Genomic DNA, 1,153,433 nt, shown 5'->3' with positions numbered 1-1,153,433 from the left:
CCCTACAAGCAACTCCCACTCCACTAATCTTAGCAGTTATAGGGAAGGATGTCAGAGACCTGGCATAAAGGTTTTTGGACTCTAATTTGCCAATTTTCTATTAACGCTCTTAGGTAATTTTATTTTAAAGTTATAATAAAAGTATACTGATGTATGAGCAGTTGAACTGTAAATTACAGTTCCAATTACTTTTTTTTTTTTTTTTTTTTAGAAGAGAGGCTCTTCCTTTAAAGAGGAAGGGAGAAAAAAGAAAAGCAAAAGAAAAAAGCCTAGGGATGTTGTGACCATCTCAGGCAGCAGGCAGCCCCAACACTTCTAGCAATTAGGCTTGTCAAAATCCCCTCTCAGAAACCCCTGCTGCTCTAGCAACAGCAAGTGCCAGCAGGCAGCTGTGTTCCCAGAGACTGCGAACATAAACCCAGGAAAAGACAACTTGGTAGTTCTTTGTGGGAGATGATGGAAGCCAGACAGACGTACTCCCTAATAAACTTCTTCCGTGAACTGAGAGCTGCAGGGAGCTTAAACTTTTATGTTTTTATTTGCATAATGACCATCATAAGTTCTCATTTCACAAAAGGAAATGGGCTTTCCTGCCTGGAGCCACCACAGCCTGCATCCATCACCCCATCACTTAGGCAACCCAGCCTGCTTAAAATCCTCACCCCTTCAGAAAAGAAATGCCTTGTCAGGAGCTCAGGAGAACTTAGCAGTAGAACAGATAGACTTGCTATAGGTTAGATAGACATCTACTGAGGTGTGAATCAAATTGGTGAGGTTCTTTAGAAATTAGATGTTAAAACGTTAAAAGCCCACCTGAGTTCTATTTATCTAGCACTTTATTTAACTGTCTCAAAGCACAACTAGCTTAAGGCAAGCATCTCTAACTAAATTAAGAATATGGCACAGAAATAGACGTAGCCAGCATATTAACCTAGAACATCAGCTATTTCTCAACAATTGCTTGTAAACATAGTCTGACCTCAGTACAAATACAAGATTGCAGATTTTTTTTTAATTTTAATTGCGATTCTCTGTTTACCAAGAAGCAAGAACACACCAATGTAATTCAGCCCTATGTGTACATGCACCAAGACACAGTTGAATTATTCTTCCTTCCCACTCCCAGCCCAAGATTCACTGCTTCATTCAGTGCAGAGGGTGAAGCAAGTTATGTGCGTGGGCCACCGTTGCTGCAAAACCAGTCCTTTTCACTTTTTTATTTATTTATTTTTTAAAAAAATTAAGCCCTGAGGGTCCTGATATGTTTCTTTCTTATTCTGTAGAGAAACTGGAATTTCTTTGCCAATTTTTGCTTTGCAATCAGAAATATATCACGGCAAATTCACTGCTTCAGTACAGTCCTTTCTTTTCAGAGCTGTATAGTCAAGTATGATAGATTATCCAGATTTCCATTTCTCAAGTTAATGCCACTGACATTCATTACTTCAGGGAAATAATTATGTGAAGTACTACATGATTCCAAGAAGCTGATGGACAGCAGGAAGATATTCTAGGAAAATACATGACAATATTTGGACACATGGTGAATAATGCACCCAATGTATTGATAAGGGAAATGATTTTCAAATTTTAATTCACAGACTTAAAAAACCCCACCACTGTGATTCAATTACATTCATGAATTGTTTTAGGTTGCTTCTTAGGGCAGTGTTCATAGATTTGTTCTGTGGAAATAACATGCTTTGGGTAGGTCTGCGAACATTGGGAGTGGTAGTACTGCAAGCATATATTGCAGGAACATGCGGTCAAAATAAGATGTTAAGCTGCTTTCAAGACTTACCCTCTTAACAGCTGGTAAAAGACTTCAAGTATCCAGAAGTCATCATCAGGCAGGAGTAGAGCTGCTTTAATTTGCTGCATCAATGCCTAATATAAGCAATTCAGACCACGGTCTCATTTTCTCTTTCCAAGGCCTCTTACTTCTCCTAAACAGGTGGAAAACACAGATTAGAAGAGAAAAATCTATCCACTAATAAAAACATTACCTCTTCTGAGAAAGTATCACTAGAGCTATGCTCTGGTCAGAGGAGTTTCCCCTTGATATTAGTGGGTGATGAACCTGCCAACCAGACCTCAGGAGATGACACAGAGCCTCCAGGCTCATTCTGAGAGATAAAGAAAAGAGGACAAAGAAAAGACTCAAGCCCCTCTAGATCCAGACTTTCAGAATGAAACAGTCACCAGACTTTTAGAATTTCAGAAAAGATAACAGAATGCCTACATCCTGATCTGAGTCTTAAAGTGAATCACAACTATGATCAAACTTATCTTCATCAACCTCAAAAGGGCTCATTTTACTGTAAATTGTAGAAGACGACTGCCACCAAACTATAGTCACAAATTCTACTGGTTGAGACAACAGTCACAGCACATAAACTTGTCATATTCCAGGTGTCTGCTAGCAGAGAAGGAAAAAAGCCTGAGGTTTTCAAGACTTTTTCTGCCGGACATGTTCTCTATCCTCTGGGTACACTGATACCAAAATGGATTATTCCCCCTCACCCTTCCATTCCTCAGGCTCCTTTAATTCCGCTTTCTGCAATTAGAATTTGAGAGACGGAATTAAAGCAGATGCATTATAGTGGACTCTCAAAACAAGCATCATGGGTGTCTATCTCATAATCATCATCCTTCTTGCATACAGCATTATCCCACATAATATCTGACAAAGGTATCAGTTTAATCTTTTTTCAGTTTAAGCAGTATGATTTTCAACATACTAAGTGTGACTGAAATCACTAGTTTTTTAGGAGGTGTGGAGGACACATTGCTTGCTTTCCTTTTAAATCTACCATCCTGATATGGTTCTCTAGCCTTGGCGAGGGTATTAATTGTTCCCCCTGGCATCGAGATTAACTGTTGCTAAGCTTTCTATACGGCATCAGGAAGTCCTAGAAAATCTCAATTTATTTCTCATGAATCATGTCAGCGAAAGCCAGTGAATGGCTATCTTATATATCCTTGGTGGAGGGGACGAGCAGTCCTCAACAACACAGAGTATATCACAGAATGCATCAGCTCTAAGGTATGGCATAACTACAAGACAGCAATGAAACGCTGCAACCTAAGGTGTCCTTTAGACTGTACGGAGAGTGAAAAGGCTGTGGCGAAACAAAACAACTTACTTTAGCTATAGTGAAGACTAGGTATTCCCTTAAGGATGGGAAAGGAGCTCATGGTCACTTCACGATGGAGGGCTCACAGCCAAGTCTGCTTAATGTTCAATCAGCAAATACAAACCAGAAACTGGAAACTGTCAGAACTGACCAAGTGTGTACAGCGAAGTACTAGCCTTGGCAAAACACCCTGTGATCAAGTTGAAAGAAAATGAATGGGTTTCTTTCTGGAAACTGCAGGTAATTAACCAGAGAGTCATTCCACCTTGCTTGCACTATTCAGGGCACTTACAACAGAAGATCAGCCTACTAAAACTAAATCTCAGCTAAAGTGAATTTAAGCTTCTAAATATCTCCAGATATTCAGGAGTCCTGTGCCTCTCCTTTGATTTCAGAATGTATTTTTTCAGATGGATGCCACAAAATGAAGTCTGGGTGCTCATCTTCCCAGAAGTCAGTGAGAAAGAACATTATGTTCTGCTTATAAGCTGAAAGTAATTTCTCCAGGACGAGGGGGGGAAGTTACTTAAAGGGAGCCTGGCACTGAAATGAAGAGTAAATATATTAGTTCTTAGGAAAGAAATTCACCATCATTGCAATTCATGCTCCACTGCAGTATCTAAACATGACAAAGGATAATAATACAGGACCACGCTGTAGAACCACTATGATCACAGTTTTCAAGTACAACAGATTTGCCCACCGGGAAGCATCCATCAAAGCAGATTTAATGATCTAAAAGTCACTGTAGAGCACAGAAACTGCAGGAATGTTCTTGTATTATGCCTGGAACAGTTGTGTCTATACCTGCAATATTTAGAAAAGAATATGAAGAGAGGGTAGGTTCAGCCAAACAGAAAGCAGCAGTGCTCTATAATGAAAGTGAGTATTATTTGCACAGCAGGTTCCCTCGCTTGTTTCATTTTGGTTTTTAAAAGAAGATATACTTGTTGCTGCCAAACAACAAATTTGCACAGTAAGTTCTGAATGCTAACTGTCTTTCCCTCTTTGCGAGAATCTATAAGCGATGCATGTCACCATGTACTACCAACACTGCATAATTCAAGTAAGGTGATTTTACCTCATTTTAGGCTCTAATATCCATTAATAGGAATGAGAAAATAGAGTGGATTGTTTAATACTAAATTCTTTCTGGAAGTAGTAGAAACATGCACAATATAACAAAGTTGAGTATCAGAAATAATATGTAGAAATTAGTAACAGGGAAGTTCTACGAGTTAAATATAATAATATATAATGTATAATAATATATAATAAATATTTTATTGTACAATATATATAAGATGCAATTACATATAATAATATACAATACCTATAATAATAAACATATTTCTAATATGAACCATTCCTTTTAAATTGTTGAGATCAACCATATCATTGCCTCATTGTCCCTTTACTGACATGTAGATCTTGCCATACATTCCTAAGAAAGTTGTTTTTCCATACAGCCACCCCAGAGCTCTAAAGTGATATCTATTTAGCACTACAAATGAGTCCCCCCCACCTCACTAGCTTAAAAATTCAATTTACTTCATTTACTGTATAGGTAGGCATCAGTATGAACAAAACAGGAAATGCCTCTTCATTTTTTAAAAATACTATAAATTACAGTTATTCAGATACAAGAGATGAATATTTTTTTTTTCCCCCTGTAAATTTGCTCTACAATAGTTTGCTGAAGCTGGAGGAAGCCATCAATAATATTCTAAAGTCAGCCATTAAAAGTACAATAAAGAAATTGAAAACAGTTAAGCAGAAACCATGATGTTCTAAGCCATGAAAGAATTTCCTATTTTTCTTAAATTTAACATGAAATAGAGACCAAATTTGAGTTCCTTAAATTTTCTGTTAAATTTATTCAATTTTCTTTACCAAAATATTCTTAAAATTAATTCAGTAGAAAAATATATACATATAGCATCCAACTATGAACATAGTCATCCTACATTTGAAATACAGGTTTTGAGCATGTATACTGTGTGGGTTTTCAGAACAATCTTGTGACTCTCAAAACTCCAAGATAAAACTGGTGCCACATGGGTTGCTTTAAATCTTGCATTTGTCCTGGTTGAGAATACTTTTCCTAATCAAAACTGCAAAAATAAGAAAAATGTCATGATTTTGAAGGAATTTAAAGGTAATTTGTCTTGTTGATTACAATTCTGCCATCCTGCAAGGCAATTTAAGATCAAGAGCCTAAATTTAGATAGTGTTCTAAGTCCTTAATAGAACTATGGCAAAGGTAGTGAAGAAATTAGGATGATAATTGTTTATATTTTACTCAAAAAAGCTAGATTTATTAAGTTTAAAATTTCATACCCCATCTAAATCCATTTGCCTACTATGAAGCATGGAATACCTTCATATGATTTTATCTCATGCCAAAATATTAGATAATTCCAGTAGTGCATCTACCATCTGTAATCCACATATAAATTTAACAACAGCCAATTAGAAAGAACTATATTAATTTCTAAGATGGACATACATTAAGTTTTCTGATATTGTGCAGGTTGTTGGATTCTTTGGGGAGGGTGAGGAGGCAGCTTGTCTGAGAAATTCTGTGTAAGTCATGATTGACATGGGCTAATACTGGACACCAGTCCTAGGAAAGTGGCTTGAGTTTCACATACTTGAACATGAATATAGTTCATGTTGTCTGTCTGTCTGTCTTTCTAAGGCAACACTCCACTTTAGCTAGTCTTCTTCCAGCGAAAAGTGTGAAAGAAATAATTCTCAGACTGGAATACATTAAGATGACATGAATTTCCCTACATTTCTTCTCAATAGTTAAAAAACCACACATCAGGGAATTGCATCAATTTAACTCTCTCAAATCAGTATAAGTGAATTATATTGATTTATCTTAATTCTCTAACAAGCTAAATTAAGGAACTTTAATTCAGTAGAATCAGAGTTGTACCAATTCAAAGGCGGTTTAGAAGGAGATTTAGTAAAAGTCAATTTGTGTATGCGTGTAGAAAGAGTATATGGGAAAGCGTATGCTGGATAGCATTAGGAAATAGTATCACATATTTCCTTTCCAGCATGGAATGCAGCACCCATTCCAGTACCTCAAAAATTCAAATAGGAGTTTCTACAAAGTAATCATGATGAATTAATCTTTTATCATATTGTTCCAATTCATAAAATGCAAGAGTGCGTGTGAAGGGGAATCATTTGGTGCACTAACAAAAGAAATAAATACTTTTGGCTATGAAATACAGATTGCTAATATCACTAAGATTTGAATACTAAGTATCAAAATATCATGTTTAGCATGAAAAATCTAGAAAAAACTAGATGGCATGTGTATAATGAAGCATCAAAATAAGTAAGATAGCAGCAGCATTAGAAACTACAGAAATCAAGTTTTGGATTTTTTCCCACCTGTTAATCTTATAAGAAACAAGTTTAGTTCTTACTTATTCTAGTAAAAGTAACTGAATGCAGTTCCTGTTAGAGAAATTAACTGCTTCCTAGCATCTAAAATATTGCTTGACATTGCTAAAAGGTTGCTTTACACTTCTTTCCATTGTTTTCCATGGAACACTTACAGGATGAGGTGCCTATCTTTGAAGTAATGGCAGCAGGATCTGTCCTGATTTGGCTAAAGAGGAAATTCAATGTGCATTTCTTTTATTCCAGTTAAGTGATTCAGAAGCACTTCATTTTTTCCAACAATTATGAAAAAAATATTTAAAAATTATGCAACTTGGGTCTGTCCTTCCCCATAAAAATACAAATGCACTCCCTCACAGAGAAAATTAATTCCAATAATTTTGCTATTTCCCAGCTCAGCTAAAAAGAAAACAAATGAAATATGTGCTGATTTCAATGTGATTCTATTTTAAATGCCCCAGATATACTTACTTTCATCTTTTTTTGCTTTGACAACAAAAAGAACTGTCCAGTTTCCATCTATATCATTGGACAAACATGTTTGAGTAAGCTCTTATTAGGCTCCAATTTGTCCATTCTTCAAAATATGCTTTAGAAGTTTGGAGGAAAGACCTGATGGTTTGTATTTTTCCTAATATGTTTTTCCTATGTTTTCCATGAAACGCACTTGCACAATCTTCTCCTTCTCACTGAAGGAGAGAGTAAGAGATTCTATCTTTCTGGAAAAGCTTTCTACAGAATTTAAGTCCAGATCTTCAGTGTTTTAATACAGATCAAATTTATTGGCCTACTACAATGATAAAGAAAATGGAGTTTGAACATAATGAAAAAAATACACAACCTTGCAGAACAACTTGGCTGATACTGTGTTTGAAAAGACCAGGTTGTACATCTACAGACTTTCAGAGTAGTGCCACATTTCAGGTATGTACGCAAACAACTGTGACTTCTGATTCACAAGATATTTCTGCAGTGTCAAATTCTTTCAAAACTTTATTGAAGTGTTTAAGAATAGGCATGCATCTGTACATTTCCAGCATCTTCTAGGAAAGTTCTGATTGTGTGATTTACATCAGAGATATACACATTAAGAGAAGTGAGGACACACTTTTCTAAAGCCCTAAAATGTTATTAGTAATTTTTTTGATGTTTGGCAAGCATTAAAGTTCAATTTGACTGTAAAAATAATTTAAGAAACCTACATACAGAAATGTGCTTATCACAATGCTCACCAACAAGTCATTTAAATTCAATGACGTTGTTTAAAATCTAAAAATTTAAAAGCTCCAAGTCCCCATATCCACATCCATCCCTGTGGTATCCAACTTCCTACCAAGACAAAAGACAACATTTTTCATCATAGAAAACTGACACGGCATGACAGATTATGCGCCACAAATAGTAGTGGGACTTCTTTGAAAGTACTGACTTGCTGAATACTTAGCATATGCTTAAGCATTTTGCTGGCCAGGGATATGCAGACAATTGCATTAACCACATTAAGCTTACATAAAGCCTCTAAAAATATAGGATTTAGCTTGATACTTCTATGATTAACCATCTTAAATAGAAAGAAATAATCACTCAGATGTGCCACGCACATTGCCAAAACATTTCACAGAAGGTATTCCCCAACATAAACAATTTATAAAATGGTCTCTGACTATATCATTGCTTTTGGGTTATGACAGGATTGAATGATTTACCTTGTTGGTTTGCTTGGGGGAGGGATGGGAGGATTTTATCACAAGCACTGCTCTTCTGCCAGGGATATATTTGCTTTCTTTTATTACTGCATACAGAAGAGAAGCCTCCTACAGTCCCACTTATAGTAAGCAGAACATAGATCACTACAAATTCAAAAGGGGTTGCACATGACTGGATGCCCAATCCTCCAAACTCTTGCTTGTAAAGTAAGCCAATAATTTTGAAAATATTATAGGATAAGGCCTACAGTAATGCATTCAGTGAACAACTGTATATCAAGCATTCCCAAAGTTTACGCAGGGGGACGAATCTCTAAAACAGTTCAGAGCATAATTCCCTGAAGTAAGTGTAACTACCACATTTCATGTAATTTTGCTATCTCCATTTTTAAAATGTTTTTAGCTTTAAGTAACTGACAAAACCACTCCAATGCCAGAAGTGATTTGGCTGGGTAACACACCTTCAACACTCATCTTTCCAATCTGAGATTTATCTGATTTATTCAGCATTAAGTAACTGAAACTTTCACAGAAAAAGCTTTTGTTCTGTGACAATACACTGCCATTATGAATTTTCATTACAGCAGTACATACTATATTTACTAGTATCATTACAACATACATTAAAAAGGAAAACCAGCATAGAGTCAGATTTTAAAAGCATTTAAGCACTTAATGATGCAATAGGTTTTTAGTAAGAATTTGAAAAGAGCCTACAAGTTTAACCTACCACTGACTTCAATAAAAGCCACACACTGAGGTAGTTTCACAAAGTTTAAGTATTTAGTTAAATCATCACAGCCTTGAATATCTCTAAAAATCTCACCCTTAATTTTTATTTTCCTTTCCACAAGAAGAGTTAGCATTGTCAGGGATTTTAAGACTTAACCTACCAAGTCATGAAGTTATATAGCAGATAGATATCTACTTCAGATACTTACATTTAACAGCATTCGTATTGACATTTCTCAATACCTGTATCTTTCCTATCCCATATCTTGTGTGGTTACTTTTGTCAGGTAGATCCACGTTTTGGACGGTGAGTTAATTTATTCTTCTATTACATCTCTCTTCCTTCAGTGAACCCCAGAGCTTTAAAGTTCCCTATTCTAGAAAAGGAGGGAGTCTGCATTTTAAAAACAAGAAAAGAAGGTTGAGTGCAATGTGCCCTGTCACATAACGGACTTGCTACGGTCATTTCATTTGTGCCTCACACTGCATTCTGCGATTCTTCTCTAAAGTATTCCTTCTTTTCTCTCTATATTAACTCAACAAATGGGCTTCATTACTGTAGAAGTGTCTCAGCAAGGACAAAGCACACTTTTGGAAAAGAGACATTTGTACAGTGATACTCTTGTGTGCATAGTTTCCTGATCACTGAAAAGCCGCCTAGCCCATCTGCTGTCACAGAACAGTGAGAGGCTGACATCATTCAGTCTGATTTTTCAAACCCTTCCCCTCAAATCCCAAAAATCAACCCCCCCCAACAACACACAAAACACCAAAACGCCATATTGAAACCCAAAAAGCAAACAAACAAAATTTATCAAAACTCAAGGGTATTATCCAATTTATCCACTTTTCAATCTTTGAAATTTATTTTATGTATTGGAAATTAGTGGATGAAAGGACATTAAATAAAGCTCAAATGCTTTTTTTAATGCTTTCTGCTACCTAAGTGATGGTCTGTGTGATTAGTTTAAAAGTCTTTGAAAAGACTGTCCTTTTCTCTGCCTGTTTGTTTGTTGGGTTTTTTTAAAATGTGTGGAGAGCCCTCTAAAAATATATTGACAGCATCTTCCAGGTCACCCTGACTCTTTGAGATAATGTGTAGATCGTGAAATTGTATGCGCTCCCACTGTGGACATCAGAATACAGAAATGTCCACAAAATTTTGACAGCCATTAATGTAAACTGGTAATTACCCATACAATTACCTGTTATGCTTGCACAAACACAGGGCTTTGCATGTGCAAGCATTTTTTCTCCAGCACACTGATTTTATCACTGCCTGAAACAATGTTATTTTCCTTATCGTGTTCTTGCCATTCAGCAAGCAACAGACAGAGGATCCAGCTCAAGGCACAGGTAGGCAATGAAAGAAAATATTTATCATAAAACTAGTAAACACACTTTTCCATTCAGCATTTACTCAATATTTTAGTTTGAAAGAAGACAGCAGTGTAGGAGTTTGTAAAGAGTCTTTATAAAATCATTTGCTCTCCAGCCTACAAAAACTTTGCAGCTGAAGAATATTGTGATGGTAGGAATCAGATCAAATCAAAACAATGTTATGCTGTGTCAATACTTCTTTTGTGACCTTGCTAATGCTTGCTGAATGTAAGCCTGTATTTAAAGATCATTACATCTGCTAACTCCTCTGGCACAACAGTTTGTAACATATTCTGTAGATGACCCTACATTGCCTTGATTTTCTCAGTCTACACATAGGTACTTTAAACCTAGAGAAGATACAGGTTTCCTTTAGCTCAGCAAGTCACCAACTAAGTTGGTATCAACTGTTATCCAGACAGTGACTTTGGAACGCATTTGCTTCCATCTTCTACCCTTTCCTCTTATGCATGAGCCTCCCATACTTCAGAAGCAACCTCATTATTTTCACAGTGGGAGGAAACACATCAACAATATAGACTGAAACCAAAAGTGATAGGACTGAGCAGTCCCATTCTATAAAGTTTTTAGAAGACTGTTCAAGCTTCACTCAGGAGCTGAGAGACTACATGTGGCCAAGGGAGTTCTGCTTGATTTTATAGCAAATGATGCCAGCTTTTTTTTTTTTTTTTTTAAGGTGGCTGTGTGTGTTTTGTTTTATTGGTTTTTTGGTTTGTGGTTGGTTTTGGTTTTTTTTACACCTCCTGAATCGTTTCACAACAGCAGATAAAAAACCCCAAACAAAGAAACTATATGAAAGATGGTTATTTTAGAAGACAACTATGTAACACTGCTAATAAAAAAAATGTTTGTTTTATAAAAGTATCTCAAGTCTGAGTATCTGTCCTTACCTTAAATATTAAGAAGTATCAAACTCAAACAAGAAGTTATTACAAAGGAATCATGAGTATCACAGAGGATGTTTTGCAAGAAGTTTGTTGACAAACTAGAATAAGATCATAATAAAAAGAATAACTGAAGGACTAAAGAACATGCTTTATAGTCTTTCCAGAACTCAATCTATTTAACATGTCAGAAAGATTAAAAAGATAATTTGTTCACAAGTGGGAAACACCTCCAATGGAACAGAAGTTTGACAGCAGCGAGTTGGTACAAAAGAGTTATATTAAGACCCAACAGCTGAAAAGTGAAGCTAGACAAGCACATTTAATTAAAGATGCAAAGCAGATATTTTGATATTGAAGAGGATCAGGGATACTTGAACATCAGCTAATAATTTACTCACATGGGGAATCAGTAGAGCATTTGAAGTAACGATTAGACTTCTGAGGCTTCTCTCTGGTAATCCTCAAATGCAAAAAGAGCAAACCAAGCTAAATGTGCATCTATTTCTGTGATCGATGGTTATACTGCTCTCTAGCTTGATACTTCATAGTAATGACATCTGGAGAACCATCTCACTGCACATTTGGGAATACCATAGCTGTTATGCATCATAACTCATTTGATTAGTAACAGGTTACACAGCACTATATAAGTAACACAACTCAGTCAATTAGAGGATGTCTACTCAGGCCAGATATGTTACTTCCATAGAAAAGTAAAAATAACTGAAATTGTCATACACTAAAACAGTATATTATTTAGTATCATTAAAATAAAAAAAAATAGTTTTCAGGGATTAGAAAAATGAGCCACTCACTAAAACTGAAAAGTTAATGGAATATGCCAATATAAATATGTAGATACACATATATACATATACACATGCACAGTTATGTGTATATAAAATATAAAATTAGTCCCTTTCACACTTGTGCCTGAAACAGCACATGTAATCCCATACTGCACCAACCCAGAAACCAGATTCTCAGAGCTGGATGCTGAGAAAGGGCAGCTTCCAAAAAGTTGAACACTCACCTCCTACTCAAAAGTGTCCTATGATGTTGGGAGAAATACAAATTCCACATACTTAATTACTTTGAGATGCAATATCATTTGCATTACTAATGAATGCCTGGAATTACTAGCTCCACTAATGGAATACCATAATGCAGGCTTAACATCACAAAAGCAATCGATCTGTATGGCTCAAACATTTTACTGCAACAGGTTAAGACATAGCAAAAGACTTGTTAGCAGCCATGGCCATACTTCCACTTAACTCTAAATACTGCCCTCCTCCTCCCCCCAACACGCAGGGTTGCGCCATCTTAGCGCCCTCCCACTGCTGTGGGCTTTCCTTCTGTAGCACGAACGCCAAGGAGCAATGCCCTTACTCCTCTGACAACAGCTTTTAACAGACAGGTGGAAGATGCTGCTATCCTTTTCTCTGTCTCACGGAAGGATAAAACAGGACTCCGATTTCAAGTAAAATTATTCATTTGTCCTGGGTTTACCTGCCCAGGTGCCAGCAGCAGTGGGGCCTGCAGGGGCAGCCCCTGTGTGGGGGAGCGGCCAGGGCTGCCCAGTGCCGGACACAGCCGGTTCCAGCCGGCTCCAAGGGCCCCACCGCAGGGCACAGCTGAGCCCCTCAGCCACGGGCGGGCGCCTCACCCCGAACTAGAACTATGGACAGAAAGAGCTAAAGCAGTATGTGGCAATACATATTAAATTAAGGCTAGGTCCTACTAGTGTGCTATGCAGCGTGAGAAAGTGAGATAACCAAACATCCCTAAATTCAGAGTTGTTCAGCATTCATCGCTGGTTTGCTTTCAGTTAGTGATGCTGATCAACAAAATGGATGTAAGGACACTTATCAACTAAGAGTGTGACTCTGAGCTGCAAAGTCCTGATCCCATTCAGAGCCTTCTACAATGCCCCTGTGGTAGGCTTATGTTCTCAGACTAAAGAAGGGATGATTTTGACATATATCTTAACTTTCGTGTTCCACACAGCTAATAGCTCTTGTTGCACACCAAAGCTAGACAGACACTGGAGATACATAACCGAGCAAAAAACCCATAAAGTTCTTGCAACACCGGGGAGACAGGCATACAGCTGTACTTACAAGGTTTGGCTGACACGGTCTGATAGGAGAGGTGCTTAGATATAATAAAGACAAGTTTGATATTCAGATGGAATTACTGAAAAGGAATTGTAAAAGAGACTCTAGAGAAACAAAGTATTAAAATATGGAACTCAGCATAAACAAATTCTCCAGGTGAACCTGCTTTAGCAGGGGGGTTGGACTAGATGATCTCCAGAGGTCCCTTCCAACCCCTACCGTTCTGTGATTCTGTGAAATACTGTAAACATAAGGCTTAGCCAGTTGCCTTCACAGACTCTTAAGTGAAGAGGGAGATTATGAGCTGCCAGAAGCAGTGCTGCATCTAGAGGTAAGCAGAGCCATTTCTAGTAAAGGCAGGTCCAGCTCTACTCCAGCTGGCCCCACCAAAACATGGCTCTCTGGCTCCAGCACAGACTCCACAGTCCATGGCTAATAAACACATGGCTTTGAATCCCAATCATTCCATGGGCATATTTAAAAGTAGGAGGAGGCAAACTCTGGATAGGATTCCAGAGAAACACAACTGGCTGACCCACACACAAATGCAAATTCATACCTATGTATAAATAGTCTCCCTTTATAATATCTTTCACCATTTCCTAGGCTATTTAAATGAAAGCATTAAACGGACTAAATGAAAACATTCTCTTCCTTGCGCTTCTCAGATAACATCCCATATAATCAGAAGAATAGCTCATGGAAGAACTTATCAGCTACTCCTTGAAATGTCTTTGTTAGGAAAGAGAAATTTAATCCCTTCATAATTAACATTTTATTTGGGTCAATGAATTTAGGCAGTTTTCTTTTCCCTTTCTCCTGTAAATGATGCTATATGCCATGGTGTTTCTTCACAGTAACGCTTTATAGAGAAATAAAGTAATTATATCCACTCACTTTCAGATAATCTAGTTCAAACACAGAATGTCTGTTACTAATTTTGCAATATATTTAATCTCTGCAGTTGATGGAAGTAGTGGGATTAATATTGATTTCAAACTTCTTACACAGCTTGTTTCAGGAAAACATCACAAAAACACGCAAATTAACCATTTCCTTCTAAATTTTCAATTTTTTTTTTTCAGCAAGTTCACTATTCAAGTTCCACTGATATCACTGGGACTTCACTGGGAGAATTAGCCATTGCTGGCATTATCCATTTTCCTGCAATAGCAGCATCAACACTTGTGGAAAAATGTGAGCGACTAAATGAGACATCACTGAAGAAGAGAAAGCTGTGCTGCTGCTGTGCAGTATACAACCCCAAAAAGTTGTTCTAGCAGAATTTGAAGCATTACAGGGCTCAAGGTAGTAGACTTAATTAATCTTTATAAAAACCTAATATTTGTAAAGTATGGAAGAATAACTTATCCCTATGAGAGAGAACAATTTACAAGATTGATAGAATAAAAGTATTTCATTCAAACAGATATATTGAGAGTTACAGGGGATTAAGAGAGTGGGTCTCAGGTCTGCAGAAGGGCAGAAATTGATATGGGGGAATACCAGAGGAAAGGATGAACAGATGAGACCTAAATATTACATAATTATTATTAAAAAAATATAAATCCAGAAAGCCCAATAATAGAATAATCAACAGGGAACAAAGCAATTGTCTGAAGTGAATTATTCTGTCCACAAATCATGACAGCTCCCCTTGAATTAAGTAGATTTACAACACAGAAGTAACAAAAAAAAAAAAAATCTGGAAAGTAAAACAATCACACAAGCACAAAATAAGCCACAGGTTTACTAGAAACACAAAAGACTTCTGACAATCTTTTAAATAGCTCCAAGGAGAGCTTCAGTCTTCTGAAATTGAATTCTTAAGAGTGAAAATGAAAACAATCAACCCTGAAACTTTAGGAAATGGTTTTGAACAAGGCAGTTTCTAGATTTAGTAGAAGTTTTTCCCTGCCTCAGTTTATGACAAGAAGATTACTTTTTAAGTAAAAGATGAATCAACACTTAGATACGCTTTGGAGACCATTTAAGTTAGTAACTGAGATGAAAGTTTCATGTATAGCCATACATTAAAGGACTAAATATGTGAAAAGTAAATTCCACCCTAAATATATTGGCTATATAGAATTCTACTTTTAGTCATTTTGCAAAAGCATCTCATAGTTGCTATGTCATTAAAAACAGGAATAAAATACAAGATCTTAATTTTTAATGGAAAATATTTAAGCATTTGATCAGTTGCTGAGGGAAAAAAACAAACAACAGATAAGTTTGCTGAAAAGATTTTAAGACCTTCCCAATGGGGCATGTGTGTGGAAGAAATTTAGGTTAATGACTTTTCATAAGACTAAAATTTGTGAGTACAACTTCACGATGTGTCCAAAGCGTACTTCTACGGTAATTAATTTTTTCATCTAATAGCGTCTGCCACAGTCCCTGTTTGAATACTTGAGAGGCACAAAATCTTCAGCTATGTGGAGAATAACTACCTCCAGTTCTAGTAATTCTTGGATTTCAAACAACCAACTTCTGTCTTCTTCCCCTTAAAAGAAGGCTGCTTAAAAGAACAGGTAAATACAGAGAACAAATTATTATGCATCTGAAAGGTATATTCTGTTTATATGTACACTATCAAACAGCTTTTTATTTCTGTTCTCTCCCACATCTCAATTCCATTATCAAACATATTGCATGCATGTTAGTTCACTCTTAGCTTCTGTCCAAGAGAACTCACTCTTCCCCCTGCCCCACCCCCAAGACAAAATCTAGGTGAGGTATGGAGCATAGTTTAACTGAGAGACCCAGCCACCACTAAGATTTAGTTCCTACAACATCTACACAGCTATTGTTCCAGCAGGTTTTACACACCCAGACTCTCTGTTTAGGGCATATGTGGAACCTAGAGGAGATTGACACACTGGACTGATAATTATTTATAATTGTTTCCACTCACAAACTCTTTTTGAGAAAGTAAGGTGGAAATTTGATCGGAAAGACTGTTTTGAATTTTTGGCTGTTAGAATTTTAGATGCTATTCTTAATAAGCACGCTAGTACTAACAGTGTGAGATAAAATAATATCCTGATTGCTATTACTTGTTTCACACGTCATTTAATACATATATTCCAAAAAGCCAAATTATATTACATCTGAAACAAAAACAGTTAGTGTAGGAAGAATAAGCCTAATTATTTACCTAGCAGGGAAGTATGAAAACAAGATTTGCAGTATAGAAGTGGAATAAAGGATCAGAAAGGGCTACCTTCCCTCCCACCCCCACCCCTGAAGGGCTACCTTTCCCCCCAACCCCAAACTGACAAACAATAACATTAATTTATGTTCTTTATGACCTCAGAAACGTAATTGTTTCAAGTACAACATTAAGGAGTTAAGCCCATTAGTATAAATATACAGGTGAACCTCAACTGTCTACTATTTCTAAACCAGACAGAAATTCATTAAAAAATGCATTTTCTGGAAGAAGGATTTGGCACAGTATGAACCTATATTTCCCCTGGGTTCCCAACATCAAAAATACAATATTTTTCTGTGTGGTTTCAAGGATGAGCTCTGTTCAGCTTGAGGGTAGCCTCTACTTTACACTGAAGGAGAAAAAGATTTATCCCATTTCTGCTCCATCATGCTCTCCACTAGCAAAACCATAGAGTTGATTATCCCTCAGTATCATTTTCTCCTTTGAAACAGAAAAAGAACACAACAAAAAGGAGATGACTCTGATATATTAATCAAAGGAAGGGGGGAAATTGGTATTTAGGGAGAAGAAAACAACTACAAATACAACCAACAGAGCTATAACGAGCTAGACATTAAAAAAGTAATTGAAAGATCAACAGATAGACATTACCGTAATATAAATATACATTTATATAGTGGACTTTCACACACACACAGAGTCTGACAATTCATCTATACTGATGGCAAGAATATTTTTTTCCCCTCTGCCAGTATAATCCAGATTGGCAGTGTTAAGTAACATCAGCAAATAATAGCTGCATAAAAGTTGGCATCCTTACACTTTGGAATGCAACACGTGTAATCTAGGGAACCATATTTAAAAACATAAAACCAACAGAGGGCAAACCCACCTGGACATCATTTAACATGTTTCTTTGCCTCACTCCCTGCCAAATTAGAATTTTTTTGTTTGAGGAAAGTATCCGTTTATTCATCCTTTATTTGGATTGAATATTTTTTCCCCAAAATATAACTTGTGTAAAAGGTATGAATAAGTCAGTTTCCAAAAATTCAAGATCATGCCGTTTTCCTGTATGAAACCCAAATATTTCTATTTGGAAATGACAGCAAGGTACCCTGTGAAAGTTCCAGTTTGCATGCCTTACATTACATGACCAAATCTATTCAACTACTTTCAGGTCTGCTGATGCATAAAAGGCTGAAGTAGGGCATCGTATTTGTACAGGTACTCTTACAAGAGTGCCCAGACAGACTGATGGACCAGAAAGGTATTTTCTTCCTTTACAGAAGAGTTTTATGCTGGATATAGAATGGTATCAAATAGCTCTTCATGGAAATACTGCTCATAGCTTACCCTTAAAAAAAAAAAAGCAAACTTAATGAGTAGATCAAATTTCCTCTACTGACATTCATGGGCACCATGAACTCCAGCTGGCACAGTACTGGGTTCATTTGTAGGTTGAAACAATTTTCAAAACATGCACTTTTTAACAGACCATTGTATCCAGACTGGTTATTTAGACTTGATTGTCATATCTGAGGTTTCTGAAGAACAACTGTACCAGCAGATGTGTGAAGCGTTCCCAGCCAGTCTCTCTCTCTAGTGATAAAAAAATTAGTTTTTCTGGCATTATATCTGGAGATTATAAGTTTTTCCTGCATGAGAGCATTACAGAAACCTATTTATCTATGCCCCTGTGGGGAAAACCAGCCAGCCACAAATGGTAGTTTAAAGAATTACATAACAGTACTTGCTATAGGCTATTTAATATCTGTAAAACCCACAATGAAGTCTTCTGACTTTCAAACTGCCTTTATTTAAAGACAGAGATTTTTACACCTTTGGAAACTACTGCGTTATTCAGCAATATAAAACACACCACTTCTGCAAGCACTGGGTAGCTTTGTTCTCTTTCTCTAAGACTTTGTGGCTTGCTGAATTAATGAAGAACCACCACCAGAAGCAATTAAAAAAAATCCCAAACCAAACCCCATTTTTTTGCCTTTTCAACATTAAATGAATTACATGTAAACATATACCCAAGATTCATGCAGAGAAATGTCATCAAGAGATTTTTGTATAAATACCAATTAGGGCTCCACTGTGTGGATTTTATAAAAATGAGCCACTGAAAGTATTTGTCTGTTAGGGCCTGGAATGACCATATTAGCATCACTCTAGATTTTCTCCTTAGAAATATTTCTTTTTGACCCTTTCTTTACACAATGTTACCTAGAAGTCAGAAGCAAGTTAGAGAAGTAGAAATGCTGTTTCCTACTTAAGCAAAGATCATCTATATTGATATATGAAACATTCAATTCTTGTTTATGCTGTACCTAACTGCAGAACCATGCATAAAACTTTATTTTAAATACTGAATATAATACAGTCAGGAGTGGTAGAAAATTTCAAATCTGTTTTAGACTTTAATTACATTTCCTTCTAACATCAAGTTGAATCCTAAACTAGCTGGACATTGAGTTGTAATATCATGAGGAACTTTCCCATTTTTAATTCATTTACCAATATGCCAAAGACATAATCTCTACAATTAAGTCTTCTAGCTGAACACTATTTCTATTTAAAGAGAGTCATACCCACATTGAGAGCCTGCCTGCCTAAATGAATGGGGGCTTGGGAATATGAGCCTCCGCCTAGAGCCATTCACGTCCACGTCAGGAGCAGGCTCCTGTTTCAAGCACAGAGGCCTCTCAGCAATCTTGCTGGATCATAAGACATCTGCAGATTTCTGGAAATGTTTAATACTTACATTGTCAACTGCAAAAGTTACCTGCATTACACTAAACAGCACTTTGCAAGGAAGCTATAGGAACGTGGCAGTTTGCTTCTCCTTCAGATTTTTTTTTTTTAAATGGCAAGCAGTTAGAATTAAAAGTTGTTGCCTTCAGCATTAAAAGCACTGTACTGCCAACATTCCCACCATCTCAACAGCATTTAGTCTTTAGTTTTTCTCCTCCGAGAGCCAATATGTGGGGGGCAGACACCTTCCTTCACCTTCCTCTTCTTCTCCAGACTAATTACAATAGCTCTTGAGAACATTGAATATCCTTGGGATGTTCAGACAGAATGTTTCTATTGCTAGGTCGCCTGAATGTGGTTCGGGTCTTGTTTAAGGTTAAACAATTATTTAAGAATACCACCCTGAGATCAACCTCGGCAACATGCACTGCAGCTGAACCAGAGAACCAGCCCATACCGGTATCAGTCACCCGTATACACAAGAAGAAATGGACATGAAAGTCAAGTCGTTTAGTAAAGGATGATGAAACAGGGCCATCACAAGAACAGGCAGAAGAGACAGAAGCAGAGAAACCACCCAGTCCCTATCCCTGAGTGAGCTGTGAGATACGTGAAAAGATTTCAGTCCTTGGTTAGGTGAGCAACTTGTCACTTGGCTGCTCCAATGCTGGGATAACAGGGCCAGTAGCCTGGAATTAGAGGGCAGGGAAGCCAAGCAGCTGAGATCCCTGTCCAGGGAAGGGGTCATTGATAAGATGATTGGAAAAGGGACATAGGCCCTCAGCGTCTGGAGGCAACTCTTGTCAGGCAGAAGGGAAAGGTATCCCTTCAAAGAAGATGTTATAAGTCACCCAGGCAAGTGGACCACCATGGAGAGCGGCATCCAGTACCTGAGGAAATTAGTCATGTGGGAGATGGTTTATTATGACCAGGACTATGTGCAGTTACTCACAGATCCAGGATCCAGATGCAGTAAGTATAGCATATAGTACAGTGCTAGTATAGTATAAGTGCTACTAGAAGTGGAAAACATTGAATTGTATGATTACTGACCTCATTCATCATTATGAGAAGAGAGCCCTTATACCTTATCCTTCTTACCAAGTCATTAGGGATATGCTGGCTAAGACTTACATCATTCTCTTCAATTAGTATGAATCATTTCATTAACTGTGTGTGTGCTGATGACATAAAACTGGGAGGAGTGGCTGATATGCCAGAAGGTCATGCTACCATCTAGAGGGACCTGGACAGGCTAGAGAGATAGGCTGACAGGAACCACATGAATTTCAACAAAGGGAAGTGTGGAGTCCTGCACCTGGGGAAGAACCACCCCATGCACCAGTATATGCTAGGGGCTGCCAGCTGGAAAGCAGCCTGGCAGAGAGAAGGACCTGGGGGTCCAGTTGGACTCCCAAAGTGAATATGGGCCAGTAATATGCCCCTGCAGCAAAGAAGGCTGTTGGTGTCATGGGCTGCATGAATAGGAGTCTTGCCAGCAGGTCAAGGGAGGTGATCCTTCCTCTCTACTCATCACCGGTGAGGCTGCACTTGGAGGGTTGTGTCAAGTTCTGGGCTCCTCAGCACAGGAGGGACATGGACATACTGGAGAGAGTCCAGGAAACAGCCACTAAGATGATGAAGGGACTGGAGCATCTCACCTATGAGGAAAGGCTGAGAGCGATGGGACTCTTTAGCCTGGAGAAGGCTCAGCAGGGATCTTAATGTACGTAAATACCTGAACAGAGGATGCAAAGAGGACTGAGCCAGGCTCCTTTCAGTGGTGCCCAGTGGCTGGACCAGAGGCAATGGGCATAAACTGAAACACAGGAGGTTCCCTCTGAACACCAGGAAACACTTTGTTACTGTGAGGGTGACCGAGCACTGGCACAGGTTGCCCAGACAGGTTGTGAGGTCTTCCTCCTTGGAGTATTGAAAAGCCATCTGGACATGATCCTGGGCAACCAGGTCTAGGTGTCCCTGCTTGAGTAGGAGGGGCTTGGACCTCCGGAGTTCCCTTCCAACCTCAACCACTCTGTGATTCTGCAATTTCATTTGGAGATACAAGATCAATGAATTCTTCTGTCTAGCTTTTGAGGGCAAATATGCTACTCTAAAGGGATTGAGTACTACGGATGCTTATTAATTGCAAATGATTAGAAACTATCAGCTTATTAAAAAGCCTCACCAGTCAATAAATTAGCTTATCAGCATTAACATATTTGTTTCTGCTCCAAATAGCTATCAACTTTCACTAGATAATACCCTGAACTTTCCCCACCATTATAATATAAAAAAATATAATTAGTAATAATATCACTCATTAGGCTCTCCATAACCTTCAGCTGCATATGGCAATAGATTCTTAATTTTATATTTTCTTGAGTTTCTTTAGTGTAAAAGTAGACAGCTAAACTACACGGAGGCATCTTAATTTGGTCATATTTGACTGTTGCATTTGTTCTTTTAATATTTTTTAACAGAATCAAGTTTTAAAGTAGGCAAGCAAGAATATTTATCAACTACAGACTTAGGTTTTAGTCTCACAAGTGTTTTTTCACCCAACCCTTATTTTTACCTATTAACAACTTCACTATATGCTTATCTGACCCCAGGCATGCTGGCTTTCAGCTATATGTATGAGCTCAAGTCTATTTTGTCCTTTAGCTTAGCCCAGAACCTGACTTCAGATACAACAGAGATGTGGTGAATGCCCCAGCACTGTTCTAACAACCCTTTCCAAAGACAAGACATTTTCTCACAGTTGACTCAGCCGCATAGGAACAAATCCCAGAGCAGCGCAGCACAAAGCAGCAGGGCTTTGCTCCCATGGGCGCAGTCATACATTGGTTTGGGAACAGCAACACACAGAAGACCTTGCTGTGGGAATACTTATACTCAGGTTAGGCTAACTGGAACACTCTGATCCCAGTACTAATTAGCTCAGATGAGTCTACAATGGAGATATTCCCTATATAGATGCTCACACCATCAGTGCCTTCCCATGCACTTTTTACAATTCCTCTCTGGGACTAATGGGTATTGAATGGCTGATGGTCACAAAACTAATTCTGATTGCTGAGAATGAAGCATTATGGAATATAAATACATTAGGGAATAGAGTTTGAATGGAAAAAAAAATGACAATAAAAATATTAGCTTTTCACCTCTGGCTACCAAGAAGGACAGAATACATGAGCAAAGGAAGATGAAAATTCACTATAAAGAATGGAGGGGCCAGGAAGTCCTGAAAGGGTCAACATTGGCAGTACATAAAAAATGCTTTTCTGTCCTAAGATATGACGAGAATATTCTAGTGAAGCTGCTACTAGAAAATATGTGTTACCTATGTAGCCTTTTAGGGTTGAAACCCTCTTGCTGTTCTTTGAGCCATATTAGATGATTTAAAGTGCAAAACTAAAGCACTACAGTTACCAATTGAGTCTCGCATCAGTTTGCCTCTTCCCCTTTGAAAGAAAGTGAAACTAGCTTAGTAGTACAATCCATGGGAGACATTATGGACACTGCTATTCCTTGAGAGGCATCCTACTTTGCTCTATAGTTCTGCTCTCCATCCATCACATCAACTGGAGAGATATGGCTCCTGGCATTTGTCTACAGAATATTGTCATACCCATATGGCAGTCAGCTGCAAGCACAATCTCCTTTCATCATCTAATTTCTATGTAAGCCAAAACTGTACAGGCTCTCTGCTCAACAAGAAATGAATTCAGTCACAGGGCTTAGACCCTTCAACCAGAAGTCTCACGTGTGCTGAACAAACGAGGCCTCCACAATCTCACTCTGCAGAAAAGCAGTTGTTGTGGAAAATGAACTTGTTTATGCTGGCCAAGCATATATAGTTTCCATTATATATATATAAAAAAAATCTGGCACTGACACCAGTTATTGTGTTGGTAGGTTGCACTTAGCTTTCCTTTATCTTAGAATTTCTCATTCTGATAAAAACATGCAATTCTCTCCCTTTCATTTCAAACACTAGTATGATGCTGTGTTTTCCATTCACATCTTGCTTGTAGGTCCCTTGTCAATTTTTTTTTTTCAGGCATGTCATTCAGTTTTCAGTGCTGTTTGCTTTCTGCTTGCTTACTCCTCTACTATGTACTGTTCCTGCTGACTTTGTAGCTTTAGAGGTACTATGGCAGTATAATTTGCAATTACAAGATAAGGTTTGTGTCTTTTCTGAGGCCTTGTTTCTATGAACCTCATGTCACCACTCTAGCACTCCTTAGTCTCATGTTTCTGTTTTCCTTAAGACTAGATTTTTTTCTTTACTGTTTCCTTGGATGAGTCTGATTTATTACTGCAATCTAACAGTTCTGTGCCAGCATCTCCCTATTTTTATATTGATCTTTTCAATGAAGTCACATAACGAAGGATTTTATTTTGAAAAGATAGGAATAGAAGACAGTGGTTCAATCTTGTTAAAAAAGATGAAACATTCTGCTTGAAAGTGTTTGCCTTCATTCTTTTTATTTGTTTGTTTGCAATGAATTTGTTCAAATGAATACTGTTTTCTTTTTTACTTTTAATTTTCTTTCTTCCATTTTGGAAGATGGAATTTCATGTAACACAGCTTAAGTCCTAAAATGCACATAAAGTAACACTAATTCTCTTCAGACTGGTATCCTTTGGCAAAACAGACACTAATTTTAGGTGATGGTACTCACATGAACATCTGCTGTTGAACTCTTGATACTATTATTCTCAACACCATATAACATTCCTATGAGAAGCTGAGAAAAGTATAATAAGTATAATTCATTAGTGAAAACTTTGAGATGGCAAGTATAACTAATGTCTCTGTAGTTTTATTCCAGTTAGAGTTGTCTACAGAGTACAAAAAAGACCCATAGGGCTACTGGGACTTTTATCAGATAGAAATACACAATTCCTTTTCATTTGTCTTAAACAGAGACTGCACTAAAGTTTTTAGTTTGAATGCGACAAACTCACAGCAATTGCACAATGTCCTGTCAGTCAATAAAATGTTAGTTTACCCAGTGAAGGTGTTATGAGAAAGAGGACAAAATTACAGATAAGACTCTACGGCAACCTGAAAAGCCTATTTAGACTTCACAAATTAGGACTCAACTACAACAGCACATAAAGGAGATTACTTGGTCAATGCCAGAAAAGTTCTGCAGGATAACTCAGCAGATGGCATTATTCTCACAGAAATTAAATTGAATCGCTATGAAGGTGTCAGGAAACTCAAAATTGTTGGAGGTGTGATCCTTCAGATTATGTAAGCAACCAACAACCTGCTCCAAGATAAACCTTGCTGACTTTTTTAGTCTCACTGATCTAAATAGGACTGTTTGATGCAGTTATTTCAGTGCAGTATCAGGTTGAGTAGAAGACCTACATTTCCAATCACCAGTACAGTTCTACCATTTTATCTAAGAGAAACATGTTAACCATGAAGTGAAAAATGTTTTGAAAAAGAAATACTTACTTTTTGCACACATTTAGGTCCTACATGGTAATGCTCTTATAATTTAAATGTATGCTGTATATATCATATTCACAGTTCCATCCAAACCCAAGAATAATATTACAAGGTAATACCAAAGTAACATAGTCAGATGGATGGATGGATTCTGACCAAAACTGAAGAATCTTTATTCCTCACAGACATATCAACTTCCAAAGGTTACAGTCCGCTAAAATAGTTCATACTTTTTAAAGGACGAGTTGATAACTGACAATATGTTTGATGCAATCTATGTAGACATTTACAGAAATTTTGAAAAATATATGTCTTAACATACTATGGAGTGAGATGCTGCAGTGAGCTAATATATTTCAGTTGAAGTAGTAGAAATTTAAACAAAGCAACCATGAAGATGTTAATACAAAACTCAGATCCAGGCTTAGATTCCTTCTGTGCTAATTTACTACTTCAAACTAATTATTGTATCTTTAAGTATATTCTGTACCTCCTATTATAGCATCAATACTGAAAGAAAAAAAACCAACAAAACAGTTGTTTATTTCAAAGACATGAACACCTGCTTTAAAATTAGTCTCACAAGTCTCACTCATCTAGAATAGCATTGCCTTCAATTAGTGCATATATTCAAGGGTGAGTCATTTTAAGAGTTATTAGAAGCACTTCAGTAGCTAATACAGAAATGAGACTAATTCTCCATTTTGAAGGACAGATTTTACTTCCATAGCACCCAGGTGCAGAAACAGATTGCCGTTTGATGAAGACAGTTAAACTAGTTAGAAATAAGAACACATCCTGAATACAGGAAAAGCACTGCCATGGTTTCACACCACAATACTGAGCCTTTGGAAAGATTATGTGGTCATTCTGAGCCTACTGAAAGACAGGGAGCTGCATGTTGCCACTGAAGAATGGGACCACTGTACCAAACAAACATGTATTATTGTTCTAATTTAATGGAGAAGTGAATTGAATAAAAGCCTCCTTAGCACATTGCACTGTTTTAAAGATTGTTCTAGCTCCTTCTGGTTCCTGAATATTATTAGTTGGTCATATCACAGAACCTGATCTAGATAGACCTTGACCAAATTAATGGAGGCTACTACCACTATTACTAATGGCAACAGAAACTCCTTAGGTAAAGTTCTGCATTAGTGAAGTTAATGGCAGTTTTGTCACTTTATTCAACTGGACCAGGATTTCAGTTAGAATTTAAGCCAAAAGTAAGAGGTCTTACTCCAAGCACAGTGATTACAATGAATATCCCTGGTATGTACTTGATATCAGAGCATCGGTGAAGCCATTCTTCAAATTTCAAATTTTCAATGACTGCTAAAGAATTTTCTCCCAAATATTTTAGGGGTTCAGGGATTTATTTTTTTTTTAATGGGATATGACAATTTCTGATGGAAGAAAAAAAAAAACCACAAAACCACTCATTTTTTTTTGCATCTCTAATTTTTCCCTTCCTTCAACTATCACTACATGCATCCAGCTGGGCATGCCTCGAGCTGGGAAATGTGCTCAGGTAGGTGTGCAAGTGAGGCAGGGAAAACAAGTATGTTGAACATTCTGATTTACTGCAGAACTCTTATATATGTTTTCAGGAAAGAATTGAAAGAATAGAAGAGAGAAAAGGCAGATACAGACTTAACTGCCCTGTTTATCAAAGAGCAAGCACTGCTTAGAGCCTGTACAAATAAATGCAAAAGGAAAATACCACTACCACTAAGGGGACAGTAACTTGTTTTTCACTTGTCTGTAAAGCCGGACTGGGAAGGAACTCCTCAATACAAAAGGGAATTTAGAAATTTCAGACCTGGAATAGGAAATATTGCCTGATACTTCCCAGAGGGCAACACAGTTTCTTCTACCTGACCTCAATTCAGCTGGCTATGAGATTTGCAAGGGGTAAGCATTTCAAATCTGCAAACACATCTCCACATTGTCCTCCTGCTGATTACTTCTCTAAGGGAAAAATGTGACCACTGTTAGGGTAAGCATTAAAGCCAATGTTAATAGTTTAATTTCAGTACTGTTCAGAATCCAGAGGCAGTTACAGATTTGAGTGTTATCACCAACCAAGCAGTTCTATTAACCTTTATACCCAGACTTTTGCATAAAGTAATACTAACACAGCAGAGGGGACAATAAGAGAAGTGAAATCTGTAGAACACTAACACTAAAGGCATATTCAGAAAAAAAAAATCTTATGACTTAACTCAAGTAAATTTCACCAAGAAAAATGCATTTTAGCATCATATCCACTTTGTTTCACTTTCCTGTGTTTGTGGATTATACTTTGATTCTGTTCCTACAACCCCCCAACAGCTATCCTTAAAAAGGAAGGTCTCCACTTAGAGATTTAAAAATACAGAGAAACATAGATGTTTTACTACAGCTTTTTTTTTTTTTCTGCAAAGATTCTTTTAACAACAATTAGTTTCATCAGTAGTGGACAAATCTCACAGCTAAAGCTTTCAAAGCCTTCTGTCTCCCACTCAAGTCTAAAGGAAACTAAATGACAATAACGGAAAAAAATTAATTTGTAAACCTTTACCCAAAAGTAAGCTCCTAATTATTTTGCAGTAAGTAATGAGCAAATTGCAGACTATATTTTCCATGCTTAAAACAAGCAAATAAAAAACCTAAGCGTGCTGTAGAGAGGAGGAGAAAGTTGCAATTCTTTACTAATTACCATGTGGAAAATCTTACTTTACACTCTGCTGTCATGTTAATCCTGATGAGAAAGAAATCAACACTTATAAACATTGCAAAGGGCAACTTCAGTCTAATATGTACTTATATAGAGATTTGTTCTTTATTCCTTTATATGCTGTACCACTGTTGTGGGTTAACCCCAGCAGTCAGCTCAGCCCCACCATGCTGCTCGCTCACTCCCCACCAGTGGCATGGAGGAGAGAATGGGGAGGATAACAGTGAGAAAACTCATGGGTTGAGATAAAGACAGTTTAATGGGTAATGCAAAAGCTGCACACGCAAGCAAAGTAAGACAAGGAATTCCTTCACTATTTCCCACAGGCAGGCAGGTGTTCAGCCATCTCTAGGAAAGCAGGGCTCCATCACGCGTAACGGTGACTTGGGAAGACGAATGCCATCACTCCAAAGGTATCGCCCTCCTTTCCACCAGCTTTTATTACTGCTGAGAATGATGTCATATAGTATGGGATATACCTTTGGTCAGCTGGGGTCAGCTGTCCTGGCTGTGTCTTCCCAACTGCTTGTGCACCCCCACACTACTCACTGGTGGAGCACCAACAGAAAAGTCCTTGATGCTGTGTAAACACTATTCATGGTGTTTATAACCCTGTGTTAACAACACTGGTTTGGTCACCAATCCAAAAACACAGCACTATTGCAGCAGCTATGAAGAAAATTAACTCTATACCAGCCAGTATAACTCTATGCTAAGACCAGCACAAGCAACCTTCCTATTGCAGTGAATTTTAAGGTTTCCACCACAGTAGTTTCAGATTAGTTTAATAAAACTCTCACTATTGACAGAGGAACCATCTGAAAGGTTAAGGGATGGATCTTGGCACTTTAATTGATTAGTAATTCAATTTGCTTTCACTGTAGCCATTAGCCACCAGCATACTTCAGGGCACTGCCAGGCTGTTCCAGTCCTACTGCTGTGGGGCTGCCTTTGGACAGTTCAGGGATGGAGACCAAATGCAGATTAGTGCAGTCCCTCAGCCCAACTCCTTACAATGCTACGCTGCTGTCTCCCTAGCTGCACCCAACTATTTGGCTCTTGTTTCTCTGCTGTCCATAGTAACATGACTAAAAAGAAAAAGGGGGGAACGTTTTGTTAGACTTGTAGGAAGAACAGACACTGTTAAGAGTTCCCTTCTCAGTGGCTACAGGTACAGCATGCAGGTGAGGAAAGAAACATAAAAGGGATTGTTTTCACCTGTTGTCCTGTCTGGCAACTTCTAGCTGCTTCTCTCTTTGTACAATGTTTTTGCACCTCAAAAGTACAAAAATAAGAAAACCCTGGCTACACACTTAAGAGAACAAGAGCACATTAGTAGGATTATTTCATTTAGAGAAGTATAGTCATTATATTTGATGCAATAGAGTTGGTAGGCAGCAATTTGTTTACAAGCTGAAATGCATATAGTGTATGTTGTGATCAACAGTGGTAACAAGTTCTGTGTTGAATGAACTATCTATGACCTGAGAAATAAAAATGCATCATAAAGGATGGGATGACAGCATGGGCTTTGAAAGTATAGGCACAGAGAACCAGGTTTGTAAACAACCCACAGATGACTAATTACCAGTGATTAAAGGAATGCATCCTTGAAAGCTGGAGCTTGTTTGGGGTGTAGAAAGAGAACAGAGTGATAACCAAGGGAGAAAAAAAAGTATTCATTCAGGATGACTTGGAACAAGAGAACTGAATCATCTCAACTGAAAAGGGGGCTCTTGTTACCTGACCTAAAATGGAAAACACTTGAGATTAGTACAATACTTGTGGGCCTCCCCCTTACACCCCCAGGTAGCACAGGCACCCACTGCTGGGGACAGATTGCTGCTCATCCATGCGGAGCTGCTGCGACATACAGCCACGTGACAGTTTGCCCAAAGCAGGGAAGCAATGACAGCCATTAAGAAAAGGCATAGGACTGAGCATTGATATGTATTGTAATTTATGTATATACATATGTATACTTGAACTAGCCACATGGGGGTTAACCAGTAAACCTTAGTTAAAGGAATTGCATGGATTGGGAATTCTCAGTCTGCCACATATACCTTTAGGGTTGACAATCCATTGTAACCTACTCTGAATCTTAGAGGCAGCGAAGGCGGTAACACTTTTCTCTTGTACTTTACAAATACTCACTATCCTAAACCAATGTACTCATTAGCTAGGAATCCCTCCAAACAGGATGGGTGAGAGGGGGCCTGCTCCCCCAAAGTCATTCAACCAAGCATCAGCATCCAGATAAATAGCTTCACACATACTTGTTAAGATTTCCTAATATAACACTATGCAACAAACTGCTATTGGCTTAATTTACTGAAAGGAACAGTCTGGTACTAAACAGATATCACTTTGTCCTGAGAGACTTAGCACCAGGCCATTATTAACTGAAAGGGGAAAAGTGGATTTCTTGAACCCTATATCCTGTGCTAAGGATTACTAGCTAAACAGACAGAAGGCAAAATAGAAACACCACCAGAGAAAACCCATAGGCTTTCACACTGAGGCCTGTAAGTTTATTTAAGATATGATTTTGTACAATGCCTGGCAGCTCCCATCCTACTACATACACGTGGTAAACAATAGCGTAGGGAAGAAAAAAAAAATTATCATCTTGAATTGCTTGACCAAAGCCTTAAGTCTTATGACAGCTGATTTAAATTTTCCACACTCCTTCACAATTATTTTTGCTCCTCCTCTCATGTGTATCAGTATATGTTGACAGTTATGTTCAAACTCCCACTCAACTTTTTCTTCTATATATCTGTAAGAACATGTTTAAAAACTAGTTGATTCTTTTTTATTATTATTTTATTGCACAGTTTTCCATCTAACCTCATTTTTCTCTTTGAATTTGTTTGGTATGAGACAAGGCTTTTAAAAAGGTCTCTTTCGTAAAAAGAACCTGAACTTGGTTTTAGACTTAGTCACCAAACTTTAATAAAACACATAAGATACAATTACAGTTGTTAAATACAAAATATTTAAAATGTCATTTTGTGTGGAAATGTAAAAGACAGTGGAATGAAAAGACTGAACGAACAGAATTGCCCCCACAGCAGAAGATCTGATTCCTGCAGAATTTAATATTTATGAAAGGAGTCTAATACATTAATACAGCAATGTGAGCTATTTCTAGAAACATCGTCAGTGCGTTCTTCAAGTATTGATACAGCACTTTAATAGACAGGCAAAACATACAGAAGCCCTTAAATGTGTTTTTTGCTTGTTTGCACTTATTTCCACCTTTGTGATTATGTTTTCGTAAGACAGCAGTAGCAATTTAAGTTAGAAAAATAAATAGTAAAAAGTATAAAAACCACAGTAAAAACAAAGCTTTTTTGATGGGATTTTCTCCAACTTCTATTTTATACCTTCTTTTTCTTGCTTTAAAATCAGTAGCCTTGGCTTCTACCTCTACTCTAATGCCTCTCCAAGTTCATTATGAAAACTCTAGTCGGATTTCCATCTTTCTTAAAACTACTCATCACAGTATATTAAGGCTTTTTTAAAAATTATTTTTTTATTTTTTTAAACTGAATCTCAGACGCCAAATTCTACATGGCCACATATTCCTGTGACCCTATCGGTCCCCTCTGAAGCAAGACCCCTTATTCTCTTGCCCTCCCTCAGCTTGCTTGGTTTCTCCTGAAAAACAACTTCAGTTACTGACCAGTGGGTCACTTACCTCACTCTGTCTTCTAAAATGTCTCCTAGGCACATGAATGAATTGGTAAGGTCACCAATATTATGGACAAATGTTAGTGTTAGGCATTCCAAAGTAGGGAAAATCTTATGAGGCACGCTTGCTCAAATATGGCCGTAAAGTTCAAAGCATTTGACAAATCCACCGTATGCCTTTTCTGGTCACATTTAGTCATAACTTAAAAGGTTAAGCTAATAAAACAAATTTTAAGAACAGCAAAGTAGTTGAAGAATAATTTCTGAATTTAGCATATCACCAATGGGCATTTTGGCTGTTCTAATATGTGTCATTTGTACTGTTTTATTGTTTAATGCCAAGATGCAACCCTTTACACCACAACAAGTTGTAGCCAAGGTATCCCTCACAAATTATTCCTAGTCTCACCCTATTCCAATCTACACAAAGAAAAATAGAGCTAGAAATTAGGAAAAAGTTTATCCTTTTATTTCTCCAGAACCATACCACTGAAATAAAAGAAGCTTAACACATTCAAATCCAAATGTACTCTGTGATTTGTAGATCTTATTGTAGTTGGTTTTGCTTCAAAATACTTAATTGACCCTGAGGATTTGGAGTTTTGGGGTGTGTGGTTTGAGGTGGGTTTTTTTGCAAGTAAATCACTGTGGCCCTGCCATGCTTTTCAAATCTGTACCACTCTGGCACTGTCTTGAGGTCACACAGCAGTAGCATGAATTGAGTGAATTATACCTCCTGCAAGTGACCATTACAGAAAAGGATTCTTTTCCCCTCTTTGTTTTCTTACTTCAAAGAAGTCACTGTCCATCATTTCCCTCTGCTACAGATAATTCTGAGAATCACACTGGATAGAGTTTTGCCATTTTCCCATTAAAGCACACCAATCTATATTTTGAATTTATTTCTCTACAGGAACACAGTTATTCTTGGGGGCCTTTCAAAACTATCTGGTCAGCTGAGCGAAACTTCAGTTTCATATTTCTGCAGCTGTGATAGCAGGATAAAGAGCTGGCACAAGTGAGGAAACTACCTGCTAAAAGAGAATGCCTTTTTCATTAGTTTCCAGTTTGCTTTATACTCGAGCTTTATGGTTTTTTGGCTGCTGGAGGAACAGAGAGGAAAGATACACAATCCCATTAAAAAAGTCAGACAAAAGCACCTTAGGATGACAAATATACAACACCAATTTTTGGTTTTGATGACTCCTTTAGCCAAATGAAAGTAAACAAACAAACCTACACAGATGGGACTTCAGTTCTTTTTGATAATTTTCTGCTCTCGCTTATCTGAGACACTACTTCCAGAATACAACTGTAAGTGATCAAGTTACCACAGCATAGTTATTTTCTATAAAACCCCATAAAAATCACCAATTCCTCTGTAAATAAGCATTCATTAGCAGAAATTATAGGTATGAACTACAGCCTTGTAGTGGGCAACCTAGAAGCCCTCACATGATTAGTTAGCACAGTTCCATTGACTAGTAAGTTCTGAAGCTATGATGTCTTGCTTGAAACCATTTGACAGACTACCTGATTTGGGGTGCTGTCACATGAATGAACTCCCATTATAACAGATGCAAGTGTATTACACTTTCAAGAGAATGAGATCCCTGGTGACTAGAATTGTGTCATCAATCCTGAGCTTCTGCACTGCAATTAAATCTAAGATTTTTTGCTTTGGCTTTTTGGGTAAACAATCTATGAATAATAATGTGATGTTTTGGAATTTACCTATACAATCCTTATTCAGGAAGGATACAACCCTCATGTTGAAATTGATCACATCAGTGTTTACCAAGCTTTAGGTTAGTGTTTACTCATAATTTCTAATAAGGATACTTTAATCAACACCATTCAATTCAAACTGCAGACAAAAAAAATAAAATCAAATAGAAACAGTAGGGGTATACAGCTCAGTGATCACATAATACGGGTGTCTCACCAGTGACCTGGTGGTTCCAGCTCCACATATTTTAGTAATTTATTCATAATTACCTCATAGGCATTGAAGAATAACTCACACAATATTAGCTTTCAATAGAACATAGAGTTTAAGAACAAAGTGTAACATTTGCACCTATAAATGCAACAAGCGCAAGTAAAAGTTATGTCTGGCATTATCAATCACTACATAATTTCTAGTATCTGTATTTAGAAGATGCTTAAAAAAATGGATTGGTTTCAGAAACAAGCTGCAAGAGTTATCAATGATTTGAAATAGCTAATCTTCGGCAAGACAACAAAAAAAAATCTGTTTACTTTAGTGAAGTCTTCACCCCAGTCCAAATTTATACAAGACAACTTAATAGGGGACCACATAATGTGGCAGAAGAAAATATAATGAGACATAGCAGTAAAAAGCAGATTCAGAGGTGATTCAATTAAAACATTGGTCTTTAAAATGTTTTTAGAAAGTTGAGGGTTTTTTCCCCTGTTTGGAAGAATAAAAAGTTTATTACCATTTATCATAGATATTGCTCACTTCCCCCTCCTAAAATAAAAGGAGTTCAAAGCAACTAAATTCTAGTATTGTCATGTCAAAGTTTTTTGGACCACTCAAAATTGAAACCATTAATAAAATCAAGTATCAAAATCTCTGAAATTAGCTCATTTATTCAAGGACTTGCATACTTTGCTGCTAAACTTTCTAAATTATATTGAAATTGCAGGCCTTAGGGGATTTTGTTTTTACTAAATTCAGGGTTTTACTGAGAAGTTCAACAACTCAATGATATTTTTGAGAAAACCAGAACAAATTTCACAAAACAAATTATTTTTGTCTATGTTTTGGAAGTCATGATCTCTTTAAAAACAATCACCATATACTCTTTTCAATTGCTCAGTCACAGAACAGGAAACACTTTTTTGCATCTACATACACACTCTTTTCAGATTAGAGACATGGGCTTATTTCCATGGAAGACAGAATTCCCAGAGCAAGAGATATTTTCTTGCAAACAAATTTTTCTACTGGTGACGCAAGTTGGTTACAAAAGGCACTTAATGATGTTTGATATTCTCTTTCCATGTCACCCGTATTTCCTAGAGCTGTGTTGTGTAGAACTACAACCCTTAGCAGCACGCTATTTAAAAAAAAAAACAAACCACAAACACAACAAAACCCACAAAAACAGACAAAAACCCCCAAAATCAAACAAACTAAAAACCTCCTCTCAAATAGTCATATGCCCAACTGTAGCTCAAACAAAATATGATTAAATTAGTTCATTGAATCATTTAAATTATGAGCCCATATTATAAAATATTTCTCTAGCATGGGTCCTCAAACCTCTTTGCCCATTCCTACCATACAAAGCAGTATTGCTATGGAAACTGTTCAAATTTCTGGAAGCAGAGAGTACACAGCCTCCCAACATATTGGCCCTTAATTTGGACTTTGTTTGAAGCACTGCCCTGCTCACAGTCCTCCTTGAAGGTCTTCACTAATGAGTGTAAACCACTTATCGCCCAGCCACAGAGCATGAATAAGCAGTGATGAGAAAGCCAATTTTTAATTTAGTCAAACAGCCCACAAGAAACCACAAAGCCCACAAATCAATTCTGTATTGTATTTACAAGCTGGAATGTCAATCAAGCCATCAGCAACATGCAAATTACTACAAAGATTACCCAACTTATCTATCAACCTAGTACCTTTGGCAATGGGCAAACTGGTATTTGAGGAATCATTGCTCTGCACTATTTATAACATGGCATTAGATTTGCAGTACTTTTGGGGTGCTATAGGCCATTGCATCATTCCCTAAAGCAACAGAGGTAGCAGATCTAATTTTCCCTTGACATCAGAAGTAACAGACTTCTCATTAGCGAAGTGTAATAAGTTACTACTTCACCCTAATAGGGGAGAGAGTTTAAAACAATAACAACAAAAGCCAGTTCTCACCACTGAAAAAAATCACATCAAACCAAAATCTTGTGGTGAACTTGCAAAACAGAAGATGACAATGAGTTGTGTACAAAAGAAAAGCATTTGACTGGAAATACAAGCTTAATACATTTTCTCAAGGATTAGTTTAAGACACTGTATTCAAGTACAGCCTAGAAAAATAAATATGTGCAAATGAAATTACAGGTTCCACCAGTACTCAAAGGGTCAGACAATCACAGAAGAGCTGGATAACTTTGAGAACTTGTGTAATACAAATCATAATTAAATATAATGTTCTTGCAGGCTAACTCCAAACACCTCCTCTAACATAACCTTAGAATACACTGGGTACATATAATGTTTTGAGCCGAGATAAGGAAGCACTTGGCCAGGGAACTACTAACAGAAATGCAAAAATTGTAGGTCTTGGAACATGGTGCACAATTCTGGTAAAGCATTACTCAGGAACGATTAACTCAGACTGGAAAACAGTCTGGGAAGAGCTAGTAAGATTGTCAGGGACACAGAAGGGTTTAATCACATGAAAAAGTCTAAAAGACCTCTTGATTAGCTTAGCAAATAGTGGGTGTGCAACAGCTTACATACAGAGAAACATGAAGGAAAGTAAGCTGTACAGATCTATGAAAGAAAAGACATTTGACTGATACTTTTATCAAGGTTTTATCAAGAAAATTCAAGGAAAACTGCTGGTTATTATCAGCCATTAGGGATTCTAAGATATGCTACCAATAGAAGCAAAAGGGAAAAGGAAAAAAATTTAAAGTGCAGCTTGTTATACGTGCTTTCAAATGCTGATCCAGTAACCCGTACCACATAAAATGAAATAACTCCAAAAAAAAGCCTAATAGCCCTAAATTTAAGCTTTTGTCCCAAGCCTTGTTACCATTAGGATGCCTTTTTTGTAAGAGCTGCAAACAAATCCATTTTCTCTACCTTAGAGTGGAGTGCAAAAAGCTAATCCCAATAAGGTAATTCTAATTAGCCCACAGCTTACTTCAGTGTTTCATCTCCCAGAAACATGAGGAGCCGTGAGTGGCATCTGTAACTGTCTAACACCTAATTAAGCAGGCATAAGTCTGTTAGAACCTATGGGAGATGATAATTTATTAGGAAATGAATAGACGCAGCTCCAGAGAGCTGTGGCCAGATATATCACTGGTCTATTAGACTAAATAAAACTGACAATAAGTGCTTCTTTTCACTGGATTTTCACTGGAATTAGACACATGCATTGCAGTTAAAAAAAAAGCATGATGCTAAAGCTGGAAAGTAGCTGTCACCTACTTAAAAAACAACAGTTAAATGTAAAGAGCAAAAAATAATAAGAAACCAAGCAAGACTAATTTATAGATTTTAATCTGTTCTTTGGTTACTTGGTTTTTTGCTATAAGCCAATATGCAGTTTTTGCAAACACCTCGACGTGAAAATGCCCATCAGCAGCAACAGATTTCAATAAGCTAGGGTTCCTCATTGAAATAAAAACCATCTAAACATTTTTTTTCCTAAACACAAAAAAACTTTCTTAAGTAACTAGTTAGTTATCTACACGACTCAGTGTGCAGTATACCCCTTAGATTTTTCTGGATACCTAACAGATTTCTAAGCTAACACACCGAAGGACTGAATTAAATGAAGATAGTTTCAGAAGCAAAGTGGGCGTCTTCTGGAGTCCAGTATGTTCTTGAAAAGGCAGAAAATCTCTCTTTTAGAGGCCATAGTTGACAAATGGCTTTTCCTGTCCATCCCACATTCCTTCTACAAAAGTGAGCTTGAAAAAAAAACCAAACACCACAACAACCCATAAACAAAGCAACAAACATACTTCATTTGTTACTCATAAAGATTACAAAAAGGGCAAGAATGGTCTCACAGTGAAAATCTCCTTCGCAACATTAACTACAGAGGTCTTGGCAGGCCTTCATAAGAACATAGGGCAAAATAATGCATTTCCAAGACAGGAATGCAGCAGTTGTAGGAAAATAAACATTGGAGGTGTGCATTTCCATAATAATTGGATTAATGGATGTTAATAAAAGGAAGCCCACAAGTTGGCTGAACACCTCTTGTAATCAGAAAAATATCACTGTTTAAGAATAAACTTAGATAAATGATAGTAATGACGTGACAAACTTTTAGCTGAGCTTCTGCTCTTATATATACCAAGTCTCCTTCCAGGTTATTTGCATTTAGGGAGTAGTATTTTCAACATACTAAACTGTCACAGTCTCTTCTAGAGGGAATAAAAAAAGAATGGCTTTGGTTGGCATACCAAAACTGTGCAGGGCAAAACTACTAAGGCCTTCAGTCATGTTATAGGAAAAATAGTCTTGTTCACAACAGGTGTAAGTAACTTTCAGAAACCTAGGTTCAGTTTGTATGCACAACTTCAAATTTAAGCACAACTGTAACAGATGTACAATTTCTTGGAAACTTACCGTAGCTGAACTCTGTATGTATCAGCCAGTGTTGTTAAGGAGCTGCAATTCGATTTGCAAGTGTGTTCTAACCTGACAGCATGCTGGTTTAGTGGGTATATTCAACAAATCATTATGATTTGCATCAAATACAACATGAAATATGTCCAGTAAGTATTAAAGAAAATATAAATAAAAATCTAAAAGTTGCTGAACTATTAAAACTGAAAAGCATGTGTCTCCTGCAATAGAACTGCTTAATAAAATATGAAATCCAGCCCCAAACACCTGGCAATAGAACAGTTAAACAATTTGAAACAAGCATGCCAAAGACATAGGGCTGTAGGTCCTGCCAACTCTTGTTAGAGATTAATAAAAAAAAAGAAAGGTGGTCAGAAACAACTTACAAAAATAAATGCTTCCACTGATATGCAGAATATGCTTTGAAGATGTGCACTGACGTTTTGATACAGACACTAAATTCCCATACAATTATTTTAAGTACCCATTTCTCCTTTTCCTGTCCTTATTAGTCTTTCCTGTTCACAACAGGTGAATGTAGCTTCAATTTCTCACCTTAGCTACGCAGCCCATCTTTCTTCTGCCCTGCCTTGCACCCCTTGGATTTCTTTCTGTGGAGTCCACTTGTCCTTTACTTTTAGCACAACAGAGCCTGTTCCTCTCCATGCCAGATCTCAGGGATCCTTCACAGAGTATTTCAGAGCACCACAGGGGAGGACAGGGAAATAGAAAGAACTGAGTCTGATAGAGCTCCCTTTCCAACTTGCTAGATTCATCCCCGTGGCACACAGGACAGAATGATACCATCTCTCATATTACTGTCTGACATTTTATGCTTTCCTTTAGTTCACCCAGAAAGGCAACAAGAGCAAAGAAGTTCTTCCTCTTTATTAATACAGTGTGCCTTACAGAGCAGAACGCTGATACAGTATCACTGCCACAACTCCCCACTGCGACCTCGGACTCTCTTCCCGACAAAAACCTACCACGATTATTAGCTTCACCACTCCTGCCTCTAGCCCTGTCTGTAATACTCAATGTGTTTTCAAAATATAAAAGCAAGCATGGTTCTTATCTAGAAAAAAAAAGATTATCTGAAGTGTTCAATATCCTTTCACTATATTAAGAGATTAGGTGCCTTTGTTTCTCATTTTCATCAGGTGGAAGCCGAGCCTGACCATAATCTTTACTTTGTTACTTAACATACATTCACACAAATTCAGACATGCTTCCAAAAGCCTTGAGGATTTGCCATAACTATGTCTCATTACAATTTACTGTCTTATTACTGAAGAGTTAAAACTAGCCCAGCTGAAACATAAATTTTACAGATTATTGGTAAAATACTGCTTAAAAAAAAAGTATGTTGACAAATAGTAATATGTAAGCATGGAAACAGTGACACCAGTTCTCATCATATGACTAAGTTCACGTAAGAGTTAAACTTCTGAATTTATTCAGCATAAGAATGTACAAACTCCAAACAGCATGGATAAAGTTTACTTGCCAATTGATATCATCTCAAGTTCTGAGAGACGTAAAGTGTTAATGTTAATATTTCTATTCCTTCTTGCATCCTTTGAGTAATTTTAGGAGAAATGTGAGGATTATAATGGTAAAATTTCTATTGATTATTCCTTTTAAGACCATTAAATATTAATATAAGAAACGAGCTTTATGAGGTAACCCAAAATAAGTTCAGGGGAAAATAATCATATGCAACGTAGGCAGTTCTTTGCTCAGTGATAAAAAGACAACATTTTAGGAACTTCCAGTTTCCTTCACTTACTACAATTTTATTTTAAGAAGAAAACCCTTGGTAGCTGCTTTTTTGCAGTTAAAAGGAAAGTTAACCATGCCCATGTGAACGACTGCAGTAGTGAACTCATATACTAAAAAAATGCATTGATTTCCTTGGGTTTAATTCTGGTTTAAGAAAAAGAAAAATCAAGATTAATCATTCTTTGAGGAAAAAAAAAAATGATGTAACTATCATCAGCTGCCATTTAACTCAACTCAATAAATCTTAATATTAAAAGTCAATACTGCTCATTAAAGAGATTCTGCAATTCCAGATGATGATTCCACTCTTCCTGTATTTCTCTCTATGAAATACACATTGCCCTTGACATATAGATTTCTTGTGCCTAACCTACATGCCAATTCAACGTGCTATTAAACACATGTCTAATATTTAAGCATGTGATAAAGCACTTACGTAAAATGCTGTCACTTATACTTGTTTACTGAATCATGGCCCTAGTTTTGGTTTCTGTCTGGAGATAGCGGTACTTTGCAACATCTGATTTATAGCTGCTAGACAGTAAGACCTTATGTACCTAATGCAGTAAGAGTAATGAATGATAAAACTGCTAAAAGTTTCTCAAAGAAACATAGTTGTATGATCTTCAAATTTATTACTGCCTTGGCAATTACTCTCATAAGTATTTACAAGACTTTGTAGCAAAAGTGAATCATCACAAACCCTGCATCAATATTTTGTATTCACTGCAAAAGCCCATAGACTGTGGAGCTGTGAATATCACTGGCAATTTGACTGTGTTTTAACCCTGCTGATTAAAGCAATTAGAACTGAGTGTTGCTGGCTCACTGAGTTTTCCTGTTTGCTGATGCATCCCCTAAGCCCAAAGGGGGCTGGCAGCACTTTGGGCATAACACTTTAACTCTTATTCACACACATGACAAATTACTTGCACTATAGATTATGATCCTTTATATGCAATAAAGACTGAATCTACAACACTTCTCAGGTGTTCCATGCAGAGATAGCAGATCCAGGTTCTTTTCCCGGAGTGGAATTTCTTGGATTCTTTTACATTGCAGTTATGCAGAGAGAATGAAAACTAAACTCTGTAAGGAAGGGAGTGATATCCTGGCTATTGCTTAAGAGTAGGATTATCATTAAAAAAGGATATTGGATTTCCCAGTTTGTTTAAAATAGGCAGTATTTTTAATCACCCAGACAAGGCTATCAATAAGAGGTAATCAATCTATAAGTTACTACTGCCATGCTTGAATTTGTTGTCCTTAAGAAATAACTTAATTAGACAGCAGGAACCAGAAGTTCAATCATTGTCAATTAGTTTATTGGCTAGCAATAAACAGTAATATACATCTCAATCCAGTGTTTCAAATTTGGCATTTTATATAACTCTGTTCCCAGAGCATGTAAGCTTTGCAGATGAATTCTTCCCTTCCATTCCCTATGCTTACATCTACAGAAGCTAAAGAGATGGTAGGCACTTTATGGATTCTATACTGACACACAACTCCTGGCTATATGGGTTAAAGAAAAGGAAGAAAAGAGACAAAGAAGCAGCAGCAATACCTTCCTATTCTTTGGAGAGTAAAAAGAATCTTTAAGCACAACCACGATGAGTACAAACACTATCATCTGGTCTTCCTTGAGTACGTAGCACAGCAGCAGAACCTGCTGGGAGGAAGAGCTATGAATCTCGGAACTACTCTCCTTCCGCAGCACTACAGTTAAAGGGATCCAAAGGAGCAGAGCAGTTGCTCAACTACTCTCCCTTTTTAGGGAAGGGGAGCACTACACCAGCAGAATAACACTTCTTGCCAGGTACCAAAGAGATGGATGTATACAGATGTGTATTTGGATAGATATAAAAAAAGCCTGTTAACTGCCTTGCTGATTTTGGCACACCTCAGGGGCACAGGCAAGATGGCTCATTTTCACCAAGTGGAAAGTCTGCCCTCCCAGCTGCATGTTCCGTCAAGTTCCCATCTCCCTACGTCACCTTCTCTGGTTATTAGAAACCCAGTTTGGAATGCGTCTCCTTTTGGTGAAAGCTTTTCACCTTTGTCTTTGTCCTCACCCTTCTCCTGTGTGCTGAGGCAATGCAAAAGCTCTTCACCATTTGATGGCAACTTGAATGCCAGCTCCTGCTTAACAAAGCTGTTCTGAACAATCATCTGCATGTGGGTGGTGCATTTGTTTTAAAGGAAAGTGTCATGAAAGAGTGAGGTAGACCAGATGATACTTTGACTTTTTGTTTTGTTTTTCTTGCTTTAAACAGCAGTAGAAGTAACAGAATTCTCTAGATACTGCATCAACATAAATGAACAAAATAGTTATGTAAGAAATATTATCCTCTAGGAAGCTTGTATTTTTGCATCTGTGCCATAGAAACAGCTTTCTTTTCTATGGCATGACGTAAGGCCACGAATATGATTAAGGGCTGGGAGCATCTGTCATATAGGGAGAAGCTGAGAGAGCTGGGATTACTTAGCATTGGAAAGAGAAGGTTCAAGGAGAATGTCAATATATTTAAATATTTGAGAGAAGAAAAAGAGACTGACTCTTCTCATTGGTGCTCAGTGAAAGGACAAGAGCTAACAAGCACAAACTGAAGTACCAGAGAACTGCATCTAAACATTTTAAAAAACAAACATGAAACAAAATAAAAACTCCATGCCCTTTGCCATGATAGTGATCAAATACTGGAACAGGTTGCCCAAAGAAGTGGAGTCACCATCCTTAGAGATATCCAAAAGCCAGCTAGAAACAGTTCTGGACTACCAGCTCTAGCTCACCCTGCTTTGGAGCAGGAGCAGAGATTAGATGAGGTGATCTCCAGAGATCCTTGCCAACCTCAGCCATCTTATGACTTTGCAAAAAAAAATATTTTAAGATGCTAACACAGAAGCAACTTACAAATGAAAAGCAAAGTAAAATTTAGTTGCAGAAAGCTGGTATATCATCTTACCTGTCTATATCATTCTGTCAAAAAAATGTTCAGTACAGTCCTAAATATCCTTTATAAATATTTCACAATAGCATATGTTATTACTCTGTTCATTATGACAACACAGTTGGGAGAAAGTGTTGGCTGGTTATTGTCACTTTTTTGTGTGACTTCTTAAATTATACATTCACCAATGTCTGTGTAAGACTACAGAAATACTGTATTGCAACGAAGAAAACATTAAGTTTGCTTTCTTTTGATAATCCAAAAAGGTATTTGAAAAGGTCTAGCCAGTTCAATGGGAATAGTAAGGCACAATGAAATTACATTTCTACTTTTGTTTGTACATGGAAAAAGTAAAAATGTCACTTTGGCTAAGTTAAAAATGAACTCTCATATTGTAAAAATGTTATCAAACCAGAAGAATAAAAAAAAAGGTCAAATTCATGACTGGATGCTTCACTGCATCTGTTTCCACATGGACTTGCCATTTTATTGAAAATATCAAGCACATAGATCAAGGTTTCATAGAAGTGAATTACTAGACCTGATAAGAAAAACCCATCTTAAAAAGTTTGAAGGTTGTCGCAGCACAGGTTAATTGTTTCATTATCCATGAAAAAGGGCAAAAACACCCCAAACATTTTTCCCTCAGAAAGCGTTATTGACAGCAGTGAACAAAAAGGTGACTTGAAAGCGACACATGGATGTGGAGAAATACTCAGAAAAACAATAATAAAATAGAGCAGTGTCAAATACAACAGTTTATAAATATCAACCCTTTGGCTTGGGAAGTTTAATTAGTGTATTCAGATCTCATTAGATTTTGCTTCTTTGGCTATTTTTCCTGGCAGCATGGCCTGAAGTCAGTGCAAATTAAGTACTCTGAGTTCCCCATGAGATTGGGCTCATAATTATTTCTCACCTTGACATTAGCTAGTTTGGCTCAAACCAACCAAAACATGAAAACGAAGAACACGTTTTAAACAGTCTCATTTGAATGCATTAAAAGTTGTTTATGGGCATGCCTAAAGTGTCAGGCATCTGGCTCAGAAGTTATAGATAACATATGCTTGCTATGAGTCTTATCAGAATCACAATTTGAGACATGACAGAAAAATGATAATGCAGTTTGTCTAGGACTTTGGTGTATACTAAGACTATGCAAATATTTAAAAAAAGGAATTTTTTTTTGTAAGAGTTGTGCTTTACTTCTGCATTTTTTATTATTATTATTATAAACTGCAGCAAGTTATCATACAGTTCAAACTAACAACTAAATGCATATGAGCAAAGTTTAAATTATGCATTTCTGCTTCTTAGATCACTAGATCTTATAGGTAGTGCTGTGTATATACCTTAGTTGTTTGGTACATGAATGATGTTACAGTATTTCTAATAGTTTTAGTTGTGTATGTTCTGCTGCAGCCACTATAAATTTAAACACATTTTCCATTATTTTTTCCTCTGAAAAATAGATACCCAATACAAAATGGTTTATATACTACCAAGATGAAACAGGAATAGAAGACATTAACCTTGAGTGTTTCAGGATGGGAGATAATAAACTTTTACTTTGTTTGGTGAAAACCGACAAAAAGCCTCAAAAGACTGTTGCACTCCAAGTTATTCTAAATGGGAGTGGAATGGGGTTCCCTTGGGAACAAAAAGGCTAAAAGAGCAAAGGAATGTCTTATCCCACAAAAGGGCATCTAAAGATTAGCAGCAAGATTATCCCACCCCAACAGTTTGTCCAAGCTGATGAAGGAGAATACCCTGATTTGCTAAATCTTAATTTGATAACTTGATTAAAAATGTGTCAACTATAATTGTTTTACAGGAAGAAGACACTCAGGGTTTGGTTTGGTTTTTTTTCTTGTTGTTGTTATTTTGTTATTGTTGTTTTTTAATACCTGGTAGTCTGTGTTTCTCATAATGGGGACAAAAACATGGAATTAGGACTAAAAGTATATTCTTCTTTTGGAGAAACAACTTAAGTTGCAGAAAACCTGTGAACAGAATTACAGATGCATCTCGTGCTCAGTCACAGAAGCATGTGCCTTGATGACAGAAGCCTGCATTGCTTAATTATTTAAGGTTAGGTAAGAAGGGCCTCATGCTGATAGATCAAGACCCACTAAATTCATCAGGAATCTAAGATGGAACAGCTTAGAGGATCAACTCTTTCTCTTGATGAGTACATCTGAGCAAAAGCCTGTTCAAATCACAATAAAGGAGTCAAAAGAGCAACTATTTAGACAGTAAGGACATTTAATCTGTTTTAACCAAGCAGTTTCGCCACATTTCACATGAATCACAAGTGTTAATGACAATATAATTGGTCATCTTTGCATATTCTCCAGCTGAGAAGGGTCACCACAGGAGAAGGATGCACTGCTACTTGAGGATGGGTGATTACTGGACACCTATTATTTTTGGCCTATAAGGTTTCAGCAGTACATTACAAAGAGTTAAGAAATCACAGTTTTGCTAAAGCTGCTGAGCTAGAAAGCTGCCGATAAACAATTAACAGAGCCTTTATTTAATGAGAGCTACAAAAATGGAAAGAAAAAAAAATACACACACCTTCACAGCACAAGGCTGTAAACAAGCTTAGGCCATGCAATCCAGAAGCTTTTTTGGAGAATTAGCAAAACACAAGGTCAGAGCGCTAACTGGAGTTTCTCTTACACGTGCACATGGGCACATACACATAATTAAGAGAACAATGCTACTTACTGAAAATAAGGCGAGTGCTTCCCTGAGACCCTCTTACACTAGCTTGAGGGAAAAAAGTGGATAAAATGCTGGAACAGTTTTTCAAATAAAAATAATGGGTTTGTCTCCTGCTATATAATTTCTACTATATACATGACTGCAGAAAACCTTAACTCTTTTTCCTTGCAAGAAACATAACCAGGTGAAGGAGGGAAAAGGGAAATCCTTCACCATTATTTCCTTCTTTTCTCAAAGAAACGATGAACAAAATCTCAAAAATCCTGTTAAACATATAAGCCAAAAGGATGCTAACACCTTCTTCCAAGGCAACCCTTCCCCCCTAAACAAAAAAAACCCCAACAAACACGCAGTTTGTCCCAACATTACTAGTTTCTGTCAAAAACTATGATATATTTCTGACACTGCAGAGACTAAGGTATGTACAAAAAATTACTCAGATTTCATTTTACCTCAGTCAACATCAATCTCTCAGGCCTCTGTGTAAATCAATAATGGATTGTTATTAGCATCAAAATTTCTCAGGTTGTTATAATGTAAAGTTTTGGTAGAAATAAAAAGACTTTTCAGATAAAAAAATAAGTTACATGACCACACTACAAAAAAATGAAGTAATATAATCAGTCTTGAAGCCAATGATAAAAATAAATCAGAAGTGTGGACCTTTCCAGGACTTACAACCCAAAATTAATTGAGATTACCAATACTATATACAACAGTCAAGCAAAAAGAAAATTAGGGAATTCTCTTGTTTCACCTATAAAACTCTAAGCTCATCTTTGAAATTCATTTTTTTTTAAGCTGCATACTATGCAGAGTTAATCCTGAATCTTAAGACTGACTACTAAACACATTCTTCCCAATGAAATAATATAAATATAAATTACTTGGCTAAATTCAATCACACTAAAGTAAGAAAAAAAAATCCCAAACCAAAAAATCAGGATAAATTAAGAGAGAGGTTTACTGTATTTCATTTGCACTGCTTTAAAGGAATAGCCTCTGGTCCAGGCTGGAGGCCAAACTGGTCGTCCACTCACATCTGCTCCCTCTGAACGACCTCACACCTGGCCATGAGGAAAGGCAGAGCTGAACTGAATACTGTTATCATGGAGCACAGACATGAGCATATCTATAGACACAAGTGCCTACCTGGTGCTTAGTTACCAGCTGGGGTTAAACCATGATACAGGTACATGACAGACAGAATAGGGCCAGGTCCTCAGCAGAATTAAAAAAAAACAAACCAACAAAAAACCCCAAAACAAACCCACAGCAAAACAAACATTTTATTTAGAAAATATTGATGTATAAGCTACTATTCATTATTTATCTCTGAATTTTAACAAACATGTTTAGTGATAATCACTAGTTTTCTATATTTATAGACAAACAGCACTCCATAAATATTCAATTTTACTATCTAGCATATGTATCCTTAGTTCATATACATGTAAAAAATAGGTAATTATCACTACACTAATTTTGCAATAAAAAATATTCAGAGAAACAGTTATTTACCCATTAAAATGCCAATAACTAAATCCCTGTACCTTTAATGATTTACATCCTTCTAACATCTGAATAAAAGGACAGAAATGATGGATTAATTCCAGTGCTAACTGGAGAGTCATCTGTAATGGCAACAAAAGTATTATTTACATTTCCAGATCACAGTGTTAACAGTAGTAGACTAATACAGTCTCTTACTGTAATAGACTAATCCAGTAAAAGACTACCCATTTCAATATTTCATAATTGAGATAAAGTAGGTATAGATATTTGCTGCATGGTAAACCACACATTACACTTACCACTCAGGTGTCTCCAATACAGCTGGAAAGCTTTGGCTACCCTCCCTTTCTTCCATCAATTCCATACTTTCTTAACTGCCAGCAGCTTTCAGTGGCTTTCCTCAGAACCCTGTGTTTTTTGGTTTTTTGCATAGCCATAACCCAAAGACTGCCACTTACATACACCTGTTGAACCATGCTATTAAATAACCAGTTATTCCCACTATTAAACATCATATCCTGTTTAAAAGGAACACTCTCTATGGATTGTCAGCATTTAAAAATGGCCCAAACATCCCAGTCCTGGTTTACTGTCTTTTACAATAAATATCTGCCCACAAAGACCTCAAAGTCAGTGCACATAAACCTGTTAGACCTAGATCAAGCTCCTCTTGGACAATAACATCCCTATGAACTGTACTGTTCATGTATGGTTTTCGTGCATTGAGTCCACACCAAGAAGGGGTAAATCTGTATGGTTTAACAGCCACACATTTTGGGGGTTTTTATTACTCAAGACAGCAAGGCAAAACCATTCATAGGATGCACACTAACTGCTCCAGGACATCCCAAACATCCAAGCTGGAAAGCTGGAATCCCCTTCCAGCAAAGCAAGATCAGATCCTCTGCAGGGCACTTCAAGACCCTCAAGTCAGAAACCTGCCCCCCTCTCCACTGACAGCATAGGAAGCCTAGCTGCCTCCTTTAGGCACCTACACTCAATAGAGAGTAATAATACTTCTCTTTAGCAGCTAGGAGGTGAAATAGTTCAAGAGTCCCACCGGTACTTAAAGTACACATCTATTCAGCCTGTGGATGTGTGAAAATTGACCTGTATTCATGCTGCTTATATGAAACTAGAAAGGTTATAGATAATAGTTCTTGTAATTCATAAGCTTGCGTATTATCTTGCTACTAATCAAGAAACAAAAGGAAAACCCCCTGTTTTTTCGCCACTAATATTTCAGCACTTATCCTGAAAGCCTGTGCTGGAGTGTGTCTTAGGAAAAGACCTGCAGTGATCATCTAGTTCACCTGCCTTACTACTTCAGGTTTGACCAAAAGTTAAGAATGTTATTAAGGGCATTGTCCAAATGCCTTTCCAACACTGACAGGCTTGGGGCATTGACCACCTCTCTAGGAAGCCTGTTCCAGTGCTTGACCACCCTCTCAGTAAAGAAATGCTACCTAATGTCCAGTCTAAACCTCCCCTGGTGCAGCTTTGAACCATTCTCACATGTCCTGTCACAGGATGCCAGGGAGAAAAGATCAGCAATCATTGATCATGTTCATGCACAAACACTTCTCTGCACCTAAAATAAGGAAGGTCCTAGAGAGACTACCAAAAACCAAACCCATATCTGGTCCTTACCTTAATCTACTACCACGTGGGCTGCATTCCCAAACCTTGGCATGGAATCTGCCAAAGTTCAAAACATCCTTCTAGATAAAGTGAAAGGGATGCCCATTCATAGTCATCATCTAGCTGTCTTCTGAATTTGAATTCAAACTGAAAACTTCTCTTCAAGTGGTTTGAAAAAATTATTTGTTAAGAAATAATATAGACTATTTCACTACAGTTTATAGAAGGTATCACCTAAGCAACAACAAATTAGTTGGATAGGTGCAGAGGGGAATTACAGTTTTCTGATGAAGTAAGGGAATACAACAGCCATGTAAAGACTTCTGTAAGCATTATGCTTCTTTGTCTTAGATAGTTTTTAATTTATTTGCAGATAATGTTATATGATAGTATAACCACTGTGTTCTTGGACAAACATCACATGAGACTACAGTGCAATAGAATTTGGATCTTAAATCATCAATTTCATTTCAGTCTAAATAAAACAATATTTGACTTGAGAGAAAACTCGGGAAGACCTTCTTCTCCCATTATGTTTTTCCCCCCCGTTTTTGAATTTAGTGAATCGTATTCAAGCTTCATTTACAACAGGCAAAGTCTGTAATGATATAGAGATGGAAAGGAGAATAAACTACATTTTAAAATAATAATGTTTCTGTATTTGGTAATAGCATCAAAGAACAACCTATCTCCTCAGGAGCAAGGGATAAAGCACTGATTTGTTCTTTTGAAGACTACAATGTCATGACCTCTGTTACAAGACAGGAAAATCAGTGCAGCATAAAATATCTACTAATTGTTATGTTCCTCTTGTCAGTCTGTTGCCTTAAATGAAATCTCACTCTTCGAAGAAACTACCACTTTACAGTGAATATAAAATACATGCGATAAATGTTCTATCTTATGGCAATGGATTATAGGCTACTGGCTTTTCCTGGTGAGCCAAAAATAATGGTAGGGTTGTTCTATTGCATAAGATGATAATTCAGTTTGAGCAATAATTTATCAAACAGCCAACACCAAGTTTCCAGGGTGAATAGCTTTCACTGACATGAACTACAACCGAGTCACATAACTACTGCCACGATTAAAATTATATTATAAAAATACTGTTCCACTGAGTTTCGTTCTTCCTATATTAATTTAAAATAGACCCCATTCTTTTTTACTACTTCAGCCTACAGCTGAAAGAGGAAAATAGAAGAAATGCTAAAGCTCAAAGTCCTCAAGGAGACAAAGATTTTAAACAAATGTTTTCAGATCCATGTTGTTTGTAGTTTTTATTTTATAGAAATTTACATGTTTAGATAGAATAGATTACATGTTCCCATATCAGTTCATTTTTTCCCCACTTCTAAGGCTTTAGATTCAAGTTTGAGCTATACTTTATACAAATGAACCAAAACATTACACATTTTGGAACTAAACCCAACATTCTCCAGTTGTCATAGAAAGGAAACTTCCCTCCATCATGATATCAAGTATATTTAATCTTTTCAATATATCAGGTTCTTAAAAGGCCAATAGCAGCTCTGTGGAGAAAAAACCCACACCTGTATTTCTGCGTAAGAATAAAATCATCACATATTATATACCACATGCTCCACAGAGTACATGGTGCTGTGGTGGATATGATCACAGAAGAAGCAAAGGTCAAGTGTGGCCTCCCAGTACCCTTAAGTTTTCCATTCTACTCCCAGTACAGACTTGCTTTACAGAATTGACTGTGAGTAGAAAGAAAAGATGAATTGATGAGTTGATTTCAGTCAGTCCCACACTTGAGAAAACTTTCATGGCTATCACTTCTAAATTTAACTCCTTCAATAGATTCTTCTTGTGCAACTTGTCAAGTGCACTGTCATTAGAAAATGATGTATTAGATACTATGGGAAACAGGACTTGGTGCACAGAAAGAAAGTCTCTATGGGACTTTATGGAGCTGAATCTGTCATAAGAGTCCAGTTACTACCAGCAACTTCCAAGCACAATTTCATGACTCTTGCGATACACGGAAGAACTCACGGTAAATGCCGGTCTATCTATTTGCACTTTACTTTTCTGTCAGTTTTTTGGATACTGTTATTTTATTGCTGCTTGCATGTATTTAAACTTGAAAAGTGTCTTGAGTGTTTTAAATGTCTGATTAATGAGAAGAAATGCATATTAATACCTATCAAAATCTCAAAATAAGGAAATAGCTTAAGTTGCCAGTGTACTACTATAGTAAGTGCTCTCACTATGCACTGAATCACTGAAAATTAAACCATTGTAGTGTAGTTTATCAGATGTTCAAATGTAAAGTTGTATTGAAAGAACAAATTTCAAAACATAACACTACACTAAGCCATGTTTCTCTATAGGAACATGTAAGGTGACACTAAACAACATCCAGACACAATGCAACATTTAGAAATTCTATCCTTTCCAAAGGTGACTGGATGTGATAAAACATTGCAATCAATATATCATGTAGACTTCAAAAGATTTAGTTCACATTCAAGAAAAAAAAGCTGCAGAACTCAACAACATTGATCCAATAAGAAAAGGAAAACTAACAGATGGAGATACAAAACACTGTCTGTGAGCAAGGAATGATTTCCTTCACTGTAGAGATCTAGCAAGATCTATTTGTCACATACCTAGATCTAGTGGAAACAGTTTTTAAAACAATCAAAAAAGTCTTAATAGTATTGAAGAGCAGTGCTAGTTGTTTTTCATATAAAAAGCAGCTAGATGCATACCATCCCCCCCTTTTTTATTTTTTTTCCCCAATTCTCCAGTATATAGTCATTTTACAGGAAAGACGTTCACCTTCTTAATTTCTTAGTTCTTATTCAGTCATCGAAATTTCATGTCTGATTTCCTTCCCATGCTGACTCTCCCTATTTATTAAACTTCTTTGCCTTCCCTAATGTGAAGGCTATGGAAAAAAATAGTCTCACACTATTTGCCTCCAAAAGAATTAAGTGCAATTCACAGTATGGACTACATACCAGATGGCATACATGAGTTTCTAGACACACACAATACATGACATTACTAGAGTTTAAAAAAAAATACAAAAAAACCCCAACAAACATACATGAAAATCATATCTTCCTGATGTTATAAAGTTTGTCTGTTTTTATAAAGGAAAATACAAAATCATTCATACCTCAGAACATCATAGTACTACCACAACACATGAAAAAATATTTCAAAAGGGTCATTTCCTTTTTGAAAACTTTAGGTATTGTATTTGATCTTCTAAAAGGAACCTTGGCTTGACATTGTTAATGTCACTAAGATAGCTTGCAAAATTAAGATAAAAATTATAAAGATTCTTTTATATTTAGAAAGTATTAAGATAAAACTCTAATATTAAAGTTATTAGTTCCACAAATGAGCTCTGTAACAAAAAGCCCATCAATAAATTGAGGTAAATTCAAAGCTGGTGGCTTTGCAAATGTTGGAGGAAGTTTGTTTTGCCTTTTCAATTGTTCCAACGCATGGTTCTTTTAGTCCTAGGGACCTGCTCACAATAAGCCTCCATTTCATATTGTGACAATTGCACAAAAGAAGTTAAAAACACTGGTGTCTGCTTATCTCTTATGCAAACACTATGGATGGAGATCCACAAGGCTGGTATGAGAAGCAGCCAGAGGAGGGAGTCTTACAGCAGCAGGATGACTCTGTTTTGGCTATAGAATGTGGAATAAACAGATAAATAGTTTTTACACAGAATCTTGAAGGCCACAGTGCCCAGAGACCTTTTGCTTTATTATCCATGAAATGAATATTAAAGTTGACACCCCTAAGTATGATAATGAGCTAAAAGAAGTACATGCTAAACATGTATGACTATAGTACTCGACTCTCCACCCAAATCATGTTTAATGTCACCCCAGGGAGGGGAACAGCTAAGGTTGGGGTATAAAGGATGTTGAGGAAGTTACCCCCAGTGGGAGAGAGAAGAAATTGAAGACCCCAAAGAGGCAGTTGGTGGGCTGTGCTCCTTCTCCTCCACCCAAGACAGGGACGCCTTCTTGGTAAGCATTGCAACTTCACTATTTTGGTGAAGAATACCTGGGATAGCATTTTGCTGACATTATAATCATATATTAGTGCTACTGCTGCAAGTGCATTTATCAACGGCAATTCTGAACTCTTTATATCTGTCGCTTTAATAAACTTTCTCTTTGTTTCAACTTTGCAAAACTGTCTCAGTGAAAGTCCTTTAGGGGGCTCCGACAGCCAAACATTGACTCTGATATATGGCTGCACATAATCCTTTAGACAAACTGTTGACCAAGTCTGGGACTAAGACTGGACCTAGCTGCACCTAGGCTCCTCTCTGAGGAGTTCAGAAAGCCAGAGGGTCCTTTCTGAACCTCGTGACTCAATGGGAGGGCCTCCCTCAGCCACACATCACACTCACCCTTTACGTGACACATATTCACCATGTCACGTCAAAGGGAAGATCAATAAAACAACTAAACGTATTTTTAGTTCCTCAGCATTTTAAACAACCCTTTCCAATTTTCATAACTTGTTTTATATTCACCATATAGTAAGACAATATTTGTAGTGATAAACTGTCCTGGCATAACTGCTTTTGTGATTATAATAAACTTCAGCATTTTATCACTAAAAGTGATTTATTGCTTCTAGTACTTTGTGGGTGAAGCAATTCATGAAAGAACCCTAATTTCACTTCCCAATGTTTTAATTTAACCAGCTGTAAAATGGAGATACTAAATTATGCTGTCTTGCAGGTTCAAAGATTATGTATGTTCAGTGGTCCACGAAAAATCTAAACAATGTATTTGGTTCTTACTTTTTATTAACTATATACCTCACCTATTTTGCTAAGTATTAATCCAGGAGAACAAGGCTCTGTTTGCTTTACTGTGCAAAAACCTAGTTATAACTGTTTAAAAATTAAACAGCTATAATTAATGCAAATGCAACTTGAATGTTAAACAATTTTCTCTTCCTTATTCTGAAAAGGACCAAGAGATTTGTGGTCCTGAATTTCATCAAGACTGTTACCTTGCTAGGTAGAGACAGAATGCTGCTTTGCTCTGCTTTCATACTATTTTTTCCCAGCATTCCAGGAACAAGTGCCTGACAGAAATATGAGAAATATCAGATGTTTCAATGCTCGCAAACCAATTAACATCTAACATGGCAAACCCATTAATATTAACAGACTTATTGTCTTAGGACTACTTTGCTATCAACCCCATAGTAGTCACTAGTGAGTATTTTAGTAAATCAGCTACCTTGCTAACACTATTGCTTATAGCTACAAGCAATAAGTACAAAGAATCAGAAAACCAGAACATTTTTAATAGAGAAATGAAGACTAGATAAACTTTATCAAGCATTAGTAAAAATATATGCAATTCCATAATACTTTTAAGTGGTAGAAGTTCAGAGATACAACTTATATTCCAACAGCATCATCCACTTCAGACAGATATTTATTTTTTCTCTCTTCTCTCTTTGGGTTAGCATCTATATTCCTATTGCAAATTCAGTTGCAGCACTTTGCTTACCTGGTGCTGGATCTCTCCTATTCATTACATTCTACCCATTTTTTCATCTTGCCAGTTTTCCCCTGTAAGATCTTCCACTGTAGTTTTTCTAACCTACAAATTTAATCTGCTGATTCAAAACCACTTCTCATCCCATACCTAGGGTAGCAGTCTTAATTGTGTTTCCATAACACAGACATTAAAGAATCATTAAAAATAAACAAATAATAATTAAAAAACACCACACACAGAGAGAAAAATCCCTAGAGAGAAACCAAGTTTCTTCCTCTCATATAAAGGAACCAGACTCTATAGCTATGCTCACTCTCCCTTTTCTCGCTCAGTTAATCCTGAATTGGTTTTGCACAGTGGAGTAAATGGACGAGGGACATGTTCCTGGGATGTGAAGACTGGGATTCGAACTACATTATGAAAGAGGTATTTTTCACCCTCTGAATTCTCTCCTATTGAAACTGTATACAGAGGAAGATGGAGAAACACTGTATCTGTAGCACAATATTGTGGGGAAAATGATCACACTTGGAAGTTGTAAAGGAATTCTTCCGTCAACATATATTAAACAATATTCAGAGCATGCCTTTTAGCATAGAAGCAGAAAAAGACACATTTTGGTAATTCCAAGGAGTTTAAGTGCAGGATAATCCCTGGACTACTCAAATCTAGGGGAAAAAATAATTTAAAAAGTGGAAGAGGAAACACTTGGACCAGTCTACCTAACAGCAGCCACTTCAGTTACATTTGAAGTTATGGTCCCAAGTTATTATATGTTTAAGTGCTTTTTTTGACAGTGGAATTACAAAAATGAAACAAACAGAATTAACGCATATTCCATGGTTTTGTAGGCTATAGTGATTCTCCAAAAGCAGCAAAATAACTCCTTACTTCCTGACAACATCTTCAATAAAATAAGGGTAGCTGAACAAATGTTTTATCTTAAAAAAGATTTACTGCATATCTAGATATCAAAAGTCAAAATGTAGAGGAAAACAAAAATCAAAACACAGACACAGCACCACCATTATGAGGAGAGAGCAATACAAACCACTCCAGCCCGTCAAGAGCATGTGCAGGTATGCAGTACGTGCCATCATCTAGGGAACGACCTCCCCGCATACCCTATAAGACTGCTCGGTCAAACAGTGAGGGGGACCTTCACCACCAGAATACACGAACACTACGGACCAACAGGACACTGCTGGATCCATGGTGGTGACTATCTTTTGCAACTCTATCCTGACTGCTTGCTAAATTTCCTCCTATTCTCTCTTTCCCTTTCCTATCGCTACTTTCTTGATAAATACTTTGTTCAACAAAGTCCTCCAGTTAGCAGCATATGACCTCGTTTGTGTCTTAATCTCACTCTGGGTATAACAACGAATCTTCCCGGCCCGGGCCTTCCCGGATTGGAACAGGATCAAGTCCACCTTCAGCAAGCTTGCAGATGACACCAAGCTGAGTGGTGCAGTTGACACACCTGAGGGAAGGGATGCCATCCAGAGGGACCTGGATAAGCTCGAGAAGTGGGCTCATATGAACCTTGTGAGATCCAACAAGGCCAAGTGCAAGATCCTGCATATGGGTTGGGGCAACCCCCAGTATCAACACAGACTGGAGATGAAAGGATTGAAAGCAGCGTTGAGAAAGACTGGGGGCTACTGGAGGACAAGAAGCTTAACATGAGCCAGCAGTGTGCACTTGCAGCCCAAAAAAGCCAGTTGTAACCTGGGCTGCATCAAAAGCAGCATGACCAGCCAAGGAGGGTAATTCTCTCCCTCTACTCCACTCTGGTAAAACCCAACCTGGAGTACTGCTTCCAGATCTGGGGTCCCCAGTACAAGACAGACATGGATCTGTTGGAGCAAGTCCAGAGGAGGGCCACAAAAGTGATCAGGGGGCTGGAGCACCTCTCCTATGAGGACAGGCTGAGAGAGTTGGGATTGTTCAGCCTGGAGAAAAGAAGGCTCCAGGGAAACCTTATTGCAGCCTTCCAGTACCTAAAGGGCACTTATAAGAAAGATGGGGACAGACTTTTTGCAATATGACAGGGAGTAATGGTTTTAAACTAAAAGAGGGCAGATTTAGAGTAGATATCAAGAAGACTTTTTATGAAGGTGGTGAAACACTGGAACAGGTTGCTCAGACAGGTGATAGATGCCCCATCCCTGGAAACATCCAAGGTCAGGTTGGACTGGGCTCTGAGCAACCTGATCTAGTTGAAGATGTCCTTGCTCATTACAGGAGGGTTGGATCAGATGACCTTTAAATGTCCCTTCCAAACCAAACTACTCTGAAATATTTTTTAGAAGGCTAACTTAAAATAATTGGCAGGTATTTCCTTTCCTTTGAAGGAAAAATCCAACATGTACTAAAGTTTTGCTATCAGTCTGAATATATGTCAGATGAAGCTAAAAACGGTAAGTCTTTTTTCAGTGCACCTAAATACAGTAAGCTAGGCTTTTATCTGCAGAAACGACAATGCATATTGAAAATCATCCCTCTTCTGCCAGGCCATTTAAAGAATTCTAATCCAAAGTCTCTTGCATCATGCACTCACTGCATCTGGCACTACTTAAGAGAAGTATTTAATAATAGTGTAGGAAATATTTCTGAATTAAATGGGTTAAGCAGTCTATTCCCATTTTTTAGTTTTAGAAATAGTTTTTCCACACCATACAAGTCAAAAATTACCTCTAATAAATGTATTTTATCAATTTGCATACAGTTCACTATGTTCTTTAAAACTGCTTGATAACCTTGTTCATAATGAACTGTGAAACAGCAACAAAAATATTCCCAACAGAAGATTGCCAGGACATTTCAAGTGTATCACATGAAAAGTCTGCATTTGCTTTCGTGTTCAGGTAACTCAGGTGTGTTTAGATGATTTTGACTTAATTACCTCAGATAAAAATATGGCCTATAAATTATGCATAGGTTCTTGTTCAATAAATTGAAAAGGCTATCCTTTCTCCATGATACCTCATATTTTCCTTATATGGTGAAAATATTTAAAGCTACCAAAAAAACCCCACACCAACAACTGTAGAGTTTTAGGGTTTTTTTTTTTAAGGAATCTTACACTTACTATTTTAAATTGAATAATCATTTGCTCTCAATGGCTACTGAAACCCTGGTTGATTACTGATTACCTGAAAGACCACTATGTAGTTAACACTCTCAGTTCATTATTAAAATTAATGATTGATTAGAATTGTATATCACTCACAATGAAACCACACATATAATTATTTCTTATTCAATGGTCTTATGCAAGTGACCTAAACTAACATTCTTGATTATAAAGTATAGCCTTCAAACACATACCTAAGAAATACGTATGATTTATAGCAACCCCAGAGTTCAATAGAGTTTCCTTAAACAAATACTCCCATCTAATATGGCAAACTAATGCTTTAGCAATAAGAATTATAAAATGACTTATAGGAAGATTTTTCCCTTCATTCTTTGACTGGGAGTAGTATAGCAGGATGCCAAGACTGCTGCAGAGCAAAGTATACTGCATACAATAAGCTAGGTTGCAAAAAATAAGATAAAAATTATAAAGATTCTTTGATATTTAGAAAGTTTTTAAAGAAAACTATAATATTAGATTATTAGCTCCACAAATGAGCTCTGTAAACTTCTTGATGCTCTGTGGTGAACCTACTGGTCTGAGTCAAGGATGAGGAAGGAATAGTAAAGTTTGGTTTGTATCACAGGCAGGAACTCCAAATTATTTCCTTGGATTTACATCAAATGAAGACAGAAAGAACTGACATGTTATCTCCAGAATCCTTTGGCTAATGTCCAAAACCAAAGTGTTCCTTTTTTGTGGTGGTTTTTTTTTTTTAATATCTAGCATCAGATTTATATCCAGGCATGCCTCTCCTGTAATTTTGTGAATGTCACTAAATCTTTTTACATTAAACAAATAGCTGTCACTCGACTGCTCAGTGTATTGGTAGAATCTAAAATCTGCATATATCCTGAATAAATAAATCTAACAAAAAGTTAAAAATCTTTTGCCATTTATTGTAAAGTTATACTTAGTATTATGAAGCTCAGGAGAAAGTGGGCAAAATATAGTATATTCTTGAAAGTGAAATTAATTTTTCAAGTTTACTGAAGAACAGAGGGACTAACATCCCTCATAATACAGGCTAATGTCTCTCATAATATAGTTACCCATGGCTCTTCACTAAAGAAAACACTTTGTTTCACTTAAGTTTGGCTTTTGCAGCCTTTAATGTTGCTCATCATATCTATCAATCTGAAGCAAATTGGTTTTCTGTATGAGTTAATGGCATTATTATAGAATTTAAGATAGAATTGTGCATATCAAGAAAAGGGATAGTTTATATCTCAAACAAAATTTTTGAATATTCTTGAAATGAGAACTGTATTCAATAGGATAATTTGGGTTCTGCAGGTTCTCTCAATTGCACCAATTATCTAAGAAATAACCACTGCTCCTTTAAGATATTAAGGTGTCCAGACTATGTAAAAGTTGCTGAGACACTTCAATTTATCTAGTAAGACATCTGACAAATAAAACAACTGTGTTTGTTATAATTGAGAAGCAAAATTATTTGGGATATACATTTTCAAAGCAATACACTTCCACAAGGAGATACAGAGTAACTACTTAGATTTTCACCTATTGCTGTGTGACTCCATATCCCACCCACCTCCCTTGAGTCTTATAATTTTTTTTTTTTTAAATAAACACTACTATGGGTTATTTGAAAGCAAATTTGTACCATTCAGGTATGCATGCCTTAAAAAATATACTTAGTTTTCTGCGTCATAATGTCTTTTAGTCCCAGGTATCAGTGATATTAATACCCTTCTATAATAAGCCGTCAGGATCCAGTTAACTGTCATCAGGCAGCAGCAGAATGACTTGCTATAAAATAAATCACAAATCAACTGTATCTAGAAATGTTTCAAAAAACTCTCTAAATATCACATAAACTACAATCAACTTGGTCTTTGCATCCCCTGGTCTTCAGGGCCTGGAGTTCCCTGCTGGACCATAGCACAGTCCTGGCTCTGCAGATCCATTGTGGCTGGACAACTCCTGGTTACCACTGCACCTCTAACTGCAGAGCAAGATGCTCACCATGGAAGAGACCTAGCATGCTAGTAATAATTTTACTGCAAAGACAACGGTGTTAAAAATATCTTCTGTACACCCTTGGATTAGCTCATCAGCCCATTGATGCTATATTCCAACATGATTCAAGTCCTTGTCTCAGAAGGAGATAAACAGAAAGTTTGGCTAAAACCCCAAACGTTATACAGTTCTATTTTTAGATACTAGAGTTCCCAGATTTTCCTTTATTACCAGTCTTTCCCCTCTTAGGCTCCAACTCATGGACACCCAAAAACCTTTCTTCGTTTTCAATTTTCACCAAGCAGCTCTTCCTCAAGGCCTCCAAGTGCCATACAAATGCTAGGTTATTTCCTTTACTCCAGAAACTACATCCTCCTTTTTGCAGTCTCCAACATTACTGAGCTCCAGCTGGCATTTACAAGGCACAGACAGGTTTCTGTCCCACGGGCACAACTACGGGAGAGACTCGTTCATAGGCCCTGGCCTCCTGGGACAAATCTCTTAACTCTCTTAAACACTACTGGCTTTCAAGGTATTGAGGATCTTTCAAATTCTTCTATGTCAAGGAAACTGTTACCACATGCCCCTCAAAATGTACAATACTAGCTATTTCTCACCTCTAACAAATATAACTGCAACCAGAGAGACACATGGGTTTGTAACAATTTTTAATGGATAGATGCCGTGGGAAATTCCACATACACAGGCAAATCTATGTATACACTCTCCAGTGGTCCTCCTTGGCTACTGTATGTGAATCCCTTGGGAATATGCTGTGAAATACAGGATGAAACCTACTCATCTAGACTTGCCAGTACTTGGATATGACCTGTCCTGAATAGGCTGCACTCTACCTGGGACACAGTTCCTGTATTTGGAGCTTATATTTTGCAGGTTTTGAGAATATGGAATGAAATGACACACCTTGGATTTTATTAATACAACCGTGTTTGCTAAGTGGCTTAATAAGCATATGCTGAGTATAGTTACATTCCCATCAGGAAATGTAAAACACTATTTAAAACAGTGAAATTACCATAATTGAAAGAACACAGATGCTCTTTAATAATCTAGTAGATTGCACCCTCAATGGAAATGCTCATTAATTCTATTTTAAGATGGTGTGATTCACCTGTATGTCAGATAATTATCATTGGAAGCTAGGTAAGCAGAAAGGTTACATATTCAGGTTTGACAACTCCATCACAAAATATGCAACATTTTCCATTTGGCAGCAATATGCCTATTCACTTCCCCCATATCATGTAATTTATAAGCAGCAAAAAAAAAATTAGCAGGAACATTAAATTCCTCTTCCATAAAAAAGAAAATCACTTTCTGAAGTCAATCTGACTCTGAAAACTTACGTTAATTAATACAATATTATCTGCAATCCAAAGGAGGAGATTATGATCCCCATAAATCTGATTTCCAAAATCCAAAATTGACCTACATCAGTAGCAATAAGTGATGCTAAATTGCTGCAAACTTGAGAAACATAATAGTAGCATGCAGCCAGCAGCATACAAGGATAGAATATGAACCAGGATTGCCATCGAGATCTTCCATGCTATTTTGTACATGTTTACTATGTGGCTTTTCAGTATTCAAGTTCCTTTAACAGATCCTAATGTAACATGGTTCAACGTTAAGAAATTACTAAATTGCTGCTAAAGGCATCATTTGACTTATGTTCTTTTTACCTTATATATGACTTCCACATCGATGCTACAAAAGTGTTCAAGTAACTCCTTAGTTACTGGTTTACAGAAATTTGTGAAAACTCCACAATCAAACTTGTGAAGTCTTCGGGAGGGGTGGCTCAAGCTCATTCATTCATTGCTCATTGAAACAACCAAGCATTTTTCAAATATTAAATATTTTTCCAACTTGCTTTTGCTTTTCTACATTTCCTACTTCCTGAAAGGAATATCTTAAGCCTGCACGCAATATACAGATATATGCAAAACACTTAACAAACGGTAAGTATTCAACACCACATATACACGCTATTTGTTGTAATCTATTAAAGGAAATTAACTGCAAACGCAGAAGATTCAAAATTTTCTTAACTTTGTTTTAACAATAATTTTTTGACTTCTAAAATATATTTAAAAATATATTTTCTGTATATGTAGGTATACAAGAACCTGAACTTTAACATATTCAGAACTTACTTTGTACTTTTAGTTAACATATGCTTTGACAAAATGCCAAAGATAAATGGGATATCTCCACTTACCAGGGAGAGTAAAACTCATTCATCTGCTATTTCAACAATGTAGGTGTATGTAACACTGTACTTACCAAACCCTACCTTAAATACTCCTAGAGAAGCTGCTCAGGCTATGTCAAAATGGTCTCACACATTCCCATATGCAGTTCAACAAAGGTGGGGTTTGAGGAGTTTATACTTTTTTCTCCTAGACCATCGTTTCTTTGGGGTGTCCAAAGGAAAGAGAATGAGAATACCTCTTGAAGGTCAGATGTTCAAACCACTCCCTCAGAACACCTTCCTAGCCTCCTAATGAAGACAAGATAATTTGGAGATTATCTAGGAAATAAAACCTGGTTTCACTGAGCTCTCACTGTTCCTCATGCTCCCTTGCAAATGATACTGGCCCACAGCAACATAAGAAAGGAACCAAGCACACTCAGAATTACAGTTGATTTATGCTTGTAAGCACTGCCTTTAGTTTTATATATAAATGAGTATTTTTGTTCAGATATTCCATTGCAAGGTTAATGCCAGGCTTAAAAGGCATAAGCTATCCAGAATTGATAAATGTGAAAAGATAAAGAAATACAGCAGAGTTCCATCACATTACCTTCTCTTTAAGGTAAAATTAAAAGTAAAATTCAAGATGAAGTTTAACAAAGTCAGAAGTTGTAACCTCATTGATTCTATAAAGAAGTCTCTGAGCAACTCGAGCTAGGACTCTGGAAAGTTGTTGGGAGGGTTTTGGGGTTTTTTTTGTTATTTTATTTTAATCTTTGCAGTAGTGCACTAAAACCAAAAACCAGATAAAAAAATATCTGCTCTTTACGTAGCAAACAAACAAGAAAAGAGAATGCATCTATTTTATGCTTTCATGATCACATTCAAGACATTTATAATGGGTTCAGTCTGACTGAATATATCTGTGGCAATGGTATGTTTCTAAATTCCACACAGATGCAAAGAAAAGAGGGAAAGAGAAAAAAGGAATGTGAAACAGAGTGAGCGCACATGTGGAAATGGTGAAGGTCAAGGACAGACTGTTTTTTTAGTGTCTACTATAGTGTAAGTGACCTAGAAAAGATCAGGCAATTTTAATTAAAAATTTAACACTCTTATGTCTGAAAACAATACTATTGATGACTCTGAAACATTCTATCAAATGCCCCAAAACAAACACATAACTGAAAAATACCTACTGTTCAAAGAGATTATACTTTTCTATCAAAACAAAAGACCAAACACTAACATTTAGTTTCTTCTACAACGAAGATTTGATTCACATCTTGCAGGCTTCTAATTCCTACATGGTCATTAGTTCTAGCAAAATTAACAGAAATAGCAACAATTCTTTTAGCCTCAATCCTGCTCTGGCAAAGCAAATATAAAATTTACCAGCAGATATTAGGAAGAAACTGGAAGAGCTTTTGTTCTGCTTGTTACACATATTCAAGTATACCTGTTTAATTTTAATTTTCCTGCTTTGTTAACAATGTTATAACTTTATTAGTATGGCTAATTCGCAAAGCAACCACAAGTGTGAAGCCACAGCTGGTCTCTCAAAAAAGAAATACATATACAGGAAGTGGATCTTTTAGAAAAAAAAGAAGTTCTTCTTATGAAAAGGAACTTTGCAATAATATTATGGCCCTACAGGCTCGTTTAAAAAAATCTTTTTTTCTTTACAAAAAGTATGAATTTCACAAGAAACAGTAGAAGACTCAGCGGAGACAAAACCACAGGCTTAGTATCTCAGGGAGATATTAAACTGTGACATCACTGAGTTAAGATTCCTTAATAATGTTTGTAAATCAAAATGTAACATGACAACACTAGTTACAGGTTTTTCTTTATAAATGTGTTGCCTCCTCTGCCAGCAGATTTCATCAACACCCAACAGGACTTTACCCCTATAAACGTCTTGACTCGGTCAAGTTTTACTTTGTTGTTATTGTTGGAGTGGTACATCATGCCAAGTTACGCTGCCTGTACTGATCAATACTGATCAATGCTTCAGCATACCAGGTCATGTTTAGACAGGAACACTCCTTTTCCCCATTTAAGCTCAATTTGTGAATTTCATCTATTTTAATATATATCTCAAGATAACTTCATCTGTAGGAGCATAAATAATGCTACCAAGATGGTGATGCTGATATAACTGCAACTTATGGTACAGCTGTGTACCGGGGAAAATGTTTGAAATCAGCCGCTCGGGCTCAGATATTCAAGTAGGAGAAAGTACCTGCAATGCTGTTTGCCAAGACCTTGAAAGGACTGTGAAAGTGTAGAAAAGCACTAGCGAAGGGGGAAGCACACAAAACTGACAGTGTAACACTCCTTTCTACCAGTGCAGCTGAAGAAAAAAGTTAAAAAGGCATAAAAAAACTTGGCAGCTACCTGCAATTTTACCTGACCATCTACCCTCTTGCCTCCAAAGTGTAAGAAGGTAGTTTTCATATAGGGCCATCTTTTCTCATGAAATCCTCTTGATGATTACCTCAACCAACCATGCAACTGAGGTTCACACAAGGGGTTTTGAGACTAAAGGTTCACTAAAACAAACACCAAGGAAATCATTAATTACTTCCATCCGTGTATTTGTTGGTATTACAATTCTGTTAAGACTGTGAAGTACAGCTCAATTTCAGACCTCTATTGTCTATTGTTCTTGAAACTTACAGTTTCAGGCTGTTTATTTCATGAAGAAGGTTAACATCTCTCATCTCCTCAGCTATGGAAAGACTAAATCACAAGGTAGTTGGGCAATCAAGTTCTTCTCAAACAGGAAGCTTACATACTTAAATACCAGCTCAAATTCATGGTGAAACTAAATAAATGGATTGTGCAAAAACTCTATGCCAATGGATTTCTAGCACCCCAGGGTACACACCATAACACGATGTAGTCCTCTCAAATAAATAGTAGCTAATAGAATAAATATGTTTAAAATGAGATTACTTATTTAACAATTTTCTACTATGTGTTCATTTTTCACATAGCAATTATTTGCAACTATAAAAAGAAGAATTACATAAAAGTGGATTTAAATTGCACTGCATGGAATAAAATGCTAATTCATTGCTATAAACAAACCCAAGAACTGTAAATAAACTAGCTTTTTTGGCTCTATGAAGGAAGACTACCACTGCTGTTACTTCTGCTCTCACCCCATGTATAGAAAAGACGACCAAGATGTCATGTGAAAACCCACTCTGTAAAAAGAGTGACCTTTTGAACTTTGGAAAGATCGTCAAGAAAAGATGAACTAAAACGTGGAGTATAACAACATGCTGACAAATTCAAATAGAAATAGCAAGGCATGATGAGTGCTGTGTTGTGTGAGTTAGATGATTTGACCATATTGAGACACAAAATGAGTAAAATCTTGCATAGGCAGCAACATGAAAACCCTTTATTCAGTGCTGCTTCAGACTATCTTCAAATAACTTCAGAATATCAACAACATTTTAGTATTATTAAATAAATTTAGTCATGCTACTATGTGTTCATGAGTCACTATGTTACCTGACTACCAAAAGCAATAGTTCCTTAATACCTTTTAAAATTGACATAGGAGAAGGACATAGAAGGTGTCCTCTTACTGCAATGAGCATTCCAAGTGCCACTCTGTGTCTCTTTCTATGATTTTAAGGGGAATCATGGAAGAGAAATGCAAAGAGAAGGGCTACTGAAAAGGAAAGGAGTATATGACAGAGGCAAGAAAGCCTCCATTGAACAAGGTACTGAAGCTTGCATATAATTTTAGGCAGATGCTTAGAGTAGGTTTTCCAAAGTTTCCCCTAAAACCAAGTTAGGGATAGGCTGTATTGATATCAGATTTTTACTTAGTAAACAGATACAAGCATGCTATTAAATGTTTTAGGGTTAGTAGTAACATGTACTGTAAAGTATTCACAAAATTTACAAACCATTAATGTATGTCATTAGTCTTTACAGATTGACTTTCAAATTATATAAGTGGCAGTTAGTCAATCTACTGATAACAAGTTTTTCAAAGACTCTCCCCACCCTTCCCCATAAGGATCAGGCTCAAAGGAGGATTAGGTCAGGATCAAAGGAGATGCCATTAAGGGTGCTATTGTGGTAGGAGATTGTTACAGACCACTCATTAGGATGAGAAAGTGTAAGAAGTCTTCTTTAAACAACTTAAGGTCTCTAAATCATAGACCCCAAACTCTTAGGAGGGATTTTCATCTTACTGCAACCTACTGGAATGGCAACACAGCTAGAGACAAGCAATTGAGCAGATTTTTGGGAAGGTATCAGGGATAACTCCTTGATAAAAGTAATGCTTGAAGCAGTTGCAGGTGATGCACAGGTGGATCTGTTACCAACAAGGACAAACTTATTGGGGAAGATATAATCCATTGCAGGTTTGGCTGTAGCAACCATGAAATGGAAGAGTTCAAAATCTCCAGGGGAGGAAAGAAGGCTACAGATCCCAGGCTCTAAGGATGAAGAATTTAGCTTATTCAAGAAACTGGTAGGAGTGACCCAATGAGAGGCAGCTCTGGAGGGCCAAGGAGCTTGTAAAAGCTGTCAGGTCTTTAAGAGCAGTATTTTCTTGGCTCAGGAATGGTTCCTCCCAATAATCAGGAAAAACAGATTAGTAGATCATTTCAACAGGGAACTCATGACTGTTTCAATGCAAAAATGCAGTACACAGGAGGGGGAAGCAGGAACAAGCTACAAGGGAGCACTATGGAAATATTGCCTGGACATGCAGGGATGATGTGAGGAAAGCCAATGCTCACCTAGAGATGATACTTGCAAGGGATATCAAGCAGAACAAGAATTTCTAGTGCTATAGTAAAAGCCTGGCAAAGATGGCCATATTGTTTTATGGGGCACTTGGCTGCAGTGGCAGCAGACACAAATGAGGCTGAACTACTTGATGTCTTCCTTGTGTCTTCAAGAAGGTGCCCCAGGACTCTGTGTGTAGTTGAAAAGTGTTCAGGAAGGAGAGGAACTACCAGCAGTGGGTGAGGGCCATGCGTGGGAACTCAACCCACAGAAGTCCTTGTGACCTCAGACTGCATCCAAGGGTGCTGAGAGAGCAGGACAGTTTCATAGAGAGGCCGTTATCTTGGAAAAGTAGTGAAGATCAGGGAAAGCTAGCAGTGACTGAAAAAGGTAAATGCTGAGCATGAGCCAGCAGTGTGCCCTGGGTGGTATTCACAGGGCCGCAGCCAGGATGTCAAAGGGAGAAATTATGGCCCTCTACTCAGCACTCAGGAGAGCACATCTAGCTACTGCTTTCAGTTTTAGACCCTCCAGTACAGGAAGGATGTCAATTAACTGAAATGAGCTCAGCAGAGAACCCCTAGAGTGATCAGGGCTGGAGAATTTGTCCTGTGAAGAGAGACTGAGGGACTGGGACTTGTTCAGCCTGGAGAAGAGATGGCCTCAGTTTCACCTAACAGTAGCCTGTCCATACCCGTGTGCTGGTTACTAAGAAGATGGAGGTGGTCTCTTCACAGTAGTGCCTGGTGGAAGTACAAGAGCCATGGCTGGTAAGGTCTGGACATCAGAGAAAAAAATTTCACCTGAGGAAAGTGGAGTAGGCTGTCCAGAGGGCCTGTGTAGTCACCATCCTTGGAGGTTTTCAAGACTCAACTGGATAAAGCCTTGAGCAATCTGGTCTGACCTTGTAGCTGGCCATTTTGCACAGGAGGTTGGACTAGAGAACTCTTGAGGTCCTTTCCAGTCTAAATTATTCCTGGTTTCCTTGTACAAATTTATATAATTACAGAAGAAATAAGTTTGATGAAGACTTTACAATATAATAGAAAGAACCTTGTGCAAGCAAAACTATTTTCCTTATTTTAAAACAGTTTGTGTGTGCATTGTTGGATTAAAGAGGGTTCTGATCAACTCTGCAGGTGTGCAAGGAAATGAAATCTGAAGATTCAGAGCTCTAAATTTAATAACTTTTAAATTAATTTCCAAAGTGCAATGGCAGAAAACAAGTAATTGCATACAGTATTTAGAGTTGTGGTATACCTTTTTTAAAGTTCAATAAATATAATAAATAGCTTGTGAACACTTTGTACAAGATGAGTCCAGTTGCTATAATAGATGTGTTTCTGTATCAGAGACTTTTGAATCAGACACCTAAGCAGCTACTTTCTCAAACAGATGCAATTTTTTCTAATACCCAAACTAAAAATAAATCAATGACTATAAGACCTGACCTTGATAAATCATTCTTTCCTCCTCCCTGAAGACATTGTACAACACACACACTATAGTGGCAGTTGAGAAATTTAATAGTATGGTAAACACCACTAAGACCATTCTGTGCCTTCAGGGAAAGCTATAAATATCAGTTCAAAAGGCATTGATGGTGAACTATTAGGAACATCTAAATAATTTCTACTCTTAAGACCAATTTGTAAAAAAATAGGCTAGAATGACAGTGATAAAACTCAGTGAAATTGGCCAGAATTCCTTGGACAATATTATTGTTCTATTCCAAGAGAAAAGGAGACTGAAAAATAGGGAAAAAGATGAATAAAATAATGTATCATGAAGGAAATAATTGATCAAATCTTACTAAAGACATTAACGCTATATCTAAACATAAAACCTATAGTAATGTGGAAAAAAATCTATAATTAAAATACAATTAATCAAGTGCAGCAGTGAGCCAACTGTATACTGCTTATCTGGAGCATATATGACGACCAGAGGAGGTAGGAGCTTTATATAGAATCATAGAATGGTTTGGGTTGGAAGGGACCTTAAAGATCATCTAGTTCCAACCCCCCTGCCATGGGCAGGGACACCCTCCCACTAGACCACGTTGCCCAAAGCCTCATCCAACCTGGTGCACGGTACATGATATTGCCCTGTGGATTTGCCAAGGGCAGGAAAGGATTGATGGAAGAAACATTAGGCCACGTGTATGAAGATTGTGTGTTTGGAACTAACAAACCTCAAGTTTCAGCATCAGTTCCTTATACAAATGTGCATACTGGCTTCTTCACAGATAAATCAGCATTTTTGTGTCCTAGGAAAGCTAACTGCCTGACAGGAGGGAAAAAAGTGAGCAAGCTATCCAGGTTCATGATTTCTCTGCTCTATTATATCCATGACAAGTAAACAGGTCTTACTGATCTGGAACAGAGAGAGCAGCAGCAGAAGTGCATATGCACAGGTAAATGTAACGTGAAGCACAAGGGAAATGTGCATATGTAAGTGATATACAAATGAAGTGACAGGCCCTGAGCTGATTAGGTGGGGACTGTGGGATTACGATAGCTCTATAAAACCAGCAGCTCAGTACTCACTAGCAGTCAAAAACCCTAATGAAACATTAGGAATTATTAGGAAAGGCAGAGAGAATGAAACAAGATTATTATTATGCTGCTATTTAAGTATTCCAAAGTAAGATCTAATAAGACAGGAAAAGGTCCAGAGAACATTGGTAAGAACCTTCACTGGCACTGGACTTTTCCCCATATGAAAAACAGCAGACTGGCTTGGCATCTTCAAAACATTCTTTTTTGAAAAGAGAGATAGAGATAACAGAGGACTCGCAAATCAAATTGACACAGGGACAGTAGATATGGAGAAATTGCACACTGCCTCTTCCAATATAAGAACTGGGAGCATAATATGAAAGTAGTACAAGCCAGATTCATACCAAAGGAGGCAGTTGCTCAGACAATGCAAGAGTGCCACAAGATGTTGTGAAAGCTAAAATTTTACAGAGCCTCCAGGTAAACCGTAAAATTACATGGAAGCAAAACACACTGAAACCATATTTGGTTCAAAAAGTCTTGAGAGGGAAACCCAGTTTGAAATTGAGAATAGTTTAAATGAAAACCATTATGTACCCTGTCCTTATTACTGGACATTTGCTCTATAAGCTCTGATGGGCATAGGTTAGTAGGCTAGATGAATCTGTGGTTTGACCCACAACCACCATTTTCTCTTATATTAATGTCAGTTTCTGAACCTTAGCTAATGCATCACCTTTGTGCTCTTAAATTTTAGTTGAAGAAAATCAACATTGACTATTCAAAGTTCACATTACATCTGCCATGTGAAAATTTCCTCTCCGTACCATCGCATTAGTGAAACGTAACAAGAAATCCACATGCACCCACAGCTCGGAAATTACTGTTTTACCAGATACACTTTCTAAGGAGTGTAGGATTGCCTTAGTACTTTTTTAACCTTTAACTTTCTTTTATGCAAAGCTTATTGTACTATATAATATATGCATATATACAATAAAGGATTGTTCCTCACCTAAAAGGGTTTGGCAGCTAAAAAAGGTCATACAGCAGGTGTGGATACATGTATAAAAGAAACGTCTATCTGCATAGAGATAGAAAGCAGATAGATAACACAGGATCTAGTGGATAACAAAGCAGATGACAAAATCAAGCTGAATCTAGTTCTATATGCAGAAAGTACCAGTACTCATAACTACTGTCTGGTGGACAACAGATTTGTGGTTACGGTGAGGACCTGGCTTTGCTTTGGACGCAGGAGAGGAAGTTAGGAGAAACTTAAAGGAGTTTACAACCTCAAAGGAGGTTGTAGCCAGGTGGGTGTTGGTCTCTTCTCCCAAGTAAGTAGCAAAAGGACAAAAGGAAATGGTCTCAAGTTGCATCAAGGGAGGTTTAGATTGGATATTAGGAAAAATTTATTCACCAAAAGAGTGGTCAGGCATTGGAACAGGCTGCCCAGAGAGGTGGTGGAGTCACCATCCCTGGAGGTGTTGAAAAAACGTGTAGATGTGGCAGTTCAGGACATAGTTTAGTAGACATGGTGGTGTTGGGTCGACGGTTGGACTTGATCTTAGCGGTCTTTTCCAACGTTAAAGATTCTATGATAACTGCTACTAAATGGGATCTAATTCAAGCCACTGTACCACGAAAAGTGTCCTTTTTTTCTTCTCCAAGAGGTCTATGAGGTTCATTTATGGGAGATTTTTATAAAAGCATATATTTATAGTCTGTTAGGTTTAGTCCTTCAGGAAGATCACAGCAGGAACTCATTTCAGTGTCTGGCAAATAAATTTCCGTACTGGAACAGTATCTTTCCTGAGCTCATTGGATCCATACTGAAGACAGTCAAAACCTGAACTACCATTTTTTCTTATGTGGGCTACACATACCACAAAGTAACAACTGAATTTTAATGTATTATCAGCAGGTTTCTCACTTTCTGCCCCATCAAGGATGGAGAGAAGAGTTTGATGATGCAGAATCAGGACTTTCCACTGAAATATAATAGGTGATCTGAAAATAACTTAAGAGATCATATGTACATGGTTTGTACAGTTTTGTTTGTAGATGCTTAGTGCAGACAGTGCTCAAACAGGCATTGGGGGCTTGGGACAAACGAGCTATAAGTGAGATACACTACATATAGTGTTTCAGAGATGTCTTTGTGACTTTGGTAAACAAAGATACTCTAGTCCTTGGAAATCAAATTTCAAGGTACATGGTTAATTTGATCTGAGTTATTGATCTGTCAGGTATATGAAATCTCACCTTAAACAAAGTCCATTACCCATACACACAGTGGAAGGGTAAGTTTACTACCAAGAAGATAAACTAAATTGTACTAACCATGGTTGACTGAGTTCAAATTGAAGATCCATTTAGGGATTCAGGTTAAAGGGATATATACTTCTGCATGGGCATGGAAAATCAGGTATCAACAGAAAAAAAGTTGAGTTTTGGAAAATAAGGCATAAATATCTGTGCTGAGACATTTTTAAATAGCTCATCAAAATTTCACCTGCAAACATTTTAGCTTGTTTTCCCATGGAAAATTTGCAATATTTGCCAAAAGCAGAGAGATCTCAAATGCATGAGGTTCCTAGCAGCTGCATGAAAATGGGAAGGCTGGTAAAGAAGAAACTATTTCTGTTTATGATCAGAACCATGTTTAATGCAACATTATGCCTTATCAGATATTAGGAGATCCAATCATGCTTTATTTTTAAAGGATAGTGGGCCTAGCAAGTCTTACCACAAATGACAGTTTCTTACTTATAGATGTTAAGTAATTTTCAGATTTTATAGCAAAAACTTCAAAACAATAAAATCCTGATAACACACAGTTCTGTCACGAAAATCTTAGGGTGTGTGGGTAAATATCTTTAACCTTGAAGAACAAGGACAAACAATAAAATCTTCCCTTCCTGAAGGTGTTTCATCTCCCTCAACACTGAATACAAAAGTAAAAGATCTCAACAGGGACTTTCCAAGAAGAAAATAATCACAGTCCTCTTTTCTGCCACACTGTACGATGTGGTGCCATGAAGAATTACCTGAGAAAAGTTGAAACAAACTTTCTCAGGTATCAAAAGTAATATAGCTATGCTTGCATGGATATCTGTGCAGCATAATTCACCATGTTTCTCAGTGGCATAGATCTATACAGTTGATGGCTGCAGTTGAACATTATGAATGTCTGGAAGGAGTATTTGCTTTAGTAGTTCACTGACCCCACTAACCGCTAGACAGTACTTCCCAAATGTTTGGAAGGAAAGAAGACATCCACTGATGCCCAGTGACTTTGGCAATTACATGAAATGTAGGAATTGCCTCATTTCATTAATGCATTACATTGGCACTACTTTCCAAAGGCATTCAGAGTTCTTGGGAAATGGGTGCACAAAAACCCAGAGATAAGAGTTAACATGTTATAATTCCTTTCGAGCTTCAAATGAAAAAATGTGTTTTCACTTGACAGCATTAGAGTTTACAGCCCTTCCAAAAGTCATTCTAACCATAGCTTCCTGTTCTCTATGTATGTGTACATATACATATCTTACTCAGGCTAAAGTCTTACCCTTCAGTTATCTTTGGCAAGCAGTATCAAATATTAATTACATTCCACGGGAAAGGTTTTTTTCATTTATCAAATTTGAACCAGTCATATTTAAGTTCCATTACCCCTGTCCTGACTAGGTAGTGTAAAAAGAGAGGCTTTGTAAGTTTGTTATTGTAAGCTTTTGGTCTAATGACACAGCATTTACAATATTCTCATCTTGTTATATTCTTTTTGTTTTTCATATCTGAATTCAAAATAGTCTTTACTAAGAGCATCTGCACTGATAAGAAATTCTGGAGACCTATCATATGTTCAGGTTGAGGGAGGTGATTCTCCCCCTCTACTCCGATCTCTCATGACACCCCATCTGAAGTACTGTGTCCAGCTCTGGGGCTCCCAACGTAAGAGGACATGGAGCTGTTGGAGCGAGTCCAGAGGAGGGCCATGAAGATGATCAGAGGGCTGGAGCACCTCTCCTATGAGGACAGGCTGAGAGAGTTGGGGTTGTTCAGCCTGGAGAAGACAAGGCTCTGGGGAGACCTAATTGCAGCTTAACAGTACCTGAAGGGGCCTACAGGAAAGATGGAGAGGGACTGTTTATCAGGGAGTGTAGTGACAGGACAAGGGGAAATGGGTTTAAGCTGAAGTAGGGTCGATTTAGATTAGATACGAGGAAAAAATCTTCACCGTGAAGGTGGTGAGGCACTGGAAAAGGTTGCCCAGAGAAGCTGTGGAGGCCCCATCCCTGGAAGTGTTCAAGGCCAGGTTGGATGGGGCTTTGGGCACCGTGGTCTAGTGGAGGGTGTCCCTGCCCATGGCAGGGGGGTTGGAACTAGATGATCTTTAAGGTCCCTTCCAACCCAAACCGTTCTACGATTCTATGTTAAGTAACCTACCACCTCTTTAAGTCTACCATGTCACCTTTGGTGCAGGTGACCAAAACAGCAAATATTTTTTCTAAGTATAAAAGATTAATAATATGCAGAATTTTACAAAATCTGAGATAGTATACAAATGCAAACTTCTACAGTGAATACTCCATTTAAAACAGAAAGGAAAAACTATAATTTTACCTTTAAAATTACAAGACCAATAGAAAACAAGGCAAATTAACACTGAAAAAGGTTTTTACCCTGCCTACAGACACAGCTGGCAAATATCTAGGGAATTAAATACTACATAAGCAAAACAGCAGAGAAAAAATATGCATGGGTAATCTTAATGAATCACAGAAGAGAGCAATGGACCTTGAGAGGTCATCCATTTCATACACTTCCCCAAGCCACAATCCATTAGAAAGAGAAGAGAAAAATCACTCCAGCATTTCTGAGAACTATTGAGGTGGACTTGCATGAATAAATATGTTTTCTAAAAGTCAAAACTACCAAGGTTAGCTGTGCTGAGAGAACAAACAGGAAAATTGAAGAAGAAAAATGTGCAGAAGATTTTTGTAAATAGTATTTTTCTCCGAGTCTGGAACTAGTATCTTATTTCTGGCAGTGCCTGACTGGATATCAAGTATCACTGAAATAGCATGTCAGAGCACTGATAGGAAAGCTATTTTTTCTTTTCCCTGTGCACTGTGCAGGTAGGAATATTTTATTTCATACATCATTTGCAAATTGCTGTGGGGATTCCAAAAAGCCAATTTGGCTTCACAAAACTGATGAATGAGAAAAAAATACTGCTGGTTTTGTGTCTGTTGTTTTTGAAAGCTGCACACCTGGGACTTTGGCACGCTGGGTGTTGCTAATGATTCATTGTCACAGTGCTGCAGTGAAAATTCTGAAGTTTCTTTTAATCCTCAGGGAACTTGTTCATTGGAATGCGTAAATTATTTGCATTTTAGTGTTCTTTTACTGGTCACCCTTAACAGCAAAAAAAGAAACACTACAAAAATAACGTATTAAATCTAATAAAGCTTCTAAATGAACATGTTCAAGTAGCAAAACCTAAGAAAGGATGAAACCCAAGCTGAACAGCGGAAGCAAACACAACTGCAAGGCGGTGTGATGTGCAACTGCTGCTGCACCAGGCACAGAGAGCCATTTTGCACAGCACTGTACACAGTGCTGATGGGAAAGGAGACAGTGAGACACACACTAGTCCACTTTGGTTTTAATGTTTTTAACAGAGCTACAATAGATCTAAGTTCAGAGGAACTTTACGATGATCTGATCTGTTACATCCACAAGACCTGGAACCTAATCCAGTTACATTTTGTTTGAACTGCAGCAATCATCATTTAGCACATTAAATGAAACAGACCTCCGTAAAATAGTCTGTGAACTACAAAGCAATCATTCACAATTCAAAAGAGCAAAAATGATAGGCATCCTAAACCAAAAAGTGTTACATAAAGGTTTCTATGTGCTAAAAATACTGAGAGAATTTTGCAAACCAGAGACAAACATATAGGACAAGAGGAAATGGCCTCAAGTTGCACCAGGGGAAGGTTTAGATTGGATATTAGGAAAAATTTCTTCATTGAAAGGGCTTTCAAGCACTGGAACAGGCTGCCGAGGGAAGTGGTTGAGTCACCATCCCAGAAGGTGTTTAAAAGAAGCGTAGATGTGGTGCTTAGGGACACGGTTTAGTGGTGGACTTGGCAGTGCTAGGTTAACAGTTTGACTCAATGATCTTAAGGGTCTTTTCCAACCTAAACAGTTCTATGATTCTGTATTATTTTATGTGGAAGGGTGTGTGGTTTTACCACTTCATGGCATAATTACCAATCTATGTTCTACAGACAATAATCTGTAGTAATTAATGAAAATAAATACAAATTACACATCTGATAGATGTCAGTTCCTTCAACCATAAGTTGAAAAAATAAATTTAAAAGTCATAGAGAGCAGTGGTGATCATCACCAGGTCACTATTGCTGCTTCCAGCTCAGGGGCAGCTGGTATGGTCCTGCTTGGCCAAATGAGGCAGCTACAGATGTGATGAGACAGATGCTCCTGAGACTGCTATTTTTTACTCACATCAAGATGAGAAAGGAGCTGCCCTTTTACACGTCCGCTGGGAATTCAGTTGCAGGGACCTGAATGCTGTGATCATGTGAATCACCACTGAATGCTGTGATCATGTGGACTAGCCAGGATCAAGAAAAGATTCCTTTGCATAGGATAGACAGGCTACTCCATAGCCTCCATGGAACAGTCAGATAATCTGAGGGTTAACATCACAAAACCATCACACATCAGATACATCATGTAGCACAGTCCCAGTAGGCAGCATTCAGGACTTACTTCAGTGGTAAAAGAGATGGGGACAAGACAACAGGGAGCGCATTTACGAACAACAACCGGGGCTGAGCCTTCACCAAAGAGCTTGTCAGATTAACCAGTCTCGCTGCCCAGCAGAGAGACAGGACAGATGCTTTCTGCTCACACTGCCTTCCTCATCCCCATAAAATCCACAGTTTGACAGGGGAATTATCTGGGAGTCAAAAAAATCTTCATCACTTACTGGTTAAAATGTATGCCAGGTTTTTCAATACATATATCTGAAATTGAAGTCTTTTGTGCCCTACTAAATTATCTGTGTCCTCTACTTGTACTTCTAAATCAAGTATATCTTAGTCCAGCTTCTAACGAGAGTAAAATGGGAGCACAGCATTGCCTAACTCTGTGCACTGGAATCCAAAAAACCAATCCTGACACAATCAACTGAGTTTGAACACAGCTGTTAGAACCTACCAAAATACCCATGACAAATTTGATAATTATCTAAGAGGTGAAGAAAAACCTTCAAAAATCTAATATGGGAGTTCATGTGACCCTGAGGGTATATCAAATATAATGCCAAAAGAAAACATCACAGTACTCCTCAGAAGTTACGTAATTTTTAGTTTCTATCTGGACACTATCTTGATAAAAATATAGGAAATCCTTACAAGATTACTACACACAAAGGTATCCATCATCAGATATATTTGCATCAGTGGTAACATTTACAACTACTTTTTGTATCCTTCAAATAAGGAAAAAACATAAGAGTGAAAGAATACCACATCAGATCTCACATGTTCTTTATGCACAAACACATAATTAACAAATACATTAAAAAAAGGAAATACACAAACATCCTCTGGGCCTCAGATATCAAAAAAGCCTCTTCATTCAATCTTGATTTATCCAAAACAAACTCGGAGTGCTAGAAAGTGCAACTGGGGAGGAAAATACATGTTCTCATTAAAATATTCTACACACTTTCTGTTAAGTCATATGAAAACAGAAGATGAAGCAGAATGACCCCAAGACACAAAACATATTCCCCTCCCCTCCCCCTCCGCCCCATATATGCTAAACTTCACCATTGCGAGCAAAGTTTATTTTATTCGATTTTCATTAGAGTTTCATCTTACTCAGATTTTTGGCAATTTTGTTGTGTTTGAGAAGGGTTATGAAGACCACCTTAATACACATAAAATAGAAAATGCAGACCTCAGAGCACGCTTATTTTTCCAAGAAAAGCCCAAATTAAAATATATCATCACATTTGTTAGGTAATTGAAATAAGTAATAACTATGGTTTATGTGCTATGTTTAAATTTAGATTACTAGAACTATTAGAAGATGGAAAAATGCAGTCAGAGAATTACACAGACTTTTCTCTGTGTGTTCTGTCAAAGTAAAGCTTGCAGAAAGAAACGTATAAAATTTCTTTTTGTTTGGTTACCTAAGAATGTTCTAATAATTTGCAAAAGTCTATAATAAGTAATTGGCCAAAGCAAACAATTTGCAAAGGTTTGTTCTCAACACCCACTTCAACTCCTTTTTTAGGAAATCAACTATACAATTCAAACCAGAGCTCAGTTCTCAAATCAGTCTGAATAGTCAGTGAGTTACAAATGCTTAGCTTGTTTTAAAATCATTCAATTTAATTCGAATGCCAGAAATAAAAAATAAATATTAAAAAATGTTCTGTAATTGATTTGATCTTGTCTCAAGTCTTTGTATATTTTTAGGAGCCACAATGTCCTGTGGCTACCAGTTCCATTGCTAGACTAACCAATACATGACGAGCTGCTTTCTTTCGTTTACCATGAATGTGACTCCTATTACTGTAAATTGAAAGCCCAGGTTTTTATATCAGAACAGAGAGGGCATAATCATTCCTTTCTGCTCTCCCCATGTAACCCATATGAAACCTCAACAAACCTCTGTCATATCCTTTCTTGAGACATCTCTTTTCAAGACTGAAGAGTCCTAGGTTACTTATTTCTCAGGTGGAAGCTTTTTCCCATATCTTTGATCACCACTACTGTGCCTCTGTAAAGTTTCCAACTTTGTATCATGCTTTTCTCTCTTGCTAAGTGAGAATTGTACAAAGAATACATCCTCTGGAAAATCATGCAATTATATAGTGGCTTAATAATTTTCTCTGCTCTGATCTGTATAGCCTTCCTAATAATCCCTAACAGTTCTTTTGTGACTGCCAGTGATGAGCAAGCTTACTTTTTTCAGGCCCTCTCCTTCCTAACTGAACTCTACCATCTGACTGCAATGACTGGGAATCTATTTTTAAATGGCAAGTTAGATTTGTCCATTCTCTTTGCCATCAGCATCATTTTACATTTACATATAGTGAATTCCATTTTATTATCTGATCACTGAGTCTCATAATATTTTTCTACAATTTATCACAGTTTGTTCTTGTCTCACAGCCAAGGTTTCATTTTAGACAGATTCACAAAAGTCTTCTGCAGCACACCACAAGTTGCAATAACTTTACATAATCTATGGGACACAATACATAACATTCTGTAGCTGCTGATAATAAATTGCACATTAAGTGACTAGTATATAATGAGTCACTGTATTTGTACTTGGGATTCTCATGGTAAACTGTAATAGGTAGTTACTCTCATTGTAGGGATTTTTTTTGCTCATCTTGTTTTCATGCAGTTTCCCTTTTTGAAACTGAGCAGAGATGCAGTGATTTTTGATTGACTCTGCAGAGACATTGAATATAAACTCAACATGCTTATTGTTATAGAGCAGCACTGTAACTGACCTCTTGCATCTTTGCTCAAGGATACAGAATTTCTGTGATTTCATCAACAACAGGTACTCTGAGCTGAATAATACTCTTTCACTGTTGCTGACTTTACCATGCTCTTAAATTTATAGATAAGCTAGTCAGTTTTCAATTCCAAAAGCCCTAGATCTTCATTCAAATTAAGTTCACCTCTTCTGTATAGCCTTTATTACAGAGGCATCCCCAGTCTCTGAAGAATCTGAATTCATGCTTACCACCCCTTCAACAACCAGGCAATAAAAATCTGCCTTTCAGTCAGTTTCCAAAACAACAGACTACTATGAGAATTTAAGAGAATGCTACTACGGGCACTTAACTGCCCTCCTAAAGGCCCATATTATGCGTCTATAATAAAATGAAGAGATAGTAGACAAGGGGAAAGCGGTGGATGCCAACTATCTCGCCTGTAACAAGACTTTCAACACTCTTTCCCACATTAAGGTCTGGATGGTTGAACGGCTAGATGGACAAAAAAAAGGGTGGATGATTGGACTCCAAGGACCATGGTTAGTGAGTTGTACTCTACCTGGAGGCTTGCAACAAGTGAAATACCACAGGGGTCTGTACTGAGACCAAAGTATTTGACCAAAATAAAGCATAATTAATTGTAATTGATTAAGCCTGGGAGACCTGCTCTCCTAATGAATGCCCAAAAGGAGACAAGAGAATGCAAAATTAAGAAACTTACTTTGAAATTTATGTAAGTGTTCCCACACCTGCTTTTCTTACATGTTTTTCTTTCACCCTTTAATTATTTGAATTGCCTGTACTTTTCTATGCTTGTAGATTTCTATCCTGATGCTATCTATTGTTTCCAGTTTCTCAGTCAAGTCCCTCCTCACTCTATTGCTTTCTAAAAAAAAGTATAATTTGAATCCTTTCTTAAAGTTGAGACAAAATTTCAAGAAACTAATTAGAAAAAGAAGCCTCTAGCAAAATGGTCAATATATGAGATTTTATACTAATACCATTCAGCTCTATCACACTGTTTTGTTTATTACTATAATCCATATTTCTCATCTGATTTGATTATGGCAAGACTGTCTTCAGATTTATCGATCATATAATTATATTGTTGCTGATAAATAATTATATTAATAAAACTGTAACTGTAATTGTGTCATTCTTCTACAGAAGGACTTACAATAATCTCAGTAGCACTGGACTAAATGGAAGGAATGGAAGTTCTTCCTGTACAACAATAAAAGTCTAGTTTCATAATTTACTGATTTGAGAATATATGTTCATATTTCCGAACACTGCAGTCTATTCTGATAAGATACCAATTCTTCTAGTCACTTCAGTAAATTTCTACCAGCTACAGTCACATTTAAAAATGTAAATAAAAGTTATGAAAAAGAGTAAATAATTAGATTTTTCAAGGATTTTGCAAGGTGCAACGCAATAGAATGCTTTACTGAAACCTCCTATTTGCTGGGTATTTTTACATAATATATTTTAAAAATCCCTCTTGATTTTTACACTGTTTTAGTGACCAAGCACAAGGCTGTACGTACTTGTCAGTTTGATGTTGTCCATTTTAGTACCTCTCTATTTTAAACACAATTGAATTTGACAGGTTATCTGTCATCTTTTCTGATAAAAATGTTTGCAACAGTGTCTCCAAGGCTTTCACATAAGTCTTTTAGGGAAATGCAGTCTCCAAGACTAGTAAAGCAGACCTTTTGGAATTACTTTACATACTGTAGTCTTTGTTCACTAACACCTCCCCCCCTCCCCACCCCCCACATAGCTGGTAAATACATCTATTTTCCAGTTTGCTATATCAGTAATAAACCATGATCACTTTTAGCTGCTACAAAGTAGGTAGTAATATGTAGCTACTGTACTAGCTCCACATGTAATTTCAAGCTGGGGTAAAGCAAACAATGCAGCAACACTCGCTATTTCACATTAAACCTACGCAGTAAAGCAGAGATTATTTTTCATATCTGGTGTGATATGGGAAAAGAAAAAAATATTCTCAACAGTGTTACAACCAGGAGTTGGTATGTTTCTAATCCTCAGATGAACTGGTTTACATATTTTGAAAAAAATTACAGAGAATGTAAAAGATTAAAAGACAAGATTAAAACAACTTTACTGATGGACTCTAGATCTGGTAGCATTACAGATGATAGTGCAATCAATCACAAAACCACAAACAGAAACTAGTGTTCTCTCAGTGAAATGCAGTGCCATAACACAGAAGAAAAATCAAGCATTTCTCATATTACATGTTCAAATCACATACTCCCCAAAGTGAACGGGTTAGCTATCACTACCAGCTCACTCCATGGGAATGTGCATTTTGAAGCTTCTGGGCTTGCCTCAAAGTATTGATTTGTCAACAGCCGGTTGCAAGCAGTTTTGGTGCTACTGTTTCCAGAAGCACGCTTAGTACAGATAGCCTAAAGACCCATATAACCTCCTACTGTGAATTTTCCCTGAGTTGCAGCACCCTTGGGAGGTCAAGCAACTGGAGCTTGCTTGGATCACAACTGGCAGGGAATTATTCTTCCCTGACCTTTAAGTTTTCAGAGGGCACACCTGGTAACTTACAGCCACTCTAGTTTAGAGCCAGATTTTCATTTGACGTTTCCTGCAAGAAGGAACATGTTTTCTGGAGCCACAGTCCCACCCAACAAGCTGAGTGGGGCCGGAGCTGGGGCCTGTGGTCAGCTGTGGGACAGCCAGGCGAGGCCACGGTGACAAGGCCACAGTGACAAGGCAGGTCCCCGGTGGTCAGGAGGGCAAGGGAAAATCCAGGCGAGCAACGTACCTGCAAGCCTACGGTGTGGCTCAGGCAGAGGCAAGGCGAGGGACCGAGGCTCAGTGCAGCTCCCAGGCCACTGTGGAGGTCCCCGCAAGGCCCCCCCGCCTCTCCCAGATAGCTGTGGGCACGGCTGCCCAAAGCTGCTGGGAGGTGGTGTTGGAGAAGGGGTTGCAGAGCAAAGCCTCCTCATGCGCTCAGGGACTGATGGTTGATTTCCATTTAGATGTTTAACAAATGTGAGCTGTTCTAACTAGCTGATCCCTACCCTCCTCCATGCTCAAGTCTTTTGCAAGGGACAACTCCTTTTGCCCGGGAGCTGCAGTCTGGGCCTGAACAGGGAGGGCTGATCTCATCAGGGGGCTCATGCTTTCTGCTGCCCTCTGCACCGCCTCCAGCTCTACCCATTCCACACCTGGACATTGAAAGTGTCCCTGCCTTGAATGAAATACTCCTGGTAAAGCATTCCACTTAAAAAGCTACGAGAGCTCCTCTTGCAGCTTCTAGCTGAATTTAGGATGGCGCTGTGATGTCCCGCAATAAGAGATTTTTTTTTTTTTTTTACTCTCAGTAAAAGGACACACACTTGCTGAGAGCAATTCCTTTTCCTTGGCAAATGTATTATTGGTTCAACATGTAGTTTCATACCTATATGAAAAGGTAACTGAAACATTTTTGGTGAATTCTATTTAAATGGAAAACTAAAAACATTTCAGTGGTGATATTTTGCAAACATAATTTTTACAAAAGTTTCAAATCAATCCTGGAACTGTTTTAGTTCAACATCACATAAGTTTTTAAGGGTCGCAAATAAAATACAAATTTGAAACAAGTTCAGTGTTTTATTGCAAGTCACATTTAACCCTTTTTCCCCCCCAGGTTTGCTCATGCACCTTTCATTTCTCATCAAGCAAATCCAATACTTGTTTCTCTTCAATTATACCCTAATTCACCCTTTGAATGAAAAGAACCCATTATTGCACATCTTTACCTACATACACAGTGTCACAAGCTAGGGCAGCTCCATATTTCAAGAAACACCGAGTAAGTTAAAATGTTCTTTCATGTCCTCAATACCCACGCTGTTACACAGCCAGCGTTTCACAGCTGAATCAGTTTGTCTCCTTTCTCTACAAGTCCATATGCACATACCAAAGCCAGTAATGCAGAGTCTACTTATAATAAATAACTTTAAAACTAAAGCTTCTGGCTACATTGTTGATAACTAAAACAGTCCAAAAGATATATGCTATTAACATTAGCAAGTGATTATCTACCCCAACAGGGTATAAGGTAGGAAGACAATAAAGTAATCAAACAAATTATATAGGTCCTTACAAAACTTCAGTCTTAAAAGTTACAAATAAAAATAAAATCTGCATAAGTTCTGATGATATTTCTTAATCGCACCCATCTCATGACATTGTGATCAGTCAGACATATTATGATTTAAAGAACAGATTCTATATAAAGCATTTCTGTTGCTGAAGGCAGCACAGGAAATTTTTAAGGCATTGGTGAGTACTGCATTTATTTTTCAAATTGTATTCAGAGTGGGTTTCATAAGAATTATCTGGAACATGCCTACAAAGAGCAATTATAACAAACAGGCTGTTATATCATTAGTCTCTCATGCCAGAGTTGGGGGTTTTTGGTGCATTCCTCTAGATCACCTGAAAATTTTCTCTTTAGCAATGTCCTTATAAAGACAAGATCAGCTAAAAATATTCTAAACCAGATAAATCTCAGAGAAATTATGGTTTACCTGCAGGGCACATTGTAGTCACTTAAAAGGAACCAATAATAGTTAAAGTTTATGAATATATTCATAAATAATTATGATAAATTATGATAAAAGTGGTGATCTTTATGTAAACAAAGGATTATAGAATATGATCCACCATAAGGCATATACCTCTTTTGGAGGCTGAGTAGTTCTTATAAGAAGAGTATGCTAAATGATCTATTTTTTTCTTTACACCTTCCTAGCAGATTAGAAATCCAAATCCAATTCAAACTTCTGCAGGAGGTTTTATGTTCTGCTCAACAATCACCCCTCTCCACATTAAATACCAAAAGTTATCTTTTAAAACCCTGTAGACCTTTACTTACATCAGTGGCAAACTTGCACAAAGTTTTCATGAATAAATGTATTTTAGGGTGGTTTATACTTTCAATGCAACTAGGCTTTGTTGATTAAATAGCACAAAAAATGCAACATACCAGCACAGTATTACACAAGCTCAATTAGTTGCATATAATGTTATTCTCTCTTTTAAGTGTTTGTGGAATAAAGGAGAAATCTAATATATGTCTAGATTAGTGACAAATTTTCTTCTGAAATAACTTTGATAAAAATCTTGCCGTGTTTGTATTTTTCTGCAATGCCTTCTAACTCCCAAAGTAATTTTCTTCAGGAGACATTATGGAACTCTAGATTAATCTTATTGGTTTTAGGCTTCAGTGATTAAAGTAGTACGTCCTGCCCAGTTACTCAACTTCTCAGCTTGTATGAATGTGTTCATATCTCTGCCTCTGAGTAAGGATTTCTAACTTATAATATGTTTTTGTACATCGTTACCAAGTCAGAGACAGATTTAGCTTTATGGAAGAGATTACCACTTTCAAGCTGTTGTATATAAGCTATGGTAATCTTCAAAATAATTCCAGGCCTACCTCCCTATTTTGAAGATAAGTAAGAAACAAGGAATTAGACATTTGCTCAAGATCCCACAAAAAGCTATGTCAGAACACATAACGCATTCAGTCCTCTTGTATCTCCATCTCACATCCCAACCTTACAGCCAGGCTTCCTGTCGCTGCTGCGGATAAAGCTGTAGGGTTTTGCGAGGAAAAAAAGTCTTAAAGGTCTGGAATATAGTCCTGCACAGCTAGCAGTTAGAAACAAGCGCTCATTCAAAAAAATAAGCAAAGCTGATGGGAAAGCAGAGGCAGAAAGAACAAAAGGCAAGCTTAGGAAGCTATTTTAGAAAAGATCATTTTCAGAAACAAAAATCATGCCAAACCAGCTTGAAAAAGCTTAGCTTAATCAAGTGCCTTTCCACAAATGAAGTTCAAAATAGAATGAACTGCTTTGTCCTCAGAATATATGCAAGGCAGATGATCATTAGGCTAGAGTATCTCATGAAATGCACTGAGAAACTCCTGCTAACTCGCAGTTCCTTACATCAACTGATTCTGCCGAGCCTTCCTGTACAGAGGAGATGGAAATCTTTTCCATCCCCATGGTCAAACACAGGAAAAAAGCACCTGGGCGCGCTTAGGAGGTATTCCCTGTCCTCCACTGAATTCAGGCTGGAATCTGCTGAAGAGCACTTTCAGTTTTAAGCACCTTAATTTTCTGTTAAAGTGTAACCTCTGTGCTTTTAATACTTCGCAAAATTTAATTTTCTGAAAGACTAAGAATAATCAGAAGTAGTTTAAAATTCAAAGCAAAATTATGCTTTGAAATAGCAATAAATATGCGCATGTATTAAACACGGAGTACTGCAGCGCTTACTTGCCTGAGACTACGTGTAGATTGCCACACTGCCAGCAGAGACCCGGTGGGAAAGCCTGCAGTGAAAGTTCCCCAAAGCAGGGGAGCTCTGAGGACCCCCTCCCTCGGGCCAGTCGCACCCAGGTAGAGGTGCCCAGGCTGTCAGCCACCCCAGCATGTCAGCATAGGGCAGAGCTGGGAAGGAAATACAGACAAAGCCATACCCACTCAGAGCAGCTGTCAGAACAGGAGTTTGATCGGTTTGCCTTTTTTTTGTTTTTTTGGGGGTTACGATTTTTGGTATAAAGGATAAGATCATATCTACAATTTTCAAACTTCCCCTTCAACAGATACTGTGTTCTGCTATGCTTTTTCTAAGGGCAATGCTGGATACTAAGCTTTCCCCAAGCAAATATCAAGAACTGGATACTTAAAAGCGAGGAAGGAAATAAAAGGATATAGAGCAAGTATGGTGACATACACTCCTCTCTACCAGTAACACATATTAAACCTTACAGACTGGTAACACTGTGGTTTTTATAACACACTATGAAGATTAATGAGATTTACTAACATAAAATATTTGAAGCCAACAAAACAAGATTAAAATCAAGATACATTTCTGAACTGTTTTCCTAGCTGCCTTTCTTTCATCTTATTACTGAAAAACCTATAGGTCCTAGCTGTATTTATATTTTCAAGGTTTAAAAATATTTTTTTAAAATCAAGCTTTCTTTAGCACGCTGCTTTATCCCCAGCACCACCTAACATAAATAAATGAATAAGGATGCACTAGATCACAGTTTGAATATGACTATGCAAAACTGAGATGACAAGTGTCAACTTTTTTCTATTAGATTAAAACGTAAAAGTCTCATAGACTTTTATTCCACTTAAATTGTAGCAAATATACACACAAAGGTGTCAGCAGTGAAGTGCAAGAGGTTCTATGCTTGGCTCTTCCAGGGTACATCACTGGCAATAACAAACACAACTTTGATGACAATTGCATAACTTATCTTAATAAATGCTAATGGCTAACCAACAACTAAATATCTGAAAATACAATATCATTCTATATTAGGTATATAGCATTTAAAAAAAAAATCAAACACAGATGATCAACACAAATTTTGGATTAAGGGGATAAAATCATTCACTGAGAACATTCAAGAGCCTTCACATTCTAACTGAAATTTTGCATTTTTTCTGTTTACTTATTTTCCCTAAAAGGCTCTGAAATAAAACTGAAAAGTCAGAGTTAAATTACAACCTCCATTCTAATAATTACTTTTGAATGTAACAGAGTAATACAGCAAATTGCAAACATCTAATGTGACAGGATAACTGTAAAGATGTAGACTGAGATTTAGAGAGGGGAGAAAAGAATCAAAATCAAATTCCTTATCTGACAGAAGTCAGAAAACAATGTTGATACGTAAAACATTTTGAAGCTAATCACCAGTGAGACTGAATCTTACAAAAGATGTCTTGCAGAAATAATAAATATAGGAAAGCTGCATTCAGAGAAAAGTGTGGCAGCAAAAAAGTGGCCATAAGTGCAAAGACTATGTTAACCAAGGAGGATATCCAAGTGCTGCTAAGGAATAGGGTCCCAAAGTAAAGGGTGAACCCTCGTTAGACTTAAAAAACCCACTTTCAATGAGGAAACAGAATACTCTTCTGTTAACTTGCATTGGAAAAATCAGGGTTGAAATACTGCTTACTGAGCCAATTGGCCAGGTTTCTTCATTATAGAAGGGGGGAAGAGGTTGATTCTGAGGAACTTAAACCATGAGAAAAACCTAGTTACAAATGTCTTCCATTGGCTTTGCTAGATCAACCCGATAAACTCCTTTTGGCTATTAGAAAGGGTTCCTTACTAGGCAGGAAGAGTTCCTGCCTAATCCTAGGACACATCAGTATCCTGGCACTTAGATGATGATCACTGAAATTCAAGTGAAATATTTTGCTGATGTCACACATAAATGTATTTTTAAAAATATTTATCTGTTAGGGAGTTAGAGACTGCCGTGTTGACAGTGTTTAAAGGACTGAACAATCAGGTCACTTTCATACTTCAAAACACTTACTGGATTGACATTCAGTAGCAACACGTGTTGCCAGTGGATAGTTTCTATTCACTATCAATCATTATCAGTACGTATTGAAAGCAACTAGTCATTCCAAATGGATTTTAGAGGCAGAAAACATAACGCTCTTTGATGGACTCTGACATGAAGACTGTGACTCCAGCAGTACCCTAGTCTCAAGCTATCGGTGTCAGGACATTTTTCTGTATATCATTTATTGGAGCCTGCAACAGCTGAGGCTGTCTGCTGGACTGATAAAAGTCCAAGAGGTAGATTTGGATCATGGATGATGTAGCAAACACACCAACTCCAAAGAGTGGCTCTTTGGTTGCAAAATAAGGGGTCACCTCATTTACTGCTGCAGCAGCAGCAAACAGCAATGCTAATTGTCATGAGTACTTGGAATTGCAATGTCTGGAAGAAATGTGGGATATACCTGACTGGCTGAGTTTCTGAACACTACTAATGTATGATTGACAGGTCTTCATAGTACAGACACCCTGGGATATACATTCTTCTGACTGTGCTCCATGCCCAACTATGGATGAATGAAAGATTACCCTGTGGTTGGAAGAGATTCCATGAAAGGATATACTTTCCATACATTGTTTAGGTCGTTTCTTCTAATGCATGGATTTATGCATGAATTCACATGTCTATGGAGCAAATATCTGATGTTTAAACTAGAGCCAATTTGAAGAGTCACCTTCCTGCACCAAGAGGCCATGAAACTACATACTGCCATGTAGACAAGGGACAGGAGAATCTTTTGGCAATGCATGGTGGCTGGTGTATACAGACAAGATGAGACTGATCAAAGTCCTACCTGCTGTAGGTTTCAATAAAGCTCCTAGGAGTTCTGTCTGCTGAGTGTGCTAGATGTGATTTTTGAACATTCATCATGCAGTTCAGAGAACTGAGGATTCACTCATGGAATTCACTGTTTTTCAGTCAGTTATCAGGATAGGGATGTAGCTTCAATATCTTACATTTAGGAATTATAACCTTACCCACTGTGTCACTTTTGTTCAGGCATCTTACCCATCATGCAGCAAAACTCTGTTATCAGGATATAGACAGTGTCAGTTATATACTTGTGGCCAGCCAGTCTCAGGCAGCTAGGGAAAGGTTGGCCTCCACTGCTTCTCAGAATGAGCTGATCCTCATTTTTGCCAAATTGCTGTCTTTGGGCTTGCTTTTTCTTTAGTGCATCATACATTCTCAGTTTTTCTCTTGAATCCTTGAGCTGCCAACTGTCACCATCTCAATACTTTCAGTCCTGTCTGCATTTTTCCTTTTATTTCCATACATGACTTTAGCTCATGTCCCTTCTCATGCCTTAGCAACAGTCTTCATAATAAAATTGAATCAAGACCACGCTGCTGTGCTGCACCAAATGATGTCTGAAATGAGAGGTTGAAGGTTACAGCATGTGATCACTGGAACTAGGAATGTCAGTAAACACATACTCATTAAACACATTCAGTGCATGTGAAGACCAAAGGCCAGAAGCACGAATGGGTAATGATCCTTGCCTATTGTGAATCTAAGGCACTTGCAGTAAAAAGAGCTGATAGAGATGTGGAAATATGCCTCAGATTGAGAAATGGGAAACAGTCTTTTTTCTAGAACAAGGGGATTCTCCCACCAAAACTTACTGTCCTGAAACTGAGTTTTTCAATATGCGTGTTCAGGTTGCTCAAATCTGAAACCGTTCTTTAATAATAGGGAAATAGTTACTCTAAGAGTTATATTCAAAATACTGCTGTGGGCAAAAAAAGAAACCTCTCTCGCATGTAAAGCCAAAATTGAGGTAGTATAACTGAAATCCTAACAGTCTGGTCAATGAATTACTAATAGTCCAGATCTAATTATACAAAAAGAAAATTAAAAGAGAATAAAAGAATACTATTATATGAAAAAAATTCTCAGTAGTAGCAGTAATAATGCACCAAACTGCACACATTTCCAGTAGCTACCCCTTTTTCCAATGTTATAGTCACACTTCTGCTCTCCTGCCAGGCCCTAAGGTTGACGTCTTCAGTCTGAACTAGAGGGAAGGGGTAAAGACAAAACACATATGTCCTTAGTCCTTTGCCGGGAGGTTCATGTTTGTTTATCATGTTGATGGTTTCCTCCTCACTCTAGGGTCTGCTTGGGCTCATTGTTATATGTTTGCTAACAAATTCTACACCATGTTTTCTTTACTTTCTGCAAGTCCGTGCTGTATTGAAATTTACCATTTGTGCAATATTTATATATGTTAAATACTTGGGTTTTATTGTTACCCCTCTAACTGGTTTACTCCTGCTCCCAGATCTGAATTTTTTGACTGATCATTACTGAATACCCTACAGCCCCAGGTTCTCCAATGTAAGCATGGGTCCTTTTCCTTATCGTCCTACATCTGTACACATCTACACTGTCTCCCCAATTTTAAGGCCCCTGCTATCATATCAAGCATGTATGCCTCTACATCACTGTGGTGTAAATAACTGTGGTGTAAATAATTGCTTTTATATAGGTACTAGTAATGAGTAGTTCTGTATAAAACTTGTGGCTACACCATGCAAAGCTATGCAAAAGTAAAACAAGTTAGGCATAACCACCTAGTCATTAGGTAAACTGCTATTACAGCTCAGCAAGCTATTGTTTTAGGCAGACCTCCAGGCAGACCATGATGAGTTCAGATAAAGCAACCCAGGCAAGCCTCAGTCCTGCCCAAGTCTGTACAATGCCTGTGCCCTGTTACTAGCAATGATAATATTTTATTTGTTGGGCTACAAGACACAAAGGGCTTTTTCCAGTCTTTTTGGTTGACTTGTCCATGACCGCTTCAGCAAGAACTGAACTTTAGCCAAAGCCAGGGAAGAGTCCCTGAGTGGGGATAAAGTGGAAAACATAGATATTGTTAACATATATAGATCATATAGTTAAGTGGTATGAGCTATAGTGCCCACTTGGAGATGAGAGTAGAGTTAGAACAAATGACCTCAGAAGTAAGGATGATAGTGACAATGGTGACAGCACAGTGACACTGAGCAACAGTGACATTGGCTGTCTCTCCCCTTCCTCCTGGGGAAGGGAATAAGGAGCAGGAACAGATGCTACTGTTGTGGTAAAGTTAACAATGGTTGGCCACTAGTTGTTTTATTTTGATATGCCAGATAAGGTCTTTGCATTATTATTATTAAATTGGGGAAGGCTATCAGATTAGTTAAGCATGATTTCCTCTTTCTAAATCCATGCTCACTACTCCCAGTCACCTTCTTGCCCATCCTTTTGGGGACTGAGGTGAACCTGACCAGCCTGTAGTTCCCCAGATTCTTGTTCTTGCTCCTCCTGAAGATAACAGTGATGTTTGCTCTCTTCCAGTCCTAGGGACCCTTTCATGATCACCATACCCTTTCAGTTATAATTGAGAGTGGGCTTGCAATCACATCAGTCAGCTCTCTTGGCACCATGGGTGCTTCCTGTCCCATTCCATGACCTTACGCATGTCCAATTTGTTTGAATGTTCCCTAACAGGATCATCTTCCACCAAGGCTGTTTTTCTTGCTCCAGACTGATGCAAAGAAGGTATTGCAAACTTCAGCCTTTTCCATGTCCTTTGACACCCTGGCCCCTGCCCCACACAGCAGCAGACCCATATTTTCCCTAGTTTTCCTTTTGCTGTTGATGTACTTGCAGAAGTCCTCCATGTCCCTCAGCAGATGGAATTCTAGTTGGGATTCGGCTGTCCTAAGATGACAGCATAGTGTTGGTAAGTGACAGTAATCACCTTGGAGAAAAGTTTACAGAAGCAACTCCTTTTCATGTTCTCTACCCTCACAGCAATTGGGATTGGTTGGGCTTGGCCACCGGTAGAGAAAAAATACTGGGGAAATTGATTTTCTGGTCTGACCCAATATGACTTTCATCACATTTTCAGTAAGTTGCAGTGGGTAGTCTGCATATGACCTCCAACAGGCATGGTGCTCCTTTGAGATGAGGTGTTTCTAGAAGCTGTTTGTAAAAGATACAGTTTAGCCCACTGCATACTTTGGATGAACAGACCAATAGGCAGAAAGAAATAATATCTAATGTAGCTCCTCAATTCAGAAATATCTGTTGTGCTAAATGACCAGAAAGGGAGACTCTGCCCAAACTGGGAGGATAGATCAAACTGACAGGAAAAAAAATATTATAGCAATAATTGTTATAAGTCTCCAGGGCTGTATAAGGAAACTGGTCAGAGATTTGGGACTGACTTATGAAGAAAGAAGATAAAACATTTATCATAACAAATTTCATTTAGCTTGACAGTCAGGAACAGATGTGAGATGTGGAACTCTTGAGAGATGGAACATAATTTATTGTCTTCACTATCCAGGAAAGTATGCAAAACAAAAAATTCAGCCTTTCTTGGTTTTAACAACAGGGACATAGAGGGATATTGTATAATTGACCAAAGTTTATGAATCTTTGCATTTTAAGAATGATTGGAGCTTCAGTTGCAGGAAATGCTAGTAAAAGTATATTATGTTCTGGCCTTTCAAAAGGGAAACTGATTTACAGGACCCAATATATTGCCCACATGTAACAAAGCTTCTATTGTAAGGTGGTGCATTACAACAAAAACAGGAAAAAATACATAAACATATGGATACAAATCTATATAATTACAGTAAAGGACTATCGCGGCTCAGCCCCAGCCCCCCCCGAGCCCCAGGCGGCCGCTGGCTCAGCCCTGCCCGGCGGGATGGGGGGCAGAACGGGGAGGCAAAGGCAAAGCCCCGGGGGTTGGGGTAAGGGCAGGTCACTGGGACGGCAAGGCACAGGGAAACAACACCGGCACTGATAACGGAATGGACACAGCAGGTGACAACACAGGGCGACTTACCGACCCGACTGACCCTCAGCCCGTCCCGGAGCCGCGCCGAACCCGCCCCTCCCCGCCTGGCCCCCTTTTATGGGGAGCATGACGTCACGTGGCATGCAATAGCCCCTGGCCAGCTTGGCTCACCTGTCCTGGCTCCTGGTGAAAATTAACTCCATCCTAGCCAGAACCAGGACAAGGACTTACACAGGAATTCTAATCAAATGTGTTTCACTGACAGAAAGGTTTACTTCAATTCATGACATCGTTACTAAAGCAATTATATTAGTGAATGAAATGCCTGTATATACTATACTGACTACCCATTTCTTTCACAAACTTGGTAAAAATTCCATTTGAATAAAAACCCAAACTAAAAGATACAAAAAACCCCAGAAGCAGCCAACTCGGGTAACTCTTCTGAAAACCGGTCAGCCAGCAGAAGTAGTATGATTTCTCCCAGGAATTCCTACAAAAAAACCCCTCAATAAATAATATTTTTAAACAGGATTTTTGAAATCCATAGCTTATGTGGGCAGCCTCCTTTGGGAGCAACACCTATACATATCTGGAAACCTTTTGTCACTCCTACTTACACTAACCAGTAGTGAAGGTACTGAACTGAACTGGAATGCATACAGCACAGGGTCACATATGAAAGAACAGTGAAAGAAAAGAAGAAAGCAGGCAGACATTAGATCTCTTAGGAGAAAAAAAAAAAAGAGAGAGAGAGGATACAGGAAGAAATTATACTGGGGGGATTTGGAGAAAGTGAAACTTACATGACATAATTTAAAAGATAATCTAAAACCAAGGCAAAACACAAACCCAAGAAAATAGTAAAGGAGTACAAAGATGTAACAAATTAAAGAGGACAGGAAAAAAGCAAACACTGGGAAAATTAATAAACAAAAAGATACACTCTCAACTATTTAAGAAGAAAAGATTGCTGGGGAAACAGAAGGAAACACAGGCATAATGGAGACAGTAGTTGTAGGCTTTGGAAGCAGCTTCTTTAGCAGAAAACAAAAATGCCAAGGTGTTACAAAATAGATTCCAATAAATTTCTTTATAAAACTAAAAAAGAATGGATAGTAAGGTGGAAGTGAGGCAAATACTGAAAATCATCTAAGAGACAGCAATGCATAGAGCTGGTTCTGCAATGGAGAGAAAGAAGAATATTAAAGTATGATTTATGTTCAGTGGGAAGATTCTGGGAAAAACACTAGAAAAGCCATAAATAAGCTCTTATGTAGAGAATTGAACTTGCATGCACTAGTATTACTTCCTAGACTTGGGGTGTTTGAGTCTTCCCAGGCACTGAGTTCCACCTTGATTTAGCTGTGTAATTCAGCATCATAAGAAAATAGAAGCAATCAGACCTACTTACTGTGGCTGAATGGTGAAGCCAGACAAGGGAAAATTGAAAATTGGTGAAAAAAACCAACCTTCCAAAATACAAAATAGACACAAACTATTTCTGACATTTGATCAACTCTTTTATTTCCTACCAACATTCAAAGACAAATGAAGCTGTAATTTTTTCCACACTAAGAACTGCTGACTGAAAAGAAAAAGGAATAAATGCATTCTGCTGTGATGGAAATAATGGATAAATGGATTTTGTTAAAAAAAAAAAAAGTATCTCATAATTTTAGTGGCAGTGATTGCAGTTTTGGTTGCACACGGACTTATTCAGGTAATTTGCTTCCAGTTGATACAGAAGATAAAATGTAACACAATGACTGAAATTTTTTAATGTTTTATGTACAATTTACAGTACAGATGTTAACATGGTTACTCAATGAAACATTCCAATCTCTTGCAAAATCTGTTTGCAGAAAACTAATGTCCTACTTAAAAGCTATTTTGTGCAATGTGATTTCTATTAATGCATAATAATTATTTAATAATAATAGTCCTCCTTAGGGAAGAAATATTAATCATACCAAATAGGTGAAATGCAAGAAATTAATTGTACATCTCAGCGATCTTGTAAGTCCTACCGACCTAATACTCTACGGTTATTTGTGATATAGGGAACTGTCACTCAAGATATATGACATCATTACAAAATTGAGATTTTGTGCTTTGAAATGCTCAGTGAAATAGAACAAAACCCTGATTTTTTGAACAGCCCAACAAGATTTGTTGCAGTAGTCGAGGTAGCCTAGCAGTAGTCTACTGACTTCTGTTGTAGAAATAAGCACACCAGCTATGTGTTTACATAGTGCACTGTTTCATAACTCCTCTTTATAAAAAGGTAGTGAGGGATAGAACTGGATTTCTACCCGTAACTGTGCATTTTAACTACCCATATGTTAAAAAAAAGACTGCAGCTATCATGCCTAATTTCATTTCCATTTTTATCAAAAGTTTTCGTTCAGGCTATTTCCCATATCTATGCAATGTGATGTATTGAGAACTTTAAATTTTAATAATACATAAAACAGCCTTCCTCAAGTGAACCCATCTCCAGATGCTTTACATGGCAGCAACATTTTTATGTAGTAGAAACAAATGTCCTCATACACTTGTGTGAAGAGTGTAAATTTTGACAACATACAAGTGATATTGTCAAAACCAGTAGATACTTAGATTGAACTATTATGACCTTAGAACAAGGGTGTATGGTGTGAATAGATTTGTCTGTTATAGTGTTAGTTCAGCTGTCAGGAGTTTTAACAGGACCACTCAAAAGCACAAGCAGAAGATGACACCAGACACTCTAGGAATTTACACACTGAGGTCTTTTCCAACCTTAATGATTCTATGATTACAGGTGGTCAATTACTAACCATTACTAATGATTCCAGGAATATAACTTTGAGAACTGGGTAAAATTGGATTTAGGAATGTCCTGGTTTCAGCAGAGATAGAGTTAATTTTCTTCCTGGCAGCTGGTATAGTGCTGTGTTTTGGATTTAGGATGAGAATAAAGTTGACAACACACTGATGGTTTTAGTTGTTGCCAAGCAGTCAAGGGCTTTTCAGCTTCTCACACTGCCCTATCAACAAGGTGGGGTCGCTCAAGAAGCTGGGAGGGGACACAGGCCAGGTTAAAGGACAACAGGGATAACAAAGAACAACTCTCCAGTGTATCCAGAGATAGTAAATTAGGAAATAACATGGTGTTATGAAGTAATTAGCAAGAATCACACTTCCTAAAGAAGACTTGAAGCTGTTGAACCTTAGAACCATAGGAACAGTGGAGGGGTAAGAATAACACCAGCAAAAGAGGCAGGCACTAAAAAGTCTATGTAATTTGTGATTCAAAACCAGACTACAAACAAAATTCCTAAAACCTTGAGAATTTCCAAAAGGCAAGTGGGGCTATGCTCCACCATTTCTTACTTAAATAACAGAAAATTATATGTTGCATTAGAAGGCAAAAAAATACATATCTTTTCCCTTTAATGCAACCAGTTCTTCTTGCTTAGATCTTTAATGCTGTCTATGACCTTCTTGTTTGTAAGTTTTAATAATAGGTGATCTTTTAGCTTAATAGTCAACATTGTAAATTTCAGTAAAATGCAATTGTTCATGCAGTTCTATTCACACTTAAATAAACAAAAATAAAATCTACTTATATTTCTTGGCAAGTTAATTCATTACACTGGACAATAATGTACACCGGTTAACATTTTAAAATGTCAACCAGATTTGTTTAATTGCACTAGTATCTTTGCAGATAGGAATATACAATTTTGACCTTCTGAATGGTTATATTAACATTTAAAACAAATCTACATATATCGAGCTATGTAGAATATTTGTTGTAAAGTTCAAAATATTTTGAATCAATTCATGTAAGATTAGATAAGAACATGCAAAGGGCAGAAGGAAGATGGAGAACTGCAGATTCAGCTAACTGTTGATTACTAGAAATACAGAGGTTTCAACCTGAATTTGAAATTGTAAAAAAGGCATTTATCTGTTGTGTCAAAAACTTACACGCAAGCTGAAAACCAAAAAAAACCCCAAAACTGCTACAAAGAGCTGTTGCATCACTGTGTGTAATCTATTAAAAATCCAAACACTTCACTATTAAGTAATATTAAAATTGAACTAGTAGGTGGTTTAAGGATTGCCTTTTGCAAAATAGACCATTAAAATCAACACGCATTCTTAATATCTGTAGTTGTGCATGAAAATATCAATATATATACCTTGAAACTGCAATAAAGATTATGGAATTTTCAGTCGTTTTATTCACACCAAATTTCCAAAGCATATTAGCCAAATTGATGAAAAACATCTTCAAAATTTATAGGGATGGAAGAATAGAGGAATTAATTGAATGCTAAAGCACAAATCTAAATTGAAAAGGAGAAGACAATGGGATATAAATATTCTAACTCTAAGATTCACAAAGAAGTCTGCTTGTACCTACCAAAGCATGCATTATGTCAATGGTCCTCTTATTTTCTATAAGCTTCCATTTTTCCTTTTTTTTTTTTCCAAAATAAAATTTTAGGGACATATATTTCTTCTTCAGAATGCAGTATATGTGAATATAATTGGAAAATATATGTGAGTATATGTAGTATATGTGTGTTATATGTGAACATAGAATGTGTTCATCTTGTGAAAACTTCAGCCCACTGTTATTATATATACCATGTCAACCTCATCATTTACTTTTTACTTGTAGAATGGTGGTCCCCAAAAGGCTTTAAGATTTGTACTAGGTATTGTACACATGAAGAGAAAAAGTCCTTACCCTAAAGACATCATTATGTAAAAAAGCAAGAAAAAATAGAGTAGGGAGAATACAGAGATGTAAAATTATTTGTCCACTAACACAGCTGCAAGTTAAAGATGTATTGTGCATCCCACATGCCCATCCATAAATCAGTTCTGGGGATTACCTGTTCTAATACCTATTATCAGGAAAATAAGTTTTCCTTAAAAGCTGCAAAATCATTCATCAGGTTTGTGTTTCCATTTCTAAAGATCGTCTTTCCACCCCAGAACCTTTGTTCTCAATAGCAGAATCAAGGCAATGAAGATAGAATCATAGAATCATAGACTGGTTTGGGTTGGAAGGGACCTTAAAGATCATCTAGTTCCAACCCCCCTGCTGTGGGCAGGGACACCCTCCACTAGACCACGCTGCCCAAAGCCTAATCCAACCTGGTCTTAAACACTTCCAGGGATGGGGCAGCCACAACCTCTCTGGGCAACCTGTTCCAGTGCCTCACCACCCTCACAGTAAAGAATTTCTTTCTAACATCTCATCTAAATCGACCCTCCTTCAGCTTAAACCCATTACCCCTTGTCCTGTCACTACACTCCCTCATAAACAGTCCCTCACCATCTTTCCTGTAGGCCCCTTCAGGTACTGGAAGGCCACAATTAGATCTCCCGGAGCCTTCTTTTCTCCAGGCTGAACAATCCCAACTCTCTCAGCCTGTCCTCACAGGAGAGGTGCTCCAGCCCTCTGATCAGCTTCGTGGCCCTCTTCTGGACTCACTCCAACAGCTCCATGTCTCTGCTGTACTGGGGCCCCCAGAGCTGGACGCGGTACTCCAAGTGGGGTCTCACAAGAATGGAGTAGAGGGGCAGGATCACCTCCCTCGACCTGCTGGTCATGCCCCTTTTGATGCAGCCCAGGACACGGTTGGCCTTCTGGGCTGCAAGCACACACCGCCGGCTCACGTTGAGCTTCTCATCAATCAATACCCCCAAGTCCTTCTCCTCAGGGCTGCTCTCAATCCATTCCTCGCCCAGCCTGTAGTCGCGCTTGGGATTGCGCCGACCCATGTGCAGGACCTTGCCCTTGGCCTTGTTGAACTTCATGTGGTTCTCACGGGCCCACCTCTCCAGCCTGTCAAGGTCCCTCTGGATGGCATCCCTTCCCTCCAGCATGTCGACCACACCACACAGCTTGGTGTCGTCAGCAAACTTGCTGAGAGTGCACTCGATCCCATTGTCCATGTCGCCAACAAAGATGATGAACAGTGCCGGTCCCAGTACTGACCCCTGAAGGACGCCACTCATCACTGTTCTCCACTTGGACATTGAGCCATTGACCACAACTCTTTGAGTGCAGCCATCCAGCCAATTCCTTATCCACCAAGTGGTCCATCCATCGAATCCATGTCTCTCCAATTTAGAGACAAGGATGTTGTGTGGGACAGTGTCAAATGCTTTGCACAAGTCCAGACAGATGATGTCAGTTGCTCTTCCCTTGTGCACCAATGCTGTAACCCCATCACAGAAGGCCACCACATTTGTCAGGCACGATCTGCCCTTATGAAGCCATGTTGGCTGTCACCAATCACCTCCTTATTTTCCATGTGCCTGAGCATAGTCTCCAGGAGGATCTGCTCTGTTATCTTGCTGGGCACAGAGGTGAGACTGTCCAGCCTGTAGTTCATAGTGGCATGAACATCGTAAGATCATCGTGACTATGCCTGTGCCTGTAACTGCCTACACTGCCCATGGAATTTGGTTAAAACCAGAATGATTCTCTACTTCCTGGAACCTCCATTTCACTCCATTCTGTTTAATTTCTTCTAATGCAATGTAATCTTTAAACCTCTGGAAAAGAGTGTAAAATGAGTGTTTCATCCTCGCTTTTTATACAAATTAATGACAATCCCAATCTGGCCAGTCTGAAGAAACCACACATTCCATATTTACAGTAATCCACCTACTTGGATACTTACACTGTATCTGTTGAGTACTGCAAGAAGTAGGGACTCAGTCCCTTTCAGGGCATAATGCAGTGCTGAACAAAGATATCTGAGATAGATTAGGCAGTAAAAACAATGTGGAACTCTGCCTAGACTGATTAGGCCTTTGAAAAACAGAGCATTCCACCAGACTTGAATACTATACTATAAAAGGGATAAACTGCTGCTACCATCAAAGCCCTGAATCTGGCTCTAAGCAAGCTATTTTTGGTACTGCTCTTTATTGTGCAACATAGCCACATCCTGTCTTTTAATTGCTGAATGAAATCTATGGATGTTTAGACCAGGTAAAGTCCTGAACTTTCAGACAGTTACGTTATGACCATAAGAGGAAAACTAAATAGAAATGCAATCGTCTGTAGTAGCACATGATTAGAGCACTCCTTGGTATAATTTTGGCTCCATGCAAACCAGCATTCTCCAAACCAGCTCCTAGGTGCAGTTTAAGAGTGAGACTGCTCCAGGAAAGACTGCCAAGAGACCATTTCTATTCAGCCTCTCTGTTCTGGATGTTAACAGCATAACTCATGCATTTGAGGTATTCCTTCTTGCTTGGCTTGAGGTCCTAGAAACATCTGTGGCATTCCTCAGTAGATGTAATTATATTGCTTCCGTCAGTTTTTGCACTGCTCAGTCACTGAAAGTTAATGGAGGCTTAACCAAGGATTCTAAGGGCAGCACAGTCCGTACTAAGGAAACAGATTTCCAGAGAAAGAGTATTTGGTGAAAATAACCATACAACCTTCATTTCAGATCAGTGTTGGTCTCCAAAATGTGTTTGGTTATACCTGTAAATTCAAATTAATTGAAACTGAGGTTAAAAACACCAACATCCCTTAATTTGACAGTCTCACGACAAGAGAGGGCTGAGACTGGATAGCTGCCTACAACAAGCATTTTTCTTAATCTGATTGCTTTTAAAACTTATCTTTTAATTTATTAAGTTCATATTACTTAGTTTTGGAGTGTACATAACATTAAGGTTGTTTGTTCATTTTTTTGTTTGTTTGTTTGTTTTAAATATTGAATTACCCATATAGACAATTAGCAATAGTATCTTAATTTGATTTTCCAAAAATATCTATTACAATGGAAAACTTCTATGCTCATATTATACTTAAAAGCACCTAGTGAGAAATTCAGATTTAGGAAGTGGCCTATTAGGTAGGCAAGTTACACAGTATTTCAAATAATATTTTCTCATCTCTTGCCTTCTACTTGATTCCATCTAAAGGCTAAAAACTGCTTAAGGAATGAGACAGGTCTTCAATTTTATTTTGTATTTGCACTATTCAATATGTACAACCAGACCTTGCTATTTCCCATACTTATGCAGGACCAAGAATAGAATTAGTAATTTCCTGTTGGGCTTTTCTACAGTACTGCTTATTGTTGTATCTAGAAAATGATTTAAGAAGTTTAATATTCACAACACACTCATTAAGCAAGAAGGGATTATTCTTCCTACTTCAGAGATGGGGTCTTTGTGCACTTGGTTGAAAATATATTATCTGAATGCCATGAGGACTGAATTCCAAATTCAAAAAGTATAGATTTTTTCAGAATTATTGGTCATTCACAGCTCTCATTCTCAGTGGAAGCTATGACTACTCCATACCTATGCTAATTAGATCCAAGTATTTTAAGCCAAGAAAGGTTTTTGTTATATTCTTGCTCAAGTCAGAGAAGAAAACTGCTTGAATGATGCAGGACTGAGTCCAAAACAAGGGAAGCAAATATTATGCCCCTTTATCAAATCTTGTTTTAAGCAATTTCTTTTAACATTCAATGGAATTATAGAATAATTTAAATTGGAAGGGACCACTGGAAGCCACCTAGTTCAATTCCTTGCTTGGATGTCCAAGGCCTTGTTCAGTCAAGTTTTAAACATCTCCATGGACAGACAGTTCTCTGTCTTTCTTAACAACCTGTTCCAGTACATCTGATTACCCCTATTGGAAGAATTCCCTCTATATATCTAGTGGGAATTTCCTTTGCTGCAACTTGTGTTTGTTGACTCTTGTTCTATTACCGTGCACTTCCAAGAAGTGCACTCAGGCACTGAGGTAGGACACTTCTAGAAAAATGATGTGCGATCATTTGGTGAGCAGTGAAGAAGGGGGTGACAGAAGCTCACCTAAGAAGCTCTGAAGCTGAAGAGAACAGCAGGTAACTGCTTTGTACCTGTTGTGTGAATTCAAATGTTGCCTGACTCATAGTAAATTACTGAGAAGATATTTAGATTTTCTGAGATAACAAAGTTCCAATTCAGCTGACTACATATCCAAAGATTACAAAAGACAAATATACAGTAACTGGATTAGACCAAATTTATCCTTCCAAATTGTGAGACCTGATAAATAAGAATACAAGACCAGGACTCAGAACTCCAAAAGTAATGTGTTAACCAGAATAGAGAATAAAAATGTTGTCTCTTAGCAGGAGAGCATACATTAATTGTATATTGATGTCATGAAGGTGAGGGGGCTTTAGTTATTAATTATTTAGATATTAGTTAGGCACAGGTTTGATTTCAAAATAACTATGGTTTAACCGTACTATAGCTATAATGACTAGAGTTACATTAATACAAAATCTAGAAAAATCATAAAACAATATAAATAATAAACCTTTAGGAGCCAATAGACATGAAGTACATAACTATTTTGCAATTTAAAATATTATCAGAAATAACCACTGTGAGTAGCAGCATGAGAACATTGTATTAGGAATGGAAAGTTTCAAATAAAACAATTTGCTCTATAATAGAAGACAATTCAACTGGGAATATGATTTTTAGATAATTCCTAAGCCAAATGATTTAAAATGGAACACTTAAAATTTTATCATTAAAATTCATGAAAAAATATTTGCATAATTACTATTTCCCAAACATGGAAATACCCTTTCATTTAAAAAAAAAAAAGCATTTCCAGTAAGAATGTTTCTGAAAAAATATGTGGAAAATGAATACTGATTTGTAAAGCAAATTATCACATGACACTAATAATACAAGAGGCTAACAACATTTATTTGTATTGAGCTCTGGGAAACAAAACCTCAGAAGATGTAATCTCTGTGAAATTACTTTGGCCTCCAAAGCTTTTAGCTAATTAACATGAACAGATTAATTTTAAATTTAGAAGCATGTACATAGTAATGGAAGACCATAAGAGATTCTAACTTTAGGACTGCAATATTAATCTTGAGTAACCAACTACAGACTGATTTAACTAGTAAAGTGACAAAAAAGACACCCTTGCACCCAAAACCTTCTTGGTGTGCAAACAGAGTAATTCTAAAAATGGGAGACTAGTTCTTTAAATAAAGTTTCTTACAATATGGAAGGTAGGCTATCTGGAAAACCTATAAAGACCTAAGAAGTGATTTTTTTTTTCTTCCTGGATTCCATGCCTTTTCTTAGCTTCAGGATCTCAATGAGAGAGCTAGGAGCTCTTAAATGTTCTGAATCTTACATGGTATAAACAGGTATCCTGGACTGTATGTCCTCATCCGAATTCTTAACACACAAGCACATTTCTGGTCTTGCTTAAATTAGAAGAAAGACTGTGTTCATTTAATTATTACAAACTCTGCATAAAGGAAGTAATTATATTTACCAAGAAGTGGTCCTTCTGCTAGAATAAGTAGCCATCTAATACACAGTAGCAACAGTATGATTTCTACTGGAAGTATGATTGTTGCAAGATAGTATGTCATTTGTCCTTACTCTGTTCTATGACTTCTGTGTTTGGGTATCAGCAGGTAAAATTTAGAATATACCTAGATTATGCATGATATGTTTTATCTGGTCTAAATAGACTGTTAAGCCCTTAGAAATTCATTAAAAGGTAATACTGTTGATAGCAGAAACAGAAACCTTGAAATAAAAAGGAGCAGCAATGTTTCCAGAAAAACATCATTGTTGATGTTTCCGCAGATGAGATGGGAACATTTTATTAAATGACCATGCCACAGCTTATTTTAAGCCTCCCAATTAAAATTCTTCCTCAAATTATTCCCATGTTTAACCACTGGGGTATTATGAACACTACATTTCTTGAGATTTATAATCTAATCTTTCTCATGGGGGTTCTGATTATAATTCAAGCAACTGCAGCACATACAAAATAAGGAAGGACAAGCTTAATTTGCAAGAAATTGGAAGTAGATACTAATTTTGCCTTTTCTAGGTTGTGCATATTAATGTTTCCAACAACTTAGCATAGCAAAGACCTTAGTACAATTATATAATTATACTATAGTATCTAATGGACTACTCAATAAATACTAATATCATACTCAAATTCCTATGCTAGATGAGACCATAAATATCGTTATAGCTGAGAAGTTATCTATTTAGCTGAGAAGTTATCTATTAAAGCCGAGTAAATGATACTGGTCTTATATTGGCCATATTTCATTGCACGCTCATGTTCCATCTATTGTCCACATTACCACAGCTTTTTAAAAACTATGTTTTATGTTAATTTTTTCTACAGAAAATCTTCTTTTAATTTTTAAAAAATATTTACTAGCTTATTTTTCTAATACAGTCCTTTTCTGTCTGTTTTCCTATCATGTCTTTAAAAACAAAAGTAAATTTTTGTTACTACTGCTATTTCAACATCATAAGTTTAGTATCATCTCTGAATTTCATTAACATAATGTTTACTCTTGGTCCTGAATCACCAAAATATTAAATGAAATATTTTGATAACAATATTTTGATAGTCCCCAACTGAACAGATCCCCCAATAATCTATCAAAACCAGTGGTTTTCTGTTCCTAGTATATATAAAGAACATATTGTCATGAAATAAATACTTTTATAATTTAAATCAAATATATTTATCATTCATTTTACAAAGAATGATTGTATAAGCTGAATGATAAATTTATTCTAGTTCAATTATAAGTCTACCTTCACTGTCCTTTTGCACAACTTAGGTTAGTTCAAGAGATGTGACATTAAGAACAGGGAAGTAAGTATTTGTTGTGGTTTAACCCCAGCTGGCAACTAAGCACCACACAGCTGCTCACTCACTCCTCCCTGGTGAGATGAGGGAGAGAATCAGAAGAGTGAAAGTGAGAAAACTTGTGGGTTGAGATAAAGACAGTTTAATAGGTAAAGCAAAAGCCGCGCACACAAGCAAAGCAAGACAAGGAATTCATTCACCACTTCCCATGGGCAGGCAGGTGTTCAGCCATCCCCAGGACAGCAGGGCTCCATCACGCGTAACGGTGACTTGGGAAGACAAACGCCATCACTCCAAATGTCCCCCTCTTCCTTCTTCCCCCAGCTTTGTGTGCTGAGCATGACATCATATGGTGTGGAATACCCCTTTGGTCAGTTGGGGTCAGCTGTCCTGTCTGTGTCCCCTCCCAGCTTTTTGTGCACCCCCAGCCTCCTCGCTGGTGGGGTGGTGTGAGGAGCAGCAAAGGCCTTGGCTCTGTGTAGGCACTACAACTACCTAGCAACAACTAAAAACATCAGTGTGTTATCAACATTATTTTCATACTAAATTCAAAACACAGCAGTATACCAGCTACTAGAAAGAGAATTAACTCTATCTCAGCCAAAACCAGGACAGTATTAAGCAACTGGATTAACTTCCCCAGCTATAATAGTTCTCTGTATGTACCTCTAACCTAAATACTTTGATTCTTTCCTCTTTAACTTATTAGGACTTACACAAAGTTATTTTTTCCATCTTCATAAAAACTTCTGTATTTCTCTAGTTTTGCTAGATTTCTTTTGTTCTTGCAAGGTTCTAAAATGTATTTTCCAATGTTTATCTTATTCAAATCATTCTGTCATTAAAATCAGTGATGTCAACTCTTCACAATTAAAATCTACTTGAGCATTTTTTATTTCCCTTAATGCTCCAAGTTATAAATCGTTGAAACTAAGCTTTTTTACTCTCAACATCTTCCTGTATTCCCTAATCTAACTGCCTATTCATAGCTATTTTAGAAAATTTCATTACTTTCTAATTATCCAGTCATTTTTTCTTATTATTAAAGATAGTTAACTGAACTCAGTCTTTTTTTTTTTTTTTTGAATTATCATTAGTTTAATTCCCTATTTATCAATCAGGCCACTTTATCTTACTATATTTCTCCTGATAAGCTTGTAAAAGACCTTCCCCTTAACTCCCTTAAGCCTTTTAGATGTCACTGTGCTCTTTTGTTTTCCTTCCAACAGCTGTACGTGTCACATTGAAGACTTACACTCATTTGTCTGATCTTTTCCCATATTTCATGTAAAGCTGTAAAGTGCCTGCTTAAGAAGTAAAAACCTCAGGAGTTTTTGCTTGTTTGTTTTGAAGGAACTTAAAGTATCCTACATACCACTTAGAAGTTCTCTCTGTTGATATATCAGAAAGTCAATTCCTGCATAGGGCTGGTTCCGAGATCCCAGCAGAAAGCTGTGTAGGCCTTAGTACTCTCTTGATTTCTAAATCGCATGAATCATTTTATGGTGTTATCTCAACTCTGATAGTATCCCTTTCCCGTAAACTGAATCTCCTTGCACTGCTGTGTTACGTGAGCTCAGAGCTTCTTGCACCTGCTCTATTCAAGTTTTCACCAAATTAGAGTGTTTTGTATTTACCAATAACTTCCTTAGTCCTACGTAAGACTAGCCAGCCATTCATGATGGCTTGTTTCCTTCTCTGGATCATAAAGGAACCGTTCTGAATAAACTCATATTTATTTCTCCTCTGCATAAAGTATCAGAATACTATCAGGCAACAGCAAGGGCAGGGTTCTTCTGTAAGAGCCAGAGAGCCAGGAGCCTAGCATAACAAGGCAGGCATAGGCAGTTGCCTCATTGATAACCTATGATCTTTGAGTTAATAAAAAACTAAGACCTGAAGCAACTACCTCAAATTCTTTGGTCAAAAATTGCGCTTATGTACAATATTGGATTATAGGATATAATCAAGCAAAGAAAGCAGAAGACTTTACACAAAAGGATGCACTGACTTGAAATACAAAGCACAAGATATTTACATAGAAGTGGGTTTAAAACTTTCTTTTAAAAAACCCAACATATTTTTACATTATAGTATAAACCATTCGTGTTCTTTTTAGGAGGAATTTATATAAAATAACTAATTTTCAACTGCTGAAAATTAATATGACAGTGACAATTCCTTGAATCCAGGACTTCAACTTTGTAAGTTCTTATATCGTCTGAAATGTTAATGTCTGTAGACTCTAGAAGTGACATTCAGCTGAATAAAGCCACTGTTTAGCATAAAAAGCACAGTTGATACTATACTGGATGCAATCTATCTTGTTCACATAGAAATGAACAGAACAGCTATTATTTATACAGTCCAATTGCCTTTTCTAGCCCTATCTATATTTGCATGTATCGTCTTTCCTCACCTGCATATCAAGTGTACTCATTGTTTTCAAAACATTCCTATTTGATCTCAGACATTCTGTATCTGAGCAGTTCTTTTTGTTTTTTCTTTTACAGTGTCCTATTTTAATTCGTCCCAACACAGTGAAAAAGAATTTTCAACAGACACACCCTGCTTCTGCATTCTTTCTAGAGAGGGACTAGATGGCCGTGTAAGCTAAACTTTTAAAATCCAAGACTCCATTTAAATTCTGTCTGCTCTTCCCTAGACATATGCATATGTGGTGGGTTGAGCCTGGCTGGAGGCCAGGTGCCCACCAGAGCCGTTCTCTCACTCCCCTCATTCACTAGACAGGGGAGAAAAGGCATAACGAAATGCTTGTAGGTTGAGATAAGGACAGGGAGAGATCACTCATTAATTGCTGTCATGAGCAAAACAGACCAAACTTAGAGAGGGAATTCATCTAATTTATTACTAGGCAAAACAGAGTAGAGCAATGAGAAATAAAATCAACTCTTAAAACACCTCCCCCCACCCCTCCCATCTTCCCGGGCTCAACTTCACTCCCAGCTTCAACCTCCTCCCCCCTCAGCAGCACAGGGGGACGGGGAATGGGGGTTACGGTCAGTTCATCACACGGTGTTTCTGCCGCTTCTTCATCCTCAGGGGGAGGACTCCTCTCATCGTTCCCCTGCTCCAGCATGGAGTCCCTCTCACAGGGTGCAGACCTTCAGGAGCAAACTGCTCCAGCGTGGGTCCCCCACGGGGTCACAAGTCCTGCCAGCAAACCTGCCCTGGCGTGGGCTCCCCTCTTCACGGGTCCACAGGTCCTGCCAGGAGCTTGTTCCAGCACAGGCTTCCCACAGGCCACAGCCTCCTTCAGGTGCCTCCACCTGCTCCGGCGTGGGGTCCTCCACGGGCTGCAGGTGGAATCGCTACACCCCCTCATCCTTCCTCCATGGGCTGCAGGGGGACAGCCTGCTTCACCATGGCCTTCACCACGGGCTGCAGGGGGATCTCTGCTCCGGCGCCTGGAGCACCTCCTGCCCCTCCATCTGCACTGACCTTGGTGTCTGCAGAGTTTCTTACATCTTCTCACTCCTCTCTCTGGCTGCAAAAGCTCTCTCTCTAAGTGTTTTTCTTCTTCTTAAATATGTTATCACAGAGGCGCTGATTGGCTTGGCCTTGGCCAGCGGTGGGCCCGTCTTAGAGCCGGCTGGCATTGGCTCTGTCAGACACAGGGGGAGCTTCTAGCAGCTTCTCGCAGAAGCCACCCCTGTAGCCCTCCCTGCCACCAAAACCCTGCCACGCAAACCCAACACAGCATATATGTATTAACACCACAGCAGAAGAAAACACCCTGAATCAACTCCGTTTACAACTATCAAAGGCATTCATTACATATTTCCTCTTACACATGCACTGTGTTTGTTAGGATACTTCCCTCCAAGTTCCTAGAAGAAAATTCCAACAAAAACATAGTGTACAGTTAAACAAATACCTTCTAGCTTTCTCTAGAATGTTTATGGCTACTCATACCTACCTGCATGACACTCTTTTCCTTTAGTTAAACAGCTTTTCTCTCTGGCATTCCAATCTCATACCCTTTGCCATTGATTTAATGATAGAAATTTCCTTATAGTCTCATACGTTACTAGCATGGTATGTCACTGTCTGATATGTTAACTAAACATGCACTAATCTCATTCTGCTGATAGAAGCCAGAACACAGGGCAACAAGATCACTGGCTTTACCCAGCAGGATTTTTATTCATATATGCATATATATATATATTTATATATACACACTTATGTTCACAGAATCACAGAATCACAGAATGGTAGGGGTTGGAAGGGACCTCTAGAAATCATTTAGTCCAACCCCTCTGCTAAAGCAGGATCACCTAGAGCAGGTTGCACAGGATCACGTCCAGGAAGGTTTTGAGTATCTCCAGAGAAGGAGACTCCACAACCTCTCTGGGCAGCCTGTCCCAGTGCTCAGTCACCCTCAAAGTAAAGAAGTTTTTTTTCTCATATTGAAATGGAACTTTCTGTGTTCCAGTTTTTGCCCATTGCCCCTTGTCCTGTCACTGGGCACCACTGAAAAGAGTCTGGCCCCTACCTCTAGACATTTGCCCTTTAGATATTTAGAAGCATTGATGAGATCCCCTCTCAGTCTTCTCCAGGCTAAACAGACCCAGCTCTCTCAGCCTTTCCTCACAAGAGAGATGCTCCAGTCCCCTCATCATCCTCGTAGCCCTCCGCCGGACTCTCTCCAGTAGTTCCCTGTCTGTCTTGAACTGGGGAGCCCAGAACTGGACACAGAACTCCAGATGTGGCCTCAGCAGGGCAGAGTAGAGGGGGGGAGGATAACCTCCCTCCACCTGCTGGCCACACTCTTCTTCATGCACCCCAGGATACCATTGGCCTTCTTGGCCACAAGGGCACACTGCTGGCTCACGGAGAGCTTGTTGTCCATCGGGACTCCCAGGTCCTTCTCCGCAGAGCTGCTTCCCAGCAGGTCAACCCCTAACCTGTACTGGTGCATGGGATTATTCCTCCCTACGTGCAGGACCCTACACTTACCCTTGCCGAATTTCATTAGGTTCATCTCCACCCAACTCTCGAGCCTGTCCAGGTCTCACTGAATGGCAGCACAGCCTTCCGGTGTATCGACCACTCCTCCCAGTTTAGTATTGTAAGCAAACTTGCTGAGGGTACACTCTTGTCCCTTTGTCCAGGTCATTGATGACTATGTTGAACAGGACCAGACCCAGCACTGACCCCTGGGGCACACCACTAGCTACGGGCCTCCAACTGGACTCTGTGCCACTTATCACAACCCTCTGAGCTCTGCCATTCAGCCAGTTCTCAATCCACCTCACTGACCACTCATCTAACCTACACTTCCTAAACTTACCTATGAGGATGTTATGGGACGCGGTGTCAAAAGCCTTGCTGAAATCAAGGTGGACAACATCTGCTGCTCTCCCTTCATCCACCCAGCCAGTCATGCCATTATAGAGGGCTATCAGATTGGTCAGGCATGATTTCCCCTTGGTGAATCCATGTTAACAACTCCTAATAACCTTCTTTTCCTCCACATGCTTATTGATGAGCCCCAGAATAAGCTGCTCCATCACTTTTCCAGGGATGGAGGTGAGGCTGACTGGCCTGAAGATTTTAAACTGAAAATACATTTTCCAAAGTGTTTTAAAGATATCCCTTATGAACCTTCCCCACTAGTTTCCTTTTAGGTGAGAACAAGGTACAGCATGGCACGTCTCCACATTAGGTCCCCTATCACTTGGAGGAGGAAGTTATCATTGATGCATTCCAGGAACCTCCTGGATTTCTTATGCCCTGCTGTGTTGTCCCTCCAACAGATACTGTGGTGGTTGAAATCCCCTATGAGGACCTGTGCTTGTGAACATGAGGCTGCTCCTATATGTCTGTAGAGGGCCTCATCCGCTCGGTCTTCCTGGTTGGGTGGCCTGTAGCAGACCCCCATGATAGTGTTCCCTGTTCATGCCCTCTCTTTAATCCTGACCCATAAGCTCTCGGTCAACTCCTCATCCATCCCCAGGCAGAGCCCCATGCACTCCAGCTGGTCGTTGACATTTTAGGTGATTCAACCTTTTAAAATAGGCGATTGTATGAGTTTTGTTACCCTTTGCTGCCTTCTCCCTTTTAGAATCTTCTTAATGTTTTGTAATTGACCAAAGGAAGCATCAAAGGAAGTCACTTCACTGACTGACTGAATTTCTGCAGATAATACAGTTCAATTTCTTTTCTCTGCTATCATTACTGTCAGTAGCAATATATGCCAAAAAAACCCCCCATATGATTTATTTTCTTATTTTTACTTCAGTAGGCAGAGAAGACATATAGATTATTCAGAATTTAACTTTTTGTATTATACAATGGAGCTTAGTCCATCAACAAAGAAGATAAAACACATATACATGTACTTAATCATTGTCAGTGGTATTTTTGACAAGTTGTAAACTTATTCACTCTACTTGGTGAAAACACTTGTTGATTCTACAGTTAGAGTTCACTCTTTCCATCAAGAGCAATTGTACAATCACAAACAAATGAAAGAGACATGATGAAGTTCTCAGTGGGTAAGTTTGAGATGTAGGCAAACAGAAAGATCCAAATTGAAAGAATCTTAATTTCAGTAAGCTCTCCATCTTACTTAGTGAGAGGTTATATATACTTAGTATGCTCAAAGTACTTAATCAGTTTTCTCTGGAAAAAATCCACATCACATGCATCACAGAACACGGACAAGACAGTCTACAGTTGCCTTCTGGCCTCAGCCTATTCTCCTTTGCAATCTGATTAGTGTGAAAGCACAGGGTAGGTTTTAGTCTAGTATCCTTGATGCTCAGCACAAACTAAAAAATTTTTAAGGAATCATTTTATAGACCTGACAATGTACAGGCACTGACTGTTACTTACAGAAATTATATCTTCCCCCCCCCCCAATTTAAGTTATTGTAACTCTAGCTTCTATGAATCCACACCTATTTTCACTTCCTCTGCCTCTTATCCCACAGGCCATATACCTAGCTGAGCAACAGAATCTATAAACAACAGTCTTGACGACTGCTGTTGACTAAAATTAAATGCAATTGCTTTAGGTGTACTTTTTGCAGTTGACACAAACTATGTTCTTCATTATGCATGTTATGTACAATATGAATGTAATTTCCCAGAAAGTTTTTTTACTTCCTTTCATTCTACTCTTTTTGTTTGTTCTTGGATGCTGCCAACATGAATGGCTTTATATTTTGAAATTGTTTCATTCTATACTTGAACCTTTACAGAACTTTGATGCTTGTTACTCTGTAGTCTGTTCCATTTTTTAAAATGCTATCTGTAAGTGTGTATGACAGCTTGCACCAGGTTAAAAAATCATTATTTGAACGAAGATGTTCAGTAAAACTACTGCCAGGGCTCAGCTTTGCAGAACCCAGCTTGATATAGCTAATTATGATATTCCAGATTCTTTCTTCTAGCCAGCTTTTGACCAAAGAATCCATCCCAAAATTAATACTCACACTTTTATCTTTTTTATTAGGCTAAACAACACTTTAATAAGTCTTTAATAAAATCTAGACTATATTCTTCTCTCTCCCTGAGATTTATTTTTGAAAACCTTTCAAAAACCCCTATCAAATAGTTTGACAAGACTCGTTCTTTGTAAACCCATGCTGGCAACTGATTATCTCATTCCCAATGCTTTTTCAAACAGCTGGTATTTATATCACTGTGGAGTGTAAGCCTTCTCTGATATTGAAGCTCTCAGCCAATAATTAAAAAGAAAAACCTCTCGCATTTTACCACTTATTTTCCAAAATAGAACTTCCAGTACATTACAGATTTTTTTAAAAAAACAGTATTGATATTTGAGGGAATGTAGAGACAGGACAAGGGGTAATGGGTTCAAGCTGAAGGAGGGTCGATTTAGATGAGATGTTAGAAAGAAATTCTTTCCTGTGAGGGTGGTGAGGCACTGGAACAGGTTGCCCAGAGAGGTTGTGGAGGCCCCATCCCTGGAAGTGTTCAAGGCCAGGTTGGATGAGGCTTTGGGCAACGTGGTCTACTGGAGGGTGTCCCTGCCCGCAGCAGGGGGGTTGGAACTAGATGATCTTTGAAGTCCCTTCCAACCCTAACCATTCTATGATTCTATGATTCTATGATTATAGTAAAACCTTTAGTAACAAAACTATATATATGTATACACACACACTTATTATAACATACTTATTAGAACTTAAATGTCAGGGAAGTGGCACTTCTCCATGTGGGACAATGAGGCGCAAGCCACCGGTGATCCCGACTCAGACGGTGCTCTCACTGGCCAGGACACAACATCTCAATAGCCAAACACTGTGGGCAGAGCAAGGCACGGGCAACAGGCTGCACTGATGGTCCCAGGCAAATCACAGCAATGAACTGGGTCTGGAGCCCATCCAGTGGCTTCAGTCAGGAGATGGGGCCAGAAACAAAACTGGAAACAAGACTACAACATGGATCTGAGGTCCATCCAGGAGCTGGGGCCAGAGACAGAACTTGAGAGAGGCACACCTCCAGCACAGTTCTGGCAAGGAGGAGGGGCCTGGCCTGACCTGAAATGGGGTCCTGGACCCACAGGCAGATGGCAGGAGGTTGGGCCGGTGGGGGGGATACTCAGGACAGTTAAAGTCTCTTGGCACACTCAGGGTCCTGACATTTAACTAAGAAACTTTTTCAAGTTTCTGTATCTTTCTTCATATTGTAGCCTAAATGTTCTACCATTACTAGGTTTAGTAAAGTATCAGATCTGCATTGAGGAAAAGCTTAAAGATAACAAATCTTGGACTTCTGAGCCAAATTTTCAAAATACAATTATAAAAAGAAATAAGAAAATATGTATACAAGTACATGACTTTATCTTGATCTCCTTCACCAATCTTTTCCACGTAGCTAGTTTTTGTATTGCCTTCTAAAACATTCTCTGCTACTGAAGTTCTCAGCCCACAAATAGAACATAATGCCATTAATTTATGCTATTATCCAGTTGAGCATTTGTAATCCCACTTCAATTGTCTCTACACCTTGAACATCTTTTTCTCTGCTAAAAATCTCCTGTTTCATCTTATGATTACAGTTTCTTTTTTAGTTATATTTCTTTAAACTCATTGAAGAATTATGCAACATTTTATTCAAATTATACAACAATCAGTCTGACTGCATTTGTGTGCCCTTAGTTGTTCATTTTTTTAAATGCATTCATTTTACCAATTTTTTTGACTTGCGACTTTGCAGTGTCTACTGCAGTTATGTCAGAAGGATTAGCTCTGAAAAATATTTCTTTCTGTAAAGCTGGTATAAAGGCAAAAGTGGTTTCGTGTTTTGTTTTGTTAGTTTTTTCTCTCAGGAAAAATCACGAGCATCCTTTTGTATAAAAGAAATAATTTGCCAGATTCTCAGAATATAAGTTTTAAAAATTAACACTTTGAAAATATGTACAAGTAGTATTTACTAAACTTATGTAACTGTGGTTTTATTTTTAGGTCTGTTCATCTACATTTTTTCCCCTGATATTTATCTGAATAATAATTTCTGAAAGGAAGCAGTATAGAAATTATTTTGATTACCAACTCTCCAAATTACTCTAGATATCAGTTAGCAAGGTTTAGACCACCAAGTAGCTGTGTATCTTTGTCTCTATACAGCTTCCGAGCCATGCGGTGTCATCGTTTCTAGATATGCGTAGAAGTGGGTGATGCATCTGGACAGCATTTTTTCTAAAGAGATGGTCTAATATTAAATAGACAGTTTTCATCTACCTAGCTGTCTAAACAAAGGCCAAATTTTTCAAGACTATTAGCCAGTTGTCTCCCTCAACTGCACAATCCTACAAAAACACTGGAGAAACTAGGGAGACTTCTACATTCATGTACAGAAAGGTATAATTGCTCTGTACTTTGGAACGGGGGAAATTTTAAGCATAGTACCTGAAGAATGAGGCAGAGACTGGTTTAGAGATAGGAATAAGTGACTTGTTTTACATTCATGTTGCATTACTTGCCAGGTCACCAAATGGACACAGTCTGTCACGCATTCAAGAAAGGGAGAATGAAGCAGCACATCTGACATACTCACACCATCACCAGCTCCTGACTAGTAGTTGTTCTCTTACTATTTAATACCTATTCTCATAGTCATATTGTTCCAAGAATACCTTGACTCATTAATTTAAATGAATAAGCATTTTTTCAGTCAAATGTCACAAAAATGAAGTAATCTTTGATATCAGAGTTCAAGAACTGCTATATGGCATCCTTATCAAAAAGGGATCAGAAAGGAAGAGGGAAGGACAAATACACTAAATTTAAAAATGGTATTATTTAGTCATTAATGATGTATCATTGTATGAGTCAGTTACAGCTCAGCCAGAAACAATTATTTCTAATATTAATGTTCAGTAAAATGGGCACATTTCTACTGCTTTTAATGGAGCTATGTTATGTTCCTTAGGAAACTGACATTTGTTTCATGAAAACAGCCTGTAAAATAATATGCTCCTCCGTGAGTGTTAGTAGCACGAGCTTGATCCAAATTATGAAAAATTTCTTTTTCCTCCACAGCTAATAACATACATTCTCAACTCTCCACCTGCACATTAACTTATCAACATAAATACACAGTTAACAAAAATGAATATTTAAAACTATAAATCAGATCAATGTGACAAGACCCTGTGATTTAAGCAGAGCTGAACCTTAAAATTCTGCTAGGGAAACTGTAGATTCAGGGAAAAACTAAGAAGAAAAATATCACAGAGATTTATGAAAAGGATATAAGAAAATTTGATTTGAAATTCAAAGTGCAAAGCCTCAAAACACAGTTTAGAAATCTTAAGGTTCTCTCAAAGAGGGTATTTATATTTCTCTTTGTAGTCTTTCTCAGGAATGATACATGAGTGACAGAGCATGACCTGGGAGAGATAACAATCATTTGGCAGCAGAATGCCTTCATTAGTCACAAATGTATTCATCATTTAGGACTGCTTGCCACCAAGGTAATCCTCATGAACACATGATAACGTTTTAACTTATTTATCTACCTCTTGGTGACCAAGCATACAGATAGTCTTAGCAGACGGATGCATACAAAGACATGCCAAAAACCCAGTGCTCACATCAAGTTGAAGTATCACAAGTGGAGTCTGTATCCAAGTATGTCAAATGCAGACTTGTGATAAACTACAGCATCGACATATTTAGGATTATTGCAGATTAAATTTCACACTCATACTCTCATACATACCAGCAACCAGGAAAACAGACGAGTCCAAGTAGTCTGGCCAGCAGTTTGGCTGCAAGATGCATGCACCCAAGTGGTCTGGCCAGTACTGAAGCACCAAGACAAATATCCAGTGGTCTAGCCAGGATAAACAATGACACTAGTAACGTGACAAGAGCTATCCAGTCCTGCTAATCTAGGTGCTACTAAAATCCAGTAATTCTTGGAATTTTTGCTGTCTGGTGATCTCACAAGTAGACATTCCCCTTCTTTCTCTATTCATATCAATATAACATTTCTATTACAAACCTCTACATAGAACACTGACACCTGACTCTTTCGAATTATAATATGCCTAACAGGGTCCTAGCTACCATAACATGAAATTCACATTATTCTCACAGTTGCTCAAACTCTTGCTTAAGAACATGGATGATCCCAGAATTTTGTGCTCTGTCCAGTTGATATCCTGACCTGTTATTTCTGTATCACTGGCAATTTTAGATATTATTTTATGATGGCTTTAGAATAGCCATAATTATAAAAAGCTCATCCTTATGATAGGCAGTTCTAAGCATTGTCATTAAAGGATTAAATGTAATTAGACTGTGATGTAGATTCATATTGGGACCATAAAAATACATGATCAAAAAAGGCTAGTAGAGCCAGTCAGATTATATAGACTGACATATAAATTTAATGAGACTCTGCTATCATTCAAGCTAGAAAGAGAATTAGGTCACTAATTATGTTACTATACAGAATTTATGAAAATAAGTGACTGCACTGATGCCAAAACAAACTACACGTTTGTTATGAGACTGGGAGTGTATTAGAAGTTAACCATGGTCTGTATAGTTTCCAAAACCTTCTTGGATGCATCCTGCTACATGTATAATTTGGAAGGTGATAAAAAAAGGAGAGGAAAAATAACCTTCTAACAGAAATAACAACATGAATTTTACTTCCATAGGCTAATAACATTACAGATACAAACACCAACACTGATGTAGTGTATCTTTCAAGGAATTGGTGAAAATATATACACACATTTCCTTTGGGCTTTATGAAGTCAGCAGAGGGATCTGTGCAGCCATAGTGCAGTTATATGACCAAAAAAAAGGAGCCTCACAGTGCTAGTCAGTCAAAATACCAAGCCCTTGAAATCCATCCAGAGCCAATCCATATACTTGGCACAAATATAGTCTTTAATAAGTCTTCCTAGCACTCATGCTCTATGGCATTAGCTCTGTAAAACACAGAACCCACTAGTACAGGGGTGCTGAGGATTTTTGCTTTGAACAATTCTACAGAAGAATAAAAAAAGAAACATTTTGAAGTATTAGACTGTTAGCTTGACTTCTGCATCACCATTTGTTAGTGGCATGAGCACTCAGCTCCAGCAGGCTAAAGGGTTCTGCTGCTTGAATGGCTTCTACTGAAACAGAAAGCTGTAAATCTCTTGCTATAATATGTATTACTGTATACATTTCAAGATCCTTGACTCCTCCCTAAAGATTGCTGGCTGAATGATGAAACACCTACAATTCAGGTAGGCAGTGCATCACAGAAGACATGGAAGCAGAATAATGAAGAGAGCCATTAAACACTGTATTAATGGAATGCCGCTTGGCTAGGATTCATTTTGTATTCTCTATTGAACTACAGAAGTGCAAGTATTACGATACACAAATTGCTCTGAATAACCCTTCTGTGTAAAAGCAATCCATTAACATTGCCTGTAAGAGGGTTTATTATAAGCAATTTCTTTTAAAATACTAATTTCAAAGCATCTATTAGACTCTTGTTAAGCTTTGACTATATTACTGTTGATAACCTTCCCTCATAACTAACTATACGGGTTATTTCCTTTACCATTTTCACTCTTTTGTAATTTCATTCAAAGCATAGTCACAAGGGATACTAGAAATGCAGCATAGCCCAGTTCTTGATCTTTCCTGAGTATTTCCCAGAACTTCAGAGCCAGAAAAAAATCTAAATTCTGCAATGATTTCAACAAAAATTAGAGAAAACATGATTTCTGCCCAGGAGTATAAACAAGCAAAATCTACTTATTCTTATCTTAATTGTTTACACAAGCTTTTTAATCCATTGTTAGCTTCAGGCACTCAGAGGCTGGGAGAATTGTACTTTTCCCTTTTTCACCTCTTTCCTTCTTTGCCAATCCACAATTAAAAATGAAAAGGCTGGTAGCTCATGCCACGAACTCATACTTTCACCTGCTGAATAGTACCACCATAAGTTGAAAGGTTGAACATGCTCTAGGTCACCTGCTTCCTTTTTTTTTTCTTTAACCTATTCATTCTCACTGTTTACATTGATAATTCTTCCTCTAACCCCATCCTCTGTAAATACTAGTTAATTTATTTCCTTATTTCCTCATGGGCTTGTATTCTAGAGATCTGACAAAAATACATTTCTAGTACTTAGTCTTCTCAACATTTCAAATACAACTTTGACGTTGCTCTTCTAACCTGTCTGGTTTTTAGGATGAGTATATTATGGATGAGGAGTCTCACAAAACTGAAATCATCCACCCATAATTTCCCCCCAAATGAGCACATTTGTTATTTTCAAAGCTTTGTTAGGAACATTCTAGTTACTTGCACCTGTTACGAGCAGCTTTTGAGAAAAACTGTAAAATACTCTTTCATCTGTGTTTACTCAGATTTGGTGTGGTGGTATCAACCACTTTGATCAATCACAAGGGAAGGCTAGCACAGAACACACATGGATATTCCTCTTTAAAACTGTCATTTGATTCACCCAGTAACGCTGTGAAAGATAGATTTTTATTTGTGACTGTTAAGTCTTTGATAGCAAAAGGTATGAGTGGAAAAAAAACCCAAAAACAACGCCAAACGAAAACCAGAAAGCTGTGCTCTTTCTTTACTGAACACGAAGGGGGAACCTGCTGTATCAGCAGCAATGGGAGGCAGCGTCATTAAGCACAGGAGGCAGTGTGGGAAAAAAAACATTCTTTTCCTGTTCTTCCTTCTTCCTGTTCTTGTAGAGGCTGTCACTGTCCTTTATACCTTCTTGTTACCTCCCTTTTTGTTTTCACTGTCGTATTTTACATATAGTGGATATAGGTTTTGTTCTCCTTGCTGTGTCTGAAAATAAGTTGTAACCAGTTTTCAAGGCTCTACTCCTTTAGTAAATTGTAATTGTCTATTTTGTGGTGTCATGCTTTTACTCTTGGGGGCCTGTGGCACCATCTTGGGCTGGTACTCAGAAGTCCTTGTTGTGCTCCATGATTATGGTTCAAGAAACAAACTACGTGCATCAATGTTTAGATTAAGACTATAAGATATTCTAAACACAATAGTCATTAGAAATAATCTTTATCAAAGTTTTTAATAAACAATGTGATGTTAAACTCAGAAGGTTTGGAAAGGTTCCCTCCCAGTCTCTCTACACTTGTGTTGTGGTTTAACCCCAGCCAGCAACTAAGCACCACACAGCCTGCGGCTCCTGCCCCAGTGGGATGGGAAGAATTGGGAAAGAGGGAAAAAACCTGAGTAAAACGCATATGTTGAGATAAAGACAGCTTAATAGGACAGAAAAGGAAGAGATCATCATCATCGAATATATGAAATGAGTGATGCGCAATGCAGCTGCTCACCACCTGCCAGCCAATGCCCAGCCTGTCCCCGAGCAGTGTTCGTATCCTGGCCAGCCTACCCCCAGTTTATATACTGAGCATGGAACATCCCTTTGGTCAGTTTGGGTCAGCTGTCCTGGCTGTGCTCCCTCTCAGCTTCTTGTGCACTTCCTCGCTGGCAGAGTGTAGAAAGCTGAAAAGTCCTTAACTTAGTATAAGCACTACTTAACAACAACAACTAAAAAACATCAGTGTGTTATCAACATAATTCTCACACTGAATCCAAAACATAGCAATATACCCATTACTGTGAAGAAAAATAACTCTGTCCCAGCCAGAAACCAGGACATTATCCACCCCTTATTCCATACCACCTATGTCATGCCCAGGTCCTGTACTTCCCAATATGTTCCAATTAATCACCATCACTTTTCCTGTCTTTTGATATGTACACACAGATATCATTCCCTTAGTCTATGGGCCATCCCTCTAAAATATCCGTTGAGTTCATTTAGTCCATGACTTGGGGATCCATCTGTCATAAAAGTCTTTCAGGGCAGGGGATAATGTGTGTGCTGTTGGACTGTTGAACATTGAAGCCAGTTCTAGTTCCATCACTGCCACATTTTCTTCTGTTTCATCAAAGTTCATTTTTCAGTAATCTGCGTGATTCTTACTGTAATACCATTGATATGGCATATAGCATATAGCAGTGATGACATACAATGGCAGGGCTATACAGCAATTAACATACAATTTAATTTATTGGCTATTCTCATCCAAAATCAAATCCCCTTGAGGTACACATTGGACTGCCCCATCCTTCTGTATCACCCACTAAGTACACCCAGGTCCTTGAGCAAAAGCAATCCTGCAGATGGGTTTGCCTTTGCCTGAAGCAGGGATAACCCAGACTGTCTTCCTCAATATATTTTTATGTGCACTACAGGAACATTATCCCCTTCTATAGTACGTGGAAGTTTTGATTGGGCAGGGCCAGCTCATTTGTTAGACCTCCTAGTGTTAACTAACCAGGTGGCTTTTGCTAAATCTGTGTCCCAATGTTTGAAGGTCCCACCACCCATTGCTCTCAGTGTATTTTTGGACCAGGTGTCTATGAGGTTGTTTCGGAAATGAGTTCCATTGTCTGACTCAATTCTTTCTGGGGTGCCATGTTGCTTTTCAAGGCCCAGGATAGTGGTCTGGATGGTGGCATGGGGTACGGGGTATGTTTCCAGCCATTCAGTCGTTGCTTCCACCATTGTAAGCACATGTGACTTCCCTTGGCGGGTTTGTGGGAGTGTGATGTAATCAATCTGCCAGGCCTCCCCATATTTATATTTCAGTCATCATTCTCCATATCAGAAAGGCTTTAACTGCTTGGCTTGCTTGATTGCATGACGTGTTTCATATTCATGGATAACCTGTGAGATAGCATCCATGGTCAAGTGCACCCTTAGATCACATGACCATCTATATGTTGCATCTCTTCCTTGATGGCCTGAGGTGTCATGGGCTCAGCGAGCTTTAAATATTTCGACCTTATGTTGCCAGTCTAGATCTACCTGAGCCACTTCAATCTTAGCAGCCTGATCCACCTGCTGGTTGTTTTGATGTTCCTCAGTGGCCCAACTCTTGGGTACATGGGCATCTATGTGACATACTTTTACAACCAGCTTCTCTAGCCGGGCAGCAGTATCGTGCCACAGTGCAGCAGCCCAGATGGGCTTCCCTCTGCACTTCCAGTTACTCAGAGGGTAACAAACAGACTGTAATTTGGAATATGCATTCTCCAAAAACCCAGAATGCCTAAGAAAGCTAGTGTTTCCTTTTTGTTAATTGGTGGAGACATAGCTGCTATTTTGTTGATCACATCCATTGGGATCTGATGACGTCCATCATGCCATTTTATTCCTAAAAACTGGATCTCCTGTGCAGGTCCCTTGACCTTGTTTCATGGCGAAACCAGCTTTCAGAAGGATTTGGATTCTTTTTAAACTAAAAAGGCCTACATATTACAAACACCAAACTACTTCAAATTTTTCAGAAAAAGTCTTGAGTGAGCTTGGGTTTCCATCACTCATACAGAAAACTGTAACAAAGCCTATATCACATTTATTTACGTTGTGTATCTCCACAGGAGGAATGTTGCCCTCCATTCAATGGATTTGCTGTCTCCCCTACCCCCATCTCCCAATAACTAAGGTAATAGACTGTAATTGGGTGTTAAAAGAGATGAAAATTTTCCCTATAGCTTTGTTTCACTGCACAATTGCAGTAAATGTTCTCTTACTCTAACAGAAAGAGCTGTTTTGTCACAAAACCACTTAAATGACAAAGGGGGAGAAAATGTTTTTTCAGCTTTTTCACATTTCTTATAACACTGAGGAAGTCATTCATCACTGCTGAGATTACTGAATTTAGCTATGTGTCACAACGTATGTGATACTCTATAAATGAAAACAATGCAGAAAGTAAGACCTCTAGATACTCACTTTTTAATACACATTTCAGTCTGTAGATATCCCAAGAGATGAAGAATGCATTGCAATGTCAAGATGCATTCTTCTTCAGAATTCCCAGAGGTCTAAGGAAGAAAGAAATCTGAATGAGGACAGTTTGAGAGAATATATAAGCACAGAAATACAAACTGGAAGAGATTACAAGGAGCTGTTTGCCCCCTTAATACTGTTCATAAACAGAGTGTTTTATTAAGTGAAGTTGACTTCTTCTTGGAAGCTGATGAGAAAATTGCACTCACACTACGAATAGAAATCTTCACCATACTTATCAAAAAAAGGAGTTTCAATCAAAGTTACTTGAACATGCACACAGGAGTATATCTATTTTTCATAGAACTTGATCTTTTTTTTTTCAGTTCCTTGTAATTTTCAATCATGCCAAATGATACCCAAGTCAGTCACCAAGGGGAGCTGCTCCAGAGCTGTCGTGACCTGCAGCAGAGTGGCACACCTTGGTGCACAGGGGGTTCTCCTGAGGCAGGGAAAGGCCAGGGGAGCGGAGAGACCCACCAGGAGCTGGCAGCTCTCGCAGGAGATGCTGGCGCGGCCTGGGCATTGCCAGAGCAATGGCAGCCACCCCACACCCACACCAGGCAGCCCAGGGAGCGCGAGTGACCAGGAGCACTGCGGCCAGAGTGGGCAGACAGGGCATGGCGCAGCAGTTCCCATGGGATGGCTCACACAGATGGCGCCTCTTCGAAGGACAGACGTTCCACTGGATGAGTGGGAGACTTGAAGTACACACAACCCAGCAACCGGGCACCGTTCTGTGACAGGCCAAGGGCACCCATCCTACCCAACCCTCAAAGCAGAATGGTGGGCACTCAGCTGAGAGCAAAGGCTGCGGCTCCAGCTACGGGGTCTGCACCATCTACCCCAGCGCTGGCCGATGCCTCCACCCAGACGGAGCTGCTGGAGGGAGAGGCTGCAGTGCAGAGCTCAGGCTGCGGGGAGTGCCCAGGCCTTTCTCCCAGGGCAGGGACAGACAGCAGACCTGCCTGCACAAGGTGCGCCCAGGTGGAAGGCCTCCTGCAGCAGGTGGCTGAGCTGCAGGTGGTGGTGTGAAGGCTGTGTAACATCAAGGAGGCTGAGGAGGAGTTAGACAGCTGGTTCCAAGCTCAGTCTGCAGTGGACCACAGCCCACGGCCAAACAGCCAAAAACTCCCCCACCAGCACACACAGAAGGGAGAGGGGGCCGACAATGCAGAAGAATGGAAGCTTGTGATGGCAAGGACCAGCAGGAGGAAGAGACTTCCCCCAAAGCCTGAGGTGCCCTTGCAGAACCACTTCACTGCTCTGAAGACCAAAGAGGAAAGACCCACCACATCAGGAGAGACGCTGGAGCTGAGTGAGGCAGCCTGGTGTGCTCACTGCACAACAACCAGCGCAAGTAAGAAAAGGTGATGGGTGATAGTGATAGGTGACTCTCTTCTGAGAGGTACAGAGGCACCCATTTGCTGACCTGACGCACTCTCTAGAGAGGTGTGCTGCTTACCAGGGGCTTGGATCAGTCCACTGTTATCTGCTGTTGTTGCTTCACATAGGCACCAGTGATACAGCCAGGAGCAGTCTGAGGAGCATCAAGAAGGATTACGGAGCCCTGGGAGCAGTGGTAAGGGACTCTGGAGCGCAGCTAGTTTTTTCATCAGTCCTCTCAGTCGAAGGGAAGAGGTTTGAAAGGGCTGGTCGAATCTGGGGAATCAACAAATGGTTACAGGACTGGTGCCACAGCCAGGAGGTTGGCTCCTTAGACCATGGGACTCGCTTTGAGAAACCTGGTCTACTAGAGGCTGATGGGTCCCTCTGTCAGAGAAGGGGAAGACCATCTTTGGCCACAGGCTTGCCAAGCTGTTTAAGAGGGCTTTAAACTAAAGTTGCTAGGAGAGAGGAACCTCAATCCACCCCACTCCTACCAGTTTGATGCCCAGTGCCAGCAATAGATGCCCAGAGCTTGCAGAAGGATCACAGGTCAGCAGGAGAGCACCTGAAGTGCAGCACAAAGGAATTCCAGCCACTCCAGCCAGTCAGTCAGCTTCATCGGGGGACCAACTTAAATGCCCCTATGCAAACACGTACCATGGGGAATAAACAAGAGGAGCTGGAGATGTGCGCACACCTGCAGGGCTATTATCTTATTGGCATCATGGAGATGTGCTGGGATGGCTCTTATGACTGGAGTGTTGGAATGGAAGGATACAGGCTCTTTAGGAAGGACAGGCAGGGCAGGTGAGGAGGGGGTGTTGCCCTCTATGTCAATGACCAGCTGGAGTGCATAGAGCTCCGCCTGGGGATGGATGAGGAGCTGTCCGAGAGCTGATGGGTCAGGATTAAAGAGAGGGCAGGGATAGGGGACACTATCATGGGGGTCTGCTACAGGCCACCCAACCAGGAAGACCGAGCAGATGAGGCCCTCTACAGACATATAGGAGCAGCCTCATGTTCACAAGCACAGGTCCTCATAGGGGATTTCAACCACCACAGTATCTGTTGGAGGGACAACACAGCAAGGAGGGACTGGTGGGGAATGTGAAGCTCAAGGGCACCCTTGGCTGCAGGGACCATGAAATGGTGGAGTTCAAGATCCTCAGGGCAGCGAGGAGGGTGCACAGCAAGCTCACTACCTTGGACTTCAGGAGAGCAGACTTTGGCCTCTTCAAAGACCTACTTGGTAGAGTACCATGGGACAAAGCCCTGGAGGGAAGAGGGGCCCAGGACAGCTGGTTAGTGTTCAAGGATCACCTCCGCCAAGCTCAGGAGCGTTGCATCCCAACAAAGAGGAAGTCAAGCAAAAAAGCCCAGGTACCTGCACAGATGAACAAGGAGCTCCTGGACAAACTCAAACACAAAAAGGAAGCCTACAGAGTGTGGAAGTCAGGATAGAATTAAATCTGACCAGGGACATCAGGGTCAACAAGAAAAGCTTCTATAGGAACATCAGTGAAAAAAGGAAGACTAAAGGAAAATGTGACCCCCCTCCAGAATGAAATGGGAGACCTGGTTACCCAGGATATGGAGAAGGATGAGGTACTCAACAACATTTTTGCCTCAGTCTTTACCAGCAAGTCCTCTAGCCACACCACCGAAGTCGCAGAAGGCAAAAGCAGGGACTGGGAGAATGAAGAACCGCCCACTGTAGGAGAAGATCAGTTTCCAGAGCATCTAAGGAACCTGAAAGTGCACAAGTCCATGGGACCTGATGAGATGCATCTGCAGGTCCTGAGGGAACCAGTGGATAAAGTTGCTTAGCCAATATCCATCATATTTGAGAAGGCATGGCAGTCCAGCGAAGTTCCCGCCAACTGGAAAAGGGGAAATATAACCGCCATTTTTAAAAAGGAAAAAAAAAGAAAGACCTGTGGAACTACAGGCCAGTCAGTCTCACCTCTGTGCCCAGCAAGATCATGGAGCAGATCCTCCTGGAAACTATGCTCAGGCACATGGAAAATAAAGAGGTGATTTGTCACAGCCAACATGGCTTCACTAAGGGCAAATTGTGCCTGACAAATTTGGTGGCCTTCTATGACAGGGTTACAGCATTGGTGCACAAGGGAAGAGCAACTGACATCATCTACCTGGACTTGTGCAAGGCATTTGACACTGTCCCACACAACATCCTTGTCTCTAAATTGGAGAGACATGGATTTGACAGATAGACCACTCGGTCAATAAAGAATTGGCTGAATGGTCGCACTCAAAGAGTTGTGGTCAACAGCTTGATGTCCAAGTGGAGAACAGTGATGAGTGGTGTTCTTCAGGGGTCAGTATTGGGACCAGTGCTGTTTAACATCTTTGTCGGCATCATGGAGAGTGGGATGGAGTGCACCTTCAGCAAGTTTGCCGATGACACCAAGCTGTGTGGTACAGTCAACATGCTGGAGGGAAGGGATGCCATCCAGAGGGACCTTGACAGGCTGGAGAAGTGGGCCCGTGAGAACCACATGAAGTTCAACAAGGCCAATGCAAGGTCCTGCACGTGGGTTAGGGCAATGCCCGGTATCAATACAGGAGGGGGATGAACATATTGAGAGCAGCCCTGAGGAGAAGGACTTGGGGTTGTCAGTGGACAAGAAGCTCAACATGAGCTGGCAATGTGCACTTGCAGCCGAGAAAGTCAACTGTATCCTGGGTTGCATCAAAAGAAGTGTGACTAGCAGGTCGAGGGAGGTGATTCTACCTCTCTACTCCACTCTCATGAGACCCCACCTGAAGTATTGCTTCCAGATCTGGAGTCCCCAGTACAAGAAAGATACGGACCTCTTGGATTGAGTCCAGAGGAGGGCCATGAAGCTGATCAGAGGGCTGGAGCACCTCTCCTATGAGGACAGGCTGAGAGAGTTGGGATTGTTCAGCCTGGAGAAAAGAAGGCTCTGGGGAGATCTAATTGCGGCCTTCCAGTACCTGAAGGAGGCCTACAGGAAAGCTGGAGAGGGACTGTTTATGAGGGAGTGCAGTGACAGGACAAGGGGTAATGGGTTTAAGCTGAAGGAGGGTCAATTTAGATTAGATGTTAGAAAGAAATTCTTTACTGTGAGGGTGGTGAGGCAGTGGAACAGGTTGCCCAGAGAGGCTGTGGATGCCCCATCCCTGGAAGTGTTTAAGACCAGGTTGGATGGGGCTTTGGGCAACGTGGTCTAGTGGAGGGTGTCCCTGCCCGCAGCAGGGGGGTTGGAACTAGATGATCTTTAAGGTCCCTTCCAACCCAAACCATTCTATGATTCCATGAAAACTGGCTTAAGGTATAAACTGGTGTAGGAAGTCACAGTTGCTGCTGGTTTTGTTTTCTACCTAAATCATGTAACTGCCAGTTATAAACTGGGACATTTTCAGTCTATATGCACAGAATATTTTGAGGAAAACCAGCAAGCAATAACTTATGATCAATTAGACATATCCAGACTGTACTAAAGAAACAAAGGCAACTACTTCTAATTCACCCTGTTCATCTCAATCAAAACTTCACGTACTGTAGAATCACAGGATCACAGAATCGTGGAATGGTTTGGGTTAGAAGGGACCTCAAAGATCATCTGGTTCGAACTCCCCTGCCATGGGCAGGGACACCCTCCACTAGACCACGCTGCCCAAAGCCCCATCCAACCTGGCCTTGAACACTTCCAGGGATGGGGCATCCACAGCCTCTCTGGGCAACCTGTTCCACTGCCTCACCACCCTCACAGTGAAGAATTTCTTTCTGACATCTAATCTACATCAACCCTCCTTCAGCTTAAACCCATTACCCCTTGTCCTGTCACTACACTCCCTGATAAACAGTCCCTCTCCAGCTTTCCTGTAGGCCCATTCAGGTACTGGTAAGCCGCAATTAGATCTCCCCGGAGTCTTCTTTTCTCCAGGCTGAACAACCCCAACTCTCTCAGCTGTCCTCATAGGAGAGGTGCTCCAGTCCTCCGATCAGATTCGTGGCCCTCCTCTGGACTCACTCCAACAGCTCCATGTCTCTCCTGTACTGGGGCCCCCAGAGCTGGACGCAGTACTCCAAGTGGGGTCTCACAAGAATGGAGTAGAGGGGCAGGATCACCTCCCTCGACCTGCTGGTCACGCCTCTTTTGATGCAGCCCAGGACATGGTTGGCTTTCTGGGCTGCAAGCGCACACTGCCGGCTCACGTTGAGCTTCTCATCAATCAATACCCCCAAGTCCTTCTCCTCAGGGCTGATTTCAATCCATTCCTTGCCCAGCCTGTAGTCGCGCTTGGGATTGCGCCGACCCATGTGCAGGACCTTATGCTTGGCCTTGTTGAACTTCATGTGGTTCTCATGGGCCCACCTCTCCAGCCTGTCAAGGTCCCTCTGGATGGCATCCCTTCCCTCCAGCGTGTCAACCACATCACACAGCTTGGTGTCATTGGCAAACTTGCTGAGAGTGTACTCAATCCCATTGTCCCTATCATCAACAAAGATGTTGAACAGTGCTGGTCCCAGTACCGACCCCTGAGGAACGCCACTCGTCACTGTTCTCCACTTGGACATTGAGCCATTGACCACAACTCTTTGAGTGCAGCCATCCAGCCAATTCCTTATCCACCGAGTGGTCCATCCATTGAATCCATGGCTCTCCAATTTAGAGACAAGGATGTTGTGTGGGACAGTGTCAAATGCCTTGCACAAGTCCAGGTAGATGATGTCAGTCGCTCTTCCCTTGTGCACCAATGCTGTAACCCTGTCATAGAAGGCCACCAAATTTGTCAGGCACGATTTGCCCTTATGAAGCCATGTTGGCTGTCACCAATCACCTCCTTATTTTCCATGTGCCTGAGCATAGTTCCAGGAGGATCTGCTCCATGATCTTGCTGGGCATGGAGGTGATAAAGAAGGGGATAAAGTCCCCATAGTGCACATGAAGAATATGTTGGGGCAGACAGTCTGGGTTATCTCTGCTTCAGGCAAAGGCAAACCCACCCGTGGGATTGCTTTTGCTAAAGGACCTGGGTGTTCTTAGTAGGTGGCGCTGAAGGATGGGGCAGTCCAATGTGTACCTCAAGGGGATTTGATTTTGGGTGAGAAAAGCCAATAAATTAAACTGTATTGTGTTAATTGCTAAATAACCCTACCATTGTATGTTATCATTGCTACAACTGCTATATGCTCTATCAATGGTTTACAGTGAGAATCACACAGATTAATGAAGGATGAACTTTCATGAAACCAAGCAAAGTGCCACGATGATGGAACAAGAACTGACTTCAGCAACCGGCAGCCAGGAACTTCTTTGAAATCAACATCTTCAATGCACAGACTGCGAGCATGAACCACGCCAGATACAGCAGCCACAACAACTATCAAACCTGTTTGCTTACTTCTGCGTTCTTGGTTTTTCAGCATATGTAACTTTTAGTCTACATAACATTTTTCAGTATAGAATACACTCTCCTGGATACAATGGCAAAATACTTTCCTCATATAATACTCAAATAACCACTGACCAACCATATGACCAGGCTTTGAACTCTGAATTCATTTGCAGCTTCCTGGTTGAGATACATGAGTGGTAGATCATACAAATATACTGAACGGGATAAAATAATCTATTCTTTTACATCACAACTGTCCCTGCCAACAATTCTAGGTAGTGTCAGCACAGTGCAATTTTAATGCTGGAGTGGGACCTTGAGCATTAGAATATTTGTGTTGTGTGGTCATAAACTCTGAACAGACCCAGCTCTCTCAGCATTTCCTCACAGAAGAGATACTCCAGTCCCTTAATCAGCTTAGGGGCCCTTCACTCTCCAACTAGCTCCATGTCTCTTGTACTGGGGACCTCAGAAGCGGACACAGCACTCCACATCTGGCCTCACCAGGGCTGAGTGGAGTTGAAGAATCACCTCCCTTGAGCTAGTGACAACATTCTTCCTAATGCAGTGTCTCTATATTTCTCCTGGATGACCTTATCCTGCTTCCAACTTTTTACAACTGAGTTTTCTCAGGAACCTCTTATTTATCCATGCAAACTTCCTGCTTCCTTTGTTTTAATTCCCGCACAAAGAAATGGAATATTCTTGGACTTAGAGTGGACGAATATTCTCTCCAGGATTGTATTCCATGGTATTCTTCTAAACAAATTCCTGAACAGGTCAAAGTCTGCTCTCCTGAAGTTCAGGGTTGTGATCCTGCTATTTGCCCTGTTTCTTTCTCTCATGATCCTGAGCGCCACCATCTCACGTTCACTGCGGGCAGCCAAGGATGCCTCTGCCCTTCACATCCCTGACCAGGTGTTCCTTATCTGTGCTTATCAGCGCAGAGCATCTTCCCTGTCAGCTCCTCAATCTGTCAGGAAGTTCCTTGTAAGGCCCAAAGCCTCCAAACACAACATTTCTTCTAGTTGTCTGAAGGTCTCATACACTACTTCCTAATCAGATGGTCTTACAACTTTACACATGTTCATCTGCCCTTTAATCCTGACTCACCAGTTCTCTGCTGGCTCATCATCTGTCCCCTGGCAGAGGTCCATGCATTCCACCTGATCTCTCACACAAATAGCAACCAAAGGTATTTCACTTACTGTGAAAAGCAGCACACACATGCATACTTATATATGACACAAATACCTCTGTATTTTTCTGCAAAACCAAATACATTTTAATAAATTCTCTCATTTCAGCTTCAACAGATAAAAAGTTTATAGCATAACCCATTAATCGGTATTTTTCCATTCAACATACTTTCATCATGAATCATTCCTGAAGTGAAATATCAAACAAAAAAATCTTTCACTGAATAAGAATGTTTATAACAAAGAATAAATACAAATCACAAGTCAAAATACCATTATTTTAGCTAACAGTGAATATCATCTTATTTCAAAAATAATTCCAGTGGCTTCAAAACTACTGCACAAATGGCTCTACACTGACAGCCTTTATAATGTCTGTAGCAGGTAGAACAACTTCTCTTTCTGCACCACAGAACACTATTCAAAGCTAGTTTTCCTGCTTTGCTGGTTTTGACAAGCAGACTATGAAACAGATTTGCAAGACAATATAGAAAATCAGGGAACTGCAGAGTTATTTCAGTATCCCTAATTACAATGCAGAGTTGGAAATGCAAGAACTGTAGATGTTTTTCTTCGCAGAGCTCAACTATCTATCAGCTGAAAAAAGCCTTGTTATAGCAAAAGTCAACTGGATAATTACAAGTACCTCCAACATCACTGCATATAAAATATCTCATGTATATTACATATTAAAATCTACTCAATTATACTATTATTCTTAGTAAATCTACATAAGAAGACAAGATTTAAATTTCAAAGTAAAGGATTGATCTAAAACATGAAAATGCATTGGAACTGATTTAATATATGGGAACTTGGTGAGGTCCAATGAGCAGACCATGGACTGAAAGCAGTTATCCATGTATTTCTTAGAAGAAATAGTTAACGGCTATTCCATTGTACTGCCTTAACAGCCAAACATCTTCCTATTGTGCCTGCTTGTAACAGCATTATCATGAACTTTTGTGTTTAGCTATTGCTCCAGGTGGGACTGTGGACATCCCAAGAGATGGTACATTCTTCATGGCTGCTGAGAGTAGATAGCTGCAAACTTCTTTCTATACAGCAATGTCATTGCACAAGTCTGGCTAGCTGTATTGGAGCTACGTCAGAGGAAATATACCGAGCATTTGAAAGCTCCTTTTTTGCTGACTATTCCCTTGCCATGAATTTGGGAAGGCAGTTCGGCAGAGCACAGGAGTGGAAGTTTAAAATCAATGTGGTTGAACAGAAATCAGAAAAATGGCGCAGTAAAGAGAGGCATACAGAGCAACAGTACAGCTATCTCAAAATGAGTGAAGGCCCTCAGCCAGGCTCTGTACTGAATGCACAAATGTATTTCCATATTTGTGAGGGATAATAATAGATCTAGAGGACTTGTGATTATTACATGTTCACTACTGTGCTCAAAGGTTAATATACAATTTAAACATTAACTCCAAGGTCTTAGCACTTTTCAAAAGAGATGCTGCTAAGTAATTATCAATAGAATTGAATATTCTGAAGAATCTTCAGAATTAAATAAATCTCCAAGTCATAACAAAATATGACATACCTCATGCTAAGTCATTTGAAAAAAACCCCAACAAAACAACAAAAAAAGTGCCACCAAAACCAGGCAAATATTCCCCTTCTTCCCCCTTTAGTCCTACCATAAGGCAATAGTTGGATTTTCTTAATTAATATGCTGAATGATCTTGTTACCATTTTCCAACAGAACTCCAAGTAGAGCTTTAAAGTGCTAAGATGCATTGGAAGAAATCTCTATGTGTTGTCATGATGGCAACCATGAGCACCTGAAACACAAATCTTAACTGAAAAGAGGTTTCCTTCAAAGTGCTGCTTTGGATGGGGGCAAGCAAAGAATAAAAGACTGATGTTATAAACCTCCTCTTGTTCAGGAACACAACCATCAAGGTTCCCTTGAAGTTCTTTAGTTTTTACTTTTCTCCATGAGTAATTTCCTCTTCACTTCTCTTCCTTGAAAAGTGAGATGAAGACAACACCTCTTCTACTAGCTTTTCCTTCTAGGACTTTATCTTAGTTTCCATATTAATTGATAGGCAAGAATTTATGAAATCCTACATGAAAAGATATTACATCTATTAAAGAAAAAAAACCACTTTTCTCTTATAAGACCTTATGTCTCTCAACTGATTTTTTTTTCCCCCTAACTTGCTGCTTCTATCCATATTAGAAAAAAGTAAGCCAAGTTATCTGGATACAATCTGACTGACTAACTCTTCAAAAAAACCCCAAAAACCAAACAAACCACCAAACCCCCCCCAAAACCCCAAAACAAACCCAGAACTGTATTTAAAAAAAAAAAAAATCCTTCCATCCTTTCTATTATATATAAATTTAAATTGACAGAAGGCTGCCCTGTCACAAGTTTTCTCTTCTATCCCTCCTTTCCATCCCCTTGATGAAGAATTGCATCAGGGAAAGGGTTTTCAGAATGAACTAAAAGTTGATTGTAAAAACTTGGAAATCTTGAACTGGCAGGATTTGTTATTTAGTGAATAAATGCCACAAACTGGAATATTCCTAAGTTGGATCTGTAAGGATCAAGTGATCTGGAATTGATTTAGCTGAAAAACACAGTTATACACAATAACAACAGTAAATAAAATGCGCTTGTATGTTACAGAGCATCTGAGTATATCTGTATTTCAGGTGGGCAGGAGAGTCTAAAGAAAAACGTGTGAATACAGTATGTTTAGTTTATTGATTTTATAAATCAAATCATGAGTTGTAAGAGTCACGGATGCTTCCCAACAGTCAGTAAAAACATACCAAGAAATGACCTCTAGGAGATGCTTAGCATAGATGACGACTATCAAATGGCTACTACAACAAATGTCTTTTTACAAAGAAAGACATAGAAGAAGCAAAAAAGGTATTCCTTCATGGCTTACAGACATCATTACTTTAATCATGGCTAAGTATTCAATAAGTACAGATTAAACACTTCAGGCACAGGAAGAATAAAAATATCTTCACTCAGAACTAGAACATAAACCCTTTTGGTAAATAACAATGAGGCAACACAAAAGATTTTACCCAGATGTAAAAAAAAAAAATATTCTGTAATAACGTTCTGCTTCTCTTTTGATTTATTTACATCTTGTGATTATTTCCAAAAGGTCACTTGTTCTACCACCATAAAGAGATTCTATTCGTTACTCTATATAGTCATGTCCAATTAGAGGGATGGTATGCTAACACACCCTTTTTTTTTTTTAATTTTTTGACTGCAATCCTATTCTCTTCTTTCCAGCTTTAACAGGGACAGATGACATCATCTTCTCCCCTCCAACTTGGGTTGCAGAGTGGATTGTTTCAAAAAAACCCCAGAATTACGGATTTTGGTGCTCATTTGAAAAGCTGCTTCTATTGCTATTAGTCATTAGATTTTTCCCACTGCATTGCTATCATTGAACAGCAAAGGGGATAGAGACACTGCAAGGGTAAGTGTGGACAGGTGGGCCTAGGTAAAGTCGAGTCTCTCCCAGTAAACTTGCCTTCTATATGAAAGGAAAAACTAGACTTTATATAAATAAAAGATGATCTTTAGCTCCAAACATTGCAACTATTTTCCTTGTACTTATTCCATTTCTTCTTTGGTAGTGCCATGAGTCCTTGGAGAATAAATACGACACTATAAGAAAGCAGAAAAATATTAATCTCATGTGAACACTTACCAGCCTCTTTTTTGAGAGAACTTAAAAACAAATCGTGCTTTTGCTTTCACCAGAGTGGAGAAACCTACACTAAAATATCTTTAAGCAAAAAAGACCAAGGAGTTGCCAAAATTTAGTTTGGGTCCTTCCAAATGCAAGGAGCAAGCAGAGAAGAGCAGAAACAAACAAACAAACAAAAAAGTAAAAGAAAAGGTAGTTACTTCAGTCTTGCAGATATAGCAAAGCCCAAATCACTGGCTACTGTACAGCTTGTTCAGGAGAATTCTCCTGCCACATTTGTCTGTTATGTTCATCTCAGCCATGTATTATCCCAGTTCCCTCTTTTGGCAGTAAGAAAGATGAGTAAGAGAGACCTTACTGCTGTATTTCTCACAGCAGCTTAGAACAATTACCACTCACTTTTAATTTCATTTGAAACACTTGCTACCTTCAGTCTCTATAAGCATAAGCCACAAAAGTTTTCTTTTACTTTATTGGAGAGAGAAAACTGAAGGGGTTCACTCAGAGCTCCTTCTCTATAAAATGCTGAACTGAAGTCTTCTTCAAGTGTGCATTTGGCACAATATTTTTATTGGTTTTTTTTTTAATGAAGAAAATAGCATCAGAATGGGTAACTACTTCTGTAAGAGGAAACAGTCTTTTATTCAAACCTGAAAACTCAGCCTGGCCTTTAGTTTCCCAGTTTTGTTTCCCATGAGAGTGAGACAGGATCTTCCATTGAAGATGCAGGGTAGGTCTGGTGGGTTGACCCAGGTTGGAGGCCAGGTGCCCACCAAAGCTGCTCTGTCACTGCCCTCCTCAGGTGGGCAGGGAAGAGGAAATATAATGAAAGGTTCATGGGTTGAGATAAGGACAGGGAGAGATCACTCACCAATTACCATCATGGGCAAAACAGACTCAGCTTGGGAAAATTAATTTAATTTGTTACCAATCAAATCAGAGTAGGATAATGAGAAACAAAACAGAACCTTAAAAACACCTTCCTCCCAACCCTCCCTTCTTCCTGGGCTCAGCTTCACTCCTGATTTTCATTATCTCCTCCCCCCGAGTGGCACAAGGGGATGGATAATGGGGGTGCAGTCAGTTCATCACAGGTTCCTGCTCCTTCCTCCTCAGGGGGAGGACTCCTCACACTCCTCCCCTGCTCCAGCATGGGGTGCCTCCCATGGGACATAGTCCTCCATGAACTTCTCCAATGTGAGTCCTTCCCACGGGCTACAATTCTTCACCAACTGCTCCCGTGTGGGCTCCTCTCTCCACGGGACCACACGTCCTGCCAGCACAGGCTCTACACAGGGCGACAGTCTCCTTCAGGCACATCCACCTGCTTCAGCATGGGGTCCTCCATGGGCTACAGGTGAATATCTGCTCCACTGTTAACCTCCACAGGCTGCAAAGGGACAGCCTGCCTCACCATGGTATTCTCTGTGGGCTGCAGGGGAATCTCTGCCTCTGTGCCTGGAGCACCTCCCGCCCCTCCTTCTGCACTGACCTGTGTGTCTGCAAAGTTGTTCCTCTCACATATTCTCACTCCTCTTTTCCAGCTGCTGTTGAGCAGCAGTTTTTTACCTTCTTCAATCACAGAGGCGCTACCACTGTCACTGACTGGCTCAGCTTTGGCCAGTGGTGGGTCTGTCTTGGAGCCAGCTGGCATTGGCTCTGTCAGATGTGGGAGAAGCTTCTGGCAGCTTCTCACAGAAGCCACCCCTGCAACTCCCCGCTACCAAAACCTTGGCACACAAGCCCAATATAGTAGAAATCATTATTGTGAAAAATGTTTGATCCCGAATGCCTTATCTTACATCCTTTTTGTTCCTTCAAATCTGGTTTGAAGAACATCTATTCTAGTATCTTGGCTTAAGGGAAAGGTGTACCATGCAATGCAGAGATAACATAGGTTGTCCAATATCCATTGCTGCTAGCTTATGCATACTACAGCATCAATTCTGCTTCATTCTAGTGCAATATTAATGATGAGTGCTACAACTGCAGATATACTGCAGGTTGAATGACCTCTAGCAGGATTAAGATCCTTTACAGAAGTCAAACGAAGACCTATTCCTTGTTTTAGAAAAATGACATGCTACAGAGGCCTGGCTAACATCATCTTTTTATTGATCTACATATTAAAAGTATACTCCTTCTGTGGAACTTTTCCTTCTGTAGAGAAGAAACAAACTTTCTCAAATTTATTAAGGTAACATAATGCCAACATCATGTTGCTATTTCCTATGATGGTCAGTCTTGTCAAGTCTGAAGTCTTTTTTTGCTCACACTGAAAATGTTGTTTAAAATCCATTTAGTTAAATCATCACACAGCACTCTCACAGCACTTTCCTGGAGAAACTGGCTGTTTATGGCTTGGATGGGAATATGCTTTGCTGGGTAAAAAACTGGCTGGGTGGCCAGAGTCGTGGTGAATGGAGTTAAATCCAGTTGGCGTCTGGTCACAAGTGGTGTTCCCCAGGGCTCAGTACTGGGACTGGTTCTCTTTAATATCTTTGTCAATGACCTGGACGAGGGGATCGAGTGCACCCTCAGTAAGTCTGCAGACAACAGCAAGTTGGGCACAAGTGTTGATCTGCTGGAGAGCAGGAAGGCTGTGCAGAGGGATATGGACAGGCTGGATCAATGGGCCAAGGCCAACTGTATGAGGTTCAACAAGACTCAGTGCCGAGTCCTGCACTTGGGTCACAACAACCCCATGCAATGCTACAGGCTTGGGGATGAGTGGCTGGAAAGCTGCCTGGTAGAAAAGGACCTGGGGGTGTTGGTTGACAGCTGGCTGAGTATGAGCCAGCAGTGTGCCCAGGTGGCCACCAAGGCCAACAGCATCCTGGCTTGTATCAGAAATGGTGTGGCCAGCAGGACCAGGGAAGTGATCGTCCCCCTGTACTCAGCACACCTTAAGTGCTGTGTTCAGTTTTGGGCCCCTCACTACAGGAAGGACATTGAGGTGCTGGAGCATGTCCAAAGAAGTGTAACAAAGCTGGTAAAGGGTCTAGAGCACAAGTCTTATGAGGAGCGGCTGAGGGAAGTGGGGTTGTTTAGCCTGGAGAAAAGGAGGCTGAGGGGAGACCTTATCGCTCTCTACAACTACCTGAAAGGAGGTTGTAGTGAGGTAGGTGTTGGTCTCTTCTCCCAAGCAACAAGCAATAGTACAAGAGGAAATGGCCTCAAGTTGCACAAGAGGAGGTTTAGATTGGACATTAGGAAAAATTTCTTCACCTAAAAGGTTACCAACCATTGGCACAGGCTGCCCAGGGAAGTGATTGAGTCACCATCCCTGGAGGTATTTAAAAGGCATGTAGACATGGCACTTAGGGACATGGTTTAGTGGTGGACTTGGCAGTGCTAGGTTTCTGGTTGGACTTGATGATCTTAAAAATTTTTTCCAACCTTAATGATTCTATGATCACAAAGGCTCAACCACGTTATTCCTAATTAAGCCAGGTTTGGTTTGGTTTATCTTAAATCAATTAGGAATCAGTTTCAGCTGAATTGAGAGCCACTCAGTATCTGGACACAGATTTATAATTTTTAAGTTCAATGGATCCAAAAGCAACTAATCAATGTCTAGATATAAAACTATTAGCAAGGCTTTTAAGATAGTAAGCACTAACACAATAGTTTCTTAGGCTGTTCTATGTTAATAGCAATTTTGCATAATGAATTCACAACATTCAAAATCTGAAAGGCAAATATATATCTACTTTATTCTACTGCTAAGAATAGCTAAAAAGATACAACTGCTTATTGCTACCCTCTTTCAGAATTATGATGTTGATATTTGGCTCCTGAAATAGCTGAAAATAACCCCCGGACTTTGGACACAACTGGAAGAGTTAGACTGTTGTTTCTTACATACACATAATTTTCAACATAATTATCTCAAGTTGAATGAAAGTATAATTTAAATGTGTACATAAGGGCACAAAGAAGCAGAATTACAGAACAGAACACACATCAGTTAAGAATGCTATTTGAAATTATTCCTTGAAATTTTTTCCCCAAAAAGAATGTGCACCATGGACTGATAACGCTTGAGACTTTAGATTATTTTGCCTTCTTATTAAAAAATAGGTATATTCGGAAGTCTGGTTAACAGCCTAAGGAAATATTTTTTTTTCTTTTTCTCTGTGCTTCTTGAGACTGTAACAGAAGAGTAAGATATGAAAGAAAAAACTGAAACCTGTATGAAAACAGACTCCATAACATAGCACAGAATAAAATGTGTAATTGCTTAACATGAAGCCTCCCTTCAGACAAGTCATTGAAAAACACCCACCAGAATTTTTGTTAGGCTCAGTAAATGCCATTTATGACTGAAGAACAAGCGTATAGATTAAACCATGTTTTACTGAAACAAGACAATGCCAACTACACAATGTAATCTATTATGCTAGTATTGTCTACTCATCTTCTGAAGTCAACTTCCATACCTTTTGGTACAGGGGTCTATTTTAATATACTTGGATATAGGTAATTCAGAAATAGTGATCAAATCTCTTTGAAATGCACTCTGCCCACTCAAGCCATTGCTTAAGGGACAGATACCATAAAATAAATTTCAAAGCCTAATAAGCTTTATTACATTAAAACATATTAATGGGTATACTTTCAGACAGCGCTGTAGAAATTAAAACACACAGTACTGTTAGAGTATCAAGTTTAAACTTTCAACTAGTGTAAGGATCAGGATCCTTTATCGCAGTAACTATTTGTGCTTTGCAACTGTACATATACCAAAGAGTAAGGAAACACAAGGACTCATTGTTTTTAAACACCAAGAGCTAGGAGCAATCTCTTGAGCTTTCCAATAGACCTAGGCATGCAGATAATTCTCCCAACTTCTTTGTCCTCACATGCCTCTCCTTTTGTCCAGGTATTTATTCATACTGTATGAGTTTTAAGGGCTTTATAAATATGTATCACAGTGAGAGATCAAGAAAGGGAGTCATTGTCTTACTGTAAAGGAATAGTTAAAACTATTAGCATTGTTTTCTTCTGTATTCAGATACTCTGAGAAAAAAAAAAAAAACCCTGCATCTTTCACATGCCTGAAATTCTGTAATTGCATCTCAAAATTTTCAACCACAATTATAAGGACACAGGGTTCGTTTACATTTTCACAATATAGCATCCATTAGTTCATGACTTTGATTCAAATAAAACACATACAATGCAAATGCTGCAGTAAGGAAACTCAACATAGATTGGATAACTTATCTTCCTTCCTGGAAAGTATATGCTTCTTCCTCAATCTGTGACACACTTAAGACAAAATATATTGTTTCTCTGGGGTTTTCTATATAGATTTTAATTATGCAGTGCTCAAATTTTAAATGACAATAGAAAATTGACAGAAGACTTGTGTGTGGCTGCCATTTTTGATCCATCTCTCAGAAGGAGCAAATCCCCATAAGCCTTCTTAAAGAATCATTTTCTGGAGTTGCAAAGAAGTATTTGAACATCAATAATAAAGCCAAGTCTGTCACTCCAGCTGAGAACAAAGCTTTTCAAGCTTCAGAACTGCCACAGGGACACACTTCTTTGAGGAGCAAATCCAAAGTGACACTCAGGATTTTATGGCTCCTAGGGAACAATGGTGACTGCTGTGCCTCCCCCCCCCTCCCCTTTCCTTCCTTCCAGCAGAGATGCTGCACTTAAAAATTTTATATTTTTGTTTATTTCCATGTCTCATTGGAAATAGTGAATCACAAGGGCATTCTTTTCCTCTTCCCTCCCTCTTCCCCCCAAATTCCAGCTAATTCCCATACGCTGTTTTGTGTTTGAAGAGATTTTTATTTTAAGTTAAAAAAGCATAACCGAGCATGGCTGATGCCATTGAGGGGAATGAAAGTTCTTTTGTAAGTTAAGGCAAACAAATTATCTTGTCTATTTCGTGGAACAAGATGGTGTACAGATTAAGAGCCACAAGAGTAAATGTGAAGGCTGCACTTCCACCCAGAAAGAATGCATAAGAATATCCAAACACTGAGAGTAAAATACAAATGTTCTTTAGCTGCATGGCAAACCACAGCATGCAATATATATATAAAAAAAAAAGTAGCAACATTATGAGTTAAATTAATCTCTTACATGACTCTGTTGGCTTCAGTCACATAACAGCAGGATAAATTCTTCTGTCTATTCAGCAATCGCTTATGTCAATTCACCTTGACTTCTCTTCAACATTTACCTTGGAAACAGAGTCAGATCATTTTTGTTGCATATAAGATGTATAATAAATTAATGCTTAACCTGCATGGAAACCATTACTGTAAATCAGATTTTTATAATTTTTTTTGAGGAAAAAAATACAATGCAGTAAAGATACTTCACAGGCTGCTTGCTTCAATGTAACAGAAATCTAATTGCACCTCGCAGGTCTAAGCTCCCAGCGTGGGAACTATTCCACCAAATTCAACAAAACTTTTCTGGTTTACATTAGGCAGAGACCTCATCTCTCTCTTCACTTGTTTCTCCTCTTAGTTTTATGAGGAGACATTTTCCACTACCTTCAACTGAAAGCAAGTGCAAAAGAACTATTTTGCCAGTAATGAATTTTACAGTAAGAAGAAATTTCAGCTGCAATTGATTAACAGAAGGAATGAGTCAGAGTTGATATGTGTTGTGGTTTAATCCCAGACAACAAATAAGCACTATGCAGCCGCTTGCTCGTTTTCCCCCTGTGGGATGGGGGAGAGAATCAGAAGAGTGAAAGTGAGAAAACTCATGGGTTGAGATAAAGACAGTTCAATAGGGAAAGCAAAAGCTGCATGTGGGCAAGCAAAGCAAGGCATTCATTCACCACTTCCCATGGGCAGGCAGGTGTTCAGCCATCCCCAGGAAAGCAGGGCTCCATCACGTGTAATGGTGACTTGGGAAGACAAATGCCATCACTCCAAACATTCCCCCCTCCCCCCCCCTTCTTCCCCCAGCTTTACATGCTGAGCATGACATCATATGGTGTGGAATATCCCTTTGGTCAGTTGGGGTCAGCTGTCCCGGCTGTGTCCCCTCCCATCTTCTTGCGCACCCCCAGCCTACTGGCTGGTGGGGTGGTGTGAGAAGCAGAAAAGGTCTTGGCTCTGTGCAAGCACTGCTCAGCACAAATCCAAGACACAGCCTCCTACTAGCTACTATGAAGAAAATGAAGTCTATCCCAGCCAAAACCAGCACAACATGCAACATTATTAATTATAACAGTAGTTGTGAACATACATAATCAGAACCATAAAACCAGATCCAGTGTCTTCTACCAAGGCTTGAAACTTACTAAAGCGTGTGAAAGAAATACTTTCACCACTTCCTCCCATACACATTCTCCCAATCATGTAACTGGGACACGTCACCTCTCCATTTGTATACAAGCTAAATGCAGCTGCATTCTTCACTGCTCATGCTCCCAACAACAACAACAACGAGACATTCCACAAACCAAAATATACCCCCATCAAAGAAAAAAAGAAAAACAGGGAAAAAAAAAACAAACCACCCACAGACAGTTTCCACGTGTGGTTTGTTTGATTTAAGCCAACCAATATTCTCTCTTGAAACTGAAGCTCAATTATTTTTGAAGCCTCTGCTATCTCAGTCTGTTATTAATCTCATAATTTACTGTGTGTTCTCCAACCCTGGACTGGTTGTCATATGCTTTACTTCTCACTTCTGACACATATGGACAATGCAGAGGAACTCAGTAAATGCAACAGAGGCACCCTAAATGTACACCAAGTGTCACACTTCTCAGCTTTGCTTCTTGTGAGGACTTGGGCCCCGGGCATGGATTGATTACATTTCCTATTCTCAGCACATTACAATTGATTTTCTCTCAACATCTTTCTTTCAAGTACCTTTATCCCTCTCTTGCTACTAACTCTTTGCCTCTGTGCAAGCTTATGTTACCCTGTAGACTTCTACTCAGGCTGTTCAGAGGTTCCAATTTCTTTCCTCCTTTCCTGTTCATAGCTGTAGGTCCAATAAGAGGATAATACTCCACTCTAGACCCTCTTTTTGATGCATTCAAGAGCACACAGCAGTACCCTTTTCCTCCCATAGCTCTATGAGTTGCCACATTCAGAGCTCTTCTACCTTTGGTTCTGGAAGATGGCTGCCTTAACAAGGAGCTTCTCATTGGTAGACTGCTCAGAAGTGAGTGACAAGAAAAGCAAGAAAAAGACAGCTAGGCTTTCCATCTTGAAATAGCATAATTGGAATATCCATGAGGTTGCCATTGTGTAACTGATGAAGACACAGCCCATGCTCTAAAGCATTCAAGTCGTAGTAGACTTAAATGATCTTCTCCGTTGAGTTTATAAGGCAAGGTGCTGGCAGCAGGGGGGGCTGCAGAGGCAGCCTCTCTGATGAGCAGCTGGGGCTGCCCTGTGCCAGACACAGCTGGTTACAGCTGAATGGATGGGCCATATTATTCACATTTTATGTACCTGGAGCCTTAGAGCTGTATAGTCAGTCTAGGGATCTTCTATTTCACAAGAGAGATGGCAACGCTTTCCAGCATTTTATTCTGTAGTATTGCAGACTTTGTGGCTAGAATCAACTCTATAGTTTGACTGCACTTGGCAAGCTGGAATACCACTGCTTTTTGATTAATTTATTCATGGAAGAAATGGTCCCAAAACAATCTGCCCTTACACTGTGCAGTCATTGATCCAACTTGTAATAGAGAGATGTCTCTCTATTCAGCTATTCATACTTTATTCTCTGCAGATTCTGTTGACAGCCACTTTTCCTTGCTGATCAAGTTCATGAACCCTCTTAATCTGCACATATGTTTAATATGAACTTGGAGACTTTTTGTGTCCTTGGGGTTATTCCTTATTGAAACATGGAGTTAATTGAGTGGATCTTCTCCAGCACAGGTGACAGGACTGATTACAATTGCAAAACTGAGTATATGCTTTTTGGTGATACTTCTGTTCTTCACTCTTCTTTCTACAGATACCAAAGAATCTCCTTTATTATGTGTGTTTTCTAACATTGTTGCTACAGTTCAAATAACAGTGTAACTCACTGCACTTCACAGAAATTCTTACCTTCTGCACAATATTTTCATCTTTTACTAATGTACTCAGAAGTACCCTTCTTTAAACCTCCTGTCACATGTAGGGTCCCCTTAGGGATCGATATCAGGCCCAATGCTGTTTAATATCTTCATAAGTGATCTGGAGGATGGGATCAAGTGCATCCTGATGAAGTTTGCAGATGATACCAAACTGAGAAGGGAAGTAGACGCTTCGAAAGGGACAGCCACCTTCCAGGAAGACCTGGATAGACCGGAAGAGTGGGCTAACAAGAGCCTTACAAAGTTCAACAGGGACAAGTGTAAGGTCTTGCACCTGGGAAAACATAATCCAGGAGTGCACCACAGGCTGGGATCTACCCGGCTGGGGACCCGCTCTGTGCAAAGGGACCTACTCTGCAGAAAGGGACCTAGGAGTACTGGTGGACAAAGTCAATATGAGCGAACAGTGTGCTGCAGCAGCAAAGAAAGCCAACAGGGTGCTGGGTTGCATCAATAAAAGCATCACCAGCAGGGATGAAGGCGGCATTATCCCACTCTTACTCAGCACTTTTCAGGCCACACCTGGAATGCTGTGTTCAGTTTTGGTCCCCACTGTGCAGAAAAGATGTGGACAGGCTGGAGAGGGTCCAGAGGAGGGCCACCAGGATGATCAAAGGACTGGGAAGCCTGCCATGTGAGGAAAGGCTGAGAGAATTGGGTTTGTTGAGCCTTGAGAAAAGGCTTCAGGGTGCCCTCATCACTATGTTCCAGTACTTAAAGGGTGGCTACAAAGCAGATGGAGACTCCCATTTTACAAGGAGTCACATGGAAAAGATGAGGGGTAATGGGTGCAAGTTACTCCTGGGGAGATGCTGATTTACACTAGGGGAAACATTTTCCACAATGAGAACAATCAGCCATTGGAATAATCTCCCCAGGGAAGTGGTGGATTCCCCAATATTGGGCACTTCTAAGATTCCACTGGATGGGACACTGGGCCATCTTGTCTAGACAGTGCTTTTGTCTAGACAGAGCTTTTGCCAAGAAAGGTTGGACCAGATGGTCCTTGAGTCCCCTGTAACCTGGTATTCTATAATTTCTATGATTAAACCACTATCATCAGTTTGCAAAAGAATGACATCCTTAAGACAGTATTTCATGATGTTGCAAATGTGGGGATTTTAATAGGCCTCCCTCTGTACTTGGATGAGCAAGCAGCCACGTGGTGCTGAGCTGCCGGCTGAGGCTAAACCATGACACTGTGAAAGAAATTTCCCAGAAGTACATATTTTTTTTAGAATCCATTCTTGAACATACACTTTCTTTGTGCCTTGCACTTACTGCAATGAGTTATTTCTTCCATGATAAAACTTGCAGCTGGAAGCAATTAAACACTATAGAGCTACTTCCTATCAGAAACTGGGGTTTTAAAGGTACCATAAAAATAAGTGCAGTATTAAAAATGCAATGTTACTAAAATACACAGAAACTCTTTTTATATTTGAAATAAAGTTATCCTTCTTTTTAATTAACTGCCTCTCCTGAATCAGGATACAAGCATTAAATGTATTATGCCTTCAACTAAAAGGTATTATAATTAAATTTAGATTGTTAAACCTAAAAATTTTTGTGTATTCTCTGTAAAGTAAGTTCTACTGAACTTCAAAAATTCATTGCTCAAAATAAAGACAAATGCTTGATGAGGCTGTTTAAAATCGAAGCTTGAAGCATAGGAGTCAGAGATGAAAAAGGTCAGCTGCCCTGTCTATTTTTAAGTCTCGAGCAACAAGGATTTTTTATTATTCTTCAGGAGATGAGTCCATTGTCACTCAAACTTTTCCTTATTAACTCTAAGTGTAATCATACTTTATAATCCTTTAATTATAAAACTTAGTCAACAAGGCAATGCCACGCATGTATAACATCCTTCAAAGGAGGACATCGGGGATCAATATTCCTTAATCCACTGCCACCCCAGAGTGATTAATTATAACCATGTCTGTGTTCAGCCAAGAGCTAGTGGTAGGTACACATATTTATCCCATTTATAAACTAAGTAAACTTAACAGACTGATATAGCATGAAAGGCCTTATGCAAGTTTAAGACACATTTCCCATGAGGGATACTATCCCAATAGGAAAGAAGAAAGGCTTTGCAGGACAGAAGCTCCTGTTAGCCAAGTAAATTGAGCAGCTGGCTACTTCTTTAACAGAAGATGCATCTGCATACTTGACAACCAATTTAAGAATAACCAGACTGTCTCTTACAGTAGGACAGAAAAGATTAAGCTTCAGAAGAAAGTGTTCTCTTGAACTTCTGGAAGACTTCACAAGGAGACCGGTAGTATGAGCTAACATATTTCATTAAACAGAAGTAATCTGAGCCAATCCTAGAAATGAGAGAAGTTAACTGAAGGCAAGTTGCAAGAGTTGTTACTAAGGATATCTAGTAGAAACAGTCTTTCGGGCAAAAGCCCTGACGGAGGTTCCCAAGTAGGCTGTCTGCAAGAAATGCAAACTAAGGTTTAAGGTATGCACACAGACTAACTTAGGTTCTTTCAAGGATCTGGTTCAATATAGCAATTACGTATTTCTAATTTTCATAGTATCATAGCCAACATGGGACTGCATTCCCAAATCAAGTTAAAATCAGGGATCTGCTACAGTTAAATGGAGATCCAAAGACTGTGATAATGCAGCTGATCAGAAGAATAAATAAATAAATAGCAGATGTGAAAGTTTGCCAGTAATCCCAGGCAGATATATCAGTTTACATGAGTCATAGTAACAGTGGAATGTGACTACAGGAGACGTTCACATTAAAATTTTGCCATACTCAGGCTTTCCACAAGTCTTACCAGGGCAAGTGGTAGGATGGAGGGGCAGTGAAATAAACTGTTCTGATATATTCAATAGTTTTATGAAACCTTCTAAGAAGTCAGTTCACAATTAATGCTGAAAAAGTGAAAACCTATTGACTTGTTCAATGAAATAGTCATCTGAGTCTTATGTGTAACAGACATCTTCCTTCATATATAAATTAGCCAATCCACTTCACAAAGGCTCTAAGGGTCAACTGAAGGCTGAGATGTTAGCACATATTATGTCATATTATTTCAAGCTTCATAGTACACATACTCTATGTTGTCATTTTAACATTAGTTTATATCACTTTAGTTGGACTAGAAAATATTTGAGGAACAGGATATCTATCTTGATATCATAGAGCAGTACAAACAGATTCTCAGTTGGTTCCTTTAAGCACAAACATAATAGGAGCAATAGCATCAGGTTTTTATACACTATTAGTAGCTATTCACACAATCAATTCCCCACCTAAAAGAAAACCAATAATTTAAACTAAAAAAGGAAAATCATGAAAATAGTAAAACTATATTTGAAAGCTTAAGTTTTTTCAGGGAAATTCAACATTCTTATTTCCCAACTCACAGTTTTGTGAGGACTTTCAAAAATCTCACTTTCATAAGGTAAATGCAAATTTTAAACCATTTTTTTTTTTGGCTTCTTCTCCCTGGATGATAAATCTCAGAATTAATGGCTAACGAAAAATATTACTGTTTTCACAATGGTGAAGGCTACTGTGCTCTTACATTTCCTGATTAAAGAGAGGTTGAGAATAATCGCTATACCATTTTCCTCTTCTCTTGGCAACTGCTCAAGACCACTCTTTTAAAGATACTAGGCTACGTGAGAATGTGGCTTGAGACCACATGCTAATTTGAAGATTCTTGTTAGATCCTTTCTCTAATTGGGAGATTGTGATGAATTATTTAAATTATTAACTAAAATAGTTGATATTTTAAAAATTCATCTTTGACTTGTTAGTGCAATATTACTGAAAGATTGTTTTTTGACTGCCAATATGCATATGCAATTGAGCTGTAGAGAGCTCAATTTCTTCCCTAAGAAATTTAAGTCAAGAAATCTTACTGGTTTCATTTAACTTTATAAGACTCCCCATTTAAATTTCACCTTCATGTGTCTTACATATGTCTAAATGAATACACCAAAGGACAGAATCTCTTTTTATGCATTGCACTGTTGAATTAAAGAAGACATACCATCCTTCATTAGCTGAGGACTTAATGTGACATTTTTAGTGCTATAGTTTACAGGTGCATCACAAAAGTTGTGGTTCATCAGATGGGAGCTTTAGCACTTTAGGGAGCAAGTTTGATGTCTCACTACTAAGGGACATGGTGACAAAGACAGGAAGTATTAGCAAGGAGGTGGACCCAAGTTAAAATCATAAACCAGCTTCCAACCACTTTAGGAGTTGGACACACAAGCCCATGGCTGGGTCCCCCCATCTTTCAGACTCAATCACAGTCATCTGACTGAGGAATATGGTTTCCACACAGGGGCCAGGGTCCTGAAGTTCAGCTGTGGTAAGAACAAGTGTTGCCAGGCCAAACTCCATTTATTGTATATGGCTTAAAATTCTTAAACTATCAACTGAGCACTTGCTGAAGAGATGGACGCATAGAGAGTGGGTAGTGTAACTACATGTTGCAACTAGTACTCTTAACAGTTGTATTATTGAGAAGGAAACAATTATGAGGTGTCATATGAGCAATACATATGTAGAGGACAACTTAGAAAACAAGGTATCTTAGATAACATGTGATTTAGATGGCATAAAACGGCATAAAAATGTTACATGACAGTGATTCACTAAACAAGACCACCGGGACTAGATTCTCTTCTCAGCGCCAACTGCTCATGGATATTCAAGAATATCTAAGGAACCTGAAGGTGCACAAGTCCATGGGACCTGATGAGATGCATCCACGGGTCTTGAGGGAACTAGCGGATGAAGTGGCCAGGCCACTCGCCATCATATTTGAGCAGTCATGGCAGTCTGGTGAAGTTCCTGCCGACTGGAAAAGGGGAAACATAACCCCCATTTTTAAAAAGGGAAAAAAAGAAAGACCTGTGGAACTACAGGCCAGTCAGTCTCACCTCTGTGCCCAGCAAGATCATGGAGCAGATCCTCCTGGAAACTATGCTCAGGCACATGGAAAATAAAGAGGTGATTTGTCACAGCCAACATGGCTTCACTAAGGGCAAATTGTGCCTGACAAATTTGGTGGCCTTCTGTGATGGGGTTACAGCATTGGTGCACAAGGGAAGAGCAACTGACATCATCTGCCTGGACTTGTGCAAGGCATTTGACACTGTCCCACACAACATCCTTGTCTCTAAATTGGAGAGCCATGGATTCGATGGTGGATAAGGAATTGGCTGAATGGTCGCACTCAAAGAGTTGTGGTCAACAGCTCAATGTCCGAGTGGAGAATGGTGATGAGTGGTGTTCCTCAGGGGTTGGTACTGGGACCAGCACTGTTCAACATCTTTGTCGGCAACATGGACAGTGGGATCGAGTGCACCCTCAGCAAGTTTGCCGACGACACCAAGCTGTGTGGTGGGGTCAACACGCTGGAGGGAAGGGATGCCATCCAGAGGGACCTTGACAGGCTGGAGAGGTGGGCCTGTGCGAACCGCATGAAGTTGAACAAGGTCAATGCAAGGTCCTGCACGTGGGTCGGCGCAATCCCAAGCACGACTACAGGATGGGCAAGGAATGGGTTGAAATCAGCCCTGAGGAGAAGGACTTGGGGGTATTGATTGATGAGAAGCTCAACGTGAGCCAGCAGTGTGCGCTTGCAGCCCAGAAAGCCAACCATGTCCTGGGCTGCATCAAAAGAGGTGTGACCAGCAGGTCGAGGGAGGTGATCCTGCCCCTCTACTCCGCTCCTGTGAGACCCCACCTGGAGTACTGCGTCCAGCTCTGGGGGCCCCAGTACAGGAGAGACATGGAGCTGTTGGAGTGAGTCCAGAGGAGGGCCACGAATATGATCGGAGCGCTGGAGCACCTCTCCTATGAGGACAGGCTGAGAGAGTTGGGGTTGTTCAGCCTGGAGAAGAGGAGGCTCCGGGGAGGTCTAATTGCGGCTTACCAGTTTCTGAAGGGGCCTACAGGAAAGATGGTGAGGGACTGTTTATCAGGGAGTGCAGTGACAGGACAAGGGGTAATGGGTTTAAGCTGAAGGAGGGTCGATTTAGATTAGATATTAGAAAGAAATTCTTTACTGTGAGGGTGGTGAGGCACTGGAACAGGTTGCCCAGAGAGGTTGTGGAGGCCCCCTCCCTGGAAGTGTTTAAGACCAGGTTGGATGAGGCTTTGGGCGACATGGTCTTGTGGAGGGTGTCCCTGCCCACAGCAGGGGGGTTGGAACTAGATGGTCTTTAAGGTCCCTTTCAACCCAAACCATTCTGTGATTCTATGATTTCAGCAAGTCACCTAATCTCTTCATGATTCGGGGCATCCTGTGAAATCAGGTCCATTATACTGACTCCTGCATAAAGAACTTTGAAGCAAATCAGATGTAGAAAACCTCCACATTCAATAGCTTTAGATGCTTTTTACTTCCATGATTTTGGTGAGTTTTCCGACTTTACTTTTACTAGACTAGAATATTCTGCAGCAAAGAGCTGCACAGTTTCATTAAGCTTATTGTAAAGAAACTCTTTTTTTTGTTATGTATGTTTCTTCTGATCTCACTCATGTTCCCTAATTCTCATATTCAAAGAGACAATGGGATTGATTTTGTTTTTAACAGGGTATACACATGGAGACACGTTGTCTCCAAATGCGGAGCAGATGTTCAGTGGGAAAATCTACTCTTCCGATTCAGGATGCAAGCAGATTATTTCAGTAAATGTGTGAGAAATTTGCTATCATTGCTATGGGTTTCAGCTGGGCTCTGTTGCACATGAGGGAACAGAAGTCCTACTGTAATAATAATAGAAAATAACATTATTAATAATGTTAGACTTCAGAGTGAGTCCCATATTTTAGTAAGGGTAGGTGTTAGACAGAAGAGGTGTAAATCTCTAAGCAAGCCTACAAATACTAGCCCAGAGATCAGATTTCAGTATGAAAAAACACTGTGCTAATTCTGCCAGACCTCGTAACACACTGACAGAATGGATTTAGACCCCCATGTGCCATGAGGTCTACTCTGACAGTTCATCAGTTGCAAGTTTTCTCTAGATCTTCTCGCTATCTCAGACCCAGAAACAACGATGCAGTCACACCACTGGCAGCAAAGTTACACATGTAACCCCCACAGAAGCTGCTAAATACAAAGGACACAAGCTCCAAAATGATCAAATGAGTACCTGCCCTGCAGTACTGCTCATGCCAGAACCAGCAGGAGGAAGACCCTATTAGGACACAAGGTTTCTTTCAGGAGTGACTGCTTTCAGAACAGCCAGCCTTGAAAGGTTGTATGTGCCAAAGCTCCAAACTTTATACTGAAGTTAAGGGAAGCCTTTAAAAATACAGACACAGATGCACAGGTCACTGCTGCCAGCTGTATTTTGTAGGAGGAAAACCAGCACAATAATACCTGCAACCTCTAAGATGCACAGGCAGATGTAGATTTAGCATCTGGTCTTTCATCTTAGCCAGCATGGTCAGTTCCAGATACTCAAGGTTATACAAGCCTACAAAACCAGACATATCCTACATTAAAAAAAAATCCTTTTAGAAAGAGCCCTAGCAAAAAGATTGCTAGTTCCTCAGAAGCAAAACCAGTCGGTTATAAAGAATGGGAAAAGTAACGTAAAGGAGCTGGAGGTAGGAAAGGGAGGCTCTGCTATTTGAAGCAACCCAAAATACAGTGGAAGTACTCCATATAATGCAGATTAGTAAATGGTAGCTTAGTTAAGACGATGTATGAAAACACGCAACGACCGATTTTGTACTTAATCATGGATTTAAAGCATGTGTACTTTGATATAAAAAGGGTAACAGTTTAACAGGCAAGGGAAATCCACTTGGTGCATGAAAAGCTTGCTAACTGACCCATATACAGTAAGAGTACAGAAACAGCTGAGGAAAACCACCTCCGGCATTCCTCCCGAAGCAGAGCCAAGGTGCTGCACGGATCCCGTTGCGCTCAGTAACCTGACAACATTTGCATCACTTGTGCTGTGTTACTGAGGACTGCACCGGTTGGTTACATCCGCCTACACCTACTGAAACAAATTAAGTACTACACTTGACAGCGTAACACTACTATGTTATTAATTATATCTTCTCAGAGATGTTTTACATTAGCTTACTTTATCTGCAGTAAGCCTGTAAAGAATTACAACCACTGTGCAAAGTCATAGCAAATGGAGAAGTTGAGTTTAACTTCTCAGTTTCTTAAAGCTTGAGATTCTGATTTCAAGTTTAATAAGTCATCATCATTGGTACATGTAACAATGAAATACAATAACATAGTTAGATCCGAGATCTACTGAAACTGTCATAGTAAGAAATAATACTCCTCACAAGCACATTTTTGACATCAAACTATTTACTATGAGTTGGTAATTCATGAGATAAGTTGGGTTCTTAGTAATATTTCACTAGCTTCAGTGAAAGCTAACAGTGCTAAGGACTCATGAGAACCTACTGTAACATTTTCAATAAGCAAAATCCAAACATTACAGCTCAACCCTTAAACCTTGCTACAGAAAAAAATGAAAATTAAATCATTAATAAGAAGTAAAAAGCCGTTACAACTAGCAAATTATTAAAACTAATTGGAATAAGTTCAAAAACACTTAACATTGCACTTAATCTATAAAAGTCATATTTGAAATGTTTTTCATTAGGGTTTCCCACATGTTCAATTGCACACACTTAGAAACTTCTGACTTCTGTGCATGTACAATCTTTACATCTATATTCTGATTTTAGTGCTGAAAATTCCCCTCTTTGAAGCTTAAGTATTAAAATTTCACTTAAAACTTCCACCATCTTGCACATATGTCCATAGAAATTAATATGAAAGATGCTTTTCATTATTAGAAGTTAAAATTGATACCTGGCAATATCAAATTAATCTGGGGTAATAATATTTTTATTTCATTAAGGAATAACTGTATTAGATGCCTGGAATTTCCAACATACATTTAACACTAATATACCAGAACCATGGTGTAAAAACTATCTAATATGCAGCCCTTTTCCCTCCTACCCCACTGCACCCAATACACTTATAATTTGACAGTTTGTACCCTTATCACACAGCTCTCCACCCACCAGCTGCTTCAGTTTTCCCTTTCACACACATTCAATTTCCTATATTCAGTGTCAGGTAAAGCTAAAGAACTTCAAACTGGGCTCCACCAGGAAAATGAGATCTTTCTTTGGCTCAGAGCAAATTTGGACCGAAGCAAATCTAGAAATTCATATGACATTTCACTTACTGTCACTTCAAGAACTTGCACATTACTGAATGAGGTTACAGTTCTAGACTTAGACTGGGGCTTCTGTGCAAGCTGATCTTTATGTTCCTTTCAGGTGTCCAATAAAGCTCAAGAAGCTTGTAAGTTTGAAGACAGATCAGGTATGACTGCAAAATTTTCAACCATACCCTCTTCTAGAAGTGTCCTTCTAAAACAACCATGCTGTTTTCATCCTTTTTTTTAAATGAATGATGAGATGTCAGTAAGAACAGGGATAGGTAACTGATTTAAACTGAGTTGTTGCAATTTACACAAGACATAAGTGAAATACAAAAGAATTTATGACCTAGCAACAGCAGAGAGGGCAGAAAGTCTTGGGTGTTTGCTGCCAGGCTTTTAAAAATCCATGGGGAAAGGCTGTAATGCTCTCCAGCAGAATGCTTCGGGTTTTTTCCCCCCTTGTCCACAGAAAAAAAGATTTTTCTCCAAGTTTTAAGGATATGGAGTTCAAACTTCCAATACTGCAAAAAAAATGCAGTCCAAAATGATCACATAGTCTAAGAGATCATGTCCTTTTTCAACATACTAATAACCCAGATAAAATCCAAAGACAGCAGGAGTGGGGCTGATATCCTGGTGTCAACATCTGCACTGCAAACAGCTGCCCAAACTTCTTCATGGGCAACAGAGAGAAGTCTGTTCAGTGAACAAGTCACATAACTAAGTAAATGCCACTCCGCCCCCTCTATACGCAGATCCTGTAAACAGAGTCCAGACACTCCAGATATGAAAGTCTATGTTACACCTATCTAAAGTTCATGCACCTTACTTGGAAGAGAAACATATCAAGACTAACCCTCTGATAAACTTCACATCCACAAGAAAATTTAAGATTTGAACTAAGGTTGATGGGAAGAACACGATACCAACAGCAGTTTCTCTGTGTTGTTGATAAAGGACTACAACAGACTGAAATTGCCAGTGTATTCAGCACAGGCAATCATAAAGTTATCATTTATTCTTCCTTAATTTCCAAAAGTACTGAGTCCTGGTATAGGCAAAGTGTACCTTACCACTCCTCTGGCACTAAGAACCAACTTCTACTATGACAGATGCATTCACAGCCTAATAGTCCACAGTCTGCAATACAGGAACATATCACTAGTCAATAATTTGTCACATCTCCTGACTTGCAAAGTTAACTCTGTACCACTGCAATCAGCAGTGCTTATGTGTCAAGAGGACTAAGCAATCTTCTGTGTCAAACGCCCCCTCTCCCCTCCCTTGCTGGTACCAAGGTAGCCTTGTTACTGTGCCACACTCCTCTCTCCCTTTTAATATATTTTTTCCCCAGAGGAAGCTCTGGGGAATTAAACTGCAGGACGCCCTGTGCCAGAAGCCCAGCCCCAGGGCTTTGGTTCCCCATGTATAACCCCCTTAGCTCAGCTCAGCCCTGAGAGCTCATCTAGCAGCAGAGCGGGCATCTAGGATGGGGTCAGGAGAGTGGGGGAATTTGCTCTTCTCCTCTTTGTCTCCCCTACACGTGTGCCTCCCCTTCTGCCCTTTCCCTCAGTTCACAGGAAAGTCTGCCAAAGAGACCAAGGATCTGGACTCAATCAGATCACAAAAGAGAACTGGAAACAGAGACCTCTGGTCTCCTCAGACTATAACTAGAGACTGAAACTACACTGCAGCAGCCCTGGGTCTTTTACATGGTTCCCACCTCTTCTCAGACTGCTTCGGGGGCTGTGCCTTTTCTCTCTACCTCAGGTTTTGGAGTAACACTTTCAGCACCTCTGCTGCCTCCTCTCCATACAGAGAGCCCAGTTGGACTTGCAGCCTGACAGCAAGACCAAAGTAAAAGCTGTCTCTTCCCTTTCCTCAGGTTTTCAATAAACTACAAAGACACACACACACACACACACAAAAGCAGATGACAAGATACTGCCAGGACTGTAAAAGCATATAGAGAAGCCTCACTAACCACACAGTCCAATAGAGGAATCAAATCCATCCTATCCCCTCCCACTCGCCCATCTCCGCCTAGTGTCTACCCCTTGACTCTGGATTATGCCCATCCTTCCAGTGATCCTTCATCCAGAGGACCTGCATGTGTGCAGGCATGCAGGTGAGGAGGGTAAGTAGGGGAGTTATGGCAAACTATTGGCATCCTGAGCCCTTCACAAGAAGAGTGTTGCTGCTTCCTCCTCCTCGCTGGGGGAAGCAAGGATGTCAAAGTTTTCTCCCTCCTTTGTCCTGGCTGCTAGCTAGCTTTCTCTCCCCTCGACATTCCTCAATGTGGCTCAGTCTGTCTTTGGACCACCAGCTCAGTGGGAGGCACCTTACGCTGTTACCCTTCTGGCTTGTGCAGATTTATTTTCCCACAGTATGAGGATTTTTTTTCTCCAGTCCATTCTTTTATTCATACCCTATGGCACTACTAAATTTGGTTTAAAGACTTTTGAAATTAATCATTGTCTCCTCAACTTAAAATTCACCATACAATAGGAAGAAATAATTCTGTTAGTATTTTGAGACTGGAGAAGTACTAAAGAACTAAGTACAAAAAAGTTGTTTTCAGAGCAGGAGTACTTGAAGCACATATTTTTATTTCTTTAAATTGTACTTGTGTTCATAACAGTCCTATTTCTATACACAATGATTTTCATGGTGGTGGTGTTGTAGATGTAAGTAATCCTCATAATTCTCAGCTGAGCTGGAACTCAACTAAAGTATGGTAGAATGAAGCAAATAAATCCTAGTAAACTGATATAAATTATTCCTTATAATTTACAATTTGTATGCAGTCAACAGGGAAAATTAATACTTATTTATCAAATTTGATTAGATGCCTCATATCTGTAATTAAAGGTAAGTGTTTTGGATTTTAAATTTGTAATCTTGTTAATTTTAAGAACCATCCATCAAGGAGGATATAGCTTGGCCTGTGAACTTTTTATATTCTCCAGGGTCTCCACAGAGATAGGAAACTTTTGCTTGGGATTGTATATCAGATCACCTCCCCCCTCCACCTGCTTCACAGTGCATGGGTATGCGTGCTTAATTTGGGTGCCAAACGATAATTTTGTGGATTAAGCCCAGCAAGCAGCTCAGCCCCACACAGCCGCTCATTCACTCCCCCCACAGTGGAATGGGAGAGAAGGGAAAGAGTAATAGTGAGAAAACTCGTGGATTGAGATAAAGGCAGTTTAATAGGGAAAGCAAAAGCTGCACACACAAACAAAACAGAACAAGGCACTCATTCACTACTTCAGTGAATGGTGTTCACCCATACCCAGGAAAGCAGGACTCTATCACATGTAACAGTTACGTAGGAAGACAAACACCATCACTCCAAACACCCCCTCCAGTTTTTATTGCTGAGCACATCATATGGTGTGGGATACCCCTTGGTCAGTTGGGGTCAGCTGTCCCAGCTGTGTCCCCTCCCAACTTCTTGTGCACCCCCAGTGTACTCACTGGCAGGGTAGCAAGACAAACAGAACAGCATTGCTCAGCAACGTCTAGATCATCCCTGTGTTATCAACACTATTTTCATCACAAATCCAAAACATAGCACCATATAAGCTGCTATGAGATCTAATTGCAGCTTACCAGTTTCTGAAGGGAGCCTACAGGAAAGATGGTGAGGGACTGTTTATCAGTGAGTGTAGTGACAGGACAAGGGGTAATGGGTTTTAGCTGAAGGAGGGTGGATTTAGATTAGATGTTAGTAAAGAATTTCTTTACTGTGAGGGTGGTGAGGCACTGGAACAGGTTGCCCAGAGAAGCTGTGGAGGCCCCATCCCTGGAAGTGTTTAAGATCAGGTTGGATGGGGCTTTGGGCAACGTGGTCTAGTGGAGGGTGTCCCTGCCCACAGCAGGGGGTTGGAACTAGATGGTCTTTGAGGTCCCTTCCAACCCTAACCATTCTATGAAGAAAATTAACTATCCCAGCCAAAAACCAGTGCAGCACCTAACAAAGTTATATTGCCACAGGCTGCCTGGTATTTTACAGGACCTGCAGTAGACCTAGACTCTTCTTGAACAACCTCCAGAAGCCCGGCTGGATACCTTTGGCATCTTATATGATGTTAGGTATGTATAATCAGGCAACAAATTTGTTGCAGGTCCTTAACCGCTGCAGTTTACAGCACAGCACTCTATCCTGTTCAGGAGTTGATTCTTTAGAACCATAGAAAACATATGTGGGATAAGTACTCAGAAAAACCAAGTTAAGTCCCACCCTACAACTGGGAGAGCCTTTTGCCAGACTGGAAGTGTAGCAGGAACGGTTTATTAGAAATAGTTGCATGTATTTTACTAATTGGTTCAAATAGTGTTAACTTTCAGTTGACATTTTTGCAAGTGGTTTTAGTTATGAGAGCACTTTTGTAAACAGTGACACTAAAAATGTAATGTGAAATTCACTCAGCTTGATGCAAAGCAATTTTAAAATGCCCTCATAATAGCAATCACATCTACATGATGGGAAAGTGATCATGTCAACACAATGGCAATTAAATGACTATACTGACTTTAGAACTGAAAGCAATATAACTACTTCAGAACAGCACTGAAAGTCCAGTCTGAGCAAGAATAGTTAACCATGCCTGCATGTTTGTACTATTCTGGCATTTAATCTAACATCCATGTTGTTGCTCTGCATTACGTGCATGTACCAACACACTGGATGTTAGTTCAGAGAGCTTTACACCATATTCAATTTCTCAGGTAACAAGCTCAAGTTATTCAAACAACATTGACCAACACAACTTGGGTAACTGGAAATACTGACTGATATAATGAACTGACACATAGGAAATAACTCTGCAGACCAGTTTTAGGAATATGGTGTTCCACTATACTTTATTTAAAAAGAAAAGAAGTGAACCACTATGATGAAAAGAACTGAGTTGCTTTGTCAGTTCAAAAAAAACAACCATAGCAGATGTCACTAAATCATTATCATTTATAGCAACATACTATTTTATCTAGGCATGCATACCTGTGTACCTGTAAATATAGCTAAAATACAGATCAAAGCACAAATGTTTCATGAACAACACTTGAAGTCATGATAATAAAGACTTGTGATCAGAAGTTACCTTAAGCTCATTTCAGAATTTCTACAAAATAAAGTTTGTTGAACCAACTGTCATGGAAGTAACAAGTTTCAGACTACAACAAAAGTAACATTGGTTCCAAAGCCAAGTCAATCTGCTTCCACCTTAACTACTAACACCATTCATCCATATAGAGATGTCATTTAGATCCCTGTCTTGGACCACACCAACTGTAAACCAGAGTTCAGCATCCTCCACAAACTTGATAAAGGTGCATTCTCTCACCTTGTCCAGGTTATTGATCAAAACAAGGGACGGGGTAGGCCTCAAGATAAACCCCTGAGGAACTCCACTTGCAGCTGACCTCCAGGTAGAATACAAACTATTAACCTCTTTCCTTTGGGCTCAACCATGCACTCATCACTCTGCCAAGCTATTAGTCCACTCAACTACATTGTAACATCCCACTTTGAATACAACAATACTCTGGTAAACAGGGTCAAAGGCTTTCCTAGTCACGGCAGAAAATAGCCACCACTCTCCCTACATCCATAAATCCAGTGGCAAATGATAGTCATAAAGGACAGTCAGATGAGTCAAGCTTGATTTACCCTTGGTAAATTCATGCTGGCCATTCCCCCATCACCTTCACATGGCCAGTATGTGTTCCATTCACATCATGCTATTACCAGATAAGTGGAGTGTGGTTGACCAGCCTCTAATTGCACTTCCATTGATATTCCCACTTACCCTTTAAGATGAGTGCAACATCTGTCTGCCTGTCTCCAGTCACCAAGGACCTCTCCTGGCCTCTATGACCATCCAAAGATGATAGAGAGCAGCCTCACAACGACATCAGCCAGTTTTCTCAGTACCTTTCACAGCAAGACTTAACAGCCTCAGGCCCTCACAGCAGCCTCTGCAACACCACAAATCCAGGCCTTAAATCCATGGCAAGCAGTAAACAATCACTTCCCTAGTCCTGCTGGCCACACTATTCCTGATACAAGCCAGGATGCTGTTGGCCTTCTTGACCACCCACGCACACTTGCCAGCTCATATTCAGCCAGCTGTGACCAACACCTCCGGGTCCTTTCCTGCTGGGCAGCTTTCCAGCCACTCTTCCTCAAGTCTGTAGCATTGCATGGGGTTGTTGTGACCCAAGTGCAGGACAAACTTCTACCCAGCAACTCAAGGCTTTCACCACCCCCCATTTCCCACAAGTAAGACCACTGCTACCTCCACCAGGCAGTCCCAGATCCAAAGAGCAGCCACCTCCTCCAGAGTTTCATCTGGGTCACAGCCCCTGATGCACCCAGATAACATCCCTAGCCAGGGAACCAGATCCTGTAGGGCACCACCATCTGCACACCCACACAGGCTAGAGCAGCCCTCAGACACTGCTGCCTGCTGACGCCCCAGCCTACCAACAGCCACCTCACCCAACACAAGATACTCACTGACTGCCAGCCCCTTTTACACAGCAACCCACCAATCAGTCAACAGCTAACAAATCAAGGACCCACCAATCAAGAAGGAGCTCATATGGGCAGTGCCCTGCAGAAGCTCCTGGAAAGTACCGGAAGGATCTGAAAGCACCTTTATCAAAAAACAAAAACTGAACCAAATAAATAAATTACCTGACTTACTACCCACCCCAAAAACAAATGCAAGGAGGAGGTGAGGAATAAAAAGCTACTGAAAAATAAAAATAAATTTTGAACAGCCAAACAACAAACCCCCAGAAAGGAACTGCATGGTCAAAGCTCAGCTGTGTGCCAGATCCATAATTTCTGAAATAATCACTAGCACACTCAAGTGTAAGTTATTTCTTCATTTTGATCTCAGTCCCACAGCTATTTGGCACTCATTTAATGATTTTTACTTGCACTGGTTAGAGTAGCCTCATCAGATAATAACAGCACAGATCCAGTGGGTTAAAGTACTTTTAGACATCGTTTAATTTACACTGTGTTTGTCTTTTACTGAACACATAGCCTGGTATCTTTCCTGTAATTTTAATGGTTTCTATGGTGATAAGATGATTTTTGTACAAATTAGTCACATTTTCTGAGACATGGGTTGGTACCTAATACAACATTTTTATTTTTCTCTGTCATTTTCCTAAAGCTGACTTGAAGCAACATTATTTCTAACTCTTTGTGCTGTTTTTGGCTGGGATAGAGTTAATTTTCTTCACAGTAGCTAGTATGGGGCTGTGTTTTGGATTTATGCTGAAAACAGTGTTGATAATATAGAGATGTTTTTGTTATATGGAGATGTTTTCGTTACTGCTGAGCAGTGCTCACACAGAGCCAAGGCCTTTTCTGCTTCTCACACCACCCCACCAGTGGGATGGCTGGGGGTGCACAAGGAGTGGGGAGGGGACACAGACAGGACAGCTGACCCCAGCTGACCAAAGGGATATTCCATACCATATGACATCATGCTCAGCATGTAAAGCTGGGGGAAGAAGAAACAAGGGGGGGATGTTTGGAGTGATGCTGCTTGTCTTCCTAAGTAACTGTTACGTGTGATGGAGCCCTGCTGTCCTGGGGATGGCTGAACACCTGCCTGCCCATGGGAAGTGGTGAATGAATTCCTTGGTTTGGTTTGCCTGCACGTGCAGCTTTTGCTTTACCTATTGAACCGTCTTTATCTCAACCCATGAGTTTTCTCACTTTTAGTCTTCTGATTCTCTCCCTCATCCCACTGGGGAGGAGTGAGTGAGCAGCTGTGTGGTCCTTAGTTGCTGACTGGGGTTAAACCACAACACTCTTCTTCAAACATGTTTTAAATATGAAAGGCAAAAATCCCAATATTTAAAGCCCTGCCATGAACAAGCTGTGAATATGTTCCACATTTTTTCTACAGAGCAGATTAAACAGTAGTCCATTTCTTATATTCACACTTGAACCTGCACTGATTTTAGTGTCATATTTTCAGTTTAACAATACTGATTATTCAAGGTTGAAAATTCTTCCTGCAATTTACCATGAGATTTATCCAGAACAATGTTTGTAGTCTGTGAAGGCATATGTACTCTACCAGTTTCCTCTGGGACAAAAATATTCAAGACAAACTCTTTTTCTCACATTGAAATAATTTGTAATGAAATACTGCTTCCTGTCTAGACAGAATTGCAGAGTAATTGCCAACCACATAGTTTTTGAAAAATTGTACCATTTCATAGTTGTCTATAATATTAAGAAAACTCTGCATAATTGAAAAGCTAATTCTAATGTAATTTGAATCATCCATCTGAGCTACAGCTGGGAAAAAACTTGTTAGTTACAGTGAGCAAAGAATATGATGAATTTTTATCTTCTGTTTTGCTTTCCCCAAGTTGGACTTTCATCTAGAGGCCATAGGAAAAAAAGCTAAAGCAACCCAAACTTTCTGAAGTTATTTTGTCATTTACAGAGACAGTATGTAAAATACAAAAATGTTTCCTTTGATGCAGATATTCCATTTCATTTTAAATAAAATTTCATTTTCCATTTTTCTATTATTGTAATTTGTTTTGTAAGCTTAGGCATTATGATACAAAAATTTTAAATTATGGGGTTTCTGTATATTTTTATATATGAACCTGTGTTGATTTCCTGAGAACTTAAAAACAATTTTTGTTGTAAGCCACGTTTGTATATATACATATAAATGCTCAGAAGTCCCACAATGGCTTTCCTCCTCTTGCTTTTGGAGTAGAACTGGTCACCATGGGTTGGAATGTCACTTATCCAGGTGAATTTTCAGAAACATGACCAGTATAGGTTATAGGGCTAGTATCAAGAAAAATGATAAATTCAGTTTTGAGATTATGATTTCGTCAGATACCAGAAAACACAGAAATACAGAAAGCTGCCATTTGTTGATGCGATATTTTTAGCTTTATTTGCTAATAAGGTCTCATGTAAATTGCTGCTGGTGGTGCAGTCTTACTGCTGCTATTACTGAGTCAGCACTAACTGCAACAGAATCCACTTGGCATCTTGATAGCAGTTTCTTGGTCACCCATGTCAGCAAAGCGTCTAGAGCCACATAGTCCTTCATCGTTACCTTGAGTAGCACAGAAACAAACCTTTTTTTTTTTTCTTTCTTATATTTGCTATCAGGAATCTTGCTGACATTGTCAGCTGCTGAGTGAGTACAACTACCAGCACCCTTTTACGTGTGCAGGATGAGATGATGCACTTACCCATGCTATTGTCTGAAAACAAAAATTCAGCCTTCCAAATGATCTCCTCTCCCTTTCTGAGTTTAACCCTTCAAGTATAGTATGGGAACCGACCTACCCTTTCTAAAACAACTGTCAGCCTTTCTTTCACTCAGTACTTGAAGTGAATTACAATCCAATTGAGTTTTCTGAATTCAAGCATCTTTGAGTAACTGTTTGCTGTTTGACCTACATTCTCCAGAAGAGTTCAGGTGGACATTCTGCATTCACAGGAATGTCTTCTGTCCTCTAGTGTCAAGATATTGAACATTGCCTAAGGTCTTAGTTGAGCTGTGACCTTTATAATTGTTCATCCAAATCTGATAGGCAATAACAAAGGTCTACTAAGGCAGACCCACAGGAAATCCTAATCTATTTTTGTCTGGAAGGACTTTGTGAAAGCTGCTAGAGGGAACTATAGACACCACTGGAATGCATGAAGCTTATGTGCCATTCACAACTGAAATATAAATCCAGTTTACTCAATAACTTTGTATCTGTAATTATCTTGAAACAAACTCCTTTTTACTTCTTGCTTCCTCTGTAGTACAGAAGACTCTCAGTCTCTTTAAAGCTGTAAACTCTCAGGGCAGGGGACTTCTCCAAGTATGATTAGGTAAAATGAAGAGTTTTCATCATTACTTGAGACTTCTAGTTATTGCCTTAAGTAATTATGCATGCATGCCTACAGATACAAAGAATCAGTACTTCATTGGTATGAATGGGATGGCCACAAACTTCAGCCACTTCAGTAGAAAGTGCTACACAACCCTAAAGTTCTAATTCAAAATTTTAATCCAATTTCCATGTTATAATGTAAATGTACTAAAACATTTGGTTTGTTAACATTACACTGTCTTTGAAAGTAGTTCTCACTCAGCTAACACCATCTGTTTATACCCAAATATTTTCCTTCCATTCAGCCAAGTTGAAAGTATCAGTAAAACAGTCTGCATAGGGAAAAGAAACATGCTGGTACACATACATATTAACACAAGAGCCATTTTTAATACTGCTTTACTCCATAGCCAAAAATTGAGCTGTTAATTTTGAAATTCAGCAGAGGGAAAATTGAAAAACTCTTGTGAACATCTGGAACTGGGATCAAAGCCAAAGGCAGAACTTCCATTTACTTCCACATCTAAGCATCAAGACCCTGATTCAATTCATTTTAAAGGGAATGTTTGAGAAAGTAGAGAATAATTACTACATCATACAAATTACATTCATCTCCTCTGTGATAGCAACAGTTATGTTTCAGAGCTCACCTTCCACAAACTGAAAAGAAAGAGTCTTTTGGTTGGGTCCTTTCTTTTCCTATTTGTCCCAATGCAGTTTTTCATCCCCTGCAATCCTACCTTACTGGAAAAATCCACAATCTTAATTATTTGTAGAACTTTGTATTCTTCTCTTCCATTTAAAAAATACTGTTCCAAGTGATCCCCATTCATTGTTCAGCTTCTGCTAGTGACCCCAACTATCTGCTGTTTTGGCTAATCATTATTCTCATAAAGTAATAGACGAATAACAACAACCAGAAGGGTGTCTCCAGGAAAAGACAAACTAAGTATACTTATAATCTTCCATTTTTCTTTAGCAGGGGAAGCATTTGTAAATGCTTCTTTAAAACTATTTACATCAAGAGTCTTAATATATCACTAAGGGAAGGATCAGAAGCTTGCTCTGGAACTATATAGATTCCACTAAAGTCTTTTCACATGGCTTTGTTGTCTGTATTGATTTCTGGTCTCAGTGGCATTCAGCCTAGAAGACAAATAGCCTCAGTAATCAGCAGCTCTTTACATCAGTTGCCCTTTTACAAAGCCTCTTTCCCAGCTGGAACCAGGAAAATTCTTTCACCTGCAGCTCACACAGAGGAACCTATACAGCAGTGGCTAATAGGAACAAACATAAAAATTTATAGCGTGCCTTGTCAAAAAAGTGGGTGTTGGGACTAGGCAATTTTCAGAGAAATGCTTCAGGACTTATAGGGTATTTGACGGAGTGTTCTTCCTAAATATCTTTCTCTTACTCATGTACTGTTGAGTTGGTGACAGAGAAGAGAAGTTGAAGCGAAATAATTTTTCCACTGCTGTAGCACTGATCAATTACATTCCATGAAACCAGAGTTCTTATACTTTTGCTCCCATAAATTGACTTTTCTATCAGTTTTAGGCTCAGTGCTTTCTACTAAGCTCAGTGAGAATATATCCATTCAATTTAATGAGCATTGGATTGTCTTGCTTTTGTATGCACTAAATTTATATTTCAGTGCTGAAAATGTTGACACTAAGAAAAAAATGAACTTTCAGTTAAAAATTAAAACAACATCATTTGAATATACCATCACTACTTAGAAAAGGGATACTTTTGCTCCAGTCTTACACATGGCTTTGTTTTAGCACCTGTGAATTACAAAGGTGTTTTCAGTGATATGGTTTTGTCATAAAGCAATACCTTGTGCGTGAGTCAGATTAACTGATTACTCAGGTTAATATACCCTAATTCAGGTGTGTATTAATATGATACTTGCATATGATAACATTAAAAAAATTATTTGTATCATCAGATAAAAATACCTTGCATTATCTCACTAATGATTTTATGAATAGAAAGAAACAGTAGTTCTGTGTGTCTAAAGATGGCATGAGTCAATGCTGTAAATTTTTGAGGAAAACAAAGCAGAGATACCAAGTGCTTTGGAGAGAAATTCTCTCCTAAGAAAAAAAACCAAAACAAAACACCACAAACACATAAACACACATTTACATATATGTATATCTATACATAGATATACATAAACGCATCATAGCTGAACACTTAGCGGGAACACGAAAACTAATGGTGACTTTTTATACTCTTCCTTTCCTAGTTTTCATATGAATGAATAAACAGATGGAAGTGTTTCTACTGGGAGTTTAATCTGCTGATAGCAAGAGCTATGAAAAAATATACAGCAATTTCCCAGTTTCCAGCTGATAACCAGATGACTCTTTTTTCAGATGCATACAATGAGTGTCAAGAGGCAAAGGTATAAAATAAAAAAACAAGCTGCAAAGTGACAAGACATAGAAAATGTGACTGGTCTCAACAATGCATTGGTATTTATTGACTGACTCACCAAATATGCAGCAACCATTTATCGAATGGTTTGGAGACCAGAATGATTTCTATGCAATGCTTTGGTTTAAAAACCAATTTTCTTCCCAGAAAGGTTATTTTTGAAGTGTCACTCTGAATTCCTGTATCACTGCTTGAAGATATTTTAAAATACATTTCCGTGTTACCAGAAACTAAAGGGGTAATATGGCCAAAAATGGAGCTTGACATCTGCCATTTATAAGCGATTTATAAACAGAGATCTTAAGACAGAGCTCTTTGTCCATACCATGGTGAAAACCCAAAACAAGAAAAGAAACTAACCCAGCTTTGACCTAAGGCATTATTTTAATAACTAGTGCTGCATCATAAATGTGAGATCATATTTTGTGTGAAGCCTGCTATTAAGAAGAATCTATTCATGGTTGCAACTCTCTTCAGTCAGCTTATGTTTATGAATAACTTAAAATACATTAAGAGAAAAACTGTGTAATTAGAATCTGTGGAAATAGCTTTGAAGAGAAAAGCACCTCTACTTTAGATGTTAATAGAAATAAAAGATGTGCGTTTTGTAAAACCTCTGTTCCGAGTCACGTACAGATGACACAGACCTTTCACTGAATAACTTATACATGTCTTCACATTTTGAATGGCTTAGACAATCTAGATTTCAAAGAAAATATAATTGTTTAAAGCAGCCTATAATGAAATACTTCATTGTCACAAGGATTTATTCTTAGTAAAAAAATAAAATTTCTGATAAAGGTTTTCATTTTAGGGTTCAGCACTGGTATTCTAAAGTAAGCTGCTATCAGTTGTACCTGATCAGTAGTGAAGTCAATCTTGCCAGGTGTTACATGAATCTTTGAAACACAGAGACACTGGAGGACTTTCTTCGGGATGACTGGATGTCCTGGTTTTGGCTGAGATAATTTTCTTTCTAGTAGCTGGTATAGTGCTGTTTTTTTGATTTAGGGTGAGAATAATGTTGGTAACACAGAGATGTATGTAGTTGTTGCTGGGTAGTTGCAGTGCCTACACCAAGTCCAGGACTTTTCAGCTTCCCCCGCCCTGCCAGGTGCAGCAGAAGGTGGGAGAGCACAGCCAGGACAGCTGGCCCAGGCTGGCCACAGGGATGGTCCCTGCCAGAGAATGTCATGCGCCGGATGTAACTGGGGAAGCAAGCTGGGAGGCAGATTTGCTGCTCGGAAACAGACTGGGCATTGTTTGGTTTTTTTTCCTTCCACATGTGATAAGCAATTGCATTTGTGCATCAGTTGGCTTATTTATTATTATTATTGTTGTTGTCATTGTTATTATTATTATTATCTTCCTTTGTTATCCTATTAAACCATCTTTATCTCAACCTATGATTTTTTTTCCATTCTCCTCTCCCTGCCCTTGGGGTGGAGAAGGATGAGTGAGTGGCTGTGTGGTGCTTAGTTACTGGCTGGGGCTAAACTGCAACAGTGAATCAAGATTGTTCTTAGAAATAGGGAGGAGGTGTCTCTTTTTTCTTTGCATTTCAAATAAATGCTAATTTGACAGAAATTTTTGCAGATGAATTCTTCATTATTGCATTTTATGGTTGTTATTTTATTTATCAACAAATATTAATGATTTCTAAACAAGCAAAAAAAGTAGCCATCTTGTATATTTACAAAAAGGCATGTTAGTAGAATAACCCTCCCCTCCAAAATGTCAAAACTGAGGAGGTTCAAATAATCTTTCTCTTAAAAAAAAAAAAAAAAAAATTAAGGAACATATTACATTTCCATACTACATCCAGTTGGGAAATGGGAATTTTTGCAAGATGTTAATTTTACTAGACAGAAAAAAAGATACCTTGACTAGTAGAGTTGTATATCCAAGTCAATGCAAATGAGTTATGTTACATTCCTAAGTTAAATTTTCAGCAGTAATTCAGAACATTATTATGCTACAAACTAATTTGTAGCACTTGAATGCAAAACTCATTATTCACTTTTTATATTTTTAGATGAAGGCATAGAATATCTCCTACAGTATGAAATTTTTCAGAATCTTAAGTTACGAAATTTCTAATGAGGTCATAAATAGTGTATTGTCTTTGGTCACTCAGAGAAAGCCACTATTACAAATCAGCTCCTGTACTGGTTAGTACATTTGGCATTGGTCGTTACGATGATGACTCAGAAGTTCACAAACAGCTACTAATATGACATATTAATCTCTCTCTGTCTTGGTAACAAGAAGACTAGAAAAAAAAAATATATAGGAATGCACACAGAGACTCCTGAGTCTCGTAAAGAAGTCATACATTTCAGATTCAGGATCCTTCTGTGGAGAACCAGGCTTGTTGGTGCCGAATACAGAGCCACTGTGTCAGCAGAAAGTAACAGGGTCTGACTTGAGCGAGAGCGCAGTTTGAGCAACGTGCTTGCCTTGCACCAAGCACCGGACCAAGGGCAAGAGTCAAGCAACTTGCTTATCTCAGAGCAAGGGCAAGACTCAAGCAACTCGCTTATCTTGCACAGAACCAGACGGGCATGACAGCTTGCAGTATAACGTTCACTCGAATCAACTGAGTGACGCCTGCGGTGAGATGGAGGCATCACAGTCCAATGTTGCTTCAGCAAAACAAGATAAGACCCCCGCACCTCTGTACAGAACGCTTTTGTTCTCAACGCTACACCCCCCTTGTTAAGAGACAGTCGGCACCCAACACCATAATTGCCCTAGTCCCACCTTGCCAAGAGTATAAATCTGTCATTTAGAATCCTCCATTCTGAGGACGAGAACTCCAACTATCCGCATGGGTCAATGGGCCTGGACCTCTCTCCTCCCAAAACAGGGATGCCTCTTTGGTAAGATTTGCGCCTCCGACTACATTGGATGTTACCCCAGGAAAGTCTCGCTAACAAAAGCGCTGAACTATTAACTCAAGTTCAATTTTTGCAGTAAGTGTATTTAACAGCAATTCCTAACTTGTTATATCTGTCGCCTTAATAAATTACCTATCTTTTTCAACTTTGCGAAACTGTCTCTGTGAAAGTCATAGAAGCATAGAATCATAGAATGGTTTGGGTTGGAAGGGACCTTAAAGACCATCTAGTTCCAACCCCCCTGCTGCGGGCAGGGACACCCTCCACTAGACCAGGTTGCCCAAACCCCATCCAACCTGGTCTTGAACACTTCCAGGGAGGGGGCATACACAGCTTCTCTGGGCTACCTGTTCCAGTGCCTCACCACCCTCACAGTGAAGAATTTCTTTCTAACATCTAATCTAAATCGACCCTCCTTCAGCTTGAACCCATTACCCCTTGTCCTGTCACTACACTCCCTGATAAACAGTCCCTCACCAGCTTTCCTGTAGGCCCCCTTCAGGTACTGGAAAGCCGCAATTAGATCTCCCCAGAACCTCTTCTTCTCCAGGCTGAACAACCCCAACTCTCTCAGCCTGTCCTCATAGGAGAGGTGCTCCAGCCCTCCGATCATATTCATGGCCCTCCTCTGGACTCACTCCAACAGCTCCATGTCTCTCCTGTACTGGGGCCCCCAGAGCTGGACACAGTACTCCGGGTGGGGTCTCACAGGAGCGGAGTAGAGGGGCAGGATCACCTCCCTCGACCTGCTGGTCACACCTCTTTTCATGCAGCCCAGGACTCGGTTGGCTTTCTGGGCTGCAAGCGCACACTGCCGGCTCATGTTGAGCTTCTCATCAATCAATACCTCAAATCCTTCTCCTCAGGGCTGCTCTCAATCCATTCCTCGCCCAGCCTATAGTCGTGCTTGGGATTGCGCCGACCCACGTGCAGGACCTTGTGCTTGGCCTTGATGAACTTCATGTGGTTCTCACGGGCCCACCTCTCCAGCCTGTCAAGGTCCCTCTGGATGGCATCCCTTCCCTCCAGCATGTCGACCCCACCACACAGCTTGGTGTTGTCAGCAAACTTGCTGAGGGTGCACTCGATCCCACTGTCCGTGTTGCCGACAAAGATGTTGAACAGTGCCGGTCCCAATACCGACCCCTGAGGGACGCCACTCGTCACTGTTCTCCACTTGGACATTGAGCCGTTGACCACAACTCTTTGAGTGCAGCCATCCAGCCAATTCCTTATCCACCGAGTGGTCCATCCATCGAATCCATGTCTCTCCAATTTTGACACAAGGATGTCATGTGGGACAGTGTCAAATGCCTTGCACAAGTCCTTGAGAGGGCTGTGACACTGAAGGCAAACATTGACTCTGATAAGAGGCTACACACATAATTCTTTAGACATAAACCTTTGACCAAGTCTGGGACTAAGACTGGACCTAGTCGCACCTAGGCTCCTCTCTGAGAAGAAGTTTAGAAAGCAGGGGGGTCCTTTCTGAACCTCGTGACTCAACGGGAGGGTTTCCCTCAGCCATGTGTCAGACTTGTGCTCTTAACGCAACACCTTCCCATTGTAAAACAAAAAGGACAAACTGAGCTGTCCCATGAGACTCAGAAGGTCTGTTAAGAAAGCCACTTTTAGACTGGAGGTAGAGCTTCAGAGTATATCCCTCACATACATCCTTCTTCTCTTAGACCCAGGAAGATAACACATTGTACATCTCCTTGAGCTGTTAAACAATTCAAGGTATTCAGTCTTTCTGAACAGTATAATGAGGAGAAAATTCATGTTTTTCTACCTGAAAAATAATTGGTGATTAAACTACTCCCAATAATCCAGCTAACCAATGTGTACAAGGCTGCACAAGGGAAAAAAATTTCTTGCCCTAGAAAGTGATAGTCTTGCAATATGAATCACGAACTTTCATTAGCCTTTATTTAATTTACACAACTGTGATGTTAGACATACTTCAAGTCTATCCATCCTACTGGACTCAATGATCTCTTGAAGAATGAATTAGTCATTCACAGGCTGATTTATGTACTACAGGAGGTAAATTTCCTTCTCCTTTCTCCCTGTCCATTTTTTTACACATCCTTTATTCTTTTATGTTACATCAGAATATAAAGGATGTACCAAAACCAGTCACTTTAAACTTAGTAATTCTGCACATCTAAGGCAGCTCTTCCTGATTTTTTATTTTTTATGCTGTTGAGGCACCCTAAATTTTATCTAACTTGAGATAAAAAAATTACTTCCATTTCCATGCTCTGAGCTGTCATGTTTTCAGACTGATCCTTTTTAAAAGTCAGAGATTAATTAGGTACATTACTGAATAACTAAGTGTCTTCTGGAGAAAAATACAAAGTAGTTATAGTTAAGTATATGTTGCTTTCTAAATGTATGCAAGCATCTAAAATTTTGACAACTATTGTACATTGCACATTTTTATTGAATTATTCACAATTACTGTTTTGTCTTTTGGGAGGGTTTGGGGGTTTTTGTTTGTTTGTTTGTGGTTTTTTTCTTCAAAGCTCCCTATGTGTTCAAAACTCAGAATATCTGAAAAGTGTAGAACACTATTGTAAAGGTACACTGGCTTTATACTGACCCAACTGGAGGTTCATCTGCCACTACAGAATATACATTCCTGTCTCTACATTCATCTTAATGCTTTAATAATACCATAAAATTTTAAAAATAGAGATAACATACTTAAAAAAAAAAAGAGATAACATCTCTTCTACTTTTTAATCTCATGATCACTTGAGTAATAACATGATGTTGGTCACAGTTTCTAAAACGACCAAGTAAAGGCACTTCTTACACATCTACTATGGTTGCTTGTACATAATTCTCCACATTCTGCAGCTCTTCATGTCAGTATTAAAACCTACATGTCTTTCATATGATTTGCTTTAAGTATCTAGTCTATTAGGACTTGAGATCTCCTAAACCTACTATGATGAGCGGTGTGCCTCTGAATTATGCTTCCAAGGACATCACTCCTTTATAATCTTCCCTGACTATGCAGATAGCAGAGGTTCCTATGTTAGTTTCCTAAAAAAGACTATGCCAATAAAATCATTAAAATAATTGCCAAAACATTAGAGTGGGAAGCAGGAAATTTTAGAACTCCCAGTCTGCCTTCTGACCCTAGATAATTCTCTTTTCTCTGCAGAAGTACTGGAAATGCAGATATATTCCCAAGCAAAAAGTCTATCAGTTAAAAGTGCTATTAAAAAGTTAAGAAATTTAGAAAAGTTTTGCAATAATAAAAACATAACTAGATACAATATGCAAATTTGCTGAAGCATTTAACACTAACCTAAATCTGTTCCCACTCAGGCCACTGACCATAGGAGTAAGGTTATGCCATAACTGAGTGCTCCTTTAAAAAAAAAAAAAAAAAAAAAGGCTTAAGTGCAAGGAACATTCTTCATCTTTTTGAGGAGCTGGAGACTATTAAAGAGGCATAGATTTTCTGTAAAGAAGTACATTCTACACATTCAGCTCTTAGTGTATTCCATGTATAACCAGATTTCTTTTTCATTCAATCAAGGAAGGTTCATGAGAACAAATTTAGGCAAGGTCGTACCTTATAGTACTGGAAAGAAGAAAAATTTACAGGGCTTGGAGTTTCAACTGAGGTTAAACGCATTCTACAATCTCAAGGTAAAAAGTCTGCATTACTTTTTACATCAACTGGTGTTCTAGAGCCTTATTTTTAATATTTACCCATATTAATAGTATTTCTTCCTTCCTTCTGAATCTTTATAAGAATAAAGTAAAATTTTGAGTCTTACAAGAGCACATCTCCAAAGTCTGAGATGATTTCCAGCAGTTTGTTCAGTTATTCCAAAGCATCCCCCTGAAATATTCTAGTCATCATTCACACACTAGTCAACAAGCATCTTTGTAAGTAGGAACTTGTCCTATATCCTCTACACTTTACCCGTAAATCAAAGGGAAGATGGAAATACGCAGTTATTATGGAAAGTGTGCAAGGATGAAGTAATCTAAGTTAAGATTTACTTTATATCAATCTGATCTTTCTAAATTACTGTAACTGTAGCTGAAAGCACATGACAGCTCAAAAGAGATATAAGTATAAAAGAAACAGGCATCTAGCCCTTTCTTATCTTAGAATAGTGCCAGAAGAGAAAAAAATTACTGCAGCTATCATATTTATTAAGTCATCAGCTTATAGTATCCAAGACAGTATGACACAATTTTCTTTTATATAGAAAGAAAATGACTACAGCATTTACATGGTGCAAATTTTCACAAAAGGATAGTTTTTCCCTTCAAATAGGATAGGCCTTAATGTATGAAATAAAGAGGTGGAAGCTCATCTGCTTTGGCAACGTAAAAGCACATTGTGAGATGCAGACCCTGGGCCTGAATATCTGGCAAAATGAAGTGATAGAAATTTCAAGAGAAGACAACCACTCGGCATCCATTTACATATAAGGATATGCTCTGGAGAGTCACAAGCCAGACTTCTTCACCGCAGGAAAGCATGGCCATCCTCAGCACGTTAGAATGGGCCTGCGCAGACTGGCCAAGGGTGCACCAAACACGCTCCAGATGAAACGAGCATCAGAAGCTCATCCAGGCTTCTCTGCACCATAGATGCTCTGAACCCAAATACAACATGGCTAATTGCCAGCAGGGTGGAAGGAAAAACAAAACTCCCGCTGATCTCAGGGCTTTGTTTCCTATCCCAGTATTCAGTTTCAACACACACAGTTCAAGCAACAGCTTAAAAATAACTGATGAGGCTAAGGCCTGTAATAAAAAGAGCGTAAGATATTCGACTTGTGTCAGTGGAGGTTCAGCACAAAATCACCTGAGGATCTGGACTGAGGTGCTTCCTATCCCAAAATCCTATAAGAAATCTGTAACAGAGCAGGCACTTTAACCTATTTTTGAGTTCATATACTTTTGTTCAACAAGTAAAATTAAGCATCTTTATTTATAAGCCGCAATTCAGCTTTTGTAAGTGAAATAGCAGCAGCAAGAGTAGGGTGGTAGATGAGGGCAATTTTTGACATAAAATTGGTTTAATATCAGCTTTCTTAAGCAACTGGAATTGTGAATGTTCAGCATATAAGCAGTCAGTGTTGCTGTTAATTCTTCAGAGACAGGTCCTTTCCGTAGCAGAGGAACAATGCACCATCTGTGTATAAGCTTGACACTAATTGCTAGTACAACAAACATTAAAGTTGATTATCCAGACTTACAAATTATAATAAAATACAAGTAAAATTGAAGACAGTCTTCTCATCCCCCCCCTCCCCCCCCCCGGCCTAATAAAGCACAAAATATTTAATAGGGAATGAAACGTTCTTTTTTAAACACAATCGGTCACAAGTATCTTAAAGAAATTCAGTGTGTCATTGGTCCATATAATCCCTCCCTGACTGTAGACAATGATCATGACAGGATTTGAAGGGTAATGGATTTTGTTTCAGGCTACGGTAAAGGCAGAATATGATAAATCCTTTTAATAAAAAAAAAAAAAAAACACAACAAACAAACAAAAAACCAAACCACAAACCAATGTTGAAAGTGTGTAAGAAAAAAACCCCAACAACCAACCACCACAAGATTTTTGAATTTTCAAGTCTTACCCTATTATTTTTCTAGGGTGATAGAAAACAATAACAAAATTTTTGTACTCTCAGGCTTTGCTTATTCCAGTAAAGTATACATGGCCAGGTCCTAGCCTTAAGTGTTGGCATATGATCATCCATAGTAACTGTTGGCCTGCTCTTTGGCGTGGGAGCACACCAAATTAGCACCTTCCCAGACAACACCTGTACACAGACTGGGGAACTGCATGGGCCAGGGACTGTTGTCAGCAGTCTGTCAGGAGGAGGTTACCTGTTTTTTAAGGGAAGTGAATTAAACTGTGAGGCCAGCATTATGATTTCTCTGAAAAAGAAGTTGTTTGGCATCAGACTCCTCAAACCCACTGCTACTCAAAGTGGCTCACTGGCATCAAGGTCAGTCTTAGTTAAGACAGGGAAACAGGAACGGAGCTGAATGAGGAGGAGAAAAATCTTTCTTAGTGTAAGTAGATGAAGTACAGTTTCTTCTTTCTTTCCCTACGCCTGTAACAGACATTTGTACCTCGTCTGGTTTTACATGCTGTCAACCAATGTTTGCATTAGGAACATTTTGAGTTAACTTAGTCCAAGTGTGATTTAAGATGCCTGGTTAACACCAATGCACTTCTTCCTCAAAGGCATGCTGAATCTATAAACCGAAAGCCTGGAATGTTCTCGTATTGCAAAGGGCTACAGCTTCGTATTATTCAATGCAACCAAAGGGTAGCAACATTTAAGCTGCATGCGCAGCTGGTGCTACGGGGGGCTAAGGGAGGCAGATGCATCCCCCTGTGGATGCTGTTGACAGGGAAAGGTCTTTGGTATGCAGTAAGATACAAGGGCGCACACAGGAGCCCCAGGGAATGCATTGTGGAAAGGGTGCACACAAAAATAGTAGCATGCCACTTGCAGTCAGGGCCAAAAAGTGAATTCTAGCCAACTTCATTTACTAACAGGATTGTAGCCTCATTAAAATGGAAAACCACTGAAAAAGCTGACTGAAGAACTGGAAGTATTGAATCAAAAAAGGTATGAAGTTGACCTCAAAATTAAAGCCCCTAAATAATATTAAACTATCAGGTATTATGCTAGTCAAATTTTGGATTATATGATTTGGTCATTGTCATTAACATTCAACACATTTCATTTATCATTAGTGATACTCAAATATGGACAGAAATATTTAATACTAATGTCTATGTGACATTGGAAAATAGGGCTGAGAAATACTGAGTAATGCATAGGAAAACATCCCTTCAAAAGTTAATGGACTTTTCCTTTGCTAATGTCTGTAGATTCAAGCAATCTATTGTTAGCTATGTGAGCATCTAGAAAAATGAGACATAGTTTAACATCCTCAAATATTTGAACAGGACGTTGTAGTTGGGTTATAATGTCAAACAGAAAGTTATATGATAAGGGAAAGATTTTCAGAGGCATAATGGGCATTAGATTACTAATTACCCTCTGCATACCTCCAGCACTCACTACTAACTTGTCTTCCCAAGCCTCCCCAGATCAGAGGCCATTTTTGTTATTTGGGGTCTGCAGTTTGTGCCAATGACAGACCACTCAAAAAATGTTTGATAGATCAGTTTAATTCTCTAACACAGCATAAGTACTGGTTTCTCTGAATAACAGTCTCTGTCAGGGACTGAAAATACAGGTGATCCAAAGTCAGCAATCTCACCACACATATAAAAGCCGAGATAGTCAACCAAGCGAAGTCATACAGAAAGGCTGAACCTTTGAACCACCAGCTTCTCAGAAAGAAAATGGCGAATGAGCTTAAAGAGTGAGGGAAAAATCTTTGTGATGTACCCTCATGGTAAGAAAAGTTAGCTTGGCTCTCCATTCACTCTTCCCCTAAGCGGTCTCCCTGCACCTCTCAAGGACAGGAGCGCACACAGCTACGCTGTGGGCACGCTGCCAGGCTGCCACAAAGCCCTGATTCCCCAGCTCCCCGGAGCAAAGAGCCTGTGGGAACGTGCTACGGCTCTCTGCGGCCCTGCACGCAAACTTCCCTTCCTTCAGAAACCACTGCCTGTAACTGGGTCACCGTTGCATTGTCAGTGAGGAATAACATTCAGAAATCCGTTCCCATGGGTATGTTCAGCAAGACCTTTTCTTTGCTCCTAACAATTTCCTGCTTAGTATTTTTTGCATAGTTTCAGTCCACAAATGGAGAGCTGCTCTCACGTTTTACTCATTAATAAGTCATCACGCTCTCAATGTTATGAGCAGTTTATGATGCAGTTTCAGGTATATGTTTCTCCCCTTTCTTATTGCCTCCTCCATTGTAAGGGTGAGGCACCACTGAGACGCTACTGGATTTCAGATCAGTTGTAAGAAAAAGGAGGTTGTGCAGTACCGATTCAGAAAAACATCCCATCACAATATTGTCGGTAATGTCAATACTGTCAGAAAAATAAAAATTTAGAAAATCAGAATACCTACCATGTTCTTCCAGTGTCTTCACATTATCTATTATTAGTCTCCAAGCAGAATCAGTGTTTATTTTAGCCCACTCCTCAGTCTTTTTCTGTTACTATTTCCTGGAATTTTCCAGATAGTAAATTTAAAAATCATCTGTTATTATTACACTTTCTGCCTCAATAATATGACATAACTGCTTTCCCAGAACTCAAAACATGATTTCTGCAGCTAAGAGTAATATAATTTTGTTTCTTTCATATTTGTGGCCATAGGGTTGTTTAACAGGAGTGCACTTGAATTAATAGCCAATTTCATCCATTGTAAAACATTACCAATAAATGGATTGTCTTGTAACAGACATAGCCTGAAGTGTATAAATGAGGTATGAATTCTGTATAGTGCAACTCCGCCATCAGTGTCTATTTTTAAAATCTCTGTATAGCGTGGGTTATTACTGTAATCATTTCTTCTTTAGCTATATTTAGCTAAGAGTTAAAGACAACATGGGTGTCTCATCTCTAGCACATCTACACAACCACCCATTGATTTATGCATTGTGTCTTTAGATTTAGTTCAAAACAAAAGCGTGTTTGAACTAATAATTTATTTCTCCAGATGTTAAAAATCAACAGTAAATCAAAATTCACCAAAACCTCAAATCTCTTTACTGCCTACATTTGGGAGGTGACGCATGATTTCCAAGCTTCTGAAACAATACTTTTATGAGAACAGGACTGGGTTCTGCTGCAGTATGTGAAAAATACTGACTTTGTTTTTAAGTAAGTTCTTGTTCTAATAAAACTAATAGATCAAAGCCAAGTGATTCAGAAACCTGTCGCAGCATAAACTTGTTACAATGCAACATATTCCTGAACTATAGCAAATCTTTCTATTTTAATTGGAACTTGAATCACCTTGACCTTTCCTAGCACAGAGCAGAGTGCCCCTCTGAACCAACAGCAGCATCTGCATCCTCATTCCATTTTAATCAGAGCTCAATTTGGATTTCTATGTCTCGGCAATCAGTACATTGCAGAGCAAGGAAACTGCAGAAATAAATGAGATGTTGCCTTGTTCCAGCTGATTAAAACATGATTCAAGGTGACTTTTAGGTGACACTACAAGTTGTCAGAACAGCAGTGTACTTTACCTTATGAAAGAAAAAAAAATGTGTGAGGGATGTTTATTTCCCCTATCTGAGATAAGTGACAGAATTGAAATGAGAGCACTGGTGTGTCCATGAAAATATATCAGTGTTTAAAGAATCCTATTATTAGACACAGTGGAAACTACATCTTGGATAAGCCTCCCATACTGTGGGTAATTATCACAAGCCAGAATGCTAATTGCTTTTCGATCTGCTCTGTGCCTCCAATGAGTCTTGTTGAGGGCTACTGGGGCTGTACCAGACACTAACAATGAGACAAAGTTTATCGGAGTACAGCATCAGCTATTACTAAGTGAAGAACAGGAAAAACATGCTTTAAAATGAAAAGGGGGGTGGGGTGGGGGAAGAGAGAGAGAGAGGAAATCATGAAAAAAGAAGAAGAATGAAACTAAAAATTGTTTTCATTATACTTTCTTTTCAGGTGCTAGGTAACTATGTCTTCATCACAGTAAAAACGGTAAAAATTTGCATGGTATGGCTTGGTTACCTGAAAAGGTGAGCATTTGTTCTGTGTTTAAAACTGTATGCTTTGCTCTTATATTTACAAGAGAGAAGCCCATCTATCAGTTAAGAATTCATAAAGCATATTTTTTTGAGAGTTCCAGATCTGGTTAAGAACTACTAGGGGTGGGAGTCTACACATTTTTTTTTCACTTTCTTGTGAAAAGTGGGGGGAAAAAAGTTAATCGGAAACTATCTTCTGGATAATCTACCATGTCTTCCATGGTAGATTTTAGTTTACCCCTAAGACTCCAGAAAATATGTGGGATGGGAAATGTACATTTTGCAGAAAGCCTAACCCAGTAAAAATGACTTTTCTGAAGAAAAGTGGGAACATTCCCACATTTCTCCATTTTACAATATTTGCTTTCTTATAATTAGATCTTTTCCATATAAAACCACCAGTCATGAACTTAAAGAACAAGGTAGGCAATTTCCATAGAAAGTATTCCAAGTATCATTAAAACACAGTAAGATATGTTGACTGCTTTAAAGACACAACGATGAAGTCACCCAAGTTTTACTGAGAGTCTGCAGGAGAGGAAGAAAGAATGCAAAGGTCAGTGCCTCCACTCCTGTATTAAATGCAGCAGTGTTCTCCCCTCTAAAGCAAAACTAGTCCCTCTGCAGAAAGGCAACAAAATTGTGGCTGCAGCATAAGTTAATTTATTATTGCACTGATACATACTTTGTTTTGCCTCTTTTTCTAATCTTTGATTTAGACAGGGTAAGAAGAAATAATTTATAGTGACGAAGCAGAGAAAGCAGTCTTTGACTTGTTCTGCAAAAAAAGTCAGTTCTCTGTGCTGACAGTTTCAAGTGTGGAGGTCAAAAGGACAACAACAGAGAATGCAAGTAAGACCAGTATGCTAAGGACCGCAGCAGCAGTAACACTAAATATGAGTCACAAAAGCTGTGAAGATCAAAGCAAACCTGAGTAGATCAAGTGAGCATATTGTATCACAAAATTTGAATGCAGATATCAGTATCTCTGCATGCACGTGTGTGTGTTCACTCACCTTTAAAATAAAATACTTTGCCATTCTTAAGTTACCTTTTAAAACAGTAAGACAGACTACCCCCAAACAATGATTTTAAACCTACTGTTCATAAAGTCTGTAAGTCCTAGTGGTTCGCACAAGCTGATGAAGAAAAGCTAGCCTATCGCCAGTAGGCTGCTTTGAGCCTACAGCTCTCCGGACTTCAGAAGAAAAACTTTTAAGGGTCTGATCCAAGAGAAAAAGAAAAGTAAATCACAAACCATATAGAAAATAAACATTAAGCTCTTCATCTGGTTTGAATTCCATGTTTCTCTTGTAATCATAACTGTAATTGTTCGATATTATAGACCCTAACCTCTGCTTCTCATAGTAGGTACAAGCTTTATTTCTAATAAGTATTTTTAACACCTGAATCATTGTATTAACCTTACATTGCTCCATCTCCAGGGCAATCTCATCCTTCCTCAGAAAAGATGACCTACTTCCGAGACGAGGTCTAACAATTGGGTTGTTCAGTCACAATACTGCTTTTCTTTTCTTTTGCTTTTCCTTAGAATAGTCTATTTGCCTTAAAAATCCCTTGCCCTCATTCTCTAACTCTTTTGATCCAAGTAAACTTTTGACAGCTTGTCTTAATATCAGGTATTATGGCAAATAAGATAAATATGCCTCAGCAGTGACTATAACATTATTCTCTGAATTCTCAGTACAATCAGTCAACAAAAATGTTTCATTTCATACATCATTTACCACTTCTGTAGGAATCGCAGAAGATACTGGGAATGAATTCTAAAGTGAAAATTTCATAGTAGCAGGGGATGCATGATGCATGTATAAGATTACCTTTCACCAGCTCTTTCTACCTCTCATCATTGTGATCCATATAATGCCTCCCTTTAGGGATAAAACTTTAGAATGAAAACTACAAAAATCCCACAGAAAGGAGAAAGAAAACATTCCAAGAGAAAAGATGGCTACATTGTAGATCTTTGTCCACTGCATGGACAAACTCTAACTCATGAGTTCATGACAGGAATTGGGTAAAACGACATTTCAACACTGTTAAAAAAAAAAAAAAATAATAAAAAGGAAGCTTCCTCTATGTGCTACAAACACTGCAATAAGGGTATGACTTCAGCCAACAACATTAGCTACTTGTTCAGTCATTTTCTTTCCCAACTTTATTCTTTTATGAAATAGAATGTAACAGCACTGTGGATGAAAGGCAACCGAGAGACCTTTAAGGACAGGTACCACACTGCAACAAGAATCTGTGAAGTTTAGAAAGTCTCTCACCAAGGAATTAACCTCAATCTGATAGGAGCTGTTTTCACCTGCTTACTCTCTAGTTGTGCTGACCATTGCACCAGGCAGAGAGATGATGAATCTGCTCAAAATGGAAACATCAAGTCAGAAGAAAAGGCAGTTTTCTCCACCTGTCCTGTGTTTTTCCCTTATTTTCTAAGCAAAATATTAACCAGAAGTGATTATTTTTTTTTTTAATATATCAGGAGTGATACTTTTTGGTATCAGGAAAAAATCCAATTCTACTGAATTCTGAAGACATATTTTCTTTTATTGGACCCCTGTACATATTTGTCTTGGAGATACTGAGTCACTCATATTACACCTAAGAATTATAGCAGGTTTGCAGTGGTGAGGGTTTTTTTAATATCTGGATAATGTTGTGGTCATGCTATTCTTTTGGTAGTTATGGTAGCAGCTCTGACTTGTGTTGTGGACTACTGTCCAAATGCTGTTGTTTAACCCCAGCAGGCAGCTCAGCACCAGCCAGACGCTTGCTCATTCCCCCTCAGTGGTATGGGGGAGAGAATGGGAACAGTAAAAGTGAGAAAACTCCTGGGCTGAGATAAAAACAGTTTAATAGGGAAAGCAAAGGCTGTGCATGCAAGGAAAACATATGCACTTCATATTATGTGTGTTTCTTTAGCCTACATAAATAACCAGGGGAGCAGTGCAGCAACAATATGACTCTAGCAGTTGTTCTCCTCCTCCTCATACTCTGTGAAGTAGGGTTTAAAGACTGTGCACCCTTGCTCTGGTGACTTCAGGCAAAGTTTCTATCGCTTAAAGTGCTTACAGTGTGTTACTGTCGCTGTTACTCTGTGTGAAGATTGCAGCATGAGAAAGTGAACAAACTCCAGGAAACACTAGGAGGAATCTTTTAATGCAACAAAACATTATGTTTCTTATTGCCTACTATTTATTAACTACTGGCAGAGTTGATAAATGCCCACAATGTATTTTCCATTATCCAAAATGTGTTTACTTAAGATCAGCTGCTTTATTCAAGGCTTCCGGTACCACATCAGGACAAAGGTCTGTCAAGATGAGAACTGCAGTAGAAATGCATGACATCCTTGTCTCTAAATTGGAGAGACATGGATTTGACGAATGGACCACTTGGTGGATAAGGAATTGGCTGAATGGTTGCGCTCAAAGAGTTGTGGTCAGTGGCTTGACTTCCAAGTGGAGATCAGTGATGAGTGGCGTCCTTCAGGGGTCAGTATTAGGACCAGCACTGTTTAACATCTTTGTCGGCATCCTGGAGAGTGGGATGGAGTGCACCTTCAGCAAGTTTGCTGGCAACACCACACTATGTGGTGCAGTCAACATGCTGGAGGCATGGGATGCCATCCAGAGGGACCTTGACAGGCTACAGAGGTTGGCCCATGTGAACCACATGAAGTTCAACAAGGCCAAGTGCAAGGTCCTACACATGGATCAGGGCAATCCCAAGCACAACTACAGGCTCAACAAAGAATGGCTTGAGAGCATCCCTGAGGAGAAGGACTTGGGGGTGTTGGTGGACAAGAAGCTCAACATGAGCCAGCAATGTGCACTTGCAGCCCAGAAAGCCAACTGTATCCTGGGCTGCATCAAAAGAGGTGTGACCGGCAGGTCGAAAGCAGGTGATTCTGCCCCTCTACTCCACTCTTGTGAGGCATGGCCAGGGGTACTGTGTTAAGCTCTGGTGTCCCTCAACATGAGAATGACATGGAGCTATTGGAGCAAGTCCAGAGGAGGGCCACGAAGCTGATCAGAGGGCTGAAGCACCTCTCCTATGAGGACAGGCTGAGAGAGTTGGGGTTGTTCAGCCTGGAGAAGAGAAGGCTCCGGGGAGATCTAATTGCGGCCTTCCAGTACCTGAAGGGGCCTACAGGAAAGCTGGAGAGGGACTGTTTATCAGGGAGTGTAGTGACAGGACAAGGGGTGATGGGTTTAAGCTGAAGGAGGGTCGATTTAGATTAGATGTTAGAAAGAAATTCTTTACTGTGGCACTGGCACAAGTTGCTCAGAGAAGTTGTGGAGGCCCCATCCCTGGAAGTGTTCAAGTCTGGATGGGGCTTTGGGCAACGTGGTCTAGTGGAGGGTGTCCCTGCCCGTAGCAGGGGGGTTGGAACTAGATGATCTTTAAGGTCCCTTCCAACCCAAACCATTCTCTGATTCTATTCTATGAGTCTGTATTGGTAAGGTTATATGATTTTTCTAGTTATGCTGCTGTTACCTCTCGATATTTTTTTTTTTTTTTGAGTACCACAAAGCCCTAAAATCAGGTAGAAAAACATAATACACAAACTCTGTCAGGGAGAGAGGGAGCACAAGACTGCAATGGCTGAAATTTTGTGATATGTGTTTGAGGCGATTATCCCCCACTATAAGCTATGAAAAAATCAGAGGTTTGGAATGGATTTGAAGATTTTGGCAACTTTAGGGGGAAAATATTAGCAATTAGTTTACATATTTTACTGAAAAAACTCTAAGAATTCACAAACGTTTGCCCAATTTTTTTCTTTTTGGTTATGTGCTAAATATGACACATTATTATGTTTCTTTGCTTAAAGAAGCCGGTGTTTTGAAGAACCACAGAGATCGAGCTCTGTTACTGTGACCAGATCTATCAGATTCAAGTTCCACAAACTCTGTATGTAAAGGCCCGTGCAGCTCACTGAAGTAAGTTAGAGTAATGCAATGTATTTCAACAGAAACACTCTTTTCTGCAGCATCTCATAAGATGATTCAACACCCAGGACTTTATATCCCTAACTAATATTGTGTAATTCTCTGTCCACGAAGGCATAACCTCTCAAGTTGCCATATAAGCATTTATTATACATTTTAAAAAACATTTGAAGTGTGACAAATTAACAGCTAATATGGACAAGCATAAGCTATTATCAAGGTTAAAAGATAAGAAAAGTGAAGGGGAAAATAAGCTAGCACAACTTTGAACTTTATATGTCATGAAATCGTTGCTGCTTTCAGCAATGAAAACATTTTGAAATGGAAGATTGTATCTCTTTTTACACTTTGCTGTTTTAATTCTCTCCAGCGTCCAAGTTTACAAAGGTCAGATGGAAGACCTAAAATAAGACCATTTGTGACTGATTTTGAAAGGTTACTGAGAGAGAAATCTGATGCGTGAGCAGCCTCAGGGAATGCAGCTGACTCCTATTGTTTTCTAATAGATTTGATATCCCAATGAAAGACAAAATTGCTGAATTTTTGCCTGGATTTCCAGACCACATATCAGGATATCTAAGCAGTCAAATTAAGAGCACATTTTGCTGCCTCTCTTTTGTTACAAATTTTTGTCAAAATCTGATGCTTGTCAGGGATGCTATGAACAATACCTGGGTATCATAAACAAATTCAAAGAACATGTGCATTTATTCTCACAGAAAACAATTCAACATTCACAAGCCCTGCTTAAGAAAATAGACAGGATATTGCAGTAGAGAAGCAAGGCCAAAACTGACATTCATCACAGTATTTCTGCAATTTTCTACCCTTCTATCATCAGGCCACATTGATAATCAGGTTAACCTGAGGAAGGAAAATGTTATCCAGGTGTCTAAAATAGCAAGGTCTAGTCCCATAAAGGGCTTTGCATATTAAAGTCAAAATCCTCACTGGGATCCCTGTGGGAAACCAAAGCAGAGTATAAAGAACTTCGACTGACTTGTTAAACAATGGGGCTGCTGTTCTTTGTACCTAGCAGTTTCCCATGGAATGTATGTCATTCAAAAGGTACAAACCAAAGCAATAAACTTAGTACATCTGGACTTCAGGAGTTTAATATTGTGCAATGCTAATAAGGATTTGGAGGAAATTTTCAGATTAATAATTTATTTGCCCAAGGTGAAAGTCATCTGAACTGTTTCTGAATAGATTTACTCACAGAAGAAATACAGATATAAAATATCTGTGAATTTACCCATTTCATTTGGGTCAAATGAGATATTTTGTGTGACTTGCCAAAAAAAAAAACCCAAACCAACCCTCAATTTTTTATTTCAGCCACCAAACCAACCAACCATGCATGCAAGCACAGTCTGGCAATTTGCCATAAGACACACATACTTTGTACCTTTGAGAAGAACAGATACCCAAAAAACACTGTGCAGTCCAGAGTAGCAGCATGTAACTACTGTTTAGAAACAGAAGGGTTTTGAGGTAGGAATCTTGTGTCAAATTGCTTCTTCCTCCCAAATACCATGGTCTCCACCCTCCTCTCCATTCAGTTTCAATGAAGCTACAGATTCTAGTGTGACTTTGAGAAAATTGGGTCAAGATATGCCTATACTTTATCTAAGGGACATACAGGGATGTCATCTGTACAGAAAGCATGAAAACTTACATTCTCTTACCCCATTTCACAATGCATTCCTATAAATCAGGAGATGAATAGAGGAAGAAGACTAATTTCAAGAAGACGACATATTGCCCCAAATGAAGTGTATGGCTGTTCACGCAAACTATTGCAGAGAAATCACATTAAACTTGCAGTTGTTAAAGTTTTAAGAATGTTTTTTCTGCACCATCTTTTCTCCTCCATCATAAGGAAAAACATTTTTAGTAAAACTTTGAAATAGAGAAACCTTTAACTATAATTATCAAAATTGATATACCATAAGAAGTGTTACCTTTAAATTTCAAGTATCAATTTGGGCAGGAAAAAAAGAAGCGATGGTACTTCAAGAATCTAGAGACACATTAATTTCTTGATTTAATTACTATTTCATAAGTTATACAATTTTTCATAATGACTTACATCTACATAAGTATCTATTTTGGCCATCTAGGAGTCTAGACTGGCAAGTGCAAGGTTATGTCAAGCTGTTCTTATCACTGTACCAAAATGTGTCTTGCATTATGCCTGTCAGACAGTCCAGCAGAGAATGAAATCCCCAGGCTTTTCATCCCTAATCTTTAAAAGTAAATTATTTCTGGTAACCATTTAAAATTATTTTAGATAATGCATGATTTTGAAAAAAGTTGAAACTTCTTGTCATTATCCTTTATTATATGAGGAACTTAAAACTACAGAAATAAAGGGCTAGTCTGTTTTCATGCAGTCTCTTTTATCAGCTTAACCATATTTGAGTTTTCACCTTCTGTCTGCCATTTCAGCAACACAAGGGAGTTTGGGACAAGCCATTTCACTTAGGGGTATTTCAGCATTTTATTTAGGCTCAGAGGAAGATAAATTAGTTTGAGAACATCCTGAATATTTTATTTTGAAGACTGGAAAAAATTACTTCATGCCAAGTGTGAAGACGTACTTCCTTCATCCTCCTGAAAGCTGAACTGCTCCCACAGTTCCCAAAACAGAGAGAGAGTAAAAGAGCAGAGAAAAGAATCTTTGTGTTCCCTGATTCCTTCAAATATTTCCTTAGTGACCATGCTGCTTCTGCTGAGAAATGCTTCAAATTTGAGTATGTCACCAGGTTACTTGGTGAAATTAAACAAAACCCACAGTAGGCGAATCCTTTCCCAGTCAGGCTTGAATCAGACTAAGATATATCAGCTAGTAAGGTGTTTTGTTAAACTGACTGATCATACGAACAGGCTGTAGCAAGTAGCAATTTTAACTGTAGCGCCTGAAGAATTATCATAGTTTCCTTTAAACATAAAAGACAAAAAAGAATAATCACTTTGCTTTATATAATAGCATAAAAACAGAGTATCATGGTGTTTTTCAGTAATGCATGTGGTATGAAAGTCATTGACAGGTTTCCAGATGGCACGATGGTTACAGTTTAGCATCTTAGACGGCACATGGAAAGCTTTTTTGGGTGGGGGTTTGGACTCCATCTCTCACTTGGATCTCTGACTGCTGATGCAAAAAGACAGAACAAAAGGAAATAAAGCAGTATGCTTCAACACAGTGTGTCACTATAGGGAATTTACATTTATACTGAGTCATAATTTTTATTTCTGTGCTGTACAGAATTGCAGGATGTACTGACAAAGAAAGTCTAGACCATGGGTACAACCAAGCTGGATGCAAGCCTGAATGCTACAGAAAGTTCCAGTTGGAGAAATAAAGCAAATGCTTTCCATGCAAAAGACCTGTGAGTCTATATTCAAGATTCTAAAGAACTTTAAATAAAGACTGATATAAAACTTCTGTATCTAGGCAAAAATATTTTGCTTGCAGTAATGTGTACTGTGAGATGCAGACCTATTTCTCTATTTGTCTTTTTGCACAACTTCTGAAGTATCTTTTTTGTTCACCCTGTGAAAGTACGCTGATGCTGAAAAACTTGGCAATTAAATTTACCAGATTTTGACATATAATGTCAGAATTTCAGAGGTATGGCTTTTAATATATATTTCAATTTCTGTATTGAATGTGCCAATAAGAAACTGAGTAGAGATTCCCCCCTCCCAATTTGTTTTTTAAAAGAAATAATGATTTTGGAATTTTATTTTCCGTCAATCAGAAATAATTCTTTGGCTATGAATTGCTAACTACAGGTAGGAAATTTTGAGAGTCTAATCAAAACAGGTTTTGGTCCTTGAGGTCCCTTGCCATTTATTCAGATTAAGGGTTTGGTAGGGGACAACATAGGACAAAAAAGTATTCATAAATAGAACATTTACATTAAAAAAATCTAATGAAAAAACAAGATATGCTGCACTTCAGGTGTTTTCTGGAATCACAGGCAGAAGAGAAGCAGTAACAACTAAGGCCATCTAGTTAGAAAGTACTTGAAAGAAAGAGACCAGAAGTATAAGCTCACCAGCTACATCTTCCTGGAGACAGAAAATGTTCCTCCCAACAATGCAATGACTTGACAGGAGCTCATGTCATCACAGCCAAAAGATGCAGTGGTCATGTGTCTACACGAGACAAGCTTACATTATCCCAGAGTTCTCACACAGCTATTATTTCTAGTTAAGTATTACCTGGTATACTTTTCCTCACTAATAATCAGCAGAGGGCAGTGGCAACGCTGATTAGCACACTGAATGGAAGGAGTTTTACCTGATACCATGTATTTGCTTTATGCAGTTGGCAGCACTAAGCTAGATATTATTTGCTAAAAAGCTAGATTTCTTGGTGCTAATTTTCAATTGAATTCATTCCATTGTGGGTTGAATACATGTAGTTAAACAGGAATGAATATAATTGTATCTGTAACTCTTACTTTTCAAGGCACCTGCAAGTGGGTGGGTGGTCATTAGATGTGTTTAATGTGTCTGTTATGGAGACAATAGAAGGACTGAATCTAAGGGAATATCAGTTAAACTTCAGTTTTAGTTAAGCTTACTCTGCTTATTTGGAAAAATGGTTATGCAGAACTTAAACTAAGTGCAGGTCCCTATTTTAATTTTTCAGGTAATTAGAAAGCTACCATGATCTGAGATGAACACTACCTAGTGTTTATCTTCTCACACCTTAAAAGAACAACTTCAAATAATGCAGTTATGCAAAAACCAGGATAAGAATAGAAGTTTCTATTAATATGCAAAGGCATTAATTTTTGGTTTAGCTGTTCTACAGCTACAAAGAACCATTTGCTGATGTGTTATGAATCCGAAGAAAGCTGTACAATTCAGTGACAGCAATTTACTAAATAGTTCTGTGCTGGTTTTGGCTGGGTAGAGTTAATTTTCTTCCTAGTAGCTAGTATGGAGCTATGTTTCAGATCTGTGCTGAAAACAGTGTTGATAACACAGGGATGTTTTTGTTACTGCTGAGCAGTGCTCACACAGAGCCAAGGCCTTTGCTGCTTCTCACACCACCCCACCAGCGAGGAGGCTGGGGGTGCACAAGGAGTTGGGAAGGGACACAGCTTCTGAACTTGTCATAGTTTAACCCCAGCTGGCAGCTAAGCACCACACAGCTGCTCGCTCACTCCTCCCCAGTGGGATGGGGGAGACAATCAGAAGAATAAAAGTGAGAAAACTCATGGGTTGAGATAAAGACAGTTCAATAGGTAAAGCAAAAGCTGCACATGCAGGCAAACCAAACCAAGGAATTCATTCACCACTTCCCATGGGCAGGCAGGTGTTCAGCCATCCCCAGGAAAGCAGGGCTCCACCACGCGTAACGGTGACTTGGGAAGACAAACGCCATCACTCCAAATATCCCCCTCCCTTCCTTCTTCTTCCCCCAGCTTTATACGCTGAGCATGACGTCATATGGTGTGGAATATCCCTTTGGTCAGTTAGGGTCAGCTGTCCCAGCTGTGTCCCTTCCCAACTCCTTGTGCACCCCCAGCCCCCTCACTGGTGGGGTGGTGTGAGGAGCAGCAAAGGCCTTGGCTCTGTGTGAGCACTGCTCAGCAGTAACGAAAACATCCCTGTGTTATCAACACTGTTTTCAGCACAAATCCAAAACACAGCCCCATAGTAGCTACTATGAAGAAAATTAACTCTACCCAGCCAAAACCAGCACAGAACTTCACTACAAATGGAGTTTAATTCACATCCAAAGATCCAAATATAACTAATTTTATAAAAATGTAGTGGCAGATCTGCTATGAGCCATTTTAAAGGTCCTGAGGTGAAAGGTGAGCATAGGAAATTACAAATGGTTTAGCTTATGCATTTTTCTAAAATCAATCCATCAGTACAAAATTTTTAAAAGTTTTTCCCAGCTATGCTGCACTGATAATGAAAAAGCTGACAGGAAATGGTGAACATGAGTACTATAAAGAAAATAAAAAATTGTATTTCAAAATGAAATAAAAATAATGCAGAAAAGAAAGCATGTAAAAATATATGCGATGGCCATCTTCAATCTGAACTGAACATCTAACCACACTGAGAAATTCATGATGTTCCCCAGGTGCTGAATATTTCTCAATAAGGTACATTAAGCTGAAGTACAAAACTAGAGCTAATCAAAAGTATGGTTCATAAGTCCACATTAAGCAGGGGTACGTTGGGTGAAGAGGACACACTGAAATACTTTTAAAAATAGTTTTATGAAGTCAAACTAATTCATGCACACTCTTTTTTATATTATAATAAGGCCATTGTCAAATGTTATATATTTTTTAATCTTCAACAAGGTCAGCAGCCTGCCTTCTACTTATTGTAACTATTCCTTTGTGCTGCATAACAATTTGCATCCAAAGAATTCAGCATCACTGTGGAGCTCTTATTATAGGACTTTTGAATACATTACCCCTCTCTGTTGTAATTAATCTTTTAATTGCCTGATACTACTTTGGCAGAAAGCGGCGGTCTATTAATGCAGATGCACTAGTCTGTGTCTATTGTCTGTGCCTGCCAATAGCTTTCATTTTGAAACTACATTGCATGAAAACAGTTTTAGTGATTCCTTTCAAGGACTTACAGTGCCTCCATTGAAACACTGATATTTTCAGTAGTAAGACTGCTTTATCTTTGTTTTAGTAAAATTTGAGGCTTTGGTTTATTTTGCTACTCTGAAAAAAGTTAGTTTCTCTTTCCATTTACCTTTTGTTTCTTTCCTAGCTCCCCCTACCTAATAAGCATTTAATATGTGCTCTTCAGGCACTTCTGAGTTCCTGAGACATTAAAATCAAGGAGCGCAGTGCTCACTTCTTGTGACCTATGACATGGACAAGTTATTTTCTCAGGAATGCTGTGTATCTTGACCAGCAAAAATTATCTTTACTAAACCCCTAGTGGTTGCATGGGCTCAGTTCCGTTTGGAAGTAACATTTGAACAAAAGTAGCAGCAAAAGAACATATGGCAGAAGGGTGCAGTCTCCACTGAAATGCACAGTTAGCTTTCATGGTAATAAAAAGTATCACTAAAATGGTACCCATCAGATTTGAAATCAGCTTCCAGTTCATAAAAATCTGCTGAAAATGCTTGAAATCAAACAGAAAAAAACCTCTAAGCCCAAGTTCCCAATATTAGGTGCCAAAAAAGAAATATTTAAATTCAAACATGCAGTATTCCTTCAACTTTGTTGTGTCATTTTAATTTACTTATCAATTATGGGATTAAGAAATTAGTTTTCAGTCACCAATTTGAAACATGCTTATAGATTTTATTCAAGGTCAAACTGAAAAAGGAATTCTTGCTAAATGAAATGCTAATAGTGTTTTCAAAAATAGAAGCAACGTAGAAAAAGAGGAGGTAAAACAGCTCATTAAAAGTTTTCCACCATGCTGCTTGAAAACTCTCATAATCATTGAAACTAAGCAGAACAAGGATACTATGTAATCCAAGGTTTCAGTATAAGAGGAATAAGTATATGACTTTGGTAACTAGTTCTTCAATATTTTGAATTCATATTATAAAAGAAATAAAAGGAATTTGTAGTCTAACTTGCAAATAATGGCTGTTAAGAATGCAGCAGGTCTATTTTTATCTAATGGACTGTTAAGCAAAACCACAGAATTTTGAAAACTTGAAAAACTTGCCCATCAATCACATAATTTTGCCAACATTTACAGTGCTTCCTTCTTACTGAAATGCTGTTCATAAGGAAAAAAAAAAAAACAAACCAACCTACAAAAAGAGCTTTTAGATCATCAGAATCAGGCTATCTCAGTCAAAAAACCAAGGAAATCAGGAGTTTGAGTGGCTTGTAGGAAAACACCGTTCTTTTAGTTGAGCTCAGACTAAAGACTCTTTTTTTGCATGCCATTAATGATAATGTGCTATTGAATGTGGGACCTTTTTATTTGTAGCAAGCAACTCAAATATTTTTTAGCTCTAAGGAGTAGAAACAAACCCCATCACCTTCACCTAGACATTGTCAGGGACAGTTTAAATTCATGCTGATATTTGCAGTTAGTTAGGTCGCATTCTTGCCCAGCTGTGTTCTCCAAATATACATGAGCTTCCATGTTACCTGATTTTATACTGAAAACAGACAAAATGAACCATCAGAGGAAGCCATATGAAATGCACAAGAAGCACCTCTATCTTCCCTTTCCATATTTTAGACAGTCTAAATGTACAAATTGCTACAATATTGATGCAGGAAAGACAAAAAAAAAAAAACAAACCTCAGTTGCAGGAACCATAATTTGAGGTATGCTTTGGTAATGCACCTAATTTGATCTATTATAATATTTTAAGATGTAAATAAATATTAAAGACTTAATAAAGTCTTTTTTTTCTTAAATGAAAGTCTTGATTTATTTATTAATATTTATTACTTACCTAAAGACTGTGACATATGGCTGTTGTACTTACATAGTCCCTCGGTTTCTCGCTAAGGCAGACAAATGTCAAGGAATCCTGAGCGTTCCATCTCTCATTTACATTTTATGCTTCAAGAACAAGATGAGGCCCTCTAGACAGCTATCACTGAGTAACACAGTAGATGGGTATGTTACAGATCATGAAGTAGCAGGGTCAAAAAGTAGTTTAACTCGCCTAGATTTTGGAGCAATTGCCTTCACAGATACTTAAATTATTAGGAAATGGCTTATAACAGCTTAGATCAACTTCAGAAATGCCTGGTACTTCAAAAGGCTCTCACATCTTTTCTTCCACAAGATGTGATAATAGTATTAGTAATGCTATTATCAATTCTTTAGGTAGTGTACAACTAATATTTTCTGACACATTCATCATTTGCATATTTGTATTGATATGGCTAAGAGCTGTTTTGGTTTTCTTTATGACATCTCTCTGCCAATGACAAAATTCTGACCTGTGCCAGTTTTCACTCTATCTGTGCTAAAACTGAAATTCTAGACCTGGAAAGGAAAAGCAATGAAAAGAAAATACCTTTGCTAAATATGAACTGAATTGTGAGGTATGTTCTTTGCTGTCTTACAGAATCCCAAACACTAAAATAATGAGATCATCTCTGGCCTCGGGCTTGGATCCTAAAGCTTGTGCACTCACAGGACTTTATGAACAGCTACAGTCTCATCAAAATCAATAAGAGTATTCATGAGATGAAAGTTATTTGCATGCTTAGGTCTTTTCAAAGTCAATGCCTTTATTATTTGGACTCAGGCTCAAAGTTTTCAGTGACCAACCATGTCAGTAGCTCACTCAAAGAGTTACAGAAAATTTATGCCTGTCATGCTGGGTTACAAGACAAAATACTTTCTTCCCCTCACCTTCACTTCCTCTTCTGTGTGCTTTGAATTTCAGCAACCTGATACACCAAATCAGCATGCCAGTAGCTTACGACAATTGTTAAAGTATGCTTAAATCAGCATTCAGCAAGTAGAGATATTTTTATTATTGTGACATTGTTCTATGACTGCTGAAGTGCAAAAACATCACAGATTTTATATGTAAATCATGCAAAACCACAAAACTAATACCAAAAAAAGGAGCTAGTGTGATGAAGACATCTAAGGTTCAGAGTACAGACAGACATCTAGTAACCTCAATTCACTGAGCAAGAGATGGAGGATGTAGAACAGAGAACATACCTGTTAACAGGACCATCAGTGACAATGCAGAAACCATCTGACCCTGATCTTTGCAAAACAGTCAGCAACAGGATGCTGCAACTGGGTAAAGCAAAACCAGAAACATCTCATTGATCCCTTGTTAGAGAGTCAGCACTTGCAGAACTATTACAGAAGCACCAGTGAAATGGCAACATCTATCTTCTAACTTCCTAGAGATCAAAAGAAGGCTGTCCCTCTTACATACTTATCTCTTCTTTAACAAGAACTTGACAGCCTAGTGCTCCTGTCCTCTTCAGCTAGGAGTTCCAGATGAGAGAGAAAGAAGATACAAATGCCAGTCACTCTATTTTTTTGAGAACTTGTTCTAGCTGAGACCTTCCAATGTTTCAGGTCCACCTCTGGACTGAAAGGTGGCTGCTGGCACTGGAAGAACGGGATCTAAAGATTTTCTTATCTACAGGTAATATAATAATCCAATCTTTGCAACATCAAATTAATAAGACCAGGTGTAGGCTATTTAATGAAGTGTAGCAAAAGCCTTGCATGGGTAGTCATTGTGGTGTCTTCATCACAACTAGACTTTTAATCATCTCAGTTCTTGCAACTGTGAAATAACAATCCATGATTTTGTACAACCACACCAGTAGTTTCATATTTCTTTCATTAAAGAGTAGTTTATGATCACCCTTAGAGAGTGTCTGAGTCTGCATACATAAACATACATTTACTATTGTATAGGAAAAGTAGTAAATTCTGATCCAATGTCCATAAAATTAAAATATTTTCTTAACTGAATAAAGGATTTCTTGTATCAGACTCACTGTCAGTAATTTCCCAATCACCTTCCTATCTTTCTGTGCATTATTTTAAAAAGATCATGAATTTCTCAACTAAAAAAAAAAAAAAGATCATGGAAAAGTAGGGTTGTTTTTTTTAAAAAAAATTAGGGATTTTCCATTTTAAGTCATTTTGAAACATTTACCATTTGCCTGTATTCAGCCTATCAGCTACTAGACAAATTCTCTCCAAGTCCCAAAACACAGAAAGTTCCTGTTAAAAAAGTAAATAAATTTACTAATACGTTCTTTGAAGCACAGGAAAATGTTTACATTGCCAACAGTAAGATCCCTACTGCATTTGCTCTGCCAGACCAAGCAAGAGAAACCTACTCTAAATCAAGAATGTTACCTTTAATTCTCAAGATGTAAATTGCAGGTTAATCTATCCCACTAGATTTTAGGGATTGACTCAAAGTCAGACCTTAAGACCTTTAATTTTTTTTTTCTAACTGAAGTGCTGGCTATTGATATTATATTGTTGTCATATAGTCATTTGCTACCATGAATTTCTATTCTTGCCTGTGAAAGAAAGTGTTCCCTTAAAACTCCCTGCATTCATGCCATTTTTTTAAGCTGAAGTATAATACACAAAACTAATCTTTCATTATTTACAGAAATTTTATTTTTGTGTAAAAGAGCAAAAGTTAAATAGAAGATTATTTATATAATGCTATTTACAATTTCTCTATTTGATATAGATCAGCTTAGCACTGGCTATACCTTGCTCACTATTTTATTAAATTACTCATTAAAGTAATTAATCCTTAAAGACCAAAGAGAAATACAGCTATTACAGGATTACTGAATTTTTAAAATTTACTTCTGTCATGGTTTTACCCCAGCCAGCAGCTGAGCACCACACAACCACTCGCTCACTCCCCCTCATTGGGGATGGGGGAGAGAATCGGAAGAGTGAAAGTGAGAAAACTCATGGGTTGAGATAAAGACAGTTCAATAGGGAAAGCAAAAGCCGCGCACACAAGCAAAGCAAGACAAGGAATTCATTCACCACTTCCCACGGGCAGGCAGGTGTTCAGCCATCCCCAGGACAGCAGGGCTCCATCACGCGTAACAGTGACTTGGGAAGACAAACGCCATCACTCCGAATGCCGCCGCGCTCTTCCCCCCCACCCCCCTCCTCTTCCCCCAAGCTCCTTATAAACGGAGCATGACATCATATGGTGTGGAATATCCCTTTGGTCAGTTGGGGTCAGCTGTCCCAGCTGTGTCCCCTCCCAACTCCTTGTGCACCCCCAGCCATCCCGCTGGCAGGGCAGTGCGAGAAGCAGAAAAGGCCTTGGCTCTGTGTGAGCACTGCTCAACAACGACGGGTCCATATAACAAAAACATCCCTGTGTTATCAATGCTGTTTCCAGCACAAATCCAAAACATATCCCCATACTAGCTGCTATGAAGAAAATTAACCCTCTCAGCTGAAACCAGGACAACTTCCCTGACTTGGACGAATTTCTTTTGCAGGCAGAACCCACAGGTATGTGTATTTGTATGCTTAATGAAACCAGGATAAAATTATCCCTAATAAGTTGCATAAGTAGCAAATAAGAAATACCATAAAGTTTGATGAGCTCATCTGCCCCCTCAAAATCAGAGGAATACCCACAAAGATAGTATATGCAATGTACATAGAGTTAGCAAAATTGTTGATTCTGAAGTTCCCAAAGGTGATACATCTAAGAATACTGTTACAGTTATGTTAACCTCAGTACTTTAAGAAAGGTGAATACCAAAATATGTGTTAAAAGAGCATCTGAATGGAGTGAGCCCAAAGCATTTCAGAATATAGAATGAAATTATCGTTTACCTATATAACGATACAGAATAGCTTCAACTCATATTTTTGTTCTTGCTGTATAAATCTATTTTCTCAGCTTTTATCACATCCTGGTTTTCAATTAAAACGTTGTGTATCTTCTTTAACCTGCAAAAGCTTCATTCTGATTAACTGACTCTTCATATAAACACTGTATTTACCTATTTTTCACTGTCTTACATATACTCTAAGCTAACTATTACAACATTTGTGACCACCATTATTACTCTGTATGACAGACTGAGAGAGTTGGGATTGTTCAGCCTGGAGAAGAGGAGGCTCCGGGGAGATCTAATTGTGGCCTTCCAGTACCTGAAGGGGCCTACAGGAAAGCTGGTGAGGGACTGTTTATCAGGGAGTGTAGTGACAGGACAAGGGGTAATGGGTTTAAGCTGAAGGAGGGTCAATTTAGATTAGATATTAGGAAGAAATTCTTCACTGTGAGGGTGGTGAGGCACTGGAACAGGTTGCCCAGAGAAGCTGTGGCTGCCCCCTCCCTGGAAGTGTTCAAGGCCAGGTTGGATGGGGCTTTGGGCAACCTGGTCTAGTGGAGGGTGTCCCTGGCAGCAGCAGGGGGGTTGGAACTAGATGGTCTTTGAGGTCCCTTCCAACCCAAACCATTCTATGATTTTTATGATTCTATGAACTTTTACATGCAACTTCATGCAACACTTACTTCCCCTTTTAAAATCAAAGTTTTTATACAGTAGGAGAAATAATGTATTTAAACCTATTGTTAAACACATATTAATTTGCATTAGATATGTACTAATTTACATGTATGCCAAGACGGAGTTCAGATTGCTCAAATCACCCTTGTATGGTATGTCCTGACAGTTCTACAGACTTAATACTGGCACAGGGTTGTTTTTCATAAAAACTGTTTTTCTTTCCCCTTGGAATTAAATAAGCATTTACTTACTCATGAAACTTCAGTAGTAAATAAGCCATTGACATCCAAAGTAAGAGTTCTTCAAGAACTCAAATTTGAGAAGGAACATGAATAAAATACTGTATTTGGGTTAAACGGTGCCAAAGTCCTGCAGCCTACTATGCATAAGAGAGCGAGGAACAACATAGTTTGCTGCTGGCATTACTTTGCTGTGTTACTTTGTCTTCTTCATTCTACAGACAGGAAAGATATTCTATCTAGTATACTTAGAAGCCCTTCAACGTCCCTCTGCAATGTGACATTTGGAAAAAGAAAGCTTCCATCTTCAAACAAGCATAGATGTAAGTGTGGTGGTGCACTACTTCCTGGAGAGGTACCTTCACCCAGGGCATCTAACTGACAAAAACTGTGGAGTGGAGAAGCTGCACAGCTGCAGAGAGGAGCTAAGTGTGGCCTGAACGAATATCCCCAGCCAGCACCTCACCACCAAGCGGCCATTCACTCACTCCTTCCCCCACCCCCAGTGGGATGGGGAGGAAAATCTGAAGAAAAAGGTAAAACTCGGGTTGGCATAAGGGCAGTTTACTAGGACAGCAAAGGAAGAGAAAAATAACAGCAACAGTACTAATAAAAGACTATACAAAGTGGGTGATACACAATACAATTTGCTCACCACCAGGGACAGATGCTCAGCCAGTCCCCAAGCAGTCATCCCTTGTCCCTGGCTGGTTCTCCCCTTATATCTAGAGCATGACATCAAGGTATTGAATACCTCTTTGGCTAGTTTGGGTCAGCTGTCCTGGCTGTGTCCTCTCACAGCTTCTTGTGAAAATTAACTCTATCCTAGCACAAAAACAGGACGCCTGAGGCAAGCTTAGCATTTTAGTTTCTTATCAGTCACAGAAGTTGTTCTACCATCCATAATACAGAAATGAAATAAATACAACTGTATACATTACTAAGCTACCTGTACTGACAAATACTACAAATTGATAATCAGCGCCATCAAACCACTGTTATTCAAAGTTATTCAATTCCCATTAGTTTCAGGGTTTTAAAGCTTTTAACCAAAGGAGAAGCAGACTCATTGTGACATTTTCCTTGTTTCTCATTATCAGTACTACATCCGTTCTCTCTGCTGTGATGGATTTTGTATCCGCATCTGTCAATTTGAACGTATTCATTATTAAAAGAACACAAGTTTGACAGAGCATTGTTCTGACTCCATATTATATTACAGTATTATAACAGTAGCTGACCCACTGAGAGGAGGCAGTAGCCAGACAGGTACAAAAGATGCATCTTAAGAGGGGATAACAGCTGAAGTAACACCTAAATCTCATTGCATTAGATACGATATGCATACCAAGTAAGGAAGTGGATAAAATTCTGACATCTTCATTTTCAAGGCACTGGTCAGATATCATAGAATCATAGAATATCTTGAGCTGAAAGGGACCCATAATGGCCATCCAGTCTAACTCCCTGCTCCGTTAAGTAGGCAAATTCTTCTTAAGAACAGGGTCTCACATCCTGAGTGTTTTTTAAGTTGATTTTGATCTTTAAACCCTATGTTAGTTGTACAGAAGTTTTGAAGCTACACGTGTTAAAGACTGAGATGCTCAGATGTTGTAGTAACTGGACCGACTGCTATAATATATAGCTATGAGAAGCCAGTAGATTTTTCCTCTTTATTTTCAGATATACAGGTTTGTCATGACACATGGCTCTGTTTCCTGTGACTCTGTCACAATGCAGCCTTTTTGCCACTTCCTCAAATTCCAGTAACTTGCTTGTACTCAAACCAAGTAATTCTCACATCAAACAGATTGAGAAATATTCTTAACATTTACTAAATTTCACTGCAACATGTACATGCACTTCAACAATACAGGCAATAAATTCACTACAAAATTTCGTTTCTTCAAAAATGACTGGGGTTAATTGTAGCTTCTCCTTATTCTGAGAACATTAAAATCTAGCATGACTATGCAAAGGCTGCATCCATTTCCAGTTCTGACAGGGAAGGATTTTGCATGGGTCTCTCAATGGCTGATGAAAACAGCGTCATTTCTGTTCCTACAGAACATGTCCTATTTCCTGTTATTCTCCTGCTTTCTCAAAAGTACTTCCAGCCCTTCACCATGATTTCTAGACACAAAAAGCACATGCAGTATCTGGCTGGTTTCTAAGAGCCAGAGCCATCTGTGTGCTTCCTGCTGAGAAAACGCAGTAAAATGACACATCGAGCCTTAAAAAAATATCAAGCCAGTAGTCTGACTAGATTACCTAGGATTTTTTTATGTGGCTACCTGGTGAGTAGAACATCTCTAAAGCCAGTTCTTCACACGTGTGGGACCCACAACAGTGTGTCCTCTGTCTTCCACTAAAAGCGGTAGCTATAGTCCCATAGCAAAAAGAAATATATAAATTGCTAAGACACAAGTCTGCCTTTGAGAAAGTACTTCATTCTCCCAGATGTTGTCCCAAAACGAGGTTCTTTACCCAGTGTGCAAAGAGCCAATAATACACAGAGACGAGATATTTGTTTATTTCATGTCTGTGCAGAGATGGGTGCTAGGTGGTCACTCCACAAAGCCAGCACACCTTCGTTACCACGCGGTAAGTATTTATACATTTCAAGGAGCACTTTTGCATCTGCTTTTACAATTACACTTGGTTACCCTTGTTTTTATTGGTCTTTGCTATGTCCTGTCTCTGCTTAAAGCTACAGCATCCTATCTTTTTACTGAGCATGGTCTGTGAGGAGTGGGTTTATGTGAGTAGGGGGCTTTTTCTCCTCTAGAGGTGTGGTTTTACTGTGCTAATTAGGATAGTTCATTCACAGTTAAAATAGCTCTTTGACTTTACCAGTAGGAGAATTCCTCTGGTGCTTGTCTTGGTATTTCTTCTGTTTGGCTACTGGTGTCATCTTGTTTCTTCTCTCAGAGCTGCGCCTCATTAACTACTTTAGAGAGGCTAAGTAGCATCCTTTGTTTTATTTCTAGCATAACTCCAGCACAGACATGAAGCATTCATTGAAGACCATGTGAAGGACCAGGGTTTTTTGGAAGGCAACATTTAGTCTGACTGCCTTCTTGAATGTATTACCAAATTACCTTTCCATAAACTATTAAAATCAGAAGTTTGCTCAGTTTAATTGAGGCCTCATGCTCTTGTCTCTCTCCATAAACCAAGCATGAGATAGGATACCAAATGACACAGCAGAGTAACCAAGTTTCTGACATTACTTGCCAAGGTTTTCACAGCAGTCCAGTTAAAAAAAAGCTGTGCATCCCACAGCTTGGGCCAAGACCAAGTGCTCACCTGAAAACCAGGCAGAGTAGCCAAGTATGAAACATGAGAGTAAAATCCATATTCATACTTCTTCACGTACTTTGATCCAGTGCATGCAATTATGCCTCCCTCTCGTGGCTGGATAAAGCAGCTATTGTGACCTACTATTGACTGAAATAAAGGAGATGACCTATAGATAAAGGAGTAGAAAGTTACACTTTTGATTTTGACAGCTTCGTCTTTGAGGTACTCCTTTGTTTTCCTCCAGGAGTGATACATTACATACCACTGTTTGGCTCAGAAAGGAAAAACTTTCAAAGTACATAAAATCTCCAGTTTGGTTCACATTATTGCTTCTTCGGAGGTTCAGAGGCCAAATGCTCTTGGGTCTTTTGAATGCTATGAATGATGAACCTCCAGTAAAAGAATAGAAAAAATACTATGCAACTTTCCTGAAAAATTACAGCTAATCAGACCTGAAATAACCACAGTTCAATATTCTCTGTGAAATACAGTTGGTTAGTTCCGAGATTAAGAATCTTGACAAAATCTTATATGAATAAAGTTAAGCAATAAATAAAGCAATAGGCTCAGCTAAACTGACATTAGTGCTAGATACATAGGTAGATATTAGTTGATATTTTTAGGAAAAAATTAGTTCACTGCAGAAAGAGACAAAACACCAAATTAACAGTTTTGAGACAACTGAGATAACTACAATTGAGGAGAGAATATAGTAGATATAGAGTAGATTTATAGATACACTTGATTTTGCTTGGGTGCTCATATATTTTGAATGTCTCATGTCTTACTGAAATTATTTGGTTTTAAGAATATAATTAAAACCAGTATTATAATTAACAGATGCTTATTAGATTAATCTAAGTTTGTGTGTGTGTAATCTTTCTAAAAGACTGCTTAGAAAGATGAATTAGGTTTGGGAAGGATACTGAATAATATCTAATAATAAAAACAAAACAACTTATTTTAGTAGGTTGTATAACAGGAAACCATTTTAATGAAGTGTCAAAGCCTCTGGCTATCTACAGAAGATACTGCACATAAATTAATTTTAGCCATGAAACAAAAAGCAATACCTTTTATTAAGCATTAACACTGTATAACTGTGGAAGAAATCATGGCACAACAATATAATCAAAAATTTCTCATATAGCAAGGACTTTGTTGGCAAGTGCAATTTAGCAGGTATGTGGCTAGAAAGAATTTTATTCATTTGTGTGGGAACTTTTTACAGCTACTTAGCTGGGAGAAGGAAAAAAGTAACACATTAAACCTTTGGAAACTGGTACTGTGCATGAGCTGAAAGGGTTTTTCTTTATGTCAGCCTAAAAGCCTAGAATGAGAAAACCAACAGAATCTCAGTAAAACTGAGAAGTTGTTTTTACAGAAAAAAGATGAAAAATCAGTTTCATGTAATATTTGTTGTCTCCAATCACAAGCTGAAAGAAAAGCACGTGAGCAGCTCCTTTGAATTGACTGGAATCTTGTCCTGTGATTTTCTTGCATGTAACATGGGCATATATAAAGCATTTAGAATCTCATAGGTTTTGTAGCCATGGCAAAAGGGGATGTAAGGCACCATTACAATATCAGGTGCACATGTTCTTCAGAAATATAAAGCAGATAACCTCATGGAAAACTTATCAAGCTGTGATACCAACAGGCATTGCCAAGAGAACACAACTTGTTACAATGTACTCAGTAGTCCTGAAAATTAAGACATGTCAAACTGGGCATACAGTGCATTGCAAAAAAATCTTGGTCCAGTTCCCTATATATGACCACAAAAGTGAGCCTTTAAGTATTTTTTTCAGATTTCTGAGGGGAAGAAGAAACCTGATAGAATTCATCAACTGCAAAATACTATATTCAAGCAGAGATCATCAGCTGCATAATTATAGGATAAAGAACAATATCTTAGGATGCAGTTGTTCGGGAAAAAGAAGCCATGAATGACAGCAAGACATAAGATCAATTGAAGTCAACATTGCCATAGTTGATGCTAACCAAGACAGATGCTACACTGGGAAAATGAACAGGACTGTATCTCATTAAATCCTCAGGTATAATACTGTGAATAGTTCTGAATGCTAAACTTAGAGTAAGATAAACTTATTTGAAAAGCATCAATACAATCATGTTTCCCAGAACTGCAACTAAAGAAAAGACTGAATGAAGTAGCCTTACTCAGTGAAGATGTTGGTGAATGTGCAACAGACATATGATGATAGTGTTCAAATATGTGAAAGGCTGCTGAAGAGAGGAAAGGAAGAAAACAGATAATGAGTGCACTAGGACAGGTGATACAAATCTGAATGCACTGGTACCCAAGAACTTCTTTTTATCAAATTACTTCTAGCAATTGTCAAGCTATTCTTCAAACTCATTTTCATAGCAGGTGACAACAGAACAATGCTGAATAGTCTTAAATAATGCAAATGGCTAGCTGACTAAATGGCAGAGCCCATCAGAATCATGTATTCATAAATATACTGAGAAAACTATACCTGTAATATCTAGTATCCCCAAATTAATTTAGCTACACAGCTGCTAGGATGTTTTTTCACCTACTTAAAAATTCAGTAGATCAGAGCATCATTTTATCTTCCACAAGATCTTAAAAACACTGGTAAAAAATTATAGAATTAAGATACCAAAGATAAGTACCATTCCTTTTCCATTCTTGTTATTTAGAGAGCCCTCCCAAGGAAAATGATACATAGAAAATCAGAATTAAGAGAACCAGTCCACTGAAGCCAACAGATCTATTCCCCTGGATTTCCGACTTTCAGAACTAATCCTGAAAAAAGGAAAGGATATGGCAGAATATAGTAGAAGCTTTACAGAAATGATCTCTCATCAACAATATTGATATTGTGAAAAAATGATTAAAAAAATTTAATATTAGCTTCAGGGAAAAATATCTGGAGTAGCTCAAAAAATAGGCAAATCTATGAAATATATGGAATGAGTCTTACAGGGTTTGAAAATCAAGAATATAAAGCCAATCCAAATAGAAGTCTGCCTATCACTTAAGGATAGATGTGGCAGTGTAGCTCTTCTCTGCTTTTTCTTCTAATAGTGGAATCACATTTCTAAAGGTCAGAATGTACTCTCACTCTAGTCTTCATTCAGAAAGGAAAGATAACCACTCTCCTCGCAGTCCCAAAACACTTTTTTTTTCCCCAGCAGTTTACTATGTGTTTCATTTGGTTGACAGAAAAGACATAGATTATAGTGAAGACGAATCAATGTGAGAGTGTCGAAGAACGAGAGATGTAGCGTAGCCCTGTAGCCTACACAGGATGGCATTGCCACTGCTAGTAACAGGCCACAGGCCTTGTGTTAGGCTCATGGGCCGCAGGTGGTGTCAGGCCTTGCTTGGGCTCATCTTGGCCTGTCTGAAGCTATGTGTTAGTTTTAAGCATTACTCTTTTTTTTTTTTTTTTTTTTGAACTTACATGGTCTAAATGATTCTTTCTCAAACATGAAAAATGTGCGAGTGGAACACGTCTCTCAGCTGTTACAATAAAGAATAGTTAATCAGAACTTAATATGTTGTCATTAGCAAAGAGATAGAAAAAGAAAGTGTAAATATTTGTTCAGTAAATCACTGCACTTGACATAATGAGACATTCAAAACATTGCAGCAGAAATAATTGTGCAAAAGCTGTTATTTGTTTAATGTATTGTCTAGTCTACACTCCCCCTCCCAAGAAAGTGACTGTTCCTAGTATTGTTACGAGAATGCTGCAAAGTACCTTGAGACAAAATTCTTAAGATCTCTCATTTATGAGTTTGTTCACTGAAATGTAATTTTTCTGCCTTAGTTACTATAGGACTCAAAAATGCTTGCAATGGTAAAACAAAGTATTTCCTGAAAATCGCATTTGAGACAATGCAAATCAGAAATGGAGTACATTATGTGATCAGAAGAATATTTATATCTGTATTAAATTATTTACTTTATATGAGAGAGTGCTAGTGGCTATTTGTCTCTATCTGTGTAACTGTTGTTAACTTGTTTCCTTTCCTCATCATTCTCAGAGTATAAGGCTGTAAAAAAATCTATCAGTTCACACAGTTCTTCCTACACAGCAAGTAAATACTTCTATGCAAAACTGAGGTTTGTATATAGTCAGTAGAGAACTGAAGAATAAATTTAGTTGATGCAAAATTATAAGGAGCTTGAGGAGACTGATAGATATAAAAGCTGTTTCTTGAAGAAAACCATAATATTTTCACCCTATACAGAGATTACAGATTGTGGTTTGCTTTTATTACATGTTACTGTTACTAAAAATTGCAGTAGTTTTTAAATATAACAGATATTTAATGCATTTGCCATTCACAAGCACCCTCCCATAAATTGCATACTTTCTGTCCAAGCAAATTATTGAGACTAAAAAAACTTCACAAACCTCACATTTTTTCAAATAGGGCGGAATCCTTTTCTGATTTCAGCCCTTTGGTGTTCTTCCTTTCAAGAATAATGCTGTTTGTAATTTACTTCCACTGAGAGAGAATCTCTGGCATGTCATATTCTCCAAGAAAGGGAATAGAATCAGAGTCCTGCATGTTGGAAGGGACCTCCAGAAGTCATGTTGTCCAAGCCATTACTAAAAGCAGGTCCAGTTATAGCAGGTGGCTCACGGCCATGTTCAGTTGAGTTCTGAAGATCCCACAATCTCCTGAGGCACGTGTTCCAGTGTTTGAACATCCTTATGGTGAAAAATAGTTTCCTTACATAAAGCAGGCATTTCACAGAATCACAGAATGGTAGGAGTTGGAAGGGACCTCTGGAGATCATTTAGTCCAACCCTCCTGCTAAAGCAGGTTGCACAGGATCACATCCAGGTGGGTTTTGAATATGTCCAGAGAAGGAGATTCCACAAGCTCTTTGGGTAGCCTGTTCCAGGGCTCTGGCACCCTCAAAGTGAAGAAGTTTTTCTTCATGCTGAGATGGAACTTCCTGTGTTCCAGTTTGTGCCCATTGCCCCTTGTCCTGATGCTGAGCACCAATGAAAACCTGGCCCCATCCTCTTGACACCTGCCCTTTAGATATTTATTTCCCACATTGCAACCTGTTTGTGGCCTCTCATCCTTTTACTGTGCATCTCCACAAAAAGTCTAATGCTGTCTTCAATATGTCCTCCCAACAGGTAGTTGTAGTCAGACTTAAAATTTCCTCTCCACCTTCTCTTCCTGAAACTCGACAAGCCCATTTATCTCAGTCTTTACTTTCGTGTCATGTACTCCAGCCCCCTAGCCATCTTGGTGGCCCTCTGAACTCCAGAACTTCACTGTCTTTTCTTGCACTGACGGGACCAAAACCAAACACACCACCCCAGATGTGGTGCCACAGGTGATAGAGTTGCTGAACTCCCTATGGCCATCCTTTGCAGACTGCTCTGAGCAGGGCTCGAGAAAGAGAGGGGGCAGAGCCTGCCTGTGCAGAGGGGTGGTAGAGCTACAGGCAGCAGAATTACTCAGACATCAGCCATTCAGTATGGAGGGCTGCCAAGGATAAGATGCCAAGACATGAGACAATGTTATAGTGGACTCCTAGGAGGAACATCAGGATAAAAGTTATCTATCCTGTGTTTGTTCACTTCACTAAAACTAGACATTGCCTGCCTCCACCTTCTTTCCCTCCTGTGTCACAATCCTCCTTCACCAAACTCCCATTCTATAAATTCTATATTCATTCAAAAAGTAAGTATCACTTAGGTCTAAAATCTAAAAATTCACCTGTGTTTCAGCAGGATTTCTTGACTCAGAATTTTTCCTCAAAATTTTTAAAAAGGTTGAAGGGGGGAGGAAAGATTTACCCAAAGGAAAAACATGTAACAAAGTAGCCTCACTACTTGAACAAACATTGCCCAAGTTCAAATTACTTGATTTGCCGTGACCCCTACAATGGAAGAAGTCTTGGAGGAGATGGGCAAGGGCAATGTGCCTATGAAGGTCAGGGAATAATGCAGGCTGTGACTTACCACAGCTGTTGCAAAGAAGCTGACCATATCTCAACACAAAGGAGACAGGAGATTGGCCTTTGTTTTAGATAAACAACCATCAACAGTTGAATGGATCACCTAGTGGTGTAAATGTTTCTCCCTCAGTTCATTAGAAGAGTGCGAATGACTCCCTGAGTTAGCCAGACCAGTATGGGAGGAGTGAATGTGTGGCCAAGACCACCATGGAGTATAAAAATTAGACAACTAGTAAAAGAATTTTGAAGAGAGCAACAGGCTTGAGCTGGCTTCAACCCACATATTCCTTACTGGTGACTGAAGATGCCCAGCATCATGACAGTGAACATTATAATATAGTAAGACTGGTAATGGGAATCACATTGATATTAGCATTGAACTGTATATTCCAATTGCTCTATTTTTCTAATTATAACTTATATTTGTATTGAGTTTTCATTATATTTTTTTATCACTCTGCTAAATCAGAAATCCTGTGTAACATCAACTATTTAAGTAAGTAAACTGATATTAAACGTGTGTTGGGTTTGCGTGGCAAGGTTTGGGGGGGGGGGGGGCGGCTACAGGCGTGGCTTCTGTGAGAAGCTGCCAGAAGCTTCCCCTGTGTCTGATAGAGCCAATGCCAGCCAGCTCGAAGACAGACCCGCCCCTGGCCAAGGCCAAGCCAATCAGCGCCTCTGTGATAACATATTTAAGAAGAAGAAAAACACTTAGAGAGAGAGAGCTTTTGCAGCCAGAGAGAGGAGTGAGAAGATGTAAGAAACTCTGCAGACACCCAGGTCAGTGCAGATGGAGGGGGAGGAGGAGCTCCAGGCGCCGGAGCAGAGATCCCCCTGCAGCCCGTGGTGAAGGCCATGGTGAAGCAGGCTGTCCCCCTGCAGCCCATGGAGGAAGGATGAGGGGGTGTAGAGATTCCACCTGCAGCCCGTGGAGGACCCCACACCAGAGCAGGTGGAGGCACCTGAAGGAGGCTGTGGCCCGTGGGAAGCCCACGCTGGAACAAGTTCCTGGCAGGACCTGTGGCCCCATGGAGAGGGGAGCCCCTGCCAGGGCAGGTTTGCTGGCAGGGCTTGTGACCCTGTGGGTCCTGAAGGTCTGCACCCCATGGGAGAGACCCACGCTGGAGCAGTTCATGAAGGACTGTAGCCCGTGGGAGACACTCACGTTGGAGAAATTCATGAAGGACTGTCTCCCATGAGAGGGACTCCGTGCTGGAGCAGGGGAATGATGAGAGGAGTCCTCCCCCTGAGGATGAAGAAGCAGCAGAAACACCGTGTGATGAACTGACCGTAACCCCCATTCCCCGTCCCCCTGTGCTGCTGAGGGGGGAGGAGGTTGAAGCCAGGAGTGAAGTTGAGCCCGGGAAGATGGGAGGGGTGGGGGGAGGTGTTTTAAGATTTGATTTTATTTCTCATTCCTCTACTCTGTTTTGCCTAGTAATAAATTAGATGAATTTCCTCTCTCAGTTCAGTCTGTTTTGCTCATGACGACAATTAGTGAGTGATCTCTCCCTGTCCTTATCTCGACCCACAAGCTTTCCATTATACTTTTTTTTCTCCCCTGTTTAGTGAATGAGGGGAGTGAGAGAGTGGCTCTGGTGGGCACCTGGCCCCTAGCCAGGGTCAACCCACCACAACATGACACCCTCCATGCATGGAATATCTAAAAGCACCCTGTCAGAGAGTATTGTACTCTGACACTGCCTTTCACTTGAACCCGTGAGTAACTATCAAGTACATTGCTGTACCACTCTAATGGCAGGGGATTCACAGGAAGAATAGACTGTGTAAATCATGAAGCTCAGCTAGGACACAAACAGACTGGTTGTCCCTGTCTTTTCGTGCTTCAATGACTGATTTCATTGTAGAGGTGGTTATTTAGGGTTTGGTTTTGGAAACTTCTATCAGGGAGCAACAAGAGTGGGGTTGCACTTCAAGGGAGGATGAGGCAGGAACCAGCGGTGACAGCACAGGCAGTGCCTTCACTGCTAGGGTGCCGTCCTGCAGCACCTGAGCAGGAATAAGCATTGCCAGATGGTGGTTCCAGTGACAGTCCTGTGATCTTCAGCCAAAGGCAAGGTTAACAAGTCAGGACTGAGATCAATCCATGAAAGTTCAATGGCAGTTCAGGGACAGCCTGAGACAGGACCAGACCCGAGCACAGCATAACTCAGGCCATATCTGAGCACCCCGGCCTGAAATGAAATGAAGCCTTTTAATGGACTATTTTTTTAGAGACACCAGTAATCCAACCTCTTAAAGATTTGACCTTTATCAAACAGATTACTTTATAGCTTTGCCTTCTGCAGAAATCAAATGGATGGAGGGATAGGTTTTACATGGTATGAATATTCATAAGAACATCTGCATACTACTTTGTGGTAATAAACTGTTCACATATATTATTTTTTTTGTTTTGCTCTTCCTCTTTTAATGGACTTATGGATGTTTATTATCACATTCTGAAGCTTCATACTATAGCATAAGCTAAGTCCACCACAGAAGACAGAGACAAGTATCCTTTCCTCAACATAAAGGCATCCATCTTCTGAACGGGGCATTTCTTGACACAGTCAAGCACATTATTGCTGGCCTTATTATCCTTAGCATTTCTCACAATCTGAGTCCACCAACAGATTAAACTGTAACACAGAGTTTTTAGATATAATTAGTGACAGAATATTGAATTCTTACCTAAGAAGGCAGGAAATCAGCTAATAGCAGCAACAGCATCACTGCAAAGGGTGCTGAATGAACCCTCTGCTTGGATCTTTCAATTAGATTTGCACACAGCTTATGATTTCAGTTCTGTAACAAATTTTTATGAAGATAGATCCTTAATACTGCACAAAGTCCCACCAAAATAGATGAGGCTCAGCCCTGCAATCCATGCAGAGTTCAGGTCTTCTCTTGTTGCCATAGGGAACAAAAGCACAGTCACACAAGGTTGAGAAATTGCACCACTACTGTTAGTAAATATAAAAGGTATCGTCAATCCCTTTTTATTTATAAATGGCAAACCTTTCAAGTTCACAGCTCTTTTTAACCAAACTTTTTTTCTTTTTTTCTTTTTTTTTTTTTTTTTAAGGGAAGCAGGGGAAGAGAGTAATGTTCTCCTGTTAACAGCTCCAAGTGAAACTCAGCTTGAAAAACCGCAAGTGTTGTTTCACTCAAGAGAATAAATTTTCAGTTCACAAGAGAGGAATAACAACAGACGATACAATGTCATATTAGGGATCAAGCAATACAAGACAAGAGATTAAAGAAAAACACAAAGAATCTCCAAAAGGTTAGGTTTAATAATGAACTCCTGTGCCAGAACAAGGAGGTGGAACTTTGTAATTGATCTGCCCGGATCTTCTCCTCAGAGAGAACACAACACAAAATCATGAGAGAGCTCATGGAACTAGGCTCAGCTCTTACAAGAAATTGGAAGAACACTTTTTTTAAAAACATATATCTCCAGTCTTATCAGACAGAAAAAAAAAAAAGGAATTGAAAATCACCCTGCTGTGACCTCATATGTTATGTGCTGTCTTTTACCCCAGAGAACACTGGATTTCCAGAAGATTCTCCTTTCTTTCCATAGCGTGACTATGTCAAGACCCTACTCTTCAGAGCAATCTCCCCCCCTCAATTTGTTACATTGTGGGCTCTGCAGATAGCATATACACAGTTATATATGCTATATATATGTTATATATGTTATATATATGCTCTGCAAATAGCATATACACAGTTAAAGCAGCCTGTCCTCATCAACTCAGCCAACATTAGAGCCTTGCTTGTTGACACCTGCAGGCAAAACTTAAATCCTAGGCCATACGTAGCAGAGTATAGCATTATGGAGAAGGAAAACAGGGAGAAATCTCTTTTTGCTGAGCCACAGACTTTTAGTGGAATAGAATATTGTAAGTTATAAGGCATATTGTTTCTGCTCAGTTCTTTAAGCAACAGATTGAAAGAAACATCTGGGCTGGGTTTTTTTAGCTAAAAATAACTTAATCTGAAGTTACTTATAATATGAAATACAGAGTAAGTCCATAGTTAATAAAATTGTCTCTATAATTTTTCATGCAAATAAGTAACTTTTAATATTAGTTTATATTATTCAGTATTCTATCTAAAGAAATACATGGAGCAATAGTGTCTCTAAGCATTAGGCAGTCCAAGCAGGTGTGTTCTTTCTTTTAAGGTATGTGTTATTGGAATAGAATAGGCTTGGTTTTCAGTTGCAAAAGTGACTGCTAGTCAAGTGAAATCAATGAAATGTCACAACTTACTCTAGTTAAGGGATTCATTTCACGGCTTGCTTATAATAAGGATTTTTTTTTTTTTAAATAGATTTTACAGTTACAAGAATAATGCAGTAACAGAAGCAGTTAATAAATAGGACTGATAGTCAACCATCACTAAACAATGACTGAATTAAACAAAAAGAGGCCAATAAGTAGCTACTCTCTCCTTTGATGTATATAATGTAGCCGTTAAAATTACATGTTCACATCAGAAAATTTTACATATTTTTATATATATATCAGAAATTTTATATATATTGAAAAAGGATATAGATATCCTATTTAAGAATAATTGGTAAATAACATTTTATTTGTACAAATAAGTGATTCTGTAGATTAATGGAACACAGTAGAAAAAACCATGAAAAACTACATAAGAACATGGTCAGTTAGATGTTGGTTAGCAGAATAGCTGCCTTGGACTTCCAGGGGGCACACTTCAACCTGTTTAGGGGCCTGGTTGACAAAGTCCCTTGGGAGGCAGTCCTGAAGGGCAAAGGAGTCCAGAAGGCTTGAACATTCTTCAGGATGGAAATCTTAAAGGTACAAAAGCAGGCTGTCCCCATGTGCTGAAATACAGGTGAGAGGGAAAGAAGACCATCCTGGCTGAACAGAAAGCTTTGGCTGGAAGTTGTGAAAAAAAAGAGTTTATGGCCTTTGGAGGAAGGAGCAGGAAACTCAGGGGGACTGCAAAGATGTTATTAGGCTATGCAGGGAGAAAATGAGAAGAGCCAAAGGCCAGCTAAAACTTAACCTGGCTACTGCAGTTAAAGACAATAAAAAAGTTTCTATAAATACATTAGCAACAAAAGGAGGGCTAAGCAGAATCTCCATCCTTTATTGGATGCGGGGAGAAACATAATGACAAAGGATGAGGAAAAGGCTGAGGTGCTTAATGCCTTCTTTGCCTCAGTCTTTAATAGTAAGAGACCAGTTGTTCTCTGGGTACCCAGTCCCCCTGAGCTGGAAGACAGGGATGGGGAGCAGAATGAAGCCCCCATAATCCAAGGGGAAATGGTTAGCAACCTGCTACACCACTTAGACACACACAAGTCTATGGGGCCAGATGGGATCCACCCAAGGGTACTGAGGGAGCTGGCAGAAGTGCTCACCAAGCCACTTTCCATCATTTATCAGCAGTCCTGGCTAACCAGGGAGGTCCCAGTTGACAGGAGGTTAGCCAATGTGACACTCATCCACAAGAAGGTTCAGAAGGAGGATCTGGGGAACTACAGGCCTGTCATTCTGACCTTGGTGCTGGGGAAGGTTGTGGAGCTGATCATCTTGAGTGACATCACAGAGCACGTACAGGACAACCAGGTAATCAGGTCCGTCAGCATGGGTTTATGAAAGGCAGGTCCTGCTTGACCAACCTGACCTGCTTCTATGACAAGATGACCTGCTTAGTGGATAAGGGAAAGGCTGTGGATGTTGTCTACTTTGATTTTAGTAAAGTCTTTGATGCCATTTCCTACAGCATTCTGTTGGAGAAACTGGCTGCTCATGGCTTGGATGGGCGTATGCTTCACTGGGTAAAAACTGGCTGGATGGCTGGGCCCAAAGAGTTGTGGTGAATGGAGTTCAATCCAGTTGGCAGCTGGTCACAAGTGGTGTTCCCCAGGGCTCAGCATTGGGGCTGATTCTCTTTAATATCTTTATCAATGATCTGGACGAGGGGATTGAATGCACCCTCAGTAAGTTTGCAAATGACACCAAGTTGGGCAGGAGCGTTGATCTGCTGGAAGGTAGGAAGGCTCTACAGAATGATCTGGATCAATGGGCTGAGGCCAACTGTATGAGGTTCAACAAGGCTCAGTGTCAGGTCCTGCACTTGGGCCACAACAACCCCATGCAATGCTACAGGCTTGGGGAAGAGTGGCTGGAAAAGGACCTGGGGGTGCTGGTTGACAGCTGGCTGAATATGAGCCAGCAGTGTGCCCAGGTGGCCACCAAGGCCAACAGCATCCTGGCTTGTATCAGAAATGGTGTGGCCAATAGGACCAGGGAAGTGATCGTCCCCCTGTACTCGGCACTGGTGAGGCTGCACCTCAAGTGCTGTGTTCAGTTTTGGGCCCCTCACTACAGGAAGGACATTGAGGTGCTGGAGCATGTCCAAAGAAGTGTAACAAAGCTGGTGAAGGGTCTAGAGCACAAGTCTTATGAGGAGCGGCTGAGGGAACTGGGGTTGTTTAGCACCTGGAGAAAAGGAGGTCGAGGGGAGATCTGATTGATCTCTACATCTACCTGAAAGGAGGTTGTAGTGAGGTGGATGTTGGTCTCTTGTCTCAAGTAACAAATGATAGGATGAGAGGAAATGACCTCAAGTTGCAGCAGGGGAGATTTAGATTGGGTATTAGGAAAAATTTCTTCACCGAGAGGGTTATCAAGCACTGGAACAGGCTGCTGAGGGAAGTGGTTGAGTCAGCATCCCTGGAGGTATTTAAAAGACATGTAGATATGGTGCTTAGGGACGTGGTTTAGTGGTGGACTTGGCAGTGCTAGGTTAACAGTTGGACTTGATGATCTTAAGGGTCTTTTCCAACCTAAATGATTCATTCTGTGATTCTATGTAGATTGACCAGATCTCTGTTAATTAACAGACTTCTTAAAACCAAGTTGTTTCATGCAAGTTTTATCCTCACTAAAAGTATCAAACAAGATGATTTTTTCTTTCTATGCAACAAATGGAATACAGCACACTTTTAATACCAAGGGCTATATCTACACTGAATCAGCTGATAGATTACTTAAGTGTATCCTGGCTGAGTTGCTATGGGTTACATACCCACACCAACCTCAAACTCATTTTTCATCTATACTAATCACGAAGACTTGGCTGCACCAAGATGTATTTCACACAAAGACTGAAGCAGTTTGGAACTGAGACCTTGTGCCCCTATTCATTCAAGCCTTTGTTGTTTCTCTTCTAAAAAAGAATCATGACTTGTGCACAGCTCTTAATTAGCAGTAACTCATAATTTGGAGGCAATGTCCACTAGATTATTTAGTATTGATTTATATTTGTGATGGGAGCACTAATTGAATTGCAAGAGCTTTATAACCTCTCACCAAAAAAATGTCATTTTTTAAAAATAGCTAGATTTATTGAATACTATTTCAGGAGCTGAACTTATCCTAAGCATTGTACCGAAGACCCATGAGGCAGAGTAGCTATCAAAGTCTTATTTGTAGCTGTGGGAGGATTCCCTCGGTTCAGGCACTGAGGAAAACAGCCACAAGGCAACCCACTAATGAGCATCTGAAAATCTGGCTAGAGGCAGAGCTGGTGAACCACTAACATGACTTGGGGTGAAAAAAGTAGTGCGGGACTCCAGAGCTTTTGCACGGCATATTGGTCCATAGCATTACAGAACAAGTTCCCAGGATTTTCTGCTATGTCACAGGCAGCGAAGGAGCCCTGGATTAGAAAATGTAAAAGGTAACTTAAAGCTGGTTTAACTATTTGCCTTCACCTTCAAGGATGTCTTTCTACATTAGAGCAACAGCAAGTCATTTAACAGTACCACAAAACAATATATGATGAAAAACAACCCTTCCATATTATAGCAAGCCTTCTCATGGCATTAGAATGGTTGAACTGAGCTGACATCCTCAGCAGATGTAAAAATAAAGACTTTTTTTCCATGAAAACCAAGTTCCTCAAAACATTTTGAAATAAAATTAGCCTCGCGGTTTAATCCCAGCTGGTAACTAAGCGCCGCGCAGCCACTTGGCAGCCCGCAAGAGGATGGGGAAGAGAGTGGGGAAAAAACTCGTGGGTTGAGATAAAGACAGTTTAATAGGATAACAAAGGAAGAGAATAATAACAACAACAATAATAACAACAATTACAACAACAATAATAAAGTGATGCACAAATGCAATTGCTCACCACATGCAGAAGGAAAAAAACCCTAAACCCCGATGCCCAGTCTGTTTCCGAGCAGTGATTCAGGAACAACAATTCTGTTTTCTGGCCTCATTTCCCCAGTTACATCCGGAGCACGACATTCTATGGCAGGGACCATCCCTGTGGCCAGCCTGGGCCAGCTGTCCTGGCTGTGCTCTCCCAGCTTCTGCTGCACCTGGCAGGGCGTGAGAGGCTGAAAAGTCCTTGGCATAGTGTAGGCACTACAGCTACCCAGTAACAACCAAAAACATCAGTGTGTTATCAACATTATTCTCATCCTAAATTCAGAACACAGCATTGTATCAGCTACTAGAGAGAAAATTAACTCTATCTAACTCAGCCAAAACCAGGACAATTAGTTAAATTTGTTTGTGACAACTGAAAGAAGCAAAAAAACCCAATTGTAAAATGTTAAGGACATGTATTAAGAAGCAATAGATACTGTTTGTCAACAATTTATCTTGCAAAACTATTTAATTAGAAATTGATACAATAATTGTATTGGTTTTATTTAAAGTGCTGTTCCTGTCCGACTCAGAGATCTTTTTACTATAAAAGATATAAAAACTGTTTCTCATAATGGTGTTCTCCCCCCTCATTTTTTTTTTTTCATTAATGTAGGTTGTGCTCTCAAAACTAATTTAGCAGAAGAGAAAACCTGGAGTAGATATGAAGTCAGATGATCCATGGAAGAGGAAAAACTGCATGTCTTCTCAGACTCTTCTGTATTCCAATGAATTTCAACTCTCTCTCTTATCCAATGGTCAGGGATAATAATGATAGTAATAATCTTCCAAAGCACAACACTATACCGGCTACTAGAAAGAAAAATTAACTCTATCTCAGCTGAAACCAGGACACAGAGTTTTCAGATAAGACATATGGAAGGACATCAGAAGGAAGAGCAAAGTGGAAACGACCTCCTTTTTAAATACTGCTTTAAAAATGACATAATTAGTATTCTAGCCTAAAAGTCCAGTACTTTTAAAATGAAAGCTATATTTATAACCACAAATATAGAATTCACCCTCAGCTGTGTCATGATTTTCTTCTCTGTGAGAGGCATACAGAAAGAAAAGCCATTCACCTTCGCTGTCGGGTCCTTAGACTAAATCATTTAGTCTTCTCCTTTTTACTTCTGTTTCAAGGTATATGGCCTAGCTGTTTCCCGACTGTCTTTCCAATTTACTGTCACAGTTAGTTTGGAGGTAAGTGGCTGGGTTCATCTGTGCTATTTTCCCCTTCCAACAGGTCCTGGTAGCTCTCAATGCTCTCATGAAACTTAATGCTTAGTCAGCTGTTCACTATCTTCAGATGACTCTTCTTTACATTCATTCCCTTCACCCAGCAAGCTGGCAAATATGGCACAAGTGCAGCTGAAGTACAAACTGCTGATAGAGGCAGCTCCCTTCCTGAACGTCCCGTGAACATATGGTTTAACATTGCTTGCTTGCTACCAAAGTGGCTGGAGATAAAAATAATTACAGTTTATTTAGCCTGTATTTAAATTGTTGCAACAGAGAATGAACAGAACCTACGTCTTGATTTCTCTTAGTAACAATAACAGAAGTTCCATCTGCTTATACTTTAACAGCCAAAGAAACTATTATGACAATTTAATAGGATATTCCACATATCAGAGAAAATGTTCAACTAGTAATACTTTTTGTAACTTCTAATTGAGTTAGAATATATTGTTTGCAAGAAAACCAGTGACAGTTTAAAGAATATGTCAACTTATTAATATTCTATCAGGTTTTAATTAGCATCTATGGCTGCATGCTCTGTGTGAACTAGAACTTCGTTATCCATGGCGTGAAAAATAGTCTTCCTAACTGAAAAGCTGAATATGACCATGCAGAGGATATCTGTATTAAAAAGATCTTTACAACTGGAACAGTGGGGATTCCTCCAAAAGAATCATTACTTTTTAACAATATTTAATCTCAGAAATGTATTAGGGGGATAACTGGGTGAAAAATAATGCTTATGATACACTGTGAAAACAGGTTAATGATCTAATGATTTCTCCCAGCTTTAAAATCTATTTCCTCTGACAATAACTCAATGTAGCATAAAGAGCACCCTAGACTGTGCAGTCTGATTTTCACAGTCATCAGTGTACCGTAGATCAAGGCGCTGATTCAGAAAAGATCAAAATAAAATCTCAAACATTCACAAGCACCAGCCTGGAGACAAACATTGGCCCTGAAGGGTAAGGGTGATTTTGCAAGATGCTTTGGAGAGATGATAGCCTACTAGGCATACAGGATGGAGGCAGTGACTTCATACAGACATGGTGTGAGGCAGTCAGAGCAGGCTAATGGCAGTGTATGTTCTCAGTCAGCACCTGCCTGACTAATAAACTTTTTATTTGTCACCAACATTGCTAGTTCCTAGAATAGAGACCAGAAAAGACCTTCCCTAAAATTTATTCATCCCAAGGAATTATCATGTTGGAGAAGGAGTCTTATCCATCTCATTCCTAACGGCCAAGGCTATGCTAGTTAATGACCCTCTTATGTTTGCCAGTCACAGATGTGCAGGCTTATGAGTAGTCAATTACTTGTTTTTAGGAGGATTTTTTCCTTTGTTTTAAAATTAAACCAATATTACTAAAAGGAATATAGTGACTGTATCTGTATTTTATATATATGTATATATGTATACATCATTAGAATTGTTCTAATTCTTCTAGAAATCTCCCCCTTTTGGTATCTGTTCCTTCTACTGTGTTATATCGAATTTGAAGTCTGCAAATTTCTGTATCCTCCTGATATTTCAGCCACCTACCAGTGTATATAATAACTGAACCTCTCTGAGCACATTGGCTCAGGAGATGATCGTTCCCATTTAACAGGAAACGGCTATTGCACACACACAGAGATGAAGCAGAAGAGAACCAGGTCAACCTTGGGAGTACAGCAGGAGTGCTCACTCCACTCCTCAGGATCTTGCTCCTCTCAAGTAGGAAGTTTTGGCCCAGATTCTAGTATGTGGATCCAAGACTCCGCTCTTGGGCTTTCTACAAGACATTGGTAGCAGCTTGGTTCTCATGCTGAAAGCAGCTCCTGCCACCAGATATCTGGGAAACAAACATCAGAGGAAAAAAGGAAAGAAAGGGAAAAAATTGAAATGTGTGTTCAAGCACCTGTCCTAGAAGAACCTGTGGGTCCACCCTAGCTTTTTTCTGTTAAGACATTTATGCTAATCATTCCACTGACTGTGTTTTCCTGATCCAGAATGGTCTATTTCTCAAGTAACCAACCAACAGAATCACCTTAAAGAATATGGAAGAACAGTCAGGTGATATGCTTGAGTATATTCAGCAGCTGTACTTCCAGGATTAGCCTTAATACAAAACCAACAATCTTGATTCAGCCCACACATCTGATTTCAGTGACTCCTGCTGAGATGACTAACTACTGTGCTCCTATATTTTCAATCTAATGGTGATTTAGGCAGAGGATCATTATGTGGATTGGTACAGCTTTGCACAGAGAAGTGAGAAATACAAGACAATCAAGTGATCACCCTTCTCATTTCTGAGAAGATGGAGGAAAATCTCAAAGGTGGTTGCCAACCACACTCAGAAAAAACAATTTAACAGAGAAGATACAAGAAAAAATGAAACAAAATGAATGAATGAAACTAATGAAATAGGAATGAATGAAATGAAAGCCAAGGGGTTCTCAGCTGAAATGTTTAAAAGGTGTCTATTATTGTGGGGAGGAAGAGATATTTGCCTACTAAATATATTCATGGATAACTTAAGGAAAAAGTCATATGCCATTTTCAGGAACTTGTCACTTATGATTCATTCTTCTACTTAAATTATTTTCTCTCAAATTCTGCAGATGTTAATAAGCTCCTAGTTAGTGTATGACTAGCCATGTAAAGGAAATAAAATTCACATGGATAAGAAAGCAGAGTTAAAAGGAGCACTTTTCAGAGCGATTGTTTAATTCAACTGTCAATATTAAAATGTTTAGCACCAGCTAAAAGGTCTCTAACAAATTAAACTGAATGAAGTACTTCAAATTCATCCTATGTTTCCTCTTTCCTTCCACCTTGATCCTCAAAGAATGTTTTAATTCACACACTTCTTCAGATAAAAGAAATACAGAAGCTTTACAAAGCTTTATTGACTCACAAAGACTATGAAAATGAAAGGCACCTCAAAAAGTGACTTTCAGGTTTTGGGGTTTTTTTTGTTTGGTTGTTTGGTTTTTTTGGTTTGTTTTTTTTTTTTTTTACGATTGTGTATACTGGGGGAAAAAAAGTGAGCAATAAAAAAAAAAACCAAAACAACCTCTTCTTATTTCTCATTCTCTATTCCTACAATGTCTGTTAGATTTTCACTTTGAAAATTCCTATACTTTTCCCTCTATTAACATTTGGGTTTTGCTGCTTAGCCTTCCTGTCTTTTACTGTTTTGTTGGCATGTCAAATCTGTGAAATCTCAGTGATTTCAGATTACATAAAAGAAGGTCATCTCTCTCTTATTCTCACACTGAAATTATGTGAAAGTTTCCTAGTTCTATGGAAGAAATGTCTATATATACTAAAGCAGCTGAGAAAATATTCAGTAAAATGTACTTGAAATTTTATTTTAGACAAGCAAATTCTAACTATAAAACTTCTTTCTAACAGAAAAGAAATTAATTTTCCTGACTCCATGACATTTTTGAATTATAAAGGAAAAGAGTCAAGGCTTTTCATTTTAAGTATCCATTTGTTTCATGCTAAGGTATTAAGAATTACTAGTGTCTTACTAATGGAGTTTTTAGCTGCATAAGCATTAGTCACAACTATCTTGAAAGTATTCCTGTTGTGCAAAGTCTAACTTACTATCTCAGAAAAAAAAAAAATCTTAAGGATCTTTAATGGCTGTTACTAAGCTTACTGGGCTGAAAATATCATTAATAGTTTCATTTAAGCTGCTAGCACATCTATCTGTATTTGCACCTCAGAAATGAAGTTCCACTTGCATGACATTTGAATTGCTTTGTCAGTCAGTGGAAAACAAATTCACACTTGCAAAATAAAAAATAAAATAATTTTTAAAAAAGTCAAAGTCAGCTTTTATGTTTCTCCAAAGGGTGATTAGATTTTTAGACTGTTACATTGTATTGATAATCCTCATCCCCTCTTTCATCAAAAGTGTTATAACAACCTCTGATCTCTCAGGAAAATAGTTTGATTCTTGTATTTTCAGACACTAACACATTGTGTCTTAATGGTAAGACAACATAGGCGATTAAACTGTGGAGGACTACAATGTTTAAAGACACCTGACTGCTTTGGGTTTTCTTAAATTCCTTTGCAAGGATGCCAGATTTCTCATGTTTACCTAATTCCATGGAGTTCATTTTAATATTTTATTGAGACTACTGTTTTCAACAATAGTTTTAGAAAGCTATTTTTCTTCACTGTAATGTTAACTTACAATTACTCTTCAGTGCTCAAAAACTATATACTTCTGTAATGAAAATGAGCATTAGGAAGCTTTGTGAAGATATATTATATAGCAAAAAAAAACCCCCACCTTTTTTAGTGTCCAGTTTCTGATGCCTACTACACAACAGTATTAAAGGCATTTTTGTGAAATTATTTATTTAGACAGATAGAAAGGAAATGAGATTCTCATCCAAAAATACTATTATGAAATTAACTAAAAAACCTGCTATATTTCTATGGAGTCTTGGCACACTGAATGCTTAAAAAATTTAGAAGGTTGTCATCACTTTATATTAGTGGAACCTATCAAACAAACACACAGGGAAATAATGAGACATTAAACCATATATGGGAAATCTTAAGTCTTACTATTCAATGGACTGTCTGAACCCATTCAAATGTTATGACAATGAAAATGGATAAGACAATGCCTGGAACAAAGCAGGAACTGAAAATATATGCTCCTATCTTGTTTGAAAAATCAAAGAAGCTCCTGTGGCTCCACAGGAGCTTCCTTGGGACAGAGACAGTTTTATCTACTGTGTAACTTTTTTGGCTCATACCCATGGAAAATGAAGAAGTGGTTTAGCTATAAATGGTTTCAGTGACCAGTGAAATGGGCTCCTGTGCCATTTTACGACTGCTTGAGTCATCAGTTCTTTTCTTTTATGAGGGAAGAAAATTAATATTCTGTCTATTTTCACAGTTGGTATATTGCTTTGCAGAACCATTTTTATTTCAACTGCTGTATCTTTCTTTGAAAGGATTTTATTCTCATAACTGACCATTCTCTGGATGTTTGTTTTTGAAGTCAATCTGTTTGTACTCCTAGCTACACCAGATTTTCCCCTAGATACCATGTAGTACAAGCTCCCTCCAGTTCCACTCCAAGAAAAAATTTAATGTTGCCTCCTAAGGCACTCTTCATGTTCACGCTCTTTTAACAAGTCACATTAATGCAGAAAACTGTAATAAGGTGAAAAGTTAACCTGCATACTTATGGCTAAAGTTCTAATTTTTTTCTGCCATAAACTTTTCAGGAGAGTACATAGAAGACAGCAGCAGAAGCAATACCTTATTTCCAGTCCTGTAGAGTAGAGTAGAGTAGACTAGACTAGACTAGACTAGACTAGAAAGAGACCTACAATGATCATCTAGTCCAACTGCCTGAGCAACTCAGAGCTGACCAAAAATTAAAGCATGTTGCTAAAGACGTTGCCCAAATGCCTCTTAAACACTGACAGACTTGGGGCATCGACCACCTCTCTAGGAAGCCTGTTCCAGTGTTTGACCACCCTCTCAGTAAAGAAATGCTACCTAATGTCCAGTCTAAACCTCCCCTGGTGCAGCTTCGAAGCATTCTCATGTGTTCTATCACTGGATATCAGGAAGAAGAGCTCAGCACCTCCCTCTCCACTTTTCCTCCTCAGGAAGCTGTAGAGAACAATGAAGTTGCCCCTCAGCCTCCTTTTCTCCAAACTAGACAAACCCAAAGTCTTTAGCCACTCCTCATAGGACATTCCTTCCAGCCCTTTCACCAGCTCTGTTGCCCTCCTCTGAACTCATTCAAGGACCTCAAGATCCTTCTTAAATTGTGGAGCCCAGAACTGCACACAGTATTCAAGATGAGGCTGCACCAATACTTCCTATAATCCTTCCAAAACAGTTTTCTACTTCCAGGATTTTTCTTTAACTTCCCCTCTAAGCAGGTGCTCTAAGCATGCTCTTAGAACAGCCCAGGTTGGAAGGGATCTCAGAAGATCATCTGGTCCAACCTTTCATGGAAAGAGAGCCTACATGAGATTATATAGCACACTGTCCAGTCACATCTTGAAAACTTCCAGTGACGGGGACTCTACCATGTTGCTGAGGGGGTTGAGTGAAAGATTATTCTCGCTGTAAAAAAAAAAAATCTTTCTTATGTCAAGATGAAATATCTTCCCTTGCAACTTGTACTCATTGTCCCTTGTATTCTCCATGTGGCTCCATGTGAAGAGAGAGCCTCTGTCCTCTTTATAGTCACCCTTTTTAAGTGCTAGAATACTTGATGATATCCCTTATGAGCCTTCTCTTCTCCAGCAAGAAAAGACCTAACCCTTTCAGTCTTTCCTCATAGGACAGGCTCTCTGGCATTTTTATCATCTTTGTGGCCCCCCTTTGGACCCTCTCCAATCTCTCTGTGTCTTTTTTCATTGTGAGACCATAACTGGACACAGTACTCCATGTATGGCCTGACAAGCATTGAGTAGACTGCTTGCAGAGACATATTCTACCATGTCCTCTAGAGGAAAATGTCTATTATTCCCTGCCAACTTCATGAAATCCGTGTATATTTTGGGTTTGTCTGACTTTTTTTTTTTTTAAGAACAATTTACTGCCTTTCCTTTATTGTTTCATATAAAATATAATAAATGTAAGAAATAAATAAAACAAAACAAAAAAATCATTAAGACAGAAAGCATTTCCTTTTCCCCAGTTTTCACCATGGCACTTAAATGTCTCCCCAACCCACAATTATTTTTTTTCCTTTTGACCCTATCATCTAATAAAGAACAAACAAAAAAATAAAAATAAAAACCTCTCAGAAACCACAAAACCGAGAAACAAAACAACACTAAGGGTAAAAATATTCCACAGAGAAAGGATTCATGTTATACGCACACAGTTCACTCTGATCCATCAGAGCATGTCTTACCTCCCAACACTTGAACCTAATCAAACACTTGACCTAATCAAATGTTTACTTGCCCCCTGAAGTTATAAGATGATAAAATTTCCATACCTGACAAAGACACTATGACAATGGAGAAGGTTAAACAAGAAAACAAGGAAAAACTTCTTTTCCCAATGTCCTACCCATCGGCAAAAGAGAGCTTTGTTTCATTTTGTTTTGTTTTGTTTTATTTTGTTTTTTAAGTGATACATAGTTACTAGACTATGCCATACTGAATGATACCCATATACCAACATATATACATGCAAACACAATCATTTTTCACGAGCACAGACAGACGTCAAATGCAATACCAGCTTCAATAACAGCAACAAGACATTTTGTTACTAAAAATATCTGAGGATGCCTTTTTTTTTTTTTGCTTTAAACAACCATTGCCTCTAAAATATCCTTCAAGTTTCCTCTATTGCACCTACAATTCACTCCAAAATGCCTACAGCCACTGAGAAATATACTGATATCTAAATGTTGCATCACAGTGGAGTTTCCTTCAATTCTGATACTCTCAGGTTTCACACTAGCCAGAAGGTAATTTCAGTGCAAAAGTGCAGATCACAGAATGTGATTCTTCTTCTAGATCTAATATCACCTGGTAATAAAAGCACATACTATATAACTTCTCTCAAAGATTCTTAACTGAAACGTAACAAACCTCCTCATATGGCAAAATGATTCCTGGGACATAGTTTACCATTTTCATATGCCTATGCTTGATCCAACCTCAAGCTAGTAATATTGATAAAGATTTCTGGTATTTCCAAAGACTAGTCTATTTCATGGAAATTATCTAGGTAGCCCTAATGGCAGCTTGTACGTGAATATGAACATTTTTATTACAACCCCTAAATTCTAAAATATGGTTACCAGGAGTATCAGCACTGACAAAAAACGCCTCTCTGTGGCCTTACCAGGCAATTATTAGCATGAGCCTAACTTTAAAGACCTTCTGAGGTTTAGTATTAGCATTAGAAGTTGAGGTATTAACCAAGATACATCCAACTAGATCATGTTGCTAAAATATAAGGTAGCCTGGGAACCAGTAAAATAATTATAGCTTGCTCTATAAGGGAATGTGCCAAGTTTCATGCATCTGTTATTTCTCAAAGTGATGACTTGGAACAGACCTTGTCATATGTGTCTTTCTTCCATGTCTCTCCTTGTTTTACTATCTGCGGACTACCAAATCAGATGATGAATATGAACTTGCTCTGCATACACGCACACACTGATCTCTGATCCGTACCCTTTGCTCCTGCCTGCCCTATGCTTTATTCTTCAGCAATTAAACAGATATTATTCTTCCATGTTTACTATTAACCTCACTTTCTGACACATTAAAAGATACTACTTTTAGTATGGTCACGACAACTACTTTATTAGGAAGTGGTAGTAACCTTCATTACAGTAAAATGACAGTGGTATATTATCCAGGAAAAGGAATGAAGGGAGAGTGTTTGGCCAAATCTAAAGATGCCTGTGTGTCTTACAGCAATTAACAATATGCAGTAAAACGGGGATCACATTAGAACACATGATGTCTTCATGGATTATTGTACGGAAAAAACTTAGGCTGCATGTACAAAAGCATACTAATGCTGGAGGGAAGTCATTAAAGAACTGCTGGCTTTTTTGTCTGATTAGTTCTGAGCTTTGTACTGAGAAGTGGCATGGTTTTCTTAATATACAACATGTTTAAAACACAGCTTTGTAGTTTATTATTTATTCATGCTATAGGATGACCCTTCGGATTTTTCCTAGGATTCACAAAAGGCTGATTGTTAAATGAGAAGCAATAACCTACTGATCTCAAAAGAGGGAGAGGATTCACAGACTGTCAATAAATACATCAAAAGGAAGCTAAATCCACAAGCTAATTAAATAAGTCTTTACAGATGAGCAGAGATGGACTAAAGTGTGTTTCAGAAGACTTTCTCTACATAGCATACTCATTACTTGGATGTATTTGTTACCTGAATAAATATAACATTCTTCAGACTCCACTATTCAGTTCCATTCATTTTCTGTCTCACTAATGAAAGTGCACCCAACAAACCGAGTTAATTACCCTTACTCTATACTAACCCTGTGAGTATCCCCAGGAAAGAATATGAGATTTTCATTCACTGACTAGGTACCACAGAAACAGGGTTGTTAGAATAACTGCTTTCTGATTGCTGTCAGAAATACTTTGACAAATCAAGGCATTAATTCTGCTTATTGCTTTTCACTAAGGCACGACATTTCACCTCTGGATGAAGATTTGATCCATAGTCTTTTAAATACCCATTAATTCAAACTTACTTAACTTACTATCATGAAGATTTTCTGTCTGATCATTTGTTCTTTTAGTAGAAGCTTTCTCTATTAGAGAAATTTTGGAACACAAGGTTGCCTTTGGGTCAAAGGCTTTGGGTCATGTCTCTGTCTGCTAGCAAAAAGATTTTAAAAATTGTCTTTTTCTTCAACAAATGTTAATACCTGCATGTACTTAAAGGAGTCCAAAAGCTAGACCTTCAAAGAAAATATAGAACATCATTGGACTGGTGATAATGTTACAAAAATCTTCAGATTTAATATTACAATACTTCAAGAAGAAAGTGTTACTGTGGCTTTCAGCACAGTTCTTGTATTTTTTCAGAGAAATGAGCACTGCAGAAGAGAAGGCAAAATCCTATACAATGAAAGTGGTTTTTTGTTTTGTTTAGTTTTGTTTTTTCCTCATCACTCTTTGACCATTTCCTTAAGATCACTTATTCCCATTTGTGAAAACTCCCAAACAGCACTTTGGCCATTCAGAGAAAAATTCCAAATTGTCACTTTTCTATTCCGTGGCATAAATTCATAAGCCTGACATTTATTAGGAATACAGCTATTGTTATATTGAATACAGCTTCAATACATGGTATCGAATGTAAACAGAAGACATGCAATGATTACAAATGTTGCATATTTTCAGAGATAAACAGTAGTAATAAAATATTTCTACAGATTCCAAAGCTGCTTTGAATATAGGCATGTCTCCCGTTTATGTAACGATGGAAAAAGGTAAAAGAAGCTAAGGAAAAAAGGTTTAAAATAAGAAGTTTAAAAATATTCAAAAGCTACTATATCTGTATTTGATGCAAACTGATCTTTAAGACTGAGAACAGTAGAATAGAGGAGTAACCCAATAGCAAACAGGGAGTGAAAGCCAAATCAGTGTTGCCAGTTTTTGAAATTACTGCAATGCAATGAGTAACTCAATGGATTTAGGGAAGCATGTACTGGTGAGGAGTACCAACAGAAGAGACAGAAACAGTAGTGACGGTATGCAGCAATTAGATAGCATCCCCATTCCAAAGAAGCTGCCTTAGACGTTATTCTGACTGAAATGTAATTCTTCATCCCATAGATACTGTGGGTTTGATCCAGCTCCTTCTCAAATGAATGGAAAAGAGAAACTTTTTTTTTTTTTTAAATGATGTGTTGTTGGTCCCTTAGTTAATGGGCATTTTGGAAGATTGCTCACTGATTGCTTTGTACATATTACAATAGAAAATGAAGGCTGGGCAACACATATTTTTTATTTCAAACCCCTCCCTGCAGTTCTGTCCCCGGTTCTGCTAATATACTGACATACAGTTTTGTGACTAAGCTTTATCAAGCACCAATACAGCTTTTCTTTGGTCACATATCCTACTGCTCTTCACCTATGTGAATGGTGCTATCCAAATTTACTTCAGCTGTGGTTATGGATGATAGGAAACGCTGTACTGTGTTGCTATGTTTCTCTACTTTATTGTGTTGAAATGTCTCTGTTGTGTTTCCAGGCTCAGAATTGGTCATGCAGTTGTATTCAGAAAACAAGAGAGGGAGCAGATATCCACAGATTTATATCCATGACGTACTGATGGTATGGAAAAGCCATGCCAGGAGACTGATTCAGTTACTTCAGCAAACTATAAGGCTTGAATTAAAAAACATATAGTAACAGATTTTAGTCAAGTAAATTAAGAAAGTATTCATGAAAATACCTGATATTAGAATGAAATTGTGGATGTTTCCTCACTGGAAGAGCATGAAAAGTATCATGATTTGTACAGGAATATTTTTCAGTGCATGTTATGATTACATGACCAAACAACAGAGAAGAAACAAACAAACAAAAAAACCAAACAACAAAACAAACAAACAAAGTTAAAATGTTTAGCATGTAATATCAAAGACTGGCAAAGAGAAATTCTAATGTCCTCCTCCCAAACAGCTAAAATAAAGTGCCTCAAATTAAATTAATTCATATTGTAAAATGATTCTAAAATGGTGTCACAATGTGATATCATAAATTGTATTGACTACACACTTCACCCTTTCAGGTCTTCAAGACAGCTAAAAAATTCTTACTGTCAATATAACTGGGATGAAATCTCTCCTACATACAGTAGCACTGGAAGGACAGAAAAAAAGCCCAAATAGAATTTTGTTGAAATATATGAGAAATCCTTCCGTATTGACTTTGATAAGGCCATGCTTAAGAACAGCATTTTGTCAGACCCAAAGGGGAACAGAATCTGTAATACTGCTCTGATAAAGTGCACTGCCACTGTTTTCCCATTAAATATGATGCAAACATAAGTCTTCCTCTGTGATATGAATTTGAAAATTAACTTTCATGTCAGTGGTACTAAAGCAGTGTAGATTTGTAGCAAGCATAGGATATCCAAAAAACTTAATCACTTCACTCACTATTAATTGAAAAGTATCAAAGGGAATGATTTTCCAGTGACAGAAAGCCATCTTCATCCACTTTGTAGAAAATCTAAGTAATTAAATAAAATTTGCAACATGTCTTGCAATAACATCTGCTGTTCTACTATATTGACAAGTTCTGCAGAGTTCTGCTGCACCTACATTTCAAATAATTTCAAATAGAGAGCCTTCTTCAGGATAAACACTGGCTATGACAAACATCTGCTGTTTAAGCATAGGACCATCACTGAGAACGATCTGTGTACCATTAGAAAAAAGGAATGACCTATCAAGAAAATGAAAAAGATTCAGAGAAAGTTGAAAATATGTTTGATTTTTGTATTTAACAAAGAAAAATTGGGAAATTACTGCACTCATTTACAGTACAACAATTCATTAGGAGAGTGCTTGTTCTTCTGAAGCAACCACCAGTTAGCTGGTAATAATTTCCAAGCGAATAGGATGCAGACTGATAAATCTACATTAGAAGACAGCAGTTAAAAGTGATGCAACGGCACAATGGTTTCGACAAAAGAACAACAATATTAGCATGAGGTAATAAAGCACTGTGTGTGATAAAAAGAGTTGAATGCATTTAAACCTTTTAAACTGTAATTAGCCCATATTAAGATACCTTGTATTATTTCTGAATATCAGTCTTCCTGTACCATAAATCCAAATTGATGGAAGCAATGAAACAAAATTGTTTGAGGTGATAAATATTACCACATAATACACAGTACATTCAGTACTGTTTCAGGAGTATGCTCCCTCCCCACCTCCAGCACTCCTCAGAATGCTGTAAATTGTAAGCTTCTTTTTTAAGTCCTTTAGCTCTTATAAAAAAATCTGGAGAGGCCACTAATAGTTTTCTGTCTTCTTACAGGGTAAATGTGAACTTTTATTACGTATCCTGACCCTAATTCATGATTTCATGCAAGCTCATACTTATTAATCTTCTAGTATCTGTTTAAATCACTCTGAGGTTCAGAGAGATGCAACAAGTGCCTTGAGATAAACAGCCTTAACAACACAAACACAGTGGGGATACCAGTCATCTTCTGAATTAGATTCTGAGTCAAGAAGCAGAGATGTCATGTGTCACTTGAACAATTAAAACAGTTAAAAGGTCAAGTTGCATATATGAGCTTCTGAGTTATTTTTCAATTCTCAGTACTCTATAGGGTGTGTTTGTTTGCATTGCAAAAATTACATAAGCTATGGACCCATATACAAGTATTATAATTCATTCAGAGATAGCTTATTAAAAGGCATTGATGTCAGCATATTTAGTGACTAGTAGTTGAGCACCATTTCCCAGTTTCAAGTGCACTATTAGGTATACGGGACTGTTTTCAGAATATTGTTGCATTTCTTCAAAAGAGAAAATTCTCTTAGAATTCTTACTATGTAACAGCAATGTGTATTTAGTTTATTTTGAAACAGCATGTCCTCTAGAGAATGTGGTTATTCATCCTTGTTATTACAATCTACCATGTTCCATCAGTCCATCATGTGGGTATTTCATTTTAATACCATGAATATGAACCAGGATTCAAATTATTCTGAAATATTCACAATACCATATATTCTATTTTATGAATTTTTGTAGGGATATGCAAAGCCTAATTGAACTATGAACAGGGAGTAATAGTATTTAAAATGAAAGCTTAAAAAAGTAACAATTCCTTAATAAAAATATTAGATTATTACTTACATAATATTTAGGCAAATATACAACTTCACTTCCTGAGCATTTTAATTCAAGTTCGTCAAAAAGTATTTCAAAATTTTCATGTCAGTTTATTTCTCAGGGCTAAACTGTAGCTCTATGGAATGCTTAGCACATAGATGTGATGTCTGAAGGGCAATTTAGGCAACCTTGGATTATATTATGATTCTGAATCTCTTTCTTTGGTTTTTAGTTTCTCCCTTACTGCAAGGCTGGGAAAGGAACATCCTGTCTTTATAAGATCATTAGCTTGGTAGAAATTAGAGAAGTCCTTTTGCAAGTGTATTGGCCAAATAATGCACACGAACAATTCACTTTCAGTGTTTTCAGTGCCTTCATTTACCTGGGGGGGGGGGGGGGCAGGGGGGAATCTGCTCTTACAAATTTAAAATTCATCCAACCATGTTATATATGGTGAAAATAGACTTCTTGCACTAACTGTACACATTAATACAATTTTCAGTAGTATTAATCTACTAGCTTTGTAAGGCTAACTGCTTTGCAGCTCCTCATCTGATTTATATTTCACATGGAAACACACAGGTTTTTAGCTTCTACTTTAGGTATTATGCAACTTGAATACAAAGAGGAAAGGTGGGGTTGGTGCCAGGAAGAACAGCCAAGTAGTTCCAATTCAGGTAAATTGCTCAAGAGGAAACAGCCCTGCAGTGATGTTGCTTTGAATTCTTTATGGGGCTCCCAAAAGTGACAGATGCCTCCAGGACTCCAAATTAGAAAACTCAGATCTGCTCCTAGGAAAAGCACAATCTCTGCTTTTTTGTAGTCTGGTTTCAAGAAAAGATAATGCATATGAACCACAGCTACGCAGGTGGAAAGTTGTAGGCTGTACTTTAAAGCACTAAATCATGGGCTGCAACAACTACCATGTTGTTTAAAGCTTCTTTGCATGATAATTACCCTTCAAGCTTGCTGTTCTCTTCTTGTCATTCTGTCTATTGAATTAAGTGGAACAGGTAACATTCCAAAATCACTTTCATTGAATTTGAACTAAGCTTAAACATAAGTAAAGTGTACACCTGGTGTATGCAAAGTTTGCCTTATAGGAAAGATGCACGGAACGAAATTAAGGTCATTCTACTTCAAAATGTTAAGGACTGTATGAGAATGTGAGACACAGCATCTCATTGCAATTTCTGCAAGGTTGCTTAGACCAACCTGGATGGCTTTCCACCAGAGCATACAAAGAACTCTCACTCCTCTGAACTGTAAGATCAAATAGTCAAATCTGGGTCTATAAAACAACCTGGGTCTGTAAAACAGAAGTAGACGACACTTAGATTTTGTCTGTGAATACTGAGAAAAGTGCCCTCGGCCTTGGCCCTGCCTCAGCCACACCGGCCACACTGTCCCCCCGGCCCGGCTCGAGCCAGCACCAGCCCCATTGCTGCTACCTCACCCGGGCATCCCCGGCCTGCAGGCCCCAGCTCTGCTCACTTCCATGCCTCTGTGCCTTGTGAGAAAGGACCTGCCTGCCACACCTTTCCTAACTTTGTCGGTGGGTGTTTGGATGGGTGAAACTAACAGGCAGTTCAGAAATAATAATAGAATTTCACTACCTCTTGTCACAGTTTAGCAACTTTTAAATAGCAGCATATAAATATAAAAAAAATGATAGAATACCATTGTAATAGAGGTCCTCCAAAGTAAGCCATTTGAAAATCTTCACACATTTAGTGATGTTTTACAAACATTTTACTGTTGCCAGGTAAATCAGAGCAAAGAGAATGTCTACCTTTGCTCAGAAGTCATTGAAACAGCAACATCTTTAGCTGAAATTTTGTCTGAAAAAGATCTGAAAATCTGAGGAAATACACTTTAGCTATCTCATATAAACTAAAACTACTTGCTGTTCAATAAAAATATTCTTTAATGAAAGGGTAAGTCTATTCTTCTAAGCTAAGCATAACAAGTGATTCATTCTGGGCTTAAATGTCTCAAAACTTCTATCTGTACTGAAAGCATTTCCAACTTGCCATTTCAAAGTTTAAACATAAGCATGAAATAAACATTTAAAAGAAGAAAGAAAGGGATTTATGGGGTACACACTCTTTGGAATCAATATAATAATTCTAAAGGAATTGGAATGACTCCTCTCTACTAGAAAGGGAAGTATGATAAGCTACCTTGTCACTCTATTAGTGATGGGCATATAATCAGGTACAATAAAACTGAAAAAAAAATATTGTTAGAGCTTCCAACTATGAGATATGGAAACAGATTATAGTGTCATTTACATGGATATACCCAAAAACCTGCTTATTCCACTACAGAAATTTTCATTCTAATTAAATTTTTATTTTCTGAATTTAAGCATTTCTGAGCTGTTTTTCTAATCTTCCTTCCAACTGGTGGAAAATATCTCAAGTTTTTGTTTTCTGTTAGTGTTTCAAAATACTTTTGTGAGACTTCTCCATTCTGACCATGTCGTATTATTAAGAATTCATTGTAAATGTATTGTCATAAAATATAGAGATCTAGTGTTAAAGGCATATGTATGAACACTTCCAAATTCTTTTTACAACAGAATTTACAAGAAGTTAAGCAGATGGGTACAAGATGAGCCATCACTTTATATTCCAAACAGGGCAATGCTAGACTTTAATTTGTCTCTCATTCTTTTTACATCTGGACTCCAGATTTCTGTTTAGGAAACCAGGCAGCTGTATCACGGAACTCTGCATTTATTGATGCATTATTTTATTTTAACATAGAACAGTAACCAGACACAAAGCTTGGCAGTGGCTTCAAACATAAAGGTTGGACTGTTTCACTTTAGGTAAGGCTTTAATCTTTTATCTGCTACTTGGTTACGTCATGTGCTACTCTCCACTTATCTGGCCATACGAAGGGCTGCCAGACAGATTCTTTAAAACACCAAGAAGCTGAAAGTGTGTCCTTGTATTGGGTTTGCGTGGCAAGATTTTTTTTGGGGGGGAGGGGGGGGCTACAAGGGTGGCTTTTGTGAGAAGCTGCCAGAAGCTTCCCCTGTGTCTGACAGAGCCAATGCCAGCTGGCTCCAAGATGGACCCGCTGCCGGCCAAGGCCAAGCCCATCAGCGACAGTAGTAGCGCCTCTGGTGTAACAGAGTTAAGAAGGGGAGAAAAACTGATGCACTCCAGCAGCCTTAAGAAAGGAGTGACGACATGTAAGAGGAACAGCTCTGCAGACACCAAGGTCAGTGCAGAAGGAGGAGGAGGAGCAGCTCCAGGCACCAGAGCAGAGATCCCCCTACAGCCCCTGGAGAAGACCATGGTGAGGCAGGCTGTCCCCTGCCGCCCCTGGAGGTTGATGGTGGAGCAGATATCCACCTGCAGCCCATGGAGAACCCCACACTGGAGCAGATGGGTGCTACTGAAGGAGGAACCCGTGACCTTGTGCGAAGCCCACGCTGGAGCAGGTTTGCTGGCAGGACTTGTGACTTCATGGGGGACCCAGGCTGGAGCAGTCTGCTCCTGAAGGTCTGCACTCCATGGAAGGGACCATGGAGCAGTTTGTGAAGAACTGCAGCCCATGGGAAGGACTCATGTCGGAGAAGTTTGTGGAGGACTGTCTCCTGTGACAGGGACCCCACACTGGAGCAGGGAAGAGTGTGAGGAGGAAGGAGAGGTGGAGAGAGCACATAATCAACTGAACACAATCCCTGTTCCCCATCACCCTGTGCTGCTCAGGGGGAGGAGAAATCGAGAATGAAGTTGAGCCCAGGAAGAAGGGAGGGGTAGGGGGAAGATGTTTTAAGATCTGGGTTTATTTCTCATTATCCTACTCTGATTATATTGGTAATAAATTAAATTTATTTACCCAAGTCAAGACTGTTTTGCCTGTGATGGTAACTGGTGAGTGATCTCTCCCTGTCCTTATCTCGACCCAGGAGCCTTTTGTTATATTTTCTCTCCCCTGTCCAGCTGAGGAGGGCAGTGACAGAGCGGCTTTGGGGGGCACCTGGCCTCCAGCCTGGGTCAACCCACCAGACTCCTTAGAAGATTTCTGTAGGGTAAAGGTAGGATAGTCAGATCCTATAACACTGTGATATGTGAGAGAATGTAAATTATCACTGTAGGTTGGTGAACAGTTAATCTAGTTTCTCCATCTGAGATGGCTTTTAAAATAAATACAGGAGTGATTTACCTCTAAAGGATAATATGCAATCATTCAAGGTGTTCCTTAAAGAGTGTATGTAAAATACAGTTAAATATTTGTGTAAAAGCCTGTTTCTATCCATCCTACAGTTTACAAATAGAGAATCTGCCAATGTACTGATAAATCACCAGTAAGTGTGTCCTTTGGTTTTTTTTTGGTTGGTGGCTTTTTGTTTGGTGGGGGTTTTTTTGGTTTTGTTTTGTTTTTGTTTTTTTTTTTTCCAGAAAGCAGTGCAAAGAGGTGACATTAATGAGGGAACAAGGACAAATGTGTGTGGAAGCTGAGAACAAACCTTAATTTCTTGTCAGATATATTTATCTTTCCACTGATTATTCTTTTAGAATTTAGAGACAGCTTATTATCTGGCATTATTTGTCACTGTTATTTGGCTGTAAGCTGCAATTTAGCACTGCACCACTACTGCATAGTAGCCCTCCAGCACACATAGCCGTTCCCAGATACCAAGCTCAACAAATCTAGCAGCAACAGAGGACAACAGTAACTTCCAGACCAAAGAGATCCTCATCTCAAAGACTGTGAACAACAAGCTACTCTCAAGAGTCAAAGAAGAGTAACAAGAAGAAAACCTAAGCCAATAAGGGGACCAAAATACTGTATTGCATCCAGTATGACACCTTTTCCGTATGGTTGGCCATGGACTATGGCAGATTAGGAAATCCTGCTTATTCTATAGTGAGAAGTAGGGGACATAAAACCTCTTATGCTCTCCCAGCTACTATGATGGCTCACTGGGATCACAGGAAACCTCCTGACAGTTGCCCTAATTTACATTTAAGGGATCATCTCTACAGATAGTTTATAAAGCTTATTTGTCCACCTTGTCCTTAACACTTATCATATTACCTGCTACTCCTGCACAGCAAAGAAGGACAGCTTTTCTGTTACATCCTTCTTGATGCGGGAACTGAGATATGTGGGTAACAACAGGTCAGTGTACAGTATTTCAGCAGGAACACGCTTTCCTACATTTCATTCAAAATGCACGTTTTCTCCAATAATATTTTACTGTTGAAACAGTTCTTTTGCCACATGCAAAAATATAAGGCAGTCAGCAAAAGTCATGGTACTGCTACATTCAAACACAGAATTTCATCATGTTGAAGGTTTCAATCCATCTGAAGAAGTAGGTATCTGATTTGAATATTCCACACAAAGCAAAAAAATTTTAAAGAAGATGTGAGTCAGTGGTGTGACTAAGAGCGAAACAAAATTGCTTCCCACATCGCTTTCCCTACTACATTATGAATAATTTCCTGCTTTTACTGTGTGATGCATGATCCTGTGCTTGGACTATTGACTACATCTGAGAGACACAGGAAGAAAGAGGAGTATGCAAATAATGGTGAATTTAAGATAATATGAAATTAAGAAAGGGAAAAAATATTCCAAGAGGGAGATGGTTTAGGCTATATCATAGCATCCAAAGAAATGGAAGAAGTTTTTCAATTTCTTAAATTTAAAGCACAAAAATAGAAAGAATAATGAATAATCCTGCAATGACAAGAAAATCAGTGGGTTAATCCAACAGGTCTCTTATTGTTCATTTAAACTTTATGATCTTCCATTCTTGCCCTCCCACATTTCATCTTAGAAAGGACAGAGATTCTGTTCAAGCCTCAGAAACACTGACATGAATCATAATAAACCTTTGTATACTGATCATGTACACCTTTGTATCCCATTTAGGGTAGGCCAGTCTATTACTTTGTCCTGATAATAACATGCAGTTGGCATTTGTCCTCATATACTGAGACCACAAACTCTCTGACAGAAGGAAATATAGGTAGTGGTATTTGGGGGGGGCGGGAACAACCTAAACAAACAAACAAACAAAAAACCTCCTCAGCTGGCCCTCATTAAAGAAAACCTCTTTATGTTGACCCAGCTTTGAATACAAGAGTTGGACTAGATGACCTCTAAAAGTGACTTCCAATCCCTTTCATTCTATGATTATGATTTCACAAGGGGTTTTTTTTTAGAATATTTCAAAAGTCACTCATATTCTTTCAAAGAATGAAGAACAACACTGGAAAAGGAAGAAGAATGAAAACAGTAAAGATAATGTTCAGGTTTGGTTATGGGCAAATTATCTGAACTGGTCACAAGTGCTTATTTTAATCCTTAGTGTCATAATTTATTCCATGCGAGTTCCTCAGATCTCACAATGACTGTACCATAGAAATATCAAACATAAGGAAACAATGCAAAAATATTTCTTTGCTTCTTCTACCTTATCATTGAGTGTGTACTTGATGAAATGGAGAAAGAAAGGCCAAATATGACATCATCTGTGATGATGGAAAAGTTAACAAACCTCCTTATGGACACAATGCCCTGAAATAATGTCCCCATTGATGTTTCCTCCAGCAAGTGATATTCCTTACAGACATATAATGAAAAAAAATATTTCTTCTTTTGTTTGGGATAGAGTTAATTTTCTTCCTAGTAGCTGGTGTAGTGCTGTGTTTTAGATTTAGTATGAAAATAATGTTCATAACACACTGGTGTTCAGTTGTTGTTAAGCAGTGTTTACAATTAAGTCAAGGACTTTTCAGCTTCCCATGCCCTGCCAGGTACACCAGCTGGTGCACAAAAGCTGGGAGGGGGCACAACCAGGACAGCTGACTCAAACTGGCCAAAGGGATATTCCATACCGTATGATGTCATGCTCAGCATATAAGCTGAATGGAGCTGGCTGGGGTGGGCTGCGGCTCAGGAACTAGCTAGGCATCAGTCAATGGGTGGTGAGCAATTGTGCTGTGCATCACTTGTTTTGTATAGTCTATTATTATTATTATTATTATTATTATTATTATTATTATTATTATTATTTTCTTTTACTGTCCTATTAAATGTTTTTGCCTCAACCCATGAGTTTTACTTTTTTTCAATTCTCTCCCCATCCCACTGGGAGGGGGGAGGAGTGAGTGAACAGCTGTGTGGTTGTTTTAGCTGCCTGTCAGGTTGAACCACATCTTTCCATTCTCTTTATCCTTTGGCAGAAAGCTTCTGCTTTTTGTCTGTTTGCCACTGGGTTTTGACAGTGAGTTAATCATCAGCTGTGACACAGACATCTGCAGTCTGTGGTGCAGACTCAGATGGCCTAATTTCCACCTAGGGCTTTTGCCAGTAGTCTTCTACTGGCTTAGTGTTTCCAAAAGTCTGAAGCAAGCCAATAGTAGGGCACTGCAGCTCGGGTGGAATCTAGAACCTCAATGCACTTCTGCTTAGAGATTTGATTGCTGCTTGTTTCAGAGCTGTGTTAACTTTCACATCATTGCACCCACAGTTCCTATTAAGTGATTTCAAGAAACCTGAGCCCACCAGAAAAACAGTTCCTACTCTAAAGCATGTTTCCAGAAGAGGTGTTTTTCCAAGGCTGTACTCCCTCCAATGAGCAGCACAGTCTTCTTTCTACCTCTACTAGAGACAATTAAAATAGACATAAAGAGATTTTTTTTTTTCTTCCTGTTATTCCCCCCTGTTTGTGATAGGATGGAAAGTATATTTAATCTTGTCTGAGAAGAAAGTTTGTCTTTAGATATGTCACAGTTTTCTGCTAGGATAGATTTAATTTTCACAAGAAGCTGGGTGGGGACACAGCCAGGACAGCTGACCCAAAGTGGCCAAAGGGATATTTGACACCATGACATCATGCTCCAGATATAAAGAGGGACCTGGCCGGGGAGGAGGGATCGCTGCTTAGAACGGGCTGGGCATCGGGTTGCTGGCAGTGAGCAAATTGCATGGTGTGTATCACCCACTTTGTATATTCTGTTACAAGTGGTGGTGGTGTTATTTTCCTTTCCCTTTGCTGTCCCAGTAAACTGTCCTTATCCCAACCCACGACTTTTACCTTTTTCTTCCAATTCTCCTCCCCATCCCATCAGGGAGGAAGGAGTGAGCGAGCAGTCATGTGGCACTCAGCTGACAGCTGGGGCTAAACCACGACGAGGTAAAAGTTCAATTATTTTCTATATATTTCAGCATTTGATTTCCACTGGCTGAATTGGAAGCTTCACATTCCTTTCAACTCCGGGGATTATCATTACTAAGTGAAAACTTTCTTGTGTAACATTTGAAAATTTGTAAAAATTTTCACAAAAAAAGAAAAAAAAAAAAACCACCTGCAGAGAATAATTATTTTACTGTGTGTATTGTACTGCTTGTAGAATTCCAGTTAAAACCAGCCTCTGAGTTTCCAGGGTCTAAACATCAGAAAGAGGCATTTTGGTGAGACTGTGACTCAGTTTCTTTCCTTAGCTACCTGAGGATATATTTGCAGAAGTTTTCTGAGCGTCTTGGATTCCAGGTGCTTGGTCATACGGTGTCCTAGCTGTGTATCAGAGCCAGAGCAGAGCATTTTTTCTGCCTCATGCTTGAAAAGGAAACCTGAGTACACAAACCAGATGCAGGCGGTTACACGCGCTAATTTCATTGGGATTCCAATGTTGATTTCCAAGAATTAACTGGAAATATGATTTCCCCAAAACCTTAACTTAATGCCTTGCGTGGTTTCTCGGCTCCCTCTTCATATGAGGAGGAAAATACTGTTTTTCCCCTTGCTCTTTATCTGTCTTGTCTATGTGGACTCTTATCTTGTAAGTGTAAATGTATTTGATTACATTGACACCAAGCGCAAAATCAGATGAACAATGGGGCTACTCAGAAGCTTGAAGTTAATCTCCTACATAAGTGTTTCTCGGATGTAGGTCTTCAACTGTAAACAGTTCAAGGCAGTAATGCTCTCTTGGTAAGGTGCATATTTGCCCAAGACATAGGATTTGATTTAGACTAAGCATTGCTACTACCAGTCACTACTAACAATGAATCTTATATTCATAATTACATGGAACTGAAAACTATGCAACTGTATTTGGACAAATATAATTTATTTGATAATCAGTTCTGTTGGTATTATTAAGTAAGAGTTTTTTGCAAAGGTCAGGCAGGACACAAACTCATTCAAAATGCTTATTTACATTCATTTCTTTTATTTCCCCAAAGGCATGAACAAATTGCTTACAATTTTTAGCTTTTCATTTTGCCTGAATAATATATAGAGGACTCATGACAGCATGTTTTATTACTTCTAGAAGTGATACCAGGATGAATTTAAGAGACTTGATGAAGCAACAGAAGAAAGGAAAGGAAATCCAACCTGTGTATATGTGCGTGTGTATGAATAAGTGACTTTAAAGTGCAGCATCCCATTTCTGTTACCAGAGCATTCTGCTTTTTCCCTGTCCCATCCTACTCAGCATGAGTCTAATGCTCTCTCACTTGCTGTTTTTTTTAAAAAACATATAAAGCCCTATTAATATGAAATACTTGTTTTCATTCTTCAGTGTCTGGAATGCATCAGCTAATTACTCCCTTTTACTTTAAGCAAATTTTTAAGTATGACATAAATTCCATTTCACCCATTTAGACCCTTGAAAGTTGTTTCCTCCTGAAATAGAGAATAGATGAGATCTTTTTTTCCTTCACAGTCATTGTGCTGATGGTTAACTTGTATGCATGTAGGAGACTCATGTTTCTTGTTTCAAGTTTCTCAACTGAACCTGGATATTTCAGATCCTTAGCATGTGTTCTAAGGACTACATTAATCCACATTTTAAGGTCTTTGTTTTTCCTTCTTTTCCATACAGAAGAGATGTATTTCTCTTTTTGTCAAAACACATCCTTATTGGGGAAAAAGTTCAGTTCTGCTGTATTTTATTGCAATTTTTCATTAACTCTTTATTTTTCTCTTTAGCTAAATTTTAATGATGTAATTATTTTTCCTATATATCTCTGTATTATTTTATCTGTTAAAATTAAGTAAAACTTCCTTAAAACTTATGAAAACCAACAGATGTACGGTGAATGTGAAGCAGTCGCATTAATGAATTTGATCAATATTTCAAAGACAGGAATATAATATCTTCTCCCTCAGGGTGCCTTGACTCCATCCCCTTCATACATCATACACTTTTTTTCTACATATTAGTATCAAAACCAAGTAGTGTCACCAGTGGCCAGAGGAATTTCTCCTATTGTTTTCTTAGAATGTTCTGATTGTACATGCTTTAATCATAAATTGGAATATACTTTCTTTTTTAACTTCCATCAGTCTTAGTCAGTGGTTTTTTTTCTATCCTCTGAGTCATTTTAATGCTCCTTTTCCAAGTTTTCTATTCTTTACACCTTTTCTGCCATTACCTTTTGTGTTCGCTTTTGTTCTAGCCCTGAGTTTTAACAGTTTGAGAGACACTGTATCATTTTTACCGTATCTATGATGAATGGAGTCCCTGACATACATATCAATTTATTGATATAGAACAATATAGTCTTTCATTTTAAACCAGTGGTGCATTTTATAGTTGACATGTACTTTCTGTGGAAATGCTACTCCTGCCAGTCGTCTTAAGTTTCCCTTTCTAGTGCACATAAAACTGTTTTCCTTGTAAGGTGCTTTGAAGAGCAGTGGACTGCTGCTTTGACATATGGATGCTCTGCAGTCTCTAGACACTCAAAGACATAAGCACCTACAAAGGGTTTTTTTTCAGTTTATAGTGCTACCAAACAGCATTCGCTTTGATCAGGCTTCAATAATCCATCATCCCTGCCCATTTTTTGTCACTGTATTCAGTTTAGGTCTCCAACTTCATGGACAGAGTTCAAGTTGAAGCCCAAGGTTTAGAAGGTTGTATACTATTTGGAAGCTTTTCCCCTGTGTAGGTTAATGCCTCTTTACCCCCCTCCATGCAGAAGGAGGCATCATTTCTATTTCTGAAGGAAAAGGCAATGCAGAAAAATATAGGTGTAGCTTTTCCTTTGGGTTTCAGCTATGTCCTTTTATTCAATAATCAAAGACTGCAATGTATGGACGCTCACCCAGTTGCATGGGATGGTTCTTACTTTCTCAGGCAACTAGTCTCCTTCATTACATTGGTACCTCTATAATGCCGCCACAGTTCAGCAACTCTTTCCAAGGTGACCTACAGTTTCCTCTGTTTCTTCACTCATTATGTCTATGATGTAGATTTTTACAACACATGTTTATAGCTGTCTCTTTGGTTATGTAAGGGGCAATACTTAGCTATTTCATTGCTATAACTGAAATCGAGTTTGACCTAGTGACTCCTTTTGTTTGAGTAACCCTTATTTTCCTTCTTTGTGTCTACCATACCTGCTTATTTCTGTCTAAAATAGTAAAAAAGGTTCCCAAAATATTGTGAGAAAAAAATTCAGGAGATCATGTCTACATTCCCAGAAATATTCATGTATTTCAGCATCTGTTTTCAAAATTAATCCGTATCAAGACCAAAATATCGTCATTTTTATTCAGAGGGGAAAAGTGGGTTTACACATTTGTAAACAAAAATAATTATATGAAATATGTCAACATCGACTTGAAATTAGGATGTCCATTTTTAATTGACATGTGCCTTTCAAATTATATCTAAATTTGTAAATTTGAATTAAATATCTAGTGATTGGTGACAGCCAACACAGCTTCACTAAGGGCAAATCGCGCCTGACAAATTTGGTGGCCTTCTATGATGGGGTTACAGCCTCGGTGGATAAGGGAGGGCAACTGACGTCATCTACCTGGACTTGTGCAAGGCATTTGACACTGTCCCACATGACATCCATGTCTCTAAATTGGAGAGACATGGATTCGATGGATGGACCACTCGGTGGATAAGGAATTGGCTGGATGGTTGCACTCAAAGAGTTGTGGTCAATGGCTCAATGTCCAAGTGGAGAATGGTGATGAGTGGCGTCCCTCAGGGGTCGGTACTGGGACCGGCACTGTTCAACATCTTTGTCGGCGACATGGACAGTGGGATCGAGTGCACCCTCAGCAAGTTTGCCGATGACACCAAGCTGTGTGATGTGGTTGACACGCTGGAGGGAAGGGATGCCATCCAGAGGGACCTTGACAGGCTGGAGAGGTGGGCCCATGTGAACTGCATGAAATTCAACAAGGCCAAGTGCAAGGTCCTGCACATGGGCCGGCGCAATCCCAAGCACAACTACAGGCTGGGCGAGGAATGGATTGAGAGCAGCCCTGAGGAGAAGGATTTGAGGTATTGATTGATGAGAAGCTCAACATGAGCCAGCAATGTGCGCTTGCAGCCCAGAAAACCAACCGAGTCCTGGGCTGCATCAAAAGAGGTGTGACCAGCAGGTCAAGGGAGGTGATCCTGCCCCTCTGCTCTTGTGAGACCCCACCTGGAGGACTGCGTCCAGCTCTGGGGACCCCAGTACAGGAGAGACATGGAGCTGTTGGAGCGAGTCCAGAGGAGGGCCATGAATATGATCAGAGGGCTGGAGCACCTCTCCTATGAGGACAGGCTGAGAGAGTTGGGGTTGTTCAGCCTGGAAAAGAGAAGGCTCCGGGGAGATCTAATTGCGGCCTTCCAGTACCTGAAGGGGCCTACAGGAAAGCTGGTGAGGGACTGTTTATCAGGGAGTGCAGTGACAGGACAAGGGGTAATGGGTTCAAGCTGAAGGAGGGTCGATTTAGATTAGATGTTAGAAAGAAATTCTTTCCTGTGAGAGTGGTGAGGCACTGGAACAGGTTGCCCAGAGAGGTTGTGGAGGCCCCCTCCCTGGAAGTGTTCAAGGCCAGGTTGGATGAGGCTTTGGGCAGCGTGGTCTAGTGGAGGGTGTCCCTGCCCACAGCAGGGGGGTTGGAACTAGATGATCGTTAAGGTCCCTTCCAACCCAAACCATTCTATGATTCTAAGATTCTATGAAATTGGAACAAAACAGTTGTGGTCAACAAAAGCATAACTTTAGAATATCTCACAAAAAACTGTAGTGTTTTACTACAGTGGAAGAAAGGAACTGGAACATAATTACATAATTTGGGAAGAATGATATTTTGGTACATTTTTCTGATCATCAAGGCATTTCTTCAGCAATGTCATGGCTTCTATATCAACAAAACTGGACTGCACAAATACAGGCTTGGCAGAGAATGGATTGAGAGCAGCCCTGAGGAGAAGGACTTGGGGGTGTTGATTGATGAGAAGTTCAACATGAGCCAGCAATGTGCGCTTGCAGCCCAGAAAGCCGACTGTATCCTGAGCTGCATCGGAAGAAGTGTGACAGGCAGGTCCAAAGCAGGTGATTCTCTTCCTCTGCTCTGGTGAGACCCCACCTGGAGTATTGCGTCCAGCTCTGGGGGCCCCAGTACAGGAGAGACATGGACCTCTTGGATTGAGTCCAGAGGAGGGCCACGAAGCTGATCAGAGGACTGGAGCACCTCTCCTATGAGGACAGGCTGAGAGAGTTGGGGTTGTTCAGCCTGGAGATGAAAAGGCTCCAGGGACACCTTATTGCAGCCTTCCAGTACCCAAAGGGAGCCTACAGGAAAGCTGGAGAGGGACTGGTTACAAGGGCATGTAGTGACAGGACAAGGGGTAATGGCCTTAAGCTGAAGGAGGGTCAATTTAGATTAGATATTAGGAAGAAATTCTTTACTATTGGAGTGGTGAGGCACTGGAACAGGTTGCCCAGAGAGGTTGCAGGTGCCCTCTCCCTGGAAGTGTTCAAGGCCAGGTTGGATGGGGCTTTGGGCAATGTGGTCTAGTGGAGGGTGTCCCTGCCCGCAGCAGGGGGGTTGGAACTAGATGATCTTTGAAGTCCTTTCTAAACCAAACCATTCTATGATTCTATGACTGCATAAAGCACGCTGGGTTTAGTCTTGACTGAATGCTGCTGAGCCCATGTATTAACAGGGAATTCATGGCAATTCAAAGTACCTAACAGAAATAGATCAGGTTTCATGATAACAAATAAGAAGAATTTATTTAACAGCTAAATGGCACAATACAATAAATAAGCAAAGAAAACAAAGAACATTGCACAATTCATAATGACATGGTGATCTCTTGTGCTGCAGTGCTATTTGGGAAACATATGTACATCATGATTATATATAGCTAAAGAATGAAAATTAAAAAAAAATGCTATGGAAAAACTATGGAATAATGATTCTTTCAGAGAAAAAAAAAATAAGGAAGTTATTTATTAAACTAGAAATCTTACCTAATTTAAGCACCTACATTTCAAAAATTGGGGAAGCTGCAGATGAAAATCTTCATTAGCAGAAATTTGAGAGACAAAGTAATGCAATTGGAATGTTATAACATCTTTTGCTATTTTAACAGAAATTATCTTAATCTATGCAGGATAATTGGACATCATGTCTTAATCTAAATAACATTGCTGTTTCTTATGGAAATTCACAGTATGTGCTGTTCTCAGGCCTCCCAAAGAATTAGGACTGAATGATAGATCTATAAAGCTATTAGTTTTGACAATGAGATAAAACCCAACCATTCTAGAAGGAATGCAAAGTGCTAAAAAAGTCTTATTCAGCCCTGAATGTAAACAAACATACAAGCATGAGTTAATAACAGGATTACAGAAGCATGTTTGCCAGCGTGTGAATCTGGTTAACAGCTTGCAGTAGTTGTAGTTCTAATTGACCTTATTCTACAAAAACAAACCCAAAATAACGGAACAGTGCAAAGTGTTGAAAAGCAATTGTATTACTTATATAACTATGTCTTTAGGGAGAAATCAATCTGTATTCTGGTTAGAATGCCTTCCCTATCAAGCCTGCAGCCAAATTCCACCTAAAATATCAATGTTACTAGACACTGTATTTTCAAAAACTACATGACTGCCCAAGCCTGCTCCATTCTGAAAAGCTGCTGGGAATGTCAAAGATCTCTGTGTTTCAAATGTTCCTTAAAATTTGCTAGCAGCTGTATTATCATATGGGATTTGTATCTTTTTCTCTTAGCCCACGATAATGCTAAATTAATTTGCAAGGTTGTGATAAAACAGTTCGGCAAAGTATGGAACCTTTGTTATTATCAGTGCAATTAATATTTACCTTCTCATTGTTACAGAAGCTACAGTGTCATGAATATGGACACAGATGGAGTAGTACTTGTGTATACCAATACATTTATCTAAGCAGCTCAAATACAGGTGAGTGGGACTATTTCTTTGAACACGTAATGTTCCGGATAGACAAAGGCTGCAAAATTGGGAACCTCAAGAGAAGGCTTTCTGAAAGTAAATTTTTTGGACAGTAGAAGGATATCAATTTCTTCCAGCCATGAAGACAGAATTATCTATATGTTAAGGATTACAGGAATGTATGTCCTAAGGTAGATGCCAGGGTTCAAATATGAGTCATTGTGAACTCTTTTTTTTAAGAACTGTCTCACAACAGAGGACACCTAGGTATTCAGAGATATGCCAGGTGAGAGTAGGAAATACAAGATGTACAGCTGAAAGTGAAAATGAAAGAAAAAAACTAAGAATAGAAAAAGATCCACCAAGATATCTGCATGCTAGAACAAACTTCACTGTCAGATTCCCAATGGAAGGGATAAAGGGTAAAAATGAAATACTGCGGAAGACAGGGATAGCAGGGGCTGAGTGCACATAAAGCAGCATAGTTCTCTAAAAATGTACTGCAAAGGTAATGAAGGTGAACAAGTGTGTCATTTCAGTGTCTGTAGTAGAGAGGTAGGTGATATCACTGGTAATAAAATGATCTTTCAAACCAGATGGGAAATAGGATGCAGTGATTAGAAAAAAGTAAATGGAATTTGTAAATGCTAATCCCAGGATCCTGGGTAATAAAACAGATAGAACTACTGCTGGAAGGTATCATCAAGTAATAAATCAAATTAGTCATCAGATCAAATAATAAAATCATAATTGAAACACAATTATGGAATAATATATTCACTTTCAGAAGGAAAAAAACCAAGGATAATGTGTTTGAGATAGAATTGGGCCATGGTTAGTTTAAAAGGCAGCCACAGCAACCCACTGCATGTGTTGACCATCAATAAGACTGATAATTGTGTAATTTTTTAGATCTTTATATTCTCAGGTGAAAATATGAGAACTGCTTTGAATAATAATATGGCCCAATATTAGACATGATTGTCAAGATTTATTTACCAGACAATTAATGACAACCACAATGTTGATGTTATTTTAGTTTCTTTTGATAAACCATGGAAGTTTAAGAAAAAGAAAGTTATAGAAAACAATAGGCTTGAGTGAATGGAGCTGATCTGGAGTAAACTAAAATTACCATTAAGTAAAATTGGCTTATATGTAAGCAGGTTTTATTATTTTTACATTAAATGGAAAACTGTGAAACGAAGGGATGAAACTCAAAGGCTCACCAGCACTAAGAAAAAATATTTCTCAAAAAAAATGAGGTTTTGTAGTGCTAGCAAGGGGAAACAAATTCCAGGGACAAGGCCCAGAACTAACTGTATTCCTCAGAACCTCAAAATCAGATTGCATAAATGTAGTAGGAAAAGATCAGAAACAAAACCTGTATTTAAGGAGTTAATCTAGAATGGTCACACACAGTCTTATCTCATATGAGGTAATGGACACAGACACATGTAACCTTCTCATCTCCTACTTGGCTTGGTATTTCTTGAAAGAACTAATTTAATTTAGCACCCACGTCAGCTGTACTGGTTCTTAAACCTAGATTAGTTTATCCAGAACTAGATTGCATCTCTTACACTGTACTAGCCAGAGATTCTTGAAGTTTCTATCTAGATAGTACCATCCATACATTATTTTTTTCCACAGAAATCCCACAGGAAATAGTTAGAGGTTTGATCTCTGAAAACTGGACTTATCCTAAGATACCCTGCAGAGTCCTTTGGAAATCCATACTGGTCAGATCATTCTGGGGAAGTCCAAGGGCCCATTCGCTGTTTCCTGTTCCACAAGCAGTCTGGTTCTCTCAAGAGCTGTGTTACTACTATAAGATGCCACAGAACACTGGAACATCTTTCTCAGAATCATAGACACAGAAACAATGACAAAAAACCCCACCACCACCAAAAATAGCTTTTCCTAGAGATACTACAAATATCTCTCCCCAAAATGAAAAGGAAATCATCAAGAAGTAGTGCTGTCCATACTAACTCTGTAATGTAGTTAGTTGAAACTTTAAAATAAAACATGGGTTTCCTATCTGGAGGCAAAAGACACACACGTATTGTTGCTTCACAGTCTGCCACCGTCTGTACTAAGCATAAATACTTTATATATCATCTTTTCGAAGATAAACAAACTCAGTTCTTTCAATTCTATATAAGAAATCATTCACTTAATGCATGAAATTGGGTATTTTTCCTCGACTGTGTATGATATAAATGGTCATTCCTTTTAAGGGAGTGCTGGGTCGTGTGGTATCCCTGAAAGGAGAGGAAAATACATCTCTCCATACTGCCAAATCTGTTTAAAGCAGAGAAATTTCTAGGGGTCCCAGGGTCTGGCAGTTTAAGAGAGGGAGCCAGATGTCTGAAGTTCAGAGACACTTGTGCAGATAGCTGGTAAAAGACAAGAGTTGCAGAAGATCTGAGAGTTTCCATTCAAGCACAGACTTCTGCAGGCAGCAGATGGCCAGACTTGGCTGACATTCCTCCGAGGCACCAGAGAGGACTCTACAGGGTGTGCTGCAGTTTGGGAAGCCATTGAGCTGACTGAAGGAAAACCTGGAAGCAAAGAATCATCCTGTAAAGAATTCTACATTAAATCATTGAACTCCACCATAATCCAGCAAGTAAATTACTGGCACCGAGGAGTCATTGTAGGTAAGTACCATACTCAGCAACAGATAACATTTTCCTATAGCGCACAAGGAATCAATTCCAAAGAACTCAGGTGTAAAATATTACATGTAAAATATGCTTCCTAAAATTTTTATGTTTCATGTTCATGAAACTTTTCTGTAAGAGAGCAAGGCTTTCATTTTTATGTGGACACTGTCCAAGGCATCATACATATTTCTAAGATGCAGAAGAAGAAAAGAAAACAGGAATTTCTGCTTGGTTTACACTAAAAGGAATTTGGCTTAGGAACTTACATCTAAAATATACAGTTAAGCAGAAGTTATATCTGAGCTCATTCATTGTTTTGATACTGCGTAAACTTAGACAAATCATTTAAGATATGTCCTCAGCAGTTCCAAGATAGTGAAATACTTCTGACCTGGTACGTTCAACTGAAATTGCTGCCTGCAGAATGCCTCCATACAGGGTTAGAAATGTATACAGACACGCTTTAAGGTATATTTTATCATTGCCCTGTTTTTATGGCTAAACTTTTATCACAAAATATATAAATCATAAACTAGGAAAAACTAACGAAATCTAATTTTTACTTCCCGAGTGACACTTTAATTTATATAGACGCAGAAAGGCAGAATTGAACATTTGTAATTTTCAGTTAAGCTAGTTAAAGTAAATATTCTTTCTGGAAGCAATTTGTTACAAACGTCTTTGAAATACTCAGCATTTCAAAAGCTATTTGATTTCTAGTACAGTTTCTTCCACTGAGGGAAGCTCAGGGTCTTAGTGGTACAGTAAATTATTTGCCAGTTGAGAGGAAGCCAGATGTTCAGAAAGCTTCTTTGCTGTTGAAGCTTTTAAGAGATATTTTAGTTATGTACCAGAATTAGCAATTAGTATTCAGTAAGCCACTCTTCAAACACCAGTGGTATAAACATGTATACTCTAAAAATTATTCATGTAGGAGAGAGAGGTGGAAAAACATCAACTAATCCCTATGTGCTGTGAAAAAGAAACTTAGTTAGTTAGACTTTAATTTGCACTTAGCAGTCATTTAATGAATGTGGCCTCAAAGCCTAATCCATCAAACTATAACTAGCGTTATCACTGGTTTAAAAACTATGTATTAACAAATAGGTTTGGAAAAATGCTACAGAATAGCACCAGGGAACTGCGGCACTGTGAGTTCCAGGTTTTAGAGTCTGGTTACCTTGGGAAATAATCAACTTCTGTGAAAAAACCTGTGGTCTAAACGTGCAAGCAAGCTGGAGGTTGCTCTAATTCTTTGGATTCTGACAAGTGCAAGATGACATCTTGACTTATCACAGATAAATTTATGACACTTCAATTAACTGTCTGTGGAAGTTCATGGAATAATTTTGAAGATTACCTGTTAATTGTTTAAAATATTTCAGTAATTTTTAGTTAGCCCTCAGAGCCTTAGTAAAATTGTAATACTTAAATACTGAGTACTGGAGTAACTGATACTTTTAAAAGTAACTGAAATTACAGCATAAAATCATACAACACAGACAAAAAAGCTGGATTTTGCAGAGGAAAATCATGCTTTTCCAGTCTACTAGAATCACCAGAAAAGTCATTTAGAAGAAGCCTTCCAGAGAAATCTGTACTTAAGAGAATTTTAGGAAAACAGTGTATTGGGAACAGAGGAGATGATAGATAATATGTGTAAATTGTCACCAAAGCATAGATCTGTTGTGCCTATAAAATAGAAACTGACTGAGCATATTGTAAATAATATTAGCTTGCCTTAGATCCAGACATAAACACACTAAAATAGCATAATCACTGACACTGTTGTAACACTGCTAACAGCATAACCAGCAAGAAGCACTTTGTAAACACTGCTAAGTATGAGAATAATAGGCAACCATGATGAAGCAAACTGAGGCTTAAGGCATAGTTGCCCAAACAGGGTACAGGAAAAGACTGCAAACTAAAATATGCAAGATAAGGATGAAGGATGTAAAACAGGCAGGAGTGGTGTGGAGGAACCAGAACAAAACTGCAGAACAAACAAGAAAGATGCCCATCATCATTCACATGCTGGGGTAGTCACGTAAAACCGCGCTCAGGTGGATTCTAAGAACTGAGCAGAACAGTAGTTCAGGGATTCAGGATAGTCTCTTTGGATCCATTTGTGCTATCGCCAAACATGCTGCAAGAATATACTGCAAGAATATGCTGAAAGAGATTGATGTGATGTTTTGTTAAGAAATAGGGCAAATGAAACAGTGGCAAGTTGTGAAAATGAGAAAAAAAAAGTCAAGATTAAGAACAAAATGAAACCTAGAGCAATTTCTGAATACTAGTGATGGATCAATACAGATATCTACTTCTTGGTTTTTTAATATTGAATTGTAAAGTACAGTAGAATAAATAAAGTCAACTACTCATACATCAGAAAGGCTTACACATTTGCCAGTTTCTGTTTTTCCTAACACAATAGGAAAAAAAAAGTCAGTGTGTATAACTCAAAAATATCCATTTAAACATGAACTAGCTCAAAGAAGACATCTGTAACAATAGAAGTTATAAAAATAGTGGGGGAAAAAATAGAATGTTATGCAGGTGTCATCTTATGTCCTGACATGAACATTGGACCTTTAAAGTTTTTAAGAACTAGGGAAGAAAAATAAATAACAAAATAGTCCATTGGAAGTCAGAAGACCATTATCATGATAGGAGCTGGAAAAGTATTAAGATCGTGTGGCTAAATAAATTGTATAAGTAACAAGGAGCGTGACCCTGACAGATAAAATAGTTAGTAGTAGAGCAAATGATGTCTAACACAGCTAACTCAATTAAACCTGACATAAGGAAGTACGTATATTAAATAACAATCAGCACTTTCAGTTACCTCAACCAGAAGTTTTAGGTTACTTACATGTTTAAAATTTCTATATCAAAGGCAATTGCTTGAATAAGCAAATACACAACAAATATATGTAAGAAATGCACATCCTCTTATGAAGTTATTAATCAACTGCTAAAGACATTAAGGAGTAACTGCGGAAATACACATGGAATGGTTGGGCAGAAAACCTGTATTATTGTTCCTGTGGTGGCATACAGGGAAAGGCAGCAGAGAGAAATTAAGAGGCTTTGGGTTGCAAAAAAATCTTTTGTCAGATGGGAAAATTGAATCTCCACTTTCTAAAGCATAGTCTGATGACTGAGTTACAAACCTACAGATCCTTGAAATGGATCACATGAAATCGTGCTTTACTTGTGCACTTGACTTTCCTCATCTCTTCATCATCACTGATTCTAGTTTTTGTTTTGGAAAGTAATTTTAAGCTGAAGCAGAGTTTTTATTTTTTAATCACTATAGTCTCAGGAACACATCAAGATGGAGAAAACAAGAAGAAACAATGTTGGAATTTCATATTTGACAGATTTGACAATTTTGACAATTGATTATGCCATAAGCAACCAGATATTTATCCTGAAGCCTACCTTAGGTACCAGCATAATATATCAGATTATATTTTTTCCTTTAATCTTGATTATTTTTTTTTCTTACCTTAAAGCTTGTTACTAATACAAGATACGAAAAGTCTGCACTGTAACAGAGAAACTGGACTGGCAGAGGCAGGAAGTATTTTACTGTTCTTGGAAGAGACTGGGGCCATTCACAAGGAAGGAAATGTATGTTCTAGCATATTTACTCAGGAGAGGCCTTTTTGAAGACTATTCTGAGGGTAATGCAAGGAAAGCCCTGAATCTCTCTACTGAAGAAAAGGAATGGCTAGCTCTATATTTCTGTAGTATCCTGTTAAGCTACTTCTCCTATCAGTCTTGACACTTCTTTTCCCTATGTTAATGCTCACAGAATAATACTGATATGGTGCTGCTCTACTTATAGCCTGCACAGCACACCCCACACATTTCACCGGAGTACCACTCTTCCACTGAGATTGCATTGATTCAGCAACCCGCGGGCACTTTGCAGTACCAGAGATCATAAAATAAAATATTAAACCACGTTTGCAATATAAATTTGTGGCTACAGGTATGTACTTAGATTGATTTCAAGGGAATTTGTCTGTGTGGAACAAGGTGCCACCTATCTATCTAAAACCCAGAGAAGTAGAAAGAGGTGGCAGCAATGCATATACTAATGTTTTTTGTCAACTGTGCAGACTGAAAATTTTGTAGAAGGTAGAGCTTATTACATAATAGTTTAGTAAATCACTATTATGAGTAAACTACATTATTTCCTGTATTTTTTTTTAAATCAGCAAAAGCAGTACACATTGACAAAACAGTGTTTTTTAATGAGCTTTCATAGGCCTGCTGATAAAATGAGAAGATACATGCCCTTAAACTTTCTTTCTTGTTTTGCTACACTAGAATTGTGGCATCCTCATCAAAATCTGCTAACATTGTCAGTGTTTCAAATATATGGACAGTATTGCATTTTACTTGAACATTTTCATTTCTAAGCTATCTATTACATTACTACTGTATATATTCTTATAGCATAATATCCTTTTAAAGAAAAACAAACAAAACAAATCTGCTCCTAGCAGGAAGGACAGGAAGAAAATACTGGCACCTGGCATGTAGGTTTGTGACAGTGTGAGAACATACATGATACTAATATACTATTTGGAAAGAATGTTTCAGAGGAAAAAAATGTAATTAGATCTCAAGAAATGTTTGTTCTGAATGGTCACTGTTCTCATTTTTTGTTTAATAACAAGAAAAAAAAAATCTAATATAGCCATCTGGCTTTAACCATCCTGAAAAATAGCCCCTTAAAGGGGCTGAAAGAGGTCAATGAAGCTCTGAATAATTCCAGTGACTAGTGGCCCCTGAACTTCTGATTCACTGACTAGGAACCTTGCTCAAATCCTCTTTTCAAGACTGCTTCTCTATCTCTGGATAGGAAATTTATGAAGATCAGAAGACTATCAACAAAACAGAAGAGAGAATATCACTGATCCTGCCTCCCCTTCCACATGCACCCGAATACCCAGTTTGAAGTTTAAGTTTGAAGTACGTACCAATGTAGACATCAGACTAACCTTTAAGGCTGCCTTTAGTCCCACTCCATGCCACACTGAAGATGTACTTACAGTTAGTGCGACAGTTTTGCTACCTGGTTTTGCTACCAGCTTTGCTACTTCACGCTGCTGTATCACGTGGTGCTGTGTCCACACCATTCTCATGAGCTCATCTGTCTGAGAAATACTGTGTAGACTTACTATGTACAGCCCAGAGAGTTTGACCTACATAGCCTCCCTTTCAGAGGCTTCATCTAACTCTTATGATGTCTAAAAAAAGGCTTTTGTACAATATCTGGACAGAATTTCTCCACTTCTACAGTTGATTATTTAGTTCTTTCAGATTCTTTCAGCCCCACAGGTCAATGAAGCTGAGCAGCAGACTGAAGAACTTACCTTGGTGTAATGCCTCTTTGAATATCACTGGCATTTTGGCTCAAGCACTTTAACAGGTGTATGCATGCATTTTAAAGTCATAAAACCTATTATTCTTCTGTCCCTGCTCTCAAATGACTTCAGTGGTGGAACACTGCTCTGAGAACAAAGACTTTCCTGCAACTGCTCAAGAGGTATGTCATGTCCCATTAAACCACAAGAAGGAATTCCACACACTGCAGGCTGGAAATAAAAGCAACAAGCGTTCCTGTTGGTCTGATATTGATGGCAATGAAGGTGGTAAGACAAAGTTGTTTAACTTAAAAAAAAAAATAATCACAAGAGGATGCATGTTCCTTGATGTGTTTGTGCAGAACATCAGAAGCTAAGATGGTACCACAAGTACCATAACATCACTTCAAATACTGCTTTATCAGAGACCAGTGCACAATCAGCAAAGGTCAGATTTTTTTCTGAGATAAAGATGAACAGACAGATTTTCTTGCATACATATGGCCTGGACATAATTTGAAAAGTAAAGTAGGGTATATGGCATTATGAAATAGTTAAATAACACCCTAAATTTTACTTCATCATTTTCAACCTGATTTCATCTTTTATAATTTCTGTTACAGGAGTAATCTTGATAACTTGCTTACTTCAGTGGGATGAGTGGTTTTATGGCTTAAGTAAAATATGGTAGCTTTAGCCACAGGTGAACCCTCACCTTCACACCAAAATTAGGCTATAAATCAGTTGGTTTTCATCTTCCCTTTTCACTAGTTTGTACATGTTGATCATGGAATATGATTTTTGCCTCACAATTGACATATACTCCCAAGGTACATTTCTAAGAACAATTAAAATGCTCCCTAAACCAGACTATTTTAAGTTTATAAAATACCACACTAAAACTGCCTCCCCTAAGATCATGTCTGTAGTAGAACTTGGAAGAGAATATAAAATCCTGACTCTGAATTCAGTAATTTGTTTATTAAACCACCTTTATCCAGGGTATTCAGATAATTTAGCTTCACTGCACAGCAGAACGTTGCGAATTGAGAAGGTTTTGTATGATTCTGTGGGTACAGCTATTGACAAGATGTGGCATGGTATTGTAATAAGATTTGAGACCATGTAAGTTACCATTTCAAGAAAGTGATTCATTGTATAACAAGTTCAAGAAACAAGCCTCCAGCTTAGATCTTATTGATAAATATTGATACAGTGCTTGCCGATAGCTATTTTTTTGCTACTTTCCTCTGCCCATGTGAGTGGTGTGGTTTTTTTCCTATGTGTTTTCTTCTATTTCCTACCCAATTGAAAATAATAAAAAATTCACTAAGATGCACTATACATAGTTGTATAAGCCAGATCTTCACATGGTGGAAATATTATCACTTGAACTATATTTTTTTTTAAAGAAGGAATTGCTTGGAAGTATTCCTAGTTGTCCAGTGAAAAACCACCACTCTGTTAATCATGCACACATAACTCCCATTTTTCTAAACTAGAATTTAAGCATATGACTGAGATTAAGCATCCTTTTTAAATATGGGTATCTTTCTAATTCTGGTTCCCAATGTTCAGTCACAACAGACTGAATTTCAGATATTAAGTAGTCAAAACAAACTGCTCATTAACAAGCTCCTGTCAAATAATTATTCACACAAAACATCTGGAAAGTGTTTTTGAAAAGCAAATTCAAGAAAATAATAATATGTTGGCAGCCATATTCTGAGCAGAGAAAGAGATGACACTCAGTGACTAAACTGTATTCTGAATTACTTGATTAAATCTTTTAGTTATTCTTCATTTATCTGACATACTATGCCAGGTGAGGTATCAGTGCTGCTCATCTTAGAAGCATGAGTTGTTTAAATAACTAGTCAGATATAGAAAATACAGAGGAAAAGGCTTGTTAATATTGGAGAGGCGTGTATATTCTGAATTTCTATGTCCCTTCTCTTTTTACAAATTTAAAAATCTTCTCACTTAGGAGAAGAAATATTTGTGACAATATCATTGAATATACAATACAATAAACAAGGTTGGTTTAAGTAGTCTTTGGAGAGGATTTATTGAACATACTGTAGTTGTATTGTACTTCTCTAACAATGCCACTGCTGCCTCAGTTTCAAGTTGCAACCCCTATACATAATACCGTAATTCGGTTGAAATTCCATTCCATGGAATTAAAGGTGATGAGAAAGAAAAAAAAAACACCAACAAAAACAAATAAAACCACTTCAGATGTCAACTTAGATCGGACTTGGCCATAAGGAAATAACAAATCTGATGTAACATTTGTTGGCAGACTGTTAAGAAAAACATGATGAAGCCAAAGAATTATTCTCTTGGAAACCCTTCTTTAAGTTACAACTGTCTCTGCATTCAGGCACAGATTTCTCTAACACTGAATACAAATAAATGCTGATTGCAACTTTGGTAGAGTTAAAAATGAATCTATTGTACACTGAATGACTGGGATGATGATGACACACTTAGTAGATAGTGGCTTCTCCTTCCGTGCCTGCCATTTACACCAAATTGTTATTAAGCAGATGGAAACTTTATACTTGTGATCTCAGAAAAGTATATCTCAGAGCTTTTGTTCAAAGCTAATTTAAACTGTAATGATTTGTTGCACATGTGCGGCAACTTTCTCCCTTTCTAGCTGCTGACATGCAAGAAGTTCTTTATTTGAAAGAACTCGCTTCTCCATGGGCTACAAAGTAGAAAAGAGATACTATCTAGGGGAGAAAATCTGGTTACAAACCCAGTTAAAATTACTGTACATTAATTTTTTCTCTGTGCGTAGGCCAAATCAAAAGTTGCAGAGAAATAATAAGTGTTGGCCACTTGCTGTGGGAAGTCAATGATTGTGGGCAAATTTCAGAGAGGCCCCATACCAAACTTGACACGCTTGTGCTGTGCGTAGGCTTTACGTTCTAGGAAGCGGTGCTGGTCAGGGGCTGTCTGTAGCTCTCGAACAAATAAAGTGTAGCATACTTGTCCCAGAAACAACACAATATGTAATTGTATACAGTAATACCACTTAACATGTTATGAAATCAAGTCCTAAATCCCAAAGACAGTTGCCTGGTCTTTGCAGGCATGGAATATTTGCAACTGAGTCAGCAAAAATGGCACTGGACTATCAAACGATAGTGATGCTCACAGTCTTTATCAGAGAGGGCAGATCTAGTACACTTAGTTTCTTCTGATCAAAGCATGGGGAAAACACATTTACCTGGTCTTTGCACTGTAAGGAAACATGTTGCACGTGCTTCTGTGCAACTCTGTGGATACTACTATTAGCCGATCATTTTAGAAAGCTAAAGCATGACAAATTCAGTTATGTAATAACTTTAAAAAAGAATCTTCATGAAGTGGCTACATGAAAAATACACAAGTTTGTAACCCTTTTGTCAAGACTAAATTAGCAGCAGCAGTCACCTTAGGTTTTACTGGTCAGTAATAATTACTAGCTGAAAATCTCACCCACAAACCTGGAAAATTTAACAAAACAGCATACTCCTATCTCACATACACCGAATCAAACAATTCAACAGACCAGAACTTTACTGAAGAAAAGAAAAAGATAAGGGATATGAACAGACCAATATATAATCACTCGTTCTCCAATGTACATCAGCAAAATTTATTTAAAGCTCATTAAAAAAAAAAATAAATATTTAAATACTCAGTATTGTCTTTGAGATACCTGCCATGGCAGCTTGCTGCAACCCAACTCCTGTAGTGGTGCCTCAGTCTGTGACCGCCGCTGTGCTCTGTCCTGGATTCTGCCCAGTAGCAGCAGAACCTTGCCGCTCCTGCTCCGACAGATGCTCTGTCTAATCACCACTAACCACTGGCTGCTCATGTGGATGATTTTTGCTTTTTAGCAACAGTAAGCAGCATAGTAAACATAGTTCCCTGCCATGGTTTGGGGGTTTTTTGGTTTTGGTTTGTTCGGGGTTTTTTTCTTCAATAACTCACCTCTTCTTCTCACAGGCTATGGCTCTAGGCTCCTTTTTTATACTGATGCCTCAAATTTGGGTACCTTTCACCTCGGTCGTGCTTAAATATAGTTATTTTCCCAGACTTTTACATATTGTCTCAACTAGGTATTTTCCTGTACTTTATAATGGATCTACTTTTTAAATATAAATTTGTGATACATAAATACAAATGTTCAGTGCAAGTTGAACATGTTTAAGGCCTATTCACTCATCCCTTTTCAATTATTTCTCAGCCAGGTTAGGAAAAAGCACTCCTCTCCTTAGCAGCCATCCCTCTGGACTCTCTGGGAGGGATTACTCTTCATTTTTAAAGACTCCACCACCAGGCTAATGAATATAAAGCAATTACACACTGTGAGCTTGCAGTGAGCATTGAAGTCAGTGGTGTTAGTTGTCTTGTGGTTATGGAAGAGAGTAACATGCTAATCAGATCTGAAGGATATTTGGGTCCGTACCAGCTTAGATGCTGGAGGGGGTGGTGGGGGGAGAAAGAAAAAAAAAATTCAGCTGTTGCTTTAGGCATGAAATACTTTTGGAAGTCTTAATTTGCATCTCAGGTCCTTCTTTGCTACATAGCACTGTAAATATTTCCTGACATTGTGGATATTGTGAGGATTATTTCATGAATACTACAAAAATATTGAAATACAATGAAATGGGAGCAGTATAAATACCTAAAGGGATTAGAGACTTGTACAACCTCATTAATGAATCATGGTCAAGTAACTTCTGTGCTTAAACTGATGATGCCTTGGTTGCTAGCCATTACTGTCACTGCTTTAAGTAAAAAAATAATAGCATATGTCTTAAAAATCAATGCCAGGTTACAAGGAAAAAATAGTAGTGCCTTGAAATACTGCAGTACAATCCTATTATGTACATGATTGGTTTTGACAGTTCTGTGGGTTCAGGAGAAAAGCCTGAAACTGTCTTTCTCTGCTAAATGTCTTTGGCGTTAGGCACTATATGCAGTGAGTGAGCAAAGCTGAATCGTCATGCTATTTTTTTCTCTAAAAAATTCAACCAGAAGAACTGGAACTACATATCTGGTAAATAATTGTCTTTAAAAAATACTTTAAAATTTTCTTTATGAAGCTAGAGAAATTAAAATTAAAAGTAGACCTTAACGAGAAATCTCTGTAGAAGGAGGTACCAACTTTTGTTGTTGCTGTGGTTCAAATAATTTGAATGCTAAAAAGCAAGATAAGGTCTCTAAGTAGAATGCGAGATAAACAGAAGCTTTTGTACTAGTGCAGAGCCAGCCTTCAGCACTGTTCCCTATATCTGCAATGAGCCATATATGTAACCCTGGACTTTGACGAAATTCCAATCTGGAACTACGCAGTGCAGTTCAGGCCTACATCTGACTTCAAATATGAGGAACAATCTTCTGTGTATACCCTTTCTATGAGTTTTGTTGCTGTGTCTATGTTTTTGGTTTCCTTTGAACATGAATAAAACCCCACTACTGATTTTCACCTGCAGCTCTTATTACAACAGTTTCTCAAGAATGCACAATCTTATTCTGATTTAATATCCATGCCGACAAAAAAAAAAAAAACAAAAAAAACCCCCAAAAAACTCCACAACTAAAAAAACCCTTTGTCTGATTGAGTCAAGAAAACCTGTGAAATGTGAAAAAGGAATAATACATATAAGTACTTGAAATTTCTATTTCTTTGTATTAATTTAAAACATGCTAGATCCATCATAAATTAGTCTCTTTAAAAATACTATGAGTGCTTTGCTTCTGTCAAAGCAGACTGAGGAGGAAGACATAAGGACCACAAGAAATCAGGGATATATTGCCTTACTATAGAGGAACAAAGAGAACAATGAATACCTAATTTCTAAAAACATGAACTACATTTTTATAATGAAAAACCCCATAATCTACAAATTCATATGTTTTTCAGCTATGCCAGTAAGCATATATTTGCCTTGTGAAATGTTGCAAGACACTCCAGACAAAAGCCACAATGTGAAAACTACAAAACAAAGACTGTGAGAGTAGTAGTATTGAGCGATTTTGAGAATGGCAGCTCTTTATCCAAATTAGAACACAATATGCAAGTATGCATATATTATTCCTAGAAACTGAAACACCTGGCAAACAAAAATCAACTTGAGGTACACAGAGTTAGTTACAGGCACTGAAATTAGTTCTTAAAGTAACATAATGCAACAAGCATCTTAGAGACTACAAAACTAACAGTATGCCAAAAATTATGAAAGAGTAAATTTGAGGAGCAATAGCTATTGGCAGCTGAAGACAAATACAGACAAGATTTATGTATATGCAAACCTTATTTCGGAACGTCATGTTAGATGTCATTATGTCAAAATTGACAAAGCATAGGCCTGAATTTGCCAAGGGCAGACCTTTTAATTTCAGGGAGTTAGACTATAGGGTATAGTATTCCAACACTGAGGATCTTTAAGGTTTAATTTAAACAAACTTTTTGCACAGTTTTCCTTCAATAAAGCTATTAGCAGAATACTGGAAAAAAACCCTGCAGTTTTTTGGTGGGTTTTTTTGTTTGGTTGGTTTTTGGGTTTTGGTTTTTTTAATAGTAGAACATAAAGCTTTGAGGAACAGACATTTCCTTTTGCAGCTCATCTGTGATGTGCTGGGCATTTTAAATAAGCACCAAAAAGCAAACAGGGAAAACCATCCAGATATGGCTGAAATTAAACCTCAGATGAATACAATTTCAGATGTCATTATTAATGATTGGAAGAAAAAAATCATAATCAAACCTGGAATCTGAACCATTCACTAAATGCAATTTAAGTGTATCACAATCCAGGTTTGCCACAAATAGCATCTTTGCTGACCAATGTCTTTAAGAAAGACATGGTTTTTTACATCAGACTAAGATTATCATTTAGCAATTTAATGAAAAAAAAACTTCTGCTAAATCAATAAAAGATGCATGAAGGCACGTTTCCTCTCTTCATTGCAAAGTCAATTTGACTGATGACTTCTGGTTTAGTAGAATTGAGTGTTACATTAGCAAGCTTCTTACAAAGAAAAGAAATCCAAATTGAAAAAAAAAAAAAATCATACTAGTGTAGATTGTCTTGAGCAACTTTGAAAATCTAAAAGGGAAATATATGTCAGTAGTTACAGATAAAAAATTTCTTTTGTTTGTGGCTGGCAATGACCTTAGCATACTGCTAACTTATTGAAGCAAAAGTCTTAGATGAAAAATGCATTAGAAAATACATAGATAAAGAAATTAACTGTCTTGACATTTTGGGAAAATCAGATTTGATTTCACAGGAAACACATTATTTAAAAGAATTCCATTTGTTTAGACCTGTGCTGACTTCAGCAGAACTTGATTTGAAAGGGAAATTAGCATTCTGAGTACAAAGGAGATAAGCAGGAGGTGGATAAAAATGAAAAAAAAATCCAAATCAGGAAATGAATTAGAAAATGATCCATTAATGACTTCCTATCTAGTAGAAAATCAGTAGTTTTATAGTGTCACCTGCAAGAATAATACATGAGGGGAACTAGACCTAGCAAATATGTCTTCCAGATAGTCCTATTTCAAATTGGGTCTGAGAGACATACTCTCTCTTTGATGCATGTCTGTGTCTCCCCTTAGTTCTAACAGAAAATACACATTCACAGCAAGGGAAGAATGTAAATGTGAGTACAAATATGAAGCTTCTTAAATGTCAAAAGGCACAGAGCAGGAAACTTATGTCAACTGCTCTCGACACCCTTTGTGTCCTTTGCTCTTGACCCCATTGGGAGGGCAAGTGAAAAAAGAATTGAGGACCATCCAACTTGTGCTGTACATACCTGTGAGAAAATTAGTATCACTTGATATTATTTATAATGCATTTCCATTTTCTTTTAAATTTATCTCAGTCTTTCTTTAGTTTTTAAGTTTACAACTTTAATGTTTGATTACTTTTTTCTGTATTTATGATGTTTCAACACACGTAACCACAAAAAGTAGTATTTTAACAAAAAATTGATTAATCTAAGCAGAAAAATGAATTTTTCAGAACACTGATGAAAAGGAATTAAAGGACAGCTGAAAGTAGCCCCACACCTTCACAGCACCAAGGAGGCCTTGCTCTGTCCAGCATGGTAGCAAAAACTCCTTAAAGGAAGGAGAAAAATATGGCAGGGAAACTGGAGCAGATAATTATGTCAGCAGCCACATCACAAAACTGGCCAAGATGGACTACTTGTAGATGGAAAATCTACTATTAGCCTATTCAGATCTTCAAGCTAAAGCTTAAATTGTTCACAGCCCTGAATCACAGTCACTGAGGTCAAATTGAGGACCTCTGGAAGTTGTCTAGTCCAGCTCCCCTGCTCAAAGCAGGGCCAACCACAAAACGTTGCTCAGGGCCTCGTCCATATGATTTTAGAGTATCCCCAAGAACTCCACAACATCTGGGCAACCTATTCTACTGCTGGATTGTCCTTAGAGTAAAAAATTTTTCTCATATTTAAGTGGAATTTCTTGTATTTAAATTTCTGCCAATTGCCTCTTGTCCTATCATGGGCCACCACTGAGAAGATTCTGGATCCCTGACCCTTACGTCCTACCTTCAATTTATACACATTGATATCCCAGCCCTTCCAGAGCCTCCTTTTCTCCAGGCTGAATAGTCCTAGCTCTCTCAGCCTCTCCTAGTTTGACAGATACTCCTGTACTTTAATAATTTTTCTAGATCTTTTCTGGACTTGGTCCAATATGTCCACATCTTTCTTGTGCTGGGGAGATCAGAACTGGACCCAGTACTCCAGGTGTGTCTCACAAGTGCTGAGTAGAGGGGAAGGCCCTTGACCTGCTGGCAACACTCATCTAAATGCAGCCCAGGATGCTGCTGGCTGCCTTTGCCATGAAGACAACAATTCTCGCCTAATCTGCAAAATCAGAGCTTGAGTTTTATCATCGTCATGTTTTCAAGATTTTTCTTCACAAAAATGAATAAAAACAAACAAATTTTAAAAAAGAATATTCTAATTAATCTACAACTAAATAACTCTGAGTATGGACACAAAGCATGGGTACTAGGTGACCAGAATTTTAATCCATTGTTCATGAAATTGATGTCTTCTTAAAAACATTGTCCACAAATGTTAGCCTTCCACATCTCTCTCTGATCTTAAAAAAGTAATTTCATCCTGAAACCACAAGACTTTCTGCCATTGATTTTTAAAAAAAAGAAAATTGATGATAATAATTGTAATTTTCCTAGAAATGTCCATAGATCAAATAGATCAAATATACAATAGATCAAATATACAATTTCAAATATTCTTGAAATCTGAAAGCATATTTTTAACTTCTTTTTAGGGTGTCTTCCTCTGTCTACAAAATTAATATGTAATCTCAGACTGTTACTGGAAAATGGATGATGATTTGTATTTTTTCTCTCAATGGATGAAAAAGTGACTCATTACCAATCCTATGATGCTCGTCTAGTGTGATAAACAGCAAGTAAAAAAAGTATTATATCCTTTAGTATTTTTTTCCAGATAGAACCCTCCATATTTTAGTCATAAAGTTAAAGGTACTCTTAAGCTCAGTGATTTCTTTAAAACCTACTTAATTTTTTTTTTTTATTAATCAGTTTGGCTAATGCATTGATATTCTAATGTTCATTAAAATTCACAAAATGTTTAATCAATTACCAGAAATGGAGATAGAAATTCAGATTAAACTTAGGCTATCATTCAAACAATGCTCAATGTTGAGCAGAAAAAGTTTGTGTTGAGAATGATCTTAAGAGTGGTGAAATATTTTGTTCTAACCTGGAAGTCTAAGAAAGGTAAAAAGCCTGCTTAGATTTGCATCACTACAGAAAACGTAAACCACAGATTTTTCAGGAAAGTCATTTTGATTCAAGTACTGATCCCAAAGATGGATCCTTGATAGGTTTGGCCTACTCCCACATCTAAACAGACTGGGCAGTGTCATGTTTTATTTTTTCCATCATACATTAAAAGAATCATTTGAATTTGACATGATCCTGTTTGGATCTATCTTTTGTAAGAAATCCCTCATCAGTTCCTCACAATGAACATAAATGACTACTTTTTTTCTCCCCTTATTCTTCTCAAAGCCATGTCTTTTGCAGTCGTATCATATTTGACGAGTAGATTATCAGCAATATTTGAGTTCTTTTCCTCAAGAAGATGGAAAGAATATTCAGGATTTCTACCCATACAACTAATGCCTTTGTACTTATTCCTGAAAGACTTTCATGATTAAATGATCTGAAATATTATATGCATGCTATTCAGATGCCAAACACCTGCAACTTTTTCTGATTTAAATGAAGAATTCTGCTTAATTTTAAATAGGTTTCACAGTTAAAAAGAAAAACCTTTAAAACATATTAGATGTGTAAATTAGTCTTTTTAGAATGCATCCTGATGTACAAATTGACTCCTGGCTTGAAGATAGTTCATTTAAAATATATACTGCTGTCTTTCTAATCCTTTCTATATTTAATATATTGGTCTGATTTGCATGGTGTACTAATTTGAAATTCAGACAGCTAGAAAGATAAGTACTGCTCAACTTTATAAATTAGATTGATACAATTTTAGTAAAAAAAAAATAGTGAAATACTACTGATACATACAAATTTTAATTCTCTACTTACATATTCTGGTCTTCTAGAATAAATTGATAAGTAACAAACTAAATTTGCATGAATATCATGGGGTAGCATAAAAAAGGAATTAATAATGATTTGAAAATAAAAACCAAGTGTGACTTTTTAAATGATATCTTCTTGAAAGCATATGTCTTTCCACTGTTCTGTCAGAAATTTGTATCATGCAACAGATCAAGAGGGTACACACAGCCACTCAATGGTTTTGTCAGGACACAATGATTCCACAGCCATTCTTTCATTCCAGTGCTTGGGAGTCCAGACAAAAGCAAATAGGAAAAATACTAAATAACACTAATGTCTTAGTACGCGAATATGAAAATAACAATTGCAACCAAAGTCGGGGTTTTTTTTAGTTTGAGGAAACAGAGTTTTTCACCCTCTGAATGGCTTCTGATCACATTTTGTCTCAATGAGATGTACTAATTATGCATTTTACTGCCATCCATTGGAGTTAGGTGAGAATTTAGCTAAATAGCTGCTTGTACTTCCAACTCCTGCCTTCCAAACAGCTTGCAAAGGCGTGTGATGCTGCTAGACATTCCTCCTTTGAACAGCTCCAAGGCAAAGGTTATATCTGCCACATCAAACTTGCTGTCATCTCTGGAGCACTCAGCAGTTTAGGCTTTTCATGTATTTATTTTTCCAGGCTCTGCTATTGCTGCACTCCATGCCTCCCCGTGTCTGCAGTGCAGCAGCTGTACCCTGGGGTCCAGCCAGCTTTATGCTGCTGAACCTCTGCCTGCCTCCTTTCTGAGGACAAATGTATTATGAATGCTTAAAACTTGTCTTGCCTCCAGTTTCTACTTCATATTCCTTTTCTGCAACACTTGAGCAAAGAATGTGAGAAACTGTTTCAGTATCTGTTTGGGAAAATAGGTTACTGCTTCTCTCTCCAGTTCCACCATTCTCTGAATCAATATCAACATATTTATCAATCAATTCTGGTGCCAGTACTGTCCCACCAAAGAACAGACATACTGTGAGAAGTCTGATCCAAGTTAAGTGAATCAAGAAAAGGATACGCTATATCTAGAAACTACACAATACGTTAAAAAAGCTTTGAAAATCCTTTTATTTTACTGAAAATGGGACATACATATCCATGACTAAAAACATGTTTTCAAAGAACTGCTGATAGTTTGCTTTGGACATTACTTTGCTAAGCTCCTGAACTAAGTAGCAAGTTGTATGGGAGAGTGAAGGATGTTTCCTGTACGCACAGTCAAAAGTAAAAATGTTCAAACTTTACTTCAATTCAGAGAGAGAGGATAATTTTCAATGACACATTAAAACAATTTATTCTGAATAGTTCACACTAGTCTGCATTTAATATTATTCCCAGAACATGTTACACTGTGTTAATCAAATGTGTAAGTCAGATTTTTATTGAATGGGCTTTGCTGCACACTCTGTACTAAACCCATTTCTATAACTGAGGTATTTTTTTTCTTATTGAAAAGTACATGATGAAAGTTAACTATCAATTGAGATGTTCAACATATGGCAAGTCGGCAAACATGATTGTGTGTTACTCTCAAATTCCTGTTTGTTGTTATGGTCTGTTTCCATCTGTATATCTAAGACTGTTTTTTCCTTTATTTTTCATCACATTCCTGAGTTGCAATTACTGACAGTGAAGACAGCAACTCCACCCTTAAATATATCAATCATAAAACATTACGAACACAGATTTTACCTGGTAAGAACAGAGGAATAGGATACGTTTCTCTTCCTAAGATGGGCTTCTCCAATTTCTTTTCTCATGGCTATAGGTTTAAGAACCAGGAGCAAATTAAAAAGTTCAGAAGCTCATACCAGAAAAGTACAAATCCATTCAACAGAATCACAGTGATAATGAAATCTTTACCAGGAGAAAGGGAAAGAAAATGACATTCTGTGGGGTTTTTTGGGTGGGTTTTTTTTTGTTGTTTTGTTTGTTTTGGGTTTTTTTTAATATGGAATTAACAATGAAGGACAAAAAATATGACTGTAGACAGACAAAGTTCAGCAGATTTAACTAAAATGCTTTCAGAATGGAGAAACGTTATACTTTTGGTAAGGAAATGGTGGTTTGGAAAATGAGTGTGTGTGCTTTGTCAAGATCATTGTGTTCTTGTGTACCTTGAAGTAATGACCGATGGAATTGTGGAGTCCATGATTTCCACAGTTCAGTGACCTGAAGGAGGTCCTATGTATCAGAGAGAGAGGATGCCTAGACAGTGGGACATGAAAGTATAACCGTGCTGTTTCAGATGGTTAGTATTTAATCTGGTGGCCAAAAAAAGCTGGACAAGGAAACCTCATTTTAATAACGATATGATAGTCCAGGAAATGAAGGTATACTAGCCCAGAAAATGTTCCAGAGAAGATAAATTAAAAACCCCACTCTATTAGATGACACAGCATTCTGGACATATGTATCTCACACTTTTCAGGCAGATATAAGTATTGATTCTTTATATGTTTCTGAGGGAGAAGTTGAATTTAGTCCAGAATCAGTAGAAGTACAGAATGAGTTTATAACATCAAAATCTTAAACACATTTATACAATCATTCTCATAAACACTAACTTTGTTCTCAGAATCTGTACTTTTCTCTCTCTTTTTTTTTTTTTTTCCTTTCTTGAAAGAGTGAAGGGGAATTTCTTCTTCAGTCTCCTTGATGCAGGAGAATACTCTTTTCAAAAGTCAAGTCCCTCTTCCTTTTCAGGCTGTAGTACCCCAGCATTGCTTTGGTGTTCTTTGCTCTCTCAGAGAAGCCCTTAAGATGCTCAATTTTTTCTTAAACAACAACAGCAACAAACTCCATGTTCTTTTTCTTAAAAAACATATCTAATTCTCAAATTCTGGATCCTAAAGTGACTGTTATCTTTGAGGATATGTACAAGGTCTACAATGCCTGGTCCAAGGAATGCCAGCAGCACTCTGCCTTCTCTGTTAACAGAGAATCCTTTATACACTCAAAGTCTTTTCGTTAAAGACTCTCTGCTATACCCTTTGCCTGTAGTACATAGTGCAAAAATTACCTGACAAAAATATGTGAAGAATGCTCATCCAATGACCCCTTTTTAAAGGAACTTTAAAAAACATAATAATAAGTATTACTGTCTTAACCACACCGTTCAAAGTGTAGAACTGATTGGTTTGCAAAATTATTCTCAGTGTTCAGAGTATCTTCCCCTGCTGTGCTTTTTCACCTTTCCTTCTCTCCTTGTACCACTCACACAGATACATTTTTTCAAGAGTTCTTGTCAATATTGTCAGTGTTACATATATGTCACATTCTTCAGAAAATAAAGATCATTCTTTTCCTCACGGGTCCCTCTCAATACTTTTGGGACACTTGTCACTGAAACACATTAAAATGCATTTGCCTTTTTTCCTATAAGAACAAAATGCTGTAGTGTGAGTTTGTGCATTGTTACTGTCTCACCTCTGCCTTAGTTTTCTTCTCTGAAAAACTAGCATTATGTTATTGCCTTATGCATAAGGCACTGGGCAAACATTTCACAGGGCTCAATTCTAAGGCTGCTATTCTGATCCAATTTTAAGAGGAACTCTATACCGACAGAAATTTTTTCCTGAGAATATAGGAGATATTAAGCAAGTAATTTCTGAGATACACAACCACAGAAATAGTTCCAATATTCTTGCAAGTATGTTATTATTCCTGTGCTTCCCAATCTGAACACGATGTAGTTCTTTCAAATCACGTTTGAAGTAGCGTCTGTCTAACCATAATCAAACGATTGTAAACTGCCATTATAACTGCCATTATTGTAATAGTATACACGATTCTCATCATCTCAATAGCACAAATAAATCTTCACTTTCTTTCTGATTAATTTTTCCCTTCGTTGTATAAATTGCTGGTAAAGAGTTCTTTCATTATTCTGGTATTAACAGATCCCTCTCTCTCTTTCTCACTCAGTCTTTTACCCCAGTAAAGAACTAGTGTCTTCCTAATGTCTGAAGGTTATGTTATGGAAAAACAATATTTTTCTACCCTTTATTTCTAACATGTTTCAATATTTTCAATAACCCTTGAAAGACAGAATTCAAAAGCAAAAGTCTTCTGCTTTTTGTAAGAGATGAAGAAATCATTTTTTTTCTCTTCTCTGCTAATGTGTTTAGACACTTAATACTTTTGTAGCTTCCTTTGATTTCAGAAATAGGATTTTCTTAAACTGTAGACTGGAGAATATGAATCCTTTCATATAAAGACTTTTTCGCAATCTGCTGATCTGAATAAAAGTTTGTGCCTCTAGAAAGTTCTTTTAAGGAGAATTAAAGTTCTTTTAAATTAAGTTCTTTTAAGTTTATCCACTAATAAAATATGCACTTTTACATTCAAAATCTTTTTTTAGAATGTGCTTATTTTGAATAAGTTACTCCCAGAATAAAATGATTGTATAAACATTTCACTTTTTCTACCAGATTATGGCAAGTAAACAAAAATGTAAATTCTTCTCACCAGCATATTATTAGGATGAAGCCAGAAAAAATGTAATCAATAGAGAAGTTGGAACAAGACACTGGGAAGAGGAAGGTCTGGAGACCTCTAAACTACCATATGAAAGGTAGCAAAGCATATGCTATTTAATCTTAAAAAGTAAAGTGACTATTTTGCTGGGGTACACTAGACTATTTTAGTGTTTAAAATGTTTACAAAATTCAAACTGTAATGGCAACACAAGGAGAGAAACTGGAGAAAACCCTCCTTATTTTATACAAGATATTATTCAGTAATTATAACATGAAGGTAAGGTAGGGAACTGTTAAAGGATGTAATCTGAAAAAACCACAAAATTCTGAATGTTGTTGTGTGTTGGCTTTATGTCATTAGCAATATGACATGTGTCTAAAGTAAATGACACAAAGGGGAAAATAATTCTTGCGGTAAAGGACAACAAAGAAGAAAAGTTTTGACTAGACTAAAATGAGCTAAGCAAAAGCTGATCTAATGACACCAGCATAAAAATGATTGTATGAACACTGGAGCATGAAAGCCAGTGCAAGATTTTCAATGTTATGGAGCTGTTATTTTTGTCCAAATCTACAAAGAGAAAATATCATGAATTGTGATTAGTAAAGAAATGTTTCTGCTACCTCTGCACTCGTGGTAAACAACAACAGAGTCCTTTTTCTGCTGAGCTTTCTTTGATAAGTTTAAGTAGTGGAAATACTTTGAGAAATTGCCTTGAAAGATGCAGTTCTCTTTCAAGAGAGATACCCAAGTGAAATCATAGTATATATAATATATTAATAGAAGCATTCAACCCTGGCCTGCACAGGGTCTCAAGGAAATAGATGTTTTCATAAAGAGATCAATAATTGCCCATTTTTTGTAATAATTCTCAAGGTTCTGGAGGGAATTCTGAAAGTTAGAAAGCATGCACATTACATCCAATACTTACACTGTAAAAAGCTGCAGGTAGAATTCCTTTACCTAAAGTATAACCATATAAAAACAGATGCCAAAATTACTTATATATACAAAAAGGTAAAAATTATACATCTTCACTCTGCCCTAAACCCCAAAACAGACCCTTGGTGGAAGAGGATGATGTCAGGGAATTATGAGGAAAACTAGACGTACATAAGTCTATGGGCCCTGATGGGATGCACCCGTGAGTGCTGAGGGAGCTGGCTGATGTTGTTGCAAGACCACTGTCATTCTTCTTTGCCCTATCACGGTGACTGGGAGAAGTACCTGAAGACTGGAGGAAAGCGAATTCCACCCCCATTTTCAAGAAGGGTAAAAAGGATGACCCAGGGAACTACAGGTCACTTAAGCTCACCTTGATCCCTGAGAAGGTGATGGAGCACCAAAATCTGGAAACCATTTCCAGGCACATTAAGGATGACAAAATCATCAGTAGTAGTACGGATGGCTTCACCAAGGGCATCATGCTTGACCAACTTGATAAATTTCTATGATAAAATGACTAGCCTAGTAGATGAGAGGAGAGCAGTGGATATGGTCTATCTGGACTTTGACACTGTCTCCCATAAGATCCTCATAGGCAAGCTGTTGATGTATGGGCTGGATGAGCAGACAACGAGGTGGATTGAAAACTACCTGAACGTCTGGGCCAAGAGGGTGGTGATCAATGGTGCAAAGTCTAGTTTGAGGCCAGTAACTAGTGGTGTACCCCAGGGGTCAGTACTGGGTCCAGCCCAGTTTAACATCTTCAGTAATGATCTGGAGGATGGGGCAGAGTGTACCCTCAGCAAGTTTGCAGATGGCACAAAAGTGGGAGGAGTGGCTGACATGCCAGAGGTTCTCCCGTCATCCAGAGGGACCTGGACAGGCTGGAGAAATGGGCCAACAGAAACCACATGAAGTTCAGCAAAAGGAAGTTCCACAGGTCCTGCAGCAGGGGAGAAGCAACCCCATGCACCAGTGTATGCTGGGGGACACCTAGCTGGAAAGCAGCTTGGCAGAGAGAAGGACCTGCAAGTCCTGGTGGGCACCCAAGTTGAACATGGGCCAGCAATGTGGCCTTACCACAGAGAGGCCTAATGGTATCCTGGGCTGCATTACGCAAAGTATTGCCAGCAGGTCAAGGGAGGAGATTCTTCCCCTCTGCTCAGCACTGGTGAGGCCACACCTGGAGTGCTGTGTCCAGTTCTGGGCTTTTCAGTACAGGAGGGACGTGGACATACTGGAGACACTCCAGCGAAGGGCCACTGAGATGATGAAGGGGTTGGAGCATCTCTCCTATGAGGGACGGCTGAGAGAGCTGGGACTGTTTAGTCTGGAGAAGAGAAGGCTCAGGGGGGTCTTAACAATGCGATACCTGAAGGGAGGTCACAAAGAGGACTGAGCCAGGCTCCTTTCAGCGGTGCCCAGTGGCAGGACCAGAGGCAATGGGCATAAACTGAAACACAGGAGTTTCCCTCTGAACACCAGGAAACACTTTGTTACTGTGAGGGTGACCAAGCACTGGCACAGGTTGCCCAGAGAGGTTGTGGGCTCTCCCTCCTTGGAGTATTCAAAAGCCATCTGGACATGATCCTGGGCAACCAGGTCTAGGTGTCCCTGCTTGAGCAGGAGGGGTTGGACCAGATGACCTTCAGAGGTCCCTTCCAATCTCAACCATTCTGAGATTCTGTGATAAATGTTATTAAAGATAATTGAGTAAAATATCCATTGATCCTCCATGTATGACTCTCTAATCCACTCCATCTTGCTTCCTACCTGCACTCAAACTGACAACTGCTCAATAGAGCCTTATGAATGTCAGAATTTCATTTCGATTTTGCAACATCTTTGTTGTCCAACAGAAAACACAGGTGTTCCACTTTCCAACTTCAAATTTTACAGAAGAAATAATTTGAAAACATGCATGTTAGAAATATGGAAATAATCTTCCATCTGGAATTATTATGTCTGTGGAAAGAGCCTAAAAGATGGACAAACAGAAGTCTTAGAGCCTCCAAAGGGATTCCCTCCTGTGGTAGAGTCTTGAAGCATCAAAGCTAGGATTGTCTATGCAGGCAAAAGGGCAAAAAGATGAAAGAGAAAGATGGGAAATCTGGCACCGGGTTTCTCTAATCAGCTTTTCTGTTGAAAATCTTCTTGTCAAAATCAGTATAATCTCACAAAACATGATTTCAACACAGGGACTGATCTCTGATAGAAATCTGCAGTGACAAATGAATGTTCATTTTCACTGTTCAGTGTTAAGTGTCCACACATACAATGATGATAACACTGCTGCTTGTGCAGCCTATACAAACATAGCACAGATCAGTACTGTAAAAGTCAATATTTATTAATAGTTTCCAAGAAATTAGGATAGATCTATCTTATTTTACAACGTGAAGACCTGTGGCAATGCAGACAAGATTATTTGGTAAATATGAGAAAAGTTTATCACACACAAATGGTTACTATAACCCTGATGAGTAAGGCTCAACCCTTGCCATCATTAGTTGTGCTGCAGTATATGTTAATAGGTTCTACTGTAATAATGTGTTTCATTTATATCCTATTATCATGTGAAATACTTCTTCATTTATATTGCACATAACATCACATAAAAGGGACAAAATTGTTACTCTTACACCAGTAAGTGAATCAGAATCTGACTCAGTTTCGGAAATACTTTTTTTCTGAAAGAAGCACTCTCTCTCACACACACACACACACACACAAAAAAAAAAAAAGAAAAGAGTCTGCAGTTCTGTGCAGCTCTTACACAAATATCACATCATTTCACAGAAGCCAATGTGCAAGTCAATGACAGCTTTAACAAGAAGAGGTGCTGGTGTAAGGATCTGGACAGCCAAATTACTGACCATAGTCTCTGTAAGTCACTCAGCAGGAGCTGTGAAGAAGGCACTTACTCTGGTCTTACTCTAGTGAACCTCTGTTTAGCTCTTAAGACAATATATTGTAACCTAATGCAGGTTGGAAACCTATGACACTTTCTATGGTATAACACATACCATCAACCTGTAGGTACACACTGCTATGTAACTGAACCCTGCGTTTCCAGTAAATACCTGTGTAACTCTGCTAGTCCTACTGTTAATTCTGGACATGCTTTAGAATTAACAGATGTGTAAGTCACTACAGTAAGAAGATATTGAAGACAACAGCCCCTGGACACAGAAGAACAACTATGCCAAGTAGCTTTATTAATTCAAGTTAAAGGCTTAGCTATTCATATGACTTCATTGTATTTCTTCATTCATCCTACATAATTTTCAGCAATGCAATTTTCTGTAAAAACACATTTTGATGCTGCTCTAGATATTTCAGTTCAACAGTCAAAGGCCACACATCTGCAGATGTGTGGATATTAACAGCTTCATGCTGAATAAGATAGGATGTTCTGAATAAAAAAAAAAACGCATTCAGGTATAAATCAAATTATTTTTAATGCCAAATAATAGGTTGACTTAAAGGCACAACACTTTACTGAAGGTTAGTATTTCTATTTTACACAGTGCTTTTTTCACTACATTGGGAATTAATTACAGCAGTTACATGTAGTTTTATATATTCCTGGAAAATATTATTTCAGTTATGTGCATATGAAGGTCATGATTCTGCATGTCTTATACAAACACCTAAATTTATCTGCTATGTGAAAGCATGCTAATTTCATTGAGCTCACCCAAGAGTATATAAGCACATAAAAAGTACATCCTCATGTCATTGTAGAAAAGAATGTAGAGAAGTCTGCTGAAGTATCTCATTTAAGGGAATAGTTCCTCCTAGCCAACTGGTACAGAATGGCTTGTTTCCACATCTTACAGCTAGCTCCTTCTATAGCACACTGGCTGCATGCTCACAATATGACATTGAGATCACTATCTCTAAGATGTCATCATCATCATTCTTTTTTATCCCCCTAGTCCAAACTGCCAGAAGTAAGGGCATCAGGCTAATATTTTTCATGGCAAGATGTTGAGATTCCATATTATATGGCCTGATATAATATAGGGAGATGTTTGAGAGAAATACTCCAAGGAATTCCAGGACAGAGTTGGAGAAGTATATGGTGCATAAGGAGCCAAGCTAGTGTATCCAGAGCAGTGCAAGAGGGAATCCTCCCCAGAACTGCACCCAGACTTCACGTCTGAGGGAACCAGCTTCTGTGGCATGGAGACTGGTAGCACGTGTGCGGTGTAGCAATGAGGTACAGTGTAGCTGAGAATTCTTTCACAATGTAGACGTACCTCCAATCATTGCACTTCACAACAGTATCTGCATTAAAGTTGGACTAGTCACTGTAAATTATCACTCTTTTAACTAAACTCAAACCCAAATTATTTCTGAAGTGTCTTACTTTCTTTTAGCAATGCTTCATATTTTATTGTAAGACTGTTAAGAAAGATGTCCCTTTGGAACAAAAAGATGCTGTCACAAAGGTCACACAGGTGACATTAAACCCTGTTTTTGTGTATCATCTTGAAATTTAAGTAGAGAGCTGGGAGAATGGCAAGAAATTTGTTGTTTGTTTTTTACAGCAAGAAAAGAAAAGAGGAATCATTAAGTAACCATTGGCAATAAAGAAAAGAGACTATCCTGTGAGATTGAGCGTATATCAAGCAAGGACAGGCCCTTTCCCTCCCTAACAGACCAGGATATTAGTCAGAGGCACTTAACAGACCTTTTTTATAGGGTCCTGCAAACTCAGAATTTAGCAGAAGTAGATGCTCTTGCAATAGAATCCCAAGCACTCTTTTTTTTTTCCTGAAGCCTGCTAAGCCCTTTTTAGTGTTAAGACACTAACTGGCTTTTTATCTCCAACCTCCAGGCAAAACAGTAAATTCAGGTTTTTAACTGTATCCTCCTCAATGAATTCAAAAGGGCTATACTGCCTCTTACATGGGGATCAACTGCCTCATCCTAAGATAAACTGCATTTCAGCACTGTGAAACACCCCTTTCTTAGCAGTACCATCTCCATCAGAAGAGACACAGAGAGTAAACACAAGGCATAATTGGCAGGCCAAGATTTTACCGGCGCAACATTTATGTAAAGTATTTTTTAGCCTGGCAATATTTTTATTCTTGTATCTAAAGCTCCTTTACAACAAAACAAAATTAATTTTGACCATCTGTGACTTATACATCGCTAGGTTACAATGCAAGATTTTCCAAATCAGGGAAAGGAGCATCATCGTATTTCTGACTCACAAATAGCATCCAATGACTCTTTTGGGAAGGCTTCTTGTATTGTGACTGAAAGTCACCTAGGAAAAACTGATGTAAGACACGAAAAAAATAAGCAACAGAGTCCCACCAATTTTAGGAATGGCCCATGCTCACAAAAAGTGGCTTTAGCTGGATGACGTGGCTCAGCCCCAGCCGCAGCTGAGCCCCAGGCGGCCTCTCGCTCACCCCTCCCCGGCGGGATGGGGGGCAGAATGGGGAGACAAAGGCAAAGCCCCGGGGGTTGGGGTAAGGGCAGGTCACTGGGATGGCAAGGCACAGGGAAACAACAACGGTACTGATAACAGAATATGCACAACAGGTGATAACATAGCACAATTTACTGACCCGAGGACTGACCAGACACCCAGCCCACGCTCAGCCCGTCACGGAGCTGTGCCGAACCTGCCCCTCCCCGCGTGGCCCCCTTTTATGGGGAGCATGACCTCACGTGGTATGCAATAGCCCCTGGCCAGCTTGGCTCACCTGTCCTGGCTCCTGGTGAAAATTAACTCCATCCTAGCCAGAACCAGGACACTGGAGTTACTAGTTAGCACACCAAAACATCTCACACTACCTTGAAAGACAGGGAAAAATATGGAGTAGGTGGGCTGTACTGCTTCTGCTTTAATGAAAATATACATTGACAAATGCCATTTTCTCTTTACTCTCACACTGGTTGTGTTCACTGCTCCCTCATCTGTTATGTAGTTATTTCTTGAGGTTTGATTTCAGCTAGAACTACCTGTTGAATGGTTTTGCCTCCACAGTTACAGTGCTAGGAAGCAACAGCTCAAGGATGACTAAAGACATATCTTTCAGAGACATGAGGTGAATGAACCTAATTTTTCAAGTAGTTGCTAGGGAAGACTTCCAACAAATTTTGTTGTCTGAATTATTTTAAAGAAAAAAAAAAAAAGCAAACCAAATTTGTCCCAAAGTTCTCTCAGAATAGCCTATAATATTCGGTGTACTGTGACTACTGGGAAACGATGGAGACCCATGGATACGTGAACTTTCTTCCTCTGCTTTAACTACATACTTTGCTCTGCTACAGGAAGATGGTTTTGGTGCATGCACTATCCATGGTACAAACACAATGTTCTCAGGCAATGAGCCAAATCAGAAATGCAATACACATTATATGCCCAATCCTGTTATCTACCCTGGCAAAACTTCCCCACTAGTTTCCTTGGAAGTACTGCTCAGATGGAACTAAAGAATCAGAATCCAAGATTATTTGCGAATGATTTCTCATTAGATATCACAGTTCAAAAATTGCAGCAGACAATTGTCAATTACTCATTTAACATACTACATACCTGAATTCTAAAATACAAAAGCAATGGACAGTGCAGTGATTCTACAAAAGAAGGCAACATTTTTTTTTTTAGATAATCATATTTTTTTTTAAAAAGATATTTCCTAACACTGAATCTTAATTTTACATCATTTACTCCTGTATTGCCATGTGGCACTGGAGGGGACTTGCACGTTTTCTTTCCTCCCTTGAAGTTCTGCTGCTCTCTTCCCCTCCCCTTCATATTGCTAGCTGGAGCTTTGATCCCAGCCCCGCTGGGCAACCCACTGGAGACACTGTGAATGTGGGCTTGACCTTCATCTTGGAGGATATATGCAATAAAGTGTAAATCTCAGATCTCTCTCCTTAAGGGGTGCAGAGTTTCCTCCACAACCTCTGAGATAGCTGCTGTTATGGCTGTGGCAAGGCTCTGGAGAAAATCCAGTTGATGCAGGCATCTATAGTTCTACAGGTAGACAAACAGGGAGCAAGGCAAAAAGCAGAACCACAGCCCTAGACCCCAGAAGAGCAGTCTTGGGCCTGTTTATATCTCTGCTTGATAGAAGAGGGGTCCAGAGGAGTTGGTTGATTTTCAAAGATCTCCTCCAAGCTCAAGAATTGATCCATCCCAATGAGCAGGAAACCAAGCAAAGGCAGTAGTATGCCTACATGTATAAATAAGGGGCTCTTGACAAAAGTCAACCATAAAAATAAAGCATACTAGAGGTGGAAGCAGGGACATATGACTTGGGAGGAATATAAAGACACTGTTGAAGCTTGCAAGGATGAGGTTAGGAAAACCAGTGTACATCAGGGTCTGATACAGGGGACAATACAGTTTAACATCTTCATTCATGACCTGGATGATGATCAAGTTTGCTGATGATACAAAACTGGTTGAAGCTGTTCATACACCAGATAGTTGTGCTAGCATTCAAAAGGACCATTCAGAATAACCCCTGTCACCAGTATATGCTGGGGGGCAATAGTCTGGAAAGCAGCCTTGAAGAAAATGACATTGGGGTCCTGGAAGACAAGAAATTGAACATGATCCAGCAATGTGTCCTAGCAGCAAGAAGGCGAACAGCATCCTGGGCTGCATTAGGAGGAATGTTACTAGCATGTCAAGGGAGGTGACCATTCCTCTCTACTCAGCACTGGTGAGGCCACACCTAGAGTGCTGGACTTCCCAGTATAAAAAAAGACTTGGATGTACTGGAGCGTGTCCAGCAAAGTGCCATAAAAATGATTAAGGGACTGCAGCATCTGTCATATGAGAGGCTGAAAGAGATGAGACTATTCAGCCTGGAGAAAAGGAGCCTTGGGGGAGGAGGAGGGAGAAGGAGGAGGAAATAAGGAGCTGATAAGGCTGTTGCAGTGACTTTCTTCCTTGTTTTTCTTTTTTCCCACTTTGGTTAAAAAAACCAAACAAAGCAAACCAGTACTTTAATACCTTCAAGGCGATCCTAACTGGGAGAACAGAAGTAACCTTTCACTAATCTCTGTGAAGAAAAATAAATAAATAAATAAACCTCCAAATACATGCCTTTTGAAACTGTAAGACAAAAAGGAAGAAAAAAAAAATCAAACTTTAAAAAAATCTTGGCAAACAAATTATTCATTTGCTACTGTCTCCAGAATCTGCTCAGAGGAAATGCTGATGTGACACAGATTGCCAGGGCCAGAACTGCACTTTCCCCTTCCATAAGATTACCTTGCTGTGCTCAAGGTCAGATTGCCAGTAAAAGCTGTTGTGACAGGCCAAGATTGAACCGGTAAGTCAAGCCTACAGGTGAGTACCAGGGAGGTACAAAACCAGGTGCAGATGCAGCGCCAATGCAAGCACAGCGTAGCTTACATAGGGGCTTGCAGGCAGGTCCCAAGCAAAAGCGGTGGAAGGGGGCATCTGCTGAGGCTTCTTCAAGATCTTCACAGCAGCTCTCCCCACTCAGAAAGCTGGCCTTGGAAGCAGCCAGCTAAACTCCTAGAAGGAAGGAAGTGCTCTCCAGGTCCTGACACATAACGTAAGAATTCCCGCTAGGATAAATACTTCTTCACAGAAGGAAAGAACTCTCCTAGAAAACATATTATAACCTGCTGAAGGCAAAGATGCAGCCATCTGGACAGCATTCAGTGGGACAACCTCCAAATCACAAAGCCATCAAATAGAAGTAATTCAGTTAGGTTCTTTGTCTCCAAAGGAGGAAAGAAAAAGGCTTGCATATTAAGCATTACTCTTACTTTTCTGTCTTATCCCTCCTACTCTTTTGGGTTAGTCATTACTCTTTTGCCTTCCACTGCACAAAAAGAAACGTTTCTGTTTCCGATTACATCAAAATTTAAATCCATCATAGGGTTTAGACCCTGGAGAGACTCTAGGCAGCTTAGAAAGTCTACTAAACTTCCATAATTTTTCTTCATGGGCAAGCGGTAATCTTCTGCTACATATTCTTGATTATATAAAAATAGGTATTTCTGACAATAATAATACATGATGATTAATTAAAATTCAAATGTAGTCTATTAGTCTAAGCAAATTCTTAGGAATCTTATTTTCACTACTATTAATTTTACTTCAGGTTCAATGACAGAAGTCACTGGATGTGGTTCAGAACTATTTACAACATTACATTTGTAAGTTTCTCAGTACTAAATACATTTAAAATAAGTAGTTACTACTATATTGAAATATATTATCACCTCATCTATTTGGTAGGTAGACTCTACTCATATGGAAGGTGGTTCTATTTAAAACAAAACTGTTTTGTTAGTCTTTGTTTTTTTAATTAAATTTCAGTGAACTAGCTGAAATCATGAAGATACCAAAGATGAGTCCAAGAAAATAAAAAGTCAGTGAATACCTGTAGTGAAGGACAGCTATCAGTTTCACCTGTGTCATTTGGCTATAGCCTTCTCTGCTACATAGCAGACGTCATTTCCTGCAGTAGGAAATACACTGGACCACTGTGCAAGTTATCCTTCACTTCGCTGTAAAGGTGGCATTCACATCTTAAGTCTTATTTTCAACAGCAGTGTAATTCTGCCATCCATTAGCAATTCAGGGTAATGGTTTCCTGGGCTTGCTCCATGCTAACTAGAGAAATAAATTCAAAATCTATTTTAAAGAATTACATTGGTTTATAGTTTGTATTTACAACTTTGGGTTTTTTCCAGGCATACGCCAGGAAAAACATATATTATATTCAAATTGATGATATAATACAGAGCTCAATTCTGAGTACTAGCTGTGTTCTAACAGCTTCTCTGACTTTTGTGCCTGGAGCATTTGGATATTTTCTATTGACTTCATTGTTCAGTAAAAAAATATTTAGATATTTTAAGTCTAAATACTGGATGACAGAAATCTCAGAGGCTGAAGTTAATTCTCTTTGATAGGTCTGTTTACCAGAATTTCAAATCCCAACAAAAAACTCATAGGAGATCTGTTTTTTAAACACACATAGGCCAAATTCTGCAGGCCTAATTCAATGGCAAATTGCAATAAATATTTCACAGAAGCATAGGGAGAGAGATTACTTGTGCTACAACACTAATTATATTTTGCTCCTCATTGTACCGTAAGCACATTTTCAGTTAAAAAATTATTTATACTGTAAATTCTTGTGTTGTAATTTAGCGTTGTACAGTGCATAGTGTCTAGACTCCTGAATGTTACAGCAGTACCAATAATAATAACAAAAAATAAAGTTAAAGCAATACTTTCCTCCATATACATTTTCTTCTGAAATTTAAGCTTTACACATGTTCCAGAAGAAACAATGACATCAATTTAAAAACCAGTACAAGTTGTAAACTGATAGTCACGTAATCTACAAATACATTGTCATTAAAAATTCGTTATGGAAACGTATGAAAATGGATATAATACACTACTCACAACAAACTCATAGTTCTTACCAAGCACCAAATAATGGGAATTCAATCAAAATACATAAACCTTCTTGGACATCACAACCCCATCATAATAAGGGAGGGTTGAGAGTGTGCAGGCAAACAGCACCAACCTCATGACATGATGTAGGACAGGAAAAATAACTTAGTTCCCTGCAAAATCAGCACTTGTACTATTGGGTTCCTCCTTTCAATGTTGTTACCAGTTCGGAACTTTTAAGCCTTGCAAGACAATGCTACTTAGCATAACCCCACCAACGAAGCCTCCATCTTTTGTTCCTTAATGGAAACAGACTTTTCTCCTCGTTAGAAGTACACAGTTTTCTGAGGCAGCTGCACTATATTTTGTCTTAGAAAAAGATCTTTCACTATGTGTCTTTTGCACTTGGGAGCTGAAATTGAAGACAATGACAGCACAATTAATTTACCTCTATTTTGCAAGAACAATGAAACTATGGAAGGACGGGCTGTGAGAGAAATTCTATAACCTGCAGCCCCGTCATACAGCGTTGTCATTGCTAGTGACAGGCCTCAGACTTTGTATCAGATTTGCCGCTCCTTTGTTGGGCTTGCTCTGTCTGAATCTGAGCGTTGTTTTAGCTTGTTTAATTATAGCAGCATTTTTTTTTTTTTTTAACCGGGTGGCTAAGGTTAATTTCTTTTGCTTATCTTCGTATAGTGGAACATTAGTTTTACAAGCATAGGAGCAACAAATAGCTATTCTGTTTAGAATTAGGTATTTACAACCATACTATGATGATATAAGATAGCCTGGTACGATAGCAGAGCCCTTGAAAAGTGGAGATGTAGCCAGCTGTACAGTACGGGCATGGGATGATAAGAGATGGGGCAAAGACTGGCATGGGGGGAGAGAGTTTCCTTTTTGCCCTTAAGAACGTTCTGAACTTAAACCCAACAATCAAACAAACCAAAACCATCTGGCATACTGGGATCTGCAGTCAGTGGCTGAAGGTCATACTGCTAGAGTAAATGAATCTTAGTGATGTATATATGTTACTGAAGTCACTTTCAGACTTCACTACTGTCAGTGTTTTAGGGAACGGAAACTGCTTGCAATGAGAATTGGGTCTCTGTGCAAATATTTGATCTGTGAAGCTAGAGCCCCTATAGCAACTGTGAATTTTCATGAAGAGTCCATTCTTTTTAAATACAGTCATTACTTTTTCTGTGTTTTACTGAAAAATTCAGATAAGTTCAATTGTATCATACTGGGACTCAGGAAATTTGCATAAATGAATTCAGTAATTGCCTGTATTTTTAAATGTCAGAAAAAAGTTTTGGCCTAGTCTAACTCTTCCAAACAAGGCTTATGCAAAAATCAGAAATTAGCACAAACATTTCCGAGAGGGAGCTTGGATGTGGCCATGGTGTTTTGGGGAAGAAAAATGTTTAGCTGTATGGAGATGAGCTTTTTCATGTCAACTGGCCTTGAGGTTAGTGCAACCCATTTCATTCACTAACATCAGTGTGGCCCTTTGAAGGTTCTGAAATCTGTGAAAAAGACCAATTTTTATTGTGTTAAATACATCATAGACAGATACAAATTTAAAGTAGATCTGGTAAATTCCAAGAAAAACATTTCTAAACTTGGAATGGATGATCCTAATCCTTGCATGGAGAAGCAGAAGATGAATATAGCCCTAGAAATGCCACACGTTAAAATCTGTTTAGTAACCGTGTGTTTCCCCTCACCACTAGAGTATCGCTGCCTTTCTAGAGAATTATTTGTCTGACCTAGAAGCATCATAATACAATAAATATTAACAGTGATGATAATAAATAATTTCAATTATATTAGTTTGCATTTTTATAGTGATGTTCATCCTGAAGCTCACTAAAGCATTCAGATAGAAAATAAGATATATTGTGTTTTATGGACATCTATTCCATTGTATGAAGTTCATATACATTAACTTTCATGGCTAAAGTCAAAGTCTTTAATAAATGGAGATTTACCTTCTCTTATTCTCCAACATGTTTACAGAAACTAAATCAAGCATCTTCAAAACTTAATTACATGTATAAGTTGAAATAAAAAGAAATCTTTCAAGCAAAATTGTAACATATTTACCTACTCTGTGTGAAATAATGAGAAATACTATATAGAACACAAGAAACTATGTATTGTTATCTTATTTATCTCCCATGTCCTGTATCTTGTCTTCTTTCCTAAGCATGCCCTTCAGGGTCTGAAAGGGGATTTTTCTAAGGAAAAATGAAATAAAATTGGCAAAATCTACCTTCAGTATGCTTGTATTTACATTCAAGCATTTAAAACAAAGTTTAAAGACAGCTTTGTACCTCGTTTGTGGAAAAAGACTTTTCCTAAGTATCAGGAAAATTATAAATAATATTTTAGGTTTCTACATTGCATACCTGAGTATGCAGTACTCAATTTTAAGCTTGTGAATAGCCTGAGCATTTTAAGAATGTGTTAAGACTTGGCGGGACTTGAAACCTGAATGATACTTATATCAGTAAAATATCACGCAGCAATTGTATAATTAATAGAACCAGTGTTTAGATTCAATGTAGAAAACCCATTTAATTAATTATTTTCCAGGGAAAGGTATAAAATGTACAACCCTGACTTCTATTTTTATTTTTGTCATGAAGGAATCCATCAAAGGCAATTCTATGAATAGGCAACATCTGCTATTCCATCATTAGATGTTCACAAGATTTAGTCTTACAGAGCTGCATATTCTGGCTTTCCTTTGATTACTCAGTTACAGAAGAACTACCTTGATTATTGTTGGAATCAGAAGGTAGAAAGCACATATATTTCCTCTTTCTTAATAAAATCTGAAATAGTGAAGAACAATTTCTCATAGAGTATTACACTTAATAATATATAAAAACACAGCATTCACAAACAGAAGTGTTCTGTGACATAATTGCACCTTATTTTCCCCCAAATTAAGCAAAATAAAACAAAAAATAGGTGAATGTCCAGGCCTTCTTACTATGCCTTTTACGCTTGTGGTGGGTTGACCCTGGCTGGGGGCCAGGTGCCCACCAGAGCCGCTCTCTCACTCCCCTCCTTCACTAGACAGGGGAGAAAAGGTACAACAAAACGCTTGTGGGTCGAGATAAGGACAGGGAGAGATCACTCACTAATTATCGTCACGAGCAAAACAGACCGAACTTAGAGAGGGAATTCATCTAATTTATTACTAAGCAAAACAGAGTAGAGGAATGAGAAATAAAATCAACTCTTAAAACACCTCACCCCACCCCTCCCATCTTCCCGGGCTCAACTTCACTCCCGGCTTCAACCTCCGCCCCCCTCAGCGGCACAGGGGGACGGGGAGTGAGGGTTACGGTCAGTTCATCACACGTTATTTCTGCCGCTTCTTCATCCTCAGGGGGAGGACTCCTCTCATCGTTCCCCTGCTCCAGCATGGGTCTCTCCCACAGGCTGCAGACCTTCAGGAGCAAACTGCTCCAGTGTAGGTCCCCCACGGGGTCACAAGTCCTGCCAGCAAACCTGCCCTGGTGTGGGCTCCTCTCTCCACGGGTCCACTGGTCCGGCCAGGAACTTGCTCCAGCGTGGGCTTCCCACAGGGCCACAGCCTCCTTCAGGTGCCTCCACCTGCTCCGGTGTGGGGTCCTCCACGGGCTGCAGGTGGAATCTCTACACCCCCTCATCCTTCCTCCATGGGCTGCAGGGGGACAGCCTGCTTCACCATGGTCTTCACCACGGGCTGCAGGGGGATCTCTGCTCCGGCGCCTGGAGCACCTCCTGCCGCTCCTTCTGCACTGACCTTGGTGTCTGCAGAGTTTCTTACATCTTCTCACTCCTCTCTCCGGCTGCAAAAGCTTTTTTCAACTGTTTTGTTTTCCTTCTTAAATATGTTATCACAGAGGCGCTGATTGGCTTGGCCTTGGCCAGCGGCGGGCCCGTCTTAGAGCCGGCTGGCATTGGCTCTATCAGACACAGGGGAAGCTTCTAGCAGCTTCTCACTGAAGCCACCCCTGTAGCCCCCCGGCTACCAAAACCTTGCCACACAAACCCAACACAATGCTAAACTACTTTTACATAATTTTGCTCAATGTTTTAATGTTTCAAGCTTAAACACTGCTCTCGATATTAAACACTGCAGTATTAAACATCTATTTATTTAGTTCATAACCATTTATATTATCCACTAAAGACACATTTGTGCAGTCCTAAATTGTCGTGCTGTGATACATTGTATCTATACATTCTTAAGACAATTTATCATACTCCACTGCAGGCATGAAGGCCAAAGAGACATTGTCACGTATATTCAATATGAACATATTCTAATACACAAAAGTTCCATACAGCATATGTAGCACCTAAAGCTACCCTGCAGACAACTGCGTGTCAACATTTGTATTTGCAAAGTACAATTAAAAATTTTGTAAATATTTTTTCAATCATTAATTCAGTATTTGCATAAAAGGACAGTTACATGTGTTTTGCTGGCTGCAGTTAATGAGATATTCCATATGCAACTGAGGAATCAGAGATTATTAGTTGATACTGTAATATTTCACATTAAGAATGGATGAGCTGAACTTGCTGTGGATAGTGTGACTTCATTGGTTGTTTTGTGGATTTTTTTTTTTTTGTATGTGCATTGAAAGAGATTCAAGTGCATAAACGTATTGTTATTTTCTGTCATTATATGACCTTACACATACTGTTGTGTAAAGACTCATACTAAACAGAAATGTTTTTCTGACAACTCTGCACCTCTGAATAGGCTTAGAGGTATCCCTTGTTGTTTATGAACACCATATATTTTTTTCTTGTGTTGTAAACTCCAGTTTAATAGTGGGTCTTTTTCTTTGTTCTGTCTTTCTCTTTAAGTCTTTGACTAGAATTTTCGAGAGACTAATAACATAAAATTGATGACTTGGTAGCACTAGCCTGTGTTTATCCAAGAAGTCTAGATTGCTGGGTACGTTACATAGACCATAAACCATCTGACAGGGCTCTGTAAACATGTTTAATGGGGGATTTTCTGATAAAGGGACTGGAAAGGAACAACGCTTTTAGGCCACTCCTAAGAGCTTACACAAGAAATGCTGTGAGTCAAATAGAAACCCCTATCAGCCAGGTTATCACAAGAAACTCCAGTTTAATTATCACTACATCTATTTGCTTACGTGCTTATGTCAGATACTGATGTTAAACTACAGCTCTCATTCTTCAGTAAGAGGTTTGACCTATGCTACCTCTAAGAAAGCAGGGGATGCGCAAGAAGTTGGGAGAGGACACAGACAGGACGGCTGACCTAAACTGACCAAAGGGATATTCCACACCATATGATGTCATGCTTAGTTTATAAGGGGGAAGAGGAAGGAGAGGAGGGGTGTTCGGAGTGATGGCATTTGTCTTCCAAGTAACTGTTACACATGATGGAGCCCTGCTTTCCTGGGGATGGCTGAACACCTGCCTGCCCATGGGAAGAGGTGAATGAATTCCTTGGTTTGATTTGTTTGTGTGCATGACTTTTGCTTTATCTATTAAACTGTCTTTATCTCAACCCACAAGTTTTCTCACTTTTACTCTTCTGATTCTCTCCCCCATCCCACTGAGGGGGGAATGAGCAAGCGGCTGCGTGGGGCTCAGTTGCCAGCTGGGGTTAAACCATGATACTTCCCCATGAAAGCTGGTTCATAATCTTGAACTGCAACCAGAATGACCAGGTTGCAAATTACTGTTCTTATGATTTAGTGCTCCTAAATTTAATATCCATCCTGAAATTTTGGGTTTAGCTACTAAAAGACACTCTATTGCTTGCATATGTGGGGAACTCAGGGCAGTACAAGATAGGGTATGCTTTTAAAGTACAACAGCTATTTGTTGCTAACTCCATGTTTCAGTTAGTTTTGATCATTGTTTTAGCAGAAAAAGCTGTCCCATGTGAATAGATATTGTACCTCCAATTCTTCCTGTATCTGAATCTGTGTTGTTTCCATACAGAAAAATTCTTTAAAAAAAATAAAAAATAATCACACAAGCTGAAACATAAACAGTGTAGGAAAGAAGTTAGTTTAAGATGACAGGGGTTAGAAGCGCAGTCTGTGAAGTACAATTCTCCTGCTTCTTGCTTGGTGCTTAATTTCTACAGTTGCCATAAACAGGTCTACGTTACAAAACTTGCTACTGGATTTTTCAGAACTCAAAGCCTGAGGCTTGCCATGCAGGTTTGTTTCTAGATTGGGGGATGGGGGGAGAGTGTGTGTGTATTTTCTTTTCTTTCTTTTTTATTTTGTTGATATGTATTCTAAAATATATAGAATGGGTAAAAATTTAGAAGCGTTCAGAATGTTAGTGCAGTGCAATGTGCATGTTTATATAACTCTCATGAAAAAACACAGAGAAAAAGATAGCTTTGAACCTGGGCTCTCCTAAACAATTTTTCTTTAAGGGAGATAAAATAATGAAAAATACTTGTTTAAACTGCTGGCCAAACTCTTATTGTTTTTACCACTCCTGGCGAAGACCCTGGGGAGCAGCAGCGGAATCTGTGCTATTGATTGGCTGGTTAAATAGAGGCCTATTAGATTCAGACAGGCTAGATTGATTATACAGCAGCAGAAGGAGCTCAGGCTCAGAGCTGAGTGAACGTCAGGGTGAGAGAGAGGGAGAGCAGGCGAGAGAAAGCACGCAATAGAGGGAGACTGAACACACTATAGCATCAGTATGTGACTGCCGGTGCCTGATAACACTGATATCGAGCTCCTTCAGTGGACAACTTGCTGAGCTACCTTTTTTCATTTGCGAGAGGATGCCAGCTCTAAGCCAGTGCAACTGATAACAGACTGGACGTTGGAATAGTTCGTTTGACTTATAATTACATCTCTTATGTTCTGCATCTCTGAAGAAAGGCTCATTACGGAAGACAAAAATTCATCCTGTCCCCTTAGCTTACATAGTACTGATGATATACAGAGTTTGATCTTCCAGGTAAGGAAATTATCCTTTGCTTTTCTGAGCAGCTAAAAAAGGGAATTATTCTTTTTTGTATCTTGCATGTTAAATACAAGCTTTGGCATCTGTTTATGGAATGCATTTATTGCACTTAAATTTCTTTCACTCGCAGATGACATGTATCAAATATTATGTACACCCAAAGACAATTAAGAACAGGTTTGTGCATTGCATTTATCATGCTTAACCCTTCAAGTAAATAGGAATGAAGCAGCCAGAAAAGATGATTTCTAACTACTTGTGTGATGTTTTAATGTAACTTGTCCCACACATGCTAAGCAGTCTGGAGTAATAAGAGCACACAAGCTCTCTCATCCTATTAATTCATTATTGTACATGTTGTGAAGGCAGGTAGGTATTTACCTGGAGGATTTCTCAGTGCTTGTCAGTAGTTTGAAACAGTATCCGTCTTTTGACTGCAAGCTTACCTCTGCTGCGCAAACATGATCTGCCTTAAATAATATGGCATTAGACTGCCATCTTTTTATAGATACAGTAGTTATTGCTAACATTCTGCCTGCAAAGCGAAGATCAAGGCTTATGACCTGAAATACGAAACCTAGGATGTTCTGTTACGCTGTGCTGCATGTCTGAAGCAGCCATCCCATGGACTGAGGGCTTGTTTTGCTGTGACATTGACGCCACTGTCTCCTAACTGCCTAGCTCTGCATAAACTTTCTACATATTTCCTTTGGCTGTGTTGGAAATGGTTTTGCTGTAGCGGTGATAGGTTGCTGTGATTCTGAAGGTGATAGGCTAAAACCGAAATAACCCAGCTTTTGGTTATGTAGCAAGTCAGGAAAGTGAGTGACTTGGGTTTCACAGGCCACGGGAGCGTAACGCTAAGCAGACAGCGCTGTCACTTCATTAGTAACATATTCCTTCCAACTCTGATAATCTGCACCACCTTCCTCATCAGTTTGTGCACTCTGCTTCTTGCTCCAAAATGAAAGGAATTTTTCAAATACCAGCTATTGTGATTACTCGCTCTGAGTGAAGTAGAGGCATCAGTCTAAGCCAAGAGTTTAAGTAGATTTTCACCCAACCAAGTACAACTTTCCAATGCTTTGTCCAGTTAAGAAACTGCCTATAGCAGGCTGCTCGTGCTAGACTATACACCTAATTGTAATCCGTTTTATCCAATGACAAAATCACAAATACAGAAAAGCACATTCCTCTCTTTCTCTACTCAGATATTTGTTATATATTTATATAAAGCACCATACTCAAATACTTAATGATGTCTCAAAATCCCAAATGTGAAGTGAAATTCCCACAGTTACCAAAATGATTATTTATAATTTGTAAAAGACATTATAAATGTTGGGGTCCTTAGGCATATATAGATTTTTTCTAAAACTGACAATAATTTGAAGGGGTGCCTAAGTGACCATGTGAACAAAATATGCAAGGCTTAAGAGACAGATTCATCTTCTATAATGTATTATATGAAGAATCACTGGTAAAACAAGAAGTAAACTGATGAGCCAAACCCAAAAGCTTACTTAAACTGTAGCATCTGTGGTGTTTTATTTCTTTATATTTTCTCTATGAATAATGTCTGTGTTGCTTTTTATATACATAATTGATCCATGTCAGTAATTTCAATGTTTCCTTCCTTCCAGGTAGCAAGAAAATCACTTGGGGGCACATTTTGCCACCTTAGCTTTCATTGAGTGGTATTTTACTCTATGAAATGTTGCTAGAGGTGGGAACTGCATACATTGACTATGGAGTCAGTGTCAGAATCTGACCATAAATAATGGAGAGAAAGCCTTTACATTTTAATTAACTGACTGAAAATTTTAACAGTAAGACAAACACCTGGGTATCAAGAGTTAGATCTACTAAATATAGGCAGAATTTTATAAGGAGCAAAAATAATTGGATGTCTAATTCACTTTGGCTCCTTACAAAACTTAAGGCCTGTCTCAAAATATTTCATGGGCAGTTTGACTTGCAAAAATAATCCTTTACATATGCTCAAAAGCTTCTTACAGATCTTATTAATCTCTCTCTTTTCTTTCTGAAAAGCCTTTTTACTATACCTGTGCTCTTTAAATATACCTTATAATTTTGTGATTGGAAATAAAATCATGCTAATTCTGTGATTTCAAAGACAGTGATATGATTCTTTCCAGATTAGCATTTGTTAGTATTCAGGTTACACTGTAACCATGAAACTCCAAATAATGTTAAAAAGCATTTATTTTTGCAAAGGGAATATTCCATTTGAGCATTATTTTTTTAAAAAAACACATAAAATCAGAAGCCCAAACAATTAGTTAAGTTTATACTCATGAAATATGTTATTCATTTCCACATTAAAGATTTACAGTGTAAAGCATCTTCTTTTATCAAATTCAGGAAAAATAGATGAAAAAACTCAAATCAAAAAGATTTTAAGAGGTTACATATAACAAATGGTGCCTTTTATTTTGCGTCTGTAATACTGTTAATCTGGACCTTTTGTAACACTTTAAATTGATTCAGTTGTATCATCTTTTTCTCAAGCAGACTAATCTGGCCTTTTTGAACCTGATTTTGCATTGCTTTCCAGCTTGAATTCACAGAAAGTCAAATTTATTTTTATTTTCCTAGATAACTTGAAGCCATTAGGGGGCTCTTTCCTCCTATGATATCACACAGCAAGCTGCATTAAACAGATATAGCTGGTTACTAGTCTCGTTACCAAAAAAAAGTCCTGCTTGAAAGAATTTATTCTGGGTTTAGACTATTTTACTAATACGGAGCAACTACAATCTTTTTTTGGTTTGGTTTAGTTTTGGTTTGGTTTGTTTTTCAATGCAAATAATTAAAAGAAGATAGTTCTTCCACTGCCAGTTGGTTATGTTTTGAAGTTATCTTGTGCCTCATAAAGGAGAAGAAACAACATTCAGCAAGATCACAGTACTTTGAAGTAATTTTGGGGGTTACTAAGTCAAGTTAACAGTCTGATCAGACTGAATATGAAGCACCACTAATGTCTAAAAAGGTTAAATTTACTTATTCCAGTAACTGTGACCAACAGTACAGCTAGCATTGAAAAGAAAAAAAAAAGTTATCCTGTTGAGTACTGTTTTATTGTCCTGCTAGGATATAGAACAGACATACTCTTCACTTACACAGCTTTCTTTCAGAGAAAAGGCAGAGTGTGCCACCAGGATTTTTGGATGACTTAATTGCACAAAGTGAGACAGAAAGGTAGTTTCAATTCTGCAAACATCTACTCGTGAGTAGCTGCACTGAAGTTACTGTGGACCAAATTCTAACATCCTTTGTTCTGCCTATTACACCTGTAGTAGTTCCTGTAAATTCATTGCACCACTGCACGTGAAATTAGTTGTGAAGTTTGTACTATTCCTTGTGGAAGTTAGAAATAACTACTGAATAGCCAAATGCAGATTAAGAAAAAAGTAATAGATTTGTTGTAAAGCACAGCAAGGTGTTTGCAAGCACTGCGGCAGCATGCTGAGGTGAGGCCAGGAGAAACACAAGTGCCAAAAGACATGCAAAATAGTTGTCCACCTGTTCTGGTTTTGAAGAATTTTCTTATTCCTTCCAACCTTGAAAGAAAAAAAATTCCACTTTGATACATGACTTTACCCACCTTGAACAACTTGCTACTTTACATTATCTAGCTTGGAGAGATTCCAACACTACCAGCTCCATTCGAGAAAAAAAGAAAATAAAAAAAGAACTGACATCCATTGTGGTGCTCTACATTCATGACATAGGAGAATAATCTGGCCAAGTTGGATTTTTTAATTCTTTTTTTAAAGCTAAAAAATTATGTCCTTTCTTGGTTATACTACAGATCTGAATAGTCTCTCAATTTATGCACGTTTATAGCAACTATCTTATGACATGCAAGTAAGAGCTTTGTTCTGTTAAGCAGCGGTTAGAAATTCTAACCAGCATCTGAAGACATCGTGTTTACTGCTGCATAGACAGGGAAACAGCCTTAGTTTGAGGCTCATGCAATATAATCAAAATTATCATAACCTGAAAAAACTCAAGTATTGTTTCTGAGATACATAACTAACAGTTCAGACTCATGGCAGCACATGATCTTCAGTAACTACTTTATTAGCACATAGGAAATATTGCATCATAGAAATTAGCTTACCATCAGTGGAAGAGGGCTTTTTCTTTGCTAAAAGGTGGCTAAAGTTGTGACTCGCTTGCATTTCAAGTAATTAACTGTGTACATGAACAGTCACCAAAGCTGAGCTGGTATACTTATTAGTTATCCTGACTTTATTTAAGGCCCAAATCCTTGAAATCAATGACATTTCATTAAAAAAAAAAATAAAATAAAATAAATTCATACAAGATTCTTGCCATAAAGTTCCTGCAGAGTTTCACTCCAGAAGTAACTCTAATTTACTGGTTGGTTAATTTATCCCTTATATACACACAGTAAGCAAAGCACTTTGAAATACTTTTGAATGAAAATTGTTGTATAAATGTAAAGTATTATTATGGCAAACAGAAGTCACTCAAACTTCAGCTAATGAAACCTGCAAAAGTCTGGGATGCTCTATTAAGCATGAATAAATCATTTATCTCTGATGAATGTTTAAAGATTGATAAAAAACAATTCTTCAGACATGTACTCAAATAAGAAACACTTAAGATTTTTTTTCCTGTTTCATATTTTTCCATAATATATACAGGGAATCATTCATGTGTCTAGATTTTAGAAGTAGAGAAGTTTATAAAAGCAATTAATGTATGTATTGTCAAGACATTTTAAAGACAAATAGTAACAGCACAAAATAAAATACACCTCATAATGTAATAAAAAGCAAGAGCTCTTGCTCTTAATTGCTTTGCTGCAAAAAAAATTAACATTAACTTAGCAAATGGTGGTATTTCCCAACTCCTGTTTATGTTGGATCTAGCCGTGCAGCTTGCGTTGAAAGAACAGCCTGCAGCTTCCTCATATTTGCATACAATCCTTGCGTTAAACCTAAATATATACATATGCATATATCTCTAATTCTACCTATATTTAGACTTATCCTTTACTGTCCGTATTCCACACAGATGTACACACACCCGTTATAGTGAATTTGCAATTGTTAACAATACAGTCATGTAGAACCCAACCATGTTCTCTGTGTTCCATAGCAGAAAAGGGTTTATCATTTATGATATGAAGTCACTTCAGGATACAAGTCATGAGAAAGGTGCTACCAAAAAATGCAGATCATCAGATGGCAGGATACTAACAACAAAATGTTATTTTCCCTGATATTGAAAGTAGTTGGTTAACATCATCTGGTTCAATATTGTGAGATAGTAGAAAGACTTTGCTGTGCAGCATGCAACAAAATACCATTGAAGCACGCAGTACAGTTGGGAGAAAAGTTCTTAAAATTTTTGGGTTTACTTGAATTTCAAAATATTAAGAACTGAGCCAAAAGTGCTGTTGCTTTGCAAAATACTGACTATTTTAGGCTCTGGAACAAGGCATGGACAAATCTTTCTCTGAACAGCAATTATTAACACTGGTCCGTGGAGTATTAAGTAAGTGAACAAAGTCCTTCAGAGCAGCTGACAGTGAGAAGTATCTTGTCCTTCTCTGGCAGATTTGTAACACTGAGAATTAATGTGCTTACAGCAGTAACAAAGCTATAGCAACATTTTAATTATTTATACATCTTGCTCATTTTTCCCCCCAGAACTCTTTGTAACTGATTTAGGAGATGGGACTCTGAATTTTTTTTCTTCTCTCCAGTTATCAGATATTAAACAGCAAAAAAACCACTCATCCAAAAGCCCCACAAATTCACTTTTGGGCAAGATGTCAAAGGTGAACACAATTAACTGTCAAAAAGTATTGTAATACAATTTTTCCTTGAACATAGTGAAACAACAGGTTTGTTCTTAATACTGTGCATTAATCAGTAATGACAGCTCTTTGTGGATTAGAATATTTAACAATTAGAGTATGAATGTTTTGTACCCTATTGAAATTATGTATGCCAGAAAGCAAAAAAGAAATACATTATCTTACTTTTAATTGTTCTATAAATCTGTTTTTCATAGGAGTACACAGAGTTCACTGAGTTCTAAAAACTCCTGAAAATAGATGGCAGTACTTTGCTCTTCCTTGCTTCCAAAGACTCATCAATAGTTCTAAGTTCTATGCAATGCAGCTGTACTGATATGTGTATAGGGACAGTTCTGAAACCAAAATTGTACCTTTTAACTGGAAATATAAGAACAAACTCATTGGCTTGTACACAAACACAGAAAAACATGTAACTTAAGTGAAAGTGAATGGACATTACTGGTTCATTTGTGGTTTTTTGGGGGGATTTGGTTTGGTTTTTTTTTTTTTTTTACGTCATCTGACAATTCCTGCATCTGGTGCATTTTCTTGAGTTAGATTAAAGAATATAAATGTATCCTTCATATTTTTATCATTTAACTTATAACAGGCTATACCTTCTCAAAATAGTATGGGAAACCAGCATTTGAAATTATCTTCTTAAACGAAATCACAAGTAAATGTTTTACAGGGAAACCTACTTTCAAGATCCCAGCCCTATTTTGAGACACAGAAAATTTGAAGCAGCTTCACGTAATCTTGGATGATGTTCAAGGCACCCAGTCTTGGGTGTTTGCCCATTAACACTATGTACTGTTGTACACCAAGCACTTTCTTGATGATTTTCAAACAACATCTTGTAGTGAAGTATAGAAGTTAATTAGCAAAATTGCAGCAATGTGATCAGTATGTACTCTTTATTACCTTATGCCAATAAAATATGTAGCAGTGGCCAGAATTATAGTTGTTATGAAACTGCTTATCACTAGCAAAGCTGGAGCAAAGCATGAAATCTCTAGTGTCAATTAAAAAAGGAAAATTGTTCCTGGATTGCATGGCCAGAAACCTCTCCAGGTAGATATGTCATGCAGACATTACTTTGAAGGTCAGAGAAAACACTCTGGGGATAGACATGTTCCTTTTGCATTGCATATCCATGTATTGTTTGACATATCTAAGACCTTGGACAACTGCTTACCAGTTATCTGACCTGACTAATTCCAGATACGTGGGACCAGGAAAATTACATCAGTGAAACGGTGCAGGGATACAATTAATAGATCTTGTCACAAGCTATTTTCATACTGTTGAAGAAATTTGTTCAAAGTTGTACCTTATTCTAAGATGGCATGGTAATGTGACTTCACTTTTCTGGGGAGCAACTATTATCCCCTCCAGGGCCCCAACATAAGGGGCAACCTCCTCCCCACTCTAGCTCATCTTTTCAATGACTTGCCCAAGTGCAGCAAATGCAACATGTCTGGGACATATCAAACTTGATAAGTTAAATAATTAGATCAAATGGTACTAGGGAGAGAGAAAATAGAATGTACAAATCCTATCTAACTATATTATATATCAATCTAAAAAAACCCAACAGCCCCCCACCCTCACAGTTATTAAATCCTTAGTCTGATGGTTATATAATTCTCTTAGGCATGTAAATTTCTACCAATTTATTGTGTTCCTAATAATATATATATGCATATATATATATGAATATATGAAACCCATTAACATCTTCACCTGTTTTCACAACTAAGTGTTCCTGTCAAAACTTTGGAGAAGCCCCACTGCAAGAACTGCTGTCAGTTTGTGTGGTTGATACACACCGGTATGTGTGAGAAGCGGATGTCAGGAATTACAGGATGTGAGGATTAACTCACCCACAACAGTTTAAACATGTTCCACTGAGGAGAGATATCTTTCATTACTTCATATAAACCTTGGCATGAGAGTCTGCATATAGACAGTTACCAAGAAATAAATGACATACTGTAATTCTCCATTCTGGTTTACCTTCATGTATTTTCTTTGACTCTGTCATGGTTTAAAATTTTCAAGAGGAATCACTGAATGCTTCAGCATGAACATTTTTCAGACAGTAATTCGAAATCCAATCTTACTGGCTATGCAAATCTGAGCAATACCGCTACAGTGTTTTCTATTTCTCTAAATATTTATCATCTTTACTTTCACAAGATATCTGGAGAATTTTTAGATCTACGCTAAAATCCAGGGAGAAATGCTGTACAATATGTGAAAGGATTACAAGTAACAAATATGTATGCATACGAAAGGAAAATTCAAGAGCAAAAAATCACACTGAAGAAGTAAAAATGAGTTTGTCATCGATTACCTGACTCAGCCCCAGTTATTTCAGCCTGCACGGTATATGGAACTCTTATGGGTCAATGTCCCTTCATTTCTACTGCATGACATGGCTTCACGTACATATTAAGAAACCAGTCATTGATCTTACACAATGTTGCATGACTAGAACTTTTGCTGAAAAGCAACTGGCATTTTCTTGGATGGTATACTGCAAAATCAGCTTGAAGTGTTCTCTGCTGAATATACCTATTTTAAAATAAAAATTTCATTGAAGTCTTCTGTACCCAGAAACAGAAAGCTGCTAATGTCCTGATATAACTTTAGTTGTTTTTTTTTTCTTTTTATTTGGTGTCTCAAAGACTGTATCACATTCCTCAGTTTCTTTTCTCTTTCTCTTTGTAGAAGGATTTCTGTCTCGTGTGTGTGTGTGTGTGTGTGTGTGTGTGTGTGTGGCGGGGGTAAGGGGAGCAGAGTGGGTAGGGCAGGAAACAAATACTATACTTTATTAAGAAAAGAACTTAAAGTCAGCCATTCCAGTCTATAGCAATATGGAATTTCTTATTTTGGGGAATAAGAATTGTTGAAGGCTTTGGAGGATTTGTTTTGGGGGTTTTGTGGGGCTTATTTTTTTGTCTGGGTTGGGTTTGGTCTTTGTTTTGGGGTTTATTTGGGATTTGGTTTTTTTGGAGATAAGTCTCTAGCCACTAAAGTGATAGGTACTCTTTACATCAATTAGATAAATATTTCACGCGGGCAGAAAATGCTGTGATCTCTTTCTCTTCCCAATTCTTCTGCCTTTAGTAAGAGAGTGTCATGGTTTAACCCCAGCTGGTAACTGAGCACCACGCAGCTGCTCACTCACCCCTCCCCACCAAGGGGATGGGGAGGAGAATGGAAAAAAACCTCATGGGTTGAGATAAAGACAGTTTAACAGGATAACTAAGGAAGATAATAATAATAACAATAACAACAATAACAACAATAATACAAGTGATGCACAAATGCAATTGCTCACCACATGCAGAAAGAAAAAAAACCAAAACAAACCAAACCCAAACCTGATGCCCAGTCTGTTTCTGAGCAGCGATCCCACCTCCCGACTAGCTTCCCCAGTTACATCCGGAGCATGATGTTCTATGGCAGGGACTATTCCTGTGGCCAGCCTGGGCCAGCTGTCCTGGCTGTGCTCTCCCAGCTTCTGCTGCACCTGGCAGGGCGGGGGAAGCTGAAAAGTCCTGGACTTAGTGTAGGCACTGCAACTACCCAGCAACAACTAAAACCATCAGCGTGTTATCAATATTACTCTCATCCTAAATCCAAAACACAGCACTATACCAGATACTAGAAAGAAAATTAACTCTATCTCAGCCAAAACCAGGACAGCCAGACACATAGGATTGTTTATCTTCACCAGGACTAAAGAAATATAACACCACCTTTCTATCCATGTTATATTTTCTGACAAATCTCCATGTTATTCTTTTGCACTAATGGACATTTCTGCCCTTTTTCTTCCCTTCTCAGGAAGAGGATAGTCCTATTATGGTAGGTTAAGGTGTTATGCTTTTGTTGAATGACTGTAAACCTGATTCTTGTAGATATAATTCATAAAATTCAGAAAGTCCAGGAACACTGTTGAAAATATTCAACAGCAGCTTAAAACTTTCAAGATTTAAAACAATCTTTAATGTATATATATCATCAGGGATTGCCAGATTTATTTCACACAAGTAAATATGGATTAAATCAATGAAGAAAACACTCAAAATCTAAACTTGATACATTGGAACTGCATAAAGATAAAAACGTTCCTCTTTCACCATGCAGAATTTCCTTCTCAAGTTAGTGACTTAAATTAAAAATTACTGAGAGTAAAACCACAAGACTCCTTTCCTTACTTTTAATTTGTTTTGAATATTGGTGATTTTGCCAATTACAGAATGAATGATGCAAGGATAGTACTAGAGTTACCTAGAAAATATTCCCATTAATGTACTGTGAGAATAAAAAATATTTAACAGAATTCAACTCAGTTTTCCAGGCGCCTTAATTTAAACACTGCACTGAAAGCATTCATATGAGGCAACAAGCAAATCTATTTCTACTCTTCAGATGTTGAAATGATGACACAAAGATATTTAATGTGACTTTTGCCTCTACCGTTGCCTCTACAACACAAAGTGCTCCTGTCCCATAGTTTGTTTCACCAAACTGCGTCTAGACTTAGTGTCTCATAATGAATTATATTGGATGATTTATATTGAGTTATAAGTAGGTGAACAACTTATTTTATTATGTATTATCTAGACTGAGAATTGTATTTGACATGCCAGAATGTAACCTTCATGAGGATTACAGCTACAATTTGTTTATATGTAAACACATACAAACAAGTGCATATAGATACCTAAAGCTATACAACCCATGTCCATATAACCACAATTCAGAAGGTTGTATTTGAAAACTGAAAAGTCCCAATGATCCAGGTTTTTCAAAAATAAAATCTACCCACCAGAGAAACTGAAACGGAAACAAACTGTGCATCGTGATAAAACAGCATGCTTTTTCAGGAGTAATATTTTGCTGTGAATGGCCCCCTTACCTGCATTTAGCATGTGTTGATTGCTCGGTTCACTGAAGCGCAGGATGCTGAGCAGAGCCATGGGTCAATAAAGTAATTTATAATGATTAACCTTCTGGGTAGCCTATGGGATAAACCAGTCTTCTAGCTGAGGAAATCTGTTCTGCTGTTGATAAATAATTGCTAAACAAGCAGAAAATCTACAAACTTCTGTAACTAACTTTTACTCCTTACAGAGAAGTGAGAGGGCATATTCAAAACTGATACATTGCACTTGAATACAGTGTAAAAACAACAAGTTTCTATTTTTAACCTACGTGGCTCTGATAGATATATTCATCAATAAGATGATTGTTTTCACAATAATAGAAGTTGCTGTCAGTATGACTTCAAGTCAGGGAAAACAACTTCCTTTAAATGTGGCAAAAGTGATGTGCAAACTATACAAAGAGTAAAATACCAACATAACATTTCACATGTTTCCACTGAGCATAACTCAACACACCTTGCAGACATGCGAAGGGCCGGGCTCTCCGGGAATACTCCAACAAATCCTCTTCTGACGGGCTGGAAATTAACAGCTCCTTTTCAGACCCCATCAAGGCTTCCTCTGCGGGACAAGTAACACCCTGCTGAGGGCAGGGCGGGGCCGGGCAGGGCAGGGCGGGGCATCTGCGGAACCTTCTGGAGCAGGCGGGGCCGTTGGCGGGGGAAGGCCGTTGGCGGGGGAAGGTGCTCCTTGCGCCACCCACAGAACTGTCTGAGGGCAGGGAGTGTGCCTGAGCAGGGGGCGGGGCGTTGGCAGGTGGTCTCGTGTCAGCAACAAGGCTGTGGCAGCAGTTGCCAGAGTCGGTTGGGGAGAGAACGAAGAGTTGATGAGCTGCACTGCGAGGGGCTGGGATGAGTCCTGTGGGTTGTCTGGTTTTCCTTCTATGCCTTCTTCTCAGGCTGTTTGAATTAGCAGGTGTGCGGAGCCCTTTCTTAGAGGTCTGTGCTGTTGCAGTCTGGCTTTGTGCTTGTGTTATTTGCTCTAGTGCCGGGGGCAGCGAGGGAGCTTAGCTTTCTGTTGCGTATGCTGTAGTAGAGCATTGGCGGTGCTGGCTGAGACTGGTGAGGGGGCCTCCAGGCTTGGAGGGGCCAGGAGCGAGGCCTTTGCACATGTGAGGTGTTAAATCTCAGGGAAACTCACCTGGGACACTGCAGCCAAAACCTGTTTCCCAGAAGGTAGTGATGATGGGTGAGATGCAAGTTGTTAAGATTGAATTTCTGATAGACAAGAAGTGGTGTAGGAGAAAGGAAGGGGGATGGGGAGGATGTAGGGGCCAACCCCATAGGTGGTGGGAGGCAAAGTTGAAGTGAAAAGCTGAAGTGCTGGAGGACCAGACTTTTAATGTAAGAGTTGTAACTGACAGTACTATTTCTAGAATAGGGCAACATTGTTGATCCTTAACGCTAGGGCTGTATTATGTCATGGGCACTCCTGAGTGAAGGTAAGATAAGGAAGTAAAAAGGTATTCAGCTCTAAAGACTAAGATTGTGCAGGACTGTGTTTAGTTTCACTTTCCTCTTTTTACCATAATTTTAAATCTTGTTGAACCACACTGAACTACACTGCTGGTAAACCATTCTAAATGGAGCAAGGGTGAAGGTGTTTCAAACTTTGGGTGCTTTAGCTCTGTTCAGCATGCAAATTCAAATGAAACAACATCAAGAGAGCCTCAAAGAGATGTGCAGCTGATGCATATTTCAAGGATTTATGTGCTGGGAATTAATTCTGCTAGGCTGCTGGCAGATGGAGGGACACTCTGGCCTTTGCCTTGCTTAATCTTGCCATCCCATTGAGAGTGGCCAGAGGAGCCCTTGAACAAGCTGTCATTATTGATTGCCGCCAGACCTGTTGCAGGCGATTCCCATGGCACTCCCTTAGCTATCTGTGACCTCCTTGTTGCAGAAGTCTTTGGTTTTCCAAAATTGTTTCTTTATTCATGCTGTCAGTCTGTTGCAAAAAAGTAGAAAAATGATGGGCAGTTCATGAAATGACAATGACTCCATGTCATAGGTTCCCTTTCAGAGATTAATTTTGCCCCATCTCTCAACCACAATCTGTCATACTGGTCTCAAAATAGATTACACCTAAATTGGAGATAGGTGTTTCCTGCAATTCCCAAGTTGACTGGGAAAGATGGTTCTGAATTAATGGATTCATAACTGATCCCATTTGGACTTCTGTTGTGAAAATAATGTTTGCAAAAACATGGAAGTGAAAAAAACCTTATTTCTGTCCTTCCTCCCTAGGTGTAGTGCCTAAATCTCAAATTTAGTTGATTAATTAACTTTAAGAGTTTATTAAAATATGTTTGCCTAATATTACTGAGTAACATTGGCTTAACTCTAGCACTTTTTCATATGTGATAACTGGAACAAAGAAGCCTACATTGGATCTTAGCTTTCAATCTTCTACCTTCTTTATCAAATGTTAAACTGGGGAGGAGGGGATTAAAAAAAAAAATTGCTAGGGATAGTTCTCAGTGTAATTTAGGATTATGATTATTATTCCAGTGGGAAAATAAAATTTTGTGGTCCTGTCAAAGAGCAGTATCCTTCTACCTGAAGATTTATGGACTATTGAAGAAGCCACTTCAAGTATACCCAAAATGCATTACTGTTCTCCTTGCTCTCTGTCTTGATTGAGTCACCCACAATTGTGTGTAAGACTTAGAAACAGTTAACATCTAAAATTTTTCTTCTGACTCACTGAAGTTCTCTATGAATTTTAGAAAGGCTTTAGAAGGTGATCTTCTGTGAAAAATGAATAAATCTGGGGTTTTTTTTGATAGGACTATAATAGAAGAGGTGAGTGATTTCTGGAGGTCTTTTGGTGTATTTTGAAACTACTTTGGAGATTGGAAGGTGAAAAAGAAACTGTATTTCTTGCAACCTTGGTGACAGTAAAATGCACAATCTCTTCACTCTGCTACTGTTGAGGAGTTTAGTTTGTAGGTTTGTGAGAGATTTTTTTCTTCACATACACATTAAGATGGATAATTTTCTAGGACTGTTCTTTCAGATGGATTCAATTAGTAGAAAGGAGCATGATTTAGATAAAAACAAAGAAGATAAATTCCTTGCTTTGTTCTAAGGACAAAAGAAAAAAAAAAGAAAGACATTTTAGAGCTTTTGTCAACTCTTACCTTGGGTCAAATTAAAAATCTGCTGTCTGAAGACTCTTCTTCAGTTCAATTTCTTGTAGCAAAGAGTCCACAACTTAAAAATAATTTGTCACTGTTAGGTATTTATTTGACAAGTGGGACCAGGAATTTTACCACATTCTGGTGTTCTTTGCAGGTTGCTGAAATAGGCATATGAGTCTGGTATTTTTTCACTAATAGGTGCTACTGTATAAAGCCATTCACTGAATTCAAATTGTGCAGAGTCTAAGAGATTTCTGGGAGACAACTGATAAAGGACCTTATTCTTAAGAGCATTTCCATTTCCTGCTGGATTTTAATACAATAGCCAAGCTCTCAAATTATAATTTCCAAAACTACGCTGTGAATTATTACCAAATACAGATGAAATACCCAGAACTCTGTGCCATGTGTTCTTTCAAAATTACCAGTGGGACATGGTCAGTGTAGGAGCTGTTACTTAACCGTATCACTTCATATTTTATAGATCTGCCTGGTGTTTTAATTTTTTCTGGTCTGAAGTGTTACTCATATTTTTGACTTGTAATACAGTGCTTTCTTTCCTTTCCCAGCTAAGTTGTGGTGTATTTTGCTAACACTGCACCCCAGATGTTATTATCCTGCCAGGGATTCAAGAGGCAGTGAACAAGAGAATATCCTGAATTGCATTCATAGGAAAAGTCCTTGGTGAAGATGAAAAAAGCTTTTCTTTGCAAATCAGTAGGAAAGATGAACAGGCATAAAGAAGAACAATGGTTATTTAGAAAAAAAATCCCTCAACAAATCTGGTTCTCTGGTTTTTATGTGTTCTTAAAAGAAAACTTTGTGGCTATGTTTGTGGAATATTCTGTTCTATTGCAAAACCATTAGACAACAGCTTACAATTTCCTACAGCTAATGGAGTTATTCTGATTTAATATAAGCTCAAAGTTGGTGCAGACCTTGTATTTAAATTGTAATCTAATCCATATTGGAGTATGACATAATCCATGAACTATGCTGTATGAATTAGGGAATCTTGAGCAGCTGCTGATTTTTAATTAAAATTGGTATGGTAAGATTTTAACATTTGCCAGTTTACATTGTGAACTTTCCCATTATCAGAGAGGACTGTAAATTTGAAAAATTAACTTTGATTCTTAGGCAAAATTGCACTGTCATGTTAACAGTACCAGCATTAGTGATGTGTACAACCATGTTACTCATTAGGCACAAATCTTATCCGAGTTGTGTGTAGAATACAAATATCGATACTGAAACTATAACACTAATTACTATTAATTATCATTAGCTACTTCCTAAAGGGGGAGACGGATTATTCATCATGTGACAATTTGTGATGGATTGACCTTGGCTGGATGCCAGGTGCCCACCAAGCCGCTCTATCACTCCCCTCCTCATCTGGACAGGGAGTGGAGAAAAATAAGATGGAAAAAAAAACAACTTGTGGGTCAAGATAAAGGCAGTTTAATAAAGAAAATGCAAAGGCCATGCATGGAAGTAAAGGGGAAAAAAACCCAAACAAAATAGATATTGTTTACTTCCCACCAGCAGGTAATGTCTGGCCACTTCCTGGGAAGCAGGGCTTTAGTATACGTAGCATTTGCTCCAGAAAACAAATGTCATTAATAACAAATGTCCCCTCTTCATCCTCCTTTCTCTTAGCTTTTATTGCTGAGCAGACACCACATGGTATGGAACATCCCTTTGGTCTGTTGGGGTCAGCTGTCCTGGCCGTGTCCCCTCCCAAGCTCTTGCCCACCCCCAGCCTACTGGTGAGGGGGATGTTGGAGAGACAGCCCTGGTGCTGTGCCAGCCCTGCTCAGCAGGAGCCAAAACACCGGTGTGTTACCAACACCTTGCTGGCTGCCCAGACACAGCACAGCGCTGGGGGGGGCTGCAGTGGGGAAAACTAACTCCATCTCAGCCAGGCCCAATACACAATTTTACATAAAGATTTAATAGTTTTCAAGGTTTATAGTACAGTTTAAGTAAATAATGGGGGTTTTTGTTGTTTTGGTTTTTTGGGTTTTGGTTTTTGTTTATTTTTCCCCCATGTAAAATAGGGTGAATTAAGTCCTCTGCTTTTGTTTTGTTTTGTTCTGTTTGTTTGGGGTTTTTTGTTACGCAAGAGGATCAGTCCAGGTAATCATGTTGATCTCTTCTGTTAGCCTCTTAACTTACTAATTTTTCAAAGAAAACACAGTTACTCTCATGTCTTCATAGACAGATCCTTTAATTTTTTTTAATGTTTTTTACATCATAATGGTTTTGTCTCAGCTCTATGTCACTCAGGATTTTTTTTAAAACACCATTGGATCAGATAAAAATTCTCACAGCTATTTTTATAGTGTTCTGCTAATTGTCTCAATGTTTTTCTGCCTGAAGAAAGGAAGAAGAAGATATATTATCAACAAGTGAATTATACCTTCCAAAATCAGGAAGCTTGGGTGGGTTTTCTAGATTGATAAGTAGCTCTGGGTATTTGTCAAATGTTGATGCTTTTTTTAATCATGTCTGTTTTCCTGGGTGAGGAAAATAAACATAAGTATCTACACTGTACATTGAACACTCCAAAATTTTTTGAGGACAAAGAAGTGAGGATCAGTGCTCTAGCTTTTAAGTTTAGTAAAGCCTTAATGTGCGAGCCTTTGCATATCTCTCTAGACATGAAGAGTTACTTCCTCTCATCCTACAGTTACTAAGACAGGGTCATCCTGTCCTGTGGTACCACAAGCCTAGCAGGGTTAATGAATGACCACTGAATACTTCTGAACATTCTTCAGCAAAGTAATAATCAAAGTAAAGATACTGTGAAGGGCAGCTCTAGTAGTTTGTCGCAGAGCTCAAACGTAACATGTCCCTGTCTTCAATAAAATTCTCAGATGATCGCAGGAACAGATGAAAAGTAAACATGTTTGAAACATACTGCCCATCAGATTTGGGGAGAATATTCCTTCCTAATGATGAATCTGGTGACAAGTCTAATCAAAAATATGTATCAACTTATATAAAGTTTATGTCTAAATTTAGGCAACTGTTAAATTTTTCTGTTGCAGCAGTGTGCTCTTACATTGTCCTCATCTGGTCTCTAGCTACTGTGATCTTGAAAGTGTTGAGAAGAGGAGGAGGGGGAGCACTTAGAACTCAAATTATTAATGGATCATATGATGGGAACCCCATGTCTCTGTCCCTCCTTTGCGATTGTCAAGCAGGTTCCATGTTTGTTAGGATGATTTCAAGGAAACAGTGAGCATGTTCCATTTCAAATCCTTTTAGAAAGAGCATGCTGGTTAATCAAGATATTTTGACATTTTTGTTATTTAAGCCTCATCTTGCAAACCTAAACTTTTGTTTTCCAGAATGTCTGTGTTCCGTGAAATGTGCAGTTAGTGGAAAGTAGTTAGAAACCCTTGCAGAATTATTTTTCTTGCAGTCTGTGTGATGTTTTCATAGGATCATAGAATGGTTTGGGTTGGAAAGGACCTCAAAGATCATCTAGTTCCAGCTCCCCTGCCATGGGCAGGGACACCCTCCACTAGACCACGTTGCCCAAAGCCCCATTCAAACTGGCCTTCAACACTTCCAGGGAGGGGGCATCCACAGCTTCTCTGGGCAACCTGTTCCAGTGCCTCACCACCCTCATAGTGAAGAATTTTTTCCTAATATCAAATCTATATCTACCCTCCATCTTAAACCCATTACCCCTCATCCTATCACTCCATGCCCTTGTAAACAGTCCCTCACCAGCTTTCCTGTAGGCCCCCTTTCAGGTACCTGAAGGCTGCCGGAAGGTCTCCCTGGAGCCTTCTCTTCCCCAGGCTAATGATGTCAGAGATGATACCTTTAAGTTTTGTTTTAGGTTTGTTTCTCTTTTTTATTTTATCTTTTTTTAAACTGTGACCAAAATAAAGTGCAAAAGAGTTCTGTTAAGCTCATATTTGCCTGTTCCTCAATGGAACTGTTCACTTGGCATGAACTTAAATGTATATTCTTAAAAGCTATCAAATTTCCTCTTTCTGTGAAACTGCTTTGGAATTGCCGGAAACAGACATAACTGGGATCTCAAACTGCCTTCTTCAAATCTGCCTTTGATTTATTGTTTTGTCTTCTTTCTTTTTCTGTATATGTTTTATATAGTAATTAGTCTAAGGAATTCTGAATATTTTGTTTGGTTTTCTTTCCTTCATTATGAAACTTCCCTTCCTCCACCTGAGACTGAAACAGTAGCAAACTGGAGCACTAACCGTCAGTGATGGGGAAGAGATGCTAATTCTTTTTAAAAGAAAAAAAAAAAGTTGTAAGAACTAAAGGAATAACGAAGGAAGTAGAGGAAAAGGCCACCTGCTTTTATTCTAAGAAGTTAAAAAGAAATTAGCCATGGATGTAATAGGTTTACAAGAGTGTCATCTCTCTTTAGACCTTATGATGTAAACATTGCAAAATGCTAAATATGTTTGAGATGTCATAACTGATGCATGAGTCTTGATAGTGGTGTAAATCTGTGCTGATTTATATGATGGCTTAAATTCCATAGAAACTATAGATCTGTTTTGTCCTTTCAGCATATATACTTTTCATTTAGAAAGGTCTAAAAAAGAGGACTGCAGTCATCTTTGTCTTGCAGGGGTTTCAGCCAATTCATGAACAAAACGTATTTCCTAGGAGAAAAAAGGAAGTGTTGTCCAGAGCTAAAAGGCTACTAAACCACTTTTAAATCAGTAATAGTGATGAGTATCTGCTGCCAGAATTCAGGATATTCCATTTTTCTAAAAGGCAAATACTTTAGGACCTCCTTTGCACATCTAAATATTGGGGTTTTTTTTCTAGCTAAGTGTTAACAGAAACACTGATGCTTAACTTCATCCCTGAAGATTATTTTGAATCCTCCTTCAGCTGTTCTCTTAAGGGCACTGCTTATTAAGAAAACAATAGTCCTATGAAGTTGATCTAATAAAAAAGTATGCTGTAACTTCAGGAACATAAAGGCAGAAGTCACTGTCAAGGCAAAGGAAATTTTGGAGAATGAAATGCTTGTCATCTTCTGAGAGGAGGAAAAGTGGACTAACTGGGATTTCAATAGCAAGTTCTTCACTTAAAAACAATGTTACTGAATCCTAGGCCTGACCTAAAGTCCATTGTTTGTCTGGAAGACAGACACACTGGTGGAGTGAAGACATGCTTCTAGGCAAATGCAGTGTTCAAAAGTATTTTACTATCTTATGAAGTGTGTCTGGCTGGTTGTTTGATTGTTTAGCTCTGTGCATTGGTTGAAAAAAACCAAACAAAATAAAACAAAACAAAAAACACCAAAACCCCACAAAGAACCACAAAACCCAAACAAAACCAAACACACACAATAATACCCCATATCACAGCACATCTGAAGTTTGTGATTGTCCCCATTGGTTCAATGTAATTAATGGTCATCTTAATGCACTTAAAAAAAAATCTTCCTCCCTCCTCTTTTGTGTGTTCCACTGCATACTGCAGAAAATAAAATCTTTAAAGGGTAAAATGAAAATTCCTTTTTAAAATTGTATCAATGTATTAAATTTTCTAATTTTATTTTTTTTATTAATACAAAGACAAGTCTTCTTACTTTTTAGAATGATGCATAATGTTTTTGAAGTAAATTTGTGTTCTTGGCTTTGTTGAAGTTCCACGAATGAAGGTGATTGGCAGGGATGAGAAATCGCAAGTTTTTTTTGTTTTGGGGGGTTTTTGCCATGCAGCTTATTTCTTTTGTCATTCACGAAATGGGATAGCAAGAGTGCTGACAATTTAGTGTCTCTGTACAGATAGTTCATCCCTGTCAAGGAGAATGTGGTGTCTTCCATTCTTATTCTTTCTTGTCCTCTACTGCTTATCATAAGAATACCTAGGAAGTTAAAGTATGTGTTTGTCAACTAGGACATCTTTTTGTTATGACCTGGGTATCCATCACCACTCTTACTTCAGAAGTGCTGAATAATGATAAATTTGGCTGCTAGCTGGTCTAATCTGGCTACAAACCAACAACCTTTACTTGAAGAGTTCTTTTATCTTGTGAAATGTCCAGGTTCATGAGACATTCAGTCCTTAAACAAAGCCAATTACTTAACTTTTTTTTCCAGCTCACCAACAGGGCGTGATGGTGTTTTGAACTTAATTTACACAGTGAACAAAAAATGAAATCTGTTTTTGTCAGCAGTTCCATCTTGGAAAGAACAACAACAACAACAAAAAAAAAAAAAAAAAGAATGTGATGCAGTGATTAACGACTGTGATTAACTCCCTGCAGGTTGTGGCTTCATGCCCCAGTGATTCTTCTGTCACTATTCTGGATAAGATGCTGCATTAAGCATATATGCTTTCATCTATATGGCTTGATAAAAACCTAAAGGTTAACTTTTAGCATTGCATTTTTCACTAACGTACATTTAATGCTGAACGTGTAACTTGTGGTTTATTCTGTTGAATGCTAATGTATAAGAGCTGAATTAGCTTTATTTAAAAATATTAATTCAATATGAAAGGGGGAATAAAGTGATAGTAAAAAAGAAATAACTGTGCAATTAAATGCTTCAGACTACTTTTGGAGGTGCTGCCTTCTCACTTCAAAGTAATTTTAATGTAGCCTTTGTTTAGCATCAGTTGCAGAAAGAAATTCTATAAATGAGTGATAAAATACCAGTTGAATACCATGAGCTGTTATTGCTAAATATTGGTATTTTTTATTAAGTGTGAAGACTTTTCACAGCGGTCCTGAATAAATACTGATGATCATCTTATTTTTGTACCAAAAATATAATGACTTGTAATTCTAGACACTATATAAATTACATATTTACTGTACATTCCATCAGATGCATAGTATGTTCTTGGTACCATATTATTAACTGGATGTTGCTGAGGTGATTTGGACTTACACTGTGAGGAAAAAGCTGATAAAGGCCTCACTGTAAACAAAACAGTTAAGGTGGCCAACTCCATAAAAAGTTTGTTTACATGTTATTGTCAAACACAAGGGATTGCACCACTGTAGAATTCATATTTTGAAAACATATGCAATATGTAAATTTCCATTAATTATATGTTAAATCAGAGGGAGGGGAAAGGGAGGCAAGTGAATTAATCATGTCTCCTAACTAGGGTGACTTAGCTAGCTGGTTAGTCACCTTACAATAGGAGGGGAAAGATGATGTGCTCTCAACTAGGTTCAGGAAACTTGGGTTGTATTTTGGTTGCTTTTCAATATTAGAGGACCTGAGACAGACTATGCAGCTGGAGAAAGATTATAAAATACTCTAGTTTACATTCTTTCATTTCCTCATAAGTTACATACTCTGTCAAATTTGTGACCATTTCCATAAGCGTCTTAACATGTCTGATGTAGGTATAATTCCTGTTACAGAATACCTGAAATTCTGTGACACACATTTTAAAATAAAGGACTTGATGTATGTTTTGGTGAATGGTGGATGAAGAAAAATGTTTAACAGCTATTTACATTTATGTTTATACAAAATGCTATGATTGCAACAAAATATTGAAGAAAAACTTCCATTGGAAAAATGAATACTTATTCAAAAATATAGAGAATATTTGCACAAAAGTAAGTATACGTTCTGTATACTTACTCTTAACCTAAAATTACAACCTGATATACTGTAGTCATGCTCCAGCTCACTGTTGTCAAATAAGTAAATTTCTAAAAATATGTAACGTAAAATGTAGATATCTCATGATATTGTATGGGGTGCACAGATGCTGAGGTTCAGCAGAGTCCCACACCTGAAGAGGAGCAACCCCATGCACCAGTGTATGCTGGGGGACACCTAGCTGGAAAGCAGCTTGGCAGAGAGAAGGACCTGCAAGTCCTGGTGGGCACCCAAGTTGAACATGGGCCAGCAATGTGGCCTTACCACAGAGAGGCCTAATGGTATCCTGGGCTGCATTACGCAAAGTATTGCCAGCAGGTCAAGGGAGGAGATTCTTCCCCTCTACTCAGCACTGGTGAGGCCACACCTGGAGTGCTGTGTCAAGTTCTGGGCTTTTCAGCACAGGAGGGACATGGACATACTGGAGACACTCCAGCAAAAGGCCACTGAGATGATGAAGGGGTTGGAGCATCTCTCCTATGAGGAACGGCTGAGAGAGCTGGGACTGTTTAGTCTGGAGAAGAGAAGGCTCAGGGGGGTCTTAACAACGCATATAAATACCTGAAGGGAGGGTACAAAGAAGGCTGAGCCAGGCTGTCTTTTGAGTGGTGCCCAGTGGCAGGACCAGAGGAGGTTCCCTCTGAACACCAGGAAACACTTTGTTACTGTGAGGGTGACCAAGCACTGGCACAGGTTTCCCCAGAGAGGTTGTGGGCTCTCCCTCCTTGGAGTATTCAAAAGCCATCTGGATGTGATCCTGGGCAACCAGGTCTAGGTGTCCCTGCTTGAGCAGGAAGGGTTGGACCAGATGACCTTCAGAGGTCCCTTCCAATCTCAACTGTTCAGGGATTTTCCCATCCCCTTTTGCTGCTTGGCAGGAAGAAGGTAGAGAAGGTGGGAATGAAGGAATGAAGTTGAGCCTTGGAAAAAAGGGGTGTTGGTGGGCCAAAGATGTTTTAGGTTTTTTTCTTTGTTTCTCACCATCCTGCTCTATTTTTAGTTGGTAATAAATTAAATTGCTTTTCCCCTAGCTGAATTGTTTTGGCCGTGATGGTGATTGGTAATTGTCTTTATTGCGAACCAAGAACTTTTAATGTTTTCTCTCCCTATCCTCTGGAGGTGGGGGAGTGAAAGAGTAGCTGGGTGGGGGTCTGGCTATCTACCAAAGTCGACCCACCACAGACATAAAGAAAAATAAAATATTTTAGCTTGATTGAAGCTTATTACATTTTTAATCAATTCGAGTGTATATTAACAGGAAAATCAGAGAACTGGGGTTCACACACCAATTACCAAAGAACATGTCTAGAGAATGATTATGATTTTTATGTATATTAATCATATTTTAGGACTGAAGAAGATGAATCTTACAAGTTATGAAGTCTTATGTGTAGTGCCATATACATTACAAATGTACTTGGTCCTCCTTTTATAGGGATCTCATAAGTAGATAATTATATTAAAAGTTACTCTCTTTAAGAAAGCTCATTTTTCATATTCTTTTATAGCTGTTATGAAAAATTAAAGTAGTCACATCTTTACTACAAGAAATCATGGAATGGTTTGGGTTGGAAGGGATCTTTGAAGATAATTTAGTCCAAACCCCCTCCCATGAGCAGGAACATCTTTCACTAGATCAAGTTGTTCAAAGCCCCATCCAGCCTGACCTTGAACACTTCCTATGATGAAGCAGCCACAACTTCTCTACGCAACCTTGTCCCGTGTCTTACCATCCTCTAAATTAAATATTTCTCATGTCCAATCTAAACACACACTCTTTCAGTTTAAAACTGTTGCCTTTTGTCTTATCACTACAGGCCTTGATAAAAGGTGTCTCTATATTTCTTACAAGCCTTGCTTATATATTGAAAGGTTGCAGTAAGGTCTCCCCAGAGCCTTCTCTTCTCCAGACTGAACAGTCCCACCTCTCTCAGCCTTTCTTCATAGGAGAAATGTTCTGGCCAGCAACCAAATACCTTGGTTTGTTTGGTATAGAGTTGTTCCGCGCTTCACTCCCCCTTTAATTTTTTGTTGTTTTCCAAAACACAAGTACATTTTATATGCCAGTTTGAGTTATTATCACCATCAAAATGTGAGGAAAAATGTGTTCTTGCCCTTCTTTGCAATGTTATTACAATTATTACATTGTTTTATTTTATCAGTACCTTGTTTTTCCTGTAGCTTTTATTACAAAATGAAGATAATTTTTAACTTTGAAGAAAATAACTATTTAGATCCTTAGGTAAATTTTGGGAAATAAACAAGTTATGGTTCCATAACAAAGAAAGTATCTATTCCAGTTACTGCTCCACAAAATTTTGGGTTTGCAGGGAAGCAGACCCTACAGGAAAAGTAAACGTTCATCTCTGGATGTTCTCTAAATACGCAGCAAAAAGATCATTTCATGTACCGTTAATCAAGTTATCAAACTCTTCTGGGATTCTCCTTATTTCCAACATACTGTAACTGGCATTTTTTGGAAGATAATGGGGTTTGGGTATGGTGGTTTTCTGGTATGGTGGTTTTTTGGTATAGCCATCTCTCTTAAACTGAAGATGACAATGCTTTTGAAATTCTATTGGTCTTCATATAGTATTAAGATTTTTTTTAATATTTGAACAAATGGCACAAATGTATTGTACAACTGTAGAATTATTATGACAATTCCAGCTTTTTTAATACACTCAGAATTTTAAGAGACACTTTATAAAGAATAGTGTAACAGTGAATCTAGTTTTAATCCTCTAGTAGAAATTTATTATCAAAAAATGTCCTGTCCTTAGAGCTTCATAGCTTTCTTTAATCACTATTATTGTATGTAATACACTCTAGAGGAACTTGAATGAATTTTTATAAGAAAGTGAAACCTTTTGTATTGTATTGACTTATGTTATTAATTCCTTTTTTCTCTACAGTATAACAGAAAACCTTTGTTCTGTGTCATTCCCATCCCCCCTGCCCTGCCCCAGCTATCCACTGTTAGTAAATTCTGCCATGTCTTGCTAAGTTTTTGCAAATGCATTTTGAGCATTTTTGGCTCACCTTATTTCTGCTTGGCAGTTAAGAACACCACTCATTCTTTGCAGCATCTTACATGACAGAAAACTATTCAAGCTTTGTTATCCATATCTTATATTTGAACAAAAAGACCTCGTTGCTAATGCTGGTGTTGTCAGAAAAGGATTCAGCAGTAGTGGTAAACTTTTAAATGTGTTGTGCTGGTTTTGGCTGGGATAGAGTTAAATTTCTTCATTGTAGCTAGTACAGGGCTATGCTTTGGATTTGTGATGAAAACAGTGTTGATGATAATATAGAGATGTTTTTGCTCTTGTTGAGCAGTGCTTCCACAGAGCCAAGGCCTTTTCTGCTTCTCACACCACCCCACCAGTGAGTAGGCTGGGGGTGCACAAGAAGTGGGAGGGGACACCTGACCCCAATTGACCAAAGGGATATCCCATACCATATGTATTGGGTTTGCATGGCAAGGTTTTGGTAGTGGGGGTGCTACAGGGGTGGCTTCTATGAGAAGCTGCCAGAAGCTTCCCCTGTGTCTGAAAGAGCCAATGCCAGCCGGCTCCAAGATGGACCCACTGCTGGCCAAGGCCGAGCCCATCAGTGATGGTGGTAGCACTTCTGGGATAAAAAAACCACCAAGAGTAATTGCAGTTGGAGACAGGAGAGAGAATATGTGAGAGGAACAATTCTACAGACAGCAAGGTCACTGAAGAAGGCGGGGGAGGAGGTGCTCCAGGCACCAGAGTGGAGATTCTCCTGCAGCCCCTGGAGAAGACCATGATGAGGCAGGCTGTCCCCTGCAGCCCCTGGAGGTTGATGATGGAGCAGATATCCACCTGCAGCCCGTGGAGGACCCCACACTGGAGCAGATGGATGCTCCCGAGGGAGGAACCCGTGACCTCATGGGAAGCCCACGCTGGAGCAGGCTCCTGGCAGGACCTGTAGCCCTGTGGAGAGAGGAGCCCACGCTGGAGCCGATTTGCTGGCAGGACTTGTGACCCCGTGGGGGACCCACACTGGAGCAGTCTGTTCCTGAAGGACTGCACCCCATGGAAGGGACCCACGCTGGAGCAGTTTGTGAAGAACTGCAGCCCATGGGAAGGACTCACATTGGAGAAGTTTGTGGAGGACTGTCTCCTGTGACAGGGACCCCACACTGGAGCAGAAGAGTGTGAGGAGTCCTCCCCCTGAGGAGGAAGGAACAGCAGACAACGTGAGATGAACTGACCACATCCCCCATTCCCTGTCCCCCTGCGTCACTGAACAGGGAAGAAGTAGAGAAACTCAGGAGTGAAGCTGAGCCCAGGGAGAAAGGAGGGTGCGGGGAAGCTGATTTTTAAGATTTGGAGTTTATTTCTCATTACTTGACTCTGATTTTATTGGTTATAAATTAATTTTCCTGAGTTGAGTCTGTTTCGCCCATGATGGCAATTGGTGAGTGATCTCTCCCTGTCCTTGTCTTGACCCATGAGCCTTTCATTGTATTTCCTCTCCCCTGTCCAGCTGAGGAGGAAAGTGATAGAGCGCCTTTGGTGGGCACCTGGCCTCCAGCCAGGGTCTACCCATATGATGTCATGCTCAGCATATAAAACTGGAGGATGAAGAAGGAAGGGGGAGACGTTCGGAGTGATGGCGTTTGTCTTCCCAAGTCACCGTTACGCGTGATGGAGCCCTGCTGTCCTGGGGATGGCTGAACACCTGCCTGCCCATGGGAAGTGGTGAATGAATTCCTTGTCTTGCTTTGGTTGCATGCACAGCTTTTGCTTTCCCTATTAAACCGTCTTTATCTCAATCCACGAGTTTTCTCACTTTTACCCTTCTGATTCTCTCCCCCATCCCAGTGCGGGGAGTGAGCGAGTGGCTGTGTGGGGCTTAGTTGCTGGCTGGGGTTAAACCGTGGCATGTGTAAAGTCTATTTCTACAGTTCCTTTTCTTCTGGCTACCTAATGAGCTGTTGATTTGAGTAAGCCTAACAAACTGCTGCACATAAACCAGAGTGTTTCAAAGTGACATTCCAAAAGTTAGCATTCAGGCTCAGGTTTAATCGCTTGAAGAAGCAGTCTGATTTCAGAACTCATCATCTTTCAGGGACTCTCAATAAAAATTAGACCACTTAGTTTCCCAATACAGGAGCCTGTAAATATATATCCATCCAAGTGAATTTGGTTAAGTAGTGCCACTTACGGGGAAAATCACCTCCTTTGCTATACAACATTGACCTTTTTAAAAATAATTTGTTAACATAAATTTGACACAGTTTTACAGTGCTAAGTGATTAGACAATCAATACATCTTTCCATGTGCCATAAGTAATGTGTATTTCGTGTTGCTGTGAGGATTAGAATATAGTATGAACTGTGCTGAACTCTCCTTGGTTCTGTTTAATACACTGGTAGGTCATAATATAGTTCAGATGAACTCCAGGGGCACTGCATGCTGAGTTAATGAAGATCAGGACAACTTACAGTAAATACTATGACCCTGGAAATAGAAAGTCATTTAACTTGATTTTACTAAGGGGATACACTAGATAAGTCACAGCTTATAAGCTTTGTCAATAGTTAATTCACAGAAAATTTATTATCTGTAGTAAATACGCAAGTTGTTCAGATAAGAGACACTAGGCTACTGAAATGTTGCCAGGTTCCTTGTGAATGTTACTGATGAAGAAGGATGAATTGTGAGTGAGAATAAATGAAAAGGTTCACATGTACAAACTCTGATATGAAGGTTTACATATGCAACATGCACTTGCAAGTTCAACAATTTTTATCCATAGCACAATAAATGAGTTTTTTGGAATATGGAGATGTCCTTTATAACACACTGTTTACAACTGTGTGTACGTAAATTGGAAATGTTTTTTTCTAGTCACAGATAATTTTAAAAACTTGTATGATTTTTTAGCTTTGTTAAAGAAAGTATGGTAGAATAATTTTTTAAAAATTAATTTTTACATGAGTAAATGTGAAAAACCATTGGAATTGTAGTCTGCTAGTTTCTTAGTTTCTTACATAGAACATACTATTGTAATTTAGATATTCTTCAGCTCAGTAGAAATATGACTTGGAGAAGTTTAGTCTAAATAAGCAGAACATTGAAATTTATAATCCTAGACTTTCTTGCCTCTACAATTGAAGGTAGTTACAGAAAGTAAATATGGAGTCATCATAGGACCTATAGTTTATGTTCTGGAAACCTCCTACATTCATCAAATATGGTAGTCTTCCAATATTTCTAGAAGCTAAAAAATTAATCATCATAATGACTTAATTTGTGAAATCATTCCTTGGATTGTTTGCTGTATTTTATAAGTACATGCAAACAGTCTATAGTCTTTCTATCAGTATAGCAATCCACTCTTTAACTTTTTCTTTAAGTCTCTCATATTTAAATGACCTGAGAATCTAGAAAGTGGATTCTAGACAACATAGTATTCTTGATATCTGCAGGATGTGACTTTAACAAAATAAATTCAATTCTGTTAGTTTATAATCTATTAGTTAATTGACATTTTTGACCTGTAGGTAGAGTGTAATTTGCTCAATGCTTGATTCTTAGTTTATTTTAGCAGTTTCATGTGACTATTGTATTCAACTTAAGTAAAAAAAAAAATCAGTGGAATGCATTCTTTAGAGTTTACCTAGAGATGCCTTATGAAAAGAAACTTTAGTCACAGGAAGGTTTGGAAAACTACTCATTTGGGTTGGGTTTTTTTGTGGCTTGTGGTGGTGTTTTGTTTTGTTTTGTTTTGGTTTGGTTTTGGTTTTGGTTTGGTTTTGTTTTGTTTTGTTTTGTTTTGTTTTGTTTTGTTTTGTTTTGTTTTGTTTTGTTTTTTAAGCCTTGAACCACTAAGCTCGAGGTAGTTCTTTTACTTGGTAGCACTTCTTGTATAATAATAACCTGGAGAAGAGATTAGAATGGACTTGAAAAAGTCAAGGAAATCTGCTTTATTTAAGCCTTACATGCATTAAGATTGTGAGTAAAGAAGGCTCCAAGTGAGAGCTTTAAGATGCTTGCTCCTTATGGACATTTACTCTATGGATGGTCCTTAGTGATCCCGCAAAAGGCATAGTCACAGAAACTCTTACCCTTGAGATAAATATGAGAGATCTCACTAGGAAGCTTGTGTTTGATGCTAAAAATATTGGAAGGAAAGCCTTTTTATCTCTGACTTAATAAGATTTGCATGATGAAGTGGATATATTCCAAATTTTTAACAGTTTTGGGGATTCATTTATTTTTTCCTTGAGAGGTGAGGGATATGCAGCACTTTGCATGACATCCTGAGGTGAGCTCCCGACATTTCCTAATGCTTCTTAAAACAGAAGGCTTCTCTCTTTGAAGGAGCAAATTGTCATCTGAAGTACCTTCATCAGAAAGCTGTGAAGCAGGGGAAGCCACTCATTCTTAGTTCATTTTGATAGGCACTGGACACCAACTGAGCAATGATCTTAGCAGAAATAATGCAAAGTATTGCCAAGCTGATCAAGATAGATGCCATTTGTGGTGGTCATATGATGCAGTTAATAACTCCTGGTGTTTCAGTTTCAATCGATCTTACTTAACCTTTGCAGTCCAGCCTAACATGAATCTTACGAAAGATCATCATCTCTGCAGGGCAAGTCTTCAAAATTAATGTAGAGCATATTTCTGTGTTTTAGTAGTTGTAGGATTTAGGATTTCTTCCTGTGCTGTGCTATTTAAGTAGAATTTTATATCTTTAATTCCATTGAGTATTGTAACTAACATGGGTATATGTTGTTCTTTCATTCTCCTGTCCTCTTGCAAGAGGAAAATTATGTAAACGGTGCAGTTACTAGTTTTGAGGTATTCTTTTAAAACTCAGATTTTTCCAAGTCCAAGATCCTTACTGTTACTTTGATGTTACTTGAAATATTGACTGCAGGAGTCTTATTGACAAATAAGGTAGTACCAGTCAGCACCCAGTAGTAAGCATGTATAAAAATTTGAAATGCTCTGGAGAAAAATTTTTGGGTTTTTTTTTTTTTTTGCTGTGAAGCACATGAATGTCATTATTAAAAAAAAATTTAAAAATACAGTTAGTGTTAAAGTTTTTCTATGGGAGATTTTTGCATAATTCTGGAAGCTCTTTGCACACATAAAATTGTTTGCAGCTAGTTGCTCTCCCATAGTATTTTATAATGTAGCTCTTTGTATGTTAACTGAAATCTTCCAATATTGTCCTCTCACACAGATGTGTATTTGGTGGTTAGGGGAAACAAAATAAAATCCACCTGAATTCTCTCTATTAGCACAGGTGACAAATATGCTTTTGTTCAATAACTGCATGCTGGTCTGCTCTGAAAAGGTCTATAGTTTGGTTTAACTTAGCTTTTACAATTGATGACCCACTATCTTGGGTCATTGATGTTCACACTGGTGGAAGCTGCTATGGTTCTTAGTGCTAGGGCAGGCTTTACTACAAATAATTGGGAAAACAACCCATTCAGATCTGGGGCTAGTTTTAAATTGCAATAGATACAGAATACCTTGGTTGACTTTAAGTTTGAATTTCATCCACAGTTTAGTACTACCAGAACACCTCACAGACCAATAAAATATCTCAAAGTATATGATATTATTGCTATTATAAAGTGCAGAACAGGGCTATCAAAAATCCTGATTCTTTAATTATTTTTTTTTTTTAATGGACTGGCTTGTCTGTGGCAGAAAGGAAGCTGTTGTCATTACGTAAATGTAGAAATTTGTCCTCTGTATGTGATGTCTGCATTTAGAAGAGAAGTTCCAAAGTGACTGGGCACTGATGTGAAGCTTCAAACTATAGGTAAACTTCAGGAACCTTCCTCCTTTAACAGTTCCCAGAGTACACAATTAGATGTGTTTTTTCTGAATTGCTGCAAAAAAAAAAAAAATCTATAAACATGTGTTAGAAACTATGGCCTACTTTGAAACATACTGTCGTAGTTTAGCCCCAGCCAGCAGCTAAGCCCCACGCAGCCACTTGCTCACTCCCCCCACAGTGGGATGGGGGAAAGAATTGGAAGAGTGAAAGTGAGAAGACTCATGGATTGAGATAAAGACAGTTTAATAGCACAAACAAACAAACAAAAAAGGAAGATGATAATAATAATAATAATATATACCAAACAAGTGATGAACAGCACAATTTCTCACCACCTGAAGTCAATGCTGAGCAAGGCCCCCCACTGACACACCTCTCAGCCCACCCTCCAGTTAGAACGTGACGTCATATGGTATGGAATATCTCTTTGGTCAGTTTAGGTCAGCTGCCCTGGCTGTGTCCCCTCCCAGCTTCTTGGGTGCCTCCCACCTTCATGTTGGCAGGGCAATATGAGAAGCTGAAAAGTCCTTGACTGCTTGGCAACAACTAAAAACATCAGTGTGTTATCAACATTATAAATCCAAAACACAGCACTACACCGGCTGCCAGAAAGAAAATTAACTCTATCCCTGCCAAAACCAGGACAAATACTTTCCTTGTGGTAGTTGCTGGATCAAGAAGACAAATTGGAATCTGATATAGCTGATTCCAAAAACTGAATATCAAAACCAAGTGATTTTGTTGCCAAATCATTAAATGACAATTGTAAGCATATGGAGGAAGGATATGAACTGTATACCCAGGTCCTTTGCTGAAATGGTAGGACTATATTTATGTTTAGAATTAACCACAGACTTGAAATTATTCATTGAACAGGAGACTCTTTGCAGCTTTTCACTAATAATTATTTCTAAAAAGCATAGGTACTTCAACTTTCTGAAACACCTGGCAGCTAGATTAATAGCTTCTTGGCAGCAGATTACAACCACCAGTATGTAGTGGCTACCAGATGAGCATTAATTTAGTTTTATATTAAGCATGCAAAGCAAGTAGAGAAAATATAATCATTTATTATTATAATAGTTCTAAGTTATAACCAGCTGCATGATTTATGCTTCAATTAAACTATGCAGCTTGTACAAAGTCTTCTTCCTGTATTAATCATGCAAACTGGCTCATTATTTATAACTAAAAAAAGCAGATGGGCCAGGGTTTCAAGTGATGATTGGGAAGGGTTTCACATTTGCAACACCCCACATATTAAGCATGGCAGGGAAGATGAAGCATTTCATATGAAAGAAAAATTTGATAGTGTAGAATTTTCTAGGTTTGTATTACAATACTCTCAATCAGCTGTTACTCTGTAAAATGAAGTTAAATGCTGCTATCATTTACACCACTCAAAGCCCTTAGACTGCTGAAAGTCAATGGCTATCAGTGAAGGTCGTGTTTGGTTTAAAGTTTTTTCAAATTTGGTTGTGATTGGTAAATCATTCCCTAGGAAAGATGTAGTGAATATCAGTGGACGTGACAGAAAAGAGAATTTGTGATAAATCTATGGCTTTACTTTCTGAGTCCATTGCATCTCTTGGACATATTGATTGAGATGATCTTGATGAATAGGAATGTCTCAAGATGGAAAGCAAAGGCCACCTGGTTAGTCAAGACTACAGGATCTACCAATCAAGCTGGCCCTGCCCAATCATAACTTTTATGTACTGTAGAAGGGGATAAAGTCCCTGTAGTGGACATAAAGAATATGTTAGGGAAGACAGTCTGGGTTACTCCCGCCTTGGGCAAAGGCAAACCCATCCGTGAGATTGCTTTTGCTCAAGGACTTGGGTGCACTTGGTGGATGATGCAGAAGGATGAGAAAGTCCAATGTGTACCTCAAGGACGTTTGCTTTTGGGTGAGAATAGCCCATGATTTAAATTGTATGATGTTAATTGCTACATAATATTGCATGTCATCACTACTATGATTGCTATAGGCCATAGCAATGGTATTACAGAAGGTATCACCCAGACCAGTGAAGAATGAACTTTGATGAAACTGAGCAAGGTGCAGAGGTGATGAAACCAGATCTGACTTCAGCAGCAAGCACCCAGAAACTTCCTCGTGATTGACATTTTCAACCTGCAGACCATGAGCATGGACCATGCCAGATACATCAGCTATGAACTCCAGATGCAGCATGCAAGAGTCCAACAGCACACCCCACCTCCCCTGCCCTGAAAGACTGTTGTGACAGATGGAGCCCAAAAGTCATGGACTAAATTGACTCAATGGACATTTTAGAGGGATGACTAAGGGAATGATATCTGTGTGTACGTATCAAAAGACAGGAAAAGTGATGGTGATTAATTGGAATTTATTGGGAAATATAGGACCTGGACATGACATAAATGGTATGGAATAAGAGGTGGATACTGTCCTGGTTTTGACTGAGATAGAGTTAATTTTCTTTCTAGTAGCTGGTATAGTGCTGTGTTTTGGATGTAGAATGAGAATAATGTTGATAACATGCTGATGTTTTTAGTTGTTGCTAGGTAGTTGCAGTGCCTACACCAAGTCCAGGACTTTTCAGCTTCCCCCGCCCTGCCAGGTGCACAAGAAGCTGGGAGAGCACAGCCAGGACAGCTGGCCCAGGCTGGCCACCAGGGATGGTCCCTGCCAGAGAACGTCATGCGCCGGATGTAACTGGGGAAGTGATCTGGGGGGTGGGATCGCTGCTCAGAAACAGACTGGTCATTGGATTGGGTTTTTTTCCTCCCTTTCACATGTGGTGAGCAATTGTAATTGTGCATTACGTTTATGACTGTAATTATTGTTGTTGTTGTTATTATTATTATCTTCCTTTGTTATCCTATTAAACTGTCTTTACTTCAACCCATGAATTTTTTTTTCCCATTCTCCTCCCCATCCACTTGAGGGGGGAAGGGTGAGCAAAAAGCTTAGTTAGTGATGCTTAGTTACTGGCTGGAGTTAAAACACTACGAGGGAGGAAAGGTGAAGTGTGGATTACTGAGACTTTGTTAGCTTAAAATTGTTCATTGGCACCAGAACCTGCCCTATTCTTATTTTAACTAGAGACATAAATAACAGTTCTGTCAGCTGTGTGAGTATCCTGGGTACCTGGTGAGTGGCTGGTTGCTGAAGTATTTCTCCTGCTTTGTGTCTCTTGGACTTGCATTAGCCATAGTGAAAATTTCACTGAAATCAGCATGTTGTGCCAAAAAACCAAAAAAAAAACCAAATCAACCAACCAACCAAACAAAAAGCTCACAACCAATTGTGTAATATGTAATGAAAGAAACAAATCCATCCAATCTACCTATTTTTTATAAATTGAATAATTAAAACCCTACAAGTTACAGTATAAGAATGATCACAAATAAACATAGCCTTATTTCTCCTTCCTCCTCCTTTTTTTCTTTTCTTTTCTTCACCTTCCTCATCCTTTTTCCCTTTTCTTTTCCCACCTCCCACTTTCATTCAGCAAGCTCTTCTCTCTGTGTCTGGGGTTTCTTAACCCCAGTCCTGTGATCTCTGTGATGGAGAGAATAAGCTATGCAATGACTAAAAAGAATGCATTTTACATGATGTTTTTTGTAATCTGTAATAATATATTATTAAATAAAAGTGACACATACTCAGTTATGGTGACCAAAAATGCCTAATCTACTGGTCCAAGGCTTTGTTACAGTAATGCAGTTCAGTGCAAAAACTCTATAACTTAAAGTTCTGAATCATTTATTGTTATTGGTTAAAATAAGTGATTTTTTTCCCCTATTACAAATCATTGAATAAAAGTAATTAGGGAAGAAAAAAAAAAAGACCTTCAGGAAAAACAGTCATTTTTCCTATGTTTTTCCAATCCCTAAATATCAGTAAGTACTAAATTTGGTGACAAATGCTGTAGGAGCTGATATTAAAACTAAATTGAAGTTTAACTTGATTATAATTGCAAGAGAACTTTCTAGGGGAGTCACAGAAAAGAAACGTGTGGAATACTAGCATACCTCTACAGACTATTATGCGATTTAATGTTCACACTTTAGAATTTCATTGTATTAGTCTGATTTCTGATTTACCCCACACCAAATCTGCTTAATGAAGAAATACCAAAACTCATAAGCCACCCATATCCCTGGCATAAGACAACAGACATTCATGACAGTAAATTTTTCTATTTCTGAGAAGACAAAGACTGAACTCAGGAATGCCAGCTGACACCTTCGTAAGGGTATTTTGAAAGCAAATCAGGAACCGCAGAAAATGGCATTTTGTACTTGAACATGTAGTTTTGGGGTGACACAGTATAGGAAATACAATGCCCTGTACTCAGAAGAAAATTTGACATCAGCTAAGGTTATATGTATGCAATTATTTCAGTGATTTCTCGAACCTGCTGTGAGACACAAGTGGGAAAGGTATATAGTCTAAAGGACTGTATATTACTGTTGGTGAAAATCGGTTGACTTAGTCAATATGAATAGAATGTCGAACTCATACTGAGCTGTGTTTTTAAGATAGTTTCTTAGGTAGATTTCTGATTTAAGAGGCTATTCTTAACTTTAGTAGTTTTCATGTACCATTTAGTATTTTTCATGTACGAGGAAGATGAGACTTATAATTTTTCCCCCACCCTTCAGTCTCAAAAAACCCAAGAAGAAATCCCCTAAAGTGATTATCTTCAGGTGATTTATTTTCAATGTTGCTGCACCAACCATTGGCTATTCAAAGTATTTATTTAAAGGACGACATTTTTTGTCTCTTCTTTGGCCTCATAATTCTAGCAATTCTTGGATGTAAAACTATTGGCAGTGTCTAGAACAAGTAAAAACCATTCTTTAAGGCAAGTGAAAAGGAGAGTGAATTTTAATCTCTCTATTAAAACCTCTAAATAACTTTATTGTATTAAAAATTTCCATTCATCAATTCCTTAATACAGATAAGCATGAAAATCTCTGGCTGATTTAAGATCTGTGATCTGCAAGATATATCATAAATATGAATGTATATGTGTGGGGCTTTCGGATCTGGTTTTAAATTGTTTATTATCATCTATTGATAATTTTGTCAAGCAGTTTTGCTATATCTATCTTATGGAAATTTGTAAATTATATAGAATATATTCATGTTTTTACAGTCCTCTTTTCCACTATGCATACAAATTTGTATGGACTACCATGTTTCCAGGTTACCAGGAAATGAGTGAAAAAGGCCAATGTGTAACCTTGACTGACAGAATGCCTACTGGATATGAAGCACGGGATTCAAGTTCGTTTCTGACTCTTTGGAAGCTAGGTTTTAAACTATTTTTAATTTAACTACTCTAAGCAGGAGATGGTTGGCCTTTCTGGTTCATTTTCATTCAGATGCCCTATAGGCTTGTATTCTTTGGGCTTTGTTTTATCTCAATGTGTTTAATACACTTTTTTTTTTTTTCAGTCCTGAAATTTTTAAGATGACAGATTTTACAACTGTTTCTTCCACAGTTTTAGTTGGATGTGTCTCATCTACGTTACCCATTTGCCTGAGTAGATAATTGTGATTGATGCATAACGGGATCACATGCAGCTTAATTGCAGTAAGTGTTTTGGTGTAGTCAGGAGATAGATGATGGAAAAGAACATTTCTTCCCTGTGAGTAAATTATGATATATTATTTGTCCTTGCCATCCATTACTAGCTTAGACTTCTTCCCATGGAATGTTTTGTGCTCACTCTATTACTTGAGCTCTCTAATGATTTTCCAGCTAATTGGGTTTCTGTTTCTTCCTTTAGTATGCACAGATTGTGCAACTTGTTCTTCTGCTTCATGAAAATGTCTTTTGGGCACACTGAATGATTTCTGTACTGAGTTACCTCATAGAAGTTTTAGTTTAGATTTGCTTGTTTTTTCACAAATATCTCTATCATATTGTACTTCCCCTCAGATTCCCAAATTTAAGAGGGTTTTTTTTTCATATTTTTGATTGCCTTTGTTGTTGTTGTTGTTTTGGAGGGGTTTTGTTTGGTTTTAATATATACAGTACTATCCTGAATTTTAAATTACCATTTTAACTTATTCCTTTTGATACATACCCTTTTGCATTTATATCTTTCATCTGCAGGTGATCTGCCCTTTTGAATTTACTCTTATCAATTTCCCTGAGTCCTTTAACTGCCCAAAATCACAGTGTAACAGCAATACGATTTCACAAGTGAATCAAACAACAGAAATCACGTGCTCTTAGTACGTCCTCTTATTAAGTATATTTGTGCTCCTTTGTCGATGTGAGATTCCCCACGCAGCACAGTCACGTTACTATATTAGCCTGACAGGTAAATGACTATGAATTGAGGACATGTCAATTGTTTAGTGAAACTACTTGAGGGATGACCCCCCTTGCCTTGTTTTCTGTTTAGGTAGCTGTTAAATGCATGTACCCCCATATACCTGTATAAAAAGCAGGTAGATCCAAATGTTTTATACCTGTTGTGTATGTACCAGCATATAAAGCTACATATTTATTTGTTATGTGTATTTTTATATATAGATAATATATTTTACAGTCAGTATACATATAGCAACTGTATGTATGTTGAAGTAAGTCATCAGGTTCTTTTAAGTAAGTTCTTTAAGTGACATCTTCATTAACACCATGAAATTGATCTTTCTGTGGAAAGTTAGCTCGACATTTGTGCATTGTTGAAGACTTTTAAGCCTACGAAATCCCATATTGTATGGGATTTAAGTGATTGGTAAGCTTTGTGCAATCTATACTTTTTTTTAATGCAGGTGGACATTCAGCATCTCAGGATAGTAAAAAGAACAGTAATAAGTGATATATAGACTTTCGATAGTTGGAAAGCCCTAAAAGAAAATAGCTTAAAAACACCAAACATACAAACAAAAGAATCAGGACTTTGAAACTGATTTTTAACTCTTGTTATTTATATCAGATCATAGGATGATCCTGGTTAGAGGGTACCATAGGAGGTCCCTGTTACAGCCTCCTGCTCAAAGCAAGATCAGCTGTGAGATCAGATGAAATTGCCTAGGGTTTTATTCAATTTGGGTCTTGAAGGATGGAGACTGCACAGCCTGTCTGGACAACTTGGTCCACTGCTTGTCTGTCCTCACATTGAAAATGGGGTGGTTTTTTTCCTTCTGTCCAGTGTCTACCTTTTTTATTTCAGCTTACTGCTATTACCCCTTGTCTTTTTGAAGTGTACCACCATGAAGAACCAGATGTCTGAGGTCTTGATGACCTCATGATAGGTAGTGTCAAGCTGCTGCTTGATCCCCCTGAAGCCATCACTTCTCCAGGCTGAAAAAAGCTCCTTTCCCTCAGCCTTTCTTCGCAATTCCAGTGCTCCAGTCACTGACCATATTGGTGGCTGTCTGCTAAACTTATATCTTGTTGATGTATTTCTTCTATTTGGGCACACAAAACTGGAGCTGGTATTCAAGATGTGCACTTGTGAGTAGAGGGGGGTTATACCTTGCCTTCATCTCCTGGCTGTGGCTGCTTATTTGTGGCTGTGCTGCTGCATTGTGGTTAGGGCACACTGCTGGTGGATGTTCAGCTTCTGTTTGCCTCAAGTGCAACATCCTGACTTGGATATAGGAATATTGTGAGTGACAGTAATGAAATCCTTCATAAAACCAAGGTGAATGACATCAACAACCCTCCTCTCATCCACAAATCTAGTCACTTGATCATGGAAAGTAATTGTGATGGTCAGCTATGATTCACCATTGCTAAATCCTTGCTGACTGTTCCCAATCTTGCAAGACATGAGGCAGTTCTCCCAGCACCTTTGGATGCAGCCCATTGGACGCCACAGACTTGTGTGGCACATAATCCCTGACTTGATACTCATCTGTTGCTGGTGGTTCCTCTCCTCCTTGAACCCTTTCACTAAACACAGAGGCTTTGTTAGTGAAGACTGTGGAAAAGATTATATAGGTATGTCAGCCTTATCTGTGTCCACTGTCGGTAAATCATCTCCAACATTCAGCTGCAGGCCCGCATTTTCCTTGTTCAGCCTTTTACTAGTAATATAGCAGTATAAAATTCTTGCTACCCTGTGTGACCCTTGAAATTGTCAACTCCTGTTCAGCTATGGATTTCCTAATACCACCCCTATATAGATAGGCAACATTTCTGAATTCCTCCTTTGTCCCCGCTCCTATCTCCTGTATCCTGCACTGTTTCAATTGGAACTTGTCAGGATTTCCCTGCTTAGCCAAGCCAGTCTCCTCAGGCATCTGCTTGTCTTCCTGATTATCAAGATGGGGACTGTATTTGCACCTGGAGGATGCCTTCCTTAAAGACCTGCCAGTCCCTCAGCTCTTTTGCCCTTTATTGCTGTCTCCCGTAGTATCCCACTTAACAGTTTCCAGAAAAAGCTGAGGACTGCTTTCCTGAACTCTAGGGTCTGTACTCTGTTACTCACCTTCCTTACTCCATTTAGGATCTTGAACCTCAATTCATGGTTACTGCAGCCAAGACTTCTGCTGATTATCACATCCCCAATGAGTTATTAGTAGAGAGCAGTAGATCCAGCTGTACAACACCCCTGGCTGGCTCATCCAATACCTGCATCAAGGAGTCGTTTCTGACACTGCCCAGAAACCTCCTTGACTGCTTGCATCCTGCCACACTGCCCTTCGAGCAGGTGATGTTGGGGAGTTTGAAGTTCCCCGTACAAACCAGGGTCTGTGATCCCCATATTTTCTCAAATTGTTTAAAGAAGGCTCTGTTGACTCTCTCACCCTGATTGGGTGGATGCAGCACATTTCCACCACACTGGATCCTAACCTTCAAGCTCTCAGCCAGTGTCTCCATATGTCATACAGAGGACCCTTGTAAATTTGAGAGAATTTCTGAGAAGGGTAAACTCTCTCTTCCTTTCTCCTTCCTGTCTTTCCTGAAGAGCTTATATCTGTCTATCACAGCACTCCAGTCATGCCAGCCATATCTGTTATTCCAACAATGTTGCATTTCTCTGACCACATGCCAAGCTGTAGCTCCTCCTTGTTTCCCAGGCTGTATGCACTTGTGTATAGGCCCATGAGCTGGGTACTCTCCCACCCTATTTTATTGGTTTAAAAGTGTCTCTAATGCCTATCACCCTGCACCCCTTGCTGTCCAACACAATCCATAATTTTCTAACTTGACTTTGGGTTGTAACTTCACTCCTTTATCACTCCTAGTCTGGAGCTCTCATTCTCCTCACCAGGTCTGTCAGCGTGTTGTCAGAGATGCTCTTGCCCCATTTTATGAGGTGGATCACCTTTCTGCCTAGTAGCCTCAGTCCTGAAGGAGAGTCCATTGGTTCCAAAAGCCAAATCTCTGTTGTCACCACCAGCTGTGTGGATCCACAGGGTCTGTCTGCTCTGTCTCAGGCCTTTTCTCTGCACCGGCAGGACCGAAGACACACCACCTTGCGCACCTGATCCTCATCCGCCGGTGCCATGTAGTCACATGCTTAGTGTCCCCCTACAGTGGTATAATTGATGCCTACATGGATGAATCACAAGGGTTAATAGGCTGAGGACAAGCCTCATCAGTCTCTCTGCGGCATCTTGAATCCAAGGGTCCCCTCTGCAGCAGGTCAGCAGGTCTGCTGTCATCCACAGGAAGGGCATATTGTGCAGAAAGCACCTGCCATTTGTCGGTGTTGATGCATCATTTGGGCTCATCTGGTTTTGATGTTTCACTGGAATTATATTCTACCCAAATTTGCTACCAGGGCATTGAACCTGTTCTGCAGTTGCAGATATCTGGATGGAGAAAGAATATCTTCTTGCCAGAAGTCACAGGCTTCCAGCCTTCCACATTTTGGGAATCTCCATTTGCCATTCCAAAAAGCACAGAATCTTGCTTCTCCTTCCTTCTGTGCGTTTGGTGGTTCAGACTCTTGTGTCTATGAGGTCATGGAGAAGATGCATCTTAATTTTCTCTGTTTGCTTCTTACAAATCCATGACTTGATGACACAGTTCCTCAGCCAGGACACACTGCCTGTAGGAAAAGATGTCACTTTCCTCTGCCTTAGCCTCAGTGAGGGGTCGCAGGCATTCCCTCCTGCCTGACACTGCGTCCTCCTCCTGGATCTCTTGAGTCAAGGCCTCTGATGTGGCAGGGGTAATTACTCCAGTTGATTCTGGAGACCATGCCCAGATCTTTTTTTTATTATTATTTTTATTTTTTTTAATGGAATGGTTTTATTTTGCTTTGAGAAATGGATTCGGTCTAGAAATACACTTGCTGAGGAAAAATAAGATTTCTCTGGGAAATTTTATTTCCTCCAAATTAAGCTTTGTGAGATGCAGAGATGTGTTCAGGGATGGATGGAGTTGTCCAGCTTGCTGCTTCAACCAGTATGCTGTTCCTGGTAGTTTGGCTTGGTTCAGTAGAGCTACTTGCTTAAAAACTGACTCTCATTGAACACTATCTCCTGCTGCTGCTTTCCCTCCATTCTTTCTTCAGTAGGTTACTGCTTTTGCTTCATTGGGTTGGCATCTTGTCTTGGTTACCCTCCTCGAATCTGTTCAAGATAAATTCTACATGATGTCCAAACACTGTGGTGGTCTATGAAATGAAAGGTGCAGTGTTTCAATACGAAGGCTCCAGTGAATCTTGAATAAATGGTATAAATTCTGGAAGTACTAATTTGAATATGGGAAATACCTGCTTCCCTAGCAGCTGAAATATAGCTGCTGTAACTGCTATACATTATCTTCCAGAAACAAATAGTAATCTATTTAGAAAATACAAAAAAATACTCTGGTGAAGAAATTACTACTTTTCACAAGACCGTGCATTTTGTAAACTTTTGAACCACATTTAGACCATGAAGTGCAACCTGTTTCTCTGAGGTCAGCCGTATAAGAGAAGCTGAGAAAGAAAAAGCTCAGAAGTCACTGAGGCCAGTAGAGGCAATAACAAAATAGTTTTTGATAAAATATTTTAGTGAATTGCATGAAGGTGATGACTGTGAGCTTGCCTAGAAATAAGTCATTGTTTTAAAAAATTGCAGCAGTGCATATTTCAGCATTTGAGACTTGCATTTCAAGTGATATTTTGTGTGCGTATATGTCTGAAAAAAACAACTTAGTGTCTCAAAGTATAGATACAAATAGACTAAACAAAAGTTTTGACTAAATTAGTTACAAATTCCTAATATATTGGGACTTAACATCTTTTAGGATATCATATGTACAGAGCAGGATTCTTGCAACATTGGCTTTGAAGAGAAGGTGTATGATCTTGTTTTGTTTGGCTTTTCATTTGAAGAAGATGGAAGAAAACTTGTAAAGAACAACAATGTCTATATGAAAAAAGTCTTAAGAATTACTGTTTTAGTGTAGTGTTAAATCTTGTTCCTTCCTGTGTGACAACATTTTTTATTCATTAAAATGAATAAGAGCAGAAAAAAGTGAAAAAGTGAATTGAAATACTCTTAGAGGATAAAGGTATTAAATCATGGTCTAAATTAAAATAAACAAACAAAAAACCTGATGAAAAAAACCCAACAAACCAACAAAAAGCAAACATGAATTTGCTTTTGTGTCTCCAAGTTTTTATAATTTTGTTTATTAGATTTTTTCTTCTTGTTTGTTGCTGTTAATGTTTCTAATGTATTTCATTAAACAATCATTATTTGACTAATGAAGTTAGTTAAATGTGTTTGGAGTTAGTAATGACTTTTTCCAGGCACTTATTTTCTAATTCTGAATCTATCAAAATGATCAAAGAGCTAGAGGAAATAGCACACTGGTGTTTTTTGATGCATTTTCTTTGCACAGTGTGTAGTTTCTGTTATCCTGTGATCAAAGACTACACAGTGAATGCCATAGTTATTTGGTTGCCCCATGAGGGGAGAAATAAACAAAGAGTGCTTATAAATCCTGATTTTCATGACAGCTTTGGGCTATTGAAATTTGTGGCATGTGGACAGAGTAGAATTACCTAAGTACGTCCTGAATTGTGAAGGAGTCTGTTTGGGAAACGAGACCTGTACAGAAAGATCTTGTGACTTTGTTTAACAAGATAACTGCAGGAACACGATTGTATTTATTAAGAACATGTCAAGTAAATTATGTAAATCATATACTATGTTCAATTGCTTTTCCTGTTTCAAATCTTAAAGAAAAAGGATGAAATGTGAGAACAATAAATTTAGAGGGTGCTTTATGAAACACTAGGATATGCTTTTGCCTGCTGCATGGGTGGAAGCTCTTGGCTTGTCATCGATTACAAAATGACAGCATCTTTTCTCAAAATTAAGGACTATAATCAGAATGTATCCTCAAAATGTATCAACTCAGTCTTGCATGTCCAGATGGAATACCTGACGTATTTTTGAGCAAGTCAAGCTATTTTGAGCAAAATAGCAAGTCACTTGTAGTTAGAAATAAGATCAATAAGAGGACTACCACTGTTTCTTTCCATTTTTAGGCAGCTCATGCTACATTTGAAGATTAGCTGATATTTAATACAATTTTGAGTGCACTATCTAGATGTAAATGTTTGCATTTGCCTGAATATCTGTTAAACATTTGTATGATGTAGTTAATGTTTATTGTACTTCTAAATATTAAAATATTTAGTATTATGATTTTCAGTATTTCTAGGTCTGCAAATTTAGAGTTAAGCTGCTGGCCTGATCACATTGCATTGTTCAAATCCCCTTCTGAATCATTGAAGAGGAGGTATAGGTGTGCATAACTAATGAAGGAGCAACAAGCCAGCTAACATTTCTATTGAGTGAGGAGGCTATCACATAGAAACTGGGTCGAGGGCTGCCTAGTCAGTGAAAGATAGGGTGGTTCAGAAAAATCTCTGGGGGGGTGATTGAACAGTTTTGATGTGCCTGGTGTAGTCTTGCCCCCTCAGGACAGATGTCCTCTGCCTGTTCCATGGCAGTAGTTCTCAATGTTTGAAAGTCCTGTAGAACATCTGGGCTCTTTACTTTCAGTACCAATTAATATATGAAGTTAAGACCTTATGATGTCCATTCAGCTTATCTTTGCTTCTGACAGAATTTTGTGATTTTTTTTATATATATATTTGCTTTGCTTTGCTTTTGTTTTTCCTTTGCAGTGTTAGCAGATGTGCCATGAATTTCTTCTGTGTTGTCCAATTGAATAACCTAGACAAAAAGTTGAGAAATGGAAGAAAATGCCCTTTAAATTTTCTGACTCTCAGGAGAGGTGGTGCACTTAAGATTAAAATTAAAAACTAGTGAAAACATCTCAGTTTGCTGTCTGAGCAACCTTGAAGAAAACAGTAAGTGCAAACTGTAACATTTCAGGGACTGGATTATATTTAGTATTGCTAGTGTTCCCTGTTGGTTTGGGTTATTTGATATTAATTAAAATATTTTCCCATCAATACAGATTGTATTTTATGTACAATTTTTCTTAGACACCTTATTATGAGAGTGAGGTTTTGATTATTAACTATTATGTGATTACATTATTTCTTTTTTTTTCCTGCAATTTTTTTTCTGTTCCACAATGAAAAGATACTCACTAAGACGTTTTACTAATAGATCTGCCAGTGCTTCTGAGACTGCTACTACTGCCTAAGAGAGAGGAGTGGAATAGATTTCTATTTCCAGGTTGCTTGAGTAACCTCTTACCATATCACAGAAGGGATGAGGTTGGAAGGGACTTCTGGAGGTCATCTGGTCCAGCCCCTCTCACTCACAGGGCCACCTAGAGCCAGTTGACCAGGATCCTGTCAAGATGGCTTTTGAATTTGTCCAAGCATGGAAACTCCACAATCTCCCTGAGAGACCTGTGCCAGTGCTCTGTCACCCTCACAGTAACGGTTTCCTGATGTTCAGAGGGAACCTTTTTTTGTTTTAGATTGTGCCCATTGCCTCTGGTCCTGTCACTAGGCACCACTGAAAAGAGCCTGGCTCAATCTTTGTACCCTCCTTTCATGTATTTATATACGTTGATGAGATCCCTCCAGATCCTTCTCTTCTCCAGGCTGACAAGTCCCAGCTCTCTCAGCCCTTCCTCACAGAAGCGGTGATCTAGTCCCTTTGTCATCTTTGTGGCCCTTCACTGGAGTCTCTCCAGTATGAACATGTCTTTGCTGTACTAGGGAGCCCTGAAGTGGACACGGTACTCCAGGTGCAGTATCACCAGTGCTGAGTAGAAGGGAAGGATTACATCCCCCAACCTGTCTGCAGAATTCCTTGCATTGGGTTTGCGCAGCAAGGTTTTGGTAGCAGGGGTGGCTTCTGTGAGAAGCTGCTAGAAGCTTCCCCTGTGTCGACAGAGCTGCAGGCCAAGAGTGAGCCAATCAGTGGTGGTGGTAACACCTCTGTGATAACATATAAGGTCCTCATACTCAATCCCATTAAGAAGACATAACTAGTTTCTTCTTGTTTTTTCTTGTTTTTCTCTTATGAGACTTTTTGCATTCAACTGTGTTTCAGGATGGCATAATTTTACTTCTGTTTAATTCCATTGGGACTTTTTTTTACATGAAATGCAACATCCAGGGGATTCCCTGTCTCAGAATGAACCATCAACTGTTACATTTAACTTTCTGAAGGTTTTAAAACTGCTTAATAATCCTCTAAATCTGTTGGCAGCTTGCCCATCAGAGAAGGAACGTGATAATTTTATCATGTGAGTACCTTAGTTCAGAACAATCTCCTGTCCTCTGTTTTGTTGAAATATTATCTAGTTATGTGCAACACCTGGTGGAATTAATAATGGGTACAGACTTTTTTTCTTCTGTTTATGGGGTAAAAGATATGATCATACCATCTACCAAACTCTTTAGAATATTAATCCACTACATCTCGCTGATGAAAAAGATAAAGAAGGCAGTACAATTTGTAAACAACCTGACTGGAAGAAATTGAGCAAATGTGACTGTAAAAAGTATTTTATTGGAGCCTGCAAAATTATTTTATTAGCAAGGTGAAGGAAGTGGGAAGACACTTAATTACTGAGATTAAATTGTTCATTTAGTCTTCAGTTCTGTTATTAAAATCCACCAAAGCTCCTAGCTAAACTACTGGAAAAGTAAATAAGGCTGAAGTAACTATTATGTCTTGTAGAATATATAAACAGTAACAGGGGATAAAAATGTATGTATTAAGAGATGAATTTTTGAAAATTTTCACTAACTTGAAATACTGTGTTCAAGAATTGAGATGTCTAAGTATTCTTCAGTTTAGATTCCTTTTTTTTTTTTTTTTTAAAAAAAAAAGGCACCCCACATTACAAAGCATTTGGAAACTGGTGTGCCTGTGAGTCTTCATTTGTATGTCAGAAATTATAGCAAGAAAATTATAAGCACTATTGTGTATAGTCTGTATTTAAGGTTGCTTAAAAAAGCCTGTTTGCAGATGAATTGACAGAATAGTTGTAATATATAGCTGTCGGATGCAGGTCTCAAAATTTGTAGTGTTTAGATTCCTAATCTATTTGCTGGTTGGCCAGCGTCAGCAGATTTTGATGTGCTAGTTTTAACAAAGGGTTTTTAAAATAGTGTATAAAATGTCAGAATTATAAACTATGTGTTTTACCAAACAGTTTTCTGTGCAACTTCAGTTTCTGTTTTCTTTCCCAAGAACATCACACTCTAATTCTGCATGTAGATGTTTAGTTGCTAGATTATATACTAAGTAATATTGTTATAGCAAACAATGCCATCAGAGGTATCAGCTGTATCTCTTCCTTTTGTGTGTCAATATTTTCTATCTAAAACCAATGCAAAACTGCAAATGTATTCCATATAGGTTAGTTCCTTTTACTGTTTATCTGGATTGGATTTGAATTTGCGTTATAGCTTTGACAGATGTTGCTCACAACTTATGTTCTCATATGGATTTTTTTTTTAAACTATATAATAGACCAATGCTTTAATATTCACCAGTAGCTTCCAGTATACTCTCCAACTCCAAGGTGAAACCAGCAGGTGAAAAGATGCTGATACCTTTTTTGTTTGAATATTCTTTGAAAGGTAACAACTGATCTAGAAGGGAAGAAAGTGTGTTTGGCCATTCAGAACTACAGGTGATCAGTTGTTCCTCATTAAACTGTGTATTATCACCTTGCTCAGAACCGCTAGGGAAGGCGACTTTTCACAGGGAATGGTGTATTAGGTTTGCCAGTGTAGTGCAACATTTCTGTAAACTACCAAATAATGATTACTAAATGAGGTTTCTTTTTCTTTTGCTTCCAATTATAAATCATTCAGGCAGAGAAAATACTACGCTGATGCTGCTCTTTCATGTATTAATATTATTAGAGGGCATGCTGTTTAATTGTTAGCTTCCTTATGTTTGCATGATATGATGGACTGTTGTGTGGTGGTGCTTCCCTGGGCTTGGTGCACTCAGGGATGCACGCTTCAGAGGAAAATCAGTTGTGAAAGCAAAAGGAAAGCTGTAACTTCACCCTTTATAGAGCTGGCTATATCTAGTTGATTCAGTGAAAAATTCTTTGTGGGAAATATTTGGTCAAAAAAAAAAAACATTTGAAAGGACAGTGTTGGGGAGATCTGTTTTAACATCTATACTTTGGGATGATGTTTATGATGAATATAAAGACTAACTCACTCAGCTATTCTTTCAAGTCTAAACTCTGTTTCGTTCTGACTCCATTCTTCGATCCCAGGTAGGAGCTGGGTAACAGAAAAGTTGAAAGACAGGTCACTCCAAAGGACATCTTCCTGAAAGGTTCTTCTTCCTTTTAGGGCCTACTTGATGCCAGTTTTTAAAGCAGTCTGACTTTTACTGAGCTATACCGTATTTTCTCTGGATGCTCTGAAATAATTTGCTGGGGAGCTGAGCAATAGTTTATGTCCCACTGGCCCAATTGTTAAGGGTATGAGAGAGGAAAAAAAAATAAAAATCAGGAATCATTTGGAGTTAGCATCCTTATCCAGCCATATTAAAGATACAATTAATGCATATTTTTAAAAGCAGCAATGGAGGAGTTATATAAAACATTCCAGTATTACTGTTGTGCTTTGCTATAAATATAACTCTTGGTTACATGAGCATAATTTTTCATCTCCTTTCTTTAGATGGATCATCTTTGCTTAATGAGAAGGGTGAGACAGGGTAAAACTAAACTACTCTGTGCTGTCATAAAATAGAATTTAGCAGTCTGGTTTGCTTTTTATTTCTATGATTGGGCACCATATAATATTGTGTGAGGAGGGGAATAAATTTCCTTTGCTTGTTTCCATGTACCTATTTAATATTATTTAACTAAGTATTTAACTAAATGCCCTAATTAGCACATCCCTGGCTTCAGGCTGCTTTTCTGTAACAACCTTTTGAAGCTGCATTGTTCATAATTCAATGTGTAGTTTTACCTTTGTTATATGCTTTTTTAACCAGATTCTTCCACGCTCATTTCACTTTTCTTTAGGACATAGACGCTTTCAGGCACAATCTCAGAAAAAATTACCAGTCCAGGTTCACCTTAATGTCATTCTGCAAGCATGTTGTGAGCTCAGTCTGTTTGGATCAAGTAAGCTTGCATAGGCAGTAGATGCATCATCATGGATACATCATGTATTTATTCTTTTATGACTTGACAGTGTTGGGAAATCTGTGAACACTGCCTTTAAGTTTCCCTTTCTAAGCTTCCTTTAAAGAAAAAAAAAAAAAAAAAAGCAGAATGGACAGGTTGGATGAAACATACAGAGATCCTATTCTGAAAGAATTTGTTGCTTGCTTGGGTCCTTCCATTCCTCCGATATGGGGAGTGACATCAGCTGATGATTGCATTACAATTTCCTTATCCGTATAAATGCATACATGGTAAGAATTGAGAGAGATTGCTACACCAGTGGGTTACCTTAGGTGCTGTAGGAACTTGTTCTGGTTCCTGATGCCCTTGTTTCGATATCTGATGTCTGGGATAAGAGGAATGTGATCCTCACTCTTGAATATAGTTCCAGTTCTGCATTACATTGTATTAACTGTTACAAAATTGTAATTGTACAAGAATAAACCCCAAAATAGCACAGAAGGTAGTCCATGAATTTAGTGGTTAGTTTTAAAGCTTGACATATACTAAGAGGCCCAAAGTAATATGCAGCAACAGAAAAGGCCTACAGAAGGAATGAAAGAAACAAGTTCATGGGGCAGAGCTGGGAAGGGAATCTTTGAATACTTATTTATCTTGCTACCTTTCCAACCAATTCCTCAACCAACCATTAAATACAAGCAATTTGAGCAGGGAAGGGGGGGGAAGATATCTTTCCCTATGAAAAGGAACTAATTAGAAATTTGCCTATTTGTATATAAATAGGTATTCAAATGACAAACCTTTAGTTAAATTTTATGTTTACATGAATGCGTGAGAATCTGGCCCACAGCATGCACTGCAGATAAAGCTTCACAGTGTGACATGCTCTGTGTGGCTCATGGGGATTAAGTAAGTTAGAGCTTACGAGTGATCTTTGGAGTCTTGTATTTGAATCTAAAATTTAGATTTTGGTTTTACAACAGTGCGTTTGTAATTATCCCAGTGAAGAAATACCTTCAAGCACTTTGTATTTAGTATAATCAAAGCAGTGTGTTATAACTTGTAAGGACCATGAAAAAACTCTTGATCTACTCTGAATTTCTAAAAAATATTTCAGTAAGATTTCATCTCAGGATATTCCTGCTTTTCAGACTCTGATAGTATTACGCTAGGGAAAGCCTGTCTGTGATAGAAAGGGGAGCGTTTGACTTCATCAGTCAGCTATTGCAGCCTGCATCATGGGACTGAGAACCAAGGGACGCTGCTGGCATCCTTGCATCTTCCAGGAGAAAGGAAAGTGGGATGAAAGGAGAGAGAGGGACCGGTTTTATTGCACAGTAGATGACAGTGATTCTTAGGATATTAAAAACCCAATAAACCAAGAAACATCCATCACATCCTTGCATTTTGTTATGTAACTCTATCTCTTTTTCTACATGGCAGGTAGTCTAGAACTAATGGAAAACATAATGCTTACACTTAGAAGGATTGTTAGTAAACAGTTATGTTTATTACTATTAAGGGGAGAATATTCCTGAAACATATTTACAACTGTTAGGAAAGAACATTTTTGACGTGTCTGCTTGTGCTAGTGGCAAATGAGAAATATTTCAGTTTTCAGCTGTTCTAGGTGCAATAGACTTGGTGTGCAGGCTTAAATGAAATGAACACGAGTGTTACAATTCAAAATGCCTTTGGGTTTCTGGCTCTTAGTCTTGCTGACTCTTTAGGTTCTCCAGTCTGGCACTGTGCCCAACTTTTGTGTCCATGGCATGTGACCAGACCCAGTAGAGTCTCATCAACATGCATCATTTCCACCCCATCGACTTATGCCAAGGCTTCCACAAGAATAAAACTGGTCCCTTCCATTCTCAGGGCTGCATCACTCTCTAAACAGGTCCGTGATCTTCTAAATGTAACACTAAGAAAAGAACACCTTAATTCTCCTCAGTAAACAAAAATCCCTTACTGGGATGCTGGCAGAGTGTAGTGAAGACTGTAGAGCATTAAATTCTATTAGCATATCACTGGGTTTTGTCTGTTTTAGCTACTTTCACAATTATTTTTAAGAAAAGTCACTATTACAACACTGATGAATCTTAAAAAGATTTCTCCCTTCTCCCTAAAAATAATGAAAAAGGATCCGTTTGTAACAAAGCTCAAAACTAGTCAACTAGAGATCCTCTTCTTTCTCTTCCAGTAAACTAGACATTGTATTTCAGAAAGAATTAATGGCATTTTCATTCTGTTTGACTAGAATGATCTGGCACATATGTCTCTCTTTTTCTTGTTAATATGTTATCCGTGCTTTGTTGCTGAATCTTTTGCTTACCAAGTTTTTTTCATTAAAAATTACAAAAAATCTAAATAATGAAAATAAAGTATACTTCAATAACTGCATGGGTAAATTAGAATTCTTATGTTCCTCACTTACTTCCTTGAAGTTCTTAATTAGTTAACCTTCAGAACACTGTCGGGTTTTTACGTAAATTATTTTGCCAAGCTTCTTCTACAAGAAGCATTAACTTCTAGTTAAAAATTGGTTTCAGCTCGAGAAGAAAATTATGCTGGGTGGGGCTGTGGTTTGGTTTTTTGGTTGAGTGGTGTTTTGTTTTGGTTTTGGGTTTTTTTTTGTTGGTTTGGGTTTTTTTAATAGGTTGATTCAGTTTTGGCTGACAAAATCTTGTGTCTTGATTAAAATTTCTCCCTTAATGTCTGTTCTTCTTCTTTTTGGAACTGCAGAGCAACAGACTAAACTCTTCAAGACTAGTAAATGTTGATCCCTGCCATTTTTTCTGTAAAAAATGCAACCCAGGATTTACATGGCTTTCTTTGGCATTGTATTGCATTTTATTGGATTTTGCTTTTGAAAATACCATCTGTTTCTTCCAAATAAATCTTGTTTGGAAAAAAAACATAAAATCATGGGAGATAAACTTTTAAGGATAAGTGATAAGGAGAACAAATGTTCTGTACTGTAAAGTGGAGGTATTAAGAAAGCATTGGGTTTGCATTTTTGTCATCTTAACAGTTTCATTTTGGGTGTTGAGCTCATGAATAATTATAGCTGTTAACAAGTGCAGGGATGCTACTTATTGATACTGTCGGATCCTAGCTGTTTTAAAGTTTTTCATTTGCTCAAAGCAAGCTCTTCATAGTGCATCTCCTTCCATCAGTTTGCAAGACAGGCTAGAAAATAAAACAAACCCCTTTTTAATTCATATGCTTGTTTAATTAATTTGCTTGAGTCATGGTAGAGAGCAGATTAAAGGTCGCTAGTAACAGCAGCCACATGGTGAAAGATTACAAATTTTCATAATGCAAGAGTATGTAATAGAACATATTTTGACTTCTAACAGATTTGAAGTTTTAAATAAAAATTTCTAAAGAAGACTAGTGCTCTGTTATTCAAAAGAAAATACTAGAGGGAAGAACTAACAAAAACATAAAATATATTCAGTGTCTTTGGGGTAATTGAACTTGAGTTGAATGGGGGATGCCAAACTCACAAATTTAATTGGCAGAAGGTAGTGCTGCTTCTTGGGTTTCATCATGTCTCTTCTTCCAACACTGTTTGTAAATTTACTGCCACCTCCTCAAGAAGGCAGGTGTATGAGCTGTTCTGCCCCTACACACTTTCTAATAGAGGAAGGTATGTGCTCGTACCATCTCAGTGAATATCACTCCACCCAGGCTTCAAGCATATTAGGGAGCCTCAGGGAAAAAAAATCTATTTACATTTCAGCTCTCTCCAGGGCTTCTTAGAAGCAGGGAAGTTAACCTGCTGTTCCAAACCATGCTGAAGGTGAAACAGTAGTTAGATGGAGGGCAAATGCTAAAACCAAAAATTGTGTATGTTTTTGTGGTATTCAGGTAATCCTCTGTGTTTTGGGACTAGGTCCACTAGACCCATTAAACATGTGCTGGAAGAATGTTCAGTGTGTAAAATGTTAGAATAACTGAGATTTTTGAGGAAAAGATCACTAATAACTGAGAGAACCAGGCACTATTGTTAATTCATCACAGTTTTACAGACTTGATTTCCATGTCCCCTTGGCTGGTTTTCCAGCAGAGGAGTAGTTATTTCAGTGGTACATGTCATTTTAACAATATACATAGGGACTCCAGCAACATATTCCCATTAACACTGTATGATTTTTAGACTAGAGTGTTTGAAGGCCAGAGAATTGAAAGAGAAATAAAGTATTGTGATTTTGGTATGCCTGTATACCTCTAGAAGGAATTAATAGCTGTCTCTCTATGGACCATGTTGCTTAAGATAAACTTAATAATTGAACTAATTAAATCCAGAATTTTCTTTCTTTCTGGGCTACTCTACAATTTGGGAGGGAATGAAAATATTTAGATTAAATAATCCATTGTGATGTAATGAACATTTCAAGTTACTTAATGTGACTATAAAGTATGCGTTATAATTTGAAATTTTTTGTAAGAAAAACCCATTTAAATTACATTTATCTTACTCAAATAATACTGTTGGCTTAGCGTGGAGTATTTCCAATTATGATTGTTTATAAGGAAAAAAAAATAAATCACATTTGTGTTGATAATCTTTTAATTATAATTTAAGCCAAGCTGAATTATTAATAAAACTTTGCAAATAATACATGGTTTTATATTGTTGCAATGGCTTTGGCAATATTTTATTTTTGATACGCAGATTTACCTTCCTTTGAAACATCACTTCAAGCTTATGTAAAAGCAGTTTCTATATGAAATTCATAGGTTTATTTACTTCTAGCTAAGTGATCAAAATTTTACATATTTTTGGTGTAAAGCTCACAGTTGGGATCATATCTTCACATAATAGTGTCAAATATATAGCTCAAAAAACATAGGAAGAAGAATTTTCTAGCTGTAACAAAACCTCAAAACAGCTTTTTAGTCCTTGGAATTTGATGTCATATTTAACAAGGGTACAAGTTGCTGGCACGTATTCAAATTCTTTTATGTTGATCTGTTGGTTCAAAACACAGTGAAAGATTTCTAAATGAGTTAAGTACAGCTAATTTTCTTGCTAAGGCTGCCTCCCATGGATTGTTGATATCCAGACAAAATGACTGTATTAAAGCCCAGGCTGCCCTACAGCGACTGGGCCAGTGCCCTATTGCTCTTAACACTGGTGGGAGAAGGCATCAAGGTGATTTGAGACACCTTACTCTGTGAAGACAGACAGGTTTCTAGTATATTGTCCTTTCCTAGGTGTGCTTAAATGATCACTTCTGTGCTATTTTTACTAGCACCTGTAGTATTTACTCCCTGCAAAGTCTAGCACCTGCGAGTTTACCTTTCTCTTCCCCATATTTCCTGACTCTTTCTGCTTTTGGGCATTCCAGAAAGTTGGAAATACTGGGGAAGGGGGTAACATGGCTACTAAATTAGCAAGAAATATAGAGCCCAGCATGGAGAAGGCAGTGTGCCGAGTAAATAACTCCTTGCAACAGGGAGGTTATTATTCAGATCAGGACTTTGATACTGCTTTGAGGCTGGAGATAGGACAGGTAGCTTCCTCTCTGAATGATGGTCAGTGTAGACTTGCTAGAGTTGCAAGATTCATACAGTGAAGTCTTGGAGTAAGTGAGTGCAAAGTACCTTTATAGGGAGTAGGAACTAGAAAGTGTTTCTTGGGCTTGTTGGCATCTTCTGTGTCAGATTCAGATCCCTGTGAGTCGTGTTCCCCTGCAGTGCTCTGTCTTGCTTTTGATCTGAAGGGTTGCCTGCCCAGTGATGGATCTGCTGTGGAGGGCTTTTCATGACTCGATCAGGGAGTTCAGTTTCCCATCACGACCCTGACATGAACTGTTGAGGACTAGGTAGTGGACTCTGGAAGCCATCCACACGTACGTTCTGCCCGACCCCCTCAAGTACATTTCTGCATTCTGCTGCTTCCAATGCATGTGATCTTGTGGTGAACTGCGTTACCGAACTAATCCATAAGAAAACTTTTTTTCCTAAAACAAGATAAATTGTACTTTCAGCAGGAACTGTCTTAACGCCTGGAGTGAAGTGTAAAGAGCAAATCTGAAAAAGAAACATCAGTGGTAACAATGGAAGGATGCGAACAGTGGGGAGTAGGAGAAATAGTGTTTCATAAACAAAACATGGGTAGCGCTTCATATATTTTCTTGTGTAAGTACACATTATCTTGCAGACAGTAGTGCCTTATTCATTGAGAAGAGCCTTCTCCTGGGGTAATTACTATCCTAAGGAGGAGGCTTGAGTATAATATGAATTCTGTAAATAAGGTGAAACTGCTGCATGCAGTGAATGTTCTCATTTATTATTCCTTTAAAGAATAGCATTCTTTCATCAATAATTCAGTTTTACAAATCATTATTATGCTGTAAATTATTAAGTTGCATAAATTATTCTTTGTATGTAATGTGTAAATTTGAAGGTATAATAGAATTTTACACTTTTCACTAGATGACAGAAGCCATTCTGCTCTTTTTATTCATTCATTTGGAAAGACTGCAGTTCTTAATTTTTTATTTTGTTTTATATAACTGAATCAAGGTTTGACCTAAGAGTTATTTTGCCGTGTGGGACTTACATCAGTGAACAGCAGAACTTCTAGAAGAAACAATTTTCTGTAAATTGGACGGGAAAAAATAGAACAATAAATGTATATATGTCTCTAAATACATTTGTAAAGACTAAAATTGTGTTGTGCTGGTAATGGTGTTTGATCACCAGCACACACCCCTAACATCCCCTTCCCCAAACTCTTTAAAAACTAAACAGAACCCCACAACAAAAAAAATCCAACCCTTGGGCTAAGTTTACTCCCATACAGATAAATCAGAGGTGGTATTGTTAATCCAGTTGGAGGCAGGCAGTATACAAATATAGTTAGCATTTTTAGAAGAACCAAGGAGACTGCATTTTCCTTTTCTGCTGAAACTTGACAGCTAATATCTCAAGGATAATTCGTCAATGTTAGAGTCTTTCCCAGTGTTATCTCCACTCTCATATAAAGCCAGCTAATTTAAGGCTTAGCTGTAAGACTGTTTTTGATTTCTAATGGATCTGTGGGGTGTTTTCTGTGACTTAGCTAGCCAATGCCATCTTGCAGAAAATAATTTTGTATTAATTTAATCCATTTATTTGTTTTGTTATTATATTTTTAAGAGCAGTGTTAATGCATATGCCAAAAGGGAAAAATAATTTAATGCTCAATTGTTCTGTTCACCGATGTTATCTTTGTCTTTACTGTTAGTAGTCATACTGCAGTCTGATGGACCACCTTCTTCTCCCTGTTGAGCAGCAGAAGGTATAACATTTTACATATAGTTAGTTGTCTATTTTCAAAATGATTGTGAAGTATTTCCAAATGATATGAAAGTAATATTGATGGTAACCTAGCATTCTTCTGAAGCAAAGCATGTCTGTCGTCTTTGTGAGTTATGAATAACAAATTTCTTTAATTCATTCATTTTTCATGTTTATTTCACTCTTCTGCATGGTTTTCTTTCATTCCTCTGTACCTCCTTTGCTGCAGTAACGACAATATTAACTTGGACAAAGGAAAGTTGTAAAAAACCCTAGACTTGTAAAAAACTGATTGCAATTGTCCATGCATCATTCGGTTTTCAGGTAGTATTTCATTACAGATTTTTTCATTGTAGCCTGCAGCAAGTATTAAGAGAGGAATATAGTCCATACCGCGCTGGAAGAGTCCACTATTTTTTGTTGTTGTACATAGGAAGAAAAGCAACAAACCATATTTCTCTCTGTCATTTTTGTTCATTTAAAATAACTCTGAGTGATTTCTCCACATTATCTTCCAGGAGTGTGAATTCTCTGAAATTCAAGAACCTGTCTTGAATTGTTACAAACTGAGCAATTAGTTTTCCATACGAGCTGGGGCACAGGCCCAAGATTAAGATGCCATTACCATGGTTTCATTTTGGCTGGCAATGAGACTGCAAACTGGTAGGAATAGTCCAGCACAAAATTGATGTCTTTTTTCCCAAAATTTTAGTTTTTATAAGAAAGAAAAATCTTTAAAGAAATCTTGCTCTAATTAGAGTTAGGCAGCAAACTTGAACATCCTTGGTTTGTAACTTTTCCTCTCTGAGTGATTTGCCTTCTCCCAACCCTTTTTCTCTGTTGGTCACCTTCCTGTTTTTCCATGGGTAGGAAAAAGGAAGAGTTGGCATATTTATTTTTTTTTTGTTCACTAAGGATCAAATACTATTCTTGTATGGAATTGTTATGGAAGCCCTAGCAACCTCCTGCTAGTGAAGAAGAACATTTTTTTTATATGTTGTCTTTAAGCATTCCTCAGTAAATAGTCTGTGTACATCTCATTAACATTTCTTACTAAATTAAATGTTGAGGCTAAGGTACATGTATTTGGTATTCATTGTGGTCTCTAGATAGTGTCATGTTTCCTTTATTTATTCTTGAGATTCTCAGAAGTATTCTGGAAAGATGTTTTCTTATGTGCTTTGACTACACCATATAAAGTCATAGAAACATAATGAAAACAAATTCACATTCACTTCAAGATAATGGTGTTCAGTACTGAGAATACTGGCAGTATAATGCAGCATGCTGGTTTTGAAGCTCATTGGATACCCAGTAAAGATCAGGAGATGGGGGCTTTGTTTGTTTGGGGTTGTTTATGGGTTGTTTTTTCTTTTGACTGATCTGAAAGCTTTTACAAAGTGCCTCAGTTGGAACTATGCCCCATCCCTTTCCCCAGTCAAGGGAGAACTGCTGATTTTTTAGCCGTACCTCAAACCCCATACCATCAGCTATCCATCTGACCCCATAGGTCTGTCAGAATTGGAAAATGAATTTAGATGAGTTTAGATTAAAATATGAGGACCTAAGAGGAAAGCCATTCATTAACCCTGTAGGCATCCAATTAGGCTGATGCTGAGTTACTTACTAAGGATAGTTTTATTTATTTATTCATCAAACAAGGTAACTAGAGAGGGAAGTTTGGATTGCAAAAGGACTGTTCTTGATGTGCATGGGTTAAACTCTGATCCAACATTGCTTAATTTTTGACACTTGGTGTCTTTCAAATATTTTGATGTACTTTGGGTTTCAAGGCATCTCTTCTTGTCTTTATGTACTTAAATAAATAGGTAAATCTTTTGTTGCTAAATCACAGTACATTTAGTTATGAGAACAAGAAATAACAGACAGCAGACTAAAAGAAGTATTTTGATTAAGTTGATCCTGCTCATTACAAAAATTGGTAGCAATGTCTACATCACATATCATCTGTGATTTGATGGAATGGTGAAGTAGGCTAAAGATTATGTCAAAGAATGACACTGTACTTTAAGGTTCATCTGTCTTACATATTTCTAGAATGCATGATCTCATTGCATTTCAGTACTGAATGCGTTGTTTGTAGAGCGCAATATAGGGACCGTCTGTCTAACATCAAATCCAAAATGGCAACTTGACACAAATCCATCTGATCTGCCTGTAGCAGAGGCCTTAGCTCACTGCGTATACCCTTTCTTCCTTGGCAGTAAATGCAGTTCTCTGAACCCAGGTGTTTATTTGGAGAGACAGACAGTCTATCTGACTGTGTAGCCTACGAGCAAAGTGTGAAGGTGTAAACTGGTGTTGTAATTTGAATTTGATAAACTTGATATTGGGAAAGAAAAGAACTCCTATGTGGTTTCAGGGAAAGGGGTATAATCTCTTGGTAAGAAGGTGGAAAATCTGTTAGAGACATTAGTCATCCTGTAGTGTAATGCTTAAAATGATGTTAGTCTTTAGGAGTCTTGGAAGTTGTTCTTTAATTCAAACTGTCTTACAATGAAGAGAACTACTGTTTCAATGCCTTGCCATGTGAGTCAAGGCACAATTATAAATGTAGGGATATATAGGAAGATAAAGGAGTGAAAAACATATATACAGATACATGAAGCAGTAAGTGTGGTGGAAATATGTTTCTTTTAAATATGACTCAAAACCTTTTGTTCTTGTCATACTCAAATGCTCTCTGTATCAGAACTTGAAATAATTTTGGGTTGGGGTTTTTTTTTTTTTGGTTGGTTGGTTGGTTGGTTGGGTTTTTTTGCACAAGCTTTTCAGTTATGTAAGCTGTATAATTGAGTAGTTGGCTTTTTCCTTCTTGAACCCCTCTTTCAGAAGACTTTCACGTTTTCATAGTATAAAATATTACAAAATGTCTTTAGATTTGATTATTTCAAATCATGAAGATATCAGTTACGCAAATGGTAGAAGGTGAAGTTTGTTAGTTGTTTGATATTGGATATATGTATGTATGTTGGCATTATGTGAAGTCCACAGTCGTGGTGGCTTAGTGATGTAGACAAATCACAATAGATATCTCCTGCATATATCCAACTACTACATAATCTGTTGCCAGTTAGTGATATTGTATATGACAGCAACCCATATGTCATGATCTCTCAGAACTGTGAGAGCATTGTGCAAAAACTGTTTCTTGCAGTTTGCATGGAATTCGAACATCTGTTTCTTTCTGGCCTTCCCTGTTTTATGAGTAGATGGAGTACTCCAACACTGACAACTATACACGTTTTTGGAGCTCTTTAAAAATGAAGATTCAATAGTGAAATGCCAAATGAAAAAAATTACCGTATTATACAATTGGATGTGCACTGCAATTTTCCACATAATAAAAAGATTTTCTCCCCTTCTTGGAGGTGTTTCCTAAGGCACTATACTAAAAGGGAGAAGTATGATTCCTTGCATATGTAGATGTGTGCATGAAGAATGTCTATATTTTTAATGAGTATAAAGGATAAAAGCCTAAGTTCACTATAAAAGGATTTTAATAGTATGTAGTTCTAATAGTGCAAACAAGAAAAGGTATTCTCTGTAAAATTTGATAGAATAAAAATAAAAATTTTATATGATAGGACACAAAAGGTCAAGTGCAACATTATAAAGTGAAATAAATTCAGGGAAGGCTTACTTTACCCCCACAACATTAAAATATCATAATGTTCTCTAATGGGTTTGGAAGCTGTTAAGAGCCACTGATTCAGCACAAGGATGAGGGTTGGCTTGCTTTTGTTGAAAGGTTTCACTAATGCTGTCAAGTATGAGTTCTCTGGATAGAGAACAAGGTTTAGATGCATCAAGTAATCATTGTCTGGCTTTTTTTTCCCTGAATATTTTCAAGGGAAAAGTCTGCCTAGCTAGAAACAAATGGATTATATAAATCTATTTTAAAACAGGAAGATGTAGCTGAAAGGCAAAAGGTCTGTAAGGGATTTGCTTTTACTTGTGTGCACTGTAGGCATAACTGAATATTTATGTGTGTAGCTATGTGGGTAACCACTATGATTGTTTTTAAAAGTGAAGTTTTAATGGCAAATAATATAGCCCAGAGTCCAAGGGAAGAATCTTTTCCTCAGTACTGACTATAAAAAGCTGGTAGTATTTTAAACAGAAATGATGATTACTAAAACAGACTTTTATGCAATAATGGCATGCAACTGTGGAATTTGTGCGTTAAAGGGCATTTGTTACCATAATTCTATTACCTCTAAAATACACAATCTTATGTTTTCCAAATACAAATAACAGTCAGAAAGTTGTAACAATAAGATGTTACACCTTTTTAAGATATGTTGCGCCTAGAGGTAACTTCAGTTAAAACTTTATATTTCTAAAAGGCCTGCCTAACAGATTGAAATCCTGAAATGAAGGAGAAATATGAGATATCTTAAAATTCAGTAGATTTCCAGTTGACAAAACCACTTTTTCAGAAGAAAACGAAGTGATTGTATCTGAGTTGCTTAAGAAATACTATAGTGTGGAAATTCTCTGTATTTGGGGATGGTGTGTATCTTGCTTGGCTGTGTCCTACATTAAGCTGAGTGAAAATGTGCTGGACTGTGTCAACCAGTCACCACCAAAGACACACACACATTGTTTTCAGCAGGTTACACATTTTGACATGTTAAGGCTCTTGGTAGTGATTTAAAAATGACTGCAGTGGGGTTTTTTTGTGAATGACAATTCGTAAGACAGTTCTTAAATATGTTATGTTATTTTGTTCTTCAGTTATTCTATTACATTATTGCAGCTATTGTTTAGAAAGAGTGTGTCTCCACCCTTTCTATGAAAATGGGTTTGTGTTGCTTCCCCGCCCCCCCCCCCCCCCCCGAAGAAAAGTGCATTTTGGAACTTCAGAACCCTAAAGTAGAAACTTGTTTTCTAATTAATCATATGTGTTATGCTTGGCAGTCTAAGGGTGGAAGCAGCCTTTTCTCCTTCCTTGCCCCTATATTGTCTCTGAACAGGATTTCACAAATAAGATGAAATATTTCAAGAGAATGATAAGAAATCAGCTTAGCTGTTTCAAATGAGTGACTCTGAAGATGTATTAGACTCCTGGTCTTCTGTCACTGTAGTGTGACATTAAGCCAGTCAGTACATCGTTAAAGCTTTGAGTAATTTAAGCTAACGAGTTTTTGTGTTTTGGTGTTTGTTTGGGGGTTTTTTAATCAACAATAAAATGTATGCTGTTGTGTTAGTGGGTTGGTTTTTTTGTTGTTGTTCTTTTGAATAGCTGATATATAATTAAATAAAAACAACTTTTGGTTTTGTTTAAAAAAAAGTTGGAGAGACATTTGAAAATTGAGTTTATGGATTAAAACACAGAAATAAAAAAGTTATTTTTCACTTGTTTCATTTTTTTTTAATAATTATTCATTTATGAAATGGAAATCTTTCCTTAATTGATATATTAAGAATATGAGAAGCTACCTGAAGTACAACTGTCTTTGAGAGAAGAATGTCTTTTGATTAGCTCCCAGAACTGGTGGTCAGAACTTCTGGGTTCTCTCCCATCTGTCAGCTGCTGTGTGAGCTTAGATTTTGTATATATCAAGTAATGGGGTAGGATTAATAAAATTATCTGCTTCTCATGGACATTAGTAATAAGAGCCTCAGATGGAAGATGCTGTCTGGCTGTCATGTACTAATGTGTTTGATGTATGTCCAGAGATGCTTGGGTTTGAACATGTGAATATTTTTTGTAGCCCGAAACAATTCAGAAGGATTTTTATTAAGATAGATGATGAACTACATTATGATACACTCCACTGTTTTACTGCAATAAGCTTGTCCTTTTTTGCATTTTAGGATTGTGAATGGTTCCCAAAAGGATAAAATACTTTTCCCCATGTTATGTAAAAGGATGATGCAGTTTATCATTATGTTGTTGTCTGTTACGAGGGGCTGATAAATCAAACAAACTAGTATCTTTTGTTCAAAAAAAAAAAAGTTAATTGAAGCTTTGTAGGGCTAGTAAAAAAAGTCAACAAAAGGCCTATTTTTTTTGTATAGGGTTACAAATGTACAAAAAAGATTAGCTACAAAAGTGTTGGGTCATAGTTTATTAGAGTCAATAGATTTACATTTCCTATTCTCAAATTTGTATGTGTTAAATTTTGTATGTGACTTTCAGAGGAAAGCAACCCCGTCAGCAGACGATGCAAAAGCAGCAACATTCTCAGCATGGTGAGCAGGAGACGACTGCTTAAGCCTGCAGAAGTACCTCAAATTAGTCCTAGATGATGCATGGGAATGGTGATGCAGGAGGATCCATCATTCTCATCTCATTCCCTGTCTTTAGTGGGTTAGGTTGTTCTCCTTCCAATTTCATCATTTTATTTGAGAAATACTGGAAGAGGAACAAAAGTGGAACACAGAACAATGGGACAGCAGTCCAGAGGCAAGGATGTAAGTTAAGAAGTGAAAACAGGAAATTAAAATGGAAACTACAAATTGGGTTTTTTATTTCAAAGGGATTCAGTTGTACCAAGCAGAAAATTGTAAAGATTTTTTTTGTTCCTTTCCCTACTACATCATGCAGAACAGAGTAATCCTAGTTCATCATTTTATCCAGGAAGACAAGTTCATGTAACTTTTACTTAATTAGCTTTAGGAGATTCATTTCAAATTGAAGGCTTTATAACAACACACTTTCTGACTCACTGGATTATGCTTGCAATGTCTCGAAAACGTCATGTTTAGGATTCCATTCTAAATAGAAGGATGTCTAGTTTAACAGCACTGGATCAAGTTCAGAGACTGAAGAGTAAACTCAGGCTAAATATTTCACTGAGATCAGCTGGGAGCTTTAACACATAACGAGGCACTTGATCAGGTCAAGACTTTTTCCCAGGCTTGCTCTTTTTTTTTGATTAATTTAAAATTACTTTGTTTCCTTGCTGGTGTAATGAATTTATTTATTTATTTATTTATTTATTTAAAATAGTACATCTAAACGTGCCTAAAATGACAAGTCAGTCTTCAGTGAGACTGATATCTGATGTAGTACTGAAACCCCTTTAGCAGCTGTGTGCACCTTCCAGCATGTTGGTGGCTTTTACTGCTGCCTGAAACAGAGTAGTGACAGTAGCTGGCCCTGGGTAGATGAGAATGGCTTCCCAGTTTTGGGCTTCCACCTGTACAGGATGTGTTTGACAATAGTTCATTCATTGCTGATTTTAGAAGTCATATCTCTAGTGACTTTTAAGTCACTGTAGATAGAAGTAAAAATGGCTGCTTAAGTGCGGTTGTACTTTAAGATAAACTGCAAATAAGAAATGTGGTCTATAGACAGGAAACTTTTTGTATTCCTGAAACATCGTATCTTGTAATATTTTGGTATTTATCACAGCTAAATAATTAAAACAGGGAAATCTAAATTCTTGTTAAACTATGTCAGACAGCTTTTTTATAATGTAATAATTGAAGACTGTACAAGGAGAAGTGTCGGTAGTGATACAAGATAAGTAGGAAACTCTACTAGCTGGAAATAAGCTGGGGGGAAACAAAAAAAAACCAGGAATATTTGGAAAGAAGATGGGAAAGAAATATATAAGAGGAGACAGCAGCAGGAGGAGCAGAGAGTAAACCGTAACAGGAACAGAAGTATGTTCCTCACCACCTTATAAAAAATTAAATACATCAGAATTCTGGAATATTTTTGCAGAACAACTAGATCCTGATGCTAGTCTCTTAGTTATGAAGTGTGTCTAGTGGGGTTTTTTGGGGTGGTTTTTTGGGGGTTTTTTTTGTTTGTTTGTTTTAATATATGTCAGCCATTTTAGTAAACTTTAGTTAAACTACAGTACACTGATAGGGAATTTTACACCACTGTTTTTGTAAACATAGCGGTTTGGAAAAACTGTCTTTAAATCTATAATTAATTCACCCTTCTTGAACTGCTGCTGTTTCACATTCAAGAAAAAACTATCATGTATGCTTTCTTCAGCAGATGTACTTTCATTTTTTCTCTCTTAATATGACTTAAATGTTCAGATAATAAAGAATTTATAGATGTTTACTAGTAGGGAATCGTGATTCATCCAACTCTTGCAGCACTGTCGTAAGTAACATTTAAAAGGAGAAAATGGATTGGTTTTGCCTTCAACGAAGTATGAGTTTCTTGTAAATTGTGCTTCCTAGGGTAGAATCTGCCACTACATAAGTGATGATCCCCTAGAAGTCATGAGTGAGACTCCATGAGAGGTCTGCTCTTGTACGCAGTGAGAGGAACTCAAGGCACAGATCTTTATATTGAGTTGTATTAGCATATGTAAATAACTAGTGTTTCCTATGACTTGCATTCAAACTGTATGAAATTATGTTTCTTATGATTTAATTAAGAAATATTATATTGTTTCATATTTACTTGAAAGCAATTTGGAAAGCCTCAAATATTTATGAACTTTAGGGGTTATTTTTTCCTATGAATAATACAACATTTGTTGTGGTGTCATCCAAATTCACTTACCTAATTATTATGTGGGATTATTCAGTCATTGTATATATGGAATAGAAAAATTTACCAGCTGTTATTTAATAATTATTAAATGGATTTTTTTTTTTAAATTATAGGGATGGATTTTTCATCTAACTTACACTTGAGTGACATACAGATTCACACTAGCCACAATTTGAGAAAAGATTTTTGCATTTATGATGGGAGATGATTTAAGAGGTCACATAGGACAATGAATTAGTAGTAACTCCTTCCATAGGATACACAATAACATTGATTCCATGTGCTAATTTTCACTATAATCTATTTAAATTTCTATCTTGGGCATACGAATGCTTGTTAATGTATGTTACATGCACATCATTGTTGTGGTTTAGCCCCAGCTGGCAGCTGAGCACCACACAGCCACTCACTTGCTCTGCTCTGCTCTGCTCCTCTCCACTCCCCTTCCATTCCCCAGTGGGATCGGGAGGAGAACGGGAAGAAAAAGGCAAAACCCTTTGGGTTGGGATAAGGGCGAGTTACTGGGACAGCAAAGGGAGAAGAAAATCACAACAGTACTGATAACAGAATGTACACAACGGGTGACACGCAATGGAGTTTCTCCCCCAACAACCTTACAGCCCAGACCACATGCTCAGACCCATCCCGAAGCCGGACCATCCCCAAGCCACGTGTCCTGGAGCTGTGCTGCCCTTCCCCGACCAGCCCCCCTTCTATGCTGAGCATGACATCATATGGTATGGAATATCCTTTTGGTCAGTTGGGGTCACCTGTCCTGTGTCCCCTCCCAACTCCTTGTGCCCCCCCAGCCATCCCGCTGGCAGGGCAGCGCAAGAAGCAGAAAAGGCCTTGGCTCTGTGTGAGCACTGCTCAACAGCAACGGGTCCATATAACAAAAACATCCTTGTGTTATCAACACTGCTTCAGCGCAAATCCAAAACACAACCCCATACCAGCTGCTATGAAGAAAATTAACCCTCTCAGCTGAAACCAGGACAATCATCTTTAAGACTCATTTGAAAATTGATTACTTAATTTTGTGCTGCTGGATAAATTAATCTAGTTCTTCAGGTGTGAGGTGACTTTATGGTGTTGAGACCTTATGGTACCATATGACATGTGTTGCCAGCTTTGAGGAGATCTACCCAGCTGAGGGAAGAAATCTTTTGTTTGGGAAACAGAAGATACTAAATGATCACTTCTTTCTTTGTGAGAGGAAAACTTGTGGAAAACTTCTGTACTGCTCCTATGAAGCAGTAGTAGTTGAATAAGAGAGCCTGGTCAGTTCTGTGCAGGATTCTGCATTATGAGAATTAAGTCTGCATTAATTCTTTGCTGTAATTATCATCACAGCTTATATCTCACATCTAGATTTCCATCTCCATCTGTTTCTTCTGGGAGTCAAAGGCCTTCTAGGAGGTGGATTGGAGACTTTTTTTAGATTTCCTCTGTTTTTCTGGACAGTATAGCTAGTGTAGGTGAGGAAGGCAGAAATAGTGTTAGGGAGTCACAGCTAAACAGTTTTACGTGGAGCTGGAGAGTGCGCACAGGTTCCAGAGGCAGAGCGATCTGTGAGCCTGTCCTAGTTCTGGCTAGGATGGAGTTAATTTCACCAGGAGCCAGGACAGGTGAGCCAAGCTGGCCAGGGGCTATTGCATGCCACGTGACGTCATGCTCCCCATAAAAGGGGGCCAGGCGGGGAGGGGCGGGTTCGGCGCGGCTCCGGGACGGGCTGAGGGTCAGTCGGGTCGGTAAGTCGCCCTGTGTTGTCACCCGCTGTGTCCGTTCCGTTATCAGTGCCGGTGTTGTTTCCCTGTGCCTTGCCGTCCCCGTGACCTGCCCTTACCCCAACCCCCGGGGCTTTGCCTTTGCCTCCCCGTTCTGCCCCCCATCCCGCCGGGGAGGGCTGAGCCAGCGGCCGCCTGGGGCTCGGGGGGGCTGGGGCTGAGCCGCGACTTTACGCCCTGGTTTTTGATGGCTCATGCAGGGTTTTACTTAATGGCTAGGTGAGTTTAAATTGAGAAGGTGAGATATGGGTAGGGTCCTAAAGTTTACTTCAGATATTACCTCTCTGCCTGTGCGCGTACCCGTCAAGTTGTGTTGCAGCTCTGAGGCAGCCGGTGTAAGTAAAAGCACTCTTCGGCCCGTTCTGCTTGACATCTTCCACAGTGACCCGTGTTCACAGCAGGGTTGCTGCTGTGCAACGTTTGTGCTGTGTAGCTAGCACTCCTACCGAAACACCCTCGTCCTTTGAGGGGGAAGCTGAGGGTAAACTGAACAGCTACGGCTTTCCTGCTTTCACACTGTCTTACAGAAGAGTGTGTGGAGGAATGGTTTAAGGGTGCACAGGATACTTAATCTCTATTATGTGGTGATGATGGTGCTCTAGAAACCCTACTGTGAGGATGAGGATTCTGGAAAGAAAGGAAAAAAAGCATGCAAATTCTTGACTATACCTGTTGTCTCAGGTAAAAAATAATAGATAAATATATTCTGACATTCCTCAACTTTTGAAATCACTGTGCTGTTTCTCAAGGAGTCTGAAATACATTCAGAATGGTTCTTACTCATATCTTGCTAGCACGCAGCTACTTGCAGGACCTCTGTACGATGTGCTTTACATGTGGAAGTTCTTGAAGGTATGTAAATTTAAGAGGTTGCTAGAGAGCATCTTTAAATTAAGGCACCTTAAAATAAGCTACTGCACTTGTGATTACCTAATTAGATAACTGGTTTCTAACTCTGCATTGGAAAGAGTAGTTCAGTAAGATGTTTTCACTTGCACATAGATGTCTTTTTTTTTTTGTCTTTTGCATTACTATTTGATCATTAAAGGTAAGGGCCAAAATAAGCAGCAATTCAGAAACGTGCTCTGGTTTCAACTTGTTTCTGTTTTCTTCTTGCATATAAAAACATGTAGAAAAAGGCAATCTGCAGTTTGCCTTGAAGTGGATTATTTACACTTGAAATATCACAATAAAAATAATGATCAACTGAGCCATAAATTCAGATGTTAGTTTTGTACCAGTGAATGCTTTACATAACATATCAAAAGAGTATTCAGAAAGTTTTGACTCTTGAAGCTTGAGATAAGCATGGGCAGCTGCTTGGTTTAGTGAACAACCAACACTGAATGCATGTGTATCATAAAAATAAGTTGGCTTCCCCACCCCCCATCATTTAAATCTGTGAACACTACATTCCTGTGCAGTGCTTTTTAAGTAATAAGATTAATTACTGCAATAAATAGAGCATACTCAAACAAATACATTTACAATCACAGAAAAGCATCATCTCTTAGCATTTCTTTTACAGAAATTATCCCAGGAGCAGTGATAATGGAATCACTGTTACTGTTCTTGCTCTAGAACATGACTGGGAAAATACTTTGGTTTTGGTATCAGAACACAACTATTATTGGGATGCAGTTTCAAGTTCTAGTACATTTGTTAATGTGAAGCAGTGATGTAGTAGACTAAGCATATTATAATTTGTCAAAAAAGAGATGCTGAAGAGTGTTAGAAAGGTAATCCCTATTGCATTTTTATTTGAGTTACTTCTTACTATCAATTATCCTTATTTTATGTATATTCAGTTTCGCGGTGATAAGAATAGACTATTTTTCAACACAGTTTTCAGTATTCTACATTGGAGAAACAAATGAGGCTTTTCCTATGCTGGAAACTAGATTTTCTTAACACTTGCCTGCCAAATGGCCACAGTGCTTTGAAGTGGGGGGGTGTATTGGTAAGAGGATAGTGAGGAGGATGGGAGCTGTTAGCCTGGGAGACCCTTCTGTCCCCCGTGCACTGTGTAACAGGAGAACCTTTGTACTTAACCTTCTGCTGACTGTAGGCAGGTTTTCAGAGCCTTGGCATCTGGTGAGCCATTCTCTGATGGGAAAGCAGAGTTTCAATGACGTTTCAAATCGTGTTTGATTGAACTGGAGCAGCCCTTGTAGATTGCAGGGATCAACAGCAAATCCAATATCTGGCCTTGTGAAGGAGCGCTGTGTCATAGTGGCCACCTTCCCAGGAGATGGGAGAATTTTTTTTTACTTGTGCATTTATGCTTTTTTAGACGCTGGATAGGAAAGATCAAACTTTAAGTTGCTTTGAACTACTTGTGGTTTAAAGGTGGTTTCTTTGGATTATGCCATAATTTTCAGCTAATGTTGTGCAAATGAATACTAATGATACTAGGAATTAAAATACCTCTTTAGCGTATTCTGTCTCTCACACAGAGCCATTGACTCAACATTTATGAAGAATGTATTTATGGGGAAACATGGGGATGGATGGGAAACTGTATTGAGATCTGCATGGAGCTTAGCCCATTTCTGCCATCTGTGGAGTTATAGGATGGAAGTAGAAAGTGTAGACAAGGAGCACTCAACAGATTCATTGCTGGTAAGGCTTCCTAGCTGCACAGCAGACCTTGTACTACAATAAGACTTCATTTTAGTCAATTTACTGAAATGATCAGTAAAGCTTTTGGGCAAGAAATATCAATTTCTGATTCAGGTTGCAAAGAAAAACTATGATGCAGTCCTGCTCAGTCAGATGCTGACTACTTCAATGGGCATCTCACTATTTGGTTTCAGTTTTTTCCAAGTAGTGGGAATTTTCTTTCTTTAAGTACTGCCTTGTCTGAACATGTTAGCCCCTAACCCTTCCTATACAGAGAAGAATAAAAAGTTTGCCCTTTGAAATATCCTTAGGAATGTAAGAAAAATACAGACTACTTTTGTTGAGCTGCAAAGATGGGGATGGAGTGGAGGAAGTACTTTTACATCTATGTAATAACCTGTTGGTATTTTTTACTCAATTTAGTTTACTTCTATATATCATTTCCTGTTTCCCAGCTTAATATAATTGCCATCAGGTGGTAGGTTAATCAGGAAGACATAAACCTGTTTTGGTGATGTGCATTCAGGGGAAGAACTAAGGTAGGAAAAAAAATCAACCACAAACAAAAGACACAACAGTGTGACAGTAAAAGTGATGGAAAGGATTCCTGGCCATAAGAAATGTCATGTTCAAGTTAAAGCTCTTCCTTCAGATGTGGGGGAAGAACATGTGCCTGGATATTATTTGTTCAAAGGATGGATTTGAATCCAGAATTTTTACCATCTGAGTAAGTGTATGAGCCTCTGTATAACAGCTTCTGACTAAATTTTAAAACATCTTTTTAGAAAAGCCAAAATTATTCCAAAGGGAGGGTTTAAGACTGTTTGGAGGCAACAATATTCTGAAGATGGTTCTGGTTTAGGACTCGCACCTGTTTGCTTCAGGCTATATTAGAACTCTGAAGGTAGCATCCTCACTTTAATTTTTTTGTTTGTTGGACTGCTGTTCTGAGAAATTTAGCTCTCTTCATGCACCAGGAAAGGAATCAAAATTAGCCAATTTATTTCTTGATTTTTTGTTGTGCTGTATCTTTGGTATAAAAGATCAGACTGTTGGATTTTTCAGTGAGATGGTTTAAGTAGACAGCACTTGGGATTTTGTCCTAAGCTCTGAGGTGGTCATAAAACAATTGTAATATCTAGTGGTTTCTAACATGAGGCATCACAGGAACTCGAGAAAAGAAGCAAATATGTGAGGTATTTTGGAAGCTACAGGGATTGTAAAACATATCAAGTACATAAAAAAATTAGTAATGTTTCAAGTTCTGAGCTCAATTACTTTGTTTTGGGGGATTAAAGTCCCCCTAGGAGTGGAGGGACAGAATGGGTAACAGTAAATAAGCTTTGTATGTATCTAATGGTCGTGTTGAAATCCTAAATCTGTTACAGTGTTGAAAAATGTTGAGGAGGACTTGAATAACAAAAGCACTGCAGCTATTCTAAGCTTGTATTGTTCCACTTGCAGTTTACTCATTCAGGTAATTAAAGCCCTGTTAGAGCTATAGTCACTTCTTCACGCATATGTATATGCTTGTGTGAAAGACCAAGGGAGGTTTTAACCCTTAGTAGTAGAAGTGGTTTTTATAGTTATATAAGAATAGAAATAGCAATGGATTACACGCTAGGAACGCTTCTGGAGAAGGGCATGTTCGTTTAATTCAAAGTCATTACTGCAATTATATGTGACCTGAACTTTCTATAACAAGTCATTTAAATTCTGAGATGGCTGATGAATGAACAGCGAGAAGGGGTACGCTGATCGTAGCCCTTCTGTCTTTTGCAGTGCTATGGTTATATTATGCTTGCTGCTCTTCTCTGCTAGAGCAGTCACAAGCACAGCAGTTCATGATCGTAGAATAGGTGAGAGGCTGATTATAGTATTGATGTCTAGGCTTCATGGGTTCTCATACAGCAAGCATACATTCTTTTTGTGTAATACCCGTTTTAATAACTTACCACAATGTATTCTGTGCATTAGTGTGTTTTTTCCAAGTGTGCAAGAATGACATCATACAGGCAGTCTGTAATGCTGAAGTTTGTAAAGTTTTATGTATTAAACAACTGAGAATAGCTTTTCTTTCCCCACAGAAGAGTAAAGGAGTGGTATGTATTTTTTTTTCACCTAGAGTGTTGGTGGCACTTTTCTATTCGTAGGACTCTGTTTTTAATGTTGATATTTGTACAGCAGACGCTTGAAAATTGCATGGAGGTTTTCTTGTGAATTTCCTTATTTCTGTGACCTTATGATGTGATGATGTAGTAATGGAATTCTTTGGTAACAAATGTGTGCTGTTGTGCAGTGGAAATGATGCTCCAGCACTGCAGCAGAATTTAAAACGGGAGTGTGGTGTGATGGGAGTGATCCTGTGGTTTCCATGGCAACCAGGGAGTGCCGGCCTGTTCGTGTTTTGGCAGGCAGCGGGCACTTCAATACACGACGGTGTTTATTAAGACTGTTAGGACAGCAGTTTCTGTCTACTGCATTGCAATTTCTGTCTAATTTAAAGTTCCAGTCTTTTGCAGTGCCAGCTGCTTTCACCTCCCAGTCTCTCTAGTGGAAATGGAGATAATTGGCAATGGTTAACAATGTGTCCTGACACCAGCAGCTCCGAATGCATCCGTTATTCTGCGAGGATGCATGATGCGTACAGGGAAGGCAAAGAAAATTAGCTGTTCTGCTGAGGCTGCGGTGGCTGTTTTGTTTGTGGCTTGGGTTTTGTTTGTTTGCTTGTTTGGGGTTTCTTCTTGTTGTTTTTTTAGGCTTTTTTTTTTTTGAAAAAATAATAGTGTTTCAAAAGTAATTTTGGACACTTCAGGAAGAACCACAGTTAAAATCTCTGTGGTTAAGCCAACATACCCAGAATCTGTTCTCTGCAGGGGTTTATTTAATGAGCTTCAGAAACAATGTAAGACTTCCTTACATGATCAAACGTTTGGCAGGTTTGTGTTTAGTTATTAGCAGGGCATGGAATTTCCTTTTGTGTAGAGCATTCTTGCCTTCTGTCGTGAGGAATTTTTACTTTGTAATCAACTGAGTTTTCAAAAACCTAGTCCGTCATATACTTAGCAATGTAAAAATCTAAATAAAGATACACTGGCTTAGGAAAGGGATCTGTAATGAGATACTGACCACATCACAATCTCTGTTCATACATACTTGGAATTTGTGCCTATTGGCTTAATGGAAGCAGCTATCATGTTTGCTTTAATTTAACTGATCTGGAAGGCTGCTGTAGCTATGCCACTGTGTTTAAATGACCAGCTGTGTTTCCTGCACCATGATGTTTCAGTAGTTTTGTGTACGTGTGTTTTAGAGGAGGGTTAGCTGGTGTCCTTTCTGCTAGCTTGGCATGTGGGCAGAGCAAAGCAAACATACCTTCCTGAAAGCGTGTGAGGAGACAGCTCTGTAGCACTCCCTGAAGGGTCTGAAAGGGATGCTGGACTCAGGGTTTGGTTTTTTTTTTCTTGGTGGTAGTCTTACTCAGTTGTCACTCAAACTTTCGTTTCCTACAGTGGGACAAGTTTAGAGTCTCTTTTGGTTCTTTGTGCCATTCTTGTGTCTCTAAATTTCCATTCTTCAGCTATTAATGTAAATATTTTATAACTATATACATAAAAAATTATAACAAAGTGATTTTTTGATGTTCTTATCTTCATTACGCTATTTCTTTTTAACTTTGCTAAGTGGATTATAATCAGAAGTATCCAGTCTGATAATATGAAACATCTGTATTTTGAGGTTTGAAGACATAAAATGACTGACATCTGCTTCGGGGTCAGTGGACTTCGAATCTGGCCCCTAGTGTCAGTCATTTTACACTGACTCTAGAATAACTTTACTTTTCATTAAAGACTATATTCTTGAGTTAATAATATCTGTTCATCCTTTTAAATTCCTGTCGTGTAAACAGGAATTACGGAGTGGTGAAGTGCTGAGTAAGACAAGTCAGCAAATGAAGCAAGTGGGTGGCAGTAGGCCAAAGCTGATTTTCAGAAGGTTGATTTATTCAGGAAATGTACTAGAAAAAACATCACACTTAGGCTAGATTTCTTATGGGACTAATAAGAATTCCTATATTAGTAATGTTTCTATTACCATGTGCTTTGAACCAGTCCTCCACTTCCCATAACTGCTCTGTGTATGTATTATGTTTTTCCCCCTCTCTCTTTCATTTTATTTCAATAGCCATGCATATTAACCCATTGGAATTATCTGCTTGGTTATGTGTTTTGGTCATTGTTTTTCTGCTAGAGTAGCCTGTATTTTAGTGATCTTTGAATTTCATGTATTAAATCGAATACATTTGTTTGAATTATTTTAAAGTAGGAAGAAAAACTCCATAGGTTTAAACCAGAGCTCTTTACTCCAAATGTCTTGATTCTGCATGTATACAGTAAAGTGAAAACCTTCTACTTTACCTAGTTTTCCAAATTTCTACAAATTAGATGTGCAGATTTTAAATGTAGGTCAAAATTCTCTGCCAATACATTATGTACATGTCACTATATCCTCCTTCTTAGTGAAGCATTTCACTGTCATTTCTGATGCTGAATTAACAGAGAAAATATTCAAATTTTATAATTCATGATAATAGTACAATATTAAAATATTGTTTTCATCTAATTTCTTTCTCTAGAAAAATTTACTTTCCTATCTAGTTTCAGTATGAATTCATCAAGTAAAAAATAGCCTATATGTTAAGACACCCTCTAGAACAAAGGTGTTTTTATGATAATTCTGTATGGAATTCTAAGTAGCTGGCATCTTAGCAGGCATTTTCAGGCAAGAAAACAAGCATGAAATGAAGATCGGGACTGAACTTTGTTATCCTGGTTTTGCTGCCTCTGATGTTCAACATTAGAGTAGGAGAACTTTGGTTGTATGGAGTTGGTTGCGTCATTTGGTTTTGACTGCCATTCTTGTGTCAGTCTCAGTTACATTTTGAAAATCACTTGTCAGCAAAACTGTTGCAAAGAGGAAGCAGAAATAATGGTATCAGAATGCAAAAGAATATTTTTGGCTTGTTCCTAGAACTGTAATAGTAGTGTAATATGCAGGGACTGTTATCCAGGGGGTTGTGTGTGGTTTGTTTTGGGGGTTTGTGGGTTTTGTTTTGTGTTTTTTTTTTTTTTTCTTAAAGCCCTTGAACCCCATCAGTGGGAAGGGAAGAAAACAAATTGTTGGTTGTGAGGATCCATACCTGCGTACTGTTAGGACTGCACATCCTGCAAAGCTGGTGATGAACTTAAACCTTTTATCTGTCAGAAAGATGCCTACCGCTGCTTCTCCCTTCCTTCTCTATTGAAGGACTTGCTATATTTTGTACTAACTGTCCTCTCAGAAATAGCTGCTGCCTCTGCTTTTAATTTGGCCAACCCAGCAGGCTTTTTCCTGTCTACATTCTTATGCCATACAACTTCATTTGTATGTGCCTAGTGTTTGTATAAAGCACAGTAATCAGCATTGGCAGTTTTTCTTCCCAGTTTTTGAATGACCACTTTAGTGGTTCACATGGCAGTTAGAGGAAAGGACGTGAGAATCAAGGTTTATGGTCTTATTCCAACTTTTGCTGTAAGTAAAACACATAGCCTGTGTTTCTAGTAAGCAATAATCTCAATGGAATAGAATTTGGTTTTGTTAAAGAGGGTTTTAATTAGGATTTTTTTATTTTTCTATTGGAATGTTCAGAGTCCCTGACTGAGTTTTCTACTACAGGGCAAGATAGGTCATGGTGAAGTACACTTAGTTAATGATTCCTCATATCTTCTCTTATCCTATTACTTTTTTGTAGTTGAGCACCTCCATGGTACTTAAGAGGTTGCTGCTTATGCATTCAGAAGAAGCATTAAGAGTAACTGATATTTTTGAAACTGTGTAAAGAGAGAGCTTATCTTTCTGAATTCTATCATCATTTGCATTCAACTTCTACAGCACTGAAAATTCTCACTTTATCTATACATTTATTTGAGATGACCTGTTCATACGGTGAGAATGTGAGACTTGTGTCTTTTTCCTGCTTTATTAGTGTGTGTGGAGTCATTTATATAATAAAAAATTTGGATCTTCCATATGATAATAAATTAGTTCTGTTTACCACATGATCTTTTAGATACCAAGCTGACATTTTATGAATAGGTAAATATTTTGATAAGCAGTAATTTATTATGAATCCTACCAGTGGATGTGGAGAGCTCAGAGACCTATTACCATTTTCCAGAGACAACATTGTGACTAGTAGCATTGGTAGTGATTTAGGAGGATTTTTTTTTCCTTACTAGATTCTTCATTTGGAGATACTTCAGTGCCCCTGCCCTTTTCTAGATAAACTGAAAGGAAGTTCAGAAACTCTGAAACAGGGTGTGCATACATGTGTGTCTATTCTGTCTACATGCTCCTGAGGGAGAGACTACTCACTTGTGGTAATCCATCTAACATAGTATTTATTATGAGGTTTGGCTATAGAGCTTGTGGTTTAACTGAAAATTTAGCAGCTCTGGAAGTTTGGAAGTTATTGCACTATGGCCAAGTATACCTTTTGGTAAAGGTGTATTGGAAAATAAAGAAATGACAGTATATTATGTTTATAGAATGATTGTATGATATGGAATAATGACAGACTTTTGTGTTAAAGCCAACTGAAATTTCCCCAGATTCTGAATTTGGTAAATTTCTTTTGCCAAACTTCTGCTTTTCAACAGAAACACCTTTTCCAAGTATAATCTTTTCATGAGTTTCAGTTCTCTGTCAGCTAATTTTCAGTTTTCTGTGAGATAAATAATACTGACATCTTTAAAATCTAAAAAAAACCCCACCCAAACCAAACAAAACCCGGAAGTGGAATATTCTAGCGAAGCTGCCCTCTTTTTTGGAAAAAGGTAGGCATTAACCCTGCTTGGTCTGTGAGGCGATCCAGGATCCTCTTCCCTTGTGAGGAGCGTGGCTGCAGGATGCTGGGCTGATTGATCCTTCTCCTCTGACGGCCCTGGCAGGAGCCAGGTGAGGGGGCTCTGGCTGCTCTGACTGGGTTACCAGTGTTCCTCAGCCTGCTGCTGTTCCGCTGGGCCCCTTTGTGCTTATGGAGATTAGCCTCTCATCAGGCAACCTAACAAAGCTGCCTGCAGTTAATGCAATATCTGTGTTGAATCTGAAAACAGAAAAGCTTATGAGTTGGATCTGGAGAGGCTGGTATACACCATAATGTATACACCATAATGTATACACCATAATGTATACACCATAATGTATACACCATAATGTATACACCATAATGTATACACCATAATGTATACACCATAATGTATACACCATAATGTATACACCATAATGTATACACCCTTTCTGACACCTAGTCCTTACAGATATAATGCACGTGAGCCTAAACCCATGGGGGTTTTAATGTAGGAAGTGTACACGCGTACTTGAAACAGAATATTTCAGGCTTTTAGGTTGTTGAGGGTTGCTTCGTGAAGCAGTGTCAGGGTGATGGCAAATATAAGCAAAAGCTGAACACAGCTTCATTATTTATTTCTTGCGTGCACCCCCATGGGCATTTATGGTAAGGTGTTTGTTTCAAGTCTGCTGATGTGAAGCTCACTTCAGATGTATTTGCATCATTGTCTGGGTTTGAGACACCTCCTAAAAGTGTTTGAGATTAGGGAGTGGCAAATACTTCAAAAACAACAACAGAAGGTCTTTTAAGATCTAGAAGCATTAACGTTTCATCTTTTCATATAAATTTTAGGAGCAAAGTGCAAAGGCATCCGCTATCAAGACACAGAAATCAAGCACTACAATCCAGTATGTTAACTAACCTGAAGATATTATCCATTTATTAAACAGTGTGTAAAAGTGCTACTTCACTAAAGACAGTATTATATGTAATTGCAAGATTACTAATATGCATTTTATATGATATCAGAGTACCCAAACTTGCCCATCTTGATAGACTGGAAATTCTTATTGATTCCATGATAAAGCAACTACAAGTGCTGAATAACAATAGCAATCATGTACTGAGCAGTTTACTCAGTGTATTATAAGTCATAGACTAATAATCCAGTTTACTTTCCAGTAATTACCTGTGGACTTTTAAATTATTCCCTAGCTTTTGATGTTCATTAGTCACTGGAAATGAAAATGGCAAGGAAACCAATAGTGCATAATTTTCAACATTTTTAATGTTTATGGATTTCTTAGCATGATTAGAAAATATAAGTGGTACTGTGCTTTCAGATCAATATAGGCACATATTAACTACTATAATAATCGCCTTCTCAAGGACAATGATTTAACACTGTTGGAAGTGATGCTGGGACTACTGATTTCTTCATTAGTGAGCAGTGAAAACAGCAAGTTAAAAGTCTTAAGCAGTTTTTAAGCTTCTCTTAGCACAGTTAATTATCAATTTAATAGTTATCTACTGATATTTAATAATGTTGCTTTAAGGTTTCAACTGTCTCTGCATTTCAGTTAGTCATGACACTGGTAGTGAAAAATATCAACTGCAAGAAGTATATAAAATAACTTTGATAGAAATCCTTTCCCTCTTGAACTGAAATTTCATAAATAAATGTTGGTTCACTCTTCCTGAGTAAACTTATTATAATGTCCTTGGCTTGACATATCAATCTGCAGAAATGTATTAAAATGCAAATTCATGTATTTCAGCCCTTGAGCTGTTTCATTCCATCTCTAAAAAAAAGTGGGGAAAAAAAAAATCTTAAAAGTTTGCAAGGTATTAAGACCAATACCCAGTTATCTAAGAATAATCAGACTGAGCTTGTTTTATTTTGAAATTAACAGTGCTTAAAACCTAGTTTATTTCATGCAGAACCTATGTAAAGTTAATGGAAAAAATACAATCTAATTGTGGATTTAAAATTAATTTTTAATAAGACAGTCTTTTCCTTTTTTCATATGTACACTTTTAAAATATATGTCCGTTCTTGTAAATGAACTGACATAAAAAGACAAGTCTGCTAGAGGAGGATATACTGTTAGGATATTTCTGTTGCATTTAGCAAGGAAAGTAAGATAATGTGAGTTTTAGAGCTGTGTCAGAATAAAATGTGATATTTGAGTTCTCACAGGCTTGATAATACATATTCCTTTATGATAGCAAACAAAAAGAGAATATTCTAACAGGGAAGAAATCATAGCTCTCATGATATCATTAATTTGGTTAAGTCCAGAAAAGACTAGGGGGAAGGATGAGCTGGGAAAGAACAGGGTGGTGACTGTCTACAGTGTTGACAAATGGAATGCAGTTTGCTTTGGAACAAATAATTTCATTTAATTGGATATATTTCCAAGTTGTAAGTTAAATTTTAATTGTAATCGTTATGCAAAAGATCTATATGTCAATGTGGACAGTTTAGTGAGGTGGCAGACCAGAAATATTAGGGTGGAGACAGAACGGTTTGGAAAGCAGCTGTGAAAATAAATGTCATACAGCTGATGACAGGACTTCATCCTGAACACCATGTTTATGTCAGAACCCATTTTGAAATATAAAATCAGTGCACCATCTTATAACTTACCAACAGAGTTAAGATATGGAAAAGTTCATCATGTGAAAGAATACAACGTGCCCTTACTCACTTGCTCTGTTTAGCTTGGGAAAGAAAGGAATAGACCAAAGTGCATTTCCAGCTTTGCATATTTCCTCATGGAGTTCTGTGGTATTGACATTATTGAGCCAAAAGTTTAGGAAAGGCATACGTGAAAACATTTAACATTTGCTTGTGTACTATGTGTGTTGGCCACGTTGGTTTGGTTTCAAATGATCTTGAAAATTAAGCTGTTTTGAATCCGTCTAGCAGAGTCCTGGGAGGCCATCTGGAAAACCCAGGAAATTGGAAAGCAAGCCAAGGTATCATACTACAGAAGAGAATACAGAAAGCAAAGGGGATGAAAGGCTCCATCTGGCTCTGTCGTCACTGCTGAGCTGACAAAAAGTAGGAGGAAGTACACTGCTTAGTGTCTAAGATAGAGGGTGTGGATCACAGAAATACCTGGTGAACAGAAACCTGCCATGCTGAACTGGGGAGCCCACAGAGAGTGGGGGTTCCCCAAGTGGTTACTACTGGGTGCAGTGGTGCTTTTATGCCATCCTCCACCTTTACCGTGGGAGGATAAAAATGGGGAAAAAGGCAGGCATGCTGGAATAGTTCTTCTTTGTTGGGATACTCAGTGCATGTATGATTAATCATAAAGTTTACTTGAACTTTAGTTCCTGGAGTTTTAATCTATAAGAAAAGGAATATATTATATATACTCTGGATTACAATCTTGCATCCTGTGTTTTGTACCTTTCAGATATAAATCCCAGTAGAACCCTGTGATTTGTTGTACATTGTGATTAAGTAATATAAAGTTGAATCCAAAATAACATTTGAATCACTGCAATACATCAGAATAAAACTACAGAAAATTTAGATCAACATTCAGATATAAGATTCAGTCAGAGGGAAATTAGCCATCTCTTTTTAACTTGGTCTGTTTTGCCGATGTGATCAATTTATGCATTTCAAACGTAAACCAAGATGAATAAAAGACTTGTAGTACTCCTAAAATAGGAGTTCAGATGTTTGAGCTAGTCTCTCTTGTGCTTTCTCAGGTTATTCCTGATTTTTTTAAGAAACTTTTTTCTCTTAAGATAAAAATGTGGATAAGATTTATGATGCATTACCTCAAACTTTTAATTGGATTCCAAGTTTAATAACTAAGCCTTCAAGTTGTATGAGCATTCATTTATTTTCAGTGACCAACATTTAATGCTTTTGATATTCTTCGTTCAAGGATTTTGTTTCCAGATAAATCAGTATACCTGCTCTGTTTTTAAAACATGCCTGCTTCTACTAGAACAGTTGTCATCTGCATTGTAAAATAAGAGTGTTCTATGGGAAGCTTTTAAGCGAAACCACTGTAATTTAGTTTGCTTAATGTCAGACATGAGTCCGCACTACAACAGAAGTGCTCTAAATGTCAAAACAAATCAATTTTGCAAATGTCAGACCGACATTAATGAAAGCCCAGCTCTTTCACTGAGGATGCTATCCTAATTCATAATAAATACTACAGCATCTTATACCGTGGCCATTTATAACAGAAGAGATACATGCAGGTGCCACCTTTGTTAGGGATTTGATTGCAGAATTCAGGTATATCCTTTAGAAGCTGCTGTATTATAATAACAGAAGTTTCAAATCACAGAATAGTCTAGGTGGGAAGGGACCTCAGAAGGTCAGCTAGTCTACTCACCAGACTGGTGACAGTGGAGACTCCACAGTCTTCCTGGGCAAGCTGTTTCAGTGCCTAGTAAAAAGAAACAAACACCAAGACAAACACCTCCCTCCCCCCCCCCCCCCCCCCCCCCCCCAAATCAAAAAAACACCCTACAAAGAACACCAATGCAAACAACAATACCTCTGAGAAGAGTGTTGTTCAGTCTTGTTTATAGCCCACCTTTAGGTAGCAAAGAGTGCAGTTAGGCCCCTAGATAGCCTTCTTTTCTTGAAACAAAACAGAGCTTCCTCAGCCTCTCCTATTTCATGTGCTCCAGCTCTCTTAGTAGCCCTTCATTTAATTCTCTCCAGTTTTTTGATCTCTGTTACACTGAAGGACTCCAAACTGGACATAACGTACATAACATTCCACATCTACTTTCATGTGTTTCAGGTAGAAGAGAAGAACCACTGTGCTTTTGGTAATGTAGCTTAGCAAGTGGGTGGTCATTGTTGCTCCAAGGTTACACTGGTTACCCATGTTGAATTCACTGTCCACTGGAGCTCCAAAGATTTTTCTACAGGGTTGCTACTTACCTTGTTGCCTATATTGCTGCATATTATTTTGTCTGTTTTCTTGTTTTGGTTTGATTTTGTGCTAGGTGCAGAACTTGCCTTTATTTTTTCTTTTTTTGTTTTATATGGCAAGAGGCTTTTGTCTGTCCCTTCCTCCTGCTTGTTGAGGTCCCTCTGAACTCTAACCTGCAATACGTGAACTGCTTCCCTGCATTTGGTGTCAGTAGCACGCTTGTGAAGAATGCGTTCTGTCCTGTTGTCCAGGTTTTAATAAAGAAGTTATAGAATTTTGGTTTTAGTATTAGCCTCTGAGGAATGCTACTAGTAACTATCTGTCAGTTGAACTTTCAACCACTGATCATTATTCTTTGAGCTCAGCAGTCTAGCTGGTTTTCCACCCAACCTTCCACATGGTCTGTTTCTCCCCAGACTGAATACAAAGGTTCTGTAGGAGATGGTGTCAAAGACCTTCCTAGAATTAAGGTACACAACATCCAGTGCTCTCCCCTTGCCCGCGGTGATGTAAAAGAAACAAAGCAGTCAAGCTAGTCAAGAGTGATTTGCCTTGGTAAAGTCAGGTGGCTGTTCCCAGCCACCTTCTTGTTTAAGTGCCTAGCAATGACTTCCCGTAAATGGCCTTGCTCCATAACTGTCACAGGGACTGAGATGAGTCTGACTAGCCTGTATTTCCCTGGATTCACCTCCTTTTTTTTTTTTTACTTTTTCTGATGGGCGATCCCCCTGATGGTTATGACCTGTTGAAGCTGGTAGAGAGTAACCTCACAATAACTGAGTGGCTTGCTCAGCACCTGTGGATGCATCCCATCTGGTCTCATAGACCTGTATATGCTGGTTCCTAAATTACTCTTCCCATACTACCAAAGTACTTCTCCCCCTGGAGCTCCTGGTGTGGAAACCTGGGGGACCTGAGGAAAACCCCAGCGCTGAAAACTGAGGCAAAAGAAGGCAGTGAGTACCTCAGCCTTTTCCATGTCGCTACTCTCCCTCAGTACTAGGGCTGTATTTTTGGGATCTTCCTTCTATTCATGTTAGAATAATATATATAAAAATTAAGTTAGCTATTACATGGAAAGCTGGATATTTAGGAATTAACTTGACTACTTTGAGCAGGTGAGTCCTGTCACTGAAGTGAAAACTCTAAGTGCCTTGATGAAGTAGGAAAGAGAGCTTATGCTATTTGACTCAGAAAACCAAGTCCAGTTAAATATCACAGCTGTTGTTTTGAATACCTGTGGCTCATCCTTTGAAAAGATTGTATTTGAAGAACTTTGAGATAGGGAAGAAATTTCAGACCACCACCAAAACACAAATTCTGCAAAATGGAAGAAAAAAAAAAAAACCCTATGATTGTTGCTGTTAAATCACTCAGCTGTAATAGAGTGAAGTATACAAAACAAATGCATGTTATATGGTTGGGCAGGGAATAGAAGTGTTACCTATAAATGAAAGATTATTACACTCCTCGCAAGCACAATAGACAGTTGTGCTTTGGCACTGTCTACATGCATTCCCCTTTGGTCCATTGTCTGATGCTACATGGAAGGTAATTACTTAAAGTTGTCTTCTGTGGATACAGATGATATTTATACCATTTGGAGACCTCAGTAAAATTATTAGGAATGTATTTCCTTCACCTAAACACTTACTCAATTTTCATCAAAACAACAAAAAATGTCTTGACAGGTTTAGGTATGCTGTTAGGTGATTACACTTTTCCTATATGCATTGTGAATGGTTCACTTATAGTTACTATATAAAAAATGACACAATTTTCAGAAAAGTTTGTAGAAGGCAGCCATGTGACGGTTTTCCTGAAGTCATGAGTAATTTTAAGTGCTGTATTCCTGGGTTATGCGGCTACATCTAGACTCTGACACTAGGGAGTACTCTCCAGTTGCTGGGTTGGACTTTGCTGGAGCACATGGGGAAAAGAGTTGACAAGCACTCACATCCCATCCCCATTCCTTACCACCTTTCTTTGGAAAAAATCTGAGTGTGAAAACTGGAGATGGATCATGGAAGGCCAGGGTTCATTAGAGTATTCAGAGCATGTGTATTCTCGAGGGCATCTAATTACAAGGTAGCTAGTTTACATGGTGTCATCTGTGCTATATTGTGCTTCATGCAAGTTGGCACTGGTTTTAAAGAAAATGTAATTCAAATGGTCAATGAATAGAAGCAAGCTTTTTTAGGGAATGGCCATGTCTATGTTTTATAGCAATCTGCAAATAAGAGAGGGAGACCACAGGAAGTATGGCTCTTGCAGTTTTGACTAAAACTAGTTTGGCTGAAATTATATTGTGAGCCTTTACATGCTTAGTTGACTGAAATTATGTCCAAGGAATGATGATGCATAAATGTACAGCAAAACTTAACAGGATAACAACAGCTGAGAAGAACATGAATGGGACCTTGTTTGTTCTTTCAAGTTGAAAAAAAACTATAATAGTAGATACATCACATTTTTCTTAGCAGGTCAGTGTATCTTTTATTTCCAGTTCAGCCCAGTGCCAAATATTTGAATATGTACAGGCTTTGGACCTGAAGAAAATAACTAGTCCTAGTTGAAGAATATGTTTCAGTTAAGAGAGAACAACAGAAATGGTACAGCTTTTCAAAACAAAGGTGACTAGGAAAAGAAAACGGCTTTAAGATTGCTTGCGTGAACACTGATTTTCATATATATCAGTACAGAAATGTAACTTTAGTGGGGTCTGATGTCAACTGTCTGGACATTTGAGCTAGAAAAGTCAGTGGGGCTGTAAATTATACATATTTATATTACTAGTGCTGTCTTCTTTTATCAAGGAAAGTTGTGAGTTCTTATCCTTTGAAATTAATGAATTGCGGGGTGAATCAACTGTTGCATCTTTTGAAGCAGTTAAGGTACCTAAGGAAATAAAACTATTGCCTGTGTTTTTAAGATCTATTTTCCTATAAATTATTTTATAATATATATCCTGTAATATTAGTCTATTAAATTATTACTGTATGGATACTACTAGATATATTTTCCAAAATTAAGCAAGAATAAATCTCAAAAGATGTCAATAATCAACAATGCTACAGGCTACACGGTCAAGAATTATCTTTCTTCAAGGATCTTCTTAATTTTCCCAGTCTCTTCCGAGATAAAAATGTCCTGAAGACAGAAGAATCGTACATTTCAGTAGTGAAAGAAAAGTAATCTTAACTTTTATGCTGAGACTGGCTTTGACACTTTGCTTCAGAAAGTGCTCTTTGCCCTTCCTGACACCCTGTTTTATCTAGTAGAATGACTTGGGTTTGGCTAGGATGGAGTTAATTTCACCGGGAGCCAGGACAGGTGAGCCAAGCTGGCCAGGGGCTATTGCATGCCACGTGACGTCATGCTCCCCATAAAAGGGGGCCAGGCGGGGAGGGGCGGGTTCGGCGCGGCTCCGGGACGGGCTGAGGGTCCGTCGGGTCGGTAAGTCGCCCTGTGTTGTCACCCGCTGTGTCCGTTCCGTTACCAGTGCCGGTGTTGTTTCCCTGTGCCTTGCCGTCCCCGTGACCTGCCCTTACCCCAACCCCCGGGGCTTTGCCTTTGCCTCCCCATCCGAGGCCGGGCCCGACCCGAGGCGGACGAGGCGGGGCGTTGCCGGGGTGCTGCGGCTGCCGGCCGAACCCGGGGCACGGGACTGTCTCCGCATGGAGCGATTCCGTACCCCGGGGTTTTGTTAGGCAGACCAGCTCTTGACTTCGTAATGACTACATAGTTTTCTTAACGTTCTTTGCTCTTTGTTTTAAAAGCATGTTGGAAAACTACCCAGTCTTAAAACATGTTCCCATTCTGTCTACTTAATTTTTCTCTGTATTTTTTCATATCTGTAGATTTAGAAAATGCCTTTTTATTGTGCAGCCTGTTGTGCTGTTTACTCAGCTGGTAAGATATGACTTGAGAGGAATTATCCAACATGGAATCAGGACGTGCATGTTTAATCAAAAGAAAAGTCAGAATACAATGTAGTGTGGTTTTTTTTTTCCCATCTGGGAAAAATAATAATAGATCATTTGTATCAAACTAATTGTTTACGTCAGGATTGAAACCCATGGATCAGTACTTCAATTATATTCCAAGTATTTAAATAGTGTACTGCAAAGTCAACAAAGAGCAGAGTTGTGCTTTTAAGATTATTCCTTTTGTTGATTTCAGAATGTGAAAGATTCACCTTTACAAGTCTCATTTCTTTTTTAATTCAGAATACGGTGTGATTTCTTTAAGCCACCTCATTTGATATAGGGCTCAAAGCAGACAGAAAAGATGAACTTCTTTAAAACCTTAAGTTTTGAAAAATATTTGGTTGGCTTATTAACACCTTCTGGGAAAATGATTTAGCCTTTTGTGAACACCTCAGCAATTGCTGGGTGTCTCACAGGAGCGACTGGTGGAAACCTCTAGTCCTGATGGAGCAAAGCGTTCTTCTCTCAGGTGAAGAGTTGTAAAAGGAGTATTTTGGACTAGGTGAGGACTATTCAGTGTGCTTATTTAAAGGCAATGCAAAGTATAAAAAGACTTCATCTCATAATCTGCTTGATTATGTGCCCCTCCACCCCACTTCTGTCTTTTCCCGTTTTTAGTGAACACTTTTTCAAATGTCTGCGAGACAGGAAATAAAGTATTTCACAATATTTTATATTCTAATAAGTAGGTAGGCTTGAGAGTACAAGAACTCTTCTGAAAATGAGTAATCATTTCTGGAGAACTCATCTTTCATAGAATGCTTGTCAGCATGAAATCACAATTCAGTAATAAAAAAGGAAAATCCTGCCTTGCAAAACAGCAGCTTTGTCTACTCAAACATTGTCCAACTGGTAAAGAATTCCAAGCTGTTACATTTTAACCTTATTTGAGCTTGTTGATGTATTTCAAAATTGATACATCTTTAAACTTCAGAGGATGCACACTATCACAGTATTCAGTTGCTGGGGCAACCTCAGCTCACTGCTGGAAGTCTTGAAATCCTTGTTGGGGTTGTCGTTTGAACATCTCTTATGTGTGCCACTGTAATGACTTTAGAGTAATTTTAAATGAAATAGCTTTTCTAACATTTTATTCTGCCACTCACAACCAAAAATCATATTCATAAACACAGACTACTTAATGTTATGCCTTATTCTCCCAAACCAATACATTAATTTCCCAATTTATCATATATGAGGCTTTGGGCAACGTGGTCTAGTGGAGGGTGTCCCTGCCTGCAGCTGGGGGGTTGGAACTAGATGATTTTTAATGTCCCTTCCGGCCCAAACCATTCTGTGATTCTATGATTCTCTTGTATTATTAAATGACAATATAAAATATTCCTCCCTAGTGATAGCGCTTTTGTTCCCACATCTTTAATGAGGGTTGGGGAGCAGTTTAAAAATCTACTAAAGTTATTTATAATGCTTTCACTCAAGAAGGAAGTTCACCCAAAGCAAAGTTTGGCAGTGTAATTTTAAAACCGTGGGACTTAACTCTTGTGACTTACTGTAAAGGACATGTTTCAGTGTACTGAACACAGGACTAGTGTATCACTTGCTTTTAGTGCTCAGACCACTTCTGGAGGGGTGTATGGGCTGTAAGACAAGATAATGCATGTGGTGCTCAGAACTGGTGTTACTTCTAGGAGTGTTTGTAACATGTTTAGCCCCACTGTTTCAGTGGTCCCAGTAGAGGAGTAACTTGGTTAGGAAACCCTAGGAGTTTAAAATGGATATATTACTCTTACCTAATCAGTGGCATATATGGCAGCAATCATGACATTATTAGGTTGACTTCTTTATCTTATTCAGTGACAGAACCATGTGTGGCATCTGATAAGCTTTAGTGGTCCCCAGCAAAATTATTTGCATTGCTTTTTAAAAATAAATTTGGCATCAAACACCAGAAGGTTTTACTTTGTTATTCTAATCCATATCCAGTTCTGTACTGACAGTATCTAGAGCATCAGGCCTCACTCTTGGTATTCAGTCTATGCAGTATGATCTTATACCCTTGCAAAATCACAATACTGAAGTGATTATAACAGAGAAGTCTCTGCTCTCTGACACAATTGTCTCCATGTGGCCGGAAAGGTATCCACGCTTGGGACAGACTTGCTAGCTGAAGTTCACTGGTCTTGAAATAAGTGCTTTCGTATCAAGGAAAACATTACTCTTCCATTTTGATTAAATGATAATCATTGGCATCTACGCTATTTGTTTTTTGGGGGCAGGTTGTGTGTGGTGTTGATTTTGGGTTTGCTCACTTTTTTTTCCCCCAAAAAAACCCTCAAGCTAATTTTACACCCCTAGTGTTACACAAATTATGGAATATCCTTGAACTTTACTGGTAACCACTTAAAAATTGAGTATGACATCAAGGAGGTAGCCTTTTCTGGGTTAAAAAGAAATGTAACCATACAATGACGGCTCTAGGATATGGTAGAGATCATGTGTGCTCCTCACAGAATTTTATTTCTTTTTAGATATCTATGACAGAGTTATTTTGGTTGACTAATTCCTTGTTCATTCAACAGCTGCACAGTGAGGCAAATTTCATGGGTTCTGCCAGCTTTCTGCAGCCTTTTAATATTTTTAGGAGCTACAAAATCTATTTTTTTATTACAATACATATTTAGATGCAGTTTAAATAAGAATCTCTGTGCTTTTAAATACATAATGCATTTCTATTTATTAACAAGTATAAATTTTTAAATGTACCTTTGTATTTTAATTAGTAACTGATAAATAACCTTTAAGCTTTTATTTAATTGCTGGTATAAAGAGGAAATAAAAGCAGAAATTACTGGAATACATCCTACAAATAGTTTATAGGACCAGAAAGGAAGTATGCATGGGTCTCTTCCTTTGATTTCTTTTTAATTTTATTTTGAATGTAGTATATTTATCTGTTTTATAAATACAGAACTACTGGCATGTATATTTAGAAATATTTGCAATACTTTGAAAAACAGAGACTGCAGATGGCTGGATTTGTGAGTTTTAAGCATTTTGGATATGAATTATAGTACATATGCAAAAGAATTTCAAACCCACTACGGTTTGTAGAACATGACATCAGAATGAAATACAATATAGAGAATGTAATTTATTTTCTGTAACACCAGTTAGTGATGGGGGGAGGGCCAGAAATCTCAGAACACTGTACGAACACATCAGCATTGGGAGTATATCAGGATGCTTTAGATATAGTAGCCTCTTAATAGCAATAGAATTTTACTCAGTTTTGTTTGTGAGTATTTAAGGTTTATTCCAAACCAGCTCAGATCTCCAAACACTGTTCTTACTGTTCAAACATTTCTATCTGCACATTTGTTTAATCTCATTAATTTTCAGCAATCAAATATGAAATAAGTAGACAGAAGAAGGTAACTTTCTTAGCTGTGATAGGGGTCTAGAAAGAGAGACAGAATTACAAAAATTTTCTCCCTCCCTTTCCCTCAGACTTATCCTGTGTGGGACATGCCATTTATATGCTTTTCCTGAAAGTACGTGAAACAGCAAGCTGTACTTTGTCTGCAAATTAAGCAAGGTTCCCTTACAAATATGATAGGGACACCAGAACTGAGTCTTTGTTATAGAGAATGGTCTGCTACTTTACTCATTTGTGCGTAACATGCTGCCACTTGACAGGGTGCCCTATTTGTGCTCATCCACGTGCCACGTTTCTTCTCTTTGAGCTCAGTTGTGTGCTACCTCACTGAAACGTCACCTTGACATTTGCCAAAATGCACTGTTTCAGGTCGCTGCACAGCTACTGTCTCTTTCCTCATGTCAAGATATCGCTCCCTTGCTACCCGCGGCACCTATGGCTGCTGTGCCTGAACTGTTAACCTGCTGTTGCTGTGACAGGATCCGCTTTCTGCCGATGTGTCTGCAAAGGTGCTGTGGTTTTAGAGGCAGCCTTCTGTCCCCTCCAGCAGTGCTGTGCCCAGGACGTTGTGTTCAACTTTGCAGTTACTTTACAATTTTAACTTCGGTTAGGGTACTTCTGTCTCTGTCTGTGAACGTATTGCTTGGATTTCTTTGGTATTGCCTCACAATTGTTTTGTTGTCTCTCTGTGCTACAAAATCCATCAGAAAAAATACAGCACAACAGGCAATCCTAAGGCTGCATGCAGGTAACTGGCATGGTCAGTCCAACCTCATTTCATTATATACAATTGCAGACGCTTTCCATTTGTTTATTCTGGGAGAGACCCCTTGGAAACCTGAAGATCAGAACTGAGTTCTTTTACTGCCACATGAATTATTCTTTTGGCAACAGACCCCAATTTTTTGTTGCATGTTATTGAAACAATGTTGGATTACAAAGAGTCTCCAAGAGACTGAGGTCTGTGCCAAAAAGCAATGTGCAAATGAATCATAGATTCATAGAATAAAGGTCCCTTCCAACCCAAATTAAGTCATGTAGTCCACCCCCCCCCCCACCCCCCCCGCAATGTGGGGACATCTTCAACTAGACCAGTTTGCTCAGAGCCCTATCCAACCTGACCTTGAATGTTTCCAGGGATGGGGCATGTACCAGCTCTCTGGGCAACCTGTGCCAGTGTTTCACCACCCTCATTGTAAAAAATTTCTTCCTTACATCTAGTCTGAATCTGCCCTCCTTTAGTTTAAAACCATTACCCCTTGTCCTATCACAACAGACCCTGCTAAAAGATTTGTCCCCATCTTTCTTATAAGTGCCCTTTAAGTATTGAAAGGCCTCAAAAAGGTCTCCCCAGAGCCTTCTCTTCTCCAGGCTGAACAACCCCAATCCTCTCAATTTGTTTTTACAGGAGAGGTGCTCCAGCCTCCCAATCATTTTTGTGGCCCTCCTCTGGACCCACTCCAACAGCTCAATGTCTTTCCTGTGCTGAAGACTGCAGAGCTGGACACAGTACTCCAGGTGGAGTCTCATGATAGCAGAGTAGAGAGGGAGAATCACCTCTCTCAACCTGCTGGCCACACTTCTTTTGATACAGCCCAGGATATGGTTGGCTTTCTGGGTTGTGAGCGCACACTGCCGGCTCATGTCCAGCTTTTCATCCAGTGGTACTCCCAAGTCCTTATATGTAAGGCTGCTCTCAATCCATTCATCCCCCAGCCCGTATTGAAACCAGGAGTTGCCCCAACCCAGGTGCAGGACCTTGCACTTGGCCTTGTTGAACCTTATGAGGTTCATAGGAGCCCACTTCCTGAGCTTGTCCAGGTCCCTCTGGATGGCATCCTGTCCCTCAGGCATGTCAACTGCACCACTCAGCTTGGTGTGTCATCAGCAAACTTGCTGAGGGTGCGCTTACTCTCACTGTTGATGTAATTGATGAAGAGCTTAAACATCACTGGTCCCAATACAGCTCCCTGAGGGACACCACTTGTCACTGATCTCCATCTGGACATTGAGACATTGACCACTACCTTCTGGATGTGGCCCTCCAGCCAATTCCTTACCCACACAATAGTTTGTCCATTAAATCCATATCTGTCCAATTGAGAGAGAAGGATATTGTGGGGGACTGTGTCAAAGGCCTTAGAGAAGTCTAGATAGAATGGAACTCCTATGGAATGGAAGGTAAATAAAGACTTGCAAGACCTGTCGAGAATTCTCCCAACTTATGTGTCAAGTTTAGGACATATTTTACCATTTCTGTTATTTTATTTTATGTAACTGTCTATAAAGAATCAGATTAATATGATTTATAGAAGTAATTTGATCCTTTGAAGTTATCTATTTGCTACTTTTATTAAATAGAGAAAAAATAAACCTACATATATCTGGAAATAATGTGATCCCAGCCTTCTGAACAAGTTCCCACTCTGGAGATAGACAATATGTAAAAAAGAATAATAGGATGTTGGTTTGTGTTATGAAACTGTTAAAAATAGGAAATTGCTTAGGGCGGGGGGTGGGAACCAACAAACCAAAATCCAAAACATTTCAGACTCAATAGTTGTATTAAAAAAATTTTAATTGCCGACTGACTTTGCAAAGAAAGGAGAGAACAATAGTATATGGAAATAGGTCTGTCTTTGGTATCATTTTTGTGAACTATAGTTCTACAAAGGATAACTCACAAAATGCAGCTTCTGCAGTTACATTAGGGAGAAATACAATCATACATTGTAATATCAGTAATTGTTACTAGAAAAGTGGTGCATGATTTAAAATTACTTTTTTTAAATTTATGAAAGTAGAAGCTCATCTGGGGATATAAACCTCACACTTTCCCTTTTCCTTTGTAGTGGAATTTGATGGTTTTCCCAGAAGGAATCTGTAAGTGGAGAGCCAAATGAGGCTGATCAGCAAGGTTTGGGCAGAAATTGAGAGGGGAATACACAGGAATGGCTCCATTTAGCTGGTCAGAAACATGAAGTAGAGGAGCTAGTGCCATGCTAGAGTATGAGAATCAGAATTACGGAGACTGTTTTGCTTGATTTTGTTGCGATATGTCCTGTTGAGAATGCTTATTAAGATGGGCAGGCACTGCTGTTATAAAGGGATTGTCTAGAAAAGACCAATGAGGGAAATCTCAGATGTAGGACTTAGTGTGGATGATGTCTCAGCCCTCTTGAGAGAGGAGTAAGCGTGGTGAGAGAAATGTCACAAGGCTACAAATTGTGTTGTTATGATTGCATGCTATAAATCAGTATAGAGGAAAAGAACTCCTGAGGTGATTTGGAGTTCATTTAGGTCTGTTGGGCTCTGTGCAAGAACGGCTGCAATCACTTAATATCAATCACCTAATAAATGTGTGCTGAAAAACTAACAATATATTTTTATTTCTGTACTGAATTAAATTTTAGTATGTGTATACTTGATACAGCACAACTAAATGTTTCAAAGTCATATTCCTCAGGTGTAGGAGCATTACCAAAGAATTCTCATTAGCTGGAAAAAGATGCATTACCAGGTATCTCAAACTCTTGCAAAACATGATTTTGTTGGCAGGTCCTCAATGCTGCTTAAACCAGCACATTTCAAAACCAGAACTTAGTCTTATAGAATAGAATCATACAATCAAGTGGGTTGAGAACTGGCTGAATGGCAGAGCCCAGAGGGTTGTGATAAGTGGCACAGAGTCTAGCTGGAGGCCCATAGCTAGTGGTGTGCCCCAGGGGTCAGTACTCGGTCCAGTCCTGTTCAACATAGTCATCAATGACCTGGACAAGGGGACAGACTGTACCTTCAGCAAGTTTGATGATATAAAACTGGGAGGAGTGGCCGATACACCAGAAGGCTGTGCTGCCATTCAGTGAGACCTGGACAGGCTGGAGAGTTGGGTGGAGAGGAACCTAATGAAATTCAACAAGGGCAAGTGTAGGGTCCTGCACCTAGGGAGGAATAACCCCAAGCACCAGTACAGGTTAGGGGTTGACCTGCTGGGAAGCAGCTCTGCAGAGAAGGACCTGGGAGTCCCAATGGACAGCAAGCTCTCCATGAGCCAGCAATGTTCCGTCATGGCCAAGAAGGCCAATGGTTTCCTGGGGTGCATTCAGAAGAGGGTGGCCAGCAGGTGGAGGGAGGTTATCCTCCCCCTCTACTCTGCCCTGGTGAGGCCACATCTGGAGTTCTGTGTCCAGTTCTGGGCTCCCCAGTTCAAGACAGACAGGGAGCTACTGGAGAGAGTCCAGCAGAGGGCTACGAGGATGATGAGGGGACAGGAGCACCTCTTGTATGGGGAAAGGCTGAGAGAGCTGGGTCTGTTTAGCCTGGAGAAGACTGAGAGGGGCTCTCATCAATGCTTCTAAATATCTAAAGGGCAAATGTCTAGAGGTAGGGGCTAGACTCTTTTCAGTGGTGCCCAGTGCCAGGACAAGGGGCAATGGGCACAAACTGGAACACAGGGAGTTCCACCTGAACATGAGGAAAAACTTCTTTACTTTGAGGGTGACCAAGCACTAGAACAGGCTGCCCAGAGAGGTTGTGGAGTCTCCTTCTCTGGACATATTCAAAACCCTCCTGGATGTGATCCTGTGCAACCTGCTCTAGGTGATCCTGTTTTAGCAGGGGAGTTGGCCTAGATGATCCCTTACCAATCTGTGAATCATTTAGGCTGGAAAAGAACTTTAAAATCACGTCCAACCATTAACATAACACTGCCAAGTCCACCAATAAACATGTTGCTAGGCGCCACATTTACACATCTTTTAAATACCTCCAGGGATGGTGACTCAACCACTTCCCTCAGCAGCCTGTTCCACTGATTGATAAGCCTTTCAGTGAAGAAAATTTTTCCTAATATCCAATATAAACCTCCCCTGGCACAACCTGAGGCCATTTCTTGTTGTCCTATTGCTTGTTACTTGGGAGAAGATACCAACACCCACCTGGCTACAACCTTGTCTCAGGCAGCTGTAGAGAGCAATAAGGTCTTCCATCAGCCTCATCTTCTCCAGACTAAACAACCCCAGTTCCCTCAGCTGCTTCTCATAAGACTTGTGCTCTAGACACTTCACCAGCTTTGCCCTTCTTTGGACATGCTCCAGCACCTCAATGTCTGTCTAGTAGTGCTGTTGGTCTTCGACACCTGGACGTGCTGTGCAGGTCACCTTGTCATAGAAGCAGGTCAGGTTGGTCAAGCAGGACCTGCCTTTCATAAACCCATGCTGACTGAGCCAGATCACCTGGTTGTCCTGTATGTGCTGTGTGGTGGCACTCAAGGTGATGTGCTCCATAATCTTCCTCAGCACCAAGGTCAGACTGACAGGCCTGCAGTTCCCCAGATCCTTCTTCCAGCCCTTCTTGTGGATGGGCATCACATTGGCTAACCTCCAGCAACCAGGACCTCCCTGGTTAGCCAGGACTGCTGATAAATGATGGAAAGTGGCTTGGTGAGCACTTCCACCAGCTCCCTCAGTACCCTTGGATGGATCCCATCTGAACCCCACAGACTCGTGTATGTCTAAGTGGTGTAGCAGGTCGCTAACCATTTCCCCTTGGATTATGGGGGCTTCATTCTGCTCCCCATCCCTGTCTTCCAGCTCAGGGGGCTGGGTACCCAGAGAACAACTGGTCTCTTACTATTAAAGACTGAGGTAGAGAAGGCATTAAGCACCTCAGCCTTTTCCTCATCCTTTATCACTATGTTTCTCCCTGCATCTAATAAAGGATGTCTCCTACAGCTTCAGTACATGTGACTGCAAAAATATAAAAAATTGTGTTATCTCAAATGTCTTTGTTTCATTGACAACTTCAGTGTGTGGCCAGTGTGTGTAAGTATCTCCTTTGTGTACCCTTACAGAAATTATACTGCTTTGTTTCTTTACAACAAACTTTCCTTATTTTACACTTTATGCTCAAGCCCTCTACGTTTCACTATAGATCAGCAGTTTAAACAGGAAAAGGAAGTTTGCTGAAGAGTTCTGTATCTCATTTCATCATTGTAAGCAGAAGAGACAGGGCATGTACTTAAACAAATATTACATATTCTAATCCTAGTTTTCTTGAATAAATCAAGAGCTGTAGCTGTGAAATGTATTGTTGTGGGTTTTTTTAAACCTAGATGATATCAGACAATGAATTTTATATTTCATGACAGCAGGCTGTTTTTTCTTTTTCCAGGTGATAAAAGGAAAATTAAAGTTTGATTCCTTTAGTGGTTAGAGATTCCAGGCAATGCATTCTTTATTGTGCCAGCTACATAATAAGTGAATTTTTTGTGTCACTTGTTCCATATCTCAGTACAAATACAGGGGAGAAACAACCGTATTTGTAATGGTGAGAAGTCATGGTTATTTCATTATCCTCTACACTTTCTGTAATGGAAGGTAGGCAATGATGCTACAACAGAAAAATGCCTGTGTAAGATGTATGCAGATGGGTTATGTGCATGGTTTTGTGTATCAGAATGCTGGAGGCTGAGTAATAATGAAATGGATGAAATTGAGCTTAAATTGTCTTTTATTAATTAGTGGTTGATATACTTTTCAATAACTTACACTGCAGTGATTTAACCATTTAAAAACCCACTCCTCCCAAACTAAACCAAAGAAACCCTCAACACAAATTTGTAAAGGATAAAAAGTACTTTGTGGGGTTTTTTTTAAGTAATAGCTTTTGGTTTAGCTCAGTGTGACTATTAATTGTGAAGATGAATTCTGTAGTCTGCAAAACTAGTGGAACTTCTCTTTGTACAGATTAGTTCCATTTCACCTCTGTCCTGTGCTTCGGCAACTCCAAATTCACCCATGTGTCTTGTGATGTTCTCCCTGGGGAAAAGACACAACACGGAGACATTTTGGAGCTAAGCATGTACTTCACAACAGGCTGACTGCTAGCTGTAGCTTCACTCCTTAGCCAGATACTGCTAAGAACATAAACCAGTTGTGTTCTTCCTACCTTTCCTCAGTAAGGACACTGATTTCTCTCTTCAGTATGTGGCTAGTAGGCATTTGTGGTATTTAAATTATCTTCCCATCTTTAATGCCGATTGACAATCACCTGGAGGATCAAAAATTGAGTAACTTAACACTGATAACACAATCCTATATATTTCATTTACTTGAGAATCTAGGCTAAGAGCAAAAGAACACTGCCTTCTTACACCGTTGTGCACAAGAATTAACTACCAGATTTATTTTTTCCTATTTCTTTACACCTGTCCTGGCACTGACAATAATTTGTCATGTCAGGAAAGTTTAGTTCAGGAATAGACTGCAACTTTCATTTGCATGCTTGTGTGTGAAATAGTAGTAGTATGTTATACTCCAATAATTGAAATGTAATTGATTCTTACAGATTTGCACTTTACTGATGCTTATATCATGACTTTTTTTTTGGTCAGAGAAACTTGTAATACACCTTTAATCTTACAGTGATATTTATAGTCAGCTTCAAGTCAGACTTGGACTAACTTAGTCTGTTAAAGCTAATACAAAGTATGGGGCTTGTCAGAATACATAGTTGATGGCCATTCAGTGTAAAGGGCAAAGACAAGAGACAGGGTAAATAATAAATTAGATACCCAGATACATAAACCCTAAGGAAGAGGAGATAACAGAGAAAATAACAAAGATCCTTTCTCTCTGGTCATTGACCAATGGGCCACTGAAGGAACCACTTACACCTTTGAAGAGGTTCAACCAGAACTTTGTAATTGAGAAAAAGGGGAAATGTGATTATTATCTGGCCTCATGGGAAAGGGCAAATTTTTATGGTATTTTTGAGGAGAGGTGGTGGTTTGCCAGATTGTGTAAAGCCGCAAGGGATGTTCTGATTGTATGAATGTGTAAAACTTATTATGGGATGTTTAGGAGAACGGCGAAAGGTAGGGACTAAGGAGGATCGGAGATGAGCAAGCATGGGAGAGCAGAGAGGATATGGGATAAAAAAGTGGGGCCCAGCCCCAACCCGTAGTCTGTCCTGCCTTCTTACTAACTCTTTCCTGTTTTCTGTGTGACCTTGTTCTCTGTTGTGTGTCTGGCAAAGATGTGTTTCACTAGCAAACTTCAAGCAAGGCTAGCTGGCGCGTTAGGAGGAGGTGAGGGCAGCGTCTTCAAAGACCCAAGATCTGAGGTGGTGACTGGATAAGGCATGCAGGATCCAGGCTGGGATATCTGATGAACTTAGCTCATGCTAATATTTAGTGGATCCGTGAATATCAGTGTGCTTGTGAGGTGAAAGTGTGTGCCCTGCTAGGTGGGCTTTGGTACAAGTATTTGTATTCATCTTGTTGTTGAATATATTTGGAAGAATTAATTTCTATCCAGATATTTACATTCTTGAATATAAATAATAATGTCTGCTTGAAAATACTAATTTGCAAATGTTTGCTGGGTTTTGTAAAAGAAAAAAGATATTTATTTCGTTGACCAAAACTGATGATAAAATTTTTCAGTTTTACCAAATGCCAGAGAAAAGACATTTGTAATTTATAATGTTTTGTACTTCTAAGTACAAAGCAGGAATACATTTATTACTTTTAGATAAATGTAAATTCTGAATATCAATATGTGATGATTCTTAATGAACCTTTTTAACTTTCATTCTGTTTTACAGACCTAGATTTAACTCTGCTGGTTCTTTGCAAGGAAATTCCTTTAGAAGTTTCCCTGTGGGTATCTGTGGGTTTGCTAGGCACCATAATAGCTAGTAAATCTCTGGGAACACTAATGTTGAAAATACACATTGGAGGCTTTGTTGATGATAACACTTTTAGTAGATGCTAATTTTAGGTTTTGATTTATTTTCTTTTGTATTTTATTCCTAACTTCATATTCAGTATATGAACTGTAATATTTGAGACTTATGAATAACATTTGCACCAGAGGTCATTGATGTTAGTCACAAAAAATCAATTCTGAGCAGCTGCGTCTACATGGTGAAAACCTGGGGGTAATGAGGTCCCCTCTCAGGGACTGACTGCAGCAGCCTGATGTTGCACCACATTGCTGAGAAAGGAGCAGCGATGGTCCTAATCCCCGGGAGAGGCACTTAGATTGAGCTTTCTGCTTGATAAATGGTAATGAGAAGAGTTAGATGAGAGAAAATTGGATATCATGTTCCTAGGGGGGAAAAGGGAGTTTGTGTGATATAAACAGTAATGGGAATTTTGCTGACAAGATCGATCTTTTATTTCAAAGTTGTTTGTTGGTTTTTTTTTTTTCTGTTGGTGTTATTAAAGAGCCTGAAACTGCTATCACATCTGGCTTCATCATCCCATTCTGAGTGATCAATAATTTGATGGTAACACTTGACTTCTTCCTTTTGTTTTTACACCGCGTTATACTGTTGGTATGAGTAGATCTTTCATGGTTCAAACTTGAAAATTACCTAGTTTTTTCATGTGACAGTTTATTGCAGAAGCATCCAAAAAAAGGAAGAACCTGGCCCATATGTGAAACTATTACACTTAGGTGTTTGGGTTTGGTTGGGTTTTTTTGTTTGTTTGGGGTTTTTTTCTCAAAAAAGAGACTGGGAAGGAATGAAAAGGACTATTAGCCTTTCTTGCCCCTCCTTCATACCACCATCTGATACCACTTGCACATGGTCATATGATGCCATAATTAATAGACCTGCTATTTGTGCAAAATCCTCTGTATCTTGCTTGTGCTGCCTACGTGTTATGGATGTAGCAGCCTTTGTGAATAAATGTGGTACCTGGTGGTTTTGCACCGGGAGGGGCTGGTTCATTATCAACTGAGTGAGAAAGGCACTCAGACTCTGTAAAGTATTGCATAAAATGCCATTTATTAGAGATATCAATACTGTCCTCTCTTCATAGTGTTAATCACTTCAGACGGGGGAATCCTGATTTGTGCAGCCTTCAAAGGGCTTCCCATCAAAGTGTAGCATGTCATGTCTGTGGAAGGGTTACCTTATTTTAGTTGTTAAATCTCTTAGAGGATTTTTTTTTAGAAGAAAACAATGTTTTTCATCATTTCTTCTGTCAAATGGAAAAGGATGTTCACACGAGAACTTCTTGCTGCAGTTTTCTGTAAAGGACACGCAAATGGTATAATGACTGGTACCAAGCAGGAGCTGCCTACGGGCTCCTCTGTTACCATCAAAGGCTGAGTTGATCCTGTGGCGAAGGACTACGTGCAACACTGGCCTCGACACCAAGCTGTGCGTGCAGAGCAGCGCAAGCCTGGGCTGACTCGAGTCAAGCGTTAGGGGGATCACTAGCTCTTCAGTGCACTATGGTCTGAGGCCAGGGTCACCATGCTGGTCAGAGACACATGCTCGGGGTGACCGTGGCTTTCCCTCTAACCTAGAAGCAGTTTTCTTGGGAGAGCATGAAGGCACAATTAATGTAATAAATAACAAAATGAGACTTCTTAACCACCACTCAGACTAAAGCAAGATAATTAAAGCAGATTAATTATATTCTTGTGATAACAGCAAGCAACAGTGCTGTCTTGAATGTTATGCCAAACCCTCTATTTTAGCTACTTGTTAAGAATGAGGAGGGGAATCTAAACTAGTAATGAACTACACTTGAGATAGTGGCTGCTGATTTTATATCATGACTTCAAAAGACACTAGTGCTTGTTGATAGGTAAAAGTAGTGCTTCCAGTTCATTGTTGCTATATAGATGGTGCTCCAGCACTAAATCGTAGTTTCTGAAACCACATAATTCTCATTAACGTGAGGTCAGTCTGATAGTCATCTGCTGGGGTTTTTTTTCCCTCATTTCTTCTCTGGAGACTCAGCTGCAGTCTATGCTGTGAGCTGGAGGGTCACAGCTTGTTGATTATTGCAATTAACAGACTTCTGCTGACTCAGTTCAAGAAGCTGAATGTAAACATATGAATTTAGCAGGATTCTTATTGTACTGGCCATATCCAGCTAACTTATAAGCAATACGTAAAGGGGATTCTCAACATTACAAGTTCTTTTGGATGGGAGAGAAAAGTCAACTTGTTGAATATACTTATGCAAAGCTTTAGGGTCATTCAGCACATATGAATGAAAAGAAATGTCCAAGCTGAGATATAACCATCATAAGCAAAATATCAATCATAGAATTAAAAAGTTATTGTTGAAGAGTAGATTTTCTTTTTATTTTTTTACTTGTTGAAAGAGGAGGAAATGAAAATAGATTAGATTTTTTCCCAAAGCAGGTTTTAAAATCAGTGATATCACTGTCTCTGTCAAAGCCTGATTCTTACCATTAAAAAATAAATCTGCAAAAAAGACAGTAATAATGGCGCTTAAATTTCTAGAAGTATTTGGACTTCTCATGTTGATATTTAGAAACAACAGAAAGAATGTTACTACTTTATGTAAAATGTTACAATGTAGTCCATTTTTAACGTGGTTGTTTAAATATCAATGATGCTTACAGTTAGTAAACAATTCTTAATAACGTTTCACTAGTTAAATGGGTGGAAACTTCAAATAGGCAGCACATATCTCCATAGTGAATCCAGTATCATAATACAAAAAAAAAAAAAAAATGTTGCTGGAATTGAATCCAAATGAGATTTTTTTAGCTTGGACATGGTAAGTCTGTAAAAATTTTCATGGTAAGAGAAAAGAAACCCCCCCCTTAGGAAAGAAAGATCCAGTGCTGGTGGATTGTAGTAAATGCAAGTTTGATATCATTACAATGTGGTGGAGGAGAATGCAAGGGCTAGGCATTCAGCCAACCTCCCATCTGACAGCACATTTAAAACCTAGGAACACTTGAGATTTTGAGTAAGAATAAAGATAATTTCCCATTGGCAATTTATGTAAACGTAGGATGCCTCAGGTAATGCCACAGTATCTTTAACTGGGCCTATTTTACGGACAGGAGGGGAAACAAAATTTAAAACCATTGTTATTCAGGTGTCCTTCTGTTCAGGTGTATATCAGGTGTGAATTTAGTACTTGACATAAAATCCAAGCAGGGTCTGAAAAGTGAACTGTATTTCTTCCGTCTCAGTAAAAGACTGGTAAAGGGGTTTACTTTGAAGTGCATGCAGGGAGAATTCTCTTCTCCCCTCTGTTTTTATTTTAGCTGATTTCCTTTTACTATGAAAAAGTTAACATTGCATTTGATGTCGAAGATAAATTGTGGCCATTTTCATCAACTACAAAAGTAAATTTCATAGTGTTTTGCCAGATTTTATACTCCTTTAATACTGAACTGGGCACTCTTGGGGAAGCAAGTATATTCTTGTTCGGGTTGGGGAAGATGTGTGTACAGTAAGCAAAAGGTATAAAGCTGTAGCTTCAAATACATTCTCTGCTCCTCATCTAGGATTTGAAGAGTTGATAAAAAGTGAACAAGTGTTTGGAGACGTATGTCAGACCTATGCTCATGAGAGAGCAGTGTGCGCGGGTAGGGCTATGCAGTCATGGTGTAACTTCCCCACGCTGAGGTTAGAAGGCGTGCTGTCCTGGTTGCTGCTAGTTGTGGGATGATGGACTTCCAAAAAATCTGGAAGCTATAATAATGATTTTTATTTGTCCATTTATTTTGGGAGAAATTGAGCAGATTTGCCTGCTGTGGGCTAATTTAGTTTCGATTTTTGCATTTTACAAATGAAAAATCATAGGATACAGAAAGATCTGGAATGCAAACTATGGCAAAGAAGTACTTAGCCATGTACACGGGAAAACTCACTTCTGGAAGAAATTACTGATGAGATTTATTATGGATGTATAAGATATGGATAGGGCTGTTCCTAGGAATCTCACAGATTTTTTTTTTGTCACCAGGGCAAAATTTGCCTCATAAAACTAAGCAGCAGTAGTAGTGGTTGTTATATGAATCTAGTGTTTCTTCTAATAAAACAGGAGTATGCCTGCTGAGAAATTTCTGTGTAGAATCAGTGCATAGAAACTGTTGAAAGAAGCGATTTGTTCAGAGCTCACTTTTTCAGCTTGTTGACTGGATGACACATGCATGATACTCCAGGTACAACATGGGTAACTCCAGTGCAGATTTGTTCCGTTTTCCCCATTCACTTTCTCTCTTTTCTCCCCCTTTTCCAGTTCCTTTGATTGTATGGGCACTTGCTGTAATAGATGATAGCAAAGTCTACAAAGTAGTTGTCTAAACTCACAGGCACTGCAGGCGTGCATCTCAACAAATGCTTAGTTGCATAGCAGGTGAGTGTAAACAGGATACACAGAAAATGGGCTATAAGAGTGGTATGAACACAGCAATTTGCAGTATAAAATGAAGGCACACTGAAATGCGCTTAACTTCTCCTGTGGTCTTTATTACACCTTTGTTGTGGTTTTACCCCTGCTGGCAGGTGAGCACCACGCAGCTGCTCGGTCACTCCCCCACAGTGGGATGGGGGAGAGAATCAGAGTGAAAGTGAGAAAACTCATGGGTTGATAAAGACAGTTCAATAGGCAAAGCAAAAGCCATGCAGGCAAAGCAAGACAAGGCATTCATTCCCCACTTCCCATGGGCAGGCAGGTGTTCAGCCATCCCCAGGACAGCAGGGCTCAATCACATGTTAACAGTTACTTGGGAAGACAAACGCCATCACTCTGAATGCCATCCCCCCCTGCCCCTCTTCCCCCAAACTCCTTATAAACTGAGCATGACATCATATGGTATGGAATATCCTTTTGGTCAGTTGGGGTCACCTGTCCTGTGTCCCATCCCAACTCCTTGTGCACCCCCAGCCATCCCGCTGGCAGGGCAGTGCGAGAAGCAGAAAAGGCCTTGGCTCTGTGTGAGCACTGCTCAACAACGACGGGTCCATATAACAAAAACATCTCTGTGTTATCAATGCTGTTTCCAGCACAAATCCAAAACACAGCCCTGTGCTAGCTACTATGAAGAAAATTAACCCTCTCAGCTGAAACCAGGACATCCTTAATTGCTTTGCCCTGAAGGACATCACATACTTTAAGGGCAGATAAAATGCAAGGAAAAAGATTATTACAGAGAGGAATAAAGAGAGAAGTTATACTCTTTATGATAAAGAGATAATGGTACTGAAGAAATAATATTGCTAAATAATTCCAAGCTTGATGCTCTGGGATCCATGCTTGCCATGTGGGGTTGCACATGACAACAAGGAAAGGTTACGTTTGTCGAAGTGAGCTCCTAAATGTGTAGACAAGCATCAACTTCTGTCGCCTTTTCCTATTTGCAAGAAAATACTAACAAGCTATTGCCTCTCTTCGCTCTCAAATTACAGGATCATCTGAGATGTAGGCTTGCAAGTGCACCTGACACTGCATCTTTATAAACCTGTAGGCAGGTGATTTTTTTAAAAGTGTGATTGTTGTATTCTTCTAAGAACTGCAAAACTGTAGTTGCGTTGCCACATACTAGGCTCAGCAAACTATTGCAAAAAACCCCTTATCTAATCTGACCAGAGCAAAAACAGTCACGTGTGATAACTGAATAGTTCAGTGTGGGGGATCTGGAGTTAGCTCAAGCATCACCAGCAAACCTCTGTCTAATGCAGACAGTAGTGTGCGCTTAAGGGTTTCAGCAGCTTCCTGCGTTATAGTACTCTCGTGCCCAAAACTGTCTTTATCCTCTTTCCTATTTTTCAGAGGAAACAAAGTTCTCAGTGTGCATTCCTGAAAATGGGATAATCACTATTCTTCTAAACCATATCCTAACTGTTTTTCAGTGAGGAAGTTGAGTCTGTTTCTTACAGTTTAATCTCAACTGGAATCTTTCTATGTTTAAAACTAATCTGTATCTTCTGTTGAATTTTGTAGTGCAAAGCCAAGGAATCAATGGGAATAGAGATCAAGGAATTCTGAAATTCAGGGAACATCCATAAAGTAATTCTAATTTTATGTACCCAGTATCTTCAAAACAGACCACTATCACCTAGGTTTCAGTGAGTTTCAGGATCTTAAGGGATCCCTTCTTTCCTCTTTTTTTGTTAACTGTGGCTGAATCTGGAAATGTTTGTGGGTATCTGATAGAAAAATGGGCTTTGGTAAGTAGTTCTGGTTTAGTTCCCTGAGAACTGGAGAACAAACTGGGGTACTGGAGGGTGGTCAGGTTAATAGGCTGCCTCTCACAATGGTGAAGAAAGGAACATTACTGTTTTGCTAGGTAGTTAATATATGTTGCAGTTCTACAAATTCTGTGAATGATTTTTCCAGCATTCTGGCAGTATAATTCTTTACATAAGCGGGAAGAGTGGAAGGGTTAAGCAGCTGGGAAAAAAAGTCAGGTCACTGTTTCATGGGAATGCAATTTAAAGAACAGCAGTCTTATCTGTTATGTTTAAATCTAGTTAACAAAGATTACAGCAATATTCAATTGTAAGGAGTTGAGCTCAGTTTCATGTATTTCAAGGAACTGTTAATGTTCCTAGTGTTAAAAATCTACATAAGTCAGTAAAAAGAAGCTGGGACACAATTTTATTGGGGAGAGTAGACAGCATAGGGAATGGCTTTTTAAAAATATCTAAAAGATGTTTATCTGGATGTACACCTAGAAACTTCTTTACAATGCTAAGAGAAAAGTAGAAAATTCTGGTTTGAAGTTTACACATAAAAAGTCAGTGTTAGAGTTAAAATAAGTGGAACAGAAGTCTGCTGAGGGAGCAGTTGGGCAAAATAAAACCAGAAGCACGATTGCTTCCACTTTAATGAGGTAGTTGGTCATACACAATGTCAAAGTATCTTGATTTAAAACCTCTGGGGGAGCCTTCAGGTGAACCAGGAGAGCTGTTTTAGAGATATTCAGTGGCTAAGCCTTCATAGTTTAATGGAAAAAAAATATTTCTCAGTATATGTCAGTTTATTTTGCTTCACCATTTCGTTTGCTTTACAGTGCATCTAAGTAAATTAATGGTTAGTCTGCAACCACTCAATTATGTGGTAAGTAGTTGTACTTAGTAGCTTCTTCTAAGCTATCAGTGGGAATATTGATTGCTCTTATGTGTATTGGGCCTTTTATACATAAACAGTAAAACCAAAAGCAAAAAATAAACTTTACATAAAAAGAGGAAAAATATGCCACTTCCCCTAAGATTTTTTTTAACCAAGAAATGGTGTGTGTGTGTGTATATATATACACACGTAGAAAGGAGAAAACTGCTGTGGATCTGAGCCAAAGGCCACTGATATCAGTAAGAGTATTTCTATTGACCTCAGCTGGCTTTCACTGTAACTTAATTGGGCTAATAAATATTTTAAAATTTAGCCTTCTAACAAGAGTAATCTCCACCTAACTATTTATTAAACTTCTAATAAAAGCTGTAATTTAGGACCAGCATTGTCCTGTTTTTAAAGAACAAAGACTGTTAGCCAATTCTGTCCCTCCCAATCCACGTGAAAAAAACCTCCAGAGTGCGAGTTATGAGACTGAGAAGCTGTAGCAAGAAGAAACTGAGCAGGTCTGTGAACGTTATCTCCCCAGCCTTTTTGCTGTTTCCCAGTACCTGAAGAGGGTTTCAGACTAAACATAGCTTCATTGACCTTAGAAACCACAGGATTAATTGGTTAAATATTTTGGCCAGTGTTGAAATTTACTGATACACAATTATGTCATATTATCCACCTTCTCAAAAGTGAAGCAAAGATCAAAGTTTTACTTGTTCCTAAGGAGAAGAATCTTTAAAAAAAAAAAAATAAAATCTGAAATTACAAAAAAGATGTAATAAGGGCTCTTTAGCACATGAAACTTTGGAAGGAGCTTTGATTCAACCTGCTGGGATTCTTGCTATAAAGGTATGGTTTATCTGGGTGTAGAATTAAGCCTATAAAAAAAAAAAGTTAAATCATAAATGTCACTACCTTATAAACCTACAGGGTAGTACACTTCAGGCTGGCTTAACGTGAACATCTGAAAGGCCTCTACCATTATAATGTGCTCTTAAAACACTACACTTAGCAGTCAGTGCAGGAGAGTCTGTTGCAATGGCTCTGGTCTCATAGTGATCACTGATTCTCAGCTCAGGTCATCTCTTGCATCCAGGTGTCCTGCTGGAAGCACCCTCTAGTAGGGTGAGTTTGGGTATCAGAATCCATCGGCTGGTGAGCAGAATGCTCTATCTTCTCTTTCTCAAAAGTGCTTGACACATTGCTTTCTTTTTTGATTCTGTAACAGCCTCTGACTTTGTGGGACTGCCTCGTGCACAATACAAATAAATTACTACTGAAGAGTGCTTGGTTTCATCTGGCTTTTCTTTCATTGAAGTCAATAAGAAATTGTCACTAGCTTTAAACAGAATAAATTTATATCTGCTTTGCATTTAGCTCTCCTGAGCATATGCTTTATAGTTGAAGGCTAGGCTGCTTTGTACTAGGTGTATCTAACTCTGCTGTTCTACCAGTACCTCTGGATTGTTTTAAATTTGGTTTCTCAGAGTGATGTTGAATGGCTGTCAAATCTAATTTGTTAGAGTGAAACCCTAGAGTGGCACAATGGGTAGTTCTAGTCAAAATACTTTTATATTAGCTGAAGACAGAGCAATTACCTGCAAGTCATTTTGCATAAAAGATAAAAGGAAAGTGTCTCTGACATGCTTGATGGAGGTTAGCAACACTTTCAGATATAATCAAATGGTGTGGATATTTTCATTCTTGACACAATTTCCTTAGCTTCTAATCAGAGGGGAAACAGATGTTTAAATGCAGGTAATATGATGAAATTGGCTGCGGGTAAAATAAACATGCCATTGTTCCATGTTTGAAGGCTCTCACTGTGTGTGCTTGGTGAAAGTATATACATGTGTCTAACCTGCGTGCCAGCTGGAATGGAGTGAAGATTTGGGGTTCCTCAGGGGACTGACTGGGTTAAGACCTTTTCAAGTTGGTGAGAAGAGTGAAATCAGGTTAATAGTGGCTACAGTTCACAGATACTTTAGGCTGGTCTCTAAATATTTACCCATTTAGAGATGCATCTATTTAACAATATACAGAGGAAGGATGACCTACTGACTAGCCTGTTATCTGGCCTTTGAAAGTCAGTTCTCTGTTCTGCCTCCATGCAGTCTATAGGAAATTGTATAAACCACATTTTCAAACTGTAAAATATGGTTATTAGTACTGCCACATTTTTAGATTACTTTCGAAGAGATGTATTTGTTACTGTGAGATGCTCAAGTCATGAAGCCGGAGAGGTCATGTAAATGGCTAAAATAGATAAAAGTAGATCATCCTGATTACAGGGCAGAAATAAACTAGACAACAAACAGATTTGATCCCAATCAGTCTCTAGTTTATCCCTTAATATAGGGGAGGAGTATATTCCTTCAGTTTATTTTGTGGAACATACTGCTCCTATGCATTTTGTTTACCCTGTGGCTATAGCTGGAAAATCTAGCAAAGCTATTAATTTTGCCTTCCCCTACTTCCCTTTCTCCCTGTCCCTGACTACTCACTTCTTCCCATCAGTGAGACTGCTGATGTGGTGGGCTGACCCAGGCTGGAGGCCAGGTGCCCCCCAAAGCTGCTCTGTCACTGCCCTCCTCAGCTGGGCAGGGGAGAGGAAATGTAATGAAAGGCTCCTGGGTTGAGATAAGGACAGGGAGAGATCACTCACCAGTCACTGTCACGGGCAAAACAGACTCAACTTGGGAAAATTAATTTAATTTACAACCAATACAATCAGAGTTGTTTTTTCTCCCCTTCTTAACAATTTTACCCCAGAGGTGCTACCACTGTTGCTGATGGGCTTGGCCTTGGCCAGCAGTGGGTCCATCTTGGAGCCGGCTGGCATTGGCTCTATCAGACACAGGGGAAGCTTCTAGTGGCTTCTTGCAGAAGCCACCCCTGTAGCCCCCCTGCTACCAAAACCTGGCCATGCAAACCCAATACAGCTGCCTTCCAATGATTTAAGCTGGTCTGATGGGCATTACTTTTTTTTTTACACATTTGCATGATCAAATGAAGTTTGAAGCGTTCCAGTTGTAGTTTGTATTTGGAACTCAGTGTGTCAGGTTATTATTCGATATAAAGGCAATTCAAATATATTAGAAATGTGAAGAAAAGGATAGCACCTGAAGCCATGAGTGAAAGTAATGAGATTATCAACTTTGTGTTCCAGAGTTTAACCTAGATTGTGTTCCCCAAGCCACAGTCAATGAATAATTCCTGCTCAAATAGGTATGTGGTGTTAATTCTTGTTGCAGATAGTTCAGTCCCTGGGTGGAGTTAAACACATCATCTCCTATTCTGTAAAACTACTTAACTATGCTAACAGCAGCCAGTGAGAGCAACGCTGTTCCAAACCTGAGCATTGATAGCAGGAGTGGTGTGTGCTTTAAACTGTGTGCATGTGGTCAGCGTGGTTGAAATCAGCTGTGAGATGGGACATGCATATACAATTCATTACAGAACTTGTACCAAGGTATATAAATATGTATATATTTAATATATGTTTTTTCCTTGTTTCCAAGTTTTGTTTTCCTTAATAGGGGTATGGAGGTAGGAGTTGGGGGAGTGCAGATTACACCTGGTAATTCTATGAACATCTTTCATTTACAAAGCTGTTATCAGTGGAGTTAATCTGTCATTAATAACAAAGCTAGTTGCACAGCAGTCACTTAAAATGTTTGCTCACACATTAACTCATGAAACAACAGTTGGGAGATGAACCCCAACTGTGTACTCTGAAGCAAAGGCTTGGGCTTGGGTAGGCTAGGTTGTACCTAGAAGTCACCAGTGGCTTCTGGGGTAGGTATTCATAAAGTCCTTAAGTCAGTCCTTTATTTCACCAAATGTATATATAAACCTGTCATCTTTATATGCATATAGAAGCCACAACCCTCTTGAACATGGTCTGAGCTATACAACCTATTGTTGCTACTGGGTGTGCTGTGGTCCTCTAGGGATTCAGCAGATTCTTGGTGTCCTCAGATGACTGGTACATGCAGAATCAAAAGGTCTGCCACCCTGCAAAATTTATCAGTCCTTTGGAAACTTTCACACACTAACTTCTCAGAATGTATTTTTCCTAGGAAGACTTTTCCAACAAAATATATAGGAATCCATTCAAAGAAAATTCACACCAATGATGCCTTTTGGCATCACCACTCTGCCCATCTTTATCAAAGTTAGTTTTATACTATTATCACTTTACATCATCACTAGCACTTCATTAGCTCTATAATCATTACATTTACTTGTAAGCATGAGATTCTTATGCTACACTATGACAGTGATTATCTTGATTAATCAAGTAATACATACAAATGCAACTAAACATAGTGCAAGGTGCAGTAAGAGATGCACAGTTAAATTTCCCTTTAGGTTTCATTCCTTAAAAGTACACCCCTGATGTCTCCCCATGAAATGCTGATAGCGGTAAGATGTTTCCATGTCTTCATATAATTGTACTGTTAGCCAGTATGTTCTCTTTTCTTTATTAATATGTGTAAGGTGATATGTCCAATAGATCTCCGGTTGTTTTATGCAAGTACATCTTACCATGGTGTTAGGTATCATGATATCTTTGTTCTGTAACTTAGCACAGGTAAATTATTAGTCATTACTGGCAAAGGTAATATATGATAATGATTATCAAAGCATTCTCGTGCAGCTTATTGTTTGATACTGATGACTTGATCTGAATGAAAAGTCTCAGCTAAACAAAACTGCTTTCAGAATAAGATCTGCTTTCAATGTTTTAAACAAATATTGTCAGATTATTTTCTTCCAAAATACAGGAATCAACAGCTTTACAAACAAATAATATCACAGCCTTTAATAAAACATCACATTTTCACATAAACAGCATTTTACAAGAATTTTCTTACTAGATTCAACAACTGTAGCTGCTTTGTATGTGACAGAATGACATAGAATGAACATTTTACTTCAGAAGAAACGTACCCGTGCGGTATCAAGAGATAGGCCTATATTCATCTCCTCTATCCAAAGGCAAGCAGTGGCTAATCTCTTTGGTCACTGGTGCCAAAATTACTCAAGGAACACTGTAATTTATTGCTCTTTGTGCCAGTCCAAATCTATGTCACTGCCGAAGCTGATAGTGCTGTGGAGGGATCACCATCACTGCTGTAGTCATTTATGAGGTGTTTAATTCAGAAGCTTAATTAACCTACATTCATTACAGTATTATATCCCTTCCTATATTAATTGCTTTCAGGAGATACCTGTGTCTTACCTTTGACTGTATAAAGATCTTGGTGTATTTATTATGTAAATAAAATTTAAAAAAAATCATATGGAAATGTCTTCCATTTGTTTACACATAGTCTCTTACAAGTTGAGAATTATATTTTTTCCACTGTGAGTGCGTGATCTACTCATTTATTAGTAAAACCATTCTACTGCAGTATGTTGTGCATACAGTATAAACCAATTTCAACTCTGATTGTGAAGAAAAGTTTAGCAGGTATTACCCTAGGCCGATGCTTTTAATTTTTCATGAGCAATGTCCTAAGGTAGAATATCAATTTCATGTTATGTGAATTTGGTCAGTAGTTAATAAAACTGAAAAGTTAATGTGTAGGTAGGACTATTGTACTATCACCTGCTAATTATAACAAAGCAGAGAAAGTTCTGCAGTCCAAGAGCACTCAAAAAGAGTGTGTCTGGTTTCTTAACAAAGGAGAAGGTAGCAATACAAGAGAATCAACAAATCATTGTATGCTAAGTCATTCAGAAAACTTGTTAAGACACAGTAATCATAGAACAGTAGACATAAGTCTTCATTTATACAGTAGCACCTAGAAGAACTCTAATCCATTTGAATGTTTGGTTGGTTTTTTTCTTTGTGTTTTGGACAATGAATCTCTTGGAAAGGGACCAGTTGTGATGATGGTAAATAGCACAGCTGAGCAGAATCAGTATTTCCCTCCATGTATAACTAAGAAATGTGTAAGAAAATCCATGCAATCTAGTAATTCAACTAAGAACTAAGGGAAAAAAATAGTATTCCAAATATAAATTGTCTCTTAAGTATAGCTGATCTGTATATGTGATATGAGAATATTTTTGAACTCATTGGTCTTTGAAAATTAAACTACATTGATTCTTTTCTCTCTCATGGTTCCTGTTCACCAATATTGACATGCTTTTGCCTTGTTAGATTTTCTTTTACCTGTCTGTTAACTGTTTCTTAGCAATGCATGTTTTGTAGTGTCAATTCAGCGATAGTTTTAATGGGGCATATAGATGTGGGTGATCACAAAGTTCAGTGTGAACTTAACTGCATTTTGAGAGCAACGTGCAGTCTAGGAATGAACAGTGTGTCTTAATTATAATCTGTGTGCAGACAGTTGAGCAGAAAAAATATAATTTGTTGAATCAGTTTTTCATTGCAAATTATTCAGTGATGGTCTAATATTTACATTAGCCTTTAAAAAAAAAAAAACAAACACAAGAAATAAAAACCATTGCTTTGGATTTTAAGATTTACAATGTAGTGCTGAGGTAGCTTAATAAATTATTGACTGCATCCAACTGAAATTTGTTCCCGAGGTATTCTGAAGCTGCAGACACCAGGAAAAAGTAAAGAAACAGAATAAGAAACAGTATATATTCCAGGTACATCTTTTAAAAAAGAAAATAACATTTTATTTTAATTTTTGAATTAAATCTTCTGATTCTGGAAAAAATCCATAGAGATATTCAAGGTACAGTATAACAAATAATACCCTACTAAGACACCTGTCACTCCTTTGCTCCAAAATGTTTATATTGAAAAGCCTTTCTTTGACCTGAATTATATGCCACGTACATTAGCCTACTTTGGTTTTTTTTATTTTTGGTGTTGGTTTTTTTTTTTTAAACATAGTCAATACAGAAGAAAATGATTCAGACTTTTCCCACAAATAAATTTCTCATTTTCAGATTGGAGTAGTCACAGCAGGATTGTGCTTCTCAGAGTTACTGTCATTTATTCAGAGAACAGACTTCCCATGTGGACTTCTATCCAGACAAAAAAACCCCCTTGAGTTAGAGTCAGTGTTCAAAAATGTGTTTTAGTAAAGGAATTACTTGCAGAGAGAATACACTAACAAAAACTATGTTTGTAGCCAATTTGCTAACATTTAAAAGGAAAGATTTGTTCCATAATATATAATTAATTTTCAGTCTCCTGTATTAACATGAGCTTAATTATACTTCTTTATTCAGTATGAGTAATAACTAGGTCTATTTTAAGAAGCAAATGAGTTTCAACTCAGTGCAAGCCAGTTACTCTTCTCATTTGTCACGCTCGCTGAACTGAAACTAAAGTAAGCCGAACTAAATTTTTCCATTTCCAATGTAGTAGTTTTATTGAAAGGAAACAGCATGAAGAGTTATGTTTGTACGGTACTTGTGAAACTTGGAAGGTATTTTGTTCCCACTTTTTATTTAATTTTAGGGTTTAGAATCCCAGTAAACTATGGAAAGCTAATTTATTCTTTCTCTCTGATGGACTTTAACACCACCACACACACACACACACACACAATTTAGATGCAGTAACTGGTTGTTCTCTCTGTCTTGGTCCATTAGGACTGAGAGAAGGGATTGGAATCAGATCTACGCCTCACTGCCACCAGTCCATAGTTAACTAACACTCAGCCATCTCTCCCTCTGTGTATGTGGGATCGCACGCAATCCAAGCTACAAAATGGTAGGGTATTTCTTGTAATATACATTTATGGTTTTGTATCTGCACACACACAAAATACATCTATACTCTTTGACTATGGTATGTATTAGATGTAACGCAAAGCAAGAATAGATTCTATATAAAATCTTTCCATCTGATGACCCTAAAATGACTTGTAGTAAACTGGTTAGAGTATGATAGTTTGAGATGTAAATTCAGTTCTCTTCAAGGAGATGAAGTCTATCTGATTTGTTAGAGTAACTTTGTTAGTAGTGAACTACTGTTTGGCAAGTGGAGAGTGATGGTTTCCTTTTTTTTTTCTCCCTCTTCTTTTAAACCTGCTTGCATCACCAAAAAAAAACCAAAAAACAAAAAACAAAAACCAAACAACCAAACCCAAAAAAACCATTAAGGTCTGCTGGAAAAGACCTCGTGGCTAGAAAACTTATTTTTCTCAGTCTTCATCATACCTCTCAGAATGACCTCAAACTGCGTTTAACAAACTCACTAAAATTAGTAATTGAACTTGAAAGCTTCCTATATTAAGAACCAGAATCTTTACAGTTCTGTAAATATTGGAAATACACAATTGCTCTGTGTGGTTAGAAATGAAAATACAGTGCAGTCTTGTAATTTATACTGAGATCAAATTTATTCCAAGTGACTGAAGACTTGAGACACTCTTGATTTTGAACTTGGAAAAGCAGGTGAAGTGTGCTAACCCTTTTCCTGGGATGGCTGTGAGGCTGCTTGACACAACCCCCCTCTTTGGGTGTTGCAATGGTGGTGTCTTCCCAGAGAGGTAGAAAGAGAATGTGTCACAAGTGCGAAAGAACGCGTTTGGGTGGACCACAACACTAATTTTCAAGTGCCTGGATGTTAGCTTCAGACATTGTTTTGGCTTACCATCAACTTTGCTGTCAAAAGAAAGGCAGGAATTGCTGATATGTGATGCAAGGACAGAACTGCTGCTAGGCTGCATTCACACTTGTCTGCTATCATTTGTGATGTAGTGAGACGGTGATTAGTACATTTACAGCAACGCCTACTGCATTTAGTACACCCACGGGCTGGGTCTGTTGCATTCCATATGAGACAGTTGGCTAGATGTTAGAAAGCACGACTGCTAGAAAGGCAGTGAGTGATATTTATGCAAAGGTATTAATAGCTTTTACTGTGCCCTGTTCAAACTGTAATAGGTGAGAAATCATTGTCTTGAAGTTACGTATGTTAAACAATAAGATCTCACACTCTCTTGTAAGAATTACAGGCGCATCTTTCTCTGTCCCTCCTTTTTTAGGAGACACTGTGTATCAGTTTTACATGATTAGAAGGATAAAAGGGAAAACTAGATACCTGTATAGATGGGCAACAAATTTTTTCATATATGCAGTGTTTGTAATTTATTTATTTTCATGGGCATAAGTGACAGGTGTTTTCTGTGCCTTATCAATAAAGGCTTTTATTTTCCTCAGCCTATCATTAATAATGCTTTCTCCTTCTTATCTTCACTTAGTGGAGTGTGTGCATGATATGTACGTTCTTGTAGCTATTTATAAAACCAGACTGATCTTTGTTTCCTGTAGGATCATATGGGGGGACCCCTCCCCTCTATTTTCAGAATATTTAAAGCCACTCTGACTGAAAAAAATATCTATAAATTTCACCGGTTCTGTCTCTAGACAGGAAAAAGATGCATGCATACATTATTCTTCCACTTCATTCCTATCTTTAGCTCTTAAAGTCAGTACGAAAATTGATGTTTTATAATGCACCATATGGGTCGCGTAATGTGGACAGTCTAGAACCCAGAAAGAAAAGGAGTATTTAAATAACTATGTACACGAAGAGTGGCTTTATGCCATGCTATGCAGCTAAAGCTAAAAGAAGTAAACAGGTATAAATTAAGATAGGGAGTTATAATTGTAGTATGTTTGATAGTTCTGGTTTCTAATTTGAAAATAAAAAATAGTCTTGCGTATTTGAAGAATAAGACATTTTAGGAAAAAACCTGATATAGTATCTGTGAAGTCAATAACTACAGTAAATGGATACAAGGATAGGTTTTCAATCACAATAATCTTTATTTTGCATCTTTGGTGCACATCTATGCTAAACTTAATACTTCACTCTATATCCTGGTTAAATCAGTAAAAGCTTGCATTTACTTCAATGGGAGCTGGATCAGGACCACAGTTAATTACTAACAGTACTTGATATACTCCAATTTGACCTTAATTTATTGGTATAGATATGCAGATATGCATATAAAGCTATTAGTGCTAGTTTTAGTTTAAATGTGCTCTGGTACCTCAGGGGCACTGTACAAATTTGCTAAAGAATCAAGAATTCTTTTATTCAGGAGCTAAATCTTGAATTAATGTTTAATGAGAAATTTAACCTTGTTCTTCGATGTTATGGAACAGCTCTTAAGAGAACTTGCAGTACAGCAGGAAACCAGGGAAAATTTTATATTTCTCATTCTTTTGAAGATCTAGAGAATAGCTCAGTACATGGATTACAGCTCTCTGTCTGGTAATTGATATGTGCCCATTAAAAATAAAATATTTTAACATTCTTATTCATGAAGCATGAATGAAAATTCATTTTCCTCTTAAAATGGGAGACATGGGTTTTTTTGATGTACATAAAACACCTCACATCTTGAAACACAAGCTTTGAAATTCACTGCTACTAGTAAATCATACATTTATTATATATCCACACGCTAAAGGAAGACTGGATTTAAATGACTAAATTTAAAAAGTCATTTTGGCACTGACTAGCTTGAAAACCGCATTTTCCCTTGCATGCAAATAGTGTCCTCATAGTTGTGTCACAATGAGTTTTCTTATCTCTGCAGCTATTTGGAGTCCTAAGCATATCTACTCAGTTATGCTGGTAGTATTGGCAATGTTTCCCTTGACTCTGGAAAAGCAAATGGGGCAATGGCATTTTATTCTTATGCTGACAAAAATCAAATTAAGAGTTTGTGCATTAGACAGCAACAAAAAGCGAAGACATTGAGGGGACATCTGCAGTCATTCAGTCTATGGAGTGTGTTTCTGAATTAAAATAATGTTCTAGTTTAATGATCTGTGCGCTGCGTATACCACTTTCCATGTGACACCATGAAAACAGAATAGGAAATGTTAGCCTGGGGCCAAGTTGTTAAATAAGCCTTGAGGTACTTCATATGTACCAAGACCACGGTTGAAGAAGGTATATCTGCGTCTTCTCATTCCTGATGAAGACAACCTGCACACATACTCATGCTGTCTTTGATGCTAAGGGGCTAAAAGTGAAAAAGAAATGCGTCACTGTATGACTTGAGTAGAATTATTTAAATTGAATTCACATTTTTATATGCAACCTTTATTCATTTACATTTAAAGTTTAAAGCCCATACTCGGTTATTCAGCCAGAGATATCTGTGATGCTTCTTTTTGGTCCCCACATACAATCTCAGGAACATTTTTCATAACTTTGATACTGAGTTAAAATTGCCAAAATCAAATAACCTTTGTCATGTCCATACATGACAATATTCTAATTTAACAAAGAATGGGTAAGTTAATCTAGTCCTGATGAAGTTCTCTGTGTGAAATCCTGACTTTACTGAAGAGATGGCATGTCATTGTCTCAGGTTTCATGCTTTGGTTCCTTCTTTTCAGTGTTGCATTCTCAGCATTTCTTTTTATTTCTGGAACCATGAGCTGAAATTCTGTAGATCTGATACATTTCAGATTAGGCTGGAGAAGAGACATGGGGCTCTTGGGTATGTACATTCATTGCAAAAGCAACTTTGGTGATTTTTTTAGCATGAAATATCTGATTTAAATTTATCACTGCCTCAGCTTGATGGCTTTTTTTTCCTGTCCAGTAGAGTCAAGAAGTAGAAGCTATGCTTTTACCCCAGACCCTCACTGCTAATCTGCAGTCTTTATTCACCTGCTACTAGAGATAGATTTAAGTGTGCAACAGCCATGCGACATGCCAATGCCAGCACTGAGTTGGTGAGAAATTTTGAGAGAAGATGTTGCCAGGGATAATAATGTTTTTAATTATTCTGGAAAGATATACCAAAACTTACCTGACTTTGCCCTGAAGTCAACCCACTTAGATTTATGTGACATGCATATATTCTTGTATTTTAGAGAAATATGAGACAATTTTTACTCAAATAGTTAACATGTAAAGACAAGTTTTTCATCCATTGTGGTGTATGATAGGCACGGACTCCGTAGGGTTCAAGTACAGAATCAACTTTATTACAGAATTTTCTGATTATATAGTATTTCTTGTTAAAAGGGGAGGCTCTTTTATTCCCCAATCATCACCCAATTTGTGCTCCCCGCAAGATCTGTTATTCTGTTTTTCTCTTGCACCTGGCAGGCGCCTGGCTGTCCGTTCTCAGCTCCTTATCTCCTGGATTTGTCCAGTCACATGTTATTTACGAGCTACTGAAGAATGCAAGGCCTGTTTCGTGCATATCTTTTCTTTGAACCGCTGTTTTTCGCTGCTTTAGCGCACAGGTCGAAATCGCACATTTCCCACGCCGTCTTTATTTGCTAAAGCATTGTTCTCCACAATCCATTTCAAGGATGCCTATAAGTTCCCCCAACAATATTTGTATCAGTATTTGTATTTTTCTCCTCAGATACTCTGGAATACTAGAACTGGAATGTAGCCTAATTCTGAGTATTTTTAATGAGATTTATAAAATATACTTTTTTCCAATTTCCCTTGTATTTTCAGTCTTATCACCCAAAATTACATTTATTTTTAACTTTTGCATAGGAAAAAAAAAATATTCATTGTTTGCAGTCTTGAGTACTATCTCAAGTGACATTGTCTTACTCTGCAGCATTGGATCCAAATGTTATGCATTTTCTCTGTTACTACGGTAGGTTACTGGTTGGATGTGCACCTTGCCTAGGCACCGTTCCTTTTCTCATGTGTCAGTGCCTCTTCTTATAGGTTTTGCTCTGCTTTTTATCTGCAATTCAAGAATGAATTTCTGTCCAAGTAGCTCTACGTGTATTTAAATGCCTTCATAACTGACACTGCAAAGTGTTCTATTTGCACAAACATGTTCTGTATAATGATAACAATGTGTGAATTTTACTTCAATTATAAGAAACCCTGTAAGTTCTGTTTGCTTTACTGCATATCCATTGGAAGTTTTGGCTTTGAATATGTATCTAAATTTCAACTCAGTAACTTCTTGTTTGTCAAAAGGATCTCTTAAAGGTCTTGAAACTCAGGTTCTGTTGTGTGCTAACATATTCAGAAGGTCCCTGAGTGTGCAGTACTCCTGACATCTCCAAGTCTATCTTGTTTCTAGAAATCAAGTAGAAAAAATGCATTACAGTCTTCCAGTTGCTGTTTAGTAAAAAATGAAATAATTCAAAGAATACAAAGCAATTTTCCATGAAGAATAACATTCTTAAATGAGTGTCATTACTGACTTGTCAGCTTGTTTTGCTGTAGGCATCAGTCTTTAGGTTGGTTCAGAGTGTCCTGGAGAAAGGGAGAACAGAATGCATTCCTTTTATTTTGATTAGTGGGTTATTCTAAATAGAAATGGCAACATTTGCTCAATATGGGTAAAGAGAAGCTACATAGCAGGACTAAGACGACCTGAACTGTAGGGTAGGCACAGTACATAGATGCTGAAATTTTGGGGCTCAGTTTCAACTTAAGAACTCATGAATCAAAGAATGTTTCAGGTTACAGCCCAGCTGAGCAACACAGGAGATCTGGAATGCAACCACACAACTCAAGTGATCAATAACAGCAATTAGCAACAAGTGTTTTATGGCAATTTGAAATGTTGCTTCTCTTCCTGGAAGTGAAATGAAATTGATCTTCTACCTTTTACTTCACCTTGTCTAGCTTTAACTTTCTTGTAAGTGGTTCACAGCAAGGGAGAATTGTTTCTAAGCTAACTTGTCCTCCCAGTAATTTTATCGCCTTATTTATTTTAGTGCTTCAACTGCTTTTATAGACTGTCTCTTCTATTCTCTTTGGTCCTTCTTATTCATCCAGAGATATCCGTGATGCTTCTCTTTGGTCCCCACATACAATCTCATGAACATTTTTCATGTTCACTATGCCTGCAATTAAATGTGCCCTTCTTGAACCTTTTGTTTTGTTTCCAATCTCTGCAAGAATTATCGCATCAGGATTAGCTACATGCTGTAGAATAAAAGATAATAAACAGAAAAGGATAGTGACTTGGGACTAAATCATACCGTTAAGGTCCTTAACTATGCTTCTTTTTACAGTGCAAATGCCCTACAATTTTTCAAACTTGACACTTCAGACTATGAACTATTCAGCTGTTTTCAATGCCAAGAGCAGTTAAGGCAATAGTCTTTCAGACAGGCACACGCCATGCCAGGCAGGTGTCCGCAGCTCAAAGGCAGACCAGGAAAGGATGCTGCAGGTAAAAGAAAGGAGACTGTGTTGTTCACACAGTTAATTCATGCCATAGTTTTTATTGTTTGTTGTGTTGTAAACCCAGGTGTTATTTAGGTTTTTATAGAAGAATCTCGTAGCATGCTTCTGGTAGTACATAGGTATAATGGGGAGGCTGGATGCAGGAGAGCTCCTGGTTTTCAGTGCCGCAGTTAAGAATTATAGCCGACAGAATTGCCTCTTGGATTTGCAAACTCGGTAAATGGAGTCTTGGCTATGTCTCTCAGATATGTTGCATTTGGTGTAGTTATAAGGGAATAGCTGTCCACTGGATACACCTGCAACTTGGTCCAGAAATAGTTTCTTATTATCTTCATTGTGGATTTCATGCCACATCAATTGTAGCTGACAAAGTCACAGATTACCAAGATGAATTGCTGATATCTCATGGACTCAGGTTTTGTTGGTGGCAAATATTTTCAGATTTGAGAGCACCAGGGATCACTGTGAAATGTAGACCTGCCCACCACATCATCTGTGATTGCAGGAGTATTTCCAGCTCTCTCTGCTTCTGCATACTGAAGACATCTCTTCTTGTTGTGTAAGATGATCCAAAATTAGTTGGGTGTGTGTGAAAGAATAGGATATGCTTTGGCTTTCTCTAATGTAACTATATTTTTCTTGGAGCTCTTAAGTAAAAATACACAAGCATGGAGGTAGGAAAGGTGCAGTGTTTAGCAAGACAACATTAATTTTGGCTTACCTCTAATTTGTAAGACTAAAATATTTTTTAAATATATTTTGGCAGGTCATTTAAATTTTAGTCTAGTCTTCTGTACAGAGATCTTAACTGTACACTGAATAACACACAATTGCAGTAATATGGAAAGTTGTGGATATATCCCACCGATAGTTAAACTTTCTGGACTTCATTTCTATGTTTATTGTATTTATTGAAACATGGCTGGTTCTTACATTTTCAGGAAAAAAATAAAATACTTTTTTAAAAAAGAAGAAACTGAAGATGTAAAAATGACCAAAAAACTTCCAACAATTTTACCTTAGTTATGTCAGTTATAAATTCAATATAAAACAGATGAAGAGGAGAATACATGTTTGAAAAGTTAATGTATTGTGCAAGTTTACATCTTTGTTGCTTTTTTTGGCAAAGGCATATTTCTACAAGACCAAGTCTTGTATGAATAGTAGGTTTAATAGGAAAGTAGGTTTATTTGATTTGGCAAATTGTGCTGTGTTCTTTCCTGACATTTTGGGTGGGGTTTTTTGTGGTTCTGGTTTTTTTTTTCCTAACAACTCATCAACAGTGTATGAGGTTAAGAAGATTGAAGAGATTTGTGATGTTGGCAAAAATGGAAAGGTCTCAAGTGAGTCCTTGAAATGCTTTACTTGATGTTGGTTGATGTTCCTCAAAACTCTGTGGGTATTAGTATATTATCAAACTTAAGCGTTATTCAAAAAGCTTGTATAAGAATTAGGACTTCAGTGCTCAAGTTTCAAGTCTGAAAACTTATTAGTGATGATAATTTAATATCAATATAGTCCAGTCTCTGATAGGGTCCTTTTCAAATTATATTGTCAGCATACATCTACAGTTATTTTTTTCTCTAGATTTTTCTTCTTTTGTTTCACTAAATTAACGCATTTTCTTTATTTTTCCTCTACACATGTGTGGTGGGTTGACCCTGGCTGGAGGCCAGGTGCCCACCAGAGCTGCTCTATCACTCCCCTCCTTCACTAGACAGGGGAGGAAAAAAAAGTATAACGGAAAGCTTGTGGGTCGAGATAAGGACAGGGAGAGATCACTCACTAATTGTTGTCACGAGCAAAACAGACTGAACTGAGAGAGGGAATTCATCTGATTTATTACTAAGCAAAACAGAGTAGAGGAATGAGAAATAAAATCAACTCTTAAAACACCTCCCCCCACCCCTCCCATCTTCCCGGGCTCAACTTCACTCCCAGCTTCAACCTCCGCCCCCCTCAGCGGCACAGGGGGATGGGGAATGGGGGTTGTGGTCAGTTCATCTCACGGTGTTTCTGCTGCTTCTTCATCCTCAGGGGGAGGACTCCTCTCATTGTTCCCCTGCTCCAGCATGGAGTCTCTCCGCGGGAGACAGTCCTCCACAAACTGCTCCAGCGTGGGTCTCTTCCATGGGGTGCAGACCTTCAGGAGCAAACAGCTCCAGTGTGGGTCCCCCACGGGGTCACAAGTCCTGCCAGCAAACCTGCCCTGGCATGGGCTCCCCTCTCCACGGGTCCACAGGTCCTGCCAGGAGCTTGCTCCAGCGTGGGCTTCCCACAGGGCCACAGCCTCCTTCAGGTGCCTCCACCTGCTCCGGCGTGGGGTCCTCCACGGGCTGCAGGTGGAATCTCTACACCCCCTCATCCTTCCTCCATGGGCTGCAGGGGGACAGCCTGCTTCACCATGGCCTTCACCACGGGCTGCAGGGGGATCTCTGCTCTGGCGCCTGGAGCACCTCCTGCCCCTCCTTCTGCACTGACCTTGGTGTCTGCAGAGTTTCTTACATCTTCTCACTCCTCTCTCTGGCTGCAAAAGCTCCCTCTAACTGTTTTTTTTCCCCCTTCTTAAATATGTTATCGCAGAGGCGCTGATTGGCTTGGCCTTGGCCAGGGGCGGGTCCATCTTGGAGCCGGCTGGCATTGGCTCTATCAGACACAGGGGAAGCTTCTAGCAGCTTCTCACAGAAGCCACCCCTGTAGCCCCTCCCCCACTACCACAACCTTAGCACGCAAACCCAACGCAACATGTTCAAAATATAACTAAAATTTTAATTACAATTTGTTTTTATGACCACTAATTGTCTCTTTCATCTGTGACCAGGGCTCACTATTCTCTCTTCTGTACTAATTTTTCAGGTAAGCTTTAAAGTTTTAAATATTTTTTTTTAGGTCAAGTCAGGGTTTATAGTATTAAATCAAGAAAGTGACCTGACAATCCAATTCATCATCCTTTCTGTGCTGTTCTAGGAGAAAATTGGGATAATCTTGCTCATTATGAATCTTTGAAATTTTCAATTTTACATTCAAAACTAAACTGTCATTTTGATGCCATTATTTCACTCTCCCTTTAATCCTGTGATTATGCCATGAGACACTCCTATTCTCTAACTTCTCCTGGTGATATATTCCTTTTTTCTTTTTCTCTTGAGACAATCTAAGATTTCATATGGCTGCTCAGTGAACTAAATTGGGATTGACTCATGGGATTTAAGACTAACTTTTTTTTTCTTAGTTGATTGGGGAGATTAGAGAAAAGGTTGCCATATTAACTTTAGACCAAGTTTTGCCTAAAACCTGCCTAGTCTGGTTTATTGTGTTTATTGCACCTACTGACATTAGCTAATGAGGGAGGGCTATAAGGGTAGAAAAGTTTAGTCTAAAGACAGGAGGGGGGAAGGGCAACTGTGTTGATTAAACTAACTGGATGCTTATGATGAAATATATTGCAGTAAATTAATTTCAGGATCATAGAATCATAGAATACCAGGTTGGAAGGGACCTCATGGATCATCTGGTCCAAACTTTCTTGGCAAAAGCTTCATCCAGACAAAAAAGCAGCATCTAGACAAGATGGCCCAGCACCCACCCTGTCCAGCTGAATCTTAAAGGTGTCCATGGATATTATGCATCTTTAAGTAGAAACTTTCATAGCAAAGGATTCCAAAACTGTCATATAAAGGTGTTATTTATATAAAATGCAGTAAAAATAGAAGGAAAAATACCACCATGTAATTTGTTAAACCAATTAGTAATACATAGTAATAGATAATACTTCAGGAGTTGATTTAATTTTTACGTCCAAGTAAAAGTTTAATCTCTTTGTTCTGAAGAGATTTCAATCCAAATGATAACGTTGGCATTCAGTAGCTTACTGTAAGTTGAAATAATGGCTACTTGAAAGAGAAGTGTAGAATGTGCAGTGCCCTCACAGCACAAACATAATAAGAAATTGCTGAGTGTTGACAGACCTTTTAGTATCCAGTTTAGAAACAGGCACATCATCTAAACTTAGACTTTATTTGGTGTCACGTTAGTATGACTGCTGATGCAGTAAATATAAGGGTTCATCTCAGAACAGTTTTATAAAAACTCAGTATGTATTGTCAGCTGAGCTGTCCCAGGCAAGAAGGAATGAGAGGTGGTTTTGAGGAAGGAGAGGAGTCAACAGGGTGCTGGATGTTGGATGAGTTTCACATATTGGAAAGAAATTAGACATTATAAAAATAGGGGCTTTAGCTGTTCCAGTATTTCCTTCATTAAAGAAAGAGAATTGTTTTGTAAATGGCTTTTTTATACTAATTTCTGGAAAAGAAAACTAATAAATGCACTAGAGGTGCCTACATTGTTGGTTTAACTCTGTGAAAGTGCAGTTGTTAACACTGGAAAGCAATGGCTTACCTGTGAATGTCCTCACATTTAGGAAGTTTTCTGATGCGACCAATTCAGTTGGCCTTCTATCTCAGACCTGAACCTCCCAGTAGCAGCATTTTTTGGGAGTGCCACATGTGAAAGATGGTCTCCTCAGGAAAATAAACACTTTATAGGGAATAAACTGAAGGCATGGAGTGTTTCCTGTTGTGATATTATATGTAGGAAATGAAGCCAGCGTGTACATTAATACCAATGCCCTATATGTGTGTAGGTCAATCAATTGCTTTTGCTTTATTTTTCCTTTTTTTTTGTTTTGGAACTAGGGACACATGCTTAATGTGTCACAAACTTGTTACTGAGGCACAGGCACTCAGATACCTCATATTTTAGAGGTCACAGTGACGCAGAGAGAACAGCAGAATTTCCTGAGGACTGCTAGCAGATCACGGGCTTTGTTGACCAGCCACTTAAAGCACCAGCAATCAATAGGTTTCTCTGTAGCTTCCTACTGGAAAGGCCAAATAGGTTGTCCATCCTGAGCGCCATAATGGGAAGCAGAAGCCAAGACAGTCTGAAAGGAACGTAGTGTGGTGACATAGCCTCTGGTGCCAGGCAGCGCTCTCCCTGGGCTTTGAAATAAAACCTGTCACAAAGATTAGACCAGGTGAAGACCTCTGGAGACTTTCCATATGCTGATGAAGCTGCTACCTCAGCAGTTGTGAAGCAGCTGCAGATCTATATAAGGAAAGAGCAGCCAGTAGATGTGCATGCTTACAGTGCGAGTATGATCTTCCAGATGGCTCTCCAGTTGTTAAGGAGGATGTGTTAGCATTTTTCTGTGTGAAGAAGGTGTAACACGTGTTTTCTGAAGCATTGTAGAATAAATTGTGTTAAAATTGATGCCATATTAAAGATTATTTTGCTTAATTTTAAGTGGACCTGAGTGATGCCAGTCCCCAGTGAAGTCAGCTTGAGTTTCTGATATCAGGACAGTATCAGTTCTGTGGGAAAGCCTTCTTGAATCATTTTCTAAAAAATCTGATATCTACCTTTTAGTCTTTCAATTTTTTTGCTTATACTCTCTATGCTGATGGACGTGTCTGCTTGCTACATGAAGGGGCTGTTTTCCAAGTATGTACCAGTGAATTTTTCATTTGCAAAGTAAGATGAAGAATGGCCATTGAAATCTTAGCAATTAAGAGGGAAAGAAATTTAGAAATTGCAAGGGAAGTCTGCATTTTAAAAATAAAATTTAAAAAAAATCCAGTTAGAAATATACTTGTCCTGAAACTCCTGAAAACAATTGTCATAACCAGGATGTCAAGGAATGAGGAAAAGCAAGATCTTGTATTACTTTAGGTGTAGTTTAAATGAAACCTTGTGTTATTAAGCGATCCTTTGATAAAAAAGTTGCTTAGTTGTACATTTGTGATTTTACCTAAAGAGGTTTTTTTGAAATCATACATTGTTTTATCCTATACTTTTTATGAAGATAGCAATGGCTAACAGAGGAGTTGCTTTTGTTTCCTTTTAAACCTGGGTCCTCAAAGGCAGAAAAGGACTCTGGGCATGAGCTTTCCTTTTCCCCTATCCACACCTGTTAACTGCTACCAGGTTGCTTTATTTTGTGGAAAACAAGATAACCAGATCCCTCTCTGGGATGGCAGGGAGGAGATGAGTTGGAAAATAGTAGTGAGGTTTCTTCTCTTTATATCTTACATAACATGACTGATCCTGCACTAAAGTTATTTTCTGTGCTATGAGTTGTTTGTCAATAGTATTTTACATGTCACTTTAGTTTACTGAGTCTTGACATCTAATCAATACTACTTTTGATTTACCTAATCAGGTTCACATATTGTAACTTAAATAATATATGGGTAGGTGTTTAAAGAAGGAACATTTCTCTATTTTCTTCTTAAAGGATTACGTTTGTGTATGTATAGTACAGACAATAGGCTTGTAGTCTTTCAGCTACATTCACTGCCAAAAATAGTCTTGCAAATATTGTTTTGTCTAAAGAGGGCTAGATTACCTAAGATTAAAGGAATTTTTTTGCAATTATTAATATTTTATGGAATCCTAAAAAAAGGTTAATATACTTTCTTATTAAAAGTATTTAATAGTGTAATAGTAAGAGTGTGGAAAAGTACTGGGGTTTTGTTCTTTGTTTTGGGGAGGGGGTTGGTCTAGAAAAATGTATCACGTACCATACAATGTGATCCCTGCAGCTACAGTGTTCTGTTTCAACATGATCATGGTGCTGAAATCGGTGTTAAGAATCTCATTGAACTGAAAGAAAGCTGACCTTGCTGAGGAACTCTGTTTTTAACCCATACTGCCAAAGCAAAGCTTTTTCACTTTATCATCTGGACCATTACAATATATTAGCACTTCTTCATCTGTTTATTTTTCTTTTTCTTATGCCATTCTAATGACTTGCTTTACCTATTTTTTAATGAATTAATGACAATTATGTGTTGTGCTACAAAACTTGTAAGCAACTATAAATTTTAAAGTAAATGGTTGCAGTTAACCTTGTAGGGAATTGAAAATGAAGTCATATTTTTATGACATAGAACAAACTTGACATTTTCTTGAAAACATATTTGTTTTTGTTAACACTGAACACAGGTATATGTTGGTAAATTTATTTAAAATGCCTTTTTTTGAACAGTTGGTAATTGCCCTGTTAGCAAACACTATATGTTAAAACATTATATGTTAAAATGTGGAGGCCAACCAGTTTCTGTTCTTTCAAATCACAGGCACAAAACTATTTTCCTTGCTTGGTAAATCAAAGAAAATATTCTTTTTGCAATAGGAAGAACTCTGTGGGCTTTAGCAATTGAAGTTAGTTTATTTTGTAACCTATATGGGTGAATAACATAAGAAATTTATTCATGAAGGACTCAAGCCAGTTGCTTACTCAGATTAATCACCTAATTTCTTATGGCCTGTTGGCATTAGTATTAATGTGAGCAAGAGGTGTTCAGTCAGACTCTCATTATTGCAGTTTCCTCCTTGCAAAATGAGTGCAGCGTGTTGTTTCTCTGCATCGGTAAGCACTTATAGAAACTTATTGGACTATGACATCTCCAGAAAACGCAATCTTTGAATTCATGAGTAAATACCTTTTGTAGGTGCCTGTGTATTTTGACCACCATGAAGTGATAGCTGCTGTTTCTTTCAGCTCTCCATTTCAGCAATTGTTACCTCTTTGTCTCCAGTGGAGCGAAATGTTGTATTGTTTTTAGTAAATTCCACCCTAACCCTCCTCCAGCCTGAGCTAGTCTATTGTCATGATTATATTCTCGTGGAAGAAAACAGTCTGTGGATGCTATAAGAAAGTACCATGGTCACTGATCTTCACAACTAATAAACAGACTTTTTTCACTCTTCCAGTCATATTGGAAAATAATTTTTAATGAAGGATAAAGATGGCAGGTAGCATAGTCAGAAATTTAATTAAAACACTGCCAGAAAACAGGCAAGTTTACCATCTCAAATATGTCTATAGCACCTACCAAAATAGAGACTGGGCTCAGGCAGTGGAATATGTTTTTCAGTGTTTTAATAATTAGTATATTTCTGCCACAGTTGTGCCAAGAGAGTGCCTGGGAGTGGCCGAGGGATGACAGGGGCCAGAGACCGTTCCCAGCTGCCAGTCTGAACGAGGTCCCCCTAACTTTGTGAAAGAGAGGGGGAGTTCAGCTTTAAGGATATGACCAAGGCTATTTCGTGGGCCTTTGACCATTTTGTGTATTAAGATAAAGCCTCAGTGACTCTCAAATACCATGGCAGTATTTTGCTAAAAACGTGCTGCTATTGTCCTTATTTCAGCTGTGAACGGAAACAGCTCGCAGGTGTATTGGAATAAACTAGGGGAGCTGTTTGTTTATTTTGAATCATACTAGGAAAGAACTGCTTGAACTTGATTTTTGTTGGATGTAAAAGGCTGGTCTGTTTGGATTCTCTGAGCAGCTTCCTTGGCTAAATTCAGCCGTGCGTTCCTGAGCAAGTGGCGCTTCATGAGTCGGCGTGGCAGAGCTTGTGTCTCTGCGAGCGTAGTCGTACCCCTCTGAGGACAGGCTGGTAGTTTATCCACCTGCCTCTTGCAAACACGTACTGCTGAGCGCTCGCGCAAACTGTGCGTAGTCACTGTCGAGGAGGGGTCTACTGGGCATGAATTAAAAATATCCTAGAGAGGGGTGCCAGTCGTCAGCGTGGGACGTCGTGTAGCATTGCCCAGCCCTTCGCACGGGCTCTGTTCAGTTCACTGGTGCGGACATAACCACGTAGTACCCTTTAAACGCGGAATTTCCTGCTAACTCCATCAACTCAATTTCCATTCTTTTTGCATAGAAATATATACAGTGTTCACAACCCCCAAGAAAGAAGGAGAAATAGAGGGACAAAGAGAAAAGCAATCCCCTGGCTCTCTTCTGTAATAAGCTGGTATCACATGTAGGAATCGGTATCAATGCTCTGTCTTTATAAATTAACATGAGGAGCACTTACTCTCCAATACGTTACTATTTAGTCAGTCTATCAAAAATTTAGCTGTGCAATGAAAAATATTCTTGGAGAACAGTGCTCTTGTTTTTGGATAACACCAACCCTCATCATGTTTTCAGCTATTCCTCCCACTCATTTAATCTCATATTCCTGAGATTCCTTTCTTTTGCTATCAAGAACTTTTCATAGGGAAAATTTTCCTAGGTTTTGTATTGAAACGCAAAAGAAATAAAATTACTGGATTGTTCAGAAACTGTGGAATGTGGGGGTTTTTGGGTTTAATCCTGATTTTTTTTTTTTAACAAAGAGGTCATATCTATATTTTTTTAGGATACAGTTCTGCGTAGTAATTTCTAAAAACTGAAAGTTTTGTGTGTACATGGAAATAGGTAGATTCAGGTGATGCAAAATATGTATAAAGAAAATATATTTTGTAACTTAGATCATGGGCATTTGTTGGTTACTGAAAGTCTTGGTATTACAATTTTAGTGACTATGACCAAGAACTGTAAACAAAACAAATGGTGTTAGATTTTTAAGGTGGCACTTCTATACTTGCTCAGGGAATGTCTTTGCTAGTAACACATGCTTATACTGTTTTATGATATAAATTTGAGTCTGAAACATTTGAAAAGAAATGAATCCAATAGGCAAATATTCACCACATTCAACGTTTGCCTCATTTGTCCTTGAGCAAGTGCTGCAGGTGTTTATTGCTGTTCCTTTCTAGTTGAGATGAATATTGATTTTAGATATAAAATTAAGTACAATTTTCTGCAGTATGCAGCTAAATAATCTGGTAATGAAAATTAATCATGAGCTTGCTTTGCTGTTACTCATAACTGGCAGTTTTAGCAGAAACATTTCACTGCCATATTGAAATAAAAGCATCAGAAGTAACCAAATGTTTGGTTGTCCCAAGTAACTTAATACTGCAACAACAAAAAATATGTAATAAAACAGTGATGTTATGCTTGTATAGCATCCCTCTTGAAGTTGTTTTTTGTTTGATTTTTTTCCAAGTTAATTTTGTATTGTAAGGGCATGCTATACGAAGTGAAAAATGCTGTTGACAGATCTCCCCAAGAAAACATACCTGTCGTTACCTGTCTAGGTACCTGTGTAGTCTGTGTAGCACTGGGCATTGAGTGTCACAATTCTGGAGACGTTTCATTGCTGGACAAAGAGCATGGGTTCTGGTATATAGATACCATGAAATGCGAGTAACCTCTTGGGCATGTATGGCAAAAATTGAGATAGGATTTGTAGAGCGATTGTAAGCCAGTTGTTGGGGTTTTTTTTTTGTTCTCATGCAAGAATGTCAAGCTGAAGATAAAACAATGAAAGAAAATACAAAGTCTATAGTAGACAGCAGTCTAATATTTTTCAAGGTTGCATAGTTCTCCAGATAGAATATTCCAGTCCTCTGACAGTAATTCCTAAATATGTCACTTACACTTTTCATTAAAACAGTCCTGCATTTTGAGGCAAGGTTAATGAAAAATACAAATCCCAGTAGAAGTCCTTGAGGTTCTCTGGTATGAATTTTTCTCTAACCTCAATTTTCACCACTAGCCCGTTATTCTCTTTTTACTGGTTCTTACTAGTTTTAAAATTCTTGCACTAACTCACATATTTTCCCTTTTAAGTAACAATTTCAAATGCCATATTATGTCATGTGAATCCCCAAAATATGGATTGGTGAGACCAACTGTATTTTTCTGACTTAAATTGCCTAACCAAAGAAAGCTGTCAGGATAAAACAACACAATCTACTTTTGATATATTAGTATACTATTTATTTCAGAATTCTGGAATGGAAATAGGAGAGCTTTGATAATTTTAGTATTCTTTTCATTTTGAAAATGATAGTTCCTGCTAATTCCTGTTACTCGTGTTTCCCTGTTGTCTGCTTTTCATTAATTGCATTCAAACAGATGAGGTGCAATATAGTTTTGGGAACACATAGATAGCTTTTAATTTCTACTCTGCTGTCATTATTGATGAGCCTCGAGGGTTTTTTTCCAAATATTTGTGGATAAAGAACACTTGTTTTCATTTGAGTTGCAAAATTTATTTCTGTTTTTGATAATGCCTACATTAGACCTGTGGTTTCTGATGCCAGAAATGCCTTTTTTTTTTTTTTTCAGATTTGTTATGCAGCTAAGCTTTAATTCATTTAGTCCCTTTCTCACGAGTACATAGTTGTTACTTGAGATGTAAGAATGTTTGACTTAAAGATTGAATCTATGTCCCTGACAATGTTAGGCCCTTCAAACTCTCAAGACAGTTGTGGATTTTCCCTAATCAGTTCTTCTTTAGTGTTCTCATCAAAACCATTTGTAAAATAATTTCCTATCGATTCAATGACTTCCAGATAAATAAAATCTTAGCTGATCTTTTCAGAGACAAAAGGACTTCATCATAATTGTTACAATTTGGGCAGTGATGTACTTCAGGCAATGACATTTCCTGGGATAGGCTAATATTCACTTACTAGAAACGTTTCAAATACATGTGTTGATTTTTAGTGTAGCCATGAAAGCCTACAGTTGAGTCTAAAGCTATCCTAGTGAACAAATTAGTGCTGGGCCTGGTGCTCAGGCCCTACTTGCTTTGGCAAGATTGCACTGGGCAGCTGTGCCAGCCGCCAGAACAGCTGGCTGCATCTGTGTGGGGCTGTGCTACCTCCCGCACCATGCAGGAGGGTGGCATGGGGAGAGCACTCATTGATCCAGAGCAAAAGTTTGCCAGGCAGCGTTTCAACAATTCAGCTGCCAGTAAAATGTCTTTTTTTTTTTTGTTCCTCCCTCTCTTTTTTTTTTCTTCTGAAGTTATTTTGATTCACTTGGACTCATCTCTCCAAATGACCTGTTCTTATTTTTACAATCTATATATCCATATGATCTGTTCTTTTTTTAATATTCATTATTTGCCTTTGTTCTTCCTTTCCTAAAGGTATTTTTCATTCAGTAAATATGCTGTAGTAATGTTACTATTTCATTATTGGGTTTATTGTTTTTCTTGCTTTGTTATTCTCATCTTTTTTTTGTTGTTCCCCTTGTGTGTGTCCTCTGTCTTTCAGCCCCCTACATTATATGGTCTAAGCTGCCGGTATATACAACCCTTCAGTTATTTCTCTTGACAACATCTTTTTTCTTGGAGAGATTCACTTCAACACTTTCCCTTAGTGTACCAGTGACCTAAATCCTTTCAGTATTAGTACTTTCTTTCTCAGTGCTGGCAATTAATCCAGTTCTAGCTCCGTTACTTTTACCATTAAGCTTGTTAAACTGCCTTTCTTCTTCTAGTGATTAAAACTAGATATTCAGATCATTGGATCTGAAAAAAAGATGGGAAAAAAAATTATCCTTATTTGTTGATTTAATGTTCTTACTACTCATACCTGTCTCAGTCTCCAGTGGAATCTGTGTCTGGAAAAGTCCTCTTTTGGTGATTGCTTTCTATTGGTTGAGGAATTTTAGATATTCTTCCCTAGATGATATTTCTCTTTGTTTATTATATTGTGTGCCTCATCTTTCTAGAAAGTACTAGAATTCCACCGAAGTTCACCCTTTGCTTTTTTTAGCTGCTTCTTTAGGTAAGTATATTGATTTCTGTGATTTCTTAGGAAAAATGAGGGAATTTTCTCTGATCCTTTAAGAATCCATTTTCTTAGAACTGATTGTATCATTTGTCTTAACTGAATATATGTACACATATGTGTACACCCCCCACTACCAAAACCTTGCCACACAAACCCCATACAACCCTCCAAAGGAGATCTCGGTTTCTCCTTGTGCTGCTTATCTTGGTTTTGGTTTTGCCAGTCATTCCTCACAAGTGTTTGGCAGGATGTCTTCCCTATTTGCACTCTTGTGCTTAGCTGCTTCTTAGTTCTTTTATTTTGAAAATTCTGTCGCTTGGCTGGCTCGTGTGCTTGTCTCTGATTTCTCTTTGTTGGTCACATTAGTCAGTTATGCCAAATGCTTGTACATTCTGTGTTTGTGCTGTCAGTGTTACAAAATATTAATATGCCTTTGGTTGTACTATTTTACTGTGCTTGTATTCGACTGTAGGACACTTTTAGTAATTTTTCCCTGTTTAATACACTTATAAATTATAGGAGTTCTAGACCTTTTTTTAATGTTTTAAATTATTTTTTGCACCTTCCTAGTAGAACACATGCCCTTCTGCTGTCTGGATTTACCGTGTAGATTGTCCCATTGCTACTTCTTAACCAGGACTTGCTTTTTTTGGAGCTGCTGTGAATCTGAGGACATCTCCCTTCTGAGTGTGTGTAAATGATCGTATAGGCTGCTATTTACAGTATTCTTTTCCTGAAATGGATTCTTTTTTCCCCACCTTTTTGGGACAATTCTTTCCTCTCTTTTCCTCAATTCTATCTGAAATACTTTTATGATAAGATTGATGTAATCACATCTGGTATGTAGGCTCAATCAGGTTCAATTCCATTCCTAAATTTTCATCAGGTATCCACTGAAGGAGAAACTATGTATTGGAGACAAATGCAGCTTCTGCTCCAACTTTTGCCATTTCCTCCATTTTTAGGGCCACTTTTCTCTCCCTCAGTAATCTTTCTCTGTTCTTATAAGTCTTTTCAAAAATTAAAAACAGAAAAAAATCAATCCAGATATTCCAGCAAGCTTCCTGAGCACTCCTGCTTTGTCCTGTTCTGATTGTTAAGCTGTCTAACACTCTCCACTGCACCATTTCTGCGCTATTTAGGATGTCAAGCAGACAGTATTGCCCACATAAAGAATTATCTTGACGGAGAGTTAAAAGGTAATGAATGTAGAAATCCGTTAAAGAGAGTTTTTGCTTTAGTAAACCTTTGACACTGAAGGCTTGAAAGATGGCAGTAGGTACTTTGTACAAAGTGTTAATGCTGGAAAAGTACTGAGAGTTCCTTCATATGCCCTGCAGATAGAGCAGTTTATATGCTGGCCTATTTAGATCTAAACTGTGAAAGAAAGACCTCTAAATGAGATTTGACTTCTAATGTTGATTTAATAGATGACTCACTTCTGAGATGGTAGAAGCAAAAGCCCTGGTAGAGCATTAGTAGATGTAGCTGTCAATAACTTTTTTTGTCCTTACTGACTTTTTCATAGTTTCACATGTAACATAGAATTGAGACCAGAAGTATTTGAAATATTTTGTGATATTACTTACAATGTGAGGCCTCTGCTTTCTAGTCAAATGTCCTAATAGGAACATTAAACTTCTGAGGCATCTGCTGCCAAAACTAAGTTCACCCCATAACTAATGCTGAGCATGCTAGCAGTCCCTCCTGTGGTAGGCACCCACGTGCTTCAGTGTAGGCATGTGCTTACGTGCTTTGGTGCATATAGAAGCATTTACTCAAAATCACAGCAGCATTCACGTGAATGCATGTGATCAAAACTCAAGTGTCCGGACTTCCACTTGGGCAAAGTCTAGTGGTTACCAAGCACAATATATACAGGATAAAAACTCTCTATGTGGAAGTCACTGAGAGTTTTCCCATCCAGTTTCATGGAATCAAGAATTCAGCCATAATGTTTCATAAAACGAGAAAAAGGAATGTATTTTTTATTATTATTATCCCTAATAAGGAAATAAGGACAAAAAAGAAACAATATGTGGTCTGGTCTATGTGTACATTTTATTTGTATTAATATAAATGGAATTCAGAGGTCATGTAGTTCAACTTGTTTCTCAAAGCACTTGTTTGACATCAGATGTCCGAGGGCTTTGTCTTTCAAGACTTAGGTTTTGAAAACTTTTAGGGATGGAGACTGCATAGCCTGTATGGAGAGGTTATGGGCTGTCAATAGCAATGGCAGCACTGCATTACAGAGCCATATGGTTAGAGGTGAAACTCTGTACAGGTAAAGAAAGTTTCAGGACAGAAATGTGTAATTGGAATTTGCTACCACAAATAGTATCATTTGCTTCTGACCTTGGCTTACTAGCAGTTTTGGAATACATCATGTTGCATTGCTTGATGAGTAAGTTTGCAAGATGATGAGAGTTGTTTTGCTTGTAAGAGGTAAGATTTGAGGTATTTTTTTCTTTGAAAACCCAGTAGGAATTTTGCAGAACAAAAAAAATCTATTGTGTGTCATGTACTATTAATCTCAGTTACTTTGTGAATAATGTTAAACAATGCTGGAATGTGATTTCTCTGTAATTAATCTGTCTTCTCCAGAGTTAGTTACTCCCTTTAAGATTAAGAACTCCAGGAGCAAAAACATATTCAAATACGTATTACTTCAAAGCAAATGAAGAGGGAGTAGTTACAAAGTCTATGATTGTATGCATCCTCTCAGGCCGTCATTTATCTTGTACATGTTATTGAACTCTGATATATCTAAGATAATCTTGTTGTGTGCCATAATCTCTAAAGGGCAAGTGAAGTTGCATACCCTGAAGTTGCATATCTGCAATTTTCACCAGGGTGGGAAGTTGGCCAGACAGAGCGCAGAGCTGGCTGTAGGGCTGAGCATATTATTCAGTTGAGTGATTGAGGGGAGATCAATCTGGGAAAGCAAGCTTGCTGTGATGATATCCCTTGGTTGTTTGTTTGGGGTTTTTTTAGGACATTCTTCTGTTCAAGCATTTCACTGCCACTTCTGAATTCCTTCTAGAAAGTCCGGTGATACTCGACCTTCTAGAGCCATCCCTTGAAGAGGACAGATTCTCTTCTAGTGATTTAATTTCACTATTCTTAGCATACTTGGGACTTATCTTAACTGATGCATGCTAATGAAAGGTTTTCATGTTTTAGCTGTCTGTACACAAATCTAGTTTTAAAACATCACAGCATAGCTGAGTGGGATTTAGCAGCTTTAACGTCATGTTAGATGTCTCGTGATATTTACCCATGGCCAGAAGACTACTTCAGAAGGTCTACTGTAGAATCAAGTTTTATATCTGACTGTCTTGTTTGGATGTCATTAGATACATATTTAGCCAGTCTCGCCAACAACATTTCCTGGCTCTGAATGTCTGTCTAAAGGAAGATGGTGGCTGACCATTAATGTTCGTTTGCCCTTTCAACCAAAACTTTGTATTTCTCATGTATTGACAGCTTTTCTCTATCATGATACCTATCAGAATTTATTATCCATGTCATGCTTATTTTTATGCCATTGAGCTGAACACTTGCAAGCCCAGAAAAATTTGAATTTTAACAGATCACCACCAGTCTAATGTCAGGTAATTAATTATACATTGTAGGGAGAAGAAAAATTGGATCATGGATTTCCAAGATACAGTGTATAGGAGTAAGAAAAACTCCTGGGCAAATTTGGGATCTTTAAAAAAAATACACCAACAGAAATAAATAACAATTAAAAAAGTACAATGGCTTAATGTATTGTTTTGTGTTCCACTGCATGTGAATCCTGTAGTTTAGAGGAAACAAGCTTTGAAACCAGAAGCGGAAAAGGTGACAGAATGAATTAACAATGACAACAGCAGTTGGGGATTAGTATGGCAATAATAATGATGATAATAAAGACTTCTACGTGTCTTGGTGTATAACCAGAACCTTAATACTAAGAAGAAACACATCAAGATCATGCATACAAAGAACAACTCTGCTATCATTCCTACTGGAAGTATAATTCATAAAGTTATCAACGACAGTTTCTCTAAGACTAGCTGGAGCCCAATTATCCCAGTGGGATATTGAAAGCAAATCTATCCTCTTGCTCTGTGACTGCAGGAGAATTAAGGGTGAGATCAGTGGAAGTGTTAGCAAAGGTGAAACCAGGGAATTTAGCAATGAAGAAATTTCTTAAATCTGAAGAAGAGAATGTGAAAACAGAACAGATAGGACCATGAAACTTATAATGTTTTTAAAGGGTGAACTCAACAAAGTTGATTATTTGTGTTGTATGGAAGAGTTACATGCCTATGCGCAAAAAGTTAGGTCACTGATGACACATCCCAGATGCAAACCAAGAATCAGCAGCCTAGTTACGGGGCAGTTGACATTGTATTGGCTTACACTGTGCAACATGGCTAGTGCTGGGTTTCTGTTGGCTTTGGTAAAGTCTAGCTCTTACTGTTTCGTAGTTCCTGTGGGGTGACTAGAGATCTCTGATAGTTTACCAGTTATTTTACAAGGAGGCAAACAGGGAGCAGTAAAACTGATATAATTGTGGAGCCTTTTCAGCAATGCCTGCTAATACCTTGACCCACACACTTGTTCAAGGACTTTGGGGTACATTTGAGGACTTTCCTGTCAAAAACAAAAAGGTTTCTTGACTTGGGAGATGGTATCTTGTTTTTGGGAAAAACAAAACACCTGAGCGTGGACTAGAGATCTAGGCTCACTTATGGTTTTCATGTTTCTTCTGAATGATTCATAAGTATTTTAAAGCAAACAGTGCATTTTAAGAAAGCTAACAAAGCTTCTCTGTAAGTTCAAATACAGCTATATTTTACTGATAGAATTTACAGTACAGTGAGCGATGCTCTCACATGTTGGGGGTTTTTTTAACTCATTAGTCTTCCTTATATGGCATGCTTTTCCAGTGCCATACATCTATAGGCACTAAAGCTGATCAAGTAAAAAAAAAAAAAAAATCAAATAGGTAAGCTTATTTGTAGTTTTTACATGAATACCTAAATCCTGTTTATGGTTTCACATTTATTAAGAATCTACATACTTGTCATTGGATTTTCTGATAGGGTGCTTGCAAGAATAATGCAAAAAATATTTCTTAGTGGTCTTTTATATTATTTAACTTTTTATTGGTTAACTTCTTAACGTTTATTAGGATCATTAACTGTGAGATTAGTTAGGTGAGGATACCTATGAAAAGTCAAACATTTCATGAGATTATATCAATATAGTGCATATTTGCAATATGGCTGGTAAGTAATTTATGTATACAAAATATTCTCTAAAACAGATTTAGTTCTAAATTTATGCAAGATCAAGACTAGATTATTTATATTGTTTGAGTATTTTTGTGTGTTCTAAACAGTTCAGATTCTTGCAGAATCAAAACTTCCTTATTTCTCTATGGCAGTAATTCATCATTGTTCTGAAATCAAAAGGTTTTCGAATTAGCTCATTTTCCTAAATATAGCATGAGATATGAAATCATGAATTACTCCCCTGCTAGTTACACGCCTTGAAAAGACCATTGCTGTACATTTAATTATTTAAATTAGAGTTCCAGTTTTGAACAGCTGCTTAAAAATAAAAATTCATACATTGCTGTAGTGCTGACTTCATAAATTTGCCAGGATAAACATCTTAATGTCTTCATGTCCTGCTGCAAGAGACAGTCCAATGCCTATGCTGTTGTCTGTTTACTTAAGTATCACACAAAGAAAAACATTATTGTCTGATCGTATTCAAAACTTTGTTGTTTTATTTCAGTGAAAGCTGCTGAACTGTCAGGCTTCTGATACCTTCAGTGGAGGCTCGCAATACTGTTTGACAGAAAATATATTTCTAAACTCTTGGTTAGTCATCAGCTAGTAAGTAGCTTCTCATATTTTCATAATTTTTCATTCACCTCCAATGAAGTGTTTGGGTTATCTTAGATAAATTACAATTTTTAAAATTACTTCACTATTATTTTCCCTTTTCTATAAAAATATTTTTCTCTAATGTGTGGTGCTCCTTTAAACACATTTAAAGTCCATGTTTATAAGTGCTCTAGCAAAAAAAGGAGCGTTTTCTTAGTACTGTTCAACATCTGTCAGAGTGCTGTTCAGTGACCTGTATTGCTCGTAGAGTATGAAGCATAAGTAGGAATAAGAATTTGGTGGATCATCTGTAGCAACTATATTGCTCCATTAGCCTGACAGAGGTGGTCAAGAATGATATCTAGAAATTAATTACTAGAGTTGGTAAATCCAGTTAAACAGTACCTGAACAGCTAAGTTCTATTATTATCCACATGATTGATTTTCAGATTGTCATTTTTCTTACTATTTTACATACTTTGTTCTTCACACCAATACCATCTTTAATTTAATTCTTTTAGGAAAATTGGAAGCCACTCATTTAAAGCAGATGCTCTCATGGTCTTGTTATACGCACTGTCTGACATAATTTTTTCATTCTTATTCTCTTGCTTTGTTTCTAAACCTCAAAAAGAAAACTGGGCTGATGGGAAAGCGAGAAGTTTAAGATTTGAAGTAGGGAAATTATAGGAAGGAAAAAAGTAAAACTGCAAAATGAGGGGAAAATAGCTGTAACATTTGAATGGTACTTACAGATTCTGATCAGAAAACAGACTTAACCTTTTAAAAATGGTGCTTGTGGAGATTACAGAATTGGTGCAAGGTCTAGGTCACTTCCCATCAAAACAGTGATTTTGTGTCCGTGTTGTCGTCTCCCCTCCCCCCCCCAATATATAAATGTTATTTTAATTTTCAGTAAAAAATAAAAAAATAACTAGTTATTTGACAGCTACCTCAGTCTGAGTGGCAGTGTTCAAACTGGTCTCAAAAATATGTATTTGGATCTGTTTACAAAATATCCTTCTGTTCTTGAAGCAACCACAGTCCATGAAAACTAGCAATGCTTATTTCTATTTCATGAAATAGGAAATAATCATAGAATGGTTTGGGTTGGAAGGAACCTCAAAGATCATCTAGTTCCAACCCCCCTGCTGCTGCCAGGGACACCCTCCACTAGACCAGGTTGCCCAAAGCCCCATCCAACCTGGCCTTGAACACTTCCAGGGAGGGGGCATCCACAACCTCTCTGGGCAACCTGTTCCAGTGCCTCACCACTCTCACAGTAAAGAATTTCTTTCTAACATCTAATCTAAATTGACCCTCCTTCAGCTTAAAGCCATTACCCCTTGTCCTGTCACTACACTCCCTGATAAACAGCCCCTCACCAGCTTTCCTGTAGGCCCCTTCAGGTACTGGAAGGCCGCAATTAGATCTCCCCGGAGCCTTCTTTTCTCCAGGCTGAGAGAAATAGAAATTACAATTTTAATGGTGGAAATTTTTTCTGAGTCAGTCCAATAATAGAATCTAAATTCACCACATGAAGATGTATTTCTCTGTAGGGAACAAGCGCCAAGATTATTTATTTTAGAATTTGATAGCTCAACTTGATCATGTCATTCATTACTGTTTAATGTATAAAATAACAGTGTGAGAATTATGTTCTCATTTTTAATGTTGTTTTGTTAATTTAAACCTAACAAAAATAGATCTCGATTGAATTGGTGGGAAGGATGGTGAAATACAAATGTTTAATTCAGTGAGCTCTCATAGAAGAAAGCAATATCTAACCTGAAGTTGGAAAGCAAATTTATGCTTAAACTCAGTGAAAAATAAAACAGGAATCAAGTACTAGAAATCAAAGAAAGAAAAATTAAGTTTTTTATCAGATGAGCTATCTAACCCAGGGTTACAGTAGCTGTAGAAATTTGCTAATTTGGGAGGTTGTGGATTTTTTATCCCTCTAAGCCTTTAGATGCAGTCTGAATGTATAGATTTAAGTTAAAACACTTGTCCTAGTTTCATAACAAGTCCATGAGATTTACAAGCGCAGAAACTACTACATGAGGCACACGTGTGTCATTTTAAAGATTAGTGCAAAATGATTACTTGTGCCCCGTCTTCAAACATATACAAGAGGGGAACATGTTCAGTCTCAGGCTCATAGCCTGAGAAAGTTAACGTAAATCATACGAGTGGGTTTTTTGTTGGTACTAGATCTAAGTAACTGCAGTGTGCATTGTGACAGGTAGGCATGATTGAGTTAGAGGAGAAGGATATTTTAAGCATGGGAATGCTACAGGTGGCTTTCGAATGTCGTGAATTTTTTCCAACACTTTTAACTGTTGAATAATTTTGGGTTGCTTCTGTATTTTATCATACTAACATAAAAGAGAAAAAAAACTCTTATACGGAACAAAGCCAGGTTTTTATCTGGTGTCCTAAAAAAGCAAGAGTGATTGATATCAGTTAGCCACAACTAAAGACATTGCTGCTTGAGTGGTGTGACACCGTGCGTGATATCATTGAGTAGGTGAAAGTGTAACACGGAGAGGTGGAATAAAGGCATTCATTTATAAAAGACTCATCAAATGACACACTCACAAATTCATGATCTTTTTGAGGACTATTACAATGATGTACATCTTCAAAGCCTTTGAAGAGCTTTAGCTGTGCATCTCCCTTTTATGTCAGCAGGAGACATGCTTAGCTGTGGTAAGATTTAGCTGACTTTCTTTCACATACTCACTGAGCAAATCAGACCTTGATCGCTTTTATGGCATGCTATGCATCCTGAAAGTATGTTTAAGCAAGTAGTAGATTCCTTAAGTGGTGAAGCAAATAAGTAATCAGTTTAAGTTTTCATGTTGTCTTAGCAGTTTCGTTTTCATTTATAGTTTTATGTCATATCATTCCCTGAACACTCAGCAACAGTTTTTCAGTATCTCACTGATACTATTTTATCCTTGGCTCATATTTCCTTTTGGTTTTGGGACCTTGGATTACTAGTTACGAAGGGAACAAAACTACTTCCATCTGAGTTGATGTTAAAATTTCTATTGATGTTATTAGTTTTAGGGCTGAATTCTGTGGATCTGATGCTGTCCAGTGAAGTGGGAGTGGGTTGTTCATGCTCGGTAAATACCTGTCATATGTGCTTTTAAGAAAGAAAAAAAAAATCCACCTCTCAAATATTTGCTGTTTTAGTAAAAGCACTCTGGCATGTAAGTAAAAGATTGCACTGATGAAAAGTAGTGTGTTGTACTAAAATATGAGGGAGTAAACCATCAGCTGTTCTACAGCAGGACTTCAAGCTCCTGAACTTAAAGGAAAAGTAGCTGTTGGCCAGCATTCAGTCATTTTAGTTTGAAGGCAAACTGAGCCATGGAAGTAGTGAAGACACATTTCTATGGTGCTGGTTTCTAATAAGATCAGAAGAGTTGTTATGGTTGTAAGAAATGTTGTATCAGCTTTGTTTGAAGGACCTCCATGGACCAGGAAGGATGAGTCGGTGCACACACAGCTATCTTGGCTTTATGGCATAGGAAGACTTCCCTGTGGCAGGGAATGATCATCTTCTGATCCAGGGCAGTTTGAGATTCTCTGAGATGTATTAACATGAACTGGGGTGTAGCCCAGCTGCTCTGCTGCATCCTGAAAAAATATAAACAGTCTGAAATGCAAGATGCATTTAAAAAATGCACGGGTGAATTCTGAATAGGTGGAAGCAATTGTAACATGGGTTTTCAATTAAATTTGTCACTGGAGTGTAACAGAGTGCTAGATTAGGAACTGGCACCTTGTAGGTGAAAACAAATGAGGTGCAGAGGCATATGTCTAGAAATGAATATGTATCTTTAAAAATGTAGTAGCTTCACAGAAACATGGTGTGCTAAGACTTAATTGACTGATTTGTGATTAAAGGTTAGGAAAGCACAAGTATACATGTACCAGTGATAGAAGACAATTCCTGCTCAGACTGGAAAACTAGTTAGCTTTAAAGTGATGCAGGCAGAGGAGACTTTGTTTTCTTTTTCTGATGATACACTGCAAAATCCAGGCACGGACTAAACCTGATCAATTGATTTTGCAAAATATATTCAGTAAATGAGCTTATGAAGAAAAGTAGCTAGTAGAAATGTATTTCACCTTTGAAGAAATACACCCAGCTAATCTCTTTTTCAGTCTGTTAAAAAATAAGTAGTCTTAACAGAACATAGTTTCTGATCAGCATTTAGACCCCACGCTCTGCTTTTTGGATATCATCTCTTCCGCAGAAGTGGTAGATAGCATCTCTTATGCTTGGAATCTATTAAGTTTTATGACTTTCCTAAGAATCACACTGAGAAAAAATTAAGTAAAATTTTGGATTTTGCTGCATAACCATTTATAAAAGGACTGAAAAAGAAGCTAATTTCTATCATTTATAATCCTATATGTATATATAAAATTACACAGTGAAATTATCTTTCACTATTTGTAACTAACAAAAAAAGTAAATGCCTTTAAATTTCTCAGTCGTAAGGTGCACTATTCAGGTATTGCAAACTTTAGATTTCACCACTATGGATGAGCAGTTTAGATTAAGGGTTGGCTTTTTTGTTTACTGTTGTCTGCTTTTTTAATTAAGCAGAAAATATAAATGCTTTGTATTTAGGAAGATACATTCATGCTTGTTTAACTTTTCCTGTGGATATCTAATATGAAAGGAGTGGGTTTTTTAATGATAAATTACAATGCTAAATACTTGTCGAGGTTTTAACCCTTGCCATTAACTGAGCACCACGCAGCCACTCAGTCACCCCTCCCCACCAAGGGGGACACAGAGGAGAATGGAAAAAACCTCAAACAAACATGAGGGTTGAGCTAAAGACAGTTTAATAGGATAACAAAGGAAGAAAATAATTGTAGTAGTAATAACAGCAATAGTAACAACAACAATAATAAAAACGGTAATAATAATATTACAAGTGATGCACAAATGCCACTTCTCAGCACATGTAGAAGGGAAAAAAAACCCAACCCAATGTGCAGTCTGTTTCTGAGCAGCGATCCCACCTCCCAGCAGGCTTCCCCAGTTACATCTGGAGCACGATGTTCCATGGCAGGGACCATCCCTGTGGCCAGCCTGGGCCAGCTGTCCTGGCTGTGCTCTCCCAGCTTCTGCTGCACCTGGCAGGGCAGGGGAAGCTGAAAAGTCCTGGACTTGGTGTAGGCACTGCAACTACCCAGCAACAACTACATACATCAGTGTGCTATCAGCATTATTCTCATCCTAAATCCAAACCACAGCATTATATCAGCTACTAGGTAGAAAATTATCTCAGCTGAAACCAGGACAATACTACAGTATACTCTTACTGTTAGCACATAATTCCTTTTCCTTTAGAATGAGGTTTAGACTTAAACATCTTGATGCAACTCTACAATTCTAATTAGATGTAAAAGGAAAGGGATTTGAGGTAGGCATGCGATGAGAACTGGAGAAGATTTTGGCTGCAATATGAAGACAAACTGTGTGGGTGATTAATATTCAGTGAGGCCGATGAAAATTTAATTCAACTAATTTAGGTAACAGAGCATCTCATTTTCTTTTGCACTCCCAGTATAAATGTTATTTTCATCTCTATGGTGGTTCATATCAGCTAATTCCTGCACAACTACAGTTGCTGACAGTGGGAAAAACGTTGTCTTTGCTCTTACAAGTACTTTTTGAAGCCTACAGAGCAACAACAGGCACAGACTGTTAGTAATAATTGAAATTACTTTTCTGAAAGTAACTTATCTCATCCTAACACACCTTATATTTTTGTCTGCTGTAATTTTCTTTCTTGTGGCCCTTTCTGGAAATACAAAGAAAGCCACAGTGAATAAGTATAGAGTGCAGGATTCATTAAAGGCTGTTTGAACGCTGGGCAGAGGACGTGTTGGAAAAACACAGAGAATGAATATTGATTTGTAATGTGTGTTGGAAGTGGGAGAATGATGTATTTCACAAGGAGTTTGCCTTTGATTATTTAAAATATTCCTTCTGGTTTTACTGACAAAAAAAATCTGTCTAGAAATGTGTATCCCTACAGGGCTGTGAAGAATCCTCTGTATTTTTAAACAATTGTTAGAAATGGATTAGGAGGAATCTATGTGCTTATTAAAGGATGATAACTATAGTGTCTTCTCAGTAAGAGCAGCAGGCAGATTTTTGTGGTTGGGGTTTTTTTTCTCTTTTTTTCTGGGATATTTAACATTGAATGCTTCTGTTACAATGCAAGAGATAAGGAATATGAGGGGGTTTTTCTGCACTTTTTGTGGTATGTGGTGTTTTGGGATTTTTGTGTATGTCCGTACAAATCTCAGGTAAGTGTGTCTGAAATCTGGTTAAAATAAGTGTATCCTTTTTGTGTGCCCCAGAAGTCCACACAAGGACTGTGCAAATTTCAACTATCAGGCAAATTAAAGCAGTGAGAAAAACAGAGCAGAAAGAAGGTGAAAAATGTACAAAATCTGTTACTATAGGTTTTTTTAAGTTTCTAAGGAATGTCTGTCCCTTTTGCTACCACTTTCCCCTAATAACTTGGCAAATAAGTATTTTGAAAAATTCACAGAAAGATTAAATTCAGTTTATTACCCCAGAGTATAAGTCAGTATATTTTTCGTTATGTTCTTATTCTTTCATGTTCTCTCTGGCCCTGTGAGTCTTTGTGTTCCAGGCAGAATTTAAAAGAATTTCAGGCAAAGAGGGGCCGTGATTTTCCCTCTCGCACAAGGTGCCACTGCTGATCCAGGTCTGGGTCTCTTGGGACATCAGGAGAAGTCAGCTGAGAAGAATGAACCGAGCCAGGTTGCTCTCATTTTAACTGACTGCTCAAATCATTGACCTACCATTAAATGGGGAATATCCCATTACTATCCTCATATCTTAAAAATATAAGGAGTCGCTTCTACTTTTTCCTGTGCAACTTGGTCTGATGGATATGCTTAGTTAATTGATTAAACTGTACTTTGATCTTATTTTAATTTTTTCCTACTTTTTTTGTCAGAGTCGAGCAGAAGGAGTGATAGAACAAGACTTTTCTGGGTCTTTTTTTTTTTTCTGTTGCAATGTTTATTGCTTCTAAAGGACTATATAGCACGAGGAATCATCGTAAAATTCTGTAACTTTCTAAGGCTTTCCATGCCATTTTTGCATAACCAGATGATAAAAATGAGGTGCACAGTGCAGACTAATGGGAGACAGCTGACTGCACATCTTGTTCATTATTAATTATGTGCAGACTTTGATTAACTTGTTATTTAAAAACAATTAAGTATCCCTTGATGGACTCCTGAATTGTACCTAGTTACGATAATTGCTGAAAACATTTTTGAGAGATTGTTTCAGAATACTGACTGTGATATGTGCTTAACCTTGTCTAAACATCGTGAAAAGAATTAATGTTTAATCATATACATGTTAAAGATGTTATGCTTTCATAAAGTCCATGCTTTTCATGGACAGTAAATACAACGTGTCTAGAGTATTTAGTTTTCTGATTTGGAATACAAAGTGCTCTGGTTCTTGAAAAGCGAGGTTTTAGTTATGGGACAGAGAATGAATGTACAGAAGTACCAGGAATATTTCATTATATTGATATACAGATGTATACTTCATGCAAAATATTTGTAAACAGGATAAGATTTACTAAGAGAGAGACCCAACCCAGGTTGTATGTACAAGACCTTGTGTATGAAGATTTCCTAACCAGAGTACTTCTGGACAAGTCATTGGATATCCGCTTTTCTTCTGAGTCCAGATTCTTTTTCTCTGCAGAGATTACCTTTTGAAGGCAACATACAGCTTTAAGGCTGTGACCTAATTTCAAACATAGTGTATTTTCACTAGCCCTCTATACTTAGTTGCTTTCAAATGCACGCTAGAATTGCTTTTTTCCCCTGTTCTTAGTAACATGCTTTAAGAGATACTCTATGGGGAATATGCTGACCTTGTGCAGTAGGACTTGAGATAGTCACAAATGGGAGTCCTTGGGTCTTTGACATTGTTTATCATGTATTATTTTAAAAAGATTACCATGTAAAGTCAGTGGTCCTTTTAGTTTTCCTGTGTAAGCCGAGAAAGGCAAGCAGCCCGCCCTGCTTGCGTGCCCTTGTACTGTATAAAATGCTTCTACGTGCTTCCATTTTTTGCTACTAGCCAAAATGCAAACATGAATTTTAAAGACTGAGTTCTATACTATCTTACTCTTGTTTGGACATTTAGTCCAAAGCAAACCAAAGTAAAGCTGTACTAATTCAGAATTATAGCCTTTGGTTTTCCGTTTGTATGGAGGTAGTTCACTTCATAAAGTGCCGTGTGGCGTAGAGTCATTTCGTAAATACCGATGTGCTCCAGCACTGATGAGCCCCTGTTTTGACTCCTAGGAGCAGAAAGTGATTTATATAAGCTGTCACAGTATTAACATTAGTAATGCTTTCCTCTTCAGCGCTCTGAGAATTAACTACCTTGGCTTTTGAATATAAAATGTGACTGTATTGAATGGCAGTATGAATTTTTGGATAATGAAAAAACAGTCTGTCGGCAGAAAATGCTTGGAGAGCAGATTCCCCCAAAACCATTTTATTGGGTTTACTAAAATTTTTTTTCCTAGTCAGCATTATGACCTTATAACTTAATTTTCCCTCAGTTATGTACACATTCATTATCAATAGGTAGTTTAACCTATCTTTGTATTCTTTCCAAAAAAAGTAAACTCAGGGGTTTTTTTCCCCCCTCATAAGTTAATCACAGTTACACTAATCCAGTTCATTACCTGTTTTTTGCTTGGAAGATGCTAAGATGGAAACAGTGGAAATAGTTCAGGACTTTTGTCAACATCATACTCTTACAGAAACAAACAATCCACATTGATACAAATAGAAATTTTATATATGAGGAAGGAAGGTATATTGCTCACCCCCCAGACTTTATTTTTTACTGTATACTCACTGAAACTATAACTTCCCTCTATATAACTTCAGTGGTGAATTCAGACTTTTTAGTTTGCAGACATTGTAACCACAAAGTTCACAAGCAGATTCCTACTTATTTTAGTTTCCTCGATTTTAATTGACTCAGTTTATTTTGAGACCCTGCTTTTCAAAAATGCTGGGAATCTGCCTATCTCAGGTTGATTACATAGATATGAAGCAATTCAGAATAGCAAATTCATTTATGGAAACACTGATATTCAGATGATGTCTCTGGAGAACATCCCTCGTCTCTAGAATAAAGTTTATTTTCTAATGCTGTTTTCTGCCATAGGATTTTACTTTCAAAGACTGCCCTATCATATTGATACTTTCTTATTCATATCTCTTCTCACTAAAAGTTGTTACTGTTATGTTCTACAGTGCTTACTACAACAGAACTTACTGGTTGCAGGACTTTTATTTCTCATTACACGTTTTTCTACTTTTCAGATATTGCTTTCTGAAACATGCTTTCCCAGTGTGCTAACTGAAGTATTTGTGTCAGTGGTTTATAAACAGCAAAGGAAAGGGATTCTGGGAGAAGGGGAAAGCCTTGGCTTATTGTTACTGTTGCTTGCCATGAATACTCTCAGGAAAATTTCCAATCGACTCGTGAATGGGAACAGTGCCCACACAGCAGATGGCTATGGGTGTAAGCATAGAGAAGATCATGCCCATGCATTAAATGTGGTTGCTGAGGGCAGACTTCCCAGGCTAAAACTTCACGTATCTGCAACTTTTGTGCCAATGATTGAGAGGATATGCTACTATCAGTCATTTTTTAAAGAAGTCTAACTTTGAGAAATAATAACGTTTTTCTTATCTGCATAAAGAGTCTTCTATGAAGATAAACCAAACTTTTTTTTGTTGCATATGGGATTAAGAATTTTTTTTAATTTCTTTTTAAAGTTCTTACATGGGAGTTTTAAATAAGACCAAAAAGAAGTAAATGTATTAGCATCTAACAGAACATGAATTATTGCATAAAATTAACACAGCTATTTGTGCCCAAATTGTCATAGAATTAATAAAGTGAGCTTCTTTGGTCCCCCATGTATATATATATTTATTTATTTTCTGTTGAAAAACCATTTTGTAATCAGATCCTATAATGTTTATCTGTATCATTAGATTACTGCAGAGGAACATGGATACATTTGCAGAATGTCACCACTGGTTTGCTTCACGAGAGTCTGCTCCTCTGTTGCTTCTTATGGGAGAGACTTTTATCATTCTCATTTATTTCACAATACAGTTGTGCCTGTTGATAAAATCAGTCAAAAATTCCAGCATAATCTGTTCTAGATACTTAATCCTGAATCACATTTTTCTTATCATCTACACCTGAATGTATAATTTGAAATAAATATAGATATTAAATCTATTTAGTAATCCTGGTCAGGCGAAATAATCAATAGATGGTCTTAAAAACCTTAAGTAAAAGAAAAAATGATGGAAACTGACTACGGTGTTTGAATGAGTACAGAATATTTTTTTAAAATATGAGTAGAACTAGTGTCCCTATAGTTTAAACTACATGAAAAGTATAGCTAGGATGATTGACTGAAATTTCTTATTGGATTATTATTGAGGTCAAAGCTATACTATTTGAATAACAGCATTATTGAAAGCATTATTAAAAGATTTTTACCATTAACATCAGCGTAAGAGAAAGAAATACTTTACAACGTGATTTTTGCTATTTAGCTCTTCTGTATTTTAGAACTTGTGATTTTTTTAAATATGTATTTAAATACATTTATTATTGTTATTCAAGAATTAAATATTGAAGGCTGTAAACCTCTGATGGATCGAAGTCTGGAGAGAGAAAAAAAAAACCCCAAACATAATGCTCACTTATTCCTTCAGGGAGAGGAGGCAATGTCAGATATTTTCTTATATATTCAGTATTATCGATCTTCACTCTTCTTTATGCTGGTGTGAATGTCATCTTTTGGGAAAATGGAAATCTCAATGCTTCTTCAGGTCTTCTATTCTTTGCAAAACAGTCAAGTAGCAACACTGAAACTCCAAAAAGGCTTGGTTCCTGCCAGGAGGAGATTACTTTATTGTGTAAATTAAGGTAATATGTGGGGGGCATTTTTTGAAAACCCAGTTCAAACCACTGGCTGATTTTATTTTTGATTATAGAAACATCTGCAAATGTTCCACTGGGCAGAATGTTTGATTAAAACCATAATGTTTTTTTGGTCTGCTACAGAGACTCAGCAGAGATTGGTTGACTTCAGAAGGCAAGTCCCTAGGCACAAGGTACTACCATCTGAGTAAAGATGGTAAAATCTTGTACCCAAATAAGTTAGAGTAACTTAGGGAATACATTATTTGCTTTGACAGGGATTTCCATAACCTTATTTTAACTTCAGTATTGAAAAACATGCTTACCATTTGAATGTTGCAGAATAGCATATGGTATCTTGAGAGGTATGAGGGATGTGGTTTCAGGTACGTAGCAATTCCAGGCAGGATATAGGACCAAGGATTTCCAACTTAATTTTCAAAGTTCTTTCCTTTCTTGTGTTCAGCAAATATACATTGTGAATCGATTTCATCCTTCTCTCCTCTACAGAAAGCACTTATTCTGAAAGGGTCTTGTGAATTATTCTGTGTTCAGTCGCTCCATAGCAAGCGACATGTCCTGTGCTTTTAGATTTTATGGTTTTGAAAAAATATCAGGGCTGCTCTTGTTTTTTTTTTTTTTTAATTTGTTTGGGGTTTTTTTTGCTTATTAGGTTGGGGTTTGGGGTTTTTTGTTTGGGTTTTTGTTCCCTTTACATTAATCATTAACATCAGATTACTTTATACAATGTGTAGTCTGGACTGCAACAGAAATATTTAGATTCAAGTAAAACTTTATCAGTTTAGCAAGGTATGCATATTTTTTGCTTGGTTTTAATAAATAAGATGTATCTGTTTACTTTGTTATACTTAAACACAAATCTTTGTCTAAGCAGTGAATAAAAATCTCAATTTAAGATGTTAACAGCATTCAATGTTATTTTAATAAAACAAACAATCCTTTGTACAACTATTATAGCCTAAAGTAATTTGAATAATTGAATACCACTTTGTCTAGAGAAAACCATTTGTAGCAGCACTTGCTTTTCCAAAGGAAAGCAAAGTGAAAACTCCAAAAATTATATTGATGTTTTGTAAAACCTGCTGATCCCATTGCATATGTGTGGATAAGGCATCTAGATTCTGACCTTCTCTTAACATTATTTATAGCTGCAGCAAAAAGCAAATTATGAGTGCACTCAAGTGCACAGAATGTTTAGTGTTTAAGATGGCAGCTTAGAATGAGATCTACGAACTCAGAGCAGAAATAGCCTTCAGGGCGTTCACAGCAGGAAGAGAACCCCAGAGAGCAGATGAAAGCAGGTGTAGAAATGACAGAGGACATTGAGAGTTTAGTTCAAGGGATTGTAATTTCAATCTAGTCATTTTTCAGTTTCCTTTCTTTGACTTCTGATATGATTAGAAAGGATTATAATAAAATATTTAGTTGAGAGAAGATGCAAATTAGGTCATCTGCCACAGTGACCTTGTAGATTCAAGAGAAAATACTCAGCAAAGGGTGGGGGAAAGCCAATCATAAACTGGGGGGGGGGGGGGGGACGGGACACAGGACTTCAAACCAGACAGATACTTAAAATGTCTGCCAAAATAGCACACTTGAATTCAACCTAGACCGTGGTGTTTTGATGAAAGGTTAGTAAAACCTATACAATATGTGGAAAAGGTATACATTTGTATACCGTATACAATGATAAACAATAGCTATCACATTTCTTTACCTGAAGAATACCAAGCTGAGTGACATGAAGCTGAGTGGTGCGGTTGACATGCCTGAGGGATAGGATGCCATCCAGAGGGACCTGGACAAGCTCAAGAAGTGGGCCTATGTGAACCTCATGAGGTTCAACAAGGCCAAGAGTAAGGTCCTGCACATGGATCAGGGCAAACTCCAGAACCAATAGAGGCTGAGGGGATGAAGGGATTGATAGCAGCCCTTCAGAGAAGGACTTGGGGGTACTGGTGAATGAAAAACTGGAGGTGAGCTGACAATGTGCGCTCACAGGCCGAAAAGCTAACTGTATCCTGGGCCGCATCAAAAAAAGTGTGGATAGCAGGTTGAGGGAGGTGATTCTCCTTGTCTATTCTGCTCCAGTGAGACCTCGCCTGGAGTACTGCGTCCAGATCTGGGGGCCCCAGTACAGGAAAGACATGGACCTGTTGGAGCAAGTCCAGAGGAGGGCCAAGATGATCAGGGGGTTGGAGCACCTCTGCTATGAGGACAGGCTGAGAGAGTTGGGGTTGTTCAGCCTGGAAAAGGGAAGGCTCCAGGGAGACCTTTTTGCAGCCTTTCAATACTCAAAGGGGGCTTATAAGAAAAGCGAGGATAGACTTTTTAGCCCTTGTGCTATCTTAATACACCATGCTAATGGTTTTAAACTAAAAGAGGGTAGATGGAGATAAGGAAGAAAATTTTTATGACGAGGGTGGTGAAACATTGGAACAGGTTGCCTAGAGAGGTGGTTGATGCCCTGTCCCTGGAAACATTCAAGGTCAGGTTGGAGCAACCTGATCTAGTTGAAGATGTCCCTGCCCATTCCAGGGGGGTTGGACTGGATGAGCTTTAAAGGTCCCTTCTAACCCAAACCATTCTATGATTCTATTCTATGATAAAAATAATCTCTCATACTCCATCAGCTTCTTCAACCACTTTAATTGTGATGTGGTTTAGAAGTTCAGCTTTATTTAATCCACCATTTCAGCTGCTGTGTGTCACACTGAGAAATATATCAGCCCATAGTATAATCTAGGTATTGTTTTGACTCATAAGACTTATATCAGGGCTATTTTGGGGGAATAAAGATAAAACCTTCCAGTACAGTTCTCTTCTAAATATTTAAATGTATTTAAAGTAAACTTAACCTCATTTAAGCAAATTGTTCTGTGTGCACATGCAAATTTTAACATAGTAATTGAACTATCAGTATTTACAGTAGCGTGCCAACAGAAATTCTCCAAGACATTCCTTTCAGAGATGCTTTAAAACCATCATTTCCTTTTTCTCACATTGGATTTATTTTCAAAAAAGTGTGTTTAGGTAATATTACGTATGGGGTTTTTTTATTAAGTTCACAATTAGTAGGAAACAACACAAACATAGGAGACCTCTTTTTCATGTTTTGAGAAAGGTCCATATTCCTTGTAATGAAAAGAAATACTTAAGGCTAAAGCTTTCACTTCTCTTCTGCTGACTAATGACAATGTCACGGCAAATAACCTGATCTTGCTGCTGCATTAGCTTTCCAGGGTTGCTTGTGTAAACATGCATGTGATACTGCCTTGTGGCTGTTGTAAAGAAAGAGTGAAGTTATTGGCCAATGAATTAACTGTCCTTCAAATAAGTAGTAATAATTGCATTTTTGAAGTGGCCCAAAATCCCAGCCTATCTTCTCATGTGTGTTTGCTGTAAATTGGAATTTTTGTTACTGTTGGCGTCTCAGATTTCCAACATTAGTCTTTTCAACACTGGCAAAATCCCATTTCTGTCTGTTTTCAGCCGCACTAACAAATGCCATAAACTTTGTTCAAAAAGAAATTGCATTTCCTAAGATTTCTGCCAATGCTTCCCTACGTTACATTACAACAGCAAACAGAATCATCATCCACACTGCAGGGACCAGGCAACTCAGCAGGAAGAGGAGGCTATAATTTACGATAAGGCAAAGAACAAAATTACCTAACAGTTGCCAGGCTTGTATCTTACATGTACAGTAAGAACAGAAGAACATGCTTTGATCATATTTTTGTATAATTTGTGTATAATGCAGCAAAAAGTAAGCTGTAAGAATAGATTAGTAGTGTTAGGTTAATGGTTGGACTCGATTCTAAGGGTGTTTTCCAACCTAAATTATACTATGATTCTAATAGATTGCTACAAATATAAATAAACTTGCACCTGAGCTTAATAAAATCAGTAAAAGTCTGATGTTAAGTTAAGCTTTGGACTTCCCTGCTTACAGAGATGATCAGATCTAAGTTTTCTCGTTAGCATACCCTCAAAGAACAAGGCTGGTCATTTAAAAAAAAAAAAAAAATCCTCATCTAAGCTAATAGAGGAAGAGTTATCTCTTCCTCCCATGTGGCTCTATGTATGCATGTGTGAGAGTTGGCTATGGCTCCAAATCTGCTGGAAATGTTCATTTTTTAAAAAATATATATGGATTTTTATTTTTTATATTGTACACATTTGTTTATTTGCCATGATTGTATTTTGTTCATTTGCTGTGTCCTTACTTTGACGACATTTTTAGAATAATGAGGGAAACAAAACCTATGTAGTTTAAGGAGAGGTTTAATCAGTTTTTTGAACAGACTATGTGGTATAATGCTAAAGCAAATAAAGGCGCAGGCTGGAAGACCAAAGAGCTCTTTCCAATCCTACATGTTTCTTTAATTCCATCGTAGGACTCCACTGGTATCCACAGCCTCCTTTCCAACATTAAACTGGCAGAAATGTAGGCACAACATTTTTACTTTCTTTAAGAACGTAAACCAACCCCCCTCAGAATATACACGTGAAACTTCTGTGACTTCATCGCTCTGAGATTTATAATCTAGGCCTGATAGTGAATCTTTTACAGATAGACAATTACCCAAATGAATAACAAGTCTAATGTCAACAAGTGTGCAATAGCTGTATGCTTGATGGAGTTCTGCTGTGTCACAAGGTACCTCCGTTAATTTCAGTAGAACTTGTATACTTGGTCCATATATTGTAGGTGATGACATTTCTCAATTTGTCAATTTTTAGGTCTTCAACTAGAAAGTTGCACTGAAAGAGTTCTTTTTTCTTTTGCATGCTAAAGAGAATCAGAAAGGGAGTGCAACGATATTCATTGATATTCAATAACCAGTTATATCAGCAAAGATAGATTTTGAGACTAGTGGAATATTTATAATTTCATTCTGCCTCTTGGCCCCCTATAATAAGTTAATATGAAGAAATAATTCAGCCACGCAGATGTGTGTCATAACAAATAACATAATATTGGAGAGTTATATGTGGGTTTTCTGTTGAGTATATAACCTTTTCAGAACTTTGTACTGTCTGCCCTATCTGTGTAAGGTCGTAGTCTGCTTTTACCTTTGCTGTCGTCTTAACTGTGCTGCCAGTGGTATGCCTTGTTCTTGTCTGTCTTTTCCCGATTTGTTTCTGCTTCTGTTGCTGAAGAAGTCGATGAGGACTGACAACCTTTTAATACAGATTTAAAAACAAACTTTACAATTATATTGTTGGAACATAATGCTCTGTGTGTGTGTGTTTTCCCCTGTGGAATGACTTACAAATCCTGCATACAAAATACTACTTTTTCTTGGTGAAAGAATTTATAGGGGAATATATTGTCTACATAAGATGCTGTTAAGTGTTGTCCAAAAAGAAAATGACCTTTGGGTCCTGTATAGCAGTCAGGATGATTTCTGGCAATCTTTTATTTTTCCTTTGGGACTTCTTACCAACTAGATGTAGTCCACTATAAATGCATTCTCATCGGAGTGTGTTTGTGTATAGTGATGTTAGACAAAACCAAGTGCTTATTACTTTGAAGATAGGAGTCAGTAAAACATAAACAGGTACAGATTTATGACTCTGCACTTCAGAGTATCACGGCGCTTGATATACAGTGCAGTCAACTTTATCTGAATGTCACAGAGGATAGTGAATATATCTGTAATAGCAAGGTCATTTATGATGTAATTAATAGGTTGGGATTTCTTTTGTACCACAGTTTCAAATAACTTTAGTTCTCATAATCAGGATTATTAGACATGGAATGGGTGTCCTTGAAATATGTAAATTATCCTGTGAAATACAGGCATACAGATATTAAGCATAGGCTGATGTCACCTTACCAGTGTGAATATTTTTGTGGATAGCATTTCTCTTGGAGACATACTGACTCTTTAGCAAGTAACACAAATTTCAAAGTGTTTATTCATGTCACCAGTGTTAGTGCAGCCTTCTTTGGTGCAGTCAGTGGAAAAACTCTCACTGCTATCAGTGGATTAAATATCTCAGTCTGCAAAACTGCCAGCCATCACTGTTCACAAGGTAACTACATTTTATCTCACTTTTACTACTCTCAGTCTCACAGCTTTGCCAAGAATACTTGAGCTACACTTAATTTTTTTTTTTACAGTGCTTTGTTTTGTGTCAAGGAAATATGCCATGACTGTAACAGAAGCAGACCAATACTTTTTTTTTTCCTTTTTAAATGGGAGTGATAAGCTTAGATAATATTCCAAGAACCTTCATCTACATATCTACATTTTTTAAATGCAAAAGGATGAGAAAGAATGCCTTGTTCTTGTGGCGTGTGTGGAGCTAAGACATTGGAAGAGATACCTTTAATAAGCACGCAGGTTTTTTAGTATTCAATTTAAGCAAACGTGAAACTTATAATAGGAACTGTGGCTATGTAACAAAAGAAAAAGTGAAGGGAAGATCCATCTTGGGACAGTGTGCACTACATTCTGCATGGTTCTATTAATCACAAACCCTGATGTCTGTCAAAACAATCCTCGTGCTTCCGAATTCTGCTTAGTGCTGTTGTTTGTGATGAGACTTCAGCTGCTCACATGCCAGGTGAGCCCTTACAAACTATTCTAGCTATGGACTCTTATAATTTAATGTGTGGATGTGATGGGGTTGTCTGAGCTTGGTTTGGGAGTTTTACCAGAAAGAAATCTTACTGAAGGAAAGATTAGTTCTGTTTCATTTAAATGTTAAGTAAACTTCGGATGGCATATAGTTAATTGGATTTCATGATTGTAGAACACGGACAAGGAAGCTTCTGTGAATACCATAAGCATAGATTATCATCTGCTCTGGCCATCATGCTTGGATCTCCTGGGGAAAATTCCCTAATGCTTAGTAATTTGTAAATTAATTTCACTTCTAGTGTCTGTTTTATTTTTTGGAGCAAATAATTCAAGGCAATCTAAGCAAATATATTACCATATCATTATTTTTCTATTCACTGGAGGTTCTGTCTGAACACAAGGAAAAACTGCCTTACTGTGAGGGTGACCAAGCACCGGGACAGGTTGCCCAGAGATATTCTAGACACTCCACCCTTGGAGATATTCAAAAGCTGACTGGAAATGGTGCTGAGCAACCTTCTCCAGGTGAGCCAGCTTTAGCAGGGAAGTGGACCAGATGACCTCCAGAGACTCCTTCCAACCTCAACCATTCTGTGATACTGGAACTGTATTACAAAAGGGATTTTTTTTTTTTTAAATATTTGGATTATTTTGATTTCTCAGTGGAAATGTTTATGTTGTAATCATCTCTACACAAGAAATTTCCTCGTTCAGCTTTTTCAGTCCCTAGTAGAACTGCCTTTCATTATCAAGATCTTCATATAAACTAAGCTATATTAGCAATAGCTACTTGGCTAGAAAATAGTAGAAGTAACAAAGTATGTATGGTGGCAGAGTTTGAATTGTCTAACAGCAATATCTTTTCTCAGATAATTTTTTACCACATACTGTCTTGTTTTCTGCATTCTAAATAGTAAACAGTCGTCTTAGTGGAGACTGTCCTTTTCCAGCAGCCTGCTTGTTTGCAAACCACACATCTCCAGCAGCTTTGTTTTTAGTAACTCTCCCACTCTTAAGCTGTAATGCTGGCTGGATTTTACTGGGGGATTTGCAGTCAGGCACAGGAAGAGTATCTTGTAGATGTGAATGGGACTGTAATTCCTGGTTATGAGGGTGTGGCAGGATACCAGTAACAACATACCCTGATACACGGCAGGCAGTTTGGGTTACAAGAAACTAAAGAAATTTCCATTTTCATACTTTGACTTACCTCAGTTAATCTATGTATCCTACCAAGGGGTAGGATAATTTGGGCATAGTTTGGCTTCCAGTCAGTCATAACAAAGCAAGAAAGCATAGAAAGAAGCATGTATCTGTGTAAATTGGTTAGCAGTACATGGGTGGTTTCAGCTAGGTGCTGCAGCATCAGAATAAGCCCTCACCTGTGGAGGCGTGAAAGGCACTGCGGAAACATGTATTGCCTTGCCACTTTGCCAGACCGAGAACTGATGCTGTACCTGAAGTAACAAGGTCCAGCAGAAGTACTGTAAGGGCTTAGCTTTGTCATTCTCATTTTGATTGACAAGATTTCTGTAATTTTGGACATAGTACTGTTAAGAGCTGGAAGTCAAATAATACTTGATTAAGCTGAAAGGCTCAACAGTGAATAGTTGTAATGCATACCACAAATCATGATTTTGCAGACAGATTTGTATTTAACTAAACTATAACAAATGAGGCATTTAACCTACATAAGGCTATTGGTTCTGCTGTGGGTGATTACAGCAGTAGCGTCTAGTGCTTCCTGCCTTGTTGGAGTATCACCTGGCCAATCATCTGCAGTAAGAATGAACCACTACAATAAAACTTACTTGGGGGCAGAAGCAATCACGCAGTGACTAAAGCTGAATATTAGGATATGTAGTCATTAATTTGGACCACTTATGATCATGACATTCATTGTTCTTGAGAACAGCTGTGACCATGAAGTTGTTGATTTGACAAAGGTGGAAGATTGAGTCATTGCACAGAACAGATATTAGTATTTTTACGTAGCAACTGAAGACTGCATATCTATGGCACGGATCAGTTTAAGAGGAATTTGGTTTTCTGAAAATTTCGTTTAGAAAAATTGCAGCATCTTACTTGGGTCTCTTTCTACTCTTTCTTCTGCTAGCTCCCATGACTCTTTTACCTCATCTTCCCTATCATGCTATTGCACTTTGTTTCTGTCACTTACCTTTATCTGACTTCATTGTTTACCATTAAGATTCTTCAAAGTTGTTTTCTTAGGTATGATGGTATTATATTGTATATGAATTGTTTCTATGTTTTCATGATTTTGATAGTTTCTTAATTTTATTATGTTTGTAATTCGTAGCTAAAGTTAGTAGCTTTCATAAATGGATGCTGCTATAGGAAAGAGCAAGCAATTTATCCACCTGAAAATTTTCAAGATTGATCTGAATGTTGAAATAAAAATTGGTAAATACCAGTTGTGTAAGCAAATATAACATTAAGACCATATATTACCAAACCTAAAAGAAACAATATAAACCAAATAGGAATTACATAAATAATTAGCAGCATTAAACTGTAATCAAATTCCAGTAGACTAGATAATCAAATTTTAGGGACTTGATTACATATGGAGGTTTTGCTGATTAAATATCTCTGATTAACTCCATGCATAATGCTCTTATTCCAAAATAAAGGTACCTTTTTCTTTTAATCTTAGCTTATTTTGATGGCACTGGACATTCTACCTTTCTGATGTTTGCATATGGAATGACCCAGTCAGAACTGACAAACTATATTTTAAATAGGGAAGAATTTAAAGAGTTAGCTTTCTGTAGTCTTAATTAAGTGGATCGTCCAGCTAAATAAAATCTCTAAGGTGGAATGGATGTTAGATATTAATAGTTTATCTGAGTACTCAGCATCTGAAGTCAGACATAACCTTAAATAGAGTATATTTGGAATTTCAGTGATGTAATAGAAACAGTCAGTTAAATTTTTTTTTATTTATTATAGACTTTACCGAGGCTTTCTGGAAAGTTTCGTTAGTACATGCATGACAATTACAGCACAGAATCTGAACTAAAACCAGTAGTACTGTGTCTATCTTCTTAAGATGTAAAAATGCAGAATACTCTTGTGGATGAACACTTTTGTGTTGTAGTAATTAAGGCAACATAAATATATGCATACATATGCAAAAGTAAAAAAAAAAACCCCAAACTATCCAACAAGTACATTTTTTTATGATTTGGCACCAAATGTCTTTGTTCCCTTGAGTTGGGAGACACTGAAAACAGAACTTTCTTATCTGTCTTCTATATGCTGTTCACTACTCTATCTAACTATTAGTCTTACTTTTATTCATCTCTTTCCAAAGGGGGGAAAAAACAATTTTTTTTCAGTGTCTCTTCAAATAAGCATTTTATTTTTTGGTAAAGGCACATCATTGTTTTTTATTTTAATTTCAATTTTCTATGCATATGGGTTGAAAAATAAGCAAGCCATTAACTGCTCTCAAACTCACCAAAGTCAATATTCTTGGATCATATTTGGAATTTTTTGTTTCATTTATTCCAGTTATGCAAGGTAGTCCTTCACTTCATACTTTTAAAAGCTGCTGATTAAATGCCATTGAGATTTAATGTACATGTGTTGAAAAGGAAGTAAATAAAATTCAGCATCTGTCAGTTAAATCTTGTGTACACAATAAGCAAAACAAAATTATTTAATGATAAGAATGCTAAGTGTGGAATTAAGTTTGCTAAATTTATGTCAGCTAATTCTTCTTAAAAAGTCTGGTAAGTTAAGTTCAGGGAAGGATTGTGTACCTGACATTTGTTTTGTGGGTTTTTCTTTTTTCTCCTTTTTATTGATAGCTGGGCTGTTTCTGTCTGAGAGCAAACAAGTAGTACTTGATTAAGTCAAAGAATGCTAAACAAAGGCTTTGCTTAATTTAAATATTTGAATTTCTAAAATTACTTACTCTGTATTCCTACAAAATAAGACCACATTCACTCAGAAGTTCCTGTTGGAAGAACTGCTTCATTTACAAGCTCCTTGGATCATCTTGAATGTGATGCACATTGAGTTTCAGCTGAGAACAGTGATTTTTCCAGATAAAATGTCCAGAAGCACATTTCAGGATTTGTGACTTTCACATGTTTTGACTAAAAAAACTCTTGACTAATTATGTACTCTGCGATAATCCAAGATTATTTTAACAAATTTGGAAGTGACACGCAGGGAAAAATAAAATTGAATGACACCCCAACAGTAATGAGAAATAAAAGCTTTAATTATTACACCATTTTAACAAACAGTGCGTGCAGTGCTAACTACAGTTTTGAAAGCCTCCTGCTGGTTATTGTCACTGGATGAGGCAGAAGGCAGGATTCTCAGTGGGATGAACCATTAGTTTAAGAAGTGTCAATAACACAGATGAAGATTGCTTGTAAGGTGGTGAATCCAAATCCTTTCCTCCTTGATTTGACATCACCTTGATATTCAGATTCTCCAACATGACACACAGATGATGAATGAACTTAATTTTCTGTGCGTTCATGTTTGATTTATTATAGTTGGACAGTCTACAAAATGTAAAGCTATATAGAGGTGAGCATTATGAATAGCAAACTCTCAAATACACGTTTTGTTCATGTTTATACATGTTTTCCTCAACCATAACCTAAACTATATGTACATGTAGAATTCCCTTTAAGACTTTGAGGTAAGATTGTCTTTCTGTAATTCTGTTTATTTTACTGGTCTATATACTAATTTCAGTCCAATTACTATGCTTGTTTCTTTTGAAATTCATAGAATTTTCATCTGACCTATCCACTGGTTTTGTTTCTTTGGTTTTTCTGGAAAGTAAATTAATTGTCATTTAGTGGGACTCCTAGGTATTTTCTGGATCTGTTCAAAATAAGAAATTAACACTTCATGATTTTTCTTATGTATGATACTTCTAGCTGGTAATTCTGGAATTCGTATGTGATTTGGTTTTTTCCCCCTGAGAGAGATAGAATGAATCATTCTTCTTGGCACTAAAGATCGCTCGTGGACAAAAAGTTCTGCACAATGACACAGAATCAAGCAACTTGCAATCACAGATAAACACGTATCTATTTGTTTATTTCTGCAACACTCTTAAGAACTTTTACATCTATAGCTGTGACTATAATAAATCTGACTTCAAGATTAATCCCATATCTATGAACAAATGAAAAAAGTTGCACTGTGATGGAGTGTTGGCGATTGCCTGGATGGTGTGTGGGGTTTTTCTGTTTGTTTTTAAACCTATGTTTAATAACAGTGGATTTGAGCATCCTGAGAGGTTAGTGATGTCATCTTCACTTTCTTTTCTTCCTGTTGGGAAACGCAGTGATAATGAATGTGGTCAGAGTATAGAGGTGATAAATATGTATTGTGTGAGCATTGGCAACTTCGTAATACTTTTTTTTTTTTTCTTCTGGAAGTGAAGAACAGTGAATAGTTTCCTGTCTTTCCTTTGTAAAACACGTGCATTCTCATTCTTTATTCTTCGTAGAAGAAAAGGTATCTCTTCCTAGGCTCCATTACTTTCAAAAACTTGAAAATAACTTTTACTTGTAACTCCAACAGTACATAAACAGCCAGTGCCTTGGAAATTTGTTGAGTATTTTATTGAGGCTAGCATTGCAACATTACCTCTGCTATCTGATCTCCGCCTGCTGATAACCCAGAGCATTGTGTGCTTCTCCAAGACAACCATCCAGGGAAGGGCTTCACCTGGCGTTCAGGGCTTTCAAGACTTGAATTTTGAGATTGATTGAGAGCCTCTCTGTTCAATGTCTGTACTCTCCATGAAGAGGCTAGGGATCTTTTCATTCTATCTTTTGTAGTCTTTCAAGCCTTTTCTGTTTTTACTATGCCACCATCATTTCTTACCTAGTTCCACTGTTCATTCAGGCAGACAGAGCTGTTTTCTCCACTTGTGTTGCAGAGGATTAATCTTTGCAGCTGCAGTCTCAAACAGGTCTAGTCTCCTCTCAGTAATTTTGGGATCCAATTCAAAACTTTTCTTTTAAAAAAAATTCTGTTGACTTTGTTGTAATTTGTCTTTTTGATTCAAGACAAATTCAGTATTAGCATTAGTAGATATCTTTTTATTGACTTCAGTTTAGTGATAGTACAGGGTACAATAATGTTCTGGATATTTTCATACAAAATATAGTCTTATAGAAATATTACAATTTAAAATGAAACATTAACTCCATTTGTTGTTTATGCTGAAATTGTTCTTTTTTCTTAAACTTTCCTGTTCTTACATTCAGTATGGCAACTTATTTGGCTGAAAGTCTTGTCTAAAAACTCATGGTTACCATTTCTGGATTAGCTATAGACAGAATGATCTTTCTTTATTCTCATTTCATCCGCTTGGAAGCTCATTTCACTCAGGTAAGAGGTGATGTGCTCTTTTGACTACTTTCACAGCAACACAGAATGACTGGGCTTTGAGAGGACCTCAGGAGATTGTCTCAGGCAACCCCGCTGCTCAAACAGGGTCAGTCAGAGTGGGTTGACCAGGACCACTTGGGGTTTGCATATCTCCAAGGATGCAGATTCCACAAACTCTCTAGGCAACCTGTTCTGGTGTTTCACCCCCCTCACAGCAAAAAAGTGTTTTCTTGATGGAATTTGCTGTGTTTCCATTTGTGCCCATTGCATCTTGTCCTGTCACTGGGCACCGCTGAGAAGAGTGTTTCTGTGCATGTGTATAGTGAGATGGTCTTGATGAAAGCACAGAGGTAATTTACTCAAGGAGAAATTTTGAATGCTTCTTTGGGACAAACAGATTTTTTTCTTGATTGAGTCTGCTTGTCTTTCTCCTTAAACCATTCATTCTTTTTTTTTTCCTTCATTTCCCCTGTAATGGACAGATAAATTGGTAAGATTTCTAATTAAATATGAGAGAATTCTAGACACAAATTTATTTTAACTTTCAGTGCAGTAGTAATATTTTATAACTGTTTGAAAATTAAGCAGTAGGGTGATTAAAATGATGTCCCTGCTTCTTCAGCCTCACCATCTACTAGAAAAGCTGTCCTTAAGGAGCAGTCTGCAAGAGTAGCTTGTGTGATTCTTTTTAATATGATATATACTTTCTTTTACCCTTTATTTGACAGTGAAATAATTAACAAGGTTAATGATGTTGACATTTAAAGTATCATAATTGACATCTGATTTAGTGTCCATTATCATGAATAAGTCCTGTTACTCAAAACTATTCACTCACTGTGCAAACCTAGGTACATCACTGTATTATTAAACTAAACACATTCAGGTTTTCAGTGTTTCTTTATAATCCTAATTTATACGGATTTCATGTACATCAGACACTAAAAATTTTATCTACTTCAGATGACTACCCATGTTTCTTCCCAAGAAATTTTTTCCTATATGTGATGATCCATACACTTAACAAAAATTACCGGTACAAAATTTACCATTCTGGTTTCATAGGCATAACTTTGTAATTTTTGTTTTGTTTTTTTTTCTGAAGACTACAGTTGAATCTTATTTTTCCTAAACTTTCTAAAAATACTTGTGTGATTGCAATGATACCGATTTTTAGACTGTTTTCCCCACTCTTGTACCTTCCAGCAAGAACCCGAAAACCCTAATGTGACAGACGAGACCCACAAATAATGTGAAGCCCATTGGCCTATTTAGGTGCATGCAGTCAGGGACTTCTTATGTTAATAAATGTTTTCTGGTAATTCTGTCACGGGACCAGATGAGCGAGGCCGTGCAGCATGAATATAACTGTTATCATTTCTGGTCAGCCTGATGCTGGCTGGGTTCGTCACCTGCGTAATCACCGGGCTGATTAGCCAGCGTAGAGGTGCCGCTTTGCCCCGGCGCAGGCACTGCTTGCCCCCGCAGGGGAGCCACGGTCGGTGGAGAAGAGGGAGCCTGAAGGGAGCCAGGGGACCAGGCGTGGGGGATGCAGGAGGAGATTTGGGGAGGGGACTGTGGAGATGTGGAATATAAATTTGTAGAAAATTAAGCTTTATTAGTTCATAAAATAATCTCTGTTTTCTTCTGAAGTACTTTGTGATATAATATTCAGCGTTAATTAAAAACTTGGGTGTCTGATTTAGCTTGAAACAGTTGTTATAAAGTGTGAGAAATCTTACAAGGAGCAAAGGCTATGTATTGAAGATAGATGAGGTTTGAGTAGATTAAAAAATTACGTAAGTTAGCTTTGTTTGTCCTCTTGCATGAACTGTATCTGCCAAGGATGCACACTTTCCTCTATTTTAAAATAACTAAATTTAATAAATAATTTACATAAAAAGGCCTTGATTTCTATTCAGATTTTCAGACTAAACATATTTATCTAGCAAAAATATATTTGCCTATGAAAACTAACAAAAAGTTTCTCTGTGACAAAGTTTCTGTATGTAAATGGTTGTTGGTTTCAAATTAAAATTTATGCTTATCTCCACAATGCAGACCATGAAAATCAATGTTGTTTTACACAAATATATATACTAATATATCTCTTGTAACTTTCTCTCACTTGTCATTTACTAAAATTTAAAAACTCCGTGTGACCATCCACTGCTACATTTTAGAGTTTCATAGAAAGAAGGATGTAAGAAAAAAGGGAGGAACAGCAATAAAATGCTTTCATCTTATTCAGTGCAATATTACCAAATGAGAAGGAAATATTGTTGCTGTGCATAGAAGACATTATTCTAAATGTTAAGAATGCAAAAATATTTCTAAATTTGAGATTTATTTTATTTCATCAAATTGCTATGTTGCATTCCAGTTTCTCTGTACAAAAGGAACACATGTTTTATGAACTCTTCAACTTTTAAATCTAGGTTATGAAAACAAAGAGTAAGTACTATACTAGTCTTATTTATGAAAAAAAGTTTAGGGAGTATAGTTCAGAAAATGCTTATTTGGAAAAAGATGTAATGAAAAGCTTTTAATGAAAATTTCTTAATGTATCCACTGAGACAGAGGAAGAGCCATACCAATATTGTTTAATCGTCATCTTCTGCTAATGAAAGCCTGAATCGAGAAATTTTGTGCCGATAGCTACCAGAAAATGGCTAATGTTATATAATGCCTTGACACACAGTGAAAAGTAGGGATGGATATAAGGAGTTTTAGAAAGTTGTATCTTAATGTCCCTGAGTTGTATGTTTCCAGCCCCTGATTTCCATTCTCCCAGGGAGAGCTTCCTATATGCTAGCTGACGGGATAAAAGTTGTGAAGAACAGGTAATGTGCTAGCAAGGAACTGGTATTACATACTCCTAGAAACTCTCTTCAGGCTGTGCTGGGGTGGGTGTGGGGATGTATCTGTGTGTGTACATCTATTCCAGAAGAGAGGGGGAAGGGGTCCTGCCAAGTACAACCATCTTGCTCACGGATTCATGCTGTATCCTTTGCCTGCCAGATAGGAGTGGTTGGTGGAGATGCATCAAATGGACCACCTGCATATGTCTTGGTGGGAGTCACAGAATGGGACAGACACCTTTATGCTGAAAATGTGGCTATTCCTGGGCAATAACTTCTGTAAGTCTCTGCAGATGAAAAAAGTGCATATGATTTGCAAGCAAGTATGAAGGAAATAATTTTCTCTGATCACACACAGCGGAATAATATCTCTAAAGGTATCATTGCTTATACCACAGTAACACAGGTATTACTTCTCAAAATTTTGTTTGACAGTCACCCTTAGCAGACTTCTACCCTACAACAGAATTTTAAGTAGAACGTGTAAACAGGAAAAAGTAGGAATCAGTTCTTTCATCGGAACAGCTCTGGTTGGAGCTGCAACGCCATGCAGCCAGGATGCTCTCTTGTGTTGGACTGAGGTCTCGCGCTGTACGAATAGGGCTGGTGTTTTGGTGTCACAGCTACATGTCAGTATTTCAGCACTCACTTCCCCTGTCTCTTTGATCAGTGATAACACACCTATGGTTTTGACTTCTCTTTTTTCCTTTCCTCTGCCATTTAGTTGTTCTTTTACACTGTCCAGATCCTGTAATAACATGTTCATGCAATACTGTTCAGCTCTGTGTGTCATATAGCTTAAGCACCATGGCAACCTGTTTCCATCTGAAATGGGATGGAAACAAACAGGTTGCCAACTGCTAACTGTAGCCTTTCTATAACTTTTTTTCCATATATGATTATGTACTCTACTTCCAGTTTACAATTGACTTTGAAGTTCTCATATTTTAATGAAAAAAACCTCATAATACTACCATAGACATGTTTCATTTTATTAGTCTGGGAAATTACAGTTGTAGCCATATATATGATTTTATCAGATTTATTAAAGTCTGTCATTAATTAAACAGATTCAACAACAGTGAGTATATGTATGCACATAGGCACACTCAACAATAAAGAAATTGCTTTTCTGCTGGAAGGAGAGTGGGGGAAAAATTTACTGACATCCATTTATCTAATACTTACTGGATAAATCCAGTGAAGCACCAGGAGATATGCATTACTCCTTCATTATTTTAAACCTTGGATGAATACTAAAATGTATAGGCCTATTTATTATGCTGCTGTATTTCCCATAGAACGAATTACAGTCATACAAGAAGTTCAGTGAACACTAGATATTTCACATATTCACAATAAATCATAAGTGTACAAAAGTAAGCACTACTGCTTTCTGCATACAGCCATGCATTGGGTTTGTGTGGCAAGGTTTTGGTAGCTGGGGGGGGGGCTACAGGGGTGGCTTCTGTGAGAAGCTGCTAGAAGCTCCCCCTGTGTCTGACAGAGCCAATGCCACCCAGCTCCAAGACGGGCCCACCGCTGGCCAAGGCCAAGCCAATCAGCGCCTCTGTGATAACATATTTAAGAAGGGAAACAAAACAAGTTAGGGGGAGCTTTTGCAGCCGGAGAGAGGAGTGAGAAGATGTAAGAAACTCTGCAGACACCAAGGTCAGTGCAGAAGGAGGGGCAGGAGGTGCTCCAGGCGCTGGAGCAGAGATCCCCCTGCAGCCCGTGGTGAAGACCATGGTGAAGCAGGCTGTCCCCCTGCAGCCCATGGAGGAAGGATGAGGGGGTGTAGAGATTCCACCTGCAGCCCGTGGAGGACCCCACACTGGAGCAGGTGGAGGCACCTGAAGGAGGCTGTGACCCTGTGGGAAGCCCACGCTGGAGCAAGTTCCTGGCAGGACCTGTGGACCCGTGAAGAGGGGAGCCCACGCCAGGGCAGGTTTGCTGGCAGGGCTTGTGACCCCGTGGGGGACCCACGCTGGAGCAGTTTGCTCCTGAAGGTCTGCACCCCATGGAAGGGACCCACGCTGGAGCAGTTCATGAAGGACTGTCTCCCGTGGGAGAGACTCACGTTGGAGAAGTTCGTGAAGGACTGTCTCCTGTGAGAGGGACTCCATGCTGGAGCAGGGGAAGAGTGTGAGGAGTCCTCCCCCTGAGGATGAAGAAGCAGCAGAAACACCGTGTGATGAACTGACCGTAACCCCCATTCCCCGTCCCCCTGTGCCGCTGAGGGGGTGTGGAGGTTGAAGCCGGGAGTGAAGTTGAGCCCGGGAAGATGGGAGGGGTGGGGGGAGGTGTTTTAAGATTTGGTTTTATTTCTCATTCCTCTACTCTGTTTTGCTTAGCAATAAATCAGATGAATTCCCTCTCTCAGTTCAGTCTGTTTTGCTCATGACGATAATTAGTGAGTGATCTCTCCCTGTCCTTATCTCGACCCACAAGCATTTCGTTATGCCTTTTCTCCCCTGTCTAGTGAATGAGGGGAGTGAGAGAGCAGCTCTGGTGGGCACCTGGCCCCCAGCCAGGGTCAACCTGCCATAATGAAGTCAATAGAAAACACAACGAATTTGATAGAGCACGTGTAGTCTTTTCACAATACCTCTGTATTATTGAAATTTTAGTAGCTGCATTGATGCATGTGTGCCAAAATGAATTATTCTTTATGTATATTTCAAATACACAAAATCTTCTATGTAAGAAGCAAAACCAAACTTCACATGCAAGATTCTTAATGTCATTTAACAGCTTTAGAACAAGGAAATGAATACTTTTACCTGTTATATACTTTGTTTTCAGAATATATGAGTACACTTTTGTCATTTAGGGTGCAAGTAACAGAAAACAGAGTAAAATATAGAATAAAACCAGAAAAATAAGTATATAAATACGAGTGAATATTTGTGTCTGTCTTTTATTGTATGCTATGCATAGATCAGAACCTAAATTAGTACTATAACACTTTTTCTATCCATATGGTAAAACTTCTAACCCCCGGCTACAATAACTTTAAAATCTTAAAATTTTAATTCCTTAAAATTAGAGTTGAATTAATTTGCTTCTCTCATGTGTAATATGTATCATATACAAGAGGTCAAGTCAGACACGAGGGAGGTTTAGCTGCGGTATCCTAACCCTGTCTCATCAGCCCGTCCTATGTGACTGTATGAATAGGCTTACTGCTGTTCGCTTTGTTCAAAAGCGGGGTGCATGAGCACCAGTTTCATTTGGGAAAAGTTGTGGCGTTGAGATTGTAGCTGATAGACATAAATGTGATAGAATAGTCTATGGAGTCGTACACCCAAATTTCATTGGGTAGATCCTAATGTATAATTAAAGATATATCAATTAAATTGAAAAAATACTGTGTCAATATAGACATTTAAATTGCCGTGAATCTAAAGGGGGTTTTGTTTGTTTTGTGAGTTTTTAGGAATGAAATAAAACCAAAAAAGCCTCGTTGGTTTCATATCAGACCCAGTGGACTCTTAAACGTTACTTTCTCATTGTCCTTCATAGTGTTTATAATTATTCTAGTAAAGGAGACTGTGTTGTTTCAAGGCCATTATAGTGTGTGTGTAGTCAGTGAAAGTGTTACGATGTTATTTATTTAAAAAGTTAATAAATTGATTATACTATGTGATTTGGTAATAATTTTTCATCAAATTTTCCTCAGATATTCTTTGTTCAATAATTGTTCCTTTCACGTCAAAGGATATATATACTGCGTGGTATGTTTAGTATACAGTGTAGGTATTCTATAGAAAGAACATAGACAAGCACCTTGTATTTAAAATTGTGATTATGAAATATTTGACTTTTGCCCTACCTTTTAATGGTGCCTACGCTTTTACTTTATTGTAATTATCTCCTCCCTGATCTCATATTACGTGTTAGTGGAAAGTCCCAAAGCCAGAACCTTTGATTCACCTTTCACGTTGTTAACAGTTACTACTGCAAGATGAAAACAACTTCCAAATCCAAACAAAATTAAACTATATGACATTGTAAAAGTTAAATCCGATTTACATTTTAAATCATTTTGGTAATGAAAGTATGGCACAACTATGAAAGTGTGAGATTAATTTATAGTCTAGGTGCCGTCCCATAAAAGACATATGATTCCAGTGGAAATCAACTTTCATGAGATCCCCTTTCTTCTAGAGACTATTGAGAAACTATTAATTTTACTGGGCTTTTTTTGGTTACCTTTTATATATTATTATTAATTATTAAGGTATTACTTACAAATATCAAGCCTTATTCTTCCAAACTAAGTAGATTCAGGCATAAATGATGGAGGTCTGTGCTTTGACACAGGAGGCCTGGAATAACTTTCCACAGCGGAGAACCTCAAGAACTCTGATCTTAGCAAAAATTAAGTAACATTAGGTATGTATGTGTGTGCCAGTTTCTAATAGCATAAAGCCTTTCCATAGACTGACCACTGTGACATACAAAAAAGTGAGAAGGAGGTGAGACTGGGCAAATATTTATTTTTAGTATTTACTTGACTTCTAATTGATCATGCTAGTCTGTATTCTCTGTCAGTAATTTAATTATGCACAGCAAAAATATTTATCTAACTATACCAGGTAATAACTTGAGAAAGGCCAGGTAGAAAATTTCTGGCTATATACAATGATGAATAGCTGATTCTACAAAGCTAAAGCGTTCTGTGGAAATATATTGATTCTTTTCTGGCTTGTTTATTAATTTATGGAATTTGGTGATATCATTTATATTTTCAATATCATAGAACGATACATTTAGGAAATGTTTCCTGAAATACCTTTATTAAAGAACAAGTGCTAAGTGCTCTTTTTAAGGTAAAATAAATCCTGAACAGACTTTGCATTCCCAAATTCAGTACTAAAATGATACACAGTTACTGCCAATAACATATGTCAAAACGTGAGTGAAGAAAAGTCCTTCTGCAATGAAAAAAACCTCTTTTTTCATGTTTTTCTTGTCAAATCTATACTAGCAGGGATTTAAACACTATAGTGTCAGATACTTAAAATCTGTTGTTGTGCACACATGAAAAACAGATATAAAAATTACTTTTGTTATCACAAGTGGCTATTCCTTGTTCCAGCCACAGAAGACTGGTTAAACATACTGTATTTTGTGATTCTAGTTCTGTACTATGCAACATGTAATTACTTTTCTATTGTCGACCACTAATTTTATAATATGGGATACCCTTTCTTTGCTACATCATTTGTCTTCAATTGGCATTTTTTCCTTCACATTCCAGTTGTAACAATCGTACTGGAAAAAAAAAATAAAAATCTTGTGCCAGTGTGTCAGTTCTAGGGGAAAATATTTGACATTTTACAAGCATGCAAATATACAGCTTCATGAAATTTCCTTTTCTGCTTTTAAAATTGAATGATATATTAATTAATCATATATTAATATATATGATTTGGAAATACGATTGTCAGCCACGTAGCTCCTGTAGAATTTCTTTGTTGTCTCACAACCATGCAATTAATATGGAATGGTGGATCCATTTTACTGATTCTTGGTTTCCAGAGAAAGGGAAATAATTTTTGGCCTTGTTCTGTGCCGTCTGCAGAGTGTCAGTGAACATGGTAATAATTCCTGTATAGATGCTCACGTTCTTATACAATTAATTTTAGAGCATTTGCTTTGATTCTTCAGAGCTACAAGTAAGTTTGTATTGCTTTTTATCATTCCAAGGTTTACATAAAACTACAAGCCAGTTTTTGCTTGTGAAATCATGTGAGTATTATTTCTGCTGTTCATTGCAACGCATATCTTAGTATTGCAGTTCTGGCATTTCAGGCAACTTTCAAGATGTAAGCATGAGTCACTCCAGATGACATTTTCAAAATTTCAGATCCTAGGCTCATCTCACTTGTATTTAAAATAAAAGCTTTGAGTTTTTAGTTGCCTGAAAGTATGAACTAATACTAGGGTTTGTTTTTTTTTAAAAAAACCAAAACAAAAACACAAACACAATTTAAGAGAAAGAAGGTGCCTTTGTTTAAAATTTCATATTTTAAATTAAAGCTTGTGATTTGTCCTGTAACTTCTGAATTCTTGCAGTTGTCAGTATTAAATGCTGAATTTAATTACGACTGTAATTAAACAATAACAAAAAATAGTAGCAGGTTATTTGCAAGAAATTTTTTTTATATATATAAAATAATGACAGTTTCAACAAATCAAACTGCTGAGGAACTGCAAATGGATAATGTATGTCTTGTAAAGGTAACTTCTAAAATCACTTTGAATCCTTTCTGAAATACATGTTTCTCATTAATCAATCAGGATCAAAGATTATTGGTCTAAAATTTTCTTTAATTCAGTTCCCTGATCTCTCTTTAACAAATTTCTGCACGTGTTTCCCATATTGTTATTTCCCAGACACGTGTAAAAATAATGGCAATGAACAATTGCTAATGACATCCTAGATAAAACAGAATTTTGAATACTTTTTAAGTGCCTACAAATAAATTATCTTCAGTTAGTTTCTAAGTCTAGTTTCACTTTGAGCCAAGATAAATACAGGCTGCTGCCGAAAGGGGATGTTCCTTGCTCGCAATTGTTTTTCTGCCTCCTTCCTGACCAGCACTGCCGCCACTGCACAGCCGAGGGAGGGAACAGTCATCCCTGAATGCTGAGCTTTTTAATTTGGCAGTGGTTGGGGGAGGAGGTGGGGAGGCGAGTAGCTCAACAGCATCCTGCGCTTACCTTAGCTCAGACTAATTGTGCTGTTCCCAGGAGCTGTGGTTTCCTCAAACATCAGCATGTGAATAGCCAGGTGACTGTAAGTGCCCTAATTCTTGTTACAGATGTCCATGGGCTCTACTGTCTGAACCTGCTGTAATTATTTTTCTTCCTGAGACCTCTGAGACAAAATTGTCAAGTGCACAATTAGCTCCTGTATATCTAGCTCCTGTGAAAAGCAATATGTATGGTGGAGAGACTGTGTGCTTAAGACCTTCATCACACTGTGTGTGCTTGTCTTCCCTAGCAGACAGATTCCACCCCCGCCCCCCAGTGCAGTAGCAATTTTTAAGAACCCAAATCCTTTCAAGTCTGTTTTCATTGCCACTGTTTATCCAATTTAAACTTTGATTCGTTTTTGGTGTTCAGAAGGTTTCGTTTGTTTCTGCCGGCACAGTGTCCTCTGCGCTGGGGACACCTGAGAACTAAAAAAGTAGAGATCTCGCTAGCCCAACAGACACAGAGGAGTAGTCAGATTCCCTCTAAGGGTCTCGCACCCAACTGGGGGTTTCTTGATGAAGAGGGCACTTCTGATGAGAGTCGAGAGGCACTGTTCTTTGACATTAGTAGGACAGAGTTAAATTTTCCTGCTACTCCTAATAGGGCAGAACACCCCATTCTTTTGTTTCCCAGAAAAATAAAAGACTGATTGTGAAACTGCATTCATGTCCCTGTGGTATTCATTATACTGGCAGCCAGGAACTACCAGCCTTCAGCAGGCATTCCAGTTTTGTTTTGTGTTCCAGGAAATATAAGCAAATAACATTGCAATAAACCCCAGGTTTTCCTGCTGTCAACTGTCAGTTTAATAACCTTAAATATGAGTCAGAGTCTGAATTTAGAAGCAGTTTCATTAAGACCATTAATAGACTAATATAATCCTATAAACCTATTGGTTCAAGAATTATGTAGTTTAGTAATGGTGGATCTAAAATTGTGCCTTGGTCTTGGGTACTTAAATTCAGCTCCCCTAAACTAATAATTTGTCACACATACAAATTCAGGTATAACCTATATAGATTCATCAAAAGTTGATGGTGTATGCATAAAAAAAATGTTTAGATGTTTTGGGCATTTTATGAAATTGACAATAATAGTGTTTGAAAAATGCATCATTTTTTATTTCCATTGGAAGCAAATGTATTCCTTTTTTCCCTCTGTCCAGGAAGCTTTCCTCTTTTTTTTTTTAATTATTATTTTTATTTAAAGTACCATCATCATAAACCTCTATACTTGATTTCCCTGTTATCATCATTTCCTTCAAGCAACAATTCCACGCTCTTTTCTTCTGTTTTGTTTCTACCCCTCTGTGACCTGTTGTCCTGCTGCTTAGTATTTTTCTTCATATGCTTTTTAATGTATTTGTCTTCAGTGCCTAAGGAATCATCAAACTGCTGCCACTGCTAGTAAACAAATTATAACTTGGTTCAGCTAACTACCCTAAATTGAATAGAATCACAGAATTGTTGAGGTTGGAAAGAACCTCTGGCAATCACTTAGTCCATCTACCTTCCTTAAAGTAGATTCAGCTCCAGCAGGTTGATCAAGACTGTGTCCCATCCGGTTTTGAATCTCTCTTGTGTTTCAATCTGTGCCCGTTGTCTCTTGGCCTGTCAGTGGGCACCACTGAGAAGAGTCTGGTTTTATCTTCTTTACTCCCTCTGCATCAGATATTTATTGCCATTATACACTTTTGCTATCATATACAATATGTGTGTATATATATCTTTTTTTTTTTTTTTTAAGCTGGGATGATTATTAGTTTATTTCAGAATGTTGTCTTCTACTTAATAAAATCTAATGATCAATTCAGCAACCTTACTACTATTTGGACAGAGCATATAGCTGCTGAACGGCCAACTTGAAAGAATGGGTGTAGGCCAGACAAATTAGAAGAATCAAAGTAAATTATTAAGTACACAAAGCAGTAGTTACTTCGAGTTACTGGATAAGCACATTAACTGGAAATAATTTTTCACATTACTTTTCTTCAGAGCTGTTTTGATTCACTTTTTGATAAAGAGTGAAAATCATTGAAGAAATAGGAGATTGCCATTTTCCCCATTTTTAAGAACTATAAAATACTGTGGCCCCACTGGCTAGTGTGGAATTCTGGAAGCAGGAATTCAGTCAGAAGCCTCTCTTGAGAAACACAATAGGAGTTGTAAACAAAAAGATTCTGAAGTTCCAACATTACTGTGTAAAGCATTCAAGTGAAAGGGGCTTTCTGAGGCTGAATTCTGAGCAAGTTCCAGAATGGTGATAACTACACAGATCTGGAAAGGAAAATTAAATTATGGCAGTCAGCATATCTTCAGATGTCAAAAAATGTAAAAAGCAAAATACCTTATCTTCTTCTAAAAGTAAAGAAGATATAAAAGACCATCAGACATTTCATACTTTTCCTCTAAGGACATTTGCCAACGAAGATTATTTATGAACTTCAATAGGGGCTCCTAATAATTTTAAATAACAGGTCACCACATAACTACTTTGATAAATGCTCTATTTGCTTCATAACATGATAGCAAATAGATACATTTTCAATTATTTTCAGTATCTTATCACTTACCTTGAGGCTTCAGTGTAATGGACAAAATAAAACTAATCAAAGTAATTTTTAATCAGTATTTAAGCAGAGTAGCATATGCTGATAAGATATGAATAAAAGGTATGATTTATATCAAGTCAATTATACTGTCTGTAAAATCTTTCTCATACAACTTTTTTTATATACAAAATCTCCACATACTGGAATGATGCACAGTTGTTGGTGTGCGTGAGGAGCATAAATATTGAAGTGAGGAGCATGTGTAATGCTAATTAGAGTGGGATGGTTTGTGGTGTGAGAAAATATATTTTTATAGAAAACTACCATTGAATTATAACTTTGGTCTGGTAATAGGGAATGTAGCTTTTACTGAGGCTGTATTACATTCATCATTTCTTTGCCTACTAACAGAGACAAAATCTAGGTTATCTTGGTTTGGTTTTCACAAAATATAAATTCCATTTTTTTTGTTTTTCAGAGTGTGAATGGAACCAATTACTTTCCCAATGACTATCAAATCAGTTTACAAAGTTCTTGGCTATCATTGCCATAGTATTTTAGCAATGCTTTCATGAGCAACTCAACTGCAGACCAGTCACTAGAGCAATGCAAAGCATTTATCATTTTAATATGCCTGGCGTCAGGCACCTGGATGTAAGAAATTGTTTTGTTTTGAATTAGGAGTCTTTTTGGTTTTGTTATTTATTCTGATATACCTTTGTTAGCTTGACAAGTAACAAGTCTTAATGACAATGGGCAAGCTAAATTTCTTCTTCTAGCAATATTGCTATCCCCTTTGTATCTCATTAACTCCTACAGATGAGTAACTATGTTCTTATTTTACTTTTTTTTTTTTTTGCTAGTTTTCTCCAAGTATCCTAGCTTTACAAAACTAGTTACTGCAGGATTCTGATATGTTTGGTTTTATGGACAATACTAGACTTTGATGCATTCCTTTTAGTCTTTGGAAATGATTAGACTATTTAGTGAGCCTTTTTTTGCTTGTGCCTTTGTGAATACACACGGCACTAAGGGGTCACCTGCAAAAGAAAATCAACGACACTTTTTCTGAGTCATTTATTGTCTTTTATATTGTAAATGCCTTACTTAGCATAGAACCACCACTCCATCGTAATACTATTTTTGGAGTTGCAAATGGTTTGCTAAAGAATAAAAGTTCACTTTATGCTTCTTAATTTATTTTTTTAAGAAACATTTCTTTGACCTTTTTCTTCCAAGTAATGATTCCAGTCAGGTCGTAGATTATCATAACTGCTGTTATGATCCTTGTTATTGTCCACATTATAATAATAAAACTCTTCCTTTGGTCAATCCAATTCCTTGGTTTAAATTAATTTCCAATACATGGACTGTTGGGCTGAAAGAATTACGTCACTTTATGTTGCATGAAGTAAAACAATTAGCTGATTAAGGATCTACACAGTATCTTTTGCCTTGGTTGGGTTTTTTTGGTTTTTTGGGAAGTGAGAGGATTTTGCGTAAAGATTCTAATAGTGTTCTGGGGTCTGCTCTCAAACATTATTCTGAAAATATTAAAGAAAACTCTAAACCAAAATCAATTAAATGAAGATGTGAAAGCAGAGGTGAAGTGTGCAGTCATTCCAGGTATAACTTCCTTGGTCTCCAGGGATTTACGAGTGACTAATTCAGCCCTCTCTTTCTACACTGAAATAATACTGTTTAACCTCGTAAGCTTCTTAATTTATTTGTTGCTTAAAATGCTGGTTTGTTCATACCCTCAATATAATTTAAAAAAGTCATACTATGAGAAAAAGACAAAACGAGTGTTCTCTTTACCTCACATGTAGTAAATAGTTAAAATTTAGGTCCCAAAAAAGCACAAACTGCAAACGGAAACAACTTAGAATTTTGTACAATTAACCCACAGAGAGACACCGATCCATTGTGAAACCAGGTGACAGCAGGCTGTGAAGGGTGTAGCTATGAGCTCATACGTGACGCTAAAGTGTATGTCTTCTCCTAGCTCGTGTCCCTGTCAACCCAGCATGATGACAGGAAGCACACCCTCATTTGAAGTCTTGTGACAGAGACGGGGCAACGATGTAGGATTTTAAGCAAGAGGCAGTCACCCGCCGCCGAGCGCTGCCGCCTCCTCTTTAGTAACCCACATGCCAGGTGCAGTTCCGGCAGAGCGACAAACTGCAGTCAGGGGCCCTAAGTGTGGTCAAGGATCTGGAAGGGTTGTGCAGCAATGTGCTGACTAGTCGTGTGTTCGCTGATGACAATTTATTGGAGGAATCTTTGAATTTGGTGGGTACAGAAAGTCGCATTACTGGCTATGCTATTAACAAATATGGTGTCGTTACTGATTCCCGACCAGTTAATACTGTTCGTAGCATGATACAGAGCTAAATACCTATATATAAAACCTTTCTTCATTTAAGTATCTTTGGAATTTTCTACAGTAATAATGATGCTTTCGAAGATAAAATGGCTGTTATTTCATTGCTGTTTTCAAGCTTCTGCTATAAAAACAACAGGGTGTGAAGAGGGCAGATAAAAATAATGTATTAACTTTCACTTCAAATTTGTTATTTTTTGCACTGGCATAATATTTTATTGCCTCGCTTAGTATAATAATGTACATTGAAGGTGTGATGTTAATGCCAATTTGAATCACCTTTGGAACTAGGTGTAAGTGTGTAAATTGTCTTACAAAAAAAAAAAAGGCAGCAGCTTCTATGACTTATTAAGAATTAGGCTTTACTTATCTGCTAAAAGAAATATTCCAAGAATATTCTACTAAAAACATTTTTGTTTTAATATTTAGTTGGTTTTGAATTGGCTTTTCTTCTCAATTTTTATTTTGAATTTTTCACTGACAATTTGGCTTGTAGGAGCTGCAAAGAAAGGGAAAATTAATGTCTGGTAGATGTAGAGTTTGAGTATCCAGTGAAGTCTGGAAAAAAAATTACTTCTAAAAGAAGTGGTGAACAGGTATGTTTATGCTCAAATCAGCACTAATGAGTATATTCAATAACTGAAATAACTGAATATAAGGCAAATATTAGGATACATGGGACAGACCACTGGCAACATCATTCTACATCATCTGCAGAATGAGACAACTGGTTGTCTGGGGTTTGCTTGCTCTTCCTAAAATGTCTTTTAAAATATGGCTGAATAATAATATTCACACAGTGAAAGCTTTAAATGAAGAACAAATTTCTGGTGATAAGGAGAAGTAGCTTTCTGCACAGCAGAGCTAATGCTCTGATAACTGGAGGAGGAGATTATTTTTTGGGGGGGGTTTGGGGTTTGTTTTTTTGTTGTTGTTGTTTTAAACATGGCTGCAACCTTGTCTATATGAATCAGGAAGGAGACAGAGTTGTTAAGAGCTTGGTGCTGCTGTAAGACATGTGCACGGACGTGCGCATGCACCTCCCTCCCTCAACAGAAAAGGTAGAGGGCACACAGATGGGAAGTTGCTGCTCTTTGACTTTTGTCTGCAAGGCCCCTGGTTGTATTTAAAAAGCGCTGTTGCTATCAGACGCTGTTCTTTTGAACTCAGCTAGAGATGTGCTTCTCTATTTGCATTGTTCTCTTGGGCTTCTAGTCACGTAAGACTGAGGGATTTATCAGATATGAAGCTTTCCAAAACTTTAAAATATAAATACGTATTTGTCCTTTTCATAAATGACTTAAATACTTAATTTAGTAATTAAAATGCTATTAATATAATCTCTGAATAAGTCTAAATCTCCAATTGGAAATAGAATTTTTTTGGAATGTCAACTTGGCACTCATTTTATAAATCTTGTTTGAACTGCAGATAAAATTAATCTAGAAAGTCTGAATATGACCTCTGCTTACGCAGAAGTGACTTTTTCCCACTTTATACTTCCATCAGAAATGGCCACTAAACAGTGCCACAAGGACCCTGATTGAATTTCCTAAGTCTCTGTCTCTTTGAGATATACATTCCAGTCTTTTAATAATTTTGTCTCTGGAGTCCTGATTGATTTATTAGCATTTACATTCACATTTAGCCACTAGACTTTATTATCATAGCTGTTGCAGCGGCACCAATTACAGTAGTAGAACAACCATTCCTACAAAAATTCCCTTCTTCACAGATCCAACCCAATCAAACTGTACCTTCTGGATAACGATGCTTCATACCAGCCTGGAGCTGTTTGCAAAGGCAATCCTTTTCAGAGTTGTGTTTTTCACGATATAAACTTCTCGTGGTTGTGTACTGAGATGTAAACTGTGTGCTTGTATCCTGCAGGCCAGGTAGCTCAGAATATACCGTTACTGTCATCAGTCTCCACTGTTTGCCAATTACAATTGTTTACCAATGTGACGGGTTGACCTTGGCTGGCTGTCAGATGTCCACCCAGCTGCTCTCTGTCCCCTTCTTCAACAGGATGATGTGAGAATAGAAGATGGAAAGTTTTGTGGGTCGAGATAAAAAAAAGGGAGATCACTGACCAATTATCATAATCAGCAAAACGGATTTTATTTGAGGAAAAATAATTTAATTTTTGATGTTGTGGAGTTGACTGTATGGAAAAACAGTTCAGAAAAGACTGAAATTAGTTTCAAAAATGTGTGCTTTTAAAAATAAAACACATTTAAATCTACTGATATCAGAAACATCTACATTACTGCAGCATACTGTGGAGAACAAACATATAAATTCGTGGAGTAATTAAATACGTAATTCCATTTTTTCTCAGGGCAGGAAGGAAACAATCACCGGGCTCTCACCTCCTATGAATGATTAAAATCACCCTTTTTTCTCCATATGGGAAAAAGCAGATGAGTATTTACCTTAACCCTAGTACCTACATGAAAAATTTATTGAAGACCTTTTGTTTAAATTTGTAGCAAATGAAGGAAAGCATATTTTCAGAGTTTTAAATGCTGTAGGCTAACACCACAAAAATAAAATATGTGTAAAGGATAGTATGTAATATGCTTTTTTACTTAAATAATTTATTGGGTCTGTTGTCACGTAGAATATAAGACATATTTGCCAAAACTGCTTCATACTGCATTTTCTGAATAACTTGAAGTACCTAAGAGTGAGAATATATCTAGAAGATTACTCTAACATCGAATAGGCATGAAGGGAAAAAAAATGTTGGACATCATCAAGAAAAAGTATACAGGAGAGGAAGGAGCATGCTTGGGAGCAAGCCAACATCACTTTGCATCTATTTCAGATTTTGGTAGTTTGACATCGTAACTATGGTGTGCAGTTCTGGTCTGCACCTGAAGAATCAAGTGGTGGAGTTAGAGCACCAAAATGTCTGAGCAGAGCCCACGCCGGAGCAGGGGGGAAATGAGAGAGGGAGAGAGCAGCAGAGACATCACTACGTACTGACCACACACCCCCACACGCTCCCCCCTGTGCCACTCACGTGGGGTGGAGGACTTGGGAGTAAAGGAGCAAAGTTGTGTTTGGGAGAGGGCAGAGGAAAGGTGTCATTTTAATGTCTGATTCTTTGTTTCTCACCACCCACGTTTTAATTGATAATAAATTAAATTAATTTTCCCCAAGTCAAGCCTGTTTTGCCCATGATGGTAACTGGCTCTGATCTCTAATGATCAGATCTCTAATGATTCAGACACAAGATAAGATGAAACTCACATCTGTGTATATTTTGGCATACAGAAGATAGATAAATGTGTAAACAAGTCTCTGTGTCTTCATCTCGACACACGAGCTTTCTCATTGTATTTTCTCACCCTGTTCTGCTGAGGACAGGGAGCGTGTGAGTGGCTGGGAGGGAGTTTGGCCCTTACCCAAGGTTAACCCACCACAAATGGAAACAGAGTCCTATGCTAACCCTGAGCTACAGGAGCAGAAGACAATCAAGAAACCTAGAAAATGGCTTTGGGCAATAGGTCGAATTGTTCTTTTTTCCCTTGAGATAGGTTAGTGGGATTTGTCCATCTTCCTACCTGAAAGATGAACGTGTCTTTTACTTTATGGAGATGAGGGAAAACGTAACGAGGACAGGAGGACGGTACAGTCCGTCCTCTCTTTAAACAAAAAAAAAAGAGAGATTAATCTCTTTGCTGGAATTGGAAGTATCTCCCAAGTCTAAAAGAGCAAGTACTTTACTGCTAAAACCTATAATATACTGTGGATACTTCTTCAGCATATTGCAATACTAAAATCATCAAGGTGGGTAGGTTGATACAGCATTTATTTTCATGGTTAATTCTACACCAGTCATAAATATTCATGTTTAAATATCATTCACCATTCATGGTTTAATAACATATATTCATGGTTACACATGAGAACAATTTGTGGATATTTGTAACCTGTCGGCTTCTAGGAGGGAAATTTGGAAATAATGTTTAATTTGCATGAGAAACACAAAAAACATTATGAAAAATTATAGACTGGTAATCCAGAGTCTTATAGTCTTCTTCAAGTCATCTACTCAAAGTAAAACTTATTTGCTACATTTTGCACAGTATTGATTGCTAATGATTTTTCTTAACACTGTGGAGTTTGTGGATCTTTCTATAATAATCAAAAAGTGCAGTTTTGAGCGTAATCTCAGATATAAATAACTAAATGTCCTTCCCTATCCATTTTTCTTCTCCACCTACTCTAATGAATGTAGAATTTCTCCTTTTCATACTTCATCATTAAAATTATTTGAGGGAGGAGACAGATTTGTTCTCATGTCCACTGTGCTAGAGGATGAAGCTAAGGGCTCTTCATTTACTGTGGTGCTTTTTTAATTATCTGGATTAGGCTTGTTGTTGGGAGCTGTCGAAGTAACACAGTCAGAACGCGGGTATGTTTAGCTGAGCGTAACTAAGATAAGGTAATGTTGAGCTCTGTGGTCTATGAGAAGCATAATGCACTCGAGTCTTAATAGTTTCTAGTTCGTAGTTGGCCTTTAAGATTTATTACTACTGTGATGTTTAAGTAGCAAGCACTACTGAACATTCAGAATCAAATAAGAATATTGAAGGGATTCAATAAAGGAAATAATTACCAAAATTAATGAAGTGCTTAGAGTAAAGCATAACTTCATTTGGACATTTAATTCAGATGGAAAAAAGTAAATCTTCTGCTTGTAATGTTTTGCTAAGTAAAGTAATTACACTGTTGTATCATAAATATGCTACATTCATCATTTTGTATTTCCTGCATGTTTTGTCCCTGTTGAAAACAGTAATTATTTTCAGTGAAACAGATGCTGCAATTCAGTTAATTTTCTGAAAAGGTGGTAAACAGGTTAAGTTGTGTACTCAGTACCATTAGACAATTTTAATTAACATGTTTTTTAATTCATTGAAAATTAACAAAATTAATACAGAGGACAATAAGTGCCATTCAGAGGTAGTCAGTTTACATGCAAAATGAGAGTCAAGTATTGTAGTAGAAAAATAATGAAAATAACATAGCTCTAATAAAATAACATATCTTCTATATTGCTGAAAGTGTTTATTGGAAGTCTTACATGCTTTCTTTAAATAAATTATTTTTTATTAATTTACAAGATCACACACACACAACACGCAAGCATATATCATATTACTATTAGTCTATGTGTTTTGCTTATGACTTCCCATTTAGATGATGATTGTGGATTGCTTTAGGACTGCCAAAATTATTGGCAGATAGCAAAAAACTGAGGGGGGCTATAAAGATTACAAGAAAATGCTACTATCTGCCAGAATTTTTTTTTAACAGTTTACTTTTAAACAAAGGATGTATAAATGCTAAGTATTTTTTCTGTTGATTTATGTGCTATCTTCCAACATCTACAGATCATGGGAAAATTTTTGCATACAGTATGATTTCAGTTTCATCAGTTTGAAAAAAGTTCACTGGTATCATGCGATACTCACATGTAGCACCATCCCTTCTGAGCTGTAGTTTTGATCCTGATTTCCAGAAGTACTTCATTCCATCGTTTCTTTACCTGTTTGACTAACAGCACATGCTAAGTCTCAAAGGCATGTATCTCTTGGGACTTGCATCGTACCCTGGACTACGTACAGCTCCACAAAGCCTCCATTGCTCGAGGAAGGATGACTCTTCTTCGTTTTAGTAATTAGTCAGCAGACTGTTTTGTTTTGGTTTTTTTTCCCTGTGGAAATTAGTTTGTGATTATTCCTGAAGTACATTTTTATTCACAGTGTTTGGTTTTGGTTTTATTTGGATAAGAATAGCATTTTACCCATTACAGCTTTCCCTTTCAGTGAATCATTTTCATGTTATCTTCTAAAGCTGCTTTTGAATTCAAACTCTGTTTCTGTAGACAGTAGCCCTGGCTGGATTAATTTCTCCCTTTATATATGAGCCTCTCAAAGAGGAGTACCAAAGCAATATTAGTTTGTTGAATTTAAGCTTATATTTCAGCCTATTATAGTCACATAGTCAGACCTTCTGGGTTACAGTTGTAAAGAATCTAATATTTCCATACAGTCTGTGAAGCAGATTTGACCCATAATGCCTCACTGTTTAAAAAGCAATTACAGATAAAATATATATTTACTTAAGAATAACATAATTAAAATGTACTCAACATAAAAGCAATAAGATAATACGTATATGCAGTTATCTAGAACTCTGTCAAAAATTTCCTGAGTGTGTAGAAAATGCTGCTGTGGAGAGGAGAGAAGTTAGTCTGTGTCTGGGGATGCAGATTATCCACATAATAACTTACTATTCTGTGCTGGTTGATCATAATTTAGCACTATTGGGTAAAACCTATGTTAGCCTGCAAGAAAAGCATGGTAGATCTTCTACTGTTTTTTCCTGTACTTAAAGTTAGCAAACTCTTTTCAGTAATGAAAACGGCGACAGGTTATTTTTATTTATTTGCCACTCTGGCTAAACTTACTCAGTCTTTTGGTAGCTCTTAGTCAGTGGTTTACTTTGGTTTGATTCTGGACTTTGCACAGCATTGAATAGCTTCTCTAAAGCAAGATGAGCTTTAGTGGCATAAACAACCATCAATATTAATAAATTCATAGACAACTTCCCTTTCAGTAGTTCTGAAATAAATTTTATGAATACTTTCAAAGAACTTAAGTCTCACATTTTATTTTCAAAGTGTAGTTGGCTTCTATTTATTTTATGTATGTGTTACCTGTGGAGTGAGATTATTTAGTTATTTAAAGATAGCATTTAAATAAACATAAAAGAATGTTTACATTAAGTCCACTTGTACTAATGTAGTAATGCACGTGGGCTTGAAATAGTGTCTAAGTCACCTTAAGGATGCTGGCCAGTATGATGGAAAAAAAATGACCTGGAATAAATAAAAATCAGTCCCAAAGTATTTGTAAATAATAATGAAAAGTTAATAATAGAATGGACTTCAGGGCAATCGTCAGCAGACATATACTAAAGGTTTAATTTAATGAAGTTGCTAGGTCACTGGCACACCATCAGAGAACATAAAACACACTCCAATGACACTACTATGGAATTTCTTTAACAAACTTAAGACCTGTAGTAAAAGAGCAAAAGTCATGGGTATTATGTGCTTATGAGTTGGCGTACTTTGGAGGAATCATTTAAATCATTACTGGTTAACACTCTTAGAGCTGCTACGAGTACAAACTGATTACTGACCAAGAATGTGTGGCCTTTATTTGTGTTTTATAAGTGGCAAATTCTATTTTTAAACGTTATAAGCAGTGAGTATAAGTAATATGTGATTGTATTCTTGACTGTAATAAGACATCATATACAATATAGCTGAGAGAGGATTATTTCACTCTTCTTATTTCTGGTAATATTATAGTTGGAGTATTATGTAGACAGTAAAGATTACTGTTGCTAGTAGCTTGATGCAGGCTTTTATGTTAAGTCTGCAAGGTCTCCAGACTAGGACTTGAAGGTTTGTTTTGCCTGGACTTGCTTTAAGCTCGCCTGAAGTTTGATTTCACTATGTTACCAATTGTCTAATAATAGGGTAACTTTTACCTAGTCTGTTCACTTTTAGTTTAGCATTATGTGATCATGTGATATAATATCTACTGTTAATAATCTAGTTATATTTCAGTAGTTAATAAACAATCATAACAAGTAGTTATTCCATGCAGAATGTCCTTCCTATGACCCGTGAATAAAAATGCAGGATAAAGGACTACAGGCATAAAATGATAGCACGAGCCCTCCGGTAAAGGCACAGGATGCTATCAGAGTCCTCAAGGCAATGAAGAGCTCACCAGTGGGCCATTACTGGTCGTTTAAGGAATGCAGCCTTGGTAAAACATGCTTTATAGTGTACATTGGGATGTAATACAGAATTGTGGATCAGTGACGAAATCAAGGTGTATAGCATGCTAGAACTCATACAAAAATAATCCCCAGAGAGTCCTAGAGTGAGGAGGAAGCCGCCATTCACCCGTTCCCATAATCCTAAAACAGCCAGGGGAAACCAGCTTAATATCAGAGACTAAGGGATAGAATACAATGAAGTCTCTGTATATTAAGTTTAATTGTGCTATTATTTTGGGAACTTTTTATGTATCAGAAGTATTTTCTTCTTCATAATAATTAAATCTAGGCTAGTAATAGTTAGTTGATCAGACTGTTAAGATTTCAGTTCACCTACTATTAAATTCTTGCCTCGCACAGAGAGAGGATTTCCTTGGCACACGTACACTGCAGAAGCTTGAGTGCAACAAATTGGTGGAGAATGAAGGCAAATTAGGCTATAAAATTTATATGAAACAGAGCATGCTTCAAATGGTTGAAAGCAAATTGGAGAGCATACAGATGAACACAGTGAGAAAGATGTTTACAAACCATCAGCTGCTAAGAAGTTGTTAGAGGAATTACATTTGTTTACTCTGAAGCAAAAGAATCTGAAAGTTGGACATCATAAGGATGTTTTGAAATGTAGGTATGGAATTAGTATTTTCGCTGTTGGCGCGACCAGCTGCCTGCGTGTGTGCTTGTAGTCACAGCATGCTGGTGTATAGCAACCCACTGAGAGCTGCTGATGTATAAGAAATAATGATCAGTTGTTCTCCATGTCTACTGGTAACAGAACAAAAAAATTCAAGGGAAAAAAAATTATTTTGACATTAGGGAAAACTTTCTAAGTGTGATAATAATGAGCATTCATTCACATTATCCAGAAGCTGGCTGGAATCCTCTTTGCTGGAGATCAGTCTACCAAGCAGACTCACTTGTCCTCCCTTGCTTTATCTGGTAAGCACGTTGACTTCTAAAATACGCTTCCAGTCCTATATTTTTTAGATTTAATGAATGCATCTCCTTTGTTTCTGTTTCACTGAATTTTATAATTGATTACAAGTGGTGTTAGAGTTATATCGGCATCTTGGTTTTAAATAGCATTTTAAAGATTAGGGTTTCTTTTTCTCAATATATTACTTTTACAGACACTGTCTTATAGGCAGAGAAATGTAAAACTCTTCAAGTCAGATCTGTGTTTAGGTAACCAATCAATTTTTATTTTTCTTCATATTATTTGACTATAGACTTCTGCCAGTCTCATATGTTGCACCTTGCTTGTCTTTTGCAGATCTGTAAAACTTCAAAACCTCAATTCTATGCTTACTTTATAAACTTGTCTTGCAATAAGGCAACCTGAAACCACAGGTAATAATGCCTTGAGACATACGCTTTTCAAAGCAGTACAGTGTTCAAAGTAGAACTCTACTTACCTGAGAAAAAGGATGGGAAAAGTTACTTCATCTTTTTTCTACTGTCTGCAATGGGATTCTAAGTCACAAATTAAGTCATCCTTGTTTAAATAGTTCATTAATTCAGAGCTTTCAAAATGTCCTGCAGTCTGCTCCTGAAGCTGGCAATCTGTTCAATGATTTTCTGTTGGTGCTTAAGCTTTTCAAAGGGTACAATTGCGATAAATGCTAAGGATCTATTTCTACAAATAGAAGCACCAAGTTTAATTGAAAAGCGATTGCATAGAAAATGAGAAAATTATGTATATGAATATATATATTATATGAAACCATCTTAAATTTGTTACTATTATGCTTCTTCCTGAATAAATTACAATGAGATTGTTTCTTCAGAAATCCAGACACCAGTTAGAAGTAAGGCATTGATTGATCTCTGCCACATATTAGCAATTTATCTGACCCATAAGAAATATATTTTGTTAAAAACAAATCAAACCCCACAAAAACCACCACTATGACTCCACCTCAAAACCCAACCACAACACTATTTTAAAAGTTTCTCTATTTTTAAAAGTAAAGAAAGGATTTAGTCAGAATTCAATTTTTGTTATGTGTTATTAACCAACATTACAAATGTGGTGCAGAGAGAAGGTAGATGAGAAAAATCCCAAATCTACTAAATCTAGGTAAAATATCAATGGGTGCGTATTCCAGAATTACACAGACTGACTGTAATTTTGTTAGGGGGGCTGTTTTGATGGGGTTTTTAATATGTAAAAGTTCTCTCTGTAAAGAATTGTAACGAGAAAAAAGAAGAAAGTAAAAATAAAATATGCTTTCAGTATATCTCTGTTTTCAGGGATTCTTTCCTCCTTTACTTTTTAGTTTTGTATTCTTCTGCGATTTCTGCTTTTAGTCCATTGCTAGATCTGAGTTATGCCCATTATTTATGGCAGATGTTTATCTTTCAATATGATTCTGAAATGTCACACATATTAAAAAGAACGAAACAACTCTAAGCATTCAGTGTGGTCTAAATGTATATACATGCATTCATTAATACTGAATATGTAGAGGGTGCAGGTGTACAACAAAAAAAAATATTACTTAGTCTTTAATACAAAGATTAATGTTAATTCTCTTTCATCAGTAGACACATTCCCATCCATATCAATTGACCTTTTTGTGAGTATTGAGATTGGTATGTAATCATAAGAAAAAAAGGACTGTGAAAATTATGCTGTTCACACAGTGACTAAGAGGCAATACAACTGGAGGCAGTTATCTCCACGCAACATTTCATTTCAATGTGCGATTGCAACATAGAGAGAATAGTTGACTGCAATGGGTCAGTGACTGTATAAAAGTTGTAAAATTATTATAACTGGCCAAGCCCTAAAATCAAATGCAGACCCAACTTCACAAGTTTTTCAAACAGCTTAGAAAAGCTGTGCTTATATAGAAGCAGTAGTAGACTGCACATATAGGACAAAGTGATTGGGACCATTTATTTGTTAAATGTACATCAGGAATTCTAAGGAAGACTTTCATGACCACGTGAAATAAATATTTGAAATAATGAGACCCTTTGCAATCACTGCAGTGTTCATGACTCCAGACATTATTAGATGATAGACATTCAGTTCTCTTTTAAGGGTGAGGCAGATGATGTGCCTGATTTCTGGGAAGTTGCCTGAGATCCAAATATTTTCTTGATATAGCAAGTCCGTGACAGAAAAAATATGTCTTTACAGTCTCTCCTATAGTTAAATCTCTCCATCATGAAGGTGATATTTTGCAGATGCTACAGGCAGTCAGTTAAGACAAATGAACTTTGTTGTATTATTATAGTCTCCATTGCTTCAGCTTATGGAATTTCTGTACACTACAGCTTTTTTTTGTTCACTGTTTCATTTATATGAACAAGCTTGTAATTATCTACCAGAAAGGTAATTTACTATGATAAAGAAATAATTACATACTTTCAAGTTGCATGCACTCAATGGTGGTGAATATCATATTTCATTTTATTCGAGTCAAGTATTTGTCTTCACATTCAAAATTCATGCCTTTTGTGTTATTTTACAATGATTTGTGACTCCAAATAGTAACAACATTTGCACTTGAATTATATACATGGAATTTATTTTGTTCTAGCCTTTACAACATTTTATATTTTGGGCTTTTCACTGGCAGACAGAGGTTAGCTATACTTCTCTATTATTGTTAAAAGTAATTTCAGTTTTTCCAAATCTTCGTTGGTTGGGGTTTGTTTTGGCAGAATTGAAGATATACTAGCTCTTGTTGTTCTTTAAAACATCTCCCAAAAACTCTGAGTGCAGATTCAATGCCTGTTTTTCTGGGTGGTTATTCATTAGGGGGTTTTTGTTTGTTTTAATCCTGAATCCGGTTTTGTATTGAAATATTTATAATGCTGTTCTGGGATCTCCTGTATCAGTCCTGTCAATGCTGCTTTCTCTGAGTGGCAATACTGTATGTCTGCTGGCTCTGATGTTCTCCAATGATTTCTTTACTTCTTGATTTCCAAGTACTTGTGAGACTATGGGATGAAAACAAGCAAAAATGTCTCACTATCTAAACCCATTGTGTTACTTCCAGTATGCATTACAAAAGATAGCAATTATGAAGCTCCAAGTTCTGTTTTGAGTGGTTTACCAGTTGTCTTTTGCTGAGTTGATTATTTTAGTGCTCTCTGCTCTGGACATTTTGCTAGGCCACTTGGCAACTGGGTATAGACATCTTGATTGTTAAGCTGAAATGTTTAAAATAAAAAATAAGTGGGTGAGCGACTCCTCTGCAATAAAGTGAAATTTTGTTTTCCCTTTTTTCCTATTTTAAGGAACTATCATTATTTTGTGGACTTCTCTGGTAATGGTTTGATCAGAGTTAAAAAAATATTATTAACATACCTGTTCCTTGTTAATATCTTTTTTTTTAATAGAGCAATTACTTAATTTTCCTTAACTCAGTATTATGTCAAAGCTTATTCAAGCCTTTGCCCAGAGTTGAGAAAAATCAGCAAAAATCATGCATATTTTAGAAAGTAATTACTCTGAGATGCAGGTTAGTTTATCTTGTTTTGCTTTGTTTGAAAAGATTTATTTAGCTCTAATTCTAGTGGAAGGTATTTTAATGCTCTTTTTTTGCAAGAAAATGAGAATCATTTTTGCTGTTCAGCAAGATCCGTAAAGTACAACAAGGATGAAAAGCAAAGCTGACTGAAGACAACACTTTGCTTTGATCCATCAGCTCATATTTGTTTACTTTCATCTTCCAATTTAAGTGGTCGTGTTTTTGAACTCAGTGGTTTGACTGTCAACTGGGAAACTTCTATGGGAATCCAAATGGATACATATTCCTACAAATTACCTATTATCTCTGCAGAACTCTTACTCTTTCTGTGTCCCTTGTGGCTGCGCCAAGCTTTAATGCAATACCCAATTACTGTCTAATAATCACTATTGGATGGTCCCTAGTCAAGCCCAAATATGCTTTTATGTGACACTTACAAAGTTAACTTACAGACTGAAATAAATATATGATGTTAAGCATTTTACCTATAAGTTGGACTTGAATTTGATCATTTCATTTACATGACAACCACATTCATGAGGAGAAAAGATTTTTAAAGCCTTGTAAGATGCTTGTATCCAACTATGAAAGAACTGAAAGTAACTTTAGCTCTCTTCTAGAAATTTATTACAAATTGCAGATATTCAATATGAAAACATTTTCATTTATATTTAGAAGTGTTTAGTGTCTTTCTGAGACAAAACTTGAAAGACTATGGGAACAAAATATCAGTTACAAACTGTTCAGAAAGACCTGTTTCATATGTTTAAAATTTTAAAATGTTCCTTATGGGCAGCTTGGCATTACTCCTATTTCAGGTTAAATGTAGCGACAAGGATTTACACAAATTTGACTTCTGTTAACTAAAAGGAAATTCTAGATATCCATGTCTCTACTTTAGCAGTGCACTTGATACAATGCACCATAGGAAACAATTAGTGGAAAAAAAGGATAATGGCGTAATGTTATAAAATGGATAGAAGTGGCTAAAGGTGAGGCAATATCTTATGCTTAAAGAAGAAATACTTGTCTGGAGAGAAGTTAATAGTGTTGTTCCTTATTTAGGAGTTCATTAATATTTTATTTAATGACTTTGTCTCCAAAACAAGAAGTGTGAACAAACGCTGACACAAAACTTTGAGACATTTTGGCTATAAAAGTGGCTTGAGATATCATTTGAAAACTTATGACCCTTGAGGCTTGAAACAATTGAAATGTAATGAAATAGGAAAAAAAAAAAGCAAGTCCTGCTTTTTGAAATTAGAAACAATCACATTTTTTAAAAAGGGAGTTTTATCAGCAGATAAAGGTGGAGAAAGACAATGTTTACCTGCCTGTCCAAGTAAGGTGTTACTGGTCCTGTATTCAGGAGAGCTGAAGTTGTAAAGATGATAATCAGATGAATAGAAAGTCTTCCTTTCCAGTTCAGACTTAAATTACTGAACCTAGAAAAATGATGGCAAAGGGGAAAAATGATTGTGCTCCTTTCATATCTCAAGCGTAAGAGTGTACGGGGAAAAAATACAGTAAGCAAAAAGCCTGAATTGGACAGAAACAAACTAACATTTAAAATTAAGACGAAGGTCCTAAAGCAGCTTAAATAGGAGAAATAAAGGAAAGTAGCTCAACTAGTTTGAAAACGTAGGTTTGTAATCAATAGAACAGACCAGGCTTCATGACCAGAGAGTTTCCTTTTCCTGCTGTGCTGCTAAGTAAATCTTGCTCTTCCTGACCTCTGGCTTAATGAATCAGTGTGATTTTGGTTTTATCCTATTTTATTCATACATTCAATGTTTAAGTTTATTAATACATTTCTTCCAATATTTTTAGGAAAATAATCTCTCAGTTAAGTATCACTGTAGTAGAAATGGACATCTGTTATTATAGACTCCAAGAATTTCTGGGCTGTCATTATGGATGCAGAATATCATTATACTCACTGAAATTTACAGACTTTGTCTATTGTAAATCTCTTTAAGAGGCAAGTTATGTGCAATTTGCAGTGGCATAAAACCCCTGTATTGGGTGTACTATGTATAGGGGATTTAACTTCCAAATCTATAGAAACAGTAGGTATGACCCTGTATATAGATTTATGAGTACTAGTGCATGTATAGAAATAATCAAAATCAAAGAACTCCAAAAGCTTAGAAGCTTTTCAGCAGCTCTGTGACCACTTTGTAATCTGAATATTACAGAGGTGGGTAGAGTTTGGTTTTCAGGAGATAGCTCTGAGGACTGCCTTTTTCCAAGGGTATCTAAATATATGGACAGGCAACAGAAATTCTCCAGCCACTTCTGCTAAATTTTGTGTCGTTTGAGTTGGTCACCCAAACTGTTCTTTTGAAAACACATTTCATTCCTATATTCATCTTAAGGTATGTAAACACATTTAAAAATGAGGTCTTGAGGCACAGTAATAAGAATACTATACATATCTAGGAAGGTAAACAAATGTTGAACTTGCTTTCCTTTAGTATTAAAAAATACTTCAAAGCCTTTGGAAGTAAATATTATTGATATAAAGACAAGATGGAAGTCTTGTTGAAAGCAGTAGTTGGAGAAGAACAAGATGCTGTTGGAAGCGGGACTACTGTACTTTAGGTCACTAACCTGAGAGCCTTTGGGATGCTTTATGATTGTAAGTGTCCCGCTGACTTCTGAGGCGTTGTGGCTTTCTCTGAAAACAGGAAGAAACTGTGTCTGATTCAGCATTCAAAATCTATTTTTTTTTTAATGAATCACAGAACTATTTAACTTTGCTTTTCTCTCAAGCAAAATAATTTACATCCTAATGCAATTTCATACATCAGGATATACTTAATGGCAAAAAAACCCTACCATAAAAAGTAATTCATTTGACTTTGAAAGATCTCCCCTTAACAGAATAAACCTGAAACATTTTCATAGATGTCCATACAATTTGGTATCAAGCTTTCTGTGCATGAAGGAAGTCACCATTACAAAGCAGGGGTCATGTCTGTGTAATTCAAGAGTTCTTTGAGTGTTTTGGGGTTTATTTATGTTGAGGGTTTTTTGGTCAACCAAATCAACTGATTAGGTTGCAGCATAAGCAAAGTCTAGTGTTTATTCTTATTACAAGAAGACCTTTAAGCTAAAAAATTGTTCTGTAGTTCTTAGTGTGGTTATTGCCCTCTGATAAATAACCCAGGGACATAGAAAGCTTATGTCCATTTCCTGAAGTTTTCAGCTCACTGGCAATAATTGCTTTGTTCTGTTACTGGACCTTTATTTTTCATCTACAAAATTCAAATGCAAATAATAATAGATTGCTATATAGAGGAAATTATGCTGCCTCATTCTGTTTTTCATTTTCATCATGTATTGGTTTTACACGGTGAGGTGTTAGCGGGAGAAGCAGCGGGGCGGCCCCTGTGGGGGGGGGAGCGGCCGGGGCTGCCCGGTGCCGGACACAGCCGGTTCCAGCCGGCTCCAAGGGCCCCACCGCAGGGCACAGCTGAGCCCCTCAGCCACGGGCGGGCGCCTCGGGGAAAGCCTGGGTAAGAAAGGGCAAAGCGCTGCCCGGCAGCCAGGGCTGAGGGAAACGGGGTGAGAAACAGCCCTGCGAGCCCCGAGGGGAGAGCGGGAGGAGGGCAGGAGGGGCTCCAGGCGCCCCCGCTGAGGTGCCCCTGGGGCCCCGGGAGAGACCCCGGTGGGGCGGGTGTTTCCCTGCAGCCCGTGGGAAGGCCCCAGGCTGGAGCGGGGAGAAGCGTGAGGAGGAAGGAGCAGCAGAGAGGAGCTGTCACGGGCTGACTGCAGCCCCCTCAGTGGAGTCAGGAATGAGGTTGAGCTTGAGAAAAAAAAAGGGGAGAGTTGGAAGCTTTCTGTCTTTTTTTTTCCTCACTATCCAACTCTACTTTAATTGGGAATACATGAAAATTACTTTCCCTCAAGTCTGGTCTGCTTCGCCCATCACAGTGATTGGTCAGTGATTACCCAGTTGTTATCTTGACACACGATCTCTTTTTCATCTTATTTTCTCCCTGTCCTGTTGAGGACCGGGAGTGAGAGCACTGCTGAGTGTGCAACTAGCAGCCAGCCAATACCAACCCATCGCTGGTCATGAAGATAGAAAAATATCTGATGGAATTTTCCAGCTTTGGTAACACTTTAAAATATAATATAACTCAGTAATACATATTGTATAACCTAAGTATTCAGGAGAAACAGAAATTTTAGGCATTGTAACATCTTTTGTGACCATCAAGGTCAAAGTTGGGTTTTCTTTGTTTATTAAATATCTGAAGGAAGCACAATGAATTTCTCTGAAAGCTCAGCCACTTAAAACCTTATCAGTATTAATGACAGAGTAGATTAACTCTTCCAGTCTTTTACAATGCAGGTACTTGGGAGTATCACATTAAGTCAGAAGCTGCTTTTTCTGAAGGAACTACAGTGAATGGCTCATTGAGAGCCACTGGAAGGTCTGCTGAGTGAAGCAGCACTCCTCCAGCAGACAGCTGCCACTTTGTGGCCTATGCTGGCTTTCCTAATTTATCTGAATGAGCTACCCAGCCTTTCGCTTGAGAAAGAAAGTACATGGGAATCTACTGTTAGAAATAGCTTTTATACGTAACAAAGGACCGTTCGCATAAAAAGCAACTAGCCACGAAATACGACCTGAAATATGGCTAAACTAATCCTTCTTGAGTAGAAATGAATTCAGACTAACTTTCATGGAGAACAGAAGCTAGTCCCGGAGGTGACACATGGGAATAGAGATACTATATTCTCTACTTTAAGTAAGCAGAAGTAGTACAGTAATAATAGTGACTTTGTGGTTTTATTGCTATTTGTTGAAAAGACTTTATTCACAGGCTGAAAGACGTTTGTAAACAAGATGTCCACAATGATTGAGATGTATTATAACCTATCATTACATTAAATGCTATTTAATGCATATTTTAACATGCAAATTCCATTTTTAAAAAAAATTTCTATTCCTTTAAATGTTAATGTGTAAAGTATAAGGATATTTACTGTTACCGAGTAATCTGGTCTCATTACCTAATCATCTGTTACAGAACATTAATTTTCTTAATGTGACAAATGTTATACTCTACTGTATTTGAAAAGAGTCACTTTGCTTACAAAGAAAGTCCTGTAACAGACTTGCCTTGTACACACACTGTGTACTAATGTCGTATACAACTGTATCAGTACCAATATAATGCAATAAAGCTATCTTTGAAACATTTTTCACATTACAATGAATGTAAACACTTTAAAAATGGAGCACCTTTTTCATTTGTGTTTCTCCAGATTGTAGCAAGCAGCATAAAATAATCTCTTGTCATAATTTCAGCCCTGCAAGTTACATTTCATTTAGCTGTCAGCTCTTCATGTTGAGGAGCAAGGATATTCTGAAAGAAGCTGCTACAATCCCAGCTCACACAGAGGCATACAAAATCAATAGCAAAAAAATCTGGACATAAATGAGACGCAGCATAGTGAGGTGAGAATATCTGGTCTGTTGGCCTTTGGAAATGAAGAAATCCTTTGTATTTGACAAGGCTGACAGCAGAAAAGGAGTTGTGAGTATCAGATATAGCTGGGAAATGATACAGAACTCTTTAAATACCATCAATAGGATGAGTGAGTTGGGAAGAAGGAAAAGTAGGAACTCATAGAATAGATTTTTCTTTTAATGAGAACATCACTGTAAGACTTTATATATAGAGAAGATGGAAAGATTGAAGTACTGGGCAATTTTTTTGTTTTCTTTTATTAGTGAATTGAGGAATGCATTCTGACATTTTCCTTTCATCTCAGCCCTAAGATCTGCTGAAAAAATACTTTTCCATGTGGTACCTGAGATCGTCATTAAATCCTTCAATTCTATTAGATGTCCTTTATTTTTGAAGACAATCGTTATTTAATTAATCCATTACACAAATAGGGGAAAGCTATATTCATTAATCAAATGTTTGTAGGGCGATAGTGAACGCTGTAGTGGTTGAGACAGGCTTTCTACATATGTCTCAAGTAACTTATTTTTAACAAAACATGCAATTCACAAAGTGCAAAGAAAAAAATGAGAAAGTTTTCATGTAACATTTCTAAAACCAAACAATTTTTACATCTAAAATAAAATTGTGACAGTGGCTTCATGTTTTACTCTGTCCCGTAAAATGTGTTTTTTTCCTGTGAGTGCCTCATTTTGCGCTTTTTACCTCGGAAGGACGTGGCATGCCAGGAAAACAACTTTTGGAAGAGTAAAACAAGTGTAACCAACAAATACTTTCCTACATAAAGACACTAAGCTCGGTGAGTAGTGTGTGCATGAGAGGAATTTTAAATGTGGGTAGCAAGTCAGCTCTTCCTGCCAGCCCCTGGAAGTTTCTAGGTGAAGGTCTTATCGGAGTTCTTTGCAAATTTTCTTTCAGGCTCAGCAGCATATCAATGGAGAAAGATGTGACCCTTTATCACTGTTATGTGATCTGAATGTTTTTGAGGTACTGAGTAGAATGTAGGAGGAGGTGGTTAAAATCATGTACTAGAAATGGGGAAAGAAGTGAGCTTCCTTTGAGCTTAAGACAGGGACTCAGTGAAAGTATCGAAGAATGAGTGAGGTGAAGGACTCTCTCCAAAATTGGTGGAGATTGATGCATACCTTTAACTGGACGCGTTGCTTATAAATTGAAAAAGCTAGCTTGTGATGCAGAGAACTGAGAATAATGGAGGACTTTTGAATAAATGAGTCTGAGCTACTTTGCTGTTTCCTAAGAATCACTTGTTGATGTCTAGATCACCTTGTGTCCTATACCTCAAATAGTGCTTACAAAGTAGCTTTAAAATGGAAGATTCCTTTGTGTTATCAGAAACTTCAAGAAGTGTTTGCAACCCTTAAATGAAATAAAAAATTCATTTGAAGTGTATTTTCCAGTATATTTATTCCATCTAGAAGGAATAGTATTTAGGATTGCTTTTCATGATGAGGTTTTTTATTTTATTTTATATTACATATTTTGCACAGCTGTGCTTGTGTGATGGAATACAAACACACAATTTGCTTTATATTATCCTACCTGTTTTGGGGTTGTGTGGCAAGGTTTTGGTAGTGGGGGGGTACAGGGCTGGCTTCTGAGAGAAGCTGCTAGAAGCTTCCAACATGTCCAATAGAGCCAATGCCAGCCAGCTCCAAGATGGACCTGGTGCTGGCCAAGGACAAGCCAGTCAGCGACAGTGGTAGCGCCTCTGGGATAACATATTTAAGAAGGAAGGAAAAAAAAAAAAAAGGAGCAGTAGCTTTTGCAGCCAGAGAGAGGAGTGAGAAGATGTGAGAAACTGCGGACACAAAGACTAGCGAAGAAGGAGGGGGAGGAGGTGCTCCAGGCGCCTGAGCAGAGATTACCCTGCAGCCTGCAGTGAAGACCATGGTGAGGCAGGCTGTCCCCCTGTAGCTCTTGGAGGACCCAATGCCAGAGCAAGCGGAGGCACCTGAAGGAGGCTGTGATCCTGTGGGAATCCCGCACTGGAGCAAACTCCTGGCAGGATGTCCCGTCCCACTCAGGGGGTGAGGGTGAGATTAACTTTTTAATTCTCTGCATGGTAATCAGAAGTAACGACAATTACTTCAGAGGTTCAAACCAATCATAAATTTACTTAAAACTCAGTGGAACTACAAAAGATAGAGGTTTGGCAGAAGTCATAACAATGCTTAAAATTTAGCAGAACTATGAAAGGTAAGGGTTTAGCAAAACGCGTGACAATATTACCCTAATGTGCTGAAAATTAAGTTAGAGACAGAGTGATAGGAAAAGAAAGAGAGAAAGAAAAGAGAGAGAAGATATCACCACCCTTGGATCCAGCAATGTTCTCTGCTCGTAGTTGTAGTCTTCAGGTGGTGGGCGCGTGCCGAAAACTTATGTTTCCACTTTTTATAACCCGATGTGCCCGCCCCATAGGCGGGGGTCTGTCATCACTGAGCAGGCGCAGTATGTGCTCAGGAATGTTCAGAAATGTTCTAGAAATGAGTCGGTGGGTTGTGGGGGTCCGGGGGACTCACTGCCCCCCTCCCCCCCCTTCAGGGCTGACCAAGTGAGTGGTGATCTGTCACAGGCACATGGTGCACAGGGCACCGATGGTCATTGTTTACGTGTTTCAGGAATAGAGGACTGGTCTCACAAGACATTATCCTGCCACTGCAGGTTCCGTTCTTGTTCAACACTCCCTGGTCATCATCAGCCCATCCCTGTCCATGTCAAGACTGGTGTTTGTGACATTCACTTGTTATCAGAGCCTCACACAGGACCTGTGGCCCCATGGAGAGAGAAGCCCACGCCAGAGCAGGTTTGCTGGCAGGACTTGTGACCCTGTGGGGGACCCACGCTGGAGCAGTTTGCTCCTGAAGGTCTGCACCCCATGGAAGCAACCCATGCTGGAGCAGTTTGTGAAGAACTGCAGCCTGTGGGAAGGACTCACATTGGAGAAGTTTAGGGAGGCCTGTGTCCTGTGGGAGGGACCCCACACTGGAGCAGGGGCAGAGTGTGAGGAGTCCTCCCCCTGAGGAGGAAGGAGCGGCAGAGACTAAGTGAGATGAACTGACCACAGCCCCCATTCCCCGTCCCCTTGTGCTGCTGGTGGGGAGGAGGTAGAGACATCGGGAGTAAAGTTAAGCCCTGGAAGAAGGGAAAGGTGGGGGGAGGTGTTTTAAGGTTTAGTTTTATTTCTCATTGCTCTACTCTGTTTTGCTTGGTAATAAATTAGATAAATCTTTTTCTAAGTTGAATCTGTTTTGCCCATGATGGTAATTGGTGAGAGATCTCTCCTTGTCCTTATCTCGACCCACAGTCCTTTCATTATATTTTCTCTCCCCTGTCCAGCTGAGGAGGGAGTGATGGAGAGGCTTTGGGGGGCACCTGGCCTGCAGCCAGGGTCAACCCACCACACACCACATAAAATATGTTAAACACTGTGATCCTAAACTAAACTTGAGTCCAAAACTTACTCAGTTTTAGTTCGTTAAGTTGCATTTCAAGGTGAACCATTCCTCCTTCGTCTTCCTGTCTGTCTTCCCTCTTTTCCCTCTACTTTTATCCCCTAAAATGTAACAATACGAAACTTTCCTTTCCTTTTTTTTTTTTTCCTAAATTAGTGGGGAAAAAAACCCTTTGTATTGATCAGTTGAGAAAACAGTAGCTTCTGTAAGGCATTTTCTGTGCTTTGTCCAGAAGTCTGCATTGTGGAATCTAAGGTGAATTAGGTAAAAAAATAATTATGGTGTATCTTTTAAGACGCAAAATGGTGAAATCTGTAATTGTTTGTAAGAAATGTGAAAATACAGAAAATAAGGTATGTTCTGCAGACACAATAAAACCATATGATAGTGTGATCCACAGTCACTGAAACAGATTGTTGGATGAAGATGGCAAAACAACTAGTTTTGTTTCCTGACATTCACCTATGAAAAAAATACCTTCTGGTGGTGGTGGATGTGGGAGGAACTGCTTTGTGTATTACCAACAGCTTGTTGGCTCCTCTTGTAGTTGCAAAAATTATGATAGATTTGGCTGAAAAAGAGTGTACTTTTTCTTTCATATCATTGATGCTTCCAACATAAGTATGAAAATATTAGAGACTATTTTATGTTGGAATATAGGTGAAAAATTTCAAGGCACCAGTGAAAGCATGGAGAAAATATGAAAAAGATTTACGATCAAAATATCAAACTGATGTGTTTGACTTTGTGAGAAATTACTCCATATATACATTACTGGAGAATTATAATGAATATTTGCTTACAGTTAATTGCTCAATTTCTCTACTGCACAATACAGTAAAGTACAATAGAGATAACTCATCATCTGATCTTGAAGGTTATGTAACTAATGTTTTCAATCATTTTTCCCCACCTGCCAAAACAGTTTCAGAATTGCAGGAGATATTTCATTTTGTCAGCTTTGAATGCCAGGAAATAATGAGGCATGCCCCCACAAGATGATTATACTTCGCAGTTGAAAAGATCTTAAAATATACTCCACATATTAGAAGTTATATTTCTTCATTAAAAGATACTTGCCCCAGAGACTGTTTTGGCAATGGAGTAATTGTCTTCTCAATTTTTTTTTTTTTTGCCATCTTTTAAAATTAGGAAAATTTTACTGTTATAATAATTACTGAAATGTTAAAAGCTGTTTCAGTAGAGGTTGTAGCTATGTGTCAGAAGTTAATTTATTATCAAAAAACCTACAAAACAACCCTTCTTTTTACACTTATTATTCATTATCAATAGGATACTTTCCAATAAATTTATCGCATTTCAAGTCAATGAAAATATTTATTTATGCAGCATGTAAAATAGTCTGTAGGAGTCACTGTCACCGGTAATAACAATTAGTAAATTTCTAAGTAGATGTGTTATTTATATGAGAACATGTACATGACTTAAAAAAGCTCTTCTGGTCTTTGTGTGGAGAGAGATAAATTCATGCGTCACTGGTATTTTGAAGAGATTTCAGCTGTAGAACTGTGCGTGGCTGTTGGATGCATTATGGGCTCCTCCCAACCATTACCTTCTGAAACCATCCTGTATTATTCATTATCACTGTACTATGTGTATTGATGTTTCCTACATGGCTTGTCTCACGTCCCAGCTTTATGGAAGTTACAGAAATAAGTGTCAGAATTGGTACTGAGTGAACTAGATAGTATCTTGTATTAAATGGGTTGTTGTTCTGTTGGTTTATTAATAGATTGAAGTTCTTACAAAAAGAATAAAAAATGGCCCCTAAAACCGACCATGCACATCTGACGGTAGTTATTGTTTTCTGTAGTCTTACGCAGATGCAAAGGATGTTGATAGTTTTAAGAGAATTAACTGGGTTTTGCTCTGTTACTGACAAGTTGATGGTCACAACAGAAAACCTAGGAATGAGATTTCAATGCAATATGTTTAAAGATGGAAAATCATGGGACAAATATTGGAAGACAGATTTTCCTTTTTAAGAATACCACATCGTATTATCAGTCTTTGTTCTTGTCTTGTAGATTGTCAGATACCTACATTCAAAAAGATCCAGCATTTACATTGTGACATAAGGTTGTAAATTACCAAAATGGATGACCTGGCAAATATTTAATTGAAATTTAGTGAATTTGAGATTTCAACTTGGTTAAAAGTACAAGAGATAAATTTACCAAACATGTCTTTGAAATGGTTTAGTTTTGGAAATATTTGGTCCCTGCTCATCATTAATTTATCTAACTTAAAGATGTAAAGGTCATCTGATGAGTTAGTTTTGTTTAATAGTAGAGGTTGCACAGCAAAGGACATAAATAGTTTAATAGATTTCATTTTACGCTCTTCAACTTCTGAGGCACCCCTCTTCCTTTATAGCTCTGGTGACCAGAATTCAGTTTGAAGTTTAGGTGCTTTCTGCTTTAAAAAAAAAATAACAATAAAACCCAAAGCAAAACACATTCAATAAATGCAGACTGTACATCATCTTCTGCATTAATGGCAGCATGACGGACAAGCACCTGACTCGTGGGGCAGCAAGACCTATGGATTACTGTGCATTCATGTGTTGCATTTGCATGACCTCCCGAGACGTGTAAGAAACCAGAGCGTAAGTGTACAGTTGAGAAATTCTCCCTTTATGGGACTGCTTTCAGTCCAAAACTCCCTTCGTCAACACGCTGCCAGCTGCAGCGCAGCACCGAGGTCACCTGCCTGTGCCTCACCCCGGCACGGTGGGTTCGCAGGCTGCCGTCGGCTCAGCCGGGGCTGGCCACACGCTGGGCTGTGGGACAGGAGGGGGCGGCAGCGCAAGCGTGTGAAGCACAGGGACTGTCTGGTAGAAATGAGTACAAAAGGTTTGATTGCAGTTCTCTCTATAGCAGGAAACAGAATTTTCTTTTGAAGAGGCATAGAATGGAGAGTTTGAGAGATAGTATCAGTGCGTGGATGAAAATTTGGTATGCTTGAATACCTATCAATATTTTGGTGAAGAATCTCATTTTTTTCCAGTTTCACCACTGAGTTTGACATCACGTTGTATATACCTTCATCTTTTTGTCTCTTGTCCTTCTCTTTCATTAAGTAATAGGGTGGTAGACAAATAAGAAATTGCTTTTTAAAAAAAGGAAGAAAGGTAACCTCTGGGTGTTTATCTTTGATGTTCAGCGTGCACCTGGCTGTCTTCCAGTGGAGCAGCTCTATCAACAGCTCAATTTCCACAGCCGTGAGATTTGTCTTCTCCTCCAGAGTGCTAGAGATGTTGGCCTTATAGCGTGTCTTGATGACCATGTCCATTTGCTCTTTCTTTCCTTCACCAGCACTGCCGTGCCCAACTGTCTGCAGTTGGACTTGGTTTTGCTTACTTCCTCTGTTAGCTGCTCTCGCTTTACAAAAGATTACTTTGTCTCTGTGGACCGTGAACTGCTTGCACCAGGCACGGCCTTTGGAACTGTTACCTTTACTATTTTTCATATATCTCAGAGTCTGCTACATTCTGAATTAATTTTCTAAATGTAAGTTGAATAATGCATGTGCGTCACAATATTGCAATGCAATATTATTCCAATATCATCTTTGTATAACTGCATTTTATTAAATTTAACAAAAAATGTAAAATATCTATTAATCTATGGTTTTGTTTAATAAAAGTGACACCGGGAGAGTTTATTTCATTAGACTTCAAAGGATTTTATTCAGAGCCTCAAATAATTATAATTTAAAAGATGGAAGTAAGCTTTTAAAACCATTTCATGATGTTAGTATTTAAATACAATTATGAAAAGATTTTGTTGGCCATTCTTATTGTATAGAAATAGAGCGGTATATTCACAGTGAACATGTCAAACCTGGATAAAGTGAACGCGAAGCTTTCAACAGCAAGAGCAATTTCTTTTTTTTAATTATAGGTTTGGAATTGGTGTCATGATTGTATATTGTTCTGACTGATTATTGACATTTTTATTGCCTCCTGAAAATATAATAATAATAGGTTTAAAAGGAAAACCTCTCAAGTGATTGAGAGGAGGACCAGGGGAATATCACCTACAAATAAGAACTACTGAAACATAAATTCAGTTAATTTCAGCTTCAGCTAAAATCAGGAGCTAACTCTAGGTTTGATATAAATTCCTGTGAAGATTTCATGATCAAACTTAATTCAGGGACAGAATTCTAATTTACTTTATCTGTGTGCAGTTTCCTTGTTCTTTCAGATATATCAATTGAAAGAAAAATGTAATATAGTCATCTTTATCCTGTTGTTCCTAAGCACTTACCACTTTGAGAGAGCTAATGGAAATCATTAGTAAGTGCAGTAAGTGCATCAACAGCTTTTAATGACCAAGAAGTTTTATTTTTTAGTCCATTGTTCATGTCAGGTTTAAGTAAATATGTAATAATATATTCTTAAGGAGAACTGAGTGCTTGGGAGTAGCAAGCAGAGGTGCTCCACAAGGGAGGATGAGCTGGACACCAAGGGTGCCCACAAGCACCGGGAGGGCCATCATGGACAGGGTGGAGTCCTGCAGCACCCAAGGAGGGCTGGAGATGGTGACAGGACTGTCAGCAGTCCCAGGCAGAGGAGGTGAGGTGACGAGCCATGGCCAGGATCTGGTTAGGAACAGCAGGAGGCGAGGCCAGAGGCAGGGCAGGAGACAAAGCTGTCCTCCATGGAGGTCCAGGGTCTTCACAGGAAATTGTCTGTGAGCCAGAACCACAGGAGACAGGACCAAGACCAGGCACTCCTGCAGCATCAGTGGGGCAGGGACTGGCAGCCCCGGGAGCTGAAATGGGGTCCTGGGGCTGTGGGCAGGGTGAGGGGAGGCTTGGGGGAACGGACAGGGACAGCCAGGACTGGCGGTGCCCTTGGGGCCATGGCACTAAGCCTGAATTTCTCTGCCAGCTCCATTATTTCATGTGAGGCTAAGTAGAGTACTTTTATAAAGGTGCATTAAGTACTTTTCTTTCAGGAAAAAATACTAGGAAAAACATAGGTCCACTGAATCATTTATATGACAAACTATTGAAGAAATAGAACAGCTTAATTAAGGTTTCATATTGCATATACTGTTTCGTGTGTTATTTTTGATAAAATATTTCTGTCATCTTTCATAATGGGAAATATGTAGTCTCAAATTCAGTCAGATACTTTCCCATGGTCACTAACATTTAAAAATGGCATTTTATGAGAGTAATAGCTGCAACAGCATTTGTTTCTAGGTTAGTATTTCTGCAATACAGATATTGCTGTTTCAATTTAGTGCAATGTTAAAGTCAACAACTGGAAACTTGGTTGATTGGGGTTTTTTTTGTTTTTTCAGATGGACACTTGAATATATGGAATTAAAAATTGTGTTTAATACAAGAATTCTTGTTTAAATTTTGTCTTTAAAAAACCCCTTTTTTATTTTGTTTTGTTTTAGGGTATGCCTAACTGTTGTTTTCTTTTCTTTATCCTCCTTTCCCCCTGTATTCAATGGGCAAATTGGGATGCAAAAAGCAGATAAAATAAATAGGTTGAAAAAGATACTTAGAAGTATGAAAAAGGAGAGAGGAAAAAATTCAGTTTTGTTGGAAAGATTTTTTTTTTTTTTTGGCTGTAATGGAAAGTCTTCCCCCACTAAAACAGTCAGTGATCAGGGCAGGAATCTGTTCCAGCAAAACTGCTGTTTCTACATTGAAGTTATTTTGTTGTGTAATGGAAATATGTCTAAAATTATAATTTTAATAACTAGGATGCCTTCCTCCTCAATATTTTAACCTTCTCATACTTCTCTTTGAAAGCAGCCCTTCTCTGACTTGGTCACTATACCTGACAAAAGCTACAACATCAAAAACAGTTTAGGAGGTTACCTGTGCTGCTGCTGTTCATTAGATAGTTTCCTATACTTACCATCTACATGTTTGTAACTACTGAATTCTTTTATTTATCCCCAGAGAGCAACAGCTAAAAAGAATATCAAATTAGCTACTTCACTAATCATGACAGCAACTTGTGAACAGGACCACAGTGAATTAAAAGTCATTGATAATAAACAGCTCATCTGGAGTTGTTAAATATTTCCAATTTTTTTTTCATGATGACACATCAATAATGAGGACAGTAAATACTTTCCAATGAAGCTAATCTGTTAAAAACGGGCAATGGGAACTGTTCTTCCTAAACTCTCTAGGAAAATTTATAATCCAAAAGCTTTGTTTTGCAACTTTTCTCTTTGGAAAAATATTGAAGTTCTTTTTGCCTTCATATTTAGTAAGTTACATCATTGTGCCTGTCCTCCAGTGCAGCAAGCAAACATGAGGAGCATGAAACCCAGTTTTCAGCATGGCAGCCAATGAAAAGAAAATGGCTTATGCTGCCAGAGGCAGGGGTTTGGATTGCTTGGTTCTTCATTTTGAGGAGTTTGGGGCTTTTTGCTTGGCTTTTTAAATAAAAGTACTTCCTCTTAAGAATGAACCAATTGAATGAATATAGCACCTGCTGGCAAGTTGACAATGGGTAGGGGCTCTACAGGCAGACCACAGTTAAGCAGATAAACTGAAATGAGGCTTGGTGTTGAGATGTTTTTGTTTGCTTGGAATTCTGTGCATGTCTGGTTTTGTTTCAGTTTCTAGGAGGCTTATTTTATATAACAGAACTTCTGCCTGAGGAATCAAAGATCATAGAGTAATGAAACTTATAGATCATTCGTGATAGGAAGAAAAATCACTGAGTTCAGAGTCTCAAATTGCCTCGTTTTCCAAGCTGTGGCTGGAAAACAATAGGCATTTCTAACCTTTCTTTATCAGCAAAATGAAGAGATGAAAATCAGCTTCTGACAACATTGAGGAAAGCCAATTTAGTATTTTCACTCTCCAGTTCCTGTAGGGTATTTCATCTTGCTTGTACTGCAAAACCCTAGTCTTTCTGGAAAATTAGAAATAGATTGGTTGTGGCTGCTTTTAAGCTGCTTAATTTAAGTTTTATATTTTAATTTTTGCTTTCTGGAATGTAAGATCAGACTGGAGTTACTGAAACTAATTGTCTCCCAGTTAATCATTTTATGCCATCACTGTCTTGCTGTCCTGCCTCACCTGAGCTGTTCCTTGCTTTTTTAATTCATGTAATTCAAAGTAGCTTTAAAATGCTCTTTTCCTACCTGTTCACTCAGACCAGCAATACATTTCATCTCTAAATGAAATTTACCGTCAGAACAGAGACTCAGGAGGGATCCTTGGCCAGTTAAACTCATCGTCGCCAATATGTGGAACTAGACAGAAAGGGTCTCTGCAGCATGAAGTGGTGCAGGTTAGTACCTGGTGGGGCTGTGATAAGGAATGGCTATTGCCAGGGAATTAAGATTGATCTCTAAGTTGCTCCGGTGCAGCCTCCAGCAAAGTGTGGGTTCCTGCTACATGAAACGAGGACAAATTGTGTACGACGATGCTGGGGACTGCTCAGTTTCTGTGAGGGGCGTCAGGGCTGGCTGTGGGCACAACATCACTTAAAAATGTAGAGCTGTAAGAAGGAGGCTGCTGGTATAACTAATTTCAGTTTCCTGTTCATAGTAATAGAATTTGAAGACGATGAGGCTGTCTAGAATGACCATGCAAAGCACTGGTATGCTGCTGCAGTAGTATGCAGGATTATGTCTAGAAGGGGAAGTATTGTTGAATTCCAGGCTTCATGAAATGAATACTCTCCTGTTTTAAAATGTCTGTGTTCTCTTAGGTCAGTGTTGACACAGGTCGGTACCTATTTAGACTCTCAAGTCCACATAGGTACACTTCCAAAGCAACACAAATCCTAAAACACTGAAAAAGCAACACTGGAGACTGTTCTTTCAGGAGAAGAACTTTCCGTTCTGTTTTACAGTTTTCCTTTTTCTGATGAGTGAAATATAAGGAACAGCAGAGGAGTGCTTTTGGTTGGTTGTGTTTTGGTTCCTCCCACCCCAGTCACTTTTTTGAAGTCCTAACCTTGATAGTTATCAAAGGACTCTGAACACAACTTCTGGAATGGGTTACAGGTTAGACATACGTATTGTTAGAGTTGATAGGGACTATACATGTGAATGTGTCAACAGGCTCATGATAAAATGGCACTTTGATGGAAGTGGAATTCCTGACAGACTGCCAACTCCTGTGCATGCCTTTTGCCTAGAAAAAAGCTCTTAGAAATAGTTACATTTCATGATGTTGGCTCCTGGCCCTCTCTGATGATAAAATCCCTGAGTCTCCAGAGAGACTGAGAAGGTGAGGCCCTCTATAGACAGACAGAAGCACCCTCACATTCACAAGCCCCGATCCTCATGGGGAACTTCAGTCATCCCAGTATCTGTTGGAGGGACACACAGCAGGGCCTAAGCAATCCAGGAGGTTCCTGGAATGCATCAATGATAACTGAAGTTCAGCAAGGCCGAGTGCAAGGTCCTGCACATGGGTCAGGGTAACTCCCTGTGTCAATATGGGCTGAGGCATAAAAGGATTGAGAGCAGGCTGCAGAGAAAGGCTTGGGTGTACTGGTGGATGAAAAGCTGGATGTGAGCCAGCAATGTGTGCTCACAGCCCAGAAAGCCAACCATATCCTGGGGCTGCATCAAAAGAAGTGTGACCAGCAGGTTGAGGAAGGTGATTGTCCCCTTCCACTCCTCTCTCCTGAGACTCCACCTGGAGTATTGCCTTCAGCTCTGGGGTCCCCAACATAAGAAGGACATGGAGCTGTTGGGGTGAGTCCAGAGGAGGGCCATGAATATGGTCGGAGCTGGAGCACCTCTCCTGTGAAGACAGGCTGAGAGTTGGGATTGTTCAGCCTGGAGAAGAGAAGGCTCTCGCTTTCAACCTGTTTCTGTAATAAAAAGCTTCAGGGTAGATTTAGATTAGATAGTAGGAAGAAAGTCTTTACTGTGAGAGTGGTGAGGCACTGGAACAGGTTTCCCAGAGAAGGTGTAGATGCCCCTTCCCTGGAAGTGTTCAAGGCTTTGAGCAACCTGGTCTAGTGGAGATTGTCCCTGCCCATGGCAGGAGGGTTGGGACTAGAGGATCTTTAAGGTCCCTTCCAACCCAAACCATTCTGTGATTCTATGATACCTCCCTCAGTTTGAACCATAGAGGTTTAGTGCTTTGTGACAGTGACTGACTTATTTCCTGTCATGATTTGTGGAGTAAATGTTTCTGTGATCACAGGCACACTATTTTGAAAGTGATTTGCTAAAGACCTTTGTGGAGGCGAATCTTAATTGTGTTCTTCATGTTGTTCCTTTTTTGAGGAAACAAAAAGAATGTGTTGTCGTGATAGGGAATTTTTTTTGGTAGATATTCCATTTAATTTTTAAGTTAGCACACTGCTGCTAGGGAATGTGTTGGCAACAACTTTTAGTCTTTCCTTGTAATCAGGCTTAAACAAGTAAATTAGATTTCTGCTTCCATTTTCCTGAGTCCTAAGTGCAGTTGAAATAACTGTTTGCTTAGAAAATGTTCTTTCCCCACAGGCTGGTTAGCCTTGCCAATTCTGCGAGATTTTATTCTCTACAAGTGGCAATATTCTGTATATGTTGCATGTTGTTTGGCAGCAATAATCAAGCTTTGATATTTCCATGTTGAAATAGGAGACTTTTAGATATAGATGCTCAACCTGGTGTATCGGTTTTCACGTTATTTAGCAAGGATTTTTTTTAAATTTTTAATTAAACTTTTGTCCTTTAAAAAAGAAGACTGTAGTTTAGCCAAATTTTCCCTCTATCTACTCTATCAGTAACATGACATGGTAATTGTAGTGTATGTGAAGCAAAAGTCACATCAATTAAATAGCAATGTGAAAATGATTCATCTGAGCAAACAATATGTTCATGGTGCTAGTACATTGTTCTCTTTGTTTCAGACTGCTAATTACATTAATTACTAAAGATCAGTTTGCAGTTGAAATCCTGATTGTCAAATCTAATTTGATTTTAACTGCTGACAGCTCTGACAGTATAGTCTGGCAAATAATATTGGTACTTTCTGTCTATAATGGGACATTTTATCAGCATAATTGAATGTCTGCTGTATATAGATTGAGTATTTCAGTAATAATATTAACTGTTCTGTATTGCTTGCAAAATCTGTGGATTTCTTGTGGAAACTATAGCTACTTTAATAATGAGGACACTTACTGATCCCAGAGCATCTGCGGTTGACAGTTTTTATGGACTAATAATCCTGGTTTTATAGACATGGATTATGACTAACTTTTCAATGTTGCTGCAAAGTATTGAAAAGTGATTTTCAGGAAAAAACAAAAAAATTATCCCTCGACTGAATCGTAGCCTGATTCCTTGTGAAAGTGTCCCTCTGCAAGTGAATGTGTCCCTCTTTGCTACATCTCTGTTATACTAGATGGAGCTGTCTTTCCTCTTTGAGGTAGGATGAGACCTTGGCAGTTTGGAGAAAAATTGATCTCTCCCCCCTGAGGCACCTGTGGTGTGAATAATCTGTACAAAAGTGCGAGTGGCTCCATATGCTACTTGATTTTCTTGGTTAAGCATGGTTAAAGCTTGGTAAATGATAAAGATGTACAGCTTGTAAAGATCTCCAGAAATCATATTGTCTCTCCTTCAGAAGTTAAAAAAGAACAGATATACCTATAGTGTTCTTAAATAGTAATCAAACTGTAAAATACAGGAAAAATCATGACTAAGAAGGAAACTCTCTCATAAGGTAAGTCAGCTTAATGGATGAATTTATTCTCTATTCACTTTCCAGTGTAAAAAATTCCATTCAGGCAATAACTTGGGTTTAACTGCTATAAAACCAAAGCAGTAAAATGGAATATCCTGTGAGATTGAACTTAAATTTTATCTGAATAATCAATTTCTTAGATTATTAAACTTGTTTATTCTGTCACAGAGGATGGTAATACATAATTGCAGTGTCAGTGGTAAGGTCACAGGGCTCTAGGTGCCTGAAGGGAGGCAGCTGTTCTGAAACTAGTTGAAAGTAACTTTTTTTTTTTCTGAAGAAAAAAGGATTTTTTTGAGAAAGTACAGCTTTTCATTTGAAAAAATATGGGATTATTTTTGCCCAACCAAAAATGTATTATTTTTTTCTCCTGTCCTCATTTTTGTCAGTGTATGACTTCTCCCCTTTCTACTCGAGAAAAGGGATTGGGACAGAGAAGGAAGTCCCTGAAAGCAATGTAAAATTGTAAATTGAAAATAAAAGAAGATATTCTTTGCTAATAAATATTAATTTATTCTTAGATAAAACAAATTTATGTAATTGGTTTTAATGTTGCACTGAAAAAAATTATTTAAGCAATCAAAAGCTGTATTGTTTTCGGTTTAAAGCACTTTGATATTTATTTACACGTAGACCTATATAAGAATAATTCCTGTGTGTCTTAAGTTTGTTGAAAGTTAAAATGTAGGTTCAGCATGTTTGTTTTGTGTAATGGGCTTGTCTCAGGTATCTCTGAAGCACTGGAGACACACAATGTGAGGAAGACGTAAACTGGTTTACACACACGTAAACGTCCCTATGCTGGACTCCCATTTGTTGGGTTAAAATGATGCTGGGCTGTCTCTCTTCCTTCAGCATGGAAATGCCCTTTGAAACTCAAATTAAAATGTATTCCTGCAATGGCAGGTTTTATCACTATGGACTAAGTGCATAGAACAAAGATTTTGCTGAATAACATCTCTAAGAAAGCAACATGACATGAACACAGGAGGATTACAACATAAGACCTGCCAGCAACTGTCAAACTAATGCCATGTATAGGCAACTACTGTATCTCTAGCAGTGACAAGTAGCTAATGATTATGGAAGAATATAAGAAAATAACATGGACAAAGGAATCTTCTGTACTCCATACATTGTTGGATTTCTATGAAAAGATCTACTCCCTGACAATGTTGCCTTTGTGAATTAGAACACACTTAGTTACTTTTCGGCTCCAAAACATCTTGTGGCAATGAAACTTGTATTAGCAATCTCAAATTTAATCTGTGTCTGCTGGAGTAACTTCATTGTTTCAGTGATTTTAGTTTTGTGCTGGTTTTGGCTGGGATAGAGTTAAGTTTCTTCACAGTAGCTAGCATGGGGCTGTGTTTTGGATTTGTGCTGAAAACAGTGTTGATAACACAGGGATGTTTTCGTTACTGCTGAGCAGTGCTCACACAGAGCCAAGGCCTTTGCTGCTTCTCACACCACCCCACCAGCGAGGGGGCTGGGGGTGCACAAGGAGTTGGGATGGGACACAGCTGGGACAGCTGACCCCAACTGACCAAAGGGATATTCCACACTATATGATGTCATGCTCAGGATATAAAGCTGTGGGAAGAAGGAAGAGGGGGATGTTTGGAGTGATGGCGTTTGTCTTCCCAAGTCACCGTTACGCGTGATGGAGCCCTGCTTTCCTGGAGATGGCTGAACACCTGCCTGCCCATGGGAAGTGGTGAATGAATTCCTTGGTTTGCTTTGCTTACGTGCGCGGCTTTTGCTTTACTCACTAAATTGTCTTTATCTCAACCCATGGGTTTTCTCACTTTCACCCATCTGATTCTCTCCCCCATCCCAGTGTGGGGGATGTGAGCGAGCAGCTTTGTGGCGCTTAGTTGCCAGCTGGGGTTAAATCACTTCATAAAACTAGGATAAACCCAGAAGGAAAGACCTTCCCTTGGTCAAGAAGGATAAGGTTAGAGAACATCTAGGCAAACTCGACATCAGCAAATCCGTGGGCCCTGATGGGATGCACCCACAAGTGCTGAGAGACCTGGCAGATGTTATTAATATGCCACTCTCCATCATCTTTGAAAGGTCATGGAGAACAGGAGAGGTGCCTGAGGACTGGAGGAAAGCCAATGCCACTCCAGTCTCAAAAAAGGGCAAGAAGGAGGACCCAGGAAACTACGGGCCCATCAGCCTCACCTCCATCCCTGCAAAGGTGATAGAACAGCTCATTCTGGGGATCATCTCTAAGCATGTGGAGGAAAAGAACATTATTGGGTGTGGTCAACATGGATTCACCAAGAGGAAATCATGCTTGATCAACCTGACAGCCTTCTATGATGGCATGACTGGCAGGGTAGATGAGGGGAGAGCAGTGGATTTTTTCCACCTTGACTTCAGCAAGGCTTTTGACGCTGTCTCCTGTAACATTCTCATAGGTAACCTTAGAAAACATGGGTTAGATGAGTGGACAGTGAGGTGGATTGAGAACTGGCTGAATGGCAGAGCCCAGAGGGTTGTGATGAGTGGTGCAGAGTCTAGTTGGAGGCCCGTAGCAAGCAGTGTGCCCCAGGGGTCAGTGCTGGGTCCAGTCTTGTTCAACATAGTCATCAATGACCTGGCCGAGGGGACAGAGTGTACCCTCAGCAAGTTTGCTGCTGATATAAAACTGGGAGGCGTGGCCGATACACCAGAAGGCTGCGCTGCCATTCAGTGAGACTTGGACAGGCTCGAGAGCTGGGTGGAGAGGAACCTAATGAAGTTCAACAAAGGCAAAAAGGTTCAGCACCTAGGGAGGAATAACCCCAAGCACCAGTACAGGTTAGGGGTTGACCTGCTGGGAAGCAGCTCTGTGGAGAAGGACCTGGGAGTCCTGGTGGAGAACAAGCTCTCCGTGAGCCAGCAATGTTCCCTCATGGCCAAGAAGGCCAATGGTATCCTGGGGTGCATGAAGAAGAGGGTGGCCAGCAGGTGGAGGGAGGTTATCCTCCCCCTCTGCTCTGCCCTGGTGAGGCCACATCTGGAGTTCTCTGTCCAGTTCTGGGCTCCCCAGTTCAAGACAGACAGGGAACTACTGGAGAGAGTCCAGCAGAGGGCTACGAGGATGATGAGGGGACAGGAGCACCTCTCATATGGGGAAAGGCTGAGAGAGCTGGGTCTGTTTAGCCTGGAGAAGAGAAGACTGAGATGGGATCTCATCAACGCTTCTAAATATCTAAAGGGCAAAGGTCTAGAGGATAGGGTCAGACTCTTTCCAGTGGTGCTCAGTGACAGGACAAGGGACAGCGGGCACAAACAGGAACACAGGAAGTTCCACCTGAACATGAGGAAAAACTTCTTTACTTTGAGGGTGACAGAGCACTGGAACAGGCTGCCCAGAGAGGTTGTGGAGTCTCCTTCTCTGGAGATGTTCAAAACCCTCCTGGAGGTGATCCTGTGCAACCTGCTCTAGGTGATCCTGCTCTAGCAGGGGGGTTGGACTAGATGGTCTCCAGAGGTCCTTTCCGATCTCTACCATTCTGTGATTCTGTGACTCTGTGATCTGTTCTTGTGAGATTGTCAAATCCATATTATAAATTCCAGGGTTTGATATATATGGTTTAGCATATGTGTGATTTGGGATGATCTAGTACTTAATAAAACAGAAGCATAAATAAATAGTTTTCTGAAGTTGAAAAATCTTTTAGAAAGTAAGGAGATAGCTTTATAGCAAGCGCAGTAGTTAAGACCTTAGATTCTCATAAAATGCAGTTTTTAGTTCTTGTCATAAATATTTGTTGTGTGAGTACCTTACAAAATTTGTATATACTTTCTTTTGCTTTTAGATAAATATTTCTAAGGAATGAACATTGAAAAATATCAAACAAGGGAGGAAGATCTGTAGAGCTTTGCAGAACTCCCACACGTTATACTTGGAATGGTATTACTGAATGAAAATAAATCTGCTGGAAAGCAGGTCTTGCATCTCAAAATGAGCTTTAGCAAAGAGAGAAGCAAGTAACCCAGATGAAAGTAAATCCATCTATATTCTATCATGGAAGGTTTTATATTGAATAGAAAAAGCAAGAGGGTTTTTTGTTATCTCATAACAGAACTTGTACAATTGCATTGCCTCAGCCATGAACAGCTGCGTTTTCCTCTTGTATGCTGTATACTTACTATCACACTGAGTAAATAAACCTAGAATATATGGACATATCCCTAAGGGTCTGACACATGCATTTTAGGTTAAAATCTCTCTGCTGCTGCTGTGGTTGGCCTTATTTCACAGTGAGTTTCACTGGGTAGCAGGGTACCTACCCTAAATCTTAAAATGTCTGCTATCAGTGTTACCACAGAAGTGCAGTTCAGCCTGTCCAATGTGGTGTATGGGCTCTGCACAAAGAACATTTTCATAAAAGATCAATGTATGTCTGTGAAACAATATCCTCCTGCGAATTTCAAGCAAAGCATATAAAATTATGTCAGCTTTAATACCTACCCTTTGTGTTATAATTTCTGGGTTTTCTCCCAAACATGTTTCCTGAATACTAAATCGTAATAGATGAATAAAAAAAAGAGTTGTGAGAGCTTCTTATAAAGTGCCTAAACACACACATAGAAAGCATAAAAATTCATCTAGTCAGTTATGGGAGGAATTTATCAAAAGAATGTTTAGGACCTCTGGCTCATGCCTGAGTTAATCTACTCCGCTCTGAGTGTTTCACGGATCAAGGCTGGGTTTTGTGTTCCTGGAATGTATCTTCATAATGTTTATTCTAGTTAGATTCTGATTCTAGTTAGAGATTGCAACAAAAGCCAAAAGGCATTGGAATAATTTCTAATTTTATTGCTTTGAAGACAGATTAATGCATTTTTAAATGAAAAGCAACTTAGATGAGTAAGTGGTTCAACTAAAGATAAAAGATTAATTTTAAAACAGTGTGTTTTAGAGGTTTCCCAGTCAAGACAAAATATTTTTTAATTAATATTCAACTTCAAATAATTTTTAAAATGTATTGCAAAGTTCCTGTCAAATACAGCAGATAATTGCTGTCACAGAATAATAGTTGAGAAGTAGGAAAATGAAAATACTTTGTCCACCTCTCATCAGGTTCTTTGGCTTCCTGTCAATTTAGGATGAATACCATCTTGGCGCAGGTTCAAAAGAAAGTTTAAGCTCAGTGAAATGTAAGAATGAGTTGAGATTTCATGTAATATGTACTGGCAGTACATATTGGATTAGAATTCTTGTTGAACATGAGTCAGCATGTAGGAAAAAGGATCTTCCAAACACGGCAGCATGACTGAGCTGTCCTTCACCTTCCATTTTACTGAAACTGCTATTGAATGGCTGAAATGCCAGTTCTGCGGATGCTATTTTTCTCAGTTTGATTTTTTTCTCCTTTCTTTTACTTTTTACTTCTGCAGTTATATTTCAGTATGAAAACAGGTTGTTGATTGAACATTCTTCCATAAAAATAATTAATACTAAATTATCCTGAAGTCAAGCCACTAAAGAAAAGAAATTTCATCTGAACTAACTCATATCAGGGAAAGGGCTATTCACTGGAGCAGAGAAAATGTGATTAGCACTATTGTTTCCATTACAGAAAAACTGAAGATGACTATATCAAAGGAACCATAAACGAAGAATATTGGGAATATTGTTAGCCATAAAAATGTCCCATTACTGATGACATTTCAGGCAGGATAGGATATTTTAAAGATGAACTCACAAAACTGCAGGCTTTCCTTTCTATCTCCATTAGCACATTCACATCCACGAAGCTGATCGGAGGGCTGGAGCACCTCTCCTATGAGGACAGGCTGAGAGAGTTGGGGTTGTTCAGCCTGGAGAAGAGGAGGCTCCGGGGAGATCTAATTGCGGCCTTCCAGTACCTGAAGGGGCCTACAGGAAAGCTGGTGAGGGACTGTTTATCAGGGAGTGTAGTGACAGGACAAGGGGTAATGGGTTTAAGCTGAAGGAGGGTCGATTTAGATTAGATATTAGAAAGAAATTCTTTCCTGTGAGGGTGGTGAGGCTCTGGAACAGGTTGCCCAGAGAAGTTGTGGAGGCCCCATCCCTGGAAGTGTTCAAAGCCAGGTTGGATGGGGCTTTGGGCAATGTGGTCTAGTGGAGGGTGTCCCTGCCCGCAGCAGGGGGATTGGAACTCGATGGTCTTTAAGGTCCCTTCCAACCCAAACCACGCTGTGATTCTGTGATTCCTGAGAGTTCTGAACAAGGAACTAAAATTGTTATGGCGTGCTAAAGTTAAAAACTATTGCAAAGCTTTTCATGAATAATACTGAAAATAACATCTCTAAATAAATAAAACTTGCACTTTATTTTCTAAAAGCTAACTTTGCTTTTAGAAGAAACTGTTTTGTACAAAAATTGAAAGCAAACTTACAGGTAGTAAAGTATGTATTTTAAATGTATCTCTGGATAATTTACTGCAAACCTTATAGCATCATATTTTTTATTAATAAGTTTATTGTTTTTTTCTACTAGAAATTGTGAATTTCTGTGCCTGAACCAGATTACCTTTTCTTGTTACAAGAATGACTGAGAATGTCTTCATTTATAATTGTAATAAAAATATTAATACATTAAAAAGGCAAGATAAACTGCCATATGTCTAATCAATAATACAAACTCCCTTTCTATAATATATACTTCAAATGTAGAAAGAAAAGAGAATTTGTCTGGATTTGGGGCATGCTTAATTTAGCTTTGTACATTGCAAACACTAACTAAAAAGGCAGAGGGAAAATCTAAACTTTAGAACCCAACTATTTAAAGCCATGAAAAGAATAGCTCAGGAAGGAAAGACATATCTGCATGAAGGAAAGAAATCGTATGCCATTTAAAAGGAGAAATATATTTCTGTTGGTGGGGGGGTGGGAATCAAAATTGCAACCCGAACAACTTTTAAATCTCCGGCCTACATGTGCATATAATAAAATAAACTGTCCAGTTCAAGAGATGTGGAAGAGTTGCAACTTCTCAGGGGCACTGGTACATTCATTTAGTTGCAAATTTATTGAAGTTTCTAACGAGAGGCCAATCTCAAAGGGAAAAAAAAAATAGTATGCAGATTTTGAGGCACCAATTCTGAAGACGCTTGCGTTTATGGAGTTTAATCCAGTAGACTGACTATACAAGCAGAATGATAGTTGGTTTTAACTTTTTTTTTTTTTAAATCCATCATAAGAAACCAGTAATTTTCATTCTACAAAAAGTCTGATTTTCTGAGTTAAAGGCACCCAAACAAAATTCCTCACCATGTTATGATTTCAAGGGACTGCAGTGTTGGTTTATCACAAAGAACAGGTTGCAGGTACCTCATTATGCCCTTGTTTCTATGGTGTATGACCATTCCAAATTCTATTTGAAGAAGATAATTTGTAATATTGCCTTGCAAACCTAAAGCACAATGTTGGTTTGGCATGATGATTTTCTGTTGCTTAAATATTTTTCCTGTTTAAATACAGTTTTAGAGGAATGTAGATAAACATCTGCTTAACATCAGGACTTCTCTCCACAGAGGTGGGGAGTGAGGCTGGATAACCTGTATCCCCAGTAACGCTTTGCAATAATTGCCGTTAATGAAGGATTAACTAGTGACATGACACATCCTTTGGCTTCAACCACTTTTGTTAGAGATCTCAAAAGGGTACCATCCTGTAATTTGAACAGCCAAGTTCTCACATTAATACTCTTCACTTTGCAGCATTGAATTAATCTCTTGTGTTTTAGTAAAGGGGAACTATTTCTAAAAGTTAATCACGTCTTCAGGCTGTGAAATTTTATGAACTTTTTTCCCCTTGACACTGAAATTCGCCTGGAATATTCATGAGCATTTTCATAATTTCATTTGAGCAGTACGTTTGGTGTTTTTGCTGTTAGACATTACAGAATTGGTTTTGTTGGGTTTTTTTAATTAGAGTGAAGATATAGGAATCTTCCCCAGTGAAAAATGTTGGCATTTACTGAGATAAATTATCTTTTTTATAGTGGTCTGATTGTTTCTGAAAGCAAAAGAGATTTTATACTTATGAGCTAAACTAAGCAACATATACTAGATGCCAGATAAGAAGTTTGACTTCGGTGTACACTGTTACTAGTCTTTTTAATGTATAAGTACAATGGACAAAATGAAATTTGACTGTATATGTAGTGTATATGTGTGCATACTTATACTGTTTGAACTGCGGCCACATCATCCTTTTAATTTTAAACATGACTGAAATTCTATCTGTCTTTTGATTATTTCCCATGAGGAAAATAGCTTACCATAAGGTCTGTTGCAACTCAACAAGAAGTGTTGCTTCCACAAAGTTCCTGCAAATGCTGAAGAGCAGTCTTGTCCAAAGCAAAGTGTGTGAGCTGTAATATTTGGTAATGATCAACAGCAGGGAACTGTAGAACCAAAACCTTTCTGAAGGTTGTCTGACCCTTAGGAATGGCAGCTTCTCCAGCTGACCACAGTTGTCCTCAAGAGTGCCCCAGTCACCTCACTGAGAATTTCTTGTTTCTGTCAAGCAGCGGTTATTTGCTGCATGTGTCCACATGGTTTCTGAACTCAACAGTTTTTGGATGCACCTCCTCGGTTTTCAAGCTTTTGCCATTCGGATTAATAGCAATATCCTTCCCCTGTGTAAGTCAAGAGTTCCTGCCAGTTCTGAAACCAAATCCTGGCTTTCCCCAGTGTAAGCACATATTTTTTCCCTAAGCAGTTGGAGCAGCTTTGGAACAAACATGTAAGAGTGACTGTATGATAAGACAGTTAGTAATGATCAACATTTTAAAAGCAGTTAAATTAATTTGCCTATTTCAAGATATCACAAATCAAATATGTCCTTAGCTTATCAGAAGGAAAGGGTCTTCATTAGAATAGCATTGATTTAGGAAAGTAACGTAAGACAAAAGGAGGAGTTATCAGATATAGATAAAGCATTTCAATATTGTCATGTTATTACTTAGTTTAATTATTTTTTTATCTCTGCAAGAAGACAGTGGAGTGGTAAGTGAAAATGATAAGTGTAAAATTATTACCAATTTGTTGCATCCAAGTTACAGATTAGCTTGCTTGAATTCCCATCAATTTGTGAGCAACAAAATCTTGTTGAGCTATAGTGTAATTTTTAGTCTCATAAGCAACTTTTTATTAATCAGGTTACAACAATGCTAACACTTGTAGTTTATTCAGTTAAAATGAGATAAATATAACATTTCCAAGGATCTAGTCCTTTTTCTCACCCTTCCCCTGCCTTTTGGGCTCCGAAGGCTCAGTGTGGAGGGCTGAAGAAGGGCCGGAGACTGACAGGACTTGCTTTGTGATTTTTCCAAGGGACCAAAGTGAGGCTCATCATCCCGTAGGTTTCACGGACTGTTCTCTTGGCCCTTTTTGAAGATGGTTGTGACGCATGCCTTTCTCTCATCCTTTCTGTGGATCTGCATCCCTAGCTTTTGTAGTCAGCCCCAGGGATGGGTCCCTTGCCCCAAGCGCACTGGGCAGGCTCCGGCTCCCGCAGTTACCCCAGTGCACTTCAGGTCCTGCAGGAGTCGAGAGGTAGAGTCGAGAGGCAGCGTGCACCAAAGCCCACCTACCAAGGCCAGTGGCAAGAGGTGCTGAGGAAAAGAGCGCTTCATTGTTGTACTGGCATGGGCAGGTAGCTAGGCCATGGGTGGGTGACATCTCATTTCTGCAGAATTTCAGATTATGTATCAGAACAAATAACATAATTACTGAATTAATTCTCTGCTGGTATATAATGGTGTGATGGCATCAAAACCAACAGCTTTGCATAAGTGGATCTCAACAGATTGTTTCTAGATCTCAAGAAACAGTTTGTAGTGTATCAAAATAATATATATCAGCTTGAGAGAAGGTTAATAATTCAGCAAAATTTGAATATATTCTTCACTTCCCACAGTCAGAGCACTATGCTACTTTATACACACACTTAAATATTCAGTAGTGTCTGAATAATTACTTCTGAAACTCCTGTTGACTGCATATAGGAGGAAGTGGAAAGCTTTAAGTTCTGTTTTCTTTAGTCTTGCTCTTTTCTCAGAAATTCCCAGACTATTTGAGCTGGCTATGTGGACTGTAAGAGGCTATATTTGGTTAAGGAGAGTCATGCAAAACAATGTTTTCAGGGTTTTTTTTTTACATAACTGAATGATAACTTTATTCAAATTCTTGGTCTTGTTAGGTATCTTTTGTTTCAATTTAGCAGTTTTGGGATTCTTTGAATAAAACATGGACCTTTCCTTCTCTGTCAATAATGACATTTCCTTTGCAAAAAGAAATCAGGAGCTTTTGAAATCAATGTCATTCTGTTCTATGAACACAGTCAAGAATGTTAAAAATTGGCAACTCTTATTTGTTAATACTTGGTTGCTTTTTGTAATTAGGCAGATAAAAACGTCATTGTAGGAACACTAGGTACTCTAGAAGCCTGTGTTGTACAACACTGTTGATTTAAAAGAACTTCAATATCACTGCCTTCAGAAAATGAAGCAGCTGCAATAAGCAAATATCTGTTTGAAGGGAATTTGGGACCAATGAATCAAACAGATTGATTAGGACTAGAACAGATTGCTTAGGACATGTTCAAGAAGCCTACAAGTGGTGAATTTTGAAGTAATGAAGTCTTGAAGTAATATCTAAAGAAATTATTTGGAATTTCTCCTAATCAAGTGATAGCTACTCTAATCCTGTTCTGGTTCACAAGTTACTCACCTTTAACTGAGACTGAAAATTTCTGTCCCTAGACTACTTATAAAAAGAGCTTTAGATGTGAGGCACCTGAAAAGTAGGAGAAAGTAAGTCACACTCATTTTGGCTGTAGAAAGAATATTTATGTCATACTCTTGGTGTCTTCAAATATCTATGAATGTGTAAGATAGATTTTTATTCATGCATTTGTCAGGGAATTTAGGTTCATAAAGTGTTTTGTTGTTGTTATTTTGGTGGGGGTCTTTTGTTTGCTTGGGTTTTTTTGTTGGTGTTTTTGTGTTTTGTTTTGCTTTTTTTTAATTAAGTCCAGGTTGATTTCAAAGATAGTTTAGCAGCCATGTAAATTAACCTGTTAATGAAAACCCATGTGACAGCAACAGCAACTGGTGTAACACCCCTTCCCCATCATCCTACATAGTGGGTATCAAAGAGGGTAGTTTCTTGCTTTGGAGGTGGCTTTAAGCTTCTGGGAGAATTCTGTATTAGCTTTCAGCTTGCTGGATGGTGGTGTGGATGTTTGTTAAAATAGCTGTTGGTATAGACAATGAACAGGTGAAAAATATAATGATCTAGAGTAACCTTTTGCAGGTGTAGATTCCCGATATCTTTGAATATACGTAAAAAAATGTGATATGCAAAAAGATGGTTACATTAATACAGTGTTTCTTAAAAATATCCAATTTTTATTGCTAAAGAAAAATTAATGATACTAAAGATATAAAATTGGGGTGAAGTAACAGTGTCAAGCACATATTATTTCTTACAATTTTGACATTTTGGCTGGAAGGGTAAGCATCTTCTTAGGTAAGTAGAGGACACACTAAAGAAAGCTTCAAATAAAAAATTGCAATAGGTATTAAAAAATGGAACTACTAGTTCCAAAAGTTGGTTTGAGGTTATATTTTAAAAAATAAATCTGTCTTAGGTATTCATAATTTCATTAAGCTACATGTAATGTTTTTTTTAAGAGGATAAATAAATTAGTAAAAGCTTAAAATAGCAATTAATTGTTCAGTAGCCAGTATTTGTCACACAAAGCTGTATGAAGAATTTTTACACATCTGAATCTTGTGTCTAAGGGGCTTTGGAGTAATAATACTCAGCTGTGTGTGGAAACTAATTCTGTTTGCAATTAAGCATCTGAAGAGCTGAGAACTGCCAATGAAACCTGTTAATTGGAAATTAAGAATAGGCATACTTATCAAGACTTGGCTTTACCTTTTTTCCCTTTGTCTCAAAATTGGGAATAAATAGTTAAAATAAGTGTTAATTACTGATTTTCAAGAAATGTTCTTCAGTGATAGGTCACAAAATTTAAGAGTGATCAGAACTGTGCAAAGCAGCAGGAATAAACACAATGGCAATTGTTTTTGTTATTTGAGTAATATTCCAGATTAGCACTGATGGGGAGAAAGGAGGAGATTGCTGTTACCCAGAAAAAGCAATGACAGTGTATTGAAATTTTTTTTTTACAAGTTTGTTGGGTTTTTTTACAGTGGTGGTTTCTAGTGAAGAATATTTCTTTATTAAAAAAAAAAAAAAATTCTTGCCCAGCAGACTACTTTTCTAAGTAATGATCCAGGGAAAGTAATCCATCAGTTCTGCTCTGACTCAGCCTTAAACATAATTAGATGAATCATAGGTATTGCTGAGAATGTCTTGCATATCTTTTTCAAAGACCATGATATTACTTGAGTTTCAGTCCTTCACAAATTGCAGGCATTAATGTTTCCTTCATGAGACTTCAGAATGTAGAATGCAAGCTATTGGGATTAATACTCTAGATTCATTCACTTAGTTAATTATTATTTGTATTTTACACTCATAAATGTCAGCCAAGCATACACGAATACACACTCTTTGCTGAAAACTTTAGAAACTCAGATTTAAGTCATGTATAGTACAAAATAAAGAATCTAACCATTGCAGCTGGTTAGACTGTAAGCATGATTCATCTGGAAGACAAAGTAAAATCATGTTCTATACCAGTTTAGTTGCAGCTCTTGCGATTTTTTTTTAAATTTGTTTTTAATTTTTTTTTTGCCAGCTATGTATCATCTGTAGCATAATTGAGGGTATACATTTTACAGCTTGTATGCTGTTACTTACCTGAGCCACAGATTTGAAGTTCAGACTGCCTTTGAATATGCACAACTGTGTATCACATCTCAGAAATTTGCGTACTTGGGTGGATATTAAGATGGTTTAATTGTATTCATTATCCTTATCATAGCTGGTCTCTCCAGAAAATTTAGAGTAGCTTTTTCCTCATTGTTTTCAAGATACAAGTGCAGGTGGTTTTTTTTGGGGGGGTTGTGTTTGGTGGTTTGTTCTGTTTGTTGGCTTTGGTGGATTTTTTTTTTTTTTTAAGTTTCAGTCATTCTTAATAGTTGTGCCCCTTGTTTTACTTATTTTTCAATTCAACACTAAAATTCACTATTTTTTTTTCCCAACACTACAAAGTTTGCCTCTCCGTGCTTAATGGTAATGCTTAAAAATAAGATTGCTTGCTGGGTACTTCTTGAGTTAAGGCTGCTGCCAAAAATGTCTACCTTCCATCTAACAGATTCTCTCTGTTGTGCATTTATTTCAGCATAAGCTATCTGAAGAATCCAATTTTAGGCTCAAATGCCAATGCATATAACTTTTTTATGAGTTATTTGTTTATTTATTTTAAGCTTGTGAGATAATGGCATAGGAAATATTCCTTGCAACAGGAAAGACAATTATTAGCCTTGACTGACAAAGCAGCAGCTGAAGATAGTTGTAGTGTGAGGGATGCTGTAATATTGACACTAAAAAAGTTGATATTGGTGTGTTTGGAGTCGAAAGAGAAAATTTGCTCAACTTACAAAGTCAATCAAATCAAGATTGTTTGGCAAACTGTAATAATTTATGATGGCATCACAATACTATGTAGGATGGTTTTTTTTGTTTTCAGTGAATTGACTAATCAGTCCAGGGAGGGAAACAGCTTTGAGCATCTTTTGGAAAAGCTGTGAACTGGAAGAAGAAGAAAACAAGCTGGTATTTCACCTTTGATCTAATGAGAAGAAGTTGGAAAGGGTTAGAGACCAAATTTCCTTTTACAAGAAGTGAGCAGGAACAAGAAAATACAGAGCTGCCTTATTTTTCCAGGGTAGGACTGTTGTCATCACATTGAAACGAAATCTAGTACATCTTAGTGTTTTCTGAAACAAGTTATTCAGTTATATGGTTATTCAGTGGTTGTGAAGAGTAATTTTCATTATTTGTTATTAATCAAATAAACTTTTTAAGGAAATAGACCAAATAATTGTGTGCAACTTTTAAAACAATTGACTGGGATGTTCTTTGCATACAGTCTACAAATGAAGTTGATAATTAAGTAGCACTTATTTCACTATTGTAAACTAAAATATTTGTGTTGATCTCAAAAGTAGTAATTTTTATTTATAAAGAGAAGGAAAAGGTGTTGGGTTTTTTTTAATTGTCTAATATGTCTTGAAAATTTATTTTTGCATTTATACCTGTTTCATTCCCACGGGCTTTTCATTAATCAAGGTTTTTCCTGCTAGATTTTTATTTTAATTCAGTCATAGCTTCAGCTCAGTCAACTCTTTAGTTTCACTTTTATTGTTCTGAGTAAGGTTGTGATGATAATGATCTTCTCACAGGTAAATTACCATAGTATTGCATAATATTAACATACTTTTGTTCTTTGATAATTTTCAATTAAAAACTTAACTTTCCAACTCTAGTTTTGTATTTTGTCCATATTTCTCCACACTGCTGGAGAAGAAAATTAATTATAAAGTGATATATTTATTATTGAAGAACACAGATCAGATAAAGCTACGGTCTCTTAAGACTGTGCACTTGATATTGGCTTAAATGAAGACAATCATCTGGAAAATATTCAAGTGAAAGAACCATTCCATCTTTTTGGCTTTTAATGAATATATCTTTCTTACCTAGTACATTGAAGTATAAAATGTGAATGCTGTTCCACAACATTCATCTTCCAATATTTGAAAGAACTCATTTTTCTCAAGAAGGAATAAAATTCTGCTAAAGTTGGTGATGGGGAAAAAATAAATTTTAAATGGGTGACTTAAGAAATTACAGGAATAATCGTGATGAGTTCCAAATTAGAACAGTAGATTTATTTTTTTAAAGCTTTGACATTTGTTACATTTTCTTTGAGAGACACTTAGATTTGTACTTGTTCTTTCAGATTTTGTTCTGCTACTTAGAATATTGTATTGATTTATTGCATTATGCCCGTGCCATTTTATAAAAAGCAATGCTGACTGGTTAAAAATCAAGTGATAGATGATTTAATTTATTTTTCAAACTAATGCTAGAGTTCTGGAAAATTTTTGGACTACCTATTATATTTATTCCTTATACATTCCATGGTCATGACCATGTGGTCATACGGATGCAATCATAGACTTTGAATTTGCATTCTGTTTTCAGGTGTGCTAAAATTGTATTGACACCTCATACAGCTTATTTAAGCAAAAGGCCTACACATATGGCAAGTGTAGTGCGAAGAACAGTTTTGTAGCTAGTTCTCATGCACAATTCTGTACTGAGTCCTGTCAATCAACGCTGTCTTGGCAGAGCGGCAGAACAGAATCTGCATAGCTATTATAGTCCATCAGTGCATATTGTCCTACAATTTAATTTATGATGACTTTTTTACAACTTCTACATAAAATGAGTTCTTCTTCTGTATTTTCATCAAATGCTTAGGTTGTTCTTGGCCTGTTTTCCTTTTTAAACATGGTTTAATGAGGCTTCCTGCTTCTATCTGCCACTCCCTCCTTCCTGACTTCTGAATTGGTTTGCCAGTGTCTATTGAAAGTAAAAGTAAGGAAGAAGTCTCAAAGGTCATTATGTTTGTACCTTATTTGTGTGAAAACTGGCTAACGAGTGGAATGGGAGAGCAGCATTAGTGTTCCCTTGAGGGAGGGACAGACAGGACAGGACTTGAGCATCACACGTGCTGTTTGTAGCAGCCAATCAACTGGGCATCATGTTTGTTCTAACTATCCTTTCAGTGCGCAAATAGCTGTGGGCACAGCATGTGCAATCTTCTGTTTAGCAGAGGTGCGATGGGGATGTTGGGGACCTGATGTCATTGCCATAAAAATAGGAGCAAACACAAATTTGTAGGAAGAATAATTTAGATATTTTTCTCTTTGTGGAAGAACTTGCTCATACAGTGTTTTTAGTGATAACTGGTAATGCACAGGTATCAAAAAGCCTACTGTGCTTTCATTGCCCACACCAAGTAATTTCTGAAGAAAATAGGCCTGTAGAATTGGTTTGCCTTAGCAGATTTGTATGCCCATCTAAAAATAACAGACTGATGAGCTACTTTTTGTTCTGAAATACTAAGTATACATGCAAGATTTTTAGAATGAGATATGTTTTGCATTGTTTTAATTATACTTTGAATATCACAAAAAAGTAGATAACAGAATATAATGCTACAGAGAGACAGATTGGAGGGGCGGGGGGGGCGGGATCAGCACTCATGGAAACCTGTAGGAATTTGTGCTATTTAGGGGCAGGTCAATGTATGTGATATTGGTGGAGTAATTTGTTCATGTGTGGTTTGCCTTCCAAGATTGACTTCAGCTGCAATACAGCACGTGTGAGAGAATATGTCTCGGCTATTCAGTTCTGTAAACTTTTAATCTGTTGTGAGGCAATACAGAGTACCAGAACTGTAGGTGTAACATTGTTCTGAAGTTCCTGGGAGGCAGAGCTAGAACTTAAGCTTCACATGCAAAAAAGGTCTCCAGGGTTTAGCATATTTACCACAATATTTACCTAAAAATAATTTTTACTGATGAGGCTGGTCATAGCTTTATAATTGATGGAAAGAAGTAAGCGACTTGTCTGACCTGTTACAGATGCCTAGATTAGGATGAGTTGCACAGATGTCTGTTTCCCTCTGCTGACCCTAAGGAAAGTCTAGCTTTGTTTTCACTGGCTGATGAAGACGTTTTAAAGGTCCAAATCCTGGCAGATTAATCCACTCACAGTCTGTTAAGATACTTCATGGAGACTGAAAGTGTGTGTGTAAACGGAACCCTTATCAGGTTCTATTTTCAAAACCCTTCGAATGTGCTAATGCTAATAATGTTATGAGTAAATTCAGATACTTAATATCACTATATTAAAAAGTTCCTTCTAAGATAAACACACTACAAAACGTAGGAGCTGAAGTGACAAGGAAAGGATCAATTAGAAGAACCTGATAAATTCACTCTAATTTATTTGCAGTTAAGATTTCTACAGAACTTTTTTGTCGCTTCGGTACCAATAAGAACTTTGAGATAACTCAACTGTCACTGACTGTAACAAGTCTTTATGGTGTTGAGTATGTGAAGGGCAGAGTTAAACCACAAACAGGAGCTACTGAAATGTAGCCTGGGAGATCTACATCCGTAGTAAAATAAGAATTAATCTAGAGTTTCATCTTCTTTAACAAGTACGTAGTATTTTACTGAGATTTCATATACTTTGTTTACATTTTCTACATACTTGCAATTTTACTTTTTGTTCTCTTTCAGGTTCTTGAGGGGAGAGGGGAATTTCTAATATTTTACTGTTTTTCATATGTTGTTTGCTATCTTTTCAGTTCTTAATATGAAAAGCATCCCCTTTCCCCTGCATGTGGAAATTACTCAGTATTGTGGTATTCTTCTCCAATAAGTTCTTACCCCATTATGAAAAATGAAAGAGTAAACCAGTAGCAACCTCTCAGCCCATAATTTCTGTATTCTTCCATAGAAAATGAAGAAATACATCAGCAGGAAAGTCATGCTTAATGCCTAACCTAATTTCTGTTCCTATCAGCTAATGGTATTCCAGGAGCAGAGGAGGAAAAAGACAGGAGCTATCCTAAGCAGCAGTCTCTTATGACAACTCAGACTGCTAATTGAAAAGGAAAACCAAATATGTTATCTTTCTACAGTCATCCTCCCTGTAGAATTGTTTGTAATTATTGTGAGTGGAAGTTATGTGCTCTTATTTCAGAGAAGATAGGGTTAACTTCCAGGATGCACAATGATTTTGTGGGGACTATGCAAAAGTGGAATTTTGGATGTCAGCAATGGCAGATAAATTTGGAACTAGTAAGAGAATGTGTAAGTTACTTAACTAACCTAAATATTAATTTAAATACCCGTTTCAAGCCATTGGTTTTTAAAATGGAGGAGAGAGTCTGTTCAGTGTAGCAGGTGGTGGTGATGATGACTTTTGCCATGCTTTTCCCCAAGTCTTTATACTTTTCATTTTATATAAGATTTTTAGTAAAATTGACTGCTATACCCATGTTAACTGTCTAAATGAATAAATAAGTTTTCTTCTTATGCTAAGAGCACAACAGTTTCATTCAAAATTTTATCAAGATGCTGTCCATGTAAGTGTGGGAGTAGATGGTACAAAATGTGTGTGGATGTGTTTACTCAGGTAACAGTTTGTTTGGCTTACTTATGTTTGTCGTGTGATTTCACACGGGTATCAAGAGAGGAAATCTTAAAATGGAAGAAATGCTGTCTGCTAGAGGACAGTCACTGGCTGTATCCTGTGCCCCTCTTGTACGTGTATTTTGTCCTTCACAAAACAGACGTAGTAGTCTGGCTAAGGTGCTAATTCATTACTTTACTGTGATACTGCGTATCCCTCAGGAGCAGTCACATAATCGGATCACAACAGAACAATCCGGGTAACTGCGATTGTTGCAATTACAGTACTTAATGAGTACTGAAGGCTTGATGTTTTACTTCTTCCTCACATTGTGCAGTTCTTGCACTTTTGCAAAATGCGTGTAAAACATCACAGTAATTGAGAAGTGTCAGTAACTAGCTGGGTACCGAACAAGTTCTTTATGTTTTGAAGTTCCCTGACTGCTGGTGCAGCACTTTGAAAAATTCCTTAACGACTTGAGTAGCAGTTCTCAAACTAGTGATTTGGGAGTCCCCTGCTAGCACACTAATGATCCAGACAGCAGCATTAAATCAGTTGCTTTCGTTTAAGTACTTCTTGAATGTACATAAAGCCTTACTTTATTGGGAATTGAACTAACTACCTGCAGTCTGAAAAGCAATAAGTTGGGCACTTAAGCAAAGGTGAATTACTAATAAAGAGCAAAAGTTTTCTCCTGTATGCGCTCTCCAAAAGCTCTTAGATGTTTGGGTAGAAGGGTGGTACAGCAGTTGTTGAAGCTTAACATGTTGAAGCTTACTGGTCCTCAGAGAGACCTTTTTTAACACTGCTCAGAAATAAGCGACTCACAGAAATACCATAAATAAAGGCTTTTGGAAGATGGAAGAGGCAACACTTCAACATCATTTCACAGATTCATTATCTTCCCCTAATCTGTTTAGCAGCTGCACTGTTTTTTCTCTGACAGTGACTTTAGAATAAAACAAGAACAGTACTATCAGCAGTCTGCCTCCTGCCTATGTTGATTTCCTACAAGTTTTACTTAAATATTATGAAATGCAGTCTTTGTATGCAGAGGTTCATTAATTTGTCTCCCATAAGTTACGCTGCTGAGAAAACCATTTGATAAATACTTTAATGGTTTTATATTTTATTGTTGTTGGTCCATCTCTACAAGCAGAAGGTCAGGCAAAAATACCAGGAGCACTGCATGGATGAACAAGGAGCTCCTGGGCAAACTCAAACACAAAAAGGAAGCCTACAGAAGGTGGAAGCAGGGACAGGTGATCTGGGAGGAATATAGAGGCACTGTTTGAGCCTGCAGAGATGCTGTTAGGAGGGACAACGCCCAAATGGAATTTGTATTCCATGGTCAGGAGTTTCAAAAGACAAAAGGAAGGTCTTCTATATGTACATAGATGAGAAAGGGAAGGCTAGGGAAAACATGGGCCCACTGCTAAATGTGGCAGGGTACCTGGTGACATGGGACATGGAAAAGGCTGAGGTTCTGAATGCCACCTTCTTAGTCTTTACTGGCAAGACCAGCCTTCAGGAATCTCAGGCCCTAAAGACAGGGGACAGACTGGAGCAAGAACAGTGTACCCATGGTAGAAGAGGATCAGATGAGGGAATACTTAACCAAACTGGACATACATAAGTCCATGGGACCTGATGGGAAGTCATGTTTGACCAAACTGATAACCTTCTATGAGGAAATGACCATCCTGGTAGATGAATGTCAGCAAGGCTACCGAGGTTTCAGCAAGGCTTTTGACACTGTCTCCCATAAGATCCTCATAGAGCAGCTGATAAAGTATGGATTGGGTGAGCAGACAGTGAGGTGGATTGGAAACTGGCTGAACAGCTGGGCCCAGAGCATGGTGGTCAGTGGCATGAAGTCTAGTTAGAGGCGAGTAACTAGCAATGTACCCCAGCAGGCAACACTGGGTCCAGCCCAGTTTAACATCTTCATTAATGATCTGGATGATGGGGCAGAGTGTACCCTCAGCAAGTTTGCAGATGACACAAAACTGGGAGGAGTGGCTGACAGACCAGAGGGTTGTGCTGTCATCCAGGGGGATCTGCACAGGCTGGAGAAACAGGCTGACAGGAGCCTGAAGTTCAACAAGGGGAAGTGTAAAGTCCCGCAACTGGGGAGGAACAAACCCAGGCACCAGGGTATGATGGGGGCTGACCAGTTGGAAAGCAGCTTGGCAGAAAAGGAACTGGGGATCCTGGGGGGGACACAGTGAAAGACAAAGGCAGCTGATGATGTCCTGGGCTGTGTTAGGTGTGTTGTTACAGCTGAACTGTGTACCCTGCACAACAGATTTAGACAACCCAAATAAACAGATCAATATAAAGAAGTATGCGTACAGACAGATACAAACCAATATAAAGCCAACAGATTAAAGGATGCAAGGCTAAGAGGTGAAGCTTATCTGGGAGAAAGGAACACACAGAAGATTCCATTGGTCATAGAAGCAGACTGCATTCATCCGGCATGGAATAATGGAGTGTTTCTCCAGGAGTAAAACCAAAACTATCTTAAATTTAAAGATGAATAAGATTTTCTAAAAAAAACAAAACAAAAAAACCCCAACCACCAAAAAAACCCCCTAAATTAGTGGTTTGAGTTTGTTTCTTTGTTTTTATTTATGATGATTTAAATAATTTTAATGTTTTAGGTGTATGGGCACAGTTTTTTTCTTTTGGTATAAAACTCCTAAAATTTAAATAGTGCTTCTCACCTTCCTTAGTCTGTTCTAAAATGTCCATAGTGTTACAGAGAATGCTTCTGTGACAATTACTGTGATTTGCTTGAAAACCAAGTCAGAATAAAGACTGACTTTGTGCTTGCAGACTCTGACATATACTGTCCCAAACTGAAAAGAGAAAAGGTAGACTAGAAGAGTCTCAGTTTCTTTTCTTTTTTCTTGGTCATTGGAGACATAACAGTGTGTACATCTATCCTCTAATATAAGGGGAAAATGGAGACATCTTTCTTCCCAGAAGTCTATTTTCTTTAGTAAGTGCCATAGTCCAGTTTTATTGAAGGATACATTTGTAAAATTCAGAAATCCAAAACGAGGTCTGTTAGATCTTCTGACTAGTGTGCAACTGCTTTGGTACAAAGAAGAGAAAGAAAATTCCAAACAAAACAAGTGAAGCAAGTGAATTTGTGCTTTCTTAGAGGAATTTTGACATTAATTTCTTCCCAATAAGACAAGAGCACTTTGCAATACAGGCAGGATGGCATGCTTACTATACAATACAAAAATCTCGCTCGTTCCGATTCACTTTCTCCTGTTTTAATGCATTATGTGATGTCCCTAATGGAACACTGTACCACTTCAGGCTTGCAGTTTGTTGAACCTGAAGCAGCTGACAGTAGTACTGTGTTGTTTTCTAGTCGCAACTCTTTCTGTGTTTGTGCTCTTACCTAAAAAAAAAAAAAAGTGTTTGACTATATCAGATTGAATCACAGAATGGTTTGGATTGAAAGGGACCTTAAAGACCATCTAGTTCCAACCCCCCTGCCATGGGCAGGGACACCCTCCACTAGACCACGTTGCCCAAAGCCCCATCCAACCTGGCCTTGAACACTTCCAGGGATGGGGCATCCACAGCTTCTCTGGGCAACCTGTTCCAGTGCCTCACCACCCTCACAGTGAAGAATTTCTTCCTTATATCTAATCTAAATCAACCCTCCTTCAGCTTAAACCCATTACCCCTTGTCCTACCACTACATGCCCTTGTAACCACTACCTCACCATCTTTCCTGTAGGCCCCTTCAGGTACTGGAAGGCCGCAATTAGATCTCCCCAGAGCCTTCTTTCCTTCAGGCTGAACAACCCCAACTCTCTCAGCCTGTCTTCACAGGAGAGGTGCTCCAGCCCTCTGATCAGCTTCATGGCCCTCCTCTGGACTTGCCTCAACAGCTCCATGTCCTTCTTATGTTGGGGACCTCAGAGCTGAATGTAGTACTCCAGCTGGGTTCTCATGAGAGCAGAGTAGAGGGGCAGACTCCCCTCCCTCGACCTGCTGGTCACGCTTCTTTTGATGCAGCCCAGGACATGGTTGGCTTTCTGGCTGCAAGTGCACATTGCCAGCTCATGTTGAGCTTCTCATCAATCAATACCCCCAAGTCCTTCTCCTCAGGGCTGCTCTCAATCCATTCCTCGCCCAGCCTGTAGTCGTACTTGGGATTGCCCTGACCCATGTGCAGGACCTTGCCCTTGGCCTTGTTGAACTTCATGTGGTTCACACAGGCCCACCTCTGCAGCCTGTCAAGGTCCCTCTGGATGGCATCCCATGCCTCCAGCATGTTGACTGCACCACACAGCAGCAAACTTGCTGAGGGTGCACTCGATCCCACTGTCCATGTCACCGACAAAGATGGTAAATATCGCCGGTCCCAGTAACAACCCCTGAGGAATGCTACTCATCACTGGCTCCACTTTGACATCAAGCCGTTGACTGCAACTCTTTGAGTGCAGCCATCCAGCCAATTCCTTATCCACCGAGTGGTCCATCCATCGAATCCATGTCTCTCCAGTTTAGACACAAGGATGTCGTGCGGGACAGCGTCAAATGCCTTGCACAAGTCCAGGTAGATGACGTCAGTTGCCTTTCCCTTATCCACTGACGCTGTAACCCCATCACAGAAGGCCACCAGATTTGTCAGGCGTGATTTGCCCTTAGTGAAGCCATGTTGGCTGTCACCAATCACCTCATTTTCCATGTGCCTGAGCATAGTTTCCAGGAGGGTCTGCTCCATAATCTTGCCAGGCACGGAGGTGAGACTGACCGGCCTGTAGCTCCCTGGCTCTTCCTTTTTACCCTTCTTGAAAATGGGGGTTATGTTTCCCCTTTTCCAGTCAGTGGGAACTTCATGACTTCTGAAATATGATGGATAGTAGCTTAGCAACTTCATCTGCTAGTTCTCTCAGGACCTGCAGATGCATCTCATCAGGTCCCATGGACTTGTGCACCTTCAGGTTCCTTAGATGGTCTGAACCCGATCTCCTACAGTGGGCGGTTCTGCATTCTCCCAGTCCCTGCCTTCTGTGACCTGGGCAGTGTGGCTCAAGCACTTGCCAATGAAGACTGAGGCAAAGAAGTCGTTGAAGTACCTCAGCCTTCTCCATATCCTGGGTAGCCAGGTCTCCCATTTCATTCCAGAGGGGACCCACATTTTCCCTAGTTTTCCTTTTATCACTGATATACCTATAAGAAGCTTTTCTTGTTGCCCTTGATGTCCTTGGCCAGATTTATTTCTGTCAGGGCTTTGGCTTTCCTAACCTGATCCCTGGCTGTTAGGACAATTTCTCTGTATTCCTCCCAGGCTACCTGCCCTTACTTCCACCCTCTGTAGGCTTCCTTTCTGTGTTTGAGTTTGTCCAGGAGCTCTTTGTTCATCCATGCAGGCCTCTTTGTGTTTTTGCCTGACTTCCTCTTGGTTGGGATGCATCGAGCTCGGAGGAGGAGGTGATCCTTGAATATTAGCCAGCTGTCTTGGGCCCCTCTTCCTTCCAAGGCTTTATCCCATGGTACTTTACCAAGCAGGTCCCTGAAGAGGCCAAAGTCTGCTCTCCTGAAGTCCAAGGTAGTGAGCTTGCTGTGTGCCCTCCTCACTGCCCTGAGGATCTTGAACTCTACTATTTCGTGGTCACTGCAGTCAAGGCTGCCCTTGAGGTTCACATTCCCCACCAGTTCCTCCTTGTTGCTGAGAACAAGGTCCAGCATGGCACCTCTCCTCATTGGCTCCTCTATCACTCGGAGAAGGAAGTTATCATCAATGTATTCCAGGATCCTCCTGGATTGCTTATGCCCTGCTGTGTTGTCCTTCTAACAGATATTGGGGTGATTGAAATCCCCCCATGAGGACCAGGGCTTGTGGACTTGATGCTGCTCCTATCTGTCTGTAGAGGGTCTCATCCACTTGGTCTTCCTGGTTGGGTGGCCTGTAGCAGACCCCCATGATAGTGTCCCCTGTCCCCGCCCTCTCTTTAATCCTGACCCATCAGCTCTCGGACAGCTCCTCATCCATCCCCAGGCGGAGCTCCATGCACTCCAGCTGGTCATTGACATAGAGGGCAACACCCCCTCCTCATCTTCCCTGCCTGTCCTTCCTAAAGCACCTGTATCCTTCCATTCCAACACTCCAGTCATAAGAGCCATCCCAGCACATCTCCATGATGCCAATAAGATAATAGCCCTGCAGGTGTGCGCACATCTCCAGCTCCTCTTGTTTATTCCCCATGGTACGTGTTTGCATAGGGGCATTTAAGTTGGTCCCCCGATGAAGCTGACTGATTGGCTGGAGTGGCTGGAATTCCTTTGTGCTGCACTTCAGGTGCTCTCCTGCTGACCTGTGATCCATGTCCCTACTCTGCACATCTATTGCTGGCACTGGTGTCAAACTGGTGTAAGTGGGATGGATTGCGGTTCCTCCACCCCAGTAACTTTAGTTTAAAGCCCTCTTCACCAGCTTGGCAAGTCTATGGCCAAAGATGGTCTTCCTCTTCTCTGACAGAGGGACCCCATCAGCCTCTAGTAGACCAGGTTTCTCAAAGCGAGTCCCATGGTCTAAGGAGCCAACCCTCTGGCTGTGGCACCAGTTCTGTAACCATTTGTTCACTTGCCAGATTCAACCGGCCTTTTCAAACCCCTTTCCTTTGACCAGGAGGACTGATGAAAAAACTACCTGTGCTCCAGAGTCCCTCACTGCCATTCCCAGGGCTCTGTAATCCTTCTTGATGCTCCTCAGACTGCCCTTGGCTGTATCACTGGTGCCCATGTGAAACAACAGCGGCAGATAATAGTCAGTGGACTGTACAATACTTGGTAGTGTTTTGGTGACATCCTTGATCTGAGCCCCTGGTAAGCAGCACACCTCTCTAGAGAGTGCGTCAGGTTGGCACATGGTGCCTCTATACCTCCCAGAAGAGAGTCACCTACTACTATCACCCGTTGCCTTCTTTTAGTTGTGGTGGTTGTTATACGGGGAGCAGACTGGGCTGCATTACTCAGCTCCAGCATCTCTCCTGATGTGGTGAGTCTTTCCTCTTCAGTCTGCAGAGCAGTGAAGGGATTGTGCAAGGACACCTCGGGCTTTGGGGAAATCTCTTCCTCCTGTTGGTCCTTGCCGTCATAAGCTTCCATTCTTCTGCATTATTGGCCCTCCGTCCCTTCTGTGGGTTGGGCTGGCTCTGGAGCACCTCCCCTCAGCAAGAACATTTTTAATCAAATTTATTAAACATTCAGATTTGACTTCATAAACATTTAAGCCTTGAATGTAGTCTTTTTATCTGTCACAAGAGATAGTCATACTTTGTAATATATTTCTGATTGCAGTATGCTGAAACTGCAAGGGTAGTTCTTTAGTGTCACCCTGCGCAGGGCTTGGCAATTGTCTGACCTACTCATGAGCCAAAAAAAGGGCAGGAAAAAAAATGGTGCTATTCACATCTGATAGGTTAGAAAATGGAAGCAAAATCTGCCTAAATTGCTCATGATAGTACAGCAGTAAGTGATTTATCAGACTATTAATCAGTGAGTCCTCTCACCTCAAAATTGTGTTCCAGTTGACAGAGAAGTCTTTTAATTTCTTTATATTTTTACTTAATGTATTTTTTTGAATTTAAAGAACATGGTAGTTGCAGCTAAAACTTGGCTAAGGAAAACAAAGCATTTCTCTGATGTTCTTCCACTGCAAGCACTGTTGTATCCCCATCTCTTCCTTTTTGCTCCTAAGCCAGGCTAGCTGCAGACAGACAACTGCGGACAGCACTGTACACTCAAAAAAGCCTTCAGTCATTTCAAGACCTTTCCTCTCCCTCAAGTCATAGATTGTTTGGAATATGGAGTCAATTTGTGGGAAATAGAAAATTGTTTTGTAACCTCGCTGAACAGACTGAGACCTGATTATACTTTATGAAGAAAAGATTGTATGCCAGTGTGCAATTTAGAATACGCTGTGGGACCTTCTGTGAGCTCAGAAATGATCTTCTAAGTGGTGGCTTAAAAATACTGTTTGCTTCCTTTACCTTGGGGTGTCTCCTTTTATGTGAAGAACATCACCAGACTTCAAGCAGTCTGAAGGAAAGCAGAGCCTTTACTTCTATATATCCAAAGGGAGCTATCTGCTATCAGTCTCGATTGTTTGTCAGGAAAATAAGCTCATACCAGTTTTTGTTTTCAGTCTCATTCTCTGAAGAAAATTTATGATACTGCTGTGGTGAATCTAAAGCTGTTCCTCTGCTTTCTGTTTTGTCCTTTTTCTGCTTAATACAACTGTATTCCTCTTTCTTGCGTATTTGCTTTTTAGTAAGTCTGGTTTTCTCTTGGTGCTAGACATTTAGTTTTGTCCTTTTGGAAATATAAATTAAAATGTCACTGCAGCCAGAAGTCTGAGACTGTTGTCTGAATTGAGAGTAAGTCATGGTTAGACTCGTCTGGAATTTTAACAACAGAATATATTTGTGTCAGAAAACACAACTTCGCTAAAGCAAGCTACACTGTATTTGATCAAATTTTTTTGGGGGGAAGATATGCAATGTTCTGATAATAGCAGCATTGCATTTTCTTACTTTTTTCTGACTTCGTTTTTAAACACATAAGGTATGTAAAAATATATAGTAGGTATCTGTAGATGTGTGTGCTTGTATCTATAACATACACAAGAGGTAAATTGAAATGAAGCATCCCAATAAACTTCCCATTTATTCAGAAATTTGTATTGCTAATAGTTTGATTATCCCCTCCCACCAACAGTATTTTTTACTGGGAGCTCCTATTTTAATTACAGTTAATAATAGAAATGAAATTCTGTTTAAAATATTAAAATTTATTTTCATTTTTCTCTTTTGCACTTGTTTTTATGAAGAACTTTTTAAAATTAGTTTACATCACTGGTTGAGTTGTACTGCATGAATGAGAACGCTTTCCATTTACAATGAGTTGAAAACTAAATCACTAGAAACCATTTGGGGTTTTGTGCATTAAAAAGTTAATTGGTATGACACAACTATGATCTATTTCAGCCAGAGATTTAACTAATTAATTTATTATGGCTTCCTTGTAAATTAGATGTAATGCTTTAGTAAGTGACAGGTTACTTTTTCCAATGGCACTATAATGTGATCTCTAAATGTTGTTTGCTAATGTATATACATGAGTAAGTAGCAATGCAAATGACCTTAGGACTGTTACAGTAAATTGTGTCCTCGTTACAGACACCTGAACACTGTTGTCTATGCCTACATTATGCTTCCAGATTTTCACTCTGAAGGGATGTTTGGATAGACTGTTAGGAATTGTTTTGATAGTATAGACTTAAGTGGTTGTAGAATTTCTTTTAAGCAAAGTGTTTAACTAAGAATGGGATTTAGCATACTTCATTCTGGTCTTGAAAGCATAAACAATTTAAATGATGAATAAAGTAAAATATAGATATCTGTAAAACTAGAGATAACATTTTTAATTCACTGTTTAGAATTCACCTATATTCATCCCTGGAAGTGTTTAAGGCCAGGTTGGATGGGGCTTTGGGCAACGTGGTCTAGTGGAGGTGTCCCTGCCCGCAGCAGGGGGGTTGGAACTAGATGGTCTTTGAGGTCCCTTCCAACCCAAACTATTCTATGATAAACAGTAAAATTCTGTTAAGCACTTAAATGTGTAAATTTCTAAGATTTCTGTCAAGATTTGCCTGCTTTTGTTAAGAAAAAACCCACAGCATAACAATCATCTTTAATTGTTATTTTATTAAAGATTTATTTGCATTTCCTTCCTTCACCTTCCAATTCCTTTCTCCTTTGCATAACTCTGAATAAAAATTTGAGCCTGTGTATGGGAACAAAACAGAAGAATCAATACAGCTTGCCTCTCGACAAATAGGAGTGGTAGCAGAGACAGAATTATGGCCCAAATTTGAGGCAGAATTCTGGCTAGTGTTCGTTTGTCAGTGAAGAACAACTGCATTGCTCTTTACTCAGGGAAGATTGTCTGGTGATACACTGGTTCTTAATAATTCAGATCTTATTTTAATCCGTTATAGGGGAAAAAAAAAGTATATCAGAAATTGGAAGAAAGCAAGGCTATGTGTTTGGCAACAGAAGAACTGGGTTATAATGGACCTAATTCAGGTAAAAAGAACATTCTAGAAAAAGTGTAGCAATTTTCTAACTAATCTCTATGAAACAAGAGTGATGCCTTAAATATTTGAGGCTGTAGAGTACAAATGATTTTTTAATACTTTCATAGTTTAGATTTCTACTGAAAATGGGTTTTACCCTATTGGTCCACTTGATTTCCAGATTGCTTTTCTCTTGAACACTGTTTACGTGGTTTTCAAGGACCTTTTATACTCCTTTGAGTCGTATATACACTTCACTGTTATAGTGGCATATATAGTCACCAAAATTTTGGCCCTGACATCATATACCTCAGGGTTAATTGGTTTAGTGATGTAGTTAATTTCCATATTTTCTGAGTATTTCTATGGATGTTTACAGAAGCAGGTATATGAGAATAAACTTTTAAGAATGCCTGTTCAAAAGTGAGTAGAAATACTAGATTTGATGAAACAAGAGTACTTCTTTTCTTGATTTGCTCTTCACAGTAAAGAGAAATTCTACTAAATATTTAAGGATTCATTAATAGGTAGAGGTAAAAATCCTGAATGCTACATTCATTTTCAGTCAAGAAATAGGAGTAATGGCAGTTGTCCATCTTAGAGACTTCCATGCCCGTACAGATGTTAATGCCTTATAAAGATCAAATGATAGGCAAGTGGGATTGGCCTTATATAGTGAAAGTCCTTTAGTTATACAATCTAAAATAAGAGGGAGAAAAAATAATTTTTAAAAAATGTGCATCACAGATTATTTAACTTGCAGGCCTTTTGCTTAGGAGAGAGAGGTATCGAGTACCTTTTATAGTTACTTATGCTCCATGGAACTAAAACTGTAAGAAATAATTGCAAATGTGTTCTAGATTTAACTATGTTCATTAGTTTTGTTATTGTCAAGTAAACTAGTGAAATAAAGTCTAATTTAAAATCTGACAGTTATTACCCTAGAAATGCTTTAAATTTTATTCTACAATCACAATATCGTTATAATGGGAATTTAATTGAAAGTATCAGCTGAAGAGTGACAAGCAAAGTTAAGTCCTGAAAGCATTACTGTTTAGGGTCCTAGGTGCCCAGTGCCTCACTGTACATTTGGGTGTAAGAAAGTATTCATTAGGTTTGCTGAAAATATATTTGTACAGTGCAAACTGAAATATTTTTTAAGTTCTTCTAAAAAACCCAAGTTGTTCTATGAACAACATCAAGATACTCTTTGTTCTAAGTAGAAACAGAAAAGAGAAAATCAATTGCAGCAACCCTGAACTTTAGGAACTGAAGGATTTTAAGTGGCATCATACTCCTTTGTGTCTAGTTCAGCTCTGCGTTTAATGAACAACTTATAATGGAAAATAAAATGAAGAAAAATGATGCTGATAGCAGAAGAAATACGGATATGAGGCACCTTGAACCTTGTTTTCACATGCAACATTTTAATATTAACTTTGGTCTCTCTGGCATTAATTAAAAAATTAATATACAATTTGAGTAGAAGTCTGTCTGTTTAAGAAATGTAAAGGAAAAATAATGGTGGGAAAAGTGGGCAACTAAGAAAAAGAGCATATATAGTCAATCAGTGTTTTCTTCACATCATTTCATCTTAAAATCCTCCACAAATCCGTGAGGTCAATGTTTTGAACATAGGGTATAGTTCAGGAGATAATCCTGTAAATTCATTTAGGCTGAGTAAGTGTGCCCAGTAAATCTACCTGTCTTTGCCTTGCTTAGCACATGGCTTTGATCAACAGGTGTTTGAGGGGATTTTCATTCCCTTATATTATTTTGTCTTCTCTTTAATGACACCAGGCTTTTTTGTTTTTAAGATGTATTATTTTTTTGTTTGTTATATAAACGATTGAGCGATGCTAATGCCACCTATACAAACACAGTTCCTCTGTTGGTGCTTAAGCTCTTTTTCTCTTTCCTTGGTCAGGTGGTTGCAAATCAAGTGTTTAGGAGCAAAATTATTTAGTTCCCTGTGTCCAGAAAGTGAATTATTTCTAATTGTAGCTTGAGACCAAGTAATTGATTTTAGATTATAGGTAAGCCATAGCTGAAGACTTCATCTGTAAGCTGAAGACTTTAGTCACTGTCATGTTGTCTACAAGTTTATTTTTTCTGTAGGTAAAGATATGCCAAGATGTTTGTGAGGTAAAAAAATGAGTATTGATCTCTTCAGAAAAAACCAAGAGAAAATCCAGGTTTTAAAGCTGTCTTCTCTTTTCTAGGTGGTGTTAGCTTGGAGAAATCCTTTTCATCTGGGTACTATGACACAAACACAGACAGTAGCTAATATCCACATTCATGTTATTTTAAACAAACTGAGCTTTAATGAAAAAGTGGGTGACACTAGTAACTAGTGACTCTAGTAAGTCCTAGCTTACTAGTTAATCAAAATAATAAAAAAGTAGTCAATTGTACTCCCATAGTTTGATTAACTTTGTTATCTTCTGGGTTTTTGTTTGGGTTTTTTGTTTGTTTTTTTTTTTTTCATTTTGCAGAGATAAATAAATTTATTATGAATTTAATCAGCCTGTCCTTCTTCATAGTAGTGTTTCTAACTTAGGAGCCATAATATGGCATTTCACATGACACAAGACACTGGGAAATCTCTAAGGAAAGTGTTTTCTTTTTTTTTTTAAACTGTTTTCCCTGTAACCTGCAAATGATTTCCAAGAATACAGTCACTACCACAATAACAAGAACTGAACTTATGGGTCCATACTTCATAACACAACATAACTGACCCAGTTCTGTGTTCCATGAATAAATTGTTTTGCTGATGGTTTTGTGTGGGGGTTTTTTAAAACCATTTTTCTCAGTACAGGTTTTGTGGCAAGGATTTCCCTTAAAGAAGCTAGGGCTCCAGATGCCACTAAAATTTAAGTTCTCTGAATATTAGGGTGCAAATTGATCAGTAATTCTTTACAACCTTGTACACAATTGTGCACTACAGGAATAAAACAACTGGAGAATGCAAACCTAAGACAGTCAGATTGCAAGAGCAAAGTCTTTTTGATAGTAAATATGGACCTTCAAATGTCTAGAGGGACTAAACTAAATCCATGGGTTTCTTTCAATCTGATATCATTAAGAATAAATACTTTATATATTTCTTAAAATGTTTGACAAATGCAGATACATATAGTACTGAAATTGTGGATTTTAAAGCACAGTAGAGGAGAAGACAGCAGATTTCAGAGTTATGAACAGCAAAGGTGCAACTTAGTACGAGCCTTTAAAATTCCAAAACAAACAAATAAACAACAAAGCCCAACAAACCAACCAACCAAAGTCAGGAGAAAAAGAAACAGAAAATAAATTAGTAGATTGAAAGAACTGGGCATTTTCTCAAGTCTCAGAAAACACCATAAAATCAATAAATCTGATTAAATACTTCACCCAATCTAGCAATAGAAAGTTGCAATGATTTGTGTGAGAGATTACAAACAACTTTTAAATGTCTGCTCTTGCTCCATGAAACAATGCTTGGGAAGACTTCTACTTACTTAATGTGTCTAAATAAGAAAAAGATGAAAGAAAGGATCTGTTTTGTTGCCACTTTTCACCTAAACATTGATTAAAAAATGTCATTGAAGCAAGAGTTATTTTTACCAGTGTCACTCCATTATCTCATTTTCAATGGACCATGAAAATGTTATAACACTCAGATGAAAATGGCCCTTGGATGAAGAGACATTGGTTCAGCTTGAACCTTGCAAGTCTCAAAAATTGTTATCAAAAGGAGTAATATGAAAAATTGTATGAGACTCCATTATATATATATTATATATATATAATATATGAAACAGTAATATAAAGCCCTCAAGTCAAGGCCACTTTGACTTATAAATATTCATCAATCAAGCTTTGGCCTTAATGGTAGCAGTGTGATTATTTTAATTTTGTGAACCTAAAATACTCAGTCTCCTAGCTCTTAAAGAATCTTACAGGATAATGTAATATATACCACTTCTTGCATCTTATTGTGAACGCTGGATGCCTTGTTTTCATTTCTGTAGCATGCATTGGCTTTCATGTGTTCAAACTCATGTGTATGTGTGATTATACACTTTTTTTTTTTTTTTTTTTTTGAGAAATACTGAAGTAAAGGACTTAGGACCAGCTATTGTCAGAAATTAGTTTCCTGACTTCTTTCCAACTTTCTACATTGCTGGTTTGTGGGTGTGAATGAAGCTCTGATTAACTCTTTTTAGTCATTTCTCATTTCTGTTTTGGCTTTGTCTGCCTTTTATTAGTTTCATTTGAACACTGTCTTCATTAGGTTTTTCCACATTTTATTAAGGTTTCATATGACACAATAATCTTCCACAGCTAGGTTCACTTAGTTTTGTTATGCTTGCATATCCTTCAAGCAACCTGTGTTCTGTGTTGTTTTCTTTTAAAATAATTTGATTGTGTTGGTACAGATATACAAAGTAATTTGAAGTAAGGAATAACTCACAGGATGATTAAGTATTTTAAAGAGAAGCTTTAAGATAAGTATTTTAAAGAGAAGCTGAGAAGTTCAGTACTAATGAAGCTAAAAACGCAAAGGCCAAGTTGTTTCTACAAATATCTGTTATTTTCTTTTAAGTTAATGATAAAGTTGTCACTTATTAATAAAAAAAAATCTTTATTGTAATAGCATTTATTTTTTTCCCTAAGGACCGGATAACCCATGTTTTCTAACTAATATGTCAAAAAATATCTACAATTGGTAAACATTTTCTGAGAAAACTTAGAACGTTCTAACGACAATAGTGACTGCAGTAGTTTGCCTCTAATTTCTCTTTAGAACATGCGCTACTTCTTCACTGCTTATACACTCCACGTGCACTTCTAGAAAATGTGCAATGAGTGTTAAGATGCACCTAGGGGCTACGCCTCCTAAATTTTACACGGTTATAGAAATAAAATCAAAACATAATAATCTTAATTATTTCTTTCCACATTCTCGGTAGATCAAACATTATGAAGACATGAGAGAGTGGGAGGTATTACAATTCAGTAGCCACTCTTGCTATATTTTAGATACCTTTATACTATTCTTTCGGTAGAATCTAAATGAGTACATTGTTTTAGACTCTTGAGAGTTCATGGTAAATGATGTCGACACATTTTATTTTAGGAATTTGTAAAATTGTAGTTACATACACATCTGTTGAAAATCTGCTAAGGATTGCCTGATAGGAACATATTTATATAGTGCCCTATTTATGAGCTTCCTTGCTGATTGCATTTTAAGAGAATGTCTCCCTGCACAGATGACATTCAGTTTTCTAATTTGCTTTTAATAAGGCAATCCTTTTCAGAGATTTATTTGCTTAAGATAATGAGGTAGGATTACAGAGGAATTAACTGCAATGCTATTAAGTTGTTTTTTTTTTTTCCTTGGGTCTAGCCGTATGCTTTCAGTTTGAAAGTAAGCTGAGATTTATTTTTCCTAGGCTACACAACAAATTCAAGACCAGAAGACAAAAAGGCAGCTGAGGTAGTAATTCTTTGGAAGAATTAAGACACTGATGTCTTTGAGGTATGTTTGTTTTGGAAATGCTGATAATTATTTATTAATCTTGCTGCGATGTATAAGAGCAGTGGTGAGTGCTTTTGAACATTAGCGACTTCTACACATCTTCAGATATATCTCGATCTGAAAGGAAACTCCAAAATGTACTTTTTTTTTCCTCTTTTTTTATAAGCATGGGGAATTAGTTATAAATCTGCTTCTTTTTTAGCTGGCATCATCTTTCTGTCCAGAAAGTTAGATACAGCCACATGCAAAGCTAAAAAACCTAGAGGATCTATGTTCTTTCTGACTTCACAGTTACAGCTTTCTTCATGTGCCATAGTTACTGTGAAAAATTTCCAAATAAGAATGTTTTGGAAAAAGCTGTAAACACTTTCTATTTTGTAGGCAATATAGATTGCTATGTTTTAAATAGGTACAAGAAACATTTCTATCAACTGGATGTAAAGAAAAGCGTGCTATAGAAATAAATTACAAATAATTCAACAGGGGAGACAAGAGAAAGTCATCAGTAGGTAGACTGAGTAATGGAGGATACACTAAGGAAATTCATCGCTGCCTTTCCACAGGTTTAAAAATAGCCTATGTAACACTGTTTCTTAGTTACAAAAATTGTTTGAACTCACTAAGTTGGATTCCGCTTTTGTAAATGTACCAGCAAAGTTTGTGGGATAGTAAGTAAATGGAGTGGATGCTAATTTTATTTTAGGTCTAGTTATCACTTAGCATGTTCAGGAGCTTTACAAGAGCAAATTATGGTCTTCATACAGTCAAAAATGCTGGGGCCCAGGAAGCATTATTTCTAATACAGTTGGGAAATATTTGTGTTTAGGTTATCTTTTCTGTTACTCCTTCGTTTTCTCTTTCCTTTGATTTATTGAGCTTCAAAGAACAGGGTGTTTTTTTTCTCTTAGAGGAGATATTTTCTCACAACAGTAATACTCAAATTCAGCTACCTTTGATTACTGCAATCCTCACCTGAAGCTCCCTTCTTTTGGAAGAAGGCGTATCTCACCATCTCATGGCTTGTTAAGTAATGCAAGCCTATACTGTGATACGTACATTTTGTCTAAAAATATATTTTCTACTTTTAAAAAAAAAGCCTGCTAGTTTCCTCCCCCCCTCAAAGACTATATTTATTTCAGCTTTCTTTAAAAACTACCTACCTGCCCAAGACCGCTGACCTCTAGGATTCTTTCCTTTTCCTTTGTTTTAGATGTTTAATAACAGGTTTGCATCCTTTGGGGTTGAGAAGTTGAGTTCTGTAAACTATCTTTGTATTATATTATTCACAGTGAATACATTCAGATTGCCTTTTTTTCCTCCTGGCATTTGTAACCACAAATACCTCTCTTATAATGTCAATCTTGTTTCCTTGGAGAAGCAGTATTTGAAGTACTGGTAATAAATGACAAGAGAGAAATCAGCAAATATATTTTCACAAGTTTAACCTGTTATTTCTTATCCGACATCATACCTAAATTTTGTATTGGAAAAAGGAATTTAAAACTGTTGTTGAACTTTTGATGAGTCTCTGCATATGTGCCAGTAACATCTGAGAACAATGCTTTTTGATAAATGAAAAATCTCCATTGCCTTTTCGTGACTCCCATTGAGATACATACTTGTTCCTCAGGGCACAATTTGTCACACAGATTGTATTTGATTTGTAGTCTGAGGATAGAAGCTCATAATATCAGTGTTAAATACATGTAGCTTTCACAAGCATGGTAAGGCAATATGTTTATATTCAGCCATTAGAAAAAATGTTTAAAGAAAAAAGGATCTCATTTTACTGGGTCTGCTGAAGCCAGATACCAAGTAAAATATTTAATAAAATTTAATCAGTATGCTTTGGCTTTATATGTACTTGTGAAGTCGATATATTTTTGCTTAGCCTGATCCTTCAATGTTCCCATACAGTTTTTGTTATTACATAATATTTAAGCGTTTATAAAATCTTCACTTTCTCTCAGTTGTGGAGACATAATTTTAAAGCAGCAGGCAAAATTTAATATATTAGGAGGAAAACAAAAGAAGCAAAATGTGTCTGCCCTTTCTCATTCAATCTGCCAGATTATTTAATCTTGTTCGGTTTAGTACTGTCATTTCATACAGTTACCCGATGGCCAGGTTACCATGTGATTTCAGATGGAATTCAAGTGGATTATTTAACCTGCAGTTCAACATTTCTGACACTCTACAGAACGGTGTTTATGGTCAGGTTACCCAAGTAACCTCAAATTACTCGGTAATGGTAGTTTTCATGGTAAACATAGTCCTTGGTGGCTTCCAACAGGTCTAACAGGTCCAAAAAGGCACTGAAATTCAGACTTCTGCTGCCTCCTCTGACCTTCCCATGGGAGACCCCTTTTGTTGTATAATAACCAAAGTAAGGCAGAGACAATTTTTGTGTCCTTCGCTAAATCAGTTGAAGGAAGCGACTGAAGATTCCCAATTGCAACGGCCAAGCCGCCAGCCTGCCTGTGCCGGGGAGGTGTACCTGCATGGCGGGGCACTGCGGCACCCGGTGCCCACGGGGCGGCTCCCACGGGCGGAGCAGGGGGTGAACCACGGCCCCGGCACTTGGCGACGGCGCTCCGGCTGCGATGGGAGCTCTGCTGTAGAAGCCAGCCCCTTTGAAGCAACTTCAGAGTAAAAAATGGGTTTGTTTCTTGCATGCAAAGCATGCATTAGGTGTGATCTAGTCAGCAGAAGGTCCGTCGTGTTGTATGCAGGAGTTTGATCACAACTGGCTAGTTCTGGCACCTGCTAACCCGCTGTTTGGATTTGCACAGTGTTTGACTTTGTTTATAAGAATTTATTTAAAATCTAGCAGGGCCAAAAAGGCACTGAAATTCAGACTTCTATTGCCGGTTTTCCCTGGATCTATATAATTCAAAATGGTTATTGTTTTTACCGTCTCCAATGAAATTTGAGGAAGTGAACAAATATATATATTTTATTTTTTTTTTCCTTCAGAACACATGGGAGCACAGCTTAACACATTTCACTAACAGCACTTGAAAACTAGGACTTACAGATGCACAAGTATCAATTTTTACCCAAAATTCTATTATTTCTGTGTTCTGTTAATTGTGCGGGTTTGCTAGCAATACATAATATTTTTCCCAACAAATATTTTATTATCCTTGTGATTTTTGATCCCTGCTTCTTCCAGTTATGGGTTTTTTTATGCAGAATCTTCATGAAACACCTAAACAGTGCAGTATAGCTTTTTCAAAATATGGATTAAAAAAGAACATCTTTTCAGCAGGAAAGAGTAATTGGTATTTCTGTTTCTTACAGTGAAATGAGGTTAGTTTTAAAAGACAGTCAAGTTAGTGCTTAAATTCACCTGTAAGGTTGCCTGAAAAGGAATATGGGCTAGCTTTATTTCTTCCAAATACTCTAAAATTAGAGTGTCCAGATCTGGCCCACACCCAGTGGATTTTTTCCTGCTTATTTTTAATGGATCAATTTTTATTTTTAATGGATCAATTTTCAAATGCTGAAGCTGATCAGTCCCTGCTCGTGAGATAACATGCCAGCCATCTATAGATAGCACACAATTAACTTGAGGGGAAAAGGGGAAAACCAGGAAGGAAATATGTGCAATACACAGAGCATCTCTCTATGTTCTGTATTCCGTGTCAATTTTAATGGGACTGTAATTAGGTCACAGGACTGATTGATATCAGCACTTAGCTTCCTGGGTGACATCACCCTCTCCTTCATTCTCTAATAGGGATTAAGGTGTTGACACATAGAAAATTCTGCTTCCTGGACAGAGAAAAATAACTAATTAAACCAGTTGTAGACTTGACACTGGCTGAATTATTTACCAATATACCAGTGAAATGGAGACTAACAGGAAGGAAGAGCACAGAGAGCATGTGGAAAGAGCACAGATGATACACTTGCAGCCCGCGTGTGTGAAGGAGTTTGGTTTAAAGAAACAATGACAGGACTAGGCTGGGACAGGGACAATCATGAGTAAAACGCTGGTGCATTTCAAATCCTTAGGCAGAAAAAGTAAGGCACGATACTTGCAAAAAGCTTTGAGATGAAGCAAGAAGATGACTATTGTAATACCTGGCCAAATGCACAGAGATCTGGGCATGAGAGGAGAGCAGTGAGTGCCCAACGAGCATACTATTCAAAGAGACATTATCAGATGGAAAGAAAAAAATGAGAAGGGTGCCTTATGCATATTTCTATACATAGAAAGCTCATAAATGCAGCAAAGGACACAGCTTAGAATGGCGCTTCTTAATTCAAAAATAGCTGTGGCGTTTCAGACTGAACATACAATGTTTCTGTGTAAAACTACATACAACCCAGCAGTAACCTTTAGCTCATCTTTATAAAATGTATTCCAATTGAGTTACTGTACAGTGCAGCTGAAAGAGCTTGATGCCATCGTTAGTATTTTTTTATTACTTTGTTGTCAGGGAACCTATCCCCTTTTTCAGACTTTCTTTTACTTTTTGGAGATACTATTTGCCCAATACTGATTTTGATTTATAAGATGGAATACGTTAAAACATGACCTTTGAGATTTTAGGATTTTTTGTTGTTGAAAGAATGAAAAACTGAGGAAGTGTATTTTTCTGATCTTGCATGTTAAGATACATTTGTGCTTGAGAAAGATTGCTGTCTGGTATAAGATGACCTTTACTTAAGACAGGACTGTGAGGAACCAGGTCAGACATGGCTGTACGAATTCACACCTGATCATAGGAGCAGGCTGCAGCAGCACAATAAATGCCTGGCTGTGAGAACAGAAGAAAAGACATTTGTTAAGTCTTGTGCTGGATAATACTGGTGCAAGAGTGAGCCTCAGAGACTTCTATTGCAATTGAGAGTTGGAACTTAGCTCATGTGTGCTACACGTAAAAGGTCTGTCATCTTTTTGATGTTCTTTACTGCAGGTGGAGAGAATCCTCATACATACATCTGCAGGAACTAACCGTTGACTATTGCATATATACATTCAAATAAGTTAGGAAAGGTGGTGGTAATAACGCTTTGATTCTGTTTCATACACGCTTTCATCTCATGTATCTATTTGCCATTTGGAATTTCTGAGCTTCATGAAATGGACTGACATTTTGTTTTAACAGCTGTGTTAGTTTTCAAGTTATTTCTGTTGAGAGGTCTTAATGTCAGGTTTGTTGTAGGAAATAGTAGGGATGTCCTATGAAATCCTGCTACAGTACTGCTCCTGACAAAATGAAAATCAAATACACAGGTCTGATTTAGAAGCACTAAGAATAGGCTTAATCCAAGTCTGCAAGCTCTAATCCAAAGTGATAGAGAAGCGGTAATGAACAAAATGAATGGCTTACTGGCACCTGATCTGACAGGGGAAGAAACAGAAATTAGACATAAAGCGTATCTCAGAGATTTAAAACAAGTGGCTGCATCCATTTGATTGTTAAAGCTGGAGTCATTAGAACATTTTTTTTTCTCAAGTCTCTCCTTTCATGCTCACCTTTAAAATAAGACTGAATTCTGTGTTAGCCAGTGGCTCAGTAACAGATCTGAATATATCAGATCTCATGAGTTATGGTTTTCCTGAAGTAGAGGAAGTTCATTTCTACTTTCTTTCCCTCTGCTATGCTTCACAAAATTCTCTCTTCTAAAATTGCATGTGTTTCTGAGCAATATGTTTGTTTAGAAATTGTTGGTATTGTTAAAAAAAGAAAAATAAATAGATACTAACAACCCTTGACAAATCATCTTATTGGTCATTAGCCAGAGGTTTTATCTTACTTGCTTCCAGAGTTAAAATTGTGAGCAGAAATTGAGTTGTGAGTGAGAAGACAGCTGCTGGCCAGAATTTCCGACCAAACAGTAGTTTGACTGGATAAAACAGAGATAAGCTTCAAACTTCATACAGTCTAATGAGATGAATATAAATATTTGGACATTTCTATTGTATGCTATCTGTGAAGATTTTGACTAATAATGTCATCTTCACAAGAAGAGCTAGACAGGTGTCACTATTAGTTCAATTCCTGTGGCTTTCAGCGGTATACAGGATCACTTTACAAAAACGAACAAACAAACAAAAAAAAAACCAAAAAAAAAACCCCAACCCCCAAACCCCCCCCCAAAAAACCCCGAACCACACACACACAAAACCATGCCAAAAACCCAAACAAACTCCCTGATGTTTTTCTCAAATGTTTAAAATGTGTGGACTGGGAGATGTCTCAGTCTCCCTTCTCACCTTCCATCTTGAAGCCCATGTGTGGGCTAATGGAGAAATCATTGATCTTTGACAACCACCAGTAAATATCTGCTGGTCTGCTCAGGCAAGCTTTTACTCTTCTGTTACAAAACTTTTTATTCAGGAGGCCTTGTACCAGTATTTCAGAAATAAATGAGGCAGTGTGTTACTTTCAGGTTCACTGCAGACTCATGCAGGTGTGTCTTTATCTGTACGTGCTTCTCACTTTTTTAACCACCTTCTACAGCGGTGGTTCCCAACCTTTCTTTTAAAGGGATCTTCACTACCCCCTTCCCGAACTCCAGGCTCCTCATCGGCCCCTCTTCCTTCCCCCTCTGTGAGGACTCTTTCTGCCACCCCACCCTCATTTGCTTCTACTGACTTTGCTTCGTCGTGTCCTCGTTGCTGGCTTTGGCCAATATCAGTGCAGCTCTCCAAAGTGCAAGTCCCAGCTCTTTAGCATCTCTTAGCTTTTCTGGACTCACCTTGACTGACAGCACAGTTTGCAATGGTGGGGACTATTTCTTCGTATTGATTTTGCATTTTTTTCATGTAAGGGTAAATTCTGAAGTAATCATATGATCCCACAAGCTGTGCTTCCATCAAGGTCCTGCACCAGCTATATCTTAATTCATCTCTCCTTGTTGCAAAGAAGATTTTTAAGTTGAAAAAAGTGCATGCCAAAATAGTCACTGAATATTTTAATACCTTTTTTTAATTCAATGAAATCAGTGATCTATTCATGAACAGTTTGTTTTACATTTTTTGTAGATAGTTGCAGTGAGGATCTTCTTATTTTCATTCATGTCAGGCTTTTTCAGAGTATGTAGGGAATTTTAGTTCTTCATGGTTTAGTTCCTAAAATTCCTCAGGGAGCCTGAATTGGGAGACTCTGTTCAGCCCTGCAATATTCTGTGTGGCACCGGTGAAAGAGTTCTTGGTATTTGGAAGGTAGAAGCCAGTGACCCAATTGCATAAATTCTTGTCCCTCTTCTTAGTCCTGCTGAATTCAACTGGACCTCATGTTTCAAGAGGAGCAAGTGGATACACAAAAGTAATTGTTTTGAAAAGCAGTCTCATACATCATCCAAATTTGAAACAAAATGCATTATGCATAAAGGGTTTAATATTCTGTTCTGGCATTGATAGACATGTGTAATCCCTATTAAAAAGATTTATGCTGAGCATTGGCAGCTGATATGATCCTGTAGTGTAAATCTGAATTGCTAAATTTCTCAATAAATAATTATTCTTGGGATCTTTCCTAATGTGATGCAAAATTATTTTTACTCTAGACATTAAGAGTAAATTAAAAAAATAATATAACTTACCAATGGGTAAAGTACATGAATAGACATACAGGATTTAACTGAGAAACAGAAGGTCAGTGGTGCAGATGAGGGTAGCTTGTAAACATCCCCAAGCGAGCACCCACTCAAGGCTTTATGTGCATATAATTTTGCTGTGAAAACATACCTACACTGCTTCTGTAACCGAGCTAGCTTATGTTTTTAACAGTAATTGACAACTGATAATTGACAGCTGACTGAACATTGAAGCTGAAGCGTTTGAAGGAAAAAAAAATAAAATCTGTTCATCTCAGAAATCTTTCAGTAATGTATTTATTACTGTTTCCAAATAACATTCAAATAACATTTTTAAAGTGACTATTTATTATAGGTAAGGTACTTGCCAGCAAGTGATGGTTGAGAAAAGAGGACGTTTACATTCCCATTTGTTTTTGTTGGAGTTTTTTTTCCCTAGTTTGAGAACTTCCAGCTTCTTAGTGGTCCAGGCAAAAAGCCAAGTCATTCCTAGTCTCCACTCTCCCCACCCTGCAAATTGCAGAACAGTATTTGGTTTAGAAGGGAACAGAGTTTGAAGGAAATATGTTGTGATTTGTTTGTTTATATTAAATCAGTTGTTTATGGAATGTTATTTACATAGAGAAATTCTAATTGAGAAAAACAACAAGTTCATTGTACTGAAAACTTTTTGTTAGTGTTTGTGTATTTCAGGAAGTTTTTCTTTGAAAGGTCATTGATTTTGGAATTTGACAGTAGCTATTATGTTCCATTCAACTAGATTTGGCTTTTCCTTTGTGTAAAATGCCAGCAGTGTCTGTTTTCATTTTTTTTTTTTTTTTTTTTTAAGACAGGAACATCTATAAATTGCGATGAGAAAGTGATACAGAGTTAAATTATTATCTTACAGAGCATAAAACAAGTCAAATGAATTGAAGACCCTGCACTCAGCAGCACTGTTTCATTCTGTCTCATCTGAGGTACTTTGGATTGCTTAAGTTCTGGTGTTTTGCTATATGTACTGCAAAGGCAAGGAAAAGGGAAAATGTACACCTACTAAGGAAACCTTCTGAAAGTTAAATCAGCTTAGTGAAATCACTTCTTAAAAATTCTTTGTTACTCTGTGATTGGAGAGCTTTCTGAGTAACATAAAATGTCCAGGCTTCCATTTTCATGGTATGTTTTGGAACAAGGTAACATTATCCTTCAACAAGGTCTTCCTCAAGTGATCTGAAAATTCTGCAACATGATACTTTTTAATTGCCTACATATTTTAAATTTTGATAGCTTACATGGTCAATGATCTATCTGTCAGAGAAGAACAAGTAATAATTTGGTCACAGTTGCATAGTCTTCCAAATCCTAACAGTGTTTTATTGTGTTTCTTCTTAATAGAGTGACTTTAGCAGTTCTAGAGGAAGAAGGTTGAAGCTTTGAACACTTATTATTCATCTTTGACATCTATGGTTTTCAAGCATTGTTAAGGTTAAATGGAAGTTCATTTACACTCTATTTCATTTAGTAAGTGCTCTCATAATTAAATGCAGATCCATGTAATTTAGTGGTAGAAAGAGAAATTCATTAAGATTCTTGATTAGGAAAAAGCATTAACAGAACTACAAAGGTTATAGAAATCTAGCTCCCGTTTAAGGTAAATTAAGCACAAACCACATTTCTGTAACACGAAGGAGATTGCTTAAACTGTAACTGACAAGAAATTTCAAAATTCATTTTCATCATCTGTGTACACCAAAAGCAAAAGTAAACATACATTTCTTAAATTAATGTAGTGCCTTTTGTAATGTTTGGGGTTTTTATTGTATTAGGAATAAAGGTTAATATTATTGCAAATACTGATGAAACTGTCATGGACTTTAGGCTATTTCAAATTTTATTTTTTGAATGAAAATTCCTAAACTTAACTGAATTAAAAGACATTGGATTAGTATCTCTGGAAAAAAACAGGTAGTCTTTGGTTGTTTCTAGTGCCCAAATTGGTATTTCATCTAAACTTTCAGGAAGTTATAAAAAGCAAAGGGCCAGCAAGCTTTACTTTTAACGTAAGTGGAGCTAGAAGTTCCCCAGCAATTTTAATAATATATGGATAGTATAATGATATGATGATAAGGAAATGTAGAGTCTCTGTTTACTCTCTTGAAGTCAAAAATGCTCATATTTGGTTTTGCTTTGACTTTGTGACTTTAAACATATACTTAGATACAGCTTCATGAAAGCAACATGCTTTTCACCTAAACCTTCAAAATATTTTCTTACCATTCCCATAGCATTTCCCTGATGATCACATTCAAACATACTTTGACAAACAATTAGTTCCTAAAAGTATCTGATGCTTCCTCTATAAGGTGAAAAAAGATGTTGAAAATCTGTAACAGGATTTTACTTGAACTGCTATAAACTTAATCTGTTCAATGACGTCAGTTTACATCTAGGACACTTTTTTATGCTGTCCTTACATCTCAATTACACTAAGCCTTCAGTTAACCATTTTTCTTGGTCATTTTTACATTAGTTCAGTTCATAAGTTTTTCTTTAATACAAAATTGCTGTCGAGTATATGTGGTACTAATAGGTATAGACTTAGAGCGCCGCTGAATTGTCTCAAATGACCTGCTCGGCAATACTGCACCTGTGCCCATATGCCCTTACTGCCCATGTGCCCATGCACAGGTGCTTTTTGCCCTTTGGCTACTATGATGCAGATTTGGGGAGGACAGGGGGGAGGGAGGAGGGCAGTAGAGGTTGGACTAGGTGGACCTCTGGAGGTCCCTTCCAGTCTAAATGGTTCTGTCATTCTGTGGCGGTTGATCTCTGCAGAGTAGCCCTCTCCATGGTCTCAACTACATGATGCTCGGGCATCTGACCAGCAGTAGAACGTTCCCTTTTCCCTCTGCTGTGCCCTGGGCTGAATGTAATGGCACTGAAAAAATCTTGTCTAGCTTTCTGTTCTACTACTACTGTCTCCAAGTTATCTTTCATTAGAACAGTCCTCCATTTCTCATTAAAAACAAAACAAAACAAGACAAAACCTCAGCTAAGTTAAAATTTCATTACTGCACTTTATTTATTTTCAAAAACTGCCAGATAATGGAAAATTTTGCAAATCAAGGACAGGATATTTTCCTCCCCCACATTCCAAACTTTTTGGTGTTGTTTGGACTGTAAGGCACCTTCCAATTTAGATATGTGAATCTCATTAGCATGCTCTTTATACTCTTTTTCAGATCACTAATGAGGAATTTAATTAAAACATGACCTAGCACTCATCCCAGCAGCATTCACCAGACACCTCCTTTTGACATGATACATTGCTGTTTTTTACTGATCCACATTTTAAATACTAGCCAGTTTTCAAAGCAGCAGTGAGCAGAGGTGGAATACCACTTTATTAGGGACAAGTTATTGAATCCTAAAAAAATGAAAAATAAAAAGGTCTTCACTGAAAGAAAATGAACAGAATTACATTCTGCCTCTTTGTGCAATAGTCTTGTTAATAAGCTACCAAACCCTATTGCCTCATAACTCAGGTTCAAAACAATGACATTCTATTTTTTGTATTAAGGAGATAAGAAAGATTAAAGGCAAATATTAACTGACAGGCTCTTGTCATAGTTTTCAAAGAATTCTGTCATCAAGGCCTAATTTACACCTCTTCACTTTGAAGAATATTATGTGGTAGCAGTGCTGGGGAAATTTGTATTGAATAAGCAATAAAACATTGTTTCACTGGTTTGACCAGCTCCTCTAGTTGATGTAATTAAGCTGGTCACTGTTCACATACTGCTTCAGAAGTTCTCACTATGCAAGGAATTCCCTTCCCATACATGTATATTATTTTTTCCCCCCATCTGCTAGTGCCCAAATCTCCTTACTAGTCACAATAAAACATAAAGAGGATAAGGAGGAAAGAAAATGTAAAGCAGGGCCAACAACGGCAGGTTGCCCAGGGCTGTGTCCACTCAGGTTCTGAATATCTTCAAGGACGTCAGTATTTCCACAACCTGTTACAGTGTTCAGTCACCCTTACAGTGAAACTTTTTTTTTTTCCTTAGGTTTAAATGTAATTTCGTATTTCAATTTATGCCCATTGCCTGTTGACCTGTCACTGGGCACCACAGAGAAGAGCCAGCATCTGCCCTCTTTATTGCCCTCCCCACCAGGTGTTTTGGTGCATTGATTACTTGAGACTCCATTCAGCTGTCAGTGGGTGTCCTTCAAGGCACCCTCAGCTGTCCACCTCCACACAGGGGAGGGAGGGACCAAAATGACAGAGAGTCTGTGTGTGACCGTGCTCCTGTTGGAGCAGCAGTTCTAGGACACACTGGTTAGCTCAAATAGCGATGATGCCGGTGCTTTGGAAATTTAATTGATCCGGAAGTATTGGTAAGAAAGATTTCATGAAATATTCAGAAATTGAGTGCATAAAATTGATCAGAGTGCTCTTATCCTCTAATTACTACACCTAACCATATGTAATGAAGCACGAGGTGTTTTTACCACTGCTGTACATCAGACACGTCTGATAAGTTTATTTTTTAATCTTCTGCAGGAGCAATGTTGATCACGTACAGTGGATTTTGTATTGTCACATGCCGGTAGACCTCAGGGAATTTTGAAATTGGCTTTCAGTGATCCTAATGAATGGGTGGACCTGTTGTACCATATCTCACTAGAGCTGTACCCACTATGTGTTTCCAGTTCCAGCAGTCCCTTGTCTTAAGGAAGAATGATATAAACAAGGGGGAATTTAGCAGTTGTATTTGGATACCAGATTGTTAACGAGCAGTCATTTAGAGTACTGGCATGGTAAGGCTGGCATTAACTACTGAGGCACGGTGCAGAAATAGGAGATAAAAAGCTGAACATCAAGACATACTTCCCCAAAGCAAGGGCTGCTATAGTACGTTTAAGGGAACTGGTTGAAGCCCTTCTACTTGGCAAGTAGAACAAGTGGACAGACAATCTGTTTTATGGTACTTTTGAAGCGCTTCAGGTATGTTTTCATAACTTTAACTTTATGGTATATTAGAAGCCTGATTTATTAACATTATCCCCTAAAATACACACACACAAAATCCTATACAAAGATGATAAAGTGGCAGAAATATTCTTTTAGGAATAAGACATATTTGGAACATTTACAAGAATATGAATGATAACATTTCATGAATGCCATTTAAGAGATGCACTTGAACATCAGCTACAGCATCAGCTTGCTCTCCTTTAATGAATAAAATTGTAAAATAGAAAGGTAATTGAAATGCATTAGTGTGAAGAATATCTAGCTCTTTACATCTCTTATCCCATTTCATTTTCCTTCACCTATTCTTTCCAGCTACAGTCTGTATTCTGGAGCTGCTAGTCCCTTTCATTCTAATACAAAAGTTGAAACACTTCACTGGTTTTTGGTTGGTTGGTTGGTTGGGTTTTTTTCCTGAGATCTCGCTTAAGGTTTCAAGATTCATCTCTCTGTCTCTCTGTTAAATAAAACTTTTTTAGAAGACACTCTTCTGACATCATTCCTCAGGAAACGTGCTGCGATGTGTGATGAGGCTAGAATTAAATCTAGATTCTCCACTTGTGGAAATATAAATTTCCTAAGATTATAGAAGTTTGGCTAGCTTCATAGCTGCAGAAGATAAAGGTCAGTCTTTGAGTCCAAGAAATAATACTACAAAATCTTTAAAATGCTTGAATTAATTAATCCATCCTCCGAAAATCTTGTGTTGTGTATCAGTATTATTTTACAGTTCATCTTAGGTTAAGTCCTATGTTTAAAAATAATGATCACAGTTTGAAGTATCAGAGGGATGACTTTTCCTTTGTGCTAAGCACCCCAAAAGCTATGTAATTTGAGAGAAGTTGTGAATGTCAGTCTTAAAAACTAGAATGATCATCCTCAAATTAGGCAGTAAGGGTAGAAATTCTTCAGGTTTAGTTCAAATCTATTTATTTGAAATAAAAACGATTTTATGTTAACAAGCGTATTTAGAAATTTTGTGACTCTTGCTCCTTCATCCTGCATCTAAAATAAGAAGGTCGCTATCTTTGTTATAATGTCTAAACAGTAATCTCCTTAGAAAAAACAAAGTCAGTGTAATATATTCTTCAGTGACAAAGCCCACCAGCCTGGGTTGAGGCACAAGACATTTATTTCATGTCAATAGCACTACTGGTCTCAGGGTTACTGTGTTGATGTTTTTGATTTCCTCTGCCAAAAATGTTTGAAATACCTAGAGTTTTTTTTTTTTTTTCCCAGATGCTCTTCAAATAATCAGCATATTTGTTCTAATTGTATGTGTGTTTGTTCTAAGAACTAATTTGATCTTAAGTATTTCACTTATGTGTGTAATACTGTGCCATATTTGCATCCTATGATACGTAGTGAATGATAGATGAGGAGATTGGAAACACTGGCTCAGTTATATCTATGGTCTGTAGTGCAGAAGCTCTATTGCATTTCATGAAATTCTCCTTAAAATGCTAGTTCAAATGTACCATAACATTGGCTGATAATTGTGTTAGCAAAAACACAGATAAAAAGAGAAAATGAGGTTCACGTACAGGTTCTTTATTATTTTGAAAGATATTTATGTGGAGAAATATCTCACAGAAATAAGAGGACTTTGCCGTTTATTATAAACTCAGTGTTGTGCTCTTCACCAATACATAGTGGACTAATGGAGGTGAACTTTCTTTAGGGCGGCTGAGAAGATCAGGTCACCTTCCTGCACAAGCAAAGCACCGCAACTGCTACCAGTGTTTTCCCTCTTACAGTCTCATAGACACAATGACTGATTTCTCTTGAAGTGGCTCTTCCCAGTGGTCATCTGCGATGTTCACTGGGCTTTCACACGCTTCATCTTCATTGCTAAGTAATACAGTGAACACATATTGCTTATTATGTATTTTGGCTTTGATAAAAATGATTGTACTGGGGTTACTGGCAACTTAATTTTTCTTGCAGGAAAATATTAAATGAAAGAGCAGTAAATTTCAGTGCCGAACTTCCATTCAAACTAGGCTTTATCTGTTGACAACAGGTTTCTTGGTTTCATTTCTGGTTTTTGTTTTTGTGGTGTTTTTTTGGGAGGGGATGTTTGGGTTTTGGTGGTTTATTTGGTGGGGGGGTTTAGTAACTCTACAGGTGAATTGTTATGGTCTGTACAACTTTCCCCGTGTCAGGCACAGTTCCTGTTCTACTGCTGTTGTAGCAATGAATATCAGGACAGAACTACCTGATTCGAAAAACATTCAATTCTGGATGAATGAGCTAAATTTAAAGGAGTTATGTGCTGATTTTATGTAACATCTAAGATGGTGGCACATTTTAAGGATGGGTAATGAAATGAGGCCAGTTGATATAAACTGGTGTGGCAGAATCATTCCTGAGTCAACAGTATTAGCTCTTATAAAGATTTAATGCTAGATTTTCTTTCTCTCTTGGTGCTTTATGATCTGTAAGAGGGGAAAAAAAGTAAATATTGAAGAAACATACATGAGAAGCCGGATACCATTACTATTGTAAATTTAGGAGTCGTCTCAATAGATATTGTATCTGACAAAATATTACAACGATTAATCAGCAAATTCTTTAGGCATGTGCATTATTAAAAGTATGAGAGTTGTCCTGTTTATTTCATATCTTTACATTTCACAGGTTTCAAAAATATTTTAAGACTTGGTTTATAAAAAGTATTGGCAAATACTGTAATTAGTAATGTTGTTAGTAAATAATTAACCAAATCTAAAAGTTAAAACTGAATCTTATTAATCAGTAACGTTAGGATATGACCCACTTCTCTTTCTATTGCCAGGTGGGTTTACAGGTAATATTTTTCTCCTCCAAATCTAGTGGATTTCAATGTTACTATACCTTTTAATCTGAAATGTGTGGCTTATTGACAGTCTGCACTGAAACCTGTTTTCTCAATATCTGCAGTACTATTTTGTTAACCCAGCTCTTACATGCTGTGGCTAAAAGAAGATTACATTTCCATTACATGGAAAAAATATTTTACCATTCCCTCCTACTAACCTCCTGCCCAAAACTCTCTTTTTAAATTTTTTTTTACTGGAGATTAGACATAGAAAATCTGTGAAAGAGTAACTGTCTGCCTTAGCAATGAGCACAGTGGATGTGTGTAGGTAGTAAATTAGTTAGAGGCAAAGAATTTCTCTTGATCATTCAGATACTTAAATTGTATTTAAAAGTCATTCTACCAATAATTTGCCACTCAAATTAAGACAAAGGATCTATTCTGTTAGCTGGTATAGCCTTACTTACTTCTCTACTATTACAACGTTTCAGCTTGTGTCAACTCTTCATGTAAGATATATGAGATGGCAAAAAGAGCTATGGTAGCTAAGATATAGAGGATTCAGGTGGCACACCATTATTTTTAAATGGGTGCAGTTTGTCTTACTTTACCTTGGTAGGATACAAGTTATTTCCAAGTGGCCTAAATTTTCAGGGTGGATGTTCTTTGTCATGTTTTGAAACATTTAAAACAAGCTAAAGAAATAATCAACAATGTTTTGAGAATTATTTTTAAATCAGGTTTGACATGCTAGAGAAAATTTATTTCTGTGAATATTATATGTGAATGATTTACCTAGGAATTACTAATAAATGATCCTTGGTAACCAAAGTATATAAAAATTCCTCTTACAGCAAAATTAATTCATACTGTCAGAAGGCTGTACTATGTGATAGACAAACAAAAAAGAAAATTAAACTATAAAGATACAGCTCTTGAGCTTCTTAGTAGGCTTTGAATATCCATTTTAATATTTTGACTTATGTCAAGAGGTTGTATGATACTGTTTCACGTAATATATATGTAACAATTTCAGTAACAAATATCCCAGGTACAGGAGCACTAGGTTTAATATGAGCTACGAAAATATTTGGATCCTAGTTGCATGTGCACATTTCTTTGTGCTTAAAAAATATTGCCTTCTGGTTATTATTGCAATGGGGTCTTTCTTCTCCTAAAGAAAACATTGTGTGTTATAATCATAATGTGGAGCTCTCACTTTCATGTTAGCTTGACTGAAATGTGAATATGGTCACCACATGCTCACGGAATAGCATCTATTTTCTTTCTAATGTATGCCTGATGTTTGTCAAATTAATCATTGCAGATAATCAGATAATTGAATCACTCTTATTTCTGTGACTTCCAAACAGTAGCATGCAAAATATACACAGAAGACAGATGTATGTGCATGTGTATGTGTGTGCATGTATACACACATGTAGAAATGGGTGGCTATGTCAAGTGCTGTGATAAAAATTTAGCAGAACTGAGAACTAAGTTCAGGTCTCTTAAGTCCTCCCCTAGAGACACTTGCTTTCATTTTCCCCAAGTCCATCACCTCCTCCATACAAAGCATTTTTATTTACCTAGAGCAAGTGCCCTCCCCCCATTAACTGCAACTGCTATTAATTTCAGCGCTACTCTGCTTCAGTATCTTTTTACCCTAGTGCAATCCTATGCCCAGAGAAGATTAATTGGTATAATATTTGAAATTCCACCTCAGTGTTGGGGCTCTTCTGTAGTTCTGGGGCTTGGGACTCCCACCATCAGGAGTGATTCTAGCAGCTGAGTGACATATTTAATATTTTGAAGTTTGTTAACATCAGTTTGAAACTTTTGAGGTTCTCTTGCATATCATAAGTAAAGATTCAAATTACTTCTGCTCTCTGTAGATCTGATAAAATAGTAATTGTTTTGCTGAGGTACCTCATTAAGTTCTGTACATTTTATATTTCACTAGCTGTACAAATAACATTGGAAGTGACGCTGAAAGCTGTATTTTAGCTTTGACCTTCAGCGCTGGTTGCAAATGAAGGAAAGGATCACACTGGAGGTGAAGAACAGGTCTTTTCATATTGTGCTTTTGGCAAGACTATGTGACCTGACCAGACTTCTCCAGATAAAAGGAGGATTTTTTTAAATTTTTTTTTCTAGTAGCAAAAATGATAAAGGCTTATTTTACTTGATTTACTCTTTTGTGATGTAGTTTTTTGAGTGATATTATTCATTATTTCTCTGTGTTTATGATGACCAAGCAAAAAAGTGATTATAAAAATGTGCATACTTGGTAGATATTAGTGATAAATACTCTCCTTTAGTGAGATGATAGATTTATTCTCTGAAAATTTCAGAACACTGTAAGGGTTGTGATTGAAAAATAAAGTATGAGCAGAAAATGAGTCCTGCTTGCCTTAGTTTCATGGGTTTGGAATTGTGTATAAGAATAGCCATAAAGTATGGAACATTATGCACTGCATGGGAAGTAGATAGAAGACATAAAGGTTTCTATCTGTTCTTTATTCCTTAATCTCAGCACAACTTTTTACTATGTAGTGTGTCAAATTATGTTTGGTCCTGAAATACAGATTTTTATAAGAATTCTTACAGTTATATTTCTGTCAGTTTCAGCACAGCAAGTTAAAAGAGTGACCTGGAGTGCTCTTGAGATTATGCCTGTGATAGATAGTTTTTATTTCCTAAAGTAAACATCATTCAGTTCATAATTACCTTTCTGGTACAATACAGCACTTGACATTCAATCTTGCCATTTGGCTAGTGTTTTATTCCCCGGAAATCTTCCTCTCAGTTGATAGGGGGTTTTTTTAAGTATGGGGCTGCATAATTCAATGTGTTTATCTATGATGTCAAAAATTGTCTGTTTATGTTTTAAAAGCTTTGTAATATTTATGCTGAATTAAAAAAAAACAAAACTGGGACATACTGAAATTTTTAAAAATATAGAAATAGATGACTACTTAAAAAACAGACCAGGAATATTCATTTGATCACTGCTGCTGAGTATCTTGTACTATAAGCAGCTATGTCCATCAGCCTGCTTTTCTGAGCAAAGTTAGAGATAATCAACAGGAATTAATAATTTTATGGAATTATCAGCTCATAAAACAACTGCATTTTGTGCATGTGTCTACCCAAATTATAGGCAGTACATGTCACCACATAATTTTAAAATTACAAAAGCATTCATCAAGAGCCGCTCTAGAGTTATTAATTACTCTGTGTCAGTATTAGTGTTTGTTAAACAGAGTTTTCTTGGTTTGTTTTTTGTTTTTTGTTGGGGGTTTTTTTTAGCATTCAAATGGATGAAGATGTGAACTGTTAATTAAAATTGTTACTTGCTCATTCTTATATGATATTAGAATGCTATACTACCAATTAATTATTTCCAGTTGTCTAAACCAAAAATAGTCTAGAGTAGTACCTTCAAACTGAAAATATAATTTTGTAAGCCATGTTGTTCATTTTAATGATGGTCATGATGGTCATCAATACTCCTAAAACTGTACAATGAGAACTTAGGTAGGTACTCGGGGACATTAAACAGATGGAGATTCAACCGATATAAAATAAATTTTAAAGTTGTTAATTAAAACTGAATCTAAACCATTATACAGAGAGACTGCAGTCTAAGATATTACATGAGTAAAATGTATTTGTGGAGAACTAAATCTAGCTTTCCTGTGGTGTTTCATTTGAAAGCTGGTTTTCATTTTGCTTGCTTCAAAGGAAGATACTAAGTTATTTTAACAGGGCTTTGTGAATGACTTGAACTATCTTCATCGGTAAATTGCAAACTTTATCTATGGCACTTCATATCATCCTCAGAGGGGGTGGGGGGGTGGAGAGGGGAATGTATGAAAATCCCTAGGGAAGAATATTCCTACTTTGGCAAGAGAAAAAGTCCATAATACACAAGATGGCACTGTTTCACTGGTGAAAATGTCTCATTTTCACAGATAACTGTAAAAAATGTGATATGAGAGTGCAGAACATTTTATATTTTTGTATAATTGAAAATAAGATATTTGCATAGTTGAATACTTTTGTTTGTTATAGACAAACCAAAACATAACTATATAGGTATAAGACCACATAACTGAGGTAAGTGAAAATGCCTCCAAAGTCACTATTCACAAAATTGAATGTATGGGGAACTGGATCTGAGCTAAAATCTGTGTGACTTAGTCCTTTGCTTCTAAGAATTCCAAATAATATGGACTTTAGCTTTTAGATGGTAGTTTTTCCCTGAATTGTCTCAGAGCTCCTCTGACATGTATAATAAGCATACCATCTAGGTTGCTATACTTTGCTTTTAAGGTTAGCTTGTTGAGAGCAAAAGGTATGTGCTGAACTGCATAGGAGTTTCCTGTGGTGTAGAAAACCTCATTTTTTAATTAAGTCTTAAAGCCTAACGTACATTTTAACTTGTCATTGAAAAAAAAAAAAATCATCATAAAAAGTATACAGAATATTTTCAAAGATTTTTTTCTACTGTAGACATTGCCGACCTTAGGAAATACTCATGTTCAGCATTTGTCAAAACCCAGCTATGTCTATTAATGTGCCAAACTATGATATAAGAAGATAATTTTAAATAATTCTTAATATTTTGCCAGGATTTGTTAAATAAATTGACAGTGTTTATATATTATATTATTCTTCTCAGGGGCTGCGTAGAAAATCTGCAAGCCATCGACCAGATTAGATGCAGTCATTGCAATAGCATTTCAGCATTTTCAGTCTCAGATGTCTAAATTTAAGTACATATGTACTGATAATTTGGTAGTCCTTGATCTGCTCTTTGAGATGATAAACTTCCTTAGGTGTTTTGACATAGAAAGGTCCATCCTGGTTTTAAAATTCCAAAGTTTAAAACTGTATATAAAAAAAATAATTATTGTCTAAGAAAGCATATTCAGAGGAAGGCCCATAGAAAAGAAGGCTTATAGTTCCATTTGTTGTTTATTGTAACAGTAACTGTTACTTCTAGCTAAAGGATGAATTTTTTTTTGTTCTTAAGAAAATGTCAGAATTCAGTCTCTCTAATTTTAGATAAATTTTGTCAAGGTAGATGTCATCTTACTTTTCATAGATTTGAGCTCTATTTAAAGACACGCAGAAGTCAGTCAACGAAGGCACCATTCTTACCTGCTTAGAGATTTTAGAAGGCTTACATATGTTCACTCTGAAATTTTACCTGTTAGTCATTTGCAAAAAATTGATGGGAGTGTGTTTGAAGCGTGTGCGTCTCTTTAAACAGCTGTCACTTTTTGTTTTGCATCACTGAGCAATTTCAATGTTATTTCCTCTTGGAGGAGAATAAACTGGAAGATGTGCTCTGGAAGCACATGTCCCTGGGTTTTCCAGCTGTTACGTGGTACTTCATTCAAAGGACCAGATTGGAAGTAGATTGTGTGTATTGTGGTTATAGGGACCATAGTGCTTATAACTTCACTCCGCGATCTGCTTCTGTTCCACTTTCTAATGTAGCCAGTATCTGTAGCTATTGCTGTTGTACCCTCCAAGCAGGAGGGCTTAGAACTTAATGAAGGATCTAGCATGCAGTCTGTAAATGAAGTTGCACAACTATTGAAAGCTGACTGTTTATTTCCCTTTTATAACGTTTGTGAATTTTCACTGGCCTGAACATTCACATTTTTTTCCCCTGCCATAACCATGCTGTTGCTAAATTGCTATAGAAAATGGTTCTGATTTACAGACCTCAAAGTGCTTTAGCATCACAAAGTATGTGTAATTTGAGATAGTTTTATTGCTGTTTCCTGGATACAGGAGTTTGAGTATGAAAAGACATTGTGCTTCAACCAACAAGCCAGTGACTAGGTTTGGTAAAAGGACTACTTGTGGTAACTACATTTGGTAGACCTTGACCATGTACTGATGACAAGGGACATTCTGCAAGTGCATTGTAATAAAATGATAGGGACTAAGTTTTTGCTGGGTTTTGGTTATGTATTTATCCATTTAATATGAATATCTAAAAGACTTATGCTCTTCTTCATGTTGACCTCTTTGCAGTGATGAGTTTTATTTTTATACTACTGCTTGATAACAAAAGCAGTTGAGATCCTCAGCTAGAGATGCGTACGGCTGTGCTACGGTAGAAATGACCCTCTTTGATGTTATCACTCAGTGAAGGTTTTTATCAAGAACAGCAACAAATAACTGCGGTTAATCTTCTGCATTAAAAAAATGGTAAACAAATCTTCAACCATTTCTATGTAGACACATTGTCTAGATCCTAATTTCAAATCAAAAGATTACAATTTTTGTTCATTTTGTTTGTAAATATTGGTTGTATTTTGCTGATTTCAAAGCGCAATCTTGGTAGCATTTTGAAATAGTAAGTTTATACTGTATGTTGTAATCATTCATTTGCTAGAGAAAAATAACAGTTTTAAATTTTCTATTTTTAATTTCTGGTGTTGCTACCACACAATGAAAATTTCAAGGGGGTTTTGAGTCGGGGTTTTTTTGTTGGTTTGGTTTGGTGTTTCTACCTTTTAGTTTTGCAATAACTGTTGTGGACACCAGGACTAGAATAAATTAAAAAAAAAAAAAAATTCTGTGGTGTTGCATCCAGTTGGGATTGGACATATTTTAAAAAAACAAATATTTGAACTTTTTCTGTATTCACAGTATCATTATTCTGAGGAATAATGCACTATTCTGCAAATAGTGCTTGATAAATGTTTATAATCTTAAGCTTTTTTCCTAAAACACCGTAAGTTTTTTTTCCTGAACTTGTTCAAGAGCTTGCATAAAAAATTGGAATTTACATTTACTTTTGATCTTGCATTGAAGTGCATTATCAAATAACAGAAGGCAGTTCTTCAATAAACGAAATAAGCTTGGAAGGATACCAGCGGTAGAGCCAGTGTATTAGCACTTGCCATATTTCGGAACTCCAATGAATAGAAACATAATGAAGAAATTGAAGCATTAGCTGCCTCATAACATCCACTTAAGACTGGAGTGTGTTTTAAGTGCTGGTAGTCACATAACAAAGTAACATTGTCTATTAGTGAGAAATGTATGCTTTTGTTTTTAAAAATAAACTATCCATTAGCCATTACAATGCTTTCATTTAATTTCAGTTAACCAACAATAGATATTATATCAACATCAGAAGCAGTCTAAGCTGGGAGTCACACATAAATGCCAACAGGACAACAGGAACCGCATTTCCAGCAGGATTATCTTTCTTTAGCTGGCTCTGGTACTCCAAGGAAGAGTCAGACCCACTCTCCATGTTCAGTTCTGCTGAAGATGCACAGTGCAGTGAGCTCTCTGCTCTTACACTCAGGGTTAACCAGTTAATGAGATAAAGACAGGAGTTATATTTCCTGATTCAATTAGCAAGATGAATTTTATATTTCTATTATTATTTTAATTTGTGGAATATACCATTTTCAAAATGCATGTATAAATGCTGTTTTCCCCATTTCTATTACTAATTGTGGTCATTTTACATTGCTTTGAGCTGGGGGGGTTGGACTTGATCAGGTCCTTTCCAACCTGCATGTTTTATGATTTTCTGCATCTAGCAATTGTATGGAAATCGTGTCCTGCTTTCCAGACTGATAGAAGTGTGAAACTGAATTGTTCTGTAATTTTTTCCATTAATAGGTTGTTGAGGATACTCTTTATGGTAATGACAGACAAGTTATTTCCTAACAGTTACTGGCCAGCTTGACTTTGGAACACCAGGTGCTCTTGCTGATCACTCACTGCTGCTGTAAAGTGGCATTTTGGTATGTTTAAAGCTATGGAGACTATAAATTGAAACAATCTCCTAGGACTTAATGTGCTATGACTAAGTTAATTTCTTCCTGAATTCAAGACAGCTTTGCAGAACAAAGCATGTTTTGCTTGTCAATTTTTTTCTTGGAGGTGGTATTGGAAAGATCTTGCAGAAATTCCTCAATAATTCTAAAGACGAAAGGAAAGTATTGATTTAAAGGAAGAAAAGATTGAAGGCTGAAGGAAAGGGTGACTAAGAGGACTTTTTTTCCTCTTCCTTTGCTTCCTCCCAGTCACACTGACAGTTCTTGCGCTTTCTTAGCTTCTTTCTTCCAACTGAATACTACTGATACCTAAGTAAAAGAGAAGAGTAAAAGGGACTGATACTTCTCTCACTTCCAAACAATCCTGCTCTTTCAGAGCTACAAGATTCAGTTCCCTGTGGTGGCTTCATGCAGAATCATGGTTTGGGGTTTTAAGAAACAAGCATGAAGCTATCCCATGACCTGAGAAAGGATATTCTCTTTATTCAGGCACTTTTGACCATCTCAATTTCTCTCAATTTTGATCGAGATTCCAGCAAAATTATTACTGTAATTCTGGTTGAAGAGGGATAAAGCTACCAGAGTTTGATAGGATGGTAACGGAGATCACTTAATAGGAGTTTTGTAGCCTCGCAAGGTGATGTTCTTCCTTTAGCCCTCTAGAATACTCTTTATATCTACAAATGTAATAAATAGGAACTAGGCATTTACTTGCTGTTTGTGCAAGTGTCCCTTACCATTACCACAAAATATGTTTCAAATGACTGACCAGGATGGTTTTTAGCACCCATTACATTTTACTGAAATTTTACCATCCCTGGCATGCTAGGCATGCCTGCTTATGAAGAAAGCCCTAAGGTATATAGCACATCTGTGAAAACATAAGTAGGTCATAAAACATCATCTTTTTCTAGAGTCTTATATGTATTCCTTCATTAGTGTGTAGAGACGGGGAAGATGCTTCACTTCTGTCCTCCTGAAAAATGTAAGCACCACAGTGCATACATCTCTTGTATGGTGGATCTTTTGCCTACTTAGTCCATGCTCTTTTCCTGCAGATATGAAAGTTTTATTTTTACTATGAGGTATTGTCTGAAGTTGAAGACAGTGTCTTCAAAAGATTGATCGAGCCCTCTCCCTTCCACGGAAGTGTGCAGGGAGCCACACAGGGGTATTTGTGCAGAGTACAGTGACATCAAACTTGAACTCTTGTATCCATGTTTTCCCTTCTATTTCAATTTCTGGTAAATTCTATGAAATTACTGGGTTTTGTTAAGAGTTAAATTTGATTCATTCTGTACAAAATATATTTACATGGACTGCATTGTCTTTATTAGCCTTGGCTGCAAGGTGATATTAAATACTTGTAATACGTGAAAGTAGGACATGAAGAGTTTTTAAGTTTGGCAAATCTTAATAGCAGTTTCTTTCCTTCTTTCACTAAAACTCTATTCATCATCATAAAAGTAGTTTAGATGCTAGAATACGGATGTTCTTAAACTATCTATTAACATACACTTCTACAAAAATTCTATGTGATGATACAATTCTTTGTAACTTCTATGCAGGTTGCATGAAAACCTTTTCATGTACATTTGCACGAGCTCACCAATAACTTATAATAACTTTTAGTATTGATGTGAAAATAACTGCAAATCTCTTTTGCAATTTCAAAGGGCTTAAATATGATACTTTACTGTCATGTACTTCATCAATATTTTATGTAAAGTGAGGATGAAAAGCACATTTTAACAAATCAAAGACTTTGAAAATACTGTATAGCTTCCTTTCTTTTTCTGAAAGGACTTTTTTACACAAAAAGGTGAATAAGGAACTCAAAATAAAGAAAAGTCACGTTGATACTGTGATGCATAATAAGAGTTCTGCTAGCAAAGGTAAAATACCTTGTGAGGCAGTTGCCAAAGATACTATCTATACGAAAGGCTGGTTTGCTCCGTGTTGCTCCACCGTGGGCTTTGGGGCTGGTCCACCAGGGTGGGGAAGCTGGGGGCAACCCCTGCCCGGGCCAGGCAGGGCCATCCCCAGTGGGACAGCATCCCACAGCAGCTGAGCTGGCTGAGCAGAGCAGGATTGGTGTCAGCTCCCACTGATAGTCACGCAGTCAGCGATGCAGCAAGAGGAGAAGTGACGTCAGGTCTGTGGTTAGTCTGGGAAATCCCGACGACAGCACAGGGACAGCCAGGAGCAGGACTGGGAACAGGTGTAATTCCAACGTAGCTCAGGTCAGGTCTGGGTGCCCCCGGACCCATGTGCAGGGGTGCATGGATGGGGGTCCCTGGTGAGGCTGGTCGGGGCAATTAAGGCCTATTGGCGCCTGCAGGGCTCTGACAATAGGTATCTGCCCCAATTGCAATGCAAAGTTTTGGTCCTCTGATGGAGAGTGCAGTTTCACTGAGATCCCCATGGCAAGTGGATGACGGGGAAATGTGAGCCAATCACACAGATCAGGTTGGCGTATTGAGCTGTAGATTTACAAATGTAGTTTAGTCACAGGATGTGAACTGACACAGCTTTGTGGATCACGAGACAGCACTGAAGGCATAGGTTACCACTGGCATCAGGCTGTTTTACGTTCAAGCATGCAGGATGCTGCTTTCTGACATCATTAATACAATTTCATGGTAGAAAGGCTGTCATCGCAGGAGATCCCATTTCAGCAATCATCTTTTAAAAATCAGATTTGTGATTTGGACAGAAGAGGTGGAAGAAATGGGACAGTAAAATACACTTCAGTCCTCTCAGATGGTATTGGATTCATGCTTATTACATTGTGTAGGATATTTTTTTGCCAAAGATGGCTGGGGTGATTATATCCCCTAGGATCACATTCTAATCCTGTTATATCTATGCAAGTTTAAAGAAATGCCATTGACAAAAGTTTTTCTGATCTCAGTTAGATTGGTATAAATTTCTTTGATAGTCAGAATCACTACATTGACGGAAATTGAATAGCTTGACTTCAGAACTCAGCAAGAACAGACTTTGACTGGTACATCAGAAGTCAGTGCTCTTGCTTTTATTGAAATATTCAGCAAAATGTTATAAAACTTTTGAAAATGTTTATTTTAATGCCAATTAACTATGTCAGTTGCACGCATTTTGTTATTTATTTAGAAGGAACCAGAAGTCTGAAGTGGTTTGAGGCAATTTTGTGGGTAATTTGTTGATAAAAAGCCCTTCTTAATTTCAATGCTTGAACTTTAATCTTTTCAGATATCTTTGACCATAATTATTAAACACAGCGAGAGTGGTGAAAATGAACTTCTGGTTTCTAGAATTTCTTTGAACATGCAGGATTATAATTTAGTATGTTTTGGTCATTATTTTTTTAATTTGGTTGAAAAACAAAGCAATTGAATCAGCACATCTGCTGTATAGGAAGTCATGTTGCTGAATTTGCTAGTAATTTTTTTTTTCGTTACTTTTCTTTGGCCCCCATAGACTAATGGACGTGCAAGATAGATATCAACGCCTCCATTTCTACTGTGCAGTTATTGATGTTGCTGTTGTCTTGGGACATACAGCAATGGAGACAGATTTTTCTATACGAGTTAACCTTATGTAGAAGAATATGGCCTGCTTCAGTTATGTCTTCTAGGTTTTATCTTTGGGCTTCCTGGCTTCCCAGCACATTTTCTTGATCACCACAATTCAATGCAGCACAGTGACAGGGAGAAGAAAATATATACAGAAAGAAAGTTCAGCTGTTCAACTATTATTTATGGTGATGACTTCCATCTCATGAGTACTATTTATGACACAGTTTGATTGTCATAGTTTCTATGGTTTCATAGAAATTTACATGTTGCAGCTCATGCAAGAAGTATACTCTGTAAAAGAGTGTCAAGGATTAGCTACAGAAATAATTCTTAACCTATGGCAGAGTCTTTGAGGTATGCAGATTTGGAGATAGATAGTCTCTATAAATATCACTGGGGAAGAAGGAATGGGCAAAATCCAACTTTCAGTGGGCGTATTCAATAGATACTTCAGAAAACATAGAAATTACATTCTTGGAGTTCCTGCTCTTCAATAGGTTATTCCGTCTGGGCTGAATTCATATTCCTAAGTGCTCCTAATAGTTATGAAATTCCATTAAAGATTTCATTATTGTCAAAGGAGTCAATTATGGCAAGAAAACATAATTCAGCATTCTACAGTTGTACTGAATATAAATCATGTTTCAGGATTTATACTTTTGTAATATATTGTAAATTGAAAAACATACAGACAATTAATGTGTGCTACTCCTTTTAAGAAACAAAAATTTAGTTGTGTGTTCTTGTGTCAAGTATTTTAAGCATTAGGGCTTATCAGAAAAGCATGATTAATCAAATGAATAGTAACTCTTTCATCTTTCCTTGTCCTTGTTGTCAGAATAGAATGTCATTTATTGTGTGACTTCGGCAGTGCAGACCCGTGCTTCAATCGCTATGTTCAGGTCCTGTAGTAGTTGAGAATTCCATAGACAAGCTAAGTGGAAAAAAAAGTATTATAGTCCTTCTAAGTAGAATTCAGAGGCCTTTTTTGTAATGCTTAATCTTTTCATATTTTGTTTACCTTTGCTTAATAACTGCCCCTAAAAAAAAAAAAAAAAAAGGGAGAGAGAGAGTTCTCTCTAACTGAGAACAATAATAAACATGCTTAGAAAAAACAGTGTCAGCATTTCTGAACACTTCTGGAAGAAAAGTATCCTCTGGGAAGAAGGCTTGACAATTCTGTGTTTGTAGATTGGAAGAATGTGTTTGGATCGGGATGGGAAATTGAGCGTTACCTTTGTATGCTTGTTGAATTGCTCTTAGGACAAAATTTAGAAGTAGAAAAGGCTTCATTTTTAGCAACTAGGATTACCTAATGATTCAGCTGGGAGTTTTACCAAATCAGTTGCTTCAAAAGCAGCTTCAATTTAGTAGTGGATAGGTATTTCTCATTTAAAACTACCCCCATCTGGACTATTACATTATATGCTGTCCCAAAACCCAAATGCAACCCATTTTCCATTAAAAAGTCCCACAAATATAAAGAGGCAGATCTATTTTGTAAACCTATAAATATACTCCAGCATGTCATGGACATTCAAGCATTATGACAAAATCTACAGTTAAAGAGTAATTCAGTGCTGTGGCAAGCACTGCAAGGACAAGATGAGAAAGCAGGATGTGCTGTGCTGTGTCAGACCTGTACTTCCTTGTCCACAGTGCTTTGCCTCCTAAGGATGGGCCTGGAAGTGCCAAAGTGCTCTCCAGCACCGCCGCTCTCCCAGTGACAGTAGGAGAAGGTATTTGGGAGGCAAGAGGGGAAGGCAGGTGAACCTGGCCACGTCCTGTGGGCCAGTCCCTCCTAGCATCAACACTTGTTGGCTTGACCTGCCAGTTCTGTTGGGCAGATTCTTTTTTGAGCTTGCTGATACGACTTGCTACCAGGGTCTCCCACGGCTTCAAATTTCAGCCATTCTGTCTGCTGTGTAAAGTGCTATGTTCTTCCTTTGTTCAAAGCTATCTTCCACCAGTTTGTCAGGCACCATCTACTTTTGGTCTGGGATGAGTAACAGTTGTGCATTCAACTTACACGCTGTATTCATGAGTTGGTAAACTGTGGTTGTGTCCCCCTCGAGTACCTGCAAGCTGAAGAGTCCCAGCCTGTTCATTCTCTCCTCACAAGGCAGCTGCTTCATCTTACTTACTATGAATTTTTTCTTCTTTGTATTTCATATCAATCAATTTGTAGGGAAAATCAAGTATTGGCATGCCTAGCTTTATATAAAACACCTTAACATAAGACCTTCTTCAAGCCAGTTATACTCATGCCTTAATTCTCATCGAGCATTTACAATTTACTTAGCCTGAAGTAATTAAACAGTAATATAGATAATGTTATGTTCTCAACACTGTGATGATTAGTAAAGCTAAAATTAAATTACTAATACAAGGATGTGGCAGCCTAGTAATGCAAAATGAAAGAAATGTATGATAAAATGTGGCAAAATGAAGTAGTGGAAGCATGGGAATTAACATGAGAAAGTTTTTCTTAACACTTACTTTTTATGTATCTCTTGGTACTTGACCATTCTCTGGTGTACTTCTACAGTACAACAGAGAGTAAAATGTGGGCTGCTGCTGCAAAAGAGTGGTTTACTATCCTCCTTCCTTCATACTACTTCTTGCATTGCTTTGCTCATTGCTGGCATTGGTATTCCTCTGGCACCACACCAGAATAGTTTATAAAGCTGAACTGAAAAGAAATTGAACCCTATCACCTCCTTTTTTTTTTTATTATTTCTGCAAACTAGGTCACCGTGGTTCAGATAGTGTCTTTTGGGTGTTAATGCAAGGACAGAGAGAGAACTGGATAGCAGGAACTGCCCAACAGTAGCAGAAACAGCCCAAAGATAAGAATTTCCTTGCCAGAAAAAAAATTCCTGTATGTGATTATGGACTCCCAGGAAAGGACTTTTCTAAATCTTCAGCATCTACATTAAGCTACCAAATGACAGCTTAGAGTCATAATCAGTATATTTTATCTCAATTACAAAATTGCTGCTTTGTATTTTATTTCCATATTTTCTTACATTGGGGCAGGCATTTAGTTTTCTGAGCTGAAAATGGATAGGCTGCCTTAGAGCTCTAAGCAATTGAAATGGCTCGACTCTTCTTTGAAGTTCAAATTTCACTAGGCACAGCTTCACCCTTCTGATAACTCTGAAAAGCATTCCATAAGTTTAATATGTGGAAATTTAAAAGCATATTTCACATCTTGTGCTTAATTTGCAGTTGTGGCACTGCATCCAGAATTTGGAATGCTGCTGTTTATTGAATGAATGTCTATTAAAATTCATGCCAGTATTATTGCTTTACTTGATATAGGAAACTATTGCTGTATTTCAAAGGGTATACACTGATTTATTTATTTTTTTTGAACTATCCAGTTTTTAAACATCAAAAATGTTTTTATTTGATTAAATGAACACACTAGGGAGATAAATGTAAAGGAAAATTAATTGTGTAATATCTTCATAAGCCACTATGGAATTCATATTATTTACAAGATACTATTCTATGCTCTAAAAATAGATGTTTTGCAAAATACACTGTGATTTTGACATACGTAACTGTGTGAATTTTGTTGTTTCTTGTAATTTTTTCTTACTCTTTTAATATAACAGTGACTGATGGTCAAGTTCACATGAGTTTATTTAAATGCGATTAAGCAGCTAAACTGGTCCATTGAATAAAGATTCATTTTATCATTTAACATGCCAACTACTTTGAGTTTATTTAATATGATTTTTCAGGCTGTCAGTGTACATCTAATGGTAATGCCACATGAAGTTTAGCGGTTCATTTGTGGGAGACTACATTAATTGTTTTCGTTAATAATTCTTTCACTTCCAATTGCTGATGGCTAAGTTGTTGAAGTTTCTGCTATTTGACAATTGAGTTGGCTAATTATTTTCTTTATCCATCATACAAATTGTGTGGTAAATTACTATTCCTTGTTTGGAGGGCTTCTTGAGTAGATTTCTTAGGATAATGCTTGGGATTTCAAATTTCATTTCGTACAAATGTCTGCCTGATTAATACTAAATTTTGTTGTCTATATAAACATTGTTAATGGTGCACAGTTTTGCAATGTAATAGCAACATGAGTTGTAAGACGATATCTGGGAAATTATACTGGCAGACCATGTTTTAAACGCTGTGATTGGTACGGGACTCTGTTAAATTCTCAAAACTTTCAGAATAAAGGTTGCTGCATGCAACCACAGTTTTGCTGCCTTCTGTAGATATCTTCTGAGCCACAAGTATTATGCTGTTTGATTCATCCCCCCACGTTTTTAATCAGTGTCTTTGGTGTGGAAAATACCCACAAGGAAACTCAGAGGGTTGTCATAAGCAGTGCAGAGTCTAGTTGGAGGCCCGTAGCAAGCAGTGTGCCCCAGGGGTCAGTGCTGGGTCCAGTTTTGTTCCACATGTTCATCAATGACCTGGATGAAGGGACAGAGTGTACCCTCAGCAAGTTTGCTGATGATACAAAACTGGGAGGAGTGGCCGATACACCAGAAGGCTGCACTGCCATTCAGTGAGACCTGGACAGGCTGGAGAGTTGGGTGGAGAGGAACCTAATGAAATTCAACAAGGGCAAGTGTAGGGTCCTGCACCTAGGGAGGAATAACCCCGAGCACCAGTACAGGTTAGGGGTTGACCTGCTGGGAAGCAGCTCTGCAGAGAAGGACCTGGGAGTCCTGGTGGACAACAAGTTATCCATGAGCCAGCAGTGTGACCTTGTGGCCAAGAAGGCCAATGGTATCCTGGGGGGCATGAAGAAGAGGGTGGCCAGCAGGTGGAGGGAGGTTATCCTCCCCCTCTGCTCTGCCCTGGTGAGGCCACATCTGGAGTTCTGTGTCCAGTTCTGGGCTCCCCAGTTCAAGACAGACAGGGAACTACTGGAGAGAGTCCAGCGGAGGGCTACGAGGATGATGAGGGGACTGGAGCATCTCTCTTGTGAGGAAAGGCTGAGAGAGCTGGGTCTGTTTAGCCTGGAGAAGAGAAGACTGAGAGGGGCTCTCATCAATGCTTCTAAATATCTAAAGGGTGGAAATATCTAAAGGGCGGATGTCTAGAGGAAGGGACCAAACTCTTTCCAGTGGTGCCCAGTGACAGGACAAGGGGCAATGGGCACAAACTGGAACACAGAAAGTTCCATTTCAGTATGAGGAAAAGCTTCTTTACTCAGGGTGACAGAGCACTGGAACAGGCTGCCCAGAAAGGTTGTGGAGTCTCCTTCTCTGGACATATTCAAAACCCACCTGGATGCCATCCTGTGCAACCTGCTCTAGGTGATCCTGCTTTAGCAGGGGGGTTGGACTAGATGATCTCCAGAGGTCCCTTCCAACCCCTACCATTCTGTGGTTGTGTGATTCTGTGAATATTATGAATAAACTGGAAGATGGTCTTTACAGGGAGCAGCATTATTAGTCCATCCTAATACATGCAAGAATGTTCGTTCTGGCAAAAGCTATTGCTTCTGGCATTTCCTCAAACTCGCACAGGGGCTACTGATACACGTGACTTGTATAGGGCTTCAGTGGGGTGGTCTCTTGTTTCCAACTCTTTATCTGCACTAAGAGACACTAAACATAGATAGCTTTTCTACATGAAGAATTATAGTTGCCACAGCAATGCTGTGTAAGTGGAGAGCATCACTAGAGTTTGCCTTTTATAATGAGCAATGCAGGGCTGTATATCTAAAGTGGAGAGCGCAGGCACATGTCCAATAGATGTATTGATAGTGTCCACACCCACACATTTGGAATTACCAAAGAATCAGTAAATATAGTTGAATTATTTTGTACTTCATAGAGTTATTTGATAGAGTTGATATCAGAGCATGGTGTGGCATGCTGGGGACAATCTTACCAAAGTAGTATTTTTCAAGATACATAGGATAGCTGCTAGTAGTGAAATTAAGCAAGACAGCTATGGTCTGCTATGGATTGGAGACCAAAGTTAGCAAGCATGATTTGCTTAATTAAACTGGTAGATGGTTCATTTTTAATTTGATATTCTCATTCATCTTGGAAGCAGACTGCTAATATCTAAAGCCTATTGTGAATCAGCGTTCCTTTTTCAAGCTGGAAAATACCTGTAAAGTTACTGGATTTCAAGAAGCAGCTCTTAGTAGTAATGAATAACACCATTTGAATTTTCATAATAGTGATATCAGAAGAGTATCAGAGTTCCACTGTGTGTCCAAAGATTGTTAATATTACTTGAAAAACACTATGATAGGCTTAGTGTTTTAGAAATGTAGACTACACTTACAGGGGTGGAGGGGGTAGAAGAAAGGAACAGTGGAATGGCATGAATGAGCAGAAGAGAGGTGCAAAGATGTGATTCCTCCTGCAGTCAGTTTCTCACAAAGAAATGCAGAATAAGGGTAATCAGAAGCTTCGTTAAAAGCTACAGTGTCTGGATGCCAATTTTATGGAGTTTAGTAGCCCCCAGCTCTAAAAGTAATAGTACTTTTGGATACCCCACCCCTTTACAACTGTGGTTCTAATTAAACATCTAGAGCATAAATGTGAAAAATAGTGGTAATGAGTTGTATGCCTAACAACATAAAATTGTTTATCAGAAAAAAAAAAAAAAGAAAAAAAATGGAAGCATCTCTTTGGCTTTTGTTAAGATGAGATTGAGCCCTGCATAAAAGTTACATTTTGTAGGAGAAAGAGAAAGAGAATTTGATTTTGTATGTATGGCTGTTTATAGATGGGAGCTAATGCATGTATTTTGTTGGTGAAGTGTTACTTATTCCAGCCATTTTAAAAAAAAAAAGCTTGAATTTGATCTACAGGAGTCAGAGGATATGATGTTGTCCTCTTTAGAGGAATTAAACAGGAGATAAATAGTTACAATTTGCCTAAATGAAAAAATCACTTCATAACAATAGGTTTTTTATTTTATGTATTTAAAGGCACACATACATATGCACACATACACAAAAAAATACTTGATTATATGTTAGGCAGCTGAATATAACCTGGTGATATTGTTTTGCTCTTTCTCTATAACTGACAAGCTGTGATGAAACTAAGAAGTTTTCATCTTCAGTTGTGAAGGTTGTTGGTTTTTTTCTAAAGGCCCTTTTAAAGTCTTGTGTATTTCCCTTTTTAGCAACAGAAAGAGAAATACCACAACCCTGTTTTCCTACCACCCTCAGAATAAAGAAAATCTCCCTCCCAGCAAAATGCCAGATAATGTCTTGGTGTTTATAAGGGTGTAGGGGTAGAGAAGAAGAGAGTTATACTGTGGTTACAGAAGTTAGTTTTGTCTTATTTAGGGCATAATAAGAACATTATCATCATTCTGCTTGACTGGCACATTTTTAATGCTGCCTTGGGCTGTCAGTGGGTAAATGTGAACTTCTAGTTACTCTTTTTGACCTTAAAATACACTGTCAAATCCAGTATAAATTTCAGTGTCTTTGCATCCTTTGGGAAAAAAAAAATAAAGGAAATTCTTTCACCTCCTCTTAATCATTAATTCTTGTAGAACTTTTTTCCATGTGATAACAACGTGGTAAGAAATTTCAAATTTGTTCTCATCATATTAGGAAGAACAAAACATTAAAGGTAGGGTTTTTGTAAGGGGGAGAGGGGGAGCAGAATGTATGGCTCTTCTAAATGGCAAAGCACGTTAACATGGCCACAGTCAAAAGAACCGCTCACACGCAAGATTCACTTCTTCATCTGGGAGGATGGGGGGTCTGCCTGAGAGAGATTTACAGAGGTTCAGAGGAGCGCGCAGATGTTGCAAGCAGCAGTACTCTCCACACAGTTTTTGACTGAGTCTGTCCCATTAATAAGCACAGTTAAGGAGTGTTGCCAGGTGATGGAAGAAGGCCGTATATAAGCCCAAAGAAAGAAAGAAACAGCACCTGAAGGCAGCTTTCTCAGCCCTTGATCCTCCTTCTTCTGCTCTGGGTTTCTTTAAACCTTTAAGTCCTTTTCTTTAAAAAGTGCTGAGGAAAACTGAGCTCCATAATCAGCCACTTTACACCCAATATTAAGCTTGCATTTGAGTTTCCTCTTCAGATACATTTTTCTTACATAGAATAGTTTTATCTTGGAATGTGAATGGGATTCTCTTATTCTTCAAAAAGAATGGTGTATGGATGTGTGTATATCCTTTAAAGCTAGAGCTTGTACTAAGAAACAAGAGTTAAGTTCAAACCAGGTGCGTGTTTCCACCATCTGTATTAAATGTCTAAAATCTATTGCCTTCTTTGACACATTAAAAAACAGATCAGTGATCTGAGCTGATACTTTTGCTTTCTAACAGATAAGATGGCAAAAGGCCAACAGCAGAAAGACTGGGATTTCAGCAAGGGAAGGCAATCTCAGCCCTCCTGGGTGCTCCCCAAAGGAAGGCAGTGAGTGTATTGAATTAGTGCGTTTCCCGTTTGTCTTTTCCTCTTGCCAGCTGCTGACCCCAGTGTGCCAGCTCTGCAGGGAGTCCTCTCTGGGAAATCAGGTGCTTTCACGAGGGCAAGCATCAGCAAGGGTCTACCTACGTGATAGCAAGACTAAAGTAATCTCAGAGAAGTTAAAACCAGTAATACACATTTGTCTCGATTCTCTTACCATCAGTGAGAGCAGTATTTGTCTCCTCTAAGAGCCGTTTCTATCAAAACAATTTGTGGTTCCAGTGCATTGTATTGTTTTTACATTTATTTGAATGTTACTGCTGTCAGTGTCACTAGGGCATAGTGTGAAACCTATTGCTTGCAAGAGTTGTTCCATTGAAGTTGCCTTCTTTGGCTTGTTGGAGTAAGGTCTATCGTTTGCTTTTGAGAATTGGATAGAGTAAGAATTCGGGATAAATTCTGAACCTCAGTCTTCAACATGTAGCCACTTATCAATGAGGCAATCAATACATGAAGCCCGCAAAGCATTTTGGGAACTCTTTCCTTGAGCACTTCTGAGGTAGGATTCGCAAAACCTGGATTTCAGTTTCTGGGAATAAAACACACTTCAGGTTCCTTTATAAAAGAGCAGCTGAACAATGGCTGTAAAAATGATCCTGTGGACAGTGTTGAACAGAAAGAGGAAGAAAATAATTAAAATTAACCTCTGTAATCTCCTTCCAAAATAATGATGGCAAACTGAACCTGTTTAAATTCTGACAGATTTCAGTGCTCAGAGAGACCATTTAATAAATTATGCATTTAATTCACTTAACACTGACAGTGACGTGGTCATGCAGGAGGAGAAGGATTGTTGCTTCTAGTCTGATTCAGACAGTTTGCATCTTAAAATGTGTTTGATGTTCACCTTAAAAAAACTAAAGTAGTCTTCTCCGGTACTTGGCACAGGTTAAGTTTCAGCTGTCCCCAAAGATAGCAAAACAGGCTCAGTCCAGTGAAGAAGTTTCTGTGCAAGCAGAGGCATCACAGCTTCCACATGCTGGTTTTATGGTCTGATACTTATCTTCGAGCAGTGGTACATCTGAATATTAGTTGTATCTAAGTGTGCTGGGTATGAGCCTCACAATTAATACATCAAATGGGACATTTCTAACAACTTTATACTAGAAAAATCACAAGAAAATAGCAAGAGGATGGAAGAATTTTCTTGTAATTTTTCAGACTCAGATTCTTAGAAAATTGTATTAATTTCTTTGAACTCTTTCCAAAATCACATTATTGAGTCATAATTTGTGGTTTTCAGTAGCTTTGAGAAAAAAATTGTGGTAAGGGAACAGAGATTTAAATTGTACGCGATAGATTTGCTGGAATCTGCTACCCTCTTGGGAAAGAATGTGGCAGTTGTCTGGTGTTGATCTCAGGATTGTTTAGGAGCAAACCTGGGTAATATGATATAACTTTATTCTTCATTTTCTCGTGTTTGAGGTTTTGTATGCAGGTGTAAATTTACTAGACAAGATAATTTAGGAAGGAGCTATAGGGGTTTTAGCCTCCGACTTCTACCTCTGAGCTGAACATTAGCAGCCCATTTATTCCCAACACAGTTCAGCAGCCTTCTCTAAATCCTCAATCCCAGCTCTAATATGCAGCCTGTCCCCTCACCTGCACCATAACTGTATCAAATCATAGGGATTGCATCTTTATTATGTGAAAGGGAGAATTTTTTGCTCAACATTTTACATCACTGAGTTGCACAGATCGGCATGCATTGATATTTCATTTACTGTATGTGCGTATAGCAACTTAGATAGGCAACCTTGTATTTTTATACAATAAATTCATAAGGATTAAAAGCTACTTTCTGATTTAGTGACATGAAGTAACTTGCATGACTATCAATCACATTTTGTTTTATTATGGGGTAGGTTTTTTTTACTCACCTAAAAATCAAAAGTTATCCATCAGAGCAAGAGAAGCTTAAGGTTAAATTGATTCTGGATAGTACCTGAGGAACACTAAAGCCCCAGCTTTCCTCCAGGAGGGGAAAAACATTTGCCTGCAGAATTCTGTTCTTTAGCAGGAGCCTGGCACTGCTGAGACGGAGGACATTTACCCAAAATAACGGAAAGTTAGTACTTGGGGCTGGTTATACTTTAAAGAAAACTTTAAAGTCTAAGCCAACGTTTCTGCAGACATCTGTCTTGGGAGGTTCTGAGGAGCCTCTGCTACAAACCGGGCAGCTGGTGAGCCAGCCGAGGGACTGAAAGAACAGGCTTTCCTTAGGTTTTCTTTTTGACCTTTGGGCAATTGCTTCACCTTCCTCTGCTCCTCTGTCTTCTTGTTTCCTATGTACCAAGTAGAACAGGCAAAGCTTCATAGGCTGGAGGAGTCTTGTTCAAATTTCAGGTACACAGAGGAATGTAAAGGTGTTACTTCGTGGAACTAGGGATAATGTACATAGGAAGATACATGTGTTCAATGTCAATGGGTATTTGGCATCTCTGCAAATTGAGATATTTGTGTAAATATCTAATAGTAGTTAATCAGTTTTGGCCGTGATAATCAGGAATGGAATCTCAGTTCCACTGGAGTTTGTGTCAGAAATAACATTGACTTAAATAACGCTATAATTTTGGCTGTAATTCCTTGGCATCCTCTCACTTTCCTAAACTCCCTCATTTGCTGACCTCTCCAAATTCCTAATCTTCCGGACGTTGAGAAGCTGTAGGAAGCAGATCTGTTCTTCATGGCTTACTCCAGAACACGAGGCTGGACTAGTCAGACATGAGCGTAGAAAAGTTTATGTGCTTAAGTCATTATGTCTGAATTTGATCTTCTTTTCCAGGCATGCACTCCGGATCTTGAATGCAACTCCCTTCACTGAGCCATGGCAACCTAGCAGAAGGAGAGGCTGTTAGCAATGTGAACTCTCTGTTTGGGATCAGGGGACTTAAAGGCCTGCCAGCTGGCTTCTCCAATTATCTGAAGTTTTCTTATGTCCCTCTAGACCTCTGGATAATTGGGGTTATATGCTGTATTGTTTTCTTTAATTTTGAACTAGTGCCGTTTAGCTGAGCTTCAGTGCTTTGATAGTTGTGGTGGGTTGAGCCTGGCTGGGGGCCAGGTGCCCACCAGAGCCGCTCTCTCACTCCCCTCATTCACTAGACAGGGGAGAAAAGGCATAACGAAATGCTTGTGGGTCGAGATAAGGACAGGGAGAGATCACTCACTAATTGTCATGAGCAAAACAGACTGAACTTAGAGAGGGAATTCATCTAATTTATTACTAGGCAAAACAGAGTAGAGGAATGAGAAAATAAAATCAACTCTTAAAACACCTCCCCCCACCCCTCCCATCTTCCCGGGCTCAACTTCACTCCCGGCTTCAACCTTCCCCCCCTCAGCGGCACAGGGGGACGGGGAGTGGGGGTTACGGTCAGTTCATCTCACGGTGTTTCTGCTGCTTCTTCATCCTCAGGGGGAGGACTCCTCTCATCGTTCCCCTGCTCCAGCACGGAGTCCCTCTCACGGGGTGCAGACCTTCAGGAGCAAACTGCTCCAGCGTGGGATCCCCCACGGGGTCACAAGTCCTGCCAGCAAACCTGCCCTGGCGTGGGCTCCCCTCTTCACGGGTCCACCGGTCCGGCCAGGAACTTGCTCCAGCGTGGGCTTCCCACGGGCCGCAGCCTCCTTCAGGTGCCTCCACCTGCTCCAGTGTGGGGTCCTCCACGGGCTGCAGGTGGAATCGCTACACCCCCTCATCCTTCCTCCATGGGCTGCAGGGGGACAGCCTGTTTCACCATGGTCTTCACCACGGGCTGCAGGGGGATCTCTGCTCCGGCGCCTGGAGCTCCTCCTCCCCCTCCATCTGCACTGACCTTGGTGTCTGCAGAGTTTCTTACATCTTCTCACTCCTCTCTCCGGCTGCAAAAGCGCTCTCTCTCCCTAAGTGTTTTTCTTCTTCTTAAATATGTTATCACAGAGGCGCTGATTGGCTTGGCCTTGGCCAGCGGCGGGCCCGTCTTAGAGCCGGCTGGCATTGGCTCTATCAGACACAGGGGGAGCTTCTAGCAGCTTCTCACAGAAGCCACCCCTGTAGCCCCACCACCACCAAAACCCTGCCACGCAAACCCAACACAATAGTCTTTGGTCTTTTGTTTTTATTTTTTGATGTCTCCACCAGTACAATATTTAGCCACAACTTAGGCAGATTTCACAGTTTCTGTGCCTATAAGTAGTATGAGCATTAGATAATACATTGTGTTTTGATGAAATGAATGCATAAAAGATGGTCATTATTCTGTTTGGATTTATTTCTAAAATCATATTTACTTTGGCTGTGCTTTGCTTTTGATTGTTTCCAAGGGAGTATCTGCTGAGCTGTTAGAAATTAGAAAGATCTTGCTTCATAGGAGGAAAGTGGGAATAGCAATTGTAATGTGCTAACAAAATCCTTTTCAAACAAAACCTTTACCTTTAGTAACTAGCTGATCAAAAGCAAAGATCATGCGCTCTGTTGTTTAGCAGTTTTTTTGACACAAAACACAATCCAAATTGATCCAGAGTAATACAATTAAAACCAGCACATTCATGTCTTTTTCCAAACTATGATGCATTTACTGCTGTTATATTAGCAGCAGTTTTTGCTTTCAGATGGCATATTATACTTTTTCCTCACCACTTCCTACATTTCCAAGACAGCAGAAGGGAAAGCGTACAGGAATTTGGGAGAGGAAGAGAAAGAGTAGACTTACTTTAGGAGTCTTAGGAAGAAAACTAGGCTTGTAGCATACAGATTCATATCTGAGATATGATGGAGGTCCATTGGTTTTATAACACCCCTGCAATGTATGCAATCTTGCAGTATTTGGACCCTCATCCTTTGTTGTGGTTTAACCCCAGCTGGCAGCTAAGCACCATGCAGCCACTCGCTCACCCCACCACCCTAAAAGGGGATGGAGAGGAGAATGGAAAAAAACCTCGTGGGTTGAGATAAAGACATTTTAATAGGATAACAAAGGAAGACAATAATAACAATAATAAGAGTAATACAAGTGATGCACAAATGCAATTGCTCACCACATGCAGAAGGAAAATAATACAGCCTGATGCTCAGTCTGTTTCCAAGCAGCGATCCCACCTCCTGACTAGCTTCCCCAGCTATATACAGAGCATGATGTTCTATGGCAGGGACCATCCCTGTGGCCAGCCTGGGCCAGCTGTCCTGGCTGTGCTCTCCCAGCTTCTTGTGCCCCTGGCAGGGCGGGGGAAGCTGAAAAGTCCTGGACTTGGTGTAGGCACTGCAACTGCCCAGCAACAACTAAAACCATCAGTGTGTTATCAGCATTATTCTCATCCTAAATCCAAACCACAGCACTATACCAGCTACTAGAAAGAAAATTAACTCTATCTCAGCTGAAACCAGGACATCCCTTTGCAATGTATTTCTTTTTGGTACGTTTCAGAAAAATGAGAAAGTGGTAGCAGCCATATTTTCTAAATGGGGAAGTACGGCATTGGAAAGACTGTGTTACTTTGGTAAGAACTTTTTTTTTTTTTAGTTTTTTTTTTTTTCCTTAATCCTGGCGTAACTGTCCAGCAAGATGTCCCTTTCTGCTTGGATCAGAACAGTTTAGTGAAAGCACTATACAGGCTTTATGGAGATTTCATCATATTTTTCTCTTTTCTACCTAAATGGGAAAGTTTGAATCCTAGTGTCATTGCTTGTAAGAAGTTAGACACTGCAGTGATAGACAGCCCTTGTGCTGTCTAGGGAACCTAGGCTGCTAATATCTTCTCACTTGTCTATAAACATAAAAGCCAGCTACCATCTGGTACTTAGCAATATATAACAACAACCCTTACCTGTGCTGAGAGGTAATTAGCCTGCCCTCTATTGCTTTTTCACATTAATAATAATAATAATAATAGATTGGTGCAGTGGAAAACTACAGTTTAAAGGGCTCTAAAAGTCATCTAGTACAGCTGTGTTTTGTGTTCTAAAAAAAAAAAAGCTGGCACAGAAGAGTTATGAAAGGTAAAGACATTTCAGATCATAAAAATCGAAGTTGAATATACCAAAAAAACCCCTCACAAGCCACTGAACAGTTATTTTTAGAAATCCACACCATTCTCCCAACTGATGGTGTAAACCTCACCATATGGAATAAACCAAATACAACCAAATGGGCCTGAAAGTATTTATTCCTGCAAGACCCAGAAAATCAAGAAGTTAAGAAATCTGAAGCCAAAATGTGAGAGAGTATCAAGAAAATAAATTACAGGAAGGGACTAACGTGTCTTAAGAAGTGCTGGAATAAAATAGAACTGTGGCTGAAATCCAAGTACATGCATACTTTTTTTTAAAGTTTGAGTTTCTCTAACAACTGAGCCTGTACTTTGGAATATATAAGGCAGCACTCTTCTTGAGGTGTCTGCCATGTATCACCATTTGGATTTGGCTGCTTTATATTTTCCAGGCAGAAGCTGGCCCGTAGGAGTTGAATGGGAGAATAGAAACTCTGGTAGTTCAGTCAGATATGTCCACTTTTTGTAGTGTTTTTGTACCTATAGTGCATATTTTCATACTTAATTTCTTCCAAAATTGGTACAATCTTTATAATGTGGAACTTAATTACAGTTTTAAAATTACTGCATATCCTACCTTTAAACATCTTTTAATTGGCTGAAGAGTGAATTGAATTCTACTGCAAAAAATGTCAGAACTCTTCACATTAAAAATATTTTACTTTCTGTTACTAGCTTGGGGGGACAGTCTCTTGCCTTCAGCAAATTTTGTTTCAGCTTCTTACATCCTTTCTTACACCTTTTGCATTAACTTTGGGACTCTATGGAAGAAAGGGTCTATAAGGTAAATTATGGATCAAGATATGTTTTACCTAAATGTAGTTTTTATACAGATGGAGCTTTCAATTTTGTAATGTCTGCATTCAAAGTGTCAACACATTTTGAAAACAGATGTGCCATTCATAAAATTTATCCTAACCATATCCTAATTGCATTGTTTGCTTGGCTACTTAAATTTGTATAAAACTGTGTTCTCAACTTCATACGATGGCTCTTCTTAAAAATTGTGCCATGTATTCTTGGAACAGAAATACATTGGACTAGGATATTTTTATAGCAGTCTTCTTCAAACAGGAGAAGAGGGACTGACTCCCACTTAGAAATGGTTAGTTCATCTCTGTACTGACAGCCGGTCTTGTTCCCTGCCCTAAGGCCAAGATTAAATTTTGCTTTACTACAGTGACACTGGACAAAACAAGGGAAACCCAGAGTCTGCTCTGATTCCATAATTGTTATGTAGACTGAGCGGTCAGATGTAGGCTATTCCCCTTGTTCATTCGTTTAGGCAGAAACATGCGAAAAGAAGCACAGGCCTTCTCTTACATGACTGAAATGTTTCATCTGTAATGAAGGAGGACATGAAATAATACCAGCTAAAATTAAAGGTACACAGAACAGGAGCCCATGAGAAACTTGAGATGACATGTCTTTCAAGAGTGTTTTGAATGTTGTTAAACTGCTAGTATTATTTTTTTTAACAGTACTGGATACTTAAAAGTAAAAGATAGGAGAGTATAAAAAGAGCTAAAGACTGTATGGACTAGATAGCCTGATGCGAATCCCAGGAAAACATTTATGTGTCATACTACAGTTTAGAAAATGCTGTATGTAATTTGTGTGAACCCACCACAGTTGTATGGAATTGAGTCTTCATAAGGCAGACTTTCTGCTAACCATCTCAAACGTCTAATTAATATATGCGTGTGAGTTGAGACAGCATACTCAAATTCTCTAAATTATTTGCTTTACCAGGAATATTGTGTTTCAAGCAACCTTGTTTTATTTAGAGTTATTGTTTCATATTAGGCAGATTCAAAAAATGAAATAGTAGACGCTTTCCATTAAAGGGGTGACTTCAGGACTACCTGAGGGGAAAGAAAAAATCTACCCAAGAATCAAGGCAACTTTATAACTTTTATTAGTGTTGTGGTTTAACCTGAGCTGGCAACTAAACACTGTGCAGCCACTTGCTCAGTCTTCCCCCTGCGCCCCCCACATCCCCCCTGCAGGATGGGGGAGAAAATCAGAAGGATAAAAGTGAGAAAACTCGTGGGTTGAGATAAAGGCAGTTCAATAGCAAAAGCCACGCAGGCAAAGCAAGACAAGGAATTCATTCACCACTTCCCATGGGCAGGCAGGTGTTCAGCCATCTCCAGGACAGCAGGGCTCCATCACATGTTAACAGTGACTTGGGAAGACAAACAACGCCATCACTCCAAATGTCCTCCTCATCCTTCTTCTTCCCCCAGCTTTTTATTGCGGAGTATGACATCATACGATATGGAATATCCCTTTGGTCAGTTAGGGTCAGCTGTCCCGGCTGTGTCCCCTCCCAACTCCTTGTGCACCCCCAGCCCCCTCGCTGGTGGGGTGGTGTGAGGAGCAGCAAAGGCCTTGGCTCTGTGTGAGCACTGCTCAGCAGTAACGAAAACATCCCTGTGTTAGCAACTCTGTTTTCAGCACAAATCCAAAACACAGCCCCATACTAGCTACTAGGAAGAAAATTAACTCTATCTCAGCCAAAACTAGCAGAATTAGAAGTCTAAATAATTAAGGTTTGTTTGTAGTCTTGTATTGGTAGTTTTCAGGTCAAACAAATACTGGGACAGTATGCAGATGAAATATATATTGGTTATATAGTAAATTAGGAGGAAGGCAAGACACAGCTTGTAGAGTTATCCTCTAATCTATCTTCTAATGAAAGTAGAACAATTCATCAGTAAGAAATTCCATACTGCAAAATTGAGTTCTTTTATGATCCAGTGTTCCCTTATGATGGCAGACCTTTTTCTGATAATACTCTTTCAGGAAATTGCTAATGAATCATCACAGAAAATTGCCTTTAAAAGAATTTTCAGTACCCTCCTATGGCAAAAAAGACTGAATTTGCCCTTGAACGTTTAGGAATGGGACCAAATTAAAGAATAGAAAGTGATGTTATGTCTGTGCACACATAGAAAGGACACTATTAAAATACTGTGTATATCTCAGATGGTTTTATTTCCAAAAATATGTGAGGAGAGCTACACAGTACTTCTAAAAAGAAGGCAAAAGAATTATTCAAGATGAGAAAAGTAAGTCTTCTGAAATGAGAGTTGAAGAGTTCAATTTATTCCAGCATGATCTTTAGATATAGGTACAGTATCACTAGACAAGATAGCTGAAAATTGCAGATTTTTTCAGCCTTGGTGACAAAAGTGTAACAATGTTCTTTGATTGAAAGTTTTCAAAAATTACCATTTTACTAACATCTGCATTCTAGCTGTCGGGATAGTTAATGAAGCTTAATTAATAAAGATAGGAAGAACAGAAAGCATATTGCTACCATAAAGATGAAGTATATTTCAAAAATAGAAGTTTTAATTCAGTTTTTCTGTGTTTTGTTGGTTTTGGTGGGGTTTTTTGTTTTGTTTTGTTTTCCCGTTTTTTCCCTCCCCCTCCTGCCCCCACCCAAAAAAAAAAAAAAAAAAAAAAGCTTTTCAGATTGAATGGTGTAGTTGGTTGGGTTGGGTAGTTGTTTTTCCTTCTAGCCTTAGAACCTCTCAATATCTGAGTTACCTTAATAATTCTTCAAAAGCCCAGGTGAAAACAGGATCACTCCATTCTACCTACACATGCTCATCAAAACACTTCCAGCTCTCATTAGATAAGAACATCATAATTACATGTGAAGGCTCCATGCCATTAACCAGTTATTTTTTGGGTTCAAGGAGGATTAGTTTCCAAAGTACAACTAAAGAAAGGCATTTTTTCAGAGCATGGACACATTTTCCCCAAGACTCTCTCTGATTTATCTTGGACTGAATATGCAGCATGGAATAAGGTTGGTCCAGTACTCTGAAGTGGCATGGAAAATCCTCTATTTATGTATCTGACTTATACAGCCAGCATCACACTAATAAGCAGATTTACAGCTAGAAAGTGAAGATAATTTTATTTCACCTCATCTTGTGTAAGGAGCCTTGAGGGAGTGATAAATAGCTCTGTTCTTCAGCCCAGAATATGGATTGCCCTCGTGGGTCGCCCAAGCATATCTGATCAATTGCCTCTGCCATGAACTTCTCAAGCTCCTGGCAGAGCCCAGGGCTCTCCCCTTTTCTGCTCTGTTTTACAGGAGTTCGGTCGCATGTGCTTTGTCCTACGTTCACTGGCCTGTAGTTTACAGCAGGTCACATTAGGAGATCTAATGGTTCCTATTGGATTGTGACAATGCAGATCTACAAAGCAGCATAGCGTGCTCAGGGTATGCAAGTCACGTGCATTTCATTGTCTGTTTGTAATAGTTATAATTTGTTTATTTTTCCCATTGTGCTTTTGTTTACTAGCTTGAGCCCATGGGTGTCAGCTTTTCCACCTTTAGTCATTGCAGGAGCATCATGAAAATATGGAATACAGTTGACTTCTCTAGTGCCCAAAAATCTCTGTGTTCCTTTTGCTTTTCTGTGCTTTATCCACCGTAAGGCCTTTGTACTTGTTAAAGTATTTTAACCATCTGTTAGAAGACAGGGTAGCTTTCCTAAAGAACCAGTGCTTTATTTCACGTTTCCTTTCAGATTGTGTGAAATTCACAACCTGTGAATTGTTCAAGAGCTGGATGAGAGGGAATGTTTGCAATTGGAGATTTTGTGAATTACCGATCCCTTTTTAACTTTCCATCCTATGTCTTGTATAAGTTTACTGTTTGTGTACTGTCCTTGTTCTGTCACAGTCATAGAGCTACTATATTTAAAATATTTAAAATTAATAAAATTGGATACAAAAAGTATGAAAAAGACCGTGGATTATATTTAAAGATTGAAATGTAATTGACAACTTCACTGGCAGTTTGGTACAAGGGAGTCAGTAACAGTCCTGAGAAGACAGACTGGGAAATACCTTGAAACAAAACTGAAACTGTGAGAGCATATCTCTTTCTTGGAACCTTTTGCTGGAGTTTCTTAATATCAGGTCAGTAGGGAAGAGGGGTGAATAAGGAGAATAAGCTCACAATTAGGGTTTCACCTCTAACATTCAGGTTCAAGCTTATGCTTCACTTTCCCAGGCTTTAAGGAAGCGCCTTGTTTGTCTGTGCCCTCCTTGCCCCTGTGCGGTTAAATAGTGCATTACTTAATAGTGCATGCAAGAAATCTGGACAGATACCCACTGTAAAATAACATTAATAAAAAATAGGCATTTCACCTAGAGTATGGGAACTGGTACACTAATTTGATTAAATTTCCTATTATGTTCAAATGACCTGAGAAGAAAGAGAGAAGGAAGTGTCATTTTACAGGGAAACTGATGGGTTAGCACTTCTGGAAATGGAGAGGAGAAAAAAAAAACCCAAAAAAACCCAAATGAAGTCTGGATAGGAGCAGTGATGTGCAAATGTGGTGAAAAACCTAAGAGTTGAGGAGTGTTAGGAAGTGGTAGTGGTTACCAGTACCCAGTGGAATACTTGCTGAAGTTTTTGCCTCACATATTCGGGGAAAAAGGGAAGATAGCATCAGAACAAGGGAGGGCAGGGGAGACACGTGACACACAGGACTGTCCTGGAAGAGGATAGTCTTTAATGTGCTGATGACTGAAATTCATTAAATAAATAGAACATTAAAACTGATTAGAGTGGATCATTTTTGTGACAAAGAGAAATAATGTGTTGTAGATCAAAGGAACAGAATCTCAGAATCACGGAATGGTTGAAGTTGGCAGGGACCTCTGAAGGTCATCTGGTCCAACCCCCCTGCTCAAGCAGGGACACCTAGACCTGGTTGCCCAGGATCATGTCCAGATGGCTTTTGAATACTCCAAGAAGGGAGACCCCACAACCTCTCTGGGGCAACCTGTGCCAGTGCTCGGTCACCCTCACAGTAACAAAGTGTTTACTGGTGTTCAGGGGGAACCTGCTGTGTTCCAGTTTGTGCCCATTGCCTCTGGTCCTGCCACTGGGCACCGCTGAAAAGAGACTGGCTCAGTCCTCTTTGTCACCTCCCTTCAGGTATTTACATACATTGATAAGATAACCTTGGGCTCCAGTGCTTTGGAAGCATGGTAAAGGGGATCTACTTATAAAAATACAACTGTATCATCTTATTGATCACTGTATCATTTAGCTGTTTCACCTAGCTCCTAATGTGAATAACTAGTTGTGAATTAACACTCATTTTGATAAAGAAATTTCTTGTAGATGCCTTTTCTTTTCCTTTTCTGATTTTTCCCCTTGCATGTTAAAAAAAATATAAATGTTTAATTGCATATTCAATAAAGAATTTAAAAAAATAGTTAAATCCCATTTATTTCAAGCAATGAACTTCAGTATTATACTCTGGAGAGAAAAGGTAATAAGTACCCCAAACCATCTGATTTGCATGCTTTCATTTGAAGAACAGGGTAAGCCACAGTATCAAAGGTCACACGCTTCAGTTATGCCATCTAAATTGGAAAGGTTTGTTATATTGCAAACCTTTTATCCTATTTGTTATATCTGTGTAAAGTGGGCAACAGATACTGAAGCCTAAGTGGTCAGTCAGGCTCAGTTGCAATGGAAACCATAAAACAATGTTTGAGGGGGCTGGGATCTTTGTTTTTCTGGATTTTTTTAGAGAATGTTTCATATGGGATGACTAAATCTGTTTCTATCTCTTTAGATCATCCTAAACTAATTTTCTTCCCTTCCTTCAAAACAAATATATATAATTCCTGCCTCATTAATTAATTATTTCCCTTGAAAATTTTTTTTTGATGTTTTTTGAATTAATGGAAATTTTTCTGTGCCTTTCTGATAGGGAAGTGGTTAGAACATTTTCCAAAGACCAGTAGCCCTAAACCAATTTCACAAGCGTTTATGTTTGTATTAGCCTGCACTTATGCCAAAAAGAGCAGTTTTTCTTGCTGTTTTGTCACTCGTTATCTTGCAAGCATGTGTGTGATATACTACTTTGTGTAGAAATGCACAAGTAAATTTAGGTTTATGTTTGTATTAGAGAAGATGTGGCTGAAGAAATACATCTCGCATTTGAAGTGCAATGTAATGAAAGTAGTAGTGCACTTTATGGTCCCCATCAATTCTCAGGAAAGCTCTGCACAGACCACAGAGAATCTGCTCTACTGTGGTGGTAGAAAGGGCCATTGTGTTTGAGGAATAAAGTTGTCAATCACATTTTTCCCCTCTTCAGTATAGGCAACTTTAAAGAACCTTGGTATTCAGCAATAATTTTTTTGAAGCCAAAATTACAAAGAGGAAAAAGGGACAGAACCTTTTTCTTTTAACTTTTTAATCTACCCATTCCTTTGAAAAGGAAGATCATGTGTAAGAAGCTCAAAATATGAATTTTATTCCAAGACAGCTCTTATAGCAAAAAGAGGTCTTTTCTTGATCTCCAAGGAATAAGATAATGTTGTAGCAGCCTCAACTCAGGCAGGAAAAAAATGGGTAAAAAATGTACCAGCAATACAAATGTGTTGTAAGAAATTATGTGAATTTAAAAATGTGAGAGCAAACAAAAGAAATGGCCACAGCCAAAACTGGTAAATATTTTGAAATTTTCGTTTCCCATACTGAGAACAAAGGGGGGAAAAGCAAACAGGAAAGAATGAAAAATAATGATATAGAAAAAAAAATCAAATCATTTTAAAGTGACAATGAAAATAGAGAGGATATAGTACGAATAAAACTAATACCTGAAAAATCTGATCCTAACTTTATTTAACACCTATTAAAAGCATAAAAACTGAAAGATATAGATGAAATTCTAATGGTAAGGGCATATGGAGTACACTACTGTTCTGCAAGAGGTAGTGGCAGACAAAAAGGCTTAAAAATAAGGTTTTACTATTTCTGTCAAAAAAAAAAAAAAGACATTATAAGAAAGGCTAGGGAATTTAATGAGATAATTTTTCAAGGGAATAAAATACAAATATATCACAGGATCTCTGTTTCAACCCTAGAAATGAGACAGGAATAAAAAAAATAGGAAATCCTGAGAGATGGAGAGGTTTACTGTGGTTTCCCAAAAGGGACTTTTTTGTATGTTATGGGCAATCTCACAATATGAGGGACTTGAAAGATGGGGAAATTGCAGAGGGAGAATTCTAAAAATGTTTTCTCTGGTTATATGAAAGAAAACCAGAGAAGGTAGTAAGAAGCTCAAACCAGTAGTTTGAGCTTAAATTTTAGGATGGAAAAAACCAAAATATTTTATATTGCATAAGATCCTTTGACAGAGACACAGAAAAGTTACCTGAAGTTCTTTCAGTGAGTCACTTCTGTGAGGGTACCTAAACATCTTCTTTTTAGCATGCTGTGGTCCCCAGGTGTGTTTTTCTTGATTCAGCAGTCAGATATATACATATATATCCTTGCAGAGCTACATTGACTGATGGTTGTTTACTCCTAGAACATGCAGAACATTGTAATACTTTTCACACACAGGAAATAAATCTCCACAGTAGGAGTATTTTACATCCAAATTGTATGCTGAAGACATAAGTGTTGTTTTGTCTGTCTTTAATCTGCTAGCAAATTGCCATCTTTCTGTAGTGATCCAACTGCTAGATGGCCATCGACTGTAATGTAAATTTGTAAATGATGTGTTGAAACAGTAGTGAAATTTGTTAACAGTAGCAGAACTTAAATCCCAATTCGCATTCCATTTATCTCTGTATTTTTAAAAGGTCCCACTAATGAGTTCTTTATGTAATTAATCATGTTGACACAGTTTAAAGCAGATGACTTAAATCTTGGTTGTGAAGTAGAGTTGGTGAACTCTTGCTTACTGTAGCTTCAGTGAAGTTAATGGAGATTTGAACGTGCTACGGGGCTCCTCAGTGTAATACCTTACAGGACTTGATCTTGAGTTTGTCAAACATTTAACAAAAAATATTTTTTTTTATATCTCTAGTATTCACTGCTAAATGATCTTCAGTTTGCTGCTGGAGAGTGTATTAATTATTCTCTTAACATTGTAGGAAATACACATATTCCAAAAAACTTTTATTTTTGTCACAAGTAATTCCTACTAAATATGAAAACAGTATTTTAATTAATTAAGAAATAGTACTATGTTTCCGAAAGTTGAAGTATGTGATAACATTTGTAAAATCTGGCCTGTATAAATGTCCTAAAAGTGTATTATTACAAGCAGATCAGCAGTAATATTTTAAAGATCCTGCAAGCACATGGAGACCCAATTGTGCCCACTGTAATCATGGAAGCTGTTCACTGTAGAATAATTAGGCCATACATATGAGTCTTTGCAGAATCCAGGGACTAATCTGGTATTATGATCACATAAAGTAAAACTGCATAAAGCATCAACTTGTAAAAGTACATGTCTCTTTTCTAGTGCATGATGGAATTGAAATCAGTGGAATGTAAAGAAATTTGTTCTATTGCCAAAACAAAACAAAAAACTCTAAAAAGTGATAAAAATTATGCCCACATGCTCCATTAAACAATTTGATATTGAAGCTCACATTTGCTATTAAGCAATGGAGTACATGAGATACCAAAGATACTCTGATACTCTGAGAAACCAAAGAATTCCAGCGAGGGTGGAAGAGGGAAAGATGGAAAGGGTGATAATGAAGCTACAGATAATACAGTAATAAGAATTCCATAACTGGAGTTTTTACAGTGTGTTTTGCCTTCTTCATTAATCAGAGGAAAGAAATAAACTGCTTTCAGAGAGTTTATCCTCAGACTGCCTCTATAAGAAAGAGCAAAAGGGCATATGTTGATGTTCGTGCATCTTTCAGCTGGCAGCTATGAAACATGGGAGGAGGGTGTCTTAAATTTTGACGATGATATCTTTGACACTGACTAAGCTTTTCTATTTTTCAGCTTCTGTATTGGCAGTTATATCCAACTTATCAGGCAAGCCAGGAGTGCAATCTCTGTAATCATTCCGGTATGTTTTTGTTCTTTTAAACATTGTCAATTAAGAGTATTTTGATCATTCTGTCTCTAGAGCCTCTCACTCAAAACATTAGTTCAACATGTTACTCTTCACAGAAAATGTGCTAGCTGAAAAGACAGTAGTGCTTAAAATATGTTGAAATCTGCACCATGTATAAAGTCATTTTCTCTATTTTAAGGTAAGCCAGAAATTTCTTTCAAGAAATGTTTTGGGTTTACCTAAGAGCCAAATGGGATGTCAATTCAATGTGCACAAAAAATGATGGTATCTCTGAGGCATTAATGAGATTTCAATCTCTAAAAATAATCAGTCGTGACTGCTGCTTATTGATATTTCCCTGGTATTCTGAAACTGTCCATTTTACAAGTCAATCAACAATTTTTAATCACAGTAGACTGACATGAGTCATCAATTTAATAGTCCTAATTTTTGACATACTATGCATCAACAAACATAATTTCTCACCCAGGTTTTTCATAGTTTGGTCTATTCTATAAAGTTTTTAGATAACTTGCAAGATAGTATCAGCAATGAAGACATGGGATACTGTTTTGATAAGCCATGTAACATACAAGACATTATAACAATACAACAGTAAAGATAGAAGATAGATAAGGAGATTGCAAATTCAAAACCAGAACCAACTGCAGTTTATAGATGATTGGCTTGCTTTCTGCTACAGAATAAAACTAACATTTGTCTTGAGTATAACTAAGAAGGAAGCCTGTTTTTCAGGTATTACTGTGATTATATTTTTTTTAAAAAAACAAATACATTTTTTAAAACTATTCAGTGTTTTTTTCCATTTACAGATTTTTCTGTCTATGTGTGATTACTATGCAGTTACTGCTATGCTTTAGTTGCATTTAAGATGCTCTAAATAGTTAAATGACTGTAACTTTACTAATAAAATAGTTCTCTTACCTGTACATGGCACTAATGTTTGGTTTTATCTACAGATTTATTGCATTGTATATCACTGGTTTTGTCTGAGCAAAGAATGTAATGAAAGAAATGAGACATTTGTTGCAAGAAATGTTCAGATTCCCTCTCCTAACTCTTGTCGAAGTTCTACCAAGGCTTTTTAAGTTGACTGTAGACTTCTGCCATACTTTGGAATTCATCCATTTATCTGAATGCTTATTAGTGCTATCAGCAGTTTAAAGCCACGCTATCTGTCAGTTCTGAAGCTGGCCTTTGCTGCTCTGAAAGCCAGACAGCTTTGCCTTCTGTTATGTTCCCCCCAGAGCTGTCCCCAGTGATTGCTTACCCTTCGGAGATGGGCTCCATGTTTCCCTGTCCTGTTGTGCTGCTTGGCTCACTGAGCAAATCTAACCCAGCAAGCGTTTCTTAAGAGATTTTGCGCATGGTAACAAACACATCTTGGAGCAAACCCTACCCACAGGAGGTAGTGGTGTGATGAGGGGCGGGGGGGGAGGAAAAAAAGAAGAAGGAAAGTTCTGTGTATCAGATGATTGTGTTGCAAGTATGAGCCCTCGACATGGGTTATAGGTCTTCAAGCTTCTTTCGCTTGTGTTAGGCTGTGGCAGCTGGTGTAACGCATGCAGAGCTAGCGGTTTGTGTGAGTCCTGGTCAGGCTGCTGCCCTCAGGCTTGCAGTGCCCCTCGCGATCACCCCAGTGCAGCTGGGTGCTGCACCTAGCGCATCCTACAGCCTCCCCCTCGAGGCTTGGGAAAGAGGTTGGACAGCCTTGGAAGGCAGCTGCTCTCAAGCAGTGTTTCTGCTTCTGGGTCCTTCTTCCTTCTCCTTATCAGTATGAGAATTTTAGAGAAATCTTTCTGCTGTTTCCAGACAGAAAAGCCTGAGTTGTCCCCTAACTATTTCTGAAAATGTATATTCTATAACAGGCTCTTTGGACTTATATTTCCATAAAAGTAACAGAAGCATGTTAATAACTGCAAAGTTAGCTAGAGAGTGGTATATTTTCCAACTGTGGTGATACTTAGGAACCTTTTACAATGGATAGGGTTAAAAAACATGCACTACAGTACAAGCAACAAAATTAGAAAATACATTATTAATTAAAAGGTATATTAAAGCACTTAGGTCTTGGCCATGGAAATAAACCCCTAAATTTAATAATGTCTGTGTTGGAATTTAATAATGTCTGTTTATTAATACTGGTATTGCATTGGGACAGAACAGGACAATGCTGGAGATCAATTTTTGCCTATTCATTTAGGCTATGATGATGTACTGATTCCATTAAATGCCACCGATCAAAATATTTTTAGATGTGGTACAATGTAGCATGCAAGTAAGGTCAAAATCAAATTAATATTAAATGAAATTAATATCAACTAGTATTAACTTGAATCATCTGAACATAGAAGTCCACATACCCCAAGTATTAAAATACCAGCACTGAAATGTTAGATGTGTAAATATATGCATACTATACACTATACATTTACAGCAATGAACGTCCACTTTTATTGAAGCATTTAGAAGAATGAAAAAGTATCAGTAATCTATAGCCCTATATTACAAAGGACTGGAAGGAAATACTAAATAAACTTTTAGCTTTGGAAAACATGCTGTTAAATATTTCTGTTTTAAAGAAATGTTTTTCTATTATTTAAAGATCAACTGGTTAATTCATCCTTATCAATCTTAATTTTAAATATTGTTACAGGTTTAGATCATGCTTTTCTGCTACACCAAAAAGTAACATTTGTAAACCCAGTACTTTTCTTATCATGTAGATCTGTTCTCTGCATGCATATAGCTATGTCTGGTCCTTCTAGTAATAAATGCAAGTTTCTGATTTTTTTTTTTCCTTTTCTCATTGCTGATCCTATAGAGCCAAGAATTTGACTTGATGGTCTTCAGCATGGCCAACTGAGAATAGAATTTCTTACCACATGAGAAATAAGAGACTGACTGCTTCACTGTCTGTCTCTCTTGAATGCAAAGGTATTGCAGGTGCAATACTTGGAAAATATTTTTATTATTGTCAGTATAGGAAAGGCAAAAGAAAGCACTGGTCTGTTTTTAAGATATCTAGCTTACTTTTGCAGATTCAAAGAAAAATTCAGATTGAAAGCCCTCCTCAAGGTGTGTCTTACTTCAAAATTAAATTGCATTGCGTAGGACTTTTGCCAGTTGAGCTTTGAAAATCTGAAAATCTTTTGAAAATCATACTGTAGTATGTCTCTGAGCAACCTGTCCCAGTGCTTAACCTTGCTCCCTGTAAAAAGCTGCCTCCTTATGTCCAATAGGAGTTTCCTTTATTGCCACTTGTGACCACTGTCCCATCCTGTTGCTGAGCATCTCCCAGGAGAGCCTGGCTCTGTCTCTTCTTCTTCTACCGTTCCCTTTCTGGTACTGGCAGACTGCGATTAGATCCCTACTGCATCTCCTCTCTCTTCTCCAGGCCAAACAGACCCAGCCCACGCAGCCGATCTGTGTATATCAGGTCTTCCATCATCCAAACCACCTCAGTGGCCATGCCCCGGCTTGTTCGAGTTCCTCTGAATGTCATTCCATCCCTACAGTGCATTAACCACTCTCTTCAATGTGGTATCATCTGTCAACTACTGTTCATGTTGTTGACAAAGATGCTAAAATGTATCTGGACCAATATTGACTCTTGAGAAACATAGTTCCCAGAGTCTTACTGTCCAGTCAGGCTTCCACTACCTTGTGGTCCGTCCAACCCATAAATTCTTAATTTGGCTATGAGGATACTGTGGGAGACTGTGTCAAAAGCCTTGCTAAAGTCACGGAAAGATATCTGTACTGCTCTGTTGGTCTACATCTGGTTGTTTTATCATAGAAGACAAGCTGGTCAGGCAGGATTTGCTCTTGGTAAATCCATACTTGCTATTGCAAATCAGGTTATTGCTGTTCATGAGCCAGGAAATCTTTTTGGGGAGGATTTGCTCTAGAAATTTTGTAGGGATTGAGGTAAGGCTGACAAGCTTTGTATTTCTGTGGATCTTCCTTCTTACTTTTTTTGGAAGATGGACATGGTTTGCCATTTTTCAGTTGCTGGGGAATTCCTCTGCTTGTTTAATAGCTAGCAGGGAGTATCTCCCCAGTGATGGCAGTCACTCCACTCAACACTGCTGGATGCATCCTGTCCCGTTTTGTATTTCTTCAGTTTACCTACATACCTCCAACAAGTTTGAAAGAATGAGCAGTCAGAAAGATGGGACATTTTATCAGTAGATTGAACAGATTTTCTTAAAAATTACTGAAAGTCAGTAAATGAAGATTACCAAATACAGGATCCATTAACTAGTGGTATAAACTACCAAGGGAAGTGGCTGATAATCCATTTATTGAATTCCTTAGAGCAAAACTAGTACCTTCCTGGACCATATGCATTAATCAGACCTCAGTCATTAGGTTTACTACCAGAGAGAGTGAGTGGAGTCTTTTGTCTTGTCTTGCACATGACTCTGTAATTTAATTGTTCTTTCTTGGTTAGAGTCTATGGAGTTGCCATCATGATTGTTTCCTCAGAGGGAGTCACTCTTCAGTAGTTTTGATTTAATGGTAGAAAGAATCAGAGGAATAAAACAATAAAAATAGTTTATCTAATGTTATACTAAAAGAGAACTGACAGATTCTACTTTGTGAAAAACTTCTTGTATTTTGGAAGATATGGGATCAAAAGCAAAGTACTCTAGCAAGTCTTTTTATGAGAATAAGGCTTTATATGATGTGTATTTCCTCCACCTTTAGTGAACAGATGGGTAGTAATCGATTATGTTTACAATTGGGGCACTAAAGAAAATGTTGTCATTTTTTCCCCTGCTAGCCATTTATCTGTTTAATTCTTTGACAGAACAGAGGAAATGTAACTAAATGTTCTGTTTTAATTAAAATGAAAGTAAATTTATTAGTCAGGGAAGCTCTGTGTTCTGTTTATGCTTGGGGAACAGAGCAAACATATGTCTCTGCTTCATTGTTTGTCACCATCTAGCATGACGTTATTTCTTGTTGCTTATTTGGCCTATGGAACAGATCATACTAGTGATATTCTTCATTTTTATTAATTCTAAAGCATTCTAGTGAGCAGTAATAAGTAAATGGCAGAAGAAAAGCACATCCTGAGAAGCATTCCACTAGTTGTTGTTTTTGAAAAAATCTAAATAAATGGCAGTCATAACATTTCCTAAATGGGATCATGTAGTTGGCTGGTGGAAATGGACTGTTTCTTCAAGGAAAAACAAGGAGAATAAGAGTTAATTTGTTTCTTGACTGTTGTTTCCATTTCTTTAGCTGTCTTATTGGCAGGCTAGAGGTGTACAAGGTGGTGGTGGTGGGGGCGCGGCATGGGGGCAGGGCTTTTACCTTGGTGATATCTGACATTTATCTCCACTGGAATTTTAAAACCTCCAGTAAAATCTTACCATTTCCCACTTGCACTAAGCACATCAGACCAGGACACACCAGCACCAGGCCTGGCACTACAGAATAGGAAGGACGCTGTGCCTACACAGTAGCCCTTGGTGGGGGAGAATCCCCATCAGCTACAGTGCATTAAGGCTGCCCCTGTGGACTACGCTGTATGTTCTTTAACCTTGATTTCTTGTTTGACAGTTCTAAATGAAAATGCTGTCAATCTAAGCTTGCAGAATTTGGAAGTGACTAAGAAGTTTATCCTTGTTTTCACTTTCTCTCAGTTTCTTCCTTTTTCAGAATCTATTCAGATTTATCTTTTTTTCCTGCTGCAATCAGAAACTAGGTTAATCCAGTTAATGGAAGCACTGGCATTAGATATTAACTGACTCTACAATCCTCTACTAAATACAGTTGTCCCACAAGCCATGGGTGACTCATCAACTAAGATCTCCGCTAAATAGTTCAGTAATTTTCAAAATTCAACTTTGATCCTATGTTAGTGCTCAAGATAATTACAAATCATAACTACTTTAAATATAGTGAAAATTTGTCCCCTTGCAGCAAAGAAGGCCAACAGCATCCTGGGCTGCATTAGGAAGAGCATCACCAGCAGGTCAAAGGAGGTTATCCATTGTCTCAGCCCTGGTGAGACTCATATGGAGTGCTGAGTCCAGCTGTCAGCTCCCCAGGAGAAGACACATGTGCACATACTGGAGCAAGCCCAGCAAAGGGCCATGGAGATCATTAAGGGATCAGAGCATCCATCATATCAGGCGGAGCAGAAAGCTAGCCCTGTTTGGCCTGGAGAAGAGAGGGCTCTGGGGTGGTCTTATCAATATGTACAAATACACGATGAAGGGAGGTAAAGAAGAGGAAGCCAGAGTCTTCTCCATGGTGCCCACTGACAGGGCATGAAGCATTGAGTACGTATTTTATATTTTAACATAAGAAGAAAATTTTTTCATTTTGAGGGTTATCAAACATTGGAACAAGTTATTCAGGTGGTGGAGTCTCCATCCTTGGAGATATTCAGAGTCTGACTGGACACAGCCCTGAGCAACCTGAAGCAGTTGACCCTGCTCTGAGTAGGAGTTGGTTGGACTAGACAATTTCTAGAGGTCCCTTCTGACCTCAGTAACTTAGTGATTCTGTGAAAGGTATTTTACATTTTAAAGTTGTTGATCCTCTAGATTTTTGCAAGGAGCAAACCAATATCTGGGCACATCCTCATATTGCCAACAAGTGGAAAAAAAAATAGCTAGTTGCATATGCAGAAATAGTACAGGGGAGGCATGAAGGACACCTAAGTCCCAGGGACGATTCTACATCAAAAATTACCCAGTTTCTCCTTAACATAGCTTCAGCGTGTTTCAGCATTATGATTTCAATGGAAAGGATATTCTCACTTCAATAGAAATCTCATCATCATCTTGTAACATTTTAGAGTTCTCTTTTTTCATCTGCTGTTAGCCTACTAAATGTTGAGTGTAAAAGAAGCAATTTCTTTATCTTAGTAAAGATAAAAAGTACATAATATGCCCCAGAAATAATGTCCTCTAGGATGATATTAGGAAAACCTGTCTTTAGAATGTCCCAGGAGCTTTTGCCTATTAGTATTTACCTACCTCTAAGCAAAAATTTATTAAAGCTCCTGGTACAGTGAAGAATGTGGCTGTATCTCATTACCAGCTCTAAGAGCCATCAAATTCCACCAAATATAATGTTCATAATTTGAAATCAGACATCTTCGTAATTGGCTGATATATAGAGTATCTAAATAACTATTTGCAACAATCCAGAGAGAACCTTGACCTGTGAGGATTCAGTATCAGCCTATTAATGAAAAAAAACCCCAACATTATTTTTGCCTATATTAGTTTCAGAAACACAAGGATAGTTTCCTTACCAGGTTTAAATTTACAAAAATGCTGCCTACTGCATGTAAATCACAGAATCACAGAATGGTGGGGGTTGGAAGGGAGCTCTGGAGATCATCCAGTCCAGCCCCCCTGCAGGATCACCTAGAGCAGGTTGCACAGGATCACGTCCACGCGGGTTTTGAGTATCTCCAGAGAAGAAGACTCCACAACCTCTCTGGGCACCCTGGTCCAGTGCTCTGTCACCCTCAAAGTAAAGAAGTTTTTCCTCATGTTGAGATGGAACTTCCTGTGTTCCAGTTTGTGCCCGTTGCCCCTTGTCCTGTTGCTGGGCACCACTGAAAAGAGTCTGGCCCCAGCCCCTTGACACCCGCCCTTTAGATATTTAGAAGCGTTGATGAGATCCTCTCTCAGTCTTCTCTTCTCCAGGCTAAACAGACCCAGCTCTCTCAGCCTTTCCTCACAAGAGAGATACTCAAGTCCCTTAATCATCTCTGCTGGACTCTCTCCAGTAGTTCCCTGTCTTTCTGGTACTGGGGAGCCCGGAACTGGACACAGAACTCCAGATGTGGACTCACCAGGGCAGAGTAGAGGGGGAGGATAACCTCCCTCCACCTGCTGGCCATGCTCTTCTTCATGCCCCCCAGGATACCATTGGCTACCTTGACCACAAGGGCACACTGCTGGCTCATGGAGAGCTTGTTATCCACCAGGACTCCCATGTCCTTCTCTGCAGAGCTGCTTCCCAGCAGGTCAACCCCTAACCTGTACTGGTGCTTGGGGTTATTCCTCCCTAGGTGCAGGACCCTACACTTGCCTTCTGGTGTATCAGCCATGCCTCCCAGTTTTATATCATCAGCAGACTTGCTGAGGGTACATTCTGTCTCTTCACCCAGGTATCCTGGATCCTTTCCAGGGATGGAGGTGAGGCTGACTGGCCCGTAGTTTCCCAGGTCCTCCTTCTTCCCTTTTTGAAGACCGGAGTGACACTGGCCTTCCTCCAGTCCTCAGGCACCTCTCCTGCTCTCCGTGACCTTTCAAAGAAGAACCTTATACAGTTACCAGGAAGCATCCCATTTTGCAGTGGTCACTGCATTACATACAGTTGCAGGGTTGTATTGGTTTCCTAGGAAACATCCCAATTAAACAAGTTTCTTGACTGAATGGTGTCTATTATATATGCTAGTGTTAAATTCCACAGGATGGGCAGAAAGATTTACTGATGTATGAGTCAATCACTTCATTGCCTTTAGCCGAGTTGTCTTTCTTGTCTTTCCCTTGGTGTTGTGATGCAGAGACTGAAACACCGTGTTATTCTTTTGTTGCCCTTTATATATTTTCCGTGCTTTCCTGCATTTGGAGGAGGACTGATTAGCTCAGAGTTTTATGGTAACAGGTAGCAAAATGCCAGGTATTATGTTGTTTTCTCCAAGTCCTGTCAGTATGTTTTACCTGTCATTTCATGGAATACTAAAGGCAAATGACTATATTATCACAAGTTTTCTGTGACTGGCAACTGTTATTGGCATCATATATCTAGGAACAGCTGTTGTTGTTTTATTAGAGAATACTCCAGTGATGCTTAGTGTAGAAGGAGCCAAGGCAGTATCAGCAGCGTTGCCATTCCCTCTGCGATTAGTATTGTGTAGAAGTTGCTAACCTGTATTAAAAATTTATTTTTTCTAATTGACTATTTTAATTTTTTAGAGGAAATACATGGCTTAAAGAGTATTCAGAGAGACCATATGCAAAATGAATTGTCTTAATCCTATTCCCTCTGAATATCTGTGCACATTATCAAATTTAAAAAAAAAATAAATACAATATACAGTAGGCATGATCTGGGAACACTGCAGAGAGTCTTCATCAAGAACATGAAGATGGCTTAGTTGTGTGTTCATCCACTAGACAGAGTTAATAATTTCTGTCCCACCATTTTGTGTAAGAAAATGTTGCTTGGATAAAAATGAAAATTTTGACTGCTATGATCAATTTTGGAATTATTTTCTCTTAGAAATCTAAAGATAGACAAGCAACAATATTTTGAATGCATTTGATTTCAGAATTATTTTTGTATTTTTATGTTTAGTACTTTTAGGTTGTCTTCTGCATAGAAATAGCAGTGATATGGTGAATCAATTATGTCTGATTGTGATGCATCATCAAACAATGTACATTGTTTTTATATCTTACTTGACATATATTACTTGCAAAGTCTTTAGGACCAATGGTTAATTGCACTTATTGAAATATTTTCAGATTATAGTTTCTAAAGAACTGTCATTAGTAGGTCACATACAAACTTTTCAGAAAATTAATTTCTGCTTGTATTAGTAGGTGTACGAATATTTATTAATAACTGTGTAAATAAAAAATGTTTATCAAATCAGAAGAGAAATAATGATTGGAAGGAGTTTCAGTGTTCTCAGGCATATTGCTGGGACTGGTTCTTATGCACTGCAGGTGAGAACAAAAATAATGATTTAATCTAGTTTTTTAGAAAAAGAAAGAATACACAAGCAGTTACACGGCCAATGTTAACTGCTATTTGTTTTCAGAGGTGGTGTTGCTTTTTTTCATTCTTTGTGAAATTGGTGGCATACGATGGTAGAATACTTTTTTTCACCCTTTCACTCTAGGAAAAAGGGAAGCGGTTCGTAATTTGTTTGTAAGACTGGAAAGTTGCTGCTGGGGGTGGGGGTAACTGGGACATTCCCTAGTGCTTTTGAACAAGAACATGAAAAATCACAGAATCACAGAACAGTTTGGGTTGGAAGGGACCTCAAAGACCATCTAGTTCCAACCCCCCTGCCATGGGCAGGGACACCCTCCACTAGACCAGGTTACCCAAAGCCCCATCCCAGTACAATCGTTCTCAGCGTGTGAGCAGTAGTTCCTGGCTGCGACTGTGCTCATCTCCTTCAACTGCAGCTATTAGAGTGCACGTGCCTAAGAACAAGGAAGAGCCGGACTGAACTTGGCCACGTCCTTATCACAAGATGATCTTAGTCATTCCTAATGAATCTAGGGTACAGAAAATTGTAATCTATAAATGACTTGGATTCTTCATTACTTTATGTATTAATGCATGGTGGGCTGACACTGGCTGGGGGCCAGGTGCCCAGCAGAGCCACTCTGTCACTGCCCTCATTCACTAAACAGGGGAGAAAAAGTGTAACGAAATGCTTGTGGGTCGAGATAAGGACAGGGAGAGATCACTCACTAATTATCGTCACAAGCAAAACAGACTGAACTGAGAGAGGAAATTCATCTAATTTATTACTAGGCAAAACAGAGTAGAGGAATGAGAAATAAAATCAACTCTTAAAACACCTCCCCCCACCCCTCCCATCTTCCCGGGCTCAACTTCACTCCCAGCTTCAAACTCCTCCCTGCTCAGCGGCACAGGGGGACGGGGAATGGGGGTTACAGTCAGTTCATCTCACGGTGTTTCTGCTGCTTCTTCATCCTCAGGGGGAGGACTCCTCTCATCGTTCCCCTGCTCCAGCATGGAGTCCCTCTCACGGGGTGCAGACCTTCAGGAGCAAACTGCTCCAGCGTGGGTCCCCCACGGGGTCACAAGTCCTGCCAGCAAACCTGCCCTGGCGTGGGCTCCTCTCTCCACGGGGCCACAGGTCCTGCCAGGAGCTTGCTCCAGCGTGGGCTTCCCACAGGGCCACAGCCTCCTTCAGGTGCCTCCACCTGCTCCGGTGTGGGGTCCTCCACGGGCTGCAGGTGGAATCGCTATACCCCCTCATCCTGCCTCCATGGGCTGCAGGGGGACAGCCTGCTTCACCATGGCCTTCACCACGGGCTGCAGGGGGATCTCTGCTCCAGCGCCTGGAGCACCTCCTGCCCCTCCTTCTGCACTGACCTTGGTGTCTGCAGAGTTTCTTACATCTTCTCACTCCTCTCTCCAGCTGCAAAAGCTCCCTCTAACTGTTTTTTTTTCCTTCTTAAATATGTTGTCACAGAGGCGCTGATGGGCTTGGCCTTGGCCATTGGTGGGTCCATCTTAGAGCCGGCTGGCATTGGCTCTGTCAGACACAGGGGAAGCTTCTGGCAGCTTCTCACAGAAGCCACCCCTGTAGCCCCCCCCCCGGCTACCAAAACCTTGCCATGCAAACCCAACACATAATGAACCACTTAGTCTTTTTATAACTGGTTGACTGTTAGCTGAATGATCAGTTCTCTAGCAGTTACCTGCAAGATGATCAATACATGTTTAGCATATTAAGCGCCAACAGAGAGAGACTGGTTTTGTGGGCATATAAGTGATTAACTGGAGCTGTTATCTAACAAAGAGAATTTCATCAGCAGCAAAAGAACAACTTCTTTTTTAAATTTGTAGAAAGTTAGTTACTATTTGGTACAGCTATATATGCTCCTTCATTACTAGTCCACCCCTTTTTCAGTATTGCTCTTAAACATATAACAAGTCTTCAAGTTAGAAGGTACAAAAAAAGCCCTTTCTTTACCTGTCCCCCCCTCCCTGTAATCATTGTTACAAGCTCTCAAGTCTCGGAAGGGAGCTTTCTGAATGCGATCAGCAAAGTTCTGTGTTTTGATATACTGCTAGAATTGTGTAAGTCTGCTGGACTCCCGAGGTAAACCCTATGCACAGAATGATTCCAAAGGTTATACCCAAATTTTCCTGAAATTCCTTTGGCAATACTGCTGCAGTCCCAGACAATAATTTCATTTTGAGGTTCTTTTCATGAGGCTTTTTATCCCCATGACAAATTTAGATTTTTAACATTCAAACTGATGAAGGGATCAACCTAACATCAATAACATCAAATCTCAGTATTTAGTCTTAAAATGTAGGCATAAAAGTCAGAGTTCATTGACACTAATTTTTTCAAACTGTCAGCTTTTTCCTTGAAATGGCATAATTTTGAATTGTTAAGAAAATCTTTGACCATTTTATATCAAATTAACCTGCAATACTGGTTATAATCTCTTTACACTGATAGTCTTTGCTCCAGCCTGAGAAAAGTCTCTGATATATGTAGATATGAATGTGTATGCATGTGTTTATTTTATATATATATAAAAAAGAAGAAAGAATTCTGTAGATTTTCACCTTTTAAATGCTTTTCTGGAGCATCAAGACTTCCCTCTGCTTGTCATACTTCTTATTGCAGAAACAAATGAGTTGATGACTTATGCTCTGAGTATCTGGTGAATATTCATAATTCTGCCTTATTCACTGAAAATTTCTGAAAAAAAGACTTTAAATTTTTTTTTGTTTTGTTTTCAGCTATATCCTCAGGTTGCTACACCTAAGCAGCATTTCATCCAATGGTTGATAAGCTGAAAGGTAACCCCATGTTTTGCCTGTTTCACTTTAAGCAGTGAGAAGGGCATCTTTGGACGGTGGCTCGGCATGAATTCTTTTTCATGTGAAATTGTGTGGAGCTTCAGAGAATGAAAGGGAAGGGGTGTTTTTTAATTCCTTTTTTCCCTCCACGTTACTAACGTAACTACCTCCCTGACAAGGAGATTTGAAATTTTCTTCTCCCATAGTGCAGTAAAATAGTGAAAGCATCTGGATAAAAGCAGCCCATCCCCCAGATCACGAGATCTGAATCTGGAGCTATGCAAAACCTAACAGAAGTTGCATGAGAGAGAACATTCCGAAGACTGTGTATTAAAGCATTGATTCATATGTGCTGCAGTTGCAAGCCAGAGGACGTATAAATAGCAAATTGAAACAGCTTCTATTTCATTCCCTCCAAGAGTTTACATCTCCCAAATTCAAACAACTAGCTGCTTCTTGCCTTCAGTTCCCTACCCTGCTTGCAAAATCATTTTTAACGTATATCGCTGAGCAGCTCAGAGTGATTTTGTTTGAAAAGTTCTCAAAATCCAGCACTGGATTTTATCCTGACTTTGATTTAAGTGATTTCAGTGAGCAGTGTTGTTCTTTCCATCTAATCTGGTGTAACAGCTTCCCTTCCAGTTATTTTAAATTATAGAATTACTCTTTTCAGCTCTCCTTTTCCAATCTAGATTATTTATACATGGGATGCCTATCATTTATACTTTGGGTGCTGCTTCTGACTGATAATACTGGTAACCCGTAGCTTTCTCTTCTTCTGTCCTGCTGTTTCCTGCCTGGGCTTTGGGACTGGAGCACACTCTCGTTTCATGGCTCACTCCAGGGCACACGTCCTGCTGGCGAGAAGCAAGGTTCCTCTGTGCCAGTAGGGTATGTGCCAGGGCTTTCACTTATATGTTAATTACATTTTTCATACATTGCCTTAGCAGGTTGGATAAGCAGAGTCTGACACGATTGCTCCATTACTGAAACCCTGAATCAGGAGAATGTCATTAATCTTAATTCCAAATCAGGTGTATTTGGAGTAAAGATGTTATACGAGGTCCAGATTTTTGAATGACTTTTGCATCAGCCAACCTGCCTTGATCCAGACCAGCCTGAAAGGACATAAATTATCCACCGACTTAGAGTTCATGGTGTAGTAATATGAAGATAGGGGTGTTAAAGGGCAGGAAATCTTTAAAGGAGTGGGGCTGATCTGGAAGGCGAGGGGTGGCCAATGTGAAACCTCCTGTGCCCCAGCAGGACTGGAAGGAGGTATTAAAGGGCATCGTTCAATCTGAATCTTGCAGCCACCGTCGGACCATGTAGATGGCTGATGAATGAGCCGGCAGTTGAATGTTTAGCAGGCTGTGACGACTTTGCACAGAAATAGGAAAATTTATCGCCGGCTTGCCACACCAGTGCCGTACCGCCCGCTTTCGGCGGTGCGCCCCGTCCCTGCACTCCCACCCCACCCGACAGCCCAGCCCTCTCGTCCCCCGGCCCCCCTTCCCGGCACCGAATTTAGGGGCTCGCTGTCGCCGCGCCGGAGCCGTCCTCCTTCAGGAGCTCTAGCACGAAAGAAGGGGGGTTTCTCAGCCGCGCAGTTGCCGGACAAAGATGTGCCTGTGCCCGTGCCCGTGCCCGTACGCACCGGTGATGTCGGTATGTATGCATGCATGGATGGAAGGATGGATGGATGGATGGATGGATGGATGGATGGAAGGATGGATCTACGGACGGACGAATCGCGCTTCCTCCCGAGTGCCGGCGCTGGCCGGGGTCTGCCATTGCGCGCAGGAGACTGCGTGCGGCCCCGAAGTGCTGGAGAAGGGGAAAACAAGGCGGGGAGGGGAGAAGGACGGGGGCGGGCGGGGAGGCGAGGCGAGGCGGGCGGGGAGCGGGAGCGGGGGCGGGCGGGCGGCGCAGCCAATCGCCCGGGCTGCCGGCGCTGCAGGAGCGGCGGCGCGGGGCTGAGGGCTCCGAGGGACGCAGAGCCGGGGCCGGGTGCCTCTCTGAGGACGGCGAGCAGCTGTGCCGCCAGCACTGCGAAAAGTCCCCATTTGCTTCTTATAAATTAAAGTGCCTTGTCACCAGTTAGGGCAAGTCAGCCAAGGTAAGGCTTAAATAAAATGACACTTTAATATGTGGCAACATGGATATGTCTGGACAGTGGTGCTGCTAACACAGCCTTCGAAGCAGTGCAAAATATTTTGTGCAGTAATGCTATCGCAGTGGGTCCACAACCTGTAATTTGTCTGTCTTAAAGTTACCGCTGATACGTAAGCCTTACCCTTGTGGTGGTGTAGAATCGCGTTCGCTTATCCGAGGCAGTTACAAAGGGACCTGCAAAATACAGGCATAGAAAGGTAGCGGCGCTCTGCGTGTGTGTTTGTGTGTGACCGTGTTCGTAATACCTACGGTTCTGCTGCTTAACTTATGGGAATAATGTGCAGATGCATTTTAATGGTGATGGGAGGCAGATTCTTTAGCTCAACTCACATATGTGAGCCTTTCTATACAGAAAGCACGCCATGTGAAACTGTATGCGAAGAACATTAAGCTTGATGTTTGAATAGCAGTTTCAGGTTTGGTGGTTCCCCCCCCCCCCCCGTGTCTGTAATATTGTCTGATAACTGAAAATTGAAATCGCAGCAATAAAAACACCTTTTGCAGATTTACCTTTAGCAGCTTGTTAAAGCTTAAGCAGTGACCCAACTTTACTTCGTGTGAAGGGCACTGTAAATAATGCACGGCCAGAAATGAATCCTCTCTTAATTTCCTCCTAGCCCACCCCCATGGTATCCTTCTTAATGAACAAAAACTACTCTGTGCCTTTAGTTCATATTGCGCTGGCAGTGGTCTGGAACTGAGTGGTTTTGCAAGCAAGGAGTTCCTCAGGATGTCTTCACTAATGTCTGTCTTTGAAAACAAGGTAGTCCTGAACCTCTCTCTGTGTATGTCTGTGTGTGCCTGTGAAAGAAAGAGTCTGGTTTGTGTACACGAGTGACAAGATACAAGAAGGACAGGGTGCAGAAGCCAATGAAATGTGCCAAATATACACGCCTGTATGTATTTCTCTGAGTGGGTCTCTGTAAAGCAGTATGAACATTTCTTATATTTTAATGTAGTTCATCTTTCAGATTAGGGTTTGGGATAAATCCAATTTCATGAGCATCAATGCCCCATTAGTTTTTCATGATCAAAAGAAATACAATGGAAAACTCAGGTAAAATTAATGCTTAAGTTAGCACGGATGATAAAATCACTGTCTCTGTTCAAGGTACAGATTTTATTTTTCATTCCAAGATACTAAGCATAGCTTCCACATTTCCAAAGCTTTACTTCTGTGCTGCAGTCAATCATAGACAGTTGTGTGAAAACACTGAAGCCTTCCTTCTGCAATAATTGTCCTTCTCCTGGATGATAGTAAATGTTTGTCTTCAGGGGAAATATTAAATTCATTTAAAAGTTTGCCATATGTTTGGCATTTTGCCTAACTGTAAAGGTAAGAAGACTGATTTACAGAAATAACTCAAAGGCTTCCCTAACCTTCTTCACTGCCTTTGATAGAACATTTAATTTCAGACTTTTCTGAAGAAGACATGGTATGTTATAGTTACCTAATGCAAATTAAGCTGTGACTCCTTTTTTTTTTTTCTTTTTTTTTTTTTTAATGTGGACCTATGGAAACAATGTAATAGTTTTCTTTTGTAGTTAGTTGAAATTACTAATCATCCTACTTAAGGGCTCCAATAGATAACTTTGTTTCATTTCTACTTAGAAAAACAGACAAGCAAACAGAGAGAAAAAACCCAAAACCAAACCAAGCCATTCACTGTTACCTGCTCCTTCTAAAAAATGACAGGAGAAATAATAGTGTGTCAGACAGCACTTTCCTTTAAATAGGAGCAGATCCAGTGGCTTAGGGGGCACTGTGTTACTGACTGAACCGTTTACAGATGAGATTCAAAACTGAATTCCTTCCACTTTTAGGTGCTGAGGATCCTATAAGGCTTCACCAGGATAGGAGTGCTGACTCCGCTATGAGGACAAAATACCAGTTAAAGTTTTTATACTTTGACCAGTTTAGTTCCCCAGGTAGTTTAATTTGAGAGCAGCATTCTTTACTACCTACATTAAAATCATTGTTGTCTAGTGTTTTTGTCCTGCAATGCAGAGACTTTAACTCAACCACTTTGTTGGTGCATGCTGTGCTAGCTCGTGGTAATAGTTCTGGTGAACATATGCAATGTTATAAAACAACTGGGGATAAATGTCTTCAACATCCAAAATCAGTGTGTGCGAGTGCATGTGTGCATGCCAGAGAGGCACAGTTGTTACTGTACCAGTACTGACATTCCTGTGGTGTGTAACATTTATGTAATACTCTCCAGGGAAAAATCTGTATTTAAAAGTGATTTTAAAAAAATTAAAAAAACCCAAAACATCTCTGAACTCAGTTTAACTTTAATCACCGGTTTTAATAAGGACTGGATATTTATCAACAATAGAAATAAACACATTTTAAATGTAATTCAGTCGTTAGTTCACATCATGGTTGTATGGAAGACTTCAATCTACATCTCAGACTGATAAATGAAATTTGAAGGGTATGGAAAATCCTGTTTCGTGTCTGGAAGCTCCTGCTCTGGTTAAGAACTACCTTTCTGTTAATACAAGTAGTGCTGAAATTTATCAGTGTTATCAGATTGAATCAAACCAGCTAAATACCAGTGAGTCATCTGTTCCATGCAGATGAGCATGAGCTCCTGCTTGGACAGTTAACAGTTAGTTAGCTCTGGCAGACCTGTCCTGCAAAGCGGCCTAAGCTAAATCAGCCATCGTGACATGTTGGGGCACGGTTTACTTTGCAGGCAATGCAAAATAAAGGTGGCAATTGACATGACAGGAAGGAGAGGAAATACATAGAAAAAAAATCAATATAAAGTGATTCTATTCATGGAAGAGATTCTATTCATCTTCTGCTAGAGGAAGGAGATGCATATACGTAGGTCATAAGTGGTCTACAAAGGTTTATATAATCCAGCACGTAAATCTCGCTAGCATTAATTGTAGTAGAAATCTTAGTTTCCTTGGTCAACAGTGTTCTAGTTTAAAGAGAGTAACAGTCCAGTGATAAATCAGGGTGAGGTGCTTTAATTTCACCACTTATTTGATGGGCAGTCTCAGACATCCCTGAAGCACTCTGTAACTTCATGTATGACATGAACATTGCAAAATAATTGCAGAATGAATATTGTACAATAATGTTTTAAAGAAATATTGCGGAGCTAATACTGAAGTGTTAGTGTCTCCATTACTCTGTAAATTGGTTTTGATTATACAGTTTTGCTTTCCATTTCCAGCAAATGAAGCTACATGGAATTTGAAAATTCAGTCCAAGAACTGAAGTAGAATTTTTAAGAAGCTCCTGAATCGGGAGCCAAAAAAATCATGTTTCCTGTAAGGGAGAAGGAAGACTGGCAGGATGAGATTTTTCTTTCCTCCAAAACCAAGCCTTATCTGACAAACTACTGATACTGAGATACTTTAAATAATGTACCATTACTTTTTTGGACTGGTCTTAATATGCAGATGGAGAATCAACAGGAATTTAAATGAAACCAGTCGGTTGCATAAGCCTAATCTCCTATTTGGGGGTTGGATTTTTTGGGGGGAAGCAGTTGTTTGTTTCAGTTTGGTTTTTTTTTTTTTTTTTAAATAATGTCTTTGTGCATTAAGCACAACCAGAACAACATAGTCATGTAGCTGTATAAGTAACTGATAAGCAGCTTGGTGACGTTTACACATCTGCAGTTCTTGTATACTGAAAATACATTTAACAGATGCCTGAGGCCTGTAAGAACCATGATTTTGCGTAATAGCAATTGCCATTTATACTTTTGTGGAATTACTTCAAACTTGAACAGAGTTACGCTGGCTTCGTTATCGCAGAAAAGGCAGAGCGTTATTTTACAGTTACAAACTTTACTCCCCACTCTTTATGAAACCGTTTGCTTCTTTTAAGCAAATATTCTTGCAAGGGGGAATATATTTAGGTCACAGACATTGTGATATTTTTCCATCCTCACTCCACCTTACCTAGGTTTCAATATAATTTATCCAGTGCTTACATGGACAAATTTTAAAGGATGTTTGTGAAGTGTTGTATAGAAATACCTAAGCTAGCTCAGGTACTGGCTGCATTTCCACTGTAGGACTGTAGCGACCTGTGAGATTTTTTGGTCTGTTTAGTACTGCACAGTCTGTGATGTTGAACCCTGAAAGTACTTTTCAAGAGGGATCAGTCACATTGTCTTGACTTAGCAGATGGGAGGAGTGAGGTGGTAGGACAGGCGCGCTTTTCCTTAGGACAGTCTGCTGGAGGTGAAACTGGGGACTGCCGTGTCCTTGTCCAAGTCCCCTGTCAGCTGGGGGGTGGTGGACGACACATTGCATATCATCATCCAGCTTCAGGTTTTCCATGCACTGTGGTGGGGTCTTGCACTTGAATTGTTTTGAACTGTTCTGTGGAGAAACCTGCCTCTCCCTGCTGGTGACATAGGTAGCTTGAACTGATGTGCTTAAATGTAGGTGGTCTAAATACTGCCCACCATGCCTACTTCCTGTGCAGTAATCCTGTGGAAAACAACCAGTCTGTGTTTGGCTGACTTCCTGTTTTGGTATTTCCAGGTGTATCATAGAATCACAGAATGGTTTGGGTTGGAAGGGCCCTCAAAGATCACCTAGGTCCACCCCCTGCCATGGGCAGGGACACCCTCCACTAGACCACGTTGCCCAAAGCTCCATCCAACCTGGCCTTGAACACTTCCAGGGATGGGGCCTCCACAGCTTCTCTGGGCAACCTGTTCCAGTGTCTTCATCATGCACTGTATTGTGTCATGATTAATTGCCATTAAGCCCTTATAGCCACAGTTATGGATGCATATATGTTTACACGTGTGCACACACATATTCTTTGGGAAGGTGCAAAGAAATGGAAATCAGCTTTTTAAAAAAAGAACGCTGCTCGGTATTGTTAAAAGCATGTAAAAGTTACTGATCACATTGTGTGGCAGTACAATGAGCTATTCTTTGAGCCAACTCTGCTTGTTTTCACAGATGGGAATATGCATTTCCATGATTATATTAAATGATTTATTTTGAATAATATTCTGTGATTAGACCACTTAACTGAATGAGTAATATAGTTATATCAAAGATACATTTGGATTTGAATTCTGTTTAATTCACATCTTACTCTTATTGGGTGGTGGGAGAGCTGTGAATGAACATTTTTTGGTCCAAGAGACTATGAAGTGCCTTTCGTTATCAATAATTATGTCTTGCCCAGAGTAAATATTTTTGTTCTGTCTTTTCCCTGTAAACACCATTTCTGTATAGGGCAGTCATTAGAATGAGGCTTAAGCTGACACTTGGAATTGGGTCAGGGGGTGAAATTTCTCAGGCTTAGATTTCTGGCTAGGATTCAGTCAAACCTTCTGTCCTGTTCTGCTATTGATGGTACTCAAATTGATAGAATAAAGAATTTTAAAAAATGAGCAACATAGAAACCATCTCTCTAGTAGTAGGGCAAGCATTTGAGATATTCAGAACCAGCTTTAAGACCCTGTCCCAGTGAATCCTGTACAAGTTGTAACGTACAAGTGCTCCTTCAGTAGAGAACCTTCCTATAATTCGTAAAAAAAAAAAATAATTTAGCAATAGTGGCAGGACAGGAAAAGTGGTGCTATTAATTCTGGGGGTGTTCGAGTGCGTATACATGTGTTTGTGCATATTTGAAGGAAAAAGTATTTGCTGAAAGGGACATAGCTCCTTTCGTTTGTTCAATAGTGAAAAAGATTTCATTTGACTGTAAGAAGGTATTTTTAACTCTGATATATTGTATTAGCACCTGGGAACTGCTGACTCTTCTAAGTGTAAAATCTTGGCTTTCAGGAGAGGTGAAATAAAACTAGGGCATATGAGCAGCACTGTAGCATGGCAGCTATTAACTGCCCATGGGAACTGCCAATATTTAAAAATAAAAAGGAAACTAATTTATGTCTGGATTACAGTCCTCAATCACTATTTCTTTTATGTTTTACATTTTGTTCTTTCTAATAAATAATAAGCTTTCTTACTGGAGTCATAAAAAAAAAGCTACACATCATTTATTACATGCAATTTCCACACACTTTGCTGATGAAGAAAATTTGTTATATATTTGCCATTCATTACAGCATGATTTCTTGCATTCATATTAGGGAATTTGTGCTCAGTTATTATCTTGCCTATTCAGCCAAGAGAGATCTTAAATATTTTTGTATTTGCATGGCAGAAGATGTAAAATAATCAGTTCATTTAGCATTGTATGTTAAGTTGGGTTTTTTTCTGTTTTTTTTTTTTAATTGTGAACTGTCTAAGACTTCTTTTAGAAAACTGCTGAAAAAATGTAATGTTTGTTCTTATACTCTTTCATTTTCAATGAATGCACAACTAATGCTTTCAAATCCGTCATAGCTTTGTATTAGAAACTCTTCTAAGTGGTTTTGGAAAGTGGTAAGACAATCTGCAAGCATACATATGTTTTCAAGTGGTGCTCAACATTTCTAGCCGGTCGAGCTTCTTTCAGTGTCAGGTAAAGACTGCAAAGTATTCATGGTACAATTGATTCATACAAGGTCTAGTGTTTCCTATATAAACTGGATTTATTTGTTATACTGTATATTCTCCGGACAGCTATCCCAGGCATAAGGTTCACAGTGCATTAACACGTTGGGTGCCCCAGGGTTGCCCCAGGGAGCAGCGTGGTGGGAAGGTGGTTACTGTTCCTCGAGCAGATGACGTGACCTGCTGCCAGAAGTGCCTTCAAGCAGTAGCAACCTCTTCCCAGGCGTTCACCAGGTGTGTTCTGGGCATGCAGGCTGTGCGCGGGTTTATGAACGAGGAGCGGGTCCCCAGTGCCGGCAGAGTACCGGGGATCAGTCCCCGGCTCGCTGCTGGGACATAAACACATTGGCCTGGCGGCACGTGTGGCTTGCGTGCTGTACATGGAACGCTTTAGGTTTAGAGGTGGTGATCCTTTACATGAGTATTGTTCTGGAGGAGGCCTTTCTGTTTCTCAGATTCTGCTCAGACAACTCCATTATGATAATACTAACCATGTTTTATACTGTAAGTGAAAAACATAATGTCGGAAAAACTGTTGACCTCTTAAGGACAAGTCAGTAGATGGATGTGTGTTACTGGAGAAGGGAGCCCTTGAGAGCATAGAAGAACTTATGGAGAATTTATGCAAGATGACTCAGCCAGTAAGTTACTGCTTTTTTGTGGGGCTTGGGGTTTTTTGTTGTTCTTTTTTGTTTGTTTGTTTAGTTTTGGTTTTTTTCTTGGGTTAATTTTCTGCCAGAGTAGAGAGCTATGCCATTTTATATGAAAGTTTGGCAAGTTCCAGATCTTTTGCAGTGGAAATGGGAGGAGCAACAGGCTGGATGTGGGGAAAGAAAAATAGGCCACCTTTATTTTGGTAATCTTTCTTTAGCCATGAGACAGATGAATGGAAAAGATGACCGGACGGATATTCCTCTGTACCCAAATTTGAAAAGTAGTCTCCTAGACAGAAACCTATTCAGGAGGTTTGTAAATACCTCTCAAGCAAAGCCAGCAGGAAGACCTTTGTTGACTGTATAGCGTTGTGTTGTGACTTGAAGGCTAATGAACTTGAGCTGTTTCAGACTATATAAGGTCAGGTGAGGACTGATTTCCTAAAGCTGTTAATGCCCACCGTGCTACTGAAGTCAGTTTGGCTCATTGTTGTTACCTTATGGCAGTGTGTTTGGTCAAATATACTATGTCATGTCAACATGCCTATATGTTTCCTAATTCTGAACCGAGACGGGAGGAGTTCCCATTTATGGTTTTTCTTTTAAGAAAAAAAGGTATAACATTCTTGGAATGCAATGAGTTTACTCCACAGGACCATTGTGTGATAATTATTGCTCATTACATTATAATGAGCACTTGCTCTATTCATTGTGGAGCTTATTATATTTTAATGAGTATTGTGACTCCCCTGCAGAGCAAAACTCAAGAATCTCCCTGTGCACATGGCTCATTTAAATGGATGTGTTACGTGTTTTGGGACTTGCGTGCATGTATTTATGTGCAACATATAGCTGTAATTTTGCTTTTAAAAACAGGGTACTACTTTTCTTAACTTTGCAGAAATCCAAAACCATGGATGCTTCTGTACTTAGCATTCATATTTCATACCAGGTGAAAGATGAGTGGTTTTATTAAAAGACTGTCGTATTAAAGGACAGCTTGTAAATATTTTGTTCAGGACTTCAACATATTCATTAAAATTAAAGCTCATGAATTAATGTGATTTGGTATGCGACCCCCTCCACATCTACAGCTTTTAGATGCAGGTTTATGTTTTTTGAAAAATATTAATAAACATTTAAGCAAGTTTATGGCATCTGTAAACTAAATAGAGGAACTTTAATATAGAATTTACTTTTGTCTTCTGAGTATCATCGATATTCTGGCATCACTGTATTCAAGAAAAGGAGAACTAGAAACTGAATGCCATACAAATTGATTTGTAGACAAGGTCTTAAGCCCATCGGTCTTTCTAGTCGCTCTTTGTAGATTGCTGGTGATCTTGCTGTGACACCAGATCTTTTGATAATGACATTCCTGTAATGTCCACATACAGTGTTAGCCTTAAAGGGAAACACTTTGCTCTTCTCTATCATCTCCTGATGTTGCCACACAAGCAGCTTCAAAACAAGGTAGACTGTTTGAAAAATACTGTTTTATCAACATTCAGACTTAAACATATGAACTGATTTTCTGATATGGCAAAGTTGTTTATCCTTTCTGAAACCTGAAGGCCACCTTCATTTTCTTATTCTAAAAACTGCAGTATTAATAAATTCAAATGGATAGATAGCTCTTTAATCAAACTACACTTTTGCTTTCTGTAACCCTTCCTCTACTCTGTCACTTTTATTTGAACATCTTTTACCATCCACAGAGACTTGCAAGCAGGAATTTACTGAATTTATGAGTACACAGCAATTATTTATTGGCTGATACAAACAGTAGATAGGTAAGGCTAACCTGCTCCTAGGCAGAACGTTATAATACCTACTAACTCAGATGTGGGTTCCTGCTGAGTCCCTGCACACCAGTTACCACTCAGGTGGGGAAGTGCGAACCTCCGTTGCTGCCAAGGATGTGGCAATCATTGTTCTCGCTGAGTTTTTGTCTTCCCAACTCCCCACATTTTTTCCTCATGTCTTTATAATTTTTCATGACTTTTTATACTTTTTCATTACTTTTTCATTACTGCCCACTCTATATTTTGACTTCTGTCTTTATTTTAGCTGTAGCTAAATTAGAGGTCCAGGTTCTTTGCCACATTTTGGTGGAGTCCTCAATATACCTGACGTTAAAGAACATTACATTTGGAACAGAGATGGACTTTGATTAGTTGCAGAAACAAAGGATTTAAATTGATAGTTTAAATCCAATTTGGCCCCATATGTGCTATAACTGTGAACATATTTTATCTGCAGGAAATGTTAACTTATGGACTGCATATAATGACTGGCCTTTTAAACGCCTGTCTCCCATATATCTCATGCCAACGAAAGGAAGTGGTGTATATCTGATGTGCAATTCTGCTGAGTAATTTTAGCAATTGATTAAAAAAAAAAAAGGACAGGATAAAAGAGACGAAATAAAAAATTCAATAACGAAGTAAAAGTATGTCATTTAAGAAAGAGATTGAAACCTTTTTTTTTTGGGTATGATACAAGAACAGAAAGGCATGACTAAACCTGTTTTTTGCTCCTCTTGAAGTATGGTTCCAGATTATTGTAGTAAAGGTGTCAATTAGAGTCAGCTCCTTTATGCCTCCTTATCTTTTTCTTTTCACAGGAAGATATAGTTTGTTTTACAGTTTGCCACATAATGAAGTTGATTTTTTTTTTCCTCAAGAAGTTATTTATGCAGTAGGTATTTTACTCCTAAAGAGGATTACAGGCTTAGACCCAATAATGAGTGTTTATAAATTATTTTTAGGATATTATGAGCAATATGCCAGAGATTGAAAATTATACCTATCTTCTGCTTAACTTGGGCACACCAGGGCAAAATATATTTGCATACTGAGTTGGATCCCAAGCTTGAGATGTGTTGAGATCCTCAGCCAAGGGTATCAGCTTTTTATTGGCACTCCTGCTCAACAGCATGGAAAGAACTTTTTCAATGGAGATGGCTTCTGTTGGTATTAACCTGCCCATCATACTGACCAAGGGACTTCTCCACAGCTACCATCGTTATTGTAGCCTGAATAAAATGCACAGAAAACCTGCATTCAGGAAGCAGGTCTTTGCAGCAGGGTTGACACCAGGACTTCCTCAAGAAGCCTTCTTCAGACGTATCAATCTCATTTTTGGATATTGGATACCACCCTTGTCCCTTCTGCAACAGTTGTTACAGTAGTGCTGGAATCATCTTTACAGATTTAGGAAACTGTTCCTAATTGCTTGACTCTGCCATTTTTATGATAAGGAGGTTTCTTCTTGCTATGAGGACTAAATGAATTCTGGATTTCAAATCTTTGCATAAATTGAGGGAAAGATCTCTACTAACCAGACTGATTTTTCGACACTTGAAAGATGCTGAGTGGAAAACATTAATCTTTTCTATAGTACGGTCCAGTTGAATGTTATAATTTTTTTGTTTTGTTTTGTTTTTTTACTTTTCAGCTTACCTTAAAATGACTGGTCTGTTTATACCTGTTGTGTGTTCTCATGCAGATATTTCCTTTGTCTTTGTCTCTGTTCCTCAATGCATAAGCATATCCTTTCATTTTTATTAGCTTACTCTGCAAGGTGTAAATAACTATAACAAATACACCATTCCTGTGTGAGACATCTCAAAAATGTTGTTATTGAATAGATTCCCAAAGGCCCTGTGAGACTGGCATCTTAACATTTATTCAGTCTGATCCTCTACAGTTTGCACTTTTTCAGTTCGAAAGACCACATAATTCTCTACTGCCTAAAGGCATGAGAGATTCGTTTTTCTCACAAGCAAAATGAATAGGTATTTTCAGCTACCTCCATTTTGTTTAAAGTTTGTCTTTGAAAGCTTAGCATGATGAATTTGAGATTTCCTTTCAGGCACATACCTATTTCTTTCCATTACTTATATTTGAAGGTTATACGTCTCACTCCTCATTGCTCAAGTGCAGTAGAGGATTATTGAACTCTTCTTTGACGGGTAGCTCCAACAGACTGCAGTACTACTTTTCCTTTTGAAGACCTTTTTACACCTAAAGTGGCTTGTGGTATCTTTGATGTTGCCTAATTGGAATCTCAGAAGTGAAAAAATAAATAACTGAATGAAGAGGTGAGCTGCGTGCCTAAGGTTGTACATAATCTTATTTTCTTTCAATCGTTCTTCTATTCCTATGCCTTACAGCCAGGTAGCCCTCTAATACTACTGCTTTATTTATCCCTATCACTCATTCCTCTATTTGAGTCTCTCAATTATCTGTCTCCCACACCTTGAACAGAAGCTCCTGAATTTGCATTTGTCTTTATGCTCCCTCTGAATCCTGCTCAAAACTTTTAACTGGCCTCTATTTAATGGCTTGCCTTTCTTGAACAATTATTTTTCATCCTGTCTCATCTACTTGTCTCACCTATTTTAGGCTTCAGTTTTTTAGGATGGGACTGTTTGTCTTAAAACTCTGTATAAATACTGTTCACACAGCCAGCTCAGCAGAAGCCTTGCAGCTGGTTTGGCATTACCCAGCACAATGCTACAGCCCGACTGCCAACGGTCCCATGGAAGAGGACATGGGGATCTGGTGGGCAGTGAATTACAGGCGAGGCAGCTGGGCACCCTTGCAGCAGGGAAGGCTTCTCGATGGCCAGGCACAGCTGGCGGGTCAGGGCAGGGGATTTTCCTCTTCCATTGCAGCAGGACAGCTATGTCTGGTTTGCAGTGGTCCAAAACAAGAGTGAGGTCAAGAAAATGCAAAGTGTTGTGTGGGACGCCACTGAGGTGCTGGAGGATCTGTTTTGGCAGGAGATGAGAGAGATGAGAGAGAAGGCACCGCAAGGAGCTGGTTGCAGGAGCAGTCAAGGAGCCAGAGCCGGGTTCTCCTGGGAGGTGCACAGCAACAGGGCAGGGGACAGTGGTCACAGGTGGCAGTGAAGGACACTACCATTGCATGTAAGGAGGCAGCTTTTCACAAGGAGCGAGGTTAAGCACTGGAACATATTGCTTAGAAAGGGACCTCCATCCATGGAGGTTTTTAGAACCTGTCTGGACAAGGTCCTAAAGCAACCCAACCTAACTTGAAAGTTAGCCCTGCCTTGAAGAGGAGTCTGGACTAGATGATCTCCAAAAGTCCCTTTAAACCCATATTTTTTTCTTTTATTCTCTGATCTGCAGTCCTATTTGCAGTAAATGCTTACTTTATCATTTGCTATTTTTTAAAAATAACGTGCTGAATTCTGTGGAGTTATGTGGTGATTTCACAGGGATCAAATCCAATTCTAAGTCTTTAGCAATATACTTCTTAATAGTCTTGACATGGGAACGTATTGCATCTATTAAGTATTCCTTTTCTTATTTGAAGGCTGTATATGTACGGTAAAGCTATTTTTGCAGGAATATTTCTGTAATAGGGACAGTAAGTTACGATATGAAGTTCTGTTCATAATAAAAAAAAAGCATGGATTTTATTCAAAAATAGAAATAATGAGTTATAAAGAGAATTAAAACAAGAACAATATTGAAAGAAATATAAGTAAATTGGACAATAAGATTGCAATGTGATAGTTTTAGGCCATTCAATCATTTCTCATATCACAAAACAAAAAGTGCATGGTATGACAATATGACACAGGTTGTGCTCACTTCTAGTTACTTTGGATGTGAATGTCCACTCCAAACTTCAGTAATTGGAGTAACCAGATTAGAGAATTAGACTCACTTCTGGAGGACACTTTTTTACCTGCACTGATTATGAAGCCAAGTCCCCTTCTTCCAGAAATGTATATTTTTATAGAGAGTTAAGAGTATTTGTGGAGAGGTAGGAGCATTAGTGAACAGAAAAATTCAAGACTTGGAGCCACAAGAAGGATAAGTAGAGCTTGCTTGTCATAATGGCAAGAGCAGAATTGGCTTATAGTGTTTGACGTCTATAAGGCCAAAGGAGAAGATGAACCTGTGAAGGTGAAACAAAATGTTTATGACATCTTGGGCTGAGATACACAAAATAGAGTCTGATTACCAGGAGGACCAAAGATTTGTTCAGCACTGGAGTCGTATCTGAAGGAAAGAAGTTGAAGCCCCAGGAAGCAAAATGACTCAGATGGACAACAGAGCGTTCTAGAAAATAATGATGAGAAACAGCTTCTTTGTGTACTGAAAACATTACCTTAATTTCTAAGATAACCCTCTTATTTAGTAGGACAGAATTTAAAGTCCTTCTTCTGATTTCTCTGAGTTTAGAATTATTTTTTTCCCCTCGAGTGGCATGCCACTACAATTAAGAACATTAATTTACAGTGTGGCCTGGCAGAAAATACTAATCTGTAGTGCTTTTCTCAGTGGATTGGGACCTAGCTGGCAATAAGCAAAAGGAAGCACCAAACGCCCTGAAGGTCTGAATCTACTGCTTCACTTCTGTGTATGTTTAATATTTTCCTAATTTCCAATGCAGCTGCATTTGATAATCCTAAGTAAATGCTACGTGTGTAGTGCATTGTGCAACCTTTGGAGAAATATCAAGCAACCTTCTTATTATTCCCCCCTAGCATATGCTAAATAGCATGGAGAAAATAGGTCTCTTGCAGATGGACACAGGAAAACAATACAGACATTGCATTAACCAAGATACCATCTTTTTCATTATTTGTGTTCATTTTCAGGAAGAATAATACCATGTTATATGTTTGTCTGCTTTAAGTTCTGTGGGAGTGTGTTTTTAAAACAAAAGTATTTTTAAATGGTTTTGCTAAGTTGATTTCATCCTTTAGTTTTGATGTTTCAAGTGTTCTTTATCTGGAACGTGGGACCTATTCTTAGGCAAGGAACAGCTCAGTATCAGCTTAGTGAGATTACTTTCTGTTATGGTTTGCATGGACTACTGTATTTCATCTTCTCTCAAACACTATTGATTGTATCAGCTGGCACCTGATGGAATCGTAATTGAGTTCAACTGCCAGCTCTGGCCAGCTACTTCAGAATAATCAAATGTTTCTATTTCTTAGAAGCAGCAAGAATACTGTATCATTTTTGCTGTTGCAGTGTCTCCTAGAAACCCCTAATTTTTTTCTACTGTTTTCAAATGAGAAAGGGTAATTTAGGGGTTTTTTTGTGTTCCAGCATAAAAATCAAATTAAAGTGTTTTATGTCCAGACAGAAATTATGAAAGTAACTACTTCGCTCTTACCTTTTCTTTCTTTTCCATGGAAGCAGTGTCATCTATTTGAATTTATTACAGATTGCTGTCCGTGGAGAGAGAAAACATGGCATATCTCTGGTGTTTATTAGTGACTGCCTGTCTTTTTTATAATTTGAAGAGTTAAAGATGCAGAGTTAGCATCACAGTAACATTGCTTTGCAAGTGCCTTTGATATTCCCTTCTGAAATTTACGATCTGTACAGAACCAGGCCTACAAACAGCTCTTAATCCAGTTACTGAAAAGGGACTAAATTAAATGAATAATTCCCATGCTATTTCAATAAGATCCTCTTTTTCATTTCTAGGTGTTGTGGAATGAGCAAAGAATGAAATTTATTTGAAGTAAGCAGAGAGAAGAACAGCCTTCTGGCTACAGCACTGGCCCGAGAAGAAGGTGAATTCACTGTTTCCTTACTTGTTGCAACAGAGCCATTTTTATCTTGTGTAGCAGGAAACATTTACTTACATTTAATGATCAGTCTTGGTTAGAGATGTATCCAAAGCGGCTGAACCACTGCCTGATTTTTACCACTGGTTCTGTGCGACTTGGCGACAAACGTGCTCTTAGAGACAGGCTTTATGTGTGTCCAACTCATAAGAGCTGGAGCCAGCTGTTGTGGCCGTAAGATGACCAAGTAATGGAAAGAGTCAGGAATCCCCAAAGTAAAAGTATCTGGACTGTTTCCTCAAGGTACCCTACTCACAACACTTTCTCTCAGTTGCATAGTAAATTTTAAATGCTGCTGTGTTCAGTAAGCTCTTCACAACAGCTATTTCCTTGTAGGAATGTGGCCAGTCCTGGAATAAGTCTTATCGTGTAAGGATATGGTTTTATTAAATGCCCCCACCTGCCCTGTGAGAATCCTCTTGGTTTCTTTTTTTTATTGTTTTTGGCTATTCCATAAATGTAAGATAACCTAGAAAACTAAGGAGTTTTGTTCTTTTTAAAACTTTAAGGCTGTGGTTTGAAATGCTATCTTGGTTGCCACTGGGCTTGGTGGAAAGATTACAGCTCCAAGCCTACCTCAGCTGCTCTTCATCACATCCTTCCAGACGTTATTATATCCTCCTGTCTGTCAGTAGAATTCCTTAACAGCAGAATTGCCTCTCCTTAACTTGTCTCTGTCAAATAACCTGCATTTAAAAACAAAGTTTAATCTGATACTAAACGTTTTGGCTGGCACCGGCACTGGCTATGCATGCAGTTAAGCTGGCGGATCTGAGGAGGCAGCAACATACGGAGAAGAAAGATGTTAATGAGCAACTGGGGCAGGTCGTGGATGGTAACTTTTTCACTTAACTTGCTGTCAGCCAAAAAGATATCTAGTAACAACTGTGTAGTTTTAGAAGTGTGAAAAGATGGGTGGAAAACTAGCAAAATATGTCATAGATTTGATGATAAAAATAATTTTTCTAGACTTTCTTTTTTGCTTCTTGTCTTGCTGTGATTGGTCCCAAATGCAAGTTTTCCTCCTCATAACAATATATTTTTACCCTGTGAGCAAGTGCGCAGTGATGCCTCAGTATGAGATTAGTTTTTTATTTTAAATGCGCAATTTTGACTTGAGCAGGGCTCACTAAAAGTGACTCTGAAGATAATGATCCAGAATTTTTGCTGATTAATGCCCGACGCAGCATCAGTGAAGTCAAAACTATTGCATAGAGTGTAACTCAGAAATAGGTTATGAACCTGTGCAGACATCTTTCTTTGGCAATATTTTGAATTCTTCCAAGTATTTCCTAGTACCTGAAGGTCTGCATCATTGCTGTCAAAGGTCATGACTGGGCCTGCAGGTAATGTAGTTGATGTAATGTCCGTTTAGTCTGAAGATATTTTTTTTCTCTCCTCAAAAACCTTCTAGCCAAATGTTATCCGGGAAGTTTTGAGGCATTGATCATGGTTGTTTCCAATACTGTTTTAGTGGCAATATGGTTAAATGTTGTTTGGCATACCTCTTAGAAATGCAGCCTTACTCTGGTAGATAAAAAAGAGCATAAATCTAGGTGGATGTATGTTTGTATACGTCTGTGTGGTTATCTGTGTGCATATGAAGGCTTACTTTCTGGTAAACATCCACAAAAATATGCATGTGGGAAGACACAGGCGCTGCACTTTCTATATCTCACCATATAGTAATAATAATAATACCCCTTTTAAGAGCCATTCTTCATTTATTTAGTGATTTTCTGTAGATCTGTAGAGGAGCACGAAGTTCATATGTGTAGTTCCCATGTTCCAATGGGCCTAGAGCTGACTCATTAAACAATGAAATAGAGGTGGTTTCGTAGCTCCATGTACTAGTCTCGTTATTAAAGAAAGAAAGGCCTACATAGTGGACTTTTGAGGGACTGTTCCACTTTCATTTATTTTGTCAGTAGATTTTGTCAGTAACTGGGTGGAGCTGATAAAATCACAAGAGATTTCTTTCCTGGATCAGACCATTTTTGTGCCTTAGTTAGCTACAACACTGCTTATTTTTTCTCTTAGCTTACAGTTCTTCACAGCACAAATATTTTACAGTTGCAAGTTTAATATACAGATCAAGTTATGTTTCCTAACAGAGAACATTTATGAAGAAAATCTCAGTGGTCACTGAGTGTGCTTGTCTGGTGCTACAGCCTTATTGAAAATTGTAGAGGGAGGAAGATCTAGGCATTGATCTCTACTTTCACAGAAATTTAGCTTCATATAGTGTGACTAATTCTGTTCTGGTGGTGGGACAACATGGTCTGTAATGCTGGGCATCCAGATAAACCTGCAGAGAATCGGAATTGGGCAGCCTGCTGGTGAGTAGGTGAAAAAAGCTGAAAAAGCATCTAAGACTCAATGTTGTAGCTTCTTTCCTTACAATGTGTATGACATATTTGACATGATATGGGAAGGGTCAGTTGTTAGATCTATAAAACTACCCACAAAGCATGACCAAGATAAAAGTCACATGGGGTGGAAGGTCATATTTTCTTCTCAGATGGATGGTTCTTGGGCTGTAGGTGGTTTAGCAACTAAAACTTGTGGAAAAATATTTTTTTAAGTCTTTGATTTTTTTTTTTCTTCCCAGGGAGATCTTTTGTTGTTATATCTTTAGAAGAAAGGTTTGGGTTTTTTTTTTCCTTTGCTATTATCACAGATCCTGAAGTGGCTGATTACTATTGTAGGCTAACCTTATCTAACAAAGTAACATCTGAAGAGGTGAAACAATGCTTAAAGTAATGCCAAAGAGTGAAAAATGTCAAGATGTCAAAAACGTCTTCTGGATAGGTTGAAAGTTATTTTCAAGAGTGCATAAGTGAAAAGGAAAGAAATTAGGTCTATTGGGCCTAACTCCAAAATACAGTTTGGCTGTGAAAACTTAGCTGCGCTCCACAATGACAGGGCTTCTTCGTCTGAGAAACGCAACCAACGATACAGCAAAAGCCTAAAGCAAGTCGGGTGGCTGTAGTTCAGATTTAGCCTCATCATAAACAAGTTGAGCATTTTTTTTCTTTTACAAGTGCATTGTTTATAATTACTTTCAACATTACTGTTTTGTGGTGGTTTTGTGGGTGTGTTGTTTTGTTTTGTTTTGTTTTTCCCCTGGGTTTTGTTTTTTATTTAAAAAAGCAAAAGCAAAAAGGCAGCTGGATTTGCTGAGCGTGTTGCCCTGCCTCAGGATTGCAGGTTACCACAAGCAGGGATTTCTAGCATGCTCTCTAGAGTTTTCAAAGGTAAGAGACTTCATGGAAACTGGTTCCAGAGTTTGTATGAAAACATTAGCAGGGGAAAATAAGTCTTCCAGTGATCATTAAGAGGATGCTTATCTATGGGCACAACATGCCCATATTTATATTCCATAAACGTGCGGAATATTCAGGACATAGAAAGAGGTTTTTACATTTCTGTAGAAGCTTTGAATGCTTAAACAAATGTCAAGTTCCTCAGTCATCTTTTTTTTTAATAAAAGTGAGCAAGAAGGAGAACTGTAGCTCATTATACTACGACTTAGGTCGTACTGGGTGCATTTCAATAGTCCTGGGAAGTGGAATATTTTGAAGAAAAATGTCTTGATTTAGGTTAGCACTGAAGGAAATTAAAACTCCCCAAATTCCTGGAATCTGATACTGTGTGAGGAGCAAAAAAGAGAAGTGTATCTCAAAATCTGAAAGTAACTAATATCTTAGAAAATATTTACTGTTTAGGTCTTTAATATGTATTATACTGTATCAGTATCAGCAACTAAGTAATCAAAGAAAGAAAAGGAGGAAAAGGCACCTCAGTGTACACTCTCACCACTGCAAAAAAGTGATTTAATACATAGAAGAATTATTTTGGTTGCACTTTAAACTCTGTAATTTTCTCAGGATTTGGGTGCAGTATATATCTATTTTTGGTTTATTTTGTTTTAATCATAACTGCAAAAATAAGCTGTGTTGCGGGGAATAAACTTTTGGCATGACATTGTAGTATTTTAGTTAAAATTTTATGCAGGCCTTAGGACTTGCTATGCAAAGCAGGTCCCTTTCCTTGGAAAGGGGAAAGACCGATGTACAACTTACTTCCTGGTAACTCTATGAAACACTTGTTGTGTTTAAAAACAAAAGTAAATTAAAAAGAAACACCACAAACAAAAAACCAACAATGACAACAAAACCAAAAGGACCTGTTGATGGTTTCAAAAAGAATGGCAAGGAATTAATTTTTTATATTAATGATAAATGATCTGATCACATATTTAACTATTACAAGGATAATTCTTCAATTACAAAACTCCTCCTTTATTTTGCTGTTTAGTCAGACCAATGCACATTTAGAAATTTTGTGGGGAGAATCTAGAACTGGGAGATTTAGCCAAGCTGTGTGATTATTTATTTCAGAGGTCTTCAAGTAATATTTTCAAGTAATTAGCACCTACCACTGGTTTTAAGATTTACAAAATTTCTCATTAGGATAGTAAATAAGGGTCATTTTAATTCTAAATGGGTTGCATATATCTAAATAAGGGATTTCACTTAATATTGTAGAATGTAATGTCTTGATTTGCAAGTCGGAGCTGTATTTTATTTCATAGTTATGTAGTCGATAGATCTTAGCTTATCGTTTAATAAGGATCACTTACGAATGATGTTGGACATTCTTATTGATTATTTCCATTTATGAAAGGAAGGAAGCAGCTGATGGGTATAAAGATGACTCTTTCAGATGAGCCTGAGCGATGGGCAGCAGGCACCTAGCTCAGCACTCTCAGCTGTTGGTGTCATGCTGCTGTGATGCAATTCAGCAGCATATGTCAACACTTCTGTAATCCTATACAGTGTTTGTTCATTGCATGGATTTACTCCATCACATAAATGAAAAGGATATGGAAAGAAAAGCAGACAACATTTATATAATGAAGTTATTCAGATGTTTGATACATACTACTGTGAATTGCCATGGTTTATGATGTTTCCTACCACTCTGCTTGAACGTAAGTCATAAATACAATTCTTTTGCATTACATACTGTACATCCAGAGAAAGACATTTCAAATTGCACCTTGCCCTCATTTTTGAAGAGTGGGAAGCATTTTATATTGGGACATGATTTACTAGTTGATGTTTGGAAAGGATGTCTACCTAAATTCAATCTGTTGCCTTTTAACCACTTACCTGGTTTGCTAGTACATCGTCACCTAACCCGTAAAACACATACTGGATTCACAGTTGACTACATCTTTTCAAAAGTGCAATGATGTGTTCATATATCTAAAACCTGTCCTTTTTAAAAGTTGCAAATAATATATTTTTGGTTTTAGATTTCATGTGTACTTGAACTACTAGATGTTTTTACGTTTTTAGTTCATCTTACAGTAAAAAAGTATATTTTAATGCACAAACTAAAATTTGAATTTTGTGCTTTGAGGCCAATTTGTGCAAAGTGATGCAGTCATGTATCCAACATTCAGAGTGATGTCTGTTAACCACTATAGGTTTGTTTATATGTTTTGACTTCTGAAGCTCATTTTAGTATGACTTAAATCGTTTCTGTTTTGATACAATTTGTATTCTCCTCATTGCCTAATTATCTTACATGTTGTCAACAAGATCTTTTACTGATTAGGATGGCAGACCTGTAAAATGCATAGATTTTTCTCAACCCCATTGATTGTTGGTGCTGAAGAACAATCTAGTCTGTGTATATGTGATATATTTTCCATATATATAAAGCCTATCTTTTTTTGGCAAATACCATATGGAAAGGTGTTGACATCCCATATCATCCTTTATCATCTGCTTTTACCACAAAATGGTGTCTGAGATGTAGTGTTTCTGTACACATAAAAGGACAGAAAATAAGCACATAACTTGCACTACTCTGATAATTCAGCAAGTGTCAATTTGTGCAAGTATGCCTATAAGTGGTAACTTAAGCAAGTTGTCTTTTTTACTTGATTAATTTTTCCCCCCAAGAGGAAAAACTGGTCAGCTTTGAAGTGGCTTTATAATAAAACTGCAGCAACGTAAAGCTTTTATTACAGATTCACATGCTTAAAAATGTTAGTCATGGCAAAGGTGTGGAATTTTCTTGTCCCTCCTGTCTAGTAAAACTGTAATTGAAAATGAGTGTGTTCATGATCAGAAATGTCCGGGATGTGTGGATTTATCCAGTTCAACAGTATAAAATTTGCATGGAATCTTGAATCAACTTCTGAACCTCTTGGCTGTTTTTGCTTGGTACAGTGATAACAGAGAGTGTTAGATTATATCAACAACTGTGTGGAATTTCATATATGGAAATGTTGATTTACAGAGAGATGTTTATGCTAAAAAGAATGTTTCTTTAGTCATAAAAAATCTCGAACATTTCCAGCCACAATTCTCAGCATGTTCACTGCTCACCCACTTTATTTGATGTATTATCTTCTTTTGTTGTATCACTTACCCTTACTGCCCAAACTATAAATCAGATTTGATATTCACCTGATGATAAAAATGCAATCTAGGTCTTCCTCTAGAGAAGTAGGAGAAGAGCTGCAAGTGCGAGCCTGAAATCTAGGAGCCGGGATAATATTCAGGGAGAATTTCTAAGTCAAACTCTCAAATGTACAGGTTCCTTGAGGCTGTAGGCTTTAGTTTTCCTCAGGAACACTTTTCCTCTGAAGAGTCAGGCTGATCAGACTGATTATTCCTTTCCTGGTAGGCTGGGATAGTATTCATCAGTCTCAATGCAACTGCTCCATAATGTCTAACAGTCTAATTATACCAAAGGCATAAGCTAATTAATTACCTAGAGCTCACTGTGAGAAGTTGTTGTTCATATTTTCTTTATCTGTGGTACAGTTAAGTATTGTGCAGAAGTACACTTCTAAAACCTTATCTATGAGGCTTGAAAGACTTCTGACATGTGCCAACAAAGCTCAGAGAAATCTCACCTGGGTTTTGATAACACTGAAGAAATTGTAAGATTTTTTCTTCTCTTTCATTGCATATTCCTAAACATTGGATCATTATTTCTTAGAGCCCTGTAGAGGTGTGGTACAGAAAGAAGAAATCTCAGATACAGCATAAAAACTTGCATTCATACACTCTTGCATCTGTAGTCTCACAGGCAGATGGTAAACTGACCAAAAAATGAACTTTTTTTTTTTTAATGTTTTGCTTTATAGCCATTAATATTATCTTTCATATATTATTTGCATTATGATACCACCTGCAGGCCATTGTTAGGATAATACATGGGGCCGGGTATTGTACTGATAGAATTAAAAATAAAAAATCATTGTTGGAATTGCTGTCCCATAGTTCTTTATACTCTAATGTTACAGCATTTGCTGTGTGTGTGTGGCTGCCTAGAAATACCTTTATGTATATTTGGTAGAAGACCATTCAAAAATTAGAGTCACAGAATCATGTGGGTTGGAAAGGACCTCTTGAGATCACCTAGTCTGTCCCACCTGCTCAAGCATGGTCAGCTACAGCAGGTTGCCCAGGACCATGTCCAGTTGGGTATTTCATTTCCACAGATGAAGACTTTACAACCTCACTGAGCAACCTGGCTACCCACAGTAAAGACATATTTTCTTGTGTTCATTTGGAATTTCCTGTGTTTCGGTTTGTGCCTGTTGCCTCTTGTCGTGTCTCTAGGCACCACTGAGAAGAGTTCCCTCTTATTCATTCTCTCCCTTCAGGTATTTATACACACTGTTAAGATCCCACCTAAACCTTCTCTTCTCCAGGCTGAACAGTTCCAGCTCTCTCAGCCTTGCCTTGTAGGAGAGATGTTCCAGTCCCCTAATCATCTTCCTGGCTCTTCACTGAACTCTCTCCAGTATGTCCATGTGTCTCTTGTACTGGGGAGCCCAGAACTGGACCCAGTACTCCTGGTGTGGCCTCACCAGTGATGAGCAGAGAGGAAGGATCACCTCGCTCAACATTGCTGGCAAGACAGTAACAAAGCAGTGACAGGGACGTGACATTGCAGGGTTTTATCTTTCCTTTTCCAGTAGGGCTACTTTAAACAATATAAAGCTGGAAAAGTCTACACACAGATGTCACCATGTTTTCAAAGTCAAGAGAAATGAATATTTAGGAATGTGAACTCACCCAATCGGTTAAGTTTTTCCTGCTGTGGAGCCCATCACTCAGTAAGTATGCTTTAGTGGAGTTAAGAAAAAAGATCATTTCTTTATAAAGCTGTGAAAGACAGTGCTTAGAATGCATTAATACAAAATTGCTAGCAGAATTTTGCGGTCTGAGTAAGTTTATAGCTAATTTGATCTCACACTCTCTTAATATTGAACCTAATGAATGGTTTATGGTGTCACTATTCATAAACAGCCACATTACTGCTAATTAGATCTCTGAAAACTTGCAACATATTCTTTGTAAAATGACTTATGGAAAGCCATGTAGTGGCTTCTTGATACTTTAATTTCTGTGTGCTACATTGCATCATTCATTAGCTTTTCTTTTGCAATGGAGATAAAATGCAATCTAAAACTTAAACTTTCATTGGTTTACTCTTGTGGGTGCTTTCACTTTTTTTTGATATTATTGTCATAACTCCAGCACACAGCTCAAAAGAGTCAGAATTCTAATTCTTCTGGGTTTGAAAGAAAATTTATGAGTGAGGCCAAATCACCAGCAAAGCTGGTGTGGACAACAAATGATTGCTGATGGAATCAGGTGTAACAGAAAATAAAACATGTTTGTCAGCATGATGCACAAGGCCTCCATTTTTAGCATGGTAGCAAAGGAGAGATTTAAACTGGAGAATGAAGTAATGTTTATGAAAAAATTGTGAGCGTGAAGTATGACATGAGAGAAAGTTCAGAGAGATTTATTTGGAAATTCAGCAAATAGATGATGGATGTCGGACCTAGACAGATACTAGGATGAAAGTTGAACAGAGTGCTGCTCAGTGAAAGAGAAAGAGTAGCAAGGAGGGAAATTTTAAGTGAAAAGAAAGGAAGAGGCTACCTTTCTCTGATCTAGCAAGGGTTGGGAGTGTGAGATAAGTGTCCTCTGAAAGGGATGACCACTTCAGACAGATCTTACAGATCTTTGTAGTACTCGGAAGGGAGAACTAGCTGAGATGATGGTGCAAAGTTATTTGTATTTTTCTTTTTAGTTAATAGAAAATTTTTCCTCATTTTGTTGCCTCTGGTCAGGGATGGTACATTATAACATTTGAGGGACAGGCTTGGAAAGTCATAGAATCATAGAATTATTTAGGTTGTAAAAGACCTTTAAGATCATCAAGTCCAGCCATAAACCTAACATTACCACGTCCACCACTAAACCATGTCCCTAAGCGCCACATCTATGTGTCTTTCAAATACCTCCAGGGATGGTGACTCAACCACTTCCCTGGGCAGCCTGTGCCAATGATTGACAACCCTTTAGGTGAAGAAATTTTTCCTAATATCCAATCTAAACCTCCCCTGGTGCAACTTGATGCTGTTTCCTCTCATCCTATCACTTGTTACTTGGGAAAAGAGACTGGTGAGTTAGAAAAGAAACTGAGTTTGTATTGGACGATATGCGGAGGTCATACTGCTGTGTAGTACTGCACTACTACTGAGGAGCAGATAGCGGAGTATATCTTAATGAAAACACTTATTTTACGCCTTTACAGAGTTGCTTTTCTCCATTTGCTCTCTCTACTATGCTTGGGGAAAGGGTTTTCTGTTGTGTCCTGTGAGTCATCAGATCTAGGAAGGAAGTGATTTGCAAAAGATTTTTCACATGAAATATCCTATTATTTGTCACAAAGACTGAAGCGGTTTTTTTCAGCTGAAAAACTTATGATCATGACAAATACTGTTGTATGAAAAGAGATGCAGACAGGCTCTCTGGCAGATGAGGTTTGCAAATGATGTCAGTTTTCAGAGGTGGAAAATGAAAGAGTAAACTTGAAATCATTTACAGTGTGAGAGGTACCCTATTTATTAAGCGAACTCTGCAGTAGCTGCTATTTCTGCAAGTTTTTTAGATATGACCCTGTACAGAGTTTATTCCAAAGAACGTTGTCTCACTGAGAGCAGATAGAAAATATGGTTGAAATCGCATTTGAAAGGGAAAGGTTTAATCTCCTTTCCAAATACTAATTAAAACCAATATTCCTGACAAATAGAGCTACCTAAACTCCTACAGAACCTGGGGATCCAACATATATTTATGTTGAAAAATTTTAAAGGCTAGGCATATCCTGACAGCTTTTAAAAACATTTTATTTTATAACACTGCTTTCCTTTTTCCATAGCTCATAAAAATGTTATTAGACTAAAGCAGTTTGTGAAAAGGCTGTATTGTGGTTATGCAGCTGAACTGTCGGACTATGACTATGAACCATATAGTACTGATTGCTCTTCTTCCTCTTTTTCTTACTCTCCAAATACTAGTTTACGTTAGGCATACCCAGTCACTCAATTGTACATCTTTATGTGCATTTGAATTGAGAAGCATCTTACATACTTACAATACTGTATTCCTTCATAATTTTTAAATAGTTACATTTATATTATTATGTTTGCTCTCTTAGTGTAAAAAGCTGCTGTCAGTAATACAGTGCCATGTACGTACAATATGTTTCTGTGTGTTACTCCCAAGAAACAGGAAAATTATAATCCTTTTGCACTATGATCTTACATTTTTCCTGGCAATTAAAGAACAGTAGAGTTTGTCTTAGAGTATTATGATGAATTTTTTGTGAGTCCTCACTATGAAAGGAGACAACATTATTCAACCAATTAAATTGCCTGGAATGGAGAAACTTCTAATATCTAGTGGATAATTATAACTTGTAATAGTGTATACACATAGCTGTATAAAATTTATGGGATCTGTACTGACTAATGAACAAAGTGAAGCAGATAATAATATCAGTTGTTCGAATATTTTGCAGTATTGAAATACAATTTCAGCTAGTGTTTCTTCTACTAGTGGAACCTGTCTCTTGGCAAGGGCTTGAATATGTATTTCCTAGATATCCCAGTTCCAAATGTCGCTTATTAGAAGCTGCTTGTGTATAATAAAGATCATGACCAGGTCTCTTACGGGATAGGTAACAGACTGGTTTAGGTACTAGTCATCCTTGGTGCTCATTGAGTATTGCTGTGTTTAGTGATACTCTGACCACTTTGCACATATAATGATCAGATAGTATTTAGCTGTACACGGGAGGTGGTTTTATCAGTAAAGGGAATGAATCCAAAAGACAAGATATTAATTCTGATTCAGCCAGTGTGATTATGGATATTTCATTTGCAGTAATTGCTTCTGTAAAAATCTTGTATCAATGTTTGGTTGATACCTGAGCTGAGCTAAATTAATACAGTTGGATTCCTTTTATTTTTAGCTTCTTCCGTGACGAGGAGACAAAACACCTGAGTTAAAACTTGTGTGTTAGCAGTGGTTTTATTTCTTGAAACTTTTGCATGCCTGTTAAGAATTATCTTCATATGCCAACACAAAGTAATTTTAACTAAAATACAGATTATCTCTCTTGCATCTTCCTAGTGTCATTGTATGCATGTTTCTAGTCTCTTTTTAGAAAGACCTGGTGCATCTTCAGGTTGAATTTGGACACATTGCCATTTAGAATAAACAGACACAAAATTCTTGACATATTCTACACAGTGGAAATTCTGAGTATGGACTGACTTCATACACGTCTTCAGAAATCTAACTTTGTGTTTGTGTTTAAATAATGAAGGGATTGCATATATTTTCTTTCAGTAAGTTCCAAAAGAGAAAAAATTGTCTTATGTGTAGATGCTTCCTTTATAGGTTGTAACCAGGAGGACTATTTTCTCATGTTTTAGATTTAATATTCTGAGTTACATGTTCAACATTCATACATCATGTATGCCATATTCTGAATTCCATCTCAATTAGCTAAATCTTAAATTCTAGACAGAGTAAAGACAAGCTGGGATGTATATATTTAAATATCCTTTACGTTAGTACACTGCTGCAGCATGTAAAGGAAAAGGAACTCAATCTAATAATACATACTGTCTGTGTATGTATGTGTATCTGTTATCCTGCCCTCCTCCACTGCTAACAACTTTTTAAACCATTGGCCAGTTCTTGCCAAATTCCACAGATGGTTAGAAGTCTCAAAGATGTAAAGTTTCCTATAAATTTTACAAAAATAAGTACTGTTTCTAGGGGGAAAGACTGCTGTGTGATAACACCTTCTACTAAATATCCCACAATCAGGAAACTACTTGAGTTATTTTGATTTTGGTTTTATGATATAGCTTGAGCTTGTAGTGTTAGGAAGTGTGTTTCTTTCTAGAGCTGTTGCAAAAGAAGGTGCTAATTGTATCACAGAGGGACAGTCTTCAAAGTTAAAATGGTTTACAATTAAAGGGACTTCAATTGATGCATTTTTGTCATTTCTGCTGTAAATATATGATTGGATAAAAACCTTGTATACTGGAAAACTGTGCAAGGAAATTTTTTCTGACCATTCCTGGACCATATGCTATTCAGTGTTATACCAGAGTGCTTTACCAAAATGGAGAAAGAAGTTCTAAGAAGGATGACAATTTATGGACTGTTAAAATAATAATTTTAGAAGCTTATAGAAAATAATGTTAGGAAAACCTTTTTGTCATGTGGAACACCAGTTTACTGTCAAATATGTATTTATAATACATTATTTTTTGAGATATTACTTAAACAATTTTAATGAGTGTTTTTTTCCTTATGTACAAACAAAAGGTGTTGCTTCTGCCACTGTTGTTCAGTACAGTGAACTACAAATATTCTGTTTTTATATGAGTCACTTCACCATGTCTCGAGTGTGCATAACAAAGCACTGTCACCAAAACGCACTCATGAAAGACTTTGATAGTCACTTACTAAAGACTAAATGTGGGTGACCCAAAACTTAAAGACAGTTTAGTTTAAATAGTAGTTTGTTCAGCACTGGAGTGATAGATGGTGCTTGAGCAGAAGATGCAGGACTGTGCACACTAGGGAACTGTGATTCACAGACTGACTACCAAGTAGAGAAAGACAAGGTTCCCAGAATCAAGCTCTGACAACAAACTCGTTCTGGATATAGGACAAAAAATTAATAGGTTTTGTGTGTGTATGTGTGGGGAGTGGGTATATATATGTTTTAATGCCTGAACACAAGTATTGGTGAAAATAAGAGGAACCCTGTCTCGAAGAGCTGGGATTTTGTCCTATAAAGGACATTGATTTATTTATGTGAATATATTGATTATTTCAGTGAATAAACATTTGCAAGACAATGATCTGAACTTTTCCTTATAGTTAGGAAGATCAGACCTTGAAAAACTTTGAAGTTTTCAAATGATAATTTAAAGTGATAAAGCTCTTGCTACTTGTCTTTTGAAAACACAACTTAAGGACCTAGATCATTTAGACATTGTTAAAAAAACCTTCCACCACTCATGTCATGCCATTTCATTTACATGACCTAACCAAGGCTAACACGGAGTAGTTGTGGGTTTTTTTGTCTTCCTCACTAGTGGAGGAGTTTGAAAGTTCCGTTTAATGTAAACTTTCATGATTATTTATTAATTCTGTACTTAAATTACATAACCAGGAAACTGTCTGTGGTGAAAATTTAAACTTTTCATTGAATGGCCCATTGGTGATGATTCTGCTGTAATTACTTTCAATAAGCTAGTACTTTCTGTAAGCCAGAAGGTGAGCATGATGCTTATTCTGTATGTAAGTACCTGAAAACTTTTCCATTTTGGATTTCACTGTACTTTATGACAATTGCTTCTTTCTTTGGTCAGAAGTGGTCTATGTTTTCAAGGGAACACAAACCTTGAATAAAAAATGTCCTTGTGACCGTATATTTTACGTCTACATTTTGGGAGTTGTTTTTCAGTAGAATGTTAATGGAGTATCTCCAGCTAGACCTCTGCAAAATGATATCACTTTAGTCTCAATGGAAATGGAAGAGTTGTCTGCTTTCTTTTCTAACCCTGAACTGTATGTGTTGGTAAATAATTTAAACCCTTTGGCCCTATAAATCATCTGGTAAAACATTTTAGCATCTGACAATATTGCTTCAACAGCTATTGTTGGATGATCCATTCTAACCAAACATATCAACCTTGCTATTCAGGAGGTTTACATAAAAAATAAGATTATTTCTGCAGCTACCTGCATAAGAGGTGCCTTTGACTGATCAGCTGTACTCTTATCACCAATGTAAAACAGCAAATGAATAAAGCGATAATGAACTGTGTATTTATCAAGGAGCCACTGTAATAGTGTTGATTTCAATACCTTGTTTAGCTAATGAACTGATTTTTCTCCATTCCCTCTGGAGTGCAATTTATATAAACCAATAAGCTTCTTTGCAGGCACCCTGCTAAACGCATAGCTTGTATGATTTCAGTATTGTGATGTTTCTTAATACCCAAAATGGCAATGAATTATGCATCTCAACACTGAAATATTTTGGTTTGCCAGACTTCTAGTAACAAAGCTACTACTTTATAAATAGACGGATGCTACTTGGACAAACACAGATAAAAAGTAATGTATTTTTTGAAATTTAATTTGACCTGTTGTGTTCCATATACTGGCTGAGTGCCTAAACAAAATAAAAATTACAAACTTTATTTTCAGTCCAGGATTATAGAAAGGGCTTCAAGTATATTAAAAGCTAAAGGCGTCTTTTTTTCAGCCTGGATTTTGGGTGTGCTATTTGCCATCACTTCAAGAATATATATTTCTTAATAACCTCCTTAACCTTCTTTGCATACCTACTGTTTGGTATAAAAAAGCTTCTATTTATTAAATACGAAAGTAGTTTTGTATGTCTTTGTAATAGAAAGTTATTGCCACATGAAAATATCTTGCTTCCTACCTGTGTGAACTAATACTCTTTTCAAAAGTATTCAGTAAAAGATGTATCTGGAATAAAAACAACAACCTAAGGTCTTGAGAACATGGGGGTTTTTATCAACTACATGATGTGCTTTAGAAAAGAAAGTATAAGCTTTTGAAGCCAGTATATTTCAGAGAATCATAGAACATCCTGAGTTGGAAGGGACCCGCTAAGATCATCGAGACCAACTCCTGACTCCACACAGGGCAACCTAAAAGTTAAACCATAAATCTAAGAGCGTTGTCCAAACTTCTTGAACACTGGCAGACTTGGGGCTGTGACCGTTTCCCTGGGGAGCTTGTTCCAGTGCTTGACCACCCTATCAGCGAAGACCTTTTTCCTAATGTCCAGTCTGAACTTTCCCTGATGCAGCTTTGAGCCATTCCCTGGCATCCTGTCACCAGACACCGGAGAGAAGAGATCAGCACCTCCCCCTCGGTTGGTTCGTAGGCAGCAATGAGGAGTCTCCTCTCCTCCCCACTCAGTTTCCTCTTCTCTAATCTGAACAAACCTAGTACCCTCAGCTGCTCCTCCCTCTAGGCCTTTCACCATCTTTGCTGCCCTTATTTTTATATCCTCCTTATATTGTGGAGCCCAAAACTGCACACGGTACTTGAGGTGAGGCCACTCTAATGCTGAGCCTCATGGGACAATCACTGCTTTCAGCTGGTTAGCTATATTGTGTTTAATGCACCCCAGGATACGGTTGGCATTTTTGGCTGCCAGCGCGTGTTGGTGACTCAGATGAGTCTTACCATTAACCAAAACCACCAGATCCCTTGCACAAACATTGTGCAAGCAGAGTATTTTTTTCAGAATATAAACAGTAAAATTTTTCAGCTTTTTCTGTGAGATAAATGGTTGGATGAAGACACGGTAGTTCCTAACTTTTGCCTATCGCCTATCATTAATGCTGCTCATTATGCATTAAGAGCTTGCAGCACTGTACAAGATGGAATAGCCTCTGCAATGGGGATCATCTGCTACAGAGGGAACAATGAGTTTCATGTAGAAAGCGTTGGGCAGACTATATTCATTTTCTGTCAGGCTTACCTTAGGAACTTGGATTTCCACAGGTTTATTTGTTCAGCAAATCTCTGTATTGCTCCACATTTTTCTTCTTGCTAAAGAAGTAGCAACAGCGGTATGTTCAAATCCATTTTAAGCCTTTTATTATAACTTTGATATACAAATACTGAGCTGGTAGCTGTGTAACTCTGTTGCTGCCCATATAGTTATAGATTTTTGCTGGTTGTGGTTCTGGTTCCTGAAGAGTTGATTTAAATTAAATAGCCTTGACAAACATGATACAAGTATTTGGAGAATATAAGATAAACAGAATTCTTGTTAGAAGGTACATTACAACTGAAATCTTCAATCTGTCTCAGTAGAGTCCGATTCACTTATTAAGCTTGCACCAGAGTACACCGCTCTGCTCTAAAAAGAGCACCTGCCCTTCTTTTGCTATATGGAGCAAGTAATTTATTCCAGTTCGGATAATAATTCAGTTTATTTTCTCTGCTGTTCTCTGTACAGTTACTTGCTGTTATAGTGAACGGAGAAGGAAGCATGCGGTTTTTCACTCCATATTCTTTTTAGCCTGCTTGATGAGGGGAAGGATGCTCTAATAAGTTGAGGCCTTATGAATTTCATTTTCAATTCCCTGATCCAAAAGGTTGTGAAGTTGGAGACGACACAAATAAATAAGATAAAATTTATTCTGCAATAGAAAGGGTTTGAACTGAGTAGCCAAATCAGTCACTCATGATTCTGCTCCTGGGGCAGCACCACCCCTGCAGGGACGAGGGATGGACTCCTCAGAGTTGTCCTGCGTAGGGATGGTCCCCGTTCAACCGCAGAAAGTTAATCCAAATCTCAGCCTGAAGCACAACTGAAGGCTTATGCTGTACCTCTGCAGTTCAGATTTCCTCAGGTTTCTACACAAGAAGGGAGATCTCATTCTCACTGGGCTAGAATTCCACCCAAGGGTGAAACATGATTGTGAATGTTGTATTATCACTGCTGATGTGTTTAACATATGCATTTAAGGCATCTGAAAATAATTTAGGTTTAATATGCTTGCCACACTTTCAATCTTTGTATTCTGTGATGCAGAAAAGAACATGGGTTTATGTAAATCATATTTTAGGTTTCCTTTGTTAAGGCCCCTGAAACAAAAATTTTGATGACTCTGCTTTTCAGGCATTATAGCCTGTTTGGGATTTTTGTGTGTGTGATTTCCCAATATTTCAGAATGATATCCAGCTGTCACGAATCAAAATATTTTTTCATCTGAATCCACTTGTGAAATACTTTATGGAGCTTACAGTGTTAATGCCTCACAAGGTTTTAGCTCCCGTTATTTAAACTACTGTCTTGCGTATCCTGCACATTTCCAATGGAATGCAAGGTGTTATAGGAAAGAAGTTTTAAGCAAGTTCTTCCCTTGCTCAGGAAATTATTTAGGCATCTGTAGCCATCACAGCTCTTATGACGCTGTTCCTTGTTCTTCAGAAAACAGTGTCATTTATGCAATTCTTGGGCTGTTGGTTTTTTTAGCTCTCCATCATTTGAAAGCGTTACAAAGCGCTCAGTTTTTTTCTCTTTGCCATTATTAAAGAATCCATAGATATACTTGACCAGTTTGACTAGTAGTTGGTTCCTTTACAGGTAGAAAGAAATGGATGTTGGATTGGTACTTGCACACTATGTTAAAGACAGATTGGTGAGAGCTACTTTGATGTTTGAATGGGTAAGAACAAGGGCATAAATTGAAACTGCTGATTTAGCAAGTGAACATGATCGGAGGATGTGTGTGAGTATTAGGCTGGCTTGATAATTATATCTGGGGCATGAAAATAATTAGTATTCTGGCAAATAGGTTTAAGAATAGTCCTGGATATGCCATCTATATTGTCCAAGATAGGTAGATGAGACATCTTGAAACAAGGAAATAGGAAAGCTCTCTCTGTCAGTCACTTGCTGTAACCATCTGAAAGAAAAATAGCTTGCAGAATGATTGTGATAACCAATTTTCTTATTAAAGTAGAAAAAAGAGAACAAACAGAAAGGACTATGGAATGAACCTGCCGCTTAATTTCCATAGCAACCTATCAAAATAAATGTTTGACTGCAGTATGTCATCTTCAAGATAGGCAATTGTAACTCATGAGATTTAATTTGAAAGACAGGTCAAATTCAATACTTTCCATTTAGAAAAAAAAGCAAGATAATTCCTGGTATTCTGAATATTAGTTATGAACAATGCATAAATATAAAAATATATAAAATATTATGTTTGTGTTCCAAAATAGATACTTTTTGTTCATTTCCAGATGATTTCTTGTAGTACTATTAGTATTGTAGAAAATTCCCAAAGGTTTGCTGTTTGATGTTTTTATTCATATATTTATTTGGGAAGACTTATGCTAGCATCTAGCTTTGCATCTCTTCTCAAGTTTAAATAAAGATACAGTTTGGGGTATCCACTTAGTACTGTAAGTCAACTCTTGATAGTGTAACATGTTTTTGTCCACAGCTGATTTAATTATTTACTATAACTTTTAGTATATCATAGGAAGTGCAAGGTTTTGTACAAACATATTTCCTTTCAGATCAGAATAGGTGAGTGGGAAAAGAGGCATAATGCCATATATAATTATTATTTTAGAAAATGTGAAATATATCACAGTCATAAAATTAATCTGCCTCCTCAATGAATGCACTGAAGAATCTGTTCTATTTTGGGGAGTGTTTTTTCTGCAATTAACTGGGTACTTTGAACAAATGGCTTGTTCTTTTCCGCATCCTATGCATAAAATAATTCACCATGACACTGACACGCTTTATCTTCAGAGCCGTCACAGAATATTATAATTCCATTCCTATAACATTGTGGGAGTTAATGCATTCGTTTAGAATGAGCTGGAGCTATACCTTGTGCCAGATCTCACATTTCACAATGCAGCCAAGAAGATAATTTAGCAGGATGATTTTTGCATACTAAGAATCAGTCTAAGAACATTTTCACTCCTTTAAGTATTCAATTCATGCCTTGTCACTAATTATGAAAATAGAAAACAGCTACCTTAAGCTCCTGGCACTTATCCAGCTCAGCCATTCATTCTGGAGCACTGAGCAACGTGGTTTTGGTAGGGTGCTCCGATTACTGTCGAAATCCCAAGCTATGGTAGAGGTGCTTAACATTAATGTTAGAGTCGCGCATAGAAGAAGCAGATGTTTTCTTATTACCTGCCTGAAAACTACAGATGCATCAAATTTTTGCCACCAATTCTATCTCTTAGCAGAACAGTAATGCGATTAGTAGCATTCTTACAATTTTACATCTCAGTTTTAATAGGAAAAAATATTTGAACATGATTTCTTTCTCTAAGTTTATATATGTAAATATAATGTTTGCCCCACAATCACCTAAGTAGGTAGATCGTCTTTTGTTTTCTTTGAATTCTTTGTCTCTTAGTAATGAGAGCTTTCCTTTACAGCAATAACTTTTTCTGCAATGGAGTATATATTTCCCACCTTGTATTATTATATTGCCTTTGTTCACTTCTCTGACTTTCAGTGGTCTAACAGCATGCCACTATTTATTTTGAAAAATAATGCACCTTCTCATGCATTACTAAACAAATAGATATAAACTTGCTGCTAGCCTGTGACAAAAGTACTGCTAGGTATTATAAGACTCAAACAAGGAAGAGTTTTCCCAGCATAAGAGGTGTGAACCTTATAGACTATTAGATATTTGTTTGCTGTTGTTATTGCTGGCTTCTTCTTTTGATTACATTTTGTCAATGCTATACTCTGCATTTTCAAGTATGGTATTAACGCTTGTATATTTTCGTCTTTTTTCTAAGTTCTGATGGTCAAAACTTGGGAAAAGACTGTTTAAGAACAAAATGAAAACATCTGGAAAATGTAGTTTCAAATCACTGAACTCATAAAAAAATTGGTTTTTATTTTTTATTTAGAATATGACTAATAAAATATATGTTCAAATATTTTGGAACAATTTTAAAATAACAAGATAACATGTTTGTTTTTCTGATTTAGATTAAGTTAACAACAATTTCCTATGGAATTTAAGCATTCTACGACAAAGATTTTCTAACCTGATTCAGCTGTAGCAATATATTTATTTATGCCAATGGCTATGTGAGTAGAAAGCAAAGAGTTCTGTGACCTGTGACCAGTTCTGTGGAGTAACTTTCTTTTGAAGATGGTGGGAATTACTCTTATCCTTGTCAAAATGCATAGTGTCCTGCTCATGAATTTACTCTTTGGCAATGACTCTTCATGATTATTTGAGCTGTTTCTCCTCAATGTCCTGAATTATAGAATGGAACAAAACTTGTTTCAAGATTAGTATCATAGCCTTAAACATTACTAGCTTATTTAAATAAAAACCTTTTCAGGCTGGTGGTATTCCATGTGAATGCTTAGTAATTACAAAAAAAAACCAAAACAAAACCAAAAAAAACAATGTTAAGCTGATGAAATTCAGAATCCATGCCAAATTAAAAGCAAACAAAAATCTCTTACTTATACAATTTCACAAGTGTGGAAGCCAAATTGTCTTAAGCTCTGCCTCCATAGAGACTCAATGCTAAAATCTCTTTATTATTATTAGAGAATCTTGTAAGCGTCAACATACTGGAAAGATAGCACAGATTCAAGCCAATGATATAAGCATGTGCATTCCTAACCATTTTTTTTTGTTGTTGTGGTTGTTTCTAAGAAACCATATTCTTTAATATCAGAATAATCTTAATGTACAAGTGAGGAGTGAGACAGTTGAAGGGGTGGTTATGAAAATATAAACAGTTTGTTGTCTTGTAAAGTACATATGTTCTCTGTTTTACAGTTGTAACATAGAAGCTTTAGGCTTCTTTTCTGGATTTTGTATGATCTTATAATTAAATTGAATCAGAAATATTGCAAAGCAAATAAGAGTGGAAGAGAAGGTACCATACAATTAAAAAATCTTTGAAGTTATTGTTCTATAATGTGTGTGCGTGTCTGTGTGCATGCAGAAATTGGATGTTCTAAGTTACGTTCTTTGCAATTCAGGGGACCACCAAAGTAAATATTATGGACTAACATTTGCAGATCACAGAACAGTTGAATTCAAATGTCGTCTTCAGTCAAGAACTGCAATTCCATCTGCTCAGCTCAGTTTCGTGCAAGTGCTCTGAGCTCCTTAGAGTTAGGTTGACTGAACATTTTTTCTTTTTTAAAGTGTGACATAGTGTGATAAAGCAGTTGCAGGACCTCTTTTAGAAGAGAAACAGCTAGGCAGGAGGCCTTCTTAGTTAGTATGCCGAGAACATTTGGCTGTAGTGGTTTTTGAGTTTTACTTGTAGAATGGCTCCCTTTTATCTGTCCAACAAGAGTAATTTCCAAAATCGCTGGAACCACTGGGCAGTCAGCCATGATTCCAGGCATCACAGGCACAGCTGCCTTTAACCTAGAACCTCAAGGGACCATATATCGCATGAAAATTTTTGCAGATAAGGAATTTTACCCTTGTTTTCCTTCCCTCCCATCCCTACACCCTCCTCAGTCCCCTTGGGGGCATGACTGAAGGAGAAAGTAGTGACTGTGTCTGTGCAGAAGCTCAAAAATTGTCACCATTATAGCCAAGAAATGTGCAGGACTTCAATGGCTATCTTCAGTTATAGTATATTTTCTGAGTTTCACAGAAAAATTTTCTTTGACAGTACACTGACACAAGGCCAGGAGTCCTCCTTAACTGTGTGCCTTTTTTCTCTGATGAATCAAAGAGTTTATGAACTAAGTCACGTATTTCTTTCTGATGTGTGTTTTCTGCTCCATTTATTAAAAAGCTGTGAGCTATTTCTTCAGAACTTGTTTGAGGGGGAAAAAACCCAGCAAACCTTGCAGGAATCAGGGATGTAAACCTAATGTTATTGAAGTAAATCACACAAATCAAACTCATTACAGTGTGACAAGCATTTACTCCTGGTTTTCTCCACCAGCTCATAAAATTCAAATTATTTCATTTTTTTCTCTTTTTATAACATGTTCTTGTTTATTATAATATTCATAGAAACACCTTGAGTGCCTTGGAATTCTCAGGGTATATAAAAAAGATGTCAGAAGATGCTTCCTAAATCATAACAATCATAATGCTTAAGCATACACATAACCTTTAAACTAACTGTCCCAAAAGGACCTTTTTTCCCTGTATTACAGCCATCAAAGCTCCAGCTGTTACCTCGGTGTCTCTGTGATTGCTCTTCCCCTTCAGTAAAGAGATGCTTGTGTCTTTTGGCAGGGCCATCACAGGAATTATATCTACCCTATTTTGACTTAATTGATCGTCCAGAGTTTGCAGTTCCACACTTGCATCCAAGACACTGTGGAAATTATGATGATATTGAGCCATGAAGACGCTTATTGATCTTGTGTAGGAGCCTGATTCTCACAGACCCTTATTTATTACCATTTTTTCCCTTCTTCCTATGCTAATATTTACATGACTGTAGATAAACTCTACCATGTGTATTTGTATACAGTGAAAGTCAAAGGATTAATTAAAAGAAATCTGCTTCCTGTGTGATTATCTTATTTTATTTTAGATATTTAAAGAAGCCAACAAAAAAACCCCTTCAGCACAGGTAGTCATCAGGAATTTTTTAATAGGATGTGGTTAATACTGATCCTTTTGCAGTAAGGAGAGTGTCAGATACTGACTGATCCTATGCTTGAATTTGTTTACTTCATTTACATTTCACACATGAAGGGTTTGTTTGAATGGTCTGAGGAGATGGAAGATCTTTTGTGCTGTACTTTGGTTTATACTTGTATAAAAAGGATCCTAAGGTTTTGATTCTCTTAAAATGTTAAGTTATCGGGGGGGAAGAAAAAAAAAGAAAACAAAAAAAGAAAAAAGAAAACTTGTAGTAATAAGGCTTTACATTTTCAAACTGATGTAAAAACATCTGGAATTTTTTTTGTGTTAATGGAGAGGAAAGAAGAAACATAGGAAAAAAACTCCCATGCACTAAATATGAATTCTGTTTGCTGTGCCTCAGTCTGCGTTGCACCATGTTGCCTTGCCTTTGTACTAATGACTCATACGCCCTGATAGGAAGAGTCATTCCTGAAGCTGGTTAAGGCTTTGTGTTGCTCATTCAGCTCCCAGAAATGAGTAACAAAGGACAGGTTTTTAATGGCATAAGGTGGAAGGAACCACTTCTGATCCAGGATCCTGATTTTAAGACCCAGCTCCTGGAAGAAGGAGGAGGAACCTTCCCTGTCCTGAATCTTCTGATGTGAAAACTGCAGCAGGGTGTTTTCTGAGCCAAATGTCATCACTGCAGATCAAAAACACTGCTGCAGTCCCAACTGAACCACTTTAGGATTTATTGGAATTTTGTAATGTAATTTCATTTTATTATGTAATCTAACTGGGTTTCTTATCCAGTAAGCGAGCCATTCAACCCAGACACAGAGTGCCCTTGCACAATCTGATCTATCTAAATGGAAGAAGTAGGAGAGAACCACTGAGGATAATGTTCTATAGCATAGAAGAGCATGCTGTGTGCAGGAATATGTGCAGTCTGAAGCCAAAACCTGATTAAAATTGATGTAGAATGTATCATGTGTAGAGATAGATAGATAGATAGATAGATAAATAGAAACTCATGCATATTTAGAAATAAATAAGTGGCTTATTAAAAAATGTATGCTCTTTCCTTCTATTGTGACCTTTTCCCAGTTCTGTGTCTTCCACAATTGCGTGTTTATACAACAGGGAGACAGGTGCTGTTGTTTGTAGAGAGATTCCAATTTTAGATTGACCTAATATTCTCTGTTCCGTACAACCAAATCTGAAGGACCCTTTCAGCCCATTCGAGTAATGAGCACTAAGTCAGACAAATACAGTTGTTTATGTGTTGTAACTTTGGTGAAATATTATTACACACACAAGATACCTTGCTTTGTCCAAATGAGCCAAAAAACCCCACTCTTTTCCATCAGTAGCATCACTTTTGAAGATATTTCTGTAATAACCTTATTTCACAGCAGCTGTCAAACAAATTAAAGGCGTATATACTGAATGCACATAAGAAAAGCTGTAGAGAGGGAATGAGATATCTGATGGAGGATATTTTTACCATAAGCTCAGTTTTGTGAGCTAGGTTTAATAGATGAGCAGAAATATTTTGTGCTGTTGTATTCTTGGATGTTTTCTTGGAGCATAATTATTTGCTTTGCTGTTATGTAGATTTAGATGATAAAGAGATATCTTGATGATGAAATAAATATTTATTTCTGGTACAGGGGATAGTCTGGGGGGAAAAAGAACATTAAAGCAAAAAAATGGGGTTATTTACCTTTTGAAAGAATTTTCTTATTTTACAGACATATGTCTTAGTTCTGGAATTATGACAGCAGCAGATTATGAGCTTTAGTTGCTCTTAAAGAAGTCTTGAACACTTGTTCCTAAACTTTCCCTTAGTGGTGAGTCCTAAGAACAAGAGAAAATTTTCTTTACTGATACAGCTGTGATCATGCCCAAGTCTTTCGACTGTGGAGCTTATCTAACTAGGGAAAACATGATTAGCATTACTCCTCTTTATTTACTGTTGAGTGCTTCAGTAGTATGTAAGAGACCTAAAAATAAAATGAGTATTTTTACATTTTCTTTTAATGCTTTCATTAATATTTTATTAACCTCTTCAAAATAAAGTAATACACAAAAGTGCATACTAGCTTAGTGAATGAGAACTTGTATTCTTATATAGGTACAATAAAATATTAATTTATATTTCTGTAATTGAGTGTGAATCCAAAGAAACAAAGAAACAGAGGTTTAAGCCTATATAATTTAACGTCTTTGCATAGTGGTTAGACTTTACATCTCACATTCGGAGAGGTTCCTTATTATTTGAAAAATAAATATATTTCATCAAGGAATGTATATGTGAGATAATTTTATATCCTGCTGTGAGTTTACTATTGCATCCTGCTTTCTACTGCACATGTAAGTCATAAAAGATATGTGCATTATAAATGGACAGGATGATCTGTGGACTCTTAATAAAGTGACTGAGGTCTTTTGCTTATGGCTATGTCTAGCAGATACAGAAAGAAGGACACTGATAAACATACAAAATCTTTGGGGGTTTGGGGTTTTTTTTGGATTTTTTGTTTGTTTTGTTTTTATTCTTGGCTACAGTGCTAACTTGTAGAGACCCTTCTCTTTCCAGCTTCGTCAGCTGTGATCTTCATCCTTCTCATCTACTAACGATGCCCCTGAAGGTGCTGGAGATTCCCAGAGAGGATCTCTATGCAGTTCCCCTGTTAAGTGTTTAGAATTCAGAGTAGACTATTCTAAAACTGTGGCCACACTCACTATCTTCACTCCAGTTGTAAGGTGCAGCGCACAGACCAATAGTTTGTACGGCAGTAAGCTGCAGATCCATATACAGGGGGTTGCCTTGTCCAAGGCAGAATACAAGCGAATAGCAAAGACAGGGACTATATGTTCCAGCCTGCACAGATAAATGAACAGCAAATTAAGTGTAGGGCAATTGCGAGAAGAAAGAGGAGGAACTGATGTGTTTACACACTTCATATCAGCTTTTTTTTCTCTTTGACAGCCTTTTTCCATACTGTCACTCAGTTCCTCTTGCCATTATTGTAAAAGACCTTTTTTGGAAGAATCGTTTGGCCTGTAGGCTAGTCAGCTCCTCCTGAAAGTGTGTGAGAGAACAGCATTCCGTCAATGCCTTTTTCTCCTTTTATATGTGCTTTCTTAAGCTGCGGTTTCTGGAACCAAGCAATTTATTTTAGAATTCCAGCTTTAATTTAAGAAGAAAATCAACAGGATTCTGCTTCCTTTGGCATGTAAGAAAGATTTAAAACATTATCTCCCTGTACCCTCCAGGCTCTGAAAGCAAATTAAAAGAAGTAAAAATTCATTATGTTTTGGTTTTTTGTTGGTTTGTTGTTTGTTTTTTTTTTCTTTTCAAAACTGACCTCTGGTAATTTAGTGCTTGGGGTTATCAGTATTAAGCTTCTGTAAGAATTACTGAAATTTGAGGCACCAAACCAAAAGTTACTGTCTTGATAAGCCATATTTCTGTGATGAAATACATCAGTATTTTTTAGGTAATGTGCAAAATTAAATAAAAGAGAAGTTGGAAAGAAGCGTATCTATATACACTTCTCACAGGACAATTATATCTACACATGAAGTGTGTGAAACATTATGAAGATACAATGGTTCACTTAGTTATTACTGATCAGATTCTCCTTTATTTCTTTCCTTATTTTATAGTAATCCAAAACTGTCATCCTAACTATATATAAATTAAAAATACTTTCTTTAAAAAAAAAAAAAACACAAAAAAACCCCCAGAAAACCACTAGTTTTTTCCATTTCTATAGCAGACCATCTGCATGCCACTCAAAAGGAGTGAGTGAATAAGTGAAAATAAACTGGTATAATAAATTTTAAGAAGCCAGTTCATTCAGATGACTGATGTACCTGGTAGGATTTAGTAAACCAGTTCAGATGAAATGAATGATTCTTCAAAACACATATCTTTTAGTTATAAATAGAAGCAGACATAAAAGTGTCACTTGTATGCAACTTTCTATTACATCTGTGAATAAAATGTTAGCTATCCCACTGTATGTAGAATATGCTTTAAATAGGGGGGGGGTTTGGTCCTCTGAAAGAGAAAAGTAATAATGTGTGATTACAGGGAGTATTTAATCTATGGATCTCAAAGCACTGGGGAAAACAAACCCTGAGGTTATTGTTCCCATAGAGTTGTAGGATTAAAATCAATCCCTTGAATTGCAAAAATGCATTGGAAGCTAGAACACTCTTTGAGGTGCAGGCAAGTTCATTAGTGCAGAAATAGTTCTCTCCATAAAGAATGAGCACTTTGCCATTCTATATTAGCAGTCACATATAAAAGTGACCATAACATTCCGGGCAAAGGAGTGGCTTGAATGCACAGAGCTTTGCCTTGATGCAGGTGACAAGCCAGTAAAGAGCTGTTGGTAATAATCATGGGACAGACCAACCTGAGTAACATAGTGGTAGACATCTGCTACAAACTGCATGACCAAGAAGAGGAAGTAGATGAAGCCTTGGCCAGCTTAAGGAAGTCTCATGACCGCTAAAGTCATGGAAGATTTAAACAACCTTAGTAACTGCTGGAAGGACAACATAACATGGCAAAGTGGAAGCAAACCAAGAGATGCCTGTCATGTGTTGAAGATAATTTCCATATGCAGGTGATTAATGAGCCAATAAGGGCAGGTGCTCTGCAGACCTGTTGTTCACAAACAAGGAAGAACTGGCTAAAGATGTGAAGGTCAGTGGCGGATTTAATTGCAGTGACTATGAGACTGTAAAGTTTAAAATTCTGAAAACAGTGAACAAGACAGATAGAATCACAAGCCTGGACTTGAGGAGAACAAACTTTGGCTGGTTCAGGAATACTTCTTGGCAGGATCCCGTAGGAGTCTGCACTAGAGAACAAAAGGCCCCAGGGCAGGTGGTTGACCTTCAAGGACAACCTTGTCAGTTAGACTGGGCTATGCCAGTGTGCAGAAAGCCACACAGATATAGCAGACCAGCGTGGAAGAACAGGAGGATCTTCTCTGAAGATAAGCAAAACCAGAAAATACACAGAAGGTGGAAGCTGGGATAGTCTTCCTGGTTACTTCCTACAGAGGCATTGCCCAAGCCTGTAGAGGTGAGGTTAGAAAAGCCAGAGCTCAGTTGAATCAAGGACTGTAAAAGAAAGAAGATGGGGTTTTGTTAGTACATTGGCAGCAATGGCAGTCTAGATAAACTGTGCCCACTGATCAATGGGGCAGAGGATCTAATGACAAAGGACATGGAAAAGGCCAAAGTCCTCAGTGCCTTTTTTTGTCTTGCTTTTTACTATTAAGGTCTGTTCTTTCAGACTTTCCAGATGCCTGAGCCTACCAGCAGAGACTGGGGTGTCAGGTATTACCCTGGGGGGTAGATAGAGCTAGGTAATTCTTAAGCCAAGTCCATAGGACCAAGTAGGCTGTATCTGAATAAGGGTGCTGAGGGAGTTGACCAATGTTGCAATGAGGCTGCTCTTTCTTGTCTTTAAAAGGTTGTGGTGATGAGAGAAGATTCCTGATCACTGGAGAAAAGCATACACTCATCTTCAAGAAGGATCCAGGTTGGTCAGCTTAGCATCAGTTCCTGGGAAAGTTAGGGAGTTTAGAAGCCACATGTAAACACGTGAGGGACAAGACAGTGATTGAGAGCAATTGGCATAGATTTACCAAGGGCAAACCATGGCTGACCAACTTAACTGTCATCTGTGATAGCTGGCTCTGAAGACAATGGGAATAGATGCTCTTTACTTTGATTTTTAGCAACACTTTCTTTGCTCTCTCCTATATTATTCCGGTAGCCAGATTTGTTGAGATACCTACTGCATATGTTTACTGTAAGGTGAAAATTGTCTGTACCACCAAGATCAGAGGGTTGTGATCAGTGGTGCAAAATTCAGCTGGGGGCCAGTGACTACTGACGTCCCTCAAGCACTGCAGCTAGAGGAAGAAGTGTTTTCATGTCTATATTATGATGTGGAAAATGGGGCAGACTGCACTCTCAGGAATATTGCAGAGGAACCTTGGCAGACAGGACAAATGAGCTGGCAGAATCATCATGAAATTCAATAAAGGCAAATTCTGTCTTGCATGTAGATTGGAATAATTTACCATGCAGCAGTACAGGCTTCTTGCCAGCAGGACAGAAACCATCTTTGCAGAAAAGGCCATGTGCAGGTCCTGGTAAAGAAAGCCATGCAAAGAAAGTGAGCAGCATTCTGCAGTGTATTAGCAAGAAAATAGCCAGCAGGTTGAGGGGAGTAAATTTTCCCATCTATTAAACATTTATGAGACTGCATATGGAGTATTGTGTCTGGTTTGTGCACGCCATGACACCAAAGACATTGATGTACTGGTGCAAACTCAAGGAGGAGCTACTGAGATGGTCACAGGAGAGGAGCAGATGATTGAAAGAGTTGGGTTTGTTTAGCCCTAAGAAGATAAGGCTACACGGAGGTCTTACTGCTGTCTTCTGCTGCTTAATGAGAGAGATGGATTCCTACTGATGCATCACAATAAAGCAAAATGCAATTTCTCAAGCTGAAGCATGAGAAATTTTGGTCAGTGTGTTGGGTTTGCATGGCAAGGTTTTGGTAGCCGGGGGGGGGGCTACAGGGGTGGCTTCTGTGAGAAGCTGCTAGAAGCTCCCCCTGTGTCTGACAGAGCCAATGCCAGCCGGCTCTAAGACGGGCCCGCCGCTGGCCAAGGCCAAGCCAATCAGCGCCTCTATGATAACATATTTAAGAAGAAGAAAAACACTTAGAGAGAGAGAGCTTTTGCAGCCAGAGAGAGGAGTGAGAAGATGTAAAAAACTCTGCAGACACCAAGGTCAGTGCAGAAGGAGGGGCAGGAGGTGCTCCAGGCGCCGGAGCAGAGATCCCCCCGCAGCCCGTGGTGAAGGCCATGGTGAAACAGGCTGTCCCCCTGCAGCCCATGGAGGAAGGATGAGGGGGTGTAGAGATTCCACCTGCAGCCCGTGGAGGACCCCACACCGGAGCAGGTGGAGGCACCTGAAGGAGGCTGTGGCCTGTGGGAAGCCCATGCTGGAGCAAGTTCCTGGCCGGACCTGTGGACCCGTGAAGAGGGGAGCCCACGCCAGGGCAGGTTTGCTGGCAGGACTTGTGACCCCGTGGGGGACCCCACGCTGGAGCAGTTTGCTCCTGAAGGTCTGCACCCCGTGAGAGGGACTCCATGCTGGAGCAGGGGAACAATGAGAGGAGTCCTCCCCCTGAGGGTGAAGAAGCGACAGAAACACTGTGAGATGAACTGACCATAACCCCCACTCCCCATCCCCCTGTGCCGCTGAGGGGGGAGGAGGTTGAAGCTGGGAGTGAAGTTGAGCCCGGGAAGATGGGAGGGGTGGGGGGAGGTGTTTTAAGATTTGATTTTATTTCTCATTCCTCTACTCTGTTTTGCTTGGTAATAAATTAGATTAATTCCCTCTCTAAGTTCGGTCTGTTTTGCTCGTGACAACAATTAGTGAGTGATCTCTCCCTGTCCTTATCTCGACCCACAAGCATTTCGTTATGCCTTTTCTCCCCTGTCTAGTGAATGAGGGGAGTGAGAGAGCGGCTCTGGTGGGCACCTGGCCTCCAGCCAGGGTCAACCCACCACAGTCAGAAAAAAGTAAATATAATGAAAGCACTCAAGTACTGGAACATGTTTCCCAGTGTGGTGTTGAATCTCCACCTTGAAGATATGTTAAACTTGACTGGGCAAGTCCGTGAATAACCTGATCTCATTGTCCCTGGTTTGAGCAGAGGTCCCATCCAGCCTAAGTAATTCTATAGTTCTATTATCACTGCTTAAAATAAGTTAGATGATTTAAAGGAAAGGAAAAAAAAAAAAAAAGTGGCATGAGTATAAAATAAATATTTAAAGTACTTAATTTTTAATCTTAAATTTCCTTTATTGCTTTATTGTATAGCTTTGTTGTATTTCTGAGGAACTAGATAGGAACTCTGAAATGCAACATTGCCAGTTTATTTCTGGCAGAAATGACGAAAGACATATGGGAAGGCTCTTGTTAGGAGCTCCTGAGTTTTCCCTTCTGACTTCCAGAAATCGGCTGTATTCAAAAATGTCATGGGTAAGCACTGCAGATGCTTCTGACTTTATCTGAATTGAACTCTACTGTCAAAAAAATCAAGATTTTTTTCATTATTTATGACAAGTCCACAAATAAATAGAAGCAAGACCAATCACACAGTGCTGAGTTTGTGAGCATTTTTTTGGTTTTGGTTTTGTTTTTTTTTTTCCACACAGTTGCTAAACGATTAGTAGAGCTTTTTATATGACAAATATTTTTGTTACATAAGAACGTCATTCAGTGAAAAAACCATTTTCTGCATTTTTATTACAAGAATTCATGCCTTTATTGGAAGTAGAGCCAGGACCTTAGTAGCGCTTTGTCATTTCACTGCACTATTTAAACAGAAAGAAGAAAACCCATAAAAATATCCCTGGTTAACCTGAAAGCAAGCCTGCAGTAAGCATTCTTAGTCATTAATATTTCTAGCAGTAGAAGCATATTCTGCTCTTAGTAAAAATATCTGAATATCTGAGGTTATTAATAAATAAACTCCCAGTGGTAATTAAGGCTGACTTGGATTTAAAGAAGGGGTTGGGTTTTTTGGTTGGTTTGGTTTGTTTCTTTTTTAAATCCATTGAACTGAGAAATGTGCTCTCATCTGGACAAAATATTCCAATTCTGTTAATTTGCCAAGAATTCTAGGCTCTAAGGAAATACATAAATACAAACCAGAGCTTTATATCACTGTAAAGAGCAAAATGCTTACTGTAAGTTTTGTGAACATCTCTGTTTAACTGTAGTGATTATACTGTACTTAGTCTCCAGCCCTTTACAGTTATGCAAATTAAACTTATTTTCTTTTCATATGGCTGAAGTACGAGCAGTGATACATACTTACATTGTCTGAGTAAAGGAGTATAAACATTATTTATGCCAACTAAGAGGAAAAAAAATATTTATAGAACTTTATTGATGATTCTTGATACTAAAGTAGTAGAGACATAAATTTTTATACGTTGTTAACTGCAACATCAACAGCATCTTGATAAACCTTACAGGGCTTGACTGTCAAAACCATCAAAATTACAGCCAGGGACATGTTGATAACTGTGGTGGTGTTGTTTTCTATCTCGAGATGGACTGAAGGAGGTGACCCTTCTGTGGGATTTATTGTAAGACTTTGCTGCAGGACAGAGGATCAGACTGTAGCTATAATTTTACTTCCCATTACCTGTCAGTTGGAAATCTGTTGGGAAGATGTCCTATTCACAGATTTCTTTATAAAAGGGCCTGAAATTACATATTTGAGCATATTCAGTTGACAGTTACGTGAAAGAAATGACACAGTGGAGAGGAAATAAATACTTTGAAGCCCATGAAACTGAGTTAGCTCCATGAGTGAATGGATTTTTTCTTAGAACATACCCTCCGTGGGATGAACGTAATTTAAACATAGATGACACAAGAAATAGTCTTGTAATTATACATATTAAAGGGGTAGTCTAACATTAAGCAGCATGTGATGATTTTTTTTTAAATTTTCTTTTGTATTCTGCAATTTTCAGTTTGCAGTATTTTGCTAAAATCATTTGCAAGCGAATGACTTTCAGACATGACAATGAGGGTGTGGTGTACCTGAGAATCCTCTAATAACTTCTTATAAAGTGGTTATTTCACAAATACTAAACTTGATTGATTGACTCAACTACCTTGCAGTAATCACTAGGGGCGGGGGTGGGGTGGGAGGTGGAGTTAGTTGATTGTTGGGAGGATTTTGAGCTTGGCATGTGATTTTCTTATTGCGCTATGTTGGTTACATCCTGCATGAACTGGTGGCCTCTCCAACTTTTGCAAGAAGAATGTGAAATTCTTTTGATGAGCAATTTCAGTCACAGATGCAAAAATCTGGCTGTATGAATCCAGGGCAAGTATCTTTGTGTTGTTATACTGACAGGTGAGTATGTCCGGCTCCGACATGGATGTAAGCTGGGTGAAAGGAATGGGTTTTGGGATTAGAGGGAATTACATTTCTGGTGGAAACGGAGAATGCCTTTAGGATCTACCCTGTGTGGGAAATTAAGTTTAAAATTTGTTTATTCCGTTGAGCTGTAAGGCTAAACCCTGAGACTTGATATAGAACATATGATGGTTTTCAGTGATCTTTATGGAAAGACTCACCCAGACTGCGAGAGAAGCTGGATCAAGCTATATGTGTTTCATTTTGTTCAGGTTTGGGGGTAAACTGTTGCTAGACTCTGAAGAAAAATAACAGTTCCTGCCTATAACTTACAAACCAACAAACCAATTGTGCATTGCTACATAATATAAAGGATTAGAAAATCAGTACATTTTGTACTGTAGACCTTCCCCTTTCCCCTCTCCTCTCCTCTTCTTTTTTCACAATGAACATTAATTATTAGAGGTACCTATGTAGTTATCTCTCTTCTAATCACCACAAAAGTTGCACCAGGAAAAGTAACTATTTTCTTTTCTTGTATGTATTTTCCAACACATCTCCTTACTGGCTATCCAAGTCTTTGGTCAATGTTTTGTCCCTTCTTCTTGGTCATAAATTATCTATGAAATAAATTAAGATCATTATTCAGGAAAACTCTTAAGCAAAAGCAGTATGCTCATGTGCTCTTTCTGAAGGCTGTTGCTGCAGTAGAACATAGACTGGGAAGGAGGACAGGTTAACTTCCAAGGGTGCAGACTCAAAGTGAAACCCCATTTGCATCCCAATTGCAACTGTATGTTCAGCCAAAAAGAAAACACAGTGTCATGTTCCTCCTGCTGACTGTTTAAACAGGAATAGGATGCGGCATGTCCATCAGAAGGAAAAGGGAAGTGATACAGTGAACATAGGAGGACTCTCTTCTGCTCTTTGAAATAGCAGTTGCATAACTCTAAAATGAGTACTTCTACATTTTGACGTCAGCGGAATTAGAAGATGAGTAGTCACTGAAGAACGCTGTGTCAAGTCACTGAACCATCTTGCCTTGCTGATCCTTATTTTTCATGTGATTTTAGAACCACATGGAAAACACCGAACAATGAATAGTTTGATGGGAAAATGGCCAACAGAATAAAATAACAAGAGAAAAATAAAAATGAAAGCAGCACTCAGAGAACTTGACCTCTTTAATGACTAACTGGGTTTAGTTAACTCTCCCAGTTAACTACCCTTGCCAGTTAACTATCCTTGCAAACATTCTTTTCTGGTAAACAGGCAAGCACTTTTTTAGCTTTAGCTAATGTTATTCAGTGATTATTTAAGTAATCTTTATTAACATAATCTTGAAATATTTCAGAGCTTGTCCCCTAATTTTTGAAGCCTGAATTGATATGAATAGTCCTTTCTTTCTGCATTGCAGTCTTTGTATATGAAATTTGAATGTGAGAATTTTGAGATTTTAGGTGTGCAATTTGTGGATTTACACAAAGCGGTTCTTTGAAAAATTCAGACAGTTGAAGAATCTTTTTTAAAAAGATTTTTTTTCCCCTCCTGTATAGACAAAAGTGATCATATTTAATTTTCAGGTATCAGATCAACATTTCCATACAAAATACTTCTTTCAACAGGACGTTTGTGCATTTGAGATTGGAGAAAGTTTAGAAAGCCAGCTTTGGCTATGTGTGTTAATAAGTCTTTGCTCACCTTTTTCTGAATTCTTTAAAGTAAAGCAGATCTTGTTTTAAGGAAAGTAGAGATTAAGATAGTAAATAATCTACACAGTTTAGTCAAGTCTCTGTTGCCATTTAAACAAGTTGTCTTATTAATACCTTATTTGGGCCATGTGGGTTTATATTTGCAAATTGTTTGTAAATGACTCTTGGATTAGTATTGGATATGAGCAACTCTAAGCATATTTTGATGTGAATCCTTAGATTTTTGCAACTTTTACTTCAAAATTATATGTGCTGTTCTGTTGGCAATAATTTTCTTACTTATATAGATTTCATTCCTTTAGCATCAACGTACCTCTTAGTCTTCTATGGATATCATGTTCATAGCTCATTGAGGTAGGAGAGGGCTATTACAGATGGAAAAAAAACCCCACAAGTCTGTTGCTGAGGTGGGAAGGAAACAGAAATTTTCCAAATTCCAGGATAGTATCTGTAATTTCTGAGACACCCATTTTTTTAATTTATCCATCCCTATTCAAGTGTTGCTCAAAATGATGGGAGGGGGAGAGGGGAGGAAAGATTCTTCAGAGAAAGCCAAGAGTGTTTATGGCTAAATCCTTATGCATTTTCTGAATGTCTCCTGATATTTCACTGGGGACTGCTGTGTGCATAACACCTGAAAGTCAAACCAGGGTTTTAGTTATCAAAATACAGACCTGAGAAGCTATAGTTTGACACAAATAAAATCCCAAGGGGTTTAGGTTCTTCTGATAAGTGCCCTCACCGTCCTTGAAAATTCCTATTTATCCACTGTCTACCTACAGTTATTGACCTTTCTGAGTCTAATGAAAAATCAAATGATAACTCCATTGATGTACATGATCTATACAGAAGAAAACCAAACTAAATCTGAATAATGAGTTTTTCTAGAAATTAAAGTTCAGGAAATATCTTGCCACCTTCCACTAGTCCAAAGGCAAAACACACCTGCCTGACTTTGTGCTTACACTTAGAAGTCAGTAGAATATAATTCTTCCAACTCAATTTCCCTCTCTAACCAAAATGAAATGCTGTCCTGGAGGTAGTTTTCCAGTTGGGGAGTTTTAGTAAAAAGCAACAAGCAAGTGACTGATATAGTTGATTGAAGTTTAAAAGAAGCTCCATTAATGAATAGAATAGCTTTCTTGCATCTACATTGTCTTCATCTCTAGCATCCAAGGCTTTTAGTTGTATCCTTTTGGGGTTTTTTTCCTCCATCTTCCAGTGTAATGATCTTGGATGTTTATTGGTGTTCAGGAGAATCTCAAATTTTTCAGAAGACCTGGAAAGTCCAAACTGCCTGATCGTGCTGAATGTTCCATTAAAAGAAAAGTGTCTTTCATGCCTCAGCAAATATCCCTGTAAAGTGAATAAATTGATTTCAAAATAAGAGAGCTATTTAAAACCATTATGCTTTACTCTGTTCCCTGGTAATTGTGTCTGCAGTAGAGATTTGCACTTTTGCAAAGATTATTTTTGGCAAGGTAGCATTTGGCACCTCAGGTGTATTTGTGAGCACGAAAATATTCTTGAAAGTTATTAACTAATGACACATCAGTTAGCACATCCTTGTCAATATAAGACGAAAAAGTAGAAGGGAACAAATAAACATTTCTGTCAAAATTGCTTCAACTGGTTTTTTTGAATCCTCAGAAATTTTTGTGGAGAGGAATTGTAATTTTCATCTTAACATTTTAAAACATAGCCACCTTCTTTTCCTGAGGAGTGGATTCCATCCCTTCACTTCTGGATGTTTTATTAAAGCTCTGGCCAGAAGAACAGTGGCAAATTCATGCTTCTAGGTTAAATGTATATGTTAGTCCCTCATAACCTTACAACTTTGCTAGGCTGTCACTTTGTTTATAGATCTGCCCCACTTGTGCCATTCTTTGGGCTTAGTCAGACTTGATGTACACCTGGGAAACTGAACGAAGGAGAAGAATGGAAACGATTTAGCTGTACTTTCTATATACATCCCCTGATCAGAACTAATCCACTGAGGTGACCCTGGAGAAACAGTGAAATAGGTTTGGAATGGTGGTGTTGAGTTAGCATGTCTCTGTGACACTGTAAGCAGAGTCATTCCTTGTTCAGAATAGTGACTGAAGGCGCGATGCATCCCTAAACCTTGTTGGCAGCAGATCTTTTTCAGAATAGATATTAAAGAACTCTTGCTGATGTGATGATTCTCTTTTATCCCACTAGGATTTCAAAATTATTGATGAAAGATGCTCTCTGAGGAATCATGGAATGGTTTGGGTTGGAAGGGACCTCAAAGACCATCTAGTTCCAACCCCCCTGCCATGGGCAGGGACACCCTCCGCTAGACCACGTTGCCCAAAGCCCCATCCAACCTGGCCTTGAACACTTCCAGGGAGGGGGCAGCCACAACCTCTCTGGGCAACCTGTTCCAGTGCCTCACCACACTCATAGAGAAGAATTTTTTCCTAATATCAAATATAAATCTACCTTCTTTCAGCTTAAAACCATTACCCCTCATCCTATCATGCCATGCCCTTGTAAACAATCCCTCTCCAACTTTCCTGTAGGCCCCTTCAGGTACTGGAAGACTGCAATAAAGTCTCCCTGGAGCCTTCTCTTCTCCAGGCTGAACAACCCCAACTCTCTCAGCCTGTCCTCACAGGAGAGGTGCTCCAGCCCTCCGATCAGCTTCGTGGCCCTCCTCTGGACTTGCTCCAACAGCTCCATGTCTCTCCTGTACTGGGGCCCCCAGAGCTGGACGCAGTACTCCAGGTGGGGTCTCACAAGAGTGGAGTAGAGGGGCAGGATCACCTCCCTCAACCTGCTGGTCACACTTCTTTTGATGCAGCCCAGGACACGGTTGGCTTTCTGGGCTGCAAGCGCACACTGCTGGCTCATGTTGAGCTTCTCATCAATCAATACCCCCAAGTCCCTCTCCTTGGGGCTGCTTTCAATCCATTCCTCGCCCAGCCTGTAGTCGCGCTTGGGATTGCACCGACCCACGTGCAGGACCTTGGAATTTAAAAGGGAAAATGTTTTGATCCACTTGATAATCTGCAGCACTAGCTTTCACTCCAGATTATATACAGGAATAAACTAGTTTTGTTTGGAAAGAATAAGTAGGAAACAGCATCAGAAAAATCCTTTTGCCATGCAAATAGATTAACGAAGAAACTTAAATTTGGATTTTCTGAAGTAGTCATTGTTGTAAATCACATTCCTCAAAGACACTTACAGGCAAGGCAAAAATCATAGCTTAGAAAAAAAATCCATTATTGTTAAGAGTAGGTATTTGCTAACTCCTTACATTATTGTACTATAGACATTCATATTGCAAGAAAATACATGTATTTTTTTAGAGTTTTCATGCTATGGGCACTTTCACTAATTACTTGTAAAAGCAGGGCAGCTTAGATAGTCATGAACTTATCTGTTGGGATTGTTTCAGGATGTAACTTTGTTATCTCTGTACAACATTGAAGTTAACATGTTCTGTTTCAAGTGAAGATCTATGTTTTCACTTCGAGTTTTCAATTCAGAAGTGTTCAGAACCAAACAAAATATTTGTATGTTTGAGAAGAAATACTTCAAACATTTATAAAGGTTCCAAGGGTTGTTTGTGCATGGATCTGATGATAGCAACTCCTGCTGTGAAAGCACACTGAATAACTCCTAGAGAAGCATGTTAGAGCTTTGAAAAAGGAACCCTGAAAGCAACAGGTAAAAATCTTTGAATCACATAACAGTAGAAATCCCAAGAAACAGTAGGTCGTGCCTTGCACAATTACTGTGAAGTTGTATAGTTTCATTCTATTATATACTATAGAACACCCAAACATCAAAACTCAGTGCAAAATCAGTCATGGTTATACTCCTATAGAGCTAGATGTTTAAGTGTCTGCCTGAAAACCTTACTGTGTCCCAGAGATCCCTCAAGGTCACCAGCAGTCACCAGGAGATGGGCCTGCTTCCATTGGCACTGTAGTATCAACTTTCCATGTCTGTCCTCCAATGCAGCCCCACAGAGGATGGAGGAGGTTTGGGTCTGGCGTTCTTGTTAGGCTGTTCCAGGAGCCAGTTTATAGCTTTTAGACACACTTGGGTAGGGAATACTTTGTTATCCAGTTGTCGCTAATCAAACTCAACTCAAGCAAAGTTAATATTCAAGTACTAGCAACTGTCTATAGCATGCAAAATAGACCACACAGTTTAAAATATTTATAGGCTAAGTAGCTGAAGTGAAAGACATTGCATTTAACATGCTGCACAAGCCTTGTGACAAATTATCTGTTCCTCCCTCATCGAGTTGACTTAATGTCCATGCTGTCAAGATGGTGGTCGGGGTTGTACTCTTTCTGCTTACCTTTAGCCTCAAATTACACTTGCTCAGAAGCTTTTGTAAGATAATTATGGAAGCGCCCTTGGTGACCTCGTGCATTTCATTGTGTAAGGTCTTTCATCAGATGTTAGTATTCTATAGCAACCTGTATTTAACATTATATAGGATACAAAGATCTCTGCAGGACAACTGAATGATAACATAACATGTTATGACTAAGACTAGACATATAGCATGCTGAGAGCATCCATTTATAATTTTTCCCCCTTCCTAAACACAATGTGAAAGTATACTAACAGGAACACGGGAAGCAGCAGTAAGTATTAATGATATATGAAAACTTGTTAAAAAGTTTATAAAGAAATTACCACTTTGTGTATCTTTATTGACATTACTGCTGAGGAACTTCTGCCAGAACAGGTTAGGATGTTTGATTCTGAAGAATTTACACAGACAGATTGAAACATTTTGGTTGGATTACTGTCTAACTGTACTATTAAGTGTGAAATTTGTTCAACTATCTCTTTCTCAATGCGAGATTTTCTTGAAGCTCTAACATCAGTAATATGGGGAAATCATTCAGTTCAGCCATACAGTCTGTTTTCCACTAAGGGTCTGCATTATCAGAGCTGTATAGAAGATTTTCCCTGTGGAGGTAGGATGCACATTTAGTTTACAATTTCTGTATCAAGAGAATGCATACACTTAGTCCCTAAATTGGGCACCACTGGGTCTTGAAAGGTAAAGCTAAGTAATGGGGTTACATGAATTATTATATCCATTAGCATTCATTGCCAGAGGGGTTTTGGTCACTTGAAAAATTTCGATTTGTAACAAACCCAAAGATCAGCAGGAACCAAGATTATTTGCCTGTCTTTGAATTCAGGCAAGATACCAGTAGACTATACAAGGGATCTGGCTTGCAGAGTTAGTTGCAATGCATACTTCTCTGCATCTGCCTCAGTGAATTAGGCCCTGTATATTTATTTCTGTGAATGACCTGTCATTGGTGTGGACATATTCCTCCCCAGATCCAGGACTTGGTGTTTCTTCTTGTTGAACTTCCTGAGATTCCCCTCTGCCCATTTCTCCAGCCTGTTGAGGTCCCTCTGAGTGGCAGCACACCCATCTGATGCATCAGCCACTGCCCCTGCCCCCCAGTTTTTTATTATCTGCAAACTTCCTGAGGGTGCATTCTGTCCCATTGTCCGGGTCATTAACGAATATGTAAATAGTACTGGTCCCAGTATCAACGCCTGGGGTACAGCACTGTCCTCCAGATGGACTTTGTACTGCTTATCACAACCGTCTCTGCCTGGACATTTAGCCACTTTTCAATCCACATCACTGCACTTTTCTAACCCATACGTCATTAGCTTGTCTGTGAGGATGCTACAGGAGACAGTGTCAAAAGCCTCCCTAGAGTTGAGGTAAAAAACATCCGCTGCTCTCCCCTCATCCACCAAGCTAGTCACCTCATTATTGAAGGCAATCAGATTGGTCAACCATGATTTCCCCTTCATAAATCCATGCTGACTACTCCTGATCGTTTTCTTGTCCTTCATGTGCCTAGAAATAGTTTCCAGGGTTAGATGCTCTATCACCATCCCAGTGATTGAGGTGAGATTGACCATCCTGTAGTTTTCTGGATCCTTCTTGTCCTTCTTGAAGATAGGAGTGACATCTGCTTTCTTCCAGTCTTCAGGAACCTCTCCTGATTGCCACAAGCTTTCAAAGGTAATCGAGTGGCCTCATAATGACATCACTCAGCTCCCTCAGTACTCATGGGTGCTTCCTGTTAGGTTTCATGGACTTATGTATATCAAGATTGTTTAAAAGTTCCCTAACCTGATTCTCCTCTACCAAGGGTGTCTTCCTTACTCCAGACTTTGCCACTGGCCTAAGGGACCGGTGATTCCTGAAGGCCAGTCTTTCCAATAAAGACTGAGGTGAAGAAGGCATTGAGTACCTCAAGTTAAAAGGCTTATTCAGAAACATGTTCGGCTTGATTCATGTGGCAGACAGTTTTTGTAGACCTTTGCCTGAATTCATGTTAGGGTGTTGTAGGTCAGAGCTTTTGCAGACCCTGTGGACTTTATATCCATGGAGTTGGGAGTCTGCCTACATCGCGTGTTCATGCCTCTCTGTCATAGCAGGAAGCACCAAGTTTCAGGAGTTTCAGGATTCTTGAGCTTCTGTATGTGAATGCAAACACAACCTGGAGGTTACAGGGCACTTTCCCTGGATCCACTGTTTTTTTCCTGGATCCAAGAGTTTAGAAATAACTGATGTCAAGTGGGAGCTAGTTCACATTATTGAGCTAATTTTGTTTGCTCTGTTTTCGTGGTGACTGAACACTGCTGAAAAGAGAGTTAAGTGGCTTATCGGCTAATTTGTTTTCCCCACTTCTTGAACTTTACCAATTATATTTTGTGGCATAAGTATCTAGTTAATGTTGATTACATGTAAACCTGAGTTATTGTTTCCTAAAAACTGTCACACATTTGCTTAGTAAATATATTCCCTGAAATTATTTATATTTATTCTTTTTACTTTTTGCTTTACTTTATTTCTCCCCAGCCAGTGTGGGGAGAAGAGTGGTCACACTAAAAGCCTGATTTCATTCTGCTCTTGCACATGCAATCCATTTGTTCAGTGGGATTCCAGCTAAGTATAGAAACAAGAACAGCACACTGGGGAATGCGTGCACCTAACAGAGACCTGAAAGCTTCCAACCTTAAGCTTTGCTAATGGCAAATGATCTTAGTGATCTTACTCTGCCGCATCTCAGGCAAGAATTAGAGAAAAGCAAAAAACCCCAGCCTTGCTCACTTCAAGCTTAATTGATAATATCTGTCCTGTTATTTTAAATTGCTATCTGTATGTTGTATTTGCTTGAAGACGTAGAAGGCAGTGCTGAACTTTACTTCTTGTTTTAATCTGCCAGGAGCTTTTCTGTTGACACAGTTGGAATATGAGTTAAAACATAGCTGCTTGCTCTGATCAGGAATGTGTAGCAGTTTACAAAACATAGCGCTGTGTGTTCTGCTCTGCACAACGAGCTTTGGTCTGTTCCCGCCGTAAGCCCACTGCAATTACTGGAGCCACACGAGGGATGAAACCTCACACAATTCAAGTAAAGGCTTTGATTGCACGCTCTCCGTTTTGTCTAAAGCTTGGTCAAAAGATGGACTAAATGGTTTTGAACACTTTTTTTTTTTCCTTTCCTTCCTTAATGACAAGTGAAAGGAATAACCACATGCAGTGTTTGTTCCTCCCTGGTAATAATAACTACTGTACAGTGGCAGAGGTGACTTTAGAAATAATCTAAATAACCATTTCAGAACCAGCATTTCAGCTCTTTGATTCCAAGAAGTTGTTTCCTAAAGGTTTCCTCTGTTAGCCACTGTCAGGACTGATGAATATATATATAACCTTTCCTTAGCTCGTACAGAAAATACTTCTGTTAATTGAAATGTATTCTTTTTTACTGTGTCCACATTTTATAAATATTTCAGTTTTCCAAAGGATTGTCTAGGGTCATTCTCTTAGCAGAGCTTATCGTTATGTGTATTGTAATTAGATTTGTGATGCTACACTGTAATTTTCTACAGAGCAATTGGGAAAATATTAATAATAATAATTATAGTTAGTTCATACTAACTATATTCTTCATTAAGAACTATCCGAAGTTCTAACATTGTGAAGGACATAGGTAGGAATCCAGAGCATTCAGCTGATTCTAAGAGATACTATACATAGATGATTTGAAATAAAATAATTGGTTTCTGAAATCACTTAACAGGCTTTTAATTTCTGCCTGAGAATAAAATTGACACTGTTAAAGCTAAGCCATTTCAGGAGTTTAAAATTCTAGTCTTAATTATAATAATATCAATAAATAAATAAATATAATAATATCAATAAAGGGATGCCGTCCAGAGGGACCTTGACAGGCTGGAGAGGTGGGCCAGTGAGAACCACATGAAGTTCAACAAGGCCAAGGGCAAGGTCCTGCACATGGGTCAGCGCAATCCCAAGCAGAACTATAGGCTGGGCGAGGAATGGATTGAAAGCAGCCCCAAGGAGAAGGACTTGTGGTGTTGACTGATGAGAAGCTCAACATGAGCCAGCAGTGTGCGCTTGCAGCCCAGAAAGCCAACCATGTCCTGGTCTGCAGCAAAAGAGGTGTGACCAGCAGGTCGAGGGAGGTGATCCTGCCCCTCTACTCCGCTCTGGTGAGACCCCACCTGGAGTACTGCGTCCAGCTCTGGGGGCCCCAGTACAGGAGAGACATGGGGCTGTTGGAGCAAGTCCAGAGGAGGGCCACAAAGCTGATCGGAGGGCTGGAGCACCTCTCCTGTGAGGACAGGCTGAGAGAGTTGGGGTTGTTCAGCCTGGAGAAGAAGAGGTTCTGGGGACATCTAATTGCGGCCTTCCAGTACCTGAAGGGGCCTACAGGAAAGCTGGTGAGGGACTGTTTATCAGGGAGTGTAGTGACAGGACAAGGGGTAATGGGTTTAAGCTGAAGGAGGGTGGATTTAGATTAGATGTTAGAAAGAAATTCTTTACTGTGAGAGTGGTGAGGCACTGGAGCAGGTTGCCCAGAGAAGTTGTGGCTGCCCCCTCCCTGGAAGTGTTCAAGGCCAGGTTGGATGGGGCTTTGGGCAACGTGGTCTAGTGGAGGGTGTCCCTGCCCATGGCAGGGGGGTTGGAGCTAAATGAGCTTTGAGGTCCCTTCTAACCCAAACCAGTCTATGATTCTATGATAAAACTCTTACACAATGATGAAAGCATGCAGGATGAAGAAGGCAAGCTTGAGAACTGACAGGAATAAGCAAAGTTGATGGGTTTGTACGATAAATGGACACACTACATTTGGTGTTACAACTGTGTCTACTAGAAATTGTGGAGCATATTTGCATCTTGGAATGAATAGATAAATCCCAGACCTCAACCCAAAAAACCTGCAGGAATTACCCTAATGTTTATAGAGTTATGAACTCATATCTCTTCTTGTCACTGTGAGTAGCTGAACGTTCCTGCATTTGATTTAAATGGGTATAGTTGCAATAACTCTGATGGACTTTGTCATGCTTTATTTTGTGAGAGCTCAAGAATGTGAACGCATTCTATTTTTGTTTTTATTAATATCCAATTCCAGAAAAGTTGTTAAAAAATAAATTTCCAAATACACCTTATGGTATGTTGTACTGAACTGCTGAAGGAAGAGCAAGTTAGGTAGTTTAAAAATTGTTTAAAAATATTCATTCAGGCCCTTTTAATGCAAAAGATATGCAACACTATTTGGAATATAGAAGGTAGCAGACATGTAGGTGGCTGAGGTCTGCCCATTACAGATTGAGTGTTAAGAACCTGGTACTATCTGGTAGACTGTTTAGCCCACTCTGTTTTCATCATTCAGCGATTATAGGCAAGCAGAAAATACCAAAATGCTGAAGAGAGCCTTTTCAGATTGTCCTTCTACAGTTTAGTATTCAGCCAATTCTTCCTGGGCTCCTAAATCCATTGAGCTGACCTAAGGTCTTACTGGTCCAGGTGCTACTGATCTCCTTGATAACTCAATTTTTTTCATTTCCTGACCAATTGTCCTGGTTTCTGCTGGGGTAGCGTTATTTTCACAAGAAGCTGGGAGGAGATACAGCCAGGGTATTTGACTCAAACTAGCCAAAGGGGTATTCCATACCATACGACATCATGCTCAGCATAAAAGGATTACCAGTAAGAAAATAGATCTATACAATCTTGATCCCACCTATAATTTCAAGGAGAAATAACAGCACTAAAAATAAGAACAGTCTTAATAAACTGGTTTTGAAAACACTGTCTGACTTCTATATATGACCCTGTTTTTTGTCTAGTGATTATACTGCAATCTAGAAAGGAGAAAAATAATTTCTTATTTATTAAAAGTTATTTAAAAATTTTATCTTATGAAGTATTTGCAAAAGTATTTATTTCCTTTTTCTAATAATCTTTAGATGAAAATTCTCTGGCACAATTGATTTTTTGGGATGCAAAGGAGAACTAAATGAGAAGCAACAACTTTTTCCTATCCAAAAGATATTCCACTGTAAGCCTTTGCAAAGAGATAGGGGAACCTGAAGGCTTCAGGAGAAATTTACAGATTTTTATATAGAAAATAAAATCCGGTTATCTTTGAATTCCCTAGTAAATAAAATATAGAGTTTTTACATTCTTTGTGTCTAAAAAAAAGGGGTTTTCTAATCAATGCATTTATCAGTTGGAATGCTGCAAAAGCATTGGGACTGTAGGACTTGGGATGCTGACAGCATGGTACTTCATAAGTTTCTAATTTTATTGCTGATGGTTTTTTCTCTTTATTATCATTTTTTGCAGAGTAATCAGTTCTGACTGTTGTCTTCAGCTTCATATCTACTCATTCACATGTTCTTCAAAAGGCATTATTAACATATTTGAAAATATTTTTCACTGAACAGCACTTAATATAAAAGTTTAACTCACTGCAGCCTTTTTACTTCACCTTGCATATTTCCATACTGTACTTTTCCCATACAAAAATTTAAATACATCCTGTATTTAAGAGTTGACATGAAATCATTTGGATTGAACCAGCAGGGGAAAGTGAGAAAGGGAGAATTTGAGACAGGCAGCCATTCAGGCAGGTACTGCTTGCTGTGGAAGAAAGTGGTCTCACAGCAGCTCTCACTCGTGCTTTTCCCCGTGATCTAATGGCAAAAGTGGTTGGTAGCCCCATGGCCCTGTGCCTCTACTGCTTTTCTGTTGGTGGTTTGCAACCTCCTTCTCCTTTATGTCTCCACGAGTTCTATAAAAAGAGGACACAAAAGTGTTTTGCCCTTTCTATTCCTTGACCTTTCTTCCCAGGTCTCTTCTGCAAATTTTTTAGTGGTAATATTTTATTTTTCGTGGCTTAGCCTTGGAACCAGAGCAGTGGAACCACCACACCGGTGTCCTGCTTTGTGCCCCCCCCCCCCCAACATTGCCTTCTGACTCCAACTCTGTTTTCATTCTGCAGGACACAGAAATGCCTAGCAGAGCTGCTGCACTGGCAGGTGTCAGTCTGGACATGAGAAAGATTGAATTAATTTGCAGTAGATGAGGAAGGGAGATCAATTAAGCACTTGATAAACTAATCTGTCTTCCTAAAAGAAACATTATTTTTTGTTACGGGATCTCTTGAAGTTTCCTGCAGTGCAAGAACATACATGATAATAACACAAATTTAAAAGAAAAAAAAATTACTCCCCAAGGAAAATAAATAAAAAGATACTTTCTTGATACAGTTTTAATCATAAGTTTAAAAACAATACTAAGGATTTTTTTTTCTGTGAAAATAAAGAAAAACCTTGGGAAGTAAGTTGGTGGCTAAGGTGCTTGGAATGCATCAGATGTTAGAAAAATCTATTTCACATTCTGTTACAGATGTCTCATGGTACTTCTGCAGGTGGGATGGTGTCATGGGGAATCTGGGGGTGAGACAGCCACAAGAGGAGAACCACTCATCTCACTGGCATAGGTTTTTATTTCTATGTTGGCCGGGTATTGCCAGAGGACAGCTCGGACAGGGTGTGCTTGGCAGGGACGGGGATTATACACTTGCATTTTCGGTACAGTGTGCATGTTCACAGCCGCCAAAGCCGCGGTGCCCCCGCTCATGGCCACGGTCAGCACCGCGGGCTCGGGGGAGATGCCGTTTGGCGGTGCCTGGGCTGGTTGGGCAGCCCTGCTCCCCCACAGAGGTTCACCCCCGGGCTCCTCGTGCCAAGAGGCTGCTGCCCCCTCGTTCGCGTTTTCACACGCGGGTGGTTAGCAGGGGCCTCGCTGATCCCGGCACCCCCGGCCGGTTTCTCTGACTTTCTCCACATCTAAAGGCAATAAGCAGTCGTTAGCCATCTTGCTACTGCCTTCTCGTTTCTTGCCCCAAAGGCGTTGCAAGGATGTGCAGTCGGCAGGAGTGCATCTCTGCTCCTCTCCTGCGCGTGCCTGCGGAGTAGAGAGGACAGACGCTGCTCAGACCTCATTTTATCCAAGTGACGCTTTCAAGCAGGTTTTACCCCGTGACATTTGGCATGCCTCGTTTTTCTGTTTGCTAAGGTGGAGATAATGGCTGTTTTCATTCAGAGGATGTTTCTCTTCAGAAACACATTTTCAATGCATTTTCACCTGTGCAGTACAGGGGCTGCCTCCCGGCAGCGTGTAAGGAGTGGGCGTGCGTAGCGCAACAGGGCTCTTCGTGTAGTGTCTCAGCGTCACCCCCCGCTGCTATGAATAGACGGAAATTTTGTAACTGGCGGTGGTCATTTAAAAGCTGTGTCTGGTGTTGACGAGAGGTATGAGAGTGCCGCTGACTTTCCTTTTAGAAAGCAAACTGTTCTTATTTCATGTTTTAGTCGTGATGAGTTTTACATACTTTGTGAAACAGAACTGTGTTTAATGTGGTGACATCTTTAACACACATTAGGTCTGAAATGACTGTTTAAACTTTAATTTTCTAAGATGCTATCTGGCGTCTTGTAAATGAGGCTTATGGTAAATTGTAGATGCTTCATCATGCTGATTTTATAGGAATAATTCTGGCAGATTCGATTTGTGCTAGAATTGCAATTATTAATAACTCTGTTGAATGGCCAGTGTTAGCACCACATTGCTTGCTGATACTGATACCTTTGGGGAATGTTAAGTAATCAGCAGCTATCATGTACTTCAGAAAATATAAGTTTTTAAACAGCTGCCTTTTTTCAATTGCATTTCCTCCACTGGAAATTTGCAGCTTTTGTATTAAATAAAATAATAAATCAAAAATTTCTTCAAAGAAGTTTAATTCTGTATTGAGGGGGCAACATATTTGGACTTGCAAATTAAAAAAAAAAAAAAAGTGATACCAATATGGTGGTAGGCACAAACCTTGGCCAATCCTTTAATACAGTAGACCAATGGAGAAGGCATTAGAAAAAATTAATTCCCTGTTGAAATATTCATGGTTCACAGTATAATAAAAACATAGAAAATTGAGCTAATGTGAAAGTGATGGATTTGCTTTTTTAATATTTATTTATATATTTTTAATATCATGGCTTCTAGTGGTTCTTTTCTTTCTTGTTGTCTAAAGATGTTAAATGTATGCCCCATCATGGTATTCTTTTGAAGGGATTTCACGTTCAGACATTCTTATTACTGTTATGAGAACAAGTTTAAGTGTTAATACTACTTCTTTTTACTTCCCCTGAAAGAGAGTTTTTTAGTAAAATACCCTCTCCCTTAGCTCCTTGAATTCTGACATTTGTGAGTTGGGGTTTTTTTGTGTGTGTTTTTGTTTCCCAGCAGCTAAAGAGGCAGTAGGTTTGATTTGGCAAGTCATTTGGAAAAGGAGTGGATAAGTGCCCTGTACCCGCTGAACAGTAAGTGCCTGTTTTACCTGCTATTTTAGCTGTAGAAGTAAGAAAGATACGCAGATGGGTTGGTATGAAACATTTATAATACTGAGAAGCATGGAAGTCTAACTATTCTGAAAATTAAATACTTAAAAAAAAAAAAAAGCCAAGAGATCTGCTTGGATGTAATTATGGATCAGGTCCTGAGCAATGTTGAGGTATACAGAGTAAATTATTGAAAGCCAAAACTGAGAAGTACGCTAAGTGACATTCTGTTAAATTGATTTGGATACTAAGTAGTTTTAAATATTCAATATAGAAAGTCTCTAAAATTAGAGGGCACAGTTTGGATGTGTGCACACAACTCTGCCCTTGGAAAGTAGGAACTAATTGAATAAAGACATGCCTGTCAGCTGTATTTGCATGCTACTAAAAATGCTACTCTCATACTATAAAGGACTGTCAGCTTTACTGCAGCATGCTTATCTGTTAAATCAAATGCTTTTTTGAATGATGGCAGATTAAAATTTCTTTTTCAAAATGCAGGTGTTAACTGCTTCCTGTTTCTCCCCAGTAGAAAATATCTTTCCAGTAGAAAGCAATATATAATAATGAAGCTTACAGGGTAGATTTGGATGTGAGAAGCTGAACTGGAACACTAATGTGTGAAGCTCAGAATTAGAAATGTTTAGACATATTTGCAAGTGTATTAAGCACTTAAGCTGTTGTTTGAGGACAGTCGCACAAGAAAAATATTTAAACTCTGCACCTAATATACGATATCTTTAAAACCTTCACTACTTCAGCAAATTAGTTTAGAAATGAAATTTTTGCTTTTCTTACAATTGAAAATATGAAAGCAGCTGAGGCAGAAGTTCATAATACTATGTCGAAGTTTTATTAGCTTAGGAATTATGAACATGGATTTAATATGTTGTAGTGTCTTTTGTTTATACACAAGTACAGGGAAAGCGAATGCCATAAGACCTCCCTGACTCTGGGACAAGCTGCTCTCTGCAGCTTTTTGAATACACAGAACCTTGGTCCATTTAGAGCAACAAACAGGAGGCTTGGGAAGCACAGGAACAGTGTTGTGTTTTAGTGGAGTAGGACTAGCTGGAAGGAGCATGGAGTGGTTTTTTGTGTGGATGTAACGGGGATGCAGGTTGGACCTGGTCAAACCGATCTGCTTGCTCATTGCTACCAGATGCACGGCTCCCAGCTGTGTTCCTCTGCCCTTTGTGGTACCATGTCTGATGCTCATTCATTCCTTTGGGAAGCCAGGTGCAGCACAACAACCAGAGAAAGACTGACTCAGCCAAAAAGCTGAAGGGTTTTCTGTCCATTAAGTGGGCTAGATTGAAGTGAGGTGGCAGGGAATGAGAAGAAAACCTAAGGAAGTTGACTGAGTATTTCAATAGCTCTGGAGTGTTGGAGGAAATCATCTGTCTTGCCTAGCCACAACCTTCCTCCATCCATGACATTTAGATTCAGTACCTCTGTCTCTGAGGGAGTGCACACCTCCTCCTGCCATCTCCTTGGGCTTTAGGGTGGAAGCTAACTTCAACTGCTGAATAATGAATACTAGTTTGCTAGAAAGGAAGGAAGGAACTGAGAAAGTGAGAGAATTGATAAATTGCACAAAGTATAAGGGTTGTAGGCTGATAATAGAAAATTGGGGGGGGTTAATAAATATTACATATTTTAGGAATTATTGCCTCTACGTGAACGCACGGAGCATGGGGAGTAAACAGGAGGAGTTGGACACGTGGGCGCCTGCAAGGCTATGACCTTATTGGCATTACAGAGACGTGGTGGGACAGCTCCTATGACTGGAGTGTTGGGATAGAAGGGTACAGGCTCTTTAGGAAGGACAGGCAGGGCAGGTGAGGAGGGGGCATCGCCCTCTATGTCAATGACCAGTTGGAATGCATGGAGCTCTGCCTGGGGATGGACGAGGAGCCGACCGAGAGCTTATGGGACAGGATTAAAGGGAGGGCTGGGGCAGGGGACATCACAGTGGGGGTCTGCTACAGGCCACCTGACCAGGGGGACCGAGCAGATGAAGCCCTCTGTAGGCAGATAGGAGCAGCCTCACACTCACAAGCCCTGGTCCTTATGGGGGACTTCAACCACCCCAACATCTGTTGGAAGGACAATGCAGCTGAGCGCAAGCAATCCACGAAGTTCCTGGAATGTGTCGATGATAGCTTTTTCCGCCAAGTGATGGAGGAGCCCACGAAGAGAGTCACAGTGCTGGACCTTGTTCTCACCAATAAGGAGGGCCTGGTAGGGGATGTCAAGCTCAAGGGCAGCCTTGGCTGCAGTGACCTCAAAATGGTGGAATTCAGGATCCTCAGGGCAGCGAGGAGAGCGTGCAGCAAGCTGACTACCCTGGACTTCAGAAGAGCAGACTTTGGCCTCTTCAGGGATCTGCTTGGTAGAGTACCATCGGACAAAGCCCTGGAAGGAAGAGGGGCCCAAGACAGCTGGCTAATATTCAAGGGTCACCTCCTCCAAGCTCAGGAGTGATGCATCCCAACAAAGAAGAAGTAAAGTAAAAACACAAAGAAGCCCCCATGGATGAACAAGGAGCTCCTGGGCAAAGTCAAACAAAAAAAGGAAGCCTACAGAGGGTGGAAGCAAGGGCAGGTAGCCTGGGAGGAATACGGAGAAATTGTCCTAGCAGCCAGGGATCAGGTTAGGAAAGCCAAAGCCCTGATAGAAATAAATCTGGCCAGGGATGTTAAGGACAACAAGAAAAGCTTCTATAGGTATGTTAGTGAGAAAAGGAGGACAAGGGAAAATGTGGGTCCCCTCCGGAATGAAACGGGCAACCTGGTTACCCAGGATATGGAGAAGGCTGAGGTACTCAACGACTTCTTTGCCTCAGTCTTCACTGGCAAGTGCTTGAGCCACACTGCCCAGGTCACAGAAGGCAAAGGCAGGGACTGGGAGAATGCAGAACCGCCCACTGTAGGAGAAGATCAGGTTCGAGAATATCTAAGGAACCTGAAGGTGCCCAAGTCCATGGGACCTGATGAGATCTGTCCACGGGTCTTGAGGGAACTGGTAGATGTAGTGGCCAGGCCACTCTCCATCATATTTGAGAAGTCCTGGCAGTCCAGTGAAGTTCCCACCAACTGTGTCCTGGTTCTGGCTAGGATAGAGGAGCCAGGACAGGTGAGCCAAGCTGGCCAGGGGGCTATTCCATACCATGTGACATCATGCTCACCATAAAAGGGGGCTAGTCTGGGAGCGGGGGGTTGGGGGGTGGGGGGTGGGTGGGGGTTCAGTGTGGCTCCAGGATGGTTTTGGATTGTTAAATTGCTTTCTGTTATCATCCATTGTGAATATCTGTTATCAGTACTGTTGTTGATTGTTTCCCTCTCCCTTGCCCTCCCAGTAAACTGCCCTTATCCCAACCCACAGGCTTTGCCGTTGTTTTTCCGTTCTCCTCCCTATCCCGCTGGGGGAGGGGTGAGAGAGCAGCTGTATGGTGCTTAGCTGCTGGCTGCAGCTAAACCACCTCAGACTGAAAAAGGGGAAACGTAACCCCCATTTTTAAGAAGGGAAAAAAGGAAGACCCAGGGAACTACAGGCCAGTCAGTCTCACCTCCGTGTCTGGCAAGATCATGGAGCAGACCCTCCTGGAGACTATGCTCAGGCACATGGAAAATAAGGAGGTGACTGGTGACAGCCAACATGGCTTCACTAAGGGCAAATCACGCCTGACAAATCTGGTGGCCTTCTGTGATGGGGTTACAGCATTGGTGGAAGAGCAACTGACATCATCTGCCTGGACTTGTGCAAGGCATTTGACGCTGTCCCGCATGACATCCTTGTGTCTAAATTAGAGAGACATGGATTCGATGGGTGGACCACTCGGTGGATAAGGAATTGGCTGGATGGTCGCACTCAAAGAGTTGCAGTCAATGGCTTGATGTCAAAGTGGAGCCAGTGATGAGTAGCATTCCTCAGGGGTCGGTACTGGGACCGGCAATATTTACCATCTTTGTCGGCGACATGGACAGTGGGATCGAGTGCACCCTCAGCAAGTTTGCTGACGACACCAAGCTGTGTGATATGGTCGACACGCTGGAGGGAAGGGATGCCATCCAGAGGGACCTTGACAGGCTGGAGAGGTGGGCCTATGCGAACTGCATGGAGTTCAACAAGGCCAAGTGCAAGGTCCTGCACATGGGTCAGCGCAATCCCAAGCACAACTACAGGCTGGGAGAGGAATGGATTGAAAGGAGCCCTGAGGAGAAGGACTTGGGGGTATTGATTGATGAGAAGCTCAACATGACCTGGCAGTGTGCGCTTGCAGCCCAGAAAGCCAACTGAGTCCTGGGCTGCATCAAAAGAGGTGTGACCAGCAGGTCAAGGGAGGTGATCCTGCCCCTCTACTCCGCTCTCGTGAGACCCCACCTGGAGTACTGCGTCCAGCTCTGGGTGCCCCAGTACAGGAGAGACATGGAGCTGTTGGAGCAAGTCCAGAGGAGGGCCACGAAGCTGATCGGAGGGCTGGAGCACCTCTCCTATGAGGACAGGCTGAGAGAGTTGGGGTTGTTCAGCGTGGAGAAGAGAAGGCTCCAGGGAGACTTTATTGCAGTCTTCCAGTACCTGAAGGGGCCTACAGGAAAGCTGGTGAGGGACTGTTTATCAGGGAGTGTAGTGACAGGACAAGGGGTAATGGGTTTAAGCTGAAGGAGGGTCGATTTAGATTAGATGTTAGAAAGAAATTCTTTAGAATTATTTAGAATGGTGAGGTACTGGAACAGGTTGCACAGAAAGGTTGTGGATGCCCCGTCCCTGGAAGTGTTCAGGTTGGATGGGGCTTTGGGCAACGTGGTCTAGTGGAGGGTGTCCCTGCCCATGGCAGGGGGATTGGAACTAGATGGTCTTTGAGGTCCCTTCCAACCCAAACCATTCTATGATTCTATGATTGTAATAATATAGGCCATCTCCTGTGGTTGGTAGATGTATGACTTGAGAAGTTATCTGAAAAGAAGTTGCCATGGGGATATAGTTGCATTACTGTATTAGAAATCAATGCCAAGGCTGTGTGGTAGACAGCAGTCATTGAATTATAAGAATGATAAAAGTAAAAATAAAACCTTTCAATAAAATATTGGAAAGAATGATGATGATAAGACATCTAAAGTCTTTGCCTGAATTTTGGGGGCAATAAGATAGTTGATGACCTTATTGTCAGAAATAGAGATTCTGGTCTTAGGTTACTGGTACAAATCTTGCCTAGTCCAGCAGGATCAGAAGAGTTGCTATCTAATGATTTTTTTACATGTTTGGCACTAATTATTCTCTTGTTAAACATTTAACTGGAAGAGATGGGAGGAAGTACCTGTGTTGTGGGTCTGTAGGATGTTTTCTCCTGTATTTCCAGAAAGATTATTTCTCAAGACAGAACCAGAAATTTGAGTGAGCTTGTGTCAGGTATAAAGAAAGATTACTTTGACATTAGCTATGTCTATGCATATGAGAAGGTTCATGGTTTCTGAGAGTGTTAAATCAGTGATGAACACTCGTTCTGATGGTCTGTAATTGTGCAGAGTAGGAGTATATTGACACCACTAGTACATAACTGTCACTGTGTTTATTTAAGAAATACTGATAAATGAAGATGAGCTGTTATTGTGTGTTGATGTTATTCTGGTGGTTGATGTTATTCTGGCATGTACATTTTTGACGCATTGCATTTTCTGGTTGAGTGTTGAAATAGAAGTACAGCTGTCTCATAAATTGTTTGCTTTCAGTCATTTATTTTGGTACATATCAAAGGACTGATGCCTTGTGGGCTGTGTCTTACTACTAGCGTGTGTAGTCAGCTCCCCTGGAGTCCCATTTCATTGCTCTCTGGTGAAAATGCAGTAAAAAATGAATAAGAAAAAAGTGTGGTTTCTGGATCGTTTCTTTCTTGATGTTATTACTAAAGCAGCTGTAGTAGATGAGATGAGCTCCATCTGTCTATGACTTCCTTATTCTAAATTATTGGATCTGACCTTGGTTATGAAGAAGTGATTTTTATCTTTGCTATCAGTGGAAGATAGATATCCAGTAGAAAGTGGATTTTAAAAATGCAGAAATAGAGAGATTTCCCTGTATTTAGAATGCTGTGCTTAGAATAAGTGTATTTATATAACCTAATTACATAAAAACGATATGATTTTGATTATTTACAGTCCACATAATAAAAATAGTGAAGGGTAAAGGATGAAAGGGGGAAAAAAAAACTCACAAGATTTTTCAGTTTAGCTGTATAATTGGTTTTGGCAAAATTTACTTCTTGGCACAAGTGGATTAGTTTTCTCCAATGTGTATGAGGTACAAGACCTAAAGGGCATGACAAAAATGAATAGGATGTATACTAGAAGAAAGTATGTCTAGACAGTGTTATGGACTTAATATTACTGAGGCAGATCAGTGTTTTGCATCTGTCTATGTATTAGCTAAAGTAAATTAATTACTGGTTTTGGTAGGCAATACGGATATTGCATATTTGAATGATTTACTCTCCAAGATATCTTAAGTCTTATAGTGTATATATAGTATATATTTATACTTTAATAATGGCATTTTAAATAGGAAAAATACATAGCAAATGCTTGTTCATGCATTAAAAATCTCGTATCCTCATAGCAGACCAGATTTTTCAGACATTTGTTCAAAGACATGCTGAAATAAATAGGGTTGAACTCTGTCACTTAATAATGTTTTGGTCTGTTCTTGGCCTTTTTTGCAGAGGTAGATGTCACTGATTGGCAGTGTCTGTGGTATACTGCAGGTACACTTACGTGCGCTCTAAGAAAATTAGCTTACGCGTGTACGAGTGTGGATGGAGTGTCTGAGCGCAGAGCAGGCAGCCGTTTGCATTTTTACCTCGATGCCTGCTCGTGTTGTGCGGCCCAAGCAGAGTCCTTTGCTGTCAGAGCTGGAGAGCTGCAGTTTACACAAAGTAACTGCTCGCATACGTATTGCCCATTTACAGTCAGAAGAACTGGAAATGTAAGCATCAAGGGACCAGCTATGTTAGAAGCATTTTGGGTTCCTATTTACATTTTTCTTCCATTTTTTCTTTTTCTTTTGCTTTTTTATTATATACACTTTATTCAATTCAACTGTTTCTTGTATGTTTTTTTAAAGTAAATATAAATTCAGATTTTGAAAGATAAGATCTAAAAAACAACCAGGTGACACAGTTTTATTAGTTTAAAGCTTGGATTCCAAACTGACCAACACAATTAATTATGAAAACACTTGTAGAAGGTAACACTGCAGGTTAATTAATAATTCTCCTTTAAATCCTTTCTCCAGTGTTTTCCCAGAGTAGTGTCTATAGTGTAATCTAATATTGAACTCCTTTTTATTATTTCCTCTTTATTGTTTTAGTTAACTGAGGTGAAGAATATATGTTTTCATAAAATGTTGTAGAAAGCACTAGGTAAATTGTTACAAAAGCTAATGTAATGCAATAAAACTTACAACCTAACTATTTTCTAAACTTCATGCCTTATATTAGAAGTCTCTCTGAGCTGGGAAAAAAGAGTGTTTAACTCTTTGGAAAAGTAGAATAGATTAGTGTCATTTTTTTACTCTGTTATTTAGGGAAAATACTATAAAATATTATTACTGTATGAAGTGATCAGAGTTGATTCAGAACTGTGTTAGTTCTACAAGAATCTGATTTATTTTCATTACCTTTGGATTGACCACTGAATGTGACTACTGGATACTTACATCTCTGTGTGTGTATAAGTGTCTATGCATCTGTTTACTTTTTCATGCATAAGAAATCTGCATTATTACAATAATCGCATAAGAGCCCTTCATCTTCATGCAAGGGGCATGCACAAGTATTGAACACCAGTCAGCGTTGCTGACTGGTCTGACATAAGTATGTTTTACAGACTCTGTTCAGTCTGGAGGCATGTATAAGTCCAGCAATGTCAGCACCTCACAATTCAGAGTTTTAGAAAGAAAACTAATATTCAAGTTTTAAAATTACAGCAAGCTGCATGATGATGTGTAGGATGTGACTTTGTAATTATGAGCTTTGTTCTGCTCCTGTCAGAGAGAGGTACCCTCAGAAAACAAACAAACAAAACATTTCACTGCTGTTTCTTCATGCTAGGATGGGATTTGGGATGGAGCGTCCCTGCTATACTAGCTCTTACTCCATCAGCCATTACCTGGGGATTAAAGATGCTCGTGACAGACCTGACAGAGTAGCCCCTTAGTCTCCCGTTTGCTAAGTTGCTTTAGCCTCCCGTGCAAACATCTTCTCTATCAAGAAGGAATAAGCCTTAATGCTATTATATTTGCAGCAGATCAGGATCATGAACTTTTATTAGCTTTTTAAGCTTTTCTAATCACTGTGTGCAATTTATTTTCTTGATACGGCTGTTCTGTTGGGAAGCTTGTGGCAGTTCATTTTGATAACTGTGTACTTCTTTTAATTCTCAAAGCGTGATGAGGATTTGCTAGTAGCCTTATCAACGGAACAATCCCTTTCTAGTAATAGTAGATCTATGCTAGAATATGTGGAAATGTATGTGTTCTTAACAATGAAATACCAATTTACTTTCATCGAAAGCAGCAGATAGCCAGTGAGGAAACACAAAACAGTAAAATGCGAGATAACAACCACCAGTGAAAAGTTTGAATCTCACTTTGGTTGGTTGGTTAGAGCAGAAATTATAGATACACAATTTTGAGTATTATTTCTCTTGCTTGTTTTCATAGCAGATATTTCAGACCTCATAAAAAAAAAAATCTGGAAGCTAGTACACTTTTAAATTTCTTTTTCATTGTTCTATTACTCATCTAATTATGCTCTCTCTGCTAACTTCATTGAATGACTACTTTTGTAAATAGGATACAACTTATTGCAACTTATCCACAGATAGTTTACATGTTACATGTCAGTCTGCCACTTTTCATGACTTGCTTGAATAGAGTACTCTGGGAACAGCGTAGTTGTAAGCACTGTCAAATAAGGCTTAAAATGAGATTGAGATACGAGGTTTTGCTCAGAAATTTCTCTTTCCTGCGAAAGGCTTTCCCTCTTAAAGCGAGAGTGTAATTTTTCTGGCTGTTCAGTCCTGACTGTGGTGCTCTTTCAGTGATGCTGGATGAGCGCAAAACCCTCATGCTGCTCACTTCCAGAAACAAAGCTAAGCTCCTGAAAACAAGGTACAGTTCGAGGCGCCCTCTGGGTGCAAAGAATCCAATTATATATTTTTTTCTGTTAAGCATACTGTGAATGATTTCTTGAAGACCAACCCACACTAGAGAGCCTAGTATCACATACCATGTCTTTTTTCCCTTGCCATTAGACTATTACTAATGTGTTAATGGAAGACAATCACATTCTGAAACTGAATGCTGCATTCTAAAATTTTCCTGGCGCGTTTAAGTATATAACGTTATTTGTCTACAGAAGCTTTTCTTCCAGCTCCTCCATTAAAACACCAATGACCCAATCTTTAAAAAGTTCAATTTTAAGCTTAGTTTTAAGCAGACAATCCCATTAATGTGAATGAGCTTTTCATTAATAGGCCTAAAGTTAAGTAAGTCTTTTTTTGTTTGCAAAATCAGAACCTAAGACGTGATCCTACTGATTAACCTTGATTCTCCTTCCCTTCTGTTTCTGAAGATTAACTGGTGTTATGGCTTGAACATTAAATCTCAATTTATCTGCCTGTTTATCTGTTCCTGGGAAGTTGCTTGGACAAGAATAGAAGGTAAATTTTTAACAGGAATATAATAAAGTTGCATGTACAAAGTCTATGGCAATTCAATGTGATTAGTGTATTTAACACTTTTCGCTATTTAAACCTTAATACAAACTTGAAAATTGTCAGCTGTATAAAACCTGAATTTATCTTAAGACCATTAGTAAGGTTTTCATGATGTGTTTAACTTCAGTTCAAATTAAAAATCATATGCGCTCACATTTCTAGAATAATGAACTATTCAAGGAAGAACATAGAAGTGATTTATATCTAGCCAGAAATAATAGAGGAATAATGTAAAAATTACAAAAGACTACCTTGGTTGAAATGAAGGACAGGATCTCTTCCTCAGAAAGGAAGTTTAGGAAGAACAATAAAGAGTAATCTGAAATAAAAGTATGGAAATATGTCTTCCTGTTCTGAAAAGATGAGTGAGAATGAAGATGACTTTGTTTTAGTATTAGCACACAAATCATTTTTTAAAAATTACTTTTATACGTTCACATTCATGAAAGAATTTAATGAAACACTGTGTGTTAAAAGATACCAATACATGCATCAGGGCTGAGAGAGTTGGATCTTTTCTTTTGTTTTGGCGTCCTTTTGCAACAAACTAGTGGTTTGCATTCCTGAGAAAGAAAGTGGTGGTTTTTTACATGTGTAGCCATTGGAAAAAAACAGGTATCAGATAGTCGCCATCTTCTTCATGTCAGTATTAACTTCCACTGGTAGTTGGAGATAGTTATTTACCAAAGTACAATGTTATTTTCATATATTTTTTTTTACCTGTTTTTTCAAATACCATGCTATGTGACATAAACTTTCTCAAGACAGACAAACATTCCACTCATTCTTTGTACCTATTCCCCTCTTCTAAAGAAAGGAAAGGCAAAATGCATATACATCTACAATGCAGTTAAGCAAGCATGTAAGAGTATTTTTACTTTGTTAGAAAAAATGCAAGATTAAAGAAGTTCCCAGTTATAATGTGTTCATTTGTTGAACTGAAATTTATTAATCACGCCTATAAAGAGTTTTTAAGGATTGGTGGGTTTTTTTTTTTTCGTAACTTAGAGCAATGGAAATGGGAAAGTGAGTAAAAATGAATTTATCAGGGAACTTTTAGTTATAAATTGTAACAGACCAGTGCAACTGCTGAGAAATGGGAGCTTGTAAACATTTTGTTCACATAAGTACACACATACAAATGGAAAAAATATTTCTTTGATCTTCTTGTAGCTATAAGTTCTAGTGTTTAATTAGAAAAAATGAACTTTAGAACTACAGAAATATTAGTGGCAAAAAAATAAATTAGTTGCCTTTTCTTTAAATCACTGCTTTCCTGTTGATTTCAGTGAATTTGCAGAATTTTTTACTTACAGATTATTTGGTCCTGGATTATGCTTGGTATAAATTTCTGAAAAATATAGAATGGATTTACTAAATGAATAAAGGAGGAGTGATCACAGGCAGGAGTACTTCAACATATCTAAGCAGATGTTAAAGATGTTTTGCTATTATAATAGGAGAAAGCATAATTCTGATAAGATATATTAATTAGAAGACTGTGATGTACTTCTAACACAGCCATGCATAACCATTTAAATGCACTCTCCTAAGAAATCATGTAAAATACTGCAGTCATTTCCATGTCTTTTCAAAACTCACTTTGAGGTCTTTTTCATTTAATTCTTCTGTTTAAGTTTCACCTGAATTTAGTACATCATTCCTTTTTGAATTTGCAATACAGCAAGCTAGAAAACTTACGAAAATGTTTTCTTTGGGTATTTTGGAAATTTTCATTATCTGTAGTGACTGCACTGATGGAAGATACAGAAGTTGCTTTTCATATAGTACAAATCATTGCATTTTCATGTTGATGTCCCATGATAGAAAACCTAGTTATCTGGATTTGAGGAATCTTCCAACACAAGAAAGATCTTCAAAAGTAACGTATCAAGAAAAAAATCCATTCCACTAGTCTAGCTTGCCCCTGGGGCAAAAACTACAAGTAAATGCTTGATGCTTATGTTCATTTCTACTACAAAGTGACAATAAAAATACTTATTGCCACAAACAAAGCTGTGATTTCTTTTAAAGTAAAAGGACATTTAAAATCCAACATGCAGAATTGCATTTACTTTGTTCAGACAGCCTTCTGTAAGAGATGTGGTATTTTTCTAATTATTAGCGATTTCTTTCTTACCAAGACAACAAAAGTAGGTGTCTCAGATATTTCTGTATTTGCAACATTAATTATCCATAGAAAACTCCAACACCAGATTACACTAATTTTCTTTTTTATTTGTTTGTTATTTATAGGCAGACACTTCCTCTTTACGTACCCATGAACACATGAACATTTATCTGTATCCCCTTCATTCATCCATCTGGGCAAAGCTGCCTTTCCAAGTTATTTGATTGTTTCATATATCAATTCTGACTTGTGAATGCTTTGCAAAATGAGTTGCTAAGTTATATTGTTTGCATTTAACAGATAACATATTTTACTATAGATATCTATGAGGAACCTGTGACATTCCATTTGAAGAATTATGAATAAAACTCAGTCTAAAATGGAACCAAATACATTTATTGATGGAAGTGATAAATTGAGACGGTTTAATACTGGATGAGCTGGAAGAGTGAGAAAAAAGACAGGAAGATAAGATTATTATTTTTTTTTTTAAAAAGAATTATGCTCAGTATGTACATTTCAAGAGAGTAGAGAAAGCTAAACATAACAAAAGGATGAGTGCAGCCAAAGACAAATCTAGTTGGTACTGTGTAGAAGAAAAAGATTTTTAGGGAAATGGTAAGAAAACCACACACTAGCAGCGATGCTGTGTGGTTGACAGTGCTTATAGTATGTTTGGCAGAAGTAATGTCACAGGAGAAATCAAAGACTTAAGGAGATCTCAGGTCAAATGTGATGTGAAAAGGCATGTTTTTAAATACAAACTTCAAATGTAGACTCAACATATATGGATGTCTCCTTTTCTCTTTACTTATGATACGTATTTCTATAGCTGCATAAGTGAAATCCTGGAACTGCCAGCGACCGCTGAACAGAGCTCTTATTCACCTTTGTGTCATTTAAATTTATTCCTTCTCTTCCGTGTTGGATTCCTGGGTGATAGTTTTGCTTCTGAAGAGGATTTTCTTTTATTGGCGTTTTTGTGACTTCCATGATTCCTTTTCTTATTTGAACTGAAGTGTATAGATCCAAGAAACAACCTGATTCGGCAGTTGCAGGAGTTGATTCACTTTGTACACCTGTGAAATAACGACTAGGGATTAACTGAACGGGTACCACTTCATTATAGACTTCATGAAATATATTTGTAATAAAAAATAATCTGGGCTTGTGGATACTATAACAGAATCTATGGAGAGCTAAAATGAAGAGAAGGCCCCTGGTGTGTGTTATAGGAGACCTGAGAGGGAAGAGTTGTTAGGTGGTACCCTCCACGGGTTCCTCCATCATTCCAAGGAGAAGAGCTGCCAGGCCTCCCTCAGCAGCTCCAGGGAAGACGTGCCCTGTCCCTCTGACTGCAGAAGCAAGTCAGGCATTAATACACCACAATACCCATGGTTATTGCCCAGCTCCAAATGGCAGTGGTCAGGCACTGGGCTGCTCTACAGAGATCTCCAGATAACATTGATCAAATGATTTGCTGCCCTTGATATCCACACCCACCCCCATTTCCTATTTCAGATTCTTCCATTTTACCGTCTTCTTGTCCCCTCCCAAATAAACAACTTGCTCATAATTACCTTTTCCATATTTGTCCTAGGTTTTATGCAAGTGCACCCAAACTTGGTATTTCTGGTAGCGTTTCCTAGCTAATCTCAACTTTAAAAAGTATTACTGAGATAGTTACCTAGGCAGCGCGGACCCTGCAAGACTGGACTCTCCAAAAGAGCCCCCATATTCTTCTGGAATGGTCTGTGAAGTTCAGCCGCTTCTCACGTAGGTCTCTGTGAAATCCAGCCATTCCTCGTGGCTCTGTTACTTGTTACATTGTTTTCTGTTGCATCCAGCACGTTTTGCTGTCATATCGGGTGTTTTCTGACCTCCTGTTCAGTGAGCTTAACCCCAGGCCAGTGCACGTGTCCTCTTTCCCACAAACCTCTCTGCAGCCGAACGGTCGCGTCCAGCCTAGGACCTGACCCCGCTTTGAGCAGGGCCTTGGACTAGGTGATGCCCAAAGGTCCTTTCCCAACCTGTTTTGTAGGACTCTGTGACATTACGCGCGTGGTGTCGGGATGTTGTAAAATAGGTAGATAAAGTCTTCACGCCACTTTCACTGAAGCCAGGTGCAATTTGCTTTGGTTTAACGTAGCGCTCAGAACAAATGCAAACTCGAAATAGAACTCAGGTTACTGTTTCTTCTTTGCTAAGAACAAGAAAAAGATCTTCACATTTTTTATTATTTTGCCAGTAACTGACCCAAAGAGATGGTCTTACCTGTCAAAAGTTGGGCACTATTTGACCTCTTAATGCTGATTTCTCAAAAACTGAAGTCCATAAAAGGCATTCTGAACACTGAAATATTTTTTCATAAATTCCCCTTTTTGTATATTGCTGTAATTAAGGATTTTTTCATATTTTTATTGTGAGCTTTTGCTTCTAGAATGTTTATAACTCAAAATCATGCTAATACAGATTTAAAAAATTAAAAGATATGCAAGATGCATACTACTGATGAAAGTAGTTGATGCTGAGTGCCACTGAACTTCAAGTAAAAGCTCACCTTTGCTGAACTTGGAATTTTGCAATTCGCCTAGTGGAATTGGAGGTCTGTCATTTCAATCCAGTATACAGAAAATGAGCTAAGTCAATCATAATCGTGATGGACAGTTATAAATAAAAGTCCAGCATGGTTACTATTTGAGGGAAAAAATCCCTAAGTTTCATTCATTAAGCAAAGAACCAATTGGGAAATTTCAGTCAGGAAGTTATTTAACTACAGTGTTTCAATTTGTGAAAAGCAAGACTTTATAGAAGGGATGTATCAATGGAAAAAAAAAGGCTCAAAGTTATTTACTTATGCCATTTAAATGTTTTAAAATTAAAATTACATTTGCTTTGAAATCTACCTGATTTTAAATGTTAAAACATTCTATTTAAGCAACATATTTTGTTTTTATTGAAGTGGCTTGTCTATCTTGTCTGGGTTTTATTTTCCTTCATTATTTCAGTAATATTGCTACATTAAAAATGGAACAAAAGATCTGTTTTTCTTCCTGTCGTGTGAATTAAATTAAAAAGTAGATTATCTCAGAAGCAATGGTGACAATTTATGTTTTGATTCCAAAGGAAGAGAAAAATTGGCCAGTAAAAATGTATTGTAGTTATTTTCTATGTTGAAATATATCACATTTTAGGTATACTTTCTCACTGCTCTTGAAACACTAGAAAATGAATGTTTTCAAATTTCAAGCATATACAGTAAGATTTGTTTAAAAGGATTGATCATTTAATATTTTTGTCTAAAACATGGAGATTTAAGTTTATGCAAAAAATAACATCACCCTTCTAACCTAAGAAACTTATGTAAGTTGTATATTATATATTGCCAAAATTTCTGTAACAATAATATAATGAATAATATACATGATTTTAAGGAGTTTCAAGAACTGGTAGCAAACTATGGGAGGTAAATGTCTTTAACTCTTTCTTAAGCATATAATGTCTACATTGGACCTCCCTTCTTTTTCTTTGTGTTTTAGTAGTCATTGGGATGCAACCATACTACTCAGGGGAGCTCTTGCTATTCGTTTTTGTGAAACAATTTGTTAGGACAAACAGTACCTGTGGATTATACGCAGGTGAGGTGTTGGAAGTTCTTCCTATTTAAACTGGGTAATTGCTCATCAGAGTCTCGTGTATTTGCTTTGTTCCCTGATTGGGTGACCTGACCTTTATAAGTGGGAGGAATGACTCAAGAAATCACTGAAATCTTTATTCTGCTGGCAAGTTCCTCTGGAAGAGAAACAACACAGAAGAAAAGCCTCTGCTGCTTTGGGGATGTAAAAGGACCTTTGTGCCATCTTGCATGTCCGTATCATCCTTGACTAGCTACATGGACTCCAGATGTAAATGTAGACTGGTCTCTGGTTGAGGAAAAGAGAAAGACGTGAGTCAGATTCATGAATCGTCTCTGCGTTTCACAGTTGTTCCTTACACAGCAGGTAGTGGCTAGCATGACTGTGTGTGCAATTATAGTTATAGAAATGGTGGCTGGATTTTATCTGACTAATTGTGTTGTTATTGTGTCCTGGTTCTGACAGTCACTCTCTGTGCAAATTGCATGGGTATAGCTGCAAAAAAAATATTTCTTCAGTTGTTGATTGTGGCAGAGCACTTCTGTTGTCCTGAAGTTGCTATGTGCCTGCTTATCATATACAAAATAGTTTTTATGCCAACTAAGGACAGGCATTGAATCCCTTAATCTTGTTTTAGTGTCATATTTTCACTAGCTGTTCGTCGTAGCATTAATTGCCTATCTACATGCAGCGTTGTTTGCAAATTAAGTATTTTTTCCATTTTGTTTGGAAACTTCGCAGATCTCTCTTTGTTGAAGGAAGATTACATGTTTCTTTACTCATTTGCACTCTCTTTCATAAAATGTATTTGCTGAACAGGGTAGCAAATCCATTAGTTTGTAGTGTTTAATACTTTCCTGTACCCATTCATGAATATAAGAATGCCTTCTAATAACCCTCTTCAACATATTTTCTAAAATCAATGTGTCTTTTCAATCATTTCTACAGTTAACCACTCACTGGAGCCCTTTATTGCTAAAGGCAGGATAGCAGATCACAGCTCATCTTGCACATCATCTAACCAAAGCATCAATTAGATACACTTTTTAAAATCCTGTTATGACAATAAGGCTTGAATTCCGTAGTGGTTCTAACATATTTCCAGCATAACAGTGCAGGTGAGGATCTTATGTGACCTGCCTGTTTGTATTCTGGCTATGAAAACCTCTTTTCTGATGAGAATTTCAAGGGCTGATAGGGTTTTGTTATGGGGCATTGGTGGTTTGTATGTTAAAATCAATTTTCTTTTGTATATATAAAGGACTAGACACACCCCAATTTTTAAAAATTTTGTTGTTGTTTAAAAACAAACCATTCCTGTTTGAAAAGCATTTTTTAAAAGTGGTTAAAGAGGTTATCTTTATTTTTGTATCATGTTGGGTGTCAGTGTGCCTAGAACCCTTTATTTATTTGGGCAATGTGGCATCAATCTCCTTTGCCATATAATGTGCTGGATTGGTTGCCTAGCTGTAACATGGCTAATTTTTACTCTTTGTGAGTGGTGGCTCAGTTGATGCTACCCATTAAGAAATCCATCGAAGCTTGTGTTTAGTGATTAGCTACACATAGGACCAAAAGAGAGTACCTTGATCAGTAGTCCATATTACTTTTTATAAATTCCTTGAACTCTTATTAAAGCTGCTATTTTAAGACCTTGGTACAGGACAGTCTTGACTGTCTTGTTTATTAAAATAAGGAATGATGAAGCAGGTGCCATCCCAGTAACTGTTCAGGAGTTTCTTTTGCCACAAGCAACATTAAAACCTTTTGAATGTTTCTTGTGACTATTTATCTCCTAAGGCTGTTTCAGCTTTTCGCGCTCTCCGTTCATCCTCATGGTGCTGTTAGGTAGGGTTCCCGCGGGGTTTTGTCCTCTGGGGAAGCCCATCTAGATATAACACGTGACTAATCTGCTTTAACCTAGGTGTTAGCTAGTTCTGCCCAGGGCTGCTTGCACTACTTCAGCATTTCTGTTCTCTTTTAATTGCAGGTGCTGCTAGGCTTTCCTTCCAACTTTCCTCATAAAAAAATATGAATTCAGGTTCACATACCTGCTTCGGTAAGGAGTGTGGGGCCTCTTCTATAAATAGTCTCAATTCTTTTATTCATACCATGTCTATTCTGTTTTATGACCCAGCTAGTTTAAATGATGGAACCTATTCTAGCCAGCAAGGTACCTTTTTAAGGCCTGTTAAGCTAGCAGGGAGTCTGAATTTTGAATTGCTTTAATATTGGAGGTAAAAGCCGAGGAAAAATGGAAATTAACTTTTATCTAGAGCTTGAATCAAACTATGCTGGCTAATTGTTAGGGCTGCAGGCAGAATTTTAAGGGAAAGTTTTGAAATTTTTTTATTCCATCTTGACAAAATAGTCAGAACTAAAAAAGAAAACTAGAAGTGTCAGTGTGTTAATGTTGGATGAAAAATCATTTCTGGCCTTCTTCCTTTTTCAGTCTCAAGATATTATTGGCATAATATGTTTACAAAGGAAAACGTCAGACTAATCTGTTGTGCTAAAAATAGAGTCCATACTTGTGCTGTGTTGAAGATTTAGGTAAAAACTGTCTAAAATCAAACCTATAATGCAAATAAGAACAAAACCACAAACTGTTTCAGATAAGTGTTTGAAATCCAAATTAGTTTAAAACTAATTGTTAACCCAAAGGGATGGCAAAACTGTATTTTTTGTGATCTTCACACAACAATAGTAGTTTATTGGTTTCTATGACTTTGAAGCTACTGAAATTTTGCAGAGTTGAGTCAATAAAACAAGAAATGCTAATTAATAAAAATCTAGCAATAAACCTCATGAAGTATATCAGTGAAGGTAAAAGGAATATGTGGAGCTCTGAGCTAGTAGGAGGTATGGAGCCTCATAAGCAGGGATTGTTTGACGTATGTCTGTCAGTATACTGTTGAAAAATTCATCACACATTACTATCTGAAATAATTTTATGAATTTAAAATGATTTAATGCTAGCTCTGTAGTTAAACACTACTGTTACCTTTAAAAAAATCAAGTGGGGAGAGTAATTTATTAGTTCTTGGGCAATGACTAATTTTGGATATCTAATTACAACATTAGGACATGTAAAACCCATATCTGTGCTGTCAAATTGCCTTTCTGTTATGTAGTATAATAAGTTACTTTCCGGAGGACCAGCTAGCTTGCTTTCCCAAGTGAAAGACTTGTGTCTGGAGTTTTGTTTTCGCTGTTTTAGAATGCCCAAAAATGTGTGATTTTTCCTTTCCTTAATAATATCCCAGGATACTACTGCTGCTGTTTTTTGTTTCTTCCTGGCCTTTTGGTATGACTGTCCCCTTTGAGGGGTAGGAGGTAAAGGGGGAGAAGAAGCAAAAAAGGAGGGCATTTCTTTTCCTTTTCTTGATTTTTATTTGGGCAGTGTGAGCAAGAGTGGTGTATTCATCTAAGTAATTGATTTTACGTAATGTGTTCTTCTGATTGTAAATTGAACCTAAGAATATCACAGCTTTTCACACTTATTCCATAACAACATGTAATCATTAAGCCTATGTAGTTGTCCTTATACTGTTATATTACTTTATATTGTATATATATTTTCTTTTCTGAATCAAATGTGTCATCAGTTGACTTGATTTGTGAGTTGTACGTGGAAGTTAGAAGAAGAGATTTTGGGGCATGGAAGGTAAAAAGCATAAGGAAATAAATAGTGTTTGTGCTTCCTTTGGCAATTTGAGCATACCAATTCATAGATACATATACTTTGTGTGGAATTTTGTTTTATGATTTTTGTTCTCAATTAATGTTTTCTTTATGTCAACTGTTTTTCTCTTGAGCTATCTTCACTGGATTTCTTACATTTCACAGAAATTGTACTGCTGGGTTTTTTTACACAGGTCTGAGAGAAAAATCATCTCTGATAGCTTCACATATTAGCTTTCACAGCTTCAGCTGTTTCCACTTGGACTTTCCAATTTGCTGCTCTATCTTGATATTTTTTCAGTGTCTTTGTTATATCTTATTCTAATTTTTCTTCTGTTGCTTATCTTTTTATAATGTGTGAGTTCTTGTCAGTTTTGGATCCCTTTTTATTTTCTCACTTCCCCATCCCCCCCACCCTCCACACACCCCTTTCTCCCCACAACAGAATTTCTGTTGCCTTATATGAAAAACAATATTTATTTTCATGGAGGCTTTCTTTTGTGGTTATTTATATTAATTTTGTAAAAGGGAGTTTATGTGAAATAATTTACTAGGTGAAATAACAGTCAGTTCTAGATTAGCATAGACACTTTTTGGGTTTTGGTGATTAGAAGAGGTCTGTGTAAGTGTGTAACTGTGGGTAAGTGTGAACGAGAGGTACAAGAAATAAGACCCCTTGACACTGTACAGCCATCAGCTGGGTTTCTTGGCTTAAAGATGTGAGGAGGGAGATATCCAATGCTCTTTTCTTGCTGTTTGTTTAGGAAGCTGATTGAGTTCCAGGATGATAAAGATTAGCTTTCAGAATAGCTTACCAATTTAGCAATAATTTGGGAATTCAATATCTCATGCAGTTATCTTACAAATTAAAGAACATTTCCTTATGCTATTGAAGTAAAAAAGTAGTCCAGTTTCCCATATCTGGAAGATCTGTCACTGTAGAAATATAGTGTCAAAACATTTGTAGTTATTGAAGTTACTATTAAACTATTTTAAGAACATTTTATTTAATCACTTTTTTCCTAGTTTTTAGTCTCATACACACAGCTACAACAAAGGGGCAAGATGATATGTAATACAGTTTTTAAATGCTTTCCAAAACAGTTTTGACACTAATTCTGTCAGATTGACTAGCATGTGCAGAAGGCACTGTTTGTTAGAAAGCACTGATGAGTATATATTGTGTCTGTATCACATAGGCTGAGAAAAACTTGGTGCCTTATTTTTTCCTGTAAAGTCCCATAGCTCAGTTCTACCAGCCTTGGGAAAAGAGAATAGAGATCAACTATAGATGAACCATTTCCTTTCATCTACCTGGAAATTTCACTTTTTTCTGCCAATTGTCAGAGGTCCACGGAAGTACTGTATATTCTCTTAGTGATCTATAAAACTCTTCTTAGAAGGATAAAACAAAAAATAACATCCAATTTTTCTTTCTGATACTAGCCCATTATTCTCTCTTTAGTCTCCCAGTCAATACACCGTTATTTCTGCAGTGCTGAAGGATATAACATTGGCAATAGACTGAGCACAGGCAATGCAGGAAGAAGGAAATATTTTCCTGCCTGATTATTTATATCTAAATAATGATGTTGATTTGAAGCTAGTCAGATTTTGATAATGGAAGAATTTGTTCTGACAGGAAGGAAGCCTAGAGGGCAGAGTGCAGAGGGAGAAGTCAGAAAGTATATGAGAAATGCAATTTATTACAAGTTGCATAACTAATTGTCACTCCATCACCGTGGGACTGAAAAGGGTCCCCACGGGATGTGGCAAAACGTGTGTAGAGCTGTGCTGAATGTGCATCTGCAAAACTGAATCATCCAGCTGAATTCAAATCTGTGGTCAATTTGATTATGGGAGACAGGGGACACTGAGATTCAGGACCAGTCTCTGCTGCTAAGGATGCGTCTGTTCATGACGGTGAAGCATACACATTTTGCATCACTGTGCTCGTACTGGTTTCCTGGGAATTCATTATAGTGACTTGCTGCCACACTAAGCAGTAACTACTCTGCTGTAATGATTTCCGGCAATGCTGGTGGAACTTTCCCACCTCATCTTATTTAATTATTTATTTTAATTTTAACTCACTCTGACAATCTCTTGAGATACACAACTCATTTTCATGAGGGCTCCCAGGAGACAGCAATAGCACAAGTCTACTCTGCAGTTGCGTACATCATTATAACAAAAACCATAAAGCAGGACACTTAATCTGAAGCTGCAGACAAGAGCACTGAGCAGTCAGCATCTCCATATGTCAGCTTAAGGCAACAATTTAAGGGATTTCAGAAAGTTCAGTCCTTTTGTTTTAGGCACTCACAGTTCAAGTTTGTCTACTCTTTGCTTTAGTGTCTCTTCTGTGTTAAACATTCAAGGCCTTTCCATCTGTACTTCCCCCTGTAGACAAACTTTGCTGTCTTTATGGCAGAGTTGAGGTTTCTTTTGGGGGGTGGGGCAGGTTTTTAATGAATGTTTATGCTAGACCTTTAATAGGAGGGTGCTGAGTAAGTAAGAATGAGAATCTTTGTGCTGAGCATTAATTAGGCTTTGGTTTTAAAAGATGTTTACCAGAGCAAAAACACTTCAAAGAATCCTTCCTCTTTTAATTGTTGAATTTGTCGTAGTGGAAGCGGTTGTCCAGACTTCACACACTATTCAGGAACAGTTGAGGCCTGAACTTCTAAGCGTGATTATAACAGGGAGTAGATGCTGTTGCAATATTATTATTATTATTTTATAAAATATTTCTTCAGAATAAAGAATTTTAAAACTTTAATTTGGGGGGCAGATGTTTAACAGTTAGTCTCTGAATTCAGTTAAACAAACACAATGGTTTTGGCAAAATGTAAATTTAATGCCTCCTAGTTAATGTTAAGAAGAACAGATATTTTTGAGATGAAGAAGCCCTTCGTAGTTTGCCACTTTTTTTTCTTATTTGTTCCAATAACACAGTTTAGAGGCTCCATCTTGGTTTTGGTTTGGTTTGGTTTTTCCTGTGGATGACTTCTGAGAGGGGGGGAGAAACAAAAGTCTGTATAGTAAATCTTGATTTGTTGATTTCTTCTGCACTCATTTATATTTAGTCTTTTATAAGGCAAGGATTTTCACCACCACCATCTCCACAGTTTTTATAAAGGAAAGTTCAGTAGTAATGATTTCAAATACATTTTAAATGTGCCATTCTGAGAAATCTCAATGCACTTTATATACCATTTTTAACTTATTATGCACTGCTTATAGTCTTATGAACTGCTCCCAGGCATTTCCCAAGATGGAAACCAAGGGAAGAAAAATAATACTTGAATGGATAAAACTGCAGCCTTATCATTTTGTGAGGTACTGCTTAATTTTAATGTGCATCTGAAGTATACCAATGACTAATCCATTTAAATAGCTCATCTGTAAATACAGAAATCTTTAGAAGGAAATTGCATGCCTCAAGGTAAAAACTGATTTCTAGCAAGAATCAGGGAAAGATACAGAAAGGCAAGGAAACCAAGGAAGAAGAGTATATAGTTAGAAACAAATGTGAGACTCAGAATGTCTGTATTCTGTCCCTGGTATAACTTCGACGTCACACAAGATTTAGCTGCGAAAAATTCCTACTAAATCACATTTGTACTTAAAGAAAGTAATAATACATCACATTGTATGAATCTGTTCTGAGATGGGATGTGAGGCTTTTAAAAGACCGGTGGCTTGGTCTTTGTAGGGGTTGAGGGGAGTTTACATTGATATGGAAATAAGAAGCAAGGTAATACTAAATGTCTAAAAGTTTCTTTCCTCAGTGGAAAATACCATAGAGAGTTTCTTTTTGAACTCCTGCCCAGCCACAAGAGGCTGGAGTTCTTCCTTTACTTCAGCATAACCCACTGTCCTGAACTGAGGAATAGGAATGGAAAATATGTCCTTTCTGGGTATTTGTAGTGTACAGCAGTCTTGAAGTATTATTCCATTATTCTGATGAGAAACTGTACTTAGATGAATACAGAAGAAAGTATGGTTGGGCTTTCAGTATTATGGATTTGAAAGAAGCATAAGGGAAAAAATCTGCAGCCAGAAGACAGTTGATGAACTTCCTTCCACTGAACTATTTTTCCATCTGATTTCTAATTTCTTGTTTGGTTCTTTAGAGATTTTGAATTTGTTCTGTTAGGTTCCCATGAAACTTAGAAACAAAATTAGTTTCATTGTGTTTCTGTTTATATAACTTGTAATGGCTGTATGATATTCAAACGAAGCCAATATTGGAAGACAGTTCTAAATTTTGTAGTTTTGGTGGCATGTTTTGAGACTCCTGATTGACTGATCTTTGATATCTTCAGGTAACTGAACAAACAGTAACTATTTCTCTGAGGTTGAAGAGTTATTTTATTTCTTTCAAGGTACTTCGCTTTAAGCGCTATATCAGCTTCCATGCACATTTTCACATTTTACTATTGTAGTATAAAAGGTTACATTTTCCTTTTTGGAGTTGAGAAAATATTGTCACTGGGAACTTAGATGCTTTTATAAAAATAATACTGATCATCTGAACAACAGTTCCTGAACTTTCTGTCAGTATGGAATAATTTTGTGAGGTTCCAGTATGATATTGGTTGGAATTTATGTAAAGCACAGGGTGTAAAAGTGCACATTTTGACTGAAAGTTCCTGTCAATATGCTCTAATATTGACTCAGAATCCTCAAAGCCCATTTTGGAGGCTCTCTTTCAAAATCCATCATAGCCTTGGTATTTTTCACCATGCTGGATCTCTGTATGGTGTACAGAAGATCAAGAACTTATGTGAAATAAATTACCAATCACTATCTATCTAATGACACTATAGCAGTGATTTTATTTTACTGCCAGATCAGATCAGTGATTTGCAGGTAAAGGCCAAAGGAACTGTCCTGAATCATCCAGTTTTTAACAATGTGAATATTTTCATAGCTTGGAAGAGCCATGCTAATTCTTAAGGTATTTTAATAAAAACAATCTGAAAACGCCTTTATAGAAAGCATTAAAAAGAAATTTTAGTTACAATGAGAATCTTTGAGAGACCAGTTAGTACAGCTGTGAGTGTAATCTAAGGTCAGAAACCTGAAAATTGCTTGTTTTAGTGATAAGTAAGCGGCTTTCTTTTCTTTCCCTATTAGATAGAAAATGGTCGGCTGTGGAACTCTATTGTGAAGACCTCAGAAGAAATATCAATTTTTCCAGTCAGCTTTTCATAATGTAAATATAATTTGAGCTTTCCCAAATGGGCAGCTAAACCATGAACAAGCAGAAAAACTCATGTTGGACTGTACTTCTGAACCAGGCTTCACCTTCTGTCTCTGGAACTTATTAAAGGATTACAGCTGAAAAAGACAAGAGAAAGAAAACCTTGAACAGGAAGCTTATCCTACAATGAGAATTACAAGTACCTCTTGTATCTGCCCAGTCCTAGTTTGTCTCTGTTTTGTGCAGAGGTGTTACGGAGCTGCTCACCATGGCTCCATCAAGGTGACTAGAAATCAAACCAAACACGTAGAAGGCGAAACAGAAGTGCATCATCGTCCCAAGCGTGGATGGGTGTGGAATCAGTTCTTTGTTTTAGAAGAACACATGGGACCAGATCCTCAGTATGTAGGAAAGGTAAGGTCGTTGTTTTTTTGGGTTTGGGGGTTTTTTTGATTTTTTTTTTTCCCCTCCCCAGAAATGTGGCATTGATAGAGGAAAACCAGGTATCTCGTTAGATAGCACCTCCTTTTTTAAAGGAGGATGCCTCTTGGAATGCTACATACATGCACAGTGAACTTGTCAGTTGTCTATGTATACTATTTATGCTTATTATAAAGAAAAAATATAAATAAAAGTAAATAGGATGAAGATATTAAAATATGATAAAATAGCATTTCTTCTGAGCACAGCTAACACCGAATGAGTGTAGCTGATCCTCTTACATCAGATTCTAGAACCCCAAATGCATGGGGCTTAAATATGTCACTGCTAAAGACTTTTCCAGACTATTTTGGAATACAATTCAGTTCTACTTCAGGGAATATTATAAATACAGTCTAGGCTCCGTAGGGTATTCATTTCACTCTGAGGGTAGGGTAGAAAAAGACTCCTCCAAGGGGAAATCCTCTGTGACTTTCTTCATAAAAAGAGGCAGGAGGTGTATTACTTGTTGTTCTCACAGGCTTCTGAGGAACTGTAACAAGCCCTGCATTTATGTTTTGCCATATATAGTAAGCTTTGGGCATAAAGTTCATGCTGATGCAGTTGTAGGCTGGCCAGCTGAAGTCTGGTTTATCATGTGTAATGGTGTCTGTATAGCTTGGGTTTTAAATTTGCATTAAAATAACACAAAACTGTATATATAACTTAATTGGAAGACATATGACAGATGGAGCTTTTCTCCTCCTGAATACTGTCTTTCAGCATTATGATAGAATTCTTTATTATGTAATCTAGATGAATCTTAATTTCCTTAATGAAAATGGAGAAAGATTTTGAATATAACGGGTGAAGAAAGATGGTTAATAAGGATGAGGGCGTGGAAAAGGAAGTATTTCATTTTAGTTTGCCTTCAGGTTGAGAATCCTGAAAATTATATCTTAAAGTATGAAAAATACCCAAGGAAACCAGTAGCTTCTGAAATCACAGATGTCTGGAAGCTAGGGCTTTCAAATTTGAACAGCATCATCTGAAATAAAAATAGCAAGTGGAGCATCTGTATTTAAGATACTGTTAATAGAAAGACAAAAAAAAATATATTTAGTTATGCCAACCTTAGTAAAATACCAAGTATTTCAGCATACTGAAAAATGTTGAGATTTGTGCAGAAAATGCAAACTGGGGAAGGACCTTTCTAAATGGAGATTGTGGGGTGCATTGGAAAAGAAGCTTTTAAAACAGGTAAGGGGATGAGGAGATATACTTCCAGACCCAGAGATATGCTTCCAGACCCAGCTTAGACTGATTAACATTTTCATGAATGATTTTGGAATAGAAGAAACGTTTTACAAACGCGTTGCTAATGCAAAGCTATGCAGGAGAATCAAAACATTGTCTGGAAAGAGCTAGATAGCATGAGTAAGATTTGGATATGGAGATACAGAGTAAACCTCAGGACCACAATGTGATAAGAAAGCTCTTACAGAACAATATAATGAATTTCTGTTATACACTCCTGGTTGGTCAGGTGTAAGTGACAAAGGAAGAGGAAGATCTGGTCATCAGATCACTTATTGACTCTACTGTTACACCTTAAAGAAGGTAAATATGATACTAAGCTGCAAAAGCTGAGATAATCAAAACAGAAATAAAGTGGAATTGAAAACATTGTGAAAAATAATGTTAGCCTGTTTACTGCTCTGATTACTTTGGGGCAAGAAAAATGAATTTACATATGAAGCTATACAGAGAAAATCAAATACTATGGTTGGAGTGATGGTGGAGAATAAAATATCTTTGTTTAATTACTCCCACAAATAATAGTATGTCCTGTTTCTTGGCTGGCATAGCTAATTTTCACAAGAAGCTGAGAGGAGACACAGCCAGGATAGCTGACAAAAACTGGCCAAAGGGATATTCCATACCAAATGATGTCATGCTTGGTATATAAGGGGTGGAGCTGGCTGGGGAGGAGGGATCGCAACCTGGGGATGTGCTGGACATCGGGTTTGGGGCAGTGAGCAAATTGCATTATGTATCACGTGCTTTGTATATTCTTTTATTAGTATTGATGTTATTTTCCGCTCCCTTTGCTGTCATATTAAACTGTCATTATCCCAACCCATGAGTTTTACCTTTTCTTCTGATTCTCCTCCCCATCCCACTGGAGGGGAGGAAGGGGAGAGCGAGCGGCCGTGTGGTGCTGAGCTGCCAGCTAGTGCTAAACCACAACAGTCCTTTTTGGCATCCAACGTGGGGCTCAAAGGGTTGAGAGAATGACAGATCTGACCAGAGTGTGTTAAACTGAATTTGTTATATGCATGTATTGTATTAGTTAAATAGTTATTGATCACAATGGTGTTTTGTTTGTTCACATACCTGTGGTATGTAAACCTTTACTTGTTGTATATATTCCCTGCAGCGCTGTTTGTCACCTCTGGGAGAGGGATCAGGATTCTCATGTTGCTGTACTGTGTAATATTAACTTATGGTAACATCAATGGTCATGAGGTTAAGCTGGTATTTGTATGTGGCGTTGCTGTCATGCCTGTACCTCAGACAACACCTCTCAGAAATTATCAGTAATCACACCCAATCTATGGGGAATACAGAGGGGGATACTTTGTCCCACTCTTTTACCTCCTGCTGTTCCTTCAGGCTGCTTACAATAGCTTTTGAGAGTTTTGAATATCCTTGGGATGTTCAAGCCAGCACGTTCCTATTGCTATGTCTCCTGAATGTGTTTTAAGTCCTGTTTGGGGTTACAAAAAATTGTTGTAAGAATTCCAGCCAGAGATCTTCCTCGAGGCTGGATAGTCATGGGTGGCATGGCATGTGGGAGAATATGGGCAGGTATCTAGAGACCTTCTCACCCCCAATGGTTTGGAACTTCACTCCCAAACAACTACAGGACCCTGATGAAGTGATAGAATATTTGAAAGGAAAATGCTGTGGCCATTCCAAAGAGGCACAACTTATCCCACTGTGCTGGGCCCTGGCCAGTATCTACCAAACACTGCTTGATAGTACGCAGCACCATCAGGGGGAACAGAGAGGCACTGCAGCTACCCCAACCCCAGTGACAGGCACTGTGGCTACTCAAACCCAAGTGACAGGTAGCGCAGCTGAACCAAAAAAACAACCCATGATGGTATCAGTTGCCCCTATACAGAAGAAGAAATACACAAAAAAAATCAGTTAGCTTAGTAAGGGATGGCGATGAACCTGGACCATCATGGTCTAGTGGAGGGTGTCCCTGCCCATGGCAGGGGGGTTGGAACTAGATGATCTTTGAGGTCCCTTCCAACCCAAACCATTCTATGATTCTATGATACACACCACACACCTGTGTGCACCCTGTGGTTTTTCCGGCATAATCACGGAGAAGACATGAGGAAGTGGGATGGAAAACTTACCTTGACCCTACAGGCATGAGTACTTGAGTTCCAAAGGAAGAAAAAAAAATCATAAATGGGGATTCTTCTAGGAAAAATGCTGCTCCAGTTTCCAGCGGGCAAGCCCCAGACCAAGTGGAAGGCCTGATCATAGTTATGATCTTCTTGTAGGGACTTCTAAGTCATTTTTGCAGGAAGTGAGTAGGGAATATGATGAGCAGGATTAGAGGGGCCCTGCCTCCAGCCAGGTAGAGGAAAGGGACAACCGGGTTTATTGGACTGTGTGGATCCAATGGCCTGGCACATCAGATCCACAAGAGTATAAGGCTCTAGTGAACACTGGTGCGCAGTGTACCCTAACGCCATCAAGCTATAAAGGGGCTATAAAGGGGTATTTCCGGTGTGACAGGGATTGATTACAGCAATGAAAGCAACTGGCAGCGCAGTGGCCAACCCATCTGGGCTGCCCCATTGTGGACGGATATTGCTGCTGGCTAGAGAAGCTGGTTGTAAAAGTACATCGTGTAGATGCCCACATACCTAAGAATCGGGCCACCAAGGAACATCAAAACAATCAGCAGGTGAATCAGGCTGTTCAGATTGAAGCGGCTCAGGTGGATTTGGACTGGCAACATAAGGGTGCATTATTTACAGCTTGCTAGGCCCACGACACCTCAGGCCATCAAGGAAGAGATGCAACATACAGATGCGCTCGTGATCAAGGGGTGGATTTGAGCATGGATGCTATCTCACAGGTTATCCATGAATGTGAAACATGCGCTGCAATCAAGCAAGACAAGTGGTTAAAGCCTCTCTGGAAGGGAGGACAATGGCTGAAATATCAATATGGGGAGGCCTGGCAGATTGATTACATCACACTCCCACAAACATGCCAAGGCAAGTGCTATGTACCTATAATGATGAAAGTGACCACCGGATGACTGAAAACATCCTGTGCCCCATACCACCACCCGGGACACTATCCTGGGCCTTGAAAAGCAGGTTTTCTGGTGACGTGGCATCCCAGAAAGAATTGCCACACAACACGACTCATTTCTGGAACAACCTCATAGACACCTGGGCCAAAGAACATGGCACTGAGTGGGTGTATCACATCCCCTGTCATGCACCAGCCTCCAGGAAAATTGAATGATACAATGGACTGCTAAAAACTACACTGAGAGCAATGGGTGGTGGGACATTCAAACATTGGGATACACATTTAGCAAAAGCCACCTGGTTAGTTAACACTAGGGGATCTGCTAATTGAGCTGGCCCTGCCCAATCAAAACTTCCATGTACTGCAAGGACCTGGGTGCACTTGGTGGGTGATACAGAAGGAAGAAGCAGTCCGATGTGTACCTCAAGGGGATCTGATTTTGGGTGAGAATAGCCAATAAATTAAACTGTATGATGTTAAATGCTAAATAAGTCTGCCAGTGTATGTCATCACTACTACAATTGCTATGTGCCATATCAATAGTAGTACAGTAAGAATCACTAAAATTAATGAAGGACAAAATTCGAAGAAACTGTCAAAATGCAGCAATGATGGAACAAACTTCAGCGACTTCCTTGAAATCAACATCTTCAACCCGCAGACTGTGAGCATGGACCACACCAGATACACCAGCTGTGAGCTCTGGATGCATCGTGCAACAATCCAGCAGCACACAGCATTGCTCCTGCCCTGAAAGACTGTTATGACAGACGGAGCCCAAAGCCATGGACTAAATGAACTCAATGGGCTTTTTAGAGGGATGGCCTGTAGACTAAGGGAATGATATCTGTGTATATATATCTCAAATACAGGGAAAGTGGTGGTGATTAATTGGGAAGTGTAGGATCTGGGCATGATGCAGATAGTATAAAATAAGGAGTGAATAATGTCCTGGTTTTTGGCTGAAACAGAGTTAATTTTCACCAGAAGCTGAGAGGGGACACAGCCAGGATAGCTGACCCAAAGTAGCCAAAGGGCTACTTCATACCATATGATGTCATACTTAGTATATAAGGGAGGAGCTGGCCAGGGTCAAGGGATCGCTACTTGGGGACGAACTGGGCATCGGCTTTGAGGCAGTAAGCAAATTGCATTGTGTATCACCTGTTTTTTTATGTTCTTTATAAGTATTGTTGTTATTTTCCTGTTCTTTTGCTGTCCTATTAAACTTTCCTTATCCCAACCCATGAGTTTTACCTTTTTCTTCTGATTCTCCTCCACATCCCACTGGGGCGGAAAGAGTGAGCGAGCGGCCGTGTGGTGCTTAGGTGCCGGCTGGGGCTAAACCGTGATATATGTAGTGGAGAGCATGTGTTATTCTATAAATACAATTCAGAAGAAACCACAAGGGAGAGAGAAGAGCTATTTAAGCTGATTCAGCTTTTACTTGAAAAAAAAAGAGGTTTTGCTGGCCATGAGTTAATCTAGAATGGAAATAAGAAAATAATTGAAATTCTGAAAGAGTCCACTAACAAGAAAAGTGGAACTAAGAATCTGAAGGGGTTTCAAAGTAAAGCGAGCTTGTCTGTATGAAAGCGTTTATAGACATGATTGCATGCAAGAACAGAGGTGCCTGGATTCAGTGAGCTAAAGGATGGTCCCTTTCATTTTTATGTTCCTACAATAGCATTATATATTTTCTTTTATCTTCTGAGCACTCTATTAATGCTACATTTATGGAGGTCAATGAATACGATTTGTTTTAATCCTTCTTGGTCAGAATGTGACTACGTGCCTTGTCTGAGGACATTTCTTCCTCTGTACTTACCAGTTTTTCTCCCCTTTTCCTCAAAGAATTCCCTGTGGTGTTCGTCATTTGCTACTCTGAGTACTTCACAATATTAGTAAGCTTATGTATGCAGAAGCTTTGTGGGACTTAGAAGCATCTGTACTCTATTTTCCATTTGTTGTGATGGTTCTGATGACCTGATTTACTGCAAAGATCTATCATATTAGCTCAGGCATATATTATTAATTCAGCAAAAAATAAATCCTCGCTGAGATTGACAAAATATTAGTAATTAACAAAATTTCAGTAGTGGTCATTGTGCATGAGTTCCTTTTCATTTTGAAAAATAGATGTTTTACTGATGTTGCATTTAATTGTACATACCTCATCAACGTCTCATTCTATGTGCCTTTAATTTGATAAGAGGTTTGCATGCAAAGCCCCTCAGTTTATGAAGGAAGGCTATGTGAACGGTGCCCTTTAATTCCAGGCTTCTGTTCGGTGGCAGCACACTATCAGTTCTGTCAATTGTTAATTCTGTAGGCTACTCTGCTTCACTGGTAAGAGTTTTGCCATTTGAGATCTGTCCTTTCACATTTTTCACACCCAATTTGGGAGTAACATCACAGAAAGCAGAGTCATTATGTACAATGCTGTTATAATGATTACAGTTATTGTCATGGAAATGCACACTGAGGACAAGAATAGGGTACGCCCGCAATGAAAATGGTAAGGTTTCTCATTCTTATTGTGAAATGACTGTCAAGAGGATGGATTAATTTGCTGCCATCATCTGTTATACAGCAAGTGTTAGGACAACAAGTCATCATTATATTTTAATATCAAGCATATCTCCATTCCTCAGACATTATTTCTTTTCTCTAAAAAAATGTCATTTGGAGACTGGAAATCTGTATAAAATTAATTCATATTAGCCATACTCAGAAGGTTTTTATAGGAACATGGGGAAAACACAGGTCCCGGAAAAATGAGATTCTGGTAGGAATGAAAAGTATTTTCTGTGGTTCTGGGATTATTGAACTGGTTCCCTGCTGTTGCACTTGGGGTAAGTCTTCAATGTTTCAGGGTATGTTTACCTGAACAAACAACTCCAAAAATAGTTTTGTATTAAAAAAGTATCTGTAAAGAATTTAAACCCACAGTGACTTCTTTTTCTAAAATTATTTGGGGAAGGTTTCTTGAAAACTTCCCAATGATCAATAGTATCTAACAGTGTTAGTTCTGAGAGACTGCTCATCTGTGGGTGCAAGTATGTGTGTGTGTGTGCGTGTGTGTGTGTGTGTGCAATGGAGAAACTGGAAATTTGATTCAGCAGGAACAAATATCCTTGTCTCAAATAAGCAGCTTGAAACCGCAGAACTGAGTATTCAGCTACATGGGACTTCTTGTCTTTTCCATTTCTCTGATGAAAACATTGCTGTGAGCAATGAAAGGGGCAGGGCTCGTGAATGCACCGTGCCCTGGTGAGGAGTCGGGTACCGACTGCACCAGCTCAGAGGAGTGAAGATTCTCCTGAGGAAATCTAGAAAAACTTGTGTGTAGGGCTGTAAGCTTTAACATTTCTCAGTTGTCATAGCTGATATAGTTTACATTTCTCTTGCATTTTCTACATGCTTCCAGGTCAGATAATTCATGTGTCGGGGTATGGAAAATAAAGAAAGTTAGGAAAGAAAAGAAACAGGGTACATGTTTCAGTCTGTAACATTATTACTTTTGAACCTTCACACCTCATTGTCTTCAGAAGGTCTGCTCCTTCTGATATTTTTTAAAAGTGAGTTGCATTAGAAACAGGTCATAGCTACACATTCACTGTCCTTTTCACTTTGGAGAGGGAAGTAAATGTGCAGTAGTAAAGGGGAGATGTGTTGGTTTGAGGCTGAGTGAGTCGTACTGTTAGAGGGAATAGCAGAGGAATTATAATGAACAAGACTGACACTTGATTTCTCTGTGGACCATTTGGATCTCTGAAATACTGAACCTCTTAATCCACTTCGGATGTCCTCTGAAGGGTAAATAGGAATGGCTTTTCAAGTATCCATCTCTGTGGTTTTTCAATTGCATTTTTCTTCCAAAACTTGGGGGGCAAGGGGAGTGACACTTAGTTCTTAGATTTTTACCTGTAATTCAAAACTACTTTCAGATTTGTCTTGATGGGGGAGATAAGGAAGTATGGAACAGCTGGAAATGAGTGTGAATACAGGAAAGGGAATAGGAAAGGAACAGCTTTTAAAATGTCCTGAAATTATTGTACTGTAAATTAGATTAGGAAAGAAATCCCAGGTGTTATACTGGATTATCAAGGTAGGAACTCTTATAATTCATTATTTTACTCTTGAAAACAGAAATGCAGCGTAACAGGCTTGTCATTCAAAATTATTTTTCAAAGTAATACATGTCATTGCAATAAATTAGTTCTAATACAGGAGAGTAAATCTAAACTTCCCAGAGCATATCAAGAAATTTTTACATCTCAGATTTAATGACAATAAGGGGGGACATATGTATACTTTAGAATAAGTGCTAAGGAAGAAACAAAAGTGGAGTTTTACAATTAAAATGCTTTTATTCAATGTGAGAAGTTTAAATAAAAGAAAGCATATCAGATGTTTCAGCTTAAACATAAGCAAACAGCTCCAGAATTTATTGTGGTAGAAAGTGTTTTTCTTTTATGATAAAGAAAATGACAAAAGAAAGTGTATATGTTATAATCTAAAGCTTTTGCACATGGCTTGTTAGCCATTTTCATGCCTTTGTAAAAAGGTGTGCAAGTGGCATAATCAGCATCTCAAATAATGTGCATCTCATTTTCTACCTTTTAGGTTGCTAGTGTCACAAATAATATATTTAGACAAAGTAATTTTTCTCTATAGCTAGTGAAAATGTGGTAGCAATAACAACGTAAATATGCAAGCACAGATTTTTCTGTTCTTTTACGGACTTTGGTTGATTCTTTAAAATTTTATACTAGAATAGACCTATGTAGAAAATAAAATAAAAAGAAAAGGAGAGGAGATGGATTTTGACTCAACAGGATTTAAAATCACATATTTCATGTGTCTAGTGTGAAAGAGATTATCTTTTTAATTCTTCCAGGGCTCTTAGAAAGGGGGAAGACCAACATTGAATGAATACATTTAATATTTGAGCAAAGATTTTAGCTTCACAATTTTTAATTGAATTTAAGACTGAGATGTCTCCAGCTTCTTCCAAAGGACCTCTCAGCAAATCTGTGAAAGATTGAGATTAGAGATGTTTGCACTGAAAAAGTAGAGGTTTGTGTTTTTAATAGATCCCTTTTAATTAAAAAAAGTCTTCCCTGTTGCAATTTCTCCATAGGTCACTATCCGCAGATTTTATAGTACTTTCTCTTTACTTCAGTCTTTATGATTTTCTGCTTGCTGATTACTCAAAATCATCTTCTTCCCTGTTACAGCATTTTCATTGCACTAGGTCACTAACCTCAGATTTTACAGTACTTTTTATCTATTTCGATCTTTATGTTTTTCTGCTCTCTGATTACTCAGGTCCTAATTCTTGTCACCCTTACTGTTGCTAAATATAATTTTGATTCGGTGACATTGAAGTTGATGGAAAGCCGACACAGATGATATAGGACAGTGCCTATTTCTTTATTCTTCAGTCTGTCTCCCACGTTTGCTCAGGGAGCAGCCTTACCAAGAAAGAGAGGAAATGTGCCCCCTACATCTTAACTGATGTCATCAAATCTGAGGTCAGTATTGTGCAACGTCATATGGTCCTATATCATGTTAGCCATCTCATTTTCTACTGTATTTTTACAAAAAGCTAACTCAAGACTGTGGCTTTTCAAAATAAAAATGTGCACAAATATGCTTGGGTTTTGTTTGTTTGTTTGGGTTTTTTTAGTTTTATTGACACAGACAGTCCCCTTTGCCACCTCCATGCTGATAGTAACCCCACTTTTATTCAACAGCTGTTACTTGGTTTCTTTTTGAGAGGTTGAGGGCACGCTACATCAAATTCTACAAGTCCTAGAACGATGTGGACCTTTAGGTTTTATTTATTATTTTTAAAGAGGAATCTCTAAACATTCAAAGGTTATTTGGGGGAAAAAATCAGACTCAAGGGAAGAGAGTGCTTTCATCAACCTGATCAATCTGACTTTCTTTGAGCGTGTTCAGCCATATCTGAGGTTTTCTGAAGCACAGTACTTGCATTGCAGTCCTTTGACAGAAAATGGCTATATACAGACTGACAAGGGCATTTTGACTTGACAGGCCAACCAGCAAACAGAAAAGCATGAACATATTGAAGTTCAGTCCCAGTCCAAAGCGATGGGATAAAGTGTTTACCTGATTTAACTTCGTTTAAGTCAATGTGGAATTGCACCAAGAAGAACCTTGGTCTTTTATGTCAAAATAGCAACGTTGAATCTAATATGTCAAAGTAATAACTGTTTTTGTAAGGAAGCTTTATACACTGTGTCAGTTCCATATTGCAAAACATCAGTTTGCTATGTGGAGACTGTTATTTCAATTAATGGTTCAAAATAATTTTGTCAAGGTGATCTAATCTTCCCTGAGATTCTTATGAACTGAAAAAGTCCATACAAAACTTCCCTCTTTTCTTTTTTTATTCTTTATTTCTTGCCCTTTCATGATTTTGACACACCAGCAGCTGAAGTTCTGTGGCTTTTACATGTTCTTTACACTGAACGACTATATTGATGAAACCAACATCTTTTAGGAGGAACTGCCACTTCTCACTTAAACATTTGCCACCCTTGTTCCTACCTGGCCTTGTTCCTTCCTTTATTCTGTTTTTCATTTTGGTCATATATTGGTTTTACACGGTGAGGTGTTAGCGGGAGAAGCAGCGGGGCAGCCCCTGTGTGGGGGAGCGGCCGGGGCTGCCCGGTGCCGGACACAGCCGGTTCCAGCCGGCTCCAAGGGCCCCACCGCAGGGCACAGCTGAGCCCCTCAGCCACGGGCGGGCGCCTCGGGGAAAGCCTGGGTAAGAAAGGGCAAAGCGCTGCCCGGCAGCCAGGGCTGAGGGAAACGGGGTGAGAAACAGCCCTGCGAGCCCCGAGGGGAGAGCGGGAGGAGGGCAGGAGGGGCTCCAGGCGCCCCCGCTGAGGTGCCCGTGCGGCCCCGGGAGAGACCCCGGTGGGGCGGGTGTTTCCCTGCAGCCCGTGGGAAGGCCCCAGGCTGGAGCGGGGAGAAGTGTGAGGAGGAAGGAGCGGCAGAGAGGAGCTGTCATGGGCTGACCGCAGCCCCCCATTCCCCCTGTGCTTCTGTTGGGGAGGAGGTCGAGGAGTTGGGGATAACGGAGTGAAGGTGAGCCTGGGAAGAAGGGGGCGGGGGGGAGAAGGTGTTTTCTTTTTTGTCTGTTTCTCACCATCCAACTCGATTTTAACGGGCAGTAAATTAATTTTCCTCATGTCGAATCTGTTATGGTAATTGGTCAGTGATTTCCCTGTCTTTATCTCGACCCCTGAACTTTTTTTCTCTCTTACTTTCTCCCCCTGTCCTGTTGAGGAAGGGGAGTGAGAGAGCCGCTGGGTGGGCGTTCAGCGGCCACTCAGGGTTGACCAACCACGAAGTTGGTGTGGTACAACTTGCCTTCTTTGTAATTACATCTTTAACTTATGTTACACTCTGTGTGCCTAGTTCTGTCAATCATTATATCAAAATTATGTAAACTGCCAAAATGCTTAGTTTCTGTATTAAAAAAAAAAAAAAAAACAACAAATGAGGTGGTGCGTAAATTACATCCGTAAGCTATGGCAATGAAGAAATAAAGTCTTTAACTTAGTAAATTCATTTTTAAGGATATTTACCAGTTAATCTTAACTGGTGATGAAGCTGAAGATATGCTGACAATTCAAGTGTGAATTAGCATGTCAATTACTTCTCAAGTAACTTCTCAACTTTATTTTAAGAGAGGAGCTCATTTACGTTCATTGCCTGTGTAACTTTTCATGCCCAAATGCCTTATTACCTTTTTAAAGATGCTGCTACATCATTTGGGTATTCAGTATATTTTACCAACTCATTCGAGATGTATTTATAAAAGGAAGTGTTAGCTGGACTTTTACTTAGCTTGTTTATACAATGACAGGAACACTTCTGTTGAATGATTGAAACTCGAGATTAAATAATTCTGTTTACTGTATATCAAGCTACAAATATTTAAAAAGTGCAGAAAGTTAAACATGATAGTTAGACAAATGGTATGCACATCACCACAGTTAGGTATTTTCCCCTGTCTTCATCTAGAAGGATGTGACAAATGAAGCCATGCAGAACATGCTTTAGCAGGAAGATAGCCTCTTTTTCTAAGGTGAAGATGGCTGTAAAAGAATAGGGATTTCAGGTCTAGCATCTTATTAATTCATTTCAAAATGTCAGAAAAAAAGGTGAGTATGAGACTGCAATATTCCTAGACTCATAGTGGAGTTTGCAGGAGATTATTTGGTGGTGTGGTGTATTCTGTATGGTACTAAAGGTAATGACTCATATTGGTTGATTTTGACTGCATTGCCTTCTCAGCAATTGCTTCTTAGCCTTATTAGGTACTTTGCCTACATCTCATCTTATTGTATCAAAATTTTGTGTAATGTTCAAATTGTATTCCTCTGTGTTCTAGAACACATGTATGTTTTTAATGACAATAAAAGTTTGTTGGACAATAAGTAAAGCAGGAGATCTAAGGTTTAAATTTAAAACTTTGCCATTGTTCATAATCACATAACACACAGTCCGTGAAACTAAAATCAGTGGTGAATTTTCAGATTAATCGCCTTTGTAAATATTTAATTTCTAAAATACATAGTTTATTTTTTCTAATTGAAATGGAAAACACCAGCCGGTAAAAACATGAAAGCACTGTTTCAGATTTTATTCGGGGTGTGGGGGGGGTGGTTCTGTTTATCAGGATGAGCTCTGGTTGGTTCTTGACAAGCAGTTAGTTTTCATTTAAATAGTTATTTCCACAAGTTTGTCAACTGCAACTTAAATAACATATTTTAAATAACAATGAAAAGAACACATACGCCTTTGGAAAGAAAGTACAGAGGTGATATCTGCATTCAGATTATGCTCAACAATTTACAGCCAAGCACGAGAGCAGAGGCAAATCTGTATGTCTGGAGTTAGAACAGAATACCTTTAAAGTCATCTTCATATTCCTATGATTTTGGGCCCATTTGCTAAAAAGTCTATTCCCTCCAGAATTTAGATGAGGTTTTCTAAAAGACAGGTTGCCTGTACGGAGCTGTTCACAACAAGTGATAGGACAGTTGCAAAGGTGTCTCTCTCTAGAAAAGTATTATTAAAAGTCGTTAAAGGAGTAGCTGCTGCCCATGCAATCACGGGATTAAGCTCACCAGAAGAGCTTGTTCTAAATTATTGCTCAAGAGTAGTATAGCTGTCCTATATGTTGAACATTTGTGCATTTTTCCTCTTACAATAGTTTGAAATTTTCTTTTAGGTTACAAACAAACAAAAATCACAGTTATCAGGGGTAGTAGTTTGTATTCATAAATTTGCACTTAGGATTTACCTTGGGCTTAGTGTATAATTAATTTGTGTGGCATGGGGTATTGGTATGCCCTTGTCTGTTTTGTTGTCAGATATGTGTAACCTTAACTGTTGCCAAAATGTATTTGTTTCATTATCTTCCAGTGAATTAGTGTACTTGATACTTAAGGTATCAGTATAAATAATACAGCTTTTCAAAGTCTCGTATAAAAGACATACCAATAATTACAGTACTGAAGACATCTTTTCATATTAGTCAAAAGACCTACCTGAGCCATTCTTGTGATAATGTGTTGATAATAAAAGAGGTGCTATCCACAAACAGAAACCTTCCTTTAAATTAGAAAAGTCTATTTAGGAAGAAGTTTCTGTATATGTTCACAAAACAAATAGAAATACTTATAATTAATATAAATATAGTCTCTTTTGGAATGCATGGTCCATTTTTATTTTTAATAAATTTTTAAAATATGTTTGCATTGCTATATTTATTTGACTACTTAAATATTAATTCTAAATTTTCATTGTAAAATACAGTAGTATCCTAAAGAGGTATAATTTTGACCTGGTAAAGTATTGCAAAAGCAATGTGTGCACACCCTTGATACACGAATACTTTCTATCTGAAAGCCTTAGGTCAAATCATGACAACGTGACCATTCCAACAAATCAAAGAGCATCTGTATGGATGTTTCAGATGTAATATAATTACAAGAACATTGTCATTACCTTGCTGGCAGGAATAACAAAGTTGCTGATGATGTTTCGAGGTGTTCAGATAGCTTCTAAGGCAGGAAAAATGCAGCAGTAATGGAGGGACTTCACTTAACTCCCTGGAAGGCAGGATAATTTTTACATTGAGGTTGAACTCCAGTGTCGAAAGTCTCTAGCCATAATCAATGACACTGCTTCATAAATTATCTAGTCATCAAATTGCAAAAAGAAGAACTAAACCTAAATTTGGCCTTCAGTAATGCTTAAAGCAATTGCAAACTACCTGCCAGAAAGACGTGAAGGGCTAAAGGAAGTTGAAATGACTAAATGACAGTGTAGAGAGGGGAAATAAAGGCATAGTCTTGAAAAGTGGAGTTGTTTCCAATGAGAGAAAGAACTGAGAAATCTTGCATGTTAATTGTAAAGCATAGTGACCCATCAAAGACAGTTTGAGGAAAAACTTGCAATTAAAAAAAAAAAAAAATTCTTCTTTAGAAACATCAGGATTATGAAGCCTACCAGAGCCTGTTGTGCCAAAAGGTACTTGGGGTATAGAAGGTTTAAAGAGGGCAAAACATGGTTGTTGCAGAAAAGCTAAAAGAATTTTTTTAAATCTCTTTACCATGGGAGATCTTGGGGAACACAGCACAGTCTTTTTATTAAGAATGCATCAATGGAAGAGTCTCAAACTGAGTCGCTGTGAAAGAGGCTGTGGAACAAATCAACAAATGAACAGTAATTAATCACATGTACCTGGTGCAGTAATTCAAGAAGAACTACCTAACCCAATAACTTTGGTATATTAATATCTAAAACTACTTTGGTATCTGAGGATGAAAGCGTGCAGTGATATCAATATAACGAACAAACCTCAAAAACTGGCATGTGGGGAAAACTAATGCCACTTAGCATTTAAAACTATTTGTGGAAAGCAGGGTAAATAGCCAGGTGACAAATGTCATTAGTTATACTATTACTAAATGAGAAAGACCAACCATAAAGACTTGCGGCAGAGAGATCTTCCAAGACTGACTGAATTTCAATACAGATAAATGTGGAATGGGTCACATGAGCAGCAGCTGAGTTGAGCAGTTTTAACTGAGTTGACAGTTACTGCTCATTAATAAGAGTGTAAGGTTATATGAGCTCTAAGAAAAACCTCCATCGGCTAAGTGCTTAGAAGCAATATTAGAAGTCATTAGGAAGGGGGAAAAAACCCCAAAACAACAAACCAACCACCAGATATCTTACTGTATAAATCCACAGTGCACCTGTGTCTCAAATGCAAAGCATACTGCTCATTTTCTTATCCTTTCCCCAGTCTTGCAAAAGAAACATTTCTGAGAAGGGCTACAAGGCTGATCTAATGTATAAAACAGTTTCTGTGTGAGGAGTGACTAATTAGACCATCAGACAATCATCTTCATTTGAGAAACTCCACATTTCCAATGAACAACTTCACTTCTGGAATTACAGTGTGTATTTACAGCTGTTGTCTTTCTGAGTACAGGATTTTTTAGGGGAAGGGATTGCTTTACATTCGTGGAAGCAGTATGAGGAACAGCTGAGTAGTGGAGGGCTCTTCTGACTGAAAAAATACGAAATGAAGTGAGTTGGATAGTGGCCTAGACAGTTGTGAGTAGTGTGAGGAATGTGAATCAGAAATGATTTTTCACTTTCCTTCCCTCCTACAAGCAGTAGGAGTCATCAAAAAAAGAAAAAAAAGCGCAGTTCTTCATGTATGAAATGGGTAAAACTGCTTCATATAGGATGCTTTGATGTTTAATGTTACATCAGTGTTCCTAATTAGTCTCTCAGTAATGAATTGAGGTAATTCAGCAGGTAAAAACCACAGCACATTGAGAATAAGTGCAAGCCACAGTTTGACAGAAAATCCATGCATTCAAGAAGTCAGAGCTGTATGTCCATAAACACAGATAGCCGAGCTTTAGCTCAGATAAATGTTAACGAAAATCACTTTTGCCCATTGTGCACCTATATCATAAGGATTTGTTGTCATATTAAATGTTATTCCAAGCTTGATAGTGTTAGAGGCTATTCCTGATGAACTCAGCATTTCCAGTCTGTCCTTGCTTCTTAGATAACTTTTCCTCTAAATGTAACAGCATGAGCAAATCTTGCTTTATGTTTTATTCAGAATAAGTAGTTTCTCCATTTTTCCTCTATGTCGTATGAAATCATTATGACATGTTTCTTTCAGAGCACAAGGAATACGTTCATTATAGATAGTTTTCATACTTAAAGCAAACTGGCAATTTACAGTGACTCATTCATGGTTTGTTTTTATTTAAATCATTAATCATAAGGATCATGTAAAATTGGGATGTAGATTCCAGGTAAAAGCTGAAATATATGCATAGTAGTATTGCTTATAGCATTTATTACAGTTTTTGGGGAAATAATCCCAAACCAAATAAAAAAAAAAAAAAAACCCCTTCTGTCTTACAAGCAACTAGCGATACTCAGTGGCTCCAATTTAGTGCAGTGTTTAGGAACTGAATCATGTTGTTGGCTTCTTTGATTTGTTTCTTTCCAGTTTTGACTTCAGGGAGTAGATTTTTTGGTACTTCTGGAAAATCAGATCTTGCTGAAAAACCCTTGTATAGAAAGCCCAAACCAGCAATACCCAGAGTTCTCCTCCTCACATAGTTTCATTTTAAAAAAGCATTGCCAGATGTGAAAATTCTGTAATTGTTTTTAGTTGTGGCCACTTTCTTACTAATATAGCTATTAATCTTTACCTTGAACTATACTGTCTTTCATCTGTTACATATCATTTTCCCCTTGGTGAATCCACTGCAGAAAGCAATAGTTTTTATTAGAGAGACACTTCTCTGTCCCTCAAATATAATGACTTCTCTGACTTCACTATGGATGTTGATAGTTATTACAGTGGTTAATAGTAGCAGAAGGAATGCATACCATCTAATTAGTCAGCATATACAAATATACTTGACTGGAAATGAGAAAGTTAGAGTAATGTTCCTGGTTCTTCCACAAAAGAGATGTACTATTAAGGAGCAATACGCAATGCTACTATTAATACACAGTAACCTTGCTATGGCTACTTTTTCTTTTGATCTTCTTAGGTGTAGCATCTGGAGAAGAGACATGATCTTACTATGTATTGTATATATTATCTGAAAAAAATGTGACCAATGAGATCCTACAGTAATATAAGTAATCCTTATCTCTGCAACTGCTATTTCAGCAGAACTTAAGTAGTTCACAAGGCTTGTACTTACCACTCAGTAAACAAACATTCTGCTCCATGTCTCAGAAGTGTTCTAACCTATAGTATATTAGCATTTATTTGTGTTGATTTTATTTTCTATGGGAGAGCAATGTTTTTCTCTGGAAGCCTTTTGTAGCAAACCATAATGAAAAAAATCAAGTATCAAACCGTACAACTACCCTAGGAAGAATGTAAAAGTTTCCCTTCTGTCTCAGTAGTTACTGAGTAGTATGTTACTTTTGTAACTTAAAGTTTCTTCAAAATTGCTAGAACTATTTCTGCTCTGTAAAATCAATATTCTTCCTGCCAAAAAACCCTGAGAATTTAAAACTCACTGCTATTCAGGAGCTGCCTTTATCAATGTAATCCCCTAAGTACATCTGTAGGTGCAATATTGGTTTATTAAACTGGAAACATCTAAATGACAATACTCTTCTTCCAAGAAGAATTGTCTGCAATGTTTCAGTCTATTGAATACCAAGTAAGTGCAGAAAAAGAATCTTCTCATTGTCTCAAGTTACAGACGGGAAAGCTGGAGTGCTCCAGTTTGTCAGCCCTTCTGTTTTACATTGAATAATCTTCTTTTGAAATACTCCCATTTCTCATGGTATTGCCTTCTGCTGAGTTGTTTCCAGTTAATAGTTACTGTGTTTTCTAACACCTGCATCCTTCCCCCATCAGCAGTGCTATTAAGGAAGCGGAGACAAAGTTTTTTAAATCTGTTGAGATTCTGCAGAAAATGCTTTCTCCTCACTCTTCATTATTCAGCTGGATTCCCCTCACTTGTTGAAATTTCTAGGATTGCAGTTCCCAGTTTCCAGCATTTCGTGCTTGTATTTACTATGTTTAGTCTTTCTTTGTGTTGCTGACTCTGAGAGATCACCTTGCTCTGACCTCATGTGGATCCTTTGGAGGCTAAAAGATGCTTCAATCTTCATATTACCTCAGTTTCATGTGGCAGCTGATGAAAGATCATTAATGTATGAACAAAATACTGTGTGCAGGTAGGCACTAGAAGCTGAATGAAAGCTGTTTGGTGCACTTTTCTCAATTCTTTCTCATTCTGAAACATACTAAATAGGAAGATAATGTGTGTTTCAAGACTATATATTACATTAATATATTACAGCTACATGAACTGCTAATGGGAAGCAAGATAGGAAAAAAAAGTGAATGATTTTGATTTCTATTGCCTACAGTCTAGGGCCCAAAGATTCTTGAGAGATATTAGTTAGTTCACCTTCACAGCATGCTTCTGAAACTTAGTTTTATGAAGAGTTCAACTGAGGCATTGGGAAGTAAATAGGGTTCCCAAAGATCACATAACAAGAAGCTCATTCTTCCCAGCCCAGCATTTTCTATTTTTTATTTCTTTAAATAAAAGTAATTCATTTCAAAGTTCATTCCTCAATTTTGATTCAGTTGATTTGCATCTTTCTAGACCTCTTGCTCTAACATATACCCCCTGAGTACACATGGAGCGGCAGTCAGTTTTCCTGACTCTTGACACTGCAACAGGCAAATGCTTTTTAAGTCAGACAGATGCAGGCTTGTTACCAGTATCTATCTACTTAAGTACGGCTGAAGGCATAATCCAAGAACACAAAACAAGGGAAGTAACAGGCAGTGTTGTACTCTGAAATGCTCATCACTCCACTGAAGCCTATAATTAACAGGTAGTCATACAGTGTAAAAGGAGGGCTCTGCACCTACCGTTTCCTTGTTTTCTTCTTTTATGTGCAGAGAGAAATCTGTATCTCTCTTGTCTTGATTTAGCAGAACATAAGCACTAAAGTGTTGGAGATCTGCAGCCTACTAGACAGTAGGTGTAGCACCTCATATGGTAATTAATAACATCTAATATCATATTAACGTATTAAAGAGTTTTATGTGGTTATACTGAGTTTCTGAGCAACTTTGGCAAACCATGCTAATGTGACAATAATCTGAATTTCACAGACTAGCTTCTCAGCTGATGTAAATTGGCAAATCATTTGATTTGTTTTCTAAATTGTGTTTGAAATCTTGCCACATTCATAGAGAATCAAGGAGAATTATATACAATGTAGTTGTATGTTGAGGTCTGTGTTCTGGTTGCTGTTTATTTCATGCAGCCTCTGAAGAGTTTCTGACAGAAACCAGTTATGAGTTTAGTCTGTGAAGCTCTCCCAGAGGGGACGTCACAAATCAGCTTTGTATAGTAAGATGTTTTGGGAAGCTTGTGTGGTTATAAGATGACATGTGAAGAACTTGATTTCTCTTCTGTTAGTCATTGGAACCATATCATGTGTGAAGCAAAAGCATGTGGGTAATACAGAACACAGGTTAAAGTAGCAAGAGAAAGTGCAAGTTTTCAAAGAACTTACCCAAGAGACCACTACGCAGTGCCTGTATAGATTAATCTCAGATCAACCAGAGTTCAGGCATAAAATTACAGTGAACTTGTTTGGTCGCCCTTCAGGATACTTCATCACTTTTTGAACGCCTTCTGATTTGGATCAGCTTTTTTGAAGAATATAGATATTTTTAGGCTTTTACATTAGTTATATAAGACATGTCTGAATTTTGAAACAAAAAAAAATGCTCACCTATGAGAATAAAATGGATGATTCGTCTTTGATGGCTATGCAGAACACTTTTTTTAATTCCTGTGAAGTTCCCGTATCTACAGATCACTAAGATTTGCCTAGATTTTTTTTCCTGTTGCCTTTGAAGTTAAAACAAAACAGTTGCAAAACTGAAATGTTAGATGTAGTTCTGAACAATGAAATTAAACTACAGATGCTTTTGGCTTTATCACAGTCAGTATTTCTACTTTCTGTGAATTTTGCAGAACCTTGACTGACCTCAGAAAGGTTCCTGAGCATTGAAGCAATGTTTTATGTTTTTTATTAACATTCAGCTGACAAGCAGAAGCTAAATTCAGAATTGACTTTTGTTTGATGGGGTTTTGTTATGTGGAGGCAGCAGGACCCGGGTGAGGTAATGGGTAAAAGAATCTGTGTTATTCATCCACTGGGAGTTTCAAATAGTATAAAGGGACAATTCTCACCCATTCTCCAGAGTTGGGCTATCTATCAGAGGACACACTGAGAAGCTATGTGGCTGGATTAATCATGCATGTGAGATGTGCAATAAATACAACTTGATTAATTAATTGATTAATTAATTAACCATCATGTTTGTTGATTAGGTGAGTTGTGAGTGTCTTGATTTATGGCCTTTAATAGTGAATTGAGTTTCCTGACAAGGAGGGAAATTGAGCACCAAAGACTTTTTTTTGGTACATATTTATGAACTTCCAGATGAAGGAGAATAAATGATTCCCAGTTCAACTCAAAATTTAACTATATGACTGGAAAATAAAATGTGCGTTATAGGACAAGAGTTTTTCTTTTCCTGCTTAAACTAATAAGAAATGTGCAACAAGACCAATTTTGTATAAATTTCACTGTTCCTTTTTATTTCTTGTTTTGTCAAAGATGTCAAGAATATTTTTATGGGTCAGGTTCTCACTTGATATTTTTTACATTCGATCTGAATATTATCTTCTGTAAAGCTACTTTATTCTCTGTGTTAATGTCTTTAAATTGGGGCTGCTTACTAATTTTTTTTCCTGTTTTGCTTTCACGAATGCTTATTATGTTAAAATCAGTTAAACTGGCTATTCATTTTTTTCCTGAAAAGGAGGGGAGGGGATGCTCTGCCTTGAGGAACTGGATAGTGTTCTGAGGGCAGGATGGCAGTGGGGGGAGACAGAGCCTGGAGTCAGAGGGAAGAGCAGAGAGCACTGCTGAAGGGTACTGCCTTCACTGACAACAGTGACTTTTTTTTTTGCCTGCTCCAGGATACTGTTAGGTGTCAGTCTCCTGTGAGGAGCAGTGCAAGCGGTGCATTCTCTCATAGCTCAGGACATCAAGAAGGACCACAAATGGAGCAGTGGTGAGTCATTAGCCAAAACAGGAAGAAAGGATGAGGCACAATTATGCGCAAGAGAAGTTGATGAGATGAGATTGACTGCCAGAGCTGGAAGCATGAGGACCGTGAAAGGAGGGTAAAGCTTCAAATCAGCTTTGGCTTCACCATTAATTTGCCATTAAATTACTAGCTGCAATTATGAACCAGAATGAATGATCCTAATTTGAATTACACTGTCACCTCTCTCAGATCTTCAGATTGCTGGAACAGTGGAAAAGAGTACTACTTAGATAAGAGTCAGTACTGTTACATTTTCAGTAGTATCTAGGAGTTGAGTAATCCTACTGACTGACATTATCTTTCACAAATTTAACATTGCCCTTTTAAAAATAGTTTAAAAAATAAAATACTGTTTTAGGATATCCATCAGTTTACAGATGCCTAAGAAGATTAGCATTGTTCCTTTCTGTCCTGCCTGATAGCTGCAAAAGGGAAAGAAGAAGCTTTTGTCATGCTTTGCTTAAAACTGAGAAAAGATGGAACCTCTCTTAATAGGAGGATCCCCAAGCATACGGGAGGTCTTACCACTCTGTTGGAATGACGGGCAAGAGACAAAAGGGCACATATAACAAATAAGTATGTATCTCGATGACTTCAAAATATGTTCTTTTCTTTAAATGTTCCTCCATAATTAATCACCTCAGTAAAGACTGTTGTTGTTTTCAGAAGTGATTAAGTTCTTTGGATGAGCTTGTGTTGTGCATGAAATATGTGTGCAGAATACAGCAGAATATTGCCCTCTTATGTGTATGAATAGTATTAAGAAAGAAGAGTAATTAACACATGATAAATTCTCTAAATACTAGCATTAGTGGTATGATTACACATTTTTTTTTTGTATGTAAGAATTCTTATTAGGGCTAATCATAAACATAAATAGCTGTTTTAAGAAACATAAGAAAATGGATAAATCTGTTATTTGTCAAACCTTACACCTCTTAAGAAATTTGAGCTAGAACAACCTCTCTTACAAGATACTTGGGGTTTTTTTTTTCAGATTTTGTTTGGCTCAAGAAAAATGTGTTGTGGTAGTATTTCAGCACTCCTGCCTGTAAGACAAATTAAGTGTTGCTGACGTACAATGATTCCCTGAAAAAATGAGACCCTTTTTGAACCCTTTATAAATGCTACCTCTGAATGTTAGAGTCCGATTTCTTCATAAAATTGAACTATTTTATCTATCCTTAATCAAGGCAAGATCTCAGATTAGAAGGAGATGATTTATGCATGAAATAGCTAAAATGCTTTTTTAAAAGGCCACAGAATTGTAGGTCAGGAAGAAACCTCAAGAGATCATCCGTTCAATAACCATAGCCCCCCTATGGGACCAGCTAAGACTAAACCTTCCTTAGCAGATTTTTGTCTACTCTGTCTCATTTAAGCAGTACTCTTTTGCATTCATTCATTCATTCATTCATTCATTTTCTCTCCCACTGTCATTTTTTTCCTTTTTTTTTTTTGTGTCTAAGATGGTTGTCCTTATGGCAGAGTTTTTTGTATATTAACTACTGAAACTACATGCACAAGTTGAAGATGATGGAGGGAAATAACTATAATCATAACAAACTAAAATGAAGTCATATCCAGAACTAATAAACTAGAAATGTTCATCTAGCTTAGCATGATTCTTAAGTGCATAAGACATCAGAAAATGTCCCAAGAGTTCCCAGTGTGGTACAGTCCATGCTGGACATTCCAGATCCCAGTTGATTGTTTTCTGGAGCCCCTGAGCCAATGCAGTTTTTGCAGAGAGGGGGACCTCTTCCATGCAAAGACTCCTTGAAGAACACATATATAGACTATTAGAAAAAAGGTATTTTGAATCTTGGGTTTGTAGGTAGTATTTCTGATAATCAAGTCCCTTTACCTCACCAGCTAAGGTTTTGAAATACCACCTCTCTCTTCTGCATGAGGCAGGGGAGCACAGCCATGAAAATAATTTGTTCCTCTGCCATGAAGAATGAAGTTTTTTATTGTCTGAAGAAGTGAACAACTAAAGGAAGCACTTCAGGTTGAGGAGGACGGGGAAGGTGTTATATAAGATACCTTTACAGATTATTGCAATAACAAGTTGATTTTTTTAACAGACTTTTAAAAAAAGTGGAACAGAAAAGTTTTTCCACTCCCTGTTGTTGACAGTTGGATAATATTAACAAAAATGTTAATATCATCATTATTATTATTGGACAGGATTGTCTAGAATAGGGGTGAGAAGAATATTTTTTGTGACCAGACAAGTTTGACAAAAATCTTCTGTTGGTTACTGAATATATACTGGAACTGAAATTGAAAGCTAGCTGAAAATCTCTTGTTGGATATATTCATATACAGTAAGCCATGCTTACTGCTGGTCAGAGGTAGGTATGAAAAACCCATATTCATTAGAAGGAAATTTGCTGGTTTATTGTCAGGTAGTATTTTGTTTCTATTTCACAGGCTTTTTTTTGTTTGTTTTTTGTTTTTCATGTTCCCAAGGACATTTTTAAGACCAAATGAAACTTCAAACTTAATTATTTAAAATAGAGGAGGAAAAAAAAAATACAGAACTCACAAAACATAGCATGAGGTGTGTGTTTAATGTAAGAAGTAAAATTACACAACAGAGGTAAAGCTGTAATGTTACTACTGTAACACGCAAATGGAATTAGTCTGTAACTCGGTGTGCTGATCCCAATGTACTGTAAGCTATGAAACTATTTTCTGGATTTTTATCATTAATTAAATTCTGTTTTCACAAGGCTTCACTTGTCCTTGAGCATTTTGAGAATTTCACAAGCAAATATTCCCTTCAAATGCTAATTTTCTGAAAAACAGCATGATACTGAAAGCACCATTTCCAGGGAGGAAATAAATAGCATGCAAACTCATGCTTTACTGAATGTCTGTGTCCTTCATGTCTTTCTGCAAAGCTGTTATCACAGCCATATCATGTGGTTTAAGATGACTGCCAGAAGCTTTCTTCTTTATATTACAAATGCATGTAGAATTGTGAAAATTGCCTTAATTCTCAGTTCAAAAGAAAAGGCAAAATGGAAGTTCAGTATTCTAAAATATTTGTATTTCTAAGCTTTCTCAAATTGATCAAGATTTCATGTCTGCTCTATATGTCAATATGTGTGCATCTGCCTTCATATAATTAAACATAGATATTTTGGTGAGGAGGGGCAGGGCGTGTTTTTAAACTGAAAATCCATTTGTTGCCTACCTATGGAGCCTTTGGATGTGTTTAGGAAAGGCTGAAACACAGATGGCCCCGAGACAGACAGTTTCTTAACTTTGAATTATTTACTTTAATGAAAATTCCATATTGGTTACCTTCATTCTAAAAGCAAGCAGTTTTGGTTTTATTTTTTTCTATTTGAAAATTTCCTGTTTAATCATACAGAAGTGATAAGTGCATAAATTGTTATAATTATTAATGAATATTTATCTATGTATTGCTGCAAATGTACTCTTTTTTTGCCATATATGTTTTTATAACCCTCCGTTCAATGCAGAGTTTTGCACCCAGTCATCCTACCAAAATTTTCCATATCATTCAGCAAAAATTTTAAATGCCAGAGGCTGATGTTTAAATTTTCATGTATCCTTGGCATCCTAGTTCATCAGTGCATTCAATGTGAATGCCGTTGGAGGTGAGCTTTTGGGAACTGTACTGCATGTAAAGTGTGCAAACAGATGAGTGTTATAGGCTAGGATGTGTAGGAGAGCACAGGGTAAAAGAGGGAAAACCAAAAGAAAGTGAAGAAGTGTGTTGGCAATTTTTGAAACATAGAGGGATGTAAGATAGCCTGAAGGACTTGAGGGGAGAATTTAATCAGATGGAGATCATCTGCTCTAGGTGATCCTGCTTTAGCAGAGGGTTTGGACTAGATGATTTGCAGAGGTCCCTTCCAACCCCTACCCTTCTGTGATTCTGTGATATCCTGGGCTGAGGAGTGGGATTTCTGTCTTCTTCAAGTAAAGTTTCAATATGACAGACCACCTGCAGTTGCGGGGGTGGGAGATAATTCTGCTCTGAAAACTCTGAACTCTTCACGTCAGAAAACTTCTCCCTTTGATCTGTACCACAGAGTACTCTGCAGCTCAGAATTCAGCGTGGTTGAGAGGTCGCTGCTCCCACCCTGACCTTGCTTACAGAGACAGCTGGGCCTCAGCAAGCAATTAATAAGGCAATAGGCTTCTAATGTTTTGAGAACCATCTTATCCTGCCATTCATGACCTAGTGTGAATTAACATTATATGGAGACTTGTACTACTTAGTGCCTAAGTAGTGTTTTAGCTGTGGTCTGTCTGCAGATGTTGCTGACAGCTGAATTATAATTTGTTAGCTCAATAGGCCTTCATCCTCAGAATAGGACACATTATCTCCTTTTGTTCCTTTTTCATTCAGTTTGAATTTAGTCCTGAGTCTGAAGAGGGAGCAACTCTATTTTTTTAATATCTATGTCCAGATAGCTTGCCATTACTTTAATGGTATCTGAGTAGCACTATTTTGACATGGCAAAACATTGCCTATCCATGTCAACATGATTGGTTCCCAGAAATGCCAAATACTTCAGAGGCATTAAAGCTATCATATTTTTGAAAATATAATCAAAGAATGAAATAATTTAGTGCTCTTTTCCAGGTTATCTAACTGTAGATATAGGAGATTATTCCACCATACTTCCTCCCTTCTCCCCTTTCCCCCCCTTCAGATCTGAAAAACTGACGTCTGAAATACAATTTTCTCCCTTTATGATGTTACCTAGGTTTATTTTAAGATTTATATCTTGTCATGCATTTTATATACTTATAAAATATATAATATGTGCATTATAAATCAAAATCTTTGAAATTAATGTTTATTATTGAAACAATAACTGTTTTCCTTAGTTTTCTCTACCAGCATTAATGGCCTGATCCAAAGTCCACTGGCATCATGTTCTGCATTTCATAATTCAAAAGAAAGGAAAAGTGTCAATGAAAGTGGTAAGCAGTGACTCCGAACCCACTCCAAAGAAATAAATACTTCTCCCTGTGTAAATCATAGGACCTGTGGAATTCAGACCACAGGATATTTGTAAGGATAAGTACTTAGTGTGATTTTCTTTTTTTTAAAAAAAAAGAGCAACCATTTGATGATTAAATAAAAATAAACATATTTAAAATACACTATTTCTTCCATTTTTCTCATTTTATGTATCTGTAGGAACAGTCAGGCATTAAATAATGAAAGATAGAAAATTTAGTTTGAAGCGTATTTCCCACAAATTACAACAAGTGATATAAGACATCTGTAACATTTTTAATGACTTCTTTTGGAAGTAGTTGTAAGCCAGATAAAAAGTCACTCTAAAATAAAAACAAAACTGATTCAATGCTAGTGTTACCAACTGCCAGTTCTTCAGAATGTAGGGTTTTTTTCCTACAAGTTAGGTCAACTCAAGAATTTATTGTACGATCATAGAATCGCTTAGCTTGGAAAAGACCTTTAAGATCATCAAGTCCAACCAGAAACTAAATCATGTCCCTGAGCACCACATCTACATGTCTTCTAAATACCTCCAGGGATGGTAACTCAACCACTTCCCTCAGCAGCCTGTTCCAGTGCTTGACAACCCTTTCAGTGAAGAAATTTTTCCTAATACCCAATCTAAACCTCCCCTGGTGCAACTTAGGGCAGTTTCCTCTCGTCTTATCACTTGTTATTTGGGAAAAGAAACTGATCTCCACCTGGCTACAACCTCCTTTCAGGTAGCTGTACAGAGCAATAAGGTCTCCCCTCAGCCTCCTTTTCTCCAGACTAAACAACCCCAGTTCCCTCAGCCGCTCCTCATAAGACTTGTGCTCTAGACCCTTCACCAGCTTTGTTGCGCTTCTTTGGACACGCTCCAGCACCTCAAGGTCCTTCTTGCAGTGAGGGGCCCAAAACTGAACACAGCACTTGAGGTGCAGCCTCACCAGTGCCGAGTACAGGGGGATGATCACTTCCCTGGTACTGCTGGCCACACCATTTCTGATACCCTTCTTAGGAAAGACAAAATGTGTCTCATTGGCATTTACAGGGAATAGTTTTGATAAAATCTTTCTTGTTTAACTTCTCCCATCAGCATCTGTTGTGATGTTGAATACTTATTCTGTAGGTTTGCTCCTCGCGCGCACACAGGAAATTCTCGATGGTGTGGATTTGCGCCTGAACAAAGATTTTACTTATATTAACAGGAGGGGTGTGAGGCAGGAGGCATTTCCATTTTTCTCCAGAGTTTTCTTCCAAACGCCTTTAGTGAATGCGATATTTACCACATTTCCAGCATTTGTCTCAGTTTTTTTTGGTTCTGATAGTACAAAATTGTTAGGGTCGGAAGGAACGTATTTCCAGCTGATTGAATAATGTTAAAAAAGTATCACTTGGGGGAAAAAAAATAGTTAGTTGAGCTCTTATCAAAATAAAATTTGTATTTCTGCTGCCTACTCAGCAGTCTGCTTTGTTGCCATGAACTCTGGTGTTAGGGCTATACTATACCAGTGAACATAATGACCTACTAGATTATTCCTTATGTGGAATAAATCAGATTTTAGTAATATGAATAATATTTACTCACTTTAGGATGACTGAGTGAAAGCTTGTACTCAGGAGGCGTTTGAAGTACCAAGGTAAATATTTTTATTTTTTTCCTGAAAAAGTATAAATATTTTTGCACTTCCTAGTATTGTGAAATTAGGTTATAAAAAAGACGTTGGGAGATCAGAATCAGACCCCCAGGTCTTCTCCTAGGCCATATGGGCATGTCCTCCTGGGTTTCTTAAATGTAAAGAAGACAGTCTGTTATGGAAAAATGTGTTAATGAATTAGCTGTACATCCAAAGGAGACTATAGGTACTCTGTATTGACACCTCCTCGTACTGCAAGCCAGTAGCTTTAGAGATTGTAATCCTATTCTGCCTGAACATTTTTTTGAGAGGGGAGAAGGTGTCAGAGAATCTCTGGGAAGAAAAATCACTGAAATGTTCATGATAAATGACATAGGTATTGGTATATCAGCATACACATAAGAAACGCTAATGAGTGGAATACTTTGCCTCAAAGTGTGAAGAGTTTGTTTATGGCATTTGATGTACTTGGAACACTGGTCCTGGAGAAAGGTCAAATTTTAACAGACTTTTATTGCTTATTTTGGTAAGTGATAGCAGTGAATAGAACACCGTGTCTGGGATACCTTACACGTACAGAAAGACAACCTTAGTGTTCCCTATTGGAATTAGAAGATGATGAATATAGGACAATGCTTAATGAGAAATAAATTTTATGTTAAATATAACATGCAGAATATATTACTGTTTGTTCTAGTAAATTGATGAAGCTCTGTCTTGCTTTGTTGAAGTATTTTCTTTTAAACACCATCAAAGGGTAACTGCGGAAGAAATAGTTCTCAACTAGCTCTTTCTTTTGCTACATTCAAGATAATTCTGTGTTCAGGATATGTCTATCCTGCAGACACGTGAAAACAAGTTCAAGTATCAAACATGTGACTTTACAATGGACAGCAAAGAACATAAATATTTTTTCAGTGAGAAATTCAGAACTTTGAGGAGAAGATTTTATTTAGTTTTTAAATATCCATAAATCTAAAGCTATGTAAGATAAATTCTTCAGCACATTTTCCATGTTTTTTTTTAACATATAGGAGAATTTTAATGTAAAAATTATTGCTCAGAAATATTAGAATATCAAAAGTTATACAATTTTACATCAAAATTTCATCTGCGGATACCTGATTCATGGACATAGATTCTTCTTGTATATCCTGTTATACAAAAATATACTACAGCTGTTTTTAGAAACAGACATTTCATGGATTCAATGCATAGATTCAATTCTATATTTGGAATTTAAATGTGGTTTCTGGAAATTTGGAGGGCTTGGTCTTTTTGGTTTCTATATCAAAAGTCTAGCATCTTTTCCTCATTATTAGAATGTGTGTTGTCAGTCAAAATGAAGAATGGTTGTTGTCTGTGAAAGGATGGAAATGCTTTGTACTGTGCTGAAAAGATATCATGCAGGACTTGCAATTACATTGTCAGGTGGAAAAAGCAGCAAAAGATTACACGTTATACAAGGTCTCTATAGGAATGCTGTTAACTCAAAATGCCAGTCAGTCATAAATTGTGATATAAAATTGGTTTGTAAACATTTTCAGAACTTGTGTTTTACTTGTCCAGAAGTTGTGCTGAACTAAATGTAGGGAGGGGTTACTCTATCTTACAATCAGAGCCTTGAAGTGGTGGCAGTAGAGATGTTTATGGACAGACGGGGGTCATGATGATTCTTGGAAGAATACAGAAGCAGTAGCATGCTACGTCTTTGAAAAAAACCTGTGCTCATTGGTAAGCATTACCTGATAAAAAACCTTGAGCTCAGAAATTGTTCTTCTTCCTGATAATGTGTGATGTAGGGAAATATACAAAAAAGATTCTTGAAATCCATACGAGATCCAGAAAGCTTTTGTAAACAGTTCTTAAAAAGTATGCTGAAGTTAAGGACAGTTGTTTACATTCCCATTCACTGCGATAGATACGTTCCCATTTCTTGATTCCTACTTGTAAAAGCATAGTCATCACTGTAACAGTCGTGACCACTTTGTCACTTTTTATTGCAGTCATTACATAACTTATGTCTGTGGAGGAGGCTAGTGATAAACTTCTGCTGTGAACATGGATCTTCTTCTGACTTACCCAGCAAAGATGGCAAAAGTTGCATAGTTGGCATTCTCCATTACCAATGGATTTTGAGATACTAGTGACTTTTAAAAGAAATTTGTGGAAGCATTTCCTCTTTGTGATGATGTGGGGCTCTTTTCCTGTGTTATGTAGTGCTTTTTGGTTCTAGCAAACAGCAAGAGTACTACATTATTCCTTGGTACATTATTCCATTATTCCTTCGTCAAGGAGGATCAGGTTAGAGATCACTTAGGCAAACTTAACATCCACAAATCCATGGGCCCTGATGGGATTTACCCATGGGTGCTCTGGGAGCTGGCAGATGTTATTGCTAAGCCACTCTCCATCATCTTTGAAAGGTCAAGGAGAGCAGGAGAGGTGCCTGAGGACTGGGGGAAAGCCAATGTCACTCTGGCATTCAAAAAGGGCAAGGAGGAGGACCCAGGAAACTACAGGCCCGTCAGTCTTACCTCCATCCCTGGAAATGTGATGGAGCAGCTCATTCTGGGGGTCACCTCTAAGCATGTGGAGGAAAATAAGGTTTGGGTTGACCTGCTGGGAAGCAGCTCTGCAGAGAAGGACCTGGCAGTCTTGGTAGACAACAGGCTCTCCATGAGCCAGCAGTGTGCCCTTGTGGCCAAGAAGGCCAATGGTATCCTGGGGTACATTAAGAAGAGCGTGGCCAGCAGGTGGAGGGAGGTTATCCTCCCCCTCTGCTCTGCCCTGGTGAGGCCACATCTGGAGTTCTGTGTCCAGTTCTGGGCTCCCCAGTTCAGGAAAGACAGGGAACTACTGGAGAGAGTCCAGCAGAGGGCTACGAGGATGATGAGGGGACTGGAGCATCTCTCTTGTGAGGAAAGGCTGAGAGAGCTGGGTCTGTTTAGTCTGGAGAAGAGAAGACTGAGAATGCTTCTAAATATCTAAAGGGCGGATGTCTAGAGGAAGGGACCAGACTCTTTCCAGTGGTGCCCAGTGACAGGACAAGGGGCAATGGGCACAAACTGGAACACAGGAAGTTCCATTTCAATATGAGGAAAAACTTCTTCACTGTGAGGGTGACCGAGCCCCGGGACAGGCTGCCCAGAGAGGTTGTGGAGTCTCCTTCTCTGGAGATACTCAAAACCCTCCTGGAGGTGATCCTGTGCAACCTGCTCTAGGTGATCCTGCTCCAGCAGGGGGGTTGGACTAGATGACCTCCAGAGGTCCCTTCCAACCCCTACCGCTCTGTGATTATAGGAAGAAGAAAAATCATATTCTCTTCTAAGGGAGATACAGAAGAAGAGTGATCACTTGTGAGACTTCTAATGGAAACTCTGTACAGAAGCAACATTTTTACCAAGCTAAATTTCACCCAACAAGAAGACAAGCTGTAGGCCACATAAAAGAGATGAAATGGCATTCCAGATGCAAAACCAAAATATGCCTTTAAGTGTTATATACTGTAGAAGCAGTGAACCAATACCATAATAAATCAATATTCTGATATTCAGTATTGTCATACTGCTTTCTAATATTTAAAAAGTATATAACAAAGAAGTATTAACAAATAAAATGACCACCCCCCCCAATAATGAAAACATGCATTTGTGTTACCTGGAAAAGAGCATTAACATGACTTGATAAGGAGTTCACAAAAATAGAGAGATTAAATCTTTTTGAAACAATGATCTCTGCAGTTCTTGATAACGCGTGGTAGTGTTTCTTCAGAAACACCACTACCAGTTTCTTTTCAGTTTCTTCAGAATGAAACAACTTTTGCACCTGAAATAGAAGCCATTGGACAGTAGCTAACCTGTTTTCTTTCCACAGTCTTATAAATTTCTCAGCAAATTAGCTTCAAAGACATCAAAACCAAAAATGTGTGAAAGATTTTTTGGAAGGATGGGATAAAAGCAAGCTGGTAAATTAATTATCTCTCCTTGAACTTTTCCACATAATATTTTTTTCCTAATCAAACTCTGTAATTGAGTAAGTAATTGAGTCCCTGACATAAATTTTTTTTCTTGTTGATTTTACATGGCTTACAAATACTACATCAGAAAATCACGCATTTGTTTTTATCTTCACAATATTATTTAGGAAGAGCAAAGGAGAAAGAAGTAATTTAGAATATCACATGGGTACACTGCAGAGTTGTTTTTCCAGAGCTTAAAAATTAATATGCTGTCTTAATATCTTTCATAGAGTACACAGTTGCTGTAGCGCTGTCACACAAATGAGCAAACAAATAAACCATACTTTCCATAAGAGTTTGAGTACTATTACACTTACAGCTCTGTGCTCTAGTGAGCTATTTCTATCACTCCCATTAATATCAGGAGAAGCTGTAGTGTGGATTCATTGATTGGGGTTTTAGAGAACTAATAGTTCTTTCTCGTGTGGAAAAATCTGAAATAATCCTTAGGCTGACATTCCTGTTCAGTAAGGGCAGATATGCATTTTCTTTTTGGAAGACCGTGTTGCAATGGATGTGTTCCCTTTTTTCCCCTCTGTACTGCAAATGGAAACGAAAAGCAGAGTTTGATTCTCTCTCTGTGCACATAAAAAAATACTGCAATGAGAGTAGCTTGACTGAGCAAGCACCAGAAATGAAGGTCAAGAGCATCTGTAGAAAGTCTGCAGAAACAGTGTGTGGAAACAGAAACTGTGTTTTTAGTTTATCATTGTTGCAAATGTGCAATGTTTTCCAGTGAAGAATAGCTTTTCACTGCTTCAGTGAATTTCCAAGCCCCAAACTCTTGCATCTCTTAGTGTTTTCAAAGAGTATATGCACTTTATCATTTTTCTGACCTTGACCTTTTCAATGTCCTAAGCAAACATTCTTTCGTATAAATGCAGGCTTACTTCTACAGCTAATGCAAGTTACAATATTGGTACCTGGAACTACATTTTACATCTTTAAGGTTTAATGCATCTGTGACCGTGTAGCTGAACAGCAAGGCATTTACAAACAAAGCAGTGCTTCAGTGATCTAAGTGAATTAGAAGTTTGCAAGGCCTGTGCCAGAGAATAGCATCATGAACTGAAGCACTTTTATTGTATGCTTGTGCCCACTTATAGGAAAGGCAAGATTTTTAGAAATGTTTTATCCTGGCATAACACTCCTAACTGTAATTGAGTAACAATACAAACTAAACCAAAAGATTCTTCTTCCAATGGTGATGTATTGTGGCCAAGGCTTCTTTTAGTAACAGTGTATCCTCCAGGAATTTGGATTCAAACTTAAGTCAAATGTATGGTTCTTCTATGTGGATCTAGGCATTTAAGCTATTACCACAATTACAGATATATTGATTATGAAGTGAGTTTTTGGCGGCAGTGATTGTGAGATGCTGAAAACTGAAGACCACTCAATTGTATAAATATGCTAGAGAACATGAAATTGTTTTCTGCATGGCTTAGTGACATACATCATCAGAGGGGAGAAAGGAGTCATGTATAGCCAGAACAGAATGCTATGAAGTAATATAACATCAACCCATGCATTAATTACTTGTTCATACACATGGAAGCTAGACTTTTGGTTACAATACAAACAAACGTAGCAGAAATCTGGCCTAGATCTTGAAAATTATTTGGCTGAATGTAACAATGAAGCACTCATTTAAAACCTTAACTTTCATCTCTCATAGTTTAATTTACCTTTTTTTTTTTTTTAATGTTGATGTGTTTTTCTGATGGCAAGGAAAAGATGAATTTCTAAATGTTCTGAAATTCTGTAGCCCTCCAGGAATAATTTTTGTATGGCTTCAGGAATCCATCCCCTCCCACTGTCTCTGGGAATTGCAGAGTTCAGCATTGTCTAACGGTATCACAACTGGATAGACCAGAGTCTGAGTTGGGACTTTTAACATCTGAATTGTTTTCTTATTTCTGGGTACATTTTGTAGTTCAAGTCTGTGAAACTCAGATTACTCCTCTTTGAAAGAGACATAATGATACTTGCCCTTTAAGGAGATTGCAAGATCTAAAAACCCAGAAGCTCTGTAACTAAGACCTTTTATGATTTTCCTTACATAGTTAGAAGTACAGGCAATATGATATGACAGAGTCAAGCACCTGTCTTACGCTAATATCTTGTGGCCATTCTGCATAAGTATCAGCAGAGCATGGGTTAAAGATAGTGTGCTTCCATTCTGAAACAACTTTTCTGGCTATAGAGCAGTACTGGGGAATGAGGAGTCTTGTTTTGTTTTCTGTTTAAATAGAACCTTTTTTCAAATAAGACCCACACAAAAAGAGCAACTTAATTTCAGGTGTGTTTTAGAGTAATTATTTAATGAGCTGTAGTCACTTAGCCCTGGGACCTGCAAACAAGTATATTTACATATTTATACTTTTAGAAGACTTTGGTTGGCATGTTCTGCAACAGGATGCCTGTCCAGCTCTTTAAAACGTGTAAAACAAATGTGCTGTGTAAATCCTACTTTCTTGAAAAAAAGAATAGTTTCTGTGCCCATCGTAGCATTTGCCCAAGTAAAAGATGTCTGAAATGAAAGCTTACTGCTGTGAAGAAAGTTCAGATGAAAACTTCAGCAGAGTGGAAGCATTTTTGTTCTGTATTGATTTAGACACATGGTACACTGAAAGTACAATTTTGGATGCTATTTTTCTTAAAAATATGTAGTGTTCTTTGAAAACAAAACAACAGTTTTATACATAAATGTTTATTGTTTTGTTTTAGGATTCCATTTTCTATTTTTCTTGCCATTCACTGGAGTCCTCCTTTTGTACAGAGAGAAAATAGAAGCTAATGTTGACCACTTGTGTCAGCTTTAGTACACCTGATGTTATTTCAGATGTGATTGCTTATGCACCTGCATACTTCTGCCATTACCCAGTCTCCCCAAAAGCAGCAGCAAAGGAGCGGACTTCAGATAAGCACATCTTGCAAGAACAGATGTTTGTATGCAGTAGTGTTATACTGTGAAGTTAATACTGTTTCAGTTGTGTTTTTCCTGGATGATTGCAATCCAATTATTTTTTTCTATCTCAGAAAACCCATTCAGCAGATGGGGGCAATTGCAATTCTGTATTTTCTTCCTCTGTTTGACAAGGATGTGGAATAGCTTCTTCTCAATTTGTGGACACTGCTATGGATAACACAGTTATCTCCTGGGCTAATGATTCTCTCTGAGAATTCCATCAAAAGGTGTGACATTGCCCAGAGCAGTATATTTCATTAAAACATATTTTATAGCTCAGACCAAAGGAAGCAAGTCTGCGGCAAATCTGAGGATGCTTTTACTGCATAGGCACAATGAACATTTCAGTAGTATCAGCTAGACTCTGATTTTGCAGTGTGCACCATTCAGAATAATTTTATATGCGGTTTTTACTACTACTAAGTTATTGTATCATTTCTTTTAAATTACATGTTGTGTCTACATAAACATCAAAGGAAGTCAACATGATTGCAGCTCTTATTAGAGAGATTAAAATATTCTTCACTCAGTGTTTTAGTGTTATATCATTAATTCTTTATACATATCTACTTTTTGATGTTTGTAGTGAAGCATTAAACAGTTCCACGTAACAAAAGTAAAGTAACATGCCTGAATTCTTTTTTAATATATTGTCCTATGCTTTGCTAAAGCTCATAGCTCATGTTGTTTGGGAATAATTTTGTCATTCCTGTAGTCTGGGCACTCATTGGCAGACCTCGCTGTGGTAGTGTTGTGCTGGGGCCCTCTTGTCTGGTTAAACTGGCTGGCAATGACAACAGAATTGAGAAGGGGAGGTTCTGTGGCTCTCCTTGAAAGAATGTGCTGCTCCCCAAACAGAAAACAATACTTCATTCAAAAGACATAATGGTAGTGTCACTACTAGAACTTAGGTTTTGCTTTTGAAATTCTGTGCATATTATTTTTATTGTTTGTTATTTTTCAATTGTAAGTTTTAAGTTAATTCTCTGCAGTTATTTCAAAATAATTTAAGTTTATATGTACATAACCACTTCTACTCTGATTAAATTTATTAGGCTAGTGCAACAGTTATTGATTTTTTTCAAATCAGCCTCAGATTTGAGTTTAGCATATGTAATTGAATCGCTTAATAACTTTTTTTTCAACAGAACAGCACATATATCGAGATCCAAGAATTTATTGGTAGCCCAATTATATTTTATAGTACTTATTGGTGTACTTCTTTCCCGTTGGTCCCTGCTTTTATATGTGTGATGTGGCTAAGCATTAACTAAAACAATTAATTAAAAGATGTACAAAGATGAAGGGTAGTGAATAAGGCCAGTAGCTAAGCAATAACCACCTGATCATTTGGTTTTGCAGTTAGGCTTTAGCCACCTGATTGCTTTTCGGTTACTAGCAGTAACAATACTGTATTAGGCAATAAGCCTACAGTCTGTGCATTCACTTTACAGCAGTTAATATGCTGGTGCATCAAATTATACGTATTTAAAGACTCCTAGTATCAAAATTACTATAAGACTATAAAGAAAACTCATTAACTGAAATGTCTGGTATATCTCCTCAAATCATGCTTTTGGAAAATGTAGACCTTCTACAGTTTCTGCAGGAGTACTAAAAGAAAGTTAAGTATTTAAATGGACTGATGGAAGAAAAATGTTTAAGCCTTAGCAAAACAAGGACACCTTGGTTGCTATTCTGCAAAATCAGTCATACACTGCTGATATAGGCTAGTTAAAGATTGAGGAACCATCATAAATCATCCTGAATCCAACCTGTTATTAAATATGTCAAGAAGTGGAGCCCACTGGGTTGATAAAGGTGACATTCCAGATATACTCTTCAGCTATTATTTTCAGTTTCTTCTTTCCCTAAAAATTCAGAGAAATAAAGACAGGATAATACCCAACAGGGGATGAAAATTAAATACTTTCTGGCAGCTTCTGGTTGTGGACAGATTCAGAATATTTAATAGATATGTTCTTGTTAAGAGCATAACGAAATCAGCAGTGAATAAGTAATGTTTTCAGAAGTCAGCGCATCACTTAAGATGGAAATGGTATTTCCACAAGGAATTCAGAAGCCTGCACTGGCTGGAAGTTGGGGGACTGGAGCTGTTGCTGTCAGGGAGCAATGGAGTGAGACAGCTCCCCGGGGCTGGGGGACTGGGGGCTCCCCCAGGTGGGTCATGGCAAGGCCAGGAGCATGGCAGCCTGGGGCCACTGGGCAGCCCCAGGCATCGGGCACCTCCCTGGGCATGAGGGTCAGGCCGGGATTTGGTCCCGCAGGTGGGCCCAGCTTGGTGGGGCCCATGGCCAGGCAGGGCAGGGCTGTGGGGAGCTGGAGACCGGCCCTGCTGCAGCATCGCTGGTGGCCCCGTGGGGCTGCAGTGAGGTTCTGAGACATGGGCAAGGTGGGGGGACCCCTGGGGAGGCTTGGAAGGGCTGAGTGCAAGCTGTATTAGTCTCTAGTGGTTAACTAGGCAAATCAGAGCGCTGTGTTCTAATGTTTGACGTATTTCCCTTGTATTTCTTTTCAATGCTATTTTCATCTCAACATTATGAGTAATCATGTTTCAGTTTGCAATGCATTTGTATTTCTTTTTAAATTAAGAGACTCCCGCAACGTTCCAACTTTCTGTCTGACTGGCACAGCAGGGGAAAAAATAACACCACATTTTGTGTTTATCTAAGCTATTTATTCACATTACTACAGTGTGCAAGTATCTCATCCTCTAGCGTATACATGTTCTTGCAGTAGTCATTGGCAGAGGTGGTGGCATCTCATTGAAATGAAATGTCCTCACCCTTTGTAGGGATCTAGGCTGAGATGACTTCCCCAGGTCACACAAGTTAGGTCTGAACTGGTGAATAGAATATAGATTGGCTTGAGTCTATGTTGCTTAGCAGCATCCCCTTCTCTGTCAAATTAATCTGAAATAGAAATAGTTACAGCAGTCCCAAGTAGAGAGTTCACTATTGTCCAGCTAGATTTTGCTCCCTTGGTGTCTTTTATAAATCATTGTAGACATAGCTGCAGAAATATAGACTCCCAAACCATGTATTTGTAACCTAAGTGGTGAATCGCATTTATTCTAATTAGAAATGCTTTTGTGGGATAAACCACCTGTTGTGGAGAAGATTTCATAGTACGCAGGGAAAAGAAAGAAGTGCACCATGCTCAGGGATGTGAATCTCTCATTAATCTGGTAGGCATTGTCTTAAGCAGGGATTCCCAGGGGCTCTCTTCAGCACAACACATATTGCAAATAAGTGTTTGAGAGAAGCCTTGATATTTTTCTACTTGGGCCAATTTGTACTGAGATGGAAATATTAAAGAAGACAAACAGTTATTTAATCTTTACAGAAAAACTGAAATATAAACCAACTGACAAAGGAAAGGCCCTTTTGTTATGCAGTAGAAGTGCTATGCAAAATTCTCCTATGTGAATTTAAAATTTAGCATTAGAAATGAAAAGGTGTAAATCAAAGTGTTGTATTTCAGATAATATAAGAAATATGAGGCAGTAGTGAAACAGGAAATTCTCCAAGCTTTCTCTTGTTTTCAGTTGTTGACTTACAACTACACGGTAAAAGACCCAGTGGATAATTGAGGCATTCAGTGTTTATTAATACCCAGATAATTTCCTTCTAGTGACATTCCTGCCTGCATTTTTCAATTGAAGTTTGTTGGGTAACATGATGTTTAGCAGGAACGTTGTGGTTTAACCCCAGTCGGCAACTAAGCCCCACACAGCCACTTGCTTGTTTTCCCCCCAGTGGGATGGGGAAGAGAATCAGAAGAGTAAAAGTGAGAAAACTCCTGGATTGAGATAAAGACGGTTCAATAGGGAAAGCAAAAGCCACACAAACAAACTAAACGAAGGAGTTCCTTCACCACTTCTCATGGGCAGGCAGGTCTTCAGCCATCTCCAGGACAGCAGGGCTCCATCACGTGTAACGGTTCCTTGGGAAGACAAACGCCATCACTCCAAACGTCCCTATCTTCCTTCTTCCTCCAGCTTTATATACTGAGCATGATGTCATATGGTGTGGAATTTCCCTTTGGTCAGTTGGGGTCAGCTGTCCCGGCTGTGTCCCCTCCCAACTCCTTGCGCACCCCCAGCCCCCTGGCTGGTGGGGTGGTGTGAGGAGCAGAAAAGGCCTTGGCTCTGTGTAAGCACTGCTCAGCAGTAAAGTTCTCTATAATCAATGCTGTTTTCAGCACAAATCCAAGACATAGCCCCATACTAGCTACTACAAAGAAAATTAACTATACCTCAGTCAAAACCAGCACAAGGAATAATATATAAATGGTTGGCTGTGCAATCAGCTGAGAATCTTTTGTGTTTCTAAACTTTTATTACTTGTTAGGTATAAAAGCCCTCTGTCTCAAAATGTATGTGGATTTTCTTCACTGATGGCAAGTGGAAATAGTTGTTTCTTCACAATAAATAATATTTAATGTTATTAATTTTTCCAAATGTTCCATGCATTTCATGCTATCACAGTGAATTTCTGAATGCGCCTTTTTTCAGTATGGTATTGGAACACTGTGTCTGTGTTGAGATTTGGGGGTTCTGAAGAAAGCTTACTTCTTAAATTCTACAGCAGTTCCTTATTCTGTTGATTTCTTGCCTATGTAAGCAATTTCATATTTGGTTCATAATTTCATAATTCCAGTTATGAATACAGTATTTTTGCTGGGATCTCTATATGGTATACCTGAATATGCTTTTACATATATGCATGCAGCGTTAAAAGGAGAGAATGAGGACGGGGATTCTTCTGGTCGTCTTCAGTTGGGGATAATTTTAACTTGAGTTCCTTATAGCTTGATAAACTCAGCAAATTTGTCGTTTCCTTGGCATAGATGTTTTCTCCTGGGTTTCTTGGGTTTTTTTTTCTCCCCCATAAATTAGAGACAGTCTTTCTGAGGCAAATGTTAACATTTGTAAGCACTAACACTTAGTAATCATTTTATCAAAAAAGGAACCTGCAGCAAGAGAAAAACTATTCTGATTGTTCTGAAAAATTAGAATACCAGCAAACCAGGGTTAGAATACCAGAATACCTACTGTTCTTGTTTTTAGGACTAAATCACTTCAGAGAACATTTTGACTGTATAGGCAGTTTGAATCCCTGGCATTTTACATTGAATGAATTATTCCTTTGTTAATAGAATACAGTATTATTCGGAGGATAAGAAGATACGTAACCAGAATTTAGCCCATCACTGCTCTAAAGGAATGGTGTGAGATTGTCCTGCTGTCCTATAAAGGCAAAGCCAAGCAAATAGACCCTTTCTCTGCTTCTCTCTTCTCTTCTCCTCTCTTCTCTTCTCTTCTCCTCTCTTCTCTTCTCCTCTCTTCTCTTCTCCTCTCTTCTCTTCTCCTCTCTTCTCTTCTCCTCTCTTCTCTTCTCCTCTCTTCTCTTCTCCTCTCTTCTCTTCTCCTCTCTTCTCTTCTCCTCTCTTCTCTTCTCCTCTCTTCTCTTCTCCTCTCTTCTCTTCTCCTCTCTTCTCTTCTCCTCTCCTCTCCTCTCTTCTCCTCTCCTCTCCTCTCCTCTCCTCTCTTCTCTTCTCTTCTCTTCTCTTCTCTTCTCTTCTCTTCTCTTCTCTTCTCTTCTCCTCTCTTCTCTTCTCTTCTCTTCTCTTCTCCTCTCCTCTCTTCTCTTCTCTTCTCCTCTCTTCTCCTCTCCTCTCTTCTCTTCTCTTCTCCTCTCTTCTCTTCTCCTCTCCTCTCCTCTCTTCTCCTCTCTTCTCTTCTCCTCTCTTCTCTTCTCCTCTCTTCTCTTCTCCTCTCTTCTCTTCTCCTCTCTTCTCTTCTCCTCTCTTCTCTTCTCCTCTCTTCTCTTCTCCTCTTTTCTGTCTTTCTCAAAATAAAAAGAAAAGGGTTCACAGTGGTGACCCAGTTCTGTTTTGGTTATTCAGTCAGATCTTCTTGTGGCTCAGATAAGTATATGGTGCATTGACTGAAGTTACATTGAAGTTTATATGAGCTGACAATCTTAATTTTATTAGACTTTCCCTCCCAACATCCCCTACAGAACAGGATATAAATTATGTGTGACACCATAACTTCATAGATTTAATACACAAAATGAAAAATGTCATTGAGCTCCATATGCTTACTCCTTTTACAAACAGCAAGCTAGATAATTTTGAAGGCAAGGCAAAGGCTTGGCAAAGGCCTGGCAAAAAAGGTACAAGGAGAGAGTGAGAAGATAGCAGCACCTCTGTATCTTCTGGTTTAAGTCAGAAAATAGATGATTTGTACCTCCAAATGTCTTATTTTTCTCTATCCAACTCTAAATAGTTTATGTACTAAGTATGGAAAGGAGTATGGAAACTGACACCTTGTGTTCCATTAATTAAAAATGACATCTGGCTTTCTGCTTTTGCTTTGCTCAGATTCTGTATAGAAACCTAGTAATACCACACTGCAGATATTGAGAGGTAGTAAGGGCAGTGGGATAAGAATAAGAATGAATGAGTTCTTAAAATTAGAAAGTTTAGCTTCTGATTTAATATCACAATATAACTGCACAATACCTGAGGCTGTTCATTTCTGCATTATCACTTTGTTCTCATTGTGCACCTCATTAAATACATTCTGTTCTCAAAGTTGTTTTAAAGAAAAAAAACCCACAAGCCTCTCAATCTATCAAAAAATCACCCCTCCTCAGAGAACACGTTCATTTTTAATCTAAACAGGCAATTCTTTAAAGTCAAGTTAGAAGCTCTGAGTCTTAATGAGTAGCTGTTTCATGTTGTCTCTTGATACACCAGGGTACTTAGTGACTTTTCCTCACCCCCCCGCCCCACCTCCCCCAATAAATATAAGCTCTATTCTACTCCAGGAGGGGTATAATATACTTAATGTATATTTTATAGCATGAAGTGTGTGTTAAGAACAATGAAAATGCTGGAAGTATCAGTCAAAGTTCATTACTTCATTATAAATAATTTAAATACAAGCAAATTAAGTGACTTTCTAATTAAAAACAAACAAAACAAAACCCAGAGAAGATGTCTGTGTTTTGTTGAGGGACAGAGTAATCCTGGACAGACATCTGTCACTGCCACACTATGCAGTTTCCTTTTGCAGTAAATGATGCTGTCCTTGGGGCCACAGAAGATAACGTAGGTGGTGGGACTAACTACAGTCATTGAAGCAAATGGTCCTTGGTGTGACTGCTTCAGACTTAGTGCTTAAGGCAGTTTCTAGCAATGAGTGCTAGAAGGACTAAAACCAAACCAAAATAAAATAAAAAGCACCCTAGTTACTAGAATATTCTTGACTTAGGGAAGCTTTCTAGAATGGACGTAGAACCCAAGAAATCCCAGCTTTAAAAATGAACTATGCCGGTTGGAAGTGACCCTGAACAAAATGATTGACTTGTCAGAAATAGCACATGATTAATTATGGCAAGAGGAGGGAAGGTTAAAAACTAAGTAGTAATATAAATAAACAGTAATATTATAGTTTGTATATCTTATGTGCAATAACCTTTTATGAAATTTAATATGCTATTTTATATCATTTTATGTGTATATATTCTACAGCTGCACTCCAATTCCGACAAAGGTGATGGATCAGTCAAATACATTCTTACTGGAGAAGGGGCGGGGACTATATTTATTATTGATGACACGACTGGAGACATCCATTCAACCAAAAGCCTAGATCGAGAGCAGAAGACACACTATGTGCTTCATGCCCAAGCTATTGATAGACGGACAAACAAGCCACTCGAGCCTGAATCTGAATTTATTATCAAAGTGCAGGATATCAACGACAATGCACCAAAATTTACAGATGGACCATACATTGTTACTGTGCCAGAGATGTCTGAAATGGGTAAGGAAAACAAATTGTTCTATTCAACAGTCTTTTAACAAGTGAAAATTCCACATATTGTTTGACAAAGTTATGACACATTATTGTATCACTGATTGTCTGTAAAAGATATTACAGTTGAGAAGAGCTGATAGGAAGACATCAAATGCAACCTTGTATGTTACTTAGGACATTCACATTAAGAAAACAGTACACACACACCATGACTATAGAGGAGATTCACTTTTATTCTTGAATGCTTTAATTCCTGGGCAAATGGTAATTTGCACTGTAGAAACAAGAGGTATTTGTATATCCTCATTCAACTACACTGTGGCATTCTCTTATGTCTACATGAGTAGTCTATGCAATTCGCAGAATTAAAGGAACAGTAGTTTTCTAGATTATTTTAGACCATGGCGTCATATGTTTATTGAGCTTTATTAAGTTTCTTTATAAAGTGAACTGACATTCAAAAAAAGTCCTGATCTTTGATTTTCCTTGTTAGAAATGTAGTTCAGATATTCTTATTCTTTGAGGTGCTACATTATGCGATCAGTTTTCTGTATGTATTGCTTCTCTGGTATGGAAATTAGTTTATAAGTTTTCCCTAATATCTCAACATCAAAGCTACATAACTAGTCCAGGATAGATGGATGGAAATAGGAGTTTTGTGCTAGAGTTTTTTTAAGAAAGCTTAACTGTCATGACTAGTCTTTGTGAAATATATCTTCTGTCTTTTATTTCTGAATGGACAGTACAGATAGTTACCTCATGAAGACACTTTTCCCTTTCCTCCCAAATCCCTACACACCCCATCTTAGAAATTACTTTCAAGTCCAAGATGTGTCTAACTTTCCCAAGTGAAAAAGAGGTAATTTGTTCTTCTGTCCTTGCTGTTTGTCTAATGAGCAGGTGATAGACTTTAACTTCTGCAGAGTAGAATTCTAAAAATTAAAATGGAAAAATATTAAAATACATGTAGTTACTCAACTCATAATAGTATTGATCATACATACAAAAATGAATGAATGTTGTCATTGAATCTTAATAGTTTGTCATCATATTATCACTTTGAATGATAACTCATATGAAATAACAGAAGTGTTTTGTTCCATACTTGAAAGTCAGATATAATATTTTGTTAATGTAATGATTTTGGGTAGGGTAGGAAGATACCTTGTACAACTTTCCTAGTGTAGATAGGTGAAATTAATTTTAAACTGGGAGTCTGCATTCGGTTCATCTTCTATGGTATCACCTGACATTATTATGCTGAGTTCAGATATACGTGATTATGTAATGAGGGAAGTTTAATCTGTTTGTGGAAGTCTGCATACTGTTTGAACTGCATACAGTTTCACAGTATGTAAAGAAATATTTCGTGTGGAGGGACTAAACAGGCCAAAACCACAGCTTCCATTACAGATATGCATAGTGAAAATGGTGCATTACAAACACATCTACAATTCTTTTCTTGCAGAAAGTGTGGTATATGAAATATTTGCAAACATGTAGTAATCATACCAGTGCTGGAAAGACCGAAATATATTAAATCTTATTCCTGAACCGTGGAGTTCAGAGCTGTGGCAGTTTGGAAGCAGAGACTGATTTTTACACCCATGCTTCTTCATTAAGTGGCATTAATCTTGTATAAAGTAGAGAATAGGTATCCTTTCCTATCTACCATGCAAAATCAGATTGTATTAAATGGACTCTGAAGCTTACCAAATCTCATGTTTTAAAAGGATATAAAAATTTTTCCCCATTTTCTTTCTTTCCCCCTAACTTTATTAATGCCCCTTCATTCTTTCTCTCACTGTCACAGCCACCACACTGACACATAGGAATAGTTCCCTGATTTTCTTCTCAAAATGTCCTCCATACGTGATGTTCTGAAAAACAGTCTACCAGTCTGCATCATAATTGTCCTGTTCTAATACTTTGTTCTTCGTAGGTATTGTAGTACCTTTCTCCCTTTCCAGTCCTCTCCTCTCTTCCAAGTCCTCCCACAGTGTGCTATTTCAGATGTCTGTTCCCAGCTGTGGAGAACTCTAAGCCTTTTTCTCCTGTGTTCCCTTTTGCAACAAGAATGCATGAAGGGAGAAACATCTTTCTTTGGTCTCCTCTTCCTTCCTTCTCTGTTCCTCTTTCATATGTCATTGTTCCCATATTCCTCTTCAACTTCCCTTTTATGAATTTTCTTTTTTCCACAGTCTGTTTCCCTCTAACTGGGAATTGCTATCTCATCTTTGTTTGTAATTTCTATTTCCCCCTCCTGCCACATTTTATTATCATTACTTATTAACATTATTATTTCTAATAGCCTCTTCTGGGCCTCTACCAGAAGAACAATCTTTATTAGCCATTCTTGTTTGGTCAGTATCTAGCTAATAAAAATTTTCAGATTTTAGATCAAATATATTTTCATTCCTTAAAATAATTTGCAAATTGTTCATTGTTCCCTTAAACCATAGCTTCCTCTCAAATACTGACTTCCTTGATCTGTTCTTTTACTTCTCAGAGCTATAAACTTGTAGGTGTCCATTTCATCTACACAGTGATGCTAGTGCATATAACATACATGTTCATAATGTAGAATTCCCTATTTTAACCATCTAAGCATACTATTGCAGATATCATTCCCAAGAGAAATTTATGTAAATACAGAAGGGCGGTATTTCTGTGAGTAATATTGTAATACCAGGACTATTTAAGCAATACACCTTTGTGGGAAGTACTACAGTGAGGGGTAATAAGAATATTTTGGGCTCCAAGTAAGAATATTTTGGGCCTGTACAAAACCTCTTCAGTTGTGTTTGATAATTCACTGTGGCACAAAGCTTTACTGTTAGAGTTGAGTTCATTTCAGTAGCATCTAAGCTCTTATCTCAGTTGTCTCTTGTCACACCACAGAGTGTCTTGATGTGAAATTCATTTCCTTTATCGACTGTCTCCAAAAATGCATAACTCTGTCTTCCTCTTTCTTCAGTTTCCTTTGTCTTTAATGGAGACTATTTTAATTAATTGATTATTTCCTTCCCCTGTGGAAGCCTTTTATTTTCTGCATAGGAGGAGAGACAGTGGAAAGGAAATCAATGTTATCCTCAAAGTCAAAAGCAGCTAATATAATGATTTTTTATTTGTTCATTCTATTTATAAAAGTTCTTTTTTTTTTTATCCTCTCAGAATGTAGTATTCTTACACAGATGTTAGTCATAATTCTGTAGTAGTCTGAATCTTGGTATTACTGTACAACTACAGTATACAAGTTACTGTTTTCCAAAGAATAATTTGAATATTTAGTCTGGGATGACATTTTTGGGTTATAAAACAGAGTGGATTATGGTAAACCAAGGAAGTTTTAATGATAAAATAAAGCATTAATGCATATGTTTTATAAATGAAATACTTTACTGGTTGTACCTGAGGTAAATCATTAAAATATCTATCCCACAAAGCTTTCCTGTTGTGTGAATAAAACTGAATTTTCATATCCCGCCATACAGGCAATCTGCTGTAGGCATACATTATATTTTCATTGCAAATTTATGATCATTATTTTCTTTTTCCCATATTGATTTGTTTGTGTTTATTGCATACTGAAAGCATTTTATTTGTGGCAATCTCAGGAAGACTAATTCTATTATTGCTTCCACAGGATACATTCTTTCTGTCAAATAATGGAGATCTCTATGGCATTTTTATTAGTTCTGTAATTAGCACATTTTTTGACATTTAACTGTGGAGTCTATACATAACTGAACTTCTTGTTATTATTTCATGAATTCCTAAGGATGCTTCACTACTTTAAAAATTTCTTCCACTTTTTTGCATGGTCATTTAAAAAACTTTCAAGGTTACTGTGTCTCTGTAACAGCCGTCATGCTGAGTGGCAGGTGATATTTTTGATCTCCTTTTTCCTGTTCAGTTTCAGCAGCAGGTTCCTGTCTGTCTCCTCAAGAAGTTAGTGGGTATTTTTCCCACAAGTTGAACCTTTCTTGATCTACTTGTAAAATCTGTAGGACCTTTATGGCTTTTCTTTTTTTTAGGTCACTGGCAAGAAAGTACAGGTAAGTTATGTTAAATTATTTGCCAAATATTAGATCACAGTGTTCACCGTGGCACAAAGTGAACATATTATTTATGCTTTAGGTACAATGCTGAAAGAGCTGAAAGGAAACACCTATTCCTTGCCTTCACTGAACCTTTTTTCCTAAAAGTTGGCTCAAGAACCAAGGTTTATATCTGAAATTATTTCTTCTGCAGTGTAAAAAAAAAAAAAAATCACTTTCATTGAGAGCTATAACTATGCTCTGGTTTAAGGTTTATGAAAGAGTCATCATTATCTAAGTGTAAAAGGAAATAAAACCATTTTTCAATCAGTAAAAGCCTTCCATATTGCTCATTTTCAGAGGGATTCAAAATGAATGAAATATTGCATATTAAATTTTCCAGTGTAGAGGTCATGCACGAGAAGAATATTCCCAATAAATTCTACTTAGAAAATTAAGTCATACTGGACTTTTCTGAACTTCTTTCCAGCATATTATATTGTGAGGTATTAATAATTTCAGATAATCTGGAAGACAATATTCATGGTGTTCATAAATATGATTTGTATGAGAAGTGCCTATTGATCTTCCTGTATTGTTTGATTTTTATCTTCTAATGAAGATAGCTGACAAAAAGACAGTGGGGACTTGAATCAGTAATATAGTCACTGGACTTTAAGTGTTGATTTCTAGGCGAAATCACTATTTTCTAATGTAGAATGAAACTAAAACATACTGTGTTGACTTGTCAGTGTTTTAAGACAATTTTAAGAATTTGTTTAGTTGGGCAGGAAATCCCTGTGTTCATTAAACTTCACCTTTTTTTCACTTTTACTTTTTGTTCAATATTGATCCATTTGAGATTTTAACAGTGCAGCAAACTATGTAAAGTCATGCATACAGATTTGCATTCTCAACAGACATGTTTTATTGAACTGCCTCATTAAACATTAAAAATTTGTCTTGAGAGAGAAAGATTGAAGTATTTCCCTTCAGCTTTTCTTTGTTATATAACTTTACAAAATTTTTATTGTAAACATGTTTTAAAAAAGAGAAAAACAAAAGATATTTTGAAATAAAACTACAATTTGGATTCCCAAATGAAATGATCCTTGGTTTTGATAACAGAAAAAAGGCAAAGCTTACAGAGTGGTGTTCAGAGCATACAGACATATTTTACAGCTCCGTATGAAGCATTAGCTAAGAAAACAGAATTCCCAATATGTAATCTCTAAACTGTAGCGGGAAATCATGTGGAATGGTAGTTGTACTCTGAATAAGCAGAGCCTCCACTTTGGGGAAAAAAGTCTTTTTTATTGCTTAACCGGAGTGTCAAAATGCTTTCATAGCAAAATTTTGAGTTTTTCTTGATAGGCACTTGCACAGTAGGTTGGTGAAGAAAATATAGAAGGTATGCCTCTGGGTCCGATGTTCGTATCTGTTTTGAGGTCGCCAGGGAAATTAGATCCTTATTTTTTGTATTAGATTATTTTCTTCAGAACATTGTTAACATTAAAAATAGCAAGACAGCTGATCTGTACACTTTTCCACCTAAATCCTTCATTACACATAGCTCAACAGCAAAAACTGATGCTGGATCTGTATGGTACAAATATATTTGGAATCGTGATTTATCTGTCATGTTGTTGAACTGAATGATGCTAACTTTGAAAGGAGTAATTGGAAGGTAAAGGTACCCTCTTTACCTTTTTTTCTCACAAGGCATTTTAACTGGCAGCTTTCACAAGCTGCCTTTCCTCTGTGCTCAGCAAATCAGGAAAGAGTTGGGCAAGAGGCCGGTATAGGTATATCTTAGCAGATGCTGAGTGTGCTTGTGTACTTACTTAATACAGTGAAAAGTTAAGCACGTGATGAGCTACATTGCACTGAATGAGGGTTTGAGAGGTGAGGTGGGCGGTTGAGTTAAAACTTGTGATTCTAAGTGTTCTTTTAGATGGAAGAAGAACACTTTGCCACTATTCAATACCAAATTACTATTATCAGGTGTTTCTTAGGAGAGAGATACAGATGTATTAGAAAACCACTGTGGCAGATTTTAAGGTATAATAGCATTCCATTCATGCTAAAATGACCTGTCAGTTGCTTATGTGAGATACCGTCTTTCACTAGCCCTGTTTCTTTGTCCCACATCAATGAGCAATACAAGCACTCAGATTCTATCCCCTACCTTTTAAAATAAGGAGAGGAGAGAAGAAAGTCTCTGAAGAATGAGAGAACCATGAAATCTTGGTATTTCTGGTATTTTCTTCTTCTGAAATAGCCAAAATCTGTTTGTTCATCCATTCCAAAACCTACCTTGATTTTCTAGAACTCTGCGAAAAAGTGCAAATGCGATCTCCATCTGTTAGACAGCTAGGTAACTGTTGGTAACTGTTTTCCTGGAAGGAGGAAAATCTATAGATAAAAAAGTACAGAAGTTGCCCAGCACTCTGGGTAGCAAACTCTGGTAGGTGAGTGACTATATTGGATTAGGTGACTGACTATACCTATTGGATGGGCATGTTTTTGTTGTATGCAATTAAAAACAAAAATAAAATCACTGTGTATCAGTAACCTATTAATCTTTAAAGATTCCACAAGATTCCAACATAAAATAATGAAGCCATGAATAGAGGTAAAACAACAAATTAGTGTGGACAGGCCTTTATCCTTGAAAACAACAAGCTTAACTAGAAGATAGAAAGGTCACAGCTTTTCCACCTCAAGATATAAATTATTGCCAAACTGGGCTACAGAAATGTAACATTACAGTATTTAGATAAGCCATAGAATAGGGGAAAAAAATGCATTTTCTGTTCTTTGAAGTGATGTGATGTGGTTTGCAGGAACTCTTATTCTAAGTTTAGGTAGCAAATAAATATGACTGAATAGATTCCTAGAACATTTTAAGAACGTTACACTAACTTTAATTTGTATTTGTTTACCTTGCCACATAACCCCAAATACAGTAATTTAGTCAGTTTTACCATTAACTCCTGAATAACTATGAACAGACTACTAGCTCCAGCTTGATTTTATTACAATATTCAACGTCAATTCATCAAGGTATCCTTATATCTGCTGTGTGAATATATTTGTCTATGAGATTGTATGCATTTTGGCTATTCAGAGACCAGAGAACACTATATTTAAGTATGCAGACACATTTGCCATTCCTTTTACTGAATCTCCAGCAGAGATACAAAAAAACCAACTTTTGGTGTTCAAGTTAGTGTGGCACAAATGAATGAATAGTTTCTCAAACAGCGAAGAATCCAAATCTGCGAAGATTTGCACCCTTGCTTTGCCGTACTCGAAGTGAGACTCCATGGTTTTAGGTGTTTCTGTTCGCATTGTAGACTGAGGGCATGCACATTAACAAACTGTTCTGTGCAATGGAAACCAATCTTTGAAGTTAAACAGTTGGAACTGAGGATCCGATGTCCACACCATATGTTTTTGGGAGGTCTTTTTTCAGACTAGCTCTTGTCTGGTCTCTGAGACTAAATGCCCATTAGCAGTCAGAATAAATCAGATGTGCTGCTAAAGCGCATCTACTGGTCTAGTTTCATCCAAAGGAATCTAGTTAGCATGCTCTGAAACTGTTCCAGGAGGCAAATCAAAGTACAAGTGAGGGAGATCAAGGGATTCAATTCAAAAGCGAACTTCTCCTCACAACTAAGATGTGAAATTGAACACACCAGAGTGGAGGTGATGCCTCAGTGGTTAATTTAACTGAGAAGCCACTTTCAGATGCAGAATTACACGCCAGCAGCCTGTTCTGTTATTATTATTCCAGTATTTTAATACTGGGCCAAGGGATTCTGTAGAAAGCAATGTCTGTAGAAGGATAAACAAGAGGGATGAAGACTGAACCTTTATTAACTTGCCAATCTTTCATTTACTGATTTCTTATATGAAGTGTTGGGCAGTGATAGCAAAAAAAGATTCATCATTAAATATCTTGAAAAATACAGTAAAACGTACAATCACTTGTCTCTATTCTGTCTGTGCAGTACTTAGGCATTTTATTTTCTACAAAGTGTTACTCATAAGTTATCCCACTTAGTGGCACAGTATGCAGTTAATATTTATGTTTATATATATGTAATTAAGTTACACAGACATATATAGAGAGAAAGAGGAAGAGTTTTTTTTCAAATGAGTATAAATATTAATCTCTCGATTGTAGAATGAGAGGACTGTAGAGGTTTCAAAAATACATCTAAAAATATTTATTTTTGTCAGAAAATTATATTTATTATCAATTAACTTTTATTTTCCTGTATATGCAGGTACGTCTGTTCTACAGGTGACAGCCACAGATGCAGATGACCCTACATATGGAAACAGCGCCAGAGTAGTGTACAGTATTCTTCAGGGACAGCCATATTTCTCTGTTGACCCTAAAACAGGTGGATATTTTATATTTCTGTCAGTGCGATTTGGCTAATATGTTGCAGTTAACTAAGTCTGGTAGATGAAATCCAATGTACAAAACACAGGTGGGTGGGATTTTTTTCTTTTTTTTTAAATTCCTGTTATATCCTAGGTCTTGCTTTAACACTATGAAATTTAGGAGTTGCTATGTTTTGTGGAGTACTAAAATGAGCCTACTGTGTACGGAATTAATTCTGCATCATGTCATGATGTGAGACATTCAGCCAAACTGGAATAGGACTTTTTCATCTTTTCAAGCCTCTGTTTAGGAATTGGCTCAAGTGTACCTAATACATTATGATTTTAAATGCTTTGTTTTGCCTGAAGGATAGGCTTGGGAGGATTATTGAATGTGTGCTTCAACACATACACCATAATAAATTAATATCATTCTTGTATTTATAAAACTGCTGTATTGCCATTTAACTGAAAAATTATTCTATGATTCAAGAAGTAGAATGAGCTGAAATATTTATGCTTAAAGTCTATTTATCGCCCTCTCTTTTTTTCCACAAAGTGCAAGTTATGTATAATGAATCCAAATTGGTTTCTTTAAAGAGGGAAGAAATCTCTTTTGGGGATGGGGGTTGTTACAAGTTTTGGATTTTCTGAAAAGCATTATCTTAAATATTACTATGGTTATATATTTTAGTACACGTTTATATTCCTTAATAATGGGGTAATATAATTTAAGAAAGTAATTTTTTCATCTGAATTTTGTAATTGTTTTTCCCTATCTATATCACAACTTTAATACTGAGGGGAAAGAATGAAATATAGTTATCCCTACACTTAACTGTAGGGAAGAATAATGATTTTTAAAATATGCTGAAGTGAAGTAAGTATAGTGGAAGTAGTTTTCATTGTAATGATTTTACATTTACGTGTCTTTGCTTGTATACATTAATCTCTGTAGAACTTGGAGGTATATGCTTGCTTCGTTACAAGAGAAGTATCTGTGCCACCTCAGCCAACTTTGAGGTTGGGTCTGCTTTCAGCAGGGGGCTGGACTCAATGACCCCCCGAGGTCTCTCTCAACATAAATTACTCTATAAATTTCTGAGCTCATGGTGGAAAGGCCTAGGAGTGCAAAGCCTGACAGGGTCATGTTAGAGGACTATATAAGGTGCTGGGAGGCAAACCTGATGGGTGCCTGTTCAGACATACTGTGTTTCGGGAAGGACTGCTGGCACGTGCCTTTACCCAGCCACGTGTGAGTGCAGTCTGGCAGAGTACTGGCTGGCACAGGCTAAAAACACTCTGGGGTACACGTTAGTTAGCAGCTAAGAGGTATGGAATATCAGTGGTACAGTGCTCAAGCTCTCTCTGCCCTTGTTTTACTTAGAAATATAACCTTGGTCTAAATTTCTACTTCTGTTTTGGCACTCTGAGGCAATGGCCTATATTTTTTATTTCTATAATGATGTGGAACTTGTAGTCTCGACCCGATATTCAGTCAGTGAACAATCATAATGGCTGTTCTCAGTATCAGGTCTGTATCACAAAAGAAAATAATATTGTTACCTCAGTGTTTCTATGTTATAAAGCAAGCAGATGGGAGTGTATTTTCACTCTCCAAGCGTTAGGGTTTGACAGGGATTTAATAATACTTTATGAACTTAAACTGTTTTTAATATGTGTATAGAATATGAAAATGATTCTGATACCTTAGTCTATTAAAATGGCAAAAGAATAAATACCTTATGAGGTAAGTAGACCGTGAAACAGTGAAAAAAACTGCAGAAAGCTTTTTTTATTTGATAAGTTGTCTTTTTATAATTGCAGAATAACAGTTAATTTAATTTGGCATGATATAATGGAAAGAAGTAGAATATTGGAAATGATGGGAAAGTGTTGAAGGATAGAGTGTTTCACTATGAAATTTCACTTTGAATTTCTGGGGTTTAAGACTCATTTTCTAAAAACATCACTCCTCTGAATTTGCAAGCATTTCTGTGACCTATTTTTCCTAAGGCTTCAATAGTTCAGTTCCATCTTAATTATATTTTATCTGGAAGCTTTCTGAATTCACACTGACATGCACAAACTTCCTTTACAAGAAAGAAGGGCCAAAACAGGGAAAAAGAGAAAGGTCCCAACATTCATGACAATGTAATGTTTGTGAAGCCTAAAAATCTTTTATTGCTGTCAGTAAAGCTTCTTGGAGCTATTAGATGTTCATATTAGATGTTCATCAAGCTGTTCATAGCTCTAGTGTGAATACTCATATTAAGAAGTCTTCTGCTTCTAGCTTAGTGCTGCCTAAACATCCTTATTCTTGGACGTTTAGAAGAAGGACCATAGGCAGGGAAAGGGAGGGATTGAGATGGATTAGGGAGGAAAAAGCAAGGGAAAATAGAGGCATACGGGGATCAAAGGGGCCAGTCATGTGTAAGTAAACAGGCTCTTGCTCAGCACCGTTGTCTGGTCATGTCCTGTGCTTGATCAGCACAGTCTGTCCTGTATCTTATTTGCTCCATTTATAACTGTTTTCCTGTGTAAAGGGGCTCTCTATCTGTATGCATGTGTGCGTGGAGGTTTAAGTGCCAGCAACTGGAGCTGGACCATGGGCCAGAGGGGCCTGTGTGTCTGTGGTGCCAGAAAACTGGAGAGCGTGGAATGTGTGTGCATATTGCATGGGTGCATATGTCAGTGTGGGATCACTACCGAGTGTCAGGCTGGAACAGCTGGAGCAGCCAGCGAGTCGGATGAGTGGCTTGGGTCCTGGGTATCCATGTGGCCAAAAGTCTGGGTCAGATACCGGGGAGACCAGAGGGCTCACGAGTCAACTCTTGGAGAGGCCAAGAGGTCCAGACCAGTCTGTGGGCTGGCTGAGAGGCCTGTTTGCATCTGCGTGTCTCCATGCGTGAGGCAAGGGGAGACCAGGGAGCCAGGAGCCAGCTCCAGGACAGCCTGGGTGCCACAGCCAGCTACTGGGGGGCTCATAACACATGCGTGCGGGTGCCATTGGGGGTCCAGAGTCAGTCACTGGATATGCTCAGTGTGTAAGGCCAACTACTGGGGGATCCATAGTGTGCTGGGCTGAGTGGGGGTGTGCGAGTGGGTCCAGTATTAAAAGGAGGTCTGTACCTGCAGCTGGAGTGGAGCTGCAGGCCTCAGACTTGTATGTCCCAGTGCCAGCAAGTGTGAAAACCAGGGATCCACATGCCAGCTACTAGATAGATCAAGTGGCTAAGGAAGTTACAGGAGGGATCCATGTTGAGTATGTGCGTATATTTCCAACTATAAACCACCCTTCCTCCTGATCAGTTGGAGAAGGATGAGGCTGTTTGTACCATTTGCGTTTGAGGGCTGAGCGTTTCTATCTGTGTGTCACCTGCTGCGTGTATGTGTTGCATCTGTGCATGTGCCTCTTGGGAACACGCACACGGCCTCTCTACTGCTTCTAAATCATGGATTAAAAGCAGGGAGCTGCAGCAGTCTTATCTCCGTCAGGCTACCAGATTTGGAAACTCTGAACAATCTTTAGTTTTTCCGTTGATTGGCTGTCGGGTCTCTGTTTTGTTTTGGTTTTTTTGTTTTGTTTTTTCCCTCTGGGAAGGAAGAATTGTAAATTCTGTCTGTGTGTAGAAATTGGCTGCAACTATGATGTTATGACTGTGAATATCAGAATTACTGTCCATGCGTAACATAAAGTGTAAGATTTTCAAAATCCTTTGAATTTGAATGGTTTTCTAGGAAGTGTTTTGTATTTGCATTTATTAAGTACTTTTAGTAATTAGCTATGGGATGTAATAGTAATTAGCTAGGTAATTAGTAATTAGCTGTGACAGCCTGTGCTGGTTCCTGTTTGCTTTCCTCCTCAATTGCAGCAAAATATTCTGCTGAATTTTTATAAATAAGTATGTATTAATAATGCTGATGAGAGAGAAGTAAATGTCCAGATCCTAGGTATTTTTGCAAAGATTTATATGATTTTTTAAATCAAAATAATTCAGAGAACCCCAGAAAACATAAGCCACTTATCCTTTTAGAGTACCATTAACCTCACTGTAAAAATAGAATAAAGTAAAATAAAATAAAATGTTATTAGTGAAGAGCAGAGAAAAAAAGTTATTAATATACTTAGTTTTTCAATAAGGTTCCCCCTCTCTCCCCTTCCCCCTCGTAGAACTTTGAACATCCTTTGAAATGCCCAAATATACATGAAAACTTTTCCAGGGAGTTTGAGTTACAAATTTAATACCCCATTGTTGCAGTTTTGCCCCAGCCAGCAATTAAGCACAATGCAACCACTTGCTCACTCCCCCCACAACAGGATGGGGGAGAGAATCAGAAGGGTAAAAGTGAGAAAACTCATGGGTTGAGATAAAGGCAGTTTAATAGGTAAAGCAAAAGCTGCGCATGCAGGCAAAATGAAACAAGGAATTCATTCACCACTTCCCATGGGCAGGCAGGTGTTCAGCCATCCCCAGGACAGCAGGGCTCCATCACACGTTAACAGTTACTTGGGAAGACAAATGCCATCACTCCAAACGTCCCCATCTTCTTTCCTCTTCACTGAGCTTTATATGCTGAGCATGACATCATATGGTATGGAATATCCCTTTGGTCAATTGGGGTCAGCTGTCCCAGCTGTGTCCCCTCCCAATTTCTTGTGCACCCCCAGCCTACTCACTGGTGGGGTGGTGTGAGAAGCAGAAAAGGCCTTGGCTCTGTGTGAGCACTGCTCAGCAGTAATGAAAACATTTCTGTATTATCAACACTGTTTTCAGCACAAATCCAAGACATAGCCCCATACTTGCTGCTAGGAAGAAAATTAACTCTATCCCAGTCAAAACCAGCACACCCACCTTTCCCAAACCATGAGGTCTTTTGATCCATGAACTTGAGGTAGGATCTATCCCTTGTTCTTTGTTTATGTCAAGTGTGGCTCTTCAGATGCAACAGTCAACATTTGACTGGTAACTCAACCCCAGAAGCTTATTTTTTCCTGAGGAAACCTCAAATTAGACTCTGTGCTTTTTCTAGCAGCTATAGCAGCCCACTTTCAGTTGCCACATGCTTTGGGAATGAAAGTGAAACCCATAGTCCAATTCTACTGTTTATAGAGTAATCCCATATCTGGAGGATGTTAGCTCCACACAGCTCTTTGCAGATGCATCAATCTTTCTGAACAGTACATACAGAGTGAATTAATCTGTGAGGCATTTGTCCTTTCAGATCAGCAATTCTGGTTGTATCTGTCATGAAATAAGATATAAAACCTTCATTCATTGCAGTTTGAATTGAAATGTGGACATTGGTGGGATGGGAGAGAAACGCATTTATCATTGAATTGAACAACTGTGAAAAAACATTAGATATTTGTATTTATTTGTAGTTATAATGATCTGTTGTTATGGCAGTAATATTACAAAAATCTTAATCATGTATCAGCTTGTTTGGGTGTTTTTTACTTAAATATATTAAATAGTAGAGAAATATCTATGCCTATTTATGAAAGAATGTCACTGCAAATTTGTACAGACTAATTATGAAGTGTGAGAAGTGTCAACCTCCTTCTGCTTTCTGTCTTCACAATAATATGAACAATGGCTTCAAGCATCCTTATAAAAAATTACCTATTCACTAATTATCTAGTTTGGTTCTTGTCTGAGAGCACAATACAAATAATAAACATAGTCAATGGCTGAAAAGATGCTTCCAAATATGCGTGCCTCGTAAACACCAAATGAGCATCTTCTGAAGTTCAAGACTTTTATCCTCATCTGTAACTATTAATCTTATCTTTTTCTAGAAGTTCTTGGCCATAATTCATATGGGAATGGCAGATTTTGTGGCATTATAATATGTAGAGTGTAATTTTAAAGTTGCATGTCTATTCCTTAAAAAAAAAAATCATTAATTAATGGAATCTATTAAAATGAAGTTATTTTAACACTGAGGTAATAATTATGGATTTAATGGATTAAGGTCTACCTCATTCCTTATTTTAGAGAAAATAAATTGGCATAAAGAGGAATTGCATAGACTTTCCAGTACAAAAAGGAAGAGCACCTTTCACACGGGTTGGAGTAACCGAAACATAGGAAATCATAGTAGTTAGTAAAATAATTTCAGAAATCAAATTCTGCCGCTTACTTGAATTAGCATCCTTATTTTTGATACTAAGAATTCTTTCTTTTTTTAGTTGAAATATCTTTCTTAGTGACATCTCTTTAAAATAAGCATGTTTACTGGGGTTAATGAGCCCCTAATGACATGCAGGTTAGTTCATATTAGAGTGCTAACTGAAACTGGAGAGTCCTGTATTTAACTATCTCTTTGCTTCATGCTGAGAGGCTCCAATATCATGTTAATCATCTTATGGGGCTATAGAAGTATCTTACATAAATTGAATGCTCTTACTCTAAAGGAATATTCTATGACGTCCCCCTAACTCCACGACTATGACACCGCAGCTGATGCCCAGGTTCCTGTAGTGATCTTTAAGTAAACTCAACCTCCTCTATCACAGTTTTTACACATGGGCTCTTAAACTGTTATTGTTCAATAATTAAATCTTATAAAAACAGTAAAGGCCATTGCATTAATCACAAAATTTTGCTGATGACGTATTCTGTTTGAGTAAGGTAAGGAAATATCTGTGGTGAAACTTCAAAATCTCATTTGTGCTTTCATTGCAGACCACTTATAGCTGTTAGTAAAAACTGCAACTTAATTATATGTGATTGATTTCTACTTAGTATCAAGATGAGGTCACAGTGAAGAATCAGTCTGAAAGTTGAGTTATTTTTATTAGTGATAGATCTTGCTAACAGTGTATAGGATTAAAACAAATTTATTTTGTTCCTGGGTACTGTAATTTTATCTTGAAGTTGTAGGAACTGTATTCTATATTCAGGTTTTCATATCTTTATTTCCACTCAAGGAATTTCTCAAATGTTGTAACAGAAATTACATCTCTAGCGTATATCATTGCCAAAGCCTACAGTTTGTTGTCAAGAGAATAACTACAAATTCAAACTCAAAATTTGAAAGAGTCTTACCTCATTCTTCTAATTCTACCAGGTACTGTACAATGCACTCCTCCATTCCTGAAGGAACAGAAATATGTGCTCCATCTAAAAATACTGTCATGAACACTTGTTTGAGAGTGTCATCTGCCAACGTTCGGCTAAGAGGAATGTAAATATCATAATGTCCTTTGCTTTCATTTTTAAGTAAATATTGGATTTTCTACACCTACAGTTTTCACACTTTTAAGACGAACTCTGAACAATGGACTCAGTTCTCACAGTTTTCTTGTGTGTTCAAAATATTGATATACTATTACAGTTTTCCCTAGACTTACTCAAAGGATATCTCAGGCCATCGGACAAACAGCAGAGAGATGTGAGCAGCTGAACAATACATTGTTTCTTTCAGTTTTCTAAGGCCTCTGTTTTGGTACAGTTGGAAATTTTACAGGGGCATTGGTACAACTGAAACCTTATTGTTTAGGTCTTGTTTTCCTCTAGCATGGACACCGCACAGAAGGGTCCTTGCTAATCAAAAGTGTACAAAGAGGAGAGGCAAAACTGTGTACTGCAGATGCGCAATAAGGGTAATACAGCAGCACTGCTGTGTATTGGAGATTGATTTCAGAAACAGGGAAGAAACTATTACTTGGCTGTTCCACTCTTTCTTTGTTTATGTGTTTGTTATTCTTTTGTCATCTGGTGCTGTAAACAACTACTATGAACAATCTGTGTTGTCCAGCCACAAGTTATCCTCAAAAGGGATAGGTTCCTAATGTTAATGTTTATTAAGCGTGGTTTTCCGTATTTCTAGACATTCACATCTTTTCAGATATACAGAGATAGTAAAGAGCCTGCTGGTTTTTGAAGGTGTAAAATACTGTGCTGTATCTATTACAAAAGTTAAAAGATCTTGGTGTGAGAAAAGCATTCCACTGAAAGTGTCTATACAATGTCCGTTTTTCCAGAAAATAATTACTTCTATAAACAGGTGTTTCTCTTTGTGTCTTTGAACTTTTTACAAGGGATATATGAACCATTAATTGTAAGTTCTCTGTTTTTAAACAAGGAAGGCTCATGTTCCACCCAAACAAAGTGTGGAAATTGCATGTGTGATAAAATGTGTTTAACTTCAGGGAAAGGGAATGAATAAGATTTCACCCTAAAGCTACAAATATATTACTGTAATTTTTAGCTCAACTGGGATGAAAGCCAGGACACTGACTCAGAAGATTAATGCAGTAGACTCTTTAAAGACTCTGCCCCTAAGGACCAGTCCACATGTTAGCAGTACTTTTACAGATCAGTCTTTATTGTTGTGGAATTAAGCAGTGACTTTATTGCCTTTAATTGTGCTAACAGGTGTCCTTTATCTAGACAATAGGTTGTTATTGGTATCTCTAGTTCTACAAGAAATAATTACTGTGATATTGAATATTTTTTTTTCCCTTAAATTTTTGGCTGGGGGACTGAAGTGAAGATACGGAGCAAAGCATTAAGTTGAACTACGTAGAGGTGCCCTAATTCACAGACAGCTCTGCTTCTTGATCCACATTTCCCTTTCCCAATTTAATGTTCCTTTTCACAAGATGTTGTGGGTATTGGTATTGTTGAGTATGATCATTTTGGAAATGCAGTTAAAGGGTGGCAATGAAACTTTGCAGTGGCAATGAAAATGAGAGGGAGCAATATGGAGGTACTATTCCAGGAGCTATGTTATCTGCCAGTTTGGTAATGCTAAGATGAATGCTTATGGTTGGAGATGCACTGCTTATATATTTATTAAATGGTTTAACTTCTTGTTTCTCTATTTTATGAGTATTTTACAAATATATTGTGTTAATAATGCTGTTGCTTTAATAATAAGCTTGAGTAAGTTCATGGTTTTGCCTTTCATATTTTGAGAAATTATGTTTAGTTCACACTGGAGGCAGGGAAAAGACTAGTAGTGGTAGACTTGTGAAAGGGAAATGAGGCATATAGAATTGATTGAGGATACTGTTTCCTTTAGTATTTGCAGATAAACAGAGATTTTTATAATGCACAAAAATCCTGTGATTTAAAAACATAGCTACTCGGAATTAATGCATAATCAACATTAGATCAATAAATATACATGCATCTGATTTCACATGTCTTCATATTTTAGCACAATGCATACATTTTCAGTTACAATCTGAATAAATGTGGCTGATAACATCTTGTCTTGTTATAAACCATACAGAGCAACAAACCTAGTTTGGTTTGATGATGCTTTTCCAAGGATTATGTATAAAGACAATTCTTCTCAAGAAATATCGTCCAACAAAATTCAACTGCAGGTGAGATACCTCCTAATAAACACTGAACAAAAGCTTTATAAAATTAGCACAAGCTCCATATCTCTTGGCCATCTACTTAAAAAACAAACAAGCACAAGGTATTTACGAACTAATTTTACACCAGTTTTAAAATATAACAACAAAGATGACATTTTAGGAACCTCTATAATTCAGTTCGTATCTGAATAGGCAGGGAAAACAAAACTACTTCCAAAACCCACCAACAAACCTGTGATCTGTCCAGGAAATTTGACGTTTACCAGCTGTATGTCAGCATTTGTCCTCCCTTCGATATTCGATTTTGCAGCCTTCACATTGTCACTGCCTGTGTGAATGGGGAACACAAAGCCTGACAATAAGGTTTCCCAGTTTCCCTTAGGTAGTGTCCGTCTTTTCTGAACTTGCCCCAGTGTGCGTTTTCATTCCCTTGCTGACTTTGCAGAGCCCAAGAGCAGCAGCAGAAGCAATACAATGGGCTTTGTCTGGTCATTAAGACTACAGATAGGCTCTGATCAAACACAATAACTAGCACATTTACCTCATGTTTTGTAACTGTCTTTATGATTTGCCAGCATATTTGTAAATTTAAAATTTAGGAGAGACTGTAACCAGACTTCCTGAGACTCTGTAACTTCACTTCCAGGAGAGGACACTGTTCAGTACTAGTTTCTTTTTACTTATCTTTACTTACACATACATTTGGTGACTTAATTGGTGAATGACAGTAGAAGTTAGGTCTTTTTTCCTGAGTGTCAGATTAATCAACATTTGTCCACCACCATATGTGGAAATGGAATGTTTACATGACAAAAATACACGGATATGTTAGTTAATAAAAGGCTCTTTCTTTATTTGCTCTTTCCAAATTTCCATGTAGACTTGCCATTCTGCTTGCAGTGTCCGGAGTCCATTAACAGGACCAGCCACCCTGGCTGGGGCCCAGGACCCCATGGCAGACCCCCCCGTACCATCACCCCCCTGCCCCAGCAACGCTGCAGCAGGGCCGGTCTCCAGCTCCTCACAGCCCTGCCCTGCCCTGCCCGCCATGGAGCCCACTGATCCAGGTCCGTGTCCCCAGGAGGGTGCCCGTGGCTGGGGTTGCCCCGGTGCCCCCGGCTGCCCTGCTCCTGGCTGGGCATGGGATGGGCCCTGGCTGCTGGGCCCTGCCATCACCCGCGGGGAGGCCTCAGGGAGCTGCCAGCCCCTCTGGTGCCCTGACACTGTTGCAAGTGATGTTGTCAACAAAGATCTGTAAGATGGATGTTTTTCTTCACGTTTTGAAACCCATGAGCAAAACCCATCCCTCAGGCAAAAAAAGGTTTTCAAATTCCTAGCCAGTACATACCTTATGCAATATTTTAAACATTAGATAAAGCCTCTGTCATTGAAAATTGCCACACTAGAAGAGGGAGCAGCAGAGCTCTGTTTGCTACCCGTCGCAGAGGAGTGTAGCACAGTCTGCAGTCTTTAATTTAGGTCCCCAAGGAAGTCTGTTGTTTTCACATAGTTTTGTCTTGCTTTTCTCTTGGTACACATTTCAGGATTAAAGCAGAAATTTTTTTTTATAATATTTCTGATCATGATTATAATACTAAAATATTCTAAAGATGCTGTTCCTCTTCCTTTTTCCTTAGCTGGTCCGTAAAATTCTCAGTATTTCTGGTACATAGTATTTTGAGAGCATGCTTACGATATTTGCAAGGAAAAATTCAACTCCATCTGTAACATTGGGGAAGGTGTAAGAGTAGAAGCCTTCTTGGAATTTAGTAAAGCACTTGCAGTCCCAGAAGCAGATACAGTCATCATGTGAGCAGTCCTAAGGGAAGAGGATAGATTAAATGAGGTTTTGCTCCCTCCCAAGCTGTTCTTTCAAGAAATACATTTTAGATCAATAGATTGCATCTAAAAGTGTTCGGGCAGAAAATGCAACAATTCCCTATATATCTAACCACCATGTGATGTAGGCTTCTCTTTACTTGAATGGAAGATGAAAATAAAATGAGGGACTTACAGGTAAGGCTGTTTCTTCCTGAGAAATCTCTCCTTGTGATGAGATTTTCTCTAAGTTTTTGTCTTCAACATGAAATGGCAAGGACTGGTAACACAATGCTGGTCCTTTCACTTGAATGCATTTCCCAGGTCTGGGCTTTAATCCATTTGTAACCAGTTCTGATTAAAAATTAATGCCATAGCAAAATGGATTAATCATCTGAGCCGTAATGTTCTGTAAAAGTAACTGAATCACTGAAAGAACATATGAGTATGTTTACTTGTCTAATCCTTTGCATTTATTTAAATACAGTACCCTTCGGTGCTGTAGAGAGGAAGTCTTCATTTTCAAAGTGGACACCTTTATGGTAAATATCTAGCTTACTTTGTACTTTGGAAAAAAAGAAATTAAAAACTGCTTTAAATTAGGAAAAACAGACAAAACTCATCCTGTTGGGTTTTTACAGAACTTTGTACTCACATATAATGGCCCTTCTGGATATTTTTATAAGCCTCTGTTTTATCAAATACATTAGATTTCGTTCAGGTGTGATACTATCTCCAAGGGATTCTCAATGGCATTGCCAATATATGTCAACAATTTCATCTTCTCATTCTGAAAAAAACCACCATTAAGTACTATATATATATTTTTTTTTTTTTTGGAAATGACTCCAAAAATTTTGCTTCTGAGCTCATATTTGTGTAGCGTAGCATGTTCTGCAAGAGTTTCAGAATGCTCTGGTAAAACAACAATTGCAAGGTATACTAAGATAATAAAAATAATACAATGCATTACAAAATGCTGTAAGGTGTTTCTGCAAATTATTTTGTGTAATCGCTACCATGACAAATGATTAAATATAGATATATAAATTGCTAATGTAAAATTCTTATCTGTAAACTATCACAAAAGATGAAAGAAAGTAAAAAAAATTAGTGGAAAAATAAATTTTTTTCTGAATGTGGTAGGCTACTGTTACACTACACTGTTGTTAATAATTTTAACATAGTTATACACTAAAGTACAGAAAAGATTAATTTCATATTCAACATGTTGATTTGTTTATTTTAAGACACCAACTCCTTGCTCGGTTAATATTCTATTAAGTCAGGAAACTAAGAGCAAGTGCAATATAATATGAAGTACATGTGTAGTACAATTGAATTTGGCTTGTGTAATTGTTTTTAAAATACTGTTTCTTGATGTAAATTTTGGATATTCATCATTCTTGTAAATTCTGTCTTTCGACTTCTCTTCAGGCAGAACCTTCTTTTTCGCTGGTAATATTTCCATGATAAAGATCTTGAAAGTAGATTTTTCTTTAATCTGGACTGCTGAAACAAATAAAGCAAATGTACATAAAATCAACATCTGAAAATTTTAAAAACTTTTGAAACGTATTTCTGGAGTTGCTTCTTTTCAGAGAAGAGCAGATGCAAAATGAAATCTTAAAATAATGCAAATGTAAACATAGATGATTAGACTGTGACTTTTTGGTGTGGCTTGAAGACAGAGTGCTTTTCTCAGGATGTATTGTTCTGTAAAGATACAAGGAGCAATTAATGTCTTGTTTCTCATACGACTGGCCTCCAGGGATATTAATTTTTCACTGCCTTATATGTCAGATACCCATTACCACCTATCTTCTGTTGAAACAAACACTGAAATAAATAGAATTGACTGTATTTGTCTTGATCAAGACAAGAGGTGAAAGACCCACAGGTATCTTTCATTTGAACGTAGTTTAATCTGATTTTACAGGAATTTTGTCCTTCTTTGAACAGACACTCCCTGGCAAGACTTTAGGAACACTCTCCCCTCCCCGAACCTTAGTTGTGGGGTATCTGCTGCATTCACCAAGCACTGCATTAGGCTGTCTGTCAAAATCTAATAAGAATTTTTTTCTTCTTGATTCATTTTCGATTAATAATACAACTAACAGCTGTTGCCAGATGACAGCCACAATGTTGCTGTGTTTTTAATATTTTCTTCTTTTGACTCTGTAGATCCTTTCTTTCTGACAGGAGTCCTCAGGGTGAATTTCAAGGCCTTGAAATTAAAAATGATTCATGTAGCTGCTGACACATATTCCTAGGCAGAAGCAGAATAACAAATCAAACCCAAATGTCCTTTACATTTTCTCTCAAGTCAGCTATTTTACTTAAAAGACCCTAAATTATTAGTGAAAAATTCATCTTTACTAGGGTTGTACCACACGGGAAGAGTCTAAGAAGTAATAAGTAAAAAAGGAGCAGTGCTTTTAAACTCATGTTAGGTGCTAGGATTTTTTAATCTACCTCACCTTTTCACGGCGCTACGAACTATTTTTATCTATAGTTAAGAATTTTGCAGCATTTGTTGTATGACAAATAACTCCTTTCTGTAGAACATATGATTTTAATAAAAATGTAGAGGAAAATATTACTTTATTACAAGAATTAGGACTCGGAAGAATATCCAGCCAGACGTTTTTTTTCGTACTTGCAGCTTTTGTGTTAGTTTTAAAAGCCAGCTCATGATGTTGGCTGTGCTACTAGCTGCCTGTGGCTCAAGAGGATATTGGAGCACCTGCCTCTGTGGTGCCATGGTTAGCTCAATTCACCTTATAGCATCATAGAATCACAGAATGGTTTAGGTTGGAAGGGACTTCAAAGATCATCTAGTTCCAACCCCCCTGCCACGGGCAGGGACACCCTCCACTATATATATATATCTGGGGCCTTCTCCAGGTCTTGCTCAATTTACTTGTGCAGAAGCACACTCCAGCATATTCTGACCTGCTGGTGCCCCCTGCCCACGTAGCTGCTGCCTGTTCTGAGGAGCAAGCAGGGTCCGAGGGCAGCGGTGCCATCTCGAGCAATGCTGGGACTCGTGAAGGGAGCAGCCAGCCTCAACTGCAGCCGTGGATGTGCTCTGCTTGCAGACCCTTCCTGGTGCATAGTGAACAGAAAAAGGATTTCTTGGCATTTCTGTCTTTAACTGGTCAAGGTGGAAAGAGACAGACATGTCTGATGATCTTAAAGGTCTTTTCCAACCTAAATGATTCTGTGGTTCTATGTTAGCATTTCCTTGTGCAGGTCACTTTCTTACAATGTGGACACTGAAACACCTATACGTGAAAGGGCAGGGAAATCTTTCTGAGCATCACCAGTCCTCATATTCATGGCAAAAAGGGTCTCGTGTCTGGTGGCAATCATCATGGTGCCTATGAGACATTGTAACGTCATCTGGTTTCACAGGAAATGCTTCTGATCTTCCACTCCAAATCCAGTTCATATAGATTTAATTTTACAAGCATAGCAATATATATATATAATTGTGTTACTGTTCTGAGAGAATAGCTTAGCGGACCATAGCAGACCATAGTGCAATCCAGAATATAATATGATGGCACTGATACTTTTTCATTGCGCAGTTATGGGCTACTTCAGTGACTTAGAGATAATACAAGTCAGTTTTAGAAAATCAGGTTAAACTCTGTTCATTTCAATGAGATTTTCCTTTACTATTCAGTAAAATTTGTATTAAGCTTCTGAAGTCTAACCTTTCAGTACTGAATCAGAAATTATTAGCACAACAGCACAGGATCTAACTGTACTTTATTGTCTTTATGTGAGGTTTGTTTTCTCTGTTTCAGGGTGTCTTCTTTTTCCCATTAGAAAGACCAACAGGAAAAAAAAAATCAAGTCTATTTGAAATAGAAAGGAATTTAAAAAAAGATCCATTTTTTTCCAATCTCTTTTAAAATATCACATGATCACATATTTAAAGGGTCATTATTGAGCGTTTTTTATTAGCCTTATAACTGATTAGTGCTGAGGATACTTTGAATAACTGTATTACAAGGAATGATGAAAGCTGACATTTTTATTGTTTTTCTGAATCAAGATGAAATTGTCAGTAATGTGTTTAGTAGGTATAAAGTTTCAATTAGGAAATAATGAAATGAGGCACCTCTGATTCAACATCAAACCTCTGATTTGCAAGAATTGCTGTTCAGATTGGTAGTGACAATGGGTTTTAGATAGTTTAGTGTAAGTTAAGGGATTCCTGACTAGTGGAACAGTGAGGAGGAAGAACTTTTCCTGCTCAACTGCCTGTCCCCCACCCCCCCCAACAACAACAAAAAGCACACAAACCCCCTTGTGTATGAGGAAACTGCGTTTATCTTTGAAAAACAAATTATACTGAAAATTTTCAACCAATCTCATATTTTGTCTTTTGAATATATTGCTTTTGCTACTTGTCAGTTTAGACAATCCATTCATATATATATTGATAGTTTGTGTTCCATGATTCAGTAACTGTTTATGAAGTAGTATGTGATAATCTTATTTTGCTATTCTGCTTGTTGGAACTGTGGGTGTAGTACTGAGAACATAAAAAGTAAAGTGTTAAAAATTAGAAATTGCAGTTGGCAAGTTGTAGGTTAGACTGCTGATAACTCTCTGAATTGATTATGTAGAGCACAAATTCTGCTAACTGGAAGAAAATATTAGCGTTCAGAAGTTTGAGGTTTTTTAATATATTCTGGGCAGAGCTGATAGCAATGCGTATAGTTAAAGTTGAGTAACAGTTTCTACTATAAGGCATATAGAGTTCGCTAGATTTTATTATTTAATCTGAAATGATTACTATATAACTGTGTTTATGTCTGGTGATTATATTAGTTCAGCAAAAGCAGTTTGTAAGACTCTGACCAGTAAAGGAAATTATTTTTTAGTATTATTTTTCTCATTTTGTAACCATTTCTGGGTTGAAGTGAGAGTGTGGCAATTGGGAGGAAGATATTTCTGGAGCTAAAAAGACAGATTTTGTTTTCATAGTAAGATTACATGGAGGTTTGACAGAGTTCTGAGCCTCTGAAGAACCACTGTTTGCATGTGTCCAAAAGCACTTTTAAAAAGATTTTCACTAGATTTCCTGAGTGGGCTCCAGCTATGTTAAACAGGGCTAAATATAAATGCTAAGCCATTGTGCTGAAGCTGTCTCAGAGAGTTACAACAGTATAGTAATTGTTGTCACTTTTTTGACCAGGAAGGAAGAAATGGTGAGAGCCTTACTATTGAGCAGATCTACAAAAGGCTATTCTTGGAGGTCTTTATGGATGTCATGACAGAGGAACTGCAGTAGGTCAGTTCTGGAAATCTTGGAGATAAATCTAAGCAATTGACAAATTCTGCCCAGTATGAACATGCTGAAAGGCTAAGATGTTCAAAGGATCTCTTCCGCTGCTGTCAAAGAGAAAAAAAAAAAAAAAAACCAAAACAGGAAGGAATCATAGAATCATTTAGGTTGGAAAAGACCTTTAAGAACATCGATTCCAACCATAAACTTAATACTGCCAAGTCCACCACTGAACCATGTGCCTAAGTGCCACGTCTACACATCTTTTAAATACCTCCAGGGATGCTGACTCAACCACGTCCCTCAGCAGCCTGTTCCAGTGCTTGACAGACCTTTCAGTGAAGAAATCTTTCCTAATATCCAATCTAAACCTCCCCTGGTGCAACTTGAGGCCATTTCCTCTTGTCCTATCACTTGATACTTGGGACAAGAGAACAACGCCCACCTGGCTACAACCTCCTTCCAGGCAGTTGTAGAGAGCAATAAGGTCTCCCCTCAGCCTCCCTTTCTCCAGGATAAACAACCCCAGTTCCCTCAGCCGCTCCTCTTAGGACTTGCTCTCTAGACCCTTCACCTGCTTCACTGCCCTTCTTTGGACTCGCTCCAGCACCTCAATGTCCTTCTTGTAGTGAGGGGCCCAAAACGGAACACAGCACTTGAGCTGTGGCCTCACCAGTGCCGAGTACAGGGGGACGATCACTTCCCTGGTCCTGCTGGCCACACTATTTCTGATACAAGCCAGGATGCTGTTGGCCTTCTTGGCCACCTGGGCACACTGCTGGCTCATATTCAGCCGGCTGTCAACCAGCACCCCCAGGTCCTTTTCCTCTAGGCAGCTTTCCAGCCACTCTTCCCCAAGCCTGTAGTGCTGTATGGGGTTGTTGTGACCCAAGTGCAGGACCTGACACTGAGCCTTGTTGAACCTCATACAGTTGGCCTCGGTCCACTGATCCAGCCTGTCCAGATCCCTCTGTAGAGCCTTTCTACCCTCCAGCAGATCAACAGTCCCGCACAACTTGGTGTCATGTGCCCAACGTACTGAGGGTGCACTCGATCCCCTTGTCCAGATCGTTGATAAAGATACTAAAGAGCACTGGCCCTGGTACTGAGCCCTGGGGGACACCACTTGTGACCAGACACCAGCTGGATTGAACTCCATTCACCACAACTCTTTGGGCCTGGCCATCCAGCCAGTTTTTTACCCAGCAAAGTGTATGCCCATCCAAGCCGTGAGCAGCCAGTTTCTCCAGGAGAATGCTGTGGGAAATGGTGCCAGAGGCTTGACTAATGTCCAAGTAGACAACATCCACAGCCTTTCCCTCATCCACTAAGCAGCTCATCTTGTCATAGGAGAGTAGGTTGGTCAAGCAGGACCTGCCTTTCATAATCCCATACTGACTGGGCCTGATCACATGGTTGTCCTAGACCACTTAGACCACTTCTTTTTTTTTTTTTGTCTTAAATAACATCAAAATCTAATCTATTATTTAGCTAGCTTTTCATAGTGTCTTTGATAATAACAGAATGGATAGATCAAAAGTGGATGTCTGTGGAAAAAATAGCTGTTCCCAGCGTGGGCTCCTCTCTCCATGGGGCCACAGGTCCTGCCAGGAGCCTGCTCCAGCACACGCTTCCCATGGGGTCACAGCCTCTTTCAGGTGCCTCCACCTGCTCTGGCGTGGGGTCCTCCACGGGCTACAGGTGGATATCTGCTCCACTGTTAACCGCCTCCATGGGCTGCCGGGGGACAGCCTGCCTCACCATGGTCGCTCTGCTCCAGCGCCTGGAGCACCTCCTGCCCTTCCTTCTGCACTGACCTTGGTGTCTGCAGAGCTGTTCCTCTCTTATATTCTCAATCCTCTCTCTGGCTGTAATTGCTCTTGGTGTTTTTTCCCCTTAACTCTGTTATCCCAGAGGTGCTACCACTGTTGCTGATGGGCTTGGCCTTGGCCAGCGGCGGGTCCATCTTGGAGCCGGCTGGCATTGGCTCTGTCAGACATGGGGGAAACTTCTGGCAGCTTCTCACAGAAGCCACCCCTGCATCCCTCTGCTACCAAAACCTTGCCATGTAAACCCAGTACATCTTTGTGTATCTGAACTGGAGCTGCATTTAGGCATTCAGGAAAATTACTCTTTTTTTCAGTGTCAAAAAGAATGCTGCATTTAGGAAGGCACACAGGACAATCTCATATAGAGAGTTAAGATCCTTTATAGTAGGATCTTAAAACTTCTAAAGAAATGTTTTGGTTTATGGAAAGATATTTGCACTATGTATCAAGAATAAATGCTTGAATTACTGTTATGTTGTAGTATCTTGGATCCGAGTTTAAGTTAACTTTCCTGTTTATATCTCCAGTCATGCTGTGCAACACAATGTAATGCGATTATAATACCCACTACGAAATCTCTGTCTGGAGCTACTCTCTCAAATGAGATTGTGTGTTTACACTTATACTCAGCATGATAAAATAAATCAACGAATACATTCAACAATAGCTCTTATTATTAGTGATACACAATCATAGTTCATGACTTTTATAATCCAGACCTATTTGAACTGGTAGATGTAGTTTTTTCTGTTTTGTTATTGTTTGTGTATATTAATTTCTGCAACTCTAAGATAAGGCCCTGATCTTTTAAACAGTTGTATGGGTGCTTAGTTTTAATACTAGCCTGTGTCTACATTGGCTAATGCCATAATGTATACGGAATGGATTCAGATAATGCAACCGGATTATTTTAACTGTTGCAATATGTAGTGTAACATGGGTGAACTCCTGCACTTCATACTTATACACAGCCGTGATGTCTTTCCAGGAAAGGGAAAAAAATACTTTCTTGTACATTAGACTTAGAATTTTCTGCCGCCTTCATTACAAATAGGAGATGAAACACTCTGCGTGGGTTTATAAAATTAGGAAGCTATGAGGTACAGAAGCATGCGAAAGCTATTTCAAAAGGATGGAACATTGGATATTATCAATAACAGGATGACCATATTAAAGAATAAAAAATTGTTTGGGCAAATAGGAAGGTAGAAAAATAACTAATGCACTTTTTCAGAAAGTTAGGAAGCTATTATTTTCAGGATTGGAAGAACAAAAAGTATTTTGAAAGTGATGTTGAAGAAGAATAAGAATTATCTCAGGGATGGATATGAACTGTGTATATTTCAGGTGTCTACATTAAGAAATAGGATTTTAAGAAACTGTGAAAGAAATTACTGCATTAGCATAGCCAAGACAAAATTAAATCATGAATGAAGATCTTAGCTGAAGTAGAATTGAAGTATTTCATTATAATAGCTATAATTTGTCGGTCTGTGAGGCTAGACACATTCCCTTAGGACTGTATTTACGTAAGCAATACTTTTTTTTGAAATCGATATTTTTTATTTTTTATTTTTTATTTAGACCATGTACCCTTACAAAAATCTTGCCTGTCAGATCTGGTATGAAAGAAAAAAGTCAGTGGAACCAAAAATTTTGTTGTCCTTGTTTCTGCGTTTCCTCACTTAAGGGCATGAAGGGTCATACCAAAGTTTCTGGTATCTTATTTTCTGACATACTCTTTTTCTCTGATGACTGGAAGTACATTTAATATATAGCCGAAATCCAGGCTATTTTCATTACTGCTGTGTGAGTGGACACTGTTATATTGGTTTTGTAACATGAGTTGGCTCATGAAATTATCCACCATTTTAATACAGACACTTATGCATTATTGTTGACAATTCCAGTATATTTTTTGTTGAGCAAGTTGTATCAATTCTTCCCTTTTCTGTTATTAATAATTCAAATGTTATATCTCCTGAATTGGTCTTAGCTGGACATGACATTCATCTATAATGTCTCTTTGGTGATGAACACTTAATTTTCACATCTCAGAAGGTCATGAAATGTTTCCGTGTGTTTGGATGATACAGTAGATTACATAAATGATATCTTAACCAGGTAGAGATTTTGTCTGACATTTTAAAAACACACTGATTATTGATTTAATGGTAAATGTGTTTGTGCATCATCATTCTCACTTACTAACAAATTTGTATTTTTTTTGTGTCAAGTTCAAAATGATTTTATTATTCTTGCACTAAATATAGTTGACTTGATTTCCTTTTCACATGGACAAATAGGAGAAAACCCCACACTACTAATAAAGCCAATGGAGTCATGCTAATACATCATAAGCAGAGTCTGACTGTTCTGATATTACAATGTTTGCTCTTCCGTGCTCATGGTAAATATGTTCCGGTAAATCCTTGTGTCAGCTATCATTTTATCATTCATGTTTTATGTTAATAGTAGGTCATTTCACCTTAGGACTCTTCTTAATGAGACTGGTGAATGTCTGGTAGTCTTATAAATCTAATGAGACCAATGAAAAACAATTAACAACTTGGATTTTCAGGGGATTTTGTAGTTTAATATGGAGATACATGTGCCTTTACCTTGCCACTTCATTAATTCTTATCTCACTAATGTAAAGATGTAAATGTTGTTGTGTTTGAACTTTTGCCAAATTGTCTTTACATAATAGAGGATACATTTGGTATTGATAACTGTAACATGATAAAAGTCTTCCCCTCTGCTGTGGAGCACTTTGTTCCTCAGTGATTTTGCCTGCTATCATTGCATGCTGATGAAGAAACGTCATTATTTTGGGATGTGCATACAGGGCAGGGGGCGGGAGGGGGATGTCATACTGACAGTTCTCTAGCTTAGTGTTAAACAGTAAGTATTGCACCAGTGCAAATCAGAACTGAATCAAACCTTTTCTCTCAGCTGTGAACTCACCTCACTTTTGAAATACTATGCAGATATCAAATACAGAATTGTGGCTACAGGTGTTTTCCAGGGAGCTGCTCTTTCTCGTGCTGTTGGAGAGTGGAATAGCACTTAGCTTTTTTGGGGTTTTTTTTTTTCCCCTGCTTTTTTTTTTTGTTTGTTTGGTTTGGTTTTGTTATTTTCCTCTTTAGTGCAGCAGATGTTTGTGTATTTAGATGAATCTGACTACAAGAGGTGATTGGATCAGTGCGTCTGTGGCCCTTTGCTATTCCACATGACATTACTGCAGTATTACAGCTTGGAAAATCCGCAGATGTTTGTTATGAAAAATGTAGGTGCTCTCCTGTATGACCCTTTCATGGTCATAATCTGTAAACCATTCAAAGGCAAGGTTTTGTGTGCTTGCTTAGAATGTGGTATTTGTATATTAAAAATTAAGTTATCTTCAGGTGTTGTATAGAAATGCATGGAAAAAATTAAAAAGATTAAAATGTTGCTTACATAGACATTGCTGACGCTTTAGTACTTACAGAGTCATAGAGTCATAGAATCACAGAATCATAGAATGGTTTGGGTTGGAAGAAACCTTAAAGATCATCTAGTTCCAACCCCCCTGCCGCGGGCAGGGACACCTCCACTTAAGATTTCCTTGGGAATTGCCATTTGAAGTGAAATTAGAGTTGAGAATAAAAGGTCACTTCTTTTTCTGGGGAAGAGTCTTATAGTTTTGTTCTCTCCCCCTCCGCCTCCCTCCCGCCCCCCCGCCCCCCCCCCCCCCAAAAAAAAAGGAAAAAAAAGAAGACATTATTGCTTAATGATTTGGAGGCAAAATTGCAAAATTGCTTCATTTTAAAGTACTATCCTTTTATATATTTCTATACATGCCATCTGGCCACCAGACTGTATTGGTTCAGAATATCAGTTCAGGTTCCTATAGATGTGTTAACATATTCTGCCACCTCCCCAGTAATTAGATGAATGGATGCTTGCATGGTTTAAATTATTCTTTTCTTAACTAAGGTTTTTCTACCTTTTTTTCTTGCCATGTTAGTGGGAAATGTACTTATGTGGCTCTAAATGAAGTTTACACTTTATTCTTAAATAGATAATAAAAGTGTATATACCAAAACATATTCTGAAATATATACAGTATATACCTGTATAGACAGACAGAGAGAGAGTAAAGCTATGATAGAAAGATAATATTTACTTTAAGAAATAATTTTTGAGGTAGAACTTTCCTTTTGACATAGAATGTTTGCATTTTCAGTTCTTCTAGGGTCAGTTTTGGGTCCCAGCATCACTGTACTGAAAATAACATTAACATCAAGAAAAATAAGTTACACAGTGGTACACAGTTGTTTAAATTCTTCTTCCGTTGAGATCAGTGGAAGTCTTGAATAATTTGAAGTAAAATTATTGTAGTTTAACTATTCAGTGATGCAGAAAATAATGTAGAAAAGAATTTGACTGAATGTTTTTGTGCTGTTATAGTTGTTGGCCTGACTGCTTTGCCAATAGCAATCGAATATTATTTGTTCTGTGTTTGATTTAGCTACATTTTTGCTTAATTTTGAAAAATATCACTTGCAATTAATTCTAAAGGAAGGAATTAAATACTTTTTTTCACTTGAATAGGTTGTGTGGCTCTTTTTAGCTCCTTAGAATTATATCAGCAGAGAGTGTAGCCATCAGTGAAATCACAAGACATTGCAGCTGTTCTTGAAAAAGATTAGTCTTTTCAATGTTGATAACTCAGTGTTAAGGGAATAATTTGTTTATTTTGTTTGATTGCCAGATTAGGTGGGAAAAGGATGGAAGAAATTGCAATCCTTTCTCACTTATGTAAAATGACAGGATGAAGAATGCTTCTTCTAGCCAATCTCACCCAATACAGAAATGGCAATTTCTAGATCAGAAATGTGTCTGTTTCAGTCAAAACATGTGGGAAAGTTTATAAAACATGCAAAATTACTTGTTACTATTGTTGTCATTTTTACTGAGCTCATTCAGGGGAAATTAAAGGATGCATTCTCTTAGATAAATTTTTGTGATCCAATTATTTTTTTCATCTAATAATGCCTCTTGATAGTATTTGTGCTTGTTCCAGATGATTATTTAATGATACTGTAAAAAAAAAAAAAAATCATAAGCACATTGAGGTAAAAACGAGGAAGGAAAAGTTTGAGTGGGGATTCCTAGAAGTAAAAAATTGGAAGGTTGCAGTAAACTACACTGGAAAAAATGAAGTACTAGAAATTGGTATTGGCTTTCTTGTCATTAATTCAAATTTACGACAATATGTCTTGAAGCAGAACTTAGTGCATTCATTGTATGCAATTTTTACATTTCTCCTACATTTCTTACAGGTCATTACAGGCATCTGTATTTGTTCAAACACTTCATGAACACTGTTACTTACTATTGTCAAAGCTTTGGTATATTTCCGTGTTAAAAACTGAGTAGTTATTATTATCTTTGATATATTATTCATGCTTTAAATTTATATGGCTATTTTGAATGTGTAGGTTCTAATATTATTAGCGTTCTTTAAAGATCCTTTTTCACTGCCTCATATAGGGCTTGATTTCATATTGTTATACCTTCCTTATCTCAGGCTGTACCGATGTGGAATGTCACATGCCAAAAAAGGAAGGTGAGACACAGAATAGTTCAGCAGGAAAACTGTCCTCATTCTGGAACTTTTTATTATTATTATTACAGTGGGTATGTGCTGTATTTTTTATATTCAGAAAGAGTAGCCAATCATCTAATAGTAATTAAATTGATAGTATTTGCATTTAAAATGAACGGTTTGATGGAAATGTTTTAAATTACTGAAAACAACGCTGAATTGAGTGGTGAGGTATTAATAATTTATTTGACACTTACCACAATAATGATACAGGAAATTGGAAAACTCTTTTTACAGAAGTTTAAAAAACCCATTAATACTGTGACATGGAACTGCAAATTCATTTATTATTTTTAAAGCCTTCCATCTGAAAATGTTTTTCTCTTTATTTGGGAACTGCATTTGCTTTGTGTCCTTAATGGAATTGTTTTCCAATGGGTAACACTTGTAACTTTTCAGAGTATTGTTCCTTGAAAATATATCCTCAGATAAAACATTTCTTCTGAAAGGTTACCCTCCTCAGGTAGACCATGTTAAACAAAACCAGGGGGAAGCGGGGGTGTGAAATCTACTGAATAAAAAAGAGTAGACTGTGGGCAAAGGAAGGAGACGGACATAGACTAGAAAGGATACCAAGGGAGAGAGAGGACTTCAAGGTTATTTCTGTTCATGTTACCTTCATAATGCTTTTAAGATATACCATGGCAGAACTGCAGGTTTTTTGCTCATTTGAATTAAACAGAGAACTCAAAGGCAAGGTACCAGAAAACAGTAATTCACGTACAGCTTTGTAGGAGCTATTTAACAAAGTAACCTGGGAATCCACTGTTTAGGGCTTAGGAATCAGCGAGTGCTGGTCAGTTTTTAGGGAGCACCTTTGAGAAGCACAGGAGCAGGCAATGCCACTGTGTCATAAGCCAAGCAAGCCAGGCAGAAGACCAGCTTGGCTGAACAGGGAACTCCTGGTGGAGCTCAAGAGGAAAAAGAAACTGTATGGCCTCTGGAAGCGAGGTCAGGCTTCGTAGGAAGAGTACAGAGCTGTGGTTTGTTTATACAGGGAGAAGATATGAAAGGCCAAAGCTCAATTAGAGTTGAAGTTGGCCAGTGTTGTTTCAGATAAGAAGGGCTTTTGTAAGTTAGTTAATAGCAAGAGGAGGTCTAAAGAAAACATTGGACCAATATTGGAGATGGTCGTCTGCCTAGTAGGGATGAAGAAGAAGCAGAGGCATTCAATGCTTTATTGCCTCAGTCTTTAATAAAACTGATAGACCTTGGGCTGCCTGATCCCCTGAGTCGGAGGACCACAAGTGTGGGAACAGTGACTTTCCATTTGTGGACACTGAAATTCTAAGGGACCAGCTTATCAGCTGAGTGTTCATAAGTCCGTGGGGCCTTATTGTCCAACTGTGGGATGAGCAGGTTCATGGTTCACTGGGTGAAGAACTGGCTGAAGGGCAGAGCTCAAAGGGTTGTAGTGAATGGGGCTACATCTGGCTGACAACTGGTCGCCAGTGGTGTTCCTCAGGGTTCAATTCTAGGGCCAGTTCTGTTCAATATATTTATCAATGATCTGGATGCAGGAGTTGAATGCACCATCAGCAAGTTTGCTGATGATACCAGACTGGGAGGTACTATTAACACTTTTGAGGGACAGGAGGCCTTGCAGAGGGATCTAGCTAGATTGGAGCATGGGGCTATGATTAATGGGATGAAATTAGAAGTTGAAATGCAAGATTCTGCACCTAGGATGCAATAACACCGGGTAAAAGTATAAATTGGGAGAGGAATGGCTGGAGACCAGCCCTTCAGAAAGGGATCTGGGGGTGCTGGTTGACAGCAGGCTCAATATGAGCCAGCAGTGAGCCCTGGCAGCCAAGTGGGCAAACCCCATCCTGGGGTGCATCAAACACAGTATAATCAGCCAGCCAAAAGAGGTGATTATCCCCCTGTATTCAGTGTTGATGTGGCCAGACCTTGAATTCTGTGTGCAGTGCCAGGACCCACCATTTAAGAAGGATGTGAAGGTCCTTGAATGCATCCAGAGGAGGGCAACAGAGCTGGTGAAAGGGCTGGAAGGAATCTCCAGTGAGGAGCAGCTGAGGACTTTGGGCTTGTTTAGTTTGGAGAAGAGAAGGCTGAGGGGTGACCTCATTGTTCTCTACAGCTTCTTGAGGAGGGCAAATGGAGAGGGAGGTGCCAATTTCTCCTCCCTGGTACCCAGTGATAGGACACATGGGAATGGTTCAAAGCTGCGCTAGGGGAGGTTTAGACTGGATGTTAGGAAGCATTTCCTTACTGAGAGGGTGGTCAAACACTTAACAGGCTTCCTAGAGAGGTGGTCGATGCCCCAAGCCTGTCAGTGTTTAAGAGGCATTTGAGCAATGCCTTTAACAACCTGCTGTAACTTTTGGTCAGCCCTGAATTGCTCAAGCAGTTGGACTAGATGACCATTGTAGGTCCTTTCCAACTGAAATAGTTCTGTTCTATTCTACACTACACTACTCTATTCCTGAGTTTGTGAAAAGATTAAACTCACATGTTTAGATAAGTGTGTAGTTTAATAAAGGAATGTGGAGCTTTGCATTTATAATGATTTCATACCTGCAGTATGGAGTCAATTTTTCGGTGGTTTATTGGTGGTTAAAATGGCTGGTTTGGCAGGTACCCAAATACTCTGTAATTGTGTGTTGTGGCCCAGGCTGTAAAACAAATGCATAATAAGATAAACCCTTGTGTTACCAAAAAAAAAAAAAAAAAAGAGAGAGGAAAAGAAGAAAAAGGAAGAAAAAACAGCAAATACATCCAGAGAGAACATGTTGGGTCTTTTCCCTGGGAAAAGAAAATTCTTGTTAATGGTATTGCCCAGATACTCAGCTGATGTGAATCAGGATAGCTACACTAACGTCTGAATAAACAACTACCTCCCAGTCTGATACGGCTGCCTCTGAGAACCTGTGAGGTAAAAGGAATAAACAAGATCTGCAATTTTGGAGTAAAACAGCCCTTTTGTAGCATGTTTAAGAAGTACTGACAATCTTTTAAAAGCATAATAGAGACTGCTGTCTTTTACCCCCCGATGAATAACTACAACACTTGAAATCATAGAATCATAAAGTCATAGAATGGTTTGGGTTGGAAGGGACCCCCAAAGCTCATCTAGTCTAACCCCCCCTGCAATGAGCTGGGACATCTTCAACTAGATCAGATTGCTCAGAGCCCTGTCCAACCTGACCTTGAATGTTTCCATGGATGGGGCATCTGCCACTTGAGAAACCTGTTCCAATGTTTCACCACCGTCATCATAAAAAAATTTCTTCCTTGTATCTGGTCTAAATCTATCCTCTTTTAGTTTAAAACCATTACTCCTTGCCCTATTGCTACAGGCCCTGCTAAAAAGTTTGTCCCCACCTTTCTTATAAGCCCCCTTCAGGTACTGGAAGGCTGCAATTAGATCTCCCTGGAGCCGCCTTTTCTCCAGGCTGAACAACCCCAACTCTCTCAGCCTGTCCTCACAGGAGAGGTGCTCCAGCCCTCTGATCATCTTTGTAGCCCTCCTCTGGACCCTCTCCAAGACGTCCACATCTTCCCTGTACTGAGAACTCCATAACTGGATGCAATACTCCATAAACTAGTCATTATAATCACACAAGTACAAATAAATCATCATAAACTAGTATTTATTCTTTATAATACAATCATAAGCCAATATATTATATTTGCAGTATTTCTTAACTTCTGTTATTAAGCCATTTTCTGAACTGCAGAATGAGAGGATCCTAAGATTTTACTGCATGAAAAGATGGAGTACTTCTTCAAGTTATGCTTTTAGTTGTCCCTACTATCAAAGGGAAACACAATTTTGAAAATCTAGTCCCTAATAATAGGATTTTACTGTACTAATACATGTAAATAGAAAAATATGGATAGAAGGAAGGAGTACAATTTATTTCTTTTTCTCCATTTTAATATCCTTTCACACCCTGACTTTTACCTCCAGCCAAATTAATTTCTTTCTGATTAAACTGGTTGCTGGTTTTTGAGTTGATTATTGACACAGTGAAGACTTAAATACAGGTGAACAAAACGAGCTAATCCATTTCACACAATTCATACCTCTTTGCTGGTTTTAAGTCCTGTATAATAACCCTGCTGTGTTTATTGTAATGTTGTGCTGCATTTTTATTCTCTACTACTTCTGTACCAGCTGCTCCTGCTTCTGGAAAGCAATGTTCCTGGCTTATCATCTCATGAGTAGTAGCTGCCCAAGGGAAATGGTTAGATCAAATTGAGTCTACAGATTGTCCTCTCAAGTATTCTGTCCTTTGTTGCCCTGCATGTGACATATACATCTTTAGTTGTCTCTTTGTGTGTGTGTTCCTTAATCTCGTAGCCTGTTAGTATTATTTACATTACTGTAAAACATTACAGTATTTTGGATTCCTGTGTGAATGCAGTTCAAAATCTATGCAACTCTTGCCTTCAGCACAAGTTACTATCTTCTCTTAGAACTGAATTTTCCTTTCAGACCTGTATTTTATTAGATATATTTTATTTGACTTTACTTGAATGAAGACATGAATAATTCAGTCTTGACTGAGAAGATGGAAAACAGCAAATCCACATGACTTCTAATAAACACTATTGAACAAGGAAGTCTTAAGAAATCAGGATATAATAAAAGCCTTCTGGGTCAAAGTAGCAGTCCATCTGGCCCAGTATCCTGCCTCTAACAATGTCAGTGGGGAGACGCTGTTTAGGGAAAACACATTAGCCTGGGCACTTTCTGTCGTCTGCTCCCCTAATACTTTCCCAGCATCCACAACTGTTGCATTAGGGTTGTGAGGAGGTGGCACTTTGCCTAGTCCTTACACTACCCATTTATGAATCTGTTGTCCATGAGTTTGTATCTTTTTCTAAACCTGCTGGTACTATCCTGTGGTAACAAGTTCCAAAAGTTCACTACCTGCATTTTAAAGGAGTACTTTCTAGCTGTTTTAAATGAGCTTCTCTTATGAGTTTCATCAGTTGTCCTCAATTCCAGTGTTGTTGGATTTGGTGAATAATACTTCCGTGTTTATCTTATCTTGCATTTTATTACCCAGAAGAGCTTACTGTCATCTACTGACTTTGGGATTTCACTTAACACTCCTTTGTCTTTGACAGAAATACTGATTAATAGCATAAATAAACCCACAAAAATAACATGATGTAGTAATGCTACTTTTCCTGCAGCAAAATGCATTACCTTCTTGATTCTGTAAACCTTGAGCATGTCTTCCTGCAGTTCTCAGTCAAAAGATCGAAGAATGTCAGCCTCTCTAGTCCCTCCTCATAAAGCACGTGCACCAAACAATCGATTTACTTGTTCATTTCTGTGCCTTACTTAACTCTGCTTGGACCTTAAGACACGTGTTCTTACACTCTAAGGCCAGAACTTCTCCCAGTACTCAAGATTTGGGCACATTACATTTTAATGAGTGGCACAATGTCTTTCTCTGTCCTGTTCTTAATACCTTTTCCAATGTGCTCAATATTTTGTTGGGTTTTGTAGTTGCCTTTATTCCTGTGACCTAGAACTGCCAGCAATAACTATAAACTTTGTTTTCCTTATTTGTAACTGCCAGTATGCATAGGTGGGGTTTAGGTAATTTTTCCTTAGTGTATTACCTTACATTTCTGTACACTAAAGCTCATCTTTCACCTTTCTGTGTGTCAAAAGCTTCCCTGGTTCCTGTTTTGCCAAAATTCTTCCTCTTTACACTAGACTCTCATCCACCTGTAAATCTGTACCTGCATCTGAGGTTTTATATATGAACCTGACAGTTTTCCCTGGAGATCCTGGACTTGAGTCTCCTGCCCCTGAAGGCATGAGTCAACCACCAGAGCATCCCCTCCTGCACTTTTGTACATCACTGATAGCAGCATGAAGTATGCCTACTGAGTCCTGTCCTGCACCTTCTAGCTCTCTAGACATATTAGGAGACCTATGTAACCTTTACACCTAGCAGAAAAGTTAATCTGTGTCCTCTCAGATGTCACAAACTTAATTAACGATGTGTCTAATAGTTAAATTTTTCCACTGCCACCACCTGCCTGTCTCTTTCCATTTTTGAAGTTTGTCCATGTGGCAGGAGTGTTCTTGGAGCACCCTGCAGGAGATCAAAGCAATTTCAGCATCAGGACAGGTCTCAACCAATGGGTTAGATCCCTTTTTTCTCAGCTAGGTGCCCTCCTTTTCTGAGACTCCTGTACTCTGTGGCAAGAACTTTTGTCGACTGCTGCTGTGGAACAGAAATTGTTCTGCAATAGAGAAATTGTTCTTGTAGACCTCAGCTATTGACCTTTCAGATTTTCTTAGCTGTTCTAGGGAGGTAGAATAGTAAGAGGTGGGTCTTTATATGATCTGCTTGCAGTACATTAATAAAAATGTATCAATGGACTGAAAAATTGTATGATCACTACTGAATATTACTTAATATTAACAAACTGAGTGGGAAATGATGGAGAGGATGCACCCTGACACAGAGTAATCTGGAGTGCTTAAGAAATAGAAATAGGCTAAAATACTACTGAACATAAAGACTAGACCATCACATTCATATTGTAGACTTCCTAAAATTTGTTACTAACTTCTATGCTGTATCAGTTACTGGTACCTTGTTAACCTCGTTGAGATTTGGATTCATCTGTTCAAATACACCTTTCTGTGTCTGTGCTGCTCAAACTCAAATCCTTTTATGGTTTGTTGAGGGAAATGGGAATTTCTGTGACTTCTTATTTCATTGAAACGTCTAAAGCATCCTAGAAGTATCTAGTTCTCTTAGTTAGTTAGAAGGAAAATCTAGACAACCAGCTCAAGCTTTTAGTTATTGCAGGTATTTAAAGTTAAATCAGGTGAGCACACAAATGCCCAGCACCATAAAATTTATCTCTTCAGAATTTCCGGAAGAAATTCAAACCCTGTTTATAAAGAAAATCTTGGGCATAGCCATTAGGCCACAATCCTTTACTTTTTTCTATAGTAGTCTTTAATGAGCTTTGTTTAAAACAATAAATAAAAGAATAAATGTATTATTTCCTTATAGATTACTTTTTACTGGATCTCAAGGAATGGATAACTTTGATCTCCAGCCTGCTGCTGTTAATACACTATGTTTTAGCAAATGACTCATAGTTTCTCTTTTCTCTGGCTTTTTTAGAACTGTACAGCTCAACTTTCTTCAGTTTTACAAAGTTTAACATGACCTAGATGATTACCAGATTAAATTATTTAATTTAATAATTTAGCTATGAGAGCTCCTTGCCTCTTCCACATTTGCTTGTTTTACTTAGGCGAGTGTCATCTTTTGAAAGGCTTTAGAAAATGCCCATTAGCAATGCCAAGGGAAAAAAGATTTAAAAGCCTAAAATCTTTTCTCTTTCACACTCAAATGAATGCATCAGTGGAATATCCAAACCCTTAAAAACATAAGTCTTTTAGCATAGCTTACATTTTTTACTGAGTCCCTGTTTTTCTACTCTTCTAGAAAGTTTTGGTCTTCTGAAATGGTTTTACTTATATATGTCCATCTATTTAAATACACCCTTCTATATCTGTGCTAGTCAGTCTCAACTCCTTTTATGGTTTGTTTTGTTTAAAACAAAACAAAAAAAATCAGAACTATGTATAACACAGAGTTTGAATAACATTCATGTGGTAAAAATTTAGAATACAATGGTGATCGAAGGGTAGCTAGGACAGTGTTGGAAGTGATACATAGGAACATTTCCCCTACCAAGATCTTTCATTAAGTTACTATAAGACAGATGATAAAATCTTTCTACTTTATTTGACCTTGGTGTATCTTCAGCTTGAGTATTGTGTCAGGTTCTTGGTACTCAAAAAATGATACTGACTGGAAGGATCCAGAAAAGCTGACAAGATTACAAGGACTTTGGGAAAAATCTTCTGAAAAGAAATATTAAAACCGTTGTCCTGGTTTGGTTGGAAGCAAATACATAACTGGGAAAACAAATGATAAGAGTCCTCAAGGATCCAAAAAAGAACTGTAGCAAAAGGAATATAATGGTTTTCTGTGTTTCTTGCAGATGGAAGTGTTAATTAACTTAGATTGCCTGATTTCATATAATGACATCCTTTATTTAAATTTAAAATAAACAAACAACAAAAAAACCCCTCAACACATTAGACTTTACAGGAAAAAAAAAAAATCTGGTAAGAATGCTTGATGTGAGGTTCTTGAATTTGCACATGCGGACATGGGACCTTACAGATCTTTGGGAGTGTGCGGAGAGTGAGGGAGTGAGGGAGGAAGCGAGGGAGGAAGGGAGAAAGAGGGAGAGGGCTGGAGTGTGAGGCTGCAACTGGGAAGACCGAACCCCCCTATGGCAGGGCTGCTTCCAGCATGGAAGGCAAACCTTCATCTGCTCCGTTAGTCCAAGCTCAAAGTGATGCTAGTGGGGGAACTGCAGAGCAAGCCACCTCGTAGTGCCTGGGGAATGAAGGAGTAGCTAAGAGGCACTGTGTTACAAATGTGAGAAATACAGGAGACGCAGTGGGAAAACTATGAAGACAGCTTATGTATGTATGTCTTGTGCTGAAAGGGGTATGCTCTTTACAGCAGTATTTTCGACTGACATTTGGATAAGCTTGTTTAAATTTATCACTGAATGTGACAGTGATGGCAGCATGAATAGAAAAGCAAGACTAAGAATGAGGTTCATGAACAAATTACAGAATAACATTTTAAAATTCTTAAATCACTGAGGATAGAACAGCAACTACGTTAGGAAATTAATTTAATTCAGAAAGTACAGTATTTGTTGTATGCATTTTGCATAAGCCTCATTGATAGAGGTGCTTTTTTCAATGATGACACAACACATGAAATGGCAGCATTAGAAATGAGAAACAGGCTACTCATGTGCAATGCCACACAGTGTACCATAGCTCCGCCAGGCTTATCTGAGCTGTCATAAGGAATGCATGGAATGTTTACTGTGAATAACTGTTTCAACCATTCACAGTATGAGTGATGTCACTGTACAATGGGGTTTTTTGAAGATTTGCAAAAGTCCGAGTTTGTTACTGCACAGACTCTGAAGCCCACCAGCTACAGTGTTACACACCTTACCATACTGATATAGCTGTAAAGGCAGGATATGAGGGGAAAGCTAAGATTATTTATGTCTCTGTAGACTGCATTTTTATTTCAGTTCTACAGTATGGCTGCATAAATATTTGGGTAGATGGCTTCTAAGAAAAATCAGTTTGTTCTATTAATAGGCATTTTAAAAATAGTTCATAAATCTGTTTGTTTCAGCTTACTCAGTAATGCTTTGTGTTCACTATAATAAAATAATTTTCCATCAGCATAGTGGAAAAATGAAAGATCTGTTAAGTACTCTTTCACCATGAGATTGTCCATTTGCTGATTATCTACTAGAGAACAAACCTTAATTAGCAAAAAGAATAGGACCAGTAAGCCTGATACTGCCCTTTTCAGCTTCTATATCCAAGACGTATGCATTTGCCATTAGTAACAACACAAAAGCAGAGAAGAACCTGGTATTTTAATATCTGAGTTGTTACTCCTTTACATCAAAGGAGAGCATTTAGATTGAAATTTATTGCCTGATTTTTCAAGTGGACATCACTGTGTGTAAAGAATTCATTCCTGGCCATGAATGTGTCAAGTAGTCAGTTCTTAAAAAGACTGAGCCTCAACTGACTTGGAAGAGTGTTTTATTAAGATAAAGTTTCTCACTGTGTCAGTTCGTATCTTATCCTAGCTTAGAAAATTAAAGGAAAAAAACCCGAAAACAAAACCAAAAGAACCCTGAGGGGCATTAGTTCTCTGTAAACAAGAAGATCAACACAGTACACCGTTTGTCTACCCAAGAAACAGCCTGACATAAATGTGACTTGCATGCTGTTTGTACTAAGAATAGAGTTACTGGCAACTGTTGATGTGGGTGGCATCCACTTCATAGTTAAGCAATCAATCACATAGACTTTTCATATCCCGTTCTTTTGCATACCTGCAGATGTTCACATAGCACGAAAGAATTAAGAATTTCTATCCTATTATAGTTTTTCACAGTTACCATTTCACACTTTCATGCTTAGGTAAAGGTTTATAGAGGGTGCTTCTTAAAAGCATCAAAAGGAAGGAAAAAAAAAAGATGTAGGATGTTGTGGCTTATGAATATATATGTATGTAAAGAATAGATACAGTGGCTCTAAATAGAAAGGAATGTAATTACAGGATTTGCATGCGAGAGTGATTGGTACTAAAGTGAATGAACAGAGCTTGTGTATAAATCAAAATGCATTATTTGTTTTACTGTTTCTTTCAGAATAATGAACATCATAATTTTTGACAGAATATGAAAATCCAACAAAAAAGTCACAGCAGTATTTCCCTCCTCCCTATTCCACTGCAGCAAAAACCCTTTATATAAATATTCTCTGCTGCAGAAAAACCAAATGTAACTTTGGAGCTTGGGAATACTGTGTGTCATTCAGAAGCATCCTTTTCTGGCAGACACCTGAAGTTGTATCCAAGCTCTTTTAGCCAGGAGGATGGTCACAGTCATATGGGGCCTCTGGGATAGAAGGAAGAAGAATGAAAGGGGAATTAAGACTTTCATAAACCATTGCCTATTTTTTGAAGTGATCCAAAAATGGCAGTTACACTTCCTTTGGATACTGTCCTTTTTTTTTCCCCTGTGACATTTTTTAAGGCTATCTAATATTGCCAGAATTTTTAATTTATGTTTTGGCTCTGAAGATATTCCATTACTGGGATAGTAATGTACCATCTGCACAGGGGGAAACTACACCAAATACACAAATAACATATTCAAAATGAAGATTATACAAAGGCTCCTGAAATCCACTGTCCTTTCTGTGTTTTTCTGTCTGCTAAATTTGTAGCTATTTGGATGCTATGTATTTTTGAGCCATATCAGAATATTTCAGTATGAAATAACTTTGTTGTTAATAGTTTAGATAATGCAGGTGAGGTAGCTGTCCTTTTAAAAATAGTCAGTCAAAGTTGGGCTGGTTTACTTCCTTATTCAATAATTAAATTATGCTTTGCATTTAAATATACAAAATGTGAGTGGATCATACATTAAAGCTATCCGCAAGTGGAGTACTTAGGGGCCCAGGAGGAGAAATGGATCTTAATTCTATCCCTTGCACTGACTACCAGAATAAGGACTAAAGCATTGGTATTTATTTCTGTTTGTTTAAGATAGAGTGAAGGTTGAACATCAGCCATGAAACCTGTTGATGACAATCTCAGAAGTGTTATGATATAGACAGACTTCAGGAAAATGGCTTCTGGCAAGAAGGAAAAGTGTGGGCCCTGTTAGGAAGAAAGGAAGGGACAGAAGTCAGCGCTCAAATTTCTTATTTCCCTTTCCACACAATGTAATACTGATCTGCACAGTGTAAATGAGAAATCAGTGTCATAGAGCAGTTATCACACGAGGAAAGTTTATGTAAAGTGGCTTTGAAGCATTTTATATGCATCAGCAAAGCTGCATTTGGTTCACGCAGTTTTCAGTCAAGGATCTTCTACTGAAAAATGCCAACTTTAAACTCCAGATGTTCGTTCAAGTTAGTGAATGCTATTTTAGATCATTCGGCTAACTGAAATGGTGAATGAAAGCAAAGTATTCTTTAAGACTGTCTGTATCTACAGTAGGAAGAGTTACAGCTAAAAATGAACTGTTAGATTTCCATTCAGAAGCAGGTGAGAAACAAAACTTTCTGACAAAGTTGAAAGGTAAATAGAAGTACCCTCATGTTCAGCAGGAAGTAGTGTCTAAGCATCTGACACAAGCCTACAGGAGAGACAAATAATACAGCAGGAGAAGCTGTATTTGAAAGATGGAGAGGGACATTTTTACAAGGGCATATAGTAATAGGACAACGGGTAATGGCTTTAAACTGAAAGATGGTAGATTTACATTAGTTATTAGTGAGAAATTCTTTACTGTGAGAGTGGTGAGGCACTGGAACAGGTTGCCCAGAGAAGTTGTGGATGCCCCATCCCTGGAAGTGTTCAAGGCCAGGTTGGATGGGGCTTTGGGCAACTTTCCTGCCTTTTAGGCAGGTTTTTTTCCAGACGTAATACCAATCCTTTTCCATTTACTCTGAAAAACACTATTTTTCCAAACTGACAGAAGAAAGGGAGAAGGGATTATTGTTCACACGCAGTCTGGACTGTGAAACTTGGATACACTGTCAGGTGAATTTTAGCAAAATGCTATGAAAAAGGAATCAGACATCTACTTCATGCTAAGCTGATTACTCACATTTGGGAAACCAAAACAGAGAATACAGAGATACTGAATATGGTAATGAAATAGCTGTGCAGATTTGTTTGCTTGAAAAGACACTATGTGGGTTGACTTTTTCTTTAAATCCATTTAGAGGCGAGGTCAATTCCACTGTTTAAATTATATGAAGCGCTAATGCATCTAGGGAAAGTCACTTTACATAGAAATTACACCTCAGTTAAATATTCCTTTGTAAGTTCCTCAGTCAGAATTTCAATTACATCTTGGTTTGTCCTACCAAGCCATTCGGAATCTTCTTGAAAAGCTTGCGGAAGAAAAGTGACCTGTTCCCTTACACCGTGAACATGTAGAGAAAGGGTCAATTTACCTACATTCTAATCCTAAATGGAAGAAGAAATTGCTTTTTGGAATATTTGGTGTAATTTGTTGCAGGCGGCATGTTAGATAGCACTTTCTGAAGATGATGGAAGACATTAATTGATTTTGTAGTTCAATGACACTAGGGTAAGTGATTCAATCACACAGCTTGGCTTTGAGACTTGTTTTCGTTTTTCTTCTTTTTGATTTGAAAGGTGTATATCAAATATGTAGGAGGCATTTGATGGGAGAAACATACCATGCAACACATAATTAGTATGATGAATGTATCAGCCAGTGTCTGCCTTTGGTTCACTTACAGGATTTTAGAGTAAGTAAGTGCATTTGTGCCCTGGGAGGAAAAGTACAGTGTAGATGAGAGAGGGAGAGAAGAATAAATAAAAATGTTCTTCAGTGTAAAGGTGTGCTGGTTTTGGCTGGGATAGAGGTCATTTTCTTCATAGTAGCCAGTATGGGGCTATGTCTTGGATTTGTGCTGAAAACAGTGTTGATAACACCGGGATGCTTTCGCTACTGCTGAGCAGTGCTCACACAGAGCCAAGGCCTTTGCTGCTCCTCACACCACCCCACCAGTGAGAAGGCTGGGGGTGCACAAGGAGTTGGGAGGGGACACAGACAGGACAGCTGACCCCAGCTGACCACAGGGATATTCCATACCATATGATGTCATGCTCAACAGGGAGGAGAAGAAGGAAGGGGGGGACATTCGGAGTGATGGCATTTGTCTTCCTAAGTAACTGTTACACGTGGTGGAGCCCTGCTGTCCTGGGGATGGCTGAAGACCTGCCTGCCCATGGGAAGTGGTGAATGAATTCCTTGGTTTGATTTGCTTCATGTGTGGCTTTTGCTTTCCCTATTAAACTTTATCTCAACCCATGGGTTTTCTCACTTTTACCCTTCTGATTCTCTCCCCCGTCCATCAGGGTAGAGTGAGCAAGCGGCTGCGTGGTGCTTAGTTGTCGGCTGGGGTTAAACCACGACAAAAGGGTTAGTTGGAAAGTAACACTTAGGTATTATAAAATGAAGACCAGTTTGTTTTCTGAGCAGTGTTAGTATAAGCATTGTTTATCAACCAGTAGCTGATATCACATATTATCCAAATGGTACATGTAATAACTCATTTGAGATTGAATAACTGTTTAAGATGTTATATATTCTGCAAACAAATACCAAATTTTTCTTGCCTAGAAATTCAGTCCCAGCAACTTGTGGTCTAGTGGAGAATGAATAAACTCATTATATCAGCCCCTTTTCCCTTCTGTCCTTTTGTCTCACAAACATGCAAGTTAACTACACTGTACTGAAGGCAGTGCTGTGGCCTGATTCTTGGGGAAGCAGGGGTGGCTTATTTCTAGCTGGTTTTAAAGAACGTCTTCTGCTGTGTGTTGTGACATTTAGCCAATACATATAGTCCCTTCATCCCTGCTCCTATATTGAAAGGAAAACCCCCTTGTGTTCTGTAGATACAATTCTTGTAAGAGAGGTGGAGGAGAAAAAACCCATACTAATTTCCTTGTTAGTGTTCCTTCAAATTCTAGTAAATAACATGGGGCTATTAAAAGAAAAAAAGAAAATAATCCTGTTGGTTCCTCCCAACTACACATATATTAGCAAGGAAAGTTAAAATAAAGCCAAGTGTTGCTGAAACTAATCATTCTATAATGGAATAATCAAGATAAGATGGCTTTGCAAGTCTGTTCCCTCCCACTTCAAACCTGTACACGGTTTAATTTTGACAGACTGTATTTAAGTTGATTAGAGAAGAGTCCTTTTCTGCATTTGTAATACGCTTCATGGCCAGTTCTGCAGTAAGCTTGTGCAGTCCTTGAATTTTTGCTTTGTTTCATTCTTTCCAGACTTACATAGTTGTAAGTCTGTGCACTTATACTGAATTTATTCCTGACAGAGTCACTGTGAATGGTATTGTACAAACTTTGATTTTAACTGTGTCTTGGACCTCTGGCTTTAAAGCGTATTTCTTATCACAGACAGTAATAGGATCTAGCTGTAAAACTAAGTTCTGGTTATATACTGATACTTCTCCAACATTGCATGTTTCAATGCAATTTCTATTTTATCTCATCTCTAGTAAGAAAAATACTTCTTATTGACAACTCATCCCTACTTGGGGGTACTGGCAGGTGAAAAGCTGGACATGAGCCGGCAGTGTGCACCTGCAGCCCAGAAAGCCAACCGTGTCCTGGGCTGCATCAAAAGAGGCGTGACCCGCAGGTCGAGGGAGGTGATCCTGCCCCTCTACTCCGCTCTGGTGAGACCCCACCTGGAGTATTGCGTCCAGCTCTGGGGGCCCCAGTACAGGAGAGACATGGAGCTGTTGGAGTGAGTCCAGAGGAGGGCCACGAAGCTGATCAGAGGGCTGGAGCACCTCTCCTATGAGGACAGGCTGAGAGAGTTGGGGTTGTTCAGCCTGGAGAAGAGAAGGCTCCAGGGAGATCTAATTGCGGCCTTCCAGTACCTGAAGGGGCCTACAGGAAAGCTGGTGAGGGACTGTTTATCAGGGAGTGTAGTGACAGGACAAGGGGTAATGGGTTCAAGCTGAAGGAGGGTGGATTTAGATTAGATGTTAGGAAGAAATTGTTTACTGTGAGAGTGGTGAGGCACTGGAACAGGTTGCCCAGAGAGGTTGTGGATGCCCCCTCCCTGGAAGTGTTCAAGGCCAGGTTGGATGGGGCTCTGAGATACCTGGTCTGCTGGAGGGTGTCCCTGCTCATTGCAGGGGGATTGGACTATATGACCTTTAAAGGTTCCTTGCAACCCAAACTATCATTCTGTGATTCTATTACTAAAAAGTTTAAAAGCTAAGAAAAACTGGCAATCAGGAGACTTCAGTGTCAGAGAAGGCTTTTTAAGAAATATTGTGGTTGATAAGGAAAATTATTATAATTGTAAGACAGGGAAGGGTGAGTGGAAATGGAAATGATAGGAGTGATAAATCTAAGCAAATGTGGCAGCACAGATAAAATCACCTGTTGTTTTAAAGTAGGAGATTTAGCTATGATCTGTAAAGAGCAAGTTTATATAACCATAGTTACTTCTCAGGACAAGACTCAAGAAGGAAGTGTGACAGATAGCTAGGAGCTATGCTATCAAAGGCTTTTAACAAAAAATAACTTTAACAATATAAAGTTAATCTACCACCTTCTAGGCAGCCAGCCTGAAAGACAGGCATGATGATTGAACATTTTTTTCAAGCCAGCATGTTATATTTTGTACTAGCTATAAAAACTACTGTAAAGCTGCCAACAGTCACCTCTGGCAGGAAATTGCAATACTCAAGCATTTTAGTTATACACATGCATGTTTTTCTCACAAAGTCATCAAGATATAAAAATAAGAATTCTGTGACTGAAGAAATCGCCCTCATGCTTTTTAATATATACAGTTTTCCATGACAGCCAACAATGATTCAGTTAGAAAATATATTCTTGTTTGAAAAGCCTGGATATCTGAAATTAAAACACTTCATACAGGTAAGTCAGTTTTGGTTTTTTAAAAATATCTTTGAAATACAATTTATTTTTATATTCATAGGTGGGAATTCAACTCAAATTAAAAGAACTTAGCATTACTAAAATAAACGTCTTCAATATTAGTGATCTTTAGAATCCTTTTTCATAAAGATTCCTGAGGTTGTTTTACTTTCATCCTGACTGTGAATGGGGAAATATTTTGCTATTTCAAACTGCTACAGACAAAGGAAAACATTTTCAAAATGTACTTGATATATGTTAGAAATAGTGTCAAGATTCTTAATCCGACACTCTTTTTCCCATGTCCCTTCAGTGTCCATGAAGGAATAGTATCAGTAGCTGAAGTGCTGATAAGGAATAACTAACTGTAAATCATACTATGCTTTAGCAATACATCTGTTTTCACAACTTTCAGTGGATCTAGCTAATAACATTGTTCCAATATACTTCCATAGTTGAGAACAAATTTGAAGGGTTTAAGAGAAAGGGAGATTGAATCTCCCCCATGTCTGGGAGCAAACTTTATTTAATTTTTCTACTGAGCAGAAAATAATGAAATTGGACAGAAGTAAAACCAGCCCCATTTGTATTTTGTTGCTATGGTTTAAGGAACAGGAATTAATTATTTCCTAAGGGAGAGCTATGGTTATAGTTGTGAAAAGCTACTGAGAAATATAGCATGTTTCACATGGACAACTGTTCAAATGAAAAAGAAGTTGGAGATCGTATCTGAAACTAGCAACAGCTTCTTTTTGAATGAGTAAAATCCAGAACTACATGACACCGAGAATGATATATTTTAGCCAAAAAGTGGGATTTGTAACAACTTTATCAACAGAAGCCTATGACTTAAAAATCATATTTTTAAGTCATATATCATATGGGCTGTTTCCCATCAGATTGTAAATACGTTATAGCAATGTGATGCACAATTCATACACATTTGCATCAAAAATGAACATAAAACTTCACAGGTTAAGGCTGTCCTTTCCCTTTAATTTATTGTCAGAAATTTTATTGCAGCACATACTGTATAAAGCATAAGACTGGGCATTTCAGAATTTCATGTGGGGTTTTTTGTTTGTTTGTTTCTTTGTTTGTTTGTTTTTTAATCTTTAATCTTTGCAGTATCCCCTTGAAATAGGCCATTATTTTTCAAAACATTTTATGGATGAATTGTTAGAGATAGACAAGTCCTTGAACTTGTATAATGCCAATTCAGTGTACAACACCCCTGACTCTCTGACTTTGTTTCCTAATTTTTTCCTCCTTAACTCAGAGATTTTGAATACATTTCTTTGAATTTATTCATCACTCATTTTATGTATTATCGTACATGAAATTGGGAAAGATAAAATGCCTGACAAATAATATGTGAACTCACTAATTAAAAACTGCTTACTTAGTAGGAGTAATCTGTCTGATCAAAATGAGCAACTTTACTGCTTATTTTAGTTTTCAGAGATTTGTACAGAATTTTACATTTTCTCAACCCAGTCAATACAAAATTTGTAACTGAAGTGTTTTCACTTTTAAGATGGACAGTATCAGCTTGCCAGTTCAGAGCACAAACCATTGTAGAGAAAGAACCATTTTGTCCTTTATATTGAAACAAATTGCAGTTGATTTGCTTCTTTTCTACAGTAAGTAGATCATCTTTTCTTTGGAAAATGCAGAATACTTGCAAACTGGACAGAACTTATCTACTGGGTGTGGGGGACTGTGCTAAAATTGTAACCGGGTTCTATTGTGGTTCAAGATTGTCTGTATGATCTAAACTCGAGGCTTAAAAAGAATAGTAAAATGATGTGATGGATGCAAGACAAGCTTAGGAACTGCAGTGTTGAACTGACACCCAACTCTCTTCTTTCATAGCACTGTTTAGCTGTGCTTCTTCTAAATAGCACAGAGTTTAGTAAAACAGAACTATACACAGAATAATTTCGGTTCAAAAAGACCTTTAAGATCATCGAGTCCATCCAGAAACCTAGCACTGCCAAGTCCACCAATAAACCATGGCCCTAAGCACCACATCTGTGCATCTTTAAAATACCTCCAGGGATGGTGACTCAACCACTTCCCTGGGCAGCCTGTTCCAGTGCTTGACAGCCCTTTCAATGAAGAAATTTTTCCTAATATCCAATCTAAACATCCCCTGGCACAACTGAGGGCCATTTCCTCTTGTCCTATCACTTGATGCTTGGGAGAAGAGACCAAAACCCACCTGGTACAACCTCCTTTCAGGCAGTTGTAGAGAGCAATAAGGTCTCCCCTCAGCCTCCTATTCCCCAGGCTAAACAACCCCAGTTCCCTCAGCCGCTCCTCTTAGGACTTGCTCTCTAGACCCTTCACCAGCTTCATTGTCCTTCTTTGGACACACTCCAGCACCTCAATGTCCTTCTTGTAGTGAGGGGCCCAAAACTGAACACAGCACTTGAGCTGTGGCCTCACCAGTGCCGAGTACAGGGGGACGATCACTTCCCTGGTCCTGCTGGCCACACCATTTCTGATACAAGCCAGGATGCTGTTGGCCTTCTTGGCCACCTGGGCACACTGCTGGCTCATATTCAGCCGGGTGTCGACCAACACCCCCAGGTCTTTTTCCACCAGGCAGCGGAAACCGTAGTACCAAACAAGAGTGTTATGGCTACAGTCATTCGAAACAATTTTTTTTTTTTTAAATTTACACATTGGAGGGATTGTTTTGGAAGCCTCAGACTAAGGTTTGTGTATAAAATTTTCAGTATTTCACTTACTGTGATATCTGTTGCAAAATAGTGATTATGACATTTTGCACATGAATTATGAGTGCCTTCAGAAATTTGCGGGAATGTAATTCCCCCAGTTTTAAAGACATGAGTAGGTGCTTTCTCTGAGAGTACTTCAGAGGAGTTATGCCTTTGAGGATTTCTTACTACTTATCATTTCGGACATACCTAAAGTTGAGCTCAGCTGCGCTGTTTTTTCATAAGTGTACAATTCAAGACATTGCATTTCCTTTACATATTTTGAATCACTGCAGAGATGAATAGAGACAATGGCACCAAGCCATAATTGTGCATTAAACAAGTGATTGTCATTTCTAGTTGAGTTCCTTATTCATTTATACATGTAAACATAGTCATATGGTATATACCAGAGAAAACATATCGTTTAGCTTTGAAAAATGTGGTGACTCCCCCTTCCCTTCCCTTCCCTTCCCTTCCCTTCCCTTCCCTTCCCTTCCCTTCCCTTCCCTTCCCTTCCCTTCCCTTCCCTTCCCTTCCCTTCCCTTCCCTTCCCTTCCCTTCCCTTCCCTTCCCTTCCCTTCCCTTCCCTTCCCTTCCCTTCCCTTCCCTTCCCTTCCCTTCCCTTCCCTTCCCTTCCCTTCCCTTCCCTCCAGAATTCCTTGCTGAAGTCAGTTTATTTAACCAGAATTTGGGTTCATTCTTCTAGCTCTGCAAATACTCTTTTTATGTGGGGCAATAATATGCTAGCTGCACAGGAGAAATATATACCAAACACAAATGTTGCATTCAAGTAGAGGATTGTAAGTGATGACTGAAAATCCATTATTCTTTCAGTGTTTTGCCATTTGACAGCTTTGCATCTGCATGTACTTGTTTGAATTATCTCTGCATTATAATCAGCATCTCAGTCTTTTAGGTGGCGAATGCACCTAATGGTCTGGAAAATGATTTCAGTGTTGCTCAACAGCTGTATGTGAGAATGTAGTGTGTGGTACAGTAAACTCTCGTCAGTTAACAGCACTGTGAAAAGGGTGAAATATAGTTATAGCTGGCACACTGCAAAATAAGATATCAAATTAGCCTTCTCATTAAATCATTAAGAAAAAAAGGAGGATGGTACTATCCTACGATAGCATGTTTGTACATAAATTTATTAAGGTATTTGTCTTAAACTTGGGTTCTGATTATAAATGATCTGACTGAAGCTCTACTTAAATAAAAAATAAAGAAATAAACGTAAACAAAAAAAAATGTTTCTAGGTAGTGATTTGTATTCTGGCCCATCTGTATCTCACTAAATTTCGGTTTTAAGGAAAATAGAACAAGCAGCAATGAATTTGTACTGTAGCTAGAAAAGTTCAGGCTAGTCATTAGGGGAAATTGTAATGGGATTGTTGAAGGACTGGAATAGGCTGCCTGGTTAAGAAATGCCAACTTTTTTATGGATGTCTTTAAAATATGTCAGACCAACGTGTGTCAATAATGTTTCGAATATAGTTTATCCTTCCTTAGGACAGGAAGACTTGTTTGTCTGTGTTTCTTTTACTTTATATTTGGGCAGATCCATTTATGGCAGTAAGACTTGGTGTTTGAAACTAATACTCTTGTAGATTATATCCATGTAGAGATTAAAGAATAATTCAGACCGGTAAATGTGTTGGAGTGGGGATGATAGAGACTATATTATTTTCATTGCTGCCACAGTGATTTTCATGGTGGAATACTCATTCCTTAGCTCACAGGAAAAGTGATTTTTTTTTTTTTCTGGAAAATGTATTCTATTCCTTTAAAAAATGTGAAATTCAAAGTTTTGTGTTTTTTTAAATCTGTTACATAGCAGACAGAAAATAACCCAGAGCTGATGAGGTGACTGAATGAGTGTTCTCTTGAGATGCAGGATTAGCCTAGCCTGGAATGAACATGCTTGCTCCTGAGCTGTCCTTGGATGAATGGACTGAGTGAATTGCTGGGAAAAATAGGTAAAGAACAAAACATAGTAACACTAGGAGACAGTAAACACAGAGTTCACTCAGTGGAGGAAGGGGTCTCATGTTTCCATCTGACATTTCCAGAAATATATATACATCTGTGTCAGGCACCTACATATACAAACCGTAGTTTTCCTGAGCACAGTCAATAAGTTCATTACTTTCAGGATGCACCAAACTATGGAGCATGTAAAGAATGGAAGTGGCAGGTCTGTTTACTCCCTGGATGCATGAAACTGGCTGTATAGGTACTTGTCATCTATGGAGTACATCCGTAGTAAATCCAAAGCAGGATGTGTGGGACATCCCATTGGAAGCATCAGCTGGTTAGATTTTCGGTGTATCTGGAAAACACTCAGAATTCTTAAAGCCTGTCTGAATAAAATTTCAGACAGGTATGCAGAACATACCTGGAAGAAAAAAACAGGATGGATGGCAGCCCTGATTAGAAATCTGTTCCTTTTTTTCCTACGTTTTTGGTTTAGTCTTGCAGCATTGTTTTCAGTGTAAGATTCTCATTTATGTTAATTTGAAAATTGGCAGCTAGAATATCATATGATAAATGTATTCCTTTCATGATCCTTCTTTCCACAATTCAAAAGGAGGGAGGAAGGAATTGAACATAGGCATACACATATATGCGCATACACAGTGTGAAAGGAGGATGCAATATCCTTCTCATATTTTCTTCCTCTTTTCCTTTTTTTGGATGAGTCCATCTTTTTGGATGTTATTGCTAACTCTTGCATTGTATGCTATACCCAGTATTCCTGTTGCTCAAAGCAGCTCATTGAATCAAGCTTATTTTATTTTTCGTAAGCAGGGAAGTGGGAACATCACTGTGCTGCAAACTAAGATAGGTAACCACAGATGAAAACAAGAAGAGAAAGTGGTCCTTTTAACAATGCAGAAATATTCACAGTTGTTGACCTGGTGCAGTGTTTAAGCAACCTAAATACGAGTTCTTATGTGAAGACAAATCTATACTGAAGTGTTTCAGAATATTTCAGTGGTTTTCTTGAGATGTGCTGTGCTCCTGAATAAGCTGTTCACAGGTGACCCTCTATTATTTAGAATTGCTCAGGGTAGAGCTGAAGGACATTGAAAGTTGGTGGAAATTCTTAACTATTTGCATAAGCACTTCTAGAACATCAGACAGCATCATTTGGTTGGTATTGCCCATTAAAATATATGCATAGTGTAATGAAGTATTATTTTATTTTCCATTTTGCACCATTAAAAATAGACCATATTTCCTCCGAGAAAGTGTAGCCTTAATAATGAGACACAAGTCAAAAAACTGTTGCATAGCTTCCAGACTTAAAGTTATAATTGCAGGGCTGGCAGTTTAAAAAAATATTTTACTGAAAGAAGAATAATACAGAAGTTACTGACACAATTCTGTGATACAAGTTTTCTGAAGTCCCTTTCCAAAGGAATAGAATGTATCTATATGGAGTACTTGTCAAGCAGGTCTCAGTTTGCCTTCAGTTTTCAAGTGTGCAGCGTTTGCATTTTTTGCTGTTTAGTGCCTGCACTGCTATACCGAGTATTGTCAGACTGCATGACTACCACAGTCGTTAAGGTTTCTCCTAACCGTTTCAAGCAATTAGTTTTGAAGACTTTTGAAAATAAAATTACATAGGATGCATCTTTACATTACAATCCTTCTGAAATTATCTATAATATTTGTTGTATTTCATGTTGGGGGTTCTCTTTTGATGCCCAACTGTTGGGAATTGTGCTTGTTCTCCAAGTACACAATGAGAAATTATAAGATTGGCATGCTTTTGCATAAGGAGCTTGTGTTTAATGTTAGAGACCACAAGGGTCCTTCCATGAAGAGCAATCTTTAGAGGCAGGTAATCTTTACATTATTACGTTCTGCACTGGCAATAGCTAGACAATCAGAACATCGTTGTCAGGAGAGGTAAGGCTGGAAATAGCTTAATGGGAAGATTCGCTAGGGCTCTGAAACATTTCTGAAAGCAAAATTGGAAGTTCTGGCTGTTGGTTACAGAGGAGTATTGGAAAAATAGTTTGTGTGTGTAACTTTGATGTTTTTGGAAACAGATAGCCGTGCATCTACAGGTAATTAGGAAATGTTCTTCTACTTCTCTGTAGTATGACATGGAGAAACAGGACTCCAGTCTGTGGATCGCTGCTCATGGAAGAACTAAAATAAAGCTCTGGAATTCAGCCTTTAAGTTATTATATGCTGGTGGAGAAAAATTTAAACTCTTTTTGTAGTTTGAGAGAAGGTTATGTGCTTCATATATTTTTTTATCGTTTGCTCAGTATGATGTCCCTTTGAATACTGCACTCAGTAAAGTAAGTAAACAGATCTATAATTACCAAAACGCTCTTTGTGCCTTTATAGAATATGGATATAATTCATAAATCCCAGGTGCTGACAAGTTAGTCTTTTTATATGCTTTTATAATAACAATAGTCTTACAAAAGAAAATGAAAATTTCCATTTTGACAGATTTATGAATTTATGGTGTTTATGCAGGACTGTCATACACAGACATGTCTTCAGTCCTTCACTAGAAATAACTTTCAAAAATGTCTCTAGGAACACTTATGTGGAATTAGGACAACTTTAAAAAGGATTGCTTCTGTGTTAGATATGTAAAGCTCAAATAAATATTGAGAACGTGTAAAATGCACAGAGCTATAACCACAGATTTTGCAAGGGAAGACATTGTGTGTCTCTGGACAAGCGTAGCACTTTTCCTGAAATCAAGATGTAATGGAATTCTATGTATGAACTGCGGCAGTCAGTCTCTGAGCAGCATCTTTCTAGAGCTTGAAAATGCAAACGGAGGATAGCTATGCATCAAAGGGGTTACTCTGGAGTCAGCTGGCCTGGGCTGCTTTCTATTCATCGCTACGTATTTGCCGTGCAGCATGACTGTACTGCACATAAAAACTGGAAGGAGCTCTGGGCAGAGGCACGTGCAGCGCAGAGTCAGTTCATCCAGTGGTCTGTGAAGCACTAGGTCTGTCGTGGGCATCCAGTCAGGCCCCAGGACAGGGGAGTCCCGGTTTATGTTTCTCATCTGGCACTGATGGGGAAGGTGGACTAACTGCCAAATGATAGACCACCACTGGTCTGTTTGGACTGTGGTCCTAAATGTTCTGCTAACCATTTGGTCAGTATTATTTATATAGTTATAAATTATCTATAGTTAACAAGTGGTAACATTATCCAAGATATGACATAATAAATGATGGAATCCCTGTTTCTCCCATTTTCTACTGCAGGGTTTAGCAAGGCTAATCACTTTCCCCTGTTTTACACAGCAAGACTGAATCTTTAAACATGTCCCTTTTATTCTTCAGAAAATCAGGTTTTTAGATGCAAGAAACTAATGGTGAAGTCAATACTTTGCCCAGTGTTAGGTATGATTTCTCGGGGATAAGTGGGCACACTTAATTGCAAGCCACGTTTTTAAATGACTGTTTCAGGCTTTTATGTTTGAAAATTACATCTTTTATCTATATTGTCTTGCTGTCATGTAAAGAAAACTATTTTGTGAGGGCTTTTTTTTTGGGGGGGGGAATGAGACCAAAAATAGGAGATTTAATGCTCTGAGACAGCTTTTAGAAACTTTTAATATCTTGTTCTTGAAAAAAAAATTAATTTGTTCAAAGCAGAGTGATATAGCCATGTCCTTTGCAGACTATATATGTGTAAACCATTAAATTATCTTAAGATTCTGAGGATATGTGTGTCATTGTCCATTTGATAAATGACATCTTTTAAAAAGGGTAATAAAAGTCTGTTCTCCAATCTTTGTGTAAATGGCTTCTGCAACATAGTTCATAAAAAAACGCAAGTGATATTGTATTACTGTAATGGATCACGATGTGAAAGTTTTATGCATGTCAAAATATGTTTTTAAGGTTTAAGGTTCAGACTCAACAATCAGAATACAACTTCTTACTAAGTCTTTGAAAGTATTAAAAAACATTTATTAGGATAGTATATCCTCTGAGGTCAAGCTGGCAATTGTCCTATCTACAGGAAAATGTTCCTCACTAAAAGTGTTACAAGTGTACAATAAGTTCTGATCAAAATTAAGAAGATATTGTTCACATATATGGGCAACCTCTGCTGGTGTCAAAGCAGCTACTATGCACCATTGCCACTTTCTGGTCAATTATATATTGGAAGTTATTTTTTCTGACATATTTTGAGTAGCAAAGCCATAATATCATTTATACAAATACGAAATACCTTAAAATACACACGCTTCATTCTGATTTTCACTTTCCTGAGAGTTACAACAAATAAGTTGTGCAAATAACTGTTCTTGCTCCAGGAAATACATTGTTTTTTGTAGGTGTTTCCTGACTTAGACATTTAATTTTCAATGTTTGGGTTAATTTTTAATAGCTGAGCTTTAGGGAGTCAAAATTTTCTTTTGGTTACACTCCCACTGTTGGTTTACTTGCAGCTTGTCTCAGAAGATGCAGTTCTAAATTTCTCCATGAGTTTCATTAGCAGAAATACACTGCTTATAAAGTCTCTTTCTATAATTATTGCTGCTTGTATATTGGAGCATCGCTTTGTGCCTGTAGCAGATAGGGTTTCACTTGTATGCTGGGCTTTCTCCAGTAAGACAGGTAAAAGACTCTGGGCAGTCTAAAATTTAAACATTAAATAAGATGTAGGGTTGGAAGTAGAGGTAGACACATTTGAATTGAATTGCCTGTTCCTAAGAGGAAGCAAATGGCCCAAATAAGCATGCAGTCTGTGTTTCCTATTCCTGAGTTTAAAACATATTTACAAATATATATTTTACTCTTTAGCTGTGATTTTAGAAACATTATGGTATAAACAAAGTGTAATTATTGGCCAGATTCTCAGGAGCTGTAGCAGCAACCTTGATCATATGAGACAGTCTTCCCTCATGTGAGTTCCCTTCACCATTAACACCTGCAGAGCGAAAACTCATCAACTAGATTACTAGATTGACAACTTAGTCCTAATCGTGGTAAGAAGCTTTTTGCCTAAAAATAAAAGTTAAGATTCTTTACCAATGTAAATCAGCATAACTTCATTATCTTGATTTGAAGTATGTGGATTTATACCAGATCAAGATCAACAATGTGAGGTCCTGCTCACCTTCATCATGTATGTACTTTAAGATGATCTTAAGAAGAATGGACAAGAAAAACACTTGACAGTTCCAAACATGGCAAGCCATAATTGCTGCATTTTCTGCACAAGGAAGGCTCCTGTCCACTCTGATTAGGATTCTGTATGGCTGGCTGGCTCCTGATACCATGGATTTTTATAGGTTCTTGCCTGGTACATGAAATGCAACGCTCTCTTTTTATTTATATATCAGATATGGTATATGTAGGTACATGTAAATTGCTTTAGGTGTACTGTTTTGTATTACCTCAGGTCATTCTGGAGATTTAAAAAACTGAGCTATACATACAGAGAAATGCTTTCTATTGTAGATTAAATTTAGAGGAAAGACTTCCTCTACAGACATATACAAAAAACACTGGGCAAATAAATTTATGTGTTTCATTTGTTTAAGAAAAATGGTGAAAGAAATTAAGAGTGAAAACTGGTATATTGCTTTGAATGTCTGTTTTATTTTGTCATAATAATTAGAAATAGGGGATACTTTTATATAGCCCATGATGTAGTGTTCAAGAACAATTAGGTCAAGAGTAATAATTTAGCCTTGGGATAGATACTTAAACAAAGTGAAGAATTGGATTTTAAATAGACAGCCTACTTCCTTATGACCTTTTAAAAGCATTCTTACTCCTCCTAAATGTTAGCAGAAGAGTGAATCTTTTTTTTATTTATTTGTCATTCATATTCAAAAGCTACAGTATTAGTCAAATTTAAGGTCAACCATGTTAAGGAAGGCAGCCTAGCTTATTTTTATTGAAAGTTTATTTTCTTGCGATCGTTTCACAGCTTCATTTGAATAAGTTTGAATGAACCTTCACATCATTAGTTAAACCTACTTTTGGTAAACAATCATTGACTCTGTACTAAATTGTAAATCAAGGTAGCCCTATTATCTTTTGTCTGTGTTATCCTACTGTGGGTTTTTGATGGGAAATGGAGAAATTAGAAATAACTTTAGAAAATTCTATGTCCATTAAAAAGGACAGACAGACAGTATTGAAGTCCACGTTGTTAATTCATTCCAGGTCCTCCTGAGGCAAGTATTTGCACTAGATAGAACCCTAGAGATGGGAAAAAGCTCGCTGGCACTGCCATTGGTCTGTTTTCTTGCCCTGTGTAGGTCTCAGATTCGTTATCCAGACAAGTAAACTCATTGAAAAATATATTTTTAGGAAACTCTTATTTAAAAAAAAGGTAGGTGGAATTTTGCAAGCATTTTTATTTCATTTGTTACAATTTCCAAAATATCTATTTGTGAAAAAAGTCTATATTTCAACTCTTCATCTTTGGTCATGCTGTTTTTAAATACTGTCTTTCAGTAGTATCCTAAAATATTTTGGCATGTCATTCCAGTCAGTAAAAAATTCCTTGTGGGAATTTTCTAGAAGATTTAAACAAGTAATGTTAGTTCTGTTCCAGTTTGAAATATTACAATATGTTATACTGCCAATGCATAACTGAATTGTATATAGGGTTGAAACACTTGAAAGATCCCAGTTAATGAAATTGGTGTGTTTTAAACTGAGCTTGAAAAGGTGCATTTGTACTTTTGTTATGCAACTATATAAATACTGCATTCATCAGAAGGGGTCATATAGATTGGTGTAGTTTATTAAGCTGGTTGCTGATTGATCAAGGAAATCCAGCTGTAAGTTCATAGGTTTCCTCATTTTCTCAGAGAAATAATTGAAACGTGAAGGTACAAAACAAAGACTATTCTTGCATTTTTCAGTGATTGTAGATGAGAATGGTAGGTAGGAAGAGGAAAAAGCATAGAAGAAGTTTGTAATATATGGTGTATAAAATTGTGATACTTGTGACTTGGTTCATAAAGTTGTATAACTTTCCTCACTGTGGGTGGGATCTGTGACAAAGTCCTGGCTTTTCCAGGGCTGATGACAGAAATGTATGTGGAGTTATTCCTAAGTAAGTCTTGCTCCAGTAAGAGCTTTTAAGATTCAGTGTTTGTATTTTCAAATTTGTTCTTTGTCTAAATTCAGAATAATTTCTAATGCAGACAAGCTTCAGTTTCAAATCAAGAGGTGTTCAATGCTAATACGTACAGCAGAGGCTGACGACCTTGCAGAATAATGTCTTCAGTCAAATCAAAAAGAGAAACAACTTTATAAAATTGTATCCTGTCATGAAGTGGTCATATTTTATGTTTTGTGTGACCTTATTGTGATGCTTTTTAATTTATCGTGGTATGAGGGTGCCTCTTTTCAACAAGCTACACCACAAATTCAGTAGTCATTTTCTTGATAGCAGCGTGCCTGTAACAATGGAACAACACAGACTTCTGTTTTCAGCCAACTGTAAGATTTATTGTACCTCTAGGTAGAGATTTATCTTTTCTCTGACTAGATCAATATCTAATTCTCAGGTCAATAAATCCTGATTGAATCTCAACAGAAGTCAGTAGCTACCTATTATGTCACCTAATAGACAAAGATTTTGTGAGTGTTGGGTCTAAGAAAGAAAATAACATTTGTGAATGCACATATCAGAAGTTTTATTATAGGATTTCTTTAAATTTTATCTATATAACATCATCATCTTTTTTTGTTTGCATCAGAAAGTTATGAAAACTGTGGTACACTTAATGCTAGCACAGACACATTTTCCACATTCAAAAATATCTATTTGTGATCTACGGTGGTTCCTTAGTCAGTGTTCTGTTTCTCCAGAATGCAGTTCTTAGACATTTTTTCTCCTATGTGGTGTTTGAACTAATATTTTTCATTGTGTGAATAGATTGGGATTTTTTACAAGTCCTAAGGTTTCAATGAATTTATAAATTTTTGTTGGTTAAAATGTTTTGGGGTTTTTTTGTTTTGTTTTGTTTTTCAGAAAATATTACAATAATATTTTCTTTCTAGGACTTTTCTTTGAAGGACCTGTAAGGAAACCAATTAATCAAATTTTTAAGGTAGTTGTTGTAACATATATACGTATACATATATTTACACTATGATATACTAAATCTAGCACTAAAGTACTTTCCAAAATGAAGAATTTTTGCTGGTGGTATTTTGCTGATTGTTAAATTTGATGGTTTTGCTTTGAACAGACATTAGCTTGCATGGCCACTACCGTAACATGTCAAGCAGAAATGGTTTCATTGTAATTCAAGTACCTAGGATACACGGAAGCAGTGTTTCACATTTCCATATTGACACCAGTCTCGTATTTCATTTGCACTTTACAAATAAGCATACTTAAATGCTGAGTAAGGTTGCGCTCTAAATGACTTATAACAATTATAAATTATGCTACACTGCTATAAGGTCCTTAACATGTTACGCACGGGTCAATGAAGCATTACGGTTAAGTGGAATGCTCATGGGTATGTAATGAGTAAGTAGCACAGGGAGAAAACACAACCACCATGTAAATGTTTGGTCTGTTGGCTAAGCAAGCTTTCTTACTAACAGATAATCTGAATTATATGTCCTGACCTTGTCTGTCAGTTGTAATTAAATTAGTCAGCACATGAAATATTGTCCAAATGTGAAATCTTTTCAAGATTGTATGTTACATTCAGTTTTTTAATTAGCCGGTCACCATTTTGACTCTATTTGAAAGTTTTTTTGTCATGCCAATATTCATTGTCTCTCTTCTTGTCCTTCTTATGAAGGTGATTAATTTGAAAAGAAAGCACAATATTATTCAACATAACAGTCAACTATCTTAATTATCTCCAAGTATTTTGATACTTTATCATGTATTCATTAAAGACAAAAAGGTTAAGTTGCATAAAAGTCTAATTTAATAATAGTAGATGAGAAATATTAAGTCAAGTCTGTGGCTCCATCTTTTATTTTTCTTTCCATTATGAAGGAAGTAATTAGGAGCTTTGGATTATGAGTGAAATATTAGCAGCTTTAACCTTCAGCTGTCTATTATTTTGTCATTTTCATTCACGCTATAGATTAAACACATTTATATGTAGGCCGAAAGGTTAGTAGCTTTACAAGAACCAGTGTTTGATATTGTCAGTCAGTACTATTTCTGTTTTGAGAGAGAGATATTTCCAAGCCTGTGAATATAAGTGGTTAATTTTTCAGATAGTTTTAAGCTCTTTCTTGTCAAATGGGATTTCCTTTGAGAAGATTCCTGTACTTAATTCCCGTCTGCTATGTTCAGAGGTTACTGAATGCATCCCCTTTTTACTTAATTGTTTTGTTCGTCTCATGCCATAAGGTTGTTCCTTCTCACCAAGGATTAAATACACCTATAAGAAGTTTATATCTGAAGAAATCACACCTAATGAGTAATTTCCTCCTTTCCAGCATTCTTTGCCCTTGCCTTATCTTTACACTCACATCGTTTTCTTGGTTCCTCTGCTTGCCTACCTGACAAGTAATCTGTAATAGAGAAGTCCTCAATATCTAAGCAGCATTAAGTTATCTGTTAGTCATGTATATCTGTATCTCAGTATGTTTCATAGCAATCTTGAACATAATACTTGAAGCATTTCATTATACGACCACCAGCCACTTGTTACCAGCTTGGAAGAAACAATTATCTCTCCCCCCCCGCCCCCCGGAGGGTACAGATTCTTGTTTGTTTTTTAAATACATTTTTAACTGAATTGTCAAAAAAGAAAAATAAATTTTCAACACAGCAGTAGCGTCATGCTTCTGTAGGCTTGCCTCATGCTGCTTTACCTGAGGCACGTGCCTACTGCATTAACAGGAACACATAACACATCAGAGTTTGACCAATGTATTGTTCAAGTTGGAGAGTCTGACCATTTAGCCCTGTTTGCTCATAACCATAGGTTTCTTCAGAACTATAGAAATGCCGCTAATTCAGGTTCAGTTCCAAGGAAATCATGAGTCAGTGCAAAACCACTGAAGTGTCTTCTGTTATAAATTGCATTATTTCATCATGCACACTTATGCAGAGAACTAGTATATATTGGCATGTTGCTACTAGACACAAGAATATTTTTATTCAAGTCAAAGTCTGTCCTTAACGGTTTCTTCTACTCCTCCATTCCTCATCTCCAAGAGTTTTGTGTGGAAAAAAATGAAATATTCAATAATAGAGAAGGAGTTTTAGGAGAGGTCAAAATCACTCAGATAGGGGATTTGCTTGAAAGAATGTTTAGCTCTATTTTGTGGTCTGAAAATTCAGAGGAACTTATGTGCAATTTATACTTCAAAAGAAACAACTTCCACATTTTCAGGACATAACATATTGATAAACGATTTCTGAAAATGGAGGAATTAGCCCCTTTGTGAACTCTTTTCAGAGTCTGCACATCAAAAAAAATGACAGAACTTTCCTATTTTTCACACTGAAACATTGACTCTTCTAGAAACAGGATTAGATTAATGGGGAACTATAATTATTGTCCAGTCCCAGGACTAGGAAGGGTGATAGATTCTCCCTGAATATGGAAGTAGATAAGGAAATTTGCAGAATGTAAATGTCAGTTTTCTGAAAGGCCAGGCAAACTGAAATCTGTAACATGAGGCCAGCAAATTTAGGCAAAAAGAAAAAAGAAAAATAGAGGAACTGAGAAAGGATTTAGCCAGTAAAAAAAGAGAAATAGCAATAATGCCTTTCCATGTGTTTTTCTGGAAAGTAGGTCATGGTAAAGAAACCCGATTTCTTTGTTTTATGAAATGGCAAGTTATACGGAAAAAGATAACTGCCATGTCACATGCCATTCTAGTTAAATGGATAGCAGCAAGTAGTAGTAAGAAAGCACATATTAAATGGCTATGACCTGGCTACCTGGGAGGTAACAAAAAGTTTTCATCAAGGCAGAATCATCATGAAAGGAAGAGAATCCACCAGGGCTCTACAGGGATTGGTGTAAGACCAACTCTATTCAGCTTTTTTCTGTGTGGATTAAAAGTAAACATAAGACTACTGCTGATAAAATTTTTGGATGACACAAAAATGGCAGAATGATGAATGAAGATGAGAACAGTGCATTCTGTCAAAATAACCCAGATTGTTCGATAAGTCGTGCCACTCAATGCAATAAATGCAAAGTCCTGCAATTAGAATTGAGGAGGGTGGGACTGTATCCAGGAAAACCATAACTATGTAAACTAAGAGTAAAGCAGCTCAAAATAAGTTTCCAAAGTGAAAAAAAAAAAAAGCCCAATACAACCCTTAAATAGATTCGTTATCTGTTGTAAAAAGATTAGGAGAGTTAAATTTACATTAGAGGTTGGCACTGGGGGCGGAGCATTTTTGAAATATCAATATTAATTTCATTTGTCTTTTTTTACAAAATTTTGGAAAGCTGAAAAGAGCAAATAACTACGAGTGGGAGAAAAGACTTTAGAGTGAAAAGTTTTTTACTATTTAGTTTATCAGAAAGTTTAGCTCCATGAGAATATAGCAGTACCTTTCAAAGGAGAAATACTGGGAACTAATGGTCTGAAAGAGGGCAACAAGAGTCAATGGTTTGAAATTGAAAGTGCACACTACCAAATAAAGGGCAGACCTTTGACTCTATGATTAATGGCTGAAATATTCAGTCAAGGAAATATGTGATATTTTCTACCTCTTGATCACTTCAGTTCAAAATTACATGCTTTCAGGAGGATGTGCTTTAGCCAAAATCAAACTGCTAGGTTCAGTACAGCGTTAGTTCAGTTAATGGCCTGAGTTCTGTGGGAGGTCTGGTGGTCCCATCTCGCTTTTAACACTTAATACGTTAGGTAAGAATTCACCATTAAGCTTGAATATCTTAGTGTTTTGAAAGAATGTATTTTGACTGTGAATGCATCAGGTCGCATAAATTACACTAAAAATCTAAGCTGTACTTAGATTTCTTTCCAAGGTGAGGATTGTTGCTTTAAAAGAGTCTAAATTTTGAAGATTTGAATGATTACAAACATTTTACCTAATTAGGTGTTAAGCCATGTAATGTATTTGATAAAAAAGTAATAGATAGTAATTTGGGGGAAAAATATTGCTTTTTTAAATAGAAAAGAGCCAGGATTCTGGCTTCCAGCGACTCTGCTGCCCACCTCTTGGGCTGCCAAGTGGTGGCTGCCCCCCACTGACTTCTCTTAGAGAATCTGAAAATATTTTTGGAAGTTGAAGACCACTTGTTTTCTTATAGCCCAATTTATGCCTGTTTTGTATAGATGGTTTTGTAAGCTAGTTTCCTTTGACTAGAAAATATTTGAGGAATTGATGCTGTATGTCTTACTGGACCCAATTTGATCTAATGACTATTTTGCTTTGTAGTTACTATGACAGCAGCACCTCATTACGTTCCATTTCTGCTGTTTTCATCCTGTCTGTACTACAATCTACCAACTATTTCACTTACTCTCTGCTCTTCTCTGCTACTTTTAAACACAGAAAAAAGTATTTATACATAGTACTTAAAGTTGCTGCCATACAGCCTGCCAGATACCCCTGGAGTTGTGCATGTAAACTCAGATTTATGGTCCAACCTGCACAGAGGTCCTCAGACAGTAGAACCGTGTCTGTACAGCTCAACAGAACAAATGAAGACACCTGCACCTTTACAGCCGTACAGAGCCACACCAGGCATAGGTTTGTTAAAAGAGTTTGAGTTGCGATTAGATGAGATCTGCACCAAAAAAGTCAGTTTTGTTTAAATGCTAAATTATCTGAAAAGTTTGATGCAGATGTCTAGGCCAAAGTGAAAAGTTGATGTTCACAGGAATGACAACAATCACAGTGGAATAAACCAACAATCCACTACCACTAAATCCAGAAAATATCTGTTCCATAGCATAATGATTTGCAAATATCAGTAATCTGAAGACAATGGGACAAGTACAACACTTCAGTGGAAAAATATGGCTGATAAGAATGTCATGCTGATTAAACGAGCCCACATGAAACTGAGGGAAATGTACTTTAAAAAATTGTGAACGATACTAACTGAAACAGAGCTGGCAAACCTGGCATCCACATACATATGCTTGAACTGTTGGCAAAAGATAAAATGACGGCTTCCTGCTCAAATAGGGTGACCACTTGCGATGGTATTTCTATAACAGATACTGCTTTGTTTTGCAGCAATTGCATATGGAAGATTAGAATTTCTTGTCTGCTTTCTGGGAGGCAGCATGGCAGCAAATTATTAATTTAATTCATTTGAATATGCTTAGCATTATGAAAACAGTGGAAGATGCGATGATTACATTTGGCATCCATGCAATTGCCATATAAATCGGTGTATTTTCCACTCCCTCAGTGAAGCTTTTATCAGATACCTTAATTCAGGAGGCTTCAGCACAAGCCTTTTTCATTTTGTAAATTCAGGCTGTTACTCATCAAGATTTTTGAGAAGGCCTTATTTACTAATAATAAATAGAATAGATTTTTACCTTGTGAGTATCCATTGTAATATAACCAGTCTGGTTAATCCCTCCCTTCTTTTAATACCAAATTGTCCTGGTTTTGGTTGGGATAGAGTTTGGGATAGATTTCTTCCTATCAGCTGGTACAGTGCTGTGGTTTGGATTTAGGATGAGAATAATGTTGATAACACTGATATTTTTAGTTTTTGCCAAGCAGTCAGGGACTTTTCAGCTTCTCACACTGCCTTGCCAATGAGAAGGGGGGGCATCTAAGAAGCTGGGAGGGGACACAGCCAGGATAGGTGGCCCAAACTGACTAAAGGGATATTCTATACCATATGACATCATGCTCAGTATATAACTGGGGGGTTGGCTAGGAGGCGGCGTGGCTCAGGAAATACCTGAGCAATGGCTTCGAGTGGTGAGCAATTGTGCTCTGTATCACTTTATTATTATTACTATTATTATTATTAATTATTATTATTATCTTCCTTTTATGCCCTATTAGACTGTCTTTATCTCAACCCGCAAGTTTTATTGTTTTTTCCTCTTTGATTCTCTCCCTCATCCCACCAAGGAGGAGGGAGTGAGCGAACGGCTATGTGGTTGTTTTAGCTGCCTGCCACATTAAACCACGACACAAATGAGAATTATTCTGACTTACTTATTTAAAAACTCTTACTATATTCTTTTTAAAATATACTTATTTTTCAGCAATTTCTATTTTATTACAACAGCTGTCTTTCAATGTTGGATTCATGTATTTTATTTCAATGATAATTTTCCTTAAGAAAGGGCATAGTATCTTTCAGTACTATAATCATGACCATAGAAGAAAATTGACCACTAATTCTCATTTATATAGTGCTTTGACTCTTAGCCATGAAGCGTCTTGTAAAGGAGCAAAATGTGTAATGTTAGTTATATACAGCAGATCTGACTCAAAGGCATAGATTAAAACCACTTATATTATAGAAGCATTCAGTATGTGGAGTATGACCATAATCTCAGTATTGCACATTTTGTTTACAGTTATAGTTTGAACTAAATCACAAATCCAAGTAAAGTCTATTGGGAGTTCTGAATTTGAAGTTTAGTTTGAAGTTTTAAGAAAAAAGAAATGCATCTACTGACTTGCACTTGCTCACTATTTGTATTAAAACACAAAACCCACAAAACCTGTACTTCTTTCTCTTAAAAGGGTTGTGTCTAATTCTTTCAAGGTAGAATAATACTAGATTTTGAAATGTATTTTAATATATATACAATATATTCAGAATATTAAGTTACAATAAAATAAGCTAACTACATACCGTAAAGCAAAACAGTGATAAAAATAGAGCTTTTATTCACAAAGCAAAAATAATATTAATGAAATTGCCATCTGAAAGTGTTCACTTCCCTCAGTAATTAGTAAAATAACATGTTTAATTATTAAATAAATATTTAAAATTATATTTGAACCAGTTAGTGGTTGTGATTATAACAAGGCAGATGTATAAGAAACTAGAACATAGGGGATCTAGTATGACCTATTGGACCTTCATAAAATCTCTAGTGACCAGGCCTGTTATCCAACAACAGGATGGAAATTTTCCAAAGAAAAAAAAATAGCTTGCCCATGAAAAACTAGTTTGTCATTAAAGTGGAGTTGTTCTGTTTGTTTTGTTGGGGTTTGTTGTTGTTTTGTTTTGGGGTTTTTTTCCCCCCACTAGATAGAAAACCGTTGAGCTCAAAATGCTAAAATGAACCACGGTTTATTCTGGGAAGGTTCCATTCACACATCGTGCAGGAGTAGGCTGTAAGATAAAGCTGACTAAAATTCTGCAGTGGTTACCGAATCTAAAATAAGTTCTTATTTTGTATAAGAAATAAGATAAATTATTTCAAGTGTAGCAGACTGTCAGGTAAGTACATAGTTAAATATTTTGGTAAATGCATAGTTAGGCACTTGGCTGTGGCAGATCTTTTCTTAATAATTGTCTGCACTTGAATTAAAAAAAATCTTGATTTTTACAGTGTCAGTTACAGTTGAGCCTTCTGTTGTAGCTCTTCTTACATGCAAGTAAGATGGTTCTTCACAGAATGCTAAAAAAGACAACATAACACATTGTCAGATGTTGCAGAGCATGGAAGTATCTTAAAGAAAACTTGGGGGAAAAAAAAAAGAAATTGACTGCAGTTCAGTATCAGGAATGAATTTAGAGAACCTGAGTGGAGAAGGAAGTAAAAATTGCCAAAAATAAACTTATTTTCAGGGCTTTCTCAAATCCAGAGACGTTGGGTAAAAGGAAAGAAAAGGAGCTATCCACAGGAGTAGACATACCAGTCTTTCATCTCAATGTTTTTCTCAGTTTTGTCTGATGTTTTGAGGATAAATGCAGGACCGTCATGACGAAATTTCCTGATTGCGAAGAGTTCTGAGGAATGGTCAGTATAGAAGAAGCAGCTTTTATCTTTGAGGGCAAGAGCAAGAAGAACATCATGAAATTTAATAGGATTAGATAGTAAAGGCCATGTTGCAGGACTAATTATTATAAGACTATCTGCATGATGCTCTTAGTCATGTTGTTTAGTTAGTCCTGTGAGGAGCAGGAAGTTGGACTCCATGATCCTTATGAGTCCCTTCCAACTCTATATATTCTGTGATTCTACAGTACCTTTTATCTCATTAATTTGCAAGTGTCTTTGGAGGAGAATGTCCTGGGTATATTAGTCACTCATAGATGAATCACCAGTGTGATGCAATCTGTAGGAAAAAAAAAAAAAAAGAAAAAAAGAAGTTGTAATTAGAAAAGGTGGTTATAGAATCTCATCTGGAATGTAGGTAGGTTTCTGGTCATATGTCGTCAAGGAGGATAAATTCAAATTGAAGAATGTGGTTTCCAAGACTGTAGAAATTGTCAGAGAAAAAAAAAAAATTGGTGTGATTTAGAGGTGAATAAATTTAGACAAGAAGTTAGAAGAAAAAGTGTATTCTGGGAGACCCTTTCATGTGGAAAAGAACATCACACATTTTAAGATGGAAATAGGTATGACTAAACTCAGAAGGCCAGAGGTCCAGAGCTGTGTGTCTTTCTCAACTCCATTCCAATAGATCTAAACCTCCACATGTTGTACGTGATTTTTGACATAGCAGTCATATTTCTGTAAAAATTCTTCGCTTAATACGAGAAACAGGGTGGGGGGTCTCCATAATGGTATCTACATCTTGCATTTTTTTTCTTGCTTTCCTTTCTTAGTAAAGATGAATAAATATTGGAAACATAATTGAAAAGTACTCCATTAACAGGGTCGCAGTGCTGCCTAACAAATATGAGGCAAAATTAAGTCTATGTTTAAATTTAAAAAGCCTTTGACAGTTTTCTTTTTCAGTTTCTTTCCTCACCATTTTAGACAGGAGATGTCTTCCTTAATATGAACTTCTTGCCTTCTTGTGGGACGTATAGGAGCCCCTGCCAAGTATGCTGAAGATACTCAGGGGCAATTCCTACTTTAAAAGGAACTGCTGGAGCATTTCATATTATCTCATTGGAAAAGACAACCAAGAAACTTCTTACACCTTTTGGGCTTATTAGAGAAATTTGAAATTATGTATGATTTTAGTGCTATACCCAGAACAGTTGGTGGAGCTGCTCGTGACAAGAATAGAGCATTGGGGTCCTCACAGTAGTTACGTACCTCATACTGATGATATAATTTTAGTATATATGTATGTATGTATGGTATGTATGTTTACGCAACCAAGAAAAGAGAGAGAACTAAATCTGTCCTCCAACATATCCCAAGCTTAACACCAATTTTCTTATTCTAAGCTTTGGATACAAGTTTTTGGAATTAAAAACTTGCCAATTTTCATTTACTCAGTTTTCAGAAAAGAGGAATCTGATGCAAGTGGGAGAGATCAAATGATTAGTCATCCACATATCCTTATTAACTCTCTACAAGCATTGATTCAGTACCATACCCCTTGAAGCAAAAAAGGAAGAGGAAAGAAATTGTAACTCAGAGGAATTTCTGTTTGTTTCAATTAGTTTAAAAATGTGACTAGTGTATTTATGAGGATTGTGCAGAAAACAGATGTTCCACTATGTAAAATTTGATGTCTTTCAAATTGAAATGGAAGGGTTGTTTTTTTTTTTAAAAATCCCGTAGTCCCTCCATGCATATACATAAACATTAAATGTTCCAATAAATTTGATTTCAATGTGAAAAAAAGGATCAATTTATTTGAAAAATTTCAAAGCAGAACATTTTTAATTTTAATACTTTTCTATCTACCTAGTTTTCAGTAAAATGAATTTTCAGAACAACAGTCCCAGATTTTGTGAACTATATTCATTTTGATGAAACTGCATATTTAACTTATAACAGTTCCTTTTATCCAAATCTCTCCATGCCTTTCTGTTATAGCATGTATAAATTGTGGTTAATTTCATATATCATGGTGAAATTTGTGAAAAAAGGTCTGTTTCTAACTGTATAATTTAAAGGAAAAAGCACTGATGAACCAAAACAGACTGGTATACTATTTTTAGCCAGCTTGTCCAGAATTTACACTTCTGATGAAAAGGAACTTACAGTGCAAAACTGTGTTAAAATAATTCTGAATCTTCATGGGTACTTTAAAAAATTATTCATTGTGGTAGTTCTACTTATTTATGTGTGATTTGTTTTCAGAATAGAATGCAAACAATGGTATAAACTACATGAAAATTTCCATTTCGTATGTAATAATGGCTAACTGGTTTTACTGAAGAAATGCAGAGAAAGTATTTTTAAAGTACAAGAAAAGCAGTGGTCTGGAAAAACATTTTTTGCATCATCTGGGACTGTGGGAATCAAAAACCTTGAGAATCATGCTGTACAGCAGGTTGTCTAGAAGAGCAAGGCTCTTCTTAAGTTCCTTTGTGTTAATGGATACTATATGTTTAAAATTTACCCAGAAGCAACATCTGATCATGCTATGGTACATTTTCTTTACTGTTACAACAGCCATTCAGTTTAAGAGTCCAAAACCAAGTTATGCTAAAAATTTAAGGTTTTGAAAATTTAGTGTTGATAAATTTAACATTTCACACATTTCTTTCTTTATTTCTACGTAACTCACTCCAGTCTGTCATTATCTTTTATGTGCTGGTGAGCTCAGACCTGGACCCAGCACTCCAGGTGTGGGCTCACCAGTGGTGAGCAGAGGAGAAAGATGCCCTCCCTTGACCTGCTGGCAGCGCTTTTCGTAGTGCAGCCTGGGATGCTGTTGGCCCTCTTTGCTGCAAGGGCACGTTGCTGCTGCATGTCCAACTTGAGGACACCCTAGAACTTTTTTTCTGAAAAGCTGCTTCCCAGCTAATCTGTCCACAGCATGTAACGGTTCCCTGGCACAGGACTCGACATTTCCCTTTATTGAACTCCATGAGGTTTCTGTCAGTCCGTGATCAAAGCAATTAGCAGGGCCTAATTTACAGGCATCATCGTAAGTGAAAAATGTCCCATAACTGTAACTGAGCCCACAGAGTTGACTGTTCTTCCTTTGGTGTAATCTTTGCTTGCACATGTGTAATTGACTAAATGTTTAAAAAATCTCTGATGGTGATGGATAAAAATAAATAGAATTTTAGGATCACTCGATTTTGGTTTTCTCTCTGTACTGTAGTAGAAACAATAGTAACTTATTTTTCACTTTACAGACAAGTATTACGTAAGTCACAATTATGAACATAAATGTATATGATTGACCTGTATCAAATAAAAAAGTATAGTTTTTTGAGATTTGTCAAATAAGAAAGTTTAGCTTTTGGGTAGTTTTAAGAGGTATGTCATATTTTAATTCAGAAACTAACTTTTCTTAAAAAGGAATTTGTGTCTTCTTCAGTGGGGTAAGAGTTCCCATTCATTCATATTTCTATTAAGTAGCTACTTAAACAATTATTATATATGAGAAAACACTGGAGTTTTGGCAATGTACCTTTTGGCTAGGAATATTATAGTAGTTGGATTAATTATTTATTAATATAATAGTTGTTTTAATATATATGATAATAATTTCTTCATATCCTCAAGTTGATTGTCTAGCAGCATCTGGCATTGTTTTTATATATATATATATATATGTATATAAGACACAAACAACTAAAGCCACCTTATTTTGATTGTAGAAAAGCTTTGCATTTCCAGAAAATCTTCCATGCTCTACCTTTCCTGAAAAGAAAGGTTATGCCCAGCCTTTCCTCTTGCTCAGACAAGCTAATCCTGATCTTTATTTTTTTTCTTTGTTTTCTTTCCATCACAGGAGTCATCAGGACTGCCTTGCACAACATGGACAGGGAAGCCAGAGAGCATTATTCCGTTGTCATTCAAGCCAAAGATATGGCTGGGCAGGTCGGAGGGCTGTCAGGGTCAACAACTGTAAATATCACACTCACTGATGTCAACGACAATCCACCCAGGTTTCCTCAGAGTATGTACAATTTCAGCATATAACTGATTTGAAAATCGTGTTGATTTTCAGTACAGTAAGACGCTATTGGTGAAATCCAATTAGTATTCAAATTCATGGGGAGAAGGCAGCTTGGGAAGTGTTTGGATTCACCAATATTTTTCAGTTTTCCAGTGTTTTCAGATGAAGGACAGAGATGGCATAGCTAAAATATTGAAACCAGTGAAGATTTCTTTCAGTTAAACACTGATTATGAGTGAGATGGGTGACAAAGGAATACTCTTGTCATACGTGGGTTATTCTCCAGTTCTTTTTGAATGAGTATTTCAATAACTGTGATTGTGATCCCACAAGTGAGTTATGTGGTAGACAACAACAAAAGGTAACAAATCAGAAGATTTAATCCAGCATGCCTTTGGCTGCTTCCGTACACCTCTATCAATTTTTTGCTTCTGTTTCTTTCTCTGTACTTTTAAGATCACTTTTTACATTGCAGATGGTCAACACCTAAGCTGTTTCTCGCTGTTGTTGAGCTATGGTGGAGTCTGCCTTCATCCCAGTTAAATGAATTGTCAATGTTGATGTCAAACTGAATGTTCTCACATGCATATATGAAAAGTGTATGCTAGAATACTCTTTGAATATCTTAATATGACCACTAATAGGAAGTTCATTTCTGTCCAACTCACTGGGTGCACATTGATCTGACATAGCAGCTGGAGTGTTGTAGGAATTCTTAATTCAGTTGACAATTTATTTAAAAGTCTTCTGGAATGTAATTGCATATCTAAACCTGCTTTCCTTTGCAGATTGGCTCAAGGCCAATAAGAATATTGTAATCTGGACTCAGACATTGCGTGAGCCCTTGTAGAACATAATAGACTGGTAGCTATAGGTACATCCACCGGGAAATGCATAAACCTGTTTGAATGAGAGGATTTATAAACAATAATAGAGATCACGAAGCTCCAGGGAAAAACAAAGCTCCCTGGCAATACACATTATGTAAAATCTGGTCAAGCAGTAAGAAGGCTCATTAAAAGTGGTGTAGAAATGAATATTTTTTCTGTGCCTCACAAACACATAAAAACATAAAGCCTTTGCAACACAGCCTTAAATAAAGTATATTTGGTTTTATGTTCCACAGAATTGTCATTGCATCCATCACTATTTAATACTTCCTAACTATCGGAAAGGCAAAAGGTAAGGCATATCTTTGAACAAATATAACATCTAACATAGTTAAAGTAGAAAAAATGTCCTCAGTTTCCTGAAAACTGAGAGACAAATGGATGCCTACATATCAAGTTTCAAGAATTGGCCTCTTTTTTTTGAATGGACGATTTTGGATATTAAATTGACTGGCAGGCAGAACTGTATGTTGGCACATATATTTCTTTATCCGTATTAACATTTTTTTCAGAAATGGAAGAAATATGTTCAGGTTATATTTTATACATTTTAAGAGATTCTAATAAATGCAAAAAATAACATTGCAAACTACAAAACATAATTTCACATTTAATGAAAATTCATTATTTAACAAAGCAAAATAAAAAATATATTTTAACATCATTTTTAACAGAAAATATTAATCCTAGAACAAGTCTTGTAGAATACAAAACATTTGCTTTACCTTTCCTTACACAGGATTTGTATACCACAGTTATGACTGTAACATTGCTTTTCACTCCTTTTCAACAAGTATAATTTAAACCCTTTGCAAAAGAACAGTAGTTATATGTTAGTAATACAGAACAAAAGTATAGACGATCTAAAATCAGGCCATCTTAGCTTCGTGAACTATTACAATAATACAGGAGTATTGCACTAAGAGGAATAACTTCATTGTTTATTTTTCTTCCCTGTTCTTTGTATGCCATGATTTTCAGTTAAATTTCTCTTCAATTTCCTTATTAGACGGAATGCTAAATGAGACTTACTGAGGCTTGTCACATTCAGAATTGAATTCAAGGGAAATGCTAACCAAAACTGCACATATCAGGTGTATAACCCTTGGGACAGGCTGAGCCTCAGCTAAACCACAGACTTTCTTTTGGTTAGTTTCCTTTTCTCCGTTACCATACTCGTGAGTTTTCAATCTGACTCTAACTGTACGAGTACTTTACTTGAGAACATGCTGGGAAGCACATCTGATTGATGCTGTTATTATTTGTTTTATTTAGAAATATGTTTTATTGTCTGTATTTAAAAGATCGTACCTTTCTGGCTTTGGTAGATCAGTGTTCATTAGAGATGCATATGGAGTAAGGTATGTAGGATTTATCCCTTTTAAAGATACACTTTAAAAATTTATTTAAAACTTAGAAATAGAGGTTGTAAATATATCTGCTTAAATTGATTTACTGTGTTTTTTTCTGCACTCGCTCTAAATGTAGCCAACTTTCTTTCAAAGAAATCATTAACAGAAGAGCTACAGTTTTCCAAAATATCAAAAAAGTCTAGGAGGAAGAATATGAAACATTACTGCATAATTTTATCAGTCTGATGGCTGCAGTTCTGAAATACATGGTAATAATAATCTCTGGTATAGGAAACATAGCTGAAAAAATCTGCTTGCAAAACATAGTAGTATATCTCAGAAGTTGGCAAGGGGCTGTGAATTCAGCAGGAGAATAACCTGAAACCTCAAATAGATTTTGCTTATCAATTACTTCAGTGCATCTTGTACAATACTGATTTCTTTTTCTTCATCACCACAAATTTCCTTTTTTTAGAGATTCCAGTTATAAATGAACTATCTATTTAATAAAAGCTGACAGACAATGCTGTGCATGGGAAGATTTTTGCTTTTCAATAATCAGCATCTCTCAGTTCTTGTTAGTTTTACAACTGATGGATCCACTTGGTTGATGGCTGAGGGCCTTAATTTCATAGTCATAAATTTATTTCAGTAATCTGATAGAAAATGTTCCATCTACTGATGACACTGTTATCAGTCTTGAGTTACATCAGAATTTTCTGTATAGTTTTCTTTCATTAATTCTCTCTGGTCTTGTTTAGGATGAATAGATTCTGCATGTTTTGCTTTGTTTAGGATGAATAGATTCTGATTGCATCAAGATCATCGCACTAGGCAGATGCTTCCACTGACATGTTTTGTACATCAAGTGCTAACAATTACACTCTGGACAGCATGTAGAAGATCTGTAGTTATTATGTGTAGAGTCTAATTGTACAAGGAAATTATTTCCCTGATATTCCATTTGTAGATTTTGTTATTTGATACATCTAGCTCAGTTCTTTAGGATAAAACAGAATTTAAATACAACTCATGGCTTAAAATACGTTTTATAAAGTTTGATTGTTGAAGATTGGTTGTTTCATGGCAGTATATAGACATAATGTGAAATTATCTATATGCATAATTAGTTTGGCCTCACTTTTTACAATGAAAAGTACACAGCCATGTTTAAATAGGAATGTTGTATGAAGATACTCCAGTTAATTCTGAAAAAGTAAGCTCACATCCCAGAAGTAGACATTAACTCTGTTCTGTGTTAGTAAGGTGTCTACTATCCAGCCTTATTAATATAACTGATTAGCTAATTAAGTGCAAAGATATCCGCTGGGTTGGGGGTTTTTTTGAAATTTATACTCCGATATGGTCTTTTCCATATCCCCTGTTCCACATAGTACCTCCAGTTCCTATAATCCCCATAGGTAACCGTCAGCATCCTCCCGCTCCCCAGTGCCATGCACTATAGACTGTCCCGCCCTCCTGCGGTGACTAGTCCAGAGCTATCTGCCTGCTGATTCACCGCTTGGCTGCTGCCAAATGCAATGAGTAAAGCAGAATTTTCTCTGATTTTCTTTTAGCAGGTCTTTCTCTTCTATTCAACCAATTGTTAAGAGGTTTGTAGAATTGTAATGTCTTTGAGGCCTCTGCCCTTTTGTTAGATTTGCCTGAAATTGGACAGGGGTTAAAAGTTACTGGAGACTACTGAATTAAAATGATTACGGAAGTTGTGTGTCCTCAGGAAACTCAGATTTAAAACAAAACAAGAAAAGGACTTGATAACTGGTTTGGCTTAAGATGGCTGATACCTGATCAACTGCACCTTTTTAAATTAGATTTTGTTCATACTTAGTAATCTAGTTTCCTGTTCATTCTGTTGTTTATGTGATGATGATGACTCCAGCAATGATCCAATGTCCAGGGAGTAGTAGGAAGCATTTCATTCCAGAAATTTTCTGCATTTAAATGTTGTTTATTTAATAAGATTTTTTTCATTATAACTGGAGGAATACCTTTTTCATTTTTCACACTATAACACTTACTACCTTTGTGACTATTCCCAATAGCTACTAGCTATAATATACTAAAGGTAAAATGTATTGCAATTGAATAGTCCCAAGTATCAGTTATTGCTGAAGAGGTGCTTAGTTTTTTTAGTAAATCATGCTAGAGGGACATGTAGAAACTTGATTTAAAGCCAGATTTGCACAGAACCCTAATATTTTGTTCTTCAGAAGTTATATTCCTGCATATAACTTTATTCCCTTTCTTCAAAAGTGAACTTACCATCCTGGAAACTTTATTTTGTTCTCATTTGTCTTATTCCTGAGTTCCTCATTTAAGTTTTTGGTACTACCATATTCACTGTTTGTTTCTGCAGGTAGTTCACAATTTAGGATATACTTTTCTAGAATTATAGTTTACATATTGCCAACTTTTTTATCATATATGTGTTCTAGGACGTCTAAAGAAATATAGATTATAATAATATTATTTGATTATTTTTTTCTATCTGTAAAATTTAGGGAGGATCATTCTTCCTTCGTAGTGGTAAGACAAAGTCAGCTTCAGAAGCAGCTCTTTGTACAAATAGTAGGCGGGATGAGCCTGATGTGCATGATCAATCTACTGAAAGGCAATTATTAATATCTCATTAAAAGATAATATGAGTAACATATATGTACATGCCAGGGGAAATGCCAGGAAATTAGATATTTCTAGGTGATAAGGAAATACAGCAGCCTATATTAATATATTTTATGTCCCAAACAGGTATTACTTAAAACTTAAATATAGCTTCTTTTTAGTACTGTTGTGAAATTGAGTCAACGTAAGGAGATTTAAAGGATGAATTCTCATGAGAAAATTTAAGGGCTGTTCAAAAAGAATTCTTTTGCTGCACTCTTAAAACACCTCTGGTTTATACTGACAGTTTTCTGCAAAACTGAATTCTTGCCCAGCCAACTAATGTCAGCTAACTTGAGACATAGATTAATCCAGAACATTTTAGTATATTATTAGGAAATCTTAAATAACAGGGGAACTTTGATATAAAAAAGACATGGAAATACTTATAACCTAGAAATTCTATCTGTTAGTGCTGATCAGATGTAAACTATATTTCAGTATAGACTTTTAAAATTACAATGATATCTACATAAATCAAGTTTTAGTTATTTGTGTAAGGAAAGAAAGGGAGCAAGATTTTCTTTTGTCAGGAATTCTGTTAGGACTATGTTTAAGGTTGCTGTAAAAATCTGGCAAAGCATTTCATGGGGTGTGTACATTTTAGAAGCTATATTCTTTGTAATAGTCACATGGCATAATTCTGATGGCTAATGAGTATTTTGCTTCTCTCATATTCTTAAAGGCAGAGAATTTTTTCAATTAATTGTGTTTCTGAAGTGTGTGCTCAGGTTCCAAAGTGAATGACCAGTGAGTGACATTTCCTTTGTGAGTACAGTTGGTGTTCAGTATACTGATTTTCTGCCTTTACAGAGAATCATCACAAGTAACTCTCCACGCCTCCTGACCTTAATTGTTCTTTGTTGAGAAATGGCTAAAGTGTCACATCAGAAACTGAACGTAGGGCAGGTAAATGCGAGCTCTCAAGCTTCCATTTCTGTCAATTTTCAGAACATGAGTTTCCTTCTGACTGTGACAGCCAGGAGTGCATGTAAAGGGGAAAAATGCTATTATATGCTTGTATTACCCACTGAAGGTGTGTGACTTGGATGTGTCAGGCCAAGAGACAACAGCTGTTAGTCTTAAACATAACAGAAATATGGTGCTTTTTTGATTCTCCAGAAGAAGTATTTAGAATCACCTGCCTAGCAAGGCTGCACAAGGACAACAGGATGTTTAAAAAGCAGCTAGCATCAGTAATGTCCTGAGGAGACAGAGTGGTAAAAGGGACAAGCCTCAGTGATCTGAGTGATTTTCTAAAATTTCTCTTACATTGCATCTTTCTAACATGCTAGAATCAACCATTCATCTAGGATATGCTTAAAGAGATGGATATGTGAGATGAAGAATACGTTACTAAAGAGATGATGATGTTCATTAAGTACCAAAGAGAGTTAAGAGATAAGAAATAAAGTATATGTATCTTTGAGTGCACGCTTCCATAGACTGGAAAATATTATGTGAAGCAATTTGTTTAATTGTCGTCTTATTCTGTTTGTGAGAAGATTGATACGTTCTCATATTTGCACAATATTGGAAATTAAAGCTACCAAATTGTTTAATTTATCACTGAAATCTGACATAAGTAGTTTAAGAGCATTTGATCGCATAGAAAGTCTTGTGATATTCTTTTTCCTGAGCAGATAAGTGTGATTCCCATAATTAGATTTTTACTGTAAAAATTAAAGGAAGTAAATGTAATACTTTTCAAGACTATTTAAGTATCTAATTAAAAAACTCTACTTTAACAAGAATTCACAACAATAAAATTTGATCACAGAATTATTTACAGAATTCAAATATAAAGGGAAGCTGGGAGGGGCAAAAATATATTTATGTTGAAGTCTGACTAAATATTTGTAGAAAATATGTTCTTTATACTAAGCTCTAATGCCAGCTATGTGCATCAGCTTTACTCCTAACAGTAGGATGGAGTCTAGCAGTATTTTTTATTTCACTTAATTGGGTATTGTCTATGAGGATTTCTATGTACAAGGTAGATTACTCATTACGTATATCATATATATCAAAATATTTTTTACATACTCTAGATAGAATTTTTTTTTCTATAAGGGTTCTGAATGAGGCAGTAACGGTTTTGGTAAAGAGGGGAGTGGGTTGTTTGTTTTGTTTGTTTACCAAGTGGAGAATTGGGAGCAGACCACTCTCCATTTTAAGGGTTGTTCTTCATTTTCATGTGCTTTATGAAGCTAAACCCCAATGGGAGCACAATCCTAGTTGTGCTAATGCCAGGGACAAACAAACAAACAAACAAACAACAAAACCAAACGCGGTCTAAATGGAGAGTATCCCTTTTACAGGTGTTGCTTATTGCTCTCTGCTGACCCAAGCTGCCTGATGTAGCTGTGGTCTCCCTTTAAATGGCATAGAATATGCTCAACGCAGCACAGCTCTAGAGACTGCTACAGATCACGCCCAACCATTAAGTTGTTCATTAGTGAAGATTATGGAGTGTATATATTGCTTTTCCCACACCATTTGCATAGAAAATGTGTATTTGGGTATTCAGTACCTACAGGAAAGTACTGAATCTGAAAATCCAGGAAACCCAGTTTTCTTTCTGTTTCTGCTTTTATCCATGAGTGGCATAAACTTCACACTTTTTACAGGAAGTCAGAATACTTTTGATCTCTGAGAATTAGTCACAAAGTTCTCAGGTACTTTTAGTTGCTGTCCGTAAATGTGAAGTTGCATGGAACATAAACTCATCACTGATTATAGTCTTAATCACAAACATAACTCCTGTTTTGCACTGAGATGCAAAAAGCAGGGGCATGGGGACACATAAATCTTCTTCCAGCCAAAGGAGTCTATTGCAACCAAGAAGAATGTTTTTTTCCTAAATTGACCCAAGAGTGTTATGTGTTCCAAAGGTTCAAGACAAGTAAAATATCTGAGTTTTGAAGATTGTTTTAGGATCATATTTGCAATTAAGAAATAACTTCACTTACACTTCAAATATTTTTAGAAAGTGTAAAAGCAGGTTTTTTGGCAGAGAAGAAGAATAAGCCAAGCATACATCTTAAAAATTTCTTCCTTATTTTAGCTGTGTGAAAGGGATGTTGTCATCAAAAAAGAATATTCAGAACAAAGACAGTAGATATAAAATTGACTGAGCTTCTAGAATCATAAAAGTTACTGTATTCATGATGATGGATTAAAATTAATTTTATTATATTAAAAATAAGCATAGTAAAGAACATGTAACAAATGTCCAAGATATACTGTGAAAAATGGACTGCAGTGTCAAAAGAGAAATCCAGAATAATTTATTACATGTAATGAAAACAACCAGCTCTGAGAATGAAGAATAACTTTGTAGTAGAAAGCCACCAAGCAAGATTGAGCACAGTCCACCGTTGGAGCTGCACTTTGGTTTTATCAAAGATGGCTGGCAGTAAAACATGAGACATAACTTCACGAATACCAGCAACATAAATTCATGTGGGACCTTCAGAAGGTCATCTGACCTAAAGCCCAGCTTAAAGCAGGTTCAGTTATATCAAGTTACTAAAGACCTTGTCTAGTCAAGTTTTGAAAGGTCCTTTTCAGGTCCTTTTCTGCATAGCTGCTTTACATGTGGTTGGCCCCGAGCGTGTACTGGAGAATGGCATTATGACAGAGCACTGGGACAGATTGCCCAGAGACGTTGTGGAGTCTCCTTCTCTGGAGATATTCAAAACCCACCTTGATGTGATCCTGTGCAACCTGTTCTAGGTGAACCTGCTTTAGCAGAGGGGTTGGACTAGATGATCTTCTGAGGTCCCTTCCAACCCCTACCATTCTGTGACTCTGTGATTATTCTTCCCCTGGTGCTGTCATTGAATGCCATGAGGTTCCTGTCAGCCCATCTCTCCAGCCTGTCCAGGTCCCTTTGAACAGCAACCCTGCTCTCTAGCATACTGACCACTTTTTCCCAAGTTGGTATTGTCCACTTACTTGCTGCAAGTACATGCAACCCATCATTCAGGTCATTAATTAAGACATGAAATAGTTTTGGTCACAGTTTTGATTCCTGAACAACTGTTAATTGGCTGCCAGTTGAATTTTGTGCTCATAATCGTCAGACGTTAAGCCTGGCTCACTGTCTATTTATTCTCCGTAGCTTATCAGTTTGGCTTATGACTATTTAGCTGGTTGTAGGTTCAAGCAAACTCTTCACATAGCACTTCAATATACGTTTAGGATATGGTGGTATTTTATGTTAAGGCAATCAGTTGCTGTGTTTATCAATTTGCTAGTAGATAGACAAAGCCGTCAGTGTACAAGCTGTGATGTATGAATGAATGCATCTGTTGGTTCATCACCAAGCAGTTTTATCTTCATGTTACTAAAACTATACTTTGGATAAACAAATAACAAACAGGCCAAATATTTACTTATTTGTCTATTAGTTCAATATTATGCCTCTCCTCCCGTCCTTTGTTAAGTAACGTGATTGCTACTGTTCAGAGGACGTTATAACCTATAAAAGTAAGTAAAAATTATCAACAAAATAGATTAATGAATAAAGTGAATAACATGCTTATTAAGTTGCATTAAATATTGTCATACTGGGGCCTACAGGAAAGATGGAGAGGGACTGTTCACAAGGGCAAGTAGTGACAGGACAAGGGGTAATGGGTTGAAACTGAAAGAGGGCAGATTTAGATTAGATAGTAAGAAGAAATTCTTCACTGTGAGGGTGATGAGGCACTGGAACAGGTTGCCCAGAGAAGCTGTGGATGCCCCATCCCTGGAAGTGTTCAAGGCCAGGTTGGATGGGGCTTTGGGCAACCTGGTCTAGTGGAGGGTGTCCCTGCCCATGGCAGGGGGGTTTGGAACTAGATGATCTTTAAGGTCCCTTCCAACCCAAACCGTTGCTTCTATGATTCTATGATACTTCTTTTTTTTGAGAGATTCAGACAGAGAAGTTACTTCTCTGAGAGTAAACCACAGCATTATAGGTTGCCTGTAGGATAATTGAAATGAGAAGTAAATTGTTCTACAGATCAATAAATTGTTTCTGTACTATAGTGACAGATAAGCCGTATAGTTTATTGAAAGAAAGATGAAGGTCACCTGTATGTATTTGAACAATGTTTTAATTAACATAGATTAAAGTCCTGCAAAGTGGTATGACTATCCTATATAGTACATTAACTGGAAAAGAGTATTGATTTACTCATTTCATGAGCTAAGTGAATGCATCTGAGTGAATGTTAACATAAAAGTTGAGAACCAAATAAACCTTTACAGAATCTTGATCCGTAAGCCACCGGGCAGCTCCTCTAGAACAATTTCAAGCATCCCCAAGACAGTTTGAAATTTCTGCTTTACAACAGCTCCTGGAAGGCTGCGATGCTGGGAGCATAGGAACAATCTGTTCAACTTGGGCAGATTTGGTGCAACAGTTTTCATAGACTGGTACCTGATCCTCAGGGCTCCTAACTTCCCAACCAATTTTTAGAGGGTTGAGACAGATTCATAGCCTACAATAAAGAATCATAAATTCACAGTATATACATCTCACATCATTTTTAATGTCCTATCAAAATTTGTTCAATGCCCAAGGAAATGTTCAGTTGAGCCTTCAGTCAGTTCTTCTACTTTCCAGTAATAAAATTTACAACAATTTAGTGTTTAGTCAGAACATTTCCAATTTGCACCACTAGCCTAAATAAATGTCTATATTTTATCTAACCTTCATGTTGCTGAATTTTATCCTCTTATGTGTTTGTTGGTTTTAGATAGTATTGTTTGTAATTATCTATTTGGCTCATATCTGTATGAGATCTTCAGACTGGCTCTGCGAAGCAGCGGTTAAATACTTGTTGGGAGACATTTCTGAACTTATGATCTAAGAGTTTTTATTTTTTAACAGTTTTCATTCCATCTATTTTTTTGAAACATTTCAGTTCTACAAATACTGACAAAAAATTAATGAGTGATTTCAAATATTTGTTTTGCTTCAAGTTTTAGTATTTCAGAATGTTTGAAGCTGGTATCAGTAAAATGGTTTTCTGAAACAGATGGCTAACACTTGGGGTGTGATTATAAAGCAGAGTGTCATGTCATGTGGATATATTTGAACTAGCTTGACTATTTGGAAGTCTCTAATTAGTTCACCCTTTCATATGGGTTATAACACTTCCAGTTCCTGAAGTGGCTTGATTATATAACATATTCTTTATGGCCTCTACATAACATATTCTTTATGGCCTCAACATTTTCCTTTTTGGAATGCATTAGTCAGAGCAAAAGTGTCAAAAGACCACATTTCACATTTATTTTAACAATAAGTAAAGTTGAAAATGAATCTCATCCCATCACTATAATTTTATGTATGAAATAAAGCAACCAGCAATATGAAAGTGTCAGTTGACATCATCTCTAAGCATGAAGCATTGCAAAAGAATGCATTGCAGAGCATTTATTTGGAAATTTGTGAAGATGGCTTTATATGCATATCAAAGAATTACATCAAAGAATTAACTATGTGTTTTAATTGAATCAACTACTTAGCAATTTTCCTGTTACGTCAGTGATGGTATTTTCTTTTTTACATGGTAAATTATACTTTTTCTCTTGTTCTGCTGGACATTTCTTGTTTCCCTTGAGATTTCCCTAATGCGTGGTAACTTATTTTTTGTTTTCCTAGGAAACCTCTCTTTCCATTGGTACTAACAAAGTTTAGGGCACTCGTTCATCCTTCACATACTAATATTTGTTTATTAGTTTTATGGGCTAGCATTACAAAAAAAAAATCAGGACTATAAATAGGTTTAGGAACCATTGTGCAAGTAATTAGACAAATTTGTAATGAAATCTTCTATTTCCTAGCAGTTGTCTAAAATTAGTTGTATTTTATTGATAACAACCATTCCCTTTGCATTTGCAACTTCTGTAGTTTCATAATTTCTTCAGTCCATCCAACAAGTAGTGTTTTGCTGCCATAATGCAGGTTTAATTAAAGTTAAAATTTGCCTTTCTCTTTCTACATGCTTGCCGAGGGCACCTCTGCAGTCATGCTAGCTGGTTTAAACTCAGCGAACTGTATCAACATGTTAGTTTTAATATGTAGCATCTTCTGATCCACTGTCCTGCACCTCAGTGTTGCACTATTGCAGTCACTATTGCAGAATGCCTAAGAGGAATATAGAAGAAACTTTGTAGAATTTCAGAAGATATGTAATAACAGAAGCTGTTATTTTGCTCTCTTTTCTGTGTCGATGGTTGGCCTGTGATATAAACTGTGCAGACTGTTGGGGAGGGATTTGGATGGGGTGTTGTTTGGGGAGGGGGGGTCAGTATGTGACACCTGTTGAATCTGTGTTCTCCTTTTCAATGCTGGTAGGTTTCAGCATTCCTGCTGTGTTACAACACTAGCAGTATTGGAGAAAATATCTTTGAGCTGTCTTTCTGGCCTAGTTTCGGATGGAAATTGAGGTTTATGTCATCACATCGTGTCTGTTCACTACCTTTTGCTCCTTGTGGCACCTTCCTGTCCCCCAAGCAACTTTGTATACCTGTTAGGAGATTTAATCCAAACGGATAGAGACAGTTAAGAAAATTGTCTTTCAAAAAAAAAAAAAAAAAATTTTCTAATGATTAATGTAACAGGTGATTAAAACATTGAAAGGAGGTCATAGTTGTTATGGATGCTTTTTATGGGCACAATTGTGTAATACTTTCATGCAGACATTATGTTGATTTTTCTTTACTGTGGATGCCAATTAAAATTTGTGTGCAAAGCATTTTCTGCTGTGACAAAAACACTACAAAGTGCTAATGGTAAAATATTAGGATTTGTTACATAGTTCCGTGGAAAAAATATATGTGTGGATTCCATGTTGAAAAATGTTGATACATTATTGCAAAACTGATGAAATTTCAAAAAAAAAAAAATCTAAATATAACATACAATGATTTTCCACTTCAAAAGTACTCATTTGACTACTCATTTGATGGTAAGTTGGTGAAGATAACTATATTTTGGTTATGGAGAAGATAAACCTTTAAAAGTACTGGTGTGAAGTAAGCTTCAGAGTTAATATCTGTGTTATGTGATGAACAGCAAAAATAACTTACAGCCAAAATCCTGCATTAGGTAATTTGGATTTTGAATAGGGAATGAAGGCATCTCAAGTAAAATACAATTCCCTTTAAAATTCTTTCATGAATTTGTGAATTTTGCATAGGAAATACTTTTCCATTTACTCAGAAGTGTATCAAGCACATAATGTTTCTCTAATTTAGATTGGCTAGAAAATGTCCAAGCTATTGTGGTTTTTTTTTCCCCTCAGAACATTATCAGCTGTATGTTCCTGAATCAGCTCAAGTTGGATCAGCAGTTGGCAAAATCAAAGCAAATGATGCAGACACTGGGTCAAATGCAGACATGAAGTACACAATTATAAATGGTGATGGCTCTGGGGTGTTCTCCATATCTACTGACAAAGAAACAAGGGAAGGAATTCTTTCCCTGAAGAAGGTAAGCAATAGACTTTGAAAGTTCCCTGTGTATGTAATTAAAATGTAATTATAAATGCTGAATAAGCAGATACCATAATGAAAATATTTTACTGTGTAAACCTATTGAACCATGAACTTCAGCAGCGTAAGCTTCTCCATGTTGCTTCCTGAGATATTTCAAATCTTTGCAGGAAAGGCAAGGAGAAAAGAAATTCAAGGAAAGAAACAGTTATTTAAATTTCCTGTGCTTTTTGAATGGTCATATCTAATATTAATAATAAACTAAAACTTACTGAATTTTTGATTAAGATATTTTAATTTTTCTGAATGATGGTTTTGCACATTAAATTTATTTGAAAGAAGTAAAATTTGGCTGAAAGTTGTACTGTTGTCCTCATACTGCATGGATCTTGACATAGAAAGGTTATCTGTGACAATGAATGTATAATTCAGTTTTCATAGACTGTTATTCTTTGACTTACTTGCCAGCTGGCATTTAAGTGGTCAAGTACTGTGCACTGTGTAATGTAAACACCGACTTGCTTATAAAGACTCAAAACATAACTGGTCAAGCCATCACACAGTTATCATTTATATGAATTTCCTGTATTTATCCCAGTCTATTTAAACTATTAATTACAAAGTGTTCTTGCCATTTAATTTAATTCTTAACTGAATTCCATGCACAAATCTAACTCCTTAGATAATTTCATCTCCATATTAAGTCCTATGAGCTGAGTTCATAGTGAACGTTTCCTGAAGTATCTGCCAACTTATGCTAATATTCTATGGCTAGATTTACATTTACTTTTATAATAACCCAGAGAGATGGGTTATTGTATTTAAGTAATATTTTTTAAAAAACTTTTCCAAGAAAGGGAAATAATGTCTTTATTTTAGTTTTCATTTGGACTAACAGACATCAATTAGCAATTCTCACATGGATTTGTTGTTTTTGCATCTTGAAGGCATCAATTATATCGATACAGCCTAAAAAATAAAAGTGAATTTGTATTCATATTTAGTAATATGTATTCTGGGCCTGATTAATGGTAGGAGGAATGAAAACCAGAGAAAATATGGGAAAAGGGAATAAATAAAAACTATCATAAAGAATGGGGTTTTTTGCATCTGAAGATGTATGTAATTATGTAATTTTTTATTTAGTATCTTAAAAAAGATTTTCTATCTGAAGGAAATGTTATTTTTAAAATTCTTAATGATTTCAAAAGTTTTCCTATCTCTCTCAGTATCTTTAAAAGCGTTAATTCAGTGTCTTTTATAAAGGTTGTGTAATACCCACCTCTTTCAGCCACATAAAAGTAAACTCTGTTGTTTTTACACCACTGAACTTATTTCCTGGTGGCCTTGATGTAGCTAATGCCATAATCCCTTATTTCTTCTTCAAAATGAGCATCATTCTCTCTTTAAAAGTTCACTATGACTATTGTTGATTAAATACAACATTTACACATATTGAGAACATGAAGCAGAAAGGAAGAATTTGCAGCAAAATGAAAGAGTCCATACATAAAAAGTGTAAAATCACATTCCTTACTGGGTTTGGCAGACAAAATAGCTTTAAAGAAATTTTCACTGTTTTAGAATCTGACAAAGGCATATGTTGCCTGTTCTTATAGATACAGATGACAGTGATTTGAATCATTTTCCTATCAAGACAAGAAGGGATACATTTTGCTTAGGTAATGTTATATTTCAGTTGAGCAGAAATTCAGCACTTAAAGCTACATAAATTGGTGTGGAATACCTCCATTCTTTCCTCAGAGAAGTTATAGTATCCCCTTGTACAGTACAAAAAAGGTGATCTCATTTTTTTAATTGGTTTTTGTGGGGTTTTTTTACTCAGATCTTGTATGCAGTTTAGTAAGCATTTTATACACTGTGTGCTGTAATTACTTTTAATTTAGATTGGGTTTGAAGGTGAATTAGTTTTATAGCCTACCCAAAATAGATAATCTCCTCTAAGAACAGAATCGGTTTTGTTTCGTGTATCAGATCCCAGTACCTTCTATGACAGTAGAATAGACTGATTTGTCCTCTAATCCTTCTCTAGAAGAATGTATAGCAGGCACATCAGAAAAGCCAGGAGTAATGATATAATTGTGCCTGAATATTACAAGTCCTCCTCAAACCTTTTGAAACTTCACGTATTTGAGGTTCTGAGGCAAAAATCAAATTTCTCAGTGCCTCCATGCTAGGGTATTCAACAGGCATGCAAAGTCTGTGAGTGTTGGAAGGAATCTTTTCAATGGTCTCATTCTGGGCTGACCCAACAGGTCCGGTACTTTCATTATCTCCCCTATTGACGAACCCTGTGGAGCCACCCTTCAGTCTCAAAGATCCTTCCACAAAGGGTTGATTGCAAACTGTCATGAAGGATTTCCCCTTTGCCTCGTGCAATTCCTTGTTTGTGGGGGAGACTAGAGGAAACCAAAACAAAATAGCACAGTGAAAGCCATTTCTTTCTGGATCCTTCAGAGAATGACTGGTCAGCATGTTCTCCCCTTCTTGTGACTTTTGGAGAAGTATGCTAGAACTTTCCTGACCTCAAGTCAGCAAGTTTCATTCAGGCTTCCCAGAAAAAATGGTCTGAACAGCCCGTGTCTCTTCCATTTTGTATAATGAGACTGGAAATGTTCAGGAAACAGCTATTTACTTCTCATAAAATTCTGCTGTTCCTTTTGGGAGTCTGATATAAGAAACAGACTGCAGTATAATGAACAGCAGTATTTTCCTGTTAGCCCTGTGACTGGTCACTTGAACTCCATTTAGTATTTCCAGTTTTGCATGAAAATCATAATAATCAATGAATACATACAGAAGATATGTGGGTAATTGTCATGGAAAGACATTGTTATTTGGGAAAGTAAGAAACATGAAGAAAAACTCTTTTTAGGTCCATCTAAAATTTAAATGTTTACTTGTCTTTCCAGGAAAGAGTTCATAATCTTCAGCACTGGGACACTTTTAAGTAAATCTAGAATTCTAGAGAGACAGGAAAGTGCTGCCTCTCATCTTACAGCTACAGCTAATGACTGATATAGGTGACTGATATTCAAGGCCTCTCTGTGAGTAAAATGAGGGAAAATTTAAACTTAGGTTTTACACATTACAGGTGAATGTCTTTACAAGTCATTTATTTGAGTATTTGCTTCTCTTGGAGAGAGCAAAGGGTCAGGCAGGACAGAGCCACATCTTTGTGTTTGGACTTAAATGAGTCCTATTGTGAATCTGATGGGATAGTTGAAATATTTCCTTTATAAATATAAATTACTTTGCATTATCGTTTTTATACCCAAACTCTTGCTGAATTTAGTTTAGGCATTTGAAGCTGAATGTTGATTAATAGATCATAAAAAAGGAGGGGGGGGGGGCAAATAAAAACCTCCTACTGGTAAACAGCTCAGATTATCTGAAATAATGGATGAGTCTATGAGCAAATTTCTTAGCACAGCATTAGACGTGCTATAAATGGGGGCCCAATTTGTTCTTAAAATGTCAATTTTAACACATGCACAATGTTTAAGCCCAGCAAAATACAGTTCTGTAAATTCAAATTGGAAAAAGATTTTATTTTTTTAATATTTTATCAAAAGTAAAAGGAAAAATGATGTAACAACTGTCCTTGTGTGTTGTTCAAAGATTTGGAATATCACAGGGCTTGCTTTTCGTTTAAATTTCCTTACTTCTCCTCAGGAGAGAACAAGAAAAATTGGAAAAAAAAATATACTAGTTGTGACCCCTGGTAATAGTAATCCTTAGTACAGTGTGTGTCTTTTCTGTCTGAAATAGCTTAATGTTGAAAATAGTGTTGTTTTTTAACCTCTGTGAATCACAATGCAGAAGCAGAAGCTTTTTTTCTCTTATGTCCCAGTATCTGAGTCTTTAATTCAGAGACATTATGGGAAGAAGAAAGAAAATGAAAGTAAACACTGCTTTGGCTATGCTTGAAATGTCAGCTTTTTCTGATTATCTGAATGGATTATTCTTGTATTTCTAGAGGAAAAAAAAAAAGTGTCATCTGATTGAATAACTACATAAATGAAAGAAAACAAGACTTTGTGTTACTCCTTGTGTTTTTTTCTGGGAGCAATTAATCCATCTTCCTATACAACCTAATCCAGTCATTGTCAGTATAAATTTAAGTTAATTTTCCAAAAAGGCATCGTAGTTACAATTGTAAACTTGTTTAATTTTAGAATATATATGCTGCAGAGTGATGCAAATTACTATTTAATATTACCCTGCTCATAACATAAATATATCATAAATTAATGAACATCTGAGTTAGAATTTACTAAACATATTTCTCTATGAATTGATTTAATTGAGTAGTATACTTATCTCTTTTTTTTTTTTTTTTTTATATAGTAATAGATTTATCAGGCTATGGTAAATTTCCATGCCTTTAAAATTTTTATTTTTACATTCAGGAAAGGGAGACAGAGAAAGCAAAATACAAAAAAGTCTCATACTATTAGAGTTAAGAGAATTAATTAATTTCCCTTCCACACACAGAGGAGAAATCAAAGAAATATATAGCATATATAAATCCTGAGCAACTATTCTTCTCATACATCATCAGTCAAATTTACTGTAGATTTTATCTACAAAATACACTCTGACATTGACAAATCACACATTGAGTTCCTCATATTTCTTGCCTTAAGTACTACTTTTCCACTTTTTGAGGTGATAGGAAATATCAGTTTAGCCTTGGCCGAAGGCTTGAATACTTGTACTGAGTTCTGTTCAGGCAGGCTGTCAGATCCACACAGAATGATACTGGTCATAGTGGAATTCTGCCATGCCATAATGTCATGATAATTTTGATTCTAAAAAAAAAATAAATCCATGCTTATTCAACTTCTTTTAGTGTTATGCTTGTGTTCCAAGACTGTTGGAAACTTAGTGGTAGTGTGTGTGTGTATATATCTATCTATCTATCTATCTGTACAAACTACCTGCTTTGCTCAGTATGATAATAAATATTAACCTACCTGTCCTTCTTTATAAATTGGCTGAAGCTAGAAGTTTGTAACCCAGTAAGTATTGAGGTGTGTATTATCAAGAACGAGTGCTTTTGCTCAACATAGAAGCACATTTACAAAAATAGCAATCTGAAACTTGCAATCTGTCCTATGACTGCCTGGGACTGAACTGGTATTTCTTAAAGCTTTTTCAGTAATTAGAACTAACAGACAATATATAGAAAAATAACTTCTCACATGGAATTCTTGATGGGGTCTCTATGAAAAGTAGTCCGTTCCTTTAGTGAGACTGAAGAAACCAACTCAAAATAGTTGTGGTCCTGTAAACATGGCTTCCAGTAAAAACATTGCTTAATTATATCTCTGCTAACAGAACTTCATTACTTGTGTACTTTTAAGTTAAATATCCTTTTAGTCCCCTCTACTACATAACAGTCTGACACTGGAAGAGTTGAGAGTTGGGTGTGTTATGTTTATCTTGTATCTTGCATAAGGCAGTGTAATGGCAAGCTAATGTAGGGTTAAAATAAATATATCAGGTCAGTAAAATTACTTCACAATAATCTGAAAACTAGCTGAACTAGGAAGATGAAATTTTCACGTGTAAATAACAAGCAAGAAATGCGACTCCTAAGAAAGAAACTATCCATGATGTGTGATATATGAGTCAGACCCCCAGCTTCTTCCTTACTAGTGGAGAGGAAAGATTCCTAGTAGGAATCTATTGCTTTAAATAACAGAGGAATGCTAAAGTGGCAGGGGCGCTTCTTCTGGTGGATGGTACAGGGGGGCTGGGTTTTACTGGAACATTAGGCCTTATAAAAGGCATAACCCCAGACTTTCTTCCCATTTATGATGGCATAATCCATGTGCAGCACAGCAGTATATGGTGAGATAGGCTGAAGAGTTGTCTCTCTCATTGTTGCTGGTGAAGAATTGAAAAGAAAATTATCTAGAATATAGGGATGCAACCTTTCTGATTAGAAAAGCACACAAGCACATGTTTATGCTATTCTTATACATTTAAGTTTCTGTCTCTTATCATAACTCTTTTCCTGAAACTGCTTTTTTCAGTTGAGGATTTAAGAGAAGAGATGCCCAAAAGAATTTAAATATCCCTATTACAGTCTATTAAACTTATTAATTAAAGATATGAAGTTAATTTAATTTGGGATACATCATTCTCTATCCTTTTCAATATTTAGCATTGACCGATAAAAATTGAAAGGTGATAAAATCCAGAGACTTTATATTATCACAGAAGAAGAATCTGAGGCTCATTCTAAACCCTAAGTTTTTCCAAGACTGGTACCTTAACCCCAGTTATGTTGTAGAGAAAACCTGAATCCATCCTGCTTCATGTATATCCTTCTACTTACAAGGTATGGCAGTGGCTGCCAGAATATCACAGAATGATACATGAAGAAATGTAACATGAAGAAATGTGGTTTAAGTTAAACGAAAAAGATGTAGTTAGCTTGCTAGCAGGCTAAACCGAAGCACAGAATGGCATTGATAAATCTTTTTTTCTGCCAACAGCCACTCAACTATGAAAAAAAGAAATCATATACACTTAATATAGAAGGAGCAAATACTCACCTTGATTTCCGCTTTTCGCACTTGGGACCATTCAAAGATGTAACAATGTTGAAGATCATCGTTGGTGATGTGGATGAACCTCCGCTCTTCACTATGCCTTCCTATGTCATGGAAGTTTATGAAAATGCGAAGATTGGGACTGCTGTTGGCACAGTAACGGCACAAGATCCTGACACTGCCAACAGTTTAGTGAGGTATCATAAGTCCAAATTATATGACATCATTGAATTCCACTGACTAAAGGGTTAATGTGACCTGGAATGTATGAAACTATGTCTTTTATTTTAGTACATAAAAGGAAACATTGGTCAGAACAGTGTCATGATCAGTGTGTAAGGTTTAGATTTAATAACATAATCTTCAACCTTTCATTGGTTTGCACTGAAATTGCCATCTAGCCATCGGTCTGAGCAAAGGTCTTTGTGCACTAGTTCCTGTAACAGCATCTCTCCAGACGGCCCACTGCACAAGGCCAGTATATGTTACCACATCATATAAAATGGTGCACTTCACTGGCCTGCTGCCAAGCAGTATCCTGCCACTAGTTGTAAATCTGCTCAGGATCATAATGCTGGTTTTCCCCTTGCATACCGGTATTGTGCTCGCCCTCTGCAGGCTTGCCACACTGTAGTTGTCCCAGGTGCTTGTGCAAGACAGGAACTTGTTTAGGTATGCCTTTCCTCACAGACAAGCAGTATAATTTTTGCAAAATTGTGTTTGAGGAGGAAGCCATTACTTTGTAATATCCTTCAGTGTTAGTGGAGTATCGAAAGAATAGTATGGGTGTAATAATGCACCCCACTGATGTTGCCAGGGATATGTCGTGTCATCTCCCATTGCAAGGTCTAAGGCAAACTGATGAGAAACAAACACTTGCAGCATCAGATACATCATTTGAAAGCTAAGTGAATATGTAACATACTACGAAGGAAAGATTTTTATAGGCTTTTTAATGAAATTCATTCTTAAAGAAAATGTTCTCATTAAAAAGAAAAAGAGAAAAAAAAAAAGGAAGGAAGGAAGATTTCTGTGTTGCTGCTTTGGCCAGAATACTTTTTATGATAACAGAACTGGCTTGCAAATAGGTCATGGTGTGAACTAAGAAACTGAAATCAAGCTGGAAATACCCCCACAGCAAGCTTGAAAAAGCACTGATGCCAAAAATATACGTATAGATGTTAATTTGACTTCTTCGAAGTTTAAGAGCATTTGGATTTAACCTTGAACACTCTGGAACTGGGGTTTGAATTCATTGCTGGTTTAAAGTTTTCAGTTACATGTTTTCAGCTGTATTAGGATCCAATGACATTTTTTAATGCCTTCATTTGTGGGTTGAGTTACTTTCTAAACTGACATGCAGTTTGAGAATTTTGTGGAACAATACATGAAAGTTTGTCTCAATGGTAGTAGTGGATTTAAAATTTTTCAGAAAAAAAATTCTTCACAAAAACATACTTGATGTTATTCCTTTTTATGACATAATGGTATAGGCTTTGTGGAAATCATATGAGTATATACTTGGAAAACAGTTTTTCTTAAGCTAATAGGGCATTTTTAGTCTCTTGACTGAGTTGAAATCTGCTGGGTATGTGTAATAGTCATGGTAAGATGAAACAATTTTTGCAGAACAATGAAAGCATCAGGTTTTTATGGTTCTCTTGTGCTAATAGTCTAACATTCAAAATGTTTAGTGTCAGACAATCAATATATACAATTTCTTAGTGGCAAGTTATTGCCTTTGAAAAATTGCCATTATGGTATTTGTGTCTAAATCATAACATAAATAAGAAAATTTCACTAAAAATAACTGCCAAGTGCCTGTAGCTTTAATACTATAATTCTGAAACAGCAGCTAATACAGACAGATTAGCCACCATGGTAGTTTGAGAGTAGGAAAGGCAAGTGTAGATTTAACTAGTTCCTCCATGATTTAATCGTCTGTGGCCCCTAAGAGTTTAGTCTGGAAAGGGGTAAGACAACTGTGGTAAAAGGGAAGCAGCAGCAGTTTGTACAAAGGCTGGGAAGGCCAGAAATAGATTTTCTGGGTGAAATGGGCAATAATTTGCAGATAGAGGGATTGGAAGGAAAAATATTTCTAAATATTTTTCTTTTTTATTGGGCTTTTTTTTTTTTAAATAGGAATTTGTAACCAGTGATTGAGGCCAGAATATTAAATAGATTTATTATTCAAATAATCGAGAAGAAAAATTGTTCTTACCTTTGTCTATCCTATCTTTTCCCCCACTGACATTTATTTTTGCATCGTTCCTTCCGTCTCTCTCTGTTTCAATGGGGAAGAAAATAAAGTGCTAGCAAAACATACCGAATCTTGAAGCTCTGAAAAGAGCCAGCCCTCAGTTGTGTGTTGCAGGGGGTAAGCAAGGGCAGTAGCAGCTCATATATCCTTGATGTATGATTATATTCTGACCTGGTCCACTCTCTAGCCGAGTTCCATCTCGGTGGAACTAGCAGTTAATGTCTCTTTATGGGCTCTTTATGAAGATCATAGAATCATAGAAGCAATGGTTTGGGTTGGAAGGGACCTTAAAGACCATCTAGTTCCAACTCCCCTGCCATGGGCAGGGACACCCTCCACTAGACCACGTTGCCCAAAGCCCCATCCAACCTGGCCTTGAACACTTCCAGGGATGGGGCATCCACAGCCTCTCTGGGCAACCTGTTCCAGTGCCTCACCACCCTCACAAGTGAAGAATTTTTTCCTTTTATCTAATCTGAATCTACCCTCTTTTAGTTTAAAGCCATCACCCCTTATCCAGTCACTACTTGCTGCTGTAAACAGCCCCTCACCAGCTTTCCTGTAGGCCCCTTTTAGGTACTGGAAGGCTGCAATAAGACGCTGGTCCTCTAAGGCCTGGGCTAGCACGTTGGTGCATGGCACTCTGAAGAGGCACTGGGCTGGGTTGTTGTGCCCTCAGATTCTCCTGGAGCCTCCTCCTGTGGGAGGAAAATGGCTGCTCTGGGAACGGGCAACTTTAACCCCCCTTCCCTCACCTCACTTCATGCACAAACGCTGACACGGTGCAGAAGGGCTTTGTGTTGGTTCAAGATTTGGCCGCGGCTTGGGAAACTATGGGTTGGAAGTGGCGCACGGCCCGAGGAGCGGGTCAGACCGGCCAGGCTGAGCTGCAGCTCCAGCGGAGGCAGGGTCCTGCCCCACCTCGCAGCGGCCAGCGAGGGAGCGGCTCGGAGGAGGCTGTTTTTCTCAGAAATGTCCACAGAGTGCACTTACGCCCTTCTGTGCTGGTTTGCAAGAAACGCCTCCACTGTTTGTCTGAAATGAGCCCTGATAAGTTTAAAAGGTAGTCTGATGGTAACGAGATCATGTCTCTCCTTTGTTTCCACACAATTCCAAGTTCATTCAAAATAAAAATAGTTATGATAAAAATGAAAACAGGGAGATTCAATGCAATGCTTAGAAAGCACAGATCATACAGTCTCTAGGGAAGATAGCTACAGTTAGGACTTGCACAGCTGATCTGTGTGGAGCAATGGAGTAACGGAGTAACGGTTCCTCAGGTACATCTCCAAATGCTGTGAGTCTACAGGACGAGCTACAGAGCAGCGATTTGCTTAACAGTTTTTCCTTGTGCATCCTTTCCACTTTATGAGGATGCTCATTGCTGTGTGTGAGATTGATAAAGCATTAGACACACACAGTTGCAACCATATCACTTCTTTGTTGTCCAGCAGCTAAAAGATAGTGCTGTGATTTGTTCACTGCTCAATTAAGTAACACTTTATTTTGGTGTCAGGAATGATTCTTACAACCAGAATAATAGTTAGAGGAGGAGTAGTTACAGTAATTAACAATGCTGAAAGGAAATCGTTTTAAAAATAAACTATTTGAGCTCAAACCCCCAAATAAATAACAACCTCTATCATTATCAGTACAGAGGGGGCTGAAGGCTTTTTTTTCTCCTTATTTCCTCACTGCGATTTCATCACGGTGATTTCAGCTTGTTCCTGAGCTGAGCAGTCTTCAGAGGGCACTGACTTGGAGCCAGTAATTGTACTACTGTTTTACTTTTCCAACCCAAGCAAAAGAATGTCTGCAATAACAAATGTAGCTATTAGAGGTTTCTTTTATTCAGAGATTATCTGTTTGGCAATTTGGGCTGTTTTAAAGGATTTTTCTTTCTAAGTTGATTTTTTTTTTCTTCAAATAGAAATGCATTTTCAGGGAAACTTTTAAAAATGCTATGTTTTGAAATAAAAGATTATTATTCTATTGAAATATGAAAAGCAAACATAATGATAGAGAACATAAAAAAGAAAGATATTAAAACTCCCATCATCTATTAATTTTAAAGATAAAGATTTTTTTGAGTGGTTTGAAAAACAGCTATTTACATAAAAAAAAGTGTTCTAAATCAACAGAAAACGTCCTAAATTGTAATTCATTCACGGGAATTACTGCCTTGTTGGAACACTTATGAGAAACTAAACACCCTTCATTGCACTGTGTAAAGTAGTCTACTTCCATACCAAAATTTTTTGTTGCTTGAAAAGAAACAGGGTTAAGTTATGTCTTATAATATCTAATGCGCAAGTGGGTCTTGAAAGTTTCCCATACAATATGAAAGAAGGCATGACTATTAAATGCTCTAATTATAATTTTATTTTAGTATATTATTCATTTTAAATCTCTCCATACTTACTTAGAGATTATCTTTTTTCATCCTGAACCTGTACACAGAAGACTTCCTTGGAGATTAGGGGTGAAAATAGCTTTTAATTGGCAAGTTGCATATGTGCATTGGGAGCAGCCCTAGGCTGCCAGTACTGCCTCAGGGCTGTGGTGGTGCCTGTTGAAACCCTGCCATCCTCCTGTAGGTGGTTCTTGGGTGGTGAGTCCATCTAGCCACAACCCATACTCCTAATGATCCTTGGAGCTTTCTGACTGCATCTGGTCTGTTTTCAGTGGAGTGGTTTTCATAAAAATAATGTTGCTGCTGTTCCCCAATCCTCCTCCAAGTGAGTGATTCAGAAAAGAGCAAACCTCACACTAGCTTGATCCCAGCTTGACACTGTCCTATGATGAACTGAAAGTCTTTATTAACACTGCACCCTGGTAAGAGTAGTTTTTGAGAAATGTCATGCTGGTATAAAATATTATAACGTCATCTCACTCCTTTTTCTGCTGCTGTGCAATCTTTGCCATGCAGTGGTACAGGAGGCAAATCACTGTTTTGAGCACTAATGACAAGGCCCCTGTCCCTTCTGGTCATTTGTTACTCCCACTTACTGTGTTTGACTTAGGTTGTTTGCATTTCTAGGCAGGAATGGTCTCTTCGCAGCTATTTAACAGAAGACTCCTTGCAAATGGGGTACGGGTACTAATCAGCAGTCTGCATGTGATTGTAGTGTCAAAAGACAAGAAATATAAGCACCTTCCCTTTTCAGAATGATGTCTATCATGGTTCGGTTAAAAATAACCTTATATTTTGTTGGATCCTTGGAAGGTTGATTAGGTTTTCTTATATTAATACACTGTAATTCAAATAATTTTTGTGTTGGACCCTAACCAAGCTGTTATCTACCTCACTATGATGAATTTTTTTCTCTAGGACTGAAATTGATTAGCTACAGGAAACTGAAGTAGTCTTAGTGCCTTCCTGATGTCACTAGAAAATGAACTTCTTTATTCACTGTGCTCTTGACAATACTGCTAAAAAAGTAGTAAAACACAGAAGAAATAGATATGAAACATAAAGGTGCACATGGTTGTCTTTTATAGAAAATAATTGGTTTACTTCCAGGAAAGGCAGAACCAGCCATCCAACAACAAAACAATGAAAATGAAGTAAGAAACAAAAATAGCCAAGGAAGGTCAGAAAGAGGGGGGTGTTTTGTTTTGTTTTGTTTTTGTGAATATCAGACTCTTCATTTTATGCTAAGTTAGTAAAGAATACAAGTACAGTCTCAGCTGTGATTCTGGCTTCTCACTTTTCTAATGTTCTTATGGTATTGCCTTATAAGGGATGATGTATCATAATAGTTATGATACATGTATATACTAATGAGTACAAAAATGTGCTTTCCAATACCATATCTGGTATCTAGAAGCTATAGTTAATTCAAGGTTGCCTTACCCTTGTTTGATTTAAATTGACAGCCTTCTCTTCCTTGCTTTCAGATAGAATACTGAAAAATTAATTAATTACAAGTACATAGGATTATAACAATTAATGTTTTGTAGGAAATTGTTCTTCAATTCCTGCATCAGGCAGAGAAACTTATTTTAACTTTTGCTACGTTGGTAGTAAAATATAGACATAAATTCAATACTTTCTGGCATCAGCCTTTAGAAAGTCACGTTAATTTTCAGTAAATGGTATTTTAAGAGGAATGCTCATATGTAGATGAAAGAACATACTCATGGAGTTTCATGTATTCCTATTATTATTTCTGAGAACCTTAAAGACAAAAAGTGTTGTGGAGGATTCTGATTATAGTCTATTTTTGTTATGTAAAGTTTATATTTACTAGAGGTAGAATAAAACCTGATCTTTTGATTGAAACTCAGTCATCCAAATTTTGGTCATACAGTATCAGCATATTAACTGAAGTACAGGAAGACGCTGTGCAAGGGTATCGAGGGGGTGGTTGAAAATGAAAATTGTATTTCTGAATATTTTTTTTTCTTCCTGTCCTCTGAGATCAGTATCCGTTTCTACACCGCTCCCCCCTACTGTCAGTAGGGACAGGGGATAAGATCGATCCCCTGCTGGAAAACATAAAAGCCTCTTCACCTAGTTGTATTCATTTGTCTTACTTGCTGTTTGAATGCCATATAAGTGGAATAAGGCCAGTTTGCTTTCCACAATGCTGTGCACAGGATGCTTTTTGATCTGTACTCAGGGCAGCCTGCTGAGATCAGTGCCATCGTGTAGAGTGAGGGTCCCTCCCTCACATGCCTGATGGGGGAACATCTCCCCCGGATCCTGCCAGCCCTGCGCTTGTGTAGGCAAAGGCAGACATCTGTCCTCCACTCTGCTTAGACCCTCCAAGCATGACACTGCCATAACCCTGTGATCAACACCTACAGAGACACACCAATATCTTCCCAGGCTATGTGAGTGGCTCACAGCTAGTTAGCAGAGAGGAGCTGAGTCCTCCTCCTCCATTTCACCTCTTTCATTTGTTTGCTCTCTGTATTCCTTCAGTATTATGCTTCTCTAAGATTGTCAGCATATCAAAACAGAAAAAGAACACCCTATTTTGAACAGCTGGAGACAGAAGGGGAATTTTGCTCCAATTTTTTCTCTGATTCTCTGTCTGTCTTCACAGGGAGGAACCATTTTAAAGCATTTCTTTATAGTGTTGAGGTGTGAGATCTGTTGCTGATTTTTTCCATGAGACCTGAAATTATTTTTGATTCTTGTCAAGCTATGTGTCCCAGACTTCCCACTAACAAAAATGTTCATCTCTCCTGTGGTGGGTTGACCTTGCCTGGACACCAGGTGCCCACCAAAACTTCTCTGTCACTCCCCTCCTCAGCTGGACAGGGGAGAGAAAATATAACGAAAGGCTCGTGGGTTGAGATAAGGACCATCAGTTACCATCCCAGGCAAAACAGACTTGACTTGGGGAAATTAGTTTAATTTTATTACCAGTCAAAATCAGGGTAGGATAATGAGAAATAAAATTTCAAACACCTTCACCCCACTACTTCCTCCTTCCTGGACTCAACTTTACTCCTGATTTTCTCTGCCTCCTCCCCGCAAGTGGCACACTGGTATGGGTAATGGGGGATGTGGTCAGTTCATCATGCGTTATGTCTGCTGCTCTGTCCTCCTCACATGCTTCCCCTGCTCCAGCATGGGGTCCCTCCCACGGGAGACAGTCCTCCACCAACTACTCCAATGTGAGTCCTTCCCCTGGGCTGCAGTCCTTCACGAACTTCTCCAATGTGAGTCTCTCCCATGAGGTGCAGTCCTTCAGGAACAGACTGCTCCAGCATGGGGTCCCCCATGGAGTCACAAGTCCTGCCAGCAAACCTGCTCCGGCATGGGCTCCTCTCTCCATGGGGCCACAGGTCCTGCCAGGAGCTTGCTCCAGCGTGGGCTTCCCACGGGGTCACAGCCTCCTTCAGGTGCCTCCACCTGCTCTGGCGTGGGGTCCTCCATGGGCTGCAAGTGGATATGTGCTCCACCATGGTCTTCTCCACGGGCTGCAGGGGGACAGCCTGCCTCACCATAGTCTTCTCCAGGGGCTACAGGGGAATCTCTACTCCAGCACCTGGAGCACCTCCTCCCCCTCCTTCTTCACTGACCTTGGTGTCTGCAGAGTTTTTCCTCTCACATCTTAGCACTCCTCTCTCCCAGCTGCTGTTCCGAAGAAGGGTTTTTTATTCTCCCCTTCTTAACTCTGTTATCCCAGAGGCGCTACCACTGTCGCTGATGGGCCCGGCCTTGGCCAGCGGTGGGTCCATCTTGGAGCCAGCTGGCATTGGCTCTGTCAGACATGGGGGAAGCTTCTAGCAGCTTCTCATAGAAGCCACCCCTGTAGCCCCCCGCTACCAAAACCTTGCCACACAAACCCAATACGTCTCTGTGCAGGAACTCATAAGCTGTTCTGACAGATGTTCTGACTAGGAAGCATCCAGCTCAGGATGGTGGTCAAAATCTCACAGCAACCAGAACCACCTCCATCCCTCAGAGCTGTGAGAGAAAACACTGCCAGATCATCTTTGTATGGTGACTCTGAGAGCCTGATTTTTCATGCCAGGACATCATCTTTATGTTTCCATAATTTCCACTGACTTCAGAAGGCCTCCAGTATCTAAAATTCTTTTATGGTTTTAGGAGTCAGCCTTCAAATCTTAACATCTCTGTTAGTGTAGTCTTTTGATAGGGCCATTTAACTCTGATAAATAGGCATAAATCTATCAATCTTGGTTTTATTTGGTTTAGTCTTTAGTATGAGGAGAAAAAATAATATATAAGTAGAATACCATTTTTACACTGGTAAACCTTTTATGAACAAAAAGTGATTCTCATGTAACACTGCACTTTATTTCTTAGCAGCACTGGAATTTGAATGTTAATCTCTGAATAAAAAGCAACTTCGATATAACAGTTCTGCCATCAACACATCTACTTAAAATGCATTTGGACAGTTGTAGTCCTCTGAAGAAATTCATAAAGTCAGGAAAAGAAGACAAACCTTTATCTTGTTTTGACTTCTGAATTATGCCTCTAAGGGTGTGGGCTGTTCTTAGCCTACATTTACTGGCAGAATTAGCTAGAAAAGATGATCGGTGGTTAACATATGCAGACAGAAATTGTCAGCTAGAAAAGATGGGTGTACAGAAATGGCTCATTTCCTTCAAATGAACAGCAATCCCATTTTCCAGTGTCCCAGGTGAGCAGTGTGCTAGCAATGCGTAGGGGATGGGAATGAGAACAGGAGCAGGAAGCCAACTTCTGCGTGAAATGCAAACGAGTAGTGGCTGCCTCTCAGAGGTTTTGCTGGGAGTCAGCGGTTCACTGCTTGTAACTCCATCGTGCCTCCTGGGATCTACCACGTCACATCTCCAGGACAAGAAGGAAAGCTGCCACTTCTGCTGAGCTGAGATTTCGGTATGAGAGGTGAGCCAGGAGTCCGGTATGGGAGACAACAAGGTACTGCTGATCAGCTGATGGATGTCAGCTGGCAGCCAGCGCCAGAGCTAACTCAGTGGGAACAGCATATCAAACCGAGTTCCAGCAAATGCTCCGAGAGGAACAGTATTTTTCTCAAAGTTATGCTATGCCTGTCTGAAAAAAAAGCAAAGGAGTGGTAAACAGAAAGATTATCTTCTCCAAGCTCTCTTGAAATGCATTTCATTTTCACAACTGGAAAGCACAAATAAAGGCTGTAGTTCTCACTAGTAGTCTTTTGCTGAGGAGCCCTAGAACATCTAATGTCTCCTTAATCTACCAGACACATTGCAGGGAGAAAAATGGTTACCTGTTTTATTGGCAGCTGACTTCTGACTCACACTTCACAATTGCTTTTCTCTCCTGGAGGAGTTTGTTTGAACTAGGGGGAAGTAGATTGGCCCTGGAAGGGAGGTAGTGTAATGCAAAACAGTCATGGCAACGGAACGTCTCCCCACCGCCTCATTTGGCTTCAAGGGGATGCTGCTGGTTCCCAGGCACACAAGGAGCGCTGCTGTCCGAAGGCAGAGAGACAATAAAAGGCATGCACTAGAGTTATGTTCCACCATGGGCCATTTCTTGTTGCTCTCCAGCTGGTCAAACACGGAGAGTTGCAGCTGGTCAGTTCTCCCACTGCTTGTCCTGGTATACGGCCCTCCCTCGCCCTGTACAGTTGTCGCTTACACTTCTTTTTTTAAGTTATTTTTAAAAGAAAAAAAACCTCTATATATTTTGAGTCTGAGCATCTCTTTCTGAGAAAGTTTCTTTGCTTAAATTTTTAACTAAACAGGTTTCCTTATAATGGCACTTGATTTCTAAATGATAAGTCTTTAGATGGTGTGACTAACTGGTTTGACAGAGAATCTATCCTCTTCCCATGACCTTTTTTAAGTGCTGCTTTGTAACCAGTTTCACTTGTTATTAGAGAACTGGCTATTTACCCATGTCTCAATACAAAAGCCCAAAGAAGTACTGTGACCTGTGAATCCACACCTGGCTGAAATGTGGCTTTGGAAGTTCATTAGCAATGATAGAATCATAGAATTGTTTTGGTTGGAAAAGACCTTTAAGATCATCAAGTGTGGAAATTTGTAACAGAGTTCTTGTTTGCAGTTAGTAAATAGGGTAATAAAAACAGCATAATGAAAGGATAAGCTAAAGACTTGATTAAAGACCAAAAAAGAGACAAGTTTAAAACTCAAAACTATTTAAAAACTCAAACTCTAGGCTGTTCCTTAAAACACAATAACTGGAGAGAGACATACTGGAATAGTAGCAGGGTATGCCATTAGTCTGTCAAGAGACAAACTGATGTTAATATTATCTTAAGACTGAATAATTTAGGGAGAGAGATTCTGAAAATGCTTATGGGTTTTAGCTTCACAAGCCCTCTTAAAAGATTTGGAAATCATTAATGTTTCTAAACTCCTTTAGCATCTTTTAATATTTTCTCCATTTTTAAGCAGTCTCTGTATTATTAGAGCCTGACTACTTTAATACTGCAAAGTGATTTATATGTCTAGAGTGCCCTTCTGCCTAAGGCCCATCTTGCATATATCTTTCTCTTTATTTCCAAATTCACGCAAATGCTTTTAGATCTCCATAAAAATGGTGGGAATATCTGTCACCATTGAACCACTGCTTCACTAAAAGACAGGAAGCAAGGAATAAGTCACAGGAGCCAGGGGTTTGCTTTGGTCAGAAGCAGGAATAAGGACATGGATGGAAGCTGGGAATGCCCTTCTGTTGAGTGACTCTGCCTAATAAAAAGGTGGTACATATTGCATTTCCTAATGCTAGCAGGACTGAGTTTTGGTATTTAATTTCCTTCAGATTCTTTGCAGATAGTGTGACTAATAGGTTTTCTATATTCATGATCCTTTTTAATGTAGTTTCTTTAAGATTGGTTTCTGTTGCTGGTTTGGATGTAAACAGTTTATGGAGAGCTGTTTATCTAGGCATGTCTTTTTTATTAAGTCTCTTTATTAACATGTGCCATGCAACTCAGATGAGCTGATTTAATGGTTAAAAGTATGCTAATTCACACAGTCATAAGTAAATGTCTGTAAACAAATATCTGCAATGAATATTATACCTTCGTTTTCAAATGAATGCATGCTAAGTAAGAAGAAACAATCAACTGAATTAAGGTGAAAATTCACTTTTGAAGTAAGTCTTTGAAATTCAAAACTTACACTATAGCTTTTCGTTGTCTAGAAAAAGCATTGGAAAGCAGCTCAGTAGAGGTGGAGGGAAGGGTAGGAGGGGAAGGGTATGACTATCTTTGTTGCCACTGTTATCTAGCTGAAAGCAAATTTTTTACTAGATACAATAAATTCAGAAGCCTAAGTAAAGCATTGCTGGCTCTGGAGTACGCTATATTTATGGTTATACCTGGTCTCTATTCTCAACGTGTAGATAAATCAGTGGCTCCTATTTATAAAGGCCTAAAATGTTAAGTACTTTTTAAATACAATGAAACTAGTTTGAAATGTCCTCTTACATGTGAGAAAAATGAGTGGCTCTACCAAGGGAATTTCTTGTACAAAATACTTTTAGAGCACTTGGGAGCAGTGTTTTAGACTAGCATTCCTTGTTCTTCTACCATGTGGGAATATCTTCTGTAACTTGTTTTACTGAGACATTCATGAAGGTTGGGAATCAGAGTAGTGCAAATGGCTGCTTTAGATATGATACACAAAGCAATTTTAAGGAAGAATCTGGAGTAATGGAGGAGAACTCAACATTATAACAATGAGAAAGCGTAAGAAAGAACCATTCATTTATTCATGTTCAAGAAAAATTCTGTCAAGCTGTGAATGTTTCAATATGGAACTGAATGAAAAGTTAGAACATGAAGGGGAAGTGCTACTGTACATAAATTAGAAACATTTTTCGTTATTCTAGTATCACTGGAAGTAGAAGTGTTAGTACAATAAGTTACCTCAGGATCACTTTATTTCCATTAATGACACAGAAAATACAGTTGAAATTCTTTATCCAATACTGAGTTCTTTAAACTGAGAGCTTTGAGCTTCTATACAATACATTTAAATAACTGATTTAGAAAAAGGTGTTCATATTTAAAAAAAATGAAGACCATCTTTTACTATATGTCTGTGAAAATGAAGTGTTAGGTAGTCACAGTTCATAGCAGAATCAAATTTCAGTTTTTCTACACAAGCTTCATATTTGGCACAGATATTTGTCATTTTTAATTCTGTACTTTACTCAGAGGGAGAGGTAATGATTTGTTATGTCACACTCACACAAAAGCAGCTGAGTATTCTTACTGCTTTAAGTTTTTTTCTCGTGTAAGCCCAGTTTGAAATCCTGTCTATTTTTAAGCTACTCTCTACAAATACTAAATAGCTCTGTTTTTATGGTTCTGTGGTCAGCACAACACTGACTCACAGAGTAGTCACTGTACCTGATGTTGATAATAAGTAAACCATGTCCACACTAATAAATGTTTGCAGGGACAAGACTCATATTTTAAATTGTTTTGGATTTGCAGTACATATTCCATAAGAACAGGTCAGTGAAGTATTTTTTTTTTTAAGCAAATAATTCTTGTTTTTATCAGGAGACCCCTAGAGTCAAGAAAAACAAGGCTGTAGTATTAGGAAGGAATTAAATTTTATGATTGCCTACCTGATTGTAAGCACTACCAGTAAAGGGTGCTGCTAAGGTCTCCAAGAAAACTGAGTGACAATTATGCTTCCTATGCTTCCTCTGCCAGCATTCCGGTTCATCATGCAAAAGATGTTTATGTATATGTGCACTGTCCATCCTGCCCAAGACAAAAAAAGGTCATTATTTCTGCCTTAATAGTTGTATAGTCAAGATGTTCCAACTATTTGTCATAGCTCAGGTTTCCTACACTGCCAAGCATAAGGTATAAGGCATGGGGGGATTTCTTCACCTGAAGCATGTATCTTCTGTACAAAGTTCAAATCTCAACATAACTCTGTGGCAAGCATGGCAGCTTTATGGACTTTCAGAGGTTGATATCACTCTGTCTCCAAAGTTTTTGTAATTAGTAAAAGGTAAGGATAGCTGTGCACATAGGAGATACAACTTTTCTACTGATTTTGGCACAATCTTTCAAAATATTTCCATGACAAATAAACTCTTGAAGAACCTGAAAATCTGCTTCTTGAAAGACTGAGACCTGCAGAGACAGTGGAAAAATCAATTGTTCTGAAATTGAAAAGCAAATCCTGATTCCCAGATAAAGAGGTATGGGTAGCCTGGATCAATACTGCCACATAAAGTAATGCCAACAGGATAGCTGTGTGGTCCTTGTTTGTTTGTTTGTTTTTTAATGGGTCCTTGGAGGATTCCAATATTCCTCAAAAGCAACATAAATTTTCTTGGATACCTGTAACATTCAGTGTGTCAGGATCAGTGACTGATGAATGTTGGTCAAGTTTGCTTTCAAGTCATCTCCTGAGTTTACTGAGCACTGAGAAGCACACCAACTTTTGGAAGTGTGTCTGCAACGCCCACTGTGATTCAGCAATTAGAAATTCAGCATTTTTTTTGTTCTTTTTCTGACAACATCACTTATTTTTATTTTTTTCATCCAATTTGGGACACACTGATTAAATAATGTCCTCTGAAAAAAAATTTCCTGACTTAAATTCTTAAAATTGGTTACCCTATCCCCTACATAATCAAGGGGATGCTTTCAGTGTGGAGATTGAGTCTGTTACTTGTTTGAAGCAACTTCAGCTGCCATCTTGAACATCCCAAGTGTCTTTATTGAGCACTTCTGGTGTATTTTAGAATGAGGTATTCTCAGATTTTGGTAGTTAATGAACCTCACATAGGTTCTGACTGCAGCTCAGATGGGAAACTGCGAGTTAAATCCTTATTCCAGAGAAACATAAAATGGGTGGGAACTGAGGTCGTCTGTCTCTCCAACAGCTCCCACAGTCATATGGGAGCTGTTTCACTCTTCACGATGTTGAAAGGAAATATGGAAAGCAGGCAAGAAGGAAAGATTTTCTATCCTAGTTTTGGCTGCTTTCATTTCCAATGCTTGACCTACAGTTCTTTAATTGCTGAAAATATTGGAAGCATGAAAAGAAAATCTTGAGTGCCAGAAGCCAAAATGTCATATTGTAAGGCAGGTGTAAAATACTTTTTGCAGGTAGGAGAGGTGGGTTCAGGTTCTCTCCAACAAGGAAGCTTTAACCTAAGTCATCAAGTCTGAGCTGGCTTTTCTACTGAGTGTTCTATCCTTTGACCAGTTAAGGTCACTCACTCAGATTGCTCTCTCCTCTAGTGCTTTATTTCTTTTGCTTTTTCATGTCGTATCTTACTTTAATATATCATTCAGTGAAATGTTTGTGTGCTTTTTTGTTTTTCCTTTCCACAAATAGTTTAAATAAGTACATTGTGAAAGAAATAAAATTGAAATTTTTAAAAAAAATTATTTTTAGCTTGGCAGCTTTTATGTGCACCACTCTTTTTATTAGCTGGCAGTGGCACTTTTGGTGATGTAGAAATAAGAGCAATGGGATAGGACAAATAAATCATTTTGACCTATATATAGCTTCCATATATTAAAAAGTTCACAGAATGAAAGAAGGGCTGACAAATTATCAGGAAAACAATTATGGTATATAAAAGACTTAGAGCCTTTCTCCTAATTTTTTTTCATCGTCTGAAGTTAGCGAAGAAGGCTTGATAGGGGACTGTAATTGCTTCATTCGTTAAAAGCTGTTGTAAATGAATCCGGCTTTGAGAAAAAATGTCTTGTCAATCTCTTCTTTTGTGCTTCCTCCCTCTGCTTCCATTACCCACTTCAAGGCTTTTACTCTCTGCGCTAGGCAAAGTGCCCAGGAGACAAGGGCGCAGTTAAGCAGGGCTGCTTAGTTCTGCTTCTAGGCTAGTGTCAACTGCAGCCCTGGGAATCAGCCGCTTCCGCTACTAGTCTCTCTAATGGTTGTGTTCAAAATGGCTTATGTCATCGTGTCATCAACTTCATGTCAGAGAGACGTGCTTCAGAACAGGTACTGGGACTGACCATACTCGTTTGCAGTGACAAGCCAATAAGCAGGAGAATAATATCTTAATATCTTTCAGTTTTCTGCCTTTCCATTTTATGATTTTTTTAGTCAAAATATATGTGTATCCTACCTGTGACAGGATTGTATACTGCTGTGTAAAATAGCACCTGTTAGCAATTTATACCTTTGTGACTCACAGGGGAAACCTTGTTATGTATCAAAAGAAATGTAATGTTATGAAAGCAATGAAATATGGTGTTACTTTGGGTGTCTCCATAAAATAGAATTTTTCTTAGGGTGTTTTTAAAAATTTCTATGATTTTAAAAGCTTGAAAGTAATATTCTTATGTAGCTTTCTGTTACTTTGGATTATACATACTACAACGAGTATTTATTGGTTTATTTCTTCATAGGTATTTCATTGATCATAACACAGAAGAAGATAGGTATTTCACCATTGATGCTAGTACTGGGACCATTAAGACTGCCAAGACCTTTGACAGAGAGGAGACACCTTGGTACAACATCACAGTGGCTGCTTCTGAGATAGGTAAATAATATATTTGGCACATAGTATTAAAAAAAATAAATTAGAAAGGAAAATAATAATTTTCAGATTTTAAGAAACACTATCTTGAGATATTACGTTCTTTTTAACACCGTTGGGTGTTTAGCCAGTTTGGATAAAGGATAGTTTTCTCTGTGTGTGTAAATTCCCTAATTACATAGAACAAATAAACAAAACCCCACATGCCTATGTGATTCCACCTGTGTAAATTTACCATGTTTTTCTGTATGTGATAGAAGGCTGCCAGTTTACCCAGGAACAGTTCCAGGTATTCAGTGTCCTAAAATCAACAGCTTGCCCCGTTTGTGTTTAGTACTTCGTATATCTTAGAAGATAACGCTATACAGTACTGTCTGAGAAATTCATCCTTCGTTCTTGTATCTGCTATTAACCTATTTTAGCGAATTACATGTTAAATATGCCAATATTAATTCATATCTGACAGTTGCCTAGTAGTTGCTGATTATCAGGGTATACCTCTGGCCTTTTAATAGGCAAATTGCCAAGTAAAGATACAATAAATACTTGCCTGTGCATTTGAAAGGCCTCCAAGTCTGATGAATTTCCATTGCCTCAGATAAGCCCTGCAACAGTGAAGAAATGTCTGACTGAGTAGTCCCAGATAAATGTTTTTACATGAGGCAAGGACAGTTTGAAGAACATTTCAGTTAGCCTTTTTATTACAGGGTCTTTACTTTGGCACAGTCAAAGTTTTAAAGTTAAAAAAAGTCAACAAACCAAATGAAAAAAAATCTCAACCTGGATCGGTAGGTCCAGTCCTGCTAAGTACTCTTCATGATGCTGTCTTTCCGTGGCAGTGATTTTGATCAAAACTGTGGACTACTTTTATGTATATTCCTTTCCTTTTTCTTTTTTTCCTTCTTTTTGGTGTATTCTGTCATTGCCAGATGACACAATACCGGTTTTACCTGTAACAGGTGCCACTGACATTATTGAGCCCCCTCTGCTTTCATCTTTTTCATCCCTGCATTAAAATAGAATCTGTTCTGCCGCTATATCACTAGCACATGCTACAGAATTGACAGCACATATATATTTTCTAAGGACAACAAATTATTTCTTATTGTACCTGCTTTTGCAACTAAATTGACATTTTGAACAAATTAAATTTCTGTTGTAACTAGTAAAACCTAGAGTTTTATGGTTAGTCCTTTTGAAAAAGATAACCACTGATGCTTCAGTGTGCTTGACAGTGTCTTTGTATATAATGTGCAGCATGAAATGAAATATAGTTTAATCATAAGCAGGTGCATAGTAAGTGTTTATTTGAATTAAGATTTAAAAGCCACATTTCGACATACTGAAAAAAAGGACTGGCCACTAGTCTTTTTGGGAAGCCATCCAAATGTAATTATTTTGCAGAAATAAATCTCAATAGCATTAAACTTAAATGTAGCTTTCTACACATTATTATTTCACATAGTCAAATGAGTGGTACTACACGTACCATGCTGAGAGAATAGTATGGAGAATGGAGAAGGATTATGTTTATTACTGAAAGAGAATATGAGTAACAAGGATGAAATGCCTTTTTTTTAAGACACCATGCTTAGAATTCTCCATTCCAGGTGTAACTTGTTACAGGAAAACAGAGATTTATTTTTTTTTCTCCCTTGCATTGCCTTTCTTACTGTTAAAGTTGAGGCTGGAAAGATAGGTAAATCTATAATGTCAGTTTGAAAAACAATTTGGTTATGAAAAAAGGAAAAGACAGCAGTGAAGAAGAGATGGATGGCAGGGAGACAGACAGGGAGCCTAAATGACAGGCAGCCTTTCCTTGTGTCTACTTCTTTGGCCATATTCTTACCTATAGTAATTTGAAAATTACAATATTGCTGTACTCTTCCAAATCCATTGTGAAATCAGTAATTGGATCTATGATGGAAGAAGGAGCATATCTTGTGTATAGAGCATCAAGGCCAAAACTCTTATGTTAAGTGCTACCTATCCCATATCTACAGACTTCTATGGCATTCACTTTCAAGTCCACGCACAAGGAATTGCAGAACTAAGACTAAAGATGAAAAACAGGCGGAAAGCTATGACCAAAATATAATTTAGCTGTTAGAGTGGCAGTCTTCAAGTTCATCTGACATGGTAGAAGGCATTTGTAGCTTCTGACACCATTTGCTTAGCCAGGAACATAGCAGAATCTGCAGAACCCAGAAAGATTGTACTGCTTCAACAATAAGAGGTGCTCTGCTGAAATAATGTTATGGTTATAGTTTGTTTCTTGAAGTGTTTTCTTCTCTTGACTTTATGTTACACTTCATTGACAGAATTCAGTTTCTACTGATCATCCTTTGGGCAGCTATTTCTAGTTGTGCTTGTTTTATGCAAAAGAAATCAACACCAGATTTCTATCCTCAAATGCAAGACATCCTCATGCTTTGGCCTTATTGTTTCTGAACTTTTCATAAGATATTTATTTCCCTTTTAGTCTCAGTATGTGGTATACACTCTGCATTGATCAAATGTCCCCTCTGAAATCAGTGGAAGTTCTACCACTTTCCTCTGTGGGAGTGACCTTGATGTAACGATTCGCCATTTTTCTGTTTATGCAGATACTCCTAAAGCACACCAGAGTCCATTGCCATGAGAATGGACGGGGCAATCCTTTTTTTCTTTAACATGCATTTTTCTTTAACAGCAGCATATAGTGAGGAAGAGTGGGATTTTGGTGTTCAGGGCGCAGGCACTAAAGCTGTTGCCTTGATTGTTTCAGTACTAGTACTTCTGGAAAACTCCTTGCAGTATTAGGGAATAAGAAAGATGATAAAATAATACTTTATATTTTATATTGAATTATCTACAGACTGTGTTTGGGGCAGGGGGAAGGACTACATCTTGATGGTAATAGGATTTTAAAATACAGTTTCACATAGAATTATTCACATTTCATTAGTTTGTTAGAATTCTTTGAAAAAGTTTAGGAAAGATTATTTGAAAGAGAAAGGAGATAGAATTTGCTTGGCTCTATTACAGACTTTTGACCAAGTCTTTGACAAGAGTAATAGAAATAGGGAAATACGGAGCAAGTGCACAAAGTTTTATAACAGATGAAAGACTGATTTAGAGGAAAGAAATACAGTCATAGTGAATGGTTGCTCTTTTGGGAGTGGAACAGGTTAAGGCTGAGCTATTTTAAGGACTGGTGTAGGATCTGTCAATTAACCTCCCTAGCTGCTAAGAATTAAGGAAGACTGAGAGAAACTCATGTAAGAACAAGACACACAGAAGTATGGACTAGATAAATTAACTGTGAAGTGGACTGAAAATTGTCTGACATGGCAGGCTCAAAGGGTTGTGATCAGCAGCCCAAAGTGCAGCTGCAGGCCAACCCCAGGGGCTGATACTGGATACAATACTGTTTAATCTCTTCATTAATAACCTGGTTGATGGGACAGAGTGCACTCAGCCAGTTTGCAAATGACATAAAACTGGAGCAATGGCTGAAAGACCACGGTGTCATGCTGCCATCCAGAGGGATCTTAACAGGCTGGAGAAATGGGTGAACAGAACCTAGTGAAGTTAGGTAACAGGAAGTGCAGAGTCCAGCACCTAGAAAGGAATAATCCCGTGCACCAGTACACATGCACGGCCAACTGGCTAGAGAGCAGCTTTTCAAAATAGGACATGGAGGTCCTGGTGGATGCAAGCTGGACATGGGCCAGCAATGTGCCCTGTGGCAAAGAAGGCCAACTGCATCCTGCACTGCATGAGGAAGAGTGTTGCCAGCAGGTTGGGGGAGGTGGTCCTTCCCCTCTATACAGCACTGGTGAGGCCACACGTGGATTGCTGGGTCCAGATCTGGGCTCCCCAGTACAAGAGACATGGAGCAACTGGACTAAGTCCGGTGAAGGGGCATGAAATCATTAAGAACTGGAGTATGTCATACAAGGAGAGGCTGAAAGAGCTGGGACTGTTCAGCCTGGAGATGAGAGGGCTCAGAAGGAGCTTATCAGTGTGATTAAATACCTGATAAGGGCAGGAAAGAAGCTGAGTAAAGATGACCAAAGACTCATCTGAGCAGTGTCCAGTGAAATGACAGGAGGCCATGTGAACAAATTGAAATACAGAAAATTCCATTTAAGCATAAGAAGAAACAAGATTTTTTCTTGGAATTGGTCAAAAATTGGAACAAGTCACCTGCAGAGATTGTGGAGTCTCTGTTCTTGGAGATATTCAAAACCAGACATGGCTTAGAGCGATGTACACTAGTTGACCCACCTTTGAGTAGGGGAGTTGGACTTGCTGATCTCTGGAGGTGCCTTCCAACCTCAGCCATTCTGTGATTTCATGATATTGGGAACTGTGTGTGGAATGTGGGGAAGAAAAAGGGCAAGTATTTCTCACAAATAGTGATGTATTCTCAAAGAAAGTAGGTGGCTGTAAAAATAATTGTTGGTGATTCAATTAAGGTTTCTCTCTAGCATATAGTAGTGCTGATAACAAAAGCAAAAGCAACAATTACAGCAAAACCCCAAAGCACAGCCCCTGCAAGAGAAAGGTGGCACTAAAATATAAATGGATGGACTTCTGCCAGTTCCAAAGCCAATTTCAGTTAGAAAAATAAACATGTACTTCGATGTTTTCAAAGCAGTACTGCAAATAGGACAAATAGTAGTATCCTTGCGGTTTTTGTGCTCAATAAGAAGGAATAAAAGCTGCAAGGAGAAATAAACACTGATGATTGAAGGAATCAGAGAATGTCTTGATTTGAGAATCAAAGTGAGGATTATAGCTTTCACTAGGAATTTCTACTTAGGAAGATAGCACGGAAGACTGTGTCAGGAAACTCCTTTTAGATCTTAATTCTAACAACTGAACTCATTGTGTTCAATATCCGCTCAGTAGACACAGAGCAAACCAGCTTCTAGATATGGCTTTCAGATGATGTTAACATCAAGAGATTACTGGGATTCATAAAGTACTGGACATTTAGATAGATGATAAGAATATCTGTGGTTATAATAAGAAACATGATTTTTTGAAAGCAAGATAAGTGCTTATATGTCAGGGCAGATCTAGAGATTTAGAAGATACTTTCTATTGGGAGGTTTTCACATATTTCTTTTATGCAACTGGTAAGTATACCAGTGTGTAAAACAGATTTATGGATTTACTAGATCATTGATCTTTTGGGGGTGAAGTTGCAGTGTTCCTGAGTGTCTCCAAAATGCTCTGCAATGGCTGAAAATGGAAAAGCAGATAATTTCCTACTGTTTACCTAAAGGACTGACTTGAATGCAGTGAATGCACAAACTTATCTTTGAAGGGTCCATAAAGAGTTCCTAATCTGTAAAGCTGTAGAGACTTAAAGAAATGCTGGTAAGAGACAGTAAAAAATGACCACATGAAAGGATACTGCACATACAGAGCTTTGAAACCACAGTGTATTAGAAATGAAAATACTTAAGAGACATCATTATGCAATCGATTTTACAGACAAAACAAAAATCTCCAAGACTATCAGACACAATCAGATATTGGAAAATAACCTGAAGATATTTGTCTTTGTTTATATGTCTTCTGTATTTGCTTCTCCACAAGTATTCTTTATACTAGCTTCAGGGAATAAGATACCAAAGTGTTGAGTCAGAGCAATACCTCATTGACAAAACATGCAATACCAAGTGATGTGGTATGGAAAGGATCCCAGGAAAATACAGTCATTACAAAAACTACTCAAAGAAATAACTGTCAGAGATATTTTCACAGAGGGCCAATAAACCCTGTTCAGAATTAAAATATGTGAAAAGGCAGGACAGCTCACAAGAATAAGAGTTTGGAACAGTTAGCTTGCAAGAATTAGGGTAAAAACATTGAAGTGCATTGTCTAATTATAAGCAGTTTTTTCATCAATAAGTTTTGGTAGAAACATAAACAATAACAGAAAGATACAGTTATACAATTCAGAGGAAAGCAAGATGCATAGAGAGAAAAAATAATTTGCAGCAATGACATAAAATCCCTTGAGAGCCCTATAATCACATGAAATAAACAGTTAAGGTATATTATTATAGTGGGGTGCAGTTATACCTTTTCTTTAGGTGCACAGGGATATTGCCACCTCATATTGCCATCAGTGAACAGCAAGTTATGAGGACAATTTGCCAGTTCTTTTTCATGTTTTGTGGTTGCATTGCTCAGAAAAGACATTCCTAAGATTTTGGTAGGAGATTAAAATATATGTTACTTCTGATAGCATTACATAAGACTGTCATATGGAGAATGAGAACTGAAGGTAGAATGGAGATGTAAACAGAATAAATCTGTTAATGCTATTAAGAGGCACACTGATTTATTTTACAAAAAATAAAATCAAAAGACAAAAATACACAAATCATTTCTGTTTATTTTGAAACAGATGAAAACAACATATGCATTGCCTGAAGGAAGTAAGTCTATGGAGTAATATCTTCCTGGCATAAAGCATTGAAAGAAATAGAAAAGAACACAAATTGATGGCATTTTATTTTATTATTTATTTAATCAAGAATAACTTTAAAGCCTTGTGTCAAATAATTAATTTTTAGAAAAAGGACCCCTTTCCAAGGTCTAAAAGGAAGTAACCTAAATCAGAACAAAGTGCCGTTACAGTGTTATAAACTCCTAACCCTCTGTATCTGGTGGACAGCAGGATGATTGTTTAATACAAATGAGTTTGTTGCTGGCTTTGTGTCTTACTTTTCCCTTGAAGTGAATTTTTTCTTACACTAAATATAAAATTTCCTCATAGTGATTTTCAGTCTATAATTTTTTCTTAAAAACTAATGGGTTTTTTAACATACAGAGGACACTTAAATAATGAAATTCACTCTTTTTTTTTAACAACAGCACAGGGAAATTTTGGTTTATGTATTGTTTTCCTACATTTATGATTATCTCTATAGGTACATTACAGAACCAGACATAAAAGTGTTACCTTAAACCCTGACCTCACCAAGAAAAAAATTACATTCTTCTTCATCTTTGACCTCACTTGCATTCTGCCTGCTAACTCGGTTTCAGAAAGAGTTTTGGTATTGGTAGCAATTACCTTATTTTTCCAAGAAACAGAATCCGCCACAAAAATAGTTCCCTAAATGTGGACCAGATTAAAGTAGATTTTAAAAACTACAAGATCTGAGTTTTAAGACTATCTTCCTCATGGACTAGTGACAAACTGGATACCTGATATATCTTTGATCGTGAGAGCAAGACACAATACTGGTACCCCGTCCAAACTTTAAATGATACACAGTTTATTTTCAGCCTTGGCAAGTTGCCAACTAATGGCCCATAAAATCACAATAATATGATTTGTAGCAGAATCTGCTGTTCTTTTAAATGTACTTATCAATGCAATAAGGAAAGCCTACACCAACCTATTAAAAAAAAAAGTTGTCAAAAGGCAGCTAGTTCTCCATCCTGCTCAAGAAGTGATGCTTCTAATTCCAAGTTCGATGCTTATTTCCCCGTTCATCTTGGTTTAGTCATTGGCATCTAGGCATGATGGATTTTCTTCTCTCCTGTTTCTTTGGGGAAAGGTATGATGAAGATATTCGTACATTGTCATCTGGAGATGGTGTAGGGTATGGCTCTTCCTGGCTCCCCAAAGAAGAGACACACTTTGGGATCACATGATGTTTCCTTGTACAGGGCTTTGTGAATCAGAATCTCAAAATGGACGTTTCTGGCCACAGAGCCAGTATATTTTGTGGTGCCTTGATCTACTCAGGAGGTGAGCACCGCTGTTTCCTATGAGCTGCAGAATTTTGCTTGCATTAAGGCAGAGGGAGTTGCCAGCTTGAGAGCGCTAAATGTTTTAAGTCTGCTGCAGTGCTATTATTCCTACTATTGCTCCCGTTGCTACTACTGCTACCACTACTAGCATGATCCAAGAGAAGTGATCAGTGTCTCCAGGTTTGTGTTCATCAGTATAAAGACAAATTTTGCCAAAAGAAAAAATAAAACATTTTCTAGCCAACTTCAGGTAACAATATTTAAAAGTACCCACTACCTTAAAAAAGCAGAATAGAACATTACACTTATGACTAGATTCTGCCTAATTTTCTCCTTGCCAGAAAATTTAGTTTATCACATATACACCATCCTGTATTAAACCCAATATTTTCTGAATATTACCGCTCTCACTTACATGCTAGACATTCTTTCATCAATTTAGTTCTGTTTCTATATTTTATCCTTCCTAGATCTATGTTTAGTCTTCTAATGTGTCAAAACTAATCATTATTAGAGAAGTGTGATGAGTGCTTTCTACTTCTTTTTAAAAAAGTACCAGAATAGATACTTGAACTTCCTAAGTATTGGCTTGCCTGATAAGGTCTTGTTGAAAAGATGTCAAAATGAGGGAAAAAAGTTGTTATTGTACTGGTTAAGATAAATGTTTAATACTGATGATGCAAAAGCATAGACATTAATTCTGATCCTACGCTAGGTGAAGATTTTTGTTCTAGATCATGCAAACATGTAAAATTATTCAATTTTTTGGTAAAATTCTTCACTCTTTTAAAATAGTTCAGGCTGTCTTTGGGTTAAATTATTCACTCAGCTTTCATAATAATAACTGTTTAACTATACTAGTCTAACTAAAAAAACCCAACCAACCAACCAACCAAAACCCAAGCAAAAAGCAGAAAAACAAAACCACAAAAGACTGTTGATGTCAGGACTGTTGTTCTGAATGTCATTCAGGTAGAATTTATTTTCATAAAGCCCATGGGAATTTTGTTAATATGAAAGAAAGTCTTAGACAGCAATAGCTGTATTAAAAAGCTTTCTTCTTAAATAGGGGTTTTAAAGTTTGCCCACAGAAATTAATGGAAGAGCAGATTAAAGACTTCAGACTGGCTGTTGATAGGGACTTCTGTAAGATCACAGAGGACTCACTGGTGGAGGGGCTGATAATGCAATTGTTTAACTTTGCAGATATTTAGTATTCTGGCAGAACTATTTATTCTGGGAAAAGTCTCAAGGATAAGAAAGCAAGTTCCTAGCATAGGTGAATCAGAGCAATGTTTCTGCTTCAGTTACCCCTTAAAACAGTGAGCATTCACTTTGAAAAAATCTACTCTTGAGGCATAATGCTAATAGGACACAGAATGGATCTGGCTGATTCATAATGTGCAGGACTGAAATATATGTCAGCACTGATTATCTTGAAACTGGAAATCTGCCCAACTGCTGCAAGAAATTTGTCTAATTAACGAACATGTACTACTAAAAGGACCAGTTATTACACTCATTTGGAGATTACAGGTGAGTTGTACACCTGAAAAAGATTGGAATTTATATTTCTTTTATAATAAACAACAAAGCCAAACCTAAAAAAAAAAAAAGTTTATGAGGTCCCTCTTAATTCATTCTCATTTCCTGCCCCCCCCCCATTATAAACTGTGCTATTGTCTTGCATACACATCTATGTAGTATATACAATCTGACAAACTTCAAGACTGTTTTGGTAAGTGGTGTTAATACTTTCCCTATTAGCATTTTGTAGCGAGTAGGCTGTTAATATGGAAATTTGCCTGCAAATGTCAATGATCCCATGAGGTAACTGCTTCCAGGAAGATACTGATAATACCTTGTGCATTAAGAACTCTTTTGAACTGGTAAGGTATTTATGAATTCTTTGTACTGCAAAGCAGCTGCAGAACAACTAAACGTAAACTCTCTGAATCTCCATGGAATCTCTGTGAAAATAATGCAAATTTAACAGGCTGGAGCAAGACTGCACTGGGTAGGAGTGACAGGCATACAAGAGGTCGCATTCAACATGGGGCAAATAGGTCTGATACACTGTACTGAAACAAAAGTATTTACCATTTTTTTGCCACACATTGGACTAAAAAGTTTGATTTTCCTCCCCCAGTTACTATTCCAAATATGCCAGACCTACAGAGCAGTTCTCTATCTCTGGTAACCTCTGCCCTGTGCTCTTCCTGCTTTTTTGCTCCCTTCTTCTTAGATGTATTATGCCCCCTTATAGCTTTGAAGCCAGCCCTGCTTTGAGCTGGAGACTGGACCAATGACCTCCAGAAGTCCCTTTCAACTAAAATTTTTCAGTGATCCTATGATTATCTGATAATCACAACTTTTCTTGCCTTCTGGCAAAAGCTTCTTCGGGACTCCTCTAGTATTAAAATCTTCAATTCCTTCACTGTAGTTTATGAATGCACTCCCAAATGGATTTATTCATCCTTAACCCTTTGCTGTGATTTCTGCCTTCCGTCTCTTTTCTATGCTTTGGTGTGCTCTCTCTTTATCTGCTTTGTGTCCTTCCTTTCATTTATACAACTTTCTAGTTCACATACCTCACAAAATTTGTGCGAGACCCTCAAGAACAAAGCTCCTTTGAGTTGTAGATCATCTCTAGATCATCTCTAGATCATCTGTTGCTAGATACCATGTTCTGTAACTGTCATTACAGGATTTTTGTAATTGGATTGTCTAATGACATTGACATAGGAAGTTACCTAAATGAGTTTGTAAGCTATATTTCAGTGAGCAGTAAGAAATATTCAATCTCTCTGCCTGTGCTATTCTGCACAATCTCATGACCTACCTCCAGGGAAGGAACAACATGTTTTTGGGTTAATACTCATACTGCAAATGGTCTCCTGAAGAGAAGATTGCTTCCTTCAGTAATAAGAGTAAAGGCAGATGAATGGTTCCTTTCTCCCAACTGCTTAGTAAACAGCCAAGTGTCATTCTTCCTCACCTTTGCTTCATATATTCCTAGCATTTTAACATTCCTCAAAGTTTTCCACTAGAACTGTTTTCTAGATAGCAATGGAAAGCCTCAGTCTTGCATGAACACAATTGAGATAGCCTACTTCAGTCCCTTAGTTCACCTGTTAAAAAGATATTCACAGTTCTGGGGTAGAACTGAAAAAAAAAAAACCAACAGTCAAGGAAAATTTTAGCAAGTAAATGGAATTTTCAAATCTATAAATGTCTTCTGAGTGTGTTGTTCTAACTTCTAATGCCAATTGGGAATAGAAGTTCCTAGATTGTCTAAGTTAAGTCTTCCTTTTCTGTTGACTTTTTTGATCTCCTTTCTATTCCCATTTTATGTGGATAATTGACTAGGTTCCAAAAGTGAATTAAAATCATCAGGTGAACATAGACATATTAGTTAAAAAGAGAATGTGAAAAATCTGGAGAACTTCTAAACCCCAGACTCTTTGACTAATATCCCAGGTGAAAACAGAGAAAGAAAGTTTCTTTGTCAAAAGAAACCTCAACATTCTCAAATATTCTTTCATTGGGAGGCTACATTCCTGGTGGCTTTGAAGCCAAATATGTGCCTAATCAATGTTATTCAGAATTCTGAGCAGAGGCCATTCAATATGTGACAAATCTAAGGCATTTTACAAGTGACCCTTTTTGACAGAAACGTGAAGTGGATTAATTAAGATCAAAATAACCAAGGCGAATGAAGTTTAGACTACTGTTGTTTCTCTTTTTTTTTTTTTTCTTCATGAGCACACACAGTGGCATGCACTTTTAAAATATCAGTCTGTAAGACCCCATTCTTCCATCTTGTGTTCGAAAGATTGACTTTACTGTCTTCTACTGAGAGTTTCATTTAATCGGTGACAGTGAAATGAAGTTTGTCATCTAACGGTTTGATGCTTATACAGACTTCAGGAGGTGTATTTTAGCTAATTATAAAAAGTTTTAATATATAATTATTTCAACAAAATAAAATTTTCTCAGTACTTAGTAGTAAGAACAAGGGAATTATGGATTAAAAAATGTGGTTTTTTCCCATTTTATCAGGGAAAGTGTATTCTCATTGAAAGGATTCTATTTATTGTGCTTTTTGAGGGTGAACACTTTTTGAGGGTGAGGTCTCATGAAAGTACAGATCATAGCCTAAGACACTGTTACTTAAACATTGTTTTCTTACTGGTATGTCACTGCTAAAGCAAGACTCATTAACTACATTCTGTAATAGCATAACTTGTGAGGAAGCTGAACTCAAGCTTGGGAAAGGTTTATATGTGCCTATGCATTCATATTTTCTTATTATTTTGTTATTTTATTTCTTAAACTCTTTAAGGGACTGATGAAAAGAAAAAGGTTTTAGTATTTTTTGTATTAGATTTTATGCAATACTGTGATGACACTTACATGTTCATTACAAAGCAATTGATCATTTCTTAGCATACAGTATGACACTATGTGATAACCTCAACAGCTTTCTCCCACTTCGGTTCCAGAGTAACTTGTTTTATCGATATAACAGTAACTTAAGACTCATACCATACTTTCCACTGTTTTTTTTCAATTATTTTTCAAAACAGTTAACGAAGCGCAGCAAACAACATCTTGTAGTATCTTGCTACCTAAATGTCTGCAGCTGGATCGAGTTCTCATCCAGTTATTTGTTAAGAAGCCATGTTTAAATTGAGGATGTGATGGAATATTGAGTATTTTAAAAGGCTTAATACCCCCTTGTGTATTTTGCAGACAATCCTGGGCTAGTGAGCCACGTTCCAGTTGGTGTTAGAATCCTGGACGTCAATGACAACCCTCCAGAGCTCGCCAGAGAGTATGATGTAGTCGTCTGTGAGAATGCAAAGCCTGGTCAGGTAACTCTCCTCCCCTGGCACAACTTGAGGCCATTTCCTCTTGTCCTCTTGTGCCTATCGAGGCACTTCATTGCAGTCCATGGTTTGACAATTTTATCAAGTGCCTTCACTTTTTTGCATAGATTCAGCTGTTATGCAGCACTCTATTCTGGTTTTGCATTGTTACATAGGTTGTAAGTTGCAATTGTGAGCTCATATCTTTCCTGAGGAATATATTACTAGTCATAACAGTTTTCTCATCAAAACTGTAAAAGCAGTGTACATAAATGTATAGCGACATATTTCTGGTTTTAACATTGAGACTATAAAAATGCTGTAGTTCATCAGACTATAGGCTGGCCAAAGTTGTCTTGACTCTAACAGTGGCCAAAAGCTGACACCTAAAGAGCAATATAAGAACATGGCAAGTGAGTATGATACTTACCCCAAGTACTTCCCTGGTCTCAGATCATTTGCAGATAATTTTCTGATCCAAATGTGGTTTCTGCATTTTTAATAATCCTTTAATAGCCATCTCTTGTCTGATAGGAATCTGTCTAGCTTTTTCTACAACAACCATAAACTTTTGATATCTGCTACTTCATGCATCAAGGAATTTTACAGTTTAATTGCATGTTTCAGGAAGACCTTCCACCTTTTTTTTCTTTTTTTTTTCTTTCTTTTTTTACATTCCCATTCTGTCTTCAATCGATATTTAACACTTCTTATGTTGGGAAAGAGAGAGCGAGCAGTTGATCTCTTTTTATTATCTCTGTGCCGTTCATAAATCTCTAGCACATTGCCCCTCAGCTACTTCTTGTCCAGGCTGAAGAGTCCTACTTAACTTGGACAAGCCATGATAAAGCCCTTCTAGACTTTTGATCATTCATCTTGTCCTTCTCTAAACCTTCTCCAATTCCATTCTATTCACCTCGAGATGGGGAGTCAAGAGTCAAGATGCAGGTATGCAGTGGTTTATAATTCTCATGATAGTTTATGCTTCATATTATATGATGTTCTCTATTCCTTTCTTAGCAATTTCTAACAGTGGCTTTGCTTTTTAACCACTAGTAAGCATTGAATGCAAAAAACTGCCTGCCATAGCGCCAATATCATTAGAAGTAGTGGTTAGGTCAGAGATCATCATCATGGATGTGAAGACAAGACTTTATGTCTATGTATAATGAATTTCACCTGTCTTTGTATTGCCTGGCTACCAAGTATTGGAAGGTGTCAGCCCTTCCTCTGTTCTTCCTTGAACAATTCAGTATCATAAGTAGATTTGGTGGGCTGATTATTCATACTCTTTATAAGACATTTGTTATTACGCTGACCAGCAAGTGCTTCAGCATAAATATATGTGGAACAGGAAATCTCTGTGACTTCCTCTCCTTGTGGAATAGACAATTTACAGAAGAGACCCTATTTCCTGTCTTTTGAGCAATTTTTGTGCAAGGACCTTCTGTCATCTTATGACTGCGTAGTTTTTTTTCAGTGTTCTTATTAAGACACCTCACAGCCTTTGAAAATCTAAGTAGGTCTGTCTATCAACTGAATATCTCTTATTAACGTGCTTATTAAAGTAAAAATAATATTCTGAAAATGTCAAATATAGCCAAATATAGAAGAATTAGAGCTTTGAAAAGATTTTTTTTAAAAAAAAAAAAGGTAGGTAAGATCTCTTAAGCATTAATTAGAATTGCTTTCAACATATTCGAGTATTTTTAAAATTATATAATTTAACAATAATTGTTAAGTTGTTATAATTCATAATAAGCTAAAGCATGCAGTGAAGCTAGCTCAGAAATGTTCGGTTTGCTGGGGCGGGGGGTGTTGTTGGTTGTGAGTAGCTAATGTTTCTTATTAGAAAAGTTTTAAGTCTCCAATACTAGCTTTGCAAATGGCAATTTATGAGAGAGGTGTTGAAAGGATAAAATAACTTTTACTGTAACAGCATTTGCTCCTGATTTGGGTCAGCATTGTATTTCTCTCTGAGCTACTGTTGCAAGCGTGAATGGCTCCTGACCTCTGTAGCATTGCGGTTTAACACCCGAGATTAATGCTGCCATGAAGGACTCTACAAGCAGTAGTTTCATGTGAAAGGCCAGATCAGCATCCTGTTGTATTCTTAAACTAACAGGACTCCATTACGTACATGACATGCAATAATTTTTATTCACATTGCACAGCAAGGCTTCAGAAAAGATTGCGATACCATTGCACTGTACAAAAAACAAAAACAAAACACAAAAGTATATGGCTCTTACTCAGAAGATCTTACTGTCTAGTTTAAGAAAGAAAATGACAGTTTTCAACAAATATTAGGGAGGGACAAATAAACAAGGATTACAGAACAAGACAAGTGTTCCATATGCTAAAAAGCATGCCCTGCTGGATGGTTTTGAATCACCGAAAAGGCAGTATTTACTCTCAGTTATCCATCATCTTGTGAGAATGATTCATAAGATTTATCCCTAAAGAACAAATTCTGTCAGGTACTGCTGGGCACTTCTGCTTGACTGGTGCTTTGTGGTTGGGCTCCAGCCCTGCACTGCCCTGTAAGAGTCTTTATTTCTTTCCTCAGCACATCTATTTTGAATTTATTATGTGCAAGGTAAACTAACCAATACTTTGTCATTGGAAGACTTTGTGTGTTTGCTATTTTATTTTCAGAAGAGGCTTCTACAGAGAGAAATCACAGTATCATTTAATTGCACAGCCTCTGTCTCCTGCTTCTTTTTTCCTCCACAGCTCAATTTATTTATTTTTAAAAAAAAAAAAGCCAATAAAACTGAAGGACTTAAGTGCTTAAATGAACCCCCCTAAGGCATGTCAAACAGAAAATGCTTGTGAGAAGATGATCATTTCCACAACGAAGTGACAGCTTTACTCCCTTAGCAGTCACCTTGTTGAGAAGATAAACTAAGTATCTCCAACAGCTTCCAGGTGAAGCCTGGTAGATATTATATATTAAAGTAGATAAAGCAGCTGTGATTTGATCTTAGATGCTATCCAGACTTGGAGAAATCTGATTTCTGGAAATATAATGATTTTGTGAATGATTATGAAATTTAGCCAATGTAGGAAAATGAAATTCATTTCCACAAAGTGAACTTACAAATGAAATTTTCCTTTGCTTCAAATGTAACTTGTTCTATTATTTTTAAGACAATGGGAGGATATAGCAATGTGAAAAAAAAAAGATTAAATGCTTTGTTCTGGAAAGTGAACGAGTGAAGCATTGACAGTTTTCCGAATGTTTTCATGTTCATGTCTGTCCTGGCAGAGTATGAACCTATTAAAATATCTGGCTAGATCTGCTAGTTATATTTGCTATAGCTTTCCAAAGATAACAATTTTTTTGGGTGCTTTTCGGAGAAATAATAAAAAAAGTTGCGATAGTACTGAAATGTCATTTCCCTGACAGTATCCATCACTGTAAATTAACACACAGGTGCGTGCACGCGTGCATATGTACGCACACATATGTGCACAACACAACTTTTTCAGAATCAAGGTGTATAAATATTGTGCTGTCAACATGAGCTACCTCACCCTGGATGCTGTTATTTCTAATAGCCAAAGGAAATCAATGTTAGCTGGCAAGGAATGCCACTGCTGTAAGTTTCTCATGTGTGTATATTTACTTGTTTATTGATTCAGTTCTGAAAAGGATTTGAGTGGAATTTAGCACCTGCTCTCTATCCTCTTCAATTAGTTCTCTTCCATTCTTGAAATTTTCTTTTCTTTCCAACTCTTGCCTCTAAAAAAATAACATAACTCTTCAGTTTCATCGCTTCAGTGCTGTCAAATGAGCTTTACAGCAGCTGAGGTTCAGTGTCTACATTTTTATTTTAATCAGCTTTGGTAAGGTGCATGTTAATGTCTGCTAATAGGCCATTAATTAGTTGGTCTATTAATTAGAAAAGGGTTAACAGTACATTTGGACATCAAGAGGACACACACTTTTGTTGCTCACCTCTGAATGAATGTCTTTGAAATCTTTTCCTTAGAAAGCAAGAGCCTTTTCTGAAATAGCTTGAACTTTCTGTTTAAAAAAGTTCTGTCAAAAATATTTTGACTTGTCCTATTACACATAAAATGTCTATTTTTCACAGGGAAAAACATGATTTCTGTACCATCCGGTGCTATACTTTTTACATACCTTGGTGAATTCAAGGGATACTTGAATTTCCATGTGTGAAATCAGGGAATGTAGACAGTATATTTTGTTGAATTTTAAAATTAGTCTTAAATAAATTTTATATTAGTGACACTAAGGTCTTGATCAAAGGTGGGGTTTTTTTGCAAAATGGCATGTACTTGAAGAAACATTCTATAAAATGTCACTGAATGTTTTACATGAGAGAGAGGAACAGGATGAAAGTTTATCTACTAGGCTGTCAAATAATAGTTGAAGGTGCATGGCAAAATGACTTATATTTCACTGATAAACAGCAATGAAGATTTATAAACAATATTTAATAAATTCATATCTTTAAGGTCTTATCTGAATTTTTTACAGCTATGTATGGTATTTAACAGTATTTTTAGCGTTTGAGTAATAACAGAAACTGAGTCTCTTGAAAACATTCTTCCATCAACTTTTTTTTGTCTTGCTTTGCCTCATACCATTTCAACATTATTAACTAAATATATCTAAGATAATCTTATATTTCTGTTTTTACATGGTAGTTGTTTCAATGACATATATGCCACCTTTGCAAAATTCAATAGACAGCACTTAGCTTTTGCCAAACTTTTTCACCAATATTGCCATGACTTTGGTAAACCACATGATTATAGGTGTTTCAGATTGATCTTATTCTGCTACAGTTCAGCAAGAAAGTATTACAACAAATATTCTCATCAATTATCATCAGTATTGTTAATTGTCTCAGGTGTATATAATCTATATAATGTACTATATTGTATATAGTCAATGGAATAAATATTGTACTCTCTTGGCTTTAAAATGTATTTGGTTTGCTTCTGTTACGTGAATGGAGGTAGGGAACTGTGTGCTGTCTTTTAGTTTTAAAACAGACCAAACCACTTGAGCCTGCACTGTTTATGCTTCAGGTTCAGTCCAGACATACTACAGCTGAACACTGAACAGAAAAATTCTCATGAAAAGAGCATTTTCCCTCCTCCATTTACGTTTCCCTCAGGATATCTATCAGCTCTGTGCAGCAGTGTGGGGGGGCTTCACTGCCTATATCACAAGAACAACTTTTATTAAATTCTACTTTAGCACTTGAGCTTCCAGGCCCAGCATGAAAATGAAAGCAGAGGTAGAAATATTGCTTTGTCACACATTCCAAAAGCTTACCTCAGTTTTAGTTGAAAGTAAATTTTAAAAACCACCAGGGCTTTCGAAGGCAAAGGTCCTACCTTTCAAAAATATCTCTCCCATACATGGCTGCTATATCTAATCCTGTTCCTTTTGGGCAAACCAAACTAAAACCAGGAGTGGCTGCTGGTGGCTGTTCTGTTCTTCAGCAATTTAAAACTGATTCTTAACAGGAATTTTAAACAGAGAGCTGGTACTATATACCTGCCATTTTGGTTAAATAATTATTTTTCCTAACCAATATTGAAGTGTATCTAATTAGTGGGATGGCAAGCAGATGATGCTCCACATAGACCGTCCTGGTTCAGCCTGAATTTTGGCTCCATAAAAACAGATGTTTACGTGAAACTGTAATTCTGAAAGTCACTAGGATGCAATGAAGGTGGTGAAAATCTCTGTACCAGATCCTGACTGTATCAGAATGTCAGAAAGTATAGATGCTTTAGATGGTTTTATCTAGGTCTGAAGTGTGGTTCCTAAAATATTTCATGCTAGAGAAATCAAGCTAATGGCCCAGTCATTTCATCAGTTGAATTTAGCAGCAGTCAAGTAGAAAATTAAAATAAGCTAAGTTTGAGCATCCTGCTGAGGTCAGGTACTATTTGGGTCAAGTTCAAATTTCAACACATTCACTGTTAATTTTTATTTCAGGTAATTCAGACTATCACTGCAACTGACAAAGATTACTCTGCAAATGGGGCAAGATTCCATTTTTCCCTTGATGAAAGGCTTTCTTTGAATCCCAACTTCACTCTAAGGGACAATGAAGGTAAATCAAACACCTAAATCTCTAAGAAATGGGTCTCTCTCTTGTCTGAGATGTCTTATTGAACAGAACAATTTCCATGCGTTTCCTGACAGAAGGGGAAAACTGTAATCTGTCATCAGTGAACTGGCTGATATCAAGGACATGGTGTATACAACATATTGCAAAGTATGAACAATCAGATACTGCATTTTATTTTTGCATTCCACTTTATTTTAGCATTTATACTTCATACATTCAGGAATGTTTTTAAAAAGTGGATTAATGAAAAAGATGTTGGCAATTTGGTCTATTTCTAGGTGAATAGCACTGAGTGGGTACCATCAAGGTTATTGCCAGTTATTGCTTAAAGGAGAAAATAAGAATTTAAGGGGCATAAACGTTGAATTCATGCTTGCTTTTATGGATGTAATACCAAGAGCAGGTCCTTCAGTGCTTCTTATATAACAGTCTATCGCTTCATGCCCTTCCTAACAAAGTGTGCCTAAAAAGTACAGTCAGAAATTCATAGCGGATAGGCCCAGAAGGAAAAGGGCCTTCAGAGTCACTCAGCCAAGTGTTTCTGAACATTTCTTCAATCAAAGAACCATCCAGTCTTTCAAAAACGCCCCCCCCAAATCAGCCTTACTATTTGTTAATATTGCCTCACACTTTCCATTTTGCAACCTGATGAAAATGAGAGTAAACTTTAAATGCTTGTCTGTAGCTTTCCTCTCGAGCTTTTGTGTATGTGTGTATTGTGTTGCTTTGTTTGTTTGCATGTGTGGAAGTGTGTGGGGGTTTGGCTCTATTTAAGTTACATTTTTGCAGTAGTGCCACGGAATACCTTCTCAGATCTTACATATCGCTACTCATCTGTCATGACTGAGAAGCATTAACTCCATTTTGGTACTTATGACACATACAGTAATGTTTAAACTATTCTTTGCAGATATTTTTTATGCATTTGTAAGATCTTTCAGGGAAGGAGACTGCATAATCTTCCTGCAGAATTTGTTACAATGTTTAACTATACTTAAAGCAGAAAAAAAATTCAAGTCATATTATTTTGTCTGACTAGATTCATGGCCCTGACATCCTGGTTCCAAAAGAGATCAATCCAATATCTATCAATACTAGAAAACTATGTCGTGGTTTAACCCCAGCTGGCAGCTAAGCACCACGCAGCCGCTTGCTCACTCTCCTCACAGCGGAATGGAGGAGAGAATCAGAAGGGTAAAAGTGAGAAAACTCGTGGGTTGAGATAAAGACAGTTTAATAGGTAAAGCAAAAGCCACACATGCAGGCAAACCAAAGCAAGGAATTCCTTCACCACTTCCCATGGGCAGGCAGGTGTTCAGCCATCCCCAGGACAGCAGGGCTTCATCACACGTAACGGTGACTTGGGAAGACAAACGCCATCACTCTGAACATCCCTCCCCAACCCCCCTTCCTCTTCCCCAAGCCCCTTATAAGCTGAGCATGATGTCATATGCTATGGAATATCCCTTTGGTCAGTTGGGGTCAGCTGTCCCAGCTTTGTCCCTGCTTACCTTCTTGTGCACCCCCAGCCTCCTCGCTGGTGGGGTGGTGTGAGAAGCAGAAAACGCCTTGGCTCTGCATAAGCACTGCTCAACAATAATTAAAAAATCTCTATATAACAAAAACATCTCTATATTTTCAACACTGTTTTCAGCACAAATCCAAAACGTAGCCCCATACTGGCTACTATGAAGAAAGTTAACTGTCTCAGCTGAAACCAGGACAAACTAATAATATTTGAAGGATTAATTCATATATTAAAAATATTCCTTAACTGATGACTTCAGCCCTTTCCCAGATTAGTATATCAATTCCATTCAGACTGTGAGGGAGCATTATAGCAAAAGCCAGAGGGTTGTTCCTGAAATAAAGAAAGTTTACTGTTGTGTATTTTCATATTTGAATCTAAGATTCAAATAAACTCACTGAGTATTGAACTATGATTTCATGTGGGAGACCATGGCCATGTTCATTTCAGTACAAGATATTTACATCAAGATGTCATAGTAAGTTATTTACCTACACAGATTTGTAAGAGACTGAGAACTTTTCATAAATCTCTAATGCAGCAGTGTTACACTTTGGATAGAAGTATGTAGCAGTAAGTACTTGCTGCTTTCTTGTTACCTCCCCAAGAGCGGTGAGCAATGACTTTACCACCAACAGCAGAAAGCAGTCTTTGCACTATCCTAAGTTGCACTGGGCAGGGGGAAGTAGGGGAAGGAACTGGAAAAGATGTCCTCTAAGGTAAAGGCCTGTTGTGCACTATGTTTTTATTTCACCTAAGGAGATACAAAAAGTAGGTATGCACTTTCTGTAGCATCTTGCATAAAACTTCTACAGGTACGGAGACTCCAGAAATGTGATTTCCAATTTGCCCATATAATTAAGACAATGACAGTTTAACTCAAATCATAACAAGAAATTTGTCTTAAAACCAAAAGCGTTGTCACTATTTTGCTCAGCACGTGACCCTTCGATTGTATTGTTAAAACACTGCCCTTTATTGGGACCTTTTCTTTGTAATACAAACTATATGTAAAAGACCAGTGAAACCCTTATAAATTGCATTCACAACATCATTATCTAGCATTTACAACTTTCATATTTATCATCTATTCCTATTCAGAAATGGAATTTCTGTTGCTTTCTATTTTAAGGAAACAGCTGAGAGATGGTGGGCAGAAGAGGCTTTTCTTATGTCTGTGACATGGTTGCACTTTTGAAGACTCATGTTTTTGAGCATCAGCTGTTAAAAAAAATGAGAATGCTCTTAACACAAGATAGCTGCCATCTTTCCCTCTGGATTTAATACTTCTGTAAAGGCTGGCATTCTTGGAGGGTTTTAGTTGTATGTTATGTTATGTTATGTTACATTATGTTAAAAAAACCCTACAGCAATTGCCTTAAGAGAGTTTTCAATAATGTTTTGAAGAATGATAAAAAGCAAAATCTCGGTGTCACATTGAAAGTGGTAGTCAGTGGTAGCTGTATCTGTCACTGCAAAGCTATATTTCTCTTGCAGTCATATTTGTATCCAGTCATCCTCTCCCTTTATTTCTTCAGGACAAAGGTTTCATTTCACAAATATCTCAGTAGACATTTCCCTCCCTTGTTTTCATAACCCAGAACAACAGAACTCTGCTCTTTGAGCCCAAATACACTATTGCATGAATTTTCCCCTACTCCATTATCATCAGTAGAGCTACAAGATCAAAAGACTCTACAGCAGTGATTTGGATCTTTAAATATTAACGCTTATATCTACGCGCTTTGACTGAAATCTAGAGGACTTGCACAAGCATAAGATTTCGTAGTTTGTCCCTACCTACCTGTATAGACTGCAGCGATATACAGTCTCAGCGTGTGTACGATTGAGGTCAATAATATTCTATGGCTTCAGCGGAGGAAACAGATACTAAAGCATCAGTCCAAATAATTGATCATATGAGTGGTTAAGCTTTTATCTTTTGGGCTTGAACTTGTGCCTTTACTCAGTAACAATCCACAATGTGAAAGCTCCAGTCTTTGAATAAGGACCCTCATAATGCGTAGCTTAAAACTCTCAGGGAAATGTAGGTCAGGAGACCCCCGCAGGGCTATACCAAATATGCAGTCCAGCAGAACCTAAGAGTTGCTTGGATCACCTTCTGGATCCTGTTGGTGGTTACAATTTTGTTTTTAAAGAAAAAAATGGAAAAGACAGAATATGATACCTTTTTCCCCACTGACTGAATTCTTAAGCTGCAGTAGATTCTTTGCTGCTGTTTGAGGGTTTTTTAATACTGACAAAGTACTATTCAGAGAGAGTAAAGGCTTAAGAGTATGAACAAGAGGACAGCCAACAAAACGATGCAGTATCTGTACACATGTAAGCAAGACAGAACAAGAGCTGCAATAGAATTTCTTTGCTATACAAAGAAAACACATTAAGTTGTAATCATTTCCTGATATTTTAGAGAGCAAACCCAGGAAGATGCCTTTTTGTTTGTTTGGGAATTGTACTTATGAAGGCTTTTTAATGAAAATGGGGCTGTTTACAACTTATTCTGTCCAGAAAAAATGTTGCAATTTCTATTAAAATCTGAGCAGCCAAATCCTTTTTTAATCTGGAGGTGCTTTTATATTGCAGTTCAGATGCTACATAGCTCAGTCTGTGAGTTACTCAACTAATTGTTGTCTTTATTTTTCCCACTTTGTTTTTAGGATGTTATCATAGATAATTTTTTTATGCTTTTTTCACTTGTGTGTAACATCTACACTTTTTGCCTACTCAGAAACATCTGCTTTTGGATGTCCCATTAAAAATTTGCCAGGGCAATATGAGACTAAAATCACCTTCTGTTGGGAAATCAGAGGTGTTTCTAAGTACTGAGTTTTAAAATTGTACTTTTTTTTATCCTGAAAGAATCGTAATATTTTTTCCAGATGCTTAAAGAATGGTTGATATATGTGTCAAAATTTGTTAGTTTGATGGAAAGTGTATGTAAGCATATGTCATTGTTAAGATATCCCCAACTGTTAATATTTAGATACACACATTTGCACAGTCTGTCTCCCTCTCTCCCCTCTCTCTCCGAGTTTAAGGAATTCATTCCCTCTTTCTGCTTATTTTGTTACCTATTGCAGACCTCTCTCAGAAGTTACTCAACACTTTTCAGGGACCTGGCAAAAGATTGAACCCCCAGAGAACAGTTCACTTAGGTGCAAGAGAACATTTATGAATTTTATGCACTGTAAGGCACTGTTTTGTTGGTGGTAATTTTTTTCACAAGATATACAGTTTACCATGGATGCTCCAATGGGTATTGTAAATTTCCTGGAAGATAAGGGTTTGTGCAGAGACTGCACATTCACCCAACACCACCAACACAATTTGTACGTTCTCTTACTTTAATAAATTGAGACTGCTGACTTCTGAAAGTAGACAAAGTTTACCTTACTTTCAAGGAAGAACAACTCCCTAGAGACTGCTTAGCATTTGTTCTCCTCTCCTTTTATTTCTTCAGGACAAAGGTTTCATTTCACAAAAATATTTGCAGTTTTATTTTTCCCCTCTGCCCACTTTTCTCAAAGATCTGGCCTTTAGAAAATTGCCCAGTGATGGAGAATATTCTGGAGTTGGAACAAAGGTAGGCCATTTTTCTGATAACATCCCTTTGGAGATTTTTCTTAACATTATGCCAGAAGACACTTTAATGCCCACAGAAGTAGAGTGCTTTTCTATACAATCTGGAGCACAATCACTTCAATGGCATCTGTATAAAATGGAATTTGCAGTGTGTTCATCCACTCATGCCTGCGATGCAAATTAACATTTTTACTATGTCACAGATCAAAAATAAGTAAAAAAAAGAAAAGATCAGTTTTACTTGGCATTGCTGTTATTTATGAAGAGAACAAACTCCAGAGAGTTATTCATCCCATCCCAGTGTGAATTCCCTTGCAGAAGTTTCTGTTTATCTCTCTTCCCTGATACATGCAAAATTCTTATCTCCAACCTTATTGCACAAGACACCTGTAGCATGCTAGTGAACTGACTTTAGGGCTTTAAAGCTGCAAATAAGCATGCCAGATACCAGACCGTGTCTTAGTTGCTCTAGAACATCTGAAGTGGCATTAAAAACGGTCAGGTAGAAACCCCCACTTTGCAACCCAGCGTGAGCGGGAAATGGCTGCATAATTCCTGCCTTCATTTACATCAAAGTGGCATGCTCTCTCTGGTTATGAAGTACTGCAAGTTACTACTGCCCTTCCGTGAAACATCATCCTGTAGAGAAGACAAGTTGTAACTCGAGAGAAATGGTACGTGAGAAAGTACAAAGTTAGCGCTATGCACGGTGACTGTAAGTACAGTCCACAGAAGTGCTGGTACTGTAAACAGGTTGAATGCCTGAGTAGGCGTTATCACAGAATCAACATACAAAAGTAATAGAAGGAATTCTACCATGAGTACAAAGGACAGAAAACCAGCACTAGCTACCACAGAGGGAGACATTTTTCTTCCTCAGTCCTGTGAACTTCTTTCATCTTTTTTTGATTTAAAAAAATTGGATCTAAGATCGACCAGGTATGTAAGTTAGTGCATAGTGTATAGGTTCTTCGTGCATTTATTTTCAGTGCTGCTACCTGTTGGTGTTTCACAAGCCAACTCATAAGCAAATAACTATGTCTCAGGCCCCAAAAGTCTGCTATGTTGCTTTTCCTTTTTGCTACCCACTGAACTAGAAAGGAAGCCCATTGGCAATAGCTTTGAAACCAGCACAAAAGAACAAAAAAAAAATATTTACAAGAGTTATCAGTAAAGAAATGAAACAGAAATGCCTATCAATATGTCCCACATAAACAAATTAACTGCTCTCACTTTAGAAATATAAGAAATGCAAATCATTCCAATATAGTTTCTTTGGTTTTAATTAGTTATGACTTCTCAGAAAATTTATAGAAGTTGAACTGCTGATATAAGCAGAGCTGAAAATTAAAACAAGCCTTAAGCTATAAACAGGTTTTTACTCTATTTTTTTACTTCCATTTCTCTTGTGTCTGCCTGTAATGTATAATGTGTCAAAAGAATTCTCAAATTGTGAATAATAAATGAGTATCCTCCAAAGTGCTCCAGTAGTCCCCTTCCATGGTGTTATCATTGTATCTCAGCTTCCTTGATCTTCCTGTGCCCTCCTTTCTTTTCTTAGTTCAGAAGCTCAATGTAAAAAGGAAGAGATGATGGAAAGGGGAATGTGATAACAGCCTTGTATACAGTGTGCAGTCTGGCTTAATAAACTATCACATCGTCAGAGTGTGAAGAGCTGCTGCGTTAGAGCCATGCAGAATTTCCCACCTGAGATGAAACTTAAGTTCTAATTGCCATCTTTGCAAAGCACAGCCCAAATATGAGAGAGTTTAGATCATGAAATGGGGCAATACGCACCACAAGGAATCGGATAAATCTTTCTTTCCCTATGTTGGAGTTGTTAATTTCCCTTAGCAGTCAGCCCTTTCACCTCCAGTGACTCCTGGTTCTTATCATACTTCTCAGGAGTGAACTTCACAGTTTAAATCTATTGAGATAAAAAGACCTTTCCTTCCAAGCCTGTAAGAATCAGATCTGTAGTTCTCATCATCCTAGCGTTATTGCTGCTGTCCTGTACACTTGTCTTCCCTGTCTATCTGCTGTATCTGTTTTCAGGTATCAAAGGAATTTCTCAATCCATGACCCCCCTCCTCCCTTTCAAACTAGCTTTGTTGATAAAACTTTTTCATTTTATTTTATTTCCCCTCAGGAAACGCTTTCCTAGGTCATCACCATCTGTCTTCATACTTGGCTGCCTGTAGCTTTCACAGTTTGTGGGATTTTTTTGTTTCATGCTAAGATCCTTCTCTCAGAAGTTGCTGTCTTTCTAGCTCCTCTCTCAATGGGTCGTCCGATAGTTTTTGATAAGGAATGTAAACAATTAAAGCATGGAAACTCAGAACATCAGAATAGCTGTCAGAATGCAGATGGTACTGCAGTTTGCCTAAACTTTTATTACCTATTCATTTTCTTGGCATACCTTTACATATGGTTGTCCTCAAGAATAGAGCTCTGACTAGAACACGAGAGACGTGATTTCTGTGTTATGCCAGTGTCACTACCTTTGCTCATTTTCCACTATCCTTGATTCTCGGTCACCTTTAGAAAATCAGTTCTTCAATGCAGTTTCCTTCTCTGTAAGAATGCTAGAGATCTTATATGTAAAATATTCTAAAAGATTTAATGAGAAAGTATAGCACATGAGAGATGAGTTACTTTCCAGTATTTTATTTATAGTGACACGCAGGCATGCACTAAGTGTTACTATCTGTAACTCTGTAATACTGGAGAGTAATAGTAAGAATTATCACCTCTGATGATATTTGGAATAGAGAATTTCCTTGCCAGTGCCCAAAAGATTATGATCATACTTGTGTTCAAGTTTGTGAAATTGCATTGAAGGAAAAGTTTGACATTGTTTCTTTGAGCATGCTTATAATTGTGTATGTTGTTACCAAATCTCCTGGATATATGTCATGTAACATCTGTTTCTATAGAAATCTAGTTATTATTCAAGAGAATACAAACAACATCAATTCACCATTGCAAATTTTTGAAATTAAAAATTTGATTCTGGCTCCTTCTTTGCCTAAAGGTGTGTCTTATACTAACATTTAATACTATGAAGTTAACGATACAAGAAAAACAATTTAATGTTGAAAGAACAAATACAACACTAAAAGACAAAATGTCTGTTTTTTCAATTTGTATCTATTTTGTGGTATAAAAATGTCAGTTCCTTGTTTGGCAAGACCTTCCACCGCAGAGAAGCATGGTTTAATTATAGCCCTTTTCAGATTTTTTCACTGTAACATTTGAATTGTCTAGTTTGTCCATTTTGTCATTTTGGTCTTTGCCTTTTTTATTCTCACAGTTTTTATTTATTGTCCTTGCAATTTTCCCCCCTCTGTCCACAGTTATCCTTGTAGCATACATGCTCACATCTCAGTGCTTTTTCCTTTGTATTTTTGCCAATAGTCTCTGTGCTTAAATCCTTTCACTCCTGCTCCGGAATCCTCAGTTTCCTTCATTATATTCAGTCTCCGATGCTCTTCTTTTCAGCCCGCATTTTCACGGCTGCTTTTGTAGCTGTATAGTGATACTGGATCATTCACTGTTTTTTAGATTTATGCCAGAGGATGGAAGGAGGAGGTTATGCTTTCCTTCTCAGATTTGAATACTGGGCCTTCTTTGGGTATACGCCCAGGAAGGTTCACATGGACAAAATTTTGGAGGATTTTATTACTTATATGGACAACGTAGATGAACTGAAGTGTTTGGGGCTTGTAGACACTGTAACAGAAATAGAGCATTAAGCAGAAATGAAAGACTGTTCTTACTATTGGTAGTAACACTTGCTGTCACCTTTTGGATTTAGCAGTATAACATTAAGAATTTTTTCTTTTTGGATGAGAGACATGACAGATGTTAATATTAATGCCTAGTTCATGGATATAGCATCATTTACTACCAATAGGGAATTACATTTCAAGCTGAATCCTTGAACTTATCCTTAGGTTTTTAAGGTGTTATTTCTGGATAACTTTGTTGTGTGATTGTTATCTTCTCATTTGTTGTAACTTGAAATATAATTCTCCTTAGAACTGTCACTTCTTTGAAATCATTTTTTCTGTCTGTTGATAAGTACATGTGCTAAAAAGTGCATATGGAAGTGTTGCACTTCTCTAATTACTTCAGTGGGATTTCTAGGCGACCACTCAGAGTTTAGTTTATTGTGGCAGCATTGGTGCTGAGGGAGAAAAGAAAAAAGAACAACCACCCACAAAGTAAAACAGGACTGCGACTGTTCTCTTGCAATGAAGCTTAATAATTCCGGCTGTGTGTATTACATAGCACTTGGCCTTGTAGCTCCTCTGGACCCTGTGTAGCACCCAGCAGAGCTCAGATTTCATTATTACATGTTTTTTTCTCTTCTGAGTTTACGAAATAATGTGAAAGTTGTATTGGAGCCCAACAGAGCAATGTTATCATGTCACGACAGGAAGTTTTGTGCTGCAGAGTGTGGAGCACGAGGCTGTTCAGGGATGCTGAAGGATCCACAGGCTGTTGGGATAACGTTGAAGCACTGTGTAATGCGGAACGAGACAAACCTGGTGTACTCTTGTCCATACTGCCTGCTGGAAAGGGTCCCTGGTGTGTGTTACTGACTATGGCTGGGTGTTACGTGAGAGAGTCCTAGCTGGCCCAGACCAACGAAATACCAGGGAGAGTGCTAAAATTTAGCAGTGTGAACAGTCGGTGTTCAGGGATCATACCCACTCCCTGACCTTGTTTTCTTCAACAACCTGCAACTGCAGGAAACAATGAGAGAAACTGTTAGAGAGGAGCACCGCTAATAACCTGTAACAAGTTGCATTTCAAGGAAGGGAAGCAATTATAAATTGGATTCTGAACAACTAGAAGGTCAGTGGAGTTCTTCATGCATATGGAGGAAGTGATGATGAAGCTTTTCTCTGAATGTAGAAAGGCTGAAGCAGCAGTCATCACCTTATACATATATATATACTGTGAACATTAACTTCTTTTTATGCAAAAATGTATTCATTTGAAATTCCCTACTAATCACAGATATGTGAGGTTTTTTTCTGCTCTTGGGCTGTATCTAGAGCTCAATCTGCCACTGCTTTGGCAGCTGACAGGCAGACCAGATAAAGGTCATTTTGTATTCTATGGTGGTTTCCCTCTTTGAACCACTGAAGATTTTATGTGTGTCCTCCAGCAGTATTAGGAAGTTGAGACTGACAGTCTAGCGTAGAAAAATTGAGAGAGTGGCAAATGGGCAATGTATTATTAAAAAAAAGCAAGCAAAAGTTTTTTATGCAACATTATATAGCAGAAAGATAAAACAGCTGCTTAACTTTACCCCCAGATTATACCAATATATGTGTTGAAAAATTAAAAGACGTGCAGGCAATCTACCTCTTTGTATTCTGTGTTCCATAAGATTATTTGCTTAGTTTATGAGTCTTTTAAAATGGATCACTGAGATTGTTGATGTACTGTATTTAATTAAAAGTAGAAGACCATACACGTATCAAAGAACAAGCTGGTCCAAACTTGTAAAATTAGACTTGGGACTTTTCCGTATATCTTAGAATCAGACTGGCAGAGCCTGGAAAAACCTCCATGGGTGGGCATGGTCTGTAATTATGGCCTTAAGGCCACTGCTCAATCCACTTTAGAGGAGAGCTTTCTTTATACAATAAATGCAATCTGAATTTCAGTGATATCAAGCTTGATTTCTTCAATCGACTCAATTATAACACAGAGCACTTAGCTCCCTAGTCTAGTTGCAGAATACTGTGGAAATCATTTATTTCTTAACAATAAGATAACGAAAAAAAATCAGCATTACTGAGAATACCACAGTATGTTTTTATAAGGTTTCACAAATCCAGATTAAGCAATATGGAGAACCACTAAAGTTTAACAGATTTTTTACAAAAATGAAAGAAATATTTCTACATCATATGCTATATGCTTGTGGTGCTTTGGGTTATTGTGTGTTGCTTTGGGACATGGTTTAGTGGCGGACTGGGCAGGGTTAGGTTAACAATTGGACTAGATGATCTTAAAGGTCTTTTCCAACCTAAATGATTCTATGATTCCATAGGTATATAGAAATCATTTCCACAACCCTATATAAAAAGAAAATACTGATTTACTGTGTATCTTTTAATCACTTCTGTCTTGGGTTTCTTCTGCAGGTTATTGAAAACACATGTTTATTTTGTGTGTGTGTGTAGTAAGGAACTTTGTAAGGAAAAGAGTATGTTTTATCATAGGTATTTTATAACCTCTATGGAGATATCATTTCCACAATGCAATGATCTTACTCTGTGTCAGATTTTTTCAGACAAAAGAATTACCTGTTCATCTCATTTTGGTTTCAATAAGTTTCTGTAAATGGAATTAATATAAATAGCATTATAAGTGGCTGGTGTCATGCCTCTAAAGAGGAAGTTGGCATGAAACTTGGGATTCAGTCATCAAAAGTATATCCTGACACGAACAAGTAGAAGAGGACTTCAAGGCCGACTAGAAAGAAAGAAAGAAAGAAAGAAAGAAAGAAAATTTTGCACACAGTGCAAGACAGAACAATAAAACTTAATGAGTTGATTACAAACTCACCATGCTGGAGATACCAAAGAAGATAAGTAAGGGAGTGGAAAGGAAAAGCTAATGAATTTCAGTGCAGTGGAACCTGATGCTCAGTTCTTGGCTCAGCAGCAAGAGTATCACCTCCCACCTCATATATATTTCTTGTGTGAAAACTGTTACCAAATATATTATGATATTATGCTGATGTGGCTATACTACCAGTTTTTCTCAGTACCACTGTCAGGTGATATGCAAAAGCAAAATGTTGAGTCAAGTGAGTTAAAAATTTGGTACAGAGCTTGATAGAAGATGTGGCATGAAGAACAGTCACCTGCTAAACAGTTTGTATCCAGTTTAAAGAAAAACTTAACTCCTCCATTCAAATACGCATGTAGAAAGTAATCAGTCCTATGGGCTAAAATACGCCACACTAGCTATATTGTTACATGAGATTTTCGCAAAGATTTTCGACTTCATTTTTCCATGGATTGTGATAAACCCATTTAACGCTGTAGCTACGGTGGTAAGGAAAAGTAAGAAATTTTCTCGTTCGTTTGTAATAACAAGAGAAACTCAGCAGACATATTTTTGCACTTATCACCCCTGTGTTGTTTGTTAAAAAACTCCAAACCTACAACCCTACAATTTGGAAACTGTGTGGCTGTTAATCACGGGCAAGCAGTACAAGAGGAGAGCTCTTTTATTTATTCCAATCTCTCTTCCCATTTCTCTGTCCCCATCTCTATCTCTCCACAACTGCTCATGTCTCTGATTTCTCCAATTTTGCCTGATTTATCCATGGGCTCTTATTCAGGGGTCAGTATTTTTAAAATGGTGGCAACGAATTGAAATTAAATTTTACACACATAAAAATAGCATTTAACTATGTATTATCATAGCATTTCTTCCCCTGTACTCTCTTTATTACCCTTAATTTCTTGGACTTAAAGGATATGAGTGGCAGCTTACTATCGTAATTAATGCCTGTAAATGCTCTCGCAGTGTGCATGTAATAAGCATTAGTATTCTCATTGACTGTAATATATACCAAGACGGACCTGTAGGTAACATAAAGGTGACAAAATCTTACATCACTGTCTCCCCTTTGCTTACTTACCTTTAACCTCTACCAGTTTAGAACATGTAATATCTGGTCTTTTCCCCTTCCTTTCCCTTCCCTTCCTCCATCCCTCTTCCCTTCTTCCTCCTGACCTTTCCACAGCATGGGTCTTTGGCCACTGTCCTTTCACATGTTTTCTGAAAGCTCACTTGATCTATAAAGCCTGTTACAAACAGTAAAACATTAAAGTCTTATTTTAACTTTTAGTAAAGACCTTTTAACATTTGTCTGAGAATCAAGAGGATTTTATGTTGTGGATGAAATCCACAACAGATTTTCTCAGAATTCCAGGTATTCACATTTACAAGTGTCCATGTACTACCAACTGTATAACATGGGATTAAAACACTTGCAAATTGGGCCCAAAATGTTTGTCAGAGTTTATTTAGACTGTAAGAAAAGTACGTGAGCTTAAATAATCTTATTTATGTAATGTTAATTACTTTCCCTTGTCTCCTCTCTTTCCTCTGTTGGCCACAAATGCTTCCTGAAAAAAATTAATTGCAGATTGTGCATTTTCACAGATTAGGACTGCCTAGTTTTAAGATGCCCCATGCTTCTACTCTAGAGGAAACAGTCAATAACATTTTTCATTTTTTGCTTCATTAAAATGATAATCTGGTTTTGATATTGTAGATAATACAGCCAGTATCCTGACAAGACGAAGGAGGTACAGTCGAACCACTCAAGACATCTATTATCTCCCAGTTTTGATTTCTGATGGTGGAGTGCCCCCTCTCAGCAGCAGCAGTACTCTCACAATTAGGGTTTGTGCCTGTGAAAGAGATGGACGAGTGAGAACTTGCCATGCTGAAGCTTTCCTCTCCTCAGCCGGCTTGAGCACAGGAGCGTTAATCGCAATCCTGCTCTGTGTTGTCATTCTCCTTGGTAAGCCATTTTCAATATTAAGTAATGCTGTCCTTCCGCTGGCTCTCTAAATGTGACAGGGCAGAAATTTTTAATATGATATGGTTTTGAACCAGAGGCTGCCTGGTAGTAGGAGGTAATTAGAAACACATAGCTGTGATTAGGGGGGAAAGGTTTAGCTAAAATTAGTAGGGAAAAATGCCTTTAAAGGACATTCATGAATATCTGGAATCCAATAGAAAGTATTTTTCAGAGGTTATCAAGTAATTAGCACTGCAGTTCTTTTTTCTGCAATTTGGAAAGATTTCAAAAAGCCACTGACTCTAATTCCATGTCTAGAACAGTGTGAAAAATGATAGAAAAGAGATGAGGAAAGCTTTTTGAAATGCATTACACTGTAAGAAGCACCATTAGCACTGTACAAAAGCCATTTCTTAATTACCTTTGTGGGATAAGCTGATAGCAATGCACAACATAATCCACAGAGGCAAGGGACATATGAGACCATAAGATGACTCCATTAGATAAATGCCCTTGCAAGTGCATTTTCCCTTCACTTTTTTTTTTCTTTTTTTTTTGTCTTTTTTTTTCCCCTGGCCAGTTTGAATGTTACCCATTAGTTTTGATTTTTTTTTTTTTTCTGGCAGAGGCACAACTTACTGGGTACATATCTCTGTACTACTCATGTGCCTTTCTGCATTCTTATAGAGACGGCAAGAAAAAAATGGGAATTACAGTGTGACCCACATAGGAGATTTTGAGGATTTTTTTTCCAAAGGCTCTAAATTTTCTAAAGACTACTTTCCTTACAGCTTACATCAGAACTTCCTTGTCAGAAAGCTGTTTTAAAATGTATAGTAATACATTTAGTTTATAATCTTGTATTTTATCACACAAGACTATTCATAAGAGAAAAAACCAAACCTTTTACATTTTAATTCAATATATATGCTAAATATTGCTTTTAATGAAGCACTGAAAGCCCTTAACAATGCTTCTGAAAAATGTCAGCCCTAGTAACTCATTTCTCATTTAATTGAAAGCAAGTTATCCCCTTTTATGTCTTTTATGAGTTCCCTAATAATCCAACTAGTGTATTTCATTACTGGCTCAAGAAACCCCAGCAATCCCTACAAAGAAAATACACAGTGGAAGAGTGCTCTTTACTGACCCCTTTGGAACACCAGGCTGTATTGGAAGTTTGTAGTTTCATTATAGCATTTTTAATTTTCCCCTTAATTCTGTGGTCTCAGCCTGTTGCACTTTGGGATGTTGCTAGGTGAAAACACAGCTGTATGGATTTCATGGGTGCTTTCCAGGCATACAGTAATCTATCTTCAGGAAGCACATCACACAACAAAGGTATTACTCACGTACGAATATTAAGTACGCTCTTTTCCAGATTGGACAGGTTTGGTAACCCTTTGTTAGAGATATGTGCCTGACGTAATGATCCCAAATACCAATATTAGCCTGAAAATACATCTCTGTATTCGTGACTTAGTATCTGCTATTTCTTTAGCATATATCTACTTACTTCAGATGTAAACTTTAAACCTACTCTAATATCTGCAGTTTTCTCTTTAGCAATTGTGGTCCTTTTCATCACCCTAAGACGTAGCAAGAAGGAGCCCTTGATCATTTCAGAAGAAGATGTCCGGGAAAATGTTGTGACATATGATGATGAGGGCGGTGGTGAAGAAGACACAGAAGCATTTGACATCACAGCACTGAGGAATCCATCAGCTGCTGAGGAGCTAAAATACCGGAGGGATGTTCGTCCTGAAGTGAAGCCTGTGCCCAGGCATCATCCCTCGTCAAGCCTTGACAGTATAGATGTTCAGGAGTTCATTAAACAAAGACTGGCAGAGGCTGATCTGGACCCCAGCGTGCCCCCGTATGACTCCCTACAGACATATGCCTATGAGGGTCATAGATCAGAAGCTGGATCTATCAGCTCTCTGGATTCAGCCACAACACATTCTGACCAGGATTATAATTACCTTGGAGACTGGGGACCTGAGTTCAAGAAGCTAGCTGAACTCTATGGGGAAATAGAATCAGAAAGAACAACTTAGTTGTAATTCCCAGAACAAAGAAGTTCTTAAACGACTGGAGATATAATGACAGCAACGGTAACAAAAAATGAATACAGCACTTGGAACTGAGCAAGTTGTATGCAGTTACTGTAGAACAAGTGCCCTTTTCAGATTTGAAACTGGGTTCTCCAATTGGAAGAAAGTCAAATTTTGAAAAATACAGAAAAAAGAAGCTATTGTCCCTTGTGTATATTTTTTAATTGCTCAATAAAGTCCGTGGTACCGTATCTGTAACAATACCTAAAGTAAAGCCAAGCAATGACATTTTTATTGCAATATGCTTGACATCTCCAAGCTACAGTAAGTTTATGGTCATGGCTATTTAGGAAGGTAGCTAACGGAGGAGCAAATCTCTTGCAGGTGGTTGTGACGTTGCATTTCTAGCCGTGCTTTAGGCCTTGTGATCCCAATGTGAGGTAGCCAATGGGGTTTACTATCAGTGTGAGAAGTGCTAATAGTCTGCTTTCTTTATAGAAGGGATAAGCCACACCTGTCCTCTTAAATAAATGGTCCTTTGATGATTTAATCTTACTGAATTAGCAGGTTGCATTGAGATGATGTCATTTCATTATGTCCTTCATAATCTTTTCATCCATAACCAGCTACCTGAGGGAGGGCATCATTAGCTGTCAGCTCAAACATGGCTCTAGCCCATAACCTCAGACCTGCTCTGTTACTGCGTGCTAGAGGAACTGTTGTTCCCAGTGTTGTGCTTTTTCTTTTTGTCTTTTCACAGGAAAATCATTCATTTAAATTGAATGGGTCCAAAGTACGCTTTATGCAGTGAAGCAGATGAAGCATAGGCTCTTTCAATAAAAACGGTAATGGCAGCACCATTAAACCATGCAGTTGTTTGGTTCACTGTGCCTCACTTATGTCAATAGATGAAGCTTTTCAAGTCTTTTGCTGGTCCAAGTCCAGGAGCTACAACAGTCAGTTTAAAACACAGAGTTCTTAATCATAATGTCTCTCTATTTCCGTGTGTGACTAAAAGCAAAATAGACCTGCTGGTAAGATACTGGGATAGAGAAAATTGAAACAAAGAGAGTAAGATGATGATGCTTTTTTCTTTTTAATTCAGTCTACTGATATTTAGTTTCTCTTAATTTCCATCTTAGCAGAGCAAGCTTTTTTCCCTCCTTATTTCAAGCATTATCGGAACAGGAACATTTTAAGTCTGTGGAGGAAGTAAAAATTAAAATGTACCATTATAGTGGTTCCTATGGATTAAATAAATTGATTTCTTATGTTAGTAACTTTTTAGCATTGCAGAACTGCTTAACAGTTCTGCTTAATGTTGCAGGCTGCTTAACAACTAATCCAGCAGATTCTTATGTTTTCCTTCATTTTGTTTGAAACTTTGACCTTTTGTTTGTCTTTCTTGTGATAATACTGTGCAAGGACCAGGAGGTCATACTATCCCATGAAAGAGTATGACTTCTAAGGCTCACCATCAATTACAGTCTTCTGCTTCTAAGAAAACTGTAGCTCTACTTAGGGAGGTGGACTTCTTGCAATATGCATTTGACAGGGAAACTGTTCAGAGCTCTGGGCTCGTGTGGAGAGTGATACAGATCTGTACACTCCACTAGATTCCTCCCTACGCATTTTAGGTGCCGCTTACGTTCAGCTTAGTAGAGAAGGGTGTACCTTTTGCTCCTTCAAGCAGGGTCTCTGTTTATTGCTGACCTACTGTGGGCCACACAGGTGAACCAGATTATTAAACTTTCCCTTCTCTACTTGTGTGGTTGGGTAGGTCCTAGACGTGACTGAAACTTCTGATCAGTTCTGCATTGAGGATTTATTTATTTATCTATTTATTTATTTATTTCATGAACTTATTCCTGAGATGTAGTTGACTGCTTTTGGTTTAAACAGCCTTCTGGAAAAATTAGCAAGTAGCTTTGTAAGAAACTTTTCAAACTCAAAAAAGTATTAGTTGCACTGTAGTTCCAGAATTGATTTTTACTACACTGTTTTGTTTGCAACTTGAAAACTGTAGTTTCCCTTTCTCTCAACATCTGAACCCAGAAGGCGATTTAGAGGGGAAAAAAACCCACAAACTCTAAAATATTCTTCTGATGATTTGAAATTAGTTTAATAATCCATGTTCAGATTTTTTACTTTTTTTTATAATTTTTACCAAATGCAGAATCTTCTAGAAATGCATTTAAGGAGACATTCTCATTGTAGAATAAAGTTAAACAGATGCTTTAATGCAGAAAGTGTTATACTCAAACTGAGAATGTTTTATGTATTGTCTTTTTTTGGGGTAGAGTTAGGATATGTTTCAGTTTTGACCTAATGAAGCAACTAGTAGTGCAGGATTTTATGAGGAGAAATTTTCTTTCGATTTAGATCACACTTACTTTATGCCAACATCTAAATGTTTATATTGTGTGAGTGCTAAGACAAAAATCTTGCAGCATTAGTAGTACCGTGGGCCATAACACTTTGTACCATACCTGCATGAAAACTGCATTCATTGTATTATAGTTTTGAGAGCCAGGTATTAGTTATCTTTATGTCTGTTCCCTCTGGCGCTACTTCGAAGCAGGGAAAATCAATTGTATTCTGTGCTTTAAGCAGTGTTCCTGCCATTGTTTTCTCTTCATTTGCATCATAAACATTCAGGCTTAAAGCCAACAGAAGTGCAGTGACACAAGCAAATAATCACTCCTTATGCTCATGTTCTGATTAAGTTAATGAAAGAAGGATGTCATATCTCAGAGAAATAAGAATCCCCTTTTCACCATTCCTGGTGCTCTCTTTGCTGCTGTACAGCACGTGCATCATATCCACAGCCCCAGGAATTCTGAATCCTTTGGAACTCTGCAGGGTTATTGAGACGCTGCTTCAGTGATGCTGCGGTGTGTCCTGTTTGGTATGTCCTATCCACAGTGATCGCCAAATGCGCTCTTCTGTCACGATACGTCTGCATGCTTGCTATGCTTACTGTTTTTTACTCAAATACACATCACAGTGCCGTGTTGTTTGCATGACAAATAGCGGAACATTAAATCTTCAGGGCCACAGAAAAGGGCCTCACAGTGCAGAAAAAACAGGTTTATAGATTTATTTTCCTAGTCCCCCAATTTTTTCCTTTGGTCCTTTGTGTCCTAGAAACAAAATTGAGGATTTCTATGTTAACATCAATTAAACTGGAAGAAAATTAACACTGTGTACCATGGAGGGCATGATCATTTTGTAGCATTGCTGATTTAAACAGAGCATACATTCAGTGGAAGTATTGTGGGAAACTCCTTCCTAGTGTGTGCTTAAGTCTGATTGTATAGACTTTGCTTAAAGCTTTCATGGATCTTTTGTGTACTCATATTCTCCAATATTTTCCTATTAGCCTAAATAGTAAGCCTGTTGCTGCTGAACAACTAAACGCTGAAAACTGCCAGTTTTACTTAAACTGGAAGATATTGAGTAAAGTTAAATGGCACATACAGAGTGGTGCTTAAGGGCTTTCTGATTTACAATTTTATTTCTGCAACAGCTATTCAACTAATAGTACATTTACAGCAAATTAATTAGTTGCATTCCTTCACACAAACCCTCTTTCTTGTAATGGTGAGGGCACTCAGTATGCTGTAATCTTAACACATCATCTGAGAAAATGGTCTGTACAAGTATTTTAAAATGTGAAAATATATTGTCAAGTTAAAAAGAGTTAAAAATGTAATTTAATACACTTTAAAGACAAGGAAGTGCTTGAATTCACCTGGCATTAGATTAAGATTCATACATTGAAAACAATTTAATTTGTTTATCAGTGTTACCATTTTTACATACATATAGAAGACTGTAAAAGTTGAAAGTAATTTCACTCTGTTATGCACTTTATTTTTTTGATGATTCTTAGAAAACCAAAATAATTGTAAACATTTTGGTTTTGAATTCTAATTGGTGCAGTTGTTTAAGTTGTGAATACTGCAAGAAAATGTCTATGTGAAAATATTCTCATTGGTATTTAAAAGGAATTACAAAATTTCTGTGGTCTAAGGCTTTGTAAAATCATCCTTTAGAAATTCTAAGTATTGGACCAGTATGGAATTAACCAAACTCATAGACTCACACAAAGGGTAACAAAGGAAATATTCTAAATGCAGAAAAGAATATGAAATTATGCTGCCTAGGGTTACTTTGTGGATTATAAAGTGCTAAGACCTTGTACTTGCAGTACATATAAATGGCATAGTGCATTCTAAGGAACATTAGGAGTGTGTTGCAAGTATTGGGCTATCCTTATTTTTCCAAAGTCTCCAAAAATATATATATTTTTTTTAACAAAAGAGTAATGTAAAGTATACCTCCTTATGCAAGTGTTACTGATAGAAATTGTTACATTTTCTTTTAATAAACAAAAGGGACAAAATCTTTTATTCGTATTTTTCAAATAAAATATGCTCTTTGCTATGGTGATGGGTTATTGTATTCCTCATCACAACTAGAACGGGTTATTTTCTCTTCACTCCTGTATTTTATACTCACCAAAGAAATATAGCTATCTAAAGACACTCTGTCTTTAAGAATCAGATGTGATACAGCAGTATTAATGAGGTCAATGTCAGAAACGGCATGGTAACTTTAACTAGATTTTAATGCCTGGTATAGTCACTCAGTTGTGTCACTATTTCAAAGACTGTCTTACATGATTATTGCTCCAGATGGGTAGGGAGAGAGAGAGAGAGAGACACCAAGAGATACTTTGAAACAGACTGCAGTATAACTGCTAAACGGTTCATTACTTTTACTTGTGGCAACTATTCCACTCCAACCATCACTGTCCTGAAACTGAAATACAGCGTTATAAGATGAATACATTATCCACATGAGTGAGTTAGGGAATTGCACATCTATGAATCCAGATTGGTGGTAACAGACGGGGTTATTATCCTAAATTGACATAGAAGAGAAAAAACAGGCAAGGACATTCACAATGATCAAGCTCAGGCACATGCAGTGCAAGTGCACAGGAATCACTCATTCTTTCTCAAAGGAGTTAGCAGACTTTACCAACCAATTACATCTTAGAAAATACTGGTACCACGGCTCACAAGGAACTTGTTGCATGCAAGGCCTTCTTTCCCAGACTGACACAAAATTTAAAAAAAAAAAAAAAAAAAAGGTAAGGTTGACAGGAAATGAAAATACAATTTTGTTACAGTACCCTACTCACTCTATTGCCCACAGGCCAATTTACATTGTGTACCACCATACTATGCAATTCCCACATGTGCCTCAGCACAGCCCCAGAAAAAAAACTTACTATGGTAAGATAATATTTGCGAGACAAATATTGTCAGCCTGAATCTGAATGCAAGTTCAGGGGAGGAACTAGTGGTTTTGTGGTTTTTGTTTTGGTCCTCATTTGAGGTGTTTAAACTTTCTAAAGAATGTTTATGAAGATTTTAGATCATCTTTCATATGTAATTTTTTTTTTTCTTAGCAAAACTTATTATTCTCTTACATTATTGTTAAATTAAATTTTAGGCTGCTTGAAGTCCATACTACTCCTTCTATACATGGTAAATGTATTATTTTCATTTAGGTACAGAGAGTCTTCAAAAGCTAGAAAGCTTTTCTTGTGAGTTTAGTAGACTTCTTCTGTGGGCTTCATGATTCCATGTAGCATTTTTGTGTCGTGTAACTCCTCACAAATCCATCAACACGCCTCAACTAATTAATCAAGAAAGCCCTGAAGATCCAACAAACTCTTTCCAAGCTAGCTGCCTCTAAAATTGGTTTATTCTGGAAGTACATGCAATAGAGCATATTCTAGCTGGTGGGCAGTCAGCACCTGCAGAAATATCCTCGATAGAAAACTCAGTAAAGGTACATGTAAATAAGTGAACTGTTCAGATATCCGAACTGCCACGTCTTCTGTTAAAGTCCTGGGTAGGAATGGATCAGTCTTAATGCATTTGCCAGGCTTACAGTATGAACACAATTCTGAGGCATGCTGCAGTTCTAACACACACTTTTACTTGCCACATTAACTGTTTTGAAATAAATTAGATATTGCTTTTGAGTTTATTCTAAAGATTGTACATTGTTTACTTAAAATTTGAATTAATATCTATGTTCCATGTTTAAAAGTAGTTCTTTCCTGTATCTTCTGGAATTGATTTTGGGACAAAGCACCTACAAGTAAAATTCAGCCCTGCTTTGAAGTCTCAAGAACACCAAATCTAACAACGAATTTCATGATAGGATTTGGGTTGGGCAAAAATCAAATACTGGTTGTGTAGAAAAAGTTCACTCTTACTAAGCAAACTATTTTTTATTAGCTTAGGTCTATTGATTTATAAATATGCCTGAAGTGTAAAGGTATATGAAAATATACACATCCTGATTATGTCATGAAGACCACATTTGGATTTCTCAAAAAGAAGTAAAACCAGCTCACGAACTGTACTTTGCAATCTCTTTGAACTTACTCTTTTTGATCAAACTTGTATTTTCCAGTTAGTTTCAATGCTTTGTGCTGTATAAATTTTCAACTGGGAAATGGTAATGTGGAGGAGAATGATTCAGAGATTAAAATCTTTTTAATCTCTAGCTGCTATAACTATTAAAAAAAAGACTAAAATTGAAAATGTCTTTCTTTATGAAACAAATTGGATTATCAGCTCTGAAAAGCAAGTCATTTGCATATGTTGATAATAAAAATAATAATGTTCTTGTACTTTCTTACTTGTTTTTATCATAAAGCATCAAATCAGAAATTGTGGTGCCATTTCTTCTATTGTATGTCTCTAAAATGTTTCAAACCTGACATAAAGGGAACATCTCTGTGAATGAGGTATCTGTTAGTTCTGTTTATCCAGAGATTGAGATTTTTTTTAAAGTAGTTTCATACAGAGAATTTTTTTTAATGTAGAATGACAAAGTATGCTTTAAGTGTTAACTGAGTTACATAACTGCAAATACAGCATCCAGTTTTCTGAGAGAGAGAAGGAAATGAAAGGCAAAGTAAGCCTCTCGAATCCTGTACATGAAACACAAGCTCAAACTTTTTAAGCAGATATGAAACCACCACCTCATAAGCTTATTCTATCCTATGTAGTGTTATTTAAAAATGAAAACAAAAAACCCTCTAGCACTCACTTCAGGTTCTGTCCTTCTTTTCCAAATAAGCATTTCATGTATCTTTGTCATGCTTTTTCAATAATATTTTACTGTTTCAGGAAGACTCACTAAAATATTTTTGACAAATTTTCTTCTGATTTCCTCAGAACATTAAGAAGTCACTTCTGTTGAATTTGTTGGAAAGTCTATCAGAAGGACTGTTCTTTATTCAAGGCCAGGATAGAACTTCTAATCAAAATCTGCAAGGACTGATCAATAACTGACAGGTCAAAGCATTTTATCATGGATGTGGAAGACCGGCTTGAATGTTAGATGGGGATGTCCCAGTTCAACTATTCATTTATCATAATCCCACCTCACAAATTTCAGTGAATTTTTATTGATTGCTTAATGAGTATTTTTGGGTAAACCAGCATTCTTATTTTCTGTCAAGCTCTGTGAGGCTGAATGATCCTGAAAACATGAGTTATGTATTGTTCATTTTATATCCTCCTTTATTGTTTCATGTTGTTTTCTTTCTTTTCTACCCCCACTGGCTCCCTTTTTGTGCTGGATGCTCGAAGCATTGTAGTATGATAATTTATCTTAAGAATGTCAAGGGAATCTAGGAATAAAACTTCATCTCTCTGAAAAATGGAAATACTTATAGTGGTATCTGATGCCAAATGTACTAATCTTCATTTTTTACTCTGGGGCAAACCTTTTAATAGGACTTTATCACAGCTGAATTCCTTACCTTTTCCCCATGCATAATAATATGAAATTCAAATCAGCTTCTGCGATAACTTATACAATCATGGTGTTATTAAGCATTTATATTGGCCAAGACCCACCCTAGTGTCTTAGGTCACATAGAAACATTATTTGCCTAAGGAATTTCTGGCTTAAAAGGCAAGATTTCTGAATCCAGTGTTACAAAGCAATGACTTGTAAGGGAGGGAAGGAGTTTGTAGGAAGAGTGAAGAGCAATGTAAGGGTAGTAGAGAAGACAGCAGATATCACAGGGTAGATATTATTACTGGTGAAATGATCAGAGATAAGAAATACAATCAATAAAGTACATAGTGATGCAGGTCAGATCTTTTAGTAATGCATTACGATTATTATTTTAAGGCTTTATGAATTAATACTGCAATCTTTTATGACTATTCCTATTACAGGTAATAAAAACAAAAGTTATATGTGATATACAATGGGGATAGACTATGAAATGCAGTCTTTGTGTTTCTTTATGCTATTCAGCTAATGCTAATTTCTATTGCTGATATTGTAAATACCCCACGTTGCTTGGTCAGTCATGTATATGCAGATTCCCACTGGTATGCTTAGGTTTTTGGCTTGCTGATTTTACATATGGATTTTGAAAATACTGAGTTTGTTCTGCAGGAAGTTTTGGACTGTACTTTTGTAAAGGAAAAACTGCTTCAATTTTCTCACTTCTGTAGCAGAATTTAATTTTTTCTGATAAAGATTACACATTGCAAGAACAGTGATAATAGCTACACAGAGGGCTGCAGGTGAAAATGGTCATGTGTCAGCTTCCAGGAATCTATTACTTTTTGCCTGATTTGTATCCACAGAAAATATTGGCAGAGCTCACAAGACATTGGGGAAAGCTGCTGTCATGATGGATATACCAAAACCTCGGCTGACTTTTTTCCAGCTCTTTCACATCTAACCAAATTTCAGAATAGGTGAATTTAGTATGATTTCATTGCTCACACTTTGTTTGGCTTGGGTGGAAAAAAAAAAAAAAGGTTAAAAATAATATAGACATCACACAAAACATGGAACATAAATGCACAGTATGTGCACCTTATGCTATATTCTGCTTACTATCTAAGCTTTATCCCTATAAGAAGAAAGTGAAAAGGGGCAAATGTTTTGGCTAGCTTGGACCTTTGACTTCTGCACTGGATTCTCAACTGTCATGTCCACGAAATGATAATTTTAGTGTGTACATACAAAGATGCAGTATGATGTCAATTGAAAAGTAAGTGACTTTTGATAGCAGTTTAGACTTGAATTCAGGCTGCCTCTTGCCAAGTTATATTTTAGAAGTAAAGAACACCCAGTGGGAAAATGGGTCAGATGAAGGAAACATCCCAATTTAAGTGTGTGGAGGGACTACTTGGTGTCTTGTAGAGTTTTACATGATTCTGACAGCCTAGAAGATGCTGCTATGATTTGTTCCTGTGGAAAAGAAAACTTTTGCCCTCTGAAAGTGAAAAGCTTTTTCTTGTTTGCAAGGTGTTTTATGTCAGATGTTATCACAACTTCAAAGGATTCATCCTGAATGCAAGAGGTTGTGATGGTCAATCTGCCTCTTTGCATTTTGTGCAGTTGCTGTTGATGATGCAGTCTGTATGCTATTGCTAAGGAACATCCCATTCTTGAAAGACTTTTTAATAAAAGTATGATGGTAAATTTATTGGTTAAAAAAATTAATATGAAATACTGAGCATTTCAGTTCAAGGACACTAGTTCATATTTGAAATGGAAATGAGAAATGCAAACATGATTAGTACCGAATGATTGCTTCTTTACATGAAATTTGTAATCTCACTTCAGTGTTGCAGAAAACCTGCATGATGGCAGTGCCAAAGAGATAGTCACTCAGTCTGATCACCAAATTCCTGTCTGCTCTTAATTATATTCTGAGTTTCTTGTTTGTCTTTGCGTATTCCTGTAAACAGACCTAACCAATTTTAACGTAATAGTACTGTGGCTCTACTCAGCACAGCATTTCATCTCCAGCTTCCATCCTTGCTACATCACTGGTGGTGTTTCCAGGTTGGGGTGGGACACCATCATGCTTCGGCAGCTATCAAAATCTGAATAAATCTCTCTACAGAATTCATCAAAGTAAACTTGTTCTGACTGTGTATAGAATGTAACTCTAGTTTTTCCTGGTTTGATTTATGTAAAACAGCTTAAATTCTCACCTCCTCTCATCATGCAATTAAAGTTTAGCACTGTTGCTTCCACTTTTCTATAATGGAATCTGAGCCAAGACATTTCATAATTAAAAATCAAAGAAAATGGCCAAATAATATAGAGATATGGTGACAATAATATCAGTCATGTAAGGGATAAGAAGCAAATGGCAGAAATGTTGTTTTAAGCAGAGGACTGTTCAGTGGCCTCTGAAAGGCCACTGGTAACACGGAAAGATTATAGATCTGTCGTAGAAAAAACTATAAACAAATCATACTACTGGACTCTCAGCAGACGGGACTTTTATATACTCTAAAGGCCGGAAATGAGAATGGCTTTGTTAAATGGGAAATTCCCAGCAAATTATTTATTTATACTGCAGTATCACCTAAAGAATTTCTCAATGATCAGGACCTGAACTTCTTGTGCTGAATAAACAGCAGCTGAGATTTGCTAGCTCAGGGACCTTAGCATCTACATGAGGCTGAGAAAAGCTGTCATCCAGCTGATGACAGAAATAGTATGAATAGAAATAAAGGATAATCGAGGATGTTTTGTAATTGAAGTCCAAGAGACACCCTAAGTAAGGGGAAGATAAGATTGAATAATTTATGAGAGAATTGGAATAAATAACTTGATGCTTATGGATGATTTAATGTTTCTAGATATTTATAATGGAAAATTTATGGGTGAGCAAAAGTCCTTGACACAGTTTTTTTTTGAAACATGATAAAGGATAACTTCATAATACACACAGGAAAGAGAAATAACCATATGGGACCCAGTAATAATGGACATGAAACTGTAGTTCAGTTAGCGATGAGAATGAACTTTGAATATATATAATGATGTAAAATCAAGGCCAAATGTTTTGCTAGTAAGAAGAGTACCAGTAGAAGAAAACTTGTTCCTTGAGCTTATTATAATAAAAGTGGAATTCTGTTCCATGAAAAAAGACATCTTGATGCATCTATAAACAATCTTTTCCTGTCTCTGTTGTCAATTCCCTAACTGTCCTTAAGCAAATACCCTAATCTACACCTATTAGCAAGTAACATACTCGTATTTCTTCCACTGTATAACTGATTAGTCCCAATTGTTCAAATATGCTTGCCTGAAATCAATGCTCTCCATATATCAATACACACTAAACAGAAGATGCTAAAATGAAAGGTGATGAAGCTTCTTGGTGATTATTCTGGAACTTTAAAACTAGGTGATTTAGAACCTCAACTTTAATGTCTGGCTTTGAAAAATCCCTTTTTGTTAAGTGCTTTAAGAACCTTAGGTGAAAGTGCTAGAAAAATTAAAAACCTGCCTGTTCTATTTTTAAAGTATTCTCAAAAAGTGTCTAGAAACTGTCACAAACAGCAAAATCAACTGGACCCAGCAATTCATAAGATATGTGAGGGTAAATAAATGTAGTTTATGTAGAAGGCTAATCTACTAGAATTTCTTGAAGGTGTCAACAAGCCTTTGAATAAGGATAATCTGATTGATTTAGTACACTTGAATTTCCAATAAGCTTTTGACAAGGTCCATCATCAAACCAATTAAGGAATGACATGATCTTAAAAAATTATTTAAGAAGAGGAAACAAAGTACAGAAATACTTTGTAAGGTTTCTCAGTATAAAGAGTACTATTAGGTATTATGCTAGGGCTGGAATTAATTGTTAGATAAGAGTCAAAGATAATCTAGAAAACCAAAGTGTGAAGACTTGCAAAGCAATCAATGGATACTTAGTGCATGTACTAAAGTTGTGGATGAAACTGAAATAAATGCAAGGTAATGAACAAAGGCAAAACCAACCCAAAATGCACCTGCACCATGAGCTCAGAGTAAACTGCTATTACTCAGGGAGGATATTTTGAGTTACTGTTTCTATCTAAATATCTGCTAAGCAGTCATCAAAACAATATAAGTAAATCTAGTGCTAAGAATTATTAGCCAATAATAGAAAAACAATTATAAATTGTCATTATGCTACTTTGAAAACCCAGAGTGATTCCACATTTCAACTACTCAGTAAAACATTCTGGTCTCATAGGAAAACTAGAGAAAGCACACAGAAATCAAGAACAATGTTCAAAGATATGGAATTGCACCCTTCTCAGGAGATTTTAAGTTAGGACTCTTCAATATGGAAAAGAAATGACTGATGAGAATAATATTTAATAAATTATACAAAAAACCAAAATTAGAACTGTCATACAGGAAATAAACAGAAAATTACTATTACAATTTTTCACAGTAGAAGAGTTAGGAGCCATAAAATGAGGTTTTAGTTAACAGATTTAAAATAAAATAAAAAGTTGATACTTTCTCACGTGATATGCAACTGAGTGGTAAAAGTCATGTTGTGGATACAGAACTGATAGAGCTTTTTTTCCACGCCAGATGTGGCTTTGGAAGTCACACAGCTGCTATTTGTTGTTAGATACAGACATCAGCATTACTGGCCTGCACCATCCTCCTGGGGTTGTTTTCAAAAACTGCTTCATCCAAAGAAATTTTGCCTAGTGGCAATGGAAAAAAAAATCTGGCAAAAAGAAGAGGTACTAAAAATGAGACTAAATGACTATAGGGTTAAAACTGGTTCCAGTGTTTCATGCCTAACGGTTTGGAATGTGAAAAAACAATCAAAGCATTTCCAGCCCTGTAATACTTACCTCCATCCCCTCCTGTGTCTTTTAAATTTGCCTGTCACCCAGTTAAAGATGTAGTTCATGAACCTTCTTCAGCTGACTTGGTTCATCTGTAGATAACGTCAGTCAGGAAAATGAACCCACAAGTCCATTTAAAGTCCAATGAATTATGAAACTGATGTCACAGAGCTGCTGGCCTCTACTCATGCTATACTGTCCACAGGCATCTATTACTCTATTCAAAATGCTCTGAAGTGAGTCATTACTTAATTAAATTACTGAGAGCTGAGACTACAGAGCAACCACATAAAAGATTCAGAGAATCAGTTTTAAAGAGAAATAAAAATCTGAACCATTAGATTTCTCAACTATTAATCACTTCACCTCTGACATTCATGGGGTTCTTTTAGACTATGCTTGAGATTGTAGCTGACAAAATACCTGGTAAGAAACTAACTTAGCTATGTGCTTTATTCAGTATCAAGGTAGCTGAAAGAAAACTTTGACATTAAAGATTCCAACTATATATGTTAAAATTTAAGAAATTGAAAGCAAATTCAACCAACTGTTTAAATCCATCTATTTTTGGAAATGGTAATTGAGAAGAATGTATTGAACTATTACATCTTTTGTTACAAATGTGGTAATTTGAAAGAAAGGAAATTAATATTTTAAGCATATGAACTTATAAATTTTACATTACCTATGTAATAAGCAAATAAATTATTCATATTATGCATAAGGAAAGGCATATGTCACCAAAACACATTTACTTCTTACCTGTAAATTAGTGAGTGGTTTTATTAGCATTATTCCTCTTTTTTCCCAGTACCTAAACTTTTTAAAGGAAAAAATCTGAAGTATATTATCTGATAATGTTTTATACTGTCTACCTAAAAATAGACTGCTTTTCATAAAAAAAAGTCCAAATGCTGCTTACTGAGAAAAAAGTCATACATGTAATTTAACAGAACATGGTATAATCATATTGATTATAATAAAATATATGTATGGGACTTGGATTACAAACGGTTCTTCATATGTATGAAGGTCTTTTTGTGCGTATACATATGTGCAACTATATACACATATAAGGCAAACACATTATAGCTTTTAATTCTTATCTTTTTTTTTTTTTTGTAGAATGTAGATTGCATTCTATTCATACTTAGAGTTTATTGATAATACACTAGGATTTTGTGGGGGACTGATTGTGCAGCAGTAATCAATGTATTCCTTCCTACTTGATAAGTGCAACATTTGTTTCTTGTATTTAAAATTCATCAGTACACACAAGCTTATATCTAACTTACAGCATTTTATTAGTTCCTTCAATGTCATTTGCAAATGTGACAGCTAGCACCCATGGTTAACAGCTTATTTATTTATGCTGAACTCGCACTAATATGCTGGCCACAGTAGTCATATAATCCAGTTAGGTATGGGCATTTAATGTCCTTCTGGACAAAATGCAACAGAAAATCTTGCTCATATAAATAACTCTGCCTGTTTTATTTAGAATATTCTAGGAACACCAGGAAAATAAAAGCCTTATTTACAAAGTTCTGCTTATTGATCAAATATTACTCAGTAAAGCAGATCCACACCTTCCACAGATTGACACCACACATACACATCCTTGAAGAGTTTGTACGTCAGACAGGGTGTGGTGCAGCAGTTTGCATAGGAGGGTGGGCAGGGAGGGCTCTGCAACCTGCTTGTAGGTCCACAGCCCAGGGAAGTGCTCTAGGTCTCTACCAAAATGGTGGACACTTGCCTCAGAGCTAAAACCAGTGTTTCTACAGAGAACATCTCCCCTGAGATGTCTGACGCATCCACCCAGACGGAACTGGTAAGGAAGGAGACTTCAGTACAGGTGGTAGGTGCAGGGAGTGCCCAGACCCTTCTCCTGGTGAAAAGGTAAGTACCTGCACAAGGTGTGCACAGGTTGATGATCTGTTACATCAGGTGTCTGAGTTGCAGAAAACAGTTAAAAGGCTGTGCAGTATTAGAGCAGCCAAATTCTTGTAGTGGACACCACTGAGAACGATGCACCTTGAACCCTGGTGACCCACAAAAGCAGGACTCTGCTTCAGTCTCCACCTTCCAGCTTCACAAGCAAAACAAGATGTGAGGCTTTAATAGATATAGACACCCACGAGCAAGGTCTGCAAGGAGAAACTGTACCAGCAGCACACAGTGGATACTGTAAAAATAAATGAGTGCTTGTAGTGGGTTACTCTCTGTTAAAAGGCACCAAGGCGCCCATCTGCCGACCTGACAAGGAGTCACGAGAGGTATGCTGACTTTCAGGACCCAAGATCTGAGATGTTGCTGAGAGGGTGCCACAACTTGTCAAGAGCACAAACTACTAACCACTGCTACTCTTTCATGCGGGCATGAATGACACTGCAAGCCGGAACCTCGGCAGAATCAAGGAAGACTATAAAGCCCCGGAGGTGCAAGTGAAAAACATTGGTGCCCAAGTTATCTTTTCCTCTGTTCTACCAGTTGGAGGAAAGGGGGCAGAAATAGACGTATAATGCATGTCAACTCCTGGCTACGTGGCTGGTGACGTCACGAGGGTTTTGGCTTTTACAACAACGGGACATTCTTTGATGACTATAACCTGTTAGAGAGGGATGGGATCCACCTGTCCAGAAGTCGCAAGGGAATCTTTGGCAGCAGGCTGGCCAGCTTGGTGAAGCAGGCTTTAAACTGAAGGACTTGGGGACAGGATGCAAAGTGGCAATGCTCATGCTGTTGCATCCCACTGGGGAATAAGCCAGGCCAACCAGAGCAGCGACAAATGTTCTTTAGCTGACTTCCAAGATGAGAACCAGAAGGCCAGCCACCTCAAGGGTGTGTATGGCTATGGTGGATCCTCTTGCACCCCTCCAGGGAAACTTGCATGCTCAGTTACCTCTCTGAAATGCACACAGGATGGGGAATAAACAGGAAGAACTTGAGGTCTGTGTGCAGTCGCAGGATGATGGTATCATTGCAATTACAGAGACATGGTGGGATAGCTCACATGACTGGAATGTTGTCATGGATGGCTACGTACTCTTAGGGAAAGACAGGCCAGCAAGGCGAGGTGGTGGAGTTGCTCTTTATGTGAGAGAGCAACTGGACTGTGTCAAGCTCCACATAGGGGTGGATGAAGAACAAGTCGAGAGCTTATGGGTAAGAATTAAGGGGCAAGCTAATATGAGTGACACTGTTGTGGGTGTTCACTAGAGGCGACCTGATCAGGAAGAGGAAGTCGATTAGGCCTTCTACAGACAGCTGGAACCAGCCTCACAGTCACAGGCCCTGGTTCTCATGGGGGACTTCAACCACCCTAATATTTCATGGAAAGGCAACACAGCCAGGCACGCACAGTCCAGGAGGTTCCTGCAGAGCACTGATGACAACTTTTTGGCACAGGTAGTGGAGGAGCCCACGAGGAGACGGGTGCTGCTGGATCTTGTACTAACAAACAAAGAAGGACTGGATGGGGATGTGAAGATTGTGGGCAGCCTTGGTTGCAGTGACCATGAAATGATGGAGTTCAGGATCCTGCATGGAAGGAGCAGGGCAACAAGTCGGATTAAAACCCTGGGCTTCAGGAGCGCTAACTTTGGCCTCTTCAAAGACCTTCTTGGGAGAATTGCATGGGTTAGGGCTCTAGAAGGTAGGAGGGTCCAAGAGAGCTGGTCAATATTCAAGCACCACCCCTCCTAGCTCAAGATTGGTGCATCCCTAAGAATAGGAAATCAAGCAAAGGAGGCAGGACACCTGCATGGATGAGCAAGGAGGTTCTGGAAAAACTCAAAAGGGATGAAGAAAGTTCACAGAATGTAGAAAAAGAGACTGGCCACTTGGGAGGAATATAGGAATGTTGTCAGAGTATGTAAGGATGCAATGAGGAAGGCTAAGGCCCACTTGGAATTAAATTTGGCAAAGGATGTCAAGGACAACAAGGGCTTTTTCAAATACATCAGCACCAAAAGAAGAGTAGGGAAAATGTGAGCCTGCTGCTGAATGAGGTGGGTGACATCACCTCCACCCTGGTGACAGAGGACACAGAGAAGTCGAGTTACTGAATACCTTCTTTGCTTCAGTCTTTACTGATAAGGCTGGCTCTCAGGAATCCTAGACCCTGGAGGTAAGAGATAAAGTCTGGAGAAAGGAAGAATTTCCCTTGGTTGAGGACGATCAGGTTAGAGACCATTTAGGCAAACTCAGCATCCACAAATCCATGGGCCATGATGGGATGCACCCATGAGTGCTGAGGGAGCTGGCAGATGTTATTGCTAAGCTACTCTCCATCATCTTTAAAAGGTCAAGGAGAGAAGGAGAGGTGTCTGAGGACTGGAGGAAAGCCAATGTCACTCCAGTCTTCATACAGGGCACGAAGGAGGACCCAGGAAACTACAAGCCCATCAGCCTCACCTCCATCCCTGGAAAGGTCATGGAACAGCTCATTCTGGAGGTCATCTTTAAACATATGGAGGAAAAGAAGGTTATTGGGGGTGGTCAACATAGATTCACCAAGGGGAAATCATGCTTGACCAATCTGATAGCTGACATGACTGGCAGGGTAGATGAGGGGAGAGCAGTAGATGTTGTCTACCTTGACTTCAGCAAAGTTTTTGACACTGTCTCCTGTAACATCCTCATAGGTAAGCTTAGGAAGTGTGGGTTGGATGAGTGGACAGTGAGGTGGGTTGAGAACTAGCAGAATGGCAGAGCTCAGAGGATTGTATAAGCGACGCAGAGTCTAGTTGGAGGCCTGTGGCTAGTGGTATGCCCCAGGGGTCAGTACTGGGTCTGATCTAGTTCAACATATTCATTAATGACCTGGATGAAGAGACAAAGTGTATCCTCAGCAAGTTTGCTGATGATATAAAACTGGGAGGCGTGGCCGATACACCAGAAGGCTGCGCTGCCATTCAGTGAGACTTGAACAGGCTACAGAGTTGGGTGGAGAGGAACCAAATGAAATTCAACACGGGCAAAAAGGTTCAGCACCTAGGGAGGAATAACCCCAAGCACCAGTAAAGGTTAGGGGTTGACCTGCTGGGAAGCAGCTCTGTGGAGAAGGACCTGGGAGTCCTGGTGGAGAACAAGCTCTCCATGAGCCAGCAATGTGCCCTTGTGGCCAAGAAGGCCAATGGTATCCTGGGGGGCATGAAGAAGAGTGGCCAGCAGGTTGAGGGAGGTTATCCTCCCCCTCTACTCTGCCCTGGTAAGGCCACATCTGGAGTTCTGTGTCCGGTTCTGGGCTCCGCAGTTCAAGACAGGGAGCTACTGGATAGAGTCCAGCAGAGGGCTATGAGGATGATGAGGGGACTGGAGCATCTCTCGTATGGGGAAAGGCTGAGGGAGCTGGGTCTGTTTAGCCTGGAGAAGACTGAGAGGGGATCTCATCAATGCTTATAAATATCTAAAGGGCGGGTGTCAAGAGGATGAGGCCAGACTCTTTTCAATGGTGCTCAGCAACAGGACAAGGGGCAATGGGCACAAACTGGAACACAGGGAGTTCCACCTGAACATGAGGAAAAACTTCCTTACTTTGGGGGGGACAGAGCACTGGAACAAGCTGCCCAGAGAGATTGTGGAGTTTCCTTCTCTGGAGATATTCAAAACCTGCCTGCACGTGATCCATTGCAATCTGCTCTAGGTGATCCTGCTTTAGTAGGGGTGTTGGACTAGATCTCGAGGTCTCTTCCAACCCCTACCATTCTGTGATATACTGTTTCATTTTAAATATTTTAAAAATATGATAAAACTAATAACTTGGTAGGAATAAAGAGTTTAAACTACTGAGAAATAGTATTTTAAAGAGAGAAGCAGAAAGTCACAGCAGAACAACAAATTCCATACACTTATGTCAAAACTAGATAGCTTTTATCTTTGTACTGAAAAGCTTCAATACATCCTTTCCTATTATGTTTATTTGACAGAACCAAGGGGTTTTGTTGCATCAAAGTGAAGAAAAAAAAAAAAAAGCTTTCTGTTTTGTGATAGCCTGGTATAGAAAAATCATTAAAGTTGGAAAATTATTGAGAGTTGAGATGAATGAAACAAGACCTCTGGAATCTATACTTACTACCTGGGATACTCAGTCATTTGGAGTGGCATTGGAGTTAGATTATTTCTGTATGATATATTTATATTTATGCATCTGTGTTTTTAGCATTGTTGCATGAACTGCAAGACTGAAGGAACTACTTCATTCTGGGATGGCTCACCTGCTCTGCCGGTTCCATTTGAAATAGGCTCAGATTGTGTCTCAGTTCAAAGATGCTACCCTTGATAGTCTTCTGGGGGGAGGAAATTGCTTTGCATTCCAAGATATTGGGGGCATATTAGGAGAGAAATGACAGTGGGCAGTATGCGCTAGAGGCATTTATTTTTCTGTTTCAAAAAGCCTGGGGCAGGCACAGTTCTGATCTATATTTCAGCCATGACTGATGCGTCTACATTACCTAAGAGCCTTACAGAGCATTATGGAATATTTTGTATAGGAAAAATATTACTGATGTATGAAATTCAAATGTCTTTTATTCGAAAATCTCCTATTCTAGCCACTCCATATAAGCCAAAATGCAGGTGACTGTCTATAAATCAAGGCTGTGGTATTAGAAGTGATAATGATGGGTTTTATCCCTCTGTCCTCCAGAAGCACAGTGCCAGACTGACCTACATCAGGATATTGCTGCTCCTGAAGCCTAAATTTTGTACGACTGGGCATGATGAGCTATCTTTTGAATATTGCTGGATGGAGTGAAACTGCTTCCCAGCAGGGCTTTATAAATGAATTTTTGCTGTAAGTCACACATCCAACTGCAGTGCATTCACACTGTTGCCAGCCAAGAAAGATTATTTTTTGTATGATGACTACAAAGAAGTCATCCAGTCCAGCACTTAGGAGTCATGGCTGCTAACTTCTTATCATGTTTCATAGCAGGAACATAGACATGAGGGAATCAGGAGCTCTGCTTTCAGCAGCCTTCTCCTTAGCATTACTTCTGGGAGCTGACGCATTTAGATTGTCTGGCACTTAGACCTCTGTCTAATAGGAGACTTGATTTCATTTGTTGGCCTAAAGACTGAGGAGACAAAGTCCAGGATCTCGTTATGCAATTCCACTGGCTAGTTTTATTATTTGATTTTTATTTGTAAGTAAATTTGATTCAAACTTACTGCATTTTCTATAAGTTGACTCTCAGGCATGGCAGAAACACAAGTAAATAGGAAATCTAGAGCAGAAAAACATTTCCTTAACGCCTCTATTTTTCTTATGTTCTTCAGTTAGTAGAAAATAAATAATTAGCAACTGAAATACTTTCAAAAATCTCATTATTATTTTTTGCGATCAAGTTTGGACAGACAATTAGATCATGATTTATGTTAATGTGTTCTTGTGTGTTTAACTTGACAACCATGCACTGGGGTTAGCCTCTGCCCTGTGACTCCGCATCCAGCTCCCCACAATCCTGCTTTATCTGGCCACAGGCCCACGCACGGGCCCATATCCCATCCCATCCTCAGCTAGTCCCTCTCCCCAGGGAGGTGCCCAATGCCCAGGGCTGGGGCTGCCCTGGTGCGCCCCGAATGCCCTGCTCCTGGCTGGGGGTGGGATGTGCCCTGGCTGCTGGGCCCTGCCATCACCCACCCAGGGAGACCACAACACCCTAAGAGAAGAGCTCTCAGATCAATGAGTGAATTACTAATTATATCAACTTACATCATGTGATTCTTTTCACGGACTTACCAAGTTCCTTCTTCAAATTTGTTTGTTGTCCTGCTTGATGTGTCCTTGGTAGGCTGCTGTGGTGGGTTGACCTTGGCCAGCTGCCAGACACCCATCCAGCCGCTCTCTCACTCTCCCTCCTCAACAGGACAGGGGGAGAAAGTAAGGTGGAAAAGCTTGTGGGGTGAGATAAAGGAGATCACTGACCAGTTGCTGTCACAGGCAAAACAGACTCACCTTGTTGATAATTAATGTAATCCCAATTAAAAACAGAGAAGGATGGTGAGAAACAAAGACAAAACCAGGGCTCCAGTCAGTCCATAACAGCTACTTTCTGCCACTCTGTTCTCACACTTTTCCCCACCTCACCAGGGTCCCTCCGGGGGCTGCAGGGGCACCTCAGCGGGGGGCCTGGAGCCCCTCCTGCCCTCCTCCCGCTCTCCCCTCGGGGCTCGCAGGGCTGTTTCTCACCCCGTTTCCCTCAGCCCTGGCTGCCGGGCAGCGCTTTGCCCTTTCTTACCCAGGCTTTCCCCGAGGTGCCCACCCATGGCTGAGGGGCTCAGCTGTGCCCTGCGGTGGGGCCCTTGGAGCCGGCTGGAACCGGCTGTGTCCGGCACCGGGCAGCCCCGGCCGCTCCCCCACACAGGGGCCGCACCTGCAGGCCCCACTGCCAGCACCTGGGCACCTGGCACCAAGTACATCTGCTCTAGAATCTTCTCCCAATGTATAGCCATGATTCCTCCATGATTTTAATACATCTCACTGATTTTTCTTTTACACTGGATCCTGCATGATTTCTAAAAGGTTGTGGGGTTTTTTTTTTCTCATTTTTCTGCTAATCTTAGCTCTAGCTTGTCCAGTTCAACCTCTATAAACTCCAATAGGAGTGTTACTGCCCTTTTTGACTGGGCTTTGAATAAACTGCGCCTACAACCTGTATTCTGTAAGCATAAGACTATCACCTCATATTTAGTGGTCAGACACTAAGCTCTCTCTGATGATGCAATATTTACCTAATTATTTTATTGCTTTGGGGAGAGCTTGAGGGCAGCTGATGTGATTTAATACATCTCGCTCAGAGAATATATTCATTGGTTTCCTGCTTGGTAACAAAGCCTAGTTACCAAACAGGACTGCAGAGCTGAAAAATCTTTTGCATTCCCTCCATGCTGCTAGATTTTGCCAGTCCTATAAACTTCAGACTGAATCTGAAGAAGCACAAACAGAAGTGCCATTGATTTCTCGGTGTGAATGAAGATAGAAGAACCTCTAAACCACAACTTAACATGATAAAAGATACTATGCACAGAAAAGATGCATACCTCTATATTGAAACAATACTCCCTAAGGTTTGGCCAGTACTGCAATTTCCAGCAGTACTGCAGAGGAGAAAATGCTGAATATTACATATTATATATTCTGTACATAGTACATGATCTACTTCCTAAGTTGGTACTGGACATCACTATTCATAATGGTGTTTGCCGCAAGACAGTGCACTTTTTATTTCAGACATGGCAAAAGATAGTATTTTCTTGTGCCTTTAAATCTAATTGCCTAAAATATTCTATAAAACTCCAGGTAGTTTTGTGCAGGGAACAAAAACAATAGAAATGGTTTTTAAAGGTAACTAGAAATTATTTCTTTACTTTTTTCAAACATTGCCTCCTTTACCTCTCATTTTCCACAGCAGTGATCAAGCCTCTCATAAAAGCTCTTGTAACACTTTTCAGATAGTTTCAGTCATTTTTGTTTCACTTGATGGAGATTACTATTCCCATGTGTTGTGTTAGCTAAGTAGTCATGCAGCACATTTGAAGCTTGAATTAAAAGTCCATTTTTTCGCCCTGAACAAGATTCATAAATAAAAAATATCATCTTTGAATGAAATTCAGGTATTGCACTGAAGGGAAAAGGCTTTATATGTTAACACTGTCAAGACTCAATGATGCATAGTAAAATGGCTCCACAAGCAATGAAATTCAGATTTCAAGCTAAGTTCTCTGACTTTCATTTTAAAAGATGCACCAGTTTACTTAGTTTTGTAAGGATTTCAGTCACGATCAGTTCAATTTTAGTATGCAGGTGTGCTGAATAAAAAAACCCCCAACATGTAGGCTGTTTTTCTGTACCTTAAATCATCATTCATAGGGTTGTCCCACCGCCCTAGAGGAGACCACTTTCAAAACATCATATCTGAGAGAGACACACAATGTAGCATCTAGATGCATCCATTTATCATGAACACACTTTTCCTCCCCCTAACTCTAATGTTAATTGAGCAGGCTCTTACCCTACTCCATCCTCGTACGCTTAGCTTACTGTCAATGATACAGAAATGAAGAGTAATACCAATCATTGGGCTCTCATTAAAATGAATTATTGACTGCCATCAAATCATGTCTGTTCTTGCAACTGTCAAAGGAATGTGATTATTGAGATTATGGATGGTCTTTCCAAGTGGGCACTGGTAGTTCTGTTAGCTTGCTTGAAAAAACTGACGGTTGCACATGGCAGTTCATATCAGTTTGGCATTTTAAGGAAGGTGCCCATACTCAGTTCTTTCTCATTCTTTGTGCATGAACTGTCTCTAAGCGAATAGCAAGACATTAGGACAACTATATGTATTCAGCTGGAAAAACTGAAATTGTTTACTGCTCACGTGTTCAAGTACCATATCGATTTAATACTCAAAATTTGAATGTGTTGAGGGTACACCTACTGTTTGAATGAGAGCAAGTTTATTTTAAACTGGTGCTTTGAGAGTGTAATTAGTTTTGTGTGAATTTAATTACTCTCTTTTGCTACTTTGTCCATCTCTATTCAAAAGACCACTATAAATAAAACGGGTTTAAAGACAGAAGTAGATTAGAAAGAATTGCTTTGATTGTACATCTAGTCCTGTTTAAAAAAAAATAAATAAATCAATTAACCTGCTACAGCAGTTTAAGACTTGCTTAGACAATTTTCCTAACAAAAGTAATATCTCAGATTCTTGAAAAAATAGCAATTTTCATAAATCCACAGATTTAAAGAGTAAAAATAGGTCAAATTCAACTGATTAATTGATTGTACAGATTTGCACAGCTCAAATTGAGAAAAAAATAACTGTCCTGCTATATTTATCTTTGATTCTGTGAACTGATTATATATCAGGTAGACACACAGAACACTCATGGAAAGTTACAACTGCTTAAATCATGTTTCTGTGCTGAAACAACACTTAATTTCCTTGCTTTTGCACTGATGTTTTTACTAAAGACAGACATGGTGATTTTGCTCATTGTCGAAATTCTGTGTTTCTGTGCACTTGCTGGCCTCTTGTGCTTTTGAAAGTTGCTGAAAGCTTTAAAATCCTTTAGTTGGCTTGATTAGACAGTGGCCTTTTGCCTGGCATTGATTTCAGGATTTAGAGTTTATTAGCAGGTCACCAGGGCATTTTTTTTTCACTATGTGTTGTTGGCAATTACCCAACTTCTTGAATAACTAAATACTAAAACCAATCAAAATTAATTCTGATCTCTTTAAAAAGGTTTTAGTGTTTCTTTTTCCATTGTATGATTACAGAATTCTCATGTATAGAATAGTACTTTAATATATTATACATGCTTGTGTGCTAGTTCTAGAATTTTTATTCATTTTTTAATACAGGAATGCAAGTGAAAAAGAAATGGTGAGTGTGGATTTCAGTTAAAGGCTAATGCATATTAAAAGCTTTTAATGAAAAAACAGAGCAAAAAAGGCAAACAAGATATTTACTGAAATAAAAGCTCATACAGTGATTTGCAGTGTGCCATATGACTCCTTTCTGAAGACAGAACCAGAATGGCAGGTTATCTATATGGTACTTAGAGTGAAAGACCATTCAATGAATAAAGCACAAGGAGAAAAAGAGGGGTTGCAGTCTGCAGATTGCTGGCCATAGCATGGCTGTGTATGAAGCATTGATTGATGGCATTAGAAGCAGAGTTCTATGCAAAGCGTCTAACAACCATGTAAACAGCCAAGAAAAATGGATACTGTCCAACACAGCTTGCAATACTTCCTTATTTGGTGCAGTTGGTATACTTGGTAAGTTTACCTGCTATTCCATCATTACGGAGCTTGAAAATACTGAATAGTGGTCCAATTCCCACAGAAAAGCACTCAACACATTTTTTTTTTCAGTTTTGACTGTGACCTTCAGCTGCTGTTCACTGAACAGTTTTCTGACCAAGTTCTGCATCCATTTGATTGAGGTTTCATCCAGGTTATGTTCCCCCTAACCTGCCCTGGAATGTCACATGTCCATCATGGTCCAAGAGCTACAGATGTTTACATTCCTTACACATTTCCAGGCACTTTCTATACTTGTTAGTTTTTTAATTTTGCTGATACACATTATTCTCTCATAATTTATCTCCTCTCTTTTCCTTTTCTGCCTCTCCATACTTACACATATATTTGGTTTTATCCAATTTTGTCTATATTTACTCCTTTTCTTCTTGTTTTGCCCAAATACATTTCCCTTTAGAGCCTTTCCTTATAAAATGGCAAGTTTAAAGCTGCTGAGGGTAAGAAATATGTGGTAAGACCTCACAAAATAATACCAATGAAGGTATACTAGAACCAGGAGCACAATAACAGTGATAGGACATAGACAATTAGTTCTTCTGAGAAGCACAACCCTGGCAATATACAAATGCAGCTTTAACCAAATTTGTGTCTTTACACACTGTTGCATCATGCAGATATAACTGTCCACGTAGACTAGATAAGAAATATATCTACTATGCTTTAGTTGGACAGGGAAAATATGCCTTTGCAGAAGAATCACAGACATTTCTTTCTCCAGATGCTTGATTTCATGCATGCTGTCTATATGACTAGAAAGCAATTGCTTTTATATGCAAAGGAGCCAACTAGTACTCCTAATTCAGAATATGTATGTCATGATGCATACTTATACACATAATAGCAATTTCTGCATTGTGTCCTTGGCGAAAGTATACTTCTTCAATCCTGATCTCAACGAGTACCTTTTTGTGCCTAGAGCTACCTTTAAAATATTTGGGAATGATAAGATCTTCTATCTTTTCTAATTAACTTAGTTATTGTATGGTTTGTTTTCACATGCAGTTATTCTCTTTAACACGCTGATAATGCTGTATCTGTACAGATACTGATTTAGGGGCTGGCCTTAGGAGTGGCTGCATTTGAAAAGATGGATGACAAAAAAACCAAAAAAACCCTCAAAACCCCCCAAAACCTCCCCAAAACATTTATCGAACCATTTCCTTTTCACCATACTTCCATTTCTACCTGTCTTTCTAGTCTGGACATCTGCAGGAGACAGCCTAAAAAGTTTTCAGCTGCGTTTTTCTTTAAGCATACACTGTTCACTAAATAGGTTCTGTACTAAGTGTAAGTCCTAGTCCTTGATTGTTCGCAAAAAGCAGAAGTTGTTTGACAGAAATCCCTAAACATTTAAGTAAACCAGCTGTTGTAGGATGAGATTATAGTCTGCATCCACTATGTCTGACTGTGATGGGTTGATGTTGCTGAGGGTCTACCAAGCTACTCTCTCACCCCCTCCTCAGCAAGACAGGGAGAGAAAGTAAGATGGAAAAGCCTGTGGGTTGAGACAAAGGACAGGAAGATTGCTCACCAATTACCATCACAGGCAAAATAGACTCAATGGGGAAAATTAATTTGATTTATTGCCAATTAAAAAAATAGAGTAGGATAATGAGAAACAAAACCAAAACTGAAACCATCTTCTCCCCACCCCCCTTCTTCCCAGGGTCAACTTCACTCCTTCATTCCCAACTCTTCTACCTCCCCTGCCCCTGAGTGTCACAGGGGGATGGGGAATGAGGGTTACAGTCAGGTCAGAACTCCTCTCTGCCGCTCCTTCCTCCTCATGCTGTTCCCCTGTTCCAGCGTGGAGGCCCTCCCACGAGGTACAGTCCTTCATGAACTCTTCCTATGTGGGTCCTTCCCATGGGCTGCAGTTCAAGACCTGCTCCAGTGTGGGTCTCCCATGGGCCAGAGCTCCTCCCAGAAAACCTGCTCCTGCATGGGTTCCCCTCCACGGGCTGCAGTTCCTGCCAGGAGCCTGCTCCAGCGTGGGCTGTCCACAGACTGCAGCTTCCTTCAGGGCACATCCACCTCTTGCGCTGTGGGGTCCGCAAGAGCAGATATCCACAGTGTGGATATCTACTCCATTGTGGTGCTCCACAGATCGCAGAGGGACAACCTGCTTCACCACGGTCTTCTCCATGGGCTGCAGGTGAATCTCTGTTCCAGCATATACAGCAGCTCCTCTCCATCTTTCTTCACTGACCTTGGTGTCTGCAGGACTGTTTCTCTCACACTTTTCTTGCTCCTCTCTCTCACAGCTGCTGTGTAGTATTTTTTTACCCTTTCTCACCTTTATCAAAGAGGTGTGATCAGCATTGCTGGTTGGTTCAGCTTTGGACAATGACAGGTCTGTTTTGGAGCCTGCTGGAACTGGCTCTGTTTGACATGGCAGCAGCTCTTGGTCTCTTCTCACAGAAGCCACCACCCCCTGCAACCCCCCGGCTACAAAAACATTGCAATTTAAACCAGATACACTGATTCTTTTCTGTTACTTTTGATGAATAAGCTAAAAACAATGGTCTCAGATTTTTTTTTTTTTTTTTTGCTGGTTTATAAGTTTCTGTCTCTAAATAGCAGAAAGCAATAGTCTCATTTGATTGTTATGAGAATTCATGTAATATTTGTGTTATGTTTTGAATATTTGTTTTTAGTTTGGGCGTCATTAATTTAAAAAAAAAAAAACCCAAACAGTTACAGCTTTTCTGTATTCTAATTTTGTTTTCTTTTCCTATCATAAAGAAATATAGATTGTATTTTCCTCCACTCATTTCTGCAACTCATTTCAAAACAAAAATTGTTTTTCATGTATTGGGAGAAATGTAATAAACTCAGTAATTGTTTTGACACATACTTTAAATTATGAGGTAAGAACTCTAATTTTGAAAAATACTTCTTCTTTTTGCAATGTGAGTATGTGTTAAATGGCCTGAGACAGGGAGGAGAATTAAATACTTTATCAAGAAACATCACATTTGTTTATAATTTCTCTGGTGAAAGAGCATTCATCATTCCTCTCCACCCTCCCCCCATCTTTTCATCCTGAATTATAATCCCATCATTTGCTTGACTGGCTCTCTTGAACTTTGACATTTGGTTTACTCATGCAGTGTAAAAAGAATTAAGCTGGAGCACCCACCCAGGTGGGATCTGTTTGCTGATACAGTCCTGGCTTCTCTGCCTTTCATTTTTCTTACTAATACAGCCAGCAGTGTTAATAAACCTAATCAGGTCACAGCAGTTAATGGACTGTCCTTGTCACAGACCAAATTTTGATTTTAGAGGCAGAAGGAAGAGATGTTAGATATCTTCTGGATATTATCTATCTGTATACTTCCCCCCTCCCCTGCAGCTCTACTCTCTAAACCATCACTGGTTTTAATTAATATCCTCTCTTCCTTTCTTTGAGTCAGTGAACCAGTAATAACCTATGATGTGTCTTTTTCTGTTATGTTATGCCATTTGTATGCCAGTGTCTTGAGCATGGCATTAGATCCTATTGTACAGCTGCAGATCTACTGTTTATTGCTATAGACCATTGCAAGAAAAGACAGTACTGCTTTTTAAAGCTTTTTTTTCTTACATTTTGCATGTTTTGATGCAGAAAACAGCAATTAAGTGACTAGGCATATAGACTTACAGCATTTATATTAATGCTGAATTCACAATATAAAATTATAACACATCTAGACCACACTAACAGGATATGATCTCTGATTTTAATATGAAAAGGTATCAGCTGAATTTTCGCCATTGACTTAGTAGAATAGAGATTCATTCTTAAATTTTATTAAGATTTACATTAAAATTTAAGGTGTCTTGGAAAGAAATATGATTGAAAGAGAATGAGACGTCTGTTCCAGCACTGCTCACTCTTTTTATAATTTCAACGGTAACTCTCCTATATCTATTGCATTTTTTTTCAATGCTTCCTCAGAGACTGAATATAGGACGCTAAATCTAGGCAATCATTACCATGGTTGATTCCAAGACAAATTATAAAAGCTTCTTTAAACTTCAAAAATTGATTAAAATTAAAAGCTGGTGTTTACTTGATAAGCTTAAGATAGTTACCAGACTAGCTGGAATGTCATAAGTCAAATATTTAACACTTGAATTATTAATTCTATAATTCTGTGAGTTATAAAATCAAGAATTATTTCTGAAGTCTTTGCTAATTGCCAGCTTTATTTCTGGTATATGACTAGTTTTGTTTAGGTATTTCTATTCTTTGCTGTTAAAAAAGCATGGAGGTGCCTATGCTACTACAGGATGCCTTCCCATATCAGATATAAAGTCTGTGTAAATGCACCTTACAAACAGAAATCTATTCAAAATACTAGTGCTATTCTATATTTGAGGATGAGGAAAGTGGTGTAAGTTCAGAAAATGATTAAATTCTTGATTGAACATAAGCAAAATTTTGAGTGATCCAGTCCCACAATCACTGTATTGTTGGCACTTCTGTTTGCATCCAAAAGAAAAAAACAGCTACATAGAAACACACTCCAAAATTAGACAGAACAGATGTCTTCCATAAAAGCAGTCACACTTCTGAAAATCAGATTATTATCTGAAGACTGAATTTTGCATGCAGGTAGACAGAGAATTTCATTTCTGTCATTGTGTACAATGTCATCTATAATTGTGACTGTATAAATCAAAGAAAACCCTACCTTTCTTACATCCTGACTTCTAGTCTTCTAAGGACCAAACCATATATGTGGAGTTTTATGGTTGGGGTCAAAAGTTATCTAGACAAAATAGTACAGAGTATCAGCAGAGGATGATCTCGAGTACTGTTAGTTGTGAATATGCTACCTTCATACTGCAGAGCAAGTGCTCCCAGAAACTGAATGATGAGAATGTGATTATTTAGTAATAGAATTTACATAACCCCTCTTGACTCATTGTGTTGTTTTATTACCAGCATGACAGAGACTTTCAAATTATTTTAAGTGGTGCAAAACAGGCTGCTTTTCTCAAATAATATCAGCTGGGTTTGCGCCGGACATTCATCATAAGGTTCTAAAACATTATCAGGCAAATTTGCTTATTTTATCTACTACAAATTTTTAGAATATGGAAGAGCAGTATTAAGACTACTCAAAATATTTAAAACTAGTGTCCAAAATCAAGCAGTTTCCCCAGCTCTAATGCAAAGCATATTGTTTATGAGCAATGTCTACAAAAACATGTTAAATTTTCACATAACAAAATCATACACAAGCTAAATGATGATGTATTTTAAGACATCTTTTATGGCTTTTTCCACTGCATTACCTTCGTTCATCTGGTTAGACCGAGGTAATGCACTTTAGTAATTTCAACTGAAATTATATAACTGAGTTACAGAACCTCACTGATAGCCAAGACTCTGTCACTGCAAGCTCTCTATATGTTAAGTTGATCTTCTCATTTCAATACTTTTTTTCATCTTTTACATAGTATATTATATAGTCATGAAAGAAATCTAGAGAGCATTTCCAGACAGAAGTAATGTCATACACAATACCATATTTATTCAAAACTTCATTAATTTTCTTCAGTGTGGCCCTGCCAGGGGTTGTTGGCCTTTAAATCCTGAGACAGTACAACAAAATCTGTAGCATATTTCTTTACAGAAGCTCCACATATTTTAAACCTAAATCAAATCCAAGTTCACAAACAGATCGACACACTATCTACATAAATACGATCTATACATTTTGGTAAACTTCAGTTTCTAAATTGTCATTGATTATGCTTTGCCCCAATTCTCTAAAAACTTGCTTTAGGACTATTTACCAATACAACATAAACCATTTCTGCTACAGTGATTTGCCATTCAGGACCAGAGCAGAACAAAAGATACTTAAAAAAAATGGATCAATCAAACCATTCCTTTTGTGCAGCTTCTAATATAGCCACTTCAACAAAAAGAAATAAAAATAAATTTGAAAGATGTCTTTTATAATGCAAACAGTTATTAAATTTCTGACACAGTCAATGGAGACATTCATTGAAATGAAGGGTGGATGGTAGAGATGGAGAGGACAAAACAGTATCAAACGATAGGTGTAGCTGAAACAGTATCTCTGTTGCACAAGACTGATGAAGACATCTTAAAAGATTTTAGTAGGAAGAAAGCAGTGCTGATGAACACAGGAAAGATGAAACAATTCTCTCCTCCCTTGGATGAGGCATCCTCCCCTCCTACTTCTCACCCTGCATTGAGGTCTACCAGCTATCTTCCCTCTTCTCCTCCTGGATTGCCGTGGGCAGATTGATGGCACTTTGATGACCTCACATGACTTCCTCACATGATGTTCCTCAAATGACTTCTTTATGTTTGGTGGACACTGCTGCTGCTTCAGCTGTTACTGGCCATGGATCGGTTTGCTGTGCTCTATTTCCTCAAAATTAATATTAAATAGTAATTGTGTTTAGATAGTAAGACCAGTTGTACCTGTAAAAGCTGCCACGTTTTCTGTTTCTTATTTAGCATTGCAAACTGAAGCTGCTCCCCAAGGAGCCAAACAGGGGCACCGTGACATACCTCTGCAAGATTTGCATCTGGTCAAACTTGAAGTCTGTGTCAGAGCTGGGAGCTGAGCAGTTGTACTCAGCTGCAGTTCAACATTATAACCTGTCTTTCAAAACTCAAGAGACTTGCACTAATTTCTAATGAATAAGTTATTCTGCAACATGCAGACCATGTAATAAGTTTTCTGTACTATGCTAACTGCATTTATTTAAATGTCATTAACTCAAGTGAGGCTGTGTGTGGGGACGCTATACTGCATTGACCAGAGATGTTTTCCTAGAACATGGTCAAATTAATAATGGAAGTGTAAAGCATGCCTCTGAGGGTTTATAGATGATGTAGATTTTATATCTATGCTATAAATTATGTATTTTGTAGAAGAGTTGTTAGAAAATAAATGCATACCACTTGTATTGTTTCCAAAGCAATATAGAAATAAGAAGTAATATTTCCTGGAAATTCTCAAAATGTCCACTTAACTATCCAAATCAAATCTGAAGTTTGTTGCTTCTTTCAAGAGTGATGAAATGAAGTAGAGTATGACAGTGTGAATATTGGAAAATGCCTCTGAACAAACAAACCACCTGAATAGATGGAAGTTTCAATTCAAAGGTGTTACCACAGCAGTTCATTTAAGAGTTCATATTTGTGAATGTTTTGCTGTCTGCTCTGCTTGGTGATAGCAAAGAGTTTTGCAGTCTGTTATCTAAAGCTACAAATATCACATGTAAAATACATGCACATATATGCATACAGGCTATATTGGCATGTCAGTCTTTTCACTTTCAAGAACTACTTGTGAATACAAACACTGTAATGTTATACCCAATGCAACATACTTCTGAATTGTTAAAGTTCTGAATTTACCAGTCATCTCTTCTTTCCTAGGACTACACTCGTGAGTGAAATACATTAGCTTAAATACTTTGCTGTAGCTCAGTAATCACAATAAAATATAAATAAATCCACCAATTTGCATATATTCACTAGAGATTAATATTCTAATCTGTGAGACCATGCCTTGGTATTATTAACTGAAGTATGACCTTAATCTGTGGACAACAAGAATCTAGAGATACAACTGCAGACATTGCTGACACCATTCCTTCCTTAGGAGCTCATTTCAATGTAAAAATATGTGAAAAGGCTTCTTGAGGATAATCATAGAACCATAGAATCATACAATCATTTCAGTTGAAAAAGAGCTTTAAGATCATTGAGTCCAACTGTTAACCTAACGCTGCCAAGTCCACCACTAAACCATGTCCCTAAGCACCACATCTACACATCTTTTAGATACCTCCAGGGATGGTGACTCAACCGCTTCCCTCGGCAGCCTGTTCCCATGCTTAACTCTTTCAATGAAGAAATTTTTCCTAATATCCAATCTAAACCTCCCCTGGCACAACTTGAGGCCATTTCCTCTTGTCCTATCACTTTGTTACTTGTGAGAAGAGACCAACACCCACCTGGCTACAGCCTCCTTCCAGGTAGTTGTAGAGAGCAATAAGGTCTCCCCACAGCCTCCTTTTCTCCAAGCTAAACAGTCCCAGTTCCCTCAGCCGCTCCTCATAGGACTTGCTCTCTAGACTCTTTATCGTCCAAGCTCAGGTGGTAGTTCATCAACAGAAAAGTGTTTTTACCTTTTTGTACTTGTCACTCTCACTTCTGCTTTGTCATTACTCATCCTTTTACAAATTCTCTGCCTTCGGTGTACTTGCTTATTGCTCTGCTCTGGATACCTGGTGCTTTGTGGCTTATCAGCAGTCTGTCATCTTGTATTTCACAACACTCTTTTCCAAAAACCCAGATACATTTTTTTTCACATGAACTATCGTTACCAAGTTTGTTTGGGTTATAACCTCCATAACAAAGCTCAAAGCAGATAGGCAGCAGCTTAAGATTTTTGGGAATGTTTCTTGTTCTCATTTTGTCTTCCATCTTAGACTGCTTTTTGTACTAAAGATACAGCCTGCAATATTAAAAAAAAAAAAAAGTGGAATTTCCATAAATTTTCAGATTTTTTTTGAAACAAAACCTGCATATCCTCACAATGGCTGCTTTCTGTCTAAGATCCAGGAAGACAGAGAAAGAACATATTTAGAAAGTTCAAATTTAAATTATTACAAAGCAGCAATATGTATAGATACATCTAAGGCATAGGCAATTTTTCCATTAGGTCCTTTCAATATTGTCTTGTCTTGGAAATACATCTCATTTTATGAGATTCTCAGATACTATGCTTTGTCTACATTAGACTGCAAGACAGATTTCTGGATGTGTATGGGTAAAAGAGATGAACAAATGGTCTGGGCACTTTGACTGTCACTATTAATTTTCCTGACACTGTTTGCTTACTGTTAATTATGCATGCACTAGCTAGGATGTTAGGAATGTCAGACCAGGTTTGCTGAAATGGTAAGTAAAGTTGCAACAAACTCAAGGGAATTAAAACACTGCATAAGTAAAAGGTTGTTGTTTATAATAGATGGGACTTCTAAAGTGATATTGATTTAGAGAAGGCTCACTTGACAAGAAATATCACTATGTTGTTAACCAATATTAATCACCAGATGGTGGTGGCCTTTTAGAAAAATTGTTTGTTTGATAGTATTATTACTAAAATCCAGGCTAGGATACAATACATCACACCCCAGTGAAATATTTGCAGAAACTTTCCAGAACACTAATCGTTCCTTTATAATGTTAATTCCCACCAAAGACAATGGGTAAATCTTGATTTCTTTACACAGTTTCAGCCAGTTGTTTTTAATTTTGAAGACAGAATATCAAGTATTACTAGGGGAACACAAGCTCAAGTGAATTGAAAGTAACTCTAAACTCTCATGGGAAAATGCCAAAAATATTCAAGTAAAATTGAAGGCTGGATTTAGGTTCATTTAAGCTGCTGCTGTTGCTCTGCTGGATGAATATATAGCAGTGTTGGCATGGAAAGAAGATCCCAGCCATTGTACTTTCCCTTTGTAATGAAAACACTGAGAAACCTTTTTTCTTACATTTGGTTGCTCCATTCTGTTGTAGCCCTTGTAGCCCAACAGGATCTCAACATAGCTCAAGGTCTTGTCTTGATTTGTCTTAAATTGTTTATTGCATTAGCTATGAAGCAGTCAGGTGGCTAACATCTACTAGCAAAATCAAATGGTGGTTGTTGCTCCACTACAGCCCTTGTTCACTACTATTAAGCTCTGCACTTGTTCAAACTTGTTTTACTAAATTGTTTTTCTAATGCTTAACTGAGCTAATGCTTACCAATACCATATACGGTAGTAATTCCCTATATCATTTATATCAAAGGTCAAGCAAACAATAAGAAAACAATTTTTAAAGTATAGAATAGCAGACCAAATGGAAAAGAAGCATGCTGAGAAACATCAACAGAAAAAGTGCCCCAGAAAATGCAAAAATTTGCAAAAATTTTAAGAGGACCAGAAGAAGAAGGTACTACCAAAAACGCTGAGTTAACAGATTGCCACAGCTACCATCCCCCTGCATTTGCCTAAGGGAGTCAGGCAGGGGCGACAAACCTGTGCGTGACCAGAAGAGTAAGAAAAAAGTTCAGATAAGAGTGGCAGATGTAAGGTAGAATATTAATGATTTAATTGCATGATTGCTTTTCCCGCCCCTTTTATTTTGGTTGAACAATTTTGATTATTGGTGTGTTGTGTGGGTATAATTTTACCTGGATTAGTAATGACTTCTGCCATGTATCAATATCAGCCATAATAATACCTCCAGTATCACTAGTAAGTTCATGGTTCTATATATGAGATATGTTTCCTTTTTGCTCATAATAAACTTCTGAACATAACACCAGGGACTATGCAGGTTACACATAGTGTTTTGAAGATCCAGAATACCTCAAATGATTAGGATGAGGAAGAGGTGAGATGCTTCCTCCAAGTTGCCTAGCAGAATTGATCTTAGCCCTCTTAACTGTCTGAACTCTAAGAAATCGGACATGAATATCTCACTCCATATTTTTTTAACTATATAGGCTAATATGCAACAATCTCATTACGGTCTTTACTGTTTCTGTCTTGCTGAGAGAAAGATCCAAAGTTTGACACTTCCTACAACCCAAGATATTTGCAAAAGTGATGTTTTCCATGTAAAGAAGCACGCAGTATCTGGGAATGTTCTGCTTAGGCTTTCTGTCAAAAGTGGTATTACGGTTATAGCCTACTTGAGACTATATTTTTCTTTTTTGTTTAGCTGTTATCTTAAAAAACATCTGTTACAAGGTTTGTGCACTGTTTCTAAGTGTATATATAAAGTGGAGGATGCTCACTCATTGTCTTCTTTCCCCTTTGTGGTGGGTTGACCCTGGCTTGGGGGCCAGGTGCCCACCAGAGCCGCTCTCTCACTCCCCTCATTCACTAAACAGGGGTGGAAAAGTACAACAAAAAGCTTGTGGGTCGAGATAAGGACAGGGAGAGATCACTCACTAATTATCGTCACGAGCAAAACAGACTGAACTTAGAGAGGGAATTCATCTAATTTATTACCAAGCAAAACAGAGTAGAGGAATGAGAAATCAAATCTTAAAACACCTCCCCCCACCCCTCCCATCTTCCCGGGCTCAACTTCACTCCCGGCTTCAACCTCCACCCCCCCTCAGCGGCACAGGGGGATGGGGAATGGGGGTTGTGGTCAGTTCATCACATGTTGTTTCTGCCGCTCCTTCGTCCTCAGGGGGAGGACTCCTCTCATCGTTCCCCTGCTCCAGCATGGAGTCCCTCTCACGGGAGACAGTCCTTCATGAACTTCTCCAACGTGAGTCTCTCCCATGGGCTACAGTCCTTCATGAACTGCTCCAGCGTGGGTCTCTTCCATGGGGTGCAGACCTTCAGGAACAGACTGCTCCAGCATGGGTCCCCCACGGGGTCACAAGTCCTGCCAGCAAACCTTCCCTGGCATGGGCTCCTCTCTCCACGGGTCCACAGGTCCTGCCAGGAGCTTGCTCCAGCGTGGGCTTCCCACGGGCCACAGCCTCCTTCAGGTGCCTCCACCTGCTCCAGCATGGGGTCCTCCACGGGCTGCAGGTGGAATCTCTACACCCCCTCATCCTTCCTCCATGGGCTGCAGGGGGACAGCCTGCTTCACCATGGCCTTCACCACGGGCTGCAGGGGGATCTCTGCTCCGGTGCCTGGAGCTCCTCCTCCCCCTCCATCTGCACTGACCTTGGTGTCTGCAGAGTTTCTTACATCTTCTCACTCCTCTCTCCAGCTGCAAAAGCTCCCTCTAACTGTTTTTTTTCCCCCTTCTTAAATATGTTATCGCAGAGGCGCTGATTGGCTTGGCCTTGGCCAGCGGTGGGTCCATCTTGGAGCCGGCTGGCATTGGCTCTGTCAGACACAGGGGGAGCTTCTGGCAGCTTCTCACAGAAGCCACCCCTGTAGCGCCCCCCCCTCCCCCGTCCCTGCTACCAAAGCCTTGCCACGCAAACCCAACACACCCTTTTGCTGGTTTATTTGTCTCTTTTGCTATATTCCTCTGCTTAAAAAAATGTCTATTCTTTATCTTATTAGGTCTCCTCTGAACAAATTAAACACTTGCCTTCCATGCTTTCTCTAATTATTAAAAATGGTTTCATGTATTGCTTCCTACATTGTGCTTCCAGGCTTTTACTAACTACTTTGTCTTTTTTCAGATTATTGTACTACATATATACATACACACACGCACACATTATATATACATATACACACATATACGTACATATATGCAAAGAATCACATATACTTCTAGTCAGAGGACATCCAAAAATATACAAACTCAGAAGCGGTGTCTTGTAATGAAAAAATGAATGGGCAGATTTGTGAATGATGAACATCAGTGCAGCTCAGAATTTAGCCCCCTTCCGTTGTCACAGCTTTATCAGACTTCCTTCAACAGAACTTCAGCTGAGAGGTGACTGCGTCATTTAAAACAATATCAACGTTCTAGTCAAATGTTTCTGCATTTACTGTGCTATCATTTAATAGGTTTGACTCGCACTAAGCACGTCAACAAAACCTTTGTGCTGGCTAACAGTGAGGGTTTTATTTTGTCTTTCCCTCTGGCCTGGCTTTCTACTAGACCATAGCCTCTGTTCCGAAGTGCGGTCCTTGCCTTGCAGGAATATTGGAAGTGATGGCGATGACATTCCCACTGCTGTTCATGTGCACTTAGTGGGCACTTCTCACGGCCTTGCAAGTCCTGGTTCTATGTAGGAAGATAAAGTGATAAAAGGAACTAACTTGCCTTGATTTCAGTCATAGTTAGATGCACAGGTCCAAAGATAGAAATAAGCATGAAGTTCTTGTTATCAGATACTTAAGAGATACATCTGCATCATATAACCACCTGTAACTTAGTGCGCTAACAGGAGCAGATCAAGCAGGATCAAAGAAAAAATTATGCTTAAGGGAAAGTCTGACCCTAAAATCCTTTTGTGTTTCAATTCAATGAGTACTGGCTATGGAAATCGAACCTTTCTTTTCTTTATAAAAAGATATGGCTTCCCATGACAGTACTAGATTTGGGAAACTAAATTTCATTGGTGTCATACTACATCTAAATTCATACAAAATGTTGCGTTTCAATACTATGTTGTGGTGAAGAAGCTACAGAAAGATCAATACCGCTGTATAAAAATTAAAAAAAAAAAAAGTCTCTAGAGCCATAATTACAAATAGTTGTGTTTCTATGTCCCAGAATTCAGTCGTACCTTTTACCATGCAGCTCAATTACATCTCAGAAACTTGATGCATTATGTAGATTCTTGAGACTTCCAAATGGAAAATCTCCAGTATAATTTGTTTCTTTTCTGTCTGGCAGTTTCATCTGTTGTAGACTATAAGTCATTTATTTTGGTAGGCATTTGTAACAAGTATAATTATTATTTTCTATGTGGTTTTTTGTTGATTTTTTGTTTGTTTGTTTGTTTGTCCCAGATTCAACTATTTACCATGAGTAAAACATTAATACATTTTTCCTTATTTTACAAATTAAAACTCGGAAAGATTGTGTTCTTTTTTCTTTTATATACTCCTTCATTTTAAGTTTCATCCTTCTTTTAAAAATATAATTCTTTAGAGGGTTATTAAGTATTAATCGATGTAATATTAGTAATTGATTTTTATCAATCTCTTCTTATGAAATTGAAGAATTTAGTGGGTATTGTGGTTTTTCCCCAGCTGGCAGCTGAGCACCATGCAGCCGCTCGCTCACTCCCCCCCATCAGGATGGGGGAGAGAATTGGAAAAGTTAAAGTGAGAAAACTCATGGGTTGAGATAAAGACAGTTTAATAGGTAAAGCAGAAGCTGCGCACACAAGCAAAGCAAACCAAGGAATTCATTCCCCACTTCCCATGGGCAGGCAGGTGTTCAGCCATCCCCAGGACAGCAGGGCTCCATCACGCGTAATGGTTACTTGGGAAGACAAATGCCATCACTCTGAATGCCATCCCCCCCCCCCTCTTCCCCCAAGCTCCTTATAAACTGAGCATGACATCATATGGTATGGAATATCCCTTTGGTCAGTTGGGGTCACCTGTCCTGTCCGTGTCCCCTCCCAACTCCTTGTGCACCCCCAGCCATCCCGCTGGCAGGGCAGCGCGAGAAGCAGAAAAGGCCTTGGCTCTGTGTGAGCACTGCTCAACAACAGGTCCGTAGAACAAAAACATCTCTGTATTATCAATGCTGTTTCCAGCACAAATCCAAAACATATCCCCATACTAGCTGCTGTGAAAAAAATTAACCCTCTCAGCTGAAACCAGGACATGGGACAGAGAAAGGGATACAGTTTGTTATTATATCATGGATGAAAAATTATGATTCTACATTAAGATATCAAAAAGTTCATTAGTTACAGATTTTAATGTGTCTTTTTCTTTGGGTGAATATGCATATTTTGCTTTCAAAATCAGGAGTAAGGTGAAATGAACATTTCTGATAATTCATAGAGACTATATTTCTCCTTGGATAAATTAATGTAATTTCTGTCTACATGTTTCTGTCAGTAACTTTTTGGGATCCTGCAATTAATATAAAAGCCTACCTGTGTCATATGTATGCATCCCATTGCTTTTCCCAAAGCAGGAAAATCTGATCTGCTGAACAGAAAACAATGTGTTCATTTTGTAACACCATTACAACTCTTTCACTTAGGAGAGTACTTAAAACCTCAGTGTATAGACTGAAATAATTATCAGGGACAGTAGATGACTGTGTTACTTTTTCTTAATTTTAAGGAGCAAATTGCATGCATGCTCATCTTAATTGGGAAACATGACAAGAAATAATGATATCAAAATTATTTCAGCATAGTGCAAGATATGAATTAAGGAAAATGTCAGCTATTACTGACAAAACTACATACTCCTTTGTAAGGTAATGAATACAGAGAATTCTTACAAACTATTTACATTTTAAAGAAATTCAGTATTCTTTTAGTATATCTGTATAAATATATTCAAATATTAATGGCAGAAGGTAAAAATAGATACATATTTTATAACAGCTTTGCATTTCCACACCTGTTTCTAGGCAAAGGATTTTAAAATATTTAAGGCAAATTACACAAAAACATGCAATTGACACAGAAGTCTGAGCCTCATTTTCAAATGCCTAAGTAGTTGAGGGCACCTAGATATGCAGATGGGGTCTAGCTGGAATTGCAAATATTGTCCTGTGACATGTTTACTAATTAATCATTTGGACTATTCTCCATTAGTTATGCAGAGCACAAGAGAGTCACTGGAGCTGCATGACATGTTCCTGAAGAGATATCATCCCACTTTACAAATAGGAAAAGTAAATACAATACATTTTCTATGAGCTTTCTGGTTTAGGGCAGCATCAGCTAAGTTCTGAACTCTTATGGGCAAAAGAGAGATGCACACGTGACAATATATTCTTCAGAAATCAGTGAAAAGACACAAAAAGTCTCATTTCCTTCCTTAAAGATGAACAATAGAATCTTAATATTCTCTGAATTGACTTTCCTTGGAAATTCCTTCTACACGCAAGTTATATCTAAATTGTCTTTAGCCTGACCTGGTGTTATCTAGAAAAACTAGATGAGAAATATGTCCAACGGTTTTGCGTGACTAACTCAATGGACTTCTGCAAGGATAAAGACAACATGTAGTAGACAAAATTTAGGCTGACTGATCCAGTCAGCCTAGAAGATAGTAAATCTTAATTTTTAAGACACTTTAATTTTTCTTAAAAATAAAACCAAAAAACAAACAGAACCCGCAAATCAATCCTTCCCATACAAAAAATCAAACCTATACTTTCCCCCATTATGCAGCATTCCAGTTGACAGACCCTTGAAGCTGAGAGGGGAAACATGTCACAGACGTTTTTGCGTTGCTTAATGCACTGCTGGAGGCAGTCAGGCATTAAAATTATTGTCACATGATAAGACTACATGTGGAAGTAATTGATCTGACCCACAAATGCACAGCACTATCTTAGTTTTCTTTGCCTACTGTTGGGAACAGCAAAATACATCTAAAATAAACCAAGTCCACAATCAGTGGGCAGAGATGGAATAGCACTTTCTTCCATTCTCTCTGCAAAACACGTTCAAGAAGCAATTAGGCTGAGAAGGACCTTAATTTATGAAAGTGTTGTTTACATACTGGTTTGGATGGGCCAGGCACTAGGGAGTGATTGACAGAAGCTTCAATGTGTGTGGAGAGACTTGTAGATATCCTGGGAATAAAACACATTTGCCTGGGGTGCATTAAATGTGAGCAGTAGAAGCAAAACTTTACAGGAGCTAGAGAATTAAAATGCATTTTTCTCCTCTTTCTCCCCATCTTTCCTTTGTCTTCTTCCTATCCCCAGCATCCCTGAGCAGCACATGTGATACTCTTTGGTTAGTACTAAATGCAGAAGGAAAAAACAAGCACACAAAAGACTTTTAGAATTTTAGAAAAAAACAACAAAAGTCAGAATGCATATAAAAAAACGAGCAGGAAATGCGGATGCACTTGGAATGATATGGCACCATAAAATCAATAATTCAGAAGAATCAGGAGATTGGGCTAAAAGTGTAGATAGAAAACAATGACAGCAACAACAAGAAGAAAAGGAGATGGATTAAAAAAAAAAAAAATCAGCATTGTGCCTGCAAAATGATTTTTCCTGGCTTATGTAAACACTTCTATGGACCTTCTCATTTTCTGTATGAGGCCACAGTATGACCGTAGTACATCAAGGAAGAAAGCAGCATTTCTCTGTCACTGCTTGGAACAGTTCTTCAGTAATTAAATTACCATGACTTGAAGTTCATCAGGCACTTAGAGCATTAGAAGTAGCTCTGGTAATGATAGGTTAAATGTCTGTGGGTGAGTGGAGATCTCACAGAAACAGGTTAAGTACAGTTCTGCTTCGGAATTGATTCTTTATATATTGCCAAGAGAAATGTATGGTTTGTTGCTAGAGGTTTTGTGCAAAATTTAACATGGAGGTAATACAACTGATAGCATTTGGTTACAGTTGGGCCTAGCAGCATCACTTAACCACCAGGCCATACTACAGCAGTTGCTGTACAAAATTCCCCAAAACAACCCCCTTCCCCATTCTTAAGCCTAGGAAGTAACTAATCAAAAATCAGAAAATATAGTTTTGCAATTGAAAGGCAGAGTTAAGATCGCAGAATATTTCCTCTTGATGCATTGCTTTAAAACGTGTTTCATACGATCCTAGCTTTAAGCACTTGGAGATGGGAGGCTAGTGTGCTCATACGGCTGAAAGGCAGAGAGGCTTCTCCAGGGAGTAATTTCAGATAGGAGCCAAAGTTATGTGTCCCAAATCATTCACTAGATGATTCTCTTTCTCTTGTTTATACATAGGTCCTAGACAGACTAGCCACTAGGCATATTAATTGGTTGGGTTGTTATGCTTCCCTGATGCCTTAATTTATGCAGTAAGATGAACTGCTGTTACAAAGCAAGCAGAAATCTGTTAATACAAAGAAAAAGGGAACAGGTTCACTGCACAAGTGAATGAATACAGAAAAAATTCAAACAAAAAAAAAATCAGTAGATCTTAATATTGCTAGCATTTTTAATGGAAGTATAAAGGGCTTTTTTAGTGATGTTCTTATTATATTTGATCAATTGATATGGATGGGTCATAGACAAAAGAGTTCAACTATTCTTAAACAAGACATCTTGAAGCTAGTTGACCCTCCAGCTAACCTTATGACCCAGCTGTACATAATCTAGGTTTCTTGAACTTGATCTTTCATATGCCTGATTCCAAGTACTGAATTCTTCTTAACTCAAAGGCAACTATACTTCGTGCTTTGTAGTAGTGTTGGTTTTCTTGTTTTCACCTATGCAGCTCCAGGTGGCTGAGTAATTACAGCCCAGATTCTGGTTGCTACTCTGCAGGAATCATGGTCAGGCAAAAAGGAGCAAGATAAGCTTGTGAATAGCAGCCAAGTAGAATTGCAATCTGTAGATTTTTAGAACTGTATGTATGACTGCCTTGGGATATATGATATCTCAAATGAGAATGCAGCAAAAACATACCACTTACTTTTTACTATGACTGGATGGAGAGGAAGATACAGGCTTTTGCCAGACCACTTGGAGGCATATAAATGAAGAAATCTTTCTTCTGTGATCTGAAAGGCTCTAGAATTATTTTATTCAGTATAACTAGCTCAATGGAAAAGCTCCAGCAGCAGCTGCATTATGGTTGGGAAGATAGGTTAAAGCAAATAATATTCATTTAAGCAACCTTATTGCTACCATTAACCTTTTCCCACAATCAGAAATCACATTTGTTCCGTTTTTCTCAATCATTCGCTATGCTGATCTCTATGGTCAGAAGGAAAGGCTGGCAAGGGCATATGAGAGGAACTAGTTATCTTCAAAGTAAGGAAAGTTAAAAAAGCACCTTGATGAAATATCCTCTTTTTTTGGTGTGAAATATTATTCTTTATAATTTTTTTCATCATGATACATTATTTTATCCAGTGCCTGGATCTTGAAATTCTACCCTTCATGCAGCAGAGTGCTTAGTCTGCACAGAAAATGTCATGTAGCTCTACTATGAAAGGAGCTTTCTTTCTCCAAGAAAGGTGAATTATTATATATTTAGAAGATATTCAAAGATGGTAAAGGTTCAGACTACAGAGAAAAATCTTAAGTTTAATGTGAATGTGGCTCTTTGCTCTGCTGGGATTTCACTTTATTGATCTTTCAGAATGTTCCTGTCAGATGCTATTTCGCACAGTCTGTATGGAGTAGAGGTAGCCCATCAGCAGACGTGTTGCAGATCTTTTCTGTGTGGTTAACAGAGGATGCCAGTTGGTTACACCTTGCAGCTGATGAAGTCTCCAAGTTTCTTACATGATTAAGGCTCTACTACTTGGGAGGGTGGAATGGAAAGCAGCAATAAGGCATAAGTTTAATTCATGGAAAGTAAAAGTATTAAGAGGGTATGATTTTTTCATATTATTTTTGCAACTGAGGCTGAAATATGCAGCAATGTTTTCTTGGATGGCTGCATCTCATTCTTGTTAGCTATAGCAAATACAGTCTTCCACAGGGGAAAACCAGAATACTTTCTGCAGTCAATGAGTGTATAGGCCACCCACTTATTCAGAATTCTGTGTTGGGTCTCTAAATCTTAATTTCCCAACTTGCCTAGCACAGACAGCTTACTATTTTACACTTCCCACTGGAAATTGGAAGCCCCACATAGACTGTCTCCAGTGGCTCTGCTGTAAAAAAGTAGCTATGAGAAGATGATGCACTTTCTATCTGTGATCTCTCATTAGATAAATAAGCACACAGACTATTAAAAAAAAAAAAAAACCACAAAAAAACCCCCAAAACTGCTCGATTAGAAAGTGCTTTCTCATGCTAGATTATTGTTACTTATGCAGATCTAAATTAACCTCCTGGGACCATGACTTTATCTGACAAATCAGTTCTTCATCTGCAATTCCTGTTTTAGCTTTGTTTTGTTACATAATCTTGCTTGTAAAACATTTCCTCAAAAAAGCCACTAGGGAAAACATCAGATAACTCAATCTTTTAAAATGAAACTGCAATCAAGAACTGTCCTTCTGCTACAAATAATTCTGACAAGCAATGGTCTGGATTCTCAATTTTGTGTCTCTGTTTTATGTCAGCGTTATTCTACTGAGTTCAAGATAGATAGTCTAATGGTAAAATTCTTAAATACGGTGCAAGAAGGCAAACAATCCAATTGTAATACTTTTTGTAACTTCTGAAAAGAGATGTCGTCACTAAATACATGTGTCATGAAAAACAACACATACAGTTTTGTATGAGTCAGGATGTGTGCTTTAACTGTAGATGTATCACAGAGTAGTCAGCAGTGGGTGCTCTAGTGGGAACACATTAAAGCTGCCTTCTGTCTGAACTAGCCATTGCCTAAGGGATGATTGTTGCAAGCCGAAATCAGTGACATAACAATAACTGAAAATCATAATTTTTGTCTTCCATTTAATGCTTTCAAACCTGAACTCAGGATATCTAAGGATTGCACCTCTGGAGCTGAAAGAGATCAAACCTGTTGCCATTTTAAGGTGTAATAACCTAAAAGAACAACCAGAAACTCTGCACAGTTGTTGAAATCAAGACTCCTATGTCTTTGTACTGATAGTAAATATATCTGAACCGTGAAATCACTTACAAAGGCAATTGCTATTAAAGAATGAATACTACTAGTACTATGCATGTAATGTAAAAAAAAAAAAAAGTGCTATTCTCTTGTTTGGTGTTTGTTTTTGTTTTTTTTTTTTTTTATTCTTGTAACTCATATGACCATTGCAAGATAGAAAGAAGATGCAGCTTTGTCAAAAAAAGGAAATCTGTATCCTGCTACTGCTAAGGCCAGAACTCTGAGGGTATTGTGAGAAAAGAGTTGCTGAGGAAAGTAGGAAGAGTGGGGATTTTTTACAGAAGAAACTACAGATGTATGTAACTATATTTTCTCTATTATTTTACCATGAAGCTAAATCACTTATTTAGACATACAATGCAATCAGCACAAAATAGTGAAATACTATCATGCATCACTCAATGAAATCCGAAATAACTGCAGAAAATCTTAATATTGTGTCTTATTAATGGAAAATATCTTTATGCATAGGAATAATATCCTTTTTTTGGTAATTTTTTCTTGGTAAAATATTAAGCAGTATATAAAATATATAAACATGAAGAATTTTGTAGTGTTCCACTATATATAAATATATACAAGTCTAGAATTTTTTTCTAGACTTTTGAAATTTTATACTCATTCATTTATTCTTCATATTAATCTGGAACAAACACAGGCAGTAGCTGAAAGGAAGCTTTCTCTGAATAATATGATGATATGTATGCCTTGTAACACTGATATCGTTCCTCTTGGGATTTCAAAGATGGATGCTTAGCTGTAATTAATGAAAGCAGAAAGGACGCTTCACTGCTGTGATGATTGTGTTTCATTATAAGGATGAGTATCAGTGAAGAAAGTTCACAAAGAAGATGCCATCAGCTACAAATAGGCAAATTAGATCTGTTTGGTCAGAATGTTTTAAGACTGGAGGAAAAAAAAGGAAAAAACATCTATTATCATTACTATCATTAATTACTTAATTCCCTTGTCTTGCAGTGCTTAGAGGCCCAAGGATAACACTAGTAGGAGCAGAAAAAATAGATGCATTAAAGAATGAAAAATTTTATACCAAACATTTCAAATTAAGTGGTAAAACTGCAATGTGCAGTTGAAACTCTCTTTTTGGAAGGCTTTAGTAAATATTGATGGTACACTCAAAGCTATACAACATATGCAACGTTAGATGAAGGCTCACTCTTATGATGTAATTTGAACAAGAAATAGAAGTCTCATTCAAACCCAAAGTCCTGCTCAAAAGATTCAGCAAGAACAGAGTAAATATGGCTTCACTGATCCTCCATATTTTTCTGGTAGAGAAAACCTCTCGAGCATGGATTAGCTGTTCTGAATTTAACACATGGGCAGGCAACGCAGTAAATAAGACACCAGTATTGACACCACAAATGTGAACTTGACTATTCTTTTCTCAGTAGCTCTTCATTCATTTGTCTGAAGGTTCCAAATACCTCTGTGTTCTCTCAAAGCTGGACACTTAGTCCAAACTCATTTTATTCACTCCAGCTGAGGAACCAAGAGTTCAGAGATGCTCTGACTGATCCTGTTGCTCTCTGTCATTCCTGTTGTATCAATATTTTTCCTCATAAACTTTCTAAAACTCCTCATAGCGCAACTTCCAACTGCATGATATTGTATTTTGGCCGGTATAGCGAAGCTATTTCCAACTCTGTAGGAAGAGCTAAGATGCAATTAAGCCCCTTCTGTGCTGTTTTCATGTATAAATTGATATATTTTCTTATAATTTCAATTTTAAGGAGGGACTTGGATGCAATGATGTAGTAAAAATAATAAGATGGAATAGGCGAATGTCCTGATTGTGTATAGTGTACAGTGTATAGCATAATGAAATAAGAAAAGACCTTACTACAGATAAAAGTATTTCAGTTTGACTAATGACTCCAATTTATGAAATTGGTGTTGGGATCAGAAGATAATTATTAGATGGCATTTATTGATTTAAGTTCATAAAAGTTTTATATAACAGCTTAAAACATAACACAATATAAATTATGAATGCTTCCAATCTTTCATATGCGAGTAAAATCATAGTCATAGCATTCATACATACATACTGGTCATGCCTCCTGTTTAATAGGAAAAAGAACAACCATACCTAGTTATGTTTAGACATATTTGCAGAACTTATAAAATCACACAGGAATGTTATTTTCCACATTCATTTTCTTTTAAGTCTGGGCTTTCTAAATGATATGATAAATATAAAAAAAACCCCTGATTGAACAGATTTTATTTGAAGGACATGACGCTGTTGGAGCAAGTCCAGAGGAGGGCCACAGAGATGATCAGAGGGCTGGAGCACCTCTCCTGTGAGAACAGGCTGAGAGAGTTGGGGTTGTTCAGCCTGGAGAAGAGGAGGCTCCGGGGAGATCTAATTGCGGCCTTCCAGTACCTGAAAGGAGCCTACAGGAAAGATGGAGAGGGACTGTTTATCAGGGAGTTTAGTGACAGGACAAGGGGTAATGGGTTTAAACTAAAAGAAGGTAGATTTAGATTAGATTAAACGAAGAAATTTTTCACTGTAAGGGTAGCGAGACACTGGCACAAGTTGCCCAGAAAGACTGCAGATGCCCCCTCCCTGGAAGTGTTCAAGGCCAGGTTGGATGGGGCTTTGGGCAACGTGGTCTAGTGGAGGGTGTCCCTGCCCATGGCAGGGGGGTTGGAACTAGATGATCTTTAAGGTCCCTTCAAACCCAAACCATTCTGTGATTCTATGGTATTATGGAGTCCAGTATGAAGTCCTATAGCCTTCACATGGCCAGAGGTAGAAACAAATTCAATCTTAGTAAGCACACAGAAGAGAGGAAGAGATGCAGCTTAGTTATCACTGATGTCTCTTGTCCTTAATGGTCTTAGGCACCAAGGTCTCGAGGCAGTAAGTCCCAAGACATCTTTGATAAGGGAAGCTGGAAATAGAGTACCTGCCGCCTTCCCCATTTTCTCTTTCTTTCATTGTTGGTATTTTATGTTGCTAACCCTCCTTAAAAGGAAAGGGAGTGATCTCATCTGCTTCTGACATATTTTCATGATGAAGACTTGCTCTGATTTCACCAAGCATGCCTCTTATGCTGAATGTTTATCCTGGTTCCATCAGACTCCATTTCTGCCTGCTCTGCAGGCTTATTTTGGTGTAAAGAGACATTTCTCAAGCCTTTTCTACATCCTCAGGTCTTATCTTGCAGATTTTACTCTTTGCCCATATTTTGCCTTACCTTGTTTGTGCAACTACACCAGAAGTTTTCAGTTGCTCCTTTGCAGCAATGGCTGTTATTTCGATATTTTGTTACAAAATGCTAATACTGTTCTACAATGTTACAAAATGCTAATATACCATTGCCAGTTACACTGGTTTAGTGTACTTGTCTGGATTTCAGGTGAGCAAATACTGATTACCACCTGCTTTGGGTGCAACAAGCCTCTGCTTTGGCAAAATATGTGTCAAGGGGGCCTTGGTTCAAGATAGGAGAGAAGGGTATGGGATCATGCTTGGGAAGGAATGAGCTATGTAACACTAGATCCCTGTACAAGATACTCAATAGGCATTGCAACAGGAACACTGTTCCTCCTACTAGACACCTTCCACACTTACAGAAACTAAAGATGTGTCCGTATTGCTGCCAGTAATATTGCAAATCAGAGTGCCCCCTGCCAATGTCACCGATCATGACTATTTAACTCATTACAGTGACTATACCCTCTGAACAAGAATGGCCTTGGTGGACAATTATACATGTATTATGTCTGAAGATTCTCTGCATAAGGTAGAGAACGTTGGGTCACCTTCAAAAATGGTACTGTGCAGTTCAGCACAACAAACTGTGATGTTCTGGTGCATTTTTGGTACCCATAAACTGCAAACAGGATGAGTGAAATTTAATGGTCTTTCATACTATTATGAGCATTAAGCAGTCATTCCAGTAACACCACATTCTTCAATATTTTTGCCATCCTTTTTTGTGTAATTTTTCCACATGGCTGTAGTACTCACTCCTTCATGTCAAGCAACAAAATCTCCTGAGGTACCACTACAAGCCCACTTCTCAGACCATGGCTGACCTACTCTGTGTACCACAGAAACACTACACAACTGACACATTGAGAGGAAGGTGAAGAGGCTTGTGCAGGAGCAAGCATAGGGAAGAGATATGCACTACTCATCTCTTGACACAGGGCTCTGCCAGGATCCAGGGACAGGAGTAAGGTTATACGTTGCAGGGGATGATCCTCTCTGCTTCTCCCTGTCTGATTGCAGGACAGGAATCACTTTGAAGGAGGTACTCCTTCACCAAATATAAAGAAATTTTTAACAAATTTCCAAATGTTAACAAAAAGAACCACATAGACCTTGTAAGCTAAGACTTTACTACTAGCACTTAAGGGAAGCTCTCTTTGTGGGCAAGTTGTCCTTTAGCTGCCTACCTATAGTGCCTACCTGTCCACTTCTGTGCCATCTGCTGCTGTTCCCTACTGGAAACGGAATCCCGGAGTAATCCCATTAGACACTTCTTTGTGTTATGTCTGGCATTTCTTTGTCACTTATCAAGAATGTTACATTCCTTATTTTTTTCTTCACTTTTGATTGTTTTACCACAGCCCTCACCTTGCTAACACTGCTCTTCTTTTTGCTTTGCAGCTTACTTAGGACAAGGATATTAAGAATATGTCCAAATGCTGTATTATGAAAATGTCTGAACAAACTCTGTTTAAGTTTCAAAAGCTATATAGAGTGGCATTAAATCTAAGGCAATCTTGCTGAGAGGCAAGGTATGTTAGCATGAGTGCCTTATCATATTCAGAATCTGAATGGGTTTGTGTCCCATCATTTTAAATGTGAGTAGAAAGAGTTCAAGTTGCCTGCAGTATATTGCATTGATATATTTTCACTGTAGCACCCTGAAAGATGTAGGCTTTGTTGATAACATTACCTTTATCAGCATTTCCATTCCCAATCTGCATTGGCAGTTTCTCCCCCCCCCCCCCCATTGTTTTATCTAATCAGAAGCCTCTAGCAACTTTTGTCCTTTGAGACAGATGTTATTCTCACCATGCCATACTATCTCTCTGCATACGGTATTTTACAGTCTTAGTTTTCTGGGTTTTTTTACACATAATGTTCATCTGCTGATATCCTGTATGTCCCTTAAAGGTTGTTTTTGTCACAGGTTGAAGCAGCTAGAATGTGCTGAACAAATTCAAGGGTGTCTGGCATTTTAGCCTTTTTTGGACATCTGAGTATAAAAGTTATAATCCAAAAACACACTTGTAAACTGAAATTAAAGAAAACTATCCTTTAATCTGTTTACACCAAGACCAGATCTTAAAGATCTTCTTTCCCATATTTATTCGATTTGTGTAGATACATTCCCAGTCCACCTGTGCAGGGATTCTGTACCCTATATCTGCTAGGTTATTTCTCTTTGAAAGCAGCCTAGTTTTAAGAGAAAACTATTTTTGTGTAGAGAGAACATATGATAGTCCCATCTCATGTATAGCTATGCAGATGTAGTCTCCAAAATTTATGCACTCCTACTTATTCAGAGCAGAGTTCTGGTAAACATTTAACTAAACTAACAACTTTCTGACTTATTTGGGAAATTCTGGCAAAATATTCTGGCAAATGCACGTTTGGCAGAATAGTTATCTTCTCCTGTAGACTCACAAAACCATTTAGCTAGGAAATACCATCTCTGTTCCAAAACCTCATTCAAAGCAAGGTCAGCTTTGAAGTTGAGCAACCATTTAATAACCACTGAAAAACTTCCTAGTGAGCAAACGATCCATCCCTTAATGTATGTTCTTATGAAGTGTTTCTATTCATTGAATCAATACCATAGGATATCATTCCATAAGTTAAGAAACAGATGCCATAAAAACAGCTAAATAAGACAAATGACTGTAGCTTATTCTGACCCTTGAGACCAGACAGAACAACCATCAGCTACGTTGGGTTAACAGTATCTTTGAGACAATCCATCACATTTTTAAAAACATGTTTTTCTACAGCATCATTGCACTTTCCTACATACCACCCAGTAGACAAGGAGAAGCCCACCCTGGCAAATACAAATGTCTGTGAGCCAGCTTCTTGTCTTCTTCCATTTGCTCACTAGTATACCTTTCTATTGGCATGATGCTCATACAACACAAAAAGCATTTAAGAAGCAATTGTGACTTCTAACATTTCTTTATGCTGATCACAACTATCATTTTCTCCTAGCTAATTATTTCTGCTGTTGCCTTTCATTTTTTTAAAAACTCTTTGGGGAAGGACAGTCTTCCTTTTCCAGGGACAGCTCTTGTCACATCTCTGGTGCTACTACTGTATCAATATTAAATAAAGACAACAGTGAAATAGTAGGCCCTTATACAGCCCTCCAGAGCTGCAGCACAGCAGCGTGTTGTAGTGTAGCAGAGGAAGAAACAACCAAGAATCCATTCATAATAATGCTGGCTCCAGGGCGAATTCAGCTAGACAATCAAGGTGCTACTCATGATGCGCACATGAATTCCTTGCTCATATGTATTCATTGTAATTCTGCATGGAAAAAGGAAGTAGTAATGTGTTGGGTTTGCATGGCAAGGTTTTGGTAGCGGGGGGGCTACAGGGGTGGCTTCTGTGAGAAGCTGCTAGAAGCTCCCCCTGTGTCTGACAGAGCCAATGCCAGCTGGCTCTAAGACGGGCCCGCCCCTGGCCAAGGCCAAGCCAATCAGCGCCTCTGTGATAACATATTTAAGAAGAAGAAAAACACTTAGAGAGAGAGCGCTTTTGCAGCCGGAGAGAGGAGTGAGAAGATGTAAGAAACTCTGCAGACACCAAGGTCAGTGCAGAAGGAGGGGAAGGAGGTGCTCCAGGCGCCGGAGCAGAGATCCCCCTGCAGCCCGTGGTGAAGGCCATGGTGAAGCAGGCTGTCCCCCTGCAGCCCATGGAGGAGGGATGAGGGGGTGTAGTGATTCCACCTGCAGCCCGTGGAGGACCCCACACCGGAGCAGGTGGAGGCACCTGAAGGAGGCTGTGGCCCTGTGGGAAGCCCACGCTGGAGCAAGTTCCTGGCCGGACCGGTGGACCCGTGAAGAGGGGAGCCCATGCCAGGGCAGGTTTGCTGGCAGGACTTGTGGCCCCGTGGGGGACCCCACGCTGGAGCAGTTTGCTCCTGAAGGTCTGCACCCCGTGAGAGGGACTCCATGCTGGAGCAGGGGAATGATGAGAGGAGTCCTCCCCCTGAGGACAAAGAAGCGGCAGAAACACTGTGAGATGAACTGACCGTAACCCCCATTCCCCGTCCCCCTGTGCCGCTGAGGGGGGGAAGGGTTGAAGCCGGGAGTAAAGTTGAGCCCGGGAAGATGGGAGGGGTGGGGGGAAGTATTTTAAGAGTTGATTTTATTTTCTCATTCCTCTACTCTGTTTTGCCTAGTAATAAATTAGATGAATTCCCTCTCTAAGTTTGGTCTGTTTTGCTCGTGACGATAATTAGTGAGTGATCTCTCCCTGTCCTTATCTCGACCCACAAGCATTTCGTTATGCCTTTTCTCCCCTGTTTGGTGAATAAGGGGAGTGAGAGAGCGGCTCTGGTGGGCACCTGGCCCCCAGCCAGGCTCAACCCACCACAAGTAACAAAATTTAAAAAGATGTGTAGTAACTTTTCTTTGAGAAACGCCTACACTGGCTAGGACTCTTCAGCGTGAAAGGTGGATGTGAAGTATTTGTTAGATATTCATAAAAAAATGCAACATCATAGAGAGGATCGGTAAGGAATGCTTTATTAGCACATCAGAAAGAAAACACCACCAAACTGTAAAGTTTATTTCCACGTTAAGGGGCTTTGCCTAAATAGGTTTGAAAACTAAACACATACATGGAGGAGACATCGAGCAATGACTACGACACATAAAAATCTAGGTGAAATTCAAAGCTCTAGAAGATCCTAAACTAGAAGTCAGGAGGGTAAAGCAGGAGAAGACTCTTTCCTTAACCAACTTTAATTGTCCACTTTCAGAAACATAAAATTGGGCTAGATGCAACTATCAAATCATGCAGAGATTTTCAGCTGCCATGTGCTCTCTATACAGGTGAGACCAAATACTTTATCTTACATAATGCATACTCAGTAAGCGTAAAGTTAAAAAAAAGGTGGAAAATTATACTTGTTTTCTTCTCTTTTTATTTTAGCACTTTCATTCTACATTTACAGTGTCACTGGCAGCAAAACATTGCAGTTAAACAAGCAGAGAAGTTATTTCAGGTACAATTACAAGCTATTTTCAGAAATCAGACAGCTTTGGTAAAATACCCCCAAATTATCTGTTGGAATGAAACTGGAGTATTTTAACATTTTGTAAGAGTACATTTTGCTAGGTGAGTGACTGCATAACAGAGAGTAATATTTACTCAACTATTTGCAATTATTACTTGAAATAAAATAAATTAAGCTTTTGGGAAATTTGGCTTTGTATGCTTTCTTGAGGAAATACAGATTAGAACAGACATAATATATCAAAAATCAAATAACTCTTAAACCTTATGTCAGATGTTTCTAGGAAGTGAAGTGCAACTTTCATAATACTTTAGAAGGGAATGATTGAAAATAAATTCTAGCATTCTAAAAAATTCTGCATTGGTATTTACAAAAATAATAGTCATACTAATTAGAATAATAGGTCTGAAACACTAAACCAGCTTTATTAGGGGATCATGTGGTTAGAAGTTATAGGAAAATCCACCCAAACTTTGTTTCTCCTCTCACTTTTTCTATTTCACCCTATCCCCACATAAAAATCTCTCCCTCCCTTGCCCCTTAAGGGATGGCAATTTACCCATTTTCCTCATGAATGTGGCTAGTCTATTTCAGGATACCTTTATAATCCTGAACTTCGCAACATCCTTTGTCATGAGGCAAAAGTGATTGAAGGACTGTTGTGGTTTAACCTAGCAGGCAGCTTAAACAACTGCACAGGTGTTCCCTCACTCCCCCATGCAGTGGGATGGGAGAGAGAATAAAAAAAAAACAAAACCAAACAAATGAAAAAAAAAAAACAGGACAGAAAAAGAAGATGATGATAATAATGATGATGGTAAATAATATACAAAACAAGTGATGGACAGCACAATTGCTCACCACCTGGAGCCAATGCTCAGCTAGTTCTCAAGCCAAACCACCTCCCGGCCAACGCTCAGTTATATATGGAACATGATGTCATATGGTATGGAATATCCCTTTGGTTCGTTTTGGTCAGCTGTCCTGGCTGTGTCCCCTCCCAACTTCTTGGCTGCCCCTCACCTTCTCGTTGGCAGGGCAGTGTGAGAAGCTGAAAAGCCCTTGACTGCTTGACAACAACTAAAACACCAGTGTGTTACCAACATTATTCCCATTCTAAATCCAAAACACAGCACTATACCAGCTACTAGAAAGAACATTAACTCTATCCCAGCTGAAACTAGGACAAGGACATTGAGAAAGAGTGCCTGCATTTTAAATTTAAATGAGCTATATATTCTTGCTCTTGACTACTTAGATGGAAAGGGAAGCAGAGCTTTTATGCACATGGAGAAGATTATTGCCAAAAATGTTAATTGGCCAAATAGCTTAGCATTTCAAAAACCAGTTTTCTTATTCTACATCTGGAAGAGGTACTGTGGTGTGAATCTCTTATTCCCCAATCTAATGTTTTTGTTATGCTCTGCCACAATAAAACTTGATTGTGTTTTATAACATTTCTTTTGGGATGTAGTATTTTTTGGGAAAAGGTTGTTCAGAAAAGTTGTCTGCAAACTCTCCACTATGGAAAGACTGAGAAGCTTTTGAAAAGAAAGCAAGCTGAGGATATAAAATTATGTTGTCTTCTGTTGTAAAAGAAATAATTTAAAGAACTGACAATAATTGCTGACATTCATCCAGAGAACTGCTTATAAGGAAAAAAAAATGCAGAACCCAAGAACAGCATATAAAGAAACAAACAAACAAAAAAACCCAACAAAGAAATAGGGATTTAAATGGATTGTCCCTTCTGCAGGAAACTCTTGAGTCGTAACAACATTCAAAGCAAGTTAGTCACAGGAGTATTGGAAATACTCCTGTATTGGAATTGGAGTTGGACTTTCCAGTTCTAAATTAGAACGTTTTGCTTTAAAATCAGTTGGTGGGGTTTGTTTTGTTTTGTTTTGTTTTGTTTGTAATTTAGGGTCAGAAGCTGTCAGAGCAATCTATACTGCCTAGTCAGGTATATATATTTTTAGAATGGTTGATGAAACATTTTTGATTGCAGTTTTTATTTCTTAGAGAAGGTGAGATGTTGGAGATGAAGGACTTGAGTTTGATTCATCTATATCAAATAGTACCTCACTTATAAATTCTTCTGGTGAAATGAATGGGACTTAGAGCGTAAGCCAATGTTCTACATAAGGGTTTTAGAATCTGTGTTTTGCATAGTAAGATATCTGGATAGCTTGGACAAAAAATGACAGTTGAGATCAGGCATACTAACAATGAAGAGCAGACTAAACAGCTAGCAACATCTAGCTCTGAACATTTGCTTGAAAAATTGATAAAAGTGTTCCCTTCATTTTTCTGTCTCTGAGAGTTTCTTTCAGATGAAATGCTATCAAGTATGTATACACTGCAAAATTTCTAGTTAAATTTGTAATTAAGTTAGAGAGACTTGATAAAAATGTCTATGTATTCTATTTTATTTTTCAACTGAAAACCAGCATATTGCAATATAATAGCAGGTATAGAAATAAGCTTCAGGAAAATCAATACAATTGCTTTTCCTTCTGAATGCCACAATAAAGAAGTTAGATCTTAGATTGTTAGATCCAATGTTTAGTATTAATTTGGCTTAATGAGTTACTGGAATATTACTTGATCCATTTAACAGTGCAAAAGTCTTTGAGATTTGGAGGATATATTATTCCTTTCTTCAGCTCCAGGAAAGCTTTAGATAAAGCCTTAAAATAAAATATGCAAGATAAAGCACTATATTTTTAAAAATTGAATTTACTGGTAGGGAAAGGTTTGAATATTATTCTGGAAAGGCAATATTTGTGCATCCCATTAGGTCCTTTGTCACTGCCAGGTAGTTAAAGACAAAGTCTCATTCCAGTGATGCAAGATGTAAAACCATCAAAAATTTTGGCTGAATGAGAATATTAAAAACAAAAGGGGGCAGGGGGGAAGGGGAAAGAGAGAGAAAATAAGAAAAAAAGAAATATGCTGTAAGAATCAATAAAAATTTGCAGATTTTTCTTTATTTTTTTTGTTTTTTAGTTAAAGAACAAGATGATGAATGCTAATCAGAACAGAGAGGGATGTTTTGATCAGCTGTTTCCTGATTCTGAGCCACATCACTACCTTTTCAGTGATGTAACAGGGATAATTATATTAGAGAAGAAGCTGGACTTATCAGAGTGAATAACAAAACTAAGATGATTTGGAAGATTCATTAGAACCAGGATGATTCATTCTCCACTGAGAAAGCAATTTACAGTCAGACGTTCTCTCAAAGTCATGTGTGTGCCCTGCTCTGGGGTAACCTGCTCACGTATCACACAGGTGGTTTCAGTAGTTTCAAGCAAAGTCCTGGCCTGCCTGGGGACTTTGTTACTCCCCACAAAAACTGCCTGCGCTGCCAGGCACAGGAGAGCAAGGGGGAGCTGGAGCTTCGGACAGTTAACAGCTTTTGTACCTAGAGCAGGCAAACCAAGAAGTACTCAGAGCCCTCCTACCCTGGCTTCCTAAGAAAGCGAGGGCAGCCAGACTGCGCTCCTTGCACGCGATATGTTTTTAGGCGTATTTCCCTGCCTCGCAATGACTTTCATGCCAGCTGTCAGAGATCTGAGGTGGTAACTTTTACCCAAATTTGACAAATGAATAAACTGGGTTAGAAACTCCTTTATCAAACTGGATGCCTGGATACAAGAGGGGACCCTGTCAGAGCTAAGGTCACCCCATCCTGGAAAGAATCCTTCCCCTGTCTTCGAAGAGTAATGCTGTGGCATAAGGCCATTTTGTGACAGACAATAGAGACTCTGCAGAGGAGAGATGTTGTAAGTGCAGGAGAATCCTTTGAACCACAAATCTAAATGAAGTCAGGCTTCATTAGTCCTGCTACTCATAGAACCGCTTGTTTCTATAACCACTGTCGAACTCACCAGCAAAAACAGCCCAGCAGGCTGACCAGGGGAAATAGCCAAGCCTGATAAGAGTTTGGCACATATTGCTTCTTCCCTGGAGCAAAATTTAAAAGCCAAGAACTTAAACTTTGACATGCCACTTTCTTCAAACCTACCATAATTTTGCAACTCTGTCCGAAGCAAATATATTTATGATGAGGAGGATGTTAAAGGGTCTCCCTTATTAACAGGCACCAGACACTGAATTCTAGATAAATTTTCAAGCCCAATTAAAAAAAAGGGGGGGGGAGTAGTGGGAGTAAGGGGTTATTTCCTTGTCCACCAGTTTGTGGTTTACAAGGTCTGTTAACACTTTCAGTTACTGAGCATGGACATTAGGCCATTTCCTATTTAAGAGTAATTTGGCCAAATACTATCATTAGCAAAACCACTTGTTATGTATACTTGCAGAACTGAATCCAAAGCCCAATAAAGATGCAACACTTGCTAAAACATACTACCTGGATTTCTTGTTCCCATTTTATTGCAATTTCTGAGAAAAGAATCTTTTAGAAGTAAATTTGTTGATTAACACAGAGGGAGCATGCAGTTAAAGAGAAGACAGTGTCTATTCAGGACTCTAAATTAGGATGGTCTGTCTTTTGCAGGATATATTATTTTAATTGATTACATCTTGTATGATTTAATCAATTCTATCTCTCTGTCTTTTGACTGAAAAAAAGAAAAAGTTGTTTTATTCTACAAAAACAAAGTCCTAGTGCTCTATAGCACTACTGGAATTTTCTGAAGAGAGTTGAAATAAGATCTGTAGCATGGAAGTTTTTCTTACAGTTGATCTTGTGAATCTAGCTAACAGGAGTCCTTCTTTTACACTCCTATATTTATGCTTTCATTTCTTCCCCAGTTTGGGAAATCACGAACTCCCAAACAGTGGTACATTTCCAACTTCAAATGTATACCTAGAAAGGATGTAAATGATGTAAAGCTAAATCTAATGTGAAGCAACCAGTATCAGGCTGAATTTAGATTCAATAATTTCAAGATTGAAAAACCTATGATTCCGGTAAGACACCCAATCATGTTAACTGACACCTGCGTTCAACAGAATTGTTAAGTGTGTCTTGGATAGGTGACACTGCTGATCTGGAAACACAGTTTGTACTCCAATAGTTCCCATTGATTCTCATGCACATATGGCAGAATGCCCTGCTTCATGACACCCCAAGAATATTAAGTTATTTACTTTGCAACTGTGCAGATGTGGAGATCCATGGTGGGACCCCAGCCTGTGGAAGCTCCACAGCCCATGTGAGCTGAAACCTAAATGAAATGAGAACTTTGAAAAATTAATTAACACCCCTCCCCCCAACTTTTAAGTGGACTGTTTCTTTTTTTAACAACATTTTCATCTCAATATACTGTGATAATGGTATACTGCAGCTTGTGAATAATCTCATTCACTAAGAATTTATTTACTGGTAAGTTGGTGAAATGAATATATCCCCTGGCTCCGAGGTACTTTTCATAAAATTGGGATTTTTTTATCTTTAAGCATAATATAATAGCGTATTGTGCGGAAGATTGACAAAAGCTAAATCATTAAGTATCTTGTAATCAAGATTCCAGTATCACTGGAATTCAGATAGATCTAATATGTGCAGTTCCACCAGGACACAGACAGAACTAATGTGTTGGGTTTGCGTGGCAAGGTTTTGGTAGCCGGGGGGCTACAGGGGTGGCTTCTGTGAGAAGCTGCTAGAAGCTCCCCCTGTGTCTGATAGAGCCAATGCCAGCCGGCTCTAAGACAGGCCCGCCGCTGGCCAAGGCCAAGCCAATCAGCGCCTCTGTGATAACATATTTAAGAAGAAGAAAAACACTTAGAGAGAGAGCGCTTTTGCAGCCGGAGAGAGGAGTGAGAAGATGCAAGAAACTCTGCAGACACCAAGGTCAGTGCAGATGGAGGGGCAGGAGGTGCTCCAGGCGCCGGAGCAGAGATCCCCCTGCAGCCCGTGGTGAAGGCCATGGTGAAGCAGGCTGTCCCCCTGCAGCCCATGGAAGAAGGATGAGGGGGTGTAGCAATTCCACCTGCAGCCCGTGGAGGACCCCATGCCGGAGCAGGTGGAGGCACCTGAAGGAGGCTGCGGCCCTGTGGGAAGCCCACGCTGGAGCAAGTTCCAGGCCGGACCGGTGGACCCGTGAAGAGGGGAGCCCACGCCAGGGCAGGTTTGCTGGCAGGACTTGTGACCCCGTGGGGGATCCCACGCTGGAGCAGTTTGCTCCTGAAGGTCTGCACCCCGTGAGAGGGACTCCATGCTGGAGCAGGGGAACGATGAGAGGAGTCCTCCCCCAGAGGACGAAGAAGCGGCAGAAACACCGTGAGATGAACTGACCGTAACCCCCATTCCCCGTCCCCCTGTGCCGCTGAGGGGGGGGAAGGTTGAAGCCGGGAGTGAAGTTGAGCCCGGGAAGATGGGAGGAGTGGGGGAAGTGTTTTAAGAGTTGATTTTATTTTCTCATTCCTCTACTCTGTTTTGCCTAGTAATAAATTAGATGAATTCCCTCTCTAAGTTTGGTCTGTTTTGCTCGTGACGATAATTAGTGAGTGATCTCTCCCTGTCCTTATCTTGACCTGCAAGCATTTCGTTATGCCTTTTCTCCCCTGTCTAGTGAATGAGGGGAGTGAGAGAGCGGCTCTGGTGGGCACCTGGCCCCCAGCCAGGCTCAACCCACCATAACTACATACACCATGCAATTGCTATAAATTGTTACAAGAAAGCTAGCTTTTTTGCAGTATTGAAGCCTTTCATATTTGTCATTGTATATTAAATTTTTCTTAAGGAGAGATCTTTGGCAGTCACTCTGTTTTTCAAATTTAGATCAGAGACTCTATTATCACTTTCAGTTAGGTTTACTATATTCACTGTACGCAATGTCTCAGAAGGAATAAACTTGCTGTTCTAATATTTTTTTAGGAAGGTACTTCTGAAATGGCAGTAGCATGACTGCAGCCTCCTGCCAGTGCCAACTTGAGTAGGACACAGGCTTTGGAGTCATGGGCACCTTACACATTTTGAAGTATTTGGTAAACAAAGGTTGGCAATGTTTATCCCTGTTCTGGTATTTCATCAAAAGTTTTGACTTAGACCTCTGAATTAGATACATCGTCAGTGTTTCTGTGAGCATCTTAAGCTGTCATGGATTGTCATTAGCAAAACATTATTAATATATTTATTTATGGATAAGCTCTTTCAGGAAAGCGAGGATAATGTTGGGAAGAGCTAGTGGACTGTAGACTGCATTTTAAAGAAATGTTTTATATGACATCATTCTAGAACCTCATTTCATTTGTCATTATAGATATTCATGATTTCTTTTGACAGATACTCAGATGTTTTATAGAACTTCTATTTTACCAAATACCACATAACATAGACTTACTTATTAACTAAAATGTTTCTGTATCTTTGTAATGCAATGTATTAGAAGTGTTCATTCAAATCTGCTTCATAAAGACAAATAAAACACCAGGAATAACTTTCAATTTCATGTATTGTAGGGATAGAAACATGTCTACCCAATTCTTCAAGAAAGGCAAAAAGTGTCAGAAATATTAACCTATCTATATATTTGTATTGTAATGTATTAATTGAAACTTAACTTGATACACTTTTATAGATGCATAGATAAAGTAGTCTTTTAATTTTTTTTTGTTTCTTTCAGGACCCAAAATAGTAAACCACTAAGAACTCTGCTAATCATGTATTTGGCAACAAAAATAGTGAATCCACTGAAAATTATATCAGCTAGGGTTTTGAAAAGATTCACAGATGGACCTTTTGGTCAATGTCATTCTAACAGCTTTGTTTAAGCTGTGGGAGTCTGCAGTGCTTGAATGGTTCTGATTTTTCTGATGCTTTGAAGTCTATTCATTACTTCTGTAAAGATAGGGAAATAAAAGCATTGTTTGCCTCACAGCATTGTGCAGACAAGCAGTGAGGTATGGGGATTGCATTTCTGATTTTAGATACTTAACTGGTATACCTAAATTAAAACTCTTTTCACTGTGGTATACCTAAATTAAAACTCTTTTCACTGTAAACTCTTAACATAGGTAATGGACGAAAACAGAAATGTGCTCCTGTCTATTTTCTAAAGAAGTCTTCAGTGTCTAAAAGCCTAACTTAAATATTTGAATTACATAAATTTAAGCATCTGGGCTTTGGTGCTATTCACTTACAGCTCTTACTATCATCTCCTATGGTCAAGGCAATTATAAAATTTACCCTGTTGCTGGTGGCTGACCTTATGAGATACCCGTTCTGAAGCACATGGTAGGATTTTGAACATGAGGTAAAGTGCATCTTACTGTGAAAAGCTGTCAAAGAGCTCTGCAGCACAGGAATCCAGACAGAGATCTGATCTGAGGCTCCCAGAAGTAGCAGTCTGGATGCTTGATAATGAAAAGGTCCCTGGCTCCTATCCCTCTGGAAAAGTCTTGGTCGGAAATAGTTAACATTTATGTTAAAAAAAAAAAGTAAAGAAAAACTAATCTACCTAAGATCTATCTAAGAACAGAATTGTTCCAATGTGCAGAATGAAATTGATGGAGGTGAGAGAGACACACAGAATAGCTGTTAGGCATAGATTTGCTAGTCAGTGTGGTTGTTGGAAGACCTAAGTTCTGTCACAGAATTTCTCAGAAGACAGAGGTTACTTTCTTTTTTTTTTTAATTATTTTTTTTTCCTAGCAGGAGACACTGAGAGCATTGCAGCCCTGAGGAGAAGGATTTGGGGGTATTGATTGATGAGAAGCTCAACATGAGCCGGCAGTGTGCGCTTGCAGCCCAGAAAGCCAACCAAGTCCTGGGCTGCATCAAAAGAGGTGTGACCAACAGGTCGAGGGAGGTGATCCTGCCCCTCTACTCCGCTCTTGTGAGACCCCCACCTGGAGTATTGCGTCCAGCTCTGGGGGCCCCAGTACAGGAGAGACATGGAGCTGTTGGAGCGAGTCCAGAGGAGGGCCACGAAGCTGATCGGAGGGCTGGAGCACCTCTCCTGTGAGGACAGGCTGAGAGAGTTGGGGTTGTTCAGCCTGGAGAAGAGAAGGCTCTGGGGAGATCTAATTGCGGCCTTCCAGTACCTGAAGGGGCCTACAGGAAAGCTGGAGAGGGACTGTTTATCAGGGAGTGTAGTGACAGGACAAGGGGTAATGGGTTTAAACTAAAAGAGGGTAGATTTAGATTAGATGTTAGAAAGAAATTCCTTACTGTGAGAGTGGTGAGGCACTGGAACAGGTTGCCCAGAGAGGTTGTGGATGCCCCATCCCTGGAAGTGTTCAAGGCCAGGTTGGATGGGGCTTTGGGCAACGTGGTCTAGTGGAGGGTGTCCCTGCCCATGGCAGGGGGTTGGAACTAGATGATCTTTAAGGTCCCTTCCAACCCAAACCATTCTATGATTCTATAATGACCTGCTTCTGACTGACCAGTAGATAAGAGACTCGGATGAAATGTGGGAGAATTGAAGAATATCGTCTTCCCTCAGGGTCTTCCACATCCCACCTAGGAGTCCTTATTGTAGGGATATTGTTTTTCTACCTTTAGGGGGCAAAAAAAGATTAAAAGAAAATAAAAAAAGAGAACAGCTTTGTGTTGTCTATCTTTTTTTTTTTTTTTTTTATCAGGATGGTGGAAAAAACTTCTTAGAGCACAAGAGTGAAAATGCAGCCTGGTGTTGCTGCAAACTGAGTAGAAAGTTTATAGCTGTCATTTAAGGTGCTGCAGATGAGCTACTCTGAGGGTACTGCTAGAGCCCAGGGGGGACTCTGGGGTGTGCTACCCCAGCCATGCTGCTGCCTGCAGTTACTACCGACCTCGTGACTGTGGCTTTGTGTAGCACTGAGCTTTACTCTAGAAAAGGTGGAGGAATGGCTCATTTGTCAGTTAGGACCTCATTAAAGTCCTGTGAAATAAGTGAGAAGACTCCACTGATTGTAGCATGAACTAAAATTTAACTGCATGATGTCAGAGGAAATTCAGTCTCCCGGCAAGAGCTGAATGGTCCCTGAGTTGTCTACTGAAATAATTTGGCATTATAAGGAGTCTTCAACAGCAATTAAAATATTTATGAAAACACCCAGGTCTTTAAAAAACAAGTTTGGTAATGTCTGAAATAGATTACTGAAGTGTTTAATTCTCTAGGTACAGCAAGACGTAAATTCCTGCAATACAGCTGCTTCTTTTTAATCTCTGTGTACTGATATTTCAAGAGCCTGAGCTATGGGAAACGTCATTGAGGAGCCTATTGTTTTTACTAGTGTTCAGAGTGAAAAGAACAAAGCCAAGGACATAGTTTACATTCCGCTTTTAAACAACAGTTGATTAGGTGATAACAGTATTAATTACTCACTGGCAGGTGAACAGGCTAGGTAATCAAAAAAGTATTTGCTGCAGTGAGATTTGTAGTGTCATGAGAAAATAGATGGCAGACACAGCACTTTGGAGAGGGAGTCTGGACAAACTAGGACTCCTATCTATCTAGCGCAGCAGCAGTACTGCCAGCTGGTTGATTGATTTCATTACGCACCATCACTGAGTGCCTGGTTTAGGCTGCACCAAGGCAGTGTCTACATGCCCTCCTACTAGAGGAAATGGCAAGGCTAGCATTATTTTAAAAGTACTAATAAAACATTTGCACGGAAAATGGTGAAATAATAGATATTACTTCCTAGAAAATTAGAAATAAAATATTATATTGAAGTTGCTGTTAATCTACATATTAACAGGATTTAATTTTTTTGGGAGATGATGGTTTGCTGTTTTCTTTTAAGCATATGAGATATAGTTTGTGGCATTGATACTGTTTGAAAATAAAGTAAAATCTTACATTGAAGCAAACCAAGCACCAAAGTAAAATTACAGCTGATTATCACAAACATTTTTTTATAAAATCCATGACAAATGATATGAATTAACTGCAATTAAGGTTTTATCTGTGGAAGGAAGCTCCAACTCATTCACTTCCACTGATATTGTATTTGCATTTCATTGAATTCCCCTTTTCTTTTGTTTTAAAAAAATACAATCCCAGTTATGATGAAGTCATAGAAATGTATTCATTTAGAAGCATAATCTGAAAATCAGACAATATATATTTATTAACAGTATATACAGTTAATTTTACTTATAATTCAGTTACTGCCTTCATAATTTTTATTCAAAATAACCTAACGTCTCATTATATCAATGCTGTCAAGAAAATAAATAGTGAAAATAAGAGTGTTCTGAAAGATAGCTGCAAAGTACATTTTGTATCAAGGAGCTATTGATCACCTCTCCATTCGGATGGGTGAGGTTAGGTGAACCCATGCAGCTAGCACTTGACTCAGCCTCCTCTGAGAACAGTCCCAGAAGCTAGAGTTCTTCTACTTATGATTTTCAGTTTTTGCCAGAAACGTAACACTGAGGAATATATCTTCTCATTCAAAAAGATGGGAGGGAGCTCTGAATCTCAGAAGACAGGAGGAAGAAAGGTCTAATCTTTTAGGCTGCTGCTAGCACAAACTTGCATTTTTATGGTGCCATGCATGTGGTGATTTTCTTTTGTTTGGTGTGTTATTTAATTGCAGGTTTTGTTTCATTTTGTCCTGCCAGAGGCAACTCCTCATTTATGTTTCATTTGTGTGTCCGGTTATTAGAATCATTACATTAATGCCAGGGTCTTGTCACAATTTCAATTACAACAGCTGTTGCATACAAGCAATTAGACATCTATGCAACAGCTTCCTCATTGCTGATTGCCATTTACCATTCTGTTGCTGCAATTAGACTAATAATTTACACGTGTACTGTGCCTTGCATGCATGGGATCTTGAACAATTAACTGCTCATAACCTCTTCCAATGCAGGTAAAATGCCAATTTATTCACCTTCCCATGTGGAACAGCTGGCAGAGTCTGCCTGGAGCCTGATTTGCCTGCAGAAGGACAGAGGACAGAAGGCAAGTAGCCAAGGCCAGTTGCAACAAATGTCATTTAAAATTGAAAAGAATAGAGGGGCAAAGAAAGCCACACTGACATAGATCTTTGCTAAGCAAGAGGGCAGAAAAAGTAGTTGAGAGCAAGATGGAAGAACTTTACTCGTGTGACAAGGTGTTGTGGGACCCAGAGGCCTTCGAGTTTCTTGTCAGAAAGTTGAACAGAATTGCAATACAAATAAGTGATATAGTCTTCCCTTTCCCTGCATGGATATGGTGATGTAGAAAAACATTGTACTGGTATTTTTATTCTGTACAGAAGCAAAGAAAGTCATCTCTCTGTAAATCACGGTTACATGGCATTACTGTATACACATGGGGTTTTATGAGTGCAGATGTTTGGCTGAAAAGAACTCATGGATCAGACTGAAGTAGCTCTTCTTAAAACTATCAAGCTACTTAGCTGAGGGTTATTTAAGGTGGAATGAGGGAAATGAAGCATTGTCTCCTCCCACAAAATTCAAATTAGTATAAATGTTTTGGTGTATAATCCCCCATTCTCCCTGATTTGTGCCATCAGTCAGCAGGACAGGATGAACAGGTGTGTTACATGACCATACTGTGAACTATGCTGAGTTTCAGCAGTGTTATCCTGGTTCTGGACTTCACAAAGTGCAGCACAAGTGTCCCAGGACTCTCATCTCTAGGTGCATTTCGATGAGCCTTGAAGCTCAAGATACACAGGCTGTTAATCACATTTATGATCCCAGCTGGTATTTGTATTTTATTTTTTTTTCCCAGATGCTAGAAATAGCTGAAGACTCCTGATTCTCTGGAAAGCCAAATTAGATGAAAAAAGGTATTTTTTCAGCTCCTGAGCAACTAACAATTCTTCTTGGCTACCCTCTGTTAAAGGTTACTAACAGGGGACTTAGAGGTCTAGTCTAGTGAATAAGGCATGGAAATGAAGAGTAGAGGTTAGGGTTTCAGAGCCACTTATGCCACTGATTTAATCTCTGACATCTGTCACCTACCTTTCACCTGCCTCCATCAAGCACTTTCTCAGTTCGTATTTATACAAATATGATCCCACAGTCATTATCTTAGCTGAAGCACGGGGGTGGAAAGACAGGCCTCCAGAGCTCATATCATAAGCTGCAATAGCATGAAATAAAACTTCATTATTTTCAATTCACTTTGCCAGCATGTATTTGCTGTAATTCACTCCATGAACTGAAAAGTAACTTCAAAATATTGAACACAATTAGAACTAAAATAGGATGCAAATTTTTGTGGTTTTTTTCAATTCTGAGTGACACTTCTGCATTTTACATCCTGAATGGTAAATGTGGTGGGTTGACCTTGGCTGGACACCAGGTGCCCACTAAGCCGTTCTATCACAGCCCTCCACAACTGGACAGGGAGGGGAGAAAATAAGATGGAAAAAAACTTGTGGGTCAAGATAAAGGCAGTTTAATAAAGCACAGCAAAAGCAAAGGTTGCATGCAGAAACAAAGGAAAACCAAAAGATTTACTCTCTACTTCCCATCAGCAGGCGATGTCCAGGCACTTCCCGGGAAGCAGGGCTTCAGTACACGTAGCAGTTGCTCCAGAGGACAAACATCGTAAGTAACAAATGCCCCCCACTTCCTTCTCCTTTCTCTCAGCTTTTGTTGCTGAGCATGACATCATATGGTATGGAACATCCCTTTGGTCACTTTTGGGTCAGCTGTCCTGGCCGTGTCCCCTCCCAAGCTCTTGCCCACCCCCAGCCTACTGGTGAGGGGGATGTTGGAGAGACAGCCCTGGTGCTGTGCCAGCCCTGCTCAGCAGGAGCCAAAACACCGGTGTGTTACCAACACCTTGCTGGCTGCCCAGACACAGCACAGCGCTGGGGGGGGCTGCGGTGGGGAAAACTAACTCCATCTCAGCCAGGCCCAATACAGTGAATAATGTTGAAAGAATTATGCAGAAATACTTTTCTATATGTTGTGTCAATGTCTGGCCTTCTGCTCCTGCTAGTAGTGAAAGTCTGGCAAACAATACTGTATGCAAAATTTCTACCAGTCATTTTCCTCAGGATGAATTGGGGAGTTGTGATGGTAACCTATGAGATGCTATCACAAGAAATTCTGCTGGCTAGGACTGTAGCAGACTACGTAAAACACTTTTTCTTACATTTTGATGCACGTTAAAAAGTTATGACCTTTCAGCTGAATAAAAAGCCACAGTATTAAAGTCACCTGCTATAAATTACTGTCAGAGACCTTACTTGTTTTGATAATGAATTCTGAGCAATGAATTGGCTACTTGTCTTCTCTAGCAGACAGGGAGCATTCCAGTAATTATGCTGTTATGCTATTCCAGCATAACAAAATTAATTATTCCTGGTGCACTTATGTGATAGCAACAAGATTAGCTTTGACACCCACTCTTTGAGGAAGACGTGATTTTGATAATCTTATCATTTAATCGTCTAAAGATGTTAAGTAGAGGTCTCTGTTGAAGTTTATGATTGTGAAAGTGTGCCAGAATTTTGAAGAAAATTTGCATACATATTTCCAGAAATTGAATGCACCACAAAGACTCTGCATCTCCAGAGCTAAAGATTGATTAAAATGAATTAGAAGGATTTCCCTTTTCTAAACAGAGAGACTTAGATTAATTGGTGGGAAGACTAACAGTAAAATGAGTTGAGAATAACTATTCAGCCTACTCACTGCATTCTTGGTAGGAAGGTCCTTTTTAACTAGTCCTACATTCAGTTCAGCAATTTTTCTGAGTTTCAGCAACTGCTACACACTATTTTTTGGGATCTCTAACAGTTTTTTTTCATTCTGTCGTTTTTGACATTTGTCTATTTGTTCCAGTGTTCTCCAGAATCTTTCTTATGCTCTTACATTTTCCTATGCCCTTTTTCAGTCGCTGCCTGTTTCCCTGTATGCCAGGAAAGTCACGCACCTGAGCAGACTCAGGCATGCTCTGCAGAGACATTTCCCCCTGCTCTCCAGAGGGTTCCTGCTGGCTGCAGAGGTTAGCAGGCAGAACAAGGAAAACAGGAGTGCTCTTCTGCCTAGCCGTGCTCTTTTAATAGAAAAGATTATGTGTGAGAGAAACAGTTATCATCCATCACAGAAAGCAACATTTCCAATTGGCTTTTGAAGGGAGATTAAGTGCATTATTTCCAAAATCTTACTTGTCCTGTGCATTGAGCATTGTGGTGATTCACCGAGATAGCTTTTTTCTCTGGTGAATTCTGTTTTTGAGGAGTAGGAGGAAAATGCATCTATCTTCAGTCAGATTTAAAACCACAGTACAGTCTGATTGCAGTAATTTTGAATTGAAATGCATGATTTCGCTGGCAGCACCCTGTGGAAGGTTCGTTATATGAATAGTATAATCATGTTTAACATAGGAGATGCTTGTGCTTCTTAGTAGGCAATGTTTCAAAGTAAGGAAAGTTTAGAAAAGAGAAAAAAGCACCAGGAATCAAAACCTTTTACAGGGCTTCTTCACGTTGTGCAGAGTTGATGGGAAGAAGGAGCTTCATCGCATCATGTGATGGTTCATTACTTGCTAAATGAGTCATAAATGTGCCCACTTGGACAGCCAACTCACACTGCTCTCAAAATCACAGCAAGGTTTTCTCTTGATGAGCCTCACGGGCAGTTATTTTATCCTCCTTGCCTTAACACTGGTTCCATGGACTGAGGGATTTTTCTCACAGCACATTTTGTGATAAAAAATGGGAGCCAGCTGGAAGCAATAGCAGTTCTGGCACCAGAGGTCAAACACCAAGATTCTCTTTTCCAAATATCCTGTTGTTCCTCTTGTTTTGGCCAAGTGGCTCCATTTATAACTATTACCAACCAGAGTGGACAAAACATTGTTCTGTGCTATGGAGTAGGTAACTTCAAACGTGCAGTGCTCTGCAGAGGTACATGCACAAAAAAAATCTCAATGCCAGGCTTGCTATGCTTTCCTGCTGGACCTTCACCCTCCTGAGCAGCATTTGCAGCAGTTTTGCAGGCAGATACCCTGTCTGTAGTTGCAGTGACAGGAGGACAATGCATGCCAGCCGCTTTGGAAAGAACTCTCCCAGTATGCAGCAGCAGTTCTAGATATGCTGGTATCTAGAATGTGATATATGCTAATATTTGGTGGTTTGTTGTGTGGTTTGTTTTGTTTGGTTGTTTTTGTTTTTGTTTTTTTTTTCAGTAACTGTGAATGAGAAAAATAACCTAATCAGTGCTTATGAGACAGTCTTTCAGAGGTTTTCAGAATGCTATGAACAGGACAAAGACATTCTCCTTAAAATGGCAATGCCCATAGTGATGGACACCGAATGCTTTGTGTTCCTCCGTCAAAGATAACAATCCTTACTACTTTTCTTAACTCACATGACATGAAATATATAGTTATGTTTCATAGAATTAGATTCCTTTTGTTGGTATGGTGTAAGTACATACATTCTAAGCTTATCTACTTAAAAATGCCTATAATTCATTGAGTTTCTACACTGTTTGGAAATGTGTTTTAATATATTGGACTTAATATTTTAGATATTTTTATGATAGCTGAATAAGCCTATTTCTTCTCAGCCCCCCCCAATGCAAGTGTAAATGCATATAAATATTGTTTTAATGGAAAATGTAAAAATATTAAACTGAAATTCAAAACTAGCGTAAACAAATATGGAACAACTGAAATACACAATTTCAGATCACATTCTGTGGGAAGCCTTTACTTTGAGAGTACCTCCCATGTACCAGAAAGCAAAAAAAAGATCCAAACTGTACTTTTTAGGAGGAATGGCATCATTTCTTAGAAGTAAAAGCAAAACTACCTGTTGTGGAATGACTTGCATGACAATTTTCTGCCTGTAACTTCGAAGAAGCGATGAACACATTAAGTGCCTAAAATTCCATTTATACCTGCTTCAATGTATTCATTGAAATGAAATGAATAGACATTTTCAATTATTTACAGCTATAGGGGCTTAACTGGACCCTCATGATAATTAATGCTGGTGATAATAAAAGACATGATAGTTCAAATGCTTCATTTTTCTCACATTTTTCTCCCTGTAGCCAATGCCTCAAATACCTGTGTTGTGAAGACCAGGATTTTTTTGTTGCTTCCCCCACCCCCCCTCAATGTTTTCCTAGTCTGACCAGGAGATTCACAATCCCTCAACAGCTTCAACAGAATGTATTTATTTTGTCTGGTGCGGTGTCACAGTGCATCATATAGATATGGACTATGGATAAGTACAAGAGTTAAATGACCCAACTTGACTGAGCCCGGCATTTGAATGAGGAGGTGTGTGTTGGGTTTGCATGGCAAGGTTTTGGTAGCGGGGGGGCTACAGGGGTGGCTTCTGCGAGCAGTTGCTAGAAGCTTCCCCTGTGTCTGATAGAGCCAATGCCAGCCGGCTCCAAGACAGGCACGCCGCTGGCCAAGGCTAAGCCAATCAGCGCCTCTGTGATGACATATTTAAGAAGGAAAAAAACAGTTAGAGAGAGCTTTTGCAGCCAGAGAGAGGAGTGAGAAGATGTAAGAAACTCTGCAGACACCAAGGTCAGTGCAGATGGAGGGGGAGGAGGTGCTCCAGGCGCCGGAGCAGAGATCCCCCTGCAGCCCGTGGTGAAGGCCATGGTGAAGCAGGCTGTCCCCCTGCAGCCCATGGAGGAAGGATGAGGGGGTGTAGAGATTCCACCTGCAGCCTGTGGAGGACCCCACGCCGGAGCAGGTGGAGGCACCTGAAGGAGGCTGCGGCCCGTGGGAAGCCCACGCTGGAGCAAGTTCCTGGCTGGACCAGTGGCCCCATGGAGAGAGGAGCCCATGCCAGAGCAGGTTTGCTGGCAGGACTTGTGACCCCATGGGGGATCCCACGCTGGAGCAGTCTGTTCCTGAAGGTCTGCACCCTATGGAAGGGACCCACACTGGAGCAGTTCATGAAGGACTGTAGCCCGTGGGAAGGACTCACATTGGAGAAGTTCATGAAGGACTGTAGCCTGTGAGAGGGACTCCATGTTGGAGCAGGGGAACATTGAGAAGAGTCCTTCCCCTGAGGATGAAGAAGCAGCAGAAACAACATGTGATGAACTGACCACAACCCCCATTCCCCATCCCCCTGTGCCGCTGAGGGGGGGGAAGGTTGAAGCCGGGAGTGAAGTTGAGCCCAGGAAGATGGGAGGGGTGGGGGGAGGTGTTTTAAGAGTTGATTTTATTTCTCATTCCTCTACTCTGTTTTGCCTAGTAATAAATTAGATGAATTCCCTCTCTAAGTTCAGTCTGTTTTGCTCGTGACGATAATTAGTGAGTGATCTCTCCCTGTCCTTATCTCGACCCACAAGGTTTTCATTATACCTTGTCTCCCCTGTCTAGTGAAGGAGGGCAATGATAGAGCGGCTCTGGTGGGCACCTGGCCCCCAGCCTGGGTCAACGCACCACAAGGTGACATCTAGGAAACATGACTTCACATCACTAAAAAGCACTTAGACAAAAGCCTGGGCTAAGTGCTGCTTTAAATACATGCAGTGTGCAAAGAAGCATGGCGTGGCAGCTAGGCAACTGTCCAACAAATGTCCTTCCATCTGTTGCCAAACCAGCAGTAGTGTACTACTCACTGAAGAGGGAGACCAGAATCTGCATTACCTCGTCAGAGAAGATTAGTGCAAGTCATTTCAATGTGTAGAAGCTAAACTTGGGGTAAACTGACTCTCGCAAGACAAGCACAAGACCACTGAGAGCAAAGGAAAGGAGCATGTGAAAATTAGAAGTGTCTTTTAAAAATGGTTTAAGAAACACTACTCTCTTTCCTGAGTAGAAAAAACAGCCTAACAGCACCAGCTTCGCTTCCAAATTTTCAACCTGCAGTAGGATTTCCTGACGGATAATCGCATACTACTAAATTCTAAAACTTGCCATTAAAAGTTAGAGGTCTGTTTCCTTAGCCTGTTTAGCCCCTTGAAAGCGATATGATGTCTTCAGTGCTACTATTGTATTTTTCTTCCAGTTTTTTAATTCTTCCCCAGGACTCAATCTCTTTTACTTAGAAATCTTTCAAAAGCATACCAACATGTTAATATATCATAACTGTATTCAAACACACTTATAATTTGCAACTTAATGGAGTGGGGTGGGCAGAAAGTCATGCACATCATTTAGAGCCATTTACTTTTCATTTGTCAGTATTGTATTTAATTATTGTATTTAATTATTGTATTTATTCTAATTAGTATCTATGAGTAGATACTAATTAATCTTTTTGTCATTCACTCTTGACATACATGGTGAAACTGTTACAGTTTTGTTCTACTAACTCAGTTATCTCTACAATGAAGTTGGAAGGGAATATTTAGAACTCAGGATCACCTCTAAAATTGCCCAGAGGTCATACATCTCATCTCCCAGTGAGGGCTTGCTTGTCTGACACTCTCTAATGGGCTTTTTCATAAGATTTCAAGCAGGTATTCAATTGTACTACTTTGCTACAGCTTCCCTTTCTGATATTTTTTTCTAGACAGTTTCTATTCTTTTGTCCTTCAGAATATAAACTGTAATAAGAAATAATTAAAAAATATTTTATATTCACTGGAAACATAAATATGATTTATTTATATTGCTATAATTATCTTGATGTGAAACACTATGGGAAAAATATCTGGGTTTATCCTCCTACAGAGAGTTAAGTGTGTTTCCTTCAGTGTTTTCAACTTATTCAGTCTTTTTTACCTAACCACATCAAGGTTTTAAAAAAAAATCCATGCTCCATGCCTTCAAGAATATTTAATGAAGAGTGATATTGAGTTAGCTATCTCAGTCCAAAAAGACATCTACAAATGCAGCAAAGACATAAATTATATCTGCACTGGAAAAGACACCCACCTAAGTGAAGACACCCACCCTTGCCCATAAGCCAAATGAAGCGGAGAAGTTTGTGTCCATGCAGCTCAGAGCTCTCTCTCTTCTAGAGGCAGTCGCTGTGTTCACAGTACCTGGTATAGTACCTGTCCCATGTGCGTGACTAGGATGTCTCGTTGTAGTACTGATCATGTGAACCATCCACATTCATCCTTGACTCTTCTCTGGCACTTGACTATATGTACTCTGCTAAGACAACATTCAGGACATCTAAAATTAGAGCATTTACTGTAAAGTGGCAACACATCCCTCTACAGGATACTAGGGTTGCCATGGTCCATTGGAAACGGACCAATGAAGAAAAAAGGCAGAATTACGAACATGCTTATAATTCTATTTTGTTTGGTTTTTGTCATGTGTTTTTTTTCCTGGTTGTTATTTTGTTCTGCTTGGGATGGCCTTTACTGTTATTATCTTTAAGGAAATCTGCTCTGATACTGTTCTGAGGGAATTAAACAAGACTGAAAGCCTTAGGTAAGCATGCTTAAAGTATATCAGTGTAGGTTCAGTGGGTAGCAATAACAAGGAAATTGCACCAGTGTGAATTTCCTAATGCAGACAGGACTTGAATTCAGCACAGAAGTATTCCTGATAGGCTCACTAAGGAATGTTTGAGAATATGACAAGTATGCTTCTAAGGTTGCCTCATATTAGGAAATTTCCCCTGATGTTTTACTCCCCTCCACTAGTCCAGTGAAGGGGAGCTTTAAATGAAATCCTGTGGTCCATTATGCCATCTGAATATATCTCCTACCCTTTCACATAGGCTGCCTCAAACATTAGTAGGGAGAACTGATTCAAACTGGTAAAAGTTACGTTTTGAGATGGAGGAAGCTAGGGACATTTTAATGAAAGGCAATCAAGTATTCTGTTTTCTCAGAGCATGTCCTTATCCATTGCTTCTTTGCAAATATTTTGTTATCACAAGTAGTGGTGGCCTCATCAGCTAAGATAATATTAAATATCTTGGGACAGGGGTAGAGACGCAAGCCCTGCAGTATTTAATTAGGATCTGGCCTTGGCATTTATTTTGCGACAAAAAGTTTAAAGAATAGACATTCTCCTTTCTGCTTTCCTCCTTCAAAGTCCCTAATTCCATCTTGCTCATTTTACTGGTCCCCAGGCCCTTCTGAAAACATCTGCTACTCCCATCTTGATAGCTGCAGTGTTTCTAACATGGAATAATAAGCATGCTTCATTACGGGTGCATGGCAAGGGTGGGATTTGCCAGAATGATGCTGCAGATGCAGGTTTAACCCTGCAATTGCCCACTGAATCAAGAATGCAGGTTGAAAAACAATGAATATCCTCATGAACAATGATTAAATTAGCAGGAACTAAGGATACTGGAACTGGCAGACCTTAAAGACTTCTGTGGTTTTCTTGAATCAAGCTGTGCTTTCATTTCATCAGAAAAGTATCTGATATTTGCAATTAGTTTTCATAGTTTCTAGGTCATATCTAGTAGACCATAACCAGGAAAGTATGCTCTCTTCAGAGCAAAGAATTAGAACATATAAAGCAAAATTATGCCTATCAGGAATGAAAAGATCTATATTGCTGTGTGCTGGAAAAATAGTGTTTCAGAACCCTGAACTTTTTTTTTGTTTTTTTTACATGCTTTTATGTCTAAGAGTAACACCTCTTAAATGTGTAATCCCAGGCATTACCTTTACATTGTGTCCCCTCATCTTTCATAAATCATCATTTCACTCTTTTATGAGGAGAAATAATATAGTTAAACCAAATATCCTTCACTCCAAAGATTTCCATTGGAAGACTTTGGCAGAAGTGATACAGGCTCATCTAAAGGTCAGTAATAATTTCTCAAAGCTACTGCCATTTTAGTTTCATAGCCATTACAACTTTCATTTTATACAATGTTGTCATACTAAGCCCCCATAGTTATGTCAATGATTTCTTCTTCCAACAGGTTTCCCAGTGTTGGGATCCTTCAGTCATCACATATTTCAAGTTTGTTCTATTCTATTTCACTGGGCAAGTGTTGGGATGCATACCCAGACCTCTGGTAACGGGTTTTGTATTTTTTCTTCGAGGACAGGAGAGAATACTTTTTTTCTGTTTTACCAGTTACTTACATATCCTATAAGTTTAGGCTGTGTTGGTTATTATCTTCATTGTGTGCTCCAAATTTTCAAACTTAAAAATCCAAGATATTTTATGAGGAGCAGAACTAGTTAAAGCTGTTTCATGTGGATTCATTCCACATCCTTTCCATGCAGCTCCCAAACTGTTACTACTTCATCTCCAACCTTGTCTACCAGCACCTTAGCTTTCATCCTTACTGTAAGATCTCTTTTTCTCCTCCAGGTAAGCTTTTATCTTCCATGTCCCTGGCAACACTGCTGAGCTGAAACTGAATTTTTTTTCATGTAGTAGGGGCAATCAGCTCTTTACACCTGTTTTCATGAAACTCGTTGGAACTTAATAGCTGTGAGACCTCTACTTCTATGCTATATGTGGTAGAAATTGGATAGTTGCTTCAAAGTTACCATGGAAACCATTAGCAGATCACATAATATTTATCTCACAAAATAAAATGGGTTCTTTATGAGGAGAACTATCATGAGGACATCAAGAACAATAACTCTCAGAATTCTGTTTTGGTCAAGTGGTGATAAAAAAATCAAATTGGTATTTACTGAAACTAAAAACATCATAATGAATAAAATTTTCTCTTATGCTCTGGAAAGTTTGTTAGGAAGGCATAGATGGCATGCAATGTAAGGCAAAATAAAGAAATTGGAAAAGTACATAAGAAAGTAAATAAGGCATCTTTCAGTGAGCTATGTAGCAGAAGTCATTGTAGAGGACAGAGAAGACTGAAGGATAGAAAAAATCCGAAAAAAAAATTTTTTTTTTTCACATCAATGCTTTCGAATAAAAAAGGTGAACAAATGTATGATTGGTTTTTTTTCAGAGGGAAAGAAATTCTAAAGTAGAATGGGATTACAGTGTGGGCATGTGATAAAAACTGAAACGTGTAGAGGACTGACACAGGAGCAGAATCAATACCAGCAAGTCTAATTTCGAAGTATGGTCTGTTCCTGTGCTCTAAGGAGGTCGGCTCTCCTGGCCCCATTGCCCTCCAGGACCTCTCCCATTGGTTTCCTCAAGTAGATCCCTGAACAAGCCCAAATCTGGTCTCCTGAAGTCGAAGACTGTGACTTTACCATTTGTCTTGGTCACTTCTCTCAGAATCTTAAACTCTACTATCTCATAGTTTCTGCTGTCAAGGCTGCCATTGACCTTTACAACATCCATCCATTCTTCTTCACTGATGAATAACCAGTCCAACTAGGAGCACCTCTCCTAGTTGACTCAACAATCAACAATTCATCAGTTCATTAATCACCATCAGTTGTCTTTGACAGTCTCCAGAAATCTGGATTGCTTGTGCCATGTCATATTGCCTCTCCAGTAGATACTGAAGTCATAGATCATGAGATTAATTGTGTAAAACAATTAGGTACTTAAATATTTTACTGAATTCCAACACTGATCTTTTCCCTTTAAGAATACTCCATTGGAAAAATATACAGCAGAAGACTAAACACATTTAGTGAAAATATCTCTGGGCAACAACATATATAAACCTACTTAGGCATGTAGTATTACCCGAAAGATGATTATACTGAAAGTCAATTACGCCCATCAGTAGTACAGTAAAAGTAAAGGACAAAAAATGGGGTTTGCATTACAACTGTTTGGTCCACTAGTAGAGTCTGATAGAGTAAATTTCCTGTATTCATGTGTTAGACACTTCTAACTTATTGTCTGGCTATATGTACCATTACTTTGCAGAATCCTTAAAAGACATATTCTGAATTTGTGAGCCAAATACCAAACTGAAGGTACCAAGTTTTTGTATCTTTTCTTGCCAGTATAATATGTTTGCTTAAACCACAAATTAAGACTTCATACTGAAAAAACAAGTGTTCCCCAAATAGGATACTGAAACTGGAATAAAAATTTGTTCTAAAAATCAGTGGGTGGTGAGCACACTTCTCTGTGACAAAGGTGGCAGACTATATCTTTGAGCTAGAATAACTCCCTGTATGCTTTCTGTGACTGGAGTTGGAATTTCATTAATGACACAACTCTACCAGTGTGAAGCTACAGAATATAAAATTTAAGAAGATAACAATACTGTTCTACTCCTGACAAGAAAGGCAAATAGTTCATCTTTCAGGAATTATAGAATCATAAAATCATGGAATTGTTTTGGTTGGAAAAGACTTTTAAGATCCAACCATTAACCTAGCATTGCCAAGTCCAACCACTAAACCATCTACGTGTCTTTTAAATACCTCCATCCCTGGAGGTGACTCATCCACTTCCACGGGCAGCATGTTCCAATGCTTGACAGCCCTTTTGGTGAAGGAATTTATTTTAATACCCGAACTAAACCTCCCCTGGCACAACTCGAGGTCATTTCCTTTAGTCATATCACTTCTTACTTGGGAGAAGAGATCAATACCCACCTTGCTATAACCTCCTTAACACTTTGTAGAGAGCAATAAGGTCTCCCCTTCAGCCTCCTCTTCCCCAGGCTAAACAACCCCAGTTCCCTCAGCTACTCCTCATAGGACTTGCTCTCTAGACCCTTCACCAGCTTTGCTGCCCTTCTTTGGACACGCTCCAGCACCTCAATGTCCTTCTTGTAGTGAGGGGCCCAAAACTCAACACAGTACTCAAGGTGAGGCCTCACCTGTGCTGAGTACAGGGGGACGATCATTTCCCTGGTTCTGATGGCCACACTATTTCTGATACAAGCCAGGATGCTGTTGGCCTTCTTGGCCACCTGGGCACACTGCTGGCTCATGTTCAGCTGGGTGTTGACCAACATCCCCAGGTCCTTGTCCTCCAGGCAGCTTTCCAGCCACCCTTTCCCAAACCTGTAGCATTGCATGGGGTTGCTGTGACCCAAGTGCAGGACCTGACACTGAGCCTTGTTGAACCTCATACAATTGGCCTTGGCCCATTGATCCAGCCTGTCCACATCCCTCTGTAGAGCCTTCCTGCCCTCAAGCAGATCAACACTCATGCCCAACTTGGTGTCATCTGCAAACTTACTGAGGGTGCACTCGATCCCCTCGTCCAGATCATTGATAAAGATATTAAAGAGCACTGGCCCTGGTACTGAGCCCTGGGGAACACCACTTGTAACCAGTCACCAACTGGATTGAACTCCATTCACCACAACTTTCTGGGCCTGGCCATCCAGCCCATTTTTTACCCAGTGAAGCATATGCCCATCCAAGCCATGAACAGCCAGTTTCTCCAGGATAATGTTGTGGGAAATGATGCCAAAAGTTTTACTACAGTCCAGGTAGACAATATCCACAGCCTTTCCCTCATCCACTAAGCAGGTCACCTTGTCATAGAAGGAGAGTAGGTTGGTCAAGCAGGACCTGCCTTTCATAACCCCATGCTGACTGGGCCCAATCAACTGGTTATCCTGTACATGCCACATCATGGCACTCAAGATGACTCTGCTCTATAACATTCTCCAGCACCAAGGTCAGACTGACAGGCCTGTAGTTCCCCAGATCCTCCTTCCAGCCTTTCTTGTAGATGGACATCACATTGGCTAACCTCCAGGTATCTGGGACCTCCCTGGTTAGCCAGGATTGGGGATAAATGATAGTGGCTTGGTGCGCACTTCTGCCAGCTCCCTCAGCACCCTTGGGTGGATCCCATCTGGCCCCATAGACTTGTGTGTGTCTAAGTGGTGTAGCAGGTCTCTAACCATTTTCCTTTGGATTATGGGGGCTTCATTCTGCTCCCTGTCCCTGTCTTCCAGCTCAGGGGGCTGAGTACCCAGAGAACAACTGGTTTTACTGCTAAAGACTGAGGCAGAGAAGGCATTAAGCACCTCAGCCTGTTCCTCATCCTTTGTCATAATGTTTCCCCCCCACCGCATTTAATAAAGGATGGAGATTCTCCTTAGGCCTTCTTTTGTTGTTAATGTATTTAAAAACATTTTAAACTGTATTTTATGGCAGTAGCCAGGTTAAGTTCTAGTCGGGCTTTGGCCCTTCTAATGTTCTCTCTGCATAGCCTAACAACATCCTTGTAGTCCTCCTGAGTTGCCTGCCCCTTCTCCCAAAGTCCGTAAACTCTTTTTTTTTTTTTTTTTTTTTTTTTTTTTTGTGAGTTCAAGCCAAAGTTCTCTGTTCAGCCAGGCTGGTCTTCTTCCCCACTGGCCCATCTTCTGGCGTGCAGGGATGGCCTGCTCCTGTGCCTTTAAGATTTCCTTCTTGAGGAATGTCCAGCCTTCCTGGACTCCTTTGCCCTTCAGGACTGCCTCGCAAGGGACTCTGCCAACCAGTCGCCTAAATAGGCCAAAGTCTGCCCTCCAGAATTCCAAGGTGGCAGTTCTGCTGACCCCCCTCCTTACTTCTCCAAGAACAGAAAACTCTATGATTTCATGATTGCTATGGCCAAGACAGCCTCCAACTGTCACATCACCCACAAGCCCTTCTCTGTTCGCAAAGAACAGGACCAGTGGGCGCCTTCCCTAGTTGGCTCACTCACCAGCTGTGTCAGGAAGTTATCTTCCACACATCCAGGAACCTCCTGGACTGTTTCCTCTCTGCTGTATTGTATTTCCAGCAGACGTCTGGTAAGTTGACACTACTGTTTAGCTTTAGCATTGTCGAAAGTTTTTCCTGGAAAGATGGACGAAATTATTTTAAGTTTCCTATCTTATGAGCAAGTATAAGATGTTACAGTTCCAACTGAAATACCTGTTTATAGTGATAAAACAAGTCCCGCACAGAGAAGTTGTATTAAACTGAAAGTATAGAAATTGAAGCAAGATTTTTTTGTTTCCTACCAAAGTTATACAGCATCTTTGCTGCCTAACTGCAGTTGCATTGCAACAGATGCATTTTCAGAGATCCAACCCCTGCAGGAGAGGGCTGAGCATTTGGAACATCTGTTGTTCGATGAAAACAGGATAATCACTACATTCTCCTGGTATTCTTAGCTGAGTTCATACATAATAATTTAGAAAAAAAGATGAAGGAAATGTAGGAGACAGGTGGATGTTCAGCAAGGAAAACTCCCCCTAGACCTTTAAAAATTGCCAGAATTGTCTACATATATATTTCTGTAAATGCACAAGAAATTCAGTTTCCTTTGGGTATGAATAGTTTGGGCTCATCTTACAAAATAAGCTCATTAGCTTTATGGGTGATTATGAAAGAGACAAATAAAAAAGACTGATATTCTGTCTTGGAAAAAATATGTTCCAATGAAGAAAATAAGAAAATGATCCTTACTTTAGCCAAATAAAAAAGTTACCACCAGATAAGATAATGACTCGTGCCATTTTGTTGTATTAACAAGGAGAATATAAACAGACAGCAAAACAAAAACAATTGAATAAAAAACATTTTTGGGAAAATGAAAATCATTAAGGTTCTCTCTCTCACACACTTTCTCTCTCCATGGAAATAAAGCATCTGTATGGATCATTGTTTGAATATCTTGGGAAATTTTTTTCTATAGAAGGAATAAAAAATTATCAGAAAAACCAGATTGTAATGGACTGCTAAGGATTTTGAAATAGAAACTGTGTAAGAACTGCATGTGCAAATGACATATATGAACACTGATGCCAGTGCTTATTCATTATTTTGTCTAAGATGGTTAGCATGATGCAAATTATTTAAAATCTTTTGGAATTTGCTAACATTTCGGGGTTTATAGGAACTCAGCAAACATCTGCTGATAGAATTGCTTCTCACAATCTTGAATACAGCATGCCTGATCACTAAAGTTGTCGTGGAAACTTCCTTAAAGTATGGCACAATGTTCAGGACACATCAGCTGGTCTCCACAAACCACCTCACTTATTCTTATCTCTGAGGAGGTGTCAGAACATGGACATGTATCTGATGCCTTTGATACCTTTTTCCACAACTCTTTAAAGATGCAACAATGGTGTTTTACTGTATAGGATTTTGACAGCATGACTCCATATAAAACTGTCTTTTTGCAAATTACTTTCTGTATTAGTGCCCTCAAAAGATAATTTAATTTCCAAGAGGAAATGTGTTAGGTCTAGTTCTTGATGCTATGGTATTCTTTGTATCCATTTTCCAACATTTTGGATTGTGAAGCAGCAGCACGTAATGAACATCAGCAGAACAGTGGTTCCGCCTTCCTCAGCATCCTGCTTCTACCCAGATCTCCATCTGATACTTAAAAGTGAAAAGCCCCTCCACTTTTACCTGCTCAGTTAAGATTCTGTGGATAAAAACATTTCTTTTTCAACCTTTTCAGAAAAGTACTTGAAGGTCTGAAGTGTGAGATTTGATTGTTAATCCTCAAAGACAGGACCTCAGGAAGAACTTCAGTCTTTACTTCTCTGTAAGGGAGGAATATGAAGGCGCTGCTTATTCTGTCTCACTCTATATTTTCACCTACTGTCTATCTCATTCTTTCCAGATACTGACTGTGAATAGTTTATAGATTGTAGGGGCCTATGGAAATCAATGTTATCATCAGACTAAATCATTCACTTCTAGCTTGGTCTCAGCTGTACTGGAGCTTCCTTTCTCCTGCTATGAGTCTTAAGATTAAGGGATAGAGGAAAAGAGTAGGAAATTACTATCCCCACTGTGAGTTCTGGTGAAGTTCTCCCTCTGAACTGCAGGTGAATGGCAGAACAGATGTGGTAAAAGATGCTGAAAGTCTTATTACTACAGCCTTTCCGTGCACCTGCCAGAAAACATCCTAAATGCTTAGCTATGGATTTTAACTATACACTGTGTTAGTGTAATGGTGCAGGTCTAGCATAGCCCCCTCTGCATTTCTTAGTGTATCATGTATAGGACAATTGAGCAACAGAACCAAAGAACGGTGATGATTCTGCATCTGTAACTTCTTTCTATACAAACTTAATGTGGATACCTCAGCGGTATGAGTGTCATTGTCAAGAACGCAGAGTACAGTGTGTAACAACTGAGGATGTTGCTATAAAATTTTTGCCCACCCCAACATGTTTGTAATAGCAGCTAAGACCTTGGAAGAAATTAGAGCAAGGGATAAGGGCATGCCACATCCCATGAGAGAGAACAGTCTGAAATAGGTGCAGGCTGAGAATTTTGTAGAAACAAATGGTGTCAGTCTCCTTTTTTTTTTTTATTCTACTGCTGAAAATTCAGTTGATTCCATCTTTTCATCAGAAAAGGAATGTAGATTGCCGATGTGCTTTTAGGCTACTCTTCAAGATAAAACTGATTATTTTAAGTTATAATATTTTAAATTTGTAACAAAAATCCATAAAGAAGTTCTTATAATTGGGTGGGTTTTTTTTTTTTGGGGGGGGGGGAAGAAGAAGAAAAAAAAGTGTCTAAGTCATTGCAAGTTCTCTCATTCTAATTTCCAGTCAGGAAGCAGCTAATATGAATGTGATTTCCACCATTCATCTTTCTGTATTTGGTAGTTACTTCTCAGTACTTCTGAGCCCACTCATCAATTTAACACAGATTTGACAAATAGATAGAAATTATAAAGATCTGACGTTCCTGTACCTTTTTTGACAATAACAGGTTTTTATAAAGGAAAGATCCAATTTAAGGCTTAAACAGCTACCTGTTCAGTTTTTCCTGCCAAGTGCCTAGTCAAGACAGGTGTAGTAGCTGTCTAATTAGATTATGATTTCTGTACCACTCAAAACTAGCTGCAGTACTCACCATCTCTTTTTCTCCTCACAATTAGGAGACAAAGAAAAGACTTAAGAGATAGTAGCAGGTTCTGAAAGACAGGAGCTCAAAAAGGATTTTTCATCTGGAATTAATGTGGTGCTTTAGCTAATATGGCTAACAATTCCATAATTTCATTGAAAATCAGACTTTATTTCTAGAGCTCATGAAACATGGCATTAGTTTCCTTAACAAAATCCACATGTCAAAAGTTATGTAGCTTCAGTTACATCACCTGTGTATTTCAAGTTCTGTGACTTACAGAATTCCCTCAGACTTTTAAAAATATCCTAATGCAATAGGCATTTCTTACAGTACTGACAGGGGAGATGAAGCTACCAGGTCTAACGGAGTAAGCAGCTTCAACTAAGTTTTATCTGTATTTATCAATCAATAAGATTTTCAGTTAATACTGAGTCTTTGAAAAAAAATTTCCAGCTGGAAACTTGAAAAATTGCATTTTGAATCTATCTTTCTTTTTTAAATACTGAATTTTCACAGCATCTTTTACAACTTTGCAAGTTTTATCCCAGTTGGTATACTGACCTTCTTGAAGTCAAGAATTAACTTATTTACTTTGCTGAATTGGGGATATTTATAAATTCAAGGTCTGGGAAGGTTTTGATACAATAGTAAAGAAAATAAAAAAAAAATATTTAATGTCACAAAAAACATAACATATTATACATTTTCTCCATTATTTACCTAGACCTACTACTTTATAAATGTGAAATCTTTTGGAAATCAGGGAGATACTGTGTCCTTCATACCCAAAAAGTGATTCCTTGTTTTCAGTTGTTTCAGGAATGAAGGATCTGGAAGATAACACAGGTTTGTCTGACAATTTAGACACCAGACCACCTTAAACCAAAATGTTTTCAGTGACTTAGGACATAATGATTCACTTGAAGAAAAGTGCATGTTAAGTATTGCTGAGTTATTTACTTTTGTCTTATGATTATTATCTTAATATATGCATATTCCCTCTGTGATAGGTCATTAAGACCTAAAATTGGAGGGCTAAATTTCAGCTTTAGTATGAATAAATTTTTGTTCTCCAAACTCATTACATTTGTAAATTTATTTCCTGAAAAGCACTTTTTATTTCAATATCTATTAAATAAATATTCCTTATAATTCCTTCATAAGATATACCACATATACCTCACTGTACCAATGTTTGTATTGACAGTTATCTATTGCCTATAAGCAAACTGAAAATCTGAACTGGAATTCTATATAGTTTGGGTGTGTAGCTTCTAATAATCTTCCTCAAATCAGGTTGGACAGAGAAAAGAGCACAATTCAATGTGTTTTCTTCATACTTGGAAAAGACCTTATTGCTCTCTACAACTACCTGAAAGGAGGATATAATGAGGTTAGGGTTTGTCTCTTCTCCCAAGTAACAAGTGATAGGACAAGAGGAAATGGTCTCAAGTTGTGCCAGGGGAGGTTTAGATTGGATATTGGGAAACATTTCTTCACCAAGAGGGTTGTCAAGCACTGGAACAGGCTGCCCAGGGAAGTGGTTGAGTCACCATCCCTGGAGGTGTTTAAAAGACACGTAGATGTGGCGCTTAGGGACGTGGTTTAGTGGTGGACTTGGCAGTGTATAGGTTAATGGTTGGACTTGATGATCTTAAAGGCCTTTTCCAACCTAAATGATTCTATGATGCTATGACTGAAAGCTTTGACACACATAAAATTCCTTTGATACTAAATGATACTGCCTCATTAGCACAGTCATGGTCATGCAGGTATTCTGATACCAATACTTAGCCCACCTTTCTGAAAGGTAACGTCTGGTTTTCCTGCCAATTTTCATTTTGGAACAATTACCTTTTTTGTATCTCTGACAGAAACTTGATTAGTGGCCTTGAGATGACAAAGCTACACCTATGTTCTGAATCAGAAGAAAAAAGGACTTTTCCTTTTTATCTCTTCAGTGACATTCATTAGTGTATGCAGCTTTTCATGTCCTTTGTAAAAAGTTAATGGATTGCTGCAAAGGAAATCCTTTACTTTGTTAAAATCCACTTCTCAGCACTATTTGTGAGGGAAAGACCTAACACAGTACAGACCTTAAATGAAGGTCAGCATTAGATGACAGGTATAAAGCAGAGAATAAAAAGATGAAGAAGAAAAGATAAACTGTACAAAAGGGTGAGATTTGTTAGGAAGTTAAGCCACTGAACAGCACCAACATATAAGACGGATTTTTAACTTTTAAGAAATGAAAATGAAGAATGTGCTCTCAGTGAATTCTAAGGCAAGTGTTTGTTTCATTAGTGTTTCATTAATAATTATGTGCTCTTCCTCTACTGCTTGTAAATCTAGCTAATATAATGTATATCTGCTGCAATAAGAAAAGTACTGCACAAAAGTAGACAAGGATTTCCACACGCACATGAAAGACATATCAGAGACACAGGGAATTTCTTCCTTCTCATGCCTAAAATCAGTGTAAAAGAATTATCTGAAATAAGATGATACTACAGTTGTAACCAGTGATATTGTAGGCATACAGCCAATTTCCTTCTCACAATTTCACTTACAATGCTTGGCTATATTTATTCATATTTGTTCATATTGCTCATATACATTTGTATATACCAGGCATCGGAGGCTATTCTATCAATAGTCCTTCCTAACTCATGGATGGATGGCTTTACATGGTGTTTCTTCCTGTCAGAAGAATGGATGAAGGTCTTGATTTTCTACCTCGCTGTAGTCAACTTGATGGGTGGGAGGAATATACTTGTTCCAGAGTATCACCAAGTCCTTGTGATAAGTGAGCAGACTTGCAGTAAGGTCCACATTTTAGTTCTTGGCCAGCAAGCGATTGGAGGAGGAGGCTTACCGCAGGCCAGCACTGCCGCCCTCTTCTTACCTCACTGCAGGTGCTCCAAATGTAGATGTCACTCTTGGATTTATAGCCTAGGATCTTCTCTATTCTGATTCAAATTCTGTTTCTTTAGGTGAATGAGTAAAATTTTTCTCTGGCTAGATGTTGTGGCTTTGAGTATAATTCTAATGTGTGTAACAGGAAAATTTCTATTGAGATTATGTTGTCATATATGTGTAGGAGAAAGAGATTGGGAGCTGACACCTTAAATCTGTTAGGACTCCAAGTGGTTGAGTCAAATCTCATCTCAGTCAAGAATTGTAGTAACATGCATACAATTAGAAAGTGTTGTTGTTTGTATTAGTTCTCGCTTTAATATACAGATTAACATAAAATGATCAGCAAAGTCTCTTTTCTGATTAAAACATGCTAAACAGGCACCAAAGAGAGAACAAGAGTTTTAAACATCATTGAAGCAAATAATTGTTTGCTAGCTACTAAAGTGCAGGAGATGACTTCTAATGTAACAAAATTACTTCATGTAGCTATTAAAGGGAAATGACTTCAAACTAGTTAGGTGGGTGATCAGACTGTCCCTTAGGTACAGAAAGAATAAAATAAGTTAGTTTGGAAGAATGAACTAATGATGTGGAGGGATAAATTAACTGTTAAATCTCTCACATTTCATAGACAAGAGAAGACTTTAAATATACGACCCTACTGTAAATACATTAGGTATAGATTTTCAGTCACTTATACCTATGTCTTTCCAAACATTTAGAACTCTATTGCCTAATTTGGATACAATTAATACATTTTTGCATTTATATATTTATCTTAACTTGTGTTGTGTGAAGGGAACTGGAAAACACCAATGTCCTCCTCCTCACTCGCGAGTCCCGACTCTACGCTGGAACATCCCATGAAATGCCCCAAGTGCTTTTCTGCACATTTCTAGACCTCAGGAAGATCTCGGAAGAGCTCTCCATTTTAGCTGCATCGGCTGGGGGCAGAGGCAGCACCAAGAAGATTGGGCAAAGTAGAAATATCTTTCAGTGATGGCTGGTGGCGTGCAACACTCTCTGGTGTACATTGGAGTACATGTTTGAACCACGTGTGTCACTCATTCAATGTCATAAATTGTACAGAAGGAACAAAAGCAACCACAAATGCCCAGTGTCTGTATTTTTAAAAGGCTTTTAAAATTGGATTATATTCCATTTATAATAAAAACATAGGATGATGCAGTGGGTGGTACTGAATAAATGAAAAAGGGGAACAGAAGACAAAGCTACAGAGAGAAACAAAGTTGTAATAAAATAATATACATAGAGATGACTGTATAATTATTAGAATTTTAAAATAAGCAATGCCCAAACCAACTACTCAGCCAAACATACCATCAGAACTGTGGCTGCTACCCTGTTATCTAGTATTTCCACATTTTGAGATGAAATGAGAAAATATATACTCTGTCACTAGCATTAAGTCTGATAGTATGAAATATCAAAACTGGAGACTTGATAGAAAACTTCAAGAGAGAACAATGGGCTGTACAATGTGCTGCTTAGCAATCAGAATGAACCACTTGGCTAAAATGGAAAAAGATTAAACAATCCCTATTTTCTAGCAAAGATAATGGATTTTCTTGTTTCCCTTAGGGATAGGAAGTCAATTTTCCCTATTGGAGATTGAAATGCAAACCTTATGGACCCCTAGAACTTAAAGGGAAAAGTCATTTTCCTTCTTTTTAATACCTTTTTTCCCCCTCCACCTCTTTCATACAGTTCATGTTATTTAAATCTATCACATAGACAATATAGAATAGTAGCTATGTTTTATTAAGAAAATAAATCATGGCAGAAAAGTAGTGGTTGCACAGAATAATCAGCTGATTTTATGGAAGTTTTATATAGTTAACATGTACAAGTGAAGGCAGATTGTTGGAGTTTGTCTCCATTTTTACCTCTTGAGCACACAAACCAACAATGAATGCAAATATTTAAGAAACTGTAGGCTAACACTGCAGGGTGAAAAATAAAGATCATTTATCCACTCAGGTTTTCTTCTACCACTTGGACTTTTACATAATTAAGTTTTAGAAAACTGCATGATTTCAGTCTCAAGGTACATTTATCTTGTAATCATACACCTTTGGAAAAATGTTTTCAATTTCTCTATTTTTTGTACTGTTGTATTTTAAATCATAGTTTTTCCTTCTCAATAGTAGTATTGAAACTTGTATACTAATCACAGACTGCAAAGTGCTGAGTCCTAAGTCCTTTGAACTAGAATGCAATAATATTCTGTGATTTTCTAGAGTGCATTTGTAATCAGGTATTGAATCATGAATCAGACCCTGGTGAACTTCTAAGGATTTGGTATTCCACAGATAAGCAGCTAGTGTATTATTCAATTATTCCAATCACAGAGGTCTGCAAAACTAGGCTGACCATTTTACAATGAGTTCGTTGCTAAAGGTGAACATTCAAGAGCAGCGCATGTTTTATCTAACTAGCTTCTGCACACTTAGAATAAATTGCTTTCAGGTTGTAAATTTGTGTATCTGGTAACTGAACCTGCCTGTACTGAAGTGGTGCTGGCCTGAGGAAAATATTTTAAAGGACAAACCTGAACTTGGCCTTCCTACTGAATGCTTCTGAGTCTTTGGCATGCTCCAGAGTCTTCCAGGTTGAGATGCCCTGGAGCATCATGACAGCTTTTCCCAATTAGAGCTTTGCCTTATTTTCCCTCTTTCAGCAATGGTTGCCTGCCCCTCAGCCCAACCCTGTGGAAGTCACGTGCATTACTACATACAGGACACTGTGTGCCTCATGCTGTAATCTCTCAGAGTGCTGCAGCAAAAAGGCTGGGAAAAGGAGACAATTTTGTCTGGGAAGAGACTTCAAAAAGGCTTTCAATAATGAGCTATGAGACCTCTTTTCTCTAGGGCTTATCAGTCTCCATAGGTTGGAGCTGGTATCACTGCGATCCAAAGACTTGACCTGTGTAAATGGAAAGCAGAATGGTCTACCTCTCCTTCACATCGTAAAACTTAAGGTTCAGGTATATGTCATAGGCTCCATCCATCATCTCTTTTGGCATTTGATGCTGTTTGTTTCGATGCTAGTAACAAAAATGAGTTCATGCACCCTGGGGAATGCTTTTTAGGCAGAGAATGCTAGTTCTGTGAGAGTTTTCTGCTTGTTTTTTGTGTATATGCTGATTGTGCTTGTATATTTTCCTGTGCAAAACTAGCATAGTTGGTTGAGATGGCCTCTCTGCTTGGCAGAGAGGAGTGGGGGTGGGGGTGAGGAAGTCATGCAGAGCAAGAGCTGTGAGCAGTGAGCGCTGAAGCATAAAATTACATCAGGCATATGCATATGTGCAAACTGGCCATCTATGTGTAACTGGATGTTGTTGTTCCAGGCTGCAAAGCGGTTGGCTGCTGGGAAGACACTGGTCTACCAACAAATCTGGTACTGGCTGGCAATGTTATTAAAATTTTACAAGCCACATTGGAAATGGAAAATGTAAATTATGTCTGCCAGCTCATTCATGCCTTTATGGTGGCAAGGCAGTAGATGGTTCATGTTGAAGGTTTCCCTAATATTAGAAGCTGAAGACAGGATTCCCACTAACAAGAAAAGAGCTCTGTGCTGGCAAGTATCAGCTGACAGCAGGAGATGCAGAGTCTTGCCTATGCACTCACTCCACGGCCAAAATATGATTCTGCCATCCTGTGGGCTTAAGAGCAGAATAACACAAAGACTGTGGCATAAACAGATACTGTGAAGATGATAAACTGGAGAGTATCTCAAAAGATGGGTACCCACAAGATTTTTTCTGTATCTTTCAACTACAGAGTTCTTGGATGCCTTCTCTTTGCTGCTCAGGGGCTTGAAAATAAAGAGATTGTACCTGTGCAGAAGACTTGGCAAATGCACCCCAGAGGAGGCTGTCAAAAGGTAATATAGATGCAGACCCAAGATTCATTCTTTTGTTTCATTTCCCCTGGAATCTTCTATTTTCAGCTGAGAGTTGTGATCCTGACATTCAGAACAGGCAAAGACAGAGCTGCAGCAGTAATGCTTCACCACTGCCCATGTGAAAAGTTGTGCTCCTCTCAATCTGCACATCCTGACCCTGACCTGCTGACTCAGATTCTTGGCTTGACCTCGAAGCCGCCTCATTGTGATGGACGTGCCTGGTGATCTAGAGTCTTGGATGAACCTGACTACTATGAGCAGACTAGTTCTGTTCTCCCTGCTCAGGTACCATGAGACCATGAGACTGCCCCTGTCTCACCAGCCTTCTGCTAAAGCTACAGGGAAAAATAAAGCCTCTAAGAAGAGAGGACTCCAGAGCTATTGGACAGAAGCAGGAGTTAAAAACGCCACCCTTTTTCTTCATCAGTTGATTCCTGTGAAACACTTGGTCACATGGTCACATTCATCTAAAAAAAAAAAAACCCAACAAAAACTTGAAAAGAACTGTCATGTTAATTTATTATTATCTTTATTATTATCTTAAGAAAGAGGTGATTTGGGGTAGAGTCAAACTGTTTAGCAAATATGGTCAAGTTTATCTCTGTCCCAAATCACCTTTTTCTCAAGATAATATACATGATGTATACATATGTATGCACACACACAAACACACAAACACATCTATTCTTCATTTGGAATGATTAGGTTGATATAATACCTCATGAAAAGCCTTTAGCATTATTTTTATGACTGCTTTTTTCCTCTCTGTATGTGTTCTACTGGCTGAAATATTAGATTAGTCTGAATCTGTGCAACCATCATTCGACTGCAGATCACTCTGTCAGGAATCTGCCCTATGCCAACCATATTCCTATTTAAATTGTGCCTACGTTCCCTACAATAATAGGTCTACAGCGGACAGTCTTTGTGTGAAATGTGAGCAGAAATGTGGACCTTTATGGCAGGCAAACATTACTGCAAAACCATTTATTTGGTCTTGAGACCTCAGAAGGTCTCTGCTTACTGCTGTTAACTAGTTTCTTTCACAATCCACTTGCCTATGCTTGGATCAATACTACTCCCTGAGGACAATGTAGTGAATTGTCTAACTCAGTTAATGCCAGTCTTACTTTGTCAGCAGATTTCTCATTGGCTTGAGGAATGCATGTAGCTATAGTCGATGTTTGTGCTATTTCAATTATATTGCATACACTCCAGTGATATTTCCAGAATAAAAGGCTTAAGAAAGGTTATTTTGTCAGAAGTGTCACTGAAGGTAGGCATGTGCTGTCAGACAAATATCACGCAGCTTTTTTTCACAATCATCAATGTAGCGTTCACACATTGGAAACATCATCAATGCTGTAATGCCATATGTCTCTAAAAGAGTCACAAATAATCTTCTATTGATGCTAAAAATGGGGAAAACATAGAAACTATTCCAGGTACTCTCAAAAAATAAATTCATTTTTAACATAAATAAAAGAGAACTTCAATCAACATCAAAGTCACATCCCCTTTATGTGAATAAGAGCCATTAAAATTATTATTTTAATCAGTGAAATCTGAACTATCTGTGTAAATGAATAATTAATAACTAGGCATATTTGCATATGTGTTGGGTTTGCATGGCAAGGTTTTGGTAGAGGGGGGGCTACAGGGGTGGCTTCTGTGAGAAGCTGCTAGAAGCTTCCCCCGTGTCTGATAGAGCCAATGCCAGCCGGCTCCAAGACAGACCCGCCCCTGGCCAAGGCCAAGCCCATCAGCGCCTCTGTGATGACATATTTAAGAAGGGAAAAAAAACCAGTTAGAGGGAGCTTTTGCAGCCGGAGAGAGGAGTGAGAAGATGTAAGAAACTCTGCAGACACCAAGGTCAGTGCAGAAGGAGGGGCAGGAGGTGCTCCAGGCGCCGGAGCAGAGATCCCCCTGCAGCCCGTGGTGAAGGCCATGGTGAAGCAGGCTGTCCCCCTGCAGCCCATGGAGGAAGGATGAGGGGGTCTAGAGATTCCACCTGCAGCCTGTGGAGGACCCCACGCCGGAGCAGGTGGAGGCACCTGAAGGAGGCTGTGGCCCTGTGGGAAGCCCACGCTGGAGCAAGCTCCTGGCAGGACCTGTGGCCCCATGGAGAGAGGAGCCCACGCCAGGGAAGGTTTGCTGGCAGGACTTGTGACCTTGTGGGGGACCCCACGCTGGAGCAGTTTGCTCCTGAAGGTCTGCATCCTATGGAAGAGACCACGCTGGAGCAGTTCGTGAAGGACTGTAGCCCATGGGAGAGACTCACGTTGGAGAAATTCATAAAGGACTGTCTCCTGTGAGAGGGACTCCATGCTGGAGCAGGGGAACGATGAGAGGAGTCCTCCCCCTGAGGATGAAGGAGCGGCAGAAACAACGTGAGATGAACTGACCGTAACCCCCATTCCCCATCCCCCTGTGCTGCTGAGGGGGAGGAAGGTTGAAGCCGGGAGTGAAGTTGAGCCCGGGAAGATGGGAGGGGTGGGGGGAGGTGTTTTAAGAGTTGATTTTATTTTCTCATTCCTCTACTCTGTTTTGCCTAGTAATAAATTAGATGAATTCCCTCTCTAAGTTCAGTCTGTTTTGCTCGTGACAACAATTAGTGAGTGATCTCTCCCTGTCCTTATCTCGACCCACAAGCTTTTCGTTACACTTTTTCTCCCCTGTCTAGTGAATGAGGGCAGTGATAGAGCAGCTGTGGTGGGCACCTGGTCCCCAGCCATGGTCAACCCACCACAGCATATTTGCTCAAAAGTTAAGCACTTTGAGTCCATTTAAACAGAATACAAACTTAGCTTCTTCACCAGCAATGTCATGGTCTGAATAGAAAACAAAACAATAAACAGAAACTTAATTTTATGTCTAGTAGCAGATTTAGCATTCTTCATTTTCTTTAATTTAGAAGTTTATTGAGAAAATAGACTGAGAAGGAACATCTTTTTGGACTAAAATGGCATATCCTAAATTTCATTGATTCAGCAGTAAGAATTTCTGCTACTAAACAGCTGTTGTCTGTAGACCAATCTTCTGACCTTTTGGAGATGTCATAATCTCTGTAAGTTTACAGCATTTTTTTTTTTTTACAGATAGGCCAGATGAGTTGTTCAGTGCAACCAAGGAAGTGTGCAGAAAAGTTTGTTATAGGTATTCATTATATTAGTTTAATCATCACTGGTCACAATGTTGTTTTATTTGTTCTCAGATTTGTTCTAATAGTTGTGTTACGTAACACCTTACTGGTTATCAGTGTTTATGTGTGGTTTGTCACCTCTGGGCGTTGGATTAAGGTTCTCACTCTGCTGCTCAGTGTACTACTGACTTACGGTATGACAAAATCATTGCTAGTCAGACCAGTTTGGTATCTGAATTCAGCGGCGGCAGGCAGCACGCAGAGCAACAGTGACAGTGGCAGTTTCATCTCCATACTTTGGGAGACATCTTGCAGAACTATTGATAATTACACTTTTTACTTTTTCTCCTCAGAGAGCCAATATGTGGGGGAGACACCTTCCTTCACCTTCCTTCACCTTCCCCTTCTCCTCCAGGCTGATTAAAATAGCTCTGGAGAATATTGAGTATCGTTGGGATGTTCAGACCAGCATGCTTCTATTGCCAGGTCTCCTGAATGTGGTTCAGGTCTTGTTTAGGGTTAAACTACTATTTAAGAATACTGCCTGAAGATCAAGCCCCACAACAGACACTGTGGCTACTCCAACCCCTGCAACAGGTACTGTGTCTACTTAGACTCCAGTGACAGGCACTGTGGTTACTCCAGCCCTATGACAAGCACTGCAGCAACTCAAACCCTGGCGACATGCACTGTGGCTACTCAAACCCTGGCGATAAGCACTGCAGCCAAACCAGAGAACCAGCCCATACCGGTATCAGTCACCCCTATACACAAAAAGAAATGGATATGAAAGTCAAGTCTTTTAGTAAAGGATGATGAAACAGGGCCATCACAAGAACAGGCGGAAGAGACAGAAGCAGAGAAACCACCCAGTCCCTATCCCTGAGTGAGCTGTGAGATATGTGAAAAGATTTCAGTCGTCGATTAGGTGAGCAACTTGTCACCTGGCTGCTCCGATGCTGGGATAACGGGGCCAGTAGCCTGGAATTAGAGGGTAGGGAAGCCAAGCAGCTGGGATCCCTGTCCAGGGAAGGGGGCATTGACAACGCTGTTGGAAAAGGGATACGAGCCCTGATCTTCTAGAGGCAGCTCTTGTCAGGCATGAGGGAAAGGTATCCCTTCAAAGAAGATGTTATATGTCACCCAGGCAGGTGGACCACCATGGAGAGAGGTATCCAGTACCTGAGGGAATGAGCTGTGCAGGAGATGGTTTATTATGACCCAGAAAACGTGCAGTTACCAACAGATCCAGATGAAGTTTGATGTACTGAACCCATGTGGCAGAGCTACATCCTGTGGTTTTACCTGCTTGACCATGGAGAGCACATGAGGAAGTGGGATGGAAAGCCTCGACCCTAGAGGCACAGGTAAGTGAATTGCAAGGAAAAACAATTTCAAATGAGGGTTCTTCTAGGAAAATTGCTGCTCCAGTCTCCAGCGAGCAGTTCCCCAGACACAGTAGGAGGACTGATTTTACTTCTGATCTTATGGAAGGAGCTTCTGATTCATAGTTACAAGTGAGTAACAAGGATGGGATTCGAACCCACGTGTGCCACATGAATTCATTCATCGGTAACAAATACAATGACCCAGGACTAGAGGACCCCTGCCTCCATCCAGGTGGAGGAAAGGGACAACCAGGTTTATCGGACTGTGTAGATCCAATTGCCTGGCACGTCAGATTCACAAGAGTATAAGGCTCTAGCGAACACCAGTGCACAGTGTACCCTAATGGCATCAAGCCAGGGCAGAAGGGGCAGAACCCATCTGTATTTCTGGAGTGACAGGGGGATCCCAACAGTTAACTGTACTGGAAGCTGAAGCGAGTCTAACTGGGAATGAGTGGCAAAAGTACCCCATTGTGACTGGCCCAGAGGCTCCATGCATCCTTGGCATAGACTGCCTCTGGAGAGGGTATTTTCAAGGACCCAAAAGGATACCGATGGGCTTTTGGCATAGCTGCCTTTGAGACAGAGGAAATTAAACAGCTGTCTACCTTGCCTGGTCTCTTAGAGGACCCTTCTGTTGTGGGGTGGCTGAGGGTCAAAGAACAACAGGTGCCAATTGCTGCCACAACAGTGTACTGGTGGCAATACTGCACCAACAGAGACTCCCTGGTTCCCATCCATAAGCTAATTCATCAACTGGAGACCCAAGGAGTGATCAGCAGAACTTGCTCACCGTTTCACAGTCCCATATGCCCAGTGTGAAAGTCTAATGGAGAGTGGAGCCTGAGAGTAGACTATCGTGGCCTCAATGAAGTCACGCCGCCAATGAGTGCTGCTGTGCTGGGCGTGCTAGAACTTCAGTATGAACTGGAGCCAAAGGCAGCCAAATGGTACGCCACAACTGATATGGCGCATGCATTTTTCTCAATCCCTTTGGTAGCGGAGTGCAGGCCACAGTTTGCCTTCACTTGGACGGTCGTCCAGTACACCTGGAACCGACTGCCCCAGGGGTGGAAACACAGCCCCACCATTTGCCATGGACTGACCAGAGTGCACTGGAACAGGGTGAAGCTCCAGAACACCTGCAATATATTGATGACATCATTGTATGGGGCAACTCAGCCGAAGAAGGTTTGAGAAAGGGAAGAAAATAATCCAAATCCTTCTGAAAGCCAGTTTTGCCATAAACCAAAGTAAGGGCAAGGCACCTGCACAGGAGATCCAGTTTTTATGAATAAAATGGCAGAATGGATGCTGTGAGATCCCAATGGATGTGATCAACGAAGTAGCAGCGATGTCTCCACCAACTAACAAAAAAGAAACACAAGCATTCTTAGGCATTGTGGGTTTCTGGAAAATGCATAATCCGAGTGTGATTGTAAACTCTCTCTATCAGGTTACCCAGAAGAAGAGTGATTTCATATGGGGCCTTGAACAACAAAAAGCCTTTGAACAAATCAAGCAAGAAATTGTTCATGCAGTATTGGGCCAGTCTGGGCACGACCAGATGTAAAAAGTGTGCTCTATATCACAGCTGGGGAGAATGGCCCTACCTGGAGTCTCTGGCAGAAAGCACTAGTGGAAGGATGCAGCAGTCCAATGTGACATCACTATATAATTGTGTTTTGACAGTGTTAGGGCATTTTTTTTTAAAAATTTAATTTATCAATTGAAGCACACTTGAATCAGTAAAACCTTATGTTGCATCTGGGGTTCCTAATCTTTCCAGCCCTTGTGAAATCTAACCAATGAATAGTCCTTCTAATTAATGTATGATGAAAACACAACTTGTAAGGATTCTTCCTCCCAGTGTTGCATGTGCTCAGCTTCAGATACTATTTGATCTCATCTATTTTAAATCTTACGGTAGCCACAAAAGGCATGATAACATTATGGAATGTTAAAGCAGGTTCTTTTCTTCTCTCTGCCTCTGTGGTACAGTTACTGTTACTTTTTGAAAATGGTTAAAGTTATATCAAACATTTTAATGTAAATATTTGAGTACAGGATACAGAATAGCTATAAAATGGACAGTGTTTTCCTGTGATCTGTCTACTACTGCTTTAAATTTTATAGCAAGTTGTCTGTGCAGCACACAAATAAACATATAAAAATAATTAAACCATCGAGTGAAATAAGTCAGTTCTATCATCAACGGAGAGAGAAATAAGAGAGTGTCAGGTGTGATGCCCTATTGTAATCCTGAGCTACAGCTAAACTGTTACAATGATATGATCATAAAAGAGACAGAAATTCAGATACAGACTCCACTTAATCAAGATGCATATAAATATGAAAGCCATTTAACTGAGAGATCTTTCAGGGAACAGCTTTAAACCTAATAATACTGAAAATCAATAATGGCGGTTTAATGTGGGACATGTTACTGCTTGGTAGGCTGTCTAGGGACATAATAGTGAATGTTACGTCTTTTGTGTCATGTTTGTTCTCACCTGCTTGCTAATTTATTGACTCTGAAACCTTCCTTTGGAAGCACATGCTATGTTTATATTCCAGCACATGCTAGGGTTTATATTCCAGCTGCTGAGTCTACAACTGGAAAACCATCTGTTATCAATATGTGTGGCCAGACCTAAACTCAACTGTATCAAAGTATTAAAAAAGGTGAACCAAATCATAGGTTAAAGCAGCACTTGCTTGGCGTTTCCTACATATGATTAATATGCAAACTTTAAAATGGCTTAAAATATTGTTTCTGAAAGTGCTGACTACTTTTTCCATTTGTCAACACTGGTAGTAGAATTTTCCAGGGCATTGGTAAGTGCACACATTGCTGACATGCATTATTAATAACCGAAGTACCTTTGGCACCAAGCAGGCTTTAGTTTCATGCCAGCTGCTGAGCATGTTTCATCACACTTTCATCTCACAGTTGCCTTTCTTGCTGTCAAGAGGCAAAGAACAGGCTCTGTCTCTGTTCAAGTGCATACCCTTGCCTAGTATGTTTATGTCCTGAGGCTGTCCAGGTGATCAGACTTGTGGCTATCCAAGCTTTAAGACTGCGAGCACAGCCCTGGTACAGCCTATACGTACCTTCCAGGTCATGCAGAACTTTATATGCAGAAACACTTCTAACGGGCTCACTTACTCTAAAAATGCCCTCCTATATTGCGACCAGCAATACACGTATTGTTCGTATGCAGCTCTGCAGATGAATCACAGATACCAGATAGGAGGCTACAGACACCGTTTTATCAGTGCATAAACTCCTCACTGCTGAAGTCTCCACAGCTTCCCAGCATGCCACATTTCCTCTGAAGTATTTTCTTACTACTAGTAAAAGAGAATTTGAGTTGAAGAGTGTGGAAGGGAGTTACACAGCTCTCTAATTCAGACTTTCTAGCAAATGGAAATATTTCAGAGTGGATGCTCTTTTGTGCTATGCTTTATGCAATAGCTAACATAACTGTGGAATGTTTGTAAGGTGCTCATTAAAACCGGTTAGTTCTGATTCACTCTCAACTTGCTCAGCAGCACAGGCTATTAAAAAAGGCAAAGCGGTAGTGAGTAAGTCTCTTTGTGGTATAGTTTTGCTGGTGACTGAATCCTTGGAGGTCAGATTATTTAAATCTGATACTGTCACATTTCAAAGTATGATTGTTTTTCTTTAATGAATATTAAATGTGTATTTAATAATTTATTGTTATAATCCTTACCTTTTATCAGTTGAAAAGTATCAAGTCACAGTAGTGCCTGTCATTCTCAAACTGGCTATAGGTAGCTGCAAAAAAGGAAAAGAAAATAATTGAATGGCTAAACAATGAATATATGTATGCAATATAAAATGCTCTATCTCATTTCAGTAAATGCTTCTCCTTATTCACCTCTTTGTTGGGTTGAGTTTTTACGATCCTACTGTATTTAGAGTTTCTCAGTAAAAAGAAGACATAAGAGAAAGACAAGGTAAGAAAATTAATGAACTTAAAAAATGCCAGAGGCTGGAAGATAACTCAGTTTTCCTATAGCTAGGTAATTAACATGTCAGCTATAGTCTTTGTGATGTGGAATTTGAAGTATTCTTAAAAGGTTAGAAGTATATATTTGCCTTCAGTACTTACTATAATGATCTAACACTGCCATTAATATAGATGCTCTTAAAGAAAAATACACTGGAAACAGATATTTTTGGAAGTCAGGTATCTACTTTTGTTCAATTTGCATAGTGAAGATGTTTTTATAAATAATTTGCAAGTTTAACAATTTATCTCACACATATTTAAAGGCTGGGACATGGGTCTTAGCAGAGAAGGCAGGTCACTTTATCCAACTGTAAATTATGGATAAAGATGTTTATCTCTTTAGTAAAATACTTACAGATCTAATAAAGAAAAGGTCCATATATATATAAGTATATGCATATATGTATTTTTTATAAAGGGGCACAAAAGAGTTATTTGCTGAGATGTCATAAAACTACTTGTTCTCACAGTGAAACATATTTCAAGACTATTCAATAAAGATGACCACTTTTGAATTTGTTATTTTTATTTCCATTTTAAACTAGATTATTTCTAGCTGACAGCTCTTTTTTATGTTCTCTCAGTTACAGATAGTACAGTGGTTTCTGAAATTCTGAACTTCTTTAATGTGACTTCATTCAAAGTGATCAATTTTATGGTAATTAAGCTTAGTAAAATATTCAGAAAATATTAAGTAATTTTTGAAAGTTAATGTATTTTCCAAAAATGTGATGACGACAGTTCTCTGAAAATGCAGTGCCTGCCATGCATCAAGAAACGTTAGGCTTCTTCGTCTTCCCAGTGTCAGGAGTGCGCCGAGATTCAGATGTTGCAACATGTGCTTAATATTTGGTATGCATACACTTCCACTGAAGTAAGTGTCTTCTCTTGACATGTGAAAAACACAGAGCTGTGTGACTACGGGGTATATGTAGATAAAGGATATGGGACCATAGTGTCACATCAAATACACTAGGACTGTTTCATCATGGAACACGCTTTGTCTAGTCATATACACTTGTGAAAAGGGAGAATAAAACACCATCATTTTCTCTTGGCAGGCTTTTGTGACTAGTACAAGTGTAAGTGACACAGACACAAGTAAACCTATGGAGATTAGAACATCTGAATTTAAAACTTTTTCTCGTATGTAAAGAACTACCAGGAAAAAAATACCCAGAGTGCAACAGAACCAGCTTTATATATCCTATAAAACCCATGAACAGCACTGCATTATTTCTGAATGTACTGACATCTTATCCTTTATCTAGCTAGAACAATTTCATCTCTGCAAACTTGCACAATATTTATGATAAAATTTTTTTGATTTTGTCTTGAGATAGGATGGTTATTTATGGCACTGATCCTTCACGGAATGGAGTAGATCTGAACACTTAATCACATGCTAAACTTGAATTACCAGCAATATTCTACTAATGTCATGATTACATTACAATGTTTTTCTAACACTCAGCCACTTTAAGGGCTAAACTCAGGTGCTGACCATATTGTCAGCATTTAACAACAGTAAATATCTAACTAGGAATGTTTATCTGTCTGAAGTTTGCTAATGTTATGTAAAATGCATATTCTTAAATACTTTATATATCCTCAAAACTCTGTTCCTTTTGTTATTTTCTCTCATGCAAGTGACAAATGTATATCCAACTTCGTGACTTCTTTTAGGGCTGGTTGCCTTACTTGATCAATTTAATATTTTTACATTTTCAGAGACTAATGTGAGCTAACAAAGATATTGAGCATGCAACACAAAACGATAGACACCATTCAATTTGCATTGTACTTTGGTGGGGATGGAAATATATGGCATAAATAGAAATTGAATAGAAGTGGTCTAGAAAGTATGAGAAGGAAAATCTGAGGTAACAAAAGATAGCGGGCCAAATATACATTTACTCAGTTGATGTGTTATTCAAACAAGCCCATTTACCTCTATATATCTAATGAAAGGTTTGAATGCATGAAATGAATTGCACTTTCTCAGAAGTGTAAGCATGAGTAATATCAGATGATTTTAGAGACTCAAGAATGCTAACACAGAAATGAACGAGAATGGTAACAACAATTACATAAAGGTGGGAGGGTAAGATGTATGACTAAATGAGATCTGCATATATTAACAAAACAAAACAAAAACCTAAACAAAACAAAACAGAACAAAACAAAACAAATAAAATCAAGAAGACTTTGATATATATCCGGAATGTGAAGACAGGATTACAGCTTGATGAGGTGAAAGAAACAATGCTATCAATCCTTGCAGGGACTGCAGACCTGGTGTTTCTTCAAGCTGTAGTATGTGAAAGCTACTGCCACCTAATTTGCTGGGTAACGCAAGGGCTGTGATAGGAGCAAGGCTGATAGCTCCATTTATTCTCCAATACTTTTCTTCCTGTGGATAAACTCAGCCCTCAGTGCAGTTTTCTGCTTGAAACTGCAGGAGTAAATCTATGTTAACTTTATTTTTCATTAAATGAACTGCATAATTCTACAAAGTACGCAACTATCACTCAGATTATATTCTGAGGTTAGGCATTATCCATATATATGTGTGTGTGTGTGCGCGAGCGCATGTGTGTGTGTATTAGATATGAACCCCCAGTAAAGTGATTCTGATAGATTAACACAATTGTATAGTCATCTGCTGCCACACATGTGTAGTAGCTAACTATCTATATATTAGACTGAGAAGGAATAAAACACAGTACTGAGTTTTTATTACATTTTGATCATTATGTCCTCATTTAATCTTTGCTACAATTTGCTGCTGGTTACACCTGTAAACCTGTTTTTCTATTGGGTAATCCCATTTAACCGTCTTTACTTGAGGAACTTTTGGCTGTACACTTTTTTTTTTTTCTTTTCCGTTGAACTACCAATTATCAGTTTGTTTTCTTTTCTAAATGTAAGCCTTCCTCCTGATTTCTTATCAGGTATTTTTTAAATTAGCTGGCATTTTGTGTTCCCTGATATTTCTTTTGTTTGCTCGGTTATCCTTTAAGTCTCAACTGGATGAAATCAAGGGGCAAGACACTTTCCTTGAAAGGTCTGTAAACATAATCCTCTCTGTCTTGACTAACTAAATGAGGAGAAAATCTGGAACAGAATTGAAAGACTTTCAAGGTTTTGCTTCGTATGTAGTACCTAGCTTTAGATGTAAGGAGATGAAAACCTTCATGCTGTGTAGACTGGTTATACCAAGTAGTTTAATCAGCCATTGTATCAGGCAGCAAATGCTATGCTTTTGTGATTTTTAATAATCATCAGTGGAGAAAATGAAGCATCCTTTTTAAACTTCCAACAAGATCATGTACGGTGTTAATCATACTTTACCACAAATTACTAAGAATTTATTGAAAGCACCAAGAATTTTTATTGTCATGAAGAGTGGCAGGCACTTAGGGGAAATATGCTCAAATAGACATGAATGGCAACTTCACCATTCTGATCTACTGAAACATCTTCCATATTTTAGCATGATGATTCATTCAGTGGCATGCTTAAATGTAATTCTTATAAGTTGTCTCTTTTCCTGCCTCCTAGTGGAGCAAGGAAACAAAACATGAACTTCCAAGCTGTCACCAACAAAATAAAGACAGTTTTCATTGAGATGTGTGAATGACCTCTTTCTTTATGTCTCTGTTCCTGGAGAAGAGCATTCATTCCTGACAACAACTGGAGACACAAAGTGCTTACTTTATCAGCATATGGATAGAACTGCAAAAGCAGCAGCAGGAAATTTCTACATAAGCTGCATAAATTTGACCTGGATAAGAACTTGAAATCCTCATACTACTGCTTTTCTGTTCTCTGTTTCTCTTCTCTATGTTCTTAAATCACCTTACAAAGCTATTAAATACAGTTAAAGTACTTTTAAAGAGCTGACAAAGATTCTCTCTTTGCTGGTTTTTGGTTTACTCACTGACATCTTTGTCTCCACCCTCCAAAGCTTGTGTCTGTTTTTTCTTTTATTATCCCTTTGCACCTTTGTGACTTGGGCTGTCCTCCTTTCCTCTCCCAGGTTAACTCAGTGGAGAGTAAGTTTTGTCCCAAGCAAGAAGAATGTATTTACATTTACAATAATGTTGCTTGAATAACTTTTCCCAAGATATTCCTTCCTGTCATCACACTAGAGCAAGACAGGAGATGGCAGGGAGAATACTGTGGATGGATTCCTCATCTGAAGGGTCTGGGAGCTAGGGATAGCAAGTAATTTGGGGTATAGATCCTGTAGGAGTTATTCTACTGATGGGATCAGCAGGGTGTTGGACGGGTGGACAAATCTGGGAGATCTGCTCCAAATACAAGAGAGCCAGAGTGCCTCTACAAGGTTGTCCTTCATCAATAGAGTCTTCCTGAGCATTTGGAAGCAGTGATGGTCCCCTTGTTTCTTTCACAGGTGATGGCAACCTTGTCTCCAATCTTCCATCTCCATGCAGGCAGGTGCACTCACTGGAAAAATACATAATTTGAAATTCATCTAGTAAATTCATGTAACAATATCCCCTGTGAGCCATTCTAAGGAGTGGAATTTGCCTTTTAACCTTCAAATGTTTCATAGCTTGGATGATATGAACTCATCCATAATAAAGCAAGTCAGTTTCTCCAGTTTGAAACCAGTCCTTTTTGTTTCTACTTAAAATATCTATCTGCACCTTTCTAGATACAGAGGTATAAAAATATGAGTAGATAGCACATATACAAACTAAACTAAAATATTAAAAAGGCAAGATTTTAAGCACCTGAATGAGCACCCAAATCCTGAAATTGAGGAATTAGAATTGTTCCTACAGCTACAATTTAACCTCATCCACCCCCACCCAGTGAGATGATGGGGGAAAGTGTTTTACTCACTGTACAGAATCAAATTCTTTGGAGACAAATGTGGATCTGTGTAATGAAAGTAGATTCTCAGAAGATGAGCTCCTGTAATAAGTGAGAAGCAGCTTATCGCAAGATAAATTTTTTAAGGTATCTTGCCCTAAGAAACTAGATGGTTTTCCTAACACCATCATAGAATTCCTTTGCATTGCTGAACAATCTACTTAGAATAGGTTTTTATGAAAGGAAAAAATTCCTCATTTCCAAATGGCTGACTTGAATTTAATAAAAATGCCTAGAACTCCCAACTGAAGTCAGTGGGGGTATGCTTTGAATGTGTAAAGAGCTATAAAAAGGAAGAGTTCTTTGGGAGATCATGTGCAAAGTGTCTCAAACAGGTCTCCAGGAGCAAGTCCTTGTTTTTATCTTAAATTATCTGTCCCCATCTGTAACAATGAGATAATAAATACTATCCCTTCCTCTCACAGCGATGTTGTGAAAATTCTTAATAAAAGTGCAGCACTTAAATGCCATGCAATGATGACTGCTGCACAAAACCCCGGAAGTAAATAAATAACTCTGAGTTCATAGAGGGATTGAAGAGTGTGCACTAAATACAGTAAAGAACAACACAATGCACAAGGCCAAAACAAAATATTGAACAGCTGTTCGCTAACTAAACATCATCCTGGCAGTGCACAGAATTAAACACAGGGGAACAGACTATTGCAATAATATAATTAAGACTGAATCAAGATGCATATGTACTAAGCATCTGAATTAGGATTACATAGGAGTTGACTAAATATTGCATTTCTTAACTTCTGAGTGCTTAATGTTACAATATTATCAATTTGTGGGCGATTTCCTAGGCTTTTTCTAAAAACTCATGCTGTGAAAATAATGTTCATTTTGTAATATTGCATTCATACTTAACAGGTTATTAGCAATGCTATAACCTTTTGCTCGATGCAGAATGTTGGTACATGGCCTAGTAAGGTACCTGATAACAGAAGTAAGTGGTTAGCTTTTATGGACACCAGAACAAGAGCAGAACCAAAAGGAATGCTTTGCCTGTAGGTTTCACAGAATTTGATCAGAAGAAGAGCAGGATTTGAAGCAGGACATTTTCTGGCCAAAATTATGGTCAGCTGGACACAAATGCTTCTTCACCATCTCTTCAAGTACAATCCCATTTTGTCCTAAGTGCTAGGCAAGGGCGGCAGGTGGCCACAGGTGGTGGGAACATGCCCTTCCCTTCCCTGGTGGGGTGCAGTCTCACCGTGGTCCAACCAGCCAAGTAGAGCTGGGGCAGAAGCCAGGTCCCAGGGTCTGAGTGCCAGGGACAGCCATGGGCCACATCAGGAAAACCCTAACAAAGCCCTACCCAACCAACCCTTATCTCACTCCTGTAGTTGTTGAAGAATAGTCAGTACTGGACATTTAGAAAGAGTACAACAAAGGTGTTTATTAAAGTGATCCTTCTTATTTTCTGTATTTCTGGCAGTCAGCTCTTCAGGGATTTCATGAGCTGGAGAAAGCATGTTTTACAGATATTGCTAGATAAAGTTCCCATGAAACACTCCTACCTTTCCTTGCCCTTCAAACCCATATCCATATCCAAACTTACTCTTTATTGCTCTGCTTCTTTCCTCTCTAATACTGTGCTTATTCTGCTTTAGCCCACAAAGTTTTCCTTAGCAATACAGGGAAGAGAGCAGCCTACTCTCCGATCAGCATCCTGGAACCACTGTAAACTACAGCACCAGCACACAATGACATTAAAAAAAAAAAATCCAAAGAAATTCCAAGGCTCTGAGTTGATGTAGGCCCAAGACTGAGAGGAAGATTTAAGTTTGTAGCTTCAAGAGTCCTTTTTTATGTTTAGTGAGGTTATGATTTTTAACTTGAACAGGTATCAACAGATTTTTCCCAAAAATGTTTTTAAAAAAATTACTAAGGCAAAATAATGTCATTTCTTCTGATTTCCCTTAGTATTGTTCTCTGAAAAGACTGAACCATTTTCACTGAAATTTTGAAAAAAATATCCACCTCTTAGACACGTAGCCCCTAACAATTAAAATTTGCTAGGCTTTTTACTTGCTGTTTTTCAGCCTTTCTGACATGGTCACAAGGACCAACAAATCTGCAGGTGAAAGATCCACACCAATGAAGCAGAGTCCTTAGGAGAAGTCCCTGCTGACTATTGCAGCATGCTTTGGATATTTACATCACATGAACCCTAATGCATATGCTTGTCTTCTGTATGGTAAGATGTCTTTTACCTGGCCCAAAATGCAAGTCAAATGCATGAAGTCCTTATAAATTTCTAGGTCCACTTACAATACAAGATAAATTAAATGTAATAGGGGATGTTCTGGGATGTTCAGCAAAACTTAAAAAAATACATGTCACTCAGGCATAATTAAAAATATAAAAGTTTAATTAATAACAAGCAACTGATGAGGATTTATCCAGTATTATAGTGAAGGCAAATTCTTGTACAGAAGGCACTTGGATTGCTAAGAAAGCAATGAGAAGAAGACAGAATGATCCTGCAAGATTTACTTCTGTTCAGCTGAAACGCTATCTGACATAAATCAGATGTCACCCATTTGCCTCTTAGGAATGCCACAGTTAACAGATGGATGAACATTCAGAGAAAGGCCATCTTACAAAGGTGAAGGGAAAAGCTACAACCTGCATAATGTCCTCTCTGGAGATTTCTGTAGTAATTTAGTAGCCTAAATAATCAAGGGTGATATAAAGCAGGAATGACTAAATCAGAGTTCTCCTGACTTTGAGAAGAAATTACAGTTTAAAGTTTGAGTTGTATAGTTGAGTATGTCTGACCCTTACAAGTGAAATTATTATCGTCTTACTGAAGACTCTAAGGAAAATGCATTATTGAAATAAACCAATGATTTAAATGACCTAATTAAAAACAATAAATATTAAATAAATGGAACTGACAGGCATTTTACCTCCAAGTTTATAAAAAGAACTGAACAAATAGCAAAAATAATGTAACAATAGAAAGCACTGCTGTTGAACTAATCTCACATTAAAAACCTGTCAGAAACATGATAACTGGCCCAGATTTGCATAAACTATTTTAACACACAGATACATTTTGCACATATTGTTTTAACTAGGAGTCTCAACATTTTATTGTTTTTTAAAAATTTCTGTATTTTTAACAGCAATTTATTTTTTTTTCCTTCACTTCTTTAACATTATACTTTCTTTGTTTCCCCAGGAGTCTTCTTCGGTGCTTCCTTCCAAAAGAAAAGAAACCAAAAACTTTCGTGTGCCCAGCTGCTTGAAGGAATATTTGCATGATCCAATGTTTTAGGTAATATGATAAAGCTCATCTCTCTGGGTGTGAGAACACGTGTGTCTCTAAGGCTGAGAGTAGAGGGGAGTTGGCTGTGGGACCAGGGGAGTCCCCACCAGGATTAAGGGGGTGCGTGTGTGTGTGTGTGCGCGCACACAACAATCTGAACCAGCAAGTGGAGTGGGGCTTTGTATGCCCAGGTGCCAGCACAGCTGGGGAGACTGGGGTCCAGGAGCCACTAACTGGACAGAGTGAGCCCAGCTGCTGGAGGGATCCACCTTGTACATATGCATATATATGTTTTTCCATCCTGTCCAGCCAGAGACGGCAGCAGGATAAGACCGTTGGTGCTGTCCATGTTTTGTGAGTGCTCAGAGTGTCTTTCTGTGATCTATCCATCTAGCCATGGATATGCGTATATGCGTGGTGCAATATGTATACTGTATGTGTGCATGCTGGGAACACATCTTCAGCCTCGCCACTAGTTGGACCTGGGTACGTGGAGCTGCAGTAGCCTCACCTCTCTCAGGCTGTTGGATCTGGCATGATAAATTTTCCTCTAAGAATATGGGCTACGTACATGTTTTACCTTTGTCATAAACAAGATATATCATATGTGTAGTATATACATGAGCCTTGTGTGTGCATGCCTGCTGGGAATACATCTTCAGCATCACTGCTGGTTCGATCTGGGGACATGGAGTGGCAGCAGCCTCACCTCCTTCATGCTGTTGGATGAGGTGTGATATATCTTTCTTTAACAGAATGATTTTTCTCTCTCCCTCTTTCATGAAATACAGTTTAAAAGCAAGCCACTTGTGGTGATGTCTGACATTTTCTCTAGCAGGTATGTTCCATTTTTCGTTCTCTACTCACAGTCATATTATATCAGAAATACAAAGCAAATACAGGAACTATATTAAGAATACACAACAGTTTTGTCTTGCTTTACATCTGCCCTGTCCAAATATATTTTTTTTCTAGATCCCTGATTGAGGCAATGGTCTCATCTGTGTTTGTTTAAACAAAGTGTGTTACACTGAGACTTAATTTGTATTTTTGCTCCAGCAGTTTTGCCAGGGTAAAAAGGATGAAAGCCTTTGCTATCTTATCTGCTCAAGGTACAGTTAGTTCTTTATCTCAATTGAAATTATCACTCTTCTTCTGTTATAGGGTTCTTCACAGTAACAGTGACTTTTGTTCATAAATTTTAACTAGAGACTGCTTATCTACTCTTCTACAACTTACGTGATGCCTGATCAGTAATAATACTTAAACTGCTCCTAGTTTTGAGGTGAAAAGGTACAGATCACACTTTGAAAAGTGAATGCTTCAGAAGCCATGCTATCGTTAATCATTTTACTATCCACAGCTTCCACAAGATCATGACACTGTTCAATATTCAGGTATCCAAAGCATCACATATGTGCTAAAAGGCACTCAAAAATCATGTGGGAGAGTTTTAGTTCTGGTATTGGCACACCTGAGGATGTGACTGTCTCTCACTTGCACAGGGGCACTTGTCAGTAGGGTTCTGCTGCTGCTGCTCTTGGTGCTTCTCACTTTACAAAGAAATAAAAGGGAGAAAGAGGGACAGGCTTGAGGATGGACACAGACAGACTGGGGGTGGTTTTTGGTGGATGACAGCGAAAGACAAAATACTTCATGTGGGAAGAAGAATAGGGAACAGTAGGAAAGAGACAAAGTGATCACAGAAAGTGGAGTAGAAATAAGTTTTTTCAATACCTTCTTTCAGATACTGAGGAACACATACATGCAGCTAAAGTGATATATACGTTCTGCATTTTGACTTTCACAAGTCCAACTACCAGCCAGAAAAGATGCACACTTTATTCCAGCACGCAATGCTCTTATTTGTCTTATCCTTCATAGTACTGATCAGCTGATATTGCTGCTAATAAATGTAGCAGCTAGAAAACAGCGTCTTGCAGAGCAAATCCTTCTGGGTAGAGCTTTTCTGTTGGAGTGAAGCAAATACTCTGTACCATGTGTGGAAACACATTCACAATCTTTATATTCCCATGCTACTGTAGGTATATTGATTTAAATCCTACACTCAATAATGTAAAGTGCATTTTTTTGAAATCCTACATTCAGTAATGTAAAGTGCATTTTTTTGGTTGGGCTAAGTTGTGATCCTGATCTACCTGGTGTTTGCTGGTTGTGAATAAAGAACTAAAGTATTGCAATATTCGTGCAAGCAATCCATCAGTTTGGTTGCGTGAACAGCTTTGCAGCTCTAGTGCTGAAGAACAAGCAAGAGATTTTTCCACATGCCCAAAAGTGAAATTATTAGGACTGAAAATCCAGACAATTAAATTTTCACCTATATTACCAAATCAATTGTTGTCTTTTTGTTTCTTTTGGGACAATAAAAATTTTGAAACAGCTGTCATGGGGAGAGGGAAATATACATTCTCCAAAGATTTCCAAGACCTGCATTTTCAAAATAAACTAGAAGATATTTATGTGTATTCTGAATGGTTTATATGAACTACAGTCTTTTAGAGAATTGTAATCTTTTGCTGATGGATGGGATACAGGAGGATTCATTGGTCTCTCAAATTAAACATACATATTGGAGTCTAAAAAAGTTTCATTTGCCTTTGATAACATGAAAAGCTGTGTGTTGTAAATAAAGCAGTTTGTTATTTCCAGTGGTAAGCAGTACCATCAGGAAACATGAAAAGGATGATCTGCATATAACTATCTCAAAAAAAAAAAAAAAAAAAAAAATCTGTGTTATCATTCCAATCACTAACAATTAGTGGCTTGGTAAACTACTCAGCTATAAACTATTCAACTATTCTCTATATAATATTAAAGAGATGGTGGTAGTAGTTATTAGCAATAATAGTGAGGCCCACCAAAAAAAAGAAACCAGACAACTGTAGTACTACCACTGCCTGGAAATGGACATAAGTCTTTGGATCAGTTGGTGGAAACAAGTAGATAGGCCAGTCCAGGTGACTTGATAACTGTCTTTGTCCTTCTTAAGGAGGGATTAAAGGTGAGACAGACTTGCCAGTAATTTTTATTTGGATCAGGAAAAGGAAACAGTAAAATTACTCCAGCAAAGGTTGCAATTAACAAAAAGATCTGTGTGCAGAAGTGGCTGGTGGGCCCCTCTCCTGATCAGCAGACATCTAGCTGAATCAGAGGAAGACTTGGGAGGACAAGTATGGCTTTCTTCAGTTGGTTGAATAAAGGGGAAAAAGAGAGACAGAGAAATTAATTTCCTTTGTTCTAGAGAATGAAGAAAACAACCATTTAGTTAATAGACCTGTAAGGTTGACTTCATGGAGAATGGCTTGGCATTGATAAAGTAGTATGTGATAATGGAGTGAATGGTACTTGAGACCTGAGAACAGTTACTTGAGAAATTGTATTGCCTGGAAAAGTGGATTTGTTCATAATATATTTTAAAACTCTTTTTCCTACTGTTTCACTGCTTTTTTTTTTAAATCTTGCAACCCAAGAGATAAAAATCCCAGTTGAAAGATTACATCAATGAACAGTATGACAACGTCCTTCAGAGTTCAATCATATTTTTAGTCAGGTGACTTTATTTTGCAAGATGTCTGAGAAATAAATGTCCACTATTACTTATCTTCTAGTAAATTAAAAAACAAAAAGTACAAAACTGTTTTTGAAAAGACCTGTGTTGTCCCATACAATCATTTCCTTTCTGACTGCACTAGAGGTTCTAAATCATTTTCCAAACAGTCTCAGGCATGTTCTGACCTCAGCAGAGTTGGTTCAGCATTCAGGAATAGTGTCTGATATTTTGTCTGAACTGAGGGATACGTCAAGTCTCCTGTAAGGAAAGAATATAACCTTGCCAGAGGCTCAGTCATTAATGTCTAGACAGATTTGTGTGTTTTGTATCAATGGTTGACAAACCTTTGATATTACATTGAAAAAAGTAAGCAGAGGACATATCCTTTAGAAATATTTCCCTCTGTCAGGACAGAGAGAGACATTATAATTAATGTTGGATAGCTTTCCAGGGGTCTGGCAAGTAACATGGAAAATGAATACATGAATATCAGAATAAATTTCATTGCAGAAATTAATATATTATATTCTGTGTTTCTATGATTATCCACATGTTTATGAATAGAACATGAGATAAAAATGTTCCTCAAATATTGAAAAATCTTGCTTCACATCAGATCAACAGTCTAATTTTAATTTCTGAAATTAGCTTTGTTTTTTAGTATATTATTAGTCATAATCTTGTATTCTGCTACTCCATATGAAATACAAAATGAAATCACTGAGTTACATTAGTAATAAACAGGGATATCTACAGTGTAGTCATTGAATTACTTTGAACTGCTCCGTGTCTAGAGAACAGAAAACAAGGCAATCATTTTTCAGTAGTAGTGATTTTCAAAAAAGGCACTAAGCCATCAGAAAAATTTCATAAAATCTCTCTTCATGAAATCAAGAAAATTTAGAATAGAAGGAAATATATTACATGAGTAAAATATATTCATAGTGCTGACAACACATTTGAAGCTGACCTATATTGTAAAAAATTGAGTATGGACTAGATCTGCTGATTCTATCTTATAGGTTATACCTAAATTAAATTCCAATACATCCTGTGAAGGCATAACTTCTACAACATTTATTGGTATATGGTGGCACAAACAGCGCATACCAAGCTTGTAAGGAGTAAAATAAGTTAATATGCAAGGAATGGTATGGCAGAACGTCAAAATGCCTGAACAATTAGTGTCTAAATTCACAAGGTAGCATGTATTATGGCTTCCAAGAATTATGTATTTAAGCAATAATAATAATAGCAATGTCATACGGTTTAAAAGGGAAACAAGTTAATCGCATGACTGAAGGTGAGCAGTTTTTACTTTTGGTTATATGGGCCTGTGTTACATGGGTTCGATATGACTGCTCGTGAAAGGATGGCTACGAAATCCTAGAATGGCTGTTTAGACCTGGTGCCAAAAGCACTTGTGGGCACAGCCGAGAGATGCTTGAGGAAATAGAGCAGGCGTGAAGCTCCCATTATTTTCAGAAGCGAGCAGGTGCAGGCAGGCAGAACCAGGCTCGTCATGCAGCACGGCTGGTAGAGGGAAGTACTACAGAAAGAAAGAATTGTGTTCTTTCACTCTTTTTGAAACAAGAGGAAAACAGAGAGGGATCATTCCTGCTACGCTTTCAAGGGCAAGCAGCCATGTTCTGTTTCTTGCTGAGTGTAAGCTGGGATTTGCAAAATGTGAGGACTGCTGCCCTAAATCAGATCATCTCCCCATTATCCTGCTCCCTACAGAGGCCATTAGGGAGAGAAGCGCCAGCCTTACTCACTCCCAGAAACTCTCTGGGCAAAATGTGCTGAACAAAGTGCTGCACTGAGAGATGTAGTGAAGAATAACTCCTGATTCATACACAAGCTGAATGCCTACCTATGTAAAATGAACAGTGGAATATAGTATTTGTTCAACTCGGCTCTTACACCAGTGCTACTATTGTGATGACTATCCCAACAAAAGCAGTTCAAAGCTGATTAGCATTAATCTGAACAGTAGTAGTTAAACTGTGTTAAAAGCATGTTAACAAGCAGAAAGGTACATTTATACATTGCTAGGTTCAACCATTTCAAAAGAAAAAAATAATTTCAGAAAAAAACCAATCACTTTTCTTTGCAAGGTGAAGTTGATTTATATCTGATCTTTACTCTGAGGCATTTCAGTCAGCATATTAGGATAGTAACTACAGGTGGATGTTACTCAAAATTGTCAACATCCATTTTCAGGGTTCTGCACTGAGAATCTCAAGAAGAATTATAGCAAGACAGAACCACATTCTCAGGAAATAATATCCTTTCAGACAAATTACAAGCAAGCCCTTTGACAGGTTCATTATAAGCCTTTTTGTACTTTGGATTTATTAAACTCTTTTAACTCATACTGTGAAAATTATATGAGAAAAAAGAAGAAAAAAATAAGTCTAGGAGAATTCTATTACTGACCTAACAAACAAGTGACTCAATTTTTAGAAACAGATTTTTATCTGGGTGTCTTGGCCTCCAGTAAAGAAGCTTCCATTTATTTCTTCACAGGAATTAGCACTGATTTTTTTCTAGCAAAGATACAAAAGACAAAAAAAAGTCTCATGATTCCTGTGTAATGAAAAGTTATTTGAAAAAAAAAAAAAAAAAGGAATTGAAGTAGCAGGGCATTGCGACTTCTGGGCATGTTGCTTGATAAATCTCTAACACTGCAAAGACCTAGGAGAAGTGATGCCTTTGTCTTTTCCTGTGATCTATTACCGCTTTTTAGCTTATGTTATTTGACCATGTCTAGGTTTCTTTTGGAAATGTCTTAGTACAATATTTAGAACAGTCCAAGTTTAACCCAGGGAAACCCAAGTCAGTGTCTTCAGCTAATGCTAAACTACAATTTAGAGTCTGTATCGTATAGATCACCTGGACTATCCTATATGGAGATATTGATACTGTGATGCAATTTATAACAGAGGATGTCTGTAGCTCTGCCATTTCCTTTCTTCCTCCTCTCGTCCCTTGCCCAATAAATGAGCACCAGTGATTATCAGTAAGGTTTTAGAAAACTCCCCTTCTCTCCCACTGCCACAGATAACATTTATTTTATAACGTTAATTTTGTTCAGAAGAACCAAATAACAGCCACTGTTACAGAAAAGAGCAAAGCATGTATGTCAATATGTCATGTAACATAGTGGTATCTTTATTTTCAGTAGGTCTGTGTAATTCTACCAGATGTCTGAATGATCAAAAATGCCAAGGCTTAACTGAAGAAAATATTATCCCAGTTACTTCAATTACTTTCTGCATTTATTATATTATTGTGGGTTTTATTTTATTTTTTTACACTCACAGGCACACATGCCTATACATGTATATATGCATATGAGGTGAACAGGGGGAGTAGTCTTACTGCCTAGTCCACAATTTCTTTTGTCTGGCTATGTATTTTTGCAGGCAGACATTATGCACTTAATCTCAGTGAAGCTGTTGGAAGGCAACATTTGTAATATAGCCGGAGGAAGGAATTTCAATTACATGTTCATAAATGAGGCCTACAGGAAACAAATATCATTATAAATGCACAGATTGATATCTGGGATGATATATATTTGTGTACAGAGTGTTTGGTATTGATCAAGAGGACAAAAGCATCAATCTATTAATAAAAGCGTTTCCTGACAACGATTCAGAACAAAGATACTTCACACAATAATGCAACCTAAAAAACAGAAGAAAAATTAACCATCTGGATTTCTTAGTGCCTGAGCGAAGGGGATTTTTTTATTACTGTTTTTCTGTACGATTAGCACATAGTGCTAATAGGTTGATTTTTTTTCCACTTTTTTATGCAAATGGGGAACAATCTCTTCTTGTGTATAAGAGGGTAATATTTGAAATTTAAACTCTGGAGAATACGGTAGCTGTACACTGCTCTATCCTTTGTTTAAATCATTAATTTTAATAGATTGCTTTCTGCTAATTATTTGCTCTGTGTAATTCTAAAAAATACTTGTCAGGATTTTAAGAAAGGTGTTCCCTTTGTGCTAGGGAATGTGTATAGAAAGACTTTCTGGCGTAAGCAGACTTTCTGACTAAAGAGCAATGCCCATTGGTAAATGAACCACACAGAATACCACAGAAAGTTTAATATAGTAAATACACAAGACAAATGGGTGGGATATTAAACAAATACTTCTGAAATCAATGGAGCATTTACTGCGGTATTTTGCAGGCATGATGTGAGCTGAATTTTAAAGCAGGCTCTGAAGGAAGGCAATGTCGTTGCTTTGTAGTTGTTGTGCACTCCTGAAGATCAGTACCAGTGAGGAACATTGGAACACACTTCACTCATTAGTAGCGAAAGCAAGTGGAATTCTACAAAAATTTTTTACAAAAAGTATCATGCATATGTATTTCAAGAAAATATTACCTATGGAAAGGCCACAGAAAATTTATATGTAACTACAAAGCTGCAATAATTGAGGGATTTGAGATTTAAATCCAGGTTTTAGTGCAAGTCCAAAAAGAGAGAACAATATGTGTGCTCATTCACATGTGACTTAAATGCTAAATGCATTTGCATCATCTGTAGAAATAAAGAACTAGTTTTAGCAAAGATCCTTTTTGTTCTTACCCAAAGTCTGATATATACATATAGATATATACATATTTGGTAGTCGTCAAAGTAAATATTCTACTTTTTATCATCTTAAAAATTCATGTACTCTGGCTAATTATATTTTTGTATGTTGATAAGATCCTTGATTTTGTGAACCTTGCCAGGTTCTTTTGTGAACTTTTTACTTGGGCACTGCTGTGATCATCCAGAAAGACCATGTCGATACTGCATCCTGTATCCTCTCTTGCTGATCATAAAAAGCCTAAAATGTTATACATCGCTATGGTAGTATTTGCTAATGAGACTGAAATGTTATCATCTCCAGCGAGAAGAATGGATAGAAATAAAAAACTTTTTTTTTTTTTTTCCTGAAAGCTTAAGTTCACATGAGGATATCTCCTGAAAGTAGAGAGGACAAAATTTTTGAGTAAGTATCTGATTCCCACAGATACGTGGTGCAATGCAACTCCAATTATGCACGTCATCTCTTTACATTGAAACACAGAAAGTAAACAGAAGGAAAATTGTACGCACGATTCTTAATGGTTTTGATGGCACGCCTTATCTCTTCTGCGTATTCCCAGCTTTCCCACGGTGACAGATGAAGCTTGAAGAAACAAGCAGGTAAACTAAAAAGAAAACAAAGCTTTATCTTTAGCAATTTCTGTACTTTTATCAGGGTATCAGAGTATTTGCAAAATTCAAGCTTGCTCTCAGGAAATCTTAAATTTACTATTTGTATAGCACAGAAAGAAATATATAAGGAATACATTTCTAGGCCTCCGGGCCAAATTTTCCTAAAAAAATCTGATAAATTATTAGCTGACCTATGTATACTAAAATTCTTACTAAGTGATTTGCATTTAGAATTCAAATGCATGCTTTCTGGTATACATTTTATTTTCTGTAACATTCTCTTTTCTTTCTATAGGCAATGATAATCAAATTTTATTAACTATATTTGTAGCAAAACACTAAATCTCATTTTGCTCATGTGTTGGATTTCTGCATGTGACTGTAGGAATTTAACTTAATGTAATTTTGTATTTATTTATTCAGCATGTAGGTGCTTTCAAAAAATAAAGATAAATCTTGCACTGCTATGACCTACAACTGCAGCATCCAGATCTATGTCTCTGCCAGGACTGCTCTCCGAAACTGGGAAGCTAAACTATAGATAAATCAAATAAATGTAGCTTGTCACAACACTGTGCAAGTTCATAAACCTAGGTGACTATGAAATGTAAGCAGTCAATTCCTCTTGCCATTGAGAAAAGCCACAAGAAAAAAAAAAAAAAGAAAAAAAAATCCCACCCAAACTATAGCTTTGACAGACTTATTTTCCGGGTACTTGCTTAAGTTATACGAAGATCAAGGGTTAAATCCCTCTTCTGAACCTGTGGGTCACAAACTGTAAGGGAGAGCTCGCCGTTAGAGGCCGGGGCTCTCGGTGTGCCTGTAGCTGCCTGCAGAAGAAAATACGGAGCTGCTGCTTTGATTGCATCCCTCAAAGAGGAGAAGGAAAAACATGCAAGAGTGAAAAGAAGCTGTGCTGATAAAGCGGTGAAAAAGGTGGCAAGAAGTAACTCAAGAGGCCAGGAAGCAATCTTTATTTAGCGACCACACTTAGAGAGAAAGGCTGGGCTGTTTCATGAGCTGTAGGGGGGAAGAGAGGACGGGCAGCCGAGAGGGCTCCCAAGCGCTGTCCTGGCCAGTGATGCTGCTCTGTCTTGGCTACATCTCCAAACCACCTCCATGGCTGCTCTTTGGCTGCGCTGTGCCTGCCCTCCTGAAGTGCAGGTGTCTACGTAGGTCAATGTCCCCTCTGCCGCAGTCCTACTGGGGGGTGACGAAGAGCTGAAGTGTGGGGCTCTGCACAGGTCTGGCTCATGCGCACAGCCTAAGTTCTCATGCGTGAGTCCTTTCTTTAGTATACTGAATGTGGTTTCAGTCAACAGGAAAAGGCGGCAACTAAGAGAGCAAGGGAACCATAAAATCTGAATGAGGCCCCAGGAAAGCAAAGGAAGCCACACTCGTAATTTTCAGCTGTTCTCTCAGGCTGGAAGGGGACTTATTTTTTTCTTAACCTGCTTTGTAAGATCAGGCTTTGCAATTCTGGAAACAGGAGAATTGCTATCACAGACCACTTATATTAAGTTGTCTGTCCTCCATTAACAGCTTTTAAGTAATTTATTGTGGCTGTTAGTTTATCATGCTTTTTATTAATCTGACCTATTTCCATCTGAATCTCTGGAAACCTGTCATGTGTTAAACTTTGCATATGGCTTATCCCATTGGCCATGTTGGTTTTTTTTTTTTATTTTTAGCTTGCTATTTTTAAAAGAACATGTTATAAGTGAGAGTATAAATAGATGACATAAATTTCCAAAGTCAGACATTGCAGTATAGTCAATTCCTTTTCAAGTTGTGTCTCCTTGGTACTGAGGTATAGCCGTCAGAATCATTATTAAACAGAAGCATATATGTAAATGAATGTGTGTATCATATGTTGAACAGTAAAGACTGACATTATAGAATATATTATACAGAGATCGTGTTTAAAGTTCAGATTTAAACTTATGTAAACGTATTTAAACTTGCCCATGGGCAAGATTTTCATGTTATAACTTGGAAAAAAATAAGGATCTAAGTATTGCATATCTCTTAACAAGAACATTTATTGCAGAAGTAGAATGTTCCTCAGAATGGTCATGCTGCTTACTTCTTATTAAATATACATATTAAGGAATATCTTTTAATCCTTTTATCTGTGAGTTTCAGAAAGCTGTTCTGAGTTATCTGGCAATATTATTCACTTTTAAGTTCTGTGAAGAACAAGCATTCAATAGCTTTTGACATAAAACACCATGCGGCATGTGTTGTCAAACTGAGCTTTCTGGAGAAATTATTTTCTGAAACTAACAGGTTGAATGTTGTGGATTGTTCTAATGATGCCCACTGCTGTCAAAAAGTACAATAATAAAATTCCAAATTTAGCATTTCAATGAGAAGTGACTGCCAAAAAATCCCTATAATCTAGCCAAAATGCCTTGCTTTCTGCATGATTTTGCTTCATTCTTATTTTTGGGTTTCTCCTATGAGGAGTTCTGCCATTCAAAACCAACTAGAGGCAGTGGGTGAAATTCAAAACTCACTTTAAAATTAATAAAATATTGATGAATCCTAGTCTTATCAAAAAGTTAGCATAAAGTATAATTAGAACTGATGAATAGTGTGATACTTGATATTAAAAAAAAATACCAAAACCCCCACTGTCTTTCATAACTTTTTAAAAAAGATCTTTCATTTTTTTCCCCTTCAGGCTTCTTCTTCTACCTCCCAGATGCTTTATGGTCTTAGTTTTTTCAAATTTTATCTCAGAACAGTTTAGAATAAAGGTTATTCCGGTATTCAAAATGCTTTGCAAATAAGCTATTTCTAGTGTTTGCCATTTCAGGTGAATTAATTGATTCTTAGACAAACCTTTCTTTTGAAAAATGATAATAACCTGGCACATTTTGTGCTCCAACAAAGGCTAATGTTTAAATGTGAGAGAGGTTTTGACTGTTCCTTTTTGCATAAGCTTTTAATTTTTTTCTGGAATAATAGTAATAATAATAATAATATTTTATTTTTTATGTCAGTAATCTCTTTTGCTGTGGTGCAATCTCTCAGAAGCATCACTTCCGTGTTCTGCCCAGCACCCAAAAGAAAAATATGAAAACCACAGTTAGTACTGAATCAGTGTTAATAACACAGATTTGAATACCAAATATAAAATATTGGTGCTTTGGAAGGGTGGTAGTGATGCTGTCATGCTGCTTATGAAACTTGGAATGTAAACAGTGAAAATGTCTAAATCCTGTGCCTAGGCAGGAAAATACAAGCCTTGAATAATATATATTAACTTACATTTTAGAAACAGAATAGACAACCATATAAATAATTTATGTACAGTTTATCTGCAATTTTTCTGGTGGTTTGAGCTAGAAAACCTAGAAGAATATGAATTAGGAAAACAGTCTCGAAATGTAACACAGAGAAGAACGATCAGAAGTTTATTACATTAGTCCTTCTTTATTCCTTCATGACTTAGATTTTGTTCACTTTTTTCAGTGTTACTAATGTGTTAACAATATGTACAAGATGATCATCTGTTTGACAGGATGACAAAGATGCTGTCTTTATGTAATATTCTGTCTGATTAAAAAAAATATATTTCTTTTCCAAATTGAGATTGAGTAGGCAGGAAGCTGACACAGGCTTGGAAGCTACAGTTGCTTGGAGAAGAGACATACTCCTTCACTTCCAAATTATTCACTGAAATACATGCTTCATTTCATACCTTAGAAACTAGTGTGCTTCTTTAAGGAATGGGAAAGATGCTGGAGGACACACAAAGAAATGTGTTAAATGTGTCATCAAAATATTGGTTTGATGTAAGAGAAATACGAAAAATCTTTCTAGTTTTCATTCAACATAGATGAAATAAAGTACATTTTGTATACTTTGATTTGAATTAATTTTCTTCATATATATTTAGGATTATTTATCCTTCATATATATTTAGGATTATTTATCTTAAAAAATATGTCTGACAAGTTCACAGTTGTAAAAATTAGTATTGACTGATTATATATGTCACGGTGTTGAATTAATATAACTTTTTAAAGAGTATAATAATTCCCCTAATAAATAATACTTGCTACCTCTTTATCATGAAAAGCCACGGCTAGATAAGAAAGACCATTAATTTTTAACAGCTAAGACAGACATATTGGTCCTATCGAAATCCATCTTCAGCATCATTATAAAGTTATATCTTTAATGAGAGACACTGTGTAATATTTGAGACGATACTAGATTAAAATGGAGATGATACTTTTAAGATAAGATCTCTCTTTTATTAATGAAACATATTTTTTATAGAGCAGTGTACATTCCCTTCGGATTCTTTGAAGATAAAAATAATCATATACAGAGACAGCTCTTGTTATTATAGAATTTGATGCTCGGAGGCATAAAGTGCAAATTTTGGACGTCTTTTGTAACTCAGATTACTGATATTATTAGAAATGGGTGATGTAGATTAAGAAGTTATAGAAGAGTAGATACTGATTTAAGAGTTACAGAAAAGACCTTGTAATGGATCAGAGCACAGAAGATTAAAGTTCTGTTAAAAGCATTCATTTCCTTCAAATAGTTTTCCTCTCAGAAGAAATGTAAGTGCTCACACTAAAAAATGCAAGGTTGCTTTATATTCCAGTTTTACAAAGCAGATATTAATGAATGTATTTGGTGGCATACTTGAGGTCTATTATAAAAATATGCAAAATGCTTAAGATAATGTGTGATTGTGGTGTCCTCTTTGCAGCTAGCGTACAAATGAGAATGAGAAATTTCATTTCTCTAGGGGGTTACTCTTAGAAGAATAAATTTTAAATCAATACTATAAATGAAGAAAATTGCCTGTCAATTAGTAAAATGAATTTTGCAGATAAAACAATTGTCTATATCAGTATCATGTCATCTGATGATCTTGGTGTGACAGAGTGCTTTATCTAATAGGAACTAAGAAATTTAAATTATTTGAGTGAATGGATTTGATTTCTATAATCCTTATTCACTGTCTTGCTTTAGCTGTTGAATATTATAGGAAGAGAAAGGATGGGGCAAACTCAGATAAAATGCTGTTAAAATGCAAATGACATGAATTTCTAGATAATGAAATATGCAATAAGCTTGGAACACTAATGACCACAGGAGTAAAACGTATATGGCATATTTTATGTATCTCTACCTCTTCTTTGTGTTCACTTAGATGAAAGTATTGAGATAAGTATAGAGGCTTTTATTCCTTATGCCACAAAAATAATTAAGAGCTTTAGAACCCCATTTTCTTAACTGCATTATATTTTTTTCTTTTATTTTTTTTTCCTTTTCTTTTTTCCTGCTTATATAAACAAAATATTTCAGTTCAACAAGTATTCTCAGATATCAGCAGCCACTTTTGGAAAGTGAGTTTGGAGAATCCTAAATTTTTTTTTTTTACAGAGCTGCGTGCAAATATATATCACTCCATTCATACTAAACACATAGTTTGACTCTGTATTTGACCTGTGTTTCAAGTGATCACTGCTGTTACTTTTTTCTAAAAAAAAAAAAAAAAAAAAGGAGGCAACCACTAAGACACAACAAAGACATAATTTTCTCTCTGGCATCTTTTTATGAGTTTTGCAGTTTCTACAGTCTTTCAGCTGGTTTTGATCCCTAGTTAAACTGAATTCTCCTGTCCCTAACCTCTTCCAAATAATGAGCTTGTTCTTTGCAGAAGAGGTTTTTTTATTTACTTCAATCCATTAGTAAAGAGTTAACCAAGGCAGAAATGTTATTTTCTGGCCAAGCCAGCCAAAATTTTTGGAAATGAGAGCATATATCAGAAGTGTATATTTTGAAACCTACAAAACTTTCTTCATACAGCATTTCGGAGAGAACTCACGTGGATCACATTAAAAAAAAAAAAAATCAGCATAAAAATGGATTTGGACTGTGGAGCATCTATTAACAACAGAGTTAAAATCTTGTATAGCAATTACCTGCAAGGGCATTTTGTCAAACTAAAAGTAGAACAGCCAGTCCTGGGGATCTGTTAGGGGTCTGTGAGAGCCGGATCAGGGCAGAAACACCCTGGTCATGCCTCTTGTGGGGTCATCTTGAGGCAGAGGAGGACCTGTCAAGCAGAGCAGAGGTGGGAGAGCAGCATGAAAATTCAGTTTACCAAATACCATTTTTAACAGGCAGTTTGGGAACCGGCCGTAGTTTGAACTGCCAATTCTTCTGAATTTCATTGAATCACGTTTGTTACATTCTTCTATGTCTCTAGGCACTCATATTTAAAAAATTAAAATAACTTTGAAACTTTTAGATTGGTTATGTCGTAGTGATTTCCACAAGTCACTACCTTGAAATATTTTTGACTACTTTCTTCTTTTTACTCGACATAATTTATACCTGTAACAATCAGAGCAATAAGGAGATACTCAGCTATGCCTATGTGCACCCTGGCTGGGATAATTCATAGATACAACAGATTGCTAGCATCCATAATATATAGTTGGGAAGGCTGTGATAGAGCACATTCTTCCCAAAATTGGACTAAATCATAAAAAATATTGCAACACTGAATTTGATGTCAGTAAGTAGCTCTTGGAAATTCTAGACTAAGAATAGCCATAGAAGACCTGCCTACATGTAAAAAATAGACCTAAAATGTCATCCAACTTGGTCTTTGACTTTTTGAAATTGAACTCTCGAAGGTTGTTTGGTAAACAAAGCTACTGTTTTTTAGCATATAATTGATTTTAGAATGTGGATGGTTTTATTTTTATGAAAATTGAAGTATGGATTACATAAATCAAATTTTCTTTATAAAAGAAGAAAATCATCATGAATTTTGAAATGTTCAAGTTTTGTTCCAGTTTGGAATGAAGCTTAATTTTAGAGCAAATAAATTCTTCCATTTGAAGTACAGTTTCTGCTCCCTGCCCAATTTTTATTTCCAGTGCATTGAATAGGAAATATATGAGTAACAGTAAAACCAAAACCCAGTAACAACTACAGACAAATCCCAACACCAAACCAGCAAAAATCAAGGAGATTCAAAATGTAAATTTGTAAAATAAATTTAAGTTAAAATGTAGGGCATTGAAGAAAAAGAATAATGCACATTTCTCTCCTCAGACATTTTGCTTTAGTTTTAAAGAGGAGAGTAACTCTTGTAGTCTCACAGAAATAGCAGTAACTCATATTGTACTGAGTTTCTCCCACCTGCTGTAAACACTATTTTTTAAAGGAGAGTGAGGGAATCAGCAGACAAAAAATAGAACTGGGAACATGTTTAGCAGGTAGAAATGGTACTTTGTTAATAAACTGGAGAAGTGCTTGATCTGAACTGCACTTTGAAAATAATGTGGTGTTATTTCATTAACTTGATGCTCAGGATCCAAAGGGAGTAATCGTGAAGGGAAAATTCCAAATAATTAGAGAATTTTGAAGATATTACATGTCAACTATAGGTAATACAACCTTAAAAATATTACATAAATATTAAGACAACAAGTATAGATGTAAACACATCCTAACCAGTGCTGTCTTTACAGAAAACTGAACTCATATATCAAACGTTATCAATTTTTCTAGTAACCTGCTTCCTAATCTAAGTCATTCCATGCTGTATCTTAAAGCACAGCGATGCAGGATTGGTCTGCTACTTCTGTTAAATTCATCTTTTACTACTGAATTAGTGATTTGTTGAGTCAAATATTCCAACTCCTGCTAACTAAAAATTATTTTGCTTGCCTTATCATTAAATTCTTGTCCTATTCCGGGTTTATGTTCATAAATTCTGTATAAAAGGTGTTTAGACTTAAAAGCACATCTAAAGAATTGCATTTAAGATTCTATTGTTTTATTTAAAAGGTCATTAGAGAGTAGAAATTAAAGAATTAATTCCTGACAAGTGGCAACTAACTCCTTATTTTAAAAGATTTACTCTGGTTTGTATCAAACGAAGAGAAAGTCAAATCAAGGAATCAAACTTATTTTGCAATGTTAGGCAGCGACCTTTGATTAAATCTCTTTTTTTCTATATCCATTTCAGCATAGTTTTTTAACAAAAAAAAATCTCGTAAAACTCAAAAATGATGGGAGTTCTGTCTTTTTATATTATCTCAGTATCACTCCAAAGCAAAACCTGTTGATACAGCTACATATTTGTGACTTCGCATTTTAAAGAAAGATTCTCCAGTTAGTATGGGAATGACAAACAAAGAAAAAACACTTGTGAGAAAGCTGGGTAATGGCTATGCAAAGAGTAAATACTCGTCACCTTGGGCATTACTATGTCCTATTGAAAAGTCCCGAGAAGTCTGCATACAGGTTAGGTCTTTGAGACAAGACACAAATCCAACACCTACTGTGAGCATCTGTCCTTCTCACAGAATCACAGGATCATAGAATCGTAGGGGGCATGACTGGAGTTCCTCAGAAATTTGTCTCAGCTACTTATAAACAGAAAAAGTTTTCATCCCCTAATAGGCTACATTATTATGTGCTGTGAGTATGTACTGAGCTACTGGGGAGACTGAAGGAGATTTTGAAAGTTATTTGATAGAAACTGGAAAGATAAATTTAGTTTAGGACAAAAATGGAGTTGAGAAATTCAGAGAGAAACTTTGAAGTATGAGTTCCTGAGAAAACCAAGGCAGGCACTCTCAGTGAGTTGTTTGCTCCTACCTGAAACTTATATATCTAATTTAACAGCAATCTCTCATGTTTAATCGTGTTGATTTGTTTCTGCAAACAGGAGAATCAGAAACCATTTAGCCAAGGAGTGGTTAGGGCAGATGTTTATGATGTCAACAGGGATAGGAAAATATTAATTAGAAAATACTAATGAAGACTGAATCCAGTAAGAGGTGTTTAATCCCCTGACTACCATTATCACAACTTTCTCTATTAATCTTTGCACCAGAAGTACTGAAAGCTTAAATGTGAAGGGTGAAACATGTAACTGCAAGAAGAACCAGGGGAAAAAGGAAGGCATTGACTTCATAACCTTTCAGATCAGCAGTTCTCTAAACCACATAGCACAAAGAGGAACTGACTGAATTCCTGCAAAATATTCTCAAGTTATGGGGTGTTGGAATTAGAGCTGGTAAAATAGTTCCTTTTATTTATTTTGTGATTTCTTTTAAATGTGTTTCTATTTTTTTTTTTTTTTCCAGAACTTATGAAGTAGTTAGATGGTCTGTGAATCTTTTTATCGAAATTATTTAATGTGTTGCAAAATTCAAATACAGCATTCAAATGTGGGGTTTTTTCTCTCTATTATTAATTCAGTTTTCAAGGATCCATTTTAATTGTATGATGAGGTATATGATTTCCACTGTAGCCAGGAAAATATGAAGCAGTTCTGTGGATCTTAAACATCACTGTCCTGCTATTCTTACTATTATATTCAGGTATCGAAAGAGTGTAAAGGGGAATAGAACATAATTTGTGACTATCTCAGGAGAAGAGTAGGTTGACAGATTCCATTCTGTATGCATTTTATTAGAGACTTTCTAGTGGCAGTAAGTCAAGATGCTGTCACTAGAGTCTACCTTGACTGAACAGAGAGCAGTGGTTGAGCTTGTGGAAGATGGTGATTCTTTCGGTTGCATTTTAGCTTGTTGTCTGAGCTTTTTCTCTCTGGCATTGAACACTTCCTCCTAGTAACTTGGAAAAAAGACCGTTCTGGGACAGAGACTATAAAAGACCAGAGATCCCTTGGGGAAGGTGAAATGAAGTTTCTTTATCATTCAAGAGATTTAAACAAGACAGAATGGCATCTCTGCTCCAGATCCTACTGCCAAATTAGAAAGAAAATGTGATTTTCATCTCTGAATTCATATCAGAATATGGATGCATCCAAAATTTATGTGTGTTCGAATGTGGGCTTGCAATCTTGTCAACTTCTACTTGTCTCCTCTCAGAGTCACTGAAACCACACAGTGTCCTTCTTAACCAATGGAGCTGTAAAAGAGGCAAACCTACCCTTTCAATTCTTCTTACAGGGTTACAACAATCTGGATTCAAATGCTTCAGGCTTTTTGATCTGGAGAGAAATTACAAGTCTATAAATGTGACTTCACAGCAATTAAGCAGTTAATATGAGCCTTATGCTCCAGATGGAGAGGTTTTCTTATGTGCATATGTATATTTTGACATGCAAATAGCTTACATTATTTGTGTCTCTAAAAAAATATACAGAAAAATTAGTTTCTGAGGCAAGATGTATAAACTTGACTTTCACTGCTTCTTTTGAAGCATCTTTGTCTTTTAGATGTCCAGATGCATTAACTCACTGATAACATCATTATTAAGTTTTATCTGATAAAGCATTACTATCATTTGATCTTTTAAGATTCATAACAGAAATGATGTTCACAGGTGTAAATAGCTCACAGGAAGTATGCAGAAATGCAAAAGCTCCTTTCTAGGCCAATGTTCATCATTGTGCTTACTGAATGAGATTAATAACTTACTTTCATGACATTAAAAACTTACTTAAATCTAACCCTATGCATGAACATTCAGGGCTGGAAGATAATTTTATTCTAAGATTCTTCCTGTTCTCTTGAAAATAAGTTCAAAGAAAAATAACTTTTCCAAAGTGCTGTGGAGTCTTGATCAAACTATTTTGGGCAGAGATGAACTTAAGCATCAACATTTGGATTTATATGATGTTTAGACTTCTGATTTTAGCTCTGACCCGTGACTGAAAGCACTAAAATGATTTGTATTGAGAAATTTTAATACATTTTCCACATAACTTCTGAGTATTTGGATTTAGTGTCCTAGATTTATGCTATTTCTAGTTCTGAATGATATAATATTTTAATAACTATAATGTCAGTAAATCTGATAAGCAGATGCCATCACATCTTAGTCACTCTGGAAAGAAAAGGTAAAAAAAAAAAAAAAAGACACATCTATAATCTTGATTTAATTGTGCTTTGTGTAACTTACCTGGTTTTAACTCTTGTCACAATTTACTTTCTTGTAGATATGGTTCTTATTACTGAACATTACAGTAAACAGTCCCAGTTATGGTTATATTTGAAACTGAGCTGTACTTTTTTAGTAGTTATGAACATGGATGATATTGAAACTGGATTTTCTACTTGAAAATAGAAATTAATTATAATACTCTGGCTAATCTTACAACCACATCTATTTCTATATGCAAACCTCGATGATATTTCAGAATTTCTGCAGAGCAGCAGTCTCTTGCTGACTAAGTGAAAGCACTTTGTACAACTGTACAACTAGAAGCCATCTAAAGGATCTTCTTGTATGCATTAGTGTTTTAAACTGGAACTGGAGCTAGAATAGTGTGTATATTGAAAAAGTGAGATTGTTGTATTATTTCAAGTAACTCAATTGGAAAAAACTTTACTTCTGCAGTTAAGGATTGTGCGTGTTCACTTGTGCATTAAGGGAAATCTTCTAAGTGGGGGTTGCCAAGGCCCTTTGTGAAAAAGTGAACCAAGCTGGAAGACATAGCGAAATGTGATGTCAATGGTTTCAAGGCAGCTGATCTGATGATTGCCCCTGTGCTGCTCTTGATTCATCCAGTCCTGAAATGAGGGTATACTTTTCCTCTATACTCAAAATTGCCATGTGGTTCTCCAGCAAGTATTGTTTTAGTCTTATCGGCCATGCCTGACGTAAAGTTTTGACTGTAGAAGAATATCGTCATGGTTTGGCTCTGTGACCTAGCTCTTACTCTAGCAGCTAGGATTTTCCACTTTCTGTTTCTGGTTGGTATTAAAATGTCCTGCATTTCCTACACCTCAGAAAGCATTTTTCCTTCTTTCAGCTAGTTGTTTTCCTGTGAAGTAACATCTCTGTGATTCTTTTTGATACTGCTAATGATTTTTGTTGAGACGACAGGAAACAAGTCATATTTATTCCTGTTGGTGTCTCCTTTTTATTAAGGCTTTCATCTCAGCGATGAAAAGCTGATGGCTATCACTGATCTGTCATACCTTTTTATTCTGTTCAGCCTCAATTTGGGGACATTTTAAAAAGTGCATCATTTTATTATCCCTGTGATGAAATAGTGCTTTCTCTTTGAGGTAAAACATTCAATTCTATTTATTTCCAAATAGGAATTAAATAGGGATCCTAATCAGCAAAGCCTCTTGAGAACACGCTCCCTTTTTGCTTCTGAAAAGTTCATACGGTAGGCAATGCAAACATTTTAGCATGACATGCCTTAGAAAATATTTGTAAAAGTGGACTGAATTCACACCACATGCTTTGAGATAGTTATGAGTTCAAACTGATGTATTAAGTGACTGAAGTGCTTCTGCTAATGTTGAAAGGATATGAATGCGTATAAAATTTATTAGGTGTATACGTGACCATGAATGAAAATATAAATTGGAGAGCTGAGCTGTTTTCAGATGGTGCTGTTTTTTTCTGATAATGATATCTTTGATATTTATTCTGTTCCATGTTCATTCCAAGACAAAGAAGTTGTGAATATAACAGTGATGGGAAATTTACTTTGCTGGTTTATTGTTTTTTAGGAATAGTGTATTAAATATTGGGTGGTTTGGGGTTTTTTTTTCTTCTTTTCTTTTTTCTGTTTTTCTTTTGTGGAGCAAGCATCCCCTATAGTTACTTAACTGTAGCTGTTTAAGAGGGAAGAATGTAGTGAAGAGATAGGTTATAGCACTGTCTTAGTTTTATTTAATAGTATTTTAGCCTAAAAATTTAGCAAGTAGCTGCTTGATATCCCTGCTGTCTTTCTCCTTTTTTTTTGCCACCACTGTCATTACACACGACATAGATGCTTTACGAATGTGTTCTCTACTAATTGACCTATTAGTGTATTCCTTATAGAGCTGTTTATACAGTCACTGGTGTACATGAATGCAGTTTTTTTAGAATAGTTAAATAAGAGTTCATTCAGTTTGCTGGTAAATAGCCATCTCTATATCAGGTCCCAGTCCTGTGAAGTAAGTCTCTGTTGGAAACAGCAAGTGCATTTTGTGTCCATAGCATTTAACTCCATAGACATGAGAGTACATTGGACTTGACAACTAGTAGAAGAATGAGAACATTCACAATTTGAACACCATTGATTAACTGATCCATCTCCAGTGGTTGTGAAGCAGGAGCTGTGATAAGTCTGTCAATGCTGAACAATTCCACAAGGAAGAAACAAATTATTCCACATTGCAAGGCTATTCACATGCTAATTTTCCCAATAATAAGTCTGACAGTGAAGTTGATACCCATGAAGATTTGCAGTTCTTTATTTTCTCAAGGCTAGAACAGCACTTCAGAATTTTTCACTTAAAATATTTCTTTTGAAAAAAAGTCCTATGCAAAGGTTTTTATATAATAACTGTCATAGATGACTCTAAAAGCAAAGAGGAAAAAACTCAAAGTTTTCCAGAATTCACTTGTCCAAGGAAAACAACAGATGAGTTTAATGTCTCATCCATCAGTTATGAAACAAATAATCCATTCCATGTATTCTATTGTGTATGGACCAGTAGACAAGGATGGGGAGAAATAGTCTTTTTAATGAAGATCAGAAATGAAAAAGTTTTAATATTAAAATTATTGTCAGAAAGATTTGGAAAGAAAATGGAAATTTCTACTTAATATTTATACAATATAAGTGTCAAGATAGACTGTATGGTTTAAGCAATCAGGTCTTTATATGAATGATAATTGCTTGTTGTTTTTATGTGATGAGAAGGATGTGTTTAAGGTACTGCACTGGGATTCAGCATGACAATTCTGCTCTGCTTTTGCCATAGACTTTCTATATTATATGCATAGATATTTGAGGTATGACTTCCAAAGCATTGTCTACCTGTCTCTGGGGTTTTGTGAGGATAAATGTATTAGTGTCTGAGTCATCGAGATGCTCTGATGGTAAGACACAAAGTAACTATGAAGATAAAATGAACATGCTTTTGCTTCTTTCTTGTACAGAGAGCTTGCCTTTGTTTCCTACTGGATTAATCTGGTGTTAATCAGTCCTACCTTTACTTCTGTACATTGATTTATGGCTTTCTTCTTCCTCTGCACAATCTCCATATAGGACCCCACAACACCAGCAAGTCAGGTAAAATGTTTCTGCCTTTATTCTTATTGAATAATTTATAGAATATTTGTAAGTCCAATGCTGTGCCAGGCTTTCCATCATGTGAACTGATTACACATGCACAGCGTGCAAGCAACCAGCCAAGAGAAGACCAAAGTCTTTTAGTGAGAAATAGGTGCATTTTGAGGGAAGATCACTATGAGAGTCAGTGCTTATGTATTTACACCTTTCTTTCATGATAATATTTTGCATAAGTTTAGTCTGAGAAAACAACAGTACCAACAGCACTGTCTTTATTGAGGGTTTTTGTTCTTAGTGGCATGCAAAAATGTTTTTGATTCAAGGGAACTGCTTATGGATTGAGTGGGATTACTGTTCTCCATTTATGACAGCTGTAAGAAACTAAGAGCCTGATGACCCTGCTCAAAAGAGAAGTTCAGGTCATCGTCAAACAGTGAATCTAAAGGCAAAAAAACCCCTTTTTTTGGCCAGTATTTATGTAACTATTCCATGAAATGGAAACACAAAGCACTTTGGAAAGTATCAGGAAATTGTCTGAATTGCCAACAGCATGACAGAGAAAGGAAAAAAGCTAAATGTGAAAAACCTGCCAAGAGTAAGTTTAAAAGAGCTTGGACTTCTTAGCAAAGATACAGTTTGTTCTTGCTAGGTTCCAGAGGATTGTAGATATACTTTTTTAAAAAGGGGATTATATCAGAGATGCCAGTTTCCATCTTTTTTTTTCTGCAGAAAATCAACCTGTGGGGCCTTGAATTTTGGGTAACTGCTTATCTTAGAAGACAGTCATAGATACCTCTGAAGCACAATGATTTACTTCAGCAGCACTCACTACAAATATTTGCTTTCAATTTTATCATGCTGCCCTTGTATATGTCTTTTGGGTGATTAATATGATTGTGGTGGGTTGATCCAAGCTGGAGGCCAGGTGCCCCCCAAAGCTGCTCTGTCACTGCCCTCCTCAGCTGGGCAGGGGAGAGAAAATACAACAAAAGGCTCCTGGGTTGAGATAAGGACAGGGAGAGATCACCAGTTACCGTCACAGGCAAAACAGACTCAACTTAGAAAAAAATTCATCTAATTTATTACCAAACACATCAGAGTAGAGTAATGAGAAATAAAATCAAGTCTTAGTATACCTCCCCCCACCTCTCCCTTCTTCCTGGGCTCAACTTCACTCCCGATTTCTCTCCCTCCTCCCCACCAGTAGCACAAGGGGACGGGGAATGGGGGTTGTGGTCAGTTCACCTCATGTTGTCTCTGCCGCTCCTTCCTCCTCAGGGGGAGGACTCCTCACACTCTTCTGCTTCTCCAGCGTGGGGTCCCTCCCACGGCAGACAGTTCTTCACCAGCTTCTCCAATGTGAGTCCTTCCACAGGCTGCAGTTCTTCACGAACTGCTCCAGCATGGGTCCCTTCCATGGGGTGCAGACCTTCAAGAACAGCCTGCTCCAGCGTGGGTCCCCCACGGGGTCACAAGTCCTGCCAGCAAACCTGCTCTGGCGTGGGCTCCTCTCTCCACAGGGCCACAGGTCCTGCCAGGAGCCTGCTCCAGCGTGGGCTTCCCACAGGGTCACAGCCTCCTTCAGGTGCCTCCACCTGCTCCAGCGTGGGGTCCTCCATGGGCTGCAGGTGGAATCTCTACACCCCCTCATCCTTCCTCCATGGGCTGCAGGGGACAGCCTGTCTCACCATGGTCTTCTCCAGGGGCTGCAGGGGAATCTCTGCTCCAATGCCTGGAGCTCCCCCTCCTTCTTCACTGACCCCTCCTTCTTCACTGCTCCCCCTCCTTCTTCACAGACCTTGGTGTCTGCAGAGTTATTTCTTTTACATATTCTCACTCCTCTCTATGGTTGCAATTGCTCCTGGTGCATTTTTCTTCCCCCTTCTTAACTGTGTTATCCCAGAGGCGCTACCACCATCACTGATTGGCTTGGCCTTGGCCAGCAGTGGGTCCATCTTGGAGCCGGCTGGCATTGGCTCTGTCAGACACAGGGGAAGCTTCTGGCAGCTTCTCACAGAAGCCACCCCTGTAACCCCCCCACTACCAAAACCGTGCCACACAAACCCAATACAATGGTATTAATCACTAAAAAAAATTTTTAAATAATTCCATCTTTAGTGATAGAACAGAATGATACCCACATATATGCTTTTCTCTGGCAACTCTACACTCCAACACAGTCAGTTCTGTAGGGTTAGACATATTCTTCTAAACCTGGGCACACTGACACCCGAGGTTCAGAAAGGGTCACATGTTTTAGAAAAAGTAGAGTTAATTATTGACAATTTAATTCCTATACAGCAAGAATTAAGAGGAACAATCGCTGCCATAATAATTTTTCTTAGCGAGGAAAATACTAAAACTGCCTTGTTGGTAGTGGTTTGGTTTCTTCAGACTGGAGATACATTTCTGTGGACTGAGCTCATGCTGACTCGGGGTTTTGAAAAACAAATGAGAACAATAAGGTAATATTCTCAGAAATCTGAAGATCCACTCCTTAATGAAAATACAAGAGATTAGTCTATGTCAATCCTGATACCACAGTTACCCATTCTGCCAGTTCTGTTGCAAATTTGCAAAACATCCTGTTTCCAAATATGCATGCTGCATACCCAGTTATGGCTGATGAAATGAATAGAGTATATCCTTCTGACAGAAATTTTATGTGGGCATTTACCCTAGGAGTTCTTAGCATAAAATGTAACCTAAATATTAATAAGGACAAATGTTCAGAACCCAGAAGAGGTGCTAAGGCATGAACCTTGCAGCCAAAGCCAGCAATAGCTGCTAAGCTAAATCCTCTTAAACATCTCTGCAATGTTACCTCTTAGCTGTTATGTTTGGCTGCTCAAAAAGATGCCAAGATTTTAGTGCCAAGTTTCTGTGACCACTGTCAAGTTTCCTTGAAAAGAGCAAGCAAACAATGTTGGACTGCTGCTAAATCGTACTGGAAAATAATGATGAATTTTATAATATTAATAGTAAAAAAAAATACCGGAAATTAATAGTAATGGCTGGTCTTTGATTCCGTGTCAGGGTGCTGCAAGGGCTGACTGTTTCCTGCAGGCTGGGAGCCACGAGGAATCCCCAGGCTGGCAGAGCAGGGATCTTGTCAGACAGGGCCTGTCCCATTGCTCCTACTGAGGTCATTTTTTTGGCTATAAAACTGATGGTTAAAAACTGCTAATGTCAGCATAATTTTGAAATATTTCTGTGCCACACTTTTAACTAAAAATCAATCTCCTTGAAGAAGGCCTATATTATAGTTAAAATCTGGATGTAAGTACTCTGAGAAGGATTTTCTAGTCACAGAAACAGTGATCTTCTTTGGGGTTGAAATAAAAGCACTGAGGTTGTCAAGTCAATTTATATTAAACAGTAGTAAAAAAATTAAACTGTGTATTTTCTTGTCTTGCATACTTCCAGGAAAATAAGAAAATTTTTCCCTATTGACAGATGTAATTTCCCATAAGCATTTATTTATTTATGAGATGATTACAACTGGGAGCACCAGCAATCAATCCTGCCTATGTCAACAGAGAGTATGTTTTCACAACAAACTCTCTCCTTCAAGATCTCTGGAATCTGGAAAAGCACATCACAATGTTTGAGTGGAGAAGGGAGTGAAGGTGAGGAGAGGAGAGGTGTGGAGAGGAGAAGAGAGGAGAGGAGAGGAGAGGAGAGGAGAGGAGAGGAGAGGAGAGGAGAGGAGAGGAGAGGAGAGGAGAAGATTTGGATTATATGCCTATTTTGAATGTCATGAAAAATGTGAACCATAAGAGAGGTGTCACAAGCCCTTTTCCCCCTTTCCAGCATGGTGTGTAGTCAATTGTGCTATTGCTACTAGTATTTGTAGAAGACTAATCAGCCAAAACAGCCTTCTGAAATCTGCGTGGACTCAGAGCTCTGTCTTTGAGCTCAACTGCTGTAGCACAGAGGCTTGATTAACATTGCTTCCACTAACACCACCATAAAATAAAAGATTATGTCACCAGGAAAGGTGTTGCAGTCATAGACCATATAGTTTGCTCCAATGAAATATTGCTGGAGCTCCAGTTAAATTGTGTTAGTTATTTTTTGTTGGGATTGATATATAGAGGGGTTTGACAATATTATACCACCCCTTAATATCAATCAAGTCCTAATTTTTATAGACTTAGTAGTTGTAGAAAACCAAACAGAATGCTGACAAGGCAATAAAATGTTAAACTTGCAAGCACTTATAAATAAAATTCAACAATATGAAATATTAATCATACATTTTCCTGAAGCTGTTAGCAAGACAAGCACTTTTAAACCTGACTTTCCCATGTATTAAAGGCAGGTAGCAAAATCTTGCCCTGATGTCCTTAAGTCAACCCCAGCTCTATACACAGAACAAGTGTTCCTTTTCAGTTCTACTTCCTCTATTCCACTTGAAATCGTGCACAAAACCACAGTAGTATTGCACACTGGAGTGAAAAGATCTTTTAATGTTCATAACAAACCCAGAAATACCCACAAAATACAGCAACATTGATTTCTGAAAACGCACTGATTGCAGTCAATAAATCATCTTAAAGGCATAAGCAAAATTGTCAGCCAGATTACAGGTGGATAAGTAGACTGACATAACAGCAAGGTACATAAGCTTATGCCTTACTGGAGTCTGAAATCACTGAGAATACTTATTTAAGTCACTCTTTGAAAGCTCTGGTACAGATGCTGTCAGGAATAAAAATCAGTCCGTTAAAACAGTTACCACTCATATATCGTCTCTCTCCTGCTTTTTGGCATTGACCAGGCAAAACCTTGTAACAGTTCGTGAACGGACACAGCTTTTAGCTTGGTGCGGTAGCACTAATGAATCTTTATGTGAATCTCATAGTCTACAGGAAAACTGTGATGATACAGGAGTTGCTTCGTGAGCCATTCAGCCTTCCTTTTGTGAACAGCCATGCAGGTGAAGCAGAACCTGCTGTTGTAGCTTTAGTGCTCAGACAGATAGACATTCCTTCACACATGGGTGGACTTAGCAGTCTGGGGAGGTAGACTTCCCAGCCGTATTTGTGGAGATGAGGTGGAAGAAGGAGATGGAGGTCCTTTGTGAACAATAATCATCCACACATTACAACAAGAGTGACAATTAATGCATTGTCTTCTCAGCATCATTGTGTGAGCAGCCTCTTCACAGTCAGAATGCTCAGAACCTGTAGCCAGTTCATGTTCTCTCTCTTTACAAGATATTGCTGAGAAGTATTTTTATTTTATGAAATAATTTTTGGAGTTTAACATAAAATTCAAGTTATAACTTCTACTATATTTCTACTAGCATTCTAAGAAATACACATTTTGCTTTTTAATCTCTCAACTTGCTGGTGTTTCTAGATGTTCCTAACTGCCTAGTGTTTCAGTTGCTGTAACAATGCTGTACAGAGTATATAAATCTTTCAACAAAAATATAAAAAGTCCTTGATCATGCTGGAAAGTCCTGAAACTTCTTTCTTTGAAATAATTCCACTGCACAAGAGTATGTCTTCATCCTGAAAATAGTTCCAAGTTTTCCCTTTTAAAGCCTATTCCCCTCCTCCTCTGCTTCCTGTCTTTCACAGAAACTTCTTCCTTTCTCTTGTAAAGGTCTATAACCCAATCACCTGCAAGGAAACAACATGCTACCTTTAGTACAGTTTCCTTGTCATTGTGATAGTAGCTCACTGTAGCCAACGACGAAAAAATAATAATAAAAAAGTATTAATGAGATGTTTAAAGATTTGAGGACTGCAGTTTTACCTATAGTATTTCATACTTGAAGCATCCTTTCCTGACAACTTTTCTTCTGTAGAAATTTTCTTTTGTCAAAGCTGAGATCTTTTCATGAAAACTTCAGCAGGAAAATTGAATATTATTATTTGGAAGTGCTGCTTTGATTTCTCAAAGAAATTTTCAAGCAGATATGATCTCATTTTTCTTCTTTGGGCTAAGGTCTTGTTGAAATCACACTGAAGCAGCATCATCTCTTCCTTTGATAGGAGAAGGAGTTCATTATGGCAGTCATCGCACACAGTGTTTCATGGACTTTGAGAAAACAAATTACAACCATAAGGTATTGTGGGAGCATTTTCAATTAAAAAGAGGTGACTTTGCATTGGGAAAGCTAAACTTTCAATAGAAAGTGGATTTTTTAGTTAAATTCTTGTTTAGCTGAATACTCAGTTTTCCATTAAAAATAGGCTCGGTCCATTTTTTTCCATCTGTTTTATTCTCAATTACTTTTCACCTTATCACTCCTCTTCTAAAATGTATTCCTTCTTACAAAGTTCCAGTATTTGATGTCTCTCTGATAGTATCTTGTCTTCATCTCCCTTTCTATTTTGTGTGTGTGTGTGTGTGTGCGCGCGCGCGTGTGCTTTCTTTGCTGGCTTCTTTCAGTTTGCTCTTCACAAGAGCTGTATTTAAAGGGAAGGATATGGGAAAAAGGTGGATAGAAGGGAAGAAGCAATAGGAAATATTACCTCTGTTTCCTTTAAAATTGTTTTTAAATTGCCTCATAATTGATTGAATATCCAGCTAGGGTATGTGATGATATAACATTGTTGCAAATGCTGTCATTTCAGTTGGTCAAACTTTCACAATGTCTTTTGGAGACCTCTACAGAATTGCTTTAATTAACCACATGTTTCTTTCTCCATTTTTGTCCTTACAAGGAGACAGCTTTTGAGTTGCCCCAGGTTTATTGTTTCTTTCTAGCTTGAAAAAATCAGTTTTACAGCTACTTTGTATCATTAATATGAATTAAAGTAGCTGAAGTACTATCTTGGTAAACCTGGCCATCATTTGATTATGTGTGTGTTATTATGCATGCAGAGCATATAAAGGACCCATGGTTTGAACTTTTAGCATTTTAATGTATTGCCATTAATGTTTAGAAATGTGGAGATAATCTATTACAGGTAATGTAAACACCAAAGCAACTTTGATAACTTTTTTTCATCTGTGCCTGTCTTTAAGGTCAAGCAGCAAAAGTGTACTTTCAAAAGAAAGAAGATTTCCATGGCAACAAAAGGGAATCAGGGAAAGAAGTTTTTAATTCACATGTGTCTTTTTAGCCAAGAGTATTCCTCAGATGCTTTTATTTGATTTGCTTAAATGACAAGGAAACAAACAAAAATCAAGGGTATTTTTTGACCAAATTTTCTACATTTATTGAAATAAATGCATGTGTCTTACTCTGTCAGTAGACTTCATCAAAATCAAAAGGTTACATGAGGAAAAAGAAAAAAAACCTGTTGAAAATAAGTATATGAATCACACAAACTTCAGATTTCATAGAAACCTAAATAACCTTTCCAGTGTAAAGAAATATGTAAAATTCTGCAGAAGCAGACTTGTGAAGAGAGTTCAAAATTCACTACAGAGGATTCACATATATAGAAAGCATGCTTTTTTTCTCTGCTTTATCTATTTATTGACATTATTGATGAGATTGTAGGATTCAACTATTTTTTATTTTTTTCATTTTCTCTGAAGACAAGAGGAAAAGTGAATGAAAAGTCATTGTTCAAGTATTTCACACCCTCATGATAACTGGACCTGAAAAAAAGAGAGGCTTAAAAACTGAGGTTTAGTTACAGAAAATGGATGTGTAATTCAAACTCTTATTTGATCTGAAAAATGTAGCTTAGGCATTTCTAATTGCTTAGCAAGCAATATCAAAAAGATATTGCATTTTTTAAAGCCTGTATGTACCATGTAGTCCTATGTCTAATATCCAAACAGAAATTCCAGCAGATAAAATTAGCAAGTAAATGAATACACAAGTCTGCCACTAAAGATAAATGTTTATGCTAATATTGGGTTATGTTTTCATGCTGATATTGTCTGTATTTCTTTAAGCATGACAACAAGTATTTTCTATTCACATACCCAATATGTTACACTATGTATAAAAAAGAAATGGGTTTTTTGAATTAAACTTATTGGGGAATTATTTTCCTATTTGTGTCAACATAAGTAATTGCTCTAGGCATGGGGAAAAGAGGAACAGAATTACACGGCTTTATTAACATGACTAAAAAATGGATTATCGAAATGAAAGGTAGCATTTCTAACACAAGTACCTTAAAATAATGATTTAAAAATAGAGATATGAAATAATGCTTGAATGGTAAATTGATTTCCCACATTTCTCTTCTTGCAGAATTTCCTGTAATAAAGTTGTTCTTCTCACCGATGCCAAAAAATGTGACTTGACTAAGAACGATTACTTAAATAGCATGATATTACCACCGTCTTTTTCCTGGGCATCTTCTCTCCTGACTGTTTTCTATGCGCTAATCATGCACAGGCAGGTGAGGTGTTGTGGTGTCGTTATGTGTAACATCTGTACAGCATATGACCAATCATATGATTGAATGATAATCTTTGTCTGAGGTTACGTGACTGAGGGAAAGGAGCACGTTTTAGAATTTTCAAAGTGTGTTTAGTGTCAGTCCATCCACTAAAAATTGATTGCAGTTTTTCCACTGCCTGACGTAAGGACACAGATAAACCAGTAAGTGTGTCTAGAAATTGCATTGTTTCATTGTATAAGCATCTTCTACACACTCGGTCAAAAAATACAGGGTTTTTTTGTTCTGCTGGAGGTAATATACCTCTCATTAAAATATCTATGGATTTGTATTGCTCATCTCTGTTGCATTTTGTCCTCTGCAAAGACATAATGGTATCGTGACTCTTTTGGATCGGAGTCTGGCACAGAGACAGGCAGAGGCACTGGAAAGCTGCAGAGAAGTGCCGGGGTGGAACCATCCCCAGCTTTTCCCTCTCCTGCTCCCATCCTGGGTCTGTGCAAAGTGACAGAGACATCCCTGCACGATTGCTGGTGTAGCTCTGCTGAGCAGGAATGCACTGAACAGGGGGTTGCGTAGCATCTCAATGTCCACTGCCTCAATTTGTCACCTGCCTCCTTAGAGTTATATTTTTCTGGATATTCCTTTGCACAACTCTTTGAAGACAATGAACAAGTAATAACAAAAGATAAATCATAGCATCCAAGCAGATATCTGTCTTGAAAACTCATCATACCAGTAACAAGGGACTCTTTTAGTACACTAATATCAGAGATTAGGGGAGCTTTTTTATTCCTTAGGTTCAGCCTTTTGTTCTCCCAACATGCTAGACAAAAACTACCAAAAAAACTGTATGACAACAGTTAGAGAGATAAAGTTTGGGGGAGGTTTGAGGGAGGGAAGAAAAAGAAAACATCTATCTTCATCCCGAAGCAATCGTATTCAGTAGATCAGCTACAGTGCAGCTGCCTAAGCTTCTACTGTAAACATAATATTTGACCAAGAAAGACTCAGCAAATAAGTCTCAATTATGGTGTAAGGTACCCAAAACTGTATGTATACATGTAACTCTACAATAAAGTAAGTTCAATAAATGTTTTCTATGATGATTAAAGTAAATCAAAAGATGACTGGTAAAACATCATTCAACAAAAACTGTGTGCTTATTGTGGAGAGAAAGGACTTATGTGCATTTTTTCTTAACCGGGACACAGTACATTCTTGAATTTTGTTCCCAATGTTTTCCATCAAGTTTCTCAATCCCTGAATTCCCGTGGAGATAGATATATAGATGCACATATGTATGCACATTACGTGCAGAATAAACACTCTCTGTTTAAGCCCATGATATATTTAGAAAGAAAGAATTATTAAAGGCTCGATTATGCTGTCCGTATACATAGTAAGTAGTGCATGAGACCACAAAGTTTCTTATTTCAACTGATAGGACTGATTCTAGTAGAAACATGTAGAACTTTGGTGGTATCTGGTAACTGATATTAATGTCAGATTTATAAAGATTTGACCTATTTAGATATTCAGCCCATGGATAATGACCTGAATATATTATATACTGTCCCCAAACTTCATTTTCTGTACATTGGTACACTGTACCTTGGGTACACTGGCCCAAAATCCAGATCATCATTTCCGTATTGAATCATTTTAATGCAACACACTGCTTCTGACAGCGAGGGATAGGCTGAAGGAGAGAAATCCACCAAATATATTTCAGTTTTGCACCCTCTCTCTCTAATATACTGCTATGCATATGTTGAGTCAAGCAAACACTTTTTTCATCTCTTAACTCAGTGAAGATAAACTGTACATCAGTTAAGGAAGAAAAAAAATCCATGCTGAAATGCTGAACTTGCTTTTACTTTAAGTAGAGCAAATTACCTCCCTGGCTGCCATAAACACAGAAAAGCGTTTTTAAACTAGAGTAAGTTTAGTACAGGCATTAGCTGTTTCTTCTTGCAAGCTTTCATGATCTGTGGCAATGTAATTTCTGAGTCATAAATGTGCCTTGCTAACTAAGATGTTGCAGGTAATTGTGGTGTCTGTGAAAGAGACAGAAGATATTCAGTTGCAAAATATAAATGTATGGGCTGGGTATTAATTCATTACAGGAAAATGATGTTAAGAACAGAGAACAAAATAAATAGCTCTTAATAATAGGGATTTTTTTTTTCTCCTTAATGGAAAATAATGCAAAACAAAACCCAGTCAAGCTCCATACTCTTTAAAAACAGTTAGGCTGTTGAAAACTAATTTCCCTAGAAAATTATAATAAATAATCATGTAAAATTTAATAATCTGCTACAAATTTTTGAAAGCTTTCTTTAACTTTGTAAGGCTGGTACCAAATCTAGCAGTGGCTAAGTGTAACAGCAGAACCAAGAAGTTTCTGACAGGAAGACATCTCATTGAAAGAAAGACTCAGGTAGGACCACTGCATCAAAATTTCTGATAAATCAGAACAGCCACAAGAGATGGTTATGTTGACCAGTTGTGGGGATTTTTTTTTTTTTTTTTTTTTTAACAAAATCATTTCAAAGATGTCAAGTAAGCTTCAGCAAATAAATTAATAAATGTTGGTTTGTATTGCTTCTCTATGATGTGATTTACCTAGCTGTGAGCTATTTCTTAAGTATTAATTAAATGAACTAAAAACTCAACGTAAGTTTAAGGCCCTAATAAGAGCTGAATTATTTTATTTATTGCATTAACTGCCTGCAGGTAGACAAATTAATTGCATGTCATCAAAGTTTATTTTGTGCTGCTATTTTGTGCTTTAACAAGCACACTGCTGAATATTAAATATATAATGATATTCCCATCTACCTCATTTAGCAAATTGTTTCTCTCAGCTTCATTGCTGTCAAGTATATACCAACATGTCTGAGAATTAATTAAAGTCCATATCTATTTATTTTGCCATATAAAATGCAGTGTGTGATTCCTACTGGAAAACAGAGCATTAAGAAAGGGAAAGGTCCATCAGCACGGCGTTACAGCCAGGAGGAGACTGCAGCCCCGCTTCCCGCTTTCCTGCAGGAGCCGTGCTGGTATGTGTGTGTCTGACTCACCACTTCCACATCTCTTCAGGTCTCCAAGGCTTGTGACACAGAGGAGCAGAGGATCTAAAACGCTGCACTGAGAGTGCAAGGAGGAGATTTCAGTGAAAAGGAAGGTTACATTAAACCCCCTCAGTCAAATTTTATGCACGTGAAAGAAGGAGCAGAAATGCATGTGCAGACATTTATCTTCAGCACAGTCTATCAGTGGGTAGACAGGAAAGAACACGCTAATGGTTCCAACAGGCGCTTTCAAGAGCCAGCTGCCAGCAGCAATGCCATGTTTTCCAACACAGAGGAGTCAGAATTAAAGATGTAGCTGTTATCTCTCCCCTGTTCTCCATCTCTTAAAGGAAATTTAAGTTTACTTCGGGTAGGTACAATTCCCCCTTACTGAGTATTTACAGCTCACCTGAGGTCTGTGAAGCTTCATGTTTCAGAAGTGAGTATTCATGGTGGTGGCGTGGAGATGCTAGTGGGTCATGTGCCAAAGGAGAGCAGAGGGAACAGGCGAAACACTGGTTCACTTGGCAGACCTTAGTAAGTAGTGGGTGCACCTACACTAGAATCATAGTTAGGACTGGGTGAAGTACATATCCTGGTTACTCCCGAGAACCATACTTTGGGCAAAACCATGAAACAGACTTCAAGAGCATGGACTTAATTTCCTTAGGGTGAAACTAAGCTGGCAGATGAGTCCCAGGAAGGTGCCCAGTGCACACGTACTTCTACGGGGAGTTTTGTCCAGAGGTCTAGACTGATCTGATGTAGATTTTAATCATTTAAAGCATGCACAGTGTCAATGTCGAGTCCTCAGTGCCAGCTGTTCAGGTCACAGATGCACATTTATTGCTCCATATTACTTCATAATGTAGACACAGTAAGAGTCCCCTTATGGATATGTCCTCCGCTGGGGGTTAAGATGTTAGGTTTCCATATGATTGCTATGATTTACTAGCAATGATGAATTCTTTTTGATTCATATCTGGTTTAGATTAAAAAATGCCTCAAAATAATAGATCACAGTCAGCTGCATTTTAAGAAGAGAAGAAGCCCTTCTCAAACCATTTTTCAGTTCATATTTAGTTCAAATAATCTGTCTAGCTTTTGCAACTAAATTATACCTCATCCAACTTAGTCAGCCAGTGCTGCAATATAGAAAAGTATTGCCTTTGGTCAAAGTAAGTTGTTTTTGCCTTCAGACAATGGATCCTTCTTACAGAAGGTACTGCATGATTAGGTAGTTTAAGTTCAAAATAATGTTTTAGGTTCAGTTATTAGTCTAGGAAGAAAACCTCAAAATGGGTTGTTGTTTGAGTTCGAGCTGACTTCCTGATCCAGTGTAGGGACCCTTCTGTCAAAACCACAAAAGAAAGGAAAGCAGTGGAGTGTCTTTGGTTTGTATAGGGAGATGATGCTCCCCCCACCAAAAAAACCAAAACAAACAAAAAAACCCCCCTGAAAAAACCCCCAACAAAAACGCCCACCCAAACCCCCAAAAATCTCACCCTGCCAGTTAGTTTCAAGTGTTAGGTCCCTCCTTCAAGTAGGCTATGGTTTCAGCAGCTTTCACGACTCAGCCTGTCACTTCTAAAGAGCTGCCGCAGCAGTTGAGTAAGCCTGTCGTCTTCGCGTAATCCTGATGAGTCACACTGTGTCACCCTGTGAACCTGATATGCAAAATTCTGCAGTCCTACATCCCAAGAGTCCATGCAAATCCTTTGCCAATTTTGATCTACATGAGCTTGCAAACTGAGAGTTCTGCTTTGAATTTGGAATAGAATCATATGCTTACAGGCAAAACAAACCTCTAAACAACAGTGTTCTTTTTGTTTCATATGGAAGCCATGAAAAGTTGTGAATTGTGGATGTTTTTGATGTTTATGTATAAAGAGGATCACATCTGATTCTGGGTTCTTTTGAAAGGTCAGTGAGTCATGAAAAATTCTGCACTGAATAGTAATCATAACTGAGATTTAACAATGTATCTGAGCCCCATTGAATGGGGCTGAAGTTTCGTACTGAAGTTTTGTTAGAACTGGTTCGAAGCTAAGAGTCACTCGGTTTTTACTGCTTTTAACAAAAATGTTGAAAGCACTGTAGCTTTAGTGTGAGAAGGAATTGTAAGTCAAGGCATCTTATGGGTGTCTCTGTTTTGAAACCAGAGCCTAAAGCTCATGCTACTGACAGCCTCAATAATGACAACAGGTAGGAAACAGTGAGAATATGTTTAATATTTCACTGTAAAGGAAGGAAAAAAAACTGAAAAAGAAGTCTTTTATGGCTAGGTCAACTGCTACCCCAATGCCTAGGAAGAAAAGGCTCATATGTATAAAAGCAGTGCTACAAAACAGGAGGGACTTAAACTTGTTGGTCACCTTTAGCCTATTCTGCAATACACAAGCCTCAGTAGTTAAGTTACAACATAAATCAGCATTGAAATATCTGACATGAAACTATCACATATATTAAACAACGTTTGGTGTGGTTTTACTGTTAGACAGGCTCTTATGTGACCTTGAGGCCGGATTTGTCATGCATACACAAATTAAACTCTGACTTCTACTTTAGTACTCCTGATAGCACCTCAGCCTAACCCTCTTGCAGGACAAGGTGCAAGATGCGAGTCAGGCTTGAAAACTGAAAAAGACTGTGGGTGGCTACTGCTTCTGAGGGGGCTAGTACTGACTGTATGAATAATTGTGTTTCAGAGCTTAGACAAATAGATGATCTTTAACAACATGAGGGCTCTGCACTGGGGCAGCCTGCTGAGTAAGAGCTTGTGCCATTTTCACTTGGGAGGTGGCAACAAGGATCGCTGGTTTACAGCTAAGTAAATCTGGTGTGTGCCTGACTTGAACTTGTTTTTGCAGATGAACAGTAGCCCACCAGCTTATTAAGCTGAGGCAAAGGCTCAGGTTAAGAACAGATAAGTGGTGAAACTGTACATACCTGGAACAAGATGGCTTTATGAAAGGTCTTTTGGGAAACATTAGAAATGTCTGAAATAATTAGACTTTAGATATGAATACAATGAAATCTAAAGGTGTAACTGAAGCTTATATAGATATGTCTGATTTAATGTTAAGCTAACTATATCAAGGAATGTTAGTAGTAATTTATGGCAGCGGGGATTCCGAGTAATATGTAAAATCTGTTCAATGTCCTGGATAAACCCTCAGGAAGCTATGCTATACTCTAATACTCCCTTGGTTAAATTGTTAGCAGGACCCAGGATATCTGTATTAAATTTAGCTGAGGCAAATCACTTTTTTCTTTTTTCAATGCTGACATAAAGTCATTTTTTTCTGTTGTTTTATTCAACTTGTTATAATTTACAAGCTATAAATTATGATAATTTGTTTTTTCTGAAGTTTCTTATCTTATTGGATATTATTTTTTAATAGGGGAAAAGGGTTTTTTTTCCCCTTTTTCTTTTGAAAAGTAAATCTCCCCATTGTGTTTTCTTCAGTTTGGTCAAAGACTACTAATAACACACAATATCATTACTTTGCCTATGGTGAAACACGCAATTATTCAGATTCTGAATCAAGTCTGAATACATGAAAAAAATAAAAAAGCAGACAGCAGAGTAATATAGATGACATGACATTACTAAAATGTCATTTTAAGTCAAAAGTCATGCTCAGGACAGAATTAGTTTTCACTGTGATATTAAAGAAGAATATTTTCTCTTTATCATCAAGTTACTGCTTTTAAATATATAGTGCTAATCAAATTAAATGTCATGTAAGGTCAGGAATTATTTAATCTGTGTAAATTTTAAAGGGAATAATTTTTATAGTCTATATTTCCATGGTCACTTGCAGGCTAGTGATATTTGCCTTATTTTTTAGAGGGTAAACCAGAACATTTTAACACCAGGCTTACAGAAGCAATATAGTGGCAAATTTTGCTCATTTAGATTTTGTAACAACTGCCAGGACTGTTTGGACATTTTGGTGACCAAATGCACTGATTCCTGGAATTAAAAGTGCTCTCAGTCTAGAATAATGGCACCTGCTTTCCCTGTCGTCGTTTGTTGTCCTTTTCCTCACTTTCCTTGAAAGCGCAGAAGTAGATATGCAAGGAAAGTAAAACCATGATTTTCATTTATGTCCCCTTCCCTTTTCCTCTTTGTCTTTTTTTTTTTTTTTCCTGTGAAACCACAAAGAAGATGAACCTATAAATAAAGCAGCTAATGATGTCTGATTTGGCCTAATTTTTTTTAGGCTATAAGTTACTTCTTTAATACGTCATATTCTAGTATGATTGTAATAAATGTACTTTGAGTTTCTTTTCCAAATTGGTGGAATCCTGACATCATGATGCCATTGGCATAGTAGGTGGGGTATATGAGCTAAACAATTCTCTGATTTAGAGGCAAGCAGGCAATGCAATGATTTCTGGTGGAATGCCTGGGATGGACCCTCACCCCAGACTTGGAATCACTCAGATCTGATAATTTTCAAGTCATGGTTCTGACCTCACCTGCTTGACTACTGTAAAGGTTGCTTTTGAATTGGAAAACTGTGGAAGGAACTTTGAAGGCTGGTGACAATTTAGTTTCATTTCTCCTGTAATAGACGGCAGGTGTCTTTTTAAAAATTGTATATTAAAAAAAATTAAAAATGTATTGCTGAAAGGTGACAGTTCTGCTTTTGGTCATTATTTTTTCAAATAACTCTGCATTCACAGCATTTTATAAAATACCATTATGGTGCCAAGATTGGTGTTAACCTTACTGCTTGTAACTTTCTATATTTACAAATGTGTTGAAAACAGAAACATTTCTACCAATTAACTTTAGTGTACTGCAGGAATAAGCAATATAACACTTCATTTATGTCAACTGGTGTGTTGAGTTGGTTTTACTGCTGATTCAGTTTAGCTTGTTTAGTCTTTTATTAAAACATGGGGTTTTGGTACACTTTGCTACCATTTAATCATTAAAAGCAATTTAAGTATTAATCTTAATAATTTAGTAGACAGGTTGCATTATTTGTTCATTTCCTTTAATTCATGTTGTCTTAGCAGATCAACAACTGTGTTACTTCTTAATGAGGGTTACCGTGCAATTGCAGGAGAGAAAATTGCCTCCCTCAGTCTGCTGGAAAAGCAAGTACATTCTCATATTGGCAGAAACCTTCAACGCCCTCTCTCTCTCTCTGTCTCATCTCTCTTATCTTCCTCTTTTCTGTAGTTGCTAAATTGCACAATTAAAAACTTTGTATGTGAAGAATAAACTACATACTGCATTGCCTAAGATCATTTTATTGGCCTATGTTTATTTACCACAGAGAAATTAACAAGGAATTAAAAATTCACTTCAGTATATATCTTTGTTTCCATTTCTATGGAAGATTGCAATGTACTACAGATGACTGAAATGTTTTTTAAGTACTCGTTCCAGCTATTTAAGTTATAATGGTTAGTCATCACTGGCCAAATGAAATCACCATATTACTGTTTCTTGTCCCATATGGAATAGGTATTAGATTTTTTAAACATAAGTTTGAAATTGGATATTTACCAAAACTTTAAAATTAACCGTCTACAAGCATTCTAGATGTTTTGAACTAAAAAACTGACCAAAAAAAAAAGGGGGGGGGGGGGGAGGGCAATTAGATTGCCAAAGGAATTATTTCAAAATGTTATAATTAGAAAATAATTTAAAGCATTTGTCAATCTCTAACTGAAATTTGAAAGCCATACTAGTGTTTTAGATTTACTTGCAAGAAACCTGATAATGCTTGTACAGACAAAGTCAAACAAACAAACAAAATAATCTGTGATTCTATTTTTATTTCAGTATTTGGAAAAAAAAGTGAAAAATCCCCCTTACTCTGCTGAGAGACATCTGATGGGCTTGAGACTCATTCTTAAAGACAGCAGTTACTTCTGCAGCTGAACTATGTTTTCCATCATCTTTTATGCTCTTTAAGCTGTATTGAGTGGTCTCTAATAAATGTGACCTTCTGAATACTGTAATCAGTGAGTTATCAGGGCTCTATCCAAGACGTTTCTCTAGTATTTTGCTTTAACATAAAACAAAGCACAACAGTGCATTTGGACCTATGAGTACTGTATGACTGATAGCACTAGGAGTAGTTCATTTAATTTTAAAAAGATAAATCCAGACTATAGAGTTCAATATGAAAGCCTACTCACACTCATACATTCTACTCATTTGTTGTAACAGCATAAAACTAGTGCTAACAATTCTCATTCTTCCCATACTTTAGTTAGAATATGTGTATCGTGTCTTAGTAGAAGATACTTTCATATCTAGGGGAAAAATCCAGAATACACTTTCTTTGTTTAAAATGATAGCAGTCATAATTCCAATGTACTGGAGAATAGCAGCTTTCTCATTTATATTTTGTCATTCACTGTTGGTTTACAGTAAACCAACAAACAAATCAGTCAACAAGGGGTTTCTGTGACAAAGTCATTGCCACAACTAGGAGAAACAAGAGAACCTTTCCTCAAATTAGATTATTTTCCAATGAAATGCTTTGTTGCAGTAACAAAATAAATGTTTGAAAGCCTTTTTCTTTTAAATGTTCCTTGTCTTGCTTTGCTTCGTGTGTGGCTTTTGCTTACCCTATTAAACTGTCTTTATCTCAACCCACGAGTTTTCTCACTTTTACTCTTCCGATTCTCTTCCCCATCCCTCTGTGGGGGGAGTGAGCGAGCTGGCTGGGGTTAAACCATGACACTACCACAAAATGACTGTTCAGAAATGCAGCTTGTAATGAAACATATCTAAGACTGTAGAGATCAGTATTCAATTTCAATGTGTTGATAGTCGTCCAGCCCCATTACATCTTCTTTGCATGTCTTAAAAGCATGTTCCTTTACTGCATCATCTTCAGATCCCTTTCTGTAAATTGAGACAAATTTTGCTTGTGGGTTTTGGGTTTGTTTTGGTTTGGTTTGGTTTGGTTTTTTAAATAATACATTTTAAGCTCTAAGCTTTGAGAGCAGACTTTATTGACTTAATGTCTGTGACATCTTGCATGTCTGGTATTTTTAAATTTCTGTGAAGACAGGAAACACAACTGTAACTATCAAAAATGTGTTCAAAACATTTCTGAGTAACAAAATATGTTTGTGTTTCTAAAATGAATGGGATGAGCTAAAGAGCTGCACATGTTGTCAGAACATTCATAAACCAGAGAATTTTCGTGCAGTTTTATACCTTTTTATGTGTAAAACTATGATAAAAATGTCCACAACTGTCCTGCATCAGGGTGTTTATGATATGTGTTTCTGTTCCTTGTGATGTTCTCTGTATAAAGTTCTCATCTCACAATAAGTTTGAATAAGACACTTAGGCTTATGGGACTACATTTTCAGCTTGTGCCAGTTAATTTAAAAAATCATTACTGATTTTTTTTATCACTCAGCATCTTTCCTCTCCCGGCAACAATGAGAATGTCCCCTCAAAGAGATACAATTTTCAAAAAATAATAGTTTTGAGTTGCAAGCTTCTCATCTTCACTGGTAAGTAATACAAGAGAAAAAAATTGTTGAAGTATTTGTCAGTCTACAGTCATGTATTTGATAAAACTCAGACCTGTTTGAAGACAAGTGTATTTTGTTCATATGTTTCTATTTTCTTTATGCTGTACATGACATTGTAGCCTATTGTCCTGGTTTTGGCTGAGATAGAGTTGATTTTCTTTCTAGTAGATGTATGTAGTTGTTGCTGGGCAGTTGTAGTGCCTACACCAAGTCCAGGGCTTTTCAGCTTCCCCCGCCCTGCCAGGTGCAGCAGAAGCTGGGAGAGCACAGCCAGGACATGCTCCGTATAGAGCTGGGGAAGCTAGCGGGGAGGTGGGATTGCTGCTCGGAAACAGACCGGGCATTGGGCTGTTTTATTTGCCTTTTGCGTGTGGTGAGCAATTGCAGCTATGCATCACTTGTTTTATATAGATAATGATGATTATTCTCTTCCTTTGTTTCCCTATTAAACTGTCTTTATCTCAACCCATGAGGTTTTTGGTTTTTTTTTTCATTCTCCTCCCTATATCTTTTTTTTGGGGGGGGGGGAGGGGTGAGAGAGCAGCTGCAGTGATGCTCAGTTACCAGCTGGGGTTTGTCACGGCTCAGCCCCAGCCCCCGCAAGCCCCAGGCGGCCGCTGGCTCAGCCCTGCCCGGCGGGATGGGGGGCAGAACGGGGAGGCAAAGGCAAAGCCCCGGGGGCTGGGGTAAGGGCAGGTCACTGGGACGGCAAGGCACAGAGAAACAACACCGGCACTGATAACGGAATGGACACAGCGGGTGACACACAATGCAGTTTCTCACCCAAGGACCGTACAACTCAGACCGCACGCTCGGACTCATCCCGAAGCCAGACCGTCCCTGAGCTGCGCTGCCCCTCCCCGACCAGCCCCCCTTCTATGCTGAGCATGGCATCATATGGTATGGAATACCCCCTTTGGCTAGTTTGGGTCACCTGTCCTGGCTGTCTCCCATCCCAGCTTCTGGTGAAAATTAACTCTATCCTAGCCAAACCCAGGACAGAATTTAACCACGACACCTTTTCAGCAATAAGTTCTAGAAACCCTCTGGACCAACATCAGAAACTCTTTGCCATGTTTTCTAAGTTGTTTTCTATATTGCTGGAGTTCTGTTTCTTTACCAATCTAAATGTGACTGAAATGTGTGAAAGATGGGTATGTTTGTTTAAGAGGGTTTTTAGACTTCAAAATTCTAAAATTGTCAGCTCTCAACAGTTGGGTTATAAATCATTTTTTTCTCTGGTAAAAATGACAGTTCCTAAATGGTATGTGACTTTACTGTTGTAAAGTGACATGAATTCATACAGTGAAAATAAACCAAGAAAATTATTTTCACCTAAAATTATAAAAATGGACAAATTAGTATTGACAAACCCAAAGGAAAAGTGTGTCTTTGCATTGATCTCAAGTCTACCTCCATGAAAATTCTGTCGTGTCTCCAACATTAATTGTGGACTTCTGAAATGCAACACCTTCATATCAAAGGGAGTATCCATAATTATGTGTTTTGTGAAAGTTTTTAATCACTTCAGTCAGAAATAATGATAATAAAAACCGCTGCCCCAGTCATTATCTATTGTACTTTTGCATAACAACACTTAAACCAATCAAAATTGTAAGAGAAGGCATCACTGCCTGTGAGACATGTGACACGTTCCTTTCCCACCGAACTCTGACTTCAACACATGTAGGACTTGGTCTGAGATGTTGACAACATACTAAAAATGCCATCATGATTGACATATCTTCACTTCTCAGCAAGAAGAAAAAAAAAAAGAGTCTTCATGAAAGATGAACTCTTATATCATTCCCAGAGTACTGATGCCTCCAAGTTAAGATAAAGGAACAATACTTTGGCAGAAAACCGACCATCTGTGGCTTAGCATGGCACATTAAAACAACCAACCAACCAGACACAGAAGTAAGTTAAAATTAAGACATATGTAAAGACTGTGTATGTTAGGACAACCACAACACTAAACACTCTCTCCGCGGGTCCACAGGTCCTGCCAGGAGCCTGCTCCAGTGTGGGCTTCCCATGGGGTCACAGCCTCCTTTGGGTGCCTCCACCTGCTCCAGTGTGGGGTCCTCCATGGGCTGCAGGTGGATATCTGCTCCACCATCATCTTCCATGGGCTGCAGGGGACAGCCTGCCTCACCATGGTCTTCTCCACAGGCTGCTGCAGGGGAATCTCTGCTCTGGTGCCTGGAGCACCTCCTTTCCCTCACTGACCTGTCTGCAAAGTTGTTTCTCTCACGTATTCTCATTCCTCTCTCGGGCTGCAGGTTGTTGCACAACTTGTTTTCCCCTTCTTAACTCTGTTACCCCAGAGGTGCTACCACCATCGCTGATGGGCTTGGCCTTGGCCAGCGGTGGGTCCATCTTGGAGCCGGCTGGCATTGGCTCTGTCAGACACAGGGGAAGCTTCTGGCAGCTTCTCACAGAAGCCACCCCTGTAACCCCCCCACTACCGAAACCGTGCCACACAAACCCAATACAACTGTGAAAATATATTCAAGGAAAAGATTATTGTTTGTCTGACAGAGTGCTGAAAATGAGGATCAGATTCAGAGGCTGGAGCATTTCTTTTCCTAAGGAGTGATAGATTACTTTTTTCCACATTAATTTTGTCTCTGGAGGAAAAATCAATGCTATTTTAAACAGAAACTTTATATGGACTATTACAGTTTGACTTGTTTTGAGATTCAAAGGGACTGAACCATTGCTTTTGACTTCTGACACCTGAGTATTTGCTGAGGTACAAACTATGTGTATGAGTGACTGGGGCAGTTATTTTCCAAGTCTGTTAGGGCAACATAGTATATATGCATTCTAAGAGCAATTAAGATATTGAAACCCTTTTGCGTGACTGGGTTATTGGAATCCTAGATTAAAATGTGTCTGTAGCTCAGCTGATTATTTTTAAGCTTTTTAGTTCAAATCATCCTTGAATTATCAGAAATAACTCCATAGCCAGATGATGATAGAGAAACCCTTTGTTAACACTAACAAAGGATTTCTATTTGATTGGCACTGTGTAGCGCAGCAGTTTTTGCACTGCATGACAGTACCACAGCCTTTAAAGACACCGTTCCCAACAATTGCATAGGTATTCCAGGAGGCCTTTTGATCGATATTCCAGGTATTTCAGGAAACCTTGTGATGAATAGTGTGAATTATACAGCATTAAGCAGGTATGACTGAAATGCTCATATCACAAATAGTTGGTTTAGCTTTTTCGTTGCTTCCTCCTTGGAAAGTGGATGAGATTGAAGAGTGTGTGTGTGGGGAAGTGAACAAGTACTCCTAGGGCCAACTAACACGGGTACTCTGAATCTTCTCTGGGAGCATGTGTTTCCACTGACAACTTAAAAAAATCAGGTCATAACCTTTGTACTCTGAATCATATTCTAAGGTGACTGCATAATGAATACCTCCTCTCCACTGAAAATAAATAGGCCATCTTAGTCTTTGCCTTCTCTCTCAAATAAAAATATTCATCATTTTCTTTCTCTCATGCTCCTCTCTGTGACTAGTATATGAAAAAGAGGGGCTATCGATTCAGAATGCAAACCTCACCCATGACAGAGTGTTTAACCCATGATACTCATCTTGTATAGTGAAAATTAAGTGAATTTGTGTTGTTATAGCATATAGAGTTCCTAATTTTGTACTTTAAAGAAGATAGATTTCTAATTAATTAACCGGTATATATTTTATTTGCAATAGCTCAGCAGTGGGTACATTTTTCTCCTTTTAAGATTAAAAACCAGATGGATTTTCAGGGGTGTTGCATGCTTGCAGCTCCTACTGAAACTGTAAGTCATTTTTATAATATCATGCTGGCATAGAAGCATATGTTATTAAGATCACAGAATGGATTTTGTTGTTCAGAAATAACTTCTGTTGCCAAAAAGGAAAGAATTTGGAAAAGGGAAATGAAACTGTTATTGCTTTGTGGCTTATTGCATGGTATCTCTCCCTAGCACAGCAGCAGTTCATAAAGAATGAGGTGAAGAATTGTAGAGAGATGGTTTGTTTTTCTAGATTTCCCGAGCTTTATAATTTATATAAATTTATTTATCTTTTCTAGGCTAAATCATAAAAATGGAGTGAAATGTACCTCACACAAACATTATTTTCTCATTCTGCCCCCAACAGGAGGGACTCTACTTCACTCCCAAAAGATGCCAGTCCAAATTGTCCTCAGAAACTTGCATCGTTAGAAGATCAGATACCTTCGTGAATATTGCTTCAAGAGAGCTAAACACTTCACAAACATTCTTCTCTGATTTAAAAACAAAGGTGTGCCCTTGATCTGTTTTCAAGAACAATGCCAAAATCCAGGAGTGTGGGCAGTAAGCGTACAGATAACAGAAAGAGCTGAGCTTTACTGTACACCCCGCTGCCAACATCTTCTCTGTGCCTGCTGTTCCATCTCCCACCTCATTCTCTTCACTCTGTGTAGAAGGTACTTGGGCAACCATCTGGAAGTATATTTCCCTGCTGGTTCCCCTGAGCCTAAATGATGAGGACAACCACTCTCAGGGGTACAACTTCTCCAACTTTTTGATGCTATAATCAGCAGCTTTGTTGCGCTTTGTTTCCTACCTGCGAGAGGGAGAGATAGCCTTGTGAAAACAGATACATATAAGACTGCAAAGCACCCGGATGCTATGGGGGATGTAACTTGTCCACATGGTGTTGAAGAAAACACCAACTAAGAGAAGCCTCAGAATGGCACTTAAAAACAGCAGAAGCTACAATAGGGGGCATTGTTTCGAGAGTAGCTCTCCAGCCTCCTCTCTTATTAGAATTCTGAGATCTGAGTAGGTTTGTATCTTTGTTTGTCATTAGGGACAGTATCGTAATTGTTCTTTATATATCGATTACTTCTTTCTTTTACACTTTCCTTTTCCCTCCCCACATAGTCTTCGTGACTTTCAAAATATTTTTGGCTTGATATTCATGTTTGCCTTCCTTTCTTCTATTATCCCAGCTGTTATCTTTTTTTATCAATTTTGTTTTAACTTCAATGGAAATAAACACAGTAGGAAGTAAATTCTCTGAGACAGTCACCATCCTTTCTACTTGTGTAAAAAGTCTAACACTTATTAAGTTTTATGTAACTTAGTAAGATTGATTTACTGGAAGTGAAAGTGAAGGGTAGGGTGAATTTTATTAAGGAAGCAATGGCAGTCCTCCTTCCCCCACTACTATTGCATCGCATGACAAAAGTAAAATGATGCATTTACACAAGTCTTCTTTCTACCATTCCCTCCACTTCCTGCACCCACCGAAAACGGAGCCAACATTGTGAATAGTATTGTGAATTGTTGTTATACCTATTTTGGCCACCAGGACTACCTTCAGATATGAAATATCAATATATATTTAAAAATGTAATGGACTCATATTCAAGGAATCCTCAATGTTTTTGTAAGTATGACTCCCTCCTCTGCTCCAAATCCTTTCATGGAAGAGTAAAAATACATCATATTTAGGTAACAATATTTAGCTGAGGAATTATGGATGAGTATTATCAAAAAAGACATCTTAAGCTCCTCACTATCAGTCATCAAGCTTAGCTCAAAAGAGCACAACAGATTCAAAGTATTGAAAATGTTCATTCCAAGTGTAATTAACAACACTGATCCATGCTCAGCTGTAAGAGATCATGAAGATTCCTGTTCTTCAAGGCTAATCCAATAACAGCCTCCTCCTCTGAGATAAAATTTCTTAACACTAATGTTGGTGTCATTCAAAAGAGTTGAACTTCTGGAACCTTAAACCAGTATTTTGAAATATTCATACAAATCCTATCAAAGTCAATAGGCATTTTTCTTTTTGCTTCAGTGATGTGGAACCTGGGCTCTGATTTTCTGATAAGACAGATCTTCAGGTGCTTGAAAAAGCCTGAGAATTTCATGGGCTTATAACTGACTTTATGAGACTACTATAATACACTGAACAGTTGTTTTAATGTACTAGATTCTGCATTATCTTAATCTGTATTGCTTTCTTAATGTTGAATATAATGTACATCTATATTTAAATGTGCTAAATAACATCATGTAGTGTTAAGAATAACTTGAAAGTGTGTATTGTTGCTGGAATTAAGCCATCCCAGTAATAACCCCCTGTTGTTTTAACACTCCACATGATCACACATTGTTTCTATTTCTGACTTATTTTTCATAGTCGTCCTTCAACATCTTCAAAAAATAGATGTGTATGATATCTTGTTGGGGGCTGCTGTTATAGGTAGTTACAATGAAAGCTGTGTAAGCAGTCTCCTGTATAACTGCCCCAATGGCAAGCAAAGTCTAACCCTCCATAAGAGTTCAACTATATGAATCACACTGCATTATATGGCCACCCATTGTAATAGGCAAAAAAAAATCATAGCCCCTTTCATACTTCATGTCATCTTCCAGTCAATATAATTTAAGCGGTATGCAGTAAACCTTAGAGACAAGAACTCATGCATATTTTGTTCCCTTAATTTTGAAACAGTAAATAAAGATGTTATAGTGTAACCTACAGAGACTTCCACGTCAGGAAACTTGGTAGAGCCATGTGTAGGGAAGGACTGTATCAAATCACCTTGGCCTCCAAGAAGACAGGAAGGCAGAACCACCAGACTGAATAAATATTCTTTTTTTCTCTTCCCTGATGTCTTCTCAGTCTTGAGGGACTTTGCAGATGCAATGCAACAAATGTCTCTCCTCCTACTCTGTGTAGGTTGCTCATGAGAAAATGAGAGTATGTTTCTATTTCTGGAAGTCTGTCTGTGAAATGTTTCCTTTCTTGAGACAGGACATTGCCAAGGCTCCTTTGCTATCTGTCTGTATCATAATTGAGGATGATGGATGATACGTGGTCTTCATAAAATGTTATTTAAAAACCTGAATGATGGGATGGTTTATTGGTTTGATGTGGCAAGGTTTTGGTAGCAAGAGGGCTGCAGTGGTGGCTTCTGTGACCCCCAAGTCAGACAGAGCCAGTTCCACCCAGCTCCGAAATGGACCTGCTGCTGGCCAAAGCTGATCCCATCAGCTTCACCAATGGAGCCTCTATAATACCATATTTAAGAAAGCGTAAAAAACTCTGTGTAGCAGTTGTGAGGGAGAGGAGTAAGAAAAATGTGAAACAGCCCTGTAGACACACAGGTCAGTGCAGAAGGAGGGGGAGGAGGTGCTCCAGGTGCCAGAGCAGGGATGCCCCTGCAGCCCATGGTGAAGACCATGATGAGGCAGGCTGTCCGCCTGCAGCCCATGGAAGATGATGGTGGAGCAGATATCCACCTGCAGCCCATGGAGGACCTCACGCTGCAGCAGGTGGATGTGCCCTGAAGGAAGCTGCAGCCTGTGGACAGCCCACGCTAGAGCAGACTCCTGGCAGGAACTGCAGCATGTGGAGAGGAACCCATGTAGGAGCAGGGTCTCTGGCAGTAGCCGTTACCTGTGGGGGACCCACGCTGGAGCAGTCCGTTCTTGAAGGATTGGGCCCTGTGAAAAGGACCCACGGTGGAGCAGTTTCTGAAAAACTGCAGCCCATGAGAAGGATTCACATTGGACCATTTCATGAAAGCCTATCATGTGGGAGGGACCCCACGCTGGAACAGAGGGGAAGTGTGAGGAGGAAGGAGTGGCAGAGATGAAATGTTATGAACTGACCGTAACCCTCGTTCTCTTCCTCCTCTTTTGCTCAGGAAGGGGAGGAGGCAGAAGAGTCAGGAGTGACATTGAGCCTGGGAAGGAAAGAGGAGCGAGAGGAAGGCATTTTTAGTCTTGATTTTGTTTCTCATGAACCTCCTCTATTTTTAATTTGCAATAAATTTAAATACTCTTCCCCAAGTTGAGTCTGTTTTGTCCATGAGAGTAATTAGGGAGTGATCTCCCTGTCCTTCTCTCAATCTATAAGCTTTTTCCTTCTTTTCTTCTCGTGTCCCGCTCAGGAGTGGGAGTGAGAGCATAGCTTGGTAGATGTCTGGCAGCCAGCAAGTTGACCCACCACAGTATTCCATCACCTTCCTAGGCAGCCCAGTTTAAGATTATGATGGAGTCTGACTGTGCCATTTTAATTCACGCTCCTTGCATAGGTATGATTATGCCTCATTGCTTCATTCAGCGAATTCATTCAATATTTCTTTCATCTTCCTTATTCGCTGTGCAGTCCTAAGTGTTTGTTTATCATCATCAAAATACATAATTAATCTCTTCCTTAGCAATTTCAATATACTCTACCTCAAATAGTAGAGTGAATCACAAACAATATTGGTGATGATTTTTAGACTGGGTGGCTGAATTATCCCCATTTTGCAGAGAAGACAGCAAGGCACAAAGGATGTCAGCCTCTGTCAGCGTTATCTAATTTGAGTGCTCAGCATCAAAATCTTGGCCTGATTTTTCAGAAGACATTTCTCTACATTGTTCCAATTTCAAGTCAATTTGCCCTTCAGTATTGACTGCTCCTGTGAAACTAACTTTGAGTATTACAACTTGGGCATACAGAAACTAAGAATAAACAATTAAAGACCACCTGTGATAGCTCATATTTAAAATATTTTCCCAGCAGGAGATGCCACTTTTGCTTATTTTAAAAGAGCTAGTCACAATGATTCAGTCTAATTGGTTCATCCATCTAATATCTTATTTTGACATGGACGGTACTGAATCCTTTTAGAGAGTATGATATCCTTATCTTATCTTGACAGTTACAGAATATTCTGGCACTGAGGAAATATCCATCTAATCCCAGTTTCCTGGCATTCATACTGCAAGTTGATTTGAATTACAAATACTTATATGTCTTAATTTTTATTATTTCTAGTGTATGATTATTTTCCATAGGTTTCTGATCCTTCTTTATGATCTAGGCTAAGATTATAGCTTTTAAAATTTCTGGTGACAGTGACTTCTATGACATTACTATGAATTAAATGAAAAAAAATTCCTCTGTCAAAACTTGTGCTGTAATGAAAAGGTAAAAATCACATGATATTTTGAACTACTTTTTTTTTTCCAGCGACATATCAACCTCCAAGTTACACATAAATGTGTTTCTTTAACAAATCATAAGGAAATTAAAAAAAAAAAATGTGAGGCCTATCACTTCTGAAGGAAAATAGAACTGGAATGTAGTAATATATTTAGTTCCAGGGACCATTAATATTACTAATATTGCCTATGTATTTGTATACATAATTAGTAGAAATGTGTGTGTGACTCAGACATCTCCAGAATTACTCTGGAGACAGCTAGCGTACTTACTTTAATTTAACCAATATTATTTACATTGGAACACAGTGTCAAAATTGCCTTTTTTTTTTTCCAAAATTCTCCATTTTATAAGTAATTTCAGTCACATACAATCTTTTTGGTATTCATTTTGGGCAATCACTACAGCATTTAGCTAATTTTATTCTTTATGTCTGAATCCATGCCAAATTGCTTATTATACTGCAAACATTGACATTTCTTGTGTGAACGTGTCAGTTTTGATACTGTGTCAGATCCCATCATTCCCTCTTGCTCCAGGATGTTTGCAAATCCCTATGCCTTTTATTTACCTAAGACAATATGGTTTTGATGTTAAGAAATTTTTGCCATATTTTTAGAATTCTGCAAATCAAATTTTACTGACAATAATTGTTGTGTCTTTTGGTACCCATGTACCAAAGCTATAACCAAAAGCTTCATAAAATTGCCTTATTGATTCTCCTGAGTATACCTTGAATTTCACTCATTTGACTCAAGTATCAGCAAGAAAAAAAATACTTTGGGATACAGACTAAGGTTTTTGTATAATCTTCTTGGAAAAGCACTGTTAAAGTAATTTTATTGATGTATGGACTGCACTTTACAAATTAAGACTATGATGTTTACAGATGGCTTTCTTTTCTCCATCTGGCATGCCTGCTTTCAGAAAGATGTTCAGAAAATGCTGATTTCAAGAGTAAATTCTAATCACAAACCTCTCTATCAATATGAAAAAGAAGTCTGCACAGCATGTAAGTATTAAACCATTACCCTAACAGTACAAACCAGTCCTGTGCAAATTAAATATATTGGGTTTTGGATAACTTGGGATATCTCTGTCTGAAAGCTTGCTAGTACTAGTTGGGATGGTCCTGGAAGTGTATTTTCTTTGACTGAGATTTTTGCAAGGACTCCACATTGTCATAATTTTCCTTGTCCTACATCAATGTCACTAACTTCATTGGGAGGAGATCTGGATACCAAGAAGTTGGGGAAAAAACCTGCCTTCCTGCCTTTCTTCATTCCTGTCTTCCTGCCTGCCTGCCTTCTTTTCTTGCCTGCCTGCCTGCCTTCCTACTTTCTTGCCTTCTTCCCTCCCTCCCTCCCTCCCTCTCTTCCTTTCTTTCTTCATTATACAACCTTATTTTTTGAACATATGAAATAAAACGCTGTTCCGCAGAATCATTTACAACATCAGAGTAATTAAATACAAAACCAAGAAAATCCTGCTATAGTTACAAAATAGCTAACATCAAAAGGTAAAATAGGTTTAGATTTACGTTATATTTTAGTGAGCATTCCAGCCTAAAGCCAGAAATCTGTGCTTTTGTCAGTACACACAGCAAAGAAAAGCGTGTGCTCCTTTAATTTATAATGGCCAACAATTCTCAAACAGCAACACAGAATTTGAGTGCGGAGACAGAACTGAAGATAAATATACGCAGAGGATCCCAAATTGAGCAATGCTTTCATAAGTCATAAAAGCAATTTTAAAATCAATTTGGCATTTGATCAAATTCCACTTTAGGTTTCAGAAGATGGAATTGAAATGCTGAGGCCACTTGGTGAGTTAAAATCCTTGTAACAGCAGTTCTGCAGTTTGAATCCTACACTACTTTTTTTCTTAGAACACACAAAAATAAGTCATATGGCTCTAACATGTAGGTTGTGCACCACAGTGCTTTGGCTGAGCTTGCCAAATAATTTGTGATTATTACCTTTTTGAATTTCCCTGGTGGTTTTGTTTGTTTGTTCGTTTTGTATTTTGTACGTTCATTGATTGATTATGGCTTCAGTTACTTAGTTGTGGGTTTCAGCCTGCCATGAAAAATGGGTGAATACCATTATGGCCGTAGGAGCTTCCCTGGTAAGTGTGACTGTAAATCCCAGCTGTGGGTGCTGGTTCTGGTTTGGTTGTTTAGATGTCCCACATCCTATCCTTGCTTAAGTGACACATGTAATGAGGTATATCAAAAGTCATTCTGCATATTCTCCATCATTTATATAAGAGGAGGAGTGGCTGCTGGTTACTAACGGTTACTCTGTTAGTATCTGCTGGGGGTGCAGCCTCTGCGGGGCATTGAAGTTTTACTGTATGTTTCCCTGTGCAGTTTCCACGTCCAAAGGGCAAAGGCCACCCTGGTTCCAGATGGTATTTAGCACTGTGCAGTTCTGTCAGGGGGAGCTGAGGCTCTGGTTAGGAGTACAAATGTAGTGAAGACGGTGAGCAGAATACAGAGAGAACCACAGCAGAGCAGAATAAGACTCACTGTGTCAGGAGGCAGGAATAAATGTAGGGTTCTTTAGAGGTGACTCCCTACAGTTTGGAGTCCCTAGTTTGTGGACTTTGGAGGCTAGAGTCCTGTTACACATAACTCCAAATGTATGCTTTGAATCAAGGATACTAGTTCAGATCTGTGGTGGGTTGACCCTGGCTGGAGGCCAGGTGCCCACCAGAGCCGCTCTCTCACTCCCCTCATTCACTAGACAGGGGAGAAAAGGCATAACGAAACGCTTGTGGGTCGAGATAAGGACAGGGAGAGATCACTCACTAATTATCGTCACGAGCAAAACAGACTGAACTTAGGAAATTCATCTAATTTATTACTAAACAAAACAGAGTAGAGGAATGAGAAATAAAATCAAATCTTAAAACACCTCCCCCCACCCCTCCCATCTTCCCGGGCTCCCGGCTTCAACCTCCACCCCCTCAGCGGCACAGGGGGATGGGGAATGGGGGTTGTGGTCAGTTCATCACACGTTGTTTCTGCCGCTTCTTTATCCTCAGGGGGAGGACTCCTCTCATCGTTCCCCTGCTCCAGCATGGAGTCCCTCTCACAGGAGACAGTCCTTCATGAACTTCTCCAACGTGAGTCTCTCCCATGGGCTACAGTCCTTCATGAACTGCTCCAGCATGGGTCTCTCCCACGGGGTGCAGACCTTCAGGAGCAAACTGCTGCAGCGTGGGGTCCCCCACGGGGTCACAAGTCCTGCCAGCAAACCTTCCCTGGCGTGGGCTCCTCTCTCCATGGGTCCACAGGTCCTGCCAGAATCTTGCTCCAGCGTGGGCTTCCCACAGGGCCACAGCCTCCTTCAGGTGCCTCCACCTGCTCCGGCGTGGGGTCCTCCACGGGCTGCAGGTGGAATCTCTACACCCCCTCATCCTTCCTCCATGGGCTGCAGGGGGACAGCCTGCTTCACCATGGCCTTCACCACGGGCTGCAGGGGGATCTCTGCTCCGGCGCCTGGAGCACCTCCTTCCCCTCCTTCTGCACTGACCTTGGTGTCTGCAGAGTTTCTTACATCTTCTCACTCCTCTCTCCAGCTGCAAAAGCTCCCTCTAACTGTTTTTTTTCCGTTCTTAAATATGTTATCACAGAGGTGCTGATGGGCTTGGCCTTGGCCAGGGGCGGGTCCATCTTAGAGCCGGCTGGCATTGGCTCTGTCAGACACAGGGGGAGCTTCTGGCGACTTCTCACAGAAGCCACCCCTGTAGCTCCCCGCCCCCCACCAGCTACCAAAACTTTGCCATGCAAACCCGAGACAAGATCCAACCTCTTACTTACAGGTATTTATTCTGGACTCTTTGGCTTGTAGAGCTATGCCTTATAGGGGACCATAGGAGAATTTCAGTGAATCATTATACCATCTAAAGGGAAAGATCGTCCTCTGTCCTTGTTTCCACATGAGAAAGTAGTTTGGTTTACTGTGTGGAATGGGAGCTTCTCAGTAAAATTTAAATACTTTTCTTGTGTAGGTACGCAAATTGGCTCAGCCTCAGAGACAATACAGGTTTATTTTCAATAAAACTATGTTGAATTTCACCCCTGATGATTTGGTCCCTATTGCATGCATGTATAAATATTTCAAAACAACAAAGTAAGAAGCTGACGAGCATGAATATTGCTAAAAGTTACTGCACTGCAGTATTTTCCCTTCTACTCAATTAATAATGTATTTCTTTAACATTGTTGAGAAAAATAATTTTTCCATCCATATGTTCAGTATTAACAAAATTCCATTCTGGAACTGAACTTTATTTTTTATATTTGGCATAGAGGAAAAACAAATTATTCATATACACATTAAACGAGTATGTTTTTGAGGAATAAAATTAAGGTGTTTATAGTAAATACCTGTTTTAATTAACACTGTTAAAATTATTAGAATAATACAATTTATTGCTAAATCAAGATATTCCAAAACTAATACAATCTAAATATCCTTAACTGCTCATTTTTTGTATTTACTGTAAAGGTATGTGAATGACTTCATATGCCATGAAAAAGAACATTTTTCAGTATAGCTGGAAGATAATAATTCATTATTGTCCAATGTCTTTATCATTACAGTAGTATGACAAAATATTAAATCAATTGGTATGTTTCCAGCTGGAAAATACATAAAATATCCCTACTAATCTGACTTTCCTGTTATCAGTGTGTCCAGAGACTGAAGGGCACTTCTTTAAATAACGTCTGAATGCATGTTTCATTATATGTTAAATACTTTAGGAAATATCTGCCAGTTCCTAAGGCTTTTTTTTGTTTATAAAAACGACATGCCAAGAAGTGTTCTATGACCATGACACCAGGTGGCACATCAAAGTTTGTGTCCATATGCCTACAGTTCTTATTTTTTCTTTTAAATGGGGTGGCTACACCTAAACCATGGGAACATGCTATTCCTGGCACACGCTGTAACCTGAGCTGTCTGGTCCCACTCATGTTTTATATATTATATAGATATCATAGAATCATAAATAGTTTGGGTTGGAAGGGATCTTTAAAGGTCATCCAGTCTGGCACTCCTGCAACGAGGAGGGACATCTTCAACTAGATGAGGTTGCTCAAAGCCCTGTCCAGCCTGACTTCTGATGTTTCCAGGGACGGGGCATCTACCACCTCTCTGGGCAAACTCTCCCAGTGTTTCACCACCCTCAACATAAAAAATTTCTTCCTTATATCTCATCTAAATCTACCCTCTTTCAATTTAAAACCATTACCCCTTGTCCTATCACAACTGCCCCTGCTAAAAAGTTTGTCCTCATCTTTCTTATGAGACCGTTTTAAGTATTGAAAGGCCACCATAAGGTCTCCCCAGAGTCTTCTCTTCTCCAGGCTGAACAACCACAACTCTCTCAGACTTTCCTCATAGGAGAGGTGGTCCAGCCCTCTGATCATTTTTGTGATCTTCCTCTGGACCTGCTCCAACAGGTCCATATCTTTTCTGTGCTGATCTATATGATATATATATAGATGATCATATATTTATATATGTGATATATAGAGATATATATTGATGAAATCCAAAATACTAATAAAGATATAAGCCAATAAATCTTTATTCCACAGATTTTCATTAATAAATGGCATACAAAATAACACTTTTCTGGATTCTAAATGGCAGGGGAAAAAGAACACTTTTCTGGATTCACAATGGCAAAAAAACCACTTTTGATTTGCCTGATAACCCAGAATTGAACTTGGAATAAAAGTGAAAATGCTGGAGAAAGGAGAAGTTCAAATTAAGTGCATGTAGCTTTCCATCAAAAATATATTGCTATTGACCTGGTGAACCCAATCTCTCTTCAACTGCTGGACCCATAGGAGATGAAGATGGGGTATGCACATCGTTGTGGGGTGTGTAAATTGCATTCATTGTTATCTCTAGCGGAAGAGGAAAACAATGATTTCATCCCTCACTGCAGTAACTGCAGCTCTGCTCACTGACTATTGTTTATAATCTCAGAATTCTATTTATGTTTAGAATGGCTTTTCCTCTTGCCAAGTTTGGTTGAACCTGGCCAATAAATTAAACGAAGAGTAGGTAGCAGGGACAAAGTGATGGATAGATGGATGAATAAACCATGCAAATGTATAAGCTTCATTTCCCCAGAAAACCAGAGTAAAAGAATGTCTGCAGATATTTGTTTAAGAGGCATGCTAGCCAATAGTTTTAGTAGGAGGATGAGCATTAGTTCATGTTAAGAGAGTACCTGTGTCTCCAGAACAAACTACTTGACAAGGACCATTAAATTTCTTTCTGTGAGATGTTATTCTGAACTAGTATCACCCAGGGGACACATGAAACAAGTACAAAAAAATGAGAAAAAGCCCAGTGCTGGAACAAATGACAAGGCGTGTGGGAAGAGCACAAAGGCGCTCATCTGAACTTGCACTGTATTTACTAATGCCTACTGTGGAACAGTAGAACAACAGGATTAAATGTTCAAAGCTTGAATTTTCTGAGAGAGAAATCACCAGCAGTTCCTTCTAACTTCAGATGAAACTGTGTATTAGGGAAATCAGGATCTATGAACATTCTTTACTCTTCTTATCTGTTAGAATGACAAATTCTCATTTGCCTAATAAATTCCCTGCAAATAGATCCCAAGATCTTTTCCAAATTTTACCAGCTATTCTACATATGCAGCATATATATTAATTCTCACAACCTGACACCTTCAAAGATGTGTAGAGATGTTAAATCAAAACATTCATTTGAGACTGGAAAATATTTTGGGATCATCTTAATAGGGTGAAGGATATTAGACAGGTTGACTGAAGTTCAGCACTACTATTTATTTATTAGTACTTAAATTTACAATGAGTTGTAAAAAGAGACATAGCTGCCTTTCTGTTTTAGTCAAAGATATCAGACAATTAGGATAAGGTGACCTACATAAAAGCCTAGCTTCATGCATATCAGGCTAAAAACTCTATTTGATGTGGTTTGTCCAGGGACACAGACGAGGTCTGAGCAGTACATCTGTGGTTAGTAGTCTCCCACTGCATAGTTACAAAATGGTAGTGAAGACCACAGAACACAAGCAATAGGACAAGAGAAAATGGCCTCAAAATGTACCAGGGGAGGTTTAGATTGGATATTAGGAAAAATATCTTCACTGAAAGGGTTGTCAATCATTGGAACAGGCTGCCCAGGGAAGTGGTTGAGTCACCATCCCTGGAGGTATTTAAAAGACACGTAGATGTGGTGCTTAGGGACATGGTTTAGTGGTTGCACTTGGCAGTGCTAGGTTAACGGTTAGACTTGATGTTCTTAAAGGTTTTTTTCAACCAAAACGATTCTATGATTCTATGTCTAGCTCCTGATGGCATACAATTATTGCTGATAAACTGTGACACTTCCAGAGCAAGAAGTAGAGAGCTGCATACCCAAATGAGCTTGAGGGATGACAGAAAGCAACTATGTAAATTGGCCTCAGACCAGGGCACTAGGGTTCGCACCTATACTGTCAGATAAGACAATAATTCTATGTCTTGTCTTGGATAGCCTCAAACATCTGGCATGAGTACTACTTCATTAACAGCTCAGTGGGAATGCTGCTAGCTGCTCAATTTGTACTTGAGTGCTCCCTAAAGGGCTCTCATCTGAGCACTGACTCAGCCTGGTGCCACGTATCTTTTGAGATCTGAACTCCCAGCTTGAGGTGACAAAGGTACAAGCTTAATAGTTACGGTTAGAATGTTCTTTCCATTTTAAGTGCTTAATTTCTACTGCTTATAACTTTCCAAGCCATTAACTCCTGGAAGGAAATTTCTCAGACTATGCTCAATACAGAGGTGAAGTGCTTAAAAAGTTTGGTAAAAATCTATTTGGTTGTTACTGAGGTATCTGAACACAAGGCTAAAGGGGAGTGAGGAAGCACTTCCTATTACACAGGCTATGTATTCCAGATACTTTCTTTGTTTCTGGAAATTATCAGTGTAATTAATTTTCATGCGGACACAGTTCAAGCTGTCACAAAGCTGCCATTTCTCTTTCAGGTAATATTCACCCCATACATATTTTGGCTTATCATAAGAGGCACTTTTTTTGTTGTCTCATATTCCCTTTGTGTTTATTTATAGGGCTCAGTGGAAAGAACAGAGAACATCTGCTTTGGTAGAGGAGATGAAAATAGGCTTAGAAACCACAAAGGTACTCTGAACAAAGAAGTCTGGGAAGAGATTTTAGTCCTTCCTTTAGAGAAATGGTAATATCTATTTTGCACTATGTTTTGGCATTTTCTTGCATTCTGTCACCAGGAGAACATGAAACCAACATTCTGGAGTTTCAAACTGAATCTCCAAAAATTCCAGGATTTTCCTTAAACTGCTCTGAAATCAAAATGAATCAAAATAAAAATCTTATTTTTACTTCAAAATTTCTGAAAGCAATCTATTCACCCCAAACTGGACAGAGCAGACCATATCCAGGTTTGAAAAAATGAGTTGTTTCCCAGGCTGCTTGAAGAGGTGAATACTTCTTAGGGACTATTTCTCTGTCTGATGCCCCTTCCCACATAATTCACTGTATACTCTGCACTCCATCCTGCCCCTGTTTTTCTGCATCTCCTTGTTCTGCATATGGCTCTCATGCTTCTTTCAGAGGTGTTTTTCTATTCATCTGTGGTGGGCTGACCCAGGCTGGAGGCCAGGTGCCCCCCAAAGCCGCTCTGTCACTGCCCTCCTCAGCTGGGCAGGGGAGAGAAAATATAACAAAAGGCTCCTGGGTCGAGATAAGGACAGGGAGAGATCACTCACCAACTACCGTCATGGGCAAAACAGACTCAACTTAGAAAAAAATTCATCTAATTTATTACCAAATACATCAGAGTAGAGTAATGAGAAATAAAATCAAGTCTTAGTATACCTCCCCCCACCTCTCCCATCTTCCTGGGCTCAACTTCACTCCCGATTTCTCTCCCTCCTCCCCACCAGCAGCACAGGGGGACGGGGAATGGGGGTTGTGGTCAGTTCACCTCATGTTGTCTCTGCCGCTCCTTCCTCCTCAGGGGGAGGACTCCTCACACTCTTCCTCTGCTCCAGCGTGGGGTCCCTCCCACAGGTGACAGTCCTTCACGAACTGCTCCAGCATGGATCCCTTCCATGGGGTGCAGACCTTCAGGAACAGCCTGCTGCAGCATGGGTCCCCCACGGGGTCACAAGTCCTGCCAGCAAACCTGCTCTGGCGTGGGCTCCTCTCTCCACAGGGCCACAGGTCCTGCCAGAATCTTGCTCCAGCGTGGGCTTCCCATGGGGTCACAGCCTCCTTTGGGTGCCTCCACTTGCTCCAGTGTGGGGTCCTCCACAGCTGCAGGTGGAATCTCTACACCCCCTCATCCTTCCTCCATGGGCTGCAGGGGGACAGCCTGCTTCACCATGGCCTTCACCACGGGCTGCAGGGGGATCTCTGCTCCGGCGCCTGGAGCACCTCCTGCCCCTTCTTCTTCACTGACCTTGGTGTATGCAGAGCTGTTCCTCTCACATATTCTCACTCCTCTCTCTGGCTGCAAATGCTGCTTCTAGTTTTTCTTTTCCTTCTTATTTTTGATATCCCAGAAGCGCTACCACCATCGCTGATGGGCTCAGCCTTGGCCAGTGGTGGGTTGATCTTGGAGCCGGCTGGCATTGGCTCTATCAGACATGGGGGAAGCTTCTGGCAGCTTCTCACAGAAGCCACCCCTGTAGCCTCCCCACTACCAAAACCTTGCCACGCAAACTAAATACACCATCTCATTCATTGCACTGCACACTGACAATTATTTTGCTTGTGGGCATGGTTATGGTACCTTTAAAAGACCCAGGAAATCATTGTACCTTTGGTATTAGCAGCTACACTTCCATATGAAGGTAGTTCTAATGGTAGTTATCCGGTTAGCTTCAGTCCTATCAATATTAATAGAACATGAAAACCATTTTGAACAAGGGAAAATTCTCCCACACCTAGCCTTCAATCATGTTTCCATGTAGCAGGCACTCAGACTCGGTATAAATGCAATATAAAGTCATTATGTTTGACAACATTGCAGGTATATTCCTGGATCTGAAGAATTAAGTTATTTAAAAGTTACTGTAGCTTAGATTTTTGTTCATTGCAAAACAAAGACCTTTCTGTTGGATTTCTAACTATTTCTTGCACTGACAACACAAGACTATTGACTTTAAAACCCAATCACTTATAAGTTACAAATTAACTGGACCTTCTGGAGTGTTGGTTTCTGTGTCTCTTGAAAGGCCACAGTTATGTACAGAAATATATATATATAAGAATCACAGCATCCTACCTCTTAGAAAGGTGCATTTCAAGGTACATGCTGCATATAAAAGAGTTCTGGGAAGGAGAAGCTCACAATTTTGTCACAGGTGGACATGATGGAGAAGCTCTTTGTCAGGCTACCATGCTCCAGAGTAACAGGCAGAAGGGAAGAAAAGTTGAGAGGAGTCAAAGAGGTAACTCTACAAACTTCTGGGAGGGAGAAGAGTACAGAAACAAATTGGAGACCCAGAGGAATATGAATTTCCTTCCTGGATCATGTGTGTACACCCCATTTCTCCATTATGACTAGGCTTATTGATGTGCAATGGAGGGAGAAAACAAGTCATAGAAGATGCTAAAGAATTGGTGCAGAGGGAGTTCCCAGCAACTCCTAAGAGAAAACAGAGTGGGAGGCATTTGCTAAGGAAAAAAAGCTGTTAAATGTCCTGAGTTTAGTGGCAGTGCGCATGGGAGCAACCCTTGCTGATTGTGCTCCCCATGATGAAAGATGTGATATCCTCACCTCATGCATGAGGGAAAATTTTCATCTGAAATACATCAAGATTTATGTATAGAACAACTTTTCCCAAGATTTAAAAACTAGAAAACAGATCCCACAAACCCACTGGTTCAAAATCAGAAAATGTTTTCATGTTGTGAGATTTCAAAACTACTTATAGGGGATCACAATGACTTAGTTTCTTATCCTGCTGCATAGAGAAAAGAGAAAATTAAACTTACTATGACTCATGATCCTTCTGTAAATTGAGCAGCAGACTGAATGAAAACTTCAAGGATTTTTTTCTGAACTACAGAATTTGTTAACCCTTCTAATGTTAGAATCAGTCCTGAGATACACCGTCAACCGTGACTAATGTACAGACTGAGAAATAATGTTTACACTTTCCTTGTTATCCAGTTTCTTTTTTATGTAAATTTGGGTGATTAGGTGAAGAAGTGAAACAGATCCTCCCTTCCCATATTCACTTGTAACTTAGCATGGTAATCCCTTCCTGGCTCTTGGTTGAGTCTATGCATAACCCTTTGCTGCAATACAAGTAAGTCTCACATAGAAAATTAATGTCATTCACAACTGAACTCTGTGCTTTATGCCCAGTTATTGACTGTAGCTACCATGTATGCAGGAATACATTTGCAGTCTCTTAACAGGCAGCAAGTTTCATATTTTGGCAATGGGGCTGGTCCACAGAGGTTGCTTAGTCAGACTTCAAGCATCTAAATTCAAATAGATTTATTCTGCTGTAGTTTTGGTTTGATTTCGTTCTTGCATTGCCACTGGTTGCTTCACTGACAAACCAAAATAAGAAACCAGAAGTTTTCTTTCTGTTCAGGGAGAAGTGCCAGCACTTAGTAAGTTTTTTGTCAGCAGACATGTAGTCTGTTCCTCCTGTTCGTCCTTATCAATATGAATAGTTTCTGTTTTCCTTTTTCTCATCCTTCTCTGCAACATCTGGGAAAAAATATGTTCTGAGAATTTTCTTTGAAGAATATTCTTTCCTATTTTTAAACTCATGTTTATAATTTCTTTTCTATTCTTGTTCCTTTGTAATCTAAACATATCATTAAACATAAAAGAAACAAAGAATGCAGCTTTCTAATTTTTTAAAAAATTAAAGTTTACCCAAAGCATTTGTGAAACAATGACTTATTCAACAAAGAGAGGAGAAAATTTTTTTACTATTGTCTTCTTTAACAAGTCTTTAATTTGCACCCATAAAAAGATGATTACATGTTATCCTATTACCATTGATGCACATGATTATCCCCATGTGTCTTTAAAACCCAAGGGAAAAAGCAGACATATTAATTTATTGCTTTGTTAAGTTCTTGATTATGTTAATTGGAATTACTTCTATAAAAAACACAGGACAAATTGACTAGCCCCAGCATAATTTTTTCTTCTGTGACTAAAACTGAAAAAGAATTATAAATGTTGTCAATAAAACTTTGCAATGTATTTTAGTCTGTTCATTCTTGGGAAGGAGTAAAAAGTACTTTACAAGTAGTGAAGGATGAAAATGTTCAGAACACATGACCATTGGCAAATTATAGAGTTTTCCATTTCCACAAAATACTCTAAAATGCTGTATTCAGTCTAACGATGATATAACAAGATCAACATGCTGTGAAATGTGGGCTGCAAGCTTCACGCCCTTTCTGCCAAAGGGGTGATATTACCATAAATATCATATTATGGCCATAGATATGTCATTTTTAGAATTTGATTAAAATTTCCACAGCAATTTGAATGGGACACTGTATTTAAAGTGTGTGTGTGTGGGGGGGGTGTGTGTGTTGCATTTTCTTTTTTAATTATTATTTTTTATTTTATGGTAGGGTGCCCTATTTGTAGCCTGAAGGCTAGATACTTCCTTCTAAAGGAATGCAATTAGACGGTGGTTATCCCTGATGTCTCTTGCCTCATGATCTTCCCGATGGGGTTGCAAGCTAAACAAACTGTTCTGGTACATAACAACCCATGGCCTGCTCCTCTCTTCCTCAGCATGTAACAGAAAATATAATTACCACATGAATGAGTACTGCCACCATAGTATATGGTGGTACCACGTATGTCATTTGAGTACCTTGCCTTGCCTTTTTACTTGCCTTTATTTCCCTTCTTTTCTTCTATTACCTTTCTAACTCAGCCTTCCCAGACATACATAAAGGGTCACCCTTTTTTTCACTAGACAGTGAAGTCAAGAGGAGCCTATAGTTTACAGAGGTGCACAGCAGTGAGTGGATAGAGTAGTTCTGTGTTTTTGAAGAGAATTACAATTTCCTATGCCCATAGGATCTGCATGACTAACTATCTTAAATTAGATTATCCTGATCTTATACAGGTGGCTCTTAGAGTGAGTATTGATTATGGTGGTGTAGGGATTGAGCAGAAAGTTAATTTTATTTATATTTCCAATTCTTACATCAGTTGTTGTTTCTAAATGTAGATAGCACTGTTTGTTGGAGAAAGAACTGAAGAAATAAGCCCACAATGAAATTTAAGAATCTGGAAGACATTTATGGTGAATAGTCATAGTGAGAAACTTCTCTGGGCTAAGCTTGAGCTTGAAACATTGTTAACTGTTAAGTGCCCTGTTCCTGAGATTTAGGGAGAAGAGTTAAGATTTTTCTGGCTCAAGGTAACATTTAGGAAAGAGTTAAGTTTCCCTCTCAAGGCACCCCTCATGGGTTTGGGAAATGCATTCACTATTTTTTTTTTCCTGGTGGAAATATTTTTAGCTTTGAATTGTGGTACGTACCATGTAATAGATTTATTTAGCTTTTTGAAGGTGGCAGGACACAGTTGCAAATGAGAAAGGTGTTAAAATATAATAGTATTGAAAATGGGAAAAGCAAAAGGCTTTTTTGAACAGTGTCAAACTCTTTTAAAAACAGCTTGTGCTTCATCAAAGTCTCTGTTTCCCCTTGACACTTTTTGAGGTATCATTTCTTACTGTTAATTGCCAGTGAAAAGCACGCTGGCGGTGTCAAGCTTTGGAAATTGTGGAGCATCTCTTTTTGTGTTATAAGTGCTGCTTACAGATATAATCATATATACTGTACAATTTTATTGTTATTTATTTTTTGTGTGTGTGTGTGCACCACAGGGAAATTTCAATATGGCATTAAAAATTGGCTTGTTCTTCTGTTTGCATTTTTGATCAAAACTACAAAGTTCTCTCTTGCTTTGCTTACAGAGATGATAGAAGGAATCCCCAATGTGTAATCGGTGTGAGACCAAAATTCCTACAAACACAGAACTCTTGGGTGTCTGTAGTAACGATAATAGTCATTAAAGTTTATACTTGTGTCTAAAGGGTATTTATACATGCTGCTTGAAGTAGTTAAGTAAATCTCTGTACAATTTGCTTTGGTTTGTATAAAAGTATTCTTGGAAAGATAGCTACTCCAAGCTTACTGAGAAATTACTGTTAAATCAGAGAATTTTATTTTCTCCCTTGGTCTTTCTATGGTATTAATAAATGATGACACAAAATGGAATTAAAACTCTAATAGAAAGCTTAAGAAATGACTGCAATAACAGGCTAATGTTAATTAAAAGTAAAATAATGGTCTGCAGCCACTAGGTATATTCTAAATATGATCTTCTGTTTTAAGGCCAGATTCCAATACAATTTTCTTGTTCCAGTTACTTTTCTGGCTGCTCTCATAAATAAAGAAATAAAGAAATAAAGAAATAAAAATATTTCATCTTCTTCAATAGGTTTCCTGCACCGTTGTCATATATGTTACCACTTACTGATTTTGCTGGTGGGAATTTTGTATTGATAGAAGAGTAGCTAGATGTGATGAAATAATCTTTGGGAGGTTTTTGCTGATTATTTGGTGGGTTACATACATTCCTGTCCACTTCCCAATGGTCTTGAACAAAACAGTTTCCATGGCTTCCGGTTTCCTTTGTAAACTAAGTTATACTCTGCATTTTAGAGGCTGGTTGGCATTCCTCTCATCAAACCCTGGAAATTACTTTTCTAGAAATTGTCAACAACACTCTCTTCTGCTATGTAGCAATTATAATTGTTTTGACCACAGAAAAGCTGATATAACACGCTGCCAAACTGCACGATAGCTATTTTTTTCATCCACTTGGCAACTGCTCTTCTTTTATGGAAATGCTATGCAAAATGCTGGGCAATGAAGATTAAAGCCCACTAGGTTTCACCTAATTCAAATTAATTAGCTAGAACATGAGTAAATTTTAATCAAGTTTGTTCTAAGATTAAAGTGTTCATGAAGTAGATTGACTAGCAATTAACTGCATTAATTGACAGCTGAAATCCTAAAGGTTGCAAAATACGGACAGCATCCATTCAGCATTTTCATTTTCATCCACCTTTTCTATGGAACCTCTTTAGCCTGACTGGCTGAGTGAGCTGCAATGATATCATTTAGAGCTCACTGCAAAGCTCTGTGTTTAAATCTATCTTTACTTTTTGGATCAGACAAAAGCAGGAGTCAAGTTGTAGCAGACTCTTTGTTGCACTGAAACACCAGGTTGGGAAAAAAGATGAAAAATTATTTTCCTGCTGCAGGATATTATCTCTCTCAGTCATAGAGATGTTTTTTAGGAGATGGATTTAAGGCAAACTGTTTTATGACACTTCTCTTCCCCCTTCTTCCTTTCATCTTGCACCCTACTCTCACGCCAGTCCTGTGGTGGAAAATCAATTTATTCTATTCCATTAGATTACAAACTTCCCTATGTACAAGATGCATCCTTGGTAGTAAAATAATTTTTCAGATTGAATATGAGGTTCCCATTTGCCACATAATAGATGCCTTTCGAAAGTAATTAAATAAACAAATACAAATAAGTGCTATGCATGAATATTTAATAGGAAAAAAATTATGTTTCATTTCAACTTAAAGCTAATTAAATGGCTTGCAGTCAGTGTTCTCAGGATGACATAACTCTGGAGGAAAAATTATATTAATCATTCAGCAGATACTTTTGTTATAAACTAATTAATTTGTTTTCTATGTATGTGCAATTGGTAAAAGCATCTAGAAACTACAATCTTTACTAAAAAAAATCAAAGCTTAAATCTCCTAAGATAGTCTTGTAGAAATAGAAAGTTTGTTTTCTCTGTAATAAAAGTAAAATTTTTAATTAGACAAAGATAAAATAATTAATTCACCCAAAAATAAAAGATTAATCAGAAACTTGGGGTACCAGCTGAAAAATAAATTTGTGCAAATTTTTGGCTGTTTTGAGCCACCTGTAATAACTTCTTTATATGTGGGTGGAGCATGACTAAATGTTTTCTGGGATTTTTGTTTTAGGATTTAATTTAATGTTAGGATTTCAATTAGTGCAGTGCCTAGGCAAGATCATGGGATCCGATGCTTAGCCTATTGTTCAGTGAGAAATCTCTTATTGACTTCTTCAATATATATATTTGTATTCATTAATATTTCATATTTATATAATTTATTATAATAGTAATAGTATATTACACTTGCAAAAATACTGGGCTCTGACCCTGAAATTTTTACATGGTGTAGGTTCCTGATGCCTGGACAGAATCCATTAATCAAATGAGGGCTAAAACTAATGATTATTAATATTAAATTTCTTTCTTAGGGACAGAGACTTTATGTACAGAGACCGTAAACAGTATCCCCATGACTTCAACAAGCAGAGTTACGGTATGTGGAAGCACTGGTGAATAGAAGATGAAAATCCCTTGTTGAATAGTTGAAACAGTTGACGGCCGTTGTTTAAAATTTCATCTTCAAATGTTGTGATAAACACAGAAACATTTCAGAAGTGACTTGGAATCTTATATGCCATGCATGTGCTATATTTAAGAACAAAAGTCCACCATTTTGTAAGAGTCATGAAGTGACCATTTTCAACATAGTGTGCTCTCCATGCAGGGTATGAAACGCGACTTTCAGCTGTTTATAGTAACAACAGTAATCCAGCTTTTGTTTGTTTTTTTATATATATTTTCTATAAACTCCTTTTATCAGGTAAGGCAATTGCAATGTTCTCCCAGTATTTGTTGCACTTACAAGCACCCAGCGTAACAGTGAGAAAACTAACTAGTCCAAATCACCAAGAAGGGAGGGTGGTGCGCTCAGTCTGGATTTCCGTGCCCAGATGGCTATAATCAGGGTTAACAAACCAACTGGTTTTGCACACCTATACTTTAGTTTTATAACTGAGCCCTGCTCATAACAATATCAAACACAAATTGCTCCCCAAACCGCAGATGAAATGAAGGTTTGTTTATTTTTAAGAGCTAAAGCTCACTCATTGCGCAATGCCATTGTCACTGGACTGGTCTTTACTCGCCACTCTCTGCGTGAAACACACCTTCCTGCGGCCCCTAAGCACGCCACAGTAAAACACTGGTCCCTTGCACATGTCCAGCAATTTCTGTGCCGTACCCCAGCTATTTCCCTACTCCTAACCCTTCTTTGCATGGCTAGTCAAGTAAGTGCCGCTCCTCGACGTCCTTGGTGTAAAGCTACTTTCCAGTTGTGTGCCCTGGTAAACATATCCTGGTTGCCCAGGTACTGGCAGTCACATGAGCACTACAGATGAACTCACAATTCAGCCGATGTCTCGCCTTTACTCAGTTTTCATTTGCTTTGTAGAGGGTCGGATAGTCTTTTGAAGACTTTTACCCCTTTTGTTTCCTGCTACTGTGATAAGGTACTGGGTTCAAAATGTGGTAGGATAAATCTGGCAGACAAACACATATTCTGTACGACTACGTAAGTTACTTTTCCCTAGGGAAGCAACCTAGGGAGTAAATCTGATTATTAGCATTTTCAAGTTCCTTGAACCTCAGATCTTCCATTTAAAATTTGTTAAACTGACCTGTAACTTAAAAAATAAAAAAAAGCACCTTCTTTTTTATAATTTCTTTTTTTGAGTCAGAGTTAACAACTATAGCGTATTCCATTTCAAAGCTAAAGCAATTCCTCTGCTTTCTTTTTAAAGATAAAGACCAATTTAGGCATAGTTATCAACTCAAACCCCTTCATTCTCTTCAATTTCTTTTATTTGATTTCAGTAACATATTATTGATTTCCTTTAACTTCTTTGCACATGAAATCTAATCTACAATAGAAGGTCGGTATATCACTTATATTCTATTTGTAATATGATACCTAGGCCTGTTTCACTTTCTGTACTAGGATGATTTTTTTTTTTTTTTATTAAAAGGGACTGCTGTAGTAAGCAGCAGAATCTAGAAGCTGTAGTAAGCTATCAGAATCTAGAAAAACGCTGGTATATATCACTTGTGCATCATTGGTGCATACTACTATTGCTGTTATATTGAAAATTTGTTTCTGAAATTGGTATTAATACACCTTTAAAACTTTTTCTCCCCTCTTTTTAAATTGTTAGATGAAGCATATTTACAGTTTACAGTGTCACCCAGAGGAGTCAGTTTTGAGTTATTTTGAATGAAGAGATGCACATGATGACACATGAAACCTTAACTGCTGCTTCTTCCTGTTTATTCAAAGTTGATTTTTTTCTGCTGTTCTGAACTAGGGGAGAACGGTGGTGGGAGAGAGACTGCTCCTCACAAGGTTATCTCATGAGCCCATAGAGTTGTAGAGGTCAAATAACATCTTGATCTGCACTTAGATATCTACAGAATAACAGTAAGTAAAGGAATATCCAATTTAATGTATTCACAGATCTAATAATGAACTGTGATGCTACATTCCACTTTTTCATAGTTTTTTGGTAATTTCAACATGATGTTCCATATAGAATAATATATGCAGGTTAACAAGGAGATTGGCAATTTCTTCAGACTCTAATTCTGAAAACTGTTAGAATTTTATTAATACATTTCAACAAGTAAATCCTGACTTCCTTGTTACTTGTTTATTTAGACAAGATCAGTATGTGTACAATATGAGACCATCTGGCACAGAATGGCCCTTATCTATACTATGAAATTCTCTTTTCCTTTGAATAGAGTGCTTGCAAACATATTGTCTGTTGCTAGTGATTTTTTTTTTTTTTTGAGGATTTTATTTTAAGAGTAACACCTCTTAAAAGGTGTAATCCCAGGCATCAGCTTTGCATTAAACCCTCTCTTCTTTCATAAATCATCATTCCACTCTCTTATGAGGACAAATAATATGGTTGAACCAAATATCCTCCACTCCAAATATTTTCATTGGAAGACCTTTGCAGATGTGATACTAGCTCATCCAAAGTTCAGTAATAATTTCCCAAAGCTACTGTTATTTCAATTTCATAGCCATTACTATTTTCATTTTACACAATTTTTTCATACTAAGCCCCCATAGTTATGTCAATGATTTCTTTGACCAACAGGTTTCCCAGTGTTGGGATCCTTCAGTCATCACATATTTCAAGTTTGTTCTATTCTATTTCACTGGGCAAGTGTTGGAATGAATATCCAGACCTATGACAATGTTTCTGTATTTTTTTAATTTGTGGATAGGAGAGAATACTTTCTTTCTGTTTTACTAGTTACTTACATAGAATCATAGAATCACAGAATGATTTGGGTTGGAAGGGACCTTAAAGGTCATCTAGTCCACCTCCCCGCAACGAGCAGGGATATCTTCAACTAGACCAGGTTGCTCAGAGCCCCGTCAAAACTGACCTTGAATGTTTTCAGAGATGAGGCATCTATTACCTCTCTGGGCAACCTGTGCCAGTGTTTCCCACCCACATCATAAAAAATTTCTTCCCTGTATCTAGTCTACCCTCTTTCAGTTTAACACCATTACCCCTTGTTCTATCACAACATGCCCTACTAAAAAGTCTGTCCCCAACTATTTCTGGCCTGTGCTAACTCCCCAACCCTACTCAGGAATTTCTTGCAAGGGTGATAATTGGAACAGACTACAGTCATGCCATGGACCATTCTGATAATTTAAAAGTATAGAAAAAAAAAATTTACTTGGGAACAGTGCCTGGGATTGTTTAATTTCCTAGTATAGATATAGCCTATACCAATGTCCTGTCAGACTTTTCAGCTGCTGACCTCATCAACCAATTGTACATAAATCTGCAAAAAGAACAGATTTTTCCATCACATCTTCTTCTTCCCCTCATACAGCCCTCTGACTTCATAATTTGTTTTTATCTGAAAAGAGCTTTGGTCAGCTAACCTTCATCCAGAACCCCAGTCACAGACACAGAATAAGATCTGACTGTGTTGGCTGGGTCACATGAAACAGACTTTTGGAGCTAATTCCCTGTTATCTGACAGGTCACATTTCCTTTACCACTTTTCCCAGTGATCTAAACCTAGCTGTTGCCTTAAAACAGTGACAAAATGTAAACTCACATTCTGTTATTATTATTTTTAACAGAATACCTCACCATGAAGCTGAAAGTTTCTTCCATTCCTTTAAGAATCTGTTGGGAGGATACAAGTTATATTACTTTTTGCAGATTTGAATCTAGTACATAATAAGCAGTGAATACAGAATAATACATATTGAGAATAAGAAACATTTTGAACATAACTGCATTTAAAACATGTTTTGCATCCAACTTGTAAACATGTTTACTAGTACTCCTGATCCTTTGAACACCTGCAGGTTACAAGCAATCAGAATTACAGAACATAATAAAACTTATTTCATTCTTTTCTATTTAAACAAACAAACCAGCTCATGGATATTCACCAGATTTGATCTGTTTTACTCAGGAGCCCCTCAAAGACCTGTCATGATTACATTCCCCACAGTGAACCCCAGAGGGGGAAAAAGCTGCATGAATCAGTCAATCAGCTCCAGTACTTCACCTCTGTATCAGCTCACAACACAAATCACTTTTTGGCAGAGAGGGATACTATATGTAAATCACTTCATAGCTTTGCCAGTTTCACTCCTCCAAGATCCAAGCGTGGCACACAGCACTACCACCTCTGGTACGGAACTGTCCACCTCAGAGCTTCGCCTTGGGGTCTCTTGTTCTTCAGTGATTCCCTAAAGTTGGAACTCTTTTGAGCTTTGTCATTCCTCCATAACTCTTATAAACACCTCCATCTTTTTGTGTGAGGTGACTTTTCCCCTGAAAGAAAAAATAAAGCACACAGTATAAATTAACCTAGCTAGAAAAGTAAAACAAAACAAAACAAACAAAAAAAAAGGAAAGAAAGAGAAAGAGGAAAAGGAAAAGGAAAAGAGAAAAAAATAAAAATAAAAAGAAAAAAGAAAAAGAAAAAGAAAAAGGAAAAAAGAAAAAGAAAAAGAAAAAGGAAAAAAGAAAAAGAAAAAGAAAAAGAAAAGAAAAAGAAAAAGAAAAAGAAAAAAGAAAAAGAAGAAAAAGAAGAAAAAGAAGAAAAAGGAAAAGAAAAAAGAAAGAAAAAAAAACCAGAAAAAGAAAACCATAGAGAAAATATTTTGATCCTTTTATCCCTTTCTGGAGAGTTTTAATGCTATCAGAAATAAGGGGCCAAGGCACACTTCTCAAGTGGGGATGTGAGTTCATAGATCAGTATGCATTTATACATTTTAAATGTCATTGTTGCTCTGATCCACTATTTTCAGTAAGGTTTTCACCAGACAACCCCATGAATGGGGTTTGGAGCAAAGGTTTGTAAACCATCTGTGATATCAAACTGATTTAATGCAGCATATTCAGCCTAGTTTCTTGAAGAAATGAGATATGTGCAGCCATACTATGTCTCTATCTGTATATTTGTAAATGTCTCAGTAACTTTAGAATCTATTGGTCATTTCAATTAAATTTGGCTGACAGTAAAGTTGTCAAGGGTATTCTATTACTTTAATCCAGTAAAAATTGGTAACTGAGTAGAGAGACATTAGCAAAGGAAAAGCAGTTGTAACTCAGACCTATATTTCTTCCAGAATGAAGCAAACAGCCACCTAATCAATATACTTGTAGCTCTGAACTAAACCCAGCATTTTTGCCTTTAAATGTAAGGAGAAATGGGAGGGAACCTTGTGCAAGGGGGAAAAGAGAGGGCTTTAGGGACATGACAGGGAACGGGGCTACTGGAGAAATGAAAGATTAGGAAATAGAGAACACCACTCCATAAAAATTTGAATTTCATGACCTTTGCTTTTCATGCAACACCCTCTCTTTACTAGCCATGTCGTAATAATAGCATCAGCAGATCAGAAAATGGCAGTGACAAGAGAGAGGTGCTAACACAAAGTTCAGTGTTTAAATGCCTTTGAATAAAAGGGTGAGAAACATTTCAAGCAGCTGACGTAGCAGGGGCTGCTGAAAGACAGCATAGGTACCAAAGACAGCACAGGGGGATTTGTCTGAGGCAGATTTTTAAATGACAAGCAGGAGGTCCATCACTAAAGCATAATATCTGGACAGTGGCATCTATGAGAAATAGCTGTTTTTCCTGATTTCTACTGAGGTCCAAACTCATCAAAAAACCTGGGAGCTGCTGCCTCACCCAGAGACAAAGTACAGCAATTAAGATATTTGGACCCCTTTTCCTCTGAGAGGCAACATCTTCAGGCTGCCACTGCATTCAATCTCCAATTTCAGAAAGAAAAAACACAGCCTGACACAGCAACCTTGAAAGATTGCTGAGCCTGTGTTGTAGCTTTTACTTTGGGTGCAATCCAAACTTAAAGTTGCTTTGTCTCTGGTTTGAGTGGTTCTAATGTTTCAGGAAGAACCATTCCTTTCTTAATTTGCTGTGAGAGAATAGAAAGTCTGGAGGGAAAAAGATAAGCTTGTGAAATGTGCATTTTTTTTCAGACCATTGTTTTAATGAAAACTATTGTAATTGAATTTAAACCGGACCTAGACCTTGCTTCACACTGAAACTTAATCTAGTACTTGGTACCATTCATTTTACATAGCTGTATTCAAGGAACTTTAACTGTCTGGCACCTTAGCTTTGAAGCCTTGTGTTAAGGCAAGAGAATAATAATTTTGAATATACTATCACCGCACATATGAGGGCTAAAGCAGATAGATAAATTGATAGACAAAGAGAGAGAGAGAGAGAGAGAGTTAGCTATTGCCAAAGTAGCTAGTGAAGAGGGGAAGTTGTGAAAGACTATGTCTCCCCCTCAAAGAACAGACTTTATAGTGGTGGGCATGTGCCAAAGTAATCACCATTTTTATTTTTATAAGTGTAGGTAAAATAAAAAAAATATTATATTTATGTGGAAGATGCTCTCTGTGCAAGTAGGCACTTACTGTGTAAGTAATACATAAACATGCATCAACGTATATATAGTAAATGTGGGCAGAATTTCCTTCCTCTGATCTGCATTGCAGATAGCCTATCTACATTGGGCAACTGTGCTGCATATTCTGTAGTCATTCTGAGTACAGAGCAGCCTGGCAAAATTTGCATTAGAGTTCCACAATTTGTATGATGAGAGTATTTTTTCCTAGATATCTAGAGTGACAGTTGTATGCTTGTACAGGAACCCTGGTTTATTATGCAGCTTTCTTGTTCTCATTATTTATTTATTCATTCATTCATTCCTTAATTGTAACATTTATAGGGTATGGAGGTTTGTTAGCTGAAACTTTCAGAATCTGATCATCAAAATAAACCTCATCGATTGTACTTTTTTTCTCTTTCTTTCTTTCTTTCTTTCTTTCTTTCTTTCTTTCTGTCTTTCTTTCTTTCTTTCTTTCTGTTTTCTGGGGTTTTTTAAAGAAAAAAAGAAAAAGAAAAAAAGAGAGAGCATTTTTGCCAGATACTTCAATGATGATTTACTCTATATGTGAAAGAGTTTGCAGGACCATGACCTTATATTCTAATGCATCTTTTAACCAATTAACACTTTTCAAACTAAGTGAAAAATCACAGAAATTATATTTTTGTCTGTGTGTAATTTCACTAATAGGGTATTATAATTTCATATAGAAAATAGCATTCTTGAGGATTAATAACCTTCTTTATCTACATAGAATGTTTCAAATATGTTCAAATAAAGGAATGATTACACATTAGCATGTTCATGAATAAACAAGAATTTCTTAATGTCAATTGATTTCAGGGAAAATTAGCAGATTAGTTAAACAGAAAGTATTTCAGCGAGGTATTGGTAGCAGCCTTGTGTATAGCTAAAGTTAATGATGCCTTTGAACTGGTACAAATTATAACAAATTTTATTACAGGCAGAAGATTTGGCATGTTTAATAGTTTGACGTCTTCAAGAATCCCCAAACAAATAATCTTTTTTCCTTCAAGGGAAACTGCAATGCAATCCACTGCAATTAAAAATAAAGGTCTCAGTTTTTAGAGAGCTTTAGGATATTGGTTTCAATCCTTATTGTTTTAGAGTCACTTTGGAATTTCTACAAAGTTACAACTTTTAGTACAGAACGAATGCAGCAGTATGCATATTCCACGTCTCATAAACACTTTATTTTTATTTGTTTTGTTGGGTTTTAGTTCTTAAAAGAAAATATATTCTGTGAATCTATCACAAGAACTACTCTTTCGACATGGACCTCAGGCTTATCATTTACTTGTGCATCAATAAATGTATTGCAATCACATCAACGATTGCCTGCCTGAAAATTGAAAACAGATTTTTTGCTCTACTGAAATGTTTTGCATTATGTTAGGATTGGGTTTGTTTGGGTTTTTTTAAAATGTAAATTTCTTGACTCTGTACTCTGCCATTTCCTTGCATTTTGATTTAATATTATGACATGAATCTATAAATTTCTGTTGCCCATACTTTATAGATTGTTTGGTACAAGAAGTTGTTCAACATAAATTTATTTGTGTAGAAACTAGCATTAAAGATTGACATAGCTCTTCTTCACAGTATGTTGTAAAAACTTATTTTATATGCTGTCTTTAATATACAATATCACAAGCACTTTTTATGAGGAAAACAAAAAAAGAAAAGACAATTTTAATAGTGGATGTAGTGAAGATAAAAGCCTTGTCTCCATAAGAAGGGAAGATCATTCCAAAGAGATGAAACATTACAAAAAGGTGGAAACATGAAATTGCAAACAATAATTGAGAAAGTCCAATGTTTCATATCTTAAAATGAAAATATTTTTCCTACCTACCTAGGAGAGCATGCTATATATAGGATAAAATTAGAAAGATATATAAATAATACATGTTATATCCTATATGTTACTGTCTTTAGTTTTGGGGGATTTTCTTCTTCTTTCCATTAAATGTAGCCTAAAGAAGAACATATTAAAGAGAAAATATTATCTGTCTGTCTTGAATTGGTTAAAATTGTGTAAAGACTGTCTGTGTGAAACAGGAAGAAGTTAGGACCAAGTCTGCAAAATCCAGAATTGTTTTGGCTTTACCAGTAAGTTTCAACTGCTTAGTTACTCTTTCCATTTCCTCCCCAAATTTGCCTTTGCCATCACTCACTTTCTGTTTGCTCTTTGAATAAAGCTTAAGAGTTGGATTGGAAGAATGAAAAATAACTCTTTCATACAAAGGATTTTATCATGATTCCTCCGTAAGCTGCTGTTTAAGTTATAGAGCATCACTAAATGGGAGGGGTATATATATGTTAAAAAGAACCACTAAACAGAAATGAAATTCAGACTTTGCACCCCTTCTCTTGATTTATGCTCGTAATTGGAGTTTTCTTTATGAACTTTAACAGAGTTATCCTGCCCTTGATGAATTTTTCATTTTGCAGCTTAGGAAACAAAGGCAGAAAAAACTAGAAACCATAGAATCATAGAATCTTAGAATGGCTAGGGTTGGAAGGGACCTTAAAGATCATCTAGTTACAACAACCCTTAGATTAGATATGAGGAAGAAATTCTTCACTGTGAGGGTGGTGAGGCACTGGAACAGGTCACCCAGAGAGGTTGTGGCTGCCCCATCCCTAGAAGTGTTCAAGGCCAGGTTGGATGGGGCTTTGGGCAACCTGGTCTAGTGGAGGGTGTCCCTGCCCACAGCAGGGGGGTTGGAACTAGATGGTCTTTGAGGTCCCTTCCAACCCAAACCATTCTATGATTCTATGATTTTGTGAAGATTTACAAAGCACTATGGGTTTTTAAGAACATCTTCCAGTATTTTAATTTTAATCTCCAATGGAAACAATGATGTTTGACTAACTGCATGATGGGTCCAGGGTCATGAATTAAATCAAGAATTAAAAATTATAACTAGCTAATGTATGTTCATGGTCTGATTATGTTTTGTACTTCTTCTTCATTCAGTTATATTTCATTGGTGTATTTGGCCTATAAATCAGACTTCCTCCTTCACAGTTTTTTATTTTACAGTTCTCTTCAAGATACTTTTGTACTGCACCGTACTTTTTCCAAATATAAGATTATTGTCCTTTGCTAGTTGTGAGTGTTTCCTGAAGACTACCTGAGGCAGTAAAACAGAATTCATCTGACAAGGGAAATATCATTCAGCAGACAATGTAGGTTATGATGTTCTGAACATTTAGGAGGAACAACAACCAAAGGCAGCAGTTCCCGTTCCTGTGGAAGTCAGCTGCCCTTATATTCTGCTGCAGTTGCAGCTGTCTTCCACTCCTGAGCTGCAGGCAAAGTATATTTTTCTCAGTCATCCTGCATTTGTGCTCTGTCTTGTATCTAATCTAGTTAGACTTGATTGGCATCCACCTTACTTGAGAAAAACCTACACTTAGTTTAGATTTGCTGCAGGCCAGGCTGGGCCAACTACAGCCTGTCTCAGAGTCTTTCTTTCTGAAAAAGGTATGACAGGTTAAAACTGGAGCTTCAAACTATTATGTTAAAAATGTTGATGGACCTCTTTGATATTGAGAAGGAAGTGCTGGATATTGGTTTGTAGCAGTGGGCAGGGAGGTTTATTCTTTGAACAACCATGGAAAATTTAACCACAATTAAAAAGAAATTAAACTTTATTTACTAATATTTCCTTGGTAATGGAATCCTCGATGATAGCTGCTTTTGCTTTCCTTTGGCTTCCAGCTCAGCGGCAGTAGGAACAACACAGCACGAGAACATGTGGGCATAAAAAAACAGTAGGAAAGATTTAACAAAGGAAAACAGCATGTAAACAATACCAAAGCTAAGCAAATAAATGAAAGCAGATATAAAGCTGGCTGAATAAGGCAAAGTGCTGAATAAAATATACAAGAAAACTGAAAACAAATCAAAAGCTTTTAAGAGACTCAGTTACCATGGGAGCATTTTCTAAAGGAGGCAGTGCAACAGAAAAATAAGTTTCAGACTTATCTCTGGAACAAGTCCATAAACACGGCTTTTTTTTTAAGAGCCACAGCCAGACAAGTCTTGAAGAGATCCTTCTACCCATTTCACCCATCCATTTCCTTCAGTGTTTATATGCATTTTTCTACCACAGTAAAAGCTGGTCATGAATATTGGACTCAGAATAGAACGACAGGTAAAACAAGAGAAGCACACCCAAGAACTGCCAATGGAGTCAGCTAAGGGTAACCAAGAGTCTGGTGACTGAGGCAGTTAATGTGAGATGAGGGTGATCTAAGCAGGCTCCCAGAGCTGGATGCTGACTTGATGATAATAAATCTCTTACTCAGTAGTCTTCCCTCCCCCAGCTCCATGTCATGTCTGGACAGGCTGTAAGACAGAGAAAAAAAATAAAAAAAATCACACACACGTATACGTACCTGCTACTATAGATTGTCACATCTTCTTGGTGCTGGAGGAGGTGGTGAGAAGTCACAGAGCTTTGAGTTACAACTAAGAAGGTAAGACACAAGAAAAGGAGCCTAAGGACAAAATCAGTTCTGCCACCTTGATAAATACCCATCTATGGTTGTTTATATGTGCATCTCCCAGATCTCAGGGGACCATGTTAGCTACCATTCTGCTTTTTACTTCCTCCCCTAAAAAAACCCAATGTGCCATTAAAATTTTATAAAGTCTTTGACTGTCTCCTTTCTTGAAATTTCCAAACTCCAGCAAGGACTGCCTTGTAAAAATATCCTGTAAGTTCACAATAACCATTGCAATACTCCTAATTCAGCCATATTTAATGAATGTGGTTATGTACTAGGTACACTACAGAGATACTGATGCTGCGTTGCCTAAGGAAAAGCAGAAGTTTTCTTCACCTTGACCTGGGCAGCACTGATACGCTACCAAATGGCTTCCTCTCACAGCAGTCAGTATGTATGATTTTCCAAAATGCATGATTCTCTGCAATGCATGTGCCACAGTGACTAATGAGTGTTTTCTGAAGAGACTATCTTTATCTTCACAGAGTAAGTAGGCATATTTTTAAGGACTGTACCTTGTGACCCCAGTGAGAATGTATACCTGTCTCCTTCTGTGCTTCCCTTGTCCTATATTCCTAGCAGGACAAGCATCTAAGAAATACTCTTAAGATTTCGTGGCTCAGTTCCTAATATTGCTAATTGTAATGTTTTCTTTTTAGTCAGCTGTGAGACTACAAAGAAAATATCTCTTAATGCAGAGACTTTTCCAGTTCAAAAAATGACAACCAGTTTCCAGTTTCACTCATTTTGTTCAGAGGAAGTTACTAAGTTACTTTACAAATAAAGCCAGAAGAAGGACAAATAATGTTTGAATAATTACAAAATCAGTGGATCGATCCTGTATTTAAGTGAAATGTATTTAATGCAAGAACATGTCAAAAATTAAAAGGTCTTATTTTACAATCTTCCAAATATGTTTTGTTAAACTAAATGATTCTTAGACAAAACACAAGCATCTACAAGGAGACTGAAATTAATATTATGATGACATATTTCAGAAAAAAAAAAAAAAACCAACTAGGAGTATAGTAGCTCTTGCAAAATGTTCCTTGGCACAATGTAATGTTAATAGGTTTGATCAGATCCTGTTGGGACTGTCACCATTATAATGTGTGATGCATGTAGTTACGATATCTAAATGCAGGACAAGCAAAGATAATTTTATCCACTAGTGTCCCAACTCTTGCCCGAGAGCTAAACACGGGGAGGTGTGAGGCAAAGCGAATTTAACGAAGCTGTCTTCAATTGGCCCCATCCTTTTGGACAGAGATCATATTGTAAAAGATTTCTTGTAACATTGAATTGCTAGAAAAAAATTTAAAGCACCCCTATATGCAAAATTTTGCTGCCATCTGTTATAAAACATGTTTCAAGACTCACAAGGGATATTTGAGAAATAATACATCCTTCTGAAGTGTCCTTTACACCATAACCAAAGGACTATTGAACTGCTTATTTAGGATGAGGAATTTTCTTCTCTTAATACAATAGCTTTTATTCTGAAAGATATAGAAAACACAAAACGTACTGACAAAGACTGACAATATAGCAAGATTTCATATATCGGTCAGTTCTTCAAAAATTCCTTCCTATTGCACTCAAACACTGGAGTTGTATAGAGGGTATCAGAAATGTAAGAGCAGGGCAATTATCGGTAAGAAATGTGTAACTGTGAAGGTAGAATATAAAAAATATATTGAAGCTGAGTTTTCATAAATTAGGAAAAATCTTTGCTTTTCAAAGAAGGAAACTGAATTAAAACCTTAAAAAATGTTTATTGAAGAATTAGCAGGGAATCAGATTGCTGTCGTTTAACCCCAGCTGGCGATTAAGCACCACACAGCTGCTCGCTCACTCCTCCCCGTGGCAAGATGGGAGAGATAATCAGAAGAGTAAAAGTGAGAAAACTCATGCATTGAGATCAAGAGAGTGTAATAGGTAAAGCAGAAGCTGTGCACGCAAGCAAAGCAAGACAAGGAATTCATTCACCACTTCCCATGGGCAGGCAGGTGTTCAGCCATCCCCAGGAAAGCAGGGCTCCATCATGGTGACTTGGGGAGACAAATGTCATCACTCTGAACATCCCTCCCCTCTTCCTCCTTCTTCCCTCAGCTTTATATCCAGAGCATGATGTCATATGGTATGCGCTATCCCTTTCGGCCAGCCTGGGCCAGCTGTCCTGGCTGTGCTCTCCCAGCTTCTGCTGCACCTGGCAGGGCGGGGGAAGCCGAACAGTCCTGGACTTGGTGTAGGCACTGCAACTACCCAGCAACAACTACATACATCAGTGTGTTATCAATATTATTCTCATACTAAATCCAAAACACAGCATTGTATCAGCTACTAGAAAGAAAATAATCTCAGCTAAAACCAGGAAACACATGAAATTCAGCAGCAAATTTATAAAGTTGGTTTTACTTATTAAGGTTTAGCTTCATGAATTTCAACAGTCAAACTGCACTGTGTTAAAAGACAGTTTAGACAACAACATTTATCTTAACATCAGAAAAATGTGAATTGGCCATCACCTCAAAGAATTATCTATAAACATCTTGATGAAGCTTGGAAACTTGGAAGAGCTGAGAAAGAAAAATTTTTGCTGGTTAACTCCACATTTTTAGAATGCTAACAGTAGCCTTTATTTCCAAAAAGGCTATTTTTCAAATTCACCACTGTCTGAATAATACTGGTGCAGAGTGACAACATTAATTATTTTTCTGTGCAACCCTGCAACCCTTCTGTGATACTTCATTGTGCCCGAGATAGTCGTACTCATGTTTTCTGAGTGAACTTCACCTCTGTCCATAGTGTTTCCCAAGTTTCTCAAGGCTGAGACTACTGTTCAATCCTTACCAAGAGAGGAGTTCACATAATTTTCTCTTTCTCATACCAGGCCCTGGGTTTCAAATTCTATAAACAATACATATAAACATCTCAACTTACTTGACTTAAACTCAAACCATATCTTCCTCTGCAACCCCAGGCTAACCCGTGTTGAAGACAAAATTTAACATATTTAGAACAAAATTATTTCTAAAACAATTAGGTCCATGAGCACTGGAATAAATGGAACTTGGTTTCCTCTTGATTAATATTCATCACTGTCAATGGAAGGCAGTGACTAAGAATTGATATATATTACATAAATCTTCCCTGTGCTGGAGAGTCTTTCTTTTTCTCTACAAACTCCTTTTCATCTGCTCCTCTTCCAGAGTGAATTACCTAGTAGCTGACAAGGAATGTCCTCATATTGTTGCCTCTCTATCAAGTCACATTCCAAGAGATGGGCCTTTCCTTTATTTAGAGAAAATTTTCGAGGAATTTTTAGAAACTTGGTTACCTTCGAGAGCTCTATTTCTAATAAATACATTTGAGAATGACTGACTAGAAGGTTAAGAGAGGCAGCAGTGGAATAATACGCGCGCACACACGCACACACATACACACCTATCTGCACATACACATGGGTGAAACTCTTTCCTCCACAGGAATTCAGTTTGACAATCCTTGACTTCATTGTTAAAATAATGAAAAAGACTAAATTCCTGTCTGCCTTACAAGTATCTTATATACAGAGAACCTCTAGATTCTAACACATCAACTTTTTCTTCAACAGCATTTTTTCTTGTCAGAAATTGACTGGGTTGGTTTTTTTTTTATCTTTCACTGTTATATCAAATAATTTACAGACTGTCACTTTTTTTCTCATAATCCCAGTTTTGACAGAGCAAAGTTTCTAAAATTCTAGACACACACACACACAATATTGCCTTTGCAGTACCATCTTTTGCATCTTTTAAATTAAATGCCACTGCTACTTTTATTCATTTAACCTTTTAAATTTGGTTATGATAACACAAATATTATGAACTCAGGTGCACAGGAAATTCAACTGAAATACCCCGGGTTCTCCTAACAAGATATGGTTGAATAGAGATTTAAAATCATTGTATATCATAATTCACCATCTTATTGTTTCTCCTTCACCTGACTGTGGCAGTTTTCCTAGCTGGTTTGACATTAGCCTTGCTCATCATGTTATTTTCTATTGGCAACTTGAGCTGCCATGAAGGTGTAAAGAATGGTGATGCCCATATAACTTTTTTTAATAAACTCAACATTACAATTGCATTTAAACTTCATTTATTCAGGCACTGCGGCAAGCATCTAGGCCTTGTTGATGAAAGAGCATCATGCTAGAGTTCAGCTAGCTACCATCCATATGTAAGGACTGCAATCTATCAAGTTTTTTACACATATAATATTACACATCTGTGAATATAATCCCTGCTTGTCTGGCAGAACTATCCTTTCTTTGGAGCTTGTAAATAAGATTTTGAAAAGAGGTACCATGGAGAGCTGTTTGCAAATCTCGTAGGATTCTTTTGAATTCCACACATCATGTTCACTATGCAGTCCTAATGACATTAACACTGTTCATCATTTAGCTCAATACAGGATGTATGCTTGGTTTTATTTTACAAGCTTACAAGCATATAGATCTAAATTGTTACATTACAGGTTTTCTTCTTTCCTTTTGTTTAGCTTGCTTTGTGCACATGGAGGAAGCCTTGCAACAGTTTGTAAGGCTTGTTTTTCTAGATTTCTTCCTCACAGACTCTGAAGGCCTTCTAAGGAGACTGCAATGCTAACAAAAATCAGTAAAACCTACTTGTTAACAAGGCACGTGTAAAAATGCTGGTAAGGGGATGATATATGTTATACCTTGACAATACCACTTCTCAATTTCATAAAAGCAAGAAAGTGCACTTCCAACTGCCTTAGGTGCTGTGAATAACCACACAAAATAAGAAATATCACCTCTATTGTTAGAATCATTTTTTAAAAAAATAATAATTTTCTTTTATTAAAAATAAGAGTACTTACAGATACACAAAAGCAGTATTTCAAAGCCCATTGTTATATAAATATTTCTGTGTTGCATAAAGCTTTCTGTACTGTAGGACAATTGGTGAGTGCAATAAAATGTTCTCTATCAATCTGTGTCATAACCAATTGCTTGTTGCCTTGAGTATAATGTGTAAGCCAGCCAGAAGGCAATCTTTTTTCCCTTAGAAAGATAACAGCAGCCATCCAGACTTTGTATTGCAGCTGTCAGAAGTTCAAATAAAATGTGGATACTAGATGTCACCTACCATGTTTTGGGAGGAGATAGCAAATCCTTTTTAGCCATCTATGCTTTCCATGTCAATTTTCAAGACTTTAAAACTATTCAGGGACACATGTATTAGTCAATTTTTTCATTTACCATTGTACATGCATATTCCTGCTGTCATATATGTGTGATCCATATGCATGATTCTGTTTATGATAATATATTTCCACCCACAATCATCGTAGTTATGTTTGTAATTTAGACACATTTTTTCTCACATTCTTATGTATGTTGGCAAATGTAAAAATCTTAAAAATGTCACATAATAGTGTCCAGAAATGCTGTACACTATTTCCAGCTGTGTAAATACTCCTAGAAGATACCATGTTTCTCCATTGAATTACTTAAACTAACATTATTTTTCACTTAGGATTCAGATAGAGTGCATTCACTGAAGCAGAATGGGAGGAATAAGGCAAGTCAGTTATGCAGTAGGTATTTGAAATTGTATGAATGAAATAAATATATTTGCTGATAACAATAAAGGAAAATGCTAAATTATTTGCATAGACACCTCAAATTAAAAACCGTGTAAAACAGTAGATACACTGTTGTCACAAAGACCATTCAAGCTGTCAGTTTATAGAATTTGATTTAGTGGTCTAAGTCCCACAGGTGTGGGGTTACTGAGGTGAACTGTCTGTATCCACGAAAAGTTCATAAAAGTTTATAAAAGCCAAATTCCTGCTTATAAAAAATCACACAGGAATTAAATGGTAAATACAGCTGGAGAAGTAGTTTTGATTACAGTTCAGAAAATTAAGTTATGATCTAGTAAAATTAACTTTTTCACATTGTGCTTTAGTAGGAGGAAAATAGAATAGCCTTAAAATTGGAAGGTTGTAAAATAAATATTTCAAATTACAATATTTAGTATCACACTCATCATTTTGATTAGGTAGAATAGGAGAGAAAAAGGGTAAAAGAGAACGGATACATCTCCAGAAAATAGTTAAGAGGATTTGTATTCTAAATAAATTTTACCAAAGCACTCTTGGATGTCTAGCTGCAGTATATGATCTTCAAAAAGACATGAAAGGATATGTACTTATAAGACAATCTTAGAGAGAGGTACAGTGTGCCTCAACAGTTACATAAATCAGATGACTTGCTCATTGTCATTCAAAATGTCTGTTGCACGTGAAAAAAAGAACTCAGAAATCATATATCAGCAGTCCCATGTTCCCCCAAAAAGCTCAAGATGGAAGAATTTTTCAACCTGACAGAGATCAGTAAGATTTTTGAATCATGAGTGACTTCACTGGGGTCTGTTTAGATAGCAACCTAGGGAAATGTCTGAGGATGACAATAATTTCATCAAGGTCACAGTGATTGGTCACAGCCAACACGGGTTCGTGAGAGGCAGGGCCTGTTTAACAAACTTAGTTTCCTTTTACGACAAGGTCACCCATCTAGTTGACCAAGGCAAGCCAGTTGATGTCATTTTTTTTAGATTTCAGTAAAGCTTTCGATATTGTCTCTCACAGTATCCTTCTGGACAAAATGTCCAGCATACAGCTTGACAAAAACACAGTGCGATGGGTGAGCAACTGGCTAACGGGTCGGGCCCAAAGAGTTACGGTAAATGGGGTTGCATCAGGCTGGCGGCCAGTCACTAATGGGGTTCCCCAGGGATCAATTTTAGGGCCAGTTCTCTTTCGTGTTTTCGTAAATGACTCGGATGTAGGACTAGAAGGTGTCATGAGCAAGTTTGCGGATGACACCAAATTGGGAGGAACTGTTGATTCCGTCGAGGGTGGAGAGGCCTTGCAGAGAGATCTGGACAGATTGGAGAACTGGGCAATCACCAACCACATGAGGTTTAACAAGGGCAAGTGCCGGATTCTGCACCTGGGAAGGTGCAACCCTGGCTATACATACAGACCAGCCATGCTGAAAGGGACTTGGGGGTCTTGGTCAACAGCAAGTTGAACGTGATTCAACAGTGTGCCCAGGCTGCCAGGAAGGCCAACCCTATCCTGGGGTGCATCCAGCACGTCATTGCTAGCTGGTCTAGGGAAGTGATTGTCCCACTCTACACTGCGCTGGTGCGGCCTCACCTTGAGTACTGCGGGCAGTTTTGGGCGCCACAGTAGAAGAAGGACATAAAACTATTGGAGAGTGTCCAAAGGAGGGCAACAAAGATGGGGAAGGGTCTAGAGGAGAAGACATATGAAGAGAGGCTGAAGTCCTTTGGTTTGCTCAGCCTAGAGGGGACTGAGGGGACACCTCATCACGGCCTACAGCTTCCTCATGAGGGGAAGCGAGGGCACAGGCACTGATCTCCTCCCTCTGGTGACCAGTGATAGAACCCGAGGGAACGGAATGAAGCTGCGATGGGGGAGGTCTAGGTTGGATATCAGGAAAAAAGGCTCTTCATTGAGAAGGTGGTTGGGCACTGGAACAGGCTCCCCAGGGAAGTGGTCACAGCACCGAGCTTGACTGAGTTCAAGAAGAGTCTGGACAACGCTCTCAGTCATGTGCTCTGATTTGGCTGGTCCTGTGTGGAGCCAGGAGCTGGACTCGATGATCCTTACGGGTCCCTTCCAACTCAGGATATTCTATGATTCTGTGATTCTATAAGGTCAACTGAGAAGTTCTGAAATTGCTGAACTGGAGCCCTAAAAGGCTTCATCCCAGCAATACATTGTCAAGGTACTGCAGGTAATGCTTTTTGTAAGAATTTTTTTGCAGTGTTTCTAAGGAATTCCTTTTTGTTTACCTTTCTGTTTACTTTTCATCTAGGGCCTGACATGGCACTTAGAACACATCATGCATAAACACTACAAAGCCTTGGTTAAATACAATTCTTCCCTTTGCTCTGAGTGATAGAAATCCCAAGCAGATTGACTATACTTTTCAATTAACTTGAAAGCCGTTCTGTTGACACCAGTCTGAGAGACTTCTTTGCTCCTCAGGCAAGAAAGTATGAGCAAAGCATAACAACATTTTTCCCAGTAGCTGCTGATGAACTGCATGTCTTAGAGCTTCAACAGACACAGAAAAACCTTTTGCAAAGGCCAAAGCCTATTCTTCATTTACAGGCTATGCTGACACAGTTTGGAATGAGAAATAAACCTAAGAATGCAGTAACATTAAATCTATACTTACAGCCTGTCAAGAGGCCAACTACTTTTTATATATAAACATTTCTCTTTATTTATGTGCAAGTGCATTCTGAACCTACATTCAATGGAAGTATTAATATACATGGATATTTTCTTTTTTAAAAATTATCCAAATTTTAATGCATTATTTTCAGTTATAACTCTATGATAAATGATAATTTGTGCAAAATCAAATCATAGGAGATGCATGAATTCATCTCAGTAAATGTGTTTCCAGAAGCGTGGAATCAGTGGTATTTCTTTCATAATTTAGCATGTTTGGCAAACAGGATAGGATTATTGTGTGTGGCTCACTTTGTACTGGTTAGTACGCGCTCTAGTGCACTTTTCAAGGCTGAATTCAATTCTTTACAGGGAAATGGTCATGGCTAGCAGAGATATGTTTAAATTCTTGTTTATTAGGAATCACATTCCTACCACAATTCAAGCGTGCCAAGAAGACATCCACCATTTACTGACAGTTCCTCCTTAATGCATGGGCATTTGGACCCCCACTTAAGAAGAATTGAATAGACAGTATGCCATAATACTATGAACCCAAAGCCAGACATATCAAAGTTGCAGAAAATGCAGCTCTATGTAAATGCAGCTCTATGTAATTGTATGACATAGGCTTCAGTATCATTCCACCAACAATGGAGATTCCCGTTGTGAACAAATGAGGCTGAAGGCCTCTCCCTTTACTGGCAGCTCTACATACTGAATATGAGCATATTTAAAATTTAATTTTTAAATTAAATTTTACATGGGAATCTCCCAAGCATCTCATTTTAACCTTCTTGCCACTACACTACAGACATTTTCTACATTATTTTCTGACAGTCTGCAAGTATGTCTCTGTGCTCTTCAAAATGTCGGATTGTAACTGAAAGAACAGTTGTTATAATGGGAAAAAAATAGCATTTTTTATGTTTCTGTTATTAGGAACACATTTTAAATCACTAGTGGGAAGTTAAGTAGGCTTCGTTAGTTTCATGTTGTATGACCTACACAAGGAGAGGAAGAAGAATGAAAGAGGTACTCGTCTATGAAATACCTTTAATTCTTGACACTCAATTTGCTTTAAACTTACTTAATAACTAATATAATTATCTTTGAATATTTATTGATTGCCTCCAGTTTTGGTCGATGGTATTACAATATATTTTACAAGTAAATAAACATTAGAAAACATCTTGATTATGTTATTTTCAAATTTCTGCTCTAAATGTAGACTGAACTACATACAGAGGAGACCTGCTGCTTTCTCGGCAAAGGCACCAACACTCTTCTTGAGTGCGATGACTTTCCCGGGCTGTTTTCCTCCCTAAAGGAACAGGCTGCTTTTAGGACGATAAAACTTTCTTGGGTGTACTTGTGATGTGCTAATGCAAATGTCAGCATGTTCTTGCATTAAGGGTTTTCAATCACAGCCTCAGGAAATCCTTGCGAGGGCTTTATAAACAGTGTTTCCCCACCTGCGCAGCCTCTGCAACATACTGCTGTCCATGTTAGCCATGCTGTCTCCGTGTCCAAGGCAAAACATCCACCTTGAGCAGCCACAAATCACAATCCAGAATATCAGCCTGAACTTGCACTCATTTCCTATTGCCTTAATATGCTGAACTGTGAGCTGTGGCAGCTGAGGAGCAGCCATGCCACCCATTCTGCAACCAGTGGTGCGATCGCGTAGCTGGGAGCTGTGATTGACTGTCTCTTAGCTAGCATGTGGCGTGAATACTGCAGGAGTATAAGCCAAAACACTTAAATTCACGATACCATGGTTTGGTTCAGCTGAATTAATTGTGGCTTATTCAGATCAGCTCACATTTTTTTTGAAACAGTTCATTGAGCTCTAATTTTCTGATTTCAACCTCTGTCCTAAAATTACATTCTTGGATCATTAAACCCCAAGAAGCTCAACAAGCTCTCCAAATAATTGAACAAGATAAAGTTCCCTTTGTGAAAGTAAGAACTACCTTTTTTCACTAATGAATTTGCTGCAGTAGTAACAGTAATGACAACTGGAACAAAATAGTAAAGAAAATGGCTTTCTGAAAACCACCCTCCACAGCTGCCAGATACCTTTTTCTCTACCTTTTTCAAAATAGTTTGAATTTTACTAAAACAGGCTTGCACAGAGCAGTGTGCCTTCGATTTTCACTAAAAATAATACTGCAGCCTTCAGAGCACTGGAAAGCTTCCTCATGTTAATCATTCTCCTTAAATGGGGAAGTTTACTTTTCCCAAGGTTTCAAACCCAACTCATTGAGAGCAACATCAGGCCCAGCAAGGCAACATATAACTTTTCTCTGTCCGCTTAAACATCAGGTTACTTCTTAAGAATACCAAGGAAATAAAGATTTCTCAGGAATAATAGGCCAAGGTCTTCTGGTTTATAAAGTAAGGATTTATAGCACTTGAAGAAATTTCTAATTTTTACTAACAAGAACTTATCAACCTCTGTATGAAAAGTGACAGATCCCTGTAAATATTGAGAATATCCACACCTGTAAAGAAATGGGGAAACACAATCACAGATTCTCTAGGAGACAATTAAAAATCACTCATCAATATGACACAGTACAGAACAGATTAACGACTCCTTGCTGCTAGCTTACAGTTTGAGGAGACATCATAATAATTTGATATTCAAATACATAACTGGGAAAGCTGTAGACAAAACATGTGCTATCACTGTTTTCACAAACAAGCAGACCTTTATATTCCCCAAGAATCTTCACAGAAGGAAATGGTATTACATCCCTACAAGTATTACACAAACATAAATCCTTGTGTACCTGCATATGCAGAAAACTTTCCTAAAATTTACAGGTGCTGAAATAATGCTGAAGAAAGTATTCTTACTACCATCTTGGAACCAGATCATGAATTCAGAAATAAATTAGTCAGGAAGGTATAAGAAATAATTTATTACTCTTAAACAATCAGGCAAGATAGAGCCATATTCAAAATATTTGTGAGAAGTTAATTGGAAAAGTGGAGTTTTCTTTGTTTGCTCTCTTTTTTTGTAAGATAAACTGTTAAAAAGATTGTGTATATATATAGATTTGTTCATTTTTTCTTTGTAAACAGCAACGTGTTGAATACAAAATTTATTGAGAATAGTTTACAACAATTTATCTGGGAAATGTGGAAAATATCTCTTTTTTTTTTTTTTTAAACCATAAAAAGAGTTACAGAAATTGGTAATATATTTTCAACTAGAACTGGCAGGTTTGTTTCAGATGATACATTTTATTACCCTTTCTGGATACTTCAGGGAGCTAGGGAAGTATGCTTTTAGTGAAAAATGTGTAGGAAAACAAAAAACCCCACATTTCCATAAAAGAAAGAAATGGAGGAAAAAAAAAAAAAAAAGAAGCAGCTTTGCTTTATGGAATTAATGTGTCTTTGTGTATTTTACTGTCATGTCTATTTGCTTCCCAGATATTATCAGAAATAATTTTTAACCTTAAAACTAAGATCAATAATAAGCCATTAACAATAATGCAGGGATAATTGCTTGTAAATACATTTTGCATTTGAATTTTTCCTTCTAGCTTTTTTTCACTTTTTCACTTTTTTTTTTTTTTAAATCCCATAAGGAAACAAGAACACAAAATACATAACATTTACTTCAACACGGTATGCAAGGGTGTGCTACATTTTTCCGTCAGACAGTTGCAGAATATGGAACCAAATTCCAACATTGCAAGCAAGATTAGGGAAAGGTGAGAAAAAATGAGTGTGACAGAGAGCACCCTTCTGCACACACTCAGAATCCAGGCAATAATCAACCCTTGATCTCTCACAGTCGCAGGTCTCATTTTAACTCTCTGAACATGCGGAGATCTGTGAAAATGGAGCATCTCTTTCTGTCAGATGTGCTGGATTCACCACCACTACCACCATATAAAACTCTTAATGTTTGGAGAGCTTCTCTAGAAATACAGCATCAGTAGTTAGCTTTGGCATGAAAGCAAGATAGTATTTGCATTTTATAATGAGAAATAGAAAAAAAAAACCTCTGGTTTCCTAAAGTTTTATCTTTTTTTTCCTCTTATGTGGCCATAGTGAAATAGAAAATTAAAGGGGAGCCTACTAATTTGAAGCATCAAAAATGTTGGTCTTTGAGAAGAATGCAGGAATCACAAGATTCAGGATAAGACTGTAAGATCTGACAACACTGATTTTGGTAGACAAAATAAGTAAGTGAGAACTTGTTATTTTTAGTAAAGGATTCATGGTGGTTTTTAATTTTTTTTTAATTTTTTTTTTTTAGCTTTGTTTCCATAGGAGGTATTTTGGAAAGAAACATAGCTTTGTAACTTTATGTCCTGAATAGCTTCAGCATCTTTCAAAAACCTCAAAAAATGCTTTTGACTGTGCCTTAAATTATCTACATGGAATAGTGTCCAAGAATATTGCTCTAGTGCTCAAAATAAATTTCCCAAAAGTCAACAGGCAGAAAGGTGTTCAAGATTTAAATCTTGAAAAAAAAAGATACACAGTGTTTATTTTAACACTTTTTACAGTTCAAGATTCAAATGTTGAACAAGAGCAGAAACATCCTCTGACGATAATTTTTAGATATTCGAGTCATTTCAGGAAATAGTTTTGGCCACGCTGGTTTTCACAGGCAGTAAGTTAAAACAGTGGCAGAAAGCATTTCCACTGCAGTAGTCTTTCCTCCCTTGTGAGCACAGGGTGCAGGCAGTGAAGGAAGATGCTTTTCTTGCCAGTTTTACTCCTCTTTGAGGAGGCTGACATGTTTTTTCCTAAGCTTTTTATTTAACAACAATTAGGATAAATCTGTTTGTATGACATCTCTTGTACTTTAAAGGGACCGTCCAGCAGATTTATGGGCAATTTCTTATGTAGGCAGAAGGGAAAGGGATACATATTAGGTAACTGATGTTAATGCTGGAAAGCATTTGCTGTCTGGGCTGCCTTCCATTCAGTAGAAAGTAAAGTTTGGAGGCAGTTTGTGGTACTTAACCTCAGATCTAGACCACGGTCCCCCTGCACCTATGTTCGTGCAGACATAGCCTGGTGTGTACAATTTTCTCTGCCTCTGAGCTCTTTCCCAGAACTTTTTAAATTGATTAAATTCTTGAGGAAAAAGGTATCAAACAAAGTTGTGGTGTTTGGATTTTTTCAGAAAATAAGAGGTAAACAGAGAAGAAAGACTTCACATGTCCAGCTGGTTGCAGAGCTGCTGCATGATCTTATTATTAGCCGTAGAGATTCCTACAGAGAGCATGGATACATACTGCAACTGCAATGTAACATTTTACAGGGAGCATGCTGCAATCTCTGCTTATTTTTGTTCATAATTTCACATCACTTTCATGAAAATATGTTTAATTAGTTTTGGGAATAGGAAATGACAGTGTATATCTATACAGATGAAGAGTTTAATTGTTCTTTATTTCTGGGGTACACAGGCATGAGATGCAAGTGAGGATTCATGTTATGTGTAAGCTATGGTAAGAAAGATAGATCTCCTTTGATAGGTCTTCAAAACAGAGATATTCAGCCTCACTTAAATACCAGAAGCACTCCAGATGTAATAGCACAGAACTTGATGAAGGCACTCACATTTGTTCTAGTAGCCTCATGCTGCATTGCCCCAAATAACTTCTGACTGCATTTAGGCATGATGTGATGAAAAGCGAAAGCATTTTGCTGACTCTCCTTGCACATTTTTCTCCTTGAAACTATGACTTTTGTTTTTGATTTGCTTATTATTCTTCAAAGATTGAAGGAAAATATAATCTCTGTATTGGAATGAGTTATCTGCAGAGCTCCATGTAAATAATTGATCCATAAAATACGGGGAAATCACATAGGAGGTGGTCAAGTTTGGGAAAGGCACTGAGTTGCATAGCTTTCTATTTTTTAAGTTTACTTCCATTTTCATAATAAGGTTTGAAATTGAATCATGAGGCTGTTCAAACCGAAAAGGCAATATGTCAGCAATATTTTGTCTCCAAAAATAATCACCAATTTAATTAAACTCAACTATTTGGTTCATAGTCATTGAAAGAATAAACTTACTGCTGTTCAAACCTGGACTATATGTTTTAGACAGCAGATGTAGTCTGTAACACAGTTACACTGGGTTTATGAAATATTTTGCTTCAAATTTTGTTATAATTACAGTTTAAGGATGGTAATTACAGTCCAGATGTCATTATGAAGAAAAACCTGAGGGTTTTTTGTTTACAAATAATCCAGGAATTAATCTTGATGACTTTGGTCACATTTATTATCTGTAAAGATTTTATTAATTGTTTAGAGCAATATATATTTATAAAGAATTCTTTTACTATTTGCTCTTTGTCTTGTTTTTTTCTAAGTAACTTATTTTCTACTGCTTGACAAACTAATGGCAATATTTTAAAAAGAGAAATATTGAATTTCTTTCCAGGAAATTAATGGACAATTCATCATTCATGCTACCTTTCATAAAACTTCTAGCACTTTCATTAGGAAATCCCAAATTCTGTCAGGATAAATTCAAAGTACAGACATAGCCTACTGAGCTTTAAGCTTTTTGTATTTTATCAAACTTTTGTCAAGAGTATGAACAGGAGTGTAGGCTTTTGCCTTGCACAGTGATATTGTAGGAATGTTCCATTTCTCATGAGCCACTTGAGAAAAAGAGAGTGATGCCTTTCACAGCCTGCCTAAGATAGTGCTGCAGACTAGCGCAACCTACCTCACCCTGAACAGGCTGAGACAGGGACACAGCTGGGACAGTTGACCCCAACTGACTGAAGGGATATTCCATACCCTATGATGTCATTGTTCAGTGCTATAGAGCTGAGGGAAGAAGAAGGAAGGGGGAAGGGATGTTCAGAGTGATGGCATTTGTCTTCCCAAGTCACCGTTACGCGTGATGGAGCCCTGCTTTCCTGGGGATGGCTGAACACCTGCCTGCCCATGGGAAGTGGTGAATGAATTCCTTGCTTTGCTTTGCTTGTGTGCGTGGCTTTTGCTTTACCTGTTAAACTGTCTGTGTCTCAACCCAGAAGTTTTCTCACTTTCACTCTTCCGATTCTCTTTGCCATCCTACTGTGGGGGGAGTGAGTGAGCAGCTGGGTGAGGCTGAGCTGCTGGACAGGGTTAAACTGCAACAATATACTTGAACTATTTCAGTAATTTCTATTCGTTAGTTAAATGAGACTCCGACTCTCACTTCTTGTTCCATAGTTCAGCTTCTAAACTTGTCAGATGATAAGTATAATTCACCACCTTTCCCCAGACTCACTAGAATAACAGAAAACAAGGATGGGTATCAACTACTCTAGTGATTTCCTGGTGTCTATGCCGTCAAATTTGGCTGTGGATAGAAGAGGCCATACAGTGTCTGCAGCAAAGAATTGAAAGTGGCTTGCCTTAGAAGTTTCTGAACAGCATGCATTCTTCCAAAAAGAACACAAGATCACAAAAACACATAGACATTTTAACACGAGAAAACACAATGGACAGTCACAAAAGGAAGAGGTGGCAAATCTGAAAGACAAAGCAGACATGTATGGGGTATATATATACACATAAATAGGAAGGATATACATCTTTTCAAAAACAGCAAAGTAAATGAGCACTTGCTGCTTCATTGAGCATACATTAAGTTGTGCATCCATGGAGAGGAATAACTGGGAGAATATTGATGTGTCCTGTGTATGACACATCAGTAAGCTATCTTGTGCCTTCTCTTAACAGTGTGCATTATATCTTTTAGTTTTTTGAGATTTTTACTGAAATGCGAGTTTTTAAAACAGACTGTGAAGTAAAGTCTGGCTGGATAGAGCAACTTGGCACAAAGATAGATGCCTTCTTTTTTCTTTTCTTTTTTTCTTTTTTATTTTTAATAAGCATTGATTCCATTTTCTGTATGTAGAAAGAAAAGACCTTATTCACATCTTGTTTGAATTTTAACTTTAAAAGTTAATAATTTTCCTCTCAGCAAAATTTTGTAATGTTATTTTAGTGTCTACATAAGCATGTCTTCTGAAATTGATATAAAAAGGAGATCTTGTATTTATGTATCTTTTAACTTTGGAATTTGTTCAAAGTGGATTTACCAGGGGAAAAACATGGGGTATTTACATTAAAACCCAGTGTTGACACACAAACAAATAGAAATATATGAAAAAAAAAAATTAACCTAGGGATAAGAAGTTCCCCTATCTGTAGAACAATGAAATTTTGGAAGTGCTCTTAATTTGGAACAGTAGGTGCAAAACATCTGACTAGGTTAGAAGTGGAGGTCATAAGCTTGTGAAAAAAATTACATTGGCCAAACTGGGAAGTAACTGGTGTCTGGGGTTGTCCACTTCTCATCATATGACATTCAATAAGGCAATATAGTACAGAGATCTTGAATATTTCAAGTTCAGTAAACTGCCATCAAATCTAAACCAGTTTCAATATGAACCTACCTGTACTCCTCATGTTTCTGCTATGAAGTGGTTCCCAGCTACAGGACTATAGCCCAGCTTGCTTAAGGAGTAGTACTGTTTAGCAGAAAAAGAGATTCAAACCCAAATAAATGGCCACAGGTTTTCAAGAGAGCAACTTGTCACCAAGTAAGTGCATCTATGATGAATTTCAGACTTTCATGACTGATGAAGTAAGAGAATCACAAATCACACTTGTTGCCTGAGCATTGTTGCACATCAGCTGAGAATATTTTTAGTCTGCTCTTGGATCAGCTTTTAAGAGGTGGGCACAGCTATACCAACATTGAAGCAATTGACACATTACTGATCAATTAAAGTGTCATTTCATAATCAACACACACAATTTTCATTAAACTTATTTCAGCATCTGTTACAAATAAGCAAAGCAACAGTTAAAGGAGTTTAAGTGCAGGTTCTTCAGTTCTTTTGCCATTCTTTGATGTTAGGTTAATACCTTCCTTGTTTTGTTTACCACAATGCTCTCCTGCCCTCAACAGTCACTTTCTCTGTTTCTAGATGATATGTAGAACTACTCTCTAACATCCAAACAGAAACATTATCATGTCTGCCATGGGCAGTCAATCCTCTCTTCACATTTCCTCATGTTTGTTGCAGTTTTCAATACAGTTAAGTCTCAGGTTAAATGCAAATGCTACATCCTCATTTACAAAGTCAACATCTTTTGAGTTTCTTGTGACTACCTTTCCAGGGCTGAGAACCTTGGTTGAGGAGGATGGGGTTAGAGAACATCTAGGAAAACTCGACACCCACAAATCCATGGGCCCTGATGGGATGTACCCACAAGTGCTGAGAGACCTGGAAGATGTTATTGATAGGCAGCTCTCAATCATCTTTGAAAGGTCATGGAGAACAGGAGAGGTGCCTGAGGACTGGAGGAAAGCCAATGCCACTCCAGTCTTCAAAAAAGGTAAGAAGGAGGACCCAGAAAACTACAGGCTAGTCAGCCTCATCTCCATCTCTGGAAAAGTGATGGAACAGCTCATTCTGGGGGCTATCAATAAGCATGTGGAGGAGAAGAAGGTTATTGGGAGTGGTTGACATGGTTTCACCAAGGGGAATTCACACCAGAAGGCTGCGCTGCCATTCAGTGAGACCTGGACAGGCTGGAGACCTGGGCAGAGAGGAACCAAATGAAATTCAGCAAGGGCAAGTGTAGGGTCCTGCACCTAGGGAGGAACAACCGCAAGCACCAGTACAGGTTAGGGGTCGACCTGCTGGGAAGCAGCTCTGCAGAGAAGGACCTGGGAGTCCCGATGGACAACAAGCTCTCCATGAGCCAGCAATGTTCCCTTGTGGCCACGAAGGCCAATGGTTTCCTGGGGTGCATTCAGAAGAGTGTGGCCAGCAGGTCAAGGGAGGTTATCCTCCCCCTCTACTCTGCCCTGGTGAGGCCACATCTGGAGTTCTGTGTCCAGTTCTGGGCTCCCCAGTTCAAGACAGACAGGGAACTACTGGAGAGAGTCCAGCGGAGGGCTACAGGGATGATGAGGGGACTGGAGCATCTCTCTTGTGAGGAAAGGCTGAGAGAGCTGGGTCTGTTTAGCCTGAAAAGGAAAAGACTGAGAGGGGATCTCATCAATGCTTATAAATATCTAAAGGGCGGGTGTCAAGAGGATGTCCCGATCCAATATCGGGGATGTTTCAATACGATCCCAAAAGCGAGATTAAGACACAAATGAGGTCAAATGTCATACAACCTTTTAGCTTTATTTTTTATGAACAGGGGGATAAGGACTGTATATAAAGAGACAACCGGGAGAGCTGGGGAGAGCAAAGAAAAGAAGAGAGAGAGAGAGATAGGGAGATAGAGAAATAGAGAGGTAGTGAGATAGAAAGGTAGAGAGCGGGAGGGACCAAGTCGTGGACGAGTCTAATTACCACCACTCCTAGTCCAGTGATGTTCTGTTAGCTCCCTCTATGGTGTCCAAGCGTCACAGGTTTTGTCGAAGCAGGTCCTGGAAGATGCACGAGGAGGAGAGGAAGAAGGAGAAAAGCCCCGCCGCTTACCAGAGCACGTGCGCTTCTTTATATGGGGTCTCACGCTCATGCGCAGATCGCGACTGCGTACGTGCAGTTCGTGCAGCACGTGCAGTACATGTTGCCTCCTCGGGAAGCCTTTTCATGCCCTGGCTCCTGTGCATGCACACAGTGGCACTCGTCCGCAGACCACAAGGGGGGGTGGGTAGTGCCCTCTGAGGTAGGACATCAATGCAGGGAAATGGTGGTGCGATGGCAATGTCGAGACAAACCGCATACAGTAAAATTCTTTACTCTGAGTATGACCAAGCACTGGAACAGGCTGCCCAGAGAGGTTGTGGAGTCTCCCTCTCTGGAGATATTCAAAACCCACCTGGATACCCTCCTGTGCAACCTGCTCTAGGTGATCCTGCTTTAGCAGTGGGGTTGGACTAGGTCATCTCCAGATGTCCCTTCCAACCCGTAGTGCTCTGTGATTTTGTGATTCTATGATTGAGTGCACCCTCAGTAACTTTGCAGACAGCACTAGTTGGACAGGAGTGTTGATCTGCTTGAGGGTAGGAAGGCTCTGCAGAGGGATCTGGAAAGGCTGGGTCAAAGGACAGAGGCCAACTGTATAAGGTTCAAGAAGGTCAAGTGCCAGGTCCTGCACTTGGGTCATGGCAACCCCATGCAACACTACAGTCTTGAGGAAGAGTGACTGGAAAGCTGCCTGGCAGAAAAAGACCTGGTGATATTGGTTGATAGCTTGCTGAATAAAAGGCAGCAGTGTACCCAGGTGGCCAAGAAGGCCAACAGCATCTTGGCTTGTATCAGAAATAGTGTGGCCAGCAGGACTAGGGAAGTGATTGTCCCCCTGTACTCAGCAATGATGGGGCCACATCTCACTACAAGCCAGCAAGTTGTTGGTAGCACACTGGTGTTTTGGCTCCTGCTGAGCAGGGCTGGCACAGCACCAGGGCTGTCTCTCCAACATCCCCCTCACCAGTAGGCTGGGGGTGGGCAAGAGCTTGGGAGGGGACACGGCCAGGACAGCTGACCCAAAAGTGACCAAAGGGATGTTCCATACCATATGGTGTCTGCTCAGCAATAAAAGCTAAGAGAAAGGAGGACGAAGTGGCGGCATTCATTATTTATGACGTTTGTCTTCCAGAGCAACTGCTACGCATACTGAAGCCCTGCTTCCCGGGAAGCGGCTATTCATCACCTGCTGATGGGAAGTAGAGAATCAATCTTTTGTTTTTCCTTTGCTTCTGTGTGCAGCCTTTGGCTTCTGCTTTATTAAATTGTTTTTATCTTGACCCAAGAGTGGTTTTTTTGTCATCTTGTTTTTCTCCCCTCTCTGTCCTGCTGAGCAGAGGAGTGATAGAGCAGCTTGGTGGGGCACCTAGTGTCCAGCCAAGGTCAACCCACCACAAAGATTTAACAAGGCTAAGTGTCAGGTCCTGCACTTGAGTCATAACAACCCCATGCAACACTATAGACTTGATGAAAAGTGGCTGGAAAGCAGGCTGGCAGAAAAAGACCCGGGGGTGTTGGTCAACACGCAGCTGAATATGAGCCAGCAGGGTGCCTGGGTGGCCATCAAGGCCAACAGCATCCTGGCTTGTATCAGGAATAGTGTGGCCAGTAGGACCAGGGAAGTGATTGTCCCCCTGTACTTAGCACTGGTGAGGCCGCACCTCGAGTGCTGTGTTCAGTTTTGGGCCCCTCACCACAAGAAGGACATTGAGGTGCTGGAGCGAGTCCAAAGAAGGGCCACGGAGCTGGTGAAGGGACTGGAGAGCAAGTCCTGTGAGGAGCGGCTGAGGGAACTGGGGCTGTTTAGCCTGGAGAAAAGGAGGCTGAGGGGAGACCTTACTGCTCTCTACAACTACTTGAAAGGAGGTTGTAGCCAGGTGGGTGTTGGTCTCTTCTCCCAAGTAACAAGTGACAGGACAGGAGGAAATGGCCTCAGGCTGTGCCAGGGGAGCATTAGATTGGAGATTAGGAAAAATGTCTCCACCAAAAGGGTTGTCAAGCACTGTAACAGGCTGACCTGGGAAGTGGTTGAGTCACCATGCCTGGAGGTATTTCAAAGACATGTAGGGACATGTTAGGGACAATGTTCAGTGGTTGGACTTGGCAGTGCTAGGTTAACCGTTGGACTGGACATTCTTAAATGCCGTTTCTAACCTAAGCGATTCTATGTTTCTCTGCCTTCAGACAAATCTTTAAAAGGGAAATCTAAGCATCTTTGAACTGAAAACATCACAGCAAAATTCAGGTCCAATAAAGATGCCTCAGATTCAACTCAGAATCTTAGAAATACCAATTCTGGTTTTAATTTCTGATGTTTCCATCTACTTTTTATGTTATTTTTGGCTATTTAAATGATTTGCATAATTAAAGTTATTGTGAAACCACCTGATGCAGTGATTTGATGGTTATAAAATGTCATAGAGTTGGATTAATGATAGATTAGAAAATTAAAAATTAGTATATCCTTCAAAGGCTGAATACACCTCAATACTTATCAGTGTCCTTGTTCTTTGTTATGGTGAATCAAATGAGTTTTTTCTTATAGCAATCAGATCTCTTGACAGCCAAGTTTCGTAGATGTTTTCAGCAAATTGAAAGAACTTTTATTTACTTCACATCAAATGAAAATTGGATTCAATTTCACTTTTCATGTGGTTGACACTAACACAAACAGAAAATAATTCAGCAAATGTCTGAATTACATAGTTGGCAAAATTAGATGAGGTTAATGATCTGTTTTAGCCTCACATTTAATGTGCCTACTGAGACTACTTTTCACAGAAATTTATTGGGCATTTATTGTATATACAGTAAAACATAAAACAAACTCATTAATAGCATACAAGAAAAACAAGTTTTCTTTTTGAGCATTAAATAAAGCTACTTATTGCAGCAGCAAATGCAAAAATTGTTGAATGAAAAAAACGGAGATCTCAAGTTTGTTTGAGTAATATATTATTACTCTTTTGCACAGATCATAGTTATGGGTTCTTGTTTGCATTTTAGCAATGTGGGTCCCAGTAGAGTAATAAATAGTGACAAGTTTATTCACAAATTGCAACTAAATTATGTTTATTATGGATTTTTTTTTATTATTTATTTCTGGAAATATGGGTTATAAAGCTAAAATACATATATTTTCAGCAGCCAATCTCAATTTATGGTCATTTACATCACAAGGTACACCTTTATATATTTTCATGGATTTCATAAACATCTTATAGATCATTTCTTGAAGTAAACATGTTAAAATAATGCACAGCACTTAACATAATTCACAAAAATTTTTACAGACTTTTCCTTAGTTGTCTATGCTGACACATTTATACCGTGATTAAACTATCATTAAAATAGCTTAAAGAAAATGTATAATGCAATAATAGTCATGCATTTTAGCAATGAATTTTTCTTGCCTTTTTTGTGAAAATGTCCAGTTTTTTAATTGCTGCCAACAGTAATATAGGATTTTAAAGAGTCTTCATCTACTTTACTATCCCTTTGGAAAAAAATCAGCCTTAAAATTTTCTACCTGACTCTAATATCATCAAATACACTTGAACTGAATTGGCAGTCTTAGAAATGGATTGCCGTAGAATCTGCATGGGTCACCATGCATTTATATAAAAACATTCTCCTTCAAATCCTAACTCCAGTATCTTGGTGTCCAGTTCACCCCTTGTCCCGGTTTTTGTCTAGGATAGAGTTAATTTTCACAAGAAGGTGGGACAGGACACAGTCAGGACAGGTGACCCAAACTAGCCAAAGGGGTATTACATGCCATATGACACCATGCTTAGCATAAAAGGGGGGTCAGTTGAGGAGGAGCAGGAGGCTTTGGGATGGTCTGAGTGTGTGGCCATTGGGTCGGGTTGTGTCATTGGGTGGGAAATTGCATTGTGTATCACCTATTTTGTATATTCTGCTCTAAGTACTGTTGTTATTATTTTCTTCTTCCTTTGTTGTCTTATTAAACTGTCCTTATCCCAATCCATGAGTTTCACCCTTTTCTTATGATTCTCCTCCCCATTCCACCACTGGGAGGGGTGGGGAGCGAGCAAGCAGCCACATGGTGCTTAGCTGCTGGCTGGGGCTAAATCACGACACCCCTTTACATTAACCTCAGGGTGCTGTGGACCTTTTGGATCACTCACATATACATATATACACACAAACATTTGCATATACACGTGCATACACCATATACATATACACACATACATATACATGCAGACATATATATAATCACATATACTTTTATATGTGTGTGTGTATATATATATACTGACCAAAGATCACTCAGGAAAGGGACATGATATAAAAGAGCAACTTTCTGAGTATTTGTGATTGGGACTTCATAAAGTCCCAGTCGCAAATTTCAGTTTCATATTTGTGACTGGCACTTTCAATGGGCACAAACTGAAACACAGGAGGTTCCCTCTGAACATCAGGAAACACTTTGGTACTGGAACAGGTTGCCAGGAGAGGTTATGGAGTCTCCATCCTTGAAGATATCCAAAAGCTGCCTGGACATTGTTCTAGGCAAGCATTTCTAGGTGGAATGGGAGTTGGACCAGATGACCTCCAGAGGTCCCTTCTAATCTCAACCATTCCGTGTTTCTGAGATAAAAATCTATTTGATAGCTCGTCTTAAAACAGTGTCTTCCTAACCTTTTGATTTCAGTGTTCTTTAACTTACTTTTATGGGTTTTAGCATAGTGTTGTCCTTCATAGAGTCTTCAGATCAAAAGGAACTGTGGGGATATCCTGCTATCAGTCTCCTCCCATGGTGTTTCCACTAGAAAGATCATTGGTCGTATTAGGAGCCAGCACACCTGAACAGAAACAAAGTTTCCAACTGGGTCAGGTAAAGGTCTCAACAGTTGGGAAACTATTAAAAAATCCCTTTTCCTGTGTCCTTTTCCTGGCGTTCTCTTATCTCACTTTCACTGTCCTAATCCAGTTAAAAAGATAGAGGTCATTGAAGGAATGATTTAAGAGCATGCATTAACTGTAGTTTGCATCCAGAACAAAACCCAGTCAAAAAAAAGTAACCCTCCCTACATATAAAAACAGACAAACATAGTAAACAAACACCTGTTAACTCTTCAGAAATGCATATCGAGCAGTCCAGCAAGACGAAGAAAATAGTACCTCTGGGAAACTTCTATTTAGTGACCAAGCACGAAGAGTAGGATAAATGATGAAATGATACATTCTGCAACATTTCAGTTGGCTAAAAATCATCTTTATATCCTGGTCTTTTTAAACTAAATTTGTTTTATGATGGTGCTTATGAATAATAAAACAAGTACAAAGTAAAAAGGCCATAAAAGAACTAGAGTTTGGAACTTCACTATTCTTCTCAGGTAGGTTACATTTTGTATCAATTTACAGTGTTTGTAATGCTCAGATATTGCAAACTCTGTGACATGGGAGCATTTAAAAAAATATTTCTGAAATAGATAATATTTTTTCCTCTAAAGTTAAAATATAAACCCGACCAATATCTATCAGAAAATGAAACATAAAAGATCTATATCTGTCTGCAGAATTCTCAGCAAGTATTGATCAGTTTAAATACCTGACCATCTATTGACTCTTTTCTTACTACTATTTTTCTTAACATGCCCATGAAACATTATTGTTAGGCATTAGTTATTCTAGGAAGTGTATCAGACTTGTAGTATATTATATGATGTTCTAACTGCACAATTAATGTGTGCAGATCATGTTGTGAAAAACTTCCCTACTCATTCATCATCAATCTTCTATGAGGTAAACGAAGTTGAATTATTGTATTTGTGATGCTTAATAGTGCACTATTTCTTTGTGTTTATGGAAAATATATATCTTTGACTTGTTAATTTTGGAGCATTTGGACTAAACCTTTCTCTCAGTTGCAGGATGTTGTGTGAGCCACACATAAATTAAAATCGAAATGGCTTTAAACTCTCTGATATGTGATCATTCCCTCCAGCCTCATGCCCATTCCCAGTTTTCTTAAATTTTTATTTGAAATGATACAGTAAAACAGTACTTTCAACTTTTTGAACATAAATACAACCTGTCAATTTGAAGGGAACACTATGCACCTACAAAGAATGCTCTTTTTGGAGATTTCTAAAGATAACCGAATAGCACTTCAATCATCAAGACTTTTTCTGTATTGTCTGTAATTCCGAGGGAGTGTACATGTGAGCTTGGAGAACTTTTCTGAATGCTGATGTCAGGTTGCCTAGAACACTATGTTATCTTACTTCATAGAACATCTAACATAGAATCTAATATAGTTGCTGAGGTATGTCACACTTTTTACTATAAATAAATAAAGTATACTCCTTTAGTCATGCATGTCTCATTACACAGGAGTCAGAGAGTGATATCTGATGCGTGACGAACATTGGTCCATAAGTAGCCTAGTTAAGCAGACATGATCAATCGTCATATAAAATACAAACAAACGTGAGGAGGATTTTCAAAATCTGACATCTAGGTATAAGATAAGTATTCGAACCTGTTAGATCTATTACAGAAATCGAAGCACATAAAAAAAAAAAGACATAGTTTTCCACAATTAATTTCATAAATAGTATTAAGTGAATACATGATATCACACTTATAAAATATTATTACTATTTGAGGGTCATAATTAACCTCAAGATTGAAAAAATCACAGAAGGATTGATTGTAGCAACTAATTTTCCAATAATAATGTTCTGTATTTTCAGAACAATGGTGAAAATAACTGTACTTTCCTGAGAAGAGAGTTAATGAAAAGAGTTTCCTGTACTCAAGCGATTTCCAAGACATTTTCAGGGCTTAATAAGTACAATTTTGCAGTATTTTACATTTTATTTTAGTAGTCATCGATGTCCAGCGCTTTAAGTGGTTATTTTACTCCAGAAACTAGAGATCAAAAGTAAATTAACACCTCAGGTTTTGCATTTAATCAGTGCCAGCTGTTCAGCTCCTTACCGTTCAAACTGAGAAAATTGTACCAACTTCTCAGCTGATGGAAGTCTGAAGAACTCTCTTTACTTCAGTGAGGAAATACTGATCTACACCACTTGAAGAGATGGGCGCAATTTACCATCCCTTTTTACATCTTCATATAGCCTCACTATGCTGACACCACCTGCTAACTACATATTGCTCTGTCTCAAAATAAGTTTGCTTTTTTTTTATTCAAATACTTTATCTTGGAAATTGTACAAGGTCATAAAATTTTTCTTATGGTGAAGCACAAAATGAACCAGAGAGTGATTATAAAGAGACAGCTCTGTATTAGCTGAAATCCTATGACTGAACAGAATAATGGCTTATACAAATGGAACACTATGGTGAATAATTCCCATATAGAATCACATGTACTCAGTCCGTGTTGCAAGTGACAAATAAAAGTTCTTTGGAAAGAGAAGCCTCTCACATTTTTTTGTGCAGTGAGATTATCTTTAGAAAGACAGGCTCAATGAAGAGTGAATAGCCTTTCAAATGCTTCGTAGAGTCCTGACAGCTTTCAGTCCTGACATTTTTTCTCCTAGTTCTTTAAATGACTTGTCAGTTTCCTGGCTCTTGGCAGGTGGATGCTCATACACTCATCAGCAAGTCTTTGGCATCCCATTTCTCTCTGCCCCTGTCAATAATCACTCCCAAGCTTGGCAGATACTGCTGATTTCTCCTTTACTCCTTTACTGCTGATTTGCTTGCTTTAAAATAGCTGTTCTTATTTCTGTGTCTGGAGCATGTTGCATTTTGTTTAGTGCTCTTCTCCATAGCACAGGAATCCTCTCCCCTCACGTCATTCCCTGCTAATGTCATTCCTCTGCTGCCTTGCTCTAATGAGCTATTTAGTTTCCTGATGTGTGATGACTGTCACTGTCAACGTTTACAGTGCTTACCAGTATGCTGACTCCTGAAGACTCACATGATCATGAGAATTCAGTTTTAAATATGAGTGACTGGCTGGTTGTAGACGCAGGTATCTACTGTCTGTATTTTCAAATGTACTCTAAGCCTGTATGTACCTGGGTGGTTGTTGGCCTTAAAAAATTAGTGATAGACACAATATTCTATAAGCTAACAATTGTAATGGTCTTTGAAACAAGGACTGTGCATCTACACAATTTTCCAAATTTCAGAAATGTTTGCACCTCTCAAGGCACATAACCAACACAGCTTTTATTATTGTTGTTTTATAGTTTTTAAATTCTTTTAGGCAGGCTGTTCTAAAATTGAAATTATAGGATATTAAAAGTTACATTTATTAATTGAACTGGGGACTGATGCGATGTTTACAAAAATAGATTGAAGAATCACCAAACTCAGTGGAGAGAGTGGATGTTCTTCACCTTGAGAAAGAGATTGGGTATGGTTATCTGCACTCACCTTATAGCCTTGTAATAAGGCTTTCTTTTACAGGTAATTTAGAAACATATAAATTTTCTATAAGGTATAATTATGACAAAGAAACAGTATTTCCTTACCATCAAGTCCGAGAACCATTTCCTAAATTATCTTTCAACTTCAATCAGGCTCAGTAGGTTAGAGTCCTCCACATGCAGTCTATTATTACCGGAATTTAGAAGCAACTAACTGGTGCAGCAGGTGTTTCATGAAAAAAAGTAAGAGAAAAGGGCTGTAAATAGTAAAACTTCAGGAAAAGAACTCACTAGATATTGGGTGTTGCCTAGTTAATCTATGTTACTGAGTTTCACTCTCTAATGAAATGTTCGTTAAATGAATTGATTTGTGTTTTAAGAGGGGAAAATTAATTCATAGAGCACAGAAGTTTTAGATCAATATACATAGACTCCTGCGTGGTGTATGAGGTCAGCGTATTATTATGGACCCATAAAATTGAAAACTGGCCTACCTGTCATCAGATCCTTGAAGAATAATTTAACAGGTAATTAGCTTGCTAAGTAAAACCTCTTACTGATGGTTGTGCTTCCCTATGATTTCTAATATTTATGTTTTGAGCTGATCTTACAATAGTTCATTTTTCATTGTACAAAATAGTTTCTTTTGCCTTTGTTAGACATGAATGGTATGAATTCGCATATATGAACTCGAACGAGCAGCTTTCATGTCTGCATCTCTACAAAGTTTTTATACCTATTATTTAGGTAGACTCACTTGAATTGATGTCTTTTTCAAAAGTACTGAAGACTTACTATTTCCATTTGAGTCAAGTGGTTCTGTGAATCCTACACATCACTCAGACTCTCACATCGCTCCCAAATCCAGGTGGTAAAGATAGCACTTATTAAAACATCTATGAAAAAAACACCTGTTCATTTACTATGTCTGAATAACAGAGAACTGAGATTTTTTTTTTTTTAATTTGTGAAAATACTTGGATATCAAACTGGCTTCTTGCTTATTTAACTGTGCAAGGTACTGAAGGTTCCTTTTCATTACATAGGTTTTTCCGGGATAGGGAGCATTCACATCCTAAATTTGGGAACATTGTTCTTCAATATCTGTAATCTATTTTTTCTCTAAATATCGAGATGTTATAGTATAGGTGTACAACTGGATTCACTATGTGTAGAAAAAAATAATTTCAAAATACGGCTGAGAGAATATTTAAATAATTCATGCCTTTTTCACACATTTATAGAATCATGGAATGGTTTGGCTTGGAAGGGACCTCAAAGATCATCTAGTTCCAACCGCCCTGCTGCGGGCAGGGACACCCTCCACTAGACCACGTTGCCCAAAGCCCCATCCAACCTGGCCTTGAACACTTCCAGGGAGGGGGCAGCCACAACTTCTCCAGGCAACCTGTTCCAGTGCCTCACCACCCTCACAGTGAAAATTTTTTTCCAAATATTGAATCTAAATCTACCCTATTTTAGTTTAAAACCATTACCCCTTGTCCTATCACTCCATGCCCTTGTAAACAGTCCCTCTCCAGCTTTCCTGTAGGCCCCTTCAGGTACTGGAAGGCCACAATTAGATCTCCCTGGAGCCTTCTTTTCTCCAGGCCGAACAATCCCAACTCTCTCAACCTGTCTTCATAGGAGAAGTGCTCCAGGCCAAGCTTCTTCAGCTTCCAGCCACTCAGAATTTCACTGTGCTTCACAGAGATTTCATTGTGCTGCTTTTTACTGTAATTACAGTATGTTCTTTTTTGCATTAATTTTTACAGTAATTGTTTTCTTTACATTCATATTTATATTAATTCCTCAGAAAGTGGGCTTATTTTTTAGAATGTGATGTAATAAATGGCTCTTATACTGCAATTTTTCCAACCAAGTAGAGGGTAAGTGTTACTTTACATTAATGGTCTAATCTTCCATTCCCCACCAGGAATTTTAACTTTAACAGCATATTGACAAGGTACCTTTCTTTGGAAAAGTAATGAGTAGTATCTACGTGTTCCTAAGCACCATATCTACCCTTCTTTTAAGTCCCTCCAGGGATGGTGACTCAACCACTTCCCAGGGCAGCCTGTTCCAGTGCTTGACAACCCTTTTGGTGGAGACATTTTTCCTAATCTCCAATCTAAAGATCCCCTGGCACAGCCTGAGGCCATTTCCTCCTGTCCTGTCACTTGTTACTTGGGAGAAGAGACCAACACCCACCTGGCTACAACCTCCTTTCAGGTAGTTGTAGAGAGCAGTAAGGTCTCCCCTCAGCCTCCTTTTCTCCAGGCTAAACAGCCCCAGTTCCCTCAGCCGCTCCTCACAGGACTTGCTCTCCAGTCCCTTCACCAGCTCCGTGGCCCTTCTTTGGACTCGCTCCAGCACCTCAATGTCCTTCTTGTGGTGAGGGGCCCAAAACTGAACACAGCACTCGAGGTGCGGCCTCACCAGTGCTAAGTACAGGGGGACGATCACTTCCCTGGTCCTACTGGCCACACTATTCCTGATACAAGCCAGGATGCTGTTGGCCTTCTTGGCCACCCAGGCACCCTGCTGGCTCATATTCAGCTGGGTGTTGACCAACACCCCCGGGTCTTTTTCTGCCAGCCCGCTTTCCAGCCACTTTTCATCAAGTCTGTAGCGTTGCATGGGGTTGTTATGACTCAAGTGCAGGACCTGACACTTAGCCTTGTTAAATCTTTGTGGTGGGTTGACCTTGGCTGGACACTAGGTGCCCCACCAAGCTGCTCTATCACTCCTCTGCTCAGCAGGACAGAGAGGGGAGAAAAACAAGATGACAAAAAAACCACTCTTGGGTCAAGATAAAAACAATTTAATAAAGCAGAAGCCAAAGGCTGCACACAGAAGCAAAGGGAAAACAAAAGATTGATTCTCTACTTCCCATCAGCAGGTGATGAATAGCCGCTTCCCGGGAAGCAGGGCTTCAGTATGCGTAGCAGTTGCTCTGGAAGACAAACGTCATAAATAATGAATGCCGCCACTTCGTCCTCCTTTCTCTTAGCTTTTATTGCTGAGCAGACACCATATGGTATGGAACATCCCTTTGGTCACTTTTGGGTCAGCTGTCCTGGCCGTGTCCCCTCCCAAGCTCTTGCCCACCCCCAGCCTACTGGTGAGGGGGATGTTGGAGAGACAGCCCTGGTGCTGTGCCAGCCCTGCTCAGCAGGAGCCAAAACACCGGTGTGTTACCAACACCTTGCTGGCTGCCCAGACACAGCACAGCGCTGGGGGGGCTGCAGTGGGGAAAATTAACTCCATCTCAGCCAGGCCCAGTACAATGTCATACAATCGGTCTCAGCACATCAGTCCAGCCTGTTGAAATCCCTCTGTAGAGCCTTCATACCATCAAGCAGATTGCCATGGTTTAACTCTAGCTGGCAACTGAGTACCTCATAGCTGCTCGTTTATTCCCCTCACTGTGGGATGAGTGAGAGAATCAGAAGAGTAAAAGTAAGAAAACTCATGCATTGAGATAAAGACAGCTTAATATGAAGCTTAATATTCAAAGGAAGAGAACAGCAATAATAACAATAACAACAATAATAACAATAATGTAAGTGATGCACAAGTGCAATTGCTCACCATGTGCAGAAGGAAAAAAAAAAAAAAATCCAATGCCCAGTCTGTTTCCGAACAGCAGTCTCACCTCCCAGCTCGCTTCCCCAGTTACATCCGGAGCATGACATTCTCTGGCAGGGACCATCGCTGTGGCCAGCCTGGGCCAGCTGTCCTGGCTGTGCTCTCCCAGCTTCTTGTGCCCCTGGCAGGGCGGGGGAAGCTGAAAATTCCTGGACTTGGTGTAGGCACTGCAACTACCCAGCAACAACTAAATACATCAGTGTGTTATCAGCATTATTCTCATCCTAAATCCAAAACACAGCACTATACCAGCTACTAGAAAGAAAATTAACTCTATCTCAGCCAAAATCAGGAAACGCATGAAATTCAGCAGCAAATTTATAAAGTTGCTGATCTGATTGGTTTTACTTACTAAGGTTTAGCTTCATGCATTTCAACAGTCAAACTGCACTGTGTTAAAAGACAGTTTAGACAACGACATTTATCTTAACATCAGAAAAATGTGAATTGGTCATTATCTTGAAGACCTATCTATAAAACATTTTGATGAGCTTGGAAACTTGGAAGAGCTGAGAAAGAAAGATTTGTGCTGGTTAACTCCACATTTTTAGAATGCTAACAGTAGCTTTTATTTCCAAAAAGACCATTTTTCAAATTTACCACTGTCTGAATAATACTGGTGCAGAGTGACAACATTAATTATTTTTCTGTGCAATCCTGCAACCCTTCTGTGATACTTCATTGTGCCCAAGATAGCCGAACTCATGGTTTCTGAGTGAACTTCACCTTCAGAAAAGAGCTTGACTCTGTGTAAGCACTGCTCAGCAACAGCAAAAACCAACTCTGTATTATGAACACTGTTTTCAACACAAACCCAGACTGCAGCCCTGTACCAGCTACTACGAAGAAAATTAACTCTATCCCAGCCCAAATCAGCACACTCCCACCCAACTTGGTGTCATTTGGAAACTTGTAAGCAATCCCATCATCCAGACCATTGATGATGATCCTATCTAGCAAAATGTATACTCAAATACTTCAGTTCAACCAACGAACTTTTTCTGTTGAGTTAAACAGAAAAGAAAAAAAACCCAACAAACCCAACATAGCCCCAATCTCAGATTGCATTTAGCAGACCTATTAGACAGTCTTTGAGTTTGCAGGAATATGTTTATCCTCAGTGTAATTCTACAGTCTTTGTAGTTTTCATCTAAGAAAAAAATAGTTAGCTCTCATGGCATGTAACGTTTCATGGGGCTGTTTAGCACATTCTTCTCCCTCAATGAGAAGTTTGCTTCAGTATAAAAAGAATGGTAATTATCAAAGAGATACACCCAGAAACTGCATAAAACCTGCAGCTCCTCTAAAATATTGAGTGTTAGAGATTATGATAACAGAAAAAAACAGGACTTCAAGGCGAAATGAAAACTTATTTGCCCTCACTTGTCTGTAAGATACCAGAGCCTTTTCACCATTGACTCTGTATTTAGCAAGGAAAGTCATATTTCAGTCATTTAAAAAAGACACACCCCACCCCCAATCCCAGAAATTTAATATTTACCATGTTACCAACAGGATTAGCATATTAAGATGAGAAATGCAAACAGAAGATTATTTTGCAAATTCAACCGTAGACAGTTTATGGATAACTTTTAGCTCAAAAGTTTTATGAATTGATATGACATCATCTATATTTGATATACCAACCCTGGCCTCAATGTCCTTGATCATTTGATTGGGTAAATGTGACAGTAAAAGAGAAAAGAAAGTATGTAACTGAGGCAATAGAAGAAAATAGGTTCGCCCAGATGTCAGAAGCCAACAAAGACAAAATCGTTAACACCCAAAGGTTCACTGATGTGAGAGCAATAGCAGGAACTTCAGCAGTAATTCTCCAACTCATAAACAGTAACAGAACCATTCAACTCTCTGCATACAAGATGCACATTCATCTCATAAAAATAAGAAGCAGAAGGTGGAATTAATAAAGCAAATTCCTTTTTTACTAATGGTGCGGACTTTATTGTTGATTACTTAATAGATTTAATAGGCATTTCTAAGAGTATAAAAGAAAAACTATGTCTATTTTAAACCATACAGTACCATAAGAAAGGTTTTGATTTTTTTATATAGGAAGTAGTTGGTGCCAAGTGTCCAGTGTCCACACTGTGCCTGTTCTGGGAAGCTTTATTTCACACTAACCGGAGTTTCCTCTTGTGGACTGCATGCCCATTACCATTGTAAGCATGTTAAATGTGACTCTGCAGTGCACCTTTCAGTGTAGTTTCATCCAGTTACACACTTTGAAGTAACTCTGCAACATGAGACAAAGTGCAGTAAGTGGGAACAAATGGAAGATTCATATAGAAATTGCACTTCTGATATGAACAAAAGCACTTAGGTGTATCAGGATTCACGTTAGGATTGTATTTATGTGGGTCTTTCTTTGGATCTCAGAGGTTTACTTGAGTTCTTGTTTCACCTGACGAACTTTTTGAAAGTTCCCACTAAATTCCAATCTGAATTGTCGGTGTCATTTTGATTTTACTCTTCTTTTCATACCACAGCCTCAATTTCCCTATTTGAAATCTTCAAGTTTTAGTAGCCAGTTGATTTCTCATAAGGACAACCTCCTCTAGAAAATGTGTTTTGTTTTCAGGGTTTTGGTCATGTCCCAGAGAGAAAATGCAGAGAGGCCTATTTACTAACTGGGAAAAAAAGTCTTTCTGGGATAGTTTGACCTCTGGGTTACCTGAATGTGTCTTTTTCTAAACTGCCAAATAAGAAGGCTGGTAAGCTGACAGCTTAAATAAATGATTAACAGCCCTACAGTATCTAGCCATAGTCACTTAATGACAATAATTTTGAGAAAAAAGATATAGTTACTCTTTTACTTCCAGAATCAGAAGATACAGATGAGGAAGGTGACAAATAGATTGAATTTTATTAAAAACCCCTAGATCCCTGGGCACATAAAATAACATGAGATTAATTTCAGATTAAATTGTTCTTAATTGTTTATTGTTTTCTTACATCTTTAACTTTCTGGGCCCTTTTAATCTGAAATACAGGTTTATGAAAAAAATCTTTTGCTGTGTGTTTCTCAGAATTGCTATGATGCCATTTCTGAAGGGAAAGTATAGCTTCCACACTTGTGTGAGCAGTAACAGAAGCATGCCTACTGTACTGTGGCTGCATCCATAAGGGCTGCAAGCCAGACTCATAATTCATGAAAAGGATGTCTTACATAGAGCTTATTTCTGGGAAGTATTGACTCAGCTATGCAGACTGGTTAGGGGCAGGTGTGAGCTTCCTGCTTGTTTCAATGAGAATGAGTTGCAGCCAAGAAGCCATTAACTTTATCTGGCACTGTGCCTAAACTAACACAGCGGTCCTCTCAAAAAACAAAAAAAAAACCCAAACAAAAAAACCAAAACCAAACAAAAAAAAGACCTAAAGAAATACAGCATGCAGTCAAAAGTTGGCTCCAACTTTAATTAAAAATGGTAGTTCAGAAAAAATAAAATACATCATTTCCCATTGTATTGCAGAGAACCACTATTTTAACTCAAGCAGAGTCAATATATTTTAAAATATGACTTTAATCAAAGTATGTAAGTCCACACAAACCAGTTTCATCTATCTCTGTGTTCTTTCATTAGAAGCTAACAAAATGAATGGTGCTCAGAGGAATCATTCTGTAAAATGCATTATCCTATCTGCATTCTTTCCACAGCACAGAATTTTTATTATGACAGCACAGAATTTTTATTATGTGTTGAATGTCTGCTGGCATTTAATACTCATTATCTGAAAGCAAATATCTTGAAGGACTTCAGAAGTGATCCTAATGATGTCCTTAGACTTTAATGGAAGACAATGAATGTTCTAGCAACTATGTTGTGAAGGGCAAGCATATGAAAAATACGTAGAATTTCTGAAATGCATCGACAGATTGATTGATGAAATATAGTCAAATTGCTCAGGAGAACTGCAGAAAATACAGTGGCATTACCTGATAATAAATCGACTGGAAATACCAAAGGAAATGCAAGCCAAGCCTGCAATATTAGTCTAGTCAATGCCCACATTTCTGCTTTTATTGATTTTTAGAAATGATCATCTGTTCCAGCTTGGGCATGACTGTCAACATGGGACTGAACCTGTTATCTGTGATAACCTTTGGCTGAGGAAAACAATGAACTGAAAAATCTCTCAGTCACTTTTAATCACCATTTACTCTTCAGTGCCTACACAGGAAGGCATTAAGCCACTACAAGAGGTAGTTTAAGAGTGACTTCAGCTCTGAGAAAAGCCTGCTTTTAAAGATGAATTCCAAAACATCTTATTTCTCAACCCTTTATTAGATGCCATCGGGTTTTTGGGGGGTTGGGTTGGGGTTTTTTTGTTTGGTTAGGTTTTTTGGTTTGGTGTTTGGTTTGGTTATTGTGGGTGGTGGGGTTGTTTGTTGGTTTGGTTTTTTTTTTGTTGGTTTTTTTTTTTTTAAATTTGGCTAATCCAAACTGCAATTTAATCAATGTAATAGTAAAAAGTTCTGATTTTTTTTTTTTAGGCCATCAAACTATCTATTTAGTTCAGCACCTCAAATATGGCAGTTGGAATGTTTTAACACCTACAGACTTCATCAAATTTCATACAAGATTTCATTTTGCATTTGTTGGACTAATGTGGAAGGGATTTTTAAACCAAAATCTCTGTGGTTTTCTTGAGTACTGCGTCCAGCTCTGGGGTCTGCAACATAAGGAGGTGGAGGTGTTAGAGCAAGTCCAGAGGAGGGCCATGAAGGTCATCAGAGGGCTGGAGCACCTCTCCTGTGAAGACAGGCTGAGAGAGTTGGGATTGTTCAGCCTGGAGAAAAGGCGGCTCCAGGGAGATCTAATTGTGGCCTTCCAGTACCTGAAGGGGCCTACAGGAAAGCTGGAGAGGGACTGTTTATGAGGCAGTGTAGTGACAGGACAAGGGGTGATGGGTTTAAACTAAAATAGGGTAGATTTAGATTTGATATTAGGAAAAAAATTTCACTGTGAAGGTAGTGAGGCACTGGAACAGGTTGCCCAGAGAAGCTGTGGCTGCCCCCTCCCTGGAAGTGTTCAAGGCCAGGTTGGATGGGGCTTTGGGCAACCTGGTCTAGTGGAGGATGTCCCTGCCCATGGCAGGGGGGTTGGAACTAGATGATCTTTAAGATTCCTTCCTACCCAAACTATTCTATGATTATTGCTATTATTTTTATGACATTCTTTCTAGTAATCTTACTGATTTTGCTGACACAATCTGACATACTTCACTTTAATCAGCTTTAACCTTTCCCAGGGTTCAGGGAGCACAAGCTCCATGCTGAAAACTGGGGAATTGTAACCAGCCCCTTAACAACAGCCTTCCTCTTACATCGTTCTGTTTTTTTCAGAAGTTCAGTGAAGTGGAGTCTGAACAGTTCTCTGCAAAAAAAAAAGTTTGGTTTTAGATCAGGTTAGAGTCAAGCAACACTTATATTTAGCTCTGTGTAGGTTTTTCTTTTTGTTTTTGAGTTTGCTCTGAATCCCACATGGATACATTTAACTTCCTCAAATGTCCCTTCCTAGATATTTTCTTTTGTTCTGGAGCCTGACAGCCTCACCTACCAAAAGCTTCCTTAGCCATTTACTGCAAGGAAAACAGAACAAATAATTGAAGAAAAACATAATCTATATACTAGAGAAGGACCTGGGAAAATATATCTCTGGGAAGTGTTTAGAGGCAAGAGACAGATACACAAGGGCTACAGTGCTTACTGAGAAATAGGTCCGGCAGCCTGATTCCAAGGCTTCCCCATGATATTAATTTCATTTTTTTTCCTCTTACTGAGGATTTGGATAAGAAAGCTTTAACAATGCAGCACAGCCCGTGGCTGTCAGCACATGCCACAGCCTTGGTAACGTAGCTGCTCTCAGAGCTCATGAAATGAGTAGACCAAGAGCCACAAGCTGCCTTCCCTCGATCATTCCTGTTCATCAGCCCAGGAAGGATATTGCTCTTTAAATGTGAGAGCATGGGTTGGAATTTTGTCACATTTACAAGCAATGTATCTTTTTTATTCAGTTTGTAAATTAATTATAGCTTTAAAGATTGATCATGTTAATGCAGCACAGAGTAGAACTGTGTCTGGTATTCTTATACTAAAACCTTGGTTTAAGCTTTTCTATCTCAGGCGTTGAAATGCAATTTGGATGCAACCTGACATATGTGAATTTCATTTTGGGAAAAATGGTTTACACTTGCTGTGACTAAGGTGTGATTGGTTTCTTTTTCTAATTATTTATAGGTCCATAAAAAGTTTTTTCTTCAGAGGATTTCTCATTTGCAACCACAGACACACACAAGAAACTGCTGCATTCTATTTCATAAGAAATATAACCCTTTCAATACAGAATACTGCTTTGCATTTTCAATAGACAGAAATAAACCCCTTCATTTAATATATACTGTAATTATTTTTCCTTAGAATATGCGTTACTATTTTAATAAAGATATTTGGATATAGTTCCACATTGTTAAATAGGTTCAAATATCCAGGAAGCATTAAAAGGATTTAATGAAAAATGAACCTAAAGTAGATCATAGTATCTCAAAAATTTAAACAGTGAGAACACGTTACAAGGCCAAGTGCAAGGTCCTGCACGTGGGTCGGCGCAATCCCAAGCACAACTATAGCCTGGGCGAGGAATGGATTGAAAGCAGCCCTGAGGAGAAGGACTTGGGCGTATCAATTGATGAGAAGCTCAACATGAGCCAGCAGTGTGCGCTTGCAGCCCAGAAAGCCAACCGTGTCCTGGGCTGCATCAAAAGAGGCGTGACCAGCAGGTCGAGGGAGATGATCCTGCCCCTCTACTCCACTCTTGTGAGACCCCACCCGGAGTACTGTGTCCAGCTCTGGGGACCCCAGTACAGGAGAGACATGGAGCTGTTGGAGGGAGTCCAGAGGAGGGCCACGAAGCTGATCCAAGGGCTGGAGCACCTCTCCTGTGAGGACAGGCTGAGAGAGTTGGGGTTGTTCAGCCTGGAGAAGAGAAGGCTCCGGGGAGATCTAATTGCGGCCTTCCAGTACCTGAAGGGGCCTACAGGAAAGCTGGAGAGGGACTGTTTATCAGGGAGTGTAGTGACAGGACAAGGGGTAATGGGTTTAAACTAAAAGAGGGTAGATTTAGATTAGATGTTAGGAAGAAATTGTTTACTGTGAGGGTGGTGAGGCACTGGAACAGGTTGCCCAGAGAGGTTGTGGCTGCCCCCTCCCTGGAAGTGTTCAAGGCCAGGTTGGATGGGGCTTTGGGCAATGTGGTCTAGTGGAGGGTGTCCCTGCCCATGGCAGGGGGGTTGGAACTAGATGATCTTTGAGGTCCCTTCCAACCCAAACCAGTCTATGATTCTATGAACATATGTTTATGGTCTGAAATTTAAGTTCACATATTCATTTTACAATGACAAAATGATCTATTTCTGTGTCTTTTTGACAAATAGTCAAGATGGTTTTTTTTCAAGGGAAACACTGCCAAGATGCTTTTTTCCATAGAGTCAAGTCCATTTTTTGCATTTTGATATGGACAGGAGACACAATTTGCAATGCCACTTCAGACTTTGTGTGAATGAGTGAACTGCAGTTAACAAACAGTTAATAAATATTATGCCATAGGTCCTGATATTGATCATCATTTAATTCACAACAGGTGAAATCAACCAGTCTTTATTCGCACTGTAATATTTTTTGACTCTTACTTTACAAAGTGAAACTTAGTGTAATAAATGAGATTGTGTATGAACAAAGAATAAGAAAAGCATTACTCTAACAAGGTAATGTGCCTTACTGAAGCTGATCTTGGAACATCAAAGCTGATCTTGGAAGACAGAATGACACATGCTTATTGGTTTTTATTTCTTAATCTTCCTTCTTTTTTTTCCCCACTGAAAGACTTGAAAGGCAGATTTTGTTGGGAAAAACAGAAACAACACCCCCAAAACCCACCACCACCACTAAAAAACAGCACTCAAGTCTCATTTTTATTTTTAATAGTTGCAGTTGGGCTTCTGTTTGGTCAGCATTTTCGTGATCCTACCTGCAAAATTATTTTCACTGGTGACAGTGGTGTTTATACATGTACATTAAGCATTTGCAAAATGCATGATTTTTCAGTGTAAAGTGCGATATGCTGATTAAAACAGAGCCCTCAAATTTAGGCACCTAGAACTGCTGGAATTAAGTTTTGAAATTCTAAAAATGCCAGACTATGTCCTGCCTGTTAAACATGATCAAGCTTTGCATTTTCTTTTAAAACCCAAAAGTTTTTTAAATACCTTAGTATAGTACATTCAGGTGAAAATTTTATGGCTGTACTGGTTTTGGCTGGGATAGGGTTGATTTTTTTTCATAGTAGCTTGTATGGGGCTATGTTTTAGATTTGTACTGCATCAAACAGTGTTAATAACACGTGAATGTTTAAGCCATTGCTGAGCAGTGCACAGTCAAGGCCTTTTCTGCTTCTCACACCAACTCACCAGTGAGCAGGCTGGTGGTGAACAAGGAGTTGGGAGGGGACACAGCTGGGACAGCTGACCCAAACTGACCAAAGGGACATCCCACACCAGATGATGTCATGCTCAGTAATAAATACTGGAGGAGGAAGGATGAAGGGAGGATGTTCATAGTTATGGCATTTGTCTTCCCAAGTCACCGTTACGCGTGATGGAGCCCTGCTTTCCTGGGGATGGCTGAACACCTGCCTGCCCATGGGAAGTGGGGAATGAATTCCTTGCTTTGCTTTGCTTACACATGCAGCTTTTACTTTATCTGTTAAATTGCCTTTATCTCAACTCACAAGTTTTCTCACCGTTACCCTTCCAATTCTCTCCCCCATCCCACCATGGGGTGAGTGAGTAGGCGGCTGGGTAGGGCTGAACTGCCAGTCAGGGTTAAACCATGACAGTCGTATACTGCCATTTCTACAGCTTTAAAATTATTTCCAATCTGGAAAAAAAAAAAAAAAAATTAAAAGAATAATCAGGCAAATTTTAGTGGGGAACATGCTTTTCTAAAGAGTGAAGGAGTGACCAGAACAAATTTTTATACATGCTTAGATAAATTAGACATATTAAACCTGAACCTGGCTAATTAAATGGCCTTTTGTTCACTTAAATATATAAATTTTATTTAGACATTCAGCTTTTGAAATTCAGCTCCTACAAGACAATCCTGAGAATAAAATATCTAGAAAGCACAAAATGACAAAGAGAGTGTAGATATTACCAAAAAAATACCATATTCATTTTGTTTTTTCAAAATGATTTATTGATATTCCCACATGGACCTGGAAATATTAGGTCAATGTATCTATATATGCAGATAACTGCAAAGTATAAGTGCAAATATTTAGACATTCTGGAACACAGAGGAGGACAGAATATGTGTAACTTTAGCATGTGTGTATGAAATATTTAATATATTTATCAAATATAATTTTAAAATTAATAATGAAAGTCACACTAGCAGACAGAAATTGATAAGCATTTATTCTTCCTTTATGCTTTGCATTTCTTCTATCAGAAGAACTCCTCTTTCTATCAAGCAGGATATGTAACAGGTTAATTCTCAGGAATACACAGAACTCATCAAAATAGTAAAACAAAAATTCAGCTGTCAAAGTTAAGCAGAACTGTTCTGGAACAGAAGTAAGGTTCAGAAACAGCTGGTGCTTGTGTACCAGCTTGTGCTTCACAAGCACTCTTGTGATTCTCATCTTAAGTTTCCTCAAAAAAAGGACAGAGCATCATGAGCTCTTACAGTTACAAAGCAAAAGTGTAAGAGATGCATCTGTAATACACCTGCAGAGCAGTATAAGCAGTTTGTTTCATGAAAGCAATGGGTTAATTCAGCTACTCAGTAGCTGCAATTTAAATGCCCAACTAGTCTGCTGTTACCGCTCCTTTATTTGGAGGAATTATTAAATGACAGAACTAAGACAGCACAGCACAGCACTCTGTTTTATTGTTCCAGGTGGAGCAGGAAAAGCCACTGCTCCCTGTGACTCTTCCTACGAAAGGAAAGAAGCCCTGTGGTCTCACCCAAGCTCCACAGTCACCTACCAGCAGTAAGCCCAGAAGAGCTGTGCGAGGTTGTGCCCCAAATACGACAGCTTCGCACAGTCCACAGTGGACGGCTCCTGATTGTGGCCATCCTGTCACAGACTACTTGCATTTTGGGTAAAGATGAATAAACTTCTCACCTTACAATCTTAACCTTCAGGATGGAAGGAGAGGTTGTAAAGTCTTGCCTAGTTATTCTAAAATCTTTTTTTCATCAAGAAATATAATAATATCAAAGCTGAGACAAACTCAAAATCAGTAATTTGTCAATATACTTGATGTTGGAAGCTGTGTGCTGCCAGAGCTTCTATAACAGATTTACTTCAACTGAAACACACGAGCACACCCACAAAGCTCAACCCCGGAGACCGACTGGTACTGGTTTTTTCACCCTGCTGTGCCTCTTTCTGACCGTGAGAGTAAGTGGAAGCACTGAAATGTGGGGGAAGTTTTCTTTACCCACTGCTTTTAACCCGCCCAGGAGGGTTGCCTATAACTTTCCCTTCTCTCCCACTCTTTCCTTGTCCCTGTCTCTGTTGCTTGGGACATTTCTAACCCACGTTTCCAGGTTCCGGAGGATAGCAAGGAGAATTTAGTCTCTGAGGACAAATGTGATCATCTAGTCCTTTGCTTTAATCTAGATTATGGCTGTTTAATAGTCACAAATTATTTACTATTTCTATGTACGTTTAATTGATGGACTGTAAATCATACTCAAAATATTTTGGTTCTGTATAATTTATCATGCTTTGTATCTTTACTGAAGTGGAAAGATACTAACAAGTTCAACAGATGAACTGACTGTGCCTTTACTGATAATGACAGTCACAGAAGTAAAATATGATTAGGAAACAAACAACAAGAAGGAAAACTAGCCTAATATTCATTATAATTATCACAATTCAATATAAATATAACAAACATGCAAATCAGATTTTTGTTACACCAGGGTTTCTTATCTTATAGTTTATCATGTTTTGATGGTCTATAAATCAGTATGAACAGGTTGATAAAACTACCCCAAGAAAAACAAAGAACTGAACAAACAAAAAAAGCCCAAACCACAAAAATCCCCAGTCCTCATTCCCCTTCATATATATGTTCCTAACTTCAAATATGAAAAATGTATGCAAATAAAAATAAACTTTTAGAGATAAATTCAATCCATCTGGCAATGAAAATATTTATTAAACCTTTTAGTACACAATCTTTGATTATTTTTTTTAAATGAACAGCATGCTGTTTATTGCATTTTATATAGGCTGAAAAACAATGGAAAATACTATTTACTCAAGGCAAGCACGAGCTACTCCCTGAATGAAAAACAAGTTAAATTACAGTATCATCACTGACTCCTTTTACTCAGAATGGTCCCCAAACAATCTGATGCAAGAAGATGATAATAACGTGATATAATAACTTGAAATGTGGTGGTCTATGGTTATCTCATGTGATCAGACAAGAAAAACAGAGATCAATTTTCTTTTCTCTTTTTGGCAGTTTGCTTGATTAAAATGACTGGCATTTTATCTCCTTATCACTTTCAAGATGAACAGCCTCTGCAAATTGAAATGATCAACAAGAACAAATCATGCAAGAAGAAAATGTTGTGAACTTTTCAGTCTCCAGTGTTGTATCTATGTAACTACCAAATCTGTAACTAATGCCAGTGAAGGTTTTACTGCAAAAAGCAAAAGCACCGTCATGACATGCAATAAATACTTAAAGAAGATTCCCTGAGAGGTCTTTGATTATTGTTTCTAAGGAAGATTGAACTACATGTATAGCTACTGGCACCTTTATATTTTTGTGGAAAGGCTGGAGTCAAGGGCTAACTGGAGAGGGGAATTGTACTCTTCCTGCACTTAATAAGGACCTTCAAACTCTTGCTTTAGGATGGATAAAACTCACTCTCAAGAAAAGACTGTTCTTGTGCTGATCTATACCAGCAGATGCAGATTTAGTGGTTGGTTGCTCCAACTAGGGTTGCAGAAGCAGGCAGATAAAGAACTGTACAACTCTCCAAGCATCTTATTTTTACTCATGGTATAAGGTAAATCTTCAGTCCTCTGCTAGAGTGTGTAATCAATGCCAGAAGTAAAACTTTCTAAGGATTGGAGACAGGGAGATTTTAACCACTAACCACTCCACTTCTACCATTTCAGTGTTAAAATAAAATTAAAACTGGGGGGTATCATTACTCATATTTAGAAGAAGACAACATGTTCTAGAATAGTTCCCAAAGTTACTTGTGATGTTTCTCTTAGCATAGAACAACACTCAGTCTATATCCACGCACCATGGCCCATATCTCCACCCTATTTTTCTACTCCAGCTCTCAGGTTTGGAAAACTGTAATTACAGCCAGCCATTCATTCACAGAGCTGGCCTTTGTCCAGCAGCAAAGATTTGCCTGATATTAACAAGAGATGTTGACTGTGGAAAATAATTCAGTAGCAATGCAGCAATCTTGCAGGAGAGCCTCTTCAGGTCATGTTTGTCCTTGACTCCTAAAGACAAAGCCAGTCCAGAATCCAAAGTTTTGGATTTTAAAGATCCATCTCCTCACATTTGAAGCATGTTTGCCGTGATTCCATCAGATTCAGCAGCAGTGACCTAACAAACCTCTTCTAACAAATGTCTCAGCACACTGGGACCTGATTCTGTGCCATTGAAGCATCTTTTTCTTTTTCTTTTTCTTTTTCTTTTTCTTTTTCTTTTTCTTTTTCTTTTTCTCTTTCTTTTTCTTTTTCTTTTTTCTTTTTCTTTTTCTTTTTCTTTTTCTTTTTCTTTTTCTTTTTCTTTTTCTTTTTCTTTTTCTTTTTCTTTTTCTTTTTCTTTTTCTTTTTCTTTTTCTTTTTCTTTTTCTTTTCTCTTTCTCTTTCTCTTTCTTTTTCTTTTTCTTTTTCTTTTTCTTTTTCTTTTTCTTTTTCTTTTTCTTTTTCTTTTTCTCTTTCTTTTTCTTTTTCTTTTTCTTTTTCTTTTTCTTTTTCTTTTTCTTTTTCTTTTTCTTTTTCTTTTTCTTTTTCTTTTTCTCTTTCTCTTTCTCTTTCTCTTTTTCTTTTTCTCTTTCTTTTTCTCTTTCTTTTTCTCTTTCTTTTTCTTTTCCCTTTTTATTTTTATTTTTAGAAAGCTTCTTAGGCTATGAGGAATGTTATGAAATAGATGGAGGTCTTTGCTCAAGAAGGCAGGGAAAGAACAGCTGACATGATGCATGTCCACAGTACTGCTAAGGAAGGTTCCCACAAGTAGAAGGGTCTTGCACACACCACAGTGTTGTCTGCCATGGAAATTAATCTCTTAGATGAATTAGGCCCTGCAGTGTGAGATTCAGAAATGCAGAACATCAAAGGCTGCATACCAAAATGAGTGTGAGTATTCACATACTTTTTCTATGACCAATAAAAGCTTTTTCATCTGTGTTTCATCATTTTACACAAAGAAGCAACTGAAACCATATGGGAGATTTTAAAATTTATTTTACCTACTAACTATGCTGTTTATGTATTGTATTGCCTCTGTTATGATTATGCTCTGTTATGATTATGAGGCAGTAGAAGCAAATGAACACACAAAAAAAATAAACTCTTTTTATGCACACATACTTTGCAATGACCAGGAACAATGAAACATACAGAAAATGTCATATTGAATGAACAGCTGTTTCAAAATATAAGGGTCTCTAAAGGAAAAAATTTAATAAGGTAACAGCAGTTCTTTATGGAAGCAAATATTCATTTTTGATGCCATTAGCTGTTAGCCATCCCTTGATATAGAAAGCTTAACGGTGCAGAGAAGTTTACACAAGCCTTTTGCAATAGGCTGTATTGGATCAATAACATAAATGTGGACACATATATACAAACACACAGGTGCGGAAAGAAATTACTTCAGGTTAGAGTTGCCACAACAGAAAGCTAAGGGTTCATCCAATCTTTAACCAGTGTATTGGAAAACATTTGCTTGCTTTCTTTGTGGTTTATGATGTGTACTAGCTTCTCTTCTGCTAAAAAGATTACTTCTTTATGATGTCCTGCTAACTGCATCGAGAGTCATGCATAAATATATGAAGGAGGGACAACTCACTTCTGAGAAAAACTGACAAATGTTTGTACAGAGAAGATTCCAGAGCATGAGGGTAGGACATCCATGAAAAGAGGAGATTAAGTGTGTGAGAAACACAGCGCTGACTTAACAGCACAGTAGAGGATAGGAAAATGCTAAGAGGAAACACAATGAAAAAGACTCCCTGGGGATGCAGAAAGGTTGGGGTAATGTCTCCTGCAAACAAGAACATCTCCAAAAGGCTGCTGGCCTGCATGAGAACCTGTAAGAAAGAAATATTGATGATGGAAACACAGAGGGAAAGAATGACCCTCCCTCATTGGGTCACTTTTGTTCAGGTGTCTTTTATACTGTTATGGTGGATTGACCCTGGCTGGAGGCCAGGTGCCCATCAAAGCTGCTCTGTCACTGCCCTCCTCAACTGGGCAGGGGAGAGAAAATATAATGAAAAGCTCATGGCAGGGAGATCACTCACCAATTACCATCACGGGCAAAATGAGACTTGACTTGGGGAAATTAGTTTAATTTATTACCAATCAAATCAGAGTAGGATAATGAGAAAATAAAACCTAAATCTTAAACCACCTTCCCCCCACCCCTCCCTTTTTCCCAGGCTCAATTTCACTCCCGATTTCTCTCCCTTCCCCCGCTGAGCAGCACAGGAGTACAGGGAATGGGGGTTGTGGTCAGTTCATCATATGTTGTCTCTGCCGCTCCTTCCTCCTTAGGGGGAGGACTCCTCACACTCTTCCCCTGCTCCAGCGTGGGTCCCTCCCATGGCAGACAGTCCTCCATGGGCTTCTCCAATGTGAGTCCTTCCCATGGGCTGCAGTTCTTCACAAACTGCTCCAGCATGGGTCCCTTCCATGGGGTGCAGTGTGGGGTCCCCCACGGGGTCACAAGTCCTGCCAGCAAACCTGCCCTGGTGTGGGCTCCTCTCTCCATGGGTCCACAGGTCCTGCCAGGAGCTTGCTCCAGCACAGGCTTCCCATGGGCCACAGCCTCCTTCGGGTGCCTCCACCTGCTCCGGCGTGGGGTCCTCCACAGGCTGCAGGTAGATATCTGCTCCACCATCATCCTCCATGGGCTGCAAGAGGACAGCCTGCCTCACCATGGTCTTCTCCATGGGCTGCAGGAGAATCTCTGCTCCGGTGCCTGGAGCATCTCCTTCCCATCACTGACCTTGGTGTCTGCAGAGTTGTTTCTCCCGTGTATTCTCACTGCTGTCTCAGGCTGCACATTGTTGCACAACTTTTTTTCCCCTTCTTAAGTATGTTATCTCACCATCGTTGATGGGCTCCGCCTTGGCCAGCGGTGGGTCCATCCTGGAGCCAGCTGGCATTGGCTCTATTGAACATAGCAGCTTCTCACAGAAGCCGCCTCTGTAGCCCCCTGCTACCAAAACCTTGCTATGCAAACCAAATAAAACTGTGAAAGATGTTTTTCCATGAGGTTTTGTACAATTTAGAACATAGAATAATTATTTATTCACTAATACATGCAGTAGGTAGGTAGAATGACCACGTTACTATGCCAAGCATTAGCATAGTTGCTCTGAACATGTCCCCACTACACCTTGCATTCAGCTCCTCTGACTGGAGTCTCAAGCGATTTAATTTCCCTCCAAATCTCCAGTCTCCTCTCAGCCTTCCATCCAACTCCTGGTCTTGGATTTTCTCTTTATAAACACCCAGTAGTCCTCCTAAACCCCCATTAACTCTGTCCTTTTCAAGTGTCTTTTCCCATTTGTCTCATCAGATACTTGCTGCTTCCTCCCCCATCCCACACTCTACACTTCCTTGCTCCCACTAGTTAAAGGTTATTTCCTTAAACCTGGGGCTGACTTCTGTGAGGGCGGGAAGGGAGGACACAGAAAAGGAGCAGCCATCTGGTAGTGCCCTGCTCCCGACCATTCCTTCTGCAGCTGGGGCTGTAGAGCTTCCTGAGGAGACCCTAGTCAGGCTCTGAAAAATAGCCCCTGAGCTAAAACATGGGAGGTTTCTGAGAATGTATAGCATATTTAAGGCAGACATGATGAGGGCTGCATTTGCTGTAAACACAGCTGCTGTGTACGTTGCTGCTCCTGAAGAATGAAAATCTGGTCAATGTGAATAGGTGTTACCATCTGCTGGAAAAGCGTATCTGTGATACGCTTCATGAACACAAGGGCAGCAACTCTCTTGCCCAAACACTGACATCTAGTGCCATTTTAGGTGCTCTAGGTTGTCTGAAAAAATCCTCAGAGGGCTGGCAGATACAGCCAAGAGAAGACCCATGTCCTTGTGGAGAAGAGCTGTTTGTACAATACCCATGCAGACAAAATCCATGAATATCTTCAGGGACGCTATGTTTAGGCAACTGAGCTGGCTAAAATGCTCCCTAACAATCCCTGACCTATGAACTCCTGTTTGCATGGTTGAGAAGAGCCTACTGTAATGATTGAGAATAAATTATACTTATGAATTTTTACTTTTATTGCAATATTATCTGTCTAGTGGTTTGCCTCTTGTAAAAAAAATATTATCCCAAATCTGCATGTTGCTCAGTTGTGATTCAGGGGTTTCTATGCAATTTAGGTTTCCAAGTGATTTTTCTGCTACATTCATAAATTCCTTATAAATAAAAATATCTATTTATTTCTTTGCAAATCCTTTGCAGGATTTTTTTTTTTTTTAAAAAAACAAGTATCTCAAGGGATAAAAAAAGATAATTTTACAGACAGACCAGTTACAGTCCAAAGTAAACTTTTTAAAGTGTAGTGCAATGAAATGTTACAGGAATAAGAATAGGACAAAAAGAAAAAGGAATCAAATAAGCCAACAAGGCTTAACAGAATATTGCAGGCAGTTTCACTATTAGTATCATAAAATGTCTGTAGAGATTCTCTTATTGATTGCACAGTAATAGACATGTTGACTGCATAAAGTCATACTAGAGCTATAAATAGGAAGGAATTAGGGTCTTAAAATTGTATTTCCATGCACATTTCTCCTAGAGTGTTACCTTAAACAATCCCTGTCCTGTGTCAGCATGACTACTGATATGATGGAACAGTTCAGGGAATTCATACAGTTGAAAAATGTTGCTGCAAATAGAAGGTGTTATTTTGCAGCTAGTCTAGTTACTGTTTCTCCAGTATCACTCAGTGCATGACTGCACAAACAAATGCTCCTACAAAAGAGTTTAAGAGAAGTAGAAGACATGGGAGAAGGAATGAACAGATACAAGCAAGGGATCTGGAGTAGACCTGGGCAGCTTTGGCATAAAATGTGAAACTATAGCCAGAAAGGCTTTTCAGACAGACGGGGGGGGGGGGGGGGGGGGGGAAAGAAAAGAAAGCGCCTTTTGCTGGTTTCCATTTGATATGTTGGATGTTACAATGAGTCTGGTTTGCTAAAAATCTATAGTTTTACACCAGTGATTTAGATATTTGATCCTTTTGACCATACTGAATATAGGAATATAAATTTATGTATACTGATGACTGATCAATGAAATAAGTCACCTCCAAAGATGTTGTGAGATACATGTAAATAAGTAGGTACACTAGGAAGTTTTAGTTACAAAAAGATGTATTTGAAGAATTCTTCACCAGCCTACTTTTCTTTACCCCCCCCCCCGCCCCCAATTTGGTTAAACTTTTTTTTTTTTTTTTTTTTTTTTACCACAGTTTCTTCCATGCCTGCTGGAGCTTTTTGTACTACTCTTCTTCCATTGTATCTCTGCAACTCAGTGATCTGAATCTCTCCTTCATTCCCTTCACAGCTAACTTCCCACATGCTAACCCTTCTGTGCAAGAGTTAGTTTTTCTGATCTAAAAATTGCTGACAAGATTATGAAAGAGGGAGATCTGGTTTTAAGGAAAAAGATGAAAAGCACTATACGTCAGCTCAGGGCAGAGCTTTCAGTTGTTATCATTTTTATATTACTCTATTTGTCATATGTGAGACCTGATAAGCAGAAGGCAGAGGTGCAAATGTAGGCAGAGGAAAGCGACTCCCTGCCTGCTAAGAGCGCTCAACACCACCTTTTTAAAACAGCTCTTTCTGAAGCTGGAAAGTGAAGTTCTGGCCCTGTGAAGTGCTCTATTAACCTCTTCATAGTGAGGGAAAATGAAGGACATATTGGTGGATCGTTGCCACTCTGGCTTCACTAATGAGGTTCTTCAGAGAATTAGGTCTGCTCTTGCCATTGGAAACCTTTTGGCTGAATGTCCAACTAACCAACAACTTTAAGGAACCATTGCAATGATATAAATTATTGGAAGTATTTTTAAGATAGTGCTCCTGGGAATACTCTCTCCAGGCCACAATTATGTGCAGAGTTAGCAGTTGTGTTCAGATTCCCATAGCATCCTATGTGATTAGGGAAACTGTAAAACTGTTACTGCGCTGCATGAACGGAATATGCAGGTAGCACAGGGCAGCACTAAAGGGGAGACGACTGCACTCACACCTGCTAGGAATAGCACCATCTTGATTCCTGGGAGCACTACCGCGTGGTTTAAGTAGCTAGTTGGTTGAAGTTCTAAATCCATATTTCTTTATGTAGCAAATTGCTTCAGTTAAAAAACAGTATTTCGAAGAGAAAAAATATGTCTAAACAATTAAGAAATGTCTTTCAGTGAATGTAAAAATCTGGGGAAAATGCTAGGCTCTGGATGGTCTTTGCAAATTCTGTCTTATTGTACTACTTTGACTCAAGGCAAACAGAAGTTTTACAGATACCAGAGGCAAAAATGCCTATGAATACTAATGCATTCAAGTTGGGAAAATAAAATAAAATAAAATTACAAAACATTCTGGATTCTCTTTGAAAATAACCTGATATTTTTGTTGCCACATATGTCTAGCATCAAAACAAAATGGTGTTTTAAATTTCCCGTTTTATGGTATGCGAGATACCTTCAAGCAGTGTGGCTCTTCATTTCTCCTCTTTGAATCTCTAAATGTGTGTGTGGGGAAGTTCTGTAGTATGAACTGTAGTTTCAAAGCTAAATGGCGGCACTTACACTAAAGCTTTACCTGGAAACCAAGAACAAACCTGAATTAGACCAGGTTGAGACTTGCAGCACATGTCAGTGAGAGTAAGTGTGACTACACATCCCTAATTCCATTCATTGATTTATCATTGATTTCATTAATTAAACAATAATCTCAGCTTGCCATCCAGACTGCCATTTGTGACCTATACCTTTCTTTTCTTAATTCTCTAGCAACTTAGTATGTTAGAGAAGAGGTCCATCTAGCCTGTTACCCTGTTTGTAACACCTGTGAAGAATGAGCACCTTATGGAAGAAGGAGAAACAGGGCAAACATCTGGTAATATTTCACCTGTATACTTTGCTGCTCTCCTGTAGTTTGTGCCTGAGACTGCCTGAATCCTATCCACATCTTAGTGATTTAATAATCCTTTCTCCCTGCGCTCCCTGGATTGGTTTTTTGTGTCTGTGTGTATTTTGGTTTGGTTTGGTTGGTTTGTCTTGGTTGGTTGGTTGATTGGTTTTGATTCACCTTTTGAACCCTCATGCAATTTTAGCATGTATAACATCTTTTTACTTGACTGTGAGTATTCATGAGATGAAAGGAACCTCATTTGTTACAAGCCTTCCCTCCCACGCTCCTTTGTTGTATCATTACATTGCAAGGATAATAAACAAGTGCTTAAAAATACAATTGTATTTTCAGGACTTAACAGTACTATGAAAAGACCACAGTGTGCTGTGGGAGTAGATAACTGAATGACTGCTCAGGTTCAAGTTGCTTTTCTGATTGGGCTTTATCCAATTCCACACAAATGCCATAGTCTTAGGCACAGGCACTTAGACGTCATGGTGTGAGTCTGTGCAGCACCTATCTGGGACACAGAAGATCATCTGCAGCGTGTCATGCACACAGATTTTCAATCTATATTAAAGTATTTTACCTGCTCTGGGGACTACCACAACACAGCAAGAATAAGATCGGCCTTTGGGCAAAATAAAGGGCTACTTCAACTCTTAGTAGTAGTTTTTATTCCTGTTTCCTCCAGCCAGAAAAAACTTTTTCACCAAGAATGATTCTATCTTTTCCTTTCGCTACTAATATGCCAGTTAACAAGATGGAATGCATTGATGTCTGTGTAACATTATTTTGAAAGTATCAAACGAAGCAGGATTTTTATTAGAATGTATATATGACTGTATTTTCACAGCTAGCTCTGTTTTCTGGGGGGTTTACCTTTAATGTTCTATTCCTGAAAGCTTTTGAAGGCTTGGAATTTCAGAGAAGTCTAACTTACACATACAACTTGTATTTAGAGGTAGTGATAAATGTGGTTTAAGTCCTTTAGGATCACATGGAGAGACAGAGCACAAAAATCTTTTCTCAGATGCATTCAAAGGGATCACGAATGACTAGGTTAATTTGCAGAATATTGGATTTAGGAATTCAAAGGCACAATTTATCCCAAGATCTAGCTACAAAAGAAGGTAAATGGGGTATAGGGAAATATTCAATGTATAAAAGTTGCTTTTCTATTTATCTATTAACAAATGCCTAAGGTGAGAGCTATGGAGAAAAATGTGTTCATGAAGTTCTATGGAACAAATTTTTAAGCACAGAATTCCTAGGGGATGAATACTAGGAGTATTTGAGGATAGAAAGTCCTAGAAATAGGTTGGTTCAGCCAAGCAAAGCATGGATGGATTATTACCAGCAAGCTAAAAATATCATGGTTTGTATGTACTGCAAATGCATTGGGGCAGGGAGAGAAAAAAAATCAGACCGCATTTGTAACCTCAGTATTAGTTAGGTGACTTTCTGTATTCTCTTCACTTCGATGGTGTCATTGATGATTTTTTTAAGGAAAACCCCACTATTTTTAAAAGAAATAATCAATTTTCTGCAGACAGGAAGAAAACCTGCTTTTATTTTGCAGGATTTTACTCCTGCCTGTCAAAGAAATATCAAAACTCGCTAGATGTGTCTGCTGGCATTTCAGTGATGGTGAACTGACAGAACAGACACCTGCAACCTATCTGTATGAGCAAGAAAAGGCTACCGCAACAAAGTCTCCTGAGGAATTTCTGAAAGAAATCTCTGTTCCAGATAGAGCCAGGAACAAAATCAGGTTAAAGAAATACAGAACAACAATGAGAAAAGGATTCCTTGGCATACTACAGTACATAACAATCCTGCAATAATACAGCAAATATGGAAAACATTAAATGCAAAAAACAAGCACCCAAGTTTAGATTTCTAAATAATGTCACAAACAACCAGCACAGAAAGAGGACAAGAATACATCTTTCTGCCAGCTGAAGTATTTTTAGGTATGTTAACAGTGTGCTATGAAGGTTGCCCAAATGCACTGTACTCTGAGCAATACACATTCTGCTGCTGAGGAAGGGAACCGTTGGATGTGACTCCTCACATCGTTAGGAGTCAGCAGCCCTACAAATACGGGGCAAAAATGTTTTAAAAAACACAGAGCCTTTGCAAATATTATAAAACAGGAAATAGAGGGCTGTCTTGCAAAGTGGCTGCTGGAGTGTTTTCTGGCCTCAGTGCTGGCATTTGAAGGGCGTATGTGGGATCAAGCTATTTTTTCTGCAGTTTTCTTTTGAGTATTCGACCAGGATATGTCAAAATTTAATTTGTGGAAATCCTATGCCCATTGCGAACCATTTGGACTTAACTATGGATGTTAGGCTAGCCTGTTGCATGCTGTTATTTTTTTCAAATAACAAAGATTTGGAGTTAAGAAAGAAACCTTCGAGCAAAGGCCATTTATACTGCACTGACTTCCATTCTGCTACTTTCCCATCTTCTACTCTGGGGCTGCAGAATACATCAAAACAAAGTTTGTCATGCACCAGCTGCTGAAATGACATTTTCTCTGTCCAAATAACCATGGGGTTTCAATTAGGGAACTTAATCTAAAGCACTCATCCTTATAGAGTGATAAAGATTGTGTATGAAGTCTGTTTAGATCAGCAAACGCTGTGTCCTTAAACTTCTAATATACACACCAGATTACAAGCAACGGGTGGAAAGACATAACCTTGTCATGGATCAGTTGTCAGTTTGACTACTTACTGACATGTATACAGAAAGCTCTGCCTGTGCTTGTACAAAGGAGTTATCATAACGGCCTTCTGCCTTGCGTACACATCTCACCTGCCCAGAGGGAGTGCATCCACACTGCAACCTGAAAACACAAAGCAGGAAAGCTGAGCCCAGTACAGCTCAAACAGGGAAATGAAGGTAGTATCAGATCAGCTCATTCTGGCCACGCTGGGTGTTGCTTTTATTAGGCAATCGAAGCGAACCACTGGTGCGCTGTCAGGTATGGCTGTGCAAAGCATTCCTGCGGTTGTGATTTTCACTGCCTTGGCACAGATGTGAAGGACGGCACAAGAGCTGATGAAGTCTCTGTGAGATCAGCTTAGGCAAGCAGGAATTACGCTGGTAATCAAAACTGTGATTCCAACATTGCAAATCAGGTTTCAAATAACTCTTGGTGTGAAAATAAATCCTGTGTATGCACACAGCACTGTGGGAGGGCAGAGAGGGCAGTTTCCAGGGAAGTTGACCCAGTAGACAGTTCAATGTAGTTGTGTGGGTTTCAAAATAAATATAGAAAAAAACGAAATCTGATTAAAATGGCAATAGGGGTTTTTTTTCCTTCTCTCTCATAAGCTATGTATGCAAGACTGTTCATGAGCAGTTGTTTATAATAAACATTACAGAGATCATGAATGCTGTAAGATCTTTAATTTTGTGTACTTTTCCCTTCCCCTTTCCTCTATAGATCATCGTCCTTCTGACCACAGTACTCACAGGCTGGAATCAGAATTTCTTCTCATACCAGTAGCAATCTTCTTGCTATGCCTCCATAATTTTCTATCGTATTATTTTATTTTTGTGCTCTCAAACCATGATAATAAAGGAGCACTACATTTTGGAGGAATGCCGCTGTTTCTTCATTTCTGAAAAATCCAGAATATTTTGCCGAGCATCAGAGAGAATAAATGCTGACTGGTATTTTTCAGTGGGACCCAGTAGATGACTCAAAGGCAGTGGCCCACCCACAAGATATAGGCATCCACCTGGCTGTTGGTTTTCTGGATTATATTGGAGCAGGTGTTTGGAAAGCAGATTTTACCCTAAAAGCCAAATCTCTTTCCTTGTGAATGGCTTGGTAATGAGCTGAAAGTTGCAGGTGTAACAGGAGGGTGCATCCCAGGTCTGACCAGACACACCTCCTCCCGTGCCTGCACAGCCCAGCACAGAGCCAAGTACTGCCTCTCCTCTCACGCGGGAGAGCGGAGTCCAAAATTGAGACTCATCCCTCCCTGCTGTCGAGGTTGGACCAGTTTGTAAAACCAGTGGCGAGACGCTTCACTGCAGTTAGTCAAGCTAACTGCGCCGAACAAAAATCATATCTCACGGATATTACTGCAGCTCAGGTGACTCAGAGACACTGCAAATGCTGGAAATATGGGGCCATAATTCAGTACGTAATCCTGGCCAGCACACAATACATAGTGGCCCAATAAATTTTATGTAGTACACAGTACATAGTATCTGTTTCAGTATATATAAATGTAGCTCGGGAAGCACAAGTTTTTTGCTGCAAACATGGGACCATTTAATAATCATCTCTTCCAGATAAGCCCTGTAACTTCCTTAAGAAGCAATGAGCTGGTTCTGGATGCCAGTCCACTAAATGTAGGAGGTACACAATTCATACCCTCACATTTGCAGAATTAATTGCGTACATATATATTTCCTGTATTTTCTAGGATCAAAGACTCCCAAGCCTGTTATGAACTCAAATACAAACACACTTGAAAAATTAATTTTGAAAGTAAAAATGTCAATGTTTTCATAAAATGTAAATATTTTCATCATTTGAAATAAGATTAAGCCATATTTGACTGAAATTAGAGTAGAGTCTAGCAGAAGGGTTTCCAAGAGCTCAGAAAGGCACTTAAGGAGCAGATCTCACCTGTGTCCTCAGACACTTTGGTCATTGCAAATGTAGATAACATGTGAAATGCAGCTAGTCAGGTGAGTTCAGAACAGGTCAGTGTGTCTAAAGAGGAAGCAGATCTTTCTAACTTGTTACTCAAATTAGAAAATAACCATTTCCTGCATGATCTTCCCCCTTGCAGTTAATAATTTCAAGCTCTTCAGAGACCCTCTGACTTCCTCCGAGATCTTCACATTGGATCTAGTCAAGGAATAAAAGCTATAGGTGAATGAACGGACCAGCCAACACTGTTCACATGCTATCTTTCCTATATATTTAGAATGTTAAATGCAAAAAGAAGTCTGCATTCATATATTGGTGGAACTGTTGTCCATTGATTAGCCAAATTGGGCTCATGGATGTGGTTAAGTGACTTATCCATTTATGTAGGTGTAAGTCATCTGTTTTTCTTTTATGTTGAAGCAAAATGTATTATAGTTTGCTTTCATGGAAAGTCGAACTTGCAGATTTAAGTCAAAACAATAGATTCTGCTGGTTTTGTAATATAATTGTAATATCTTGAGTGAAACTTCAAAATTGTATCCCTGTATGGATATAAATTAAAAAGTATTCACTAAAACCCATTTGAAACTAGCTTGCTACACTTTTCCCAAATGTTGCTGTAAGTAGAATTTTTAACAGAATAAACCTCTAACTTCTGTACCAACATGATTGCTGTACTTTTTCTTTCCAACATTGCCTAGCATCTAATTTAGAAGGGCAATATAAGTAGTTTTCTTCTTTTCTTTACAGATTAGGAATATAAATCTGATTATTAATTTTTTCTTTCCAGATTAAGAACATAATCAGGACTCATTATAGCTAGCAGTCATAAGCCAAGGGGGAAAAGAGATGCATGCTGCTTTTTACAAAAAACCCCCAACATGCTACAATTTGTATCTTGTGTTGATAGCATGCCTTATGACATTTCCTTGGCCATCTGCACACTATAATTATCTTTCCCTCCTACAGCATTTTCTCCCTTCTTTTTTCTCTCCTTCCTTCTGCCCTCACCATCCACACTCCCATAATATAGAAAATGTCTTCTAGAGTTAGCATTTCAGGTTTTTCATTTGTCATTTTTTATAATAAGATTAGATTTCATAGTCTACAGAGGGTAGGCCTACAGGAATATACCGATAAAGAATGGTTCTACTGGAGGGTACCTATTTTGCTCTCTTCTTTCCTCTCTGATTGCAACAAGCAAACAAGTTACTTGCAGTGACACTATAAAATATATAATTTAGCCCTCTAAGAAAAATGACATATATTTACTTCAGGAAATACAAATATACTGTAAGAGAGATAAAAATATATTTATTTTCCTAAATAAACAACAAAATACTTAATTTTATGTTTGTCATAAAATTTTAAGTATTCTTGAAATATTCTTAAGAAATAATAATAACAACAACAACAACAACAACCACCACCCTAAAGATCTTTAATGATTTTGTACGTATCCGCTTGCAGAAGATCCTAAGAAATAAATAATGAATTAAAGTCAAACTTATCATATAATCCTGGTGCAGGCAATAGAGTTGCAATAGGTAAAGAGGATCAGAAATTGTCAAAATACAGTGTTGCTGAAACTTTTCAATATGGTGAGAATGGATACTAAGAAGGGCTAAGAACATTTCCTTTGTGTTTTTCAGAGCAGATTGTCTGGAAGTGATGCATCCCATTGCAGTTATCAAGACATCAACTGTTCATCTTATATTTCTTCATGCTGTGTTGTGGTTTTGCCCCAGCTGGCTAATTACAGTAAAATTCCTTTAGCTCTCTGAAACATCAGATATTGGGACCATTTCAAAGCATGAAGACCTGACACTGTGTATAGACTTAACGATCTTAGATTACCTTAATAAATTTATTTTTAATATTATAAATCTACTGAAAATGTGAGATTATGTGTACCTAAGATGAAAATGTAGTGTTTTCCTTCATAAGTATTAACTATAATCTTGTATAACATTTACATGTACATGACATAATTTAAAGCAAATGAATTGATAAATATTCTGGTCAAAGATGCCAGAGTGTAAGTCACTATAGATGACTTGATCATATCCCTCGATACTATTTAGGATAGGATAGAATGGAATGGAATGGAATGGAATAGAATAATTTCAGTTGGAAGGGACCTAAAATGATCATCTAGTGCAACTGCCTGAGCAATTCAGGGCTGACCAAAAGTTAAAGTATGTTATTAAGGGCATTGCCCCAAATGCTTCTTAAACAGTGACAGGCTTGGGGCATCAACCAGCTCTCTAGGAAGCCTGTTCCAGTGTTTCACCACCCTCTCGGTAATCAAATGCTTCCTAAATGTCCAGTCTAGACCTCCCCTGAATGCAGCTTTGAGCCATTCTCATGTGTCCTGGCACTGGATACCGGGGAGAAGAGCTCAGCACCTCCCTCTCCACTTCTCCTCAGGAAGCTGTAGAGAACAATGAGGTCACCCCTCAGCCTCCTTTTCTCCAAACTAAACAAGCCCAAAGATCCTTAGCTGCTCCTCACAGGAGATTCCTTCCAGCCCTTTCACCAGCTCTGTTGCCCTCCTCGGGACGCATTCAAGGACCTTCACATCCTTCTTAAATTGAGGGGCCCAGAAATGCACACAGTATTCAAGGTGAGGCCGCACCAACGCTGAATGCAGCAAGATAATCACCTCTTTTGGGTGGCTGATTATACTGTGTTTGATGCACCCCAGGATGGGGTTTGCCATCTGTTTTGGAACCACTGGCACCATATCCTTCAACTGAGAAAGAGCACACATACTCTAAGAAGTATAGATAGAGGTTTAGGTTTGTGTGCTGTGGGTGTTATAATCTACACTTCTGTAATTCTTACAGGCTGCGTGTCGGCACTAAAAAGAGGCTGAGCAGAATTATGCCTGGTGGAGTTCAGATGCCAGGGCACCTATAAATAATTCATAACTAGGATCTTGTCTTAAAATAATAATAGAATCCACTTATCCTGAGACTTTAGATTTTATTTCATAAGTGCAACCAAATCACAGGGCATTCTTGTTGACATCAGTGACAGCAGACATATGCTTTCACCACTGAAGGCTCTGCTATTGGTTCAGGTGGATGTAAGCAAATATTTTATAGTATTTGCACTTTTGCTCAATTGTTCACTTCATCAGCATTCATCAATGTTCTTCTTACCTCCTGAAGGAAGTTGAGAAGAACCAGTTTGCATGTCTTTTGCACAAATAGGTCTCAGACATAATCTTTATGAGAGTAATATGCTTAGAAATATCTTTTCATAAGTGCTAAAAATAGAGGCACGTTTATCACATTGGGATATCTACCACCTAGAGCAAGGACATGTTTTTAACAGTGGTGTTAAAGGTGCTAACAGTTGTTAAATCTTGGTATACATTGTAAATTTTGAGGCAGGGCCAGAAATAATCCAAAACTATGGATCCATTGAAAAGAATAAATTGGCACTAACAGAAGAAACAACTTGATTTCTACTCTGCTGCCTGTGCCATTGGAAGATATTTGTTAACCATTGGTATTATCCTTTGTGCTCTGCTTCTTGCCTTGTTGCTGTGTAGGTTTTTTTATCTGTTTTTTTCTAGACAAATATTTCATTTCCAGATTGCTTAGTTGGCTTCCAGTGCTACTCTTCTACCACTTAGTGTTAGAAGCACAACCTTTTCATTTACATGTGTAAACGCCAATGCTCTGGTAAGCAGAATTTGCAAGACTTGTCCATACTGTATCTTAAGAGTCAATTCAAGAGCAGAGAGTAGTAGAGTTGTCCTCCATGCAAACAGCACACTGGGGAGCGCAGTCCAAGTGCAACTGAGGTACCCTCTGTTGCAAAGGGAATACCAGCTGTCTGGGCATACCCACCAGCTCAATCACTGCCAGGCAGTCAAGATGCTGCCTCATACATTGAGCCAGATTATTCATGAGCATCCTGGAAGCATTTTTGAATTGTAGATCTTTTAGCAATGCTTAGAAGTTCAAGTCTTGAACTGAGACTCCATCATGCTAGTAATTGATGTGATTAGAAAATAAATGAAGGGCTCTATCCTGAGATTAGTCCTTCTAACAATAAACTTAAGCTAATTTTGTGATTCTCACCTGGACTTGTAAGTAGGTTTTCACTTCCTTGCAACTTAACATTTAAAACTTGAGCAACATTGATCCCTACCCAGGCTGGCCACATCTAAGTTTAAAATTCATTAAAAATTTAATTGTTGTTACTTTTATGTCTGTCTAAGTCATTATAAAAAATAAAACAGCTAAATAAGCGGACACTGTGTTTCTATTTCTTTCATGAAATATTTCTGTTATATTATTTTTGTTTGCTATGTTCTGTAACGACAAAAGATCCTTTCTGAATTAAGTTCTTTGCATTTCTGGGACTGATATTTTGATCATTTGATTCATAACTTGTGTCTGGGATCAGCAGCATGCAAGATATTGTGAGTTGCCCCAGTGGAGAATAAATCCTGGGATATACCGTATTCTCAGCCACTGACAAGATGCAAACAGGACCTAGACACTTCTAGAGCAAGCTCCTTTCAAGGTACCACTTTTGCCTTGATTAGAGAGGAGTCCAACATGGTTAGCAGGTTCCGCTTCTCTAGCTGTTTTCTGTTAGACTGGCAGCAGGTATTGCAGGGTTTTCAATTCCAGAAATACTTGTCACTTTCCTTTTAGTGATAATAACTTTCGTTCTAATAAAAAGAAGCATTTCTAGCCTTCATGGTCAGAGGAAAATCTTGAAAAGCTGGAGTCAAAAAGAATGATCTTTTGAGGACAAATGATAAAGAACCTAACAGTTATTTTTAAAAGATTCCTACATAATTTGATGTGGTCAGCCTTCTTTCATAACTAATGAGTGCATGCAATTAATTAATAGAATCATAGAATACCTCAAGTTGGAAGGAACCCATAAGGATCAAATTCCATCAGTATCATGACTAAAGGAAAATTAAAGGCAGATAAGATCTTGTCCTGCGTATGGTCTAGACCAACCAAAAAGCCAGCTCTGTTTAATATGTTCTTGTGCTAGGAACTAAGAAACATTGCATAAGCTTGGGCATACTATAGATTGTATTTGGCTATAGGCTTGACATTGTACTAACATGGGTGCATCAGTTTTGGACTACGAAAGGCAGTTTGAAAGCTACTGATAGTGTCCAGCCATGCTATCTGTTGAATGAAGGAACTTAGGAAAGAGAAGTTTTGAAAATATGTGGAGCACAAAAGGATGAGTTTGTATTTGTCCCTTGTATATTGCATATATTCTAGATTCTAAACTAACTCTCTTTTTCTTTTTTTTCCTCCTATTTTAGGTAAAGTTGGTTCATCTTCAGTTTTGCACACTGGCATCCATACATTGCATATGTTTAACGTTTATCTAAAATTTCAATAAATTTCAATACCAAGTAATAGCAACTACAAGAATTAGCAACCTACACAGTTTTAGTTTAATAACAAAAATCAGCTATGTGCTTTATCTTCTTGATGAAATGGGGAAGACAATAAAAGATATTTTGATCTTTTCTCTCCTTATGCTTGTCAGTTCACAAGATTTCTTTGTTATGATAATTGGATTGACGCATAATTGTTTGATATGTATAATTTATATTACTTTGGTTTTACTAATTGGTTCCTGATCCTTTCTCATTCTATTTTTGTAATTTAAATAGTTACTGAGTTATGTAACAGTTACCTAAATCAGTGCTTGCAAATTACTCTGGAAACTCAGTTCATTGTTTGGCAATTGATTAAATATGTTTTATCTGTTTCTGTATTTCAGCTTCTCCTTTCTATTTTATCCAGCTATGACTTCCTATTGCTTCTTCCATATGTTCTTCTCAGAGGATAAATATTTATTATAAGATACTTATTAAATTTTTGCATAGTCATAAATACTCAGCACTCACAAAACACAAGCAGCAGTTTCTCTTATTTTTATGTTGTTTGCTTCTTCATATAGATTTAGTGACTGTATTTCTGCTTTTTCCCCCCTCATATTCATACATATAAACATTTCAAGGCTGAAAGTACTTGTGGAATTCCAAATGGTATAACCACATTAGAGAAATAATATCTATCATCTCCTTTTTATATTGATGAATATTTGAAGTTCAATGGAAATTACAGTGTTAATTATACAGCATGAAGGAGTTCACCCTTAATTTGTGATCATATCAGATGTTATTAACCAAATAGCTGACACAAATTTTGCCTGCTTATTGGCCAAACTGTATTTAGTTTTCCCAGGAGACTGTATCAATGTTCATGACAGGAGAGTAACTTCCATCTGCTAAGGACAAGGTTTTGGCTTCTAATGATGTTCTCCCAGAGGTATCTTCTCAAATAATTTTACTTGCAAATTATTTGTGTTGATGGAGTGCCTATTCCCCAGCCAGGAGTGGGGGTCTCCTGTGTTGCATACACAACATGAAAGGTCTCTAACCCAAGAACTTACAATGCAGACAATGGCACAGCTGACATATTCTCTCAGGAGCTGAGAACAGGGAGGGGGTGATCACAATGAGAATACAAGATTGTAGTCACTCAGGTCAAGGTACTTTCATGGGTTTGATTTTTCTTCTTAATAATATACTCTGAAGGAAGAAAGTGAAGAACTGTTCATTTTAAACTGATGGTTCCAAAATTCTGATTCATGGAACACCACAGGCTCCTTATGTTCATTACGTTTGACATGCCTTCAATAATGTCTCCAATTTTAAGAATTCATAGTCATTTGCAAGAAATTTTGAATGTTAGAAATTGTCCGTGTTCAGAAAATATTTCGTAACCACTGGCCTAAGACAGAAAGTTTTTTCTTCTTGTGAGTAAACATTTCAAGAGGTCAAAGAAGTTCTAAATCAATTTTGGGGTTCAAGTTCATTTGCAAGGTTACTATCTACTAGCAATACATATTACTGAATGTTTTGTTTATTACAGAGATGTCATAAAAAAATAATCAAAGTTCTCATGTTTATAGAAGTCTTCAAAAGTACACCTAAACATTATATTATTTTTCAGTGATGGGCTTTGGTAGTAAATGGTTAAGGAATTATGAATAATATATTAAGTGATATAAAACTCTTTGGAATGTAGAAGTTGTCCTAGGTTGTAGTACATTTTCCTTCTCCCCCACCCCCACCCCCCACCCCCCACTCCAAGAAAATAAAGGAACTTGGAGTTAGGTCAAGGTAGAGGGTGAAGGAAGGAACAGGAAGAGAGGGACATTGCTTTAATTTATGAATTCAACTGAGATATCAACTTGATATTATTTGAGTAAATATTTGGTGGTGTAAAAAAGATTGTTGACCTAGGTGCTGCAATAAACTTATTTCATGTGAATGTTTAAAGAATTGTCATTAATACATTATATCTTTATCCAGCTTCCTCAAATTCTCTGTTCTATGCAGATTCATTACTCATTGTACCAACCTGATAGAGAATGTCGCTTCCAAAGCGTAACGTGACAGTATTTCAGAGAAAATAGTCAAGTTTTTTCCTCGCATCTTTTTATTTGGTGTTCTGATAGGATCATAATGTGCTATGGAATAAGTGAGTTGCCTCTCTATCTAGTCTAGTATCAGACAACAGCAAATATTACATGCATCAAAGGGTAAATTCTCCATAGTGTATGAAACAACAAAAAAAATTTTTGGTCTCAATTTCATTCCCTAAATGTAGGATATCGATAGGAATTTTGTTTGGGTTTTGTTATGATTTGGTTGTTGGGGGGTTTTGTGGTTTTTTGTTTTGTTTTGTTTTAATTAGCTGTCATAATGATTTAGAATAAATGGTTATGAAACATAAATGATTCTATGAAGCTTTTTTAATGCTGACAAAAAATCTTCAGTGGCACTGCATGATGAATCTAATGCTTCAGAAAACTAGGACTAAATACTTGTTATTCCTGAAAAAGAATAAAGTCCAGTTGCCTCTGATGTTCTTTCTTCCTTCCCCCCCCCCCCCCCCCCGCGATTGGACCTGGAACAAAATCCATTGGTTTGTGGGCTGAGAAAGGATCTGGATTTCAGTAAATCTTTTTTTTTTTTCTTGAAGTCTCTCCAGTCTTCAACTGTTGGTATGGCAGAAAGTTGTTATTCTTAATAAAAGGGAATGGTTATAAGAACGTTAAATTTTAAGGATATTAAATTGGAGCAAAGAAAATTTTATCTTGAGGGAAATTACGAAAATATCTAGTCTGACCACAGTTAATGACAACTGCAAACTGGTAATAGAATCTTGTAGTCCGGTATTTAAACTGATCTGTATCTTCCAGAGGTTAGGATGAGACTTGAGCAACTTCTTTTATCTGTTCTCTAGATGTGTTCTATGGGCCAATATCAGTAACTGGATGTTAGGCTAAAATACACTCATGGTTCTCCAGTTCTTATGATAATTTGTAGATAAGTAGAGGCATATTTAAGATCATGCTAGTGAATGAGATTGAGATGTGTGACTTTGTTATGGAATGAGCAGAAATTGTGATGTATTTTTTTGAAGAATACTGCAGTAAAGTCCAACTGTAATGGCTTCTTTGTTTGTTTGTTTTCTTATTCAACACAAATCATGATATTCTTTTCTAAATTAACATGCTTAGATAACAGAGGAACTAAGGAACTCCATGTTAACCTACCCAGACTGTGAAACAGCTGGGGCAGGGAACATCTTTTTTCAACATCAGTGCTTAAGATGATGTTTCTTCATCTAGGAATTCCTGCATGTAATAAGATTTGTGTAACAACAATTCCCCTGTGTAACAGTATCAGCAATGACAATTCTACTTTTACCATACTGCACCTCATCCAAAATTGCTACCTTTTGTACAGAAATTTTCTACATTAGTCTTGGATTCATGCTCCTTAGTACTGGATGCTCAACAGTTACTTAAGTTAGTAACCCAACTGACCAAATGGATATTCCATACCATATGATGTCGTGCTCAACAGTAAACTTGGGTGGGAGTTTCTCCAAAGTAGCAGTTGCATCAGTCTGCTGGTGATGAGTGATTGCTTTTGCATCACTTCTTTCTTCTATTTTTCCTTCACTTATTAAGCTCTCTTTATCTCGCTGTTTTGTTTCATTTTCTCACTTTTGACCTTCCAATTCTCTCCTTCATCCCACTGGGGAAAAGTGAGTGAACAACTAGGTGGGGGCTTACCTGCCAGCCAGGTAAGCCAACTGACAAAAAGATAACCTCTGATCATATGAACTGGTGAAATGGGTTTATATTCAGTCATTCCTTTGTCATTCAGGACCATGGTGGTTTTCATCTATGTAAGGAGTCTAAAAGCTGATTTCAGTGAGCTGTTAAACATATCTTCAAACTCTGGGAAAGGCCTGTGGTTTCGTGTTCTGTAGGGATAATGTGTCGCTGAGAGCTGAATTCAGATTTACTTTGTACTGAGTAACAGTCCTAACTTTGTCCTAAGCACATGAGTGAAAGTGAGCCACCACATCCTGTGACTCCAAACTCAGGGCACTGGCTAGGATGCTGGCAGAGGATGTTCTGTTCAGGCTGCTGCCATTCCACTACACTCGGCACCTGGAATTAGCTGGATTAAAGCTATTGGAGATACGCCTTCGCATGCAGCGGTTACACCTCTAGGAACAGTGTAACTAAGTTGTTAGGTACACACAACATCTTCCTACTATCACTGTTTGCATTGAAATCAAGAAGTCAATCAGATCGGTAAAGTTAATCAGATAGATATGCAAATGTCTGCAGGACAAAGATCTTTGTGAAGAATTTATATAATTTCATCTCCTGTTAATACCCTGATAGATCATCCTGAGGACCTGTAGGCATGAAGTACTGTAACACCTCCAACCCTCCAGATCTGTAAGATATGACTAAATGGATATGTCTTGATACTTTGCTAATGGGAGATGATAAAAAACCATGACAGTTTTCTTCATACTGCACATGGTATCAGACTGTACTACATAATTAGAAAAGCAGTCATGGCATAGGATAATTATGCACTATTGGCTGCCCTGCTTTCTTTTGATATTTCTTGGAAATTTGAGTAATTTTATCCATGATTGCTGCAGGAAACATTAATGTGAACAACATTGTGGGTTTTATGAACTCACATTTGAAACAGGTTTATTTTTGGTGATGTTAATATTAAGAAACCCAGTTAATGTGCCTGCCTGACAAGTGCCAATAAACATGAGTTTAGAAATTAGTCTTTCAGATAACTAGAACAAATAATTAGAATTTGATTCTGTGGTATTCTGAAGTCAATAAGTCTAACAATGAAGGAGAATTTAGCTTGATATTTGCACAAAAAAATATGTTAGACTATATCATTCATCCTTTCTCAGCCATCTTTGTTCTTATACTTAGAAACTATCTTTCAGCTTTCCAGTAAGAAAACTCTACATAGAAAAATTTGCCAGTAATTCTATTTTTGTTGAGGAGAACAAATATTGGGAAGGTTATAAATGAGGTCTTTGGGGTACCAGCAAGTTTCTTCTTATGGTGATTTGTAATATTAGCTCTCTTCACAGTCCAGAAAGAAAATAGAAATGTTGACAACTGACAAAACCTGTTTAAGCCACCCCTGAATTCATCGACTCATAAAAAAAAGAAAATAATAATCCTAAATGCACTACTTTTAAACTGAAAGCTAGCATGTGAATGAATGCATCTGACATCCTTTAAAAAACATTGAAGAAGGAAGTCCATGAAGGTGATTCTTATAGAGAAATTCTATGAAATATAATGGAATTTGACAAACTCTTGTGAACTTCTAAACAACTTAGAGGAAAAAAAGAGATTTTCATCATCCAATTATGTAGAATGGTTAAAAAAATACTATGACAAGTATCTCATTTTCTGAACTTTTTTGGGATTTTTTTTGAGAGACCTTTGGAATCTGTAATTTTTTTATTACTTTTTTAAGTATTCAATTTCTTGGACAAAACTGAGCTCATACTTTTCCAACCAAGTAGCTGGAGAGACATTGTGGTGATGTCATGGTGCTGTGAGGGCTGATGGCTCCACAGCACTGCGGGGCTCCTGGGTCCCTGGCACCGTCAGGAGCTCCCCAGGTTGGTCAGGAGGGACTGTGACTCCCCAGTAATGTGTACAACAGTGGAAATGATCCGATTTTGCAAAGAAAGTTAGAGTCTTCTCCTATATATGTTCAAATAGATATATAATGTAAACTTCTAAATTTATGTTTCTTTAAAAGACAACATTAATAAATTTATGTTAATGCAATTGTATGTGAAGCGTGTAACTCTGTTGTGTTTAGATGAACCACTGGCATCTTTTAGCCCAAGAAGAGAAATTGGTACATGTATTGAACTAGCTGTGCTTGAAGAAGGGACAAGAGCTTTAAGTGGTCAAAACCCCTCAACCACAGTTAAGGCCACACTGGGTTTTCATTTTACTAGCAGTATGGAATGTACTTGATAAATCCTCTCAAACTACCTGTCAGTATGCATGTATAAGGTTGCATGGTTATTTGTAGGATCAGAACTTTGCATGCTAGCATTCATAAATATGTCTATATAAAAAGTGTTTTTCTAGAAACTAATAATCACAGAAATAGGCATAAGCGCATAGATAAGCAACAAAAAGCTTCTCTATCAGCTAGCAATTATTAATCAGGGACCTCTGAAATCCTAGGAATATAATATTTTTCAGATTTCTTATTGCTAGTATGGATGACATCCCATGGGTTGTATAGCTTGACATGGCAGTGCTTATAAAGTTCAGTTACCCTAGGAACACCAGTAAAGCTCCTTTAGGATTTAAAATATACATCCCAACAGTCTTTTTCTTCTGAAGTAATAATACCTTCTTAGTCATTTGATAGAATTATTAATATGAAGTAATATTTAAATTAACCAATAGATTAATGTCTCTAAACCAATTAATCTATTTGGCAATAAAGCATATAATTAGGTCGAGAACACAGAGTTTATTTATTCTTGAAATTAAAACCTGTCACTATAAAGAAATGAGCAAGTGTTATTAAAAACTTTCAGCTGTGAGCTAATCAGTGTTTAACTGGCTGTAGAGCAGCAGTGCAGTCTGCGTTGCAGTCTGTTACTGAACATGGTGCTATTAAACAGAAGTCGGTTAAACATGAAATGCTACAGAGAACTGCAATTACGAAAGTTAAATCAGAGTCATGATATTCTAAAGAGTAATCTTTTAAAAAGCTATAATTCTAAGGGACTACATATTGCACAGCAAATATCTGTGATCTGCAAAAGGCTGCAAAGGAAACATTTAAATAAATGGCTAAGTGAGCAGTTGCACCCATGTGAACATTTTTTCCCTCTGGATTTGTGTTTCAAGGATGAACTCTGTGTGTATTGCTTGACATATAATCAGGGCTAAATTCCTGAAGCAGATTTTTCTGCAGTGTGGGACTTCCCTTTTTCCCTTGTCTGTTCACAGAAACCTAATACAAAATGAATGCCTTTCTTACTCTTATCTTTCTGTGGTTTGGTTGTAATTAGCCAGCACATTTTAAAAATATTAGAGGGAGCTAGCTGATAATAAACAGCATAAATGAAAAGAACATATGATCACTAAAACCTTACTTTCATTTGGTCTTTGGATCTATGTCCACATCTAAAACATGGTTTCTATTTATTTGAAAGTGAAATATATTGAAGAGTTTGTTTTGTTTTGTTTTGTTTTGTTTTGTTTTGTTTTGTTTTGTTTTAAGAAAACCAAATAAACTCAAAGCAGCAGATTTTGTTTTATTCTCTAACTTACAATGGATATTTTCTCAAATCATTCATTATTTCAATACTTCAGTAGAATGAGAGGGCACAGTGATTTTGAAAAAATTTCGTAAGTGCTACAGAGAGGACATTGATAAAACATGATCAGCACTAGTTATTTAATGGTGCTGAGAGAACAGAGACACGGAACAAAGTTAACTTTATTTTCATAGGATCCATCATCTATATTTCTTCTTTTTCTGAATGAGCAGGCTGATGATTTCAGTGTGGAAAATGTAGAGACATACTCAAGTTAGTTTTAAACTAGCTGGCCTAGGTACCAAGAGCAGTAGGGACGGGATAGAACAGAACTTGCTGTGGACAAGTTACCTGAGCACTGCTCAGGATCCCAAGGATGGTTTTTCAGCTTGTGTTGCATTCTTTGGTCTTTCAGCTACTTTAGTATCGTCACCTATACTAGGTTATTCAAAGGTAGTTTGCATTTTGACAACAAAAGGTATAATCATGATTTGACAGCAGGGTAGATTTACCCTCCTCAATACTGTCCTGTGTGCTGTGTACATCTGCAGTGACCAAGCTGTAGACAATACAGTGGACAGTATTCTGACCTTGACCAAACAAGGTAGATTGCTTTTGATTTTAAAGCTTAGACCTCCTCCCTTCTTTTTTTTTTTTCTTCTTTTTTCTTCTTTTTTTTTTTTCCTTCTTTTTTTCTTCTTTTTTTTTTTTTTCTCCTTGCTCATGGCTTCCTATGGCTCAACATACAGTGAAGCTACCATCACGTGATGGGAACTTCTGCAGTTTGGTTATGTGGCAGATATAATGGCAGTGAAATGACTTCATGAGAGAGGTCCTGTAATCCAGGAAAGTGCTGCTCACCTCCTGATGAAAAGCTGGGCAATGCTTTTATACATGTCAGAACATCAACATGTTCTCTGTCAAGGCTGACCACAAATTTGGTCTGTGTCCTGGGTTACTGTAATAAAAGAATACATTAGAAAACTTGAAACATGGTGGGACCCTCTAACTTGTTTAACAGGCATTATCTTGTCAAAGCTGCCAGAACCCAGATGACCCAGTGGAGATATGGAGCTAGGCTTCGTGCAACGATCATGGGTAGTTGAACAGCAATGTTTCTTTGTGGCTTTTTTATATAAAAGCATAAGATGTCAAAACACCCCACCTGTTTCCAAAGAGCCATTGGCATTTTCGTAACCTCTGGAAATGTTTCTGTGAGGCATTGTCCTAAACCCGTGCGCTGCCATTACAGGAGTGAATTATCAAACACAACTGGTGCTTCTGATGGGTTTTATGAAAGAGCATGCTTGGGATTTCCAACTGCTTGTAGCAGAAGCACATAGCTCTGGCTAATGCTCATTGAGAGTGGCCTTAAGTGAGCAGCAAAGGTTCGCAGATTTAAATTTGACCTGATGGTCCTGTGCCGAGGGGATCTCAGCCTGTGTCTCTACAGGCCCAAATAGATCATCTGCAGGCAGAGGAAAGGGATCTGAAATTTTTAGTGTGTTTCCCAGTGAGAAAGATTGCTGGGATAACATCAGTTTTTTCATTACTGTATTTTATCTTCTAAGGTAATTTAGAACTTTCAAAAATACATGTAGGAAATGGCTTTTTATTTTTTAATATTCAGGCTTGTCTAGAAACATATATTAGACATGCAAATTTTTAATATGCAAATTGAGCACTTGATAAAGGCCTATGTGAAATATGTCAACTTAATATGAGGTACAGAAATACCTACTTGGCAAAAATACAGCTATGTGTAGTCGCAGGTTGTGCTCCATTTCGCATGCCACTTTGAGTCATTGCTCAGCTTGCTGTACAGAAAATGCCAATGATACAAGCGATGAACTGTCATAGGGAATAAAAATAAGAAATATTGTTTTGCGGATTTCATTTTCAGTCACTTGAATTAAGCAATATTTAGAAAAAATGAACTCACACAAGAATAGTGATAATAGCTAACAGGCTGCTAGACTGCTGATAGAATCCAAGTTTTACGACTTTTAGCAAGACACAAAATGCGTAGCTATATTGCACAGTTCCTATGTTCTGTCACGTCACTTCTCATTCTTTTTGGTTTTATTAGAGTGCTGCACACGTTAATCTGACAGTAGGAATAATGCAGCAGTCTTACCTGGTGATGGTGCCTAGCTATTTATTTTTTGTGACTAGGATCTAATCTGCCATAAATTCTAGTAATATGCTTTTAAATAAAAATAATGAAGTAGTGCTACCTGGATAGTATCTGAAACAGAGAGAGCAAAAGTATTATGCAGGAGTTACATGCTAAGTTAAGTTTCTCAATCACAAAATGAAGTGATTCAACAGCAACAGAAACGCAAGTGGCATTTTGCGTCTTGTTCTTGTCTGTTAAAGACAAAGAAATAAATTCATTTGTAGATAGAAGTGAGTCTGGGATATGATTTCCACCTTGTTTTCTCAGAAAAGCTTGCTTGCTTGTACCTGCAAATTCATGTGTGTGACTTCTACCTAAAAAGTATCCTTTAAGAAAATCTGAAAGTGGCTAATGTATATATATTTTTGAATCATTAGCTTGTCCCAAAATGTACATAAGAAGTCTATTGCAACACATGTCTTCTCATACCTGTCTTTCTTAAGTTTTACAGTAAGTAACAAAAATGCTTGCTGTTTTTCTAAATTAATTTTTCTGCTTGCCATTTTGTCTTCTCTCTTCACATTGGATTCCCCCAACCACTTCCCTTAATATTATCACCAGAAGAAGAAGGATAGGAGAAGGTCAGCATTACAGGGGAAGTCTGCATCCTCTCTTATAGAAGGAACAATTTTGCAGGTAATCAGCAGATTCTTCTGAAATATGAGATGCTTACTATCTGATGCTGAATTATCCTCACAATATAATAACTACATTTTTTGAGGCACTCAAATATGGAAGGATTGGAGTGCATTGTCTAGCTGATTATTTTAATCCCCTGGGCTACAGGAAGACCAGCTGCTTTGCTTCAGGTGTTAACAGGATGAAGGAAGAAACTGAATGCTCCTTTCCCAAATCCCAGACGAATTCCCCAAACACTGAAATGTTCCATCTTCACATGTAAGACCACAGTGTAATTGCATCAATGGACCAAAAAGGACTGAAATACTCTTTGAGGGTACTGCAAGATAAAATCTGTTAGTGGGTTGACACATGCAGGAGCCCTCTCCTGGAAATCTAGCTTATGAACTGGACAGGAATTTGGTGCAAATCAGAAGCTGTGTAATAGCAAATAAAAATTAAAAACCAAACCAACAAATAAAATAAAAGAAAATTTTAAAACTTGAGACATGGGGATATAAAGTGAAAATGGAACTTTGTACCAAATTAGCAGATGCCTTTTTCTCTGCTATCTTTACACAAAACCAAGAAATTTCTGCTATTCATATCACTTATTTCCAAGTTAGTTTTGTAAGTACGTCATTGTATGAGCCTAAATCCCATCAGATGTTAGTTGCTGTACAAATAAAAGGCAATGATTCTATATTTTCATTTTTGTAATACTTTTAGAATTGCTTCAGAAGGATAGTATATGACCTCAGGAGCTGCCTAAGTACATTAAAACCGCTTCAGAATTCAAGTTATGCTGCTGCAGAATTCAAGACCTCTCTAGGTTACATTTATTTGTGAAAAATTGTGTAGCTAAGTTTGATCCAGAATGGCTTAGTTATATTTTGGATTTTTTTATTCCTGCTTCCTGGTAGCTGGTCTGAATAGTACTTCCATAAGCTAATTTTCCAGGCCCTTCTTCCCTATTTCATTATTTTAATCTTTAATGCTCCAAATATAACATCCCTGGAGGTCTTTGATAAGCAAACTTGTGCACAGATTCCCTCACATTCCGCTGCTTCCAAAAATGAGAAAAAAAAAAAAAAAGCTGATCTGCACAACCCAGATGGCAGTGGACTGCCCGTTATAATCCATGACTGAAATTAGTTCTCTCTCTATTGCTGCTTTTTGAACAAAGAATGAGCCCTTTCCCATCAGTCATTACTCTGCTCACACATCCAGATTATACGCTGCATCTTCTACTCATCCATCATCATCCATTAAAAGTTCTGAGGTTTTACTGGTCCCTAACCCTAGTTCTAATATTCTCAGTGTGTCTTCTCATATGCAGACCTCAAGGATATGAAATTCTGTTTTCCATGTGGGGAAATTTCAGTTTTATAACCATGTTCTTATGGTACATGATAGTGTGAACAATCTGTGGTCTGGGCTGAATCCATGTGCCTTTACAGCAAGTACTTTCACTTGTTGTAATAGTGGTGGTAGTACGGTGCAGAGGAATCACATAGTGGGTCCACTTTCCAAGGCAAAAGTTGAGCCTCAGAAGCCAAAGGCTGATCACCTGAAGGAGCTCCCCACGCACATCTCACAATGCAACAGGACTGGCTTTTTACAAGGCAATGGGAGACCAGTGAAGAACAGGCAGTAATGCAACCTAGACTGCATGCTGGGTCATTTATGGGAGCACTCAACAAAATCAGTGTCGCAGGTGCTGGAATAAATTCAACAAATATTGCATAAATATGTTTACATACCATTGACCAGTTCAGATTTTTCTGTCTGGTTATGTACCGATGCATATGACCTTAGTGAACCTAGAGGAAGAGGAAGGAGCAAAAGCTTTCTTGTCCTTTTCCTTTTAGTCTCCAAACACACCTTATATTTGTTATACTTTCTGTGGTCAAGGCTAGGAGAGTCCTCTAAGCTTTCTGAGTTTTATGCACAAGTAGTTCTTGAAAACTTGCAGAGTGCTCATATATTCTTTTACTCTTTTTCAAAGCATTGTGATTTCATACAAAGTTTATGGCAGATAGTAAAGCTGATTACATACCAGTGAGATGAATATGGTTCTGCTACATAAAATTCATATTTCATACACTTGGAACACAGGGACTATGAATTCAGAATGATTACTGCTACTTACGAACACTACCGTGGTTGCAGAAAGAACTTTTTTATTATATAGTACTTTAATGTTTGGAGACCTTCACCCTTCTAGTAAAGTAAAACTAAAGTAATACAAATCTTTCTCTTTAAACTGAAGTGTTTTCTGTTGAAATGTTCATAAATAGCAGAATCAAAAAAGATCACCATCAGCAAACACCATTTATTCAAGCCTGATCAATTCCTGATTCTTACATCCCCCTACTGTTGGAAAATGATGACTCAAATCCATCTCAGATTCAGGTGAAGCATTTCTATTTTCAAGAATTATTTCACTAGGAATTTTTCACTGGGTTCAAAGCATTTCATTATTCTCTGATTCTTCACAAACATCTTCAGTTTGGATAAGTTAGCATTTTTGTTTAAAAATTGAAAATTATTATGTTGGTTTGTATTAAAATCAAAGTATATTCCTTAAGAAAGAATATTTTGCAAAATTAGTCACTTTTCCTTTTTCTTTAACTTAACATAGATTGGATTGAGTTTTCTTTAAAGATTTCCATGCTTTCTCTTTTTGACCAAAGAAGATCAAATGACCCATTGTATTAATTTTCAATAATAATCTAGAGACAGTATCTTTGTTTATATTTTCTACTGTTAACTTGATGCAAGTTTAGAGATATATAAAAACAGGTATGCTGCAAGGCTACACTTGATTAGTCTATTTCTCTCATCTCTCTTGCTCTTTTCTAACCCTGACACATTCCTGAAGCTCCTTGAATTCAATAAAAATATCATATTCTTATATATGCATTTATAGTTAAAGCTCATATTTCTGAGGAATAATTTGTAAGGGCATATCCTATATTTTTTACTGATATGAAACTACTTCCTGATAGAACAGCTTCATTACTCTCCTTCCATCATCTTGCTGATCCATGTGTCTTCTAGAATCACCTCTGATATTTGGATAAAATCATTCTTTTACTCTCTTAAAATAGATTGAAATCTAGTCACAAATTACAGCAGATGCAAAGTGACAATTAGAGCATGTAAAATTACTGAATTTAGTGTTATGTGTTCTGTAGCACATCCTGAACTAGATATATGCATACCTTGGTCTCCCATTCATAAATCTGAATAATTGTATTACAACATACTTACGAAACTAGGAAAGAAACCTCCATTTCACGTGCCCCATGTGAAAACATTATTTAATATTTATTGTTATTATAGGAAAATATCTTATTGAAATATCCATCATTCAAAAGGAGGAAAAATGCACATAAATCATAATGAAGACAGTTACTTCTAATTTAAATAATTGTCATATGCAAAGGAATATTTCTGCAAATGTTGAACTCTTGAGCGTAAATCTTCAAAATACTCAAGTCTCATTTCTACTAGTGTTTATTCCATAGAGTGAGTGAGTGGCAAACATTCAGGACCTCCCTTAAAAAGGCCACTATTGATTTTCTATTGTGTTAAAAGAAAGCAGATCTTGAGAAAAAGAAAGAAAGAAAGAAAGAAAGAAAGAAAGAAAGAAAGAAAGAAAGAAAGAAAGAAAGAAAGAAAGAAAACTGTATGTTCAGATGGTTTCAATTTATCTCTCATAGCATTAGAAAGTTTTGTGTTGTTTTGTTTTCAAACAGGATAGGAAGGGTTGACTCTCAAAACTTTTACACTGAGATCTCAGTCCAAGTAACATTCATCAAGATTTTTGCCTGAACCTCTTGTGTCACTATAAACCGAAAATATCAGAAGATCATGTTCTCTACTGGGATTTATAACACCTCTGCTGTATTTGGGGACACTCAGTAAAACTGATCCAAATTAAGTTAGGGTGTGAATTTAAAATTTATTAGTTATCTGCACTAAATCTTTGTGTGGACACTGATTTAAGATTAAAATGGTTTTAATTTATCTTTATTAATTCCCAAGTTTCCAAATAAGAGGTTTATGACACTAAACACCAAGTTTGCCATTCTGATCAACTTTCCTGAATGCTCAAGGAAGAGAAGTGCTCACTAACAGAAATCCCATAAGCAGGAGCTGTTCCTTTAGAGTATTTCAGTTGTTCTGGGTCTGGAAAGCAAAAGATACGAAACACATGTAAACATTTGTCTCCTTTAAATGGCTGATGGGATTTCAGTTAAGAATGGCCTCAGATTAGGGCAAATCTTATTCCATCCACAGCAATTTTCCCATACAGTATTTTATCCTTGTCTATCTGTTCGTAACTACAATACCCATCCCTACAAGCACTGTCAGTCGTGACTTGAGTTCAGTAGACTTAAAAAGACCAACGAGAGCAGAATCATTCTCACTTTTCAAGCAGAGCAATTTAAGAGCGAATCATTCAGTCAACACAATATCTGAGGAAACATAATTGAAAATCATGTACTGATACCACTCTTGAAAGATCCTGACTCAGGAAGTATTAAAGTCACTCTGCATCTGGAAGCTCATTAACAGCTAACTTTCAGTTCTTTCAAAGGGTTAGTGAAAAGTTTACGTTACAAAACCTTCTACCTTTGATTCCAAATGAAGAAAGGTATAACATCATGTTTTAATGGTATTTACTTCCAGCACATAAGCCAAATATGAACTTTATTTTGTTTTTAAAGATAAAAATGGAGGCAGCTTTCAAACTTCAGCTGAGTTATATCTCTTCTTTGCAGACCTTTGTAAAGCAAATCACTTATTTGCACACTGTTGTCGGCTACTGAGCTGCCACCTGATGTATTCTGTGACACATGCTGAAATTTATTTTCAATTTTTGCAACTGTGGTTCTGTTCTAGGGGTTGGTTTGGGTTTGGTTTTTTTTTTTTTTTTTTTCATAGACCGGGTTGAGGCAAAGATAAGGTTCTGCTGCAGGTTTTGGTTTTGCAAATCTATTCAGAATTATCTCCTTAGAAACATGAGATTTTGTACCATGAACCACCATGCAAACAAAGAATTTTGGAGCATCAAAAAATCCCTTAAACTTAACTGTTCTTTTAGAAGGCCTAAATTTTAAATGTGTTTTCCTTGTAAAGGAAAATAGCGTGTTACGTTGGACTGAGATAATGAAATCAAATGATGTGGACTGTCTTATGTTCAACTGAGCTATATGCCACCTTTGGAAATCAGTGTTTTATTCACTGGACCTTTGTTTATTATTATTTTTTTAATAAGACATAAGCATTCCTTATGAGGTGTTGACTCAATGCAACCATACCAAAGTTGAGGTTGTTCGGTCCATTTTTAAGAGGGACTGAGAATCATGAGGAAAAATTCTTGCGTCATTGCACTGGCCAGAATTTCTACACCTACTCCTCTGCAAGGTTGTCAGGCCATGCTCTGCAGAAGTCTGTGTGCCTGAATGTGTATGTCTGTTCTACATTCATAATAATGACTATAGCATTTCAGGCTGTAGCAGCATGGAGATCAACACAGAAATTAAAACTAACTGGAGAAACTGGGTAGATATTCTATCATTAATCTGTGTCAGGCTTTGTGGATAGTTTTCTACTATAGTCAGTTAAAAGCTGCTTCAGGTGTGCCTGCATGAGTGTAGTTGCTTGTATGACTAGCCCAGACAGAAAGTTGGAAAAGCCACTTAATGCTGGCTAAAGCTGAAAGAATTTAGGAAATATGGAACAGACTAACAAAACGTACAAATTGATACACTTTACTAACACTCTGTCTCCCTCTCCCGTGTTTGCAGCCACTTATTCACAGTCTTTCACAAATCTCTTTCACAAATGTAGGTTTAAATGATGGTGTAGTGATTGAATCCAGTGTTACATCTGTGTATGCTTATTCATGGATAAAGTCAAGAAAAAACAGAAGAGGGGAGGGGAGAAAGCACATAAAAATTGACTTGGTAGACCAAGGTACTTTAAAAAATAAATTATATAGAAATTTAACTTCTTTCTATATGATTCTAGGTGTCATACCATTTCATAAAATGCACGCTGTGTAATATTCTTGCTTAACGAAAATGCTGAAATCAGTGCAAATGTCTGCAGTTTTCAAGTAACTCAAATTTAGGTATTTGGAAAGTATCAGTTTATAATAATTTGAATTTTAAAATTAAAAAACCCCCAACCAACAAACCAACAACCCCGAAGTGTACAAATACTACCTAAATACGAATAGAAATCTCACTTGCTACTGTGTCAAAAGAATTGAAACATCATTTCTGCTAGACACTGTCTACAAACACTTAGTCAGTTGGCTTAAGCAAATAAGACAGGTACTTCTGAACAGACACATGATTGCTGCAAATTGACGAGACAACCAAAGTAAAATAAAAACTGATCTAAAATACTATTATTAAGATGAACTTAATATTATTAAACTAAACTTTTGATTTTGAGTAGCTCTTTATAGTCTCTGGTTTTTATCAAATGCTTCCTTTATCACCTCCTCCTCGCAGTTACACTGAAAAGTTCTCAAATTTTTAGCAGAAACTTTACAAAGTTTTTCAGCAATTCTGTTGGAAATAATGGTAATTACATAGTATTCATTTTGCTGCTATTGCATGAGATCTAGGTGATTCTGTAACTAATTTCTGTCATCATTAAACTTCCCACAGGAATAATCGCCAGTTATCAGATTTACTGAAGAGAGAGACAGGGAGGAAGGGAAGGAGAAGGCAGAGAAATATTTATAATTTGACAGAGAAAGTCCAACACATCACTGAGAAACTTGTCTATTTTTATTGCTTTGTCTCTTACTTTTATCTTCTTCTTACCTATTGCCTTAATTTTATGAGACTGAGGACAAATGCTAATAAGTTTATAATTGGCCTAAATCCCAGAAGATTACTTTGGGGAATTTGTATTTCAAATGCAGGAGTTAAATTTTTGCAGAAAATTAGCAGGTCACTTAAACTAAATAAGTTCTTGTTACTGGTAGGCATATACAGTCAAATACAACCTTATTTTACTCCTACATACACCTACTTCAAAATTATTTGTAAAAAGGCTGAGATTTAAAAACAGAGTGTGTATAGAGGAGGAAATTTAGTTATGCTCAGTAAGGATTTTTTTAAAAAACTAATTAGTTATATAAATCTTGATTTTTTGCTTTTGTTATATGTATATATATGTTATATATAGATATATTTTTTGGGAAAATTTTGGGCATCTCAAGTCTTTCATTCCTCCAACTAATGCTGGCACTAAAGAAAGGATAGAAGCCTACCTAGTTGTTATAATACAAAAATAATTTGCTTTCATAAACTTACCATTATATAATACTGCCTCCCCTCAAATTTATGTTTAGTATGCTCTGGAAAGGAAAGATACTTTCAAAAACATTTTCTCCAGGACTCATCCTCTTTAAGAGTCAGAGATGTGGGAGGAGGTCCAGGAATGAATACAACAATTCAAACAACTCTACCTGAAGCACAACTCATTACAAAATGGGGATTGATAGCACGCTTAAAAAAAAAAAAAAAAAAAAAAAAAAAGAGCTTGTCTATCTCAACAGTTGAGTATGGACACAAACTCACTTGAAAGAATCCCAAACCCAGAGGTTTCTCCCTCCCTATTGCTATTGCATCCTCCAGCTCTAGTCAAATGTGTTCAGCTTGGAGTCCTATTTCTGAGGTGCAGCTATGCACACTATCAAGGTGGAAGCTTTCTAAGAATGAGTTTGTGCTTGATACTTCTCTGTCCTCTGAAACCCCAGTCACAAGTCATGAGTCCCTTCAAATCAGTGCTGCTCAGTTTAGAGTGGTTATATCAGTGCGAAAGGAAATGGGGAATGCAGCATGACAGATTGCGGTTGCTGCAGGGCCTCTGGGATGGAAGTCAAGGGGAACATCAATACATCCACTATGGTCATAGCCACAGACTGCCAGATTTCCTCCTGTGGAAGCAAAACCATGTGTGGTAAGTTTCCAGTGATGTGGATTCCCATTGCTCTCCATTTCTAGTAGCAACTGCAAAGTGGCATTTCTCGGCTAAAAAAGTTTGCATAAGGTAGCAGAATATACCATTTCTGCAAGCACACGATGATCACACACAATTTCTGTGTGAGGAAGCAGACCCATCTAGCTAAAAAGCTTGCACAGATCTTCCAATGTCAGTGTCAGGGGACATCAATGATGACGGAATGGGTAGCCATCACAGGGTGGAGAGTCACAAGCTCAGACTGCTACTAGACCATAGCTAACCAGTTTGCTACAGGCAAGCCCACTACTGGGATAGTGCTACTGCAGATTTGTGTTGCCTTACTGACCGAGATGTGCCTGCTAAGCTACGAGCTTTTAAAATCTGAGATGTGTTTGAAGGAGAAGACGGCTCTTGGTCCTGTTCTCTGTGGTAGACAGATAGAACCTCAGTGTACACGCAGTCTGCACGCCTAAACAAAGAGCTACCCTCCAGGCACAGCACTCCCGGATTCAGCAGGACCTGGGTAACCACAGAAGAAGGTTCACAGCAATCAGAGAAGAAAGGGTTAAACTCTCCAACTATGTATCTTTGAATGCCCTTGATGTGTTTCAACTTTTTTTTATTGTATGAAATTCTGTAACAGTTAGTTTGTGCTAATATATCATTAATCTACAGACTGTGTATGCTATTTTATCTTTGCAGTTCTTTAGAAAAGACCTCTTAGCAAGACCACAGTTTCCTTTCTTACTGGAACTGGACAATAAACACATACTTCTAACAACTCAGTTATTAAGTTGGAGACATTGATAAATAAAGCATGCATGACAAATAGAAAAATTCCTAACAAACTAAAACAAATTATAGAAGTGATGAAACTGCAAAAAAGAAAAAAAAAAGTTTGAATCAGAAAAAATGTTACAGAGTCGTTCCTCCAAAGCCAAAGAAAATTAAAACATTTGCTAATCAATTAACTATATATAAAGGAATCAAAATAAAGTAGCTATGTGGAAATAGCAATCTTCCCACTTCCTACCAATTCCAAAATGAATGAAATGTGTAGACCTAGGGGTATGAACAAGGTGTATTGTGAACAGCACTTTAAGGCCATCTCTAACAACTAGGACAGTAATGTTTACTGAGACCTTTCCCATCCCTTTCTTTCCTTTCCTATCTTCTTCCTGTGGGTGTTTGTGATGTGACATAAAAAGTCAAAATAGGAAGGCATTGCTTGTTTACTCGAGTAAACGTGGAGTAAGATAATAATGTAGGGAATAATGTAGGGAATCCCACTTTTGCTTACTCTACTGCTTATGTACTTTTATTAATTTCTTCATCTGTTAGCCAGGTGTCCTATTTGTTATCAGCTCACCTGCTTGTTGTCGATAATGAGTGGTACAATTCTCTCATGATCAAGATGGAATGATAAATTTTACAAGCCTGAGGCTTTGGTGCTTCAGAGTGCAGGGAGTGTGTGTGGGGTGTTTGCAATGGAAACACAAAGATAATAATACTTTTATTAAACAAAAAACTTTTCTAACAGATTGATGTAATGGGTCAAGTAGCAGAGGATCAGAAAGCCATGTTTGCTACGGTTGCAGTAACTTCTGTTATCAATGATCTTTAGTTGGACATTCATGAGAATAAGGGAATAAAGAAGGAACAAAGAATTCAATAATGCAGTAATCTTCTGGGCAACAGATAACGAAAGCATAGGAGGGAGAGAAAAGAAATTGCTACTTATGAAATTCTTGTAAGTTAGATTTCACAGTTTCCAGTTCAACTAAATTCCCTGACTAGGGCGGAAATGCAGCTGGCATTTGGGCTTAAGAGTTAGGGTGTGTTTGGTCAGCAAATTTGCCAAGTATAAACTTTGGAGAATGTGTAGGCCTCAGTCTAAGTGCTGATATTGCTGTACCCTTGGGAACTCAACCAAACGGTGCCCACTGCAGTCCGATTTTCCAGGTCTGTAGTGGCAGCACAGTGAAACTGTCCAAGTTACCTTCAGTTAGACACTGGATTAAGTCTACTGTAGACAATTATGCCAAATCTGGAACATATCAATACTAATCTACCAGATAGTCTTTTCTACATTTAAGCATGATAAATGTGAAAAGCTTGCTTTGTAATAATTGCACCTTTACCTATTTTTTAGCTTAAAAAAAAAGTTACTAGAAAAGAGGACAGAAAGTGAAATGAGGAATTCAGCAAAGACATAAACAAATTTTATAAGTTTTTTTTTTTCCCTAATCTCAGAGTCACTATCCCTTCACAGATTAGTCTTGTATAGTCTTTCTCATTGGTGCTGTCTGTGGATGCTTGTTAAGTGAACATTTTCATAACAAAATGGTCTGGTTCCTTCTAAACCTAATCCTGCAGTTCTGGTTAGCGGTCTGATGTGAGTGACAACTCATCAGTCCAAAATCAAATGTAGCAGCTACATGATGCTGAAACTATCAGTGGTGTGCTGCTGGTTACAGATGCTGGCATGCTTTAGCCATACGAATATGATGAGCTGCCCAGCTGAAGGTAGATGTATTTGAAGGTTCTCAGCACCTCACTAAGCTGGATAATTAGACTACAGATGAACACCCAGTTTATTTTACTGGGAAGGAGTATGCATGTGATTTTATTTTCACCTGATTTGGCACTTAACAGAACTTCAGTCTGAACCTATATTTCTGCTGTGTCCACCCAGAGCATCTTTATTTGATACCTGAACTGATAAACCTCTGTGCAGTTCTACAGAAGCTCTTCCTATGGCCACATTCACTGATAAAGGGCAGCAGATCAAATCTTTATTGTATATCAATGTACAGCAAATATGTAAGAGAGAACTCTGTGGGATGGGAAGCTATTCTTGCCATTCTCCTCCCTATATGTAGGCAGAAAACACACTATAACTTCTCTATAACATTTTCCACCTTTGCTTTTTAAGAATATTAGAAACCAGGAACTGATTCCTAAATTACTTTTTTTCTTTTTCTCTTTTTTCCCCCTTGGTTAAAATATAGATTAAAGAAAGATATAGATAAATATGTCAGCTTTGGAGAACTGAAGAGAAGGCTGCAGGCATGGGAAGCAATTGAGGAAAGACAAGTCAGGCACAATTAAATAATGAAACCTTACAGTTAACTTGATACGCTAGCTCACCTCTAGAGGATGCCAAATTTACTCAGATATTTTCAAGCCTGGGGCATATGGCATACAGGCAATCTTGCAGTTGTAGTTTGAAGGGAGTTGAGCACCTGGAGATTACTTGGTGTCAGGAGAGAAATCATATTGAATGTCTTTCTGCCACAGTGAATTTTATAAATTAAAAATGTGTGCCTTGGGCTTACTCTTTTCAGACTGTAAAAAATAAACTTTCCAAGTTGGTTAATTTTAGGTTATTATTTTGCATTCCTTTGGATGCATGTTTTCATTCTACCCCCTTGACTTCATCAAAAATACTTGGTATAGTCATATTTTACCTAGTGATTATAATCATGACAGAATAGCAGTTGCACCTAAGGGGCAATAGTAGCAATACAAAAATAAGAGACAATGGAAATAGAATAGCTTTAAGGAATGTTAGTCTTTCTGGTATGCAAACAGACTCCATAAACAATTGCTTGTTGTAAAATGTATAAATTACTAAGAGAAAAGCACTGTTGAAGTTGATCCCCAATGGTAGAATCTTTTCTAAAATAGTTTTGGTTATGTCGTATAGTTCCATTATGGATTTTAAAACAGCACGACACAAGTGTAATTGTTTTGAAGGAGGCAAGAGGAAAGGAAAAATTTGCTCTTGGGACCTTCACCTAGCAAACTCCTAGGAAAAAACCCCAAACATTTCTTAAAAGTTAATGATAAGATCAAAAACTTTAAACGTCAGTACATAAAACAGCACCTTGATACAGCACCATTTTATTCTTCCCCATGCAGAAGATAGACACAAAGCCTTATGCAATGCCTAGCATTCCCTCTGCGGTAAGGGATCTTCACTCTTTTCATTCCTCTGTGACATTCAGAAAGGTTTTTCACTCTCACTAACTAAAATAGCGGGATGGGAGTGAGTTTGGGGTTTTGTTTTTGGGAGGGTTTTTGTTTGTTATTATTTTTTCTTGTAACATACAAATACTTTTTCTTGCATTCTTGTGATGCGTGTAGGAACAAGACACCAAGGATGTACGAACCACTTTTTGTAAAAAGTAGATGTAGCAAAGATGAAGAATATATCACTTAGGTTTTGTTACGCAACACTTACACTCTGCATTGGGTATGAACTAGGTAACTGTGCTCCTGCGACTGAGTCTGTGGGAGCTTGGCAGCCTCGTAGCTTGGGGAGAAAAGAACTACGAGGCAGATAGAAAAAGCCATTTTCCATGAGAAGGACAACAAACAATCGATGACTGATTATGCAGTAGCTGCCATAGGCTACTGGAGCTCAGCAACCCACTGCGAGTGGCAATGACTACTGGATCACAGCATCTGCTGTCTATCTCGGAAACTGCTGAAGACTTGTGTGATCCAGCAGGTGCAGTTGCGCAGAGTAATGAGATATTGCCTACCGGGGCAGCCAGGTGTCCCAGATGCTGTCACAATGAGGGCCACTGGGAGCTAGATTTCAGGTCTGTTCCGTTTCATAGCGCTGGCAGCACAGTGTAGAGGCGAGAGATGACCTTCACTTACTTGGTCTAGTAATGTCCCTTTGTTTAAAATACAATAGAGGCACAGAGAGTTGGCTGATACTGCGTGCTGACAAGGTCAGACTTTATGTCTCTGAGTCACAGAGGTGCCAGCCACCCACTAAGCTCAGAAATCAGCAGGAGCTGTCAGTCAGGGGCTGCACAAGAGTCATAACAGTGATTAGATGTCTAGAAACATACTTCCATTTGTAGAAGCTGGACTCACAAGCTCCCTCCATGCACAGAAATCTAGATTTCTTAATGAAACTGACACTCCCAAGAGATAATGGACACATAAAAGTAGTGGGTTTAGCAGAAAAATCTACCTCAGTAAGGAGATAAAAAAATAGAACATCTAAAACAAAAAGCTTCAAAGTAAAAAAGGGAGTTAAAAATTAGAAAAAAAGAAAAAAACCCCAAACAACCCAACATTTTGTATCTTGGTTCCCCATTGTAGGGAACAGAGGGTTCAAGAGCCTCAAATTAGCCTTAAAGCGGTTGCAGGTGATGGCTGAGACCACTCTAAATTACTACACAAACACAAGTTGTTGGGTTGCGTTTTTACAATGTCTAGCACAATGAGGTCACACACATTGATAGTCCCTAGACATTAACATAATAACTATGATTAATGATACTTATATAGCTCAGAAATTATGTTGGGCTTTCTAACTTTTTGCTACAATTAATCCATTTTTGCCATGATGAACAAAGCTAAATAAACTCTGTATTGCTGTTTTCTTTCCAGAGGATTTAGGATCCTTTCTCTCTCTCTCCATCATTCAGCGGATTTTGAATGAGGCTGCCTAAGCACTGTCCTGGAAATGATGCTTCTCCTTCTTTGCTTATGGAATAAACAACTCTATAACAGATTATCTCTCCTGTAAGATTACAATATAAGAGAGATATTATTCTAAGAAGTACTTAAGACAAAATTTGGTGTTGTACTCTTCAAGTTTAGAAAGGGTAAAGAGTTACAGGTTCCTGTTGCAGTCTGGTTCCTTTAGACATTGCTAAATTTTGTAGTAACACAAAGGTTCCTTTTCTCAAGAAGTCTAGAGAATTTCTTTATAACATGACCTAACAGTTGAGTATTTGCTGAATGGTAAAACTTAATAAGAACTAATTAAGACTGAAGATCTATTTTGCTAAATGTCATACAAAAGCAATTGGAAAAAGGCTCTTTCTTTCACTTTGGTTTGCAAGCTAAAGATGAAAGACAGAAAAAGGTCTGGGAAAGACAATTATTGCTTTTTTATTTCTGGGGAAAAAAAAAAAAAGAGGAAGCAGAGTGAGAAATTAAGCAAACAGGAAATAAAACAACTTGCTAGAGTCCAATGACAAAGTAAATAACTGTAACCAGATCTCAAGTCCAAACTGTGGCTACAGTAGCATATAGCATAGATCACATAATTTAATATAGATCACCTAGGAAGAACAAATAGGAGGACAGAGAAGAAATGACAAATAACAAAGAAAAACATAGGTATCTTGAAGGAAGAAACACTAAGGCAAATAAAATACAGTTTTAAGAACTGTAAATTGTTATTAGCACAGCAAGAACAAAACTGTAGAGATTTAGAGGAGGCTACAGTTTTGTAGATATTGAGAGAGTGGGCTTTTCCTGCATATGAAAAGCAAGAATGTTTTGGGGAAAAATGGATTAGAGAGATGATGGAGGAGGGTAGGATCAACTGCTGAAAAAAAAGGAAGTGGTTAATGATGCCAGATGGCCTGACAGGTAGGACATGGGCCAAAACATTAAGGAAGCAATTCAGTCTCTGCTCTTCATTGCCCCTTGTGTCCTTGCATGAGTGAGCTGAGGATTTTGCCCTCAGGAGGCTAACATGAAACCTATGGACATTCTCATAAGAGCCCAAGATCTACATCTACATAAATATCTATATCTATATCTAGATATATCTAGGTATATCTAGATCTAGATTATCTATATCTGTATCATCTATCCCTATCCCTGCATCTACAGCTACATCTACATCTCTTTCATCTATATAACCTATAACTATATGTGCGCACATATCCATATCCGTATTCATATTTGTATCCATATCTATGTTATCTATAACAGTGGCCTGTGTATTTGGTATGCATGGCAAGATTTTAGTAGCAGGGGTGGTGTCTGTAAGAGGAGATCAGGAGCTGCCCCCATGTTGGACAGAGAGATTTTCAGCTAGCTCCAAAAGGGACCTGCCGTTGGCCAAGGCTGAGCCCATCAGTGGTGCTGGTGGCTTCTCTGTGATTGATAACACATTTAAGAAAGGGTTGAAAACAGTGGACAGCATCTATGAGAGAAGAGTGAGAAAAATGTAAAACAACTATGCAGACATACATATCAATGAAGAAGAAGGGGAAGAAGGGGCTTCAGGTGCCAGACCCGAGATTCCCCTGCAGCCCATGGAGAAGACCATGGTGAAGGAGGCTGCACCCTTGCAGCCTATGGAGGGCTGCACTGGAGCAGATATCCACACCAGAGCCCATGGAGGACCCCATGCCACAGCAGGTGGAAGGAAACTGCAGCCCATGGACAGCCCATACAGGAGCAGGCTTTCTGGCAGGAACCATGTCCCACTGGGACTCACACTGGAGTCATCTGTCCCTGAAGGACTTGCACTCTATTGAAAAGACCCATACTACAGCAGTTCTTGAAGAACTGCAGCCCATGAGAAGGACCCATGTTGGAGCAGTTTGTGAAGGACTGTATCCTGTGGGAGGGACTCCACACTGGAGCAGGGGAAGAGTATGAGAAGGAAGGAGCAGCAGAGATGAAGCCTTATGGATTTCCTCAACCCGCTCCAGCTGGGGGAGGTAGAAGAGTGATCAATGAAGGAGTGAAGTTGAAGATGAGAAGAAAAGGCGGGGGGGGGAGGGGGGAGGTGGTTTTTAGTTTTGTTTTTGTTTCTTACTATCCTACTCCACTTTTAATTGGAAATAAATTAAAATAATCTTCCCTGAGTTGAGTCTATTTTGCCTGTGGTGGTAATTGGGAGCAATCTCCCTGTCCTTATCTCCATTCACACACTTTCATCTTATTTTCTCCCTGTCTCGCTGAGGACGGGAAGTGAGACAGCAGCTGGGAGGGCACCTGGTAGCCAGCCAGGATTAATCCACCACAGCCTTCAAGGTATAAAGCTCCATTATAACAACTTCATTACCAAATACTCAGCATGGACAATAAGTTGTCCTTCCACTGTGTTTTAGGCTTTCAGATACAAACTGCTCTGCACTCAGGCTACTCAGTACATATATATATCAAACTTATGGTTGTCTATCCATTCATTTTCCTAGACCTCTCTTCCAATACTACTGACACACTTGTTAAAACATTTCAGAACATTGGTGTGAATTACCTTCTCTGAACCATTTTTTGCCTTTTTTTCTCTTTATTTTTCTTTTGTAAATCAGCAAACCCTGAAAATTAATAACTGCAATCCAAAATTCAAAAGAAGAGATTGTCAAAATGGTGAGAAGGTTTTGGTATTTATTATGTAAAGCTATCTATCAGACAGAATTTATAGTTTCCACACTAAATCAGACCTACTGTGGTGGTGTTCACATACAGGAAGTATCAGATAACTCAAAGCATCTTTAACCACTACCTGTAGTAGTTAGATATTTTCCCATAAAATATCCTTCTTTTTCTCTAGCAAAGAAGCAGTGACATAAATGAAGAAATAGAAGAATGCTAGCATGGGCCAACGGAGACATAAGACTGAAGTACAGGAAAAGGTACAGAAGTTTAAACTTCTCTTGATATTTTCAATTTTGCAAATATTTGGATAATTCAGATAAATTTTGGATAACTCTGCAGTTGTTTGATTTACATCGAATGTTGAGTTGAAATTATTAGTTTCTCCCTAAGTCCTCGGATATTTTCTCATTTATAACGCAGAGAAGAGCCTTTCATGAAGCAGATAAAAATGGAGGTCTATCCTGAGCTCTCGATGTTACTTTAGAAATAGCAACAGTGTAAGGAGCCTGCGCCGAGGCTTTCATGTTAACAGAAAAAAAAATGAATTATACAATACAAAGAATAGATGAGTAATAGTTTGATATAGATATGACATGGCAAACGTACTACAAAATAAAATGTATGCAAATGTTAATTATGTGCCTGAGGAATAAAAATTTTAAAAATATGAAAAATCAGAAGTGAATATGAATTTTAAATCAAGAGTAAAATTTAATTAAAGAAAATAATAGAAAAATCTGTTGTCAGGACACAAAATCTTTCATAATTTACCCAATTTCAACAACTGAATTCAAAGAAGGGCTTGGGTATATGCAGATGGGAATTCCTGAATGAACAATCCAGGAAAGAAAAATGCTTTCCCAGCATGTCAGATCCCTATTCTATTATGTCAAATATTAATCTTGTCTCAATCTAAATAAAGTAAACATTACATTTCTGGTAAATTGACATTGAATAGTTTCTTCTGAAATTTTGCATCTGAAAAGCCCAAACTCATCTCTTACTCACACTCTGGATAATTCTTGATCATCTAGCTTTCACTTGACCAAACCAATGCTAGAAAAGTATTTAAACTGTCTGCAATATTTATAAATTATGCTATATGCTATTTTACTTATTACACTCTTATTGCAGTCTCAGAATAATTGTTATTTAATATTCTGTATATTATAGGAAACACTACACGTTAAGACTATTAAAAAAGTAATGATTAAGCTGTCCATCTTACATATCCTTCACTCTAATTTATCTCTGGGGAGCTTAAGGAAGGTAGTACAACTTTGGAAATAAGACCTTTGGAAGTCCTGATCTCCAGAAATAAATCAAGCTTGAAGAACAAATACCCAAAAGAAAGCTTTCAAGTTTCTTTAATTACATTTTTCATTTTAGAAGATGACAAGATAGTCCCTCTTTTGTTGTTACTATTTTCAATCTTGTACATATGTATGATGAGGTATATATCAAGATACTTGTTATTCAATTTCAGAACTAAAATCTGGAGTATGTTTGTTACTCTCATACCTGGATACAGCATAGAGAGGAACATTTTTCTAGGCTACACAAGACAAAAAAAAGGATCTTTCCAGAATTCCAAATTTATCTCTAGACCTGAAATGGGTATTGAGATGAACTCAAATGAAAATAAAACTTGATCATTGTCTGCTTTAGAAGATAAGCCGTACTATAAAATCATTGAATTGTTTAGGCTGGAAAAGACCTTTAAGATCATCAAGTCCAACTGTTAACCTAGCACTGCCAAATCCACCACTAAACCACGTCCCAAGTGCCACATCTACACATATTTTAAATACCTCCAGGGACGGTGACTCCACCACTTCCCTGAGCAGCCTGTTCCAATGATTGACAATCATTTTGGTGAAGAAATTTTTCCTAATGTCCAGTCTAAACCTCCCCTTGCATAACTTGAGGCCATTTCCCCAGTTCCCTCAGCTGCTCCTCATAAGACCTGCTCTCTAGACCCTTCACCTGCTTCATTGCCCTTCTTTGGACATGCTCCAGCACCTCAATGTCCTTCTTGTAGTGAGGGGCCCAAAATGGAACACAGTATTCGAGGTATGGCCTCACCAGTGCAGAGTACAGCTGGACAATCACTTGCCTAGTCTTGCTGGCCACATTATTTCTCATACAAGCCAGGCTGCTGTTGGCCTTCTTGGCCACCTGGGCACACTGCTGGCTCATATTCAGCTGGGTGTCGACCAACACCCCCAGGTCCTTTTCCTCCAGGAAGCTTTCCAGCCACTCTTCCCCAAGCCTGTAGCGTTGCATGGGGGTGTTGTGACCCAAGTGCAGGACACAGCACTTGGCCTTGTTGAACCTCATACAGTTGGCCTTGGCCCATTGATGCAGCCTGTCCACATCTCTCTGTAGAGCCTTCCTACCCTCAAGCAGATCAACACTCCCGCACAACTTGGTGTCGTCTGCAAACTTACTGAGGGTGCAGCGATCCCCTCATCCAGATCATTGATAAAGACATTAAAGAGAACTGGCCCCCAGGGAACAATGCTTGTGACCAATCACCAACTGGATTGAACTCCATTCACCACAACTCTTTGGGCCCGACCATCTAGCCAATTTTTTACCCAGCAAAGCGTATGTCTGTCCAAGCTGTGAGCAGCCAGTTTCTGCAGGAGAATGTTGTGGGAAATGGTGTCAAAGGCTTTACTACAGTCCAGGTAGACAACATCCACAGCCTTTCCCTCAATGAATAAGCAGGTCACCTTTTCATAGGAGGAGATCAGGTTGGTAAAGCAGGACCTGCCTTTCATAATCCTGTGCTGACTGGACCTGATCACATGGTTGTCCTGTATGTGCCGTGTGTTGGCACTGAAGATGATCTGCTCCATAACCTTCCACAGCACCGAAGTCAGACTGACAGGCCTGTACATCCCCAGATCCTCCCTCTGGCCCTTCTTGTGGATGGATGTCACACTGGTTAACCTCCAGTCCACTGGGAGCTCCCTGGTTAGCCAGGACTGCTGATAAATGATGGAAAGTGGCTTGGTGAGCACTTCTGTCAGCTCCATCAGCACCCTTGAGTGGATCCCATCTGGCCCCATAGACTTGTGCGTGTCTAAGTGGTGTAGCAGGTCACTAACCATTTTCCCTTGGATTATGGGGGCTTCATTCTGCTCCCCATCCCTGTCTTCCAGCTCAGGGGGCTGGGTACCCAGAGAACAACTGGTCTTACTGCTAAAGACTGAGGCAGAGAAGGCATTAAGTACCTCAGCCTGTTCCTCACCCTTTGTCATGATGTTGTTCCCCCCCCCGCATCCAATAAAGGATGGAGATTCTGCTTAGCCGTCCTTTTGTTGCTAATATAATTATAGAATAATTTTTTATTGTCTTTTACGGCAGTAGTCGTTCATTTGTCTGCAAATTATCTTCTGCGAGTATGTGATACAGTCACCCTTGGTCACATATGAGAGAATAAAACACGAGTAGTCCATGGAAAGCAAGCAGTGTATTTGATATAACCATTGACAGCCTGTGAAAAATAAGTATCACTTGAGTCAAGGGACAGTGGGTATTTGAACAACTCAATATTTTTCTCATTAACATTGATCTTCTAAATGAGGCAGTCTAGGGTTTTAACTGCTATCAGAGCAAGGTGCTCAGGGTTGGAACCCTCTGTAGCAAACTGTGGTTCCCATCATTCATGCAGCAAGTGCTCCACTTTTGAAGTCAGAATGATACCCACACTAGTAAACAACCAAAGTAAATACATACATAAGCGTGAAGGGTTTGGGGTTTCTTTATTTGATTATTACATTTTTTTTAAAGATACACAAACACCTCATAAAAGACTAGTGATTTTTGAAAAAGCAGACAGGACTCTACAATACATGGCAATTTATTCACACATTCATAAATGTAATAAAAATAAGATGCAAACAAAATACAAAGCTAATAAAAGTCAGTTTGAAATAAACAGAAATTTGTAGGGAAATCCTCCATGTTTTTTAATCTAGTGTTAATCTTTGGAGAAAGCTTTCAAATTAATTGATAATAAGGAAGTGCTTAATACTCATTTTCAAGGTATATTTTTCAGCTTATCTGATCTGGATTGGACATGTGTATGTTCAAGCTGTGATGACCCTAAAACATATGTGCTTGGTTTTATTTGTTAAAAATAAATATGACAGTTCAACATTCTGCTTAGTTGTTGTACCAAATCTTAAGTGAGATACTACTATTTTAATACAGAATAAACAATTCAAGAACATGAATTAAATATTCATTAATATAATGCTGACTATAGTAAATTTGTCAACACCACCAAAACAGCTGCCAATGCTGCAAGTCTATGAAAGGCAGACCACAGAATAAAAGTGGAAAAACAATTACAAGAACTTAATCTGAGATGTTCAATAATTAATTTGAAAAATTCAGTTTTCCCTAAATGACTAGTTTTTCACTATGTGTTTATTTCTTGCATCCAAGTTATAGAAAACGTTGCTTGAATTTCTACCTGTTTGTTATACTTAAAATTTTGTTATGGGCAAAAGGATTATGCTGTATATGCAAAGCTAAGAAATTATCGTTAGTCTAATTAAGGATTTAACCATCCTATCAAAGAACTATTATTGTCTTAGTGGTAGCAATACTAACATTTCTTGTTACACCCAGTTAAATGAGGTATGCATAAACTTTTAAGTTACTACCAATTTTTCTAGTATTAAGCTTATCCAATTAAGGCTGCCAGCTTCACTCAATCCAGCATACCACTGTTTGCAGCCAGTCATTGGCATCCTGAGTCCTTGACCTGGCAGACTAAGAGGCTGAGATTGATGGTTTCATCCTCCATGTGTTAGGATGCTTTTAGTCACTTTTTCATGTCTGCACACATTTTACAGCTTGCTTTTTTCTTCACTGGTCTGTGAGGCCATGATACATACAGATTTACTTTCTATGATGTGCTTTCCATATGTTGGATACTTGCTTTTCGTTCTCTTTGATATCACTAAAACTGATGTTACTAAGCTCCCAAGGGTGTTTTCTTTTGATGACTAGTAATCAGATGACTGGTGAGCAACAGGAATACCTGGCTGCCTGTCTATCTTAAAAGCTCTTTGGGCAACCAGTTAGACATTTAAAATTAAATTATTAGCTAAAAAAAAAAAAAAAAAGTCCTTTTCACTTTTTAGAAGAATGTGGAGACTTTTCTCAGTTTTTCTTCAGTGGGATCCTCTACAGTAATGTAAAGATTTATTCGTATTAGTATCAATCTATTAGCCATTATTATTTCTACTGCACACTAAATTTAGTAAAGGGTATTGAAGATCTTTCATACATACTAGATGCTGAATAGCTAAGAAAATCAAGCATTAGTAAAAGATGTGCTGAGCCTAACAGTAATAATACTCTAAAAGACACTTTGTAATGGTAACATTATGTATGGAAACCACACAGGGAATACAAAGTTCCATTCAGCTTCCCTACCACATTATTTCTAGAAGGAATGCCACTTTCAACAAAAATAAAATAAAAAAGAATAATCTTTCCTTTGTAGGACAGGTAGCTACACAGTAGGACAGCTTTCTACATAATTGGAAAAATTAAATTATAGTGGCCATCTATAAATCATTATATGGAATTTCAGATTTTCATACTGCTTCTTTATTGCCTTTTCCAGAATAGAAATATCTGTGTAAAATTATGAAACATGTTTTGTGAAGGGAGTAAAATTAAGATTATCAGGAATGGACAACTAAAGCTAACATAGTCAATAGAACCTCTGGAAAGGTGTCTTTTATAGTATCCCACTGATGACAGGTTTAAACAAAAAACATGGAAGACTGTTGTATCTCTCTAATTTATTAGATTCAATACCCATAAGTAGCCAGACTGGTTGACGAGAGCCATATGACTCCCTCATGTGTAAAAACAAAGGGCACTCACGAGAAAACGAAGTGGTGATCTCCTTCAGCTGTGGATTAATATCTGCGATAACTGCACGTCACTGAATAATGTGGAGATTCTTTGGGTTTAAGTCATTAGTCCCATAGAATGTTTAGGCATCTTTGTGAGGGAATAGATATATTTTGTGATATTTATGACAATGGTGATTCCACTGAAAGGAAAGACAATGTCAACAATAGCATATCTGTTTTTCTGAAAGTCTCCTATTTCTATTCTTTTGAGCAACAACACAGAGGTCTGCTTCTTTTTAAAACAGGCTTACCAGACAGGGAAAGGATTTGCGTGTGTGTGTGTCTGTATATCTGTGTGTATACATATAATTGCATGTGTTCTTAGTACAACTTATTTTACTCTCAGTCCTTTGGCAAAGACCACTACCCAACATAGAGCAGCCCACCGTCAGAGATCCTGTGAGAATGTCAGTGACTATGCCAGTCCTTCAAGAATCAATTTTCCTTCAAGAATCAATTTGCCTTCACGAATTTACTGAAGGTATGTCATGTTTAGAATGTGGACAAGCATTAAAATAAGTGGACTAAATATGCATTGAGGCATCAAAGGATTTTGATCACAATTGCAATTAGCTCTTTATGCTTTGCTGACTCATCTTAGCATTTTCTAAATAACTTACCTTCTTTAAATAGAATGATGTTCCAGCAATATCTCATGAAATACAAGTTTTGCTCATGTGCTAAGAAAAACAGCCTTGCAAATCTACCTGTATGGAGATCTCCTGTCAATGGCACTTTCTTCACAGGGGAGATAAAGCTGTGTGCAACTATTAGAATGAAGCCATAAATTTCTCAATAGGTAATTTTATTTGGTACACAGTGCTTATCTTATGTCTACATTATTGAAGTGATCCACTTCTCAGCTATGCAATAGAAGGACCTTTTGCAACTTACATGAATGTATTACTGTGTAGTTCATAAACATCTCTCCAAATATATTTTTTAATGTTCTGATGAATGTGGTTTTCTGTAGGTTTTATGAATCAAGCAACATAATTGTTTATTTAAACAGCCATCAGCCTGTAATGCAGATGAAAACAAAGAAAAATACGTCAGACCATTATGACCTGCTCTTTTCTGTAGATTTGGAAACGTCACCTATTACAAATCACAATATCTCTTGCATATGTCCCTATTCCTTTGCTTGAACATAATTCTGATGTTAAACATATCAGAAAATGCACATACATTTTCTATAGTTCAGGATTTTTCTATAATTCTAGCTTTTTTCTCATTATTTTTCAATATAGGTAAAACTATATTAGCATCAAAAAGTTAAAAAGCTGTAATCATTTTGCTTATTACTACTTCAGGTTCAAGATGAAAAGAAAGAACAATGTCTTTAACACACTTGATCCATTACAATGAATGAGAGGAAATGTAGTGTGAAAATGTTTGCTAAACATGGATTTGTTCCATTTTTTGACAGTGAAAAGACTAGCTAAAACTGAAATAGTTCCACCTGTCCTATCATGAATATTGTGGGCTTTATTTCATCATTAATTTAAGATTAATTTTAAATCTAAGAATCAAAAGGGCAAAACTCATTTTAGGGCTCTTAAACGAAAGCAGTCAGTAATTTTTTTCTGATTATTAGCTGCCAAACTCTGGTCTAAACCAATCCCAAGTGAAAACAATTTGGTAAATTGTGTTCTGTCTGCAAGCAAAAGGATAACAATTACCACAATATGACACTCCCACAAGATCGTTTGGACTAAAAGGCCTACGTTTATAAGCCCTATTATAACATGCTTCTTCTCACTCTCATCTATGCAACACATGGACAAATACATTTCCAGCACAATCTAAAATCTTGCTTGTAGTGAGCTGTGGTGGGCTGACCCAGGCTGGAGGCCAGGTGCCCCCCAAAGCTGCTCTGTCACTGCCCTCCTCAGCTGGGCAGGGGAGAGAAAATATAACAAAAGGTTCCTGGGTTGAGATAAGGACAGGGAGAGATCACTCACCAGTTACCGTCATGGGCAAAACAGACTCAACTTAATCTAATTTATTACCAAGCAAAACAGAGTAGAATAATGAGAAAATAAAAACCTTCCCCCACCCCTCCCTTCTTCCCAGGCTCAACTTCACTCCTGATTTCTCCACCTCCTTCCCCCCGAGTGGCACAAGGGGACAGGGAATGGGGGTTGTGGTCAGTTCATCACATGTTGTCTCTGCTGCTCCTTCCTCCTCAGGGGGAGGACTCCTCACACTCTTCCTCTGCTCCAGCATGGGGTCCCTCCCACGGGAGACAGTCCTCCATTATCTTCTCCAATGTGAGTCCTTCCCACAGGCTACAGTTCTTCACAAACTGCTCCAGCGTGGGTCCCTTCCACAGGGTGCAGAACTTCAGAACCAGACTGCTCCAGCATGGCTCCCCCATGGGGTCACAAGTCCTGCCAGCAAACCTGCCCCAGTGTGGGCTCCTCTCTCCATGGGTCCACAGGTCCTGCCAGGAGCTTGCTCCAGCGTGGGCTTCCCATGAGGTCACAGCCTCCTTTGGGCATCTGTCTGCTCCAACATGGGGTACTTCATCGGCTGCAGGTGGATATCTGCTCCACCATGGACCTCCATGGTCTGCAGGAGGACAGCCTGCCTCACCATGGTCTTCTCCACAGGCTGCTGCAGGGGAATCTCTGCGCAGGTGCCTGGAGCACCTCCTCGCCTGCCTTCTTTGTTGACCTGGGTGTCTACAGAGCTGTTCCTCTCAAACCTTCTCACCCCTCTCTCTGGCTGCAAAAACTGCTCCTAGGTGGTTTTTTCCTCCTTAAATATGTTATCCCAGAGGTGCTACAACTGTTGCTGATGGGCTCGGCCTTGGCCAGTGGTGGGTCCATCTTGGAGCTGGCTGACATTGGCTCTGTCAGACATGGGGGAAGCTTCCAGCAGCTTCTCACAGAAGACACCCCTGCATCCCTCACCTTACCAAAACCTTGTCATGCAAACTCAATACATGAGCGTTATGCCAGGACAACAGCTGTCAGTGGTCAGGCTCCAGTATAAACTCCTGTGGTGGGAAATGCAAAAATGCTACTTCAAATTACTATCATTTCATGGAAGGATTCACTGCACTTATGCAAGGTGTCAAGAGGTCTTACTTTTAATGTCAAACCCATGAGAATTGGTATCGGTTAAATAAAATGAATGCAATGACACATTCATCCCAGTGAAGAACATTTGCTGTACTATGTGAAGAGAGAGTGCATCTTGAAAGATAGCAGTTAGCAGCATCAACTTAATGTGCTTTCAGTATACAGTATGCAGAAGTATATAGTTTACCCATTTATACATAGTATTTTAATTTATTCCATACAGTCTATTCTCATAAATGTGACACTTTTTATGAAATGTATTATTTCCTCAGTCTTCCTTATGGAATCATTCTATGCGCACCCAACTGGATTTCTCACCTATTTTAGCTTTGCCATGATTTTAAACAAAAGAAATGCTCCTATGTAAAACAACGAGAATGCAATGTTTTTGTCATCTAATCTTGATTTGCATGGTGAAAAATTCCTTTTAAAACAATACTGATGTATCGCTCACTCCCCGCAGAATTGGGGAGAGGTTAGGAAGAGTGAAAGTGAGAAAACTCGTGGGTTGAGATAAAGACAGTTTAATAGGTAAAGCAAAAGCCACGTGTGCAAGCAAAACAAAACAAGGAATTCATTCACAATTTTCCAGTGGCTTTGGTGGGCACCTAGACTCCAGCCAGGGTCAACCCATCACAAATATACACAAGATACAGAATTTATTTTTACAGATAAACATTGTATGTAACACAGTTACTGATATACATAATAAATTCTAGATAAACACTTAAAATAACTTGTAAAAGGGTGATGCTTCTTTAGTAGCCTTACTTGCAACGAGGAAGTACAGTGAGACAGATTTCAATTTAATTTACCTTGGCATCAGAATAGAATAAATCTACTGAAATCAGCATGGAATACCACTGTAAAACACCATCAAGAGAGGTGAGGACAGTATGCTACAGAAGACAAGCACTTAACAAAGGGATTAAATAGAACTAATTCTTAAATTTTTTAAACACATAATAGTTTTTTAATTATTTACACGAATCCTGACACTATTTTGAGCACTTCTCATGTGTTTAGTGTTGTATTTTTTAAACTTTAGTATTTTTCTTTTTAAAACATTTTACCTCTGCCTATAATTTTCTTGAAAAAAAAATCTTTTAATATTTTCAGTTCCTTAAATGTTCTAGTTCTTTAACATTATTTTATTATTACTTTGATTTTAAATTCAAACATTTAACATTTTCATTTTCTTTTTACAGGTGTAAATATTGCTCTGGTTTTCACTGCTTTGATATGCAACCTTGGGGCATACCATAAAGACCATGACTCAATCCATCAGACCTCATACTATCAGAATCTCTGCACTGTCTTGATGTATAGGTCACTCCCCAAGAGAACTTGGAGAAATCCAGAAGAACTGCTTAAAATAGAACTGTTAAACATTTGTGCTATGGAAAGGTTAAAAAGTTATGTTAATACAGTTTATCCGATAGCTGATTTTAATCATAATTAATACTCTAAAAATTAAACAACTATACTTCTATAAAGTGGGATTTTTTTGTGTAGATATTTGCATGTGCTTCAAAGAAAACACTTAATCTTTAAAGGCTGAGTCATTTTACTGATGCTAGTATTTGTCAGAAATGATGATTTATTTCCATTTTTTAAGCAAATCTGAATATTGCTTATAGCAAAAAAATAAAAAGATATATAAGTCATAGTGGAGATAAAATCTCATAAATTCAACAAATATCATGAATAAATGTATTGGAAAGCTGTGGAAGTTATTGCAATTATCCTAGGCATGAAATTTGTTTTTCTGTGGCATATGACTTCAATTATGTCATAAAATTTGAAAAATCATTAAAATTCACATGAAGGGAGAAATTATGCAAAAGGAAAAAACTGTCCAAAAGAGTTCAATATCTTCTTTGATACCTATAAAAATGGGGTTGTCTTGTGGATAGGTGTTCTGTCCTTCAAGGTTCTGCTGAGAAACTGTATGATTGTTCATCAACCTTTAATGCACTTAGTAAAAAACAGTACAACATATTGCAAGCTGAAAGCAACTGTTATTTCTTAATCTCTCTAAATTATACTCTTCTTCAGCAACAATAACGGGAGCCATTAAATGAACTAATTAAGAGATGGTTCCCATTTGTAATGTGACTTAGTATTTAATATTGGTAGAAATCAAATTATGGGTTTCATTAGGAATAAGATGGAGCCAAGAAGTTTTAGTATTCACAATGTCTACGGCAACTGGGGAATGCCACGACATTCGGATAATAGAGACATTTCTCTTGCACTTACTTGTAGCTGTCTCCTGTGAAATTAGGAGTTGGTAGATTTTAAATCTCAATGGTAAAAACTGCTATACACAATTTTATTTAACATGTAGAATGCTACCCATGCACTATTAATTCAAAATTTTATAAAATAATTTAAAAATCCAGTAGTTTTGTTGATCTTTCAAACACTCCAACAAATCTACTTGTTTACACTGATGAGAAGATTTAGTAAAAAGTTATTATTTCTGTGAAAGGAAAGTTATAGCTTTTCAGAATTTCCCTTTTCATTTATTTCCTTAGGACTCCACTTCCAAAATAATGAAATTGTTTCATCTGACTGATTTTTTATTTTTTATTTTTTAATGGCTTCAATGAAACACCTCAGTTCCGTTGAGGCAGCTTCCAATATTCACACTAAAAAATAGTTCTATCTGGACCTATTCAAACACCTCTACACATGAAGTATCAATCATAAAGAGGGGAAATAATACAAGGTTTCCAGGCCATACGGAAGGTGAGTTTCAAGAGATATGTGTCTGCCAATCATGCGCAGGAGGAAGAAGACAGAACACATGAACCATTTTATTCTGTGACAACAGAATTCCACTTGAAGCTGTAGAATTTTCCTGGGCATCCAAAAAATGTTATGTTGTCCAAGGTTTATATAAGTATGGGAGCTCTTCAGCCACTGAGCTGGTGTTGAGAATTACTCACATGAAAAATAGGTCACAAGGTCAAGAAATCTTAGAACTTCATGACACTAAAGGTGTTCCAATATTTCCAGGAAATATTGACCTTAGGAAAGGTCAAGAAGGTAATAACATAGACTGTCAGACATCAGCAGCAGTGTCATGACCTACTGGCAGCTTTTTTGTGTTAAACTGCTTTGATGTTGCCTCAAAGAGACTGTTAATCTCTGTGGACTATAGATGTATCAGTTCTGCAGACTGCATTTGCTGCAGGTACACTCTACGCTGTTAACATTTGCTAGTTGACAGGTATTCATGGATGAATGACCATAAAACATAATAAAATCCCAGTTTGAAATGGGTTTCATTAGTACAAGAGTCATAATTCAGAACATTACAGAAATTTACACCATACTTTTGTAATATGCTACATTTTGCATATCCTCATAATATGCAATATAAAGTAATTATATATTACAGAAATATGCAAAACATGCACCATATTGCAAAAATGCAAATAATTCAATAATATTTCAGAAGAAAAGAGCTATAAGAAAGTAGAAAGTTTTCTATTGCCAAGCTTACTACCCTGCCTTTGTTTCTGAGACGATTTATGAACCTTATACATTTAATCCAAATCAGTTTTGTTAAGATTTTAATTTTAAAAATAAAATATTATTAGGTAAAAAGTTACAAGTTGTGAGAAATTATTTTTATTTTTTGTATGTGCATCAACAGCCCAGGTCAATGCTCCAGTCCTCCTCGGCAAGATGTATTAGTCCCTATGTATAGGCACACTGTTATAGCTAGATTGCTCCCAAGACTTAAGCTAGCTTGCTTATCTCTGCGTGAACTTCAGTCTGATGTCTCCTTAACTTCTCGTTTTCACTTTCCAAAATAACTCAATACACAAGTTACTGATCTAACTGATGGATTCTATTCTACAATTTATTCAGTACTTCTAAAACTTTGAGGATCTACCAGTGCAGAATTTCAAAAGATAGTTAGATGTCATTGTGTCGCAACAAAAGTTACAATACTTATTTTTCTTGGAGCTCAACATCCGAGAATGATGCAATTAAGAAGGACACTCAGTATGCTTTATTTATTTTTGCTTTAAAGTATGTTTCAATTGCCTGCTATGTAAAAGCAATTTAAAGTGTGACCCAAGTCCAAATCTAAAGGTAAGGAAAACTCCCCTCCCCCTAAAGCTCTCTCTCTTCATTTTTGTTTCAGGTTGGTTTTTGTTTTGTTTTGTTTTGTTCTGTTCTATGGTTTGTTTGCTTGTTTGTTTTTATTCTCATTGATTCTGTGAGGCAAGAATGATGATCTGTGAATGTTTGACTGCCACATATATGAACCAAGCTTCTGCTTATAAGAGATTCAGTTGAGATAGCCAGATATGGAATTACTCAATTGTATGAGTGAAACAGGAGAGTGAAGATTGGTTCAAGCATTATAAGATTAGATTCTAGACACAACAAAACCAGGAACTGCCAATCTGAACAGATGACTGAGTTTTATATGGAGATTTTTCGTGAAATACGAATGAATATATTCCACCTCCACTTGCTTGTTGGGGTATCCCGACTCCTTCTCTCATGCTCCCCTTTGTCTTCCCTTATGTGGAGATGAGGAAATAGAGGGGAAATATACCTGGGTATTCCTAAGTACCCTCTGAGTTTTGATTTGCCTGGAGTATTGTGGTGGGTTGACCCTGGCTGGGGGCCAGGTGCCCACCAGAGCCGCTCTATCACTCCCGTCGTTCACTAGACAGTGGAGAAAAAAAAAGTATAACGAAAAGCTTATGGGTCGAGATAAGGACAGGGAGAGATCACTCACTAATTATCGTCACAAGCAAAACAGACTGAACTTAGAGAGGGAATTCATCTAATTTATTACCAAGCAAAACAGAGTAGAGCAATGAGAAATAAAATCAACTCTTAAAACACCCCCCCCCACCCCTCCCATCTTCCCAGGCTCAACTTCACTCCCGGCTTCAACCTCCTCTGCCCCCCTCAGCGGCACAGGGGGACAGGGAGTGGGGGTTACGGTCAGTTCATCACACGTTGTTTCTGCCGCTTCTTCATCCTCAAGGGAAGGACTCCTCACATCGTTCCCCTGCTCCAGCACAGAGTCCCTCTCACAGGAGACAGTCCTTTATGAACTTCTCCAATGTGAGTCCCTCCCATGGGCTACAGTCCTTCACGAACTGCTCCAGCATGGGTCTCTCCCACGGGGTGCAGACCTTCAGGAGCAAACTGCTCCAGCGTGGGGTCCCCCACGAGGTCACAAGTCCTGCCAGCAAACCTGCCCTGGCGTGGGCTCCTCTCTCCACGGGTCCACAGGTCCTGCCAGGAACTTGCTCCAGCGTGGGCTTCCCACAGGGCCACAGCCTCCTTCAGGTGCCTCCACCTGCTCTGGTGTGGGGTCCTCCACGGGCTGCAGGTGGAATCTCTACACCCCCTCATCCTTCCTCCATGGGCTGCAGGGGGACAGCCTGCTTCACCATGGCCTTCACCACGGGCTGCAGGGGGATCTCTGCTCCGGCACCTGGAGCACCTCCTGCCCCTCCTTCTGCGCTGACCTTGGTGTCTGCAGAGTTTCTTACATCTTCTCACTCCTCTCTCCAGCTGCAAAAGCTCTCTAAGTGTTTTTCTTCTTCTTAAATATGTTATCACAGAGGCGCTGATGGGCTTGGCCTTGGCCAGGGGCAGGTCCGTCTTGGAGCCGGCTGGCATTGGCTCTGTCAAACAATGGGGGAAGCTTCTGGCAGCTTCTCACAGAAGCCACCCCTGTAGCCCCCCCGCTACCAAAACCTTGCCACGCAAACCCAACGCAAGTATAAGCTTGAATACTCTTCTGAGTTGCCTAGTTTAAATTAAGCTATCAAATCCAGAGAGCCAACATGGTACGTATTATAAAGAAAATAGCATATGTTACACTGAAAGTATTAGATGCTCAGGATGTTGTCTATAACTAAAATAGGCAGTCATTTTCAGAGAAAAGAAATTAGTTAATAATTATGGAAACAGCAAGTTTCTTTGTACAGTGAAGCAGGATTCAATTGAAGCAGAAATGTAAACATAAAACATACTTGGTAGAGGAAAGTTAAAGTTACGCATCTCTTCAATAGTGACTGTAAAAAGATTGAAATATTTCCCACACACCCTTTTTAGAAAGATTTGCAAAGATGACAAAATAAAGTTGAAATCAAACCGCTTATAAAAATCTCTATAGCAGCAAAAGGCAAGCAGTGTTGTCAAGCCTCTTTAGCCAGACTGGGTTTCTAATGAGGAGAAAAATGAGAAGACGTTTTGACTTTAACTGCAAAGAAACAGTTTGTTCCTTGAACTATATCAGGAGAGGTATCATTGTTATTAATCCTATAGTTCTGATTGCACCCACACACTTTCTAACCGCACAGGGAAGAAATCTGACAGCAAATAAATACAATAAAAGTTCACCAAAATGATGCAGCGAGCAAAGTGAGAAAGGATCATCCCAGGATTACACAACTAATGCACCAAAACCATTTATAAATGCATCTTAAAAATTTTTATGCTGATGGAATGGGCAAATGTGGGAGAAAACAGGACATGTGCACAGAAAATGTAGTTTGCATATTCAATTTGCATATTTACATTTCTTGTCGTTCTTTGCCATCTGTTGCCCATTACATACTGTTCTTTTAGATATAAATTACTATATTTTTCTGGGTGGCAATCCCATTTTTCATTGAGATACTGACACCACAGTTCCGTCAGTGTGAAGGATCAGTAAGAAATGTTAATGTCTGTCTTTCATCAATGCATAGGTAGTCATATACAATATTAGGACTACGTTAAGAAAATATGTTATCCTAGGGAAGTATTAGTATGTCATTAGCACACTTTTTTATACTCATAATAAAAGCCATGTGATGAAGAAGAACTGTTTCATGTTTCAGGATTTTCAGAATCTGTCTGAGATTTTGATAATTAGAACTAAAACTCTAAAATTCAATGTTATTTTCAAAGGAAGATCTCCTTCAAGTCAACTACAGAGTTTCATTAGGGTTTTGACATTATTTTACATTATATGAAAAAAAAAAAAAGCTCTATGCAAACTTATTACATGAAAAGTTTTATTTGCATTCCAAAAAATGTGAAGGATGAATGTGTCACCAAACTCAGACTTTTTCCTTCTTTAAAAAAACCCACCAAAACAAAACCACTTTTTTTTTTTTTAATTGTATTGAAGCTTGAATCTCCATAAAAACAGTTTTCATTACATTTCTCCATTTTTCTATCACATAATAGCATACTCTCTGTATCTTCCAGGGTAAATTTCCTTCCTAAAACTCATTCTATTAAATAAAGCTTTCCACCTAGTGCAGTACCACCATATAGTTGCTGAAAAGTAGAAAAGAATGCTCAAAGAGAAAAAACAGTAATATTCTTGGGCTTACCTGACTGACTTTTTGGTAGATGCCATTCTCTTTTGCTATGTCTCTTCATGCCATGTTGTGCTTTTGCAAGTTTTTTCCTTCTTAGAACTTCATTCATCCTTTTCAATAAATTGCATGTTATCCTTCCCTTTTGACACTTATTCCCATGCCTCTTCCTGATCTTTAACTGCTTTCAGATGTTTGCCCTGTATTATAAAACATTATTTTCTTACACTGGACAATATTATTCTTCTCATCAGAACAATTTACCTTCTAAAAAATAAGCTATGAAAAGCAAATACTACTATGACAGAGTAGAATATGGCCATGAAATTGCAGACTCTCAAGGGGAAAGGAAAGTGTTTAAATGATCTGTTAAAACATTGCTAAAGTGCATTACTGCAGTTGTAATTACTAAACAACTATTTTATTAAGTGTAAATAAAATTTAAAATTTGCAAAAACACAGTATGACATGAGGAGAGATAGCGAAAGAGAACAGCATTTACCAAAAAGTCAGTCATGTAAGTCCAAAAATATTACTGTTTTTCTCTTTGTTTGAGCATTCTTCTCTACTTTTCAGCAACTATATCGTGGTACTGCAATATTTTATTTACATGTCTAACACACAGCATTCTTGAAAAATTATGTTATGTTTCAGATCATGAAACTGGCATTCTTTTGGCATGCATATGGCAATTTACTGGCAAGCAATTAAGTTCTAATGTTAGAATAAATTAAATTTATTTCTGACCGTTTTAATTATAAAAACATGCTCCTACAGATAAAGCATATTAACAGGAAGAAAATAAAGTTCTAAATTGATTAAAAGCTGCCATTGACCTCAGTTGGCTAGGTTTTTACTCAGTATTTTGGAATTTTCATTGCATTATCACTGGAAGTGAAAGGCTAAACTTATTAAGTTTGAACTAATATTAACTGAATAATTTAATTATTTTGCAACTGCTTCTGCAAATCCTGGGTTCTACTGTGAAAGTACGTGGAAGTAGTACTAGGCCTAAGAAAAGCTGCTTACTAGTATTTCTGTTTCAAATATTAGAAATACAACAGTTTATCAGCTTATCCTATACAAAGAATCTGAAAGCTTTGGATCAGAATTTTCCACTTCTTTTGAAGTAAGTAGTGTACAGCTCTATTGAGTCCAACACAATATTCAAAAGGAGTGAAAACTGAATTCTGGCCGCTAGAACTCATAACTTCCTGCAGGAACCAATAACATCTATTGTTATTTTTATAGTAACTGGCATTGTACTAGTATTTCATGACAATGTTCATGACATTTATGAAAATATTTTATAGTATGCCAAGTAAACTAAGTAGTAAATCCTTTGAAGCCATGCAGAAAGGGTTCATATTAAACATCTTTTCCCTTATCATGATAGATACAAATCATGTATGCAGATCAGAGAATATCTTCTCAGTTTATTACTCTACTAAAAAGAAAATTACTCTGAGCTGGATCTCAAACGCACAAAACTGGGAAAACAGTCTTCTGGCTTTTTCAAAAGTTAGAATTCCAGTTTAATCACCACAAAAATAAATTGTTCAAAACAATTTCTAAAGTCACATTTGACAGATCATTTAGTTATTTAAGAGTCAAACTTTTAAGTGGGATTCAAGTACTTAACAAAGACAGCTATTGCCATTTGCGAAGCCCTAAAGTGTCCAACCAGCCTCTAGATGCTTCTCCACAAGGGTGTTGGTCTCCAGAAATCTTGTGCCATTTCTGCCAGTCTGATGCAGATGTTTTGGTCATCCTTTGACATCTAAAATTACATCAGCTTCTTATAATTCTTCTATGGTATCCTTTTATAAGGAATAAATCAATATCTGAGACAGCTAAATGAGGAGTAAGAATGATCTGCTATTTATGTAACAGTGAATCAGTAAATATTTGTTCATACTGAGAAGATACTGATCTCAAAAAAAGTCAGCCACCAGGGTTCAGGGAATTAGCAGTTTGCATACCACCAAAAAACATATTCCTCTTTTCTCTCTATCAAGCTCAGATTTGACACGTGTACATTCCTAGAAGGACAAGAAAAGATTTCTTGCCAGATCACACGCATCCAATGCTCATCCAGTGCATCAGCACTGTTGGAGAAGAAGGAAATTCAGGGTACAGGAGTGGGAAAAAGGAAAGTTTTATAATCTCCTTCAAAGTCCATTCACCTAATGATAACAAGGATGAAAAAGAGATGATCCTTACTTCAATGTATCTAAATCAGGAGTTAGCAATCTTCTTATTGGAAAACCTTCCAACCCTCCATGACAATTAACTAGTAAATATTTCATAAAATCATAGAATGGTTTGAGTGGAAAGGGACCTTAAAGATCATCTAGTACCAACCCCCCTGCCATGGGCAGGGACACCCTCCACTAGACCATGTTGCCCAAAGCCCCATCCAACCTGGCCCTGAAGAATTGTAGGGATGGGGCAGCCATGACCTCTCTGGGCAACCTGTTCCACTGCCTCACCACCTTCACAGTGAAAATTTTTTTCCTTATATCTAATCTAAATCTACCCTCCTTCAGCTTAAATGCATTACCCCTTGTCCTATCACTACACTCCTTTGTAAACAGTCCCTCTCCAGCTTTCTTCTAGGCCCCCTTCAGGTACTGGAAGGCTGCAATAATGTCTCCCCAGAGCCTTCTCTTCTCCAGACTGAACAACCCCAACTCTCTCA

General features: G+C 38.1%; 1 protein-coding gene across 5 annotated transcripts; it reads left to right on the top strand.

The window, feature by feature from the left end:
• Positions 1-282,234: 282,234 nt before the first annotated feature.
• Positions 282,235-863,382, top strand: CDH18 (cadherin 18). Of its 5 annotated transcripts, XM_054817515.1 has the most exons (14): positions 282,235-282,312; positions 393,137-393,257; positions 603,143-603,231; positions 675,679-676,159; positions 718,991-719,285; positions 727,615-727,734; positions 792,281-792,448; positions 805,679-805,866; positions 812,399-812,652; positions 828,557-828,693; positions 841,216-841,337; positions 847,321-847,438; positions 860,905-861,156; positions 862,711-863,382. In XM_054817515.1, the coding sequence occupies exons 4-14, from the start codon at positions 675,932-675,934 to the stop codon at positions 863,211-863,213; spliced, it is 2,385 nt and encodes a 794-aa protein (XP_054673490.1). In that variant the 5' UTR covers positions 282,235-282,312; positions 393,137-393,257; positions 603,143-603,231; positions 675,679-675,931; the 3' UTR covers positions 863,214-863,382. The 5 variants fall into 5 exon arrangements, with proteins under 5 accessions (XP_054673490.1, XP_054673489.1, XP_054673491.1 ...); XM_054817514.1 differs by lacking the exons at positions 282,235-282,312; positions 393,137-393,257 and adding an exon at positions 587,860-587,995; XM_054817516.1 differs by lacking the exons at positions 282,235-282,312; positions 393,137-393,257 and adding an exon at positions 588,292-588,446 and having other exon boundaries at positions 862,723-863,382.
• The last annotated feature ends 290,051 nt before the right edge of the window (positions 863,383-1,153,433 follow it).

Source organism: Grus americana, chromosome 2, assembly GCF_028858705.1.
Source record: "Grus americana isolate bGruAme1 chromosome 2, bGruAme1.mat, whole genome shotgun sequence".
Lineage (NCBI taxonomy): Eukaryota > Metazoa > Chordata > Aves > Gruiformes > Gruidae > Grus > Grus americana.
Note: the sequence above shows the minus strand (reverse complement) of the source record. Positions and strands in the feature narration are given on the sequence as shown.

Coding starts and splice junctions, on each gene's coding strand:
- CDH18 (XM_054817515.1), top strand. CDS start 675,932: ATGAGAATTACAAGTACCTCTTGTATCTGCCCAGTCCTAGTTTGTCTC. Junction 792,449..805,678: donor TCCACCCAGGTTTCCTCAGA/GTATGTACAATT, acceptor TTTTCCCCTCAG/AACATTATCAGCTGTATGTT. Junction 828,694..841,215: donor AGTGGCTGCTTCTGAGATAG/GTAAATAATATA, acceptor TGTATTTTGCAG/ACAATCCTGGGCTAGTGAGC.